Raw genomic sequence first — 1153433 nt, forward strand, 5'->3', positions numbered from 1 at the left:
GGGAACATTTAAAGATGTCACAGCAAGTGATGAAAGAGAAGGAAGATAAGAAAGCTAAAGCTTGCAGTTTTTTTTCTGGAGAGAAAGTATTAGTTTTGTTACTAGGTGATTCATTAAATGCAAGATTTGGTGGGCCTTACAGGATTGAGAAATTGGAACAATCGAACTTTGTCACAAAGATTGGCTTGCTAAAAGGATATTGGCAGGTACCAAAGGATATTGTTGGAGAGAGCAAAGGAAATATTGGCTTTTGTGATGCCAGATGCACTATATCAGTTTAAAGTTATGCCATTTGGTATGAAGAATGTACCTGCGACATTTCAAAGACTGACAAACAAAGTAATTGCAGGTCTAAGCAATTGTGCTGTTTATGTTGATGATCCAATAGTTTTCAGTCTTACGTGGGAGGAGCATTTACAGCATCTGGATGGATTATTTTCTTGATACCAAGAAGCTAAGTTGGTGATGAACTTGGCTAAAAGTGAATTTGCAAATGCGCAAGTTTTGTATCCAGTCCATACCATTGGACATAGTAAGGTGGCTCCAAGAGATGTGAAAGTCAAAGCCATCATGAATTTCCCCGTGCCTACAACAAAACGAGAAGTTTTGAGATTTTTGGGCATGTGTGGGTTTTACCGGAAATTTGTACCAGATTTTAGCCGTGTGGTTGCTCCATTGACCAAACTATTAAAAAGAACAAGAAGTTTCAATGGACACAGGAGTGTCAGAAGTCATTTGATTGTTTGAAAACTGTATTAACTATGATACCAGTTTTGGCAGTACCCAATTATGCCTAGCAATTCAAGTTGGCTGTTGATGCAAGTGATATAGGCATTGGGGCTGTACTGTTACAAGAAGATGACACTGGAATTGAAAAGCCAATAGGGTATTTTTCATGGAAGCTGAACGTACAACAGAGAAGATATCCAACAATTGAAAAATAAGCCTTGGGTTTGGTGTTAGCATTGCAGCATTTTGAAATTTATGTTGCCAACAATTCATCAGAAACAATTGTTTATACAGACCACAATCCTTTGAAGTTTTTGGACAAATTTTGAGAGAAAAGTGCATGACTTTTCAGGTGGAGTTTGTTATTGCAGCCATTTAATCTATGGATTATACATGTTGCTGGTTGAGAGAATCTGTTTGCAGATGCGTTATCAATAGGGAGGGGGATGTCATGAAGAGATATTGATGTATAATGTTATTGGAAATTATTTTAAATTGGACTTGTAGTGGGGTCTGTGGGTGTGAGTGTGTGTGTGTTAATTGGATTAAAACCAGCTAGTCTGGATGCTTTGATGTATGGTAGTTTTGAGATGTAAACAGTAAGGTGTGTGGTGCATTTGCATTTTGTTGAATAAACCATTCAAAGGCTGGGGGTGAAATCTTGCACCTAGCTAGGAGACACCAGCAATATGTTCATATTATGAATAAAATTGGTGCTATGAAAGGGGTTTTATTGTTAGAAGAGGTGGGATTCACAGGGTCTGGTGATACAATGGTGTCTATTTAAGTCTATGGGTTATTGTTGCCTTGGAGAACATTACCTGGGAGTGATTAATTTGGGAATTTGTTCAATAGTTATTATGGTAGTAATTTGTGGATGTGTATGTGTTTAATACCTTATAAAATTACTAAATGTTTAACTTAATTTAAATAAAAACCCTCTCGAGGCTGTTGGTATTATTCCTGAATTCAGAGTTGCATCTCAAACATACCAATTGAAAATATAGGTTATACAGTTGTTTGATGTTTCCCTCAGGGATTTTAAATAACTCAGCCTTTGCCAACTGCTGTGTCATAACAGTAGTCATTGTTGTAATGTAGGATATGCAGCAATCTAATTTCATACAGCAAGCTCCTATGAACAGCAATGAAATAAATGGCCAGTTCCTCTTGTTTAGGTGTTGACTGAAAGATAAATGTTGACCAAAACATCAGGAGGACTCACCTGTTCTTCTCTGAATGGTGCTATTGGATTTTTAACATTCCCCTGTGAAGGGAGAGAAGGCATCTTTTCAAGTCTCATCCAAAAGATGGCATCTCCATTAATGTAACATTCCCTCAGTACTGCACTAAAATATGACCCTACATTCTGTGCTTAAGTTTCTGGAGATGTCCACATACCATGGGTATGGTAACAGAGTGATTAAAATAATGGAGCAGTAATCCAGAGACCTGGATTAATAATCCAGAGACATGAGTACAAATGCAACCATGGCTGCTGGGGAATTTAAGTTTAGTTCACTAAATAAATCTGGAATAAAAAGCTACTATTATTAATTGTGACCAGAATGAGTGGATTGTGGTAAAATCCCATTTGGTTCACTAATATCCTTTATGGAGGGAAATCCATCACCAATTACCCAGTCTGGTCTATGTGTGATTCCAGATACAGTTGACGCTTAACTGCCCTCTGAGGAGGCCTAGCAAACCTTTCAGTTGTATCAAACTGCTATGAAAAACAATAATAAGAATAAAACTGGATGACCTCCTAGCATTGACTTATGGGCCAGGAACAACAAAGACATATCCAGCCCAATCAGTCCTCCTCCATGTTAAACACAACTTGCAAGAAGCACTAGAGGTACAAGGGTACAAAGTGTGACCTCAATGTCAATCACCAAGAGTGGCTCTGTAGCATCACCACTGACCAAGCTGAAAGATTCCAGAAGGACATATTTGCCAGTCTGGACCTGTGGTGAGAGAATCAACATGAGGGAGAAACCTACCTGAAATCATCCTCACCAACCTGTTGCAGATGCACCTGTCCATGACAGTATTGGTAGGAGTGACCACCATACAATCCATGTGGCGACGAAGTCCTGTCTTCGCACTGACTGCAATGTCAATCATGTTATGTAGCACTACCACTGTGCTAAGTGAGATAGATTAAGAACAGACATAGGAATGAGAACACAGAATTCCAGATGAGGTGAGAGTGCCTCCCCTTGATTTCCAAGCAGCATAAAGAAGCCCTAGTAAAATTGAAGTCAGTGGGAAACATGAGGAAAATGGCTAGAGTCATACTTAGCACAAAGGAAGATGGTTGTTGTTTTTGGAGGCCAATCATCTCAAGTCCATCACTGCAGGAGTTCCTCAGGGCAGTGTCCTAGACCCAACCATCTTCAGCTACTTCATCAATGATCTTCAGAAATGAGGATGATTGTACAGTCTGTGCCTGTGGGCACCAAGACAATATTCGGGTTGATAAGTGGCACAAGATCATAAGAAATAGGAGCAGGAATAGGCCATTCCACTCCTCAAGCCTGTCCCGCCATTCAGTTGTGAAGCCAATTTCTGCTCTTCTCACCATATTGTCCGCTCATACCTCTGAACACGCCTGACACTAGAGGGCATGGAAAATTTCACAGATCACGGCTGATCTGATTGTGGCCTTAACTCCAATTTACTGCCTGTCCCCATAACATTTATTGCCTTTTAGATGAAAAATCTGTTTAACTCAGCCTTGAATATGTTCAATGACCCAACCTCCATTGCTCTGTGAGGAAGAAAATGCCGAAGACTAATGACTCCCTGAGAGAAGAAATTCCTCCTCATCTCCATATTAAATGGAAGAACCTTTATTTTTGAACTATGCCCACTTCCTCTAGATTCCCCCACGAGGGGAAACACCTGCTCAGCATCTACCTTGTCAAGCCTCCTCAAAATATTATATGTTTCAATAAGACCACCTCTCATTCTTCTGAATTCCAAGTGTATAGGCCCAGTCTGCTCAACCTTTCCTCATAAGACAACCCCCTTCATCCCACGAATCAGCTTTGTGAACATTCTCTGAACTTCTTCCAATGCAGGTGTATCCCTCCTTAAGTCAGGAGACCAAAGGCAGAATTTTTCATGCCTGCTGGTATCAGGCGTGCTCAGCAGCGTGAGCGGACAATATGGCGAGAAGGTCAAAAATCGGTTTCACGACATCGTGAAACCAATTTGCAATCGTCCGCTTAGCCCATCGATGGTGGGCCGTGTTTCCTGCCTTCAGATGTCCAGAACTTCATTGTAATACTTCTACATATTATAAGGCCAGCCCGCCGGAATCATCTACACATGCTGGATCGTTGACGTGTTTCACAACAGCATATATGAGGCTTGCACTTGGCGGGCTTCACTTTGAGGGGAACTTGAAGGTGAGTGCACAATAACTTTGCGCAGTGCTCACCAGAGTCGTCTTTTGGACTTCAAGGTTGAGGCGCATAGGAGGAGAGGTGGAAGCAAGGGATGCACTGCAGCTGAGAGTTAGGAGATTGCCTATGCATGAGCTGAGAGCACAGCATGCAGTCCACTTGGCAAAGCTGCCTCCAATCAGTCAGGTGGAATGGGGCGGAGGAGGGTGGGGTTTCAGGCAGCCATGCAGCGCACTAAACTCTGGCCATCCAAGTGGTTGCCAGCACTCTGTTAAGGGGCCTTCAGACTTAACCAAGAGAGATTCTTCGTACACCCAAGCTAACCCACACATCTCTCTCTTTCACCCTGCAGGAGTACAACATCAGGAGCATGGAGCTTGGTGAACTAGCTGTATGATTTGTGGCGTACAGAGAGCGGAGGCAAAGGAGAAGAGAGCAATGGAGGAGACTGGCTGTGCAGCACCCTCAGGAAGAAGGGGTGGCTGGGGCTCCTGCACATGCCGCTGAAGAGCCACAGTGAGCCACAGTTGGTTGGCGGTTAGCTAGACCCAGGGTCTATAGAAGCCGTCTTTCATTCCTGCAGTTCAGCAACAATCAATGTCGCCGAAGATTGCGAATGCCTAGGCAACTGATCGATCACATCTGCCAGCTACTGCAGGATTTGGCACCATGGGGACATGGAGGGCATACACTGCCAGTGACCGTGGTGCTCAATTTTTATGCCAATGGCTCCTTTCAGGGCTCAGCAGGTAACCTCTGTGGGATATCACAAGCCTCCACTCACAAAGGCATCCATGAGGTCACAGACACCATCTTTGCGAAAGCACACAACTTTGTACATGTCGCCTGGGACCAGGAGAGCAAGGATGCCAGAGCATTTGGATTTGCCCAGATCTCAAGTTTCCTGCAGGTACAAGGTGCAATTGACTGCACTCATGTGGCGCTCAGATCTCTGTCGCAACAAGAGGTCAACTATGTCAACTGGAAAGACTTCATTCGCTGAATGTGCAGCTGGTGTGCAACCACCACAAATGCATCCTGCAGGTCCATGCGCAGTTCCCAGGGATTGTCCACAGCTCCGATATTCTCAGTTGGTCAGAGATCCCTAGCGTCTTCCAGTGTCCACAGAGGCTCCAGGGATGGGTCCTCGAGTAGAAGGACTACCCGCAGAGGGCATGGCTGATGAAACCCGTGCAGCGGCCTCCTCAGGCTGCAGCAAAGCGAAGGTATAATGAGGCTCATGCTGCAATTCGCAACTTAGTGGAACAAACCATCGGGATACTGAAAATGAGGTTCCGGTGCCTGGACCGGTCTGGTGGAGCCCTGCAATACAGACCACAGAACGTTTGACTCCAGTTTGGCTTATGGCAGCACATGTACCCTCTGTGATAATGCTCCTGTCATTGAGACGCAGTGGAGGCACTAATATTCACTCGATTGCAGGAGGATAATGATGACATGCAGTGAGGATACTCCATAGATCTTCATAGTGCCCCTGTGAATGTCTGACTCCTGTCTGGCCAAGGGCAGTTCACTTGTGTTCTGTGATCAGGATCATATCATGAAGACCGCAGCCATGAAATTTTAGAAGCACCTGATCCTTTGTCCACCTTCAGCACCTGACCCCTTCAAGAGCACAGCATCAGTAGTCACAGATGCTGATGAGATGGGGGCCAGCCCCACCTTAAAGGTGCTGCAAGCACACACAGAGAATAGCGGAACTCTGTGACGCTTGCCCACTACATTCTGGCAGCAATGACAAGCACCATCGAGGTGTAGGAATCGGTAATGATTCCCACGAATGAGAGGCCGAAACATCATTGGGCTGAAGACTGCACAAAGCACAAGGAAGAGGCCTTTATCTTGTGCAGAAAGGTTTCACATCTGAGTGATACAAACACTGCTCATCAGAACAAGGAGCTACAGACAGGGAGACATTCTTGGGCATTTATTTACAATAATGACCATTATGTAAAAGTGATTAACACCTGTGCCCAGGCTGTGCAACTGCATCTTCTTAACTTTCCTAACCCTGCCGCTACATCTTGGTGCTTCCCGGGCATCCACAATGGAGGTGGGGGCAGCCTGCTAACTCCTATGCCCTGTCTGTGATGACCTTGGCGGGTGTCCCCTGGAGGGCCGAGACCAGGAGGGCCCCGCCTACTTTTCAGGTCCTGCTGTCTGATAGTGGTACGCTCCTTGGCTTGTGGAGCTGGATGAGGGGAATCGGATGGGCCGGATACTCCTGGAGCCACCTGGATGGATGGCCCCATGTGGTACACCCGCTAATCCTCCTCCCTATGGGTGCCTGAGAGCCCCGGGCTGGCTCCTTGAGGAGAAGGGGTAGCTGGAGTGAGATCGGGCTACCCCGCACCCCTCTTGTGTACATGCTGTTGGAGGCCAACTATGGCGTTGGTGATGGAGTTCAGTCTGTGCGACAGTCCAGGACCAAAGTCCTGGACCAAGGTCTCCATGGCAGCCACCATCCTACCAGTGTTGACCCCAGTGCATTGGCATGCCGGTGCTATCACCTCAGCCTGAAGGCAGACGGACTCCTCTATCGTGCCTTGCAGTCTGAGGAGTGGAGCGGACATCCCTTCCTGATGTTCCCGAGCTTGCTTTTGCAGCTCCAGCAACTGTGCCATGACTGAATCCAGAGGCTCATCATCTGACTCGGCCTCAGCAAATGTCTAGCCTCCAGCAGCCCTCCAAGTGCCAGGGACCTGGGAAGTCCCTGCCTCCACCTGCTGTCGATCAGAAAGTGCGATGTGCTCACCAGATCGTGACCACAAGGCTACTCTAAAGCTAAGTCCCACCAAGGTGTGTTTCTCTGCCCTGGTGGAGGGTGTGGGTGTGTGCTGTGACAGGACTTCAAGGAGGCTGCCTTAAGATTTCTCTTCAGAGGTTTCTTCGGACTTGATTGGAGGCCCTGGGTCGTGGACTCCATAGGCTGTTTCCCAGATGTGCCTGCGAAAGCAAGGAGAGATAATTAGTGCATGGCAGTGGCCTGTGAAACAGGGCACATCACTCACAGCATGGTTGTCTGATGGATATTGCACTGCTGGATCCTCACTTGGTTAAGCACCACCGACTTCAGCATCAGCACAGGACCGATCCAGATCCTCACCAGCCAACTGGATGGCGCTGTTTTCAAAGCTCATGAGGACCTTGATTTCAGGCATTTCTCCATCAGCCTGCAACCTCTCCCTCTTGTTGTGTGCCAGCTTGTCCTGCATAAATAGAGATGGAGAGAGTGTAAGCAGGACACCTGCCAGGCCAGATAATAAGTATCACTGGCATGTGTGGGTGGTGAGTGGTCCCATGGACAGGATGAGGACAATGACGGTGTGTGTGAGAGAGTGAATGGTGATGTCCCGTGAACTGACAGTGAGTAAGAGCCCTGTGGATGAGTGATGGGTTTGTGGGTTTGTGAGTGTGTGAGTTGAGAGTGACGTGAATAGTGAATTACTCTGGCGGAACGAAGGAGATCATTCATCCACTTGCAGCACTGGGTGTCTATCCTCTTTTGCAGGGCATTGGCGCTGACCACCGCTGCCACCGCCTCCCATTCTGGATTGGTGATGCTACTGCCTATCCTGCGACCAGAACGGGGGTAGAGCACATTATGGCGAGCCTCCACTGCTTCCAAAAGGCTTTCGAGGGACACATCATTGAACCTGGGAGCTGCAGTCTTTTTGCCTTTCAGGGCCAGCTCTTCCATTCAGCAGCCGTAGGCTGGAAGCACTGAGAGGTGTGCGTGTGGCTGCACTTTAAACATGGGGCCCGGTGTGATGAAGTGACAAGGTGTTGGCGCGGTGGGCGAATGACAGCTTGCCTGCCATGGAAACAGCGTATTTCCCAGGAATGTATAATTAAAGTGGTGAGTTTGGGATGATACGGCTTGAGAAAAGCATTCTGCAGTCTCTCACCATTTAAATAATATTCTGCTTTTCTATTCTCCCTGCCAACAATATACATCATATACCAAATTTTTGCCCACTCACTTAACATACCCTTTTCACTTTGCAAACCCTGGCCTGGAATCAATGGGCCCTGCTGGAGTGGGCTATGTGGTGGACTGACCCATATAATCACTGGGCAGGCCGTACATCTCATTCCTGCCATTGGAAAAACTGACTCCCATTAGGTCAGCGATGGGAACAGGGAACCTGACACTGGCTAATTAGGCTCATTAATGAGCCATATAAAAGTCATTATACCTGAGCCCATTGGGATCTAGTAGTGACTCCGATATTTTCCCTTACTCATATGGGTTTCCTTTGCCTCCAGAAGGCCTCCCAGTGAACCTTTCATATTTGCCAGTGGCCTCCTTGAGTGGGGACCCTCTTTCAAAGGCATTTCATACCTGTTTGAGGGAACCAGCTTTGGGAAGGGGGTGCCTGCTGAGAGCAACTCCCTGCCCTTGCTTCCAATCCCCCTCCGTCCTTTAATTGGCAAACCCCATCCCGTCCTCACTGGACCAGGGTCCCTTGTCAACTCTAGGCCTCTGGTATGTGCATTACTGGTAGCAGCCATGGCTCCTGGTGGCAGTGACAGGGTATGGATTGCTGCTGGCCGTTGATTGGCCAGCTGATTTCAGAAGTGGATGAGGCTTCCATTGCCTGGGTCCTAAATCCCAGTGAAGGCCTGACAGGCAATTAATGTGTTTAGGCTTCCTCCACTGAAGTGACGGGAGCCTCCTGCTGGTTCTCTAACTGGTGGGCAGGAAGAACACTAAATCCTGCTCTCTTTGTACCCTCCTCACAACTTGCTTTCCTACTTATCTTTGTATTGTCAGCAAATTTGGTTACAATATATTTGGTCCCTTCATCTAAATCATTAATTAGATCATAAATAGTTGAGGCCCCAGCACTAATCCCTGCAGCACTCCACGAGTTAGTTTCCCAACCTGAAAATGACCCATTTATTCCAACTGTGTTTCCTGTTGGTTAGACAATCCTCTATCCATGCTAATATATCACCGTCAACCCATGAACTCTTATCTTGTTCAATAACCTTTTATGTGGCACCATCCCAAATGCCTTTGGAAATCCCAATTCACTACATCTACTGGTTCCCTTTTATTCACCATGCTTGTCAAAAAACACTAATAAATTTATCAAACACAATTTCCCTTTCACATTTGCCTCTGCCTGATTGTATTTTTTTTCTAAATGCCCTGCTAGTACCTCTTATTGATGGATTCTAGTATTTTCCCAATAACAGATGTTATGCTAACTGGCCTATAGTTTCCTGCTTTCTGTTTCCATCCTTTCTTAAATAGTGGTATTAAATTTGGGAACTTTCCAGAATCTAGAGAATTTTGGAAGATTACAAACAACGTGTCCATTATCTCTGCAGCCACTTCCTTCAAGACCCTAGGACGTAGGTGACTTGTCAGCCTTTCTTCCCATTTGCTTTCCTAGTACTTTTTCTCTAGTGATGGTGATTGTTTTAAGTTCTTCCCTCCCCTTTGCCTCTTGATTTGTTTTTTACTATTCTTGCAATGTTTTTTATATCAACTACTGTGAAGACAGATACAAAATAAACACTCAAAGTCTCTGCCATTTCTTTATTTCCCATTATTTATTCCCCAGTCTTACCCTCTAAGGGATCATGCTTACTTTAGCTACTCTCGTCCTTTTTATTTACTTGTAGAAGCTTTTACTATGTGTTTTTATATTTCTTGCTGGCTTTCTCTCATACTCCAATTTCTCCCTGTTTATTTTTTTTATGTCATTCTTTGCTGATTTCTAAAATGTTCCCAATCTTCTGGCCAACCATTAACCTTTACAGAATTGTATGCCTTTTCTTTTCCTGTGATACCACCCTTAATTTCCTTGGTTAGCCATGGATGGAGCATCCTTCTCATAGAGTCATAGTAAGATTTATTCCACATAAGTGCCAAGCAGTGACTATCTCCAACATGCGGGTGTAGTCACCTCCTCTTGGGTTTCAATAGCATTAGATCACCAAATCCCCCACCATCAACATCCTGTGGGATCACCATTAAACATAAACTTAACTTTAGCAACCACATAAATACTGGAATACAAGAGGAGGTCAGAGGCTGGGTATTCTGTGACAAGGGACTCACCATCTGACTCCCGGAAGCCTTTCCACTATCCACAAGGCACAAGTCAGTCATATAATGAAATACTCTCCACTTGCCTGGATGAGTGCAGCATCCACCGTCAAGAAGCCTGACAGCATCCAGTACAAAGCAGCTTTCTTGATTGGCACCCCATCCACCGCCATAAACATGCACTCTCTACCACCAGCACACAGTGACAGCAGTGTGTACCATCTACAAGATGCCCCACAGCAACTCACCAACACTCTTTCAACAGCACCTTTCAAACCTATGACCTCTGCCACATAGCAGGACAAAGGCAGTATACACCGCCATCTGCAAGTGCCTCTCCAAAACACCCACATTCTTGACTTGGAACTATATTGTTGTTCCTTCTCTGTCACTGGGTCAAAATTCTGGAACTCCCTTCCTAACTGTACTGTGAAAGTACCTTCATCACATGAACTGCAGCGATTTAAGAAAGCAGTTCACCACCACCAAGGGCAATTAAGGATGGGCAGCAAATGCTGGTCTTGGCAATGATGCCCATGTGCAATTGAATAAAGAAAAAAGAACGCAGAACCTTCTGATTCAGAGGCAAGAGTGCCACAGCCGTGTTCCCCCACAAAAGTTGACAGAGTGTTGGATGGTCAATCATTTTGCCAATCAGCGTTGTTTAGAATTGGGTAGCATTTGGCTTTTATATTAAGTGTTATTTTTTGGTGGTTAGAATGAAACATAGAAATTCTGCCTCTTTCATCTGTGTTCATACTAATTCAGGGTATCATTATGAAAATATGCTAATTTAAATTGTAGTGGATTATAATCCTTTCGCAAAAACATTTCATGCAGAATGTGAGTCTAATTACATGACTCACAACAAAGAGATCGTTCCAAATAGGAATTGATCAAATACCAGCAACAACTAATTACTGCTGAATATTCTGTTCAACAACACTGCATTACATATGAAAAGACAAGCAGATACACATATTTATGCTTGTCTGTTTTTGGAGAAGAAAAATTATTTTTATCCATCTAAGGAAGTAGAAATGTTCTCAGTTTGATAATGTAATACATAATCATAATACATGATAAAACATTCAATGTTCATTGTATTCTGTGAGTGAAGCTGATCAAATAAATAATATTCGTAATCCTGAACAGTAAAATTATAATTATAACATTTTATTACAATCTTTATAGAGACCAACAATGTTTAGAGAAATTTGAACATCCAGTGATTAACAGAAAGAATTACATCACAAAATTGAACATTTTTAAACAAAAACAAACTTTGCTCTCTACAAAAAAATAAACAAAGCAAGCACTTCTAAGTTAACATTATAGTTTATCAATCTTTAGAGTATAAATCCAGTCCCCATTCATGAAATCTTGCCATAGCTGTGTGGAATTCACTTTGATTTCTCCTCAGTGATACAGCTAGTCTCCGAGGTATGAGACTTCACAGGGATCCTTCCATTAGCTTTTGGCTAAGTGGCCCTACAACTTTTCAGCTCAAGCTTAGGCTTCACTGCATTTGCGCTTAGTGATTTGAAATTCAGAATACCCCTTGTTCATTATGGTCTCTACACTTCTTGTCCCGACTTTGGACAGACAAGGATTGCTTTCTCCCAGTCTGCTCCCATAGCTCCTGTACAGTTCTTGGCCTCACAGCTGCTTTAGAGTTCCTGGTGGACTCTATCTCATGCCTTCTCCAAGTTCAACCGAGCATTTTCTGGAAATATTTGGATAGCATATAACCACTTGTAACATTTTGAAGAACACAAAATATAAACCGAAAATGCTGGGCATACATGGCAGATCAGTCAGCATCTTTAAAGAGAAAAGGCAAATTTGTAACATTTTCTTATTTTTGTTTCCTGAATAAGGCACATAAACAATATTATCTTGTTGGCACAAATTTTCCTCTGCCAATTTTCCCACCCTCCCTTTACAATCACATTGGGCACTCTTTGGTTTCTTTCCTAAGTGATCTATGTGTGTGCCTTAACATGGGGAGAGGCAGAATATTTAACAAGGGAGGTATCCCAGTGAACTCCAGTACTGTCTTCAGCTAATGCCAAATGTGTGCACCTTGTTACAATTATGAGGTTTATAAGGTCATGTTTTTGGGCTGTGACTTTAAATTTAAGGTAAAATGAAAGTGGTCATGCGATCTGTTTTGACATCTGCCTGACAGTAAGCTAGAGATCAAAGGAAGGCTTAGATTGTTTTACTGGAAATAAGGTATTCGGTGTTTATGTTTGTAGACAATGGCAGCAGCCTGTGTGTTAACAGTGGAAACTGAGTATCCAAAGTCCCAGAAAAGTGTTGAGAATGTTGAATCATATAAAGTCATGTTTCAAACTGCGCATTTAGCTGCAAGATGAAAGAGAGTTGGCCTCTCAAGGATAGCTAATTATAATTTTCATCTAGATACAAAGGCCATGTGATTCACATTGGCATGGGGAAGGGTGCAGAGAAAGCTATTGGAAATATCAGGTTACAGGATATCTTAGAATATCGCTGAATATCACATATAGTTTTGAGTGTGCCAGGATCCATGAGAGAAGGAGGCACTGGCATCAGTATTGGAACAGCAGGGATCTGTACCGTTGGGATGATCTGGGACCAATGTTCTAGCAAAAAGGGTAAATAGGGTGGTCGACAGGACTTTAAACTAGAAAGTTGGGGGGGGGGGGAGGGAAGGGTAAAACTCCAAGAAGTATGACTGATGGGAAGCATAGCAGCAGGTTAGCGTAAGTGTGTGTGTGTGTGTGTGTGTGTGTGGGGGGGGGGGGGGGGGGGGGGGGGGGGGTGCGGGGGTTGGGGGGGGTGGGGGGGTAGGTAGGGGGGTGGATTCAACTTCATGGAAAATTATGAAAAACCTGAAAAGAAAGGAGAGCCCAGGAGAGGCTATTAAAGTCTCCAGAACACAAAGTAGGACAGAGTGTTTGGAAAGGGCTAGGAATCTAACTTCAAGCACATCAAATAAAGGGTCGACAATGAGAAAGGGGACAGGAAATACAGGACTGAAGGTGTTGTATCTGAATGCATGCAGTATACAAAATAAGGTAGATGAGCTTGTGGCACAGATTGAAATTGGCAGGTATGATGTGGTGGGCATCACGGAGACATGGCTGCAAGGGGATCAGGACTGGGAGCTAAATATCCAAGGATATACATCCTAATGAAAAGATAGGCAGGTTGGCAGAGGGGGTGGGGTTGCTTTGTTAGTAAGAAATGAAATTAAATCGATAGCAAGAAATGATGTAGGGTCAGATGATGTGGAATCTGTGTGGGTAGCGTTGAGGAACCGAAAAGGTAAAAAAAAACCATAATGGGAGTTATGTACAGGCCTCCGAACAGTAGTGGGCACAAGATACACCAGGAGATAGAAAAGGTGTGTAAGAAAGGCAAGGTTACAGTGATCATGGGGGATTTCAATATGCAGGTAGGCTGGGAAAATCAGGTTGGTAGTGGATCCCAAGAAAAAGAATTTATGGATTGTCTATGAGATGGCTTTTTGGAGCAGCTTATGGTGGAGCCCACTAGGGAACAGGCAATTCTAGATTTATTGAAGTGTAATGAGGCAGATTTGATAAGGAAGCTTAAGGTGAAGGAACCCTTAGGAGGAAGTGACCATAATATGATAGAATTTACCCTGCAATTTGAGAGGAAAAAGCTGGAATCAGATGTAATGGTATTACAGTTGAATAAAGGCAACTACAGAGGCATGAGGAAGGAGCTAGCCAGAATTGACTGGGAGATGAGCCTAGCAGGAAAGACAGTGGAACAGCAATGGCAGGAGTTTCTGGGAGTAATTTGGGAGACACAGCAAAAATTCATCCCTAGGAAGAAGAAGCAAACTAAAGGGAGGACGAGGCAACCATGGCTGACAAGGGAAGTCAGGGACAGCATAAAAGCTAAAGAGAAAGCATACAATGCAGCGAAGAGCAGTGGGAAACCAGGGGATTGGGAAGCCTACAAAGACCAACAGAGGACAACCAAAAAAGAAATGAGAAGGGAGAAGATTAAATGTGAGGGTAAACTAGCCAGTAATATAAAAGAAGATTGCAAGAGTTTTTTTTAGATATATAAAGGGTAAGAGAAAGGCAAAAGTGGACATTGGGCTGCTGGAAAATGATGCTAGAGAAGTAGTCGTGGGGAACAAAGAAATGGTGGAGGAACTGAATAGGTACTTTGCGTCAGTCTTCACAGTGGAAGACACGAGTAACATCCCCAAAGTTTAAGAGAGTCAGGGGGCAGAGGTGAGTATGGTGGCTATTACCAAGGAGAAGGTGCTAGGAAAACTAAAAGGTCTGAAGTTGGATAAATCACCTGGACCAGTGGGATTACACCCCAGAGTTCTGAAGGAGCTAGCTGAAGAGATAGTGGAGGCATGAGTGGTGATCTTTCAGGAATCACTGGAGTCAGGGAGGGACCCAGAGGACTGGAAAATCGCTAATGTAACCCCCTGTTTAAGAAGGGAGTGAGGCAAAAGACGGAAAATTACAGGCCGATTAGCCTGACTTCGGTCGTTGGTAAGATTTTAGAGTCCATTATTAAGGATGAGATTTCAGAATACTTGGAAGTGCGTGGTAAAATCGGGCAAAGTCAGCATGGTTTCATCAAGGGGAGGTCATGCCTGACAAACCTGTTAGAATTCTTTGAGGAGGTAACGAGCAAGTTAGACAACGGAGAGCCAATGGATGTTATCTACTTGGACTTCCAGAAGGCCTTTGACAAGGTGCCACACAGGAGGCTGCTCAGTAAGATAAGAACCCATGGTGTTAGAGGCAAGGTACTAGCATGGGTAGAAGATTGGCTGTCTGGCAGGAGGCAGAGAGTGGGGATAAGGGGGTCCTTCTCAGGATGGCAGCCAGTGACTAGTGGAGATCCGCAGAGATCAGTGTTGGGACCACAACTTTTCACTTTATACATTAATGATCTGGACGAAGGAACTGAGGGCATCCTGGCTAAGCTTGCAGTGTAAAGTATACCTTTGGCTGTGTATTTTTTTTGGGAGCCTAGGAATAAGAAATGGGGTATTCTGTTCTGTGGTTTAAAGTGGTTTAAACCTTCAAAGGTTGTGGCCAGGGTTTTATGGCCCCATCATGGCGTGTCTTCCCACCAACTCCCCCCCCCCGGTGGATGCGGCGAGCCACTTAAATCTCCATTCAGTTCAGTGGGACTGTAATATCCTCCTGGGCTGCAAGGGCTGTAAAATCCTGGCCTGTGTTTAACCAGGAGTGTTTTTAGTTATTTGTTATAGTAGATGTTTTAAACCATGAAATCTTGATGTGTCATTCTTTTAGCCATTAAGAGGAGATTTAAATTTGTTTTTATAAGTTATCGGTCTCTGTGGGGATCATAAAAACCTCCAGGAGGCATTGTTGTTTAGCAACCAGAGATGAATTTAGCCTCTCTAACTTTGTGTTCTGATGCCAGTTGTGACGTCCCTTTCACAATTCTGGGTAAGATCCATTAAATCAGTATAGACTAAGGATTAAACCTGGAAGCTTTCTTGTCTGTATGGATCAGCTACTGAATGGATAAACAAATGAATCAATGGGAGATGAACAATATCCTCTGTAACATGATCTTGAAAGTAGTGAAACTGGGATTCTAAACATGGCATCACGAAGTTCAAAACGGTCTGCATTCAACTCAACAGCCCTTGCATTACATTCCAGTATTGATCAGCCTTGTTAATAACAGTTACACACTGACTAAATACTTTTGACATATGGTCAATAATCATACTTTCTTTCTCATTACACACAGCATGCAGTGTCTAGCAGCTCTTTGAATGATGTCTGTGATCATGAAGAGAGAGTGGAAGATATTGTGTAATCACAGCTGATATTCCTGTTTTGATTTCACATTATAAACAAAGTAAATAAAATAACAATCAGTTTGAATAGGCTCCATTTAGTCCTCCTTTGAAGAGGAAGCACTTTATGTTTCTCGATGAGTTTGGCTTAACCCAATTCCAAAATTCCAAAACCTAACTTAAAACAGAACCTCGTATATACTCTAAGTTTGTCCGTATCCTTTTAAAAATCATCAGTAACTAATATACCTTAGGCTAGGATAGAAACACATGAGCATGATATCATTAGCAAATTGTAGGTTACGAGGAATATCGTCATTCATGTTATCCTTTAACATACAAACACCAGGAGACTCAGTACAGGTCTGCGCAGAATCCCTTTAGTCATTTGCCTTGAGACAAGCCAGCTATCATCATCTCTTATTTCTCATCATCGGGATGATCTTCAGTCCCAGCAGCTAATATGTGATTTATTCTACACTCTTAAAAAACCCTAATCTACCTGAAAAGTCTTACATAAGCCTTTGTCTCCTGAAAATCTATACAATTGATATCTATTACAAGGCCCTCATTCACTGATTAGTTACATCCCTCAAAGAGTTTTGATAGATTTGAAAGGGTCAATCTATCACTTTTCTGCTGAATGCTATTATCTCTAAAGGAACATTAATAGTTTCTTATATTCCCACTAGTAGTGTTAGCTTTATCCCAATCCCCATATCATTTTGTTCTTGATTAATATCCACTATCCTCCAGCCCTAAATTAAGCCTGGAAGCATGGCAGGATTCAACTAAACTCCCGTTGCTTCTTCAACCATTTCCGCTGTTTCTGCTGAAGTTGCACCAAACGTCGGTCGATGTTTTGGCAAAAGATCAAGAGAACACAGATGGAAATTCAAAGCATTTTGTATCTTTGAAAATTTGAATGGTATTACCCAGATCTGAGCCCATTTCCTTATTTATTTGATTGATGCTTTACAGCTGGTCCAGGTTCCATAAAAAATGTAACTCTTTAAGACTGGATAATTGTGTGAAAAAAAGTCAGCCGATTGTTTAGAATTGAACTTCAAAGTTAAACTTTTCAGGATCTGAAAGTGACAGTTCAGTCCAAGATCTTCCCTCAACTGTGTGACAGCAAATTGAAAGCAAAAAGAAATCAATTTAATTCTTGTCAAGTGTGACGGACGTGGTTTTTGAAGCCTTGAAATAATGTGAAATTGATGCAAAGATAAATTAGTCCACATTCACAAACAGGTGCTACCAAGCATTGGAAACATCCACACATTAAACGCTTGAGGAATTAGTTGAAAGCAGCAACAACCAAGGAAATTATCAACTACACAGTGATCTCAGAAACTGCTGGAAATAGTCAGGCAGTTTGGTAGCATCTAGGAAGAAAGAAACAGAGTTGGTATTTCAAGCTCATGGAAGGCCAGGGAGAGAAATCATGCACACTGGTGCTTCTCCTGTTTCCAGACCTCTTATTCCACCCCTCCCTCTCTTGACCCACTCCCTCACATCCTTTGGGTGCCCAGAATTGGGAATCATAGTCACAGTCTGGTCGAACTGTTTTATATAGGTTTAGCAATAACTCTTGGCTTTTGTACTTATGCTTTTATTTATAAAGCCCATCAAAAGCTCAGGTTTCAGTATGATACACTTAACAACCATGGCTTTGTCAGACAATCACACATAACTTGATCATTCAATTATGCAATATGCAACCAGCTCCACTTCTTTGAACCTAGCTCTAGCTCTATGTAATATCTAGACATCAACATCCAAAAGATTTGAACCTTAAAAGCACTGCAAACAACAATCTTGTGTACAAAGGAGAATATCTTGAATGGACTGTGAGTTTTTCCATTGGTGCATGACTCATTTCATTTCCAACTTTAAAAATGGCAAAACCTTCCAGTAAATTAGCACCAACCAATACACATGCAACAAAGTGCTATTTCTATCCACATAAATGGGTTTTGTTAACAGAAAAATTACACGTTGCATTGAGTTATAACTATTTTCTCATGTTAAATTGAAACTAACCACACTTACAAATGATCAGCATGGAGCTTACAGAGGAGAGCAAATTACTGCAGGTGCTGGAAATCGGAAATGTAAACAGAAAATGCTAGAGATACACAGCAAGCCAGGCAGTATCTGTAGAGAGTGTCAACACTTCAGATCCACAATGTGCTGTACTTCTAATGAAGGATCACTGACTACTTTTTCCATTCTGCACAGATGCCACTAGACATGCTGAGCATTTCCAACACTTCCAGTTTCTAGTGCGAGTTTCTTTGTGAGCCCTACAAAAAACAATGGCTGGAATTTTATGACTCTATCACAGCAGGAATGGGGCCATAAAATGCAGCACGCCATTCTAAATTCCATTGACTTTGGCGGGACCGTAAAATCTTGCTTACTCTTGTAAGCCTCTGATTCCCCTTGAGCAATAAATTCAGAAAAAGCTGTATGAGATCTGGTTTGGCACAACATTAACATTAATTTTAAAAAAAGGTTTTGCTGAGCAAAATAAAATGTCAAAGAAATAAACTGATAATTTTAAAAATGAGAAATTATTAAAAATGACCATTAAAAAGTGCCAAGCGGCAGAGCTAACTAATAAATCTTTTTTTTGCCTTTTCTCTTAAGAAACAGAGCTGAAGACAGACAGACTAGACCCCAATTCCTGGTCACCAGAGAGCGGGGAGGACTGAGATCGAGATAATAAGTTGGGTTTAACTAACACCGACCTTGCATTTGCCTCTGGCGGTGAACAGTCCAAACTGCCTTGGTGGAAATGCCTGCGTCTTCCTTCTATCCCATCCTGGTTTGTGGATCAGTTTTTGGGAAGGGCGGAGGAGGGGGAGGGTGTGTGCATATATATGTGTCCCTGCACTGAGCAGTGTTTGTGTGTGCTTGTGTGTGTGTAAGCACGTGTATTTGTGAGTCCAGCACGCTCCCAGTTCTCCCTCTCTGTCTCAAACTCACACTCACTCACTCTCATTCGCTCTCAAATGCATTCATTCACTCTCAAACTCATTCAATGTCATATTCACTCATTCCCCCTGGGCCCGGAGGTCTTTTACAAATTTCAAGCCTGCTGTAATATAAACATTCAAATGTTTATTGGTGGCTCAGTGTTCCGGTACCTCACATACCTAAATGCACTAAGTCATGTATTTCCTCCAGAGTGTTGTATCAGTTCCAGGCAGGGTACGTCCTTATTCACTTTATTGAGCAGACTAGTAATGTAAATGTATTTAAACAGATGAGCAAAGTGGATGCCACATGTGTTTTTTTACCCAACAGATTGGCAGGTAGGGATCACAGATAGTGTTCAAAGGCATCACGATGACTGCTGTGGTACAAAAGCCAGATGGTTATATCGATTAATTAATGGAGATTAATATCACTGAGGAGGAATTTTGGATGGCTGTGAAGGTAGCAAGATGCGCTTCCTCTCCACCCTGTCTAACTCCAGCTGACCCGTGCCTCGCTGTTGCTGCAACCGCCACTCTTCCTGGTCTCGCCGGCCCTCTCTGCCATCTTGATGTAAGGGTGGCTCCTGTAGTCCTTTAGTGGGCATCCGCCTGTGTGGGATGGTGAGCACATGGCCAAGGGCAGGCTACATCACCCAGAATGCACCCTGGCTATCAAAACAAATAGCTGCAGGGATTCAGGCACCCACTTTAGGACAATTGGGTCTTCAGCACTGGAACTTTGTCCCAGAGCAGAGCGCCCACTGCTTGCTTGTATGCAAGAACATTGAGACGTAAGGTAGGCACTTGACGGATGGGTGGTGCTATTGGTAAACGCAAAGGCAGAAGCTGCAAATTGAGCCCTGCCCCCCGAAGGTATAGGCCCTTGTACACCTCCCTCTCTCAGGCCTTGAATTTCACCAGAACTACAGTCCACAGCTCTCTCCACAGATACTGCCAGATCTGCAGTACTTCCAACATTTGTGTTTTTCATCTCAGATTTCCAGCATCCTCAGCATTTTGCTCTTGTGCTCAGTGATCTCCCTATACAAGTAGCGAAACAATAACTCCCAACATGTTCTTAAATAAGTAGGAGAACAGTGGGAGTCCGAGAATACAGCGGATTGAAAAGGATTGGCAGAGAGAGAGAGAGGGAGCACAATGTGAGAATAGTGGGAGGTATGAAAGCACAGCAGGGATAAAGGGATTAGCTGTGAGAGCGAGCATCGCAAAAACAGTGGGAGGAATGAGAGCAAGGTGGGAGACATAAGATAAAAGGAGCGGTGGTGAGAGACAATGGGTGGAATTTTTAGGTTGGCAATTGGATGCAAAATTGCGTGAGATGACATCGGGTGAGCGTCCTGAAGTCATCCTACACTCATGCGATATTTCAGTCGGCGGGTACGCGCTAAAGTTGGAAACATGCCCACCGACAATTAAGAGGCTTATTAAGACCATTAAAGTTGTAATTGTCTCGATTTTTCGTGGTCCATCCAACCTTACAGTTGGCAGAGGGGCAAATCAGCTAGGCAAACTTTGCATTTTTCTTGAAACCTCATCCAAGGGTGGGAGACCACAGCAGGGATTAAGGGATTGGCAATGAGTGACAACATCATAAGAACAGCGGGAGGTCTGAGAGCACAGCAGAGGTAAGTGGAGCGGTGGAAGGAGACAGCACTGTGAGGACAAATCACCAAAAAAAAAGCAAAGGGTGAGGTCACAGGACAGCAAGGAGCTATTGGTTGTTTGGAGATCCCAGAGATAAGGGGAATGGACTTGAAAGAATTCTGGGGCACAGCAGCAGAGCAAAGCGAATGCCAGCTTCAGGGAGAAATGACAACTTATATTTACATAGCATCTTTAATGTAATGAAACATCCAAAGCTGCTTCACAGGACCAATAAAACAAATCAAGCCACATAAGGAGGCCTGGGCAGAAGACCAAAATCTTGGTCAAAGAGGTAGGTTTTAAAGGGTGTCTTAAAAGGGGAACGTGAGGAAGAGAGACAGACAGGTGGGTATTCCAGAACTTAGGACCTAGGCAACTGAAGGCATGGAAACCATTGGCAAAGTATTAAAATCAGGAATGCACAGAAGGCCAGAATTAGAGGACCACAAGTATCATGGACGGTTCTGGGGCTGGAGAAGATATGGACGGGCAAAGCCATGAAGGGATTTGAAAACAATGAGGAGAATTTTAAAATTAAGACATTGTTTAACCAGGAGTCAATGTGAGGTCAGTGAGCACAGGGAAGATGGGGGAATGGAACTTGCTGTGAGTTAAGACATCGGCAGCAGAGCAAAGTAAACAGAACCAAAAGTGATGTCAGCACATGGGAAGGGGCTGATTGGTGAGTAGCCAGAGGCTTATTTTTAATATAGGTGTTTAATAAGCTTAACCCTGTTGTTAGTCTAATAAATTGTGATATAGTAGGGCAGCTAAGTCCTGTGGGGTGCCCATTCTGTTGCAGGATACTTTTCATGTTTTGGACAACAACATATATAAGAAGTGCTGTTAGCTGAAGAAGTTAAAGCTCTAGGTTTTGGAGCTTGAGCAGCAGTTGACATTATTGCAGTGCATCCGGTTGTGCCAGAGGATTGGAAAATTGCAAATGTTACACCCTTGTTCAAAGAAAAGGGTGCAAGGATAAACCCAGCAAATACAGGCCAGTCAATGTAACCTTGGTGGTGGGAAAGATTTTAAAAACAATAATCCAGGACAAAATTAAGAGTAATTTGGACAAATGTGGATTAATTAAGGAAAGCCAGGATGGATTTGTGAAGGATAAATTATGTTTAACTAACTTGGTTGAGTTTTTTCGATGAGGGTTGAGGAGGTCTTGTGGTGTATTGGGTAACATCACTGCCTCTGACCCAGCAACTCTGTGTTTGAGTCCCACCCAAGGACTTGATGGCCAAGGAGGGACGGGTGACTTCCTGCCCGCCCATCATGAGATTCACCGAACTCCTTGTTGATGCATAATTAATGAGCTGAAAAGCAGATGATCACGCGTGTTCACTCGTCTTACCACCCAGTGGGAATCACGCTGACGTTCCAGCCCACCACCGGACTTAGACTCTAGAACAGAAGATTCTGCCCATTGTGCCAGATTTTTGTGGGGACGGTGGGAAGATCAAGTTGAGAAAATTCCTGACTTGGCAGACCTGCCGCCATTAAAAAGGCCCCTGCTTGCCATAATTTCACTCCAGTGAGATGGGGTGGGATGGAATTGGGCCTGCCGCCTCTGGAGGCAGTTCAGATGTTTGCAAGTGCCGAGGTGGATTGATTAGAAGTCCCACCTCAGTTCTCTGGAAATTTGGCCCAATTTTATTAAAAGCTGCTAGGCCGTCAAACCTTCACCCATCGTCATTCTCCACCCACACCCATGTGCCTCCTCATATTCTCCATGCTACCTCCAAGACTCCTCATATTCCTTATGACACCTCCATGCCCCCATGTACCTCCATAGCTCACCCAGTAACCACCACAGGCAAATGTTTGGAGCTTTGTCTTTCAAATAGAGTTGAAAAAAAAATTAAACTTCTTAACAATCTAATAGAACTCTCACTCAAATACACACGATACTGAAAAAAAGCTCTCATTCATAAAACCCATTCGAAAAAGTTTAGATCCCCTCAAAACAAATGTTCAATTCATTAACCACATCTAAGATAGATAATGCTTTAACAACTTCTTCAAACAGCCAATCAAAATGTGAGCACAGCCCTCTGTTAAAGTAAGTAGCACTGGACTTTTGAAACTCAGCCAGGCATACATAATGAGCTCAGTTGTAATAATAAACTTTGGGAAATATAAACAATGGAGCTTATTGAAATTGCAAAAAACATATGGCTATTTTTTTTTCTAAGCTACACCAGATGGCCTGTCACTCAGTGCACTCCAGCAGCGGGTGTCTGTTTTTTCTTAACTCTCAGTGAAAGCTGCAGACTGTTTTTTTTTATTTTAAAGAGCTGGGGATTTAAATAACATCTAGTCATGACAGTTAAATTCCCCTGCTGGAAAAAAAGGAGCTTGCCTCTCAGCTGAATAATAAAATACTAAGTTGTTTCATGATTCAATAGGCTTTGTTTAGTAATCTGCAATTTGTAATGGTGGCATAGCAATATCGCTAGATGAGTAATCCAGAGGCCCTCGCTAATGATTCAGAGATAAGAGTTCAAATCCCACCCCCATTGGCAAATGGGAAAATTTAATTCCAATATTTTTATTTTATTTGTTCATGGGATGTGGGTATCACTGGCCAGGCCAGCATTTATTACCCATCCCTAGTTCAGAGGGCATTTAAGAGCCAACCACATTGTTGTGGGTCTGGAGTCACATGTAGGTAGCAGATTTCCTTCCCCAGAGGATATTAGTGAACCAGATGGGTTTTTAAACAATCAACAATGGTTTCATGGTCATCTTTAGGCTTTTAATTTCCAATTTTTATTGAATTCAAATTCCACCATCTGCTTTGGTGGGATTCAAACCCGGATCCCCAGAGCATTACCCTGGGTCTCTGGATTACTAGTCCAGCGACAATACCACTATGCCATCACCTCCAGATAAACCTGGAGAGGGTGGTTAGAATCTTGATTGAAGCAATAAAATCACAGTTATTTGAACCTAATAAGCCTCCGATTAACATGGGACCCAATCTTATTTCCATTAAAACAGGTGGCTGATCTGATTGCAATAGCTCCCCAATTGGCTGATTGGGTTACAATTACCCCCAGTAGGGAGTTAAATTGTAATAAGCAATAACTCTATATAGTACAAAGTGTTGTGTCTCTTTGTAATATTTTAATATTTGTAATACCTTGGGCAATATTTAGCTCAGGGGGGGATCTTCCACCTATATCCTGTATCAAGGGGGCAAGTCCTGATTATACTTCAGGAATTCCACCCAGCTTGCTCTAGGACCTCGGTGAACAATGCGACAACCAAAGTTAAAATTTGTGATAATGGGCAAATAACAGAGTTTTTGGCTGAGGGCTAAATATTGCCCAAGGTATTACAAATATTAAAATATTACAAAGAGACACAACACTTTGTACTATATAGAGTTATTGCTTATTACAATTTAACTCCCTACTGGGGGTAATTGTAACCCAATCAGCCAATTGGGGAGCTATTGCAACCAGATCAGTCACCTGTTTTAATGGAAATAAGATTGGGTACCATGTAAATCGGAGGCTTATTAGGTTCAAATTACTGTGATTTTATTGCTTCAATCAAAAAGCTGACATTGAAGCATTTACGATTACTGCACCCTGCTCATCACGTTGCCATGTTGCAGAAGCGATTATCACTAAGACTTGGGTTCAAGGTGACAGACTGGAAAACATATGATGAAGTGAGAGAGTGCATTCCAATCGAGCAAACACTCTAGACAATGCAAGCATATGTTTCCTGTTTTCAAGTCAAAATGTTGATTTTTTAAAAATGAATCTTTCACAGGTTTTATTGATGTATCCGATTTCCCCTTTGTTCTACTGTTGTGCAACATTCCTAGAAATTTACTTTAGGGCCCAAAATAATTTGTTGAGAACTCTAACAATCCACCTTCAAAACATAGCTGTAAAAGCTGTAAAAACATACTGTTTGTTTCCAGTTTAAACTATATATCGGAATTATCTTTAAATGTACTACATTCAGCACATCCTGATCACAATTCCAAAGACATGAAGATAAGAAAACCTTGGATCTATTGAACCTCGACAGTGATGAAAAAATAATATTTTTATATTTGCCTTCTCAGCAGAACATAGCAATCCACATTGTATAGCAATATTGTAAGCATTTTTGTTATCAAACTAACGGTGAGGCGAATGGTGCTCATTTATGCATAAATGGTACAGTAACTTCAGGTGAGAGGCAGATACACAGTTAAATGCCAATAGCCAAATGTTGCTGTCTAGATTGTGCTGTTCTACCATTAGCTTCTTTAAAATGATATCTTGCTGTCTGCCTCACTATTGACATTCATTGAATGTCATGAAATTGTTGTACTTGCTCAGTAGATACAAACTAAGCCCATGCAGACATTTAGGCTAATAATTAATAGGGCAAGAATCCTTTTAACAATGTGATAAGTGTTAATGACTGTCAATCAACTTTTCTAACACCAAAACTTAACTATTATAATTAGAGTCTCCTTCCTTCTGGTTGTGAAATATTTTACAATATTTTAAAATTTCAAATTTAAATTTTACATTTTTGTCTTTCTGTCTCTTTTCCTTGTTCAATTCAGTCATTTTTCCAGTATCTTTCTTTCTATATCTGATTTGAGTGACTTCACTCCCTTTAATTCACATTCCATCTCAGTCCTACTACTGTTTATTTCTCAGTCCTTAAATCCCTTTGGCTGGGGGGATAAACGGCTGCATGCCCTGTTCACTGAGGTCCCAGATGCCTTCTTTTCCTCACAGTTATCAGCTCACATGTTCAGCAACTTACCAGCAAAAATGCTTCAAGCTGAAGGGTACAGTGGCAAATCTAAGGGCAAACACTGTTAGATGCCCTGGTACAACAAAATCTGTCCATTAATGTTGTTTTTCCAAAAAGCACGCCAGAGAAGTTATTTATTAACATGGGCATCACTGGCAAGTTAAAGGCCATTTGAAAAAAAACTGCATAAGGGCTCAAGAGTGAATTAAATGTGCTGCTTGGGAGTGAAAGGGCATTGAGAAAGCAGGTATTTAAAGTTGGGTTTGAGGCAACAGAAAAAGTAACATGTCTAATGAGCTAAGTAACCTTCCCTGTTCCTCAAAATTCTTGTTCCCAAATTATTAAAGAGCACTTCACCAACAGTAAATGACTGAATGGACAAGCCCAGTCCTTTCCAAATTTATAAGGACAGGGCCATTGGCCTGATTGGGCAGAGTAACAGTGTCTAAAAGATTGTATCAGTGACACTCTCCCCAACATGGCCCAGGAGATTGGAATGATGTTCGGTCACACTGAGGGCAGAACCAGGGGCCTGGGAAGGCCCCAGTTAACAGGTACATTTTTTTCATTTGCCTCCCAATGGTGACAGGGGGAGCATTTTTAAGGGCATTGGCTCCCTTTGCATAAGGTTTGGGCTTTTTCAGAAGGTGGAACAGGACTCATACTGAGAATTTGGCTGTCGCATTATTCATTGAGGCCCTATAGATCACGGTAAAACACCATTACAGCACATCAGACTGACACCCTCATCATAGTGGCCATACTACTAATGTCAGGTAACACAAGACAGCACAAGCAAATTGCTTCTCATATATATAACAATAGGTTAGCACCTTTGCAAGTGAAAGATTATTTCCACCAGTATCCAGACACCAATCAACTTGTGCAATGACAAAATCTTAAACAAGCATTAAAAAAGTAAATTGCAATGAAATAACAATTTAATGTTAGAACGGGTGCAAACTAGTTGTATTATTTTTGCTTGTATTTCAACCATGGCCTAATTTGTAAGTTAAGTATCTTATTAACTGCACAATAAAAAAAAGCTCATTTACCAATATTGTGAAGTACATTTTACCAACAGCCTAGTTTCAGGAAGATCAATTTAATTATAAATCAAAGCTGGAATTTTGGGTTGTAAATGCTGAGTAGGCACTGCCAAAGCAAAATTCATTTCTATTTAATGAACTCGACATTGAGCATATTATGTGTAAAGTAATGAGAGTAACAGTATTTATTCTACATGCTTCAATGGAATGATAGAATTACTTAATTAAAAGGGCACTAATCTACTCTAGAGGAAGGTTGTAACATAGTTTCATAGTGATTAGTTATGAAATTAAATTTTACTTGTACATTGGAAATTCCATTCTGGTATTAATTTCATGCTAGCTCATAATCCTTAACACTGTTGACGTGAATGGCATGTTGAGGTTATGGTAATGGAAATACCAGCATTGAAAGGCATCTCAGGCGAGCATCAGATATATGACAGAGAATTTCTTTGGAGCTGCTTCTGCTTCGCTAGCATTATATCACTGGAAGTGTGGCAGAAACTTCATTACATTCATAAACAGGCTTTTAGGTTGGATTTTAATCCTGTGGCAGAGGTGGGTTCAGAGGCAGGTGTGGGAGCAAAAACGCATCCCGATGCGGTCGTGTCTCCCAGCAATTTTGGTGGAGGTTGTGGCAAGCTGCCAAAACTGGCAGACCATTAACTGAGGCAGCTAACAAGCCATTTTGGAGCTCATTGCAGGGTTTTTCTCAAGATGATGCACAGGAAAAACATTGGGCAGAATTTTCCATGCCCGCTGGTGTCGGGCATGCTCGGTAGTGTGAGTAGACAATATGGCGAGAAGGCCAGAAATCGGTTTAATGACATTGTGAGGCCAGTCTGCGATCGTCCATTCAGCCCATTGATGCCGGGCTGTGTTTCCCACCACTGGACGACAGGAATGTCATTGCAATACATCTGCGTACCATTATAAGGCCAGCCTGCAGGAATCATCCTCCCCCGCTGGATCGCCAGCCCACGGCACGTGATTGCACGCCGACGTGTTTTACAACAATATATATAAGGTAAGCACTTGGTGGGCTGCACTTTGAGGGGAACTATGAAGTGAGTGCACAGCATTTCACAGCACTTGCGAGGGTCGCCTATTGGGCTTCAAGGCTGAAATGAGTTGGAGGGGGGAAGAGCTGCCCTACGGTTGAGGTGCATTGGGGCAAGGGGCAAAGGCTGCCCTGCAATTGAGGCAACTTGGCAGTAGTGCCAAGGGCTGCCCTGAGGTTGAGGCACATTGAGGCGGTGGCAAGGGCTGCCCTGCAGTTGAATGTAGTGCCTAAGCATGTGCGGGAGTGGGGGAAGGAAGCAGCCACACATTAGGGAAACCTTGTATAAAGTGACCTTTCCTTTGTAGCTGAGACTGTTCAAACGCAGCCATATTAACATGCGTAGAGTCGGGTCTGCCCACTCAAGCAACCCAGAGGCATGAAAATGCCATTAAGTGCTCCAGAGCTTTTCACCCCTCGGACACAGACTGCAAACTTAGTGGACTGCAGAACAGTTGGACGACTGGGCACTTTGTACAATCTCCTTGCGATAGCTGGCCATGGATCAGTCACTGGCAGATGCACTCACCACCCCTTACAATGTCATCATCCTGGTTTGGATCAGTCTCCCCCGTGGATCAAGCTAACAGTGCGGCCATGCAGAGTGGGTTAGGAGAATGCCTGCACCTGAGCTGAGAGCACAGCATTCAACCCAATGGGCAAAGCTGCCACCAATCGGTCAGGTGGAGTGGGGCAGAGGTGATTGGGATTTTGGACAGCCATGTAGTGCACCAGACTCTGGCCATCCAAGGGGTAGCCAGTACTCTCTGGGATGCATGGAGTGGCCTTCAGATCTGACCAAGAGAAGTTCTTAGTATACCCAAGCTAACCTATGTGTCTCTCTCTTTCATTCTGCAGGAGTACATCAGGAGATTGGAGCCTGCTGAACTAGCTGTATGCCTCATGGCGTACAGAGAGCGGAGATGACGATGAAGAAAGCGGCACAGGTGCCTGGCTGCGCAGAGGGAGGAGCAGCATCCTTAGGAAGAAGGGGCAGCTGGGGTGCTTGCACACATGCTGAAGGGCCACAGTGAGCCATTGCTGGTCAGCGCCTAGCTAGACCCAGGGTCTATAGATGCCGCCTTTCATTCCTGCAGATGACTAACAACCTGCGTCACCGAAGACTGCATATGTCCAGGGAACTGGTCAGACACATCTGCCAGCTACTGCAGGATTTGATGCCACGGGGACGTGGAAGGCACTTACTGTCAGTGGCTGTGAAAGTGACAGTGGCACTCAATTTTTAAACCAGTGGCTCCTTTCAGGGCGCCAAAGGTGACCTCCATGGGATATCACCGGCCTCCGCCCACAAATGCATCCATGAGCTAACAGATGCCATCTTCACGAGGGCACACAACTTTGTGCCTTTCGCTCGGGACCAAGAGAACCAGGATGCAAGAGCGTTGGGATTTGCCCAGATTTCGGATTTCCCACAACTGCAGGGTGCGGTTGACTGCACTCATGTTGTGCTCAGATCTCCATCGCAACATGGGGTCAACTATGTCAACTGGAAGGGATTCCATTCGCTGACTGTGCAGCTGGTATGCGAATACCACAAATGCATCCTGCACAGAAACTGTGCAATTTCTAGGGAGCACCCATGACTTCTACATTCTCAGTCAGTCATATGTCCCTGATGGCTTCCAGGATCCACAGAGGCTGCATGGTTGGCTCCTAGGCAACAAGGGCTACTCGCAGAGGGTGTGGCTGATGACACCCGTGTGGCAACCTCAGACTGCAGCAGAGTGCAGTTATAATGGGGCTCATGCTGCAAATCGTCAACCATCTGTAAACAGAACTTTTTAAAAAATTTGCTCCAATCATCGACATTTCCTCTTTTGGGGCAGGATTTTTAGGTCAGTGTGTGGGCGTGATCAGCAGGCCTGGGAGCAGCTGAGGAATGGATTGTTGCCCATGATTGGCCCCCGACCACTATTTCACGCTGGCTGGTCAATTAATGGCCAACCAGCGTGAAGCGCATGCCGGAATGCTCAGCGCTGCCAGGATGGGGGCAGGAGAAGGGCAGGCGCTGATGTAAGCACGGGCATGGGTGAGCACTGAATGAAAGCTCCCTGAAGGCTGAGAGCTGCTTCAGGAAGCTGAAGGCTTCAACACAATTAAATAAAGATTTTAAAATCGGGAAAAAATTGTCCACACATCACATTCAGTCACCTGAACATATACATGTTGAAAATTCTGTCCATACATAATTTTTATATTTAACAATGGAAACCTCATCCCACCCTTGGATGAGATTTCATCAAAAATGCAAAGTCTGTCTGACTGATGGCAGACTGCGTTTACAGCTCTACAAGGCAGGATAACTGGTTCTCCCACCTAAGGGTTGTGGGGTTGTGGAGGGTGGGGGGGGTCATGTGATATGACTCCCATTTCTCCACTTTAGTTCGGACAAAGGATATATATTCCTTTGCCTAGATCCTTGAGATGGTTAATTTTTCAACCGTTAATAATTTCAAAGGAGACTTTAGTGTCCTTTGTTCAATCAGGCAGGTAGTCTCAGTTGGCTGGGTGTAGCCTTAGAAATGTAAATGGCCTTTGTGCAATTCCTTTGGAACTTCGTCTCTGCAAGCACAGGGTTGTTAGTTCCTCTTCAGGGATAACAAGACTATAGCTGGTCTGAAAGCCAAGAAGCTCCTAATGTTTGAGTCTTAGTCAGCAATGGCTTCAGTCATTGTAAAGCCTTTGTCCAGTTTTAAAGATATAAATTAGACATGCTGATATATAGACATCTATGTATTATTAAAACTTGGAGTGAGGTCTTAGCCCCCCTCCCCTGACATGTTGCATAAATGGTGGAAGGAGCAGAAGGGAGTCATGCATTGGCACACAATGGCTTTTCTGTTAGCAGATCTCACACAATGTAACTTAGAATGTTGGAAGTGGAGGTATTGGGTCAATTACAGCAGAGAGGAAGGTCTAGGATTGACAGGGAGAGGCTCAGATGGGGAACTGAAAGCGAACTCCATCAGGCAGCATTGAAAATGCTCGGGGCATTGGGGTGAGTGTGATATAGGAAGGATCCACATGCATGGGAGAGTGCTTGCACAAGGCTCCGAAAGGCCCTGCCCCAAACACACACACACACACACACACACACACTTCTCCCTCCAGAATCACTCACTGGCCAGCTGCTTCCTCTGGAGTGCCTGACAAGGAAGCCGAGGGGCTCACAGGCAAAGGGGGCCCGGAGGAAATGGACAGCCTCTGAGATTCCTCAGTGGATGATCCAGGGGTGTCCAACAGCCGCTCCTCCTCCCTTCGGGTGCCCGAGGGCCCCAGCCTGTCACATTGAGGGGAAGGAGCACCTGGAGGGATGTCTAGGTGCCCTGTTTCCCTCTTGCATTGCCACTGCAGGAACTCACCCATGGCTCCTGTGTTGGAGTGCTGGTCTGCACGCATTTCCACGTTCTGCTGGACCAGAGTGTCCATGGCATCTGCCATATGTGCATCACTTCATCAGAGAGCAGACGGACACAGTCCTCTGACTCATGAACCACTCTGTTGAGGGTTTCCAATAGCTCTGAGTGATGTTTCCCCCACCTTCTGTTGACTCTCCAGGATGAGTTTGAAGATCTAACCCAGAGGTTCATTATCTTGGACCTCACAGATGCCTCTTCCCCAGCAGTCCTCCAAGTGCCGAGCAGTTCGGCTGAACAAGCCTCGTGCTGTGGACACTAGAATGTGAACCCGAGCCTGCTCTAGATCTAGGTCCCACTGAGGTGTGTATCTCTGCGCTGGTGGAGGGTATGGGTAAGAGCTGTGACGAGTCTTCCAGGCTGCTTATTTCTAGTTCAGAGGAGGAGGTGTCCTCTTGTCTGGAGGTGAGGCGATGGATGGAGCTGAGGGACTGGCTGGCTGAGGGTGTTAGTTGCTTGGCAGAGCTCCCAGTGAACTGAAGTAGAGATGTATGGCGCTTCATGGAATGTTTGTGCTGTGAGCGGAGCCATGGACGGGATGACAACACAAGCTCTAGAGGATATGAGCCTGATGGAGATGTGAGGGTGTTGTCCCTTCAGGTGTGAGATTCCTGTGGATGTGTGTGTTTCTGAGTCTGTGTTGAGAATGATGAGCAGAGTGTGTTACCTTGGCGAAAGGGATGAGACCATTCATCCTGTAGCAGCACTGGGTGGCTGTCCTCTTTTGCAGGGCATTGGCGCTACCCACCACTGCTCTGCCTGCCATGCTGGATGGATGATGTTGCTGTCCCTCCTGCAGCCAGAGCAGGGGTAGAAGACACCATAGCATCCAAAAGGCACTTAAGGGACATATCACCAAATCTAGGGTCTGCAGCCTTTTTGACTTTTGAGGCCATCCTGTCTTCCATGCAACAGTCGTGGAAGGCTAGAAGCACTGAGAGGTGTGCACATGGCTGGACTTTAATTACAGTGAGGTGGTGGTATGACAGGCCAATGAGAGCCCACCATGTCACAGAAACAGCATGTTTCCCAGGAATGTGTAATTAATGCAACGGGTTTGGGGCGACACAATGTGAAAAGCCACCATTGCAGCCAGTGAATAAAATGTCATTTTACCCACCCAATACTGCACTTAATGCAAAACTGGGATGATTCTGCCCAATAACTTTGCTTTATTTATTAATGATCTTTGCCAGTTGTAAAACTTTACTTTTCTCTCTTTTTGAAATTCAATAGTTAAAAATTCACTCCTCATTTATCTGCCAGTGCAAATTCCTATTCATGCTGTGTCTACTGGCATCCCATCTTAGCTCACTCGTTTCCATTTCAAAATACCTGCTTTACATCTAATCCTTTGATGATTTAAACCTTGCTGTCTGTCTTCAGTCTAATTAAATTAGTCATACACACAACGTATACACAGCCCCCATAAGCCTACTTCACAGTATTCCACAATAATATTGAAAAAAAGGTATTTTCTTTACACCTCCATCCTTATGGAAAAATGGACCGTCATAACCTTAAAAGACGGTTTTATTTTCTCAACCCATTTTGCATTGCTTACTATACTTATCTATATACATAAAACTATTATACTACCAGGTGCATGCATTAACATGACAATATACATATGTTCTTTATATCAACAGAGGTCATTTCAGTCCATTGTCCATGTTTCAAATGTCTAATTTCTTTTGAACTTTAAACTCTTCACAACGCATCTGCAATTAAATTTTCTAATCCAGTCACATGTATGATCTGTACATTAAACAGCTGCAGTAATAAACTCCATCTGAGCACTCTGGCATTCTGGTTTCAAAACTTTTCCAGAAATTTTAAAGGATTGTGGTCTGTATAAACAATTGTCTGAAGAATTGTCTGCAAAATAAACCTCAAAATGCTGCAACGCTAACACCAGACCAAGAGGGCAGAATTTTCTGTGCCCACCGGTGTCAAGCATGTTCAGTGGCATGAGTAGACAAAATGGCATGATCAGTTTTACGAAGTCGTGAAACCAGTTTGCGACTGTCCGCTCAGCCCATCGATGGCGAGCCACGTTTCCCACCATCAGATGTCAGGAACCTTGTTGTAATACATCAGCATATTATTATTAGGTGTGTCTGCCAGAATCATCCCACCGGCCCCCACCTCCCCGCCCACCAAATCATCCATCCACGTCAGCAGGAAAACACATTGATGCATTCACAACAGCACATAAGTGACGTGCACTTGGTGGGCTGCACTTTGAGGGGATCTTGGAGGTGAAGACACAGTAATGTTGTGCAGCACTCACCAGGGTTGCCTGTTGGACTTCAAGCTTGAAGGGCGCTCAGGGGTCGGGGTTAAGGGTAGCCCTGCTATTGTGGTGACTTGTGGGGGTGGAGGAAATGGCCTGCTGTTGTATTTAGTGCACAAGCGTTTGGGTGGTGGATAGGGCGGGCGAGGGAAATGGTCATGCATTAGGGAAACCTGTACCTGAACTCGGACAGTTCAGACGTAGTCATATTGATGTGATTGGAGTTGTGCTTCTAGCTTATCTGTAGAAGCATCAAAGTGCCACCAAGCGCTTCAAAGCTTCCAGCACCCACCCCGCCCCCCCCCCACCGCCCCACCACCACCCCCCCACCCCACCCCACCGCCCCCCCCCCCCCCCCCCCCCCCCCCCCCCCCTCCCCATCGGCACAGACTGCAAAGTCATGGGCGTTTTAGTGGATAGCAGAACAGTTGGAGGACTGCACACGTTGTCCAATCTCCTTGCTAAAGCTAGCTGTGGAGCAGTCACTGGTGGAGGCGCTCACAGCTCCTTGCAATGTCAGCGTCTTGGTTTGGACCAGTCTCCCCCATGGTTCAAGCTAACAGTGCAGCCTTGTAGTGTGGGTTAGGAGAATGCCTGTGCCAGAGCTGAGAGCACAGCATTAAGTCCAATGGGCAAATCTACCACCAATCAGTCGGGCGGACAGGGGCAGAGGTGGTGGATTTCGGGCAGCCATGCAGTGCACTAATCTCTGGCCATCCAAGTGATGGCCAGCATTCTCTGGGAATTGTTAAGGGGCCTTCACACTTAACCAGGGCAGGTTTTTAGTACACCAATGCTAACCACATGTCTCTCTCTTCCATCCTGTAGCAGGATTACATAAGGATCATAGAGACTGGTGAACTACCTGCATGACTGATGTCCTACAGAGAGCGAAGACAATGGAGAAGAGAGTAACTGAGGATCCTGGCTGTGCAGAGGCAGGAGCAGCAACCTCAGAAAGAAGTGAAGGCTGCAGATCCTGCATATGCCACCCAAGAGCCAAAGTGAGCCGTTGCTGCCTAGCGACACCCAGGGTCTATAGGCGCCGCCTGTCCTTCCTGCAGATGACCAAGAACCAATGTCACTGAAGACTCTGCATGTCTAAGGATCTGGTTGCTCACATCTGCCAGCTACTGCAGGATTTGGCACCACGGTGTCATGGAGGGCATCCACTGCCAATGGCCGTGAAAGTGACTGTGGCACTCAATTTCTATGACAGTGGCTCCTTTCAGTGCTCCACAGGTGACCTCTGTGGGATCTCATAAGCCTCCATCCAAAAATGCATCCATGAGGTCATGGATACCAACTTCAGGAAGGCACACAACTTTGTGCATTTCACCCGGGACTAGGACAGCCAGGATGCAAGAACGATTAGATTCTCCCAGATCTCGGGTTTCTCACAGGATCAGGGTGCGATCAACTGCATTCATGTAGCGCTCAGATCTCCATTGCAACACACAATCACAAAAGATTCCATTCGCTGAATGCGCAGCTGGTGTATGACCACCAGAAACACATCCTGCACGGTTTCCAGGGAGTGTGCACAACTCCTATATCCTGAATCAGTCACAGATCCCTTACTTATTCCAGGGTCCACAGAAGCTGCAGGGATGGTTCCTCAGGGAAAATGGCTACCCGCAGAGGACGTGGCTGATGACACCAAAGTGGCAGCTTCAGACTGCAGCAGAGCCATTCATTACTTTCTTAAACAGCTGTGACATGAAATTCAAACCCTGATCTGATTATTTCTTTTGGTAGCCCATATTTTGTAAAGAATTTGGTCATCTCCTCTACAATCCTCTTTGCTGTAACATTTCATAAAGGTATCACTTCCAGAAATTTAGTGAACACATCTCCATGATTGTCAGCAAGTACTGATTTCTACTTTTCGTCTTAATGAGGGGCCCTACACAATCAATCAGGACCCTAGTAAAAGGTTCTTCAACTGTTGGAATCAGAATTAAAGGTGCAGGTTTAATTACTGCCTGAGGTTACCCCATCATGTTTGACAGAATTTGACTGCATCTTTTTGCAGTCCAGACCAACAGAAATGTTTTTTTTTATTTTAGCCTGAGTTTTCCTAATTCCCAAAAGTCAGCTAAGGAATTTCATGAGCCACCCTTAATATTTAATTTCTGTATCCGGATTGTATTACTATTTTATGTACTGCCGCCCACTTATCATTTGCCAGAACGTGAGGAGCAATGCCTGAACAATCTTTTCAAAGACAGATGCAGCTAACTGGATGTCAGCATCCTTCCCCTGTCTTTTAGATTCTTCCTTTTCATGTTTCAACCTGTGAGCTTGTGATCTCATTAACCCACAATCTGGAAACAATCCAGGATGGTCTTGCTGCAACATCTCTGTTGATTGCATCTCCACATGCTGCAAGACTACAGTAGGCATCATCAACATCTGTGACCCAGCTATATAATTTCTTGGATAAATTGAAACCTTACAATGGGCAATTTTTACACTGCCCCAACAATCACCTCACCTGTTTTCAACCTTTTTTTTAGATTTACCTTACACAATGGAATATGTTTAGTATCTCCATGAATCCCATTTATTAATACTCTTTCCTGCAATACTCCCTCTGGACAACAAATAGCACTATCCCATAACATTAAGGACTGACTAACCCCTGAGTCCCTTAAAATTTTGACATCTTTACCTGCTCCATCCTAGACACATGGATAGGCTTTCCCTTCACATATAAAACCTTTAAACATTTCTGTAACCTGCCCTTCAGAACTCCCTTGGTTAAGTTGTGAACACATTCCCACATCTTTCGCTACCACTGATTCTTCCTACTTCACCCGCACACAAACCATTGTTTTTTCCTGCCTCTGGATTTCATAGCCCACAGTACCCTTATTTCCAGAACTTTTCTGAGTTCCAATTACCATAATAGGTTTTCCCTGTAACATCCAACATGTTGCCTTTATTTGCCAAGACTTATTACAATAGGAACATTTATGTCTTTGAGTGTTACTTCAACCCTCAGCACCTTTCTTTCTCATCTGAGGAGAAATTTCTTAGAATTCCCTGCTATCCCTTCTCTTCCCTGACTACCTGCCTTCCTTTCACCTTCCCACTTACTTTCCTTATAGGATTTAAAAGGGTGACCAAAAAAGGGTTTTGATCTATGGACCAGCTCATAATTATCAACTGTTTCTGTTGCTTGCCTAGCCGTTTTAACCATCTGTTCCTCCACATGGGTTCGAACTTTAAGCGAAACTTTAAATTATTCCAAAAGAATTACTTCTCTAAGAAATGCATATGTCGTCTCTACCTTTAATTCCCGTATCCAACAGTCAAAATTACTTTGTTTTAATCTCTCAAACTAAATATATGTCTGTCCAGGCTGTTTCTTTACATTCCAAAATTTCTGCCTATATACCTTAGGAACCAACTCATATGCACTTAGAATAGCCTTTCTTACTGCAACATAACCCATAGATACTTCTTCTGACAGCAATGCATATACCTCATGAGCTCTACCTACCAACCTGCTTTTCAAAAGCAATGTCCAGATTTCTTGTGGCCATTTAAGTTCCTTAGCTATCTTCTCAAATAAAATAAAGAATGCCTCTACATCCCTTTCCTTAAACATAGAAGAACCTGCACAACTGTAAACATTTCCCCACTGGGTTTTGGGTTGAAGGTGGTTGTTTCACCATCAGAACCTTCCTCATTATCTGAGGTCTCTTTTTTAAAGCCCAGCTTTTTAAGTTGGTTTTCTTATTCTCTCTCCTTTTCTCTTTCCTCCATTGCTAATTTCTCCATATCCAATGCCCTTTCCTGTCTCCTTTCTCTCTCCTGCCTTTCTGCTTGCTCCCTTTGAAATGCTTGTTCTCTTCTTTTTGCCTCATTTCAAGTTTTTTTTCATGCGCAACTGAATCTTAGCTAATTCAAGTGACACCCTTTGGAGAACATGGTCTCTCTAGCATTCCTTTCGATTTCAAATACTGCTTTATTACTACAACTATGTCTGCTTTCCTCACCACTGCAGTTAATCCTAACTGCAATTTATCTGCCAATTCTGTTAACTGAGCCTTAGTTACTTTTCATATACCCATCAGGGTTACGTCTTCCACTCCCAGAAAAGTCTTAGCAATTGCTAAAGCAACCATGTGGACCATGCTCAGGGTGATCGTGCCCCCTCTCCAGGACCACCCAGTTGTGAACATTGCCATTCCCCTATTTGTAGACTCTTCTGTGAAAACGAAATCAATAAATTAAACTAAAATCAATAAACAAGAGGGGGTAAACAGCCCATGGTAGGGCACTGTAAGTGAAACAAAAATGTGAAAGGAAATTTACAAGATCAAATTAAAATATCATTTTTGGGAGTGATGATGCGCCCCAGCCCCTGTGGTGCCCATTGATCATGGAAGACCTCTAGCGTACCTGCTGATACTGTGTACTCCCTCTCCAGGGCCACCCGGCTGCAAATATAGCCATCCCCTATTTATAGAATCTTTTGAAAAACAAAGTTAGTAAATTAAACTAAAAATCAAAAGCGGGGGAAGGGGAGGCGGGGTGACAGCCTCTGGCGGGGCACTGTAACTAAAACAAAAAGTTGAAAGGAAACTTACAAAATAAAATCAAATGTGATTTCTGGGGTGATGATACACACCGATCGTGGAATGCCTCTAGCATTCCGGTGGACACTGCGTGCTGTCTCTCCATGGCCACCCAGACAAGAACATACCTGTTCCTATATTTATATTTTCTGTATTACTTAATTAAACAATGCCATTCACCTGTGTATCTTAACAATATAATTAACATACAATTAACACAAAGGACTCCTCAAGATGCAGCTCCGGTGTCTTGACTCGTTGGGTGAGGATGATGCCCTCTGGTCCACCCCCTCAAGGGTTTCTCACAGGGTGGTAGGCTGTACTCTACACAACATCATCCTCCAGATAGGTATTGATCTTGACAATGAAGGTGCAGAGGATTGGCAGAAGTCCTCAGAGAAGGAGAAGGAAGTTGTGGTGGAGAACGGTGAATCTGCATTGTAAGGCCTTCCGCTAGTCCAACTGAGGTGTGACCCTTGCCCAGGATGGCAGAGAAGCTTAGACCACCCCAATCCAAGCATACTTTCTATGTATTGCTTGGCCTCAATGCATTTGGCCTAGTGCCAGACCTTTTGCACAAGAGTTTACCGCATCCAAAATGCCTGCCATGCAGAGACACCTTCTGTTTTCCCAGAAAGCCTGAAAGACATGTTACCACCAGCCATACAGTGCCCCTGATAGCCCATCTTTGCGATACACGTCCACTTCATCATGCTGGTGGCTTGACACTCTCAAAACAATGGGATCACAAATTTCAGGTGCAACCATACTAATACAGTGAAACTTAATCAGTGAATAGAAGCATTACGAAAGTCACCCACGTGAACCACAAAGTGAAACTACCAATGCAGAACTGTCCACATGTGGCCATTCCTACAGCATGTTAGCCTTGTGGCCGGGGTAGAAGTGGAGACAGGCTACTCGTTTGTATCCGCTTACTGTTGAGGTGCCTGTGGTGCCTATCCTTGGTGTCATGGTGCCACTGGGGGTACTGCCACAATTTGCCACACCAACAATGATGTATGGACAACTTTAGTCATGGGGGCATTCTTTATAGATGGTGCCTCAGTTAGATGGGCCAATAATGAAGGTGCCCCATGTGGGGCAGCTCCCTAACATCATCTCTGCCTGCCCCATGATGCCCATGCATATCTGAGGGATCCAGCAGCTGTGGTGCATCTGGCCAATTAATGGCCACAGCACCCTGTGGTCCATAGAGGAACATCCACCAATGGCAAGGGTTTCCCCCACTGCACGATCACCCTGTCTACCCTCTAAAATGGCTACCTTCTCCCCTCGCTGGGGTCAGCAAGCCTACAGACTTGCTTAATTCTGGGGCCTCCTCCAAGGTGGTTATTCCTGGCCTGCTGCAGTCTCAGCAGTGGCTGCTGTTCCTGGTGGTGCTGCTGGGACTGAAGATTTTCTGGTGTTTTCAGCAGCACTTAGATGTGGGGCATCTGACCTCAAAGGAATGAAAGCCCAGATGGCAAGTATTAAGTGCCTGATTATTATTGCATTCCATCAGGGCTTCCAAAAATGGCTACGGTGTGTTGCCCCCTGACTTTCCACCAGTGGATGGGGCCACACCATAGCCATTAAATTCAGCTCATGGTAACTGTTCCTGAGCACAATGCGTGGTCAGGCTGCTCTGCTCATGGATGTGCTGGTCACTACAGAACTGGAGGCCTGTCATCTGGGTGTTGCATTGCACTCATCTTGCCAGACTTCAGAAGTTTATGTAAGTGCTTCCTGCACTGCACCCACGTTCTGCTGACCACACTGTGGTGCTCACCTTTGGAACTGCTTCTGTCACGGTGGATGTCAATAGATATAGGCCAGCTGGAGAGACATCCAAATTTGCAGGTAAGACTAAAATAGACATTTAAGTACATAATTCTGAGGACCAAAGGGAAGATTAATCACAATGCTATTGTGATGGAACAGAACCTAACACAGTATATTCTTTCTAAAATATATTCTCATGGCTATTTCTTAATTTTAAACTGGACCTTTCGGCTGACAAAGGCCATTAAGATAGCTGACCTTATGCCTGTGTGTTATTGTCAGTGACTCACCAGAACTAAGGAAGCCACTTTGCAGTGTCGGAAATGTCATACCTTGTTATTTCTGAGGAGCTACTAACAGACCATCTGTGGGCTGCACAGAAGCCCAACTTCAAAACGTCATTGCATTTAATAGACCAGGCATGCCAGCAGAGTCAGAAGGTCTACTAAGACAATGGTCTCTCAAACATTCCCTTCAACCCATAATGGCAGGGATATTAGCAGTCCTGAAGACCAAGCCAAATTCAAGACACTGGTTAAACATCCTCTGTTGAAGACCATGTAGAGAGATAAGGTCAAATGACCTAAGGCTCTGGCTTGTTGAACAAGTTAATATTGCATTCCTGAGCTGCAAGCCAGTCTGCTGCTTTAACATCTGATGAGCAAGCCACACAGGAGGAGCTCTGGTCGGGGTGGACAACTGGCTCCATCTACTCCGTGTCTGCTGAAAGTTCTGTACCATCACCTACAAACTGATTCATCTCTACTTGCCTTTTTAATCTTGTGAAGTCAACACCACCTGGTTTTCAGCACATCGACCTCTGTGAAGGAATTCTTAATTGGACTTTGATTCTGGATTCTGGAACTCAGGTGAACCAATATTTATTTTCTCCTTGGTCTCCGTACTGTAAAACCTTTTGCTCTCTATTCCTCTCTACTGTTTGAGTGCAGGTAGGGAAGATGCAGACCCTCATTTCGTAGTTTTTGTATATGTACAATAAACTAACCTTTTGTGTTCCTCCAACCTCAGGTTTGCTGTGGGATTACTAGTAGAAATTAGATCACACAAAAACTGAGGGGCTGGGAAATACGCCCCCGCTTATATAAAAAAAAAATCAAAACACCTTTCTGTTTACGGATGGATGGTGAAAGGAAAAATGAATGCTATTTGAACGGACCCCCTTCCTGTCTGTAGCACTATGCATAAGTGCAATACAGAAATTGACTGATGCCTTGTGAACATGAGATTTGAACTACATCAATTTTCCCATGGAGCCCTGAGAGGTTCAGCTAATGAACTGGCTTTATCTGCATGGTTAGATTTCCTAAAATGTATAATGTGATCAATAGAATTCTTTGCACTTATCCTGAATATGAATATGAAATGAATAAAAATGACTTAAATTTAATTAATGTGCAGTTGGTCTGCAACCAGCATTGCTATGCGATGCAAGTGAATGCCAAATATCCAGGCTGTAATTATGATGGCTGAATTTTATGCAGTCCTACAATCCACCCTATTTGAAGATTAACGGCAAGTGAAGGACTAGCTCCTCGGAAATCAGACCCACTAACAAATAGAGCAAGTTAGAAGTAAATAGAAAACAGCCAATGTGGTTAGAATAGTAAACAAAACAATGCAGCCAGACAGTAAATTAGGGAGAACCAATGCATCAGTACTTCTGCCTTTTTGTTCATGCACAACCTCTTCATTACACTATGTAAAGGAGTTGATCAAGATAATTGATTCAAAAAATTGTTTTCTTCAGAGGTCCAGGCTGCTCACCTGGCCTGAAGCTCCCACAGTAAGAACTATTACACTTTATTTGGTGCTCTTGCTTCAGGTTCTGTTACTCTTTCCTTCATATCTCTCCATCACCCTCTCTTCAAAAATCAAACTCTGGAGCCCCGCATCCTTGCAAACTACTGCCTCATCTCCAACTTCCCTTTCCTCCCCAACATTCTTAAACATGCAGTCACCTGTCAAATCTGTGTCCATCTTTCTCAAAACTCCATGCTTGATTCCCTCCAACCAGGTTTCTGCATGCATAGTACCAAAACTGCTCTTATCAAAATCACAAATGTGACAGTGACAAAGGCAGCCTTTGATATAATTGACCACACCTTCTAAGACCTCACTACAGTCATCTAGCTGAGTGGGACTACACTTGCCTGGCTTCATTCTAATTTATCTATTTGTAGTCAGGGAATCAACTGCAATGGCTTTTCTTCCTGCTTCTGCACCATTACCACTGGTATCCCTGAGAGTCTACTATTTTGACGTCCTCCTATTTCTCATCTACAAGCTGCCCCTCGGTGACATCATCCAAAAACACAGAGCTAGTGTGCTGCTAACACGAGGTCTACCACACAACTTCTCTTGACTCCTCTATTGTCTCTAAATTATCAGACTGCTTGTTCAACATTCAGTTCTGCATGAGCAGAAGTTTCCTCCAATTAAGTCTTGGGAAGTTCAAAGACAATGGCTTTGGTGCCCATGACAAATTCTGTTCCCTAGCCACCAACTCCATCCTTCTCCATGCCAACTGTCTGAGGCTGAACCATGCTGTTCACACCAATGGTATCATGCTTGACCACAAGGCGAGACTCCAACTGCATATCTGTGCCATCACCAAGACCATTTCCACCTCAATAACATTGTCCAACTCTAGCCTCCCTCAATTCATCTGCTAATGAAACTCTTATCCATATCTATGTTACCTCTAAACTTGGCTATTCAAATGTATTCCTGGCCGGCCTCCTACAGTGAGGTCGTCTAAAAATCTGCGGCCCATAGCCTAACTCCCACCAAGTCTAGCTCACACATCATGCCATAGTCGCTGACTTGGTCCCCAGTCTGGCAAAGACTAGATTTTAAAATTCCCATCTGTGTTTTTGAACCCCTTGCCCCTCCCTATCTTCTGTAGTGTCTGTAATAACCTCTGAGATATCTGTGTCCATCTAATTCTGCCTCTTGAGCATCCCCAATTTCAATTGTTCCAGGTGGTTGTGCCTTCAGCTGCCTAGGCCCTAAGCATGGGAATTCTCTCCATAAATCTCTCCACTACTTTAAGACACTCCTTAAAACCCACCTTTGACCAAGATCTGCCCTAACGTCTCCTGATCTGGCTCAGTGTCAAATTTTGCTTTATAATACTTCTGTGAAGCACCTTGGGATGTTTTATTATGTTAAAGGCGATACATAAACATGTTAGTGGTAAAGATAGACCTCATCTCAGCTGACGTGCTGGTTTCCAGTGCTAGCCAGTTCTTAAATGATCCAGAGAATTGGAACTCACAGAATGAGTACTCCCCCCACCTGGCTTCACTCTTCCACTTTGACTTTTGCCTGGTAATGTGCGTGTGACAGTTTTCCCCCTTAACAAGGCATGTGGTAAGATCTTAGAAATGACAGAGAGCAAGCAAAACTGGCTTTTTGTTATTTTCTAGTGGGTTCCCCTGGTCAGCCGTTAGAGGTACAGTGAGAGAAGAACTGAAGCACTACAAATTTTAGGGCAGTTATACACTTCTTCTGTGCATTACTCATTGCTAAATCATTCCTTATTAACAGGTTTATGTTATCTACAGTACATTGAGAAAATTCTTCCCTCATGCAAATATGAAAACCATAATCTCAGATTTCCCTGAATGTTTTTCATTGTTTCTATCCAGAAGAGCTGTGAATGCATAAAGTAGATTGCTGTTTCCTGCTTTGCAAATTTTGCTGGAACAATTGTCTCTTACATTTTGCTTGTCATGCACTCTCTGCTATAACACACATTTTAAAAATTGGCACTGAATGATTCATTCACTGTTCTTTGGGTATGACATATGTATTTCCATTTCCCATGTGAGGCATGAATATTGAGATGAATGGCTCACTTCCTCCAGCATCTCATATGTATTAAGGGTGACAGCTGGAACCTAAATTTTTAATTCCAATGTTTTCTCACTGACAAAAAAAAACTCTCAATAAATGTCCAGAACAAACTGACAAGAGAAAATGACAGTTTCTATCAGAAATATATTACTTTTTAATCATACTCAGTTCTTTCCTTTGATTGTTAAAAGGGCTTCTTCCAAGGTGGATGGTTGGTACAAGAGAGATTTGTAGAGCCCAGCTTCAGCTGAGAGATTAGTCATTTAGTTCTGCTAATAGGGGTTTATTATTTAAAGGACAAGAGTGTTGGGAATTCTACCATTATTATAACCATTGGTATATCTGCTGAATAATTATGGAAGCAATTGCGAGAAAAAAGGATTCAATGAGTTCCCACCTGATATAGAAAACACAAATTTACTCCATGTTTCTGGACTGTCCTTGGTGGTGGATTGGCGCATTGGCCATTTTTAGACCCATAAATTGCAGAGGAACTATATTACAAGGTTTCTTCCCTGAAATCAATCTGCCTCTGAGTCCCCTTGGAGTTAATTTAAATGAGGGCCCCCGCACTAGCTTGCTATAAATGTCAAATAAGGTCACAATAAGGGGTAAATGGGATTCCTGCACTACCTGCCTGTTTCTCTTAGATACTCTGGCAGTCACCCATTCCCTCTCTGCCTGTGTACTTCCTAGCTGCAATATGACCACTTCTGTAAAAGTGCTTTCCACATAATCCTCAGGCTTGCGGATGCAGCTCAATGACTCTAGCCGCTGTTCGAGTTCCACAACCCAAAGCTCCAAGTTTCTGCAGCTGGTGATACTTCCTGCAGATATAATCATCGAGAGCACTTTGTGCCTGCATGAATTTCCACATCCCGCAGGATGCACATTTCACGTGGCCGAGCTGCACTGACATACCTTAGACTTGAAATAAAGTGTTCACTACACTACGGTATAATATAATAACTCATTTGTCACTCATCAATCGTCTCCTCTGTGCCGAATCCGGAAAGGCCTATACTTATCATCCAGTCAACTTACGGGATTCCTGTAACATCACTTTTAGATTTTATCTGTGAACTCCTGGCTCTCTCTCTCTCTGCTGCTTTATGGACTCTCTTTCTCCAAACTCCCACTGCTCCATGGGCTCTCTCTCTCTCTCTGAACTCCTGCTGCTTTATGGACTTTATGTGTTAATTAGTTAATCATTTTAATTAATTAATTTATAATTACTAAACCCTACACCTCCCAAAAGGTCTTAGTGCTGCCAGTTAAATTTATCAGTACTAATAAGAACTTACAACCACTAAGAATTGCAGGTAGTTAGAGGTCTTAGAAAATTATGAGCTGAATCTTCGGTTGGCATGCAGGGGCAGGCCCAACATGCCAATTCATAAAATGATGCACGATGACGTGAGGCATGCATCCCAACATCATCGCGATATTTCATTCGGCGGCCATGCACCGGAATTGGCTGCGCACCCGCCAAAATGTCAACAGCTATTAAAGCCATTAAGAAATCAATTAAAGCAGTTTAGAACACTGCCCGTCCAACCCTAAGGTTGGCAGGCAGGTGAAAAGCCCAAATGGCCTTCATGTTTTTCAGGAAACCTCATCCATGGGCAAGATGAGGTTTCCTGAAGCTTTTATAAAACAAATAAATAAATTTTCACACCTTTACAAATATGTCCCAACTCATGTGACACAGTCACACGAGGGCACATGTTTGAATAAATTTAAAACTCGACTCTTTAATTTTTTTCAGATCTATTCAATCTCCCTGAGGCAGCTCCATGCCTCAGGGAGTTGCTGCGCTCTTTTTCCCGCATGTGCGAAAGAGTGCAGGCTCCGACTCTCCTTCTCTCCTTCCTTCCTCCGCCTGCACAGCTGAGCCTTAATTGGCCCGCCCAGGTAAAATGGCGACGTGCAGCCGATCACAGGCAGCAATCAGCTCTGCGCCCGACACTACCCCGCCCACCCACCATAGGAAAAATCCAGGCCTATGCTTTTTACAGAGTGTTTAAATTTTTTACGTTATACTCAATTTCAGTATTTTATACTCGGTCTCTCATAGCAGTAACTCACCAACCAATTAACTCACAGCTTTCCTGTGATGTCACGCTTTGAATTTTTTTCTTCTTCTTCAAATGAGGTGTTCTAGAGCTGAAGTAGCTGTTCCTGGTGCGGTCTCCAACCAGTTTCACTCTCTGCCTCTCTCCCAGGTAAATGTAGGCCCCAGACCCCACTCTCTCTCTGTATTCTTGTTGTCCCAGGTGCGTTCTCCAACCAGGTTCATTCCCTGCCTCTTTCCTGGGTAAATTTTCTTAAATAAGGAGACCAAAACTATACACAGCAATCTAGGTGTGGTCTCACCAATGCCCTGTACAACTGTAGCAAAACTTTTCTACTTTTATATTCCATTCCCCTTGCAATAAACAGCAACATTCCATTTGCCTTCTGAATCACTTGCTGTACCTGCATACTAACCTTTTACGATTCATGTACCAGGACACCTAGACCCCTCTCTACTGCAGAGTTTTGCAATCTTGCTCCATGTAAACAATATGCTGCTTTTCTATTCTTCCTGTCAAAGTAGACAAGCTCATATTTTCCCACATTATCCTCCATCTGCCAAATTGTTGCCCACTTTCCTGATCTATCTATATCCCTTTGCAGACTCAAGTCCTCTTCACAACTTACTTTCCTACCTATCTGTGTGTCATCAGCAAATTTAGCAACCATACATTCAGTCTCTTCTTCCAAGTCATCAATATAGATTGTGAATTGCACTGATTCCTGCAGTGCTCCACTTGTAATATCTTGTCAACTGAAAATTATTCATTTTTGCCTACTCTAGGTTTCCTGTTAGCTAACCAATCTTCTGTTAACAACTTAACCATGAGCTCTTATTTTGTGATGTAACTCTGATGTGGCATCTTGTCAGATGCCTTCTGGAAATCCAAGTACACCACATCTACAGGTTCCCCTTTATCCACATTACTTGTTACTTGCTCAAAGAACTCTAATGAATTTGTCAAACACGATTTCCCTTTCACAAAACCATGTTGACTCTACCTGATTGCACTGAGATTTTCTAATTGCCTTGCTATGATCTCGTAAGTAATAGATTCCAACATTTTCCATATGACAGATGTTAAGCTGACTGCCTTGTAGTTTTCCTGCTTTCTGTCTCCCCCCTTTCTTGAATAGAGGAGTTACATTCACTATTTCCAATCTGATGGGACCTTTCCAGAATCAAGGGAACTTTGGAAAATTAAAACCAATGCGTCTATTAGCACAGCAGCCACTTCTTTTAAGACACTAGGATGAAATCGACCAGGTCCTGGGGACTTGTCAGCTTTTAGTTCTAATAATTTTCTTAGTACCCTTTCCCTGGTGATATTCGTTTTAAGTTCCTCCCTCCCTTTCATTTCTTATTTTACAATTATTTCTGGGATGTTATTTATATCCCCTACAGTGAAGACAGATGCAAAATATCAATTCAATTAATCTGCCATTTCCCTATTCTTCATTATTAACTTCCAGGCTCACTCTCTAAAAGACCAACAGTCACTGTAATTATTCTTTTCTTTTTTAAATACCTGTGGAAACCCTTACTATCAGTTTTTATATTATCAGCTAGCTTTGTCTTATATTCTAAAGTCTCCTCCCTTAATTTTTTTTTAGTCACTCTTTGCTGTTCTTTATATTCTGTCCAATCTTCTGACCTGCCACTAATCCTTGCGGAATTGTATGCTTTTTCTTTTAATGTGATACTATCTTTAGCTTCCTTAGTTAGTCACAGACTGTGCTTACTTTCCCTAGTCTTTCTTCCTAACTGGAATGGATCCTTGCTGAGTGTTATGAAATATCTCCCGTCTGCCGGTTATATCTCTACTTACATATCCCTTAAATTCCCAGTTCACCTTAGCCAACTCTACGTGGGATTGTCCCAGATTTGCACAAAGTATAATAGCGGGTGGGAAAAGGACATTTTATCAGTTGGCAGTAATGGCGGGATTTTGTGCCATATCGTCCCATTCCCGGTGCGCCCCGCCTCACTAATAACGCATTCACAGGAAACACGCTGGATTGCTGGCGGGTGGGCTTGGATTTGCCGGCCAGGCCATGACTTCAGCACTTCCTTACCACAGGCACCATATTTAAAGCACACCAGAGCACATGCGTACTTGATCTACAGACCAGGACTGCTCCAGGTGACAGATGGCCCTGAAAGCAAAGAAGATGGCAGCACCCAAATTTAGTGACGCCTCTCTGGGGTGTCTGCCGAATGCAGTAGAAGGTTGGCGCGTTTGTCGTCTACCCCTGCTCTGGCTGCAGAAGGTCAACTAGTGTCACCAATCAGTCCTGGGAGGTGGTGGCAGTGGTGGTCAGTGCTACCGGATCCCAGAGGAGGTCAGGCATTAATTGCAGGAAGAGGATGAATACGCTCATCCGTTCTGCCAGGATAAGTCAATCACCTCATCACTCTCAACTTACACACCTACATACTCACAAACTCATCTCAATTCCACAGGGGTCTCACACCTCAAGCGACAACACCACTAACTCTCACACACACCCTCACATCTCCATCAGGCCCAAATCCTCCGGAGCTCATGTCCTCATTCCGTCCATGGCTTCACTCACCACACAGAAATTCCATGCACTCGGAGGACTGCTGAGGAAGAGGTTTCTGAGAGGTGTGAATCAGATGACGAGCCTCTGGATACGGCCTTCCTGGTCATCGTGGAGGGTCAGCAGAAGGTGGGGGAACATCACACAGAGCTGTTGGAAGCCCTCAACAGAGTGGCACACGAGTCGGAGGAGTGTGTCTGCCTGTTCTCTGATGAAGTGGTGCCCACACATGCACACATGGATGTCTCCATGGGAAGGATGCTGGACGCCGTGGAGCCCTGGTTCAGCAGGACACGAAGATGCGGGCAGAGCTTTACTCCATCGCAGTAGCCATGGGTGAGTTCCTGCAGTGGCAGCGCGAGGGGAAAACAGGGCACCTTGACATCCCTCCAGGTACTCCTTCCCATCAAGGAGTCAGGCCAGGGCTCTCGGGCACCCAAAGAGGGGAGGAGCAGCAGCTGGACACCCCTGGGTGATCCACTCAGGAATTTCAGAGGCTGTCCGCTACTTCGGAGTCCCATTTGCCTGTGGCCTCCTCAACCTCATCCTCTGCTGCCACAGAGGGAGCAGCTGGCCCACAGGAGGACAGCCAAAGAAAGCAAGGGCTCTCAAGGCCTCAGCTCTTCAGACGATGCATGCCAAAGTCATCAAAGGCAACAGGACTAACCATTGCACAACTGTCTCCACCCCTCCTGCGTATGTCAGAGTAGCACTTAGAAGAAGTGATAAGCTTAGAAAATGTAAGAATTTCTGATCATAAGTGGTTGCACACGTTTTGTCACTTTGTAATCTGAAAATATATTCATTTTCACTGAATAATGTATAATTTTGTCTTTTATCTTAATTTACAGGCTTCACTAGTTCTCCCACTGCATTCTTCCGCCACCCCACCCACTGCCCACTAGCAATTCTGCTGCATGAAGCTGGAGGAGGGAGGAATGTGTGTGGAGCAGGGCCTTTCGGAGCCTCCTGCAAGCACTCTCCCACAGATGCGGATCCTTCCTCCTTGCACTCATCTCACTGTCCCGAGCATTTTCAGTGCTGCCTGCTGGGGTTCTCCTCCAGTTGTCCATCTGAGCTAATCTGCATTTCCATCCACCCACTGATCACACTCCCATCCACACGAGGCTCCACTCACTTTCGATTTTAACAGCCATGGTAGGCGTTATGTTTCAAATCAGCTCCCCAATCAGTTTCCCTTCCCCAGTCACCCATGCCTTTCCCCCATCACTGTTGAACACCCTAGCATCACCTTCCATCTCCCCACCGTCACCTGCCAACCCGAATCCTTTTCTTTCCAGGATGTCTTGGTGAATGTGTACATTACCTATCTTCCTGAGAATCCCACCCTCATCCATATTGACCTCCCCAACCTCCTCCTTTCCACCCCCAGGGTCGACCTCCGAATCCCCCGCCAACCACCCTTGCTGTTTCTTCTACCACTACCATTGCACCCTCACCCTCCCACCCTACCGGCTCACTCTGCCCCCTGTCAGAATCACCATTCCCTCTTACCATACCCACCCTCAGTTCACTCCCTAGGAAGCAGTCATTGACTCATCAGACCCCTCCCTTGCATATTCACCTTGACAGCTCCCCTCACTTCTTCCTCCACCCTTACTCCCTCCTCCTCTCCCTTCACCCACTCGACACCTTCCTCCCCCTTGAACTCCTTCACCCACCCCGGACTCCTTCCCCCCGCTCTGAACTCCTTTCCCCCTCCAAATTCCTGCCCCCTCTGAACTCGTTCCCATCTCTGTATTCCTTCCCTTTCGCTTTCTTCCCCAGTTGCTGCAATCACCATCATTACACCCTCCTCCCCACCCCCGTCCTTCCACCTCCCAGCCTCACCAACACCACCCACCCCCCCCCCACCCCCACCCCCACCCAGGCATACCTTCCTCTCCCAGTCAAACCTATACCTTCCTCCCCCACCCACCCTAGTGGACCTTCCTCTCCCACTCACAGCTGGACCTTTCCCTCTCCCTCCTCACCAATCATCGATAGCAGCTTATGGCCAAGACCATGATGATCCGAAGCAGACCCGAGACATCAACAGGGACCTCCCCCCTTCTGTGAGCTGCTTCTGTGTTCATGAGAATCCACCCAGCATGTGATGCACGTGCTCCTCCAGGGTCTGGTAGCTGTAGAGTTCCAGCATCTTCTGCTCTTTGGATGTCTGTGATCGCCTAATGGTAAGTCCTGGCTTCTGCACATCACACTTATCCAGACATGTTCTTGGCCAACGTGTTTTTCCACTGGTATAACGGTAAATCTGGTGTGGGAGAAGATTCCAGTTGGGCCTTACTTTGCATTCCATTAATGGATGCAAAGCAGGTTCATGCCGGCCTCCCAGCGGGATTGGCGTGGACACCATTAGATGATCCTGCTGTGCTTTCACTCTGGCATACAACCAATTTTTGTCCTTCTCACTATATTGTACCCACCTGCCTGCCATGATGCCAGTTGCCAACGGAGCTGGAAAACTCCAGTCTTTGTCTTCCTATCCTCTTCTTTGCCCTTATTTAAGTTTAAAACACTAGCCTTAGACCCACTCTTCTCTCCCTCAAATTGAATGCGAACTTTAATCATGTTATGATCACTGCTAACTAGGGGTGCCTTTACTATGAGGTCATTAACTAATCCTATTAGAAGTCACATTACCAGATCGAGAAAAGCCTGCTCTCTGGTTGGCTCTAGAATGCGCTGCTCTCAGAAACTGTCCTGAAAACACTCTATGAACTCATCTCCCAGGCTACCTTTGCCAATCTGATTAACTCAATCTGTATGTAGATTAAAACCACCCATGATTATCATTGTGCCTTTCTCATCAGTTCCCATTATTTCTCCCTGTATAACCCATCCTACAGTATATTTACTGTTAGGAGATTCATAAACTACTCCCACAAGTGACTTCTTACCTTTGCTATTTCATATCTCTACCCAAACTGATTCTACATCTTGATCTTTAGAATTAAGGCAATCTCTCTCTATTGCACTAATATCATTCTTAATTAACAGAGTTAACCCTCCACCTTTTCCTAGCTTCCTGTCCTTCCAAAATGTCATGTACCCTGGAATATTTAGGTCCCAGCCTTTCTCATCTTGCAGCTTTGCCTGTGTGATGGCTATCAGATCATATACATTTATTTCTATCTGAGTTGACAATTCATCCATTTTGTTATGAATGCTAAACACATCCAGATACAGAGCCTTTAGTTGTCTTTTTACTATTTTTGCAACCTCTAGCCTTATCTGCTGGTGCACTCTTAGATTTGTACCCTCTGTCACATCACCCACCTGCCATCCTACCCACCTCACCCACCTATCACCCTATCCATCTGCCATCCTGTCACTCTACCCACCTGCCACCCTACCGTTGTGATATTGCTTTAAGAGAGAATATGCTAATGAGTAGGGAGCCAGGATGTAAATCATGTGAACAGCACGCATTGTTCAGAGGAACTTTCAGTTTAGTTTGCAGCATGCTATGTGAAGGAATTGCAGCTGTAATCTCTTGTTAGCAGTAGCTGTTGAATCTTTATAGCAGATCTGTCTGCTGAGCAATCCTGTAAAACATCTTCAAATAAACCAAACATACATTTAGTTTACCAGCTCTGTTTGAGATTGGTAAGTCCCTATTAAACAAACATAGAAATACAACATAGTGAGGTGTGGTTCCTCTTAAACAAAATGACGAAGATTTGAAAATCACTAGAAAAGCCACAGACAAGATTTTGTGCTTTACAAAGGCTGTATATGCGTTGAAGACCCCAGGAGGCAGAGCCCGTCCACAGACAGTATTTCACAGAGCAGTGAGTACCTGATTTGGGGATAACCGGAGCAGTGGGGAATCGGACAGTAGATTTTTAGATGAACAGTACGAGCTGCTGGGCCTCGGTGTCCTCGGGTGCCATTCTCATGCAAAAGGCAGAAAGCGTACAAAACAGAAAAAATCCCAAGCTCCAGCCAAAAGAAAAGAGGGGGGAGAAAAAGAAAAACACACAGTAGCTACATTGCTGGATCGCCCCATGGAGTAAAAAAGTTACAAATCCTCAACATGTGGACAGCAATTGTAAAAGGAAACATCAGAAAGATGACCTCCAAATTCCCCAGCATGAATTGGAAGGCCACAGATTTCCTATACGAATTGAGGCTTTTTAAACAAAGAATGGAGCTGTGCTTTTCAGGTTTATCCATCAAAGAACTGGATAAATGAGCAGTGAAAATAAAGATAGCTATTGGAAACAAGGGCTTCCACTGAGTCAACACCTCAGGCCTGTCTGAGGAAGATCAGAAGGATCTTGCCAAGTTGTGGACCATGTTGGAGGATCAGCTTCTTGTAAAGAATACATCATTTAGAGCTGAAAGCTGATAGACAATAGCCACAAGATCAATCAGTTAATCAGCAGGTGCCATGATAAGGGCAAGGACTGTGATTTCTCAGAAGCTGAGCTGTCCAAACAAGTGATGGAGCTGGTATAGCTTAAACAGTAAGTGAAGCTTTCCAAAAAGCTCTTTTGGAGGAAAAGGTCACGATATTGACCAAACTGCTAAAAGATGGCAGAAAATATGAAGCTAATGTAACTGGACAAAGAGGAGAAACTGAAATCTACACTTAGTGATGGCAGCAGGTTGTCATAAAGGGTTGTCAAGAAATGCCTGGTGAATGTGGGTCAGATTAACTCTTTCAGTTTTAGCTATTCAAGTTTGGGATATGTCCTGACCCAGGCAAACTCTAAGATGTAAAAGACATGCCTACACTCCAGGGCAAAGAAGACTTGCAGAGATGCCTCAGATTTTTCAACTTCTTAGCACCTTACATACCAAACTTTGCCAATAGAGCATCATCACTTAGAGAGCTGCTAAGGAAGGATGTTCCATATGTATGACAGGATATCCATCAACACACGTTCTAGTCCCTTAAACAGGCACTGTGAGGAGAGACATGTGTTCTACAAAACTACGATCCAGAGAAGGAGACAATCTTAGAAGTTGACACATCTCAGAAAGGGTTAGGAGTGTGCATTATGCAACATGACAAACCAATTGCAGTTGGTTCCAAAAGTCTATCACAAGTGCAATCCTATTATTGACAGATAGACAGTAAGACACTCATTCTGGTATTCGGTATCACAAGGTTCCACATGTGTACCTATTAGGTAAACGATTCATTGTGGAAACTGACCACAAACCTTTGAAAAAGATTTGGTGCTGGCCACTGACAAGTGCGCCACCCAGACTACAGTGAATTCTGATAAAAATACAGGGCTACAACTTTGAAGTTCATGTCAAACCTAGTAGCAAAGTGGTTCCTTAAGACACACTGAGCAGATTACCCAATGAAAGAAAAACTGCGGGTGTCTCGCTAGACCTACAAGTAGACAGCATAGACACTGTCAATGGCCAATTGAGGCCATTGACAGGATAGTTAAAACAATTAAAGGACCTGCCCGTCATGTAGGGTTTAAAAAACTTTAATATTAAAGTTTTAGTGAAATTTATTAACATGTCCTATCTCGTGTGACAATGTCGAAGATCAATTTTGATCAACACAAGTGCAACCAACTTCAGGAGGAAACTGCAAATGATCCACGACTGAAGGCATTATGGAGAATCATTGTAGGAGATTGACCTGATCCAATACATGAAGTGCCAGACACCCTCAGATGTTTTTGGCCATAACAGAGATGAACTAGGTATTTCAAGAGGCATAATTTTCAGGGCAGCATGAAGCTCTTCCATAGAACATATTGTCACAGCTATGCCAGGGCCATATGGACATAGAGTGAACAAGTCGGCTGCCAAAGTATGACCAGGGATCAACAATGATATCGAGAAAACAGTGATGATGTGTGAAGCATACAGAGATGCCAGCCATATCAATGCAAAAAACTTTTACATCCTCATAAAGTTCCATCATACCCTTGGTCTAAAATCACAACAGGTTTATTCACCGTCCATGGCAACGACTTTCTCCTAATTACTGACTACTTTTCTAATATTCCACTCATCAGACAATTGAAGGACACCTCAAGTGCGTGTGTAGCAGACACAATGGGCTGAATTTTGCTGTCGGCGAGCAGGGGGCGGGGCCCTCTCATTGATCCGCAAAATGGCGCGGGATGACTTCGGGGGAACCCCCGATGTCATCCCGCCCAATTTAAATTTTCAGGAAGGCGGGCGCACGTCCAAATCAGCTGTGCGCCCACCAACCTGTTAATGGCCAATTGAGGCCATTGACAGGATAATTAAAACAATTAAAGGACCTGCCTGTCATGTAGGGTTTAAAAAACTTTAATATTAAAGTTTTAGTGAAATTTATTAACATGTCCTATCTCGTGTGACATTGTCGCATGAGGGGGAAGTGTTAAGGATTTTTTTATTTTTTTATTTTTAATCTTTGCATAACTTTCAGCGATCTCCCTGAGGCAGCACTTAGCCTCAGGGAGATGTGTGCTCTTTTGTGTGCATGCGTGAAAGAGTGCACTCTCGCATTTGGGGACTCACCCCACCCCATCCTCACAGGAAGCGCACAGTACTTCCCATTGGGCGTCATGCTGGGCGGGCCTTAATTGACCCGCCCACTTAAAATGGTGGCGGGGATCGGCTCCCCAGCTGCCGGAGATTAGGTCGGGCCCGCCCACCCAGTAGGCAGAAAATTCTGCCCAATGAGTTAAATTTTCAGCTTGTTCAGTATGCCTGCAGAGATCATATTAGGCAATGGGCCACAGTACACTGACAGACCTTATAGTGACATGTGTGCCAAATGGGGCATAAACCATGTGACAGCCTTGCCACACTAGCCCAGGTCCAACAGTCTCGGCGAGCAAATGGTTCGCACTGTTAAGTCATTAACCATAAAATGCAGGGAAACAAAACAAGATCACCATATTGCCATGTTATATTTAAGAGCAACAGCTTTAGTCATGGGCTTACTGTCACCAGCAGAAATCACATTTGGAAGGCAGGTTAGGACAGTCTTGCCAAGCCAGCACCTGTCCTATTTATTGAAAGTACAGAAGAAACTTATTGAAAAACAAGGAAGAATGAAGACAGTGTACAGGTGCAGAACTGCCAACTCTGCACTTAGGACAAAAGGTTCAAGTCATTCATCCTACACGGGGAACTTGGTTACCTGCAGAAGTATCCAAAGTGTGCAATGAGTTTAGATCCTATGAAGTCACAACACCAAAGGGAACAACGTTAAGAAGGAACAGAAATCAGCTAAGGGAATTATACAACCTGTGTCTAAAACATCCAAAGATGGACTCAGAGAGTGAAATTGTGGAAGACACCATGCAAGCAAGCAGCACTCTGACAATACACAAGATACCAACAGACCTACAAGTCAAGAACACCCAGTGATAAATATAGATCTCAGGAAAGTCATACCATTATAAAATCAGGAAGGATTGTTAAACCATCAATACACTGAGATAAAGGCAACATTCCATTAGCCTCTTTGATTACTTTTTATAATTTTTGACTAGCTTTCATGACTTATATGCCTAGACAATCAAATCCTTTTGCCAAAGTGAGTACTGCATTATATGTTTTTACCTTAGTTTCATTCCAGGGTGGCACAGAAGGTATATATATCAGTCTGTCCGTCATACTTAAGAGTATAAAGCAAGAAACAGTTACCTTGTTCATAAAAACAAACACCCTGATTTGGTCCCATGAGATATAGCAGTCCAGCCAGACATTTTTTTTTTCTGAATGACAGGATTTCATAAAGTACATAAGGTAACAGATGGGGTACATGTAACCCATTGTGTTGCTCCTGGCAGGGGTGTCCATACATGACTTGGAAGGATTATTACTTCATAAATGTACATCTGATGTGTCATCATCATGGTATTATGCAAGTGGCTGTCAAGTATCTAGCTATTGTTTGGGGATCATCACGACCCACCATTACATCAACAATGATATCGAGAAAACAGTGATGATGTGTGAAGCATACAGAGATGCCAGCCATATCAATGCAAAAAGCTTTTACACCCTCATAAAGTTCCATCATACTCTTGGTCTAAAATCACAACAGGTTTATTCACTAACCATGGCAATGACTTTCTCCTAATCACTGATTGATGGCACTACCAGAGCCATAACTTAGAACACAGCAGGCATTCTCAAGTAGCACTGCTGGCATTTGAACATGTCATGGGTGTTCTGCAGTACCAGTTGGTCAAAATCACTTGGAACCTAGAGGCTTATTGCATTCTGCTCATTATTGCACTGGAAAAAAGGATCCACATGAAAGCTGCAGATAAGGAGGATGAAGAAGAAATCCTTGAGACTTCAGATTAGGAGTATGAACAAGCGATTCATAAGACTGAAGGTCAGGAGGACGATGAAGAGATTCTTGAGACTGCAGATCAGAAGGAGAATGAAGAGATTCTTGTGGCAGCAAATCAGGAGGAAAAAAATATTCTTGAGACTGCAGGTCAGGATGACAATGAGGAGAATTTTGAAACTGCACATCATGAGAACAATGAAGAGATTCTTGAGAGTACAAATCAGGAGGACAATGAGGAGATTCTTGAGACCCCAGATCAAGAGGAAAATGAAGAGATTCTTGACAGTGCGAATCAGGAGAACTGTGGCGATTACCTCACAGAACTATCTGCAGCTGTCAGATAAATTCACCATATGCCTTGATTGAAAAAACCTGTACTTGAACCAAATAACAACTGTTGCCTCCCTGCTATTCCCCTGAGTATAGAAGATTGAGGGGTCATCTGCTCAAGGTGTTTAAAATGTTTAAACGATTCAAAAAGGTAGATAGAGATAAATTATTTCCTGGAAGAAATATCATCTTAAAATTAGAGCTAGGTCATTTCGAAGGGAAATCAGGAAGTACTTTTTCATATAAAGAATAGCATGCAGTTGGCACTCTCCCCAAAAGGCTTTTTCCTATTTGGTGAAGTTGATAATAATTACCATGTGCTTGTCCGCTGCACCCTTCCAGTGAGATGATTTGACAATTCTTTGTGTCACTGTGTGACATCTTTGCACTGTGCATCTTGGCCACTTCCTGCCATAGTTACCAGGCCACAGCCTTTGACATTTGGGCCATGACCACCTTCATTTACTGAAGCAACGTTGTTATGTGTCATTCTTAAAGTAGGTCATCCTACATTTACCTCTAGTGCTAACAGAGTTTCTGTAACCAATTGTGAACAGGAATACATAACTGAGAGACCAAAAACTCCAAATGCAGCCAAATTAATAAAAAAACGCGCAAATGTATTAAAATATCATTGCTAGTAAAGCAGCCCTACAACAGAGTCAGCCCAGCACAAAACTACTGTCCCTTAAAGCTATTGTAGGCCATTAAGACCTACAGCTGCATAAGACCTGCCTCTCACAAATGGGCAGCATCTTGTGGCAATGACACTCAGTACATGTGCATTCCAAGCAAAACGCAAACACAGGAAACATGGGCAGGCTGACCTGTATCCCGGTGGAGCACAGATCAGTACATTCTGATTGCTATGTACCTAGACACAGGTCATGGAGGAAAATTAGTCCCTATAACTTCAATGCAATTCTGCAGGTGTCTTCCTTATTCACTCCTGTGAAAAGAACAGACCACCATAAAAGGTGACCTTTAATGGTGTAACTATATAATGCTTCCCCTAAAGTTTCTTTTCCATAATCAACTTTTTAACCAGTCCTTATATTGGCAGAGAGACTGTTGAGAATAGAAAAGGTGCAATAGATTTAGTTTTTAGCCCCAGTATACATTCACTGACAGAAGAACCTAAGAAAGAAAGCAGTAGACCATTTGGCCCCTCAAGCCTGCTCCACCACTCAATAAGATAATTGCTGATCTGATTGTGGCCTTAACTCCACTTTGCTGTCGCCCCACCCCACCCCCCATAACCCTTCACTTCCTTGTAGATCAAAAACTAACTAACTTCCTTCAATAAGATCATGGCTGATCTGATTGTGGCATTAACTCCACTTTCCTGACTGCCCCACCCTTGTCAATCAAAAATCTGCCTAACTCAGCTGTGAATATATTCAATGACCCTAGCCTCCACAGCGCTCTGGGGAAGTGAATTCCAAAGATTAACAATCCTCTGAGAGAAGCAAGTCCTCCTCATCTCCATTATAAATGAGAGACCCCTTATTTTGAAACTGTGTCCCCTCGTTCTCGATTCCCCCTTGAGGGGAAATATCCTCTCAGCATCTACCCTGTCAAGCCCCCTCAGAATTTTAAGTTTCAATGAGATCACCTCTCATTCTTCTAAACTCCAATGAGTATAGGCCAACCTGCTCAACCTTTCCTTAGAAGGCAACCCAATCATCCCAGGAATCTGTACTGTGAACCTTCTCTGAACTGCTTCCAATGCAACTATATCCCTCCATAAGTAAAGAGACCAAAACTGTAAATAGTACTCTAGGTGTGGTCTCACCTAGGTCCTGTAAAGTTGAAGCAAGACTTCCTACTTTTATACTCCAGCCTCCTTGCAATAAAAGCCAACATTACATTTGCTAAAAACAAAAAAACTGCAGATGCTGGAAATCCAAAACAAAAACAGAATTAATCAGGAAAGGTGGCCAAGCCATGGCTTACAAGGGAAATTAGAGATAGTATTAGACACAAGGAAGAGGCATACAAATTGGTCAGAAAAAACAACAGACTGGAGGATTGGGAGCAGTTTAGAATTCAGCAAAGGAGGACCAAGAGATTGATTAAGAAGGGGAAAATAGAGTATGAGAGTAAGCTTGTGGGGAACATAAGAACTAACTGTAAAAGTTTCTATAGGTATGTGAAGAGAAGAAGATTGGTGAAGACAAATGTAGGTCCCTTACAGTCAGAAACGGGAATTTATAATGGGGAACAAAGAAATGGCTGACCAACTAAATATATACTTTGGTTCTGTCTTCACAAATAACATACCAGAAATGTTGGAGAACACAGGGTTTAGTGAGAGGGAGGAAGTAGTATTAGTAAGGAAATGGTGTTGGAGAAAGTGATGGGATTGAAGGCCGGTAAATCCCCAGGGCCTGATAATGTACATCCCAGAGTATTTAAGGAAGTGGCCCTAAAAATAGTGGATGCACTGGTGGTCATCTTTTGAGATTCTATAGACTCTGGAACAGTTCCTACAGATTGGAGGGCAGCTAATGCAACCCCACTATCAAAGGAAGGTGGAGAGAAAACAGGGAATTATAGACCAGTCAGCCTGATGTCATTAGTGGGGAAAATTCTAGAGTCCATTATAAAAGATTTAATAGCCGAGCACTTGGAAAACAGTGGCAGAATTGGACAGGGTCAGCATGGATTTACAATAGGGAAATCATGCTTGACAAATCGACTGGAATTTTTCTAGGATGTAACTGGTAGAGTTGATGAGAAGGAGCCAGTGGATGTGGTTTATTCGGACTTTTGGAAGGCTTTTGACAAAGTCCCACATGAGAGATTAGGGTGTAAAATTAAAGCGCATGGGATTGGGGGTAGTATATTGCGATGGATAGAAAACTGGTTGACAGGAAACAAAGAGTAGGAATAAACGGGTCTTTTTCCAAATGACAGGCAGTGACTAGTGGGGTACCACAGGGATCGGTGCTGGGGCCCCAGCTATTCAAATTATATATTAATGATTTAGATGAGGGATCTAAATGTAATATTGCCAAATTTGCAGATGATACAAAGCCAGGTGGGAGGGTGAGCTGTGAGGAGGATGCAAAGATGCTTCAATGTGATTTGGACAAGCTGAGTGAATGGGTAAATGCATTGCAGTATAACGTGGATAAATGTGAGGTTATCCACTTTGGTAGCAAAAACAGGAAGGCAGATTATTATCTGAGTGGCTATAAATTGAGAGAGGGGAATGTGCAACGAAACCTGGGTGTCCTTGTACACCAGTCGCTGAAGGTAAGCATGCAGGTGCAGCAGGTGTTAAAGAAGGCAAATGGTATGTTCGCCTTCATAGCTAGAGGATTCGAGTACAGGAGCAGGGTTGTCTTGCTACAATTATACAGGGAGATGAGACCACACCTGGAATATTATGTGCAGTTTTGGTCTCCTTATCTGAGGAAGGATGTTCTTGCTATAGAGGGACTGCATCGAATGTTTACTAGACTGATTCCTGGGATGGCAGGACTGACATATGAGGAGGGATTGAGTTGGTTAGGATTATATTCGCTGGAGTTCAGAAGAATTAGGGGGGATCTCATAGAAACCTATAAAATTCTAACAGGTCTAGACAGGGTAGATGTAGGAAGGATGTTCCCGATGGTGGGGGAGTCCAGAACCCAGAGGTCACAGCCTGAGGATGCGGGGTAGACCATTTAGGACTGAGATGAGGAGAAATTTCTTCACCCAGAATGCGGTGAGCCTGTGGAATTCACTACTACAGAAAGTAGTTGAGGCCAAAACATTGTATGTTTTCAAGGAGGAGTTAGATATAGCTCTTGGGATGAAAGGGATCAAAGGATATGGGGAGAAAACGGGAGCAGACTATTGAGTTGGATGACCAGGCATGATCATAATGAATGGCGGAGCAGGCTTGAAGGGCCAAATGGCCTACTCCTGCTCCTATTTTCTATGTTTCTATCTCAGCAACCTCTCCATGATATGAGCCTCTTCACAGAGCCAGTGTGTATTGCCCTCAGCCAGACAGGTGTCAGATGTTCCCAGATGCAATGTGAAGATGTCAGGACTGTCCTCACTACATCTCGTCATCATCCTCCTGGAACCTTGTGGCAGTGAGGGCCTCATTGTCCACCTTGTCTGGCCAGTACAACAGCCTCATCACCTGCACCCTCGCCTCATCACCCTTATCCACTTTGACTTCTTCCTCATTGGAGGAGATGTGCAGGTCTTGCATCTCTTCATCAACCAGGTCCTCCTCCTATTGCATTGCCAGGTTGTGCAGCGTGTAGCAAGCCACTATTCGCAGATGACACAAAAATTGGTGGGGTGGTAAATAGTGAGGAGGATGCCTTAGATTACAGGAGGAGATAGACAGGCTGGTCAGATGGGCTGATCAGTGGCAAATGGAATTTAATCTGGATAAGTGTGAGGTGCTGCACTTGGGCAGGACAAATAGGGCACGGGAATACACAATGAATGGTAGGACCCCAGGAAGTACCGAGGATCAGAGGGACCTTGGTGTGCATGTCCACTGGTCCCTTAAGGTAGCGGGACAGGTAGATAAGATGGTTAAGAAGACATATGGGATACTTGCCTTTATTAGTCGAGGCATAAAGTATAAGAGCAGGGAGGAACTGTATGCTGTAGGCTGGAACTGTAAAATGCTGGTTAGGCCACAGCTAGAGTATTGTGTGCAGTTCTGGAATCCGCATTATAGGAAGGGTGTGACTGCACTAGCAAGAGTGCAGAGCAGATTTACCAGGATGTTGCCTGGGCTGGAGAGTTTTAGTTATGAGGAGAGATTGGAAAGACTGGGGTTATTTTCCCTGGAGCAGAGGAGGTTGAGGGGGGACATGATTGAGGCATATAAAATTGAGGGGCATAGATAGGGTAGACAGGAAGGAACTTTTCCCCTTTTCCCCATTGGACAGATCAATAACCAGGGGGCATAGAATTAAGGTAAGGGGCAGGAGGTTTAGAGGGGATGTGAGGAAGAATTTTCTCACTCAGAGGGTGGTGGGAATCTGGAACTCACTGCCTGAAAGGGTGGTAGAGGCAGAAACTTTCATAATATTTATGTAGTAATTGGATGTGCACTTGCGATGCCATGGCATACAAGGCTATGGGCCTAATACTGGAAAATGGGATTAGAATAGTTAGGTACTTTTTTGACTGGCACAGACTCGATGGGCCAAAGGACCTTTTTCTGTGCTGTAGACCTCTATGACTCTATGACTATAACTCTATAATGTGTGACAGCCTCTGGGGATCCTACTGGAGTGCTCTGCCAGGTCTGCCCAGGCCTCATTTTCAGGATGCCAATGGTGTGCTAAACCAAACTCTGGGTTGTGGCATGAGCCTCGTTGTACTTTCTCTCTGCTGCAGTCTGAGGCAGTCACATGGGTGTCATCAGCCATGTCCTTTGTCCCTGGGGAGCCAACCCTGCATCCTGTGTGGTCCCTGGAGGAAGTTAGTGATCTGAGACTTGCTGAGGATGTATAAGTTGTGTAGGTTTCTGGGGTATCTTGCACACACCTGCATGATCCATTTGTTACGGTCGCAGACGAGCTGAACATTGAGAGTGTGAAAGCCCTTGTAGTTCACGTACTGGATTGCTTGTTGCCAGGGAGATTTAAGTAGTCAATGGCACCCTGCACCTGCACCTAGAAATCTCAGCAAATCCCAGCGCTCTTACTTCCTGGTTTGTCAGGTCTCTGTCATAGTTGACAAAGTTTCTGTGCCTTGGCAAAAAAGGTGCCCATGACCTCCTGGATACATTTGTGGGTGGAAGCTTGTGACATCCTGCAAAGGTCCCCAGTGGAGCCCTGGAAGGAGTTGCTGCCGTAGAAATTGAATGTGGCAGTAACTTTAATTGCCAAAGGAAATGGATGCCCTCTGAGTCCCCATGGTGCCAAATCCTGCAGAAGGATGCATATGTGCGTGACCAGTTCCCTTGTCATGTCCAGGCGTCAGCGACACTGGTTCTCGCTCATCTGCAGGTAGCATGTGCACTGTCTATAGACCCTGGGTCCAGCGATGCACCTACAAATGACAGCTCTGTGGAGTTGATCCTCTGCATGCGGAGAAGGCCATATCACCCCTTGATCTTGAGGATTCTGCACATCCCTTTGCTGAACCAGGAACCACCACCACTTTCTTCTCACCTGCCTATAAGCAATGAGGCAGACAGCGAGATCGCCAGGCTCCATGTTCCTGATGGTCTCCTCATTGCAGTATCAAAGAGAGAGATGCAAGGGTCAGCAATTTTCTCCTAAGGACCACTCTTGGTCAAGTCATCACCTGCGGCTGCTTCTCAAGGCCCCTTAATGGAAGCCGGAGAGTCCAGGCCACTACATGGATGCCCAGTGTTTAGTGCACATGATGGTTCACCATGCCCACACCCTGCACCATTGCACACCGCATGACCAAATGGCAACAGCTTTAGCCACTTGACTACATCCTGAACTCTCATCTCAGGCGCAGGCATTGTCCTAACCTGGAAGCCAAGGCTTCACGGTTTACTTGGATCATGAGGGTAACTTTTCAATGTCAACTTAGATATAATGCAAGGGACTAGGAGTGCACCCCTCCATCAGTGTTCAATGGCCACCTTTCCCAACAGGATCCTCAGGCTTGCCCAGTCGCCCAATGGTTCTGCAGCATTACAACACTCATTCGAGTTTGAAGTGTGCATGTGAGAGGTCAACAGTAGAGGAGCAATCATTGGCACTGTGAGGAATTAGTGCTGCTTGAGTGGGTACAGTAGCTTGAGAGAAATGAGCCTGAGGGAAATCTGCTGTCCTTACCTGGTCTGGCCTACACGTGACTTCGATGTGGTTCATTCTTAACTACCCTCTGAAACGGCCTAGCAAGCTATTCAGTTTAAAGGCAATTAGGGATAGACAACAAATGCTGGTCTTGCCAGCGGCACCCACACCACATGAAAGAATAAAAAAAAAGACCTTTCTTAAAAGCACCCTCGGTTTTTTGATTTATACTCTGCCCTACAATGTAACTATTGTTAGGAGGCCTATAATCTGTTTCACCAATGACTTCTTTCCTTTCTTATCTCCATGCAAACTGATTCCATATCCAGGTCTTCCAAGCCTTGATCATTTCTCACTAATGTACTGATCTCATGCTATATTAACAGAGCCGTCCCACCTCCTTCTCCTTTCTTCCTGTCCTTCTGAAATGTCAAATACTCTTGAATATTCAGTTCCCAGCCTTGGTCACTTTACGACCATGTCTCTGTAATGGCTATCACATCATACTTATTTATTTCTATTTGTGCTATCAATTCATTCATCTTGCACTGAATGCTGCACGCATTCAGATAACTCTGACCTTATTGGCAGATGCATGTTTATGTTTGGACGATCTGTCCCTTCCTGTCACACTCTGATTATCATCACCCTGCATTATTGCCTTGTCCTTTCTCTTCAATTTTCCAACTTTCCCCTTGTATGAACCCTCCCACCCCCACTATTTAGACACTGGTTCAGATGATGACCATTCCAATGGTACTGCTCTCTCTACGCTGTATGGTGCCAGTTCCCCACAAATCGAAACCTATTTCTCCCACACCATCATGCATTCAACACTCTGATCTTATTTACCCTATGCCAATTTGTTCATGGCTCAGGTAATAATCCAGAGATTGTTACATTTCTTGGTTCTGCTTTTTAACTTTATCCCTAGCTGCTCATACACCCTCAACAAAACCTCTTTCTTAATCCTACCTATGTTGTGAGTGCCCACGTGCGCCACAGCAACTGGATTCTCCCCCTCCTCTCATGATCCTCTCTAGCCTGAGGAGCTATCCTTAACCCTGGCACTGGGCAAACAACACAGCCTTCATGACTCATGTTCTCAGCTGCAGAGAACAGTGTCTATTCTCCACCACTACTACTACATTCCTTTTTACTCTCCCGATTTGAATTGTTCCCTCTGCCACAGTGCCATGGTCAGTTTGCTCAATCTCCTTGCAGTCCTTGCCCTCATTCACACAGGCAGAACATCGAATCTGTTGACTATCTGCAAGGGCTGATGCTCCTCCTTTGCTACCTTCTGGATACTCATACCAGCCTACACATGCATTAGAATAAGAAAATAATATAGAACATTTTGATTTCAATATCAAAGCACTCTAAAAGTTAATATGTAAATCTTAACATGTGATAATTCACTGGTGAGACCTTTTAACATATAAAAATCAGACAGATGGTAAGAGACATTGGGGAAAAATTGATTAACCTCCAAAACTAAGTGCAGGGATTGTGGTATTTAATTATTAATCTGCACCCATTCATTGCACTGCAGGCAGCACTGTATATTTGTGCTGCTTTACATGACTGTTCTATGCAGCTGGTCCTACTTAGCTGTGTACACCAGCACAGGTCCGATATCTCAAGTGTCTAGCACTACTTAAAGGCAGCCTAAACATCTTGAAGTGGAGGTGCAGTGTGGCTGCAAGATCGGGTGGGAGTCACTTGAAAGCTTAGTCTGTGCTCTGAATACTTTAATGGCTGAACATGTAAGAGACTGGGTATCAAGGTTTTCAGATATTGCACTGTCTTGAAGGAATGGGGGAAGGAGAGATGTCCTGCATCTGTAGGGAAGCAGGAAGCCCTCCTGGCAGATGCACAGGAGGCTGTGGGAACACGTTAGAGTGGAGATCAATGCCAGGAGTGTGATTTTAAAGAACATGGATGCAGTGCATGAAGAATGATCTCACACGAGTTATCAAGTTGAATGAGTTCATCTTCAAATAACACATCATACCAACGGCACCACTAACCTCATCCACTGCTAAATTCTCTACATGTCTATCACCCACCTAACAACTATCTCTATCAAAGGAATAAGAGGAGTAGGCCTTGTGGCCCCTCGAGCCTGCTACACCATTGAATGAGGTCATGGCTGACCTTCTACATCAACTTAATCTCTCTACCCTAACCTCATATCTCGATTCCCTTAGTGTCCAAAAATCTTTCAATCTTGGCCTTGAACATAATTATCGACTGGGCTTCTGCAGCCCTCTGGAATAGAGAATTCCAAGGAATCATAATCTCCTGGTTGAAGCAATTTCTCATTTCAGTTCTAAATGAATGACACTGTATCCTATGACTGTGACCCCTAGATCTTGACTTTCCATAGCATCGATCCAATCAAGTTCTCTAAGAATTTTACATGCTTCGATAGGATCACCTCTCTTTCTTCTAAACACCAGAGAATGTAGGCCTAATCTACGTAATATCTCTTCATATCTCTCATCCCAAGAATCAATCTGGTGAACCTTTGTTGCATTCCCTCTAAGGCAAGTGTATCTTTGCTTAGGTAACAAGACTAAAACTGTACAGTACTTCAGCTGTGGTTTCATCAAAGCCCTACGTAATTACATCAAGAGTTCCTTACTCATATACTCCAACCCCCTTGCAATAAATGCAAACATACCCTCTGCCTTCCTAATTGTTTCCTGTACCTGCATGTTAATTTTTGACTTGTGTACAAAGACCCCTAAATCCCTTTGCTTAACAACATTCACCAGTCTCTCACCTTTTAAAAAAAAAAATTCTGCTTTTCCATTTTTCCTACTCAAGTGGATAATTTCACACATGTTCACATTATATTGTATCTGCCCAATAACCTCATCAGAAGATATCCCTTTGGAGCCTTTTTGCCTCCTCCTTAAATTTTACTTTTCAACCTAACTATATATCATCAGCAAACTTGAATACATAACTTGGTTCCTTCACCTGTCATTGATTTATATTGTAAATAACTGAGGCCCAAGCATTGACCTTTTTGGGACTCCACTAGTTACACCCTGCCATCCCAAAAATGACCCATTTATTTCCACTCTTTTTTGTCCATTAACCAATTGTCAATACAACTTAATATATTACCCCAATCCCTTGAGTCCTAATAGTGTGTAACAACTTATGTGGCACCATATTAAATGCCTTCTGATATCCAAAATACTCCTACCCTTTTACCTACCTGCTTGTTATACTCTCAATAAACTCTATTGGCTTTGTCAAATATAGTTTCCCTTTCATGAAACAATGTCGACCCTATCTAATCATACAGTGATTTTCCAAGTCCCTATTACCACATTCTTAATCATAGATTCTAACATTTTCCCTGTTACTGATGTTAGGTTGAAGGACTTACATTTCCCTTATTCTCTCTCCCACCTTGTGAAAAACAGGGTTACAGTCCAATCCACTGGCACCATGCTAGAATCTAGTGAATTCTGGAAGATCAAAATCAATTCATCAACTATCTCTGCAGTTGCCTCTTTTAAAACCTCTGAGTGCATATGGCTGTCAGGTCCAGGGGATTTGTGGGCTCTTAGCCCCATTCATTTTTCCAGCGCTCTTTCTTTATTTATATTAATTACTTTATGTTCTTCACTCTCATTAGGCCATTGATTCCCTACAATTTCCGGTATGTTCTCCGTATCTTCTATTGTGAAGACAGATGCAAAATACTTGTTTAATGTCTTTGTCATTTCTTTAATCCTAATTGTAATTTATCTTGTTGATGTCTCCAAGACACACATATTTGCTTTCACTAATCTCTTGTTACATACTTGTAAAAACTCTTACAATATGTTTTTGTATTTCTTGCTAGTTTACCCTAATCTATTCTCCTTCTTTTAATCAATTTTTTGGCTATCCTGTGCTGCCTTTTACAACCTCCCCCTCAGGCATGCTACTCTTTTTGGCAACATTGTAAGCTTTTAATCCATTTCTATCCTTAACTTATCAAGTTAATCATGGCCATAATATTTTCCCAGGAGTTTTAACTCCTGAAAGAAATTCATATGCTTCTCCTCACCCTCCAACACTTAGCATTGTTGCAACGTCACATCCTTGACTCATATCTCACAGACATTGAGAACTTTTCAACCAAGACAATCACTTCACCCAAACATATTGCACGGCACTTACCAACACACTTCCTTCTTTCTTGCAGGAGAAAGTGGTGTTAACAGCAGGCAGCAGCAATGAACTGGAGTAGGACAAATGCATCAGCATGTTTTAACTTCTGTGGAAGAAACAGTGGAAAGGGCATCTCTGAGACCACAGCAACTGGTGGTGCTGAACGATGAGGATACCAGTAGCCTAATCCCCCTCCTCCTCTCATGCCATTTCTTCCTCAATCTCTTCTGGAGAAGCTGCAGAGAATGTAAGCATGTACTTTTCACTTTCTTCTCTTCTCACAACCCAACCCTTGTTCCTTTTTCATTTCAGATGCTCAAGAACTGAATGAAGAGACACCATCACTCACTATCACAGTTGTAGCCACTGGCTCAGATAGCTGTATATTTTAGAGTCTCAGGAAAAGGAGGGATCCTCACCTGGTGAAACACCAGGCACAAGTGCTCAGGAACCAGAACGAGGGGAAAGAATAGCATTGGTGCCGTCTTACTGGAAGGTGAGGTCACACACTAGTTCTGATGGGCCAGGGTACAGAAAAAGGCTGATGGGTGCATTGGAAAGCTTGCCAGAAAGTCTGCGTCAGAGAACATGGAGGAATCCAGCACCAAATTAGCATAGGTCTTTGTGCAGAGCTTGGAGCCCATCCTTTCCAACATGGAACCCACTATGATGCAGCATTTCTCAAAGGTCTGAGTACTGTAGTGCAAGCTCAGAGTTCTGCCTGGCAGGCTGAGATTGCTGCCATCATGGCTCTGGGTACCACTAGGGCCCTCCATGGCATCACTATGATCCATCATATGTTGTCCAACAGTTTACTTAGCTTGCTGAGGCACTGCCCCGGCAGTGGCTCCATGGAGTACAAACCTGCTGTCCTCACTTAGGATGGTGGCATTTGTGCTGTCACCACTGACACTCCGCCTATGCCCTTGTTGGTGCTTATCAACAAGGCAACCCAGTGCGCCGCAGCCCAGACCAAAGGTGTGGTCCAAAGCTGGGTCTTCTGGGCTCAGAGTAGCTTGAGATTGTCCTCCAAAGCCATCTGCCTTGGCTTCTTAACTGAAGGTCAGCAGCATTCCACCACTGTGCTGCAATTACTGGAGAAGCACCTCATAGGACAACAAAGAGAGGAGAATGCACATGAAAGACAGAGGCTGAGAGTGCACAAAGGTATTTGTTTATTTTAGCTTAATGTCATAATTGAATTTATAGGACAGCATTGTCCCAGTCCATTGGAGGAGGAATCAAGGATGAATCGGGTGCTAAATTCCTAGAAATTGATGTCTTCTTGCGGCTTTCCTTGGGGAAGGGGAGGGAGAGTGGGGCAATGAAGGCAAGTGGGGGAACTCCCTTGTGTCTGTCTAAGTAATTAAGTTATTGAGGTTGTTAATAAACAAATTATGAATTGCTTTAGCCTAAATCCTGAATCTCCCAAACATGAAACCGGTTTCCTGATCTGTCAGCGATTCGCCAGGGTCACCAAGACAAATGTACAGCAGAAAGAGCTAGTTCAGTGAAACAGACAAGCTGGGAAGGTTTTGATCAGTCATACTGATGAACTCCAGCCATGACCAGGTGAGAGGTTGCTGTTCAAAGCATTTCTTCTCTCAGAGAGTGTTCTCACTGCTCTGCTGGGCAGGTGACTGCCAATTTCTTGGAAAGCAGTCCATCTGTCCAGCACTACACTTGCGTTCAGCTGCATTTCCCTGCTGCCAGCTCACATGGCATGGGAGCAGCTCATGCAGCTCCACTTTGCACCTCTCCTGAGAGTCAAGAACAGGGACCACAGCACCAACAGCTGCAGAAACAGCAGGAGCAACACCAGTGGCACCATGAACAGCCACCTGCTCAGCTGCATGCCCCTACACAGGGCAGATGGGACGGACGAACCATCTGGAAGAAAGACTCCGGCACAGAGGATCAGGACGCTTTACGTTGTCTGAGTACCCAAGCGTCAGGCTGTCAGGTCAGATAACTGCAGACAGCTGCAGCCTCCTGGACAAGAGCTCCTTCCCAGTGGAGCAAGTGGGCATGCATTGACAATACCAAGAAGGTGTCTATCACTGGAGAGCAATCTCTCGCTGCACTGGGTATTCGCCTCTCACCAAATCTCACCTTATCCTCGAAGGAGAGAAAACAGAGAGGTATGAGTGTTAATAATGACTGTGAGCAGAGGAGAGAAGGATATTTATTAAGGGTGACTGTGAGGCATGGGTGCAAGAGGGCAACAGGATGAGGGCGAGTGTGAATGCTGGCTGCACAGAAGGGAATATGAGGTGCTTGGAGAGAAGAATGAGTGCAGTTGCAAGATGCATTGTTGTGAGGAGTGCTGTACAGGAGAATGCTCGGCAAATCAGAGTGCAGGGCTAGACAGTTAAAGTGTTATGTCTGCCATGCCCTGCTGAGGTCCTGGATTCTCATAGTTCACTGGCTCCAGATTGGAAGGACCACACATCTGCTTCTGACTTCCTCAGTCACTCCCACCCATGCCCCTTTGGTTGGAGAGATTGTTCTCTTCCTCCTGTCCTTCGGCAAGCTCAACACACTGGAGTCCCTCAGATCCTGAATCTATTATACAACAGCTAAGGAACAAAAAAGGTGCAATTACATTGCTCAGTTTATTCCATAGGCCACCAATTAGTGGGGAAGATGGAGAGGAACAAATTTGCAAGGAAATTACGGAAAGGTGCAAAAATTATAAAGAATAGTTATAATAGGGGACTTTAATTATCCAAATATAGACTGGGATAGTAGTAGTGTAAAGGGCAGAGAGGGGCAAAAGTTCCTCAGGAAAAGGAAAGTGCTCAGGAAAACTTTATACAGCAGTATGTTTCCAGTCCAATGAGAAAACAGGTACTGCTGGACTTGGTTCTTGGGAATGAGAAGGGCCAAGTGAATCAAGTGTCAATTGGAGAGCATATAGGGAACAGTGATCGTTGTATCATAAGGTTTAGTTTGGCTATGGAAAAGGACAAAGAACAATCCAGAGTAAGAATAATTAACTGGGCAAAAGCCAACTGCAATGGGGTAAGAATAGATCTGGGCCAGATAAATTGCTATCAAAGGTTGGTAGGCAAAATGGTAACTGAAGAATGGGCTTTCTTTAAAGAAGGGATAGTTCAGGCACAGTCAAGGTATATTCCCACAAAGAAGAAAGCTAGGGCAAACAAATCCAGAGCTTCCTGGATGACAAAAGATATAGAGATTAAGAGGAAGAAGAAAAAGTGTGCTTAGGACAGATGTTGGGTGGTAAATACAACTGAGAACCAGATTGAATAGAGAAGGTTCAGAGGGGAAGTGAAATAGCAAATAAGAAGTAAAGAGAGAGTATGAAAAGAGACTGTCAGCTAAAAGGGAATCCCAAAGTCTTCCATTGGCACATGAATAGAAAAAGGGTGATAAGAGGAAGAGTAGGGCCAATTAGGGACCAAAAAAAGGATTTACACATAGAGGCAGGGGGCATAGCTAGGGTAGTATATGAATACTTTGCATCTGTCTTCATAAAGGAAGAAGATTCTGCCCAGATCATGGTAAAAGACAGTTTAATTCAGACATTTGAAGTGTTTAAAATTGATAAGGAGGTGGTATTGGATAGGTTGTCTGTACATAAAGTTGATAAGGGCACCTGGACTGGAGGAGATGCATCCAAGGATACGGAGGGGAGTGGGAGTGGAAATTGCAGAGGCACTGGCCATAATTTTTCAGTCTTCCTTAGTCTCAGAGGACTGGAGAATTGTAAATGTTATACCCTTGTTCAAAAAGGGTGTAACGATGAGTCCAGCAACTACAGACTAATAGTCACTTGGTAGTACAGAACTTGACTATTGCTGAAAAGAGAGAAATGTTGCCGGAGCTTTTCATCTTGCACTCATCAGGACAGATACAAAAATATCAAATTTCAAATGATCACAACAATTTATACTATAGGAAAAAAGGGTGCTGATTGGTTGGCAAGTCAACTCTGGTTTACCAATGCATTGCCATGGAGGAGGCAATAAGGAATTATAGGCTCCCCAGGTTCCCAGGTAATTCAAAAAAGGTGCAAGGCTTGAACAAATTCCTTTTGTTTGCAGAGAACTGCAGTCAACCCAAAAAGACATTTTGCATGATACCAGGTACATGATCCATACTTACCAGGAATTGGCTGATTGAATAAAACACCATGTTCCTTTGGTTATTCGCCATAGGCTGAGTACAGACTGGACTCAACCAGCCCGCATTTTCAAAACTCAAAACAAAGTGTTTACTGTTAGATGTGATTCAACAATTGGGCAGCACTTGCTGAACAAACCTGAGTGTGCTAGTACCTACAGTAACAACCAATTTAAGGTAATCAGATGAGCTTGTAACTTGGCTCATTTCTGCTTGATAGAAGTGACATACATTGATATGCAGGGACCAGTTCTCAAACCATCCCTCTAAAATATTAATCAGTTTTTACATACATTGGGGTGGGCTAAGCAATGGATGTTGTAGTCCAACCCCAGTGAGGATAAAAGAAAATTGTCCCAGCAAATCCTAGGGATAGGCTTCAGCGATAAGTCCATCTGTTCCATTTTCCTCCATTACCTCTTCCAGGAGTGCCCAAAATTGAGATATAATTCAGTATTTTATGTCTGATTTGTCTGAATTGTGTCTTATGAGATCCTGTGCTAAATGCCTTGCATGTTTCTGACATCTGACCCAGATGTTCTTGATGTCTGCTAACAATTCTTATACTTTGGTTAATATTTGTTGTGTAAACAGTTGAGCGAAGTGCTCAGTGTTTAGGATTTTTGCTAATTCTTTGGTATTTGAAGAATAAACAATTTTTGGAAAAATACTTTCACATTTTAAAAAAAATACATAGTTACAAGGACAGCAAGCAGCATGTGCAGTCCATTTGGCTACAGAAAATAGCTGCCACCTGCATAAAGTCTGCTATTAGTCTGGGAGTTTTCAACATTGACTCTGGACCCCATGAAGTCTCATGGCGCCAGGTCAAACATGGTCAAGGAAACCACGTGCGAGTTACCACATACCGTCTCTCTCAACTGATGGATCAGTACTCCTCCATGTTGAACACCATTGGAGAAACCACTGAAGGTGGCAAGGGCATAGAATATACTCTGGGTGGGGGCCTCCAATGTCCTTCACCAAGAGTGGCTCAGTAGCACCACTAGTGACTGAGCTGGCTGAGTCCTAAAAGACATAGCTGCTAGACTAGGTCTGTGGCAGGTGGTGAGGGAACCAACAAGAGGGGAAAACTTACTTGATCCTGTCCTTAACAATCTACCTGTCAGAGATGCATCTGTCCATGACAGTATTGGTAGAAGTGACCACCGCACAGTCTTTATGGAGACAAAGTCTCTTCCTCACATTGAGGATATCCTCCATTGTTTTGTGTGGGACTACCACTGTGTGAAATGGGATGGATTTTGAACAGAAGTAGCAACTTAAAACTGGGCATCCATGAGACAAGTGGACCATCAGCAGCAGCAAAATTGTATACAACCGCAATCTATAACCTCATGGTCCAGCATATCCCCCACTCTATCATTACCATCACGCTGGGGGATCAACCCTGGTTTAATGAGGAGTGCGGGGCAGCATACTAAGTGCAGTACCAGGCATACCTAAAAATGAGGTGTTAACCTGGTGAACCTACAGCACAGGACTATTTGCGTGCCAAATAGGGAAGCAGCATGTGATGATCAGGGTTAAGCGATCCCACAACCAACGGATTAGATCGAAGCTATGCAGTCCTGCCACATCCAGTCGTGAATGGTGGTGGACAATTAAACAACTAATTGGAGGAGAAGGCACCACAAATATCCCCACCCTCCATGATGGGTGAGCCCAGCACATCACTGCAAAAGACAAAGTTGAAGCATTTGCAAGACTTGAGCCAGAGGAGCCGGGTGGATGATCCATCTCGGCTTCATCCTAAGGTCCTCACCGTCACAGATGCCAGACTTCAACCAATTTGATTCACTCCATGTGATAATCAGAAACAGCCAAAGGCACTGTATACTGCAAAGGCTGTGGGCCCTGGCAACATTTCAGTCATGTCACTGAAGACTTCTGCTCCAGAACAAGCTGCTAGAGCCAAGCTGTTTCAGTACAGACACAACACTTTACCCAGCAATGTGGAAAATTGCCCAGGTTTTTCCTGTCCACAAAAAGCAAGACAAATCCAACCTTGCCAATTACCACCCCACCAGTCTACTCTAGATCATCAGCAAAGATCTAGAAGGGATCGTTGCCGGTGTTATCAAGTGGCACTTATTCAGAAATAACCTGCTCACTATTGCTCAGTTTGGGTTCCCCCAGGGTTACATGGCTCCTTACCACATTGCAACCTTGGTCCAGCCATGGATAGAAGAGCTGAACTCAAGACGGGAGGTGAGAATGACTGCCCTTGAGAAGGCAGCATTTGACCGAGTGTGGTATCAAGGAGCCCTAGCAAAGCTGAAATCAACGGGAATTGGTTGAAAACTCTCCACTCGTTGGAGTCATACCTAGCACAAAGGAAGATGATTGTGGTATTTGGAGGTCAATTATCTCAGTCCCAGGATATCATTGCAGGAGTTCCTCAGGTTAGTGTCTGAGGCCCAATCACTTTCAGCTGCTTCATCAATGACCTTCCCTCCATCATAAGGTCAGAAGCGGGGATGTCCTCTAATGATTGCACAATGTTCAGTACCATTTGTGACTCCTTAGATATTGAAGCACTCTGTGCCCATATGCAGCAAGATCTGGACAACGTTCAGGCTTGGGTTGATAAGTGATAAGTAACATTTGTGCCACACAAGAGCCAGGCAATGACTATCTCCAACAAGAGAGGATCCAACCATCTCCCCTTTACATTCAATGGCATTACCATCGCTAAGCCCCTCCCAATATCAACATCTTGGGTGTTACCATTAACCAGAGCAACAAATTAAATACCATGGCTAGAAGGGCAGGTTGGAGGCTGGGAACTCTGCAGAGGTTAGCTCACTTCCTGACTCCCCAGATTCTGTCCACTATCTACAAGGCATAAGTCAGGAGTGTGATGGAATGCTCTCCACTTGCCTGGATGAGTGCAGCTCCAACAACACTCAAGAAGCTTGACACCATCCAGCACAAAGCAGCCAGCTTGACTGGCGCCCCACCAACCAACTTCAACATCCACTCCCTCCATCACCAGTGCGTAGTAGCAGCAGTGTGTACCATTCATAAGATGCATTGCAGCAACTCACCAAAGGCTCCTTCGACAGCATCTTCAAAACCTGCGACCTCTACCTCCTAGAAGGACAAGGGCAGCAGATGCATGGGAAAATCCATTACCTGCAATTTCCCCTCCAAGCCGCATATCATCCTAACTTGGAACTATATTGCGGTTCCTCCTCTGTTGCTGGGTTAAAATCCTGGAACTCCTTCCCTAATAGCTTCTTCTTCTTAGGCAGTCCCTCGGGTCCGAGGATGACTTTCTTCCACACCAGAGTTGTGGGACCTGAGGTAATTCAAAAGTTCAATGCTGGCCCTGCACACTCTGCCACAGGTGGGGCAGGTAGTGTTCGATGAGGCAGATGGGTGGGATGCTCTATTTTAGTACACTCCTTTCGCTGTTTGTGCTTGACCTCCAGCTGGACCTGTCAGAGATATTTTTGGCAGTCGTTGGCATCTTTGCGAGTGCTTCTTCTCCACTTTGGGCAGCCGCGAGCAAGAGATTCCTACAAATTGATGGGGATGTTTCATTTTTTCACAGAGGCTTTGAGGGTGTCCCTGAAACGTTTCCTCTGCTCTCCTGGTAATCGCTTACCATGACAAAGCTTGGAGCAGAGAGCTTGTCTTGGGAGTCTTGTGTCAGGCATGCAGATGATGTGGCTCACCCAACGTAGCTGATTAGCCATAACCAGTGCCTCAATATTGGGGATGTTGGCCTGAGTGAGGATACTTATATTGGAGTGCCTATCCTGCTATTCAATTTGCAGGATTTTGTGGGGCATTGCTGGTGATATTTCTCCAGGGATTTATGCTGTCCATGTCTCTGACTCATACAAGCGGGCAGGTAGCACCATAGCCCTGTAGACCATGAATTTGGTGCCGGATTTCAGGTCTTTATCATCAAACACTCTTTTCCTCAGATGACCGAAGGATGCACTGGCACACTGGAGACGTTGTTGAGTTCCATCATCAATGACTTCCCTCGCTGAGTGGAGGCTCCCAAGGAATAAGAAATTATTAATGTTGTCCAATGGTTCGCCATGGATCTTGATATCCCTAACAGCAATGTGAGAGTACCTATACCACATGGATTGCAGTGGTCCAAGAAGGCAGCTCAGCACCATTTCAACAGCAATTAGGGATGGGCAATAAATGCTGGTCTAGCCAGCGATGTCCACATTCTGTGAAAGAATTTTTAAAAAATCATGGTCAATCTGCACCTCAACTCCATCTATCCAGTTTTGTTCCATATCCCCTGATATCTGTGCTTAATGGAAATCTATCAATCTCAGTCTTGAAAATCTAAATGAACACAACATTTACTGCTTTTTGGGGAAGCGTATTTCTGATTTTCAATACCTTTTGTGTGAAGAAATGCTGTCTAAACATCACTCCAACCTGTTCTAATTTTAAGATTATGGTCCCATGTTCTAGATTCCCCTACTCGAGGGAATAGTTACATTGTTTTAGGCAACACTAATTGCGGGCCAAAACAAAAAGACATTGATATTGACAGGATCCTTTGTGTGGACATTTACCTTCACTGTTTCAATTTATCAATTCTACTCAGAACTCAAAATATCAGTGTTCTATTTCATTATCTCCAAAGAGGGTAAAAAGAAATATGTCATCGTACTTTTTTTTCTTTAAGAATGATCTCAAAGGCTGGAATTTTACAACCTCTCAGGAGCAGGCTGGCAGGGGGCAGGCATGTAAAATTGGGTGTGATGGCAGGGGCTGTCATGACCATTGTTTGTATCTTACTGGTGATAGGGGAGCTGTTGGATGGCCCACCTGGCCTTGGGCCAATTGAAGGTCACTTAAGGGCCCCCTCTCACCACCGCTGGTATTTTACCAGTGGCAGGGTGCCCTTGCCATATGGTGAGGCTGCCAAATAACCTGTGGCCAACAGAAGCAGTTTAGGCCCCACCCCTGTTTGACCTCCACCCTAACCTCCTGATTAAGAACCCTCGCCCATCACCAGGGCCTGCCTGAATGGCTCCAGTAAGGCGACCCCGCCTACCTTCCAGTTCGGCCTCTTCCATGGCTCTTCATCAGGGGCTGGTTGCAGTCCCAGCAGTGGCCACCATTACTTGTGGTGCTACTGGAACTGGAGAGCTGTTGGCTACCTGATTGGCTAGCAGCTCTTGGAGGCGAGACATCCTTCCACATGGAGACAGAAACCACACCTCAAGCCATTAACTGCCAGATGACTGCAAAATCTGATTGTGGCCTCCCAGCGTGCAACAAGTGCATCACCTCTGTGTAAAATCCAACCCAAAGTCTTATTCTTGATTTTTAGGGCTGAGGTTGATAGATTCCAATGAAAGCCCACATGGTTATTTTTAAATTCAAGATAAGGGGTAGGGAGAACAGAGACCCTAGTCAATTAGGTGCTGGCTGTACACAGAAGGGTAAAGTTCCAATGGACACAGACTACTGAGGTGCTGCCTGGACACAGACAGGTGAGGCGTCCATAAGACACAGATGGGTGATGTGTTGGCTGGGTCTCTAAAGATGCCTCATAATATAAATTAGGATCCCATGAAATTAAAATAAGTCCGAACATGAAATCAACCCAGAAAAAAAATGATAATTATTGATTGCCTGTGTCACTGATGGCAGTTGTTAGGTTGTTACAACAGTTCGACTCCTAAGAAGAATCACTTCTTGGATTGGTCTTGGCATCACATCTGCATTTATCTTTATGCAATCATTTCTGAAGCTAGGCATAAGTCTTGGAACACAAATGAAGCATAAATTAGCTGGAATTCAAGGCCTGCTTTATCAGAAAATACTGCCTAAACAGGCATCTTGTCCTATAATCTGACATTAATAAAGAAAATGAAAGAAGGCACATCAATCCATTTCTTTATTCTGATAACTAAATTTCACTGTTATAAATAATACGCAGTGGATTGTTCATCTTTGGTAGCCATTCATAAAAGCGCAAAAGAGTAGGATAACTTGTGCGACATTAAGCTTCAAAATTAACTATAACAGTATGAACAAGCAATATCTTAGAGATCACAAAGAGTGAGAAACACATTCCTGAGGTTATGTAAGACGATAATCATTTAGAAACATTTCCTTTCCAATAATCATAGAGCTGAATTTTTGGCTGGTGTGCTGGGGCGGGGCAAGCTCACCAAAGCATAAAATGACACGTGGTGACGTTGGGCAGTGACTGTCAAAGGCCTATTAAGGCCTGTTAAAAACGAATTAAACAATTAAATGAGCTGTCTGTCCAACCTTAAGGTTGGTTGGCAGGCAAAGAGCCCAGATGGCCTTCGCATTTTTCATGGAACGTCATGCACGGGGAGGATGAGGTTTCATGAAGTGTATAAAAATTCAATAAAATTTTAAAAATCATTGGTATGTCCCAGCTCATGTGACACTGTCACATGAGGGGTCATGTTCTAAACGTTTTCAAATACTTTATATAGAAATTTTAAACTTAAACTAATCTCCCCGAAGTACCTCTGTGCCGATTGGGTTCACGCTCGCTCCCGTCCACCCCCCACACAACACCCCCGATGGGGGTCAAAATTCTGCCCACAATGTATGGAATGAATGGAAACAAGGTAGTAATTAATTGCAGAAATCTGAATTGTTTCGATTATTTCTAATTAAAGTACTGTAAAAATTTAGTTAAACATAAATATTGTCTTTTTCTGGTGTATTTTGTACTACAATGTACCAAATGTGATAGGCCGTAAGCACGCTGCATCAACATAATGTTCAATACATAAACAAGGAATCTTTTTTAAAAAATTTAAGATAACATGTTTCAAAGATTCTGCTAAAAATACAAAAAAATAAATCACTGATTCTTCAGGAATAAAGCTGCCCCAGACTGAATCCATTGGTCCTGGTTGACTCCACAGGGGACATCAATGTTTGTTACTACTTGATCCCGTTCAGCACTGGTATACACTGGCAACGAAATGCACTCTTCAGGAGAGTACGGCCCATTAGCATCCTGCAAAAAAAAGGTTCAAGTTTAATGTTAACCAAAGCCAAAAACAACTAAGAGAATAAAAGAGCTAAAACAGTTTTGTGAAATCATCAGCAGGCAGCTTTTGGGTGTCTGGGCCAGATAAATCAACAGGAACTAACAATTTGATCAAAACAGGAAATACGAAGGCAAGCAAACAATGAACAGTCTTGGACAGCGTGTCCTTTTGTGTCACAACTTTCTGGTAAGCTGTCAGAGCATAAAAGGCCTTGGTTGAAAACTAACTTCCACATCTTTACAGATAAACATTTCTAAAGTGTAAGCAACTGTACATTAATGGGAAGTAGGTATGACAGGTTATTCAGCAATTTTCTAGAGTGTTTTTTTTTCCTCCCTGGATTGGTTTCTAGGAGTATAGCCATTCTATTGTTTCAGTGAAGACTAACGTAACAGATTTCCTTGCATCTCTTGTAAAATTTCTCTAAGCATTAATTGAGTTTCCTGATGGCCTTGTAAGGCCCAGAACCTCCACCTGCCACAAACAAGGCTATTGGTATAAGGGAGGGTGGGTTGGAAAAGGGGACACCCAACCTGTAGTCCACCATTACACCAAAACTACAAAATACTGGGTGGATTGTTGGTGATGGGTACACTGAGTGAGAACAGAAACATTGAGCCAGTCAATGGCCTGGATTGTGATCTTAAACTCCTAAGATTCAGGAACATTTTATTAATATTTTGTCTGGCTTATTAAGTGGTAGGAGGGACTCTTTTTCTTTTATTCACAACAGGGAGCAGAGAAGTCAGAGGATGGACAGCACAATGAATTAAGGTGAAGATTCAACAATTTGCTACATGCAGAGGCTAAAGTAAGGAGGCCATTTCAGCAAAAAGAATTATCATTGTGTCAATCACAGGGCCACCCCGATCACCTCCTTGTATTGCTTTCTTCCCCCAAATCTTACTTCCTTCTGTGCTTGCCATGGAAAAACTTTCCCAAATTATTTACAAATGCAATTTGCAATTTCAAAATCCCAACTACCAACTTTGGACCTCCATTCATTAAGACATTTCTGCAGCTATTGATCTGCCCAACCACACTCTCACCTCCATCTTGATATTCTAGTTCCCATTAAACCCATTACTCTTTCTCATCCTGGCCATTCCCCCAGTAAGGCTCTTATCTCTGCTCCCTTGAGTCCAAGATTTAAACGGATATGATGAACAACTAGTTTAGACATTCACCGCCAGATCGGGCTGGACTATATAAAACACTTTCTTTTCATTCTTGGGATGTGAGTGTCATTAGCAAGGCCAGTATTTATTTTCCATCCCTAATGGTCCTTGAGTGGTTTGTTGTGAGCCTAATTTTTGAATCATTGCAGTTCATGTGGTGTAGGTAAGCCCACAGTGTTGTTAGGGAGTTCCAGGATTTTGATCTGGTGACAGTGAACGAATGGTTATATAGTTCCAAGTCAGTGTGTGGCTTGCGGGGGAACTTGCAGCTGGTGGTGTTTCCATGCGTCTGCTGCCCTTGACCTAGGTGATAGAGGTCGAGGGTTTGGGTGCTGCTGTCAAAGAGATGTCATTCCCAGCCCTCCAGCCTCACTTATCTGTCAGTGACCTGGATGGAACTACATTGAAGGTTCAACTGGCTTATTCCACTGTCGTGAATGCAAGGTTTTATAAGATGATAATGTTTTGGACTGTCTCTTTAATTCAAGGTGAAATGGAGGATTGAACAGAGTCAAGTGATCTGCTATGATTTCTGCCTGACAAGTTGTGTGCCTTGTGTGCCTTGGTTACCTTGGTGACAGGGGGCTACAGAAATGTATATGCCATATTTCATACCTGAAAACAAAGCCAAGAGCAGCTGGGCTGACTGTGGGCAGACTTTTGATCTCTGAAGTTTTAGAGAGAAAGAGAGAGAGAGAACAGTCTCTCAAAAAGACAAAAGGTTGAGCTAGTGTGGTCAGCAGAGAGGAGTGTGCTGCTTTTCTGTGAACTACCAGGCAGAATGCAGGAGGGAGGGAGGTCTCAAGTCAAAGAGATGTGTGCATTCTAAAGACACTGGACTGAAATTTTGAATATGCAACTGAAATAGTCAGGTGTTAATGTTTCAACTTCTTTTAGATAATTTACGTGGCAAACTGCTTTGTGCTGGAAGCAGAGTGCAGATATTCCTTTTTATAGCATCTAGAAAACAGTCAGTTCTCAAGCTCTGTGAAGAGGGCAGGAATTGTTATGCCAAATTCCATGCCCTTTATGTCAGATTACAGAGGACGTCTGAGGCCAAAACAGACAACAGGTAGAGGATAAAGATGATTGTGAAACTGAGACGGAAGGGGATTTCCTGGCTCTCCAACCTCAGCTTCTAGTTGGAGTTATGGAGGGCTGCCAATTTTGCGGCACCTCAGAAGAAGCGGACATTAGGGTCTGAATTTCACGCTTGGCGTGCGCACTAAGTCAGCGGGCCCAGAAGCAGACCAAAATGTACTTTCGCCCGCAATCAGCCAACTAACGGCCGGACAGGGTGAAAAGTGCTGAAAAGGCCTCAGTGCTGCCTGGGGGGTGGGGGGGGTGGGTGGGGGGGGGGGGGGGGTGGTGCAGAAAGAGGGTGGGGCACCAACAAAAGTGAGTGAGGGTGCAGGTGGGAATTTCTAGTGAGCTTCCTGAAGGCAGATAGTTGCTGCAGAGCTGCCTCAGGGAGCTGCAGACATGAACATATTAAAGAGAAAAATGCACCAAACTGTGTCTATGCAACACACTCAAGCAGCTGGCAGCAGAACTCAAAAAACATAAGTCCCCAGATATCTTCTTTTGTTATATTTCACCCCAGACATTTCACCCCGCCCTTGGATGAGGTTTCAGTAAAAACAAGCTGCAAGCCTGCCCGTTTTTTCCTTGCAGCTAGCATGAAATCGTACGGGAAGCATGAAATCGTGGACAATAGAGTTTTTAATGGCCTTAATTAGCCCTTTAATTGTCAGCGGGTGTGGCTCCAACGCCCGCCAGCCTCAATATTGCTCGCGTGCGTGATGATGTCGGGACGCACGCCCAAAGTCATTTCGCGCAATTTCATGTGTGTTCGGGTTAGGCGCGCACTCGCCTGATCAACGTAAAATTCTGGCTGAGGTCTTGTGTTTGGTCCTTCTCAGATTGATGAGCCTGAAGGAGCCAGGCTGCAAGATGTGATGACTGGAGGTCTTCTTCAACAGCAACCAGAAAGCTTTGAAGCAGACAGTCAGTGCTGAGCTTATAGCTGATCTTGTGTTTCCATGCCCATTTCTTGGTGCAAGGTCCTGCTTGGGCTGGATGCACAAATGGCTTGTTCACCAAATCTGGATGCTCAAGGTGCAGCTTCGTTTGTCCATGGACTTTGTCCGCACTGCGGTTGATCAGGCTGGTTGGGTGAGTGGGGCACTAGAGTTATGTTGGGGCTAATCTTCCCAGGCTTTCTACTTCTGGTACTATTTTAAAAGTACTTGCATGCTTTGTCACTTTTCAATTATTACAGTGCTTACTAGTAAAAATTTACAAATATCATGAATGTATACTCCATCTTGACATTACCAATATAATAGACATTACTTAATTGCATTGGGAATACAAAAAAGAAATACTGGAGCTATGCAATAAATCCATGAATCTGCAAAAACAGAAAAGTGCCATTTGAAGTGAGTTCACTTATCAGAAGTGATAACATTAACCTATGCTTTCTACTTTCAGATACTGGTCAATTTTCTATGTGTCACCATCATTTTCTATTATTATTTCAGATTTCCAGCTTTTTCCTTTTATATAATCAATTACACTTCCTGGGTACGAGGGGTTGAACTGTTGAGTTCTAACACTCCTTTTCAACATGCTATATAATTACATCTTTACAGTTTTGCAAAATTACTGACTTGTTGCATGAGTCTCTACCTATGCATTCTATAGCTGGTGATAAGCTAGCACTTTCAATATAGGCCTCTATTATTTTAGAATCGAAATGAATAATGGTTGCTATTATGAGCAAACATAAGAAATAGGAGCAGGAGTAAACCATATGGCTTCTCAAGGCTGCTCCACCATTCAATATGATCATAACTGATCTTCTGCCTGCTCCATAACCCTTGATTCCCTGAGAGGCCAAAAATCTGTCTATCCCAGCCTTAAATATATCCAATGATGGAACATCCACAACCTTTGGCTCGAGAATTTCAAGGGTTCACAATCTTTTGAATGAAGCAATTTTTTTTCATCTCAGTCCTAAATAATCCACCTTTGTCCCGAGTCTGAGCCCTGTTTTCTGGATTCCCAGCTAGGGGAAATAACGTCTCAGTGTCTATCCTGTCAAGCCCTTTCAGAATCTTGTATGTCTCAATGAGATCACGTCTCATTCTTCTAAACTCTAGAGAGTAGAAGCCCAATTTACTCAGCCTCCCATCATAGGGCAACCTTCCCATCCCAGTAACCAATCTAGTGAATCTTCTCTGTACTGCTTCCAAGGCAAGCATATCTTTCCTTAAATATGGAGACCAGTACTGTGCACAGTTTTCTAGGTGTGATCTCACCAAAGACCTGTACAATTCTAGCAAGACTTCCAATTCCCTTGTAATAAAGACCAAGAAGCCATTTGTCTTCCTAATTGCTTGCTCTACTGATGTGGTACCTTTCTGTGTTCCTTGTATAAGTACACGCAAGTCCCTCTGAACATCAACACTTAGAAGTTTCACAGCATTTAAAAATATTCTGCTTTCTTATTACTAAAGTGAAAAACCTCACACTTTCCCACATTATACTCCATCTGTCAGATTGTTGCTCATTCGCTTAACCATGGACAGAATTGTTCCCTCGTCGGGCGGGCTTGGTGGGAGCGGGCCGCCTGCGATCAGCTCCGCTCTGTGATTTCACACGGGCGGGCCAATTAAGGCCCACCCTACGTGGATCACGAGCAGCAGCACAGAGCGCTGCCTGTGCAGGCAGGGGGAGGAAGGAGAATGGGCCTGACGCGCAGTTTGTACATGCGCACGAAAGGATGCTTCAATCTCCCTGAGGCACGGAGCTGCCTCAGGGAGATTAAAGCACTTTTTATAAAAATTAATAAAGACAGTAAAATTTTTAAAAAACATATCCCCTCATAATTCAAAAATAAAGTTTTTAGTTAATGTTTATTTGATTTAGGAAACCTCATCCCGCTCGTGGATGAGGTTTCCTAAAAAATGTAAAGGCCGCTCGGCCATTTCACCTGTGCACCAACAGTAAGGTTGGACGGGCAGTGTTACTTTAGTTTTAATTAGCTTGTTAATAGCCTTATAATTATTGGCGGGCGTGCAGCCGGCTCTGGTGTGCGCCCACTGAAGGAAATATTGCGCAAGGACATTGGGACACACGCCTGACGTCATCACGTGGCATATTACCCTCAGGCGTGTCGGGCATGTACCTGCACACCAAACGTAAAATTCTGCCCCATATCTCTTTTCAGCCTCTTTGTGTTCTCCTTACAGCCTACATTCCCACCTAGCCTGTAAGGGCAATTACAAAGGTATAAAGAAAGACTAAAGCGGGCTGTGAAACTAGACTAAGGGGAAGGTCAGTGGATGAGCAGTGGCAGACATTTAAGCAGATATTTCATTATGCTCAGCAAAAATTTATCAAGATCAAAAAGAAGGACTCGATGAGAAGGATGAACCACCCGTGGTTAACAAAGGTGGTCGAGGAGAGTATCCAATCAAAAACTAAGGCATACAAAGCGGCGAAAACTAGTGGTAGGCCAGTGGATTGGGAATTTTTTTTAGGAACCAGCAGCAGATGGCTAAAAAGCTAATAAAGAGGGAGAAAATTGATTATGAAAGTAAATTGGCAAGAAATATAAAAACACACAGCAAGAGCTTCTACAGGTATACAGAAAGAAAGGGAGTGGCTAAAGTGAGTGTAGGACCCTTGGAGGATGAGACCTGAGAATTGATAATGGGGAATAGGGAAATGGCAGATAACTTAAACCAATATTTTGCATCGGTCTTCATGGTGGAGAATGCTATGAACATCCCTAAGATCTCAATAAGCAAGGAGCTAATGGGAGAAAAGATCTTGTAACAGTCTCTATCACGAGGGACAAAGTGTTTAACAAACAAGTGGGACTAAAGGCAGGTAAGTCGCCAGGACTTGATGGCCTGCATCCAAGGGTTTTAAAGGAAGTGGTTGCAGAGATAGTGGAGGCATTGGTCGAAATATTCTAGAACTCACTGGATCCTGGGAGGGTCCAAGCGAATTGGAAAACCGCTAATGTGACACCCCTGTTCAAGAAGGGAGGGAGACACAGAGCAGGAAACTCTAGGCCAGTCTGCCTTAAGTTTGTCATTGGGAAAATGCTTGAGTCCATTATTAAGGAAGAAATAGCAGGACATTTAGGAAAGCTTAACGCAATCAAACAGAGTTAACGTGGTTTTGTGAAAGGGAAATCATGTTTGACAAATTTGCTACAGTTCTTTGAGGATATAACAAGCAGAGTTGATAAAGGGGAACTGGTAGATGTAGTGTATTTGGATTTCCAGAAGGCATTCGATAAGGTGCCACATAAAAGGTTATTGCACAAGATAGGAGCTCACGGTATTGGAGATAATATATTAGCATGGATTGAAGATTAGTTAACACACAGAAGACAGACAGTCGAGATTAATGGGTCTTTTTCAGGTTGGAAAGAGGTAACTAGTGGAGTCCTTGGGCCTCAATTATTTACTATCTATATTAATGACTTGGAGGAGGGGGCAGAGTGTAATGTATCCAAATTTGCTGACAATACAAAAATAGGTGGGAAGGCATGTTGTGATGAGGACATAAGGAATCTGCAAGGGAATATAGATAGGTTGAGAGACAGGTGGAGTTTAATGTAGGAAAGTGTGAGGTCATGCACTTTGGTAGGAAGAATCAAAAGGCAGACTATTACTTAAATGGAGAGAGACTCCAAAAAAGTGCAGCACAGAGGGATCTAGGTGTTCTTGTGCATGAAACACAAAAAGTTAGCATGCAGGTGCAGCAAGTAGTTAAGAAGGCAAATGGAATTTTGGCCTGTATTGCTATGGGGTTGGAGTTTAAAAATATGCAAGTCTTGTTACAACTGTACAGGGTATTGGTGAGGCTGCACCTGGAGTACTGTGTACAGTTTTGGTCCCCGTATTTAAGAAAGAGTATGCTGGCATTGGAGGCTTCACAAGGCTGATACCTGGGTTGAAGGGGTTGACTTATCAAGAAGGGCTAAACAGGTTAGGCCTTTATTCGTTAGAGTTTAGAAGAATGAGGGGTGATCCTCTTGACACGTACAAGATTCTGAGGGGGCTTGACAGTGGAGATGTTGAAAAGGTGTTTCCACTAGTGGAGGAATCTCAGACTAGGCAGCATAGGGGAGAATTTTCTCCCTGACAGGGGAGTTGTGCGGGGGTGGGCGCGGACGGATGCGCAGCCGATGTGTGCCCCCAATCGACTGGGCACCACCATTTTATGTGGGCGAGCCAATTAAGGCCCACCCAGCGTGACATGCATCCGAAAGTGCTGAGCACTCTCTGTGCGGGCGGGCGAGGAATGCCTAAATCGGGGAGTACGGCCTTTTGCGCATGCACAGTGCCTCAGGGAGATTACTTTCACTTATAAAACATTGATTAAAGGTAAAAAAAAAATTTTGTGGACATGTTCCCTCATGTGAAACTGTCGTATGAGCTGGGACATGTCCATTAATTTTATTAAAAATTTTTCTAACACTTTAAAAACGTTCATGAAACCTCATCCCGCCTGTGGATGAGGTTCCATGAAAAATACGAAGGCTGTCTGGGCTCTTTGCCTGCCCGGCAATCTTAACGTTGGACGGGCAGCTCAGCTAATTGCTTTGTTGGCTTTTTAAATGGCCTTAATAGGTCTTTGACAGCTTGGCAGGCGCGCAGCCAAGACTGTGCCGTCCGAACTGAAAATCTAAATGATGCGCAGTGACATTGGGATGTATGTCCAAATTCACCGCTGTCATTTTACACCGAAGATTCTGCCCATAGTTACAGAATAAGGGGACACTCATTTAAAACTGAGATGCGATGGAATTTCTTCTCTCAGAGGGTAGTGATTGTTCTGGAATTCCCAATCCCAGAGAGTTGTGCAAGCTAGATCACTGAAATAATTTAAAGGGGCGGTAGACAGATTTTTGAAATATCGGGTTGTTGAGGGCTATGAGAAGCTGGCACGAAAGAAGTGAGGCCTGGGGCAGATCAGCTATGATCTTACTGAATGGCGGAGCAGGCTTGAGGGGCTGAATGGCCTACTCTTGACCCTATTTCTTACGTTCTTATGTATCATTAACAAACTTAGATTTATTAATCTCGGTCTAGTACAGGATCTTGTGGATACATTTGATCAATCATATTTTTACCCATTCAGTAGAAAAAGCACTGGAGACAAGCACACACAGTAGAATTAGTCAACATTGGCAAGTTTAAGCTCATTAGGTGCTTGATTAGTAGTTTAACAAACGGTTCAGTACCTTTTTTGAAGGTGCCTTCTGACTGGCTTTTCCGTTACAGATAACATGCAATGCATGCTACCTTGCAAAAATTTAACCCAATTAAATCACATTTTAAACATGGATATATAAAAACTTACTGTCCAAAGCTGTATTACTGATCTAAAATAAAACTAAAGCTACTGGAAATGCAGATTAGGTTAATTGGCATCAGTAAAAGAAAGGTAGGTTATGCCTCAAGTGGGTCCTGGCATTAAAATAGTCTTCAATATTACTGATTAAGATGGATAAAGAGCTTAAAGGTTGAGATTAAACAATTTGGTACCTGAAGAATCCAGGCCATATAACAAGGGGGCACAGCTGACACGCTGGGAGAATCATGCCGGTTTTCTGAAAGCCGATTCCCATCAAAGCTGCATCCCTCTAGGTAGAGGCCTCCAATCTGTCACAGAGACATATAAAATATTTAGTTGTGTATCAGGAACCACTGAATGCCAAAAATCAATTAACTCTACTGTAATATGGATAGAAAAGAGTCTGAGAAATAAAAACCATTGCTGCTGATAAATAACAGGAAACTAAAGCCTGCAACCTTATGTGTGAGAATAGGAAATCTGATTCTAACAAATAACCTCTCCATGAGGGCAAACTCTGAAAACTTCCCTTTTCACCCAAAGATGGAAGGATAAGATTTTCTGGCACCAATTGCACCATCTACCTGCAGACACAATTAAGCTTACAACATCAAGAGAACTGTGTTCTCTGTCAGACAGAACAATATTGTACAATCTCATGTAACAGACATTAGAATAACAGGAATTAAACAACAATGGGGATTAGAGTGCATTGAATCCCTTAGAGAATCATTTGCATGATTTCTAACCAGGTACACAAACACAAAGTTAAAACAGCACAGCTACATGTTAAAAAATAAAATCCAAGTGTAATTCATTCTCTATTGAATAATAATCTTTGTTCAAATTGTATGGGGTAGGAGTTCAACTCATGGTCATCCACTTTGGGCCTGGAAACCAGATGGTCAAGAGCTGTGGGGAGAACCTTGAGCCCATCTGATGCCATATACCATGGGTCCATAAATGGTTGAGCAGCATGCCTGCCTAAAACAAAATATGCTGCTTTACTGTGCAAATCGGGGTCTTAACCTCACTGACTCCCACTCCACTTCACCATGTTCATTCACCCCTCTTGCCACACATCCCACAACCAAGAATCCTTGGGAGGAATTTAATGTTGGCGACAGGTGTCTTATCTGTCAGTTATAGAGTCGGTGGGAGCCCCACGTCACCTCTATTGGGGTAGACACGTCAGAGATTAGTGCCCATCTGGCCAGTGCCACACCTTTCTCGGGATTTAGGAGTCAAGGCGCAGAAAATCCTCCTCCTGAGAACTGATGGCCAGTCAGAGGTTGGTAAATCTCCTTTGCTCATCAGCACCACCAGCAATGATAGTTACTGCTGGTAAATCGTGATACGCTATCAGAGATGCCTAGGATCACTGAGGGTTCTCGGTCATAGGTAAATGAGGAAGGGATGGGGATCGTGGGGAGGGGTTGCTTGCTAGCAGGGTGGAGGGAGTCGGAAGAAAGGACAGGGGGTGGCTCTCAGCAGGCTCTCCCTTCTCTTGACAGGTGCGGGGAGGCCGTACACAAGCTTTCCCGCCCCAGGTTCTGTCAGGTGGAGGTGAAAAAGGGGCAGGGTTCACACCCCGCACCCTCCCACCAGATTAAATGCTCAAATGGCCCCTGCCTCCAAACTCACTGCCAGGAAGGGGCGGGGTCATTACAGTCAGAAACTGGGGAATTTATAATGGGGAACAAAGAAATGGCTAACCAACTAAATATATACTTTGGTTCCGTCTTCACAAAGGAGGACACAAATAACATACCAGAAATGTTGGGGAACACAGGGTTTGGTGAGAGGGAGGAACTGAAAGAAATCAGTATTAGTAGGGAAATGGTGCTGGGGAAATTGATGGGATTGAAGGCCAATAAATCCCCAGGGCCTGATAATCTACATCCCAGAGTACTTAAGGAAGTGGCCCTAGAAACAGTGGATGCATTGGTGATCATCTTCCTAGATTCTATAGTCTCTGGAACAGTTCCTACAGATTGGAGGGTAGCTAATGTAACCCCATGATTTAAAAAGGGAAGTAGAGAGAAAACAGAGAATTATAGACCAGTCAGCCTGACGTTGGTAGTGGGGAAAATTCTAGAGTCCATTATAAAAGATTTAATAGCTGAGCACTTGGAAAACAGTGGCAGAATCGGACAGTCAGCATGGATTACAAAAGGGAAATCATGCTTGACAAATCTACTGGAATTTTTCTTGCTGCAATTATACAGGGCCTTGGTGAGACAACACCTGGAATATTGTGTGCAGTTTTGGTCTCCTTATCTAAGGAAGAATGTTCTTGCTATAGAGGGAGTGCAGCGAATGTTTACCAGACTGATTACTGGGATGGTGTGACTAACATATAAGGAGAGATTGAGTCGGTTAGGATTATATTCCTTGGAGTTCAGTAGAATGAGGGGGGATCTCATAGAAACCTATAAAATTCTAACAGGACTAGACAGGGTAGATGCAGGAAGGATGTTTCCGATGGTGGGAGAGTCCAGAACCAGGGGTCACAGTCTGAGGATACAGGGTAGACCATTTAGGACTGAGATGAGGAGAAATCTCTTCACCCAGAGAGTGGTGAGCCTGTGGAATTCACTATCACAGAAAATAGCTGAGGCCAAAACATTGTATGTTTTCAATAAGGAGTTAAATGTAGCTTTTGGGGTGAAAGGGCTCAAAGCATATGGGGAGAAAGCAGGAGCTCGCTATTGAGTTGGATGATCTGCCATGATCATAATGAATGGTGCAGCAGGCTCAAAGGGCCGAATGGCCTACTCTTGCTCCTATTTTCTATGTATGTTTCTATTAAATTCTGGCCTGTGTGTGAATCAGTTCAGCAATATTGATGGATTTGTTAGGCCGTGACCAGCAAGCTACATCAGGACATCTGTTTGGTGCCCAAAGCTCATTGCTTCCATTTAAATTACATCAGTTGTTTTATTTGACCTGGGTCCTTGGACTGGGCTGGAGCAGAACACAGAACAATTGATTCATGACTTGTTGTTGCCATGAAAAGGCACTGTTCATTGGTTCCACACATTAGCATGTGGCCCAAAATCACCATTCTGGCACCATTTAAAGATAACCTGCATTACTTAAAGTTAATTTACACCTCTTAAAGGGGAGATGCACTGTGGGAGATCCTGAGAGTCATTCAGGAAGTGAACCTAACCTTAAAAGCAATGAAGGCTCCAAGGTTGTTAGATGCTTAGCGAAGAAGGTGAAAAGAGGACAGATACTTGACACCCATAGAAGGGTAGGAGGCCCCCCAGATACATGGTTAGAAGGCAGTAGGAGCAGCTAGCATGGAGGTCAATGCCATAAGTCAAGCCTCGAGTACCTGGATGTAGTGCTGCAAGAAGTTCAATGACCTCACTTAAGTGTTGAAGGTCCGTGAATAGGTCTTTAAATGTCATATTCTATCAACAATACCACTGGACTTAGCCACTGCTCAAATCACGATACGCTTTCAGTAAGATGTACACTTCACTCACATCTCACAGACTTATCACATGACAGCTATTCAACCATGATAACCACAACAGGTTCTACAACACTCACTGACAGGCTTCCCTCTTTCTTAAAGGATGAAGCAGTGCACAACTGGAGGCAGCAGGAACAACCCAGAGGGGACCCAACATGCTGCACATTCTAATTCCCATGCAGGAGACTAAGTTCAAGATTGTTGGAACAGTCATTGCTGAGGCCATGGCCAGCGGTGGTGCCTAAGCCACTGAAGGTGATTGTATCTTCTTTCTCACATCCCATTTCCACCTCATTCTAAAATTTCTTCTGATCTATAAGCTGTTGATGGTGTGACATGCAACACTTACTTTCTCCCCTTTCTCTCAAAACTTTACCCTTGTGCCTTTCCCCTTTGAGATACCCAGGAGGTGCAATCTGGCCAAGAGGTGGGGAAACACCAAAAAGAGAGTGATGATGAAGACACAGCACTGTCACTTGATTTCACACTCGCAACCACCGGCTCAGATATTGACACTGTACAAGACAAAATTAATAATATCTTGGACAAAGGTGGATTAAGTAAAGAAAGTCAGCACATATTTGTTAAGGAAAAACTGTTTAAGTAATTTGTCTGTTGATGAGGTAACAGAGAGGGTTGATAAGGGTAAGGTGGTGGATCTGATGTACATGGACTTCCAAAAGCTGTTTGAGAAAGTGCCACATAACAGGCTTATTAGCAAAGTTGAAGCTTATGGAATAAAAGGGACAGCGGCAACATGGATACAAGGTTGGCTGAGTGACAGAAAACAGTGACAAGTAATGAAGTTATTTTTTGGACTGAAGGAAGGTATATAGTGGGTTCCCCTGGAGTCAGTAATAGGACCACTTCTTTACTTGATCTATATTAATGACCTACTATTGGGTATACAGGGCATAATTTCAAAATTTGAAGATGACATAAGACTTGTAAGTATTGTGAACTGTGAGAAGGATAATGATAGACTTCAAGAGGACATAGACAGGCTGATGGAAAATTTAATTCAGAAAAGTATGTGAAGTGATTTTGGTAGTAAGAACAAGGAAACGCAAAATAAAATAAAGAGTATGATTCTAACAGGGATGCAAGAGCAGACGGACCTGGGTGTATCTGTGCACAAATTGTTGAGGGTAGCAGGGCAGGTTGAGAAAGTGATAAATAAGGCATATGAGATTGTGAGTTTCATAAATAGAGGCATAGGCCAGGATTTGAAATTCCCATCTGAGTCAATGAACCTTTGGCTGGTCTGTCAAATTTTCTGTCCCAGCTATGATGATTCCTATCAAGGGCGGGACCAAAAAACCCTGGCCATAGAATACAAAGGAAGGAAGTTATGATGAACCTTTATCTCACACTGGTTTAGCCTCAACTAGAGTATTGTATCCTTTAGAAAAGAGTGAAGGCATTGGAAAGGGTGCAGAAAAGATTTACCAAAATGATTCTAGGAACGAGAAACTTCAGGTACATGGATAGATTGCTGAAGCTGGGACTGTTCTCTTTATGGAAGAAAAGATTGAGACGGGATTGGATACAGGTGTTTAAAATCATGAGGTTTCTGAACAAAGTAGATAGGGAGAAACTATTCCCATTGGCAGAAGGGTTGAGAACCAGAGGGCCATGATTTATACTCTTTTGCAAAAGAATTACAGAAGTGTTACATCACAGAAGGAGGTCACTTGGCCCATCGTGTCTGCACAAGCTCTTTGAATGAGCAATTCACTTAGTGCCATTCTCCTGCCTTCTCCCTTTAACCCTGCACATTCTTCCTTTACATTTAACAATTTATTTCCCTTTTGAATGCTTCAATTGAATGTGCCTCCACCACACTCAGGCAGTGCATTCCAGATCTTAACCACTTGCTGTGTGAAAAAGTGTTTCCTCATGTAGTTTTGCTTCTATTACAAATTTAAATCTGTGCCCTCTCGTTCCCAATCCTTTCATGAGCAGGAGCAGTTTCTCCCTATCTATTCTGCCCAGACCTCTAGGGAGAGAGTGGGGCCAATTAGGGACCATAGAGGTAACTTATGTGTGGACCCGGAAGACATGGGTACAGTCCTCAATGAATATTTTGCATCAATCTTCACAATGGAAAAGGACAACACAGGTATAGTCATCAGGGTGGAGGACTGGGAATATTAGAGGAAATTAATATACAGAGAAAGAGAGGAGGTACTAGCGGGCTTAGCGGCCTTAAAAGTGGATAAATCCGCAGGCCCGGATGAGATGTATCCCAGATTGTTGAGAGAGGCAAGGGAACAGATATCAGGGGCCCTGGTAATGATTTTCATATCCTCTTTGGCCACGTGTGAGGTGCCAGAGGACTGGAGGACTGCTAACATTGTCCCATTATTAAAAAAGGAAGGAAGGGATAGACCAGGCCAATCAGTCTAACCTCAGTGGTGGGGAAGTTACTAGAAAGAATTCTGAGGGACAGAATATTTGGAGACGGATTAGTCAGGGATAGTCAGAATGGATTTGTAAGGGAAGTTCATGTTTGACAAATTTGATCAAGTTTTTTGAGGAGGTAACCAGGAGTGTTGATGAGGGTAATGCATTTGATGTGGTCTACATAGATTTTAGCAAGGAGTTTGATAAGGTCCCTCGTGGCAGACTGGTCAAGAAAGTAAGAGCCCATGGGATCCAAGGCAAAGTGGCACGTTGGATCCAAAATTGGCTTAGAGGCAGGAAGCAGATGGGGATGGTAGAGGGATGTTTCTGTGACTAGAATCTGTTTCTAGTAGGGTTCTGGAGGGCTCAGTGCTGGGGCCTTTGCTGTTTGTGGTGTACATAAATGATTTGGGCTTAAATGTAGGGGGTATGATCAAGAAGTTTGCGGATGACACAAAAATTGGTAGGGCAGTTAATAGTGAGGAGGATAGCCATAAACTGCAGGAGGATATCAATGGACTGGTCAGGTGGGCAAACGGAATTCAACCCTGAAAAATGTGAGGTAATGCACTAGGGGAGGGCTAACAAGGCAAGGGATTAGACTATGAATGGTAGGACTCTGGAAAGTACTGAAGATCAGAGGGACCTTGGTGTGCATATCCACAGATCCCTGAAGGTAGCAGGGCAGGTAGATAAGGTGGTTAAGAAGGCATATGGGATACTTGTCTTTATTAGCCGAGGCTTAGAATACAAAAGCAGAGAGGTTATGCTGGAACTGTACAAAACACTGGTTAGGCCACAATTGGAGTACTGCATGCAGTTCTGGTCACCACATTATAGGAAGGATGTGATTGCACTGGAGAGGATGCAGAGGAGATTTACCAGGATGCTTCCTGAGCTGGAGGGTCTGAACTATAAAGGAAAGATTGAATAGGCTGGGATTGTTCTCCTCGGAGCAGCGAAGGTTGAGAGGGGCCCTGATAGAGGTGTATAAGATTATGAGGGGCATAAATAGGGCAGATAGGAAGGCACTTTTTTCTTTAGCAGAAGGGTCAATAACCAGGGGGCATAGATTTAAAGTAAGAGGTAGAAGGCTAAGAGGATAGTTGAGGAGAAATTTTTTCACCCAGGGTGGTGGGAGTCTGGAACTCACTGCCTGAAAGGATGCTTGAGTCAGAATCTCTCGTAACATTTATGAAGTATTTAGATATTCACTTGCATTTCCAGGGCCTCCAGGGCTATGGGTCAAGCACTGGAAATTGGGATTAGTGTAGTCAGATCTTTGTTGACCGGTGTGGACACAATGGGCCAAATAGCCTCCTTTCATGCTGGAAACGTCTATGAGTCCCTCATGATTTTGAATGCATCTATCAAATCTCCTCTCAGCCTTCTTTTCTCCAAGGAAAACAATCTTAACTTCTCCAATCTATCTTACTAACTGAAGTTCCTTGTCCCTGGACTCATTCTCGTGAATTTTTTCTGTACTCTCTATAATGCCTTCACATCCTTCCTAAAGTGCAACACCCAGAACTGGATTCAATACTCCAGCTGAGGCTGTACTAATTCTTATACAAGTTCAAAATAACCACCTTGTTCTTGTACTCTGTTCCCCTATCAGTAAAGCCTAGGATACTGTATGCTTTATTAACCACTCTCTCAACCTGTCCTGCCACCTTCAGTGACTTGTGCAAATATACACCCAAGTCCCTCTGCTTCTGCATCCCCTTTAGACTTGTGCCTATAGCTTAACTTGTCTCTCCATGTTCTTCCTATCAAAATAAATCACTTCACATTTCTCTGCATTGAACTTTATCTGCCACCTGCCTGCCCATTCCACCAGCTTTTTCCATACCATCCTCCTCATAGTTCACAATACTTTCAAGTTTCGTATCATCCACAAACTTTGAAATGGTGCCCTGTGCACCAAGGTCTAGGTCATTAATATATATCAGGAAAAGCAAGGGTCCCAACACTGACCCCCGAGGAACTCCACTACAAACCTTATTCCAGCTTGAAAAACATCCATTAACCACCACTCTCTGTTTCCTGCCACTCAGCCAATTCTGTATCAATGTCGCTACTGTCCCTTTTATCCCATGAGCTATAACTTTGCTAACAAGCTTGTTGTGTGGCACAGTACAAAATGCCTTTTGGAACCAAAGGCAATGTGAGGAAAAAGCCTTCTTACACATCAAGTGGTTAGGATCTGGAATACACTGAGTGTGTGGTGGGTGTAGATTCTACTGTGGCTTTCAGAAAGGGAATTAGATAATTACCTGAAGAGTAAAATTTGCAGAGCTACGGGGAAAAGGAAGGGGACTAGCAGAGTTTCACTTACAGAACAGACACCATAGGCCAAATGGCCTCTTTCTGTACTGTAAATATTCTATGGGAAGAATTTTCAGGTCGGCAAGCAGGAGTGGGGCCCACTCGTTGACGCGTAAAATGACGTGCGGTGATATCGGGTGGGTGTCCTGATGTCACTGTGTGTCATTTAGATTTTCAGTTCGGCGGGCGTGCAGCCGACTCAGCTGCGCGCCTGCCAAACTGTCAAAGGCCTGTTAAAAACTAATTGAATCAATAAAATGAGCTGCCCATCCAACTTTAAGGTTGGCGGGCAGGCGAAGAGCCCAGGTGGCCTTCATATTTTTCATGGAACCCCATCTATGGGCGGGATGAGGTTTCATGAAGTGTTTAAAAATTCAATAACATTTTTTTTAAAAAATTCATTAACATGTCCCAGCTCATGTGTCACTGAGGGAACACGTTTTAAAAGTTTTTAATTTCTTTATTTCAATGTTTAAACTATAAAGTAATCTCCCTGAGGCACCTCTGTGCCTCAGGGAGATTTCTGCATTCTTTTCTGCGCATACATGAGCCACGACTCAGGGAATACCCCCTCCTGTCCGCACAGGGAGCACTCAGTGCTTCCCGGCACACGTCATGCTGGGTGGGCCTTAATTAGCCCCCCCATGTAAAATGGTGGCATGAACCCGATCGAGGGCACTGATCGGGATTGCGCCTGCTGCCCCCCGCGCCCACCCCCCCCCACCCCCCCCGCCGCCACGCAGGGAAAATTCTGCCCTATGATTCTATATAAATGCAAGTTGTTGTTAATTTCAAGACCCATCAACCTCATCTTTAAATGCTCCCATGGTCACACCACACCCTTGTGCAGAAATCTTTTCCAGTCATTTGTGCCTGCATGTACTCTTTGTTCGCTGACTCCACATTATCCCCGTTCCAGTTCCACTGATTGCACTGATCTTTCAGCCATAATGGCCCCGACCATTGGAATTAACACTCCACCCCGGCTGATCCACCTTACTCTGCTTCATTATTTTGTTCCTTACTTTCAAATATGTCCTAAACACCCTTCTCTTCGCTAATGATTTCTGTTCCTCCTTAGTCTTTTGTTACTCTTCCTCCTTCATTTTCCTCCGCTTTAACAGGTCTTTTTGCACCTCAAAAGCAGTGATTGATGTACGAAAATCAATTAATACATGGGGGAAACTGAATAAAGCAATCTGAGAAATAGGGAAATAATGACATCTGAAAATGTATCATTCAGAAACTATATATTTTTAAAAATAGCAGTGTACAGTAATTGTCGCTTAATATTTTTGGTTGAGTGTATTTCAATGGTGATTTCAATGCATCAATTGGAATTTTCTTTGTTTAAAATGATCAATGTCAAAATAATTTCAGGGTGAAGTTGAAAGAGATCGAAAAATTTTAGCAGGCTTGACACTCAATGTGTCCATCACTACAGGATAGCAATCAACAAAACAGAATGCTGAACTATAGCAGATTAGATCAATCCTTGATGAGTACTACATCCAATTCTGGTCACTGTGACACATGCTTTGGAGGTAGTTCATAGAGGAGCCACAAGAGTGATGCCTAACATTAACTCAAGTGGACACTTGCCAACACACTCTTCACATGTAGGATAAATCTTGTTCCCTTTGAGAATTGGTATTCTTGCCATTCTGTCCTGATGAGTGCAAGTCAAAAAGCTTCGGCAGCATGTCTCTTTTTTCAGCACTACTCGAGTTCTGTACTACCAAGCGATTATTTATTTAAGTTTCCTTAATTGCGTTCAGTTTCCTGAAGAATAATTTTGACATCCCTTTAAAATAACATGATGTGTTTCAACACCATTTACATTATCAAACTCTTAAGTTCAAGATGAATATTATTATTGAGTGTTCACCCTCCCACTAAACTTTATGATATTTTTAACACTAGATAATTGACAATGCTTTTTGTAAAAGCAGGTTTCCTACCCTAACTTGAAGTTTTGCATCCCGTATCTGTCCCTTCCATGCAGCAACAAATTTCAGGTTGTCTATTGAGCAACCCATAACTCTGCAATATAAATAAATTATTTAAAGAGACTTGAACATTACATCTAAAATTTTTTAGAAACACTCTTAGATTTTATTGAGCCATGTACATGGACAAATAAATACATTTGCTCCTCCACAGCTCCGAGTCTTTACATCATTAAGAAAATAAACATCGCTAGCAATTCAAGGCTTACCTTGCAGTTTCTTGACGTAGAGCATTAAGAAAGGTATCTGGATGGAACAGTTCAGACAGGTCCAGGGTATCTGAGAGAAGTGTCTGATTTTCAGCTTTTTCAACCCAGTGCTGTAACAAGAAGCAAACATGAATTGCAGCAAGAGCACATTTCAAACTTTCCATTCATTCGATCAACAGTGGTTCAACTGGAATTGTTTCAAATTCTTTCACAGTTTAGTTTTTTAAAGATTATTTTAAAATATGTTTTGGATTGCAGTTATTTTACATACAAAAAGTTGACAGATTAACATATGGAAAAGAAATCTGAATTTGGCATTAAAGACGAGATGGACTACAAGCAATTGTGCGAATGGGTGTAGCTTCCAAATTGATTTTCTGGGCAGAATCGTACGGTCCCATTGGCAATGGGTGTCATGGTGGGTGGGGGAGACGATAACAATATGCGAGAAGGCCAAAAATCAGTTTCACGCCGTTGTGAAACCACTTTGTGATCATCCACTCCATCTGTCAATGGCGATCCGCGTTTCTCGCCGCTGCAAGTCGGGAACTGAATTTCAATACTTTAGCATCCCATTATAATCCCTGCTCACCAGAATCATGGAACCATAGAGAAGTTACAGTGCAGAAAAAGGTCATTCAGCCCATTGTGTCTGCGCCAGTACCTGGTCCATAGCCATGCAAGTTACAGCACTTCAGATGCAGATACAGGTAAAATCATCCCCCTACATCAATTTTACCATCCAAGTCGGTGTGATTCAGAACGGTGTGCTTCACAACTGCCTTTAAACGTCAACTCTTTTCTTCTCCGCCAATGCTGCCAGACCTGCTGAGTTTTTCTGGGTAATTCTGTTTTTGTTTTGGATTTCCAGCATCCGCAGTTTTTTTGTTTTTATTTAAAAGGCATGCACCTGGTGAGCTGAACTTCGAGGGGAACCAGGAGGTGAGTGCACACAACCTTGCGCAGCACTTGTGAGCATCACATGTAGGAATAAGGAAGGGGCGCCGCACGTTCAGGGTGGGGACACAGGTAAGTCACTTTTCCTTGGCCGGCTTTCAGTGTGGTGTTGGGGCAAGGGCTCCATTGTGGGTCAGGCCAGAGGGTGAGGGGATGTGGGCAAGACAGCATAGACTGAAGGAAGTGCACAAGCCCTAGGCGGAGGGTGGTGGGGGCAAGGACGCGGCCATGCATTTGGAAAAAGCTTTTGAAAAGTGAGCATTCTTCCCCAGCTGAGACCGTTCAGCAGCAGTTCCATTCACATGCTTGGAGTCAGGCCTCTAAAGCTCACTCAAGCAACGCAAAAGCACGAAGGTGCCACCAAATGCTCCAGGACTTTTCCCCCTCGGGTGCAGGCTACAAATTAAGGTGTGTTTTAGGGGGCAGCAGAACAATTGGCTGACTGGGCAAGTTATAGAATCCCCTTGCAAAAGATGGCCATGGCGCAGTCACTGGTGGAGGTGCTCACAGTCCCTTACAATGCCTTTATTAAGTTATCATAGTTCAAGCGCAGCCTTGCAGTGCGGGTTAGGAGATTGCCGCGTCAGAGCTGAGAGCACAGCATGCAGTCCAGTGGCCAAAGCTGCCTCCAATCAGTCAAGTGGAGTGGGGCAGAGATGGGTGAAGTTTTGGACAGTTATGAAATACACTGCTCACTGGCCATCCAAGTGGTGGTCAGCACTCTTCTGCATTCGTGAATGGGCCTTTAGACTTAACCAAGAGAGGTCCTTAGGACACATATGCTAACCCATGCATCTCTGTCTTTGATCCTGCATGAAGAGTACATCAGGATCATAGAGCCTGGTGATTTGGCAGCATATCTCATGGATTACAGAGAGCAGAAAAGAAGAAGAAGAGTGCAGCAGAGGTGTCTGGCTCAGCAAAGGGAGGAGCGCCTCCCTCAAGATGAAGGTGCGGAAGGGCCAGCTGTGTACGCAGCTGAAGATCCACAAAGAGCCGTTGCTTGTGGGTGCTTTGCTAGACCCAGGGTCTATAGACACTGCTTGCCATTCCTGCAGATGACTGAGAACCATTGCTGCCAAAGACTGTGCATGTCTAGGGAATTGGTCGGTCACATATGCCTGCTGCAGGATTTGACGCCACAGGGACATGGAGGGCATCCATTGTCCGTGGCCGTGAAAGTGACCGCGGTGCTGAATTTTTATGCCAGTGGCTCCTTCCAGGGTTCCACAGGTGACCTGTGTGGGATCTTGCAATCCTCCATGCACAAATGTAAACAGGAAGCCGCAGATGCCATCTTTGTGAAGGCACAGAACTTTGTGCATTTCAATCGGCATTAGGAGAGCCAGGAAGCAAGAGTGCTTGGACTTGTGCAGATCTGTGGTTTCCATCCACTGGACTCACGTGGCACTTAGATCTCTGTGGCAACAAGCAGTCAATTATGTCAACGGCAAGGGCTTCCACTCACTGAATGTTCAGCTGGTGCATTAACACCACAAACGCATCCTACAGGTCTGCACATGATTCCCAGGGAGCATCCATGACCCCTACATCCTTAGCAGGTTTCAGATTCCTGACATCTTCCAGGGTCCACAAAGGCTGAGGGTTCGCTCCTTGGGAACAAGGGCCACCCCCAGAAGATGTGGCTGATGATACCCATGTGGCGACCTTAGACTGCAGGAGAGTGACGGTGCAATGAGGCTCATGCTGCAACATGGAATTTGGTAGAGCAAATGATAGGCATTTTGAAGATGAGGTTCCAGTGCCTCAACAGCTGCAGTGGAGCACTGCAATACAGTCTCCAGAGAGTGTTGTGCATCATCATCACTTGCTATGCATTATACAACCTGATGCTGCAATGGGGGAGGAGCTGGCTGAGGAGGACATAGGAGAGCTGCATGTCTCCTCCAATAAGGAGGATGTCGAAGGGGCTGAATACCAGTGATGAGGCCATTGCATTAATCAGATGAGCAGGCGTGCTTGGGAGGTCTTCATGGCTGCAAAATTCGTGGAGAATGATGACGGGATGCAGTGAGGACAGTCCTGACATCCTCATCTTGCAGCTGTGAACATTTGATTTCTGTGTGGCTGATGGTGCACACATATCCCCAGTGTTCAGGCTCATGTCATGGAGAAGCAGCAGAGACCCTAGTAGTCCAGGAGGATGAAGATGACATGCAGTGAGGGCACTCCATAGATCTTCATTTGCCTATGTGAACGTCTGATTCCTGTCTGGCTGAGGGCAGCTCGCTTGCACTCTATGATCAGCGTCATGTCATGGAGATGCAGAAGTGAAACTTTAAATACACCTGATCCTTTGTCAGCCTTCAGCACCTGACCCCTTCAGGAGCACACGATTGCCGGTCATAGATGGGGGGCCAGCCCCACTTCAAAGGTGCTGAGAGCACACAGAGAGAATGACGAAACTCTGTGACGCCTGCTCACAACATTCTGGCAGCAATGACAAACACCGTCGAGCTGCAGGCATCAATAATGTGTCCAGCGAGTGTGAAGCCAGACCATCACCTTGGTTGGAAGGTTACACACTACACAGGGAAGAAGCCCTGGACTGAGACACCTGCCTTTATCTTTTGCAGTAACCAAGGTTTCAGATCTGAGTGACAGGAACACTGTTCATCATAACAAGGAGCAATAGGCAAGGAGACATTCTTAGGAGTTTATTTACAATAGTGAACATTATGTACAAGTGGTTAACACCCATGGCCAGGCTGTGCAACCACAACTTCTTAACCTTGTGGCTATGTCTTGGTGCTCCCCTGACATCCACAGCAGAGGTGGAGGCAGCCAGCTGACTGCTACACCCTGTCCCTCTGGAGGGCTGCGACCTGGAGGGCCCTGGCCTCTTTGGGTGTCTTGCTGTGGGCCAGCTGCACCCTCCCCAGCCAGTTGAGCTAGAGTTGTGGGGGTCACAGGAGGAGGGAATTTGGATTGGCTGGACATTCCAGAGTCACCTGGATGGATTGCCCGGGGTGTCCAACTGCTGGTCCTGCTCCCTATGGGTGCCAGAAGGCCGTTTGCTGACTCCTTGAAGAGATGGGGAAGCTGGAGTGAGATCGAGTTGCCCTGCACCACTCTTGTGTTGGCACTGTTGGAGACCAACTGTGGCATCAGCGATGGAGTTCAGCCCACGCATCAGCACAGACCGATGTCCTGGCCCAAGATTTCCATGGTAGCCGCCATCCTGCCAGGGTTGACCACAATGTTTTGATGTGCCGGCTCTATCACCTCGGACTGAAGGCAGACAGACTCCTCCAGTGTTCCTTGCAATCTGAAGAGTGCAGTAGACATCCCTTCCTGATGCTACCGTGATTGCCTTTGCACCTCCACCAACTGATTGAGGGCTGAGTCCAGAGACTCGTATCGGACTCAGACTCAGCAGATTCCTTGCCTCCGGCAGTCGTCCAGGTGCTGGCAACCTCGGATATCCCTGCCTCTGCCTGCTGTGGAACAGATTGTGAAGTGTGCTCACCAGATTGTGGTCCCAAGGCTACTCTACAACTAGAGGTGTGTGTCACTGTGCTGATGGAGGGTGTGGGTGAGCACCATGATGGGTCTTCAATGATGCTGCCCTCAGGGTCCTCATCCAAGGTGCTCTTGGCGCTGGGGTCGGGGTTACGGTCGCCTGTCAGATATGCCTAGGAGAGAAAGTGGAGATTATTAGTGCTTGGCAGCCGTGTTGAACACAGAACAGTGGATTCAGAGTAGCGTTGAAAGAGGTATGATGTGGTGCAGGATACTCACGTGGGTGTTCGTCGCCAACCTCACCATCACCGCAGGAATGGTTTACGTCCTCTCCGGCCAGATCCAAAGCTTGACCCTCGAATGGTGTGAGGATCTTGATGTCCAGCACTCTAACCCCAGTCTGGGTCCTCTCCTGGCAACTGTGCACAGTCTTGTCCTGCATTAAGACATGGAGAGAGTATGAGCAAGGCGCATGCCAGGTCAAATGGGAAGGATGGTAGGTGTGCGTGTGTGCTGAGTGGAGCAATGGACGGGATGAGAAGGCTATCTCTAGAGGAGATGAGACCAGATGGAGATGTGATGGTGTGTATGAGAGAGAGAGTGATTATGTCTCTTGAGCGGGCAGTGAGTGAGATGCCTGTGAATGTGTGATGTCCTTGTGAGTGGGTGAGTTGAGATTGATAAGGTGGTTGAAATCATTCATCAGTTTACTGCACTGGATGGCCAGCCTCTTGTGAGCAGCATGGTGAGGCTGATGGGCCTCCTGCAGCCAAAGGAGGGTACAGGACCTTGCAGCAGGCCTCCACAACATCCAAAAGGTATACCAGGGATGTTTCACTAAATTGGGGGCTGCAATCTTCCTGGCTTTTGGGGCCATGTTTTCAGCAGAGCAGTCCTGTGCTGCATCGAGAAGTGTGCGCGTGGCTGCATTTTAAATATGGCACCTGGCGTGAGGAAGCGGCGAGGTAACAGTGTGGCAGACCAATCGGTTGCCTGCCACCAGCGATCTGGCAGTTTCCCATGACTCCATAATTTAGGAGGCGGGAAGGGGACGATAAGGTGTGAAAACCCACCTCTTGTGGCCAGCGGGGAAACAACTTTTTTCACACCCCTTACTGCTCTTCATGCAAATTTGGGACAATTCCACCTTCTGTTTGGTTTGTTCAAAACAACAGCAGGTCTTCCATACGTTAACCAATGTGAGTGCTCGCTCCACTTTAGAAATCTTGGAAGACACAGGCCGGGATTTTCCAGCCCCACCTGCCGCTGGTATCTTCCAGTCCCGCTGTAGGTCAATGGACTTTTGACTGGCTCACCGCATCCCCTGCGACGGGTCCCGCTATGGGGGGCTGGAAAATCTTGGCCATGGCTTCTGCATCTGAAAAATTTTAATGCAAGTGTCTTACAAAATTAAGCCAAATGCAAATTTTGTAAAATTTAAAGGTGACGAGAAGGTTTAAGAGAGCTAACAGTTAAACAATAACCTATTCAAACAAAAAACAAACACGGCAGTTGTTTAGTCTTCTCCAGCACAAGTTTACATGTCACATTTATACTGGAGTGAAACATGCTTTATCTAATTCTACACATTAATTGTGGGCAGAATTCAAAAGGTTGCACTGTGACATACTGTTTAGTCTGTCAAAAGGCACTGGCTAAGTATTCCAATTTTACAATTAATAACTTCATGTTTTTTGTGTCTTCCAAACCACAGGCTTTTAATGAGTGTGTACATGAGCTTTAGAAAGACATGTGCAGACACTAAAGTCAATTAAATAAGACAATGTCTGTGTAATGCTAAGATTTCCATTTAATTAATCTTTCCTTGACCTTGTGTTGGAATTTGTTTGGCATTTTAGACAATAGGGCCTCAAAATTTGGCTCAGCTTGATAGCATCCATACTTTTGGTGCTACAGGTGCAATTTTTAGTACAAAATGGCATTGGTGCTGCGCACATACACTTCTGGTGCCATTTTGATGAGGGAATCAAGGGTGGGAGCAGAAAGCATGCACTGGAAGCAGGAAGAGTAGGCAAATTGTGACATCAGCCAGTGCATTAAGCTGATTTGACTGTAGCAGTGCCATTTTCAACCTCAACATTCCAGCTAATGCCCTCTCTTAATGTCATACAGCCGAACATGCATTCAACAGCAAGAAGAAACCTTGCTATATTATTTAGAGCGATCTGTAGCTACTTTCGGCTTAGTTGCTGATCAATTTCTACTGGCTTTTGCTGAGTTAGTAAAAGTGCTCGGTGGCTTGAACTATTATTTAAAGTTGATAAAGGCTGCTGTGTGGAGGTCTTGTGGTACAATGGGTAGTTTCCCTGCTTCTGAGCCAGAAGCTCCAGGTTCACCTCCCACTCCTGGACTTGATGGCCAAGGAAAGTGCATTCATAACCTAGCCAAACAGGTCAAGTATCAACTTGTAAATCCTTCCAACATATGCCAATGGCAGGTGGTAAGACCAGGAGATGTTCCTGGTCAGCTATGTGATGGAAAGAAATCAGAGCCTCTAACATCATGATCCATAGCTCCAGGTTACAACATGTATGCAAAAGTGTATGTTGCCATAGCAACTCAGACACCTTGGCTCATTTGGCAGGATGGCCAATGTGGATCAGATTGATGCCAACAACATGGGGTTCAATCCCTGTTCCCACAGGGGTGGATTTGACACCTGTCCTTGCCCTACCTGTGGTGGAGGTCATAATGCTGTGGGTCAGACATGGGCAGAGAACTCAAGAAGAAAAAGTCTATGGTATTACATGTAGTGAAGGCCTTGATTTCTACATCAATGGTTCTGCTTAGAGCACTTGCTCACAATCAGGGATGCTGTAGCTTCCAATCCCTTTGACCTGCAGCATTACAGGGAAGATAAGCAGAAGTGACATAGGAGTACAAGGAAAAGAAGGGTTTCAGCAGGATGCCACATCCATCTTGAGACATTTGTCTACAGGAAGCAGTTTTTTCAACCTTAGTGTCAGCAACGAATGATGTGTGCAACATTTCCATTTTACAATGGAGGTGCTCAGTAAAATCTTTTACCTACTGCAGGCAGACCGAAGCCTCATATTGGGGCGAAGATGGTGCTGTAAAGGTGACCATGGACATGAACTTTTTCGCATATGGCTTTTTCAAGGCTACAGCAAGCTACCACTGTTGTATAAGACAGATGACTGACACACTGCATGATAGGGGAGGGGAAATCGCTGCATTCCCTCATTTCAAGGAGAGTCAGGCAGAGCATGCACTTGGCTCCACCAGGATTGTGGATCGCCCTGTGGTGCAGGGTGGCATTGACCACAAGCATGTTGCTTTGCAGGTTTTGTATCTACAACTGCAAAGAGTCCAACTCATTGAATGTACAGTTGAGGTGTGACCATGCTCAAAATATTATGCAGGTGAAGGCCCGATATCCTGGTAACAGTCATAATGCCTTTATTCTGAGCCAGTCTGCTGTTCCATCGGTGTTTGAGCCACCTATTAGACTATTGGGTAACAAGCTCTATTCTGCCCACTATATTGCTTAAGAATCCGACGAGCAACTCATTCACACATGGGCAGCATGCATATAGCAATAGCTACATGGGCATCAGAGGGCAGACCACTGGAGTGCTGAAGCAACAATTCCACTGCATTGACCTATCTGGAGGAGCCCTGCAGTAGTCAACAGAATGAGTTTCATGATTCATCATGGTCTGCTGCATCCTGCACAACTTCACCATCGTGAGGACACAGCTCTTGTCAACAAGTTTGCGACGAGCAGCTGAGGATGAAGAAGAAGGAGAGGGGGAGGCAGGGATGAGGCAACCAACACCCTTTCCATTTAGGCTGTCTGTGATCGGCTGATCTATCTGTGGTACCAATGAACACAATTCCAATTCCCCATTCACTTACAGTTTCATAACTTATCTCCTTTCTATTGTCTACCATCATAGCATCCTCTTGGCCACACTTCTGAAATGCAACCCACTACAAAATATTCCAAACCAACTTTATTCAAAAAACCATCCAATATTCCAAACAAAAGTCAACTAATCAAACTTGCAGACTGTCTTAGTGCCTGTTTTGTGTGTACCTTTGTCTGGCCTCACAATGTTGCCCCAGTAGCTGCAGCATGGTTGGTGGAAGCTGCTAACTTTCAGCGGAAGAGTCTGCAGATTACCTTACAGAATGATCTTGGGCAGCTCAGGCCCTAGAACGCCTGCCTTCAGACCACAGCAAGATGGTAAGCACCGTCTGCTCCATCAGGGTGCGGATATGCAACCATGCCTGTCCTGCTGGTTAGCTGTTGCAGTCTTAAGTTGTGCACCATCTTGTCTTGCAAAAGGCAGGAAGGTGTGTTAATGAATGTGCTCAACCTACTTGGGTGATATGGTTGTCATAGTTGAATAATTGGCAGTGTTTACAAGGTTTGTATGTGAGTATGAGGCTTGCAGCAGTGATAAGTGTGTGAGGGTGATGTTAAACTATGAATGTTGGGTATGAGTTGTGTTATGAATATCTAGTTCATGGTTCATATATTTTACAATATAACTTTTCATTTCAGGCATTAAAGTTTTAACTGGAAAATGGGGTAAATGCAATTAAAACAAGCTTGGTGTCCATTATACTTAAAAGGTTGGGGTCATGTTGACTTAAGGGGTTAGCAGCTAGAAAGTTAAGGTCATATAACAGCAAGTGGGTTTATTTAGCTAAAGAACTGGAGACATGATGTCTGCAATCATTTCAGTAAGGGCAGTCCAGAGAGATGTTTTTGTTTTGGGAGTTAGAGCTAAATTAGTATAAAAGCATTCAGTAAACCCTCTAGGATTGTAAAATCCATTTATTTCTACAGATCAAAGACAAAATTATAAACAAGGGATAATTAACCTAAAAGTCTGCTTGGGGATATTTCAGAGTATGCCAGTGCCATGGAGAAGGGGATAGGGGAAGCCATTTTTGGGATCAAATTATGGGCTTTCCTATTGACCTGGGAATATCACAGAGGCAGTTGCAGTTCGGACCTGGTCTGGCTTGCAGAATAGTAAGAGATAGTCAAAGTAAATGAGAGTTAGCTAGGACTGTTCTGTAAGCAGAGCAAAAAAACTAACTTCATCATTCACCATGTGGAATGCAGGTAAGGCTTAATATGAGTTTGAATTTTGAGAGGGACTGGAAGATTGTCTAGTTTGAAACTAGTGAAAGAATCCACAGTGGTCCTCACAGTGTCTTGTGGCAAGGAAAGCAACCAGTAAATTAGCTTGGAAAGTATTGGAAAAGTCACCAGAACAAGGGACTGATGCATCCACCATCAAAAGATGGTAAATGAAAGTTTTAACTCTGAGAATAGCTGGAGCTGGGAAGAATTAAAGTAGTCTCCAGAGGACTTTGGCTTACTTATGGTTGTTCCTATAGAAGTAAATAACTTTAAGATATTACGTATAAGAGAATTCTTGGTGAAAGTAAGAAGTAAACCGAAGGCCTAGCATATGTGGGTTTAAGCTACAGTTTTAACTTAATCGTATTTGCTTTGTTTACTTTGTTCTATATACAATAAAGTTTGTGTTCCGTTTAAAAAAACTAAAATATTGAGGCATAGTTCTATTGGTTAAAACAAGTTGTTTGGATTTCTCTTTAAAGGTTAATGGTCTAGAACCAGATCGCAACAGTTGTAATTGATAGAGATTGCTGCTAAGTGAGGCATGGGGATTTGGTATATTGAGCAGCGTGTGAGGTAAGTGCTGAAATTTTTTAAATTTGTTTTATTTGTTGGTGGGATGTGGCATTTGAAGATGAATTCACTAGCCTTCACCATTTGGTGAGGTCATTAAACTTTGCAACACAGCATTCACATCCTCAGAGCTACACTCCTGGTTTTGATTTGCACAGCTTTCTAGCTGCTCCTCTTGTATTCTTGTTGCTTGTCTGGAGGGCCTCCTGGCCCCTTGTGGGTGGAGGATATCTCTCCTCCTGTCCACCTCCTGCATCAAAGCCTCTAATGCCACAGAGAACCTTGGAGCTGGCTTTCTGTCATGTTGTGCTATCACTGTATTTTTACCAGGTCAGTCATTTGTGCAGCAGATTCCAGAACTTGCCCCAGCCAAAATGCACCTCATTTTAAGAGGTGCAGGCTTACTTTAAATAGCATAGAGCAGTTTGAACTTGTGCTCACCTCTCACACAATTTTAAACCCCCTGCTCAGGTGTGCAGCTACTCAACACTGTGCTCAACACTGAGTGTGCGCTGCAATCATGTAAATAAGCAGGCAGCACGAAGTTTGCATGCTGCCTGTATCAAAAGGAACGTGCACAGGTTAATCAGGCATCATGATCCCTGAACCCCTTTTCGGACCTTATTCAATTTTCCCACCAAGTATTTTACGGACCTGCCAATGAACTGCTTCTGTAAGTATATGTAAATAGCATAGCTACTATATAAAAAGATCTTTTTGCTTAAACAATGCCTTTTGTTTTATTTATAAAGTTAAAGATAAAATGATTTTGAAATACATGTCAGCAACCATAATCTTTGTTAGGCCAGTATTTTTCAAATGACATGCTTCTGTCTCAAAGTTTCACGTTTAAATATTGTTGTGCCTGCATATAGGACCATTTTTATACATTAAGCAAACATTCAGAAAGCAAATAATAATTAAGATGGTGACTCATTGCATATTTGATTGATCTCACTTAATGGTAAAATAATGATGAGAAAGACTGGATATTTCAGCAGTGACTGCTTGCTTGCCATATTTTCAATGAATTGTGGATATTACTCAAGTATGATTATTACCTTTGTCAGGTAGAAAACTGGACTGGTGAGGTAGTGTGGGCTTACTAACTTTATTTTTATAGACATAAAACTGTAAAATCAGGCGTATAGGAATAAGGCTGCTATAACAACTGACTTCTAGGGATAAATTTCTGTAACTTAATTTAAATGCATAAGTCATCACAATATTGCTGCATATAAGAGCAAGTTAGATCAGCATTTGAGGGGTAAGGGAATAGAGCAGTGATAGGCAACCTAGGTTAGTGAGTGGGCCACATAAGTGAAATCGGGCATATGCACTGACTATGACCCCATGAATAAGATTAAATACATTTAATACACGCCGGATACTTCACAATGAGTTATAGAAAATGTTTCCACAGCTTCCTTCAGATTTGGAAGCTGCTGAGCCTGTTGGGCAGAATCTATTGGAAATTTTGCTACATGAGAGGAATGGCATGTTTTGTTGTATGTTTTGGAACTGATATCACCTCGTTGCAAAATGGCCTTCCTTTCTGTTCAATAATAAAATAATCTAGCTCCCAACTCTTTTACCATTCTGCCCTCGGCACTGATTTTCCTCTTTTTGGCTACTTCTTCTTCCACTGTACTTTTTGATTTTGCACTTGATTCTCCTTCTTTATCACATCACTTCAACACAGAGCAATCCATTATATAATTAGGGGCAAATTAAATTATCGGCAAAAGTAATATAAAAAAGTGCAGCCTCCCATGTCCACCAGTGTTGTAACCAAGATACTTTCCCAGGATAGGATAATTTTGCTAACTGTGCTTCTGTATCTAGAATTTGCGGCGTGTGCCAATTGAACCATAGCAGTGCTTTGATTGAACACAGATAAAGTGCAGGGCTCTCACAGTCAATGCTGTGTGTAATCAGCACACACCTTACTTCATGTGCCCTTGCTTTGTGTGTGTTGCTTTAGTAAGAGCAGTAGGGAAAAAAACTACACTGACGGGAACTAGTGGAATCTGGCAACCTTGCGCATAGGCAACAGTCAACAAAATGTCTCACGGGCCACACTCAGAATCCTGATGGACCACATGCGGCCTGTGGGCCGCAGGTTGCCCACCACTGGAATAGAGGGATATGCTGACTCAGTTAGATAAGGAACAGTGTGAGGAGGTTCAAGTGGAGCATAAATACCAGCATGGACTTGTTGGGCTGAATGGCCTATCCCTGTACTATATATTTCATGTAATTGTATGTAGAAACCATAATTAAGTCCTTATCTTTTTTTTTATTCATTCATGATATGTGGGCATTGCTGGCTAGGCCAGCATTTATTGCCCATCCCTAGTTGCCCTTGAGAAGGTGGTTGTGAGATGCCTTCTTGAACCACTGCAGTCCATGTGGTGTAGGTACAGCCACAGTTCTGTTAGGGAGGGAGTTCCAGGATTTTGACCCAATGACAGTGAAGGAATGGCAATATATTTCCAAGTCAGGATGGTCGTGAATGCTGGTGGACAATTAAACAACTAACTGGAGGAGGAGGCTTCACAGATATTGGGGGATGACCAGTATATCAGTGCAAAAGACAAGGCTGAAGTATTTGAAGCCAACTTCAGCCAGAAGTGCTGAGTGAATGATCCAGCTTGGCCTCCTTGTGGTGGGGCAGGCAGGAAGTCCGCTACCCTGCCGTCATGTCCATATTTAAAAGACACCCTGACAGTCCTTCATTAATGGCGCCAGGGCCCTTGCAGCGAGATGTACAGCAGAAGACAGCAACCTCCGGCCCCAAGATTCAGTGATGCATCCCTGGAGAATCTCTTCCAGGTCGATGAGGAAAGGTGGGACATCCTCTTTCCAAGGTATAGCAGCAGGAGGCCCTCTCTTCTGACCACAGCGGCCTGGAAGAAGGTTGCCAGGGTAGTTGGCGCCCGTGGTGTCTATTGGAGGACCGCCCTGTAGTGTAGGAAACGGATCAATGATCTAATCTGTTCCACTGGGGTAAATGAACCTTCTACTCACTCCAAACACATATCACTACTCATTTTGTGATTGTATCCTGGGGCGGGGGTTTGGGGGTGGTGAGGAGGGACCATCACTGTCAAGGCTAGCATTTGTGCTGCCCATCCCTTAATGCCCTTGAGGAGGTTGTGGGGTGCTGCCTTCTTGAACTACTGCAGTCCATGTGTGGTGCTGTTGGGGAGGTAACTACAGGATTTTGACCGGGCCACAGTGAAAGCATAGCCATGGGGTGTGGAGTAGAGGGCAACAGGTGGTGCTGTTCCCATGTGCCTCCTGTCTTTGCCTATCTAGCTGTTAGATCTTGTGGGTTTGGAAGGTGATATCAAAGGAGCCTTGGTGAGTTGCTGCAGTACATCTTGTACATGATACACACTGCTGCCACTGTGCGTCAGTGGTGGGGTGCCTGAATGTTGAAGGTGTTGAATAGGGTGCCAATCAAGGGTGCTGCTTTGTCCTTATGATGTTGAGCTTCTTGAATGATTCTGGAGCTGCGCTCATCCAGATTTTGGCTCCTCAGTCATCTGAAGTGTCACCAAGCCTGATGGACGTCATCCTCGATTCTGAGGGACAGCCGCCAATGATTCCATCATATTCCTGATTTGTGCCTTGTACATGGTGGTCCGGCTTTGGGGAGGCAGGAGATTAGTTATTAGCCACATAATTAGCAGCCTTGCAGATCTGTTCATTCATCAAACATGCCCACAATCCATCCATCTGTCTCTAAGCAGGAGAAGGCAGTGTACAATAGAGGGAGAGAGAGAGAGAAGACAGGAGGCGGGATGCCTGAACTCCGACCTTACACTTCATTTGATCAGCAGGCTGCCGGACTGACAGGTGAGGATAGAGACCATGCATGTGCCGAGGGTGAGGTTGGCCTCTCTCAAGAATCTAGTGAAGAAGCATCGGTATTCGAGAACTTCAGAAAATCAAGGTATTTGATACATGCAATGTTTGAGCCATTCTAGGCAGTCACTCATTCTCTCTTTTCTCCATTCGAGGTGCCAGCAGGAAGAGGGGGAGGCCAGTGTCTTTCACAGAAGAAAACCCCAGCCCCCCCAGGGCACCTCAGAGGAAGAAGACAATGATGACTTCACACCTGCAGAGCCGTCACAGCGTTCACATGCACCCTCCACCAGCCCAGAGACATACATCTTGATAGGCCATATATCTAGTTTAAGCTCGGGGTCATACTCTGGTGGTCGCCTCACACACATGTCCACAGCAGGCGGAAGCAGTGACAGCCAAGGTCTCTGGCACTGGGGAACTGCTGGAGAAGAGGCCCCTGCTAAGTCAGAGTCAAATGACAAGCATCTGGAAGTTGCTGGAGTTTCAAAGAGATACAAAGAGAGTTTCAGTCAGAGCTGTCAGAGGCCCTGAACAGAGTGGCATGAGAGACAGAAGAGTCCGGAGTCCGTTCATGTGTTATCTGATGTCATGACTCCAGCATATGAGCACATGTATATCTCCATGGGGAGGATGGCAGACACCATCGAGTCCCAGGTCCATCAAAACACACAGTTTCTATTGGATATGCACTTGGACCGGCAGTTCATCACAATAACCTCGGGTGCGTCTCAGCAGTGGCTAGGCGAGGGGGGGGGGTTGGTGGAGCATCTCGACCGCCCTCCATTTGCCCCTTCTCCTCAAAGAGTCAGGGAGGGGCCCTCAATGACCCAAAGGGTGGAGGAGCATCAGGCGGACACCCTGGGGGCATCCACCCAGGGCACCCCAAAGATATCTAGGCATTCCCAGCCCCCTCTGCCTGTGACCCCATCAGCTTCAGCTGCTCAGACCACAGAGGATGCACTTGGCCCTGAGCAGCAGACCCAAAGAAGGCCAGGGGCCTCCAGGCCTCGGGCCTCCAGTGGATGTCTGCCAAAGTCATCACAGACAAGAGGGCAGAGTAGTCAGCTGGCTGCCTCCACCTCTGCTGCTGATGTTGGGGACACACCCAGATGAAGTGGTAGAGTCCGAAAAATTAAGACGTTTTGAATGAACACTGGTGGCATGGGTGTAAAATCATTGTACATAGTTTTGACACTTGTACTGATTGGAAGTCTCCTGGATTCATTCTTCCTGCTAGTTGTTTTAATGGTTGTGTACACTCCAGCATTTCCAGGTGAGGGACATCCTGGGGGACCAAGGACAGGTGTTCCTCCCTTAATATATGCCTATGCATGGAGACATCGCACTTTGACAAGGGTGATGTGAGCCATGTGAGAGAATTCTCCCACTCACGCTATTCCACTTGCCTTCACTGCCCTTGCGACTCTATAGGGAGACCTTTGCCTTGTCATAGTACAAAGACAAAACACACAAGCCCTTGTTAGGCAGGTCCATTCTCCAGGGAGGATGGAGGTTTGAAATCACGAGTTGGCTGCCATTTACCTGTATGCCCCTTGTAGGCATCCACCACCCTCCCTCCCTTCATTACTAACTCTGACTGGAGCCTGTGGCAAATGGCTCAGAGTGAACGGTAGATCTACACTTTGCTGGGATCTCATTTTATGAGAGACCTCTAGGCCAGGCCGGCGGCCGTGCGGGCTTCACCATACAGTATGGATTTCAAAAGAACAAAGCTCTCACACGGTCTCCCCATAATTATTAGGGTGTTCTTTTAGTTGTCCAGTTGTGCCGACCTTAAGCTCAACCCACCTGAGAAGACCCTCCTCCTACCTCAATGTTTTGCAGGTGAATGTCGAGGGTGCTGCCTCACTGCTGAGCTGCCTTTTGCTCGTGATGGTTTGTGTCACTTTTCAAGCCCAACCACCATTTATCCTCTCCCTGTAGCCCACCAATATCCCCCCCTAACATCATTGATTCCCCCCATGTGACTTTTATTCTTCTCTCTGTAACCATTGAAACTACCCCCTTCAATCTGTACGCTATAACCATTGACCTCGACATGCCTTCCCTCCCCAGTGAGCCCACATCAGTCACAGTGGTCATGTCCAGCCTGATCCTGCCCACTCCCTTTATCCCCCTCAATGACCCTCCTAATGAGAACTACACCTGCCATACATGCACCCAGACCCTCACACCCTAACGCATCCCACTTACCCCTCTCACTGTCACAGTCCCTTCATTCCATAAATCACCTCTGTTCTCTCTCCAGGATTCCGCTATTGACTCTACTGACCCCTCTCTATAAAACACTTCCTCCCTTCCCTGCTCACACCCACCTTCCCTGCTCACACTCACCCCTCTCTCTGTACCTTCAACACCCCCCCCCAACTTAATGTCTTCCATTCCCCTTCTCTTTGAATCTTCCACCTATCTCTTTCAATCAGCCTTCAGCTCTACCCTCTATTTGTGCCTTAAGTCCTCCCTTGAGTACAATCTTCTGCAGTCCTCACCAATGCTGCAGGTACCGTCAACTGACCGCTAAGTCCATAAGTCCCCCTCATTGAATGCACGCCTCATTTGTTAAGTTGGGTAATTGAATGGCATAAATTCCCGCTGGCAGAGCATAAGATGTGATGTGGGCACAATATTCCAGTCTATTGGTCTGATAATGAGCATTCATGAGATGGAAAATGGGTCCCCAATGATCTTCAGTGGAAAAGTTAGCCCGCCATGAAAGTTGGGAGAACATGACTCGCCACATCCCACAAGATGCACATTCCACATAAAACATAAGAACACAAGAACTAGGAGCAGGAGTAGGCAATTCAGCCCCTCAAGCCTGCCTCGCCATTCAATACGATCATGGCTGATCTCAATTCAGCCGCAACTCCAATTTCCTGTCCTCTCCCCATAACCTTTCAACCCATTACTAATTAAAAATCTGTTTATCTCCTCCTAAAATTTATTCAGCGTCCCGGCATCCACTGCACTCTGAGGTAGTGAATTCCACAGATTCACGACCCTTTGAGAAAAGTAATTCCTCCTCATCTCTGATTTAAATCTACCACCCTCTAGCCTAAAACTATGACCTCTCATTCTAGAATGCCCCACAAGGGGAAACATCCACCCCACATCTACTTTGTCTATCCCTTTTAGCATCTTATATAACTTAATTAGATCTCCTCTCATCCTTCTAAACACTAGCAATTATAGGCCTAAACTGCTCAATCTCTCGTCATAAGACAAGCCCTGCTTCTCTGGGATCAATCTAGTGAACCTCCTCTGAATCGCCTCCAGTGCAACTACATCCTTCCTCAAGTAAGGGGACCAAAACTATGCACAGTACTCACCAATGCCTTGTACAGTTGCAACAACACTCCCCTATTTTTATGTTCTATTCCTTTAGCAATAAATGCCAAAATTCCATTTGCCTTCCTTATTACCTGCTGCACCTGCATACTAGCTTTCAGCGATTCATGCACGAGGACACCCAGATCCCTCTGCACTGAAGTATTCTGAAGTTTCTCTCCATTTAAATAATGTTGCCTTTTTATTCTTCCGACCAAAATGGATAACTTCACACTTATCCACGTTAAACTCCATCTGCCAAATTTTGGCTCATTTACCTAACCTGTCCATATCCATTTGTAAATGTCTTATTTCTTCATTGCAACTTACTTTCCCACCTATTTTGGTGTCATCTGCAAATTTAGCTATAGTACCTTCTATCCCTGAATCCAAGTCATTAATATAGATTGTAAATAGTTGGGGCCCAAGGACTGAACCCTGAGGCATCCCATTAGTTACAGCTTGCCATCCAGAAAAAGACCCATTTATCCCGACTCTCTGCTTTCTGTTGGTTAGCCAATCCTCTATCCAAGCTAATATATTATCCCTAACTCCGTGTGATCTTATCTTGTATATTAATCTTTTGTGTGGCACCTTATCAAAGGCCTTCTGGAAGTTCAGAGATGCTAAATCTACAGGATCCCCATTATCCACTTTGTTTGTCACATCTTCAAAGAACTCTAGCAAATTAATCAAACACAATTTACTCTTCATAAAACCATGCTGACTCTGATAGATTGCATTTTGACTTTCCAGATGCCCCATTACTACTTCCTTAATAATGGATTCCAACAATTTCCCAACAAAGACGTTAAACTAACTGGTCTATAGTTTCCTACTTTCTGCCTCTCCCCCTTTTGAATAAAGGTGTTATATTAACATTTTTCCAATCCACTGGAACCTTTCCAGAATCCAGGGAATTTTGGAATATTGTAGTCAATGCATCTACTATCTCTGCTGCCACTTCCTTTAAGACCTGGGATGTAGGCCATCAGGTCCTGGGGACTTGTAACCCTTTAATCCCAATAGTTTGCTCAGTGCTTTTTCTCTAGTGATGGTGATTGTTCTAAGTTCCTCCTTCTCTATACCCTCTGCACTACCTGTTACTATTGGGGTGGTACTAGTGTCTTCCACCGTGAAAACTGAGGCAAAATATTAATTAAGCGTCTCTGCCACTTCTGTGTTCCCCACAATTAACTCCCCAGTCTCATCCTCCAAGGGACCAACATTCACTTTAGCTACTCTCTTTCCTTTTATATACTTGTTGAAGCTTTTATCAGTTTTTACATTTTGCGCTCGAGGGAGGCAATGCTAAATCTGGGGGCCGCACCTCCCTTGGCAGTCATCACTGCAGCAGCTTCCTATAGTGCTAGCTCTTTGCAGGGGTGGCCTTTAAATATGGTGCCCAATTTATTGAAGGCGGGGCGGGCGAATGTGATGTGATGGCGGGGCGGGCGAATTAGAGGCTGCCCCACCAGCAACCCAGCATGTTTCCTGGGAATGCATGATTAGTGAGGCGGGATTAAGACGATATGGTGTGAAAAGCTGCCATTGTGGCCGGCAGGTAAAACGTTCTTTTTCCCACCCTAGTCAACAATTAGTGCAAATCTTGGACAATTGCGCCCTATGTTTCCCTGTAATTGTTGTTACCAAGTTGTGAGTAAACAAAATAAAGGTCTATAAATTAGCCAATTTCAGCAAAATGAAAGAGAACCAATCCCAGATTAATTGTTTGGACAAAATGGCAGATCAAAGAGTGGACCAGCAGTGGGAAATGCTTAATTGTAGCATGAATAAGGTGTAGAATAAAGATGCAGGTTCAGCTGATCTCCCCAGCACTTGAAGGACTGCTGGGGAGGAGGCATTTGTGAGGTCCAAGCCAGATGTTAAGCCTCTAGAATTGGCCTTCCAACTCATCATGAAGAGTCAACAGAAGGCTGGGGAACGTTACGCAGAGCTGTTGGAAGCGGTCAACAGAGTGGCATGTGAGTCGTCTGCCTACTCTCTGATGAAGCGGTTCCCACGTGTGCGCGAATGGAGGTCTCCATGGGAAGGATGACGGGCACCATGGAGACTGTGGTCCAACAGAATGCAGAGATGCGTGCATATGAACAAGGAGCAGGAGTAGGCCATTCAGCCCCTTGAGCCTGCTCCGCCATTTAATAAGATCATGGCTGATCTGATAGTAACCTGAAATCTGCAACCCACCTAACCCCGATAACTTATCACCCTCTTGCTTATGAAGAGTCTCTTCACCTCTGCCTTAAAAATATTCAAAGACTCTGCTTCCATCACCTCTTCAGGAAAAGAATTCCAAAGACTCACGACCCTCAGTGAAAATATTTTGCCCCATCACCTTATTTTTAAACAGTGACCCCTGGTTCTAGATTCTCCCACAACAGCAAACTCCTCTCTATATGCACCCTGTCAAGAACCCTCAAGATCTTATATGTTTCAATCAAATCACTTCTTAATCTTCTAAACTCCAGCAGATACAAGCCTAGTCTGTTCAAGCTTTCTCTAAAGACAATCCACCCATTCCAGGTATTAGTATGGTAAACCTTCTCTGAACTGCTTCCAATGCATTGACATCCTTCCTTACATAAGGTGACCAATACTGTACACAGTACTCCAAATGTGGTCTCATTAATGCCCTGTACAACTGAAACTTAACGTCCCTACTTTCGTATTCAATACCCCTCGCAATAAATGATAACATTCTCTTAGCTTTCCTAATTACTTGAAGTACGTGCATACTAGCCTTTTGTGATTCATGCACTGGGACACCCAGATCCCTCTGCACCTCAGAGCTCCGCAACCTCTCACCATTTAGATAATATACTTCTCTTTTATTCTTCCTGCCAAAATGGACAATTTCACATTTTCCCACATTATACTCCATTTGTCAGATCTTTGCCCACTCATTTAGCCTATCTATATCTTTTTGCAGCCTCCTTATGTCCTCTTCACAACTTACTTTCCTACCTATCTTTGTGTCATCAGCAAATTTGACAACCATCCCATCCCATCCCTTCAACAAAGTTATCTATATAAATTGTAAAGTTGAGGTCCCAGCACTGGTCCCTGTGGCACACCACTGGTTACTTCTTGCCAATCTAAAAAAGACCCATTTATGCCTACTCTCTGCTTCCTGCTAGCCAGCCAATCTTCTATCTATGCCAATATGTTACCCCCGGTACCATGAGCTTTTATTTTCCACAATAACCTTTCATGTGGCAGACCTGCACGCCATCGCAGTAGCCATGGATGAGTTCCTGCAGTGGCAATGCGAGAGGGAAATAGGGCACCTCGATGTCTCTCCAGGTACCAGGTGCTCCTTCCTCTCAAGGAGTCAGGCCGGGGCCCTCGGTCACCCAAAAGGAGGAGCAGCAGCAGCTGGATACTCCTGGGTCATCCACTCAGGAATCTGAGGCTGTCCTCTCTCTCCGACTCTCCTTTGCCTGTGACTCCCTCAACCTTGTTCTCTGTCACTACAGAGGGAGAAGCTGTCCCACAGGAGGACAGCCGCAGCAAGTCGGGGCCCTCAAACCCTTGGCTTTCCAAAGAATGCCTGCCAAAGTCATCGGAGGCAACAGGGCCAAATGTTGCACAGGCTGTTTCCATCCCTGCTGTGGATGTAAGGGCAGTACCTAGAAGTGTTAGGCTTAGAAAAGTTAAGAAATTCTGATCACAGGTGTTTGCACGGACGGACGCATTTTGTCACTTTATAATCTGAAAATATATTCACTTTCACTGAATAATGTGTAATATTGTCTTTCAGCTTCATATTGACAGGCTTTGCGAGTCCTCCCACTAAATCACCGCCCCCCCCGCCCCCCCCCCACTATCCGTTCAGCTGTATGCGGCCGGCCCATGAATGATTTTGGAGGGAGAGCCTTGTGCAAACACCCTCCCATGCATGCGGATCCTTCCTCCATCACACTCACCTCAATGTCCTGAGCATTTTCAATGCTGGGGTTCTCTTTCAGTTGCCTACCTGAGCTGACCTGCATCTCCGCCCACCCACTGATCACACTCCCATGCAGCACCTGTTCCCGCCCAGCAAGAGTTTCCTTTCACATTCAGTTTTAGGAGCATGGTGCTAGTAAAATGTGTCTTCAGCTCCCTGTCCTTTCCCCTCCCCCAGTCACCCATGTCCTTTCCCACATCACTCTAGACCATCCTGGCATCGCCTTCCACCTCTGCACTGTCACCTACCAGCCAGAACCTTTATCTTAAAGAGACGTCCCGATGAATGTATGCATTCCCTACCTTCCTAAGAAATCCACTCTCATCCAAACTGACCACCTGGAACTCCTCCTTCCCACCCCCAAGGTCTATTTCTGCCTCTGAGTCCCTACCAATCGTCCTTGCCGTCCCTTCTATCGCTATCGTCGCACCCTCACCCTCCCACCCTACCGGCTCACTCTGCCCTCTCTCATTCTCACCATTCCCTCCTACCACGTCCACCCTCGTTTTGCTCCTCAGGAGATAGTCATTGACTCCACGGATCCATCCCTTACGTGTTTACCTGAACACCCCATCCTTACATCTTCCTCCACCCTTACTCCCTCCCCCCGTGGACTCCTTCTCCCCTGCGGGCTCCTTACTCCCCCTGGACTCCTTCCCCCACCTGAAGTCCTTCCCTTACACCCTCCTCCCCCCTTACACCTACCTCACCAGTTGCCGTATTCTCCCCCATTGCACCCTCCTCCCCTATACTCCACCCCCTCCAGACACCAGCGTTGCCCCCCTCACCTGCCTCAACATGCCTTCCTCTCCCAGTCAAACCAACACCTTCCCCTCCACCATCACCATGGTCATCCGTTGCAGACCATGGCCAAGGCACTGATGTCCTGAAGCAGGCCCTCAACAGTGACCTTTCCATCTTCCACGAGCTCCTTTGTGGCACAGCCATTAGCATGAAAATCCACTCAAGATGCGATGCACGTTCCTCCAGGGTCCCATTGCTGTAGGGCTCCAGCGTCTTCTACTCTTCAGAGGTCCGGGATGTGAGCAAGGCCCTGGCAGTAAGTCCCAACTTCTGCACGTCACACTAATCAAGACATGCTCTGCACCAGCATGTTTTCCCACCGACGTGGACGGTAAATTTTACGTCGGGGTATGATTCCGGCGAGTTGCGTTTATAATGATATACAGATGCATTAAAATGAAGTCCCTGATGTGTGGTGGTGGGAAACACGGCCTGTCATTGACGGGCAAAGCAGACAATTGCAAATTGATTTTTGGCCTTCCTGCCTTATTGTCCATTCACACCCGCCATGAAGTCCGACACCAACAGGCGCAGAATATTCCGCCCATAGAAATCTGGTGATCTTGGATCTTCTGTGATCTGTTCATTTATCCTATAGCATTCAGGAACCCTAGTTTGAAGATCAGTGTCCAGGCTGATTAAGGCAATTTTTCAGTCTGGATACTATATCCATTTACACAGCTTGTAACATTTGTCTGGTTTTCCTTCTTTTGCATACCTTAGCTTTCATCCACATTATAAGTCACACTTTATTCTGGGAATTTTCATAACCTTTGGAGTATACAGATGTGACAACATCAAACAGTGCTCAAAAGTAACTCTGTATCTATATCGTCTGATGGAATTGTCAATAGTGTTTTTGAGCATTTCCAGCTGAGTGGTACTGACAGCAAACAAAATAAACTGAACATTAAAGTCTTGAGCACTCCTGCACTAAAGCCCTAATATGTTTCAGGTGTCGTGAAAGAAGGGAGGTATTGAGCAGTGGTAAAAAATAAGGCTATTTTTACATTTAACACAACTAGTACAAACTTAATAACAAGATCTTTTTTCATTCATTCACAGGATGTGGGCACCATCGCCAAGGCCAGTACTTATTGCCCATCCCTAAACGACATTAGTGAACTAGGTGAGTTTTACAACAATTCGGTAGGTTCATGGGGTAGTTTTTAGCTTGGTGTGCGGGTGCCCACCCAACCTGATCTGATGCAAAATTGCACGATATTTCGGTTGGTGGTCACGTGCAAAAGTCAGAAGCTCGCCTGCCGGCAATTAAGAGGCTAAATAAGGTAATTAAAGGTGCAATTGTGTCTGATTTTTCGTGGTCCATCCAACCTTACAGTTGGTGGATGGGTGAATCGGTCAGGCGGAGTTGGCATTTTTCATGAAACCTCATCCAAGAGCGGGATGAGGTTTCCGTTATTAAACTAAAGAAAAATAAAAATCTATGGACAGCATTTTTATCACGTATATGTTCAGGTGACTGATTGTGATGCTTGGTCATTTTTTTTCTGGGGCAGGATTTTTACCTCATCGGACAAGCGCAGCGGGTGGGGCGGGGAACAGTCACGAAGCCAACTGCTGCCCGTGATCGGGCCCCAACATCTATTTCACACTGGCTGGCCAATTTATTTCAATTCACATATATGCACATTAGCCCTGATTTAGGCTTTTTTACTTTCCCACTTATTCTGACCCCATATAATGACTTACTATTACATACTCATATCAAACGCTCCAAGTATTCTGTCTACCTTGATAAAACTCTCTAATGTATCCTCGGTATCAGTTGATATTTCACTACTTCCCACTGCCAGTTTTTCTCTTCTGCACTCTGAATATCCCCCCCCATCCCCAGTTCCCACCCCCCTGTCAGTCTAGATTAAACCCTCCATAACAGCACTAGCAAACCTCCCCACGACGACACTAGTCCCAGTTCTCTTAAGGTGTAATCCCTCCTTCTTGTACAGGTCCCACTTGCCCCAGAACCAATCCCAGAAATCTAAAGCTCTCCCTCTTACTCCATTTCTCCAGCCATGGTTGAACAGCTCAATCTTCCTATTCTTATGTTCACTTGCACATGGCACTGGGAGTAATCCTGAGATTACTGCTTTTGAGGTCCTGCTTTTTAATTCCCTACCTAACTCCCTAAAATCTGCTTTCAGGACCTCATCCTTTTTCCTACCTATGTCATTGGTCCCAGTGTGGACCAGGACCTCTGGCTGTTCCCCCAAAAGAATACCCTGCAGCCACTCTGTGACATTCTTGACCCTGGCACCAGGGAGGGAATGTGCCATCCTGGAATCAGGTCTATGGCTGCAAAAACGCCTGTCTGCTCCCCGAGCTATGAATCCCCTACTACTATAGCACTTACACTTTTCCTCCACCACTCCTGTGTGGCTGAGCCACCTGTAGTGCTATGGACTTGGCTCTTGCTATAGTCCTCTGAAGAACCACCCTGCTCACCAGTATCCAAAACTGAAAAGCGATTAGAGAGCGAGATAGCCTCAGGGGATTCCTGAACTACCTGCCTGTTACTCTTAGATCCTCTGGGGTCACCATCCCTCTCTGCCTGTGTACTTCTTAGCTGCGGTGTGACCAGCTCTCTAAACGTGCTATCCACGTAATCCTCAGCCTTATGGATGCACTACAGTGACTCCAGCCGCCACTCAAGCTCTGCAGCTCAACAGCTCAAGTTTCTGCAGCTGATGACACTTCCTGCAGATGTAGTCATCGAGGGCACTTTGTGCCTGCACAAATTCCCACATCCCGCAAGGTGCACATTCCACATGGCCGAGCTGCATTGACATACCTTGTACTTTACATAAAGCGTTTACTACAGTATTTACTAATTTATTTTAATTATTATCTTAATTTAGAATAATTCCTGTGTATACTACAATTTACTGTGTTTATCTCAGTCTCGCCTGTGCTCGCACATTTTAAACTCCCGGCTCCGCTCTTAGTCCCGCCCCTTCTCATGCTCTTTTAACTCTCCAACTTCTTCCCTGGAATTAAAAACAGAAAATGCTGGAAATAGTTAGCAGCTTGGGCAGCATCTGTGGAAAAAGAAACAGAGTTAACTTTTCAGGTATGTGACCCTTTCAGCAGAACTGGGAAAAGTTATAAACGTATTAGGTTTTGACCAAGTGAAAGGAGAGAGGGTGAGAAGAACATCAAAATTTATTGGCCCAGATGTTCCCTTCTCCAGAGGGTCATATCCTGGAGATATATTGGAAAATGCGCTGGGGGTACCCCTCATAAGACCCCATGCAAGGACTGCATGGGAATTGTCCAGGGAGTTTCAACTTTTGTTAGGCAGTTACCCTGCATCTGGAACCATCTGAAATTCTGATTTAAATTGGAGACTTCGGATGGTTCCGACTCTCTTAGCAGAATAGTTACCTAGGAAAAGTTAGAAGGATTGAAACCACTTCTAACTCCTGGGTAACTATAATACTGACCCCTCCTGGCCCCCTCTGGAATCCCGAGTTAGACCCACTGAGCACTGTTCCCTCACCCCTGACAACCCCCACAACCACCCGAACCTCGTAACTCCTGCTAATTCCCCACCCCCGACAACCTGACCCCCCCACCGACTACCCAAACATCCCACCCCCTGATTACACCCCCACCACTCGACTACCCCTCCCCCCCACCGTGGCTAGTGCTGTAAAATGGGGGCATGGCTTCACTTCCCTCAACACTGCTGCACTGCACAGAAGGGACTCGAGGAGCAGCTGTGATGCACATTTCTCAGCAGGTCTGGATCAGAAGTTCCGGATGAGAAAGGTGCAGCTCTAGTCTAGGGTAAGTCAAAAGGAGTGGAAATCTGACAGTAATTGCCACTCCACAGAGGGTTCGACCCATTACATTTCTATCACATCCCACTTCTGATGAAAGGTCACAGACATGAAATTTAACTTTGTTTCCCTCCCGACTGATGTTGCCAGGACCTACTGAGTATTTCCAGCATTTCGGGTTTTTACTTCAGATTTTGAGCATCCACAGTATTTTACTTTTATAATAGAATTGTTAGCTTCTGACATCAATTTCCAGCACAAACTGATTATTGCAACTAATGAGAAATGTCTTGTTCAGTCAAAACATTTTTTTAAACCAACCAGAGTTAATTACTTCCTACTATAAAAATCTCTATCAAACCATCCCTGATGCCCTTTCCCTACCTTTCTGACAATCTTACTTTGTGGGACCTTAAGTTTTACATTTGATTTCAGGGCTTTGCTGGGTGCCCACCAGATTTCACTAATAATCCATTAAAATCGTCAGATGAAAAAACATGTAATTTCTATTCTTGTTCAATTATTGCTCCCTATTTTCTGATTCCCTTAAAAGGCCAGAGATCTTTTTCCATAAATGTGACTTTTAATTGAACATATATATTTTTTAATCCTATAACTGCCATAGATTATTACTCTAATCATGGCTGTTTTTGATCAGTTGCTCAGCAGCTCTTTTGTTGCCATCTGCCTATCCTTGCAGTGAGAGCTCCCCCTGGTGGCTTAAAAGTCAGATGTTCTAATGAGTGCTGTACCAAACCATATTGACTAAAAATGTCGCAGCTTTGATCCTTTCTCTGTGCTTAAGCAATCTGATCTTAACAAAAGGCCGAACTAAATATAATGCAATGAACCTTACTATTCCTGAGATAAGAAGTGAAAAAACTGTCAAAGTTCTAGTCCTGATTTCTATATAGCAATTTTGGAAGTGAGCCTCTATGGATGTTGGGTGAGCTTTGGCTATGATGTTGCCCTGCATGGTTAAGTAGCCTATCAACACTTACTGTTTGGACTAATACATGAAGAATAGCTACTTGGGTAACATATTGAGACCAGCAGCACCACATTTTATGTTCCACATGAACCTCTTCCCAATCTACTTCATTGAGCCCTATCAGCATTTTCTTCTACTTCTTTTTCCCCTATGTGCTTTTCTAGCTTCCAACGTACATATGCTGGTCACCTCAATTATTCTTTTTGGTAGCAAATTCCACATTCTAACCACTCTGGCTCAAGAAGCTTCTCCTGAATTCCTTATTGGTTTGTAAGTAACTATCTTATATTCATGACACCTAATTTTGGACTCCTCCACAAATGAAAACATCTCTATGTCTACCCTGTCACATCTCTATAAAAATTTCAAGATCTCTATTAGGTCTAGCCTCAGCTTCCTCTTTTCTACAGAAAACAGCCCAATCTGTTCGGTCTTTCTGGATAGTTATAACTTCTTAGTTGTGGTACTGCCTTGTGAATCTTATTTGTAGTTTTTCCAGTGCTTCTAAATCTTTTTTTATAATGTGGTGGAGTGCTGTGCATAGTTCTGGTCAAGTATGGTCTAACCAAGTTCTTTATATGTTAACATAACATATTTTAATCAATGTCTTCAAAAGAAAAAGAAAAAATAGGCAATAAATAAAAACTCACTTAGTAGTGATGCCTAATCCAGCAAATAACCCATCACTGACAGCTGTTAAAAGATTTTAGGTTGGAATCTTGCAAAATAATTATAATTTAGCAGTAATACTTCAGTTAAACAGAAGTCAAGTTTTCAAATCCCCGACCGTGAAATGGCTGGACCATAATTTTGAAAAAAAAACTATTTGACCTTTCTCTTTGAGACAGTGGGCTAAAACCACATTGTACCTTCTGTGACTTGAACTGCTTTCTATAATGGTCTGACATAACCCAGTAAATTGAATTCCACTGCTCAAGGGATTGTTAAAATACCAGTCACTTACTATGGGAGAGAGGTGGTAGGTGGCCTACGAGATCCATTGAAAAACAATTGTACTTTCTGCAATTGGAAGTGTAGTTATTTCAAATAAATTTTTTAAAAAGTTAACATTGTAAGTATAATCATTTAGTTATTTTATCTGCCTCATAAGTGAAATAAATTCTATATTTTGCAGTTCTCCATTGAGTTGCCTCTGTTTTATCTTCTGAAAAAAGTTACTCCTTCCTATTTTATAATCTCTTTGAGCTATGCACCATTTCTAGTTGAGAAGATAGCTTGATACTTATTCCAAATCTCAGCCATTAAAACATTACAGCTGGGTAGCTAAGAGCTGCACAAGTTGACTGACCACCTAATTTCCCTTTTCTCTCTTTTTGAAATATAATTGCCATCTCCTCACTGTCTTGCCAGGAGAACAATGTGGAAACCTGTCCTAATTTTCTGGAACAAAGTGCTCCAACAGTATGTACCACTCACCCTGCAGCTCTTTATTTATATTCTGTGGTAATTTAAAATAATCCAATGAGCATGGTAAACCACAAATAACTTGACGTTCAAAAGAATAATAATAATCTCAGAATGAAGTTTGAAACTCAGCTGCATAGAAGTATAACTCAGACTATAGAATAAGTAAAATGCAAGGAATGGAAAGCAATGCTTCTTAACTTGAACATTATCAACTGCTAAAAACATATCAAGTAAAGTTTAAAATCAACAGCTGTATTGGGATTGATTTAGATTTTGTTTTACTTTCAATATCTCCATCCTGTCAATACTTTTCATTCACTCAGAGAAAAGAACTATGGGTGGAAGTTAATGCCTTCCCCCAAGGCAAGTTTGGAGGTTGGGAGCATTTAATTGGGCGGGAGGATGGCAGGTGGGGGCCCCACCACCTTCCCACCTCTGACCCGATAAATTCTGAGGTCAGCAGGCTCATGGCAAGCTTTCGGTCCTGCTGCCAACTGAGGCCACTTAATGCCCACTTAAAGGCCTCATCCCACCACTACTGGTATTCATCCAGCAGTGGATGTGAGACTTGTCATGTGAGAAGTGCAGAAAGCAAACTGTGTTGGGGTTGCTTGCTGGCTTCCAGGTAGGTTCTGCAGTCAAAGGCAATCAGAGGCAGATCAAGAGACCTGACACCGGGAAAGGGGGCCCACTGGCAGCCATCCCCATGCATTTGGTGCCTACCCCCACCCCCTTTGTCACCCCCAATCTGCCATCACTCACCTTTGGTCTGGGTTCCTCGGCAACCCTGGGCCTTAGGTGGGTGCATTTCCAACAGCTGCCACATTCTCCTGGCAATGCTACTGAGCAATGAACAGTTTCCGGCCTCTGTTTGGTCAGCAGCTCTCGGGGTGGGGGATGGTAGGATTTCTGCCCCCATGGTACTTGATTCCTGGGGAGGTCATTGCGCAGTTAATTGCCTGAGAGGCACTTTCCCAAAAGGAGGTGACATGAGGCTCTCGCTGGCTTTCCAACCGGTGGGCAAATCCACCGTTGCCTCCATTAAATACCTCCCTACATCTATATGTATCAGTTTCAGACCTTTGTTGCCTGCCAGTTTGGTACTCGCTGAACAAATACTTTTATTTTTGTTCATTCATCTACTTTAGAAATAAGAAAGCAGAACTTGTCTCAAGGCTTCTACCTTTCATTTTTGTAATCCTGTTGGTGAAGACTGGTAACTTAACCTTTAAAGACAGAAAATGCTGGAAAAACTCAGCAGGTCTAACAGCATCTGTGGAGAGAAAAAAAAGAGTTAACGTTTTGAGTTCAGAGCTCTGAAGAAAAGTCATACGGACTCGAAACGTAAACTCTTGTTTTTTTCTCTCCACAGATGCTGCTAGACCTGTTGGGTTTTTCCAGCATTTTCTATTTTTGTTTCAGATTTCCAGCATCCGCAGTATTTTGCTTTTAAACTTTAAGGATCTTATTTTCACTTTCTGCTGATCTTAATAAATAATTAGGCATATGTAAACAATGGTACAACACCAGGAGAAAGCAGTAATGGAACTATTTGTTTATGCTTAGCAGTGGTGTAGTTTCTGGGAAATGATTGAAAAAAAAAGCTTTCCATTTGTTAAGAGTCAAGAAACGACAATCACATGAAAATCTCACAGAATTATTTAGCAGTTGGGGGTATAAACAACATGCAGGTACTGAACTACGAATCAGATCTAGTATTTGTCAGGTGAGTAATGGGCAACGTATGCTGTATCACCACAGCACTGACAAAAGTGAGTAGTAGAGAGCAGTCTTCCAGTGTGCAGAATGGATGAAGCAGTCAATACCGAGTATCTCTTGTGATCCTAGGAGATAGAATTTGGACCTCCAAATACGTGGGAGTGATTTTCAACTGCTGCCCATCCATTTCTTGCCTGAGAAAATGAACAGATGGACACAAAAGGTCTCTTCTGTTTTGATGCAATTTTCAGGTAGGCCTGTCAATGAACACACAGCGCGAGACTGTTAAAATATACATATTAGGATCTTATGTCACTGTAGGACACTGATTACAATTTTGAATTATAAATAGACAGAGAGTGCACTACGGCAGGTGGTGAGCAACCTAACCAGCAGTTGTTAAAGTGCTACTAGAGGCTGCTCCAGAAGATTACTCTGAACTATTTTTTCTTTTATTTCCTGCATTGCAGATTTCATATCAGTACATGGACATCTGTGTATTTCAAATGTGGGTGCAGTACTCTTATCTGTTCTGTTGATTAGTATTTTACTATTTTGAATGACTATGGGCTGAATTTTTCACTTAATCTTATCTAAAATATCTGTAATTTAAAGTCTGTCTGTAACATAAATAGATTCCTTGGCATTTTATTTTAAAAGTATTATGTAATCTGATAGTGCTGCTGACAAAATCTAAGGACTAGAATTTAATCTAACAGTACAGTACCTGTTACGAAGTTTAATACTGAAATTGTGACACAACTTATTAATAATACAGGTGAACTGTCGTCGTGCTTCAGTTAGCTTGTAAATCACTTCAATTGCCTTAAGCAACATTTCATGAGAACAGCTTGTGACATTGATAGTTCAAGGATAATTTGTTCTTTTTCACAAATTTGAAATATTGTTTCATAATGAAGCTGTGTGACTTTCTAATTGTAATAGATTTTCCCCAATTTACCCTCCCCCCCACTTCCTCATTTGAAGACAGTGATTCATGCTGTGACACTGCTCCTAAAGCATATGTAGCTCTCCATTACTTTTCCCAAGTAGGAGTCTATAATAGTGAGGGCTAGATTTTCTGTCTATTTACTAAGACCAGCCAAAAATCTGCTCCACAATGAGAGCTCGACAGGCTGTTTTGAGCTTGGAGGGTGCCACATCCGAGCCTGATCTTACTTCATTTGACAAGTGCTTTCCACCAAGGTGTCATTGGACAGTGATCAGAAACTAGCATCTAAGCTAATTGTTTTTCTTCTGCAACCCACAGACACTCTGGCCAATTGACCAAACCTGGAACTCTTGGTCTGTAGAGATCAGTATCACACCAGTTCTGAAAGCAAAATTTCAGGAGGTAGGTGAAATATATATGAAAATGACCTCCAGCGTAATATTTCAGAATTACTCCCTGTGGAAGAAGAGGGACCACAGGAGAGACAAAACAGAGAGGGTGGCTGTAAAGATGGGTTGGGCAGCTTATGGGGAGGGAGAAATTTATGTAGGACAGAAGAACAGCAAGTTCAGAAGAGGCAAGGCAAGGGAACCTGAGATGGAGATTGAAATTACTAAGGAGTCGTTCAGTTCAGAATGTTGCAAAAATCTTGTTCATGATTCATATATTTTAGAATATAACTTTTAGTTTTAGGAATTAAAGTTTTAACTATAGATAAATTAAGGTATCTGTTTGAGAAACTGATATGCAACCCCAAAGTAAATATAATTCAAACAAGCTTGGGAGTTAATTACATTTAAAAGCTAACTTATGTTTACCTGACAAGGTCAGAGTTGATAGTGAAAAAAAAACTTGAACCATGATCCATTTCTAAACTTGTAATGGAACCAAGGAGTCTGCAGAAAGGGTCATAAAACTCCATTAGCAATATGAATTATTTATTTGGGTTACAGAATCAAAGAGTCGCGTGGAAGGTGAAATGCTTTGTTTACATTTCTGTTAGAGAGCATCCAAGTGCATGCCATGTCATCATGAAGATGGGATTTGGGGGTAGGTTTTTTTTGTTTATTTTATGTGTGTGTGTTTGCTGACAGAAGTAAGCACTTCAGTTTGGGAACAGTCAGAGGCAGTTACAGATTTTCTATGGTGTTGCCTGCATCTCACCGGATTGAGAAAGCCCACAGGAGATGTTGGTTAATTAGGTCTGCACTTCAAGCAAAGAAAATACTAACTTCATTGTTCACCATGTGGAATGCAGGTGGGGCTCCATCTCAGTTTGGATTTTGTGAAGGAAAAGCAACTAGAAGTTTTTCTCTCACGCAGCTAGCGGAAGAAATCTGCAGTGGTCCTCAGAGCCACGTAGTAATAAGCAGTCAGAAGAGTTAGCTTGGAAAGCTGTGGGAAGGCAGCTAGGTACCTGCTGGCAACCCAAACAAGGAGCTGAGGCATCCACAGTCGTGAGGTCTGTAGAGAAAAGGTGGAGGGTAGTGTAGCCAAAAAGTTAATAGAAAGACTTCCACAGAATCTCACCTTGGAGGATAGCTGGAACAGTGAGGAGAATGAAAGTGAATTCTTGAAAGCCATAGCATACATTTGGATTGGTTGCAGGAAAAGTGAATGGAAATTCAAGATTTTTTAAGATAAGGAAACTCTTGGGGGAAAGGAAAAAGTAGAACTGATTTTATGCACAAGTCTTTATGAGCTATGGTGGTTCTTATTTTGTTTATTTTTTCTTTCTTTACAAGAAAGTTTTTGTTTAAAAATATGAAATCTTGTGGCATTTTTCTGTCCGTTAACTGCTGCGCGTTCAGATTTCTTTTTTACAAGTTAATCGTCCTTAATAAGATCGTATCAAGAGGTTAAAGGAGGAAAGGAGGGAGGATTTCTTGGACAGAAACTGAGGATTGGTTTGTGAGGGGCTGGACAAATTAACAGGGAACCCAAAACTGTGACTTGCCATTACCTATTAAAGTTTGCCTGCATGGCATAATGGGGATGTGCACTGTGACTGTTGCAGATGCTGGCAGCCATGCAAAGAAGTGAATCTAACCAATGAAGAATAGCATAACATGGTCGTGAGCAGGTTCCAAGGATTTCGGGTGCTGTACTGGATGCTTTGGTGGATAAGCTGGTGGTTTACAGGCCCTCCAGCGACATAGTCAAAAGTCAGTGGGTGCAGATAGCCATAGAGGTCAGTGCCAAAGTCAAGTTCTGAGGATCTCAATGCAGTGCCCCAAGATAGTCAATGACCTCACATGAAAGTCAAGGTCAGTAAATGCATCTTCAAATGCCATATCTTACCAACTGCTACACTAGCCTCGGCCACTGCTCAAATTACCTCACGTCCACCACTCATCTGCCAGTAATCTCTATCAGTCAGGACTCATACCTAACATGCAAATGCTTCAACTCACTCTCACACACTTAGTACTGTTATAAACCTCACACCCACATCACACAGTATTCATAAACTGCCAGCTATTCAACTATGGCAACCATGTTATTTAAACATGCTGTGTAGCACCCAATGACACACTTCTCTGTCCCTTGCAGGAGATTCATAGGGCTGGGTTTTACGCTCCCTCACCAACAGGTTTGAAGGCAGTGGGGCACATTAGATTTCTCTTTGTCCTTTTCCATAGCTAACCTAAACGGTATGATACTATGATCACTGTTCCCGAAATGTTTTCCTACTGACACTTGATCCACTTGTTCTATTGCATTCCCTGGAGCAAGATTCAACAATGCCTCCTTTCACTGGACTGAAAACATATTGAAAAAGAAAATGCTTCTTAACTCACTTTAGAAATTCTTTCCCCTCTCTGTCTTTTACACGATTACTATCCCAGTTTATATTAGGATAATTAACAACCCCCACTATAACTACTCTACAGTCTTTCACCATCTTGTAACTTCCTTGCAAACATGCTCCACTATATCTTTCTCACTAGTTGGTGGCCTTTAGGGTAGTCTAATGGTACCTCTATTGTTTTTTTAAAGCTGTAATCAAATATAATCTGTCCTTGACCCATCTATGACATCCTCTCTCTCTAACATTGTAGTATTATCCTTAATCAACACTGCTATCATTCCTCCTTTCTTTCTTTCCCTGTCTTTACTGTACATCTTGTATCCAGAAATATTTAGTACTCAGCCCTGCCCTTTTTTGAGCCATTTCTCTGTTATCATCACAACACAATTCCGTTGTGTTTACAGCATCTTGAATTTTATTCATCACACTCAGTGTGTATTTTGCTTCTGTCTTCACCATAGAGGATACAAAAAACATTCCAGTAATAGCTGTATATCAGGAAATAGAAGGGAGAGAGGAACTTGGTGAAATTACAATCACGAGGAAAGTGATTCTGAGCAAGTGATGGAGCTGCAGGCTGACAAGTCTCTGGGTCCTGATGGACTTCATCCTAGGGTCTTAGGAGAATGAGGTAGTAGATGCATTGGTGTAAATTTTCCAAAATTCCGGAAAGGTTCCATCAGACTGGAAAGTAACATATATTCAAGAAGGAAGGGAGGCAGAAAACAGGAAGCTATAGGCTGGTTAAGCTTGTCTGTCATGGGGAAGGTGTTAGAATCGATCAATAAGAAGGTTATAACTGGGCACTTAGAAAAACTCATGGCAATTGAGAAGAGTCAACATGGTTTTGCGAAAGGGAAATCATGTTTAACCAATTTATTGGTGTTATTTGAAGAAGTAATATGCACCGTAGATAAAGGGGAACCTGTAGATGTACTGTACTTGGATTTACAGGAGGCATTTGATAAGGTGTCACATCAAAGTTTACTGCAGAAAATAAATGTTCATGGTGTAGGGAGTAACATATTAACATAGACAGAAGATTGGCTGGCTGGCAGAAAACAGGATACGCATAAATAGGTCTTTTCCTGATTGGCAAGATGTGACGAGTGGAGTCCCACAGGGGTCTGTGCTGGGGCCTCAACTTCTTACAATTTATATCAATGTCTTAGATGAGGGGAACAAAGGCATGGTAACTAAATTTGCAGGTGACACAAAGATAGGCAGGAAAGTATGTTGTGAAGAGGACATAAGGAGGTTGCTGACAGATATAGATAGGTTGAGTGAGTGTAAATGCATTGGAGGCGGTTCAGAGGTGGTGTACTAGATTGATCCCTGGAATGTGCGGGTTATGTTAAGAGGAAAGGTTGGACAGAGTGGACTTGTATCCACTGGAGTTTAGAAGAGCGAGGGGTAATTTGATTGAAGTATATAAGATCCTGAACCGTCTTGACAAGCTGGACATGGAAAGGATGTTTCTTCTTGTGGGTGAGTCCAGAACTAGGGAGCACTGTGTTAAAATTAGGGATCGTCCCTTTAGGACAGAGATGAGAATTTTTTTCTCTGAGGGCTGTGCAACTTTGAATCTCTTTGCCTCAGAAGGTGGTGAAGGTCTGGTCACTGAATATTTTTAAGGCAGAGGTAAGTAGATTATTTTGGGTCATTCTTGCGAAAAGACCGCAGGTGTTCTGCAAAGCGGTTGCCCAGTTTACGTTTGGTCTCTCCAATGTAGAGGAGACCGCATTGGGAGCAACGAATACAGTAGACTAAGTTGGGGGAAATGCAAGTGAAATGCTGCTTCACTTGAAAGGAGTGTTTGGGCCCTTGGACGGTGAGGAGAGAGGAAGTGAAGGGGCAGGTGTTACATCTTTTGTGTGGGCATGGGGAGGTGCCATAGATGGGGGTTGAGGAGTAGGGGGTGATGGAGGAGTGGACCAGGGTGTTTCTGGGAGGGAGGAGAAGGCGTGAGGGCGGATGCGCGGGAGATGGGCCGGACACGGTTGAGGGCCCTGTCAACGACCGTGGGTGGAAAACCTCGGTTAAGGAAGAAGGAGGACATGTCAGAGGAACTGTTCTTGAAGGTATCAGATCTCTACCTCGTGGAGGCTGAGCCTCAACTCGCAGACACTTCCTCCTACCTCTCCCTGGACCATGACCCCACCACTGAACATCAAGCCATTGTTTCCAGGACTGTCACTGACCTCATCTTCTCTGGGGATCTTCCTCCCACAGCTTCCAGCTTGATAGTCGCCCAACCTCGGACGGCCCGCTTCTACCTCCTACCCAAAATCCACAAACAGAACTGTCCTGGTAGACCGCTCGTGTCAGCTTGCTCCTGCCCCACGGAACTCATTTCTCGTTATCTTGACTCCCTTCTCTCTCCCCTTGTCCAGTCCCTTCCCACCTACATCCATGATTCCTCTGACACCTTACGTCACATCAACAATTTCCAGTTCCCTGGCCCCAACTGCTTCCTCTTCACCATGGACATCCAATCCCTCTACATCTCCATCCCCCACCAGGATGGTCTGAGGGCCCTTAGCTTCTTCCTCGAACAGAGGCCCGAACAATCCCTATCCACCACTACTCTCCTCCATCTGGCTGAACTTGTTCTCACACTGAACAATTTCTCCTTCAACTCCTCTCACTTCCTCCAAATAAAAGGTGTGGCTATGGGTACCCGCATAGGCCCCAGCTATGCCTGTCTCTTTATGGGGTATGTGGAACATTCCTTGTTCCAGTCCTACTCCGGCCCCCTTCCACAACTCTTTCTCTGGTACATCGATGATTACTTCGGTGCCGCTTCATGCTCTCGTGGGACTTGGAAAAATTTATTAATTTTGCTTCCAATCTCCACCTCTCCATCATTTTCACGTGGTCCATCTCTGACACTTCCCTTCCCTTCCTTGACCTCTCTGTCTCAATCTCTGGTGATAGACTGTCCACCAATATCCATTACAAGCCTACCGATTCCCACAGCTACCTCGACTACAGCTCCTCACACCCTGCTTCCTGTAAGGACTCCATCCCATTCTCTCAGTTCCTTCGCCTCTGTCGCATCTGTTCCGATGATGCTACTTTCAAAAACAGTTCCTCTGACATGTCCTCCTTCTTCATTAGCCGAGGGTTTCCACCCACGGTCGTTGACAGGGCTCTCAACCTTGTCCGGCCCATCTCCCGCGCATCTGCCTTCACGCCTTCTCCTCCCTCCCAGAAACATGATAGGGTCCCCCTTGACCTCACTTATCACCCCACCAGCCTCTGCATTCAAAGGATCATTCTCCGCCATTTCCGCCAACTCCAGCATTATGCCACCACCAAACACATCTTCCCTTCACCCCCCCCTGTCGGCATTCCGTAGGGATCGTTCCCTCTGGGACACCCTGCTCCACTCCTCCATCACCCCCTACTCCTCAACCCCACCTATGGCACCTCCCCATGCCCACACAAAAGATGTAACACCTGCCCCTTCACTTCCTCTCTCCTCACCATCCAAGGGCCCAAACACTCCAAGTGAAGCAGCATTTCACTTGCTTTTCCCCTAACTTAGTCTACTGTATTCATTGCTCCCAATGTGGTCTACTCTACATTGGAGAGACCAAACGTAAACTGGGTGACCGCTTTGCAGAACACCTGCGGTCTGTCCTCAAGAATGACCCAAACCTCCCTGTCGCTTGCCATTTTAACACTCCACCCTGCTCTCTTGCCCACATGTCTGTCCTTGGCCTGCTGCATTGTTCCAGTGAAGCTCAACGCAAACTGGAGGAACAGCACCTCATCTTCCGACTAGGCACTTTACAGCCTTCCAGACTGAATATTGAATTCAACAACTTTAGGTCTTGAGCTCCCTCCTCCATCCCCACACCCTTTCTGTTTCTTCCCCCTTCCTTTTGCTTTTTTTTTTCCAATAATTTATATAGATTTTTCTTTTCCCACCTATTTCCATTATTTTTAAATCTTTTATGCTCCCCCACCCCCACTAGAGCTATACCTTGAGTGCCCTACCATCCATTCTTAAATAGCACATTCGTTTAGATAATATCACCAACTTCAACACCTCTGTGTTCTTTTGTTCTTTTGTCTGTGACATCTTTTGATGATCTGCTCCTATCCTAACACCCCCCCTCCACTTCTCCCACCCCCCCCACCTTAAACCAGCTTATATTTCCCTCTCCTTGTAAAGAAAGATCAGTTCTGTTGAAGGGTCATGAGGACTCGAAACGTCAACTCTTTTCTTCTCCACCGATGCTGCCAGACCTGCTGAGTTTTTCCAGGTAATTCTGTTTTTGTTTTGGATTTCCAGCATCCGCAGTTTTTTGTTTTTATCTAAGTAGATTATTGTTAGGCAAGGGGATCAAAGGTTATTGGTGTTTGATGGGAATGTGGGATTTGAAACACAAACAGATCAGCCATGATCTTACTGAATGGCGGAAGAGGCTTGAGTGGCTGAATGGCCTAGTTCAGCTCCTATTCCGTACGTTGCACTGTGAACCTAATTTAGACCTTATTACATTCTCTCTTATGCTGATTCCACCTAATACCTCACTATTTCTTATGCTATCTCCTTATTCTTTTTGTGCCTTGTTTTTCCTCTCTAATGTTATTTCCAGTTCCCAATCCCCTGCCAAGTTAGTTTAAACCCTCCTCAATAGCACAAGCCTGCAAAGACATTGGTTCTGGCCCTGTTCAGGTACAACTGTTTGGCCTGTACAGGTCTCATCTCCCCCTAAACCAGTCCCAATGCCCCAGGAATCTAAAGCCCTCCATCTTATGTCATTGGTATTGATATGGACCATGACTGCCGTCAGTATGAATCATTCTGACTAAATGAGGCTGTTCACCCTCCCGTCCCACACACAACATGGAGGTAGTTCAAACATGCAGTAACTGTCCAACTTTCCATACAATATGGGACACACCCCATTGGAGAATCCTGCCCCTAGCATCCTACCTTTATGTACATCAGGGCTGCATTCCCATTTCTGGTGCTGGATTTTATGGGTTGCCATGTTCCTCCCCCTCCCTGACTAAAATATCAGTCGGGAACCGAATCACGAAAGAGCTGGCTGCCCTTCAGCCATTTTACACACGGTGGGCCAATTAATTGGCTTTGAGGTGGGACTTCTGTCCCCATCTGGCGACAGAGTCCTGCCTTAGATAGCTGCCAGCTAATCTGATTAGCCTACAGTGCTGCAGTCCCATCAGTGTCAGATTCGAGCAGTACCTAATGCTAGGACTAAAGGCAGACTCCGAAGAAGAGGTGGTTGTGGAGCTGGGCTGAAGGTAAATTAGAGGTATTGCTGGGGCCTGGCTGGTAGACCCCAGTAAGGCGGGCGGGGATGGGGGAGCCAGTTTTGAGAAGCTAGTGGGGGAGGGTTAAAGAGGGGGTATACCCTGCAGGGGAAGGTGCCTCCGATCGGCACACCCCAAGGTGGTTCCATCCCCTTGCCTAACACCAGTCTGCCCAGTAAAAGCTGCTGGCAACCCACTTGGCACAGGCCTCTCCCTGCCACAGGTAAAAATGCAGTAATAATTGGCCACTTAAGGGCTTCAATTGCCCAAGGATGGATGGACTGCCCAAAGCCTCCACAGACCCCTGAACAAAATTAGGAAAATAGAATGTGTGCCTTGAAAATTTAACTTTATCTATAACGTCAATGATGAATAGTTCAAAGTGAATTTATAAAAATCATGAAATTCTCCTACTGGACTGAATTCTGCCAGTCACATTTAAGTTCTCTAGTACCTAGGGGAAACATTTTTCCCTTATCGGGGGGAAGTGTGGGAGCGGGTGCAGGTGGGCGCGCCTCCGATCGGCACTCCCAATCAGGGGCACGCTGCCATTTTACATGGGCGGACCAGTTAAGACCCGCCCAGCGTGACGTCCACCAGGAAGCGCTTTGCGCTCCCTGTTCCGGCCGGGGCGGGGTGGATTCCCTCAGCCAGGAGTGTGCTCTTTCCTGCACACGCAGGAAAGAGCACACAGATCTCCCGGAGGCTAAGTGCTACCTCGGGGGATCAGCTCGGAATTAAATTTTTTTGAATAGACATGATAAAAAAAACTTCCCTAACATGTCCCCTCATGTGACACTGTCACATGGGTTGGGACATGTCCATAATTTATATTGAAAGATTTGATAAAAATTTAAATACACTCATGATACCTCATCCCGCCTGTGGGTGAGGTTTCATGCTTTTTCCAAAGCCCGTCAGGGCTCCCACCCTGCCCGCCAACCTTAAGGTTGGATGTGTAGGTCCATTAGTTACCTTAATTAGTTTTTCAATAGCCTCACTAGGCCGTTGACAGGTCGGCGGGTACACAGCTGACTCGGCTGTGCCCCCGCCGACCTGAAAATGAAGTGTTGTGGGGTGACGTCGGGAGTTCCACCCAATGTCATCCCGCATCATTTTATGCATCGGCGAGCGGGCCCCGCCCCCGCTCACCGACCGGAGGATCCTGCCCCTAGAAATGAAAGGGAGCAATTCTAATCTAAATTGCCCAGTGAAAAACTGATGGATTTGGTGGTCAGTTTTATATCTGCCTGATTTTATTGTCTACTGAAGTCAATAGAAATTAAAATTCAGTGGAGTGCAAAACAAGTGGCCAATTCAACCTTGCCAGCAGGTTAAGTTAATGTTACCCCACACATTCAGAACTCCTATATTTAGTTTCTTATGTTTTAACTCTATTTTATTTCATTATTGAAGTGAATTGCTTCAGGACCACTTTAAGTGAGTTTCTGGTCCAGTCGAAATACATTTTTGCATGTGGTTATCAACAATAATCTATAAATGTAATCTGTTAGTTCAGCTGACTATTGACAATATTTTTTCTTTCTCTGAGAGACTGGTGTTTATTCCTTTGCACATCAATATGATTTTCCTGTCCATTGTACCACATTAGAAATTATTAGCAAAAATTAGAGTGCATGTTATTTTAAAGTAATCTGTGACATGGGTCAGTGATTAGTTGGGATGTAACAGACAGAGCGTAGGGATGTAAGGAATGTTCTCTGATTGCCAGTGACAGGTGGTGTTTCCCAGGGATCTGTACTGCGCCTTCAGCTTTTCATTATATTTAGAAATGATGAAGGATCAGAGACTTGTATCTCCAGATTTGCAGATGTCACCAAATTGGGTGGCACAGTTAACTGTGCACATGGCAGCAGGAAATTAAAAAGTTACATAGAAGTGTTCTTGCAGCTGGTGATATGTGCCAGATGGACCAAATCCACAAGGGATACTTGGCCATGCTATCACAACGGTTTTGCAATTTGTATTTATTACGAGAAGATTAGTGCACTGAATTCAGAAGTAATGAATCCACTAACACTTTTAGTGATTTTAAAAATTAAATTAAAACATTTATTAACAAAATAAAGGAATTCAATCACATACTTAAGGTTACAGGTACTTGATTTTATGACAAATCGCAAAATTCCTAATTAACTCGACTCCCAACTACATGCCGCCTTTAAAACAGTCCAAAATAAATTTTAAATTTAAATAGGCTGTCCACCAAGGTTACCACAGCACCCATTCAACAATGGAATTCCAAAGAATTTTAACACAACTTAAGTTACTAGAACAGCACTTCTTCTGCAAAAGTGACTAGAGGCTTTCTTCAAGGCTGTTTCACAGTGTACCTTTCAAGATTTTACACGGCCGTGCCTCACATAGCCTTCCATCCTTCTTTATATATGTTTTCCCTCTTTAACCTCTAATTTAATTAAATCAGCCACCCACATAAGGCTACCTTAAAATATCCCACAATACTATTATGAAAAATATGATAGTCTCGTGACAGAAGGACTCAGGAAGTGGGTAAAACTATGGCGAAGATGATGATTTGGGGAAATATGAGATCATCCACTCTGGATTGAGAAAGACAAATCAGAATATTACAGTAATGAGGAGAGACCAGGATGTCTGAAAAGGCAAAGTGACTGAGGTACCCCTATACACAAATCATTAAAAGCAAAAGCAGTTACAAAAACTTTTACAAAAAGGTTAATGGAATATTGACCTCTATCTCAAGGGGGTTGAAGTTCAAAAGTGAGGAACAGTGCCTCAGTTGCACAGACCATTTAGAGTTCTGTGCTCAGATTTGGGCACTGATCCATAAGAAGCATTATTGATTTACCTTGGATTGCAATACAGCACAGATTCACCTAAAACAATAGCAGGGTTTAAAGGATTATATGATGATGATTTATTATTATGCATAAATTTGGCTTGTGCAGCCTTGAGTTAAGAATTTTGAGGAGTGATTTAAATCAAGTATCAAAATGAAAGAAGGATTTGATAGGGTAGATACAGATTACCTTTTTTTGCCTCTGTGAGGGAATCCTAAACAACCAGGCATAACCTTAAAATTAGAACTTGGCCATTTGAGTGAAAGAAGCACATTTTTTACACAAAGGGCAATGGAAATCCATAACTCTATCCCGAAAAGTCTATAGAAGATGCAGAGTCAATTGAAATTCACAAGGCTGAGGTTGATAGGACTTTTTTAGGTAAGGATATCAAGAGATATGAGACTAAGGGAGAAAAATTGAGTTAAGATTCAGATCAATTAAATAATGGATTAGCAGGACAGACTTAAAGGGCTGATCGGTCTACTCCTGTTTATGTACTTAGATTTCCAGAAGGCATTTGACAGGGTGCCACATCAAAGGTTGTGACAAACAATAAGAGCACATGATGTAGGGGGTAAAATATCAGCATGAAACTTGCATGCAGTGTGGTCTTACATACTTACCCAGGCAATGTCTAGTATATTTCAATATGTGCAAACTATGTTTCATCAGAGGGCATTGGGCAAAAATATGTTGCAAACGCAACAAACCAGACATGCCCAACGTACAAAACTTACAACAAAGAAAGGTTCCACAGAAATCCGACACCAAGACAGTTCCAGGGCTTGTCCTGCAAAACGTAAACATGTCAACAAAGTGAAAAACACCCCAATACACCATAGTGTACAGACCTAAGCCAAACTATACACATAGTCAACCTCACTGATTAATTGGATGGAGTCAGACGAGCTGAAGCATTTGCCACTGTAAACGTTAAGTACACCATACGTGCAAAAATCAATACTGTTGCAAGTACCGACACCTTACCATTGCACGTTCTCAACACCACATTTGAGGGACAATGGCAAGGCATAGTCCAGTCAACATCTGATAGGCTTACCTCCTACAACAGGTCTGACATCCCATGCACTGGCACCATCACAATACAATGTTAATATAGAAGATCCAGGTGGACACCAGAGGTTTTTTATGTTATGGAAACCAGTGACCTGACAATCATTGGTCTGCCAGTGTGCAGTGACATGCACATGGTTGCTATCCACAATGTGGCAGAAACCATTACCACCACACAGGAAAGTACTGAAGGTGCCATTATCTCCATGAGGGACACAGGTGACCTCTGACACCCTGAGTCAGTTACCCAACCCAGCCAACAACAAAGATGTGCCTCTAGTATGAGAACAGATTTTATCTTTAAACGTTTTATGCGTGTGATTTAATTAAGCTGGACAAGAGATTGATAGCAGTCAGGTTGTCTGGGGGGTTTGAAACATGAAAAGGATAGGGGTGTTAAGTTTGAGGTATAAATAAATAGGTTAGGACTAAAATTTGCATTTTTAGATAAGTTGAGAATTTGTTTGAATATCAAAGGGGAGTCAGAGGTACAAAGAAACATGTTTGCATCTTGCAAGGGTTCCATAGGTAAATAGTAGTGGGGATATTATATTTTACTGGCTCAAAAGCAAAAACAAAATAGAGACATAAAAGATTTTATATTTGGAAGGATTTGAGTTTCAAAGAGGGTGGGAACAATGGAACCTGAGATGAAAGGGGAAAGAAAGGATATTTTAGAGTTACTGTGCAGAGTTTAGGATAGAAATATCTGGTGATGAGCTGGGAGCTGTTAGCTCTGGGCTGGGAGGAGGTGCAGTTTGAATCAGCCATCCAGTCAAGCCGGAAAAATCTTGGGTTGCAACAAGCAGTTTTATTCTGAAGCAGATTCCACCGCAGAGTGGGAAAGGGTAGAGGTCATGTGGTATACCATTATTAAAGCTACAGTTTGCCTTGTGTAATATTATTATTCTGTCATTAATATCTATAAGGGAGGGTTGACTGGAATGTATTTACTTGTGGGTTTGACCATATATAGTGTTTCTTTTGGGGCATGTATTGTAAGACTAACCTTAATTGTGTAACTGTAATCTTGTGTGCTTAAGTTTTCTTTTATTCTTTGTAATAAAACTTTTACTTTTAATTTTTTAAATCCCAGAAGTGTTACTGGACCTCTTACTGCTGAGATCAGTACGTCGCCTTCTTGCTTTCAGAATACAAAAAAAAGGTATGGCCTGTAAGCCAAGTTTCCCTCTGGGATTTGGTTTGCGGAGCAATTAACACCAGCTGTGGTCATAACAGTATAACTTCCACGTGGCCAATATTGAATATGAGGTGGAAGACAATCTCCATGTCAATTTGGTTCATTCTGGGCAAGGTCAAGCTGAAATGGTACAACAGACCATGCAAGAAAAACACAGTTTCAACAGCTTGTCCCAATCACATCAAGGATGTTCACGAAAGTATCCAATCATTTTGGCACAACAAAGGTGAACTGGGCATCTCAAGAAGCATCATATTCAAAGGCAAGCAAGTCCTCATACCTCAGGCAATATGTCAAACCATGTCAAGTCACCTACACATTAGACATTTGGACGCAGAACGAACAAAACACCTTGCCAGAAAATTGCTTTATTGGCCAGGTATTAATAAGGACAGTGACAGGTTGACACAGACATGCCATACCTGCCAGATGCACCAACCACAGCAGTGCAAAGGGCCATTGTTTCCACACAAAGTCCTCTCTGTCCCATGGTCAAAAATAGCTACTGATTTACTCCATCTAGACAGTGAAGATTACGTCTTGGTAATGGACAACTTTACCAAATTCCTTTTCATTCGCCAGATCAAGGACACAACCAGATTAATGGTTGTTGACACACTCACCACGGTTTTCAGCATGTTTGTTGCACCTCAAACCATTGTCTCAGGTAACGGTCCTCAATACACAAAATGGGGTGTGAAACATTACATCTTTGCCACACTACCCTCAGTCCAACGAGTTAGCAGAATGGACCATCATGACAAGGCTTGTCCAAACTTTTCTCGTGGGGAGGCCCCATTTCAATTTTTCTCACGCTTGGATGGGGTGGGCGGGGAGCAATGAGTAAATTTTGGAAAGGTAAAGTTTGGCAAACATTAAATGTGAATTTTTAAAAAAAGATATATGATAAGAAAAAACTTGCTGAGCAACAAAAAATTCACAACAATAAATTGATAATTAAAAAATGGGTAAAAAAGAAAATGAACATTCAAGAGTGAAAGGGTGAGTGTGTTTCTAGCTCACTCCCATCCTCAGGCTGCTCACTCACTCACCCAATTTGAGAGTGCTTGTTGGTGTGTGGGGATGAGGATGAACGAGCACCCTGAGACTGGGAGTGAGCCACACTCTCCCCTCCTACAACAGACACACATCGAACATGGATGCCTGCGAGGGGTTGCTGAGAGCTGGGGGATCGCAGCAGGAACTGGGGGAGAGCCAGGGAAAGCAGCCAGGCTAGAGCACTGGCAGGCATGGGAAGGCATGGTGAATGTGCACTCCAGAGTCTATCTCTCTCTCTCTCTAAATATTCGTAGTTGCCGGTGTTCGCTGCTCCTCCAATCACAGTCTATTTCTCTCCCATGTTTGATGCTGATAGGCTCAATAGTGAGTCTATCAGCAGCAAATGCTGCAGAAAAACAGGCTGTGATTGGAGGAGCAGGGCCCTGAAAAAATCTTCACACTCACTGAGCTGTCTTACCGGCATTTTCAACAATCGTTCCAGGGGCCACATGGAGGGGCTTTGAGGGCTATGGGTTGGACAAGCCTGATCAAGACAGTGAAAGCAACACTTCTAAAGTGTAAGGCAATCAAACAAGATTTCCGAATTGCCATGCTCAATCTTCGTGCCACACCACAGGGAGATGGTCTACCCTCACCTGCCAATTTGATGTTTGGGAGGCAAGCCTGTACCACTCTCCCATCCTATCTACTCCCAATCCAGACAGAAGCTCATGATACTTGACTAGAATGGAGAGAGAGGACATCCCAGTAGCATGACCAGAGAGCAAAACTGTTAACACAGTTGAATGTGATCAAAGCACGCACATACCCGATTACCACACAAAGACTTGGGTACAAGGGAACCTACTATGAAAGTGTACACTGCCACGGTCATACGAGGCTGAGATGCTAAATGGACAGTTCCTCAAAAGGAACCTTTGGCATATTCATATCGCACATGCTGAAACACAGGCAGATCAGGCTGACAATGACTCAGTGACAGAGTGTTATTTCAGTCGCAGATAACCATACAAGTACCAACTGTAAGACACAATGATCCTGTGATGAACAACCAAGAAACACAAGCTACGAAGGCAAAACCACAGGACACAACACAACACCCTGAAAACTACACCAGAACAAGATACGGTTGCGTCATCCGCCCGCTAAAACATTATCTTCATGCGTAAAAGCTCTATACCATAACTCAATCTTGTTATGCCTGATATTCACTGTTATTTACGTTCTCAAGAAATTTTTCTTTTTATCAAATGGGAAAAGGGGGATGTTGTGATATTATATGCATGCCAACGCAGACAATGACATGTACCTTTAAGAAGCAGCATAGTGACATGACTATGATATCACCATATGTAAGGCTGGAGGATTAAAGGTACAGCTTCCATGTTAGATGTTCACTATTGCCTGTGATTGCCACTGTCTGTGACTCTGTATCTGTAAGACTTTATGGTTATGAGTAAGGTATATAGTCAAGTAATCAACCTAAATAATAGTTAGGACCCAGGTTAGATCAAGACCTGTACAAAGCTGTATATAGTTGCTGCAAGTAATAAACTTCATGTAATTATGTTCGACCAGAACCATTGTCAGTCTCAATGTTTTGCTTAGCATGGATAGCATAGAGAGAGATCTCTTGAGATCCATATCGAGACCCTCAACATATATGGTGGCAGCAGACCATAATGGACCATGACACTGTGGACTGCTAGCAGTCTGACTTTCCTTCCAGGGCAGCAGGAGTGGGGAGCAGTATGCCTCTCCACACCTACCTGTAAAATCCAGCCCATTAATTCTGCTATAAAAACAGAAAATGCTGGAAACACTCAGCCTCAGGCAGCATCCATGGAGAGAGAAACAGTGTTAACATTTCTGAAATGTTAATACTGTTTCTTTCTCCACAAATGCTGCCTGACCTGCTGAATATTTATTGCATTTTCTGTTCTTATTTCAGATTGCCAACATGTGCAATATTCTGCTTTTCAATACTAATTCTGCTGTTCCTTTCATGTCACAGCCTGTGAAGAAGTCATTCATGTAGACACGTACCAAGGTTAATCTGAGGTTAACTCATGAGCAAAGTTTTTTTTAGATGGACAGCTACTCATAGATCCCTGGTTCTGTCTGTGGTGAAAGTCTAAGGCTGAGATTTTCCGGCCCCTTTGACATCAGGCATCAGGGCAGGCCAGGTAGACAGTGGGGGGAACAATATGGCGAGAAGGCCAAAAATCAATTTCACACAATTGTGAAACTAGTTTGTGATCATCCACTCCACCCGTCAATAGCGGGCTGTGTTTCCCACCATTGCACATTGGGAATATAATTTCAAAACTTTAGCACCTCATTATAAGCCCTGCTCGCCGGAATCATCTCCCCAAGTGGGATCATCTAGGCATGTCAGAGTGATTGCACGTCCAACATGTTTCACAACAGTACATAACCAACGTGCACCTGGTGAGCTGCACTTCACTCGGGACTTCGGGTTTGCTTCAGCCAGCACTCCTGGTCATCAGTGCCAGGCTTTGTAGGCAGCACCACATCACTTTTAGGGGGGCTCACGGGCAGGTTTCTATCTACCAGGCCAGCCATAAGGTGGGGGTGGCTCTACAACAGCTGCAGCGCTAGGGCTTGCTTGGGGAAGGGGGAGAAGTGGCCTCAGGCAAGGGAAGATGCTGTGGGGCGAGGCTGTACTGGGGAAGGGGGGTATCTCAGAGTGTGTGGGAGCAAATGTTGATTTGTGCAAGTGGCCTCCTGATGAAATGAGGCCAGATAGAGATGTGAGGGCATGTGTGAGAGAGTGAGTGATGATGTCCCTTGAGCTGGCAGTGAGTGAGATGCCAGTGAACGTCTGATGGCCTTATGAGTGTGTGAGCTTAGATGGTTGACTTATCCTGGTGTTACGGATGAGATCATTCATCCATTTTCAGCTCTGGATGGCCGACTTCTTATGTGCAGCATTGGCAATGACCACCTCTACACCACCTCCCAAGCCAGAATGGTGAGGTTGATGGACCTCCGGCAGCCAGAGCAGGAGTAGAGGACAATCCTCCATGCCATCCAGAAGGTGTCCCACGGATGCATCACTGAATTGGGGAGCTGCACTCTTCTTGGATTTAGAGGCCAAGTCTTCGCCAGAACAGTCCTGGGCTGTAAGAATTGAGAACTGTGTGCAGCTGCAGTTTAAATGTGGAAGTGGTTAGGTAACGGTGTGGCGGGCAAATCGGAGGCTGCCCACCAGCGAGACGGCATGTTTCCTATGTCCGCATAATTAATAAAATGGGAATGGGACAATATGACACGCAAACATGGCGTGGAAGCACCTTTAATATAGTACCTTTAATGCTGAAAAACTTCCCGAAGTGTTTCACAGGGGTATAATCAGACCAAAATGGATACCGAGTCAAAGGAGATAGTAGGAAGGAGGACCCAAAGATGGATCAATGAGGTGGGTTTTAAGGAGAGTTTTAAAAGAGGAAAGGGTAGTGGGAAGAGGATTAGGGAGGAAATTCCAAAGAGTAGGGTCTAAACAGCTAAAGGTGCAGTGGTGGGACAAAGGCAGACAGATGCACAAGAGGCTAGAGTTGGAGGAATGGAGAGTTCTTAAGGGCTGGCAGAGTTACAGATAATTAATGTTTGACAAATTCCATCAATAAATGTGGTAAGAAATAAAATATAAAGTTAAAAGGCTCTGGCACTGACACAATAAAACTGTTCAATTTTAGCCTCATGCATTGTGGCATTGTCTGAACCTCCATTGTTTATTAATATCCGGCGGTGTTGAAATAACACACAATACACAATACAGTAATATTCTTTAAGCCACATATTTCTGCAGGTTTATTAAAACATCAGCATTGTTTTCTTGAGAAGCTATCAAACCTTGTCTTTTGAAGATTTAACTATGTATCATGCAACTGTGTAAACCAGAGTATAATGAGGTGGAGAAAACTTGTGGCAACTCAATAAACCTGTGAAGTAATTTGCAAGTCATGATTTATTAACGATTAGCACAAAGGATATAAGGCAAAATTGAAGAAAAGAAAAACATGCAGTGTGCTTAATCCATAGAGGCATTCTGTTTACTTGATGTGCTTGAATTGGCTAAAAACAACACTTGCCACAACTATAAATATTTAAAACAAAACCCACCTCTTAGCAATATCCATATTTACCTGTATTGCAAGTGCACGAGCTACCGATCCTCTAAGGTACTGCATTGGGTCTTCAGGTCCCTCCCATTTGTTCTGCCAGCTCAAAGGACACTGTACAGGTAGAATTAAAAATTTAGAACATTTTTTAATGCAATGAAGCTGATATATTTATTCCAGTGTGTGTTAGTTTGAGTCACCTTTCACAATCGTGGTTTTCAAAAACAAACTAATTGTCAACCAAAATAAATATGCTAATCTGCAATAATTAGATACTTGTGTTTTTGGAGCAAAATGAGCAAGAGAAAATTGGTAGTCCCTTTTAGACCATGTTGATTTTCTTATCCACTGACTACAATGAAAAAATATTTGTGATGGTGTAAAGCAGGCTGCTGATTCACTAATACTCATTACATACTTTCACCAAACATCAATTTTGTCCCAAATACCTATTGCAATAATGAGCAGTTTTTATCTGTCTGCAATTTTCTGATTGGCAAATGGGCTGATTTTATGGGTGGAGCCTGGTACACAGAGGCAAGTGGGGTGCATGCACATGTAATAAGTGGTAGCAGTGTCAGCGAGGTGGGGGGTGGTGGGGAAGAGAGGTGCGGATTGGTCAAGAAAAAACAGCAGAAGCTAAGGCGAGCCCAACAGCAAAGTTACCCTTACTGTACAGTTTGGAGTGCGGTGGTGATGAAATGGGGAAGATGGAATGACATAATGGGGGTAGTATGGGAGGAGTGGGAAAGAGGGAATGGCATCAGAGGGGTGGCATGGGAAAGATGGAATGGCATGGGATGAGAATGGCATGGGAGGAAGGGGGTGGCATGGGAGGAAGGGGGTGGCATGTGAGAAATGGAATGGGAAGGATGGACTAGCATGGGATGGAGCTGACATGAGAGAAAGATGAGGCGGCATGGGATGGAATGGGAAGGCATGGTGGGGTGGGGGATGAATGAGATGATGGAATTGGTTAAGTATACTAATTTGATCACAAATGCTTTGCAGGTCTCTGCTGATAACCAAATAAATTGCAACACTTCATTTTTGTCTTGACCAGCTATAAACTTGTCCCTTAACCTCTTTGGTACATTTTCCTTTATTTCTTTCAGTGTTTGGTAAGATCTCTAGCTGATTTTTGTTGGCCACAGGGATTTGTTCACCTTCCAACTACCAAGTTAATATGAATTATTCATCAATACAATGCATGGGACTAATGTTTTGAAGACGTGAGAAGAAATTTGAAACGATCTATCCTTGTACTTCCGTGGCATTGTTAGCATTTTACACACTGCTGCAATGTGTGTTCAAAGCCCTGATATAACATTTAAGATATTCTATAGTTAATGTCATAAGGACTGCAGCAAGACTGGATTACTGATTCCTTACAAAGGTTCTTAGACCACTAAGAACAAAGTGGGAATTACCATTTATTTCTAGGCTGACAATAGTTTGAAAAAAATCATTCCTCATAATTTAATTTCCTGATAACTGGAATGGCTTTCAAAAATATTTAATTAACTTATATCAAATGAAAATGTTCACTTTCCTACTAAGCACATAACATGAAAAACAACTTAAAGATAATTAATATTTCGGAAGAGTTCACTGCACTACTTTGAATTTTGCAAAGGAGGTCACGTTATTTTGTCATTTATATTCAAATTAAAAACCTGTCAAAACGCATTCCAAGCAAAGATATTTGGGTAATTCATTAGTCGAAAGGCAACAACTTTAGATGAAAATTGTTCTTGACATCAAAGTCTAGCCATTAATTACTGGTAATGAAACCCAATTATACAGGTTCAGTTACGAATGACAATTCCTGTAGACATTTACTGACATTTAAGTAAACTAATTAATCACTGGCTGCATCGAGCAAAAAGAACTCGAGTTGAACACCCTGCTTTTATAATAGAATCTAGATATAACTGACATTATGCTCCAGTGGTTTTTTATATATGCATTTTCAATTAAAAAAATTAAATTTGTTCCATCCATCACTAAGAATGAAAGCCATTCACCTGCCAGACTAAGTTAAATGCAAGAGTTTAACTGCCCTTAGTATTTATGATTACATGATGTTAATGCCATCTGTATATCATAAAAATTGTTACAGAGTTGATCTTCAGACAACATTTTTTAGTGGAAACGTTTGACTTTATTTACAAGACAACAGTAGCAACTACACAAATTCATCAAGCGCCATAACTAAAGAAGCGCTCTCCCTGTAGAGGTTCCCCATGCTGTTAACACACTGGTTTACGCAGATCATGTGATCTTACAGCTCAGGATTATTCTTAAAACTACAGTCCAACATTTCCCCAAAACTATAATTACAACATTCCTCCCCCTTTAACTTTTCTGTATATTTTGTACATATAAGGATATTTATCTCCTGATATTAAAATATTTACAAACGTCATGAAATTACAAGTTCTGTCTTTCAGGTGGTTTCCTGATCCATGTGGAACATCGCAGCCCCATGACTTCAGATTCTCCTGAAGGAAACACATTCTCTGGAACCGCATTATCAGGTACCTCATTAGGCACTTGCAGTTCAGTGTCTTCTGCTCCAACAGAGGGGTCAGGCATGTCTGTCCTCGGTTAAACATCTTCAGCAGGAACCAGTGTTTCCGTAATGGTCACAGGTGGAACAATATCTTGTTGTGGTATCAGTGTTTGAAGCTGATCTTTGGTGGCATTGGATCGAGGTGTCCCTGGTGTCCCTGCCTCCCAGGAGGTTACCGAGGTCTGGCTCCACACCCTCAGCATTCCCTTCACCATGGTCGTCTTCGGACTCACTACTGGACTTATCATCCTGTGGAGTTGCATCAAGATCCTCTTCCTCCAGTGGGTACCCATTGCCAGTGCCAGATCATGGACAGCGCAGCATGAAACCACGATCAGTGATACCCGCTTTGTGGGGTATTGTAGTGCTCCCTGAATGGTCCAGGGATCGGAAGCGCATCTTGAGGAGACCTTTGGTCCTCTCTACTACCACGCTTGTGGAGGCCTGGCTCTTGTTGTAATGCTTCTCTGCTTCTGTTTCTGAGTGATGGAGAGGCATCCTGAGCCATCTCTTCAACAGATAGCCATTGTCAGCCAGCAGCCATCCATCCAGTCTTGCTGGAGCACTGAAGAGCCTCGGCACCTGGGAGTGTCTCAGGATGTACGCATCATGGGAGCTGCCAGGGTACCTTGCACGGACTTGCAGAATCTGCATCCTGTGGTCACACACTATCTGCATGATGGCCACATGTGTACATGTGTACACCCTGGATGCGGGGGAACCCAACAATCGCTGCGAAGCCTCTGGCTTGCTCAGTCTGGCTGGCCTCTTCCGTACGCTAAAGAATAAAGGTCAGTGCCAGCCTGAACAGAGCTTCTGTCACCAGCTTGACGCAACTATGGACAGTTGATTGGGAGACTCCACGCAAATCCCCACTGAGTCCCGGAAAGAGCCGTGGGCATAGATGTTGAAGGCCGCTGTGACCCTCAGAGCCACTGACATGGGGTATCCACCCACACAGTCGGAGCTGATCTCAGGTCCAATCATCTGACAAATGGAGGTCACAATCTCCCTTGAGAGTGGAGCCTCCTTTGGCATTGCACCTCAGACATATTGAGGTAGCTGCATCGCCGCCTGTAAGCTCTGGCAGCAGGATAATGGTGTCTTCTGTGGCCCTTTCCACCTTGGACTTCCTACCGGCCCTCTGCCCCTTGTGCCTGCGCCTCTCCTCCCACAGGTCCCTCCCCTGGAAGCTGCATTGGGGGACTCCTGGCCTTCTCTCTCTTCTGCCCCTCTCTTGCTTCTCAGAGGAGGTGCTACCAGCGGAGACCACAATCCCTAATACCAGGGTAAAAGGCGGCTGTCTGATATGAGGCCTGGGAATGCTAAGAATGAAGCCCCGAACATAGATGAAGCTGCCAAGTATCAACAAGCAACCAGCTGCAAACTATCTCCAAAACTGCTCACTACTTACACTGGCAATGCTGCTGACCCTTTTTATCCCGCCCTTGAATCAGGTGAAAATGTCGGCTGCCTGCCTGCCCGTTTTGCCCGTGTGATGAGCAGTAAATCGCACGGACGAGGTAATATCACAGTCAATTGGGCTGTTAAGGGCCTTAAGTGGCCTGTTAATTAATGGTTGGCACTGCTCTGGCAGCCGTGCATGCCTGCTGAGTGAAATATTGCACTAGTGCGCGATGACATAGGGACATTCACCCGACATCATCATGCACTATTTTACTCCGGTTCGGGTGGGGTGTGTGCCGGCCCTTGGGACAAAAAATTCTGCCCCATGAGTCACTTTTTGGTTCCCTTGACTGTTCTCCATCTTCCTCTCCAAATTGGGATTAGGCTCAGTCTTGTCTGAGGACGGCGCCTCATCAGTAATCCTGCAGCTTTCTTCTATGTATCTTCTCTTTACCACAGAATTTAGTCGCGGCCTTCCTTTTGACTTCACTGTCACCCAGGCTTCCCTCAGGTGCAATCTCAATTTGTCATAGTTCAGTAGTTGAGTCACCCAAGATGTCATTATTTGCTCACCTCTTGGAAAGTTCTATGATTTTTGTTTTCAAGGCCTCGTTAGCTTTATTTTGCTGATTCTTCAGCTCTTCTGTCTCTTTCTTGTATCTGTTGGCTTCCTCCTGGAAACTTGAACATTGCTATGTCTTCTCTGCCAACTGGTTCTTCAGTTTGTTCAGAGAGCTGTCAAATTTTTCCTGTTTATTTTTGTACTTTTCCAGAGGCACAAACTTTGACCTGATGGAACCTTGTAGTATGTGAAGGTCTTTCAACAAGATTTCCTTTCCTTTGCGAAGGTTACTCACTTTGTCTTGAACGCTGTCATTCATCAGCATCTCCTTGAGGTTCTTCTGCTGTTCTTCTATGTCGTTGTTTAAGACAGTCTTCATTTCTTCATTTCTCGTTATCTTGACTCCCTTCTCTCTCCCCTTGTCCAGTCCCTTCCCACCTACATCCGTGATTCCTCTGACACCTTACGTCACATCAACAATTTCCAGTTCCCTGGCCCCTACCGCTTCCTCTTCACCATGGACGTCCAATCCCTCTACACCTCCATCCCCCACCAGGATGGTCTGAGGGCCCTTAGCTTCTTCCTCGAACAGAGGCCCGAACAATCCCCATCCACCACTACTCTCCTCCGTCTGGCTGAACTTGTTCTCACGCTGAACAATTTCTCCTTCAACTCCTCTCACTTCCTCCAAATAAAAGGTGTGGCTATGGGTACCCGCATGGGCCCCAGCTATGCCTGTCTCTTTATGGGGTATGTGGAACATTCCTTGTTGCAGTCCTACTCCGGCCCCCTTCCACAACTCTTTCTCCGGTACATCGATGATTATTTCGGTGCCGCTTCATGCTCTCGTCAGGACTTGGAAAAATTTATTAATTTTGCTTCCAATCTCCACCCCTCCATCATTTTCACGTGGTCCATCTCTGACACTTCCCTTCCCTTCCTTGACCTCTCTGTCTCAATCTCTGGTGATAGACTGTCCACCAATATCCATTACAACCCACCGACTCCCACAGCTATCTCGACTACAGCTCCTCACACCCCACTTCCTGTAAGGATTCCATCCCATTCTCTCAGTTCCTTCGCCTCCGTCGCATCTGTTCCGATGATGCTACATTCAAAAACAGTTCCTCTGACATGTCCTCCTTCTTCCTTAACCGAGGTTTTCCACCCACGGTCGTTGACAGGGCCCTCAACCGTGTCCGGCCCATCTCCCGCGCATCCGCCCTCACTCCTTCTCCCCCCTCCCAGAAACATGATAGGGTCCCCCTTGTCCTCACTTATCACCCCACCAGCCTCCGCATTCAAAGGATCATCCTCCGCCATTTCCGCCAACTCCAGCATGATGCCACCACCAAACACATCTTCCCTTCACCCCCCTTATCGGCATTCCGTAGGGATCGCTCCCTCCGGGACACCCTGGTCCACTCCTCCATCACCCCCTACTCCTCAACCCCCTCCTATGGCACAACCCCATGCCCACGCAAAAGATGCAACACCTGCCCCTTCACTTCCTCTCTCCTCACCGTCCAAGGACCCAAACACTCCTTTCAAGTGAAGCAGCATTTCACTTGCATTTCCCCCAACTTAGTCTACTGCATTCGTTGCTCCCAATGTGGTCTCCTCTACATTGGAGAGACCAAACGTAAACTGGGCGACCGCTTTGCAGAACACCTGCGGTCTGTCCGCAAGAATGACCCAAACCTCCCTGTCGCTTGCCATTTTAACACTCCACCCTGCTCTCTTGCCCACATGTCTGTCCTTGGCTTGCTGCATTGTTCCAGTGAAGCCCAACGCAAACTGGAGGAACAACACCTCATCTTCCGACTAGGGACTTTACAGCCTTCCGGACTGAATATTGAATTCAACAACTTTAGGTCGTGAGCTCCCTCCCCCATCCCCACCCCCTTTCTGTTTCCCCCTTCTTTTTTTTTCCAATAAATTATAAAGATTTTCCTTTTCCCACCTATTTCCATTATTTAAAAAAAAACCCACTAGAGCTATACCTTGAGTGCCCTACCATCCATTCTTAATTAGCACATTCGTTTAGATAATATCACCAACTTTAACACCTATGTGTTCTATTGTACTATTGTCGTTGACATCTTTTGATGATCTGCTTCTATCACTGCTTGTTTGTCCCTACAACCACACCAACCCCCTCCACCTCTCTGTCTCTCTATCTCTCCACCCACCACACACACACCTTAAACCAGCTTATATTTCAGCTCTTTCCTGGACTCGAACTCAAGTTCTGTCGAAGGGTCATGAGGACTCGAAACGTCAACTCTTTTCTTCTCCGCCGATGCTGCCAGACCTGCTGAGTTTTTCCAGGTAATTCTGTTTTTGTTTTGGATTTCCAGCATCTGCAGTTTTTTTGTTTTTATCTTCATTTCTTCAGGTTGTTTAATCGTTACACACTCCTTTTTCATCCTGTTGCAGTTCTTGGACTCTCCAGGCTCTTTATGCAATACCTTGCCTTGTTCCTTTTTTGAGACAGGAACTCTTCCAGTTTCCTTTTGAAATTTTACTGGCCAGTCAAGGTTGATTTCCCTTAACCAATTTCGCCTTAGAAGGTTTGGTCCTCTGCCTTTCAATACCAGATATGCTGATTGGCTTCTATAATGAACAGCTGCTTTGGTGATACCTTTCACCTGGATTTCTTCGCCTGTGTATGTTTTCAACTTGGCAGATGTTTGTTCCAAATATAATTGTTGATTATTTTTATTTAGCTATCTGAAAGTGTGTTCTATTACAGTGGTAGAAGCTCCTGTGTCTACTTCCATTTTTAATGGTTTACAATTCACTTGCACTGTAACAAATATTGGCTCTGTCTTCCCAACTTTCATGTTGAATAATGAATACATATCTGAATTGGTTGTTTCAGGCTCTTCTACACTATAAGCTTCATTGGACTTTGTTTGTGGTTTGGAAGCCTGTTTAAATCTCGCTTTGTGCTGTCTTATTATGTGTCCCCTTCTGTGACAAAAATAACGTTCTAGTTTTTTATATTGCCAATCGCTAGGAAACTGATTGTTTCCATATCACTGAAAGTTATTTTTCGATTTAGTTGCTCAGCTGTTTCCTCTCATTTTTCGGTTAGTGGGGGCTGTTTCCCGCTTCACGGCGGAGTCCTGGGTTTTCTCGCCACTTGTGCTGCGTCATTTTGCACCCCTTGAATTGCTTGTGAATCTCTTACAGCATTTTCCATTGTCAGAGCTATTTCTAATGTTTTCTTAAAATCAAGATTCACTTCAGCCAGCAATCTTCGCTGAATAGTGTCTTCCTGCATGCCACATACTATACGATTTCTGAGCATGTCATTCAGGGTTTCATCAAAATCATAATAGTCCGTTAGTTGTTTTAATTTTGCCACGTAGGTAACAATTGACTTCCCCGGGGCTCTACTTCATGAGTTGAACCTGAACCTCTGCATTGTGACTGAGGGCTTGGGTTGAAAATGTCCCTTAACGAAGTCTACTAATTAACTGAAAGTCTTCGAATCTGGGGCATTGGGGGCCAACAAGCTTTAAACCAAACTGTAGGTTTTGCTCCCACAAGTACTCAGGAGAATCGCTCTCCTCTTCTATTCTCCTGTGATTTTGTTTGCACGAAAGAAGAACGCAAGACATTCTATATGCTGAGACCAATCATCTGTGGCTGGCTCAAAGAGATCAATTCTGCCAAACTGTGGCATTTTGGATGAGTAAATTTTCTGTTATTTTTAATGAACTTAGATACAATTGCTGGATGAGGTACAGCACTGATTCTGATTTATCCTTGTCACAAGTTTGTTACAGAGTTGATCTTCAGACAACTTTTCTTAGTGGAAACATTTGACATTATTTACAAGACAGCAATAGCAACTACATGCGTTCATCAAACTCCATAACTAAAGAAGTGATCTGTCTGTAGAGGTTCCCCATGTTGTTAACACATTGGTTTACACAAGTCATGTGATCTTATAGCACAAGATTATTCTTAAAGCTACAGCCCAACATTTCCCAAAGCTATAATTACTACCAAAATAAATACTCGAAACTCTTCTCCCCAATTCAAGATATCGTAATAAATACTGTTCCATACTTGTGCATACAAAGTTTGATATTATGAATTATAATATATTGCATTCAGGGTGGTAAGGATAAGATATCATTGCTCTTTGATTAAACTTATCCACTTAATTCATTTTTTTTAAACTGGGGTCCTCAGAACCGAGTGGATTTGCATAGCTCTTGAGCTAAATACAAATGTTTTCTACACTGACATCAGGGCCTAGATATTAAGGCAAAGGCTGGTTCAGAGCTAGGGAAGGATGGGGTGGGGAGGGGGTGAGTGTTGATGGTTAGGTCTGGAATTATGTGTGCGAAACCCGAAGTAAAGTTAATGGGTCAAATTCTCCCATTTCAATTTTTCTTTTGGGTTTTGAGTCTCCAGGCTGGGCAGTGAATCTGATGTACACCTGTAGGGTGAGATCTAAAGTCTACTAGTGGAAAGGCCAATGCAGAAATGAAACTTGAAGCAACCAGGAGGTGTTTAGAGTGAATTCACAAAAAGCAAGGGCAGCACTCATGTTCAATGATGCTCCCCTTGAATTATTACCTGGTGCAGTTAGGAGCACGAGCGACACTCTTTTCACCATCCAATGTAAAGAAAGAAACTTGTTGCTGTCACCGAGATGTAGCTGGGTGTAGCTTCAGGATGAGCAGCAGGATTACAAACATAATACTTGTCAAGCTGGCTTTGAAGAAAGTGGAAATATGAAAGCTAGACTTTGTGACAATCTTACTTGCGAGAGAAGAGGCAATCAGAATCCTGATCATTGTGCAAATGATGGTAGCCTGTCTTATTCAGTTAAGGTGGCAAAAGTAGGACTTGTTTGACACATAGATGTAAATGCTTGAGTGTTGGGTACAGCTAAAACACCTCAAGGATGATTGTAGCTGCATCTTGTGATATCTTTTTCTTCACCTCAATTGTGCAACATACTTGGAACCCCCAAAGGAACACCCGTTCCCATCTTCATCTTTGTAAGGTGCAATGTCAAAGCCAGCAGTAAGCAAGAATATTTAGGGGAAACATAAGTGGGGGAATGAATCCAAAACTGCAAAAACAGGTGACTCATCACATAAAATCACCAAAGTTATGGAGTAAATTGTAGAAAGAGAACCAGAAACTGCAAGAAATAAACAGCTCTTGGAAAGACTTGTTTCAATGCGTGAACCCTCAGGACTCCACTTGCACCCAGCTTCTAATCGAGGCTCATGCTCTGGGTGGAGCCTCACCACAACTAGTAAACTAAGGACTTATATCATTGAATTTTCACAGCTAACTGAGGCTGGGCAAGCTGTTGATGCATCCTCATTATTTAGCCCTAAATAATGCCTCATATGTCCCGATTTTATGAACTCCAACCACAGTGTGCGACTAGTGATCAGAGATTGATAAAATTCACCCAAGTACTGTAGGTAGACATGTGTTAGGCAGTTGGGGCTAAATTTTGCGACTTTCTGGGCAGAAGGAAAATGAGGCACTGCTTATTCAACTGGTTTACAGTTTATGACAATAAATGAGACATGGTTGATGGGAACATCCCATTAGCTGGAGAAACACTCCTGGGCAGCTATTAATTTCAACATATTATAATCAGAATTGATTAATAGATATACTTTAATAAATAGAACGATGCTAGTTCCACCAGGGATTCCAATTAAAGAAAAATCATCAACTGTGATTATTTTCCTTCTAAATAAACAAATTATTTCTGACTGTGACTCCAGGTTATTTTCTCTGTTGGCTTTCAAGGGCATTAGCATTTTAAAGCTCATTAGAATAAATTTAATAAAATGTAACATTTTACATTTAACGGTGTTACATAATAGCTTGCAGCATACTAATACTATTCATTAAGATTCTATCCACAGGAAATGTTTTGCATATTTAACCAAAACTTGACTTGTAGTTCCTCTTACTATCAGCTTGTACTTAATTAAATCTGTCAACATTTTGAAATTGGGATAAATGCTGTGCATATGAAACCCTTGACAATGTAACAGAACTAAAAAAGTGTAAAAAAATATCATAGCTAACTAGGGATCTTATAACCTTACAAATATTTAACAAACTAATTGACTGACGTTTACCATGCTCCAGAAATAAATCCTTAGAATTCATCTAGATCTGGAGGGGGTGCAGAGGAGATTCACCAGGATGTGAACATATAAGTTATGAAGAGAGGTTGGATAGACTTGGGTTGTTTTCGTTGGAGCAGAGGAGACTGAGGGGCGACCTGATCGAGGTGTACAAGATTATGAGGGGCATGGACAGGGTGGATATGGAGCAGCTGTTCCCCTTCATTGAAGGGTCAGTCACAAGGGGGCATAAGTTCAAAGTGAGGGGCAGGAGGTTTAGGGGGGATGTGAGGAAAACTTTTTTACCCAGAGGGTGGTGATGGTCTGGAATGCACTGCCTGGGAAGGGTGGTGGAGGCAGGTTGCCTCACATCCTTTAAAAAGTACCTGGATGAGCACTTGGCACGTCATAACATTCAAGGCTATGAGCCAAGTGCTGGTAAATGGGATTAGGTAGGTAGGTCAGGTGTTGCTCACATGTCGTTGCAGACTCAATGGGCCAAAGGGCCTCTTCTGCACTGTGATTCTGTGATCTACTGACTCTAGAACTTTTCTCGAAATGGAGTATATGTGGAAAGACTTGTAACCTAGCTTGTTCTTCTTGAGTCTAGCACTGTTAATATTGGTCTAAATTAATTATTTTAACTCATTAGCTCTTGGAGCATGCAGCAGGGGAACTGCTCAGCCCCTGAGGGCCCCTCTCTGCAGGGAGTAGTGTCTTTGACTGTAGAGTAAATGGTTAACATCAGAAGCACCTGAAACTGATGTGACTATGATGCAACATCACATGACTAAGAGACTGCGAACAGTTGGGAAGCAAGAAATAGAACTGTGTTTGTAGCACTGAGATGTATATACATATCTGTAAATAAACAGGAATGGTTTTTATGAATAACAGCCTATAGTAGCATTCTTAGGGTAATAGAAAAACCCTAAAGAAACTCATCGAAGACCCGAACTCAAGACAAAACATTGACAGGCTGAGGGGTGGAGCCATAAGGCGAGGGAGAAAGCAACAAAGACAAATCCTGGCGGTGTGGCAGGTGACAAGGCCATGAATAGGGCAGCCTGAAGTTTCTCAGGGTGACTAGAGCAAGGAAGGGGAATAGGAGACCTAGTTAGACTGACTAACAGCACCCCTGAGTCTGAGAGAGAGAGAGAGAGAGAGAGAGAGCTAGAGAGAGACAGAGAACAGCCAGGAACTGAAGCCTGGAGTAGCAAGCCTGGTGAATCGCTACATTGAGGAGCTGAGGCCATGAATAGGACACAGGTCTGGAGCATCAGCAGTGAATATTCTCTGCGAATAGTTTGTTTTTTGAAGTTTTGCTTTCTCTTGAGGGTTTATACAGTTTTGATACCGATGGAATAAAACAACCTTTTTTTTTAACCTTCGTGCAATCTGTGTGCTTAAATCCCACATTACTTCTTGGTATCATTGGATCATGGTGAACGAAACGGAAACTCGCCTGGCTGAGATAGAGCTGAAGGTGAATGAACAGAAACTGGACCTATCAGTGAGGGAAGCCAAAGTAGCTGCAATTCCAGCAGAGGCGCAGGCTTCAGAGAATAAAGCTGAGAGTCAAAGTAGTGATGAGAAAGTGGGTTCCAGTGTGCTTTCTTTTAACATAGGAGAAGGGCGGAATATCCCATCACAGATATTCTACTTGCTGATGGGTAGGAAGTTGGGCACAGCTGGTCATAGCATCTACCGGCCCCAACGAGAGGGAGCAGGCAGCATTCATGCTGGATTATCTGTGCAGGAAAGTTTGGCAGGAAATACTGGAGAGAGGTGAAAATGTTCAAAGCAGTTAATGACAAACCTTTGAGGTCCCTGGCGTGGGTTTTTAGGGACAGCAGTAGCCTGCTGCAACTTCAGAGGTTTTACAAATACAAGCAAACTGAAAGAAAAGGACCTGGTCTCCAAATCCCTGGAGCTGAAGTTGTTTGAAAGCATCGTCCTCCTGGTTCCTCCTTTAAAATAACCAGGGACATGCAGCTGAAAAATCACTTAGCTGAAGCAGTGAGAGATGAAGACATCCAGAGGAAGTGGAGGAGACTTACAAAGTGACCAACTCTGACTGTCCTCCTTTGATGTGCAAGATTACATCATCTGGATCATAAGGAAAGACTGGATTCTAAGATCAGGAAAGCGGCCACTATCAGTGAGGTGACTGTCTGTATGGACAGAGATGTAGACCTCCTGCTGAACAGGCAGATGAAAGAGATAGCTGCACAGCAAGCACAAATCCAATCCTTGCTGTCCTCTATTTATAGTAAGCCTTGCAACCAAACACAGCCAAGGGATACTCCAAATAGGTGCTGAAATTGTAATAGGTTTGGACACTTCCAATGAGACTACCCTCAACAATCACAAACACCACAGACATCAAGCATGGCAATCCCACCCAGCACAACTCCATTCCACGTCACTCACCAGAGAAGGTACAGACTCGGCAAGAGGAGGAAACGCTGAGGCCCTCAGCCAGAAGACTGAACATGTAAGGCAACTGGCTTTTGTCAGTTCAGAGAGGATCATGGCTGATGCCATGCCTATGCCTCAAGCAAACAGCAACATTCACACCCCAATCCTCTGTAGAACTCTGCCAGGGTGTCATCAAAGTATCATGGATATGTTTATGAGGGAGACCCAAACCCGATCCAGAGGGGTAGAGCGACATACAGTATCAGTTTTGCCATCCATCTCAAAAACACTAGAGCAGCTTCAACTGGTCAATGAAGACATCAGTAGGTTTCACTTCTACTAGAAGACTCAATTGTCCAACGAGCTGATGCTGTCTAATGAAGGAGACCAAACAAGCATGTAAATTGCTGAGGTGCTGGAAGAGATTTGGGGAGGAGGGCAGAGTTCTCTATTGGCTTGTTCATGACAATGGGAGAGAAATGAAGCAACTCATCCTGCCTGTCAGTTTCAAGCGTCAAGTGTTGACCACAGCTCGTGATCATTGGGTCACCAAGTGTCGGAGAAGATAGCTATACTGACAAGAAGGTAGTATTATTGGCCAGGGATGGCTGCCAATATTGCCAATTACTACCAGAACTGTGAAAATTGTACTTTGGCCAAAGCAGGGAAGCAGCTCAATACTAGTAGTCACAACTGTGACACCAAACCTGTTGCTGGAGGACAACCTCAAAAAACCATTTCCAGAGGGGAGTTGCTCGATGTCAAAAGTGGTGGATGATGTGGGGACAAGTAGCCCATTTAATGGTATAGTGAAACCTGAAGCGGCAGCCAATGGTGTTCTGCGTGAAGAGAGGTTGGATAGCGATGGCAAATCCTAGAATGTATGTATCAGGGATTCTGGGGGCTGCATCCATCATGAGGAGTCCGACTCTGGTGCCAGAAGGAGATGCAGAGATGTCAGGCAGGGAGGCTACAACTGGAGCAACCAGTACTGCTGATCATGTAGTCCCTGGAGACATGACTGATCCAGACCCCATGTCGATGACACTTCGCAAAGCCTGGGTGTTATTAGAAGTACCAATTCAGAAGAGCGGCCGAGTAGGTCATCTTGAGCAAATGCTGGATATCATTCCAACCCATTCCGTTTGCCTAGATCAGTGATGCACGAAGGGAATGGTGCCACCGATGTAGACCCAAATATGCTGGCTGTTGTGGTTCAATTGAACCTGCTGATCATGTGCTTGCTCAGTAAACAGTCACTATGTGCTATATCTAGTTGCTAGGATGGCAATTCTCACACAGGGAAGTGTGTAGTGGGGCGCCCAACAGCAAGTGGCAATGGTGAGGGAGAGCACCGAGCACGGGAACAGGAAGGCCCTCCCTGCAGGGAGCAGTGTCTTTGACTAGCTGAGGGGCAGAGCCAGATGCCATGAGGTGAGACAGAAAACAGCGAGGACATGTCCAGGGTTTGAGTGGCAGTGTGGCAGGAGCCAAGCCCATGAAAAGGACAGTTTGAAGATTCCAAGGGTGGCTAGAACCAGAGAAAGAGAGATGGAGAGACAGAGAGAGAGAGAGACTGCAGCCAGGAGCTGAAGCAGTAGATCAAGCCTGGTGAGTTCCTGTATTGAAGAGTTGAGGCCTTCAGTCAGAATGAGACCAGAGCATTGGCTGTGTTATGAAGAGATATTAATAGCTATAATGTTATTGGAAATTATTTTTTTAAATAGAGCATAGTGGTGTCTATGTGTGTATCTGTCTGTGTCTTAATTGTATTAAAGCCAGCTAGTCTGGGTTGCTTTGAAGACTAGTAGTTTGAGATGTTAATTGGGTAAACAATAAGTTTAATCTCAAGTAAGGTAAAGGGTATATTTGCATTTGTTGAATAAAGCATTCAAAAGAATGGGTAAAATCTTGCACCTAGCTGGGAGACACCATGCAATGCATTTATATTAATAATAAAATTAGTGGGATGAAAATGTTATTGTTAGAAGATGTGACATTAAAAGCCTAGGGTACGATAGAAAATTCAAAGGGGAAGCTAGGTATAAACAGAAAGGAATTTTGTGTGTGCATGTCAGAGGCATGTAAGATCTAACCAGCCTGTAAGCCTACAACTGTGTCTGCAAAGGAACCAAATTGCAAGGGAACTCATTTTGAATTCGTAAGGTCAAACGTGCTTTGCCTGGTGTCTCTGTAAAGTCTATGGGTTATTGTTGCCTTGGTGATGATTTGCCTGGGCAGGGCGATTAAATTTGGGGATTTGTTTAAAAGTTATTATGGTAGTAATTTGTAGACATGTGCATGTGTTTAATTTGTTGTTAAATTAATAAATTTTTAATTTAGTTTTATTTAAAAAACCTCTTGAGGCTTCGTAGTTTTATTTCTGATGTCAGATCGGCATCTCAAACATACCAATTGAAAATATAGGTTATGAACAGTTGTTCAAGTTTCCCTCTGGGATTTAAACAACTCAGCCTTTACCAACTGCTGTGTCAAAACAGGCTGTGAGCATTCTCTGTAAATAGTTTCTTTCTTGAAGTTATGCTTTCCCTTGAGAGTTTATACAACTTTGATGTCGGTGGAATAAAGGAATCTTGTTTATTAACCTTCTTGAAGTCCATGTGCTTAAATCGCACGTTACAATAACAAAACATGCAAGAGGCTAAGTACTAATGAAAGGAACCTAAGCTTAAGTGCTTATAGGAAAGGTTTTCTTGTATTTGATGCAGAAATCTTGATATAAATCAATTTTAAGCATAAAATGTAAATCCAGAAAGTGAAACAAGTTTCCCAGTCCACAAATTGGAAAGGACATCATAAGGGTGAGAAACAAAAGGCAAAAAACAACTGATAGTGGAAATGTGATTTTCAAAATCATGGGCTGAATTTTGCGTTTGTTGGGCAGGCAGGCCTGACCGAATCGGCGGTGAGCAGGGAACTAATCCCCGCCACGCCGCCATTTTGCGCCAATTAAGGCCCGCCCAGTGCGTTTCAGACTCCCGTGTTCATCGGGAAAATTAAATTGATGGCTGGTTCCAATGGGGAACTGACAGTCTGTATAAAGAACAGCCAGGCAGCCTCCTTTAAGTCAGTGACTGGGCACCACAAGAGGTGAGGGCAGAGGAGGAAGAGGGGGGCAGGCTGCAGGGTAGGCCAGCGGGGGGCCACTGTGCCCCTCGGTTCTCCAATGCCTGCCTTGCTGTCGTCCTGGAAGAGGTGTCCAACCATTGGGAGGGCTAGTTTCTGGAGGATGGGAGGAGGAGGGCCCCCCACGTGACCAGGCAGGCGCGGCAGGGTGGTGGAGGCTGTAAGCTCCCATGACGATATGCGGCGCACAGGGACATAGTACCGCAAGCACTTCAATGATTTGTTGCGCTCTGGAAGGGTGAATACCATGGCGGCCTGGCCACTTAACCCAGCAGGTAGCCTTAGCCTTAGCCTTTGAGGCCCCCCCACCCCCCAATGTCTTAGTGTCATTACTGCATTGGGCATTTGGCACACACTGGGTGGGAAAACAGATAGTGGTCATGCTTACATCAGCCTTGGTGGTTGAGGAGAAGATGGTTTCTCCCCGCAGCATATGTTTGTCGTATTTGAGTAGTCTGGGGGCAAACTGCAGGGGAGGCAGCTAGACAGATACTCAGAACTCCAGCACATGTCTTATTGATGATGATGAGATGGTGGAAGGGGAACCTCAAGGTGTCGTGGTCAAGAGCCATCTGCTGGCCTCGGCGCCACACCTAGTTGCGCCTCCTTGTCATAGGCGCTAAGACCCGTGTGTTATTCAAAGTAATGGATGCTGAATATGTCCAAGGTGGCCGTTGGGGGAGGGGGTTGGGAGCAGCATACTATCTTATGGGGACAGGAGCAGCTGGAGGCCTCAGATGGGCCGCTGTGGTTGGGGTGCGGCATGCGTGTGCAGAGTACATGAGCGATCAGCCCCAATAAATGCTCTTCTCTGTTTTGCAGGCAAAAACTGAAAGCAATATCTGGGAGTGTCAGCGGACTGGTGGTGGGCACACCATGCTGCAGCATCTCACCATGTATGAGGAGCAGGCCATGGAGCTGGGGAGGAGGCAGGCAGCCAGATCAGCAGGTGTCGGCGAGGCTGGGGTGCAGCGGCCAGGTATTTGAGGGTCACAGTCCCATCCACTCTGTCTGCCCACCATCCAAAGTACTGATGATTGCTGCAATCATTAATGCAGCAACACTGCTCATTCGCAGACTGATGCAGTCAGACATGTGGGTCAGACACAAAGGTTCCTTGGCCCCTGGAGGATGCGCATCTCTAGCACCTTCCAAAGTCGCCTTATCCCATTTGTGACCACTATCCCCATGGCCTAACGTACCATGGCATCGCTGCTGCACATCCAAAGACTTACTGCATCTTAGGAGGGTTTGTACCTCCACCATCCTTTCAGCCAGTGCATCCCACATTACTCTGTCCAAAAGGTCCTCAGCACCTCACCTGTCAACCTCATGGCACTCAACTTAAATAAATACCACCACGTTAGTCATCCCTGCGCCAAGGGGAAATGTTGCCTTCTGTCCACCTGTTCTATGCCCCTCATAATGGTATGAAGGTCAATAATGTGACCTGTGCTCCATGGCAAATGTCACAAGTGTATGCAATGTTTCCTCATAACTCCAACTCTCCAGGCCAGCATGCATCCAGGTCAGGATGCACTCTCCCCACTCCAATGCCATCCCTCTCATGAAGCGCAGGTCACAAATGAACGCAGAAGTGTAGATGTGGCCTCGACAGCGTTTTCTGCACTTGCAACATGGCTTCCCTTTTCCTACATTCTATTCCTTGGCTAATAAAGGTGAGTCTGGCTTCGATCTTGTTAAATGCCTTACGTTCCTGTTCTGCTACCTTCATGGGTCTGCCCAGCAAGGTCCCTGTGAGCATCATGACTTCCCATGGTCCTACCATTACTCATGTATTCCTGTACTTTGCTTGTCTTGCCCCAAGTGCTTAACCGCACACTCATCCACATAACATTCCATGTGGCATTCCTTAGGCCATCTGACTAGCCTGTCTGTATGCGTGTGTAATGCTTGGGCCTCCTCTTGACTATTTACCACTCCACCAGTGTTCGTCTCCTTAGGTTCTTAAAGGGTGAGCGACTTATGAGGCTTGGGGGGAAATGGATGAAAGGTGTTACTGACTGAACGCTAACTGATGCAGTGTCTTTGTTGTTAATTTCAGCATCACCACCGCATGGCCGCCACCAACAAATCCAGAGCCCCCCCCTCCACACCTGAGGGCCAATACTTGCAACTTGCATCACATCCTTTCAGCGAGCCAGGTACCAGCGCAGTGACAAACACTTTGGTGGGGATTATGATGTTGGCTAGTGTCCCGGGGCACAGTGGAGAGGGCACTTCACAATCTCTGGAGGAGATGGCATGGACAGAGAGTGCCGACGGCGCCAGCAGCCGGAGGACAGCAGGGGACCAGGCACATGCTGAGTGCGGCAGTGACGATGTGCTTCTGGAGATGTCAGCCATGCAGCAGCTGCTTGCGGCAGAGTGCGCGGGAGCATCTGGCAGGGTTGCATGAGCGTGTGCTTCACTTGGTCTCTGTGGTGGAGGAATTCAGGCAGAATGTCAGTGATGGCATGACCTCAGGACAGAGCTTCAGGCTTCCTCCATTGAGAGATTGGCGACTCTCATGGAGAGGGGCTTCAATCGGATTGAGACTCTTCTGATTGGGTTACGCTTAGACCTTCAAGCCCTCACAGAGCTAATGGCCACAGGTGGTCAATCGCAATGTGGGAGATGTTCTGGGCACCAAGTGTCGCCGCTCGGTGCCCATCCATCTGCAGTGAGCATGGAGGTCCAATGCCTGTTGTCACTGCGAGCTCCTCTCAGGGCGCTCCGGATGAGGGCAGCAGCTCCTCCGCCCCTCTGCCAGTGACCATTGCATCCGCTGAGGCTATGACAACTGGGGAGGTGCCAGTTCTAGAACTGGCCACTCCCTCCCAGGCGGGGCCTCCACAGGCTCCACGGCCAGAGGATGGCCGCCAAGGTCATCGAGGCCAACAGGACAGCAGAGTCAGCAGGCTGTCTCACAAGCCATTCCAAGCGATGGGGTGGCACCTAGACATAGCACCCGAAAACGTAAGTATAAGGCACGTTAGGCATTCCACAGGTTTGTCACTGGTGATTTTGTGTCGGCTCTAGATTAGGGAATATATCATTATGTATGTCAGAGCGATGTTTGTGCTTTATTTTGGTGGGAATAAAGTCCACTTTTCTGACCATGGTTGAGGGTGTTTCCTTTGTGCTGCATTTGTATGTTTCACAGACATATCATGAGTGTTTGAGTGGACATTGATGTTTCTGTACTAAGCCCTTAGTTGCAGCTGATGAGGTGGATGATGTAGCACCTAGGTGCCACGTGTGGAAGCGCCAGGCAATGCTGGTACTCCTGATCCATGTGTGTGGAACTAGCTGAAGGTTTGTTGGATTGTCTCCCAGGTGTCCCTGCCTCCTTGGTGTAGTCCCGGGTCAGCGTTTAGCCCCTCAGCATTCCCCTGTGCTTCCTCATCCTCAGAATCAGTGCTGGACTCATCGTGTGCGGCCACATCCACTGCGCCAACGTCTTCATTGTCCACCGCGTCCCCTCTTTCTAGCATAAGATTGTGGAGAACGCAGCATGCATCCACTATCACCAAGACACGACCTGGGAGGTACTGGAGTGCGCCCCATGAGCGATCCAGGCATCGGAGGCGCATCTTGAGAAGATTGATGCTTCTCTCTACCATAGCCCTCGTGGAGACATGGCTCCTATTGTAGCACTGTTCAGCTTCTGATATTGGGTGGCAGAGAGGTGTCATGAGCCACCTTCTGAGGGGAATGCCCTCTTCATCCATCGAGCCGAGCCGGAGCATGAAAGAGCCCCAGCACCTGGAAGTGTCTGAGAATGTAGGCGTCATGGGAGCTGCCTGGGTATCTGGTACAGACTTGTAGAATCAGCATCCTGTGATCACACACTATCTGCACGTTCATGGATTGGAAGCCCTTCCTGTTGACGAAGGCACTGGGCTCACCTGCTGGCGCCTTGATGTCCACACGTGTGCAGTCTATTGCACCCTGGACGCGGGGGAAGCCAGCAATGGCCGCGAAGCTTTTGGCTGGCTGTGTCTGACTTGTCTGGTCACAGCGGAAGTGGATGAAGGTCAATGCCCGTCTGAACAGAGCATCTGTAACCTGCTTGACACAAATGTGGACAGTTGATTGGGAGACACCACATAGATCACCCACTGAGCCCTGGAAGGAGCCAGATGCATAGAAGTGGAGGGCAACTATGACTTTTAGAGTCACTGGCATGGGGTATCCATCCACAGAGTTGGGGGTGATCTCAGGGCCAATTATCTGACAGATATAGTTGACTGTTCTCCTTGACAATCGGAGCCTTTTTCTGCACTGCACCTCAGTCATATTGAGGTAGCTGCTTCGCCACCTGTATACCCTGGCAGTAGGATAGTGGCTTCTTCTGCGACCCCTTCCACCTCAGAAAACCTCTTGATACTGCACCCCTTGTGCCTGCGCCTGGCCTCCCAAAAGTGGCTCCCCTGGAAGCAGATTGTCCACACCTGGCCTCCTCCTTATTCTAGCCCTCCCTACCTCCTCTGGGGAGCTAGCTCCAGTGGAGATGTCAGAACCCATACCCAGGCTAAATGGAGGCCTCCGGAAAGCTGCAGGCCTGATAAAGATTACTGTCTGCAGACTGCTGAGCTGAAGCTTCAAAATGCAGACAAAGCTATTGGAAATCAATCTGAACTGGTAACAATCACACAGGCAAGTTTAAAACACTCTGCATTAAAAACTTCAGAAAAAACATTAGCAACCCCTGTGAGCCCACATATCCCACCCATGGATGAGGTTTGTTAAAAAATCAGTTACCTGCCTGCCCGTTGGGCCTGTGCGCCAAGGCGAAGATCACACGGGCTCCTCAAAATTGCCGTTAATTGCCGAGTTAAGGGCCTTACTAAGGCCTTTAATTAATGGCGGGCACGCGTCGCACTTCATAGTACGCCCACCAACCTAAATATCGCGATGCCATGCACTGACGTCGGGACGCTCGCGTGACATTTTAAGCGCTGATGTGCGGGCTCCACCACCCGCACGTCAGCCATAAAATTCTGCCCCATGAGTGGATCAACAGAGTAGATAAGGATAAACTGTTCCTATTGGTGGAAGGATTGAAAACCAGAGGGCACTGGCTTAAGGTGATTGGCAAAAGAGGCAATGGTGTCAGAAAAAAAAAAACTCAATGCAGTGAGTTGTTAGGATCTGGAATGCACTGCCTGAGAGTGTGGTGGAGACACTTGAACAAAACCAGGCAGAACAGAAAAATAGAACAGAAGTAGAGTTGAATTTTAAAATGTCAAGATTTTCTAGATGATCCCAGTGTCAGGAAAGTTACACAAAAAACAAACCTTGTATTGTAATGGTACAAAAGGCAAAAACAAGATCTTATATGAGAGACAAAATGGCAATACAAGAGGGGTTGAGATTAGCTAATTGGTGCTTTGGTAGAGTAGAAGATTGTTGCCGACCCAGCCGAGTATCCCAAGTTGTAAGTATGCAATCACCTGCTTAAGTACAGCTTGTAATAAGAATGTTCTGCTGGGCCCTTGTCAATGGTCTGTTAACATTGTGACTGCTTGAATTGTGTAAAGTAGTAATAAGTTCACATAGTCTTTCAACTAATGAATTAATGTGTTGAACTAATGTCTTGTGAGTTAATGAATTCCTGGAATGTAACTGACCCTTAACCTGAGCCAGAAGATGCTATAGATGAACAGCATTTAAAAAGGAAAATAGCAAAGCGAAAGTACACATGCAGGCATGCACACACACATACACGCAAACTGAAGCTGACTAATCTGCAAAGTATTTGTAGTTTGAAGTGCAGGAAATGGGAAGCACGTGGTTGAGGGCCCCTGCCCTCAATGGAGGGGAATCCTCAATTGAGAGAAAAGGCTCAAATGTCAGAAGCAATGGTATTGGAAGTGGCATTGTAGGAAAAGACATGACAGAACCAGAGAACCAGGTAGAATGGAATAGAGTCCTTGCAGGAAGCGGGGTGGGAGTAAATATAGTCAAGCTAGGTGTGGGAGTTGCAGGGCTTATAGCAATATCAGTTGACAGCTGATCCCCTGAAATGGAATTAGAAAAGTCAAGAAAGGATAGAGTCAGAGATGAACCATGTGATGGGTGGAAATTTGAAATAAAATGGATTAAATTTCTGGTTCAGAAGTAACAGGAAGTGGCACCAATATAGGCATCAATGAAAAGAAATGAAGGAGGGGACCTGAGCGGGACTGGAACAAAGAATGTTGCATGTATCCCATGAAAGGCAGGCATAACCAGGACATAAAGCGGTTGTTGTACTTATTTAGAGCGAGTGAAAAGAACCGCTTGCTCAATGTGAGAACAAGTTCCGGCAGGCGGAGGAGGGTTGAGGTGGATGGGGACTGGAAGTAAACAAACCTGATGATAAGAGGGTATGCCTAAAAGGAAATGGAAACCCTGAATAATGCTGTGCTTTTGCTCTAATTTAAAATATTTCACTGTTTCATTCAAGGTCTGGTGCTATGAAGTTGAAAGATCACAGGCATGATCAAGATGGTTCATTTATCAGAATTCAACTTGAAAAGATAGTTTTCACAGAAACCATTTTCTAATCGTAAGGATAATCACAGGTATATGTAGCATCAGCTTTTAGTACTCACTCACAATTTGTGTTGAAACAGATTGGGATATAATCATGCTGTGTTATTATAGATTATATCACATTCATGCTATTAAGATAGGCACTCAGTCATATTGATTTCCTAGGTTTCCTAGCTGTATCGTCTGAGCCTCACCTACTTTACTGAATCCTTAGTACGCTTCTGCTGTAAAGTTGCATCTACTGCCCCAAGAAAATCTTGGCATATTTTTAGTGAAACAATATCCCTTTTGTTATCCTCCATATTATTGTTTCTATGTATAGTGCAAGATTTCTTATCAAACATGTTTTTTTTAATTCACTGTTGCTATTTTCTTATAATTGTTCACGCAGACAATAGTAGATTATAATTCCCTAAAACTTTTCAATTCATCATGTAAACTACGATAAAGAAGACGTGAAATTTTCAAATAATTTACGATGGAACAATATCTACAATGGATGAGTTACAGCGTGATATAGAATCAGGGGCTCAGATATTCCATGTGGTAAGCTTCATTGGAATTCTGCCAATGCATCTTGAGTTTGGCCTATTGATGGCTGGCAAAGGGATTTTTCCAGAATTGCAGTCTTTAAAAAAAGATTTGTTGAAGAGTGAAGCAGAAAGCTGGTCTCCATGGAAGGAAGCTTTAAATAAATGACGCTAATGGTATCTAGAGAGGGGTGTATCTACATGGCTCTTAACCCAGTACTACAAGCCAGCATCGCCAGAAGTTCAACAATCTAACCATGGCAGACAAGATGACACATTGGCACTCTCACTTTTCTTCGTTGGGCACACTGGACACCAATTCCTCACCTTGTAAGGTTAAGAGCTGCAAAACTAGCCCTCCGCACTATACTCTGTGTCTACCTCCAGGGTTTTTAGGTTGGCAGAGCTGTGCGGGTACAGCAGATTATGTGGGATCAATGAGCCGGAGCATATTGCAATGCCGATCCCCATCTGTCACGGCAGCAATAGTTCTGCTTTAGATGCCAATAGTCCTCTTGGTTATCACAGGGAGGTGGTGGGTGGTGGTAATGTCACTGGACTAGCGGTCCAGAGGCTCAAGCTAATACTCTGGGGACAGGGGTTCAAATCCCACCAGAGAAGCTGGTGGAATTTAAATTCAATTACTAAAATCTGCAATTAAAAAAGCTAGTCTCGGTAATAGTGACCATTAAACCATTGTCATAAAAACCCAACTTGTTCACTAATATCCTTTAGGAAAGGAAATCTGGCATGCATGTGACTCCAGACCTATAGCAATGTGCTTGACTTTTAAATGGCTGAGCAAGTCTCTCAGTTGTATTAAACTGCTACAATGTTTAAAAGGCATGAAACAGGAAGAACCACTCATCATTGACCTAGGCATCGGAAACAAAAGGACTCCTAACCTTGTCTCCTCCGCAAAGTCCTCCTTACTAACATCTGGGCGCTTGTGCCAAAATTGGGAGAGCTGTCCCACAGATGTGTCAAGCTTATAATCATGGAATCATACCTTACAGACAATGCTCCAGATACCACCATCACCATCCTTGGGTATGTCCTGTGCCACTGACATGACAGACCCACCAGAGGTGGCATCATAGAGGTATAGAGTCAGAAAGGAGTTGCTTTGGAAGTCCTCAACATCAATTCTGGACCCCATGAGGTCTCATGGTATTAGGTCAAACACGGGCAAGGAAACCTCCTGCAGGTTACTGTAGTATAAAGGTTCCTGGCATAGCAAGGGTTAATGTGGGACCGGGAAACAGTACAGCCACAGTGTGATGTAAAGGGACACATGACCTGAGACTAGAGCCATTGTGGACTGGACACACACCTGTATAGAAGCAAGCATGGAGTTAGCTCATAGCTTGGGCTATACCCTATATATATGTACATAGTTATGTGTTACCAATAAACACTTAACGTTCAACCATACAAGCCTCAGAACCTCCTTGTGTGACATACTGAACAGGCATTCAACATACAACATCGAGGCAGCTAATTGAAACACCCAGAGCCTCAGGGAAGCTGGAGCAGAAATTCAAATGCTGGAAAATTAAAGGAGCAACATTCTGACCTGACTGAAAGCACCTGAAGTGAAAACACAGAGGGAGGGTTTTTTAAATTCATTCAGGGGATATGGGTGACATTGGCCAGTCTAGCATTTATTGCCCATCCCTAATTGTCCTTCAGAAGATGGTGGTGAGCTGCCTTTTTGAATCGCTGCAGTCCATGTAGTGTAGGTACATCCACTGTACTGTTAGGGAAGGAGTTCCAGGGTTTTGACCCAGCGACAGTGAAGGAAGGAGATTGCCTGAAAGAAGCTCCATTGCAGAATTGGAAGCAGGAAGGCAAAAGAAAAAAAACTCGATTGTGGAGCTGAAGACTGCACAAGATCTTGTGGAGGTCCATTGTGAATGCCCACAGAATGCGCAGTCAAAGGACCTAGAAGGGGTGAATAAAAAAATCAGTTCTAAACAAGGACTAGCTTAAAAAGATTCAGTGCTGTAAAAAAGTCAGAGCAGCCTGTTTCCACAATCACCGCGGCCAGCTGGGTCCAGAGTCAGTGCCATATTGCGTGGCGGCTGAGTTCGTTGTAACAACAAAAAAGGAAAACAAATCTGATGGTTTAAAAATCTCCGTCAAAGCTGGGAATCCACTGTAAAACACCCGAAAATTCTCTGCTATCGTAAGGAAGATCCAGAATTGTTGAATGGTTTGTGCAGCGATTTACTCAAAGACAAAGAGGTCGGGACCACCATTGCTGCAGGAGCCCACCAAAACATGATAAGGACAGGAAGGCTCTAATGGCTCAATTTTCTGGTTGGCGGGGGGACGGAGCAGGAGCGCCGCCATTTTATGTAGGTGGGTCAATTAAGGCCCGCCCTGCGTAAAGCGCGTCTCCCGAGGATAGCGGGAGTGGACGATCGGCGGCGGGAGTGCACAGTCTGTCAGGTCCAATGGCGACCCGGCGGCCTGTTTATCAGAAGCAGCCATCGTCCACTGCGTCCCCCCTTTCCAGCGCAAGATTATGGAGAGTGCAGCATGCAACGACTATCACCGAAACATGATCTGGGGGTAACACAGTGCGCCCCCTGAGCGGTTTAGGTATCCGAAGCGCATCTTGAGAAGATCGATGGCTCTCTCCACCACAGCCCTTGGGGTGCCCTGGCTCCTATTGTACCGCTGCTCAGTTTCTGTTCTTGGATGGCGGAGAGGAGTCTTGAGCCACCTTCTGAAGGGATAGCCATGTCACCCAGCAGCCACCCATCCTGTCAGGCTGGAGCACTGAAGTGCGCCGGCACCTGGGAGTGTCTGAAGATGAAGGCATCGTGGGAGCTGCCTGGGTACCTTCTACAGACTTGCAGAATCTGCATCCTGTGATCACACACTATCTCAAGCTCAGGGAGTGGAATCCCTTCCTGTTGACGAAGGCACCGGGCTCACCTGCTGGCGCCTTGATAGCCACATGTGTACAGTCTATAGCACCCTGGATGCGGGGGAAGCCAGCAATGGCCGCGAAGCCTCTGGCTCGCTATGTCTAGCTTGCCTGGTCCCAACAAACTGGATGAAGGTCAGTGTACACCTGCTTGACACAAGTGTGGACAGCTGATTGGGAGACACCGCAAAGATCACCCACCGAGCCCTGGAAGGAGCCAGAGGCATAGAAGTTGAGGGCAGCTGTGACCTACAGAGCCACTGGCATGGGGTGTCCACCCACACAGTTAGCGGAGATCTCAGGCCCAATCATCTGAAAGATATCGTTGACTGCCTCCATTGAGAGACGGAGCCTCCTTTGCCACTGCACCTCAGACATATTGAGGTAGCTGCTTTGCTGCCTGTATGCTCTGGCAGCAGGATAGTGGCATCTTCTGCGGCCCCTTCCACCTTGGGCTACCTCTTTGCCCTGCGTATGCCTGTGCCTGTCCTCCCAAATGTGGTTCCCCTGGAGGCTGAATGTACACTCCTGGCCTCCTCCCCTTCCAGCCCTCCCTTCCTTCTCACAGGAGATGCCTCCAGTGGACAATTCAGCTCCCATTCCCAGGCTAAGGGAAGGCTTCCTGAAACCTGCAGGCCCAGAAAAGATTCCTCACTGCAGAGCGCTGACCTGAAGGTTACGAGTCCAGAAAAAGCAGCTGGTATGCGTTTTGAAGTACTGCAGATCACACAGGCAAGTTTCCAAAACTTTCATAAATAAATACTTGACTGTGCACACGTGCAACCCCAGTGAGCCCTCTTATCCCACCCGTGGATGAGGTTAATACAAATGTGTCCTACCCACCTGCCCGTGAGCCGACCTGAAGATTGCACAGGCGCCGAAAAATTGCCGTTGACTGGGGGGTCAAGGGCTTTAAGTGGCCCGTTAATTAATGGTGGGCGCGTGTTGGACATCATCGTGCACCCGCCCAGCGAAATATCGTGATGTCGATCAGTCATTTTACGCGCGTGCATGCGGGGCCCGCTCCTGCACACCAACGGGAAAATTCTGCCTTTAGAAGAAATAGTTACTGTGGCGCCATCTTTAAAGCCTGCTCACAGAACCCAAACAGAGTGCCAGTCAGCTCCTGACATCATTACAGCTTTGGTTCAAACATGGACAAAAGAGATGAACCAAAGAGGTGAGGTGGCAGTGACTGCCCTTGACATCAAGGCAGTATTTGATCGAGTGTGGCGTCAAGGAGCCCCGGAAAAACTGGAGTTCATGGAAATATGAGGGAAAGCTCTCCACTGGTTGGAGAGCATAAGGGAAGATGGTTGTGGTTGTTGGAAGTCAATCATCTCAGTTCCAGGACATCACTGCAGGAGTTCCTCAGGGTAGTATCCTCAGCCCAACCATCTTCAGCTGCTTCATCAATGACCTTCCTTGAATCATAAGGTCAGAAGTCGGGATTTTCACTGATGATTGTACAATGTTCAGCACCATTCACATCTTCTCAGATACTGAAGCAGTCCATGCCCAGATGGAACAAGACCGGGACAACATTCAGGATTGGGCTGACAACTTGCAAGTAACCTCTGTGCCACACAAGTGCTAGGCACTGACCATCCCCAACAAGAGAGAATCCAACTATCTCCCATCGACATTTGATGGCATTAAAATCATTGAATCACCCACTATCAACATCCTGGGGGTTACCATTGACCAGAAACTGAACTGGACTAGCCATATAAATACTGTGGTGACAAGAGCAGGTCAGAGGCTGGGAATTCTGTGGCGGTTAACTCACTTCCTGACTCCCTAAATCTGTCCACCATCTACAAGGCACAAGTCAGGAGTGTGATGAGACACTCCCCACTTGCCTGGATGAGTGCAGCTCCAACAACACCCCAGAAGCTTGATATCATCCTGGACAAAGCAGCCTGTTTGGCACCCAATTCACCATCTTCAATATTCACTCTCTCCACTGCCAACACACAATGGCAGCAGTGTGTACCATCTACAAGATGCACAGCAGGAACTCACCAAGGCTCTTTCAACAGCACCTTCCAAAACCGAAACCTCTATCACTCAGAAGGACAAGGGCAGCAGATGCCTGGGAACTCCACGAATTGCTAGTTCTCTCCAAGCCAAGCACTATCCTAACTTGGAACTATATCACCGTTCCTTCACTGTTGCTAGGTCAAAATCCTGGAACTCCCTTCTTCAATGCATTGTGGGTGTACCTACACCACATGGACTGCCGCGGTTCAAGAAGGCAACTCACCACCACCATCTGAAGGACAATCAGAGATGGGAAATAAATGGAAAGGAAATCCTAGCCAGCAATGTCCACATTCTGTGAAAGAATTAAAAAATACTCTGGTAGCGGCATATGTGCCCATGTAGCACAACTATAGGTGGGGCCATTATTCATGAGAGTGAGGGTATGCTTTCTTACCCAGAAGCTATGATATGATTTTCTTCCTTGATGAGCTCAAGAAGAGCTTAATGCATCATTAGGTATAATTCTCTGCATGTTGTCACACACAATTTGTACATTTGGGGGTGGAAGCCTTTCCACTGACCAAGTCAACAGAGTTAACTAAAGCTTATAAAGCTACGTTGATGGCACCCTGGATCTTGGGGTTGCCAAAATTGCTATCAAAAACTTTATGGGCAGAATTTTCTGCCTGTCGGGCGGGCGGAGCAAGAGTGACCGCAGGCAGGCGTGGACCTGATCGGTGCCCACGATTGGGGTATGTGTTTCCTAAAGTGATGGACGCAGTATGTGTCCAAGGTGGCCATTGGGGGTGGGGGTGGGGGTTGGGAGCAGGCGTACTATATGTTTTTGACTGATCAGCAGTAGCAGGGAAAGGAGGCACTGGGGGCCTGAGATGGGCCACTGTGGTTGAGGTGGGGTGTGCGCATGCAGAGTCCTTGTGCGATTAGCCGCAATGAATGGTCTTCTCTGTTTATCAGGAGGAGAGAGCTCACAATGCATGTGAGTGTTCGCGGACAGGAGGCGGACAGGCCCAGCTCATGACTTTAAGCCGTTTCGAGCAGGGGGCTCTGGAGCTTGACAGGCGCCATGTGCCCAGGTCCACAGGTGTCAGTGAGGCTGTGGTGGAACGGCCAGGTGTTTAAGGTCAACAGTGACACCCGCTCTGTCTTCCCACCATCCACAGCACTGATGATTGTTTGATTTGTTATTGTTGCAACATTGTTCATTCACAGACTGATAAGAGTCAGAGGTGTGGGTCATAGACAAAGGTCCCTTGGCCCTTCAAAGATGCGCGTGTCAAGCACCTTCCAAAGTCGCCTTATCCCATTTCCAACCACTATCCCCATGACCTTGTATGCCATGGCATCGCAACTGCACATCCAAATACTTATTACATGTTAGGAGGGTTTCTGCAAGCAACACCCTTTCAGCCAGTATATCACACATTACTGTGTGCAAAAGTTGCTAATCACATCACCTGTCAACTTCATGCCCCTTACCTTAAATCAGTGCCACCAGGTTACTCATCCCTCCGCCAAGGGAAAAAGTTCCTTTCTGTCAACCCTATTTATGCACCTCAATGTGATAAACCTCAATAAGGTCACCTCTCAATCTCCTCTGCTCCAGGGGAAATAACCCCAATCTATGCTATCTCTCTTCATAAGTCAAACTCTCCAGGCCAGCCAGCACCCTGGCCAATGACCTCTGCATTCTCTCTACTCCAATCACATCACTCCCATGAAGTGCATATCACATCTGCACGCAGAGATATAGCTGTGGCCTAGGCAGCGTTTTCTGCACTTGCAACATGACCTCCCTGTTCATATATTCTATTCCTCGGCTAATAAAGGCAAGTATGGCATATACTTTCTCAAACGCCTTATGTACCAGTCCCGCTACCTTAACGGGCCTGTCGACATGCCCAGCAAGGGCCCTCTGATCCTCCTTACTTTCCACGGTCCGACCATTCTTTGTGTATTCCCATATCTTGTTTCTCCTGCCCAAGTGCATCACCTCACACTTATCCACATAACACTTCATGTGGCATTCCTTAGGCCATCTGACCAGCCCATCTGTATCTGCCTGACTATTTGCCACCCCACCAATATTCGTCTCCATAGGTTCTAGAAGGTTGAGCGCATAATGAGTCAGGGGGAAAGGGATGGAGTGTGTCACTGTGTGCACGCTAACTGATCCACTGTCCTCGTTGTTAATTTCGTCAGAGCCTGTCCACCAGGAACAATTCCAGATGCCCCCTCTCACACCTGAGGGCCCTCAACTGTCACTTGTATCACACCATTTCTGCAAGGCAGGCACCAGCACAGATATTAGCACCTTGGTGGAAATTGCAACATTGGCTAGTGTCCTGGGGCACAGTGGAGAGAGCATTTCACAGTCGCTGGAGGAGCTGGCAGGGACAGAAAGTGCCGATGGCGCCAGCAGTCGGAGGATTGCAGGGGACCAGGCACAAGCTCAGTCAATGCGTGATGATGTGCCTCTGTAGTCGTCCGCGATGCAGCAGCTGCAGGAAATATGGCCGGGTGTGCTCTAGCATCTGGGAGTGTTGCATGAGACTATGCTTCGCTTGGTGTCCATGGTGGAAGAGTCCACGCGGAGCATCAGTGTTGCAATGAGCCTCATGTCAGAGCGTCATGCTTCCTCCATGGAGAGAGTGGCGACTCGCATGGAGAGGGGCCTCCAGGAGAACAAGCAACTTCCCCTGGGGATTCACTCAGACCTGCAAGCCCTCACAGTGTCAGTGACCACAACTGGTCATTGCCAATGTGGGAGATGGTGTGGGCTTCAAGCTTCTCAGCTTGTTGCCCATCCATCGACGACGAGCAGGGAGGTCGGGGGCGACCTCACGTCGGCAGAGCAGCTGCCTGGCGTATCTGCGGTCTCCTCTTAAGGCGCTCCAGATGAAGGCAACAGCTGCTCCACCCCTCTCCCAATAACCACTTCACCAGGAGAGGCTGCGATGATTGGGGAGATGCCAGCTGTGGAACTGGCAGATCCCTCCCAGGCCGGGCCAGCACAGGCTCCATGGGCCAGAAGACGGCCGCCAAGGTAATCGAGGCCAACGGAAGAGCAGAGTCAACAGGCTGGCTCAGATGCCACTCCGAGCAATGGGGCAGCACCAAGACGTAGCGGCTGTAAACATAAGCATAAAGGACCTTAGGCACACCACAGGTTTCTCACTGGTGCTTTTGTGTTGGCCGTAGATTAGGGAATTATTATTTATTCATGCTTGAAAAATGTTTTGTTTTGACTTTGTGTGATCTTATGATGGTGAAAATTAAAACCAGATGTGTTACCGTGGCTGAGGGTGGCTCCTTTGTGCTGCATTTGTATGTTTTACATATATGTCATGAGTGTTTGAGTGGACATTGAAGTTTATATCCAAAACCCTTAGTTGTAGCTGCTGAAGTGGCAGATGTAGCACTTAAATGGCGAGTATGGAAGCGCCAGGCAAGGCTGGTCCTCCTGATCCATTTGTGTGGAACTAGCTGAAGGTTTGTTGGATTGTCTCCCAGGTGTCCCTGCCTCCTTGGTGTAGTCCCGGGTCAGCGTTTAGCCCCTCAGCATTCCCCTGTGCTTCCTCATCCTCAGAATCAGTGCTGGACTCATCGTGTGCGGCCACATTCACTGCGTCAACGTCTTCATTGTCCACCGCAAGATTTCTAGCGCAAGATTGTGGAGCGCGCAGCATGCATCCACTATCACCGAGCCACGATCTGGGAGGTACTGGAGTGCGCCCCATGAGCGATCCAGGCATCGGAGGCGCATCTTGAGAAGATCGATGCTTCTCTCTACCATAGCCCTTGTGGAGACGTGGCTCCTATTGTAGCACTGTTCAGCTTCTGATATTGGGTGGCAGAGAGGCATCATGAGCCACTTTCTGAGGGGAAAGCCCTCTTCATCCATCGAGCCAAGCCGGAGCACGAAAAAGCCCCAGCACCTGGAAGTGTCTGAGGATGTAGGCGTCTTGGGAGCTGCCTGGGTATCTGGTACAGACTTGTAGAATCAGCATCCTGTGATCACACACTATCTGCACGTTCATGGAATGGAAGCCCTTCCTGTTGACGAAGACACTGGGCTCACCTGCTGGCACCTTGATGGCCACTTGTGTGCAGTCTATAGCACCCTGGGCATGGGGGAAGCCAGCAATGGCCGCGAAGCCTCTGGCCCGCTGTGTCTGGCTTGCCTGGTCCCAGCGGAAGTGGATAAAGGTCAATGCCCGTCTGAACAGAGCGTCTGTAACCTGCTTGACACAAGCGTGCATAGCTGATTGGCAGATAGTGCAAAGATCACCCACCGACCCCTGGAAGGAGCTAGAGGCATAGAAGTTGAGGGCAACTGTGGCCTTCAGAGCTGCTGGCATGGGGTGTCTGCCCACACACTTAGGAGAGATCTCAGGGCCAATCATCTGACAGACGTAGTTGACTGTCTCCCTTGACAGTCGGACCCTCCTTTGGCACTGCACCTCAGTCATATTGAGGTAGCTGCTTCGCCGCCTGTATACCCTGGCAGCAAGATAGTGGCTTCTTCTGCGGCCCTTTCCACCTTGGACTACTCTTTGACCCTGTGCCCCTTGTGCCTGCACTCCCAAAGGTGGCTCCCCTGGAGACTGATTGTGCACTCCTGGCCTCCTCCTTATTCTAGCCCTCCCTACTTCCTCAGAGGAGCTGCCTCCAGTGGACATGTCAGAACTCATACCCAGGCTAAAGGGAGGCCTCTGGAAAGCTGCAGGCCCGATAAAGATTATTGACTGCAGAGTGCTGACCTGAAGGTTCAAAGTACACAGAGAGCTGCTGAAATTTGTTCTGAACTGCTACAGGTCACCCAGGCAAGTTTAAAAAACCTTCTGCAATAAATATTCAGAGACCAGATTGACAACCCCACTGAGCCCTCTTATCCCGCCCGTGGATGAGTTTTATTAAAAAGTCGCTTACCCGCCTGTCCACTGCACCCATGCGCTGACCCGAAGATCTCATTGGCATCTGAAATTCAGCATCAATTAAGGGCCTTAACTAGCCTGTTAATTAATGGCGGGCGCGCGTCAAACTTCATCGCGCGTCCGCCCAGCAAAATTTGTGATGGCGCATGGTGACGTCGGGATGCTCGCCCGACATCACCTCGTGTCATTTTACGTACTGACATGCGGGGCCCACCTCCTGCACGTCAAGCAGAAAATTCTGCCCTATGGTCTTATCTTGCTCCTGTGTTGTGATGCAGTCAATGAAGTCCCCTGCACCCTTAAAGGTATGTCAATTACCTGATGAATATATGCCCAAATTGCACTGTGTGATAATACAAAAATGCTCCTTGTCTACCCAAAGTGACCTGGTGTGCTCAGGCTTGGTGCAGTTAACATCTTTATAAACACCGCCACAGCAGAGCAGGCAGGTGACTATGGCAACTTGTTTTCATGCATTAAGCAACGCAGCTTCCCTACTGCCTTTTAGGTGAACCCTACCAAACGAGTATACATGTTCTCTAAGATCTTCATATTCCCTTGACTGTTTTTATGTTCTGGGGGAGGAGTGGTTGTTGGGAGGGGAGGGGATGCTACTGTTTGGTGGGTGCAGCTTAAAAATTTCCTTAGTCTTTTCTGCATCCTCTTCTACTCCTCTTCTGTGATAATAGTATGCAATGTTATTCCCATAAGGACAGAAATTCCGGCTCCTGAGAAATCCTCACTGTGGATTAGAGGGAAGGTTACCATCTCCCAGTGGTCTCTCACTCCCACAGACAGTTAGAAGCAAGTCTATTATATCAATGTGCATTGGGATAGGCTGGGAAAATGGATTTCAGATAGGAGATTAGCTATGATTTTATTGAATGAAAGAACAGGCTCAAGGGATCAGATAGCCTCCTCTTGCTCCTATTTCTTATGTCATTAGGTAGGCTGATTGCCAAAAAAACCCCCAAAATGTTGTTCCTGCTGCAATAATCTTAACTCAAACTTTCAGCTTTTTTCAGGCTCAAAAGCCCTCACTTCTGCCAGTCTCATTTAATCATAAGAGCAGCTGGAGCCTGTATCTCTCATTCTAATGTACTCCTAATGCATTAAAAACATAAATCCAAAGAATTAGAGGGCTGTAGCAGCATTGGCCTTCATTACAATACATGGTAATTAGATTCATTAGAATTTTACAGATGAATCATAGGAAGGGTCAAGTCATGCTAGGAAATTTGAGAGGATTGACTTTGGGGAAAAATAATCAGACTTTTACTTCAATTAGCTGTCCATAAAAGGTATTTGCTCAATTTATTACAGCAGACCCGCTGAAAATAATGTGGAGTTTTTTTAAAAACACTCCAGTTAACTCGATGAAACATTTAACTTAATTTTTAAGCTTATGAAATCATCTGTACATGTTAGTAATAAAATGTTTTGCAAGAGTCAGGAAGTACTTTATTTTTATCCAACTATTTCTTGAATGTCAACTGTTTCTATATTATTAACTGCATCCACTTGGACAGGATTATTTTGTTTATTTCACATCTATTAGATTCGTCAAAAAAGCATAACCAAACATAAAACTCTAGGAGTAAACAGTCAATGTATGATTGTCTAAAGTTCAATGAACAAAATATGCATAATGAAATAATAATACATTTTTCAGAAGGGCAATCTGTACCTCTTGATTCATTAATGCAGTGGCGAGCTTCTGTACAGAAGACGTCAGTAAAGATGTTCCTCTTATCACTTTGCTCATTGCTGCCAAAGACTGATGGATGCTTTGAACCAGGCGGATGGCATTGTATTGTTCCAAGATTATGAATGACTGGATTGGGGAGCCCTGCTTCTCATTTGGAGGGAAAATCTTTTGATGAATCAGTTGAGAGCCCTGGAAAGAAAATAAGCGAGATTTTAATAACAATAAAATAAATGCTTATGGAAAATTTAGATTTTCTATTTTGTAAAAGATGTTTAGAGGTTTCTTTCACGCTCAGTTTAATTGATATTGAACACTGTGGCAACAATTTTAAAATACTGAAGTCAATGTAGAGCAATATTGGGCTGAACGTAAAACCCAGTGAGAAAAGATAAAATTGCTTTCTGAAAGTCAGAAACAGCATGAGTTAGATCTTTACTGTCCCAACAGTATAACCCCATTTTGAATCAGGTCCCACAAACACCAGTGTCAAATTTTAATTTCTCACACCAATTGTCCATGTAACACCTCAACCAAAAGGTGGCATCTCTGACAATGCAACATTCCCTCGGCAGTGCACTCGAGTGCCAGTTTGTTTATGTTCTCAAGTCTTGGTTGGGGCTTTACCATAGAATCATACAATGGTACTGCAAAGAAAGAGGTCTTTCAGTCCATCATGTCTGAGATAGAGCTATCCAAAGTATGCTACTCCTCTACTCTTTCCTCATAGCCCTGTACATGTTTTCAAATTCCCTTTGGAAGTTACTACTGAATCTCCTTCCATCACTGTTTCAGGCAGTGCATTCCAGATCACAATCAAGTAAAAAAAAAATCCTCATGTCAGCTCTGGCTTTTTGCTAATCATTTTCAATCTGCTAGACACAGTTTCTCCTTATTTACCACTACTCTATCAAAACCCCTCATAATTTTGAACATGTACATCCAATCTCCTCTTAGCCTTTTCTGCTTTAGGAGAACAATCCCAGCTTCTCCACATATCTGAAGTTCTGTATCCCTGTTTCCATTCCAGTAAATCCCTTCCAAACTTTCTCTAAGTCTTTGACATCCTTCTTGAAGTGTTGTGCCCAGGATGAAACACAATATTCCTGTTTAGGTGTAATGGGTGTAAGATAAATTGATCAGTTACAGGCTAGTCAGTTTAACCTCAATAGTGGAAAAACTTCTAGAAACGATAATCAGGAACAAAATTAATAGTTATTTGGACAATCGTAGATTAATTAAGGAATTAAGAAATGCCAGCATGAATTTGTTAAAGGCAAATCGTGTTTAACTAATTTGTTTGGATTTTTTGATAAAGTATCAGCGAGGGTTGATGAGATGTACATGAATTTCCAAAAGGTGTTTGAAAATATCATAAGGAATCGGAGAAGTAGGCCATTTAGCTCCTCGAGACTACTTCGCTATTCAATAAGATCATGCTAATCTTATTGTGGCCTGAACTCCACTTTCCTGCTTGCTCCCCCACCTCCCCCCAATAACCCTTGACTTCCTTGTTGATCAATAATCTGTTTAACTCAGCCTTGAATGTATCCAATGACCCCGCTTCCAGTGCTCTCTCAGGAAGAGAATTCTAAAGACTAACGATTCAATGAGAGAAGAAATTTTTCCTTATCTCAGTCTTAAATGGGGGACCCCTAATTTTTAAACCATGTCCCCCGATTCTAGATTCCCCCACAAGGGGAAACACCTTCTCAGCATCTACCCTGTCAAGCCCCCTTGGAGTCTTATAAATTTCAATAAGATCACCACTAAATCTTCTAAACTTCAATAAGTATAGGTCCAAACTGCTCAACCTTTCCTCATAAGGCAACACCTTCATCTCAGCATTTATTGTATGAATGCACCGGGAGACAACAAGGCAACACGTTTTGAGTTTGTGCAAATAAGTACCACTCTGAGTTTACCCTATCTCAAGTTTGCTGTGGGGTTATTTATAGAAATTGGATCAGACCAAAACTGAGGGGTTTGGAAAAATGCCACCGCTTACAAGGGCAGCATTCAAATTCAAAACACTTATCTGTTTACAGACAGGTGATGAGAGGAGAAATCGGGGCTGTTTAAATTAAAATACCTCCTGACTCTAACAACAAGCTCAATTCAAATACTAAAATCAAAATTTTATACCTGTACAGCTGGAAGTTCACTGCTACCATTGTAAGGAACTCTGTCTGTGATAAAGGTCAAAATTAAATAAGTCATATTTGAGAACCCAGGTTCAAGTGTTAGGGTGCTTGTTCAAAAGGTGAGGGCATGGCGGAGGGTACTTTTTCCGCTGATTGTCAGTAATGCAGCAAGTTAAGGGGGTGACTAAGATAGCAAACTCCCAGAATATCATCCCCAGAACCTGAATTCAATGTAGGAAACAGTCACACACTTTTATTTGTTGCTGGCTGCCTTCACAACAGGCATTCTGTCTTCACCTGGTAGCAAACATTAAATATTGCGCTACTGAGATGGGTGCTTTCTTAATTCACAGTTCAGCCATTTCCTTTCCATTCATTCCTTCCCCATCTTGCTCACAAATCAGTGCTTCTTACTCTCAGGATGCAAAACTGTATGAAGAAGTCCCACACATACGCTCATCCCTTTTCATCCCCAATTCTCCTTCTCTTCCCACAGGACAAAAATGACTCTGAATATAAAAATGAGGAGCAAAATCAGGCGAAGGCCAGCATCCAGGCCCTCACCAAGATGAAGCTCGCAACAATGGATATTATCAGGCCACCAAGAGTGAATAGAAAGGCTGGGGCTTGCATTCAGTAGTGTGCCTGGCTATTACTCGTATTTTCTCTGTGACATCAAACAACTACACCTTCAAGCAGCCAGTCAACTTCTCCTTCACCCACCTATTTCCCCAAATTAACTACGTTGTTGAAACAGTACTTTTTTGGGCTGGTCTCAGTGCTACTTCATATGTAATCAAAAGCCTTCTGTACTTGTACAAGCAAACAATCCAAAAACATGCATCAGCCACTGGTGACCAGGTAACCAGTTTTAACCAACCACTGATTAACTGTGCAGCTTGTTTACCACTAAAGCTGTGACAGAAACTTTAAGTTAAGGTTAAAGTAAAGATGAACGCTAAATTTTTTAAAAAGCTTGATTTTAGAAAGAGATCAATCCTTAAACTTCCCCCATTCACCAAATTACCTGAGTTAAGTATTTTGTTGAAACTGTATTCCGTTGAGTTTGACTCTCTGTTACTTGCTTCTACTCAATCTATTCATTCGCCACAAACTATGAGTTCCACATATTTTGTTGGCCCTCTGGTCCCAGGGTAAAGGACATTATGTAGAGGGTTCGGAATATTCTGCAGGGGGAAGGGAATGAACCAGATGTTGTGGTACATGCCGGTACCAATGGCATACAGAGAGTTGACATTCAGGTCCTATGGTCAGATTTCCAGGAATGAGGGAGGGGGTTAACATCTAGGACCTCAAACATAGCAATCTTTGAATTACTATCAGAGTCACGAGCTAGCAAGAGTAGAAATATGAAGATAGGAGGATCAATGTTTTGCCTGAGGCATGGTGCACGAGGGAGGGCTTCAGATTCTTGGGAGATCGGGACTAGTTCTGGGCAGGGGGCATCTATTCAGAAGGGATGAGTCAACCGGACAAGAACCAATGTGCTCACAGCAAGGTTCACTATTGTGGTTGGAGAGGGTTCAAACTAAATTGGCGGGGGTGGGGGTGCATCGGTGGTAACAAGCATATACAAGTAGAAAAGGAATAAGGTGCATAAAGTAGTGAGAGTATTGCATAGTTATAGAGATGGAAGTAGAACCCTACATTAGGTAATACTCTACATTACAGCAGACTAAGAAGACGACAAATAATACAAATACATGGTTACAACTTATGTATATAAATGCACAAAGTGCAGTGAATAAGGTTACTGAGCTATAAGCACAGATATGGAATATGATGTAGTGGCAATAGCAGAAACGTGGCTTTAAAATGATGAGGAATGGGCGCTTGATATTCAAAGATACAAAATGTTTAGAAAAGATGGGGAAGGAAAAAAAGGGTGGTGAGGTAGCAGTACTGATCAGAGAAGACATTGCTGTGTTGAAAAGAGAGGATATCTTTGAGAGGGCAAAGACAGAAATCTTGTTATAGTTGAAAAGCAAAAAGGGGGTGGTCGCAATACTTGGGGTATTCTATAGGCCTCTAAATAATGAGAGAGAAATAGAGGAGCAAATGTGCAGGGAAATCACAGAGATGTGTACAAACTATAGAGCAGTGATATTGGGAGACTTTAATTACCCAAATATCAGTTGGGATAATGGTACAGTAAAGGGTAAGGAGGGAGAAGAATTTTTGAAGTGTATTCAGGAGAATTTCCTTGACTAGTATGTTCTCAATCCAACCGGAAAGGAGGCATTGCTATATGTGGTGCTTGGGAATGAGGTGGGCCAAGTGGACCCTGAGGGGGAATACTTGGGTAAGAGTGATAATTGTATCATAAACTTAAGATTAGAATGGAGAAGAGCAAGGAGCTATCTAAACTAGAACTTCTAAATTAGAAAAGAGCTAACTTCAAGTGGATGAGAGGGAATCTAGCCAGGGTAAAGTGGAACCAAAAACAGACAGGAAAAGCCAAAAGGGAGCAGTGGGTAATCGTTAAGGAGATATTTTTAGATACAGGCTAGGTATTCCAACATGGGTGAAGGGTAAGGAAACCAAAGCCAGGGGTCCTTGGATGAAGAAGGAGATAGAAAATACCAGGAAACCAAAAAAGTGTGCACAATGCATGTCCAATGAATTCTTCAAGCGACGACCAGGCCAAATAAAATAAGTTAAGAGGGGAAGTGAAGAGGAAAAAAAAAGACTGGAACAAAGAGAATATGAGAATTGAATAGTAATTAAAATAAAAGGGAATACAAAAATATTTTACTGGCATGTAAATAGTAAGCAAGTAGTAAGAGGTAGTGGGGGGAATGGTGCTCTTTGGTGCTTCAGCTGATATGTGGCAAGTAACATCCATGCCACATAAGTGCCAAGCAATGACACTTTCCAACAAGAGAGAGCTAACCTTCTCCCCTTGACATTCAATGGCATTGCACCTCACCATTCTGATGGGCAAAAGTCTGAGGTGAGATCCCAGAGAACAGATAAGGGCCCTGGGCCATAAGCCCATCATTGAGGGACTAAACTAGGGGACAACTTCAAAACACAGAAGAGATCGGGGAGGGGAAGAGCCCTGGGCTACAGAAATGGGTCTGAATTTTTCCCGCGTTGGGCAGGCTCGGCGGGAGCGGTTGCGGAGCCAGCCGCCATCGGCAATTGGCTCTGTACTGCCATTTTTCGCAGGTGGGCCAATTAAGGCCCGCCCAGCGTAATACAGGAGCGGTAGCAGCGCTACCTGTGCGGGCTGGCAGAGGAGGGAGAGTTGGGGCCAGCGCTCTTTCATGCATGCACGCGAAAGAGCGCTTCAGTCTTCCTGAGGCACAGAGCTGCCTCAGGGACATTGAAGCGCTTTTGAAATAAATAAATAAATGGAATAAAAATTTAATGAAACAGGTCCCCTCATGTGACAAATGGGACATGTTTTTATATTTCAGGAAAATTTTTTATTCAATTTGTTAAAACTTTAGGAAATCTCATCCCACTCATGGATGAGATTTCCTAAAAATTGTAAAGGCCGCTTGGCCTTTTCGCCTGCCCACCAACCGTTTGGTTGGATGGGCAGCATAAATTTGAAATTAATTAGTTCTTTAATGGCCTTAATAGGCTTTGTAATTATTGGCGCATGCGCAGCCAACTCTGGCGTGAGCCCACCGAACAAAACATTGCGAGACAGCGCGATGACTTATGGATGCACGTCCAACGTCATTGAGCATCATTTTACGTGCCGGCATATTGGGCCCGCCCCCGTACGCCAACTGAAAATTCCTGGCCATGGTGTCTGTCTGTGGCCTTGAGACCTTAACTTCCCGATCTCACCTCTAAATCCTGAAGTTGAAATGCAAGTACTCACCTAAAAAAGCTCCACTCCTACAAGCACAAGAAGCACATGACTCCAAAGTCCAAGCAGAAGACACAGCACACCCGACCACCCGTGACTCTCCAACATCAAGTCCAATCATGAGGTGCGAAACAAGGCATGTTCTACTGGACCATTGATCGCTGTTGTCAGATGTATGTATGTAACCTGTCGATCAGGATGATCCACATAACTGATTGGCTTCTTTGGACATTGACCATTCTGAATGACATGCTACTCAGCCAATCAGCACCAGGCCCCCACCAAGAGCCCGGGCCCTGGTTATTTGGTGGGTGCCAAGTTGACAGCTTTCATTTTCCCATTATTTTGGCATGCAAACACTTCTGCTTCCTCTAGAACCATAGTTTGGGAATCACTGATCTACAAGATGCACTGCAGCAACACACCAACACTACTTCAACAGCTCCTTCCAAGCCCAAGACCTCTACCACCTATAAGGACAAGGGCAGCAGATGTATGGAAACAACACCACCAACCTTCTAAGCCACACATCATCCTGACTTGGAACTATATTGCCATTCCATTATCGCCGGGACAAAATCTTGGAACTCCATATCTAACAACACTATGGGTGCGCCTACACCCCATAGACTGTAGCAGTTGAAGAAAGCAGCTCACCACCACGTTCTCAAGGGCAATTAGGGATGGGCAATAAATGCTGGCCCAGCCAGTGAGGCCCATATCCCATGAATGAATAAATAAAAGGTGATATATGCTTCGAGGTGCAGGGCATGACTTGAATATTTAACCAGTACTTTGAATTGGTGTTTACTAAAGAAGAGGATGCTGACAATATATCAGTAGAAGTGATGGTGATACAGGCAATGAATGGGGTGAAAATTGATAGGAAGGATGTACTTGAAAGGCTGCCTTTGCTTATAATTGATAAGTTGCCTGCTCCAGATGGCTTGCATCCCAGGCTGCTAAAGGAAGTGCAAGTGGAGATAGCAGAAGGCTTGTCATATTGTCTTCCAATCTTCCTAGACAGAAGGGAAGTGCCAGAGGATTGGAGAGTGGCAAAAGTGACATCCTTACTCAAGGAAGTTTGTAAGGACACTCCTGGTAACTATAAGCTGGTCAGCAGAATATCTGTGGTGGGTAAAGTTTTACAAACAATATTCAGGGGAACAAATCAACAGGCACCTGGAGCGGTTTGAGTTAATTACAGGATATAGATAGACTAGCAAAATAGGCAGGCAAGTGGCAGATGAAATTTAATACAAAGAATAATCAGGCGATGCATTTTGACAAAGGGATAGGGAGGGGCAATATAGACTAAATGGCACAGTTTTTAAAATGGTACAGGGACAAAGGGACCTGGGAGTTCACGTTCATAGTTTTTTCTTTATTATATGCAGATATTCCATGTTCCCTACTGATCTGGTGCATACGTATACTTTTCTTACATTGCCATCAGTTGTTATTCTAGCTATCTAGCATTGCCGTGCTACTTTATTCGCTCGGAAGGGAAGGAATGAAATAGTTTGGTATGTATTACATTAAAGTAAATTTATTGGAACTTGGTTGCAAATAAACATCACTGAGAATTAGAATAACCACAGTAAGCAAGATGTGGTAAATGCGAAATTCACAATGCTAGGATTTACTTCCTGGGTTTGACTCAGAGAACTTAGTTCTTTTTTACTATTTCTCTGGGGTTCTGCCAACTCTGGCTGGAAAATTCTGAGGAAATTCCAGACAATTAATTTCATTTGGATGGCACCTTACCTGATTAAGTTTCTTCCACAGGTTGAGAATAGGAGACAATTCATTCGACCAAATGTCTCTGTCAAACTTGCAGCCAGCTGTCATTGACCGGCTTAGAATCCGGAGTTGGGAAATTACCTGGGAGGGAGAAATTAAAGACCAAAGATAATCAACTGCGTGTAGCCACATTCACTGACATTACATTACATTAACAGTTTTTTTAAATTCATTCATGGGATGTGATCATTATTGGCAGGGCTTGCATTTATTACCTATCCCTCTAATTGCCCATGAGAAGGTGCTACTGAGCCACTTTCGTGATCCGCTGCAGTCTAAATGGTATACGTACATCGATAATAATTTTAAGGAGGGAGTTCCAGGATTTAGGTCCAGTAATATTGAAGGAGTGTTAGAACGTTCCAAGTCAGAATGGCATGTAACTTGGAGGAAAACTTGCAGGTGGTGTTTCCATGCAGTCTATGACCCTTGTCCTTTAAGGTGGTAGAGGATGAGAGTTTGGAAGGCTCTGTTGAAGGAGCCTTGACCAGCATCTGTAGTGCATCTTGTACGTGGTACATACTGCTGCCAATGTGGACCGGGTTGTGGAGGGAGTGAATGTATAAGCTGGTAAACATGCTTACCTGCATGCACACACATTTTAAACTCTTTCCAGAAGCAAATTAGTGCAGCTGATGGATCACAGAGCTCTGAAGACATTCATTCAAAAGGACAATTTAAAAAAATTAAACAGCCACAATGCAAATTTCTATTATTGCTTTCTTACAGGACTTATTATTCAAGTCAACAAGGAATGAAACTGCATGGACCAACCAGCATCGAACTAGGCACTGGGAATGACAATAGCAAACTCAGCCCTGTCAACCCTGCAAAATCCTCCTTACTAATATCAGGGGGCTTGTGCCAACATTGGAAGAGCTATCTCACAGGCTAGTTAAACAACAACCTGACATAATCATACTCATGGAATCATACCTTACAGACAATATCCCAGATACCAGCATCATCATCCCTGGGTATATCCTGTCTCACCAGCAGGACAGACCCAGCAGAGGCTGCAGCACTGTAGTATACAGTCAGGAAGGAGTTACCCTGGGAGTCTTCAACATCGATTCAGGACCGCATGAAGTCCCATGGCACCAGGTCAAACATGGGCAAGGAAATCTCCTGTTGATTACCACATATTGTCCCCTCTCACCTCATGAGTCAGGATTCCTCCATGCTTAATACTACTTGGAGGAAGCATTGAGGGTGGCAAGGACACAGAATGTAAGTGGATGCGGGACTTCAATGTCCATCACCAAAAATGGCTCAGGAGCACCAGTACAGACCGAGCTGGCCGAGTCCTAAAGGGCAGAGCTGCTAGATTGAGTCTGCAGAAGGTGGTGAGGAAACCAACAGGAGGGAAAAACATACTTGAGCTCATCCTCACCAACTTGCCTGCTGCAGATGCATCTGTCCATGACAGTATTGGGAGGAGTGACCACCGCACAGTCCTTGTGGAGACAAAACCCGGTCTTCACATAGAGGGTACCTTCCATCATGTTGTGTGGTACTACCACTGTGCTAAATGGGATAGATTTTGAACAGAGCTAGCAACTCAAAACTGGGCAACAAAGAGGCACCGTGGGCCATCAACAGCATCTGCCCACTCTACCATTACCATCAAGCCAGGGGATCAACCCTGGTTCAATGAAGAGTGTAGGAGGGCATGCCAAAAGCAGCACCAGACAAACACAAAAATGAGGTGTCAACCTGATGAAGCAACAGTACAGGACTACCTGTGTACGAAACAGCATAAGCAGCAAGTGATAGACAAAGCTAAGCACTTCCACAAACAACAGATCAGATCTAAACTTTGCAGTCCTGCCACATCCAGTTGTGAATAGTGGTGGGCAATTAAACAACTCACTGGAGGAGGAGGCTCAACAAGTATCGTCATCCTCAACGATGAGGTAGCTCAGCACAGCAGTGCGAAAGATAAGGCTCTAGCATTCACAACAATCTTCAGCGCGAAGTGCCGAGTCGAAGATCCAGCCCAGCCTTCTCCAGAGGTCGTCAGCATCACAGATGCCAGTCTTCAGCCAATTTGATTCACTCCACGTGATATCAAGAAACAGCTGAAGGTGCTGGATACTGCAAAGGCTATGGCCCTGACAATATTCTGGCAATAGTGCTGAAGACTTGTGCTCCAGAACTTGCCAGCCCCTAGCCAAGCTATTCCAGTACAGTGACGATATTGGCTAATCGGCTATGTGGAAAATTGCCCAGGTATGTCCTGTACACAAAAAGCAGGACACATCCAGCCAGGCAATTACCACTCCATCAGTCCACTCTCGATCATCAGTAAAGTGATGGAAGGGATCATCAACAATGTTATCAAACGGCACTTCCTTAGCAATAACCTGCTCACTGAAGCTCAGTTTGGGTTTTGCCAGAGTCTGGCAAACTTGGTTCAAACATGGACAAAAGAGCTGAACTCCCAATGTGAGGTGAGAGTGACTGACCTTGATATCAAGACAGAGGCAGCATTTGACTGAGTATGGCATCAGGGAGCCCTGGCAAAACTGCAGTCAATAGGAATCAGGGGAAAACTCTCAGCTGGTTGGAGTCATACCCAGCACAAAGGAAGATGGTTGTGGTTGTTGGAGGTCAATCATCTCAGTTCCAGGATATCACTGCAGGAGTTCCTCAGAGTAGTGTCCTAGGCTCAACCATCTTCAACTGCTTCATCAATGACCTTCCTTCCATCATAAGGTCAGAAGTGGGGATGTTCGCTGATATTACACGATGTTAAGCACTATTCGCAACTCCTCAGATACTGAATCATTCCATGTCCAAATGCAGCAAGACCTGGACAATATCCAGGCTTGGGCTGACAAGTGGCAACCATTCGTGGCACACAAGTGCCAGGCAATGACCATCTCCAACAAGAGAGAATCTAACCATTGCCCCTTGACATTCAATGACAATACCATTACCGAGTCGCCTACTATCGGCATACTGGGGGTTACCATTGATCAGAAACTCAACTGAACTAGCCATATAAATATTGTGGCTACAAGAGCAGGTCAGAGGCTAGGAATCCTGCAATGGGTAACTCACCTCCTGAGTCTGCAAAGCCTGTCCACCATCTACAAGGCACAGGTCAGGAGTGTGATGGAATACTCTGCAGTGGCCTGGATGAATGGAGATCCCACAACACTCAAGAAGCTTGACATTATCCAGGACAAAGCAGCCCATTTGATTGGCACCCCATTCACAAACATTCATTCCCTCCACCACCAATGCACTGTGTCAGCAGTGTGTACCACCTATAAGATGCACTGCAGGAACTCACGAAGGCTCCTCAGATAACATCTTCCAAACCCATGACCACTACCTTCTAGAAGGACCAGGGCAGCTGATAGATGGGAACACCACCACCTGGAAGTTCCCCTCCAAGCTATCACAATCCTGGCTTGGAACTATATCGCCGTTCCTTCACTGTCGCTGGGTCAAAATCCTGGAACTCCCTCCCTAACAGCACTGTGGATGTACTTACACCACAGGGACTGCAGCAGTTCAAGAAGACAGCTCACCATCACCTTCTCAAAGGTAATTAGAAATGGGCAATAAATTCTCGCCTAGCCATCAATGCCCACATCCCCTGAATGAATTTTTATAAAGGAGTTAAGTATTGTCTTCATTGACTTCTTGAATTTCTAGGTGATATCTAATGATTCCTGTTTTATTTTGCTCAAAATAAGTGATTGCTGTTTTGAGTTGTCTGAACATGATGCTATTATAAAGTATTCTAGAACACAATGAAATAAATTTAGGGAACAGATAGCCAGTAGTAGAGTTTAAATAGATAGTAACTCAACACTACAAATGATGACAATCACAGTTACTTACTCCTTTTATATAACTGTCCGAATAGGAAAAGGGTTATTTTACTAAAATATATTCTTGTATCTATTGCCGAACAATCATACGGCAGGTATGTTGGGTTTTTGTTCATAGTTTAGAGGTCTTCTCTAAAAACGGTACTCCATTGAGAAAGTGTGACCCTCAAATGTGGCTTCAACCAAAGGAAAATTGATTTGTTTTTTTGGGCCTGCCTGAAGCATATCATAAAAATGTTAGAGAACTTAATTAGCAAGAGAACTAGCATCTGAAGAAAGCAATGATCCAAATCCTAGAAATACTTAACAGGGATCATCTAGCAATTAGTCAACATCACAATTTATTCAGTGGAATCTTAGCTTAAACAACTCTCATTGACCTGCTTGGTTATCTTCAATATGCCTTTGTATCCATGTTAATTTAGCCATCCATCCATTAAACGTGAAATTGTTTTGTCAAGTGATTGTCAAAATGGCTATTCCATCACAAAGACTGCAGTCATGATATGAGAATGATAAGGTTTGGATATTTCTGATTATTTATGATTTTAATCCAACCACAATGAGTGCAAAGGCAAGACTCAAACTTGGTAGTCCCATTCACCCATCACCTTGCTCCCGCAGTCCTACACTGGCTCCTGGTCCAACAATGGCCCTATTTTAAAATGCTCATCCTTGTCCTTAAATTCCTCCATGGCCTCATCCCATTCTATATTTTAAATCTGTGCCAGCCCTACTAAACTTTTGAGAACTCTGTACTCCTCTAATTCTGGCTTTTTGTGCATCCCCAATTTGCTTTGTCCTTGACTGATGGTATTGACTTCATCGCTTTAGGCCATAATCTCTGCAATTCCCTCCCTAAGCCTTTCCACCTGGTTCTCCAGTAAGGCACTCTTTAAAACCTATCTCTTTGATCAATATTTTGGTCACCTGCCTTAATATCTCCTTATGTGACTCAGTGTCAAATTTGTTTGACAAACTCTTGAGGTGTTTTACAACACTTAAAGTACAAAATACATGCAAGTTGATGATGTTACAAATAGGAACAAAAAGTATGATTAGGATGCAATTAATTTATAGAGAGATGTGAGCTTTCTATTGGCTGTCTGTCATGGCTCAATGGTAGCATTCTTGCCTCTGAGTCAAAAGGTTGTGGGTTCAAACCCAGTCCACAGGCTTGCGCAAGTAACTTTGGCTGACACTCCTGTGCAGCGCTGAATATCACCTTTTAAATGTCTGCGTTCTCAGGTGATACAAAAGTCCATGGCATTTTTCAAAGGAGACCAGTGGAGTTGGCCAACATTTATTCCTCAACCCACATCACTAAAATTGATTGGCCTAGAAAATCAATTGGACTCACATTCTCTAAACACGTCACAAGAAAGTGACTAACACACTTTCTTCTACACTTCCTTTCTTGCAGAATGTTGCACACAACTTGTGCCAGGTGCTGCGATTGGAAGAGGCTCAACCCCCATCTGTACATTCTTTGCCCTGTCGAAGAAATGGTGCTGGCCATCACAGGGTGAAGAATCATGGCTATGGAAAACGGCAATGCTGGAGGATTCATTGTTCAGGGTTTCTTAACAGCGAATCCTGTTTTCCCCACCACATGAACTGGATTAAAAACTGCCGCTGCTTTAACCAGCCACTTCTCTTTCTGCTCTCGTCACATTACAAGCTGACCCTTGTCACTCTCTTTCATTTCAGATGCTGAAAATGGCAGCACTTCCTTAAGATTCAGCTTCTCTTGATCAACTCCAGCAATCACTTGCGCAGTGACTGACAAACTTAAGAGAGAATGTTAGAAAAGGGATCATTATGAAATGAGGAGCCAGCAACAAGTGTGCAGAAACTAGGGCAGAAAGATAGGACACCACAGGTGTCAACTTGCAAGAAAGTCGATTACTTAGTAGCTCTGCTGCACTGGGGTCAGATGCAGTCTTCAAGTGCACTAAGAAGCTTGCCACCAGAAGAAGAGCCCAGCTCTGACATCAGGTACAGCATGGAGACTACTCAGTCCAAAATGGAAAGAGTAGTCAGCTCCATAAACAAACAAAGGTACACACCACCTCTGCTGATAGCTTCCATGGTAGCTCATGTTTCAGTTGTGGAAATTGATATTGCTGCCATCTTGGTTTTAGAGGCCAGTATTGACAAGGGCTTCCAGAGAGTCACATTGCTCTCATTTTGTTCTTGCACAGAGCAGGAGTGCTGACACACAGTCCCAGCAACCTGGGTAAGGCACCTGCTGTCTTCTCCCAGAAGACAACATGCCTGATGCCCTGCCATCAAGTCAGCCTGTGCTACACAGGCCAGCTGGGCTAGGCTGCCTCACTGACATCAAAGTGCTGTAGTCTGCAGCCAGGTCCTCAAGGCCCACAGCTGCTCGAGGTCACTCAATCTAATTATCTGAAAGTTCTCAATAGAAGCCTGCCATCTCCCAAACCATAACCACTGAGGATATACTTCACAGGAGTACTGAGAATGGTAAATGAGCAGCCAAAACATTACACTAAAGGGTTGCACAAGGGCGATTCTTAATAATTCCTGCTAAATATTAGACACAGATCGAATGGAGTTGTTAGATAATTCCTTCATTCTCCTGGATTTGGTGTTGCTGTTAATAATTGTGGCGACATGAGGGCAGGGCCCTTAAGGTTTGAATGAAGGAAGGCAATGGATAGATGCTGCTGTGGTGCCAAACATTAAAATACTTTATTAAAATAAACACTTCTTGCATTGAACAGAAAAAAAATCAAGACTCAATTACAAACATTTAGTGCTTTAGATTTGAACAATATTTTTTATCTACTGGTAAACATAACATTGATAATATTGTGATGGGCTGCAGCGAAAAAGTGACCCAATGTTTGTCACCCACATAAAAATACAAAAGCTCATATATTGCATTTTCATTATTATTGAAATAAATACATTCTATGTATTGATATTTTCCAATACAATCAAAAATTTCTGAGAACTACATTTGATGCAAATCCTCTTTCAACAGTCTGTGGAAATATGTTTAAAAATGAGCTGTACTATTAAATTCAAGAGATAGCTGCTGTCACAAAGGATTTTCACAAAACCATTTTTATTCTTCAGATAGGGTTCCTAACCATGCTGAAGGTTAAATTGTTTCTTTTCATCCACACTTGGTAGAAAATTATGTAGCAAACAAATATTCTTTTGATAAAATGACCAGGGTAAAAACCAGAGACCTATCTGATCAATTAAATATATTTTTAAATTTATTCTTTCATGGGATGTTGGTTTCTCTGACAAGGCCAGCATTTGTTGCCCATTCCTAATCGCCTTTGAACAGAGTGGCTTGCTATGCCATTTCAGAAGGCAGTTAAGAGTCAACCACATTGCTGTGGGTCTGGAGTCACATGTAGGCCAGACCAGGTAAGGATGGCAGATTTCCTTCCCTAAAGGAAATTAGGAACCAGATGGGTTTTTACAACAATCAATAATAGTTTCATGGTCATTATTACTGAGACTAGCTATCAATTCCAGATTTTATTCCAGCAGTCACAAGCATGACAGCAACATATCTTGATCTTATTGGTCCTGTAGCACTGCTATTAACCTATACAGAAGATCTTGCAAATTTATCCCAGACTTGTGGCATTTTTTCAAATGCTGCAATAGAAAACTATTCCAAAGTTAAGGATTCATGGAAGAAACATTTTGTACAGGCATTTTGACCGTGTTTATTATATTGTTGCTTGACAAATCTTAGCACTTTCAAACTGGTACAGAAAGGGCCAGATGCAAAGGTCAGCGACCTGAAACGTTAACTCTGTTTTTCTCTCCACAGATATTGTCTGATCTGATGAGTATTTCAAGCATTTTCTGTTTTTACTGCAGATGCAAAGTAAACCTGTCTACTCTATCCCGATCTCAGTGATGCATCCAACAACACTAACAGCATGATCCCACAATGTTCATCTGAATGAGAAAATTTAATGCCAATTAATGTAGAGTAAAGAATAATTTTGTGCTGCACACTAATGTCCACCAGGAACAGGGTTGAGACAGATCAAGTGCATTTAATTAGGATTGGTGAGAGAATAAATTTTCATTCCATTCTTCTGTGTTAGATGTAAACTCAGATTTCAGAGGTGCAAGCATAACCTATCGCAAGTACCCAGTTTTTAAGCAAAGAAAATACTTTAAAAATAAAAGCAAAATACTGTGGATGCTGAAAATCTGAAATAAAAACAGAAAATGCTGGAAAAATTCAGCAGGTCTGGCAGCATCTGTGCAGAGAGAAACAGAGAAACTACCCAAAGAAAGAAAAACGCCTTATATTTATAGAAATCCTCAGGACTTGCCAGTGTTTCATGCCAATGAACCACTTTTGAAATGTATCATTCCTACTCTGTAGGAAAACAGTCAATTTGCTCTCAGCAAATTCCTACAAACAGCAATGAAATAAATAATGAGGTAATCTGTTTTGTCAATGTTTGATGTATGATAAATGTTAGCCAGGTCACCAGGAGAGTGCAGCTGCATAGTGTCATATAGCTTTTTGTACAGGCAGGCAGAGCTTCAATTTAACATCTCACCCGCAAGATAGCGCCCAGAAAATCTAGCACTCCTTTACTGCACTGAAGTCTGAACTTAAATTATGTCCTCAAGTCCTGAAGAGAGGCTTGAACCCACAATTTACTAACTTAGAGGTGAGAATACTACCACAGAGCCTGCATTAACTAAGCAAATAAGCAGCCAATTTTAAATTTTGATTCCAAGATCTAATATTTTGCCCACAGCCGGTGTTAATTGCTGTGCATACCAAATTCCAGAGGGAAACTTGGCTCATGGGCCATAACCTTTTTTTCATATTCTGAAAGCGAGAAGACAACGTACCAAACACAGCAGTAAGAGGTCCAGGAACACTTTTGGGATTTTAAAAATTAAAAGTAAACATTTTATTAACAAGAATAAAGAAAACTTAAGGGCACAAGATTATGGTTACACAATGAAGGTTAGTCTAACAAAACATTCCCCCCAAAAAACTTGTAGGTCAAACCTACAAGTAAACACCTCCAGGAAACACTCCCTTATAGATGTTAACTGTAAAAAAAAAAAATCAGTAATATTACACAAGGCAAACTTCAATAAATGCATACCACAAGACCTCTACCCTCTTGCACTCTGCGGTGGAATCCACTTCAGAATAAAACTGCTTGTTGCAGCCCAAGGCAGGATTTTTCAGTCAGCGTGCAGGGGCGGGCCCAACATGCTGACGCGTATAATGACGCGATGACATTGGGTGTGGGTCCCAATATCTTCGCACCGTCTTGCGATGATTCATTCAGCAGGTGTGTGCCGGATTCGGCTGCGTGCCCGCTGATATTTAAACGGCCTATTAAGGCCATTAAGGAAATAATTAAGGTAATTGTTAATGCCGTCTGTCCAACCTAACGGTTGGTGGGCAAGCGAAAAGACCAAGCGGCCTTTGCGTTTTTTATGAAATGTCATCCATGAGCAGGATGAGATTTCCTAAAGCTTTTATTAATTTAATGAAAAATTTTTCCTACATATAAAAACATGTCCCATCTCATGTGACACAGTCACATGAGGGGACATGTTTAAATACATTTTTAATCCATGTATTTCATATTTTCAGTAGCGATTCAATCTCCCTGAGGCAGCTCTGTGCTCAGAGCCATCCAGCTGGCCGGAAATGATCTGGACTGCACTTGTGCTGACAGTGAAGTCAGTGATGCTCGCCCAAGGGAGGATCCAGCAGTGCAACATCCATCTGACAACCATGCTGCAAGTCAGTTCTCCTGTTCCACAGTCCCCTGCTATGCACTAATTATTTCTTCTTCCTTTCGCAGGCACATCTGAGAAGCAGCCAAGGGGGTCCACAAGCAAGGTCCTTGGCGCAAGCCCTGAAGACACCTCAAAAGACAAATTTGATGACATCCTAATTGAAGACCCGTCACAGCGCTCATCCACACCCTCCACCAATGCAGAGATACACACCTCGGTGGGACCTAGTTCTAGAGTAACCTCGGAATCACAATCTGGTGAGCACATCACACTGCCTGGTCCACAGCAGGTGGTGGCAGGGACTTCCCGGGTTTCTGGCCAGAAATCTGCCCAGTCCAAGTCGGATAAGGAGCATCTAGACTTAGTCATACCTCAAGTGCTGGAGCTGCAAAGGCAAGCTCGAACATCAGGAACAGAAGTCCGTTGCACTCCTCAGGTCGCAGTCCCCTCTGGGGAGTGTGTGGCAGTGCTCCATTGGACCTGTCGAGGCAACGGAACCTCATTTTCAAAATGCCTCCACCAAAGCCTGGGTTGTGGCATGAGACTCATTATACTGTCACTTTGCTGTAGTCTGAGGCTGCCACATGCATCATCAGCCATGTCCTCTATGGTTAGCCCTCTTGAGGAGTCAATCCTGCAGTCTCACTGGAGCCTGGAAGATGTCAGAAATCGGAGACCTGCTAACGATGTGGAAGTCGTGGATGCTCCCTGGGAATCGTGTGCAGGAATAACAGGCACCGTCTGCAGACTCTGGATCTGGTGAGGCGCCAACAAGCGACAGTTTGCTGTGGATCTTCAGCTGCATTCGCAGCAGGCCCTGCTGCCCCTTCATCTTGAGGGAGGTGCTCCTCCCTTTGCTGAACCAAGCGCCTCTGCCGCTCTCTTCTTATTCTTCTCTGGTCTCTGTAAGCCATGAGGCATACTGCTAAATCACCAGGCTCCATGATCCTGATGTTCTCCTCCTGCAGGACATACCTAAAGTCATACCCAGCACGAAGGAAGATGGTTGTGGTTGTTGGAAGTCAGTCATCTCAGCTCCTGGACATCAGAAATTCCTCAGGGTAGTGTCCTCAGCCCAACCATCTTCATCCGCTTCATCAATGACCTTCCTTCCATCATAATGTCAAAAAGGTGGATGTTTGCTGCTGATGCACAATATTCAGCACCATTCATGACTCTGCAGATATTGAATCTTTCCATGTCCAACTACAGCAAGACCTGGATAATATCCAGACTTGGCTGATAAGTGGCAAATAGGAAATGTGCGACAAGTAACTCACCTTCTGACTCCCCAAAGCCTGTCCACCATCTACATGGCATAAATCAGGAGTGTGATGGAATACTCCCCACTTGCCTGGATAAGTGCAGTTCCCACAACACTCAAGGAGCTTGACAAAGCAGCCCGCTTGATTGGCACCACATCCACAAACAATCACTCCCTCCATCATCGATGCACAGTAGCAGCAGTGTGTACGATCAACAAGATGCACTGCAAGAATTCACCAAGGCTCCTTTGACAGCACCTTCCAAACCCATGACCACTGCCATCTAAAAGGACAAGGGCAGCAGATAGGTGGGAACACCACCACCTGGAAGTTCCCCTCCAAGCCACTCGCCATCCTGACTTGGAAATATATCGCCATTCCTTCACTGTCACTGGGTCAAAGTCCTGGAACTCCCTGCCTAACAGCACTGTGTGTGTACCTGCACCACAAGGACTGCAGCGGTTCAAGAAGGCAGCTCACCACCACCTTCTCAAGGGCAACCAGTGATGGGAAATAAATGTTGGCCCAGCTAGTGAAGCCCACATCCCCTGAATGAATAATAAAAAAAAGGTGCACAGGTTAGCATTGGTGTACTAAGAAGCTCTCTTGGTTAAGTCTGATGGCTGCTTCATGCAGGCAGAAATGTGCTTGGCCACCACTTGGATGACCAGTGTGAGGTGCACCCGTTGGCAGTCTGAAACCCCACCCCCCGACCGCCCCACTCCCTTGGCCGATCGGCAGCAGCTTTGCCTATTGGACTGCATGCTGTGCTGTCAGTTCAGGCGCAGGCATTCTCCTAACCCACACTGCATGACTGTTAGCTTGATATCCAATTTGGATATTGGTCCAAACCTTAATATAGACATTGCAAGGGGCTGTGAGCCAACAGTGACTGCACCATGGCCACCTTTCACAAGGGGGTTGTACAACTTGCTCAGCTGGCCAATTGCTCTGCTGCCCCTTAAAATGCACATTAACTTGCAATCTGCACCCGAGGAGTGAAATATTCTGGACCATTTGATGGCATTTTTATGCTTTTACGTTGCTCGAGTGGGCAGAAAAGATTCAGAGGTCCAACACCAAGCATGTCAATGGAGCTGCAGCAGAATGGTCTCAGCTGTGGAACAGCGCTCACTGTTGACAAGCCTTTCCTAGTGTGCGGCCACTTCCCTCCCCCACACAGCCCCTGACATGTACTCAAGTATTTCTTTCAGTCTGTGCTGCCTTGCCACCCCCCCAACCACCACCACCACCCCCCAGCCTGACTCAGACTGGAGCACTCGCCCCAACACTGCACTGAAAGCCAGCCGGGAAAAAGCGACTTGCCTTTGCCCCCCCTCTGCGAATGCGCGCGCCTCTTCCTTGATGTCCTGCGGGCGATGCTCGTGACTGTTGCTAAGGTTGTGTACACACACACCTGAGTTCCCCTGAAAGTTCAGGTCTCTAGGTACTCACCTTTTAAAGGCAGTCGTGAATCAGATCAATATGGGTGGTAAATTTGACATGGGGGGATGATTCCGGCAAACAGGGCCTATAATTAGATGCAAAATTATTAAAATGAAAATGAAAGTGAAGTGCTGGAATTGGGCAGAGGTCTCACCAAATGTCCACCAAGTCGTAGGACTTGACTAGTCTCTCAGTTTCCCATCACCGCCTGGCAGTGCTGTACCCTCCTCAGCTTGTAGGGTGAAGCTAAAACCACACACCCCTGCCCCCAAGGATGTTGAATGCTCCCTAACAGAGGCAAACACATCTACAAAGAAGCACACTTGCTGCATGCCGGCCTGGGGAGCCTACACATCCCCTAGCCAGACAGTGAGATTAAAGAAGCGGCCTGGCACAGACTCTTTCACTCCAAGATCTCCAGCTGAAAATGTCCAGCATGACAAGCTACCTGGGTTGCAGGCAATGTGATTCATGCAGACGTCTTCTTGTCATTCCAAGAATCACTTCCTTGCCTCCTATAAGGGTTTCCTACAGGAAACACACCATACACTCCCCTTTCTTAAAGAGCAAGTAGTTGAGAAATCTATGGTGTCATTGATGTTGAGGATGGTAATGGTTGTCAAGTGGCAAGATTCCAGTGCAACCACCATCTACAATCCGTGGGGAGGGAGCAGAGTCACTCGTAATTCTCCACTCCCTCAGCAGCCCAGTGAGGAATGTCTTGAGCTGCAGCATTTCAAGTCAGCTCACATTCTTGCTTATGCCTCCGGTCTTTACAGCAGAGTAGACAGACCTGACAAGGAGCACCAGCTCTGACTGTCGATCAAGGGCCAGCTAGGCCTTACCATAGCAAACCAAATTATTGGCCAGCAATTCCTGGAATTCCACAAGGGAGATGAGGGGAGACTTGGTAGGGCAATAAGGACATCCACAACCTCGCTGGCGATGGACTCCAAATCATGTCCAGTGTCCTCCACTGAGCTATCGCTTGCCTCATTGCCATTAGTGACCGACATGCCCGTAGGTTGCATCAGACGGCCCAGCTGGCCATCCAACACTCTATATTGACTGCACCTCTGGGGGGATTTGGGGCAAAGGATGGCAGCAATTTGGGGGCCCTACTCCTCCTCAGGCACCAGAGCCACAGAGAAAAAACATTCCAGCACCAGTAATCTGGTGTCAAAATCAAAGACAGGGAAATGGGGCCTTCCCCTCCACCAATGCCCCCACCCCAGACACCCAGTGACTCAGCATGTGGGGCCCTTTTTATTTAAACCTTCCAAGAGGTTGAGCAGATCCTGGGGGATAACAATGTGGTCAGTCAGGCTCTGCCTCAGCCTCCAGGATGCCTGACAAGGCATTGGGTGACTGGGTCAAACCAGGTGGATCCTCTGCCCCTTTTAAGGTTTTTAAACACGAACATGAAACCTCATCCCGCCAGTGGATGAGGTTTCATGTTTTATCAGAAGCCCGCTGGGGCTCCTGGCCTGCCCACCAACCTTAAGGTTGGACTGGCAGGGTCTTTACTGATCTTAATTATCCTGTCAATGGCCTCAACTGGCCTTCCTAAAAGTTTAAATGGACTGGGATGACGTTGGGGGTTCCTTCTGACGTCATCCCGTGACATTTTCCCGTTGGCGAGCGGGCCTTGCCCCCAAATCACCGACGGGAAAATTCTGACCTGTATTCTCCTTATAGCTTGCTTTCCCACCCATTATCAGCAAATTTAACTACATTACACTTGGTGCCTTCATCCAAGTCACATACATACATTCTAAATAGTTGAGGCCGCAACACTGATCCTTGTGGCACCCCAGAGGTTACAGTTTGCTAACCTGAAAATGACCCAGATACCCTGACTCTATATTTCCTGTTAGTTAGCCAATCCCCCAACACCATGGCCAGAATCTTCAGGTTGGTGAGCGAGGGTGGGCCCTGCTCGCCAATGCGTAAAATGACACATGGTAACGTTAGGCATACGTCCCAATGTCACTGTGCGTCATTCTGATTCTCAGCTTGGCAGGCGCGCAGCCGAGTCAGCTGCCGCTCGCCGAACTGTCAAAGGCCTATTAGGGCCATTTAAAAACTAATTAAAGTTATTAACTGAGCTGCCTGCCCAACCTTAAGGCTGGCAGGCAGGTGAAGAGCCCAGGCGGCCTTCGCATTTATCATGAAACCTCATCCATGGGCGGGATGAGGTTTCATGAAGGGTTTATAAATTAAAAACATTTTTTAATTAAAACTAATTGACATGTGCCAGCTCATGTGACACTGTCACATGAGGAGACATGTCTTAAATTTTTTTTTTATTAATATTTTTAAAAATCAAACTAATCTCCCTGAGGCAGCTCTGTACCTCAGGGAGATTTCTGCCCTCTTTCGCACATGCGCGAAAGAGCGCAGGCCCTGACTCAGCCTACTCCCTCCGCCTGCACTGGCAGTGCTCAGCAATTCCGGGTGCGCGTCATGCTGGGCGGGCCTTTATTGGTCCGTCCATGCAGGGCGATCAGCTGCACACTCACCCACTCCTGACCAAAGCCCCAACGGGGAGAAAATTCTCACCCATGAGTTCTTATCTTGTGCCATAAGTTTTTTTATAGCACCTTATCAATTATCTTTTGGAAATCCAAATATACTACATCTACCGGTTTGTCTTTATCCATCATGCTTCTGACATCCTCAAAGAGCTCTAATAAATTTGACAAACGTAACTTCCCATTCATAAACCATGATTACCTCATTATTTCCTAAATGTCCTGCTACTACTTCCTGAATAATGAATTCCAGCAGCTTCCTAATGACCGATGTCATAATTGATGTACAGGGTGAATATTGGTTTGTTCATTGGGACTTTATTAAGCAACATTTTATATGACTCTTGCTCATCACATATTGGCTTAAGAAATCAATGGAAAATGGCATAACAGGGGTTGGTGTTTTATGATTATAAGTGTACTGTGCTTTGTCATAATAAAGTCCATTAGAGCGAATTAGCATGATAAATTTTGAAAGATTATCAATTGTCCTTTGAAGAACAATAATAAAAATATTATTTAGTCCTGCATAGTCTTCTCCGTGGTCCACCTGTTTTCAACAAAATACTTAAAATGACAAACAGGAAAACAGAAATAACCATGAATAATGGAACTGACACAGCCACAAGACGCCTTGACACCTATTTACTTAATGTTACACTATTACAGTGCATTACTACTACAGCAGCTTGCTCTGCACATACTCTGACAACCTTCAATATATTTGAATGAGGGTTATTCTGGGAAAAGGATCTTCAGACGTTTTTCAAGCTGTTTAGATAATTATTTTATTTTTACTACATTAAGTTACTCTCAGTGTGTAATGGTTCCGAACAAAGTAAATGATTTTTGTCTCTTCAGGGGCATAGTACATGAAGAAAGAAAACATGAGGAGAACCTTTAATGCGATTGGCTGCTTGCCCTGCTTGCTGAGATCAGCTGCTGAATACAGTGGAGATCCCCTTGATTTGACACCAGATTTAAACTGCCCCTGGGAATTCTAATTATGATCTTTGTGGGCAGCTTTTTTCAAGGTCAATGACAAGCGCTGTTGCTTTGCCACTCACTGCAAAATCCAGCTCAATATTTCAGACAAAGTTTGTGGACATTCAAAATCAGTAAACCCAACCACTTCTAGTTTGACAAGTCATGCAGGTAATTTACCTTTTCTAAAGGCACTAGTTAAGTGCATTCCTGCCTTAATGTGCAGAATTTCTGCGTTAGCAAGTTTTGCCCTCATTTGCAAGCATTCGTCAAATTTTCTAGATTTTGCACTTTAAAATAGATGCACTTTCAGGGTGAAGCCCAGCAAAATCTGCTGAGTCACCAAATAGTAAAAGAGTAGGCTTAAGATACATAAATACTTATATTTGAGAGGACAAGTTGATAAAGTAGTAAAAAAAAGATTTTTCTGCATTATTGTAACATTAAGCTAACAGCTAATACCATTGGAAAATATATAATTCATCACCAAAACCTGCAAAGGTACACAGTCTATGAGACTGGTTTTAAAAGTAAATGGGTTCACCCGAGATCAAAAATGGTGGCATGCCCCCGACCAGGGGGTGGGGGGGGGGGTAACCGATCGACAGCGCCCCCCCCCCCGCCCCCCACCAATGGGGGGAAAATTTTTCCCTTAATGTCTGCCTTCAGCACAATGACTAGTAAATTTTTTTTCAGTTTTTTAATCATTTTAAATCTTTTATTTAATCCATTTTCCTCTATCCCTCCTAGGGGAAGCCCTAATAAATCAGTATAAACATTGAGGTATTTGCTAGCATCTATCTGGCAACATGGAAAAATGCCCAGGTATATCCTGTCCACAAAAAACAGGGCAAATCAAAGCCAGCCAATTATCACCCATCATCTGGAAAATGATGGAAGGTGTCGTCGACAGTGCTATCAAGTGACACTTACACAGCAATAACCTGCTCACTGACAATCAGTTTTGGGTTTTGCCAGGGCCACTCAGCTCCTGACCTCATTATAGCCTTGGTCCAAACATGGACAAAAGAGATGAACTCAAGAAGTGAGGTGAGCGTGACTGCCCTTGACAGCAAGGCAGCGTTTGACTGAGTGTGGCATCAAGGAGCCCTAGCAAAACTGAAGTCAAGGGGAATCAGGGAAAATTCTCCCCTGGCTGAAATCATACTTAGCACCATGGAAGTTGGTTGTGGTTGTTGGAAGTTAATCACCTCAGTCCCAGACCATCGCTGCAGGAGTTCCTCAGGGTACTGTCCTAGGGCAGCCATCATCAGCTGCTTCATCAATGACCTTCCCTCCATCATAAGCTCAGGAATGGGGATGTTCATTGATGATTGCACAATGTTCAGTACCATTCACAATTCTTCAAGATACTGAAGCAGTCCTCCTCAGATACTGAAGCAGCCCGCCTCTATATGCAGCAAGACCTAGACAACATTCAGGCTTTGGCTGATAAGTGGCAAGTAATATTTGTACCAGGGAATGACCATCTCTAACAAGAATTAGCCATCTCCCCTTGACATTCAATGGCATTACCATTGCTGAATCCCCCACTACCAACATCCTGATGGCTACCATTGACCAGAAACTGAATTGCAGTTCCACTGAGGCCCTCAATAGAGGCAAACATCTCAGTGCTCTTTGGTCTTGGAACTGCAAAATCCAGACCCTTAATGTACTTAAAAGAAAAGTTTAATGCCTGCATTAAAAATTGATGAATTGAATACAATAAAATGTTTGTGAACACATTAAACATTTTCCCAATATCAGCTATATGTCCCTATATCATTTATTTAGGGTTCAATCATTTTGTCATGGAAAATGAGTGGTAGTGAGCCTGTGTCTTGTTTGTACAAGTGGCATGAATTTCTCTATTTCTTCTGTGTCCTTAAACTCAAACATGATTTTTTAATGTAATGGTTACATGAAAGCACTGAGAATAGTCTAATCTTATCAAAAAACATGGTTAAGTAGATCATTTTGGTGTCTATGTTAGGAAGTTAATGAACTGCTTGTGTTGATGTGTTAGAGATTATGATTAAGTCATTGATATGAAGATTTCTATAACAAATTTCCTAATCTAGTCACAAACCAGGGCCACATTATTCTCTTTGAAATAAAGTGCAGTAAGATTAATTCATGTACGCCACCAGCTGCACAAGATCTGCACAGGAGCTGACGCTACAGCAGTATATAAAATCGGCAAGACTCTCTGGGAGGAATTTTATCAACTTAGCCCTTGCTGAAATAGTGGAACTATTTCTGGATCAAGAACCCATTTGATTAATTAGTGGGTGTCAAAGTTCTTTCACTGAGCCATAGCATTGTTATCTTGTCTCCAGGTTGCCTGATCAGTCAGGGAGGGTGGGTGGGATGACGTGCCTAAACAAGCAATGAAGGGCCTCTATTTAAAGAGATCCCAGCAGGAGTAACAATGGCAGCAGTGGATAAGACACTGAAATACAAGTGGGAAGCAGGAAAATTATGCAGAATGGCGGCAAGACCAGAAAAGGTTGTCCCCTCCTCAGTTCTCAGGCTTGTCCCTGGGCATCATGTAGAGTGCAGTGAGGGCAAGAAGATAAGTCCTCTTCCCTGAGGATGGGAGGAGCAGGCTAGCCAGTCTCACTGAGAAGGTCTGACTAGAAGTAGCAAAGCAAGTAAGCAGCAAGAATGTGGTTCCCAGGACCTGGATCCAGTGCCGGAAAAGGTGTGATGGCATCATTAGGTCCAACAAAGAGAGACAATTCTCAGCTAGCAGTCATCATTCACTTTTCTTTATAACATTTTCCTGCACAGCCCTACTCTGACTGACACATCTTTCTCTCATACACATTACCCTCTCCAGCCTTCTTCTCTAATCTGCATCACAACATATAACAATCAAAATCATCCTCATTCTATTGCCCTCTCACACTCATTCCTCACAGTCACCCTCCTCAAATGTTCACTCTCCATTCTCAACAATCAGTTCACTTCTCACACTCATAGGTCTGCCATTTCTCACTGCAGGAAAGGGTAGTCTACAACACCAGTGAGAAGCAGAGGACTGGGGTGGACCTGCAGCCATGGCCACCCTGATCGTTATGGAGGAGAAAGCACTAGAGATCAACAGGGTGGCATTTCTACTTACTGAAGCACCAGCACTTGTCACTCATACTGAGCCGATGTCACCAATATAGCAAATGTAATGATCTGTACAGTGCTAACTCAGAACCCTATTTTACCTACACATAGAAGTAACTCATCTCTATCTTCCGGAGGTACAATGTGGGTCCCAATGGAGGTCCCAATGGAGGAACTGAGAGGGGAGTCCATGGAGTCCACAGAGGAGGGCGGGCACATGATTTTTGCGCTTCCTCCACCAGCAGAGATGCACACAGATAGATAGAGTAGTACATTGTTAGGAGCACATTACTTATGAGCAGGAGCAGATGCTGGAGACACAGATAGTGGTGGAGATTGGAGGATGCAGGACACTCTGCACAGCGCACTCTGTGCTCTGCACAGCTGGACAAAGATGGGAATTTAGGGAGCAGAAACAGGAAATGTATGAGCTTCTGACAGCATGTCCAAAGGCAGTGAGCACCCCTGCACAGAAAATGGAGAAATCCATCTCAAGCATAAGTGCCATAAAGTCATAGGTGTTTATGATGATGATGGCCTCCAATGAAAGAGCAGCCAACTTTGTGGGAAAAGAGATGTGGCAGGCTACTGAGTGCATGATGGCTTGGATACCCTGACTACCAGCTTAGAGGTTGAACAAAGCCTCGCCTTAACGGTTGAACACCACACGATGTGAGACAGAGAATGGAGAAAGTACATATGGAAATGGGGCTCTGCTCAAGGTGCACCCACTACTCAGATTTTATAGCTCCATGCCAGGTGTTGTTGTTGATGGTTGTGGGGACACATAATATTTGTCAGGTGGTTAGCCCACGAGCTTCCCACCCACCCCATAATATAGAGGTTGAGTAAGGTACACACTAGACCACTGGCCCTTAGGCCTATTGAAGCCCTTATGTGGCAAATTATTGCCATTTAAGGCTCTCAATCCACCTCCAGTCCCACAAAACATTGGGTAGTGGTAGGCAGCCAAGGGTGAACTGGCCATTTTTTTAAGACAATTGCTTAAAAGGCTGGAAGGAATGGGGATGGGGGGGCATATGTTCTTCGCAGCCAGGGGGATAGTTGCCCTGGGTGCATTGTGGAACTCCCCCAAAATGTTACCACCCTTGTATGCCTCCCTGCTGGGCCACCGAAACCTGCCCCCAATGCCCCCCTTCCTAAGGTCCATGATCCTTTTCCATTCGTATGAGGAGAGATTGGGTCAACTTGGCCTATATTCACTGGAGTAGATGAAAGAAAGGGGATCTCATTAAAATGTATAAAATTCTGACAGGGATGATGTTTCCTCTGGCTGGGGGGTTTAGAACAAGGGGTCAGTCTGAGGATATGGGGTAGGCCATTCAGGACAGAGATGAAGAGAAATTACTTCACTCAGAGGGTTGTGAACGTGTGGAATTCTCTACCTGTGAAGAAGGCTGTGGGGGTCAAGTCAATGAATATATTTAAGAAGGAAATAGACTTCTAGACACTAAAGGCGACAAGTGGTATGGAGAGACAGCATGAGTATGGCATTGATATAGAGGGTCAGCCATTATCATACTGAAGGGTGGAGCAGGCTTGAAGGGCTGAATGACCTACTCCTGCCCTTATTTTCTATGCTTCTGTGGTTTCAAAAGCCCAGGACTTATGCCCTGGTCACCACTGCTCTTCTTTGTGGGCCTGCTTGCATTCCCAACAGTGCCCACTACTGAGTTCTGGTATTACTAGGACTGCTACAGCCATTGGCCAATCAGATTGGTTAGCAGCTCTTGAGGATGGGAATTCCTCCAATGGGTAGAAGTCTGATCCTCACCTTGTTAAGGCTGCCTGGAGTGTTTTATGAGCAGCCTGGATTAAAGTTGACCAGCTCAGGACCGAATTTTCATCTGGGGAGGCGAGCAGTATGCCCTTGCAACACCCCCCCCTCCCCACCCCGCAACCCAACCCCCATCATCCCTTGCCCCCTTACCTCCCTCAGACAGAGCCCCATGTGCTGCCTCCTGCCCCAATGATTAATTATGCCCTGCACAGGCACAGGTGTGATAGTCTTTGGCAGGGCCACATGGCTCCAAATCTCAGAAACATCTGCCATGGCCATCTCATTTGTCAGGACAAGGGTTCAAGCAGCCAACCTCTGGCTCTGCTGAAGCCACAGGTGTAGCACTACAAAGAAGTGATAGGAAGTAGAAGAGGATGATGTCATTGTTGCATAAGGGGATTGTTGGATCCTAGTCACCAGTTTGTTGGATCCTGTTCACACACTTGTTGTAAGGGGTGGCCGATTTGGTACTAATGATAGAGTTCAGTAGCAGACACTTCATAGGTAGAAACTCCGTTTATTTACAAAGTTACTCAGCAGCAATTAAACATGTGCTAACACTTCAAACTCCATCTCTACACTACTGCTGCTACTAACTACTGACTACCGACTACTAACTACAGAGGTTGCCTGCGCTACTCTGCTTTTGGATACTAAGATCATGTGGTCTTCCATTATAACACTTTTGTTAAAGGCAAATTACGCATCAGATTACCACATTGCTCCCCTTTTACTCAGAAATACATTTTATATTTACAATTACAATTTTCTCAAAATATTTGCACTGATAAGTAATTTATAAATTCAGCCTTCCTGGGGGTTTCCTTATGCATGTAGAGCGTCTCAGCTCTACAACTTCAGATGCCTTGTCAGGAATCTCCTTTTCTGGAGTTGTATGAACATCAGGTGCTTTAGTGGGCTCCTGCAGGCCTGTATCCTCCACTCTTGAAGGAACAACAGATGTGTCTGAGCTGGGTTGAGTTCTCTCAACAGGAAACGCTGACCCAGTTGCAAACACTGGTGGAATCATTTCTTGGTGCATAGTTTCTCTCTTCCTTAGTTGATCCACATGTTTCTGTATGTCTTGGCTTTCCACCTCCACGTGGTAAGACGGGTCCAGTCACTGCATTTATTTCACCGGGTAACCACTTTGATCCTTCTCCAAAGTTCTTCACATATATACCGTTTCTCCCACAGTAAATTTCCTCTCAGCAACTATCCCTGACTCTTTTTCACCTTCCCCCTAAATTCGGCAATATTAAGTTCAATCTCATCCTGAGATGGCAAATCATCGATAATTCCGCAGGTGTGACACCTGTTGTTGTGTTAGGGGTGGTCCTATAATGGAAAAAAAAGTGTGCTAGCTTGGTTGTTAAGGAATCTCCAATTAATTTCTTTATTCCTGCCTTAAATGTTTGAACGACCCTTTTGGCCAGTTCTTTTGAGGAAGGGTGGCATGGCAAAGATTTTACATAAGCGGTACCGTTGAGGCTGATAAACCACTGAAACTCATCACTCGTAAATGCTGTGCTGTTATCAGAAACTTCTACTCCTGGTAGTCCGTTAATGGCAAAACTTTGACGTAACTTCTCAATTGTAGAAGATGTTGATCATTTCACCTCATATATATCCATCCATTTTGAGTGGGCATCAACAATGTGCAGAAACATTGACTATATAGGACCTTTCATGGGAACAATGTGTAACTGCACCCATGGTTTTCCTGGTCATTCCCAAGGGTGTAATGGAGCTGTTGAAGGTAACTTTTGCAGTTGCTGACATTGCATACAATTCTTCACTAAACTCTGTATTTCACCATCCATACCAGGCCACCATAGGTAGCTGTGAGCTATGGTCTTCATTCAGGATATTCCTAGACGTGAGCTGTGTAGTTCAATTAGCAATGGCTCTCTACTCTTTGGAGGAACTATCACTCATGCTCCTCACAAGATACCATCCTGGCTGGTTATTTCATGTCTTCTGTTAAAGTAAGGTTTCATTTAGTCAGATACAGGCTCTTGTGACCAACCATGAAGCAATTGCTCTCGTACTTGTGATAGGACTGGGTCCTTACTTGTCCAGTCTGTGATCTGTCGAGTGCATACTGGTGATGAATCTAAGAAATGTAACAACAAACTAAGTTATTGTGGAACTGGGACTTCCACATCCTCTTCTTGTAAAGGCAAATGACTAAGTGCATTGGTGTTTGCAATTTGACTACCAGGCCTATGTATGAAAGTAAACTCGTATGCCGCCAGGATTAAAGCCAACTGCTGTATTCTTGTCGAGGCTATGGGTGGTATAGACCTGTCTTTGCTGAACAATCCTAGCAATGGCTTGTGGTCTGAAACAATTGTAAAATGGCGGCCATGTACATACTGGTGAAATTTCTTAACACCAAAGATGATTGGCAGGCCTTCTTTATCTATCTGTGAGAACCTTTTTCCGCTTTGGTGAGTGTTCTTGATACGTAACCAATAGACCACTCCGTGCCATCAGCCATCCGATGAGAGAGCACTGCTCCACTCCATAGGGGAATGTGTCACAAAGTCAACACTAATTCTTTCCTCTGGCCATAATGTACTGATAGGTTGGATGAGTGCAACAATTGTTTGACCTTCTTGAAAGCTTCTTCTTAGGGCATCTCCCAAGAACAACGTTGGTTCTTTTTGAGCAGATAATGTAGGGGTGCTAGTTCTGTAGACAAATTTGGTAAGAACTGTCCATAATAATTGATCATTCCTAGGAATGATTTGAGTTCTGAGGTGTTCTTTCGCGCAGGTCTCTTATGGCTCTCGCTTTCTCCTCAACCGGGTGGAGGCCTTGTGAATTTACCCAGTGATCCAAATAGATTACCTCCCTTGCTTGGAACGTGCATTTTTCTTTTTTTAAATGCACTTCAGCCTGCAAGAAATGTTTTAAGACTTTTTCTAAATTTGCTATGTGCTCTTTTTCAGCGAACCCTGTCACCAAAACATCATCTAAATAGATTACAACCTGGAACAGTCCCTGCAGTAAACTTTCCATTGTTCTCTGGAAGATGGTGCAAGCTGAAGAGATGCCGAATTTGTGGGTATTAATTGTGACGACTTCCCGGGAAGCATTATCTAACTCTAATTGTTGATAAGCATGATTCATATCAAGCTTCGTGTAGTTGGTTCGACCTGCCAGCTTGGCATACAGGTCTTCAACTTTTGGTATGGGGTATCTGTCTAGCTTAGCTACTTTATTAACGTTAATTTGTAGTCTTCACAAATACGAACACTCTGGTCAGGTTTAAGGATGGGAACCATGGGTGCTGCCCATTCTGAGAACTGCACAGGTTGTATAATGCCCAGTTTTTCTAGTCTGTCCAATTCGGTGTCGACCATTTCTCTCAATGCATAAGGTCAGTACCTGGCCTTCATGAATCGGAGTTGGCCTCTGGATCCATTTGAATTTTTCCATGAATCTTCCTAAGTTTGTCCCTGAAGACTGTGGAGTACTTTTGTAGTAGCTCTGGTAATCCACTTGGTCTCAATAGGAAAATTTCAGCCTATTCCAACTTGATCTCCATTAGCCAGTTTCACCCTAGGAGGCTTGGCCCCTCACCTGTAGCTGTACCGATTGGCTCCCATAATTAACAGTTACTTTACTTATGCTTTTGACTTAGATGTTTTCACCCATGTATGTTTTTAATTGGTCAGTTGTTTCTTCCAAATTTAATTAATGTTCTCCATTATTCAGGTATTTGAAGGCATGTTCCCCAATTACTGTAGTGGAAGCTCCTGTGTCCACTTCCATTTGAACAGGGCTACCATTTACTTTCACTGTTACATAGATTGGTACGGTTCTTCCAACCTTCAAGTTATGCAATGAGTATATATCTGAATCTGTTGCTTCAGGCTCTTCCACACTGTGGATCTCACTGGTTTTTCCCTTTTGTTTAAAACTCTTCTTGACTCTTCCCTTACACTGTCTCATTATGTGACCGTTTTTATGACAATAAAAACATTCTTTTTTTTTAAGTGCCAATTGTTAAGATTGTTTTTGCTGCTGAGTCATTTTTTTTCTCATTTTCCTGCTAGTAGGGTCTGTTTCCCACCTCTCAGTAGAGTATTGCATTTTTGTGCCCTTTTTGGCTGGGGCTTCCCTTCTGATGTGGAGGGCGACGCCATTTTGTGTGCCCTGTATGGCTTTCAAATCTCTGACTGCACTTTCCATTGCCAATGCAATCTCTAGCACTTTCTTAAAATCCAAATTTGTTTCGGATAACAATCACTTCTGAATCGTGTAATCATTTACACCGCACACTAAATGATCTCCAAGCATATCATTTAAGGATATAATAAACTCACAAGGCTCCATTAATTGCTTCAAGCTTGCCACATAGCTTGCAACTATCTTCCCCGGGGCTCTAATTCTTGAATTAAACTGAATGTTTGCATCATTACTGAGGGCATTGGTTGGGGGTAACGGCTCTTTACCAGGTCCATTAATTCATCAAACTTTCTTGAGTCTGGGGCAGTGGGTGTCGTCAAACTTTGAATCAAGCCACAAGTCTTATTCCCACATGTACTTAAGAGGGTCTCTCACCTCTACTCTTCCCTGAAATCTCATTTCTTTGGAAAAAGAATGAAAGTCGCTCGATATAGTGGGACCAATCGTCCGCTGCGGGATCGAAAGATTCATTCTTCTGAATTGCGGCATGCTGTGAGGGATACTTTGATGATTTAAGTGGAATTTCTACTTACAATTGGTGTGCAAGGTACAGTGAAAATTTTGTTTCCCTTGCTTGTTTCTGTTTAACTTGTTTAATCTTCGTCGTCAGTTTGTTGGATCCCAGTCACCAGTTTGGTGGATCCTGTTCGCACGTTGTTGTAAGGGGTGGCCAATTTGGTACTAATGATAGAGTTGAGTAGCAGATGCTTCATAGGTAGAAACTGTGTTTATTTACAAAAGGTACTCAGCAGCAACTAAACATGTGCTAACACTTTAAACTATCTCTACGCTACTGCTGCTACTAACTACTGACTACAAACTACTAACTGCAGAGGAAGCCCGTGCTACTCTGCTATTGGATACTAAGATCATGTGATCTTCCATTATAACTTTTTTCTTAAAGGTATATTACACATCAGATTACCACAGGGATTCATGGGTGTTTGTAACTCCGCAAATGTTGCTTAATTTTTGAAATAATAAAAGAAAGATTTCCTTTATTTGTCGCGGGTCTCTTCATTGTAGTATTTTGATTCCTCTATGGACAAAGGCTTCAGCAGTGCTGGGGAGGTGTTGGGCAAAAGTGCAATGGGTTACAATTCCATATGGCTTTAGGCTTGCTTGGTATCTGAATTGTGCCTCGATGAGGCCAGCACAGGCTTCTCTGGCAGCCAGATGTGTGGCTGCAGCCACCCTGGCCACATCATGCTCCTCCTCGGAAGATAACAAGTGGTCTGTAGAATTCTCCTCTTGCAATTCCATTCCTCTCTGCCTCTACCACTAGCATTCTGAACGCCTTTGCAGGTACATATTGAAAGGCACCCAGATCTGCTAAGGCATCAGAATCTCATTTTCTACAAGCCAATGGCTTGCTGAATGAGTGGCCTTGTGGTGATGTGGCTCTGGTTATACCTTTCCTTGGCATCACTGGCAGGATTGCTGACTGGCGTCATCAACCTGGTCTTCAGAGGGTAGCCTTTATCTTTAAGGAATCAACCATTCAACCTGCTTGGAGGTGTGAGCACCTCTGATAGACCTGACTATGTAGGATGTAAGGGTCCTGGCAGCTTCTAGGAAATCCTTTGTACACATGAATAATAAACTTACTGTGGCCACAAACAATCTGCACTGAGGGAGCGCAATCTCTTCAGGTTGACAAACACTTCAAGATTAACTAATGTTGCCTTGATTGTCATGAGTGCAGTCGATGAACCCCTGAACTTGAGGAAATCCAGCCACTGTGGCAAAGGCAAGAGCTCCCTTTTTCTGACTGGCCTCGTTAGAGTCAAAGTGCACGTACTGGGCAGTCCTTTCATACGCGGCATCTGTGAACTGGGAGACAGGCTTGCAGGCTGCAAGTTGTGAGATCCTGGAGACACCTCTAGCTCAAAGGAGCCAGAGGCAAAGATATTCAGGGCTGTGATGACCTTGGCAGTGACTAGCAGCATATGCCTACCTGGCTCTCTTGGAAGGAAGTCTTGGCCCAAGAGGCTGCAAATATCAGCAACAAGCTGATGTGAGAGCCTGTGCCTCCTGAGGCACTATCATTCAGTCATGTCGAAGAAACTGATCTACTGTCTTTATACCTGTTTAAGGGCATATTGCATTCTTCGAGCTGCTGCTCTGTGTCCTTCCCCTGTGTCTTGTGGAGTGGCATGTGGCTGTGGAGAAGGTAGTTGTGTTGGTGTTTCTGCTCCTGCTCTTGCTACTCCTCATGATCCTTTTCAGAGGTCAAGACAATGGCTGCTAAGTTGCTCCCATTCTTCAGCAAAGGCTGATAGCAGATAAGGTAAGGTCCAAGGTAAACCAAATATCTTGTAAAACATTGACCATGTTCAGGGAAATCACATTCTCAAAATAGGTGCTGAGAGTCCATGCCTTTCCCAGTTGTTCTGTTTCTCTATTAAAACACTTTCTAGAATGTTAGTTTCACTGATCAATGACTTCCTGTTGTGCTCTCATCCTGTGCACACCTAGATCATCCACATAGCTCAGCAAATCTGAGTGCCAGCTGTTAAAGCCAGAACAGAAGGTCAAATTCCCTAGATTTGGGGAAGGTTCAATTACATTGGAAGATAATGAATGTAACTCCTTTATTCAAAAAGGGAGGGAGACAGAAAGTAGGAAACTACAGGCCAGTCAAGTTAACATCTGATGTAGGAAAAATGTTAGAAGCTTTTATTAAAGCAGGGCACTTAGATAAATTCAAGGTAATCAGGCAGAGTCAATATGGTTTTGAGAGAGGAAAATCATGTTTAACCAATTTATTGGAATTCTTAGAGAAAGTAACATGTGCTGTGGACACAGGGGAACTGGTGGATGTACTGTACTTAGATTTCTAGAAGGCATTTGATAAGATACCATCTCAAAGGTTATTGCAGAAAATAAAAGCTCATGGTGTAGAGGGAATCTGCCTCCACCACACTTCCAGGCAGTGCAATCCAAACCCTAACTAATCGCTGTGTGAAAGAGTTTTTTCTGACTTCGCATTTGCTTCTTTTGCAAAATACTTTAAAACTGTGCCCTCTGGTTCTCTAACTGTTTATGAGCGGGAACAGTTTCTTCCTATCTACTCTGTCCAGATCCCTCATGATTTTGAAAACTTCTATCAAGTCTCCTCTTAGCCTTCTCTTTTTCAAGGAAAACAGTCCCAACCTTTCCATTCTTTCCTCATAACTGAAGTGCTTCATCCCTGGAACCATTCTCGTAAACCTATTCTGCACTCTCTCCAATGCACTCACATCCTTCCTATAGTGTGGCGCCCAGAACTGTACACAATACTCCAGCTGAGGTCTAATCAGTGTCCCATATAATTTCATCATAACCTCAATGCCTTTTTGGCAAGAAGAATAAAAAAGCATATTATCTAAATGGAGAGAGATCGCAGAGCTCTGAGATGCAGAGGGATCTTTGTGTCCTAGTTCATGAATCACAAAAGGTTAGTTTGCAGGTACAGCAAGCAATTAGGCAAGATAATAGAATTTTATCATTTATTGCGTGGAGAATAGAATACAAGAGCAGGGAGGTTATGCTTCAGTTATACAGGGCATTGGTGAGACCACATCTGGAGTATTGTGTACAGTATTGGTCTCCCTAATTAAGGAAAGATGTAAATGCATTGGAAGCAGTTCAGAGGTGGTTTACTAGGCTAATACCTGGAATGGGCAGGTTGTGCTATGAAGAAAGATTGGACAGTCGAGGCTTATCTCTGCTGGAGTTTAGAAGAGGAAGAGGTGATTTGATTGAAGCCTTTAAGATTCTGAGGGGTCTTGACAGGGTGGATGTGGACAGGATGTTTCCTCTTGTGGAGAATCTAGAACTAGAGGTCACAGTTTAAAAATAAGGCGTCGCCCATTTAAAACAGAGATGAGGTGAAATTCTTCTCTCAGAGGGTTATGAATCTTTGGAACTCTCTTCCTCAAAAGGCGGTGGAAGCAGGGACTTTGAATATTTTTAAGGCACAGATAGAAAGATTCTTGATAAGCAAATGGCTGAAAGGTTATTGGGGGCAGGAGGAAATGTGGAATTGAGGTTACAATCAGATCAGCTATGATCTTTTTAAATGGCAGAACAGGCTCAAGGGGCCGAGTGGCCTACCCCTGCTCCTAATTCGTATGTAAGTTTATATGTTCATAAATTACCACTTAATTGCTATTTAACATATTTAAATATCTGACCCAACATCTTCAAGGGGGTTTCCTGCTTACTTCCAAATGCACCTCTGCTAAATGCAGGAGAGAACAGGAATATGTTAAATTCCTCCCACGCCATTATTTTATGAGACTTTAACACCCCACAAACCTCTCACCCACACCCTGACAGACAAAATTCCATCCTTTGTGTTCAGTTTGAATTATTAAACTTGTATCACCTCCTATGAAATGATCTTTGATATTCAAGCTTTACATAGAGATGGATTAATTGACTGAAATTTCCCATATTGCACTGTCCATCTTTTTTGTACAATGCAATTATGAGTTCTCATTATGGACATTTCCTCATTTGTGCTCTTTGGAAAAGAAAGACTTGTACTTATATAGAACTTTTCATGACCACCAGATGTCTCAAGCATTTTATACCCAATGAAGTGCTTCTAAAGTGTAATCACTGTTGTCATGCATAACAAGCTCTTATAAACAGCAATGTAACAATGCCTTAGTTTAAGTTAATGTTTCCTTCTAATTTCCCTCTAAATTTATGCATTTGTTGAACATATTGCTGCAGTCCCAGTAAGTGATTTGCTTGCCAGACTTACCTTCCTTTTACAACACAATATTAGCCAAAATACCATTATTCAGAATCATAGTTAAGGGCTTACCTTTTGCCAAACTATCCTTTTTATGGCATGCTTATGAAATATACATTGCTATATTATTTTTATCAGTTATCTAGAGCTAAGATTCAGGCCGTAATATTGAAACTGCATAGTATATTTATCAGGCGATACTTTGGATACGAATTTCATTTCTAGCCACTGAAACAAAAATAGAAAATATCTCCAAAACCTGGAAGCAGCACTGTGAAGAGTGATGAGGCTTAGGCTTAGTGTTAGAAGATAGACTTATGAGGTTACAGAAAAAAACTTGGAGGGAATTTGAAATTCATTTTGTCCCAATTTTGGGCCTGAAATATGTGACATATTGGGAGTGTGCCCCAGAATCTGGAGGTTCACCCAAATGGAGTATCAAGCCTGATTAGCATATGATCGGTGAGTTCTGGATACCAACGAGGTCAGAGGCAGCTCCTTGGTTCCAAGACAATGAAGTTGAGCTGACTGCCTCCCTAGCAGTGTCTCTCAGGTAGGTTTGAGAAGGGAAAGCGAGGTGATTGCGAGGAGTTAATGGGAGACAGGCAATTGGGAGCAGGTAGGAAAGATGATCAGGAGAGGGTTGAGCAGGGCTTGTAACAGTTTTCAGGACTGCTGTGCAGCTGGGAAGAGCACCTGTTCCTGTGTCAGTATATCAGCCATAGCTTAATTGGCAGCACTCTGGTCATTATCCTGTTGCTCTTTGTGGGGATTTGCTGTGTTCAAATCACTTGTCACATTTCTTACATTACAATAGACTAAATTTCAAAAGTGCATCATCGACTATGAAGCACTTTGGGTCCTCCAGTGGTTGTGAAAGGTGTTATATAAATGCAAGTATTTCCTTCAATTAGAAGACCATTATTTGCTCAATGAATCATTGTTAAATTGACCTCTGATTACTCCATAATTCAGCAGGATTCCCTCAAATGCAACTGCTTACTTTATTGGATCAGCGTGTTCTGGCCACATTCACCACAATAATAAGTTAAAACTTAATATTCAATTTCAGTATGCCTCGCTTGTGTTATTTTATCAAGCTCAAGTTAACATGCAGCAATAATTTGGAATGTTTTGGTAGAATTAATAAAGTTCTCCTCATAAAGTATATTTTAACTTCGCGATATACTTGAAGCAGATGGGGCTCAGTTTTATAAAATTTATTTTAAAAACTGAAATACTAACAATCAGAAACAAGATTTGTGCCATTGCCCAAAAATTCTTCTCTGTAAAGTTGCAGTGAAATAATATGTGAAATAAACTAGTTACGCCCTTTAAGGGCTCGTAAAAAGGCATTGTATGTCACATCGCATGGATTGCAGTGATTGAAGGCAGCAGCTCACCACCTTCTCAAGGGCAACTAAGGATGGGCAATAAATGTCCAGCCAGCGAAGTCCACATCCCATTAAATTTTAATTTGGCAGGGAGAGCTAAAATGTAGTGCTAGTTTCTATGGAAAGAAAAGCCAAAATACATAACTAACTCAAAGGGTAAAGATTCCATGCCCTATATTTGTCACAAAAAAAATCAAAGATCAAGAAATATTTACTGTTCAAAACATTTCTTATGAACTTCTGTTATGAAAATAGTTGTGTTTTTGGATTTTGCCAATTAGTATGGGCAATGTGATTGCTAAGAACATCACAACAAATGCAGATGACAGATACGTCTACAAAAATACATTCTCTTTTAAAGTGATTTTTTCAGGAGCACAAGAACATCCTTAGAAAGGATAATGTCAGGATAATCAGGGAAGTTCCTTGCCTCTCCATATGTGGGAAAAATATGTTTTATGACAATTTTGGATCACTATGCATCACCAGTTGGAGGCATCTCAGTAATCTAAAAACACTTACATGTTAGCACAGGTTAAATGACTGCTGCCTCTTGTGTTTCATCAATTTAGTCTAATTAATAATTCATCATAGATGCAAATGGGGCCATCATGCCAGTTTATATTTGCCATGTTGGGAGGAAGTCCTATTCAGCAGAACTTCCTTCCAAGACAAAGAACTTAAAGTCCTAATTTAAGGAGACTGACACATCCAATTTGTGGATCAACAACACTCCTCCTTCAGGCTAGAAGTCACTTCAGGCTAGAAGTGTGTCGCTTCTGAGAACCGTGAGTGAAGATTCTGAGGGAGTTCTCAGCCTGGCTCCACCATGCACCTGGCAAGGTTAAAATAGATGTTCCGCCCCTTACTTGGGGAAATTCTTGGAAACAGCAGCTATTTGATACAAATGGGTTCCCATAATTTTCCTGGGGATTCCATCAGAGTTATGAAGGGAGACCAACTGGATCCCTGAAGAATTTCAGGCTAAACATTTCTCATTTTTAAACTACTGATTTCAGTAATCCTAGTGGCAGAAATCAATCTGTTCTACTTAATGGAATCAGCCATTAAAAAAAAAACAATACTTCCAGTACTGAGTCCTTAGGCTGCATTCTCCTCCATGATCTCAGCCAAATGGGGACAAGAGAGAAGCAGGCAATGAGACAAAATAAGGCAGAAAGTTCAGGAAAGCTCATGCTTAACAATTAGTTTGTAGTTTAGTTATGAGCAATGATCAAGTAATCAAAGCACATTAATCAATTAATCTAATATTATATCCTATTTAATTTTTATCAGTATCACCGTTTCCATGAGACTGTCTTCTTTTTGTGAAAAAGAAACTGCATCCTTATTTGATAAGTGAAACAAACCACATAGCCTGAGGCCTGTGCAAAGCTATACTTGTATAGCTTAATTGCAGGGTATTACTGTGAAGCACATCACGGTTTAATGGATCCCAGTCTGGAATTGTTACATTCCCTAGCAATTAACACTTATCAGTTTGTACTTGATACTTATGGACTCAAAGGAGAGTTAAAAAGGTCTACTCTGTGAGGAGAGCAGCTGTGAAGTTTCAAGTCTTCGTCCTAAATTAGCTTAATCTTTTAATTTGAAGTGTCTTAAAAAGAAGCAGTCACTTTCTCGTAAATTATATTACAAGCCTATGTATCGCTTTGGTTCTGTAAGCTCAAGAATTAAGCTGTAATTATTTTTGAAAGTAGTTTTGTCTCTTTAACTTGTATCAACTAAATGTATCCTGCTGTATTTTGTAAGTGTATTTTGCTACCTAATTTTTACGCACTGATTGTCTTTATGCATTGATTTTACAGATCCTTTGTGTAGTAAGTTTGTAATATCTGTATTAGTTTTAAGGCTGTGTGCCAGATTGTACTCTTTTGCTGTTTCTAATTAACTTGTGCCAAGCTCCGACAGTCACTATAGAAATCCACACCAGCAAACAGTTCTCTCAACCAAAACACACTGATAAGCACCTGCCTTAATAAGAATTCTACAGAACATACAATATTGATACCTATACATCAATTAGGCATTTGGGATGATGAGCCCTGAAGTTAATCATCAGTACTTGACACCACATGCTCCCTTAACTCAAAGTAACGGACAAAGAAACTATCTTAAGATGTCCATTATCTTAGCAAAAAGCTTTAAAATGTAACGAAAGGACAGAAAAACACCATAATGAGGGAAACGGTTCCACAGGTAACTGGCACCTTAGGCAACCAATCAGGAGATAATAGGAAGTTACATCTATAGATGACCATCACCCTTAAGAAACCAATCAGAGACTGATCATGCACAGCCTGAACCAATCAGAGTCCAGGAACACCACTGATCATAAGGATGCGCTGTGTGTCAGGAAGGGTTATAAGTATCCAACAGCAAGGCATGCAGAGTGGGAAGATAAAGAATTGAAGATGATGAAGATAAGCATGCCTGCTGTGAACAGAAGAACAAAGGCCAAGCTGGGGAATAAGAACTGTGTTAAGCCACTGAAAGTCGCTGCCTAACTTTGTTAAGTATTACTTCTTGTTAATAGATGTTTCCTAAATTACATCACCAGATGATCTCTTATTGCCTGAATGGTCAAAGTCTCAATAGGACAAATTAACAATAAATGAGTGAAGAATCACAGAATTAGAGTCTAAACGTCCAAGAACACACACCTATTTTTACTGACATAATTTCCTGTAGGACTGTTCCTGGTTGCCCTTCTTCATTCAAATGCCAATTGAAAGACTTGGCCCAGTCTGCCAGTCCTTTATCTACAGAGGCATACAAGGTTGAGGCATGTTAATCTTTAGAACTCTTCTAACCTCTTAACACCCAGTCACTATTTTTGTACCAGCCTTGGTTCAATGGTAGCACTCTTGCCTCTGAGTCAGAAGGTTGTGGGTTCTAGTTCCACTCCAGAGGCCTGAGCACATAATCCACACTGACACAGGGAGTGTTCCACTGTGAAACTTGCTATCTTTCAGAAGAGATATTAAACTGAGACCCTTTTTTCTCTCCCAAATGGACGTAAACAATCCCAGGGTAGCATTCGAGAGTCTGCTTGCTTTCCTAACCAACATTTATAACTGAGCCAATACCACCAGCCAACATTTATCACTGAACCAATACCACTAAAAAATTGTTTTTGATTGTTTATCACCTTGTTATTTATGGGAGCTTGCTGCATACAGACTGACCTCTATATTAGTTTGTAGGATACTTGAAAGTACCTCGTCTTTTGTAATGCACATTTGAAGGTCCTGAGGCATGAAAGGTGCTAAATAAAATAAAGCTTTTTCAGGCAAGTCTATTGCTGCCATATATGTGTTTGATTCTTATCTTCCATGAATATCTTTGGCAATTTACAAAGGTAAATATATGATGAGTTCTAATCTCCTGAAGGGGTGCAAAGGAATTACATACAGACTTAATTTGAAAAAATAGCCATAAAGTGATTTATTACAACTCAAATGCAGTTTCTGAAAAGAAGTGTTATTAATGGCAAGTACAAAGCATCACACAGTTTGCTTATATTCAAGGGGTAATTTTTCAGCTTTGTGCTGAAAAGCTTTTCCCTCAGAGAGAGCATATTTCAAACTGTGCAGCATCAGAATGTATGGAATGTAATAGTTGGAAAGACATGCGTAATGGGTGTCCAAGTTTCTGCCATGAATTCCCTGTGGAGGAAACACCCCACTTGGATCACAAAGTCAGAAAATTATCTTCAAATGTGCAGCCATTTGATTTTCCCCACAGAATGCCAGACTTAAATAAAAATTCACAGTTGTAGTGATAATTCTTTTTCTGTTTGATTTATTGCTAAAATGATTTGTTTTGTGTGAAAATATGAATATTTAAGGCTTTTGTTACAAAGAATGCAATTACATTATTTTCTTTGCTGATCTTGCCAATATCAGCTTAGGCCAAAATTTCTCAAGAATCTTGTCCGCATATTCCCAGATGCAAAACTGCAGTAAAAGTGGGAATCAATGCAAACAACTGGGGTCTGAGGGATGTAAGGAACATACACCATCTATCTTTTTAAGTCTCTCTATCTTATTGATTTTATGAAAATTAAAGCCTGAAGCCATCAATTCACCATTTATGTCCATTAGACATAGGTACACTTAAGACAATGCAACCGTGGAAACCTCTCTCTCTTTAATTCCGGTGCCACAAAAAAATTCAAAGATATAGAAAACACATGCAGTTCTCAGTAAGGCGAAATAAAAAATAAAATCACTAAAATAATTGCCATAACACACAAAAATAGCGTCTAAAATTTTAGACATAAAATTATAGCTGTTCGGAATTGATCATGCTGAGGTATGGTATGCTTTTCAACTTATATCATCATCAAGTGTTCCTATCAAGTCACAGAACATCATTTAATACATAAATGAAACTCTACATATAACTTGACTGTTGATCTCAAGACAGCACCTTATCTCACTATGTTAATTGCTTTCATTTCTCATTCCATATCTACTGCTTTTCTGATTGAGAATGCTAATATGCATATCATGCTCTGGGCTTCTGCCTATCAAAAATTAGTTTGAAGAATCTCAGTTATTTTTGAATTAGGACAGTGCCAAGCAGGGGGAAAAAAAAAACTTTCATCACATCAGGCTGGAAAGGATTAATTTTCTATAATTTTTGTCTAATTTTAGTCTGTTGCAGTTGTGTACTGTAATTTGCCACCTCCATCTTCTTGCTTATATAGCCTGTTTATTTTGACATGACGGCAGCTTATTTTTAGGAAAGAAGCTGATTTATTAATCCAGGCTATTGGTGAACAGTCTGTTAGTGGTAATGCACAATCTGAAAGGCCTGAGCTTATCAACAGTAATAGAAAAGTAGTCTATTCAAGGGAGAGATCAACAAAGAGATTTATTGCAACTAGCTCAGAATGCTTCTAGTTAGCAAATATTTTAAGGTCTTCAGCAATGGACTTTGAGGATAGGTTGCTTGAATGAGAGCAACCAAAATTACTCTGCCTTGGTTTTGCCTCCCCAATTCTAATCGTGTCTCACTATCTCCCCAATATCGAAGTTCAGTAGGTCGGGCACAAGTGTAAAATAGCGCGTGATGACTTGGGTGAAGGTCCTAATGTCATCACGCAATCAGGTGATATTCCGGTTGGTTGGCACGCGTGGGAGTTGGAACCGCACCCGCCATCAATTATGAGGACAGTTAAGGCCATTAAGAAGGCAATTAAGCTAGACTTTACGTTGTCTGTGCGATTTCGTGCTCATCAGACGGGCAAAACGGGCAGTCGACAATTTGCTAAACCTCATCCACAGGCGGGATAAAAAGGGTCAGCAGTATTGTCAGTGTGAGTAGTGAGGAGTTTTGGAGATAGTTTGCTGCTGGTTGTTTATTGGTATTTGGCAACTTCATCTCTGTGTGGGGCTTCATTCTTAGCAGTTCCAGGCTTCATTTCAGGACTTATTGGTGACTCCAAGGCCCCCAGAGGATTCAGACTATATGGAGCCTTCCAGGTATCAGGCAGCCTTCTGTTACCCTGGGAATGGAAATTATGCTCTCTGCTGGTGGCACCTCTTGTGAGGAGGAAGATAGGGACAGAAGGGAGAGGAAGCCAAGTGTCTGAGTGCAACTTCCTGGGGAGGGACCTGTGGGGGGAGTGGCGCAGGCATAAGGGGCGCAGGACCAGCAGCAAGTCCAAGGTGGAAGGAGCCAGAGGAGATGCCACTATCCTGCTGCCAGGGTTTACAGGCGGTGATGCAGCTACCTCAATATGTCTGAGGTGCAATGCCGAAGGAGACTCTGCATCTCAAGGGAGACCATAACCTCAATTTGTCGGATGATTGGGCCTGAGATCAGCTCTGACTGTGTGGCTGGACACCCCATGCCAGTGGCTCTGAAGGTCACAGCGGCCCTCAACTTCTATGCCTCTGGCTCTTTCCAGGGGTAAGTGGTGGATCTGTGTGGAGTCTCCTAATCAGCTTTCCACAGTTGCGTTAAGCTGGTGACAGAAGCTCTGTTCAGGCAGGTAGTGACATTTACTCTTTACCATACGAACGAGGCCAGCCAGGCTTTGCAGCGATTGCTGGGTTCCCCTGAGTTCAGTGTGCCATCGACTGCACACATCTGGCCATCAAGGCACCAGCAGGTTAGCCGGGTGCCTTCATCATAGGAAGGAATTCCACTCCATGAAAGTGCAGATAGTGTGTGATCACAAAATGCATATTTTACAAGTCTGTGCAAGGTACCCTGGCAGCTCCCATGACGCTTCCATCCTGAGACTCTCCCAGGCACCGAGGCTCTTCAGCACACCAGCCTGAGTGATTAGATGGCTGCTGGATGACAAGGGCTATCCCTTGAAGAATTGCCTTATGACACCTCTCCGCCACACAAGGAGAGGCAGAGCAGCATTACAATAGGAGTCATGCTTCTCAAGGTGCGCTTCTGATGCCTGGACCTTTCAGGGTGCATTACAATGCCCCCCCAGAGCGTTGTCACTCTGCACAATCTGGCACTGACAAGGAGTGGGCCTACTGGAGGAAAAAGATCTTGAGGCAGCTGCACGGGCCACAGATGATGAATCCAGTCATCAGTCAGAAGAGGTGCACGGTGAGGAGAATGCTGAGAACGTCCAGAGAGGCAGCGGCACCAGGGATGCCTTGATCCAACACTCCTTCAGCTAGGCTGCCAAATATCTGCATTCACCTCATGCCAGGGCTGCCGCCTCCATCTCAGGTGTCTGAAATGACCCTTTCATTTGCACTCAAAGTCCATCCAATGCCTGTGTAATAAAGTATCGAGCCACTCACTTCCAGTACTACATACTGGCGTTTCCTGCATCAAAAAGAGAAAAACATTAATGAACAGAAAATCACCCATGAACTGTCCCTCTTGCACTCATGGTGCCTTTACCTTATGTTTCTGAGTGCTACGTCTTGATGCTCCCCCCCTCACTGGCAGTGGTATTGGGGCAGCCTGCTGACTCTGGTCTCGTTGGCCTTGAGGACCTTGGCAGTCGTCCTCTGGCCAGCGGAGCCTGTGCTGGCCCCGCCTGGATGGGAGCAGCCAGTGCCACGAATGGCATCTCCCCAGTCACCGCAGCCTCATCAGATGCCACAGTCACTGGCAGAGGGGCGGAGGAGCTGCTGCCGTCATCCTGTGCGCCCTGGAAGGAACCCACAGAGACAACACAGCTCGTGCGCCAACGTGAGGTCGCTCCGGGCTTCCCTGCTCACCATTGATGGATGGGCAACTAGCTGGGATACTGGGTGCCTCATCCATCTCCCACACTGGCACTGACCACCTGAGGTCATTGCCTGTGTGAGGGCTTGCAGGTCGGAGCACAACCCCAGGAACCCCTGGTTCTGTTCCTGGAGCTGCCTCTCCCTGAGGGTCGCCACTCTCTCAATGGAGGAGACAGTACACTCAGCCATGAGGGTTAACACTGTGTTGATGCTCCACATGGGCTCCTCCATCATGGAGACCATGGCACACAGGCCCTTATGGATCTCCACCAGATCCTCACACTGATCTCGCTGGACATCCAACATCTATCACTGAGATAGATAGGTTCTTGATTGATAAGGGGATCAAAGGTTACAGGGAGAAGGCAGGAGAATGGGGATGAGAAATGTATCAGCCATGATTGAATGGCAGAGCAGACTCGATGGGCCAAATGGCCTAATTTCTGCTCCTATGTCTTATGGTCTTATCTGCCACCTAATGGACGACTCCAGAGGCTCATCAATTGCATCATTCTGGTTCCCAGCAATCCTCCAACTGCCGGCACCCTGGGCATTCTCTGCCTCTACCTGCGCCTCAAGCGAGTGTGAAGTGCCCTCACCAATGTGCACTAACATTCGGACTGCTAATCTAATGCACACCAAGGCGCTGGTATCTGCGCTGGTGCCTAGTTCAGAGAACGGATGTGACGCAGGTACAATGAAGCCCAGTGGTCCTCCAGCGTCAGTGCCGCCCTTCGGGGTCTAAAGAGCGAGTGTGTGCTGGCGAATCTAAGAGGGAACAAGGACATGTCATTAATTAAAGTCACTGGCACTGCACCCATGTGTGCCGCATGTCATGGATACTAACCCGCGCTGCAACTGCCTCTTCTCATGCCCTCTTTGTGAGTTGTGGTGACATCCTCCTCCCATCTCTGGGGACAAGGGTGTCCCTCCTGGCAGGCACGTCTGCCAGGAGGACCGCGAGGCACTCGTCTGAAAAGGAGGGGGGCCAAGTGCCCACCTGACCTGCCCTCCTGCCTGGCATCCCCAGCCACACTCGACTCCATAACTTGAATATTGAAAACACAGAAGAGATGTTCTTCCATGGCAGACTTCAAGGGACTGCCTGTGCCATTTTCAAACTGGCCGCTGGGTTGCCATTGGCCTAGCGGCTGACAGGCACCCAGCCCCGCCCACCACTTCCCAACCATTGGGGAGCCGTGTTTCATGCTGGCCGGGCCTTAATTGGCCCGCCAGTGTGAAATCGCGATCGTGGGCCGATCACATACAGTGGCTCATTTCCCAACCGATCCTGACCCCTCTCCCCCGCGAGGCCCCTTCTGCCATCACTCACCTTTGTCTGGGTATCTCACCGATCCAAGGCCATGGGTGAGTGTAGTACCAGCAGCAGGCTTCTGAATGGTTGACAGCTCTTGGCAGATGGGACTTCTGCCCCCAGGGTCCTTGATCCCAGGGTAAGGCCTGCCTGAGTAGCACAAGATGTGATGGGCCTCCCCAAAAAGTGGGTGCACCTACATCACATGGACTGTAGCGGTTCAAGAAGATGGCTCATCACCCCCTCAATGGCAATTATGGATACACAATGTTACGGACAGGAGGGTGGTTAAACGGCCATGATTTCTCTTCTCACCACCTGTCTATAAACAGAAGGTATTTTGATTTGCTTCCCCTTTTATAAGAGGTGGTGTATTTCCCAACCCCTCAGTTTTAGTGTGATCCAATTTCTATTAATAACTCCACAGCAAATTCAAGATAGGATTAACTCAAAGGGTTAGTTTATCTGCACACACTCAAATAAGAGAAGAGGATAGCAACATTGCCTCCTTTGTACTCATGAAGTAAAAGAAAAAGATTTTGTGCACAAAGAACACAGAGAAAAGAATTATTGTTCCACATGGGTTCTGGAGTTCCGAATCAAAGTCCAATGAGGTATTCCTTCACTGAGGTCAGCAGGCTGAAGGCCAATGCTGGTTAATTCACTTTTTCAGTAGTGGTGACTTCACACGATGAGATAGGCATGCAGACATGATTTAGTCTTGTAGGTGATGGTACAGAAGTTCCAGCAGAAATAGTGTAGATGGGGCCAGGTATTCAATCTGGGCAGAGCCCCCTTTCTGGGAGGTGCTTGTAGATGATAAAATGACAGGCTGAGATTTACAGTATGGCAAGGCAACATAACTGGTTCCACCAGCTAGAGGTTTGTGTCACATGACTCCCATCTCTTCACAGTGGCCTTGATAAATGCTGTGTATCCCCTACCTCGGTTCCTGAGATGGTTAAGTGTTCCAACCATTTAAGCTTAAGAGGGAGATTGTGTGGTCCTTTGTCCTAACAGACAAATAGAATCCGATAGGCCAACCTAGGTTAGGAACTTCAGATGGCCTTTGAATAGTTCTCTTTGAATTTGGGCTCTGTAGCCCACAGTAGTCATTAGTGCCTCTTTAGAGCTAACGAGGTGTAAGTTTCTTTGACTCTGCCAGAAAGCTCCTTTTGCTTGATGGACACCCAGACATAGCTTCAGTCATTTTAAAAGGTCTTTGTCCAGTTTTTTAAATTTTAGAAATAGCCATAAGGTTGTCTATATGTACTTCACAAAAATATATGGGGTGAGGTCTTAGTCTCCTCACAACAATAAATGCTGGCTTTGCCAGAGATGCTTACAACCCACAAATTAATAATAAAAAAGGTTGATGGGTGAACACAATGATTGCAAAACCTGATAGAAAGCTTGTGCTCAATGTTAGAAGCACACCAAATTCCAGCACCAAATTGACAAAAGGCTTTGTGCAGTTTGAAGTCCATCCTTTCTGGCTTGGAGATGTTGGTTAACTCCATTTGCACACTTGTAGACCCAACAATTGTGCAGCATCTGAATCGTAAAGTTGCAGCTTCCATTTCAATAAGCAGCAGTTGCTCAATGTCTGTGTGCTGCAATGCAAGCTCAGACTGCTGACATCATGCCTGTGGATTACAGTATACCAAGGGGCTTGCAGGGTGTCACAGCAGTCCAGCAATCTTTCCTCCAGCAGATTATTGGGCTGCTAAGGCATTGCTTCAGTAGGAATGGTACTAAATGGCATTAATAAATGGGGCACAAACCTGTTGCCCTTTTTCAGCAACTGAAACCTTTGCCACTCTGCCTGTGCCCTTGCTGTTGCCCATTAGCCAGCCATCCAAGATTGCTGCCGTTCAGGCAGTCTGAAGCTGGGCCTTCTAGACCTAAAAAACTTGCTGTACTTAATCTTCCAAGGCCATCCGCAATCTCCTACATTGAAGGTCAGCAACCTACGACCAGCTATGCTGCAGCCATTGGTGTAGCACTGCATAGGAGCACTAGGACAGACAAAGGCACATGGAAACATGCACTAAGGAACTGCAGAAGGGGCAATTAGTTGACTTTTGCATGCAATATGGCATGATTTAATTTACAAATTTGGATTGGGATGTTTATTTTGTGAAAGCATTTATTTTTGCATTGTGGCCAAACATGCTGCAATCACCAGTGACAGAGGGCAGATAAGATGTGGAACTGTTAGTGAATAAGGAATTGGGGTTGCAGTTACTGTTATTGCACTTGATGAATTCTTCACGGACAGTCCAGCAGTAAGGGCCTGTTTCCTACCATCCTCCTACTCCTCCTGAATGACCACCATGAATTTTGGCACCCACTCTGCCAGGTACTTCAGGCTCCTCCAAAGTGGTCCCAGCAGTGGAAGCATTGTTTCAGCATGCCAGTGGTTTGCTCTATCACATACTTCAGACAGAATGGCTCCCATAACATGCATTCTGCATGGGTTGTGCAGTTGAGTCATGAGCTATGTGGATAGCCCTCATCACCAAAACTTCGGTCTGCCGTGGTGGCTCAAATGCAGCTGGCACAGACTACCACAGAATTAAGATATCATTACTGTTGCCAGTATAACAGGCATTGGTTTGCATGACATGCTGCATATAGTCAGACACCAGCTGGCATTGAGGGAGTGGAGTCCCTTTTGGTTCTGCTATCAGGCAGACTTGACATGAGTTGCCAGCAAAGCAAGTTGTGTGCAGTCAAGGGCAACATTCACCATGAAGAAGCGTGCCATCCTAGCAAAGCTGCACGCTCCCTCTACTAGCTGTTCTCTAGAGAGAGAGAACAATTTGTAACCAGTTCTCTTGGGGTACAAGGCAGTGGATGACAAACTGCAAGATGTTGCAAACATTTCCAACACCAGCCTGGATGGAGTCAGATGCATAAAAATATATTGCCAAGGTCACCTTCACAGCCAATGACAATGCTGTCCATATCCTGCTCTGAAGTTGCAGTTGTGGCTGCAGCAGGTGGCAGATTTCAGTGAGGCCGTCCTTAGTGAAGCGCAGACATCAAAAGTTAATTAAATGTAAAAGAAAATATTTCTAGCACAATCACTGTTATTTGTTATGACCCATGCAAAAAGCATAATTGATAAAGTGAACTGGACTCAAATGGTTTATTGCCGTAAGTTATACAATGATAGAAAGATGCAGGCCATATGATTTAAAGGATAAATAGGTGTTACTCAAAGATTACACTGAATTTCCTGTAGTTAATTTCCAAATTGGGATAATCAAGAGAGCACAGAGTTGCTGCTAATGTGAAGAAATTGAACACTTGCGTTCTTTTCATTCCTAGACCTTCACACATGAAAGCAAAACAAATTTTATGAGTGATACGGTTATCAATATTTTCATGCTAATTCTCCCAGGCTGCATGACAAATTGGAAGGTTTAAAAAAGTCACAATTTTATTAATAAGCTCAATTATTTAACCTTACAGTCTGCAATTTATTTTCAGACTATTACTTCCAAAAATAACAGCACCAGGCATCTACATTTGGCAAATGTTAGTGTTGCACAGAGCATGAGTTATTTTATTTTAGATTCAGCAGCTTTTGCTCTGCTGCAGAATTCTTAATTTCAGCCATGTACTCAGAGAGGTGCAATCTATACAGTTGATGCATTCAGGTTCTGTGGCTAGTTGAAATACAGCAGGCAGGCAACCCAGGGGATATATTTATTGGTGTACTGGAAAAGTCAAGATTACTGAAGGCTGTCCTCTCGACAGCACTGCAGCATATACCTGGATCTACTCCATTGCCGGTTAATGGTCAGACAAGTACAATTCACTTATCAACCTACATTTCAGATATTACTGAAAAGAGATTTTTAAGGGATTTATAGATAACATTAGTTTATGATTTGTAGAATAGATTGCGTTAATGCGCAGCTGTACAAAATCCAATGTTACCTTTGAACATATCTTCTGCTTAACTTTCAGTCATGTCCTAATAAGTACCAAAAGAATATCTCATCTTTAAATGATCATTTTTAGCTAGCATAGTTGCACACCTATCAGTTTAGATAAATGTGATGGGTGTTTTCACCTTTATAATTCAAGACAGCACAATTCTTCATAAATAAGTTAAAGAAATGTGATTTTACAGAAAGAAAGATGGGGTTTCCTTGGAATACAGTATTGTTCATAGTTACATTTCACAATCAGTTACAAAGTAGTATCAACAAAAACTTGGAAGCTGATAGGATTTAATATTTTGGAGCTGGGTGGGGTTGGGGGAGGGGGTAGCCCAGAAAAAGCGGATGGCCTAACTGTGCTGAATATCATGTCTTTCTATTTGATATCTCATTGCTCCATAATAATTATGTGACCATCAATATGTTGTCAATCAGGTTCTTGTGCTACTCCTGCTGCCTTTTATAATAAGCATATATCTTTCAACTACTGGACTTGGGTAGGTCTGGACACGGACTCTGCACCTGTTACACTTGCTGGGACTCATTCTTGGGCCATGTTTGTATACTTTCATTAATGTAGCTCAATTTGGTAGCACTCTTGCCTCTGAGGAATAAGGTTCCAGGTTCAAGTCCCTCTCCTGGGCTTCAACACAAAAATCAAGACTGACATTCCAGTGCAGTACCGAGGGAGTGCTGCACTGTCGAAGGTGCCAACTTTCAAATGAGATGTTTAACTGAGACCACATCGGCCTTCCAGGTTGCATGTATAAGATCCCATGGCATTGTTCTGAAGAAGAGCAGGGGAGTTATCCCTGTTGTCCTGGACAATATTGATCCTTCAATTAACATCTAAAAAAAAAATCTTCTGGTCTTTATCACATTGCTGTTTGCAGGGATTTGGTTGTTGTGTTGTCTACATTAGAAAAGTGGCTGCACTTCAAAAGTATCTAATTGGCTGTAAAATACTTTGAGACATCCAGTGCTTGTGAAAACCATTATAAGTGGAAAGGTTTCTTTTTATTCTTTATAGGACTGTAACAGCAGCCCAACTTGCACACAAAAATAACATTACTAAACATTTAGCTGATAGACTGTAAATTTGGAACAACGTATTATTTGAAGGCATTTACAAGTTTAAAATAACTTTTTAACTGAATGAAGGACTGCATCTATGGAATGATTCATTCACAAGATCATAAAACAGATACAAATTGAAGATGCCATTCAGCTATTTATGCACAAAATCCTCACCTCCACTATGTTACCTGAAGAACATTCCAAACGTTGATCGCTCTTTGCTTGAAGTTGTTCTACTGGACATCTACATTAAATATTAACTAGTTTTAACCTAAGCCTCTTGCCCTAATAGCCTGGTATTTCTTGAAGTAGTTGGAATTAATTGACCTATTCCATTTGCAGATCAAGCAACTCAAAACCAGGTATCTATTGGTCTACGTTGACATTTTTCTCACATGAGCTACCTAAACAGATTCCAATCTGTTGCTTACTCCTCAAAGCCTTCACCTCCTCTTTTCAAAAATCTGTACTTATTGATTCTGCTTCAACAATGGGTTGCTGTGCATGAGTCCGAGTCAGATGATGAGCCTCTGGACTCGGTCCTTAATCAATTGTTGGAGCTGCAAAGACAATTACAGGAGCATCAGGAAGGGATGTCTGGTTTACTCCTCAGATTGCAAGGAACAATAGAGAAGTATGTCCACCTTCAGCCTGAGGTGATAGTGCCGGCAAGCCGCCAAGGTCAACACTGGCAGGATAGAGGCCGCCATGGAGACCTTTGTCCAGGACATCAGTCCTGCATTGCTGTGCAGGTTGAACTCCATCACTGACGCCATAACTGGCCTCCAACAGTGTCAACGTGAGAGGGGTGCAGGGCAGCTCGCTCTCAGCTCCAGTTTCTCCTTTTCCTCAAGGAGTCAGCCAGGGGCCGTCAGTCATCCACAGGGAGGGGGACCAGCAACTTGACACCCAGGGCTATCCACCCAGGTGACTCTGTGAATTTCCGGCCAATCCATACCCATCTTCCTGTGACCCCTGCACTCCAGCTCCACAGGCTGAGGAGGGTGCAGTTGGCTCACAGCAGGGCACCCAAAGCAGGCCGGGGCCCTCGAGGTCTCAGCCCTCCAAGGTCAAGGTCATCACAGACAGGGCATAGCAATGAGCAGGCCTGCCTCCACCTTTGCTTTGGATGTCGGGGGAGCACTAAGACATAGCGGCAGGATTAGCAAGGTTAAGAAGATGTAACTCTTTTGAGTCAACCAAGTATACTAAATTAATAAAAGTTAAAAAGTAACTCTTTTGGAGTTAAAACAATTAAGCTAAATTAACAAAATAAGGGATAAATCAAGCACAGCTCCTAAGTCAGGTCAGCTGTAAAACCAAGGACAAAATTTAAAGGAAACTTACAAACATTAAACCAAAATGTGATTAAAGGGGTCAATAAAACATCCCAGTCCCCGCGGTGAAAAGTTAAGAAGTAACTCTTTTGAGTACAAACACGTTTCCATCTGTCATTTCAGATGAAGTTACATTGTTTCATAGTTTGCCATTGTGAGATTTGAACTCTTGATCTTGGGGTTACAAACCCAGTACCATAACCAAAGTAACTCTTTCGAGTACAAACACGTTTCCATCTGTTCCTATTCAGATGAAGTTACATTGTTTCATAGTTTGCCATTGTGAGATTTGAACTCTTGATCTTGGGGTTACAAACCCAGTACCATAACCACTTGGCTATTTAGGCCAAGCCACCATAACCAAAGTAGTTGCACAGCATGGACACAGATGTTAATCACTTGCACATAATGTTCATTATTACAAATAAACTCCCAAGAATGTCTCCTTGTCTATGGCTCCTTGTTATGATGAGGGGTGTTCATGTCACTCAGATGTGAAACCTTGATTCCTGCACAAGATAAAGGCAGGTGTCTCAGTCCAGGGCTTCTTTACTGTGCCGTGTGTAACCTTCAGGTCAATTTGATGGTCCGGCTTCACCCTCATTGGACACACCTGTGATGCCTGCACCTCAGTGGTGTTTGTCAATGCTGCGAGAATGTCGAGGGCAAGTTTCACAGAGTTCCATCATTCTCTCTGTGTGCTGGCCCCCCCATCTGTGACCAGTGATGCTGTGCACCTGAAGGGGACAGGTGCTGAAGGCTGACAAAGGATCAGGTGCATTTAAAGTTTCACAGTTGCGTCTCCCTGATATGATCCTGATCATAGAGCGCGAGTGAGCTGTCCTCAGCCAGACAGGAGTCAGACATTGACAGAGGCAAATTGAAGTGTCCTCACCGCATGTCATCATTATCCTCCTGGAATCTAGCAATTTTTAGGGCCTCCGCTGCATCTTCCTGACAGGAGCCTTATGACAGTGGGTATGTATGCTGCCATCAGCCACACAGTAGTTAAATGTCCATAGATGCACGGTGAGGGTATCAGGACTGTCCTCACTATATCTTATCATCATCCTTCATGAATCTTGTAGTTAAGAGGGCATCCCGAGGACCCCTGCCTTGTTTGGCCAGTGCGATGGCTTCACCCACATCCTCGCCTTTGAGGATCTTAGCACTGTCATTTCCTTCAACGTCCTCCTCATCGGAGGAGACGTGAAGCTCTTTCATCACCTCCTGAGCCAGGTCCTCCCACCGTTGCAGTGCCAGGTTGTGTAGTGTGCAGCAAGCTACAATGATGTGCGACACCCTCTGGAAACTGTATTGTTAGTGCTCTACCGGACCTTTCGAACCTCATTTTCAAAATGCCTATCATTTGCTCTACCAAAGTCTGGGTCGTGGCATGAGCTTCATTATGCTGTCGCCCTGCTGCAGCCTGAGGCTGCCGCATAGGCGTCATCAGCCACATCCTCTTTGACCCAAGGAGCCAACCTTGCAGCCTCTCTAGACCCCGAAAGATGACAGGGATCTGAGATCTGCTGAGGATGTAGGAGTCGTGGATGCTCCCTGGGAATCATGTGCAGACCTGTAGGATGTGTTTGTGATGGTCGCACACCAACTGAGCATTCAGCAAGTGGAAGCCCTTCTGGTTGACGCAGTTGCCTGCTTGTTGCCATGGAGATCTAAGCACCATGCGAGTGCAGTCGATGGCATCCTGCACCTGTGGAAAGCCAGAGATCTGTGCAAATCCCAGCACTCTTGCTTCCTGGCTTTCCTGATCCTGGGTGAAATGCACAAGGTTCTGTGCCTTTGCGAAAATAGCATCCATGATTTGTGCATGGAGGCTTGCAAAATCCTGCACAGGTCACCTGTGGAGCCCTGGAAGAAGCCACTGGTGTAAAAATTGAGTGCTATGGTCACTTCCATGGCCACTGGCAGTGGATGCCTTCCATGTCCCCGTGATGCCAAATCCTGCAGCAGGTGGCATACGTCACCTACCTGCTCCCTAGACATGCACAGTCTTTGGCGACACTGGATCTCAGTCATTTGCAGGAATGACAGGCGCTGTCGATAAACCCGGGGCCTAACGAGGTGCCCAAGAGCAATGGCTTTCTAAATCCTCAGCTGCGTGTGCAACAGGCCCTGTCACCAATACCACGAGGGACGTGTTCCTCCCTTTGCCGAGCCAAGTGCCTACATTGCACTCTTCTTCTTATTCTCTAGTCTGTGTACGCCATAAGGCACAAACTAAATCACAAAGGCTCCATGATCCTGATGTTCTCCTCGTTTAGGATCAAGGATAGACACACATGGGTTAGCATATGTGTCCTAACAACGTCTCTTGGTTAAGTCTGAAGGCCCCTTCATGCATGCCGGAGAATGCTGGTCACCACTTGGATGGCCAGTGTGTAGTGCGTTTCATAACTGTCTGAAACCCCACCCACCACCGCCCCACTCCATTTGCCCGATTGGTGGCAGCTATGCTCTCGGCTCAGGCACAAGCATTCTCCTAAACTGCACTGCAAGGCTGTACTGTTAGCTCAAATCATGAGGAATACTAGTCCAAACCTTAATTAAGACATTGCAAGGGGATCTGAGCATCTCCATCAGTGACTGCCCTGTGGCCACATTTTTCAAGGGGATTGTACAACTTACCCAGTCAGCCAATTGTTCTGCGGCCCCCTAAAATGGACATTAATTTGCAGTCTGTACCCAAGGATTGAAAAATTCTGGAGCATTTGGTGGCACATTCAAGCTTTTACGTTGCTTGAGTGGGCAAAAAAGCTTCAGAGGCGCTCAAAGCATGTCAATGGAGCCGCTGCTGAATGGTCTAGCTGTGGAAGAAGAACTTTTGACGAGCTTTTCCAAGTGGAGTGGCTGCTCCCTCAGCCCTCTCCAACCCCTCCCCCTCCCCAGCATTTGCTTGCGTGCTTCCTTCATCCTGTGTTGGCTTGCCACACATGCCCCCACCACCGCCCCCCACACCCCCCACCACTACCCCCAGCCTCACCCACACTGGAGCCCTTGCCCCGGCAACACTCTGAAAGACAGCAGGGGAAAAGCGACTTGCCTGTGCCCTTCACACATGCACGGTGCCTCTTTCTTTATGTCCTACGGAAGGTGTTCGTGAGCACTGCGCAAGGTTCTGTGCACTTAGCTCCAAGATCCCCTGAAAGTTCAGCTCGCCAGGTGCACATCTTTTAAAGGCAGTCGTGAAGCGCGCCGTTCTGAAATCACGCCAGTGGGGGTGGTAAATTTGACATGGGGAATGATTCTGGCATGGGGCCACAAAAATGAGATATACATGCATTAACATTATGTTCCAGACATTGGAAGCATGACCTGCTATTGACAGGCGGGGCGGATGATCACAAACTGGTTTCACAAATTTTTGGCCTTGCCACTGTCTTGTCTGCTAATGCCCGCTATGACATCTGTTGCCAACAGGATCAATCAATTCCGCCCAAAGGAACAGATGTAGGATCTAGGCCCTTGAGACTGTTCTGGCATTCAAGAGGTTCTAGAGACCTGACTCTTTGTGCTTATCCTTGTCTCATATCCCTTAATACCTTTAGATAACAAAAATCTATTAATCTGAGAGGTAAAATTCAAATTGACTCAGCTTTAATAGACTTTTGCAGAAAAGAGTTCCAAACTTCTACCACCCTTTGTGTGTAGAGTTCCCTAATTTCACTTCTGAAGTTGTGATGCCCGGAACCACTCCCAGCGCTCCAGATGTGATCTAAACAGGGCTTTGTATAGCTCTCTAGATATAAGGTCCAGTGTTCTATAGCATTTCTGATAAGTTTCTGCACCTGTTCATGATATTTTAAATGATCAATGTAAATGGACCCCCTGAAACTCTTTGGACCTCCACTGTTTCCAGCTATTCATCATTTATAAAATACTCAACTTTATTCGGTCCAAGGTAGGTACCCTCACATTTGCCTCCTCTGAAATCCATTTACCACAGTTCCAGCTATCTGATTACTCCATAAATATCTCTCCCTCAAGTATGCCTTAATCTATGCTACTTACAATGATGCCTATTTTATGCTTCCATTTACGCTGCTTACAACGCCACCTATTTTATGTTATTCGCAAATTTCGATACATAGCTTTCTATCCCATCATCTAAGTCATTAATAAATGCAGTGACTTGTGACTCTTTGGGAGACATGCCCTAGTCACATCATGCCAATTGGAGCACCTGCCCATTTTCTCTTCTTTTTCTTCTGCTACTCTGCCAATTTCCTAACCAGGTCAATAATTTGCTTTCACTTGCATGAACTTCAACTTTAGCTCACAGCTTCTTATGAGGGACTTTAACAGGGCCAGCATCTTCCAGTCGGCGAGCAGGGATGGGGCCTGCTCGCTGACGCGTAAAATTATGTGGGGTAATGTCGGGCGTGTGTCCCGACATCACCCCGCGTCATTTAGGTTGTCAGTTTCAGCGGGTGCGCAACCGACTCGGATGCGCGCCTGCTGACCTGTCAACGGCTTATTAAGGCCATTAAAAAACCAATTGAACTCATTAATTGACCTGCCTGTCCAAACTTAAGGTTGGTGGGCAGGCCAGGAGCCCAAGCGGACTTGTGAAAAGTCATGAAACCTCATCCACGGACGGAATGTGGCTTCATGAATGATTTAAAAAACGCAGAATATTTTTCAATAAAAGTTATGGACCATGTCCCAGCTCATGTGACAGTGTCACATGAGGGGACATGGCAGGGAAATTTTTTTCTAATCTTTAGCGAAAGTTTTAAATTGGTGCTGATGTCCCTGAGGCAGCACTCTGCCTCAGGGAGATCGGTGCACTCTTTAGTGCGCATGTGCGAAAGAGCACACTCCCGGCTGAGGGAATCCCCTCACCCCACCCTCATCCCCGCCCGTACAGGGAGCGCATAGTGCTTCTGGTGCACATCACGCTGGGCGGGCCTTAATTGGCCCTCCCACATAAAATTGCGGCACGCCCCTAATCGGGGGCACCAATTGGAAGCGTGCCCACTTGCGCCCGCACCTCCCCCCCGATGGGGGGAAAATGTTGTCCCAAATGTCTTCTGTAAGTCCGTGTAAATAACATAGTTGTGAAAATGTTTAATTTCGTAAGTCATGTGTTTTAGAGGTTAAACATTTAGTTTTCGGAATTGAATTTTAAATGCAGATAAATGGAAACATCTGATTGAGAAACTGGTAAACAACCCTAAACTAAGTGCAATTCAACAGACCTGGGGCAATTATGGTTCAAAGGGGAAGTTTTATTGTGTTGCTGGGATGGTGGTAAAAGGTATTCACACCCTAGGACTATTTTAGCTACTTTGGATCAATCTGAAAGGGACAGTTGTCTCAAGACATCTCGGAAAATGCTCTGAAGTTGAAGAGTAGAATGGGGAGGTTTCAATTAGTCATGTAGGTTTCCCGGATCAAAGAAGCTAAAAATGACTTGTAAATACTGGGTTTCTTGATGGAACCAGTAAGTCTAGTAAAAGGATCATTATCTCCATTAGAAATATAAATTATTCATGTGGGTTCCAGAATCAAAGGGTTGTTTTGAAAATAAAAGATAATTAACTTACATTTCTGTTGGGAACACAGCATGCCACAGAGTACACTCAACCGTTTAAAGCATCAGGTGGCTTCACAAGATATAGTCATGGAGATGGCAGCCACTACCTGTTCAAGATATTCTGCAGTAATGTAGTTAAATATTATGCCTCAGTTGATGTACAATGAACATTGACACAGTCCTTAGTCCATCCACCTGCCCTCTAGCCACCCAGGAAGCAGCCACATAGTAGATCTTTCACCAGTTCCCTCTCAGCTGCACACTGGCATGGCGCACCCGTGTGACTAAGAGGGAGTAAGCCAGTAAGTTATTTAATGGTCAGAAGCAGAGCATGTTATCTGGGAGTAGCAACTGCAACATCCATGACACCATGCAATTGTGCAGAGCCATTTTCTTCCCCACCTCTCAAATGTACTCATTGGTGATATGGAGGAAATTGTTATTGCATATGAATGCATAAATGTGATTGAGAGCATTGTAAGATGCCACCTGTGTGCCTGAGTCAAAAGGAGCAAATAATTTTGCTTTGTCAAGTGCAGTTTCCCCACCTTCTTACTCCTTCTCCTTTGAGTTAAAGCCAGAGATTTGGGAATGATTTTGCCACTTCTGTGGCAGTTGCTGCAACATTTGTGTGTTTTCAAAAGGGGTCCCTGCACCTCTCTAAAAGGATACCTTACCTATCTAAGCAATTCCATAAAGTTCAGATCTTCTCCCACCAGGTCTAATTTGCACAAGTCGTACTTCCCACTCGCAGCTTACAAAAATCAGACCTAACAGGAGGCAGCTGAAGTTTTATATGGGCAGCTGCCTCCGCGAAATGTGATGTCCAAATTCCAATCAGTCCCCATTCTCATCTGTGCAAAATGCTGTGAACCGGGCTGGAGGGGCAGGACTTCCGCATTCAGGCCTCCAGCTACATCTTCGTAGTGATGTCTGTGTGAAAATTCAGGCTTATGCTGGACTCAATCATATGATGATCGTTTATTAGATAAATGTTCAGGCACCGTCAGGCTGTTAAATTTGGCTCATTACTAAATCTTGTATGGCATGCCCTTTTATTGGTTCTATGACATACTGTTGCGTTAAACTATCCTGAAATTCTCAATATTGAAGAATTTCACTATCTTTCTGACATGTGCTAGTCTGCTTATCCTAATCCATATGAAAGCTAAAATCCCCTATTCAAATTACTATGCCTTTGTTACACACTTGTCTGATCTTTGCATTTATGAATTCTGCCATGTCACAGTTGCTATTAAGGGGCCTACACAAAACTCCCACTTCAATCTTAAATCCTTTCTTAATTCTACCCATAAAGTCTTTGTTTGCTTCTTAACTTTAACTACATCGTTCTCTTATCAATGAAGTGATTTCATCCTCAATCACTAAGGCTACTCCTCCCTCTCCCAATATTTCCTGTAGACTTTATAACCTGGTATATTTAATTCCCAGTCCTGACTGTCTTTCAGCCATGTCTCAGTAATGGCTGTCATGGCTTACCCTCCAATTTGTTCCACATATTCTATGGCCAGAATTTTCTGGCCCCATTGGTGTCAGGCGTCATGGCGGACGTGAGCAGACAAAATGGCGAGAAGGCCAAAAATCGGTTTCACGTTGTCGTGAAACCAGTTTGTGAACATCCGCTCCACCCACCAATGACAGGCTACCTTTCCCACTGCTGTATGTCGAGAAACTAATTTCAATGCATTTGCATCTCATCATCTTGCCTGGCCACCAGAATCATCCCCCCATGCTGGGTCATCCGGGCACGCCGACGTGTTTCACACTGAACACAAGTGACATGCTCCTGGTGAACTGCACTTCACTCAGGACTTTGAGGTTTGTTTGCCTACCTTGCTTCAGGCTGCACTCATGGCCATCAGCGGCAGGCTTCACAGGCAGCACGGCATCACTTTTAGGGGCCTCACAGGCAGTCACCTACCACACCAGCCATAAGGCAGGGGTGACTTTTCAATGGCTGCAAGGCTAGGGCTTGCTCTTGGGGAAAGGGGAGAGGTGGACAAGCAAGGGAAGAGGCTGCAGGGCTAGGGCTGTGCTGCGGAAAGAGAGTATTCCCAGGGATTGTGTGGGGACACATGTTGATTTGTGCAAGTGGCCTCAAGAGGATGAGGGCTGAGGAGGCAGTCTCCAAAGGAGATGAGACCAAATGGAGATTTGAAGGTGTGTGTGAGAGAGTGAGTGGTGATGTCCCTTCAGGTGGCAGTGAGTGAGATGCCAGTGAATGTGTGATGGATTTGAGTGTGAAAAATTAGGGTGATGAGATGGTTGCCTTACCCTGGCAGCACGGATGAGGATCATTCATCCTCTTTATGCACTGGATGGCGAACCTCTTCTGTGCAGCATTGGCACTGACCACTGTTGTTACTTCCTATCAAGCTGGAGTGGTGACACTGATGTGTCTCTTGGGGGCAGAGCACAGGTAGAGGACATTGCGGCAGCCCTCCATGGTGTCCAAAAGGCATTCCAGGGCCAGGTCAGAAAACCAGAGGGCTGAAATCTTCTTGGCTTTTTGGGCCATGTCTTCTGTGCAGCTGTCCTGGGCTGCAAGAATTGAGAGTTGCTCTCATGGCTCACGGGAGGCCTAGAGACCCAGGTTCGAGTCCCACCATGGCAGATGGTGGAATTTGAATTCAATAAAAATCTGGAATTAAAAGTTTAATTGTTGATTGTCATAAAAACCCATCTGGTTCACTAATGTCCTTTAGGGAAGGAAATCTGCTGTCCTTGCCTGTTCTGGCCTACATGTGACTCCAGACCAACAACAATGCAGTTGACTCTTAAAGGCCCTCTGAACTAGGATGAGTAGGTGTGGATAATAAATGTTTATCTGGCCAGAAATGCCCACATCCCATGAATGAATATTAAAAAAACAGCGTGAGGAAGCAGCAGGGTGACGATGTGGTGAGTGAATTGGACAAAGCCCACCAACAAAATGGCATGCTTCCCGTGACTGCATAAATAACGAAGTGGGAAGGAGACAATACTGCGCAAGAACCCACCATTGCGGCCAGCAGGTAAAAGGTTGTTTTACACACCTACTCTGGGCAATTCTGGGACAATTCCGTCATACATTTTTGTGTAAAGAATACTTATTTGGGTCACTTACCCTAAACTGTCCTTCTGTTCTAATATTTTATTCATGTATTTCTTTTGCTTCTCTTCAAGCTGAATGTTTAATTTCCCTTCACCTGTGCTGCCTAAAACACTATTGCTGACTGTTAAAATACTCTCTTCCCAATTGTTTGTTTTAAAACTATTATTTATACTACTTTTCATTTGACAGCCACTACCCCACATCCTCCCTCCAACTTCACCACCCCCACCGGCCCAACCCGCAACTCCCACCATTTACTGCTTTAATGTCTTTGCGAACACTGTATTTATCCTTCAGGATCCTGATCCTGAATTTCTATTTGTGCCACTGTGAGGCTGGCAGTGTAAACACAGAAAATTGTTCTTATGTACCTTATTAACAATCAATTATGTTTTAAGTTACATTCTTCACCTATCAGACAAATTAATTTACCAGAAGTTTAAGTGAAAGTCTAGCAAGAATACTGGGCTTATATTTATGCAAATATCTTATGGGCAAAATATTTAGTCGGCGGACAGGCGCGTGCTCAACCCACTCGAGCGTAAAATGACACGCATTGACATCGGGCAAGACTCCCGACGTCAACGCATGGTTGCACGATATTTCGGTCGATGGTGCATGCAGGAATCATCGGGTGATGTGCACGGGAGTTAGCAGCACATCCACAGGCAATTAAAAGGTCTGTTGAGGCCATTAAAATATCAACTGACTGACATTTTGCACTGAGGCGAAAAGGCCAAGCGGCCTTTGTATTTTTTTTGGAAACCTCATCCAGAATAAGGTTTCCTAAAGCAAATAAAAATAAAAAATTTAAAATTTAATTAACAACATTTCTGTACTCATGTGACAGAGTCACATGAGGGGACATGTTTTATAACCTTTTTGATTTCTTTATTATTATTTTTTTAAAACTCTTCATCTCCCTGAGGCAGCTCTATGCCTCAGGGAGATTCTGAAGCACGCACTCACGCACATGGGCAAAGTTCTTGCTCGCCCTCTCACTCTCCTCCCCCCACCCACACAGGCAGCGCTGAGCACTGCCGCTTGTGTTTCACACTGGGCAGGCCTTAACTGGCCTGCCAGGGTGAGATCACCTTCCGGCCTTGATCACGGGCAGCGGTCAGCTTCCCACCCGCCCCTGCTGAGCCTGCCCAACAAGGGCAAGATTTTCCCCTATCTATTAATAAGCATCCTGGTACAAAAAAAATCATGTCTGTGTAGAATTCCTGTCAATGTTTTCCATTGTACATTCCTATGTCCACCTTTATAATGAAACTGCCTTTTTAAATGAGTGGCGTTTTAATTACACTCTCCTACAAGTAGTGGTACTGGAGTACCTGTTATACATCTCCCAGTTCGACATCCAGAGAAAATTCTGTGCTCCAATGAAGGCTACCTGACCACTTCGCAAATTATTGTAGGCTTTACCATTAAATAAATATAAATAAATAATAGTATCAAGTTAAAAGTATTATATAAAAATATGGACAGAATTTATGACTTTACAATATTCACTGAATTAATTAGGTCCTTTCTATTAATCCTGTGTCACCTAAAAGTTATCTTCTTTATCTTGACTCACTCTGATATCAACTAGTATATACATGGTTACGAATAACCTAGTTTACTACTACAAAAATACCCTAATACACTAAATATTGATTATATAACTGTATCTGATCATGATACAGTGTTTGCATTGCATTGATGGAATTCACGTCATAAAAATCTAAAGCAGCTAGTGAAAGTCAGTGGGCTACCAGAATTGTAGAATTTCAGTAGGAAACCAGCTGTATTAGTCACACAACCTTATTGCTTTTACGCAAATATCAGTTATCTAAATATATCAACATGTCATTAAAATAATCAAGAGGAATTTGCTATCACTATATTAAAGATTAGTTAATAAAATGAGTCAATGAAAAGAAAATCAAGTGGTGTAAAACAGGTTGCTCATTTTGAGATACCTCTCAAGCCAAATTTCACTCATTAAACTCATTGGCGATATCAATGGAAAGCATCCACTCTTAAAAAGTGTTTTGGCTGCACAGCCGCTGCTCACTAAAACATAAGTAATTTGAAAATGTATCATATGGAAAACTTAAGGAGTACGTACTTTAAACATTGAAAGATTTTTCTCCTATAGAGGCATTTTCTTTTAAGTTACATTGATGTTTGTGCAGAAACATCTTGTGTTGTCAGCGGTATAATGTAACTGGTCTCCATCCAACAAAAGAATGTTGAAGCTCTGGAGAAAAAATGGAAGAAATTTCCAAGAATGTAACCTGAATTGAAGGGATTTGACTCTCGGAAGGATTAAGCATGCTGAGTCTGGGGCTCTTTTTCTGGAAAAGAGAAGCCTAAGAAAAGACCTGATATAAATTTTTAAGTTACGAAGGAGTTTGATAAGGTGCACATGGAGAAATTGTCTTCATTTCTAGATGAATTAAGAACAAAGGGTAGAATCATCCTCAATTTAAACTAAGTGCAATAGTGGGTGTGAAAACTGATGTTTTACCCATTGGTCGCAATGGTGGGTTTTCATGCCGTATCATCCGCTTCCTGCTCGCTGGTGGGCAGCCTCTGAGTCACCCACCACGCAGCTATCTCACCGTTTCCTCACTCCGAGTGCCATATCTAAACTGCAGCTGCGCACCACAGCTCTCAATGCTTGCAGCCCAGGACTGGTCCAGTGAAGACATGGCCCTGCAAGCCAAGAAGCGTTCAGTGACACATCACTGGAATGACTTTTGGAGGCCAGCCGTGATGTCCTCCACCCCCCTCTGGCTACAGGAGGTCTAGCAATTTCACCATTCCGACTTGGGAGACGGTGACAGAGGTGGTCAGTGCCAAGGCTGCAAAGAAGAGGTTGGCCATCCAGTTCAGAAAGAGGATGAATAAGCTAATTTATACCACCAGGGTAAGGCAGCGATCTCATCATTCTAAACTCTCACACTCACAAGGCCATCACACATTCACTGGCTGCTTGCTAACTGCCAGCTCAAGGGACATCACCACTCACTTTTTCACACACCCTCACATCTCCATCTGGCCTCACCTCCTCTAGAGACGGCCTCCTCAGCTCTCACCATCTTGCGGCCACTTGCACAGATCAACATGTGTCCCCACACACATCCTGGGATACACCCTCTTCCCCAGCCCAGCCCTCACCCTGCAGCCTCTCCCTTCCCCAAGCAAACCCTAGCCCTGCAGTCATTGAAAAGCCACCCCCTCCTTACGGCTGGTCTGGTAGATAGAGACCTGCCTGTGAGCCCCCCTAAGAGTGATGTGATGATGCTTGTGAAGCCTGGTGCTGATGACCGCATGTGCTGCCTGAAACAAAGCAGGCAAACAAACCTCGAAGTCCCAAGTGAAGTGCAGCTCACCAGGTGCACATCAGTTATGTACAGTTATGAAACACATCACCTTGTAATCATGCTGACGTGCCCAGATTATCCAGCATGGGTGGATGATTCCGGTGAGCATGGCTTATAATGAAATGCTAAAGTATGGAAATTAGGTTCATGATTGGCAGTGGTGGAAAACGCAGCCTGCCTTTGACAGGTGGAGTGGATGATCACAAACTGCTTTCACGATGCGAAAAACCATTTTTGGCCTTCTCGCCATATTGTCCACACACTGCCAAACATGTCCGCTGTTAACGGGAGTGGAAAATTCTGCCCCAAGGTTCATAAATATATAATTGCCATTAACAGATCAAGTAAACAATTTAGGAGGGCTTCTTTAAATAAAGAGGTTGTTGAATTTATAACTGGAAAGGTTCTTCACCAAAAGAACAAGCTAATTGACTATCAGGTGTAATAGCCCATGTGCTGGGAAATTTCTGGGTATTTCCTTTTATGTGATGTCCCTTTAAGAACAAAGTAGGCTGAGGTGTATTTTGAATGAGGGTTAATTGGTTTCAGGATTATTACATCATTAGTTTCCAAGAAATGCCCATATTTACTGGGATTGCCATAGGGATGAACAACTAAGAAGCAAAAGGTAAATAGAAAGGTAATTGCAGCAGGGTGTGGTCAGCCTGTTTTTTTCTGTTTGGCAGTTGAGAAGAATGAGAATTTGTGCAATGAGAAAATAAGTAAGGCACTCTGAATGGAACAGTTTGGCAGTTCAAACAGATCCTGACCTTGAAGCGGGTCTCTGAGAATAAGAGCAGAGTCTGTGTTACTGTGTGTAATATAGTTGGAAAGAACAGAACACTGAAGACAGGAAGAGCGAGAAGTTGTGGATAGGACTGTACCCAATGCTGTGGTTGAAGTGGTGGCAGAGCATCTAAAGGCATTAGGGAAGGGATTCTCTGGAGATTATGTGCCATCAGGGCTGTGACCCAAGAGAGAGAGGTTTTGTAGATGTGCAACTTGTCAGGAGTGCCTGTGCCCGGGGACAGTGGATGGAATACGGTTGCTAGCGAATGCAACTCAAGGGCTGAGACGACTGGATGGGAAATGAGAGATCGTACAAAACGGAGGCCAAGTTGAGAGACTGTAAAATTGCCCATTGTGCCACATTTATGATGGAAATAACGAGAGTGCTTGTAACTACGTGAGGTGTATCTTGGTTGTATTGACTGTATGAAGTGAAATTTACCTCTGAAATATCCTTTGCCCGTCAATTAATCTTTGAATTAGGTTGATTTTAGTTTGTTTGTTACAGTAAAAATTTTAATAAGTGAAAACTTGTCCAGCAGCTTTCCTTCCGTTGGCATTATGGGGATTCCTTTCTTTTTAAAAAGTTATCGGTCTCTATTGGAATTGTAATACGGGTCAAACTACTTCCAGGCATAGCTGGAAAAACAAAGAATGTCCAAAACATGTTTGGCTGCAGGGGTATAAAATGAAAACTGTTGGAATACAGAGTAGATAAATCAGGATCTGAAAGCAAAGAAGGAAGGTTAATCTTTAAGATACTGATGGACCCCCCCTGTACATTTCAAGCACCTTCTAAGCTTCATTTTGTTTCTGAATTCCAGTATTTGTTAGTTTTCTTCATAAGCAAACAAAACCCTACTGGTGCCTAAACTTCTGTCTTATTTTTATTCTGAGTTAGAGATGAAAAAAGTGTTTAGCATTTTTGTCTTAAAGATGGTTCACTTCTTGTAACTTTTAAATTACACTTTTAATTGAAATCTGGACTTTATATTGTTTGTTTCTTTACTTTGGTAAAGAGTCGGGAAAATTGACAGGTGATGGGTTGTAGCTGCATGATATGGGAGCTGGTGGACCCCATTGTGGTTCCTAATGACCACGTCTGTAGCAAATGTTGGTTGTTCGAGGAACTCCAGCTCAGAGTTAATGAGCTGGAGTCTGAGCTTCGGACACTGTGACACATCTGGGAGGGAGAGAGTTACCTGGACGCTGTATTTCAGGAGACAATCACACCTCTTAGAGTGTGGCTTAGAATTCGGCCAGTGGTCAGGGACAGGACGGTGTGACTATGAGTGAGGCAGGTAGAGGGATCCGGGAAGTAGCACTGCAGGAGCCTCAGCCCTTGCCCTTATCCAACAGGTTCGAGATTCTTGCCCTGTGTGGACGAGAGCGGGCACTGTAGGGAGAATGAGCAAACTGACCATAGCACCGTGGTACAGGGAGCCATTCAAGTGGGGGGAGAAAAGAGAAAAGTAGTTGTAATCAAGGATAGTATAGTTAGGGGAATAGATACTGTTCTCTGTAGCCAGAATCTAGAGTCCCGAAGGCTGTGTTGTCTACCTGGTGCTAGGGTTAAGGATATCTCATCTGAGCTGCAGAGGAACTTGGAGTGGGAGGGGAAAGATCCATTTGTCGTGGTCCACTTAGGGACCAACGATGTAGGCAGAACAAGGAAAGAGGTTCTGCTGAGGGAATACGAGCAGCTAGGGGGTAAATTAAAAAGCAGAACCAAAAACCTAATTATCTCCGGATTACTTTCTGAGCCACGAGCTAATTGGCGCAGGGTCAATAAGATTAAGGAGGTAAATGCATGGCTCAAAGATTGGTGTGGGAGAAATGGGTTCGAACTCATGGGACATTTGCACCAGTACTGGGGAAAGAGGTTGCTATTGCGTTCGGACGGGCTCCACTTGAATCATGCTAGGACCAGTGTCCTGGCGAATCGCATAACTAGGGTTGTAGATAGGACTTTATACTAAATAGTGGGGTGGAGAGTTCAGTTGCATGGAATTATTAGAAATCAAAGTTTAAGGAGAGGGTAAGAGTGTAGGTTAGTGACGAGGCTGATTGTTACCAAAAAATGAAAGGAAGGGACAGACTGTGTGAATGCCATATTGCACCAAAGAATCATATAAGAGTAGGGAAAATTGACAATAGGGCAAACTTAAAGACTTTGCATCTGAATGCACGTAGCATTCGGAATAAAACTAATGAGTTAACAGCGTAAATAGAGATAAATAGGTATGATTTGGTGGCGATTACTGAGACATGGTTACAGGGAGAACAGGTTTGTGAGATGAATATCCAAGGGTACTCAGTGTTTTGGAAGGATAGGCAGGAATGAAAAGGAAGTGGTGTAGCTTTGCTGGTAAAGGAAGAGATCAGTGCTATAGTGATGAATGATATAGGCACTGGAGAGCAAGATGTAGAGTCAGTCAGGGTAGAAATAAGAAATAGCAAGGGAAAGAATTCCCTGGTGGAAGTAATCTATAGGTCCCCAAACAGTAGTTTAGCAGTAGGGCACAATATAAACCAGGAAATACTGGGAGCATGTAAGAAAGGCACAGCAATAATCATGGGTGATTGTAATATACATATAGATTGGACTAATCAAATTGGCAAGGGTAGCCTTGAGGGAGAGTTCATAGAGAGTATTAGAGATTGTTTCTTGGAGCAATATGTTGTGGAACCAACCAGGGAACAGGCTACTCTGGATTTGGTTTTGGGTAATGAGATGGGATTAATTAATGATCTCATAGTAAAGGATCCTCTTGGGGAAGAGTGATCATAGCATGGTAGAATTTCAAGTTCAGTTGGAGAGCGAGAAAATTGAGTCCCACACTAGTGTTCTGAAGTTAAACAAAGGTAACTACATAGGCATGAGGGCACATTTGGCCCTAGTGGACTGGGCAGGAAGACTACAAGGTATGACAGTTGATGAACAGTAGCAGATATTTAAGGAAATATTCAAATCTTTGAAGTAAAATATATTCCAAAGAGGAAGAAAGATAGTAAGAGGGGGAAAAAACATCCATGGCTAAGCAAGGAAGTTAAAGATAACATAAAGGCAAAAACTAAGGCATACCAAATTACAAAGGTCAGTGGCAGGCTAGAAGATTGGGAAACTTTTAAAGATCAACAAAGGGTTACTAAAAAAATAATAAAAGGAGCAAAGGTAAATTATGAAAGAAAACTAGCGTAAAATGTAAAAGCTTCTACAAGTATATAAAAGGAAAGAGAGTAGCTAAAGTGAATGTTGGTCCCTTGGAGGATGAGACTGGGGAGTTAATAGTGAGGAACGTAAAAATGGCAGAGACGCTTAATCAATATTTTGCCTCAGTTTTCACGGTGGAGGACACTAGTACTGCCCCAGTAGTAACATGTAGTGCAGAGGGTATAGAGAAGGACGAACTTGGAACAATCACCATCACTAGAGAAAAAGTACTGAGCAAACTATTGGGATTAAAAGGTGACAAGTCCCCAGGACCTGATGGGCTACATCCCAGGGTCTTAAAGGAAGTGGCAGCGGAGATAGTGGATGCATTGGCTATAATATTCCAAAATTTCCTGGATTCTGGAAAGGTTCCAGTGGATTGGAAAAATGCTAATATAACATCCTTATTTAAAAAGGGGGGAAAGCAGAAAGTAGGAAACTATAGACCAGTTAGTTTAACGTCTGTTGTTGGGAAATTGTTGGAATCCATTATTAAGGAAGTAGTAATGGGGCATCTGGAAAGTCAAAATGCAATCTATCAGAGTCAGCATGGTTTTATGAAGATTAAATCATGTTTGACCAATTTGCTAGAGTTCTTTGAAGATGTAACACGCAAATTGGATAATGGGGATCCTGTAGATGTGGTATATCTGGACTTCCAGAAGGTCTTTGATAAGGTGCCGCACAAAAGATTAATACACAAGATAAGATCACATGGAATTAGGGGCAATATATTAGCTTGGATAGGGGATTGGCTAACCAACAGAAAGCAGAGAGTCGGAATAAATGGGTCTTTTTCTGGATAGCAAGCTGTAGCTAGTGGGGTTCCACAGGGTCCCAACTATTTACAATCCATATTAATGACTTGGATTCAGTGAAAAAAGGTAATATAGCTAAATTTGCAGATGACACCAAAATAGGTGGGAAAGTAAGTTGCAATGGAGAAATAAGAAATTTGCAAATGGATATGGACAGGTTAGGTGCATGGGCCAAAATTTGGCAGGTGGAGTTTAACGTGGATAAGTGTGAGGTTATCCATTTTGGTCGGAAGAATAAAAAGGCAACTTATTATTTAAATGGAGAGAAACTTCAAAATGCTTCAGTGCAGTGGGATCTGGATGTCATCGTGCATGAATCACTGAAAGCTAGTATGCAGGTACAGCAGGTAATAAGGAAGGCAAATGGAATTTTAGCATTTATTGCTAAAGGAATAGAGTATAAAAATAGGGAAGTGTTGTTGCAACTATACAAGGCATTGGTGAGACCGCACCTGGAGTACTGTGCACAGTTTTGGTCCCCTTACTTGAGGAAGGATGTAGTTGTATTGGACGCGGTTCACAGGAGGTTCACTAGATTGATTCCAGAGATGTGGGGCTTGTCTTATGAGGAGAAATTGAGCAGCTTAGGCCTATACTTGCTAGAGTTTAGAAGGATGAGAAGAGGTCTAATTGAGGTATATAAGATGCTAAAGGGGATAGACAAAGTAGAACTGGAGCGGATGTTTTCCCTTGTGGGGCATTCTAGAATGAGAGGCCATAGTTTTAGGCTAAGTGGTGTTAGATTTAAATCAGAGATGAGGAGGAATCACTTTTCTCGAAGGGTCGTGAATCTATGGAATTCACTACCTCAGAGTGCAGTGGATGCCGGGACGCTGAATAAATTTGTGGAGGAGATAGTCAGATTTTTAATTAGTAACGGGTTGGAGGATTATGGGGAGAGGGCGGGAAATTGGGGTTGAGGCTGAAATGAGATCAGCCATGATCGTATTGAATGGTGGGGCAGGATTGAGGGGCTGAATTGCCTACACCTGCTCCTAGTTCTTCTGTTCTTATGGTTGAGGTATTCTAGATTTGGTTCACTAAAGTTTGGGTACTTCTGAATATACTGGACACAACTCCCCAGTTTTTTGAACATCTCACCTCAACACACAAAGTATCCATACATATATATTGGAAGGTCTGGAGAGGAATATGGGGAAGTTCACTCCATAAATCTGTACAGTAGCCTGTCATAGAATATCCAATAACTCACATGATATTTGTATGGAAATACTAGGTTGCAGGCAATAGGTACAGTGACAGCATCTCCTAAATGTTCACACTTATGCAATGGAGATCCCAAGTGTAAATCTTAAAGATGCTCTTGTGACTGATTTCAACACAGTGGGATATTGCTTACAAATAACTTTGAGGCAATGATTCACAAACCCATAATAGTTGTGCCAGAACCAATCTGAGCATCAGTGAACAGATTATTGGCAAAAAGTGTACTATTTGATAATACTACTGATGACTTCTTTCATCACATTGTTGAGAGGATGCCAGAATTATAAATGTACTGGGACAACTTGGCTATGGGGTCAGCTGGTTCCAAGATACACGTCTTCAGCTCGACATCCAGGAAACTATCAGAACTTTTATTGTACCCAGGGCACTTATTTTCTTCTTAATGTCAAATGGAATGAACCAAATTGCGTGGACTCTCAAATGGAGGCAGAATTGGATCTGAACTTTTGGTGAAGAGGCTTTCAAAATTTTCAGCCTCATCTATTGCATTCATATGCTGGGCTCTGCCATGGTTGAACTCTGTGTTAGCTGTCTGGGTACCCACAACTATTTTCAATCATAGGTGCTAGCGCTAGAGCATTGATCTAATCCATTGGTTGTGGGACTGCTTAGGACTATGGTCTACTGCTTTTGATGGTTAGCATGTAGTTAGTCTTTGTAGTAGCTTCAGAAGGGGCAACCTCATCCTAGCTTATGTCTGGTGTTAGTCCTGGCATCCAAAGTTTAGTTTTCGATGTTTTTGATAATAACAACAGCATCTCCCGGATGCCCAGTTCTGTTCCGCTAGATCTGTCCTTAGTCTGCTGTCATGTACAGAAATAGTAATCATGTTACTAGATGAATAACCCAGAGGCCTAGACCAACAATCTGGAGGCATGAGTTCAAATCTTATAGCGGCAGTTTATGAATTTGGATTTACTTAATTAAATAAACCTAAGATGAAAAGTTAATAACAGTAACGGTGGCCATGGAGCTATTACATTGCTGTAAAAGCTCAATTGGTTCACTGATTTCCTTTAGGGAAGGAAACCCACTCCTCCTACCTGGTTTAGTCTACAAGTAATTCTCCGAAATGGCCTAGCAAATCACTCAATTGCGCCAAACCACTACACATATAAGAATAACCACTGTAAAAATAAAACTAATGGATCACCCACCACCAAACTAAGCATTCAAACATGACAACAGAACATCCAGAGCAGTTGACACTGCAAAGTCCTACTCACTAACATCTGAGGATTTGTGCTAAAGTTAGGACAGCTGTCCAACAGACTAGTCAGGCAACATCCTCTCACAGTATAACTCATGGGATCACATCCTTTAGCCAATGTCCCAAACTCCTCCATAAGTATTGGTAGGCAGTGACACACAATTGGATGGAGTGGCCATGGAATTCCTCACTACTGACTTTTAATCCCATGGAATCTTATGGTAACAAGTCTAGTGTACGATTTCAGTGTCTTTAATGAAGAAAGGGTATACTTGCCTAAGAAGGGCCTCATAGATAATTCAATAGATTGATTCCTGATATGAGAGGGCTGTTCAGTGAAGAGTGATTGAATAGAATGGGCCTATATTCTATGGAGTTCAGAAGAATGAGAGGTGGTCTCATTGAAATGTATAAAATTCTTAGGGAACTTGACGTGGTAGAAGTTCAGCCATGATCTTAATTACAGATGTAGAAGGCACAGGGGGCTGAATGGCCTACACCTGCTCCTATTTCTTATGTTCTTAGACTAAACATTGGCAAGCAAATCTTCTGTTGATTACTACTTAACATCCCCCCTTAGCTGATGAATCAGTTATCCTCCATGTTGAACACCACTTTCAAAAAGCACTGAGGAAGCCACAGCATGTACTTTGGGTTGGGGACTTCAATGTCCATCACCAAGAGTGGCTCGGTGGCACCATCACTGACAGAGTTAGTTGGGCTTCTGCTGACATAGGTGTCAGACTTGGCTTGCAGCAGTGATGACAGAAAAACAGAAAGGAAAAACTTAGTTGACCAGGTTGTACTCAGTACACCAGTTGCAGATGTATCTGCCCATGACTGTATTGGTAGGAGTATTGGAAGTCCTGTTTACAGACACTGCAGACTCACTCCATCATGTTGTGTGGCATTACCACTATGGTAAATATAACGGACGCAGAACAGGCCAGATGCAATAGCTCAAAACTGGGCATCTGTGCGGGCCGTCACCAGCAGCAGGATTACACTGCGCCATAATTAAGATATAAAGGGTCTATCCATTCATGGTGGAAATAATTGAAAGTATATTGGGTGACATGTTCAAAATTTGCATATCATTTAAACATGCCTATTATATTTAGGCAGGTATATTCCAACCCTCTTCCCTTCCAATGAGATATCGTCAAAATGTCTGGGAAAGCAGAGAACTGGCAAAAGAGCTCCACGTAATTTTGCCTTTGGTTGGAGTTACACAAGTTTTCTGTTTTAACTGCAGTGAAAAATCTGCAATGGCATGTTGAGTTTATTCAGGGAACACAGGAATTAAAAATGTTAAATTGTTTCGTGAAACACCAGATTCTTGTAATTTTTTTGGATGTTTCCCCTAATTTGTTTCACAGTCTTTAGCCAACAGGAAACTAACCTAACTCCTGACTGAAAGAGTGCACAGAACTTTACTGATTTCCAGGCAGTGGATTGGGATTTGAGGGGATTGGTAAAATAACAGGGAGCCACAATGGCCCAGCTCCCAATGTGGTTATCGCCATTGGGGCATTTTCCTATGTTGGAACTGGAAGCAAGTTGCTGCCTGCTCCAAGGAGGCGGGCAGCCAATTATCATAACTAAAAGACCAACAAAGTTGACATTTTGCTCCCTGCCGCACACAGGGAGACCACCCACTTAATGGAGGCAGCCTCCTGATGGCAACCGGGACCATCAAAGCCAGAGGCTACAAGGCACAATGAGGGGGCTGGGGACAAGTCAGCCAGCCCCCATGGGCCTAACAATCTCCCAAGGAGTGTTAATATAAATAAAGATGTTGCAATGAAAATTAAAATATCAAAATTATCATTTGTTTTAAAAAATATCAAACACCAATTGTCTAGGATGTTCTACATTTGTTTCACTATAATAAAATCAGTTACATTTATATAGGATATTGAACACTTTTGATCAAAATTCAGTGAGATTAGTCAGGAAAACAGTTAATGAGGATTTTCAGGGCAAAAATTATGTTCTGCTAAAACACAGAATATTTTCTTTCATACCACTGAGTCTCTCCTGGCACAGCTCAGAGTTCGTTGGGTGAAACAGTACATCGTTTAGTTATGTTTATTGCAACAATACAACCTCTGGTGCAAGGAAGAATAACAGGATCTTTCACAACTTTAGGATGGATTTTTGTCTCAGCTGCTTCATTGGCTCCCTGACATGCACAGTCTATGTGCACTGAACCTGTGCAGACAGAGTTACATATCTGGCATTTGGCAGGCCTGTCCACGACCGGAATTAACCAGATTGCCAAAATTAAGGCCTTTCAGTTGCTGCTGGACAGAAATTTCAAAATATTTTGAAGTACCTTCTCAAGATCCATCTCAAATTGTCCCCAAGACTGCCAAAGATTCTGGTCTCCAAGGGGTCCTAGTGCAAACATCAACTTTTTTTTGGATGCCTGAGTATGGCGTCACTAACAGCTCTCCACCCTTTTGTCTGTTTCACTGAGCTTGAGAAAACTGCATTCTCCAATTGCAACAAAGAGGAAAATCCTATCATTTTAAGAGGTGAAATGACTAAGAATGGTTGGCGTTATCATTACTGTTATATTTACCATTACAGCATTACCCACTGATTTCCATGGACTTGGAGCATGACAGTTTTACCAGCTCAATGATTTCATAGATACTAGGAGGTATTCTGTGCTATTGCTTAGGGTGAGTCAGAGAATGTGCTGTTGTAAAAGAATAGAAGTAATTATATTATATGGTGGGGGGAAATGATTTACATATTGAGTGAGCCAAATTTTGCTAAGAAGTATTCTGATATTTTTACTGAACTTTTGAGATTGAATTTCATTATTATATCCATTATTGTATGAAATCCATAATTGAAAGCCCTTTATATTGTATTCCTTAATCCATTCATTTATTTTTTAATCCCTTTCCTGTTTTAAAACTGAGAATACACAGCAAGATGGCATGCAAAATGTATTAGTTAGTGTTAGATATTTATGATTTAGCTATATTTGGTAGTGCTTGAATTTAGCTGTTCTAGAATAGTCCTGGGCTCTGACAGCACTCAGAAGATCTGAAATTAAGTAGCACTATGGCAAAATTGCTTGGTTTGGCAGTGAATGAAATCTGGTCTAGGGAATCTGTGGAGGCGGAACTTGATTATTGCCAAAACTAGGAGAAGATGTGGATGAGTTTGGCTCACAGGTGATCTCTCAAGTCTGTCCTATGAGGAGAGAGGGAAGGCTTGATTGTAACAGCACCGGGGAGGAAAAGGTTCTGGCAACACTTATTTGTGACTTTCTAATATATCCTTGTAAACATTAGTGTTTACACAGTGGCTGATTCTTGAAAGTGTATTTCTGTGACTGTTTTCTGCTGTGCCTATTTCCTGGGAATTAAGCATTGCTTAATGAGGAGCATAGGGCAGAGATGAGTTCACAACTGTCACTCCTTAAAATGATATAAAAATCTGAACTATTTACCTGGTTGCTGAAAATGCGTTGTGATGATCGTTCTATGTTGGCAGGTAAACCAAAATATGCAGGCTTGTCGTCTTCTGGTAAATGGGTAATAACGGCACGGTAATCCTACAACAGATAAAATATGGAGAATGGCTATGCATTGTCCAAGAATAGATCTTACAGCTTTAGGCATAACAGCATTCATTGAGTTCTACAAGAACCTACGAAATAGGAACAGGAGTAGGCCATTCAGCCCTTTGAGTCTGTTCTGCCATTCAATACATCATGTCTGATCTTCTCCGCCAACTCCATTTCTAGTACAAGACCATATCCCTTAATTCCGAGTGCTATTGAACTCTGTCTTGAATTTCTTATGTCTTTATCCTTATCTTCCAAACAGTTACCACCTTGTTTACTTCCAATTCTGTGAACTTTCTGATAATCTCTTTTGCAAAATCTTATGATTTATTTTCTGCAAGTCCATACAGACAACATGTATAAAAATTCCCCCGATCACCATTCTAGTGACCCTCTCAAAAAATTCAACTAGGTTAGTTAGGCATGACTTACCCTTCACAAATCTATGCTATCACTCTTGGATCAGCTCATAATTGTACGAGTAATCAATAAATCTGTCTCTGATTAAATATTCTGGTAAGTTTTCCACAGCTGAGTTAAACTGATGGAATACAATTACCTGGTTTAACCCCGCCACCCTCATTTTTGAAATAATGGAGCGACATATGCTGTTTTACCAATCACAAGGTGTAATTCATAAACCCAGGAAGTTGGAAAATTAGGACTAACAGATCTGAAATTTCCTTTTCTTCAGTCATGGGATGTCAGCATTGTTGGGAAGGTCAGGATTTATTGCCCATCCCTATTACATGTGAGAAGTTGGTGGTGAGCCATCTTTATGAACCACTGCAGTCCATGTGAGAAGATACTCCCACAGTGCTGGTAGGCGGGGAGAATCAAGAAGTTACCATTGACCAGAAACCTAACAGGACCAGCTGCATAAATACTGTGGTGACAAGAGCAGATCAGAGGTTGGGTATTCTGCAGCAATATGAGTTAGGCCCTGACTTCCAAAAGCCTTTCCACTATTCAGAAATCCAATTGACCTAGCAATGATAAAGATACAATGGTATATTTCCAAGTCAGGGTGATGTGTGATTTTGAGGGGAACTTACAGATGGTGGTATTCTCATGGACTTGTGGTCCATGGTTCTTGTTCTTGTTCTTCTAGGTGGTAGACATTATGGGTTTGGGAGGTGCTGTTGCAAAGGTCTTGGTGAGTTGCTGCAGTGCATCTTGTAAATTGTAAACATTTACGGTGATGGATGGGGTGTCAATCAACCAAGCTGCTTTGTCTTGTCTGGTGTCAAACTTCTTGACTGCTGTTGGAGCTGTGCTCATCCAGGCAAGTGCAGAGTATTCCATCAACCTCCTGCCATGTGCTTTCTGGATTGTGGACAGGCTTTGGGGAGTCAGGAGGTGAGTCACTTGCTGCAAAATACCCAGTCTCTGACTTGCTCTTGTTGCCTTTAATACTTATCTGCTGGTCAATAATGACAATAATGAGGGTCCAATGGGGTGGGTGGGGGAGCATACCTTGAAGAGGGAGTCAAGAGGAGCCATAGGGCATTGGTGGGAGGCATAAAGTGGCATGGATAGGGTATTAGGAGTGTGTGGCAGGATGAGGGGCGTGAGGGGTGAGGGCTGGAGGGCCTGTTTTTAATTGAACTGTGACGAAGTCCCACAGCACCGAGGCGGGTCTTTTAAGCAGCCCACTTCCACAGTGCCTGTGGCTGCCTCTGTACTTTTCCTGGGTTGGGTAACCCGACTCCCCCCACAATGAAAATCCCATCTTTTCGGGCAGGTAGAGCCGGGAATTTTCCTAAATTCCACTACCTGCCTCAAGGATGAAAATCCAGGCCATTCATCCTGATTAAAACTAAGAGAGGGGGCTGGAATCAGTAGCCAGTTTGATGGTGTTTCATTGTTCCAGATACTGATCTGGCGGAACTTATAACAATGAGTGCCTTGATGTTGAAGAAGCAATCTAACAACACAGAAGCAATTGATAGAAATGAAGGGGATATAGAGCTGGGCAAATACTGGGAGTGGAAAGTCTTCTGGGAACTAGTGAGAATGATTACATTAAGGGAGGCTGCTGTGCAACAAATTGACAGTGGTGTTAATTTTAAGATGAATCAAAAGAGAAGGAATAAGGAGTTAGATTAAAATATTCTGTAACAAATATATTTCAAATAAAAATATAAAACTGATTACAATAACTGTGCTAATGAGTAGAGAATAAAGGTCTATTTTTTAAACATATTACAGTTATTATAATGATCTCCTACTGTGACCTGCAAGCTCATTTAATCAAAACATGAATGTTCATGCACTTAGAAGGCATTTTTAAAAATGAATCCTGTTTAATTATGCCAACTGTTTAAAGTTTGTTATTAAAGAAATTCTTCAACAGCAAATGACATAAATGTATCCTCAATGAAGCTTTGAAAATTAAATTAAAATGTCATTTCCTGCCAGATGGAAAATTTCCACTGTTGGCAGCTACATACTTGATTAACATCACCTACCATAATGCTGCAGGATCTGGGCACAGTGATGGATGATGGAAATGATGCTATGTTTTTGCTCCTAGACTGTGATCCAGCAATTGCTTTAGGGCTGAAAAATTGCTCCAGATACGAATTCAGGACTCGTAAATCAAATATGTTGTCGATACGTCCACCGTAGATAGCATTTTCCAATAGACCACGAACAAACTCCCACTGAACATTCTTTGTTTCTGTGGATACCAAATTAATCATTGTTGAGTTCTGAGATAGTGCTACAACAGAGGATACATCATAGGTAATACTAAAGTTCAAACTTAACGCCGCCCAGGCGGGCAAGTGGAATGGAGGCTGTCAACATATCTTCTCACCATATCCCACTGCCCTTCATATGGTATGTAAGTTTAAATATCTATTTTTAACATTTGCACAGGACTCCCACCAGAAATCTATGAGATCCTACTAGAAACATGCAGATTGGGCTCCAATGAAGTTTTCATGCCTGTACTGGAGAGAAGTTGTGGCTTCCCCTCCAGGCCAACTGGGTGGCAAGTGGATCAGGGGGTCAGAAAAGCCCAGACAGGTAAATCTATAATTTCTTTTAGTAGGAGTGCACCTTCAGGCCCCACAAGAAAACTTTATTCCACCCCCACCCCCCCACACCACCAGCCCAGCCTTCCCTTTTTCTTCCCTGACCATGATGCACTCCTGACTCCGTTCTCCACCTGTTACAATGTTGCCGGTGCTGATCTGCTTCTTGGCCGCAGCCTCCTACTGCACGAAATCCTGTCCTGGTCTGCTGGCAAGATAGGGCTTCCAGCATTGTTTAGGTGGGAGAGTGATTGCAAATACATAGATGAGGCCCAGGAGGATTGCCTGGGCCCCACACTATGGGGAGCTGATGACTTTCTGCCCACTCTGATCTGCTTGGATTTAAAATCAGGGCTTAGGATATCAGTATTCAGCTGTGAAAGTCTAAAACATGAGGTCTGCCTTTTCAAGTGAACCACAAAATATTTAATGAGATAATGCTGGAAAATTGTGACTTGTAATTGTAGGAATCACTGAAATTCATTATAAGATGGAATGCAAACTTCATACCAATAGTAATGCATATTTTTCACTAGTGCTAATCATCATTCATTGGGTAGTGAAATTATCATTTTTTAATAAGGGTTTGCTCAGTAGGTCTCACAAAGAAGTTCAGAGACTTGTTAAAGTTGAACAGCGGTGTTTATTAGTAACACATAACTATATACATATGTACAAAATATAGCCCAAGCTAGGAGCTAATTTCATGCTGACTTCTATTCGAGTCCCTCCATATACCTCTGTCTCCTGATCACTGTCATGTGTCTCTCTATATCATACTGTAGGTGGTAGTGTTCTCCAATCCCACATTAACACTTGCTATGCTGAAAACTCTTATACCAGGCCTCCCCCCAAATCTTTTTCCAACATATTTACAGTACAATCTTTCTTTACGTATTACCCCTTCTCCTCGCCCCTCCCCCCCTCCAGTTTTTGACTCTCTCAATTCAGATGATCTGGAGGCTTGACAATTCTTCCACGATGCACTCCTGACTCCGTTCTCCACCTGTTACAATGTTGCCCGGTGCTGATCTGCTTCTTGGCCGCAGCATCCTACTGCTCGAAATCCTGTCATGGTCTGCTGGCAAGATAGGGTTTCCAGCAGTGTTTAGGTGGGAGAGTGATTGCAACACTCGTTCTGAACACACTTGGAGCAGTGGCAGGTTCAGTTGCTTTGGGAAAGCTTTGTTGGCTTGGAGTTGAAATTGTAGTGTTCTGTGTTTCTGTCACTTGGCTGGCTCCATCTGATTCGCTTAAATGTATAACAGGAGGTTTACCTCGAGGTTTGAGGAGGAGGCTCCTCCTGTTCTGCCTGGTTGTGGCTGCCGAGGTATGTATCATGTATGATCTTGGTTGACCATCATCTCTCCAGACAATGACACCCTTTCTTTCAAGGTCCCTGATCCAAACCTTGTCACATTTGTATAACTGGGCAGGTTTCTACTTCTATTGTAGGTGGAAGCCTGTCTCTTTCTGTAGGACTGTTCTCAGCCCTGAAACTTCCCATAGTCCTTGACTGCCAACCTTGGGAATAATTTCTTTGGCAGCATTGGGAGTTGAGTATGAAGTTTTCTGCCCATCAGGAGCTCTAATGGGGCCAATCCACATTGCAGTAGAGTGGATCTATATGTTAAAAGCACCGTTGGGAAGAATTTGTTTTTTCTCAATAAGGTTTTAATGGTGTGGGCGCCTTTTTCTGCCTCACTGTTAGGTTGTGGATATTTTGAGAAACTGGTAAGGTGTTGAAAGCCGTAACTGATGGCAAATTGAGTGAAGTGTTCATGTGCAAATTATTGGACACCACCTGGTCAGGGATGCCATGGCTCGCAAACACTTCCTTCAAAGACCTAATGGCCATCAGGAGAAGGAATCAACCATGATGAGGAAGGGCCTGTCATTAAAATGAATAAATCTATTTCCAACTATTCCAACAGCCTGGGAAGGAACTGTGTGGGGATAAGAGGTTCCCTCTGGACAGGTTTGTGCAGTATGCACACTGGCAGTTTGAAATGATTTCTTCAATTTCACCAAGTAAGTATAAAAATGTATAGCTTGGACTTCCTCTGATGTCCGACTTGCTGAGAAGTTATTTCCCTTTGTGGGAGAGTCCAGGACCAAAGGGCATAATCTCAGAGTGAGGGGTCACCCATTTAAGACAGAGATGAGGAAGAATTTCTTCTCTCAGAGGGTAGTGAAGCTATGGAATTCTTTACCACAGAGGGCTGTAGGGGTTGGGTCATTACGTACATTCAAGACTGAGATCGACAGATTTTTAATCAGTAAGGGAATCAAGGGTTATGGGGAAGAGGCAGGAAAGTAGAGTTGAGGATTATCAGATCAGCCATGATCTCTTGAATGGCGGAGAAGATTCGATGGTCTGAATGGTCTCCTTCTGCTCCTTTGTCTTATGGTCTTATGAACTTAATCCTGATGTATTCTGGTAACTTAAAAAAATGTCTTCTCCATGATGCCCAATTTTGCGTCTGGTTTGGCTCTTGCATCAGCCCGAATTGATCTGGTAGGTTTGATTTATTATCTATGGCTGCTTTTCAGCTCAGGGGAGTACAGCTTTAAACCTTGTTTCCCTTTTAAAGATGGCAGTGCAGTAACACTCAGATTTTTAAAGCTTTTTCACGAGCCTAACAAGTGTTGGCATGCTCCTGCAGTGACCGTGGACCCGACTTCAAAGAGATTGATTTCTTGTAGCAAATTTTCTAATCAAAGATTTGGGCCCTTTAGAACATTTTTGGAGTATGTTAGGGAGATTAAATGGCAATACCCAACTTTGGTTGAGTTTTTTCTCAATGGAGCTCAGCCACCATGTGGTATGACGCAGATGCTGAACCTGGGCTGGCCGCGGTGATTAACAAAATGGACTGCTCTGACAGGTTACTAGCCTGACAACTCTTAAAGGCCAATTCAGCCTTAGAACTAAATTTTTGCTCACCCTTGCTAGGTCCTTTGACACTACAATCGATGGAGATTCACAATGGACCTCTATGTGCTCTGGTGGAGTCCTCTGGCTGCACAGTGGATTTTTCTTCTAACCTTCAGCCTCATGTCTATAATGGAGCTTCTTTTTAGGCAATCTCCAGCTATGTCTTCGGTTCAGGTGCACTTCAGCCAGGTCAGGATGTTGTTCCTTTAGTTTTTCAGATTCCAGATGCTTCACCAGTTTCTTCGGTTTTGCCACCATGTTGTCAAAGTTTGTTCAATAGGTCGCATGAAGAGGTTCAGAGACTTGTAAGGCTGGACAGTGGTGTTGATTGGTTACACAATAACTATATGTACAAAGTCTAGCCCAAGCTAGGAGCAAACCTCATGCTGACCTCTACTATCATAGGGAAAATGTTAGAAGCTATTATTACAGACGCTATAGCAGGGCACTTGAAACATTCAGGGTAATCAAGCACGGTCAACATGGGTTTTGCGAGAGGGAAATCATGTTTAACCAATTTAAGGAGTTCTTTGAAGAGGTAATATATGCTGCGGATAGAGGGGAACCAGTGGATGTACTGTACTTACATTTTGAGAAGGCATTTGATAATGTGCCACATCAAAGGTTATTGCAAAAAATAGAAACTCATGGTGTCGAGGATAATATTTTGGCATGGATGGAACCTTGGCTAGCTAACAGGAAAGTGTGTCTAGAACAAGGGGGCATAAATGGGTCTTTTTTTGGTTGTAGCGAAGGTTCACCAGACTGACTCCTGGGATGGCAGGATTGTCGTATGAGGAGCGGTTGGGCCAATTAGGCCTGGGTTCACCAGAGTTTAGAAGAATGGGAGGGGACCTCACTGAAACGTATAAAATTCTGACAGGGATGGACTGACTGGATACAGGGGTGATGTTTCCTCAGGTTGGGGTGTCTAGAACAAGAGGTCACAGTCTCAGGATATGGGGTAGGTCATTTAGGGCCGAGATGAGAATAAACTTATTCACTTAGAAGGTGGTGAGCCTGTGGAATTCTCTATCACAGAAGGCTCTGGAGGTCAAATCACTGAATATATTTACGGTGGAAATAAATAGATTTCTAGGCTCTAAAGGCATCAAGGGGTATGGGGAGAGAGCGGGAGCATAGCAATGAGATAGAGGATCAGCCATGATCATATTGAATGGCAGAGCAGGCTCGAAGGGCTGAATGACCTCTTCATACTCCTATTTTCTATGCCTCTATGTTTCTATGTGCCACAGGGATCACTGCTAGCTCCTCAACTTTTTACAATTCATATAAGTGATTTGGGTGAAGGGACTGAAAGTATGGTTGCTAACTTTGTTGACGACACGAAGGTAGGTAAGATAGTAAAATGTGAAGAGGACACATGGGAGTCTACAAAGGGATGTAGATAGCTTAAGTGAGTGGGCAAAGACCTTGCATATGCAGTATAATGTGGGAAAGTGTGAAATTGTCCTTTTTGGCAGATTTTTTTTTTTAAAAAAAGCATATTATCTAAATGGAGAGAGATTACAGAGCTCTGAGACGCAGAGGGATCTTGGGGTCCTAGTGCATGAATCACAGAAGACTAGTATGCAGATACAGCAAGTAATTAGGAAAGCTAATAGAATGTTATCATTTATTGCATGGTGAATTGAATACAAAATTAGGAGGTTATACTTCAGTTATACAAGGCATTGGTGAGACCACATCTGGAGTATTGTGGTCAGTATTCGTCTCCTTATTTAAGGAAGGATGTAAATGTGTAAGAAGCAATTCAGAGAAGATTTACTAAACTAATTCCTGGCTTGGGTGGGTTGTCTCATGAAGAAAGGTTGGATAGGCTAGGCTTGTATCCGTGGGAGTTTAGAAGAGTAAGAGGCGACACGATTGAAACCTGATCCTGAGTGGGTTTTGACAGGGTCGTTGTGGAGAGGAGAGATGCAATTTTCCCATATCTCCTGCAGCAGGTTTAATGGTGTGGGGTTGGCAGGGGAGGGGGAGAAACGATGTGGCAGGTGCTCCAAAAATCGGTTTCCTCTCGGCATAAATTGACGGTGGGATCTTCTGCTCCTGCTCACCATGGCGGGTCGCAATTCCTGCCTGAAGCTGGCATGAAACTGATTTGCATCCCGCTAATGGGATGCAGCTGAAGACTGGACTGGAATTGCCCCACTCCCCTCGACCAATCATCCACGCCGCCAGTAGGAAATCATGCCGGTCCAGAACATATCTGGACCAATGTGGTGTGTACATATCAGCACTTACCTGGAGAAGGCCTGGAGCTGCCTCTGGAGTTGAGGATAGAGTCCTCCGGCAATGATAGACCCTGGAACATGCAGCAGTGGATGGGGGGAGCATCTATTTAGGTGTATATCCCCGCTTCAGTGTCTTCGAGGAGGGATCTTCCAGCTTCAGAGTGTTCCTGGAAGTCTATCTTCTTTCTTCAGGAGGTTCATCTTCTTTCTTCAACAGTGGGTCAGTTATCTGGATGACTTTTAAAAATGGTGCCCAGATATGACGGCAGGGCATGGGTTATCGAGCCCACACCACCACGCGAAACATTGCAAAAACCCGCCCAATGTATATTTAATAAGGCCAATTCTCAGCGGTCTCCCAGTGGGAAACACTCCTGTCCCTGCCACGGGACTTAGTCCCGGGAGGGAAAATTCCACCTGGTGTTTCCTCTTGTGGGAGAAACTAGAAACAGGGGGCGCTGTTTTAAAATAGGGGGTCGCCCATTTAGGACGGAGATGAGGAGAAGTTATTAGGGGTTGGTGGGAATGTGGAGTTGAGGTAACAATCAGATCATCCATGATCTCACTGAATGGTGGAGCAGGTTCAAAGGGCTGAGTGGCCTACTCCTGCACCTAATTCGTATGTTCATATGTATATGTTCTCCATACAGCTTGGTCTCCTGACGACTGTCATGTCTTTCTACATCATGCAGTGGGTGGTACTGTTCTCCAGTCCCACATTAACTCTTGCTATGCCGAACGCCCTTATACTACATCATCCACTCCATAGAATAAATTTGACTCAGTGCATAACTAACTGTCTTTTTTACAGCAGTTGCTTCACAAGTAAGCACCCCAAATGTGAGTTATGATTTTTTTGGTGAACCCCTGCAACTCATTTTTGTTAGTCTGTCTGATTGGTTCTAGTACAAAGGTTACTGCATCTCAGTGTTAATATATTTCAAGTCCATCTTTCTCCATTTAATGAAGCTTACTCAGATATCGATGATCACAGTTCTTTAGCCAGCTATCAGGTCAAGTTCTCTAAGAAAGCTTTTCCTGTGTTCTTAGCCTATTCAAAACAGCTGACAAGCCTTTTGTCAAAAACTTCAGCATTGTCTCATCCTTATGCTATAGGTGCAGGTGAACCAATACTATGGGTGTGCATAGCCCCATTTTGGTAGGGTTATGCAAACATGTTAACACACAAAGCAACTGCAGTCAAGAAGTCTTTTTCTTTAAACATCTTATTAGAATCATATCTCTCAAGACTGAAGTTTTCTTTTAAAAAATGAAAGGAGTTGGCATGATCTGGACATGTGGACGGTAACCTTGGATTTTTTTAAAAAGGTCATAAGTTCAACTGGAACTGTCAACAAGCAGACCTATTCCAAGAAATCACCTGACCTATATGTTATTTGAGAAGGAGCTATTTGTTTGTGTTGAACTGTAAATTACTTTAATTAATGAAAACCTGGGCGACAGAAGGCATGGGAGAGAGGGAAAAAACTTGAGTTGTGAACCTGCTTGTTTTGAAGGCAGTTTTTGTCGGAGACCAAACTGAGGAAGGAAGGCTACCTTGATGGGCTCCCTCTCTCTACCTTGTCTAAAATTATGAGTGGCTATCAACCTGTAGCCAGAGAACCCTCATCTGAGTGTAACAAGTCTGCATTTGGAACTGCAAAGCTGAGACTAATTGTGAGAACTTCCAGGCATCCACTGGGATCAGCAGGATCATGAGAGAATTAAAGGTCGACAGCATCAAGACCTCGCGGACTTTATCCCTTATTTTATAAGGGCCATCTTCCAAAGCCCATCTCTACAGAGAGGTTCTGTCTGTTTGCCCTTTGTTTGTCTGTGTATGTGTGTGTGTGTGTATGTGTATGTGTGTGTGTGTTGGGGGAATTCTTTAGCAAGAGATAGATAATTATACTTCCTGATTACAACTGTGTGTTAGCCAGTACTTGTAATTTGTTAAAAGAAGTTTTGTTTTAAAATAAATTAATCATTGAGTTTTTGAAAGAAACCTTGTCAGAGTCTCTTTTCTTCTGGGCACTAGACGTATAGGTAGAATTGGCCATTTTGGTGAGAAAATTAAACATTTAAGTTAATGGTACAGCCTGCAGAGTAGTGGGGCTTGATAATTCGCGCACTCCTCCCATCCCGGTTGTAACATAAACTAGGCACTCTTGCAGGATTTTGAAACACAGACAGCAGGTGATTGGATGAGGAATAACAATCGGCAAGGGATAAAAGGATGGAGACTAGGCTTCTTACACATTGGTAAACTAAAATGGCGTTGGAAGTTGCTAAGGCTTTTTTACAGATGGAAAATGTAACCATGACTGGTTTACAGAAATTAACCAAGAATAAGCTAATGGAATTGACGTATAAACTGGAGTTAGAATTACCTGAAGGGGTGTGAAAAGCAGACATAGTTGAGATAATAGTGCAGCATCTGAAACTGGAAGGGATAGCAGAGAGACCACATTCTCCAGAGGGTGAGTCAATTGAATTGGCTAAGATTCATTTGCAAATGAAAAAGCTTGAATTGGAGGTGAAAGAAAAAGAAAAGGAAAGAGAAAGGGCAGAAAAATAAAAATAAAGAGAATTGGAATTGAAAAGTCTGGAAGCAAAAGAAAAAGAAAAGAGAAAGAGAAGAAAAGGCAAGAGAAAGGACAGAAAAGGAAAGAGAAAGAGCATTTAGGAAGCTGGGACTGGAATTTCAGTCAAGGGAAAAGGATAAAGAGAGAGAGATAAAGAGAGAGAGACAAAGGAGAGAGAGATGGAACGAGAAAGGGAATACCGGCTTAAAAAAGAGGCCTCAGATGCTGAGGGAGGTTCTGATGATGAAAATAAACTTTCAACCCAAAGCCCAGTGGGGAGATGTTCAAATTTGTGCAAGTTTTCCCAAGGTTTGAGGAAAGGGATGTGGAGGCATTCTCTATTTTATTTGAGAAGGGGGGTAAGCAAATGAAATAGCCAAACAAAATCTGGATGTTGCTCTTACAGAGTAGGTTGGTAGGAACAGCTCAGGAGGTTATGCTTCACTTTGAGAAAAGGTTTCTGTAAATTATGATGCAGTAAAAAATGCTATCCTTAGTGCATATGAGTTAACCCCGAGGCATACAGGCATAAATTTTGGGATATAAGGAAACAGCCTGAGCAGGCCTATATTGAGTCTAAGAGGGTAAAGCAAAGTAATTTTAACCATTGGATACAGGCATTAAAAGTAGAGACAACATATGAAGCTCTTAGAGAAATAATTCTTTTGGAGGAATTTAAAAATTCACTTCCTCCAGTAATTAGAAGCCATGTTGAAGAGCAGAGGGTTAAAACACTAGACAGGCAGCGGAGATGGCTGATAACAATGAGCTGGTCCACAAACCTAAACCTTTTTCTATCATTCACACAAACCCAAGAAGGATAGAAGGAGGGAAGGTGAAGGGAAGGCAAGTAGCCAGGGAAGAGAAGAGGTGGCTGGGAATACCCTGGAAACTCGTCCTCGCGCCAGAAAGGAAGATGCTGAGGATGGAAGTGATATACGAAAGCCTGGGTTGTTTACATTGTAACAAGGTGAGACATGTTTCTGCCGATTGCTGGAAGTTGCATGGGAAATCCATGGGACTTATTGGGGTACGTAAGGGTGATTCAGGAAGAGGAGCCCTGACTGAAAGTACAACAGATCAAGTTGTAGCATTAACTGCAGCTGTGAAGCTGAATGTGAATGCTGCTGAGAGTTCAGGAGAGGTGATTGAGATACTTGAAAGCCATAAAGAATTTTTGTCCTTCAAATGAGATAGCTAAAACTATAATAATTCTTAGGGACACAGGAGCCACACCAGCACTTATGCTGGGAAAGGAATAGCATTTTCGCCAGAGAGCGCATTCAAAGCCAAGGTTTTGGTCAATGGTATTGGTGGGGAGTATATACCCGTACCTTTGTACCGGGCGCACTTGTAATCTGACCTATTGTCTGCTGGGATAGTAACTGTAGAGATTGTTCAGAAGTTATCTGTAGATGGAGTTGATTTACTCCTGGGAAATGATTTAGCTGGAGCGAAGGTAGTAGCTTCTCCTATAATTACAGAAAGCCCAAGTGAGGTTAAGGAGATGGAACAGTGACAGGAAAAGGTTCCAGGAATTTTTCCTTCATGTGTGATGACCCAAGCAATGGCTAGGCAAAATGTTTCATCAAAGGTCAAAGTGAGACAGCAGACAGATATTTGGCTGGCTGAAACTTTCTTTAAAGACTTGGATAATCCAAAAAAGATGTTTAACAAATCTTCATTAGTTGAGGCTTAACAAGCTGATCCAGAGTTAAGTAAGATAAGACACGATTAGCCCAAACTGAAGACTGAAACTGAAGCTAAGAAAGTTCCAGATGTTATTATATCAGAAATGGAATTCTAATGAGGAAGAGGAGACCTCCTCACAGACCTGCAGATGAGAAGTGGACACTTGTTCATCAGGTAGTGGTACCGCCCAAATATCAGAAAGAGATATTACGGATTGCACATATAATTCCTATGGCAGGACATACAGGGATACAAACAACTTGCGTGGAAAAACCAGCAGTTTTACTGGCGAGGTCTTCATAAGGATGTACTGCAGTTTTGTAAAACATGCCATATGTGCCAGATGGTAGGAAAACCACAACATGAAATCAAACCAGTGCCCTTAATTCATATACCAGTTTTTGAAGAACTATTCAGTAGGGTGTTAGTGGACTGTGTGGGACCATTACCAAAACGAAAGCAGGACACCAGTGTTTCCTTACTATTATGGATATGACAACTTGATTTCCAGAAGCTATCCCTTTAAGGACCCCGTTACGGTTAAAGTAATGGTAGAGAAGCTAATCCAATTTTTTGCTCAATATGGATTACCAGTAGAGATCCAGTTGGATCAAGGTTCCAATTTTATGTCTAAAATTTTTCAGAACATGAGTAGTTTGGGTATAAAATAGTTAAAGTCCACAGCATATCCACAAACACAGGGAGCTATAAAGAGGTACCATCAAACTCTCAAAACAATGATTAAAGCATATTGTCATTGTCATGTCCGTGACTGGGACAAAGGACTGGATATTCTTTTATTTGCTACCCAAGACTCACCGAATGAATCTACTGGCTTTAGCCCTTTTGAATTAATTTACAGACATGAGATAAGAGGTCCTCTGAAATTAATCAAAGAAAAGTTTTAGGAGAGAGGGACACATCCTCCATGTTAGATTATGTGTCTGTGTTCCAGGAACAGCTCATGGGAGCCTGCAAAGTGGCTCAAGAACATCTTGAAGTTTCTCAAACAAAGATGAAAGAATGGGCAGATAAGCCAGTTATGACCTGAACATTACAACCAGAGGATGAAGTGATGAAGTGTTAGTATCATTGCTATTGCAGGGGGAACCTCTGAAAGCAGGGTTCAGTGGTCCATACAAGGTAATTAAGTGGGTTAGTAAAGAAAATTATTTGATAAATACACAGATCGTAAGAAAAAGAATTGGCTGTGTCACGTCAATATGTTAAAACGGTACCATCGTAGGGGGGCAGATAGGAAAGAGCAGGTATGTCAGGTTGTAAGCATAGTGGAGGATGAAAGAGATGGGTGAAAGTGAAAGAAGTAGACTTAGGCAGTTCACAAATTGATCCTCCTACTATCCGGTTAGCTAACACTGAAATATTAGGACAGTTAGATACCATATTTTCATACTTAAAGGTAGAACAATGAGAGGACCTAGTGAAGTTGCTTACAGGATTTAAAGGGATCTGTAGGGATAAGCCAGGGTCCAAAACTTTAGCCACACATGATGTGGATGTAGGGGAATTTTATCCTATAAAGCAACATTCTTATCGGTTAAGTTCTGAGAAGCAAACAGAAGTGACAGCAGAAATTCAGCATATGTTAGAAAATCATCTAATTGAGCCTACTCAAAGCAGTTGGTGTTCTCCAGTTCACAGAATCGTTACAGCGTAGAAGGAGGCCATTTGACCATCTTGTCTGCACCGGCTCTCTGAGCATTTTAACTTATTGCCAATCTCCTGCCTTTTCCCTGTAACCCTGCACATTGTTTCTATTTAAATAATCATCCAATGCCCTCTTGACTGCTTCAGTTAAACTTGCCTCCACCACACTTCCAGGCAGTGCATTCCAAACCCTAACTACTCACTGTGTGAAAAAGTTCTTTCTCACCTCGCATTTGCTTCTTTTGCAAAATACTTTAAAACTGCGCCCTCTGGTTCCGAATCCATTTACGAGCAGGAAGTTTCTTCCTATCTACTCTGTCCAGACCTCTCATGATTTTAAAAACTTATATCAAGTCTCCTCTTAGCCTTCTCCTCTCCAAGGAAAACAGTCCCAACTTCTCCAATCTTTCCTCATAACTGAAGTGTCTCATCCCTGGAACCATTCTCGTAAATCAATTCTGCACTCTCTCCAATGCGTTCACATCTTTCCTATGGTATGGTGCCCAGAACTGTACAAATACTCCAGCTGCGGTCTAACCAGTGTCTTACATAAGTTCATCATAACCTCCCTGCTCTTGTACTCTATGCCCCAATTAATGAAGCCTAGAATACTGCATGCTTTAGTAACCTGTCCTGTCACCTTTAATGACTTATGTACGTATACACCCAAGTCTCTCTGCTCCTGCACACCATTTAGAATAGCATCCTTTATTTTATACTGTCTCGCCATGTTCTTTGCACCAAAGTATATCACCTCACACTTCTCTGCATTGAACTTTATCTGCCACCTATCTGCCCACTCTATCAATGTGTCAATGTCCTTTTGAGTTCTACACTTTCCTCCTCACACTTTACAATTCTCCCAAGTTTTGTGTCATCTGCAAACTTGTGAAATTGTCCCCTGCATACCAAGATCTAGATCATTTACATATATCAGGAAAAGCAAGGGTCCCAATACCAATCCCTGGGGAACTCCACTACAAACCTTCTTCCAGCCTGAAAAATACCCATGAATCATTATTCTATGTTTCCTAATCCTCAGCCAATTTTGTATCCACATGGCGACTGCCCCTTTTATAACTTAACTTATATAACTTTTCTCACAAGTCTGTTGTGTGGCACTGTATTGAACAACTTTTGATGTCCATATACACCACATCAATGACCTTGCCCTCATCAACCATCTCTGTCACCTCTTCAAAAACATCAGCAAGTTAGTTAGACACGATTTTCCTTTAACAAATCCATGCTGACTCCTCCGAATCAATCCACATTTTTCCATGTGACTATTAATTCCATCCGAATAATTGTTTCTAGCAGTTGTGCTAGTGCCTAAACCCGACGAGTCAACCAGATTCTGCATAGACTATAGAAAGGTTACTAAAGTAACAAAAAAAGATTCCTACCAATCCCTCATCTAGAAGATTGTATTGACAGGTTGGCAGTGCCACATTCCTTACTACAATAGATTTGTTGAAAGACTGGCAAGTACCCTTAACATCACAAGCGAAGGAGATATTGGCTTTTGTCACGCCAAATGGGCTATACCAATGTTGAGTAATATCATTTGGATTAAAAAATGTTCCAGCCACTTTCCAAAGACTAATGAATCAAGTGATCACTAACTATGTGGCTTACTTGAAAGATGTATTGGTTTATAGCAACACATGGAAAGACCATTTAAAACAATTGGAAACCTTACTTAAATAATTACAGTCAGCAGATCTAGTAATAAAGCTTGCAAAAAGTGAGTTCACGAAAGCGCGAGTAACTTATTTACGGTATATCGTAGGGCAGGGAATGTCTTGCCAATAGCAAGGAAGATACAGGCTTTGAATACAGGCTAAATGGGAAATCATGAGATTTTTAGGGATGTGTACTTTCTATCGTAAATTTGTGCCAAACTTCAGCACGATAGCGGCTCCACGGATTTATTGCAAAAAAAAAGCAAAGGTGGTATGGTCAAGAGACTGCCAGATAGCTTTTGAGAAGCTGAAGGCGGTCCTAACTAATGAAGCAGTATTAGCCGCCCCTAATTTCGCTAAATCCTTCAAGCTGGCAATCGAGGCTAGTGACTTGGGGGTGGGGGCAGTCTTATTGCAAGAAGATGAATCGGGCATAGAGAAGCCAGTAGGATACTTTTCTTAATAATTAAATCAGCGTCAAAAGAGATACTCTACAGTAGAAAAGGAAACGATTGTTATTGGCTCTTAAGCATTTTGAGATATATATCCATCATGGCTGAAAAAAAACAGTGGTATATATTGACCGTAATTCTTTGGTCTTGTGGAAGAATTTAAGACACAGGTTGATAGTCTGTTCCGATGGAGCTAGCTAATACAACCTTGTAACTTGAAGTTGTTTCATATTGCTGGAAAAGATAATATAATTGCTGATGTTTTATCAAGAATGTAAAGTTTTTACAATTGTCTGGAAAGCAAGAGAGTCAGAAATCTGAACAGATTCTGTATAAGGAGCGAATGGCTGTGTGTGCATGTTTATATGTTATATGAATTCTGTTTACATGTTATACATTTATTTTTTGTATACTTTGTGATGAAACACATTTAGAAATGGTGTTTCCTTTCTAAAGGGCAGAGGCATGTTAGAATAATATCCCTCAAGACTGAAGTTTTTCACATGATCTTGACATGTGAATGGTAACCTGGGATTTTTTAAAAAGGTCATAAGTTCTCTTTGTCAAAAAGCAGGCCTCTTCAAAGAAATTACCTGACCTATATCGTACTTGAGGAGGAGTTGGTTGTTTGTGTTGAACTACAAGGCACTTTAATTAATGAAAAGCTGAGAGACCAAAAGCAATCACATGAGAAAGAGGCAAAAAAACAACCTGCTTGTTTTGAAGGTGGTTTTGTTGGAGACCAAACTGAGGAAGGAAGGTTAACTTGACTGGCTCCCTTGCTCTATTTTGCCTAAAGTTGCGTGGCTATCAACCACTAGCCAGAGAACCCTCATCTGAGTGTAACAAGTCTGCATTTGGACCTGCAAAGCTGAGACAAGTGGTGAGGATTTTCAGACATTCACCGGGACCTGCACATGAGAGAACTTCAGGTTGACAGCATTGAGACCCTTTTATCCTTTATTTTATAAGGCCCATCCTCCAAGGCTCATCTCTGCAGAGAGATTCGGTTTGTCTGTGTGTGTGTGTGTGTTGGGGGGATTCTTTAGGAAGAGACAGATAGTTATACTTCCCAATTACAATTGTGTTAACCAGTACTTGCAACTTGTTAAAAGAAGTTTTGTTTTAAAATAAATTAATCATTCTGAATTTTTGAAAGAAGACTGGCCAGAGTCCCTTTTTTCCTGGGTACTAGAGGTATAGGTACAATTGGTCATTTCAATGAGAAAATTAAACATTAAAATTAATGGTACAGCCTGTGGAGTAATGGGGCTTAATAATTCGCGCACTCCTCCCATCCTGGTCATAACAACATTACCAAAATTTCTTATAGTTCTCAAGCATAGTTATCATTTTTCAAAGTAAAGTTATTAATATCAATGAAAAGAAATCTGCTCCCAATCTTCTGTCAAAATACTTGGGTTTCTATATCGTCTTCCGGGTGGTGCGCATGGATTGTCTTCAGTGATAAATGTACAGTTTTCTTCTGGCAGTCAATCTCCAAACCCAAGTTCATAAAAGAATGCCAGAAAAAATAAAGAAAAATGTGCAAAGAAAATGGTGCCCATCTGGCAGCACCTATAGCTAACTGTCAGCAGCAATATAAAGAAAAATATGTTGGGCTGAGTAGTAGCCACATTTATAATGTCACACAATAATCCATTTTAATAAACAGAAATCAGGCAGTAACACATTAGTTAATGCTCCCTGTTAAAATGTGTATTTTTGATGGCTCCCAAGCTACATATTTTGAAGGAGATTCACCGTATTCGGGAAAGGTTGGCAGTTAGGGAAAAATATGATGTGGGTCCATACCTTATATTGGTCGTGTCTGCCACGTAATTCCAGGTCTAGAAATATTTGGCACTATTACAATGGCTACCTAAAAGAGGCCATTCTTGATTTTGTCTCCAAGATACAATAATTGCATATCAATGAACACATAGATCCATGGAGTCACAAGACAGAATTTTGCCCTTGATGGGCGGGCGGGCCCCACTGGCTCGGCGGCGGGTGGGCAGCTGATTGCCACCACTGAAACAGGCCCCCCCGCCATTTTAAGTGGGAGGGCCACCCGACAGGAAGCACTATGTGCTTCCTGTGTGGGCTGGGGGGGGGGCTTCCTCAACTGACAGAATGCGCTCCTTCGCGCTTGCATGCAAAAGAGCGCACATCTCCCTGAGACTAAGTTCAGCCTCAGGGAGAGCGCTTGACAGTGTTTGAAAGTTTAAAAATAAAAAAATAAGAAAATTATTAACATGTCCCCCTCATGTGACAATGTCACATGAGATGGGACATGTTAATAAATATCACTGAAACTTTATTAAAGTTTTTTAAAACCAACATGAAACCTCATCCCGCCAATAGATGAGGTTTCATGTTTTTTCAGAAGCCCGCTGGGGCTCCTGGCCTCCCCACCTTCCTTTAGGTTGGACGGGCAGGGCCTTTAATTGATTTAACTACCCTGTCAATGGCCTCAATTGGCCATTGACAGGTCGGCGGGCGGACAGCTGATCGCGCTGTCCCCCTGCCTTCCTGAATATTTAAATGGAGCGGGATGACATCAGGGGTTCACCCCATCTCCAGCTCGCCGACGGAAAAATTCTGCCCGTAGTCTTTTACAGCACAGGAGATCATTCAGCCCATTGAATCTATGCCAGCTCTCTGTGGAGCAATCCAGCCAGCCCCATTGCACCACTCTATCCCCACAGACCTGCAAGTTTAGTTCCTTCAAGTGTCCGTACAATTTCTTTTTGAAATTATTGATCGTCTCTGCTTTCACCACCCTCACTGGCAGTGAGGTCAGGGCATTACCACTTGCTGCGTAAACAAGTTCATCCTTACATCCCCCCACATCTCTTGCCCAAATCATTAAATCTGTGTCACCCAATCCTTGTACCAAGATCTACTTTATCCAAATCTGTCATAATCTTGTACACTTCTATCAAATCTCCCCTCAATCTCCTTTGCTCCAAGGGCAACAACTCCAGCCACTACAACTTAACCTTATAGCTAAAATCCCCCATCTTGGAACCATTTCAGCAGATCTCCTCTGCATCCCCTCAAGAGCCCTCATGTCCAACCTAAAGTATGTGGACCGGAACAGGACACAGTACTCTAGTTGGGGCCTAAATAGAGCTTTATAAAGATTCAGCATAACTTTACTGATTTTATACTCAATGCCCCTATTTATGAAGCCAAAGATCACAAATGCTTTGCTAACCACAATCTCAATACATCTTGCCATCTACAAAAATCCATACACATGAATCCCCAAGTCCCTCTGTACCTGCAGACACTTTAGAATTATGGCATTAAGCGTCCATTGCCTCATCTATCCCTTCTGCCAAAATGCATTACCTCACATTTCTCTGTACTAAATTCCTGTAGTAATTATAGTTTTAGGAAATGTAGGACTGTAGCTTTAAGAATAATTGTGTGTTGTAAGATCATATGATCTGCATGAACCAATGTGTTAACAGCACAGGGAACCTCCACAGGAGAGTTCTTTTATAGTTATGGAGTTTAATGCACTCATGTAGTTGCTGCTGTTGTCTTGTAAATAAAGTAAAATGTTTCCACTAAGAAAAGTTGTCTGAAAATCAACTCTGTATCTAACTGGCGATGAGGATAAATCAGATTTGGTGCTGTATCTCGCCCAGCAATTGTGAGAATCTAAGTTCATTAAATATAAAAGAAGATATACTCATCCAAAATGCCACGGTTTGTCAGAATCAAACCCTTTGAGCCAGACACAGACAATTGGTCTCAATTTATTGAAAGTCTTGCATTCTTCTTTCCAACAAATGAAATCACAGGGGAGTAAAAGAGGAGAGTGATTCTCCTCAGTATTTATGGGAGCAAAACCTACAGTTTAATTTGAAGCTTGACGGCCCCCATTGCCCCAAATTCGAAGACTTTCCATGAATTAGTAGACCTCATTAAGGGACATTTTCAACCCGAGCTCTCAGTCATAATGCAGAGGTTCAAGTTCCATTCACAGAACAGAGCCCCGGGGGAGACATTTGCTACCTACGTGGCAAAATTAAAATAACTAATGGAATATTGTGATTTTGGGGAAACCATGAATGATATGCTCAGAGGTTGCTTTGTGGCATGCAGGAAGACACTATTCATTGAAGATTGCTGGCTGACGTGAATCTTGATTTTAAGAAAGTGTTAGAAATACCGCTGGTGATGGAAAGTGCATTAAGGGATTCACAAGCAACTCAAGGGTACAAAATGGTGTAATTCTCCTAGCTGGGAGGGAACAGTCAACTGAAAGTGGCGCAAAAAGCCGGGACTCCACCACAAAGCGGGAAACAGTCCCCACTAACCGAAAAAAAAGAGGAAACAGTTTAGCAACTAAATCGAAAACTAACTTTCATCGAAGTGGAACCAATCAGTCTTCTAGCAATTGGCAATTTTAAAAAGTAGAATGTTATTTTTGTCACAGAAGTGGACACATAATGACACAGTGCAAAGTGAGATCTAAACAGGCTTCCAAATAGCAAATGAAGTACAATGAAGTCTATAATGTAGAAGAGCCAGAAACCATAAATTCTGACTTCTGACTAAATTCATAAATTTGTTCATTATTTAACATGAAAGTGGGAAGACAGAGCCAATTATTGTTATAATGCAAGTGATTGGTAAACCATTAAAAATGGAAGTAAGCCACGGTATTAGGAGAACACACTTTTAGATATTTAAATAAAGGTGATCAACAATTAAATTTGGAACAAACATCTACCAAGTTGAAAACGTATACAAGCGAAGAAATCCAAGTAAAAGGTATCGCTAGAGCAACTGTTCAGTATAGATACCAATTGGCAGCTATCAGTGATAATATTAGAAGGCAGAAGATCAAGCCTTCTAGGTCGAAATCGGTTGAAGGAAATTAACCTTGATTGGCCAGTGAGGTTTCAAAAGGAAGCTGGAGGAGTTGCTGTCTTGAAAAAGAAACCAGGCAAGATAGTTCAGACAGCCTGGAGAGTCCAAGGACCACAAGAGGATGAAATAGGAGTGTGTAGCTATTCAGCAACCTGAAGAAACTAAACAATAACAATGGAAGAACAGCAGAAGAAACCCAAAGAGACTCTGCTGAAGGACAGAGTTAAAGATGAAGTGAGTGAACTTCGCAAAGGAAAACCTTTTGAAAGACCTTCACATACAAGGATCCCTCCGGTCAAAGTTTATGCCTCTGAAAAATTATGAAGGGAAACAGGAAGAATTTAACGTCACTCTGGACAAACTGAAAAGCCAATTGGCAGAGAAGATGCAGTAATGTTCAAGTTTCCAGGAGGAAGCCAACAGATATAAGGAGACAGAAGAGCTGAAGAATCAGCTAAATAAAGCTAAAGAGGCTTTAAAAGCAAAAGTCATAGATAATGAAGTCGTGGATAGCTCAACTACTGAACTTAGACAAATTGAGATTGCATTTGAGAGAAGTATAGTTGAAGTGAAGTCGAAAAGAAGACTGAGACTAAACTCCGTCGTAAAAAGAAGACAACACGTATAAAGAGGATGCAAAATTACTGATGAAGTGCCATCTTCAGACAAGACTAAGCCTAATACTCCCCAATTTGGAGGAGGAAGGTGGAGAAAAGCCAAGGGAACCAAAAAGCGACTCATGACTTACATAGCTATGAGATACAATTTACTGTTGCCGAAGCAGTATATGCAAACAATTTCAGTGGCGGACCGAAGTGGTTACCTGGTAAAGTAATTTCTGTGATCAGACCATTGTCATACCATGTGAAAGTGGAGGGCCAGATCACCCGTAAGCAAGCAGATCATTTAAGAAAAAGAGAGATACCCCAACAAAATGATGTTCCTATTATTGAACCAGTGAAGTTGAAGTTGCTCAAGCAAGGACAGACATGCCCAATGTCTTTGTCGGAGTCGAAAACGCTGAACTGCATGTACCAAATGGTTCCAGAGAACGTGTTTCTTACAAAAGAATTTGAAGCCGTGGAGCTGTGACATTCCACACAGATCAGGCAACCTGAAAGGCTGAACTTGTAATTTCATGTTATAATGTCATGAGATAAATATCCCGATTAATACAAAATATACAGAAAAGTTAAAGAGGGAGGAATGTAATAATTATAGTTTTGGGAAAAGTAGGACTGTAGCTTTAAGAATAATCCTGTGTTGTAAGATTACATGATTTGTGTAAACCAATGTGTTAACAGCACAGGAACCTCTATGGGAAAGTTCTTTTTAGTTATGGAGTTTGATGCACATGTGTAGTTGCTGCTGTTGACATGTAAATAAAGTTAAATGTTTCTACTAAGAAAAGTTGTCTGAAGATCAACTCTATAACAATTCCATTTTCCACTTATCTGCCTATTCAGCTAGCCTATCTGTCCTGTTGCAGTTGATTAGTATCATTCTCACTTTTTGCCACTTGTTTGTTATCATCAGCAAATTTTGCAATGTTACCCTGTATGCTAATATCCAACTCATTTATATTTATTTTTATATATAAGCAGTGATCCTAGTACAGACCCTTGGGAAACCATCCTTCAGTCTGAAAAATAACCATTTAACAGGACTCACTGTTTCCTGTTCTTAAATCAATGTTTTATCCAAGTTGACATTGACCCTCCTGTTCCATGAGCTACAATAAGCCATATATAGCTTGGCAGTGCAGGTAGTAGCAACTGAGGCTACCTTTAAGGCGTCTGTTATTGAGCTTGAATTTGCATGTAATATCTCAACGCAAATATATCTCTAGGACCCTGGCAAAAAACAGTGGGGGAACTAAAGTAGATGACTCGCCCACTGTCTTCCCAAAACAGTCTGGGCAAAACAATTTTAAATTGCAAGCAGCAAGGACATCCTTGATAGAATGGCTACATTGGAGGAGCTAGGGTGATTCTCTTTAAAGGTGAGCAAGTTGAGAAGAGATTTGATAGAGGTGTTCAGAATTATGAGGGATTTCTCTGGACAGAGTAGATAGAAACTGTTCCCACTGGTGGAATGATCAAAAACCAGACGGCACAGATTTCAGGTGAATGACAAAAGGACCAAAGATGGCATGATGAAAAACTTACGCACACTAAGAGTGGTTAGGATCTGGAATGACTGCCTGAGAGTGTGGTGGGGGCAGTTTCAATAATGACTTTCAAAGGGCAGCTGGATAAGCACCTGAAGAGAAAATGTTTGTAGGGTGATATGAAAATGGCATGGAGTGGGTTTAGCTGAGTTGCTCTTGCAGAGAGATGGCATGGACACGATGGGCCACAAGGCCTCCTTCTGCGCTGAGAGCATTCTGTGATGCAGCCCGTCCAAGGTCGGCAAGGCTTTTTCTTTAAATATGTAGATTGGGTTATGATCGAGTAACCAGAAGCTGACTGCAATATTAACCTGAGGCTTGAGGAGAAAAGTAGCAGTGGCTTTGCAGAAGCTAGATCACAGGCCACAGAGGCCCTTGTAAATTTAAACTTTTAAATGTATTAAAAGTTTCCTATGTGCCAGGAGGTATGACTGCGTTCATCTGAGCTTCACAAGGGAATCTTTAATCTCCACTTACTAGACTTGGTCTGCACTTCTCATAGAATCACATCATGAAGCTATTAATGTATATAACACAATTGGAATTTTTTTTTTAAATAGAGTGTTAGGCTATGGGTGTGTCTTAATTGGATTAAAGCCAGCTAGTCTGGGTGCTTTGATGTATACTAGTTTTGAGATGTAAGAGAGGTAGAATGCATTTGCATTTTGTTGAATAGAGCATTCAAGAAGGGGGGTGAAATCTAGCACCTAGCTATCAGAGACCAAATAATATTCATATTATTAATAAAATTTGTGCTATGAAAGGGATTTTATTAATAGAAGAGGTAGAGTTCAAAGGGGTTGGTGATACAATGAGAATTTACATTCAAAGAGATGTGCTTGATATAACCGATAGCAGTTACGTGTGTGCACGGCAGAGGCAATGTAAGATCAAAGCCTGTAAGCCTATCACTGTGTCTGCAAAGGAACCAGAGTGAAAGGAACCTCATTTTGAATTTGTAAGGTGAAAATACTTTGCCTGGTGTCTGTTTAAAATCTATGGGTTGTTGTTGCCTTAATGGAGATTAGTTTGGGAATTTGTTCAAAGTTATGATAGTAGTAATTTGTAGCCATGTGTATATATTTAACTTTTGCAAATTAATAAATGTCTCATGTACTTTGACATAAAATCTCTTGAGAACTGGTGGTCTGATTCCTAAATTTAGAGCTGCATCTCAAACATACCACTTAAAAATATAGGTTATGACAGTTGTTTAAAGTTTCCCTCTGGGATTTTAAGTAACTCAGCTCTACCAACTGCTGTGTCATAACAGTGGCCATTCAGCCTTTCAAGTCCATGCCAGCTCTCTGCAATTGCATAAAACGTCTTTAAATGTAATGCATCACTATTTATGTGGATATTACCATATTTCATGCATATTTGCACATAGTCTTTTAACATATCTTTCCTGAGAATCATCAACATTTTGTTTGTTAGCCATTAGGAAGCAGCCAATAGTACTAAGAAAGATTTTAAATATTCCATATGTAAATCTAAGTAAATCATCCACAATATTTCATTAGAACTTGGCTCACCTTCAAAAAGCCTGTCAATTATTTCAAATCCAGCTCGGAGATCAGACAAAGAAAATTCATAAAACTTGGTCCAACCCTGAAATGATACGATATACAGGGACAAATTAATATATTTTTCTGAAATTGTATGACACACCTATCTGTCTGCCAGAAGAAAATAAAAAACTGATATGAGTCTTGTATTGTTGAACCATTGGCAAGGGTTCTGCTTTACTAGATGAAATCTGAATTTCTTGTGATGATACAGTAGATGCTATTGAAAATATGCTTTAATTGCTTAAATGTCCACACAGGAATAATGGCTGCACCTGTTTGCCAATATCCTTTTTTAAATTTATATATAATATGAATGTGACAGTTACAACAAAATGCTTAATAGTGTTTGGTAGTTAATATTCTTAACACCATAAATATCTGACTGCATTCTCCTACACATTCATTTATATTCTAATATTCTCATTTGTTTCTCCTTTGTCATATATAATGCAGTTTCTACAACTTCTTTAGTTTCTTGTGTCAGCCGTGGCTCAGTTGGTAGCCTCTGTCTCAGAAGCTTGTGTGTTCAAGTCCCTATCAAGGACTTGAGCACAGAAATCTAGGCTGATGCTTCAGGTGCAGTACAGGAGTGCTGCACTGCTGGAGGTACCATCTTTCAAATGAGACGTTAAACCGAGGCCCTGTCTGCTCCTCAGGTGGATCTAAAAGACCCCATGGCACTATCTTGAAGAAGAGCTGGGGAGTTCTTCCTGGTGACCTAGCCAATATTTATCTCTTAATCAACATTACAAAACAGATTACCTGGTCATCATCACATTGCTGTGAGGAGGAGCTTGCCATGTGCAAATTGGCTGCTGTGTTTCCGACATTACAACAATGACTATACTTTAGAAGTAATTAATTGGCTGTAAAGTGTTTTGAGACACTTGTTCATGAATGGTGCAACATAAATGCAAGCTTTTCTTTTTTTTATTGGTTTTTGAATATTAGGTCATTCATTGATTTCTGGTGATTTGTTGTGCTTTAGTTCAAATTGCACCAAAGGCACCGGTAAATGGCGTTATAAATAAATTCACTGCCTGGTGTGCTACTGAGTGTCTCAGTTCCAAAAGTTCTAGATTCTATCACTTAGGTCAACTGTAGCTCTTCCAGTTGAATTCAGCTAACTCATAGTCTAGGCTTATGCATCTATAACACTTCAATGAGATACTAGAGCTAGATCAACGCTGTATCTCAGCTAGGATGCTTTGGGGGCTGAAAGGCAAAAAGCAAATAACATTTTATAATTTGCCTATTAAATTATTGAGGAAGACATCATTGTAATTTCAACTGAATGATATAGAGGTACAAAGATGGAGAATATTCAGAAATAATTTTCTGATTAATCAAAAATTCCATGCCCTTGACAAACTTCCATCTCCATTCCAGGTTTCCTAATTAGGTTAAGCCACAGTGATCTCACTTGGTGACCTAATCTATGCAGGGCTGAGCACAAACTCCATAACCGATTTAACATCACAACTATGTATTGCCTCCTCCACAGCACTGCCAGCTCTGCCCTAGCCTCCAACACATTTTTGCTGAAAACATTAGCCACAATTTGTTATTCCAAGATTACATGATTCCAGCCTCCTGAGCTCTATTGTACACAAACTCTATAGCTTTTCTAAAATTCTGTTGCATGCATTCTGTCCTATATCAAGTCTTACATGCCCATCATCCCGATTTTCATTTCCTCCACTTTTTGCCAGTACACTGAAGTCAAAATCTTTATTCTTGTTTACCCCTCCTCATTTCTGCAACTTCCTCTATTTCTAAATCCCAACTTTGTCCTTGAAACTTCTGATTTTGGTCTCCTCTACACCAACCCATCTTTAATTCTACCAGTAGTGGCAGAGGCTTTACTCTCTGTAACTCCCTTCCTTGGCTCCTTCGCCTTGCTTCTTCTCTCCATGCCTTTAAAAACTGGCTCAAAAGCCTAGCCTTTTGATGAAGCTTTTGGTTATCACTATTAATTCTTCGATGACTACTCAACTGTTTCTTCGATGTGAAGCCCCTTGTATGTTAAAAGTGATGAGAAAAGCAACACAGTGCCATTGAAAAAAATGCAGTGAATTAACTCCAATTTATAGCACCAAAAGAAATTAAAAACTCAAGTGAATGTTGATATATAGTAAAACTGCCACATATAGTTTAAGCCTTTGCAGTTTTAAAAGTTTGTTCAATGCTCTTTGCCTCCACATAGAAACTAGTTGAAAATTTAACTATGATTCAAGTTTAAACTTTTGCTCAGGTGTAAATGTTTGCTTGAAACTAAACTACATACTTGAGGGATATACTTCCTCCTCTCCTGACAAACAGCATGAAACCAGGCCAAGCTGAAGAGGGATTGTGCTCGTTCTAGTACACCTTTCCTAGCAATTTGCTCTGATGTCCAGGATTCATATGTCCTCATCAAGTTCTTCTTTAAACCTGGTGGTGCCTGTTAGATGAACCAAAAAACTGTGAACAAATAGCAATCTTTAAGATATCCAACCAAAGACATGTTATAATTATACATTTTTTGATATCTGATTAGGATGCTGAAATTGTAAACAGATAATTTACTGTATGTCAGAAAATGTAACAAGTATTTATGTTGGGTATTCTTTCTTCTATTTTTAGTAAATATAAAGTTGCAGTAGAGTCTTTATCAACTTTCAAATATAAATGCAGTTACTAGTGGTATAACTCTATTCCTTCGAGAAATTTTAGGCAGCCTCATTACTGCTCATGAGCTCATGATTGTGTTGATGCTTAGGAAATTTTAATAGCCAACAATATAGGTTTTACATGAATACCTTATTTTTAAATATAATTTACTATTAATGAAACAGCATTAGGCTGATCTAAAATTTCATTCAAAATTGCCAATAATCAAATATTCTGAGATTGCAGTGACTGCTTGTGAGAAAGCAAGGCAGCATTTGACTGATTATGGCACATAGTAACACTAGTAAAATTTAAGCTAATGGGAGTCAGGGAGAAAACCCTCCAGTGTCTTCAAATATACCAGAGGCCCATCATCCCAGACCTTACTCATCTCAGACCTTAACATACCACTGCAGGAGTTCCTCAGGCCAGCCTCTTTAGCTCAAAGAAATAAACTCACTGATAATGTAAATCGCAGCATGGAAGTCGACCTTTGAAGCCCCTCAAGAATCCTTCCAAAAACAGGGGTCGCATTATATGCTGAGTATTAAATGTGAACTGCCAGTGGGGGTGTGAATGGCCGCCATTTTGAAATGTGAAAAAAAATAACACCAGTGGTTCATATTAAACTAATGTGGCACAGTTTATTGAATGAATTAATTCTACAAGGAAACCTTTAACCACAATCAAAGAGTTTCAAAACCTTCAATTCATTGTCTTAAGCATCTGATGCAAAGGATTCAAAGGGCAGGATTTTCCCTTTGTTGGGCAGGCATGTAGGCCGGGCCTGGGATTGGCTGTAAAACGGGCCAATTAATGGCCAGCCAGTGTCAAACGCGTGGCTGCTGGGGAAGGGGTGGGAGGAGCGCAAGCGCTGAAGTCTGCACATGTGGGGGAAAGCACGCCCTGAAAGCTCCTTGAAGGCACAGAGCTGCCTTAGGGAGCTGAAGAATTTTAAAATGAAAAATAAAGAATCGAAAAATAAGGAAAACATGTGACTCTGTCACATGAACAGGGGCAGGTGAAAAATGAGTTTAAAAACATTTTATTACTTTTTCCGTCATTGTTGGAAACCTCACCCCACCCATGGATGAGGTTTCGCAAAACGGTGAGCAACTCACCTCCTGACTCCCAATGTCTGTCCACCATCTACAAGGCACAAGTCAGGAGTGTGATGGAATACTCTCCACGTGCTTGGACGAGTGCAGCTCCCACAACACTCAAGAAGCTTGACACCATCCAGGACAAAGCAGCCCACTTGACTGGCACCCTATTCACAACCATTCACTCCCTCCACCACCTATGCACATTGCCAGAACAATGTACCATCTATAAGATGCATTACAGGAACTCACCAAGTCTCTTTAGACAGCACCTTCCAAACCCACAACCGCTACAATCTTGAAGGACAAGGACAGCAGATAGATGGGAATACCACAATCTGGAAGCTCCCCTCCAAGCCACTCACCACCCTGACTTGGAAATATATCACTATTCCTTCATTGTCACTGGCTCAAAATCTGGAACTCCCTCCCTAACAGCACTGTGGGTGTACCTAGAGCACATGGACTGCAGCAGTTCAAGAAGGCAGCTCACCACCACCTTCTCAAGAACGATTAGGGATGGGCACTAAATGCTGGCCTAGCCATTGATGCCCGCATCTCATAAGTGAATAATAAAAACAATCTTTACTCATTTTGTGGAGGACCCATTTCTGTTTGTCACTTGCCTTGTGATGCACGGTATGCTCCGCATGAGCATATTTTAAACTTCCATGCATGTTCTTCGCAACACAGCCTGTGTCGCCTGCTTGATCCCATGCATCAAGTTACAGTATAAGTAAAACATTCATTTCTGGGATGAAAAATTGAGGCTGGCTACTAATGTGAGTAAAGCATTTTGTAACTGAAAAGGTTGGGGGGGTGGGTGGAGGGGGGTGGGTTGCCCTATACACAGAGTATATACAAAAGCATGATTTTTGGTGCTGAAAAAATGGGATTGTTGTTTATGCCAGATTGACTCACATGCCATGATCTATAGTAATTACATTGCATTCAGTTCCATTCACAATTCCTCAGATCATGAAGCAGCCCATGTGTGGATACAGCAAAACCTGGACAATAACTCATTTTGGACTGATAAGTTTCAAGTAACATTTGTACCACACAAGTACCAGGCAATGGCCAATTCCTATTTGAAATTCAATGTCTCGATCATTACTGAAGCCCCACATCAATAGCATGGCTATTACCATTGACCAGAAGCTCATCTTGATCATCCACATAAACACTCTAGTTACAAGCTGGGTTTTCTGCAGCAAACTTTTCTGATGCAAACTTGTTGTCCCAACTGTCAATGTGGCAATTCTGTACCTGCATTTTTATCATGCACATTGATCATCTTGCCTTGTAGTTTTAAAAGTTGCTCTCTAGTTTCTGAGAGAGTAGAATGTGTAAGAATAGGTAAATTGGTATGCAGTGGCCTGCCAAACATGAGCGCTGCTGGTGATGGAATAGTTGCACTTGAAGATGTTGCTCTCAGATGTAACAGTGCAGTATGTAGATCTTGCTTGGTCTGTCTACATTTAAGAGTTAGGGATTTCACTATGCAAATCAATTATTTAGCTAGGCCATTAGATCTAAGGTAATGAGGAGAAGAAGTAAAGCAATTGATATTCCACTTCCCACACATATTCTGAAATGACTTACCAATAAATTGCGGACCATTATCTGTAATGATCTCTCTCAGCATTCCAAATTAACTGAAAATAGCATTTAGTGTGAGCGTGACAGCTGTATTTGACGTATTGTGTGATTGTCAAATAATGGGGTACTTGGTAAAATAGTCACAATGACGATGGAGTGAATGCTATCTGCATGAAAAAGGTCAGATGCGATTTTGGACCATGGATAGGTAGGGACTTCATCTGCTTTGTGGTGACTTGGCATATGCTCTTGACATACCTCACACTTCTTGACAATGACTTTAATTTCATTGTTCATACCCAGCCAATAGACTGTCTCTTTTGCGAGTCTTCTCATCCGATCTACGTCCAAGTGTGAGTGATGAAGAACTTATTGAAGAATATCAGGTTACAAAGATTCTGTTGATGACCTGCCTGCCTTTAAAAATGACACCCCGGGAGGTGCCTAGCTCATCCGGTTAAGGCCAAAATGATCTCATGTGTTTGTGGACATGCTGAATTGAATCAGGCCAACATGCGATTATGGTTTTCCATAGTTTCTGTAGTGTAGAATCTAGTGCCGATTCTTCTTGTAGCTGCTAGCAAAATGTACCAGCTCAATTTGGAAAACATCGTCAGCTTGTAGATATATGGATATATTTTCTGTTTTCTCTAGGTTAGACAATCTGCAAAATGTATCCAATGTGACCATCAAGTTATCTGGCTTGTCAATCACCTCATGTATATGTTTCTGATGATGGGATACCAGATGGTCATTATTATTGTTTGAAGGTATCTGTTGTCTAAGGTCTGTTTGGATCAGTGCATGGCTCTTCGTAGCTACATCAGCCTTTGTTCTAGTGCACTGCCACCATCAATGGCCCTTTCTGCCAACTGCCTTGTAGAATTGATGAAAAGCTGGGCATTTCCTTTGCGCATGCAGAAATCGGCAACTTCCACATCTTGCTAGATTTGAGTGTTCTAGTGAGTGTGTCAACAATTGGGATTGTACTTAGGACCTGTAAGCTTTGTCAACCTGTGAGGATTGCTTCGTGTTTACGTCCATCCTCAAATCCTTCCTTGATGCTATACATTCTGGGTTTGTTTAGCAGATCTTTCTGGAATTCTGCCATGGGCAGTGGATGCTATCACCAGCTCAACAATTCTGTCTGCTAGCCCTGTGTTTGAAAAAATCACAGTATGTGATTTTCTCTGCATCTGCTGAGGAAATGGTCTCTGGATTCTGAAGGCTGGTGTCAAAATGACTTGAACTCTGGTCGATGAATACAGAAATTTAACCTGATTCTGAACCTGTCTTCCAACGTAGTCCATATCTTTTGGGGATCCTTTAGCTCTTCTGCTGTTAATCCTGGCGTGTTGAGCCTGTGTAGACCTTCATTTCGAAATGTTAGGTAAATTTTTATGGCTTGCTTGTCTGGTTCAGACACACCTGAATCAAGAAATCATAGCTCAATATGTTGTTTAAACATCTTGAATTTGGACAGTAGGTCTACTGCATCCTAATTCAAACTGGGGAATTTTGTGGACATTCTGACAATGCCTCTTTGACCTTCGTTCTCCTTGAGGACCTGAGATAGGTGTCACTGTAGTCATTTTTGCACACTTATCTGAAACTTTGCCCATGAAGAGCAGTTGTGGCAGGAACGCACCATGGAGTAATGGCGTCTTTGTTTTTTATTCAATTTATTATTCAGCATCTCTCGAAGCCACCAGTTATAATTGCAACCTTATCTGCTGGCCTGATTTCTATTACCATTTTTTTTGTTTAGATTGACTTTCTCGCTCACTATCGATCCGGCGCACATGCTGGTTACTTGCCTTTTCCAACTGAACTAACCTGGTGCTGGTCCTTTTGCCATGCTGTTCCACTGACGGAACTGACAGGCCATGTACTGCAAACTCACCAAGAGGGATCCATTTGTTTCCCAGCTCTTTACTTGAGCAGTGGCTTGGCGCTGTTTCTCTAAAGTCACCAATCACCACTTCACAATCATCTGCATTTTCAACACTCCCCGACATTGTGACTTTGTTGCAGTCTGGCCAGAATGACGACGGTCTCCTCATGCCACATAGCACGATATAAGGCTGTTCACCATGTCATATCCGTACTTAATTTTGCTACCACCTGTCATCCCACTGCTGCCATCATGTCATGTTATTATAATGATATAATACCTTGGGCTTATTTACTTTTAAGACCCAAGACACCAATCATTCATAAGGGATTGGGTAAACATGTTGCGTGTTCATTTATTAAGGATAGACACAGTGATACATAGATTAAAAACCTTGAAGACATCAGAGACATCTGCTCAAAGCGAAAGTGAAACTAAGCCTGGATTACATGACACATTTCCCTTCCAGTGATGTCATGTTGATATCCTTTAATGGAATATTGCAACACATTCCAGCAATGTATTAGACATGGGTCAGTTGGTAACACTCTTGCTTCTGAATCAGAAAGTGTGGATTCAAGTCCCATTCCAGAACTTGAGCACAACAATTAAGCTGACAGTCACTGCAGTACTGAGGGACAGCTGTACTGTCTTATCAATGAGATGTTAAACCAAGGCTCTGTTTATGCTCTCAGGTGGAAATAAAAGATCCCAAGACACTACATCAAAGCAGAGTAGCAGAGTTAATCTGGTGTCCTGGACAATATTTATCTCTCAATCAATATCACAAAAACAGGTTGTCTGGTCATCATCACATCGCTGAGTTTGATGTGTGCAGTTGGCTGTTTGTTTCCTTCATTACAATAGGGTCATAATTTCAACAATACTTTTTTGGCTGTAAAGCACTTTGGGACATCTGGTGGCAAGATTTTTTTCAGACTCATGTCCAAATGTCCTGTTTAATTCCCTTTAATCACTTTTCTACTCCACAAACAACTCTCACCAAAGTCACTGTGATGTATTATTCTTTCTCATCTTCTTTGGCTTCTCTGCACATTTGACATGAGGAAGGGATTTGGGGAGTGGATAGGAAAGTGGAGTTGAGGTAGATCATCAGCCATGATCATATTAAGTGGCAGAACAAGCTGGAGGGACCTTATGGTCTAATCCTGTTCCTTTTTCTTATGTTATGAGCCCTTCATGGTCGAACCCATTATTATTGCTCGTCCTCGTCCAGTTCAAGCCCCATCCCACTGGCACTTTCAACTTGCACATCCCTCCTCCTTTTACAGTGCTTTCAGCTCCCTAGGTTCAATACTTGCTTCCTGAACTTCTCAGCCTCTCCAACTCTTTTAATTACCCTACTTAATCTCTCCTTCTTTGACTTACACTCTATTTTCTCTTTCTGCCTCTGTGAATTATGTTGGCACACATTTTAACATCAAAGGTGTTAAATAAATACAAGCTGCTGTTCCTAGCCATTCCAATTTTTCTTTTTAGGTCATGGGTTAGCATCCTTTATCATCTAACCAAGGAAGAGAACAGGATATATGATATTTGCCAATGCAGTCTACGAACTGGTTATTAAATGTGCGAAAACACACCGAGGTGCTGTTCTCTTCCACTGAATATAACATTAATCTATCATTTTAATGCGGTGTTATCCCTAATTAAAAACATCAATCAATAACCATTGTCTTAAAAATTTGACTTTCCCGTAAAACAAACTTACTTCATATGTTATTTTCAGACTAGACTGAAGTAAGATTGGGGAGAACTTTGGATGGTTTTCAGACGTAAGCCAAAGACGGAAATTTGTATGTGGATCAAGTCTATTCAGTTCCTGTTAAAAAAAAATGGAAAATTAGTTAACCCACTGAAAAACAGAAATCTTTATTTTTTTAAAATTAAGCTTCATAATTTTCTTGCTAACGTAACATACATCAGTAAATCCCTTTTGATGCAATGGCTTTCATGCATACATGAATTTAGATAGGAGATTTAAGCAAGGAACTGAATTGTGGGAGATAACACAGCTCAGCCCAGCCTTGTCTCAGCTTGATCACATGTCACCCATACTCTTCCTTCAAAAATAGCTAGATATTTTGAAGAACAATTCTCACATTGCTGACCCAAGTGACTGAGGTCAAGTATAGAACTCACAAGTTTTGTCAGCAGTTATACTCACTGGTCTATTCAGGAAGTTTGTTAGCTCTTAAAGATCTAAATGTTTACTGACACCCAATCCCATAATGTTGTAGTTTGTATTGTTTTATATTCTGTGCGTTAAGTCAAGAGTGCTAGAAAACAGTTTAATAACTAATCAGGCCTAGCCTTGCCTGCCAGCAGAACTTACTGGAAGTTCTGGCAATCCAAACAACTTTCTGACCTTTTAAAAAGAAAACTGCACACAGGTGTAGGCAGGTAAAACCCGGCCAGCAGCATAAAGGGATATTATCCCTTTAAAATGAATCTGATATGGTGCTCTCCTTTTTACAAGGCAATCCTGCATAAACAGTGCTTGCAGGTGCAAACTGGCAGCGGGACAGATTAGGAAAGTTGAAACCTGGCTATAATAATGGTGTGGGATGGAGGGGTTCCATGTCATGGGACACTGGCACTAGCAAGGGGCAAGCAGAAACTGTACCACTGGGAATTGGCTGCAATTGAATCCAGCTGAAACAAGGGTCCTAGCAGAAAGAATGACAAGGACTATAATTAAGATTTTAAACTAATAATATAGTGGAGGGAACTGCTAGAAAATACAGAAACCTAACAATAAAAGAATCAGCAAGAAAGAGTAAAGGATAAACTAAATGAAGGACTTATGAAAAGACATAAATGGCCAGAGATTGGATAAAGTCATAGGCCTTTAAAGTAAAATCATTATTAAGAACAAATTAAAAGTGTTGCCACAGTAATGTACCTGGTGTTCAGGACAAAATGGATGAACTGGAGGCAATAATTTGTAGGGAGGATCTGGATATGGTAGGATTGACTGAAACATAGTTACATACAGAAAAGGATTATCACTAAATTTGCAGGATATAACACATTTCGGAAGGAAAGGGAAGGTGCAGTAGGAGTACAAGTTGCAGGTAACATGACAGCAGTAGAAAAAAAGCGCAACCATCAGAAAGGTAGAAACATAGAAACTAGGAGCATAAGTAGGCCACTCGGCCCTTCAATATGATCATGGCTGATCATCTGTCTCAACGCCATATTCCCACTTTCTCTCCATACCCCTTGATGCCCCTAAAATCCAAAAAATTATCAATTTCTTTCTTGAATATACTCAGTGACCCAGCCTCCACAGCATTCTGTGGTAGAGAATTCCACAGGTTGACCACCTTCTGAGTGAAGAAATTTTTCCTCACCTCAGTCCTAAATCGCCTGCCCGTACCGAGACTGTGGCCCTTGGTTCTGGACTCTCCAACCAGGGGAAACAACTTCCTTGCCTAGACTGTCTAGCCCTATTAGAATTTTATACGTTTCAATCAGATCCCCTCTCATTCTTCTAAACTCTAATGAATACAGGCCCAGTTGAACCGATCTCCCCTCATATGATAGTCCTGCCATCCCCGGTGTCAGTCTAGTGAACCGTCGCTGCAATCCCTCAATGGCAAGTATATCCTTTCTTAGGTAAGGGGACCAAAACTGCATGCAATACTTCAGGTGCAGTCTTACCAAGGCCTTGTATAACTGCAGTAAGATATCCCTACTTCTGAACTCAAATCCTCTTTCAATGAAGGTCAACATACTATTTGCCTTCCTAATTGCTTGCTGCACCTACCTGTTTATTTTCATTAACTGGTGTACAAGGACACCCAGATCCCTTCGTATATCCACATTTCCCAATGTATCACCATTTAAATAATACTGTGCCTTTCTGTTTTTCACACAAAAGCGTATAACTTCACATTTATCCACTTTATACTGCATCTGCCATGTGTTTGACATTTCCGCCATGCATTCCACTCAGGAGATGCTTTCTGCTCAGGAGTTAACAAAGTATTCCCTTAATTGTACCCTTTATTTTATTTTCAAAAGTCTTGATGCATGAAGTACCATTTTGTATTCTTACAGCATCTCACAAATATGAAGTGGCCGTTATATAGTATTTATAACACAGAAGAGGCCACTCAGCCCAAGTAGCCCATGCCAGTGTTTATGCTCCAAATAAGCCTTCTTCCACTCTTTTGCAATTAACTCCATCAACATATTCTTCCATTCCTTTCTCCCTCGTGTGGTTATCTAGCTTCCCCTTAGATGCATTTATGCTAGTCACTTCACTTAGGCCTTGTTCCACATTCTAAATACTTTCCTGAATGTTTTACTAGATTTCTTGGTGTCTATCTTATATTTAAACCCCTTGGTTCTGGTCTCCCTGCAAGTGAAAACATCTTCTCTACATCTACCTTATCAAACCCTCTATAACGTCACCCCTCAGCAGACCTTTTTCCCCCAAGGGAAAGGAGCTCCTGTTCAGTATTACCTGATTGGTAAAACTCTCAGTTCTGGTATAATTCTTCTAAAGTATCTTACACTTTCTCCAATGCTTTTAAAATATGGAAACTAGAGCTGTTCACACTACTTTCAGTATGCTCCAACTATGGTTCCATATAAGTTCACACACCTTCTTTGCTTTTCAATTCTACCCCTCTAGAAAGGAACACAGTGCTTTGCTTCCTTTTTTCCTAATTATCCTGCATTGCTAATTTGCTGATTTGTGTATCAGTACCTCCAGATCCCTCAGCTTTTCTATTCCCTTTAGACACTTAGGGCTGGATTTTCAGGGAGTCATGGAGATTTGGAGGACTTTTAAAAGTGGCGAGTGGGACCTGGATCCAGAAGGCCCAATCCATTTCACACAGATCCTATTTTCACTTGGCCGGTGTTGAGGGAGAGTGGGGACTGGGTGTGACTCCCACATGTGGGAAACCCAAACCCAAAAGGGCCATTTGAACTCAATGCTGAGTTCGAACAGATCCCATTTTTGCTGGAACAAGTGCCTTATCCCACAGTGTGGGAGTTACAAATCTTTAGCAAGGTCATAAATGGTCTTGAGGGGTAGATAAGGACTGTCATGCTGTCAAATTATCTAACTGGCCAGCTCTTTAAAAATTGAAAAAAAAACTGCCTGCCTGCATCTGAAAGTTGAAAAAAATCTGCTCTAGCAGTTTCAAAAGCTGTTTGTTGATTATAACCCTGAATGCTATCAATCTGGCATTTTTAATGCTTGGCTGCTTTCCACAACTTATTATCACAGTTGTAAGTTCACAGGTTTGACAGCATGAAGAAGGTATTAAAGTATTAGCTGTCTTTGACATGCGGCTATGAATATAAATATTTGTTTTTATAAGGCATTAAGCACTTGAGGGGATTTAAATGTATTGAACAGGCTTTCATGAGTGGGAGTCTTTTTTATATAGTGAACTCTGCAATAGGTATTTAGAACTTTATTTTATTTCGTCCCAGCATGGCTCCTGAGGTCTGCCTATGGTGGATACTGGGTGAGTGTGCATGGAGGTTTAAGGGAAAAGGGTGATCAGTGGAGCAGGGGGAGCATGGGTATAAAAATTTAAAAAGGGACTAGGAAGAGAGAAAAGGTTGAGCTGTGGTAGTATTAACTGGAGAACAATATCATAGCACTAGAGTGCAATGATTTAAATAGAGAAGTGTTCCTGACTGATTCCCTTTGGATTATATTGAGGATTGTCATGGAATCAGTCACGTAATTGAGAGAAGATTCTAAGTTGAAAAACAATGGTAAGGAAACAGAACACGAAATTTGTTAACAAATTAGAAACGTGTATCAATAAAAATGTCATAATTTAGGAGGTCTTCCTTTATCAAAATGTTAAAGTTTCCAACATGGTAGGCAGGTTTGGGTAGTTTGTCACACGGAACTACCAGCACTGGGAAGACTGAAAGGCAATAAAAGCTGAGGCAATTGGCATTTTCAAGAGTGAGATTTTTATTAGCTTAGGGTATCTAGGGAAAAAAGGCTTAAAGTTAAGGAAAAATCTGTCATGATCTAATTGAATGGCAGAGCAGACTTGAGGGGTTGAATGATCTACTGCTGGCCCTGTGTAATTAAAAGTAAATTAAAATTGTAATTTTAACAGGCTTTATAGGTTTGGTCATTATTAGCAATAAAGGTAGGCTTTCTATCAGCAATTTGGAGTCTTCCTATCCTTATAAAATTCTCCCATCCTCCTCTGCTTCTCATCTTTTTCCTCCCTATTGATTTTCCTCTTCCATCTGCTTCCCCTACCTGTCCCCTTTTCCTGAGTAGATTCATTCAAACCCCATCCTTGAACTTACTTAACCTGAATAATGCACTGGGTCTTGAACCCTTATGTGCAATGGTATAGGAGATCAAATTAATCGCCACAAATAGCTTTTAATACTTAAAAACAAATTGCAGCAAGTCTTACATAGAAATTTGCTAACTGCATTCAATTAGATTGATGACTCAGGGAGGAGCTGCCTAAACTGCTGCTGTGAATATTACCAACACTTTCCTTAGTGCTAAAAGTAGCACGATAAATCAAATTTATATAGAATCTGTGGGACATTAAATTTAAATTAGCAAGTAAATTGGTACCATGCTGAGATTAAGGCTGCAGGAAGCACCTTTTTTGAAGTAAACATTACTTTCTTTTGGATAGTCACCCCAACTGCCTGCTTAGAATTAGGATTCTCAGTAATGCTTTAAATGGTACTGTTTCTTTTTGCCTTTACAGAAAAATTGAAATTTCTCAATAATATAAATGTAGGGTTGGAACTAAGTCCTCTAAAGAAATCTTGGGTGCACAATCTGGTGAGCACAATTGGATCTGCAACTGACAGAGAAGGTGACAGCTCAGGTCTCTGATACTTGGAACGACTGCTGGAGACCAGGCCCCTGCTGATCCCCATGCAGATGCAAGACTCTGGACTCGGCCATAAGAGACATGTTGGAGATGCAGAGACAGGCAGGGGAACATTAGGCAGAGGTGCCAGAAACCATGTGCAGACTGGACCGAAGGCTGGAGGAGTCTGTCCATGTTCGGTCTGCTGTTGTAGCTCTGGCATGTGACCATTTAGATGCCTCCATGGAAAAGATGCCAGCCGCCTTGGAGACCCAAGCCCAGCAGAACACACAATGGCTGCTGGATAGGCACTTGGACCTGCACTCTGTCACTCTAGCCATGGGTGCAGCGCAGCAGTGGATAAGCAAAAGTGAAAAGAGGCACCTCGACCTCCCTCCAGATGACCCTTCTCCTCAAGGTGTCAGCGAGGTACCATTGTGCACCAACAGGGAGGAGGAGTTCCAACAAAGCACTCCAGGGGCTTCATCCCAGGGCACTAAGGGATCCCATTTTCTATCTGCCAGTGACCCCATTGCCTCATCAAGTCAAGCCGAGAAAGGTCACCTGCACCTGTGCAGGAGACCCTTAGCAGGCTGGGACCCTCTAGGCCTCCATGCCAGGTGTGGTTGTTGGAGCTGCACCTAGGCATAGCATTAGAAAAAGAAAGATAAATAGGTTTTGAAGGCATATAGGTGGCAGGGACGTATAACCATTATATATAGTTTTGGCACTTGTAAATATATGTTCATTTATACTGTTCGGAAGTCTCCTGGATTCCCATATTGCTGCCATTGCTTCAGTGGTCGTGGGCATTTAAAGGTGTAGACTTGGGCCCCATCAGAGTCTGATAAGGTCCTTTATAGTCACTTCTCTCACATTATTAACATTGTGATTACTGAATATTCTAATGTAAGAATGCCTAAGCGCTGGTCATCATTTGAGAGTGTGCAGCTTGGGCAGACATCATGCAAACCATTACTTGCAGCTCAGCAGGTTCTGAGCTCTGAGACTGATGTCTGTGCAATGTGTGCAGCGCAGTCATTGCATCTCTTGTTGCACTGTTGTGAGATATGAGGTAGATGCAAAGAGTCCTCAAGGGGAGTTAAACAGGAAATGTGAGGGGCCAGGAACATTGTAGATGCAGTATGAGAGTTAAAAGATTAAAGTTCCCCAATGTGGTCTGAAGATTAGAAAACCAGAGGCTTCCCTAGATGTCAGGGCATTGACGAGGTATGCAAGTCCAATTATTCCTAGCTGTTCTTGTTCAAATGTAATATTGAGTTACACACAAGTGAAGGCTGCAAGTAAAGAGGCAACAGGCAAGTTGGTCTTGAATGCAAGAGAGATTGAAAGTAGGATTTAAGAGGTGTGTTTGCAATTGACTGCAAACTTTGTGAGATCTCACATGGAGAACTGTTTGGCTTGCTCATCTGCTTATCAAGGATAGGAATAGACCTCATATAAAGGGATTGCAGCCAAAGTGCACCTGACATCATTAAAGGACAGGGGTATTAACTCATGAGGTGAAAGCGAGTAGAATGGGCCTGTGTGCTGTACTGTGGTGAGGACTGAGAGGCTATTGTTGTGAAGCCTCAAGAGCTCTTACAAGGCTCTGCAGGGTCCATGCAGGCTAAATATTTAACCAGGCTGGGGTGTCCAGAATGACAGAACACAGTGATACCAAGGCCATCTAGGACTGAGGTGTTTGGGACTCTCTGCAATTGGAGAGTAGTGAATGGTTGGCCCTCCACACCTATAGTGCAGTTGAGGAAATGACATTATGTGGATTCCAAAGTTACTTCAATACTTTTCAGGATGAGAAAGGTGTCAAGGGATAGAGCTTACAGAGGGCAATTGGTGATCGGTGACCAGTCACAAGAACTTCCCCGATCAAGGTGCAAGGAGGAACAATCTCGAGGGTCCAAATGATCTACTCATGCTGTTCTTCCCTGTGCGCCCATGTTTCTGGTTCTGCCTGAAAGAGCTCTCAGCAAAGTCTACTACCCAGTTGGAGCAGGTCTGAGGGTGACATGAGGGCATGCCTGCAGAGATAAAAAATTATGTTGCTTTCCAAGTTGCCATGCATTGAGACTTTGTGAGGGCAAGGCAAAAATTTCATTTCTACATACAGGTGTCAAAGCTTGTGGCAAAACAGAGTGTTTTGCAAGTGCTGATGCGCACTATCAGCACAGCTTAGCTCATGAAAAGGATCACACCACCAGCAGGGCTGTCATTAAGAACTGCAATTTAATTCAGCTGTCATAAATCAAGATACATGAGAGTAAACTATAATGTACATTACAAATAAGGAGCCACAGCCTACCAGCCAGCAGAGGATTGTAAACAAAATAGTGAAGGATAACTATTGGCAGCTTATTCTGCCTGGAATCTGCCAGCTATTAGATTGCCATGGGCCCGTCCGCTGCATCGTTTCCTTGCAATGGTTTCTGCATGTGCGTCCGCAACATCCTGGCCCTCGTCATCACTATCCCCTTCCCCATTCTCATCATTGGACATATCTCACCCTTCAATGTCTCCCTCTGCAAAGATGTTCCCCCACCCCGCTTTGTTGTACAAGGTTGTGCAGGGCGCAGCAGGCAACAATGATCTGGTACACACTCTAAGGGGAATATTGGAGTGCCCTGCCTGAGCGGTCTAAACATCACCTTAAGGAAGTCTATCACCTGCTCAATGGTGGCAATTATTGAGACTCTGCTGCCTCTTGCTGCACTGGCCATTGGTCCTCCTGGCCCTGGGCTAACCTGCGCTAGTGTCTCCTCAGCTGGATCAGAGCCAGCAGGTTGGTAGGATTGCCTGGAACCTCTATTATTTATGCCTTAGTAGATCTGTGAACAAAAAAACAGTGATCCATCTGGACAGCATATTCTTTGCCTCCATCTGTCAGACTTTATGTCAATGCTAAGCCCTGCAGTCTCTGGCATCTATCTAGACATGGCCTCTCCACCTCACCCCTTCATGGTGAAAGGCATCCTGGAGGACCACAGATAAGTATTGCTCATGTTTATGTATGATTGTGCAAGGAGACATCACGCACTAACCGGGGTAATGACTGGCCATGTCCAAGAATCACAAAGATTACAGGGCTCATGGAAGCTGATTTTGTAAAAGCGAAATAACAAGCAAATTAGAACAGTGACATCAGGAAATATAACATGAAAATATTTCATTTTGCATGGGCTTAAACATGGAGCCACAGGTCTGATGCCACAGGGACAATATTAGAGCGCTGCACAGCTTTGAGAGAGTCACACCATCAATATTTGGGGATGTTTGGCCAATTCAAACTGATCAATAGTCCTAAAAGGTGTCAATTGTTTAGTGTTCTCCTAAAATAAAACAAATTGCATTAAATTCTGGGCACGGCACTTTAGGACAGATGTGAAGGTATTGGAGAGAATGCACAAAAGATTCACAAGAATGATTCCAGAGATGAAGAGCTTCTATTATGAAGATACAGTGGAGAAGTTGGGACTGTTTCCCTTGGTAAAGACAAGGCTGCGAGGAGATTTGATAGAGGTATTCAAAATCATGAGGAGTCTAGACAGAGCACATAGGGAGAAAATGTTCTCGCTTGTGAAAGGATCGAGAAGGGTTACAGGGCAAAGGCAAGGGAATGGCGATCGGCGAACTGTTCATTTGGAGAGCTGGTGCAGACATAACAGGCCAAATGACCTCCTTCTGCACTGTAATAATTCTGTCATGCTCACTCCAAATAGCAACTTTCACGGCAGTCTGAAATCAATCATGTCATCAAATCCAGTAGCGTGTGAGACATGTGACTTGATATTTCATTATAATACATCATTGTGCAAATTTAGATACCTTTTCATGTGAGACCCACCTGGAGGTACTAGGATCATCAGTCTCCAATATACAAAGACAATGTTATACTAACCAAAAGAAAAACACTGCGTAGTTTCACACATATCTCGTCTAGGCAGTATTTGTCTAGCAAATCTAAATAACATTCTGTAAACCAAAAATACTCTTGTTGGTTTGGTTGGCCTACGTTACCTTAACAAAATTCAACTGTGCAGTTGATTTCAGAATATCTATCTTGATCAACTATTTGATAGACAAATTCTGGATGCAAGCTCTCTTGCCCTATGCAACCTTAATATTTCACCCAGGAAATAGGTGCAGCAATATCCAATTTCTCCCCCTTAATCTTTCACAAATCTTGCTAGTTCTGTAGCTCCAGCTAAGATCCACACAAATACATGAAATATATCCTTGGAAGGATGTATTTTATTTACATGACGATTGTCAAAACACTAGGTGCTGAATTTTGCCCTTGATGGGTGGGCAGGCCCGACCGACTTGGCGGCGGGTGGGCATGCAGCCGATCCCCGCAATGGGCCCCGCCGCCATTTTATGCCCAGCGTGACGCCTGACGGGAAGTGCTATACGCTCCCTGTGCAGGCGGGTGGGGGTTTCTACAGATCAACACCTAGGACTGAATTTTCTGGCTGACGTGCGGGAGATGGAACATATTAATGAAGTACACAAAAACTTTGTTAAATCCGATATCAAACCTTATCCCGCCACTGAATGAGGTTTGTTAAAAAATCACTTACCCGCCAGCTCGTTGGGCCCATGTGCCAAGCCGAAGGTCGCACAGGCTCCTCAAAATCCTTGTCAATTGGTGACTTAATGGCCTTAACATGGCCTTTAATTAATGGCGGGTGCATATTGCGCTACCTAGCACGCCCGCCGGCCTAAACATCGCGATGCCACGCACTGATGTCGGGACGTTCGCGCGACATTTTCAGAGCTGGTGTGCACCCCCCGCCACCTGCATGTCAGCCAGAAAATTCAGTCCTAGATCTGTAGAAACCTCCCATTATCCTTGAGGATTAAATTAATGTTCAGTGATATGACTTTTTTTCAATGTTTTTGTTTAGAAATCCATTAAATGCTGTGAAAAATTGCTATGAATAGATTTGTTACCAGAGTATAAGGATATAATGGAAATAGAATTCATTTTGGAGTATGCTATGATTGAATTCAATAAAATATTCTATGTTATTTAATGACACTGTTTTACCTCTGTTCCTCATACTTAGATCAATGTCAATCAAGTAGGGTTCATACGGATGAGTTTTTGTGTAGGCCTGATCACTCGTTTGTCTACAGGAATCGGAACTTTCAATGGGTGTGTTATGAAGAAAGCTTGAAACTATTTGTGTTTGTCCATCATTTTGTATATATTGTCCGTCATGTTGTGAAATTTGACCGACATTTTGATTCTTCAGCTGTTGATTACATAAAATTTCTATTCCTAATACTGCAAAATCTTCAACAAAAATTATTTTATTATAACGTATAGTTAATGGATCATAAATCTGCAGTTGAAAAAGCTATGCTAAATGTAACAACACCAGAAACCCTGAGCAGAATCTTACACCGGCGGAATTTTACTGTCCCACCAAAATCAATGGACTTTTGAATGGTTCGCCACATTATATGGCCCCTGCCCCATTGTGACAGGGCTGTAAAATTCTGCCCATTAAAGATTTGACATTCCAGCAGTCAAAGTTATGATTACCAGCTTTTTGTAAATTAGCTTGAAAAGTGGCCATATATAGTTGAACTCAAACAAAATAACCTTGACAAGTGATTTATCTTGTGAACATTTTAACACTATAGAAACAAAATGCTCACTGGTTGGCAGGGTTTTAGAGGTATAAAAGTGCTGATTGGAACTCCAAATAAGTTTGAAGCAATGACAATGCTTACCTTTTCTAAAAATGGCAGCCAAGCTGTAACCAGATGCAGGTTCTTTAAACACAACCATTCCCCATTGCGTGCACATTCCTTTAGTGTTTGGATGGCTGTATCAGCTTGACCCTGGCCCAAAGCCACCTGTAGATGGAAGGAAGAAATACAATTTTTTGCCTCTGCTAATGCCTTTGAAATTTTAAATATTTAATAATCATGAGTCACTAGTTAATCATAAAGAGAATTGAAAACTATGATACCACACACTAAAACTCAGCTGACACTAAACTCAGCTGAAGGTAAGATAGCCGGTGCACTGTAATAAATAAGTTTTCTGCTTTTTAGCTAAAGGTTTCTAAAAAGCACAAATTAATTAAATTGCATTATCATGTACTTTTGACATAATTTATATCTCAAGTAAGATCTTTGCAGTCAGAGTTTTTATATGTTATCTAAATATATATTGTTACCTCCAAGGATATACATCCTATCGAAAAGATAGGCAGGTTGGCAGAGGGGGTGGGGTTGCTTTGTTAGTAAGAAATGAAATTAAATCAATATCAAGAAATGATGTAGGGTCAGATGATGTAGAATCTGTGTGGGTAGAGATGAGGAACTACAAAGGTAAAAAAACCATAATGGGAGTTATGTACAGGCCTCCGAACAGTAGTCAGGATGTCGGGCACAAGATACACCAGGAGATAGAAAAGGTGTGTAAGAAAGGCAAGGTTACAGTGATCATGGGGGATTTCAATATGCAGGTAGACTGGGAAAATCAGGTTGGTAGTGGATGCCAAGAAAAGGAATTTGTAGAATGTCTACAAGATAGCTTTTTGGAGCAACTTGTGGTGGAGCCCACTAGGGAACAGGCAATTCTAGATTTAGTGATGTGTAATGAGGCAGATTTGATAAGGGAGCTTAAGGTGAAGGAACCCTTAAGAGGAAGTGACCATAATATGATAGAATTTACCCTGCAATTTGAGAGGAAAAAGCTGGAATCAGATGTAATGGTATTACAGTTGAATAAAGGCGACTACAACGGCATGAGGGAGGAGCTGGCCAGAATTGACTGGGAGATGAGCCTAGCAGGAAAGACAGTGGAACAGCAATGGCAGGAGTTTCTGGGAGTAATTTGGGAGACACAGCAAAAATTCATCCCTAGGAAGAAGAAACATACTAAAGGGAGGACGAGGCAACCATGGCTGACAAGGGAAGTCAGGGACAGCATAAAAGCTAAAGAGAAAGCATACAATGCAGCGAAGAGCAGTGGGAAACCAGGGGATTGGGAAGCCTACAAACACCAACAGAGGACAACCAAAAAAGAAATAAAGAGGGGGAAGATTAAATATGGGGGTAAACTAGCCAGTAATATAAAAGAAGATTGCAAGAATTTTTTTAGATATATAAAGGGTAAGAGAGAGGCAAAAGTGGACATTGGGCCACTGGAAAATGACACTGGAGAAGTAGTAGTGGGAAACAAAGAAATAGCGGAGGAACTGAATAGGTACTTTGCATCAGTCTTCACAGTGGAAGACACGAGTGACATCCCCAAAGTTCAAAAGAGTCGGGGGGGCAGAGGTGAGTATGGTGACCATTACCAAGGAGAAGATGCTAGGAAAACTGAAAGGTCTGAAGGTGGATAAATCACCTGGACCAGATGGATTACACTCCAGAGTTCTGAAGGAGATAGCTGAAGAGATAGTGGAGGCGTTAGTGGTGATCTTCCAGGAATCACTGGAGTCAGGAAGGGTCCCAGAGGACTGTTTAAGAAGGGAGTGAGGCAAAAGACTGGAAATTACCGGCTGATTAGCCTGACATCGGTCATTGGTAAGATTTTAGAGTCCATTATTAAGGATGAGATTTCAGAATACTTGGAAGTGCATGGTAAAATCGGGCAAAGTCAGCATGATTTCATCAAGGGGAGGTCATGCCTGACAAATCTGTTGGAATTCTTTGAGGAGGTAAGGTTAGACAAAGGAGAGCCAATGGATGTTATCTACTTGGACTTCCAGAAGGCCTTTGACAAGGTGCCGCACAGAAGGCTGCTCAGTAAGATAAGAGCCCATGGTGTTAGAGGCAAGGTACTAGCATGGATAGAAGTGGCTGTCCGGCAGGAGGCAGAGAGTGGGGATAAGGGGGTCCTTCTCAGGATGGCGGCCGGTGACTAGTGGAGTTCCGCAGAGGTCAGTGTTGGGACCACAACTTTTCACTTTATACATTAATGATTTAGATGAAGGAACTGAGGGCATCCTGGCTAAGTTTGCAGATGGTACAAAGATAGGTGGAGGGACAGGTAGTATTGAGGAGGCAGGGAGGCTGCAGAAGGATTTGTACAGTTTAGGAGAATGGGCAAAGAAGTGGCAGATGGAATACAACGTGGGGAAGTGTGAGGTCATGCACTTTGGTAGCAAGAATAGAGGCATAGACTATTTTCTAAATGGGGAGAGAATTCAGAAATCTGGAGTGCAAAGGGACTTGGGAGTCCTAGTCCACGGTTCTCTTAAGGTTAACTTGCAGGTTGAATCGGAAGTTAGGAAGGCAAATACAATGTTGGCATTTATTTCGAGAGGACTAGAATATAAAAGCAGGGATGTGCTGCTGAGGCTTTATATCGCTCTGGTTAGACCACATTTAGAACATTGTGAGCAATCTTGGGCCCCGTATCTCAGGAAGGATGTGCTGGCCCTGGAGAGGGTCCAGAGGAGGTTCATGAGAATGATCCCAGGAATGAAAGGCTTAACATATGAGGAACGTTTGAGGACTCTGGGTCTATGCTCAATGGAGTTTAGAAGAATGAGGGGGGAGCTGACTGAAACTTATAGAATACTGAAAGGCCTGGATAGAGTGGACATGGGGAAGATGTTTCCATTAGTAGGAGAGACTAGGACCCAAGGGCACAGCCTCAGAGTAAAGGGAAGACTTTTTAGAACAGAAATGAGGAGAAACTTTTTTAGCCAGAAAGTGGTGAATCTATGAAATTCATTGCCACAGAAGGCTGTGGAGGCCAGGTCGTTGAGTGTATTTAAGACAGAGATAGATAGGTTCTTGATTGGTAAGGGGATCAAAGGTTACGAGGAGAAGGCGGGAGAATGGGGTTGAGAAACTTATCAGCCATGATTGAATGGTGGAGCAGACTCAATGGGCCGAATGGCCTAATTTCTGCTCCTATGTCTTATGTTCTTATGGTCTCCCTACATAAGCCCCCACCCAAGAAGAAATCCAGCAACTGAGGCCTGAACTTTCACTCCCAAGTCAGCGCCGTCAGGGAAATTCCCAACTCTGCAACCCCAACTCCTGGCTGCAGCCTTGATGTATGAGGGTGAGAAATTTGGGTCTGAAACTAGTGTCTTAAACTTAAATAAAGACCAATAGAAGGGTATAAAAACAAAGTTGTCTAAGGTGGACTGGGAAAATAGGTTGAAAGATAAGATGGTAGAGAATTAGGAGCAGACATTTAAGGAGATATTGCATAACTCGCATGCTGTAGACCTGAATGGAAATCAGGTGGCGAATCCAATTGACATAGTTAAATGTCTATTTTAAGAGAGATATGTTCCTTTGAGAGAGAAATAAGCAATGAAAAGGGTGCACAATCTGTGGCCAACTAAGAAAGTTAAAGATGGCATCAAATTAAAAGAAAAGATGTAGAATGCTGTGAAGATTAGTGGTAGCCCAGAAGATTGGGAAAATATAAAAAACACAACAAAAGGTGACTAAAAAAAATGAGAGAGAAATTAGAGAACAAGAGTAAATGAGCAAGAAATATATAATAATAAATAGAAAAAGCTTCTACAACTATATAAAAAGGAAGAGAGTAACTAAAGTAAGTCTTGATCTCTTAGAGGGAGAGGCTGAAGGATTAATAATGAGAAACAAAGAAATGTCAGAGACTTTGAAAAAATATTTCGTATCTGTCTTCACTGTAGAAGACACAAAACGCATTCCAAGAATAGTAGAAAATCAATAAGCAAAAGGGAGGGAGAAATTTAAAACAATCACGATCACTGGATAGAAATTAAATGGACTAAAGGTTGACAAGTCCCCTAGGCCTGACAGCCTGCATCCTAGGATCTTAAAGGAAGTGGCTGCAAAGATAGCGGATGCATTGATTGTAAAATCCAAAATTTCCTAGATTCTCGAAAGGGCCCAACGGACTGGAAAACCACAAATGTAACACCCCAATTCAAGAAAAGAGGGAGACAGGGAGCAGGAAACTATAGGCCAGTTGGTCTAATATCGGTTATTGGGAAAATACTTGAATCCATGATTAAGAAGGTAGTAGCAGGACATTTGAAAATCATAATATAATCAGACAGAGTCAACATGGTTTTGTGAAAGGGAAATTGTGTTTGACAAACATATTGGAGTTCTTTGAGGATGTAGCAAGCAGGGTAGATAAAGAATATCCAGTAGATGTAGTGCATCTATAACTCTAAAAGGAATTCCATCAGGTGCCACATGTCACCGTATAAGTGTTTATGGTGTTGGTGGTAATATATTAGAATGGTTAGCGGATTGGATAACAATCAGAAAACAGAGTCAGGATAAATAGGTCATTTTCTGGTTGGAAAATGGTGTGGACTAGTGGGAACCATAAGGATCACAGCTGGGGCCTCAACTATTTATAATCCATATGAATGACTTGGATGAAATGACAGACTGTATTATAGCCAAATTTGCTGATGATACAAAGACAGGTAAGAAAGCAAGTACAAAGAATCTACAAAGAAAAATGGATATGTTAAGTGAATGGGAAAAACATTGGCAGATGAGTATAATGTGAAAAAATGTTAAGCTATCCATTTTGGTAGGAAGAATGGAAAAGTTGAATGTTATTTAAATGGAGAGAGAGTGCAGAATGTTGCAGCATAGAGGGATCTGGTTGTACTTGTACATGAATCACAAAAAGTTAGCATGCAGATATATTAAATAATTAGACAGGCCAATGGAATGTTGGCCTTTATTGCAAGGGGACAGAATATAAAAGGTGGGAAGTCTTGCTACAGCTGTAGTGGCATTGTTGAGACCATGCATGGAGTACTGTGTAAAGTTTTGGCCTTGCTACTTAATGAGGGATATGCTTCCAATGAAAGCAGTTTAAAAAAGGTTCACTAGGCTGATTCTAGGGGTGAAGAGGTTGGCTTATGAGGAAAGGTTGAGCACGCTGGCCCTTTACTCATTGGAGTTTAAGAGAATGAGAGGTGATCATTGAAACATAAAAGATTCTGAGGGGGCTTGACAAGGTAGATGCTGAGAGGGTGTTTCTTCTCGTGGGAGAATCTAGAACTAGGGGGCACAGTTTAAAAATAAGAGGTGTCCCATTTAAGATGGAGATGAGGAGAAATTTTTTCTCTCTGAGGGTCATTAGTCTTTGGAATTCTCTTCCAGAGAGAGCTGTACAGGCTGGATCATTGAATATATTCAAGGCTGAGTTCGGCAGATTTTTGATTGACAAGGGAGTTAAGGGCTACGGGGAATAGGCAGAAAAGTGGAGTTAAGGCCACAATCAGATCAGCCTTGATCTTATTGAATTGCAGAGCAGGATCAATGGGCTGAATGGGCAACTCCTGCTCCTATTTCTTATGATCTTATATCTTCATTCTGCGGCAGACGGCTGTGCCAGCTACATTTGACTAACCACAGCAAACCAAAGGGTTGCTACAGGGCAACAAGTGCTATCCACTGGCAGCATGGCTTATGACTCCGGTGCGTAACCCATGTGAATATGCACAGCATGAATGCAATAAAATTCATGTCACCACACAATGTGAGAGAGCAGACCATTGGCCAATACTTCCAATGCCTGGACCTCTCTGAAGAGCCCTGCTGTAGTTGGCAGAGCGGGTCTTATGTCATGAAATCCACTGATCTCTGTATCCCTGGGTGCTAAATTGGAAATCCATGAAGGTTATAACATTTAAGGTACAGGATGTTTCAATGCTTGTCACATTGGCTCCTGCTCAGTGACAAGGGTGGGACACTCTGGGAGTGTTTTGAGGTCACCTGATCAGTTCATGAACAGCTTTTCTGGAGGCAGTCAGTTTGAAGCAGTCTGCCAGCCAGAAGTGTCACAGACACAGGGACAGGAATAGGTCCCGTTAAGTGAGTTAAAAGAAGGGAGCAAAGAAATAGGTGCCAAATTAAAGAAAGAGCTGCAGTTAGCAGACTGACTATTTACTGTGGGCCGCTGGGGCAAAGGTACCCCTTTGGAGCAGTGGTGTTCTGCTTGGCGCAGCCAAAGATCTGAAAGTGTGCTTGTGAGCTACCGTCAGAGTGTACTCAGGAATGCAGCAAGAAGGAATCTCGGAAGGAGAGATTGAAACCCTGTGAGGTGGCCCATTGTTAAAGCCATAAAAGTGGGGGCGACTTTTGGAAAGAATTCCAAGGAGAGATCTTCAAAAGTGGAGATTGGAAACCCTCGTGAGAAAGATGAAGTTTTAGTGTGATTGGGTGACTCGGTGTGGGACTATCATCTGGGTGATTTACTGAGAAATTCATGGAATCTGTTTTTTTTTGGCTGCATCTGTCATTTACTCTGGAATGTGGTGCTCCTGACCACGGTCCATTTGTTAATTCACGTGCTTCATACTTATCCTGAATGTTAGCATACAAGAAACCTATTGTAAATTGCTTTATCTTTCTGAACTTGTTTATTAAAGTTTGTTTTTGTTTGTTCAAAACCCGTGGAATCTTGCAGCTTTATTCCAAAAGCAGGTGTCTTGAACCTCAAATTTTAACTACCTTAAACAAAACATTATTGATCCCTAACCAGATCTCCCCCCACATCCCAGGACCTGGCCAAGGACAGTATTACTTAAGAATTGTCATGATTTGCTGAATGCTGCACAAGCTCACCATCATGAGGTGATAGAAGGCAGCCTAGACAGCTCCTTTCCATCGAGGCCGTACAACAGGAACACATGTGAGTGCAATACCAGTAACTGCAATTTTCCCATTCACAAAATGTCCCAAGACTTATCTTCCTTCTGTCACTGGCCACAAAATTAACATCACAAACCAAATTTATAAAACAGATAATTCCATTTTGCAAACAAAAGTCAATGAGCTGAATAATAAGCTGGGGTGCCAAGGGCGGGTACTGTACCTGGAAGTCGGCGGCCTCCTGACTTCCGGGCCAGCCTTCAAAACACCCCCGATAACTTTGTTAATTGATGTTTATTCATTCCCAGAGTGGTTTTGAAGCCTTCATCCTGCCCAATCAGTGTTGGAGGAAGGGATGTGCTGCCTCCAAGGTCATTGGCCATGACGCAGAATGAGGCTGTGGCCATTACTACTAAGGGCCCCCGGCACGGCACAGTGTTAGGGAACCCAGTAAATGCCGGTTTTGTCCACAGTTTTCAGGGTCATTTGGATTTCAGCTATTTCCAGACTTCTAAGGTGAGTGTTTATTATTTTGAGTTCTGCTGTCTCCAAACTTTGGCACAAATGGCGGTTGCATTCTTTTTCAACCCGAACAAGTTTTCCACATCTTTGCATGAAGGAGTTATCTAGCTGTTGCATGTTTTCCTCCAGAGATGTCTGTGCCATTGGAGTGAGGGGAGAAGCAGGGGAGATTAAGGACCAAACCAGCACCTTTATTTAACAAGGACTCCCTCAGTGCCCTCCAATGTACAGTGTCCAACCGACATGAGCAGCTGATGCCTAACGATGGAAAGAGGAGGAAGCCAAGCCAGACACATGCTGCCTGGAGGGAGGTGGCCGAGCAGGTCAGTAGTGCTGGGCTCATCAAGAGCATGTGGTCTGAATGCCAGAAAAGGCTCAATGATCATATGAGGGTGGCCAAGGTGAGTGAGGCCTCAGTTTGTACAATCTTGTGTCAGTGTGCTACAGGGCATGCTTCCGAAGGCAGGAGGAAAGTGAGTTTGGCTGGAGCTCCAAGGCAGCATGATGCAAGGACATAGCTGTCAGCAACGAAGTCATTGTGCTCTTAAAGCTTTGGTTCAGTTGGAGGGTGGTGGTGTTGGCAGAATGGGAAGTTGAGCATAGCATCCAGGCTGCCCTGCATTTTGCTAATAAAAGGTTAGCGACCTGCCATTAAATGGGTTAAAATTGTTAATGAGTGCAACCTTCCACATCTCTTCAGGAGAATTGAGCCCACAGTGCGCATGAGTGAGGCTGGATAGACAGGGCTGTTCCACACCTGATGGTCCAGAGTCCTTTTGAAGACGGGGTGCTGACGCTAACAGGCACAGCGTCTTTCAGGACCATTGGCAGTGAAAAAATAGGAGGAAGGCCTGGGTCTGGTGAGATGACAAAAGGCCCAAACAGATATAAAAGGGGAGAGGGCAAGTGGGAGGTGGATGGAAAGTGAGCATGATACAATAAAACTTGTTAATATAGTTCAGACATTGAAACCCTGACAAACTTCATTATGGGAAGTTTTGGATAATCATTCAAGTGTGCAGCACTCTGTCTGCAGAGTCTCATCTCTCATGTTGGATATGAATAATGTTGCAGAGTCTATTGTCATTACACTGATGTGACAAGGTCTGTGATGCCTACTAACTCCCTGATGTATGTCTTTTTGTCACAGGTGAAGCCTCTTCAGATCACTGTCCTCCAGATGCTGTGCCGTCATTCCCTTAAAGGAGGAGGAAGAACTGTCAGAGAACGCAGCATCAGATCCTCTCTCTGCCCAAGCACCATTGCAGATTCTGGCACCTCAGCAGGGATTATCGTGTCAGACAGGGGGCATGCACAGACTGGTGAGAGCACTTCACATTCGCATGTACAACTGCTGGAGTGCATGGTGAAGCTGGCCTCAGGAAGTTGGAGGAGAGTTCAAGGTGATCCAGAGACTGATTCTAAGATGGATGATGAACCTCTGGATTCGACAGTGAAGTAGCAGATGCTGGATGTGAAGATCTGCAGGTTTTTGAAGATTTAGCAGGTATATACCAGAGGAATTGCATTCTCTGGTCTGGGTTGTGGAGGTGTCCATCCTGGCCATGTGCACTGCAATCACCCCCACTCTTCAGAGTGCCAAGCTTCCACTATGATCAGACTGACGACTGAGTCTATTACAGGCGCAATCGTCGGTATGCGCTCCAACCTACATACTACCACAGGGACCCAGATAAAGGGTGAGAGAGGAACTGGGAGCATGGGCACAGACCAAACCCCTCGGACATCACTGGTTGGCAGAGAGGACTATACGGACCTAATGATGGAGAATGAGCAGCCACTGCCACCATCTGGAAGCACCGCTCAGGGCATTTCTGAAAGTGGCAGCATTTCCTCCATCCATCCGCCATTGACACTGTCCTCAAGCAGTGTCGCAGCGACTGAAGATTCTCCTGCCTCTCAGCAATGGTGGGACGCTCAAGATCGCAGCTCTATAGAATTTGGCTGCCAAAGTCATCCAGGGCAAGGGAGGTGGCAGATCAGCTGCCTCTCCAGTGTAGCAACAAGCGAGGGGGTATCATTGCACCAGGGCACTCATAAGCACATCAAAAAAACTCCACGGTAGAGGGACACATTAGTGAGTAGCTAATTGTTGTGTTTGTAAATATTCATTGCACATTTGTAAATAAACTCTTATCTAAAACATCTGCTGATGTTTTAATATTATAGTGCAACTGTGGTACTTGTACTGGGAGGGACAGGAAAATTTGATAATATTGATGCAGGCAAGGAGGCCTCAAGTGTTTATGTTTGGAAGGGATTAGTGTGTTGATATGACGGTGACAGGATTTGTTCATTGAACATAGAGAAAGGTTTGTACATTGTGACTATGCATCTCTGTTGCAGGACATTTGAAACTAGAGAAATCTCTGCTTTAAGGTATACCTGGTATCACAGCCATCCATGCGATCATGGCCAGGGCCTCTGACCTGAATGTCACCGTGTTCCCTCACCTCATCCTCACCCCCGTCCTCTGAGGAGTGGTCTCCTATCTGCCATGCCCTCATTCTCCTGGGCATCCCCTCTTTGGATAGCTAGTTATGGAGAGTGCAGCACACCACGACCATCAGGGACACAAATGAGGGAGCATACTGCAATGCCCCTCCAGATCTGTCCAGGCTTCTGAATATCTTCTTCAAGAGACCAATGGTCTGTTTGACAACCGCCCTGGTGCTTCCACTAGCTCCCACTGTGCCTGGGTACCCTCACAGACATCATTATCCATCTTTTCAATGGATACCCTTTGTCACTTATGAATATCCATTCAAAACCTCAGGACTGCTGAATAGATCTGGCACCTGTGAGTTTCTAAGGATGAACTAATTGTAGCTGCTGCCCAGGTACCTGGTGCAAACCTAAATGATCCACTGCTGATGATCACAGACCAGCTGCACATTCAATGAGCAGAAGCCCTTCCTGTTGATGAAGGTACAGAGCTGTCCAGCAAAACTCCTTATGACGACATGAGTACAATCAATGGCTCCCTGCGTCCCAGGGAAACATGAAACCTGTGCTGCAGGTTGTGTTATGCCACTGAGGTCTCCACAGGCTGTCTGAAAGGAGCCTGTCGCAAAGCAGTCGAGCATTACAATAACTTTCAGAGCTACAGGCACCGGGTGCCCATCAATACAGTCAGAGAAGATCGCCTCTGTGAACATGTCACAGTGATGTGACTGTGGTTCTTGATAGCCTGAGCCTTCTCTTGCATCGAGTCTCTAACATTTGTAGATGGCTTACACTCTGCCTGTAGACTCGAGCAGCTGTATAAGGCCTTCTGCAGCTCTGCTGAGGATCTCTGCCCTTCTTCCTCTCTCTCTCCCTCCTCCTCATGCTCCTCTCTTCCTCACTGTAAGTTATGTCGCCCACCAAGACCACAATGCCTATTTCTCTCAGATACTTTATAGCCCTGGATGATGGCCAAGAACTAAATAGAGCACTCAGCAGCCAAGAAAGGGCCCCTAAATCATATGATTTGGAAACGGAAATTCTGTTCATTGAATTAAGCACTCCCAGCAGTTATAGATCTCCAAATTGCCGAGACTCAGGGCTCAGCTGAAACTTTTAAACCCACTCTAACAAGTTTTGTCTTAAAAAGAATGGGAACCAGACATGGCATGAATCTGACTCTGTAGGCGTATTATTGCTGACAGTATCAGGGAGTCAGTTGGGTCTTTAATGATCTTAAATGCCGAGTTAAATGAAATTTAAATAACATGGGCAGGTTCCCAATTTTCAAGTCCACTCACCTTCATATTATAATAAATGGGCGCGATGACGTCGAGTATGCCCCTGACGTCATCACTCCCGATAATATGTTCCTGGATGCCCGGAGCATATTATTTAGCCCAATGAGTCAGCCTTGTGCAATCCCTTAATGCCCAACTTCCAACAACCAAATCTTGCATTTATATATCACCTTTAATGGAATGAAACAATTCAAGGTGCTTTAAAGGAACTTTACCAAACAAAATTTGACACAGAACCATGCCAGGCGATACTATGACAGATAACCAAAAGCTTGGTCAAAATGGTAGATTTTAAGGTGTCTCTAAAAGGAGGAAAGGGAACAAGAGCAGCTGAGAAGTCTAGGGAGGGAATTCTGGAGTTTAGGGCCTTGGCAGCAGAAGGCATGGCTGCCATTGGTGCATTGATTAAAATCGAGGATGCGCAAGAGGCCTGAATTGGGAGGAGCTGAGATATTGCGAAGGGTAGCAGAGATGGGAGGAGATTACAGAGATAGGGAGAGATGAGGCCATGCAGGGGTTTGAAAACAAGGATAGGAATTTTAAAATTGAGGTATTGTTTTACCGGGAGCCAATATAGATCAGCAAGCACATAGATGATTGGGAAATCAGACTTGGTGCAAGATAGGACACAGGCACCAGACCTTTGGATGATGTCAGTTTATGGAGACCAGCCAGAAGTGCATTATAACAATGGCATGAATGAACTTTTCAGCAGCAGCTGAGCATAGGCAGAAGAACAATCAGGCAATGTTACAGAGGTGGAAATAAGTGGTCTGAGTGATGGTGCAGGTGGTCAAATATAACTTTAAAATTGCAAACAGTCTGGTTCAGCCTCAAAATGTTTCCAAAAGGAAAGGTGCAGTTGGTAGCTAAGGAACAGTGTTGTAGCTGGGGCTGAAGACAATGGTTTTAGTTTTCACAATATTTAGTCAGACAAAATTTCTACTCACCTATTACTAGATTTCAGACAGACAAGCAGTCTAACAATTTAGAGGCACAGGAGAGGTTGAGAGAGTTGCTAGTGAGATAGGGCCTGGTGTCTTCAGTGTAGGTGTGGAAACTGATGATGTGTTTCTGGATGACGTTGCTGAGGGGTAGCACGTGGATGAGAAATAGGAGGGGGCCTAGAATAGATCCTTGAGAAATATGAGAGGTAATGGTGTGTTATTGGGAAGAATCACAGAAGGAGCGCAGAAGAAACCATTGCAGGTGATTTTCTGGCTATGACTGGAGAGAAGAGCATGAACCAAGGTAAATGCATTCCCACCTAGCTGAACAATAGTGGAGAGGCATTGGAGAAGTGATGTAGTCAACCTTGTCGAGCAGGCAGGTCCAGAAACATAAGGAGGATTAGTTGTTTCAGTACAGCTACAACACTGGCATCTACCGACAATGCCAAAAATTGCCCAAGTATGTCCTGTACTCAAAAAGCAGGCCAAATAAAACCTGGTCAGTTACCGCCCCATCAGACGACTCTGCATCATCAGTAAAATGAAGGGGTCATCAATAGTGCTATCAAGTGACACTTGCTTAGCAATAATCTGCTCACTGACACTCAGTTTGGGTTCCAACAAGGTCACTCAGCTGCTGACCCATTACAGCCTTGGCTCAATCATGGATGATAAAGCTGAACTCCAGAGGTGAGGTGAGAGTGACTGCTCTTGACATCAAGACCGCATTTGACTGAGTGTGGCATCAAGGAGCCCTAGCAAAACTGGAATCAAAGGGAATCAGGGGGAAAATTCTCCACTGGTTGGAGTCATACCTAGCACAAAGGAAGATGCTTGTGGTTGTTGGAGGTCAGTCATCTCAGTTCCTGGACAACACTGCAGGAGTTCCTCAGGGTAGTCTCCTCGACCCAACCATCTTCAGCTGCTTCATCAATAACATTCTTTCCATCATAAGGTCAGAAGTGGGGATGTTCACTGATCATTGCACAATGTTCAGCTCCATTTGTGACTCCTCAAATACTGAGCAGTCCATGTCCAAATGCAGCAAGACCTGGACGCTGAATCCCCCACTATCAAGATCCTGGGGGTTACCATTGGCTGGAAACTGAACCGGACTAGCCATATAAATACTGTGGCTACAAGAACAGGTCAGAGGCTAGAAATCCTGCGGCAAGCAACTCACCTCTTGACTCCCCAAAGCCTGTCCACCATCTACAGGCACAAGTCAGGAGTGTGACGGAATACTCTCCACTTGCTTGGGCGAGTGCAGCTCCAACAACACTCAAGAAGCTTGACACCATCCAGGGCAAAGCAGCCCGCTTGATTGGCACCCCATCAACAAACATTCACTCTCTCCACTACCGATGAATAGTGGCAGCAGTGTGTACCATCGACATGATGCAATCACCAAGCTCCTTAGGTAGCACCATCCAAACCATGAACAGTACCATCTAGAAGGACAAGAGCAGCAGATACATGGGAACACCACCACCTGGAAGTTCCCCTCTAAGCCACTCACCATTCTGACTTGGAAATATATCGCCTTTCCCTCACTGTTGCTGGGCCAAAATCCTGGAACTCCCTCCTAACAGCACTGTGGGTATACCTACACCACATGGACGACAGCGGTTCAAGGTGGCAGCTCACCATCACCTTCTCAAGGCCAATTAGGGATGGGCCAGCGAAGCCCACATCCCATAAATGAATTAAAAAGAAACATTTGTCATTTGTGACTTTGCTAAGAGATGTTTAAATGCTGTGACAAGGGAGAGATTCAAATATGGAGTTCCTGGAAAGTTGGGCACAGAATTGAAGGTGACAACACATTCAAGGACTATGGAGAGTAGAGGAAGGTTGGAGATCAGGTGGTGGTTACCAGATTGGAGACGGTCAAGGGTTTGTTTCTTCAGATGAGGAGTGCTGATGGCAGATTTAAAGAAGGGGACAGTATCTGGGGAGAGAGAGCCATTAACAATATCAGCCAACCTGTAAGTCGGGAAGGGAAGTTGTGAAATGTGTGCCTTTGCCTGTCCGAGTGCCTTGGCCCATTATAATCCCAATAGCTGCAGCATAGCTGGTAGAAGGTGGTGACTTTCCGTGAAGGGGACTACAGATGGCCTTGAATAACTCTGGGCCTAGAAGGCCTGGCTGCAGACTGTACCAACTTGGAATGGGCTGCAACAGTCTGGCCTGGCTTGTTAACAGATTACAGTAAGGACAGTGCTGAAGTGGTGGGGTGGCGGAATGAATGCTGTCTTCTTGAGAGAGGACACACCCGTTCTGCACATTTAGAGTAAAGCTTAATCATTTTGGCTTTAAAATGTAACTTATTTATATGGATTTTATTCTTAAAAATAAAAACAGCTCCATGTGTTAAAATATGTATATGGTCTATCACATGCTATTTGATTGTAAATCGAGCTCCTAATATAGCTCCAATATGAATTAGTGTAACAATTACCATAGCACAATACACAGTCCTTGCGTTCCATTTTTATAACCTAGGAATTATTAATTAGCAAATAAACACTTGATGTGCTTCCTTGATACTACTCTGACTCGTATGTAACCAGATGCATTAACTGTTTTACAATAAATGGGTTAATGCCTGTGTTAAACAGTAAGCAAAGGAACATCATACAAAGGCTTTAAATGTTAATATAGCCAAAAGTATTTTCTAGGCCAGTTACTGTTATATGTCAATAACTGTTTGAGATCACTAGAACTCTTGCTTCTGTACCTCATGAAAGTTTTCTCTGCCAATAGTTTCACTGGCCAGCTCTTGAAGTTCTTGGGAAGGATCAGCACCAGGTGAAATAATAATGAGAACTGGCTCAGTTGCCAGTGTCTCAGTTAAAAGACGCTTCAGATTCAAAGGTGGTGGGGACAACTCTTTCATTCCTAAAAGAAAGCAAATCCTGCTTAATATCTCAAATGATGGTATATAAACTAGTTACTGAAACCAAAACAAATATAAACATACACAGGGAGTGTGTTCAAAGTTTCTGTAAATATAATAGTATAATAGTAAAGGAAAAGATAAGGAATCTGGAAGTGTAACTAATTAACCCTTTTAAACTTCCCCAGCACACACACACAGACACACACAAACAAAAGACACACAGTCTCTGCAGTCAGGCGGATGGAAAAAAAACTCTTTAAAGGAAAAATAATTGAAGTTCATGGAAGTTCAATGCTGTCGGTCTGAAGCTCCCTCATGCCGCTGGGCCCAGTAGGTGATTGGGAGTTCACCAACGATGCTTCAGCATGGAGGAGAGTATAGCTGGACCAATTCCTCCTGTCTCAGCAAGCGAGTCCAAAATTATTCAGACAAACTATGCTCAGTTGAAGATTATCTGGCTACAGGCTGAGAACCACACACAGTTTCACAAAGCAGAGAGGGAGGGAGTGGGCTAGTCAGATCTCAGCCTTTCCCCAACAAGACTGAAAGCAAAACCACACGTTCAAACTTAAGGTTTGCCTCTGCAATGTGATTGCCTTTTTGTCTTCCAGCTTCTCATTTATTAAATGTCTTTGCAGTTCAAAATGAACAACTCCTTCTCAAGTAACATATCGCTCAGATGATTGTTTGGAAGAGGCCTGCTTGTTGACAGTTCCCAGGTGAACTTATAACCCTTTTAAAAAAATCTTTTGGGTAGCCTCCAATGTCCAAATATTGCAATGTCCTTCTATATTTTAAAATATAAAATCCAGTTTAAAGAGATAGGATTCCAATACTATTGATTTTGATGGCAGAAGCTCCAATTTTCTTTCAATCACATGGCTGATCAGGAATTGCACTCACTCTTACCGCATGCAATTGGCACTTGTTGGAATGATTTGCAGGTTAATACTCTACCTGTTTGGCTGCATTATGAACACACCTTCCTTGGGCATCAAATCTTGGGGGAGGGACAAACCCAGAAATTCTGAATCAGAGGCAGGGACCCTAACCACAGCCACAAGTCTCATGTACTTGCTAGCAATTGATAAGTATGCTAGTGGTAGTAGGACATTTAAAACATCATAATACAATCAAACTGTTTACAATTTATATAAATGACTTGGATGAAGGGATTGGAGGGATGGTTACCAAATTTGCTGATGGCCCAAAGATAGGTTGGAAAGTAAGTTGTGAAGAGGACATAAGGAGGCTACAAACATAAATAGATAGGTTAAGTGAGTGGGCAAAGATCTGGCAGATGGAGTTCGTGGGAAAATGTGAAATTGTTTATTCTGGCAGAAAAAAAAAGAGAAACATTATCTAAAAGGTGAGAGATTGCAGAGCTCTGAGGTGCAGAGGGATCTGGGTGTCCTAGTGCATGAGTTACAAAAGGCTAGTATGCAAGACAGCAAGTAATTAAGAAAGCTAATAGAATGTTATCATTTATTGCGAGGGGAGTTGAATACAAAAGTAGAGAAGTTATGCTTCAGTTGTACAGGGCATTGGTGAGACCACATACTCCAGTACTGTGTACATTATTGGTCACCTTATTTAAGGAAGGATGTATATACGTTGGAAGCAGTTCAGAGAAGGTTTACCAGCCTCATACCTGGAATGGGTGGGTTGTCTTATGAGGAAAGGTTGGACAGACTGGGCTTGTATCTGCTGAAGTTTAGAAGAGTAAGAGGCGACTTGAAACATACAAGATTCTGAGGGGTCTTGACAGGGTGGATATGGAGAGGATGTTTCCTCTTGTAGGAGAATTAGAACTAGGGGTCACTGTTTAAAAATAAGCAGTCGCCTATTTAAAACAGAGATGAGCCAAATTTTTTTCACTCAGATGTTCAGGAGTCTTTGGATCTCTCTTGCTGACAAGTAGGTGGAAGTAGAGTCTTTGAATATTTTTAAGGCAGAGGTGAATAGATTCTAGGTAAGCAAGGTAATAGGTTATTGGGGGTAGATGGGATGCAGATTTCAGGTTTTTATCAGATCAGCTATGATCTTATTAAATGGTGAAGCAATCTCAAGGAGCTGAATGGACTACTCCTGCTCCTTGTTTGTGTGGTCGCATGGAGTTGGGGGTAATATATTAGAATAGATATAAAATGGCTAACTAACAGAAAGCAGCAGGGATAAATGGGTCATTTTCAGGTTGGCAAACTGACTAGCAGGGTTCAACAGGGATCAGTGCTGGAGCTTCAACTATTTACAATCTTTGTTAATGACTTGCATGAAAGGATCATGTGTTTCATAGCTAAATTTGTTAGTGATACAAAGATAGGTAGGAAAGCAAGCTGTGGGGAGGACACGAAAGCCCAAATTTTCAGTCGAGCTGAGTCAGAGGATCTTTAAAAATGGCAGGACACGATTCTGGAATTCCTGCCCCCATTCCTATTTCTGGTAACTTTTGCTGGTAGGGGATAAGGGAGCAGCTAGCAAGCCCATATGCAACATTCCCACCCTTGCTGGCTCCATTGTGCAGGTGGGCATATCAAGCCCTCCCTCTCAGAATATTGATGGAGTCATGCCCATTCTGTTAGCAGATCTAGTTCATAGCGCTTCAGAACAACTGTGCACCATGGTGAAATCCTAGGCTTGAGACGGGAACCGACAAAAGAAAATAGCCATTCAACATTCCCTTTGAAAAATATTTCACCTCCTACCTTCTCATAAAGCTGTCAATCAATCACAGGTATTCATAGTATCAATAACAAAACGCTATTATGCACTTCATACCTTGTGTAAATCACTTACAATCTTGTGTAAATAAACACATAGACATAAAAAAAAACTATTCAAAGATAGATCAGGTTATTACCAGGCCATCTGGAAAAACATATGTCTGGCCATCAGTTGAGTCTGTTTTTTATTGATACAGTCGCCAGATAGTCTCATCATGAATGATTGGCTAATCTTCAAGAATGGCTAATGCATTTGGCTCAGCAGGCAATGTTGACACAACTTTCAGGGGAGTGCTAGCCTTGTTTGACTGATACCTTTATTACCTTTTAACCACCTGGGGCAGAATTTAATAAGAAGAGCATGGATCCTGACAGCGAGACCACAAGTGGGCACCACAGCCTCACAGCCTCTATCCCCCTTGACAGTCTTCAGGAAGTAACACTCCTAGGAAATAGAAAACCGTCCCGCTTGACCAAATAGCTTGGACAGAGATCGCAGAGCAGGTAAGCAGCTGTTGGTTTAGACGTGAACATGGGTTCAGTGCCACAAGAGGATGAACAACCTCCTCCGATCAGCTAGAGCAAGTGACAATGAGGTGCTGCATCAAAAGGCCTCTCATCAGGTTATCAAACAATGGGGTTTGGCAAGTTGGGAGATTAGGCCAGGCTGGAAAATATGTGGTTATCATCAGTGTCACATGGCAAAAGAGACAAGACTGTGTGAAGGTTGTTCATGATAAGGTAATTGACTGCCAGTTAGAATGTGTGGCCAGTTATGTGGCATGGGGACAAGGGATTTAGGTGACTTTTGACATGCCACTAAGCCTCCACTTTGTGATGCTGAAGGAGACCTTCAATGCCAGAGAGAGGGCCAAGGCTGGATGAGGAGTGGCCGACCTGAGTTTAATGCCATGTGTGGAAATTGCGGGCAGGGCAGCCGGTCCAGTGCAGATGGCGAGGCTGGATTAGACAGCCATCAAAATGAGAATGCCTCAAAACTGGTGTTGAGACATCGGCACATTAGAGACACATGGAAAACTGTGGTTTCCTGATAGAATGAGTCTCTCCATAATGCATTTCCTGTTCTCCACTGCCATAGGCTGAGAAGGCCCAAGCTCCTAGAATAAAGCAACAACTTCACCTCTGATGATGAAGGCCAAGAACTCCCAAAGAATGCACTGCCGTTTGTCACTCCCTCATTCTCCACCAGTGCAGTTACTCAGTCTCAGAGGTTATGTATAGAATCAGGGCCACAAGCAGGTGATCATTTCACGGACACGCCCCAGCAACTAAGAGAGGCTGTGTCAGCCAAGATCTCTGACAGTAGGAGGATTTTCAGGGTTCAGGCTGATGTTAAACCCCAGGCTGATGAAGGGCCTCTGGTCTGGACCCTAATAAGCCTTCTGGAGATACAGAGACAGGCACGGGAAAATCGGGTGAAGGTGCCAGAGATTATGAGGAACCTTGCATGGACAGTGGAGGAGTCCATGCGAGGCTTGAATTCTGCCATGGCTCTGGCATGTAAGCACATATGGCTTCCTTCATGGAGAAATTGCTAACTGCCATGGAGAGCCAGATTTATCATACAATCCATATGCGCAAAGACCTGTATTCCATCACTGTCTGGCCATGGGCTCAGTACAGTAGTGGCTAGGTGAGTAGGGAACAAGTCACCTGGAGCCTTCCTCTAGGTGCCCCTTCTCCTCAGGGATACAGGGAGGTGCCATACACACTAAAAGAGAGGAGGACCACCAGTCAGCTGCCCTGGTGGCATCTTCTCAGGGTGAGCGGTCACTCCTCATCTCCTCTGCTAGTGACCCCAAAAGCTCTAGCAAGCAAATCCAAGGAGGGCCCCATGCAGGAGAATCCCAGTAAGCTGGGGCACTCAAGGCCTCGGACCACCAGAGGACATCCGCCAAGGCTATCACATGCAATGGGGCATCAGCATCAGCAGCCTGCTTCCTCATCAGCTACTGATTTCAAGGTCGCACCAAGGCATGGTGGGCGTATGTGGAAAATTAAGACATTTTGAGGGCACAACGGTGTTGAGACACTATAAACTTAAGCACTTACGTTTTACACACACACACACACACACACACACACACACACAGACATATATATATATATACACATATATATTCACATATATATTGTGTATATATACATAGAAATATAATATTTTGTTCATATGATTATTCTGTGCATCACATGCATTTTTTGTGAAACCCTCATTCAGAGGGCATATTGCATTGTCATGCTTCATGATTGGCATGTTGCCAATTGAAGGGGCAAAGGGACATCTGACTTGCGTAGACAACAATATGGTGGTGTGTTAGAGGACAATCTTTTTTAAATGGCAATGTGTGTGGCTCGATTTGTATTCTCAGGGCAATGTGACTTGGCTGAACATGCAGCACCTGCTGGCCTTCCCATAAACAATGTGCCAAGGAGATTGGTCGAGGTCACTTATGAATGCGAGAAATGATGTGCTGCTCATGGACTCATGGTCCTCTCACTGTGGGCAAGGAGCAGATAGATTGGTCAGAAAGGATTCATTAACTCGTGCCAGTGTGAGGTCTGTATCCTCGGGGGCAGTCATCTCTTTTTGTCATGTGTGATAAAGGTCTGCTTCCCTTGGCCTTCTAGGTAGTAGAAGACAGATGGAGGCTGGTAGAGGTGGATGCACATTCAGAGTAGGCAATGGTTTGCAGTCAATGTACAATGTACATTCCTGGGCAAAATGATTGAAGAGGAGGTTGTCTCTGTCAGCCCTGGCATGTTTCTCCATGGCTCTGGCATCTTACAGAGGTGCTGCAATATCTCTATCCTCTTCCTCATATTCCGTTCTGTCATGACCATCTGTGGAGGAGAGTAGCTCCTCCATATCCTCACATGACAATTCCTCTCCCCTTTTCAATGCAACGTCGTGCAATGCAGAGCAGATTATGGTAACTCTGTACACCCTCTGTGGCACATATTGCAATGCTCCAGCGGAAAGTCAAGGAATTGTAAGTGCATTTTGAGCTATCCACGGTACGCTCTGTGACTGCCCTTTTTGAGCATTGTGCAGCATTAAAATGCTCATCTGCGGGGCTGTGAGGATGACCATTGGCATCATGAGCCATGTTCTGAGGGGATAGCCCTCGTCACCCAGGACCCAACTTTGCATTTGGGCAGGGGCCTCAAATAGCTCTGGTAGTGTTGAGTTGTGTAAAATGTATGAGTCCTGAGACCTTTTGGGAAACAAGCATATACCTGCATAATTTTTTTCAGGTGGTCACAGACTGATTGAACATTAAAGGAGTGAAACCCTTCCAATTTGCAAATGCAGCTGGCTGTTCCCGAGCAGTTCTAATGGCCTCATGAGTACAGTCAATTCCGTACTTGTGGGAAGCGCCTGATGATTGCATTGTGTTCGTTTTAATGTTTTTTTCAAAGTTTGAAACATTTTTTTCAATGTTTCCTGGGCACTCCAACATGAAAGTTCTAATTTTTTATTGCAATAACTTGATTGTTGTAAGATTTCTACCGACAATTCTTTTGGTGAGTACTTGACAGGTTGGTGAGTGAAGAGAATTTATGCAGCATATGGGTGGGGTGCCAATAAAGTTCACTTTGTGATACAGCATGAAATGTAGCTTGCTTGATTATGATTTGCCTTCCACCTCCCAAGCTGTAGCCATTGGGGAAACATGTTGTAGGATAGGCTAAAGAACACACAAGATGGGCACCAAGGACTTGAAGTGCGATTTATAATTATTTCTGCTATTAGTTAGAGATTAAGTTGGGTTGTTAGATAAACTTGCTTTTGTTCTGGATTTGATGATTGATGTTGTAATGAAGTGACACTTAAGGCTGGACTGAAGGAAAGCAATTAGATGGTGGTGATAAGGATACATGGTGTTGGAGCACGCAGCAGGTAAGCAGAAATCTGGATAACTGCTCAGGAAAGTATTGCAAAGCTCCTTCAGAATGGTTCACGCAACAGGAGTATGGTTTGAGCACATCAACTATTTGATAATTTTTCTCATGGTGACATAGGTCTCATTGTAGGCCAGCTCTGCAGCTGTGCCCAGGTCAAGGGTCCCATCCAGAGTGGGTATCCCCTGTCATCAAATATATAGTTTGTAACTTAACAATGTGACAGGATTAAAGAAAACACAGAGAACTGATGCAGGATGAGAGAGTCATGACTGCTGCTAGGATGATAGTTCTTGTGGATGAAAACCAGTTGCACATTAGGAAAGTGAAATCCCACAAGATAATAAACATGCAGCTGCTGCTAGGGACCTTATAGAACAATGTGACACCTAATGCCCTGATGAAGCTTGCCACATGGGTGAATCCTGTTTTGGTGAAAGGTCATCAACCTAAAACGTTAGCTCTGTTTCTCGTTCCACAAATGCTGCCTGACCTGCTGGGTATTTGCAACATTTTCTGTTTCTATGTTACTTTCTTAGTTTTTTAGAGCAGCATGTTCTGGAACCAACTGGAGAGCAGGTTGTATTAGATTGGTATTGTATAATGTGACAAGATTAATTAACAACCTCAGAATAAAGGCACTCCTAGGCACCAGCGACCACAATATGATTGAATTTTACATCCAGTTTGCAAAGAAGAAGAGTGGGAAGACTAGTATCTTAAACTTAAATAAAGGCAACTATGTGGGGATGAAATCTGAGCTAGCTGAAATTAACTGGGAAACTAGGTTAGAGGATAGATCAATAGAGAAGCAGTGGCAGACATTTAAGCGGATATTTCAGAGTATTCAGAATAAGTACATTCCTATTATAAAGAAAAATTCTAAGGGGAAGACCTCTGGTTAACTAAAGAAGTCAAGGAAAGCATCAGACTTAAGGAAAAAGCATACAACTGCATAAAGATGAGTGGCAGGACAGATGATTGGTCAGAATATAAAGAAAGGCAGAGAATGATTAAAAGGTTAACCAGGAGAATGGAATTGGAGTGTGAGAGGAAGCTAGCTAGAAATGTAAAAATGGATAACAAGAGCTTCTACAGGCATTTATAAAGGGAAAGAGTAAGTAAAGCATAAAGATGAGTGGCAGGACAGATGATTGGTCAGAATATAAAGAATGGCAGAGAATGACTAAAAGGTTAACCAGGAGAATGGAATTGGAGTGTGAGAGGAAGCTAGCTAGAAATGTAAAAATGGATAACAAGAGCTTCTACAGGCATTTATAAAGGGAAAGAGTAAGTAAAGCATAAAGATGAGTGGCAGGACAGATGATTGGTCAGAATATAAAGAATGGCAGAGAATGACTAAAAGGTTAACCAGGAGAATGGAATTGGAGTGTGAGAAGAAGCTAGCTAGAAATGTAAAAATGGATAACAAGAGCTTCTACAGGCATTTATAAAGGGAAAGAGTAAGTAAAGCATAAAGATGAGTGGCAGGACAGATGATTGGTCAGAATATAAAGAATGGCAGAGAATGACTAAAAGGTTAACCAGGAGAATGGAATTGGAGTGTGAGAAGAAGCTAGCTAGAAATGTAAAAATGGATAACAAGAGCTTCTACAGGCATTTATAAAGGAAAAGACTAAGTAAAGCAAGTGTTGGTCCTCTATAGAGTCTTAGTGGGGAGTTAATAGTAGATAATAAGGAAATGGTGGAAGAAATGAACAAATATTTTGCTTCAATGTTCACTATAGAGGGAGGATACAAAAATAGCTGCAAATCAGAAGGTGAAAGGGAGAGAGGAACTTGGTGAAATTGAAATCGCCAGGGAAACAGTACTGAGCAAACTGATGGAGCTGCAGGCTGGCAAGTCTCCGGGTCCCAATGGACTATATCCTTGGATCTTAAAAAGTGGTGGCTGATGAGGAAGTGGATGTGCTAATGTTAATTTCCCAAAATTCGCTAGATTCTGGAAAATTCCATCAGACTGGAAAGTAGCAAATGTAACTCCTTTAATCAAGAAGGGAGGGAGGCAAAAAACTGGAAACTATAGGCCAGTTAGCTTGACGTCTGTTGTGGGGAAGTTTTTAGAATCGATCATTAAGAGGTTATAGCTGGGCACTTAGAAGAGCTCAAGGCAATCGGGAAGAGTCAGCATGGTTTTATGAAAGGAAAAACATGTTTAACCAACTTATTGGAGTTTTTTGAAGAAGTAACATGGATAAGAGGGAGCCTGTAGACGTACTGTACTTGGATTCCCAGAAAACATTTGATAAGATGCTACATCAAAGCTTATTATGGAAAATAAAAGCACATGGTGTAAGGGATAGCATATAAGCATGGATAGAAGATTGGCTGGCTGGCAGAAAGCAGAGAGTATGCTAAATGGGTCTTTTTCGGATTGGCAGGATGTGATGAGTGGAGTCCCACTGGGGTCTGTGCTGGGGCCTCAACTTCTTACGATTTACATCAATGACTTAGATGAGGGGAGCAAAGACATGGTTGCTAAATTTGCAGATGACACATAAATGGGTAGGAAAGTATGTTGCGAAGAGGACATGAAGAGGTTGCAGATGGAGTATAGATAGGGCTGGGCTGAGTGAGTGGGCAAACATCTGGCAAATGGAGTTTAATGTGGGAAAATGTGAAGTTGTTCATTTGGCAGGAAGAACAAAAAAGCAGGGTATTTCTTAAATGGAGTTACACAGGGCATTGGTGAGACCACACCTCGAATACTGTGTGCAGTTTTGATCTCCTTATTTAAGGAAGGATGCAAGTCCATTGGAGATGGTTCAGAGCAGGTTTACTAGATTGCTGCCTGGAATAAGTGGGCTCTCTTATGAGGGAAGGTTGGACAGACTGGGCTTGTTTCCATTGGAGTTTAGAAGAATGAGGAGTGATTTGATTGAAGTGTACAAGATCCTGAATGACCTGGACAAGGTGGACATCAAAAGGATGTTTCCTCTTGTGGGTGAGTCCAGAACTGTTTTAAATTAAGAGTTGCCCTTTTAGGACAGAGATGCGGAAAAATATTTTTTCTCTCATAGGTTGTGCGACTTTGGAACTCTCTGCCTCAGAAGACAATGGAGGCAGGGTCACTGAATATTTTTAAGGCAGGAGTAAATGGGTTTTTGTTAGGCAAGGGAATCAAAGGTTATTGGGGTGGATGGGAATGTGGAAATCAAAACACAAGATGATCAGCCATGATCTTATTGAATGGCGGAACAAGCTCGAGGGGCCGAATGGTCTACTCCCGTTCCAATTTCTTATGTTCTTTCCAGCTCTTGGTCTGTAGTCTTGAAGGTTAGGATACTTCAGGTGTATGTTATGTACTTTTTAAACGAATGAGGGTTTCTGCCTTTACCACCTTTCAAGCACTGAGTTTCAAGCACCCACTACCCTCTGGGTCAAAAAATTGCTCCTCACATTCCTTCTACTTCGTCTGCCAATTACATTAAATCCATGCTGCCTGATTATTGACCTCTCTGCTAATGGATACTGCTTCTTTCTATACATTCTCTCTAGGCCCTTCAGAGTTTTGGAAACCTCAATTAAATCATCTCTCAGCCTCCACTCTTCTGAAGAAAAATAGCCCAGTCCACCCAACGTTTACTCATGGCTAAAAGTCTCTAGTCTAGCAACATCCTTTTAAATCTCCTCTGCGCCTTCTCTAATGCAATCACGCTCTTCTTGCGTTGTGATGGCCAGAACTGTACGCTTAACTAGTATTTTATATAGTTCTAGCATAACCTCCCTGCTTTTATATTCTATGCCTCGACTAATAAAGGAAAGCATCATGTATGCCTTCTCAACACTTTGTCTGCCTCCTCCTTCCTTCATAGATGTGGGCATGCACTCCAAGGTCACTCTGTTCCTTTACAGTTCTCGACCATTAACTGTGCATTGCCCTGCCAAGTTTGCCTTCCTCAAATTCATTAGCTTATATTTGCCCAGGCTGAATTCCATTTGACACTTTTCTGCTCACTTAAACAGTCCATTGATATCTTCCTGCATTTTACATCTTTCTTCCTTGCTATCAGCCACAGTCGTTCTTTAATATAATTTAATCATATTTTTAAGGGGTCTTCAGAAAAGAGATCAGACAAAGTAAATCAAACAATAATTCCTGGTGTGAAATAAAAGGCACATGCTTTGCCCTAATCATTGAGCTTGCGGTTAGTAACTTACATTATAAATTAAGAACAAATATCGTAAACAATTTACTTGTTTTACACTGGAGGAACACAGCCACCATGAAGAAAGTAATAGGAGTTAAAATATTGGCACAACTACATTGCATCCTACTTTTGTATTCAGATAATCCAACTGTACAGAAAAACATTTTACCAGCCGCTAACTACAAGATCTTTTAAATTCTTAGGACATCGCGAAGTTCTTTAAAGCTAACAAGTTATTTAGTTTGGTTAAAACTAATAAGTTATACTGTTGTTTTGTAGCCAAACAGAATACTCAATCTGCACATAGCAAAGTCCTACAATGAGAGAGCAGGCGATACACAAAAAATACTTCTAAGCTGAGAGATATAGGATGCACCTGGCACTTCAGAAATGAGGGGAATTCATTAAGAAAATTGAGGATGCTGAATGAGTGACTGGTAACATGGTGGAAAGTAGCAATGCTAACTTTATAGATAACTGAAAGCATTTTCAGAACAAAAAGGATTGGTACAAAGAGAATGGGCTACAGCTCAGCCAAGTGGGAATAAGGACTTGCAAACAATATTAAGGCAGCTGTTGAGAATCAGTTAAACTATATTGGGATGAGAACAGCAATCACAATGAGACAGATGGGAGAGGAGTAGTTCAAAACTGGATAGGGCATAAAAATCCAGAGCGTATAAATAAACTGTACACCAGGAATAATCAGACACAGGGAAGATGAAAAGTGAAAGGTTTATACTACGATGTATATACATGAATCTTTATTTCCCTCTCTTTATTTTTCTTTCTGCACCTCATTTCATAATGAATTCAAAACTTTACAGTTCCTTGTTCAGACCTTGCATTGTTCATTTCACATCCTTCAATCTGACTGATTAAGAGGTGCACAGTTGCTTGCCTTGTTCACTCAGAGCCAAGGTACCCTATAAACAGCGCCTTGCTGTTTCATTCTCACACTGCCAGCAACTTGTAGGACAAAGTAACATTCGCAGTAATCAGGCAAGGGCAAGTCTAAGTGTCTACCACAGCAATTTTGGGCCAGTAATTTATTTCTCAGTCAAATCCATTCCCTCTATAAGGCAAGTCAAATCTAGTATTGCAATATTAAGCATCCCATTTTTGAGTCATTTACATAGCAATGGAAATGGAAGATATGAACTTTGACAGATAGCTCAAATGGCAAATCTCAGCAATGATAAGAAAAATTGTTTGTTGACTGAGTCTGAGGATGCATTCAAAGTTATAACACACTCTTGAAGTTCTGATGAACATGCACATCATTTCAGCTTCATTTTTTGCTTTAGGGCACTATCCCATCTCCCAGATTTATTCTTTCTTTTAATCATACAGGGATGTCAAATTACTATGACGTTTGCTGAAAAATATAGCCTGGCAAATACAAAGCTATGAAACTGGAAGAAAACAATAAAACAACACACGAAAAATTAATGAGTCACGCATATTTGAAACTGCCGGCTGTGCAAACTAGGAATTACAGCAGTATAAAACATTGGGTAACATTCTGGAAGATATCCAAAAATCTATCATTCCACAGAGTATACATGTGCAATATGGGCTATAGTCAAGAATAACTGAAAACACATTTTCAAGCAGCATGTAACATTGTGGAAAAGATGATGCTTGGAAAGATCCTTGCTATTCAGATTGCAAAGTAACTCAACATATGCTGTGGGTTTATGCTTTTGAGGTTGCTCTTTGTTTCCTTTTCTCTAATGAAAGTACTAAATTAAGTTTAGTAGATTCAGAAAACTTGAGAGTAAAGGCAAAATTTTCCCTGAATTGCACTAAGTGCAGTGCCGGGCGAGAAAAATGATGTTTCCTCGCCCAGCCACAAGGGTGGGTTTTTGCGCATATCATCCACTTCCCACCTCATTAATTATGCAGACACAGGAAAGATGCCATGTTGCTGGCGGGTGGCCTCAATCTCCCGCCACGCCGTTACCTCAGCGTTTTCTCAATCGGGTAGAATATCAAAACCGCAGCCGCGCACACAATTCTCAATACTTGCTGCCCAGGACTGCTCCAATGGAGACATGGCCCCAAAGTCCATGGGGAGGATTTTCCTATGGCGGGCGGACTGGGCGGGAGCGGATGCAGAGCTGATCACCACCCACAATTGGCTGCGTGCTGCCATATTACACGGATGGGCCAATTAAGGCCCGTCCAGCAATACGCGCGGCCAGTAGAATTAGCGCTACCTGCGTGGGCTTTGTGGGGGGGGGGGGGGGGGGGGGCAGAAGAGGAGGGTCCTGCGCTCTTTTGTGCATGCATGCAAAAGACCACAGTAATCTCCCTGAGGCACAGGGCTGCCTCAGGGAGATTGAATGGATTAGGAAACTTTTTTAATAAATAGGGTAAAAATTTATTTAAACATGTCCTCACATGAGCTGGGACATGCTTGTGAAGTCAGGAACATTTATTTACTTATTTTATAAAATCTTCGGGAAACCTCATCTCACCCGTGGGTGAGGTATCCTGAAAAACGTGAAAGCCACTTGGGCTCTTCGCCTGCCCGCCAACCTTATAGTTGAATGTGCAGCGTTCTTAACAAGTTTAATTATTTTTTTAATGGCCTTAATAGGCCGTTGACAGTTCGTTGGGTGCGCAGCCGTCTATGGCACGCCCATGCCAATTGAAATGACGCGCGATGACGTCGGGATGCACGCCCGATGTCATCGCGCGTCATTTGACATGTCGGCATGTCTGGCCCAACTCCCGCACGCCAACCGGAAGATTCAGCCCCAGGAACAGTTCAGTGATCCCTCCCTGGAATGCCTTTTGGAGGCCCGCCAAGATGTGCTCTACCCCACTCCCCCACTTTGGCCGCAGGAGGACCAACAATTTCACCACTCCAGCTTGGGAGGCAGTGGCAGTGGTGGTGAATGACAGCGCTGCACAGAAGAGGTTGGCCACCCAGTGCAGAAAGAAGATGAATGATCTCATCTATGCTGCCAGGGCAATGCAACCACCTCACCACTTTAAACTCTCACACTAAGTAAAATGACCGAAGGGGTTATCAATAGTGCTATCAAGTGATACTCGCTTAACAATAGTCTGCTCACTGATGTTCAATTGGGATTCTGTCAGGGCCACTTAGCTCCTGACCTTATTACAGCCTTGGTTCAAACATGGACAAAAGAGCTGAATTCCAGAGGAGAGGCAAAAGCGACTGTGCTTCACATCAAAGCAGCATTTGACCGAGTGTGGCATCAAGGAGCCCTAGAAAAATTGGAGTCAATGGGAATCAGAGGGAAAAACCTCCACTGGTTGAAGTCGTACATAGCACAAAGGAAGAAGGCTGTGGTTGTTGGAGGTCAATCATCTCAGTCTCATGCCATCACTGCAAGAGTTCCTCAGGGCAGTGCCATAGGCCCAGCCATCTTCAGCTGCTTCACTAATGACCTTCCTTCTATCAAGAGGTCAGAAGTGGGGATGTTCGCTGATGATTGCACAATGTTCATCACCATCCGTGACTCCTCAGATACTGATGCAGTCCGTGTCCAAATGCAGCAAGACCGGGACAATATCCAGGCTTGAGCTGACAAGTGGCAAGAAACATTCACACCACTCAAGTGACAGGCAATGGCCATCTCCAACAAGAAAGAAACTACCCTTGACGTTCAATTGCTGAATCCTCCATTATGAACATCCTGGGGGTTACCATTGACCAGAAACTGAACTAGGCTAGCCATATAAATACTGCGGCTACAAGAGCAGGTAAGAAGCTCGAAATCCTGTGGTGAATAGCTCACCTCCTGACTCCCATAAGCCTCTCCACCATCAGCAAAGCACAAGTCAGGAATGTGATGAAATACTCCTCACTTGCCTGGATGAGTGCAGCTCCAACAACACTCAAGAAGCTTTACACTATCCAGTTCAAAGCAGCACGCTTGATTGACACCATCCACAAACATTCACTCCCTACACCACTGACGCACATTAGCAGCAATGTGTACAATCTACAAGGTGCACTGCAGGATCTCATCCAGGCTCCTTAGGTAGCACCTTCCAAACCCACAACCACTACCATTTGGAAGGACAAGAGCAGCAGACACATGGGAACACTACCAGCTGGATGTTTCCCTCCACGCCACTCGCCATCCTGACTTGGAAATATATTGCTGTTCTTTCACTGTCGCTGGGTCAAAATCCTGGAACCCACAACACATGGACTGCAGCGGTTCAAGAAGGCACGCACACATGCACAGTAAATGGGGATAGAAAAGGGGAACACAGAGCCATGAGGATGGAAATGCAACATTAAAACAGTTCAAAAAGCTAGAAGCATGGGGTCATGTGACCTGGCCCATTAATGAGAGAATTGTAGCCTCACAAGCAATTTCTCTGCTTCTGGCCAAAATCCATTGTTTTCCTTAGGAGTGAAATTGTAGTTTTTAAGCAAATCTTCAGGTATAATGAATTTTGATGCCTCTGTCTTTGTTAACGTACTGGCTGGGGGTAGTCAGTTTGTCAGTTAGTTGTCTAGTTTCGTGATTATACCATGACCTTACAATGGGGTGTGAGATTCCACAAGGATGAGAGTGGAACTCTTTTCTTCTTGTAATCTTATAATCTCTGTTGGAAATTTACAGAACAGATGGCCAATCTTGAGAGTCATCTGACATGTAGCAGCCATCATGTGGTTCAGCAGAATCCCATTTTAAAATAGCAAAACGGAATAAAGTTTTGATACACAGAGTTTTGATTTATTTTAATGTCTGAATGACATAACACTACATTTAAGGTACTTCACTGACTGTAAAGCACTTTGGGATGTCCTGAAGTAGTGAAAGGTGCAATATAGATGAAAGTCTTGTTCATTTTTTTGTCATTCTCTGCTGAAGCCATGACTAGGATCGGAGTTCAGTCTGCAGCAATACAGGTTTTAACCATTTCAATTTTTTTAATGAAAAGGACTTAGTCCAAAGATGTATGTTTAACAGGAATAAAAACAGAAGTTAAAGGAAAAATACGACGGATGCTGGAAATCAGAAACAAAAACAAAAAATGCTGGAAAAACTCAGCACATCTGACAGCAAGCAGCTGTGGAGAGAAAAACAGTTAACGTTTCGAGTCCCTTTGACTCTTCTTCATAAAAACAGAAATGCTAGAAACACTTAGATCAGGCAGCATCAGTGGGGAGAGAAACAAAGTTAAAGTTTCAGGTCAATGGCCTTTTTGTCAGAATTGGAAAAAGGTCAGATTTTATATGAACATAGTAACAAGGAGCAGGAGTAGGCCATCAAGCCTGTTCCACAATTTAATAAGAACATTGCTGATCTGATAGTAGCCTCAAATCTGCATCCCACCTACCACTGATAACCTATCACACCCTTGCTTACCAAAAATCTATCCACCTCTGCCTGAAAATTATTCAAAGACTCTGCTTCCACCGCCTTTTCAGGAATAGAGTTCCAAAGACTCACAACTCTCAGAAAAAATTTCCCCTCATCGCCGTTTTAAATGGGTGACCCTTTATTTTTAAAGAGAGTGGCCCCTAGTTCTAGATTCTCCCACTAGAGGAAGCATCTTCTCCACATCTACCCTGTCAAGAACCCTCAGGATCTGATATGTTTCAAGTTGCCTCTTACTCTTCTAAACTCCAGCAGATACAAGTCTAGCCTGTCGAACCTTTCCTCATAAGACAACCCATCCATTCCAGGTATTAGTCTGGTAAACCTTCTCTGAACAGTTTCCAACGCAGTTACATCCTTCCTTAAATAAAGTGACCAATACTGTACACAGTACTCCAGATGTGGTCTCACGAGTGCTCTGTATAACTGAAGCATAACCTCCCTACTTTTGTATTCAACTCCCCACACAATAAATGATAGTATTCTATTAGCGTTCCGAATAACTTTCTGTACTTGCATACTAGCCCTTTGCGATTCATGCACTAAGACACTTAGATCCCTCTGCAACTCAGAGCTCTGCAATCTCTCACCATTTAGGTAATATACTTCTCTTTTATTCTTCCTAAGCAAGGTCTGTTATTTCTTTAATTTTTGCTAGTTCTGACAGAAAAGGTCATCAACCTGAAACATAAATTTCATTGGCTGGATTTGCCCTCCGGGGCAGGATACAGTCACTCATTGAGATTTTTATGAGACATCCCATAATTATCATGAGGCCAGGTTCTCCATCCAATTAAGGACAGCGAGCAAGCCCTGGAAGCTGGGATAGCCAGAGACCTTCCAGTTTGAGAAGAGCAGCAGGATGCAATGAAAATGGAGGCACCCTCTCTACAACCTTTAATTAAAAAACAGATTCAGCAGCCAATGTTGGGGAGTGGGGGGGCGCCCTTCTACAGTGCAACCTGTCGCTGCTGCAGCACCAGGCATGCAAGGAGGGCTTCTTGGCCTGCCTGGAAACCAGCTGAGTCCATGCACTTAAATTGGCCCCCCTTTAACATGCCATAATTAAGCTTTAAATGAGCCTGGTCAGCTCCCCACTCATGCCCTGCAAGCCAGGATCCTACCTCTGCAAAAGTGGCCTAGAGATGGGGTGAAACCGGTGAGGGCCGAAAATCAGTCCTACTTCTCTGTCTACTGCTGCTGCCAGATCTGCTGAGTATTTCCAGCATTTTATGCATTTATTTCAGATTTCCAGCATCTGCAGCGTTTTGCTTTAGCGTTCAACAGCAGCTGCAATCTGTGTTCTCCATATAGGTGTATGAAATGCAGTTAAAATGTGTGTTAAAATATCCCAGATATGTGTGTATGTTAATTTTTTTATGTGCGTCCTTTGAAAGAAAAAGGGAAATATTGAGTTGTGGAATTTCTAACAGAGTCAGCAGCAAATTCATTTTTATTTGCCTGGGGAGAAAAATCACAGCCTGTGTGACTGGAACTGGATGCAGTATTCTAAATGAAGTGTAACTAATGTATTATAAGGATATCAATGTGTTACTTGCTTGAGCTTCTCAGCTAGGTTGCTGGAAACACATCTTAACATTTTCTTAACCTGGTAATTTCTGCGTAGATGGTTTTAGCTATATTAAATAACTAGCTCAAATTAAATTCTTAATAATTCAAAGAAACTCTAAACTAACTAAAGGAGGAGCTATAAACTTTGATTCTTCAGATAGCGAGCTGATCTAAAATGAAATACATCGATCATAAAAATATAAATCAGTAACATTTTCATGGTGCTGAACTGGAATTAACACTTTGAAGACTAAAGCATGTCTTTCCAGGTGCAGAGTTTTGCATTGCGCATGATGCATATCAAGCTTCAGGTACGGAAAAGTTCAATGCACTCTACACAGCATTTTCTATCCCTATCGGAAGAAAGTGCTTGGAAAATTGACTTACATGCCTGAATTTTGCAAATGCATTTCTAACACACAAAGTCTGTGCTGCCTGAGTCAGTTCATAAAATCTACAGCTTAGTCTAACTTACAAGGAGATGCTTTCCATTAGTTTTACTAAACAAAATTTATGCACATTGAATGTTGAATTTCACATTGAAAAGTACCTGACAGTGGAATTTTTTTCCACTGTGAGTTTAACTGCATGTGAATCAACTGCAAGCAGGTTCCATTGTACTATATACAGCAATAAGCCACTGCTAGCAATCTCTATAGAATGGCATTTTCATTACAGTATGAACTTATGCAACCATTTTCACTAAATTGCTTCTGTATTTTTCACAATCTTCACTGTCAAAAACTTCTCTTATGAAAGAAAGCATAAGAAATCTGAAAGTGAAGAATTTGATAAGGATGAAGGGGGAAGGAAAACAGGCAAGCCTGAAATATCAGCCCTTATCCAGAGAAAGAACTGGACTAACAGTTGTTTCCTCTTTTCTGTAGCTGCTGGAGGTTGTGATCCACATTTTCCCATCCCTGTGCATCTTCCTCATGCTGTGGGGATGTGAAGGTGGTCCATTTCACTTCCATCTTCATCGCCTTCAGCTTCCAGAAGGAAAAATCCTTTCCTTACTACATTACGTGGCACACTGCAAGCTACAAAAGTTCTGGAGACTTTCACTGGGCTTTATTTAAGGGATCTAGGCAGTTAATAAAATACTTCAGCCTGGCTCTAGCTTGTTCTTGATGTGCCATATACTGCTGTCCCCTATCTACAGAGGCTTTATTGCAGAATAAACTGACTGATGATAGAACTCATCAATCAAGCATCCCAAGAAATGGCATCTGAGTTTTCATAATTGGTATCATGGATAGTCACAAGATGAAAGTGTGATGACAGCTTTCTGGGTATCAGGCTTGCAATTGGATATGGTGACTGGAATTAAAAACTAGCTACATATTAATCAAATGGAAGTCTTACTTGTCATGAAAATAAGAAAATAGTCATGTTGGGCTTTGAGTGCCACATGCATTGTGTTAATTGATCCTTGCCCCTGTGGGAACCATACCAGTCTGTAGAATTGGAAAACCCACTCTCAGTTTCTCTGGTTCTATTGCAAGCATATGAATGGTTCAGTCTGCTTTACACAACGGTGTCCCTCTGTGGCAAAAATCATCAGATGCTTAGCAGGGTGAAGCATCACCCCTCTCAGAATCCTAGGCCTATAGAAGCTTCAGCCACTGCAGACTTAGTGGATCCTCATATATCTAACACATTTAAATTACTCAACACCGCTGTCTCCTGGATACTTTGCAAAGTAATGCAGCAATTCTTCATCACCAGGAGATTTTTTTTCTCATTCTTAAACTGTAGGTGCAGATCCTGAGGCTAATAATATCAGAGAAGCATACATACTGACTTAATAAAACATAAAAAAGTAAATAAAGACTTACATTTATATTGCTTATCAGTCACAAAATATTTAGAGCTTTTTACAAAATGATTGCTGTTAGGTAGGCATTTCATATACAGCAAGAGCACACTAACAGCAACAAGTTAGAATCACGGGGCTGAAATTTCAGCTCGGCCTGCGGGCGCACGATGACGTTAGGCAGGCGTCCTGACAGCAATGCACACTTGCACAATGTTTCAGTCGGCAGGCGCACACCAGAGTTGGCAGCGCTTCCAGCTTACAGTTGGCGGGTGGGTGAATAGGTCAAGCGGCCTTTGGATTTTTGAAGAAACCTCATCCATGGGCAGGATGAGGTTTCCGATATTAATTAAAAATAAAGTAAACAGAGTCACATGAGGGGACTTTTTTTTTAAACCTTAATCTTCAGCTCCCTAAGGCAGCTCTGTGTCTTTAGGGAGCTCTCTGTGAGTGCACCCGCGCGCATGTGCTGACTTCCGCTGGCTCCCCCCACCCAGGCAGTGCTGAGCGTTTCAGCACATGATTCACGCTGGCTGGAAATTGTGGTCAGGGCCCAATTGCAGGCGGCAGACCATTGCATGGCCGCTCTCAGGCCCGCCCGCCGCACCTACCCAACGAGGGGAAAGTCCTCCCCATAGAATAATTGTAACTTACAGCGCAGAAAGTAGTCATTTGGCCCATTGAACTCCTGTTGGCACTTATTAAGAATGGTTATGCTTAGGCCCACAACCTTGCTTTTCATCCATAACCCTGTAAGTTCCTAATTCTCAAGCAGCTAATCAACTCCTTTTTCAAATTATTTATGGAATCAGGTTCCACCTTCTTAGGTACTCCCTCAGGATAGAGAGTGACTTGCTTCTACTCAGGTTCGATGGGTTCTGAGATGATTTATAAGTCCAATATGTAATCTACAGACTACACCACATGCAGATCAGGTGGTGTTCGAGGAGATTGGATAGATGAGTTGCTTGGAGGTTTGTATGCTATCCCCGATGCCTCAACTTTGCCTCTGCCTCCCGATGAAGTTTTTTAATGCGTGTGGCCTATTTACCTGACACCACGCCGACAATAAAATTCATACATGACTTTGCTCAACTGTGCGGTAGGCAGAACATCTTTATGGACTGACGGCAACATCCTGTTAGTGGAGAACACCACTTGCGTAACTACAGCATAGTAGCAGAATAAAATGGCTTGCTTCATCTGTTGTTCAAATTTTTGAGATACTTTGGCCTTGTCAGGGCAATTTGAGAGAGACTGGGCACTTTTTAGGTTTGAAAGTGCAGTGGCAATGTCGTGCATGAATTTCAGTGCCTGTGTGATGTCAGGTACATAGGCCATACATCCAACGATTGGCTGATTGAATCAAACAGCATGTTCCTTTGATTGTTCATAATAGGGAGAGTATAGACTGTACTCAACCAGCCCACACTTGCAATACCCAAAACAAAACATCAACTGTTAGATGTGATTCCGTGATTTCTGAATAATCCAGGCTGCACTAACAGGTCAACCAACAGCGACTTAAGGTAATCAATCAATCTCATAATGTAGCTCATTTATGCTTGCTAGAAGCAACACATTTATACACAAGAAGCCATTCTCTGCAAACTAAAGTAATACGTTCAAGCCTTGAGCCTTTTTTGAATTACCCAAGAGCTTGGGGAGCCTAAAGTTTCCTGTTGCTTTCTCCATGGCAATGCCCCTGCCAATCAAAGTTGCCTTGCCAACCAATCAGTAGATTTTTCCCCTATTCTATAAACTGTTGTGATTGTTTGATAGGTGCAAGATGGAAAGCTGCAGTAGAATGTCTCTCTTTTCAGCAAAATTCAATTTTGGTAGTACCAAGCAACTGTTCAAATAGACCTATTGTGTGCTTTAGGAGGATCCTAGTTGTTCCTTGACTTTGATTGCATTTTCTTTATTCTTTCATGGAATGTGGGCTTTGCTGGCAAAGCCTGCATTTGTTGCCCATCCCTAATTGCCCGTGAACTGAACAGCTAAGGGGACGGTTAACAGTCAACCACATTTTGGTGGGTCTGGAATCACATGTAGGCCAGATTAGGATGGCAGAGCAGGCAGAAAGAGATCCTCTCTTGCACTTCTGGAGCTCTCAAGATACCAATGCCACTAGGTTGTGGTGGTGGTTTTGAGACTGAGTGGGGCATCTGTGATTGAGGATTAATGTGCAGTAGAATGATGTCATCAGAGTGTAACTTTTAATTAGTAACTTACTTGCCTGATGTGGGTGCTTAAAACAGTCAGGGGAAGTGAATGGTTCAAGAAGCTTGAGAGGAGTCCCCAGACAGAACTTGCCCACCCAGTTAAAATCAGCCCTAAAGTATCTGTTTCCAGCTTAATACCTTTATAATCTTAGAAACGAACTTAGTTTTCTGTTCTCAAAAGAGAAAAATTCAAGTTTACACAATTATACTTTATAGATCAATCCTCAAAAGGTATCCGTTAATCTTGATATTTGAATCCACTCCAACAACATGGCCTTTTTGAAGTAGGCAATCAAACTTGGAATGATATTCCAGATGTGATCATATTAATGCCATGGTCAATTTTAAAAATGTTTTTTGATTTCCATTTTATTTATATTATCTGGAAACATTCTAGTATTTATTTTTGTTGTCTAGCAAAGCCTCAAAAGGGTCAATAGACATTGATCTGAATTGCCCTAGGAAATATTCTGAGCATATGAGGCAGGAAAATATTACTTGAAACATAAACAACATACATCTTGGCAACAGAAAAAACCCAGAGTACTATGCTGACCTCAAACTGAGAAGCAATTGGAAAAGAACTCACAGGGTTCTCAAAATGTAAGTCTCTGCACATAGAGATAACAAGAAAATTCCGCACAGATGAGATACTCATATCAAAAGAGTACGTAAAAGCTTGGGCTCAAACCAGAACCAATTTAATCTGAGAATAAATGACACTACTGCCAAAAGCTTTCAAGTAAACATTGCACTTACCAAGGGCTTTGGATGCAAAAAGAGCCATTGCACTTTGAAGTCTGTCTGGTCTTATTGCCTGAACAATCAGAACCTTTGAAGGGGGGAAAGATAAATAGTTGACGATGTGTACCAAAGTTTTGAGAGAAAGTTATCTGTGTTAACAAATCTCATAACAACTTGTAAGAACAGGAAACAGCATTGTCAGCTATGTCCAAAGCTGTGACATTGCTTTCCACCAGCTAAATTCCCTGTCTGGTGAAAAAAAAACCTCCCTTGAGTATAATTTAGTCTTCAGTCTGACCCAAACTACCCCAGAACTTTTTTTTTCTTTGATTGTCTGTAAAGGAAATCAAATGGTGAAATTCGGCTATAAACACAGTTAGAACAAGTGAAGAGAGTATTCAGTAGCGTGCATGCCCCTGCCACAGTGTGTTAACAATATTACAATTAAGCAACTCTTCCTCGAGTCTTTTCCCTGCCTAGTGGATGCTCTGCAACTATAAAGCTGAAAAAATAAATATTTTTATTAAGAGCTTACATCTTACTGATGTTCAGGTTGATCCACATTCAACAACCTGCTCTTAAAAGTCTGCTCACAATTTGACAGTTGTGACAGATTCCACCACAGCAGCAGAGACAAATCATAACATTATAAAACAATGAACAACATTCTAAATCAAACAACCCACAAGTCAATTCACTCTATCTCCAAATGTTAAGGAACCCTACAAAAAATTCCAGAATCCGGATTGTGGTAATCTGAGGTGCAATATATCTTTGAGAGAATATGAGCAGGTTGACCCCGTGACTGTATTACCCAATGGCTGCGTAGCCCAGGCTACAATGTTAATCAGTAGTTTAGAATAGGGTCTGGTTGGAGAAGCACACATTGTGTTAGTGCTCTGTTACTTGTGTAAATAAACAGCATGTGCTTCATCTTATATTGGTCTCTGTGTCTGCAGTATATTGTTTGCCAACTCACCCACTGGTAGGTAGATTGGCGTGCAACCATGTTTGCGAGCAAAGTCGCCCGACAGAAGGAACATAACTGGCGACTAGGCAAAAGATGACCAGCTGATGACATCTAGGAAAGCTGAGAAAATTCCACTGAAGTGAATCAGCCGTGCCTTGCAGAGGCCAACTGTAAGTACAGCTTCACCATAGTCGTCAAAGTTATTTCCCTCCAGTATGCCAGAGTTTGGCCATATTGAACAGTTTGATCAGACCACTGATGACTGGTCACATTGGCTCTTCTTTTTAGCCAATGACATATCCGGGAAGGAGAAGAGGCAGGTGGTCCTCTTATTGATATGTGGCAGTAAAACATGCGGCCTAATTCATAGTCTAACGGCACCCAAAGCCCCAGATTCCAAGAGCTTTGATGGGTTGGTAAACCTTGTGAAAAGGCACTTTCAGCCGAAAACCTCGGTTAACAATGCAGTGTTTTAAAGTTAATTTGAGGTGTTAAGCCCCTGGAGAGACAGTCGTTTGCTATGTAGCATCCTTAAAAAAACTGACAGAGCACTGAGTTCGGGGCGTCGATCAATCACATGTTAAGAGACCAATTAATATGTGGGATTAATGAAGGCACCATTCAAGAAAAGTTGTCAGAAACAAATTTAGACTTCAACAAGGCACTGGAGTTGGTGTTCACAGTGGGAAGCGCAGTCAGGGATTCAGAAGCATTCAAGGGAGCACAAAATGGTGCCATCCTTCACATCAGGAGGGAAGCGCCGGTTAGAAATGTTGCGAAAGTGCAGGGCGCTGCGGAGAAGTGTTGAATAGCCACCAGTAACAGACCCGCAAAAAGCAATGGTTTAACAGAGAAAACACATTAATAATGGCAGAAATGGAACCAGACAGCCTGCAAACAAACAACAATTTAAAAGAATCGAGTGTTCCTACCGCCATCGCAATGGGCACATTTTGTTTAAAGTTTTGTCTCAATCTGTCTTTACAATATCACAAAGGTAGAAATCGTGAAATCCATATAATAGAGGAACCAGAAGAAACAAAGTCAGATATTTAATCACTACACAACTTAAAACTGGGTAAAACAGCCAATCTATGTATCAATGAAATTCAATGCAAAACCCATCTGAATGGAGGTAGATAAAAGGGCATCCATGACAGTTGTAGGGGAACATATATTCAAATATCTAAATGGAGAAGGCCATTCACTAAATCTGGAAAATTCAGATGCTGAATTAAAGAGGTATACTGGTGAATACATACTAGTAAGAGGTATATGCAAGGTTCCAATACAGTATGGAAATCAGTCTGTTAATTTACCCCTGATAGTGGTTACTGGGGAGGGTCCAAGTCTACTTGGTCGGAACTGGCTTAAGGAAATAAAGTTGGAGTGGACCGAGATTTTTCAACTCAGAGTGAAAGGTCTGTAAGAATTATTACAGAAATATGCCTAAGTGTTCAGGGAAGAGCTCAGGAAGATTCAGGGGCTGCAAGCAAAATCCACGTGGACCCTGGGGCAAGCTCAGATTCCTTAAGGTGAGGCCAGTCCCCTAAGGATTACGAGGAAAAGCTGATATTGAATTAGACAGGCTGGAAAGGTTGGGAGTCTTACAACCTGTACAATTTTCCAAATGACCAGCACCCATAATTCCAGTACTAAAGCCTGACCAGAGTGTGCAAATATGTAGGGACTACAAGTTGACCGTTAACAAAGTGGCGCTCAACAGCACCCTATACCGAAAATTGATGATTGTACTCCAGGCTGACAGGGGGATCCGCATATACGAAACTTGACATGAGCCACACTTACCAGCAAGTCAAGCTAGGAAAGGCCTCTCAGGATTTTGTGACTATCAACACACATAGGGGATTATACCAATATACCAAGTTACCCTTTAGAGTCTCATGGTCTTGTGCCATTTTTTAACAGACTATGGAAAATTTACTTCAAGGTCTACCCTATGTGGTGGTTTATGTTAATGATATCGTAGTAACAGGACTAACTGAAGAACAACACCTGGCTAGTCTGGAAGAGATATTGAAGAGTTTCCTACAAGCCGGAGTACATTTGAAGACAAAAATGTATCTTCCAAGCAAAATAAGTGGTTTACCTGGGTCATTGGGTTGACTCGCATGACATCCACACAGTAGAAGATGAGGTGAGAGCTATTTGTGAGGCGCCAGTACCAAAAAATGGCATCAACCTCAAGTCCTTCTTGGGAATGATTAACTATTATGGCCATTTTCTCCCAAATTTGTCAACAGTACTGGCTCCTTTATACAGGTTACTCAAGAAATACCACAAGTGGACTTGACAAGCTCCACAACAACAGGCTTTTACGACAGTGAAGGAGTTGCTACATTCACCGGCCCTGTTGGTACATTTCAACTCAAGAAAAGAATTAATTTTGACCTGAGATGCATCCCCTTACAGAGTAGGGGCAGTGCTCTCCCACCTGGTGGCAGATGGCTCCAAACGACTCATTGGTTACATCTCAAGAACACTCAGTGTGGTAGAATGAAGATACTCACAAATAGAAAAAGAAGGCTTATCCATTGTATTTGGCATTAAGAAGCTCCACCAATGCATCCAAGATTGCCACTTCACTATCGTAACTGACCACAAGCCACTACTAGGCTTGTTTGGGGAAGATAAGGCAATACCCCCAATTGCGTCGGCATGCATACAAAGGTGGGCACTGATTCTAGCTGCTTACTTTTATCCACCAGCTGGGAAGTTTAATTGCAATTCCGACGCACTAAGCCGATTATCTCTAAAAAGCAACAATGTGAACATTCCCATTCCTCAAGAGCTTGTCTTGTTATTAAACTTTCTGGATTCATCACCAGTACATGCCAAACAAATAAGAGAGTGGACAGACTGTGATCCAGTTTTCTAACATGTCAGCGAACAAGTCTTGCAGGGATGGTCGAATAAGCCAAAGTCGGATGAAATGAAGTCCTATTTTAATAGGGGATACGAGCTCACCTGTCAGGATGGCATCCTGCTGTGGGGAGCGAGAGTCATTGTGCCTCCAAGAGGAAGAAAGCCTTTAGTAACCAAATTGCATAGTGCTCATCTCAGCATCTCTAGAATGAAAATGTTGGTGCCCAGCTACTTATGGTGCCCAGGGATAGACACAGAAATCGAAAATTTGGTTAAGAGCTGCATGCAGTGCCAACAGGTACGGAAGTTGCCACCTTCTGCTCCACTGCATCCCAGTGAATGGCCAGGAAGGCCATGGGTCCACCTCCATGTTGACTACCTGGGGGCATTTTTGGACACAATGTTCCTCTTGATTATAGATGCTCACTCAAAGTGGATGGATGTATACAAGGTGAGATCACCCACATCTGCCGCCACCATAGACAGACTGCATCAGAGTTTTGCGATACACGGATTACCAAAGATAATAGTATCTGATAATGGAATGGCATTCACCAGTGGGGAATTCCAAAGATTCACAAGTCTTAGCAGCATAACACATCTTAAGACCTTGCCATATCACCTCGCATCCAATGGTTTAGCCGAGAGGGCAGTCCAGACCTTCAAGTCCAGAATGCAAAAACTGGATGTTGACGCTATTGCAACTAGTTTATCACATTTCCTACTTAGCTATACAGCTACACCACATACGGCCACCGGTACTGCCCCCACAGACTTATTGATAAAGAGACGTCTCAGGACACTTTTGAGTCTCATTAGCCCTAACTTAGGAGGCAGGGTAGAGAGAAGTCAGAAGGCCCAGCAAAATGGACACGAGTTACCACAGTCATGAAAGGAACTTCACTGTTGGAGATGCAGTTTTTGCAAAACACTTTGGGGATTGGCCCAAATGGCTACCAGGTGAAGTTAGTGCAGTGAGCCCTGTACTAACACATATCATATGAAGGTTGGATAATTAAGAGACACATAGATCACCTCAGGAAAAGGTAAACAGATCTACAAGAAAGGATGCGCCAAGCATTCCTGTAGAAGGAACTCCAGTTAGTTTGGAAGTACCTGTAGGATCCGTTGAGCATGAGAGGGTCGAAGAGATAAACTTACAGGTTCCTACTGGAGAGCCTAGTGGACTGATGATTCCTGAGAAAGAGACCTCAGATAAACCTTCCAAAGTCATAAAACTATGACGTTTGGCACATTTGAAAAAGCCTCCAGAGAGACTGAATTTATAAATCGTTTATTTGTGTAAATAGGTGATATATTGTAAAGGTTGTAAATTGTACTTTTAAGTAAAGGGGGAGGGGTGTGGTAAACTGAGATGCAATACACCTTTAAGGGAATGTGAGCAGATTGACCACGTGACTATATTACCCAATGGCTATGTAGGCTGGGCTACAATGTTATTCAGTAGTTTAGAATAGGGTCTGGTTGGAGAATCACATATTGGCAAGAATGTTCCCGTCGGCGAGCAGGGCGGGGCCGTCTCACCGATGCATAAAATGACATGGAATGACGTCAGGCGGAACTCCTGACGTCATCCCGCGTCATTTATATTTTCAGGATGGCGGGGGTGCAGCTGAGTCAGCTGTGCACCCGCCAACCTGTCAACAGCTTATTGAGGCCGTTCAAAAAGCAATTAAGCCAATTAGTGGACATGCCCATCCAACCTTAAGGTTGGCGGGCAGGTCGGGAGCGCTGGAGGCCACCTGAAAAAGCATGAAACCTCATCCAAGGGCGGGATGAGATTTCTTGACTGAATTAAAAAATTAAGATTCACTTTTACTTGATGTTATGTCCATGTCCCAACTCATGTGACATTGTCACATGAGAGGACATGCATGGTAAATGAAATTTCGAAAGAATAGCTTTTTCACTTTGGGAACCGATGTCCCTGAGGCAGCATTTAGTCTTAGGGAGATCGGAGCACTCCTTCACGCACAAGCGCGAAGGAGCGCACTTCCGCATTTGCCATTCCCCCATCTTGCACAGGGAGTGCACAGCACTTACATGCGGACATCACGCTGGGTGGGCCTTAATTAGCCCACCCATGAAAAATGCCGGCACGTCCCCGATCGGGGTCACCGATCAGGTTCATGCCCACCCCCACCCACTCCCGCTCCTGCACAAGGCCCCTGAAGGGGTGAAATTTCTGGCCATTGTGTTAATGCTCTGTTACTTGTGTAAATAAACAGCATGTGCTTCATCTTATATTGGTCTCTACGTCTGTAGTTTATTGTTTGCCAACTCACCCACCAGCAGGTAGATAGGCATGTAACCATGTTTGCGAGCAAAGCAACCTGACAGAAGGAACATAACACAGATCCATATCTGTATCCACATCTTCGCCAAAAACTAATCAGCACCTCCTTGGGCCATACCATATCCATGTACCAAGTTTCATTGAAATCTGTTCTTTAGTTTTTGAGATGTATTGTTTACAAACAGATTAACAGGCTAACAAATAGGGGTGGAAATATTGGATGGGGCTTCCTGGTCCAATCCGCCACTGGGTTCATCCGGTCCCGGCAAAAGTAAATGTACTTTTGGCTGGGCTGCTGCCTGCCTTGCAGTGGGCCTCGCCACGGCAGGGCCCGAAAATCCCAGCCATTATCTCCACTGACCTTCAGTGGCGGAGGCAAAACAGTCAATTCGCCCAGCTCTCAATGTTAATGTATGCCTTAAAAGATTCAGGGTCTGGATCTGGATCCACATTTTGGTCAAGAACTGATCAGTTCTTCCTTGAGCCTTACCCTATCAGCCTACCAAGTTTTTAAAAAATCTGTCCATTAGTTTTGAGATATATTGTTTACAGACAAACAGACTAACGGTCGAACAAATTGGGGCAAGAACATTAGTTCCGCTCACCATCAGTGGGGGAGGTTGAAATTACTGTTTTACCTAGCCCTTCTATGTATGACTCCAACTTCTGTAAATAGCTTTCTTCCATTCAACACATAGCTAATGGGCTAAATTTTCATGCCTCCATTCACGTCAGAATGGAGACTTAAAAATATTGTATGGCTTCCCCGCCCCCATTCCCTTCTCTGGTAATTATTGCTGGTGTGGGATGAGGGTGCAGATTGTGAACCTACACACAGCACTCCTGACCTTGTTAGCTCCATTGTGGGATGATCATTTCTAACCTCTGCAATTTTGATAGAGTTGAGCCAGCTTTTGCAGGGCACGTGGCTCACAGCGTCTCAGAGGATTCATGGGCCCTGGAGGAACCCTAGTCTTGTGTTGGGGACCTTTTGACCAAGTAAGTTTAAGAGGTATTTAGATGGTGTATGATAATACATTTTTAAACAAGTGTTTAGGTATGTGTTGAAGCTTTTGAATGCCTTGATTATGGTTTCAATGCAGTGATTGATAATTGTGTTTTGTCCTTGAACAATGAAAGGCCATTAAATTGACCGGCACTTTGTAAGGGTTCAGATGCATTCTCCAGTGGATAAAGTCTTCTTCTGAATTCTACAGTATGAGGAATCAGATTTTCATGGGTATTAAGAATCCTGTTGTTTGATTTTCACTTTGATTTAATGCCTTGACATCTGCTGTGGCTTTGAAACACTCTTCCAGCATCCACTAGGTCCAGAACCCATGAGCTATATAATAACACTGGCAAGTTCATGAAATTTTTTAAAAACAGGCATTCAACATTTCCTTTGGAAAAAAGAATCCCTATCACATTATCATAAAACTGTTACTCAAATAAGCTAGCGAAAATCAAATTAAAGAAACCTTTAATCCATTTAACACCTTAGTCTTGTCCAAATAAATACACAGGCATTGAAAAACAACTTCAAGGAAAGATAAAGTGATTAAAGTCTCATAAAAGTGCCAAACAAAGCTAGCATACCTCTTTGCAGCAGTGTAAACAATCCCCTACCAGGTTGAGCTTATTAATCATTTTTGGTGTTCAGCCAAGCATTGATAATGAGGCCGACTGGCAAAACAGACGTCAGGCCATCTATTTAGCAGGCTGTATTTTTTTCAAAGACTTGTCAGTGCTATTTATTATATGTCTTATGAGTTCTCTACCTACTGTATAATGAGTAATTGGGCATGGAGGACGCATGGGAACAAGGGAGATACGATGGCCCATGGAAGTAGCAAAGGGAAGGGTGGGGGGATTGAGGGGGTGAGGACTTAACAACCTTATTGAGAACTCGGTTAATGTCACAACGGATAGAGGCTGACCTTCTAACCTGCCCATCTTGGTATAAAATGGACAGGCACTGCCACGTCGGAGGAGGAATTGTTTCCCAACCTGACGACGAAAATTCGGGCCAATATCTTTCTTTGCTAACAGAAGTAGTCACTGTTAAAGATGTGCATCAAAATGCTCATCAGAAATGACAATTCTGCACTGGCTGAATTGCATGATGCAAAACATGCTATATTACATTTCACCTATACTGTACCAAAAATCAGCTTTTCATATTACATAGCATAAGATGCAAAGGCATCTATTCTTCCATTTGACATTTAGCAACAAAACAATTGTGATTAAGCTTAAAAAAATCACAAGGCATGAAGTGAGTGTTTAAGTGCATTCTTGGAATATAAAAGTTGCTTTATAAACGCAAGTATTTGACAGAATTTACATAGTCCAATGCATTGTGAGATTTTGTTAATATTACTAATTTTCAGGGTTTTATGTTGGTCTGAAGTAACATTTATGGATTTTATCATAAACACCTTTTTAAACAGTTCACTAGAACTTCTGCAAGCGGGGCAATTTACAGTTCAAGCTGGAAACAGGATGGCAGCTGTTGTGAGGAACTGGTGTTGATGACTTAATTATTTTAAAGGCACCAAAAAGTCTGGGTTAAAGGAATTTTATTTGTTTTAATTATTCTGTGCAATTGAGGGCTTCTTTGTCAGCTTTGAAGAAATAACCAAAAGGTTTGAGCTCAGCAGCTTGAACTTAGTATGACACTTCATCATTAAACAAGAGCCATGCATTATTAGATTTAATTGCTTAACCATTTCTGTAGGGCAGAACATCTGTATTAGAGGAAAGCCATTTTTTTCATGACATTATGGAGAGAATTTTCCTCATGTCGGGCAGGCCGGTCGGGAGCAGGCACGGGCCCGATCGCCTCCCACAATCGGGTTCACACCGCCATTTTATTTCACGACTCATGTGCATAGCGGGAGAGGGCGGGCAGCGGCAGGCGCACTCAGACCGCCGGATCCAATGGCAGCCCGGTGGTCTGTATAAATGAAGGCCTGGCATCCTTCGAAAGGCTACTCACAATGGCTGGGAGAAGGGCTCTGCAGCGGGGCAATATCGGTGATGCAAGTCCGGAGGTAGGCCATCGGGGCAGGGCAGGCCAGGCCGGAGGGTAGGCCAGCAGGGCAGTGTGCCCCTCATTTTTCAGATGAGTTTCTAGCTGCCCTCCTGGAGGAGGTGGCAGCGTGGTGGGAAGTCCTTCCAAGGGACAGGCGGCGGAGACCCCCTCACCTGACCAAACGTGCGTGGGAGGAGGTGGCTGAGAGAGTTAGCTCCCATGATGTGGTGCAGCGCACATGGCTCCAGTGCCGCAAAAGGTTCAATGATCTCCTGCACTTAGAAAGGGTGAGTACCATGTTGCCTCAAGTCATTTAATGCAGCCGTCACTCTTTCCCCCAAACTCCCAACTTCCCGCCAACTCTGAGTACAGTAACATCATTGAATCCCTCACGGCATGGATCCCTCGCTGGGTGTGACAGCAGATTGCCCATGCCCAGTTCAACCTGAAAGGGTTGAGCAAGGATTTGTTCTGCATCCGCAGCATGTATGACACTGACACCCAGAATATAGAATGGGGCTGAAAGTCAAGGGTCTGCATCTAGGCAGAGTGCTGGAACTGCAAAGCATGTCAAAGTCAGGGTGCTAACATGCTGGGAGGGGAGCTTCCAGGTGGCGGGGCAACAATCCATCTTCTGGTGTTTGCGCTCCATGTGCTTGTGCCTCCTTGCTTAGCAAAGTGACACCTTGTGGTGCCACATGTGAAAGAGGCAGCATTTGGGCAATGTGGGAAGGAGGGGTGGTCAGCCCTGGCTCGTTTGGCTGAGTGTGCAGCAGCTGCAGGGTGACGAAGAACTGCAGTCCTGCAATGTCCCAGTCTGGCTGGGTTGGCAGAGATGCGATGGGAATTCAGGTACAGACCGGACTAATCAATGCTCCTCTCTCCTTTTCAGAAAAAGACTGTGTACAATGCATCGGAATGAATGCGGACTGGTGGAGGGCAGGCCCAGTTGGCCATCCTAACGGCTTTTGAACAGCAGGCCATGGATCTTGAGAGACGCCATGCCCCCAGGTCCACTGGTAGCGGTGAGGATGGGGTGCCATGGGGAGTTATGTTTGGCAAGCACTCAGGTCACCATGTGTGTCACAGAAGCCATGGCACTGCTGACTGCTCCGTGATTGAAAATAGCAACATGGGTTAGCCCTTGATTGTGGAAGGATGAGCGCACAATGATCTGGGGGAGCGGCATGCAAGTTGATGTTGTCTACACTGTAACTAATCAAATGTCCTGTTTCTTCCTTTCAGCATCTCCGGAGCAGGGCCAAGAGGAGAAGACAGAGGGCCCACCTCTCACCCCTGAAGCCCCTGAGCAAATGCACTGACCAGTGTCACACCATCTTAGCTGGACAGGCACCGGCGCAGATATTGCACCTCGGTGGGAATTTGATTTTCGGCTAGTGTCCCGGGGCACTGCGGTGAGGGCACTTCACACTTGCTTGAGGTGTGCAGGCAGAGGCAGAGAGTGCCCAGGGCACCAGCAGTCAAAGGGCTGCTGGGGACCAGGTACTTGCTTGGTCGGTGACTGATGATGTGCCTCTGGAGTCATCCATAAGGCAGCGAACACTGGAAGTGCAGCAGGGTATGCGGGACGATCTGGCAGAGATACATGAGGCTATGCGTGGCATGGTGCCAGTGCTGGAGGAGTCCACACGGAGTATCACTGATGCAATGTGCCTCATGGTTGAGCGCCATGCTTCTTCTGTGGAGAGAGTGGCGACTCTCGTGGAGAGGCTCCTCCAGGAGAACAATCAGGTCCTCCTGGGGTTGCGCTTGGACCAGCAAGCCCTCACAGTGGCATTGGCCACAGCTGGTCAGTACCAGTGTGGGAGGTGGTCTGAGTACCAAGTATCCCTGCTCGATGTCCATCCATCTACAGTGAGCAGGGAGGTCCGAAGCACCGTCACACTGGCACAGCAGCTGCCTGTCATCGCTGCAGGCTCCTCTCAGGGCACTCCAGAGGAGAGCAGCAGCTCCTCCGCCCCTCTGCTAGTGACCGTGGCATCCAATGAGGCTGCGGTAACTGAGGAGAAGCCAGCTGTGGAACTGGCTGCTCCCTCCCAGGTGGGGCCATCAAATGCTTCGTGGGCCAAAGAACATCCGCCAAGGTCATCGAGGCCAACAGGACAGCACAGTGAACAGGCTGTCTCAGGTGCCAGTGCCAGTGAAGGGACAGCACCTAGACGTAGCACCCGTAAGCGTAAATTTAAGGCACCATAGTCACATCACGGGTTTCTCACTGGTGCTTTTATGTTGGCCCATAGTACATAGTCGAAGACTTGGTGTGAAGTCCAACACCGGTTTTTTTTTGGCTTTTGAATTTACTTTTGTTTACTCAATAAATTTTGACATGTTGCCATGCCTCAGGGTGATTCTTTACTTCTGCATGTGTACAGGAAGCCATGATATTATGAGTGAGTTGTCTGACATTGAGCTTTATTGACAAGTGCCTTGGTTAATGTTAGTATCCAGGCTGATTTAGCACTCAGGTTTCGAGTGTGGAGCCTGCAGCCCTGGCATATGCTAAAGGTCCATCCATGGTGGGCTGGCTTTAGATTAAAACTTCCCAGCTGTCCCTGCCTTCCTGGAGTATGCCTGGGTCAGCGTCTACCCCCTCAGCATTCTCCTGTGTGTGCTCATCACTGCTGGACTCATCGTGTGCATCCGGGGCAACTGCATCCATGAATTCCTTGTCCACTGCGTCACTTCTTTTCAGCACCAAATTGTGGAGAGCGCAATATGCAACCACTATCAGCGACACATGATCTGGGGGGTATTGAGCAGTCCAGGCACTGGAAGTGCATCTTGAGAAGACCAATGGTTCTCTCCACCACAGCCCTTGTGGAGATGTGGCTCCTATTGTACTGCTGTTCAGCCTCTGTTCTTGGATGGCAGAGAGCCGTCATTAGCCACCTTTTGAGGGGATAGCCCTTGTCGTCCAGCAGCCATCCATCCAGCTGCGCTGGAGCACTGAAGAACCCTGGCACCTGGAAGTGTCTGAGTATGTAAGAGTTGTGGGAGCTGCCTGCGTACCTTGCACAGATTTACAGAATCTGCAGCTTGTGATCACACACTATCTGCATGATCGAGGAGTGGAATCTCCTCCTGTTGACCGGGCTCACCTGCTGGTGCCTTGATAGCCACATGTGTGCAGTTGATTCCACCCTGGATGCGGGGGAAGCCTCTGGCTCGCTGTGTCTGACTGGCATCATCCTGGCGGTAGTGGATGAAGGTCAATGCAGGCTGTCTGTCACCTGCTTGAGCGTGGACAGCTGATTGGGAGACTCCGCAGAGATCACCCGCCAAACCCTGGAGGCATAGAAGTTGAGGGCAGCTGTGACCTTTAGAGCTACTGGCATGGGGTGCCCACCAACACAGTTTGTGGAGATCTCAGGGCCTATCATCTGACAGATGGAGGTGACTGTCTCCCTTGAAGAGACGGAGCCTCCTTCGGCACTGGACCTCAGACATACTGAGGTAGCTACTTCGCCGCCTGTAAACCCTGGCAGCAGGATATTGGCATCTTCTGCAGCCCCTTCTGCCTTTGCACCCTGCGGGCCCTGCACCCCTTGTGCCTACACCTCTCCTCCCAAAGGTGGCTCCCCTGGAGGCTGAATGTGGACTCCTAGCCTCTTCCCCCCTTCTGGCCCTCCCTCCCTCCTCAGAGGAGGTGTCTCCAGTGGACAGCACAACTCCCATTCCCAGGCTAAGGGAAGGCTTCCTTGAAGCTGCAGGCCCCAGAAATGATTTCTACTGTAGAGTCCTGACCAAGGCTTTTACTCCTGTCCTAACAGCTGGTATAAGTTTTGAAATCTTCCTGCTCACTCAGGCAAGCAAAAGTTATTTTCGCACTTAAATCCCTCAAGCATCACACTCGCGACCCCACTCACCCCTCTTATCCCACCCGTGGGTGGGGTTTATACAAATGTCTCCTACCCATCTGCCCATTGTGCCCATGTGACATCCTGTAGATCATACGGGCTGCGAAAAATCGAGATCAATTACTGCCTCAAGGGCCTTAACTGGCCCGTTAATTGATGGCGGGTGCGCACCCGAACTTATAGCTCACCTGCCTTTCCAAATATCATGATGGCTCGCGGTGATGTTGGGTCGCTCGCCTGACATCACCACGCGTCATTTTACGTGCGGGCATGAGGGGCCTGCCCCTACACGCCAACTGGAAAATTCTGGCCCATGGTAGGAAGTGTTATTAACATTTGTTCTTAATGGTTTTTGTATCCATGGGCTTGGGTTAAAATACGTTGGCGTGAATGTTCACAATAGGTTATATTGTTGACAAAAGGATGTAACATTGTTTGTGCAACTGATCTGTATCTACTAGAATTTGTCATTTGTTCACAATGGAATGTACCACCAGGGGCCCAAGAAATAAGAATCAGACATTTGTCTTCAGTCTATATGACTGGTGACAGGGTGGTGGGGGGCGGGGGGGGGAAGGGGGGGAACACCAGGTGACCCTTGCCCTAAGCCATTGAAAGAGAGTTCTGTCATTACTTAAAAAGTACTGTAGCAACATACCTGTTGAAAAAGAGTGATTCTTCTTGCAATAGATGTCGGGATGTCTTGTTCACAGGTTGAACTTTGAGAGAAAGTGAGCCAAAGGTCTACATCTTCCAAACAGAGTGTCTGATATATCGATGGAAAGGTGGTCTGGAAAATGAACAGATTCTTTATCTTCTGAAATAACTCAAAAAAGTGGCTTAACAAAACTATACTGAGGTAAAGATTGTCTCTATTAGAGCCTGAACTGAATCAAATCATTTTTGTCAGAATTAAAAATCTCCTAGGCAAATACTTTTCACATCATATTGTGGGGAGTATTTGTTGGCTTATAGAATATTTGACACGAAATAGAAACTCATGACTGCAAGAAATAATAAAACAAAATGAATATTGTGGATGCCACTGTGATGCCAAAGTTTGTTAGTAGATTCTTTCCGGTAAGAATCTCTATATTAAAATATATATGTTTGCAATTCATGGCTGCCTGTCAGTATTCTGAATTGAAAATTAATAAGGTTCTACCATCTTCAACTTTACCCTAAATATGAAAGGCAGATCCAGTATAGGATCAGAATTTTCAGTTTTCCAAGACTGAAGGTAACTCTCTATAATCTGCAACAGCTGTAGGTTTTATAATGGCCAGAATTCTCTATCCCAACAGCACCCCCCACCCCCCACCATCGGTAGGGCCAGCGAGACGTTGATATCTCCGAACACATCCGTGGTACTGTAAGATCCCGTTGGGGGTAGGGGCTGGAAAATTCCGGCCCATGTATTTGAAGCATTCTCTGATCTGCACAATTCCAAAGTGGCTTTAAAACATCGTTCATTTGATCTTTGGAGCAGCAAAATAAAGCTTATCTTGACAACTGTCTTGTTTAAATGTCCAATGAAATAAGTCCCCACTGGCTCAAAATCTGTTGGTGTTTCAATGATGTCGGAGCAATGACAGTCATTGTCAGAAGTGGCAGAGGCTGAGTCAATAGGGATATTTATGTTTTCCTGATCTCTAATTGTCCAATGTGTCTAAATCACCTGAATCTATGTGCAATACCTTTTCTATAATGAAAAGAAAATTGCTCAGCATGAAAAATATTGATGTAAGCTGGGATTGTCTGGCCCCGCCATTGCGGGGTATGCGGTGGACTAGCCAAAAGTCCATTGATTTTCAGCAGGACCGGAAAATCCAGTCTATAGACTTTGTTCTGACATGGATGAATTAACATGCACATTTATGATGCACTTCAAATTTTTGGAATGTGCTTCTTGAATTTTTTTCAAAAGAGGTCACTTTGTTTGCTTAAGTGTCCTTCATACCACAGCATGCATCGATACAATCTCACACCCCAAGGCCAGGATTTTCTGCTCCTGTTTATGGTGGGCATCATGGCGGGCACAAGCACAAAATATCACGAGTAGCCCAAAAATAAGTTTTACATCGTCATAAAACCAGTTCGCAATTGTGCATTCCAGCACAATGACGGACTGTGTTTCCCGCCACAGCACATTGGGAATGCCATTTCAATATATTTACATCTCATTGTAAGCACTTCTTGCCAGAAACATCCCCCCATGCTGGGTCATCAGGATACATTGACGTGCAATTATAACAGCGTGTTTCATAACAGCATTTAAGTGCAACTGGCGATCTTCACTTTGCTCATGACTTCGAGGTACATTCATCTGCCTTACATTACACAGTGCTCATGGTAATCAGTGCCAAGCTTCCACAGTGCCACATTGCTTTCAGGTGGGTGTCACAGGCAAGTCTCTCACTAGCAGAGCAGACCAGCGGTAAGGCTGGGGATAGCTTTTAATGGGCTGCAGGGCTAGAACCAAACTGGGGAAGGTTGGATGGGGAGTGGGGTGGGGGGGGGGGCAACTGGCCTGAGGTATGGGAAGGGAATGCAGGGCTAAGGCTGTACTGAGGAACGGGGGGAACTGGTATCAGGCACACGAAGGGGCCACAGGGCAAAGGCTATATTAGTGGGTATGAGTGGGGAAGGTTGTATTCTGAAACATGAATGGTGGAGGGTGCAGGGGGTTAGCATCCTCAGAGCCAGGGTGCGGAAAGAGTATGTTATAGAATGACATGAGCCACTTGATGCCAGAAAGGGAGGAGCGCTGAGTGAAGATGCATTTCAGTTTACATTGTTGAGCTTGCAAAGGCTGTCTTTGTCCCAGTCTAGGGAAGGGGAGGGCATGTCAGTCCAGTCTCAGTTGCGCCAAGCATGATGTATGCAGGGTGTGATCGTAACATCATGTGCCTCGGTCGGAGGGCTTTCTGGCATCATACTGGGCCACAGATGATATACTCTGTCAAGGGAGGCAGCTGCAGCCTAGAGATGGGAGAAAGGTTTTGTGGAGGTATCTGAGAAGTGTGTTGGGGGTATGTATTTAACTGTGCAATTGGCACAGGCACAAGGTGGGAAGGGGTGAGGTCCAGATGGGGCATAGGCACATCCATCTCAAAACAGTCAGGGGCTGACCAACAGGTATCTACCAGAAATATAATGAGATCAAGGAACACAGAGGTCTGTGAGGGAGGGAAAGCTGAACATTAAGCTTCTCTGGGAGGATGGGAGGAGTTTCCATACTCACACCAGGAGGGTCAAGTTGGTCTGGCAGTGACAGCTCAGCACCACAATCTTCCAGCCTGCAGCAATGGTGCAGTGCAGAATTAAAATGAGGAGAAGCTCTGCTGGTGAGCGCTCTGGGGGCGGATTGGAGGGCAGGTGCATGCACTGGGTGGGGAGGGGTGCTGATTACGACCATACAAACAAGGAGCAGAAGTAGGTCATTGGCCCCTCGAGCATGCTCCACCATTTAATAAGATCATAGCTGATCTGATAGTAACCTCAAATCTACATCCCGCCTATCCATGATAACCCTTGCTTAGCAGGAATCTATCCACTTTTGCCTTAAAAATATTAAAAGACACTGCTTCCACCACCTTTTCAGGAAGGGAGTTCCAAAGACTCACGACCTTCAGGGAGAAAAAATTTCACTTCATCTCAGTTTTAAATGGGCGATCCGTTATTTTTAAAGAGTGACCCCTAGTTCTAGGTTCTCTCACAAGAGGAAACATCCTCTCCACATCCACCCTCCCCTCAGGATCTTATATGTTTCAATCAAGTTGCCTCTTACTCTTCTAAATTCCAGCCGATACAGGCCTAGCCTGTCTAACCTTTCCTCATAAGACAACCCATCCATTCTAGGTATTAGTCTAGTAAACCTTCCCTGAACTGCTTCCAACACATTTACATCCTTCCTTAAATAAGGTGACCAACACTGTACACAGTACTCCAAATGTGGTCTGAGTAGGGCACTGTAACAGAAGCACAACCTCCCTGGCTTTTGTATTCAATTCCCCTCGCAATACATGATAACATTCTATTAACTTCCCTAATTACTTTCTGTACCTGCATACGAGCCTTTTGTGATTCATGCACTAAGACACTGTTATGACACAGCAGCTGGTAAAGGCTGTTATTTAAAATCCCAGAGGGAAACTTTAAACTGTCATAACCTATATTTTCAATTGGTATATTTGAGATGCAGCTCTAAATTCATGAATAAGACCACCATTTCTCAAGAAGCTTTTCTATCAAACTAAACGAGACATTTATTAATTTACAACAAGGTATTAAACACAGACACATGGCTACAAATTACTATCATAACTTTTAACAAATTCCCAAATTAATCTCCACTAAGGCAACAGCACCCATAGGTCAGAATATTGCCGTCGGCGTGCGGGGGCAGGGCCGACACATAAAATCACATGCAATGATGTTGGGCGTGTGTCCCAACATCATTGCGCATCATTCTGATATTTCGTTTGGCGGGCACACACCGGAGATGGCTATGCAACAGCCGAACTGTCAACAGCCGATTAAGGCCATTAAAAAACCAATTATAGTCATTAACAACGCTGCCCACCCAACCTTAAGGTTGGCAGGCAGGCGAAGAGGCCTAGCGGCCTTCGCGTTTTTCAGGAAACCTCATCCTGATGGATGAGGTTTCCTGAAGGTTTAATAAATAAATGAATTTTGCTAAATCGACAAACATGTCCCAGCTCATGTGACCAGCTCAGGACTCGAAACATTAACTCTTTTCTTCTCCGCCGATGCTGCCAGATCTGCTGAGTTTTTCCAGGTAATTCTGTTTTTGTTTTGGATTTCCAGCATCCGCAGTTTTTTTGTTTTTATCTCTGTGTTTAATTGACTGCCACTGCTCTTCAAGAAATGCCTACCTCCTTGAAGAAGTTCTGTTCGTCTCTGTGACAAGATTTCCGTATCTCTCTTTTGCCTTGTTCACCTTCATTGCTTTCCATTTCTCTCCTGGTGTTTGACAAGGTGTTTACTAAAACCCGCTTTCACAGCCATATCTCCTTTCTCAGTCACTGACTCCATCTCCGAATTACCCCACGTGGATTTCAACTGAAATTCCACCCCTCATGTTTTGAACCCACCCAGGATTACAGGTATTTCCGGGACATAAAACATTTCTCGGACTGCTGTTCCCGTTGCATCCTGAGATCCACACTCAGTGCCATGCACCGCCATATGAACACACTCGACCTCTCCCTCCAGCAGCACTGCCGTACCCTTTTTCAAAGCTGCGCGTGCCCCCAGTTTCATTTTATTCTTCGTCTCATCAGACGCCTCAACTAGAAACTTTTTCTCTTTCTCTCAAGTGCTAAGGAACGCAAGCTCCAACAACTCATCGACACCAACACCCATCTAGGACCCTCCACCCCTGCCTGCCCCTCTGTCCCCACCCCATCTTCCAATCCCAGCCCCAGCTGTGTATTCACTATACCCCCTTACCTTCCCTCTCTGATGCTGAATGTTCAGTGCTCAGCAAAGGACTTAGTTTCATACCCCTACGCCCACACTTTAATGAATTTCGGGCTCGGCACGATGCTGAACTCTTCTTCCGCCGTCTTCGTCTCCAGGCTCACTTCTTTGGGCAGGAGTCCTCTCCCTGTTCAACGGATCCTTTCACCCACCTCCAATATTCTCCCTCCACCTGGACCCCTCCCTCTGGATTCTTACCTTCTCTTGATCTTTTCATTGAGAACTGTCGGCGCGACATTAGTCGTCTCAATTTCTCTGCTCCTCTCACCCATTCTAATCTCTCTCTCTCTGAACTTACTGGGTTCTTCTCAAGCCATGACCGTCCAACTAAAGCTGGATAGTTGCCTTTCACCACAAACAGTGGTAGCTTAGCAGTCTGTCCATTTAGTTCCACTTTAAGTTCTGTTCTGCCCATCATAGGTACAGATTCCCCTGTATATGTTTTCAGAACAATTTTTGCAGGTGTCAAGGGAAGATGTTTAAGTTTCTCCTTATACATAGCATCTGGGACCAGAGAAACTGCTACCACTGTATCCAGTTCCATATTGGTTAGTCTTCCTGCAGCAGTGTTACCCAGTAGTCCTGGGAACCACCTGCCACTGACAAGATGCAGAGGGGCCCTTCTTCTTCAGACTCGGTGTCACTCTGGTCCACCCATCTCTGCTGTATGATATGCAAATTTTTATTCTTGTTACACCGGACTGGAGATTTAGTTTTCTCTAGTTTGCTTTCTGATTCACTGCTACTTTTTTTGTTTTTACAAGCATGCTCAATGATGCCACACTGATAGCATTCAAGGTCTCTGCACCAACATTCAGATGGATGGTGACCAGGCTTTCCACAACAGCTGCTTGCTATCTGGTGAGCACATGAAGCTGTCTCATTATGTACTCGAGTTGATGCACTCAGCTGCTATGCTCCTTTTGTAGCCTGCACCATGGAAACTGCAATCTCTAGCGCTTTCTGCAAAGTGAGGTTAGCCTCTGTCTGGTGCTGTTTCTGGATTGCTTCACTACGAAGGCTACAGACCAACCTGCCACAGAGGGTATTGTTCACTGCTGCATTGAATTCACAATGTTCAATGAGCTTTTTAAGCACTGTAACATACTGCGCAATTGTTTCCCCCTCTTGATTTATTTTGTGAAACCTAAATCTTTCTACTATTGACAAGTGGCTTAGGGGAAAAATGCATCTCCAGATCTTTTACAATGTTCTCATATGATTTTGTGCCAGGTTTGTCAGGCTGCACCAATTTTCTTAATAAACCAAAGGTTTTAGCTCCCATTACACTTAAGAAAGTTGCCACATTTCCATCACTTTCAATTCCATTTGTAAAGACAAAAAACTCAAAGCATTCAGTGTAGGAGCTTAGGAGCTCCACTGTTCAACAATCTCGTCGAAACGTCCCATAGGTCCAGGGAGTGTAGTCATTTTAAGCCTTTTTATTTTCTCTTCTTCATCAGATACTTTTTGTTCACTGTCATTCCCTTTTTTAAACTAGCAATTTCCTGCTATAAGCTCTTTCACTTTACTTTCATTTTTCAAGTGGCATCACCACAAAGGTCCATCACCCTTGTCACCAATTTGTTACATTTCAATACTGGTACTGCCGAAAACTTTTCAAAGATTAATCAATACAGACATAAGCATGAAAGTGATTGAACATTGCTGTTTCTGTTTTATTTGCACTAGCTTGCAAAGTATGACAAGTTAAACAGGACATATGGTGCATAACAGAAAGGCTACCACTTGCTCATTGTACAGCAGGTCAGCAACCATAAGAAACTTATCATGCAAGTTTTGCATATCCTGGACATCTTCAAGGAACCACACAGGATCCAGGGTTGGCTCACTGGTGACAAAGGGTAACAGCAAAGGACGTGGCTGATTACAGCTTACGCCCATGAGGTGGCCTCAAACTACTGCAGAGAGAAGGTACAACTAGACTTAGGCCACTACCCGAATATTGATGGAGCACACTATAGGGATCTTAAAGATCCAATTCCAATGCCTGGTCACATCTGGCGGAGCACTCCAATAAACTCCCTAGAGGGTCTCACAGATCATCGTGGCTTATTGCGTGCTGCACAACCTGGAACTCCGAAGAGGGGAGCACTTGCCAAGTGCTGACATGGAGGAGCTGCACAACTCCTCCAATAAGGAAGGCATCAAAGGAGATAAGGACGTTGATTTGGAGGAAGGCGAGACTGCAGGGGAAGAGGCAATAGAATGAGCCAGTTGAGGCAGACGTGCATGTGAGGCCCTGATTGCCACCAGATTCCACAAGGAGGAAGAGGAAATGCAGTGAGTACCCTCTTGGACAACTGCCCTCCATCATGGGCCAACATAGATCCCAGCATTGCTATTCCTTTTATTTTAAATATGCGCTTTTTCTTTTGCACTACATTGGCACTGACCACCAATGCCACCACCTCCCAAGCCAGAGTGGTGAGATTGGTGGACCTCCTCTGGCCATCACGGGGGGTAAAGGACATCGCGGCAGGCCTCGACCTTCATCTAGTAGATATTTCAGTGAGATGTCACTGAATTTTGGAGCAGAATGCTTCTTCCTTTTGAGAGCCATGTCTTCCGTGGAGCAGTCCTCGGCTGCAGACAATAAAAAGAGCTGCGCACCTGCCGTTTAAATATGGCGCCCAGAGTGAAGAAGCGGTGAGCTCATGGTGGGGCAGGCGAATCAAAAGCCGCCTACTCACAATCTGACACCTTTCCCATGCATAATGAACACAGCAGGAAGCAGACAATATGGTGTGAATACCCACCATTGTGGCCGATGGCTAGAACACCATTTTTCACACCCACTGACGCGCTTAGCACAATGGGGGGAAAATCCGGCCCTCGTGTTTTTTTTGGAGGGTGGGGTGATGTGGGGTGGGTGTTGGATATGTAATAAATATAGAAAATACCAGGGTCTGATGACATAATTCGGACCTCTACGTAATTTTTGCTCTGAAATGCACAAATCATGTAATTTCCATACTGACAGCAAAAGTGGCACGAGGCGGAGGAGGCACAAATAAGTACTGGAATTTAAATTTTTGAATGTTTTACGTGGCCCAGAAGTTGCAGTCTTTCTGATCTAATAAAGAAACTTTGGGCCTCCTCTGCCCTGGGCTTGCCACCCCTCTCCTTCCAGTCGTAATTGGTCCAGACCCCCTTCCTGCCTGACTTATCATTCTGGCTCCTGCCCATTGGCCAGAACATCAATCCCTCTGGTTTCAGGTGGGAAACAGATCTGAACTATTTAAATGACATCTGGGATTTAAATGGCCCAGTTCTTGCACTAACGAATTTGAGAGGTCTTCAGCCCATTCTGCACCCTTGCCCACTACGAGTGAGCCCCAAGCTAATATCAAGGCTCAGACATTAGTCTTGAAAATCCAAATAAGCTATAGCAACTATGAAAGAAGTATATAAATAGTTGTATCCGTTCATCAACTAAAAAAGTGGAGAAAAGTCTTGACAGAAAAAGACAAGTTGAACAAGTTAGCTCCCAACATCAAAAAAAAAATTAAGAAACAAAAGAACAGCCTGTATGTAAAAATTAAGATTGTGGCTTTTATTTTTTTCTATTCAAGGAGTTACGTAATAGACTTCCTGCTTAAATACATAATTGTATCATTTACTGTTAGATTATTTACTGGGATATTGTTTGCTTAATAAATATGCTTAACATCCTGAACTTAGAACGAGATCTGAGGTAATGCTAAAGGCTGGAAAGAGATCTTGTGAAGGCATAGTATAAATTCCAAGTCCCAAAAATTAATTATTAGAACACTGCTGTTCAATAACTAGGCACATTACTGAACACCTCATTGCTAGGGTAAACACTCTTGAAAGTATGGGGATATGCATTCAAAATGATCTAAGATTTGAGAACCAAAATAATTAGAACAAAGAGCAGAAAAGCCCCAAAATTGTAACAACCCAGAAGGGTGTCAGGCAAGGGTAAAACAGAATCCTTGCTGGCCACTCTGAAGTCCTCTCTACATAGCTATGTAAGAGTGATAGACTTCAAATGAGATAAGAATAGTTCACTAATTAATGGAATGCCGACAAATAGTCTCATCTTCCTCCTAACATTCCATGAAATCACATTCCCCTCCCCATTCTCTCCTGATTGCCGAATTGTTGAAAGAATCAAATGGTATGAGAAGCTTCATTTTGAACTATAGAGCTCAGTGTTGCCTACAGATAGGAAGTTGGGAAATTTTATTCCTGGTTTGAGTATGGGTTCTGGAATCTGATGGGATGCTGTTCGAACTAGAAACATTAAAGAAGCCAAATCACAAAATCTGCCATATGCTGTGAAATATTTACGACAGTAAAGTATCTTGTGCTAATGAGTTTTTCAGCATTTCCATAAAAGGATGTTCCTCAAGCAGCATATTCTTATCCTTATGAGATGATTGGGACGTTTGTTGACAAATGCCAGCTCACATTGTGCATTAGTATCGAAGAAAGGACATGTATCTATATAGCACCTTTTACATCCATAGGATGTTCTAAAGCACGTTACAGCCAATGAAGTACTTCTGAAGTGCAGTCACTAGTCACTGTAGGAAATGCCTCAGCTAATCTGTACACAGAAAACTCCCATAATCATCAAGGTGATAATGACCAGGTAATCTTTATTTATCCCTCGATCAAAGTCACAAAAAACAATTCCAGAATGGGGGAGCCAGTGATTTAGTGTTATTTTCACTGGACTGGTAATCCAGAGACCCAGTGTAATGCTTTGGGGGCCCGGGTTTGAATCCCATGCCAGCAGAATTTTGAATTTGTGAAATTTGAATTCAAGAAAAATCTGGAATTAAAAGTCTAATGATGACCATCAAACCATTGTGCATTGTCATAAAAACCCATCTGGTTTACGAATGCCCTTTAGGGAAGGGAAGCTCCTATCCTCACTTGGTCTGGCCTACATGTGACTCCAGGTCCAAAATAACGTGGTTGATTCTTAAGTGTCCTCTGAAATGGCCTAGCAAGCCACTCAGTTGTATCAAAACGCTAAAAAATCATGTTAGAATCATATCTCTCAAGGCTGAAGATTTATTTTACAAAATTGAAGGATTTAGCATAATCTGGACATGTGGCTGATAACCTGGGATTTTTTCTTAAAAGGTCATAAATTCACCTTGGAACTGTCAACAAGCAGACCTCTTCCAAGAAATCACCTGACCTACATGGTGCTTGAGAAAGAGTTGTTTGTTTGTGTTGATTTGCAAAGCTTTCAATTAATGAAATGCTGGGAGACAAAAGGCAACCACATGGGAGAAAGGAAAAAAATTCAAGTTTGGAAGGCAATCTTGGTGGACAACAAGTTGAGAAACGAAGGCTATCTTGACTTAAAAGCAAAAAATTGCGGATGCTGGAAATCCAGAACAAAAACAGAAACAGAAATACCTGGAAAAACTCAGCAGGTCTGGCAGCATCGGTGGAGGAGAGCACAGTTGACGTTTTGAGTCCTCATAACCCTTCAACAGAACTAAGTAAAAATACGAAAGGGGTGAAATATAAGCTGGTTTAAGCGGGGGGGGGGGGTGGGGGTGGCGGTGGTTGTTGGGACAAGTAGCCAGTAATAGGTGGAGATAACCAAAAGAAGTCACAGACAAAAGGACAAAGAGGTATTGAAGGTGGTGATATTATCTAAAGGAATGTTCTAATTAAGAGTGGAAAGCAGGACAGGTAAGGTACAGATAGCTCTAGTGGGGGTGGGATAATACTAAAAGTGCTAAAAGATAGAGATAAACAATGGGTTGAAAAACATTTAAAAATAATAGGTGGGAAAAGAAAAATCTATATAAATTATTGGAAAAAACAAAAAGGGGGAAGAAACAGAAAGGGGGTGGGGATCCATTATTTTTAAATGTATTTCCACCCATTGTTTATCTCTACCTTTTAGCACTTTTAGTATTACCACACCCCCACTAGAGCTATCTGTACCTTATCTGTCTTGCTTTCCACTCTTAATTAGCACATTCTTTTAGATAATATCACCACCTTCAACACCTCTTCGTCCTTTTGTCTGTGACATCTTTTGGTTATCTCCACCTATTACTGACTACTTGTCCCAACAAACCGCCCCCCCCCCCACCACCCCCCAAACCAGCTTATATTTCACCCCTTTCCTATTTTTACTTAGTTCTGTTGAAGGGTCATGAGGACTCGAAATGTCAACTGTGCTCTCCTCCGCCAATGCTGCCAGACCTGCTGAGTTTTTCCAGGTGTTTGTTTCTGTTTTTGTTTAGGCTATCTTGACTATTCTCTCTACCTTGCCTAAAATTGTGTGTGGCTATCAACCTGCAGCCAGAGAACCCTCATCTGAATTTAACTAGTCTGCATTTAGACCTGCAAGGCTGGGACCAGTGCTGAAAACTTCCAGGCATCCACCCGGACCTCACACAAGAGGACTCCAGGTTGACAGCGTCAAGATCCTGCAAACATTATCCTTTATTTTATAATGCCTATCTTCCAAAGCCCATCTCTGCAGAGAGACTCTATCTGTTTTGTGTGTGTGTGTGTGTGTGTGTGTGTGTGCGTGCGCGCACGGATTACAATTGTGTTGTTAACTAGTACTTGCAGTTCATTAAAAGAAGTTTTGTTTTAAAATAAATTACTGAGTTTTTGGAAGAAGCCTGGTCATAGTCTTCTGGGTGCTAGAGGTATAGTTCACAATTGGCCATTTCAGTAGGAAAATTAAACATTTAAATTAATGGTATGGCCTGCAGAGGAGTGGGGCTTGATGAATCGCGCTTTCCTCCCATCCCAGTTGTAACAGTCAATAAAAAGGAATGAAACCAGGCAGACAACCCAACATGGATCTTGGCACTGGAAACGACAATGCAAACCCAAACCTGTCAACCCTGCAAAGTCCTCCTTACTAACATTTGGGAGCTTGTGTCAAAATTGTGACAGCTGTCTTACAAACTATTCAAGGAACAGCTGGACAGAGTCATATTCATGGAATCATATCTTACAGATCATGCCCCACTGGCAGGACAGATCCAGCAGAGGTGGCGATATACAGTTGGGAGGATGCTGCCCTGGGAGTCCTCAACATCGACTCCAGTCCCCATGAAGTCTCATGGCATCAGGTCAAACATGGGCAAGGAAACCTGCTGCTGATTACCATGTAGCCATCCCCCCTCAGCTGGTGAATCTGTTTGCCTCCATGTTTAACACCACTTAGAGGACGAACTGAGGGTGGCAAGGGCGCAGAATATACTCTGGGTGGGGGGACTTCCATCTCCACCGCCAAGAGTAGCTCGGTAGCACCATTACTGACGAGGTGACTGAGTCCTAAAGGACATAGCTGCTAGACTGGGTATGCAGCATTTGGTGATGGAACCAACAAGAGGGAAAAACATACTTGACCTCATCCTCACCAACCTGCCTGCTGCATATGCATCTGTACAAGGCAGTGTCAGTAAGAGTGGCCACCACACCGTTATTGTGGAGGCGAAGTCCCATCTTCACATTGAGGATACCCCGCATCGTGTTGTGTGGCACTACCACAATGTGAAATGGGATAGATTTCGAATAGATCCAGCAACTCAAGACGGGGCATCCATGAGGCACTGTAGGCCATCAGCAGCAACAGAATTGTACTCAACCACAATCTGGAACCGTGTGGCTCAACATATCCCCCACTCAACTATCACCATCAAGCCAGAGGATCAACCCAGGTTCAATTAAGAGTACAGGAGGGCACGCCAGGAGCAGCACCAGGCATACCAAAAAAATGAGGTGTCAACCTGGTGAAGCTACAACACAGACTACATGCATGCCAAACAGCATAAGCAGCAAGTGATAGACAGAGCTAAGCAATTCCACAACCAAAAGATCAGATCGAAGGTCTGCAGTCCCGCCACATCCAGTCCTGAACAGTGGTGGACAATTTAACAACTCACTGGAGGAGGAGGCTCCTCAAATACCCCCATCCTCAATGATGGAAGGGCCCAGCACATCATTGCAAAAGCTAAGGCTAAAGCCTTCGGAACAATCTTCAGTCAGGAATACAGAGTGGATGATCCATTTCGGCCTCCTCCAGAGGTCCCCAGCATCACAGATGCCAGTCTTCAGCCAATTTAATTCACACCACATGATATCAAGAAACGACTGAAGGCACCATATACCGCAAAGGCAATGGGGCCTGACAATGCGGGCATCTACCAGGCAATGTGGAAAATTGCCTAGGTATGTCCTGCACGCAAAAAGCAGGACAAATCCTACCCGGCCAATTACCGATCCATCAGCCTACTCTTAATTGTCAGTAAAGTGATGGAAAGGGTCATCAACAGTGCTATCAAGCGGCACTGGCTTAGCAATAACCTGCTCACTGATGCTCAGTTTAGATTCTGTCACTCCACTCCTGACCTTATTACAACCTTTGTTAAACATGGACTAAGGAGTTGAACTCCAGAGATGAGATGAGAGTGACTGCCCTTGATGTCAAGACAGCATTTGACTGAGTGTGGCATCAAGGAGCCCTCGCAAAACTGGAGTCAATGGGAATCAGGGAGAAAACTCGCCGCTCATTGGATTCATACCTAGCATAAAGGAAAATGGTCGTGGTTGTTGGAGGTCAATCATCTCAGTTCCAGGACATCATTGCAGGAGTTCCTCAGGATAGTGTCCTCAGCCCAACCTTCTTCAGCTGTCTCATCAATGACCTTCCTTCCATTATAAGGTTAGGAGAGGGGAAGTTTGCTGATGATTGAACAATATTCAGCACCATTCACAACTCCTCAGATACTGAAGCAGTCTATGTCCAAATGCAGCAAGACCTGGATAATATCCAGGCTTGAGTTGACAAGTCGCAAGCAACATTCATGCCACATGAGTTCCAGACAATGACCATTCTCAACAAGAGAGGATCTAACCATCGCTCCTGGGCATTCACTGGCATTACCATCACTGAATCCCCCACTTTCAACATCCTGGGGGTTATCATTGACTGAGCTGGACTAGCCATAATAATACCGTGAATACAAGAGCAGGTCAGAAGCTAGGAATCCTGCTGCGAGCAACTAATTTCCTGATTCCCCAAAGCATGTCCACCATCTCCAAGGCACAAGTCAGGAGTGTGATCGATTACTCTTCACTTGAATGCAGCTGCCATAACACTCAAGAAGCTTGACACCGTCCAAGACAAAGCAGCCTGCTTGATTGGCTCCTCAATCACAAACATTCACTCCCTCCACCACCGAACACCAGTAGCAACAGTGTGTACCAACTACAAGACACACTGCAGGAATTCACCAAGGCTCCTTAGACAGAACCTTCCAACCCACGATGAATAAGGACAAGGAGAGCAGACACATGGGAGCACCACCCCCACCAGGAAATACCACTAAAAGCCACTCACCATCCTGAATTGGAAATATATCACCGTTCCTTTACTGCTGCTGGGTCAAAATCGTGGAACTCCTTCCCTAATAGCACTGTGGGTGTACTTACGCCTCAGGGACTGCTGAAGTTCAAGACGGCAGCTCACCATCACCTTCTCAAAGGCAATTAGGGATGGGCAATAAATGCTGGCCTAGCCAGCGACACGCATATCCCGTAAGTTAATTTTAAAAAAACACCAGGAATAACTCCCCTGCTGTTCTTTGCCATAGAATCTTCTCTGCCCATCTTAGAGGGTAGGTGAGGCCTCGGTTTAGCATCTCATCCTCTGACAGTGCAGCACTCTCTCGTTACTGCACTGGAGTGTCAGGTTTGATTTTGTGATCTGTTACGGTCTAGGTAGAGAACAGTAACATGTTTATTTTGTTTTTAAAATCTGAAAACCCAGGTATTTACTAAGAGAATTAAACCTTGAATCTTGTGGCTTCAATAAAAATTATTTTACCACACAAAAATCAAAGAACGTGTATACTATTAACTACATGAATACAATTATGAACGTCTTAACTCCACTTTCTTTCTACATCCATTTGACTTACACCTCAAAAACTCAAGTTACATACTTATCAAAAATTGAAAGATTAACCATTTGGCCTGAGCACGACTTTGAGAATTTGTATGTGGGTTCAAATTTCTTGGGCCTACTGCTTAATTCTGGTAAGGTTACCCCTTCAAATTTCCTCCACCATCCTACCATTGCAGACTCCACATTCAATAGAGCTGTCTCTAGCATCTTCAGTGTAGCCAACTTGGGTCAGAACTCTCCTGGTTCTAATATTCTTTAAATCTGGTGGCTTGTATCTAATGCTCTCTCCCTCTCTCTTTCTTATCAACTTTGTTATACCAGGCATCCAACTCACCATTATGAGTCTTTCATTTGTCAAGAGTTTTAAGCTCTTTCAGTCAACACACAAGATTTCGACTGAATCATCCTTGAAAGAGATGTTTCATTCACTCCAGCTTGTTCTAAACTAAAAAGTCAAAACTAAAAACTGCTTGAATACAGAACCACACATGCACAATCTACTCATCCCTATAATTATCTTGCTGATCCTTTTTCTCTGTTATTTATCTCTCAGGCAACCTGGTCACATTATCAGTTACTGAAGGCCAGCTGTTTTACCGGAAATCCGATCCTAGAGAAACCTAAGGGGCTATCACCCCAAGTTAATTTTTTTTTTTGCCCAAAAGCACATTGGCCGTCACAACTCAAGGGCTGGAGTGGGCCTTGAACCCACAGCCTTCTGACTCAGAAAAGATAATACTCCTAACTGAACTACAGTTGACATATCCACTGATCTGTAGGGGGCTGTAATATTGTGTGGTGGGAAAATACAATGTTTACTGTGAAGGATGATTCCTCCCTGTATTAAATAATACAAAATTGTCAATGCATTCTTTTTAAACAGGTTTATGATTTTGTACAGCCAACATAGAGAAAATATTGTCATTTTAAATCAGCTACAGCATTAGGAGGATACTATAGTTGCTCCAGGGCCAGAGGCGCAGCAGATATGTGATTAGTGCTGGAAAGGCTGTAAGACACTAATAGCACAAACTCAGCATTTGGAACATTCTCAGCATTCACAACTTGTGGGATGCCCGAGATCTTTGCACCATGGCAAAATAGTTATCAACAGATCCATGTTGTTTCTCAGATTAACAATCAGGGCTTGCAGAAATGACTTATAAACATACAAGTAGAAAACTTAATGCTTTCAATGCTAGAAAATGTTATTTTTATTGGTCTATGTCATGCAGTAGTTATTCAATATCACTGGTGGCCTTTATTTATCACCTTGAGGGAGACCATAATTGTTCATCCACCAAAAATAAGGATTTTTAACTTCCTATTTTTCTTGGTAAAGAAAACATCATAGCTGAGATGGATATAATACTCTTTATTGTTACTTCAAAGTGATATGTGAATATTGGAGAGAATGGGTATAGATTCTAATAGATCTTTATGCATACATTCTGTTTCTTGTGAGCTGTATGATTATACATTTCCATAATGTTGCAGTTTTATGCTGTCATATTTCACTTATTAGTATAGCATTGACAGATTTGGAGTATCATGTAAGCACTACACTGCTTAATTACACCACTGTGGGATGGAATATTAAAACTCCATATTAATGCGCTAAACTGCATACTTAGGGTCAGATTCTTACGGTCCTACTTTTGATAAAATGGAGGCAGGGCCAAAAAAATGGCTGCCAAGTGGGGCAGTCAGAGGTTGCACCTCCATTCTTGTTCTCAGCCGTTTATTTGGGTGTGGGGCAGGGAGGCCTGGAACCAAGCCACTCCATTGCAAGGTGAAACTGACTGTATTGTGAGCTCATTGAAAGCATGTCCCAGTTAAGTTCTTTAATTTTCACATGGAGGTGGCCAGACTTTAGCAGCTCTTGGGTTTAATACCAGCTGCATGAGTCTGTGACCCATGGACTGGAGGCAGAAAGAGTTTAAAAGCTAAGTGAAATGGTTCCTTCCACCTTTACAGTTTATCATTAATTGGTGTAGCATGAGTTGTGCCTATGTTCCGTATGGTGAGTTACGGCCACCCCTTAAAAAATGTATTTGTCAGATTATCAAGTAAAAGAACAACATTGTAATTGTGGAAGAAGTCTTTAGATGAGTTAAAAAACAGTTCAGCTAATGGGTAAAAAGGAAAAGTACATTTAATACTATTGAAAGGGTAGCCTAGCATGATAACTAAGTGTAAATGTTCAATCTTTTCCCATTGCTTTTAAGTATTCAGTCTATTCACTTCTTAAAATGGAGTCAAATATCTGTTTGTTTACTTAGGGAGGTTTATTCACTCTTGGCTGTAATCCAACTGCCTAATCTTTTCACAAGTGCCTCACATTGATTGTCCAGCTGCTTTGAAGAGTCTGTTTGTTTACTCAGGGGGTTTTATGGGCTCTTGGCTGCAATCTAACTGCCTAATCCTTTCACAAGTGCCTCACATTGTTTGTACAGCTGCTTTGAAGAGTCTGTTTACTTCAAGAGTTTTATGGGCCATTCAACAACTTCCAACCGTAATAATAGGGTTTGTGAATTCTTTTCATCAAGTAAATATGAGTGAGGGTGCAGCCTGAGTTGAAGGGAATGAGGGTGAGGGATGAGGGGGGGGTGGTTGAGGGGAATTTAAAGTGGTCAGAAGGCTCAGCTGTATACAGCCAAGCCGCTGATTGCCTCAGAAGCACTGGGCTCGAGAATTTTTGAGAAATAACATGGGCTTTTTAACATGCCTCCTCTGGATCAGCTTGCCTGCACTCCTGAGTTAAGCCTGGACCCCCGGAAGTTCCTGCCTATCAACAAGCTTGAGACAAAGGTGAGATGGGAATGGCAAGGTTAGTCCTGTCTCCTAGTCCCTACCTCCAACAAGAAAATTCAGCCCTTGGTGTACAACATCTGCAGCCTCTGACTGCTGTTGAGGAATTCATTTTTATACCAATTCAGATAAGGTAAAACTACAGTCAGCCTGTTCCTTTTGATAAAAATATCACAGAATTATTAGGATGCAGAAGGAAGCCATTTGGCCCATCATGTCTGCACCAGCTATCCAAATGGCCATTTTGACTAATTGTTATTCTCCTGCCTTTTCCCGTAACCCTGCACATTGTTTCTATTCAAGTAATCATCTAACGCCCTCTTGACTGCCTCAAATGAACCTGCTTCCACCATACTTACAGGCAGTGCATTCCAGACCCGAACCACTCGCTGTGTGAAAAAGTTTTTTCTCACATCACATTTGTTTTTTTGCAAATCACTTTAAATCTACGTCCTCTCATTTTTGATCCTTTTACAAGTGGGATCACTTGCTCATTTCCTACTCTGTCCATGATTTTGAACACACCTATCAAATCTCCTCTTAGCCTTCTCCTCTCCAAGAAGAACAGTCCCAACTGGGCCCACTCTTGTAAACCTCTTCTTCACTCTCTCCAATGCGTTCACATCCTTCCTAAAGTATGGTGCCCAGAACTGTACACAATAATCCAGCTGAGGTCTAGTTAGTGTCTTATACAAGTTCAGCATAAACTCCTTGCTCTTGTACTCTATGTCCCTATTAATAAAGCCTAGAATACTGTATGCTTTATTAACTGCTCTCTCCACCTGTCCTGCCACCATTAATTACTTATGCACATATACACCCAGGTCCCTGTGCTCCTGCATTAATAAAATGGCATCGCAGTTGGCTGCTTTAATACTTTTTAAAAATATTAAAATAAAGCTGAACAGCAATGATGTGAGACTGTCCAGTGGAGGTATTTCACATGTGCTGGCATTAACATCCACCAACAGCTTTTTGCTGCATTTTTGCAACTGCCACCAAAGGGCTTAGTGTAAGAGCTATACAATTTCACTAATCCCTGTATAATTTATATTATAATGTACAATGTGATTATCATACGGAAGGTACAATTCATAATTAGCTGTTATAAAACAGCATTCTGCATTTAATAAATCATCCAGAAACATAAATTATTTCGAGGAAAACTAAAATTTGGGTTATGAAAACAGAAAATGCTGGAAAAACTCAGCAGGTCTGGCAGCATCTGTGGAGAGAGAAACAGGGTTAACACTTCAAGTCCGTATGACTCTTCTGCAGAGCTCAAGAGAAGTAGAAATATGATGGATTTTATCCTGCTAAGAGGGGGTGGAGCAAAATAGAAGATCAGAGATAGGTGGGAGCTAAGGAGAAAAGATGTCATGGACACAAGGCAAACGGAGTGTTAGAAACTAAAGGTGCTGATAGTGAAATAAAGGTAATGTAGCAAAATGTGTTAATAGCAAAACAAGAGTCGGTGCTCTGTGAAAGCACAGCACAGAAACAAGTGACAGATGGCCCGGTGGGGGGGGGCAGCATGGGTTGTGTTGGGGAAAAAGGAGAAAAAAGGATTTTTAAAAATAAATGAAAAGAAAAACATTAGGTTAAAAAACAGGTAAAAGATGCAGGAGCGAGTTCATGGTCTGAAGTTATTGATCTCATATTTAGCCCAGAAGGCTGTAAAATGCCTAATCAAAGAGGAGGTGCTGTTCCTCCAGTTTGCGTTAATTGGTTGAGTACATAAAACAGTATATTTTTTGGCAGAAAAAGCTTTTTTGCAGTTTAAATTAGGCTGAGGGGTGAAAATAAATTATAAAGGACAATGTTGGTGATCTCGTAGTTACAGAGTTTATGGCGGGGCCCAACTACGATGTCTTTGGTCTTCCGAATGTTTAATTGGAGAAAATTGAGGGTCTGCCAAGAATGGATGTCGCAATAACAGGCTTGACAACGCAGAGGCAGTGAAATGTTCAAGAGTTGTAGTGGAGAGGTAGAGCCTGTTGTCGTCAGCAGACAGAAGCTGACCCCATGCCTTCAGAAGATGTTGCCAAGGTGCAGCACGTAGATGAGGAAGACAAAGAGAAGGACAGATCTTGGGGACTCCAGAGCTAACAGAGCAGGGCAGGAAGGAAAGCCATTGGTGGAGATGCTCTGGCTTTGATTGGATATGTTTAATTGGATATGTTCAAATGGAACCAAGAAAGAACTAGACAAAGGAGGATGGCATGACCATGCCAAATGTTGCAGAGAGATCAAGAACAAGAAGAGATGTTGCACCATGGTTAGAGTCGCAAAGGATGTCACCTGTGAATTTGATTAGTTTCAGTACGTTGACAGGAATCAGAAACTGACTGGAAAGATTCTAACATGCAGTTGCAAGAAAATTTGGCATGGGTTTGCAAAATGACTTTCGATGACTTTGGAGAGGAATGGCATGTTGGAGTTGGGGTGGTCGTTTGAAAGGGGGAAAAGGCCAAGTATTAGAAGAAAAGAATGATGAAAGGGAGGGGGAAAGGAAAAGAAGTTGATTGGATAGAGCACGATGGGAGATAGTATAGAAATGCAGGGTTAAGGCGGGAGAGCTTTGTGGAAGTTCGCCTTGGTGAGCAAGGGGAAGAGCAACAGAACATACATATGAACATACAAACTGGGAGCAGGAGTAGGCCATTTGACCCCTCAATTCTGCTCCACTATATGATAAGATCATGGCTGTTCTGATGTGGCCTCAACTTTAATTTTCTACCAACCTTGTACCCTTTGACACCACTGTCAATCAAGAATCTATCTAACTCAGCCTTAAAAATATTGAATGACCCTGGCTCCACTGCTCTCTGGGGAAGAGATTTCCACAAATTAACAACCCTCAAAGGAAAAAAAAGTCCCCTCATCTCTGTCTTAAATAGGAGGCCCTTATTTCTAAACTGTACCCCCGAGTTCTAGCCTCTCCAGAAAACTCCTTCTCAACATCTATTCCCCTGGCCTCCCGACTCCCCAGAGCTTGTCCACCATCTACAAGGCACAAGTCAGGAGTATGATGGAATACTCCCCACTTGTCTAGATGGATGCAGCTCCAACAGCACTCAAAAAACTCAACATCATCAAGGACTTGGAAAAGTTCCTCAATGAAGTCCAATAAATTAGTTAAGTATGATTTCTGTTTCACAAAACCATGTTGACTCTGCCTGATTGCATTGAGGTTTTTCAATTGCCCTGCTATAACTTACTTAATAATAGATTCAACAATTTCCATATGACAGATGTTAAGCTAACTGGAATATAGTTTTCTGCTTTCAGTCTCCTTTCTTTCTTGAATAGGAGATTCGTATTCGCTATTTTCCAATCTGATGGGACCTTTCCAGAATCTGTAATTTGGAAAATTACAACCAATGCATCTACTATCTCTGCAGCCACTTCTTTTAAAATTCTAACATGAAGTCCATCAGGTCCTGGGAACTTTTCAGACATTCGTTCCGATAGATTCCTTTATACTCTTTCCTTGTTGATTATAATTGTTTTAAGTTCCTCCTTCTCTTTCACCTCTTGATTTACAAGTATTCCGTCTTAACTGGCAAGTGTTGGGTCTTCCCAGGATTCAGGATCCTGCGATGTGGAAATCCCAACTGCTGAGAGCTGCAGGCAAATCAGAAGCCAAAAGCCGTGGCTGCTGCCTATAATTCACACAGGAAGAGGTCTAGGATCCCAGAGGGTCCCAGGTCAAAGAGGCAAAGGTGAGGGCAAGATTGGGGCCACGGCAGGGGCTCAGGGGAGAGGGTGGGCAAGGAGATCAGAGGCAAGGACAGCGAGCTGATTTTCAGCGGCTACCCCGCTGTTCGAGGTCAAATCCTGCGATCAGGCAGTAAATGCCTTTGAAAGAGGGTCCCCTGCCCAGAAGGCCACAGGCAAACCCACTAAATTCCTGTGGACTCAGGGAGAATTGGTATCAACTGGCTCAATAATGAGCCTAATTTCCCCCATGGGCTTGTTCCTGCCTCCAACTTATTCGCTGGGGATTCTCTCGCTGCCAGGAGACTGGTATGTGGCCTCTCCTGCAGTGGCATGGTCGCCACGCTTTTCCATCATGGTGGGCTGCTTTAAATCCAGCCCTATATAAATGCAAATTTTTCTTCTTCTTCCTTATATGTGAACCATAATGGTGAGTGTGGGCAGGCCATTCAATCACAGGAGTCATTATAGCCTTGTCCAATCCATACATACATTTCAAGCAAAGGTTGTCTGGATATTGATCAGGAACAGGAATCATGGCCAAATTTTCCTTTTCTAACTGGAACATGAAGACCAATTATAGTGCTACTGCCAGCCTGTCTGAGATCAGCTAAAGCTAACTCAGCACAGATGCAGAATTAAATTTAGGACGGTGGTGGTTTGCATAGCTCAGCTCTTCCCTAACTTACTTAATCATCAGGAAGCATTTAAAGGGATGTGCTTACTTGTCAGCAATATAAATAAATTTGCTGTACTAAGATTTAACTGATTTTGAATGCCTTAGAACAATAATTAATTGAGCACTTTTAACATTTCAAGGTCAATCTAACCTTTTCATTCTGAATTGCAAAGTGGTGTTAAATAGGTTTTATTGGGCTGAATAGATCAGCCATCAAAATGAGGAAAAAAAATAAGTAAAAGGGAGGAAACTTAAAATTCACATAAAAGCACTTTATGCATTTCTGGGCCAAGTTACAGCTCTTAACCTTCACACAGAAATCATCAGATGTTTACAAACCTCAGGAAGAACATTAAAGAATTTTCTGGATATTAACATTCAAAATGGTCACTTGGTAGTCTAGAACTTGAATATTGAATAAGAAAAGAGAGATACGTTGCCAAAGTTTTCCATCTTGCTTTTCTCAGGACAAATGCAAGAACTCCAAATTTCCAACAATCACAAAAACTTAAGTTACAAGAGAAAAGGGTGCTAATTGGCTTGCAATTCAACTCTGATTGGCCAAGGCATTGACATGGAGAAAGCATCGAGGAACAATGGGCTCCCCAAGCTCCCAGCCTTTTTTGAATTACCTGGGAGCTTAGCGAACCTACAGTTCCCTGTTGCTTTCGCCATAGCAACACTTTGGCCAATCAGAGTCAACTTGCCAACTAATCAGCACCCCTTCCTCCTATAGTGTAAATGATTGCAATTGCCTCAAAGTTGGCATTCATGCATTTGGTTCTGATCAGTTCAAGATGAAAGATTTGGCAACATGTCTGTTTTCAGCAATATCCAACATTAAAAATGTACAAAAAATAAATTAAAAAGTCTTATTATGGAATCAGCAGAAAACAATTGATTCTCAACTATTAGGCAAAGTGTTGCTGAAAAGTGAGACACATCTAAGCTTTGCATCTTGCACTATTATCATGGTGATCTAGACATGCCACCATTGCATGAATCAATAGTCACTGAACTTATGAACTTGGCAACTTGCACAGTTGAGTTCAGTTTTAATGACACCATGTATGCCCAAATAGATTGTGTTGCCATGGGATCCTCTCTCGGCCCAGTCCTTGCAAACATCTTTGTCGGGTTCCTTGAAAAACGTGCCTTCGATGGAATGACATCTAACCTCCTGCCCTTCGCATATTTCTGATATGTGGATGTTACATTTGCTATATTTAAATCTGAAGCTGCCTGTAATAATTTATTTACATGTCTTATTGGGTTCCATCCTGCACTCAAATTCACCTTTGAAATGGAGCAGTCAAATGAACTCCCCTCCCATGATGTACTAGTTGAGAAATATGCCAGCGTGTTCTCTACCACAGTCTACCGCAAGGAACCTTCACTGGTCAATATGTGCGTTGGAATTCTTACAGTTCCACACGCAATAGGATTGATCTTCTCGGCAATCTTGTATATACGGCCTGAGCCATTTGCTCACCATGCAAGCTTGATGCTGAAATAGGGCGCTTCAAAGGCATCTTGCAGGATAATGGCTACTCTGATTAGATCATTTTGTGCTCTATATCATGCAAACTCATGAACAAGCCTAAGACCATCATTTGTGGCTCTGAAAAGTGCCCAGTTTGAGGGAATACATTTGGGGAAGGCTAACTAAGAAAGAGAATACACAATAGGTGCTAGGATAATGAGAAGCATAGAGGAACAGAGGGACCTTGGAGTGCATTTCCGCAGATCGCTGAAGGTGGCTGGACAGATAGATCATCAGCATCATTGTTTGATGACTCTCAATTCAAGGATGTTGTCTATTTAGGATCTCGAGTTTCTGTCATGAGTCTTTATTTGTCTGAAGAGGCCACTTCTCGACCCACAGATTTTTTGGGCACATGGGACGTGCCACAAGGTAGTGGGATCTGGAGTGTAGGACTTGCTTCCTTTTCTTTGCTTCTCTGCTACCACTCTACCTCATCAGTAAGGCTTCTGGACTCAAAGCATAAATGACAAGTTGTTGACATTTTAAGCAATTGATAGCAAGCTCCTCCCAGTCATTAGTGTCAAAGCTGGCGCATCTCAAGGAGAGCTTCAGAGTGTCTTTGAGAATTTTCTTTCTCCTTCTCTGGAACGCTGACCATTTCAGAGTTGACAAAACAGGACCTGGCGGTGAGATGCTTTTCGGTCATCCAGACACTGTCCATCCTCATTAATTTTTCAAAAGTTTTGCTTGAATGCTTGTGGAGCTGGCTTCAAGAAGGACACTAGCATTTGTTCAACAGTCCTCCCATTGAATTAGGAAGATGCATTGCTGAGATAATTTCTGTGTCGATGATAGAGAGTAAAGGTCTCACTGCAGTACAGGAGTGTGGTGACAACAATTGCTCTGTACACTAGGACTATTGTTGACTTGCAGAGGTCTTTGTTGCCAAACACTCACTGCCATAGTTTATAAAAGGCTGAGCTGATCTGTTCTTGAATCTCCTTGTCAACGGTGGTCTCTTAAGTGAGATGTCTGCCAAGGCATGGGAAGTGCACAACATACTCCAGAGCCTCTCCTCCAATATGTATGAGAGGAGAAATACTTGGCTGACCGGGTCTGGGCTGCTATTTCGTTTTGGCAACATTCAAGGACAGGCAAAGTCATTTGTGTGCAGAATTGAAGAGATTGGGAGTGGCTTCCAAATCTGATGCAGAGTGGACAACAGCACCACAGTCATCCACTAACTATAGCTCATGTATATCAATTTTGATCAATTTAGTTTTGGCATGGAGGCAACTGAGGTTAATGAGTTTTCCATCTAGGCAGTAATTATTACTCACACCAGAGAACAGTTGATTTTTGATGAGGTGAATAGCCACTATCAGATAGATTGTAAATAGCATGGGGGGCCATCACACAGCCTTGCTTGACACCAGTCTGGATTTTCAAGCCAAGTGTTTCAGATCTCCCATTAAAGACAGTTGCAGCCATATCATCATGAAGCATTGGAGGATTTTGATGAAGTTTCTGGACATCCAAATCTTTGATGCACAATCCACAGAGCCTCGTGATTTACTGAGTCAAGTGCTTTGGTCAAGTTGATGAATGCAATGAAGAGTTCCTGGTGACATTCTTAACATTTTTGTTGGATTTGTCTTGCAACAAAGACCATGTCAGAGGTTCCTCTGGAAGATCTAAAGTCACACAGTGTCTCTGGGAGCATTTCCCCAGCCATAGGGAATAGGCAATTCAAGAGAATGCGTGTCATGATTTTCCTTGCTCTGGACAAGAAGGAAATACTTTGATCGTTTCCACAGCATAATTTATCCCTTCTTGAAGATGGTTACAACTGTTGCATTCCTGAAGTCGGGGGGGGGGGGGGGTTGGTGGTGGTGGTGGTGGTGGCAGGGGGCGGGGGGGGGCGGGGGGGGGGGGGGGGGGTGTTGGAGTGGAGGGGCGGATTTATTTTTCCTCCCAATTCTGTAGGATGAGTGCATGGAGTCTTGATGTGACTTCAGCTGGAATACCATCAGGGCCACAGGCTTTGTTGTTTTTCATGTTTGATTGCTTGTTGCAGCTCTCCCATCAATGTTGGTTCACCCATGGATTCTATCTCAGAGTATTGAGGGATAGCCTGGAGTGTATCAGCTGCCACTGTGGATTCATGTTTGAGGGGTTGTTGAAAATATTCTTTTCTGCATTGATGGATGGCATTCTCAGCCTTTAGAGTAGACACACTACCCTGTGAGCCATGGGAATTTTGTCCATTTGAACCTGGTCTATAGATGGCTCTGATGGCTTCAAAAAAGCTTCATATGTCATGATGGTCAGCATATTGTTGGACCTCTTGGGCATTCTCTTCCCATCACTTGTCCTTTATCTTCTGGGTTTGTCTTTGGGTGAGAGCCTCGAGCTTTGGAATGCTGACTTCTTGACTTGCAAACTTGGGTTGTTCTGCCAGGCATTGATGGCTGATCGTTTTTGTTCCGGGAGGGGGTCACATATTTGAGCATTATTTTAATTGAGCCAGTTCTGGTGACAACGATGGTCAGACCCAATGGTCTGGACACAGGAGTCTAGAAAGCTGACTTTATTTGATCCCACTGTTCTGAAATTGAGTTGAGTGTGAAGATTTTTCAGATTGGTTGTGAGCTACACTTGGAATTGCTCTCTTTGGTCGGCCTGCTTTAGGGCTGAGAGATTGGTCAGTCACAGATGTTGCTTGCACAAAGCCACCTCTCTCCCAACACAGATGTCTAATGACCTTCAAGCACCTGTCGCTTGTGTGCAGATCCTTGACTATGGGCCCTCAGGTTCACAGCCCCTGTTCCAATCACCCACCCTCTACCATCACAGGATTTGGCAAATGGACCCTGGCAGAAGTCTGCATGTGACTTTGTTTAACATGGGGACCTTGCGGCATTGTCATTGTCCACACGATCTTGATTGGTTAGTGATCAGATTTTGGTGGTGTGCCAAACCATGGTGACCAGGACCACCTTTCCACTGCAGCCTTCTTCTGCCTTGGCAGCCCGTGAGACACATAGTCTTCCTTCACCTGCTCTGTTGTTGAGGACGTTTTGGACTGCATTTTGTCTGACACCTCCCCCTGACCTTGCCACCATGGGTGACCCTACCAGGAGCAAGGCACTCCTGATGGCATTACTCAAGGGATCCTCGGAGCGAATAAGCCTCTCCACCATCTCAAGGTGGCAGTCCACGGAGGGAGGTAGATAAGGCAGTCAACTGACAAAGGGAATACTTGCCTTTATTAGCTAAGCACAGATTTAAGTGCGGTAGGTCATGCTGGAACTGCATAAAACATGTTAGGCCATAGTACTACATGCAGTACTGGTCACTGCACTATAGGAAAGATATGATTAGAGAGACTAAAGAGAGCAGAAAGGAGATTTACAAGGATGTCACCTAGACTGGAGAATTTTAGTTCTGAAGATTGGATTAGCTAGGGTTGCTTTCTTTGGCACAGAGGAGGCTGAGGGGCAAAGTTGAAGTACATAAAATGAGGAGGATTCTTTACAATGAACAGGAAGGCCCTATTCCCCTTGGTTGATGGGTCCATGCCAGGGTCATGGTTTTACAGTAAGAGACAGGAAGTTTAGAGGGGATTCAAGGGGAATTTCTTTTACTCAGTGGGTGGCGGGGATCTAGTGCACACTGAAAGTGTGCGAGACAGAAACCCTCGTATAATTTAAAAAGTAATTGAATATGTTCTTAAAGTGCTGTAACCTACAAGGTTACTGACCAAGACTTGGATAGTGGGATGGATGTCTACTTGTAGGCTATTGCTGACAAGATGGGCTGAATGGCCTCCTTTTGTATTGTGGATTTCTATGGCAGCAACTAGTCAGGAGTCAAAGAGGTCTAAATTATAAATAGTTTTTTTCTGTTTGCAACATGTTTTTAAGATTCAAGATTATCTCTGGAAGGTATTACACAAGTGCAATCTGATTTTTCAGTAAATAATTTTAAAATGTACCTTTAAGAGTGCCACTGCTCCAGCCCTCTCTTGGTCAATCCAAGATGGAATTGACTGCCGTATGGATTTTTGATTATCCTAAAAGCAGGAAGTGTCAAGTGTCAAAACAAGCATATACTGGAAATCTGTTCTTGGTTATATATACAAAAATCAAAAACAAATGAATAATCACAAAAACTTACAGCATGGAAAGAACCATTTGACCCTGCAAGTCTGTGCTGGCTCTTTGAAAAAAAGAGTTATGACTTTTTGTCCTTTACCTTGTAATTTCCTTATTCTCAAGTACTGTCTAATTCCTTTTTAAAATTATTTATGGAATCAGCTTTCCCGGTTTTTTTTTTAAAGCCAAGCTTTCCAGATCCAACAAACTTGAGTGAAAAATATTTCTCCTCGTCTCCCCTTTGTACATCATTTGCCAATGATTTTAAATCTATGACATCTGATTATTGACTCACTCACCAGTGAGAATACCTTTTCTCTACACTACCAAGATCTCCCATTAACTTGGAAATCTCGAAAAGCCACCTCTTAAACTTATATGTTCCAAGGAAACAGTCCTAATATTTTCAATCTTTTCTCATAACTGAAGTCATTCATCCCTGGTAACAGACTGGTAAGCCTCCTCTGTACCCTTTCCAAGGCCTTTACATTGTTCCTGAAGTGTGATATCCAGAATTGTCCAAAATACTCCAGATGAGGCCTAAGCAGTTATTTGTAAAGTTCTGGCATGATCTCTTTGTTTTTATAGTCTAAGCCTCTATTTATAAATCCAAATAACCAAAATGCCTTTTAAACAACCATATCAGTTTATCCTGCCACCTTTAAGGATTTGTGCAAAGTCTCTGCTCATCTATCCTTTTAAGATAGTGTCACTTATAATAAAATGTCCTTTTTAAAACATTTTAAAAACAGCCCCCTGAAACAATCTGGGGTCTCATGTTGCTGCTGAAGAAATGGGGAGGCAAGAGACAGGGTTGGGGTGAGAACCAGTTTGCCAGGTTGTCTAGGCTTCACCTGAACTGCAAATGTATCCCACATTGCCAAAGACCTGATTCCCAACACTCCTCCCATAGACACAGCAAACATCAGCAAGGTTAATGTCAAAGATCAGCTGTAGAAGTATCCTGCCATTAGAGCCATAGCTGTACCTCCACAGAATTTCTGGACCAATGCCTTTAGCATAACAATGCAAACTGTACCAAATAGTTTAAAAATTCTAAGTATATGTGCACATTTCACAACTAAGCCTCACCTCCTAATTTCATATCTATGTCACATGTTTCCATTTTTCCCCTTATAGATTCCAATGTCCACATTTATAATGAAAATTGTTTATGTAAATATGTCAGTGTAATTGCAACCTCCTGCAAGTGATGGCATTGTAGTGCCTATTTTGTATTTCCCAACTCTCTACCCTACAAAGCTGAAACATTAATTTGCTTCAACCAACTCCTCTGCTTTCCAAATTTAAAAAACATCTTCAATTTAGCTATAAGCAAGAACATAAAGTGAAATACAGAAATTTAAGAAAACAATTGATGACTCTAAAATAAGAATTGCATTCCATTCACACCCCTTTGTCTAATTATCCCCTTCCTTTTCACCCTGCTTCACTTCACAAATATACTTGGCCCTGACCACATCATGTGCAACAGCATGGGAGATATATTTACCTTTAAAAAAAAGTCTATCACTGCATAGAACAGTATAAGAAAGAGCATGGCTTCTGACTGGTCGTTTTTATTTCCCATTGTACAAGCAAGTGTACATGGTCAGATCTATGACTTAAAACATACCAGCATTTTACTAGTGACATGAAGTCCCATTTTATGTTGAAGGGATTCATCAGTTGTCTTTGTACAATAGTCATATGAATGTCTGTTGATGCTCCAGTAATGTTGCTTGAACTCAATGGTAATTACATTTTATGAGTCTTCCACAGATCTATTGGAGTCCAGCTTTCAAAAATTACTACATATATCACATGAAATTCAGACTGCAAAAAGCTTCCTCAATGTAGTTGTTGGAGTGTGAGGAAACAGAAATTGCTTTTGATTGAAGTATACTGGGGAAAATTTTAAGGCTTCTCACTCAGCACCCGAAAAATCACAGGACAAAAAACTTACCATCTCATTCTGCCATTGTCAATTTGTCATGGTCGTTGGGATAGATAACTTGGGTGGAGTACAGCTAATTTGAGACCTCAAATGCCAATGGGGCTCCAATGCCATTTAGGGTTCAGCTAGATGGAGCTTGATATTGCAACAGTTCACATTCAACTAGCTGCCCTTGGTTGCTGGTTTTCTATCCAAAGTTCACCAGTCCTACGTTCATGAGGCCAGATCCTCAAAATAGACATGGGCTTCCCATTGGCGCTTTGGGGTCACTGGCTGCTTTCCATTGGCAGTCTCCATGTGAATCTTGCTGAGGAAAAAAAACCTACCTCACTCTAAGAAATTCAGAAATAAGAACAAAGGCACCAATGGTACAATCAAGACTTACGGTTTTCCGAAGCATATCTCCGACAATCAAACCAGTAAAAGCATCCCATTCCTTAAAAAGAAAGAGTAGTGTTTAAATATACAACTATATAATCTACATTTTTACTTCATTTTTTGAATATAGAAAGTAATGAACTACAATTTTTCACAGGTTTTCTCTAGCTTGGCAGAGTTAGAAACATTCATTTGTCCAGTGTGCTTTGGTGGTAATATTGTTTCTTACAAAAAGATTTCTAGACTCTTTACATCAAATAAAAAAAAATGTATAAATGTGGAATACAAACCAATCCTGAGAAACTGAAACTGCTGAGGGGGATTTCGAGAAAGGAAAAAAAAAATAATGAAATATTGCATGGACAGCAGCAAGGTTGATTATCAACCATAGGAAGAAAAGAACTAAGCATTCTTGTTGGCCGCTGTTTGCTGGACTATAATAGATAATCCTCATAAGCTGTGACATGGCTAACAAAATGGTTGGAAGGCAGACACCAAAAGATAGCATTAAAAGGAGGTTTTCTGGAATGGAAGGGTGTGGTGATTGGTGTCCCATAGCGACTCTCATTTAATATACACATAAAAGTTTTCGAGGAAGAAATTTCTAAGCTTTTTTTCACATTTTCAGGGTCCAAAACAGACACTATGCTATTGGTTCAGGTGGCCACTTACAATAAACACAGGGGTCATTTAAGTATGCTTTGGGCAACTATTATGGAAAGATTCAACAGTTTCACTAAGATGCTGGAACACACACTGTAGGTATGATGAGAGACTTGAAAAAGCAGCCATCTGGTTAAAAAGTTCAACATTTTTAAAGAGTTGAAATGAGTCAGTGGGGTGAAAGGATATTTCATTTTAGATGGTGACTAGGTAACAGAAGGACATAAATTTAGTAGTACTGGAGGAAGAAATTTGAACTCATTTATCATATAACAGGTTCTTAAAATATGGAATGCATCAACACAATTGGTTATTGAAGCCTGGCCAAAACAACTATTAAGAAGAAATTAGATACAACCTTAAGAGAAATACATTGAAGGGTTTGATGAAAGAACAGTGAAATAAATATAGCAGAGACACGATGGGTCAACTGTCATTTTATGCTGAAATTTCTACGATCAGAAAACATGATGGTCATTGCCACAATTACTTGACTAATAAGAATGACACATAATTAAACAGCTACAGTAAACAACATCAATTTTTATTTCTTACATTTTCTTGAAAGAGGTCTGGATGCATTCCATGTACAAAATGCAAGGCAAACATAAGTTGATCAATCTGTAAAAAAAGAACCAATTATAAAAGATTTGGCAATGAAACTGGAGAACATTTTTATTCTCTACCACAACAACAATTTATATTTATGTAGTGCCTTTAATACATTAAAACATCCCAAGGCATTTCACAGGAGCATTATGAAGCAAAATTAGACACCAAGCCACGTTAGGCTATATTAAGACAGATGGCCAAAGGTTGGATAATTAAGTAGTGTCTTAAAGGGGGAAAGAGGGGGATAGGGTCGGAGAGACTAAGGGAGAAATTCCAGAGTTTAGGGCCCTAGGCAGCTGAAGGCACAGCCACCGATGGTGGAACAATTAAACTTGGGGACACACAAGAAGACAGAATGAAAGGATTGCAGATGTCTCAGAGGGTTGAGAGGCTGGAAGGCATTACAGAGATAGGGACGAACAAGGCAAAGGAGGGATTTGAAACAAGGATGAGAATTTTAAAATTAAGTTGTTGCTTGACCAAGAGCCAATGTAGGTCAGCAAGTACAGGAATGACAGATGAATGGGACTTGGTGCAAGTAAGGACATGAACAGCAGAGTTCTGGATGATATTATGTTTACAGAGGGTGGAATTTGGAAGACTAGCCAGAAGTGCCTTGGAATAGTCAAGCCTAGAGGTAACAATCGCACAAACGAGGGTTTCAGCAGCAGATGAGCTGAGGCAGGAGTAAGTCGGGTGATATTACGGAGATGGAAACAGGCGATCTTAGTGATAGCGCTGATAATGTGGTCGGAAGCTCTTGAGGTCAATATGCCACAAAGGTGGCAAACGACCTAGTTGAATCCCAAACTGTTGGCAGGGAGAAGGATGGAGCAATAGCTAGGGAACAGCATTTGGATCAGGAACAGAAGACAATGGCTTCAGTCTTCTCAATATTTAATTGGAAGAAATTTATGCTCATCCAGTACTAGATGTCAGATAAACATTCTGATAGGGCTAGATTTTTGTCTTTGAGGGAGTCAGTAATTTTGCCAACTCTGTAATCCCTCCTCCATCCTGGCAGTGCTGGCCTGCCAGCTTTTCATTCTGAGAAAGTGGGCATGTTCTGGAGTCAGGGACGCTGCCCCACCAAAGCAGGCCTGAGGAGACAACAGAGGCAGAATGTGCCGAGGCCAACAGGTTGGAAGGCCTACCTCCATTTACTGGGACATTGGCCTAGTTCTTTTCATGGTAGTTAGACCCTGTAGCCCATATCCTCCTCATCCCACCACCCACTCCATACCCCTTCCAAGCCTCCTCATGTCTCCCATGCCCCCTCCATGCCCATTCATATCTCCCATGCTCACTCATATCTCCCATACATCCTCCATGTCTACTCACCCTGTATCCACTAGATACAGAATTTATGAACCATATAATAACACTGGCAATGTTTGAAATGTTCATGAAATAAAAAAAAATCAGGCATTCAACATTTTCTTTGAAAAAAAAAATCCCCCTTACATTTTCATAAAACTATCAGACACAGCCAATGAAAATCCCACTGAAGGAACCCTTAATCCACTTAATACCTATTAATCTTGTCCAAATAAACATGGGGGCATTGAAAAACAACTTCAAGGAAAAATACAGTTATTACAATCCCAAATTGCCACTCAAATGTTAGCAGTCCTCTTTGCAGCTGTGTAAACAATGCCCGACTGAGCTGAGACCATTAGTCATTCTTGGAGCTCCACCAAGCATTAATAATGAGGTCATCTGGTAAAACAGATGTCTGGCCATCTGTTCAGATTGTTTCTTTTGATACAGTTGCCAGATGCCCATATGTTCATTTGGGCAGGATTGATAGTGTTAAGTGGATTAAAGGTTTCTTCAAAAGGATTTTCATTGGTAGCATTTGATTGATAGTTTTATGAGAATGTAAGAGAGACTATTCTTTTCAAAAGGAATGTTGAATGCCTAATTTTCTTTTATTTCATGAGCATTTCAAAGATTTGTCATTGTTATTATATGGCTCGTTGGTTCTGTACCTTGTGGATACTGGAAGACTGTTTCAAAGGTGCAGCAAATGTCAGGACATTAAATCAACGTGAAAATCAAACCACAGGGTCCCCTACATGCATTAATGTCTGATTCTCCATACTGTAGAATGCAGAAGAGGACTTTATCCACTGGAGAAAATATTCTAATGCATCTGAACCCATTCACAGTGCTGGGCAGTTTAATGGTCTCTTACCATTATCATCAGATGACTGAGTTGAAACCAAACTTAAAGCCGTTCAAAAGTCTTAAACACATACTTAATTACTTTTTAAAAAATTGATCATACACCATCTAATTTTTAAACTTACTAGTCAAAAAATTCCCAACTCTAGGCCAGGAATCATCCATGATACATGGAACATGATTCCGCTGAGGTGCCACAAACCACATCTACTGCAAAAGCCAACCCGGCTCCATCAAAATTCTGAGGGGTTTGAAATGCCCACCCCCACAATGGAGTGCTGCGTGTGGGCTTGCTATCCGCATACTTATTTTGCACTGGCAAAAATTGCAGGAAACTGGACTTGCCACAGGAACCCTGGAACCAGGTTCCGTCTGCCATTTTTAAAGCCCTTCTGCCTCCTTTCCAGAATGGATTGAGGCATGCAAATCCAGCCCATAATTTAGCAAAAGCAGTCATCGAGCGATGTGAGGTAGAGCTAAGTGATGTCAGCATACATATGCAAACTGATGGTGGCATCACCCGAAAGTGCAGCAAGGGGCAACATGTAGATGAGAAACAGTTACAGGCCAAAAATAGATCTTTGAGGGAGATCAGAGGTAATGGTGTGGGAGCAGGAAGAGAAACCGTTGCACATTACTAGACAGATAAAAAAAAAGGAACCAGGCAATTGCAGTACCAACCAGCCGGACAACAGTGGAAATGCAGTGGAGCAAAATGGTATGGTTAACTATGTCAAAGGCTGCAGACAGGCGGAGGATTTCAAGGGGGGGATAGTTTACCTTTGTATCAGTCATATAGGATGTAATTTATGACATTGATAAGTTCAATTTTGGCACCTATTAAAATAGCTGTTCAGTATATTTAAAACAAACACAAAATACTGTGGATATTGGAAATTTTAATTAAAACAGAAAATGCAGGAAACAGCTTAGGCTACAGCTGTGGAAAGAGAAATAATTAACATTTCAGGGTGTTGATCTTTCATCAGAACTGAAGGACAATAGAGATTAATTGTTTTTAAGCAAATACAGTGCTAGGGCAGGAAGGAATGTGTCATGAAGATATTAGGGTATATAATGTTATTGGAAATTATTTTAAATTGGACTTGTAGTAGAGTGTGTGTGTGAGAGTGCATATGTCTTAATTGGATTAAAACCAGCTAGTCTGGGTACTTTGGTGTACAGCAGTTTTGAGATGTTTAACAGTAAGTTAAAGGGTACATTTGCATTTTGTTGACTAAACCATTTAAAAACTGGGGGTGAAATCTTGCACCTAGCTAGGAAACATCAAGCAATATGTTAATATTACTATTAAAATTGGTACCATGAAAGGGATTTTAATGTTAGAAGAGGTGGAGTTCAGAGACCAAGTGATACAATGAGAATTTGCGTTCAAGGGGAAGGTTAGGTACATACAGAAAAGAGTTGTGTGTGAGAGTCAGGGGCATGCTGCCTGTAAGCCTACAACTGTGCGAAGGAACCAAACTGAAAAGAACCTAATTTTGAATTTATAAGATAAAAACGTGCTTTGCCTGGTGTCTGTTTAAAGTCTATGGGCAAAATGTTACGGCCCCGTTTCTGCGGGAATGGGGCTGTAAAATGCGACGAGACATTCTAAACCTCATTGGCTTCGGTGGGAACATAAAATCGCGCTGCTGTAAAATTTCGCCCTATGGGTTATTGTTGCCTTGGTGAAAATTTACCTAGGAGGGATTAATTTGGGGATTTGTTTAAAACCTATTACAGTAGTAATTTGGAGACATGTGTATGTGTTTAAATTTGTTGTTAAATTAATAAATGTTTAATTTAATTTATACAAAAAACCTTGAGGCTTGGTGGGTTTCATTTCCAAATTCAGAGCTACGTCTCAAACATACGAATTGAAAATATAGGTTATGACACTTGTTTAAAGTTTCCCTCTGGTATTTTAAATAACTCGGCCTTTACCAACTGCTGTGTCATAACAATTGAAAGAGAGGTTCTGTGATATGGTGAAGGGCAGGAGTGATTAAATGACAATTGGGATGATGATGGTGCAAAGCAAAAGTAAAGAGCAAAAGATGGATCCACAGAAGTAAATGGGCACTGCAAAATGGAAGAGAGACGGAAACATTGGAAATCTGACAAAAAAGAAGCCTCCTGTGCCCCCAACATTGTGGTGGAGAAAGGTGGGTAAACCCCAGGGGTTACTGAGAATTTAAGAGAAATGACAGTTTAGTTCAAATGAGGTCAATTCCTCAATTTGATTCAGGTTATTCTTACACTACAGCAAAATGCTTATACGTGGGTGTGTTTGTATTTAAGTCAGCCTAGCTACTTTATAAAATTATTATATTTATTTTTAAAATGGGCAAGGCTTTACCCTGACTAGCCATGACTCATAGCAGAGGAATTCGTAACTTTCAGAAACAAGCAGGGAAATCCTTATCTTTAAAGCAGTGCTAATGCTCTCTGTGACTGCCGACAATCAAATTCCAAAGAAATGCACCAACCTCCTCTGCATTTCTAAGGCAGAGCTCTGGCCAACGGAATCAAAATGTCTGCAAAGGACAAAAGGGGTTCTGACTCCTCTAATTAACACCTCAAGATTTCAGACCTGGGAAAATACATCCTTTGACCAAGACCCAGGAGAAGGAGGGAGGTATGTTACATGACCTCCCCCAAGCTTCTAGGACCTGTAATATTGCCGTGTGGGACTGAACCCGGACAATCTACCATTTTATCGTTTAACAGGTAGCAATAGAAGGAGCTCTGTCCAGGTGAAGTGCCTGGCCCTCATCTCCACTGTGAACTACTGGAACTTGGAACTTCTGTATCTGTGCCTTCAAGCCTAATTCATCTCTACATGCCATCTCCCATTGAGGAAGTCCTCACTTCTGGAAAGTCGGATCACCTTGCAACAGTTTCAGCCTGCTAACCTCTGAAGGAATATGCCACTGGGCATTTGATTCTGGATTCTAGACTCATGTGAAACCATATCTCTTATTTTTATTGTGGTGTTGCCCTCTACCCCTTTCTTTCCCTTGTCCCATTTTTATTGGACGAGTGCAAAAAGGGATGGACGTTGCAAAATTCCTTTCCGGCATCTTGTGTGTGTGTGTGTGTGTGTGTATAAAATAAACCAACCCTCTTATTTTACCTTATCTCAAGTTTGCTGTGGGGTCATTAGTAGAGAATTGAGTCACTCCAAATTGAAGGTTTGAGGAAAACATGCCACCAATTATAAAGGGGGGAAATCAGATATCAAAAACACCTTTGTGTTTACAGATGGGGAGTGAGAGGAGAAATCAGGGTTGTTTAAATTAATCCCTCCTGATCCGTAGCACAGGGCATGAAAGCAGTGTTGCGAGGTGTGAGATCCTCTGCCAAGCTGTGGCAAATGTCTGTGACGATCTACCTGGGGAGTCACATTCCCTTGCTGCATTGGTTCTCCGACATCTCAAGGTAGCTCCATCTTTACCTGTAGACCCTATGTGGGGGGTATAGTCTCTGTTCTCTTCTTGCTCCCCATCCCTTTTTGCTGTCCATCTCATGCCCACCCACATCTGTTTCCATCCCTAAAGAGACCTAAAAATTCTGACCAAGTATCCAAAAGTCGTTATATATTTAAGAAGAATATCTCTTGCCAAATAAGCTTTACATTTCACATAAAGAAAAACTGCACTTTGATTGAGGTGACATGAAGTCATCCAGCATTAAAAGCTCATAGCTACAAATTAGTGATATACAGCAGGATTTGGGGTTTTGGGTTTGGACTTTGACATTGGGGTCAAATGGAGGTCTTGAACCGATCGACTGTGTCTGGAGCAGTTACCCAGGAATAATTTTCCCTGAACTGGACAATTAGGTGCCAGAGGGCCCACTGTCTGAGGGGCAATAGGTGGATCTCCAGTGGAAGGAGATGAAGCCTACTTCCATCCTGAGGCACCCTCTCAGCAACTTCTAAAGCTTTTGTATTAAAAAATGGCCACAATTGTTTGGTCATTATTGTGGAGGGGGAACCCCTGAGCTAGAGAGGTGCTACAACCAAAATCATTTGCTCAGAAGGGCCACAATCATGCAGGCCATAAGACTTCTCATGATGCAGGTTCATTGCCTGAACCAATTGGGTGGTGCGCTGCAGTGCATTCCTGCAAGGGTCTCGAGCATTGTGGTGGTCTGCTGCACACTCCATAACGTAGTTCTCGAGGGAGGTGTGGACTTTGAGGATGAGGCCCCTGGAGGGGTGGCCTGTAGCCACAGCTGTGACCAGGTCAGCAGGCATGGCTTCAAAACTTGCCTGGAGTGCAAACCCCTTGGTTTGCCACCAGGAAGTCATCTCCAGGCAGCTGGCCTGTTCCTGATGCCACAGGGGCCTGTAGGCCAACTGGAAAATTCCTGGACTGACTATTGTTCTTGATTTATCTTTTACTTACCTTAATTGGCTACCTGTCACTTGCAGGTGAGTAACCCTTCCAGCCCTGATCCCGACTCAGGGGCAGGATGGAGACGGCAAACCGGAATGCTGGCCAGAGGTGCGAAATTAAATGCTTACCTGCCTCCATTCTCATCCCATACAGGGGTGAAAATTCTGCCTGCAGCTGCCTCAGGGAGATTAAGATCAGTTTTAAAGTTGGGAAAAAATAAAATAAAATAATTCAGACGTGTCCTCTTATATGATAGTGTCACATTTTTATGAATTTTCATAAACATTTTTATTTCATTAATTAAACCTTCATGAAACCTCATCCCGCCTGTGGATGAAGTTTCATGAAAAATGCGAAAGTTGGACGGGCAGCTCATTAAATTGAGTTAATTAGGTTCAAAAGGCCTTAATAGGCCTTTGACAGTTTGACGGGCACACAGCCGGCTCTTCTGCGCGCCTGCCAAACTGAAAATCTAAATGGCCTGCGGTGATGTCGGGATGCCTGCCTGATGTCATTTAATGTGTCGGCAAGCGGGCCCCACTTGCCGATGGGAAAATGCTGCCCTATGGTAATCTCTAAGTTATATGAAGTGTCAGTATCTGAGCTGGTGGCTGTGTGTGTGAAATCAAGTGATGGTGCTTTGTCCTTATCATTACTGTCATCTTGATATTTCTGCACTACCTAGCCATGTTACACTTCTTGGTTATCTGAAAGGTGAAAGACACAAGGGTAAGGTTGTGGTATGGGGGGAAGAGTGAAAAAATAAGAGGCGCGGGCTTACAACACCTGCAGTTTGTAAGTCAAAATAAAATGAAGGGTGAGGAGAGAGATGGGACGTGAAAAGGGGGATTAGGTGTGAAGATACTGCCATCTTCTATGGTTTTAGCCTGGCACTGGCAACAGCTTCAGCGAAGGGCATTCCAATAATGGCCAGCACTATCTCCTCCCTGTGACTCAGTATATGCTAGCAAGCCTGTCTGTCTGGCTGATGTAACTGTCACCGTTGAATAGCTGACAGTGTGTGCAAGCTAAGAGACATAGTGTGAAGCTTGCAGTGAGAGTGGGCTGTAGCATTGGAATGTCAGTTTGAGTCCCAACTGATAAAGGTTATTGGTAGATGAGTGATAGAGCTGTTGTGAAATGAGCTTTTTTTTATTCATTCATGAGGTGTGGGCGTCACAGGCTAGGCCAGCATTTATTGCCCATCCCTAATTGCCCTTGAGAAGGTGGTGGTGAGCTGGCTTCCTGAACCTCTGCAGTCCATGTGCTGGAGGTACACCCACAGTGCTATTATGGAAGGAGTTCCAGGACTTTGATCCAGTGACAGTGAAGGAATGATGATTTATTTCCAAATCATGGTGGCGAATGGCTTGCAGGGGAACTTCCAGGTGGTGGTGTTCTCATCTATCTGCTGCCTTTGTCCTTCTAGATGTAGTGGTTGTGGGTTTGGAAGGTGCTGCCTAAGGAGCTTTAGTGAATTCCTGCAGTGCATCTTGTAGATAATACACACTGCTGCCACTGTGCATCGGTGATACAAGGAGCGAATGTTTGTGAATGGGGTGCCAATCAAATATGCGGCTTTGTCTTGGATGGTGTCAAGCTTCTTGAGCGTTGTTGGAGCTGCACTCATCCAGGCAAGTGGAGAGTATTCCATCACACTCCTGCCCTGTGCTTTGTAGATGGTGGACAGACATTGGGGAGTCAGGAGGTGAGTTACTCACCGTTGGATTCCTAGCCTCTGACCTGCTCTTGTAGCCACAGTATTTATATGGCTAGTCCAGTTCAATTTTTGGTGAATGGTAACCCCCATTCGTGGGGGTTAATCGTGGGGTTTCAACGATAGTGATGCTATTGAATGTCAAGGGGCAATGGTTAGATTCTATCTTGTTGGAGATGGTCATTGCCTGGCACTTGTGTGACATGAATGTTACTTGCCACTCGTCAGCCCAAGCCTGGATATTGTCCAGGTCTTGCTGCATTTGGACATGGACTGCTTTTATTTGTGGTGCAGTTGGTCAGATATGAATTGAAGATGTATTCACTAAGCTTGACCACCTGTATAAGCTGATGAGCTTCTTGCAGTACATCACCTAGATAGAGCTTGTCTCCTGACATTAATCTCCATGGTTATTTGTTCCAACTAATTTCTAAGTGTGTCTGAAGTGCCTCCTGGCCCCTTGTGGATACAGGACATCTCCCCACCTTTGCTCCTTCTGAATTGATACCTCCAGTGCAGTGTCTGAAAACCTTGCGGCCCCCACTCTCTCATGTTCTGCCATCCTTCTGTGTTTTGCAGGTTAGATGCAGCTCCCAGATGATTGTCAGCAGCTGCTTCAGGCATAATGTACCTCACCTTTAAGAGATGCAGGTAAACATAAAGCAGTGCAGGCCAGTTTTAACTATTGGCAGCCACTCACAATATCGGGCCCTTGCTCAGCATCCAGCTAATCAACAGCACCATTACTGCTGGTTGTACGTTGAAATTATTTAAAACGGTGCTGCCTGTGTTAGCCGGTTGCCTGATTTCGAATCGTATTGAATTTAGCCCCATTGTTCTGTTGCTTTTCTTAATATATAATTGGCTAGTGTTATAACTCAGCATTACAGTCGCTATATTAAAAATTACCCTCATTTAAGGTAACATAAAATAGAAATGTATGCAAAAGTGAAAGCAAAGAAAATAAATCAGAATTCACAATATTCAATGCAATCAAAACTAGAATCTGTGCAATATATGCTAGAACATAAACTACTCCTTTAGGGATAATTATATGCTTGAATTAGAATATTTAATGTGATTCACTAAAAAAAATCATTACTACCTGCAATATAATTTGAGTTAGCAATATTGCTTAAAATGTCACATCAAAAGTACAATAAAACATTGGAATATAGGAATAGAATCAGGCCATTTAGCCTCTTGAATCTGTTCCGCCTTTCAATAACATCAGCCAAAATTTTCCATTGAAATCTCCGTTCACATCGGAGGGACTGAAAGATCCCACCAGTGTGACAGGCTCGAAAATTCAAGCCATCATGGCTAATTTGTGATCTAACTCCACATATCCACCTTTGTCTCATATCTCTTAATACCTGCAGTTCTCAAAACTCTATCAACCTCAGATTTAAGATTAGCAATTGACCTAGCAATAATTACCATTTACAGACAAAATTTCAAACTTTTACCAACCTTCATGGGCAGAAGTGTTTCCGAACTTCACTCCTTAAAGGCCTCATCCTAGAATCACCAATTAGTGGAAATAGTTTCTCGCTATCGACCCTATCAGCTCCCTGCTATAGCTTGAAAACTTCAATTAAATCACCCCTTAATATTCTAAATTCAAGGAGCCCGAGTTTGTGTAATCTCTCCTTGTAATTTGGCCCTTGGAGTACAGGTATCATTCTGGTAAATCTGTGCTCCACTCCCTCCAAGACTAATATATAAATCCTATGATTTTTGTGGCCAGAAATGCTGACAGTACTCCAGGTTTGCTGTAACCAGGGTTTTGTATATTTGTAGCATAACCTCTATTTAACATATTCTAGTCCTTTAGATGTGAAGACCAACATTCCATTAGTCTTTTTGATTATACTGTGCTTCTCTGTGAGATGTAAAATGACCTTTGTACCTGGACCCTTAAGTCTCTTTGGACAACCACGTGTTTCTAGCTTTTCATTATTTGGAACACACACTGTTTTATCCTATTTAGGTCCAAAGTGGATCACCTCACACTTGAAATACCTCTGCCACAGTTTTGTCCATTTTCTTAATCTATTAAGATCTTTGTAATTCAATACTTTCATCTGCATTGTTTATTTTTTGTTTCATCAGCAAATCCAGATATGTGGCTTTCTATCCCAACAACCAAGTCGGCACTAAATACAGTGAAACATTGAGGCCCCAGCACAGATCCTTTCAGGACAGCACTAGTCATGTCCTGCCAATTAGAGTACCTGTCCATTATGCCTACTTGGGATCTCCTGTAAGGAACCTAACTAGGTCAATAATTTTCCTTCAGTTCCATGAACTTTAATTTTAACTGATAGTCTCTTATGAGGGACTTCATCAAATGCCTTCTGCAAATCCATAAATATAACATCCATAGACATTCCCCTCTCCGCTACTTTAATCACCTCTACAAAAAATTCAATCAGATGCATTAGGGTATGGTCAATCTTTTACAAATTCATGTTGGCTTTCGCAGGTCAGCTGAAAATTTGCAAGGTATTCAGTCACTGACTGAACTTAAGACTCTAGTAATTTCCCAATGTTAGGTTAACTTGTCTAAACTGCCCTGGATTCCAACTCTCACCTTTTTAAATAGCTGAGTTACAAGAGCAGTTTTCCAATCTAAAGGAATATTTCCTGAACTGATAGAATTTTTAATATTAGAGTTAGAACATCTGTAATGTTCTCGCTCGGTTCCTTTAAAACTCTGTCTTAAAAACCATCTGCTCCTGGGGACTTTTTACACTTTAGTACCATTACTTTCTTCACTACTATTACTTTGCTTATGTAAATTTTGATGAGTCCCCATTCCTGGTTCAACGTTAGTTTCCTTGGGGTGTCCGACATGCTATCTTCTTCTGCTACGTAAATACTGACACAAAGTAATTATTCAATGCCTTCATTTTCCGTATTTTCATTTACAATATCACCATTATCCATTTTCAAGGGGCCCATATTGCTCCTGACAACCCTCATTTTTCCTAACATTATTGTAAAGCCTTTTTGTGTTGATTTTGATAACCTTTACACACTTCTTTTACTAATTCCTTTTCGTGGTTCTTACTATTTTGTTGCTCATTTTATCTCTTCCAATTGCCAGAATCTGTGCTCTTTGAACATTTTTATATGCATTTTCTTTCAGTCTTATGTCGTCCCTGTTTTTTTGGCAAGTAGAGCTCTTGCCCCTTACACATATAAACTGTTTCTGGATCACTTTAAATTATTTTCTGAATACCTCCCACAGGCCTTCTATCAGGATTACTGCCCTGACATATTTGTGCGGTTATACTCCAGAATTCAATCTCTCATTTATAAATAAATGATCATGTTGCAATAGTACAACTCACTTCACCATCACACAATATTCCAGCAAATTGTACTATAATTTTATTCAGGGTGAAGTTATAATTGTTTGGTGAAAAGCAGAATTTTTAGTTCATACATATAAATGACATACGTCACTAAGTATCTTCGATCCTGTTAAATACATTGTTTTTGACTGCAGTGGATAAATTAACAATTGCCAAAACAGTTTTTAAAGAGATTTTGTAATTTGATACCAGGGAAGAGGGGAAAAATGCAATGAAGCCCAGCATTCCAACAGTGTGAAATCTGAGAATATATCCTTCTTGAAAGTTAATTCCACTGATTGTGTAAATTAAATGATGCCTTGCAGCTAAGCGAGCCAATTTCTTTCCATTATTGTAGAAAGTGCACCAAATGGTGTCTGCAAGATATGTTATACCAAAACATAAGGATAAATTTTATAACATTTTGTTACCTTAAGACTTATGTGGGGCACAATTCACACTTATGCTTTGGAGGCATGATTTTAATTTGGCATTTTGTTCTTTTTTGCCCTAAGGCATTTCTAGCATGTTTCATTTTACCACAATATGTTTTTTTAAAATTCCACAAACAGAAATGAAATTACATTGCCATTTCAATGCATACAAATTTGTCCTGTGGAAATGTGAAACAATGCTTCAAGTCCAAGGTACGAAGCAGAAAAAGAAGCATGGCAGAACCTCAACAAGTTCTAAGAATGTGGAAAATTAACTCCAGTGAGAGTGTCCGAAGTTTCTGGTGATGAATGTGATCCAATACAAAACCAAACAATGCAAACTTCAACGCAGGACCATAAACCAGTTACTTCTTACAGACACAACAAGGAATTGTCCTTCACAAGGAAGCCCATTTGCAAGGAGAGAGAGCAGCTACATGTGGGAACATTGGAGAAGGTACCGAATGGAAATATGAAAACTTGCAAAGGAGGCGTGGGGAGAGGGCTCAGTCTCCACAACAGAACAAAAACTTGCATTTATATAATACCTTTAATTTAATAAATTGTCCCAGGGCACGTTACAGAAACGCTATCAAACAAAATCTGAGACTGGGCCACCTAAGGGGATATTAGGTCAAATGATCAAAAGATTTGTCAAACTGGTAGGATTTAAGGAAGGCACAGCTGCTAATGAAACAATTAAAACTGGGAATGCTCAAGTAATCAGATTGACGGAATGCAGAGACTGAGGGGAGTTGTAGGTTCTGGTGAAGATCACAGAGATAGGGAGGCATTGAGCACATGGACAGATTTGACAACAAGGATAAGAATTTTAAAATTGAGGTGCTGCTTAACCAGGAGCCAGTGTAGATCAGTGAAAAACAGAGGAAACAAGTGAGCAGGACTTGGTGTGAGTAGGGACAAGGGCAAAGAGTTCTAAACAGCCTCAACTTTTCAGGAGATAGAAGGTGGAAGGCCAGACAGGAGTGCGTTAGAATAATCAAGTCTGTAGGGGACAAAGATGTGGATTAGGATTTTAGCATTACATAAGCCGAGGCAAGGGCAAAGTCAGGTGATGTTACAGATGAGAAAACAAGTGATTTAGTAATGATTCTAATGTATGGAGGGAAGCTGTTCTCAGGGTCAAATATGATGCAAAGGTTGCAAAGGGTCTGATTGGCCTCAGAAAATTGCCAGGGAGACAGATGAAACTGGTGTCAAGGGAATGGAGATTGTGACAGCAACTGAAGACAGTGCTTTCTGCCTTCCAAATGTTTAGTTAGAGGAAATATTTGCTCATCCAGTGCTGAATGTTGGACAAGCAGTCTGACAATTTAGAGGCAGTGGAGGGAGCAAGGGAGGTGGTGGTGAGGTAGTGCTCAGTGTCATCAGCTTATATTTGGAAAGTAAATGTTGTGGTTTCAGATGGTATCACTGAAGGGCAGTAAGGGTAGGTGGCTGTGGATAGATGCTTGGGGGATTCAGAGGTAATGGTGCAGGAGCAGGAAGAGGTGCCATTGCAGGTGATTCTCTATCAGCCCTAGAATTGAGCCAGTCAAGTACAGCTCTACCCAGCCAGACAACTGTAGCGAAGCATCGGAGAAGAATTTTATGCTCACCCATGTCAAAGGCTGCAGATAAATCAAGGCGGACAAAAGGAATCGGTTACCTTTGTCACAGTCAACGAGGATGTCACTTGTGACTTCAGAAAGAGGAGTTTTACTGTGATGGGAGTAAACCTGATTTAAAATGAGGTTCCCATAGAAATGGGCACGGATTTGGAGACAAAAGAATGTTCGAGGACATTGGAGAGAAAAGGGAGGTTCAAGATGGGTGTTAGTTTGCAAGGGCAAGGGAGGGTCAAGAGTTGATTTTTTGAGGAGTGGGGTGATAGAAGATTTGAAGGCGAAGTGGACAGTACCTGAGGAATGAGAATGTTAACAATAACCAGTTAACACAGGAGCTAAGAAGGGAAGTTGAATGATCAACAGCAAGGGGACTAAGGTCTAGAGAGCAAGAAGTGGGTCTCCTTGACTAGATGAGCTTGGAAAGGCCACGAGGGGAAGTAGGAGAGATGCCAGAGAAAGATGCAAATGCAGAGTCACGGATGTGGGGGTTTGGGGGGAAGCAAAGAGGAATTTAGGCCTGGTGGGCTAAGGAGGGGAAGGAAGCAGCAGAGGCAATTGAATAAATGATCTCAATTCTGGAGCAAAAATGTCATGAGCTAAAGTAAAAACAGAAAATGCTGGAAATACTCAGCAGGTCAGGCAGCAGCTGTGCAGAGAAACAGGGGATGGTATGTAATGGGGCCTACAAGAGTGGGAAACTCAGCAGGCAGGGGAGCTTCGCATTTTCCCACTTTCCATCTCTTGGCCCATAGCTAGTAGGTCACAGCATCCCAGGTGATGCACATCCAAGTACCTTTTTACTGCGACGAGGGTTTCAGCTTCTATCATCTTTTCTGGCAGTAATTTCTAACACCCACCACCCTCTGGTTGAATAAATTTCTTTTCTGCTTCCCTCTGATACATCCTCCAATTACTTGAAATCTGTGCATCAAGGTTATTGACTCTGTGCTAAGGGTGATAGATCCTTCCTATCTATCTAGAGCCCTCATAATTTTATGAGCATCAATTAAATCTCCCCATAGCCTTCCTATGCCAAAGTAAACAACTCCAGCCTCTCCAATCCTTGCTCATAATTGAAATTTTCCAGTCCAATAACATGCTTGTAAATCTCCTCTGGACCCTCTCTAGTGTGATCACATCCTTCTTGGAATGTGTGAACAGAACCATACAAAGTACTCTAGCTGTGGCCTAATTACTATTCCATACATAACTTTCCTGCTTTTATTTTGCATGCCTCAGCATTAAAGGGAAGAATTCTCTGCCTTTAACCATCTTATCAACCTTTCCTGTTATTTTCAAGGATCTTCAGACATGGATGATCTTTGAATTGTGGCAGATTGAATGGTGGAGAACACTTCCCAGTAATGCTTCGCACCAGATGAACAGCAGGAAATTTCCCTGCACATCAAAGAGTATTTCATATGCGTTGGAAATCCTAACTTTTCCAATGGTCCATAATTATGGTCTGACTCCACTGAGAGTAAGAAAACATGGAAGCATAAAATTCACAATTTGTGTGTTATTGTAACTATACCGTACACAAAGTTGCCGTATTGTGGCAGATTCATCAATGCAATTTTCTGAAGTCCATACTGGGCTCTTTCCCCATGAAATATGAAGACACAAATCTAATTTTTAAAATGAAAATATGCATGCTATAATAGTTATTGAGGATTTGGCATTGTATAATTAGCAAGGGCTTTTAGATATTTGTGTCTGTCAATGAGTGATTGGCATTAAACACAAAGGAAGAAAATATTACAAGGTTTGTAGGACAATATCACCAACTAACAAATTTTGTAAAAATTTTAGCTTAACCCTGCATCGATTTAAATCAATTAGTTATGAACACCGCTAGGGAAACTGGTACACATGCATCATGATGGCATTCCTAGTATCAAATACTATTTGTACATAGAAAGGAAATGTTTTTCATACATTGCAGAAATACAGATTCATGAAGAGGAGCATCGAACAAAAAATGTTCATCAAAGGCAATTCTTTATAACGGTTCCCTGCTGTAGTACTACAGCAAAAAGTTAAGAAGCTAATGTGATGCGCAGTTATCCTGAGCAGTAATAAATTGAGGAATTGTTCAGGCCATTGCTAAACTTACCAGTGATATGGATGATAAGTATGACATTTAGAGCATACTTGGTATTTACCTGATACTATCAAGTCTCTTAGTGTGCCACACAGGTTACAAACATGTTAACATAAAGGCCCAGATTTTCACTCTCGGGTCAGTTGTGCAGGCAGGAGATTTCCTGGCTCTGCAAACCCGACTTCTAAAACTGCTCCCTTGCTCACCCAACCCCCACATTCCAGGGCCAGATCATCCCTTGGGTGTCAAGAGGAGCAAAATGCAGCATCACATACAACTAGTCCAGAACTGCCAACTCAGGTACCAGCTTATCGGAGGGATGTAGCATGCATGTAGAGTCGTGGGGATATGGTGGCATAGTGGTATTGTCACTGGACTAGTAATCCAGAAGCCCAAGGTAATGCTCTTGGGGCCAAGGTTTGAATCCCACCATGGCAGATGGTGAAATTTGAATTCAATAAAAAGTAATCTGGAATTAAAAGTCTAATGATGACCGTGAAACCATTGTTGATTGTTGTGAGGGAAAAAACTCATTTGGTTCACTAATGTCCTTGAGGGAAGGAAATCTCCCATCCTGACCTGATCTGCCCTACATGTGACTCCAGATCCACAGCAGTGTGGTTGACTCTTAACTGCCCTCTGAAATGGCCCATTCAGTTCTATCAAACTGCGGCTGAAAATCGGACAAGGAATGAAACCGGACAGGCCACCCAGCATCGACCCAGGAACCGGAAATGACGGCAAAATCAGCCCTGCCAACCCTGCAAAGTCCTTCCTACTAGCATCTGGGGCTTGCACCAAAATTGGGACAGCTGTCTCACAGGCTAGTCAAACAAGAGCCTTACATAGTCATATTCTCAGAATCCTACATTACAGATAATATCCCAGACACCACCATCCCTGGGTATGTCCTGCTGGTGGGAGCAGAGGTGGCAGCACAGTGCTATTTATTTGGAGGGAGTTGCCCTGAGATTCCTCAACATGGACTCCAGACCCCATGAAGTCTCATGGCATCAGGTCAAATATGGGCAAGGAAACCTGCCAGTTACCACGTACTACCCACACACCCTCTAAGCTGAAGCACCAGTATTCCTCCAATGTGAACACCGCTTGGAGGCTGCAATGAGTGTGGCAAGTGCATAGAATGTACTCTGGGTGGGGGACTTCACTGTCAATCACCAAGAGTGGCTCGGTGGCAGCTACTGACCGAGCTGGCCGAGTCCTAAAGGACATAGATGCTAGACTGGGTCTGCGGCAGGTGGTGAGGGAACCAACAAGAGGGAAAAACATACTTGACCACATCCTCATCAACCAGCCTGCTGCAGATGCTTCTGTCCATGACAGTATCGGTAGGAGTGGCCAGCGTGCAGTCCTTATGGAGGCGAAGTCCGGTCTTCACATTGAGGATATCCTCCATCGTGCTGTATGGCACTACCACCATGCTAAATGGGATGGATTTCGAACAGACTGAGCAACTCAAGATTGGGCAACCATCAGCATTAGCAGAACTGGACTCTACTACAATCTGTAACCTCATGGCCCATCATATCCCCCACTGTACCATTACCACCAAGCCAAGGGATCAAACCTGGTTCAATGAAGAGTGCAGAAGGGCATGCCAGGAGCAGCACCAGGCATACCTAAAATGAGGTGTCAACCAGATAAAGCTAAAACACAGGCCTACTTGTGTGCCAAACAGCATAAGCATCAAGTGATAGATAGAACTAAGCGATTCCACAACCAACAGATCAAATCTAAGCTCTGTGGTTCTGCCACATCCAGTCGTGAATGGTGGTGGACAACTAAACAACTCATCAGAGCAGGAGGCTCCACAAATATCCCCATCCTCAATGATGGGGGAGCCCAGCACATTAGTTCAAAAGATAAGGCTGAAGCATTTGCAACAATCTTCAGCCAGAATTGTCAAATGTATGACCTGTCTTGGCCTCCTCTGGATGTCCCCAGCATCACAGATACCAGTTTTCAGCCAATTCCATTCACTCCATGTGACATCAAGGAAACTGCTGAAGGCACTGGATACTGCAAAAGCAATGGGCCCTGACAATATTCCAGCAATAGTACTAAAGCCTTGTGCTCCAGAACTTGCCACGCCCCCTAGCCAAGCTGTTCCAGTACAGATACAACACTGGCATCTACCCGGCAATGTGGAAAACTGCCCAGATAAGTCCGGTATACAAAAAGCATGGACAAATCCAAGCCGGCCAATTACCGTCCGATCAGCCTACTCTCCATCATCAGTAAAATGATGGAAGGGGTCATCAACAGTGTTATCCAGCTGCACTGAAGCTCAGTTTGGGGTCTGCCATGGTCACTCAACTCTTGGCCTTATTACAATCTTGGTTCAAACATGGACAAAAAGTTTTACTCTAGAGGTGAGGTGAGAGTGACTGCCCTTGACATCAAGGCAGCGTTTGACTGAGTGTGGCATCAAGGAAACCTAGCAAAACTGGGGTCATTTGCAATCCGGGGGAAAACTCTCCACTGCTTGGAGTCATACAAAAGAAGAAGTTTGTGGTTGTTGGAGGTCAATCATTTCAGTTCTAGGACATCACTACAGGATTTCCTCAGGAGAGTGTCCTACGTCCAACGATACTCAGCTACTTCATTAATGATCTTCCTTCCATCATAAGGTCAGAAATAGGGATGTTCGCTGATGATTGCACAATGTTCAGCATCATTCGTGAGTAGACTTGGGCTGGCAAGTAGCACGTAACATTCACGCCACACCATCTCCAACAAGTGAAAATCTACCATCACCCAATGATATTCAATGGCATTACCATTGCTAAATCCCCCACTGTCAACATCCTGGGGATTAACATTGACAGAAACTGAACTGGACTAGCCATATAAATACTGTGGCTACAAGAGCAGGTCAGATGCTTGGAATCCTGTGGCGAGTAACTCATCTCATGACTCCCCAAAGCCTGTCCACAAGGCACAAGTCTGGAGTGTGATGGAATACTCTCCACTTACCCGGATGAGTGCAGCTCAAAAACATTCAAGAAGCTTGACAACATCCAGGACAAAGCAGCCCATTTCATTGACAATCCATTCACAAACATTCACTCCCTCCATCACCGATTCACTGTAGAAGCAGAGCTTACCATCTAAAAGATGCACCACAAGAACTCGCCCAGGTTTCTTAGGCAGCACCTTCCAAATCCATGGCTGCTACTATCTAGAAGGACAAGGGTAGCAGTCATATGGGAACACCACCATCTGGAAGCTCACTTCCAAGCCACTCACCATCCTGACTTGGAAATATTGCCATTCCTTCGCTGTCGCAGGGTCAAAATCCTGAAACTCTCTCCCTGTGTACCTACACCACATGGGTGTACCTACACTAACTACATGGACTGCAGCAGTTCAAGAAGGCAGCTCACCACCACCTTCTCAAGGGCAATTAGGGATGGGCAATAAATTCTAGCCAGCGAAGCCCATATCCTATGAATGAATAAAATGGTGGTGTCAGAGTTAGAGAAATCTGTGCACAGTCCCCCTCAGAGGAGGGAGGAAAGTCGTGATGATGCTCCAATTGGCAGGAATGTGGAGCCTCAGAGCGCATTGGCGTTTAGATAATCAGCAAATGAACAGAATCTGGTGAAGTTCCCTGGGGCAATGCGAGCTCTTGGACTGCAAATGGAGGAGTCCATCACCATCATGAGCTCCACATTGTCCCATGAGCTCCAACCAAGAGAGGTTGGCTTTTTTCATGGAGAGACATATGCAGCAACACTTGGAGTGGATGTAAGAGCAACGTCTTGGCCAGGAAAGAGTTCAAGCCTCCCTCAGTGGCCTGGATCAGTCCGCTTGCAGTCTGAATGCTTACACCCACGGAAATGTGAGAAGCTGCGTACCTTGAACAGGATAGTCACTGTTGGCACAGTGGTTGCTGGAATGTACAACTACTGCGCACCAGCAGCCAACCCCATTAACCCCGGATGAGGTCAACCCAGGGCTGTGCAGACCACTGAAGAGAGTGACGGTACAGAGAGCTCCTCAGTACACTCATCATCCTCCATCTCCCCAACCAGTGAAGCCCACATCCCGTGAATGAATTGGGCTCTGTTACAGGGAAGGTGGAACCTGTTCTGACAGGACAGTTTGCAACTGAACTAGAGGGGGACTAACATCCTTGCGGGTAGGTTTGCTAGTGCTGCTCCTGGGCGTTTAAACTAGATTTGCAGGGGGAGGGGAACCAGAGTGTTAGAGCAGATAGTGAGGTGGAGGAGGATAAAGGTCAAGAGAGGAATGCATGTATAGACAGAAATCAAGGATCTGTACGTGATAGAAATGTTCTCAGGTGCATCTATTTCAATGCAAGGAGTATTGTCGGAAAGGCAAATGAGCTTAGGGCGTGGATTGGCACATGGGATTATGACATTATTGCTATTAGTGAAACTTGGTTGCAGGAGGGGCAGGACTGGCAGCTCAATGTTCCGGGGTTCCGTTGTTTCAGACGTGATAGAGGGGGAGGGATGAAAGGGGGAAGAGTGGCATTACTAGTCAGGGAAAATATCACAGCTGTGCATAAGCAGGACAGCCCGGAGGGCTCATTTACAGAGGCCATATGGGTGGAGCTGAGGAATGGGAAAGGTGTGACCACACTAATAGACCGCCCAATAGTTAGAGAGAATTGGAGGAGCAAATCTGTACAGAGATAGCAGACCGATGTGAGAAACAGAAAGTTGTGATTGTAGGAGATTTTAACTTTCCACATATTGACTGGGACTCCCATACTGTAAAAGGGATGGATGGCTTGGAGTTTGTCAAATGTGTCCAGGAAAGTTTTCTAAATCAATATATAGAGGTACCAACAAGAGAGGATGCAATACTTGATCTCCTATTCGGGAACCAGAGAGGTCAGGTGACAAAAGTATGTGTAGGCGAACATTTTGGGTCCAGTGACCACAATGTCATTAGTTTTAAGCTAATTATGGATAAGGATAGGTCTGGTCCTCGAGTTGAGATTCTAACTTGGAGAAAGGCCAATTTTGTGGAATTAAGAAAGGATCTAGGAAGAATTGATTGGGATAAGTTGTTTTCTGGCAAGGATGTGTTCAGTAAGTGGAAGGCATTCAAAGGCGAAATTTTGAGAGTGCAGAGTTTGCATGTTCCTGTCAGGATTAAAGGCAAAGTTAACAGGCATAGGTAACCTTGGTTTTCAAGGGATATTAGTGATCTGGTTAAGAAGAAGAGAGAGGTGTATAGCAGGTATAGGCAACAAGGAGCAAATGAGGTACTTGTAGAGTATAGAAAATGTAAGAAAATACTAAAAATGGAAATCAGGAAGGCAAAAAGAAGACATGAGGTTGCTTTGGCAGATAATGTAAATGTAAACCCGACGGGTTTCTACAAGTATATTAAGAGTAAAAGGATAGTAAGGGACACAATTGGTCCCCTTAAAGATCAGAGTGGTCGGTGATGTGTGGAGCCTCACGAGATGAGGGAGATCTTAAACAGTTTTTTTTGCATCAGTATTTACTCAGGAAACTGGCATTGTGCATAAGGAAGGAAGGGAAACAAGCAATAGTGTCATGGAACATATAGAGATTAAAGAGGAGGAGGTGCTTGTTGCCTTCCAGCGAATAAAGGTAGATAAATCCGCCGGGCCTGACATGATATTCCCTTGGACCTTGAGGGAGATAGTGTAGAAATTGCAGGGGCCCTGGCAGAAATATTTAAAATGTCCTTAGCCATGGGTGAGGTGCCGGAGGATTGGAGGGTAGCTCATGTTGTTCCGTTGTTTAAAAAAGGCTCCAAGTAAACCAGGTAATTACAGGCCAGTGAGCCTGACGTCGGTAGTAGGTAAATTATTGGTAGGTGTTCTGAGAGATATTATATATAATTATTTGGACAGCCAAGGGCTGATTAAGGATAGTCAGCATGGCTTTGTGCGTGGTAGGTCATGTTTAATGAACCTTGTAGAGTTTTTCGAGGACATTACAAGAAAGTAGATGAAGAAAAGGCTGTGGATGTTGTCAACATGGACTTAGTAAGGCCTTTGACAAGGTCCCACATGGGAGGTTAGCTCAAAAGGTTCAGACACTTGGTATTCATGGAGAGGTTGTAAACTGGATTCAAAATTGGCTGTGTGGGAGAAGACAGAGAGTGGTAGTGGATGATTGCTTCTCAGATTGGAGGTCTGTGACTAGTGGTGTGCCTCAGGGATCTGTGCTGGGACCATTGTTGTTTGTTGTCTATATCAGTGACTTGGATGATAATGTGGTGAATTGGATCAGCAAGTTTGCTGATGACACTAAGATTGGAGGTGTTGTGGACAGCGAGGAAGGCTTTCAAAGCTTGCAGAGAGATCTGGACCAAATGGAAAAATAGATCAGAAAATGGCAGATGGAATTTAATGCGGAAAAGTGTGAGGTGTTAAATTTTGGAAGGTCAAACCAAGGTAGGACATACACTGTAAATGGTAGGGCACTGAGGAGTGCGGAGGAACAAAGGGATCTGGGAGTTCAGGTACATAATTCCCTGAAAGTGGCGTCACAGGTAGACAAGGTTGTAAAGAAAGCTTTTGGCATACTGGCCTTCATAAATCAAAGTATTGAGTATAGGAGTTGGGATGTTATTGTGAGGTTGTATAGGACATTAGTGAGGCCAACTTTGGAGTATTGTGTGCAGTTCTGGTCACCTAACTACAGGAAGGATATCAGTAGGATTGAGAAAGTGCAGAGAAGATTTACTAGGATGTTGCCGGGTCTTAAGGAGTTGAGTTACAGGGAAAGATTAAATAGGTTAGGACTTTATTCCTTGCAGCGTAGAAGAATGAGGGGAGATTTGATAGAAGTTTACAAAATTATGAGGGGTATAAACAGAGTAAATGTGAGTAGGCCCTTTCCACTTAGATTAGGAGAGATAAACCTTTCAACGAGAGGACATGGTTTTAGGGTGAAAGGGGAAAGGTTTAGGGGGAACATTAGGGGGAACTTCTTCACTCAGAGAGTGGTGAGAGTGTGGAATGAGCTACCATCTGACGTGGTGAATGTGGGCTCACTCTTAATTTTTAAGAATAAATTGGACAGATACATGGATGGGAGAGATCTGGAGGGTTATGGACTGGGTGCAGGTCAGTGGGACTAGCGGAATAATATTTCGGCACAGACTAGAAGGGCCGAATGGCCTGTTTTCTGTACGGTAGTGTTCTGTGTTCTATGGTTCTCCTCTTCCTTCCTGTGTATGCGCAGCGGCATTTCCCTCCTGACCCTCTGGCCACTCCCGGTTACTGGATTCTATAGCCTTTATGTATGAAGGTGCTATGCCCATCTCCTACCTTTCATTGCATGAAGTGCTATGTACTCTTCTGCAGCACAACTTTCTTCCTGACATCTGGGAAAAAATAATTGCCCGAGGGACCAGGAGCACCAGCCTCCTACTCCCTTGGGTTAAGGGAAGACAGTTGGAATTTATTTCGTGCCACTTCTCAGGCTGTGAATAACATTTTAAACAAATTCAACAAGGGTGTCCTACCTCTTGAAAGGGGTCCCCTATTCAAAGGAATACACCAAGTTCAAACCTGCTCTACATTTCGGGTTCCACAATCGTAGATTGCCAAAGTCAGACTAGGCTGGAAGCAACTGATGATTTAAGTGGCCAGCTGCCTCCATAAAACATGCATGTGCGAAACACACCCTGCCTCCAATCCCACGCTGTGAAAATGGGAAGTGCCACGTTCAGCAGCAGGACTTAGGATTTTTGGTCAGTTCTGCTATTTCCGTCTCTCCATCATGGTGTAAATCTGAGCCAAAATCTCTGTTAACATTGGTTGTCAAGCTAACAATCCAGAAGTTGTTCTTTTCTACTGATTTCTAAAGACCTGTACTGTCTGCACCCAGTACCAGGGAAATCGACAAAAAAAAGAAAAAGTGATAATTATTTCACTGATTGTCTAATCAGTCACTTAACACAAAACAATGAAACAAAATATTAATGTTGTTTTTTCATAACTAGGTCCTCGAGCTGTGCAAGAGAAGTTAATACTTTGACACAAAATGTGAACGGGCACACATCAAGAACAACATCATTGAGAAACATAAGAATAGAATTTAGCCCACAGGCTAGATTGTTAGTATTTTGTCAATGAACAGGCTTAGGCATTAGATCAGTTATCAAGTTCAGGAAGCTTTAATTAATAATCATGCCACACTCAAACCCATTTGCTAAGGACAGCCAGAACTTCATGGGAGGCAGACATATGCTCTTCCAACAATGGCTTTACAATATTAAACATTACTTTTATTTAATTTATGTTTATGGTAAAGCATTTTGGGTGAGGTGGTTTTGAAATAACTGGCTCCAAAATCTTATCTTCTATGGCAAACTGGAAAGACCATACTGCATTAAAAAACTAGAGCAAAAAGTTACTTTTGACAGGTGAAAATTCTCCAAATAACATTTCCCAGTTTTCAGTATTTTAAGTAGGGTATTAACTTTTTTGATTTAAATGAGTTAATGCCTTTGTTAAAAATGATCTCCAACAATAATTTCTTTCTTGAAGATGTTACAATGCAGATTTGAAAATTGGCTTTTAGGCTATTTGACTTTCACCCATTTTCTTTTATCTCTAACTTATGTATCTGGAGTGTAACACCAAAAGAGCCAGTAACCCTCCCTTACCTCATCCAAGTAGTCATATTTCACATGTGAGATTCAACAGCGAGTTTTGTTGGTTGTTTGTCTGAGCCCAAGCCTAGCCTCAACATGTTCGCACCTGCGCGCTTTCCAGGAGACATCACTGTATAGTAACAGTAACCGATTTTCTTCTTCCTAGTCTGGGGCCTATTAAGTCTATTGCACTGTCTTCACTGGTGTCCTATGTTTATGATCAGCTTACCCAGCACACAGTGGGAATTGAACCCAAGATATTTCTAAGCTATATGGTTCAGACCTACATCATGTGCTGCATCTCACACCATTTGCTTTTTCTCACCAAATATATTATTAATTTACCCAAAAGCACTGCGTCTATGTAAACAGACAACAAAATCAAAGCTAAGGCCCAAAAACAAATCTAATACAAAAGAGTTAACTGCATTCCCCTCAGGAAACTTATCAGGAAATCGCAGGCACATTCACCTCAATTCTCCATCCATTAAGAAGCAAGCTTTTGTCGCTGGAACAGCCAACCTATAATTAATATTTGCTAATTGCTATTGCTACATATGTATATTTATTAAGGATTCAGTGTACAAAGATCAAGAATCGCAATACCATGGTAAACATGTTCAATGGTCTCGGTAGAGACCAGTAACATTTTTTTAAATCCAAAATCCCAAGAATTTACTAAAAGAATGAAGCCTCAAGGCTCACAGTTTAAAACAAAATAATTTTACTACACAAAAATCAAAGAACATGAATACTAATAAATTCACTCCATCTTAAACAGTCAGTTACATTAAAGATGTTAAAAGTACAATGCACTTAGTTACTTATAATCCAAACCAAACTCCTTAAACCACCTCAGTTCCAAAAAAGAGGCATATTAGACTTGAGCCATTAACTGTTTCTCTCTCCACAGAGGTTGCCAGGCCTGCTGAGTTTTTCCAGCACTTTCTGCTTTTATTTCAGATCTCCAGTATCCATAGTATTTTGCTTTTATTATCATTAAATCACCTTTCCTTCTACACCCATTAGGCTTACACCTCAATAACTCAAGACAGATTCTTATCAAAAATTAGAAGATTAACTGCTTGGTATGAATACTGTTGCAAAGATTCGTATGCAGGTTGAGAGTTTATGGGTCTCTGTCTATTTCCAGCAAGGTTGTCTCATCAAATCTCCTCCAACCATCCTACCTTTGCAGATTGCCCATTCAACATAAGCCTCTGCCATCTTAAACGTAGCCACCTCAGATCTGAACTCTCCTGGTTCTAGTATTCTATAACTCTGGCAGCTTGCATCTAAATCTCTATCTCTCTTCAGAAGAAGAGTCATACGAACTCAAAACATTAGTTCTGTTTTTCTCTCCACAGATGCTGTTAGACCTGCTGAGTTTTTCCAGCATTTCTGTTTCAGATTTCCAGCATCCACAGTATTTTGCTTTTATCTCTGTTAGTATCCTTCAGTTAACAAAAGTTTTAAACTCTTTTAGCCAACTCACCAGATTTCAACTGAATCCTTCTTCAAAGAGCTGTTTCCTACACTCCAGCTTGTTCTAAACTTTAAGCTAACTGCTTGAAGATAGCATGACACCTAAGCACATACTCACCTCTATAATTAATTTACATTTGACCCTTTATTATTCTGTTGTTTATCTCCCAAACAATCTGGTAACATGATTATTTACTGGAAACTGTTTTCTTTTAAAACCAGAAATCAGATCCTAGAGAAACCTGGTTCTTAAAGAGGCCATCACCCCACATTAAATATAGGCCTTTTCCCCACAAGCACATGGGCCAACACACATGTCACAGTAAAGCACAGCAAACCAAATGTAAAAAAAGAAAAGTCACTTCAAATGGTATTCAGAATATTCAGAAAACGGTATTTTCCATCATATTGCACATATTTCATGAATGTGCTCAATTAAATTATTTAAATATTTTAAAGGTGAGCTTAGTTTTTTAAAATTATTGCAATATCTATATTTTACTTTAACATTCTATTTCCCATAGCAAATGAAGGGATTATGTTAAATTTATTAGGCTGCAGGCAAACATATGTTTCAAAAATCTAACTATTGAATTAAAATCTAAAGTTCCTATTATTTAATACCATGACAGTCAGAGTTTAATGTAATTTATGCACAAATAAAGTATTCAAATGTAAATGCTATATCGACATCGTAAATGTTATAAGAATATCTCAATCCAATAATTACTAAGCTCAAAGTTTCAGAAGCAACTTTACATATGTTTAACAGGATCTTAGGTCCACAATGCTCTGAAACAATTCCTAACAGAAGACACTGTTAAATATTAGATACTTGCTTCAGATTCTAGTACTGTACAGTACCAAGAAGAAAGATTATACCATTATGCTGGATCTCTATTAAGTTTTATTGATCAATGCAGGCCATCAGGAACAACCCTTTTAAACCAGCTGATGTTAGCTTCTAATACATCAGGAAATGGGAGATTTAAAATCAATTTTTTTATAATTACCAGAATTTGAGGGGATATATTTGTGTTATTACATTGGACTTTTTAAAAATATTCTTTCATGGAATGTGGACGTCGCTTGGCAAGGCCAGCGTTTGCTGCCCATCTCTAATTACGCTCGAGTACCATGAATACTGTTAGGTCTTTGGATAATAGCCTTTCACCATGCAATTTATTCCTCTGCGTGCAATTTAGTTCCACAGGTATTTGTCTAAAGAAGTAGAACATCTATAACCTCAACCAAGAGGCAATTGCCTTTTCCTTCGCAGTTTACTTCAATATTTGTTGAAGATGGTCAAAATCTCCTGACTGCATAAGCAGAAAGTTCATCTAGATACCCAAGGTGACTGAAGACAGGGTTTTCCCCATGGGCTTCAGGACCATGTTGTCAAATTCAAATGGGATCAGAAATCTGCACTGTGCAGGGAACAGTGACTCACTGGCCCATTAATGATAATTGGATAGCAAGTCCACCGTCTTAAGGAAGGTGACTACACTCTAGAAGCTGTGTGGCCAAGAGGAGAGTCTCCAGCACCGAAGGAGTTGAAGCTGGCCTCTCAAGATAAGTGAGAGAGAGTGCGCACCCCAAGATGAAGGTGCCCTCTCTCAATCATTTTTAAATTTAAAATGTAAAAAATCCCTTAGCAGCAAGACTGCCATTGTGAAGGGGAACCCCTCTACAGGGCAGCATGCGGCCAAAGCTGAAGCCAAGCAGGCAGGGAGGACCTCTAAGCACCAACTCCCTGGTTTGTCGCTGGAAGGCTACTTCCAGGCATCAAGGCTATTCCCCAACGCCTCCGGAGATCTGTAGACCATCTGGAAAATCCTAGCTGGCCTTCAACAAATGGCCATTGTAGGGCTTTAACGAGGTAAATTGGTTACTCTGCACTTGCGGGCGGGTAGCACTGCCAGCAGCACCCCCATCCCACCTCTAGGAAAATTGCCTAGAGGCAGGATGTAACTAGGTAATGGAAATGCCAGCCAGTGATGCAAAATTCCATGCTTGCCCACCTCTGTATTTAACTCCATCAGAGGCTAAAAAGTTTGCCCATGGAGTTGATGCCTACACTTCCCCAAAATTGGCAGAGAAGTAAGATTCCAAAGATCTTACCTCTGACTCATTTCTATACTATAAACAAATCAGAAACCCACATCACAAATACTAAGGCCAGGGGGGTTTCTAGAATTATACTGAGCCGCAGATGGCACATTCACAGTCAGGGGAAGCAACTGTGGCCTATTGATGGGAAAAGATAGTGTAGGGACATTGGAGAGTTCTGGGGAAGGGAATGCTATATGTACCACTGGTCAGGAGGCCTCAAGATGGGGAGGGGGTAAGGTCTACATGGGGCAGAAGCACATCCACCTCCAAAGATTAGGGGGGAGCAACACAGTGATTGCCACCTAGAGCACAAAGGTTCAAGGATTGGAAGGGGAGAATTGAGAGTTGTTGGGTATAGGGTGATCAGGAAATTGAGCTTCTCCAGGCTGATGGGAGGGATTTGCACAGTCACACAGGGAGGGTTCAAGCTGGTCCGGGTGTGAGACCTCAGCACACCATCTGCCAACCTGCAATGATGGTACAGCACAAAATTAAAATGAGGTGAGACTCTAATGGTGAGGGCTCTGAAGGCTAACTGGAGGATGACTGATGCTCTGCACAGGGAGATTGATTGAAGGGACACCAACTGAATTGTGTTTCATGAAGTGAGGGGGATGTACACTTGAGGCATATTAGGAGCCTTTCAGTGGTAGTGTAGGGAAAGAAATGAGTTAAACGCTGAGGCGCAAGACGAATCCCCATTCCTGGCATTAATCAATCTCATGTAAACCCCTTGTTCCAAGTGCAGAAATTCCCCAAAGCCATAACAAAGTGTGGGGCTATTGGGCAACTGGACAAGCTGGAGCTGTGTCTTAGACACAGGAGCTCAGAATACAGTCACTGGCAGCTGGCCAGATGAGAAGCCTCAGGCCCCATCAAATAATCACACGACCTTACTAAACATTTGCCCTATGTCTTTTCCAAAGAGACTAGTCTGAGAGTGCAGTGAATGAGGATCCCTGCAACAGGCCTGAGAGCTGCACATCCAAAACCCTGGCCAAAGCAGTTGGTCACAGCAGTGGCTGATGTAAAAGGTTGGTGGGGGAAGGGGGGCCCTTCAAAAGCACAGTGTGCTAGCCAGCATTTCAGTGGCGATTAGATGCCAACACTGGACCCAAAACCTTGAACCCACAGTCACTCATTAGTGATCGACAGAAACAGGGCCTTTGGAGACTCATGCTCGCTCTTGTCTTTTTCCCACTTATGCTGCAGAGCGAAGACCTTCAGCAAGATAGATGTTGGATTTATTGCTGCCTGCATCATCACATACAGGCAGAAGAGAAGGTGGACAAGAATGCGATGGAGGTGCCAAAGAGTGCAGCTTCACCCTAATGAGCAAGGGGAAGCAGGGTCCCCTCTGGGCACAGAGGATGAGGCTCACAGAAACGTTGTACATAGGCAGCTTTCAAGGCCAAGGGTGCGCATGTTCTTTCTTCAGATGAGCAGGAACCAGTTATGCTGGCACCTCTGCATGTCCAGGGATCTGCCACATTCTGCATTTGCATCTGACACCATGGGGACTGAGAGGACATCCATTATCAGTTGCTGTGAAAGTCAGTGCCACTCTAAACTTCTTTGTGACTGGTTCTTCCCAAGGCTCCATAGGGAACCTCTGCGGATCCCTCAAGCTTCAATACACAAATCGATACAGGAGGTGATAGATGTTCTTTTTGCCAAGACCCACACTTATGTTAACTTTGAAAGAGATCAAGCTAGCCAGGACGCCAGAGCACTAGGCTTTCCTGAGATTGCTGGATTCCCACAGTTGTAGGGTGCCATTGATTCTACTCATGTGACAGTAAAAGTACCCTGGCAAAAGGCACTCCAATACATAAACAGGAAAAGCTTCCACTCGATCAATGTCCAGCTGATCTGTGACCATAAGAAACAAACCCTGCAGGTTTGCACTAAATACCCAGGAAGCTGCAACAACTCCTATCTCGAGTAGGTTGCAGATTCCGGACATATTCGAGGGACCACACAGGATCCTCGGTCACAAAGAGCACCCGCAAACGATGTGGCTGATGACACCACGCAGCGGCCACAAACACCACTTGAGAGAAGCTACAACAAAGCTCATACCGTTCCAGAACATTGGTGGAGCTGATCATTGGCATATTAAAGATGCAGTTCCGATACCTCAAACAGATCTGGCAGAGCCTTCCAGTACTTTCCCCACAGAGTCTCACGGATCATCGTGGCTTGCTGCACACTGCACAACTTGGCACTGCAAAGGGGGGAGGACTTGCCAGATGCCGACATAGCGGAGTTGCACGATGAGGTGGACATCGAAAGGGATGAGGGCGATGATGTCCAGGAAGCCAAGGTTGCAGGGGAAGATGCCATTGCATGGGCTAGATGAGGCAGGCATGCAGATGAGGCCCTCGTAGCCACCAGATTACATGAAGAGGATGACTAGTAGGAGCAAATCTCCTCTTGGGCAAGTACCCTCCATCATGGACCCAAATGAACATCAGCATGGCTCTCTCTCTCTCATTTCAGCCACTTCAATTGGAGAGTGAGCACTTAAACATCAGGCTCATATTGTCCTGATGCTTTGAAAGATGATGAGGCCTAGGGAGCATGTGTCCTTGCTGAGATAAGGTCCAAGTTGGAGGAGGGTGTCCCGGCATCAGACACCAGAAGGTGCTGCCTCTTCAAGCATCTCACTTGCTATGACAGCCTAGTTGAGGCAGGTGCTGCTCTACAATCCTCAGTGCGTCTGCAGCTGTATGCCCTCAGTCTGAAAAGCTTCTCAATGAGATCCAGCTCCAGCAACAGGGTAATACTTTATGACTCACCTCACTGTTGATACTGAGAGGTGACACTTGGGCAATAGCAGCCGAGGACGTTACGCGGTCCTCATTTATTTTGAGATAACTCAGTGCTGTGTGCCACCTTCATCTCCATAATGTTGATGTCCAACACTCTGCAGGCCTACATTTAGCCTGACCTTTCCATTTATATTGGCCACCTGAGGATAACCATGTTCACACACTTGCTTGCCAATTAAAATGCCTCCTCTTGAACACCAACAGTCTCCCCTAATGGCCAGCCCTGGTCCTGCAACAACACTATGGAGACCTCACGATGAGGCTTCGTTCACATTAGACAGCACACCTTTTAGCCCATTTCGATCCCTTCCCCCCACCCCACCCCACTAGGGCCATCTGTCACTTCTTTGTCCTGCTTTCTACCCTTAATGTCACCATTAGCACATTCCTTAGATAATATCACCACTGTCAACACCCCTTTGTCCTTTTGTCTATGACATCTTTGGCAATCTCTTCTTTGCCTCCACCTATCACTGGCCCTCTATCTAGCTCTACCTGTCCCCCCCACCCACCCCCCCCCCCCCCCCCCACCCCCCCCCCCACCCCCCCCACCCCCCCCCCCCCACCCCCCCCCCCCCAACCCCCCCCCCAAACCAGCTTATATTTCACCACGTTTCTATATTTCTTTAGCTCTGATGAAGTGTCATACGGACTCGAAATGTTAACTGCGTTCCTCTCCACAGATGCTGTCAGACCTGCTGAGTTTTTCCAGCTATTTTTGTTTTTGTTTCAGATTTCCAGCATCCACAGTATTTTGCTTTTATCTTATTGTAAAGAGGGAAATGGAATGCTCTCCTTCATTGGCAGAGGTATAGAATATAAAAGTAAGGATATAATGTTGGAATTGTATAAAACACTGGTGAGGCCATAACTGGAGTATTGTGTGCAGTTCTGGTCACCACATTACAGGAAGGACGTAATAGCTCTGGAAAGAGTGCAGAAGAGGTTTACAAGAATGTTGCCAGGGTTAGAAAAGTGTAGCTATGAGGAGAGATTGGATAGGTTGGGGTTATTTTCCTTAGAACAAAGAAGGCTGAGAGGTGACTTGATTGAGGTGTACTAAATTAAGAGAGGAATAGATAGAGTGGACAGGATAAAATTGTTTCCCTTGGTGGAGAATTCTAGGACCAGGGGACATAGATTCAAGATAAGTGGCAGAAGGTGTAGGGGGGACATGAGGAAGAACTTGTTTACGCAGAGGGTAGTGGGTGTCTGGAATTCGCTGCCCAAGTTGGTGGCAGAGGCAGAAACTCTAAACTCTTTTAAAAAGTACCTGAATCTGCACCTTAAGTGCTGTAAGCTACAGGGCTATGGACAGGGTGCAGGAAGGTGGGATTAGAAAGGGCACCTGAATGTCCTTGGGCTGGCATGGACAAGTTGGGTCGAATGGCCTCCTTCTGTGCTGTAGCTTTTCTATGGTTCTATGATAAGGTGGGGGAGAGACCATGGTGTTGCACATTATTGTCAACAACACAGCTGATCATAAAGAGGAGGCATGCACAACAGGATACTAGAAATGAGTGTTATTATATTTGCATCTGTGAACAGTAATGCATGTATTTTACACCCGTGCCATCGATGTGATCCTAATATTATTTTGTCTTCCTAGCCCTACCGCTATGTCTTGGTTCTTCCCCAATATCTACAGTGGAAGTGGAGGCAGCCTGCTAATTGCTACCCCCTGTCATCTGTGACAACTTTGGCAGGAGTCCTCTAGATCATTCATCCTCTTTCTGCACTGGATGGCTGACTGCCTCTGCCACTGCCTTCCAAGCTGGAGTGGTAATGTTGATGGACCTCCTCTGGCCAGAGCGGGGCTAGAGGACATTTTGGCAGGCGTTCACAGCATCCAAATGGGGGCCCAGGGAGACGTCACTGAACCTGGGGGCTGCTGTCTTCTTGATTTTAAGGGTCAATTCTTCAGTGGAGCAGTCCAGCACTGCATGCAATGAGACAGCTGTGTGCAGCTGCTCTTTAAATATGGCACCTGGAATGAGGTACCGGTGAGCTCACGGCAGGGCGGGCGAATCAAAGGCGCTTCTCCCATGTGTGTGTATTTAATGAGGGGATAGCAGATGATATGGTGTTAAAATTGGTCATTGCGGCTGCTGGGAAAAACGCTAAATTTCACCCCGTTCACTGCACTTAGAGCACGGATAGGAAAAATCCCACCCTAGCTTTATAATTTTAAATTTTAATGGGTAACAATAAAATGTTATTACCCAGATATTTTGGGTAAAAGGGTCCTGTAATTTCCATCCCGTATGTCATGTGTGCTTGGGTATTTGTGGAAAAAAAAAATGACATTTCTTTAAAAGTTATAGGAACATAGGAAATAGAAGCAGGGTATGCCATTCAGCCCTCGAACCTGTTCTGCCATTCAACTAGATCATGGATGATCTACCTCAATATCATTTTCCCACTCTATTCCCATAGCCCTCGATATCTTTAATATCTAGAAATCAATCGATCTCTGTCTTGAATATACTCAATGACAGCCTCTACCCTGTCGAGCCTTGTAAGAATTTTGTATCAGTCAGTGAGATCACCTCTCATTTTTCTAAACTCTGGAGAATATAGGACCAGTGTCCTCAATCTCTCCTCTGGGGTAGAATATTCTAAAGATTCACAACACTCAGAGTGAAGAAATTTATCCTCAGTTCAATCCTAAATGAGCTCTTTCTTATTCTGAGTCTGTGTTCCCTGGTTCTAGACACCCCCCCTCCCCCCAACTAAGATAAATATCCTTCTTGCATCCACCCTGTCAAGTACTGTAAGAATTTTGCATGATTCAATGAGATCACTTCTCATTTAAACTCTAGAGAATATAGGTCCAGTCTCCTCAATTTCTCCTCATAGGACAATCCCGCCATCCGAGGGCTCAGTTTGGTGAACCTCCATTGCACATCCTCTCTGGCAAGTATATCCTTCCTTAGGTAATGTAAGAGTTAAACAGGGATTTCTAGGTTTTTAGTAAAACCAAAGGTCAGCAAAATTCTCCAGGCAAACCTTGTACACCATAAGGGCTAATATCAGCAGAACTCACCAGAAAGGCCTTGGGGGGTCATAAGGGATTAACTGGTTAGGGGACAGAAGTGGGGGATGAGGACAAACAGGTAAGGATAAAGAAAAACAGTGCCACACCAGGGACGGAGCCAGGCTAGAACGCGATAAAGAGGCCTTGCTTGGGTGAGTAAAATACATACCTGGGACTGGAGACATCTTATCATGTGACTGTGTACTGATAAGATTAGAATTTTAATAATGCAATGTGTACAGACTAGTTGTGTATAAAAACGATGGTTTCCCTATAATTGGTTGAGTTCTGTTTTAGCCAGTCTAAGGCAGACTCTTCTTGCGTTTGCTTGAATAAAACGATTAACCTGTATCTGAGTCTCCTGTGGTTGATTCTTAGAAGGCACCACAACAGGTAAGGAGACCAAAATTGTGCATAAATACTCCAGATGCAGTCTCATCAAGGCTCTATACAATTGCAGCAACACATCTTGACTCCTGTACTCAAATCCTCTTGCAATAAAGGCCAACATACCAATTGCCTTCCTAATTGCTTGCTGTACCTGCATGTTAGCTTTCAGTGACTTATGAACAAGGACACATCTTTGGACATCAACACTTCTCAATCTCTCACTATTTAAGAAGTACTCTACATTTCTGCTTTTCCTACCCATGTGGATAACTTCATACTTTTCCACATTCTGTTCGATCTGCCATGTTTTTGCCCACTTACTTAGCCTGTCTAAATTCCCTTGAAGTCTCTTTGCATCCTCATCACAACTCCCACTCCCATTTAGTTTTGCATCATCAGCCAACTTGGAAATATTACATTTGGTCCCCACATCCAAATCATTGATATAGATTGTGTACAGTTGGGGCCCAAGCACTGATCCTTGTGGTACCTCACTAGTCACAGCCTTCCAACCTGAAAATGATCGTTCATTCCTACCCTCTGTTTTCTGTCCATTAACCAATTCTCAATCCATGCCAGTATATTATGCCCAATCCCATGTACTCTAATTTTGCTTACTAACCTCCTATATGGGACCTTATTGAAATTCTTCTAAAAGTCCAAATACGCCAAAACACTGGTCCCCCCTTATCTATTCTGCTCATTACATTCTCAAAAAACTCTAACTCAAACATGATTTCCCCTTCATAAATCCATGTTGACTCTGTTCAATCCTACCATTACTTTCTAACTCTTCGGTTGTCACATCCTTTAGAATAGATTCTGGCATTTTCCCCACTACTGATAGCAGGCTAACAGTTCTGTTGTTCCTCGTTTTCTCTCTCCCTCCTTTCTTAAATAACAGAGTTACACTTGCTACTTTCCAACTGCAGGAATTGTTTCAGAATCTTTGGAATTTTGGAAAATGGCCACCAAAGCATCCATTATCTCTACAGTCAACTCGTTCAGTACTCAGATGTAGATTATCAGGTCCAGTGGATTTAACAACTTTCCGTTATATTAACTTGCAGTACTACTTTTTTTAATACTAATTTCTTTCAGTTCCTCAGTCTCACTAGTTCCTTGATTCTCTGGTATTCCTGTCTGAATTGTATCTTCCTCCATGAAGACAGTCACAAAGGGCTGAATAATACCCTTTGGCACGGTGGGTGGGACCCACACCTGGAAGTGGGTGGCCTTCTGACTTCTAAGCTTGCCATCCCTATACGCTGAATAAAACGGCAATTAGGCAAATTGGGAGCAGAGGCCGGGTTGAGGCCCAAAGGCAGTGAGGATTCTGCCCAATCAGTGCGGGAGGGTGGGATGTCCGCCATCAGAGCTAAAGTGGGGGTAATGAAATAATTCGATATTAAAACTGATATTAAGATGTGCATAAACAGCTTTAAAGTAGACAATGTAGTTATTAGAATTAAGATAAAAGCAAAAAAACTGCGGATGCTGGAAATCCAAAACAAAAACAAAAATACCTGGAAAAGCTCAGCAGGTCTGGCAGCATCTGCGGAGAGTAGCACAGTTAACGTTTCGAGTCCGAATGATCCTTCCACAGAACTAAGTAAAAATAGAAGGGAGGAATCACCTCGCTTCTATTTTACTTAGTTCTGTTGAAGGGTCATTCGGACTCGAAACGTTAACTATGATCCTGTCCGCAAATGCTGCCAGACCTGCTGAGTTTTTCCAGATATTTTTGTTTTAGTTATTAGAATTAATGGCTTTAAGTGTAGCCGTGAGAGCTCTTTCTAAGTAATGGCAAATATAGCCAACACATAGGCATGATGGGTATAGTATGATGGGAACCCAATTAACAATCACAAGTCATAAAACTTAATAACCTTCACAGGTTGTGTAAACAAATGTTAAAAGTGATAAGAGCACATACAGGGAGGCATTAGAACCGAGGCATTTCCTAGTGAAATAACGAGACATTTACAACCTGAATAATTCTGCTCATTAGGTATGTAACTGGAGATTGTACTAGGTGGTATCGTGAAATATGATAACTAAAAGATATAAATATGCTACACAGCCTTTATATCAGAGAGACACATTGTAGAATCAGGTTGTGTCCTCCCAGCATATACTTGAATAAAATCTTTGCTCACTAAAAACTCAGACTTTAATGGTCTTGTCTTTATACCACAACAAAGGTCATTGGCCGTGACCCAGAGCAAGGTCATGGCCAGTCATTTAAAAGGGCTACCTGCCACAGGGCAGAGTCATACGACTCAGCAAATGTGTGCAATCAGCACAGTTCTTCGGCATTTTTGACCTGGAGATATTTGCAGGCCTTTACATTTGCATCTGTTTAAGCATTTTCTGAAAGGTCCATTGTTTTCCACTGATCACTGGTGGCATTCAACTCAAACATTAACAAATTTTCCAGATCTTAGCATAGAGTTGTCTAGTTATAGCATGCTTCCCTCCAGGGGTGTCCAAGGCAAGTGAGCAGAGGGAAAGGCAGAGGAGAAGGGTCAAATCAGCCCCTAGATTTGATGCAGAATCTCTGTGTGCCCTTCCCCATGCTATGTCCAGCCGAAAGGACCAACTAATGCCAGCCAATGGGAAGAGGAGAACTACGTTGGTAAAACATGCAGCCTTGGAGGAGGTTGCTGCAGAGGTCACTAGTGTTGGGCTAATGAGGCATACTTGGATACAATGCCAGAAGAGGCTCAATGACCTCCTGAATTCGGCCAGGGTGAGTAAGTCCTCAGTACGTGTATTCTGGTGCCAGGAAGCTACAGAGTAACATTGTGAATGCTGGAAGCATGAGAGTTTTCTGGAGGTCCAAGGCCGCATGATAGAGTAAAGGCATTGGTGTTAGTGCCAATGTCTGCATGCACTTATCACTTTGGTCTTGGTGAAGGGTGGGGGGTTTGGAGCCTTTGCAGAGGAGGATGGTGGACAGCATCTTAGCTGCCAAGCTTTGTGATCATGCATATGCAGAATGACATAAAATAACTTTTACGTTACAATGTTACACCAACTTTCAGGAGAAGCATACTCACAATGCCCAGGAGAGAGGCTGAATTGGAAGGGGCGTGCCTGACCTGGTGATACTGACACCATTCGAGGAGGAGTTTCTCATGCTCTCCATATCCGAATCCTCCAGGTCGATTGGCAGAGGTGAGATTGGAGGAAGGCGTGGGTCTGGTGAGTTTGCAAATGGCTGAAACTAGGAGAAAGAGGGGTAGGGCTAGTGGGAGGTAGATTGATGTGGGCAGGCACAATCTGGTGAGGGCACTTCACGTTCGCACATGCAGCTGCCGGAGAGTGTGGTGGAGCAAGCTTCAGGCATTTGGAGGAGTGTCCGAGGTGATACAGAGACTGATTCACATTGAATGATAAATCTCTGGAATCATCTTTGAGGCGGCAGATGGAGGATGTACATCATGAGGCCCATAGAGATTTGACATGCTCTGGCTGGGACTGTGGAGGTGTCCATTCAGGCCATGTGCACTGCTTTGGGGCACCAAGCTTCCACCAAGGACAGTCTGGCTACTGTTCTGGAGGGGCAAACCGAGTGTATTGCAGATCCAATCATGGGTATGTGTTCCGACCTGCATACTATCGTCCTGGCTCTGAGCTCAGGCCTGGGGTCTGGGAGTCTGGGCATCGAGCCAGCTGCTGGGACCTCACTAGAAAGCAGGTAGGAGTAAACGGACCTCGTGGCAGAGGATGAGCAGCAGCTGCCACCATCTGGAGCACTTCACAGGGCACTTCTGATGGGGGCAGCGTCTTTTCCGTCCATCTGACATTGACACAATGCTCACCCAGTGCATTGGCAACAGAAGGTCCTTCTATCACTCAACAGGAGTCTTCTAATGTAGTGGAGAGCTCAAGGCCTCAGCCACACAGAGGACAACTGCCGACATCATCCAGGGCAAGGGAAGTAGGTCAGCAGACTCTATCCAGTGCAGCAGCAAGTGAAGGGGTAACACTGTGCCAGAGCACTAGAAAAGGCATCAAGAAAACTAGTCACCAAGTGAGTCACATGGATGCAATTTTTATGGTTGTTAATGTAACGTCTCACCGCTATTATGTTCATAAACCCTGACCTTATTGTCCCTCTTGCAAAGGTTACTTTAATATGTAATTGCTGTTGAACTTCTTTACGAAGATAGGCATTAGCTTTACTAGTTTGAGGCAGGGCAGGATGCATCGAGTATCAATAACTGGACAGGGTAAGCGTGTCGACCGGATGTTGACATGATTCTTACATTCCACATGGAATGACATTTGGACACATGCATTGCTCGCATCTCTGAGGCTGGGACTTCATAAACTATTGGGACCTCTGTCTTATCAAGTAATCCCTTGTGTCACGGCCATCCATGCAATCACATCCAAGGCCTTCCATCTGAATGGCGCTGTGTTCCCTCACCTCGTCCTTGCTCTCATCCTCAGGTGAAAAGCCCATATCTGGCATCCCCTCTTCCTCAAGGGTGCCTCCTCTCTTGATACCGAGGTTATGAAGGGTGCACCACACTACAGCCCTGAGAGGTACGTCATGGAACGTACTGCAATGCCTCTCCTGATCTGTCAAGGCATCTGAACCTCATTTTCAATAGCCTGATGCTTCCGTGGCTGTCACTGTAGCTCCTCTCTGCATCTGTTCTAGGTGGCCTCACTGGAGTCACAGGCCATCTCTTCAATGGGTAACCCTTGTCACCCAGAAGCCACCCATCCAGGGCATCAGGGCCATTGAATAGATCTGGCACCTGCGAGTTATGCAGAATGAACAAGTCATGCTGCTGCCCCGGTACCTGGCGCATTCCTGCATTATCCATCAATGATGATCACAGGCCAGCTGGATGTTCAATGAGTAGAAGCCCCGTGTTAATAAAGTTGCAGGGCTGTCCAGCTGGAACTTTTACAGTGACATGCTTGCAGTCAATGGCTCCATGTACCCTGGGAAAACCTGCAATCGCCGCAAATCCTCTGGCTCTTGAGTTAACTCTGGCAGTTCATTATGAAAGAGATGTAATTTCCTGCCCTTCCAAACATTGCATCAGTGAAGACCTTGATGCAGTCATGTGCAACAGGCTGCGTTATGCCACAGAGGTCTCCAAGTGCTGCCTGAAAGGACCCTGTCGCAAAGAAGTTGAGTGCAACAGTGACCTTTACAGCTACAGGTGACCCCCAACACAGTTAGGCGAGATCTCCCCTGCCATTATGTCACAAAAGGATGTGACTGTGCCTCTTGAGAGCCTGAACCCCCTCTTGTATTTGCAGATAGCTCAGTCTCTGCCTATATATATGTGGAACTGCATAAAAGTCCTTCTGCTCCTCCACTGGGGATTCATGATGACTTTATCACCCTGGCGCAGCTCTGCCGCCCTCATGCACCACCAGTGCATCCTGGACATCCTGATGCACCCTTCTTCCTCTTACTCTCCTCCTCAGTGGAGGTTGTGTCTCCCACAGAGACCACTATTCCCTTGTTTGGCCTAGTTTGAAAGCTAAGGGGTGGCCTGGGTCTAAAAGGACCTCTCTGCAGGTGGAATAAGGCCTCTAAATAAGGTAAGTTAGGAATGCAAACTCCGCTTCTTGTATGAAGCACTTCCAGCAGTCACAGAACTCTGAACTAAGTTGAAACTCAGGGCTCAGCTGAAACCTTCAAGCAAGCTACTTAATAAAAAAAACAGGAATGAAACACTCTCCAAGCATTTTATTAGTCAATTGCCTAATTAATGATCTTAACTACCCCCATTTAATGACATTTGAGTAATGCGGGTAGGCGACCCAACATCATCAAGCCCATAATACGTTGGCATGGATGTGTAACGCTCCCACTTTCAAAGCGTATGATTCAGCCTAAAGTATTGGGGTTTTTTTGCCATTTCCTTATTCCCCGTTGTAAAATTTTCTGCGTCAGCCTGTAGTGGGCCCACGTTTGGCTTTACTAGTCTTTTCCTTTTTACATCCGTACTAGAAGATTTTACAGCGCATTTTTATGTTTCTCACTTGTTTACTTTCAAATTCTATCAGCTTCCTGGTCCTCCTTTGCTGAATTCTAAAATGCTCCCAGTCCTCAGGATTCCTACTTTTCTGGCAACATTAAAAGCCTCTTCCTTTGATCCAATACAATCTTTAACTTTTCTTGTTAGCCACAGTTGAACAACATTCTGTGCCTCAAAGGAATGTAAATTTGTTGTATATTGTGTATTAATTCTTTAAACACTAGCCATTGCCTGTCTACTATCCTACCTTTTAATGTAGTTTCCCAATCCACCACAGCCAACTTGTCCCTCATACCTTCATAGCTTCCTTTGTTTAGATTTAAGAACTCGTTCAAATTTAATGTAAACTTTTATCATATTATGGTAACTCTTCCCTAAAGGCTCCTTCACAACAAGATTATTAATTAGTTCTTCCTCAATGCACAATACCAGATCTAAAATAGCCCGAATGCTAGTTGGTTCCTCATCATACTATTCTAGAAAACCATCTTGTATATATTCCAGGAATTCGTCCTCCACAACATTAGTGCTAATTCAGTTTACCCAGTCTATATTTAGATTGAAGTCTACCACGATTATTGTATTAACCTTGTTACATGCACCTCTAATTTCCTAATTTAAATCTTGCCCTACATTACCACTACTGTTTGGTGGCCTATAAACAACTCCTGCCAATGTTTGCTGCCCCTTGCTATTTCTTGGCTCCACACAAACTGATTCGGCATCTTGATCTTCTAATCTAGGATCTCCTCTCACGACTGTACTGATTTCATCCTATATTAACAGCACTACCCCATCTCCTTTTCCTTTTCACCTGTGCTTCCTAAATGTCAAATGTCTTTGAGCATTCAGTTCCCAGCCTTGGTCACCTTGCAAAAATATCTCTGTAATGGCAATTAGATCATATCTGTTTACTTCCATTTGTGCAGTTAATTCATCTATCTTGTTGTGAATGCTATGTGCATTCAGATAGAGTGCTTTTAACTTGGTCTTTCTTACTATTTTCACAATCTCTAGCCTTATCTGCTGATGCACTCTAAAGTCTGTTCCTTCCTGCTACACTTAGATTATCAATTCCCTTTTGCTACCTTGCTCTCTTGCCTTGTCCTCTGTCTTTAATTTATCACATCTTCCCTCATTTGATCCCTCACCCCCACTACTTAGTTTAAAGCCCTCTCTACCATCCTAATTATACAATTCTATTTCTATGTAATTAAAAATAAAAGTATCATCTTGTTTTATTTAAAATCCTTATTGGAACTTTTAGTTCTTCCTTGGCTGTGAAATGCTTTAAGATGTCCGGTAGCCATGAAAAGTGCAATATACATGAAAGTCATTATTACTCTTTTTACTGCTTCTGAAACAAGAGAGCTGAAGCATGCTATTTCGGTACTTAGCTACATCTAACAGTATTCACTGCTGCTCCACTGAAAGATTTCAGCAGCTAAACTTGGAAATTATAAGATGCAAGATGGAGGTTCTAATCAGACAGCCAATGCCACAGATTAAGTTTAAAATATAGAACAAGCTCAGTTATATTGCCCTTCACAGTCAAATACTCCGCCAAAATTTACCATCTAGGCTCACATATGAAGAATGCCATAGTGGGCAGAGTATCATAGAATGGTGGATGCTTTAAATCAATTCCTAAGATCAAGTCAGGAGACGAAGTGAGAAAATGGAAAAAATAGCATCAGTTAGAATGAATATGTTTCATTCTCCTGACTGTGCAACACCTTATACAAGGAAAACCAGCTAGTTAATCTTAGTTCATACCATATCTTCTCTTTGCAGCTTCTAATAGTTTTAAAACAATTCCATTTGAATTCATGTTCCCTTGCTCTTAACTCACTATTCAATTTAATTTATAAGTCATACTTGAAATTTGCTTTTCCTTCCATTAGCTATCTTATGTGCCTATATAATATCACTGCTATCATTTTTAAAAGCCAAAGGGTCGATTTTCATGTCAGAGACAGGAATCGGGAGGAAGAAATAATCAAGCCATTGTGAACCCTCTCTGTCTTGAGACTGCCGGCAGGCAAGATCTTCCATGGGTCCAGGCCCTTAACAGCTTGAAGGCAGGCCTTTGATGCAGGAGTAGACATGGGCTGAGTAAGAGTGGGAAGATTAAAAGGCCAGCCTCAATTCTCAAAAAGCATTGGCCCGGTGCTTCTAAGGCAGTGGCTCATCTATATACAGTTGAACCTTCTGACCACTATAAACCTCATCCTACCCCCTCACCAAAATCACCCATTATCCACTTTGTGAACAGGGCTCTCAAACCCTACTATTACATTTGGAAGATAAAAGCAAAGAGCTGCGGATGCTGGAAATCAAAAACAAAAATGTTTTTTATTACATTTGGAAGCCTTTGAATAGCCCATAAATTTCCCTGAGTAAACAAACAGACTCTTCAAACCAGTTGTGTATACAATATCAAGCAGCTATAAAATAATTAGGCAGTTGGATTGCAGCTGAGAGCCCATAGAGCCCCTGAGTAAACAGAGTTTTGAACTGCTATCTCTACTGATGTTTAAACAGAAAACATAAAAGCAATGGGAAAAGATTAAACATTTACACTTAGGCTAGGCTGCCCTTTCAATAGTGTGAAATGTACTCAACCTTTTCACCCACCAGATAAACCTTTTTTAACTCAGCTAAAGACTTCTCCATATTTACAGTGTTGATCTTTTACTTGACAGCTTGCCAGTTGACAGAAGCAACAATCTGGCAAACACATTGTTTAAGGGGTAGATACATTTTCCAGTCACAGCACTGTCATAATTCACCTTATTGAACACAAATATAACTCATGCTACAGCAATTAATGATGAACTGCAAAAGGGGCAAAACTATTACTTACCATTTAAACTCTTCCCACCTCCAATCCATGGTGCACAGCTCCATGCATTGGTGTAAAACCCAAAAGCTGCTAAGTTCTGGCTGCTCTAAGAAAATTGAAAAAGGCTTACCTAGGGCATGCTCTCAATGAACCCACAATGCTGTCACTTGCCTCCTTCATAGTAGCGGGTGGATTCCGGGTCCTCATGAAAATGACTGAGGGAGGAAACAGGGAAGGGTGTTCTGGCATCTCCACTCAGCAGCCATTTTTTTACGCCTCTATTTGGTCCCAATTGGTAGCATGAAAATCCAGCCTCAAGTCTCTTCACTTTTTCTTCCAACTTTAGACCCTCATGACTGCCTTTAGTGCATGAATTTCTACACTAATTCACAGTGATCAAAACTGGAAACAGCATTCAAAAGCAGTGTGACCAGGACACTATAGAGCTTGACCATATCTTCCCTGACTTCCATTCTAGTGTTTCGACTATGCACTGCAACATTCTAATTATTTTGTCGATTGCTGCTCTGGATTTGTTGGACATGTTTAGTGTTGAGCCCAAGGACATAATTTTCCTGGTCCCAGAGGTGGGTTTGAAGGCAGGTCTGGGAGCAAACTTGGAGGTTGGGGCATTCGGTCTGTGAGCCGATGTCTTACTGCCTTTGGGAAAACTTACTGGAAGCAGGTGAACCACAGCAGCGACTACCCACCCGACAATGGCGATTAACCCATAATCATCAATTAAGAGCTTAATGAGGGAGATGGGGAGGGGTCCACCAGGATCATTCCAGCATCAGAGCAAATTCGCACTAAGTGTCAAACCCAGCATCTCTGTGGAGGCAGCCACCTGGTGGCAGACTGGGTGGTCATTTGAGCCAGAGGCTCCATGCCTCTGCACATAATCTGAAGAGCAAGGAAAAAGTGATGGATCCTCAAACTTCAGAATCTTGGCTGGAATTTTATGCCCCACTACCCCCAACCCAAAGGAGTGGTCTGGGAGGCAGGGCTGATAGGTGAGCAAGCCATAAAATCATGGGGGATGGTGGGGCACCATACCTGTCACCTATCCACCTCTGCTGATATTTTATAACTGGTCAACTGAGGCCATCAAGTGACCAATTAATGCTAAACCTTGATGGCATGGCTACTGGCCTGGGGAGGTGAGGGTGGTGTGGGACCTTCTATTCAGACACTTTGAACTCAATAGGGCACCCCCCCCCCTCTCCAAGCAGATGGATCTGCCCTTGCTTGAACCACCAACAACCACCGCCCCCACCCCTTGCAGGGGCCTGCCTTACTGGTCCCAGTGAGGCAAATCCTACTTACCTTCAACTCTAGCATCCAGCGATGCTCCTGCTCAGGGGCTGACTGTAACTCCAGCAAATGGGCACTGTTTCCGGTGACATTGCTGGGGCTGGAGAACTGCCAGCTATTTGATTGGCCTGTAGTTCTTGGAGATAGGACATACTCCCTCATGGGAGCAGAAGCCGCAACCTCAAACAATTAACTGCCTGACAGCCAGAAAATCCAGTTGTGGTTTCTTGGTCTTGTGGAGGCAAGCTTGCCCCTGACTTTCCAGCCAGTGGATGGGGCCACAGATTCTGTTTGGGTTTTGGAATTGCAATCTTTATAAGTTACTGCCAGTGAACTACCTGGCCTGCCATAGTCATATGACTCTTCCATGAGGCAAGCACTGTAGGCTGTCATTTCTAACTAGTTCAATAAAGACTCTCAATGGGACAAGAAACTAGCGAAGACTGTTGTCCTTATACATGAAGCATGGTGCATAGAAGTGGAGACAAAATTTTGAACCCAGGAAAAGATGCAGAGAAGGCACTGAGAACCCAGGAACACAGAAAAGTTTAAAACTACAGAAGGCTACTAAAAATATGACAAAGGAAAAGCACTGAGCTGCAGAAAAAAGACAAAGGAAACATAGACAAAGACTGCAGAGAGATGACGCCTCTAAGGAAAGCACACAGAAAAGTCCAAATCTGCAACAAAGCTGCTGAAAGGGACAAAGGCTGCAAGTAAATACTGAGTGAGTCAAAAATGGCTGCAGTAAATTTTCCGAACCCATCTCCAGTAACATTAGAGGGTGATGCATGGAAAAACTGGCAATTTTTCCACTTATAATGGAAAAACTGAGATTGCAACAGACTTAATTAACAAGCCTGAACTGATAAGAGTAGCCATACTGTTAACACTGCTGGGGAGGGACTGCTACAAAGTGTATACCACCCTAAATCTAAGAGATGAGCAAAGAAAAAAGACAAGAGAATTTGAAAGTCTTGAATGCACATTTTGAGTCCCAGTGAATGTTACATATGAACGTTGTGTATTCTAGGCTAGAGTTCAGGGTGAAAAGAAGACCAATGAATGTTATGTAACCGCAGTAACGCAGTTGGCAGAATTATATGAATTCAGACAGCTAAAAGATGATCTGATTAGAGATGGATTAGTCCTAGGTGTGAGAGACCCCTTGGTGAGAGCAAGTCTATGGAAAGATGAGAAACTAACACTGAAGAAAGCAATAGACGTGTGTCAAAATGCGGAAGTTGTGCAATGTCAGCTAGAGCATATGCATGGCAGAGCAGACTAGGACATACATTATGCTGAGAGACTGCCTAGAAGCAATCGCAGGCAAAGGACAGGATGCAAATACTGCGGAGAACAGCATACAAAGGAAAAGAAGGATTGCCTAGCATGGGGAAAGCAGTGTTTTAATTGTAGGAAGCTGAATCATTTCACACACAAGTGCTTGGTGATAAAAAGCAAAACAAGCCAATACAGATAGATATCTGCAGATGAGTCTGACGAAGAACTATACACCACATAACAGGTTGGCTCAGTCAAGTGTATAGGCGACAAATGGTTTGTGACTGCTACCATGATGACCACAGAGGGAAAGTAACAAGCAAACAAGAAGTGTCAGATAGTCACAGGTACATATAATGACCTTCACAGATGTGTGTGAAGTGGCTCAACTTGGTGAAAATGAAGCTCCCAAAAGTAAGATTGAGGCTATATGATGGCACGATACTCTTACCAAGAGGACAAATTACTCTGAGAGCTCAATGCAATGGCAAGAAGAAAATTCAGGATCATAGATAGGACACAACAGCCTCACATTTTAGCTGAAGCAAGTCTAAAGCTTGGACTTGTAACCCTGAATGTGCCAACAGCAATTCATAACATGTCACAGCGCACAAAACCAATGACAGCAGGACAGATCCTAGAGGAATACAAAAATGTGTTACAGGGTTGGGATATCTACCAGGAGAATATCATCTAGAAGTAGATGAGAGGGTAAGACCAATTCGGCACCTGTCGAGAAGAGTTCTAGCTGCCCTCAAGTCAAGCCTGAAGGACAAGATAAAAGAGCTACAAAAGAAGGGAGTAATCAAGAAAGTGACAGCTCCTAAAGACTGGATTAGCAGCATGGTATTAGTGAAACTACCTTGAAAGCTGCGAGTATGTTTAGACCCAAAGGACCTAAATAAAGCGCTGAAGTGATCCCATTACCCCATGCCAACCATCGGAGGAATGTTGCTACAACTTTCCGAGGCAAAGATATTCATTACCCTAGATGCGAACAATGATTACTGGCAAGAGAAACTGGATGAAAGCAGAAGCTTTCTAACAACATTCTGGACATTGTTCAGGAGATACAAATGGTTGCGCATGCTGTTTAGCATTTCCTTGGCTCCAAAAGAGTATCAATGCAGCGAGCATGAGATAGTCAGTGATCTTCCTGGAGTGGAAGCCATAATGGATGATCTACTAGTCTATGGACATAGAGACACAATGGAAGAAGCCATAGCAGACCACGATCAGAATTAAATACGACTGCTAGAGAGAACTCGCCAAATGAATCTGAAGCTGAAAAAGAACAAATTGCAACTGAAGATGCCTGAAGTCAAGTACATTGTATTGGTCTTTGCCTGTATCCTGGCAAAGTGAGAGCTATAATAGCAATGCAACGACCAACAGATGTGCAAGCAGTGCAACAATTTGTTGTATTTGTGAACCATTTAGCTAAACTTTTGCCTAATTTGTCAGCTGTGTGTAAACCATTATGCAAGCTCACTGCCAGGCATGTGCTGTGGTGTTGGGGAACAGAACAAGAAATAGCGTTCGTCAAACAACTAGTGATGAGAATGCCAGTGCTGAAGTACTATGATGTCAATGATGAAGTCACCGCAGTGGGACACCAGCAAGACGGGTCTGGGAGAAACTATGATGCAGCAACGACAATTAGTCGCATTTGCATCCGCAGTATTCACTGAAATGGAATGACACTACGCTCAGATTGAGAGAATGCCTGGCTATTGTTTTTGCCTGTGAGCATTTTCATCAGTACCTGCTTGGGAGAGACAAAGTAACAGTGGAGTCTGACCACAAGTCCCTTCAAAGCATTTTTCGCAAAATGCTACTATTTGCTCCAAAGTGACTGCAAAGAATGTTACATCATTTACAAAGATATCATCTGAACGTGACATACAAGCAAGGGAAACAGATGTACATCACAGGCATGCTGTCTAGAACTGTGCTAGCCATAGAAAAAGTTGAGGAGGCCACCACAGAATGTGACATCTTCCAGATTCAAAGTTAAGCAGCAGTGAGACGTGATTTGGAACCCATCGCATACGCGGGGACATTGAATCTGACAGACAAGCACCTTGCTCAAATCAAGCGAACTACGCATTAGAATCACAGAATTGTTACGGTGAAGAAGGAGGCCATTCGGCCCAACATGTCTGCACCAGCTCTCTGAGCATTTTAACTTAGTGCCAATCTCCTGCCTTTTCCCTGTAACCCTGTACATTGTTTCTATTTAGATAATCATCCAATGCCCTCTTTAATGCCTCAGTTGAACCGGCCTCCACCACACTTCCACAAAGTGCATTCCAAACCCTAACTACTCACTGTGTGAAAAAGTTCTCCCTCACCTCATTTGCAAAACACTTAAACTGTGACCTCTCGTTCACGATCCGTTTACGAGCAGGAACAGTTTCTCCCTACCTAATCTGTCTAGACCCCTCATAATTTTGAAAATTTCTATCAAGTCTCCTCTTAGCCTTCTCCTCTCCAAGGAAAACAGTCCCAACTTCTCCAATCTTTCCTCAGAACTGAAGTGTTCCATCCCTGGAACCATTCTTGTAAACCAATTCTGCACTCTCGCCAATGCATTCACATCCTTCCTACAGACTGGCGCTCAAAACTGTACACAACACTCTAGCTGAAGTCTAACCAGTTTCTCATATAAGTTCATCATAACCTCCCTGCTCTTGTACCCTATGGCCCTATTAATGACGTCTAGAATATTGTATGCTTAAGAAACAGCTCTATCTACCTGTTCTGCCACTTTTAATTACTTCTTTACAAATACACCCAGATCTCTCTGCTCCTGCATACCCTTTGGAATAGTATCTTTTATTTCATACTGTCTCACTATGTTCTTTGTACCAAAATGTATCACCTCACACTTCTCCGCATTGAACTTTATCTGCCATCTATCTGCCTACTCCACCAATGTGTCAATGTCCTTTTGAGTTCTACAACATCCTCCTCACAATTTACAATTCTCCCAAGTTTTGTGTCATCCGCAAACTTGTGAAATTGTCCCCTGCATACCAAGATCTAGATCAGTTAGGAAAAGTAAGGATCCCAATACCAACCCCCGGGGAACTCCACTACAAACCTTCTTCCAGCCCCATTAACCAGTTCGCTGTTTCCTATCCCTCAGCCAATTTTGTATCCAGATTGCTACTGCCCCTTTTATTCCATGACATATAACTTTCCTTACAAGTCTGTTGTGTGGCACTGTATTGAACGCCTTTGGAAGTCCATATACACCACATCAACAGCCTTGCCCTCATCAACCATTTTTGCTACCTCTTCAAAAATTCCAGCAAGTTAGAAACTATTTTGCTTTAACAAATCCATGCTGACTATTCCAAATAAATCCACATTTTTCCATGTGACTATTAATTCTATCCCAAATAATTGTTCCAAGAAATTTCCCCACCACCGAAGTTAAACTGACTGGTCTGTAATTGCAGGGCAGATCTTTACAACATTCTTTGAACAAGGGCATAATGTTTGCCATTCCCCAGTCCTCTAGCACCTCCCCCGAATCCAGAGAACATTGAAAGATTATTGCCAGTGCCTCTACCATTTCCGCTCTCACTTCCTCCATTCTTGGATGCATCTCATCTGGTCCTGGTGCCTTATCAACTTTTAAGTACTGACAGCTTATCCAATCCCTCCTCTTTATCAAATTTAAGCCCTTCTAGCCCCTCTGAGTTTCTTCCTCTGTCAACGTGGCCTGGGCAGCATCTACCTCATAGATAAAGACAGATGCAAAGTATTTATTTAACACCTCAGCCATGCCTCTTGCCTCTGTGCAAATCCTATTTTTGGTCCTAATTGGCCCTACTCCTGCTTTTAACACACTTTTACAACAAATCTCTGATGTGCTTATAGAATATTTTGGGATTTTCTTTTATATTAGCTGACAGTCTTTATTCATAATCCCTCTTTGCTTCCCGTATTTGCCTTCTCACATCCCTTCTGAACCTTCTGTATTCAGTTTGGTTCTCAATTGCATTTGCTACCCAACACCTGTCATAAGCACACTTTTTCTGCTTTAACTTAATTTCTCTCCTTCGTCATCCAGGGAGCTCTGGATTTATTTGTCATACCCTTCCCTTTTGAGGGAACATAACCTTGACTGCGCCCAAACCATCTCCTCTTTGAAGGTAGCCCATTGTTCAGCTACTGTTTTTCCCACCAACCTTTGGATCCAGTCTATTCGGCCCAGCTCTGTTCTTGCCCCATTAAATTCCGCTTTCTGCCAGTTGATTATTCTAACTCTGGATTGACCAATGTCATTTTCCATCGTCATCCTAAACCTCATGATACAATGATCACTGTCCCCTAAATGTTGCCCCACTGCCACTTGATCTACTTGGCCCACCTCATTCTCAAGAACCAAGTCTAGCAGTGCCTCCTTTCTTGTTGGACTGAACACATACTGCTATAGGAAATTCTCCTGAACACAATCTAGGAACGCTTGTCCCTCACTGCCCCTTACACTACCACTATCCCAGTCTATATACGGGTAAAATTAAAGTCTTCCATTATAACTACTCTATGATGTTTATACCTCTCTGTAATTTCCTTGCAGATTTGTTCCTCTATATCCTTCCCACTAGCTGGTGTCTATACGTTACACTGAACAATGTAATTGCACAATTCTTATTCCTTAGCTCTAGCCAAATTGATTCTGTCCTTAAATCCTGTGACACATCCTCTTTCTCCAGTACTGTAATACTCTCCTTAACCAAAAACATCACCCCCCATCTTTTTTCCCTCTCCTATCTTTTCTGAACACCTTGTAACCAGGAATATTTAACAACCTGATGTGCCCTTCCTTAAGCCAGGTCTCCAATATCACCACAATATATTATAATCCCACAAGGCATCTATCCTCAATTTTATTAACTATATTCCGTGCATTCACATACATGTAGTGTAACCCTGATTTATACTTTATTAATTGCTCCCTTACTCTGACTCCATCCATTAACGTACTGTTCTCTATTTTAGTGCTAGCTGCCTCTCCCAGCATTCCGTGCACCCTGGTATTACTTTCTGATATTCTCTCGTGGTTCCCACACCCCTGCTGAGTTTGTTAGTTTAAATCTCCCCAACAGCACTAGCAAAACACCCCGCAAGGAACTCAGTCCCGGCTCTGTTCAGATGCAATCCATCTGGCTTGTACAGTTGCCATCTGCCCCAGAGCCCAGTGTCCCGGGATTCCAAAGCCCTCCCTCCTGCACCATATGTCCAACCACACATTCATCTGTCTTATTTTCCTATTTCTGCCATGTCTTAATTCTACTTCCCTTGCACTGACTTTAATCTACTTTGGATTATTTATATTACTTTACTGTATTGGCCCTAAATTTCCCTTATTCCTGGCGCTTCTCAGTTAAATCCAAGTATAGCAACTTATTTAAAAATATTACACTTTTCTAATTTACTCACCAGGTCCTACTTACTAAGGCCACTGCCCTTCTTTCTGAGGGAAGGTAGAAAGGGAAAAGAGCACCTCCTCCCTCCTCACTGAACTCCCTCAGCCGCCAAACTCCAACTGAAGCACTCTACTGCAGCCAAACACAGCACTCTATTATTGACTAAGACAGCACTTTCAGATAGCCTACTTTTATACTCTCTGAACCTAGCCTCTGAAAACCTGATTAAGCCTGTTATTTAATTAACTAATTGCAGCTGCAAGCTTAGCCTGTATGTACCCTGTTTTAAGGCTGGACTATAACTCACCTTCTTCCAACCCTAACAGCCACTTTTAGTGAATGCTAAATTAAAGAAAAATTAGACTTTCGATAGAATTTAACCCTTAATTTAACCCTTAAACTCCCTCAGTCACCAAACTCCAACTGAAGCACTCTATTGCAGCCAAACACAGCACTCCAGTGCAGATAAGATGCAATTCTACAAGCACTACAAGAAGTAATGATGAAAGGATGGGCTGAGAACACCAAGGACACAACTGTGGTCACAAGAGCATATTGGGCACACTGAGATGAATTGATGGCCCAAGATGGCATCTTGTACAAAGGAAATAGAGTCAGCATCCCTAAGGAGGTGAGAGATGAGATGCTGAAGCATACCCACGCAAGCCATCAAGGAATTGAATTGACTGCACAGTCTAAAGACTGTGTGCGCAATGCATGTGCAGTGACTCACTAATAGAACAAACAGTTGTTAATGCATGAGAACAGTAGGTGTATGGTCAGTAACCTGAGTAACTCACAGTCACACAGGATCATGCATGCAAATGTGTCTTTTGTTCACTAGGAAAAGGGGGATGTTTGTATCTTTTGTTTGATTTGAAAAGGTGGATGTTTGGGTTTTGGAAACGCAGTCTTACTAAGTGCACTACCAGTGAACTTCCTGGCTTGCCTGAGTCATGTGACTGCAGTGTGGCGCATTTGCGTGTACTGGAAGCTACATATATTAATACACAGGGCCCTGTTCTTTGCAAACAGAAAGAACATGTGCACACCTTGCGCCTATTTCAACTAAACAAAGTAAGTGACAGCCATTCGCTGACTCATTGCTCAGGGCAATGTCTTGCCTTGGTCAATCAGGATCAAGCTACCTGGTTTAAATTTCAAACAATGCTTGGCAGTTAACTGTCAGTCACCATTGGTGCATTCTCCAATGGCAACGCCACTTGCAAACAAATCACTGTCTTCACATACAGTATAAATTGCTGTTTTCCCCTTATATTGGTGTTCTTGCGAAGTGTCCTAATAAGTGCAAGATGAAAAGCTTTGACGTGACTCATTTTTCAGCAATACTCAAGTTCTGTACTGCCAAATGACTATCCCTTGTATGTATTGAATGACCATACCACAGCAGGCGAGAACAATGCAGTTCTGACTTTTGTTTTATTTTCATCGATAGTTGCTAGTTCCAAACTGAAATAATTTGAGTGTCAAAACAAACGTAAAGTGACCAGCCCAAATTTAGAGAACTAATTGCACCTTACTTTGCAGTTTGATTCAAAATTGGATTGGTGTAGTATGTAGACCACCAACCAGTGGAAGGGATATGGGGAAACAAATTTGCAAAGAAATTACAAAGAGGTGCAAGAAGTGTACAGTAATCATAATGGGGGACTTCAATTATCCAAATATAGACTGGGATAGGAATAGTACAAAGGGGACAAGGGGAGGGGGTGTGAGTGTTACTGGAATCTGTTTAAGATAATTTTCTGCAGCAGTATGTTTCCAGTCTAAAGAGAGGACATGTACTTTTGGACTTGGTTTTGGGAAATAAGTTGGCCCAAGTGGATTAAATATCAGTGAGAGCGCTTCTAGAGGATAGTGGCGATTGTATCATGCGGTTTAGGTTAATCATGGAAAAGGACAAGGAACAATCCAGAGCAGGGATAATTAACTGGGGGAAAGCCAACTTTGATGGGATGAGAATGCATCCGAGTTGAGTGTGTTGGAAAAAGATGATGGCTGAACAATGGGCCGGCTTCAAAGAAAAAATATTGCAGGAAATGTCAAGGTATATTCCCTTGAAGGCATAAGGTAGGAGAAATAAATCCAGAGTGCCCTGGATGACAATGTAGGTTGAGGTAAAGATGAAAAGGATGAAGTGCGCGTACGACAGATGTCAGGTAGAAAATACAATAGAGAATCAGGCTGAATATAGAAGGACCAGAGGAGAAGTGAAGGAACTAATAAGAAAAGCAAGGAGAGAACATGAAAAGATGCTGGTAGCGAACATAAAAGGGAATCCCAAGGCCTTCTATATTCATGTAAATACTAAAAGGGTGGTAAAAGGAAGAGTAGGGACGATTGGGGACAAAAAAAGTGGACTTGCATGTGGAGACTGGAGAAATGGTGGAGTTGTTGAACGAGTACTTTGCATCTGTCTTTACAAAACAAGATGCTACCCAGGCCGAAGTGAGAGAGGAGGTAACTGGTACACTAGAAGAGCTTACAATCGAGAGGAAGGAGGTGTTGGAAAGGCTATCTTTACTTAAAATAGATAAGATACCAGGACCGGATGAGATGCATCCAAGGGTACTGAGGGAAGTGAAAGTGGAAATTGCGAGGCTCTAGTGATAATTTTCCAGTCTTTCTTAGACACAGGGGAGGTGCCAGAGGAATGGAGGATTGTGAATGTTACATCCATGTTCAAAAAGCGGTGCAAGGGTAAAATTGGCAACTACAGACCAGTCAGTTTGATCTCAGTGGTAGGGAAACTTCTGAAAACTATAGTACGGCATAAAATCAATAGTTACTTAAACAAGTGCAGGATAATTAAGGAAAGCCAGCATGGACTCATTAAGGGAAAATCATGTTTAACCAACTTGCTGGAGTTTTTTGAGGAGGTAACATGATAAGGGAAACACTGTTGATGTGGTGTATATAGATTTTCAAAAGGCATTTGATACAGTGCCACACAACAGGCTTGTGAACAAAATTCTAGGTCATGGAATAAAAGGGAAAGTAGGCACTTGGATAAGACATTGGCTGAGTGACAGGAAACAGAGAGTAGTGATAAATGGTTGATTTTCAGATTGGAGGAAGGTTTGTAGTAAAGTTCCTCAGGGGTCAGTGCTGGGACCCTTGCTCTTCCTGAAGATATATTAATGACCTAGACTGTGGTGTGCATGGCATAATTTCAAAATTTTCAGATGATGTGAAGATTGGAAATGTTGTCAGTTGTGATGGGGATAGTGTTGAACTCAAAAGGACATAGACATGTTGGTGGATTGGGCAGACAAGTGGCAGATAAAGTTCAGTGCAGAGTAAGGTGATTCATTTTGGCAGGAAAAATATGGTGAGACAGAATAAAATAAAGGGAGAACCTGTAAAGGGGGTGCAGAAACAGAGAGCTCAGTGTATATGTACATAGGTCATTGAAGATGGCAGGTCATGTTGAGAGAGCAACTAATAAAGCATATAGTATCTTAGGTTTTATTAATAGGGACATTGAGTTCCAGAGTAAGGAAGTCATGTTGAACTTATCTATAAGACACTAGTTAAGACTCATCTGGAGTAGTGTGTCCAGTTCTGGTCGCCATACTTGAGGAAGAGTATGAAGGCATTGGAAAGAGTGCAGAGGAGATTCACAAGAATGATTCCAGGGATAAAGAACTTTAGCTATGAGGATAGATTGGAGAGGTTGGGACTCTTATCCCTGGAGAAAAGAAGACTGAGAGGAGACTTGATAGAGGTATTCAAGATCCTGAGGGGTATGGACAGGGTAAATAGTGAAAAACTGTTCACTCAAGAGAACATCAAGAACTAGACAGCACAGATTCAAAATAATTGGCAATAGGGTAAATGTGATGCGAGGAAAATTTTTTTCACCCAAAGGGTGTTTGGAGTCTGGAACAAACTTCCTGAAAGGGTGGTGGAGGTAGGTTCGACTGAGATATTCAAAAGGGAATTGGATTGCTACCTGAAAAGAGAGAATGTGCAATGCTACAGGGACAAGGCAGGGGAGTGGGACTAGCTAGAATGCTCTTTCAGAGAGCCAGTGTGGGCTTGATAGGCTGAATGGCTTCCTTCTGCACTGTAAGGATACTGATACGGTGGACGGAATTTTGCCTCAGCGGCAGAAGCCTTATGCAACCCTACACCAGATCCAAAAATGGGAGGCGCCCCCATTTAGGCTGGCAGCAGGACCTGGGGAGGCATATTCCCAGTGGTGGCCAAATCAGAGGCCGCCACTGGGCCACCAATTATGGGCTAAGAGCCACCTCCAACAGCTTCTGACCCAATTAGAGGGCTGGCAGCTCCAAAGCTTCAGCTGCATCCTGTTAGTGGTGGCCAGTGCTGAGGCTGCAACAGTGAGGAGAGGGCATCTAAATGGCGGAGGCACCTTCGAAGAAGGGGAAGTGGAGTCAGGGGACACGGTTGCCAGGCAGGCAGGCACCAGCAATCGGGTGGGGGGGCGGGCAGTGGTGAGGCTTCATGGGGCACAAGCACTGCTGTTGCCTTGGAGGCAGCCACTGCTGCCAGGGGGTCTCTACCATGGGCCATAGCATGGAGCTGCTGGGAGGCCGCCAGGGAATTCAGCAGTGAGTAACTCACCACATGACTCCCCAACACCTGTCCACTATCCATAAGGCACAAGTCAAGAGTGTGATGAAATACTCCCCACTTGCCCGGATGAGAGCAGCTCCAACAACACCAAAAAGAACAAAGAAGAAAAGTACAGCACAGGAACAGGTCCTTCGGCCCTCCAAGCCTGCACCAATCAAATTGCCTGTCAACTAATACATTTTGCACTTCCGGGGTCCGTATCCCTCTATTCCCATCCTATTCATGTATTTGTCAAGCTGCCTCTTAAACACCACTATAATAACTCCTTCCACCACCTCCTCTGGCAGCAAATTCCAGACACTCACTACCCTCTGAGTAAAAAACTTGCCCTGCACATCTCCTCTATAGTATTCTCCTCTCACCTTAAATCTATGTCCCCTAGTAATTGACTCTTCCACCCTGGGAAAAAGCTTCTGACTATCTACTCTGTCCATGCCACTCATAATTTTGTAAACTTCTATCAAGTCGCCCCTCAATCTCCGTCATTCTAGTGAGAACAATCCGAGTTTCTCCAACCTCTCCTCATAGCTAATAACCTCCAGACCAGGCAGCATCCTGGTAAACCTCCTCTGCACCCTCTCCAACGCCTCCATATCCTTCTGGTAATGTGCAAACCAGAATTGCACGCAACATTCCAAATAACCAAGGTTCTATACAGCTGCAGCATGACTTCCCAGCTTTTATACTTAATACCCCTGCCAATGAAGGCAAGCATGCCATATGTCTTCCTGTCTACCTTATCTACCTGCGTTGCCACTTTCAGTGACCTGTGGACCTGGACACCCAGATCCCTCTGCCCGTCAATGCACTTAAGGGTTCTGCCATTTACTATATAATTCCTGCCTGTCTTAGACCTTCCAAAATGCATTACCGTGCATTTGTCCGGATTAAACTCCATCTGCCATTTCTCCGCCCAAGTCTCCAACCGATCTATATCCCGTTGTATCCTTTGACAATCCTCTTCACTATCTGCAACTCCTCCAACCTTAGTATCGTCTGCAAACTTACTAAGTAACCCAGTTACATTTTCCTCCAAATCATTTATGTATACCACAAACAGCAAAGGTCCCAGCACTGATCCCTGCGGAACTCCACTAGTTACAGCTCTCCATTCAGAAAAGCACCCTTCCACTGCTACCCTCTGTCTTCTATGACCAAGCTAATTCTGTATCCATCTTGCCAGCTCACCGCTGATCCCGTGCAACTTTACCTTCTGTACCAGTCTGCCTTGAGGGACCTTGTCAAAGGCCTTACTGAAATCCATGTATATAACATCCACTGCCCTTCCATCGTCGATCATCTTTGTCACTTCCTTGAAAAACTCGATCAAGTTAGTGAGACATGACCTGCCCTTCACAAAACCATGCTGCCTCTCACTAATACACCCATTTGCTCCCAAATGGTAGTAAATCCTGTCACGAAGAATCTTCTTCAATAATTTCCCTACGACTGATGTAAGGCTCACCGGCCTGTAATTTCCTGGATTATCCCTGCTACCCTTCTTAAACAATGGAACAACATTGGCCTTTCTCCAGTTCTCTGGGACCTCATCCGTAGCCAGTGAGGATACAAAGATTTCTGTCAAGGCCCCAGAAATCTCCTCCCTTGCCTCCCTCAGTACTCTGGGGTAGATTCCATCTGGCCCTGGGGACTTATCCACCTTAATATTATTATATAGATTTTTCTTTTTCCCTCCTATTTCCATTATTTTTAAATATTTTTAAATCTTTTATGCTCCCCCCACCCCCACTAGAGCTATAACTTGAGTGCCCTACCATCCATTCTTAATTAGCACATTCGTTTAGATAATATCACCAACTTCGACACCTATGCCGTCTGTGACATCTTTTGATGATCTGCTTCTATCACTGCTTTTGCCTACAACCACACCACCCCCCTCCACTTCTTTCCCCCCCCCCAACCACCTTAAACCAGCTTATACTTCAACCCTTCCTGGGATTCACCTAGTTCTGTCAAAGGGTCATGAGGACTTGAAACGTCAACTCTTTTCTTCTCCGCCGATGTTGCCAGACCTGCTGAGGTTTTCCAGGTAATTCTGTTTTTGTTTTTAATGTTCTTCAAGATGCCTAACACCTCCTCTTTTTTGATCTCAACATGATCCAGGCTATCTACACAATCCTCCCTTGTCAAATTGACCACTAAGTCCTTATCTTTGGTGAATACTGATGAGAAGTATTCATTTAGTATCTCTCCCATTTCTTCTGGCTCCACACACACATTCCCACCTCTGTCCCTGAGTGGGCCTACCCTTTCTCTGGCTACCCTCTTGCTTTTTTACATATGTATAAAAGGCCTTGGGATTTTCCTTAATCCTGGTTGCCAGTGACTTTTCATGACCCCCTTTAGCTCTCCTGACTCCTTGCTTAAGTTTCTTCCTACTTTCTTTATATTCTCCACGGGCTTCATCTGTTCCCAGCCTTCTAGCCCTTACGAATGCTTCCCTTTTCTTTTTGACTAATCTTGGCATAATCCAGGACAAAGCAGCTTGCTTGATCAGCTTCACATCCGCCACTTTAAACATTTACTTGCTCCACCACCAGCACACAGTGGCAGTCATGTGTACAATATTCAAGATACACTGCAGCAACTTGCCAAGCTTCTTTCAACAGCACGTTCCAAACTATGACCTCTACTATAGGACAAGGCCAACAGATGCATGGTAATACCACCACCTGCAAATTCCCATCCAAGCCACACACCATGCTGACTTGAAAATATATTATCATTACTTCACTGTCATTGGAACAAAATCCTGGAGCTCCATCCTTAACAACAGTGTGGGTGCTCCTTCTCCACATGAACAGCAGCGGTTCAAGGTGGCAGCTTACCATCAGCTTCTCAAGAGCAATTAGGGATAGGCAATAAATGCTGGCCCTGTCTGTGATGCTCATATCCCATGAACAAATAAAGAAAAGTTGTTGTTCTACATGGAGGATTATTGCTTCATCAGCTGATAGAGGGCAGAAGATGATAATTAGTAGGAGGTTTACTTGCCCATGTTTAACCTGATGCACTGAGACATGGGTTCTGGAATCAATGTTTAGGGTCTCCAGGGCCACCCTCTCCTAACTATACACCACTGTGCTGCCACCACTAGTAGTCTGTTCTGCCTGTGGGAAAGAGTGTACTCAGGGATAGTGATGGATGAGTCTGGGATGTTGGCTGAAGGGTATGATTCTGGTTATATGACTATGTAAGGCTATTGCTTAATTAATCTGCAGGATGCCTCTCCCTACCTTAGCACAGGGTCTCAGTTGCTTGTGAGGAAGTTTGACTGGGCTGGGTCTGCCTTTGTCATGTGTCATGCCCATCAATGCCAGGTTGCCATACATTTTTCTTTTCTTATTAGACATTCTCCTAACAGTTAGATACAACTGAGTGGCTTCCTAGACCACTCCAGAGGACAGTTAAGAGTCAAACATATTACCATGGGTCTAAGGATATTATTGAACAAGATGGATTTTTAAGACAATCCAGTAGTTTCAGAGTCAACATTACTTATGTTAGCTTGTTGTTCCAGATTTTCATTTAATTAACTGAATTTAAATATTCCAGCTGCTGTAAAGGGATCTGAACTCATTGCTCCAGGTCATCATTCCAGGTCCATGGATTGATAGTCAGTCTGTTACAATTATGAAGTTTATAAGGTTATGATGTTTTGGAACTGTGTCATTAAGTTAAGGTAAAATGGAGGGGGTCATGTGACCTGTTCTGAAGTCTGCTTGACAACAGGCCTGGGCAGTTCAAGATCAAAGGGAGGTCCAGATTGCATTACTGGGGTAATGATGTGAGGTGTTCGTATTTGGAGACAATGGCAACACTCTGAGTTCACCGTGGATAGACTCTGAATCTCTTAAAGTCCGAGAAAGGTATCAAAAGTATCGGGTTGTAAAGGGTTGTGCTAAACTGTCTGAGATGAAAGGGAATTGGGGTCAAGAATAGCTAATAAGCTATCTATCAGGATGTAGTGCTCATGTATTACCCAATGCCATGGAGAAGAGGGCAGAGGAAGCCATTTTTGATATCAGGCTTCCCTACAAATCAATAAATTTCACAGACAGACAGCAGTTCTACATGGTGAGCAGTGGGAAGAGAATATTGAGGCTTTGTGAGCTACCACCGCTGAATGTGGGAACGACATGGTCTCTAGTCAAAGAGATACAGCCAGCAGTCATTTAAGAATTCCAGGAAATGCGTCCTGGCCTGGTCAGGGGCAAGGATCAGAACAGGTTTTACTGTAGGTAGTGAATTGAAGAAACTCTCCAAAAACTGAGGAAAGCGCTTAGAGACAGTCACAAAGTTACTACTCGGCAAAATAGGATATGAGAACCCGTTGGAAGGTGGGAGAAACAGTGGACTGTTTGCTATAAGGGTTGTAATTCTGTGAAGAGTTTGATGTATGATTAGTATAAAAGGGGAAGGTTCCCTTCTGTAGTTTAAGGTATAAGCAGCCTAAAAATGAAAATAGCATTTAGTTACTGGTTTTGTTTTAATCATTTGTTATTTTTAAAAACATGAAAGCTTGATTTGTCGTTTTGTCAGCTATCAATTGGAAGTTCGAATTTTTTTATAAAAGTTATTAATCTCTACTGGGATCGTCACATGTCACATAACCACCATGCTACCATACCCATGTTGCTTTGCGTAAAACAGTTGCCACAATGGCCTGTATAAACACAGTAAGTACCACGTCAAAATTGTTCAAATGAAATGCCTAGGGAAATTGTTGAAGTGTGATAAAGCGTAATGCATAAATATAGTTTATTTCTATCGCCATGGTATTACATCTGCAGTTCATTGGGTAGATTTATTCTTTTCATTAGTACCTGCTCACTTCCATCTTGAAGAATTGGCCTTTGTAAAGTAATTATTGGAAGATTATTGAGTAATCAATAATAAATTACCAATGATGGTTGACCTAAATAATGAGCTCTCGAATTGTCAGGATATTTAGAAAAGCTCAATCAACATGGTTTTGTGGAAGGGAAATCATGTTTGACAAATTTGCTACAGTTCTTTGAGGATATAACAAGCAGAGTTGATAAAGGGGGACCGATAGATGTTGTGTATTTGGATTTCCAGAAGTCATTTAATAAGGTGCCACATAAAAGGTTATTGCACAAGATAGGAGCTCAAGATATTGGGGTAACGAATTAGCATGGATTCAGGATTGGTTAACACACAGAAGACAGAGAGTCGGAATTAAAGGGTCTTTTTCAGATTGGAAAGACGTAACTTGTGGGATGCCACAAGGATCAGTCCTTAGGCCTCAATTATTTACTATCTATATTAATGACTTGGAGGAGGGGACAGAGTGTAATGTATCCAAATTTGCCGATGATACAAAAATAGCTGGGAGGGCATGTTGTGATGAGGACACAAGCAATCTGCAAAGGGCTATAGATAGGTTGAGTGAGTGGGCAAAAACTTGGCAGATGGAGTTTAATGTAGCAAAGTGTGAGGTCATGCACTTTGGTAGGAAAAATCAAAAGACAGACTATTATTTAAATAGAGACAGACTCTAAAACAGCGCAACACACAAAGGGGTCTGGGTGTTCTTTTGCATGAAACACAAAGTTAGCATGCAGGTGCAGCAAATAATTAAGTAGGCAAATGGACTTTTGGCCTGTATTGCTAGGGATTGGGTTTAAAAGTAGGGAAGTCTTGTTACAACTGTACAGGGGTGTTAGTGAGACCGCACCTGGAATACTGTGTATAGTTTTGGTCCCCATATTTAACAAATGATAAATTGGCACTGGAGGCTGTTCAAAGGAGGTTCACTAGGCTGTTTCCTGGAATGAAGGGGTTCACTTATCTAGAATGGCTAAACAGGTTAGGCCTTTATTCATTGGAGTTTGGAAGAACGTGGGGTGACCTTATTGAAATGTACAAGATTCTGAGGGGGCTTGACAGGGTAGATGTTGAGATGTTTCCACTAGTGGGAGAATCTCAAGCTAGGGGGCATAGTTACAAAATAAGGGGACACTCATTTAAAACTGAGATGCGAAGCAATTTCTTCTCTCAGAGGGTAGTGAAAGTCTGGAATTCTCTACCCCAGAGAGTTGTGGAGGCTAGAGGAGGTAGATAGATTTTTGAAATATCGGGGAGTTGAGGGCTATGAGGAACTGGCACGAAAGAGGAGTTGAGGCCTGGGGCAGATCAGTCATGATCTTATTGAATGGCGGGGCAGGCTTGAGGGGCCAAATGGCCTATTCCTGCTCCTATTTCTTATGTTCTTGTGAATTTATACTGTTTAATGGGGATGGAGCAGGTGAAACAAGATAGAACGTCAGTGATAGGTGGGGACTAAGGAGGGATTGACAAAGTGGTCATGGATACAAGACAAAGGGAGTGTTAATAGTAGTGATGAAGACTATAGAAGGTGCTGATAGTGGCATAAAGGTAAGAAAGCAGAATGTGGTAATGGTGGGAAAAGGGTCAGCACTCTGAAAGAAAACAGAAACAAGTGGGGGTGGGGGAGGAGCTGGCTGGGAAAAATGACTTTTAAAAAATGAATAAAAATAAATAAAAATAAATTTGAAAAAAGGATTTAAAAAGGGGTAAAGATAAGAGGAGAGAGTTCATGGTCTGAAGTTGTTGAACGTGTCATGAGGCTAACTTGAGTGAATGGATTAAGACTAAATTTTAAGGAAAGTGACTCTGGTGCCATCACACGAGTACCAAAGGCACTACAATGATACACAAATACGTTTTAAATTTAAAATTAGTCAGGCCCCAGTTGAATTCTCCATTTTTAGTTTGGGAGCTGAAACATATTTGTGATATTTAGCTGCTGTGCTGGACAAAGCCACTGTCCTAGTACTCCCTGGGGAAAAGAGTCTTAATGGGCACAACCCCAAATCAATGGAAGATTAATTGTTAAGGGAAGTTTCTGTAGATTAGCACCTCTCATAAGTCTCCATCTATCCCAGAACAAGCCAAATTATCAAGGTCAGAAATACTAGCAGGAAATGGATATTTTGATAGTTTTCATTAATAAGAAGTCAGTGCTCGCCTTCTAGCCAGTAAACTATTTATATAGCATTCAGGCAACTAAAATGATGAGGATAATACCCAAAACTAAATGGTTAGAAAACAAGTATGCCAAGGCCCAGATGTCTAAAAATACACAACTGTTCTTTCTAATCAAACAATATACCTGCCATGGTTACTCTTACCTTAAATAATGAACGACAAATATATTCATATACCGAAGTTTTCAGGGTACCAATCAAAGTTGTAATTCGGATATCTGTGTTTTCAGAATCCTGTTGGATAATGATACACAAATATATTTGAATTTAAAATTAGCCAGCCTCACTTTATATCACTTTAGTATAAATACACATACTTATCGGGCAGAATTTTGCCCTCGGATGGTGGGCGGGCCCCACCGGCTCGGCGGCAGGTGGACAGCCGACCCCCGCCACCGAAACAGGGCCCGCCACCATTTTGAGTGGGTGGGCCAATTAAGGCCTGCCCGACAGGAACCGCTATGCGCTTCCTGTGCAGGGGGGGGAGGGGATCCCCATCTGTCAAAGTGCGCTCTTTTGCGCATGCGCGCACAGCTCCCTGAGGCAAAGTGCTGCCTCAGGGAGTTTACTGACAGGTAAATAAAGTCTAAAATTAGAAAAATATTAAAATTATTAACATGTCCCCCTCATGTGACAACGTCACATGAGATGGGACATGTTAATAATTAACACTTAAAATTTATATTTTTAAAAAAAGGACACGAAACTTCATCCCGCTAGTGGATGAAGTTTCATGAATAATCTGGAGCCCACTGGGGCTCCTAGCCTGCCCGCCAACGTTAAGCTTGGACAGGCAGGTCTTTAATTATCTTAACTAGCCTGTCAATGGCCTCAATTGGCGAAATCAGCTGTCCGCCTGCCTTCCTAAAAATTTAAAGGGACTGGGATGACGTCGGGGATTCCTCCCAACGTCATCCTGCGTCATTTTCCCCTCAGCGAGCGGGTCCCACCCCAAATTGCCGAGGGGAAAATCCTGCCCATCATTTTTTTAATACAAGTTCATCTCCCATTGTCCTGTGCACAGTGAGCAGGAAAATTTCCTGCTATATTACATTAGAGCTGTTTCTGTCATTTAGTGGATTGCACAAAGTACTGAATTACAGTGTCTGAATATGTCAAATTCTATTTTTATTAAATGGCAACCTTCCTTGTTGCTTTGGGGATTGAATTCCCCAACTCTATCCATTATAGTGTGAATTACTTTATACCTATTTCTTTGTATTTTATTTTTAGTTCCTGTTTAGAAAGCTGAGGAAACACAGAAAATGGTCCAGAGGTAGATATCTGGTAGCTAGCAGTGCTGGAAGGGCAAGGAATAGGGTTCAACTGCACTTGGGAGTAATCCTGCTCTTTGGTAGGAATGGGATGATCCTGGCTTTCAACAGCATTGAACAATGGCACTGGGTTTGAGTATCAATGAAGCATTTTTAAGAATTCAAGTGGAGGTTCTGGAGTTTGATTCACAGGGCGGAATTTTGCCTTCAGATGGCGGGCGGGCCCTACTGGCTCGGCAGCGGGCGTACAGCCAACACCCTGCCACTGAAACGGGGCCCGTCACCATTTTGAGTCGGCAGCCAATTAAGGCCCGCCCAGCGGTCTGCCCGACAGGAAGCGCTATCCGCTTCCTATGCCGGGGGCCGGGGAGGGAATCCCCATCTGTCAAAGTGCGCTCTTTCGCACGCAAAGAGCGCACTGCTCCCTGAGGCAAAGTGCTGTCTCAGGGAGCTTACTGACAGGTAAGAAAAGTCAAAAAATAGAGAAATATTAAAATTATTAACATGTCCCCCTCATGTGATAATGTCACACGAGATGGAACATGTTAATAAGAAACACAAAGTTTATTACATTTTTTAAAACAGGCATGAAACTTCATTCCGCCAGTGGATGAAGTTTCATGAATAATCTGGAGCCCACTGGGCCTCCTGGCCTACCCGCCAATGTTAAGCTTGGACGGGCAGGTCTTTAATTATCTTAACTAGCCTGTCAATGGCCTCAATTGCCATTGATAGGTCAGCAGGCTGATTTCGCTGTCCGCCCGCCTTCTTAAAAATTTAAAGGGACCGGGATGACGTCGGGGATTCCTCCCAACGTCATCTCATGTCATTTTCCCCTCAGCGAGCAGGCCCCGCCCCCAAATCACCAAGGGGAATATCCTGGCCACTGTGGAAGGTAAACCTGGAGCAGCATCTTCTGGTCAGTGAGCGGGGGCAGTGCCAGTTTGCCAACGTGTAAAATGACTCGGGGTGACATCGGGCATGTGTCCCTACGTCATTTATATTGTCAGTTCGGCGAGGGGCATCCGATTCAGATGCACGCCCGCCGACCTGTCAACGGCCTATTAAGCCCATTAAAAAACCAATTGAACTCATTAATGGACCTGCCCATCCAACCTTAAGGTTGGCGGGCAGACCGGGACCCCAGCCAGGCTTGTGAAAAAGCATGAAACATCATCCCGCCCCTGGAAGTGGTTTCATGAGTGATTTTTAAAAATGCAGAATAGTTTACAATAAAAGTTATGGACATGTCCCAACTCATGTGACAGTGTCATATGAGGGGACATGACAGGGAAGTTTTTTTCTAACCTTTATTCAAAGTTTTAAATAGGAGCCAATCTCCCTGAGGCAGCACTTTGCCTCAGGGAAATCTGTGCGCTCTTTCACACACATGCGCGAAAGAGCGCACTCCCAGCTAAGGGAATCCCCCCCGCCCGCCCGCACCAGGAGCGCATAGTGCTTCCTGGTGCAGGTCATGCTAGGTGGGCTTAATTGGCCCGCCTATGTAAAATGGTGGGCTCGCTCATGCTGCACTCCCCCCCACCCCACTCGGGAGGAAAATGTTGCCCCTGGATTTTGGCCAAACCAGAGAGAGTGAACCTGACGCTTAGCACAACTGGGATTGAAAGTGAGATATAGCTCACTCATGAAATTCCTGGCATCTATCAGCAGAGGCTGAAAAGGCCAGGATAGGGTTTGACAGCACTAATTGGGGAAATCCTACTTCTGGCAGGTCTGGTGATTTTAAAAAGAGACGTCTGTAAACAATTAAATTAGTATTTTGTGATGGCTTCCTGGATGCTTATTTATATATGTCTCATTCTCGCTAGCTCCTTGACACAGACAGCAGGACAGAAATTCAAACATTCTGATTATTCACGGTCAGTGAAACACATCTTGGAAGTGCTTACATACACCATTGGAGACCTGCACCAGCAGTATTGCACCATAAGTTTCTGAATATTCAGATAGTTGTCCAAAACACCTGCCAGAAAGCCCTTAACCAGATGGTCTTCCTGCTGGCGTTGTTGCAAACCCCTTCTCATATCTTCAAATTTGAAGGGATTGAATACAAGCACCTAGTCCCACTTCTTGTAGGCAGTGCCACTTTCCAACCTCCACCAAGCAAGGACATAAGAAAGTGAGGCAGGAAGCGCAGTGACTCCCTTTTCATTTGCAATCCATTTTAATAGGCGTGTAAAGCTCAATGAATTAACTAAGCTTAAACCAAAATTTCATACTGCACATTAAACAAAGGATGAATAGGTTATAGACCGAAAAAATACTACTGTTTTACTGTATTTTGGCCATTTACAACAGTGCAAGGGTAACTTTTATTGGTGATGTAAACAATAATCTAATTACCAAATGGACAAATCAGTGCAATGGCAAGAATTTTTTAAGGTCTGTGTTTGGGTAGTGAGTAAACAATTTGCTTTTCTTTTCTATGTCATTGTAATGGATAAAAGTTCTGCTTTAAAGCATTCTGATGAGCTGACGACATACCTTTCTGTTCTGTAAGGATCGTTGAAAGAGCCTAAGAAAGGCTGACAGACTAAAGCGATACATATTATTAATTTTGGATAAATCAGTGATGATAAAGAACATTTTGCTGGCAGTTTCAGCAAGTGGAAGAAATGCATCCCTCTCCTGCAAAAAAGAGAAATTATGATTAACAATGATATTTTGCTGCCCTCCACAGACAGCAGTGTATAACACCAAAGTAAGGCAGGCTGTTAATCATATGAAGCAACTTAATTTTATTAAAAAGGGAGAAAAAAATACCATAAGTTGAAGTCTAAAGCCTTAATTTTCAGAGCAATGGAGAGCCTCTCTGTCATTGCAAAAATTGCAGAAGAAGCTGAAATACAGAAGTCCCAATCCCAAACACAGCACCTACCTTTTTCTCTGGGGGGCGGAGGGGAGCGAGAGGACTGGATCCAAGTTGGGATTTGCACATGTGCATATTGTGGAGGCAGCTGCCCATAAAAACAGCAGCTGCCTCCAGTCATGTCTGATTTATGTTGGCCAGGAATGGGAAACATGATGTGCAAATCCAACCTGGTAAGAGCAGGTCTAAACTTTGTGGAGTCCTTTGGAGAAATGGAGTACCCTTTTGGGGAGGTAGGATATCCCTCTGATTATGATTCTAGGATATCTTTGGGAGAGGTAAGCTGCCTTTGGGATTGTTACAAGTGGACATGAATGTGCATAAAAAGTGCACAAGCTCACTGGAATGGTGGAGAGAGCTATTAAGAGGAACTGTCAAAACTGCCAAGAGGAACTGACAAAACTATCAAAAGCAACTATCAAGTTGTCAAGGCTTTAAAACTCTTGCCGATTATATCTTTGAAAAAACTGTTTGGAGTGCTAAAAAAAAAACCATTGCTTTCTATTTCACTCTGTTGACATAATCTTGAGGGTTATCATTATTGGATTTGTGCTGCATGACTCATTTCACAACCTTCCATTATCACAGTGAGGTGCCTTCCATTTCATTTTGATTGATAGCTCCAAATAGCTGTCAATATCTTTGAAGTGGTAGTATGAATTCCAGTGTTTGTTTTTGTAAGGGATTAAGCACTTGAATGAAATGTTTGTTTTTATATAAATGTAGCTGAGGGAATGTAAATATAAGTAAATGGGTTTTTATGAGAGTTTTTTTTAAGTCTGCAAAGACACTTAAAACTTTATTTTATTTAATCTCATCAAGGGTCCTGAGATCTGCCCATGGTGAGTTGGCATGTTAGGTGTAAGGGCAAAGGGCAATAGTTGGGGGCATGGGGGCTGTATTGATCAACTATGATTGTGGTTAAGTTCCTTTGTTAATTTATTGCATCCGTCCCTATCTAAAACATTTATGTTGAATATTTATATAATTTTATGAAAAGTGAAAGAAACTGGGTATATTTTTAAATTGGGTGAAGTGAAACACATGTGTCCAGGAGTTATTTTCAGGCTTTAGTTTAGGTGTTCTGCCATGGGGGGGTGGGTAGAGGGGCATAGTTTGGCATGGAGAGTATAAGGGTCCACAGGGGTGGGTAGACAACATGAGATGGAACATGGGGAGTGTCTGCGGTGAGAGCTGGCAGGCTGTTTTTTTTGTTTCATTGCTTTTTTTTTTTAAATCCTTTAAATTAATAAAGGAACTTACCTACAACAGTAGTTGATCAATAATTATGCTTGTAAATGATTAAACATATAAACTATATAATAACATACCTAAACATTTTGAAGCTCATTAAAAAATGAATAAAATATATACCACTATCAGATTATATTCTTTGCTTTTTATTTAATTCATTTGTATAAATTGTTTGACATTTTTTTAAGATCTACAATACCTGATCTAAAGAGACTTGTAATTTGAATGATTCATTGAGGGATTCCTGGATTAGTGCGCTGCTGGCCTTGGTCTGATTGAGTGACTCTATGAGCCCTTTGTTTTCCAATATATTTCCTTGGGAAGTTGCCAGTTTCTGTGAAAAATGATATTTACATATTTTAATTCATTTCTGTGAATTTCACTCATCCATTTCACTGGCATTAGAAGTAGGTTTGAACAAACTGCAATTGAAATAATACGCACATACAGATTCCGTCAATTTTTAAGTCAGTCTTTTCCTTCTATGCTCTTTCAGGAACTGAGAACTCAGCCTGCACATTTCGGGCAGAAATTTGCCCTTGGCATGTGGACTCAGTGGGAGTGGACCGCCGACCACGATCGGGCCCAGAAGGCCATTTCATACTGGCGGGTCAATTAAGGCCCGCCCAACGTTAAACCCAAGCGGCAGCAGTGAGGGTGGGGGCAGGAGGGCAGGTGGGGTGAGCGCAACCTTCACACATGTGCGCACTACATAATCTCCCTGAGGTAGAGAGCTGCCTCAGGGAAGTGAAAATATGTGAAAAAATATAATTAATAAAATAAAAATGTAATGAAACATGTCCCCTCATGTGAGCAGGGGCATGTTATTTATTAAATTTTAAAACTGTTCTTTTATTTTTATTTGCTTTTGTGAAACCTGGATGAGGTTTCCAAAAAAACATAAAGGCCATTTGGCCGTTTCGCCTGCCTGCCAACCATAAGGTTGGATGGGCAGTGAAAAATTTATTTTAATTAACTTTTTAGTGGCCTTAACAGGCCTTTAAATTATTGGCGGGCATGCTGCCGACTCCAGCATGGTGGCCGTCGACTGAAATGTCACACAAGCGCGCGATGATGTCGGGATGCACGCTCGATGTCATCGCGTAGCATTTTACGTTCAGTCGGGTCGGGCGCACACCCACCTGCTGAGCTAAAAAGTTTAGCCCAGGTTTCCACTAAAGGCAGATCGAGCCCGCAATTAGCAGATACACAAGAGCAGTCTAAATTTGTCTTGGATTTCTTTCATTCATCTTGCCTTCAATTGGAACATCCCACTGCCATGGCCACATTGGGAATGACATTCAACCTGCTTATTTCATTTTCCTGGTGTAGATGGCAATACTCCAATACACTATGATTTTCAACCAAATTGGCACTGAAAGTAACATTAACATTCATGGCAGTGTAACAGCACAGCATGTTGGAGCTCCAGTGCCAGCGGCACAGAGTAACAGAATACAAATTTACGTCTGAATTTCTTTATATCTTGAACGATTAATCTCAATGACACTGTCTAATGGGTGCACTGAGACGAGGCTCAGGAATTTACCCACTTGGACAGAAAGAGAAGTCAGAGCATGAACCACCCTTACACACCTGCACAACTCCAATTAACTAATTACCTACTAGCGTTTGCAGAGGCACAGAGCAGTTCTAGTTATTAACTGTTAGATCAGGGTATCACATGATTCAAAGAGATCAAGAGTCAGGAAAATGCAACAAAAAAGCCCCATTACATGAGATACAACAAATGTAAGCCCAAGCTCACGGACAAAACTGCACCGCACGGATTCAGTACAGTATTAAAAAAAACACAGGGAATTAACAAATATTTGCTGGTCACCTAGTTGATTACACTAGGTGATCTCACTTCCAGTCTGTGTTTGGGTGCACAATTGTGATGTTCAGCCTTTCCCTTTAAAATCATTGCTCCAGTAACATGATCAATTAGAGTTTAATTCACTCTTGGTGAAGGCAGTTTGCAGATTGTTAGGTGCTTGTAGATTTCTGACTTGAGAAACATCAAGGGCAGAATTTTTCGTCCCGCAGGCAGGCACGCAGCCAACCCGAACGGGGGAAGAAATGGTGTGCGATGGCGTCAGGCAAGCATCCCAGTGTTATCGCACACTCTCTCGATCGTTCAGTCGCTGGGCGTGCGAGAGAGGTGGCAGCGCGCCCGCCAACAATTAAAAGACCTAGTAAGGCCCTTAATCAATTAATTCAATATAATTTTTCGCTGCCCGTTCAACCATTCGGTTGGCGGGTGGGCAAATAGGCCAGTCATTTTTAATGAAACCTCATCCACATGCGGGATGGGGTTGCGAACAGTGACTAAAAGTAAAAAATATTTACAACTCATATTTCACATATCCCTGTTCATTTGACAGACATATATGGGGACGTGTTTTCCTTATTTTTAAATTTTTTATTTCTCCTGTTAAAAATCTTCAGCTCCCTGAGACAGCTCTGTGCCTTCAGAGAGCTTTCACTGAGCACAGCCCGCACATATACACACTTCAGCGCTCATGCTCCTCCCGCCCCCACCCAGGCAGCACTGAGGTTATCATCGCGTGTTTCACGCTGGCCGTTAATTGGCGTGAAATTACAGTCGGGGCCTGATCACAGGCAGTGGTCGGTTTCGCGGCTTCTCCCACGCCCGCCGAGGCGAAAATCCTGTCCCAAGGGCAGGATCTTGAGAAGCTTCTGAGAGTGGGAAATAAGGCAGACAGGGGCACTTAATTGTGAGGGAGGCAAAATGTCAGCTTCCTGGCAGAGGGATGAAAGTTGGGAATTACGCTTGCAGTGGATTATGGTTCCTACAGCAAGCGGCGGTAACCTATTTTTCATGCATTAGCATTTCATTAAAACACAGGGTCACCAGATCAAATTGTATCTTTACAATTAAGTTGGTAGCAAATGAGAAACATGTGCCTTCAAATTCACAAATGGTTAAAATGGCGTGCAGCAGGTGAGGTAGTCTTCCTGGTTGATTTGGAATGAACAGAAGTTGATTTGGAATGAACAGAAGTTGCTTTACTTGTATGGGAAACTTTGTTGGACCGGGGAGAGGAGGTTGAACTGTTTCATTGCGCTTGCCTGGTGGCTGTCCTGGGATGTCGGGATGTCTGTTGAAGGGAGGGTGTCAACTGCCGAGGGGTGTTGGGACACGGTTGTCCGTGGATAGGATGGCGGGTCATGAAGGGCTTAAGAACGGTCGTGGGGGACAGAGGAAGGGAGACGGATGACAGAGGGAAGGTAAATCTCTACCGAAGATTGATCGAGAGCGATTGAGTGCAGGTCAACGGTGAGGTTGTGAGAGTCGAGAATAACCCAGGGCAGGGCAAGGATGATACAGAGAGTTAAGGATGGTGGTTGGCAGGTCGACGGTGAAAAAGGGACAGGTTTAGGGTGCCAGGGACAGCTTGATTGTGACGAGGTTGGGGGAGGGGGGGGAGGTAGAGGCAGCTCTAGGTTGACAGATAGTTGATCAAGGGTGATGGTGGGGTAGCTCGAGGGTCATAGAAAGCAGAGCCAGGGTGATGGAGGGAGGGTCAAGGCTGATAGAGGAAAGGTCAAGAATGACTGAGGGAGGGTGCAAGGTTATGGCTTGCAGGTCCAGTGTCAAGTTGGAGTGTCCAGTGAACATAAGTGTGACAGATGGAAGGGGTGGCCGGAGACCAAGTCTATGGGGGCGGGGGGGGTGGTGGAGATGACCACAGTAGGTTGGGTAGAGACTAGGGTGTGAGCTACCCATTGGGCTACCCAATGGTCCACAGTACTCACAGTCAGGAAGGAGGGCCAAAAAGACCATGCTGACCAGATCTTTACAGGCCTTCTGTCTCAGTTCACTTCAGGCAGAAAGAATGGGTATTGTGCACCCTGCGCATTTTGATGCTGTGGTGGAGGAAGATAGGAACCAACAGAGGGTGAACAAGGGGTAGCAGCAAAGGGTCAGGCAGCTCAGGATGTTGGCAGCCAGAGGCCAGTGCAATACCAAGCAAAGACAGATAATCAAATATATCGCACATGGGGAAACTACCTGCAAATATCAGAGGCAAAGTCAAAGACGGCTGAGGATGTCACAGCAGTCAATCATTGACCTATGTCAGCTCCTAGAGGAAGACCTCCAGCCTTGTGGAATGGGAGACAATTATATGCCAATAGCTTTAAAAGTCACTGCCACCTTGAATTTCTATGCCACCAGGTCATTCCAGGACTCCACAGGATAAACACGTGGCATCTCCCAGTCAGCTACACACAGGTGCAGAAAGGAGATCAACAATGCCATGTTCAAAAGGGCTGATGATTTTGCATGATTCACACAAACCCTGATAGCTAGGCAGCTAGAGCTGTTGGATTTGGCTCCATAGCTGCATTGCCACAAGTACAAGGGACAACTGATTCCAGACATGCAGTGCTGACAGCTCCCTGGGAACAGCCAGCAACAACATAAACCGAAAGGTTTCATTCCATCAATGTGCAGCTAGTTTGTGACCACCAAAAATGAATCCTACAGGTGTGTGCTCACTTCCCAGGTGGCTCTTATGACTCATATATTTTCAGACACTCAGGTGCCACAGCTATTTCCCCCACCACCACCCAGCAGCTCCTTGAAAATGCAGGGTTAGCTCCTCGGTGACAGGGGACATCCAGAGAAGTCCTGGCTTATGACATCTACGCAGAACCCACAAAGCCCAGTAGTGGAGAAGGACAACATCTTCCATGCCTCAACAAGAGAACAGTTCTTTGGACAGCTGAAAATGAGGTTCCACTGTCTGGACCAGTCAAGCGGCGCACTGTCTCAGGATAAAGGGCCGATCATTCAGCAATGAGATGAGGAGAAATTACTTCACTCAAAGAATTGTGAATCTTTGGAATTCTCTACCCCAGAGTGTTGTAGATACTTCATAGTTGAATACATTTAAGGCTGGGAAAGACAAATTTTTGGTCTCTCAGGGAATTAAGGGATATCGTGAGCAGGCAGGAAAATAGAGTTGGAACCCGAGATCAGCTATCATCATAATGAATGGTGGAGCAGGCTTGATGGGCCATATAGGCTACATCTGCTATTTTTTGTGTTCTTGTGTTTGATTTCAAATGTCCCTAAAACATACCATTCAACACACATGAATAAAGTGCTCAAAACTATATACTTACACAAACTTAAAATGTCATTGGACACCTGTAGCAACTTTGTGCCATAAGGCGGCTTTACACTTATGTTTCTACCATTATGCGTTTGTGTGACCCGACATCCACAGCTGAGATGGAGGCAGCTTGTTCCTTGAAATTACATTGATGGCCATCCTCTGATAGTCCAAGGTTGAGAGGGCTCCAGCCTGCAGAGGGTCCCTGCACAGGTGCAGGCAAATCCTCATCAGCCTCACCTACTGAAGAAACTGAGTTCACTGGCAGAGGGGAAGAGGAAAGGCAACTCACCCTCGGAGCTCCCTGAGATGACACTCCCAAGGCAGATTGCTGGCGCTCCTCCACTCCTCCTTCCTGTCAGTGCGTGACGGCACTTTCCTGATTCCGGGAGGATGAGGGAGCACCTGGAAGGAGTTCGAGGTGCTTCGACCCCCTCACAACTAGCCAACAGTGTATAGAGCCCATGGTCAGAGTGACAGAATGCACGGCCGAGTGCATTTCCAGCAGCCACTAACTGGTCTAATGGACTTGGCTTTCCATGGCCAACCACTCAATAGAGAAAGCCATGCACTCACATTGCAGAGCTATGACAGAATTTTTGGCCTGGATGGACTCCTCCACCATTCGCTCAAGGCTGTCTATAACCTCTGCTAACTCTGCCAGATGTGCCCCTGCCAATCTCTGCATCTCCAGCATGTTTCTTGTAGCTGTTCTCAGAGGCACGTCATCAGCATGGGGCTCAATATGGCCTGGTCTCCAGCAGTCCTCTGACAGTCAGGGACTTTGGCTGTCACATCCTCCATCTGCTGCTGCAATGTGTTTGTAATGTGTTCACCAGGTTGTGACTTCGAGGCTAATCACAAATACATTTCAAAGGTGACTGCGTTTGCACTGATGGAGATTGCGGAAGACTGATGCAATGGTGCATCTTCTGAATGTTCCTTGTAATCATCCACAGAGGTGGAGTTCTGACTTGTAGCAGACCATGGGCTACATGCCTCCGTACTGCAAGGACTTGCATTGGAGAACACAGAGAATTAGCTTGAGGTAATGTACAATTTCTTTTCGCAGTGCACTGTCACGCGTGTCTCGTGAATGCTGGGTTCTCCACAGCAGGTTAGAGATATCCTCACTTAGTTGTGTTGACACTCTGGCCTTGCCATCTGCAACTGAGTGTCCATCCTGCTTCCCGGTCAGGACAACCTCATCCTCCTTCGCAGGAGTCAATATGTGGATGTCAGGGACACCGCCATCATTTTTCAAACACTCCCTGACATTATGCACTCTTTTGTCCTGCTGGCCTAGATGAGTGCAACTCCAACAACACCCAAGCTTGACACCATCCAGGCCTAAGTAGCCTGCTTGATTGGCACCTCATCCACAAACATTCACTCCCTCCACCACTGATGCACAGCGGCAGCAGCATGCATGATCTACAAGATGCACTGCAGGAACTTCTTAGACAGCACCTTCCAAACCCATGGCCACTTTACCATCTAGAAGGCCATGGGCAGCAAATACATGGGGGAGAATTTTCTCCCCATTGAGCGGGCAGGTCGGGAGCAGGTGTGGGTGGGCACAGTCCCAATCAGCGCCCCCGATTGGTTCCGCACCACCGTTTTACGTGGGTGGGCCAATGAAGGCCAGCCCAGGCTGACGCACACCCAGAAGCGCTGAGCGCTCCCTGCGCAGGTGGGGTGGGGGTTGCCTGAGTCAGGAGTGTACTCTTTCACGCAGAAATCTCTGAGGCACAGAGGTGTCTCAGGGAGATTAGTTTCAAATCTAGAAAGCATAATAAAGTGACAAGAAAATGTTTATAACACATCCCCTCATGTGTAACTGTCACATGAGCTGGGACATGTGCATTAATTTCAATAAAAATTTTTCTGAAAATTTTAAATCTTTCATGAAAATTTTAAATCTTTCATGAAACCTCATCCCACCCATTAAATTGGACGGGCAGCTCAGCTGATTGCCTTAATTTGTTTTTAAATGGCCTTAATAGGCCTTTGACAATTCGTTGGGTGCGCAGCTGACTTGACTACGTGCGCGCTGAACTGAAAATCTAAATGACGCGCAGTGACATCAGGACGCACGCCTGCGTCACCCCGTGCCAATTTACGCCTCAGCGAGTGGGGCCCGCCCCCGCTCACCAAGTTGAAGTTTCTGCCCATGGGAACACCACCACCTGGAAACCACCTCCAAACAACTCACCATCCTGACTTGGAAATATATCGCCGTTCCTTCACTGTTGCTGGATCAAAATCCTGGAACTCCCTTCCTAACAGCACTGTGGGTGTACCTACACCACATGGGCTGCAGTGGTTCAAGAAGGCAGCTCACCACCACCTTCTCAAGAGCAATTGGGGTTGGGCAACCAATGCTGGCTCAGCCAGCAAAGCCCACATCCCTTGAATGAATAAAAGAAAATCATCTCAATGGATAGTAATCTCCTTTATGAGCATGCAGGTCTGTGTCAGATAATGCCACCTCCCTAGTAAGTGTTCCATACGCGCACTCTCCTGCACCTGGTACAACGTTCACACCATGAACTGGCTCCCACACATTCAGTACACATGTCCATCTGGTGCTGAGGCTTAGAACCCAAACTCCTGTTTGGCATACCTCTCCACTTGCTTGATGCCATCACGAGTGCCACTTTGCTGTCACTACAGTGTGCATCTTACCCTTGCGGAACACATATCATTGACCCTTATGCGGCACTGGACCCTGTTTCACTTGTGGATCCCATGGCTGCTCACCTCCGCTGCAATCTCTGTCCAGGCCACCCTGGTCAGGTGCGACGGTCTCCTGCTGCTATCATTGGGAAACAGGACCTCCAACCATTTTCAGACAGCCTGGTGGAGAACCTGTAGGAAGGCATCACTAAACCCTGGGGCCACTCATTTTCTGCAATGAAACATTGCTCAAGGACAGTTACTTGGTGCAGCAGTATTGCAGTTTTTTTGGTGGGAAGTGCGGGGGAGGTGCGCGCCAGATGAGCAGGTGGATGCAGCAATGGTCGCCGCTTTTCAGGGGCAGGGCGAGTCAGATCAGCCATTTGCGTTTTGCGTCATCCGTTGAACTTTCAAAACGTCCACTCAGAGGCAGACTAATCCTGTTAGATTGCAGGGAGTGCATGCCTGTCTGAGAGCCTTTGAAAAATGGGACCAGGATCTCTGACCCCGTGAGGTATCAACCTCCTTCTCACCCCCGCTGCATGACTGGCCAGGCCCCTCAACTCTGAATATGTAATTGGCTGGCCTACCCATGATGGCACATGATCAGCTGTCCTGTCTCAGGACTGTCCTGTAGGTGCCGCACAGGAGGCTGCTCAGTAAGATAAGAGCCCATGGTGTTAGAGACAAGGTACTAGCATGGATAGTAGATTGGCTGTCTGGCAGGAGGCAGAGATTGGGGATAAGAGAGTCCTCCTCAGGATGGTGGCCGGTGACTAGTGGAGTTCCGCAGGGGTCAGTGTTGGGACCACAACTTTTCACTTTATACATTGATGATCTAGACGAAGGAACTGAGGCATCCTGGCTAAGTTTGCAGATGATACAAAGATAGGTGGAGGGACAGATAGTATTGAGGAGGCAGGGAGGCTGCAAAAAGATTTGGACAGGTTAGGAGAATGGCAAAGAAGTGGCAGATGGAATATAACGTGGGGAAGTGAGAGGTCATGCACTTTGATAGGAAGAATAGAGGCATAGACTATTTTTTAAATGGGGAGAGAATTCAGAAATCTGGAATGAAAAGGGACTTGGGAGTCCTGCTCCAGGATTCTCTTAAGGTTAACTTGCAGGTTGAGTCGGTAGTTAGGAAGGCAAATGGCATTTATTTCAAGAGGACTAGAATATAAAAGCAGGGATGTGCTGCTGAGGCTTTATAAGGCTCTGGTCAGACCACATTTAGAACATTGTGAGCAATTTTGGGCCCCGTATCTCAGGAAGGATGTGCTGGCCCTGGAGAGGGTCCAGAGGAGGTTTACAAGAATGATCCCAGGAAAGAAAGGCTTAACATATGAGGAACATTTGAGGAATCTGGGTCTATACTCGATGGAGTTTAGAAGGAAGAGGGGGGATCTGATTGAAACTTACAGAATACTGAAAGGCCTGGATAGAGTGGACACGGAGAAGATGTTTCCATTAGTAGGAGAGACTAGGACCCGAGGGCACAGACTCAGAGTAAAGGGAAGACCTTTTAGAACAGAGATGAGGAGAAACTTCTTTAACCAGAGAGTGGTGAATCTATGGAATTCATTGCCACAGAAGGCTGTGGAGGCCAGGTCATTGAGTGTAGTTAAGACCGAGATAGATAGGTTCCTGACTGGTAAGGGGATCAAAGGTTACAGAGAGAAGGCAGGAGAATGGGGTTGAGAAACTTATCAGTCATGAATGGCGGAGCAGACACGACGGGCCGAATGGCCTAATTTCTGCTCCTATGTCTTATGGTCTGTCTCCTAACGGAGGTCCTGCGCAATTCTGGACCCACTGTCGGGGCACTCAATGCTACTACGTGATTCCATCCCTTGTCTTTTATTAAATATATTAATGCATTCTTTATGCTTTGATTGAATCTATTCAATGTTTCTTTTATGACATTTCCAACTTCCACAAAAAACCAGGTTTTACCATCACAGCCATATATATGTACAGTTTTTGGAAACTATGAAGATGCCTCTGTAATTTCCACAGTTGCATTTGTCCCCTTTCTTGAAGATTGTCACAATCTTGGTATCCTTGGCTGTGACTATGGGATTGCCTCTTCATTCCAGATCTGTAGGGTAAGGGCATGAAGCTATAATGTTAGTTTCTCTCCTCCCTGCTTAAAAGATTAGCAGGGGTTCCAGCACCTCCTACTGATTTATTGTTCTTCAAATTTGTGAATGGCTTTCATCACTTCCATTGGTACTGACAGAGTTCCGAGTTCATTTCTAACTGGGTGTTGTGAGATGGAGTTGAAAACACTCTTGGCAACAATTGATTCTTGAAAGAAAAGATCTTCAAAATGTTCTCTCCAATGGGCGTTGACAACTTCCCTTTCCTTGATCAGATCTCCCCCTCCCCCCCACCACCCCACCCCATCCTTAGACCTTAGAGGAGCTGATCTTTGAGTACTTGGGCTATAAATAGTCTTTGTGACAGTGCAGAAGCCACAGATATCATTCATGGTGCATACGAAAGGGCAAGCGCACACGCAAAAGCCCCAGCCCCATTGATTAGGATTCATGATGATTGCCTGGAAAATGTAGAACATTTCCAGTACCTTGGAAGTTCTCTCTATTGGAAGGCTGACATTGCTGGAAGAAATCCACATCATCTGAAATCTGCTGGTGCAACCTTTGGTCACCTGAAGAGCAAGTGTTTGCAGATTGAGACCTCAAAGTTGAAACCAAGCTCAAGGTGTACCATGTGGTTGTGATCCCTTCCTTTCTGGATGGGGCTAAAATATGGACAACGTATAGGAGGCACCTCAAAGCACTAGAGTTATACTATCAATGTTGCCTGTGGAATATCTTACATATTAAGCAGGGGTACTGCGCAACAACATCACAAGCAGGTATCACAAGCATCAAAGCTATGATCATCTGCCATCAGCTTGCTTTGGTTGCTCATATAGTTCAGATGTTAGACACCAGGCTCTCAAAGCAGGTCTTCTTCTTTCAGCTCAGCCAGGCCAAACACACCAGAGGGGGCCAGAAGAAATGCTTCAAGAATGTGCTGAAAGCGAAAATGAAGAAATGCAACATTGGCATTAACTCATGGGAGACCACTGCCTTACACCGAACCAGATAGCGGCAGAGTCTATGGGAAGGATCCCAGCATCCTGAGACCCAATGACAATAAAATGAAGAGGAAAAGTGAAAGCAGAAAAAAAGAATATGCTGTGACCTGAACTGATAATACATCCCACATGACAACAAATGCCCTTTGCGCCATAAAGTCTGCACATCCAGAATTGGCCTCATCAGCCATGTTCGCACTTATGGAAGTAAACCATCCTTGCTAGTGAGGGATAGCCAATAATAATATAGTTTATAATACATAATATTTTGCAGGGATGGCACATGCATAATTTTAAAGTTATTTAACTAGCAAACTAAATACAATATTTCAATGATTGCGATCTATTGAGACAAGAATAGAATTAAAATGCCATGATAGATTATGTCTGTGAGCAGGTTCTTTTTCTACTCCCAGTCATGAGGGCCCTGGTTTACCCAGAAGAAAAGGGACAGGTATGAGTTGATTCCTGATTTTACATTCAGCACCATTTTAATGCTTGGGTAGAGTAAAGTGGGTGGTCAACCTGATCCCATCAGTTTCACACTAAGTGCGTAAGGTTACAATATATTTTAGGATTGAAAACAAATCTATGCTAACAGTCTGTACAATACTGGGCGAGTATTGCATTGTCAGAGGTGTCATCCTTTGGCTGAGATGTTAAACTGAAGTTCCATCTGCCTGGTCCATTGGTTTCCATTGACATTAAAAGGTCCCATAGCACTATTGAAGAAAAGCAGTGTGTTTTCCAAATATCAACATCACACCACCACCCTCAAGCTCTCAATGAAACGAAAATGCTGGAAAAACTCAGCACGACTGGTAGCATCTGTGGAGAGAGAAACAGAGTTAACATTTCAAGTACAAATGATTCTTCTGAGCACTAAGTTTTTCCAAGCATTTTCTGTAATTATTTCAGATTTCTAGCATCCGCAGCATTTTGTTTTTCTTTTAGCAATAAAAACAGATTTGCTGGCCATTCACTTCTGCTCTTTGTGAAATCTTGCTGTGTATAACAATAGTCACTGTATTGTAAAGGAATTTGTTGTGGTTTGGAGTATCGCTGAGGCAAGTGTTAAGGTAATATATAAGTACAAATACCTGTTTTGGAGAAAGAAAGCTGTTAAAATAGAGGCCAGGTACTAGATATTCGATGTTCTCCAATTTTGTAGTAATAAGTGGATAAGCCATTGACATATTTAAATCTTGCATACAATGGTTCATTCTGGTATTTTAAAAGCAAACGGAAAGACAAACTGCACTCTGTCTTCTACACTGTCTTTCAGACAAGACCTTAAACCACAGCCCCATCTGCTCTCACAGGTGAAAGTAGAAGATCCCATGGTACTACTTAGAAGGGGAGCAGGGGAGTAAAACTTGGTGTCCTGACCAATATTTATCTCTTAACCAACATCACAAAAACAGGTTAGCTGGTCATTATTGCTTTGCTATTTGTGGGTGTGTCCTGTGCACATTTGACTGCCACATTTCCAACATTACAGCAGTGGCAATCATTCAAAGACTACTTAATTGGCTGGAAAGCGCTTTGGGACATCCAGTGGTCATGAAAGGTGCGAGGCCCAACCATCTTCAGCTGCTTCATCAATGACCTTCCTTCCATCATAAGGTCAGAAGTGAGGATGTTTGCTTATGATGATTGCACAGTGTTCAACACCATCCATGACTCCTCAGATACTGAAGCAGTCCAAGTCCAAATGCAGCAAGACATAGATAATATCCAGGCTTAGGCTAACAAGTGGCAAGTAATATTCACACCACACATGTGCAGGCAATGGCCATCTCTAACAAGAGAGAATCTAACCATCGCCCCTTGATGTTCAATGGCATTACCATCACTGAATCCCCCAATATCAACATCCTGGGAATTACCATTGACCAGAAACTGAACCGGACTAGCCACATAAATACTATGGCTACAAGAGTAGGTGAGAGGCTAGTAATAATGCAGTGAGTAACTCACCTCCTGACTCCCCAAAGCCTGTCTACCATCTGCAAGGCACAAATCAGGAGTGTGATGGAATACTCCCCACTTGCCTGGAAGAGTGCAGCTCCAAAATCACTCAAGAAGCTTAACACCATCGAGGAGAAAGCAGCCAGCTTGATAGGCACCCCTTCCACAAACATTCACTTTCTCTACCACTGACAAACAGTGGCAGCAGTGTGCACCAGCTACAAGATGCACTGCAGGATCTCATCAAGGCTTCTTTGGCAGCACTTTCCAAACCCACGACTGCTACCATCTAGAAGGACAAGGGCAGCAGATACATGGGAATGCCACCACCTGGAATTTCCCTTCCAAGCCACTCACCATCCTGACTTGGAAATATATCGCCGTTCCTTCACTGTTGCTGGGTAAAAATCCTGGAATGTCCTCCTAACAACACTGTGGGTGTACCTACACCATCAAGACTGCAGCAGTTCAAGAAGCCAGCTCACCACCACCTTTTCAAGGGTAATTAGGGCAATAAATACTGGCCTAGTTAGCGAAGCCCATGTCCCATAAATGTATATATAAAAATATATATAAATACAAGTTTTTCATTTTCTTCTCTGAAGAAATCCAGCAATCAGAGGTGTTTTAAAGAACTGCAAAAAGCTAGAACAAGCACCAATGAAGTGATAAGAGGACTTTTTTATCCTCATGTAGTTATTGAAGATGACTCATGGTCACAGGCTCCAATGTATCCACAACTAAAATTGCATATCAGAAACAGGATGTTCAGTGATTCTGGGCATGTAGCCAATTTATTTGTCTACATTTTTGCACAAATTTAAAGGCGGAGGGAAAAAATCTCATGTCACTGAATGTGTCATTTTACTTTTGCGTAGACTTTTAAAGTTTAATTCCCCATTTTCAGTCAATTAGATCGATACCACATTCACAGGTATGTTAAATTACAATTAAAACAATTTGCTGTTGAAGGTTTATCTTTTTTAAAATAGGGTTTAAAATTGACTTGTTAATCTGATAATTATTGGCAGCATTCTGAAGATTAATTGGGCTTTCTTGGTTTACCTTATCACATATTTTTAATCACATGAGAATGGCTATTTCAAATTGACTCCAACAATAGTCTTTGCTGCAATTCCATGCTCAACTTAACACACTAATTACTTCCAAAGCTTTAATATAATGCTGATCACGTAAACATAGTCAACCATACGTGAAGTCACTAATAACCAAATTTAGAAGCATTAAATTTACATCAAGGACATTTTCAATTACAACAAACTGCACAGCAAATTTGCAACAAAATTATGGACAATTTCACGAAATGCCTTGGAAAATCTACATTCCACTGGGGCAATCATTGAAGCTCTAGAGGACCATGAATTATCCACAACACATCATTAGGCATACTTAACTGAAACATGTATGCCTGCTGCACCCCAACATCTGTTTGTCCTATCCTGAACTTGTGTTCTTTCTTACAACAAACCTATATTTACAATATTCAGCTTTCTCAGGAAAGAAATGCTTCCTGGCATCCAACTTTGCCTGATTATTTTATAAGCACATTCTCTAATCCTAAAATCGCTATCCGTTTTCCATTTCTTATCCAAGCCCATTGTAAAGATATTTATCAGGGTAAATCTTTTCATAAAAAACAATACAACAACAATGGTTTGTCCTAACAATATTTTGCCCTATTGCTAAACAAAAGAGACGTGCTGTCAAAGCTTTATGTTTTGCTATTGTCAGGACAGGTGCATAAATGCCAAATTTCAAATGAAGCGACAATTTATTCTGCATGAGAATACAGTCCTTTGGTTGCTCGTAATAGGCCGTGTACCGATCATACTCTACCAGCCTGTGCTTACAAAACTCAGAAACATCATGGGCTGTAATTTCTAACTAACGTCAGAAAGTGCTGGCCCATAGGAATTAGAAGAAATAAATGCACACCTACCTGGTCTTGAAAATTACACTGACCGTTCCATTTGCCGGAGCTGCTTGAAGCCTGCATCGAAAGACTCCTCGCCGGCCCCAGTGAAGTGTAGCGCTGGTGGATTCAAGGAGGCCACACACCCTTTTTTACAGCATTTGCGGCCATAAGGCAGTTAAGTTTAAAGGGTCAGGGAAATTGACGGGCCAAGGAGAAGGTAAGTGTGTAAGGTAAGTAAATAGGATTTGGGGGTTAGGGGTGTCCTCGTGGTGGGGTTGGAGTCAGTCGGAGGTCCAAGGGGTGTGAGCGGAAATCCATGGGGACTGGGGGTGGGTGGGGGTTAGGGTCCAAGGTCTGGGGGATGAGGATGGAGTGGAGATCTGGTGGGGGGGCTGGAAGGTCCTGAGGAAGTTGTCAAAGGTCCATGGGGGTGGGGGGGGATGGGAAGTCGGGAGGGAGGAGGTCACTCAATGGTTCAGGGGGGCTGGGGAGGTCGGTCTAGGGTGCGGGAGAAGTAGGGAGGTGATGGAGGTCCATGGGAATTGGGGTGGTGGGGGGGGGGGGAGGGCGGGGTTTGAGGTCCAAGGTGCGAAGGGTCCAAGGTCCAGGTTGGGGGGGGAATCAGAGGTCGAGGATGGAGTTCGGACATCGGGGGTGCGAGTTGGGGGGTTGGGAGGGGTCAGGGATGTGGGGGGTGTCCCATGGGGCGGTAGTGGATGTGACAGTAGTTACGTGGGTTCAATCTGGGCATTTAGAATAGTTACCCAGAAGTTAGAATAGGTTTTATTTCTTCTAACTTTTTCTGAATAACTATTGATGTAACCCTAGCGGAACCATCTGAAGTTTGCAATTCAAACCGCATTTTCAGATGGTTCCCAGAGCAGTACAATTGTCCAGAGGGGTGTGTACTTCTGGGAAATTGCTGTGCAAACCGTTACCTGGGAACATCTGAGAGGGATTCCCCAGCGCATCTTTGGGATACCTCCCCAAATCCGACACTGGGGAGCTCAGAAGTTACAGCCCCATGCATAATGTTACATGTGATTCCCTAATTGGGCAGCATTTGCTGAACAATCCAGAGTGTGTTAAGAATTACACTTACAACACATTTAAGATTATCAGTTGGACTGGCAATATGGTTCACTTTCGCTTACTAGAAGCTACATAACCATACACAGGGATCTGTCCTCAGCAGGCGAAAGGAACATGTCTAGGCATTGTACCTTTTTTAAACTTAAATAAAAGAGTGGTGAGCAATAGTTCCCTGGAGCATTCCTCATGGCAACGCCTCAACCAGAGTTGACATGCCAACAAATCAGCAGTTTTTTTCTCATGGAATATAGTTGTTCCCTTTAAAATTTAGCATTCTTGCATGTCTCTTATTTCAGCAATACTCAAGTTCTGCACTACCACGCAACTATTTTGCACTATATTAAATAAAATTTTTTCCAAGATGATTTTCATGTTTCTGCTTTTTCCATTTTTATTTTAATGAGCCAATGTTATTGATCATCATGCAATGGTGTCATGATCATACGATTCAGAGAATTAGCATTTCTTCATTTAGTAACCTTGTCACAGGACAGTTTACAGGCAGGCAATTCCCTGTTACAAAAGCAAATAAGGCTCTGGTCCCAAATTCCAGGGTCCTTGATGAGCCAGTTGACATGTTATAGTGGGAAACTCTGCTCAATGGCGCTGCCCCTATTAGAAAATCCCATGGTCATTGGCTTTCCATAATGCTGGATGAGACAATTTCTGCCAAACGTAGGCCAGATATATGGGAAAGGAGACATTGAAAAGGACAAGGTCGAGAGAGAAATTGGAAATTTCAAAAAGTTAGAATATAACATTGTGACCTAAAGGACAATCTTTACTGAAAGAAAATGCAAATCCAGGTTCAAGAATTTTTATGAGACCAATGTTGAATTTCAGTTGTCATAAGTACAACCAGGAGCAAAGGCTTATTGGAATGCAGCTCAGAAGAAGCCATCAAATTCAGAAGCACAGACTTTGTTTTGAAACTTTTGGTAAGGTAACAGAGGGTTGATGAGGGTGATGCAGCTGGTGTGGTGTCTGTGAATTTCCAAAAGTCAGTTGATAAATTGATAATAATAAGCTTGACAGTAAAGTTGAGGCCCATGGAATAAAAGAAACAATGGCAGCACGGATGCCAAGTTGACTGAGTGACAGGAAACAAAGTAGTGGCAAATGGTTGTTTTTCAGACTGGAGGAAGATATACAGTGGTGTTCTCCAAGGATTAGTACTATAGCCATTGCTTTTCTTGATATATATTAATGATCTAGGCTTAGGTGTAGGGGCACAATTTCGAAATTTGCAGAAGACACAATACTTGGCAGCATTGTGAACTGTGAGGAAAATGGTGATAGACTTCAAGAGGACAGAGAGAGGCAGCTGGAATGGGTGGACATGTGGCAGATGAAATTTAATCCAGTATGAAGTGATATACTTTGGCAAGAAGAGCAAAGAGAGGCAATATAAATGAAAGGGTACAACTCTAAAAGGGGTGCAGAAACAGAAAGAACTGGAGGTATAATTGTGCACAAATCATTGAAGGTGGCAGGGCAGGTTCAGAAGATAATTAAAAAGGTATACACAATCCTGGGCTTTATAATTTGAGGTCATAAAGTCAGAGGTCTACAGCACAGAAAAAAGCCCTTCGGCCCATTGCGTCTGCACCGGTCAAACAAGTACCTAACTATTCTAATCCCATTTTCCAGCACTCGGCCCATAGTCTTGTATGCCATGGCATCGCAAGTGCACATCCAAATACTTCTTAAATGTTATGAGGGTTTCTGTCTCTACCACCTGTTCAGACAGCGAGTTCCAGATTCCTACCATCCTTTGGTTGGAAAGATACTTTCTCACATCCCCTCTAAACCTCCTGCCCCTTACCTTAAATCTATATTAAGGTATAGAGTACAAAAGCAAGGAAGTTTGATGAACCTTCATAAACACTGGTTCAGTCTCAACTGGAGTACTGTGCCCAATTCTGGGCATTGCACTTTAAGAAAGATGTGACAGCTTTAGAGACAGTGACAAAAACATTTCTGAGAATGGTTCTGGGTAAGAGGAACTTCGGTTATAAGAATAGACTGAAGAAACGGAGGTTGTTCTCTCTTCACAGTAGAAGGTTCTTCTTAACAGAAGGGGAGATTTGATAGAGGGGTTCAAAATAATGGGGGTCTACACAGAGTAAATAGAGAAAAACTGATCCCTTCAACAGAAGGGTCGAGAACCAGAGGAGACAGATTTAAGGTGATGTTGAAAAAAACATGAGAAACCTTTTTTTTAAGACAACAGATGGTTAGGATCTGGAATGCACTGCTTGGAAGTCTGGTATAGGCCAGTTATCTCAGATGGCTAACAGTGTTGTATTTAACAATCCTGATATTGCAGGTTCAATCCTCGTACCAGCTGACGTAGTTCTAGTGACTTGCCTCTTCCATTTGCCTCATTGTGATATCATGGGATCATTGAGCCATGATTAGCAACCCTCGGAACAAATGAGGATGCTACAAAGAGAGAGAGATAGAGAGAGAGAGACTGAGAGAGAAGAGGGTGGTGGAGCATATTCAATCGAGGCTTTCAAAGCGGAATTGGATAAGCACCTGAAGATAAAAAATGCACGGTTATGGGGAAAAGGCTGGGGAGTGGGACTAGGTGAATTGCTTTTGCAGAGAGCCAGCGCACACTTAATGGGCTAAATGGCCTCCTTTTGTAGTGTAACTATCCAAAATTCTATGATCAGGTGGAAGGAGACTGACAGTGAGTATCACCTTATTGACCACCAGGCATATCCCCCCCTTCCAGCATTGGAAGATGTTTAATGACTGTTATGACTGATGCAGTTGGTAAAGCAGAGTTATTTTAAAAATTTCAGAGGGAATCTTTAAACAACTGTCGTAAAATTACTCGTTAAGTGTTATGTTTGAGACATGACTCTAAACTCAGGAATCAGACCACTAATTCTCAAGATTTTACATTAAGCTAAATGAAATATTTTATTAATTTGCACAGGTTAAATATATATACACATGCTACAAATTACTACCATCGTAACTTTTAACAAATTCCCAAATTAATCTCCATTAAGGCAACAGCAACCCATAGACTTAACTGCACACCAGGCAAAGCATTTTCACCTTACGAATTCAAAATAAGGTTCTTTTCACTGTGCAGCCAGTTGGAGGCTTGCAGCTGCCTTTTGATCTTACATTGCCTCTGCCTGCACACCTGAAAACTACTGAAGTTATACCTAGCAGCCCCATTGAATATTAATTCTCATTGTATCAACAACCTCTTTGAACTTCACCTTTTAACAATGAAACCCCTTTCATAATACCAATTTTAATAATATAAACATATTGCTTGGTAGCTTCTAGAAAGGTGTCAATTTTCACCCCAATTCTTGAATGCTCTACTCAAAAAAATACAAATATACACTTTCGCTGTTACATATCAAAACTAGTACATATCAAAGCACCCAGACTAGCTGGCTTTAATCTAATTAAGACTAAACCTCTATTTTAAAAGAAAACTATTTTCCAAAATATTATATACATGAATAGCTTCATGACAAGAACTTTACAAAATCAGGTAAGGTAAATGAGTTCTTAGCTAAATAACTGGAAAGCTTGTTGAAACACAGAAAAATATGTAATCCAATATTTAAATAGTCATCTTTAGGGTATCCTTGCCTGAGGAGATAAAAGTGTGTGAGAACAGGAATGTATTTTCACAGGCGACTCCAACACAAATATGCTCTGGAACAACCCAAGTAGTCTATAGTCAGGAGCTAATGAACATAATGCATGGCTTCTTCATGAAACTACAAGAGGGAGTGCTCATCTTCACCTGGTACCTATTAATGATCTTGTCAATGTACAGAAAGATTCAACAACAAACGCCTCTCTCTACCTCTTCACTACTTCTCTCAACACTACTGCCTCTATAATGTCTGATTCCTTGATCCAATATCCAATCTAGATTGATTACAATTATAGGAAAACATGAGAGGGGCTTTCATGGGCCTTAAAGGGCAGGAAGTGTGGTGTGCAGGATGTGTTAATTAGGCAAAATGCAAAATTTCAATTTCCCAATGGCGGATTGGGGTCCAGAGATAAGTCAGTTTGTGGAGTGTAAGAGCATTACTTCGGTCTGGGGCAGGTTCATGCTTGTATTCCGTTTGCATGCAATGCTCAAAAGTGAAATAGCTTTCAACAAAGTCCTACCTGTGGGATAAAGTTAATGGCACATGAGTATCCTGTGGCACCCAGTTCATGGTTGCTGAAAGATGGCGCGCAGCAGTCAGTTTTGTGCAGTTGTGATTAAGGCAAGTGATTCTGCATGTTGAATCCTGTGGCGCAAGGTGGTGGGTGTTGAAAGATTGGGGAGGCTGCAGGGAGGTACGGTGGAGGAAAGGTTGGGGAAGATGCAAGGAGATGTGGTGGAGGAAAGGGAGATTGGACACAGGGTGGTGTGCAGGTGCAGGGGGGTAGAGTGGAGGGAAGAGACTAGAGTCCTGGATGTGGTGGTCCTAAAAAGGGGTGGGGATGGGCAGGTCAAGCAGGGATTGAAAGATGGACGGCCTAAAGGGTGGGATCAGTGCTATCAATGGTGGGATTCTGAGCGTCGAATAAAGGCACTGGGCGGCAGAGGGAACAGTCACAGTGGGGAGCTGTGTTCAGTATGGGGGCAGGTCCAGAATCATGGTGGGGTATTGTAAGGTCTCATGGGGCGGGTGGGAGTGAACAAAAGAATGGAATGGGATAACTGTCGGGTTTAGGGTCAGAGGACGCATTGGGGTGGTCATGGGTATAGCCACAGTGGGGAGAGATGGCACATGCAGGGAAATGGTAATAGGGTCCAATGTAACAGCAGGAGGTTCAAGGTTAACAGAGGGGAGAGGAAAGATTATGTTGGGTGGATCAAGGGCGATGGGGGGGCAGAGTGAGGGTGAGGATACAAGGTACAGGAACGGGTCTCCAAAATCACACACGTCATACCTTTAGGGGCTCGTGTCAAGCACTGTTTCTCTGAATGTAACCTTGATTGAAAAGAAAGAAGGATCGTTTTGGGTGAATGAAGTTCATGTTGTGCAATTGGCCAATTAAAGGGACTCCCTAATAATTACTTAAATCAATGAGAACTATGCTTGAGCATGCTCTAACATATATGTCTGCCCTCTTCACACAGTGCAATTAATGCAATACCATGGGTCGCATTCACCTGCAACCTGGGGAGCAGGAGGAGAGAATGCAAAGGAGAGCTCTTGCTATCCAACAACAGAGGCCACAAGGCCAACAGCATACAGCAGCAGCGGAGGATGCTAGTCTGGAAATATTCAGGAAAGGCATCAGTGCAGACGGGCACTGGCACGTCAACACATCCAGAAATCAAGAACTACCTCCAGATGTCAGAGAGGCAATTCCAGATACTTCTGAGAACATCCTGGGAAATGATCACGGAGGTATGTCACGGTCTTGAATTTCAATACCAACAGTGCCTTCACAGTTTAGAACAACGAGAAGAGAGCCGGGATTTTCATAATTTAAAACAGCGCGAGGAGAGCCGGGATTTTTAAAATTTAAAACAGCGAGAGGAGAACCAGGATTTTCATTGTTTAAAACAGCGAGAGGAGAGTCGGGGTTTTCACAGTTTAAAACAGCAAGAGATGGGAGCACAAGGAGAGCAGACCTGCATGAAAAGGGCAGCTGCGGCGAGAGATGGAAACTGGCAGCAGAGAGCCTCTTCAACCTGTTTCTACCTGTCAGAGCCAGAGTGTGACGTCACAGGAAAACAGGTAGGTGATTGGTGAGTATCTCTCCCCTGTCTCTTTTGATTGGCCAAAAAGTGGTTTAAGTCAGAAGATGTTATTACAGCTGTTGAGTACAGTTAAGAAATTCACTTTTAAAATATTTAACATCCAAATTAATTAATGAAATAGAATAGAGATGACTGGGCAGGCAATGTGCTGTAGCTGTAGCATGTGGGACCTGGTGGATGCCAGTGCGATCCACGGTGACCACATCTGTAGCAAGTGTCGGCTACTCGAGAAACTTTAGTTCAGAGTTGATGAGCTGGAGTTCGAGCGGGGGATACTGCTACACAAAGGAGGGGGAGAGCTACCGAGACACTGTTTCAGAACACAGTTTCACCTCTTAGATTAATTACATCAAATTTGGTTCATGGCCAGGGACAGGAGGGTATGACTGCGAGTGAGGCAGGTATGGGGATCCAGAATTTAGCTTTGGAGGAGCCTCAGCCAGCGCTCTTGTCCAATTGGTACGAGGTTCTTGCTGCTGGTGTGGGCGAGGCCACAGACTGCAGGGAGGATGAGCGAACTGACCAGAACACCATGGTGTAGAGTGCCATTTAAGTGGAGGGAGAAAAGAGAAATGTAGTAGTAATAGGAGATAGCATAGTTAGGGGAATAGATACTGTTCTCTGCAGCAAAGTCAGAGTCCTAAAGGCTGTGTTGCCTACCTGGTGTCAAGGTTATGGACGTCTCTTTTGGGCTGGAGGGGAACTTGGAGCAGGAGGGCAAGGGTCCAATCATGGTCCACATAGGTACCAATGACATAGGAAGGACTAGGAAAGAGGCTCTGCTGAGGGACTACAAGCAGCTCAGGGCTAAATTAAAAAGCAGCACCAAAAAAGGTAATAATCTCTGGATTACTACCTGAACCATGTGCAAATTGGCATAGGATAAATAAGATTAGAGGGGTAAATGCATGGCTCAAAGATTGGGGTGGAAGAAATGGGTTCCAATTCATCGGGCACAGGCACCAGTACTGGAGAAGAGAGCTGTTCTGTTGGGATGGGCTTCATTTGAACCATGCTGGGAACAGTGTCCTGGCGAATCGTAGAACTAGGGTTATAGATAGAGTTTTAAACGAATTAGTGGTTGGGGTGGGGGGGGAATTCAATTGAAGGGAAGTTTAGAAAATCAAAAATAAGCGAGAGAGCAGAGGTGCAGGGTAGTGAAGAGGTGAATAATAATCAAAGTGTGACAGGAAGGGGCAGAAAATATAAGCAAGAATGCAGCAGAAATTAGAACCAGAATGAGTAATAATGATAAAAAGTCAAAGCTTAAGGCTCTTTATCTGAATGCATGCAGCATTTGTAACAAGATAGATGAGCTGATGGCACAAGTAGAAATAAATGGATATGATTTGATAGCTTTAAAGAGACGTGGTTGCAGGGTGACTAAGACTGGAAACTCAATATTCAAGGATATTCGACATTCCGGAAAAATTGGCAAAAAGGAAAAGGGGATGCAGTAACTTTGTTAATAAAGAAAGGTATCAGTGCAGTGGTGAGTAGTGATATAGGTGATGTGGAATCAGTTTGGGTAGAAATAAGGAAAAGCAAGGGAAAGAAGTCACGGGTGGGAGTTGTCTGTAGGCCCCCGAAGAGTTGCCTCACTGTAGGACAAGGTATAAATCAGGAAATAATGGAGGCGTGTAAGAAGGGTGCTACAATTGTCATGGTGATTTTAATCTGCATGTTGACTGGACAAATCAGATTGGCGGGTAACATGGAAGACGAATTTGTAGAAAGCGTCAGGGGTTGTTTCTTAGAGCAATGCGTTGCAGAACCTACCCAGCAACAGACTATTTTAGATCTAGTAATGTGTAATGAGGTCAGATTAATAAGAGATCTCTTACTTAGTTAAGGATCCTCTAGGATGTAGCAATCATAACATGGTGGAATTTCAGATTCAGTTTGAGGGCGAGTAACTTGGGTCTCAGACCAGTGTCCTCAGCTTAAAAAAGGGCAATTGCAGAGGTATGAAGGAAGAGTTGTCTAAAGGCGGCTGGGAAAATAGACTAAGGGGAAGGTCAGTGGATGAGTGGTGGTAGACATTTAAGCAGATATTTCATAACACTCAGCAAAAATTTATCCCGGTCAAAAAGGACTCAGTGAGAAGGATGAAGCACCCATGGTTAATAAAGGTCGTCAAGGGGAATATCCAATCAAAAACTAAGGCATACAAAGCGGCAAAAGCACATGGTAGGCCAGAGGATTGGGATGTTTTTCAGGAACCAGCAGCAGATGACTAAAAAGCTAATAAAGAGGGAGAAAATTGATTAGGAAAGTAAATTGGCAAGAAATATAAAAACAGACAGCAAGAGCTTCTACAGGTATATAAAAAGAAATAAAGTAGCTAAAGTGAGCATGGGACCCTTGGAGGATGAAACTGGAGAACTGATGATGAGGAACTGTGAAATGGCAGATAATTTAAACCAATATTTTGCATCGGTCTTCACGGTGGAGGACATTATAAACATCCCAAAGATATCAGATAAGCAAGGAGCTAATGGGAAGAAAGATCTTGCAACAGTCTCTATCACGAGGGACAAAGTATTTGATAAACTAATGGGACTAAAGGCAGACAAGTCGCCAGGACCGAATGGCCTGCATCCAAAGGAAGTGACTACAGGTAATGGAGACATTGGTCGAAATATTCCAGAACTCGCTGTCTTCCGGGAGGGTCCCAATGGATTGGAAAACTGCTAATGTGACGCCCATGTTCGAGAAGGGAAGGAGACAAAAAGCAGGAACCTATAGGCCAGTCAGCCTAACATCTGTCGTTGGGAAAACGCTAGAGTCCATTATTAAGGAAGTAGCAGCAGAAACTTAGAAAAGCTTAACGCAATCAAACAGAGACAACATGGTTTTGTGAAAGGGCAATCATGTTTGACAAATTTGCTACAGTTCTTTGAGGATGTAACAAGCAAAGTTGATAAAGGGCAACCGGTAGATGTAGTGTATTTGGATTTCCAGGAGGCGTTCATTAAGGTACCACATAAAAGGTTATTGCACAAGATAAGGTCTCACAGTATTAGGAGTAATGTATTAGCATGGATTCAGGATTGGTTAACACACATAAGACAGAGAGTCAGGATTAATGGGTCTTTTTCAGGTTGGAATAACGTAACTATTGGAGTGCCACAAGGATCAGTTCTAGGACCTCAATTATTTACTATCTATATTAATGACTTGGAGGACAGGGCAGAGTGTAATGATTCCAAATTTGCTGATGATACAAAAATAGGTGGGAAGGCATGTTGTGATGAGGACATAAGGAATCTGCAGAGGGTGCAGATAGGTTGAGTGAATGGGCAAAAACTTGGCAGATGGAGTTTAATGTAGCAAAGTGTGAAGTCATGCAGTTTGGTAGGAAAAATCTAAAGGCAGACTTTTATTTATATGGAGAGAGACTCCAAAACAGTGCAGCACAGAGGGAGCTGGGTGTTCTTGTGCATGAAACACAAAAAGTTAGCATGCAGATGCAGCAAGTAATTAAAAAGGCAAATGGAATTTTGGCCTGTATTGCTAGGGGTTGGAGTTTAAAAATAAGGTAGTCTTGATACAGCTGTACAGGGTGTTGATGTGGTCACACCTGGAGTACTGTGAAAAGTTTTGGTCCCTGTATTTAAGAAATGATATACTGGCATTGGAGGCTGTTCAAAGGAGGTTCACTAGGCTGATTCCTGGGATGAAGGGGTTCACTTATCAAGAATGGCTAAACAGGTTAGGCCTTTATTCATTGGAGTATAGAAGAACGTGGGGTGACCTTATTGAAATGTACACAGGATAGGTGTTGAGAAGGTGCTTCCACTAGTGGGGGAATCTCAAACCAGGGGGCATAGTTAAAGAATAAGGGGGTACTCACTTAAAACTGAGATGAGAAGGAACTTCTTCTCTCAGAGAGTAGTGAATGTCTGGAAATGAAAGAGGAGTTGAGGTCTGGCGCAGATCGACCATGATCTTATTGAATGGTGGAGCAGGCTTGAGGGGCCAAATGGCCTACTCCTGCGTCTATTTCTTATGTTATGTTCCAGTTTGCAACAGGCAACATATGTAGCAGCTCAAAGGCTGTGAGACATAAAGGTGGTGAACAATGCCCTATTTCGTAGTGCCAATTGTGAGAATGGATGTTATTTTTTTTAATATTTTGGGGGAATATTGTGTTATTCTGTGAAGAAGCCAGTGCATGTGTGTGCGTGAACATGTGTGCAAATAATTTAATTAAGCTGGGGAAAAGTTACTAGAAGACAGATTGTCTGGGGGTATTTAAAACATGAAGGAATAGAGGCATTAGATTTGAGGCACAAGTGAATAGGTTGGATCTAACATTTGCATTTTTAGATAAGTTGAGAATTTGTTTGAATATCAAAGGGAAGTCAGTGGTAACAAAAAACATCTTTGCATAGGTAAACAAAAGAGGCTTTATTACATCCTACTGACCCGAAATTAAAGACAAAATAGAAACATGAAAGATTTTATATCTGGAAGGATTTGAGTTTCAAAGAGATGTGAGAACAATGGAACTGTGATGAAAGCAGGAAAAAGGTGTTTTAGAGTTACTGTGGAAAACTTAAGGTAGCTGGGGCTGTTGGCCAATAGCTGTTGAGTTGGTAGCTATTGGCTGTTAGCTGTAGCTGTGGGCTATTAGCTGTATGAGGAAGATCTTCTGGAAACAGCCCTAGGCTGGGAGAAGATGCAGTTTGTCAGCCATCCAGTCAAGCCAGGAAAGTCTTGGGCTGCATATCTTGTCCAGAAGATATCACATAATTTTCAAAATGCTATTGGAATTTCTTGTAGAGTAATAGTGGGGTCTGTGTCTACGGTGTGTGTGTGTGTGAGAGAGAGAGAGAGAGAGAAAGTGAGAAACATGGGTGAAGATTTAGAATGTGAGGTGCAAAGGGAACATTCACATTTTTAAATAAACCAGCTTGAATTTAAGAGAGGGGGATAAAATGTTACACCTTGCCAGAAGTAAAGAAACAGTGTGTTTATTTTTCCAAAGATTATTGGTAAAATTAGTACTATGATAATTTTTTATTATTAGAGAGTTAAAGTCCAAAGACATAGTAAAACAATGGGAATTTGCATTCCAAGGGGAAAATATGTATAAAGGAGAGAGAGAGCTGTGTGTACGGGCAGGCATTTTAAGATTTAACACCAGTGTAAAAAGCCTCCAGCTTCTAAGCCTCAAGCTAGCGTCAGCAAGGAACGAAAGCTGAGAAAAACTTACTATGCATTCGACTGTCCAGGGTGTACACTTTGCCTTGGTCTGTTCAAATCTGTGTGTTCTATTGTTGCCTTAATGGAGGTGTAACTGAGAGTCAGATTAACTAGGAGATTTAAAAGTTATTATAGTAGCAATTTGTAAACCTATGTATGTGCTTAAAATCGTTTTTTTAAATTTAATAAAGGTTTAATTTAGTTTTGCAAGAAACCTATAAGGCTCGGTGTTCTTCTTACTACTGACTTCTAGGCATGCATCTCGAAATAAATACAAGTTGCAAAATAGTTGTGGCAGTTGTTTCAAGTTTCCCTCTGGGATTTGAATAGCTCAGTATTTAGCATGTGCTGTGCCATAACATTCTGAAATCTTGGATTTCCACAGCACTGGGGGAGGGACTTTAAGAGGTAATTTGGTATGCCTTTTTTAAAGCTACAGCAGTTTGCGTCCAATAATATTACTGGATTTTTATAGTTAAATATCTATAAGGGAGAGTTGCCTGGGAGATGCTTACCTCTGGGTTGGACCAAGTAGGGAGTCTTTTGGGGGCATGTTTTGTAAGGCTAATTTTAACAGTGAAACTGTACTCTGTGCTTAAGTGTTCTTTTATTCTTGTTTACTTTTAATTTTTAAAATCCCAAATCTGTTACTAGACTCCTTGCTGCTGAAGTCAGTACATTTTCTTCTTGCTTTCAGAGTACAAAAAAAGGGCATTGCACATAAGCCAAGTTTCCCTCTGGGATTTGATTTGCACAGCAATTAACATTTGCTGTGATCATAATACAATGATCTTATCCACTTTACCACCGATGAAGACAACAAGGTTGCAAGGTCAGCTGCGTTCAGTGTCATCACTGGGATTAATCAAGTGCAAGGCATCATAATTGCACACGTGATCATAAAAGCTCCCTGGGAACAGCCAGCTGCATTATAAATTGTAAATGGTTTTACTCCATGAACGTACAACTGATGTGCAACCAAGGAGAAGAATAATGCAGGTCTGTGCTTGTTTCCTAGGGAGCTGTCACGAAGCATACATCTTGCGAAACTCTCAGCTTCCAGAGCTTTTTGAAGCCCCAGCCCTGGCTGATATATTGATCCTCAGGTGACAAGGGCTACCCCCTACATACATGGCTGATGACACCAGCGAGGCATCTTCAGAACAAGGCATGCTCATATGTTCATCAGAGCCATCATCAAGCACACCATTGGGCTTCTTCAAATGCATTTCTGCTGCCGTGACCTGGAGGGACTCTGCAATACACACCCTAGAGGGGGTCACAAATAGTAGTGATTTGCTGTACACTGCACAACCTGGGCCAGGATTTTCCCACCGGCAATCGGGGGCAGGACTTGTGTAAAATGACGTGCAGTGACGTCGGGCGGAACTCCCAACGTCACCATACCCCATTTAAACTTTCAGGTAGGCTCAGCAAAATCAGCTGTGCGCCCGCCAACGTTTCAATGGCCAATTGAGGACAGAGTAATTTAAGTAATTAATGGACCTGCTCATCCAACCTTAAGGTTAGCGGGCAGGCCAGGAACACTGGCGGGCATTAGAAAAAGCATGAAACCTCATCCTCGGGCGGGATGAGACTTCATTTAGGTTTTAAAAAATTTAATTCAAGTATCTTGTAAAGTGATGAACATGTCACATGAGGGGACATGTCAGAGGGGAATTTTTTTTTCTATTTTAAAATTTTTTTTTTACAGTAGAGACGATCTCCCTGAGGCAGCACTAAGCCTCAGGGGCATGAGTGCGCTCTTTCATGTGCATGCACATGCGTGAAAGAGTGCACCCTCGGGTTTAGGGATTCCTCCCCACCCCCGCCCCGCAAGGGAGCGCATAGCACTTCCATGCGGACGTCACACTGGGCAGGCCTTAATTGGCCCACCCACGTAAAATGGCGGCACGCCTCCAAATCGGAGGCACGCCTCCACGCACCTGCTCTTCAATGTCCCCCTCCCAAACGGGGGGGAAATTCTGCCCCTGGAGTTGCAACACAGACAGATGTGAGGAACATCAACCCTCCTCAAGTGACAAAGATGAACATGAGGAGACCATAAAACCAAATGAGCCCTTAACTCATGCCAGAGCCATGGAGAGATATGCAAGGGTACAACCTGATCTACACAACCATGACATATCTGCATAACCGTTGCTCCATTGCCAGACCTCCATCGAACTTCCTGGGATTTAGGCCTAGCCTGTCATTGTCCCTAACCAAGTAAACTACAAATCTGTATCCTCTACCACCTAGAATAGAATGGGGAGTGGAGCCTTGTCACACACCATGCATGCTCACATCAAGGAAATCTTAGGCATATATGACAACCATATAACCGCCTGTCTTACCCAATTATTCTGATCCAGCACCAGATTTGAAGTGCTTGAGTGCAACTGTACCTGTCTTATTTATATCTGCCTAGTGTGAACAGGGTCATATCCTCTGGACTGCACAAATGATGGGGCCAGCTGTGCCTACTTTTTAAGCTATGTTGCACAGAATGATGATCACACAAGTAACAATTTACATGAACATTCAATAAATAATGCACAAAAACACAACACATCTCATTCAGGAAGAATATCTGTGTCTCTATTTCCCCTCTAGCCATCACATTGAGAGAAACATAGGGTGGGGCAGAAATACTGTGACAGGCTCCAACAAGTTTCATAATTTGTTTTCTGTATTTGTTCGTAATTGTTATTGTGCATATTTTAACAAGTGAAACAGACGTGGAAAAAAAATCACCTGTGCCACCTTAGCGCTCATACTTCTTTCGATTTTCTTTTTCTACCACTACGTCTAAATTAAATTTGTGCTTCAGATCTTACTGCATCCCTAGCCAAGCTGTTCCAGTACAGCTACAACACTGGCATCTACCTGGCTATGTAGAAAATTGCCCAGGTGTATCGTGTACACAAAAAGCAGGACAAATCTAACCCGGCCAATTACCTTCCCATCAGTCTACTCTCCATCATCAGTAAAGTAATGGAAGGGGCCATCAACAGTGGTGTCAAGCGGCACTTGCTTAGCAATAACAAGCTCACTGATGCCCAGTTTGGGTTCCACCAGGGCCACTCAGCTCCTGATCTTATTACAGCCTTGGTTCAAACATAGCTGAACGCCCAAGGTGAGGTGAGAGTGACTGCCCCTGACATCAAGGCCATATTTTACAGAATGTGGCATCAAAGAGCCCTAGCAAAACTGGAGTCAATGGGAATCAGGGGGAAAACTCTCCACTGGTTAGAGTCATACCTAGCACAAAGGAATATAGTTGCGGTTGTTGGAGGTCAGTCATCTCAGCTCCAGGACATCACTGCAGGAGTTCCTCAGGGTAGTGTCCTTGGCCTAACAATCTTCAGCTGCTTTATCAATGACCTTCCTTCAATCATAATGTCAGAAGTGGGGATGTTTGCACAATGTTCAGCACCATTTTCAACTGCTCAGATACTGAAGCAGTCCATGTTGTCATGGAGAGATATTAATGTCTATAATATTATTTGAAATTATTTTTTAATAGAATTTAGTGCTGTCTGTGTCTATGTGTGTGTCTCTTAATTGGATTAAAGCCAGCTGGTCTAGAGGCTTTGATGTATAGAAAGAAGTAGGTTTGAAATGGTAATTAGATAAACATGAGGAAGTTTAGAAACACAAGTGTCAAGGGAGCAATTTGCATTTTTAAATAAAGCATTCAAAAGAATGGGTGAAATCTTGCACCTAGCTAGAAGACATCAAGAAATGTGTTTATTTTTTTCAGTTTATGAATAAACTTGGTGGAATTAAAGGATGTTATTGTTAGAAGAGGTAAAATTAAAAGCCTAGTGATACAATGGAAAATTTACATTCAAATAGAAAGGTATGTATAAAGGAGATTGTATGTAAACCAGAGGCATTTTAAGATCCATCAAGTGTGAGAAGCCTCCAGCCAGTACACCTCAAGTCTGTCTGCAAATACCCAGAGCTGAAAGAAACTCATTTTGAATGTGACAGTCCAGGGTGTGCTCTGCCAGGTCTCTCTTTAAATCTATGAGATTTACTGTTGCCTTAACAGGAGGTGTAACTGAGAGATTAGTTAGGGGATTTTTATAGTTACTATAGTAGTAACTTTGTAGACATATGTATATGTTTACAATCTTTCTTGTATTAATAAATGTTCAATTTAGTTTTATAAAACCCTCTTGGGACTCAGTGGTCATATTACTACTGAATTCAAAGCCTGCATCTCAAAGCATACAAATTGCAAAAAAGTGGTTATGATAGTTGTTTCAAGTTTCCCTCTGGGACTTGAACAACTCAGCCTTTACCATTGGCTGTGTCATAATAATGTCCAAATGTAGCAAATACGGAACAATTTCCAGCTTGGGCTGACAAGTGGCAAGTAACATTCATGCCACACAAGTGCCAGGAAATGACCATCTCCAAAAAGAGAGAATCTAACCATCAACCCTTAACATTCAATAGCATTACCATCACCGAGTCCCCCACCATCAACATCCTGGGGGTTACCATTGACCAGAAACTGAACTGGACTAGCCATTTAATTACTGTGGCTATAAGAGCAGGTCAGAGGCTAGGATCCCGTGATGAGTAGCTCACCTCCTGACCCCCCAAAGCCTGTCCACCATCTACAAGGCACAAATCAGCAGTGTGATGGAATACTCCCCACTTGCCTGGATGAGTGCAGCTTCCACAACACTCAAGAAGCTTGACACCATCCAGGACAAAGCAGCATGCTTGATTGGCACCACATCCACAAACATTCACTCCCGCCGCCACTGATGCACAGTAGCAGTAGTGTGCACCATCTACAAAATGCACTGCAGGAATTCACCAAGGCTCCTTAGACAGCCCCTTCCAAATCCACAACATCTACAAGGACAAGGAGTGCAGATAGATGGAAACACCACCACCTGGAAGATCCCCCCCCCCCAAGTCCCTCACCATCCTGACTTGGAAATATATCGCCATTCCTTCTCTACTGCTGGAACAAAATCCTGGAACTCACTCCTTATCAGCACTGTGGGTGTACCTACACCACATGAACTGCAGTGGTTCAAGGAGGCAGCTCGCCACCACCTTCTCAAAGGCATTTTTAATATTTAGAATCTCCAAAAGTGGTACTGGGATCTTTACTTCTGACTTCAGTACATATACCTTCGCATAATAAAAATACAAATTGGAAAATCATTGTGATAGCTTGACCAAGCTTCCCTTTGTGATTTGGTCAGCCTGGTAATTACCACCTGTCTTATTATAACAATTAAAATGTTGGGCTTGAGAGATTGCCAGAAAACCTCAAGGAATGGCAGTTCAAAAGATGATTCATATTTGCCTAATTAAGTCAGAAGAGATAGAGCTATGAAACAGCAAGTGGGCTCACTTAGCTAAAGAGGTAGAGATGTAATGTTTGTTTTCCATGCAGTAATGGCATTCCAGAAAGATGTTTTTGTTTTGGGAGATAGAGCTAAATTAGTTTTAAAACATTCAGTAAACCCTGAAAGGTCGAAAACCCATTTAAAGCTCATTTTGAGGATAACCCAGAGTAGGCTACATTGTTATGGAGATGGGTGGAGCTTATAAAGGTTCTCTGGATTCAATTTATCTAGGTGTTTGCTGAGAGAGTTTTTAGTTGCAGTTTGGACCTCATTGGTTTGCAGCTCATTGAGAGAAGATAGCCAAACTAAATGACAGTTAGGTAGACCTGCACTTCAAGCAGAATAAAACACAAATTTCATCATTGGCCATGTGAAAAGCAGTTGAGGCTTAATCTCAGCTTGAATCTTGTAAGAGAACAGGAGTTGGGGGACTGCCTAGATTGAAGCCAGTGGGAGAATCCACAGTGGGTCTCACAACGTTTTAATGTAAAATAATCAGCTGAGTTAGCTTGGAAGTACTGAAAAATAACCAGAACAAGGGGCCAAGGCATTCACAGTCAAGAGATGGTGAATGGAGGTTTTGCCTCTGAGAATTGCTGCAGCTGAGGAGAATTCTCTAGAGGACTGTGGCATACTTCGGGGTGGTCCCTACCTAAGTAAATAACTTTCAGATTGATGTGTCTCACAAGAGAACTCTTGGGAGAAGTAAAACTGAATGTATAAGATACATAGTTATAAATCATATAAAGCTAATAATGGTTATTTTGTTTAATTCTTTCATATGTAATAAAGTTTAGTTTGGATAAAAAAAATGAAATTTTGTGGCACATTTCTAATGATTAAATCTTAACAGTCCCTAACCAAATTGTAACATTATTGATACTCTTATTGCACACAGCACTCCTTCCAATGGGTGCACTAATCATCGATTTCTTTTAGAATTGGATTTCTGAATTGTTGAATTTGAATTATGAGATAGATACAGAAGGATTAAATACAATTGAAAAAATAATTGATGATATTTCTAATCCTGTTGTTGATAATAGCATAAAAATGACTGAATGCTGCTGTCCAAATTTAAAAATGCTATAGTTCTGTCCAACTATCAGAGAAAGTGTTCATAATAAAGCTAGTTGGTTGGAACACCTCAGAGCTTTACAAATGGATATATGAACAAATATTATTAAAATCAATAGTTACCTTGCCTATCAAATTTTCAGTCTGCCATTCCCCATTCCTGTCTAATACAGTGAAAGCAAATTTACCTGTAAAATCAATTTAAGCACCGTGTTTTTGTTTTGCTGATTGACCAAATCTTATGGCATTTGAAATGGTGAATGTGTCAAGGTTCAAATGGGAGATGGCCACATCCTTATTTATTGCAGTAACTCAAACCCCTGTACAGCTACAGTTAGAAAATGCAATTATTCTCAGCAATTCCTGGTGTAAACACAATATGCTATGGTTTCAACCCTGCTGTGCTAAAGTATGTACTTTCTACATCTGGCACATATTTTCTCAATGGTAACATGGTTGGGATTTCACCTATGCACATTCATAGTTAAATCTCATTCTTAATTTCTTTTTTATTCATTCATGGGATGAGAGTGTCGCTGGCTAGGCCAGCATTGATTGCCCATTCCTAATTGCCCTTTAGGAGGCGGTGGTGAGCTGCCTTCTGAGCTGCAGTCCATGTGGTATAGGTACACTCACAGTACTGCTAGGGAGGGAGTTCCAGGATTTTGACCCAGTGACAGTGAAAGCATGGTGATATGTTTCCACATCAGGATGGGGTGGTTTGGAGGGAAACTTCCAGATGGTGGTATTCCCATTTTCCCTTGTCCTTCTAGATGGTAGTGATTGTGGGTTTGGAAGGTGTTCTCTAATGAGGCATGGTGTGTTCCTGCAGTGCATCTTGTGCTGAAGGGAGTGAAAGTTTGTGGATGGGGTGGATGGTGTAAAGCTTGAGTTTTGTTGGTGATCCACTCATCCAGGCTCGCGGAGAATATTCCATCACACTCTGACTTGTGCCTTGTAGATGGTGGACAGGCTTTGGGGAGCCAGGGGTGAGTTACTCCCCTGTCACAGGATTCTTAGCCTCTGACCTACTCTTGTAGCCACAGAATTTATGTGACTAGTCCAGTTCAGTTTCTGGTCAATGATAACCCCCAGGATGTTGATAGTGGGGGACTGAACATCAGGGGGTGAGGTTGGATTCTCTCTTGTTGGAGATGGTCATTGCCTGGCACATCAGTGGCGTGAATGTTACTTGCCACTTGTCAGTCCAAGCCTGGATATATTCCAGGTCTTGCTGCATTTGGACATGGACTGCTTCAGTCTTTGAGGAGTCGCGAATGGTGCTGAACATTGTGTAATCATCAGCAAACATCCATACTTCTAACCATATGATGAAAGGAAGGTCGTTGATGAAGCAGCTGAAGATGGTTGGGCCTAGGACCAAATAAAAATTCAATATATTTTTTTAAATGTCATAAGTCTGTATTTTATTTCCTTTTCCAAACGCTAGCATCTGGAACTGGATTTTTAAATGGTTTGGGGCAAGGATTGGAGGTGGGCAGATAAGCAATTTTACGCTGCTGGCCTCCATGCCAGTTTGCTGCCACAATCCCAACCCAAAGCCACCGTCAATGATTAGCATCTCGGCGTTGGATTGGCTGTCCCACGGAAAGCAATGGGACGTTTCCACATTGAACCGCTTACCAAAGAGGTATGTGTGGATGCCAAACATTAGATGAAGTGGCAGTCCATGGTCAAACAATTGCCTTGGGTAAGTGAACCAAATGCTGTTTCCTTCCTGCTTAAGCTCCTAGTCCTTTCTGCAATGCATCGACTTCAAAGACCTTTGTGTCATAGTATTAAAGGCAACTTGGCTTCTCTGACAATGATTGCTCAAGTGTTTCAAATTTCAGTTAGTGGTCTTCCTGTCACACAAATAGAACACCGTTTCCTAGCTGTTCTCTCAATGACAATGCTCTCTTGGTAAAGTTGGATATAAAGGGTGCTAAGAAATTGAATAACCCTAGGCAAATCTTCTTGGTCTTGAGGTATAGGCATAGTTTGTATTCTTCCACTTTACCTGGATCAGGATGTATCTGTGTTAGAAAACACAATGAAAAAAATTGCTTTGGCTTACATTTATTTGGCACTTTTTGCTGTTAAAAACAAGGCCTTCATTTTTAGGCATTTCCATGAACACATGAAGATTTCAATCGAGCTTTTCCTTAGTGGTCGCAAGGTTGCAATGTCATCTGCCATACTTACGCAACCTGGAACACTTTCAGTGATACTACCCAAATTTGCTGGAATAAATCTTGACTTACAGATATGCCAAATGGCGATCCTTGGAAACAATATCTTCCAAACAGCGTTCTAAATATGGTTTGTTCCTGTGATCCTTCTGATAAATGTACAGACCAATTATCATGTTTTGCATCTAATTTTGAGAAAAACTGATCCAGCAAATCTTGGGTTTAATTCTTCTAACATCGGAATTCTATGTGGACAACTCCTAAGTGCACAATTCAAATATATTAGGTCCAATCACACCCAAATTGTATCATCTTTCTTCAGCACACAAGTAATAGAGCTATACAGTCAGTGTGTTGTTGCACATGACAAATAATGGTATTTCACTCAATATCATCTAATTCAGTCTTCAGTTTCTCCTGGATGTGCAAATTGCACTTCCTCACTGTGTCAATTGAAGGAATTGCATCTTCCCTTAAATGCAAAACAGCATCACCTTTGAAACTCCCCATAGCATCGAACCTGTCTGGGTACTTCAGCTGTAAGTCATGGGCTGGCTCGAAAGGGTCAATGTAAACATTCTTTTCCACCAATGGTGCATTGCTGATTTTGTGTGTGGTCAGAGTTTTGAGCTCCCCACATGCTGTAACCCTGCTACTGCTGGACCATTCATGTCTAACAAGTAGAAAACTTGCGATGACTATGCAGACTTGCCATAGTTCTATTTCAATGTTAGTGTACCAATACAAACGATTGGTGACCCATTGTAAGCTGTCAACCTGGCTGTTGTAGGCTGTACCATTGACTCCCATCAGTCAAAACACATGCCTTTTAAGATTCTTAACATTGATATTAGCTCTAGTGTCCAGCTTGGCTTTGGACGTGTGTTTGCCATTCTTATGCAAATATACAATGTTGATTGTAGCACAAGTCTCTAGCTGTGTGATCGCATCCACATAAACGACACTTTATCCACCTGCCAAAATGCTGCTTTTCACATCATATCATCTCAAACCCACCTCATTAATTACGAATTCATAAGAACATAAGAAATAGGAACAGAAGTAGACCATTTGGCCCCTCGAGCCTGCTCTGCCATTCGATAAGATCTTGGCTGATCTTCTTATGTTTCAATTTCCACATTCCTATCTAACCCAGATAACCTTTGATTCCCTTGCCTAACAAGAATTTATCTACCACTGACTTAAAAATATTCAATGACCCTGCCTCCGCCACGTTCTGAGGCAGAGAATTCCAAAGTCGCATAACCCTTTGAGAGAAAAAAATTTCTTGGGATTCACGCAGTTTCAATGGCGAGCAGGCAACTAGCAAGTCCATGTCAGCAGTCCAGCCCAGGGGACCTGGGTGTAGTGCAGGAAATAGTTTAATTACTTCATATGACTGATCAAGGTCAGTGAATGCATTCATACATGCTATATCCTTATAAATAAGCCACCAGTCTCACTCACTGCTCTATTCACCACAACCCCATTCAATCATCTTAAATAGTCTTTATGAAGTACAACTCACATACTCAGCAGTGCTGCAAGCCTCACACCCACATCTCTCAGTTTGCAAGAATTGTCAGCTATTCAACTATGACAGACAAATCACCCAAATACATCGTACTACATTTACTGACACAATTCCCCCTCTCTTGCAGGACAAGGTGGCCCATAACCAGAGGCACCTATCTGGTGAAGGACAGCACAGTTGCATGTCCTCACCCCGATGGAGGAGACGGTGCTGGCCATCATTGAAGCAGCCATGAATGAGACTATGGCAACCCGCATGGCTAAAACCATAGAGAACGATGGTTTATTCCTACCAAATCCACATTCCAACATCCCACTACCCTTTCATTCCACTATCTCTTCTGAGATACAAGCTACAGATGGTGTACAAAGCTCTTCTTGCTTTCCCCACATTTCCCTCACCTCAAGCCTACCCTTGTGCCTTTACCTTTTCAGACATCCAAAAACTGCCACCTGGTCAAGCAATGCTGCGAGAGCATAAAGTGCAACAGGACACTGATGAAGAAGAAACACCGTCACTCGACTCACACTCGCAGTTCGGAAACTGGCACTGCATATACTTTAAAGGGTGTCTGCATGTGGTGAGTCATTGGGCATGCAGTCAGGGAAGAGAGTAAAGGACAGTACAGTTGCAAGCACCCCAGAGTGCAAGGTTACACATAATTTCTGCTGCAGAGGACTCAAATTAGGGACTTGATGGAATGGTGTAGAGTAAAAGGCTGATGGGAATGCATATGACAATGTCTGGTGCATTGGTAGGACTCTCAGAAAACCTGATGTCACTGACAAGGAGCATGGAGGAGTCTGGCTCCAACTTGGCATAGGGCTTTGCGAAGAACTTAGAGCACAAACTTTCGAGGATGGAAGTGGCAGTGAACTCTGAGAAAATTTGCAGACTTGACCATGATGCAATGTCTGATGGCTGATGTCTCAGCTTCCAATGCAGCACAAGCAAAAGCCACCCAATGCTGCAATGGAAACTTAGACTAAGATCATGAAATCTAAGCTTGTTGCTATGCAATCCCAACTTGGTGCCATGTAGGCCGAGACTGTTGCGGTCTTGGCTGCAGATACCAGTGCTCAGAGGTGGTTTCAGGGTCTAGGTGGACAAGGTCTCTTGCTGAGAATACTTCTTTCCCTCCTCCTTCTCCCTCTGCAAGCAGCTTGTCCTCTCCTGTGCTGCCTCTGCTCGATCTCCCTGTCATGCTACCGCCAAGGCACCTTCAGCACCTATGACTGAGGGAGAATGTGGTCTGGCCAGAATCCTTGAAATCAGAACCATGGTCTTCTTCAGATGCAGCATCACTCCCTGTGGGTCTCACTAGCCGTAAGCAACTCTGGAAACAACCAATCACTAGATAAACTCAAAGAGCCATATGAAGTTAATCAGCACCTAACCGGAGAGCATTTGATGATCCCTTTTAATAGCACTGTCGGGTGGAGTTATTCCTGCTGCTGAACACATGTTCAGCTGTGCATGCTTAAGAGAGAGCGAGGTTGAAAATGGCAATGCTGGTATCAAATCAGCATTTCATGTTGACTGATGTCACGATCTACCTACTTCCAGTACACATTCTAGCATTTATTACCCATCCCTAATTGCCCTTATTCAAAGCGCATTTAAGAGCCAACCACATTGCTGTGGGTCTGGAGTCACATGTCTGCCAGGCCAGATAAGGACAGCAGATTTCCTTCCCTAAAGGACACTAGATGAATTATCTAAAAATAATACTTTTTTAAAATAAATTTGGATTCCAATGAATATAATTGTGCTATCATTTTTGACTTTTTCTGTAAAAGAAATTTAATATGTACTAGAGATTTTTTTAAAAACAACACTTTCCCTGTATTCGATGTACCAAAGCCTTTTTGAATAAAAATGGTATCCAACCAGGGGCATCCATGTGAACAGGATAAAGCTGACCGTGCTGGATTTATTTTCTCTCCAAATCCTAACTCCAAATACTGCTTAAAGGAACTATACTTATAGTAATTTATCTGGCAAATATTTTGCTCAATTAATTATAATGCTTTCTCATGACTGAGCTAATTTCTCATGATTTGCATGCAACTCACTTACCACATTCTGTATTCACAGAATGTGGTAAGTGAATTGCATACAAATTATGAGAAATTAGCTCAGTCATGAGAAATCATTATATTAAAAAAAAAAGTCTCTCTTCACCATCTTCAAACAATAAAAGGTTTGCCATCTTACAAAGACAAAAATATAAACTTGATGGTACAATATTGGTACCCTATTGTAATGCTACAATAATAGTACGATTTTAAATGCAAGTTTTTTGTGAAATATGCTGATACAAATATATAAGTTTCTATATGTGATACCTCCAGCAGAGAATCTTCAAGCTTTGCTAGTTGAATCTTTTTCTCCTCCTCCTGTTGTAGAAGTGTTGTCTTACGTTCCTCTAGTTCTGGTTTCTCATGTTGCAGGGTGACAGCTAACAGCTTCAAGCATATAAATAAAAAGGATAAAGATATTGCACTATTTGAAGATGCGTATTAATATGATTTACAAAGATTAACAGCTTTATTTGATTTGGGGAAAATAAAACATTGTCCTAAAGAGAAAAAGTATAAATTTCATCCAGTTTTTTCAAATCTCAAGCATTTTGCTATATTTCTATCCTTCACAAAATTCCAATTGGCAGTATGTGCCCACCTCCTGTCTTGCACTACACCAGTCATCCATTACCCCATCTTTGCCAACCTACAATGGCTCCTGACTTCCAATCTGCCCTATTTAAAACTCGTTAACAGTTTTGCATTTTCCTATCTTTGCAACCTCCTCTAGCCATATATTTTGTCCAACATCCTCCAGTTTTCTGATCCAGGCTACTTCCACCACATGTCGTAGTGCCATTCTTTCCTTCCTGCTACCCAATCCCTACATTCCAATGACAATCTATTCTGACCCTAAAACTTTGGGCCCAAGCATCTGTTACGAACCAGCTTTACATTCTTTAAAATGCTTACAAGTGCTTTTCTTCCAACAGCAATCATCCATGCTCCCTCCCACCTGTTCACAACCTTCTTAGTACTTTCACTTGCCTCCTTCCAGCCTGCAACCTACAGCAACCTCCAAACATTGTCCTTTAGATCCTGTGCTTTCTTAAAGAAAGATATAACATAAACAAATACATAAAAATAATCATGTGGCCAGAGGCATATAACTCAGACCAGAGTACCATTAACAAACCCGTAAGACTTTGCAATAAAACACAGTTTCCGGTATTAAATAGTGGTGGCAATATATTATACACAACATAAAATGCCATACTCTTGACTTGTCATGAGGAACCATACTGCATATTAGTAGTATTGTATAGATATTAAAAAGTTAGTAAAAAATATTATTACTTCTTTACCTGTCCCCTGAGACCTTCTCTTGTTGTCGTAAAGTTAACCTCATTGACAATAGAAGCTGCATCAGGTGGAATGGAAGGATTGGGGTTGCGGGTTGCCAGAAACAGACGAAATTCTTCGTTGTAGTCAATTATTTTATCCCCAATTTGTACAACATACCGAGGCCCTGTTAAAAAAAAAATGCACAGCATAAAATTTAATTAATACCATTAGAGTACACATTAAGTTAAAAAGGTGAAACTTGTATCAGTGGCCTATCTAAACAACTTGCTGCTATTGAATGTCCCTAACCCTGTAAACATGCAAAGATGCTTTGCATAAGAGAAAATAAATATAAGCCAGTGAAAAAGTTAGGAAATATACCAAAATTATGGTTAAAAAGAGATTCTGAAAATCCAGATGAGGAGTTACAGGGTGGAAGGAAAACCAAAGAAAAGGGACAAGAAATTGAATGCTCTGCCGATGGTGGAGCAGGGCAAATCAGTATAGACAGAAGTACAGAGCAGGAAAACTGAAGGGCACAGGTTGGAATGGTGTTTAAGAACTTGAATCTAGAGAGGGTAATAACATGTATATGGGTTTCAGAGGCAGTAGAAGTGAGATTGTAGTTGTGTTCGACCACATTAATTTTAAAAACAATAATGCTAAAGAATTGTAATTACTGTCAATCAACCTCTCTGGCACCAAATATTAACCATTAATGTGTAGAGTCTCAGTCCTTCAGTTTTTGTTGGAGATTTTAAAAATGTCAAATTACCTTTCTATTTATCCTTTCTGTCTCATACGAACATATGAATTAAGGTCAGGAGGAGGCCAATTGGCCCCTCAAGCCTCTTCCGCCATTCAATAAGATCATGCCTGATCTGCTTGTAACCTCCACATTCCTGCCTCCCCTGATAACCTTTCACCCGCTTTCTTATCAAGAAGCTATCTAGCGCTGCCTTGAAAACATTCAAAGACTCTGCTTCCACTGCCTTTTGAGGAAGAGGGTTCCAAAGACTCACAACCCTCAGAAAAAAATTCTCCTCATCTCTGTCTTAAATGGGCAACACCTTATTTCAAACATCCCCCAAAAGGAACCCTGTCAAGGCCCCTCAGGATATTATATGTTTCAAACAAGTCGCCTCTTACTCTTCTAAGCTGCAGAGGATACAAGCCTAGCCTGTCCAGCCTTTCCTCATAAGACAACCTGCCCATTCCAGGTATTAGTACAATAAACCTTTGCTGAGCTACTTCCAATGAACTTACATCCTTCCTTAAATAAGACAACCAGTACTCCAGATGTAGTCTTACCTGTATAACTGAAGCATAACCTCCCTTCTTTTGTACCCAATTCCTCTCGCAATAAATGATAACATTCTATGAGCTTTCCTAATTACTTGCTGTGCCTGCATACTAATCTTTTGTGATTCATGCACTAAGACACCCAGATCCCTCTGCATCTCAAAGCTCTCACCATTTAGATAATACGCTTCTTTTTTATTCTTCCTATCCTTTTTTCTTCTTGCACAATATTTTGTTCTCTCTCTTTATCTTTCTTTCTGTACCCGATTTGACATTGAATTCATTCTACACTTCCTTCTCAGTCCTTCTGCTGTTTATTTCTTAATCCTTCAATCTGACTGGTTAAGGTGATACACAGTTGCCCTATTCACGCAGATCCCAGATGCCCTGTTTTCCTTTATCAGCTCTCTCTTTCAGCAACCTAGCGGGCAGAAATATTTTGAGATCAAAGGTGAAGGGCAGATCTAATTAATGGCAGAGGCTGTTAGGTGCCCTGCTACAGTAAAACCTGGCCCATTGTATAATAATGAACAGTGAAAATTTAAGAATATCATGCAACACAAACAAAATTTGACTTATTCAATCACTGTAAATCAGTGGCCCAGATTTTGAATTAAGTTGTATGAAATCCTCACTGTTATTAAACTGCCTGTCCTTCGATTCATCATGTGCAATACCACAGATGATCTCCTGTAACAAACTATAAACTTAACACACGATTGTTCAAACATAACTAGACAAAAAAACCACAAGCCTTGTAAACAACCTCAAAGGTCCAAAGCTATTTAATACTTGCTGAAAAAAACAGATGAATGAAACCTTAAAGGATATTTTTCAAGGTGAGTTTTAATTCTGATCCATTTTGGTTTGTAATGAAAACAGTTACTATTACATAATTGGCCTAGGTTTTGCAATGAAACAGTCGGCATTCACGATCATTACAACTGTGAAATTGACAGCAACTTCTGGCACAGTTAAATGTGGAAAGACAGAAATTACTGTAAATGAGCCTGCCTTTCCGCTGGACATGCTGTTGAAATCATCAGATGTGGAAATCTTAGAATAAAAGGTAGAAGCTTACATCAAATCAAGTGATTTCTATTACTCACGCTACAAAACCCCTTGAAAAAGTTACACATTGCTGAATGAGGTAAACAGTATATTAAGCCATAATTACTGCTGAACATTCGCTCTGAAAAACTAATTTTATATTTGTGAAATGTCAAATTTCTCCATTATGACAGATAGGCCATGTATTTTAAATTTTTGTTTTTAACATGTGTCAAACAAAAATTTTTTACCTTTTTGACCAGTATAAAATTAAGACTACCTGATGGCATTTACAAGAAATAAATAAAATAATACTGCTGAATTATCCTTCTCATCAGGGTCAACATGCATTAAAACCACTCGACGATACAAAACATTCCACAGTTGAATTTGTTTAACACTTTATTGTGAAAAGCAGCCTCCTGCAGTGCTCTGATACAAGAACTACAGCATCAAGCTACAAATTTGGGATACCTATAGCAGTTATAGCACCATTTCTTTTGTCTCCTCCAGGCCCAGGTCAGGGGGATCAAAAAGAGAAGTAATGGATTCGCCACAGGGCTGGTGGGGGATGGGACTTCTTTATAATTACTGCAAGTTGCAAATCAATTATTGGGCATTAAATTTGCCAGAATATTTGCAACATATGCAGGAATTTTGGTGGCTGTTGACTTTTCACTAAGAGAAGCTGGTAGGAAAATATTTATCATCTCAAGACGATTTGGGCCGTAACTTCCAACCAGTGTCAGAAGGTGCTGGCCCATAGAAATTAAAAGGATTAAATGCAGACTTACCTGGGCATGAAAACTGCATTGCTACTTCCATTCCCGAAGCTGCTTGGGTCTTGCAGCTAAAGAATCCTTGCAGGCCCTAGCAAAGTCTAGATCCAGGGTATTCAAGGAGGCAACGCCCTGTTTTTACAGCACTTGCTGCCATAAAGCAGGTAAGTTTAAAGGGTCAGGGAAACTGACAGTCCAGGGAAGGTAAGTGTCCAAGATAAGCAGATAGGGTTTGGAAGGTGGGAGGGTGCGGGAGATCCGATGTCAGGCTTGCGTGGGTGGTGGTGGTGGTGGTGGTGGTGGTGGGGGGGGGGGGGGGGGGGGTAAGTGGGGTTTTCGGAGGTCAGTGAGGGATGGAGGGAGTACCGTGGGAGGGGGCGGGGATGTGGGGGAGTCCCGTAGGATCAATGGAAGTCTTTACAATAGTTACCCAGAAGTTAGAAGAGGTTTTAATTCTTCTAACTTTTTCTGGGTAACTATTGGTATAACCCTGGCGGAATCATCAGGGAGTTTGTGAATTAAATCACATTTTCGGTTAGTTCCCAGCGCAGCGCAATTGTCCAGAGGAAGCGCGCACTTCTGGGCAATTGCCATGCTAACCCTTGCCTGGGAACATGCCAGAGGGATTCCCCAGCGCATCTTTGGGCTACCCCTACAAATCCAACGCTGAGGAGCGCAGAAGTTATGGGCCATTATATGTTGTCCAGAACTTCTCTGGTATCAGTAATTTGAATTAAAAAACAATGCCCAACAGTTCCAGGGGTAGTACGAGTAAGCTACCTCAGGAAACTGTCCTTGGAAATCATATCTATTCTTCTGTCGTACATCAATTCTAGAAGTTGGTGATGATTTTCAAGCATTTTGTGTTTTAAAAGTCACATTAATTACATAATGCAGCAACTGGAACATTTCACTGTCCATTCCTCTGGCTATGCATCATGTAAAACGAAAGGGCTGAAATAAAATAGACTTTGCTCCGCCAGAGGAAGTGTGGCCAAATTCACCCAAATCAGAAGGATGGCAACTTTGTTTCAAATCAGGGATTAGAGGTTGGAAAGGGTGCATCATCAGCGCCAATCACAAATCACCAGCCACGATACTAAAGCACCACATATCAATCTGGGGCCAATACACTTTGCATCAAAAGCCTTTCTAAGAGCTGCAGCATATATACTAGACCAAAATTCTAGCTTGGAAACTCCAGAGATGCCCCATTGGTGCGGAGGTAAAAGATTTGCTCATAATACCACTCTAACCCTCTCTCTGAAAAATGGCTAACTCAAAAATACGGGGCAGAATTCTGGTTCAGCCCCATTTTCTGACCTTCTGCCACAGAGCTCCATCAAGCTTCCATCCTGAACCTGTTCAGAATTCCCAGGGCAAAGGTTTCACAAAAGTGACACTAAAGGATCAGAGATTTTGTGGAGAGCAGCAATGTTTTTGATATTGGCTATTAGCTTATCCTTCAAGGGGAAATGACTAGAGAAGGTAAGAACTCTTCTGTTTGAACTCTTAAGTTTATACGATGCTTAACGGATTGGGAAAAACTAACCCCAGAACAATATTTTCAGATACGTCAGATAGCAGAAAGGAGAGCACTGGCTCAGCACTGTGAAGGGAAGATTTGGCCAGGAGCCAGGAAATCTTCACTTGGGAAGGGTGGCCAACAGCTTCAGCAGTTTGAGGAAAAGTAGTTGAGGCCAGAATACAAAACTTACTGAGACACAGCTAGATGCTGCAATGGCAAGATCTTACATCAGTTATCATTTATTTTATGGTCTGTACTGATTCTTTTGCCATTTTAGGGAATTTTATTAAACACATGGGGCCACTTTTAACAATTACATAGTAATTGTTAAAGTACAATAGGGTAACAAGATTTTAACATACAGAGAGGTTCCAAATATTCCAAAATCTCGCTCCTTTGCTCTCTCCCCTTCAGACTTGACAAAGTATGAGGTGCATTACAAAGAGCTACATTTGTCCCCTTGTTCTGTATTTCCCTCTCTAATTTCGGCATCTCTTTCTAAACTTCATTAACATACAATTTGCAGTCCCCTCCACACTTACAAATTCTGTGTTTGATGTTGTAAATAACTTTGCAAATGGTGAACCTGGAAAATTAACTACAATTAGTATTACTATTATCATTTTGACGTGATTTTTAGCAACCTTAATCATTGCATATGTGGACATATATCTATGTAGGTAGATATATCTATACAGGTAGATACACCATAACACTTACACACATACTTTAATATGTTCCTATCACAGTCACTATAAGAAAAACAGGTCCTTGGTCCATAGCTAAATATAGAACAAAGGTCATATGAATAAACAAAGGATTCAGCCACAACATCAACTAGGTGAGAGATGCATTTCATGAGCACATTTTGACCAAGGGCAGAGGAGTACAAGAAAAGAGGTGTTTTGGCCCTGTGTATTAAATCCTTTTTATTTGTGAACAATACTGCAGGATCTCACTATAATATTAAATATGGAATCAATATAAATTATAGATAGACATAAATGGAAATTAAGAATAGTTTGTGTAGAACACTCAATAATATTGAATGTATTGTGGATCATAGTTGAATAAAAATATTTGAACTAAGTGAATAGGATCCCTGAGATCGTTGGCATTATTACACTGGCACAAAATATTTTTGTTTCTTCCTTCATGGGATGTGGGCATCGCTGGGAAGGCTAGCATTTTTGCCCATCTCTAACTGCCCTTGAACTTAGTGGCTTCTTAGGCTATTTCAGAGAGCGTTTAAGAGTCAAGCACATTGCTGTGGGTCTGGAGTCATATGGAGGCCAGACCAGGTAAGGATGGCAGGTTTCCTTCCCTAAAGTACCAGATGGGTTTTTATGACAATCAAAGATAGTTTCATGGTCATTATTACTGACTAGTTTTATGTTCCAGGTTTATTAACTGAATTCAAATTCCACCAGCTACCAGTTTGAACCCATGTCCCCAAAGCATTAGCCTAGGCCTCTGAATTACTAGTCCAGCAACATTACCACTACACCACCATCTCCCTGTTAGAGAAAAAAAAGCCTCCTCATGGACTAATCCGTAATTTTCATAGTAATGGTCACTTGACTTCCACATTCCCTGTTACCAGAGAGCCAAGCCTCCTGTTCTTCCCCACCACGCCCCCACCACCCCCCACCCCACCCCAACATTCTGATACTCCTACTAACAGCATCATGTTAATTATTGAATTCATTAAACCAAAAGCACTGTCAAGAAACACTTACCCTGAGCAATAAGATCCCTTCTCAGGAGTGGATATAATACAGGCTCAACACCATCCATCTCCTGGATAATTAGTGTCTTCCCAAAGCGCACTGCCAGCTCTACAGCTGTAATGAAGTTAGAGTCCTGTCAAGCCGACATTAAAGACAACTAGTTAGCTATTTAATATTCAGGAATCAGGAATATAGTAAAATGTATGGCTCAATGAAACAGAAAGGTTTAATTTACACTTAAATGTAAAGTAACCACAACTTTACATATTTGTAAATTACTTAAAGTTGCCCCTGACAAGCTTAGTACATGAAATGAGGTATACTCTATAATAATAACTTATATGCAAACTGTTGAACAATAGATTCTTCATGCTAGTACACACCATATATTGTGAGGTATAAGTTGACCCCAATTTCTTGGCACCAAATATTATGGGTGGAATTTTCCGTGCTTAAGAGTGTCAGGTGTGCTCAGAGGCATGAGCGGACAATATGGCAGGAAACCAGAAATCGGTTTCACAATGTGATGAAACCAGCTTGTGATCGTCCGCTCAGCCCATCGATAGTGGACTGCGTTGCCCGCAGATCTCGGGAGCCTCATTGTGATACATCTGCATATGATTATAAGGCCAGCCCACCAGTATCATTCCCCAATGCTGGATCATCCGCCCAATCACACCAATATGTTTCACAACAGCATATAGAAGGCATGCACTTGGCAGGTCGCACTTTGAAGGGAACTGGGGGTAAGTGCACAGTAATGTTGTGCAGCGCTCATGTGGGTCACCTGTTGGACTTCAATGTTGAAGCAACTTGAGGAGGGGGGTGGCAAGGGCTGCCCTGCAGTTGTGGCGTATTAGAGGGGGGCAAGGGCTTCCCTGTGGTTGAAGGTAGTGCACAAGCACGTGCAGGGTGGGGTTGAGGGAAACGACCACACATTAGGGAAACCTAGTATCAAGTGACCATTCCTCTGCAGCTGAGGCAATTCAGGCGCAGTCACATTGACATGTGTGGTCAGGCCTTTAGCTTATCTGCCCACTTGAACAACGCAGAGGCATGAAAGTGCCACCAAGCACTCCAGAGCTTTTCACCTCTTGGGCACAGACTGCAAACTAATGAGCATTTTCCTGGACTGCAGAACAGTTAAACGACTGGGAACGTTGTACAATCTCCATAATAAAACTGGCCCTGGAGAAGTCACTGGTGGAAGTGCTCACAGCCCCTTGCAATGCCATCATCCCGGTTTGGACCAGTTTCCTCTATGGTTCCAGTTAACAGTGCAGGTATGCAGTGTGGGCTAGGAGAATGCACGCACCTGAACTGAGAGCACAGTATGCAGTCCAATGGGTGAAGCTGCCACCAAATCAGTCAGGTGGAGTGGGGCGGAGGAAGGTGGGGTCTTGGGCAGCGATGCAGTGCACTAAACTCTGGCCATTCAAGTGGTGGCCAGCACTCTCCGGGATACGTTAAGGGGCCTTCAGAGACTCTTAGAACATGCAAGCTAACCCACACTCTTTCATTCTGCAGGAGGACCACATCAGCTGCATGAAGCCTGGTGACCTAGCTGTATGCCTCGTGGCATACAGACTGCGCAGTCGAAGGAGTAGAGAGTGATGGGAGCACCTGGTTGGGCAAAGGGAGGAGCAGCCAAATCAGAAAGAATGGGCAGTTGATTCTTCCGCACAAGCCGCTTAAGAGCCACATCAAGCCTAGCTAGACCTAGGGACTATAGATGCCGCCTTTCATTCCTGCAGATGACCAAGAACCAGTGTCACCGAAGACTGCGCATGTGTAAGGAATTGGTCAGTCATATCTGCCAGCTGCTGCAGGATTTGGTGCCACAGGGACATGGAAGGCATCCACTGCCAGTGGCTGCGAAAGTAACCATGGTGCTCAATTTTTATGTCAGTGGCTCCTTTCAGGGCTCCACAGGTGAGCTCTATGGAGTATCGCAAGCTTCCACCAACAAATGCATCCATGAGGTCATGGATACTATAATCACGAGGGCACACAACTTTGTGCATTTCACCCAGGACCAGGGAAACCAGGATGCGAGAGCACAGGGATTTGCACAGATCTGGGTTTCCCACAGGTGCAGGGTGCTGTCGACTGCACTCACGTGGCGCTCAGATCTCTGTCACAACAAGCTGTCAACTATGTCAACTGCAAGGGCTTCTATTCACAGAATCAGAGTGCAGAAGAGGCCCTTCGACCCATCGAGTCTGCACTGACACGTGAGAAACACCTGACCTACATACCTAATCCCATTTACCAGCACTTGGCCCATAGCCTTGAATGTTATGACGTGCCAAGTGCTCATCCAGGTAATTTTTAAAGGATGTGAGGCAACCCACCTCCACCATCCTCCCAGGCAGTGCATTCCAGACCGTCACCACCCTCTGGGTAAAAAGGTTTTTCCTCACATCCCTCCTAAACCTCCTGCCCCTCACCTTGAACTTATGTCCCCTTGTGACTGACCCTTCAACTAAGGGGAACAGCTGCTCCCTATCCACCTTGTCCATGCCCCTCATAATCTTGTACAGAGGTGACACAGGTATTTGCTGAATGTTTAGCTGGTGTGCAGCCACCACAAATGCATCCTGCACATCTGCATACTGTGCACAGGGAGTGTCCACAATTCCTACATTCTCAATTGGTCTCGGACCCCTGACATCTTCCAAGGTCCACAGAGGCTGCAGGGATGGTTCCTTGGAGCCAAGGTCTACCTACAGACGACATAGCTGATGAAACCCGTGTAGTGGCCTCAGACTGCAGCAAAGCAAAGGTATCACAAGGCTCATGCTGCAACTCGCACTTTGGTGAAGCAAACTATCGGATGTAAAAATGAGGTTCCAAAGACTGGACTGGTCTGATGGAGCCCTGCAATATAGTCCACAGGGGGTGTCTTGCATCATCATCGCCTGGTGTGCCCTATACAATCTGGTGCCACAAAGGGGAGGGGAGTTAGTTAAGGAGGAGTTGGACATCTCCTCTGATGAAGAGGACGTCGACGGGGATGAGGGCAGGACGCCCTCGAAGGCGACAATGAGGCCATCGCACTGGCCAGACAAAGCAGGCTCGCTTGGGAGGCCCGCATAAATATGAGATTTGTGGAGGATGATGACAACATGCTGTAAGGAGACACCATAGATCTTCACATTGCATCTGTGAACATTTGACTTCAGTCCGGCTGATGGCAGTGCACATACCCTCTGTGATAAGACTCCTGTCATGGAGACACAGCGGAGGCCCTAATTGTCACTTGATCCACAAGGATGATGACGGCATGCAGTGAGGACACTGCCTGGCTGAGGGCCAAAGTCATATCATGAAGACACAGCAGTGAAACTTCAAATGCACCTGTACTTTATCAGCCTTCAGCACCTGACCCATTCAGGAGCACAGCATCACTGATCACAAATGCTGACAAGGTGGGGGCCAACCCCGCCTTAAAAGGTGCTGAGAGCACACACAGAGAATGACGGCACTCTGACGCCTGTCCACTACATTCTGGCAACAATGACAAGCACCATTGAAGTGCAGGCATAATTAATGTGTCCAGGGAGGGTGAGGCCAGAGCATCACTTTGGTCTGAAGGCTGCACAAAGCACAGGGAAGAGCCCCTGGACTGAGATACCTGCCTTAATCTTCTGCAGGAACCAAGGTTTCGCATCTGAGTGACACAAACACTGCTCATCAGAACAAGGAGCCATAGGCAGGGAGACATTCTTGGGAGTTTATTTACAATAGTGAACATTACATACAAGTGATTAACACCCATGTCCAGGCTGTGCAATTATATCTTCTTAACTTTCCTAACCCTGCTGCTACACCTTGATACTCCGCTGACATCCACAGCAGAGGTGTAGCAGCCTGCTGACTGCTACACCGGTCTGTGATGACCTTGATGGGCATCCTCTGGAAGGCCGAGACCTGGAGGGCCGTGGCCTGTTTTCGGGGTCCTGCTTTGTGGTAGTGGCACCCTCATTGGCCCGTGGAGGTGGAGCCGCTGGAGTCACTTGGATTTGGATGGGCCAGACACTTCCGGAGTCACCTGGATGGATGGCCCCGGGGTGTGCATCTGCTGATACTCCTCTTTTTGGGTGCCCGATGGCCCCTGGCTGACCTTTTGAGGTGGAGGGATAGTGGAGTAAGATCTAGCTGCCCCGCACCCCTCTCGCATAAATACTGTTGGAGGCCAACTGTGGCATCAGCAATGGAATTCAGCCCACTGAGCAATGGAGGACTGATGTCCTGGATCAAGGTCTCCATGGCAGCCGCTATCCTACCAGTGATGACCTTGGCATACCGGCGCTATCACCTCAGCCTGAAGGCAGACAGACTCCCCCATCGTGCCTTGCAATGTGAGGAGTGCAGCAGAAATCCCTTCCTGATGTTCCCGAGTTTGCCTTTGCAGCTTCAGCAACTGAGACATAACCAAGTTCAGAGGCTCATCATCTGACTCAGACTCAGCAGATTTCTGGCCTCCAATATTCCTCCAGGAGCCGGACACCTAGGAAGTCCCTGCCGCTGCCTGCTGTGGATCAGACAGTATGATATGCTCACCAGGTTGTGATCCTGAGGCTACTCTAAAGCTAGGTATCACCGAGGTGCTTGTCTCCATGCTGGTGGAGGGTGTGGGTGAGCGTTGTGATGGGTCTTCAGTGAAGGCGCCTTCAGATTCCTCTTCAGAGTTTTCTTTGGGGCTTGTTTGGAGGCCCTGGGTCGTGGACACCATCAGCTGTTTCCTGCAAAAGCAAGGAGAGATAATTAGTGCATGGCAGGGGACTATGAAACAGGGGAACTCACTCACAGTATGGTTGTCTGATGGATGTTGCACTGCTGGATCCTAACTTGGTAGAGCACTGCTAACCTCACCGTCAGCACAGGAACAGTCCAGATCCTCGCCGGCCAGCTGGATGGTTCTGTTTCAAAGTTTGTGAGGACTTTGATTTCAGGCATTCCTTCACCAGTCTGCAGCCTCTCCCTCTTGTTGTGTACTAGCTTGTCCTGCATGAATAGAGATGGAGAGAGAATGTAAGAAGGATGCCTGCTGGGCCAGATGATAAGTATACTTGGCATGTGTGGGTGGTGAGTGGTCCCATGGATGGGATGAGGACAATGAAGTTGTGTGAGAGTGTGTGAATGGTGATGTCCCTTGAATCGGCGGTGCGTGAGACCCCTGTGAATATGTGACGGATTTGCGATTGTGAGAGTTGAGAAGAATGACTTACCCTGGCGGAACGGAGAAATTGTTCATCCCTTTTCGGCAATTTGGGGATTTAGACAATACAGCAAATCTGGGACGATTCCGCTCTCTGTTTTTCTCTTCAAAGATGCACTACGGCAACTCATCAAGACTCCTTCGCCAGCACCTTCCAAACACCTTTCTATCACCTAGAAGGACAAGGGCAGCAGATGCATGGGAACACTAGCACTTGCTGGTTCCCCTCCAATTCCTGATTTGGAACTATACCTCAATTCCTTCTTTGTCACTGGACCAAAATCCTGGAAAACCCTTCCTAACAGCACTCCTACCATGTGAAGGGTGGAAGCCTCATCTCCAATGAATTAATACTCATTGAAGCAGTAAATGGATGTGGGGCAGCCAGTATCAGCAGCAATGTGTTCACTGATCACTCTTCGATTTGCAGGATTGGAAATATTGCCATCCTAAAAATTCGTGCCTTGAAGCAATTCTCAACAATAAATTTCCTCTCCTTCATGTAAATAGGTTTCTACCCAGAAATAATAAAGACATTTGGCAGAATTTTACGAGTGCCCACAATGGGGTTTGGAGGCAGGGTGACCAGTAAAATTCCCCGAGTTGTCTTCCCGTTGTCCTCCCACTTGCCCAATCTGTGCAGGGCCTAGGGCAGTCCACCTATTCTTACCCCAATTGAGACCCTTTAATGGCCACTTCCCACCCAGTCTCAATTTTGAGCCCAGCAAGAGTTCAAGGACAGGGGTAGGAAGACCAACAGATCACCCTACTCTGGTCTGAGGGAGGAAGGAGCCACCTCCCTCACTGGTCCACTTTCCACATCAGACAAGATCTTTTCTCCTCCCCTCACACAAAGCCCCACCGGGTGCTCTCTCCGTACTTGGCCTTCTATTGAGACAAGAAATAGGAGGAGTAGACATATGCCCTGTCAAGCCTGCTCTGCCATTCAATACAATCAAAGCTGATCTTGGGTTTCAACTCCACTTTTCTGCTTGTACCCAATATCTCTTGGCTCCTTGTGAGACCAAAGATCTGTTTATGTCAGCCTTAAATATATTCAATGATGGTGCATCCACAATGCTCTGAGGTAGAGAATTCCAAAGATTCACAACTCAGTGAATAAATTTCTCCTCATCTCAGTCCTAAATGATCAGCCCTTTAAACCTTTGCCCATGTTTTAGATTCCCTGACCAGCAGAAACAACCTATCGAGCCCCTTAGGAGTCTTGTATGTTTCATTGAGATCACTTCTCATTCTTCTAAACTCGAGAACATAGGCCTAATTTACTCAGCCTCTCATCATAGGACAACTCTACCATCCCAGGGACCAAGTTAGTGAACCTTTAGTGACCACCTCCAATGCAAGTACACCCTTCTTAAGTATGGAGGCCGAACTGCATACACACTGGAGGCCCCCCCTTCCACCCCCAACCTTCCCTGCCCCAAGCCCCCCCACCCCATCCCTGCTCTGAGACCTCCGCACTTTACGTCCATCCTGGCTCCTAAATCAGCAGGAATTCGATGAATCTGGAGACTGCGTGTAGTCCCAGCACAAGGGCTACAGTGCTGTCAACCAATCAATTTGGCTGGCAGCTCTCTGGGGCAGGACTTCCTCCTGCGTGATGCGTGGAAATCTCACCTCCAGCCAATTAGCTCCCTGGAATATTAAATGGTTGCAGTTCAGCTGGCATTAGCATGGATGCATTCCCTGCTGACTCTTAAAATTTTGCCCAATGGGCCAACTGTTGGATGTTAGCCAACAGTAATAATGACACTAACAAGTAAATACTTAAAGTATTTTAATATGGAACAGCGTGCAACACCATTTTTAATTGATAGTATCATAAAGAACAAGGAGTGAGATCTGACATATTCAAAAAGTGTTTTCTCCACTGAAATGTAGGGCTGTATTTTATGGGGTGCCATGGTCTCTGGCTAAAGTGCCGGGGTGTGGAGTCCACCCATGACCCCAGCAGCTGCCCCACAGCAATTTAACGCTAGGAGCAGCACTAATTGCTTTAAGGCAAGAATTCTGCCCTTTTCGTAGGAGATGGCCGTCAACTCTGTAGCCCCAGTAATGCCAGCCAGCAGCAGTGGCCATTGCTGGGTCGACACGCAATCCCACCACACTGAGAAGCGCAGTTAAGTCCTGGGTCAGGGGAACTAAGTAAAGGGGGAGGGGGTGAGAGGGTTAGGGAACTGGGGTCAAGAGGCCAGGGGAGGGGTTAAAAGGGGAAATGGCCTGAGATTGCTCTGATGCTACCAAGGGGCCCACAAAGGAAGTCCTCACACCCCCACTGCTTCCATAAACCAGCTGGGCTTCAGGTATGGTGTCAGCCTCCCTTCTGCCACAGGGAAAATACTGACGGGGCGGGAAGAGGACCTTAAGTGGCCATTAATTGGCCACATAAGGGCCTCAATAGGCCCCAAAATAAGCAGGCCTCTTGACCCCAGTTCTGTAACCACGTAAAATTTCAAACAGGTCAGAGGTGAGAGGGTAGGTGGCCACCTGTTGGATTTTATGTGCCCCTCCTGTCTTCAAACCTGGTGGTGAGGGAGCATGAAATCCAGCTCATAGTGTTATTCTACTTCCTATTCACTACGTAAGATAATTAACTGTAGCTGCTGCAGGAATTAATACCTGTTGGTTAATGACTTCTAAGCGTGCCTCCTTCAAGTGACTCTTTAACCATTCTGTGGCACGTGAAGAAGGGTCTATTAAGAATGGGCATATACGACTCTAAAAGGAAAAAAAAATCAAGTGATCAGAAATGTGTTCTGTAATAGAAAAGAAAATACACATACATTTTTGCACACATATTCAATACAGAATGCAAATCCATGTGCTAAAAATCACCATAGAAATTATCCCTGCAGTTTTTCCCTCTTTCTGCTACAAGATTGACCATCCAACAAAATTAGAAATGTAAAATGAAGAAGGCATTTTAAAGCCATCTTCTAAATATTTCATCAACTAACATGTGAAAATTCATAGTCTGTTTGAATGATTCACTGATAAATACCATGCCTTCTACATTCTTGAGCTATATTTTCTTTAAAAATAAAGATCATGATGGAAAAACCAAAAATAACTAAAATTGGCCAATAATCTTAGCAGGCTATAATGCTCTGTACTTAAGATTTATCAGCATCATTGCCTTCCACATGATGTAATTAATGCCATGAAGCATAAAATAAGATATCTGAAAATTAAGTGTGGGAAGTTTGCTCCTAATTAATGTTCGCTAATAGCTCAGAAAGTATGAAGGGCCTTACAAATTTTACATAATCTGACATGATACTTTCAAGACAAAGTTAATGCCTAAGCATTAATTTAATGAGACTGATTTGAAAGTTCAAGTAGCAAGAAATTATACTCCAAAGTTACATTTTTATTTTTAAAATACATGAAACTATTGTAAAATATTGTAAAGCTGCACACATCCGTCAGCAGACATTAGAATTCTGCAACTGTTGCAGTCCCATACTACAACACAAAATGAAGTCAGTTCCATTTGGTGAATTTACTGGGTCACGTAATTCTATGGCTATTACCAATAAGAGGTAGTGTCAGCTTTTATAACATGTACAAATTGGATTTGTTACGCAGGAAGTATGGCATTCACATATGGAATGACAATATTCAGACTATTTCACATGAACATAGTGGCGTAAGATAAGCAAGATCACACGGATAATAGACTTTACAAAGGAAATAGAAGAAAACAAAAAAGATCGCAAGCACAATGAGTTCCTATCCTGATGTTCAACCCATTGATCTATTTGTGAAGTAGTGAATGATGGAAAAATAAATTAAAATATGATTGGCATTAATATAAACCAAATAAAAATATGAACTAATGCAGAAATAACATTCCAAAATACAAAGCAGAACAATGAATAATCCAGTAAAAATAATTTCATTTTACCATTGACTGCTGGATTAAATATTTTGCATATATAACTCAATAACCTTCCTTATTATAAATAACACTAGGCCCCATCCAATAGTAGTGAATAGATACAAATAAACAATATTTTATTTAAAAATATTAAGCTGATAGTAAAAGTTGATTTTTATTGTGGCATTTATGTGTATAAATGCCTGTATTGTAACATGTTTTGCACAATGCACAACTATCTGGGTTTTGTATCACTGTCAGTACCTGACTTTCAAGAAATTTACATAACTTTTAACCCCCAGTGTGTTTTAGGCATGAGAGTTTGAGGATCGAGGTAGGTGAAAACTGGACTAGCAGACCTAAGTTTGAGACCAGATTATTTTACTCTGGGCCTCAGCTGCACGTACCTTGCTGCCCGAAACATTCAAAAAGTGGTATCTGGCCAGTGGGCAGGAGTGGACGGTATTACTTGGGTTAAAATGGAATTGGGGTCCCATTGACATTATAGGACCAAGAAACCTGATTTGCATTAACTCAAAAGGCATCTACCTGTTTCTGTCCAGCACATTGGCCTCTTAACTTCAGTGAGCAGTTAAAATGTGGCTCCCCCTACCCAACCATCCTATTTCTACTGAATGCGATAATTTAAAAATGCATTGGGTAAATTTTAACCTAAGAACAAAAACTAATGAGCAATTCATAAAAAACGTTCAAATTATTCTTTTGCATTTTTGAAATATTTTTTCATTTGGTTCTCTGCATTGATGAAGAAAACAAGTTTAATTAATGAAGGTACAAATTAAATAATGCAATACATTTTATATCACGTATACCTTTAGTAAGCTAACAAGAACTGAATAAATGGGCTCAGAAGACATGATGCTACACATGGATGCTAACTTTTACTACTGACTAGAAACAGTCAGTCAAAGAGACGATATGTTTAACCAATACTGCAGGAGACCCACTACATACTCTTTCAAATAACAAAGAACTAGTTGGGCAGGTTTTCTGAGTTTAAACAAAGAAGATAAGCTTATTGAAACTACTCCCTGAATTAAAACGAAACTAAGTAAATTGCTACCAACACTCATACATCACACACATTCCCTGCGCCCAGACACACGGTAGCATTAATGGTAGAATAAGGGGATAGGCTTAAAGATTTTATTTTACAGTTTGCGAAGAAGCTAAAACAGAACAGTACATGGTTAGCTATCCTTTGGCTGATCTCGATGCAACGATTCCACGTTTCTTCCATGGTGTAGTTGGATAGAGCTGATTTCCATGTTTTATGCTCAAAAGATTTCGGTTTGCAGTAGATTTCCTCTTCTCAGGATGGTTACTTTGCAAATCTGAGCACAATGCTTTTGATAGAGAGATAGCTTCTTTGCAGCCTTTCAGTACAGCATTCTGACCTCCGACTCTCTGGCTTGTTCTTAAAGTGCTGCTGGCTGTTTATTCCCGAGGAATTTGATTAAGCCATGTCTGCTGCCATGACTATTTTCATAACATGTAATTACATTTTGATGTCTCATCTTAGAAACCTTTGAAAAGTTTCAGAATAGTGTAAAAGCCAATGTGAGATGGCATCTTTCACACTTCCCAGGGGGTTTGAGTTTCTATTCCTTTTCATCCCACTTGGTGGAATGCAAGTTTGCATATTGCAGCTGGCTGGCCATCCTCCATTGTCTTAATATGATTACAGTTTAATTTTTTTTTTTAAATCCAGCCAGAAAAAGAATTAGAAATTGCATCTTTTAAAAAAAAGCATATCCTCATAACAATGAAAAAAAGCCTTTCAAAAATTCTGAATAAGCGCATCAAATAAAAAAAGCATACAAGACACATGTCTGTTTAGAACATATTAATAATGTGTGCAGTAAGGAAAGATAAGTGAGTTAAATTACCTGCAAGATGACAAGAGCATTTTCCACAGACAGGTCATCAGAAGGTAATCCTTCGCTCTTCCAAATCAATTGCTCACTTTCAGTGTAGAGAAAATGACGTAGATCAAATTCTGCTCAAACAAATGTCAAGGTAATTACAAATCTGCAGACAACGATTTGCCTCATTTCCCACATTTCCACCCTCTCACTTCCCCTCTTTCCCAGAACCATATTGGCTTCAAATCACCAGCCTTCACATTCAAGGAATCATCCTCTACCATTTTCACCATTTGCAGCACAATGCCACCAACAAATATTTCTTCCCCTTCCCTTCCAGCTGCTATTTTCTTCTAGCTACATATAATTTAGAACTTTTGAGCTCTTCTCTGCCAGAAAGTATAGCAAAGAAATAAATAATTGCTCACCATTGCTGCCCTAGTTTTACCAGAGATTATTGTCTTCACAAAATGTGTAGTACATATTGCTGGCTAGCATTTTTCGGATGGCGGGACAAATCGGCGGGGAATGCAAACCTGCTGATGTCAGCAGCCCCGCAGCCATTTAGTGTTCTGTGGATTGGCCGGAGATGGGATTTCTGCCTTCACACAGGAGGAAGTCCCAACTCAGAGATCTGCCAGCCAATCAGATTGGCTGGTAGCTCTGTAGTCCCAAAATGCACCTTCAGGAGCAGTGGCCACTGATGGGACTACATGCAGTCCCACAAGTCTTAAGTGCCAGGAAACTGGGATCAGGTAGCTGCAGGGGGCACATGTTGGGAACAGGAGGAGGGATGCTGGGGGTGTCCCAAGTGTTGAGGGGTCATGTTGGAAAGGCCAGGGGGATAGGAGGGACCTGGGGTTGGGGGTGCCCCAATGAATAACAGGGGCCCAAGAGGGAGGCACTCTCCTGCTTTTATGCCCAAGGCTGAGCAGGCTAACCTGCTGGGTTTCTGCAGTGTTCATAATCTCCTCCCTCTGGCCTTAGAATTGCGACAAGGTAGGAAGCAGCCCTTAAATGGTCTTCTTGGCCACATAAGGGCTTCAGTTGGAGCGAATTCAGGTGGGCTGCCCTAGGCCTCACCTGCTCCCTGAAAAATTGCAGGCAGGTCAGGGAAAGTCGGGTAGGAGGTGTGAAGACCACCCGAGGAATTTTACTGCCCAGTCCCCACCTGCAAAACCACCAGCGGTGTCGCGTAAAATTCTGCCCATTTAACCTCATCTGGTACTTGGATTCTTATAATGATAGAGCGAAAGGAATGAAACCGGAAGGACCTGCATCAATCTAGGTGTCAGAAATTACTACAGCACACCCAGCCCTGTCAACCCTGCAAAGTCTGCCTTACTAACAGCTGGGTGCTTGTGCCAAAATTGGGAGAGCTGTCCCACTGAGTAGGCAACAGCCTGACATAGTGATATTCACAGAATCATACCTTAGAGACAATGTTCCAAACACCAGTCTCACCATCCTGTCCCAACAATTGGGCAGACTCACTAAAGGTGGTGACACAGTGGTATACAGTAGAGAGGGAGTTCTCCTGGGAGTCCACAACATTGACTCCAGACCGCTTAAAGTCTTGTCGCCTCAGGTCAAACATGGACAAGGAAACCTCCTGCTGGTTACCATCTACCGCACTCCCATCAGCTGATGAATCAGTATTTCTCCATGTTGAACATCACTTCGAGGAAGCAATGAGGGTGGAAAGAGCACAGAATGTACTCTGGGTGGGGGACTTCAATGTCCATCGGCAAGAGTGGCTCGGGAGCACTACTAATGAAGCTGGCCGAATCCTAAAGGGCATAGCTGCTACACTGGGCCTGTGGCAGGTGGTAAGGGAGCCAATAAAAGGGGAAAACTTACTTGACCTCATCCTCACCAATCTACCTGTCACAGAAGCATCAGTCCATCACGGCATTTGTAGGAGTGACTACCACACAGAACTTGTGGCATCACGAAGCTCTAGCAAAACTTGAGTTAATGGGAATCGGGGGGAAAAATTCTCCACTGGCTGGAGTCATACCGAGCACAAAGGAAAATGGTTGTGGTTGTTGGAGGTGAATCATCTCAGTTCCTGAACACCACTGCAGGAATTCCTCAGGGTAGTGTCCTAGGCCCAACCATCTTCAGCTGCTTCATCAATGACCTTCTTTCTATCATATGGTCAGAAATGGGACATTTGCTGATGTTTGCACAATGTTCAGCATCACTCGCAACTCAAATACTGAAGCAATCATTGTCCATATGCAATAAGACCTGGACAGCAATTAGGCTTGGCTGATAAATGACAAATAATATTTGCACCACACAAGTGTCGGGCTCTGACCATCTCCAACAAGAGAGAATCCAATGGTCTCCCCTTGGCATTCAACGGCATTACCAATGTTGAATCTCTATCAACATCTTGGGGGTTACCAATGACCACAAACTGAACTGCACCAGCCACATAAATACTGTGGCTACAAGAGCAGATCAGGGGCTGGGAATTCTGCAGGGGGTAACTTACCTCCTGACCCCTAAAGCCTGTCCACCATTTACAGGCACAAGTCAGAGGTGTGATGGAATACTCTCTACCTGCCTGGATGAGTACTCTCTACCTGCCTGGATGAGTACTCTCTACCTGCCTGGATGAGAGCAACTCGAACAACACTCAAGAAGCTCAACACCAACCAGGACAAAGCAGCCCACTTGACTGGCACCCCATCCACCACCTTCAACATTCACTACCTCCGCCACCAACACACCGTGGCAGTGTGTACAATCTACAAGATGCAGCAACTCACTGAAGCTCCTTTGACAGCACCTTCCAAATATGTGACCTCTACCACCTCGAAGAACAAGGGCAGCAGATGGAAGCACCACCAACTGCAAGTTCCCTTGCAAGCCATACACCATCCTCACTTGGAACTATATTGCTGTTCCTTCACTGTCGCTGGGTCAAAATCCTGGAACTCCCTTCCTAACCGCACTATGGGTGCAGCTACACCACATGGGCTGCAGCGGTTCATGAAAGTAGCTCACCACCATCTTCTCAAGGGCAATTAGGGATGGTCAATAAATGCTAGTCTAGCCAGCAACAGCTACATCCCATGAAAGAATAATTTAAAAAAGCACAGAAGGAGGCTTTTCAACCTATTATGCCTGTGCCAGCTCTATGGTGGATTATCTAACTAATCCCACCATCCTGGTCTTGCCTCATTGTTCTACAAATCTTTTTCCTCTAAGCACTTATCCAATTCCCTTTTGAAAGTGTCTGTTGAATCTGCTTCCAGAATGTTTTCCAGGCAATGAATTCCAGATCACATCTAACTTTATAAAAACTTTTCTCTTGACACTTCTTGTTCTTTCGTCAGTCTCCTTAAATCTTGTCAGTGACAATTGTAGAAACAATCTCTCCTTCTTTACTATTTCAAAATCATTCATAATTTTTTAAACTTATGGCTTCATCTACATTTCATGCTGATGCATGATTCCCAACATATGCCCTATTAACTTTGTAACAAGATCCACCATCGTAGAGGAGTTCATAGAATAGAAGCATAGAATGGTCATAGAACAAAAGGAGGTCATTAAGCCTATCATAATTGTGCTGGCTCTCTGCAAGAGCGAATCAGCTTGACCCACTGTCCTATCCTTTTTTCTTCTCAGGTACTTAAGCAGTCCTTTCAGAAAGCTACATTTGAATCTGCCTTCACCACAGTCTTGGGCAGTGCATTCCAGGCCTGAAACACTGTGTAAACAAGTTTTTCCTTAGGTCATCACTGGTTTTTTTTGCCAAACCCCCTTAAATCAGTGTCTCTGATTCTCAATTCATCCACAAATGGGAACAGTTTCTCCCTAGCTACTCTGTCCAGGTCCCTCATGGATTTGAACACTTCAATCAAATCTCCTCTCAACCTTCTCTTCCGTAAGGAGGACAAAGCCAGCTTCTCTAATCTATCCACATTATAGAAGTCTCTCATCCCTGGAGCCATTCTCATGGATCTTTTCTGCTCACTGAAGCTTTTGCCGAAAGTACAGTGTCTAGGGTTGGACACAATATGCTAGTTGAGGCTGAACCACTATTTTATAAAGGTTCATAATAACGTCATTGTATTTGTACTCTATTCATAAGTCCAGGATCCGATGTGCCTTTTTAACTACTTTCTCAACCTGCCCTGCCGCTTTCAACGATTTGTGCACATATACGTTGAGGTCTTTCTATTTCTGGGTTCCATTTAGAATTGTACATTTTACAATGTATTGCTTCCCCCCATTCGTCCTACCAAAATGTTTCACTTCACATTTCTCTTCTTTAGATTTCATCTGCCATTTTTCTGCCCATTCCATTAGCCTGTCCAAGTCATTTTGAAGTCTATCACTACCCTCCTTACTATTCACAATATTTCCAAGGTTTCTATCAACTGCACATTTTGAAATTGTGCCCTTACCCCCTATCTAGATCATTAATATAAATATCAAGAAAGAGCTGATATTTGAAAGCTGGACAAGCAGTGCTGATGAAACAGATGCTCCACTGGATGTTAACCAAGATTGGTAGCAGATTATGATTTCCACAGTTACTGAAGCAGAGCAGAGTTGCAGGTATTCAGGCACAGATTCCCTTCATTAGAAAATGTTTATGGTCATGAAGAACGCTTTGCACCCAAGATAATATTATCAGTAAAATAAGCCTATTTTCGTGTTCTAATACAATCCGCAGACCATGTGCCTAAAGTCTCATCTACCTAAATGTGAAAAAGCACAATATTCATACCAACTACCACAATAGAACTGGTAAATTTACTTGCTAATGAATAAAATCTTTGTCGCAGTCCCCAAGTTAATTAAAAACACCATAACAGTATAATTTTACAACAATATGTAATTCTGTTCTAATTCTGAACAATTACTTTGAAAACCCAAAGTTCTAAAATGTAGAAAGCTAGTTCACAAAACAAATAGACAATCTATTCTATTTCTTCTGGTTTCTTAAATAATGTTAAATGCAAGTGAAATATGAAAAGCAACCTCTTGTCTAGTGTAACAGAGGAAAGCACACCAGAATGTACTTCAGCAGATTGTACCGCCACCAGACAAATTTAATAAAAATATATATTATATTCACTTTGCAGGCCTGATGATTTCATCCATTCCTCCAAACTGGCTTTTCTCTGATCTTCTGGAGCGGCAGACAGATAGGTAATAAAAGCAGCAGCCAGTTGTGCTCTCTTCGGTAAAGTATTTAACTCTTCTGTGATTTCTGCTACCTAGAAAAATTAAAGAAGAAAGGCAATGGATAATTCATTTTCTATTTTCTTCCTTTCTCTTATCCTCCTGAAGGTACCATTCTAAAGCTACTGAAAACTCTCTGGCACATGGTCCAAATGGTCATTCTTCAGGGGTGATCCGAGATATTGAGTATCGTCAGAATACTTGACACGCAAACCAGGAAACCGCTTGGTGGAGGGGTTGGTAGAGTGTGAAATCACAGCTCAGCCCATACCATTTTCATAAGGCTTTTGTACAGAAGCAATTGTAAGCCGTGGTTCACTGGAAATCAATCGGGATTTTTTTTCTCTTCTCAGCCCAGCAATCCTGAAGCTAATTCAAGTAACCCTATTGCTGCCAGGGTCAAAATCAGCTAAAGTTGTATTTAAGCCAGTTAGTTATCAAATCCAGGACCTTTGCGGTTTGTACAATTCAGTGTCAGATCATGTTGTGGATCTACTTGAGAGTTATTGGGGGGACCTGCCAAATCAAACCTATGAGATTTCTAGTTAGTTTTAAAAAAAACCTTTTTGACAAACCATTTTTAAATTGTCTACACCAAGTTAACACCCTAATAGATTGTTCTTTATTCTTTCATGGGATGTGGGGATTGCTGCCAGCATTTATTGTCCATCCCTAGTTGCCCTTGAACAGACCTTGCTAGGTCATTTCAGAGGGCAGTTAAGAGTCAACCTCATTACTGTGGTTCTGGAGTCACATGTAGGTCAGACCAGGTAAGGATGGCAGATTTCCTTCCCGAAAGAACAGATGATATTTTTTACAAAAATCAATGATGGTTTCAGCTTTATCTTCCAGATTTATTAATTGAATTTAAATTCCACCAGTTGCTGTGGTGAGATATGTGCCCATGTCCCCAGAGAATTAGCTTGGATCTCAGGAATACTAGTCCAGCAGCATTACCACTAAACCACCATCTCCCCAACATAGATAGCATTACTTAAGACATCACTAGAATTTTATAGAAAATCAAACCTGATCCTTGTCTGCCACTTGCAATGAAAAATGTGATATCTATTTTGACAATCTGAAATTGCAGACCGTTGGGAAGTTGGCAAATATTTAAATAGCTCAATGCACTGTATGGATGCCACTTTTAATAATGCACTTTGATATACCTTTAAAGTAGTGAAATGACCCAAAGCACTTCACTGGGGAAATGGCCAAGAAATGATTCAAGAAGCAGGTATTGAGAAAGGCACTACAGATAGATATCAAAAGATGTCATAATGCCAAGAGTTTAAAACAAAGATAATTCTGGACTGAGGGGGCATGATGGCTGAAGGTTCTACCACTGATGGTGCAGCATGGAGAAGTACTGGATATATAGTTAACCAAAATCAGAAGAGCAAAGTGTGCAGGTTGCGTCTTTTTGGGTTAGAGGAGGTCATAAAATGATTCCTAAACAATGAAGTAAATGCACTGGGTCCAGAGATCCAACGAAGATCAACAACAGGGCGAAAGGTAAAGGAGCACTTAATAGCAAGTGCACATGGCACGGTGCTGAATGAGTTAAGAGTTTATATAGGATGAAGCTCAGTAGGCTGATCAAGAAAGCATTGATGAGGTGCAGTCCAGAGGTGACAAAAGCATGCATGAGGCTTCAGTGAAGTTACGTAGCATTGGAGGTAGTTGAATTCACGATTTGTAAATATACTCCTATCCTAGACAAAAAAGCATATTTATCCCACATATAAACTGTATTTACTGAGTCACAAGTTGTCTAGAAGCTTAGGGTAACTTTACCCAATTTTACATTTGTTGAAAAATATTTTGCTTCACACCAATGCTAGTTAAAAGTAATAATTTTGCAAAGCTGCCCCCCACCCCCACCCCCACCCCCAACCCCACTCCCCATGCAAGGATTTTCCCACAGGGAATTTGGATGCACAGGTTAATAATGGGACAAAAAAACTCTGCCGAGACCTCTGATTTGTGCATCTAAATTCCTGATGTATATATCCTTCAGGTGAGCTTTCATGGGCTGATCCCCTTGAGATATGAAAAAAAACTAGAGAGATGGGCATTTCAGCCTGGAAAAGTGATGCCTTAAAAGGTGATCATGAGGTGTTTAAAATAGTAAATAATATGCAAGTGTAATTTAAATTGAATTGTGGGAATAAGGCATGATGTATGTTCAAACTATAGTTAACTTTAGGGCTAACATCAGGAGGCTTTCCTTTAAGAAGAGAATGATCAACATTTGCAATAGAGGCTAAAGCCTTAAAAAACAATTATATGTTACAACATGAAAATTGTAGGACGCTCCTGGATTAATAAACTAACATGAGATGATTGGCCTTGATCTGTAATTATCTTGTAAACTTGTCACACTGTAGTACCAGCATTGCAGGAATAATGTAATTACAGCACAAGTTTATATAGATCGTTTTCATTATAACATGGAAATAAGAATTAATAATAAAACTGTAAAATTGGACAGAATGTAAGACTTTAAAATGGTGACTGCTGATGGGGAATGAGAGGGGGAGATCAGAGGTCAAAGTAAGGGCCTGGGATCATGGGACTGGAACCATCAGTGATTTGGATGGTGACTGTCCTTAAACTTTTTTTTTTAAATATAGGCAATGTTTAGGATCAATTTTCCCAGAGGCAGCCAGCCAGGCTTCAGGGTAAACCAGTGTTGCAGTGGAGGCCTGAACCAGGCTTTAGGCTTCATATTTCCATATGTGAAGGGAGTAACAGCTGCTTCTGTAATAGGTTAAGGATACCTCGTTTGTCCTTCCCAATATGTGGGTTTCAGACTTCCAGTCAAAAGTGTGTGCATACATCCAGCCTATTATACAGCCCAAGCCAACCTCTTTGTCTTCAAATCAATTTAAAAGGTACATTTTAAATCTGTTAAATTTATTAAAATTATTGAGATTTATTTAAACAAAAATCTATGCTGATACCAATCCTAATTTTGACAACTGCGCAGGGTTCTAATGTATTAGCTAACAAATAGTTTCAGCTTATCTGATTAATTTGTACCTTTTTTAGATGCCACTGATTCGATTGTTTTCTGGCATTAATGTGTTTATTTTTTGTTACTTATTCACAGGATATGGGTATTGATGGTATCCTTAACTGCCCTTGAAAAGGTGCCCTTCTTTTGACTCCTCTAGTCCTTGTAGTGAATGTATTCCCACAGTGCTGCGAGATAGAAAGTTCCATGATTTTGATTCAATAACATTGAAGGAGCAGTGATATACTTTCAGGTCAGGATTGTATGTGGCTTGGAGGCAAAATTGGAGGTGGCGATATTCCTGTGTCTGTGGACCTTGTCCTGCTAGGTGGTACAGGTTGCAAGTTCGGAAGGAGTTGTTGAAGACATCTTGGTGAGTCGCTGCGTTGCATCTTGTAAATGGTGCACTCTGCAGCCACATTGTCAAGGTGGAGGGGTGAATTTTTAAGATGGTGGGGGAGGTGCCAATCAAATGGATACTTTGTTCCAGTTGGTGTTGAGCTTTTTTGAATGCTTATGGAGCTGCACTCATACAGGCAAGGAGAGAGTATTCTATCCCCCTACTGGTTTGTGACTTCTAGGTTGTGAAAAGTTTTTGTGGAGTCGGAAGATGAGTCACTGTCTGCAGAAAATGAAATTTCTTGACCAGGTCTTATAGCCACAGTACTTATGTGACTGGTACAGTTAAATTTCTGGTCAATGATGACCCCCAGCATAAAGATAGTGGGGGATTCAATGATGATAACAACATCAGTTTGAATATTTGGTGCTTTTAACGTAATTAAATGTCCCAAGTCACTTAACAGAGGCATGATTAAAAAGTATGACACCAAGCCGCATAAGGAGATATTAAGCAAGATGGCCAAAAGTTTGGTGAAAGAGGCGGCTTTTTAGGAAAGTTTTAAAGAAAGAAAGCAAGACAGAGATGTCTCGGAAGGGTATTTCAGAGCTGAAGGCCTTGGCAGCTGAAAGCATGGTTACCACAAGTGGAGCAATTACAATTGAGGATGCTCAAGGGGACAGAATTGGAGGAACACAGGTATCTCAAAGAACTGTGGGGCTGGAGGAGATTGCAGAGATGAGGAGTTGACAAGCACAGGGGTGACGGGTGAACAAGACTTGGCACGAAAAAGGGCATGCAGTACTGGATGTCAGATAAGCAGTCTGATCATTTAACAACAGTGAGGAGTCAGGAGAGGTACGGCTGGGTGTCAATAGCATACATATGAAAACTAATGCTGTGCTTTCAGATAATATTGCTAATGGGGCATTATACAGATGAGAAATAGGAGGTGGCCAAGAACAGATCCTTGGGAAATACCAGAGGTAACAGTGCAGGAGCAGAAAGAGAAAATATTGCATATGGCTACAATCAGATGGATACGAATGGAACAAGGTGAGTGTAGTCCCAGCCAAATGGGTGATGTTAGAGAGGAGTTGGGACAGGATAACATAGTCAATCTTGTTAAAGGCTGCAGACTAGTCAAGAAGGATGAGGGATTTTTACCTTTGCCAGAATCAGATAGGATGCCATTTGTAACTTTGATAAGAGCAGTCTTGGTATAATGGCAGGGGTAGAAACCAAATTGAAAGGATTTAAACATGGAGTTTGGGGAAAGGTGGACAGAGATTTAAGAAACAACAGCACATTCAACAAGCCCCCAAACAGTCAGAGAGAATTAGAAGAGCAGATATGTAGGCAAATTTCAGAGAAGTTTAAAAAAAGTGGGGTAGTAATAGTGGGGGTTTTCAACTTCCCCAACATTAACTAGATTAGTCATAGTGTGATAGGTTTAGAGGGAGCAGAATCCTTAATATGCAACCTGCAGAGCTTTTTAAGCCAGGACATTGAAGCTCTTTTCAGAGAGGGGGCGGTCCTGGAATTAATTTTAGGGAATGAAACCAGGAAAGTGGTAGAGGTATCAGTGGGGGAACATTTTGCAGATAGTGATCATAACTCCGTTAGATTCAAGGTTGTTATGGAAAAGAACAAGGATGGGCCAGAAATTAGAGTTCTAAATTGGGGAAAGGCCGATTTTAATAAGATCAGGTATGATTTGGCCAGAGTGGACTGGGAGCAGCTACTTTTAGGTAAATCTGCGTCAGACCATTGGGGCTCATTCAAGAAGGAAACAGGGAGAGTACAGGGCCAACATATTCTAGTAAAGACAAAGGGTGGGACCAACAAATCCAGGGAACCTTAAATGTTGAGAGAGATACAGGATTGGATAAAGAGAAAAAGGGAGTTTTATGGCAGGTGCCAACGGCTCAAAACAGTGGAAGCCCTGGAGGAGTATAGAATGTGAGGAGGGAACTTAAAGAGAAATTAGGAGAGCAAAAAGGGGGCACGAAAAAAACATTGGCAAGTAAAATAAAAGGAAAATCCAAAGTTATTTTATAAGTACATCAAGACCAAGAGGACAACTAGGGAAAGAGTAGAGCCCATTAAGTACTATAGTAGTAATTTGTGTGTGGAGCCGGAAGACGAAGGTAGGGTTTTAAATGAATACTTTGTGTTGGTGTTCACAAATGAGAGAGATGACGTGGATCTGGAAATCAGACAGAAGGACTGTGATATAATTAAAGAAATTAGCATAGAAAGGGAGGAGGTTCTAAGTGGTCAGGCAGGCTTAAAAGTAGATAAATCTCCAGGCCCGGATGAAAACATATCCCAGGCTGTTGAGTGAGGCAAGGGAGGAGATAGTGGAGACACTGGCAATAATTTTCAATACCTCTCTGGCCACAGAGAGATACCAGCGGACTGGAGAACAGCCAATGTGGTACCTTTATTCAAGAAGGGAGGGAGGGATAAACCAGGGAACTACAGGCCAGACAGTCTGACCTCAGTGATGGGGAAACTATTGGAAGCAATTCTGAGGGACAGAATTAATCTACCACTTGGAGACGCAGGGATTAATCAAGGGCAGTTAGCATGGTTTTGTTAAGGGGAGGTCATATCTGACCAATTTGAAAGAATTTTTCAAAGAGGTAACCAGATCTGTAGATGAGGGCAATGCATTTGAGGTAGTCTACTTGGACCTCAGCAAGGCTTTTGATAATGTCCCGCATGGGAGACTGATAAAGAAGGTAAGAATCCATGGGATCCAAGGCATGTTGGCAAATTGGATCCAGAATTGGCTGAGTGGCAGGAAGCAGAGGGTTATGGTCGAGGGGTGTTTTTGTGACTGGATGCCTGTGTCCACTGGGGTTCCACAGGGATCGGTGTTGGGTCCCTTACTGTTTGTGGTATATATAAAAGATTTAGACTTGAATGTAGAAAGGTTGATCAGTAAGTTCACGGGTGACACAAAAATTGGTGGGATTGTAAAGTGAGGAGGATAGCCTTAGATTACAGGAGGATATAGACAGGCTGGTCAGATGGGCTGAGCAGTGGCAAATGGAATTTAATCTAGATAAGTGTGAGGTGATGCGCTTGGGCAGGACAAACAAGACACGGGAATTCACAATAAATGGTAGGACCCTGGGAAGTACCGAGGATCAGAGGGGCCTTGGTGTGCATGTCCATCGGTCCCTTAAGGTAGCGGGACAGGTAGGTAAGGTGGTTAAGAAGGCATATGGGATACTTGCCTTTATTAGCCAAGGCATAGAACATTAGAGCAGGGAGGTTATGCTGGAACTATAAAACGCTGGTTAGGCCATACCTAGAGTCTAGAGTATTGTGTGCAGTTCTGGAATCTGCGTTATAGGATGTGATTGCACTAGAGAGAGTGCTGAGGAGATTTACCAGGATGTTGCCTGGGCTGGAGAGTTTTAGTTATGAGGAGAGATTGGATAGACTGGGGTTATTTTCCCTGCAGCGGAGGAGACATGATTGAAGTGTATAAAATTATGAGGGACATAGATAGGGTAGACAGGAAGGAAGATATCCCCTTGGTGGAGGGGTCAATAGCCAGGGGCAATATATTTAAGGTAAGGGGCAGGAGGTTTAGAGGGGATGTAAGTAAGAATTTTTTCACCCAGAGGGTGGTGGGAATCTGGAACTTACTGCCTGAAAGGATGATAGAGGCAGAAACCCTCATAACATTCAATTAGTATTTGGATGTGCACTTGCGATGCCATGGCATACAAGGCTATGGGCCTGGTGCTGGAAAATGAGATTTGAATAGTTAGGTACTTGTTTGACCGGCGCAGACTCGATGGGCCGAAGGGCCTTTTTCTGTGCTGTAGACCCCTATGACTATTCAAGGACTTTAGAGAGGTAAGGGAGATTGGAGATAGGACAGGAGGTTGCAAGGATGGTACGGTCAAGTGCTGTTTTGTTGAGGAGAGGAATGATGACAGCAGATTTATAAAGGAGAATGGGACAGCACCTTAAGAGGGCCTTTTTCTGTGCTGTAGACCTCTATGTATTCGAGGATTTTAGAGAGCAAAGGGAGATTGGAGATAGGACAGGAGGTTGCAAGGATGGTACGGTCAAGTGCTGCTTTGTTGAGGAGAGGAATGATGACAGCAGATTTAAAAAGGAGAATGGGACAGTATCTTAAGAGAGAGAACCATTAACAATATCAGCTAATATGGATCCAGGAAGGGAAGCTGGGTTGGCAGCAGTTTAGTGGCAATACAGTCAGGGGAGCAGAGGTGGGTCACATAGACAACATGAGATCAGAAAGATCACAAGGGGAGACAGGAGAGAAACTAGAGAAAGGTACAGAATGCGAGTCACAGTGTCACTGTAATAAATGCTGCATTTAAATGTCTATTCATTTTATATGGCTGCTACCACAAATTGCGGAATCTTATAGCACAGTAGTAGCACCCCTACTTCTGGGCCAGAAGCTGCAGGTTCAAGTCCTATTCTGGGGCTTGATGGCCACAGAAAATGTGTTCATAATGTGACCAAACAGGTTGAATATCAGCCTATAAATCTTCCAATACACCTGACGACAGGTGGTAAGAGCGTGAGAGTTTCTTGGTCAACCGTACTGCAGAAGGCAATGGCAAATCACTGCAACACTTTACCAAGCATTATCATGGATCAATCCAATGGAAGTCCATGGTTGCCAATACACTTTAAGGGCATGATGCCTGAAGGAGGAGGAGGAGGACCACAAATAGTATAGTAACTACTACAGATACCTTCCTGAGGTTAATGGAGTTAGTAATTCCCATATTTGGTCTGAACCTCTTACTCTTCTGGAGCTTGATTCACATTGCCATATATTTACTCATACATTAGCATAACCCAGGTGTGTAATCATGCCCCTGTGACCTGAACCAAATATTTCTGTCCTTCACATATATGTTCATTAAATTTTCCCAAAGACAAATCAAACTAACGCTGAGACAAGAGACTTGGTAAAAATCAATAAGCTGCTTTATTTTACAATAACTGAGTATTCAGAAACACTAGTTATGATCAATCTCATTGAATTAAGTCAGTATGACTGTGCATCACAATATAAAATAATTAACACTCTACACTTCCCCACGTTATCTGGCTTGACTTGAATAAAATTATTTCCCATTACTTTCTCCTGCATTCCAACTTCAACACAGCCTTTCCTGCATGATTACCTTAACAGCAATAGTTTCAACAACTTGACTTCAATTACTGAGATAAGCTAACAAATTGCTTACATACTGTTTAGTTGATGAGGAAATAACATCAAAGCTAACCTTACTAGCATCTTCAATTCTCAAAGCCCTGCTTTGAACACACCAGAATTTAAATACATAACATTTGGCAGTAACTTATTTTATTTCCAAGACCTGTCAGTGGAAAATTACAAAACATCCAAAATATATCAATGACTTGATTCAAATTTTGAGTCACTTATCATTTCACAGACATTATGACAGTTTTTATATGAAAGCAAGGTTTTCTGTAATTTCAGAGGAAAGCTGGCAATGAGGGAGGCCATTAACTTTTAAAAAGAAAATTGAATGCTGAATGATTAACTGAAAGAATTATGCTACAAGATTTCGCGTTTTAAATGAGAAACCTTTAATGCACAAGTGTTAAAGTAAGCAACTACCACTAACTTAATACTACGGGCAACATTTTCATCCCATTGGGGGGAATGTGCTGGAGCAGGCAAGGGCAGGCAGGTTCCCAATCAGCGCCCCCAATCAGGGGCAGCCCGCTATCTTACATGGGCAAGCCAATTAAGGCCCACCCAGCGTGACGTCCACTCAGAAGCACTGTGTGCTCCCAGTGCAGGCGGGGGGGCAGGGGGGTGGATTCCCTGAGCCGGGAGTGCGCTCTTTCGTGCACGCACGCGAAAGAGCGCACAGATCTCCCTGAGGCAAAGTGCTGCCTCAGGGAGATCGGTGGAAGTTATGAAAATTTTTTGAAGGCTAGAAAAAATTTTCCTGACATGTCTCCTCATGTGACGCTGTCACATGAGCTGGGACATGTCAATTTCTTTTATTTAAACATTTTATAAAAATGTTAATATCCTCATGAAACCTCACCCAGCCTGTGGATGAAGTTTCATGTTTTTCTGAAGGTCGCCTAGGCTCTTCGCCTGCCCACCAACCTTAAGGTTGGGCGGGCAGGTCCATGAATCATTTTAATTACTTTTTAAATGGCCTTAACAGGCCTTTGACAGTTTGACAGGCCGCAGCCGATTCGGCTGTGTGCCCACCAAACTGGAAATCTAAATGACGCGGAGTGACATCAGGACACACGCCCAGCATCACCCCACATCAGCGTGCAGGCCCCACCCCCCCGCCTGGAAGGTGCTGCCCTATATTTTGTAAATAGTTATCCTTTAAGCCTGAAAATCTCAACAGAACTCCCTGTTCTACTGATGTTTCCACCCAAGAGTTCTCTAATACTTTAGAACAGAGATGTCTAATCTTTTTGCGTGAGTGGCCACATTTCAATGTTTTTCTCACTCAAGAGACCGGTGAGCAAATTTCAGAAAGATAAGGTTCAGCATAACATTAACCATGAATTTCAAAAATATCAATGTCAAAGTAATGAAATGATAATTAAAGAAAAAATGATTAACAAAAACGACCACTAAAAAGTGCCAAGCATCAGAGTTAACATATAACACGTTTTTTGCCTTTTCTCTTAAGTAGCGGAGATAGATAGAGAGAAACAGACAAGGCCCCAAGTCCTGATGAGGACGGAAGGGCATGGGGACTGGGGCCGAGCTAAGGAGTTGGGCTTAAATAATACTGACCTTGCATTTGTCCCTTGTGGCGCATATTCCGAGTTGGTCTTGGAATTCATACAAAAGTGGGGGTCAGAAGCAGGTTGACTTTCAGCCTACATTTTCCTCCTCTCCCAGCCTGTTTTGTGGATACATTTTTGAGGGAGGAGAAGCGGGCGGGTGTGTGTGTGTGTGTGTGTGTGTGTGTGTGTGTGTGTGTCTGGCTCACTCCAGGTCTCAGGGTTCACTCACTCACTGCCCAGGCCCGAAAGGTTTGGACATTTTACCACCAAGGAGAAATTCTGGATGGCTGTGCAGGTGCTAAGATGTGTTTCCTCATTCCGCACAGTCTGAGACTCCAGCTGTCTTGGGGGGTCAGGCAGACACTGTTGCTGCGATAGTTGTTCCGCATGGCCTCCCTGACCCACTCTGCCACTGGTAAGCCTATTAGCAGCAAACGGGAGAGACACGGCCTTTTAATGGATGAGCAGCTTCTTGCAGATCTGTCACTTCCACTTACCTTTATTTTGAACAGCGAGTCCATGGGCCAATTAAAGAGGCAGGTTGGGCTGGATTCTGGCCCGTGGGCAACAGGTTGGGCAAACCTGCTTGACAGATCTTAAGGATTCCTTCACTTCTCCTGGGACCAACCAGCTCTCAGGAATTCACTTTGATTCTCCTTGGAGTTGCTGCTATTCTCCGAGGTAGGAAATGTCTTGGGGTCCTTCCGTTAGCATCCAGTTAGACAACACTTCAACTCTCCTCAAGGACCTCTCATTGTGGACACTCCAGCTCAAGCATGAGCCTCACTGCTTTCTTACTCAGTGACTTAAAATGAAACAAAGCCCTTGCTTTCTGATAGCCCTCTGCTTCTGGTCTACAGCTCTTGGAAGATTTATTTCTTTGCTTGTCTCAAAGCTGCTAGACTATAAATGACTACTTCTGTGAGAAATTAGACAGCTAAACCAAAAACCAAAACAAAAATACCTCCCTGTAATCTATTCCCATGGCAATGTGGCACACCCAGACAAGAGAATCAAACTAATCATCTCCAATTCCCAAACCTGTCCTTTGATTTGAGAAGTATATGGATACTTTAACACCTTCGATTGTTTACCAGTTGCTTTCCAACCTTACTTTGATCTGGGGAAATTACATGAATAATTTATATCTCTGATGGCCAACTGCAATTTTACCAGACTTACTGGCTGGAACTTTCCGGTCCCGCTGAAAATTCCAGCCAAGTGTCAACTGACTTTTTGCTAGTCTGCCAAGTTATCTGTCCCACTCGTGACGGGTTCCACCACGGACAGGGCCAGGAAATCCCAGTCACTGTCTCCCTTACACAGTTAAGAGAGGACCACCTATTGTTTATTGTTTTCCTGCTTCCTACTCTGACCATATTAAAGAAATATAGGCCACCTATTGAATTGCAATTACTTTAGGTTTGTTTATCAGCTTCTCACCAGGTACATCTATTACATTTAAAAATTTCAATCCACAAACAAAAATTTATACTACCAACACGTGAATCATGAAATCAGGCATTTTGCAATACATGTATGTCACTCAAATAATACTTCGTCTTTTTAATTTTAGAGCAACAGTGAAAATGGTCATGCAGGAGTGATCACCATCGTATCAGGTGAAGGAAGAATCATGTTGGGAAACATCCTTCAAAGGGAATATTTTACATTTAAAGTAACTTTACACATTTATATCAAACAAGTGTTGAACGTACTATGATATTTAAGTGTTAAACTTTAAGTTTAAGCTGAAAAAAGATTAAGGACACTACGGAGACTGAGATGGAAAGACAATTTTCTTTAAATGATGCAGGATGCAAATGTTGAATTGTTTAGACTTTTATCATTTTGTTTATTTCAGTAAAAAATTACAAGGGATTTAATTATCCGTGCCCGCTGGCGTCGGGCTTGTTCAATGGCATGAGCGGCAAACATGGCGAGAAGGCCAAAAATCAGTTTCACAACATCATGAAACCAGTTTGCAGTCATCCACTCAGCCCATCAATGGCGGGCCACGTTTCCCGCCATCAGACATTGGGAACGTCATTGTATTACATCTGCATATCATTATAAGGCTAGCCCGCTGGACTTATTCACCCCCACCCCACTTAATCATCTGCCCACATCGGCGTGATTGCCCGCCGACATGTTTCACAACAACATATAAAAGGCATGTACTTAGCTGCCTGCACTTTGAGGGGAACTCGGAGGTGAGTGCACAGTAACTTTGTGGAGCACTTGTGAGGGGCACCTGTTGGACTTCAAGGTTGAGGTGCATTGGGGGGTGGGGGACAAAGGCTGCCCTGTGGTTGAGGTGTCTTTGTTGGGCGAGGGGGTGGAAAGGCTGCCCTGTGGTTGAAGGTACTGCACAAGCACATGTGGGGTGGCAGTCAGTGGGCAAAGGAAGCGGCCACGCATTGGGGCATCTTGTATAAAGTGACCATTCCTCTGCAGCACAGACATTTCAGGCTCAGCTGCAATAATATGATTGGAGTCGGGCCTCTAGCTTCTCTACCCACTCAAGCAATGCAGAGGCAAAGTGCCATCAAGTGCCCCAGAGCTTTCCACCCCTCAGGCACAGACTGCAAACTAATGAGATTCTTACAGCACTGCAGAAAAGTTGGACAACTGGGCACATTGTATAACCTCCTTGCTAAAGCTGGTCATGGAGCAGCTACTGGTGGAGTCGCTCACAGCCCCTTGCAATGTAATCATCCTGGTTTGGATCAGTCTCCCCCATGGTTCAAGCTAACAGTGCAACTTTGCAGTGTGGGTTAGGAGTATACCTGTGCCTGAGCTGAGAGCACAGCATGCAGTCCAATGGGCAAAGCTGCCACCAATCGTTCAGGTGGGGTGGGGCGGAGGATATGGGGGTTCGGGCAGCCATTCAGCTCACTAATCGCTGGTCATCCAAGTGGTGGCCAGTACTCTCCGGGATGTGATAAGGAGCCTTCAGGCTTAACCAAGAGAGGTTCTTAGTACACCCATGCTAACCCACGTGTCTCTCTCTTTCATCCTGCAGGAGGAGTACATCAGAATCATGGAGCCTGGTGAACTAGCTGTATGCCTCTTAAGTACAGAGAGTTGAGATGGCAGAGAAGAGTGTGACTGAGGACCCGGCTGCACAGACGAGGAGCAGCACCCTCTGGAAGAAGGGATGGCTGGGCCTCCCGCATACACTGCTGAAGAGCCATCATTGGTCATTGCCTAGCTAGACCCAGGGTCTACAGATGCTGCCTTTTATTCCCGAAGATGACCATCAACCAGTGCCGCCAATGACTGTGCATGTGTAGGGAACTGGTCAGTCACATCTGCCAGCTACTGAAGGATTTGGCACCACGTGGAAATGGAGGGCATCCACTGTCAGTGGCCATGAAAGTGACAAGGGTGCTCAATTTGTACGCTATTGGCTTCTTTCAGGGCTCCCCCGATGACCTCTGTGGGATATCACAAGCCTCCACCAACAAATGCATCCATGAGGTCATGGATGCCATCTTCATGAGGGCACACAACTTTGTGCATTTCCCCCAGGACCAAGAGAACCAGGGTGCAAGAGCGATTGGATTTGCCCAGGTCTCAGGTTTCCCATCGGTGCAGGATGTGATCGACTGCACAGACGCGGCGCTCAGATCTCCAACACAACAAGGGGTCAACTATGTCGACCAGAAGGGATTCTGTTTGCTGAATGTGCAGCTTGTGTGTGACCATCCCAAATGCATCCTGCAGGTCTGCGCATGCTTTCCGGGAGAGTGCACAATTTAGTTGGTCACAGATCCCTGACGTCTTCTAGGAGTCCACAGAGGCTCCTCGGGGAGGAGGGCTACCCGCAGAGGACGTGGCTGATGACACCCGTGCGGCAGCCTCAGACTGCAGCAGAGCAAAGGTATAATGAGGTTCATGCTACAACTCTCAACTTGGTGGAGCAAACCATCTGGATACGGAAACTGAGGTTCTGGCGCCTGGAACAGTCTGGTGGAGCCCTGCAAAATAGTCCACAGAGGATGTCACGCACAGTGATCACCTGCGGCGCCCTTTACAACCTGGCACTGCAACAGGGAGAGAAGCTGGCTGAGGAGGAGATGCAGGAGCTGGAGGTCTCTTCCGATTAGGAGGACGTCGACTGTGATGAGGGTGAGGAGGTCCTCAAAGGCAACGATGACTGCGATGAGGCCTTCGCACTTGCTAGATGAGGCAGGTGTGCTCAGGAGGCCCTCACAACTGCTAGATTTGTGCAGAATGATAACGACATACAGTGAGAAGATTGCATTTATGAAGGTTTGACTCCAGTCTGGCTTATTGCTACGCACATACTCTCTGTGATAATGCTCCTGTCATGAAGACGCAGTAGAGGCCCCAATAGTCGATCAGTTGCAGGAGAATGAAGACGACATACAACGAGGAGACTCCACAGATCTTCAAATAGCCTCTGAGAATGTCAGACTCCTGCCTGGCCAAGGGCAACTCGCTTGCGCTCTGTGATCAGGGTCATATCATAGAGACACAGCCATGAAGCTTTAAAAGCATCTGATCCTTTGTCTGCCTTCAGCATCTGACCCCTTCAGGAGCACAGCATCACTGATCACAGATGCTGAAGAGATGGGGGCCAGTCCCACTTAAAGGTGCTGAGAGCACATAGAGATAATGACAAAACTCTGTGACACCTGCACACAACATTCTCACAGCAATAACAAGTACCATCGAGGTGCAAGCATCAGTAATGTGTCCAGGGAGCATGGGGCCAGACCATCACTTTGGACTAAAGGCAGCACAAAACACAGGGAAGAGGCCCTGGACTGAGACACTTGCCTTTATCTTGTGCAGAAAGGTTTCACATCTGAGTGACATAAACACGACTCATCAGAACAAGGGGCCATAGGCAGGGAGACATTCTTGGGAGTTTATTGACAATAGTGAACATTATGTGCAAATGATTAATACCCATGCCCACGCTGTGCAACTACATTTTCTTAACCTTCCTAACCATGCCGCTACATCTTCATGCTCCCCAGACATCCACAGCGGAGATGGGGGCAGCCTGATAACTGCTACGCCCTGTCTGTGATAACCTTGGCAGGTGTCCTTTGGAGGTTTGAGACCTGGAGGGCCCTGGCCTGCTTTCAGGGATCTGGTATGTGGCAGTGACACCCTTCTCGAGCGGTGGAGCTGAGCTACTGGGATCGCAGGAAGAGTGGGCCGGACACTCCTGGAGTCACCTGGGCAGATAATCCTGGGGTGTGCATCTGCTGACACTCCTCCCTATGGGTGCCCGAGGTCCCCTGGCTGACTCCTTGAGGAGAAGGGGTAGCTGGAATGAGATCGAGCTGCCCCGCACTTCTTGTGTACACACTATGGCATCAGCAATGGACTTCAGCCGCACAGCAGTGTAGGAGTAATGTCCTGGACCAAGGTCTCCAAGGTGGCCACTGTCCTACCAGTGTTGGCCTTGGTGCATTGGCATGCTAGCACTATCGCCTCAGCCTGAAGGCAGACCAACTGCTCAATCGTGCCTTGCAACCTGAGGAGTGCAGCGGACATCCCTTCCTGATGTTCCTGAGCTTGCCTTTGTAGCTGCAGCAACTGTGACAGAACTGAACCCAGAGGCTCGTCCTCAGCAAATTTCTGGCCTCCAGCAGTCCTCTGGAATGCCAGACACCTGGGAAGTCCCTGCCACTGCCTGTTGTGGATATGAAAGTGAGATGTGCTCACCAGATTGTGACCCCAAGGCTACTCTAAAGCTAGGTCCCATCAAGGTGTGTGTCTCTGTGCTGGAAGGTGAGGGTGAACGCTGTGACAGGACTTCAAGGAGTGTGCCTTCAGACTTCTCTTCAGAGCTTTCTTCGAGGTTTGAGTCCAGGCCCTGGGTGGATTCATCAGCTGCTTGGCAGATGTGCCTGTGAAAGCAAGGAGAGATAATTAGTGCATGGCAGCAGTCTGTGAAACAGGACACATCACTCACGGCATGTTTGTTTGATGGGTATTGCACTGCAGGATTCTCACTTGGTAGAGCACCACTGACCTCACCGTCAGCACAGGAATGATCCAGATCCTTACCGGCCAGCTGGATAGCTCTGTTTTCAAAGTCTGTGAGGACCCTGATTTCAGGCATCCTCCCTATTGTCTGCCTGGCAAAACTGGGTGGTGAGTGGTCCCATAGACAGGATGAGGTACATGATGGTGCGTATGAGAGAGTGAATGTCCCTTGAACTAGCAGTGAGGGCACTGTGGATGTGTGGTGGGTTTGAGAGTGTGAGAGTTAAGAGTGACAAGAAGTGTGACTTAGCCTGGTGGAACAGAGATCATCATTCACTCAGTTCTTAATCTCGAGTATAAGGACCACTAGTTAAAACCATATTTTCCTGAACACATTCAACCAACAATGACAGTGTTTACAGCATCCCAATTTTACAAAAGGGGCATCAAAAGGCTGATGGATCTCCTATTTGCATATGCAAAGGGTCTATTGGCTATTACAGGCACAGGTATGAATACATTTTTTCCCACCTTTACGTATACGGTGAGTGCTGCAATTCTGGCATGTCATGTGCTGTGCACTGCTTGTTTGAGTGCCCATTTTGCACCTGAAGGACAGCATCAACTTGCTATGCTTTTGTTTCAGCTGAACATCAAGAACTTGAGTATCTGGACAGACATAGAGTCTATAAGACTCAGTTTGGACTGGGTGCACTAGTCTGTGGAGAGTTTTAGCAATTAACACCTAGTGGTTGGAGGAATCCTCACTGTTCAGTGACTTATGTGTTTGCCTTAAAAGCACACGGTATTAAGAAGGAACAGAAGAAAGAAGAAGAACTTACACAAAGGATAGGAATTCCATTTCTGCATTCTTAGCATAATGCTGTAAGCACATATTAGAATATGTCCAATCCTCAGCAAAAGGTGCATAGGCCAAGGGTCAGCTTCCTCAACTTTTCTGTGCAGCAGTGTCTCTGAGAGCTCAGATCCTCACAGCAGGTGGTCACAGACCTCTGCAGCCTCTTGGAAGAAGCCCTCCACCTAAGAGGAGCAGGTGGCTACCCGCTGTCCGTGGCTGTCAAAGTGACCTCAGAACTCAATTCTTTTGATTCCGGGTCCTTTTAGGGATCAGCTGCTGACTTCTGCATGATCTAGCAATCTGCCAGATCACCGAAGCTTTGTTTGCAAGGGCTTCCAACTACATTAAATTTGAGATGAATGAGGCAGGTCCAACCCAAAATGCTTTTCTTCCCTCACAACAATTCCACAGTTCCAGTGATTACAGACTGCACCCATGTGGCAATGAAGGTGCCATCAGAACAGCCAGGCACACGAGAAGGACTTCCATTCCCTTGATGTGCAGCCAATACGTGAGCTGCAACAGGTTAATGCAACTAACATGTAGCAAGTACTCAGCAATCTGCCATATCTTCTTCAGCCTTCAGGCATCTCAAAATCTGCAGTTCTTCTCCCGAATAGATAATTTCAGTGGTTGGCTCCTGAGAGACAAAGGATACCCACTCAAGACCGGCATGATATTAAAAAAACCCACCAGGGAGGCAGGGGAGAGGTAAAGCAGAAGACATATTCCCACCAGAGCCACAATAGTGCAAACCAATGGATTTCTTAAAATGAGGTTGATAGATCTGGAAATGCACTTCAATAAGCCCCAACAACGCTCTCCAGAATTCTGGTAGTCTACTGTGCCCATCACAACGTGGCACCGCAAAGAGGTTTGGAGGTGCGCCAAAGGTGGAGAGCACCTGATAGCTTCGAAGGGGGAGGATGAGGAAGAGAATCCTGAAGTAGCTTTGGTGCCAGCAGCCGCAGAACTGGCAGAGGTGCCTTCAATACCCTAGTCCAGGAATGCTTCACTTGAGATGTGTGCTTGCTTCACTTGAGAAGTGTGCTTGCAGCAATGAAACTTTCCCATCACAATCTCTGTACAAAACTACCCCCACATCCCCTCTGCTCTAAAAGCAGCAAACCTCCTCCCTACAGATACCCAGCCAATCATCACATTCACAGCCTACCTCCTCATCAAGGCAGTTCATGCCATTCACCAGAATTAAACTGACTAGAATCAATGCGGAAATCCAACAAAGTCAAGGCCGTAACAATGCTTAGATCACATAAACTCATTCATTTAAATAATATTAATACTTTAACAAGCATCCAAGTGATTCACCATGTACAACTAAGGCCTTTTCCTCATACACTTTCCAATACTTATATCTGGTGCTGCCCCTGTGGTTTCTGCATAACTAAATGTCGGCAATTCATTCCCTTGCTTTGACAGATGAGATGCCCATGCAGATGTCCTCTGGGTTTTGGAGCCCATGAGGGCCCCGCCAAAGGCTGCCCCACATACATCTAGACAAGCGCAGACCCAGTCATCGGGGTGGGAGCCAGTATGTGCGACTCCTTCAGTCGAGAAGGACAAGAGCCATGAAGCCTTGAGAAAAGCCCCCAGTATCGTGTGCTCTTTCTCCATCTTCCCTCTCAAGGATGATCTGCACTTCCCTGAGGGAGATCGCTTAGCTGCTTGTGAGTCTGACGTTCAATCACTAAGACAACGCTTTGATCATTATTGTGTAAACTGGCAGCCATTGAACGCAGGCCATTAGTGTGGGTCAGCGTTCACTCATGTGGCCTATTGCATCTGACTCCCCTGAAGTTAACCAGGCTTTCAATGGAGGTGGTCATCAGCACAATTTTTTTATTTTTATTTTTATTCATTCACGGGGCGTGGGCTTCGCTGGCTGGGCCAGCATTTATTGCCCATCCCTAGTTGTCCTTGGTGGTGAGCTGCCTTCTTGAACCGCTGCAGTCCACATGGCGTAGGTACACCCACAGTGCTGTTAGGAAAGCAGTTCCAGGATTTTGACCCAGCAACAGTAAAGGAATGGCGATATATTTCCAAGCCAGGATGGTGAGTGGCTTGGAGGGGAACTTCCAGGTGGTGGTGTTCCCATGTATCTGCTGCCTTTGTCCTTCTAGATGGTCGTGGATTTCGAAGGTGCTGTTGAAGGAGCTTTGGTGAATTCCTGCAGTGCATTTTGTAGATTGTACACACTGCTGCTACTGTGCGTCAGTGGTGGAGGGAGTGAATATTTGTGGATGTGGTGCCAATCAAGTGGGCTGCTTTGTCCTGGACAGTGTCAAGCTTCTTGAGTGTTGCGGGAGCTGCACTCTCTTGTTGGAGATGGTCATTGCTTGGCACAAATGTTACTTGCCACTTGTCAACCCAAGCCTGGATTTTATCCAGGTCTTGCTGCATTTGGACGTGCGCTGCTTCAGCATGGCACTCGTGCCGGAGATTTTCTGTACAAGGGTGCACATGCCTCTGGAAGTTCAGGCAGATGCAGCCACATTTCCCCTGTGCTGTTCTACAAGTCCTCAAGGCTTGTGAAGCCACAAGGCTCAGCTTCATCGTATAACTGAGCAGAGCTTTGAACTGTCCTGCACCCTCTGTCAGGAACTTTCCACTGCTGTTCCTGTCTCCCACATCTACTCCTCAGCATGTGCCACTCAATCTGAGACACTGGACCCACAGGTGTGTGTATCTGCAGTGGAGGAAGGTACACAGGAGTTGTGTGATGGGGCAACCAAGGAGTCCTCAGGCCTTTCCCTCATCTCTTCCAAGTTAACAGTGCAGATCATAACATTCAATGTACTGGTGACACTGATTCAACATGAGTAACAGTGCAGTGTCAAGCAGCAGACTGATATCTAAAACTAAAACATAAAATGCTGCAAAAACTCAGCAGGTCTGGCAGGATCTGTGGAGAGAGGTACAGAGTTAATGTTTCGAGTCCTTCAGAGCCAGAGAAGAAGAATCATACAGACTTGAAAGGTAAACTGTTTCTCTCTCCACTTATGCTGCCAGACCTACTGAGTTTTTTCCAGCATTTTGTCTTTATTTCAGATTGCTAAAATCTGCAGTATTTTGCTTTTATCTAAGTGTGATATCTAATGCTGTCTGTCACCAAGTCTTTAAGCCACTCCAAATCCAGGGCTTCCTTCATCGAGGTGAGGGGGGCTACGGCTGCCTCTCTCCCTCTGAGGTTCTCTGCCTCTTTCTGGATTTGTGGACTTTTCTTTCCTACAATGAAAAAAGGCAGAGAGTTGGGAATATGAAGACTTAAGTGACTGTTCAGGATGGAGGGTAAATAGTCGCGGAGGCTAACTCAGGAATGAGACTGAGAGGACAATAGGTTGAAGGGGATACTTGGTGAGATGGAGATTTGAGGAGGAAGTTGAAGCAAAATGAATGTGTGGCACAGCAAAATGGGCCAGACAGAGGGGCGCTTTGCAGGTAAATTGTAGAGAGTTGAGAAAATGTGACAGTCAGCTAAAAATTAAAGGACACTCACCTTGCTGGATATCATCAGGTGACTGGATGTTTGCCAGACTGGATCCAGGTCCTCAGCACAATTTGGGCTGCTGACTGCCTCAGCAACTTGAAGCTACGCCTGTTCGATGAGATCGTCTGGCTTCCTCCTAACGGTTTCAGGGAAGAGCACTTCTCCCTGTGCTCTCATTACCTCAGTCATAGGGATGCAATAGCACAGTGGTGTGTCACTGGACTAGTAATCCAGAGACCCAGGGTAATGCTCTGGGGACCCGGGATTGAATCCTGCCACAGCAGGTGGTGGAAAATAAATTCAATGAAAAATCTGGAATTAAAAATCTAATGATGACCATGAAACCATTGTCGATTATTGTGAAAACTAACGTCCTTCTTTCAGGGACCCCAAGCCCACAGTAATGTGGTCGACCCTGAAATGCCTAGCAAGCTACTCAGTTGTCTCCAGAAAAAGGAATAAAAACTGGACGGACCACCTGGCATCGACCTGGGCACCGGAAACAACAATGAGACTGTCGACACTGCAAAGTCCTCCTTACTAATATCTGGGTGTTAGTGCCAAAATAGGGACAGCTGCCTCACAGACTAGTCAAGCAATAGCCTGGCATGCATAGTCATCTTCACAGAATCATATCTTACAGATAATGTCCCAAGCATGATCATAACAAGGACAGAGGTGACAGCACAGTGGTATACAGTCAGGAGGGAGTTGCCCTGAGTCCTCAACATCGACTCCAGACCCTATGAAGTCTCGTGGCATCAGATCAAACATGGGAAAGTAAACTGCCTGCTGATTACCACGTACTGCCCTCCCTCAGCTGATGAATCAGTGTTGGAGGAAGCAAAGAAGGTGGCAAGGGGGCAGAACGTACTCTGGGTGGGGGACTTCAACTTCCATCATGAAGAATGGCTTGGTAGCACCACTACTGACCGAGCTGGCCAAGTCCTAAATGACATAGCTGGGTCTGCAGCAGGTGGTGAGGGAAACAAGAAGAGGGAAAAACATACTTGACCTCATCCTCACCAACCTGCCTGCTGCAGATGCATCTGTCCATGACAGTATTGGTAGGAGTGACCAATGCACAGATGCTGCAGAGACGAAGTCCTGCCTTCACATTGAGGAAACTCTCCATCGTGTGGTGTTGCACTACCACTGTGCCAAATGGGATAGATTTTGAATAGATCTAGCGACTCAAAACAACAGAATTATACTCAACCACACTCTCATGGCCCAGCATATCCCCCACTCTACCATTACCATCAAGCTAGGGGATCCACCCTGGTTCAATGAAGAGTGCAGGAGGGCATGCCAGGACCAGCACCAGGCATACCTAAAAATGAGGTGTCAACCTGGTGTGCCAAAAAGCATAAGCAATAAGTGATGGACAGAACATAACCATAAGTGATGGACAGATCTAAGCTCTGCAGTCCTGCCACATCCAGTCATGAATGGTGGTGGATAATTAAACAATTCACTGGGGGAGGCAGCTCCACATATATTCCCATCCTCAATGATGGGGGAGCCCGGCACATCAGTGCTAAAGATAAGGCTGCAGCATTTGCTACAACCTTCAGCCAGAAGTGCAGAGTGGATGATCCAGCTCAGCCTCCTCATGAGGTCCCCAGCATCACAGATGCCAGTCTTCAGCCAACTCAATTCACTCCACGTGATATTAAGAAACGATATTAAGGCACTGGATACTGCAAATGCTATGGTCCCTGACAATATTCCAGCAATAGCACTGAAAACTTGTTCCCCAGAACATGCCATGCCAGGGAGAAAACTCTCCACTGGTTGGAGTCATACCTTGCACAAAAAGAACATGGTTGTGGTTGTTGGAGGTCAATCATCTCAGCTCCAGGACATCACTGTAGGAGTTCCTCAGGGTAGAGTCCTAGGGCCAACCATCTTCAGCTGCTTCATCAATGACCTTCCTTCCATCATAAGTTCAGAAATGGGGAAGTTCACTGATGACTACACAACATTCAGCATCATTCACAACTCCTCAGATACTTAACCAGTCTATGTCCAAATGCAGCAAGACCTGGACAATATCCAGGCTTGGGCTGACAAGTGGCAAGTAGCATTCACGCTACACAAGTGCAAGGCAATGACCATCCCCAACAAGAGAGAAGCTAACCATCACCCCTTGACGTTCAATGGCATTACCATCACTGAAATCCCCACTTTAATCATCCTGGGGGTTACCATTGACCAGAAACTGAACTGGATTGGCAACATAAATATTGGGGCTACAAGAACAGGTCAGAGGCTAGGAATTCTGCAGTGGGTAACCCACCTCCTGACTCCCCAAAGCCTGTCCACCATCTACAAGGCACAAGTCAAGGAATATTCCCCACTTGCCTGGATGAATGCAGCTCCCATAACACTCAAGAAGCTTGACACCATCCAGGACAAAGCAACCCACTTGATTGGCACCACATCCACAAACATTGACTCCCTCCACCACCAATGCACAGTGGCAGCAGTGTGTACTTTCTACAAGATGCACTGCAGGAATCTACCCACGCTCCTTAGACAACACCTTCCAAACCCACAACCATCTAGAAGGACAAGGGCAGCAGATAGATGGGAATACCACAAACTGGAAGCTCCCCTCCAAGTCACTCATCATCCTGACTTGTAAATATATTGTGTTCTTTCACTGTCGCTGGGTCAAAATTGTGGAACTCTCTCCCTTAAAGCACTGTGGGTGTATCTACACCACAGGGATTGCAGTGGTTCAAGAAGGCAGCTCACCATCGCCTTCTCATGGGCAACGAGGGGTGGGCAATAAATGCTGGCCCAGCCAGTGACGCCCACATCCCCTGGATGAATTAAAAAAACACCTCCAGGATCAGGTCAATGAACTTGTAGGAGCCTTCCCACATCTTCCATCTTTCTTGCTGTTCTTTTCTCTTACACAGGATTTTTTCCTAAAAATGTTACTGAAATTGTGAGGCCTGACAGGTTCCCTTTAAATAGAGATCCTTCATTGCTGCTTTAGGCACATCACTCCACTTGTCCTCCCTGATTTGTTAAGGAACCAGGCAGTAGGATGATAGTTAGCTTGCTCTAAGAAAGAGTAACAGCAAAATGCACAATCAATGGTTCAGGTAACCAGCATGAAAATGATCCTGTCATTCAGGCAGGGAGTAAGGTGAGAAGATTGCACCCCTTACTTCTGTTACTCTCTCCTGTGTCTTTGTTATTTTCTCGCTCCGAACTTACTCTCTCATTTTGTTCTCAAGTCTCTTTTTATTCTGACATAGCCAAGAGCCACAAAAAGGAAAATGTGAAGCATCCAGGATTACACCAGAAGACCATAAGACGTAGGAGCAGAAGTAGGCCATTCGGCCCATCAACTCTGCCATTCAATGAGATCATGGCTGATCTGATAATCTCCTCAATTCCACTTTCCTGTGTTTTCCCCATAACACTCTACTCCCTTACTGATTAAAAATCTGGCTATCTCATCCTTGAATATACTTAATGACCCAGACTCTACAGCCCTCTGCGGTAAAGAATTCCACAGATTCATTACTCTCAGAAAAGAAATTCCTCGTCATCTCTTTTTAAATGGGATTATGCCCTCTGGTCCTAGACTCTCCCGCAAGGTGTAACAACCTCTCAGCATCTACACTTGTCTAACGCCATAAGAATCTTATAGGTTTCAATAAGGTCACCTCTCATTCTTATAAACTCCAATGAGTACGGGCCCAGCCTACTCAAACTCTCCTCAAAAGAAAATCTCTCCATGCCTGGGATCAACCTAATGAACTTTCCTGGACTGCCTCCAATGCCAGCATATCTTACCTTAGATAAGGGGGCCAAAATTGTTACAGTATTCTAGGTGTGGTCTAACTGATAATCTCCTCAATTCCACTTTCCTGTGTTTTCCGCATAACACTCTATTCCCTTACTGATTAAAAATCTGTCTATCTCATCCTTGAATATACTTAACGACCCAGACTCTACAGCCCTCTGCGGTAAAGAATTCCACAGATTCATTACTCTCAGAAAAGAAATTCCTCGTCATCTCTTTTTAAATGGGATTATGCCCTCTGGTCCTTGTATAGTTTTAGCAAGGCTTCCCTATTTTTATACTCCATTTCCTTTGAAATAAAGCCCAATGTCCCATTTGCCTTCCCTATTACCTGTTGAACTTGTATGTTAACTTTGTGGGATTCATGCACAAGGACTCCCAAATCCTTCTGTGCTGCAGCCATCTGCAGTCTTTCCCCATTTAAATAATATTCAGCTCCTCTATTCTTCCTGCCAAAGTGCATAACCTCACATTTTCCAACATTATATTCCATTTGTCTGTCAAATTTTTGCCCACTCACTTAACCTGTTTATATCCCTCTGTAGACTCTATCATCCTCTCCACTCGCCTTCCTACCTATTTCTGCGTCATCCACAAACTTGGCGATAGTACATTCACTTCTCTCATCTAAGTCATTAATATATATTGTAAATAATTGTGGCCCCTACACCGATCCCTGTGGCACTCCCAGGTTCCCATCCAAGAAATGGCCCCCTTATCCCACCTCTCTGTCTTCTATTAGTTAGCCAATCCTCTATCCATGCTACTCCCAACACTATGGGCTCTTATATTAGGTAGCCTTATGTGTGGTACTTTATTCAATGCCTTTTGGAAATCCAAATATATTAAGTCTACTGGTTCCCCTTTATTTATCCTGCTTGTTACCTCCTCAAAGAATTCTAATAAATTTGTTAGGCATGATTTCCCCTTCATGAAGCCATGCTGATTCTGTTTGGTTAGATTATGTATTTCTAAATGCTCTATTACATCCTTTATAATAGATTCCAACATTTTCCCAATGATGGACGTTAAGCTAACTGGCCTGTAGTTACCTGTTTTTTGTCTGTCTCCCTTTTTGAATAAGGGCATTACATTGGTAGTTTTCCAATCCTCTGGGACTTTTCCAGAATCTTCTGAAGGATTCTTGAAAAATTACTACCAGTGCATCCACTATCTCTGTAGCTACTTCCTATAGTATCCTAGGATGCAACCCATTAGGTCCAGGGGACTTATTGGCCTTTAGCCCCATTATTTTCCCTAGTATTTTTTCTCTAGTCATAGTTATTGTATTTATTTCCTCCCCACTTTTTACCCTTTGATTATTTAGCATTTTTGGAATGCTATTAGTATCTTCTACCATGAAGACTGAAACAAAGTATTTATTGAACTCCTCTGCCATTTCCTGGTTCCCCATTATTTCCCTAGCTTCATTCTCTAAGGGGCCTATGTTCACTTTGGCTCCCCTCTTCCTTTTTATATATTTAAAGAAGTTCTTACTGTCTGTTTTATATACTTGCTGGTTTACTCACAAAGTTTATTTACTCCCTTGTCTATTTTGATCATCTTTTGTTGGTTTTTAAAAACATTCCCAATTCTCTGGCTTACCGCTAAGTTTTGCCACATTGTATGTTTTTTCTTTCAATTTGATACTGTCCTTAACTTCTTTGGTTAACCATAGTTGGTTTATCCCTTTCCTTGAATCCTTCTTCCTCACTGGGATATATCTTCGTTGAGAGTCATGAATTATTTTCTTTAACATCAGCCATTGTTCATCAACCATCTTTTCTGCTAAACTGCCTTTCCAGTCCACTCCAGCCAACTCTGCCCTCATTCCATTGTAATTTCCCTTATTTAAGTTTAGCACAGTTGTTTCCATCCCAAGTTTCTCACTCTCAAACTGAATGCTAATTCTACCATATTATGGTCACTGTTTCCTAGGGGATCCTTTACTCTGGGATAATTTATTAAACCTGCCTCATTACATATTACCAGATCCAAAATAGACTGATCCCTGGTTGGATTCACAACATGTTGGTCTAAGAAAACTGTCCCGAATACACTATGGATTCTTGCTCGTGTCTATCTCTTCCAATTTGATTTTCTCCATCCATATGAAGATTAAAGTCACCCATGATTAATGTACTGCCTTTTTTACATGCCCTCATTATCTCCTGATTTATTCTCTGTAGTACAGTATAGCTACCGTCAGGGGGCCTATAGACTACTCCTATCAGTGTCTTGTTCCCCTTGTTATTTATTACCTCTACCCAAATGGATTCTACATCTTCTGATCCAAGATCCTTTCTTGCTATCATATGTATTCCATCTCATACTAACAAAACTACCCCACCACCCTTTCCTTCCTGCATGTCCTTGTGAAAAGTCACATACCCATGAATATTTAGTTCCCAGCTTTAATCTCCCTGTCATCACATCTCCATAATGGCTAAGATCACACCCATTAACCTCTATTTGTGTTGTTAACTCATTTATTTTGTTTAAAATACTACCTGCATTTTTAATTAAACAGAGACAGGTGCAGGATGTGACTCCCACATGTGGGAAATGCGAACTCAGTAGGGCCATTTGAACTCAGCGCTGAATTCAAACAGACCCCATTTTCACAGTAGTAAGGGCTTTATTCTGCAGTGTGGGAGTTATGGATCATTAGATAAGTCATTCTTGCTCTTGAAGGGTGGAAAAAGTTTGTAGAAGTGCCAATTGTCAAGGTATTTAAATGGGCATCCAATTAAAAATTGAGAAAACTTCCTGCCTGTGCGAGTTTAAAAAAATTTGCTCACATAACCCTAAGCACTATTACTAGAGCATTAGGCAGAATTTTGAGTTCAACGGGCGAGCCCAGAAGTGGCCGGGATACGGGCTGCCACCCGAAATCAGTCCCCGAATGCGATTTCACGCTGACGGGCCAATTAAGGCCCGCCCAATGTGAAACACAGCTCCTCACTGGTTGGGAAGGGCTGAGTGGGGGTTGGCGACCCAATATCCAGTTTAAAAACAGCCCAGGCAGCACGGTAATGCTACCAGCAAAGCCAACATCTTCTGTGTTCTCAGCAGGAAATTATGACTTCCAGTGCAGCTGCAGATGCCAGGCAGGAGGGGCAGGTCAGGCCCCCCCCCCCCAGTTTTCTGATGAATGCTTCACGGTCCTTCTAGAGGAGGTGGCTGCCAGGAGGGACACCCTTGTCCCCAGGGATGGAAAGGGGGGCACCGCATCTTACAAAAAGAGCTTGGGAGGAGGTGACAGCACTGGTCAGCAGCCATGATGTTGTGTGGCATACCTGGATCTGCAAGAGGTTTAACGACCTGCTGCGTTCAGGAAGGATGAGTACCATGTTGGCATGGACCAGTGTGTTGAAGGTCTGGTCATCCCGCCCATGATGCCAAGTGGTGTTAGAGTCTGCATGCCAAGTGTCAATGCTGCTAGAAATGGCCAAGCGGGTGAGCCCTGGCCGCTTGGACTGAGTGCCTTGCCATTCGAGGGCCACGGCTTGGATGTGCCCTGCAAGGTGTTCCACAGGTGAGGTTGGCCAGGCTGCAATGGCGCTGCAGGTAGAGAGAGTGGACTAATCAATGCTCCTCTGTTGTTTCAGGAGAAGACAAGCCATACAACATTGAACAGAATGGCAGAGGCCCCCAAACCCTCCCAATTCTCACGAAGTACAAGCAGGATGCCTTGGAGATTGAGAGCCGGCATGTATTTCAGTCAACTGACCGCAGAGAGGCTGGTCAGACGAAGGTAATAAGAGTTTCAGGTGGTGCAAGCATTTTTGTGTAATCTCATCATTGACGGGTGCCTCAAAACTGGATTCCCCATGGATGATTGAAGGGCGATGGCACCTTGATGCAGTTCTCCATGGTCTCACCAGGGTGCCTGGCAAGCACAGTGACTGTGTGATGACTTAAACTAATGACATGTTGTTCTCGCTTAGATTTTTCACCACACATCCAATCGCAGGACCCTGAAGAGCCACCCCTGATGCCAGAGGACCACCATGCTCCAGGTGCATCTGTGTCACACCCACTCTTTGAACCAGGCCCCAACGCAGATACCAGCACCTCGGTAAGTGTTACATCAGCGACTAGAATGTTGGTGCACAGCAGTGAGGGCACTTCACACTCACTTAAGGTGCGGGCAGAGGCAGAGAGTGCCCGGGGCACTGGCAGTTGGAGGGCTGCTAGAGACCAGGGTGATGCTGAATCAAAGGCACATGATGAGCCTCGAGTCGTCCATTAGGCGGCAGATGCTGGATATCCAGGGAGATGTGCGGGAGGATCTGATGGACATCCATGAGGGTATGCGTGCCAAGGTCTCTGTTATGGGGGAGTCCATGCAGAACACCAGCTCTGCCCTGACCCTCATGGCCAAGCGCACTGCCTCCTCCATTGAGAGAATGGCCACACTCATGGAGAGGCAGCTCCAGGAACAGAATAAGGGGTTCCTGGGGTTGCGTTCTGACCTGCAAGCCCTCACACAGGCACTAAGCTCAGGTGGTCATTGTCTGTTTGGGAGATGGATGAGGCACCCAGTATCCCAGCTAGGTGCCCGTCTGTCAACTGTGAGAGCAGGGAGGTCCAGAGCGACCTCACGTTAGCGCATGAGCCGACTGTCGTTTCTGCAAGCTCCTCTCAGGGCACAGATGATGAATCAAGGTAAGAGTCTGAAGAGGAGCACGGTGAGGAGAATGCTGAGGGTGTGGATGCAGACCTCGGTAACCTCCAGGGAGACAGGGATACCAGGGACACCTTGATCCAACATGCCTTCAGCTAGGCTGCCAAATAAGCGCTCCCATCTCATGCCAGGGCTGCCACCTCCATCCCGGATGTCTGAAATGACCCTTTCCTTTGACCCCAAAGTCCACTCAGTGCCTGTGTGATAAATTTTAGAGCCACCTATGTCCAGCATTACATTCTGGCATATCCTGCACCACATTAAATAAAAAAGGTGAAGCATACTCAGGCCAGCACAGGCTCCACTGGCCAGAGGATGATCGCCAAGGTCATCAAGGCCAACAGGACAGCAGAGTCAGCAAGCTGCCTTCAATGCCGCTGTCAACAAGAGGGGAGCGCCAAGACGTAGCACTCACAAACTGAAGTTTAAAGCATCATGAGCACAAGAGGGACTGGTCACAGGTGATCTTCTTTTGTGCAATGTTTTGTTTGTGTGTACTGGTCTGTGGTTGAAGACAGAGAACGTTCTGTTAATTTGTTTGGACTGTCAAAATGAGATAAATTTTCTTTTGTCGTAATGGCCTGAGTATGCTTCACCTTTTTTATTTAGTGAAGTGCAGGATACGCCAGTATGTAATGCTGGACATTGGTGGCTCTAAACTTTATTGCACAGGCACTGAGCGGACTTTGGGGTCAAAGGAAAGGGTCATTTCAGACATCCGGAATGGAGGCGGCAGCCCTGGCATGAGGTGGAAGTGCTTATTTGGCAGCCTAGCTGAAGGCATGTTGGACCAAAGCGTCCCTGCCTCCCTGGAGGTTACCGAGGTCTGCATCCACACTCTCAGCATTCTCCTCACCATGCTCCTCTTCAGACTCACACCTGGATTCATCATCTGCACCCTGTGCAGCTACAACAAGATCATCTTCCTCCAGTGGGTCCCCCCTTACCAGTGCTGTCTTGTGGAGAGTGCTGCATGTGACCATCATCAGTGATACCTGCTCTGGGGCTTACTGTAGTGCTCACCTTAAACGGTCCAGGCATCGGAAGCAAATCTTCAGAAGACCTGTGGTTCTCTCTATCACTGCCCTTGCGGAGGCTTGGTTCCTGTAATACCGCTGCTCTGCCTCAGTTCTTGGATGGTGAAGAGGCGTCATAAACTACCTTTTAGAGGGATCGCCCTCGTCACCTAGCAGCCATCCACCCAGTCAGGCTGGAGCACTGAAGAGCCTCAGCACCTGGAAGTGACTCAGGATTTTAGAGTTGCCAGGGTACCTTGCACAGACTTGCAGAATATGCATCCTATGGTCACAAGCCATTCTGTTCCTGGAGCTGCCTCTCTATGAGAGTCACCACTCTCTCAATGGAGGTGGTAGTGCACTCAGCCACTCATTCATGGAGTGGAATCCCTTCCTGTTGATGAAGGCACCTGGCTGACCCGCTGGCGCCTTGATAGCCGCATGTGTGCAGTCGATTGCACCCTGGATGCGAGGGAACCCAGCAATTGCTGCAAAGCCTCTGGCTCGCTCAGCCTGGCTGGCCTCGACCGTACAGAAATGAAAGAAAGTCACCAGCTTGATGCAACTATGGACAGCTGATTGGGAGATTCCACACAGATACCCCACTGACCCCTGGAAAGAGCCAGATGCATAGAAGTCGAGGGTCTCTGTGACATTCAGAGCCACTAGCATAGGGTGTCCACTCACACAATTGGAGATGATCTCAGGCCCAATTATCTGACAAATGGAGGTTACTGTCTCCCTTGAGAAGTGAATCCTCCTTCAGCATTGCATCTCAGACATATTGAGGTAGCTGCATCGCCGCCTGTAAACCCTGGCAGCAGGATAGTGGCGTCTTCTGAGGCCCCTAACGCCTTGGACTACCTGCTGACCTTGCGCCTGCACCTCTCCTCCCACAGGTCGCTCCCACGGAATCTACATTGGGACACCTGACCTACTCTCCCTTCTGCCCCTCTCTTCCTCCTCAGAGGAGGTGCTTCCAGCAGAGACCACGATTCCCATTACCGGGATAACAGAAGGCCGTCTGATACCTAGAAGGGTCCACATGGTCGGAATCCTCCGGGGTCATTGGAGACACCAAGGAAACCTGAAAGGAAGTCCTGAACAAAGGTGAAGCTGCCAAGTGCTAATAAATCACCAGCAGAAAACTATCTACCAAATTCCTCACTACTCACACTGGCAATGCTGCTGACCCTATTTATCCCGCCTGTGGATGAGGTTTTGCAAGTTGCCGTCGGGCCACCTGCCTATTTTGCCCGTGCAATGAGCATGAAATTGCACAGACAACATAACATTGGCGGCATAATGGTGGGCATGGCTTCAACTCCTGCACGTGAGCTAACCGAAATACCAGGCAAGTGCATGATAATGTCAAGATGCTCACATGATGTCATCACATGCTATTTTACACTCAAGCGGGTCGGACGCACGCCTGCCCGCTCAGCAAAAAATTCTGCCCACTATTAATTTTGGGTTGCTTTCACAACCTATTATTATCATCACAGTGAAGGGTTGAAAGTTCAATTTGATTGGCAGCTCAAAGGGGTTTAGCTGTCATTGATATGGGGTTATGAATACAAATGTTTGTTTTTAATAAAAGATTAAGTACTTGAGGGTTTTTAAATGTATTGAATTAGCTTTCATGAATGGGAGTTTCTTTTTTACATAGTAACTGCAATAGGTATTCAGAACTTCATTTTATTTCATCTTAGCAGGACTCCTAGGGTCTGCCTATGATGGATATTGGATAAGTTGGCATGGGGGATGTAAGGGCGAAGAGTGGATGGAGAGCATAGGCAGGACATTTCAGTCGGCAACTGGGGCCAGGGGACGCTCGTTGACGTGTAAAATGACATGGGATGACGTCGGGTGGAACTCCCAACGTCATCCGGCACTATTTCCATTTTCAGGTCGGCCGGGGCACAGTCGAGTCAGCTGCGCACCCGCTGACCTGTCAATGACCCATTAAAGCCATTGAAAAACTAATTAAGGTCATTAATGGACCTGCCCATCCAACCTTAAGGTTGGCGGGCAGGCCAGGAGTCCTGGAGGGCTTCGGAAAAAGTATGAAACCTCATCCATGGGCGGGATGAGGTTTCATGAGGGCATTTAAATTTTTAAAAAAGGTTTCAATAAAACTTATGGACATATCCCAATTCATGTGACAGTGTCACATGAGGGGAAATGGCAGAGAAAATTTTTAAACATGTTTATTAAAAGTTTTAAATTGGAGGTAATCTCCCCGAGGCAGCACTTTGCCTCAGGGAGATCTGTGCACTCTTTTGCGCACATGCGCGAAAGAGTGCAGTTCCAGCTGAGCGAATCCCCCCCCCACCCACACAGGGAGCACATAGTGCTTCCTGACAGATGTCAAGCTGGGCAGGCCAACATAAAATGGTGGCGCGCCCTGCGTCTGTTCCCACATTTCCCCCCACAACGGGGGAAAATTTTTCCCCATGAGTTGACACTAAGTTGGCATAAAGATTATGAGGGGCCATGGGGGTGGGTGGAGACATGGGTTGGCATGGAGCACAAGAGGGGCCATGAGTTGTCATGCATTGGCTGTGGAGTGGGTGGGAGGATTGAGGGCTAAATATTTAACAAAACAACAGGGACAGAGTGCCAGAGAACCGAGGTGGGCTGTTCCCACCTCGGTGCTCAGCAGACCATGTGGCTGCCCCCGATCTGCATCCTGAGGCAGCAGGTCCGACTCCATCCCACATCCACAATAGACAAGGACTGTTTACAAGTAGAGCGGTCGGTGGGGGGAGCCAAGTTGGGGGTAGGGATGTGTGGTGGGTAGGGGTGTGGGGATGTTGAGGGTGTTTGGGTTTTTTGTAGGTGGATGGGAGATGGGTAGGGGGGTGGGGAAGGTGATTGGGATCGAGCGTGAGGGTGGGGTGGAGCTTTTGGGGCATGGAGTGAAGGGCGGGGGACGTTAGGGTGAATGGGCGGAGTGCTAATTTTTCAGCAAGTTTACTTTTAAATACATTTTGAGGACTTCCTGATTTAGCTTCTGCGGTTAGCCACTTTCAACCTAGATCCTACACCTGTGATGAACAGCCTGGAACAAATTTCTGGGCATGTTTATTGTATCTAGCACATGTCGACAACAGTGGGGTCAGTGCCAGAGGCAACGTTGCAGAGTTCCAGACTGCAAATCTTTGCCCCATCGGCAGTTTGAAATTCCCAGCTAAGTACCCCGCCTGTGTGCAGGTCAGGACTTCCTGAGTCCTGACACACAACTGTGGCAAATGTCTAAATGTTCGTCGCCATTTCCATCTGAAGATCTGGGCCATTTTCACAAAACAAGCAACCATTCAATTTCCATCAGCTCCTCTATCAGTTCTTTTGAAAACCCTCATGAAAATAAGATATAATTCTATCAAGTTATTTTCTTGAAGGGATTTTGAAACAGACAGTACATCATAAGGCACAGGGTGAAATGAAGTGAAAACCCAATATACAGCTATTTTAATTGCGTATCTGTAATGTAATTGCGAGTGGATCTAAACTCAGTTCCAATCCAGTCTTAAAATTACAATGTGCCTGTCATATTTATGCATTCCCCTTACGATGGGTCTAATTTGAGCATAATTTTAATCCAATCATATAATTATAATATGCTTGGCAAATTTTTATCATGGCAATGGCCACTAGGGTGGAAGCATAATTTTAACAAATTAATTATCCATCACTTAGGATTCAATAGTATTTACAGGAATTCTGATCCTTTTAAATTCACAGGTTCAATTTTAACTCTCATGGGCTCCCCCTTCCTCAAAACTTATTTCTGCCTAGCAAGAAAGCTGCCAGTTTCCCCATTCTGACACTGGGATCCTAATGATACAATAATTTATGAGGTTCCCACCAACTTTAGGATCTACCTGCCAAACCAACACGTTTGGGATCTGAGTGGTTAAGTAACCAGCTGGACTTAATTGGCCAACTGCCGTTTTTGCCAGGCAACTACGGTTAAAATTGAGCATTTCAACCTGCATGCGCAACAGGGGTTACCAGAAATACTTGATTCTCATAAAGGTTATAAAGGCACTGAAGGTGGTCCAAAAGAGATTTACAAATATGATAGTGTTAGGAAATAGAGATAGCTTACCTAAGTTATATTTGTATTTGTGTGTGTTAGAAATAAGGTATATCTTTAAGTTTAACTTCAATTTAAACCTATTCAATTTGTGGGTTAAAAGGTGAAACCTGGGATCTACTCTTGAAGGAGAGTTAAAGCAAACAAGAGTGGGAAAAGAAACTGTGCTGTTGCCTAGTAACAGGGATGCAGAGAGGGAGCACACACACACACACCAAGGACTGAGATAGAAAGGAGGAGTCCCTTCTAGTCAAAGGGAGAACAGGAGTCTGGATAAGGTCCTAGTCTGTAGAAGTTAAAGGAAGGAGCAGAGAGGTCGGCCCCAAGCTTCAGGCTTAAAGAGAAGAAAGACACAGAAAGCAGGTTTAAAGGGAGAAGCCAGAAGGTCCAAAGGGACAGCTGAAGATCTGTAACTCTTTACTATAGGCATGTGAAGAAGTGGTGTTCTGTTGGCACAGCTGAGCATTTGAGAGAGTGTGTGTGGAAGGAAATTTGAATGCACGTGGTGATCCAGTGGAGAGGGACATCAGAAGGAGAGTTTGAAACCCTGGAGGTGGACCCTTGCAGAAGGCGTCTGAGAGAAAGCATTGGCTTGGAAGAAGATTCCAAAGGGAATTCGTCAGAGTGGAAATTGGAAACCCTCACGTGAAAGATGGAGTTCAGTGAGACCGGTTGGCTCACGGTGTGACGAGCGTCTGGTGGGGGGAGTTCAGGAGAGATCTACAGCATCTGTTTAGGGTGGCATCTGTAACTTGGTCTCAGAGAATGATGTGTCTGGCACTGGTGTGTCGCTTATTGGTTTACATGGGCTGTGTACTTACTGTGAACATTAGAGTATAAGATAGCTTTTGTAACTTGTGTTATCCTTACAAATCTGTATATATCTGTGAAGGTATAGTTGTGGGTGAAGGAGAATTGTAATATAGCTCATCTTTAAATGTTTTATTCTTTTGTTAAAAGTTTATCAGCTGACTTCTGTAGCCACTCTCCACGTATCTAAACAAAAAATAAAAGTTAGCTTGTCAGCTGGGATCATAACAATAGTTATAATTTCTTTGTTTTGGCAACAGGAAAGACTGAGCAAACTGACGTTCTTTTCTCTAGAAAAGGCTGAGGAGTGATCTAATGGAGGTCCTAAAAATTATGATGAGTCTTAATAAAGTAGACAGAGAGGAAATTGATCCCATTTGTGGAAAATCCTAACCTAGAATTCATAAATAAATGATAGTCTCTAATAAATGAATTTTGAGTTTGAAAGAGACTTTTTTTTTTTACACAGAGTGGTTAGAATGTGGAACTTTCTACCACATGGACTAGTTGAGGCAAATAGCATTGTTGCATTTAAGGGGCAGCTAGATAAGTACATGAGTGAGAAAGAAGTAGATGCTTATGTTGAGCGTGAGATAAAGTAAGATGGAAGGAGGTTTGTAAAGAGCATAAAAACCAGCTTATCCCAGTCGAGTTGAATGGCCTGTTTCAATGTGATTCTATGTAATCGACAGAAAATCTCATCCAATGCAACAACTCCTGCAATCACACAAGAAATTTATGTTACTTTCACCCATTTGTAGTGTCACTGCAATGCTCCAATTAAAACTCCGGGGACCAAAGTTTTAGCAAATATATTTCACTGGTGCAATGGATTCTGAATAAATCCACATCAGCAGAATACTCTCTGTCCCACTTCTCTACACTGTCAAGAAAGCAAAATTCATCAGCAACATTATCATTTACAGCAAGATATGCTTTGATGTTAGAAATAGAAAATGAAGAGAAAATTCAGGGGCAGAAAAAAGAGAAAAGATGAAAAATAGAAAGAAAAATAAGAAAATTAAGCTATAAAAGAGAAAATACCAAAAGTATAAGGGAAAAAAAGTAAACAGGATGAGAGAAAAGATGAAACGGTCCATGTCCAAATGCAACAAGACCTGCACAATCTCCAACCTTGGGCTGACAAGTGGCAAGTAACATTCGTGCCACACAAGTGCCAGGCAATGACCATCTCCAACAAGACAGAATCTAACTATTGCCCCTTAATATTCAAGGCCATTACCATTGCTGAATCCCCCACTATCAACATCCTAGGGGTTACCATTGACCAGAAACTGAACTGGACTAGTCATATAAATATTGTGGCTACAAGAGGAGGTCAGAGGCTAGGAATCCTTTGGCGAGTAACTCATCTTCTGACTCCCCAAAGCTTGTCCACCATCTACAAGGCATAGGTCAGGAATTGTGATGGAATACTCTCCACTTGCCTGGATGAATGCAGCTCCAACAACACTCAAGAAGCTTGACACCATCCAGGACAAAGCAGCCCGCTTGATTGGCACCCCGTCCACAAACATTCACTCCCTCCAGCACCGACGCACAGTGGCAGCATGTGTACCATCTACAAGATGCACTGCAGGAACTCACCAAGGCTCCTGAGACAGCACCTTCCAAACCCATAATCAGCACCACTGGAAGGACAAAGGCATCAGGCACATGGGAACACCACCACCTGCAAGTTCCTCTCCAAAATACTCATCATCCTGACTTGGAAATATATCACCATTCCTTCACTGTCACTGGGTCAAAATCCTGGAACTCCCTTCCAAACAGCACTGTGGGTATACTTACAGCACATGGACTGCAGCTGTTCAAGAAGGCAGCTCAACACCACTTTCTCACAGGCAATTAGGGATGGGCAATAAATGCTGGCCTAGCCAGCGACGCCCACATCCCATGAATGATTTTTTTAAAAATTTGTATTTTTTCACATGGAAGAATATAGCTTTTGCTCTATTTTGCAACAACGCAAAGATAAGCCATCAATTTGACTTCATGCTCACATCATCAGAGGTTGAGAAAGGCAAGGAACCATGCATCCTTTCAAACACAAGCAAGAACAGGTATCCCACCAGCAACGTGACTTTCAATGATCAAATATAGCTTTTCAATTACTGAAATGGAAGTCTTGACACATCAGGGCACCAAAGCCATATTTTTATCAGCAGGGAATGCAGATAACTTATTTCAATTAAACCAAGAATATCAATGATTCCGAATATTCCAAGATAAATGATAAGATACTTAAAGTTCAACATCTTCGAACAGAATTCACACAATGCCAGTCACAGATGCTCAACATCAGCAAGGCCCATTCTTACGCTTTAACAGAACGGGGATAAAGAATTAGCGTTCTTGCTGTTCTGCAAGATGAACACTGACACAGACAGGTTGAGCTAAGGTTATCTCAATGGTTCTTGAGCAAGTTACTATCTGAAACTGTAACATTTGACAAAAACAAATCCTTGGTTTACTGTGTTAACCATATAAACTGAAGAAGAAATTAAAACTTCAGGAGTGATTTCACCAGTGATCTGTGTCAGCTGCTTGCAATAAATTTTACTATGAGCCTTACCCAAATTGTAAGCTGAACTTTCTAATTACATTACAAGCATCTCACTTGAAATATAAAGTCATATAGTCATAAAAAAATATAGGAATTGGAAGACTACTAGAAAATATTATCCAAAATATTTTACCTCATTTCAAAGATGAAACTTACTTGTGCATTCCACCTTCTGTGTTCACCATCAAGCTGACCTATCAGTTTTTCAGCTGCCTCTATGGTCTCCTGAGCTTTATTTACCTCTGCTTCCAGTTTAGCAGCTTCAGTTGTTCTGATCTGGAATCTATTGAAGCAAATGGTGAAACAACTTTAGACTAAATCACTAAAAATTTAGAAATGCATCGAATAATTAAGGACGGTCAGTGACAAAAAAAAAAACCCATCAATTTAAAATGACTGATGAAAGTGTCAGGAGGGAGATTAGGGGAAGTTTCTTGACACAGAAGGTTGTTAGAGTGTGGAATGCTTTGTTATTGGAACTGGTTGAGGCAGAGATCATTGTTTCTTTTAAGGTAACATTAGATAAACATTTGAAGTAGGGAATATACAGGTTTATGGGCTGAGAGTGTGGCTGTAGTACTAGTTTTGGGTTGCTCCAACAATCAGATGTATAGGCATGATGGGAAATATGACCTCTACTGTATTCTGTATGATTTGAGTTAATATTAAGCTTTATAATTTTGCATTTTGTATTCTTGAAATGTATTCAAGTAAATGTTTACTTTTCTTTAAGTTCAGCCACTTTCCGTCCCACACTGCAGAGCTTGATTTCGAGACTCTGTTTCCTTTCTTCAGTTTTATTTAAGTTTCTGGTCAAAAAGAAGATAAAAAGCTGAAGACATATATGCTGAAAATTACTTTGGAATGAGAAACACATGTCAAATATTATTAAACAGAATACTACGTCAACATATCTCTTTATTCTTTCATGGAATGTGAGCATCACTGACAAGCCCATCCCTAATTGCCCTTGAACTGAGTGGCTTGCTAGGTCATTTCAAAGGGCAAACACATTGCTGTGGGTCTGGAGACACATGTAAGCCAAACAAGTTAAGGGTGGCAGATTTCCTTCCTGAAAGGACATTAGTGAACCAAGTGGGTTTTATAACAATTAATGATAGTTTCATGGTCATGATTACTGACAGTAGCTTTATACTCCAGGTTTATTAACAGAATTCAAATTTCTCCAGCTGCCATAACGTGATTTAACCCAGGTTCCCAGAGCACTAGCCGGGGTCTCTGAATTACTCATCCAGCAAGATTACCACTACAACATTGTCTCCCCTAGGTCATCCTAGGCCACCAGGTCATCAAAAGGACAAGAAAAAGGTTTCATTGCGAAGGGTTACAAGAAACTATTTGAGTTACAGCAACAGTATAATTGAAACACAGCATCATTACTGAGTAGTTTGACAAGAGGCAAGTAACATTCACGCCACACAAGTGCCAGGCAATGACCATCTCCAACAAGAGAGAAGCTAATCATTGCCCCTTGACATTCAATGGCATTACCATCACTGAATCCCCCACTATCAATATCCTGGGGGTTACCATTGACCAGAAGCTGAACTGAACGAGCCATATAAATGCTATGGCTACAAGAGCAAGTCAGAGGCTAGGAATCCTATGGCAAGTAACTCATCTCCTGACTCCCCAAAGCCTGTCCACCATTTACAAGGCACAAGTCAGGAGTGTGATGGAATATTCTCCACTTGCCTGGATGACTGCAGCTCCAACAACACAAACATTCACTCTCTCTACCACCAAACAGTGGCAGCAGTGCGTACCATCTATAAGATGCACTGCAGAAACTCACCAGGGCTCCTTAGGCAGCAGCTTCCAAACCTACGACCGCTACCATCTAGAAGGACAAGGGCAGCAGATACTTGGAACACCACCACTTGAAAGTTCCCCTCCAAGCCATTCATCATCTAGACTTGGAAATATATCACCATTCCTTCACTGTTGATGGGTCAAAATCCTGGAACCCCTCCCAAACAGCTTCCTGTGCCAACACCACAGGGGCTGCAGCAGTTCAAGGTGGCAGCTCACTACCACCTTCTCAAGGACAATTAGGGATGGGCAATAAATGCTGGCCTCACCAGAGATGCCCACATCCAACACATGACTAAAACAAAACAATATTTTACACCCCTTCTCCATGCCCTTTCCACATGCTCAAATGTTGGCCAGGCTTTAATGTCTCAACAACATTATAACACTCCCAGGATGCATCATAATCAAAATAGAGGAATGGAGCCACAACAACACTCAAGGCTCAACATTATCCAGGACAAAAACAGAATTACCTGGAAAAACTCAGCAGGTCTGGCAGCATCGGCGGAGAAGAAAAGAGTTGACGTTTCGAGTCCTCGTAACCCTTCGACAGAACTTGAGTTCGAGTCCACGAAAGAGTTGAAATATAAGCTGGTTTAAGGTGTGTGGGGGGCGGGGGGCGGAGAGAGAGAGAGAGAGAGAGAGAAGTGGAGGGGGGTGGTGTGGTTGTAGGGACAAACAAAGCAGTGATAGAAGCAGATCATCAAAAGATGTCACCAACAATAAAACAAAAGAACACATAGGTGTTAAAGTTGGTGATATTATCTAAACGAATGTGCTAATTACGAATGGATGGTAGGGCACTCAAGGTATAGCTCTAGTGGGGGTGGGGAGAGCATAAAATATTTTAAAATACTTAAAAATAATGGAAATAGGTGGGAAAAGGAAAATCTATATAATTTATTGGAAAAAAAAACAAAAGGAAGGGGGAAACTTTTCTTTTCCCACCTATTTCCATTATTTTTAAGTATTTTAAAATATTTTATGCTCCCCCCACCCCCGCTAGAGCTATACCTTGAGTGCCCTACCATCCATTCGTAATTAGCACATTCGTTTAGATAATATCACCAACTTTAACACCTATGTGTTCTTTTGTTCTATTGTTGGTGACATCTTTTGATGATCTGCTTCTATCACTGCTTTGTTTGTCCCTACAACCACACCACCCCCTCCACCTCTCTCTCTCTCTCTTCCCCCCGCACACCCTCCCCCCCCCTCCCCCCCCCACCTCCCACACACCTTAAATCAGCTTATATTTCAACTCTTTCTTGGACTCGAACTCAAGTTCTGTCGGAGGGTCATGAGGACTCGAAACGTCAACTCTTTTCTTCTCCGCCGATGCTGCCAGACCTGCTGAGTTTTTCCAGGTAATTCTGTTTTTGTTTTGGATTTCCAGCATCCGCAGCTTTTTGTTGTTATTATTCAGGACAGTTTGCTTCTCTGTGCCTCCTGCTACTGTATTCAATATGCACCCACTCCAACACCTCTGCACTTGGCTATAGTATGTAGGTCCACAGGATGCACTGCAGCATCTCCATTCTCTCTGGTCTCCATCATGAGGATGGATACAATTTGCTCATTGCCACTCAGTCAATATTCTGAAATGCTCTACAGAACACAACAATGAGAGTACCCTCACCAGAAGGACTGCAGTGGTTCAAGGGAAAGGCCTTTTATCATTTTCGAGGTAACTATGGTTAAGTAATCAGAAATGAACAATAGATGCTGCTTTTGTCTACTTCAACACATCCCAAGGGTAAATTAAGGGGCACATCCCCCATACTTGAATAAAGGTACAGTCCTGCTGGAACTTGTGATTGTATGTAATTAAAATCTTTATTTTTAAGTACGGAGAAAAAGTGCTGTAAGTACTTTGAAATTTGCAGAAATTTATAAAGTTGAATTTGTCACATTGAATTTGAATGTAAGTAGCTTTCATTTCTTTTCAGTAAAATTACTTCAATGATTTGAGGAGTTCAAGTTCTATTTTGCTGCTAAGCTCTGGTTTCCTTCACTGTCACTGGAAATGGATTCTCTCTGTTTCAGTCTCAATAATTCCCTGCTGATACATCAGGGAAAGGGGAGATAGGGCTTGCAAACACCAAGTGCAAATATGCTCTGTGAATGGCCACTATTTCTTTCAATCAACATGGGTCTATAAACCTATACAATCTCATATAGACACCCAGGAACAGTATGCAAGTTCTATTTCTATATTTCCCCCATGTACTGAAAAGGTATTTCAGGTGATTTGTCACATATTCCAAAGACTAACATTTTTCTATGCCATCCATGATCCAAATTATTTCAGCACTTCTGAGACACTTGGATTCTCATTTGAAGTTGAGTTGCGGGCTCATTGCTTTTTCTTGAGGAATCCATTATGTTTCTAAAATATATGAGTGTGTGGAATGATATTTGGAGTCACTTCATTACCTTAACTTTCTTTTAGTCAAGTTTCAACAGAAAGATATTTGTTAAAAAATCCTCAGGCCACTGAAATTATGCCACTTGCTGTGCCAAGCATTTTTAAAGTTGTCAGCTTCAACACTTATAATTAATAGAAAAGCATTGTGTATGCAGCACTTGGAATTGTCCAATGATATATTAAAATTATTTCATGGCATGTATTTTGAAAACCTTGCAACAAAATGATAAAGAAATTATGTTTTGTGAACATTTGTCTGGATTTTGCTGTTAACGGAAAAGCAAGTGTTCACCGCTGACCTCAAAGAAAGTTTCCCACAAAGATCTGGCAATCTCAGTGGTGTGGACCCTCCTTTTCCCAGTGGCAGTTTAAATCTGGTGCCAAGTCAAGGAGGTCTCTAGGCGTGTAGCGGTAGTAATGTCAGCAAGCCAATCACTTTGAAGCATTCACACAGACACCAAACAAGGAAGCTAAAAGCATTGAAATTCCTTTACTTTTAATACAAAATTTCATATCGCAAAATAAATAATGATTGGATTAAGACAGAAGGTAAAATCAAGATAAACAACTTTTTTCATAAGTTTAAAAATGTGGATTTTTTTTTATCTTAATGGAGAAATTTGACATTCCACAAGTATAAAATTTGCTTTTCAGGGCCAGTGATGTTGTTTAACAGTAAATGTATGCCACTAAAAGCCCAGTTACACCTCATTCAATAAGGTGTAACTTTTTCAAGAGTGGTTGCCATCGAGAAAACCACAAAGAACTAAAGGTTTCCTTTGCTCCCGGGTAATTCCAAGGCTTGAACATACACCTTTTGTTTACAGAGAACAGATCTCTGCATATGATCGTTTGCCTTGGCCAGAGTCAAATCCCCAACCAGTCAGCACCCATTTTTCTCCTGTGGCATAAATTGGTGTGATTGTTTGAAATTTGGCATTCTTACTAATGAGTGCAAGATGAAATGCTTTAGCAACATGGCTCTTTTCAGCAATATTCAAGTTCTGTACTGTCAAGCAACTTAAAATGCTATGCACAGTACATATTATGAAATAACAAATGTTAGGTAGCAAGTTACATTCTGTAATCGGATATCTAACTTCAGGTTTATTTTTATTTATAAAATCCTTTGGGCTTCCTCCCCTATTAAAAGCTACACCCTTGTGACTCAATCCCAGGCATCAATTATTCTATATGCAATTAATAGTAAGCAGAAGTTACACACACCATACTGTTCTCAAGTGATAAACTTCAAACACCACAGACATACAACAGAAAATACTTTACAAAGATGAAAATGACATAATATTGACATGCTCTTGAATTACTCACTCAACTAATGCAGCCTGTTCTTTTTCCAGAGGTTGAATCTTCTCCAGTACATATGAATATTTCACATTAGCTCGGACCCATGCAGCCAAGGGAGCAGCTGCAGCACTGGCACGCTTGGCATTCTGTAAATTCATTATCACATTCATAACACCTTTATCACATTTCACACACAATACAAACAAAAGATAATTTTGAGCCTCAGGTTAATGCAACTGCAGGAGATTCCAACAAATATCGAAGACCTTCATGGTTAATTCTGTTGCCAAGAAAATTTAATGAGCAAACAACTTTGATTGCATTTTTTATTTCTCAACTGCCATTCATTTAATTATTACTAATAAACTGTCATAAAGCAATCTCCTTTTAGCAATTATACCTTTGGGTCAAATGAAGCACTGTTTTTCTGTAATAGTCCTTCTACACTCTCTCGTATTTCTCTGCTGATATTCCAGGCGTCAAAGGTTGCAATCTCTTCTCTCACTCCCCGTTTGGCCAAGAAACTGAAATCAAAATCACACATTAAAACGCCATGTCCTTTTCAAATCAATCACCAACACCACAAAAGATAATATAGGAACGTACTTGGTAAATTATATTTTAATTTATATATTGTTTTTCTTCGCAATTTATATCAAGTTTTTTTTAAAAGTACACTACAAATGTACATTTAACCATTTATTAAATGCAACTAATTCCATCAACTATTGAGTTGACTATTTATTTATATCAGTGGCTTTCAAACCTTTCTGTATGATGAACCTCCTGCAAATATTGACATACTCCTGCTGATCCTATAAATACTGAAAACACCGTTAGGACCTCTTGTAAGAACTGGGACTCTAAAAGACCCCTTGTCCTATTTTAGAAAAGGTCTTTTCAGATACCACAAGGAAAATAAATTAATTAATATCGAAGTTTATAGTTCATAAGACAACCAATATGTCAAATACAAAAGTCGGATGACTGCACAATTCTTCAAGGTCCTGGGACCCAAGTACAAAAATATAAACAAAATCCATTTCCCTATAAACCTAAATTAGAATATATTCTGTCAACATTGGCTTTAGAATCATCTTGTTTGAGTGATGCTAAATTATTCAATTATATTAGAGACACATAAAAAGCTTGTTTTAAATTCAAGGTGAGGAACATTTTCAATTGAAACAAATACTTAAATGAAGGTGTTTGTGAACAATGGTCATGATGACTTAGAGGCCAAACACGCTGCCGGTGTAACATTATGCCAGAAGTTTAGACATAATTCTGGTGTGTGCCAGTGGGTTAATTCCAAATTGGGGATATTACAATTGGTCTCGTCATCCCAGGCTCATCAATAAGGAGACCCAAATGCCAGCTGGTGGCTCCTTTGGGAACCATCTTTGGCAGGAAAGGACCGAGATACAAGGAAAAGTGGAACAATATAAGTATACGTAAAATCAAACAAAGAGTAGTTTCGTATTCATTTGTAACAAAGGATTAACTTTAATGAAGAATAGACAATAAAGCTATCCTTAAGTTACATTAATTGATACAATCTTGATTATAGACACCATAAGTACAGTTGCTGGAATTGAGAATGTCACACTTTGGTAGCAAGAAGAATTTATTTGAGGATGGAACCAAGTTACGTTGGCAGAGCAAGATATTCGGACTTTTGAACATTATTTAATCTAGTACATCATCTAGTATAACATTACCAGTGGATGTAAAAATGAGAATTCTTCTACTTCAAAACGCCCCTCAATTTAACAAATTATATACAGGCACAAAAATTAAACATCTATAATTATTATAATGCACCATTATCCTTCATCTTGTTAACTGCTGCATTTGTTCTGTGAACGAAAGAACATTCCGATCTATTTAACACGATGTGAAATACAATCTCAGATTCTCACCTTTTCATACTGACCCACGAAGTATCAAAAATACCCATCAACCGTAACACTCCCTCCAAAATATCTCTGATTACATCAGGTGGCATTCGCAGTGAACGGATTTCTGAGAGTGATTCTGGCTTTATATTTCCTACAGCTCGTTTGGCTTCATCTACATGAGGCTGAAAGAGAAAAAAATGGAAATGTTGCCACTGCCTTTTGCCAATAGCTCAGTGAGAACATGTAATAAGCGGTGCAATACTAAGGCATATGGTTAAATTTTAACATTTTCCATTCCAAGGCCAGCAGGTATCAGGAACCCAGAAGTTCAAACAGCAGGTTTGTTAATGCATTTTTAACAGAGCCAGGGAATTAGAATCCCAGTGTCATGTCACCCGTACCCGGCTGTTGCATAAAATCTCATCATAAAATCATGGATTGGTTACAGCACAAAAGGATGCCAGTCAGCCTGTAAAGTCCATGCCAGCTTTTTGTAAGAGCAACTGAACTAGTCACACTCGCCTTCCCTTTCCTTTCGGCCCAGCAATTATTTTTCCAGTCAGGTGTTTATCCAATTTCCTTTAGAAAGCCATGATTCAATCTGCATCTACCATATTCTCAGTTAGCACATTCCAGATTGTAAACACTCAGTATATAAAAAAGCTTTACTTCGTCATCATTGATTCTTTTACCTATCACTTTCAATCTGCATCCTCTGGTTCACGACCCCTCTGCCAAAAAGAACAGCTTCTCTCTATGTTCTCTAGATCCTTCAAGACTTTCCAGCATCCATAAAACCATAAGACGTAGTAGCAGAAGTAGGCCAGTATATCTTTCCTCAGGTAAGGGGACCAAAACTGTTCACAGTATTCTAGGTGTGATCTAACTAGCACCTTGTATAATTTTAGCAAGATTTCCCTATTTTTATACTCCATTCCCTTTGGAATAAAGGGCAAAATTCAATTTGCCTTCCCTATGACCTACTAATCTTGTATGCTAGCTTTTTGGGATTTTTGCTCAAGGACCCCCAAACCCCTTTGACTTGTGGTCTTTCTCCATTTAAATAATATTTGGTTCCTCTATTCTTCCTGCCAAAGTGTATAGCCTCACATTTTCCCACATCATATTCCATCTGCCAAGTTTTTGCCACTCACTTAACCTGCCTATATCGCTCTGTAGACTCTGTCATCCTCACCACTTGCTTCCCACCTATTTTTGGGTCATCCGCAAACTTAGCGACAGTACATTCACTTCCCTCATCTAAGTCATCAATATATATTGTAAATAATTGTGACCCCAACACTGATCCCTGTGGCACTCCAATAGTTACAGGCTGCCATCCTGAAAATGCCCCTCCTTATCCCAACTTTCTGTCTTCTATTAGCTAGCCAATCCCCTATGCGTGCTAATGTACTACCCCCAACACTATGGGCTCTTACCATATTAAGTAGCCTTATGTGTGGTACCTTTTAAAAATCCAGATATATTACATCTACTGGTTCCCCTTTATCTTTCCTGCTTGTTGCCTGCTCAAAGAATTCTAATAAGTTTGGCAGGCATGATTTCCCCTTCATGAAGCCATGCTGACTCTGCTTTATTATATTATGCATTCCTAAATGTTCTGCTACTACAGCCTTTATAATAGATTCTAACATTTTATCAATGACAGATGTTAAGTTGATAGTTATCTGTTTTTTGTCTGTCTCCATTTTTGAATAACGGTGTTACATTGGCCGTTCTCTAATCCTCTGGGACTTTTCCAGAATCTAAAGATTCTTGGAAAATTACTACAGTGCATCCATTATCTCTGTTGTTACTTCCTTTAATATCCTAGGATGCAACCCATTAGATCGAGGGGACTTAACGGCCTTTAGCACCATTAGTTTCTCTAGTACTCTTTCTCTAGTCATAGTTATTGTATTTATTTCCTCCCCCACTTTTATCCTTTGATTATTTAGTATGTTTGGATCGCTATTAATGTTTCCTACCGTGAAGACTGAAGCAATTTATTCAATTTATTCAACTCCTCTGCCATTTCCTAGTTCCCCATTATTATTTCTCCAGCCTCATTCTCTAAGGGGCCTATGTTCACTTTGGCCTCTCTTTTTATATATTTCAAGAAACTCTTACTGTCCATTTTTATATTACTTGCTAGTTTACCCTCAAAGTTTATTTTGTCCCTCTATTTTTTTTGGTGATGCTTTGTTGGTTTTTGAAACTTTCCCAATCCCCTGGCTTACCACAAATCTTTGTCTCATTGTATGGTTTTTCTTTCAATTTGATACTATCCTTAACTTCCATGGTTAATCATGGTTGGTTTATCCTCTTCCTAGAATCCTTCTTCCTCAATGGGATATATCTTTATCGTGAGTCATGAACTATTTTCTTAAATGCCTGCCATTGTTCATCAATCGTCTTTCCTGGCAAATTCCTTTCCCAGTCCACTCCAGCCAACTCTGCCGTCATTCCATTGTAATTACCCTTACTTAGCACAGCAGTTTCCCATCCCTCTCAAACTGAATACTAAATTCTACCATGTTATGGTCACTGTTTCCTTGGGGATGTAAGCTTTTCTCGTGTGCAGCTAAAACGTAGTTGACTCTGCATTGCATGCTGACACCAAATAATATCATGTTTTGTGGAGTGTGAAGTGGAATGCATGTCCTGTAATATGTGCTGCTAGTACCGGTGTCCTAGCTGACCACATGTGAAGGAAGTGCTTTCAACTGCAGAAACCTGAGCTCCGGATTTCAGAGCTCGAGCGGCAGCTGGAGTCACTGTGGCACATCTGCAAGATTCAAAGCTACATGGATGGCACATCCAGAGAGGTAGCCACACTGCAGCTTAAGGGCCTGGAGACAGAGATGGAATGGGCAATCACCAGGCAATCCAAGAGAAGTGGGCAGGTAGTGCAGGAGTCCCCTGACGTCCTGCTCACAAATCAGTTTTCAGTTTTGGAAGCTGGTGAGGGCATTAGTTCCTCAGAGGAGTGCAGTCAGAGCCAAGTTTGTGGTGCCATGAACTGCTCAGCTGTACAGCAGGGGAGGAAGAAGAAAGGAAGAGCTATGGTGATGGGGAATCTTTGGCTAGGGGAACAGACAGGCGTTTTTGCGGCCATAGACGTGACTCCCGGATGGTACGTTGCCTCCCTGGTGCCAGGGTGAAGGATGTCACAAAGCGGCTGTAGGATATTCTTCTGGGGGAGGGTGATCAGCCAGAGGCCATGGTCCACTTTGGTACCAATGACTTATGTAAGAAGGGGAATGTGGTCCTGCAATCAGAATTTAGGAAGCTAGGTAGAAAATTAGAAAGCAGGACTTCTAAAGAAGTAACCTCCTGATTACTCCCAGTGCCACATGCAAGTCAGTGGAGGAATAGAAGGATAAGGCAGATGAATATGTGGCAGGAAAGATGGTGCAGGAGGGAAGACTTTAGATTCCTGGGACACTGGGAGTGGCTCTGGGGGAGATGGCACCTGTATAAGCCGGATGGATTGCACCTAAACAGAGCTGGGGCTGAGATCCTTGCAGTGCTTTAAGCTAACTCTGCAGGATTGTGGGAGCCAAGAAAAAATATTAGAGAGGAATACCAGAGTGCACAAAATACTGGAGGGGACAGGTAGCACTAGTATAGCGAATAGTATGTTAATAGGTAAAGTTGGGGTAAGGGAGAAAGTAACTCAATCTAAATCAGAATTACTATGCATGTATGTGAATGTATGGAGTATATTAAATAAGTTTGAAGAGTTACAGGCACAGACAGCCATGAAAAGACATGATGTTGCACGATAAGAGAGAGCTGGCTCAAGGAATGACAGAACTGGCTATTAAATATTCCCAGGTACAGGGTGATCAGAAGAGATGGAAAAGGAAAGAAAGGAGGAGCAATGACGGTATTGGTTAAGGAGAGCATTGCAGAGCTGGAGAAAGAGGATGTCCCAGAGGGTTCAAGGACAGAATCAATTTGCCTAGAGCTAAGGAACAAAAAAGGTGGAGTAACATTGCTTGGAGTAGTTTATAGACCACCAAATAGTGAGAAGGCCGAAGAAGAACAAATCAGCAGGGTAATTACAGAGAGATGCAGGCATTAAGGCATTCTAGAGTAGCTGTAACGAGGGACTTTAATTACCTGAATGTAGACTGGGACTGTGGTAGTGTAAAGGGCGGAGGGACAGAGAGGGGCAAAAGTTCCTAGATTCTGTTCAGGAGAATTTTCCACAGCAGTATGTGTCCAATCCAACAAGAAAAGACCTGGACCTGGTTCTTGGAAATGAGGCGGGCCAAGTAGATGAAGTGCCAATGGGGGAACACTTAGGTGACACTGGTCATTGTAATCTATGTTTTACGGCAATGATAGAAAAGGACAATAGGCAATCCAGAGTAAAAATAATTAACTGAACAAAAGCAGACTTCTATGGGGCAAGAACAGAGCTGGGCCAGGTAGACTGGAATGAAAGATTAGCAGGAAAAACTGTAGCTGAACAATGGGCTACCTTCAAAAAAGAAATGGTTTGGGCACAGTCAAGGTATATTCCATCAAAAGGGAAAGATAGGACAAACAAATCAGGAACTCCCTGGATGAAAAAGGAGGTTGAACTTAAGATAAAGAAGGAAAAGTATGCTTTTGACAGGTGTCAGGCAGAAAATACAATTGAGAATCAAGAAGAATTCAGAAGGTTCAGAGGGGAGGTGAAAAAACATATTAGAGAAGGAAGAGGGATTATGAGGAAAGACTTGCAGCCAACTTAAAGTGGATTCCCAAAATCTTCTATAGGCATATAAATAGTAAAAGGGTGGTAAAAGGAGGAGTAGGGCCAATTAGGGACTTAAGAGGGAATTTACACATGGACAAAGGGGCCTTGGCTGAAGTATTAAATAAATACTTTGCATCAGTCTTTACCAAGGAGGTAGATGCTAACCAGGCCATGGTGACAGGTGAGGAAACTGTCACTAGAGGGGTTCAAAATTGATGAGAAGGAAGTGTTGAATAAACTGCAGGTACTTAAAGTTGACAAGGCACCGGGGCCAGATGAGATGTATCCAAGGATAGTGAAGGAAGCGAGAGTAGAAATTGCAGGGGCACTGGCCATAACCTTTCAATCTTCCCTAGACTCGGGGTGGTGCCAGAGGGCTGGAGAATTGCACTACGCCCTTGTTCAAAAAAGGTTGCAAGGATAAGCCCAGCAATTACAGACCAGTCAGTTTAACTTCAGTGGTGAGCAAGATCCTAGAAACAATTATCCGGGATAGAAATAGTAGTCACACAGAAAAATATGGGTTGATAATGAATAGCCAGCAAGGATTTATAATAGGGAAATCGTGTTTAACGAACTTGTTGGAGTTTTTTTGGAAAGCTAACAGAAAAGGTCGATGATATGGCATACATGGACTTTGAAAAGGCATTTGACACAGTGCCAAACTACCGACTTGTGAGAAAAGTTATTGCTCATGGAATAGAAGCAGCAGTAGCAATGTGGATACAAAATTGGCTGAAAAATAGGAAGCAAAGAGTAATGGTCAATGAATATTTTTTGGGCTGGAGGAAGGTTTGTAGTGGAGTTCCCCAGGAGTCAGTATTGGGACCCTTGCTTTTCCTGATATATATTAATGATCTAGATCTTGGTGCGCAGGGGTAATTTCAAAGTTTGTGGATGATACGAAGCTTGGGAGTGTTGTGAACTGTGAGGAGGACAGTGTGGAACTTCAAGAGGACATAGACAAGTTGGTGGGGAGGGCAGATAGGTGACAAATGAAGTTCAAAGCGGAGAATTGTGAAGTGATAGATTTTGATAGGAAGAACAAGGACGACAATATAAAATAAGGGGTGAAATTTTGAATGGGGTGCATGAGCAGAAAGGCTTGGGTGTATATGTGCATAGATCGCAGAAGGTGGCAGGACAGGTGGAGAGAGCATTTAATAAAGCTCAGAATATCCTGGGGTTTAGTAATAGGGGCATAGAGTACAAGAGCAGGGAGGTTATGCTGAATTTATATAAGGCTCGTTAGGCCTCCTAACGAATATTGTATACATTTCTGGGCACCATATTATGGGAAGGGTGTGAACACATTGGAGAGAGTGGAAAAGAGGTTTACAAGAATCATTCCAGGGATGAGAAACTTCAGCTATGAGGATAGATTGGAGAGGTTGGGACTGTTCTTCTTGGAGAGAAGGTGGCTGAGAGAAGATTTGATAGAGATGTTCAAAATCATGAGGGAGCTGGACAGAGTAGATAGGGAGAAGCCGTTCCCACTCGTAAAAGGATCAAGAACAAGAGGGCACAGATTTAAAGTGACTTGCAAAAGAAGCAAGCGTGACATGAGAAAAAGCTTTTTCATGCGACAAGTGGTTCGGATCTGGAATGCACTGTCTGGAAGTGTGGCGGAGGCAGGTTCAATCGAGGCATTCAAGAGGACGTTAGATGACTATTTGGATAGAAACAATGTGCAAGGGTATGGGGAAAAGGCAGGGCAATGGCATTAAGTCATAATGATCACTTGAAGAGCCGGTGCAGGCATGATGGGCCGAATGGCTTCCTTCTGCGCCATTAAGATTCTGTGGACCTTTCACTCTGAGATCATTTATTAAACCTGCCTCATTATACATTAACAAATCCAAAACAGACTGATCCTTGGTTGGATCCACAACATATCGTTCTAGGAAACTGTCCTGAATACACTATGAATTCTTGTTCGCGGCTACCTCTGCCAATTTGATTTTCCCAATCTACATGAAGATTAAAGCCACCCATGATTAATGTACTGCCTTTTTTACATGCCCTCATTATCTCCTGATTTACTCTGTCCGACAGTATAGCTACTCTTAGGGGGCCTGTAGACTGCTCCCACTAGTGTCTTCTTCCCCTTGTTATTTATTACCTCCACGCATTCGGATTCTACATCTTCTGCTCCAAGATCATCTCTTGCTCTCATACATATTCTATCTCGTACTAACAAAGCTACCCCACCACCCTTTCCTTCCTGCCTGTCCTTTCGAAAAGTCACAAACCCCCGAATATTTAGTTCCCAGCTTTGATCTCCTTGTAACCATATCTCCGTAATGGCTATAAGATCATACCCATTAACCTTTTTGTGCATTAATTCATTTTTGTTCTGAATACCCTGTGCATTTAAGCAAAGAGCCATTAATTTTGCCTTTTTACCATTTTTTCCCCCCTTTGACTCTATTTTCTGCTGTTTTATGTTTGTACACGTTGTCCCTTCCTGTCACACTCTGGGTATCATTAGCTAAACAGCTGCCCTGCAATGCTGCCATATCTTTTTGCTTTGCAAGCCTACATATCTCCACTCCAGGACCTTTCCCCACTCTATTTATATAAAACCTTCTTTACAACCCTAGTTATTCAATTCACCAGGACACTAGCCCCAGCATGGTTCAAATGAAGCCTGTTCCATTAGGACAGCTCCCTTCTACCCCAGTACTGGTGCCAGTACCCCATGAACTGAAGCCCATTCTTCCCACACTAATCTTTGAGCATTTAACTCCTTGGCTTTATCTACCCCATGCCAGTTAGGAGGTTCTGCTTTTTAATTTAGCTCCTAACAATGCAAATTATTTCAACAGAACCTCCTTTGTAGCCCTATCAATGTCATTGATACCGATGTGGACGACGACAACTGGGTCCCTCCCCTCCCAATGCAAGTTCCTTTCCAGCCCTGAGGAGATGTCCTTAACTCTGGAACTGAGCAGGCAACGCAGCTTTCGGGACTCGTGCTCACGGTTGCAGAGAACAGTATCTATCCTCTTAATTAAACCGTCCCTTTCCACTACAAGGTTCCTAATTCTTCCCCCCCACTTGAATGTCTCCCTGTACCATGGTACCGTGGTCAGTTCGCTCATCCTCCCTGCAGTCCCTGCTCTCAATCACACAGCTTGTAAGAACCTCATAACTGTTGGACAACTGCAGGAATTGAGGCTCCTCGAACGCTATCCCCTGGGCACCTGCTTCACCTGCAATCATATCCTCCTGACCTTGGTCACAGACCAAATTTAAGTTACCTAATTTGAGGGGTGTGACCACCTCCTGGAGCAAATTGTCCAGGTGACTTCTCCCCTCCCTGATGTGGTGCAATGTCTGCAGCTCAGACTCCAGCTACTCAACTCGGATCCAAAGTTCCCCGAGCTGCAAACACCTACTGTAGTTGTGATCACACGAGGGTCCAGTTTCAGCTGGTTTTTAATTAAGCTGCTCTTTCACCGGAACCCTTGAAAAACCCTGCTTAAGGCTGGCAACCACAGAATTTAAACTGTAGGTTTCTGTTTAATGCCAACTACAAAGCAAATTAGATATGTACAAAATAAAAATTTAGACTTTCTTACCCAACAACTGCATGCACTCAGTCCTAAATTAAACGGAGTTTGCTAGCTGAATTTATATGCTCCTAATATATGCTAAATCACTTAATGAGGATCCAGTTTCAGCTGGTTCTTAATTAAGCTGCTCTTTCACTGGAACACTTCAAAAACCTCTGCTTAAGGCAGGCAACTACAGAATTTAATTCCTTATCAAATCTCCTCCCAACCTTTGTATGTATTGTAATGACATTTAAGTGACAGAGTTGCATCATCCTGCATATTTTCTGTTATTTATGCCATTGCAGCATTAAGAACCAGGGCACCTGTTCACTCCTGATGTCTAGTATTGCTGTGGTGTTGGAGAAAGAACGTCGGTGGCTGGGGGGGTGGGGTGTGATTGCAACAGCTTGTAAGTAATTTTAATGACGTTTTTAAAATAAACATCAACCAGCAGCACAGATGATGCCAGCCACCTAATAAAGGAGTTAGTGAAAAATGAGTCCCTGAAAATCAAAATCAATCTTCTCCTGCACAGCACACCTCAGACCAACACATCTTTGCAGGTGCATCCCATTCCTCTCTTTTTAAGGCACCTTTTCAGATCCCCACCTGAACAGACACCACTGAGACACACTCTCGTCTTGTTGCCATTTCACACCCATCTCTCACAGTAACTTTTCAAAAATGTTGTCCTTCCATCCTCACAAAACATCCTATTTCTCACACTCAGCTCTCCTCTTTCTCTCCTTGCAGGAAAAGAGAATGCAGGACATCAGGGAAAGGCAGAGAAAGGGGGATAGCCCTACAGTCATTGTGACTAGATGAGTGCAGAGGAAGAAGCACTGAGGTTGAGCCCTCAGCCTCTGCATCCATGGCCATTGGAATGAAAAAATAGGGATTTCCCAGATACCTGGTGACAGAATGGACATACAATACTCATTCATGTTGTCAGAAGGAAATAAGAATTGATGATGTGCTCAATGATGACCAAGAATGGTCCATTTTCCCAAATCTAATTCATGTATTTCATCTCCCATAGATCCTGCAAGTGTCACTCAGCAGCTGGTGCCAGAAGAGGACAAAGAGTCTTCAGGCCAGGTTGCACACACTGAGGAAACACCATCACAGAACTCATGAGCACCCTCCACCAGCTCAGATAAACAAACCTCAGTGGTGGCTTGAAGGCAGTTAGCTAGATTATCACATGGTGAGGCAGGTATCACATGTGAGGAAGTGTTAGATACAGATATAACAGTGAAGGGTCCCAGCTGGAGGGTGCAGGACCCTCCAAGCTCAGCTCAGCTGGATGCAAATGGCAAGCCTCGGTGATCATTGGTGAAGAAGACTATCCTGGAGTAGCAGTCGAAAACATGTGAGGTTCTATCAGCATTTTCAGATGGACTGAGCTCAACAGGAGAAAAATTGGTTGAGTCTGTCTCCACCATGAATGCTATGATGTCTTAGGGCTTTGTAATGATCTCCACCTCTACGGAACTTCGGGCATTGCAGGCAATCAAGCCTCCAGATTCAAACTGCCAGTTTAAGTAGGATGGAGGGAAGCCTAGCCATGGCCGTTCAATGTCTTAAGTGCAACAAAGTGCTCTCCAGTCCTCGGCTAGCAAGGAAGTGGAGGTGGGCCACGAAAGGTAAGGATGAAATGGAAGTAGGGAATTTGCTCAAGATACTCCCACAACTCCTCCCACCACCCCCCCATCCCCACCCCCCGCACCCCACACGTCAGAGCCCCACATGTTGTCTCCTGCCCCTTGGCCGAGTCTACCTTTGCACAAATGCACATGGAGTAGCATTTGGCTGGCCCCACAAACTTCTGAACAGTCAGAACAGGGGAACAAGCAAACTGTCCCAAGCTTTGTTAAAGCCACGGGGTAGTGTCATAGGAAAGGGAAGAAAAATAATTTGTAGTTGGACAAAGGTAATCCCAATGTTTACAATTCTTAAACTTTATTTCAAAGCTCCATTGTGATGTCCACTCCATTGTTGCCTGCAGCTGGACAAGTAGCCTTCAAGCTTAAGGAAAAGGTATGACAAGAGTAGAAGATGAAAAATGGGTTCAGTAAGGGGGATGGATTGTTGATGATGGTACTGCTTTCTGCTGGGGGCGCAAGTGGTGAGCTCATGGGGTTTAGAATGGCTTGATAGCTGCACTGCCTCAGACTAGCTGAAGCATGTCTGAATCAATTTGTCCCTGGCATCCCTGGCAGCGATGTGAATGGCTGCATGTAACCTTGCCCCAACTGGTTTGCTCTCCTCTGAGGATGCAGAGCACTCATTAATTTCCTTCTCCTGCAGTTCCAGTCCTCTATGATACTCTATGTTGTGCAAGGTGCAGCACAACAATAACTTGATGGTAGATACTGAAGGGTGCCCCTGGATCTGTCCGTCATTAGCATATCAATGGATTTCCCAATGCCCACTCTTGTGCTCATGTGGCTTCAGTTGTGCTTTCCCTGGGCATCATGGCTCCTCACAGGTGTAATCAGCCATGCTCTCAGAGGGTAGCCCTCAACTTCAAGGAGCTGTACGCTAGCTAGGAGGTGCAAATATTTGCAGGGTAAGGCTTGACTGGTACAGAATGAAATCATGGCAATTTTATAGGTATCTCGCAGGGACATACATGATAATATTTAAATGATTGCTTATTAGCTAAATGTTAACGAAGGGGAATCCATTTCAGTTGATGAAGGCTGCTGGTTGTTCTGAGGGTGCCTTGATTGTCACATTGCAAACTAAGTCTTACTGTACCTGTGAGAATCCAGCCACAGCAGCTAATGCCAGGGTTCTCTAATTCTGACTGAAATGGATGGATGTGGTGGCCCTGGCAAACATGGCATGTGTCACCTGGGAGATGCACTTGTATAGAGCATATTGTGCAATTCTACAGATGTCACCAGCAGATCCCTGGAAAGAGCTGGGGGCAAAAAATTCAGGGCTTTGGTGTACATGGCTGCCACTGGCAATGGGTGTCCACCTGCTCTACTGTAAAGGAGGTCTTGTTCCAAGTTATTGCAAATGTCAACATTGACCTGACAGGCGCTGGTGCTCAATCATATCCAGAAAGTTTATCCTCTACCTGTGTACCCTGTGTTGGAGGTGTCACCTACTGCAAGTTGAAGTTCTTTGTTTGTCCCTTCTATAATGCAGTGGCAGGTGGTTGAGGAGAAGGCTGTTGCTGCTCCTTCTGCTGTTGGTGCTGCTCCTCTTGTTCCTCATCAGAGGTCTAACTAGGAACTTCAGAAGTGGTTCCCATGCTGCTGAGAAGGCTGACAGCTGGGAAGTGTGGATCAAAGGTAAAAAGCTCAAAGAGAGCAGAAATTAACCTCCAAAGTCTTGGAAATGACCTCCAAAACAATAAAAACACCTTCTCAGAACAAGTCCTAAGAGCAAAAACTTATCACTTAAGCAAAGAAGTAGCTGTCATAACTCAGTATTTAAAGGGTTTCCAGCATGTCTATTGCCCAGCCCCGCAAATCTCTGTTGTGTTCTCATCTTGTTCAATTTGGTGAGTTCCAAGAAACTTGGGAAACCCATACACTGACGGTTAAAGATAGATGCCAGGATTAAAATGCGCTCAATTACCATTTAGCATATGTAAATGGTAGATCTACGTCACACAGAGGTTTTCTGCATCATACCTAGCATGCTCAAGTTAAAGGCAGAGGTCAGTGGGTTCCTGCCAGCTTCCTAACACACCAGCAATCTTTGCTCTTTTAATTTGCCATGTGCACCAACACCCTCACCAGGAAGGTTAAAACCCCATCCAGGAAGTATAGGAAGTACATGCTTTGTGTTCAATTATTAAACTGTATTGAATTAGCTAACCTAAATGAGAATGAGGGCTACAAGTGGCCTCAGTTTCCTGTAAAATAAAGCATGGTTTCTTCTCCTGGGCCAAGATTTTGATCTCATTGGGCGGGAGCACTCAGGAAGCCGACCGCCACATGCACCCGGGGGGCCTGACCGTGATTTCAAACTGGTGGGTCAACTAAGGCCCGCCCAGCATGAAACGCGCTGCAGCGCTGCCTGTGTGTGTGTGTGTGTGTGTATGTGGGGGGGTGGGGCAGGGGGCAGGGGGCAGGAGGGCAAGCAGGGAACTTCGCACATGCGTGCAGGTGTGCGCAGGAAAAGCTCCGAGGCACAGAGCTGCTTCAGGGAGATGAAGATTTTAAGAATTAAAAATAAAGAATTATAAATTATTAAAAAAAAGTCCCTCATGCGACTCTGTCACATGAGCAAGGCCATGTTACGAATGAAATGTTTAAATTTTCATTTAATTTTTAATAGCTGTTGGAAGCCTCACCTAGTCTGTGGATAAAAAATCCAAAGGCCGCTTGGCCTTTTCGCCTGCCCGCCAACCGTAAGGTTGGACAGGCCGTGAAAAATTTAATTAAATTATCACTTTAATGGCCTTGAGTAGGCCTGTTAATTGTTGGTGGGTATGATGCTGACTTGCGTGCACGCCCACTGACCTAAATATCGCGCTAGTCCGCGATGATGTCAGGATGCTCACCCAACATCATCGTGCGTCTTTTTAGGTCAGGTGCGCGCCCGTCTTTTGAGCTAAAACCTCTGGCCCTGATATCGATGGAGCAATCCTTGCTGCAAATGTTCCTGTTTAGGTGTTGAGTTTATAGGTTGAATGGACAGCAGCACAAAAATATATGAGAATTGTGTGAAAATAGCAAGCATTGAATAGAATTTAAGTTCAAAATTCTGAGTCATTTTTTGCCAGGGATATCTACGTGTACTATTATCAAAAATAAGCCTGGGAAAATAAAGCTCTGAAGTTGACAAGTATACTGAACTTGGTTGAGTTACTTTTCAGTTACACAACTGTGTTGCATTTTGTTATTTCTTGCTCTATAATCCATTTTAGGCTTTTTGTTAGCAAACCATTTTAATTTTCTGGAAATAGTAACACAGCAAATAGCATTACCTGGACCTGCTTAAGCTCATTGTCAATTACACTTTTACGCTTTTCAATCTTCACCACCTCCTCGGCTATCTTCTGTTTGATCTGTTCCATTTCAGTTTTCTGTTCACTTGCATTCTGCCAAGAAATACAAGTTTCAATTTTGCATTAGCATCAGTCATCATTCATAAGTAATGTAGAACTAAAAGATGCACAGAGAATAAAAGTTACCAAGTAACACACAATATAATACACAATAGTACTAATTTCTACGCAACTCCAATAAATCATAATAAAATAAATGCAAACTACTGCAGATGCTGAAACCCCGGAAATGAGAACAGAAATTGTTGGAAAAGCTCAGCAGGTCTGGCAGCATCTGTGGAGAGAAACAGAGTTAATGTTTCGAGTCGAATATGACTTCTTCAGATAAGTCATATTTGGATTTTCAAACTTCCAGATGCAGTTATTTCAAAACTTCCATTTTGTTCTTTATTTTTAACATTTTCCTCATCTCTCACCCTTCCATCTCAGGTGTATAAAATTTACCCCCGTTACACTTGAGGAAGGAGTAGAGCCTTCCTGAAAACACATCATCACTTGATATATTCCTAGGAATCATCAGCCCAGAGGCAGGCAGCATGAATACTTCAGAATGCAAGCTAAAGGAGGGATCTTCAGGCAGTAAATCACTGAGCATACATACAGACCTAATGTGGAGGGATATAATGGCACAGGAGACAGCTAAGCAGAGGGCAAAAATGAGATTCTAGCCCTGTTGCACATGATTGAAATGTTGATTTCAAAGGACCAGCCTACAACAGACATTCGATGACAATCTACCAAGAAATGACAAGTGCAAAAGCCTGCCAACAAGTTGTAAGTAATGGGTAATAGCATGGTGGAGTCCAGCTCCAATTAATGTCAAGGCTTTATGAAATGCATGTTGCTAGCCATAGAGTGAATGGTCAGCTCCATGAAAAATGAAGTGAGCTCCACCAAGTTGGAACCTCAGTTGACAATTTTGGTTTGAGGGGCAAGGTTTACAGGGATTTCCAGAGCATCACAACACTCATACATTCTGTTCGAGGCAGAGCAGTAGGAGTGTTGGAATGCATCACCAGAAAGTGGAACTGGATCCATGGGAGAGGCACTGCAGTCCACTCTTCTTGGAAAGATGTCATCTTCACTCAACTGCCACCAATTCACCAGTTTCCTGGTCAGTGCCATACAGTTAAAATGAGCCATCCCATGCCAAAATGCTGCATTTTACAGCCAGGCTCTGATAGCCAAGAGATGCCACAACCACAACAATGAAACAATGATGATGACTGACTATTACTAGCAAAAATCCACAAATGCTTTGCAAGAGTCAGCTAGCTAAAACAGAAAAAAGGCTAACTGTATGATTTCCTTAGGGAGTTACAGGCTTGACTGATCAATACAGCATGTGAAAACAGGTAACTGCGCCTTGATCACAATTATAGTGTTGACAATTTACAATCATAGAATATTGCAGAACAGAAGGAAGCCACTTGGTCTATCACGTCTGTGCCGGCTCTTTGAAAAAGCTGTCCAGTTTAGTTCCACATTCCAAATATTCTCTATAATCCTGCAAATTAGTCCTCTACAAGCATATGTCCAATAATCTTTTGAAAGTTCCTGTGGAACCTGATTCTACCACTCTTTAAAGTAGTGTGTTCCAGATCTTACAAACCCACTGTGTGAAGCAATTTTTCACTTGCCCTCTGGTTGCTTTGCTAAATATTTTAAATCTTTCACTTCTGCTGACTGACCCATTTCTGTTCAATAGTCCCACATGGTGATCCCCATGTCCATTTTCAGGCCCTGTCCAATTTTTCCCCCTAAATTTAATTGACTCCAATTTGTTCTTGTGTGCAGAGTTAACAGTGGAAGATTCAGACGATGATGGAGAAATAATTCTCGGTGGGGTCCAAAATAAGGTCCAAAAGTACAATGGAGAAAATCCCATTACCACGAATCTTGAAACGGCATTACGATAGATTTAACATGAATTTTCCTGAGGCTGCATTATTTTCCTCTGCATGATTGAATATTCGATTGAATGAAATGAAGAGGTGCTCTAGGAATTGTTGGATGAAATTAAATTTGGCAGTAGCTCAAAATGGGCAATAGCAAATTGGCAACCCATATTACAGCCCAACCAACATTCTTTCCATTGAGGTCAATGTGCTTCCAATTAACAATCACCCATTTTACACCACAGGAAAACCAACTTTTGCCTGCAGGGTGAGCCTCTAAAATTATGTAACTTTTTTTGATCTCAACGATCCAACTACTTTTGAAACTAGAGCTACTAAGGCCACAGAGGAATAGGTTCCATAATAGGTTCCTTCCAAAAACAGGATGCCCTCAGCAAGCAACAGTGTGAAATGTTCTTACGGCTACATTACTATATTATTAGAGAAATTAAAAATTGTTCATAAACTTTGGTGTGCTTGACAGTACAGTTCATTCTAAGTATTATACCTGCATTGATACTGTGATCTCTTGCAAGGCAGCATCAGCTTCTGCTTGCTTGGTTTTCAGCAATATGCTCTGTGTTGCTGCCTTTCTCTTCAGTTCATCAACAAGTGCTTTGGCTTCATTTAGTTTAGAAACTCCAGCCTATACAAACACATATCAAGTAAAATTAGAATTTTGGCTTTGTTTATTGTTGTACAGTGCACGTGTTTTGTCTGCAAATTAATATACTTAAATATGGCAAAGCAGCCTATTAAAGTGGAATTCACAAAATCCTAACTTGTCTTTTCAATCAGTAAAAATACTTAACCACAGTATTTGTAAACAATTGTAACTATACTATTCAATATAAATAATATCAGAGTATATATTATTTCCTTTGTTATACATCATGAACTTCAATAGTTAATTTAATTTTCAGTTACGAATTTGCTAAAAACAATTGATTGTGCACAATGACAGAAAGACCATTCTACCTCATTAATGTGGGAAATCTGCATCAGTCTACTTAGCACCAGAATTGATGATATTCATGCTAAAAAATAATCACTTTACTAACATGCCATTAATCAAGCCACTAAAATATCCAGTTAGTTTATCAATAATTTCACTATCGTTTGTCATATAAGGTGTGTTAGGTTAGGTTCAAGGTTAGGTTCAAACTGCCTTTTGATTTTGAAACATTATAGAGCAAAATTACATTGTGATACTGCAGTTTTCTATGGAAAAGTACATAAAATTATGCAGATTATCAGCAGTTTCTGGATAGTAACCATCACTATGCAGTAGATGCGTTACTTAGATACATCACACCTATCTGAATTAATTTGGTTACAACGCAAGTAGCTCATTTCCCCTAAAAGGGCTAATCCTCACTCAAATTCTGTTGATGCAAAGTAGTTGTTTTTAAAATGCTTTTAACAGACTGAAGTCATCAAATCAATTTGAACAAAAAAATTCTGCATTTTCTGTAGCATGTACTTTAAGTAATAAAAACAGAAAATGTTGGAAAGTACCCAGCAGGACAAGCAGCATCTCTAAAGAGAGAAACAGGGTTAGACTTGCAGGCCAATGTCATTTCATGAAAATACTAATTTTTAATCTTTAGAATTAATTATAGATTAATTGAAAATTTGAGATTTGCTGCTGTTCCAGCTCAGTCAGATTTTATGATTTTCATTGATCCTTCTAAAGTACCTGTAAATGACTCTGCCGATTCATTAAGTCAGTTTTCTTAGTATTGTAGATTGAGCTGTATACATTCAAGAAAATCATATATCTGTGTGGAGTAGCCCCATATGCTCTGCAAAACTCATGAATCATCAGAAAAGACTTTGTTAGATCAGCATCACCTGCAGACAAAAGCACAGCATCAGCAAGAAGTACAATTTGCATTTAGATGATATACACCAGATTATAGGTCTTTTTAAAACAATGACAATGAAACTATGCACCGTAACCTTGTTTAATTGAGTAGTCTACAGAAAACAGTACATTGGAAATACATTTTCACTCTCTCAAGGATGATATTCCTTTTTCAGAATACATTCATGTTTAAAAAATATATTGTGATTCGCATAAGTTTAAAGCAGTACTTGATCTGAATTATTGGATAGCTTTGTACATAAAATACTCTCTTCATTTTGCTACAGCACCCAACCTAGTTGTAATCTGAAAAAGAACTGCACCCACCCTTACATCGCTGAAGCTCATTTTCTGAGATCTGATTTGTCCAAGCTTCCACCTAAACCTTGGCTCATGTATACCAGTAATAGTTAAAGTTGATCCACAGAGATGAACTCAGAAAATTAGATGACTCTGTAGTTTCACAAACCTTCAGACTTTTCTATAAAAATACATCTGCGATATGCCGCCAAGATTCTGAGTGCTGTTTCCTAAAATGTCCCAATACAAATTCCAATCTCTCAGAGCTCCAGATGCCACTGCCCAGTCTTAATTCACTCCAACCACCGTGCTTCGGGTTCAGGCTATATCAGACCCCAGATTCTGGTCAGCCTCAAGAAAGCAATTATGTAATACTGATAACTAGAAAACAGAATCAATGACTCGGTCCATTCAGAAACTTGGTCCATTCAGAAGATTTCTATAATAGACCATTCCATCACTGACCACTAAAGTATTTTGTATTGTTATTGCTATCAGAAAAATATGGCACAGATCTTGGCCTGTCCTTGAATGTTGCCAAAACAACAAACGCAGATATCAACTCAAACCTAGTCAGTCACAGAATCACAGTGCAGAAGAGGCCCTTCAGCCCTTCGAGACTGCACTGACACATGAGAAACACCTGACCCATCTATCTAATCCCATTTACCAGCACTTGGCCCATAGCCTTGAATGTTATGACATGCTAAGTGCTCATCCAGGTACTTTTTAAAGGATGTGAGGCAACCCGCCTTCACCACCCTCCCAGGCAGCGCATTCCATTCAGTTTTATATTCAGTTTTACTGCAAACCATTTTCTTAAACTCTTCTCCTCTCTCTCCTCCACCATCACCTTCAAGAAAAAATGCAAGGAGCTCATGAGTTTCTTTGTCACCAAGATTGAGACCATTGGATCAGCTGTTCCCTTCTGCTAGCTCTGGGCCAAATTTCCTCTAGAGCTCTAACTTGCCATGGCATTGAACTTGCATGCTTCTCTAGTTTCGTTGCTACCTCCCCTCATGCCCTCTTTGAGCTGCTTGTGTTCACGAGGCCCACCTTCTGCTCCCTCGACCTATTCCTACCAAACTGATGACCACCATTCTTATCTATCGACTTGCAGCAGAGAATCACCTGCAATGGCTTCTCTGCACTCCTGAACCATTACCATTACCTTATGTGTCCCCCAATGCCCCTTCCTATTTCTCATCTGCATGCTGCCCTTCAGCAACATCATCCAAAATCACAGCATTAATTTCCAAATGTACGCAGACAACTTCCTGCTCTAGGTTTTTCACACCTCAACCCTCCACTGTCGTGAATTTGTCAGACTGCTTGTCCAACATCCAGTGGTAGAGCAGAAATTTCATCTCATTTAATATTGGGGAGATCAAAATCACTAGCCTCTGTTGCAAACTCCATTCCTTAGCTACTCACTTCCCCTGTCAAATGTCTGATGCTGAACTAGATTGTTTTGAATCTTGGTGTCATATTTGACCCCAAGATGAGCTTCAGATCACATACCCACAATATCACTAAGATTCCTATTCCATCTCCATAACAACCTGACTTTGTCCCTGCCTCAGCTCATCTGCTTCTGAAACCCTCATTCATGCCATTGTTACTTCTAGATTTGACTATTCCAACATACTCCTGGCCGATCTACCACATTCTACCCTCAACTTGACGTCATCTAACACTTTGCTGCCTGTGTCCTTACTTACACCAAGTCCCATTCACCTATCACCCCTGTGTTTGTTGCCCTACACTAGCTCCTGGTCAAGCAACATAAATTTTTTAAATTCTCATCCTTATTTTCAAATCCTTCCATGGCCTTGCTGCTCTGTATCTCTAATCTTCTCTAGCCCCGCAAGCCACAAAGATATCTGAGCTCATCTAATTTTGGCCTCTTGAGCATCCTCAATTTTAACTGCTGCACCACTGGTGGTGATGCATTCAGCGGCCTACGTCCTAAGAATTCCTTCCATAAACCTCCTCAACTTTCTACCTCCCCTTCCTCCTTTAAAATGCTCCTTAAAATCCATATTTTTGACCAAGCTTCTGGCCATCTTCCCAATATCACTTCATGTGGCTTGGTATTAAATTTTGCTTTATAACGCTCCTGTGAAGTGCCTTGAGACATTTTATTATGTTAAGGTGCTAATAAATACAAGCTTTTGTTGCTGTTGAAGCAAAACCTGCCTTTTAGAAATCTGTGCTGATTGTCTAAAGTTTGGCAAACAGTTTCAAGCCATATCACCAATTCTGGTGAGTTCAGCAATAACAAAATAAATCTAACTGGCCTATAATTTCCTGGTTTATCTTCATCTACATTTTAGAATAACCATCCTCCAATCCTGTGGCACAATTTTCATTTCTACTGAATTTTGGAAACTATATGCTCTCTCAGAATTCTCGGCTGTGAACCATCACATCCCTATTATTCTTTTTACATTCAATGTTTAGGCGATAAACTGACAGATCAGATCAATGACCTTATTCTAAAGTGAGGTAGTTCATCATTCAAGCCCCCGTGAAAATTACTGGTTTCTACTTCAAATTTGGGTAACTTCTTTGGTGCTCGCTCTCAAGGTATGAGGTAAAAATGGACACCATGCCGCAAGAAAAAATATTGGGATGAAAAGTTTGATCACAGAGATGGGTTTAAAGGAGGCCCTTAATCTCCAACCAGATGGGTGAAAAACCTGCCCCAAGATTTTTTGATACAGTATCAGTCTCTTCATGAAATACTATGCTATCCCTTCACTTGTAATTTACCATTAGTAGCTATGAATGATAAGATTGAAGCATGCTTATCTCATTTAAAACTAAATCACCCTATACGACTTAACATATCTTCAGAACAGCCTGATACCAATTTTAGCTTGATTGGAATCTTTAGTATTTTAAAAAAATCCCTAGTAATTAGGAATGATTTACTTCTGTTTGTTAATTAAAGTCCTTTTCATATGATAGTGTATCATGGAGTGTTATTTCTATATAATTACTAATGAAAACTCCCCGTTAATAATTCCACTATATCCAGGTACCATGTTATTGATAATTGGTTTAATAAAGATATTTTGAAACAGAAACGTATCAATATCTAAGGTGATGCATTTAGCTTTTGGTTGGACAGTATCAACTAATTTAATTAAATAACAACATTCACTGTTCCATAATATTGATGAATAGAACTGAACATCGATGAGCATCATAAAATATTTCAGGAACTACGTCAGCTGCACCAAAGCACCAAGCTGAAACGGTAAGGTTTTGACTCAGGGCCAATTTTACTTCTTCCTTTGTTACAGAATCATGGACCGGGATTTTCCAGCCCCGCCACGGCAGGACCCCATGTGGGGGATGTGGCGGGCCAGCCAGAAGTCCATTGACTTTTGGTGGGACCAGGCGATTCGAGCTGCAAGCAGGGCCGGGAAATCCTGCCCATGGTCTCCTTCCAGCTCTAGGGCACAGAAAGTCTACATAAGAAAATAATTTAAATAAAGCAATAAACTAGAATGCAACTCAAATCAGCACGAAAGCTTGTAATTTATCAATCAGTTAAGGGAAAACAACATTGTAGAGGTTGAGCAGCAGATTCCTTGGCGCAAAGATCTAAATTTTTGAAGTGAAACATTTCAAATCCATTAGATGCATCACGATGGAACTTGATTGAGAATGCATACCTATGAAAGTTGAACTAATTCTTTTCTTGATTTTCATCTCCCAATGATTATGCTATTTAACTGAATTATTGCAAAGTGGTCACAGAATATGTACTTACTAAAATTTCAATTCTAGAACCAACCTAAGTATTATAGCACAGAATAGGTGAATTGCTAAATTTCAATTCTAGCGCCAATGTTAGTGTCATAATATGAAACATATGAATTGTTATCAAGAGATTAACAGAAATTTAATTTCTGCTGATCGCACATTCGGTTAGTTATGAACAGACCAGAAATTGAACTTCTACGCCCCTTTTCTTTCTTATCTTGGCCACAGCTCAATGAAAGCAACATTTCTGGAATCTGAAAAAAATTGAGAGTTTTGCAGTTAATAATCTTTTAAATAATTTTTCATGATACACATCTGTATCTCCAGATAGATGCATGTCAAAACAATCAACAAAGCTATCTTGAAATAATAGATATAGTGGAAGTATGATAGCTATGATGCCATAATTAACTGTATCACATATTCAAGCAACAGGGATAGCAGATGGTTGTTACTGGAATCCATAATCTTTAAACCTAAGGAACAGGTGTATCTCAAGATATAATGAAGGCCTCTGATATTCTTTATCAACAAAGCAATCAATCATACTATTGAAATACACTGCTGATATTTAAGTGCTGTTTACATGGAGTAACTTGTGGGGATAATTTTGACTTTGAACGATAAGCTCAGCCTGTTATATGTCTCTCCCAATTTTCGGTTCCACATTGCAAATTCTACCTTCACCAACCACCCACCCCCCACACCTCTGGTGGAACAGCCTTTAGCTGCCTAGGTCCAACACTGCAAAACATCTTAGGATTTTTATGTTAAAAGTGCTAATTTCTGCTGTTCATAAACCATTCCTATATTATTATCAACAGTATTTATTGTGTTAAACTCATTAGGGTAGAGATTCTGCTTTAGGAGCAATCGGCGATTCCAGTGTAAATTGCACATGTTCTGTAAAGTTCTGCAACCTCTGTGCTTCTGCACAAACTCATCTGCATAATGAAAACAAAACTTGCCACAAACCAGCATAATTGGGCAGAGATTTAAAGTAAAATATTTTTATTTTTAAATTTGGCTTTAAAAATATTCCTTGACATATTATTTAAGAGTGGAAACTCAGCAAAGTATCAGAAAAAATAAGCATTTTGAATCACAGTGTCAATGCACCTCCTGATTATAAATAACTGAAAATTACTTTTTTAAAAATATGTAAAACTGTGTTCCAGTTAGATTGGGATACAGTGGTGAGTTCCTTAGCAAACTTTGAAAAGAAATCATTCAAAACCATTCAACAGATACCTATTTGTGCCATTGTGTCCAAAAGTTCCAGCTCAATTTTTACAGCCTCATCAAAGGCCTGCAACAAGTAAAAACTCCGAAAGATGATTAATTTACTCTGTAGGCATGGCCAGTTTTCTGGCAGGGCCTCCTTCTACCTTGCTGTTTTCAAAACTAGCACAAAAGCTCACAGAAACTTGAGTTGTAGTGAACATAAATTTTGTTTAAAATTCCACGATACTCAAATATTGGGGGAAGTACACTGAGAAAAATGCTGCAATTGAACAGAAACTTCAGGCCATGATGTATTTATTATCTATTATATAAAAATTGAGGCAAGTGCAACTTGTCACAACTTTATTCTGATACTTGGAATATCTATAGCCTTCCGAGGTTATTTCTTTTGACTTCAAAGACAGAATATACAAAATGTTAAAACAGTGGTTGAGATCCAGGAATGTTTGAAGGAAAATTGAACTGTTACACACCATCACAGTTCCAAAACTTTAAAACAGTGCTGAATGGTCCCATAACTAGGATCACTGCTTTATAGTGATGAATAAATTAAATTCTATTTATTCTCTAGGGAGTCTGAGTTGCAGTGTCATCATGTACTTTTACATGCATGCTGTAGTCTGAGCTATGGATAGTGACTGTAGAGGCTCCAATACTCTTTTCATCACATAGCTGACCAGAAATCTCTTGCGCTCTTACTGCCTGCCATTGGCATGTGTTGGTAGCATTTGCAGGTTGATACTCAACCTGTTTGGTCACGTTATGAATGCACTTTCCTTGCCTTCAAGTCCTAGTGTGGGACTCAAACCCAGAGTTTCTGGCTCAGAGGCAGGGACACTACCCACTCTTTTAAAGCTGTACTGCAGCAATATTTAACTAATATGCAAGAAATAGAAATGCATTAATGCCATGCCCAGAAATAAAGGTTATGGTTCCAATAGCTTCCATTTAATCTTATTCAATGAATTGAGTTGTTAACTACCATTCTATTCTCAATCTCTTTGCCAATCCTATTTTCCTCTTCACTTCCTCTCTCAACTTATTTTTTGGCCTGGTTTTTGCTTGAAAAAAAATATCACCTGACATGCATCATCACTCTATTTTCATCTTATTCTCCATTTCCCTCATCATCCAAGGAGCCCTGGCTTTGGGCCCTCTGCCTTTCACACTTGTTGGAATGTACCAGCCTGTACCTGAAACATCTTTTTCCTAAAGATCATCCATTGCTCCCATACAGCTTTTCCTGTCAAACTTTGGTCCTATTTTACTCTAACAAGACATTATCTCATCCCATTGAAGTTAGCCCTCTTCCAATTTAGAAGTTCTACTTCAGATTGTTTCTTGCTCTTCTACAAGACAGATCTAAACCTTATGATATGATAATCACTCTTAATCAAGTTTTCTCCCATAGACACCTGGTCTACCTCATTCCCCAGCACCAGATCCATCAATTCCACCTTCCTAGTTAGACTTAGAACATACTGGTCATGGAAGGTTGCCTGGACACATTTCAGAAATTCTTCTCCCTCCTTTCCCTTTACTTTAACATTGTCATAATCGATATTTGGGCAATTAAAGTCCTCCAATATCATCACTCCAGAGCTCTTGCACATCCCTGTCATTTCCCTGAAAAGTCACTCCTCTATCTCTTTCTCATTATTTGGAGACCGATAGAATACCCTTAGTAGTGTGATCATGCCCTTTTTGCTTCTCAAATCTAACCAAATGAATTATGTCCTTGCCCCCTCACGGTCATCCACTCTTCGCAACATTACAATGCCTTCCCTAATCAGTACTGCCATTCCATCTCACATTTTCCTTCCCTATCTTTTCTGAATACTTTGGGCCAGACTTTCGTCTTCAGTTCGGGAGCCATGAGGCAGGCCATTTCCTGACATCATGGTTATTACTTCTAAAAGGCAGCCCATTCACATAGGATTTTGGTCTCTGGGAGTCAGGTATTGGCTGGAGCCTGGGCTGCTGCCTCCTGAGGCAGGCCCAAAGCTGCAATGGAGGCAGGCAAATGGTGAAACCAGCAGGTTAGAAGGTCCACCTCTGCTTACTAGGACATTAGTCCAGTCATATTCACAGTTGCTAGGTCCTTTAGCCCTCTTCCATCACTTCCCCCACCCTTGAACTTAACCTTATCCATCTGGCAAAAGCGATGACTAGCTACCTGTTCAGCCTGCTTCTGTTGATACAGTTACCAAATGGCCACATTACAAATGCTTGGCTGAGCTTCAAGGCTAACTAATGCATAATGGTAGAGAGTAAAGGTATTATCGAGGACAATGTCATCTAAGAAGATGGTGAGGGACTGGTTTAGCAGTTAAAGTACACAAGAACACAACAGTTAGGTCCAGGAGTAAGCCATTCTGCCCATTGAATATGCTCCAACATTCAATAAGGTCATGACTGATTGACTGCAATCTCAACTCCATTTCCCCCATAACCATTGACTCTCTTGTCAATCAAAAATCTATCTAACTCAGCCTTGAATATATTGAATAATACACTTCCACTGCTCTTTGGGGAAGAGAATTTCAAAGCCTAACGACCCTCTGAGAAAAGAAATTTCTCCTCATCTCAGTCTTAAATGGGAGATCACTAATTTTTAAACCATTGTTGCCTCAAGGGGAAACATCCTTTCAGCATCCACCCTGTCAAGCCCCCTCAGAATCTTATATGTTTCAATAAGATCACCTCTCATTCTTCTAAATTCCAATGAGTATAGGCTCAGCCTGTTCAACATTTCTTCCTAAGATAACCCCCTTATCCAAGGATCAGTCAAATGAATATTCTCTGAACTGCTTCTAATGGAATTATATCTTTTCTAAGTAAGGAGGCCAGTACTCCAGATGAGGTCTCACTAAGGCCCAGTACAGCTGTAGCAATGCTTCCTTACTTCTATGCTTGAATTCCCTTTCAATAAATGCCAATATTCCATTTGCCTTCCTAATCATCTTGCTGTAACTGCATACTAACTTTTTGTGGTTCACGTACCAGGACACCCAGATCCCTTTGCACCACAGAGTTCTGCAGTCTCCATTTAAACAAAAACTGCTTTTCTATTCTTCCTGCCGAAGTGAACTAGTTCACATTTTACCACGTTATACTCCAACTGCCAAATTTTTGCCCACTCACTTAACCTATCTAAATCCCTTTGTAGACTTTTTGTCTTCTTGACAAAACCATGCTGACTCTTCCCAATTACCTTGAGTTTTTCTAAGTGCCCAGTTATGACTTCCTTAATGATCAATTCTAGCACCTTCCCCACAACAGACATCAGGCTAACTAGCCTATAATTTCCTGTTTCTGCCTCCCTTGTTGAATAGAGGGATTATATTTACTACTTTCCAGTCTGAACCATTACAGAATTTCTCGATTTTTGGAAAGTTAACATCAACATGTCTAGGACTTCAGTAGCCACCTCCTTTAAAACCCTAGGATGAAGCCCTTCAGAGACCTGTCAGCCCACAGCTCCAACAGTTTGCTCAGAAAGGCTTCCCTAGTGTTAGTAATTTCACCAAGTTCCTCTCTCCCTTCCACCTCTTGATGTCAAATGGGTCATTTTCAGTTTGGCAAGCGGAGTGCCACAGGGATCAGTGCTGGGGTGTCAACTATTTACTATCTATATCAATGACTTGAATGAAGGGACTGACTGATTGCTAAATTTGCTGATGACCCAAAGCTATGTACGAAAGTAAGTTGTCAAGAAGACAAAGAGTCTACAAAGGGATTTAGATAGGTTAAGTGAGTGGGCAAAAAAGATAATAAGGTTATCGGGGGCAGATGGGAATGTGCAATTAGTAATACAAACAGATCAGCCATTATCTCATTGAATGGTGGAACAAGTTCGAGGAGCCAAATGGTCTACATCTGCTCCTATTTTGTATATTCGTATGTATGTAGGTATCACTACTCTGTGCTTCCTGTTAGTTAGTCGATGCTCTAACCATGTTAATATGTTACACACAAAACTATCACCTCTTATTTTGTGTAGTAACCTTTGAAGTGGTAAAGTATCAAATGTCGTTTGGAAATCTAAGTACACCACATCTACAGGTTCCCCTTTATCTACCTTGCTTAATATTTCCTCAAAGAACGCTGATAAATTAGTTAAACACCATTTTCCTTTCACAAAACCATGTTGACTCTGGCTGATTCTATAATGGTTTTCTAAATGTCCTTCTATTACCTCCTTAATGATGGATTCTAGCATTTTCCATGTGACAGATGGCCTATAATTTCCTGCTTTTTGACTCCCTTCTTTCTTGAATAAAGGTGTTACTTTACAATTTTCAAATCTGCAGGGACATTGATAATCTAGGAATTTTGGAATGTTACAACCAATGCATCTACTATCTCTTCAGCCATTTATTTTAAGACACTAGGATGTAGACCATCAGGTCCAGGGGACTTGCCAACCTTTACTTCTAATAGCTTTCCCAGTACCTTTTTGCAGCAGAATGGAAGGAACCATTACATTACCCCAGTACTACCTGCTAAGTGCCCTGAGCATTTACTACCTGGCAAGCCAGATAACAGATTCGTGTCATTTCACATTAATATAGGAGAGTGTAAATTTGTTGTACAAAGCCTTGATTGGAAATGAAAAATAACTCAACTAACCAAAATTTCTCCTGAAAAGGACATATAATAAATGTATAATTCTCACTTTTCCAATCTCTAATCTATCCTATGTCCATTTGAGATACATGGAAAAAACAAAACTGGAGCCTAATAAAGTTTAAATAAATTATCATTCATTTTTTGGAGCCCATGAAAAGTTCTGCAAATAGTACAAATGATACAGTTTGCAGGCAGCTGTGAAGAGAAAGCTGTAAAAATGGTCATCCATTAAGATGTTTGAAGATCTATGTTTGATTAAGAATCTATGGGCAGAATTTCACACTCCCCTGTAGGCAGGTTTGTAGTTGGAGGGGTGGGGGCGTAAAATTCCTTGGATGGGCTTCTCACCCACCTTGACTTCTCTGTAATTTCATGCTGGGATGGGCAGGCCTCGGCCAAACCACTCGCCCTTGCCCTGACTGAGGCCCTTAAATGGCCAACTATTGACCACTTAAGGGTCATTTCCTGCCCAACCGCAATTTTCAGGCTGGTGGGAGGAGTCCCAAGGTATGTGGGAAAGCCCAAAAATAAACCGGGTTCTGGCCTTGGGCGGCAAGGGGAGGGGGATGACAGCAGCCCACTTTTAACACTGGGCACCTCCCCAATAAGGTCTGGTCACCACAGGTCCTCCCTTGCCACCCCAGCCTCTCCACCAACACCCCAAATCCCCTCTGTCCACCCCTACCCCAGGCTGAAACTACCCTCTCCGCCCTAAGACCTCCAAAACTTACCAGGTCCTGGATTCCTGCAACTGACCACAGAGGGCTGCTTGTAGTCCCAGTCCTGTCCACTGCACTTTCTGGTACTGCAATCTGATTGGCCAGCAGCTCTCTGAGATGGGACTTCCTCCTGAGTCAGAGGCGGAAGTTCAACATTCAGCCAATTAATGCACTGGAGCATTAAATGGGTGCGGAACAGGCAGTATCAGCAAAGATGTGTTCCCTGCCGACTCTTTGGATGGTGGGAAGGCAAACCCCGCCATCCTGAAAATCCCGGCCTCCTTCTATTCGTGGCTGGTGGAGTTCCGCAAGGATCAATGCTGGAGTCTCAGCTATTTACAATGTATATTAATGACTTAGACAGAGACAAAGAGTAATGCATCTAAATTTGCTGACAATACAAAACTACATGGGAATGGTGGCTGTGAGGACAACACAAGGGGGTTGCAAAGATATAGACAGGTGAAAGATATAGACAGGTGAAGTTAGTGGGCAACAAGGTGGCAGATGGAGTATAATGTGGGGAAGAGTGAGGTTATTCACTTTGGCCATAAGAATAGTAAAGCAGAATTTTTTTTTAAAAAGGTGTGAAACTTGTAAATGTTGGTGCTCAGAGGGACTTGGGTGTACTCATGCAAAGAACACAAAGTTAGCACGCAGGCACAGAGAGCAATTAGGAGCGCAATGGCATGTTGGCCTTTATTGCAAGGAGATTAGAATACAAGAATCACAAAGTCTTGTGACATTATACAGGGTTTTGGTGAGACCACATCTGGAATACTGTGTGCAATTTTGGTCTCCATATTCAAGAAAAGATATGCATACATTGAAGCAATGGAGCAAGTATTCACTAGGATGAGAAGGTTGACCTACGATGAGAGTCTGAGTAAATTGGATCTATACTCTCTGGAGTTTAGAAGAATGAGAGATGATCTCATTGAAACATTCAAGATTATTAAGGGGCTTGACAGGCTGGATACCGAAATGAGTATCCATGGAAGAGTAATACGGACTCAAAACATTAACTCTGTTTCTATCTCCACAGATGCTGTTGGATCAGCTGAGTTTTTCCAGCATTTTCTGTTTTTAGTTCACATCCACAGTATTTTGCTTTCTCATAGATGCTGAAACATTGTTTTCCCTGGTTGGAGAATCTAGAACAAGGGGGCACAGTTTCAGGATAAGAAGCTGATCATTTAGGACTGAGATGGGGAGAAATTTCTTCATTCAAAGGGTTGTGAATCTTTGGAATTCTTTACCCCAAAGACTTGTGGATATGCCACCATTGAATATATTTGAGGTTGAGATAGATTTTTGGTCTCTCAGGGAATCAAGGGATATGGGGAGCAGGTGGAAAAAGAGAGTTGAAATACAAGATAAGTCATGATCAAATGGAATGGCAGAGCAGGACTAATGTGGCCAGTCAGTGGTCTTCTCCTAATCTTATTTCTTATGTTATTATGGCTGGATTTTACGCTTCCTATCAGAAGGTTTACATGCGGGGAGGCGTGTAAAGTCCAGCCGATGGCCTTCGAACACCTATCTACACACCACAACCTTTGTGAAATTTTACAGGGGCAGAGGAAGCACTGGACAGCACATCCACCCTGGAGCCCTTAAGTGGCCAATTAATGGTCATTTAAGGGCCTCACCCAGCTCCTGCCAGTGTTTTACCCACAGTGGGTGGAGGACCAAGCCATGCAGGAAGTCAGCAGCGTTAACTGCATGGGCTGATGTCAAGTAAGATGGAGGGAGAAGACCTCCAATGGGGGCCCCCCCCTTGGTCCATCGGAGACAAGCTACCCAAGATCATTCCGCCTTTCAGCCCTTTCCCCTGGCTCTTGAATCTGCACCCTCCCCCGCATCCTAAACTCACCCTAATCATTGCAACCCCAACCCCAGATATACCTGCCAGTCCAGGCTCTTCAATATGGGCGACTGCCTATAGTCCCAGTGGCTCCTGGTGGCACTGCAGGGACTGCAGAGCTGCTGGCCAATCTCTAAGGCAGAAATTCCTCCCAAGAAAAGATGTTTCGCCTTGAACCAATTAATGCTGCTCCCATCATTAAATTGCTGTGGGGCAGCCATCAGGATCATGGGCAGTTTCTTTACTGACATTTTAGATTGGTGGGGTGGAGGAGGGGACCATGGCACCTGTAAAATCTAGCCCCATATTCTTCAATGGTGTAAGATTCTATAATTTTGCCACCCCACATTCTGTCAACATGCCCCTAAAACTCCCTTGTCGGCACCTGTGAGCCTGGCCCCAGAGAGCTTCCAGACATAATTGAATATCTAGGTCCACAGCTGAACCTGCAGTACTGGTAGTGGCCACTGCTCTTGCTGGCTCGGCCAGTGTGCTAGATGCCTTCCTCTGATTGGCTGGCAGTTCTATGAAGCAGAACTTCCTCCTGGATACGGATGAAAGTCTCATCTCATACAAATTAAAGGGCTGTCGCCCAAAAAACTTAAAGTGGGGCAAACTGGCTAAACGGAGGCGGGCTCACCTCTGACATTCATTGGTGACATTCATTCCCTCCACTACCGACGTGCAGTGGCAGCAACGTGTACCATCTACAAGATGCACCACAGGAATATACCAAGGCTCATCTGACAGCATCTGACATTCCAAACCTGTGACCTCCACCACCTCGAAGGACAAGAGCAGCAGATGCATGGGAACACCACCATCTACAAGTTCCCCTGCAAATCACACACCATACTGATACAGAACTATATCACCATTCTTTCACTGTCACCGGGTCAAAATCCTGGAACTCACTTCCTAACAGCACTGTGGGTGTTCCTACAACATATGGACTGCAATAGTTTAAGAAGGCAGCATACCACCACCTTTCTCAAGGGCAATTAGGGGTGGGCAATAAACACTGGCCTAGCCAGTGACACCCACATCCCATGAAAAAATATATTTAAAAAATTTACATTGGGTTGTGGGGATCCCACCCTCAGCATATAATCCAGCCCCATACAATCATGGGATGCAATCCCTAAAACACCAGGTTAAAAATGTCGGGAATCTAATATGTATAGAACTTATTCTAATCTGTCACCATGGATCAGTGTCTCCGGGCATTATTCTCAAAATATAAACATAATTAGTCATTATTTTGATGATGTCTGTGTTCCACTGTGATAGGTTTTTTTTTCCTTTTTAGAAGAGCAACTGTTCTTTTCATAATGATACGTCCTTAGGGGTTTATTAATCCTGTATATTAAAACGTACAAAGCCACCAAAGTCCAAGTAAATGAATGTAAAAAGAATTTCCCAAACATTTTTCCTCTGAACACAATCTATTTAAAAGGTCCAATCATTCCTTCAGAAAGAGATGTAACTAGAACTAAACATATACAAGAATGCATAGTATTCCGAAGTCCTCTACTTACTTTCTTCATGCTGTTATTAGACCAGCCTTCCATCCACTGTACTGAACACTTCTTGTAAAAAGCTGGATTGCTTTCACAGTTAATTGTGAAGTTGGAGTTGGTGCAGTCCATAATAAGGACAACATGCAAGTTCTGCTGAATTCCTATAGAAAGAAGTATTTTAGTCTACTTTCAAATAATATTAATAAAAACTATAATATTAGATAGAATGGTAATCGATCTCCTTTGGTACTGCGCACTGGAAGTAAAAACTAAGGCCCAGGTTTTCACTCCTGGGTCAGGTGCACAGAGATGAGAGAATTCATGGTTCTACAGACCCAACTTTCAAAAATGGCTGCTGAGATGTCGGATTTTCGGTCCAAGGTGGCGAATTAAAATAGGAGTCAGAGTGGGCAACCTTGGAAAAAGTAAGGAGGCTGACAGATGCGGAAGTGAGCTGAGCAGAAGGCCTGCCTCGGGACATTGGTGCTGTGTCCAAACGTGAAAAATAAAGATTAAAACATAAAGTATCCCTCCAGCCCTCACTGCCCTCCCCACACCCTACACACGCCTCATACTCCATTTATGCCAACCCATGCAACCTCATGCTCTGTACCCTCACTCACCTGGCTCCTCATACCCTCCATGTCAACCATATCCCTGTATCCACCCTCATGGCCACTTATAGCCCCTATGCCATTTCATGCCAGCCCATGCCCAACCAACTCCCACACTTTGACCTTACACCTACCACGGCAACTCACCTATGATCCACCACAGGCTGGCCTCAGGACTCATGCAGAGATGAGATAAAATTAAGTTCTATAAAATAAAGTTCTAAGGCCGGGATTTTCCATGCCTGCCGGCGTCGGGTGTGTTCGGTGGCGTGATCAGACAATATGGCGAGAAGGCCAAAAGCTGGTTTCACGATGTCATGAAACCAGTTTGCGATTGTACGCTCTGCCTGTCAATGGCAGGCCGCATTCCCCGCTAACAGACGTCGAGAATCTCATTGTAATACATCAGCATATCATTATAAGGCCAGCCCGCCGGACTCATTCCTCCACCCCCCCCTCAGATTCGCCTACCCATGTCACAGGAAAACACGCCGATGTGTTTCACAACAATATATGTAAGGAGTGCACTTGACGGACTGCACTTTGCTTGGGATTTCAAGGTTTGTTTGCCGACCTTGCTTTGATCAGCACTTGCAATCATCAGCACCAAGCTTCACAAATAGCACCACATCACTTTCAGGGAGGCTTACAGGTAGGTCTCTACCTACTAGAGCAACCATATGTGGGTGGCTTTTCAACAGCTGCAGGGTAAAGTCTTGCTTAGGAAAGGGGGTGAAGCGGTCTCAGACAAGGGGCAAGAGCTGTACTGGGGAAGGGAAGAGAAGACGTGTGTGGGGACACATGTTGATCTGTGCAAGTAGCCTCAAGATGGTAAGGGCTGACGAGGCAGTCTCCAGATGAGATGAGGCCAGATGGACATGCAAGGATATATATGTGGGTCTGTGAGAGAATGGGTGGTGATGTCCCTTGAACTGGCAGTGAGTGAGATGCTATTGAATATGTGATGGGCTTGAGTGTGTGAGTTTAAAGCGATGAGGTGGTTGCCATACCCTGGCTGCACGGATGAGATCATTCAACCTCTTCAGCAACATTGGCACTGATTACCACTGCCATAGCCAACTAAGCTGGGGTGGCAACATTGCCTCCCCTCCTGCGGCCAGAGTGGGGGTAAAGGACATCACAGCAGGCCTCCACGGCATCCAAAAGTTGCTCGATGGCTGCAGTCTTCTTGCCTTTCAGAGTTATGTCTTCTTTGCTGCAGTCCTGGGCTGGAAGCACTGAGCGTGGCTGTACTTTAAATATGGTGCCTGGCGTGATGAAGTGGCAAGGTGATGGCATGGCGGGCCAATGAGAGCCTGCCCACCATGGAAACGGCGTGTTTCTCAGGAATGTATAAGTAATGCAGTGGGTTTGGGATGTTATGGTGTGAAAACCCATCACTGCGGTCGGCTGGTAAAACATCATTTTACCCACCCGCTACCGCACTTAGTACAAATCTGGGACAATTCTGCCCTAAGTGTCTACTGCAGGCTTCATTATATTGAAAAAAAACTCTAATTTTAAAAAATTTACTTAATACATTTGCATTCCTTCAACTAAATAAAGACATTTAAAATCAAACATTTCATTCAAGTGCACAATCCCTTATAACAACAAGCACCGGAATTCATAATCTCACATCAAAGAATCTGGAACTGCTTGTAGCTGTCGATCAAGCCATGAAATGGAAGGCACCCTAAATAGCAAGCAATCATTTTTTTTTAAATTGTCTGGCTTGTTTAAAAGGCTTAAGGGGCTGAACCTCTAAATGCCTTGAAAGCTCCCTTTGACAGGTCCCTATGACAGGTGCTTCTGATTGTTTTGACAGTTGATTTTGGCAAGTCTATTGACAATTCCAGTGAGCTTTTCAGTAATGCATTTATGCACTTTTTACACACATTTGTGTCTACTTCTAACACTTCCAAAGGGCACATGACCTACTCCATCTTACTTCCCCCAAAAGATGCCCCAGGACCAGATCCAAAGAGGTATCTAACCTCTCTAAAGGTGTACCCTGGCTTTCCAAACATATCTACCAAGTTCAGGTCTGGTATAATCTGCAGAGACAGGTTTAATATTTCTGGCCTACCAAAAGACCACTTCAGTGAAGGTGGCTGACCATTTAAATGGCCAGTTGCCTCCATAAACCGTGCATGCATGAAACGTGCCTCGCCCCCATTTCCAACCCTGCAAATATGGAAAGTGTCATGTTCAGGGTCAGGTTTCTGATTTTCGAGCATTTATGCTATTCTTGCTCCGTGGTGGCAAAAATATGGGCCTAAGTGTAGCTTTCAGTTGACACAGATTATATGGTGGGCTATGCAGATGTAATTCAATCCTTATTTTACAGGTTTGGGTTAGAAATTTGACTCAGGTGATGATGCTAAATGGATGGTATTGAGCAAGCCACCTGTTATACACTGAACCTGAAATTTAATTCCTTTGACCGCAATGAAACTGAATATCAAGTGCAACGTTTGATGAGCAATCTGATCCGGCCTGCTTCGCACCACCACTTACAACAAATTTCTACCCCTATATAGAGTTTCATGCTTTGATTTTTATCACTAGTTGATTAATCATGGTGTTCCAATAGGGAGGCAAAACCAAATACAACCTTCAAGTAAAAAGTAAGGTTTAAAAGAAAGGAGTAATTGCATCAAGATGCTCACATGTAAATCAGTCCCAAAAATAATACATTAGGGGCAGGATTTTGCCTTTGGCGGGGACGCTCGGTGGGGACGGTCAGGCAGCCGACCGCGATCAGCTCTGCACCGCACCGCCTGTTTCCAGTTGTGCCACCGACTTCCAGTTGTGCCACTAACCACTCGCATTATTTAAGCGCATGCCTTAAGCTCACATGGCATGAGACTGCCATAAGCAGCAAACAACCTTCAACCCATTTCTACAGCTCTTTAAATGTCATTTTGAAAATTTGCTTAGTGAGATGAAGAACTACGTACACAAAGAATCTCTGAACAAAATAGAGCATACTGCAGAGTGAACAACGGAAGGCTTAATAAACATAAATACATAAGTCTCAGTCAGAATTCTGCCATTGCATTTTACTGATATTCTGTACAAAGGGTAGCTCAGATTTTTAAAAAATTACAAATTTTATTTTTTGTTGAGACATGGAGCCAAATCCTTAGCTTTCTGACTCACTGCAACATTTTATTTTTACATTATGAATGCCAGTGAATTTAATTGTTCTGTACAGAGTTGCACTGAGAAACGGCTTACATGATCCAGAGAAGCATGATAGATAAATTCCCACACTAGTGACTGTTTTTAAACTATTTACATAATTGACTCAAGTAATTGAGAATGCAAGGTAGAAATAGCAAGCTGTTTTCACTAGAAAGCTGTACAGTGCAAACCATGCTCCACAAGTAGAAGGTGGGTCGATAGCTAATTAATGTGATTTATATTTCAGAGTGCGAGATCTTACCACAACTGTGTATCCTTTACCAATGAGTATTCTCTCCTTACTTCATGAGATAATTAAATTCTGGATGTGATATCATAACCGGCACTTTCTTCATCAGATTATTTATTACAATCACCTAATTCTAAAACCCTAAAAGTGTCTCCTTCTGTCTGCCTGCTATTAAAGACAGAAACAATGCATGGAAACTTGTAGAGGTAGATGGAAATGTGGTGCTAACAGAGAAATCTTTCAAAACGATTAGGATAATACACCTTTAAAATAAATAAATAAAATTAATTAATGTGAAAGCATAGAAAGAACTTTTAATTCAAAAAGAATACCATAAATAAATGTTAATTGTTTTTCTTCATTAAAGCATCAAGTGAAAGGAAAATGAGACTAAGTGAATGGCTCTTCTAGAATGCCTGCACATGTGCCACCTTCTAAGATGTGGAGCAGAATTTTTCCCCTCATATGGGGTCGATTGACAGGTGGGGAGGCATGAAAATTCACTCTGTCAGCCAGCATGCTGATTTGCCTGCACCATCTCACTCGGGGCCTGGAGGTAGGATCAGTGGTAGAAGGGCTATCCGCCCACAAGTGATGGGTTGCCAGTTTTTTGTTATTCATTTACGAGATGTGGGCTTTGCTGGCTAGACCAGCATTTATTGCCCATCCCTAATTGCTCTCAAGAAGGTGGTGGTGACCTGCCTACTTCAACCACTTCAACATATGGTATAGGTATACCCACAGCGCTGTTAGGGAGGGAGTTCCAGGATTTCGACCCAGTGACAGTGAAGGAACAGCGATGTATTTTCAATCAGGACGGTGAGTGGCTTGAAGGGGAACTTCCGGGTGGTGGTGTTCCCATGTATCTGCTGCCCTTGTCCTTCTAAATGGTAGTGGTTGTTGGTTTGAAAGGTGCTGCCCAAGAAGCCTTGGTGAGTTTCTGCAGTGCATCTTGTAGATGGTACACACTGCTGCTAATGTTCGTCGGTGGTGGAGGGAGTGAATGTTTGTGGATGGGGTGCCAATCAAGCAAGCTGCTTTGTCCTGGATGGTGTCAAGCTTCTTGAGTGTTGTTGGGGCTGCACTCATCCAGGCAAGTGCAGCGTATTCCATCACACTCCTGACTTGTACCTAGTCGATGGTGGAGAGGTTTTAGGGAGTCAGGAGGTGAGTTACTCGCCACAGGATTCCTAGTTTCTAACCTGCTCTTGTAGCCACAGTATTTATATGGCTAGTTCAGTTCGGTTCCTGATCAATGGTAACTCCCAGAATGTTGATAGTGGGGGATTCAGTGATGGTAATGCCATTGAATGTCCAGGAGTGATGGTTATATTCTCTCTTGTCGGTCATGGTTATTGCCTGACACTGGCGCAAATGTTACTTGCCAGACACTGGTGCAAATGTTACTTGCCATTTGTCAGCCTAAGCCTAGACATTGTCCAGTTCTTCCAGCGTTTGGACTTGGACTGCTTCAGTATCTCAGGAGTCAAATGGAGCTGAACATTGTGCGATCATCAGCGAATATTGCCACTTCTGACCTTATAATTAAGGAAGGTCATTGATGATGCAGCTGAAGATGGTTGGGCCTAGGACACTACCCTGAGGAACTCCTGTGATGATGTTCTGGAACCGATATGACTGACCCACAACAACCACAACTATCTTCCTTTGCGCTCAGTATCACTCCAACCAGCAGAGCGTTTTCTCCTTGATTCCAGTTTTGCTGGGGTTCCTTGATGCCACACTCGGTCAAATGCTGCCTTGATGTCAAGGGTAGTCACTCTCACCTCACCTCTGGAATTCAGCTCTTTTGTCCATGTTTGAACTAAGGCTGCAATTAGACAGCAAGTTACCCACTGGCCAATAATTGTTCGATTCGGGGAAAATCAATGCTGACTGACTGTTTCCCACACAGTGAGCAGAATCTTCTACTCTTGCTGGTAGCGAGCTTGGATGTAGGAAGGGCGTGTAATTATGCAGGATGGTGGCATACTGGAACCCCTCCACCTTCCCCCTCGACCAGAATTAAGCTGGCCAACCTTCCTACCTCTTTGGCCAATTGGGGCTCGAGTAACCAGTTAGAGGCTACTTAAGGGCCTCATCCCAGCATCACTGGTATTAACCCAGTGGCAGGAGGGGCTGTCACTAGGCAGTGTGCATGGCAGCTAAAACCATGCGGCCAGCTTGTCACCTCCAGGGGGTAGGTCCTCGATCAAATGCACTCAAAGCCTGATCAAGGAACTGGGCATTAGGAAGAGGGGGTTCACTGTGAGTCACACCTTGCCCTTGCCACCGATTGCTACCCACACCCCCTCTCCTTGCAAACCTCACCCCCGCACATTACTTAACTGTGGCCAGGGTCGCTCAGCAATCCTGGTAGGTGTTTTTCTTGCACAGCCACAGCATCTCCAATAGTGCTACTGAGCACAAGAGCTACCAGCCTTTGATTTGCCAACAGTTCTGTTCCCGGTAGGTGGATAGACACTTCCATTGTTCACTTACTTCCTGCAAGATTGCCTCAAGGCGGAACAAGCCAGTCCAGCAACCCAACAGCCTCCTTCAGGACTTTCCTCACAATCCTGTCACCAGCCCGATGTCCACAGGTCTCATAAGTTTCCACCCATCAGGCAGAATGTTCCAGATTTGCACTAAGAGCAGTGACAATGTTTTAGCCGCCAGCCGCAAAGGCAGCTTTTCACGCTATATCATCCCAAACCAGCTTTATTAATTATGTATTCCCGGAAAACACTCAATTTCCATAGCAGACGGGCTCTCCTTCACCCACCACACTATCACCTTGCCACTTCATCACACAGGGCGCCATATTTAAAGTCCAGCCGCGCGCACAACTCAGTGCTTCCAGCCCATGACTGCTGCATAAAAAACATGGTCCTGAAAGGCAAGAAGACTGCGGGCCCCAGGTTTAGTGACGCATCCCTCGAGCGCCTTTTGAACATCGTGGAGTACCACCGTCATGTCCGCTACCGCTTCTGGCTGCAGGATGGGCAGCTGCATCACAAATCCAGCATGGAAGGCGATGGCAGCAGTGGTCAGCGCCTATGCCCTGCAAAAGAGGGCAACCACCCATTGCTGCTACAGGATGAATGGTCTCATCCATTCTGCCAAGGTAATTCATTCTTCTCATCATTCTCAACTCACACTCACAAACCCACCACATCCACAGGGATCTCACACCTCAAGGGACAACACCGCTAACACACACCCTCACATTTCCATCAGGCTCATATCCTCTCAAGCTTGCATCCTCATCCCATTTATGGCTCCACTCACCACACAAACATTCTATGTAGTGCCATGCATCTTGCTCACACTCTCTCCATCTGTTTTCATACAGGAGAAGCCTGCTCACATCAGCAGGGAGAGGTCACAGACTGGGGTGGAGTGGCCCACATTAGGCCCCTCACTCACTTTGAGGAGCGTGCCATTGCGTTAAGTGGTGAGGACGTGGAATCTGCCTGCGGCAGCGATGAGGTCAACGGCGAATACCCACCTAAGGATCCTGCAAACATGATGTTTTGATGATCCTCTCTCAATGCAAATGTCAGTGCTCTCTCTCCTGCTTTTGACTCCACTGCCATGCACTAATTATCTCTACTTTGGTTCACAGGGGGCACTGCCAAGCAACTGACACCCTCAGCCAGCCAGTCTCTCAGCTCCATCCATGCCCACACCTCCAGCCAAGAGGGCATTGAAGAGCTGGAAATAAGCATCCTAGAATACCCATCACAGCGCATAGCCACACCCTCCACTAGCACAGAGAGACACACACCTCGGTGGGACCTAGATCTAGAGCAGGCTCGGGTTCACAATCTGGTGGTCATCGCACAGACATGTGTCTGTGGCATCTGTGAGGTCCAAGTCAGATGACAAATCTCTGGATTCGGCCTTCCAACTCATCGTGAAGAGTCAGCCGAAGATAGGGGAACATCACACAGAGCTGTTGGAAGCCCTCAACAGAGTGACTCGCAATTTGGATGAGTGAGTCCGCCTGCTCTCTGAAGTGGTACCCACATGTGCGAGTATGGAGGTCTCATGGGGAGGATGGCAGATGCTATGGAGACCCTGGTCCAGCAGAATGCAGAGATGCGCACAGACCTGCATTCTATCAAGGGAACCATGGGTGAATTCCTGCAGTGGCACTTTGACGTTCCTCACCAGTGCTCCTTCCCCTCAATGAGTCAGGCCAGGGCCCTCTGGCACCGAAGGGAGGAGGAGTGGCAGCTGGACACCCCTGGGTCATCCACTCAGGAATCTCAGAAGCTGTCCACTACTCCAAGTCCCCTTTGCCTGTGAGCCCCTCAACCTCGTCTCTGTCACCACAGAGGGAATAGCTGGCCAACGAGTGATTCTGGAGGTAGAAGTGTGTGTGTGGCAGGGCCTTTTGGAGCCTCGTGCAAGCATTCTCCCACGCACATGGATCCTTCCAGTATCTCTCACATCTCAATTTCCTGAGAATTTTCAATGCTCGCTGCTGAGGTTCGCTTTCAGTTGTCCATCTGAGCTGACCTGCATCTCCACCCGCTGATTACACTCCCATGCAGCACCTGATCTCACCCACCAGGACTCTCGTTTCACTTTTGGTTTGGACAGCATGGTGCTAGTTTGGTTTTTTCACCTTCGCTCCCCACCCTTTACAATCCCCCCAGTCATCCATTTCCTTTCCCCCATTGTAGTCGACTCCCCTGGCATCACCTTCCACCTCCCTTCTGTGACTTACCAGCCACAACCCTTTTTCTCTGGGGACATCCTTCCTGAAAATCCCACCTCCATCCACATTAACCTCCCAGACTCTGCCCCCCCCCACCCCCTGCTTAGTCCGTCCCCCTTCATGACTCCCTCAGACACCCGTACTTTTTCCACTACCCTTAGTACTTCCCCCATCCCGACTCCTTTCTCCAGCTTTACCTCTTCCTCCAACTTTACTCCTTCCTGATTCCTGCAGGCACCTTACTTCTTCCGCTACCCTTAGTACTTCTCCCATCCCGACTCCTTCCTCTAGCCTTACCTTTTCCTCCAAATTTGCTTCTTCCTCCAGCCTTACTCCTTCCCCCTTCCTGACTCCCTCAGACACCCTTACTTCGTCCTCCAGCTTTACTCCTTCCTCCACCCTTATTCTCTCCCCTCTTTGCACTCCTTCCTCCTCCCAGAATCCCTCCACTCTCCACATTCCTTCTTCCCTCTGGACTCCCTCCCTTTTCCACACTTCTTCCACTCCCTGGACTCCCTCCCCTCTCAGCACTCCTTCACCCCTCCAAATTCTTTTCCTTATACCTGCCGCCCCAGTTGTCACTTTCTCCTTCGTTACCCCACTCTCCATACGCCATCCCCCTACCAACCTCCTCCCCGGCACCTTCATCCCCCCACCCTCCATCCTCCCCCCAACGCTTTCATTCCGCCACTCATAACCTCACAGCCCCCAACACCTTCATTCCCTCCCTCCCAAACTCACCCACCAACATCCACATCACCCTCCCAACATCACCACCCCCAATCCCTTCATTTACCCCCCACAACCTCATCCCCTAACACTTTCATTTCCCCCCCTCCCAACATCTTCATTCCCCCCTCCCAACATCACGCAACCTCCGGCACCTTCATTTCCCCCCTCCCAACCTCAACAACCCCAACAACCCCCCACCGACACCTCTTCCAGTTGATCCTAGACCTTCCTCTCCCATCCCCTCAACCATCATCCGTTGTAAGCAGACCCTCAACAGTGACTTTCCAACTTCCATGAGCCACTTCGCAGCACAGCCATATCCATGAGAATCCACCCGGCATGCCATGGATGTTCCTCCAGTGTGCCACTGATGTTGGGCTCTAGGATCTTCCGCTCCTCGGATGTCCACAACGTATGCAAGGCCCTGCCAGTAAGTCCCGACTTCTGCACGTCACACTTATCAAGATGTGTTCTGCGCCGGTGTGTTTTCCCGCCGACGTGGGCAGGCAATCCAGCAAAGCAGGGGCGGGGGGGTGGGGGGATGAGTCCCGTGGGCTGGCTTTATAATGATACATTAATGTATTACAATGAGGTCCCAAATATCTGGTGGCTGGGAACATGGCCTGCCATCAACGGGCTGAGCGAACGATTACAAGCTGCTTTCACGACATTGTGAAACCGATTTTTGGCCTTCTCACCAAAGTGTCCACCTACGCCACTGAACACACCCAAGGCCAACGGGCACAGATCATTCCACTCATCATGTGAGATTAGTGTTCACATGTATACTAGACCAGGAACAGGTACCAGGATCCCTTCCTTGTAGTACATCATTTTTTGTTGAATTTTTATGGTAGCTTTTTGGGGGCGCATGCCCATAAATCACCTCATTTATCAAGTTCAATTTCAAGCCTTCCATGGTGGAATTTGAACATATGGGTTGCTAGTCCAGTATGGTAACAACTGCACTACTGTGCTCTCTTAAATCATAAAAAGAAAAAAGACTTAAACTTTACTCACTATATGAGAAGTAATTAAAGATTGGGCCAGTGAATCCATCCTGTGAGGCCTGATCTTTTAGAAGTGATAGGATTGGTTCCAGTTCTTCTGGTGTATACAGCCCAGGCACTTCACCTGTCATGCAAAAAAATAGTTTTTACAGTTAGGCACCTGGTTTATCGTGAATAGTTAAAGCTGAAAGACAAAAATAAACAGAATGCATACATTGAATCCTAAATCAAAAAATTATAGGATCCTCCTTTGGATAACAGAAGTTACGTTGCTAAATAATCTAACTAAATGACAAAATTTGACATATGTTCATGTATTCTTCATGTTTTCCCAAATTAAAGGTCTTAAAATAACTTCAGTTAAAAAAAAACAAGTAAGGAGACAGGCAGAAGAGCCAGACTGCCAAGCACAAGAAAGAGTACCTTGAATGTTGAAAGCAGGCTCAATAGGCCAAATGGCTACTCCTGCTCCCATTTCCTTTGAAACCCCATAACTATCTCAAAGGGAATGAGGAAAATTTACATCAGAGTGCCAGCATTGGTTCAGGGGTAAAAGTTGTATCTCTGAAGCAGAAAGCTGTATCTTCAAGCTTGATTCTAGAAACCTGAGCACATGGGCTAGACCGATGAATAGTAAGGAAGTGCTGCCCAGTCAAAGATGCTGCCTTTTGGACGAGACAGTAAACCAAAAAGTCCTATCTGGCCTCTTAGGTGGATGTCATTGGACTTGTTGGTAGTTGTCTATTGAACATCCTGGGGAGTAAAAGTTTAATAATCAAACTTGTGTATGTTGGAGCAACAGGCTTTCTAAGATAAACAAGATGGCTTTGAAGTGCCATTGGCTTATCTTCTGCTTTTAGTGTCTCATTGTTACATATGAAGAATGCTTTGCAAGTGAGTAAGTGAAATAACTTCAGCCTTCATGAGAATTTTTCATTTGTTAATGAGATGAGTGTGTTGCTGGCAAGGCAACTCAAATTGCCCTTGACAAATTAGTGGTTAGCATCCTTCATTAATCACTGCAGTTCATGCGCTGTGGGTACACCAATAGTGCTGTTAGGGAGTTTCAGGATTTTGAACCAGCAACAGCGAAGGATGGAATGTGACTGCAGGGAAGCATGTAGGTGGTGGTCTTCCCATGCATCTACTGACCTTGCCCTATAGGTGGCAGAGGTCACAGATTTGTAAAGTCCTGTCAAAGCAGCCTTGGTGAGTTGCAGTGCATTTGGTAACTACTGCTACTGTGCAGCAATGGTGGAGGGATTGAATCTTTAATGGGGCAGATGGTGTGAAAGTCAAGGGGGCTGCTTTGCCCTGGATAGAGTTGAAATTCTTGACTCTTGTTGGGGCTGCACTCAGCCAGGCAACTGCAGAGTATTCCATCACACTCCTGACTTGTTCCTTGCAGATGGTGAACAGGCTTTCGGGGAGTCAAGAAGTGCACTGCTCACCACAGAATTCCCATCTTCTGGCCACTCTTGTTGCCACAGAATTTGTGGCTGCTCCAGTTAAACTTCTGGTTAATAATAACCCCAGGATATTGTTGATGGGGGATTCAGTGACGGTAATGCCATTGAATGTTATGTGGAGATGGTTAGATTCTCTTTTGTTGGAGATGGTCATTGTCTCGCATTTGTATGACACAAATATTACGTGCCACCTATCAGCCTAAGCCTGAATGTTATCCAGGTCTTACTGCATATGGACATGGACTGTTTCAGTATCTGAGGAATCGCAAATGGTACTGAACACTGTGCAATCATCAACGAACATTTCTATTTCAGACCTTATGTTACAGGAAAGGTCAATGATGAAGCAGCTGATGATGGTTGGGCCGAGGACACTGCCCTGAGGAACTCCTGCAGCGACATCCTGGGAATGAGGTGACTATTCTCAAATAACCACTCCAATAATGACAACCATCTTCTTTTGTGCTAGGTATAAATCCAACCAGCAGTGTTTCCCCAATTCACACTGACTTCAATTTCACTATCAGATGAAGAAGGATGGTAGATAGTAATCAGCAGCAGGTATCCTTGCCAATGCTTGACCTGATGCTATCAGGCTTCATGGGATCCAGAACCAATGCTGAGGACTCACAGGACTACTCCCTCCCAGCTGTATACACTGTGCCACTACCTCTGGTCGCTTTGTTTTGCTATCGAGACAGGGCATACCCAGGGATGGTAATGGAGGAGCCTGAGACATTGGCTGTAAGATATGAGTCGTGAGAATGACAATGTCAGGACTGAGCTTTTCTAGTCTGTGAGAGTTTCCCAATTTTGTTACATGTACCAGGTGTTAGTGAAGAGGAAATTTCAGGGTCAATTTGACAGTGCCTTTGTCACTTTTGTTGCCTTGGTCTATGGAAAATGGTCCATCCAGTTTTATTCTTATTCTACTTTTCTGTAGCAGTTTGGTATAACTTGCTAGGCCATTTCAGAGGGCAGTTAAGAATCAGTCACATTGTTGTTGATCTGGAGTCACTTTTAGGCCAGACTGAGTAAGAATGACAGATTTCCTTCTCTTGTGAACTAGATTGGGAATTTTAAGGGAATTATGAGGGAAGTATATAAAGAAGAAGAGAATGGCTAAAGTAAACGTTGGTCCCTCAGAAGCAGAGACAGGAGAACGTATTACAGGGAATGAGGCAATGGCAAGGACATTAAACAAATATTTTGTGTCTGTCTTCACAGTAGAAGAGACATATCAGAAACAGAGGGTAACCTAAGTGCTAAAAACAGTGAAGAATGGATAGAGAAAAAAATAACAGCAAACTACAGGTCAGTTAGCTTGACATCAGTCATCAGGCAAGTGCTGGAATATATTATTAAGGAGTTCTTGACAATGCAGTTAGGAAAGCATAGCATAATCAGACAAAGTCAAAATGGTTTTACGAAAGGAAAATCCTGTTTGACAAAATTCTTAGAGTTTTTGAAGACGTAACTAGTAGAGTAGATAAAGGGGAACCAATAAATGTAATATACCTGGATTTCCAAAAGGCATTAAATAAGGTGCGACACAAAAGGTTAATAGAAATATAAGGGCTCATGGAATAGCGGGTAATATATCAGTATGGATAGAGGACTGCTTCACAGAGAGGAAGACAACAGTAGGCATAAATGCACCATTCTCAAGTTAGCAGGCTGTGACTAGTGGAGTGCTGCAAGAATCAGAGCTGGGGTCTCGGCTATTTACATTCTATATTAATGACTTAGACAAAGAGACAGAGAGTAACGTATCCAAGTTTGCTGACGATAAAGGCTAGCTGGGAACGTAAGTTGTGAGAACATTGAGGTGGATAAGAGATTGGATAGCTAACAGGAAGTAGGGATTAGGGAGAAATGGGTATTTTTCGGGTTGGCAAGCTGTAACTACTGGAGTGCCGCAGGTATCAGTGTTGGGGCCTCAACAGTTTACAATCTATATCAATGACTTGGATGAAGGGGCTGAATGTATGGGAGCTAAGTTTGTCAATTACACCAAGATAGGTAGGACAGTAAGTTGTCAAGAGGACGTAAAGAGTCTAAAAAAAGTGTTATAGACAGGCTAAGCAAGTGGGCAAAAATTTGGCAGATGGAGTTTAATGTTGGAAAATGTGAAATTGTCCACTTTGGCAGGGAGAATAAAAAAGCATTATTTAAACAGAGAGAGATTGCAGAACTCGGTAGTACAAAGGGACCTAGGTGCCCTGGTACATGAATCACAGAAAGTTAGTATGCAGGTACAGCAAGTGAATAAGAAGGCAAATGAAATGTTGGTGGTTATTGCAAGGAGAATGAATTTTAAGAATAGGGAAGTATTACTGCAGCTGTTCAGAGCCTTTGTGAGACCACATCTAGAGTGCTGTGTACAGTTTTTAGTCTCCTTAATTGAGAAAGGATATCATTGTGTTAGAAGCTGTTCAGAGAAGGCTCACTCGACTCATTCCTGGGATGAAGAACTTATCTTTTAAAGAAAAGTTGAACAAATTGGGCCTATACCTTTTGGCATTCAAAAGAATGAGAAGTGATCTTATTGAAATACCTAAGATCCTGAGGGGACTGAGGAGGATACCAGGCAAATGTTGCCTCTAGTGGGAGTGACAAGAACTAGGGGACACAATTTAAAAATGGGAGGTCTCCCTTCTAAGACAGAGATGAGATTTTTTTTTCTCCCAGAGGGTCATTCATCTAGGGAATTCTCTTCCCCAGAAAGCAGTGGGGCTGGGTCGTTAAATTTATTCAAGGTTTAGTTAGATGGATTTTTGATAGACAAGGGAGTCAAGGGTTATAGGGGGCAGACAGGAATGTGGAGTGGAGACCACATTAAGTTAAGCCATGGTCTTACTGAATGGCAGAGCAGGCTCGATGGATCCAGTGGCCTACTCCTGCTCCTAATTTCTACGTTCCTAGGCTACAAAGAGATATAGGCAAGATCAGAACTTTTTTTTTTAAAAAAGGTGTACGACTTGGAAATGTTGATGTTCAGAGAGAATTGGGTGTACTCATAAAAGGAACTCAAAAGTTAGCATGCAGGTACAGTAAGGAATTAAGAAGGCTATTGGCATGATGACCTTTCTGGAGACTGGAGTATAGATATAAAGAAGTCTTACTACAATTCTACAAGGCTTTGGTGAGACCACACCTGGAGTACTGTGCACAGTTTTCGTCCCCATTTTGAAGGAAGGATATATTTGCATTGGAGACATTTCAGAGAAGGGTCATTGGATTGGTCCCTGGGGGGAGAGGGTTGTCCTATGATGAGAAGCTGAATAAATTAGGGCCTATACGCTCTGAAATTTAGAAGAATGAGAGTTGATATTATTGAAACATACAAAATTCTGGAGAAGCTTGACAGGGTAAATACTGAGACGTTGTTTCCAGTGGCTGGAAAACCTAGAACATGGGGGTGGGATGGGGAGGCACAATCTCAGGATAAGGGGTCCATCACTTAAGACTGAGATGAAGAGAAATGCCTTCACTCAAAGAGAAGTGAATCACTGGAATTCTCTACCCCAGAGGGTTGTGGATGCTCCATCTTTCAAGAAATCAAGGTATAAATGGGACAGGCAAGAGAGTAGAGCCAAAGGTCAGACATGATACTATTGAATGGCAGAAGAGGCTTGACATGAGTACGGTCTACTCCAGCTCCTATCTCTTGTTTTCCCTTGTACTGTGTTGTGGTTTCAATAGTTCTTTAAGAGGGCTCAAATGATAGAACCAGGAACTGAGAGCCTCTCTCTCTGTATCTTATGGGACCATCACCTGTACTAGATATCAATAAAGTGTGTCACACATACTGTATCATTAAGTGTTGCATGCTTACACAAAGTGTGTCATCAGCATTGCAAGTTGACCAACAGTTGAATTTGGTTCCATGAAGCTTCCTTGCTTCCCTCCCTCCCGTTCTTCATGATACCTCAAGACAGTTGAAGACTAAGGAAATAAATCCTGACAAAAAACCTAGAGTGGAGCCCAAAGGTGGATGAAATGTATCATCTTTCCAGCAACTTCTTCAGCCAAGCCAATGCCAAACATAGTGTTTTAAATTTATTTGAACCCAACCAGAGATATCAAAAGCGGGACCCTGATTTTTGGGTCCCTATAAATTTTGTCTAGGCTTGTACCCTGGAGAGGACACTCTCAAGTTTGTTGCAGAGCATTAACACAACATAGGAGACATGTTGACCACCCAAGGCGCAAACCATCATCTCAGGAGATGAAAGGCTGCCAAAGGCCAGGGAAAGCATTCAGTATGTTAAAAAAAACTGAGAAGGCTGAAGACAGGCCGAATGTGTTATGGCCCTGCTACAGAAACTATGAAATATATATACACACCACACATAAAATCATTGCAAAGAAAAGGAATACAATTTATTCACTACAATATATTTACACTTCAGTGTTTCAGCAGACATTAAAACAAAAGGTTGCTAACCTATAATTATTGTTTCATATAATTGCAACTTAGATACAGACCTGAAGACAGGACACTGTTCACCATCTCAAGGAACTGAGCATGCACAAACTGGTAGTCCTCCAGAAGCAACACAACTTGATGTCCATCAAGACCTGCAAGCTGCATCACCTAGAAAGAAAGTTAAATTGTGAATAATGCATAAGGAAAATTCTTACATGACAATCCATAGTAGAAAGTCCACCAGCTCAAGTTCAAGAAAACCATGCATACACTGCTGAGAATAACGACTGTATCATTGCCAAAGCTATAAAGAAATGGCTACACTCTGCCAAGTGAGGATAATGCAGAGTGCGTGATTATTACTTATAAAGGAGAAAAATTGCATTTTCTTACAACTCCTGCAAACCATGCGAAAATAAATAATTCACATTTTTGCTAATTTATGAAAAAATTCCAACCTTTTACAACAACAATGCTAAAGGTGTGCTTCATCATTTCTTCTAACCAAAATAGACTGTCATGAAATAACTATTCTCCTTCCTTAATATCCAACTTCTATGTTTCACTACCTTTGTGTGAACAAGTTTTTATTGTATATTTCACTGTTAACCAGCTAAGTTTAAAATTACAATTCATATCATGGATTGCCCTAATAGAAGGAAGAGTTACCTGATCTGTCAGCTCCTTTTAATATATTTTTAACATCTGGATCTGATTGTTCATTAACTTTCTTTTTACCCAGTCTCTTATTAAAGCTCAGTCCCTATGGAACGTATCTGAATTTTCTACAAGATGACCCAACACTAAATACAATATTTCAAATGCTGTCTAATCAGCACTTGGTGTGACTGTGACTTTGGTCCAAAGATCTGCAGCTATTCTGGTAGACTCCAGCCATAATTTACCCAAAACTCCATATGAACAGCCAGAAAATATGATCCAGTTAATGCATCTATATGTTTAAGTTTCCTCGATAACATTTTGCAGGCACGGCCTCTACCCACCTTTACAAAGCCCTCAGCACAAGAGGGGGAAGAGTTGCGTATGGGAACTCTGAAAAGAGGGCCAGAATTTTCCAATAGGAACTGGAAATTGAGACCCAACTGAACCCAAGTTGCGATCCCAACTCTCTCTCCAGGTTTCCAGGAAGTGTGATTTTGAGGTCACTGGAGCCTTAAGTGACTTGCCTAATTAGGCAGACCCAAGGCAGTGAAGGCAGGCTTTTCAGGGTGGACATGTTAAAAGGCCCACCTCTGTTCCCATCTATTCCCAAATACATCAGCCCAGGTCTTCCAAGGGATATGTGGCGAACATTGAGCCATATAATGAAGGCCTCAAAATGTGCTTAAATTAATTTAGAAGAATTTTAAAATTATTTTGAAGATATGTTAAAATTTAAATCTATTTCCCCCCCCACCATCTCGCCACCCCACACGCCACCTACCACACACCTCCCCATCCGAATCCAAACCCCCCCACCACATGTCTAAACTGAAAACATAGAAACAATTAAAACTGCTTAAAAAATTACTTACTTATTAAAACTCTTCATGCCACCATGTGGCTAGTACAAACCTAGACAGCTAATAAACGCCGGCTGCCTCACAGAAAATCAGAAACCTTTCCAGAGACACCATGATGTAAATAAGTTTGCTACTAGAAATGGGGCTCCCTCTCCCATCCTCAGGAAAATGACGGAGGTAGAAACAGAGGAGGCACTTCAGCCGCAACATTTGGTGGCTATTTTGTTTGGCGTTCCGCCTCCATTTCCATCTGATCCAGGACAGGGAAGTTCCAGCCAAAGTCTTTGGGTTCACTCAGGGGCCCAAAGTATGGCAAACCAGGGCCAAATAATTGGTGGGATTGGGCCTCACATGGCTAAAATCACGCCTGAACCCCATAAAATAAAAAGCAAAAAAATTATTTTAGGATGTCAAATACAGGAGATGTCTAACGTTTTCATTTTGGGATCAGGGAAATTTATCACTTACCCTTCCTCCCAGCCCAGGGTTCTTTGTCAGACTTTCTGGTCACTTCACTGGACTTGTTCCCCACTTCCCTCTTTATGACATCCCTTGTAGATTATATTCTCGTCTGATATTCTCGCATCAAAACTATACTGCTAAAGTGTCACAATGCAAGTTAAACTCCATCTGCCGTCTTTTTTCCCATTCACTTAATTTAATTTAAGTAATTTTAACTGTCTTTAGCAGTCCTCTGTCCCAGCCACAAACTCCAAGCCTCTGCAGTCAATTCCATCCTTCTCCTTGAATATTGTCTCAAGTGAATCAGACTGTTCAGAAGCTTGCAGTCCTGAGCTGAGCTCCAGACCTCAATCTCACCATTATAAATTCTGCATATTTCCATCTCCTCAACAGTGATTATACCTTATTTTGTTGATCCACTTACACATGCCTCCATCACCTCCAGACGCAATTACTTTCCTTGTTGGTGTCCCATCCTGTACTCTTCAAACTCTGATGTATAAAAGTCCATCTCTTGTACCTATTTCACTTGCCCACCATTCTGTCCTCACTGATCTCCCCATCCCCCAGCTGCCCAAATTTAAAATCCTCATACTCATTTTTAAATATTTTGGTGGCCTTGCTCCAACCAACTTCTGCAACTTCCCCAGCCCATGAATACACTATCCTTTTGACATTGGCACTTCCAGTAATATTATTGGGGGAGAAGACAAGGGTTCTGCAGCCAGGGCAAGATCAGGATGCCAGGAGCCTGGGACTAGAGGTCAGAGTCAGCAGTGAGGTCCAAGGTCTTGGGGCCATGAGCAGGGGCGATTATGGCAGGAATTTCCCTCTCTTTAAAACTTACAACAGCAACGTATAGTTATGTAACACATTTAACGCAATGAAACATCCTAAGACACTTCATAGGAGCATTATAAAACAAAGTATGACACAGAGCTGCATAAGGAGATATTAGGTTAAATGACCAAAAGCTTAGTCAAAGGGGTAGGTTTTAACAAGTGTCTTAAAGAAGGAAAGCGAGGGGAAGAGACAGAGAGGTGTAAGGAGGGAATTCCAGAGCTTAGGACAAGGCAACTGATACCTATACTTATGGTGAAGTAATTTAGATTCAGAATGAACAGAGGCTAGGACTAAAGGAGCGCACATACCTTGGAGGGTTGTGGGGTTCGAGGAGATTACAGAGATAGGGAGTGCCAAGGCCATGGAGGGATTAGAAAACAGGGGTGAGAATTTTAAAATCAAGATGTTGTTTGACCGGGAGCCAACGTAGGCCAGCGAGCACAGGTTGATATGGGAATGGAACTTGCTGCAAGTTAAGACGCCAGCAGCAGAGTTTTGGATGGCCTTTACTTTATGTGGGAGACTAGCCAGGAGTGTGTTGGAATAGTCGCATTTAATATTTTCAGGTATTTAAAACTGTTTTTCCCAGAAGGTAACCAGCATTGGCGCTGGCTGCCTCAGGGATTTCCAAAGCCCATAGTATAACATCTATTTCGGGCCTGGATAAAGGACATTTCATTTCTACTTTAACCAAGATGCTGTCCAGTGCAATTTGTGCGCATATCAGGGGCATTTTGGTCCCCAAACATCACCCATTGTGCCTACTCAAAGGCCACTATAAATCCAATTTGGTAGCCAGTATGTTACATGTGTTATAATACCAGACCAGACCTCCAATTTTGTTATGGTCCTGAGTGAGACCCCAAAAATTTTGTTACAACCTGGTTGAAGACCAATAACATGTCCCTCTGTAATCACAAGGCTGCACCCCAGCATCTTATCATTGGCATGATTCCACAGCATCACAGAATGTCAGTGCAGAAGAGGCCCTTCGGCCCATCAAGTCTGCAGCGACATTAGAAACCTATCTACCTAATCCCATTTACCAGCACTTGGCCCATAGCCTTGAATGTCATGACATGCCAAGTGCTCATCCTTTTTAAAGGATGCGAGGCAACCCGCCTCCACCGCCCTCCCAGGCAGCACATTCCAGACCGTCACCACCCTCTTGGTAAAAAGGTTTCTCCTCACATACCCCCTAAACCTCCTGCCCCTCACCTTGAACTTATGTCCCCTTGTGACTGACTCTTCAACGAAGGGGAACAGCTGCTCCCTATCCACCCTGTTCATGCGCCTCATAATCTTGTGCACCTCGATCAGGTCACCTCTCAGGCTTCTCTGCTCCAATGAAAACAACCCAAGTCTATCTAACATCTCTTCATAACTTAAATGTTTCATCCCAGGCAACATCCTGGTGAATTTCCTCTGCACCCCCTCCAGTACAATCACATCCTTCCTATAATGAGGCGACCAGATCTGCACACAGTACTCCAGCTGTGGTCTCACCAAGGTTCTATACAACTCCAACATGACCTCCCTACTTTTGTAATCTACACCTTGATTGATAAAGGCAAGTGTCCCATATGCCTTTTTCAACACCCCACTAACATGCCCCTCCACCTTCAGAGATCTATGGACACACATGCCAAGATCCCTTTGTGCCTCAGAACTTCCTAGTGTCAAGCCATTCATTGAATACTTCCTTGTCAAATTATTCCTTCCAAAGTGTATCACCTCACACTTTTCAGGGTTAAATTCCATCTGCCACTTATCTCTGCCCATTTGACCATCCTGTCTATATCTTCCTGTAGCCCAAGACACTCAACCTCACTGTTAACCACCCGGCCAATCTTTGTGTCATCCGCAAACTTACTAACCCTATCCCCCATATAGTCATCTATGTCGTTTATATAAATGGCAAATAATAGGGGACCCAGCACAGATCCCTGTGGTACACCACTGGACACTGGCTTCCAGCTACTAAGGAATCCTTCTGTCATCGCCCTGTGTCTCCTACAACTAAGCCGATTTTGAATCCAGCTTATTAAATTATCTTATATCCCATGTGCATTTGCCTTCTTTACAAGTGTCCCATGTGGGACCTTGTCAAAGGCTTTGCTGAAATCCATATAAACTACATCGACTGCACTAACCTCATCTACACACCTGGTCACCTCCTCAAAAAATTCAATCAAATTTGTTAGGCATGACCTCCCTCTGACAAAGCCATGCTGACTATCCCTGATCAAACCTTGCCTCTCCAAGTGGAGATAGATTCTCTCCTTCACAAATTTCTCCAGTAGTTTCCCTATCACTGACCTATAGTTCCCTGGCTTATCTCTACAACCCTTCTTAAATAGCGGAACCATATTAGCTGTCTCCAGTCCTCTGGCACCTCCCCCGTGGCCAGAGAGGAATTAAAAATTTGGGTCAGAGCGGCAGCGAGCTCCTCCCTTGCCTCCCTCAGCAGTCTGGGACACAAATCATCCGGACATGGAGATTTGTCCACTTTTAAGCCTGCCAACAACTCCAATACCTTGTCACTCCCTATACCAATTTGCTTAAGAACCTCGCAGTCTCTCTCCCCCAGTTCGATACCTTCATCCTCATTCTCTTGGGTGAAGACGGATGTGAAGTATTCGTTCAACACTCTAATGATGTTATCTGGCTCCACCAATAGACTGCCCCCTTGGTCCCTTATGGGCCCTACTTTTTCCCTGGTTATCCTCTTCCCATTGATATACTTATACCAGCTAAAAGCCTCTCTTTTCCTTCTCATCGTAACCTGAATCTCTCTGGTCATCTATGGTTCTCTAGCTCTATTGCTGCTCTGAGCTGAACACCATTGCTCCTGGGCTTCCCTGAGCCCCAACTCTCGGCTGCACTAAGCTAATACTTCTTCTAGGCTGCACCAAGCTGGTCCTGGGCTTCGCTGAGCTCCAACACAGCAGCACAGAGCTACCAATGGCTCCAAGGGCTTCTCCAAGCTTTAGCAGCACGGAGCTAACAGCAGCACTTCAGCTGCATGGAGCCAACTCTCCTCTGTGCTTGCTACCAACTCAGTCATGTGAGTTTGTTTTTGCGTCGTACCCAGGTCCTATGGTCATGGTTTTCATGCTAACTTCATGTGTGCACGGTCTATCCCCTGCCTCCCTCTGTGCTTGCATCAATGTCTGTCCTCATCTCCATGGCAATGCACCACATAAGCGCCAACAACAGGAAACACCCTCGCTGTCAGCCCCACTCAACTCTCTGCACTTGCGCTGGGGTCCCATACTGGAAGTTGTAGCCCTCGGCTTCCGCTCCGAAAATCCACAAACCCAACAATACAGATTCTCACACATGTGACGAATAAAACTTAGTGGTTTGAAATCCAGCATTGTTCAATCTTTGCAATTGATATCATATTTAAGTGGCAATTTTATTTGCATTTATGGTTGTTCTCAAATTCTGAGAACAATCAGCAAAAAAATTTACAAATTAACTAGCAGAAAATTCTACATGCACTGTACTATTACTCAAGTTTGTAGGCAGGCTCAGAATAAAATTATTCCATTTTTTTAAGCAGATGTTTTATTAAATAGTGTCGCTGAGTGGTTCAGTAAAGAAAGGAAGGAGTAAATGTGCATATATTTTTTTAAACCAAGGAATTCAACAAGGAAAGCACAGTCATCCACCGAACACTGTCATCACTGCAAAAAGATTGAAAAAAGTAGATGTTTGCCATAATTCTGCGAGAGAAAAGGGAAACAATTTTGACCCAGAAGCAGTACAGTAAAAGAAAAATGTAATTTCTTTAAAATGTCTATGGAATCTGTAATTGATTTTAAGAATGCTTGAAAAGGACTTATAAAAGTTTGCATTAATTATAAAGCGATCAATTATAATTTTCTTGGAAAGTAAGAAATGCTGGTCCATGTGACCTGGTGCTCTTGACCTGGATGCAGTGCCAAAATGAAGGAATTTAAGACCAAAGCTGTGTGGCCAGACACAAAGTTGAGTTCCAGACATAAGCAGGGGAGCTGGAGGATGAAGGCATAGATGCAAACACAAAAAGAGAAAGCAGACAGAGACAGAAAAAGAAACAGCAAATTCATCGGAGGAGGAGGAGAAGCAAATAACTCTCAGGAAGAGGTCCATTTTTCTGTTTGGCAGAAAAGGAGACAGGCATTCTTAAAAGCAATGTGTGAGCTAACTAAAAAAGTCTAAAACCTAGAAAGTTGTGTGAGTAGCTCAGAGATACAAAAAGCTCGTTGTTTTTCCAGAAGTAGCCAAATTGTGTACTGGGATGGTACTGGTTGGTCAGTTGAAAAGGAACTCTGGAAAGCTACACCATCAGGACTGAGGGAGAGACAGTTTGTAGAAGTGCGCCTTGCTAATGATAATTGTACCCGCAAAACTAAAGGTGAAAGCTGTTGATCTACCCTGCTTAAATAAAAAATAGCATATTGTAGAACTATGTAGTTACGTACTGCCACATGTCTGCAAGGAGTGATGCAAATAGTTCTTTGTTATACTGACAATTTAAAGTGAAGTTTATCTTTTTTATTTGAAATATTAGTTGCTTGTTAATTCATGCATAACTTGCCTTGGTTCTGATTAGTGTTAAAGTATAAGCTACAAAAGGTGGTGGTTAGTAATTTGGTGTTTGTAATTTGGTAATTTCTTGTTGGTAATTTCTTCATTTTAAGGCCATTCAGTTAATTTAGTTATTTTGGTTTATGGTTTCCCCACAGGGATCATATTCAAACTAAATTAACAAAAGCACAAAGAAATGTAAAGCCATTAAATGATCAACAAACTGAAAGAGTTTTTCCTCATGTGAAACACTGTTAGAACTGCTGCGAAAAGCAAGAGATAGAGGATAAGGGACGGACTTCCATAACATTAATGTTGGTCACTCGATAATCAATAACGACATAATTAGAAGACAACATTAAATTGATTTTGGGGCTATTCAAGGGAGACTGAATTGAAAGTAAATCCAAAATTCATTATTTAAAGTTTAACTTATGTTTTATACAATGATAGTGCTTTGTAGTTTGACTGTAAATGCAATAATATTCCACAGCATACAGTGACACTGATTTAATATGCTTAGATGTCAGACTTGTATTTTCTATAATCACTTAAAAACATTTCACAACAAATAAGCACCACTGCCAACATGTATCTATATACTTCGGTGAATACTGCACAAGCTTTCAAGATTATTCATGCATATTTCATAGCAACATTATGCCTTATAGTTAAAAAAGTTACGAATAAGTACCATATTTTTACTTACATGTTTTAAATCATTTTTGAACTGTTTGATCTCATAACTCCTGGAAATTTTTGGTGTAAACAGCATTGCTCCATGCATGTGACTGACCACACAGGTGGCTGTCCTACGACCTACACCACTTTGTCCTGCTAGGAGCAGCGAGCCTCCAGGACAGCTCAGCACACGGTCTATTCTTGCCATGTAATCCAAAACCTCATGGAATAGTAGAATGTCCAGCTCTCTATTGTCTCTCCCATACTGAACAATTCCCTATTAGAAACAATTAGAAGGATGGAACTGTAAAATAACCTTGGGCACTATGGAAGTCCATGCATTGTAGAATATACAGTAGGTGGATGAGATAATACACAAGTTATAAGGATTACTACTAGATAAAAACACATCATTAACGAGACTGTGTTGATGGTTTTCGGTTTCTTTCATGCTCATCACTGACCCACACAAACACAGAACATATACTTATATCCTCAGTATGATTTGTGCATTTATGTTAGTCTTACGTGCTTAATGGTTATACAGTTTAGGAAAGAAAAGGGGTTGAAAGTAAGACAAGAAAGTAAAGCACAATGTTTAAACATTCATTTTTTTACCTGAAGTGCTATTTAGATAAAATGAAGTCATTCACTCAGACTTCACTTCAATTCCAAATATCTTGTTTACCATATTATGCCCACATTGGCAACAAATTGAGATGTTGCTTAACCAGGAGCTAATGTAGGTAAATGAACCTGGGGGTGATAGGTGAATATGACTTAGTGCAAATTAAGACATGAGCAGCAGAGTTTCAGAGGACTTCAAGTTTAGAGGATTGAATGTGAGTTGGCTTAATCAAATCTGGAGTTAAAAAAGGCATGGTTTAGGGTTTCAGCAGCAGCTGAGGCAGAGGTGAAGTTGGGTAACAGAGGTGGGAGGTGGTGTGGATATGTGGTCAGAAGCTCATATTGGGGTTAAATCCGATTTTTCTTTAATCTACATACAAGATACTGAAAATAATGCCAAATATAATAAGGGAAACAGGGGCCTCATGGGTAAGATAAATAATATGGAGGAACTTGCCAAGAATACAAAGAGATATTGGGTGGTATTCCTCAGAGATTTATTTTGGAGCAGCAGTTATTTACTATAATCATATACAGAAAAATGCAAGGAACAATGGTGGCACCAGCTTAAGAGATAAGGCCAATTGTGATGAAGACAGTGAAAGAAGGAGGTCAGCATGATGGGCAATTAGCTTATTCTATATATAGAAAAATGAAGATTGGAAATCTTGGCTCCTTGTTCTGCTGAAATCACTGCCATACGATGGGAAGAATGGTAAGCTAAATAAAGTATCATAGAATCATTACAATGCAGAGGAGGCTATACAGCCCATCGAACCTGTGCCAGCTCTCTGCAAGACCAATTTAGTTCATCTCACTTTCCACTCTCTCTCTCCATAGATCTGCATTTGTTTCCCCTTCAAGTGCTTACCCAATTTCCTTCTGGAAGCCACAACTGAACCTGCATCTGCCCCCTTTCAGACAGTGTATTCTGGATCATAACAACTCGGCGCAAGAAGTAATTTTTCCAAAGATCACCTTAAGCTCTTTTGCCAATCACTTTGGATCTGTTATCTCTGTTCTCGACCCTACATGGCTGAACATAAGTGGGAATCAACTATATTAAATAGGTTTTGGATGGATGTTTTCTTAATTGTTTCAATCAAAGTTGCTCCACAGCAATTTTATAAGTTCTAACTGTTTAATGAGACAGTAAAGGATTACTTCAGAGATGGTAGGCAGCCTTCAGATCCATCTGAGTTTGTAAATGGCAAACTAACAAATTCACTTTGTGGAAAATTTTTAAAAAGTGCCATGATCCATGTGCTTTGGGAGGAAACAACCTATATTTTATGTTGGGGTGCTGCTTCCTTTAAGAACTATGGCTCTCCAGGAATTTACTTCTGGTAGTTAAAGAATTCTAGAGCCAGGAGTGTTCTGACCTGATGTGGCTATATTTGATAGCAATGACTGTGTTGACCAAGTAATAAGGCTAGCAATACAGAGGTGCTAAAAAATTTAATAAAACGTTACACCATCTTCCAGCAGAGTCTTGGGGGTGACATCGTCAAATTGCTAAAAGAATGAGTCACTTTTGTCCCAGATTTATAATTTTTTAAAAAACTGGACAACGGCTTTAAAATGACTGAAGCCATGGCTGGCTATGACTCAAACAAAAGGAACTTCCTGGCATTCTGAACAGCTGCCATCTCGTATCTCTAAAAAGATGCTAATGCCCCTTGTGATTGCAGAGATCAAATCCCAAGGAATTATACAAAGGCCATTTACTAGGTCTTGGCCAATGGAGATGATCAGTCTGCGAGGGCAAATTACCCTGAAGCCTCTGCCTAACTTTTTAATGGTTGAAACATTAACCATCTCAAGAATCCAGACAAAATGAATATACAGCCCTTGTCTAAACCAAAGTGGAGAACTGTCACATGGTTAAGCTGCTAAAGCCTGTAATCTAGCCTTATGGAGCTGAAAAGCTCAGGCTGCCATCTTCCATCAATCAAGCAGCAGCAGAACCAGAGCTCTGTCCAGGTTTAAATTCCCTGGTCCCCATCTACACTGTTTCTACTGAAACTTCTGAACTTTGGTACCAGTGCCTACAAGACTAATCCATCCCTATGGGCCCATCTCATCTTAAAAGTCATCTCTACTGAAAAAGTAAATTATCCAGCATCAGTCTTCAACCTGCTGATTCTGAAAGAATACACGGTTGGGCTTTGATTCTGGGCTCTATACTCAAGTGAAACAATAATTCTTAACTTCTCTGTGGTCTGTGCCCTGTACCTCTTTTTTTCCCTTATCCCTGTTTTATTGTATGAATGTACCAGGAGCTACGTAGTAACACACGCCTCCCGTGTTTTGAGCGTACGTGTAAAATAAACTAACCCTCTGGTTTTACCCTATCTCGAGTTTGCTATGGAATGGTTAATCGAAATTGGATCACTTAAAAGACAGGGGTTAAAAAAAAAATGTGCCACTACTTAGAAAGAGGGAAATCAAAATCAAAACATCTTTCTGTTTACAGACAGGTGGTAAGAGGGAAAATCAGGACTGTTTAAATTAAACCCCCTCTGTCCATAACACTGTGTAGAGATAGACCAGGATGGACTTCTTTGTGTAGGATGTTGACGTGGGAAGTATACTGTCCACTAAACAAATTGGCTCAAGTCAGAGAACTCACCTTCATGTTGGATAAAGATATAATTGAATAGAGTCAAAGCAGTTGGAGTTCACCAGTTGTACTGGTACCAAAACCTGATAGAATTCAATGATTTTGCATTTATTATCATAAAGTAAATGCTGTAACAAAAATGGATTCTTATCCTATACCATGAATTGTAGATTGCATCGAATGAGTTGGAAACTCAGTTTACCAGCAAGATTGACTTATTAATAGGATATTTGCAAGTGCCACTAATAGATAAAACGCAGGAAATTTCTGCCTTTGTGACCCCCAAACAGCCTATATCAATGTAAAGTGATTTCATTTGGAATGAAGAATGCACCAGTTACTTTTCAAAGGTTAACAAATCAAGTTTTTTTAATGGACTACAGAACTATGTTGTCTACATCAATGATTTATTGGTCCACAGCGACACTTAGGAAGATCATGTGAAACACTTCAGTGCATTATTCGAGAGACTACACAAAGCTGACTTAGTGATAAGTTTGGCAAAAAGTGAATTTGCCAAGGCTAAGGTCTTTTGTTGTGGGGCAAGGTTGAGTGCCCAGAGAAGCTAAAGTTCAAGCAATTACAGACTTTACTGTTCCTAAAACCAAAGGAGGGATACTGCAGTGGCCTAGAATGTATGGATTTTACAGGAAATTTGTCCCGAATTTCAGCACAGTCGCCTCTCCATTAACAAACATATTGAGGGAGAAAGTCAAATATGACTGAAAGGAATAAAAACAAAATGCTGGAAAAACTCAGCAGGTCTGACAGCATCTGTGGAGAGAGAAACAGAGTTGATGTTCCAAATTCATATGACTCTTCTTCAGAGCATTTCTGTGACTGAAAGGAATCTTGTCCGACTGCCTTCAAGAGATTAACGAATGAACTGTGTTGGCTGCTTTCAACATGTCTTTCAAGATAGTAATTGATGTCAGTGATGTGGGCACAAGAGCCATTTTGTTACAAAATTATGATGCTAACTTAGAGCATCCAGTCAGTTATTTTTTGAGAAAACTTTATCCTTGTTAACACAAGTACTCTACAGTTGAAAAGGAATGCTAAGCCTTCTTTCAGCTCTTCAAAGTTTGAAATATACATTTCCAGAAATGCTGGAGAGAATGTGATCTACACAGATCATAATCTACTTGTGTCTTTGGAGAAATTCCGGACCCAGAATCTTCTTTTGTTTCATTGAAGTCTGATACTGATTACCTTAAAAATTGTTCATGTTGTAAGGCGGAATAACATAATTGCAGACGTTTTGTCCAGAGGTTGATTTCTTGTTTAAGTGCCTCATAACTGCATAAAGGAAACTTATAGACTTTATTTATACGCCAAAAGTTTTGGACATAGTCTCGCCATTTGGTTAAATACTATCGTCTTTTGATCAAAGACCTGGGATCACAAGATCTTGGACATTTGAATTTTCATTGAATTATGGGGAAGAGACTATGGTGTGTATTGTATGTAATAAGATAGTTGCTAAAGTGTTTCTAATGTTAAAATGTTTTAAATAATTTAGAAAGGCTTTTTCTTTTGAGAGGGGGCATATGAAGGGCCAATGAATTTTTAAAGGAATAATATTTTGCGTTAGGATGATGGTCCCTTTAAGAGCTAGGTTTATCTGAAAGATTTCTCATAAAATACCTGGCTTCCAGAAACTGATCATGTGACCAAGCAGCCTGGGATGTAAATAATAGAAAACAAGTCAACAAGAAGTTAATTGTAGGGGGGAGTAGATTGTGGGTGTGGCTCTGGTTTTGAGCAAGGTTTTTGGTTTAGAACAAACTTGCAGAGCTTTTTCAAGCAGAGCTCAGTTGAAATTCTGGGTATTGACTAAAAAAGTTAAACCTCTTGTTAACTGAGTCAGGGTCGCTGGGAACGGTCATGCAGGCTCCAGCAAGGTGTGAGGGGTGGGGGAGGTGGGGGGGGTGCAGATGTGGTTGGGGAGGATGTTGCCACGAGGGCAGCCATGTGGTTGGGGGGACTACGTGGGCCATATGGTGCCCAATCAGGTGGGAACCCACTACCCAGAGCCCCTGCCAAGCCCACAGGGAGACCGCCAAGGTATACTGGTTGTCACAGAGTCATAGAGGTCTACAGCACAGAAAAAGGCCCTTCGGCCCATCGGAAGTCTCCCCATATGGCAGATGGCCCATGCACCGCTGGTAAAATGCCAGCAACAGCAGGAAGGGGGCCTTAAATAGCCCTTAATTGACCACATACAGGCCTCAATTGGCCTCTGAGCAGAAGAACAGTTGCCACCTTCCATGCTGTAAGTAAAATGCCAGGAGCAGCAGGAAAGCAACGGGCACAGCAACACCCACCCCACCTCATAAAATCCCAGCCATAGTTCTAGTGCTGCAATAATCACAAAATTTACTCTTAAGTTGACTGTTCAAAGGGACAATGATAAAACTTGCAATGCAAATAGATACACATAAGGCTACTTAATAAGATAACAGTCCATGGTATTGGGGGAAGTATATTAGTATGATAGAAGATTGGCTAACGAAAAGACAACAGAGTTGGGAACGGGGGCAGGGATGGGGGGGGGCCTTTTCAGGGTGGCAACCTGTAACAAGTGGAGTGCACAGGGATCAGTGCCAGGGCCACATTTATTTCCAGTATATATTAATGACTTGGATGAGGGAAATGAATACCATCGCCAAGTTTGCAGATGACACAAAAATAGGTGGGCAGGCAAGTGGTGAGGATGACACGGAGTCTACAGAGGGATATAGACAGGTTAAGTGAGTGGGCAAAAATGTGACAAATGGAATATAATGTGGGAAAGTGTGAGGTTATGCACTTTGGCAGGAAAAATAGAGAAGCTGAATATTATTTAAATGGAGAAAGACTGAAGAAAGCTGCAGCACAGAGGGATGTCGGGGGTCTTTGTGCATGAATTACAAAAATCTAGCATACAAGTTCAGCAGGTAATAGGGAAGGCAAATGGGATGTTGGCCTTTATTTCAAAGGGAATGGAGTATAAAAATAGGGAAGTCTTGCTAAAACTATAGAAGGCCACATCTAGAACGCTGATTTTGGTCCCCTTATCCAAGGAAAGGTATACAGGCATTGGAGGCAGTCCAGAGGAGGTTCACTAGGTACGTCACAGGGATGGAGGGATTTTCTTATGAGAAGAGGTTGAGTCGGTTGGGCCTGTACTCATTGGAGTTCAGAAGAATGAGAGGCAACCTTATTGAAACATATAAAGTTCTTAGGGGGCTTGACAGGGTAGATGCTAAGAGGTTGTTTCTCCTTGTGGGAGAGTCTAGGACCAGAGGGCATAATCTCAGAGAAAGGGGACACCCATTTAACACAGGGATGAGTGGAATTTCTTCTCTCAGAGGATAGTCAATCTGTGGAACTCTTTACCACAGAGGGCTGTAGAGGCTGGGTCGTTAAGTATATTCAAGGCTGAGATAGGCAGATTTTTAATCAGTAAGGGTATCAAGGGTTATGGGGAAAAGGCAGGAAAGTGGAGTTGAGGATTATCAGATCAGCCATTGAATGGCAGAGCAGACTTGATGGGCTGAATGACCTACTTCTGCTCCTACGTCTTATGGTGATGGGTGCATTTGAGAAAATAGTACCTTTTGGATAACTTCTTTCAAGTCAGAAAAACTTAACTTTCCCAGCATCTTCCCATATGGAGGTAAAGGTTGGTCGGGAGCAGTTACAGAACCAGCTTCATGTCGAGCCCCCCAAGTAACATAAAACAAATCTGCAAGAAGAAATAGTTTGGATTTTTAATTGAAACAAGCTTTCAAAAAAAATTACAAAAATATTTTGGTTACAGATCAGAAACTAAACACATGAACTGAGAAATTTCTGGTAGTTTCCTAACCTTTCTGGGGAACAATCATATGTAGGAGGTACACAAGTTTAAACAAAGCCTTTCCATTGTGATTCAAAAAAATGTTACCTTCCATTTCACAACATATACAGCTATTTGTAAAAAAGCAAAAAACTGCGGATGCTGGAAATCCAAAACAAAAATAAAAGTACCTGGAAAAACTCAGCAGGTCTGGTAGCATCTGCGCAGAGGAACACAGTTAATATTTCGAGTCCGTATGACTCTTCAACAGAAATAGTGAGAAGATATTTCCATTATTTTTAAATGTATTTCCATCCATTGTTTTATCTCTGCCCTTTAGCCTATTTCAATTCCTTCACCCCACCCCACCCACACTAGGGCTATCTGTACCTTGCTTGTCCTGCTTTCTACCCTTAATTAGCACATTCCTTAGATAATATCATCACCTTCAACACCTCTTTGTCCTTTTGTATGTGACATCTCTTGGTTATCTCCACCTTTCACTGGCCCTCTATCCAGGTCTACCTGTTCCAGCACCCCCCCGCCAACCCCCCCAACTTAAACCAGCTTATATTTCACCCCTCTTCTATTTTTACTTAGTTCTGTTGAAGAGTCATACAGACTTGAAACATTAACTGTGTTCCTCTCCGCAGATGCTGCCAGACCTGCTGAGTTTTTCCAGGTATTTTTATTTTTGTTTTACAACTATTTGTTCCTGCTGAAGATAGAATTAATCTTGGGGTTAAGATGACAGCTAAGAACTGCTTGATACCTGTCCTCAGTTCATAATGTCCTCAAATTTCAAAGGTGAGGTTACTATTTTATAATCAAACATCCTGTGGTAATTATTATGCACAAATATTTGGAATGTATATTATATTTTTATATTACTCTAGTTAGTAAAGAATTTAAAATGTTATGCTCCAAAATTGAAGCATTAACAGGAAGATTTGGTTCTTGGTATATATTATTACTATTCGCATTTTTTTTTAAGTTGGGCTAACTTTATAAAATTAATTTGTGATTTCAGGAACTTTTGTGCATTCGATGTATTTACGCATGGAGTATCAATTTGCTACAGTCTCACTTCTGACAAGTTGATATTTAAAAAAGGATTTGAGCAGTTGGTCTAGAGACTAACTCCAGTACAACCACCAAAGGAATGCTGCATTGTTGGAGAATGAACTGAGAGGTATCTGCCTCCAATTTTTCAAATCGTTAAATATTAAAAGATCCTTTTGCACCAAGTAATTTAAATATTAAGTGTTTATTAATCAAGGTGATTCTTTCACATCTTGCAAAGTGGTCAATAAAATTTAAGATAGCTGAAAAAAGAGACATGTCAAAGCTTTTCGTCTTACACTCATCAGCACACTTCAGAAGAATACCATTATAAGGGGAAACAACAACTTATACTGTATCTGAGGAGAATGCTGATTGTTTGGCAAGTAGACTCTGATTGGTAGAGGCGTTGCCATGGAGAATGCACCAGTAATGATGATTGACAGTTAACTGCCAACCATTGTTTGAAATTTAAACTAGGCAGCTTGACGCTGATTGGTCAAGGCATTGCCCTAAGGAATGAGTCAGGAAATGACTGTCACTTATATTGATTAGCTGAAACCGGCGCAATATATGTACATGTTCTTCCTGTCTGCATATATTAATACACAGGGCCCTGTTCTTTGCATACTGAAAGAACATGTACACACATTGAGCCTGTTTCAGCTAAACAAAATAAGTGACTCATTCCTCAGGGCAATGCCTTGACCAATCAGGGTCAAGCTGCCTAATTTAAATTTCAAACAATGGTTGGCAGTTAACTGTCAGTCACCATCACTGCTGCATTCTCCATGGCAACATCTCTACCAGAGTCCACTTGCCAACTGATCAATACTCTCTTATATTGGTGCTCTTGCAAAGTGTTCTGATGAGTACAAGACAAAAAGCTTCGACATGTCTCATTTTTCAGCAATACTCAAGTTCTGTACTGCCAAATGAAAATTTATGGTAGTAAGAACTTTGAAAGGAATAAATCAGTGCTTTAACTCGATCAAAATTAATGTCAGCTTCGTTCAGTTGACAGCACTTGCGCTTCTATATCAGAAAGTTAAAGGGAAAATGAAAGAAAAAGCATTTATACATATCAACTCATCAGATTTCTTAAATCACAGAATCTCACAGTGCAAAAGAGGCCGGTCAGTCCATCGTGTCTGCACCGACAAGTGAGAAACACCTGACCTACCTACCTAATCCCATCTACCAGCACTTGGCCCATAGCCTTGAATGTTATGATGTGCCAAGTGCTCATCCAGGTACTTTTTAAAGGATGCGAGGCAACCCCGCTCCATCACCCTCCCAGGCAGTGCATTCCAGAATGACTCAAAACATTTCACTTACAATGATTACTGGTATATTAGCATACTGGAAGCCGCACAAATGATCATGAGACAAATGAGCAGTTAACTGATTTTTAGAAGTTAGTGAAAGAAGGAATGTTGGCTAGGACACCTAAGGAACTCCCTCCCTCCTCCTTCAACTAATGCGACAGGATCTTTAATATCCACCTGTATGAGCAAACTGAGTCTTGGTCTGGCAAATCAGAAGAACGCTATCGCTAACAATACTGCCCTGTACTCAGTCCTGCACTGAAATGTTAACCTAGGTTAAGCGTTCAAGACCTGGTTAACTGTTTTGACCTAAAGGCAAGATTTTTACTGAGCCAAACTGACACTACTGCTATTTTTGAAGAGAGTGCAATCACAGGAAATGCAGGATTGGGGAAGACATCTGCCTCAAATATACTTAGAGAAAAATAAAATAAAAGAAAGTAATAAGTGTTCGAAGAGGGAATATCCAACAAAAGCCCTCATTTATTCTGTTTAGACTGCAAATACAATCTTACAGCATACAATCTAATATAAAGGATAAACATTGCTCAGTTGACTTGCAATTATCAAAATACTATTATGCAAAATCCTTAGCCCTGAAATTACATTGTTGATTAGCAGTAGACAAACAGTGTATCTGTCTCAAATTATTTTCTTCACTATCTGATCACTTATAATTTAGCTGAAAACCTAATGAAACTGCAAAATACAACTACCTGTTATATTGTCCAGTAAATCTGAGCTCCAATCTCCTCGGATGACTGATATTAAAATGTTGTCAAATGCAATTAGGTTTTGCGATCCCACTATACGGTCACGAAATAAGCGATGGGCCTCATAAGCAACAACTTCAAGAACATGATCCACTGATTGTTGTGACGCACCTATAAACATTAATGAACCTTAAGCCTGGAGTGTTAATGTAACACATTTGTCAAATATTGACATTCTTTGTTCAATGCAATTATTAATAGAAATATAACAAGGTACAATCTATAGGCAAATTCAAACACAGAAAAATCTTGGGATTTATTGCTGATGTCTAGCTGGGATGGTGGGATGGGCCTTCTCTGTATTCACTGATTTGTATAATTGACTGGTTTGTTAGATCGTCTCAGACAGTATTAAAGGTCATCCACATAGTGAGAGCTTGTGCCACATGTAGGCTAAACCAGACAGGTGGCAGATTTCATTCCCTAAAATACATGAGAGAGTCAGTTGTGTTTTGGTAATAGTCTAGCAGCTTTCATGCTCATTTTTCTGTTACTAGTAACAGATTCATTGAGATATATTTCACAATTTCCTATAGTGAGATTTGAACTCCGGACATCTGGGTTGCTGATTTTTGGCCATAAACAAATATCTTAAAACCTATATAAAAAGTGACAAAAAATAGAAAAATCATGGCAGGTGAAGAACACCTTATAAAAAGAGCTATGTTCTCAGTTGAATAAAATGGATATTAATTTCTTTCCTGCTGTTATTTTGTAGTGTTCGCAAATCTATAAAGAGCCCCACAATTTCTGGAATTTCAGTGTCAAATATACACCTAAAAAAGATACCCTTTCTATGGAATTTCTCATTATATTGTTCACACCATGAGGGAATGGTGCACATAGCTACTGAAAGGAGTTGGAAAGAAGTCTGTCAGTAAGATAGTAAGAGACAGAGAAGCACATACTTTTTAGATTGGTTCCAGAAAAGTTTAGCATTTTTGCATGTGCAACAAAAATACGCAAGTAAGTTACATAGATTTAAATACAGATACAGGCATGCAACATATATTAGTTAAAAGATTGCATTTCAAAATGTATTGAAATTCATATATCTACAACGAAGTAAATATTTTAAATGTTTAACATTTATCTGTAGCATTATGCCTGTAAATGGTACTGTGATTGCCCTTTAAATGTTAAAAGATTTATCATGGCAATATAATTTTCTTCCTGAGAGTCAGCATGTGTGTAACCATACAGTTGCGTTACAAAGCCACTTGGTTGCAGTGCTTGCCCTCAGTGCAGCATTTCAAAATAAGGAAGAGGTTAAAGAATTGTAATAAAAACAAAAAAACTGCGGATGCTGGAAATCCAAAACAAAAATAGAATTACCTGGAAAAACTCAGCAGGTCTGGCAGCATCGGCGGAGAAGAAAAGAGTTGACATTTCGAGTCCGACCCAGTTCTGTGGAAGGATCATGAGGACTCGAAATGTCAACTCTTTTCTTCTCCGCCGATGCTGCCAGACCTGCTGAGTTTTTCCAGGTAATTCTGTTTTTGTTTTAGAGAATTGTAATGCTGGTTTACAGTAAAATATTTGAAACTTCCAAGCCAACAAACACTTATGATCTAGAGCTTAGGAGATGAAAGCAGCAAACACTGAAGTAAGCATAAGATCATTTGCATTGCAGCACATTGACATAGACTCATAATCTATACCAGTCGTAATCTTAGGGTTTGAGCAGTCGAAGTCAGATTGTATTGATATTTTGAGGATTTACTTCACATTGTGTTTAGCTCCAGTTAAATAGGGTAGCGTCAGAGTAACTACAAACAACCCCAATCCCTCAAAATAAGGGCACCATTAAAATTAAAAGAAATATGGTGTGTTCAAACAGCTACATAATAATAATTTAAGTGGTAATTTGAAAATTAAAGAAAACAAACAAATTGGGCTGGGAACATCAGTTTCATTACCATTCCTCCCGCTCAATTTCCCCTTCTTCTCCTGACAACAGTCTCTGAACAAGATCACCGACCACAGTAGCAAATGATAGAAGGGTAAACATGAAGAGGCACACTAAACCTAAACAAATTGAAATAGGAACAGAGCTACACTTCATCAACAGAAAAGTCATGTGGTTTTCAAGTATTAATCTGTCACTCATGTACTAAGGCAATTCAAAGAACCAATGTAGACTGGTTGATCCATAGCCAGTCACAGCTAATTTGTACAGAAGGGAGTAGATACCAAAACCTGTTGTGTAATAGCCACCCTTCCAGTGATCTTAGTTTTTGCTAAAACAGCACACATTGGGTGGAATTTTCCCAGATTTACACTAAGTGCAATAGCAGGCTGCTAAAATGGAGTCCTGCCCACCGATAAAAATCATCCCAAGCCCACTTCATTATTTGTTCACTCCCCTGAAACACGCCATTTCCATGGCAGGTGGGCTGTCATTCGCCCGCCCGCCATCACCCCGCTGTTGCATCACACCAGCCATCACCTTTAACAGGCAGCCGCCAGCTCACCACCGCTGCCCAGGAGACATGGTCAGCAAAGGGAAAAAGACTGCAGCACCCCCACTTCAACAACGGGTCCCTCAGGTGACTGCTGGATGCCGTGGAGGCCTGCTGGGGTGTGGTCTACCCCCACTCTGGCCGCAAGATGGGCAGCAAAGTCACCAACCCAGCTTGGGAGGTGGTGGCAGTGCGGTCAGTGCAAATGCCCTGCAGAGGAGGACAGCCACCCAGTGCTGCATTCCACCAGGGTAAGTCATTCTTTTCATCACTCCCAACTAACACACTCACAAACCCATCAAACATCCACAGGGTCCTCACTCAGTGCCACTGCAAGGGACATCACCAGTCACTCTTTGACACACACCTGCATTATCCTCAGCCCAACCATGGGACCACTCACCATCAACACAGGCCAGGCATGCTTATCATCTGATATAAAAACAAAAAACTGCGGATGCTGAAAATCCAAAACAAAAACAGAATTACCTGGAAAAACTCAGCAGGTCTGGCAGCAGCGGAGAAGAAAAAAGTTGATGTTTCGAGTCCTCATGACCCTTCAACAGAACTGAGTAAAATTAGGAGAGGGGTGAAATATAAGCTGGTTTAAGGTGGGGGGGAGGGATGGGGGGAGAGAAGTGGGGAAGTAGGGGGGGTGGTTGTGGTTGTAGGGTCAAGCAAGCAGTGATAGGAGCAGATAATCAAAAGATGTCACAGACAAAAGAACAAAGAGGTGTTGATGGAGGTGATATTATCTAAACGAATGTGCTAATTAAGAATGGATGGCAGGACACACAAGGTATAGCTCTAGTGGGAGTAGGGTGGAATAAGACTAACAGGGCATAAAAGGTATAGATTTAAAAATAATGGAAATAGATGGGAAAAGAAAAATCTATATAAATTATTGGAAAAAACAAAATGGAGGGGGAAGAAACAGAAAGGGGGTGGGGATGGAGGAGGGAGTTCAAGATCCAAAGTTGTTGAATTCAATATTCAGTCCGGAAGGCTGTAAAGTGCCTAGTCGGAAGATGAGGTGCTGTTCCTCCAGTTTGCGTTGAGCTTCACTGGAACAATGCAGCAAGCCAAGGACAGCCATGTGGGCAAGAGAGCAGGGTGGAATGTTAAAATGGCAAGCGACAGGGAGGTTTGGGTCATTCTTGCGGACAGACCGCAGGTGTTCTGCAAAGCGGTGGCCCAGTTTGCGTTTGGTCTCTCCAATGTAGAGGAGACCACATTGGGAGCAACGAATGCGGTAGACTAAGTTGGGGGAAATGCAAGTGAAAGGCTGCTTCACTTGAAAGGAGTGTTTGGGCCCTTGGACGGTGAGGAGAGAGGAAGTGAAGGGGCAGGTGTTGCATATTTTGCATTTGCATGGGGTGGTGCCGTAGGTGGGGGTTGAGGAGTAGAGGCTGATGGAGGAGTGGGCCAGGGTGTCCCGGAGGGAACGATCCCTAAGGAATGCCGCCGGGGGGGTGAAGGGAAGATGTGTTTGGTGGTGACATCATGCTGCAGTTGGCCGAAATGGCAGAGGATGATCCTTTGAATGCGGAGGCTGGGGTGATAAGTGAGGACAAGGGGGACCCTATCATGTCTCTGGGAGGGAGGAGAAGGCATGAGGGCGGATGCGCGGGAGATGGGCCGGACACGGTTGAGGGCCATGTCAATGACCTTGGGTGGAAAACTTCGGTTAAAGAAGGAGGAGGGCATGTCAGAGGAGCTGTTTTTGAAGGTAGCATCATCAGAACAAATGCGACAGAACCGAGAGAATGGGATGGAGTCCTTACAGGAAGCGGGGTGTGAGGAGCTGTAGTCAAGGTAGCTGTGGGAGTCGGTAGGCTTGTAATGGATATTGGTGGACAGTCTATCACCAGAAATTGAGACAGAGAGGTCAAGGAAGGGAAGGGAAGTGTCAGAGATGGACCATGTGAAAATGATGGAGGGGTGGAGATTGGAAGCAAAATTAATAAATTTTTCCAGATCCCGACGAGAGCATGAAGCAGCACCGAAGTAATCAGCAATATACCGGAGAAAGAGTTGTGGGAGGGGGCTGGAGTAGGACTGCAACAAGGAATGTTCCACATACCCCATAAAGAGATAGGTATAGCTGGGGCCCATGCGGGTACCCATAGCCACACCTTTTATTTGGAGGAAGTGAGAGGAGTTAAAGGAGAAATTGTTCAGTGTGAGAACAAGTTCAGCCAGACGGAGGAGAGTAGTGATGGGTGGGGATTGTTCAGGTCTCTGTTCGAGGAAGAAGCTAAGGGCCCTCAGACCATCCTGGTGGGGGATGGAGGTGTAGAGGGATTGGACATCCATGGTGAAGAGGAGGCAGTTGGGACCAGGGAACTGGAAATTGTTGATGTGACGTAAGGTGTCAGAGGAATCACAGATGTAGGTGAGAAGGGACTGGACAAGGGGAGAGAGAAGGGAGTCAAGATAATGAGAAATGAGTTCCGTGGGGCAGGAACAGGCTGACACGATCAGTCTGCCGTTGGCGCTCAGTCTCTGCAAGGTACAGGTCAGTGCGCCAGACAACAACAGCACCACCCTTGTCAGCGGGTTTGATGACAATGTTGGGGTTGGATGTGATTATCATCTGGCCTGGCAGGCGTCCTAATATACTCTCCCCATCTCTATCCATGCAGGACAAACTGGCACACAACAGGAGGGAGAGGTGGCAGGCAGGTGAAGGGATGCCAGAGATCAAGGTTCTGATAGAATTCGAAATCAGAACCATCCAGCTGATTGACGATGACTGGGACCGGTCCTGTGCTGATGGTGAGGTCAGGGCTGCTCTACCAAGTGAGGACCCAGCAGTGCAACATCCATCAGACAACCATGCTGTGAGTGATGTGTCCTCTTTCACAGACCACTGCCATGCACTGATTATCTCCCATTGTTTCTGCAGGCACATCTGCCAAACAGCCAACAGAGTCCATGATCCCAGGCCTCCAATCAAGCCCCAAAGGAACCTCTGAAGAGGAATCTGGAGGCATGCTGCCTTAAGTTCCATCACAGCGCTCACCCACACCCTCCACCAGCACTGAGAGACACACCTCGGTGTGTGGTAGCTTTAGAGTGGCCTCGCGATCACAATCTGGTGAGCATATTGCACTTTCTGATCCACAGCAGGTAGAGGCAGCGACATTCCAGGTCCCCGGCACACGGGGGACCGCTGGAGGACAGAACGTTGCTGAGTCCGAGTCAGATGATGGGCCTCTTGACTCGTTCATGTCACAGTTGCTGGAGCTGCAAAGGCAAGCTAGGGAACATCAGGAAGGGATGTCCACTGCACTCCTCAGATTGCAAGACACGATGGAGGAGTCCGTCCGTCTTCAGGCTGAGGTGATAGCACTGGCATTGCAAAGCACCAAGGTCAACACTGGCAGGATGGCGGCCACAATGGAGACTGTGGTCCAGGACGTCACTCCTGCACTGCTGCGCGGGCTGAATTCCATCGCTGGTGCCATAGCTGGCCTCCAACAGTGTGTATACAAGAGGCGAGCAGGGCAGCTCAATCTCACTCCAGCTACCCTTCACAAGCCAGGGAGGGTGCCACTACCACACAGCAGGACCCTGAAAGCAGGCCGGGGCCCACCAATTCTCAGCCCTCCAAAGGATGCCCGTCAAAGTCATCACAGACAGGGCATCACAGTTAGCAGGCTACCTCCACCTGTGCTGTGGATGTCCGGGGAGCACCAAGACATAACAGCAGGGTTAGGAAAGTTAAGTAAAAGTGGTTGAACAGCCTGGGTTCAGGTGTTCCAAAACAAAAACAGAATTACCTGGAAAAACTCAGTAGGTCTGGCAACATCGGCGGAGAAGAAAAGAGTTGACGTTTCGAGTCCTCATGACCCTTCGATAGAACTTGGATTTCCAGCATCCGCAGTTTTTTTGTTTTTATCTCTGGGTTCAGGTGTTGTCACTTGTGCATGCTGTTCACTATTCTCAATAAACTCCTAAGAATGTCTCTCTTCCTGTAGCTCCTTGTTCTGTGTTGTTGTCACTCAGATGTGAAACCTTTCTGCACAAGATAAAAGGCAGGTGTCTCAATGCAGGGCCGCTTCTCTGTGCAACTTTCAGACCAAAGTGGTGGTCCAGCCTCATACTCCCTGGAAACATTACTGATGACTGCACCTCTATGCTGCTGGTCATTGCTGCCAGAATGTAGTGGGCTGGCACCACAGAGTTCACTCATTCTCTCTGTGTGCTCTCAGCACCTTTAAGGTGGGGCTGGCCCCCATCACACCAGCATCTGCCTCCAGTGATGCCGTGCACCAGCTCCTGAAGGGCTGAGGTGCTGAAGACAGACACAGCATCAGGTGCCTCTAAAGTTTCATGGCTGCGTCTCTGAGATGGCTCTGATCATGGAGCTCAAGCGAGCTGCCCTCAGCCAGACAGGAATCAGACATTCTCAGAGGCTATGTGAAGATCTATGGAGCATCCTCACTGCATGTTGTCATCATCCTCCTGCGATAGAGCGACTATTAGGGCCTCCACTGCATCTCCATGACAGGAGCATTGAGGGTATTGGTGTTGCCATGAACCAGACTGGATTCGAACATTCACAGCTGTGATCTGAGGATCTATGGAGACAAAAGCAAAATACTGCGGATGCTGGAAGTCTGAAACAAAAACAAAAATAGTTGGAAAGTCTCAGCAAGTCTGTGGAGAGGAACACAGTTAATGTTTCGAGTCCGTATGACTCTGTGTTCTGATGAAGAGTTATACGGACTCAAAACGTTAACTGTATTCCTCTCTGCAGATGCTGTCAGACCTGCTGAGTTTTTCAAGCGATCTATGGCAACACCTCACTGTATGTCGTCTTCATCCTCCACAAATCTAGCGGCTATGAGGGCCTCCCAAGCACATCTGCCTTTTCTAGCCAGTACAAGAGCCTCATCCCCATCATCGTCACCATTGAGGACCCCTCACCCTCATCCCTGTCAGCATCCTCCTCATCGGAGGAGACACACAGTTCCTTTATCTCCTCAGCCAGCTCCTCTCCCCACTGCAGCACCAAGTTTTGAGGGGCGCAGCAGACGATGATGATGTGTGACACCCTCTGCGGACTGTATTGCAGGGCTCCAGCAGACCAGAACCACATCTTCAACATCCCGATGGTCTGCTCCACCAAGTTGCGAGCTGCTGCATGAGCCTCATTATAGCGTCGCTCTGCTGCAGTCTGAGGCCGCTGCACGGGTATCATTAGCCACGGCCTCTGCGGGTAGCCCTTGTCCCCAAGGAGCCAACCCTGCAGCCTCTGTGGACCCTGGAAGACTGCAGGGATCTGAGAGCAACTCAAGATGTAGGTGTCGTGCACACTCCCTGGAAACCTGCAGGATGCATTTCTGGTGGTCGCGTACCAACTGCATGTTCAGTGAGTGGAAGCCCTTGTGGTTGATGAAGTCCACCAAGTGTAGCGACAGAGACCTGAGTGCCATATGAGTGCAGTCAACTGCACCCTGCGCCTGTGGGCATCCTGAGATCAGGTGAATCCAATGGCCCTTGCATCCTGGCTGTCCCGGTCCTGGGTGAAATGTGCAAAGTTGTGTGCCATGGATAAGATGGCATCCATGACCTCATGGATGCATTTGTGGGTGGCGCCTTGTGAAATCCCACAGAGCTCACCTGTGGAGTCCTGAAAGGAGCCACTGGCATAGAAATTGAGCGCCGCAGTCACTTTCACAGCCACTGGCAGTGGATGCCCTCCATGTCCCCTTGGTGCCAAGTCCTGCAGCAAGTGGCAGATGTGAACCACCAGGTCCCTAGGCATGCACATCATCGGTACCACTGGCTCTTGGTCATCCGCGGGAATGGCAGGCGACATCTATAGATCCTGGGTGTCGCTAGACTCCGAACAGCCTCGGCTTGCTGTCACTCCTGAGTGGCATGTGGGGGAACACCTGCTGCCCCTTCTTCATGAGGTTGCTGTTCCTGCCTTGGCATAGCCAGGAGCCTCAGTCGCTCTCTCCTCAGTCTGTAGGCCATCAAGCATACAGCTAGGTCACCAGGGTCTATGATCCTGACGTGGTCCACCTGCAGCATGAAAGAGAGACGTGGTTATCTTGGCCATATTTAGCACCTTTCCTGGCCCAGTGTGAATGCCCCTTAATGCTTCCTGGAGAGGGCTGGTCACCCGTCGGATGGCAAGAGATGAGTGCGCTGCATGGCTGCCCTGTCAACCTGCAACATGGGGGAGACAGGTCCCAACCAGGATGCTGAGATTGCAAGGGGCTGTGAGTGCCTCCAGCAGTGACTGCTACACAACCAGCGTTAGCGAGGAGAATGTACAACACGTGCAACCCAACTGCTCCACGGTCCAATAAAGTGGTGCCAAACTCGAAGCCTGTGCCGGGTGGGTAAGATATAGAGCACTTAGTGGCCCTTTGGTGCCTCCACGTTGCTTGCATGGGCGGGCAGGCTAGGAGCCCGACCCCAATCATATCACTGTGGCTGCACCTGATCTGTCTCAGTTGCAGGGGCATGGTCGGTTTATACAGGTGTCCCTAATATGTGGCCACTTCCCTCACTTACCCTGACACTCACCTCTATTGCCTGTGTGCGGAATGCAGCGCCAGGGCAGCATTTGACCCCCCCCACCCAATTCAGCAGTTGCCTCCGAGGCTGGCCAGCACTTGCCCCGGACACCCCCCACCCACCAACCCCCCCACCTCTGCAGTTGCCTCCAAGGCTGGCCAGCACTTGCACTCGTCCCCCAGAGGTCTGTAAACAACAGGTGAGCTGTAGAAGATGTTGCTGCTCACTCACCTCAGTTCCTCCAAAGTGAAGGCTTCCAAGTGCATGTCACCTACGTGCTGCTATAAAACTTGCTTTCCTGATGTGGATGGACAATCCGGCGGAGTTCCAAGGGCCTGGTGGGATGGCCTTTTAATTACATGCTGATGTATTACAATTAGCTCCCCACTGACCGATGGCAGGAAACGCGGTCCACAATCAGTGGGCTGAGCAGACGATTGCGAACTGCCTTCATGCCATCGTGAAGCAGGTCATGCCGTATTTGCCACGCACGCCACCAGCGGGCTCGGAAAATTTCGCCCATTGTAAAATAGAGGAATCACTTTGTTTTAAAAATTTTATAAATCAGCAATACATGAATACCACACTGAATGAAAGATGAATCTTTTAGAACTTGTCTGTGTGGCTGGGGATTCACTTGCACCAAATTCCATTCTAGTGATGACTTTTCAGGAAGAGGAGTAGAATCACACTTCCAGCGAAGGGTTTTTTATTTGTTCATTCAAGGGACGTGGGTGTCGCTGGCTAGGCCAGCATTTATTTCCCATCTTTAATTGCCCATGAGAAGGGGGTGATGAGCCACCTTCTTGAACCACTGCAGTCCATGTGGAGTAGGTACACCTACAGTGCTGTTAAGGGAGTTCCAGGATTTTGATCCAGCAACAGTGAAGGAACGACATAATAGTTCCAAGTCAGGAGGTGTGTGGCTTGGAGGGGAACTTGCAGGTGGCAGTGTTCCCATGCATCTGCTGCCCTTGTCCTTCAAAGTGGTAGAAGTTGTGGGTTTGGAAGATGCTGTCAAAGGAGCCTTGGTGACTTGCTGCAGTGCATCTTGTAGATGGTACACACTGTTGCCACTGTACACTGGTGTGGAGGGAGCGAATGTTCAAGGTGGAGGATGGAGTGCCAATCAAGGGGGTGGCTGCTTTGTCCTGCATGATATCAAGTCTCTTGATTGTTGTTGGAGCTGCACACATTCAGGCAAGAGGAGAGAATTCCATCACACGCCTGACTTGTGCCTTGCAGATAGATAGTGGACAGGCTTTGGGGAGTAAGGAGGTGAGTTACACCCCACAGAATTCCTAGTGTCTGACCTCCTCTTGTAGTTACAGTATTTAAATGGTTGGTGTAGCCCAGTTTCTGATCAATGGTAACCCGCAGGATGTTGATATCGGGGGTTTCAGTGCTCATAATGCCATTGACTGTCAAGGAGAGATGTGATTGCCTGGCACAAATGTTACTTGCCACTTTTCTAACTTAATTGGATTAAAGGCAGCTTGCCTGATGGCTTTGATGAAAACAAGGTAAACAAGGGGGAAGTTTAGATTATAAGTTATGAAAGGATACTTGCATTTTTAAATAAACTAGACTAGATTGTTTTCAAAGGAGGGGTGAAATGTGTCACCTCGACAGGTTTAGAAACAGCGTGTTTTATTTTTCCCAAAAATTGCTGGTATGAGAGATTTTTATTATCAGGAAGGTAAAGTCCAAACACATTGTGGAACAATGGGTATTTGCATTCGAAGGGGAAAATATGTATAAAGGAGTGAAGGCTGTGTGTAAGGGAAGGCAGTCTAAGATTCAACAAGTATGAAACGTCTTCAGCCTGTATGCCTTCAGCCTGTACTGCTGCCTTCAAGGACAGAAGTTAAGAGAACTCACTTTAAATTAAATTTAATGATTGAATAAATCAGCAAAAAATTCTTCTAATTACATATGTGAAAGTCAACACCATTATCTTCGGTCCCATACACACACTGTTCCCTAGTTACTGACTGCATACCTATCTCTGGCAACTGTCTGAGGCTGAACCAGACTGTTAGCAACCTTGGTGTCATACCTGGCCCAAGGTGAGGTTCTGATCACATTCATATTACCTTGAATAATGTTCAAGGTATTATTTACCTTGCCTGGGTCTTTTAAAAATATGTGTCTTATTGTTGCCTTAACGGAAGTGTAACCGGGAGTCAGATTAAGTAGGGGATTTAGAAGTTATCATAGGAGTAATTTGTAGATCTATGTATGTATTTAAAGTCATTTCTTCTATTAATAAATATCTAATCTAGTTTTGTAAAAACCTGTAAGGTTTGTTGGTCTTATTACTACTGAATTCAAGGCATGCATCTTGAAATTTATACAAACAGCAAAACAAGTTGTGGCAGTTGTTTCAAGTTTCCCTTTGGGATTTGAACAATTCAGCATTTACCATCGGCTCTGCCATAACATATCCTTCCTTATCTTTCCCAATCTTTCTGGAACCTTTGTCGTGGTAAACCACACCATTTTCCTCCAACATCTTTCCATCATCATCTAGCTGGGTGGAACTGGTCTTGCCATTTTCCATTTTTATCTATCCAGTCATAGCCAATGAATCACCTGCAATGGCTTCTCTCCCCACTCCTGGATAATTAATTTTGATGTCTTCCAAGGATCTCTGTCCATGTCCCGCCCTGTTTCTCATCTACACGCTACCCCTCAGGGACATTATCTGAAAACACAGCATTAGTGTCCACATGTACACTGACAACATCCAGCCCTAATCACCACCACCTCTCTTAACCCCTCCACTGTCTCTAAATTGTCAGACTGCTTGTCTGACATCCAATAATTAAATCTGCAAAAAATTCCTCTAATTACATATGTGAAAGTCAACACCATTAGCTTCGGTCCTATACACACACTGTTCCCAAGCCACTGACTGCATACCTATCTCTGGCAACTGTCTGAGGCTGAACCAGACTGTTAGCAACCTTGTTGTCACACCTAGCCCAAGGTGAGGTTCTGATCACATTACGAAGCCATCATTAAGACCATCTATTTCCACCTCTAACCTTGTCCAACTCCATCTCTGCCTCAACTCGACTGTTGCCGAGGCCCTCACCCATGCCATTGTTACCTTTAGATTTGACTCTTCAAACGATTTCCAGGCTGGCCTCCCACATTCTACCCTCTGTAAACTTAACAGTCCTCCAAAGCTGTGTCCTAACTCACACAAAGTCCCATTCACCCATCATTACTGTGCATGTTGGCCTACTTTGTCTCCCTGTTAAGCAACACCTCAATTTTAAAGTTCTCATCTTTGTTTTCAAATCTTCTCCCCATCTCTGTAATCTCCTCCAGACCTAAACTCTGAAATGGAGGTGCATCTCCAATTCTAGCCTTAAGTATCCCTGTTTTTAATCGCTCCACCACTGGTAGTCATGCCTTCAGTTGCCAAGGCTCTAAGCTCTGGAATTTCATACATAAACCTCACTCTCGTCCTTGCTTTAAAACACCTCTTCGACCAAGCTTTTGGTCATCTGCCCCAATATCTCTTCCCGAATTTGACATCAAATTATGGTGCTCCTATGAGCACCTTGGGATGTTTTACATTGTTAAAAGCATTACGTAAATAGAAGTAGATTTTTTATTATTGTTATTAAATATCTTACAATGAAGGCACGTATTCTCTCAACAAATCTAGCAGAGTGTTATCACGACTTTGGTCAGACTTTTCCCACTGTAAACTAGTACGTCAATAACTTCAAGTTTATTTTGATATCAGTTTTCATCAACACAGCTTGTTAGGAATCAAGGAAATTTGTTAAAATGCTTTTACAATAAATTGTTCCTCTTTCACTACTTTTCTTAGTAAGCTAAATTTTTAATGTCCAAAATAATGTTTTAGGCAAAATCAAAGCAATTTTTAAAACAAATCACAGTAGAATAATTAAATTCATCAACTGAATTGTTTTTTTGTAAATTTGAATAACAATGAAAGTTTGTATAAAACACCTCAGCCTTCCCCAAACATCTGAACTTGGAATTGATATTTTCACTCAGAGTGGTGAATCTGTTAAGTGAAGTCTGAGATTGTACAGTTTCTCAAGCTGCAACAGTGACATTTAAACTAGTCAAATAATAAAATACTTATCTCTATATTATTGTGTGTTCTGTCGGTTATGAAATGTAGGCGTTTTGAATCCGAGGCAGAGAGAGGAGAACTGAGAGAGAAAACAACAGACATTGCCTCTATATCTGTTTCTTGGCTAAGACAAGGATTTATCATCATCCTCATTTGAATTATTTTGAAAATGTATTTAAATTTAGAAGTAAACAGAATGCCTCCGTTTGCCCTTGATTGTTCAGTGTTTTGCTGGTAGTTAGAAAGTATAAATATGCTAATTTCACTGTGAGGTACAAATGGAAAGAGGAGGAGGAGAAAAAAGGACATGGATTTTAGTTAATGAGAATCTTACCTTCCTCAAGATCATATCGGAACAATCCAAGTACCCACTGAGTAAGAATGCAAGGAGTAAATAGGTAATGACTATTGTCATCCACTGTAAACTTTGTTCGAACCTAAAAACAGAAATCAGTTTATTAGCCAAATATGAAAAATACACATTTGGATCTCTCCACGAGTTTGGAGCTTGAACGCCTCCCAGATCTCTCTTACTTCTCAGTCATGTAATCTGATATCGAACCCTTCACTCCACAGAAACTACCATATACAATATTAGCATATGAATACCTAATGCATTTCTATGGCATTGCTCTGTGTTAGCCTACTTTGAAAAAATAATTTCTAAATTTTCTAAATGTTACACAGATGAAAGGAAAAAAATTACATTAAAATTGCAAAAGCATACACAGCTTTAATGTGCATCTACACTATAGTTTAACGTCGGCTTGAAATGGTTTCCAGTAAAATTGTGTTGTGTAAGTCTGGAATTAAGGCTCAGTTGGTCTCCAGATTTAAGTTATATTTACCTGGCAGGGGAGAGACCTTCATCGCGTTTCTGCCAGGGAAACAGCAATGGCTATAACCAGTCGAACTCCTTACCATGGGGTACCTAACACCATCCGAGTCATGGTGAAGGGCAGCGAGCAAGGAACAGGAACGGATAGGACCTTCTTCACCAAGAGGATCCTATTTAAGCTGTGTGGTTTCGAGGCTGCGGAAATCTACTGCCTACAGGATTTCCCCAGCGCTGGATTTTTTGATGTGACTTTCAAGCAAGTGGCAGCTTGTGTCAAACTCCTGAAGGTGTTTGAGGAAAAGAAAGACCTGCTAGAAATGAAAATCCTGACGGCAGAGCCGCTCTTTGCCCTGCCGTTGCAACGAGAACGGGTTGCAACAGTGCACCTTTACAACCCCTTCGTCCCTGTCGCTGACGTGCTCACCTTCCTTACCAGATACTTTGATAAGGTTGGGAGCTGCACCGCGGTTAGAGATGATTTGGGGATCTGGACATGTAAACGCCAGGTTAAGGTAACGCTCAAGACCGACGGTAAGGGAGCCGTCTTCCACCCCCCTTCCAGATTCGCTATCGGGGGAAGCCGTGGCTACCTTGTCTACGCTGGGCAACCCAAACTTTGTCGCTCATGCGGCAAGTCTGGTCATGTGGCGGCCAACTGTAGCGCCGTCCTCTGCAAGAACTGCAAACAAGAAGGGCACCAGACAAAAGACTGTAGACAGGCGACCTGTGTGGTGAGGCAAGTCACCTCTACAAGACCTGCCCCAAACATTGCCGTACTTATGCACAGGCAGCCAAAGCCAGAGGGGGAAGCAGAAGAAATGCCTCATGTCACTCCAACTACCAAGGCCCCCAGGGAGAACAACAGGACAAAGGAGGACACAGAGAGAGACAAGGTGGAGGAAAAGAGTGGGGCAACAGACAGCCAACCAACAGCACGGCCCCCTGAACCTCCCACTCCTCAGGAGAGCGAATCAACGGAGGAGGAGGAGGCAGCAGTGGGAAAGCAGCAGGGGGTGTGGCAGCTGGTGAAGAGAGCCAAAAGGAAAAAGGGGCTAAAAAGAAACCAAGCCACTTCCCAGACAAGAGTCAAGAGGCGTTTCCTATCCGACACGGATAACAAGAGCAGCAGCTCTTCGGACGAAGAAGGGCTAGGGTGGCGCCAACAGAAGAAGCGGCAAAATGCTAGGGAGTTGGAGGATGAGACACCAGAGCTCCAGAACATTGGAGACAATGAAGAGACCAGCGCACCCCAACTTTGCCCACAACCCGAAGAGGCCAGTGTACCACAACCCCAGGAATCTGGGAACAGTGAGGCGCTCAGCGCACCCCAGCTCCGGGAAGCCGGGAGCAGCAACGCCCCAGAGGCGGAGAGGATTGGAGAAGCTTCTCCAACAGAGGACATTTCAAACCCCGCTCTCTGCACAGACCCCCAGATGCCACCCGAGCAGAACACCGCCAATGGGGAGATTCAGGACGCTTTCCTCAGCCCATCCAAAAGTGAAGCAATTTGAGCACACTACGGGCATGAAGGAGCAGACCAAAGGTCTGGAACTCTCAGAGACAACAGGTTTGGTAAGCGACTAACTGCTTTAAAATGGGTGTAAAGATTGTATCCATAAATGTGCGTAGCATTAAATCTACTACGCGATGTGTTGCGACCTTGGACTACCTTGCCAAGATCAAAGCTAACCTGTTGTTTCTGCAGGAGTGTGCAATACCGCACCTCAGCTCCTACAGGCAATGGTCACGATGGTGGTCCCATGGGCCATCGATCTGGTCGGGAGGAAACGACTCTCGTTCCTCCGGCCTGGGTATTCTGCTGCGGGGAGACAACTTCACCGTCTCCCAGGTTAAGGAGGTGGTGGGCGGGCGCCTCCTCGTAGCAGACGTAATGTACAAGAATGCTCCATTCCGGTTAATTAACGTCTACGCCCCGTCACAAGGGGCTGAGCGGCTGGAGGTTTTTCAGCAGCTCCCACTGCTGCTGGCAACCTCCAGGCAGGTCATTCTGGGCGGTGACTTCAACTGTATCATCGATGCGGCTGGACGATCCAGCAGGGCCGAAAGCAAATTGGATGCTACGTCCAGATCCCTGATGGAAACAGTAAAGGATGCCAAGCTGCATGACGTCTTCAGCAACCCTGCAGGTGGAGCGCAGCGTAGATACACCTGGTCGCGGCCTGATGGGTCCGTCTGTTCCAGGATAGATTTCCTGTTTGTGTCCCGTGCATTCGCAGTCAGATCCACCAACGTCAAGCCGGTGTTCTTCTCTGACCACTGCCTCCTACTGGCTGACTGTCACTTAGAGAAAAACCAGAGGGTTGGCGGGGGGGCATGGAAGCTAAACATGAAACTGCTGACCCCAGAGAACATTGAGGAGCTCAAGAGGGATTACAAAGGTTGGAGAACCATGAAACCCCACTTTGAGTCACTGACACACTGGTGGGAAACATCAAGAGGTTTTTCATCCTCAAAGGCACCCAGAAAGCTAGAAAGGAACAGAGGGAAATGTCCCAACTCCAGAAGAACATGCAGAATCTGCTCCAGCTGCAGTCGATGTGGGTCAATGACAAGGGGAACTCCAAGAGGTGAAGAGCCAGCAAGCCTCGCTCTTTGCCTCGGAGGCCTCCAAGATCATCTTCCGTTCCAGAGTCCACTCCGTGGAGCAGGACGAGACATGCTCATGTTTCTTCTTCCAAAAGGTACAGAGAGAGAGCTCTGTGATCAGCAGCCTGAAGGAAGAAGATGGCTCAGTAAAGTCATCACAGTCCGACATTTTGAGGATCAGCAAATCCTTTTATGCTGGATTGTATGACATGAAGCCCACAGACAGCACGGCCTCCCAGTCCTTCCTGTCCTCTATCACGGAGGTCTTACGACGACAGTACACGGGAGAGTCTGGACAAAGCGCTAACTCCTGACGAACTGACTGAGGTCCTTGAATCCTTCGAGAAGAGTAAAACTCCCGGAAGCGACGGCTTGCTGGCGGAGTTGTATTCGGCTCTGTGGGACTGGATCGGCCCGGACCTGCTAGAAGTGTATGAGAGTATGCTCCTGGCCGGCAGTATGTCAGAATCCATGAGGAAAGGCATTATCACCCTCATCTACAAGCACAAGAGGGAAAGGGAGGAAATTAGAAATTGGCGACCCATTTCACTGTTGAATGTGGACTATAAGATTCTGTCCAAGGTCATCGCCAATCGGGTTCAATCCGCTCTGGAATTGGTGATTCACCCTGACCAGACTTGCACTGTGCCGGGCAGGAAGATCTCTGACAGCCTCGCGCTACTCAGGGATACGATTGCCTATGTACAGGACAGGGGTGTGGATACCTGCCTCATCAGCCTGGATCAGGAGAAGGCCTTTGACGGAATATCGCACACCTACATGGTGGATGTGCTCTCCAAAATAGGGTTTGGGGAGGGAATTCGCAATTGGATCCAACTGCTCCACACTAACATCAGTAGTGCAGTCTCAATCAATGGGTGGGAATCAGATAGCTTTCCTATTAAATCTGGAGTCAGGCAGGGCTGCCCTCTCTCACCTGTTCTTTTCGTGTGTTGCATAGAACCCTTTGCTGAGTCCATCAGGAAGAATCCGGGCATAAGAGGAGTGAAGATCCCAGGCAGTGGAGGCATTCAGGTCAAAGTCTCCCTGTACATGGACGATCACGCCGTCTTCAGCTCGGATCCGCTGTCAGCGCGCAGACTGATCCACATCTGCGACCAGTTCAAACTGGCCTCGGGAGCCAAGGTAAATCGTGGGCAGAGCGAGGCCATGTTCTTTGGGAACTGGGCTGACCAATCCTTTGTCCCCTTCACTGTCAGGGCTGATGGCCTGAAGGTGCTGGGGATGTGGTTCGGAGGGACCAAAGCACGTGTTAGAAACTGGAAGGAGCGAGTGTCTATGGTGAAAAGGAAACTGGGCATGTGGGAGTGACGCTCCCTCTCCATTGCGGGTAAGAACCTGGTCATCAGGTGTGAGGCACTCTCGCTGTTGCTATACGTGGCGCAGGTCTGGCCCATTCCACACTCCTGTGTGGTGGTGATCACCCAAGCGATCTTCCGCCTTATCTGGAGGTCGAAATGGATCGTGCCCACAGGGACACGATGTACAAGCCTCTAGATAAAGGGGGAAAAAACATGCCCAACATCGACTTCATACTGATGGCCACCTGTGTAGACCGTCAGTATGCAAACACCAAGTGTCACTACATGCTGAGGTTCTACCTGTCCCCAGCGTTACGAAGGATGGGTCTGGCCACGCTGCCGCGGAACGCTCCAAGTAGTTGGACCGTGCCGTACCACCTGTCCCTCGTGGGAAAATTTATGCAGAGAAACACCTTTGACCACAAATCCATCAGGCAGTGGTCGGCACGTAATGTCTTAAAGGCCCTGAGGGAAAAGGAGAGGGTGAATCCTGTGGGATGGTTCCCTGAGCAGACTGACAAAGTCATTTGGCAGAATGCCTCACCACCAGAACTTTCCAACAAGCACCAAGACGTAGCTTGGCTGATGGTGAGAAAGGCCCTCCCTGTAAGATCCTTCCTACATGCCAGGAGTCTCACCCCCTCTGCACATTGCCCTCGAGGTAGCTGTGGTGGGGAAGAGACTGTTGTTCACCTCCTTGTAGATTGTGTCTTTGCGAAGAAGGTCTGGAGAGAGATGCAGTGGTTTCTGTTGAGGTTCATCCCGAGCAGTTCTGTGACACAGGACTCTGCTCTACGGGCTGTTCCCAAGGACACACACCGAGACAAACATCAACTGCAGCTGGAGGATCATCAACTCGGTGAAAGACGCTCTTTGGTCTGCCCGAAACTTGTTGGTTTTCCAGCGCAAAGAGTTTGTCCCCGACCGAGTGTTGCAGACTGGCACATTCCAAGGTCCAGGACTACATGCTGAGGGACACAGTTAAGCTTGGGGCAGCCGCCACAAATGCGCAATGGGGAAGGGTCGCTGCCTAAGACCTTTCTGCCACAGTGCACTGAGGGACTGGGAACTGTAAAGAGCCCCTCAGGCTGTACAGCTTAAAATGAATGTCTGCCAATGATTGTAATTTTCATTGTTTGTACTGATACACCTTGTGATTCATGTTGTAAAAGTTGAACCTGATTGTATTTTTGTAATGGTGATTTTGAAATGGTTCGAAATGTTTTTGAAGGTTTATGAATAAAGTATATTTTTGCAAAAAAAAAGATTTAAGTTATATTCACACTACGGCCAGGATTTTCCACTCCTACTTGCAGCGGGCGTAATGACAGGTGGGAGCAGAAAATACCATGTGAAGGCCAAAAATCGGTTTTATGGTGTCATAAAACCAGTTCACAATTGTGCACTGCAGCCTTCAATAGCGGGTTGCACAACCCCCTGCGACACATCAGGAACATAATTTCAATATATTTGCATCTCATTAGAAGGTACTTCTCACCAGAAATCATCCCCCATGCTGGATCATCAGGGTACATCAGCACGCAATTAGAACTTCACTTGTGACTTTGAGATTCGTCCGCCTACCTTGCAACTTGCAGCGCTTGTGGTAATCAGCACCAGACTTCGCAGGCAACACCACATCGCTTTCAGTGGGGTGACACATGCAAGTCTCTACCTAACAGACCAGAGGTAAGGCCAGGGTAGCTTTTCATGGGCTGCAGGGCAAGGGTTGCACTGGGGAGGAGGGGAAAACTGGCCTGAGGCATGGGAAGGGGCTGCAGGGCTAGGGCTGTACTGGGGGGTATGAATGGGGAAGGTTGCACTCAGACACATGACTGGGGGAAGGACGTGGGAGGTTAGCATCCTCAGCACCAGGATGGAGAGCGATAATGACGTAAGCCACCTGGTGCCAGAATGGGAGAAGTACTGAATGAAGAAGTGCTTCAGTTTACATTGTTGAGCAAAGACCGTCCTTCTCCCAGTCCAGGGAGGAGGAGGGCATGTCAGTCGAGTCTCAGTCGTGCTCAGCATGTTGTGTGCAGGGTGTGGTCGTAACAGCACACACCTCAATTCATGGAGGTTCTGACATCATACTGGGATGCAGATGGCACATTCAGTCAAGGGAAGCATCTGCAGTCTACAGATGGGGAAAAGGCATTGAGGGGGTTATCCGAGAGTGTTGGGAAGGAGTGGTATATGTTTAATTGTGCAAGTGGCCTCAAAATGGGGAGGGGTGAGTTCCACACAGAGCATAGGCACATCCACATCAAAATGTTCAGGGGCTAACAAGCGGATATCCACCACAATCACGATGGGGGTGGAAAGAGAGGTTTTGAAGGGAAGGAAACCTGAACATTAAGATCTTCCGGGACAATGGGAGGGGTTTCCACACTCTCACATGGAGGGTCCAAGCTGGTCTGGCAGTGAGAGCTCAGCACCACCATCTCCCAACCTGCAGCAATGGCGCAGTACAAAATTAAAATGAGGAGAAGCTCTGCTGATGAGGGCTCTGTGGGCAGATTGGAGGGCAGGTGAATGCACTGGGGGGACCGATTAAAGGGGCGCCCAACTGAACAGTGCATTCCCAAAGGAGGATTAAGGCACTGCTGAGACATGTGAGCAGCACTTCAATGACAATGCAGGAAATTGGAAAGTGAAGCAATGATACGCATTCATGAAAGACTAATCCCGCAAAGAGGCACTAATCGATCTCCATGTTTTAACCCCTAGTACGCAGCGTGGAAATTTCCCAGAGCGATAATGAACTCCAGAGCAATTGGGCAAGATTAAGAAGGGTATTAGAAAAGTGGCGCCAGATGGTTCACAGAAGAGAAGCTTCAGGCCCCCATCAAATAATCTCATTTCCTGCCTAAACATTTACCCTCTTGTTTATTCCAAACAGTGTAGTATTAGAGTGCAGTGAATGAGGATCCCAGCGCCTGGGATGAAAGCAGTACAGCCAAACATATGGCCAAAGCAATAACATAGCAGTCGGTCATGTAAAGGCGGGTGGGGGAGAACCTTGATATGCACCCCACACTAGTCATCATTTCTGGGGCGAGTAGTTGCTGACATGGGAACAAAGCCCTTGAACCCACATTCACTGATGAGTCACTGACAGAAAGAGGGCCTTTGGAGACTAATGCTGACTCCATTCCTCACTAATACTGCAGAGACACTATCAGGAAGAAGCAGCCTGGATTTATTGCTGCTTGCATAATCACATGCAGGCAGAAAAGAAGGAGAAGGTTGGGACGGAGGAGCCTGGCTCTTCAAAGGGAAGAGAAAAACCCTCAAGACCAAAGGCCTAAAGGACCCTCTCTAGACGCAGAGGATAAGGTTCACAGAAAGGTCGTGCATAGACAGCTCGCAAGACCAAAAGCGTACAGAACTCGCATGTTTTATGTGTAGATGAGCGAGAACCATCATCACCAATGTCTCCGCCATGTCCAGGGATCTGGTGACTCACATCTGCCACATTCTCCAGGAATTGGTGCCATGGGGACTGGGAGGGAGTCCATTGCCAGTGATTCTGAAAGTACCGGCCGCACTCAACTTCTATGCCAGTGGCTTCTTCCAGGGCTCCACTGAGGACCTCTGCAGGATATCTGAAGCACCCGCGCACAAATGCATACATGAGGTGACAAGACTCCCTTTTTGCCAAGGCCCACAATTACATCAACTTCAATAGAGATCAAGCAAGCCAGGATGCTAGCTGGGCTTTGCTGAGATTTCCAGATTCCACCAGGTGCAGGATGCCATCAACTGCACTCATGTGGCTATAAAAGCTCCCTGGCAACAGGCACTTCAATACATAAACAGGAAAGGCTACCATTCACTCAATGCACAGCTAGTCAGCGGCCATAAAGAAACTTATTACGCAGGTTTGTGCCAGATACTCAGGATGATACCCAGAATCTCATTCTAACCATGCGTTTCAATATGAGAATTAATAGTTCGACATCAGGCTCACATTATTCAGATCTTTTGAAGGATGCAGAAGCCTTGGGAGCATGTGCTCTTGCTGAAATGAGGTGCTAACTGGAGGAGAGAATCCCGGCATCAGATATCAGAAGGTGCTGCTTCTTCAAGTGTCCCTTCAGCATTCCATTCACAGTAGCATCCTACAAGGGCCAGGAGCTGTATGCCTTCAACCTAACAAAGCACCTCATGGAAATCCAGCTACAGCAACGGACAACGCATTCTGTGTAATGTCGACTGAAACTGATAGGTAACACTTGCGTCAATATCTCTCTCCTTGTGCACTGCACCTTCACCTTTCACCTAACATTAGGATCGAGGCATCACTGATGTCAAGAATGATCTGGAAAAGGGCCACCCACTGATGACAAGGAAGCACACTACACAGATAAGACACCCAGGATAGCAACATCTGCAATAATTGCAATAAACCCATCATAAAAAGGAGGCAAACACAAGAGATGTGAAATGGGCGCGATTTGATACACATTTGTGAACATTATATACATGTTGTGAACAGCCGTGCCACCGTTGTGCTGCTAAATCTTTTTAACTTTCTTAACCCTACCACTATGTCTTGATGCTTCTCTGACATTCACAGCAGAGGTGGAGGCAGCTTGCTGAATTCTACGCTCTGTTGTCTGTGATAACTTTGTCGGATGTCCTCTGGAGACGTGGAGGGCCCTGGCCTGCTTTGGATGTCCTGCTGTGGGGCAGGTGCAACCTCCACGGCATGCAGAACTGGAGCTGATGGGGTCACAAGAGGGGATGGAATCGGCCGGACAGACCCAGAGTCACTCAGCCCCGGAGTGTCCAGCTGCTGATCCTCCTCTCTATGTGTGCCCAAGGGCCTCTGGCTGACTCCTTGAGGAGAAGGGGCAGCTGGATTGAGATCTAGGTGCCCCATGACCCCTCTCGTGTAGCCACTGATGGGTGCCACAAATGGCTACACCGATGGACTACTGGTCCTGCACTGCTACAGGAGCAATGTCTTGGACTAAGGTCTCCATGGCGGCTGCCATTCTACCGGTGCTGACATGCTAGCGCCATCACCTCAGATTGAACACGAATGGACTCCTCCATCATCCGTTGTAATCTGAGGAATGTAGCAGACATCTCTTCCTGATGTTCCCATGATTGTCTCAGTAGTTCCACCAACTGATTTAAGACCGAGTCCAAAGGCTCATTATCTGACTTGGACTCAGCAGATTCCTTGCCTCCAGCAGTTCTCCGAGTGCTGGCGACCTCAGATGTTCCTGCCTCCGTCTGCTGCGGACCAAATTCTGTGCTGTGCTCACCAGAATTGGACCCCGAGGCAGCTCTTGAACTAGGCCCCACCGAGGTGTGTATCTCTGCGACGCTGGAGAGTGTGGGTGAGTGCTGTGACGGGTCTTCTCTGGTGCTCTTCTCTGGTTCCTCATCCAAGGTGTTGTCAGGGCTGGAGCTGAGGGCCTGGCTTGTGGATGCCTTTGGGTACATTCCAGGGATGCCAATGGAAGAAAGGAGAGATAATTAATGCATGGCAGGCACCTCTAAAACAGGACAATACACTCACATATGGTTGCCTGAGGGATGAGCAGGTGCAGGATCCTTATTTGGGTGTAAGCCACACCTCTCACCGTTGGCACAGGCACAGTCAAAGTCCTCTCCAGCCAACTCGATGGCTCAATTGTCGTAGGGAGTGAGGACCTTGATTTCAGCCACTCCACTCACAGTCTGATACCACTCCTTTTGATTGTGTGCGAGTATGTCCTGCATAAAGACAGATGGAGAATGTGAGCAGGATACATGCCAAGGCAGATGATAAGGATGTCTGCCATGTGTGGGTGGTGAGCGCAGCCATGCGCAGGATGAGGACACGAACTGCAGAGGATATGAGGCCTGATGGACATGTGAAGGTGCATGTGAGAGAGTTAGTGGTGAAGTCCCTTGAGCTGGCAGCGTGTGAGATGCCAAGGAACGTGTGATGGGCTGGTGAGTGTGAGTTGAGTGTGATGAGATGCTTGACTTACCCTGGCAGCATGGATGAGATTGAAGAGGAGGAGTTACATTCTCCGATCCCGCAATGACCACAGAGACTCAGGCTTCCTTTTAAGCGGTTTTATTCAAGCATATGCAAGGGAGCCGCAATCATTCCTAAGAATGAAGACCCAGCTCCCTGATTGATTACATTTCATTACTTTTGTACTTTTTCTTATTATAATACATTTGAGTACATCCAATTGGTAACCGACACACTGGTTCCATTATCTCTATCCAGTTGAATACATAAACATGTGATTTTTCTATCCAATTATTCTAAAGCATGTATACATAATTATATTATCCAATCAGAATTAAAACACGCACGCAAAGACCTTGGTTCTTACAACTCAAGATTGTTTGTGTTTCATCAAAGCCTCAAAGCCTCTTCTTTGTCCATTGTACATCTTTCCATATCTAAGCTAAACCATTTGTCCTCCCCTTGTCTGAAGGTTAAACATACTTAATCTAACTTTATGCCATGTTTTATCTCCAGTCTAGCTCTCAAGGCTTCACCGCATCATTGCACCACTTGAATTGCCCTGCCTGATAGAGGCTGTCCTCCCTGTTACTGGACATTAGCTCATCTCTTGATTTCTGTGTAAATCACACAAAAAAATTAAAGCCTCTTTGTGTGCAATGTCCATCTGGTTATCCTCAACTGTTAATACGTTTAGCATCAATGGCTGCCTGGAGATTTTAAGTAGGTTCAGCAAATTCTTACTGTGTTCCTTTTTTTTCTAACAAGATCATGCATCCTTTTCTGCACTGGCTGGCTGATCTCTTCTGTGCTGTGTTGACACTGACCTACAATACCACCACCTGCCAAGCCGGAGTAGTGAGGTTGGTGGACCTCCTTCGGCCAGTGCGCGGGCCCCCACTGTGTCCAGCAGCCATTCCAGTGAGGTAGTGAGAATTTCAGAGCAGTATGCTTCTTCCCTTTGGGAGCCATGTCTTCCGTGGATCAATCCTGGGCTACAGATATTTAAAAATCTGTGCATGGGTGCCACTTAAATATGGCACCTGGAGTGAGGAAGTGGTGAGCTCATGGCAGGACAGGCAAATCAGAGGCCGCCTGCCTGCAATTCGCCATCTTTCCTGTGCGTGCATAATTAATGTGGCAGGAAGTAGACAATATGGTGCAAAAACCCACCATTGCAGCCAGCAGGGAGAATGCTATTTTTCACATCCGCTGTCGCATTTAGTGCAATGAAGGAAAAAAAATCCCGCTCTCTGATTATGACTATAGCAATACTGCTTCACACAAAAATTCCAGTTACGGTATAAAAGCACCTTGAAGATTCCATCATTCCTTTAGATTTTTAATTAAATTATTCACAGTACTGAATAGTTATTGCACAGTGCAAGAACTGTCATTCCTATTGATAACACTGTCAGTATTATTCTAACTATTCTGCATCAATTTTTTTTAAACGAAATTACAAGGAGAAAGAAAACTTAAATCTGAAGCATTTTGACTGCCCAGACCTAGAACCTACACAGTCTACAGTTTTGTGTTTACAAGCAATATGAAATACTGGTCTAGGTGTTTCTCCTCAGCAATTAAATCGCTAAGTGCAGTGGGGGCAGAAATACCATTCACCAACAGCTGTGCTGATAACTCTAGAGAATTTTCTGGGGCTGGCATAATTTGCAGGTTCTTGATGAGGTTTCTGCAGAGGAGCCAAGGGATGCTAAAAATCCCAGCTGTTGCAAAATTTTGGTTCTTCCACGCCAGGAAAATCTCTAGCCTCTGCAAGATTTGCACAGCAAGTACCCAATGATTGATTACGCTTCCTAGTTGGACTTTCAATTTGCATAACGGCTCCACCATCCCTACCTTTGCTGGTTATTAGTAAATCGTTCTCCACAGCAGTGCTCAGCATTGCTGTGACAATAATGACAGAAAAAATGAAGCACAATATCATGCAGTTATTATTGCCTAACTTGGTTATAGTAATCCCCTTTTGGGCAAATCATACCATTGTTCAGAAGAAATGATTTCAAAAGCTTGCTACAGGAACAGAATTGGAACATGACCTGGTGGGATAGGTGACCGCCCAGCCTTCTGTGTAACACCACCACCATCAACCACCACCCAACCACCCCAAAAGTCATATCAGAAAACCAGCACAATTCAAAAAAGAAAACCTTCCATAATGTTAAGAAAACACCAAATGAAATTTAGTATCAAGGAAGTCAGAAATATCGATTTAAGCAGAGCATACCTGTTCATAGACTTGTACCAGGGAACCAGCCAGCTGGTGTATTCGTGTTGGACATGTCCAGATGGGATGGTTCTTTAGATTCCTATGCAGCACAGGCTGCAGATATGCACTGTAGATCGCCTGTAGTTGCTCTCTATCAGGATAGCTGAAATCAAATAAACACTTGCATTTCCTGAACTCAGTGGCAAGAGACACGAGGGCTACAACATTTTGTTTCATTTTCTATAAAACATTCTGGGGCCTATTTTAATCACCCTCCTCCTGTAATCCATTGGGAATAATCAAGGCAGGGATTTTGTTGCGCCTCTGGCTGCTCACAATCTTCCCAAAACCCTACTATTTTAACTTCCCTTTCTGTAGCTGCAAATCAGGCATCCAACTAAGGCAAATGGAATCATAATTTAAAGGTCAAAGTCCTACTACACAAACATCATACCCATTCCCATTGCATTTTGTTCAAGTTGCCTTGGATCATCCTAGCAGGATTGCTGTAGGAGGGCTTCTGTGGCAGTTTAAAAGGGGGCACTCAGATGCAACTCACTGGATCAGATGATCCCTTGTTGTTTAAACTGCAGTGGTGTTTCCAGCTCCCAGAACTCGATTTCTGCTTTCTTTTAAGCCTTTAGTCAGGTTTCTCTACTTTTTAAAGGAGATATTCATGTGTCTTTCTTCAAAATGGAATAAGACTCGGAGGATCAGCAGCCACTTCAACAGCCACCACCTGGGTCTTGCAAAATACATCAGGTGATGGGAGTGGGCATGAGCAGTCATACCCAGCTCACAGGCCTACAAGCCACCTCACTGAAACAGCTCTTACAAATCACAAATGTTATTCTATGCAAATGGACAATTCCTCCTCATCATTCTCCACCTTTCTGCGGTCTTCAACAAGGTTGGCCACACCATCCTCCTCCAATGCACCTCCTCAGCTGGACAAATCTGCACTTATTTGATTCCAATCTTAACAATAAAATCGTAGGTAGAGAATCATCTGTAATGAATTCACTTCCCACTCCTGCACCATCACCTCTGTTGTCCCCCAGGGACCTATCCTGGTCATCCCATTATTTCTCACCCACATGATGGCCCTTGGCAACATCAGAAAAAACATCACCAGGTTCCACAATAAGCTGACCAACACCAGCTCTATCTGATTTGTCACACCGGTTATCCGCCAGTCAGTCCTGGATAAGCAGAAATTTCCTTCAACTAAATATTGGGAAGACCCGAAGCCATGTTCTTATGTCCCTGCCACCAACTCTTTCCCTGCCAACAATTTTCACCCTTCTCCCTGGCAACTCCCTGAAGCTGAGCAAGACCATTTGCAACCTTGGTGTTACGCTTGATTCTAATCACATAACCACTCCATCACCAAGGCTGCCTTGGTAACATCACCCAACTCAGACTCTGCCTCAGCTTATCTGCTGCTAAAATCCTCATTTATGTTTGTGTTCCCACTAGACTTGACTATTGCAACGGTCTCCTGTCTGGCCTCCCATCTTCCACCCTACATAAACTTGCAGTCATCCAACACTCTGCAGCCAGCATTTTGAAGTTATGCCCCAGTTAACCATCACCCTGTGCTTGCGGACCTAAACTGGCTCCCAGTCCAACAACGCCAAAATTTTAAAATACTTTATACTCCTTCTCAAATTCTTCCATGGCCTCACCCTTCCTATCTCTTCAATTTTAGGGCTGTGGAGGGACACTGGCGTGGCATGTCTCCCCTGCAGGCAGCAGTCCTGTTGTAGGAGGTTGCATAAGTTAGTAAAAGCCTCCTTTGAGAAGGGCAGCCTCCTTCTGCGCAACACAGTTAGGTCCAAGGAGGTCAACAACAACTTATATAGTGCCTTTAACAGCAAAATGTCCCAAGTTCTCTTCACTGGAGTGTTATGGAGCAAAATTTGACACCAAGCATCAGCAGGAGTCATCAGGACTGATGATCTAAAGCATAGTCAAAGAGATGGGTTTTAAGGTGCCCCTTAAAACTGGAGAGAGGTAGAGAGACAGAGAGGCTTAGGCAGGGAATTCCAGAGGTTAGGGCCTACACAGCTCAAAGTGTGGCCGTCGATGATGGGGCAAGTAAAATTGGGGATGTCTGAGATGCTAGAATTGGATGAGTGCAGAGATCTCACGTGCTTGTAGGGGCATCCCCAATTTTAAGTGCTCCATCAACAACAGACACACTTTAAGCTGCTTAGGTCCTAAACTCTGGAATTCCCTCCCTAAACTCCTCTGTCTCTCTATCTCTCTCTTCCTTTAAGATGGCCCCTAAAACCTATCTGCTTGACCACACTTTTGATAACCAGTCCTGTCAAATCCTTTTGACATTTGGCGTCAAATTTTGTTACATAGCACTCCAGTGAAGAGTCTTGGGACATTTTGCTATGTTAAAGGCACTATATAAATGCAAGTTGCTGTTGTCTTCCTTGGACATAACTGTATAGCACAGAAAGAGGCTGGGGTTCCCAAAGGTGGCCTTTACTGACTTTTGCAACCTCCTACAACAGGACTGCTGCCTGCAGGGAAGATATGCCATGCCACGCAATGTCCCTCCACAACCGTATAAGTTTACTGGAGCTTTTCAGGCTGCTATAGGCGATATCAGCCACATCTCACAAGCTGTAGATCACAGATGCATTACGCAGGTGACCAACACTCCATTTAATCGATTTTGCTGTACCTCTTGCACTTTACTCTGAGAACCTAGGAAGAGCACCTCGCAAAGAATTCTTATTTATTCTTTTTCCACACAGCTTCATCCTGCATTTAGGACATCCAAATGATTGACAACTTTTAATATCAAAAGACATTGGCTGTTACTCAGAAATAAGTGCTGTTAAAAATATGCAAATATTCAAAGGAGTCATAGAGGTCTACAGCATAGAAAAAGGCCCTTCAGCCCATCAAATCTGTGCCCGTCAAACAAGTACCTAACTATTCTAATCCCATTTTCCAACACTAGGACCATAGCCTCATATGCCATTGCATCACAAGTGCACATCCAAATACTTCTTAAATGTTATGAGGGTTTCTGCCTCTACCACCCTTTCAGGCAGAGTTCCGGATTTCCACCACCCTCTGGGTGAAAGAATTCTTCCTCACAATCCCTCTAAACTTCCTGCCCCTTACCTTAAGTCTATGCCCCCTGGTTATTGATCCCTCCATCAAGGGGAAAACTTCCTTCCTGTCTACCCTATCTATGCCCCTCATAATTTTATGCACCTCAATCATGTCCCCCCTCAATCTCCTCTGCTCCAGGGAAAATAACCCCAGTCTATCCAATCTTTCCTCATAACTAAAACTCACCAGCCCAGGCAACATCCTGGTAAATCTGCTCTGCACTCTCGCTAATGCAGTGAAACCCTTCCTCTAACGCAGATTCCAGAACTGCACGCAATACTCTAGCTGTGGCCTAACCAGCATTTTATACAGTTCCAGCATAACCCTGCTCCCATATTCTATGCCTCAACTAATAAAGGCAAGTGTCCTATATGCCTTCTTAACCACCTTACCTACCTGTCCCGCTACCTTAAGGGACCGGTGGACATGCACACCAAGGCCCCTCTGATCCTCGGTGCTTCCCAGGGCCCTATCATTCATTGTGCATTCCCATGCCTTGTTTGTCCTCCCAAGTGCATCACCTCACACTCATCTAGATTAAATTCTATTTGCCACTGATCAGCCCATCTGACCAGCCCATCTATATCCTAATCTAAGGCTATCCTCCTCACTTTACCACCCCACCAATTTTCATATCGTCTGCGAACTTACTGATCAACCCTCCTATATTCAAATCTAAATTGTTTATATATACCACAAACAGCAAGGGACCCAACACCGATCCCTGTGGAACCCCAGTGGACACAGGCATCCAGTCACAAAAACACCCCTCAACCATCACCCTCTGCTTCCTGCCACTCAGCCAATTCTAGATCCAATTTGCCAACTTGCCTTGGATCCCATGGGCTCTTACCTTCGTTATCAGTCTCCCATGCAGGACCTTAACAAAAGCCTTGATGAAGTCCAAGTAGACTATGTCAAATGCATTGTCCTTATCTACACACCTGGTCACCTCTTGGAAAAATTCAATCAAATTGGTCAGACATGACCTCCCCTTAACAAAACCATGTTGACTGTCCTTGGTTAATCCCTATCTCTCCAAGGGTAGATTAATTCTGTCCCTTAGAATTGCTTCCAATAGTTTCCACACCACTGAGGTTAGACCAACTGGCCTGTAGTTCCCTGGTTTATCCTTTCCTCCCTTCTTGAATAGCGGTACTACAATGGCTGTCCTCCAGCCCTCTGGCACCTGTGCTGTGGCCAGAGGGGTATTGAAAATTATTGCCAGTGCCCCCACTATCTCCTCCCTTGCCTCACTCAACAGCCTGAGATACATTTCATCCGGGCCTGGGGATTTATCTACTTTTAAGCCTGCCAGACCACTTAGAATCTCCTCCCTTTCTATGCTAATTTCTTTAATTATATCACAGTCCTTCTGCCTAATTTCCATACCCACGTCGTCCCTCTCACTTGTGAACACCGACACAAAGTATTAATTTAGAACCCTACCTACATCTTCCAACTCCACACACAAATTACCACAATGGTCCTTAAATGGGCCCTACTCTTTCCCTAGTTACCCTCTTACTCTTAATGAACTTGTAAAATAACTTTGGATTTTACTTTATTTTACTTGCCAATGTTTCTTCATGCCCCCCTTTTTGATCTAACTTCCTTTTTAAGCTCCCCCGTACATATTCTATACTCCTCTAGGGTTTCCGCAGTTTTCAGCCTTCATAAGCCTCCCTTTTTCTCTTTATCCAATCCTGCATATCCCTCAACATCCAGGATTCCCTGGATTTGCTGGTCCAACCCTTTGTTTTTTCTGGAATATGTTGGCTCTGTACTCTCTCTATTTCCTACTTGAATGAGTCCCACTGCTCTGATGCAGATTTACCCAAAAGTAGCTGCTCCCAGTCCACTCTGGCCAAATCATATCTGATCTTATCACAATCGGCCTTCCCTCAATTTAGAACTAATTTCTGGCCCATCCTTGTCCTTTTCCATAACAATCTTGAATCTAACGGAGTTATGATCACTATCTGCAAAATGCTCCCCCACTGATACCTCTACCACTTGCCTGGCTTCATTCCCTAAAATTAAGTCCAGGACTGCCCCCACTCTCTTGTAGGACCTTCTACGTACTGGCTTAAAAAGCTCTCCTGAATGCATTTTAAGAATTCCGCTCCCTCTAACCCTATCACACTATGACTAATCTAGTTAATGTTGGGGAAGTTGAAATCCCCCACCATTACTATCCTATTATTTTTACACTTCTTTGAAATTTGCTTACATATCTGCTCTTCTATTTCTCTCTGACTGTTTGGGGGCCTATAGTATACTCCCAGCAATGTGATTGCTCCTTTTTTGTTTTTCAGTTCTACCCATATGCTTCATTTGAGGAGCCTTCTAAGATGTCATCCCTCCTTATTGCTGTAATTAATTCCTTGATCAATACTGCGATACCTCCTCCTCTTTTACCTCCTTCCCCTGTATCGCCTGAAGACCTTATATCCTGGAATACTGAGCTGCCAATCCTGCCCCTCTCTCAACCATGTCTCTGTGACAGCAATGAGATCATACTTCCATGTGTTAATTTGTACCCTCAGCTCATCTGCCTGAAACAGTGTGCTTCACAGAATTGAAAATATAGAACACCGTATTTATGTTGATCTGTGAGGCTGAAAATAACTGAAAAGGACAAGGCTGGTCAAAGACAGATTGTGGAATCCAAAGTACCCTGATAGACCATTGTGTTTAAATTGATAGCAAAATGGAAGTCAGTGACATGACTAACAAGTTACATCAAACATAGTCATTGCAGAATGCAGTAATCTGAGGACCAAAAAAAATGTTGAAAATAATAATTGCATAGGAAAGAAAGAAGCAATGAAACAACACTCAGTGCTGGAAAATCTCACAATTCCTTGCATTTTTCTGAAAGTTACATGGTCAAGCTTACAAAATTTAATTTTGATTTAATTTACTGTAACTCTGCTGTTTTAATATTAACGCCTAACTGTAATTTAATGAAAAATAGGCTATATTTCATCAATGTCAGTAGAGAATAAACAGCCATTACGCTACTTACTTTATTGTACAGATCCTCACAATAGATGTAAATCTTGTTGTTAGGGTGTGTCGTCCCATAGCACCACCTACTGACATTGAAGCCACGATCTGAATATTTTCTAATCCAACCCACTCCAAATTTTCATCATAAAAGCCATGGTACGTCAGCGCCTTGGAATTTTGTAATTTTTTTTAAAAACACAAATGAGTTAAATATATACAGCATTTGTACCTGTTTTTCAGTCACAAGCAAGATAATATAGTAAGGTCACCCCCCCCGCCTCCAAACAGTAATATCCTGATTAAATAATAGATACCACTTCAGCACAAAACCGAATTTCAGGTCTCCTTCTCAATTACTGAAGACACCAATAGTCTTTATGCTTTTAAATAAAAACAGTAATCTACCAGCATAGTATGGTAGGGTACAGCCCACATTTGGCACTTTCCAAATTACAAGTTTCCAAATTAAGTCATCATGAGAGGGGATACAGAATTGGGTAACTTGTTTGCCTTACTAGGGAGAAGTGAAAATCATAATTTAAGTGTAACCTTGCTGCATTTCTATATTTTATAACAGCCGATTACACCATGTCATTGCTGAGCCCTGAAAACATTACCTATTTACTGTTTATCATAATGAAATAAACAGATTGTCAGTTTGTCCTCCTGTAACAAGCATGGGGTACAGAAAATGTTTAAAGGGAGGAGACAAAATAAATGAGTGAAAGTGATAATGGCAATAAGACTTTGTTAAAAGAAAAACCTTCATTTAAAAGGAATTTGACCAATTAAGATACCCACTGTTGCTCAGTGATTCCGTGCACTTCCTACACAGTTGTGGTAATTTACTATTTCAAAGGAAGCTGCAATAAGTTTATTTAAGCCCATGAATAGCTTGAAAACTAACATGGCAAAATACTGAAATATAGTGCGATGCTGGTCAAAATTAAACACAAAAGCAACTTAAGCAAATATATATTATTAAATTAATTTATTATGTCCTAACCTGCTGCAGAAATGCAATAATGCTGCTGGTTCCCCATTTGTCTGGTCTAGGTAGATTAATATCTTTCAAATATAATACCAGATGTTCACAGTCCCTGGGTCTGTATACACGACCAGTGTTAGAACTTATAACCATGCACGTCTGGCTCAACTTCTGCAGAATATGTCGAGGCGAGGTCTGTGCACTACAATGAACTGTTGCAATTTGAGTAGATCTAAGCTGAGAGAATGCATAACGAAGAAGCATCCTGAAAATAAAAATGAACCATTAAAACAGAAGACGTTCTACATAAATTAACATGTCCCTAGTTGAATTTACCTTTTACGGGAACAAAGGAACAATCTCAACTTTCAGGGTTTCCTCAACAAAATAATCAAGCTATAAATCTAGTAATAAAAGCAACGGATAGACAAGAAGAAAGGGAGATTTTATTTTTCCATTTCCAAATATGTAGTTATAGAATCACAGAATATTTACAGCACAGGAGACCAATCAGCCTATCAAGCCCATGACGACCCTCTACAAGAGCATTTTAGTCTGCTCTCCTTCCCCCGCCCTTTGCCCTACGAATATTTTCCCTTAAATTCCGTTTCAAAAACCAAGTTTGAATTTGTCTCCAACCCCTTTCAAATAGTACATTCCAGATCATAACCATTCACTGCGTAAAACAGTTGCTCCTCATGTTGCCTTTGATTCTTTTGCCAGTCATTTAAAATCTGTTCTCTTGTTCTCGACCATTCCACCAATGGGAACAATTTCTTTCTATCTACCCATAATTTTCAACACCTCTATCAAATCTCCTCTCAATCTTCCATTAGTAGAACAACCCCAGTTTCTCCAATCTATCCTTGTAACTGAAATCACTCATTCCTGGAACTATTCGTGTAAATCTTTTCTGTAAAGCCTTCACATCCTTCCTAAAGTGTGGTTCCCAGAATTGGGCTCAATATTCCAGCTGAGTCCAAACCAGTGTCTTAGAAAGGTTGATCATAATTTCCTTCCTTTATACACTATACTTTTATTTATAAAGCCCAGATTGCCTTTCCAATAACAACGTTCTCAAACTGCCCTGCTACCTTCAACGATTTGTGCACATAACCCCTAGGTCTCTCTGTTCCTGAACCCATTTAGAATTGTGCCCTTTAGTTAATAATGCTTATCTGTGTTCTTCCAAACAAAATGAATCACTTTGCACTTCTCTGCATTAAATTTCATCTGCCACATGTCCACCCATTCCATCAGCCTATGTCCTCTTGATGTTTATCACAATCCTCCTTACAGTTCACAATACTTCCAAGTTTTGTATCATCTGTAAATTTTGAAATTGTGCCCTGTACACCCAAGCCTAAGTTATAAAAATATATCAAGAAAAGCAGTGGGCTGAGTACCAACCAGTGGGGAACCCCATTGTATAGCTTTCACTTGTTTGAAAAACAACCATTCACCACTACCCTTTCTTTCCAATCACTCAGACTATTTGGTCTACATGCTGCCACTTTCCCTCTTATCCCATGGGCTTCAATTTTGCTCGCAAGTCTATTATGGGGCACTTTATTGAATCCTTTTTGAAAATCCATGCCCACCACATCAACCACATTAACCTCATCAACCCTCTGTTATTTCATCAAAAAACTAAAATTAAGGTAGTTAAACATGATTTGCCCTTAACAAATCCATGCTGGATTTGCTTAATTAATCCACGTTTGTCCAAGTTACCATTAATTTTCTCTCAAATTATTGTTTCTAAAAGCTTTCCCAACACTGAGGTTAAACTGGCTGGCCTGTAGTTGCTGAATTTATTCTTACATCCTTTTCTGAACATGGATCTAATGTTTTCAATTCTCCAGTCCCAGTCCTTTATCTAAGGAGGATTGGAAGGTTCTGATCAATGCAACTGCAATTTCTACCCTTACTTCCCTCACTATCCTCAGATGCATTCCTTCCAGTGCTGGTAACTTACCAACTTGAAGCACAGCCAGCCTTTCCAGTGCCTCCTCTTTATCAATTTCTGACTCTTCCAGCATCTCAACTATCTCTCCTTTCACTATGACTTGGGCAGCATCTTTTTCCTTTGTAAAGACAGGCGCAAAGTACTCATTTAGTACCTCAGCCATGCCCATCGTCTCCATGTGGAGGTCTCCTTTTTGATCCCTAATCACCCCCACCCCTCCTCTTAGTACACTTTTACTATTTATATGCCTGCAGAAGACTTTTCATGTTAGCTACCTGTCTTTTCTCATAATCTCTTTGTTCCTCTTATTTCCTTTTTTAGATGTCCTCTGAACTTTCCATTTTCAGACTGCTTCTCACTTGTATTATCAACCAGACATTTGTCATACACACCCTTTTTCTGCTTCATCTTACTCAATCTCTTTTGTCACCCAAGTAGCTCTGGTATTGATTGCCCTATGGTTGTACCACGACAGTAGCCAAATCATCCCCTCTTTAAAGATCACCCATTATTCAATTACAGTTTTGCCTGCCTATCTTTAATTCCAGTTTACCCGGTACAGAGCCCTCCACCAAGTCATTGTTTTTATTCTCGATTGCTTTTTGTCATTTTCCATAGCTAATCTAAATGTTTCTATACTGACACTTCATCCACCCCATCCCCCAGAATCAAACTGTTGCGCTGAATACATACTGATCAAGAAAATTGTCCTGAACATACTTGGGAAATTCTTCCTCCTCTCCGCCCTTTTCACTATTGCCATCACAATCTATATTAGGATAAATAAAGTCCCATGTATCATGGTTCCCATGTACTCTATGGTTCTTGACCCTCCCTGTAATTTCCCTGCAAACTTTCTCCTTTATATTTTGTCCACTAGTAAATGACTTATAGAATGCACCCAGTAGTGTAATGCTAATTCTGTTGTTTCTCAACTCTGTCCTTGATCCCTCCAGGACATCCTCTCCCTCCAGCACTGTAAATTCTCCTTAAACAATACTGCCACCTCTCCTTTCTTATCATTCCTGAACACAGGAATACTTAGTACCTGGTTCTGCTCTTTATTGGGCAAGGCCTTTGTTATCACAATATCATATTCTCATGTGGCTATTTGTACCTGCAGCTCCCACCTATTTATCATGCTTCATGTGTTTAAATACACTCACTGTGAACCTAACTTAGGAATTGTATTCCCTTTCTAGCCTGATGTCACCTATCATCTTATGTATTTTGCTCTTGTGGCATCTGCCTCTCCCAATTCTTTATGCACCTTGTTTCTCCTTTTTAATACTCATCCTCGCAAATTAGTTTGTTATCCCATTTTAGTCTCCAAATGGAAAATTATTTGCAGTAAATTCATCAATATACTTTTCTTATATAAAGGCAAAACACTGCGGGTGCTGGAAATCTGATACAAAAACAAAAACTGCTGGAAAAACTCAGCAGGTGTGACAGCACCTGTGGAGAGAAAAACAGAATATAATTTTCTTCTTGCTAGTGAAAAGGAAAAACTGGTAGTACATTTTACTGAAATTTTGCATGGATACAGTTTTTTAAAATAAAATCACTGTTAGCTTTTTAAACACCTGAATAAAAATAATTTACAAGATATCTTTAAGTTCAGCAGTCTTTTTCAAAATTATTCATGCACTGTATGCAGTTAGTTAAGTAGCCAACCAAATCTGAAAATCATTAGGTCATCAGTCCCTCAAAACAGTTTTATCAACAGTATAATGCCTTGCAAGTGATAATAGCACCTCTCAGATGGAAATTTTCAAGACCTCAAGGTCAAGCAGCAAAAGCTTTAACAATGAGCCCTCAAGGTTCTATTTTCCCTATGGAGTATTATCCAGCTAACTTGATTTAAATATATATACACACATTCTTCGCTATAAAATTATACAAAAAGAACAAGAATACAACTATCACGCAAAAAGATTTGGAATTTTGATGCTTATAAGTGAAAGTCTATTTTACTGGAATGGGCAGTACCTATCATCCCCATTCTAAAACCAGATAAGACCCGTCCGCATTTGTGGCAATTATAAGCTAACAGTTAAGTGGGCCGCTAAGTTGGATAAATATACAATTCCAAGGATTGAAGACTTTTGTACGCAAAGCTGGCAGGAGTTCAACCCTACACTAAATTGGATATCAGCAACTCGAGTTAGATAACACATCCCTGGAGTATGTTACAATAAACACACACAAAGGCCTACCTTGTAGCGTGTCCTCGGCACGTGCAATGCTTAAAAGGAAAATGGAGATTTTGCTATAGGGATTATCAGAGTTGTGGTATACCTTGACAATGTCCTCGTAACTGGATCGAGAGGCCGAGCATTTAGCAAATTTAGAGGAGGTATTAAAGAGGTTTCTGGAAGCTGGAGTCCGCCTAAAAAGAGAGATGCACTTTCCAAGCCACCAAGGTTACCTATCTGAGCACTGTGTAGACATGCAAGGATTACATCCTGTGGAAGAAAAGGTTAAGGCGATAAAGGAAGTGCCTTCCCCCACAAATATCACCGAACTCAAATCATTTTTTAGGGATGGTAAACCAATATGGACGAGTTTTACTCAACTTATCGACTTTATTGGCCTCCTTGCATATATTGCAAAAGAAACACCATCGTTGGTCCTGGAAGACTCCACAGAAGGCAGCCCTCAACAAAGTCAAACAACTGCTGCACTCCTCAGCTTTGTTCGTGCACTTCGACCCATCTAAAGAATTGATATTGACCTGCGATGCCTCTCCATATGCTGTTGGTGCAGTATTGTCCCATGAAATGGACGATGGCTGAGAGGCCAGTGGTTACGTATCAAGAACCCCGTCAGTGGCTATAAGAGCTTATTCACAGATCAAGAAGGAAGGGCTGTAAATAGCCTTCTGAGTTAAAAAATTCCGCCAATACTTATATGGCAGCCACTTCACTATTGTCTCTGATCATAAATTACTTTTGGGCCTTTTCATTGAAGACAAGGCTATCCCGCCGATAGCCTAGGCAAGAATTCAATGATGGGCATCAATTCTGTCCACCTACGAATACACTTTCAAGCACCAAATTGGGATACTCATAGTGAACCCAGACGCCCTTAGCCGCCTAGCCTTGCAAGAAAGCATCTCGTGTACTCCTGTACCCCAAGAAATCATCCTTGCATTGAATTTTTTTTCAACACATCGCCTATCTGCGCGAAGTAAATCAGGAACTGGGCCAATCGAGATCCACTTCTCTCCAAAATGAGAGACCAGATACTTACAGGGTGGTTAAATGAGCCAGTTTCTGAGGAAATGAAACCATTTTTTTACCCGCAAATACAAATTTAGTTGTCAGGATGACTTCATACTCTGGGGAGCAAGAGTAGTCACTCCTGTACCAGGCAGGGAACTGCGCCAAACCAAGTTACACAGCACTCACCCTGGCATTCCTAAAATGAAAATGCTCGCTAGGGGTTACATGTAGTGGCCTGGTATGGATGCAGGTATCGAGAAGTTAGTCGCACTGTCAACAGTGCCACTGCAGCAAACTTGCCAGGTGCAACCCCACTATATCCTTGGGAATGGCCTGGTCAGGTGTGGATCCATACAGATTACGTCCATTCCTAAGCAAAATGTTTTTGCTCATAATCAACACACACCCAAAATGGATGGAGATTTTAGATGAAATCACCTACATCGCGTGCTACCATGGAAAGGTTACACCAATGCTTGTCAGCTCACGGGTTGCCTGAATTTATTGTATCAGACATATTTACAAGTGCTGAATTTCAAAACTTCACCAATCTAAACCACATTACACACATGTGAACTGTGCCTTACCAACCAGCATCAAACGGACTAGCCGAAAGTCATCCAAACTTTCAAGGCAGGACTAAAAAAATTGTTGGGAGGAACCTTGGAAACCAAAAATTCATATTTCCTTCTTAACTACTGCACGACTCCACATGCAACAACAGGAGTTCCACCAGCAGAACTGCTTATGAAGCATTGTCTCAGAACGAGACTGAGCCTCATATTTACAAGTTTGCCAGGGAGGGTAGAAAAGAACCAAGGTAATTAAAAAACAAGCCACGATTTGCATAGTAGAGCCCAGAAGTTTTTAGTAGACAAAGCCATAGATGTAAGTAACTTCAGTAGCAGTCCAAGTTGTATCCCAGGAATTATTGTCTGTGAGACCAGACCCCTTTCATACCACATAGATGTGGAAGGCCGGATCGTTCACAAACACATGGATCACCTGAGGAGCAGGGAGACGCTTCCACAATCAGTGTTGCCAACAAGGAATGTTACCAAGCTCATAAGCACCGAAGTACCTGATCAACCTGTTATAGGCATAACTGATGTCTCCACTGAATCAAACAGTGATAAAATGCCTGTGCCAAAAGTGTCGTTATCACAGCTCCTGTTAGTGTCCATCCTGTAGGAGAGCCTCAAGCAATAGAATTACGCTGCTCTACCAAGAACAGAAAACTCTTCAACAACTTGGTTTATAATTACTGGACCTAAGTATATAATCTGAATTCATGACAAAGTGCCGGTGTATTTATTTCTAAGGTTTTTGATATTGTTTTCTATTCACCTGTATAAAGTTATTTGTGTAAATAAGGAATGTAAAACAAGTAAGTAAAAGGAGAGGGATGTGGTGATTGTTGCTTTAAGGCCAGCCTTATTGAGTAAGGATCACGTGGTCAGAACAGTCAATCAGCAGTGAGCACGGGGAAGCTTATAAGGGGCAGAGTTTTTCTCGTCTAGAAAGTATATTGGAGCCTTGTTAGAGTCCTGCAGCTAATCCAGCAGCTCGGTAACTAAAATTTGTTGTTCAACTAAAGAAGCCTCTCGGTAGTATATCTCTACAATAATAAACATTGGGGGAAGCCCACTTATGGCCCTAGTGAAGTATGAAGGAATGGCAGCGATATCAAATACATTTTCACAATAAGATAGATTGTGTCTTGGAGTGGATTGTAGAAGCATTTGAGGTAGGAATAGAACAATCAGTCGAGGGCATTATTCAGAGGGAAATGGTACTTAGGGGCAGAGTCTTGCCCTTCTTGGGCAAGCTCGGCAGAGGCAGTCAGGAAGCCCACAATCGAGGCCAGAAGGCGATTTCACACTGGCAGGCTAATTAAGGCCCACCCAATATGAAATGCGAGTGACAGTGTTCATCGCTGCCTGTGCAGGCGGCTGGGGGTGGGGGGGGCGAGCTGGAATGCGAGCAGGGCAAGCGCATCTTTCATAATCTCCCTAAGGCACAGAGCTGCCTCAGGGATGTGAAGTGTTTTCAAAAAAAATAAATAAATGAAAAATATAATTAGACATGTCCAATGAGCAGGGACATGTTATTAATTAAATTTTTAATTTTATTTTTATTTGCTTTAGGAAACATCATCCCGCCCGTGGATGAGGTTTCCTAAAAATTGCAAAGGCTGTTTGGCCTTTACGCCTGCCTGCCAACCGTTAGGTTGGACGGGCAGCGAAAAATTTAAGTTAATAACCTTGTTAATGGCCTGAACAGGCCTTTTAATTGTCGGCAGCAGCACTGCTGACTCCGGAGCGCTCCCGCCAACCAAAATATCACGTGAGTGCACGCTGACATCTGGACGCTCACCCGACGTCAATGTGCATCATTTTACGCTCAAGCGGGTCAGGCACACAGCCACCCGCCAAGCTAAAAATTTTGCCCAACAAGTTACATCAACTTAAGGCAGATAAGTAGTTACATCTAAGGATCCTGGGGGGATCTAAGGCATAAATAAGTATCACAAATTCTGATTATAGTTTTGCAAAATTCTATGGAAATGAAACCACGGCAGAGGACTAGAGGATGGCAAAATAATCCGCTGTTTAAAAAGTGAGATCTCTACTGGGGCTGCTCGTGTTTGTATAGAGTTAGCAATTGAGTAAACAATATCAAAGTTACCAATAGCATCAATGCCATAAAATCTTTTAAAATAGAAGTGGATAGATGTTTGAAAAAACATTTAAAGGGTGTGAGAAAAGTGCGGAGAAATGGGTTTGGATTGCAGACAGATTCAATGGAATGAATAGCTCTCTTCTTTGTTATAAAATGTGATTTAAAAATGCAGCAAATAGTGGGAAGATTGTGAAAGACTATGAAACAAGATAGATCAGCAAGAAGCAGTTCATTATGGACAAGTGTCAAATAGGACATTTTGGAAGTAATAATAGCACAGGGAATGCTTCTTAAACAGAAAGAGATTAAATGTATTTGAGAAGCAGGGAAAGACCTTGGTTTTTGGAAGTCATTTTGGAGGTCCCCAAAACTAAGAATCTGTTTAACACACAACAACTGAAATAGAGATGCTAAAATTTCTCAGCCATTTTTAAAAATTGGCTAATGCCTCTGTAATGGAGAGTATATGACAGGCATGTTTATCATTCATACATCAGATTCTGACCCCACAAGGGGAAGCAGTCACAAATCGCGATTTTGCCAAAGGTCAGCCCTAATTGGCTGCAGGGTTGAGTTGGCGGCCAATTCAGGGTTGCAGCCTTGGAAAGGAGGCAGGAGGCTGAAGGTGGAGGTCCAATTTAAAAGGAATGTAGCAGCTATTATTGTGGGACCCATCTTGTAACACTAAAACAGAGAGAAGCAAGAAGTAAGAAAGGCAACGCCCAGGCGCCCATGGCAGGGCAGCCTCAAAGTTCAGTCATGCTACCCTTAAGGTGATGCTGGAGCTGGTGCAAGAAATGCAAGCAGTCCTGTTTTCAGAGAGTCACTGGAGAAAGTCACCCAGCTAAACCAAGTAGGCCTGGCTAGAGGTGACAGAGCAGGTGAGCAGCCGCAGAGTCATGAGAAGGACCTGGATGCAGTGTAATAAGTGGCTCAATTTCCTTCTTTATTCTGGCAAGGTGAATGCAACATGATACCCAGATCACAGGCCCCCTGGTCTTCAGCCACCGGCTGACAGACCAGCTGAGCAACCCGAGGGCACACGCTACTCTTGAACATGGGAGAAATGCGCATGCAGGATGATTACTGACCTCTGAGCAAGGTTCAAATCCCTTAGGATATTGAGGAGCAGGCAGCGCTGATAAATGCAGCATCTCACTTAAAGGAGGCAGCCCTTGGCACTATGAGGGTGGCATTGCAAGAGGAAGTAGATGATGGCAAAATGGGAATACCAGTACTTGGGGGTGAAAAGATACCAAATTCTGTAGATGATGGGGATGGAGTGCCATCCTCCCCATGTAACAGCATGCCAAAATTTCAGCTGCAGTGAAAGCCTCAGCTTTGCAGAAGCATTTGCTGTCAGAGAAGATCTTATGATATCCTTCTTATGTCTCCCACAAGGTCAGTTATGGAGGTTGAGCATGCCAATGCTACAGCAACACCACCACTGTCTTCAGATGAGATGGAAGTCATAGACCCAGTGTCATCACATCATTCAAATGCGCCATCCACCAATACAGATACACTCATATTGGTAGGTCCTCAAGCACAAATGGAATAAGATGGCACTGGGTGAAGAGCATGTCACAGGTGAGTAGGAAGAAATGAGAAGGCAGAGGCAGCGGTGGGCAGTTGCCTATGGAGCCTGGAGGGCAGATACAGCAATGCACAGCTGGGCACAAATGTAGATCATTAAAAGTCACAAGGAAGGCAACTTTATTTTGACCAGCAGTGTGAAATGTGTACCCAGTGTGAGGCAGTGCAGACTCATGGACTGCGAATGGAATCCATTCAGCTCATGTGCACCACCAAGACTAAGGGTTTTGAACACATGGGCTTCTGTATTGAGAAAGTGTCCAGCCTCGTGAAGAGTCATATGCGGCAGCACTGAGTTGCACAGGATGTATGCAATGTTTTGTAGCATTGATCAGTCAGTGGCCCTGAAGGAATATAGTTGCATGGAATGGATGCAAGTTGATGGCACTTTCTAGTGATCCAGAACATTAAAGAATTGAGGCAGTCACCGATGAGGATGAGGGCACCACCCCTCACAGGGCACTATCAGCAGCCTCCTTGGCCCCTCTGACTCAGGGACCATCTATACAGTAAGACCCTGGGCTACAGGCTGCCCGTGCATTGGCACTGGTGCAGCAGCCTCAGAATATTCCCCACTGGCACCTCCACGATGAGGACAACCACCATCAGCATTTCAACTGCAAGCAAATGAAAGCAACCAGCTACCTGCACTTTTATTTGAGGTGCCAAGGTGAGCACAACATAGAAGTGGCTGAGAGCAAAGATCACCTCGTCGTTCTTTGCACTGAGCGGTGCACTTGGGTTGCTTTCATTTTAGGTTGTGTAAATTTTTAATTTTTATTTACAGTGGAGATGTTGAGCCATAATCCTAGGCATGTGAGCTTCCATTCTTTAATGGAAAACTGGAAAAAAGGGAAGTTATGAAAGGGAAGCAATGAGCTTTGAATGGGAGCACTGAGACTGCTATAGAGATGTGTACCATACATTGCAGGTAAAAATAATCCTATTCAAAGTTGTGTGTTTAATGGATGTGTTTTCACAATCGGAGCAAAGTGAGTGGCAAAGCGTGAAGTCCTACTAGATAAGTAGTGATCAGGTAAAATATGGCTGGAACAAATGTGCACTGGCACTCATGCCATCCTAATGAGTGCACTAACTGCTGAGATAGCTGCAGACACTTCTCTGCACATCATGGGCACCCTTCTGCTATGCATCTTCATCTTCTAACACCCCCTCCTCTGATGAACTGTGTCGATATAGTGCTTCACCCCCTTCAAGATTCACACACCTGTGGAGGGCCAGACTATGGAGAATGTAGCAGACCACCACAATGCAGAGACCCCTGCAGTAGTGTACTGCAGGCTGCCATCCAAGTGTTTGAGGCACTGGAACTGCATCTCCAGAAGGTTGATGGTCTGCACAATAGTGGTCCACATGAGCAGATGGCTCGGTTGTAGCCCTCTATGCCTCCATCTGAATCCATAAAAGGGGTGAGTGGCTAAATCTTCAAGGGGTATCCCATTGTCCTCTTGAAGCCATACATGGAGTTTTGGTGGTGGCATGAAGAGCAGCAGCAGCATCCTAGACTGCTGGAGGATGTAGGCATTGTGGCAGCAGCCAAAATAGGGAACACATGCATGCATAAAGTGCTTATTGTGGTCGCAGACATGTTGAACGTTGAAGGAGTGGAAACCATTTCTGTTAATGAATCTTACTAACCAATTATTCAGTGCTTTTCTAGTCACAGGGGTACAATTGATAATGCCCTGCATCTGCAGGAGTCCAGTTATGGAGGGGAATCCCACTGCCTTTCCTGCTTGTGAGAGCCCTTATGTTAAGTATGAACTTCTATGCGCAGCCCTGCTTTCACAAATAGGGCATCGGTGGCCTACAAAATGCAGTGATGTGCTGATGTTTGAGAGATGCCACAAAGCTGGTTCTTGGAATACGCCAGAGACAAAGTAGTTCAAGGCTAAATTGATTTTCTTGTCTACTGGCAGGGCATGGTGAGCAGTGCTGAGAGATCTGAAGTCTTCCTCAACAACAGCACAGATCTTACCATCTACCTAAAATCGTGCAGTCTCCTGCAGCAGTGATTCTCGGACATCTAACAAGACTATCGCATTGAAAGGCGCAGCCACGACTGGCTCTCTGCTGCGCTGCCACCTTCTCCTACTTGTCCTATTCTAGATTCAGCGTGGATCCCATACATTCCCACAAAAATTGCAGACTTGCCCTTAACAAATTAACAAAACAGGCTTAATTTGTCACTGTTCAGAATCGGCCAGTTTGCCAGGTCCCACCTTCCCCCCTCATCTCAAAAATCGTTGGCCGTCGAAAAGGCATTGGGAAGTTGGCCGGTGTCACCTCTCTCAGTTCCCATCTCCACTTGTCCACCAAAACCCTGCCCCAAAAGTGAAACTCAAGCTGATTTTGACTCCACTGTAGCACAGGAATATTGAGGCTAAATGTAGCACTAAGTTGATATCTGCTAACCCAAGTCTAATATGAATCAAACCATACACCTGTTGATATGTTTGTGAATTTATGCAGTCTTCAAGGTAAGGCTGGCAGATACTTCCACTTTTTGCATCAAATATCAGTACCATCAGGAACAATGCTGAGGAGAGTTCCCTCTACTCATTACCAATACGCTTAAATCTATTCACAGAAGAGTTCACCATGCAGCAAACCATCAAAAAATTATCATACAGTTAAGATGTGTGACTTCGCAAAGCAAAATCTTACCCTTTTCCACATCCTTCGGGTCCTACTAGTATAAATGGTTGTTTGCTGTTAGAACTTAACCATGGTTTAAAATAATCTAGCCCTCTTTGCATGTCAGGAGTTCGGATGACAGGAAGTTTCTGAGGGTTACTGAAATCATCAGCAGTCAGATTCTCTGGTTTCTCCATCTGATATGTCATGAGTCGTCCACTCTGTTGGTCATAATATGTGTCCAGAGTCTGCCGTGGATCTGGCGGTGATTCTCTTGCCCAGTTTAAAACCTGAGTTAAAATTAAATTGATATTTTTGAAAGCATTAGAGAACATTTGTTTAACAAACAAACATATTTTCAACACGTCAGCTTTTGTTTGAGATATGAATATTATAGCATTGATGGATTATATTAACAATGGAATGTTGCTAATGTCACTCTGCTCCTGACTGGAAGGATCCGCTGTGATAGAAATTTAGACTCACCAAGATCTGCACAGCAACTTGTGCCCTGCCCTTGACCACTTGCAAACTGCCACCCCATCTCCAACCTCCCTTTCCTCTTCAAAGTCCTTGAAAATGTTGTCGTCACACAAGTTTGTGCCCATCTTTCTCAAGTGAGGGTGCTTAACTTTGAATATGCTTCTTTTTCTTGCCACTTCATAATTTCTTTGTCAAAAGGGCAACAACATAACTGAAGATATGAAATAGAAAAAATCTTCTCAAACTATTGCTGTTGTGTTAGGAATATATGTTTGTAATGTGCAACTCTGAAAATAAATGTTTATAAAAAGTACATAAAGATTGGCCCCAGTTCTATCCTTAACCAACTGGCTTTCCGGAGTACAACATCTGTTGTATGCAGCGATGGATGATGAACCGTGGAATGTTGCTAATGTCACTCTGCTCCTGACTGGAAGGATCCGCTGTGATAGAAATTTAGAGTCACCAAGATCTGCACAGCAACTTGTGCCCTGCCCTTGACCACTTGCAAACTGCCACCCCATCTCCAACCTCCCTTTCCTCTTCAAAGTCCTTGCAAATGTTGTCGTCACACAAGTTTGTGCCATCTTTCTCAAAAAGCTATATCTGAATTTCTCTAATCAGGTTTCTGCCTTGTCACAGTACCAAAACAACTCTTATCAAAATCGCAAACGATATCTGACATGGCGGTAACAAAGGTAAACAATCCCTCCTTATCTTTTCGAACTGTTCGCAGCCTGTGGCACAGTTGATCACGTCATCTTCTGCCAACGCCACTCCACTGTCGTCCAGCTGGATAGGGCTGTGCTCGGCTGGTTCCACTCTTATCTACCTGATTGTAGGCAAGAAACACCCGCAATGGCTTCTCTTCTCACCCATACTATTGTCTTTAATGTCCCCCACAGATCGATTCTTGGCCCCTTCCATTTCTCATCCACATGCTACCCCTTGGTGACAATATTCCCAAAAACACAATGTCAGTTTCCACATGCACACTAATAACACATATCTCTACCTCATCACAATTTCTCTCGGTGTGCCCACTATCTCTAAATTGTTAGCCTGCTTGACCAACATCCAGTACTGGATGAGTACAAATTTCCACAATAAAATATTGGAAATAGCGAAGAAAATAACAAAGGTTGTTAGAAGTACTTCAGCTGTTGAAACATCGGTTCTTGTGGAGACAGTGGATATGGGATTCTATTTGTCAAACAATTTGAATGAGGTTCTGTATTGAATGTTAGGTAGATAATTGTTCATTTTTGAATAACGTACACTATACAAAAAGTGAGAGTGAGAAAAGGTTAAAGATTGATCTTGCTGGTTTGAAACAAATGCTCGAGTGAAAGGAATTCTCTGGAATTAAATAGATGCAAGTCATCAACTGTCTGATTATTTTACAAAAATAAATGCTTCTATGAAGAAATTGCTAGCAACCCTAGAGGGGTGTCTCACAATGTAATGCTTTGTACAGACAGAATATGGAACCTTTTTAATTTGTCTTGAATTTTTTGTTGTGCATATTAACTCTAATTTTATTTAAAGAGAAAGAAAGGAACCTGTTAACTGTATATCAATTGCATTTAATTATATGCACCTGGGGGACATTAATTGGAGTTTCACAAGCAGACATAAAGAGACACTCACAGAAACTGGGGTGTAGTTGAGTTAGGAGGTGTATGCTTGTAATGTTTCACTCTGTAAATAAATGCTAGACTGAGTAAAGATTGGCTTTAGTACGATCCTTCACCAAGTGACTTTCTTGAATATAACAACATACTTCACATGTGCCTATTCTAATTACCTCTTGCCACCTTCCACCCAACCCTCTATTCCTTTCATTCTCATATGTGCCTCAAGCTTCCTCTTAATTGTGCCAATAATATTTGCTTCAATCACTGATGAGTTCCACATTCTGTATGTGAAGAAATTCTTCCAAATTCTTTATCTGAACTACTAATGGCTTTCTTATATTTATTCCCCCTTGTTCTGAACCACCTACAAGTGGAAAATTTCACCTTTTCCACTTCTCCCTGATCTACTTCCTTTGCCATTTTTAATTACCCATATACATGCAGACCAAAGTCCCTTATTCTTTTGTTCCATTAAAATCTTACATTTAAGGTGTATTTAATTTCACTATTCCTAATTCCATAATGTATTTCACGTTTTCCTACATTAAATGGTGTCTGCCACCTATCTGCCTTTCCTACTAGCCTGTAGCTACCTGCAGTCTTTCAAAACCTTCAGTCACACTTTGCTAGATTCCCCAAGTTGGTATCAAATTTTGATGTTGTTCTATCCATCTATATGATTAATGTACAAAATAAATAAGACCACCTCAACCTAAACACTCATATATTTGTTGTCTTCCTCTTACTCCAAACCTTGTAAATTTTGCTCCAACTATTACTTTATCCATGTGGCTATATTCATTTCACCATAATGTTTGCTTACTGATGCTAATTTTGTGAATGTGACAGAAACCAGTAGATTACAAAGGAGACTGTTGGATATCAGTAAAGGTGGTACTGGGAAGCACTGAGCTGATTAATATACTCTACTCATGGTATTCCCAAGATTTACTTCACAAATTGTGAAAGCATAGAAACAGATTACATTTTGCTGAAGGTTACTTTTGTGAAGCTTTGGTATTACGTAGTTCAATTCTCTAAACTTCTGTACAACATAATTTAAAAGATAGTGACGTTACATACCTCCTTAGAAAATTCTTGTCGTGATTTCATGTTAAGATTACCACCAAGACCTCTAATTAGACTAACAACGAACTGCCCACGATCCATACAACCATGAAGATGAGACAAGCCATTCAAAACAGTTCCAACAAGACTAGTTTCCACCACAAAGTCATTCTGAAAAGACAAGAATCATGCTTTTATTTTGAAAAATCAATAATTCTCATAGTTTAAATTCTAATTTTACTCTAATTATTAGCCTAGTGTTGAATTTACTGATTCAGGCTAATTATATATTTGATCAGCTTCACTGATAACAAATAATACTTGAATATTTTGTCAAAAAAGGCTACAGAATGTACCAAAAATTTTCCATGTTCCTTTGACCTTGGTGCTATTTTATAACCATACTAGATAATGTAGAATAGTAGACATGAGGAAAAGTATGCACATTTTGGTTGGTGTTTGACTAATGTCTTGAAGCTGTTAATATATTTTGGAAAATATTTTTCTTTTAAAATAAAAGTTTAGTCTGCAGGAGTGTCTTAATTAAAGTCAGCTAGTCTGGGTGCTTTGATTTGTACTAGTTTGAGATGTAAACTGAAAGGCAAGGCGTATTTGCATTTTTTGAATAGAGCATTCAAGAAGTCGGGTGAAAACTTGACAACTATCTAGCAGATACCAAGCAATATGTTTATATTATTAATATAATTGGTACATTGAAAGGGGTTTCATTGTTAAAAGGTGAGACAATGAGAATTTGAATTCAATCAGTGGTGGAAGGTATAACTTCAGCAGTTTTCGGGTGTGCAGAGCAGAGGCAATTAAAGATCAAAAGGCAGCTGCAAGCCTCCAACTGGCTCTGCAGTGAAAAGAACCTCATTTTGAATTTGTAAAGGTGAAAATGCTTTGCCTGGTGTTTGGTTAAGTCTATGAGTTGCTGTTGCCTTAATGGAGATTAGTTTGGGAATTTGTAAAAGTTATGATAGTAGTAATTTGTAGCCATGTGTAGATATTTTAACCTGTGTAAATTAACAAAACGTTTCAATTAGTTTAATGTAAAGCCTCGCGAACTGGTGGTCTGATTCCTGAATTTAGAGTCGCATCTCAAACATAACACTTAAAATTATAGGTTGTGACAGTTGTTTAAAGTTTCCCTCTGAGAATTTTAAATAACTCTGCTTTATCAACTGCTTCATAACACTTGGTCATAACACCAAGTTTTTTTTAAATTGTGCAGCAATTATTGGTTCTTTCTTGTGTTCTTATATTAGGTTAAGACATGCTAAAAATTGGAAACAGCAAGCAAGAGAGCAGAAACCTGTTACAAATAAACAGTTACTGCTAGAGAACAGGGATGTTATTTCAAGTTTAGCTCTAAGCCAAAAACTCTTTCTTACCTTTATAACTTCGAACATAACACTGGGCATAATAATTCAGCTTTCAAAATGCATAAATAAAGCTAAACTATGGGTGACAATAGTTAGAAAGTAGTTACTGTTCATAACAATATTGAAAGAGCTTGCATTTTACAAGTGATTAGTTTTTATATTGATAAATGCAAGTTCATGTAATGCATATGTAAATAATGAACAATGCATTCTGCTTTTGAACTCTAGGAACAATCAGGACTACCATAATGATCTTTTCCAGTCCTATACAACCCAATGTTCCTATAAGAATTAGCAATACTAAGGCAGACTAGACTGTAGACACATTTACATCACCAATGTCATTAACTTTTGATATGTTGTTCTGTAGCAATCAGTACAGCTCTGAAAATAAAGGTGACATCTTTCAAGACCCAACAGCTGAGCAATTTTACAATTTTCAAGGGTCTTTCCTTCTACCTGCAAAACCAGCTAAAGGCACAAAGTTAGTTCTGCTTATTAGTGTGCTCAGACTAAAGCTGCATAAAGCTGCACCAGGACATGAGAATGCATGACTCAATAAGCTGCCCAGCACCTGTTCTGCAACTGTAACCTGATAGTTTTCCCCGTCCAAGTATAAGATAGGAAAATATTATTTAAAAATGTCAGACAACTTAGAAGAGTTCAATGAAATTCACAAAATTCCTTACTTTTGAACTAAATTGCCAACTAATGCATTGAACACTGAAAAGTACAGATTTTGATTAAAACAGATTATACATTTTGTTCATAAATTTTTGCATTTGCAACTGTAGGTACATACCAAGTCAAAGCCTAAAATGCACTTAGGTTTGATACTCATGGGCAACTCAACAGCAACTACTGTACCTGTATCCAGGAAAGGCAGTTGATATTTATAATAATCAACAATGAACAAAGAATGAACAAACCTTGTCCTGCATAATTCTCAAATAAGTGGAATAACCATTTAAAGGGATGTAAATTTCCCATTAAAATGACAATGAATCCCAGGTGATAATGATATCAACTTTTCTGCCTGTCTGATGTTCAAACTCTCATCCATACCGTTATGATCTCGGTCAAGACCAGTAATATTTTTTAAGGAAAGAAGAAATCCAAAATCCCAGTTATTTACTGAAAAAATGAAGCCAAAAGATCCCATGGTTTAAAACAAAAGATTTTTTACTGTACAAGAGTCAAACAAAGCAAACACTGAATACTATCTTGGGTAATTATCTTATACTCTAAAACCCAGAATCAACATAAGTTAGGCATGTATTGACAGGCAAATTGTGGTTGATTATAAACTATAAATTACACATTAAATGGCAAATACAACTAAGAGAGACCTGATGAATTGCATCAGCAGTCCGCTCAGCATGTCATTAATCTCAGTCACAAAATTCTTCAAAACTCTGTCTTCCTCACAAAGGATTTCAGCTCCTACTCTTCTAATATTTAATAGCAGCACACAACCAACCTGAGTTCCACAGGCACAGTCTGAACCAAAAATGGCACACATCTGCAGAACTTCCTCAAATCCTTTTATAGCATTACATTGGTGGATCTACACCATTTGAATTTTTCAAGCAACAGAAACAGCTGCAGCAACTATATATTTGCCTATTCGCAGCTTCTAGATCTAGCCTCTGTCTTCTTCAGCCTATACTGCACCACTGGGATCATTATCTGAGCTCTAATGATACCTATATGGTTTCAACCAATTTCAGTCTCGCCAGAAGTCTTGGTTTCCAATCTCACTTTCAGTTTAAAGTTTCCTTCCTCAGTTTCCCTTTTCAGTTTCCCTATTCAATTACCATCTGTCTCAAAAAACACAAGCTTTGAAACTACGGATTCCATCACAATAACGTTCTCACTTCCAGACAACTATTCCAATTGCTCTCCTGAACGACCTCCCATCCTGGGCCCTCCGTAAGCTTCAGCTCATCTAAAATTGTACTGCCACTAGCTCTTGCCAATCCATTTGACGGGCAAGGCTAATTCTAAAATATTTAGAATCCAAAATGTCCTCACACGATGGGTAAGCTTTACAGTATCTGCTTAACAATTCACTCTAATTGCATTCAAGTGTAGGAATGCACTGGTGTAAAAGAAGTATGAGTTACACTTCATAAAATAATTAACTAAAAATACATATCTGCTTTAACCTGTCTTGAATAAGAGTTTATAAAGGCCACTCACCTGCTTCAAAACCCAATTCAAACACTTTTCAAAGTAGTCTCCTATCCAGCTTTCAAGATTGCTCCGGCATTCATCTACCTGGTTTCGTAGCCAAGATTTCACCAAAGAACTTACATCTGTATCTTCATCACTATAATGCAAAGAAATCAGAAACAAGTTCAGGTTTTGTGATTTTTTTAAAACAAAAATCAACTTATTTTATTATTCTTTTACTTTTCCCACAGTGTTAACATTTAAATTTTGGTGAAATCTAGCAAATAATGTTATTTATTTTTATATCTCGCAGTGTGACTGCTTCATTTCCTTTCAACAGCACCGTCCTAACCTGCAACCTCCACCACCTAGGACAAGGGTAGCAGATGCATGAGAACACCACCACCTGCAAGTTCCCCACCAAGTCACACACCATCCTGGCTTGGATGTACATCGCCATTCCCTCACTGTCGCTGGGTCAAAATCCTGCAACTCCCTTCCTAACAGCACTGTGGGTGTTCCTATAATACATGGACACAGCGTTCAAGGCAGCAGCTCACCACATCTTCTCAAGAGCAATTAGGGATAGGCAATAAATGCTGGCCTAGCCAGCGACACCCAAATCCTGTAAGTGAATAAAAAAAGCTGATGGAATCCAGGGAAGAGTAGCAAGTTGAGCCAAAATTGGTTCAATGGCAGGAAGCAAAGAGTTATGATTGACAGGTATTTTAATGGCTGGGAGACTGCTCCACTGGGGTTCCACAGGGCTCAGTACTGGGTCCTTTGCTGTTTGTAATATTTATGAATGATTTAAACTTAAATGTAGGGGGCACGATTAAGAAGTTTGCAAAGGATAGAAAAATTGGCCATGTGACAGGAAGACATCAACAGACTGGTCAGGTGGATAGAAATGTGTGAAATGCAATTCAATCCAGAGAAGTGGGAGATAATGCATTTGGGGAGGACAATCAAGGTAAGGGAATACAATAAATGGTAGATTCTGAAAAGTGTAGGGGAACATATGGACCTTGGATTATATGCCTACAGATCTTTGAAGGTAGCAGGAGGGGAAGCTAAGGCAGTCAAGAAGGCATACAGGATACTTTCCTTTATTAGGTGAGGTCTAGAGTACAAGAGCAGAGGGGTTATATTTGAATTGTCTAATACACTAGTTATAATTCAGCTGGAGTATTGCATACAGTTCTGGTCACAGCATTACAGGAAAGAATATGATCATACCGAAGAATACAAAAGAGATTTACAAGCCAGGAGTGAAGAACTTGAGCTGTGAGGGAAGATTGGAAGTAGGGTGGGTTTATTTTCTTTGTAACAGTAGAGGCTAAGGGGAGGTTTAATTATGATGCATATAATTATGAAGGGCCTAGCTAAAGTGGATAGGAAGGACCTAATTCCTATAGTAGAGAGGCCATTAACCAGGAGGTATAGATTTAAAGTAGCCAGTGGAGGAATTAGGGGGGAGTTGTGAATAATTATTTTTCACTTAGAGGGTGGTAAGGGTCTGGAACTCACTGTCTGAAACATTGGTAGAGGTAGAAACCCTCATCACATTTAAAGAGCACTATGATATGCACTTGAGGTATTATAATCTACTGGGCTACAGGCCAAGAAATGAAAGTTGGAATTATACTGGATAGTTCTTTTACAGCCAAGACATACTTGATGGGCCGAAAGCCCTCCTTCTGTGCTGTAAACCTATGTTTCTGAGTAAGCTGTTAAAACCACATATTTAAATGCAATGCATTCTAATGTCCTTAACTTTATTCAAAATTATCATGCTAACAAGTAGAAGTCCACGCTTAGAGCATTCTGGGGGTGAAAGACAGAAAATGGTAATAAATGAAAGGCAGCTTAATTAGTTAAGGCTGCATGTATTGATGTCGCTTCAACAGGGCGAGCATGTGTAGATATAGTCAATGACATCAAAGACAGCAACGTCCTGCCTGGTGGGATTAGGGAATTGGTTCCCTAATTCTTTAAAGATAGAATAAAAAGTAAATAAGGCAACATTGTGGGAAATAAGAGTGAAATGGAATTACATTTAAAGGTAAACAGTAAAGTAAGAAAGCTATTTAAAAATAAATAACAAACAAATTTGGAACGAATCCAGAATCCTGAAGCTGGTGCAGGCAGAGGAATCCAAAATCTGCGCCGGACTTTCAATTTATAATCATTTAGTGAGTTGGTAAAAATCAATAAAAACATATTTTGAATAAATTATTCTTTAAGAAAAAAATCTTATCGTTCAATGTGAGGCTTGAAACCACAACCCCAAGATTGCGTCTTACTGAGCTGATGGGGCTGTGTCGGAACTCCCAGAACACTGCCTTTCCAAACTTTTTAATCATGCCCAAAGCATGGTTAGACAAATTAATTATTTGTCATTTAGATATCTTTAATTACCAGTTCAGTGCTCAGAAAATGCTGAAAGCAAATGACATTCTTTCATTCTCATTAGCAAATCTGGAACTCAGAGATAACATGGTCATAGTCTTGTCTACAAGCGCTGGTCAGAGGCTAGGAATTCTGCAGTGAGTAACTCACCCCCTGACTCCCCAAAAGCTGTCCACCATTTACAAGGCACAAGTTAGGAGTGTGTCAGAATACTCTCCACAAGCCTGGGTTAGTATATCTCCAACAGCACTCCAAAAGCTTGATACTATCCAGGACAACGCACCCAAACCACCAACCTAAATATTCACTCCCTCCACCGCAGGGTGGCAGCGGTGTGTACTGTATACAAGATGCACTGCAGCAACTCACCAAGCGTCCTTTGACAGCACCTTCCAAACCTGCGACCTCTACCACCTTGAACAGGGATGTCCAACCTTTTCACCTGAGGGGCCACAGTTCAATTTTTTTCTCACTCACAGGGCCAGTCGGAAAATATTGGAAAGGTAAGGCAATTAAAATGTATCTTGCCAGTATCAAAACAACAAAAAATGGGCATTTTTATGAACAAGCTTCAAATCAGAAGACTAATTTATTAGCTTACTTTTCGTCACTATATTGAACACTGATTTAGTGAGCTATCTGGCATTGGAGCTGCTACACCAAGGTGGTAGGTGATTCCTAAGTGACCCAACACTGCTAAAACTATTGCCTATCACACATTTAAATCACCTCTCATTTACTTATTCATGCACAGCCCAGCACGGTTGCTTTCTGGGACAGATCAGGTCAACTTCCACACACCACCCCCCTCCCCCAGGGCACATACTGAGACGCTGTTGACAGTTCCAATGAGCTTGACAGTTCATGAGTTTATGCACTTTTTACACACATTCATGTCTAATTTTAATAATTCCAAAGATCACTTGGCCCCCCCCGCACCCCCCCAAAGGTCACCTGACCTCCCCCTATGACCATGATGTGTCCCATGACCAGATCCAAAGGGATACCTTACCTGGTTATCCAAAGAAACGCATTCAGACCTGCTCTTACTAGGTTTAATCTGCACACTTCAGAATTTTCACTTCTGGGCTCCCAAAATCTGACTGAGTGGATGCAGCTGATGATTTAAATAGCCAGCTGCCTCCATGAATTACTCCCACTTCCACGAAAATGGGAAGTGCTGTGTTCAGGGCCGGGAATTGCGATTTCTGAGTTGTCCACCGTGAGACTTCATGAGGGCCAGAGACAATATTGAAGACTCCCAGGGCAACTCCCTCCCAACTATATATCATTGATGCTCCACCTCTGATGGGCCTGTCCTATCGGTGGAACAGGGCATACCCAGGGATGGTGATGTTGGTGTCTGCGGCATTATCTATAGGGAATGAATCTGTGAGTATGACTATGTCAGGCTTTTGCTTGACCAAGCTGTCGGATCGCTCTCCCAATTCTGGCACATAGACATAAGTAAAGAGGACTTCACATGGTTGATAGGGCTGGTTGCGCCATTGCCGTTTCCAGTGCCAGGCAGTCCATCCGGTTTCATTCATTTTTTAGACTTCATAGCAGTTTGATACAATTGAGTGGCTTGCTAGGCCATTTCAGAGGGCAGTTAAGAGTCAACCACATTGCTGCGAATCTGGAGTCACTTGTAGGCCAGGCCAGGTAAGGGCAGCAGATTTCCTTCCCTAAAGGGCATTAGAGTACCAGATGGGTTTTTACATCAATCAACAATGGTTTTGTGGTCACTATAACCGAGATTAGCTTTTAATTCCAGATGTAATAATTGAATTTAAATTCCACCTGTTGCTGTGGGGGATTTGAACCCATGTCCCCAGAGCATTAGCCTGGGCCTCTGGATTATTGCTAGGCCAGTGACATTACCACTATGCCGACGTCTGCCCCTAATTATGCCAGATTTTATGCATACAGGGACAGCAGCAGTCATGATCTACAAAATCCCCTGTCTGCCTTCTCAGGTGGGTGTGCAAGATCCTATGGCACTATTGGAAAAAGAGCTAGGGGAATCCTCCCTGGTGTCCTGGCCAATATTTATCTCTCAGCCAACATCACTAACACAGATTTTCTTATTGCTGTTAGTGGTATCTTGTATTGTGGCTGCAGCATTTTCTATATTACAACAGTGACAAGACTTCAAAAGTACTTCATTAGCTCTTATGAGCTTTGGAATATCCCAAAGTTATAAAAGATGTTATATAAACACAAACTTTTTTTTTCCTTCAAATTGCTTGTTGTATGGATATCAACTGCAGTGACTTTAGTGCACAAGATATTAAAGAAATATTGCTGGTAATTTTATCTGAACACAAGTGAAAGCATTTGCAATAGCTTATATTCAACATAACAGAACAATCTGAATTATAAGCAAACTCACCTAAGGAAGATCATTCCCATTCTGGATATTGTAGCAGGAGATGCACAGCTAAGATCATGAGTTTCAAATAGAAAGTTAACATTTGGTCCAAACTGGATCCTTTCTCCGCTTGGCATGGTGAGCAGCCGATTATCATCTAGTACTGAGTTTAAGGACTCAATCCACTCAGGATCAATGTCCCCATCACAGATAATCCAGGAGTGAACTTCTAAAGCAGAGCACAGAATAAATATAACCTTCAATAATGGGTTAGGTTTTCAAGAGCTTGTAATGAAGAGCTAGTAAGACTGAGGGGCTGATTGGGTCGCATCCCAACTTACGTTGCTCTAACATTCCAACCATGCTGCCCTTGGTTGCATAGGCCCTAAACTTTGGAATTCCCTCCCTAAACCTCTCTTGTTTTCCCATCTTCCTTTAAATTGCTTCTTAAACCTCTCTCTTTTACCAAACATTTGTTCACTTGTCCTGATATCTCTTTATGGCTCAGTGTCAATTTAATTATACTTTTACTGGGTTATATAAATACAAGTTGCTTCTGTTGTTTACATGTTTTCTTTCTCCTCTTCTGAAGGCAAAGTATGGATTCATGGGCAATAGCCATTAAGCAAATCGCACAAGAGAACATTTTTCTTGTCTAACTCTGGACATGGAATGTCAGCTAGCTACTGAACTGTAGGAAATTTCACTGCAGAGTTCAATGTTACCCTGACCTGTGATCCACACTCCCAGGAGAAGCTGTTGAGAGCACAATCAGGAGCAAGTATCTCAGCTATCTTTCCACAGCCCAGATACTCCAAGACCACTGTATGATCCTATTACTGTACAGCTGTGTTCGACCTAGCACAGTTCATGGATCAAACCTGAAGCCTTCTTGATTTGCACACATTCTAAATGGAATAGCTGGTGGGGTGAGGGTGGTAGTTATTAATGTGTATAGATGTTTACACTACAGGTAATAAAGATTTTTTTGAGTTTATAACAAGCTACTTTGTTATTAAAATCGGGATTCAACATAGTAAGAGACCGTTAATCAAAACAACAACTTTTATTTACATTACGCCTTTAACACAAAGTGAAACAACTACTTAAACACTTAAGTCTCAATAAAAATATTTATTTTGAAAGGATCTTTTTCATTGAAATCAGATTTCCTGCAAACTGAACTCAAGGGACAGGTTATTTCCACACACTCCAAACCTCCCAAAAATGTCATACAATGCAATAGTCACGAACTACAGTTTTTACAACATTAAAATTTTATCTAGATATCATAAACCAAAAACATTTGCACTCTCATTTTAACTTATATTGTAGAGTATCATTAAATAATAAAATTTCAACTTTAACTGTTTGTCTGTATTTTATATGTGGGCTTAATAGTTTATTTTGGCTTTATTTTAAATTTGTATGCATTGCTTCTTCCCTCAGCCAATTAATAGTTTTATATTAGTTGCATCATGACTTCTTACCCTGTGGCTCTCGAACAACCTGACGAGCACTATTTGTTAACACACCATCAGACCATTCTCGGGTATCCATGTCAATGTGACCCAGGAGCTGCTGGCGTGGCATGGCTTTGGGATTCATTGTGTACTGCTTCACTGTCTTGTTTATTTTACCGAGAGCTGTCCGTAACATTCGCCATAGTGTCGATTTTCCTGCACCACTTGGACCCACAATAACTACTCCCATCCTCTGGCGCAGTTGTTCAAAAAGTTCCAAAGCCTTCTTTATCTAGAAAAATTAAGCAGTTATACAAGTTTAAGCAAGGAAAACATATTCTCATTTGATGACCAAGTAGATGAGATTGTCAACAGCTTTCATACCCGGAAAACGTCAGGATATTTCATCATTTTTGTTGAAAACACTTTGATTTTGTTGAATGTATTAGAACAGATTTCCCAGAGATAGCTGCTGCCTAAGTCAACAGGAAAATTGGTCTATCATTTGAGATAACTATAATTTCCACCATTCAAATAACGTGGGCTTAGAATGAGGATCCATTAGATTAGTAACCATACCTGGGTTTTGTTACAATTATAAGATTTATAAGATTATTATTATATCTTGGGACTGTAACTTTAACTTTAGGGTAAACGAAGGGGTTATGTGGCCTGTTCTAAAGTCTGCTGACAGTAAGTCTGGGTGGTTTGATTGTCATAGAGTTCAAAGGAAGGCTTAGATGGTTTTACTGAGAAGGTGCAAGGTATTTATGCTGGGGGACAATAACAGTAGTCACTGAGTTTACCGTGAGTATGCTATGAGTCCCCCAAAGTCCCAGAAAAGTGACGTTGGTATTGGGCGATAAACAGTTGCCCATTTACTTCCAGGAATGAAAGGCGCTTGGGATCAAGGATAGCTAATTGGCATTTAACCTGGGCTCACAGTTAATGTGTTTCACACTGCCATGGGTAAAAGGGTAGAGGAAGCCATTTTTGAGATCAGGTTACAAGCTTCCCTACACATCAATGAATATTGCAATATTGTCTGGTCAGCAGAGAGAAAAGGCTGCTTGGCTTTGCAAGCTACCACAACCAAATACAGGAGAGAGACGGTCTCTAGTTGAAGAGATGCATCCTGCAGCCATCTAAGGATTGTAAGAGATTTATCGTGGCATGGCCAAGGGGAAGAATCATCGGAACAGGCTTTAATGCTAGTAGTGGATATAAGAAATTCTCCAAAAACTGAGGAAAGCACCTGGAGACGGTTACTCAAAATAACTCAGTGAAATTGGAATACTGAAATCCTTTGGGAGCGTCTGTGGGCTGTTTGCTGTAAGGACTAATTCCATAGGTAGTGTGACGTGTGATCATTATAAAAGGGGAATGCTCCTTTCTGTAGTTTTTTTTCAAAGGGATTCAAGGGATGGGGGCTTTGCTGGCTAGGCCACCACTTATTGCCCATCCCTAATTGCCCTTGAGAAGGCAGTGGTGAGCTGCCTTCTTGAACCGCTGCAGTCCATGTGGTGTAGGTACGTCCACAGTGCTGTTAGGGAAGGAGTTCCAGGATCTTGACCTATCAACAGTGATGGAAAGGCGATATATTTCCAAGCCAGGATGGTGAGTGGCTTGGAGGGGAAACTTCAAGGAGGTGGCGTTCCCATGCACCTGCTGCTCTTGTCCTTCTAGATGGCAGTGGTCGTGGGTTTAGAAGGTGCTATCGAGCCTTGGTGAATTCCTGCCATGCATCTTGTAGATGGTACACACTGCTGCTACTGTACATCAGTGTTGGAGGGAGTGAATGTTTGTGGATGTGGTGCCAATCAAGCGGGCTGCTTTGTCCCGGACATTGTCCAGCTTCTTGAGTGCTGTGGGAGCTGCACTCATCCAGGAAATTGGAGAGTATGTTGGTATACCCTGACTTGTGCTTAATAGATGGTGGACAGGATTTGGGGAGTCAGGAGGTGAATTACTCGCCACAGACTTCCTAGCCTCTGACCTGCTCTTGTAGCCACAGTATTTATATGGCTAGTCCAGCTCAGTTTCTGCTCAATGGTAATGCCCAAGATGTTGATAGTGGGGGATTCCATTGAAAGTCAAGGGGCAATAGTTAGATTTTCTCTTCTTAGAGATGGTCATTGCTTGGCACTTGTGTGGTGCGAATGTTACTTGCCACTTGTCAGCCCAAGCCTCGATATTGTCTAGGTCTTGCTGTATTTGGCCATGGACTGCTTCAGTATCTGAGGAGTTGCGAATGGTGCTGAACATTGTCAAATCATCAGCGAACGTCCCCACTTCTGACCTTATGATGGAAGGAAGCTCATTGATGATGCAGCTAAGGCCAAGGACACTACCTTGAACTCCAGAGGTGTGGTGTGAGTGACTGCCCATGATATCAAGACTGCATTTCAACGAGTGTGGTATCAAGGAGCCCAAGCAAAATTGGAGTCGAGGGGAATCGGGGCAAAATCTCAGTGATGTCTTGGAACTGAGATGACAGACCTCCAACAACCACAACCATTGTGCTTTGTGCTAGGTATGACTCCAACCAGCGGAGAGATTTTGCCCCAACTCCCCTTGACTCCAATTTTGCTCAGGCTCCTTGATACCACACTCAGTGAAATGCAGTCTTGATGTCATGGGCAGTCACTCACACCACACCTCTGGAATTCAGCTCTTTTGTCCACATTTGAACCAAGGCTGTAATGAGGTCAGGAGCTAAGTGGCCCTGTCGGGACCCAAACTGAGCTTTAGTGAGCAGGTTATTACTAAGCAAAGGCTGCTTAAAAGCACTTTTGATGACCCCTTCCATCACTTTATTGACGACAAAAAGTATACTGATGGAGCAGTAATTGGCCAGATTGGATTTGTCCTGCTTTTTGTGTACAGGAAACACTTGGGCAATTTTTAACATTGCTGGGTAGATGCCAATTTTGTAGCAGTACTGGAACAGTTAAGCTAAGGGCGCGGCAAGTTCTGGAGCACGTCTTCAGTACTATTGCCGGAATATTGTCAGGGCCCGTAGTCTTTGCGGAATCCAGTACCTTCAGCCGTTTCTTGATAGCACATGGAGTGAATTGAATTGGCTGAAGACTGGCATATGTGATGCTGGGAACCTCTGGAGGAGGCCGAGATGGATCATCCACTCGGCATTTCTCACTGAAGATTATAGCAAATGCTTATCTTTTGTACTGACATGCTGGGCTTCCCCATCATTGAGGATGGGGATATTTAGGGAGCCTCCTCCTCCAGTGAGTTGCTTAATTGTCCACCACCACTCAGTTGGATATGGCAGGACCGCAGAGCTTAGATCTGATCCATTGCTTGTGGGATCACTTAGCTCTGTCTATCACTTGTTAATGCTGTTTGGCATGCAAGTGGTCCTGTGTTGAAGCTTCACCAGGTTGACACCTCATTTTTAGATATGCCATGTGCTGCTCCTGGCATGGCTTCCTGAACTCTTCATTGAACCAGGCTTGGTGGTAATGGGGAAGGGTTGGGGATATGGCAGGCCATGAGGTTACAGATTGTGGTTGAGCACAATTCTACTGCTGCTGCTGATGGCCCACAGCTCCTCATGGTTGTCCAGTCTCGAGTTGCTAGATCTGTTTGAAATCTATCTAGTTTAGCACGGTGATGGTGCCAACACCACATGATGCTGGGTATCCTCAATGTGAAGGCGGGACTTGCTCTCCACAAGGACTGTGAAGCGGTCACTCCTACGATAATGTCATGGACAGATGCATCTGCGGCAGTCAGGTTGGTGAGGATGAGCTCAAGTATGTTTTTCCCTCTTGTTGGTTTCCTCACCGCCTGTGGCTACCAAGTCACTCTAGGTGATGCCCACCCAAAGTACATTCTGCGCCCTTGCCACCCTCAGTGCTTCCTTCATGTGGTGGTCAACATGGAGGAGTACTGATTCATCAGCTGTGGGGCGAGGTGGGGAGGTGGTACGTGGTAATCAGCAGGAAATTTCCTTGCCCATGTTTGACCTGATGCCATGAGACTTCATGGGGTCCGGAGTCATGTTGAGGACTCTTAGGGCAACTGTATACCACTATGCCACCACCTCTGCTGGGATATCCCCTGGAATGGTAATGGTGGTATCTGGAGTATTGTCTATAAGGTATGATTCCGTGAGTATGGCTTTGTCAGGCTGTTGCTTGACTAGTCAGAGAAACAGCTCTCCCAATTTTGGCACAAGCCCCCAGATGCTAGTAAGGAGGACTTTGCAAGATCGACAGTGCTGAATTTGCCATTGTTGTTTCCAGTGCCAAGGTCAATGCTGGGTGGTTCATCTGGTTTCATTCCCTTGAGGCTTTTTAGCAGTTTGATGCAACTGAATAGCTTGCTAGGCCATTTCAGAGGGCATTTAAGAGTCAACCACATTACTGCAGATCTGGAGTCACACGTAGGCCAAAGCAGGTAAGGATAGCAGATTTCCTTCCCTAAAGGATAGTAGTGAATCAGATGGGTTTTTAACTACAATCAACAATGGTTTCATCATTAGACTTTAATTCCACATTTTTAGTGAATTCAAATTTCACCATCTGCCATGGTGGGATCCGATCCCGCGTCCCCAATGCATTACCCTGGGTCTCTGGATTACTAGTCTAGTGACAATAACATGAAGCCATAGCCTCCCCTCATTAAGTATAAGTTGCCTACAGAAGAAAATAGTGTTTAGTTAATTATGTTTTCATAGTTATTTGTTACAGGAAAAAATTGTTAAAATGTGAAATTGTGTCATTCCTTTGACTAGAACTGGAAGTTGAATCGCTTTTTAAAAGTCAGTCTCTATGGAGGTTGTCACAGTGTATAATCATTTATAACATATTTATAATGGGGGAAAGCACATTAAAATAATAAGTAAAATTTATAAATACAACTCTAAAAGTAATTTCTGTCAGAAGAAGCATTAATTTATTCAGGAGTGGTACTGATATCATTCTGTTGAAACGTGAATATATAACCATGCATTTTTAAACAATCACTGTTTTTCTGCCTGGTAAATTAATCAGCATTAAATTGAGCACACAGCTTTGAGACTTTCGAAAAGTATGACAAATGTGTAATTCAAAGTCATACAAAAAGTTAATTGAAGTATGTATTAAGCAAAATATTCCCATTAATAAAATGCATTACTGTTACAATACAAGGAATCACATGAATTGTTGATTTGATTAAGTATGTTTATAATTCAAAATGAGTTTGTCATTTTCTATGCAAATTTGCCCTATGTATTCCACAACTTCACACATAAATTTATATTATACTGTTGAAATTATGACAAAATAATACAGGTCAGAATGTTCAAATAATTGTAATTAATCATTTCCATCTTTTTAGCTGTCCTCATATTTACCTGGTTGGGTATAATCTCTAAGTTTGCTTCCTCAAATGCCTCATGGAGAGCAGCAGCCAGGTCCACATATTCAACATCTTTGAAGTTAACACCAGGGAAAATATCTCTCACCAAAGCATCAAACCTCGTACAGTCGGCAAATGTCAGTTTTGACATAGTGTTAAGGCGCAGAGCCTGAACAACAATGTGACTCTCATCAACTGTAAAACAAAGAAATGGAAAAATATATTGAACATATTCCAAATGTGTATTTTCAGAAAGGCGATACTTTGTAAGATTCCAGGACTAAGTACATGAGCTGTTTAAAAAGTTAACATTTACCTTTCTAAATTTCCTTGCTAAAATTGCATTCACAGCAGAGAACTAATTCTAAAAACATCAAGTAAAAACATCAATTCATTCAGAATTATAGTTTTCTTGAAGGAAGGCATTGATAAGAGAATTTTGTACTTAAACATAGAGATTAGAGGATTTTCCAATATTACTGTGCATAATACCAAAAGAGCTAATTTCAAAGAGACTTTGGTGTACACAGAAAGTTAGCACACAGGTACAGAAAGCAAGTAGGAAGGCAAATGGCATGTGGCCTTTATTGCAAGGGGATTCAAGTGCAATGATAAGATGTTTTGCTACAATTGTATCAGGCTTTAGTGAGGCCACACCTGGAGTACTGTGCACAGTTTTGGTTTCCATATCTAAGGAAGGATATCCTTGCCTTGGAAGTGTTATAGCAAAGGTTCACTAGATTGGATCCTGGATGAAAGGGTGATTCTATGATGAGAGGCTGAATAAATACTCATGAAATCAGAGAAACATAGAATGATTACATGACAAAAGGAGGCCAATCGGCCCATTGTGACCACGTTGGCTTTCTGCAAGAACAACTCAGCTGGCCCTTTCCTCTGTAGCCATGCATTTTTTTTCCCTCCCTTCAGGTGCTTATCCAATCTCCTATGAAAGCCATACTTAAAATTCCTCTAACTCTCAGCCAGGGCTGATGCCAGAGTATTAAGTGCCCGAGGTGAACCTTCAACATTGCGTCCCAACCTGCCCACCCCTCCCCCACCACCAACAATTACCTTTCAAAAATGAATATTGTGCATTGGTATGAATAAAAACTCTACATTTATAATTACACATGAACTTTACATGAATAGAAGAATATTATGATACTGTTTGTGCATTCCCATTGTTCTACACCTTTCACAGGACATGTATTAGAAGAAATGAACATTATAATATGTAATATGGCTCATATGATGTAATACTGTGTTCCTGCAACAGTTACTAGATGATTTTGTGCGTAATTTACATAATCGATAATTATTACAATACAGTGAGCTAGATTAAATTGCATTCTTGATATTATTTACTGTTTCATAGTTTTGGAATAGCCATGTAAATTTACAAACATGCAAAACTGTCGCATAAACAGAATGAGGAATATAATATGAAATTTTGGGAAAGGTTGCAATGTAAATGCATGGAAACCTATATGTATGTCAGTACATGTGGCTGTATATCAGTAGGTCCAGGCTTTTCTTTCTCACTGCTGAAGCTTGTTTGTTTACTTATGTAGTTTCAGGAATAGTGAACTCAGTTTCTCGCCACCCTTGGCAACTGCCTAGTTTGGCTAGTGATTGCACTGGCCCTGCTCTCAGGCAATGCAATCCAGATCCTCACCACTCGCTGCGTAAAAAAAAATTTCCCCATGTCACCATGGTTCTTTTGCCATTCACCTTATAACAGTGTCCTCTGGTTCTCAACATTTCTGTCAATCGGAACAATTTCTCTCCATCTACTCTATCCAGACTCATGATTTTCAAACCACCATTAAACCTTCTTTTCTCTATACAGAACAACCCCAGTTTCTCCACTCTATCCACACAACTGAAGTCCCTCATTCCTGGAACCACTGCCATAAATATTTACAGCACCCTCTCTAAAGCCTTCCCATCTTCCTTAAGTGTGGTGCCCAGAACTGCACGCAATATACCATTGAGGCTGAACCAGTGTTTTATGAAGGTTCATCATAACTTCCTTATTTTTGTACGCTATCCCTCTATTTATAAAGCTCAAGGTCCAGTTGCCTCTCTTTATTCTATCAAAATGCATCACCTCTCACTTCTCCGCATCAGATTTCATCTGCCACATGTCTGCCATTCCACTAGCCTACATCTTCAAGTCTATCTAAGGCCTTCGTATTTATTTTTATTCATTCATCGGATGTGGGCTTCGTTGGCTGGGCCAGCATTTATTGCCCATCCCTAATTACCCTTAAGGAGGTGGTGGTGAGCTGCCTTCTTCAACCGCTGCAGTCCACGTGATGTAGGTACACCCACAGTGCTGTTAGGATGTTCCAGGATTTTGACCTAGTGACAGTGAAAGAACGGTGATATATTTACAAATCAGGATGGTGAGTGACGTGGAGGGGAACTTCCAGGTGTTCCTATGTTTCTGCTGCCATCGTCATTCTAGATGGTAGTGGTCATGGGTTTGGAAGTTGCTGACTAAGGAGCCTTGATGAATTCCTGCAGTGCATCTTGTAGATGGCACACACTGCTGCTACTATGCGTCGGTGGTGGAGGGAGTGAATGTTTGGTGGATGAATCAAGCAGGCTGCTTTGCCCTGGATAGTGTCAAGCTTCTTGAGTGTTGTGGGAACTGCACTCACCCAGTGGGGAGCGTTCCATCACACTCCTGACTTGTGCCTTGCAGATGGTGGACAGTCTATGGGGAGTCAGGAGGTGGGTTACTCATCGCACTATTCCTAGCCTCTGACCTACTCTTGTAGCCATAGTATTTAAATAGCTAGTCCAGTTCAGGTTCTAGTCAATGGTAACCCCCAGGGTGTTGATAGTGGGGGATTCAGCAATGGTAACGCCATTGAATGTCAAGGGGTGATGGTTAGATTCTCTCTTGTTGAAGATGGTCATTGCCTGCCACTTGTGTGGCACGAATGTTACTTGCCACTTGTCAGCCCAAGCCTGGAAATTGTCCAGGTCCTGCTGCATTTGGACATGGACTACTACGGTATCTGAGGAGTCGCAAATGGTGCTGAACGTTGTGCAATCATCAGCGAACATCCCCACTTCTGACCCTTATGATAGAAGGCAAGTCATTGATGAAGCAGCTGAAGGTGGTTGGGCCTAAGATACTACCCTGAGGAGCTCCTGCAGTGATGTCCTGGAACTAAGATGATTGGCCTCCAACAACCAAAACCATCTTCCTTTGTGCTAGGTATGACTCCAACCAGCGGCAAGATTTCCCCCTGATTCCTATTGACTCCAGTTTTGCCAAGGCTCACAGTCAGTCAAATGCTACCTTGATGTGAAGGGCAATCATGCTCACCTCACCTCTGGAGTTCAGCTCTTTTATCCATGCTTGAACCAAGGATGTAATGAGGTCAGGAGCTGAGTTACACTGCCGGAAACCAAACTGAGCGTCAGTGAGCAGGTTATTGCTAAGCAAATGCTGCTTGATAGTAGTATTGAATACTCCTTCCATCGCTTTATTGATATATCAAGAAAAGCAATGGGTGAAGTACTGACCCCTGGGAAACACCACTATGTACCTCATCCCAGTCCAAAAAACAACCAAACAACTTCTCTATTTCCTGTCACTCAGCCAACTTTGTGTCTGTGCTGCCACCTTACCATTTATTCAATGGGCAATTATGTGGCAACAAAAGCAAAACACTGCAGATTGCTGGAAATCTGAAATAAAAACAGAAAATCCTGCAAATACTCAGCAAGTCTGGCAGCATCTGTGGAGAGAAACAGAGTTAGCTTTTCAGGTCAAGGATCTTTCTTAAGAACTGAAAGGAGATAGAAATGTAATAGGCTTTAAATAACTGAAAGGGGGTAGTGGGGAGGAATAACAAAAGGAAAGATCTGTGATAGGTTGGAGGGCAGGACAGATTAAATGACAAAAGATTTCATGGTGCAAAAGACAAAATGAGTGGGAATGGTTGTAGCAAAGAAACAATTTGCCCAGAGTGGGTACAAATGGCAGAACAATGAACAGCCATGTCCAAAAGCAAAGACATGAGAATCAAGGTTAAGACTGACACATGCAAAACAAAAAACGAAACAAAATGGGGGGGGGGGGTGTAAACAGAGATTAAGGTCTGAAATTGCTGCACTCAGTGTTGAGTCCAGAAGGATGTAAAATGCCTAATCAAAAGATGAAGTGCGGTTCTTTGAGCTTGTATTGAACTTCACTGAAACACTGCAACCAGCCAGGAACAGAGATATCAGTATTAGAGCAGGGTGGAAATTTAAAAAGGTAAGCAACCGGAAGCTTGGGTTCTTGTTTGCAGACTGAGTGGAGGTATTCTGCAAAACAGTCACCCGACGTGCATTTGATCTCCCCAATACAGAGGAGCCCATATTGTAAGCAGTAAATACATAGCATACTGTATTGAAAGAAGTTCACATAAACCACTGCTTTCTCTGGAAGGGGTGTTTGGGGCCTTGAACGATAAGGAGAGAGGAGTTAAATGGGTAGGTGTTATATCTCCTGCATTTGTATGGGAAGGTACTGTGGTAAGGGGACATGGTGTTGAAGTGATTAAGGAGTGGAACAGGGTTTCACAGAGGGAACGGTCCCTTCAGAATGCTGACAGGGGAGAGGAGGAGATGTGTTTCATGGTGGCATCATGCTGGAAGTGGCAGGAATAGCAGAGGATGATCCGTCGGATGCGGAGGATGGTAGGTTGGAATGCGAGGACATGGGGAACCCTGTCACATTTCTGGGAGGGAGGCTAACAAGTGAAAGCAGAAGTGTGGGAAATAAATTGGACATGGTTTAGGGCCCTGTCAACCATAGCTGGAGGGAAATCCTCAGTCTATGAAAAAGGAAGACTTATCAGAAGCGCTGTTCTGGAAGGTTACATCATTAGAACAGATACGACTGAGACAGAGAAACTAGGAGAATGGGATGGAATCCTTATAGGGTGTAGGATATGGAGAAGTGTAGTCAAGGTAGCTGAGGGAGTCCGTGGCTTATAATGAATATTACTTGCTAACCTGTCCCCAGTAATGGAGACAGAGAAGTCAAGGAAGGGAAGGGAAGAGTTGCAGATGGACTATGTGAAGATGAGAGCGGGGTGGAAATTGGAAGCAAATTTAATGAAGTTTTTGTGTTCCAAAGGAGAGCAGGAAATGGCACTGACAGTCATCAATGTACCAGGAAGAGTTGAGTCAGGGGGTCTGAATAGGACTGGAACAAGAAATGTTCCACATACCCAACAGAAAAACAGTCACAGCTAGGATCCATGCAGATACTCATAGCAACACTTTTTATTTGGAGGTGGTGAGATGTGTTCAAAGGGGGAATTGTTCAATGAGAGAGCAAGTTCAGCCGGGAGGGTGGTGGCGGATGGGGTTTGGTTGGGCCACTGCTCAAAGAAGAAGCAGAGAGCCCTCAGATCATGCAGCTGGGGAATGGACAAGTATAGTGAAGAGGATGCAGCTCGGGCCAGGAAACTGGAAATTGTTGAAATAATGCAGAATATCAGAAGAGTCACGGATGTAGGTAGGCAGAAACTGCACAAGAGAGGAAAAAGAATAGCCAAGATAGGGAAGAAATACATTCATTCAGTGGGGCAGGGACAGGCACAAACAATGGATCTAACAGGACAGTCTCATTTGTAGATTTTGGGCAAGAGATAGAAGGGGCCTGTTCAAGATTGAGGGACTTTGAGGAGGGAAGCTGTGAAGGGAAGATCCCTGGAGGAGCTGTGGTTAGTGACACTTCTGGAAGCAATAGTTTGATGTCCAGTGGGGGTGATCATGGTCCGGGGGTGCTATGAAGAAGTGTTGAGAGAATTGACACTCGGTCTCTACCAGGCAGAAGTTGGTACTCCAGACAACAACAGCATGACTCTTAGCAGCAGGTTCGAAAACAATGGCAGAGTTAGGCCTGAGCAAACAGAGTGCAATAAATTCAGAGGGAGACAGGTTAGTGTGAGCGAGGGGAGCAGGTAAATTGAGATGACTGATGAAAAGATCAAAATGAGATCAGAGGAAGAGTTCCAGGTGGAGGGAGAATATTGGAAACAGGTGAAATGGTCTGCTGATCAGGGGGTTGAACTGCTGGCCAAAGAAGTGAGCACAGATGCAAGAATTACTTCTGAACCTACTATTAGTAGTTGTACTGTGCTTTCTCATTCTCCAATCTTTCACCCCATTCTGCCAACAGACGGATCTCACTGCTTGGCCATCATCCTGAACATTCAACCAATATTTAAACTTGCCCGTGGCTTTTCCTGCACATCCCTCAATTGTAGCATTTCTCCAATCACTACCCTTCCAGAAATTGGTCTTCCAGTACCGACTCTGGCCAATTGGTCTTTGGATGTGATAACTCTGTACTGTATGACATTATCAATCACATTACCACTGTCCAACCCTTGATTGACTACATTCTGTTCCTCATGACCATTTTAAAAAAACATGAGCACTTGGAAGTATAAGGTACCTCGTTTACTTCTATCAGCTGCTCAGAGTCTAAGATTTTGTAATCAATTCTGATTAATCATGTGGAGTGAATCTTAACAGTTTGATTGTCATGTTTGGTAACTACTGTCTTATAATCACAACATATAACATAACCAGGGCCTTTCCATTCACTATGACCCTTTTATTTGTAATACATTAAATCTCGTAAATTAAATACTGTCTCAGCATTGATGAAACCCTGTCTACGTGTATGACAAACATTCAATGCAGAAAAAATGAAACTAATTCTAGTACCTTATAGAAAAAGAGGACAATTGCACAGCACACAAGGCAAGTTGCAATTCATCCATAGGCTAATTAAAAGGGACTATAAGCTCCAATCATCTGCAGTGACTTTTTTTTGCATTAACCATCCACTACAGGACAGTTACCAACTTGCAGGCTGGTTGTTCATTTAAATTTTATGCAGCATTTCATCGATCACCAGATGATTCCTTTCCCATAGGCCATTGCGGAAAGGACTTTCAGCTGTGGTATTCGTGACCATAGTGTTCATGTTTTCACATGTCTTGGAACTCATCATTGGTAAATTTCTCTCCATTGTCCGTCTGAAACTTCGCTAGTGCCCCAAGTCCAGTCCCTATCCATCTCTCCATGATCTAAAATAACACTTTTGTCATTAAGTATTGTTATAGAAAGACTAAATCCAGTCACCAGATATTCAAAATGTAGAAAGAAAATATTTCTGTTTTTGTCCCATACCTTTAGATCTATCGCAACTACCTTGTTAAAGTCACATGCCAATGAAAGGCAAAAGGAATTCGAGACAGTTTAAGTAAGTTATATTTGTATCTGTGGGTGTTAGGAATGAGCTTTAGCTTTAAAGTTTAAGTTTGATTTATATTTCTGTATTTGTTTGTTAAGAAAAGGTCAAGTTAATGTTTTAGTTTCACTTTAAAAGGTGGAACCTGGGATTTGTTTCATTTTTGAGGGAGACAGCACGTCTAAAGCTGTTTGTATACCTGCATTTCTAATGAGTTTTATGACTGTTGGGGGTACGGGGTTGTTAAAACAAACGCCAGAGTAGGGAAAAAAAAGTGCTGTTACCTAGCAACAGGGGTGCAGAGAGGGACACCCACTCCCACACACAGAAAAAAGCATCAGTCAGGGTTCAACTGAAAACAGTTGGGGTTCAGTTGAGAACAGCTGCCAGAGAGGCAGACAGCAAGTCCCAAATTAAAGTTGAAGCCAAAACTCAAGAAAAGCTGGACAGGTGAGGAAATTGCAGAATCATGTTACAGGAAACAGGAGAAAGTCCCAAAAAGACCTTCTAGTCAAAGGAAGGACAGGAACCTGGAAAGGGTCCCTTTTAAATGAAGTTAAGAGTGAGGGGCAGAGGAAGGCTCAAAGTTTCAAGCGTAGAAACACAAAAGCTGCAGGAAGCAGATTCAAAGTGATATAGGCTAATGAGAAGTCAGAGGTCAAAGAGAGACGGCTGAAGGTCTGTAAGTCTGTGCCAGGGCATGTGAAGCAGTGGTGTACAGTTGATGACAGAGTCAGTGAGAGTGTGTGTGTGTGGAAGAAAGCTTGAATGCATGTCATGACCCAGAGGAGAGGAACATCGGAAGGAGAGTTTGAAACCCTGGAGATGGACCCTTGCAGAAGGGTTTGAGAGAAGGCATTGTTTGGGAGAATATTCCAAAGACAGTTCTCAGAGAGTGCAGATTGGAAACCCTTACGTGAAACACAGAGTCAGTGAAGCCAGTTGGCTCATGGTGTGACAAGCTTCTGTGGAAGTTGATGAGGGATCCATCGCGTCTGTTTGGGGAGGCATCTGTCACTTGGTTTCAGAGAGTGGTGCCTGACCACAAGTCATTGGTCTACATGGACTGAGTACTAACTGTGAACGTCAGACTATAAGATAGCTTTTGAACTTGTATTATCCTTACAAATCTGTACATAACTGTAAAGGTATAGTTGTGGGTGGAGAAATGTAATATAGTTCATCTTTTCTTGCTTATTAACTGTTTTATTCTTTTGTTAAAAGTTCATCAGCCGACTCCTGTGACTCCGCTCAGTAGCTTCCCTACCCTGAGGGCAGCTTTCAAATAGTCTTTATATCTAAGTTTGAGAAACCTCCATGCAAACTACATAATCGACCCAGTAAAACTGAGCTCTGATAAGCATGCGCCCAATGCCAGGTATGCAGCACTTGGTTGTGGATTTGGTCCTGCCACCTGATGATAGAAATGGATCTCAAACAGCGAAGGTGGAATGCTTCTATTTGTTTTATGTGATTTCGGTAGGTTGTCCAAGTCTCACATCCATAAAAGATGTGATGTAAGAACCACTACCTGGTAGTCTTTGATCTTTGTTCTGAGACAAACTCCACACTCTTTCCAAAGTCTGAGTGAGCCTGCCAAACGGCTGAGTTTGCTTTTGCGGGGTGATGGTTAATTTCATCATGCAGAATATAGTGTTATTGGAGAGGACACTCCCAAGATAGCAAAACCTCTGTACTGAACGAAGGGGTTTGTTTTTGATAGTGACTGTGATGTCTTGGAGTACAACACGGGTGGGTTGATACAAGGTCTCTGTCTTCTGGCTTATTGTCAGGCCACAATGTTCTGAAGCTAGAGAAAAACAATCAACAAACAGTTGAATATCCTTCAGAGCATGTGCTATGAAAGCGCTGTCATCGCCGAACAAAAGCTTAGTCAGTAGCTGTTCAATAACCTTTGTGCAAGTCTTGGGCATTTGCAAGTTGAAGAGATTGTCGTCTGTCCCGAAACAAATGTGCACTCCTGTGTCAAGATCACTTGAGTGTGTATTGGAGAATGGCCAAGAAGTACATGGCAAACAGAGGTGGAGCCAACACACAGGCTTACTTGGTGCTGTTGGTGACAGGAAAGGCATCCAGTGACGTACTACTTTGAATCACACCGACTAACATGCCATCATGACGACCTTACTGGGTAAAGTGCAGTCAACAGACTTTCCAAAAATAATTACCTCATCATGCCCTATGTCAAGTTTAATTTTTGCCATTTTCATTGAAGGTTTATTCAGTAGCTTAAGTTTTTTTTTTAAATTAATTCATGGGATGTGGGCTTCGCTGGCTGAGCCAGCATTTATTGCCCATCCCTTGTTAATACCCTAAGACCATAAGACGTAGGGGCAGATGTAGGCCATTCAGCTCATTGAGTCTGCTCTGCCATTCAATGAGGTCACAGCAGATCTGATGATCCTTAACTCCACTCTCCTGCCTTTTCCCCATAACCTTGGATTCCCTTACTGATTAAAAATCTGTCTATCTCAGCTGCGAATATACTTAACGACCCAGCCTCCAAAGTAAAGAATTCCACAGATTCACTACCCTCAGAAGAAATTCCTCCCCATCTGCCTTAAATGGGCAACCCCTTATACTGAGATTATGGCCTTTGGTCCGAGACTCTCCCACAAGGGGAAACAACCTCTCAGCATCAACCCTGTCAAGTGCCCTAAGAATCTTAGTTGCTTTTGATAAAATGGTGGTGAGCTGCTTTCTTGAACCGCTGCAGTCCATGTAATGTAGGTACACCCATAGTGCTGTTGGGGAAGGGAGTTCCAGGATTTTGACCCAGCAACAGTGAAAATGTCTCATTAGAAATGGCATCAGTATTAATAAAATAGCTTACTCCAGCTATTTTACACTGAATTACAACTCTTTAATGACCTTAATGTGTTGCCATCACCAAATCTAAAACAAGTCATACTTTTATATTCTTTAACATTGCAACTATCCTTACTAATCAGTGAATACAAATAGCATTTTAATGAAACTGTTCCACATATTTTGAAGTGAGGGACTATCTAGTATTGCGTAGTTAAACGAGTCTGTGGCTAACACATTCTCCACAGGACTAAAACTCCTCGTGACCTGTATAACTGATGGGGATTCATCATTTTCTTCTTCCTCAAAATTCTCTGCATCACTTGATTTTTCAAGAACCTGCTTCTCCACTTTGGGCTGTTCACTGCATAATACTTTGAGTAACGCCTGAAGCACCTACTAATTGCTCCTTGGACATTCCTGAGATTAATTTGCTTATTATTACTGTTCCAATTGTGTCTTCAGCTGTAATAGCCAGATATAGTACAGATTTTTTTTCATCCAAATTCAACCAGTCTTTAACCCCCTCCATTGTATTGACACCTGGGTCCAGTATCAGGACCCTTTTGAAATCTGGTGATCATTGCATCTTCTACTCTTTGTGTGGAATGTCCCATTTGTTCCATGAATTCGGATTTACTGTTCCCCCAAGAATATTTTCAAGGCTGTTGGCATCTGATCCAATGGAATCTCCCTCTCCGAGGCTTTATAGGATAGATACAGCGGTGTTTCCCCTGGCTGGGGAATCTAGAATTAGGCGGGCACAGCCTTAGCATAAGGGGTCGATCTTCTAGCTCTGAGGTGAGGAGGAATTTCTTTGGAATTCTCCACCCTAGAGGGCTGTGTATGCTTCTCATTGAGTATATTCAAGGCTGGATAGATAAGGAGAAGGTAATTTCCAGAAAGTCAAGTGGTGAAGGATAGAATTAAAGCCTATTTACACGCACTTTAATAAGCATTTATTTATAGTGACACAGATTATAAGTATGCATCTCCTAACTCAACAACCACAGTTTCAGTCTGTTCCTATTTGCAGGAAAATAAATGAATCCCCACTACATACAATTAAAAAGAATTAATAAACAATTAACATGCGGAGCTGAAAGAAAGTGGAGTTGAGGCAGAAGCTCAGCCATATCAAAATAGCAGGGCAGGCTCAAGGGGCCATATAGTTTACTCCGGCTCCTATTTCTTATGTTCTTCTAAATAGTGCCAATTGAACTCACGTTAACTCTTCAACTACAAATACTAAAACTTTCTATGTATTACCATTATTTTCTATTTTTATTTCACAGCTCCAGCATTTGCACATTTTTCTTTTTATTGATAACTTTTAACTGAACAGATAATATATGTTTCTTCAAACAACAGTTAATACAGGAAAATCTAGCTGTCAACCATAACAAATCTTCCTGCACTCGTACAGATGCTACTATAGGCTTTGTTGAAAACTACTGAGTACTTACTTGTTCTTTTGTTTTTCTTTAGTTGTTGAAGCAGATTTCCACATCCCTTGAGGACTGTCTTCAATGCTCTCAAACCCCAGTCATAATGCTGCTGCGGCATCAGAAGCTCTCTGAAATTTTGCCATAAGCAAAATTTAAATAAACAATTTAATTTAGGAGAATAGACTATTTATTATGGTATTATATTTTAGGGCTTTTAGTCATATTTTTGAGGGGTTCAATTCCAAAGACCTATATGTAAGTGAATCCTTGGGCGGAATCTTGTAGTGGCATCAGGGGATCTCAGCTGCTAGCTGGAGACCCATGTGGCAATTTTTGGGAAGGCCCGCCAAACCACAAGCCAATCAGGCAGTGGCGAGGCCCGCAGTGGGCCTGCCCCTGGAACCATGACTACAGAGGAGGAAGTCTCACCTACCAAGAGCTGCCAGCCAATCAGAGCCCAGCAACTCTTTTGCCCAGCAGCACCATAGGGGAGCCAGTGGCTGCAGCAGGGAAAACACCTATCGGAGTCCCAGAATCACAAAGCGACCACATCACGGATAAGTAATGTGGGGGCGGAGTGTGCATGTTTCATGATGTGGGAGTTGCAAGGAGAGGGGTGTAGGGGACTCCCTGTGCCACCCCCCACTCCCCCTAACCAATAACTAGTTCAATGATCAAGCATTGAGTGCCTTTGGTCAACTTAACCCCACCACCAAATCCGGAAGTGACAAGCTGGCTGCACAATTCGATCTGTCGTGCATGCCACACGTTGACAAGCCCACCTGCTACTGGGTTAATACCAGCAGTGGCAGGATGAGGCCCTTAAGTGGTCATTAATTGGCCACTTAAGTGCCTCAAAAGACAGCGGGGCAGGAAGGTCAACCATGGGCTTTCCTGCCCAAGACTTAAATCTGACAGAGATGGGAAGGCAGCAGGGTTCCAGTACACCACCATCCTGTCTAATTACATGCCCTTCCCATTTTCAAGATTGCCACCAACGAGAGCACAAAATTCTGCCCCTTATACCTGGTCAAATGTGCTGCACCTTTATAAAACAAAATGTTGGGAATTTAGAGAGCCAAAGGATTAAACAGGAACACTTATTACATTTAGCTTACTGAATATACTGCAAACCTTTCATAACCTACTAAGCTTCCGAAAGCAGTAGAATATTCCCATGAAACATTGACAGGCTATAAACTGGTAGCTTATCAAAAAGACCAGACAAGCAACAGTAATTAAAGAATTCATATGACATATGCTGTGGAATTCCCTCCCTACACCCCTCTCGTCCTTTAAGACCCTCCTTAAAAACCAACTTTCTAATCAAACTTTTGGACACCCTCCTAATATTTAATTTTTGGCTCTGCCTTTGTTGTGCTTACACTTCTGAAGTGTCTTGCAACATTTTCTACATTTAAGACAATTTATTATTATAGTTGTAGATTTATAATAAACATCTGCAACACAAAATTTCCAACACTGTGAAATAAAATGCTTAGGTGAATTTAAGGCCCCATATGTGTTGTTTTCTGAATACAGATACCTTAATAATTATCTTCAGTAAACTTCAAATGCAACACAAAATTAGTGTACTATTAATTATCTCAAATTTTGCATTGAATTGATCTCTTTTGCTACTGCACTGTGCTGTTATGTCAACAATAGTGCCACTAGATGGAGGTGCTTTGACTTCTGGTGTAAATATTTACAATCAAAACTTATTTAATTTACAAAGGAAAAAGAATTATTTTAATACATACCTGGAAAGATTAAAGAGGGCTACTAATTTCCTGCCCAATATGTTCCCATCTTTAAATCCTTCTGCATTAAGAATCACTTCAGCAATAAGTTCATTATCTGGTCGAGACATGGCAACAGGTCGAAAAAGTTGTTTTAGATTATCAGGGAGTTTTTGTCGTCCTCCATAACCTTTTCCAGCAGGATTCATGGTGATAAATATTCCAGAGTTTGGATCAAGATCAATCTAAAATTACAAATAAGCTGATTTATAAAATCATGCACCAAAAGAATGAGATATTAATTTAAAGGAAAAATAATTTTACATATACCATCATGATGCAATTCCTATTGAATTGAAAACCTTGGGACAGTTACACACTGCAGTAGAACAACAGGTATCATTATGTGCTTTCATCTTGCTATACAAGCTTATTTAAAAAGTAAGGGGTTGCATACAGGGTGGTAGATGGAAAATACTGTACACAATGTAATGTCTAATTTCGTAATTTATAGTCATTATAGAAATAAGTTAATAACTTGCCCTCAAGGTTGACAGTTACGCACAATATTAGCTGTGATGTCAATTTTTTATAACTATAGAAAAAAAACTTATAATTTTACAATGTGCAGTAAAATCTTCAGTGCCCTGGCTGCTGACTGTTGTGCATAAAATAGTTTTGCTTTCATAAATTACTTTCCCTTGCAGAGAGTTAAACCAACTTTGACCAGCACTTCCTTGCTATATTGATCAGAAATAAAGCAGAATAGGGTTACCTTATCTGTGTTATGTCTCTATAACAAATTTGCATTATCTCACTCAATAGTGCTCTTATGCTCAGTGGCACAAGAGATTATTAGCAAAAAATGAAAGCATGTGAAACTGGAGGTAATCATGTGACATGGGTGTAATTGGTTGGCAGATAGGAAAAAGATGCCTAGAAATTCAGAGTTCTGCATTTAGTTTTGTGCACTGAAACTCAGTAAAGATATACTGAAAGGGACACTGAGCAAGTTAACCAGAATAATATTGGGGCTTAAAGGATTAAATTAGGATGATGAGTTTCATAAACTTGGTTTGTGTTCCCTTGAGCTGAATTTGAGGTGTAATCTAATTGATCTACCTAAAGGGATAAAAGATATAGGGATTTGACAGAGTAAATACAGAGAAACTACTTCCTCTGATGAGGAATCCAGAACAAGGGGGGGCATAATCTTATGACTATTTAGGAGTGAAATCAGGATGCACATTTTCACACAAACAGCGGTGGCAATCTGGAACTCTCTCCCAGAAGGCGTAGATGCAAGGTCAGTTGAAACTTTCAAGACCAAGATTGATAAGAGTTTTGATAGATAACGGTATCAAAAGATACACAGCAAAGGTAGGTAAATGGAGTTAGCCATGATCTAATTGAATAGCGGATCTGGTTCACGGGGCTGGATGGCCTATGTCTGTCCCTAATTTTCTATGTCCCAGATACTGGGAACAGTTTATGTGAACATGTGGCAAGTATGCAGCAGATGGCAGGGTAATTGCAGGCTCCCTCTATCCACATCAACAGCACCACTATTTGCAGCACTGTCTTCTACCTGCCAGTATGTGCAGCTCCAAACTCAGACTGTTGTCATCAAAACCTTGAGAACCAGGATGAAAAGGGTTCTCTCCTCTTGAATTGAAAGGCCTGATAACCACTTAAAGGCCTTTGAGTTTACTTCTTGGTTTCTTAATTATTTCAGGCAACATTCATGGATTAGTCATCCATTCTTATTATGTGCTGTAATTTTGCACCAGTGGTTAAAATGACAATCCATTTATATATTTTGTATAACCAATTTTGTGGTTCCCATGCTACTTCTTCAGATTCAACTGTTCCTCCTAGTTCGGTATTATTTGCAAAATTGGCCAGTTAGCACTGAGTTTTGAATACAAATTATTAATGTAAATCAGAAGCAGGTGGTGTCTCAATCCTTGGAGCACAACATTCAGCACATGGATATAACTCCCCAAACAAGTACCTTCGGCCAATTTCTTATGCATTCCCAAATTTTACTTTGAATCCCCAAAAACAACAGAATTACAATCGATGATGGGAGAAAAAGAAATATGGGGTAAATCTAGGTCAAGCTCTATACAAATGCTGGGTGGATAAAAACAAGTTATGGTATTATTTCCATCAACCCCCACCTTTCACCAGAGATAATATGGCTAATGGAATATACTGAAGTAAAATTTTCATGTAGTTACTACAAAAGTAAACAGTCATAAAGGGAAACTGAGCTAAAGTTTCCCTCATTTTTATGGCAGATAAGCAACATTTGAAATAAAAAAATCTATTCAAAGATTCAGCATATTCCATTAGCTATATATATTCCAAAATAAAGTCTGCCACAGTATTTGTAACAGTAATAAATATGGGTTTATTCCATGCAAGGTCCGTTCGGAGTTTCACATTTGGTATGCACATATTTGTTTGCAATATTTATTTCCTACTGACTATTTTGGGAGTAGTTGCTTGTGGAGTTCACTACATACATAAACACAAGGACCATTTGTTTTCTATTGCTTGACAGTTGTTTCAAAAATGATTTTTTTTTACAGTTTCTGTGAATTTAAAAACTGACATGGTTAAAAACAATGTACCTGCTTCCCTAGCAGTTCGCAAAATCGTCTGTGATTTTTCAAAGCATCCTGAATAGCCTGAATTTGCATAGAAACAGCAGACAGTACAGCTTCCTCTAAACGATTAAACTCATCAAAGCAGCCCCATGCACCACATTTCACCAAACCAATAAAAATTCGGCCCATGGACTTCACGTCTATGCCCTTTAAGAACAAAAAAAAGATCAATAGATAATTTCTGTCACATTTTTGAAATATGGGAAATTTCAGATATTAAAAAGCAAATTTAAGACAATTATACAGCAGTTATAACAGAGCGCAGGTGTTATAAGAGAAGGTTTAATGTCACATTGCTAAATGTCACATTTTTGGGACTGGAGTTATGCTAGCACCTACCAAGGTCTAATTCTGAAAGTTAAGCACAATAACCCTTTTGACATTGAACTCTGAAGCTGTTGGAAACCTGGCCATCACAGAGCACAAAGGTATAGCTACATTCAACTTCAATCAAAGATATGGATCCCTGTTGATGCCTTACTAGACAACATCCTGACCACTATATGGTCCAAATAATTAGACATTCCCATATCAACCACTCAGTAATTTACACCATGTTGTGCTGATGTCAGGAATGTTTTAGCGTAAGATGCTCTGGGGAAACCCAAAGGGATCTGGGTGTCCTAATGCATGAATCTCAAAAGGCTAGTATGTAGGTACTGCAAGTAATTAGGAAAATTAATAAAATATTATCATTTATTGCAAGGGCAATTGAATACAAAAGTAGGGAGGTTATGCTTCAGTTGAACAAGTCACTGGTGAGACCACATGTGGAGTACTGTGTACAATATTGGTCACCTTACTTAGGGAAAGATGTAAATGCGTTTGAAGCAGTTCAGAGAAGGTTTACCAGGCTAATACCAGGAATGGGTAGATCGTCTTATGAGGAAAGGATGCACAGGTTAGGCTTGTATCAACTGGAGTTTAGATGAGAAAGAGGTGGCTTGATTGAAACCTTTAAGATGCTGAGGGATCTTGACAGGGTGGATGAGGAGAGGATGTTTCCTCTTATAGGGGAATCTAGAACTAGAAATCATGGTTTAAAAATAAGAGTTCGCTCATTTAAGACAGAGATGAGGAGAAACTTTTCTCTTAGAGGGTCGCAAGTCTTTGGAACTCTCTTCCTCAAAAGGCAATGGAAGCAGAGGCATTGAATGTTTTTAAGGCAAAGCTAGATAGATTCTTGATTAACAAGGGGGTGAAAGATTATCAGGGGTATGCAGGAAGTTACAATCAGATCAGCCATGATCTCATTGAATGGCAGAGCAGGCTTGAAGGGCTGAGTGGCCTATTCCTGCTCCTTGTTGGTATGTTCCAGGATACGAGAAGTGGTTGTTAGCCACAAAAATCTTAAAGGCCTCCCAAGCCTCTTCCGCCTACAGCTCGAGTCCAAGAAAGCTATATGTTTAACCTACCCATAGCAGGGGGATAGTGATCCTTAAAACACCATATGCTAACTAATTGCCCAACAAAACGGATCTGCAAGAAACCAGTTATTCATGAAATGCAAACAAACATATTTTCCCAATTTCTATACTCCCACTAGCTCTGTAACACAGGAGTTTATATTAATCCTCCTCTTCTTGAGTCAGGCATACAGCCTCACCAAACCTAGTCAAAATCTTGAGTGGGAAGGACCTTCTTCATATTTTTAGTTCCCCACAGGAAATTATATCAATCATCAACTCTTGAAGGCCAAACCATATTAATATGGCCTCATTCATCATCGCAGTCAATACTGTTTAAACGCACATGGAAGTATGGTTTCACAGATGGCTTCAGACCCCAAGTAGTATTCTTGAGAGTCTAGGAAGCCTGTATCAGTATAACATTCAAACATAATCCTGTCTTTATTTCTATCAACACATGTGCATTTTCCTCCAGAGGTCTCCAAATGAATTCCAGGAGCATGGACCTTGGCTCGTGTTTCTGCTTACTACCGAGGGAAGTGAAAGCTAACTGCAGTTTTCCCACTGAGGCTCAGCTATATTTATTAGGTTTCTTTAAAAATATACACATCGTGAGCAACCACAGGAGAGTCATAAATATGCCTTGCCTACTGCAAGATATTTTTGGTGTTTCTGTCTGATTCATTTGATTTAACTATTTATATAAAAGGTGACCAAGTAGTAAAGACCATGGATGGGATTTCACTTGCCTCTGGATGGTGTGTTAGGACATGGAGGTGCAGTAAAATGTCAGGGAACCTCATTAGGAGGGCTCCTCTATTCATTTCTGTCACCGGGCCATTTTACCGGCAGCAGGATCACCTGCTAATCAAAGGTGGACAACCAATTAAAGTAATTAATAGGCCCAACTAAAGGCCATCTTCCTGAGCCAATGACATTTTTCCCACAGCGGTGAAGCTCTTTGCCACTTGGTGTGGCCTCCCAGCAGCTTCTGGGGGGAGCAGGGTGGCCACCACAACCAGAGGCTCCAATGTCCAAGGCAGGGAACCAATCTCAAAGGCAGCCCAACAGCCCTACCACAACTGCTGTGGGGGGTTACCCATCCAATTGCCCGGACAGCCAGCCTGCCTGTCCCTGGCACAAGAACAAGAACAAATTTTTTACCACCTCCTCTTTGCAGCCACAGCAGCAGCCACTCCGCTCAGTGGTGCTGATGAGGCAGGAGAGTTGATTGGACTGACAGCGCACAAAGCTAGCCTACCGTCCTTAATTAGACGTGAGCCCAGCGACAGCCAGTTAACTGTCCTTTGCTGGGAAGACTGTTGCCACAGTCCCCTGGCCACCCGCATACTATCCTGATGCTGGGACAGTGTGTTGAGAAAATCCCAGCCCATGTCACATGGTGCCATTCTGTTTTAAATTAGTATCATATTTTGGTTGGAATATTTAATTACATAAGCTGCTATGGTCATCTTCAAACCAGCAACATCTTATACCTGCTGTCAATAATATACTCTTTCATAATGCATTCCATAAACTGGACAAAGATAACAACGCTTCTAAATAATTACCTCATCACAGTTAAAAACAAGGACCTGCCTACCAAACAGGCCACCCAGTGCTTTCACAGATTCTGTCTTGCCAGTACCAGCTGGTCCATATGGATTCCCTCCAAGTCCCATTTTCATGGCTTGAGTGAGAGTCAGGTAGCACTTGTCTGTTAGAGGAGTATGAACCAGCTTTGGAGTATTACCCTATTAGAGAATTCAAAAAGCCGTATTGTTAATAAACATATTTTAAATATTCTCATCACAGTTTATTCATATCACATTTCTTTTTTACCATGGGATAATCCTCTTTGCATGTTACTATTATGAAGGAAATGCACTTACTTCTTTATTGCTTACATTATCAGCTAGAAATTTCTGTTGGCAATATTGATGGATGAAGTCTTAATGCATTTACAATATTTTTGTCTTTCTTTTATTCTTTCATGAGATGTGGGCGTTGCTGGCCCATCCCTAATTGCCCTGGTCAGCAGTTAAGAGTCAACTATATTGCTTTGGTCTGGAGTCACAAGTAGGCCAGACCAGGTAAGGATAGCAGATTTCCTTCCTTAAAAGGACATTAGTGAACCAGATGGGGTCTTCCAAAAGTCAATGGTAGTTTTATGGTCATCATTGCTGAGACTAATTCAGTTCCGGATTATTTTTAATTCATTGAGTTTTATTAAAATTCCACCAGCTGCCATGGTGGGATTTGAACCCATGTCGCCAGGGCATTTGAACCCATGTCACCAGGGCATTAGCCAGGGCCTTGGATTACTGGCCCAGTGACGTTACCACTGTCTCCTCTCATTAATATGTTAAAGCAGAAGTTAGGATTACCTTGTCCAGTAAAATAGCAAATGAATGTTATTGAAGGTATAGGTATTGCTGAATGAAGATAATTTCCCAAGAAATATCAAATGCAACTAAGTAACACCAAGTCTAGCTGGACAGAGAACTGCTTGACAGAGTACTTACTTAATTCAGGGAATTTAGTGAGCGAGTGTTTTAAGAGTTAATCTCATTCTAAAGTCTAATCAAGTTTTGCATTTAGCATTTAACTTTAATATTAACTTATTGTTTCTTTCAGTTTTACCCAGTGGTGAACAAACTGCCTGCTAGTGGTGGCTGCACAGTTCGCTAATTAAGTGTCTAGTTAGAACTGGTTCCCTAGTCAGCAGTGCCTGACTCAGGTTTTTCAAATTCCAGCTGGTATAAATACAGATGGCGGTGCTAATGCACAAAGTCCAGCTTGATGGAGTATTGTTGGACAAGGTAATTACTTAATTTGGTGCAGTAAGAGAAGAAGTACTTGTTCTGCCCTTTTATAGAACAAGGGGCACTGCAAGAGAGGGAGCAAGAGACAGGTGAGATCTGAGACATTAATCAGCTAGGTAACTGGTTGGGGCGTTTTAAGTTTCTTTTAAACTAGGACAGTAGTTTAAACTAGGACCAGGAAATTATAGGTGCTGTATAACTACAAATAACCATTGAATCAAGGCTATAATTAATTAAATGAAGAAAATAAGGTTAGTTTAAGATATGGCAGAGCAGGCTATATGCCTGGGCTGCAGAATGTGGGAGTTAATGGAAACCAAGATTGTCCCAAGCAAACACGTCTCTGAAAGGTGTCTCCATCTCGAATCTTAGAATCATTGAGCTAGAGAGACTCCAACACGTGATGGGGCAGGAGTTTCTGGACAGCTTTATCTGAAATAGGATTTCAGTCGATAACACAAGTTCAGGAAAGGGAAGGTATGACTCATATGGGGACCGGGCAGCAAGGATTTAGGAGTGGTGAAGGGTTAGGCACCAGTCCTGTCCAGCAGATGTTACTTATTCACTTCTTGAGTACCAGGAGAAAGACTGCAGAGAGGACAGCTACAATGCAGACAACAGCACTGTAGCTTTCTGTCATGAGGGTTGGGGAGGTGGGGAGGAACAGCAGAACAGAAATGTGGTAGTAATAGGGAACTCTATAATTAGGGGGAATAGCTGGTGTCCTCTGCAGCCAAGAACAAGAATCTTGAAGGGTTGTTGCCTCCCCAGTGCTAGGGTAAGGAATATCTCATGGCGGCAAGATAGAAACTTGGAAAGGGAAGGGTTAAATTCAATTGTTGTGGTCACGTTGGACAAACAGCATGGACAAGAACATGATAGGTCCTGCTGAAGGAGTATCAGGAGTTTGAAGTTTAATTTAGAGCCTAAGGTAATCATTTTTGGATTATCGCTTGAACCATGTGCAAATTGGCGTAGGAGCAGACAAATCAGGATAATTAACACATGGCTAAAGGGCTGTTGTCAGAAAGGGGGAGTCCCTGGCACCAGTTCTGGGACAAAAAGGAGCTGTACCGATGGGACGGGTCTCCACCTGAACCCGATGAGTTTCCTAGCAGATAGGATAAATATGGAAGTGGCAAAGAATTTAAACAAGAGAGGGGGAAGGGATATATTGTATTGGATACCATTCGGAAGGTCTTAATGAAGTCTTTGTAATCTTAAGTAGGTTAACTGTATGTATTTATTAACTACAAGAATTGATGATGGTTATCCTTCAAGTTCAAAGACAACAATGGACATGCAGACTCATCAGTGATGAACACAGATGGTTATGTAGTCCCAGTCTGGATGCACAGACTCAGAAACAGTTGGGGCATTGGAATTCATATGCTGTGACATGGACAGATGCTGCTCTATGACATTGTTCATGGGTAGCAATAAGACGTTGACGTTGATCCTTTTCAAAAGTGACAGTAGCTCTACAGATCAGGGCTCTCCAGTGAGTTCCTTCTTGAGCTGGTTCTTTCAACTCATTGGGCCTGATGCTGCACCACTTCAGATTTCCCTCAAGCATGTCTTTGTAGCACTTGCCCAGCCAACCTTAGTTTCTTTTGCCATACTGCAGCTGTCTTGGAATGTGATGGCCCTCCATTCTAATTACAGGCTCTACCCAACGCAGTTGGGCTCAGAACTATTGACTCAATACTTGTTGTCTGGGCTCGGTCTATGATTTTGAAGTTTGTCGTCCGGTCTTGTCAGTGGATGCCAAGGATGGAGAGAAAAGTACTCACCTGAAATTGTTCCAACTGCCTTATGCATTTGCAGGATAAAGTCCAGGACTCTCAGTCATAGAGGAGGGAAGTAATGACAAGAGCATTGTGCATCCTGATCATTATGGACAGTCTAATGCTGTGGTGGTTTACTATTCTGGTGTGACGCCTTCTGAGTCTCTGGCTCGCCTTGCTGATCCTAGCTGATATCTCACTATCAAGTGAACTGTTATTGTTGGAGATAATGGTTCCAAGATATTTGAAGGTATCAACAATCTTCAGCTTTGTATCATCGATAGAGATGTCAGGAATTTGGCACAGGCTGGTACAGAATTATTGCCTGATGGTCAACCCAAACAACTCTGAAGCCTGTGAAAATCTGTCAACGATGATCTGCAAATCTGTGTAAGGCACAATCATCGCCAAAAGGACTCCCTGATGAGTTTCTCAGAAGTTTTGGTTTTTGCACTGAGATATCGTAGGTCAAAGAGTGAGCCATCAAGACGATATTGGAGATACGCTCCCTCTTCGAGATCCTTGACAGGCAAAGAACAAGTTAATGGGGACTGGTTCTAGAATGCCGCCCTGCTTCACTCCATTCAAGATCTCAAAGGGAACTGACGATCCACCATTTAAAAAAGGACCTGGCCCATCGTTCTGTCACGGAACAGCAGTATGATGTTGACAAATTTTTGAGGGTAACAGGATTGTCCAAGGGGCATCTTTCTTGACTGGGTCAAAGGCCTTTGTGAGGTCAACAAAAATCAAGTAAAGTGCCATGTTGTGTTTGAGGCATTTTTTTTCTTAGATTTATCCGAGTGATCATTTCAACTGTGCTGTGACCTGGTCGAAAGCCACACTGAGCCTCGGGTAGAGTTGTTTCTGCCACAATTATAATTCTCATCAGGATGATGCAAGCAAAGATTTTTCCTGCTCTGGACAGAAGTGACATACCTCTGCAGTTGCCACATTCTGCTTTGCTGCCTTTTTTTGTGGAAAGCAACAATCATGGCATTGCAAAAGTCATCCGGCATCTTTTCTTCATTCCAAATGCTCAAGAGGATATCATGGAAGACCTCTACAGTGTCAGGGCCTGACGCTTTGAAAATTTCTGCTGGGATTCCAACTTTTCCTGAAGCCCTACCCGAGTTCATCTGCTTAATGGCTTTCTTGATCTCATGGACAGAAGGAAACAAGTCAAGCTTGTCAAGGACTGGTCACTGAGAAATCTGGTTGAGGATTATGGGGTTGACAGTAGATAGTCTGTTCAGCAGGCTGCTGAAATGTTCTGCCCATCCGTCTGTTATTTCTGCCTGACTTTTGATCAAGGATGACCCTGAGAACAATGGTGTGGAGCCTGTCCAAAAAGGTCCATATAAGGATTTGATAGAACTGAAGAACTTTAACTTGTGGGAGTCTGCATATTGTTGTAAATCTTCAGCTTTCCTTTCCCACCATCTGTCTTGCATCACACGCAGCTCTCTGAACTTTGCTCTTCAGGTGTTGAAACTCGTCTCTTTTGGAAGTGAAGGTTGGATCGTTCTGCATATATGCTCTATTTTTGATCTGCAGGATTTGAGATATGTTTTCATCATTTTCATTGAACCAATCCTGGTGCACATGCTTCTTTGATCCCAGAACAGTGTTTGCTGTTTCAGTGACAATGTCTTTAAATTTGCTCCACTTCTCAACGCAATGTCCAACTAAGGAAATGCTAGTTTTGAGTTTTTGATCAAGTGTGTTCTGAAACTGTCTTTAGCAAACGATGTTACTCAGTTTAGTCATATTCAAAGAAGTTCTGATGACTTTTAGTTACTTGCGCTGAGTTGAAGCAACTCGCAAGTTGGGAATTGCTCTGATTAGTCTGTAATCTGTCCAACATTCTACACCTCACATTGCATAACTAATTCGTACATCCTGGAGATTCCTCTGATGCACAATGATGTAGGCAATCATGTGTCACTGTTTTTGACCTTGGGTGTATCCATATAGTCTTATGCTTATCAGCTTATCTGAATGTTGTGTTGGGAATGCAAAGATTGTGCTCAGCACATTTGCTCAGGAGTAACAGGCCATTGCTGTTAAGTTTTCCAACCCCATGCTCACCCAGAACTCCTTTCCGGTTATCTCTAACTTTTCCCACACAGGCTTCGAAGTCTCCGAGGACCATGAACTTATCATTGACAGGTGTGAACTTAATGAGTTGATCCAGACCCTCATAACTCTTCTTTCATTTCCTCAGGGCTGTTGAGAATTGGTACCATAGGCACTGATGATGGTCACGTGACATGCTCAGTTGAGTGAAAAACGCAACTTCATGAAGCGCTCGTTGATCCGACAAAGTGTAGTAACGTCCTTCATCAATGATCTAATCACAAATCCTAAACAATGTATCCTGTCCTCGCTCTCCATTTTTCCCTTCCACCTCCTTCATCCTTCAGTGCACCCTCATCAGTGAGCCTGCCTCACTCAGTGCTGCAATGTCTATGCGTGCTAGTTCTTTGGATATAAGAACTGTTCTCTTTTCAGGTCTTGTTGTGTTATTTCTGTCCGGTTTGAGTCCAGACATTCCAAGCTCCAATGATAAGTTGTTTTCGTTTCTTTGATTTTGATGTTGTTCAGCTACTTAATGAATGATCTGCCAGCTGCAGTAAGCTAGCCACACAATTGTAGGGCAGGCAACATTTGGGATACCTTTTTCTAACCCCCTCCCTCACAAAGGGTGGGCAGTATTGTCCTAAGGAGGGCTGCCCAGTCGCCCTGGACGCTGCCAAACTCCTATGCTGCCCCAGGTACAGAGTCAAGCAGCTTCTAGTCCAGGGTCCATCTACGTGCAGCTTTGTGCCTCCACCTGTTGCTTCACCACATTCCTATCACTGCAGGACTTTGGAAGAAATAAACAAAGATGAGTTTGCACAAAAATCTGCGCGAGAATGATTTTAAAGTGGAAGAACCGTTGCACAGGTGCCATCCCACTTGCCTAGCCACAGAAGCCTGAGCTTAGTGACACAGAGAACTGTTACGACTGAAGACTACTTTGGCTGCAGTGGATGACCATGATGTCTTATGTGACTTGTCATGCTCTTCATGCTGCACAGAGCTATGCGGACCACCTTCTTGAAGATTGAATCAATCAAGCGATTTCTTCTGCCCAGTCCTCCAGAACAATTTTCACATGCTAGTGATAGGCAAATCCCAAACTCACCGAGGATTTGAGTCCTGTCAACTACCCTCACCTGTTTTAGCCCATCAATCGAAGCAGTTGCCTGTGGTGTGGCCATTGCTGACTGCAAGAACTATGTACATATATACAGTAAAGGGTTCAAACTAGGAGCTGTCTCCATGACTTCTAGGTGTGGGTCATGTGTTCTCTTAAATCACTGTGTGGGCGGTACTGCACTCAGTACCACGTTAATCCTGTATGTGCCACAGCCTTATGCTACAGGATCTACAAGAAATTTAAGCAGTCTAAAACAGCGTGGGAGAACATAGCAAAGAATAAAGGGAGGGAGCACATTGGTGGTAAGGGAATAAATAGTTATAGAACTGAAGTCTAAAAAGATGGTTAAACATAAAAAGAGGAAATACTATTAAAAATATGAGTTAAAATGACTGAACGGCAATGCAGAGAGAAAGAGATGGAGTAATTACTTATTTGGGATAACAATGGCAGTAGAAAAAAGGGACCCAGCTATCAGCGAAACAAAAACTATTATCCATATGGATAGAAATAAAAGATAATAAAGGACCAACCATACTGATAGATGTAGTCTACAAACCAACTAATAGTGGAAGGAAGGTGGAGGAAAAAAAATGTGTTGAGAAACTCGGGAATTGAGTAAAGAAAAAATTAAAATATTAATCATGGGGCTATTTCAACTACCCTGCTATTAATTGGACAGAAGCAAGCTGGTAAAGGGGCTAAGTGTTCCTTTTTTTTTATTTGTTCATGGAATGTGGGGGATGTTAGCTAGGCCAGCATTTATTGCCCATCCTGATTGCCCTTGCTCAGAGGGAATTTTTAAGAGTCAATCACATTGCTGTGGGTCTCGAGTCACACGTAGGCCAGATTAGGGAAGGAAATCTGCCGTCTTTACCTGAAGGACATTAATGAACCAGACGGGTTTTTACAACAATCGGCAATGGTTTCATGGTCATCATTAGACTTTTAACTCCAGGTTTTTGTTGAATTCAAATTTCACCAACTGTTGTGGTGGGATTTGAAGTCGGGTCCCCAGAAGATTACCCTACAATGTGTACAGGACTCCTTTCTAACCCAAATTGTGAAAAGACCAAAGGAAGATTTACTATTGGATCTAGTACTGGGGAAATGAACCAGAGCAGATAAGGTAGGTAAAAATATGGGAAATTCTGGGCAATAGTAACCATAATATATCCTTTAAGATAATGAAAGAGAAGGACATAAGTAAGATGAAAACCAGGTAAATGGATTAAAGAAAAGCTGATTTTCAGGGGCTGAGAATAGAATTTGAGAAAATAAAATGGGCAACTATATTGTCAAACAACAATGTGGGACAACAACAGGAAACATTTAAAATGGAGTTCAACAGAGTGCAGGAAAAATATATTCTCCTAAATGGAAAGGACAAACTAAACACTGGTAGGACTCCATAGATGATGAAATACATAAGGGAATAACTGAGGGTTAGAAAAGAGGTGTACATTAAGTACAAAGACAGCAGAGGAGGGCATGATAAGAGGGAATACAAAGAGATTAGAAGAAAAAAACAATTTGGAAGGCAAAGAGGAACTATGAAATTATCAAGATACATAAAACACATTAAAATATTTTATAGGCACATCAATAAAAAAGGAATTCTGTCATGGGAATAGGACAATTAAGAGACAGAATAATACCACAGGTAATGCTAGAGAGATGGCAGAAATGTTAAATAATTACTGTGTCAGTGTTTACCAGGGAGATAGAACAGATAGACATGACATTGAATGATGTGATCAGGAATGAGGTAAGTGCATTTAAGATTAAATATTGAATTAAGTATTGAATAAACTAAAGAAGCTCAAAAGAGAATAAAATCCCTGGTTCGGATGGATTCTGTTCACATACTTTAGAAGAATCTCAAGGAAGAGACAGCAGCAGCATTACTGCTCATAGTAAATAATTTGTTCGAAAAAGGTGTAGTGCCAGAGAACTGGCAAGTAGCTAATATAATTCCTACATTTGAGGAGAGGAATAGAACAAGCCCAGTCAGCTTAACATCAGTGGTAGGAAAAATAATGGAATCCTAACTAAAGGAGAGAATAGAAGAACATGTAGGAATGAAAAATACAACAACATGAATTTCAAAAGGGAAAATCTTATTTGACCAACCTTATTAAATTTGAGGAGGTAGCAGAGAGAACAGATAATGGTAATGCAATGGATGTTATTTATCTGAATTTTCAAAAGGCCTTTGATAAGCTGCCCCATAATAGACTGATGAATAAAATAAGAGAATGTGGAGACAGGACAAGTAGCAGACTGAATTGCAAGCTAGCTTCAAGACAGAAAGCAGAGAGTGGAATAAATGGTAGTTATTCATAGAGGCAGAAACTCGGACCACTGATACTCAATTTACATTAACAATTTAGATTTGGAATCAAAAACACAGTTGCTAACTTCTCAGATTATGCTAAATTGAAGGGGATGATCAATACTGAGGAGAACTGCAACAAATTACAGGAGGATATTAACAAACTTGCAGAATGGGAAAATAATTGGCAAATTGTTTCAACAGATAAATGTGAGGTAGAACATTTTGGTAAGAAGAATAGGGAGGACACTTATTACTTGGAAGATGCAAGTGAAGGTCAGACAGAGGAGCAAAGGGATCTCAAAATATAAATACATCAATCACGAAAAACTACACCATGGGTTAGCAAGGTCATTAAAAAAAAGCAAACCAAGCATGAGGCTTTCCTGCTCGAGAGAAAGAATTGAAAAGTAGGGAGGTTATGCTGTTTGCCATATTGTAGACAGGATATAAAAGCACCTGAGTGAGCACAGAGAAGATTTACAAGGATAAGACCAGAAATGCATGGGTATACATATCAGGAAAGGATTGACAGGCTTGGTCTCTTCACTCTTGTTAAAAGGCTGAGGTCTTTAAAATTATAAGAAATTTTTATGGACTGAATACAGAGACAATGGGCAGCATGTCACTCGGGGCACAGGGGCAAAACGCAATGGACGGTTTGCTTCCCCAGCCCTGAAGCAAAGTCAGCATGGAGCTTGACTTGCTCCACACCAGCCCGTCCAGCAGCCATACTGCTGTAGGTGAGCAAAATAGGCTGCCAGCGGGACTTCCGCCCCTCACTGGGACAAAGTCCCACTCTTGGGAGCTGCCAGCCAATCGAATCGGCCAGCAGCCCAAGCAATTCAGGCCGGGCCAAGAGTGCATTAGAGGCTGCTGCCAGGACTATAAGCAGGCCCAAGAAGGTAGCCCATGGTTCCAGGAGCAAGATAGTCTGGGGTATTGGGTGGAGGGGGTTTGGGCGGGTGATGGGTTTTACAGCGCAGGCTGGTAAGAAAGAAAATTTAGCGTAATCTGAGAAGTTAGCAATTATGTTTTTGATTCCAAATCTAAATGGTTAATGTATATTGAGTATCAGTGGTCCCAGTTTCTGCCTCTATGAATAACTACCATTTATTATGGTGGCTGCCCCACCCCCTGATGCTCAAAGGGCACCCCCTCAACTTCCTGTCTTTTTAAAAAAAGGGTTTTTTTTAAAAATGGCCTGCCCGCTCCTGCTCAACTGCCCATGCCAACCATATTTATGGCATGGGTAGTGTATTATCGGGGTCAGTTGGCTCGTTAACAAACTCAGTTGACTCTTCATTATTTATTAAAATATGACAGGCCAATTTCAGTGCCTATCCGCCTGTTACGGGGATGAGTTCGGGACTGAGAGGGAAAACATGTCCAGTAGCAGCATGTAAAATGCAGCCCAATGTTTCCTCCTACGGGCAAGAGCATAACTAGAGTCTACCAATATAAGATAGTCACCAAGAAATCCAATCAAAACTTTCACCCAAAGAATGGTAAGAATGTGGAACAGGGAGTGGTTGAAGCAAATAGAATAGATGCATTTAAGGGGAACCTAGACAAGCAGATGAAGGAGAAGGTAATTAGAGAGTTTTGATGGTGGATTTAGTTGAGAAAAGACTGTATATCCAATGCAACATCATCTACAGCAGGGTTCAGCAACTCTAATAACAAGAATCTTTTTCTTTTAATTTAATCAGAAATGCAATATCCTAAGGGCTACAATGCTGTTACTCCATTGCCAATAATGTTGAAAAAGAGAAAACATTTCAACAACATTTTAAAGTTTTTTACAAAAGTTAATTAAATGATACTTTTTCACAAATACAATATTAATAAAAGCTTTTTCTTAAAAAAAAACAAGCCATTTACCCACTATCAAAACAGATTTGACTGATCAAGATCGAGAGCCACAGGAGTTCTTAATAAGCCCCTGGTTGCTGAATTATATCCTAAAGATTTTTGTTTTTTCACAACTTCAGTTTATCATGTTGCATTGAAATGAGATACTATTCCAGTAGTTCACTGGATAGTTGAAGAAGAGTAGAGTTCTCCTAGAGTCCTCAGTAACATTCTTGTCCCAACCAGCTCCATCAAAAACAGATTTAACGGTCAATCAGAGATCCCAGGTAGACATTGCTGAATTAATATTTCTAGTATCTTTCATAAATCAGATCAGTATCAGGCATTCTCAATTTATTCAGATATTTTCCAATCAAACTTACTACCAACGTCAGACAACTAACACATTCCAATCAAACTACTTAAAGTAATTTAATTTTAAATAACTTAAGATAATGAAGAAAATTATGCCTCAAAAATTGGTTATCCTGGAATCAGCCGATGAGAATTTTTGATTTAGTGTGACGTGCCTTTGCATGAACAACTGAACCAAGAAATCCTTGTACAATCAAGCTGACCCTCGGAAGAATCAAGCCATCAAACAATGGCTCTGAACAAAGTTGCAGCAAATCTGGCTTTCCATGTGCAACAAATCTTATCCTTTCATAATTGCTTTGGCTCAGTCTCAGGTTGGGGCTGAAAAAATTACTGCTGTATTAGATCTTATAAATGATCTTGGACAGAGGAGGAAATGGAGAGAATCCATACAAAATTCTCCTTCCTAAGATTTTTACAGAAACTGGCCACAATTTTTGTCACTTGTGTATTGTTTTCCATTTTAATGAGTTGGCATCAGTGTAAGTTGGAAGAGTGGTGCAGGTATAATGGCGGGTCAGGTTTTTGTGGGCCTTCCATTGTATCATGTCCATTCTTTTCATACCTACTGCAATATTTTAGCAAAAGGAAAATGATTTTCATATGCAGGCATTTATCTTTCTTTAGTTATATATCTAAAGAGAAATTTCTAATAATCTGTTAGAAGTGATTTTACGAAATGGGGTAACAATCGGAAGTATTTTGTGACCGCTTCCTCTTCACCATGGACGTCCAATCCCTCTATACCTCCATCCCCCAACAGGATGGTCTGAGGGCCCTTAGCTTCTTCCTCGAACAGAGGCCCGAACAATCCCCATCCACCACTACTCTCCTCTGTCTGGCTGAACTTGTTCTCACACTGAACAATTTCTCCTTCAACTCCTCTCACTTCCTCCAAATAAAAGGTGTGGCTATGGGTACCCGCATGGGCCCCAGCTATGCCTGTCTCTTTATGAGGTATGTGGAACATTCCTTGTTCCAGTCCTACTCCAGCCCCCTTCCACAACTCTTTCTCCGGTACATCGATGATTACTTCGGTGCCGCTTCATGCTCTCGTCGGGACTTGGAAAAATTTATTAATTTTGCTTCCAATCTCCACCCCTCCATCATTTTCACGTGGTCCATCTCTGACACTTCCCTTCCCTTCCTTGACCTCTCTGTCTCAATCTCTGGTGATAGACTGTCCACCAATATCCATTACAAACCCACCGACTCCCACAGCTATCTCGACTACAGCTCCTCACACCCCACTTCCTGTAAGGACTCCATCCCATTCTCTCAGTTCCTTCGCCTCCGTCGCATCTGTTCCGATGATGCTACCTTCAAAAACAGTTCCTCTGACACGTCCTCCTTCTTCCTTAACCGAGGTTTTCCACACGGTCGTTGACAGGGCCCTCAACCGTGTCCGGCCCATCTCCCGCGCACTCGCCCTCATGCCTTCTCCTCCCTCCCAGAAACATGATAGGGTCCCCCTTGTCCTCACTTATCACCCCACCAGCCTCCGCATTCAAAGGATCATCCTCCGCCATTTCCGCCAACTCCAGCATGATGCCACCACCAAACACATCTTCCCTTCACCCCCCCTATCGGCATTCCGTAGGGATCGCTCCCTCCGGGACACCCTGGTCCACTCTTCCATCACCCCCTACTCCTCAACCCCCTCCTATGGCACCACCCCATGCCCACGCAAAAGATGCAACACCTGCCCCTTCACTTCCTCTCTCCTCACCGTCCAAGGACCCAAACACTCCTTTCAAGTGAAGCAGCATTTCACTTGCATTTCCCCCAACTTAGTCTACTGCATTCGTTGCTCCCAATGTGGTCTCCTCTACATTGGAGAGACCAAACGTAAACTGGGCGACCGCTTTGCAGAACACCTGTGGTCTGTCCGCAAGAATGACCCAAACCTCCCTGTCGCTTGCCATTTTAACACTCCACCCTGCTCTCTTGCCCACATGTCTGCCCTTGACTTGCTGCATTGTTCCAGTGAAGCCCAACGCAAACTGGAGGAACAACACCTCATCTTCCGACTAGGCACTTTACAGCCTTCCGGACTGAATAGTGAATTCAACAACTTTAGGTCGTGAGCTCCCTCCCCCATCCCCACCCCCTTTCTGTTTCCCCCTTCCTTTTTTTTTCTCCAATAAATTATATATTTTCCTTTCCCACCTATTTCCATTATTTTTTTAAAAAAAAAATTTATTTTTTTTCTAAATCTTTTATGCACTCCCCACCCGCACTAGAGCTATACCTTGAGTGCCCTGCCATCCATTCTTAATTAGCACATTCGTTTAGATAATATCACCAACTTTAACTTTAATATCTATGTGTTCTTTTGTTCTATTGTTGTTGACATCTTTTGATGATCTGCTTCTATTACTGCTTGTTTGTCCCTACAACCACACCCCCACTCCACTTCTCTCTCTCTCTCTCTCTCTCTCTCCGCCCCCCCCACACACACACCTTAAACCAGCTTATATTTCAACTCTTTCTTGGACTCGAACTCAAGTTCTGTCGAAGGGTCATGAGGACTCGAAACGTCAACTCTTTTCTTCTCCGCCAATGCTACAAGACCTGCTGAGTTTTTCCAGGTAATTCTGTTTTTGTTTTTGTTTTGGATTTCCAGCATCCACAGTTTTTTTGTTTTTATCTCTGGAATTAAAAGTCTAATGATGACCATTGCCGATTGGTTCACTAATGTCCTTAGGAAGGAAATCTGCCATCCTCACCTGGTCTGGCCTACATGCAATATGGTTGACTCTTAAAAATGCTTTCTAAACAAGGGCAACTAGGATGCTAGCCAGAGATGCCCACATCCCAGAGCAAATATTTTAAAAAATTCTAGGTTTTCACCTCAAATAAATTTTAAACTTACCAAAATATGCAAAATTTATTCCACAAAAGGTGAACAATATCAGAACAGTAAATAATTCTAGCCTTAATGCTAGGAAAATGGCATGAATTGGCAAGAACACAAAATGGACAGTCGCATATCAGTGGTTGCTTTACACCCAACTCGTTGGAGAGTCAAGCAGGCAATTTTCTATCACCGTTTGCTGATCTGATCCATCCTCCACGTGCCAAAGTTGCATTTTATCCTCATATTACAAACAAGTTTCTTTATAACGTAAACAGACAGTAGCCTTGGCACGAGTAAATTTTTTGAGAGCCACACCTTCAAAATGGGAGGAATCGTCCCAGATTTGCAATAAGTGCGGTAGTGGGCATGAAAAACTACGTTGCCAGCAGGTTTTTTGCACCGTATCATCCGATTCCAGCCTCATTAATTATGCAACCACAAGAAACATGCCATCTCACTGTTGAGAAGCATCTGAATTGCTCGCCACGCCGTTACCTCACTGTTTCCTCATTTCGAGTGCCATATGTAAACTGCAGCCACGCACACAGTTCTCAATGCTTACAATCCACAACGGCTCCAATGAGGACATGGCCCTGAAAGCCAAGAAGGGTTCAGTGATCTATCACTGGAATGCCTTCTGGGGGCCTACCATGACACCCAGTTCAGGCCGCAGTAGGTCCAGCAATCTCACCAATCTGGCTTGGGAGGTGATGGCAGTCGTAGTCAGTGACAATGTTGCACAGAAGAGGTTGGCCATCCAGTGCAGAAAGAGGATGAGTGATCTCAGCCATGCTGCCAAGGTAGGGCAACCATCTCATCACTCTAAATTCTCACACTCAGGAGGCCACCACATAATCCTGACATCTCACTCACTGTCAGTTCAAGAAACTTCACTACTCACACTCTGACACACAACCTCACATCTCCATCTGGCCTCATCTCCTCTGTAGACTTCCTCCTTAGCCATCACCAGCCTCAGGCCATTTACACAAATCAACATGTGCCCCCACACACACCCTGGGATACCTCAGTATGCCCTAGCCCTATAGCCTCTTCCCTTGCCCGAGGCCAAGCAAGCCCTAGCTCTGTAGCCATTGAATAGCCACTCCTGCCTTTTGGCTGGTCTGGTAGGTAGAGGCATGCCCATGAGCTCCCCTAAAAGTGATATGGTGCTGCCTGCGAAGCCTGGCGCTGATGACTGAGTGCTGCCTGAAGCAAGGTAAGCAAACAAACCTCGAAGTCTTGAGCAAAGTGCAGCTTGCCAGGTGCACGTTGCTTATGCACAAATGTGAAACACATCAATGTACAATCACACCGATGTGCAAAGATGATCTAATGTCGGGGAATGATTCCAGCAAGCAGAGCTTATAATGAGATTTTGAAGTATTGAAGTTAGGTTCCCAACATGTGGCAGCAGGAAACACAGCCCGCCATTGACTGGTGGAGCAGACAACCTCAAACTGGTTTCACGATGGCACAAAACTGATTTTCTGCCTTCTCGCCATATTGTCCACTCACACTCGCCATGATGCCCACTGCCAATGGGACTGGATGATTCCACCCGTGGTCTCTTTCATATTCAGTGATAAGAAAATCATAATTAGTGTGCCTGTGACTATCTGATACGTGCTGGCTGCATACAGTAACCTCATTATTGTGTGGAAGTTCTCAAAATGTATTCTATGTTGTTTATGATTTCCGTACAGGTTAAACCTGCATAAAATGTCCATTTAAAAAAACCCTAAAGAATATCTTAAATAGATGCACTATGAGCATTGTTAGTTGTAGCATGATAAAGCAGCACCTGGTATTCATATGTATACTGGAACTCTGCATCCACCATCTGAATGTAACAGTTATTGTCTGGTTTCATGTAGAACCGAAGTTGTTTCTTCCAAGCCCAGTCTGAAGTGTTGTTAATTTGTGCTTGATTCAGTTGCTTAACCACTTCTATGTTGTGAATGATGTCAAGAATTAGGGCTTTGAGTTTCAACTCCAGAACAGTAGTTTCTGAAAAAAAACCACAAACGTGCAAAAAAGAGCCTCAGCTACAAACATTCGCCTAGCATGAAAATTTATATAGTTTGACCAAACAACAAGCATAGGATTAGTTTGAACTGGCCAAGCAAAGAGGCAAAACAAAAACAATAGGCCAAAAAGCCTCTTTTTGCATTGTAAGCTTCCACAGTTCTATTCATACTGAGCACACTGGGTTAAACCATTGCAAACACAATCTCTCCCAGTTAATTTAAACAAAGCTGTAATTTAAACAATTGTAAAATTTTAATGAGCAAGGGAGGTAATTATCAAATCCAAGATCGATGCCAAAATTAAAATAGCCAAAAAGTATAGTGCAAAATGCAAAATTGAGCCTGTTTTATACTGAGCAGGAGTAAGCTATTTGGCCCCTCGAGCCTGCTCCGCCATTCAATAAGATCATTGCTGATCTGATTGTGGCTTCAATTCCATTTTCCTTCCTACCCTCTATACCCTTCGACTCCCTTGTCAATTAAGAATCTATCTAATTCAGATTTTAAAATATTTAATATATTCAATATTCTTCTGCACATTCCAAGTAGCACTTCAGCTGTTGCTTATAGTATTGTGCATGAAAGTTGCAAATAATGTAAGAGTTTCTGTGGGCCATCATTTGGATAACAGATACTGTAGATGAACACGTGCCATTCTAGTTTCCATACATTATCTCTGGAATCCCAAAGAATATATTCTTGGCCCCCTCCTGTTTCTCAGCTACATGCTGCCCCTCTGAGGAGAGGCAGTGGGATAGTGGTATTGTCACTGGAATAGTAATCCAGAGACCCAGGTTAATGCTTTGGGCAAATGGTGGAATTTGAATTCAATAAAAATCTGGAATTAGAAGTCTAATGATGACCATGAAAGCACTGTCGATTGTCGTAAAAACCCATCTGGTTCACTAATGTCCTTAGGGAAGGAAATATGCCGTCCTTACCTGGTCTAGTAAGGATGGTAGTTCTCCTTCCAGAACAACAGCAATGTGGCTGACTCTTAACTGCCCTCTGAAATGGCCTAACAAGCCACTCAGTTGTATCAAACTGCTAAAAAATCTACTTGGACGGCAGCAGTTCAAGGCGGCAGCTCACCATCACCTTTTCAAGGGCAATTAGGAATGGGCAATAAATGCCCGCATAAAAAATAAATAAATAAACATTTTTAAAAAGAAACATCATCCAAAAACGCATCAGGTTCCACATGTATGCTGAAGACACCCAGCTCTACCTCACCATCAGCTCTCTCAACTCCTCCACTGTCTCTAGTTTGTCACAACGTTTGTCTGACATTCAGTGCTGGACAAACAGAAATTTCCTCCAACTAAATATTTGGAGACCAAAGCCATTGTTTTCGACCCCACAACAATTTCTGTTCCCTAGCCACTGACTCCATCCCTCTCCTTGGCAGCTGGCTGAAGCTGAACCCAGTCCAATTGCAATCTTGGTGTCATACTTGACCCATAGATGAGCATCTGACCACATTTCCGGTCTATTGCCCACTTCCACCTCCATATCATCACCTAACTGCCCCACCTCAGCTCATCTGCTGCTGAGAGCCTCATCCATGCATTTGTTACTGCTAGACTTGACTTCCCAACCTCCATAAACTTATCATTCAAATCTCTGCTGCCTGTATCCTAATCCAATTCTAATCCACGCTAATTCACATATCACCCCTGTGTTCGGTGACATACATTGGCTCCTGCATTGAGCAATGCATCAATTTCAACGTTCTCATCCTTTTCACAAATCGTTCCATGGCTTCATCCCTCCCTATTTCTGTAATCTCTCCAGTCCAACAACCCTCCATGTTATGTGCACTCCTCCAGGTCTGGCCTCTTTAACACCCCTGATTATTAATCGCTTCACCATTAGTGGCCGTACCTTCTGTTGCCTAAGTCTTTGGCCCTGGAATTCCCTCTTTAAATATTTCTGCTTTTATTCCCTTTGTTCCTCCCTAACTCCTACCTCTTTTACCAAGTTTTTGGCCCTGATATCTCATGTGGCTCAGCGTCAAATCTTGTTTGATAACACTCCTGTGAAGTATCTTGAGATGTTTTATTATTTTAAAAGCGCTATATTAATGCAAGCTGTTCTTGTTGTTGTTTAAATGCCTGCAATGCCCATGAGCAGGTTCCCAGAAATTTGCATCTCTCTGAAGATGTAATTATCTTAGTTTATCTCTAATTCGTTCTCTGTATGTGGGTGACATTTGCAAAGCTGCATTCATTTCCAATCCCTAGTTGCCTTGAGAACATGATGGAATCTTGAACCACTGCAGTCTTTGAGTCAATAAGTGTTCCTGCGATATTTTAAAAGGGGGGGGGGGGGGAGAGAAAGAGTCCAGAATATTACCCACTGATGTTGAAGCTATGTTGATATATGGAGAGGTGGTATCAAAGTAACCTTGGTGAATTGCTGCAGTAAATCTTGCAGGTCATAAAGCCTGTGACACAGTTCACCACTGGTGGATTAATTTTTGTGGTAGTGGCTCCAGTCAAACAAACTGCTGTCACCTGGATGGTGCAGAGTCTATTGTGTGCTGTCATGGTTGCACCCATCCAAGCATATATTGAATATTCCATCACATTCCTGACTTGAGTCTTGTAGATGGTGAGTAGGCTTTAAAGTGTCAGGAGGTGACCAGCTTGTCAGAGAGTATCCAGCTTCTGTTCTGCTCTTCTAGCTACAGGACTGATAAAGCTGATCCAAAATCACTTCAAGTCATTGGTGACCCCCCCACCCAAGTTATTGATGGAGGGGGTGGGGGGGAAAACGACAATGCTTTTTCTTGCTCAAGCTAGCCTTACCAGGCACTTATGTGGTACAAATGTTATTTGCCACTCAACTGCCAAAGCCTCGGTGTTATCCAGGCATTCCAGTAGGCCACTTAATTATCAGATGAATGTGAATTGAGCTAAACACTGAAATCTACAAGCCAACTGCTCCACTCCTTATCCTATAACAAGAAAATGCTCATGAAACCGCTTTCCTGAAGAGCTCAGCCAATGATATTTGAGGCTGTGACTATTGGCCTCCTACAACCATAACCATCATGTATGTTTATGATTCCAGCCACTGACCCCCTTTGATCTAGTTTTGCTACAGCTCTTGAGTGCCCTATTCCGTCAATTGCTGCTTTGTATTGAGGGCAGCCACTCTCACCTTTTCTGGCACTTAGCCCTTCTGTCCATATCTAAATCAAGGCTGTGATGGGATCTCCAGCCAATTCATTTTGACAGAGTTCAAGTAAGCATTGGTTAGCAAGTCATTGGTTAATAGCTGCTGCTTGACAGCACTTGTCAATCACCCCTTCCATCACTTTACTGGTGATTGGGAGGAGACTGATATGATGGTACTTGAACAGGTTTGATCGATCTTGGTTTTGGTAGATGGGCCATGCCTCAGCAAATAAATGCCAGTCTTATACTGGCTGTACTGAAAAAGCTGGACTGTAAGAGCCACTCACTCTGATGCTCTAGCTATTCAGCACAACAGCCAGTGTGTTGTCAGGGCCCGTTACCTCTACTGTGTCCAGTGCACCCAGCCATTTCTTAACATTACATGAAGTTAAAAAAATTGGACCACAAAACGACAGCACACATCAGTGAAAACGCTGATTGCAAAGGATGAACTAATTACAAGGAAGCGTAAACAGTCACATAAAAACAGAACATTGTGAACTTTCATGGGCTTTACATTGAAGTAGAATTACTGATAATGTTCAATTCATCAATCTCCAGTTATTAAGGTAATGATCAAAAGTTGAATAAGTCATTACATTTCCATTTGTAAAGAAAAATGATCACTAACAACTGTCAATACAAGCTATGTTCAAGTATTCAGTAGTTCCTTACCAGCATTCCCTGCTTCCTCAATATAAGAGTCTATACTTGTGTAGCTTTCCAATTTTGCCATCAGTTCTACATCTAGCTGTTGCAAGCTGTGCTTTTTTATAGCATTTTCAACGTCTTTAGTAAACTGAATCTGTTCAGCTAAACAAAGGATCTGAGAACAGAGAAATAATGAAACATTTAAGTGCAAAAAAAATTGGAAAAATAAATAATATCCAAAACATCTAGATTTCATCTATTCCTAACCACAAAATATAATTAGGTTTCAAAATGAAAACAAATTTGGAAGTAAGATTACCGTCACGAAAGTATAATAATTCTCATAATATTGTGAAAGTAGGTTAATAGGGGGTTTGGATAGCGCACGCGCACGTGTGTGTGTGTGATTTAATTGAAATGGAGACAGCTGGTCTGGAGGCTTTGACTCAACAAAAGAAACTAGGTTTGAAATGCTCAAAACTTAATCATGGCTAAAGTTTTAGAATGTGAGGTGAAGAGAATTTGCATTTTAGATAAATCGGGGTAGTTTGAATTTCAAAGAGATGGTAGGATGTTACACCTAACCAGAGAAGCTAGGCCAAGCAGTGTGTTTATTTTCCCCAAAGGTTACTGATAACATTAGTAGCATGCAATGATTTATATTATGAGAAAAGTACATTTGAAAAGTCATATGGGGACAACGGAATTTGTATTAAAAGGGAGAAACATAAAAGGAAATGGGGCTGTGTGCCAAGGAAGGCATTGTAAGATCTTGCAGAAATGTGAAAAGCCTCCATTATTTGTGCATTAAACTACTCTCTACAGAAACCGAAGCTGGGAAAAGCCAATTTGAATTCCATTGTCCAGGGTATTGTGTTGACTTGCCTGGATCTATTTAAATCATTTTTTTTAACCATTGCCTTAACAGGGGGTGTAGCTGGGAGCCAGATTAATTAGGAGTTATTATAGTAGTAATTTGTAGGCCTATGTATGTGCTTGAAATCTTTTTTGTTAATAAATGTTAATTTAGTTCTCTAAAAAAAATCTTGAGTCTTGGTGGACTTATTACTACTGAAATCAGAGCACACATCTCGAAATAAAATACAGATTGCAAAACTGTTGTGACTGCGTGATCAAGTTTCCCTCGCCTGGCGCATCTTCTGCCATGTCATAACAATTACTCAAATTTAAGCTTCACACTGAGTTTGATAAAAGCAGTGTTAATTCTGGAAGAATTCTGTTTTTTCCCCCCTCTAAAATGTATTAATTTAAATGTTCAAGCTAAATCTGTTTTAAGACTAATTTGAGCTGATGAAAGCGGTCTTTCCTTACTAAGCTACAAAATGAAATTTAAAGCCCAACAATCTGCAAGAAGAAAGATAGGTTCTTCAATCTATAGGTCGGCCAGGAAGCAAATGCTTCACTTCATTGCTAGTCTAATTGCTTTTGGCCAAGGTATTAATAGATATATTAGGCCTGCATGAACCGTAAATCAATATCTGTGGCTCAAAGCATAGGATCCAACTTTGTGCCCATGAATTTAGCTGATCTACATCTCGAGACCTTTTATCTTTAATATTCAATATCATGAGCCCAGCTCCAACAGAGTCTAAACTGGCATTTAAGAGTTGTGTGAATGGCAGAAATAATCATTTCACCCATAAGCAGTCAGAACATTAGCTAGACTATAAAATATTGTTTTTCCAGTAAAAGTATTTTAGATTGTCCAATCGTGTGTGAAATATATTGAGTAAGTTACTTTCATATATTGTAAACTAAACTTTAATTGTTTTCTATATATTTGTACCATCAGTACTTTGTTGTATTTTTCTGCTTCTATATAATTTTCTTGTGTGAATTAATCTCAAATTTAGCCTAAACATATGTTATTTTCCACTTTTTTGAGAAACAGTGTGTGGTGGACATATCATGTAGTTTCTGGTCATTCATTTATAAAATAAAGAATAATTCTTGATCCTGTGCTGTGCTACCCCATTCTCAACAGTCAGCTCATACGAGATGCACTTGGTTTATGGAAACTATTATCATGTCAAAATAAGCTGTAATCTAATAAATCCGCTTGCAGTATATCAGATCATGACAGTAAAGCTCTACTTTTTCATAATTGAGGCCGAGTCCCAAAATCAGTTTTAGGTTTGTTTTTTGTGCTAATGGCAATCAGCGGTGCTGAAGCCAATTCATATTAAGCTTTGTGTGAATTTGTACAATGATGTTCCAACTAAATGATTAATAATGGATATTATGTTTACTGAGAAATTATTTGTTAGAGTATAGCGAAAACTACAATCAATTTATATCACAAACTTTCAATGTAACAAGTTTCATTTAAAATTGTAAAATAGTATTTTTTCTGAAATTGGTAAAACTCACTTTTTTTATATGTCATCAGTTTACAATACTTTTCTTACTGTAAAAAGATTTCATGACACAGGCAGACTAGGGAATTAATAAACACGTGCAATACCTGTGATGGAAAACATGATGGATCAATGGCACCTTGTGATTGTTTCCAAGCAGCAATGCACTCAACCAACAAGTGTTTCAAGGTTTCTTTCATTACTTCAGCCAAGTTATTCAGCCAAACCTGGTAAACACAATAGAATGCTTGTTGACTTCACAGCAATAAGGATTGATTAGATTTTGCATTATTCTTCATATAGACAAAATGTTATCACCTCAACATCATCTGTAACACAAATCTTGCTTTTTAAAGGCACAACTTCACCATCCAGAGACTTCATTGCAATGATGTGTTGGAAATTTTCATCAAAGTCCACACTGTTAATACCTGGAAATAACCATAAAAACAATAATACAGTAAATTTTCAGAATTTACCAAATTGAGAAAACTATTTAATTTGCAAATGAAATTGGTAATACTTTCTGTATATTTGAATAAATGGTGGTCACAGGTACAGTATAGTGCAGTAACCAAGTGTAGGGGAACACAAGTTCTCCCAATTGTTGCCCATACAATGCTTTTTTATATATAGTAATTATTACGAGCTTTATGTTATTGAAATCTTCAATTAACAGTTAAATTTTTATCTTGCACTAAAGTACAACATTCTCAATCACAACAACATTTTGTGATTAACAAAATCTTTTTCATTGTATTTATTTTGTAAAGCACAGAACATGTGCCAAACAATTTTCACTTATTCTAAGAATTTCTTGGGTTACATAGTTCTTCATTTAATATTTTTCAAAATTCCACCAAACATTTGTTTCACTTTACAAGATCACGATATCACAAGATGCATCACTGGTCGGGCCAGTGGCCAAACATGGGGGCTTTGCCTCTCTTACAGGCCCCCTATGCCCATCAGAGGCACCCCCCATGTCTTCTCACCCGTATTTCCCCTCCCACACCCCAATTGTCCTGCTCACTCTCCCACCCTCCTCGCTCTGGCTTGTCTGGCTCCAACGAAACATCACACCTTCTTGAGCTTCACCCATCTCCATGACACTGTAGCCTTTCAGGGTTCATTGAATACTTTTGAACTAATTTAGCTCTAAATCCCAAAACAAAAAAAAAAACTGGATTTCATTTCTTTGCAAGCAGTGTAGACATCATGTCTCCAGCTAAGTAAGCCCACCTCCTGTTTTAGGATCTGAACTTTCTAGCTTTTAGCCCCTGAAGTCAACATGGCCCCAACCTTTCAATACAATAGATTCCAAGTTGCTTTAGTTGCATTTATCCCATTTTCTACATAGTTAAACTTTAATCTTCCCAGAACTAAACATTACCTCTAAAATATTAACATGAACTATGAACTAGATATTTATCACAAATTAAATATTTACAGATCACTGATTAAAGGATAATCAAAACAAGATCACAGAAGGACAAATGCACTGTAAGAGAGGCTGCTTAAAGGTAATGAGATTAGGTTTCAAGAATCACCATAATCAGATATGAAGCCATACCAGCAAAAAGCTTTCGGAGATGAGTCTGAATGATAGAAGGATTGCTGGACTGTCCCAGGATTTCCAGTAAATCATCATCACCAATGAAATAGAACCGTGGGAATGCTGACCGTTTTTCCTGGATGGAGAAGTTTTGAAGATATTAATCCATCTATCTAGCAGAAAATGGTGCTGGAATTTCTTCCCAAAAAAGCCACCCATTATCCTTTTTATGCATGGCTACAAGGGAAAACAAATTCACCTTCATCAAGTGACGCAGGTTTATGTTGTAAAGAAGGGCTTTCTAAAAACCTTAAAATCTTTTTAAAAACAACTGAATACTATAGAAATAGCTCTTCCTCTTACTAAGAAAAATCCTATATCAGGTAGCCAGGCTGACAAAAACAGGACAGCATAGGCTTGTTATCTCAGCCAAGGACATGACTATAGCTCAGACTCTAAAATAACAGTCCTAAACCTGATCAAGTTTGGATCTCATGACCATTATGTAAACCAACTGTCTGAGTAAAGATTAAACAAGATGTCCTAACAAGCGATAAGCCATCAGAAAACTTCAGGCAGAGGAGGGATTTAACTTGAGTACCTGACCCTCAGTGATTAGATAAATGGGATCGAACAAGTGATTGACATGGTTTACCCATCGACCTCTAGAAATAAGGTATATAAACAGGAGGGAATTTTTTCAGTCTTCCTTGAATGGAAGAAGATCAGGGGAGAGCTGCATAACACTTTGATCAGCTCAAGGAGACAGAGCAGAAGGGACCACCACAACCAAATACAGAAATCAACGCTCACTGTCTGTCATGCGTCCACTTATCCTCCGGGACAGTAATCCACACATCTGTCACTTTCCTGCTATTCAGCTTACATATCATACTTAAACTGTTGCTACTCAATAAACTGCTTTAAAATTACCTATGAGCTTGACCCCCTTTTTTGGGTAATTGGCAACTCAAATCTTACAATGTGGATCTTAAATTTATTTGTTCATGGGGTGTGAGTGTCACTGGCAATGACAGAATTTATTACCCATCCCCAATAGCACTTGAGAAGGTAGTGGGGAGCCACCTTCTTGAGCTGCAGCAATCCATGTGGTATAGGTAGACCCACAGTGCTAGCAGGAAGAGAGTTCCAGCATTTTGATCCAGTGACAATGAAGGAGTGGAGATATAGTTCTAAGTCAGGATGGTATGTGACCTGGTGGGGAACTTGCAGGTGGTGTTGTTCCCATATGCTTGCTGCCCTTGTCCTTCTAGGTAGTAGAGGTCATGGATTTGAAAGGTGCTGTCAAAGGCACTTGGGGAGTTGCTGCAGTGCATCTTGTAGATGGTACACACTGCTGCCACTGTGCATGGGCAGTGGAGAAAGTGAAGATTTAAGGCGGTGACTGGGGTGACAATCAAGCAGGCAGCTTTGTCCTAGATGCTGTCAGACTTCGACGGTTGCTGGACTCATCCAGGCAAGCAGGGGGTATTCCATCACACTCTTGACTTCTGCCTCGTAGATAGTGCACAGGCTTTGGGGAGTCAGTGGGTGAGTTGCTCAGTGCAGAGTTTCCAACTTCTAACCTGCCCTTGTAGCCACATTAAATGGATGAATTGAGTTCCCTTTTAATATATTTATTCGTACAAAATGAGGTGTTCAACCTAGTGAAGCTAAAACACAGGACTATTTGCATGCCAAACAACATAAGCAGCAAGTGACAGACAGAGCTAAGTGATCCCACAACCAACGGATCACATCTAAACTCTGCAGTCCTGCCACATCCAGTCGTGAATGGTGGGGGACAATTAAACAATTCGCTGGAGGATGAGGCTCCACTAATATCCCCATCCTCAATGACGGAGGAGCCCAGCACATCAGTGCAAAAGATAAGCCTGAAGCATTTGCTACGATCTTCAGCCAGAAGTGCCAGGTGGATGATCCATCTCGGCCACCTCCAGAGGTCCCCAGCATCACAGATGCCGGTCTTCAGCCAATTTGATTCACTCCATGTGATAGCAAGAAATGGCTGAAGGCACTGGATACTGCAAAGGCTATGGGCCCTGACAATATTCCAGCAATGGTACTGAAGACTTGTGCTGCAGAAGTTGCCGCACCCATAATCATGCTGTTCCAGCACAGCTACAGTGGCATCTACCCGGCTATGTGGAAAATTGTCCAGGTACATCCTATACACAAAAAGCAGGACAAATCCAACCCGGCCAATTACCACCCCATCAGTCTACTCTCCATCATCAGTAAAGTAATGGAAGGGGTCATCAACAGTGCTTTCAAGCAGCACTTGCTTAGCAATAACCAGCTCACTGACGCCCAGTTTGTGTTCCACCAGGGTCACTCAGCTCCTGACCTTTTAAAAGCCTTGATTCAAACATGAACAAAAGAGCTGACCTCCCAAGGTGAGGAAAGAGTGCCTTAGCAAAACTGGAGTCAATGAGAATCAGGGGGAAAACTCTCCGCTGGTTAGAGTCATACCTAGCACAAAGGAAGCTGGTTGTGATTGTTGGAGGTCAGTCATCTGAGCTCCACGACATCACCGCAGGAGTTCTTCAGGGTAGTGTCCTCAGCCCGCACCTGCCGAACTGTCAGAGGCCTGGTGGGCAGGCGAAGAGCCCAAGCGGCCTTCGTGTTTTCCAGGAAACCTCATCCATGGGCAGGATGAGGTTTCTAGAAGGTTTTATAAATTAATGAAAAAGTTTAGTAAACTTGACAGACATGTCCCAGTTCATGTGACACTGTCACATGAGGGGACATGTTTAAATAATTTTTTACATGAATTTTTAAAAACTTTTACTGTCTATTCAATCTCCCTGAGGCCACTCCATGCCTCAGAGATTGTTGCACTCTTTCGTGCACACGCACGAAAGAGTGCAGGCCCCGATTCTCCCCCCTCCCCCTGCCCTCATAGGTAACACTGAGCACTACGGAACGTGTATTATGCTGGGCGGGCCTTAATTAGCCCGCCCTCGTAAAATGGAGGCACACATCAGATTGTGGGCAGCAATCGGCTCCACGCCCACCCCCATCCGCTCCCGCCCAGCACACCATAGATAAAATTAAGCCCATGATATTGGGTTTCTGCAGGTCAAGCACATAGATAACTTAAAAAAAAGTTTTAATAATTTCAGAACGTTAGATTTCAATTCATTGTTTTGTTCCCTGTTAATCAATGCTAATCTACATTTTCTTTATCTTTGCAGGCTCTTACCTCCAGAAATTCATTGAGTGACTTCTGGCATCTTTGCAGCTGGTCTAATATGGTAATGAGCGAATGCCTGATGCCAGCTCGCATACAGAGTGAAGTTACTCTGTTGTCTCTTTGAACATCTGCCATTATTGATCTGGTGAAGATAAAATATATTAAACCAGTATTGTATTAACTATCCATGCTTAGCCAAGCTTTCCTTATATTAACACTGTTCATTACTAAGGTAAACACATCTATATGAAATGCTTACTATTTTCTGATCCATAAGCTACTGTTGGGACATATTTTCCAGATTATACAAAAATTAGAAAAATGAATACAATACTAAACTACAGAAATTTACAACACATGCCTTTCGATCCACTTGATCGGTGCTGATTCTTTCCCACTGTTCTGCACTCTCTTTATGGCACTATATTTTACACTGTCCCAAATATTTAACCTATTTCCCTTAAATGATTCATGGTACCTGCCTCAGCCATTGCAGCAACTTATCTATGCCTCCCTTTAGTCTTATAATCCTCCTTGGCAAACCCCCTACTTTTGTCTCATCAGCAACTTTCAAGATTGCCTTCATTATCACAGAATCTCAGTGCAGAAGAGGCCCTTCAATCCATCAAGCCTGCACCTGCCTAATCCCATTTACCAGCACTTGGTCCATAGCCTTGAATGTTATGACGTGCCAAGTGCTCATCCAGGTACTTTTTAAAGGATGTGAGGCAACCCGCCTCCACCAGCCTCCCAGGCAGCGCATTCCAGGCCATCACCAACCTCCGGGTAAAAAAGTTGTTCCTCACATCCCCCTAAACCTCCTACCCCTCACCGTGAACTTGTGTCCCCTCATGACTGACCCTTCAGCTAAGGGGAACAGCAGCTCCCTATCCACCCTGTCCATGCCCCTCATAATCTTGTACACCTCAATCAGGTTGCCCCTCAATCTTCTCTGCTCCAACAAAAACAGTCCAAGTCTATCCAACTTCTCTCCATTACTTAAATGTTTCGTCCCAGGCAATATCCTGGTGAATCTCCTCTGCAACCCCTCCAGTGCAATCACATCCTTCCTATAATGTGGCGACCAGAACTGCACATAGCACTCCAGTTGTGGCCTCACCAAGGTTCTATACAACTCCAACATGACCTCCCTACTTTTGTAATCTATGCCTCGAAAGTGTCCCATATGCCTTTTTCACCACCCCACTAACATGCCCCTCCGCCTTCAGAGATCTATGGACACACACGCCAAGGTCTCTTTGCTCCTCAGGACTTCAAAGTGTCATGTCGTTCATTGAATACTCCCTTGTCAAATTACTCCTTCCAAAAAGTGTATCACCTCACACTTTTCAGGGGTAAATTCCATCTGCCACTTATCTGCCCATTTGACCACCCCATCTATATCTTCCTGTAGCCCAAGACACTCAACCTCACTGTTAACCACCCAGCCAATCTTTGTGCCATCCAAAGTTCAAAACATTTATTCACATCAAGAGCAAAAATGTACCTGTACTGACCTCAGGGTACATCACCTCGGACCTTTTCCAATCTGAGCACCATCCATCTATACCAAATTCTTTGGTTCATTTTCAATCAACCTAGTTGCTACATTTATACACTTAGTAGAAAACCATTGGAGAGCACCGAAGAACAGAAAGATCTAGAGGTTCAAATTATCTCAAAAGCCAGTAATATTTTGGCTTTTTTAGAGACGGCCATTGAGTACACTATTAAAAAGTAATGATAATTTTATACAAAACATAGGTTAGGTCACGGTTTGAGTCTGATGTGGAATTCCAGAAAAGAAATTAAAGCACTGGAGCTTGCACAGTTTGTAGACCAGGCTAATGCCTAGAAACTATAACCATGGAAAGAGATTTGAGACAGTGGGACTATTTCCACTGGAGAACTCAACATGAGGTCTAAGCTGGGCTTTGCAGAGTGCAGCAAAATTTCTCCCCTTTTATATTTTAACTCTCTAGATATAAAAGGTTAACATTCTATTAGCATTTTTGAGTTTTTTTTTGTTCCTGACCATCACATTTTAGTAATCTGTGAACATGGACTCCTAAATCTCTTTGGGCCAGGACTGTTCCTAGCTTTTCACTAATTAAAAAGACACTAAAAATCAATGTTTTTTTTGGTCAAAAATGGATGACCTCACACCTAGACGTGGACGACTTCCCACTCGATGCGTGAGACACATGCAGCAGACAAAGCACATGCTTTAATCTGTTTTCTATAGCTTGGATGATCACACACCTACCTGTGTTGTAATTCATCTGTCACAGTTTAGCCCATTCATTGAATTTGTCAATATTTCTATTATTTTATATCCCCACTACATCACTTACTATGCCCCTAACTTTTGTGCCATCAGCAAACTTGGGTCCATGGCTTTAATTATGTCATCTATGTTATTAATAAATACAGTGAACAGTTGAAGCCCGAACATAAATGTCAGATATCACTTGTCAATTCTTTCCAATGTCTATTACTTCAGTTAACTCTTCAAACAATTTAATTAGGTTCATTATGCATGACCTACCCTTTACAAAGCCACGTTAGCTCTGTGATCGACTCAAAGTTCTCTAAAGTCCTCAATCACTCTGTCCTTAATTATAGATGCCAATATCTTCTCCACAACATCAACAAGTATATCGGGCAGGATTTTTGCTCCCAAGATGGGTAATGTGAGTTGGGAAATTTCCCGGCTTGGCACACCCGCCTCAGGAAAAAGTCCTCCAAATGGTGCAATTTTTGCTCCGGGGGGAGGTGTTTGCGGGGGGGAACACAGGTACAAAGTCGGGTCCGCCACCCCTGGACACAAATTGGAGATGGTCATAAGAGCTGCCGGGTGCCAAGGCAGGCTATTAAAAAGTCCCGCCTCCGTTATCTGCAACTTCAACCCAGTTGTTTTGATAAACATTGTGCCCTCTAGCCCCTTATCCCTCATCCACTCCCCATGCTCCCACCCATCCCATGGTCCCTTATAAACCCTATGCCAACTTAGTGCCAACTCATACCGATCCATGTTCCCACAACCTTTGTAATCACACCCTCCATACCAACTCAGCCAGATCCACCATAGGCAGACCTTAGGAGCTTTGCGGAGATTAAATAATTTAAATATTACAAAGCTCACAATATAAAAAAAATGTCCCATTCACGAAAGCCCATTCAATACATTTAAATCTCCTTTGATACTTAACCCTTATAAAAACAAACATTTGTATAACTCCACATGTAAGACAGCTAATCCTTTAATATTTTTGAACTGTCAATCAGGCTATGAACATACAACTGACCTCCACTGTGATAATGACAAGTTGTGGAATGAAGCCAAGCATTCATAATGCTTTTATGATAATACTTATGGTTATGTCAACAATCAGCTATTGAAACTGCTAGAACATATTTCTTCTTCAACTCTAAGGCACAGACAGGCAGTTTTTTCAATTTTTAAAGAGCTGGTCATTTAAATAACTTGACAGCTTTAAAGGCTTTATCTACCCTTCAAGAGCCTTTACCTCTCTAAAGATTTATATCCCCCACACTGGGTCGAAAATAGGGTCTGTCAGGAATGAGGGCAAGGTCTCTGGCCATTTTTAAAGGTCACAAGAGTTTCCAAGACGTGCTGGCCCATAATTTTCTGGCTTTTCTCTCACCTTTCTTGAGAAAGGCAATTTTCTAATCCAAAGGGGAAATTATTAATCAAGTGCATGTTGAAAGATTATGGCTAAAGCAGCTGTAATTCCCTCAAATAGTTTCTTTAAAACCCTGGGAAGGCAACCATCACATTTGCTGAGGATTTGTCAGTCTTAAAGGCCATTATTTTTTCTAATACTGGTTTCGTACATACATTGTCTTTCTCTGTTGGCTATCCTTGAATAACCTATGCATTGCTTTATGCTCACTAATTTTATCTTTAATAATGAATTCAAAACATTTTTCCCACAACTGAACAGTCTATAGTTCCACAGTTTATTCTTCTCTCCTTTCTTGAACAAATGTTAGATCTTCTGCTTTCCAGTCTCACAGTACAAGCAGCATAATGAAGGATGATTAAAAGTTGAGGCCAGAATCCTTCCCTCTCGATTAGCCTTTTACTTCTCATCCACATTTTCACTCTATATTACATTAGCCTTTCCCAATATTCCCTTTTAGTCCCTTCTGAATCTTTTTTGTCATCAATGTGTCGATCCCCAAACTTTTCCTTATATCATACTGAGGATTAGAACAATTTTATTAAAATATTTCCTGCTGTGTCTTTGCACTTTTAGTGAAGAATAAAGTGATAAAACAACATGATCTTACTTTATGCAGGTTCAATATAATTCCCTGAGAATCATACTCCATGGGTCTATTTATGAATAATAATATTTACTTAGTTTAGCAGCTTCAGCCACATGTGATTTTTTTCAACTGCTTGTTCAAAAATCATGTTCACATCTATTTCCAAATAAAACCCATTTCACAATAAATTCCTTAAATAGTTATATACTTGCTACTTTTAGGGTAAATATCTAAATCGTCTTATACTAGCTCTACCTCAAGACTACCTCTCCAGACCTCTCAACTGTCTCTAAATTGTCAGACTTCTTGTCTGACATCCAGTACTGGTCAACTAGAATTTCCTCCACTTATATGTTGGAAAGGCTGAAGACATTGGGTAGAATTTTACGGTTCCCAGTGGACAGCTTTGCAGCTGTTGGGGTCCCTAAACTTCAGTGGTTGCCTTTCCCAATACCTACCCACCCACAACCTGGCCATGATTTAACGGGTGGCAGATGCAGCCTCAGACAGCCCGTCTGCCCTTGCACCAGTTGAGGTCCTTAAGTGGCCAATTAATGGTCACTTATGAGCCATTTACTGCCTGGCTACAATTCTAAAGCCAGCAGTGGGCTGGGGGGGGGCAGTGAAAGGAGCGAAGCCTGGTTCATACATCTGCTAGGGCCTCAGGTGGGAAAAGCGGGGGAGGGTGCCTCCTTCATGGTTCCCCTTTTCCGATTGCATGCCAATCAAATTGGCCAGCAGCTGGACATCTTCTCCAGATGGCCATGAAAGTCTCACTCCTAGCCAACCAGCCCTCTGGAGTTGGGACAGGTTTCACGGTGACATTTTTGACCGCTGGGAAGGAAACCCCACCACCGACAAAACCTCTCTCATTGTCATTAGTTTCTGCTGCAAACTCTGACACCATTCTTCTCTCAGGCAACTGTCTGAGGCTGACCCAAACAGCTCAATCTTTAAGTCACAGTTGATCTTGAGCTTCCAACCATCTATCTGCATCATTACTAAGGCTGTCTATTTCCACCTCTGTAACATCCCCCAATTTTGACCTTGCCTCAGCTCATCCATGTCATTACTATCTCAAGGCTTGGCTATTCCAACATGCTTGCTTAGCCTTTGACAATCTGCTCTCCATAAACTTGAAGTCATACAAAACTCTGCCGCCCATGCCCTAATTCGTACCAAGTCTCAATCACTCATCGATCCTGCACTCGTTGACCTACAGTGCCTCCAAAAATATAAGCCCTCAATTTTAAAAAGTCTCATCCTCATCTGCAAATTCCTCCATGGCCTCACCACACTCTACAACTCAGAGATATCAACATTCCTTCAAGCCTGGCCTCTTGAGCAAGTCCCGATTTTAATTGCTCCACCATTGATGGCAGCACCTTAAGCTGCCAACACCTTAAATTCTGGCATTCCCTCCTTAACCTCCTCTGTGATGCTGTTCAAAACCTAAATCTTTGACCAAGGTTTTGGTCATCTGCCCCAATATCACCTTATGTACCTCAGTGCCAAATTTTGATTTCCAATGCTCCTGTGAATCACCTTTGGATGGCTCATTATACTAAAGGCACTATATAAGTCCAAGTTTTTGCTGTTATTTTAAATTTCTCAACATTAAACATAATTGGTTTAATGTACTGCACTTCAATTTCTGCACATTTTGCAAGCCTTTTTAAGAACACACACCTGCGTTCTTGGGGGCCATAACCATTTGCAACTGCTCAAATAGAACAACTGGTAATGGTTTTCTAGAAAATTAATTATTCAATTGCTTACTCCAAGAGCTTTTAATTCAGTCATGCATCTCTCATGAAGGGTCCTACCAAATACTTTCCATAAGTCTGGCATATCAGACCACATTGCCTTCAACAACAGGAAAATTCCAAGTTTGCTATACATAGCTTGTCTTCTCTAATCATCACTGGCTGGCTTTGAATTGTTTGACCATATTTCTATGTCAAGCCTATTACCTGTTATAAATTCAGAAACAGTATTTTGCTGACTTCTGCTGCTAATTTCTGTATAAGCAGCAATTGTAAGCTTCAGCAAAGCACTCTTCCTATTGTCAATTTAGTAAGTACTCTACAGCTGGTGCTCTTTGGTTTTATTTGAATGGTAATTGCCATTTTCCTTTTTCACTGATTCCCCTATTTCAAACATAAAGCAGAAATTATATGCTAAAACACACTTACTTTTCTATTTTAAAAAAAAGCAATACATTGAAGCAACATGATTACTTCTTATAAGGTCCAATTATTGAGCTTATTTTACTACCTTGGGAAGCCAGTGACATTGGGGAATTACTCACTAAAGAGAAATTTGCTTCCAGTCACTGCTGAGAATAGGTAGTACATTAAATAATGTAATATTTCATTCAGTGCAGCAAATTGGACAACAGATTTTATAGAATGTATACGTAAGTTTATTATCTTGTTGCTACAGTTGCCCCACAGGCTCTAACCTCATAAAGACAGCACAATCACTGGGAAAAGTTGCCAGACTTCTTCTCCAAACTGCATTCAGAAACCAAGGCTAAGTGGTACAAAACTGCTGCAGAGGAGGTTGTAAAAGGTCAGAGAAAGAAATGGTAATTCTTCCTGTGCGCATGACATTCAAAAGTGAGGTTTGATAACCAAACTTCAATTAATCCAAGTGTTAAACACAGGTCAAAAATAAGTTCTGGTCAATTTGGGATCTTTTGAAAGATTATGAACAGACAACATGAGACCTCTTCATTGCTTCCTGATTAGCAATTTCCAAATTTAAATCTGTCTTTGAACAAATTTGCTTTAAATTTTCTTCTATTAAAGTTAACTAGGGGGCAGAGTTTCCGCTTCATATGCGAGGAACATCAGCTCAAAACAGGCAGAATTAGTCAAACCAGCAAAAAAGATCATGAAATTTTTGACCTAAGTGAGAAACACCAAAACTCAAGTTTCCATGATCTTTTATACTGGTTTTAAGACCTGATTCTCCCAGGTCAGTTACATACAACACTGGCCATGCCCCCAGTTCAACATTGTGAATTTCTCCCAATTGCATTATTTAAGAAAGGTTCTTCCAATTGTCATGGAGTCATAGAGGTCTACAGCACAGAAAAAGGCCCTTCGGCCCATCAAGTTTGCACCGGTCAAACAAGTACCTTTACTCTAATTCCATTTTCCATGGCATCGCAAGTGCACATCCAAATACTTCTTAAACATTATCAGGGTTTCTGCCTCTACCACCCTTTCAGGCATTGAGTTCCAGATTCCCAACACCATCTGGGTGAAAAAATTCTCTCTCACATCCCCTGCCCTTTACCTTGAATCTATGCCCCCTGGTTATTGATCCCTCCACCAAGGGGAAAAGTCCCTTCCTGTCTACCCGATCTATGCCCCTCATAATTTTACACACCTCATGTCCACCCTCAATCTCCTCTGCTCCAGGGAAAATAACCCCAGTCTATCCAATCTCTCCTCATAACTAAAACTCTCCAGGCCAGGAAACATCCTGGTAAAACTGCTCTGCACTCTCACAAGTGCAGTCACACCCTTCCTATAAGGCGGGTTCCAGAACTGCACACAATACTCTAGCTGTGGCCTAACCAACACAGTCTCCGTGCTCTTATGTCCTATGCCTCGGCTAATAAAGGCAAGAACCCCATATACCTTCTTAACCAGCTTATCTACCTGTCCTGCTACCTGAAGGGACCAGTGGACATGCACACCAAGGTCCCTCTGATCCTCTGTACTTCCCAGGGTCCTACCATTCATCGTATATTTCCGTGCCTTGTTTGTCCTGCCCAAGTGCATCACCTCACACTTATCTAGATTAAATTCCATTTGCCACTAACCAGCCCATCTGACCAGACCATCTATATCCTCCTGTAGTCTAAGGCTATCCTCCCCATCTGTTCATTCTATGATGCCCTCATTCAACTTCACTTGTGTAAATTACCTCCCCAGAACATGCCTTTCTTTTGTCTCCTTATTATGATGAGCAGTGTTGTGTCACTCAGATGGGAATCTTTGTTTCCTACACAAGGTAAAGACAGGTGTCTCAGAGCAGGACCCCTTTCCCTATGCTTTGTGCAGCCTTCAGACCAAAAAGTGATGGTCCAGCTTCACACACAATGGACACATCACTGATGCCTGCTCCTCGACGGTTCTTGCCATTGCTGCCAGAATGTCGTGGGCAGGTGTCACAAAGTTCCTCTTTCTCTTTGTGTGCTCTCAGGGCATTTAAGCTGGTGTTGGCCCCCATCTCGTCAGCATCTGTGACCAGTGATGCTGTGTTGCTGAAAGGGTCAGGTGCAGAAGACTGACAAAGAGTCAGATGCATTTGAAGTTTCATAGCTGCATTTCTATGATATGACCTTGATCACAGAGCGCAATTGAGCTGCTCTCAGCCAGATAGGAGTCAAACATTCACAGAGGCTATGTGAAGATCTATGGAGTGTCCTCACCGCATGTCGTCATCATCCTCCTGGAATAGAGCGACTACTGGGGCCTCCGCTTCATGACAGGAGCATTCTCATAGAGGGTATGTGTGCTGCCAATAGCCAGACTGGAATCAAACGTTCACAGATGCAATGTGAGGATCTATGGAGTCACTTTACTGCATGTCGTCATCATCCTCCACAAATCTAGCAGCTATGATTACCTTCTGAGTGCACCTGCCTCATTGTCATCATGCTCGCCTTCAAGGACATCCTCACCCTCTTCCCCATCGCCCTGCTCCTCATCGGAGGAGACGTCAAGCTCTGCGACCTCCTCCTCAGCCAGCTCCTCTGCCTGTATCAGCATCAGGTTGTAAAGGGCACAGCAGTCAACGAGGATGCATCACAGCCTCTGTGGACTATATTGCAGCACTCCACCAAACAGGTCCTGGCATGTTAGCTTTCTTACATGCACAGACGACATGAGGCACAATATCAAAAAACTTTAATTTTCTAATAAATCTACCAGTGTCCACCAATGGAAAGTAGTTTTTTTGAAAACATATTTTTCAATTATTTTACAACAGGTTACTAAAAATAATTATTTTTGTGATAAACCCATAGTTAGCCATATGAATAAAGGTGGATCAGGTTACCACTTCTAAATGCATTAAAGAATACTTTTCACTGGAGAGAAAAAATATAAAAAATTAGATTCTATTACACTGACCAATTGCATTGGCTCATGGAAGATTTTATGGGCAGAATTTTCCAGTTGGCATGCAGGGGCGGGCCCCGCACATCCGCATGTAAAATGATGCGTGGCGACGTTGGGTCAAGCCTCCCGGCGTCACCACACGTCATCATGACATTTCGCTGGGCGGGTCACGATGATGTCCGATGCGCGCCCACCATTAATTAACGGGCCACTTAAGGCCCTTGACTCACCAATCGACGACAATTTTTCGGCACCAGTGCGATCTTCAGATCGGCGCATGGGCACGACAGGCAGGCAAGTAGGGCAAATTTGTATTAAACTCATCCACAGGCAGGATAAGAGGGCTCACTGGGGTTGCATGTGTGCACAGTCAAGAATTCATTCATGAAAGTTTTTGAAACTTGCCTGTGTGATTTGCAGTACTTCAAAACGCATAACAGCTGCTTTTTCTGGACTCAATCTTCAGGTCAGCGCTCTGCAGCAAGTAATCTTTTCTGGGCCTGCAAGTTTCAGGAAGCCTTCCCTTAGCCTGGGAATGGGAGTTGAACTGTCCACTGGAGGCAGCTCCTGTGAGGAGGGAGGGCTAGAAGGGGGAGGAGGGCAGGAGTGCACATTCAGCCTCCAGGGGAGCCAATTTTGAGAGGATCGGCACAGGCACATGGGGCGCAGGGCCAAGAGGTATTCTAAGGCGGAAGGGGCTGCAGAAGACACCACTATCCTGCTGCCAGGATATAAAGGCAGCAAAGCAGCTACCTCAAAATGTCTGAGGTACAGTGCCAAAGAAGGCTCCGTCTCTCAATGGAGACGGTCAACTATACCTGTCAGATGACAGGGCCTGAGATCTCTAACTGTGTGGTGGATACCCCATGCCAGTGACTCTGAAGGTGACAGCTGCCCTCAACATCTATGTCTCTGGCTCCTTCCAGGGCTCAGTGGGTGATCTTTGCGGTTTCCCAATCAGCTGTCCACACTGTTCAGGTATGCATTGACTTTCATCCACTACCGTTGAGACCAGGTAAGTCAGACACAGCGAGCCTGACGCTTCGCAGGCATTGCTGGCTTCCCCCGTGTCCAGGGTGCAATAGACTGCACACATGTGGCCATCAAGGCGCCAGCAGGTGAGCCAGGTGCCTTCATCAACGGGAAGGGCTTCCACTCTATGAACGTGCAGATAGTGTGCGACCACAGGGTGCTGATTTGATAAGTCTGTGCAAGGTACCCAGGCAGCTCCCACAACGCCTACATCCTCAGCCATTCCCAGGTGCCGGGGCTCTTCAGTGCTCCAGCTCGGCTTGACAGATGGCTGATGGGTGATAAGGGCAATCCCCTCAGAAGGTGGCTCATGACGCCTCTCACGCCATCCAAGAACAGAAGTTGAGCGGCAGTACAATGGGAGCCACTCCTCCACAAGGGCTGTGGTGGAGAGAGCCATCAGTCTTCTCAAGATGCGCTTCCGATGCCAGAACCGTTCAGGGGACGCATTCCAGTAGCCCCCAGATCGTGTCTCGGTGATAGTGATTGCATGCTGCACTCTCCACAATCTTGCGCTGGATAAGGGGGACACAGTGGACAAGGAAGACGCCGGCGCAGTGCTGCGGCTGCAGACGATGAGTCCAGCAGTGAGTCCGAGGATGAACACGCACAGGGAAATACTGAGGGGGTGGCCGCTGACCCGGGCATACTCCAGGGAAGCAGGGACACCCGGGGAGCTTTAATCCAACGAACCTTCAGCTATCACACCACAGATGGAGCACCAGGACAAGCCTGGGCTGTAGACTCGATATTCCACACCTAAGTGCAAAATCTGCCAGGTTAGGAACAGTCACTAAGAACCTTATTAATAAAGCTGAATGTCCAACAAAGCACTCATTACACCCATGGAAACCATACACATGCAGAAGAAAAGTGGCACCCTCAGCCAAGGTACATATATGAATTTAATATGTGAAGCAAACCAACTTATTCCAAAAAAAAAGACATTAGTGTTAAAAATCAAAACAAATCATAAGGAACTCATCTCAGGCCAACACAAAAGCACCAGTGAAAAACCCATGGTGTGCTTAAGGTGCCTTATGTTTTCGTTCCAAGCTCCATCTTGGTGCTGCCCCATCGCTCGGAGTGGCATCTGAGACAGCCTGCTGACTCTGCTGAACTGTTGGCCTCGATGACCTTGGCAGTCGTCCTCTGGCCTGTGGAGCTTGTGCTAGCCCCACCTGGGAGGGAGCTGCAAGTTCCACAGCTGGCATCTCTGCAGGCATTGCAGCCTCATTGGATGTTACTGTCACTGGGAGAGGGGCAGAGGAGCTGCCACCCTCATCCGGAGCACACTGAGAGGTGCTCGCAGAGGAACCAGGCAGCTGCTGTGCCGATGTAAGGTCACCTCGGGCCTCCCTGCTCACTGTGGATGGATGGGCACCGAGCTGGGAAAGTTGATGCTCAGGCCATCTCCCACACTGGCACCAACCAGCTGAGGTCAACACCGATGTGAGGGCTTGCTGGTCCGAGCGCATCCCCAGGAAGCCCTGACAGGTCTCCTGGAGTAGCCTCTCCACGAGAGTTGCCACTTTCTCCATGGAGGATACATGGCGCTCAGACATGTGGCTCATTGCTTCGGCGATCGTCCACGTAGACTCCTCCAGCACGGAGACCAAGCCAAGCATAACCTCATGTATCTCCCCCAGATCCTCCCACACAATTCCGCGATTCCTGCACTTGCTGCATCTTTGGCGACTCTAGAGGCACATCATCAGGCACCGACTGAGCATGTGCCTGGTCCCCTGCAGTCCTCCGACTGCTGGCACCATGGGCATTCTCTGTCTCTGCCAGCTCCTCCAGCAGCTGTGAAGCGCCCTCAGCACTGTGCCCTGGGACACTAGCCAATGTTCTAATTCCCACCGAGTTGCTAGTATCTGCACTGGTGCCTGCCTCGCAGAAATGGTGTGACGCTCGTGAGACTTCAGGCCTCTCAGGTGCGAAAGGGGGTCTCTGCTGCTCCTTGTTCCTCCTCCTGGCCCTGCTCCAATGATGCTGAAAGGAATAACAAGGACAGTGAATCAGTTAATGTGGAGACAGTGATAAAGTCCATCCCTGTCCCCTGGATCATAACCAATGGTCAATCCATGTTACAAAAGTAAATCAATTAACATTCAGCAGTGCTATGACTGTTTGGAGAATAATGCTGACCTCACTACTGGGCATAAATACCTGGCCGTGGAACCCCAGCCTCACCAACACCAGTGGACCTGGGCACATGGCACTTCTCCAGATCCAGGGCCTCCTGCTCGAACCGGCTAAGAATGGTGATCTGCGCCTAGCCACCACCAGTCCTCACATGCTCTGCCATGTTATGAGCATTCTTCTCCTGAAAATGAGACACAAGCATTGATTAGTGCAAATTGCACATGGACTCTCTTCGCACACGACCCACCCCAACCAGAGTGTGACATATCAGGGCTCCAGTGCTTCCTCACACCGTTGCTGCCGAACAGTCACACAAAGAAGCTCGGCCTGCTTCTCCCCCCCGACCCTTGGACACTTGCTGCCTACTTCACATTAGGCGCCACACGGTATATCCTTCCATGGCATGGAGGTGCAAGCACATGGAGCACAGAGGGCAGCAGACGGTTCGTTATCACACCATCTTGAAGCTCTCTCCCAGCATGTCATCACCCTGACTTGGACATGTCCTGGAGTCCAAACATAGCACCTAGGTGCAGCTCCTCCAGGTTGCCCCCAAACCAGTCATGTGGGACCCAGTGTAACACATGCTGCAGCGGCAAAACACATCTCTTCATCACCATCTCAGGCTGACCTCGGCATGGGCTGTATCTGCTTGCCCACCCAGCAAAGGACAAATACCGTTAATGATTCAATGCACACTCAGACTTGGGGGGGCTGGCAGGGGTTGGTGGTGGTGGGCGGTGGTGACAGCAGGGGGGTAAGCCGACCTGCTGGGCTAAATGGCCAATGCTAACATGGTACTCATCCTGCCAGAGCGCAACAAGTCATTGAAGTGCTCACGACACTGGCTCCAGGTACGTCACACCATGTTGTGGGAGCTCACCACCTCCTAGGCACATTTCATCATGTTGGGGGCCTCCTCCTCCCATCCTGGGAAACCAGCACCTCCCGCCGTGCTGCCACCTCCGAGGAGAGCAGCAAGGCAGTCATCTGAAAAACGAGGGGCACACTGGCCCCCCGCCCTACCCTCCAGCCTGGCCTGTCCTGTCCCACTGCCCTATCCTCCAGCCTGGCCTGCTCTGCTGGCCTACCCTCCAGACTGGCCTGCTCACCAGAAGCCCTCTGGTGAGCCCTTCCACTTGCCATGGTGAGCAGCCTTGCAAGGGCTGCCAGTGCTTCATATAAAGAGGCTGCCATTGGACCCAGCGGACAGTGCTTTCTGCCGCCGCCCACCCACTCCTGCTACCCTTGGGAGTCGCACATTACGCTGGGCGGGCCGGAATTGGCTGGCCTGCGTAATATGGCGGCGTGGACTCGGCCGTGGGCGGCGATCGGGCCCGCCCCCGCTTGGCACCTCAACACTCACACCCCCCCTCCCCCCGCCAACCAGAAAATTCAGCCCTATGTTTGTGAATATGCAAATGATTTAGCAGAAACATGTGGACTTTTGAGCACATTTTAGTCAAAATTTCCCAGCTGCACCCAAGGTAGAAGCTTCATCCTCTAGTATTCTGCATAAATAAGACTAAATTTATTCATTAAAATTCTACTTTAATAGTTTCTTAAAATTTGATATAAAACTGACCTGAAATCATCATCAACTCTCTTAAAGCGTCCCTGTTCTTTAGGGAGAGCTCCACGACCAAATATTGGCTCTAGATAAACCCATTTCCTTTGAATTTGATTTAAATTGTGTAGGTATTCATCAAGATCCACTAATCTAGTTTCCCAAATGGACACTTTATCCTCAAATCCCTTATAGTAGGGGGAGTCCTTCAGGGTCTGAAGTAGGCACTGGTTATCTCCAACCTGGTTAACAATGTCTTTCCAATCTTTAATCAGCTTGATTGTTATTTTCTGGCTATCCTGATAATCAGTCATCATAAAGATTGATGCAGCACCCCACAGGTCAAGCTCCCGCAATGCTTCTCTAATGGAGACTTCCCCTTGTGCTCGACTGTTGAGTTCCTGAAAGAAAAGTTACAAACACAACTGATCAATTAATTCAAACATGTCAATCAATTACAAGTGCTTTAGCAAAACTGACAAATAACAAGATAATAAAAGCAAAAAACTGCTGATGCTGGAAATCCAAAACAAAAACAAAAATACCTGGAAAAACTCAGCAGGTCTGGCAGCATCTACGGAGACGAACATAGTTAACGTTTTAAGTCCGTATAACTCTTCAACAGAACTAAGGAAAAATAGAAAAGAGGTGAAGTATAGCTGGTTTAAGGCGGGGTGGGACAGGTAGAGATGAATAGAGGGCCAGTTGATAGGTGGAGATGACCAAGAGATGTCATAGACAAAAGGACAAAGAGGTGTTGAAGCTGGTGATATTATCTAAGGAATGTGATAATAAAGGTACAGATAGCCCTAGTGGGGATGGGATGGGCGGAAAGGATCGAAATAGGCTAAAAGTTAGAGATAAAACAACGGATGGAAATACATTTAAAAATAATGCAAATAGGTGGGAAAAGGAAAATCTATATAAATTATTGGGAAAAGGGGGGATCGGAAAGAGGGTGGGGATGGAGGAGAGAGTTCATGATCTAAAATTGTTGAACTCAATATTCAGTCCAGAAGGCTGAAAGTGCCTAGTCGGAAGATGAGGTGCTGTTCCTCCAGTTTGCGTTGAGCTTCACTGGAACAATGCAGCAGGCCAAGGACGGACATATGGGCATGAGAGCAGGGTGAAGTGTTGAAATTGAGGGAAGTGCAAGTGAAATACTGCTTCACTTGAAAGGAGTGTTTGGGCCCTTGGACAGTGAGGAGAGGGGAAGTAAAGGGGCAGGTGTTGCACCTTCTGCGGTTGCACACCCACAGAAGGTGCAACACCTGCCCCTTTACTTCCCCCCTCCTCACCGTCCAAGGACCCAAACACTCCTTTCAAGTGAAGCAGCATTTCACCTGCACTTCCCTCAATTTAGTCTACTGCATTTGCTGCTCCCAATGCGGTTTCCTTTACATTGGAGACACCAAACGCAGACTGGGTGACTGCTTTGCGGAACACCTTTGTTCTGTCCGCAAGCATGACCCAGACCTCCCTGTCGCTTGCCATTTCAACACTCCACCTGCTCTCATGCCCACATGTCCGTCCTTGGCTTGTTGCATTGTTCCAATGAAGCTCAACGCAAACTGGAGGAACAGCACCTCATCTTCTGACTAGGCACTTCACAGCCTTCGGGACTGAATATTGAGTTCAACAATTTTAAATCATGAACTCTCTCCTCCATCCTCACCCCCTTTCCGATCCCCGCTTTTTCCAATAATTTATGTAGATTTTTCTTTTCCCACTTATTTCCATTATTTTTAAATGTATTTCCATCCATTGTTTTATCTCTACCTTTTAGCCTATTTCGATCCCTTCCCCCCACCCCACCCACACTAGAGCTATCTGTACCTTTATTATCACATTCCTTAGATAATATCACCAACTTCAACACCTCTTTGTCCTTTTGTCAATGACATCTCTTGGTTATCTCCACCTATCACTGGCCCTCTACCCAGCTCTACCTGTCCCTTCCAACCCCCCCACCTCCGCCTCCCCCACCCCCCACCCTTAAACCAGCTTATATTTCACCTCTTTTCTATTTTTACTTAGTTCTGTTGAAGAGTCATATGGACTCGAAACGTTAACTGTGCTCCTCTCTGCAGATGCTGCCAGACCTGCTGAGATTTTCCAGGTATTTTTGTTTTTGTTTTTGACAAATAACAAGAACAGCTTGAAATACGATGGCATATTCAATTATCGAAAAATAAAACATTTTTAAAATCTGAGTAAGTAAACAACTATTGGCAACTAATAGTTGATGAAGGAAAGTCATTGGCATTTCATTGGTAGAATTAATATCTTAATTAAAACAATTAATTTAAAAGACAAGGATATAGATCTTACGTTATAGCTTAGTGCAACTCTCATACAATTACAATAGCTGAGTCAGGGGATTTGATTCTTTATGATAATCAGAGCACTACAATATGCAACATAGAATGTATTATTATATGACTGACTTGGTAGTAAATATTATGGTTAAAATCTTGGACTGAATGAGCCTTAAACTTGTAATGGTAAAAAGGTTTTTGCTTTAGGTCTTCATGTACAGAGGTACAAAAATAAACTGTGTTTGTACAATTTACTTTTAGATTGAAGTCAGTGCTGTTTTAGAAACAACAGCAAGTAGTTAGTGAGGAAATCTGTAAAAAAAAAAAATTATTTATTTCACCACAGCTACTGTTAATGTTGAGGGCACAGCAGAGAAATCAACAAAACAGAAAAACAAAAGGAAACAGAAGAGAAGAAAGTGTAACCAGCGTTGGAAGTAGATGCAGAGCAGGAAGGAGGATAGATCAGATAGCATGGTTAAATTAATGAAAAATTTAATGGGATAAACTGGGGGGCAAGCACATAGTGAGTAATGTGCGAGCTGAGAAATGGACTCTGCATTTTTCTTGAGCATGAATAAACCAAGAAAAGTGTGGAAATCATTTAACTGTTTTCATCTTTTGGGAACTCGCTTGCACTCAGCTGTACACAAAAACGCATAAAAATTGTGTGGCAATGCAGCAAAAACATCAGTTTTTCCTGATACGTTCAAAAACGCAATAAGGCTTATGAAAAAAACTATTAACTGTTTAAAAGTTGTCTAATTTAATTCACAGCTACGTTATTTTAAAGTTACCAGTAGTAACCATTAGGTCATACTTTTAGGTCTGAAGATTTTGCTACTATGACATCTGCCACTATTAACAAGTCCCCGAATTGCAATTTCTCAATTGTGGTGCCTCTTGGCATGCCGAGCAGACGAAACAGGTCCAGCCAGTGATCCTGGGAGAGATGATCTCCACGGACATACTTCAGAACAGGGACTAATGTCTGTGAAAAGAGAAAAACAGCTAAAATCAATACCGACCTTTCAACCCAAAACATTGCAGTATTTTTATTATGTGAAGCTATAGAAAAGTTTCCTGATTTCTAAAAATATAAAAGTTATGTAAACTGAAGAAATCTACCATTGATTATAGTAGGCTTGGAGATCAGAATTTAAACATTTACTTGTCTATATTGTTACAATTATGAGGATTATAAGATTGTTATGTTTTGGAAAGGTGTCTTCAATTTAAGGTAAATGGAGGGGGTCATGTGACATGTTCTGACATCTGCTCTGCAACAGGCCTGGGGCCTTTGAAGATCAAAGGGAGGCTCAGATTGCATTGGTGTGAGGCATTAAGGGTTGGAGACAATGGCAGCAATCGCGAAGTCCACAATGGGTAGATTCTGAGTCTCCCAACGTCCTGGAAAGGAATTAAGTCTCAGGCTGTAAATAGTGGTACTGTAAACTGTCTATTTACTTCCAAAATAAAAGAGAGTTGGTGTCAAGAACTAATCAGCATTTCCACCTGAATGAAAAACTAATGTGTTTCACAATGCAATAGGGAAGAATGCAGAGGAAGCTATTTTTGAGATCAGGTTACAGGCTTCCCTACAAATCAATTAATATCGTATACCAACAGCAGTTTTTGTGTGGTTAGCAAAGAGAAGAGGCTGATTGGTTTTGTGAATTATCACAAGCAGATGCAGGAAGGAAAAGTTCTCTAGTCAAACAGATATGTCCAGCATCCATTGAAAGGTTTTGGGAGATTCATCCTGGCATGGCCAAAGGGTTGGAATAATCGGGACAAGCTTTACTGCTGGGAGTGGATTTAGGAAACACTCCAAAAACTAAGGGAAGTGCCTAGAGGCAGTCACTCAAAATAACTACTCCGCAAAACAGGGAAGTGCAAGCCCATTGGAAGTTAGGAGCAACTGTGGGCTGTTTGCTACAAGTCTGTAATTCTATAGAGAGGGCAACACGTGATAAATACAATAAAGCCCCACCATACGTGGGGGTTATGTTCCTGTGAAACCTTGCAAACGGCGAAATCACAAACAATGAATATGTTTTTCAATGGGACTCAATTAGATAGGTTCCAGCAAATTGTGTTTCAGTACCTATAAATGACAGATAGGAGATTTCAAAATTGTGCAGGCTGCACCTCAGCTCCCAGGATAATAATCATTTGACCAAACAAAATGCCTCGATTGCCACTCTTTTTTAAAAAAATAGAGCATAGGCAAGAAGCCGAGCCACTGTGTCACCTCTGGATCGGGAAGCTTCTTCCCACCTGATCAACACACACACAATGCCCCAGTGAAAGAGAGAGGGAGAAAGAACACAGATGATCAAAAATTGTTCATGCGATGGGCGATGCCGTGTGCAAAGTGCAAAGCGTGGATAAGTGAAGACACGAACAACGAAGTCACAAAAGGCGGGACTTAGCTGTAGAAAAGAGGAACATTCCTTTCTGTAGTTTAAGTTTGAAGTTGCCAATGAAAAAAGTGTGTTTAGTGAATAGTTTTAATAATTTATTGCAGCAGAGATTTTCAAACATAAAATCCTGTTGTGTCATCCTTTTCAGTTATTAACTGGAAGTTCAAATTTATTTTTAAATGTTAACTGCGTCTATGGGGGTCATAATAAAATTTAAACAAAATTTAAGTAAAATGCTTGAAGTTCCCTGAAAATATCAAAATTGCATTACAAGATCTTTTTTGGGATTTTTTGTGCCCATCAAGGTGAAAGATATGAATTGCTCAGGAAAAGAGAACTTTGCGTTTTGGTGACCCAGGGCTGAATTTAATGAGTGGGGGGGAGGCAAGGGGCTTATTGCTCACCGTCCCCCAAGGAGGAAAGTGCCACTCAAGCCCATGCTCAACAAGGCTACCCCACACCGATAAAGCACTGCAAATGGCATGTACAGGTGAGAATGGGACTTCCGCCCCTCAGCGGAAACTGTAATTCTGTAGAGAATGCAATGCATGATAAGCATAAAAGAGGAACGTTCAATCAGATTGGCCGGCATCTCCAGCAATCCCAACAATGCCAGAACTCAATAGTGGGCTCTGCTGGGACTGCAAGTAGGTCCCAGGATGAAGTTAACAATGGATCCCAGAGTGAGGCAAGCCAGGGTGCTCGACAGGGAGGGATTGGGGAGCCTAGGAAGGGGGGCAACAGCAGTTAAGGAGGGTGGGTTTTGGATGCCAAATGGGGACACCCCCACAAAGGACATACCCCCTTTCCTTCATGCCTTTTAAGCAGTTTGCTTAAAAAAAACAGCCGACATACTCCCATCTGCCGACCCACGCCAACCATTTTATGATGTGGGCAGCGTAATATTCAGGTCAATTGCCTTGGTAACAAGCTCAACTGCCCTCTACTTATTTATTTAAAAATGGTGGGTGGGCTGATGATTTTTGTGCCCGCCTGTGTACCATATTATGTGGACCAAGTCCGGGGTGGGAAGGAAGGCAGTGGGCTAGTCACCCGTCATATTTTACATGCCCCCCTGCCAAAGATACACCCGGCAGAGTACCATAAAATCTAGCACCCCCCCCCCACCCCCGTCTCGGTATCGCTCAGCCAAAGTTAAGTATAACATGGCTTGATGCAAAACAAAGTTCTGTCCCAACAATGTATTTCAGATACCACTTTGATATATTACCCAGTGTGCCTGCAGGACATTTCTCCATTTCCCACACCAGTCATCCTCTGGGCTTTAAAGGGCAATCGCCATATTAGGAGTAGAAATCAGGTCATAGTTGTGAAAGACCACATCTGACCTGCTATACCATCTAGTCCCTAGATCACCACTTCTAGGTCTGATCATACTTGAGAAGCAATTCACCTTGTATCTATCAACATCTTTCTGCAGTTTGACAGTTATTGTTGTTTGTTCATTTCTCTTTCTCAGCTTATCGAACCACATCAATAAAAAATCTTCAAAAATGTAGGTCTTACTCCTGTGAAAATCAACATACAACTTAGATTAAAGAAATCTTCAGTAACAAAAATAAACAATTAATATTACTGTTGAAGTGGCAGTAAAGAGCTTACAGTAAATTAAATGAAATAAAAATTTTAGAACAGCTAACTTATGAACCTGCTTATCTGCTAACATGCAACTCATGGAATTAGTTTTACCAAATCTTGAGTTCTTTAAAATGAACAAAAAGGGTGGAATCCTCCCAGATTTGCAAAGTGCAGTAGTGGGCCTGAAAAAGACATTTTACCTGCTGGCCGTAATGGTGGTTTTTCGCACCGTATATTCCCACCTTATAAATTATGAAATCATGGGAAACGCCGGATCACTGGCGGACGGCCTCTGATTTGTCTGCCACACCGTTACCTTGCCACTGCTTCACATTGGGCACCATATTTAAAATGCAGCCCCGCGCACAGTTCTGAACGCTTGCATTCCAGGACTGCTCCAGTGAGGGCATGGCTCCAAAAGGCAACAAGAGCGTAGCCCCCCCGATTGAGTGTCGTGTCCCTGGGACGCCTTCTGGATACCATGGGGGCCTGCCAATGTCCTCTGCCCCCGCTCTGGCCACAGAAGGCCCAGTCTCACCACTCTGGCTTGGGAGGCGGTGGCAGAGGTGGTCAGTGCCAAGGCTGCACACAAGAGGTTAGCCATCCAGTGCAGTAAACGGATGAATGAACTCATCCGTGCCGCCAGGGTAAGTCAAACATCTATCAATCTCAACTCTCACACTCAAGTACATCACACATTCACTGGAATCTCACTCACTGCCAGCTAAAGGAGGCATGGCGGCTCTCCCTCACACATCCTCACATCTCCCTCTGGCCTCAGCTCCTCTGAAGATAGTCTCCTTATCCTGTCCATGGCTCCACTCAGCACACAGGCACGCCTGGCATCCTTCTCATTTGGCTTGGTATGCGCCTTGCTCTGACATTCTCCATCTGTCTTCATGCAGGACAAGATCACACACAATCAACAGAAGAGGTCTTAGACAGGGGTTGGCGCGCTGGACATCAAGGTCCTCATTCCGTCCAAGACTCAGGCATTAGATCAGGCCAGAGAAGATGTGGATCATTCCTGCAGAGACGGTGATGTTGGTGGCAAACGCACACACACACACAGACACGTGAGGATCCTGCACCACATCATCCCTCTCTCAGCGCTACCGAGTCCACTGTTCTGTGTTCAACATGGCTGCCAAGCACTAAATCTCCACTTTCTGTCCTAGGGACATCTGGCACGTTACCCTCAAGCAACCTTGACCCCGACCCCAGCACCAAGAACACCTCGGATGAGAACCGAGGGCAACAACGTTGAAGACCCAACGCAGCACTCACCCACACCCTCCACCAGCGCAGCAACACATACCTCACTGGGACCTAGATGTAGAGCAGTCTCAGATCACAATCTGGTGCGCACAGCACAGAATCTGTTCCATAGCAGGTGGAGACAGGGGCATCCTTGGTCGCCGGCACTCAGAGGATTGCTGAAGGCAAGGAATCTGCTGAGTCTGTTTCAGGTGCTGGGCCTCTGGATTCAGTCCTCAATCAGTTGTTGGAGCTGCAAAAACAATCACAGGAACATCAGGAGGGGATGTCTGGTACACTCCTCAGATTGCAAGGAGCAATGGAAGAGTCCATCCATCTGCAGTCCAAGGTGATGGTGCCAGCTTGCTGATGTACCAAGGTCAACACTGGTAGGATGGCAGCCGCCATGGAGACCTTGGTCCAGGACATCTGTCCTGCACTGCTGCGCAGGCTGCACTTCATCGCTGATGCCATAATTGGTCTCCAAAAGTGTCAATGCAAGAGGGGTGCGAGGCAGTTCGATCTGACTTCAGCTTCCCCTTCTCCTTAAGGGGTCAGCCAGGGGCCCTCAGGCACCCATAGGGAGGAGGACCAGCAGCCCAATGCCCCAGGGCCATCCACCCAGGTGACTCAGGGAATGTCTGGCCAATCCAAAATCCCTCTCTTCCTGTGACCTCTGCAGCTGCAGCTCCAGCTCCACAAGCCGAAGAGGGTGAAGCTGGCCCACAGCAGGACACCCAACGTAGGCCTGGGCCCTTCTGGTCTTGACCCTCCAAAGCATGCATACCAAAGGCATCACAGACAGCAGGCTGGCTCCGCCTCCACTGTGGATGTTGGGGGAAAGCAGGGTTAAGAAGGTTAAGATGATGTAGTTGACAGCCAAGCATGGGAGTTAATCACTTGTATGCAATGTTAACTATTGTAAATAAATGCCCAGGAAATGTCTCCTTGCTATGATGAGCAGTGTTCATGTCACTCAAGTGTGAAACCTTGGTTCCTGCACAAGATAAAGGCAGGTGTCTCAGTCCACGGCCTCTTCACTGTGCCATGTGTAACCTTCAGGCCAAATTGATGGTCTGGCTTCATACTGGGCACATGAGTGATGCCCATACCTCGATGGTGCTCATCATTGCTGCCAGGTATTATGGGCAGATGTCATGGAGTTCCATCATTCTCTGTGTGCTCTCAGCACCTTTGAAGTGGGGCTATTCCCCATCTCTTCAGCATCTGTGTCGAATGACAGCGTGCTCCTGAAGGGGACAGATGCTGAAGGCTAACAAAGGATTGGGTGCATTTAAAGTTTCACGGCTGCATCGCCATTAGATGACCCTGATCACAAAGTGCACGGTGGCTGCCCTCAGCCAGGCATTCACAGAAGCAATGTGAAGATCTATGGAATGTCCTCAATACATGTCATCTTCATCATCCTCCTGGAATCTAGCAACTATTAGGGCTTCCACTGCATCTCATGACGTGAGCCTGAGCACTGAAGGTATGTGTGATGCCATCAGCCACACAGGATTCAAATGTTCATAGATACAAGGTGAGGATGTCAGGACAGTCCTCACTGCATCTGGTCTTCATCCTCTACAAATCGTGCAGCTATGAGGACCTCACAAACGCGCCTGCCTTGTCTGGCCAGTATGATGGCCTCATCACTGGCACCCTTGCCTTCGAGGACCTCATCATCATCATCCCCTTCGACGTCCTCATCAGAGTAGAGGTGCAGCTCTTCCATCTCCTCCCCCCGTTGCAGTGTCAGGTTGTGTAGTGCGCAGCAAGCTACAGTGATGCACGATACCCTCTGGGGACTGCACTGCAGTGCTCCACCCGACATGTTGAGGCACTGGAACTTCATTTTCAAAATGCCTATCGTTTGCCCCACCGACGTTTCAGTTGCAGCTTGAGCCTCATTTCCAGCAAAATGATGTTAAATTAGGTGGAGTTTATGTTGTATCACTGATGCACACAAATCTACAAACATAGCAAGTTTGAACATGGAAACTGACCACATTGCGCAATCCAGGGTTGCCTCAGCAGCAAAACTCGGCAATAGTCTTATTCCTGGTAATCATCCAATAATCCCAAAACAAAGTATGTGGGTCGCTGTCCAGTGAGGATGTGATACCTCCAACAACATATCTCCCATCCTGAGAGAATTTTCAAAATGTTTTACATTGTATTGTGCTGGGTAAATAGAGAACTAAGCAGGAAATTAAAATGGACATTCAGTGGATACTTCTTTTTGAGAGCTGACACCATTGCTCTGGGCCATATGGCATTCTTTTGAACTGTTAAATTACATTATTCTATGAGATAGAAAGGGCTGGAAACATGAAACCACAACTGAAAAGAAGGGTCTTTAACAGATGACATTTTGGAGGTAGAAACAAAGCAGCCTTGATAAGCAATTATATATGGGTAGATATCTGAACTCAGTAAAGTAATACAGCCAAGTAACCTCTCAACACTCAAGATTGGCTGCTTGGGAAAGGTATTAGAAAGCATTCAGAACCTAAGAGCTATCACATCACTACCTTCGGAAAAGGAGAATTCAGAAGGAAATTGTTATAAAGAAATATAACCAATGTATGACTCGATATAACCAATGTATGACTCGATGCACCAAACTGAGCTGCACAGTAAGCAACTGGATATGTCCAATTGCAACAACTGGTCTTTCATTCGATTAATACAAGCTAATTTAAACATTGGAAAAAGTTTCATCTTATTGGATTTCATTAAGAAGAAGCTCCATAGTAATGCAAAATATAAAGTGAGCAATGGTCCAGGCTACTTGTTTAGAGTGTCTAGATAAATCAAATTCCCTTTTGATTGTATGGAATCAGAATCATAGAATAGTTACAGCACAGCAGCACCCTGCCAGTTCTCTGCAAGAGCAACTTACCTAGTCCCTCTTCACCCGCCCTTTCGCCATAGCCTTACAAATATTTTTCTTGGAATTTTGCTGGTGATCTCAGAACCACATTCTGTAATTCTATCTATTTATCATTAAGGTTACTGGTTTATTACAAAGCAAGTCAAATTCCATTTTTCTTAAATGGGTTCCAGGATTATCACCAATTATTGAAATCACACTTCATAATCAATTCCATTCTCCCGTAAAAACGCATTTATATGGTAATAAGATAATACAATTAAAAATGCTGCAGAATTATTGGTCAGTCAGGTTCACCAGCATTGGCTAAAATAAGTTCCATTAGTTTTGTATCTTCATCTATTTCTAGCATTGCCATCTGCACATTAATCTTCGCAACAACCTGAAAAACTTCATGACCTGGACTGCCTGACCTTGCTGCCAAAAATGGTGAGTGGCTTTATAGTGAAATGAAGTTAAAGATCATGAGAAAGCAAATCTGCACAATATCCACTGAGAATTTGTAGAAAATTCAGTGTTTGAAATTGCAGCAAACAAATTTTTATAATTTAAGACAAGTACATTCACTTACCTAAAGGAGATCCAGTCCTCATTTAGCATATTTTGTAAACCTTTGGTAAAGTCCTCATATAATGACCACATACTTTCATACTGTTCAAGATTCTCACGAAGATGCTCTGCCAACTCAAATTCAGGTTCCTCGACTTTGAAATGGTAACAGTCTTCACTGAAAGAGTTACATATAACAAGCTGTTTAAGAATATTTAATTAGCCAACTACCTGAGTAAGTTTATTGGATAAATACATCAAATGGTATATTACTGAGCTGTGAAGACCAGGAAGTTTCCAAATTTGATTTCTGGTTTGTGGCAAATTATCTGATCTCAGCTAAAGTGGAACTTTTTGGAAGAATGGGAAGGAAGAGAAGTCGGTAAGTCAGAGCTCAACACCAAGCCAGTTTCTGGTAACTTGAGCTGTAAGAATGGAATGCCATTGGGCTTTGATCCCCAATGCCAAAGAGTCTACTAAACTCTGAATAGGTTTGTGTATAAAGCATTGACAACTTTGCAAGTTAAGCATTGCACTTTAAGCATTGCAAGTGCACCTTCCACTGAAACATACCATAATATAAATTACAGAATTTAGGAAGGAGCGACCTCAGAATTCAGGGGATGAGCAGAAAAAGTGGAAGAAAGCTGAACAATTGTAGAATACTTCATATTGCGTTCATTGTTTACATCAAGAGCACTCAAACATTTTGTCTAGGGATCACTTTGGTGCATGCTATGGAGGCCTCCAAACTTAAAAACTGTTCCCCAATATGCATATATCTCAAGTCGTCCATGCAAATAGATCTTGGGTGTTCAGATTGATAATTTATCCATCAATGAAATGCTGAGAATAGGCACTTCTAAATGCCCAGCCCTGAAAAGAATCAATCACAAGAAATCAGTAGAGTAAGAATTATAAGTACTATTGAAAAGTGAATTTCTTGGGGCATGGTGGACCAAATATATGCAGCTGTGGACTGTTCATAGTACCTCCTCAGATATGCTTGCTTCAGCTTTCAGGAGTATTTCCTAAAGTATTACAAATTTCAGTATCATGTGGTGAGGTCTGTTTTGTATAGCTATGTCCCTATTAACAGAAACATACATCAACTTCTTTCTGGTTGCCTCCAGTTCATCGAACTCAATTCTCTTCTCCTTTATACATTCCACACATTTGTTGAGAATTTCTCCGTTCCCACTGTCAATAATATCATCACTGGGCTTCAACTGATTCCAGCGAGCTTCAAACTTCTCCAGCTTTTGGATGTACATATTTATACGAGACTCAACATTTGCTTTCATAATTTCAACCTAAAGAGGTAAACATAATAAAACCAGTGAAAGGCTTCAGGAATTACACACCAATTCTAATATTACCCTTGCTTAAAGTTTATGAAGTTGTTGAATAACATCCACATATACAATTTCATTGGCTTGCTAAGAGAAAAACAGTACCATTTTTTAAAAATTATTAACTGCTATCATATTTCAGACAGCAGCTGCAAGTAATGAATTCTGTTATTTCCATTTACAGCTCCTCCAGACCCATTTTTTTTTGCTTCTTTACTAGTCCCATTAGCGTCCCCTTTTACCTTGAGCCATCACTCACTTTTCCAGAACAGCTTCATCCAATTCAGGGTCATGGGAAGTTGGAGCCTATCCCAACAGGCAATGGGCACTAGGTAGAGTGCACACAGGATGGGACACCAGCCCATCACAGGTCACACACTTATGCCATCATCTACAAGTCATTTAATCATTCTCATTTCCCACCCTATCACAGACCTCCTCTTTTGTTCTTTCCTCTCTTTCTCTCCCCGCCCCCCCCCAAAATGTTACATCTCTAATTTTTTCCAATTCTAATGAAGGGTCATCAGCCAGAAACATTAACTGCTTCTCTCTCCAAGATGCTGCCTGACTGGCTGAATATTTCCAACATTTTCTGTTTTTAGGTCTACCACTGTGTGGGATAGAACCAAGGATGAAAGCGCAATGAGTACAGATATGACAACTACTTTCACAAAGAGTCAAAGCACAGAGCCTCAACCAAGGAAAGCTAACCTGGTCAGAAAATATTGCTGCAAAAGTAAACTAATCATAATATTTTTCTGGTTTGTTGTAAAGTAGGTTTATGGGTGTGAGTGTAGATGGCCCTGTCTGTATGATTTAATTACATTTGGAGTCAGGGAGACTGCAAACTTGAAATTATCAAAAGAAACTAGATGTAGAAATGTACTTGAAATGCTAAATGAGTGGATGGGGTCTTAGCATGTAAGGTATGAAGGGAATTTACATTTTTAGATAAGTGAAGGGATTGTTTGGATTTCAAAGGGATGTTAGTCTGTTTACAACTAGCCAGATAACAAGGCTGAGAAGTGTGCTTATTTTTCCCAAAGGTTACTGACAATATTGGCAACATGAAAGTTTTTATATAATGGGAAAGGTACTGTTCCAAAGATAAATGGAACAATGGACGTTACATATTAAAGAGAGAGAAACACATATAAAGGAGAATGAAAGGTTATGCTGCAGGCCATGTAAAATCTAACAGGAGTGTGTGTGAAACAGCCTTCAAGAAACAAAAACAGAAAATGCTGGAAAATCTCTGTAGGTCTGACAGCATCTGTGAAGAGAGAAAAACAAAGTTAACGTTTAGAGTCCATATGACCCTTCTTCAGGGGTGAACGGAAGTGGAAATGCGATGAAATTTATACCGTTTAAGCTGGATGGAGCAGGATAGAATGCCAGCAAAAGCTGGGGGCAAAGGAGGGATTGACAAAACTAAAGGACAATGGGATTGTTAATGGTAGTGGTTAGTGCTAAACAAAGTGTTAATAGTGGTGTAAATGTAAGAAAGCAGAATGTGATTGTAGCAGAACAAGAATAGCATTGTGTGAAAGAACAACATGGAACAATTGACAGATGGCCCTGGAGGGGGTGGGGTGGGGGAAGGGGGCAGTGGTGGGGGAAAAATGGATAGAAAATGGGATAAAAAAGGGGATAAACTATATATAAATGAATAAAAATAAAACAAGTGGATAAAAAAATAAAAATGAACGTAGAAGAAAGGGGATACAAAAAGGGGGTGAGGATGGAGGAAAAAGATCATGGTCTGAAGTTGTTGAACTCAAGGTTAAGTCCAGAAGACTATCAGGTACCTAATCAGAAGATGAGGTGCTGTTCCTCCAGCTTGCGTTGGGCTTCACTGGAACATTGCAGCAGGCCAAGGACAGACATGTGGATATGAGAGCAGGATGGCATGTTGAAATGGCAAGCGACCGGAAGGTCTGGGTCATGCTTGCAGACAGGCCGGAGGTGCTCTGCAAAGCAGTCACCCTGTCTACATTTGGCCTCCCTGGTGTAGAGGAGACCACATCGGGTGTGGTAGACCAAATTGAAGGAGGTACAAGTGAAGCACTACTTCACCTGAAAGGAGTGTTTGGGCCCTTGGACGATGAGGAGGTAGGAGGTAAAGGGGTAGGTGCTGCACCTTCTGTGATTGCATGGGAAGATGCCTTGGGAAGGGGATGAGGTGTTGGAGGTGGAGGACGAGTGGACGAGGGTGTCCCGGAGAGAACAGTCCCCACGGAATGCCGACGGGTTTGGGGGGGGATGGTGAGGGGAAGACTTGTTTGGTGGTGGCATCATGCTGGAGCTGGCAGAAATGGCAGAGTATGACCCTTTGAATGCAGAGGCTGGTGGGGTGAAAAGTGAGGACAAGGGGGGGTGCTATCATGGTAATGGGAGGGAGGAGAAGGTGTGGAGAGAGGCGTGGGAGATGGGTTGGACATGATTGAGGGCCCTGTCAACCACAGTTGGGGAGGGAACCTCGGTTAAGGAATAAAAAAGACATACCAGAAGCACCGTTTTGGAAAGTGGCATCATCAGAACAGATGCGACAGAGGCAAAAGGAAATGAGAGAATGGGATGGAGTCCTTACAGGACTAACAAAATAAAACAAACAATAATATTCAAATAAGAGAATAAAAATGAAAATAATGGAGTCAGAATAAAGGAATCAATTAATTACCCCTTTGCTCCCATAAATCTCAAGTTGATGTAAGAATCTATTCGCAAGAAAAGTACTGAACAAAGTAAAGTTCATGCTGGTTTTTGTATGCAACTTACAGGACAAAATATAAAGAACAAAAGTGCAGTACTCTTACCTGTTCTTTCACCATAAGCTGATGACTCTCCATCATTAACTGAAACTTGTCCCATTTTGCTCTCAGGCTGGTAAGAGTTTCAAGACCACCACCTGCTACAGAGCGCAGCAGCTTATTTTTATCTTCAGCATCTTGAAACAGGGGTAAAACCTTAAAGAAATTATAGAATTCAAACTAAAAAATTTGTACTAACCATGTACATAACAGGTATTGTGAAACATATCTCAATTATAAGTCAGTCTTACACCTATTCTATTTTTTCTACATGTTTCACACCAAGTGAAGATATGAAAAAAGTGAATCACAAAAGCATTAGAGAAGCATCAATTCGGCAGCAATTATTGGTTATTAACATAAACCTGGATAGAAACATTGGGCCATAATTTGCTGTGGCAAGACATCCAACAGTGTATAACATTCATTAGAATTGTCCTTGTGTGTTTAGGTTTTAAATTTTTTTAGCGAGTTGCTGGGTCTGAGTTGATAACAACGCACCAAAGAAAACAAGGCCTCTGGGATCTGAGTGAACATGCAACTATATATCTCTTTAACCAATCAGATTGAAGGATTGAGATATAAAGAGTGCAAGGTGCGAGAAGGCAATGCAATTTAGAATGGGTGAATTCAAGTTCAAGAGTGAGTTAGAATAGGAAAAGCCCTGTTTGGAGAGTACCAGGAGCTCAGGGATAAAGGACAGAACCTGATGGATTATAATCTCGGGTTATTGCCTGAGCCATTTGCAAATCAACAGAGATCAGCAGATGAGGGGGTTGAATACATGACTAAAGGAATGGTGTGGGAAAAATTGATTTAATTTCACAAGACGCTGGCATTAGGACAATAAGGAACTGTACCATTGGGTCAGGCTCCACCTAAACCAGGCTATGTTTTAGTGGAAAGGATAAATAGGGGTATCATGAGGACTTAAAACTAGTAAGTGGGGGTGGGTGGTAGGATGGGGGAGAACTCAGGTGGAAAAAGGGATATAGATAGTAGTTTGAAAACAAACAAAAAAGTTAAGGAAGTAGACCAATAGTCAAAAATTATGCTTTAGGAATGACAGCTAAAGGGAAAAGTACATGAATCGAAGTTATTAAATCAGGAGTGAGAAATAAGAAACATTAGAGTAAAACATTAAAGCAGAAAGACAGATTACAGTGTGTCCAAATGCCCAAGGAAGTGTTCATTATACAAACGCATGGAGTAAAACAAACAAAGTGAATGAATTGCAGGCACAAATACAACTTGGAGGATATGACATGGTAGCCATAATTGAGGCATGGTTGCATGATAGTTAGGGCTGGGAAATAAATATACTAGGTTGTAAGATCTATAGGAAAGATGAGGAAAATAATTTATGGGGAGGTGGGGGGTGGGGAGGGTGCAGGAGGAGTAGCACTAGTCACTAAGGATGAAAATACTAATATGGTAAGAGTGGATATACAAGAAGCAAGCAGTCTGTGAAGGCTTATGGGAAGAATCAGGAAATCTAAAAGAATTTAAAACTAGTGGAAGCTGTGTATAGGTCTCCTGATAGCAGCTGTGAAGTGGTAGAATGTATAAAACGCAACAATGAGACAAGCACGCAACAAGGAAGAGTGGTTTTAATGGGAGATTTTAACTTTCGTGGAGATTGGGATAAACGGGCTAGCATATGTCAGAAAGGTAGTGAATTTCTTGAATGTGTGCTGAACAGTTTTCTGCAACAATGAGCGAAATTTGACAAAGCCGATGGCGGGACGGGGTCCTCACCCACCGATTGGAGAACTGGCAAGAGCTGCCCCCATCGCATACTTTGGGAAGGTTTACCACATCAAGTGGCGATCATTAATTGCTCACCTAAGAGCTTCAACTGAGCAGAGCGGAGGTCATCCACAAGCCCAGACACCAACCACCACCCGCAACCCCCCCCACCCACAACCACCCGATTAGATGCCACCCTGCCACCAAACTTGTCTTGGGGAAGGGCATTAAATTCCAGCCAATATGTCCTATAACCAACAAGGGGTCATGCCATGTTAGATGTAGTAATGAGTAATGACACATATTTAGTTAACAACCTAACAGCGTGTGTACATTTATATAATAGCAATCATAAAATAATCATGTTCAACACAGTGTTTGGAAAGGAAATCGCTAAACAGCTACTAAGATTCTAGATTTAGGTAAGGTTGACTTCAATGAAATGAGACTGTTCAGTAAACTGGGAAAATCTGTTAATTGGTAAAACAATAGAAGATAAGTGGGAGGTGTTCAAAAATAATTTAATGCTATACAGAACCAGTTTATACCCTAAGGGGCAAGAGCTCTACTGCCAAAAAAAAAACAGCCATGGACAACCAAACAGGTGGAGACACAGAACTAAAAGATAAAGCATACAAAAATGCAAAAAACAGACAGGTGGGAGCAATACAAAGAACAGCAAAGGGTAACAAAACAGACAGTAAGCTACAAAAAGGGTGCATGAGAAGAAACTTGCAAGGGATATCAAAATCAACACAGACATTTTTTACTATCATATTAGGAAAACATGGTTGTCAGAAACAACATGGGCTCCTTGAAAACTAATAACAGTGATGCTGTCAATAAAAATAAAAAATTATAGGCATGTTGTATAATTTACCTTCCCTTTCAAATAGGTTCCCAAATCCAGATTATGATTCAAAATTCCTTTGAGAGGCCGTGAACCGCAATTCATGGAGAAGCTAGCCCGACTCCAAAAATTGTGGGGGGTTAGGAGGTGCTTACGCCTGTAATAGAGCCAGTGAGGTATCCTGCATCACCAAAAATCGGGAATGGGGGCAGGAATCTCAGAATCAGATTCCATCTGCTATCAGGAGTCAGGTTAAGTGAACGGGCAAAATTGTGGAAAATGGATTTCAATGTAGTTAAATGTGAGATTATCCACTTTGAATGTAAAAGTGATAGAGAAGAGTACTTCCTAAAGCTAGAACTAGTAGCCATAAGACCATAAGGCGTAGGAGCAGATGCAAGCCATTCGGTCCACTGGGTCTGCTCCACCATTCAAATGATATCATGGCTGATCTGATAATCCTCTCCTCCATTATTTATTTATTTCTCTCCTAATTATCCTCAACTCCACTTTCCTGCCATAACCCTAGATTCCCTTACTGGTTAAAAATCTGTCTATCTCATCCTTGAATATTCTTAATGACCCAGCTTCTACACCCCTCTGCAGTAAAGAATTCCACAGATTCACTACTCTCAGAGAAGAAATTCCTCCTCATCTATGTCTTAAAGGTGACCCCTTACTCTGGGATTATACTCTCTGGTTCTGGACTCTCCCACAAGGGGAAACAGCCTCTCAGCACCTACCCTGTCAACCCCCTAAGAATCTTATGTTTCAATAAGGTCGCGTCTCATTCTTCTAAACTCCAATGAGTACAGGCCCAACCTACTCAACCACTCCTCATAAAATCCTTCCATTCCCAGGATCAACCGAGTGAACCTTCTCTGGACTGCCTCCAACGCCAGTATATCTTTCCTTAGGTAAGGGGACCAAACCTGTTCACAGTATTCTAGATGTGGTCTAACTTGTGCCTTGTATACTTTTAGCAAGACTTCCCCATTTATATACTCCATTCCTTTGAAATAAAGGCTAACATTCCATTTGTTTTCCCTATTACCTGCTGAACCTGTATGTTAGCTTTTTGGGATTCATGCACAAGGACTCTGAAAATCCTCTGTGCTGCAGCTTTCTGTGGTCTTTCTCTATTTAAATAATATTCAGCTCCTCTATTCTTCCTGCCAAAGTACATAACCTCACATTTCCCACATTATATTCCAACTGCCCACTCATTTAATCCATCTATAGCTCTCTGTGGCTCTGAGCCATCCTCACCACCTTACCTCCTATTTTTTGTCTTATCAGCACACTTGGCGATAGTACATTCACTTTCCTCATCTAAGTCATCTCTCCTCTAAATAATTGTGGCCCCAGCTCTGATTCTTGAATCACTCCACTAGTTACAGGTTGCCATCTTGAAAATATCCCCATTATCCCAACTCTCTGTCTTCTATTAGTTAGCCAATCCTCTATCCATGCTAATAATACGACACCAAATGCCATGGGTTCTTATCTTATTAAGTAGCCTTATGCGTGGTACCTTATCGAACGCGTTTGGAAATCCAAATATATTACATCTACTGGTTACCCTTTATCTATCTTGCGTGTTACTTCCTTAAAGAATTCTAATAAATTTGTAAGGCATGATTTCCCCTTCATGAAACCATGCTGACTCTGCTTCATTATATTATGCATTTCTAAATGTTCTGCTATTACATCCTATGGATGTCAAGCTAACTGGCCTATTGTTACCTGTTTTTTGTCTACCTCCCTTTTTGAATTAGGGTGTTACATTGACAGTTTGCCAATCTTCTGGGACTTTTCCCAGAATCTAAGGATTCTTGGAAGATTACTACCAGTGCATCCACTCTCTGTGTAGCTACTTCCTTTAATATCCTAGGATGCAACCTAACAGGTCCAGGGTACTTATCGGCCTTTAGCCCCATTAGTTACCCTAGTACTTTTTCTCTAGTGATTGTTATTGTATCTACGTCCACCCCCACTTTTGCCCCTTGATTATTTAGTATTTTTGGAATGCTATTAGTGTCGTCTACTGTGAAGGCTGATTCAAAGTATTTATTCAACTCCTCTGCCATTTCCTGGTTGTCCATTAATTCCCCAGACTAGTTTTCTAAGGGGCCTAAGTTCACTTTGGCCTCTCTCTTCCTTTTTATATATTTAGAAAAGCTCTTACTGTCCATTTTTATATTAATTGCTAGTTTACCCTCAAAGTTTATTTTCTCCCTCTATTATTTCTTTGGTCATCTTTGTTGGTTTCTTAAACTTTCCCAATCCCTTGGCTTAGCACTAATCTTTGCCACATTGTATATTATTTCTTGCAATTTGATACTATCTTTAACTTCCTTGGTTAACCATGGTTGGTTTATCCCCTTCCTAGAATCCTCCTTCCTCACTGGGATATACCTTTGTTGTGATTCATGAACTATCTTCTCAAATGCCTGCCACTGTTCATCAACCGTCTTTTCTGCTAAACTCCCTTCCCAGTCCACTCCAGCCAACTCTGGCCTCATGCCTTTGTAATTTCTGTTATTTAAATTTAGCACAGTTGTTTCCAACCCAAGTTCCTCTCTCTCAAACTGAATGCTAAATTCTACCATGTTATGTTATGGTCACTGTTTCCGATGGGATCTTTTATTCTGAGATCATTTATTAAACCTGCCTCAGTACACATTACCAGATCCAAAATAGCCTGATCCCTGGTTGGATCCACATATTATTCCAAGAAACTGTCCCGAATACATTCTATAAATACTTGCTCATGTCTACCTCTGCCAATTTGATTTTCCCAATCTACATGAAGATTAAAGTCACCATGAACAATGTACTGCCGTTTTTACATGCCCGCATTATCTCCTGATTTATTCTCTGTCCTACAGCACAGCCACTGTTAGGGGGCCTATAGACTATTCCCAAGTGTCTTCTTCCCCTTGTTATTTATTACCTCCACTCATATGGATTCTACATCTTCTGATCCAAGATCATTTCTTGCTATCATACTTATTCCATCTCGTACTAACAAAGCTACCCCAGCATCCTTTCCTTCCTGGCTGTCCTTTCAAAAAGTCACATACTCCAGAATATTTAGTTCCCAACTCTGATCTCCTTGTAACCATGTTTCCGTAATGGCTATAAGATCATACCTATTAACCTTTATTTGTGCCGTTAATTCATTTATTTTGTTCCAAATACTACGTGCATTTAAGTAAAGAGACATTAATTTTACTTTTATACCATTTTTTCCTTTTGATCCTATTTGCTGTTTTTTTATGTTTTTACACTCTGTCCCTTCCTGTCACACTCTGCAGATCCTTACCTATATAGCTGTCCTTCAATACTGCCTTATCCTTTTGTTTTATATGCGGACATATCCCCTCTCCAGAACCCTGCCCTCCCCTTAGAGTTGGACAATATCCAGGCTTGGGCTGACAAGTAGCAAGTAACATTCACACCACACAAGTGTCAGGCAATGACCATCTCCAACAAGAGAGAATCCAACCATCGCCCCTTGATGTTCAATGGCATTACCGCCACTGAATCCCCCACTATCAACATCCTAGGGGTCACCATTGATCAGAAACTGAACTGGACTAGCCAGTTAAATACTGTGGCTACAGGAGCAGATCAGAGGCTAGGAATCGTGCGACGAGTAACCCATTCCTTGACTCCCCAAAGCCTGTCCACCATCTGCAAGGCACAAATTACGAGTGTGATGGGATACTCCCCACTTGCCTGGATGAGTGCAGCTCCCACAATACTCAAGAAGCTTGACACCATCCATGGCAAAGCAGCCCAACTGATTGGCACCACATCCACAAACATTCACTCCCTCCGCCACCGGATGCACAGTAGCAGCAATGTGTACCATCTACGAGACGCACTGCAGGAATTCACCAAGACTCCTTCAACAGCACGTTCCAAACCCAAGGCCACTACCATGTGGAAGGGCTAGGGCACCAGATAGGTGGAAATGCCACCACCTGGAAGTTCCCCTCCAAATCACTCACCATCCAGGCTTCACTGTCACTGGGTCAAAATCCTGGAACTCCCTTCCTAACAGCAGTGTGTGTATACCTACACCACATGGACTGCAATGGTTCAAGAAGGCAGCTCGCTACCACCTTCTCAAGGGAAATTAGGGATGGGCAATAAATGCTGGCCCAGCCAGCAAAGCCCACATCCATGAATGAATAAAAACAAATTAGTTTAAAGCCCTCTCTACAGCCCTAGTTGCCAGGACACTAGTCCCAGCACGGTTCAAGTGAAGCCCGTCCCACCGTAATAGCTCCCTTCTGCCCCAGTATTGGTGCCAGTGCCTCATGAACTGAAACCCATTCCTGCCACATCACTCTGAGCCACACAATTAACTCATTGACTTTAATTTACCCTATGACAGTTTGCCTGTGGCTCAAGTAGTAATCCCGAGATTATTACCTTGGAGGTTCTGCTTTCTAATTTAGCTCCTAACTGTTCAAACTCTTTCGGCAGAACCCCTTTTCTAGTTCTATCAATGTCGTTGGTGCCAACGTGGACGACAATAACTGGATCCCTCCCCACCCACTCCAAGTTCCTCTCCAGCCCCGAGGAGATGTCCTTAACCCTGGCACCGGGCAGGCAACACAGTCTCTGTGGCTCACGCTCATGGCTGCAGAGAACAGTATTTATATCCCTAATTATACTGTCCCCTGCCACTACCACGGTCCTATTTCCTCCCCCCACTTCAATGGCTCCCTGTACTACGGTGCCATGGTCAGTTCGCTCATCCTCCCTGCAGTCCCCACAGCTTGCAAGAACCTCATAGCTGTTGGACAGTTGCAGGGGCCAAGGCTCCTCGAATACTACTCCTTGGGTCCCCATACCTGCTTCACCTGCAGTCACACCCTCCTGTCCCTGATCACAGACCATATTTGAATTATCTAATCTGAGAGGTGTGACCGTCACCTGGGGCCAAGTGTCCAGGTAACTTTCCCCTCCTGCCCGGATGTGGCAGAATGTCTGCAGCTCAGACTCCAGCTCCTCGACTCAGGTCCGAAGTTCCTCGAGCTGCAAACATTTACTACAGGTGTGTTCTCTCTGTATCAACTGGGTGTCCAGCAGCTCCCACATGCTTTAGCAGCAACATATTACCCATCCTGCCATTGCTATATTATTTAATTTACTTCATTAATTATTCTAGTAATCCTGCTCTTTACACTTCATTGTAATTATTTTTTTACACCTGTATCGATCCTATACTAAATCTATTTTTAAGAGAGAAAAAGACTAGAGACCTAAACACAACTAAAGACCTTACTCGTACTTTAAAGCCTAGAAATGCTCACCAATTAGCAGCTCTGTGCTCTTTTCCCTCTCACAATCTTTAATGGTCTCTCATCGCTCTCTCTCCATGCTCTTTAATGTCCATTCGCATCTGTCTTAATAGCTTCATGCCTCTCTCTCTCTCCGCGCTCTTTTATGGCCTCTCAGCTCTCTTCGCGCTCTTTAATGGCCTCTCTCATCTCTCTCTCTACACTCTTTAATAGCCTCTTGTGCCTCTCTCTCTCTCTCTCTGCAGCCCAAAGTGACTTGGGGGTTCACATACCCAAGTTGCTTAAATGTCATGAACAGGTACAGAGAATCATTAAACAGTCTAAAGAAATGCTAGCCTTTATGGGATACATCAGGTAGAAGTTATGCTACAACTATACCAAGCCTTGGATAGACATACTCCTGGAAGGCTGTCATCAGTTCTGGGCACCACACGTTAGTAAAAATATATTGGCCTCGGTGGGTGTGCAGTCTAAGCTTACCAGAATGAAAGAAAGAAAACAAAGGCATGCATTTATAGAGTATTTTTCATGACCACCGATGTCACAAAGTGCTTTACTGCCAATGAAGTATTTTTGGAGTGTTGTCACTTCTCTAACGTCAGCATCTCAGTTACCAAACTAAATACAGCAAACTTCCACAAACAGTAATGTGATGATGTCCAGATAATCTGTTTTGTGATATTTATTAAGGTATAAATATTGGCCAGGAAACCAGGGATAACTCCATTGTTCTTCTTCAAAAAATAGTGCCATGGGGTCTTTTACATTCACCCAAGTAGGGAGAACGGGCTTCAGTTTAACATTTCATCCAAAAGATAGCACCTCCCCTAGCTACACCCCTAGCCAAGCTGTTCTATTACAGCTACAACACTGGCATCTACTTGGCAATGTGGAAAATTGCCCAGGTATGTCCTGTACAAAAATCCAACGCGGCCAATTACTGTCCCATCAGTTTACGCTCCATCATCAGTGAAGTGATAGAATGGGTCATCAACAGTGCTATTGTCACTTGCTTAGCAATAACCTGCTCACTGACACTCAGTTAGGGTTCCACCAGGGCCACTCAGATCCTCACCTCATTACAGCCTGCTTCAAGCATGGACAAAAGAGCTGAACTCCAGAGGTGAGGTGAGTGACTGCCCTTGACATCAAGGCCGCATTTGACTGAGTGTGGCATCAAGGGGCCTGAGCAAAACTGGAGTCAATGGGAATCAAGGGGAAAACTCTTCTGGTTGGGGTCATACCTAGCACAAAGGAAGGTGGATATGGTTGTTGGAGGTCAATCATCTCAGTTCAAGGGGATCACTGCAGGAGTTCCTCAGAGTCATGTCCTAGGCGCAACCATCTTCAGCTGCTTTATCAATGACCTTCCTTCCATCATAAGGTTAGAAGTGGGGTTGCTTGCTGATGATTGCACAATGTTCAGCATCATTCACGGCTTCTCAGATAGCGGCACAGTCCATGTCCAAATGCAGCAAGATCAGGACAAAATCCAGGCTTGGGCTGACAGATGGCAAGTAACATTCACACCACAAAAGTACCAGGCAATGGCCATCTCCATCAAGAATCTAACCATCACCCCTTGACATTCAATGGTATTTGCATCAGTGAATCCCCCACTATCTATATCCTGGGGGTTACCATTGACCGTAAACTGAACTGGACTAGCTATATAAATACTGTGGCTACAAGAGCAGGTCAGAGACTAGGGATCCTAGGGGGTGTAACTCATCTCCTGACTCCCCAAATCCTGTCCACTATCTACAAAGCGCAAGTTAGGAGTGTGATGGAATATTCTCCACTTGCCTGGATGAGTGCAGCTCCCACAACACTCAAGAAGCTTGACACCGTCCAGGACAAAACAGCCCGCTTGACTGGCACCCCACTCAGAAACATAATATCTGGGCTTCAAGAGTTAAAATACAAGGAGAGAGGGAGATGGTGGCATACTGGTAATGTCACTAGTAATCCAGGGGCCCAGGCTCTGGCTATCTGTGTTCAAATCCCACCAGGGCAGCTGGTGGAATTTAAATACAATTATTAAATCTGGAATATAAAGCTAGTCTGAGTAATGGTAACCATGACAACTGTCATCTATTGTGGTAACAATCCATCTGGTTCACTAGTGTCCTTTAGGGAGGGAAATCTGCCATCCTTACCCAGTCTGGCCTACATGCGACTCTAGTCCCACAGCAATACTGCCTTCCAAAACGGCCTGGCAAGCCACTCAGTTCAAGGGCAGTTAGGGATGAGCAACAAATGCTAGCCATGCCTGTGACGCACTGATCCCACGAAAGAGTAACAAAAACAAAAAGATTACACAAACTAGGATTGTATCCCCTGGAATTAAAAGGATAAGGGGCGACTTAGTCAAAGTTGTTGAGATATTGAAGAGAACACATGAGGTAGAAACTCTGTCTACTGGTTGTGAAGCCTAAGAATAGGAAGCATAGTTAAAAATTAGATACAGATCTTTCAGAAGTGAAAAGCAAAATACTGTAAATGCTGGAGTGAAACTAGGAGATATTTCTACATGCAAAGGGTGGTTAGAGTCTGGAATTGTCTTCCACAAACAGCAACACTTATTAATAAGATCACTTATTAATTTTCAATTTGAGATTGACAGATTGTTGTTAACCAAAGACCATAACGGATAAGGGGCATGGGGGGGTGGGGCAGTGTGTGGAGTTATATAGAGTTAGGTCACAGATCAGCCATGATCTCATTGAATGGCACAAAGGCTCAAGTAGCGAAAAGGCCTATTCCTGTTCCTGTGTTCAATGTCATATCAGGTACAGCAAGAAAAAAAAAGAAAGATTGCATTAGGAGATAGAGAACAAAAGACAAAATGGAACAGTAAAACAAAAGTTTTAGTTTTAAATAAAAACAGATCATGCTGTTTAAATTCAGTAGGTCTGACAGCATCTGTGGAGAGAGAAACAGAGTTAACATTGAGTCCACATGACTTCTTCAGAGCTGAAGAGAAGTAGAAATGTGGGATTTTATACTGTTTAAGAGGGTGTGGAGCAGGTAGAGCAAAACAGAAGGTCAGGGACAGCTGGGAACTCAGGAGAGATTGACAAAGATGTCATAGACACAAGACAGAGGGAGTGTCAAAGACTAAAGAAGGTGCAGCTAGTGGCATAAAAGAAAGGTGGCAGAATGTGTTAATAGCAGAACAAGGGTCAGAGCCCTGTGAAAGCACAACAGAGAAACAGGTGACGGATGGCCTTGCCGCTGGGGGGAGGAAATTTTTTCTAATTTTAAAAAAAAATCGATAAAAAATAATGAAAAATAAACAAATCAATCAATCAAAAACAATTGGATTAAAAAGTGGGTGAGGATGGAAAAGAGAGTGTTCATGGTCTGAAGTTGTTGAACTCAATGTTAAGTCCAGGAGGTTATAAAGTGCCTAAACAGAAGACTAAGTGCTGTTCCTCCAGTTTGCGTTGGGCTTCACTGGAACATTGCAGCAGGCCAAGGACGGACATGTGGGCATAAGAGCAAGATGGTGTGTTGAAATGGCAAGCGACAGGAAGGTCCAGGTCATGCTTGCGGACTGAGTGAATGTGTTCTGCAAAGCAGTCACCCAGTCTGCATTTAGTCTCCCCTTAGACGGTGAGAAGATGGGGTGGGGAGGAAGTAAAGGGGACAGGGGTTTCCCTTATGCAATTGCAGAAGGTGCATGAGAATTTGGAGGTGATGGAGGAGTGGACCAGGGTGTCACGGAGGGAGTGATCCCTATGGAATGCTGACGGTGGGTGGGTGGGAGGGTGGGGGGAGGCGCAGGCGGGTGAGGGGAAGATGCACTTGGTGGTGGAACTATGCTGGAGTTGGTGAAAATGCCAGAGGATGATCCTTTGAATGAGAGATTGGAAGGGTGAAAAATGTGAGGACAAGGGGGGCCCTATCATGGTTCTGGAAGGGAGGGGAAGGGATGAGGGCAGAGGTATGAGAGATGGGTCAGACATGGTTGAGGGCCCTGTCAACCACAGTGGGGGGGTCACCCTTGGTTAAGGAAAAGGAAAACATGTCAGAGGCACCATTTTGTAAAGTTGCATCATCGAAACAGATTCGACAGAGGCAGAGGAACTGGAAGAATGGGAATGGGTCCTTACAGAGAGAAGGGTGCGAGGATCTGTAGTCGAGGTGGCTGTGGGAGTCGATGTGCTTGATGTGAATATTAGTGGACAGTCCTTCACCAGAAATGGATACAGAGAGGTCAAGGAAGGGCAGGGAAGTGTCAGAGATGGACCATGCGAAGGTGAGAGAGGGGCAGGAATTGGAAGCAAAACAAAAAAAAACAAAGCAGCACCGATATAATCATTTATGTACTGAGAAAAAAAGCTGTAGGAGGGAGCCTGAGTAGGACTGGAACAAGGAATGTTCCACTTACCCCAAAAAAGACAAGCATAACTAGTGCCCATGCAAGTACCCATAGCCACACCTTTTATTTGGAGGAAGTAAGACATGTTAAAGTAAAAATTGTTCAGTGAGAGAACAAGTTCAGCCAGGCAGAGGAGAGTGGTGGTGGATGGGGATTATTCAAGCCTCTGTTCAAGGAAGAAGCAGACAGCCCTCAGGCCATCCTGGTGGGGGGCGGAGATGTAGAGGGATTGGATGTCCATGGTGAAGAGGCGGCAGTTAGGGCCAGGAAACTGGAATTGTTGATAATGATGAATGTATCATTGATGAATCATGAATGTAGGTGGGAAGAGACTAAATAAAGGGAGAGAGAATGGAGTCACGATAGGGAGAAATGAATTCCGTGAGGCAGGAACAGGCTGACACGATGGATCTAATTTTATTTCAGATTTCCAACATCCGCAGTATTTTGCTTTTCTTTTAATTTTAATTGGCATTTTTAAAATCTCCAATAACAATTAAAACTCAAAAGGAATGAGACTCCAAGGGCAGAATTTTCAGAACTTAGTCCATGCCAAAACAGCAGACCAGTAGTGTGTCAGGAACCTGATGCTGAAGGAGAGGGCTTTGTTATGGCTCTTTAACTGAGTCACAGTATTAGCATCCTACTTCTGAGTTACCTAACCAACTAAATGCAGCAGGTGGAATCATATCCCAGTTCTGTCAAAGGAAGGATTTCTAGTTAAAAGGAACCACAGTTTGCATTACGATGGCTCAATTGTACATTGATTTTTGAGGCTGCAGCAACCACAGGAATAGAGAGGAGACCTGGGAAGGCTTCTCCCCAGGTCTCTAACTCTTACCTGGAGGTCCTGCTGTGAGATCTGAGGGATCACAGTGAGGTGATTTTCCCCAAGGATGTGAGAAAGCAGACAACCTTTCCCATCAAGCATGCATGGATAAAAGTGCCCAACAAAGTCAGCAGCCAAAATATGGCCCATCCAACCAGGAGATAGTGCACTAAAGGGATCCAGGGTCTCAGGATGGTTGGATAAGTGAGAAATAGCAATTTCAGATGCCAATCTCCACACTCTGTCTTTCCAAGCATTCTCCTGCACACCATTCCTCAGGAAAACACCTTGCTGCTCCATTCATTCCTCTTTCTGCAAGCACCCTACATCCCCAACTCTGCAGCCAACACAACAGTTACAAAAACAGAAAATGCTGGAAAAGCCCAGCAGGTCCAGCAGCATCTGTGGAGAGAGAAACAGAGTTAACATTGAGTCCGTATGAGCCTTCTTCAGAGCTGAAGAGAATTGGAAATGTGATGAAATTTATATTGTTTGCGGGGGGGGGGGGGTGGGGACAAGTGGAGCTGGATAGAAGGCCAACAAAAGGTGAAGACAAAGGAGAGATTGACAAAAATGTCATGAACTGAAGGACAAAGTGGGTGTTGATGGTGGTGATTAGTGCTAATAGTGGCACAAAGAAAGCAGAAATGTGATTATAGCAGAACAAGGGTAGCATTATGTGAAAGAACACATGGAACAAGTAACAGATGGCGCTGTGGGGGATGGGGTAAGGGGAGGGGAAAGTGACAGGGTAAAAAGGATAGAAAATGGGGTAAAAATGGGATAAAACCATGAATAGATAAATAAAAAATAAAAATGAATGTAGAAAAAAGGGGGTGAGGATGGAGGAGAGAGTTCATGGTTTGAAGCTGTTGAACTCAATGTTAAGTCCAGAAAGGCTAAGGTGCCTTCACAGTTACTCTCATCCTATTGCCCTCCCACACCTATGCCCTACAGTGCCATTCCACAAATATTGTTCTTCCATCCTCGCCATGCAAGCCATTTCCAACATTCACAACTCTCCATTTTCTCTTCCTGCAGGAGAAGAGAGTACATATGCTCAGGAAGAGGCAGAGATCTGCCTTGTGAAACGACATGTGGATGGGGAGGAGGCAGCTATCGCTGCTCTCCTTGTTCCTCATTAGTGGTGTAAGGTAGAGTTGCATAAGCTGTTCCCATGCTGTGGTGATGACTAGCAATAGGTAAGTGCAGGTGAAGATGAGTTCAGGGCAAGACACGTGAAGCAACTTCTAGGAAGTTGCCAATCAGCTATAAAATAGTGAAAACACATCGAGAAAGAGTGCTCTGAGTGGCAGCCTCTCAACTGGCTATGGCTGGAGCTCTTTAGATTCATTGTTCAAAGCATTCCCAGCCTGTCAGGTTAATGCTGGTGGGTTACTAACAATTCAAGAAATACATGCGCACAATACAAGGTTTGACTGTGTGAGGCAAATGTAGCTTATTTCTACAGTTACAAATGCTGAATTTCATAAGATGGTTATGTTTTAAACTGTCTCCTTTAATTCAAGGTAAAATGGAGTGGCTTCGAGAAGGGATGTGACCTCCTATGCAATCTACCTGAAAACAAGCCCATGGGACTTCATCTTAAATCTGCCGAGAGGCAAATCCATGTGATGTGATTGTTATGGACACAGAAACTCAAATCAAAAAACTTGCACCTTACTTTCAATAAGTTAGCACCTTGACACAGAGGGGTGTGACACAGCTGGTCTGGCTGTATGCAGACTCACAAACTCTCAGAATCAGTCAGAGATTTGGGGAAGACGACCCATAACAGCACTGCTATATCAGGCAGAAGAAAAGAACAATTTTTGAGTAAACTATCAAGCAGACTGTTGGTGAAGATGGTTTCCCAGTTCGAAGAAATGATGATTGTGGTGGGTTACTGATCAAGGAATCATCAGAAAGCATCTAATAACTGGAAGTCCATTTGATTATGCTCAGGAGGCTAGGTGAAGGGACTTTGTTCAAAAGAACACTGGAAGGTTTACCCTAGTAAGGCAGGGAGAAGAGATCCTGTTGAAGTCATGAAGAGCCTGTGGCTTTAAACACAAGACTACATTTCTGCTTAGAGTGTAATGTATAAACATGGCCTGGAGTTTTTGCTATATTAAGAAGTTAATAGGGAATACCTTTTCTGTAGTTTAATGTATTAGTTGCCTACTAAGTAGTCGATGTTGATCTTACTTTGTTGCAATAAAAGTCTTGAACCTTGGAATCCTGTTGTGCAATTCTTTGCATTGGTCACTACATATCCCGTTTTAAAAGTTTAATTGATCTCTACAGGGATCATAACACTACAATGCCAATAAAGCTAATTCATACTATCCAATGCATTTCACTGGTAAGCCAGACAGCAAGAGGTCATTTTCACAAAGCTATTGATAAAGTGGTGAAACTCTCAAAACAATTTTTGGAGATTTGAGTTTGACCATGCTTCTGCCCCTTGCCCGAAATTGCTGCACTATTTGTTTATAAATAATGGCATGCATATCTTGAGCTTCACTGTTACTTTGACAGAAAATTCTGGCCCAAACGTGCTCATTTTAACCTGCCACATAGTTCAACCTAATGTCATTTCCAGGCTGAAACAGTTAAAGTTGAGGAACATCAATAAAATTAAAGCAACAAATACATTTTTAAAAATGACTGTTATACAATTGCTAGAAAAAAAACACCCTCAGTTAAAAATGCATATTGTGGAAAAAGTTGGGAATTGGTAGTTATCTCACACGAAACTAGTTTTATTCTCAATCTGTAATGATGTGGCATACACTAATTTTTTTCAAGATATCCTTTAATACATCATCCTGAATAAAGACCCTACTGATAGCCAAATAAAACAGTGGTCAGTAATATATATAATACATATAAATATTTAAGAAGTTTAATAATTGGATGCTTTGTATAAGGCAGCTAACAATTCTTACATGAGGTTTCTTTGAAGCAATCTCTGTGTGTTTTGAATTTGCCTCTCCAATTTCTTCCACTGTCTCAGGTCTTGTTGATAATATTTCCATTGCATCACTCACAAAACTATCAATCTTGTGGATATTCACTGCATAAAATTATTACAAGTAAAAACAAAATCAAGGAGGAACAGTTGTAAAATATCATTACAGAATTGATTACTTTTGGTTTTAAATTAGTTATATTTATTCCACCATTCATTCTACAATAATATAGATATTTACAGTTTGTATTCCAATTGGCCAAGTATTTTTAGATGACACAATGAATGCAACTTGTCTCAGCCACTGATCATTTCAGACCAGTAAATTCAAAAAGGATCTGGTCCTTTAATCTTGTGGCCCTAATGATATTATACTGTGCATGTTACGTTCCACCATTTTACTACTATCTAGGTGCATGCAGATTTACATCAATTACTTAATGAGAGATATATAGACAATAGTTCAATGAATCCAATTCACAATGCTTCAGACAATTATGCCTCACCTCACAAAATCAGCTCACCGCCGCTTTCTGAAGGGCATTTAGGGGTGGGCAATAAATGCTGGCCTTACTATTGACACCTACGCCCCGTGAATGAATAAATAAAACTTTTTAAAAGGTAGATCCCAACATATTGAAACTAGCATTACCTGCACCACGCCTGATTTAAGCGTCTTACCTTGTATGGACTTTCTTAATGACTGAAGCAAAGCGTCAAACAGCATCTGAATAAAGTCATCAATCATAGCCTTTGCCGGGTTACAGTTAATTGTAATACAATCCACTTTGATGACACTGCAAGATTTGAAAACCTTTTGTAATTACCATTTGGTCAAATGAGGAAAAACAATAAGATAAATTATAACCTTGCTGTCATTCAATGTATTTATTCTCATTCTGTATACCTCTTATACAAACTCTTACCCCTGTGGCTCTCAATATGCCAATGGGAATGAGATAGCACGCTCCTCGAAGTGAGCGAAGGGCCTAATGTGAGCCACTCCAACCACATCCCCCCGCCCCCCCCGGTTCTGGGACCTCTCCCTGTTGATGTGAGCAGGCGTCTCTTGCATGTAAACAGATGGAGTGTGAAAGAAGGACACATGGCACTGCATGGAATGTTTGCGAGGTGAGCAGTGCCATGAACAGGATGAGGATGCGAGCTCAAGAGGATATGAGCCTGATGGAGATGTGAGGGTGCGTGTGAGAATTAGTGGCGTTGTCCCTCGAGGTGTGAAATCCCTGTGGATGTGTAATGGGTTTGAGAGTGTGCACGTTGAGAGTGATGAGAAGAGTGAGTTAACCTGGCAGAATAGATGAGACCATTCATCCTGTAGCAGCACTAGATGGCAATCCTCTTTTGCAGGGCACTGGCGCTGACCACTGCCTGCCAAGCCTGGTCGGTCACACCACTGCCCAACCTGTGGCCAGAGCAGGGCTAGAGGCCATCACAACGTGCCTCCACGGTATCCAAAAGGCGTTTCTGTGGTGTGTCGCTAAACCTGTGGGTCTTTTTGCCCTTCATGGACATCTTTCCTGCAGCAGTCCTGGGCTGGAAGCGCTGAGATGTGTGCACGCGACTGGATTTTAAAATATGGCGCCCGGCGTGATGAAGCGATGAGGTGATGGCATGGCGAGCGAGTGAAAGCCCGCCCTCTATGGAAACGACATGTTTCCTGGGAATACATAAATAATGTGGCGGGTTTGGAACAATAGGCATGAAAACGTCATTTTACCTACCCACTACCACACTTAGTGCAAATTTGGGGTGACTCCACCCGGTGTGTTATAGTTTCCTGACGTAGTCCCACCCCATAGCAACTTTGTTGGAGGCATTGGGTCCAGTATAGTGGCAACCCGGCCAAAAGGGATGGGTCATCAATTTATCACGTAAGTGAGCCAACTGAGCTCCTTGAAGGACAGAAAATGATTTTGGAGGAGTGTCATGGGAAACACATAGGATCACAATTAAATTCATCAAGAGGCGGCAGCATTGCAGCAGGGAGGCAGGAATAGGGCAGATGCATTTAGCAGCGGTGTATGAAAGGGGGGAGGATCAAAGAGCTTGTCAAGCAGTAGCACGCAGTGGCTACTGAATGTGCAGAGCTTGCAGAACATTTGATCCATAGGCACTGGACCAATTAGGAGGGGAGTGAACCTCCAGTGCTTAGCGGGATATAGCAGGAGGGTCCAGGCAGCCATTTTGGTGCATCTGATGGCAAGGAATGCCATCTCCGGATGTAGGACTGAGCCACTGGAGATGAGCAGCAATGAGGAGCAGCTGTTCCAACAGCCATTACAGCCCATTGGTCCTGAAGCATGGATGATATACGAGAGGCAGAGAGAACGTGTTGGCGCTATCCTCACCATTGGGTTTGCAGCTAAAGAATGAGCTTCCTGGAAATGACAGCATGTCAGTGTCGCTAAAAGATGCATCAACCAAGGCATAGCAGAATTGTTTACCATCATGTTGGTGCACTTCATTCCTCGCTAGTCATGTGGGTAGGCCCTGTGCTATGACCACAGCTGGTGCTAATTGCTGCGCAAATCAAATCCCAGAGGGAAGCTTAGATTACGGACCATAACCTTTTTTTTGTATTCTGAAAAATCAATCTCAGTGGTAAGACGTCCAGTAACACTTTTTGGGATTTTAGAAATTAAAAGTAAAAGTTTTATTATCAGGCATAAAAGAAAACTTAAGCACACAAGACTATAGTTACACAGTTAAACTTAGTCTTATAAAACATTCCCCCAAAAACTCTCTACTTGGTCAGATCCACAAGTAAACACCTCCAGGCATCACTTACTTATAGATGTTAACTGTAAAAGAAATCTAGTAGTACTACAAAAGGCAAACTGCTGTAGCTTCAATAAAGGCATACCACATGATCTCTACACTCATCCACTCTGCAGTGGAATCTATTTCAGAATAAAACTGCTTGTTGCAGCCTAAGATTTTTCTGGCTTCACTGGGTGGCTCATTCAAATGGCATCCTTTCCTAGCCCAGAGTAACAGCTCAGCTATCTCCCATTAAGATCTTCACAGTAACTCTAAAATATCCTTTGCTTTCCCTTTCATCTCCAGTTCATTATTCTCACACCTGTGAAACTCAAATCCTTCCAAATATAAAATCTTTTATATCTCTGAGGAACAAAAGGGACCTTGGCATGTGTGTCCTTGAATCTCTTAAGGTGGAGGGGCATGTTAGTGGGGTGGTGAAAAAGGCAAATGGGATACTTGCCTTCATCAATCAAGGCATAGATAACAAAAGTAGGGAGGTCATATCGGAGTTGTATAGAACCTTGGTGAGGCCACAGCTGGAGTACTGTGTGCAGTTCTGGTCGCCACATTATAGGAAGGATGTGATTGCACTAGAGGCGATGCAGAGGAGATTTACCAGGACGTTGCCTGAGATTAAACATTTAAGTTATGAAGAGAGGTTGGACAGACTTGGGACGTTTTTGTTGGAGCAGAGAAGACTGAGGGGCGACCTGATCAAGGTGTACAAGATTATGAGGGGCATGGACAGGGTGGATAGGGAGCAGCTGTTCCCCTTAGTTGAAGGGTCAGTCACAAGGGGACATAAGTTCAAGGTGAGGGGCAGAGGTTTAGGGGGTATGTGAGGAAAAACTTTTTTACCAAGAGGGTGGTGACGGTCTGGAATGCACTGCCTGGGAGGATGGTGGAGGCGGGTTGCCTCACATCCTTTAAAAAGTACCTGGATGAGCACTTGGCACGTCATAACATTCAAGGCTATGAGCCAAGTGCTGGTAAATGGGATTAGTTAGGTAGGTCAGGTGTTTCTCGTGTCGGTGCAGACTCGATGGGCCGAAGGGCCTCTGTGTGATTCTATCTTGTCTTTGCTTTCGGGTCAATAAAACATAATATCCTCACGAATATTTACCTATGGAACTCCTGCAAGATGCAAACATGTTTCTTTTCACCTCTGACTGCCCTGATATTCAAACAGACTCACTCAATTTATCTAAAAAATGCAAATGTTACATCTAACCTATTTACTTGTACCTCAAACTCAACACCTCTATCCTTTTCACGTTTTAACCACCCTCTTCCCCCCCCCAGGCAACCTAACTCCTATTAATCTCTGCCTACAGCCTAGCTTCAGATACACACACTTACAGAATAAGACAATATTCCCCCAAAATATTTATTAAAATAACATCCATTCTCACACCTGCTAATAGCCTTTAAAGTGGCAAGGGCTAAACTTCTTTGCTTCTTGGTCCTTTCAAGGGATAGTAGTGGACCTGACTGACATCTCACAAAACAGCATAAGGCAAGTCATGGATGTCCTTTTTGAAGGGGCATTGGACTACATTGAGTTCACCACCAATGGGGCCACAGATGCACAGAGAGCTGTGGGATTTGCCTCCATTGCTCAACTCCCTCAGGTGCAGGGGGTTATCAACTGCACCCATGTTGCCATCAAGGCACTAACAGCAGCTCAAGGCTTTCAGCAGGTGTGCTAGCACCATAAGTTTCCTGCCATTGTGTACATGGTATCCTGACAGCTGCCACAGTGCCTTTCTCCTTAGGCAATCAGCAAAGATGCCACATCTGTCCTTAGCTACATGGATGACTGCTAGGGAACAAGTGTATCCACTGAAGAAATGGCTTCACCTGTAGGCAACAATGGAGCCAGAGAAGCACTACAATCAGAAGCACAAGGGCCACCATAGAGCAGGCCAATGAAGATGCATTGGATGTACCTTGGCCAGCCAGGGGGTGCACTACAGTACAATTTCTTAAGGTTCTCAGATTGTGGTGGTCTACTGTGCTCTTCATAACATGGTCCTCCAGAGAGGTGTGAACCTTGAAGGTGGAGATGAAAAGGAGTGGTATACTTTCTCAGAGGAAGAGGAGGAGGCAGTTCTTGTGAATCAGGGTAAGTCAAGCCTCGCAAGACCTTTCAAAAAGGTACAGTTGATGCCTCAAAGCAGTGACCTAGATGGAAGTGAGCAATATTAATTCAGGCATGTTTCTCCTGAAGCCACTTCTTCCCGAAAGGCACTCAGCTCAGAAACTCACCTTTCTCAAGGGGGAGGGTGCACATCCAAAATGCATATGATGCATAGGCTTTCCATTGTTTCCCACATTGCCTGGAAGACAAATCTCCACAAACACACTTATTTGTGTCCTACCCACTTCATCATTCCTGTGTCATAATGCCATTATCATGGAATGACACAGGTGTGGGTCCAATCAAACTATTCATTGAACTGGGTCCTTATAACTAAATACAGCCATAACAAAAGTTGCTCAAGTGAGAACCGATGTGACATCTTCTGTGCGTGTCTGCTCCAGCAAAGGTGCTCCCCTGTGGCTGAGGATGAGGTGGAGACATGCTGTTCACATGTGTGCATGTGGCTGAGATATCCATGGCAGTTGTCGCAGTGGCAGGTGGAACTCCACGGCAAGCTGCCCAACCTGTGTCGATGCGGGAGCAACCTCGGTCACAAGCCCTTCCTGTATAAAACATGCTTCAGTCAGAGAGGCCAAAGGGGCGGCTGATGAGGACACTGCTCCACGAGGGGTCCCTCAAGCATCCCTCAATATCATTGCTGACTGCCTCAGCCCTTTCATGGGCCATATGAGCATCAGCTGGGTCCACTAGCTGGGGCGTACCTGGCATCCAATACATGCATCTTTGTGACATCAGCGACACGGGCTGGTCAACACTACTAAATATACATACAATCTGTGCAGATCAGTGCACTATACTGCATCCACTCAACATGATGTCACATATGGCTCTCCACTCTCTCAATAGCAAATGTGACCCTAAGCTAGCATTCAATAAAAGGTCCCAAAGAATACCCTAAAGAATCATTTACTGCTTAGTTCAACTTTTCCTTGCCATGCTGTATTGTAATGGATTTTTTTTATATACAAAACTATTGGTAAACTATTTGATTTCAACCTTGGAAGCCTTTCAGAATCTTTTCCTCTGCCTTTCAGAGCCTTGAAATTCTTCTCCCAGTCATGTACAGTGTGAAGATGTTCCTCAATTAATGCTTCAACATCCACTTGTCCAAGCACAATCCATTCCTTCATAGGGAAACAATAGTAGTTAACCAACAATTGAAGTTAATAATTCCAATGAACTACCTGTGAACTGCTGATTCATTGTATTTGTTTCCAACGTGCATATCAATAAAAATTGTGACAACCAAAATAACTAGAAAGTACATGGAACAACTAATAATTTTACATACAAACTTGATTACTTTGAATTAGATCCTCTGACTGGTGGTTTCTGATATTATCTTAAACTGGCTATAATAAAAAAACAAGTACTTCAATGCCACATTTTGGGATTGTTTGCTATTTTCTAACAGAAACGATTTGAAATAATTACTTTTAACATAAGGTTTTTAAAAGTATACAGTATTAAAACCCTCTCCCATTAGCCCTTCATCCTCTATTCCAACAAGTGCAAGGAGCTCGTATACTCTGTCAATAACATTGAGACCATCCATTCAGCTGTCTGTCACTTCCCCCTTTTCCCCTTTTAAAAACCAAGTCAATCTACTGCTAAGATTCTCTGCTGCCATAAACATGAACTCTCTCTGATTTCTGTCATATCTTCGCTCATTCCACCCTTGCTCTCTCGTCTCCTCTTTCAAGTAAGATGTCAGCATCCCCATCCTTAAAAATCCTTCCTTGACCCCTCAGTCCATGCAAACTGTCATCCCATCTCCAACTTCCCTTTAATAATATATAAAAACAAAAAGTTTGGTTTATGTCCCTGCCACAGCGCTGAAACAACCCTAAACAAAGTGACAAATGACATACTCTGTGGCTGTGACCCCCTGATACACAATCTTTCTCCATTGTTTTCAACTCCTCTGCAGCCTTTGACATAGTTGAACACATCAACCTTCTCCAACGTCGTTCTACCGTTGTCCAGCTGAGTGGGACTTCCATCTGCTGGTTCCACTCTTACCTATCAGATTGTAGGCAGACGTCCACCCCTTAATGGTTTCTCTTGCTACCCCCACACCATGACCTCTGACAACCCCAAGAATCCTCATTTGCCCCCTCCTATTTCTGTTAAGATAGTGTTACCAGACACAGCATACACAAGACCATGTATGCTTACAATACCCAGCTCTATCTGACCACTGCCGCTCTCAACCCCTCCACTGCCTCTGGTTGTCACACTGTTTGACCAACATTCAGTCTTGGATGAGCCAAAATTTCCCCCAATTAAATATTGGGAAGACCAAAGCCAATGTTCTAAGATCCTGCCACAAACTGTTTTCTACTTATCAGTTCCATTTCCCTCCCTGGCCAGATTCTCATGTTGAGCCAGATTAATTCACAACCTCAGAATCCCATTTGGCCTATGGCTGTGCTTTAAATCCCATATTTTCTATGTCACAAAGATCACCTACTTCCATCTCAGGGATACTGAACTTCCCCAGCTCATCTGCTTTTAAAACTCTTCTGGACTCCCATCTTCCACCCTCTATAAACTTGAGCTCTGCTGCCTGTGTCCAAACCAAATTTCACTTACTCTTACGCTTGTGCTTGCCTAGTGCAATGCCATTTTAAAATCCTTATTTGCATGCTCAAATCCCTCCATAGCCTTGCCCCTTCATATGTCTGTGATGTCCTTCAGCCAGACAACCCTAGAAAAAAATCTGCATTTCTCCAACTCTTGCCTCCTTGCATCCCCCACTTCCTTTGCCCCACCACTTGCTGTCACAATTTCAGTCATCTAGGCACCAAGGAAAGAAAACATTTGCAGAGTTACAGGGAAAGAACAGGGGAGTAATGTCAATTGGATAGCTCTCTTAAAGAGCCAGTAAAGGCATGATGGACCAAAAGATTCCCTTCTCTGCTGTATCATTATTTGATTCTATAACATACAATAGCATTTCTCAAATTGGAAATCAAAATTAGGTTGGTGAAGAAGACTTGGCAAACTGCTGTACCTGAAACTTATCCAATGCTGCTGCCAGGCGTTTAAACAGTTCTTCTGCTTTACTAAAAACAGTGACAAAACCTTTTGCATTTCTCTCTATCATGCCAACAAAGATAGGATCTTCTCCTGGCTCACTTGCACCCTTGAACTGATTTGGAATAGAAATAAACCTCTTCATTTCTCTGTAGTATTTTGCCCGTAGTTCTTCAAATGGAGGTTTAAACTGTAGCCTTCCTTGTCTGCACCAAATAAAGAGATAGAAATTGTTATTCCACACAATGTAGCTCACAAGAACCAACAAACTTCAAATTTCACAATATACTGCATGCATTTTGATTTAGCACTAGCCAAAAAGCACAAAAGAATGTACATGGAGGCAGGAAACATACAGCTCAACATATTACCCAATTCTCTTGCTAGCTGTGCTTAAAACTCTAAAGCTTCTAAAATGTTTAAGCAGCATCTTTTGGCTGACTTCCACTAAAATTGATGAAAAAGCAAAAGAAAGCCTTGCATTTACAATGCACCTCTCACAACCTCAAGATGTCCTAAATGCTTTCAAGCAATGAAGCATTTTTGAACTGTAGTCACTGTTGTAATGTAAGAAACGTTGTCACGTAGGGAGAGAGTTTTATACACAGGAGGGGTGGCAAGGAGTAATACTCTCTGCAAAGGTTTTGGTTTAGAGTTTGGATCCAATCAGGGCCCTGACTCTGCAGTCAGATGGGTTGCACAGACTTAAACATTACCCAAGACTTTGCCAATGATGGGGAGGATTCATCACAGAGCAGCATGCAGAAACAGAGTGCTTTCAGCTGAGCACTCAGCCTGCCTGGACTAACCAAAGCTACCTGTGATAGCCAGTGTCAGGGACTGGATCACTTTTTTTTATATTATTCATTCATGGGATGTGGGATTCGCTGGCTGGACCAGCATTTATTGCTCATTCCTAGTTACCATGAGAAGATGGTGGTGCGCTGCCTTGGAGTCCCTGGCTGGCCCAAGGACTCATGCGTAGTCCCAAAGCTGTTCCTGAATAAAATAGGTTGCCCAAGACTCTGCCTATAAAAATGTTAAGCAGAATCTGTAACAATCCAACAACAACTTTTTTGTTAATTATTCAAAACTTAAAACTTAATAGCAAGTTAGGCCTGCTTTCTTGTGACAGCAACCTTAGGTTAATAGCAGTGCAACCTGAAAGCGACAAAGTCACTGATATTCACCTTCAGTCTCTGTCAACAAAAAAACGTATCAAAATCCATTGAATAATACATAATTATCCAGTAATTTGAAGCTTATCACAGATTTTCATACTATTTTCCACAGTAGTAACTCAGTTTGACCTGGTACCTACCGCTCAAAGAATAAGTGGGAATATTTTCTCCTCTATTAGTCACATTACTTTGGAGATTTACTCACAGAAGCATCTCAATAGATTAAAAATGCCAAAGCCTCTTTATAACTGAGAATTGCAATTTAAAGTACTTGTCAGGTCACTGATCCAAAGATGTAAGAAAAACTTACAGTCATAGAACATAAAGTTTCTTCTAATTTATTTTCATTTTATTCAGATCTATTACATTAATTGCAATCACAATTGCAAAGCCATTCGATAAACTAGATTAAAGCAAAATTAAAACTACTTTGAACAATATATTGCCAGATATATTTTCAATATCCTACTTGAATGTCAGCTCAACAACAATTTCAGGAAGGTTTTCATTCAAGGCCTCCAAGCCCAACTGGTACTGATGTTCCAGTGCTTTGTACAACTGATGATTCCAATGCTGTCGCCATGCTTTCATATCACCAGAACGAAAGCCCTTTAAAACAAAATTCAAATGCGAGTTCGGCACTAACTTACACATAGTTGTGGTAGGAACAGGAGTAGGTAATTCAGAACCTTGAGCCTATACCGCCATTCAATTACATCATGGAAGATCTACGCTACGAGAGCGAGCCAGAGTGAGAGAGCGCGTGAAAGAGAACGAACGAGCCAGAGAGAGCGCGCAAGTGCACCAGAGAAAGAATGCACCCAAGAGAGAGAAGATTGACAGAATGGACAGCAAAAGAAACTATGCAGCTCAAGAGTTAGGAGAGAAAGTGCGAGGTGCAGGCATGAGAAAAAGAGGGAGAGTTGATTTAGCAGCAGAGAGAGACAATAGGAAAGAGATGAGAGACAGAGGTGGAGAGTGGGGGAGAGAGAAAGAAAGAAGAAAGAAAAAGAGAAAGAGAAAGAGAAAGAAAAAGAGAAAGAAAAAGAAAAAGAGAGAAAAAGAAAAAGAGAAGGAAGAAGGAAGAAGTGAGGCGAGAGGAAGGGGAGACAGTGAAGAGGGAGACTGGACTGACAGCAGAGTGAGAAGATGGGAGCAAGAGTAACAGTGTCAGAGGGGAGTGCAAGAGAGGAGATGGAAGTGAGAAGAGAGAGAGTGGAGAGGACAGTGCAGGGAGGAGAGTGTGGAGAGAGGAAAGAGGAGGAGATAAGCAGGAGATGGGGGAGAGTTAATGAAGAGAGATAGTAGTGGGATGCTCTAGACTGGAGGTGACAAATGGCATGGATGAAATTTTGTGGCTGGTGGGCTGAACTATTGATGAAGATGGTGATATTTATAGGCAGATTTAGGCAGCCTTTGTAATGGACAATATTAAATCAGTACAGCTTGGGGTTAAATATTATAGTGCCATATTAGCAACATATTATTGACTACAGAATTGCAAATTAATAAAAGTTAGCTTCAAAAGAATGATTTCCCATTAGTTGGTACATATAGAATAGTAAAATTTAATTACATGATTAATGTATTAAAAAATTTCCTGCATCTCATTGAGCCCAAACATGATGAAAAAGTAATGCAAATCCATTGAATTTATTTGTATGAATGCCTTCATTTTTAGTTCCAATGTCATAAGCATTCCAGTTAAAATACCTGTGACTCAAGGGTGGAAAAAACAAATCTCAGCTCTTGCAGTCCATCTTTCCATCTTTGTTGCTGGCGAAGTAGATCAATGTTCATAAGAGCTACGACCTACAAGGATAAGATCTCCCTCATCAATAGCCACACTAACAATATAATTTGTAACTAACAAGTTATTTCTTAACTATTTGTGTCGTAAGTTTCGAACTTCAAAGCTACAAACAAAAGGTGACAGAGGGTGCCTAATTCTCAAGTGATGCTGAGGTCCAGATCGGAGGCACGTGGGCCCACAACCATCAATTCAACCCAGAGCTATTTTCAAAGAGGCAGGCATGGGGTTGAAGGGATGCCCGATGATATGATTAAGTGGTTGACTGTCTAATGTTTGCAAACTGTAGGCTTGCAAGGTATCCTAATGATTAAATAACAGATTATTAAAATAACAGGTATTTGTAACCTTTATCCAGTAAATTAAGTGGGATGTGAAAAGAATGACTGATGGGCGAAATAACCTTTCCTGTTCCATACTTCATGTTCTTACCTTATCACGGAAGTCAGTGTGATATTTCCTCAGCTTTCTGTTCTCTGTTGTAAGGCATTCCGCTGCAGTGTGAAGTTTCTGAATATAGGCCTCTAGCTCCTTGGGGTTATCCCAAGTGATCTGCACTTTACCGCCAGATTCCTTGGATCCAGCTTTTGGGTTCTAATTAAAGATGAAAATAGTTTTAAAGTCATCACTAAGCTCCTGAACAATCACTGTGCTAGCAGAGTGTGACCAAAGCTGCTGGACAGGGTCAGAAAGCAATGACAACCACCAATCTAGGATTAGACTTTGGTCAATGCGGTGTGCCAATCATGAGTGATGCAAACAGTTTTGCTAATTCAATCACAGATGTGAGCATCGATCTCTAATTACCCCAGGGAAAGTGGTGGTAAGCCAATTCCTTGATTACAACCGAGTGGCTTGCTAGGCCATATCAGAGGACAGATAAAAGTCAACCATATTGCTGTGGGTCTGGAGCCACAAGTAAGCTAGAACAGGTAAGGATGGCAGATTTTTCCCTAAAGGACATTTGTGAACTAGATGGATTTTTGTGGCAGTAATCCCATTGTCATTATTGCTGTGATCCTAGCATTTTATTATAGATTTAATTTTTTTAATTAATTTGTTCATGAGATGTGGGATGCACTGGCTAGACTAGCATTTATTGCCCATTCCTAATTGCCTTGAGAAGATGGTAGTGAGCCACCTTCTTAAACCACTGCAGTCCATGTGGTGTGGGTACACCCACAGTTCTGTTAGGAGAGAGTTTCAGGATATTGACACAGCGACAGTGAAGGAATGGCAAAAGAGTTCCAAACCAGGATGGTGTGGCTTGGAGGAGGACTTGCAGATGGTAATGTTTCCATACATCTACAGCCCTTGCCCTTCTAGGTGGTAGAGATTGTGGGGTTGGAAGATGCTGTCCAAGGAGCCTTGGTGAGTTGCTGCAGTGAATCTTGTGAATGGTACACACTGCTGCCACTATGGGTCAGTGGTGGAGGGAGTGAACGCTTAAGGTGGTAGATGAGTTGCCAATCAAGCAGACTGTTTTGTCCTGGATGATATCAAGCTTGAGTGTTATTGGAGCTGCATTCATCCAGGCAAGTGGTGAGTATTCCATCACGCTCCTGATTTGTGCCTTGTAGATGGTAGACAGGCCCTGCAGAGTCAGGAGGCGAGTAATTTGCTGCAGAATTCCCAACCTCCGACCTGCTCTTGTAGCCACAGTATTTGTATGGCCAGTCCAGTTCAGTTTCTGGTCAGTGGTATCCATAAGAATATTGATAATTAATTGAATTTAAAATTCCCCAGCTGCTGTGGTAGGAGTTGAACTACTACTCAATCATTACCCAGGCTTCAAGTTTACTGTTCATAGCCACTATGCTACCATACGCCCATATAGTTTCTTTAAGGAATGCAAAATTTTATACAAATTAACATGCTTTCGGCTCAACAGGCATTTAATTTGCATTGAATATAAGATTGTGAGGTAAATTCCTCTACATCCAACTCCCCCTTTAAAGCTCTGCTAAAAAGCCAAGTCTGACTTTTAGTCATCCCTAATATTCTGCTTACTTTGGCTCTGCATCAATGTTTGATTACTTCTGCAAATCAGGCTGGAATATTTTTCCATGTTAAAGGAACTACATAAATGCAGGCTGCTTTTGTTGTTGTTAAAAAAGTGCTTTAATCTACACCATAGTAGCAAAAAAATTCAGCAGAATATTGCTGTGCCTGTATTATGACACAGCCAATGGTAAAGGCTGAGTTGTTCAAATCCCAAAGGGAATCTGTCAACCCAATTTAGCAATTTGTATGTTTCGAGATGCAGACTTTGAATTCAGTGGTAATAAAACCACCGAGTCTCAAGAGGGTTTTTATAAAACTAAATTAAACATACTAAACATATCATGAGAACAATAGAAAAAAAGATGAAAGGGAAAAAAGGTAGATTAGAGTTGCTGTGGATAGCTGTTGAGCTGGAGAAAGAGCTTGACATGGTTGTAGATAGCAGCAGCTGTTTGAGCTATGAGATAGCAGCAGCTGTTTGAGCTGTTGAGATAGCTGGAGTGCTGGGCTGGAGGAGGACGCAGTTTGAATCACCTATCAAGTCAAGCCAGGTAAGCCTTGGGCTGCAGCAAGCAGTTTTATTCTGAAGTGAATTCCACCCCAGAGTGAAAGACAGTAAAGGTCATGTGGTACAACTTTATTGAAGACATAGCAGTTTACCTTGTGTAATATTACTGAATTTCATCGTTAACGTCTATAAGGAAAAGTGTTGTCTGGAAGGTGTTTACTTGTGATTTTGACCAAGTAGAGTGTCTTTGGGGGAATGTTTTATAAGACTAACCTTAAATGAGCAATTGTAATCTTTTGTACTTAAGTTTTTTTTTGTTAATAAAACTTTTACTTTCAATTTTTAATACCCAAAAAGTGTTACTGAACCTCTTACTCCTGAGATTGATAAGCCTTCTTCGATTTCATAATACAAAAAAAATATTTACGGCCCATAAGTCAAATATCCTTCTGGGATTTGGTTTGCGCAGCAATTAACACCGGCTGTGGTCATAATAGGTTTCCAAGAAAGTGAGCATGTGCACATGCAGGAAGCTCTTGCAATTGTCGCAGACTAGTTGAATGTTGAGGGAGTAGAAGTTCTTTTTGTTGATGAATCTCACTGGCCAGTCGCCAGTGCCTTGATGGCTGCAATCGATGATGCCCTACGCCTGAGAGAATCCAGCGATGGAGGCAAAACCCACTGTACCTTTGTATCTGTAAGGCCTCATCTGTCTGGAATTGAATACACCATCCAGCTCTTGGGCATCCATGATCTGCGAGATGCAGTGGAGTGCAGCCACTTGAAAGACACCACCAATGTCTGAGACAACCCTTGGAAGGATCCTGAATGAAAAAGTTCAAGACCAAAATGACTTTGACAAATATTGGCAGGGGATGGTGAGCAGTCCTGCGAGGTCTGAAGACTTCTGCGACAGGGGCACAAATCTCTGAATACATGCCTGGAGAGTGGCAGACTCTTGCAGCACTGGTTCGCCAGCATTTACAGGTACCTCCATCTTCTGTGGTAGATCCTATACTGAGGGTCGGGTGGGCATTGCCTTCCTGTCTTCGTCCCTCTCCTCTGCCCTTCCTATGGAGGATGTTGCACTCGTTGCCACTGGACTTGAAACCTCAGAGCCCAATTCCATGCCAGCTACTGTTTTCTTTGCACTCAAGTGGCTTCTCAATTGTGTCTGGAAACCTTGCCTCTTCCTCTTATCCATTCACAATGCATAGAGAGTGATGGCCTCCAGCAATACCAAGTGCTTAGTCATCTCCCTCCCCACACCCAATGGCATCTGTGTACCATTGGCTGCGTACCCCTCTTAGCCATTCTCCCTTTTATGTGCTCATCTAATTCCTTGGGGCAACCATGACTATCACCCAGCTGTGTGCTCCTCCATGCACCTGGTCTGATGACCCAGGGTTCAACACATGTGCCTCCATCAAAACCTAAGGCTCGCCTTATACAAGTTCTCAATGAGCTCTTTATCTACCCCAATTGGACTCATCTAGGAATCAGGCAAGTTCTCGGGGTCGGCTTCCCCCGACCCTGAAGAAGTTCGCCAGCAGCGAGAACACTGACTGGAAACTGGCATGCTGGTCGATGCTGCTATTTTCGTAACCTCGCCACATCTGTTCCTGCCCCTGGTGAGGCCTAAAAATTTAGCCCTTGATGTCAGCTTTAGATGTCAGGCTACCTATAACAAGTTTTCGCAAAGTTATATTACATAACAGACAGTTCATGAATTCTCTAATCAGATATGGATAGCATAAAAAAAATCCAAAATTTTCTGTACCCAAATTGCCTTACCTTTATGAGTTGTTCAAAAGATAAAGCAGAGCTTAACATCATGGGTCTCTGGCTAGGAATCATCTGCTGATCAATAGTATTGTAAAAGTGAGCAACCTGGCAATGAAAATGAAACGTATTTAGTCTTGAGGCTTCAACTTTCACTCCTTAACTGAATCCATGTCATTTAAATGTTGACAAAAAAGAGATGGGAAGGAAATAAGATATGATTGAGGAGGGTACAGGAAGTGGAGACAAACAAACTAAACATTACTGACAGAAAATGCTGTAAATACTCAGCAGGTCTGGCAGCATCTGAGGGGAGAGAAACAGAGTTAACGTTTCAGGTCAAGGATCTTTCTTCAGAATCTTGACCTGAAACTTAACTCTGTTTCTCTCTCCGCAGGTGTTGCCAGACCTGAGTATGTCCAACATTTTCTGTCTTTTATTTCGGGTTTCCAGCATCTGCAGTATATTGCTTTTGTTAAAATAATACTAACCTGCTTGAGAATAACTGCCTGTCTGTAGAACTTCTGAGCTGTAATTGCCGTTTGTTGGATTCGCGCAGGAATAGCAAATCCCAGAGCAGAAAGCTGGCGCACTTCTCTCAACAATGAAACTAGGCGGTCTGAGTAATGTATTTTCAACTTCCCATCTGAGTGATCCAATTCTATAACTCGACCATTGGCCTGCAAACTAGCGCAAATTACACCAACCAGTCAATGATTATACAAATTTATGCAAACCTCTGTATGTTAATAAAGAAGTTCTGCACTATCTAGTAAAGTGGGGCTAACTTACGATTTGTGGTGAACACCAGTATCTCGAAAGCCAAAATGGAATGAATGAATAACTAAACTACTACAACAGGCTTAGAAATGGTGAACCTGTCATTTGCGGAATTTATCTCCATTTAACAAAAAGACGTACATTCCAGTACTATTGTTATACTTACAAATTGCTGTTACATTTATACCATTTACAGCATAAACTCAGTGCCAGTGTAACACCTGGATGTACCAGGTCTCCTGGAACTTGTATATTTGTATCGAAATACATGGAAGTTGCAAGATGGAAGCAGACCACTTGGCCCAAACAATCCATGTCTGTGTTTATCCTGCAGGCCAGCAAGTTGCATTTCTGTCAGACTTGAGAGAAATAATAGTTTGTACATTTGGAGTAGAGTTTTGCCCTTGGCATGCAGGATCAGCGGGGGTGGTCGGGAAACCGACCGCGATCTGTAGTGCTCCACAATTTTACGCAGGCGGACCAATTAAGGCCCAACCAGTGTGATACGCGAGCGGCAGCGCTGAGCACTGACTGTGCGGGAGGGGGGAGGAGCACGAGCAAGCCTAGTACGCAAAAGAATGCTGAATATTCTGAAGAGTATATTGAAATAATTAAACAGCGCAAAAAAAATTAATGAAACGTCCCCTCATGTGACTGTCACGTGAGATGGGGCAAGTTTTTATTTCATTTGTATTTGATTTTGGAAACCTCATCCCGGCCGTGGATGAGGTTTCCAAAAAACCGCAAAGGTCACTTGGCCTTTTCACCTGCCCGTCAACCATTAGGTTGAATGGACAGTGAAAAATTCGGCACAATTGATAACATAATGGCCATAATAGGCCTTTTAATTGTCGGCAGGCGCACTAACACACGACTGCACGTTGACGTTGGTACATTTGGCCAACGCTATCAAACGTCATTTCACGTTCGGTCAGGTCGGGCGCAGGCCCACCTGCTGAGCTAAAAATCCTGCCCTTGGATTATGCCATAACAGCTGAAACTAACACTGCGTTGCACTAGCAATAATAAAATAAATTTGATTGTGGAAATTTTGTTATTGCAGGCAAAAAACGAAGACATTTTGTTTTCATTCTCTTCCATGTGTCCTAATTCTCTGTGCCCTAAACAATTATACCTGATGTCAGATGTGGGATCTGATACAGATGATTGTATGTCCCTAGACCAGTCATCAAACTGCTCTTGCTCATAGGTTCTCAACTGGTCCAGAAGTTCATTGCAATTTCGCCAAAATGACTGAAATCCTGACAAGTCACTCAGCAATGCCTCAGCGATCTTTATAGTGTCTTCAGCCTAAAATAAAAGATGCAACATTAATGCAGTCAATATATAGTTTATCCTTGAAGAACAAGTAGGTAACTTGATCTGAGGCCTTTTAAATCCTATTATGAAGAAGCTAACAGGTGGTATCTGAAAGCAGTTGTCAATGACTCACTTACAAAGTTTCCTCTCTCAAGCAAAAAAAAAAATCAGGAATTCAAATACAAGAGGCTAACAAGCCTGAAGCAACTTATAACCTCAGTTTCATAGTGCATGGAGCACCAATATATACAGACTCAAACAATGTTGACCTCAAGTAATTTCTGTTGCCCCACCAAAATTTCGGAACTTATTTTCCCTTCAATGGCTGAATGAAACTTGCTCATGCCAAGAAACATTGCCACAAAATAAAGAGGATGAAGGAACTGAAGTTCAAACAAAAAGTTGTGTGACCTAGCATTTCACAATTAAGTTTCCGTCATTCAAATATTTCCAATTTAATATTACTGATTCCAAAAATAAGTTGGTTTCCATTCCTCAACATACAGACAAGAAACACATTATAGTTTACAGCCTAGGACAGCTGAAACAGATTTGTGGTCAGCTTACTGCTCCTAAATTGTAATAATACATTACAGTGAAGTCCAAGGTAAACCACAAACCTGTCTATTCGACAATAATAACAACAACAATAAAAAAAAGCATCCTGCTGAAGAACATCACATGGAATTCAAAGCATCCTAACTGTCTAAATTATATTATTGATTTTGTCCTTATAGAAAGCAGTATTCAGCATCCTTTGTTTGGCTAGAAAAGTAAAAGGGCGGGGGGGGGGGGGGGCGCGATAGGGGAGAAGAAAGCCAGTACTCAGGGGGTGAGATTTCAAGGATTGAGACAAGCTCAAGGGAATTAAATTATGATGGAGTAGCTAGCCACCCAATACCATCTAAGCCAGCAAGGTTGTCCTGTGGTTGAATGATATTTTTTAAAAGTTAGTCACTAACAGATTGGGGAAAAACAAGAGAGCAACATTAGGCCAAAAACCTCCACTGTCACAACAATAAGAAACTTTGGATCAAAAAAATCAGTTAACATTGACTGTTATAAATGTCCTTAGTGGCTATCCAAATATTCATATGTTTCTGCCAAAACAAAACATTTTCAGCTTATAACTGTTGTAGATTTAGAGAAATGCACATAACTAAACAAAGTTTCACATCAGCCTATTTTGTCATGCAAAACAAAATTGAGCAAGGGTTGAGAGAGTTGCCAGATAAAATCATATGGACTAGATGTCACAGATGAAAGGACCGAAGTAAAGGTAAAGGTGGTAGTTTAAGATAACAAAAAACAGGGATAAAGACCAGTGTTCAAAAAGCTGCTGCTTTTCTCAAAAGAGTTGAGGTGGCACGGCACATGGCTGTAAAAGTTAAAACAAATGGTAAGTTCCTTTCTCCTTCAAAAATAATGACTTATGAATTATAAGTCTAAAATTTTGGAGTGGAAGAGGAAACCATTGATTACTTAAATACTAACCTTTAGTTCCAGTTGTCTAACCCAAATAATATTATTGACAACCTCTGGCAGATTCTTGCCTGAAAGTGGGCCTGACGGTTCTCCAGGAACACCACGCCGCCGACTCTCAAAATCAGCATGAATGCCTAATTCATTCAAATAGCATCATCAATAAACAGATTATTTGAAAGGCAGCATTTTCTACTCAATTAATATTTGGTCTAAAATTCATGTTACCAACAGTTCTTAAATATGATGCATTTTCAGAAATGCTTGTGCTACCATTACCTTTAATGTATTCCGCAAGTTTTGCTAACAACATTTCACGTTCTGAAAGCAGCTCCTTGCTGATGCTGGGCCGTTTGACTAGTTCCTTGTACTTTTGAAATGCCTGCAGAAGCTTGAAAGAAAAATACAACTTCTAAAATATTTACATAAAAGAGCTGTCTAGTAATGGCAAAGGTAGCAATACTTATATATATTTTCTTTTCTAGTTTCTGTAATACTGTGAAATGATGCATCAAAGGTATGTATAATTACATTTATATGGTATAATAATATGGTCATGCAAAAAATAATTGAGCAAGGGTTGCAGAATTTGCCAGATAAAATCATAGGGACTGGATGTCACAGACAAAAGAACTGAAGTAATGGTAAATGGTAGTTGAAGACAACAAAAAACAAGGGATAAAGACCTGTGTTCAAAAAAGCAAAACAAGGTTAAAATTCATATATCGCAATTCATGGAATGTGGAAATAAACTGGTAAAACTGAAAGCAATTATTTTACAGCAACATCAACTTAATAGCACTTACACAAACCTTGCAGTAAGTGGACCAGAAAGGAAAATAAACGTATTGGAATAAAATATCATTTCTATCCCTCCTAAATATAAGGAAAGAGGCAGAGTGGTAACATAAATAAATGAGGGGACGTATGGCTAAGAGAGGGATGATGTCGGCAAGGAAGGGGTGCAAACAGAATCCCTACAGTTGAAGGTCAGGCTTATTTTTAAAAGAAGAGTTAGTAGGAACATATCACAGGTCTCCAAATCATGGGAAGGAAATGGAAGAGCAAATTTGCAGACAGCTTAGAAAGATGAGTTTGAAAAACAAAATTATTGTCCTGGGGCATGTTAATCATCTACTTATCATTTGGGACTGAAGGAGTAAATGGAGAAGAGAGAATGGAATTCCTCATATGTGTATAGTATGCAAGTGGGGCCACAAGGGTGATAGAATTGCTCGATCTGGTAATAAAATAAATCAAGTAACTGAGCTAAGTGCAGCCAAGTAATTTGGCAATATTAAACAATATGATATGATAAGGTTTAAGACCCAACTATAAAGGAACAAGAAAAAAGGTTAGCTACCAATTAAAATTGAAGAGGAGAATCTATAAAGATGTAGAAGAAAAATAACGAAAACTAAAAGAAAAGAAAGAAAACGAGTTAACAGTTAGATTTTAAAAAGTGCTAAGAGGGAGAATGAGGGAGAAAATTGTCATCAGACGACGGGAGCCTCATTGTAATACATCAGTATATCATTATAAGGCTAGCCCACCAGACTCATCCCACACACTCCTGAACCACCAGCTGGATCATCTGCCCACATCAATGGAAAAACATGGCGATGTATTTCACAACTGCATATATAAGGAATGCAACACTTCACTCGGGACTTTAAGGTTTGTTTGCCTACCTTGCTTCAGTCAGTACTCAGTCATCAGCGCCAGGCTTCACAGGCAGCACCACATCACTTTTAGGGGGGCTCACAGGTAGGTCTCTGCTTACCAGTTCAGCCATACGTGGGTGGCTTTTCAACAACTACAGGGCAAGGTCTTGCTTGGGGAAGGGGGAGAAGTGGCCTCAGGCAAGGGTAGAGGCTGCAGGACAAGAGCTGTACTGGGGACGGGGGTATCCCAGGGTGTGTGTGGGGGCACATGTTGATCAGTGCAAGTGGCCTCAAGATGGTGAGGGCCGAGGAGGCAGTCTCCAGAGGAGGTGAGGCGAGATGGACATGTGAGGGTATGTGTGTGAGAATGGGTGGTGATGTCCCTTGAGCTGACAGTGAGTGGGTCGCCAGTGAAAGTGTGATGGGCTTGAGTGTTTGAGTTTAGAGTGATGAGATGGTTACTACACCCTGGCTGTACGGATGAGATCATTCACCCTCTACCTGCATTGGATGGTCAACCACTCCTGTGCAACATTGGCACTGAACACCACTGCCATTGCCTACCAAGCCAGAGTGGCAAAGTAGCAGAACGGGGGTAGAGGACATCACAGCAGGCATCCAAAAGGTGCTCGAGGACTGCAGTCTTTTTGCCTCTCAGGGCCATGTCTTCTTTGCTGCAATCCTGGGCTGGAAGCACTGAGCGTGGCTGTACTTTAAATGTGGTGCCTGGTATGATGAAACAGCTAGGTGACGGCATGACAGGCGAATTGGAAACCACCCACCATGGAAATGGCATGTTTCCCAGGAATGCATAAGTAAGGCAGCGGGTTTGGGACAATACAGCGTGAAAACTTGCCATCGCGGGTTACCGCACTTAGGGTGGAATCGTCCCAGATTTGCACAATGTCAACATTCAAGGTTAGACTGGATAGGTAAATAAAGTAAAAAATGAGGTTGAAGGGATACAAGAACAGGAAAGGCAATTAGGATCATTTGCAAATGGAGGATAAATGCTGGCACTGACTGATGAGGCAAAATGGCCTGTTTTTGAGTTGTAAACTTCCAAATACATGATGTTTAAAAAAAACTGGTTTTGAAGGGTTTCTGATTCACAGTAATTTTATTAGGAAGTTTATAACAGAACATGCAATACTATCTATTTTACCTGCTGGGGATTATCTTGCACCTCCACAATAGAGATTTTCAGTTTACTTGCGACCTTCTGCTCAGAAGGAGCTATTGAACGTTCATATTGGGCCATGGCAGCTTTCCACAGTGGCTAGAAAATGCAATAATTCCATATTGTAGAGATAACATGTATAATATTGAGTTTATTCAAAAGAAGAGATAAAGTGTAACAAACCTCAGTGTAAGGATTATATTGAACTGGATTCAGTCCAGCAAAGGGCTCAAACACCTGGGCATTGTGAAGTAATTGCTGTTCTCCAGCTGGTAAGAGCCGCATAAGCTTTTCATGAACAGTTCTACAAGTTTGAATCTGCAAAACAATGAATGAATGAAAATTGTTTACGGTGAAGTTAATTTTCATGAGATTTATTAATTGATAGGCACAACCATCTTCAGCTGCTTCATCATTGACCTTCCTTCCATCATAAAGGTCAGAAGCGGGGATGTTTGCTGATAATTGCACAATGTTCGGCACCATTTGCGACTCCTCAGATACTGAAGCAGTCCAAGTCCAAATGTAGCAAGATCTGGACAATATCCAGGCCTGGGCTGACAAGTGGCAAGTAACATTCGTGCCACACAGTGTCAAGTAATGACATCTCCAGCAAGAGAGAATCCATCCATCACCCCTTGATGTTCAATGGCATTACCGCCACTGAATCCCCTACTATCAACATCCTGGGGGTTACCATTGACCAGAAACTGAACTGGACTTGCCACATAAATATTGTGGCTACAACAGCAGGTCAGAAGTTAGGAATTCTGCACCGAGTAACTCGGCACCTGACTCCCCAATGCCTGTTCACCATCTACAAGGCACAAGTCAGGAGTGTGATGGAACACTCTCCACTTGCCTGGATAAATGCAGCTCCAACACAAGAAGCTTGACATCATCCAGGAAAAAGAGCACGGTTGACTGGCACCCCATCCATAAACATTCACTCCTTCCACCACTAATGAACAGTGGCAGCAGTGTGTACCATCTACAAGATGCACTGCAGGAACTCACCAAGGGTCCTATGTCAACACCTTTCAAACCTATGACCACTACCATCTAGAAGGGTAAAGGCAGCAGAAACATGGGGGCACACCACCTGGAAGCCATTCATCATCCTGACTTGGAAATATATTGCCATTCCTTCATTGTCACTGGAAATCCCTAAAGCACTTTGGGTGTAACTACACTACAGGGACAGCAGTGGTTCAAGTGAGCTCACCATCAGCTTCTCAAGGGCAATTAGGGATGGACAATAAACGCTGGCCTAACCAGCAATGCCCACATCCCATAAATGAATTCTTAAAAAGCTTTGTTTGAGCTTGAATTCAGCCCAGAGTATATAAAAGTGCATGTACTGGCCCAATTAGTCCATGTTGGTATTTATATTATACATGAACAAACATTTCTAATCACATTTATGCACTCTATTTCAATACCCTTTTTAGCCTCTTTTCTTTCATCCACCGATCCAATCTTATTTTGAGTATTGAAAGAGCTTTTTCCTCAACTACCAACCCTGGAAATAAATTCAATAACACCACAAAAAGGGGAAAATATCAGTGACTGAACTGAAAAATAACTATATTAAAATGCAGAGGAATAGGACTTTGGCCAAAAGTGTGATGAAGAGATATGGGAATAGGGAAGATAAATGTAGTTAGGACCATTAGCTTACACGGGTTGTGAAATCTGAAAATGATTGATTGGGCCTAATGCTTAGTTTCTATGATGCAATTTTTATGTAATTTTCTATTAATTTATTGAAAATTTAGGAAGAATCTATATAATAACAGTACTATAAATAGCTGAATCACAACATTTGGAATTGAAAAGTTTAATTAAACTACATATACACGATAAACATTTTAGCACAATTTCCATCATAAATACACACCAAGGTGAGTGAGTTATATAATATTTTTTCCCCAGCTATCGGACACAGAACTAATGGATACTTCTTTTGAATACTGTACACAAGATAGCACAAGATGCCATATTTATAGTTCACCCCATTCTCTATAGGAATATGTGGACTATAAGGAACAAATTGAATGAATTGCTGAATTCAGCTTAGAGGGAATGACATGATGACATGCAGTCATGATGGCTAAGACTGGGAACTAAAAAAGCTAGGCTATAAATTCTACAGGATATATTGGGAAAATGGTAGAGGGTCAGGATTAACTTTGGTGATTATGAATCAAATCACTTCCAAGGCAAGAGATTAATCTGTAATTGGAGATAAGCAGGTGGTAGAGACTTTATGAATAGAATTAAAACACAGAAGGATTTAAGACTGGAGTGAAGTTTTGTATAGGACCTTTGGCAATACCTGTGAAGTGTAAGATTATATAAATGCAGAGATTAGATTAGCCTAGCATGTACCAAAGAAAGAGTAGTTTTAAATGGGGGATTTTACTTTCATATAGATTGGGAGAGGCAGAATAATAGGTAGTGAATTTCTCAAATATATTCAGTATGGTTTTCAGCAATATGTCCTGGAACAAACAAGGAGGGATGCCATATCAGATATAGTAATGAGCCGGATACAGTTAACAGCATAATAACAATCATAATATGATCAAATTCAATGGAATTTTTGAAAGGGAACATCATGAGACAGCTATTAAGATTGTAGATTTAGGTGAGGCTGACTTCAACACAATAAGACAGACTGTCCATGGTAAACTGGACAAATTTGTTAATTGGTAAAAGAGACAGATAACTGAGACACATTTGAAAAGAATTTAATGTGAGATGGACCCAGTTTATAACCCTGAGGGGGAAGAGTTCTACCTGCCCAAAAGGATGACTAAAAATGGTAAGAGGCAACAAAAAACTAAAAGAAAGACATACAAAATTAAAAAAAAACTCTGACCCTGGCAAACGGGAGAGATACAGGAATAGCAAGGGGTGGAAAAATAGATGATAAAGGCTAAAAAGAGGAAGTATGAAAAGAAACTTCCAAAGGGTGTCAAAATCAACACAAAAATGTTTACGCTTATATTGGGAAAAAGATGGTAGTCAAGAACAATATGGTAACCTTGAAAACTGAGAAAGGTGATATCATCAATGAAAATAAGAAAATGGAGAACTTGTTAAGTAATTACTTTGTGCCGGTATTTACAATAAAGAAACAGACTACAAGCTGGCCGAGGAAACTAATATTCAATCTGGGATGGGTTCATCAAAATTAACATAAGCAAACTAACAGCAATGAAGAAAATAATGACACTAAAAAGTAACAAATTCCCACAGCCAGATGGTTTTCATCCCAGAGTTTTAAATAAAGTAGGTGAGAGCCTAAAGCTCTCTGAATTTAAAAGCCATTTCTCTCGACTGGCAAATTGCACATGTCACTACAATATTTAAGAAAGGTGATAGAGGGAAACCAGGAAATTATAACCAATGTTAGGCTAACTGGTTTACCAGAAAATTATTAGAGTCTATAATTAAAGATAGAGTGACTGAACTCTTTGAAACTTTTCAGCTGATCAGAGAGCCAGCATGGATTTGTAAAGGGTAGGTCATGCTTGAAGAACCTGATTGATTATTTTTGAAGAAGTGACCAATGTAGTGGACAGGGGGGATGTCTATGTTATGAAGAACTAAAGTTGAAGTACATAGAATCGAAAGCAAATTATTGAACTGGTTAGGAAATTGGCTGAGTTGGAAGAGGTAGAAAGTAGGGATAATAGGCAGGTGCTTAAATTGCTAGGATGTGACTAAGGGTGTCCCACAAGAACTTGTGTTGCGCCCTCACCATTCACTGTATTTATTAACAACCTGGGTGATGGGATAGAAAGCCCCATATCAAAGTTTGCTGATGGCAAAAGAATCGGTGGCACAATATGCAGTGTAGATGGAAGCATACAATTTCAAAGAGATATTGATGGATTAAGTGAATAGGCAAACTGTGGCGATTGAATTTCATTGTAGGCAACTATGAAGTCATCTACTTTGGATCTAAAAAGGATAGAACAGTACTTTGCAAATGGTAAAAAGCTACAAACAGTGTAGGTCCAAAGAGTCTTGGGGATCCAGGTATAGAGGTCATTAAAATGTCATGACCTTTAAAGAAAATAACCAAAAAGGTTAATGGAGTTCTGGCGTTCATATCTATAAAACTAGAATATAAGGAGTAGAAGTTATGCTACAACTATATAAAGTCCTAGCTAGACCACACCCTTGGCGGGTGGACGTGTTTGGCAAGACCAATTAAGGCCCGCTCAGTGTGAAACGCGAGCAGCAGCACTGAGCACTGCCTGTGCAGGGGAGGAGGTGGAGAGTGAGCAGGCCGACAGTGAACTTTGCACATGTGCACAATTGAGCGCTGCATAATCTCTGAGGCACGGAGCTGCCTCAAGGAGATGAAGCAATATTTTTTTTTTAAATAATGAAAACAAAAACGTAACGAAACATGCCCCCTCGTGTGGCTCTGTCACATGAGCAGGGACATGTTATTAATGAAAAATTAAAGTTATAATTTTATTTTTATTTGTTTTTGGAAACCTCATCCCACCCGTGGATGAGGATTCCAAAAAAAAACGCAAAGGCCGCTTGCCTGCCCACCAACCATTTGGCAGGACGAGCAGCAAAAAATTTACGTTAATTGTTAACTTAATGGCCTTAACAGGCCTTTTAGTTGTTGGTGGGCATGTGTTTCAGGCTCTGGTGCGTGCCCACTGACCGAACTATCGCTCGACTGCGTGTTGACATCGGCACGCTCGCCCAACGTCATCACACATGATTTCATGCTCGAGCAGGTTGGGCCCATGCCCACCTACCAAGTGAAAATTTCTGCCCTAAATACTGTAAGGAGTTCTGGACACCACACCTCAGGAAGGATGCTGGTCTTGGATAGAGTGCAGGTTAGATTTACTAAAATAATAATTTGACCTTTTGGTGTCCAAGTATAAGGATAAATTGCACAAGCTAGAAGGTTAAAGGGTAATTTGATGGAAACTTTCGAGATATTCAGGGGAACAGATAGAGAGAAACTATTTCTGCTGGTTGGAATTGTAGGATTAGGAGGCATGACCTAAAAATTAGTCAGATATTTCAGGAGTGAAATTAGGAAACATTTCTACAAAGGATGGTAGAAATTTGGAACTCTCTTCCACAAACAGGAATTTGTGCCAAATCAATTGTTACCTCTAATGCTGAGATTGATATATTTTTGTTAACTAAAAGGTATTAGGGATATGGAGCAAAGGTACTTAATGTAGAATTAGATCTGAAAATATATGCTGAAAGTATATGTTCCAAAATATTGCTGCCAATACTCAACTTGAAACAATCATAGTTTCAATACAGGGCAATTCAAAAATACAAGATTTATGGCAGCCTGGAAAGAATTTCCATCATTAACCTGAATGATGCATTTTGATTGTTAATTTAAGCATTGCGTGTGGAGTGGTTTCCCTTCACAATTTACAAGGTTCATACCATTTTCAAAATAATAAAGAGAAAAGATATTTTAAAAAGATTACAGTAAGAAGTAAAAAGGCTCTGAAGAAGAGTCACACCGACTCGAAATGTGAACTCTGTTTCCCTCTCCAAAGATGCTGCCAGACCCACTGAGTTTTTCCAGCATTTCCTGTTTTTATTTTGGATTTCCAGCATCCACAGTATTTTGCTTTCAAGAAAAAAATATTTATTTTACTGTACCTCTCCAAGGCGTTTGGCAAGTCTAGCCAATGACTCTGGATAATGTTTCTCACTTTTCCACTGATGAGGAGTATATCGTCGCCAAAGCTGTCCTGTCAGGTGATCACATGCTGCCACCCACTGTTCACAGATGGTGACGCCAGATCTGAGACTCTCTTTCACAATGTGAAAAGCATCTCCCCATAAATTTAACTGCATAAGAGTTTTCTGTACAAATCTACCCAAGGCATTTCCTAGAGAAAGGAAAACGAGAAATTCAAGTCTTGTATGTATTGTCATTTCCAGTATATTATGAACTTTCAGTCAATACTTAAAAAATTTTGAACACAAACTGTCTATAAAATTGCCATTGCTAATCACGTGACCTTTTGGCTTCTGAGCTCTGGACAGTACTGAGTCTCAAGCAAATACCTAATTAAATAGACACACTTACAGCCATCTGGAAGATTCACACATTCCTTTGTTTAAGATAAAAACAAAAAACTGCGAATGCTGGAAATCCAAAACAAGAGCAGAAATACCTGGAAAAACTCAGCAGGCCCGGCAGCATCGGCGGAGAAGAACAAAGCCGACGCCTCGAGTCTTCATGATGCTGCCAGGCCTGCTGAGTTTTTCCAGGTATTTCTGTTTTTGTTCCTTTGTTTAAGGATGGACCGTCAACAAATTAACTATAGCATTCCAGCCAGCTCATCTTTCCACTTCACCATGGACAAAAGAAACATCAAAACTCAATGTGTGTTAGATGAATATGAATGGATTCCCATTGACCTTCCATTGTATTATGATGGTCCCTCATTCAAACCGGGCTGAGCGAATTCCGAAGTGTCAAACCCCCGACTTTTTGAAAAAGGACTTTGAACTTGTACAAGTCACAAGATAAGGAAGCCATTTCGTGGTCTACTTCAAAAATTCAGCAAGAAGCTACTTAGAGATAGAGATCCATCATACAGCTATCAAACCAGCAAGTCAACTAAGCAGCCAAGGTAATAAATAACCATACCTTAAAAGCAGGAGAAAGATTCTCCCCAACCTGTTCCAACTTTATGTTCAGCTGAGAACCAATCTTCTGGAAATTCGACTACAAGAAGCCTCACAGCTTACTAAAAATCCTCTGCTTTACAAGACTTTCGCTTTAATAAAAGCATCAACTCATCTAAGAAACTACAGACATGCTATGACAGAGATTTAAACAATCATTAATTGTAATTGTTTATCCCCCTGTATCTAATCTTTGTGTGAGCAAGTGGAGCGAGAGAAATGTCACGTCATGTTTTTAAAACTCTGGGTAAGCATGTGATACTAAATAACGTCTTTATTTTCAAATTCACAAAAGGCTTGCTATAGTTAATTTAAAACTGTACAATCATTCTGACGGTAGAAAAACATACACCCTTCAGATACAAAACACCCTGATCACAGATAGTAAAAAACACAAAATTCCATGGCATTATAAATGCCATTATTTTTAAAATACTGTAACAAACAAATTTTATGACCCTCTGAAACATCCTAATATCCAAGTGCTTAAGGTCAAGCTACTTTATACATCATTTACGCAGCAGGATTGCTTGGAAGGATGATGTTACATATCCTCAGGCTACACACTTACACAGCACATGGGAGCATCAATCACATCAACATTACAGAAGTAATTTTTTTAGCACTTTAACCTGGCCTTGGAAACCAAATCTAACATTGACCAAGTTCCAATATGTAATGCAATGGAGCTGCAGGATATAGGTTTACACTTATATATAAACAAGTTTTACCACCTCAGACATTCAACTATTGGAAGTGCAGAATGGAAGATCCTGTGGGGACTTTCCCACAGGAAGAGGCAAACAATTAGATGCCTAAAACACTGCAGGCTGCTTTCAAACATTAACAGTAATTATATTCTGAAGTGTTACATCCTTTATAACCAGGCAAGCCACCAGATCACTGGAAAATGTAATCATGTAATGGAATAGGAAATACATATTCACCTAACACTAACACACATCAGCTTAGCTCTGTTTAGTCACTCACAGCAATGGCTTGGCATTTGTTACATTGACAAATGGTGTCAGTAAATGTCAGAATATCTTAGTACAGAAGAATATCTTCAATACAGGAGTGCACAATTATATTTTTGTGGCGTGAAAATACTGTGAAAGTCTAATGTCAATAACCATTCCACACCGAAATAGTATTTCATCAATGCATTAATGTGGCCCTTAAATAGAACACAATCTCAGTATGGCAATGGAAATGCATATTAAGAACAATGTGTGAGATTACCTAGATAACCAAATGAATATAAAATGTAAAGTGAATTTGTCAATTTGTAGTACTTTTGCCTGTGAGGCACAAGTTTCCAGGTTTAAGTCCCAGTCCAGGGCTAGAGCACAAAAATCAAGGCTGAGATTCCAGTGCAGTACTGAGGGAGTGCTGCACTGTTGGAGGTCCTATTTTTCAAATGAGACATTAAGCCAACCTCCATTTGCCTGCTCAGTGGATATAAAAGACCCCACAGCACAATTTCAAAGAAGAGCAGCGGAGTTATCCCCAGGGTCCTGGCCAATATTTATTCCTTAATCATCATTTTAAAAATCTGGATATTATCACATTGCTGTTTTAAGGAATTTGCTGTGCGCAAATTGACTGCTGCAATTTCTATACACCTTAAAAGTACTTCAAAGGCTATAATGCAGTCTGAGAAGTCCAGTGGTCTTGAAAGGTACTATATAAATACAAGTAATACAAGTACTTCTTTCTAGCTCTGAGACACTAAAGAACTATCAGATGTGCCCCCTTTACTTTACAAAAAAAATGACAGTCCATACTTGGATCAGATCGATAGGTTTGCTAGCAGCTATTTATTCTTTCAATGCCTGTTACCTATGATATCCAGCAGATGGCGCATTCGTGACTCTGGGTAAAAATCATGCTCAGTTTGTCTCCATACATCATCCACAGTATCACAAGTAGTCTCAACCAAATCCACGACATCAGCCAAAGAAAGTGTGTCCAAATTGTTGTACTGCTAAAAAAGAGAAATGCAGTTAAGGAACTTATTAATTTATACTATGCTAAAGCAGCTTTAAATTTTAAGCATTGTCTCCTCAGGGACAAGGGAAGTGAGCTAAATGAGGGAAGGAATGTTCATGTGAAGCCAGAGAAGACACCAAGTCAGGTGCAAACTTTTCCTTTGAGAACAACAGAGTTATTTATTTAGTCAGATGAGAAGGAATTCCAACACAAAACTTGATCAGCACTTTGCCAAATGGCATATGATAAAAAAGTTAGCTCAAATTAAAACAGGAAATGCTCAGTCATACGGATTCAAAACGATAACTGCTTTTATCTCCACAGATGCTGCCAGACACGCTGAGTTTTTCCAACATTGTTTTTATTTGAGATTTCCAGCATCAGCAATATTTTACTTTCATTTTACTGTTAGCTCAGTTTGATTAATAACTTACAATATATTTGTATTGAATTATTACACTGGCATTAAATCATCCACCAAAAAGGTATAAAATATGCTAAATGTTATGATGCAGCAGGTAATGTGTGCCGGAAGGATAATATCCACGAGGGAAACTTGATCATGCTTACAGAACAATTTGCATTTATTTCAAGATGCGTGGACTGAATTCAGAAGTAATAAGACCACCAAAACTTTGAGATTTTTTTTAAAACAAAATTAAAGTATATATTAACAAAAGAGAAGATTTCAAGCACATACATAGAACTACAAATTGCTACCATAACTCCTAAAATCCCTAATTGACCTGACTACCAGTGACAACCCCTTCAAGGCAACGATCCAAAAATAGATTTTTAGATTTTAAACAGATCAAGCAAATTAAAACAATACCCTGAACAGCGGAGTTCAAAATGGCTTTCTCCAGCTTCAGTTTCTGTAGACAGCAGACATATGCACGAATATTGGAAGCTTCCTTAAAGCTATTCCACACACTTTTGTTAGATCTTACAATGCCCTTCCCTGACACATAGCCTCATTCTCCTTCATATATCACCTTTCTCATAATATAAATCTTTTCATGTTGCCAATATTCTCATTAATCTCTTTGAAATTCAAACCTCCCTTCATCTATCTAAAGATGCAAATTCCTGTCACACCTAAGACCCCAGCTATGTTTACCTACTTAGCATTTTAAAGACATTTCTACACCTTATTTTGATAACTTCAGCTTGCAGTCTGCTTGGCTACAAAACGTAATTAAATCAGACGCACAGACAGACCTAACTATACTTACCCCCATAAACCTACTTTATAATAAACAAAAAAAATGAAAATTATTATACTTTTATGACAGTAAACATGTTAACTGGCAACTTTAGTCTGCGAAGAAAAACAAACCTGGGCAATTGTATGAAATAGTTCCTCAAAATGTTGGGCTCTTTCTTTTCTGTCTGGTTTATCATCAGCTGCAGCAACTTCTGCCCAGAACTGAAATTCATCACTAGGTTCCAAAATTCCTTTCAAAATAAAAATAAAATGTTTGTGCAACATCAACACTGATCGCTGATAGCAGATTTCATACTATCTATAGTTACCAATTTTCAAAAATAGCATGCTTTTACTGAAATATCTCTGGTTCCCTCATTTAAGTTTGAACGCTTCGTACATCAGAATTGGTCCATCATCCAATATCAGAGGAAGATAAAGGGCAGCAAGTACCTTTGTAACAGCTTTGCTCACTATAGTCTTATGACAGCAAGCCACATGAAGCTCCCTCCCAACCAAACCTGCACAATTTCTCGCAAAAGGGTCAGGCTATACAATAAAGAATAACTGAAGAAAATTAATAAAATTCAATCATTCAAAATCAGAGAAATGCTAATATGGAAAACAGACTTCAACAACTTCATTGATATGATTGTTTCCACAAGTAGTTCTCAAGGTTTCAAATATAACCACTCTTAAGGCTGAAGTAGCTTACCTTCATAATCTGGCAATATGGTGTTTATGTGTAGAAGATAAATGAATGATGAACCTACTTTGGTGTCCTCTTTCTTGTTTGATTGAAACTTGTTTTCCACACAGACATAATTCGTATCCTCCTTTACCACAATCCCTTGGAATCTAATAAGCTAAAGCCTACATCTTCATTTTGTACCATGTTTGGTTTAGCATAACCCAGGTCTAAGCGTTGACTTCAATCACAGTAAATTGCTTCCTTGCCAATATGTAGAACGCTCAACCTGTTTTCTGCTTCTTTATGCTGTTCTAGACCCAGTCAAAATCCTAGATGACCCAGATAGATCAAGATGAACTGGCTTAAAGTGTTAATTTATCCTTTTCAAAAACTGCCACTATCAGTCTCCTTGCATGTTAACAGCCCATTAAGCCAAAACAGCCAGACGTTTGCTTTTCTTGTTTGTAGTCTTTAGGAATGGAACCCTTTAAAAAGCCACTAGAAAATCACATCTCTTATACAGTTTAATCACTTTTAAGTCTGTTTTGTCATATATTCAATCAAAGGCACAATAAATAAAAATTTCCCCATGGCGTGCTAATGAGAACTTAAATACATCTGGCCCTGTTTATGGCCAACGTCACGTCCTCTACTGTGCAGGCAAGGTACAGAAGTGCAAGGTGTAATCTAACACCATTTGCCCAACATTCTGCCTGAAATGTATAATTTGATCCCATCAATAGCAATCATACTGGAGGTGGGCCCTGCAGTTTTCAAGCTTTATGTAACACTCCCGTGTACAGACAAGCGTACAAAGCTAACATTCCTATTTTCAGACAACACATGGCACTAACACTTACACATTCAGACAGCGCACAGCACTAACACTCCAGCCTTCTGACAATACCCAACAATAACATTCCCATTTTCATACAAAGCACACTGATAACTCTTGAGTTTAGACAACACAGAGTGCATGAATCCCTCAGTGCTAATAATGAAAGTAGCAGCATGCGGAGCTAATGGTAGAGAAACCAAGGCTGTACTAACACTAACACAGAAAGCTTCAATGTAGTCTGTTGACTGGAATAAGACTGCAGAGTTTCTTATTTCTCCTCTTTGAGGAGGGAGCAGTGAGATTATGCTGAAGTGTGTTAAATTTGCCCCAATTCTCACATCCCTGCATTGCAAGAATATCTAAGACAGACTAGAAAGTTGTAGCGAGGTGGACAAAGCATTGACCTCCAATCTTGGGCATTCAAGGCACAATTATTCAGAGAGCCTTAGCCAGAGGCTGACAGACATGGGGCCAATGGACAGCAATGCTGCCTTCTATCCATAGCTACAAACAACACACACTATATTTTTGCAATACAGGCAATAGCTTTTGGGAATTGCAGTCAACACACACTGCATAGTTCCACCTCTTCACACCCAAATTTGCTCTGCCAGTTAGGTTATGTGCACCTATGCATGCTATCAATCCTTCTTCCATTGCTGCTTTTCATTACTGTAAAAAGAGAGATCACAGGACAACTACAGATGAGCAAGACCACTTGGCCCAGGTGTTAAATTAGATGTTGATCCCTCTTTGAGAGAAGAATAATTTTTTGAGATCAATTCTAAATTTGAATCTGTAGTTTTCTCCTACAGAGTACTGACCCTGTGATTCTTCTCTGCACTGACCTCAAACATCAGTATATTCCTCATGTCTGTGACCAGCAATGGATAACGCAGTCAAGGTGAGGTCCCATCACATTTCACCACCCATTTCCAAATGGTTTAAAAGTGACTTGGCAAGTGAAATGGAAAAAGCCCTCAGCCAAAACAACACAGGAAAATTGGACCCCTCAATTTGAGTATTGCTGAAAAAAGATGCATGCTAGCGAAGCTTTTCATCTTGTACTCGTCAGGACAGTAATGCAAGATAAACCAAAAGTTGTTACAATCCTTGGCCAGACCCTGGGCTCTGAGTGAAATCCGGTTAGGTTTTGCTTTGCTTAAAGTAGGCAAAATTTGAGGTTTAAGTCAACTGCTAATAGAATAAAGGCACAAGGTTCCATGGGTTCACTCCCTACTGAGACCTGTCCTTTCAGACTTCTCTACTTTAAAGCTTAATAATTTCAACAAATCTTATTTGTAGTATAAACTAGTATTTCCCATACATCGAATGGCATAAATCCCTTTCCCCAGATAGAAATCGGCAGGAAAAATAAAAAAAGCATTACATTTTGGCTGATATTTGTTCACCCTCTCCAAACAAGGAGAAATTTGATTTGAGACTCCCAAACAGTGTGTAGAGAAGACAAAAAAAAAAATCAAACAAAGAACTCGTTAAAACTTATGGGGCCAGGGGAGGCATTTACCCAAGTCATGGGACAAGTACACACACATGCTTAAGCTCTCTGAGCTTAATCCATTCTACTTGTTCAGCACAAAGTTTATATAGAAGGAAGGAGATGGAGAGGTATCAGCTATTGCATTCTGTTTAAATCAAATCCTGAAATGGTTAGGCAGTGTTGCCAACAATTATGGACAAGTCCATGACCTAGTTCATAACATCCAGGAAGAGAAAAGTAGTGAAAAACTGAAAAGGGAAAAGCAAACTAAACTCTAAATGGGATTTTATTTCAGTCATTAAGTTTCAAACCTGAAGTGTCCAGTTCTCCACCGAATTTGATTCCACTGTGACTATGATCTGAGTGTCTTACAATAGATCCTAAACCTGCTTCAAGTTGAGTCAGTAAATTCTGCAGTTTAGGGTCAAAACTTTTACTCCATTTCTCATCCTGAAATTAAAACCATAAAATATATTAATCATAGAATCCTACAGCTTATTCTGCTAGCTCTTTGAAAGAGCTATCCAATAGATACCATTCTACATCCTTCTTCTGCAAATCTTTCCACTTCAAGTACATATTCAACTAAAAATTTATAAAGACCTAACAATTTTATATCTTTGACCATCAGTTACTCATCAAAATGTTTAACAAGAGTAATTCAAGTAGTAGATATTAATGGTCCAATAACATTTTGGAATGATGGGCAGAAAGATAGAGCCCAGGTAATATCCTCTTGTCCACACAAGATAGATTTTTCCCGACATTTTGCATTATGAGGGACCATAGTCATTACAGCATAAAAGGAGGCCATTTTGTCCATGCCAATGCTCTGTAGAACAACGCAGTCTTAAGATCATAATCATAAATCATAAGAAATAAGAGCAAGAATAGGTCATTTGGCCCACCGAGCCTGCTCCACCATTCAGTAAGATCATGGCTGATCGGAATGTGGCCTTAACTCCTCTTTCCTGCCTACCTCCAGAAATCCTTGATACCCTTGTATATCAAAAATTTGTCTAGCTCAGCCTTGAATAAATTCAATGACCCAGCCTCCACTGCTCTCTGTGGAAGAGAAAACAGCCCTCTGGAAAGAAGAAGTTCCTCCTCATCTCCGTCTTAACGTTGAGACCCCCTATTTTTAAATGATGTCCCCCAGTTCTAGATTTCCCCATGAGGGTAAACATCCTCCCAGCATCTATCCCATCATGCCCCCTCAGAATCTTACATATTTCAATAAGATCACCTCTCATTCTTCTAAACCCCAATGGGTATAGGCTCAACCTGTTCAACCTTTCATCATAAGACAATCCCTTCATCCCAGGAATCAACCTAGTGAGGCTTCTCTGAACTGCTTCCAGTCAAGTATATCCCTCAAGGAGACCAAAACTATACACAATACTCTAGGTGTAGTCTCACTAAAGCATTGTACAGCTGTAGCAATTCTTGTCTACTTCTTTATATACTAATATGCCCCTTGCAATACCCTACAAAAATATCCAATTTCAATTTACAGGAGGGCACATGTTCACAGTGCTTAAATTAAAATGGTCAGTGCAAGTTCCAATAAAAATATGCATGCATACTTCATGTTGCCAGGTCAGGACAGGTCCCATGTAAATAAATGAAGGCTACACAGTTCACACGTAAATGTCAACCAGGATTTAAAGGTTAAATAATGTGGTGCAATTTTCATATAATAGCTATCCTATTCGATAATTACACTTGCAGAAATGTAACATGGCAAGTTACAAGATCCAGGAAGACTAATAACTTCTGGTGAAAAATTAAACTATTATTTGCTGGTTACTGAAGTTCTCTCTGAACACACTTACCCAATATCAAAAAATTAACAAATACAAATATATTTTGTTTCCAACAAATTATATATTTACGATAAAGGAACTATGCAGTACAAATTAATAGACCTGGATACAAATAAAACTAGAATAGCATAGTTCATTTATTTTACCTTTGAAATTAGTCAACAGGTATCAGATAATAAAAAAGTGAGTGTTTAACAGAGGTTTGAATACCCACCTTCAAAAGTACTGGTGCAAATATTTGACGTATTGCTTGATAAAGAGCAATTATAGGTGAATCAAGCATAGATGACACAAGTATATTGGTGTGCAAATTATCTTCAGTAATGACATCTGGGCGCATCTTAAAGAAGACCAGTATTTTGTCGTTTTTATCACCTGGTTCAACCTACAATTGAAGGAAGTTACATTCCAGAATCACTAAAAGTCATATGCTGCAATGTCAGGCTTCCGAACAGGTACCAGAACAACACAACAGTTCTTAAAATTATAAACCTTTTTATCTTCTTTTCATTTCCATATGTACAATATTTACAGCTCAGAATGCTTTCCCTTACAACTCCAATGTTGACAAGAATTCCAGACAAGATGGGCTGAATTTTCCCAGCCCATTGATGATGGACTGGGAGAAGGATGGGTTGGCAATATGGTGGAGGAAGGCATCTGGAGGGGAGGCCAACCTCTTCCTGCCATCATGGCAAATTGTTTGCAGTGGGGTACTAAGCAGCTCAGCCATGAGCCAGGCAGCCAAATGAGCCATTTAAGTGGCCTATTAATGGCACTTCCTATCCCCATGTGAAGTAAACTCTGGCAGCCACCTACCGGGGATGGGGAGGGGCTTCTTTATGGGCAGTCCATAACCATGAAAAGGCTCTCAGCAACAATGGCTGCTGCTTGCGGCAATAGCACTGTCATTGCACTGCCACTAACCCCCAATCACTGGGCTGCCTGCCAGAGTCCTGGTTTCTTCAAAATACTGCACCTTCACTTTGAGGCATCCTGCCAGTCTTCTGACTAAGCCAGCAGCACTTGGATGTGAGCCCCTGCCCTCATCTGGATGGTGACCTGGTAACAGCCTCTTAATTGATTGCCAGCAAAATGCCGTCCCAGGGTTCCACCACCCCCCAAAGTGCAGTCACCTCCTGCTTTCGGCCCCAGCAGCTGGTTCAAGGTCCCCATTAAATTCAGCCAGGTGTTTCTGCAATATGCTCAGTGATGCGTTTGGGATTTTACTGACTTTTTCCACAAACTAAATGGTGTTTTTTTTACAATACCAGTGTTATTGAAAAGAAGTGTAAATACCACCAAACGACTGGATGCCTCAAATACCATTTCCATATGGCTTCTCTTCCTGCTGAACTATCATTTCAAAACTGCTCTGTTTCTTTGGTTTTTTTTATTCATTCATGAGATGTGGACATTGTAGGCAAGGACAAAATTTATTGCCTATCCTTCATTAGCTTTAAGGATACTGGCGAGCCACCTTCTTGAACCATTGCAGTCTTTAAGCTGTAGATAAACCCACAGTGCTGTTAGGGAGGGAATTTGAGGATTTTGACCCAGCAGTGAAGGAATGGCAATACATTTCCAAGTCAGGATGGTGTGAGAGTTGGAGTGCGGTGGTATTCCCATGTATCTACTGCCCTTGTTCTCCTATGCGGCAAGGGTCACGGTTTAGCAGGTACCATCGAAGTAGTCTTGGCAAACTGTTGCAATGCAACTTGTAGATACTGCAACTGCTGCCACTGAATGCTGGTGGTGGAGGGAGTGAATATTTAAGATGGTGGATGGGGTGTCAATCAAGTGGCTGCTTTGTTCTAGACAGTGCCAAGTTACTTGAATGTTGATGAAACTGCACTCAACCAGGCAAGTGGAGAGTACACCATCATACTCCTGACTTGTGCCTTATGGATGGTCAGGCTTTGGGAGTCTGAAGGTGACATATTCACCACAGAATTCTCAGCCTCTGACCTGCTCTTGTAATCACAGTATTTAGGTGACTGCTTCAGTTCAGTTTCTGGTCAATGGTAACCTCCAGGATTTTGATAATGGAGAATTCAGCAATGGAAATGCCCTTGAATGTCATGGGCAGATGGTTAGATTCTTCCTGTTGGAGATGGTCATTGTCTGGTACTTAAGTAGCACAAAATATTCGCACCACATATCAGCTGAAGCCTGAACATTGTCCAAGCCTTGCTACATACGGGCACAGACTGCATCATTATCTGGAAAGTTATGATTGGGACCAACCACTGTGCAATCATAAGCAAATATCCCTACTTCTGGTAAAAGTGTGCAAAGCATGTGTGCGAAAAGCAAAACAAAAAAAAATTGATTGAAAACTATATTCTCCCTGATGGAGACTTTCAACATCAATTTTATGCCATGAAGAAAATAGCAACTGAGATGTCTAGGCTGGTTTCCAATTTAGAAATGGGTTTAACTGAATGGTAAAAAAAAAAGTTGCATTTATATAAGACCTTTCATGACCTCAGATTCCAAAGCACAGTCAATGAAGTATCTTGAACAGCGGTCAGCGTTGTAATGTTGGGAAACACAGTAATCACATTTGCACACAAGGTCCCACAAACAGAAAAAAATAGGAAATCATTTTTAGTGGTGGTGTCAGGTATGAATATTAGCCAGGATACAGGCTCAGTATAAAATGGGATAGAAAAGATGGTAAAAATGGGATAGAAAAGATGATAATGAAAACCTAAGTGTGAAAACAAACGTTTAATTCAACAACCAGAAAGTATATTTTGATTCTCGGACATATATTTCATTGCACTTATTTCCATTACAGTCAGAGGTAGTACGTACACAAAGGGAATACAGAACTCATATTTTTAGAACCACAGTGCTTAAAAAGATTGGCTGGATAGATCAATGCTCATCTGCTAAAATCATTGAGCCATTACATTGAATCCCCAATTATCAAAATCCTGGAGGTTACCATTGAGCATTCCCAACGTTAGTCACTCCACTATTGATATTGAGCTTCCAAGGCCCTAAGCTCTGGAATTCCTTTTCTTTATCCCACCACCTTTTCCATTGTTTAAGTCCGTCCTCAAAATCCACCTCTTTGACCAAGCTTTTGATCATCTGACCAGTATTTCATGATGTGGTATGGTGTCAATTCTAATCTATAATGCTCCTGTGAAGTGCTTTGGGAGATTTTGTTACATTAAAGATGATATATAATTGCAAGTTATCGTTATACTATTCTTTAAATCTTTAAAAGCACAAGTTTTCTGTGCAATATATGCAATATCTTGGTAGTTCATTGCAATGCTTCAACATTATCTGCACAAAATGAATAGTGAGGAAAAATAGTACCACTATGTCAGTATCTGTGATAGGTTCACATCATCTCATTACCAAAATCGACTTATTCCCCCCTCCCCCATTTCTTCTGGAGGATTTAGAAAGTGCTTCTCAGGTTTAGTATAATATGACTAACAAGAAATGCACTGCAAAATGCTACTTTGAAACAGGGACATGTAGTACACTAGTAACAGAATTGTACTCAAACATAACTTGTAAGATCATGGCCCAGCATATCCCCACTCTATCATTACCATCACGCCAGGGGATCAACCCTGGTTCAATGAAGAATGCTGGAGTGCACACCAGGATCAGCACCTGGCATACCTAAAAATGAGGTGTCAACCCAGTGAAGCTATAACACAGGGCTACTTGCGTGCCAAACAGCATAAGCAGCAAGTGACAGACAGAGCTAAGTGATCCCACAACCAACGGATCAGATCGAAGCTCTGCAGTCCTGCCACATTCAGTCATGAATGGTGGTGGACAATTAAGCAACTCACTGGAGGAGTGATATCCCCATCCTCAATGGTGGAGGGGCTCAGCACATCAGTGCAAAAGATAAGGCTAAAGCATTTGCAACAATCTTCAGCCAGAAGTGCCAAGTGGATGATCCATCTTGGCCACCTCCGGAAGTCCCCAGCATCACTGATGCCAGTCTTCAGCCAATTCAATTAAATTCACTCCACGTGATATTAAGAAACGCCCAAAGGCACTGAATACTACAAAGGCTATGAGCCATGACAATATTCCGGCAATAGTACTGAAGACTTGTGCTGCAGAACTTGCTGCGCCCCTAGCCAAGCTGTTCCAGTACTGCTACAACAATGGCATCTACCTGGCTATGTGGAAAATTGTCCAGGTACATCCTGTACACAAAAAGCAGGACAAATCCAGCCCAGACAATTACACCCCATCTGTCTACTCTCGATCATCAGTAAAGTAATGGAAGGAAGGGATCATCAACAGTGCTATCAAGCGGCACTTGCTTAGCAATAACCTGCTCACTGACACCCAGTTTGGGTACCGCCAGGGCCACTCAGTTCCTGGCCTCATTACAGCCTTGGTTCAAAAGACATGGACAAAAGAGCTGAGCTCCTGAGGTGAGGCGAAAGTGACTGCCCTTGACATCAAGGCCACATTTGACAACATAGCATCAAGGAGCCCTGGAAAAACTGGAGTCAATGGGAATCAGGGAGAAAACTCTCCGCGGGCTAGAGTCATACCAAGCACAAAGATGGATGGTTGTCGTTGTTGGAGGTCAGTCATCTCAGCTCCAGGGCATCACTGAGGGAGTTTTTCAGGGTAGTGTCCTCAGCCCAACCATCTTCAGCTGCTTCAATGACCTCCCTTCCATCATAAGGTCAGAAGTGGGGATGTTCAGCAGCGTTTGCAACTCCTCAGGACACTGAAACAGTCCATGTCCAAATGCAGCAAGACCTAGACAATAGCAAGGCTTGGGCTGACAAGTGACAAATAACATTCCCGCCACACAAGTACCAGGCAATGACCATCTCCAACAAGAGAGAATCTAACCATCACCCCTTGATGTTCAATGGCATTACCATCACTGAATCCCCCACTATCAACATCCTGGGGGTTACCATTGACCAGAAACAGAACTGGACTAGCCATATAAATACTGTGGCTACAAGAGCAGTTCAGAGGCTAGGAATCCTGCAACGAGTAACCCGCCTCCTGACTCCTCAAAGCCCGTCCACCATCTACAAGGAACAAGTCAGAAGTGTGATGGAACACTCCCTGCTTGCCTGGATGAGTGCAGCTCCCATAACACTCAAGAAGCTCGACACCATGCACGCTTAATAGGCACCCCATCCACAAACCTTCATTCCCTCCACCACCAACGCACAGTGGCAGCAGTGTGTACCATCCACAAGATGCACTGCAGGAATTCACCAAGGCTGCTTCCAAACCCATGACCACTGCCATCTAGAAGGACAAGGGCTGCAGATAGATGGGAACACCGCCATCTGGAAGTTCCCCTCCAAGTCACTCACCATCCTCACTTGGAAACATATCACCATTCCTTTACTGTTGTTAGGTCAAAACCCTGGAACTCTCTAACAGCACTGTGTGTGTACCTACACCACAGACTGCAGCGGTTCAAAAAGGCAGCTCAGCACCACCTTATCAAGGGCAACTAGGGATGGGCAATAAATGCCATGAATGAATGAATTCCCACTCCAGAGACTTGAGCACCTAATAATGGCTGACAATCCAGAGGAGTACTGAGGGAGCACTAGAATGTCAGAGATGGCATCTTTCGGAGATGTTAAACAGAGACTCTTTCTGCCCTCTCACGTGGATATAAAAGATCCCATGGCAACATTTTGAAGCATAGCATGGGGGATCTCCCTGGTGTCCTGACCAAATTGGCTACTGTGCTGGCTACATTATCACAGCGGCTATAAAGTACTTCAAAAGTACTCAATTGGCTTTAAGGGGCATCCTGAGGTTAGGAATGGTGATATTTTCTTCCCACAGCCATGGTCCATGCATATTTTCACTTCTCTTGTGTTATTTTAAGTTCTGAACATGACGTTGCTATCCAATTCCTTGCTCACTTCTCCACCCATTCCTATTTCAGCCTGACTTCTGCCTGCCCTGGTCAAAGTTACCAGTAATATTCAGTGCAACTGTGACAATGATGCATCTCTTCTTGTGGCTCTTTATCATGCATACAGCATTCTTTTCACCATCACTCCTCGGTGGTCTATTTCTGTAGCACTACCCCATAATAATTTTAGCCCCATCTGTCCTAATGAATTTATCAAATCTCACACAATAGCTTCTCCTCCTGTGTTCCTGTCACCTCAAGGTATTCCCAATGATTTCATTCATGTTGCATTCTGACATTTATATGCAGAGTCAGGTTTTATATTTACACCAGTGATATGCAGTTATCTTTACTACCACACTTTATTCCAAAACTGTTGCCTCACTATAATTTGACAGCAACTGCAGGCAAAAGAACAAAGCTTGAAGTTTAACATTGGCAGGTCAAAAACAGCCCTTTTTGCACCCTGCCAGAAAAGTGTCCATACTAACCAACAGTCCCATCTCCCGGATGCCCACTTTAGGTCAATGCAACATAATGCCCAGCTTGGACTTGTGCCAAGCTTCAAACCACATTATTACAACCAGGTGAGCAGGGGTGAACTGGCTCCTCTCTTGGTTCCAGAAAGTTCAGCTGGTTAGAACAGAGATTGAATTTAAAAGGGAGGTGATATTTCCAATTTAATATATATTTAACTGTGTATAGCTCAGTACAAGAAATAAGCCAGCCAGGTCTCCCAAGTTAACCAGTAAAGAGTTAGCTTTATTGCTAAAACTCACTTGGGCAAAGATGAAGAAACTATTAACAAGTTCACAAATGTACAAATATGTCCAACTACCCACTACTGGGAAAAAGATCACGTGGACACTGTATGCAATATTAAAAACTTGATGAAGTAACAAGCCAAGTCAGAAAAAAAAAGGTTCACCAATTGCCTGGAGGCTTGCTTACAGCTGAAGGGTCCCTTCCCACAGTCTGCAGTTGTGGCTAATGGATTCAGAATTCTCCTTTAAGAACTCTTGGTTTGCAGGAGAGAGTGAGAGTGCGAGAGCGCGATGGGGCTGTTGTCTCAGTGGCAGTTTCTGACTATTTAAAAATCCTGTAAATTTTTTTTTCTAAACGCACGTGAACTCGGAGTTCCATAGACTCCCTGCTCTTACCTTTGTTATTTTAATGTAGTGGCTGCTATAAACCAGTGTCCTTTGCTTAGGAAAAGTGACCTTTTCAAAAAAGTTCAATATGTATATCCAGCAAAATGACGTTTTAAATTAATATTTTATATAACACATGTTCATAACAACTCCACCTGAAAGTGAATGAAATATGGCTTGCAGACAGGTTTCATTACAAGGTGTAAAAAGTAATTTAAAAAAAAGAAACACATGCATGCCCATTCACTATAAGCCTAACTAATACAACCAAGCACGCTAACAGTCCTGGTACCCATGTAATTCAAACCTAGTACAGGTCAAGTATCTTTTGTCAGTAAATCCCAAAACCGAACACATCCAAAAATTGTACGTTTTTTTAAACCTCATCGACCTTTAGCGAAGGAAGTCCCTGACCCAAGCCCACACAAACCTTGCCAGCCACACCTGACCTTTAGCATGGGAACTCCCTGACCTGAGCTGACACAGATCTCGCCGAATACATCAGCTGCCTGAACCCTCTCCTGCAAGCGGAATTGCAAATGGCGTCGTGGGTGATTCAACAGAGGGCAGTAGTAAGAAGTGACTGAGAAGCATTCTGGGAGAAGTCAGCACAGTCACCACAACTCAGAAGGGGATCAAGGAGGACTCACTGTCAAAGAACGGAATAGCCCCAAACATTACATTGCTGTAGTGTTTCCATCCCTCCCTCCTCCTCCTCAAACTAGCAAAAAAAAGAGGGACAGGTAATACCTCCAGGAGTGCTCCAGACCTGCGAGGGAAACTCTTCCGAAAGTGGATTTTTAAAAAAGCAGCTGATTGGTGAGTAAACCCTGGTGAGTTTTTCTTTCAATCTATTAAAGTAATCTATTGCTTAATACTGAGGTAGGAGCTAAAATGTTTTTTTAAAAGTATAGGATAGTACTGTACAAGTATAATTAGTCAAGAAACAAGGTTCCTAGCTAACATAAATAAGACCCCGAGCTAGGGTATTTTTTTTAAGGGAGTAACTAGCTTAAATGTCATGGCAGGAGAACTCAGACCCGTGATATGCACCTCCTGCAGGATGTGGGAAATGAGGGACGCTACCAGCGTCCCTGGTGACCATGTGTGCAGAAGGTGTGTCCAAATGCAGCTTCTTGCTAACCGGATTTCGGAGATGGAGCTGCGGGTGGACTCATTGTGGAGCATCCACGATGCTGAGCAAGTTGTGGATAGCACGTTTAGCGAGGTGGTCACTTTGCAGGTGAAGATTACACAGGCAGAAAGTGAATGGGCGACCATCAGGAACAGTAAAAGACTCAGGAAGGTAGTGCAGGAGTTCTCAGTGGTCATCCCCCTCTCTAACAGATATATCGCTTTGGATACTGTTTGGAGGGTGGGGGGGGGTGCTCTCAGGGGAAAGCAGCAACAGCCATGTTCGCGGCATCGTGGGTGACTCTGCTGCTCAGAGGGGAGGGAAGAAAATAAGTGGCAGGGCTATAGTGATAGGGAATTCAATAGTTAGGGGCACAGACAGACGCTACTGTGAATCAAGAATGGTATGTTGCCTCCCTGGTGCCAGGGTCCAGGATGTCACGGAGCGGCTGCAGGACTTTTTGGGGAAGGAACGTAAACAGCCAGGGGACTTAGTACACATTGGTACCAACGACATAGGTAAACTAAGGGATAAGGACCTGCAAGCTCAGTACAGGAAGTTAGGAGATAAATTAAAATGCAGGACCTCAAATGTAATAATCTCAGGATTACTCTCAGTTCCACATGCTAGTGAGAGCAGGAATAAGAGGATAGACCAAATGAACACGTGGCAGCAGAGACGGTGTAGCCACGAGGGATTCAGATTCTCGAGGCACTGGGAAAGGTGGGGCCTGTATAAACTGGACGGGCTGCATCCAAGGGGAGTTGGAACCATTGTCCTTGCGAGAGCTTTTGCTAGTTCTGTTGGGGAGTATTTAAACTAGTGTGGCAGGGAGATGGGATCCCAGGAGTAGGAGCAGATAGGTCAGATTCAGATCAGAAAAATGGAGGTAGAACACTAGCTAGGGTCATTGAGATAGACATGGAGTTACAGGAGAAGCAAAGTTTACAAAAAGTGTCCAGCAAGGGAAATTGACAGGGGTAAACTGTTTATACTTCAATGCAAGGAATATTATAAACAAGGTAGATGAGTTAAGGGCACAGGTAAACACATGGCAGCAGGATGTCATTGCTATAACGGAGACCTGGCTAAAGGAGGGACAAAACTGGCAGCTTAATATCCCTGGTTACTGAGTCTTCAGACACGATAGAGTAGGAGATAAAAAAGGAGGGGGGTAGCACTAATGGTTAAAGAATCAATTCCAGTTGTGAGAAGGGATGCTATACTAAATAGGTTAACAAACAAGTCTTTATGGATTGTGCTTAGAAATAAAAAAGGGGCAGTCACACTACTGGGAGTATACTACAGACCCTCAAATAGTGAAAGGGACATAGAAGAACAAATATGTAGGCAAATTTCTGCTTGAAAGAACAGGAGGGCAATAATAGTAGGAGACTTCAACTATTCTAATATCAACTGAGATTCAAACAATATAAGGGGCACTGAGGGAGAAAAATTCACGCAGTGTGTCCAAGAAAATTTTTTCAACCAATTAGTGACAAACCCAACGAGATGAGATGCAATTCTAGACCTAGTCTTGGGGAATAAAGAAGGGCAAGTGGAAGTGACAGGTGGCGACCAAATCAGGAACAGTGATCACAATTCAGTTAGATTTAGCATTACCATGGAAAAGGACAGAGATAAGGCAGGAACTGGGGGAAGGCAAATTTTGCAGAAATGAGAAGGGACTTGGCTGAAGTGGACTGGACAGCATAGCTGGAGGATAAAACAGTGGAAAACCAGTAGGAAGCACTGAAAAGCGAGATCCTAATTGTACAAAGTAGACATGTCCCCTACAAAAATAAGAGTGGTACTGCCAAATCTAGACCTCCCTGGTTGTCTAGAGGAATACAGGGGAAGATCAAACAGGAAAAGAAAGCGTACAATAGGTACAAAGAATTAAGCACTGCAGATAGCTTAGGCAAATATAGGAAGTGTAGGGACAAAGTAAAAAAGGAAATAAGGAAATCAAAGACAGGGCATGAAAAAAGATTAGCAAGTAAAGTTAAAGATGTTTTACCAATACATTAATGCTAAAAGGTTGGTTAAGGAAAATCGGGACCTATTAGATGGAAACTTGTGAGGCTGAGGGAAGGGTTTTCAATGAATATTTTGTCTCCGTGTTTACAAAGGAAAGGGAAAATGTAGATATAGTAATCCAGGAGAAACACAGATATTGGACGGGATAGTCATAAAGAGAGGTGAAGTACTCGAAGGGTTGAAATCTTTGTAAGTCGATAAGTCACCAGGGCCAGATGGATTGTTTCCAAGGCTGCTGAAGGAAGTCAGGGAGGAGATAGCAGATGCTCTGAGGATGATTTTCCAATCTTCACTACATACAGGGAGGTACCGGAGGACTGGACAAATACAAACGTAGTTCCATTGTTTAAAAAGGGATCAAAGGAAATGCCAAACAATTATAGGCCAGTTAGTCTTACATCGGTGGTGAGCAAGTTAGTAGAATCAATCCTGAAAGATAGAATTAACTGTCATGTGGAAAGGCATGGACTAGTCAGGGATGTTCAGCATGGATTTGTTAAAGGAAGGTCTTGCCTCACAAATTTGATTGAATTCTTTGAGGAAGTGACAGGAAGGGTTGATGAAGGTACTGCAGTCGATGATGTTGTGTACATGGATTTTAGCAAGACATTTGACAAGGTCCCACATGGCAGTAAAAGCCCATGGGATTCAGGGTAGTGTGGCAAACTGGATAAAAGGTTGGCTTTGTAACAGGAAACAAAGGGTAATGGTCAATGGATGCCCTTGCCAATGGAAAGTTGTCTTAAGTGGTTTTCTACAGGGCTCGGTGTTGGGATCCTTGCTGTTTGTGTTATATATTAACGATTTGGACGTGAACGTGGGGGGCACGATTGGGAAATTTGCAGATGACACAATGATTGGCCGAGTAGTGGATAGTGTACAGGATAGCCATAATCTCCAAAACGATATAGATGGGTTGGTGAAGTGGGCGGAAAATGGCAGATGGATTTTAACATAGAGAAGTGTGAGGTCAATCAGTTACAGGGATTACACAATAAATGGAAATATACTAAGAGGGGTAGATGAAGTGAGAGATCTTGGCGTACAAGCACACAGGTCCCTGAAGGCAGCAGTTCAAGTAGACAAGGTTGTAAAGAAGGCATATGGAATGCTCTCCTTCAATGGCAGAGGTATAGAATATAAAAGTAAGGATATCATGTTGGAATCGTATAAAACACTAGTGAGGCCACAACTGGAGTATTGTGTGCAGTTCTGGTCACCACATTACAGGAAGGACGTAATAGCTCTGGAGAGAGTGCAGAGGAGGTTTACAAGAATGTTGCCAGGGTTAGAAAAGTGTAGCTACAAGGAGAGATTAGATAGGTTGGGGTTATTTTCCTTAGAACAAAGAAGGCTAAGAGGTGACTTGATTGAGGTGTACTAAATTATGAGGGGAACAGATAGAGTGGACAGGATAAAATTGTTTCCCTTGTTGGAGAATTCTAGAACTAGGGGACATAGATTCAAAATACGTGGCATAAGGTGTAGGGGGGACATGAGGAAAAACTTTTTTTACACAAAGGGTAGTGAGTGTCTGGAATTGGCTACCCATGTTGGTGGTAGAGGCAGAAACTCTAAACTCTTTTAAAAAGTACCTGGATCTGCACCTTAAGTGCTGTAAGCTGCAGGGCTATGGGCCGGGTGCAAGAAGGTGGGATTAGAAAGGGCACCTGGGTGTCCTCAGGCTGGCATGAACAAGGTGGGCCGAATGGCCTTCTTCTGCGCTATAACTTTTCTATGGGTGGGAACTTATTACAGGTACCCCATATTTATTATTCAGTGATACATCTTACTTTCTAGTAATTTTATTTACTTTAGACTATCGCTAGCCTAGACTTACGCTATTGTAGTGCAAGTAGGCTAGTCCTATATGCCTTATCTGAAAACTGAAATTATCTGAAATCCGATACGCGATCGACCCCGAGGATTTTGGATAAAGGATACACAACCTGTATCTTCTTACCTGTTTCCTAAGCTGATCACCAGCCATGAGTTAAGCTGCTAAAATTTGGTCTGATTAGATGTAGCCTTCAACTATAGCGCAAAAAGTTTCAACTCTAACAAGGTGGAAAATGGTTCTGTCCTAAAATAGGACAAGACCCACTGCAGGACTGGAGTACAATCTAGGTTAAAATTTGAATGCTGAATGACAGCAATACTACATTATCAAAGGTATTATCTTCTGTTTGAGATATTTAACTAAGGAACCTTCCAGCCTTTCAGATGGACATAAAAGATACCACCGCATTATTTGGAGAGCTGGCAGCTTAATGTTCTGACAAAAGGTCACCCCTGAAGTTAAAACATTAATTCTGCTTTTCTCTCCACAGATGCTGCCTGACCTTCTGAGTATTTCCAGCCTTTTCTCTTTACATTATTTCTGAACTACAGCAACCGCAGTGCTTTGCTTTCGTACCAATTTTTTAACCACCCTTTCCCCATTAAAATGGTTATAACCTTCCAACTTTGATCCTCATCTTGCAAAACTCCCTGTTTAACCCCTTCAGTCTAGCTTTCACTACTCACAGCACCAAGATAGCCATTACCAAATTATCAAATGACAATCTAATTACAACCACTGAAGTATTTCTCGTTCACCCACTTGACCACATTATCCATTACCATGCCCTTTCAGATGCCCAATTAAGAGTCAGTTCTTGTCTGATTCTAACCTTAGCACATCTCCAACAACAGCTTCTCTCTGCAAGCCCATACGGTCATTCCAGAGTCCCCAAATATCTATGTTCACTCCTTTTCTTTCTCTCATCTACATTAAAAATCCACAATGCCTTCAAAAAGTTGCATGATAATGAGTAATATTAAAAGAATTTAGGAGACAAACAGAAAAGGAAGATTAAGCTTAGTATCTCATGTGAAAACAAAAACAAACACAAACACCTAATGATAAAAGCAAAAAACTGCAGATGCTGGAAATCCAAAACAAAAATAAAAATACCTGGGAAAACTCAGCAGATCTGGCAGCATCTGCGGAGAGGAGCACAGTTAACCTTTCGAGTCCGAATGACCCTTCAACAGAAATAAATAAAAATAGAAGAGGGAAATATAAGCTGGTTTAACGGGGGGGGCGGGGGTAGATCTGGTTAGAGGGTCAGTGATAGGTGGAGATAGCCAAAAGATGTCATAGACAAAAGAACAAAGAGGTGTTGAAGGTGGTGATATTATCTGAGGAACGTGCTAGTTAAGGGTAGAAAGCAGTCCGAAAGGCTGTAAAGTGCCTAGTTGGAAGATGAGGTATTTCCATCCGTTGTTTTATCTCTACGTTTTGGCCTTTTTTGATTCCTTCACCCCACCCCACCTCCACTGGGGCTATCTGTACCTTGCTTGCCCTGCTTTCTACCCTTAACTAGCACATTCCTCAGGTAATATCACCACCTTCAACACCTCTTTAGCCAAAAGATGTCATAGACAAAAGGATATCTCCACCTATCACTGACCCTCTATCCAGCTCTACCCCCCCCCCCCCCCCCCCCCCCCCCCCCCCCCACCCACCCTTAAACCAGCTTATACTTCACCTCTTTTCTATTTTTGCATTGAGCTTGCTTTGGTGCAGTAAAATTCCATGTTATTTTTCAATGGTGTGTCTGCACAATCTCTTCCCATTTTAAAGGCAGTGGCACAGTGGTATTGTCACAAGACTGGTAATCCAGAGACCCAGGGTAATGCTCTGGGGACCTGGGTTCGAAGCCCACCACAACAGATGGTGGAATTTGAATTCACTGATAATCCAGAATTAGAAGACTAATGATAACCATTGTCAATTGTCGTAAAAACCCATCTAGTTCACTAAAGTCCTTTAGAGAAAGAAATCTGCCCTCCTCAGCAGGTCTGGCCTACATGTGACCCCAGGTCCACAGTAATGTGGTTGACTCTTAAATGCCCTGGCAAGCCACCTCAGTTGCATCCAGCTGCTAAAAATTCAATAAAATAGGAATTAAACCATACGGGCCAACCAGCATCGACCTAAGCACCAGAAACCACAATGGTAAACCCAGCCTTGTTGGCCCTGCAAGGTCCTCCTGACTAAAATCTGGGAGCTAGTGCCAAAATTGGGAGAACTGTCTCAAGCAACTGCCTGACATATTCATCCTCACAGAATCGTATCTTATAGATAATGTCCCAGACATCACCATCCCTGGGTATATCCTGTCCCATCGGCAGGACAGATTCAGCAGAGGAGGCAGCACAGTGGTACACAGTCAGGAGGGAGTTGATCTGGAAGTCCTCAACATAAACTCCAGACCCCATGAAATCTCATGGTTCCCATCAGGTCAAACATGGGCAAGGAAACCTCCTATTGATTACCACACACCCCCTCCTCACAGCTGATATTTCAGTACCCCTCCATGTTGAACACCACTTGGAGGATGCACTGAGGGTGGCAAGGGCGCAAAACATACTCTGGGTGGGGGACTTCAAATCACCAAGATTGGCTTGGTAGTCACAGCCACCACAACCCAAGCTGACCAAATCCTAAAGGATATAGCTGCTAGACTGGGTCTGCAGCAGGTTGTGAGGGAACCAACGAGAGAAAAACACACTTGACCTCATCCCCACCGACCTACCTGCCACAAATACATCTGTCCATTACAGTATTGGTAGCAGTGACCGCCACACAGTCCTTGTGGAGACAAAGTCCTGTCTTCATGTTGAGGATACCCTCACTCTTGTTCTGTGGCACTACCACTGTGCTAAGGGGTAGATTTCAAACAGATCTAGCAACTCAAGATTAAGCATCCATGAGGTGATGTGGGCCATCACCAGAGCATAATTGCATTCAACCACAACCTGTAATCTCATGGCCCTGCATATCCCCCACTCTACCATTACCACCAAGCCAGGGGATCAACCCTGGTTCAAAGAAGAGTACAAGAGGGCATGTCAGAAGCAGCACCAGGCATACCTAAAAATGGAGGTGAAGCTACAAGACAGGGCTACTTGTATGCCAAACAGCATAAGCAGCAAGTGATAGCTAAGCGATCCCACAATCAACAGTCAGATCTAAGCTCTGCAGTCCTGCCACATCCAGTCGTGAATGGTGGTGGACAATTAAACAACTCACTGGAGGATGAGGCTCCACAAATATCCCCATCCTCAATGATGGAGGGGCCCAGCACATCAGTGCAAAAGATAAGACTGAAGCATTCGCAACAATCTTCAGCCAGAAGTGCCAAGTGGGTGATCCATCTTGGCCTCCTCCAGAAGTCCCCAGCATCACAGATGCCAGTCTTCAGCCAGTTCAATTCACTCCACATGATACCAATAAACACCTGAAGGCACTGCATACTGCAAAGGCTAAGGGCCCTGACAATGTTCCAACAATAGTACTGAAGACTGGTGCTGCAGAACTTGCCTCGCCCCTAGCAAACCTGCTCCAGTATAGCTACGACATTGGCATATGCGCAGCAATGTGGAAAATTGCCCAGGTATGTCCTGTACACAAGAAGCAGGACAAATCCAATCTGGCCAATTACTGCCCCATCAGTCCACTCTCCATCCTCATCATCAAAGAGATAGAAGGGGTCATCAACACTGCTATCAAAGTGGCACATGCTTAGCAATATCCTGCTCACTAACATTCAGTCTGGGTTCCGCCAGGGTCACTCAGCTTCTGACCTCATTACTGCCTTGATTCAACTATGGACCAAAGAGCTGAACTCCAGAGGTAAGGCAAGGGTGGCTGCCCTCCCTTGACATCATAGCAGCATTTGACAGTGCAGTGTCAATAAGCCATAGCAAAACTGGAGTCAACAGGAATCAGGGGGAAAACCTCTCTGCTTGTTGGAGTCATATCTAGCACAAAGGAAGATGGTTGTTGGAGGTCAATCATCTCAGTTCCAGGACATCACTGCAGGTGTTCCTCAGGGTAGTGTCCTCAGCCCAACCATCTTCAGCTGCTTCATCAATGACCTTCCTTCCACAAGGTCAAGAGTGGGGATGTTCACTGATGATTACACAATGTTCAGCAGCATTCGCAAAAACAACTGTCATTTTATATGAATCCTCCTCAGATACTGAAACAGTCCATGTCCAAATAAAACAAGACATGGACAATATCCAGGCTTGGGCTGATGAGTGTCATATGTGCCACACAAGTACCAAGCAATAACCATCCCCCACCTTGACATTCAATGATGTTACCATGGCTGGATCCCCCACTATCAACATCCTGGGGGCTACCATTGACCTGAAACTGGACTGGACTAGCCACATAAATACTGTGGCTACAAGAGAAGGTGAGGCTAGGAAGCCTGCAGGAAGTAACTCACCTCCTGGCTCCCCAAAACCTGTCAGGAATGTGATAGAATACGCTCCACTTGCCAGGATAAGTGCAGCTCCAACAACACTCAGAGCTCAACACCACCCAGGACAAAGCAGCCTGCTTGATTGGTGCCACATCCACAAACATTCGCTCTTTCCACCACCAACGCACAGTGACAGCAGTGTGTACCATCTACAAGATGCACTGCAGAAACTCACCAAGGCTACTTAGACAGCACCTTCCAAACCCACGACCGCTACCATCTAGAAGGACAAGGGCAGCAGTCACATGGGAGCACCACTAACTGGAAGTTTCCCTCCATGCCACTCACCATCCTGACTAGGAAATATATCGCCATTCCTTCAGTGTTGCTCGGTCAAAATCCTGGAGCACCCTCCTAACAGCACTGTGGGCATACCGACATCACAAGGACTGCAGTAATTCAAGAAAGCAGCTCAACACCACCTTCTCAAGGGCAATAAATACTGGCCTAGCCAGTGACACCTACACCTCGTAAATGAAGAATATTTTTTTTAAAAAGACTCTGAAGAGCTGTACTTCACAAAGTCCGATAAGTTCCCACTCTCTCCTCAGGGAGGCACTGAGCAAAGCTTCAGACTCTCTAGGGTTCGGGGGTGAGAGAAAGTCATTGCTAGACATGCTTTGGTTATGATCAGACAGGCGATAGTGGGAAAAAGTGATTACAGTCCCACAAAGATGGTGTGGCTGACCATGTCATGTCAAAGACTGCAAAGAAGTTCAGGAGGACAAGGAGTGATAGTGCATCATGATCTCTCAGTCATAGAAAATGACATTTGTGACATTGCTTAGGACACTGTCAGAAAAGTGGAAATCCAATTGGAGAGAGGGAAAGAGGAGCACATATCTGAGTGATAAAGACCTTTGCAAAGGAGAAAGTTGGAGGCAGGGAAGCAGTTTACAAAAATAGAGAGTTCAAGAATTTTATTTTTGAAGCAGGAAGTGACAGTGGGTTTAAAAGAGAGGGAGATTGTTTTGAAGAGGGAGAATGAAAGCCTTATCTTACAATCTGAATTAAATAGGCATCACAAGGTTACTTCTTTGATCTTGCAAAGGTAGACCGAACAAACACTTGATGAAATGAGACAACATACAAATCAATTATTTCATAGTAAGATGAACATATAAAACGGTAGAAGTTTTCTATACTTTCATTATCTATTGATAGAGATCAGTGCATGCATTTGAATGGCAGCCATCAACTTTGACTAACTAACAAAACAGGCACGAAGAAACAACCTGACCCACAGGGCCAAGATGCTTATCTACAAGGCCTGTATACTCAGCACTTTGCTGTATGTCAGCGAAGCCTGAACTTACACATACCAAGAACAAAAGGTTTAATAACTTCCATCTCCAGGGTCTGCAACCCATCCTTGGCATCATATGGAAAGATAAAGTCATTTATGAAGCAGTCCTTTTTCAGGCAAACATGCCTAGTATGCTAGCGCCAATCAAAACAAGAAGTTTTCACTGTTTTAGGTATGTGCACAGGATGGAAGATGGCCACATCCTCAAGGATATGCTATACAGGGAGACCACAAGGGTGCCAAAAGCTCCAATTACAGGATGCTGTCAAGAGAGGCATGAAAGCACTTAACATCAATCACAAGTGGGAAACTCAAGCTGACAATGGATGGGAATGGCGACACCAGCTGTGGGCAGGAGTTCATCACCATGATATTGTGTGATTTCAGAAGCTCCAAAGCAGACATCAGCCCTGCAAATAAGGCATCAGCAGAGATCAACCCACAGCACCAGCGAGGGACAATTTCATGTGTGGCAGGCTTTGTCCTTCCAAAATTGGCTTGTTCAACCATCAAAAGTGTAACAGATAATCTCATCTGATCTCAAAGTCCTGAAGCTCCATTCCCACCATTTCTCAGAGCAAAGGATGCCAACAATTCATTGATAGGATGTGGGCACTGCTGGCAAGGCCAGCGTTTATTGTCCCACTGTGTCTCCTGCCAACGCAAAATGACTGTGCATGCGCACTGGTCCGTCAATGCCTAGCCTGCCAGAAAGCTTTTTTTAAAAGCCCAAAATGAAAGCAGCAAAGGTAAAGAAAGCAGCCTAAGGAAGGAAAGAAGTGAAACAGCCCGAGCAAATTACAAACATCAAAATACAAAGGCTCTTCTCAGAGCCACCCACATCTCTTCTGAAAAGGAGCTTATCCCTGTCCCAGCACTGGGAGCAGATTTCATGCTGAGTGTATTTGAGATGCATGACAAACAAATGCTGCTTAGTTTCCTTACTCAAACCATATATCATACAGACTGAATGTGTGTTAGACTGTGATGTAAATGTAGATAAAATTGATTGCAGAAGAATCCCCTTCATTTTGTTGGAGGCTACTATCATGATAAATTATAAATATTCTCCTTCAGCTTTTGGAGAGCGATGGCTGTAAAACTTGACCATTTGTAACCAGAACTGCACGTGTGTGGCGTTGGCAGCCAATGCAGCCTTATTGTCCATCCCTATAGTTGCCCTTGAATAGATAGCAGGTCGGTCTTCTTGAACCATTGCTGTCCATGTGATGCTGATGGCCCCACAATGCTGTTAGGTCACACAATCCAGGATTTTGAATTAGCGATGATAAGGAAAGTTATGATCAAGCCATATTTTAATTTAAATAGAGTAACTGGTCATTTTGTAACATTACAAACTAAAGAACTCAGCATATTCTTCTGCATCAGTAGATCATCTCACCTGACTCAAAACTAAATAATAAGTTATTATTCTCTCCTGCATTTCAATCTTCTTGTAACCTGTGCTGCTGAATACCAAGCAGTATTCAGTTTCAAAACACCTCCTTCACTGCCTGTGTTTTATCTCTTGCTGCTCACAGCCAGAGAGAAGATGCAAGACTTTCCACAAAATGAATGAGAGGTTTATATTGTGCAAATAAAAACAAATTGATTATTCCAGTCTCTTGGGGAACAATGTCAGCAAAAGCTTATTAGCATCTTAACTCTCATGCTTCGGAGCTTCGAATTTTAAAGTTAAACTAGTGCTTGAGGATGTTTCCAATGGGATATGCTTGGATCTGTACACACTGCTAATATTATTATGAGTGCAAGACTTTATAAGGCAGTTATGTTTTAAACTCTCTCTTAATTTAAGCTAAAACAGAATGTCCTGAAATGGGGGGTGGGGGGGGTGGTGTGATACTCACATTGAACTGTGCCCAGACACAGGACCATGTAATTTGGTTGTCATGGGTACAGAGGCACAGGAAACAAATTCATAGAAACAAGTGCCAGTTTTCACACCTTGACACAAAAGAAGGACACAGCTAGTCTAGCTGACACAGACTCTCAGTCTCAGACAGCCAGACTTGGAGAGGAAGACTGAAAATAGTAGCTGCTGTGCCAAGCGGAGGGAAAGACTGTTTTGTGTTAACCACCAGGCAGAACGTTGATGAGAATTAATTCCTTGTAGAGATTTAATGACCAAGAAGTTACCAGAGGGTGCCTTGCCGCTGAAAGTCTGTTCAATGGTACTCAGAAGTTTGAGTGAAGGGATTTTATTTAAAAAGGACACTGGTGTGTGTGTGTGTGTGTGTGTGTGTGTGTGTGTGTGTGTGTGTGTTGTGTGTTGTGTGTGTGTGTGTGTGGGGGCGGGGGGGTGGAGGAAGGAAATCGACCTGGTGTGGGAGGGAGAATGGATCCTTTTGGAAAGCCAGGAACAGTTTGGGACTTTATCTACAAGGCTACATATCTGCTGAGAGTGTAGCTTGGGATTTACAGTTGTGTTAATTAGTTAATGAGAAAAGTTCCTTTTCAGTAGCTTAGCATATTATTTGCCTACTAAATAACATTTAGTTAATGTTTATTTTAGTTTGTTACAATAAGTTTTAAAACATGAAACCTTGTGCACTTACTTCCATCGGTCACTGGGAAATTCATGTCTCTTTTTCAAAATGATTGGTCTCTTACAAGAATCATAACACTAGGTAGAACAATCCAGTAAACACAAGTCTGCCTAACATCTATCCTTTCTTCTACCTTCAAAGACAATCAAATTGATATCAGCACTTTAGATTTCAGGTCCAAGACTGCTTTTTCCCTCCATCAGAGCCTAGCACTGGATTCAAAACACATTACTAGTCCACTGGCTGCAGTGTGCACAGTCAACAAGATATGCCACAGCAATTCACTTAGGTTACATCAACAGCACCTCCCTCTTCATTAATGATGACACCTATCCAACAAAGTGGAATACTTAGATAAAAGCAAAAAAACTGAGGATGCTGGAAATCCAAAATAAAAACAAAAAAAACCTGGAAAATCTCAGCAGGACTGACAACATCTGCGGAGAGGAACACAGTTAACGTTTCAAGTCTGTATGACTCTTCAACAGAACTAAGGAAAAATAGAAGAGAGGTGAACATTGGAGAGACCAAACGCAGACTGGGTGACTGTTTTGCGGAACACCTTCGGCCTGTCCGCAAGCATGACCCAGACCTCCCTGTTGCTTGCCATTTCAACACTCCACTCTGCTCTCATGCCCACATGTCCATCCTTGGCCTGCTGCAATATTCCAGTGAAGCTCAACGCAAACTGGAGGAACAGCACCTCATCTTCTGACTAGACACTTTACAGCCTTCGGACTGAATATTGAGTTCAACAACTTTAGATCATGAACTCTCTCCTCCATCCCCACCCCCTTTCCGATCCATCTTTTTTCTTATAATTATATAGATTTTTCTTTTCCCACCTATTTCCATTATTTTTAAATGTATTTCCATCCATTGTTTTATCTCTACCTTTTAGCCTATTTCGATCCCTTCCCCCCCACCCCACCCCCAATAAGGCTATCTGTACCTTGCTCATCCTGCTTTTTACCCTTAATGTCAGCTATTAGCACATTTCTTAGCTAATATCACCACCGTCAACACCTCTTTGCCAAAAGATGTCATTGGCAAAAGGACAATCTCCACCTATCACTGACCCTCTATCCAGCTCTACCTGTCCCACCCCCTCCTTAAACTAGCTTATATTTCACCTCTTTTCTATTTTCACTTAGTTCTGTTGAAGAGTCTACGGACCCGAAAAGTAAACTGTGTTCCTCTCCGCAGATGCGGTCAGTCCTACTGAGTTTTTCCAGGTATTTTTATTTTTGTTTTTGTTGTGAACGTGGAATACTTCCTTGGTATGTTCTATCCACAAAGAGTAGGCTAAATGCAATTCAGCCTTTTGTTATGATGTGGCAGGTGATGTGTGCCAGGCGGACCAAATCCACAAGGGAAAGTTGGTTTAGCTATCACAATGATTTTGCAATTTGTATTTATTACAAGAAGATTTGTGCACTGAATTCAGAAATAATGAGCTAACTAACACCTTTTGAAATTTTAAAAACTAAATTAAACATTAACAAAAGAAAAGATTTCAAACACATATAAAAAAGATTGACAAATCTCTACATATTGGCTTCTCCACTGACCGTTGCCTTGCTTACGCTCTGCACCAGCCAGTTCCAAAGACAGTATCTGGACATTTAATAGACCTTTGGCGTAAAGTGAGAATATACAGGAAGTTGGCCATGAACCAATCATGCCCTAATCCTTTCAAACACTCATTTTAACAGATCAATTAAGATCCAGGTGGAAAACTTTGGATTCTGCTGCACCATCCTAACTTGCCAAAATTGCACATTTCAACCATCATTGGCAGCTATACAGCACAGTCCATCACTCACACCTCAACTGTTTTGCAAAACCACCAACTTCCAGATAAACAAAACCAAGTTCTTCTGTTAGTATTCCCTGTCACTAGATTTCTCCAAGGAAACTGAAAGCAATTAGATGGCTACCCTTTCAAAGGCTATGCTCCTTCCACAATGCTTTGTAGAGCAGTCCCGCAGGTATAAGTGGATCATCACTCACAGGCACCCAGAGAGAACAAGAAGGTACAAACAGCAGACTGCTTTTCTTTTTTGATTGAGCAAGTGGCTCTTCAGCTTCCAGGTCACTAGTAACCCAATAACTGAACTATAGGCATTTGCAACAATCTTCAGCCAGAAGTGCCAAGTGAATGATACATCTTGGCATCTTCCTTCCTGAGGTCCCCAGCATCAATGTCTGAAGATGCAAGTCTTCAGACAATTTGATTCACTCCACGTGATACCAAGAAACAGCTGAAGGCCAAAGCTATGAGCCCTAACAACAACAATATCGCCGGTCCTTCACTGTCACATGGTCCAAATCCTAGAAGCCCCTTCATAACAGCACTGTAGGTGCACCTACACCACATGGCCTGCATTTGTTCAAGAAGGCAGCTCACCACCACCTTCTCAAGGGTAATTAGGGATGGGCAATAAATGCTGGCCGGGCCAGCAACGCCCACACCTCATGAAAGAATAAAACAAAAGATCAAAAACATGAATACTCACTATCCTCTAAAAATAATAAGCCAATAAAATATAGAATGATTTACAAAGCTTGACTAAAAAAAGTTTAAATGTTAAAAAAAACTCAGCTTGGATTTCTGATAAAATTTATGCTTGACAAGTTAAATAATATCAGTGCTGAGGAATGGGACACCCTTCACATTTTATCCAGCATCACCATCAAACACTTGCAGGTGAAATATAACACAAGTTCATAGACAGTAAAGCTCCTTTTCCCTTGTCCTAACAGTGCTTTACACAAGATTAGAAGAAAACTACGCACTGTACTATTTCCCATAGAAAACATGCTCTGGCCGCTTAAAAGTGAGGTTGTCCACTCTGCACTAAAATACATGAAAACTTTATGTTGTGGACTGATGGACTGACTCCATTTACTACGTTTATCCCCATTATAAAGATGATATTTTTTACTATGCACTACACAAGCTAATCCAATCTATGATTTATGAAAAAATAATTTATACCTTATTACATATAACCAGCTGGTCACCAGATTTCTGAAATGAGATAACAAATACATTGCCATCATCCAGAAAATTGTTCAATTCCTTTCTGCTTCCCACTGACGAAATGAGAGAATCTGAAGGTGAAAAGCCAAAATAATTTCCTGCCGTTCTGAGGATGAAATTTTTTCTTGGATCTTCTGGACAGGCAGGCATGTTTGCCTTCCCCTAAACAGAAAAACAATTTTTAAAAATTAAGTGACAAAGTCAGAATTTTATTGCAAAAAGAATCAGTTGAACCAGAAAATAAAAGATCACAAGAGCCAATATGGCCCACAGCTCCTGGACTTCAGTTTGAATAAACAATATTCAAAAATCACTACACTGTTCTTAAGCAGACAGCAATGTTTGACAAGTTTTTTTTACCAGTTTGAATTGCAGACCTTAGATCAAGAGTAAAAGTGGTTTCTGTGCCGCATATCTTATGTAACATTGTTGTGTATAGCCTGTTAATTTCAAAGGAAATTTACAGGGATCATTGATCCTCAATCAATTCTGCAACAATACATTTGCGCCAAATTTCTAGAAAATTTGAATCCCTCAAGCAGCAATTGGCCACACTTCAGAGCAGAAAGCATCACTGATTTCTAGACTGTATTCTTCAGAACATAATCACTCAAAAGATATACCAACTATTTCATGACACAAGAATACTGTCGGAAAAGAAAAATGGTTGACTATTCACTGATCACCAGTCAGAATGCACAGGAGCTGGGAACTTGAGCTACTGGAATTGTTAAATAGATATTTAATGTTGGACAAAATTGCAGCACTGTTGAACAAGGGACTACCCAAAGAGAGACAGGTAAACTATTAAAATAATACAGTATTAACTGAGAAGAGTAGCCAATCTAACATCTTTGTTCAAGCAGGAAGAGAGGGATAAAAAAGGCAATCTAAAAATTTGTGGGTAAATCATGGAATCTTAGTCAGATAAAATTGGCGAGCATTTAGAAGTGCATGGATTAATTAAGACCAGCCAGTACAAATTGGTTAAGTGCATTTGACATACTTAGACAATTTTTTGAATATTTACTGGATGAAGAGATTGCAGATTTAATGCATATTGATTCTCAGAAGGAATTTGATATGGTATCTCAAAAAAGGCTTATTAGAAAAATTCAGATACACGGGCTAGTATTTTGTCAGAGATGAACACCCTCAATTTTGTGCAGAAGGCCCAACGGATTCAAGTGCCATTCAGACACTTAAAAGGCCACCGTTAGGCCTTCCCCATGATTGATGCCCCATCAGCACAAGTTCTCCCACCAAGAGCAGGAACAGTGGATGCTACCCACCAGAGGCCCAGGATCATTGGAAGATAAGTTTATACAAAACATTAGTTAGGCGACAGTTAGGCCACATAGAGAAATAACATTTAAAGCCACAGAGAGCATACAGAGTAGATTTACCAGCATGATGACAGAGGTAGGAAACGACAGCAATGAGGAGAGACTCAGAGCATTTCCACTAAAGTAAAGATGTCTATAAAAGAGAATTAATGTAGGTTATCAAAACTCTTCATAATTTTGAAAAGTGATTAGAGAAAGACTATTTCTTCTGGTAGGGGTGTTAGTCACAAGGGACATTCAATTTAAAATGATCACCGATGGAGTGAAGGCAGTGACAAGGGAACATTCTTTACGCACAGCTTCTTACAGCATATAGGGAGTGGCTGAGGCATCCTTTAAAGAGAAACTGACAAAAATTTGAAGTAGAGGAAGATACAAGATTAAGGAGGCAACAGGGTAGAGAGATTAGTTCTCAAATTCTCTAGCCTAGAGCCAGTACAGACAAGATGGCTGTGCTGTAACTTCTGTATATAAGAAAAAACAAATTTGACTAGAGATAGTCCTTGACTCAGAACATCATGACTTGATTCCAGCATTTACTTTACATCCAGACTTTCCTCTCCAATGTTTTTGCAACAAGTTGATATCAAACAGTAAATCACAAAGTAAGCTACATTGTTTCAATTTTTTAAAAAAACTACAGTTGTGATATGGATCAAGGTGCATACCTGGCATGTTTGTATGCTATAATCTCAGCTATCCATTAAGTACAGATGAAGCAACTCAAGGATCAGGGAACAAAACTTAACAGGGGCAAGTCAACTAAAGTCATTCCCATGTACTGCCTAACAGTGGTTTCAGAACAATTGTAGTGGTCTAGAAGCTCATCATCCTTCTGCCTTTTTGGTAGAGTAAAATTGAGAAACTATCAGAGTGAAAGCAACAAAATTGGAGACAAATAAACATTTAGACCTATAAGACACCCACAATCTGTACACTGAATATCAGAAGCAGATACCATAATAACTTTTTTGGGCCCCGTATCTCAGGAAGGATATGCTGGCCCTGGAGAGAGTCCAGAGGAGGTTCATGAGAATGATCCCAGGAATGAAAGGCTTAACGTATGAGGAACATTTGAGGACTCTGGGTCTATACTCGATGGAGTTTAGAAGGATGAGGGGGGATCTGATTGAAACTTACAGAATATTGAAAGGCCTGGATAGAGTGGACATGGGGAAGATGTTTCCATTAGTAGGAGAGACTAGGACCCGAGGGCACAGCCTCAGAGTAAAGGGAAGACCTTTTAGAACAGAGATGAAGAGAAACTTCTTTAGCCAGAGCGTGCTGAATCTATGGAATTCATTGCCACAGAAGGCTGTGGAGGCTAGGTCATTGAGTGTATTTAAGACCGAGATAGATAGGTTCTTGATTGGTAAGAGAATCAAAGATTACGGGGAGAAGGCGGGAGAATGGGGTTGACAAACTTATCAGCCACGATTGAATGGTGGAGCAGACTCGATGGGCCAAATGGCCTAATTTCTGCTCCTATGTCTTATGGTCTAACCAGCTGCTAAAAGAATTGCATAAAATTTCAAATTAGTTTTGAACATAGAACTATAAAAATAATATAATCCAAACTTGTTTAACTCCTGCTTTTGTTGATCATTGCTTAACCTCATAACTCAAATCTTAAATCAAGCATTTAGGTTTGAACACTGGATGATGACAAAAAAAGTGACTCATCAACACAAACAAGTGTTATTCAGTCACTTCTTGATACAGAAACTTGAAATAAGTTTTGATGGAATGCAACAAAGCTTTCCTTTAATAAGTAAAATCAAAAGTATACATATAGTTAATATAACACAAATATACTGTTTTGAGGAAGTTATAATTTAAATAAATACCCACAGTATATAACTGATAAAAGTTACTGAAAACTAAAATGCATGACATAAGTTAAAAACAGACTGACAACATTTAATTAAATAGAACTGCAGGAGTCTATGTCAGAGCAAAATACTGCAGATGCTGGGAATCTGAAAGAAAAGCAGAAAATGCTGTAAAAATTCAGAAGGTCTGGCAGCATTTGTGGAAAAAGAAACAGTTAACATTTCAGGTTGATGACATTTCATCAGCATTCTGACTACCATAAATTAACTGTTCCTTTCTCCATAAATGCTGCCAGACCTGGGTATTTATGACATTTTCTATTTTTTGCCCATTATACCACATTGTCTCCATCTGTTCTTTGCTAGAGCAATATCAATTTCATTTCCCTATGTGTTCCTCCGCTTAAAATATTTACCTGTTTTTCTCTTAAAGGACACAATGGTCTCTTTCTCAATTAGTCCCTCCAGCAAAACATCTCATGCTCAAATAATTCTGCATGAAAACATTTTTTCCTAATCTCTCCTCGTTTTAAGAATTTTAAATTGATAATCACTTGTCATCGGGGTCCTCAGGTCCATTCCCTATTCAACTTATCAAATCCTTCATGATTTAAACAACTTTTATTAAGTCTCCTCTTAGCCTTCGCTACTCCACTGGAGATAGTCTCAAGCCTCACCTTTATTCTCAGAAATATAGTTTATCATGCCAGTAAATGTACACTATGCATGTCTTTAATATACTTTCTATAATAATGAGCCCAAAAGTACCCAAACTGGTGGAACAGCACCTCATCTTCCAACTAGGCACTTTACAGACTTCCAGACTGAATATTGAGTTCAACAACTCTAGATTATGAACTCTCTCCTCCATCCCCACCCCCTTTGGGATCCCCCTTTTTCCAATAATTTATATATATTCTTTCTTTTCCCACCTATTTCCATTATTTTTAAATGTATTTCCATCCATTGTTTTATCTCTACCTTTTAGCCTATTTCAATCCCTACCCCCCCCCCCCCACCCCATCCCCACTAGGGCTTTCTGTACCTTGTTCGTCCTGCTTTCTACCCTTAATGTCACCATTAGCACATTTCTTAGCTAATATCTCTTTGTCCTTTTATCTATGACATTTTTTGGCAATCTCCACCAATCACTGGCCCCCTATCCGGCTCTACCTGTCCTAACCCCCTTAGACCAGCTTATATTTCACCTCTTTTCTATTTTTCCTTAGTTCTGTTGAAGAGTCATGTGGACTCGAAGCGTTAACTGTGTTCCTCTCCACAGATGCTGTCAGACCTGCTGAGTTTTTCCAGGTATTTTTGTTTTTGTCCAAAATTATATAACTTTTTTTATTCTTATATCATATGCACCTTTATGCTACACAGAATTCTATTAATTTTTTTTAACAGAAATTTTATGTACCTCCATTTTCACTCTTGGGGCTTTACATACCTGATCAGCTTGGCCTCTTTGATCCTCCAAAATTTTCCAACAGCATTCGTTTTAGCATTTACTACCAACGTGTATTTTCCTCACACTTTTCCATGTTAAATCCTCGCAAGAAACAATGCTGCTTATACACTTCGGACAAGCATTAATGATAACGTGGTGGGGGTGTGGGGGAGGAAAAGGAGGTCTGCAACTTGGCCCTGTAAACTTCAAATTAGATGTCTTTACAGAGTTGACTCTGGTAAAAATGCCCTCCCTTCAATCTCACCCGTTCTTCAAGCTGTTGGGTGGAGTGGATTGTCGTTTATGTTCCTCACCTTCTACTGAATGACTCTCTATATAAATTACACCAAAGAGCCATTGAACATAGTGAAGAAATACCAGTATTCGGCCCTTCTACATTCAGACACAAGATAAGTTTGCTCATTGAACCATTTCACTTCGGTACAAGTTGTGTTTATAGAGGAGCCCTGCACACACACGATTTTCAGGTATGCCCGGCTTTAGGGAACAATAGGTTCAGTAACCAAACAAATCCGAACACCGCCGCTTTATGGCTGTAAATAAAGCCACAGCTCACCGAATGAGATGGAGCAGATCTCAGCTCCGTTCCGGCCTGTCCTTGGCCGCCGAGCCAGCCGCACTCAGCTCCTCCCGCGTTGTTGGCAACACCGAGCGTCCCCGGTTACCCCAACCACCAATGCTCCGGAAATGACGCGCGCCGGAGGAGCATGGCATCGCGGCGCAGCTTTTTAAAGGGCTCTCCGGCCGGCAGGAGCGGAGAGCCGACTGCCCTTGTGCAGCTGGTGACTGTCCCTTTAAAGGAGTTTGGAGTGACAGCCAGGCGCAAATCCCGGTGGCGCCGTCCATTTGGGAGCAGATAAAAAGAACATGAATCAGGGGAGGAGGGAGAGCTGTAAATATCAAAAAGTCATCTTTGTTTGGGGGATTGAACTCACGAATGAGAGTGCGCTGGTAGTAATAAATAGAAGAACTGGTTACAGAATACATGCGGTGTAAGCGTATGGAGCGGATTTGCACTTTAATGTCACATTCACACCTCGAGGCTCCACCTCCACATGGCTGATTTGTGGACGATCCGAACATTGATGAATCTAGGGGTGTCCTTTTCTAGGGTCTTTAATATTTTGCAGAAGAATAACTTTTGCCAAGATGAATTCCATTCTGTAGGATACTTTAACACTAATTTTTGTTGTAAGCCGTACAAAGTTGGATCCGCCGCACCTTTTTCCCCCAACAATGTTCAGCCACTTTCCCCCTCCCCCTTCCAGTGCGTGATATCTTGCGATGGGTGAGCTGACCCTAGTCGTCATTTGGCCCCGGAAGTAGTCGTCGTGCCGGTTCCCGAGTTGAAGCTGCTGAGGCGGCGCGGGAGGGAGGAGCTGGGACCGGGACTGGGACTGGAGCCGCTCGTACTCAGCAGCCCGGGAGCGGAGGGCAGGAGTGGAAGGTACAGCGGCGGCGCTTTCATTGCCCCTTAATTGGGCCGTTCGGTGCTGTGTGTCCGCGGCTCCTAATAAATCTCAACCTGTAAATGGGGGGAGGTCGGGTCTCGGGATTGTTCCCTGCGCCACCACCACCCCCCCCCCCCCCCCGTGTCCCTCAGTCCGGGCTTCGGGATCGACCCCACCCCCCCCCAGCCTCCGGATTGTGCCCCCTCCTAAGCTCATCCCCTCAGAGCCGCCCCATTGATGTGGAGTCGCTAAATTCCGCCCCTGGGCTTCAAGTTGGCGATGGGGGAGCCGGGATTATGGGGTTACCCCACCCGGGAGAGGCTGTCTCTTAGTGCCGGGGAGTTTGTGTGTAAATCCCCTTCCCCAGGAGCTGATTCCTGGGGAGGAGGATGATCAGCAGCCGGGGGACGGGGGGTGGGTTTCAGGCCGTTTCTTTGTCAGGAGCTGAGGGACAGACCCACCCTCAAAATACTGGAAACTGGCTGAGTATCCGACAAAATGTTGGAAACAGCCCGGCGGATTTTTAACTCCAAAGGACATGAAGCGCTAGGAGATCGGGCATTTAGCAGGAGCGAGGGAAAATTTACCCCCCACCCCCCGCCCGCCCCCAAATTAAACGTCGGTGCGAAATCTTGGCAACTTTGAGGATTTTTAAAATATATATTTGAATCCAAGTCGAACACCCAGTCGAGAGTGATTAGCATTTTCTTTGACATGATCTCCGCCGCAGTCACGATATTGTGAAGCATTTGAAGGGACGGACAGAGCCCCCTCTCTGGCTGCAGCTCCTCTTGCTGCTGGCGCAGGTTTGAGGCCGGTGGCTGCTGCTTCTCATTTGCAAACTGCGCAGTGTGTCCACCCGAATTGCGGAGAGAGTTAATCGCCAAATTTAACAATATTTAACTCGGTGTTTTTAATGTTTTGAGATTCTTTGTATTTTTGTGAGGGAATTTGTTTCGAGTTGAAAACTGCCTTCTTCGGGTTTATTTTTGGTCGCGTAGGCCCAGCTGTAAATGCTGGCCGAGAGGTTGGGAGCCCGTCCTGTAAAAAGGTTAAATAGAAAATGTAGCCAAATTGTCCAGAACACACTTCGTAGACTTTTATTTGATATTAAATCATTATTGTTTTTATTACGCACCCCCCCCCCCCCGTATTTTATCACGTACGGTTTGTTTTCCGACAAAATAATTTGCAACGTAAAAATGAAGCCGTTCTTGAATATCCGGATACCTTTCTCGTAGTTTGAATTGTGCATTAGAAAAATGCACGGCGAATCCAGGTTTTGCATCTTATAGCTGAAGGATATTTTAGCAGAAATATTGTCATATTTTAACATCATGTTTTAATGTTTTCTAGTTGGAGACTAGCTCATACTGGCAGACTTCCATCAGATATCTCGGACATTCAATCGGCTGGTAAGTTTAGACTAAAACAGAATTACCTGGAAAAACTCAGCAGGTCTGGCAGCATCGGCGGAGAAGAAAAGAGTTGACGTTTCGAGTCCTCATGACCCTTCGACAGAACTTGAGTTCGAGTCCAGGAAAGAGCTGAAATATAAGCTGGTTTAAGGTGTGTGTGTGGGGGGCGGAGAGATAGAGAGACAGAGAGGTGGAGGGGGTTGGTGTGGTTGTAGCGACAAACAAGCAGTGATAGAAGCAGAATATCAAAAGATGTCAACAACAATAGTACAATAGAACACATAGGTGTTAAAGATAAAGTTGGTGATATTATCTAAACGAATGTGCTAATTAAGAATGGATGGTAGGGCACTCAAGGTATAGCTCTAGTGGGTTTTTTTTTATTTTATATAATGGAAATAGGTGGGAAAAGGAAAATCTTTATAATTTATTGGGAAAAAAAAAGAGAAGGGGGAAACAGAAAGGGGGTGGGGATGGGGGAGGGGACTCACGACCTAAAGTTGTTGAATTCAATATTCAGTCCGGAAGGCTGTAAAGTCCCTAGTCGGAAGATGAGGTGTTGTTCCTCCAGTTTGCGTTGGGCTTCACTGGAACAATGCAGCAAGCCAAGGACAGACATGTGGGCAAGAGAGCAGGGTGGAGTGTTAAAATGGCAAGCGACAGGGAGGTTTGGGTCATTCTTGCGGACAGACCGCAGGTGTTCTGCAAAGCGGTCGCCCAGTTTACGTTTGGTCTCTCCAATGTAGAGGAGACCACATTGGGAGCAACGAATGCAGTAGACTAAGTTGGGGGAAATGCAAGTGAAATGCTGCTTCACTTGAAAGGAGTGTTTGGGTCCTTGGACGGTGAGGAGAGAGGAAGTGAAGGGGCAGGTGTTGCATCTTTTGCGTGGGCAAGGGGTTGTGCCATAGGAGGGGGTTGAGGAGTAGGGGGTGATGGAGGAGTGGACCAGGGTGTCCCGGAGGGAGCGATCCCTACGGAATGCCGATAAGGGGGGTGAAGGGAAGATGTGTTTGGTAGTGGCATCATGCTGGAGTTGGCGGAAATGGCGGAGGATGATCCTTTGAATGCGGAGGCTGGTGGGGTGATAAGTGAGGACAAGGGGGACCCTATCATGTTTCTGGGAGGGAGGAGAAGGAGTGAGGGCGGATGCGCGGGAGATGGGCCGGACACGGTTGAGGGCCCTGTCAACGACCGTGGGTGGAAAACCTCGGTTAAGGAAGAAGGAGGACATGTCAGAGGAACTGTTTTTGAATGTAGCATCATCGGAACAGATGCGACGGAGGCGAAGGAACTGAGAGAATGGGATGGAGTCCTTACAGGAAGTGGGGTGTGAGGAGCTGTAGTCGAGATAGCTGTGGGTGTCGGTGGGTTTGTAATGGATATTGGTGGACAGTCTATCACCAGAGATTGAGACAGAGAGGTCAAGGAAGGGAAGGGAAGTGTCAGAGATGGACCACGTGAAAATGATGGAGGGGTGGAGATTGGAAGCAAAATTAATAAATTTTTCCAAGTCCTGACGAGAGCATGAAGCAGCACCGAAATAATCATCGATGTACCGGAGAAAGAGTTGTGGAAGGGGGCCGGAGTAGGACTGCAACAAGGAATGTTCCACATACCCCATAAAGAGACAGGCATAGCTGGGGCCCATGCGGGTACCCATAGCCACACCTTTTATTTGGAGGAAGTGAGAGGAGTTGAAGGAGAAATTGTTCAGCGTGAGAACAAGTTCAGCCAGACGGAGGAGAGTAGTGGTGGATGGGGATTGTTCGGGCCTCTGTTCGAGGAAGAAGCTAAGGGCCCTCAGACCATCCTGGTGGGGGATGGAGGTGTAGAGGGATTGGACGTCCATGGTGAAGAGGAAGCGGTAGGGGCCAGGGAACTGGAAATTGTTGATGTGACGTAAGGTGTCAGAGGAATCACGGATGTAGGTGGGAAGGGACTGGACAAGGGGAGAGAGAAGGGAGTCAAGATAACGAGAAATGAGTTCTGTGGGGCAGGAGCAAGCTGAGACGATCGGTCTACCGGGGCAGTTCTGTTTGTGGATTTTGGGTAGGAGATAGAAGCGGGCCGTCCGAGGTTGGGCAACTATCAGGTTGGAAGCTGTCGTTTTAATAGTTTGATTTCTCTTTTAACATAACTAGGTCAATGATTGTATAAGGTTCTATTGAAAAAAAATTGAGACCTTTTTAAATCGACTGGAGCTAAAGTAGAATGTTACAGACTTTCCAGAACACTGTTGAAATACTCCATCATGCAGTTCTGTTTTCAACTAGCCTTCAAACTTCTTTCCTTTGGATTGGAGGAAGGGAGGTGGGAGGTCTTCGAAATTTGAGTAATAACAGAAATCTCTGGCCAGAGTGAGTTGTAGAGAGCAAATAAATATAGCCATAAAAATAATCTCAAGAACCCTGTTGGTTAGATATTTTGAGAGCACTGAGTAAATGCATCACTTGATATAGTGTTGTCCATACAGACCTGGGAGGCCTAAGGTTAATTCACTGGTTTCTACTGAATCAGTTACTTACTGCAAATTTCAGTTTAACTGTACTACAAGGGATTGAGGGTTGGGGAGGCATGATTAGCTTGAGATCCCACTTCTGATTTATCTGCTCACTCAGTTAGAAAATGCATGTCTGAAAGCCCCATCCATGCCTTTGTTACATCTAGTCATGACTATTCCAACACAATCCTAGCCAGCTTCCTATGCCCCTTCTGTAAACCTGAGGTCATCAAAAACTCTGCTGCCTGTGTCCTTGCTAAGTCCCATTCCCCTATCACCCCTTGTTTGCTGATCCTCATTGAGTGTTGGTCAAGCAATGGCTTGATTTTGAAATTCACATCCTTGTTTTCAAGTCTTTGCATAGCTTCGAGTCTCACTGTGTCTGCAGTTTCCTCCAGCACCATGAGGTATCTGTGCTTATTTAATTCTGGTCTGTTGAGCATTCCGATTTCAATTGCTCCATTGTTGCTAGCCATTCCTTCAGCTATCTAGGTTCTTAGCTCTGGAATTCCTTCCTTGAACCTCCCTGCGCCTCTACCTCCCTCTGCTACCTCTTTGACCAAGCTTTTGGCCCTTTGCCTTAATATTGCTCTATGTGGCTTTGTGTCAATTTTTGCTTTATAATTCTCGTGAAATGGTTTATTATGTTAGAGGCACTGTATAAATACAAGTTTAGTTGAGGACAGGACCGCGTTCATTGGAAAGATTGGTGTCCACTTACGTTACCTTGAAAACAGTCATTAAATAGAACCTGAATAATTACAGCACAAAATTCAGTTCGTCGAGTCTGCGTTGGCTCTTAGCAACAGCTATTTAACTAGTTCCACTCCCCTGCCTTTCCCCCTTAGCCCTGCAATTGTTTTTCCCCTCAGCTGCTTATCCACTTCTCTTTTGACAGCCATGATTGAATCTGCCTCCACCATCCTTTTCTGGCAGCACATCGCAGATCGTAACTACTCACTGCAAAAAAGATTTTCCTCGTATTGCCTTTCCACATGTTGCCTTTAGTTCTTTTGCCAATCATTTTAAATTGCAGTCTCCCGATTCCCAACCCTTCCACTAATGGAAATAGTTTCTCTTTATTTAATCCACTAATGAAATGTAATATTCAATGCAGAAATTTTCAAAACAAGTTGTTATAAATTTCTAAATGTGTTACCTGAGCATTTTTCTAGCACACCAAGCAATATCAGCAGATTAAAATGTGCAAACCTGCTGATTTCTATTTCCTCACCTTTGCAACTAGTTTTGGCACATTCATCTTTTATATGTATATATATGTGTGTGTGTGTGTATAATATATATATCCCCATCTGGAAGTGTTTGTTATCACTAGTTTTTCATGTTGTCTTTGCCTTAACAGAATTTGACAGAAGATCTGAATGGCCAAGGTGATCAAAATATAGGTAAGTGCAATAAAAATATTGCAGCTGTCAAAAGAATAGAAGCAAGAGGAAAAACTAAAATGGTAGTTGTAGGGCATACAATAATTATTGGGTCAGATAGCATCCTTTGTAAACAAAATCAAGTTGTTGCCTACTTGATGCCAGGGTGAGGGGCATCTCGAATCAGCTTGAAAGAATATTGGAGGGGGTGGATCTAATCATTACGACTCATATTGGAGCTAACAGCTTGGGAAGGATTGGCAAGAGGTCCTGTTTGGAGAGCACCAGAAACTAGGAGCTATTTTTAAACTAGTAAATGGATTGGGGGTGTGGTGGGGGGGTGAATGGGGGAGAGTTTAGGTGGTGGTATAGTTAATTCCACAACAAAAAAGAGAAGAGTAGAGTTAACAGTCAGAAACTGAGCTTCTGGCACTACAGATAAAAGGAAAACTAAAATTGTAAAGTAATTAAGCCAGGAGAGTGAGGTGAGAAATGTGTCAATAAAACATTAGAGGAGAATGATAGGTTAGGGCTTGTGGCCTAACTAAGCATTCCTTATACAAACGCACAGTATAAGGAACAAAATGTAGGTACAAGTTCAACTTAGTAATGGCTGCTATGTCATTCCCTCTGAGACAAGGCTGCCAGACTGTCAGGACTAGGAACTAAATATACCAGGTTATAAGGTTACAGGATAGTTGGAAAAAGTGGTCGAGGAGGAGGGAGTAGCCTTAGTACTTGAGGATGAAATTACTTCCATGATGAGAGGATATAATGTGGTAAGCAAGCAGTGAAGACTTTCTGGGTAGAATTGAGAAATAGAAAAGGATTTAAGACTGGAGAGCTAAGTAGTATATGGGACACCTAGTAGTATCTGTGAATGGTAGCGTCCATAAATGGTTAGACAAGCATGTAGCAACAGCAGAGAGGTTTCAATTGGAGATTTTTAGGATAAGCATATGAGTTTATATCAGAAAGGTAGTGAATTTCTTGTGTATGTTTGGAACAGCAGTATATCCTAGAACCAACAAGGGGACATGCCCTGTTAGATTAAATGAGTAATTACCCAGATTCTATTAACACTCTAATGGTACGTGAACATTTATAAATTAGCATTCCTATTATGATCAAATTTAACAGTGTTGGAAAGGGAGAAACACGAAACAGGTATTAAGATTCTATATTTAAGTAAACTGACTTCAGGAAGAGGAGACAGATTTCCCACTGGGTAAACTGGGCAAGTCTGTTAATGGGCAAAGCAACAGAAGAGTTGGAGGTGTTCAAAACAGAATTTGTGATGCAGAACCTGTTTATAACCCTAAGGGGCAAAAGTTCTACTTGCCAAAAAGATAGCATGGACAACGAAAGAGGTAAGAGATAACATAACGTGCATACAAAAATGAAAAAATATCTCATCTTGGTGAATGGAAATGATAGAACAGCAGCGGGTGACAAAGCACAATAAGTTATAAAAAGGAGCATGAAAAAAAACTTGCAGGGGATATTAAAATCAACAGAAAAAATTTACAATTATATTGAGTCAAAGGTAGTCCAAAGCAATCTGGGGCCCCTTAAATTGTAATGGTTATATTACCTATGAAAATAAGGAAAAGGCATACATAATAATTACTTTGTAAGCTTTTGCAGAGGAGTATAGGATCAGCATGCCAGGCATCCCAAGGAAATGATAATTGAATCAGGGATAGGGACTCAACAAAATTAATTAAAACAGAAAACAACAATTTTTAGAATTGTATGGTGCCTTAAACACAATGAAATGCCCCAAGGTGCTTCACAGGAGCATTATAAAACAAAGTATGACACCAAGCCATGTAAGGCGATATTAGGTCAGGTGACTGAAAGCTTGGCCATAAAGGAAGGTTATAAGGAGGGTGTTAAAGGAAGAAAGTGAAGTAGAGAGGGGTACAAAGGTCATTCCAGAGGTTGGGGCTGAGGCAAATGAAGGCATGGCCATCAGTGGTGGAGCAATTATAATTGGGAATACAGAATTAGGGAAATGCAGATTTCTTGGAAGGTTGTGGGGCTGGAGGAGATTACAGAGATCAGGAAGGGCGAGGTCTTGGAGGGATTGAAAACAAGGATGAGAATTTAAGTCAAGATGTTGCTTAACCAGGAACCAATGTAGATCAGTGAACACAAGGTGATAGGAAAATAGGAGTTGCTGTGAGTTAAGATACAGGCAGCAGAGTTTAGGCTGATCTTAAGTTTGCATAGAGTAGACCAGCCAGGAGTACATTGGAGTAGCCAAGTCTAGAGGTAAGAAATACGTGAATGAGGGCTTTAGCAACAGATGAGCTGAGGCAGGGACAAAGTTGGTAGGTAGAAATAGGCGGTCTTAGTGATGGCACATGTATGAGGTTGGAAGTTCATCTCGAGATCAGATGTGACATCAACTTTGCAAACAGACTGGCTTAATGTCAGACTATTGCCAGGAAAGGGGATGGAGTCGATAACTAGGGAATGGAATTTGGAGTGGTGTTATGACCAGGATGGAGCAGTGCGCGAATTATCAAGCCCACTACTATGCAAGCTATATCATTAATTTAAATGTTTAATTTTCTCACCGAAATGGCCAATTGTACCTATACTTCTAGCACCCAGAAGAAAAGAGATTCTGACCAGGTTTCTTTGAAAACACGCAATGATTAATTTATTATAAAACAAAACTTTTTAACAAGTTGAAAGTACTGGTTAACACACAATTGTAATCGGGAAGTATAACTATCTATCTCTTCCTAAAGAATTCTCCAGCGTGCGCACACACGCGCACACAGACAAAGGGCAAACATCTCTGTGGGGATGGGCTTTGGAGGATGGGCAATATAAAATAAAGGATAAAGTTTCCACAGAGTCTCTACGCTGTTGACCTAGAGTTCCTTTGTGAACACTGGCTGCATGTCCCGGATGATGTCTGGAAGTTCACCAACTGGTCTCAGTTTTGCAGGTCCAAATGCAGACTAGTTACACTCAGGTGAGGGTTCTCTGCCTACAGATTGATAGCCCCACACAGTTGCCGACAAGGTAGAGAGAGGGAGCCATTAGGGTAGCCTTCCTTCCCCAGCTTGTTCCCCAACAAAACTGTTTCAAAACAATCAAGTCCACAACTTAAAATTTTTCCCCTCACCCATGTCATTTCCAGCAAGTTACCAACCTTCCTTTTCAGTGTTTTTTTTCCATCAATTAAAGTGATTGCATTTCAAAGTGAACAACCAGATCTTCCTCAAGTACCATAAAGGTCAGGTGGAAGAGGCCTGCTTGCTGATAGTTCCAAGATGATCTTTTGAAGTTCTTTTTTTTTTAAAAAAAACAGGTCAACATCCAAATGTCCAGATCATGCCATGTCCTTCCATTTTGTAAAAGAAAAATTCTGTCTTGAGAGATATGTTTCTAATAGCAGGAACCAAAAGCAGTGGCTTCAGTCTTCCCTTTATGTAATTGGAAGAAATTCCTGTTCATCTGTTCAATAATTTAGTAGCTGTGGAGGAGTCAAGAGAGTTTTTGGTGAGGTAGAGCTGGGTGTCATCAGAATAGATGTAAAAACTAACACTGTGCCTTCGAATGATGTCACTAACAGGCAGCATGTAGATAGGGGGCCAAGGATAAATTTCTTGGGACATCAGAGGCGCAGGAACAGAAAGAGAAGTCTTTGCTAGTGACTCTTTGGCTGCAATTAGAAAGATAAAAATGGAACCAGATGCGAGTAGCCCCACCCAGCTGAAGGACAGTGGGGTGTTGGTGGAGAATGGTGTGGCAACCATGTCAAAGGCTGAAGGTTGAGAACCATGACAGGTTGAGAAGGATGAGGAGGGAAAGTTTACCTTTTCACAGTCACATCAAATGTCATTTGTGACTCCCATGAGAGCCATTTCAGTACTGTGGCAGGGGAGGAAACCTGATTTGGAGGGACTCAAACATGGAGTTCAAGATGGGAACCAGATTAGAGAGATGACAACACATTCAAGGACTTGAGGGAGGAAAAGGAAATTGAAGATGGCACGGTAGTTTGCAACGACAATGGTTCAAGGCTTGGTGGTTTTGAGAAGAAGGGTGATGTCAGCAGATTTAAAGGAGATTGGGATGACACCTCAAGCGAGAGAAATGTTTACAATATCAGCTAACATGATAACTAGGAGGAGAAGTTGGCTGATTGGTTTGGTGGGAACAGGATCGGGGGAACAGGAGATGGGTCTCGAGCTCAGAGGGCATGAAGGGAGATGGAAGAGGAGATAGAAGAAAAACATGCAAGCTCAGGACCAGGAAATGGGGGATGAGTTTTGAAGGAATTTTGATTAGGTTGGTTAGTGGAAGGAAGGGATGTGGCAGAGACAGCTGATCAAATTGTCTCAATCTTCATGAAAAAGAAATCCATGAGCTCATCACACTTATTGATGGTGAGGAGTTTTAAGACGAAGAAAAAAGAAGCCATGGGTTATTTTTACATTACAAGATGATCCTGGACTAGTGAATAGTTTTAGCAGACAAAAGCAGGACCCAATAATGTTTGTGGTCCAGCCAGGTCTGGCTAAACCAGTTGCTGCCATATCTTTTCAAGTCTGCATCCCTTGGATATAAGGAAGTGAAGATGAGGGCCGGGCGGGGGGAACTGGCAGTGTGGAGAGAGTAATGGTTTTATTGGAGACTAGGACATCAGAGGTGGAGGTAAGGGTGCAGTTGAGAAAATCGGTAGCTGCAAAAGTGTGGTGAACAAAGGGCTGAAGGTTTGATAGTTGGGATTTTGAAAGTGCAAGTGAATCAGGGGTAGTTGTTTCCAAGGATGGAAACAGGAGGATGATAGGATTGGAATTTGGGTGGCGAGTGATGCAAGGAATTGGCTTTGTATGGATAAGATGGGACTAACAAGACCACATTAGATGGCAAGGTCAAGGTTGTGGCTTCGAATATGGGTTGGGCAGTTTACACTGAGCGAGAGATTTGGGGAAGCTAAAAGGACAATGAACTTGAGAGCAAACAAAGAACGTAGTGAGTTGAGATGGAGGTTGTGATTATTGAAGGTGATAAGAAATTTGCAGAAAATTAATGGCAAAAACTGAGGCAAATGTGGCATCATTCATTTTGGACCTAAAAAGGTAGAACAGGATATTAAATGGTGAAATACTAGAAACAGACAGCCCAAAGAGACTTGGCAATGGGATGGGATCCCAGTGCATAGTGATTAAAATGTCATGAACAGGTACACAAAATAAAAAAAACAGGCTAATGAAATGCTAGCTTTTATATCTAGAGGAATAGAGCAGAAGGGGTAGAAGGCATGCTTCAATAATACAAAGCCCTGGTTAGACCCTATCTAGAGTACTGAGAGTAGCTCTGGGGCACCACACATTAGGAAGAGCAAATTGACCTTGGAGGGAATACTGCATCGGTTGACTAGGATGATACTTGGATTCCAAGGCTTAAGCAAAAGGAGAGAATATGCAAACTAGGGTGAAGGAATGAAAACAGAAACACAAATACCTGGAAAACTCAGCAGGTAAGGAAAGCGGTGAAATATAAGCTGGTTTGGGGGGCCTTAAACCAGCTTATATTTCACCCCTTTCTTGTTCTTACTTAGTTCTGTTGAAGGGTCATGAGGACTCGAAACGTCAACTGTGCTCTCCTCCGCTGATGCTGCCAGACCTGCTGAGCTTTTCCAGGTGCTTCTGTTTTTGTTTCGGATATCCAGCATCCGCAGTTTTTTGCTTTTATCAAAGTTTTCAAGATATTCAGGGACAGGGTGAGTAAGAACCTATTTCTGCTGGTCAGGAAGTCTCGAACTATGCTCCCTAGTCTTAAAAATTAGAGCCAGGTCCTCCAGGAGTGAAATTAGGAAACACTCTACACAGAGTGGGGGATATAAGTTTGAAATACTTCTTCCACAAACAGTTGATGCTAGATCAATAGTTAACTTTAAATCTGAGGCTGATTAACAAAAATCTATCAAAGGTATCAAGAGATATGGGACCAAGTTGGGTACATAGAGTTAGGTTATGGTCAGCCATGATCTTATTGAATGGCGGAACAGGTTCAGGGAGCTAAAAGGCGAACTTCTGTTCCAAAATAGTTTATGGAGGATGCGCTTGTTAAGTTTGTAACTGACTAAGCTGTAAACTGTTGCAGATAGCTCCTCTCAGTGCACCTGTTCTGTCTTTTGGTGTGCTCACAAGATGCCTGTTAAGAAGAAGAGAAAATCTTCAGGGTCAGAAGACGCCAGCATGAAAAAATGTAGAATAAGCAAGTGGGTGCCGTTTTAAATTTAAGACATTTATTGTGGTGTGGATTTGTGCACTAATGTTTTCCAATATTTTGCTTACTCAAATGGGCTTAAAATCTAGACTTTTCACTGAACAAACTGTTATTCATCACAACATCATTGTAGATTAAATGCTTCTACGGATATCCCAGTGTTTTGTTTTAAGGAAGAGTTCATTTTTTTCTTTACTGTGACAACAAGTTGCATTTATATAGTGTCTTTAACATAATTAAAAGCCCAAGGCTAAATTGGAAGAACTTTCAGTTTGTGATAAATCCCCATCCACCATAATAAACATCCACTCCCTCCACCACTGATGCACAAAGGCAGCAGTGTGAACCATCTACAAGATGTATTGCAGCAACTCACCAAGGCTCCTTTCACAGCACATTCCAAACCTGCGACCTCTACCACCTAGACAAACAAGGGCAGCAGAAGCATGGGAACACCGTCACCTGCAAGTTCCCCTTCAAGTCTCACACCATCCTGACTTGAAACTATATCACCATTCCTGTTGCTGGGTCAAAATCCCGGAACTCCCTTCCTAACAGCACTATGGTTGGTTGTACAACACATTTACTGCAGCTGTTCAAGAAGGCAGCACACCTTAGGGGCAATTAGAAATGGGCAATAAATGCTGGCTTGGCCAGAGACGCCCACAACCCATGAACAAATATTAAAAAAATGTAAGGAACATTTTCAAGCTCCATTTGATGTGCTCAGGCTGTTGTAAGCCTAGGAAGAAGTTGGTTGTCTTAACTGTAAAAATGCTGCCATGGGTAATTTGAGGTCTAATAATTATGCCTTTCAGCTGATTACTTTTTAAAAAAACATTTGAATACATTGTTAGCATTTTCTTGTTCTCACCAGGAGGCTCAAACTAACTCTCATAATAGGCTGGCATCGAACTATAGTGTATTTTGGTTGGACATAATATTTTTAATGACGGTTGTCTTTATTTGAAAGTGCCTAATATGCATTTAACTATGTATGCAAAAAATATATCCTTTAGAAAAAACTTTATTACATAGCTGCTGCCAAATCTTAGTTTTAATCTTCCTGATATTGACCTTTCTACATTTAACGTGAGAATGGGATGTTTTGAATAGCAAAAAAACTGCAGAAATTTTTATCAGAAAGCTTAAAAGATAGGGACTAAAGTTAGGCTTATGTTTTATTGAAAATGGTTCACTGATCAACTTTTGTCTTTTTAAGTTTCTGTAGAGTACAGACGGCATCTAGATTAATAAGTGATGACAGTTTTTCAAGCAAAAAGTGCCTAGCTTGGTTTTATGAATATGCAGGTAAGAACTTTGTGGTATATTAAACTGGCAAGTTATGATAAGATCGTAAATATATAATTATTTATCATTGCAATATATTTTGAAAGCGTTTTCAATATATGGGTAGGCAACAGTTTAAAAAAACCGTCGTTTTTCCCCCCCACAGGATTTGCTTATGAATCAAGGAAACATATTGTTCTGAAGTCTGTTGGAGCAGTGGGAAATGAATAAATTGTATTAGTGCAATGCAGCATTTCTGCCAAAAACATTTGAGTAGCATAGTGTTAGACCTTGATGAGAAAAGCATGTTTATTCTCTCGGACCTGAACAATTGTACTGCCTCAAGTTCTTGATCAGCGTGTCTACAAAAATTTTTAACCTCCCCCTTCCACCATCTCACCCCCATATCCACCCCCCGTAACCCACACCACTTGATAACCAACCAGAACACTATTATTGAAGTGCATGAATGGTAAGTGGCTTTTAGCCAAAAGAAACAAACTGCTCTAGCAACGCAAAATAAAATGAACAAATTTTGCATATATTTCCCCTGTGTAGAGGATTTGAGAACTTTCTGAATTGCTCTACTCTACTGTATGATATGGTTATTTAAAGCTTATCATTTGTGACAGGTTTTGGACAAAATCACATTGCACTTTCAATAAGAAAATGTCATTGAACATGGCAACACAAATTGTATCTTTACTTAACACTTCGGTGAGTACTCAAAAGATGTCTAACAACATTCTAGAAATAATACATTTTTTTTTTTGCTTTTACTTAATTTGAGGGTGTGCACCCTTTTTCCCTTGCATGGGCTGCAACCAATACTTGATACCAGGTTTCTGCTGGTGGCACTCTAAACAAATGTTAGGAAATGTGCTGGTGCAGTCTACAAATGGCTCTTGCTCAGATGAATTCTCCTTCTCCCTGTTGGAAGTAGACTTCTTAAGAACACCTCCCTTATTCCAATGTATTGAAGGTGGGTGGGGGTGGTGGTGAGCAATTTACCAACTCCAAACACAGTTATGAGCTAGTGCTGTACCGTTGACTATTTAGATTGAATAATTCGTATATGTACAAATGACATTCCTTTAAAGTGCAACTGCTTCTTGTCCCACCTGTAATTAACTTCTGTGTTAACATGATGAATTAGGTCAGTACTCAAAATATATTGCCAATCATAATAACATGGGAGCATGAAATTATTTCATGTATTTTAGCTCCTTTTGCAGCACATTCTCTCAGAATTTGTTCTCAAGGAAATTACATTTCTTGTACCCAATATTGATTAAGCACACTGGTCAGACTCAGAATGGGTTAAATAGAGATTGTTCTATGCAGTTCTACCACTTTGAATAAATTATAACTTAAAAAATAACATTTCAATCCCCATTTCCTCCTTTGCATCATAAACCAGCTGTTTGTGTCTGGTGTTGTGTTTGTGTTGTGTTGTTGACTTAATGCAACATTGTAAAATTAGATGATCCAGATTCCTATTTCTGCTACTTGGTTGAGATCCATTAATTTCAGCAGGACCTTTTCCTAGTTGTTAATACATTGGTTTGGCAGGTGAGGGGGGGAAATGTATTACTACGTTTGATTTTAAATGCATGTCTGCGGTTAAAAGGGCAATCTTGGCACATCCTGACTTTTATTTTGTGTCAGCTGTGTGTGAGCATTTCTAATTCCATTGCGTTTAAATTATTCCTGTCAATTATTGAGGTTTCTTTTATATCAACATTTAAGATTAGATTTTCTGCATGAAGAGCATGTTAATTGTGTTACTTTCCTCTCTTTAAATTATAACAAATAGAAATTAGAGTACTTCAGTACTTCAATTTTATTTTGTTGGCTGGGTGTACCTATCAGAATTCATTAGCCTTACCAGCAGAAACCTGGACTTTCTAGTCTTTTGAAATGCTCCCTTCTTCCCTCAACCATTTTGCTGAAGAAATTAAAAATAAAGCCTATTAATACAGCCAGGGAAAGATGACAACTATTTGAAATTGATCATAGTAGCAAATTTGCATAGTCTGATTCCATAACATGACCATTTCTAGATACTGAATGATTCATAGATCAGTAGCATTAGAACCAAAGTACCTGCTCTTATATATAATCATTTTCTGAGCTTTGAAATCAGAAACTAAAATTAATAAAACCTTTAACTGAATATTTCACAAACTTGTGCATCATGTGCTTGTGCAGTTTCTGTTCGAATTTATATTTGAATTAATTGCTTGGTTAGTATTTGGTTCTTTTTGGAATTATAATGATTAATTTGATATTTTTAATTTCCTGCGAAACTTTCAGTTCTCCACTGGGTAAATGATGGATAAAACTAAGTGTTATACCAGGGCTCTTAAATATCAAGTTTGTGGAATGGAAGGGGAGGAAAAGGGCTCTTATAATCTTTACTAGTCATCTTTTATGTGCTCATGAAGGTAGCACTGTCAGCTAATTAAGATGCCTCGTTTGCACAGCTCTGGACTGTTTGAGGTCTGACGGTAGGTAGTGTGATGGGTGCTTAATCTCTGATGATCTGGGGAAGTCCTTTCCCAACACTTAACCACCCAGTGAAGCAATGGCATAACATCCATATTAAAAACAGAAAATGCTGGAAATAGTCAGTCGGCAGCATCTGTGGGAGGAGAAACAATTAACATTTCAGATCGAATACCATCCATCAAACTCCAAGTAAAATCCATGGTGGACTGTTTACTTTGCCAAACAGTCTTTGTGGTTCATTGCTAGTCAAGTAATTAATATCCACTTTTTTATATTTCTCAGCAGAAAACTGAAAATTTTTTGTCTGAAAGGCCTTACTGAGCAAAGTATCACTGTCTTTCTGGGAGCAGAAAACAGAGTAGCACTGTTTTGAAAGTTTGAGGATAGAACATGAAGTGAGAGAACCATAGACTATTTTGGAAGGCTTTAGGATGAAGGGTTAGTTGTTTAAGTTGGATCAGAAGAGGGAGTCAAGGGTGCAGGCGGTATGCCTCATGGAGGAAATGAGCTTGTTGAGGGGTAGGTGGGGAGACACGAAATGGCTTCATTGAATGAATAGAAACGTGATTTTACTTTTTTCTTCAGCTACAGATAGATTTATTGTATGATGCACCATATGTTAGCCCAGGATGGTCTGAGAACTCTTGAATGGCAGCCCAACCAATCCTCATCCACGACCACCACCCACCATCTGGCTGAACTTGTTCTCATGATGGACAACTTCACTGTCAGCTGCACTCATCTCCTCCAAATAAAAGTTGTTGCTATGGGTACCTGCATGTGTCCTAGCTATGCCTGTTTGTTTTTGAGAGATATGTAGCATGTTCTTTGTTCCATTCCTACTCATGCTCACTCCCTCACCTCTTTTTCCAGTAAATCGATAACTGCATTGGTGCCATTTCCTGCTCTTGCTCTGAACTGGAAAATTTCATAAGTTTTGTTTCCAATTTTTACCCTTCTCTCACCTGCACAAGGTCTATCCTGACTTATTTCCTCTCTTCCTTTCCCTTACTTGACATTTGTCTCCATTTCTTGGGATAGGCCATCAACCAATAATCACTATAAGCCCATGGACTCCCACAGCTAGCTTGACTACACTTCCTCACACCCCACTTCTTGTAGGACACCATTCCATTCTCCCAGTTTTTCCATCTCTACTTCATCTGTTTTGATGATGCAGCCTTTCATACCAGCACTTCAGTCATGTTTACCTTTTTCCTCAGCCAAGGATTCTTCCCAGTGAGGTTGACAAGCCTGCACACTCTGTTCTATTTCACGCATTTATGCTTTCATCCCTTCCCCTCCCTCTGAGAACCACAATATGGTTCCCCTTTTCCTCCCCTTCCACTCCACAACCTTGGTGTTCAACAGGTCACCTTCCACCATTTCTGCCATCTCCAGTGTAATGTCACCACCAAACACATTTCCTCTCCCCTCCCAGCATTTTAAAGGAACCATTCCCTCTGTGGTACTCTGGTCCACTCATCAGTGAATCCCAACACCCCCTCCCTCTCCTACAACTCCATTCCATGCAAGTGCAGACAATGCATCACCCTCTTATCCCTTCCTGTTTCAACTTCTGAGACCCCAAAGATTCCTTCCAGGTGAAACAGTAATTTGCTTTCAATTTAGTATTCTGCATTTACTGTTCACAATGTGGTCTCTGCACTGGGGAGACAAAATGCAAACTGCATGAACACTTTGTAGGATACTTACGTTCAGTCCGCAAGTGTGATTCTGAGCTTCCTGCTGCCTGCCATAATTTTCCAACTTTGTTCCACTCTGCCTTTTCTGTTCGTGGCCTGCTACAGTGTTCCAATGAAGTCAATGCAAGCTCGAGAAACTGCATCTCACCTTTCGACTGGCAACTTTACAGCCTCTGGACTTGACATTTAGTTCGAGAATTTTAGATCATAACCTCTGCCCCCATTTTGTTTAGTGGTTGTTTTATTTTCTCTCTCATTTCTTTATCTATTGTTTGGACCGCAGCTATCCTGCCATCCACTCCTCTAGATACACCTTTTGTTTCTTGATTTGTCCATTACCACTCCCTTCGGCCTTCCACATCCCTAATGTCATTTGATCTCTCCTGCCTTCCTTATCTCAGACCTTTCCTTTTGTTCTTTTTCCCCCTCTCACTCTCCACCACCCCCCTTTCACATGCTCAAAACCTGTTGGATTCCTAACTTGTCCCAACCTGAAACATTAATCTTGTTTCTATCTTCACAGATGCTACCTGACCTGTTGAGTCTTCCCTGCAATTCCTGTTTTATTGCAGATTTCCAGTATCTGTAGTATCTTGCTTTTTTATGTATGAGTTTATTGCATAGATTACTAAAATTATGATCTCGTGGCTATTTGAGAAGGGAGTAAAATAGGTAATGTACACTTAAACAACTTGTTTCCACTAGCCTCCTCGGGGATGAATTGAGAATAACACTTTTGTGATTGAATCTGTCTTTGCATTTGCTAATTTGGAATGGGAGGGCCTAGAACGTGCCCAATCCAAAAGATGGGTCTGGTTTGAGGCAATTGGTGCATTATTAAGTTTTTGAAATGGCTAGTAAACATGCTGTATTGTTGCAGTATTGAATTGTATCAAATCTATGTTTTAGCAATGCAATCTCAGCAAGGTAATGAAACACTTAGCAATTGGTTATTTTGTACTCATTATGAAAACTTAATGTCGTGTGGAGCCTCTTGGAACCTTGAGCTTTGTGAAGAATGATTGTAAACTACATGCTAGAAATGCAGTTTCACTGAGTGTCTTAGGAATTTTAGTTTTCAGTGTGTGTTTTATTTTGAGTCTGAGTTTTCTTCAAGCAATTTAGTATCTTGTATAATTGCTTTTTGCTGGTAGCTGGTTAGAGTGCTCTAGTGTGTTATCCATTTAAAACAAAATTCCATGTTTTATCAATTTTTATTTATCCATTCATGGGATATGGGCATCAATGGCTAGGCCAGGATTTATTGGCCATTCCTAATTATGCTTGAGAATGTGGTGCTGAGCTGCCTTCTTGAACCGCTGCAATCCAAGTGGTGTATCTCTTTCGAGTACAAACCCATTTCCATCTGTTTCAGATGAAGTTACATTGTTTCATAGTTTGCCATTGTGAGATTTGAACTCTTGATCTTGGGGTTACAAACCCAGTACCATAAGGTGCACTCAGTGCCGTTAGGAAGGGAGTTCCAGGATTTTGACCCAGTGACCGTGAAGGAACGACGATATAGTTCCAAGTCAGGATGGTGTATGGCTTGGAGGGGAACTTTCAATTGGTAGCACCTGATGCACCTGCCCTTCAAGGTGATAGAAGTTGCAAATTTGGAAGGTGCTGTCAAAGTAGCCTTGGTGAATTGCTGCAGTGCATCTTGTAAATGGTACACACTGCTGCCACTGTTTGTCAGTGGTGGAGGGAGTGAATGTTTATGGCTGGGAGCTAATGAAGCTGGCTGCTTTGTCCTGGATGGTGTTGAACTCCTTGAGTATTGTTGGGGCTGCACTCTTCCAGGCAAGTGAAGGGTATTTCATCACACTCCTGACTTGTGCCTTGTAGATGGTGGACAGGCTTTGGGGAGTCGGGAGGTGCGTTACTCTCTACAGAACTCCCAGCCTCTGACCTGTTCGTTTAGACCAGCATTTAGACTGACCTAAAATCCGTTTCAAGAAACATTGAGAGTTTGAGTGATTGATTGACATTTGTAAATCAGGAAAAGGTAGAGAGTAAATCAATCGTGTCAATTTTTAGATTTACTATGATGTATATATTAATTTCTTCAGAATTTTAATGCACTTAAGTTCTTGTGCTTGTTACTTATGAAGCTGCTGAATTTTGGTCACGTTAATTGTACTGTGCTGATTTTCCTCACTGAGAAAGTCACATGCGCACATCAAACATGCTGGTTTGATTTCCATCCATATGCATCAGTTGCCTCTTTACAGGATTCTATTAATCAAATTGGAAGAATGAAACCTGCCCTCTGGGTTAAAAGATTAGTTGAACTTCATGCCTATGATACTTTAGAACTGTGATTTGGATAGAATACAGGATTTTATTCCCATTCCATTCTCTCTTAAAGGGACAGATGAAGTTGTCGGCCCCGAGGGAATGGAAAAATTTTGTGAAGATATAGGCGTGGAGCCCGAAAATGTAAGTTTAAATTCTTCTTGAAAGTCAATAATTACTGAACTGACAGTTTATTGTTAAAATAATTGCAAAATTTACTTGCTTATACCAAGTGTAGATTCTAAATGTAGTGCATCATTTTCCTTTTAATTACAGTAAAGGAGTTTTTCCTTTTAGCTTGGGAGTAGGTAGTTTGAATTTTTCTTTCACTTTTGTGTTAAGAACCTTTTTGTGTTTGTAGATGCGCTGCCATTTTTTTGAAGATATCTTTCTACCTTTTTAAATTGCAGTTTACTTACCAAGTACCACCTAAGTCTAAATATCTTAAAATGGTAAAAGCTAATAGTGTTCTGAAAATGTAAAGATTTTCTTTACAATGTTTGAAAAGACAAGGAATGGACTATTACCTTAAAGAAAATGTGACCTGTTGCTGGCTACCCCAACTGCCTTATTACAAAAATATTCAATTAAATATGTTGGTACGCATTGCTCTACTGGCTATTCATCAAAGAAAAGCAGGTTGAGAATTTATCCAAACCATGCATTCATAAATTTTGTGGACCTGTGTTGTAAGAAAGTAATGTCGAAGAATATGCATTTCATGCACATATACTATACATACTTTATTTTTATTTTGTAATTTCCCTAAGATGTGTTTTGTAGACATGCATCTTATCAGATTGCCCTGATGAATATTACAGCACAGCATTTTAGTTCAATACAGACAATTCCAATAAGCATTCTATTCCCCAAAGTTTCAGGACATCTCTAATTCTAGCTATTGTGGCAAGTCGTTGCTTGTAGTTACTCCTAGTCATCATATGTATCATTAGTCTATCTTGTGCCATCCTTGCACATCCATTGTAGCTCATCTGAAAACACTCTGACCTCCATCATCCAACTACACCTAGGTCGACCCCTCTTCCTGCTGTCCTCCTCTGCCCTGTGGATTTTCAGCTCACATCAAATGGCCAAAATACTGACACATTCTTTTCCGGATATCACATTTTTAAGTTATTTTGCATTTGCAATTTCAAGCACTTCTTCATCTGTCTTATGTTCTGTATATGGAATATTCAACATGCGACTTAGCATCCACATTCAAAGGCCTCTATTTTTTTCCACAGACCTTCACTTAGTGTCCAGGTTTCTGAGGCATACAGGAAATGTACAGCATACAGGAATGTAGCATCTTGTTTTTTTTTCCCTTGTTACACACTTGTGTTTTCTTGTTGTTAACACATCCTTCACCTTCAAAAAATTACTTCTGGCTATTTCTCCCCTTCTTTCTAATTTCAGCATTGCATCTACCATCTTTACTTATCATTTGTCCTAAATAGACAAACTTATCTACTTGTTCTAGTGTGACATCATACACTTCAATCTTCACTCTAGTTTATTCTAATGTATTCCTCCTAACTACCATTGTTTTGTCTTTTTTGTGTTCAGATTGAATCCAAGTTCTAAAGTTTTAGATTTTACTTAATCTACCATATTTTGTAGGGACTCCTCTGATTCTGCAAGTAGCTCTGTCGTCAGTGTACAGCAAGTTTATGTTCTTGCCTCCAATTTTCACACCCCTCCAAGCACATCTAATTCTCTGAATATTTGTTCTGTGTACAGGTTGAATAATTTTTGTGACCGTACACAACCTTGTCATACTCCTAATTTAACTTGAAACAAAGCTGATTGTCCATCTTCTAGCCTGATGCTCGCCTTTTGGCCCCCGTATAGACTCTTGATCAACCTCACATCTTTACTGTCAGTGTCACTTTTCAGCAATATGTCCATTAGTTTTTGGTGATGAATGTGATTGAATACTTTTTCATAATCTATTGAAGCGTGTGTAAATGTTCTTGTTTACTTCTAGATATTTATCAAAGATTGTTCTTAGGTTAAATATTTCCTCATGTTCCTACTCCAGGTCTAAATCCAGATGGCATTTCACTAATTTATGCTTCAAATGTGTTATTATTTCTTTCTATAATTTTCAAGATTACTTCAAATGAGATGATTCATTAAGCATATAGTTCTAAAATGGTTGCGCTCCTTTACTTTAGGTTTTTTGGGTGTCTTAACAAATAATGAATGTTTCAAGACACTTGGAATATATCCTTTGGTATATATTTGATCACAAGTTTCTGTTATCACTTCTAATTCTGTTTCTTCTACGGCTGTTGTTACTTCATCTATACCTGGAGCTTTTCCTGTACTCATCAATTTCAAAGCATTCTTTACTTCTGATATCATAATGCTTGGTCCATCATTTGCCTCTATATCTTGAGGACTCACTTGGTTTGGATCATTGTACAATTCACATATATTCTGTTCATCTTTTTACTACTACATCCCTTTCAAACAATATTTTACCATCTTTGTCATTTCTGTACCCTCTATCTGTTTTCCCTTCCCATCAAAGATTTCACTTTCTGGTACATAAATCTCATTTTGTGAAGTGTTTCTTTTCTTTCCCCTTTCAGTCATCATTGCTAGTGTCTCATCTGTCATCCACTTCTTGTCTCTTTTTCTTTTCCATTTTGGTAATGTTTTCTTTGATGCATGTTGTATATGCTCTTTTGTATACTGTGAAGAGCAAACTGCTGTAAAATAAACTTATTCTGCATAAAATCCAGGAAATGGTAAACGTTTGGAGAAAAAGCTTTGAACATCACCTCAAAAAATTGCTAAAACAAGTTTATTTGCTACATTGTGCTGATTTTTCTTGCCTTTCCTTGTCCAATAATTTAAATTGCGAACATCATTTGCAATTGGCAGTTTTCAATTGCCAAGGCCTAAACTCTTCAATTTCCTCCCTAAGCCTTTCTACTTCTCTCTTCCTTTAAGATGCTTCTTAAAATCTAACTCTTTGACTGAGCCTTTGATCACCTGTCCTCGTATCTCTTTGTGGCTTAGTGTAAAAACGCTTGTTATGTTTATTACATTAAAGGCACTGTATAAATATGAGTTGTTATTGTTACATGACAGATACACATGACAACATTAACAATTCATCTTTTTGTGAGTACATAATATGGCCATGTAGCCTTTGGCATGTAATGCAGAGCTAAGTCATCATCTTTCTAACCTGAATTAAATATTTGTATTTTTTTCACCAGTTAAATAATTTTTCGCTCTGCATTTTGTGCTATGTTGTTTATCATCACTTTTTGATCACTTTGCATTTTTGCTGCTGCTTAATGTAATCTATACCCATTATCCATTTTTTTTTATAATTTTAGACTGGTGTCTACATGGCTTATAGTCTCCCTTTGAGTTATGCTTTACCTCATTGTCTAATGCTATGCTTGTGCTCGAACCTGCAGGAAACATGCTATCCTTTCGATGGTGCTCTAATTTTCTATCTTGTGGGGAATCCTTATAAGTAATCATGGAAGGAAACCTACTTGCACAAAGAAATAGCAGAAGCCATCAGCAATGCACTATATCAATATACAAACTTTTATTCAGCAATCACAATGTATGCAATTACTGAATCAAAGGCTCTAGAGACTTGCAGTAAGACAACTCGTGCCTATGTTTAATAGCAAACATGCCAAATATACAGGCTTTAAAACAAAACCTGATGGCATGAAAGTTCATCAACTCGTTTAATTTAGCAATGGATGCAGTACACCAAGCATAATTAACTATTTTTATGAGCTAGATTTTTAACAGTACTAGTTCAGTAATAGATCAGGCATTGTACTAAGTGGAAGAGGTTTGCAATCTCAAGGGCCAGGTGGACTCCACAGTCTTGACTCAGCTCAAACATCCCAGCAACATCAGGCTGCCCATGATGCTCAGTGACTTTGTCAGTCTTCCTACCCAGTCAGAGTTGTGAAATTACAATTTTCAGTAACACTTGAGCATTGATCTTTCTAGTTTTAAACATCTGATTGGAATCCAGGACCAAAAATATGACCAAATAACTTGGGAAGCTATTGAGATAATTGTTTCTGGCAGTTTATAGCCAAGTTGCAATTTTGTGAAGAGATATTCATGTTATCATCTTGAGTGAACAAGATTTGGAATACAGGGTATCTATAGATAGGGAAATGTTGAGGAAGAAAAGCCCAGAGCTCAAGACTTTCCTTTTATAAATACTGCCTCTTCACTGTCTCTATGGACCAGTACCTCAACATGGGCCTTTCTTCGTTTCATTCTTTCTTGTTTGAATTTAGCTAACATATTCCCTACAATAGTACCCCACTTTGTTAAGAAAGAAAGAACTTGCTTGTGAGCGTTTTTCACAACCTTAGAATGTCCAAAGTGCTTTACAGCCAATGAAGTTCATTGTTTTTGGGATAATCATGGTTGTGATATAGGGATATAGAGAAACAGTTAATATTTCGAGTCCATATGACCTTTCTTCAGAACTGAAGAGAAGCTTTGAAGAAAGGTCATATGGGCTCGAAACGTTAATCCTGTTTCTCTCTCCACAGATGCTGCCAGACCTGCTGAGTTTTTCCAACGTTTTCTGTTTTTGTTACAGATTTCCAGCATCCGCAGTATTTGATTCTGACTGAAAATAAATTAACTCCATGCCAACAGCCTGGTATACCTATATATGACCTGAATTTGCAAATGTCAGTTATTAAGCTTTTACATAAATGTAGCTGAAGCCTAATACTGAAATATAGTTTTATTCATGGAAGTATCAGCTTAAGAATTAGTTTGAGTTGATTTGTACTGAAACTATAGAACTTTTGAAGGGGAGTGAATTAACTCTGGATCTGATTGTGATGGCTGCTGAAAACTGTTGCTAAAACTTCTGTTCAAAAATTATCCTAACCTTTTTTGGTCTGCAGATTATCATGTTAGTATTAGCGTGGAAGCTAGAGGCTCAGAACATGGGATTTTTCACTAAAGAAGAATGGCTAAAAGGAATGACCTCATTACAGTAAGAAATCTGTGATTATGCCTGTTCTAGAATAAAATGAACGAATGACAGTCCATTCATGTGTTCAATCACTATGCCTTGTAAATGTTTTCTGTAACTGTATGCTACAGTTCGTTCTTAATACCGTCAAACTTATATATTAACTTCCAAATTATCCTTTGGATCTGTGCTTAGGAATTTCTTAATACTGTATTTCTTTTAACCTAGATGTGACTGCACAGAAAGGTTGCAGAGCAAATTTGACTATTTACGTTCACAACTGAATGACCTGTCTGCTTTCAAACAAATTTACAGATATGCCTTTGATTTTGCTAGGGTAAGACAAAATAAATATTCTTCCCTTGCAATGATCTTTGAGCTGTTTAACATTTTTAGAAAGATATCATAAACTCAGAACCTCTACTTTACAATGTGTCCTCTTTCAGGATAAAGACCAACGTAGCCTTGATATTGATACTGCTAAATCTATGTTAGCTCTGCTCCTAGGAAGAACGTGGGCCCTGTTCTCTGCATTTTATCAGTTTTTGGAGGTACTTTGTTAATTCTTTTTTAAAACTCTTAAATCATTGCAAAAAATTCCAACTGTATCAACAAATTTGAAGAAATGCAATAATTAAATAACAGTTTTTCTAAGTAAATCTTTTACATAATAGCATATGAATTCTTTGCAGCAATCAAAGTACAGAGTTATGAATAAGGATCAGTGGTTCAATGTTTTGGAGTTCAGCAGAACTGTACTTGCAGACCTAAGCAACTATGATGAAGATGGTGCATGTAAGTTTCTTTCCCATAAATAGGATTATGCATTTATACTAATATAGCAACAACAACATTGTAATGAATTTGTTTTCTCTTCAGGGCCAGTGCTTCTTGATGAATTTGTTGAGTGGCAGAAGGCAAGGCAGTCATCATAACAAGTTGGAGTAGAAGAGAACTAAGGGGAGAGCAATAATGCATTGCTACCCGACCAAACTACACCTTTAATTATGAAGTGGAAAGTATTTGTCAGAAGCCATCTTTTATGCTAGCTACAGACTTTTCAGTGTTACAAGTGGGGAGAAGGTTTTCAAGTTGCATCTGTATTAAGCATTTTATTATGTATTCATTGACTACGGCACCTAATGTTAGGATTTTGTCCAGTCTTGAGTCTTAATGCTTTTGGCGATATCTGTTTATAACTTCATAAGTACTTTGATGAAGCACATTAAAATTATAGATTTTCATTAGAAACAGAAATCGTCATCAGTTTCATGGGTGACTGTGTAGGTAAAAGGCCTTGAAGTGTATGGATGCGTTTTCCAATTGTTAGGAAGTGTATGCTATTGTATCAGACACTTGCTGCTCTGGTACCGTACCAAAAACTTACTGAACCTCGTCATGTTATTGTAACTATGTGGCACCTTTTCTGTGATATAGTATATCAATAGGTACTGGTGCTAGTCTAGGCCTGTGTGCTCAGGGTTTATGGTAATGACAGAAGCACCACGACAAGGCCCATGTAATAGAGCATTACAAGTGGTACAAATGTATGTTTAAATGCGTTCAGTTAATGTTGTTGAGGTATCCACAGAATGATTTGCCTGTTTCCAAAAGCTTTTATTTGTTTTATTTTACACCCATTAAGAACAATGCAGGGTATAGTCGTATACACCTGATTCAGGTGGCAGAAATGTGTATAATCAGAGTTACATATGAGAGGATTCATCAGTACTGGATTAGCAAATATGTGGTTTTGACTACAATTTTCAGTCAAAGCAGGTAAGTGACCACATCACTGAGCAATTGGTCTACTGTACTAACAGTACAGTATTAGATTATTTTAAGGTATATGTTTATATATTTGACTCTCTAGAGTATAAAGTTGTAAATTAGCATGAACTAAGCACTCTTATGCTATTGATTAATTGAAGCTTTTGTAAAGAGGTGATACTGTGGGACCTTGAATAAAAAAAATACTTTTATGTTCTTTAGTGTCTAAAAGACAAATTGAAATTTTGTCAATGGATCTCTTGTGTAAAGAAAGTCGTGACCTAAATACTCAGAATTTAAACATTGAAGCACGAGTGCAGTGATTCTTTATTTTCTTCAGCTTCAGTTTTCATCAGATTCTTCCAAACCCTGCAAAAGAATCTCTTCTGAGGGTGATATCTAGGGAGGTGTAATGACTGGAACAGTATGGCCTGTCTAGAAACACTAAAAGCTACTGATTTACTGTTCACTTGGAAAAAATGTAAAGTGGTGTTTTGGGGTGCACTTTAAGCAGTCCTGTACATCATAGTGCCAGTTAATATTCAGAAGTAGTACAGCTTTTGTTTTTGTTTTTTTTCACAAGTCTACATTTTAAAATTGACTTGTATAGTCTTACATATTTTAAATTTGGTGGTTCTCTGGCTTAGTGCATTTCTTGATTGTGAATGCCAATTGATTAACACAGTAACCAGTGAACTGGTAAATGCCTATACTGCTCTCATCCACCTGCTTACACCGGATATACTGATACGCAACCTATTGCTGGAGGGAGGATTCTCCCTTACTGTTTACACCAGCACCATCACATACAATCTGTGTTTAATGTAAATGAGACTGAAGTTCTTACAGAATGGTAGAATGGGCTACTTAAAATGTCTGCTCTTTAAGCTGCTAAATGATTTATCTTGACTATTTCTCTGAAATGATGTACTCATTCTAGGGACATTTTCCCAGTAATAGTGACAATAAAGAAAGTTCACTGAAGTTCAGTTCCTAGATAACAATGGATCAGCAAGCAAGCAAAATATTTTTAAAAATGCCCTCAAAACTAATGAGGTAATTATTCAAAGATACTAAAAACCTGATACCGATTATGTCAGTAAATTTGTTTGGCTACTTTTCTTTAAAGGGGAAAAATTGCAACAGTTGATTTAAAATTTATTTTCTTCCCATCCTCAGTGAAAGTCACGAAAAATTATTTTTAGAAGTGGATATTCCTAACATTGCCATATATTTCTAGCTCTTTGGAAATGTTTTAAATTTCACCGGGAAGCAGCTGCACCAATGTCAGCTCGATGAGTGTCATCAAGTCCATTTATAATTATCTGTCAAGCTAAGAAAATGTCGGTGCTGCCAATATACTTGCAATAATGAATTCTGGCATCAATGCCAATTATTTGATGCCCAAAGTCAGAAAAAAAATTGAACAACTCCACAAGGAATCTCTTTGTTGTCACTGAAAAGATTCCTGGTGAGAAGGAGACCCCCGGCTGATAGACCTTGCACTGGAAAGTGTACATTAGTGAGGAGTTTATATGTTACACTGGTCAGCTTTTATTTTGCAAATTACTTCCCATTGCCCATTCAGTTTTATTTTTAGAAGTAGGCCAGGACCTACTTATAACACATGGGGTCCAACTATTGCAAACCCTTAAAAAGCAGAGCACAAGTTTAACAATGCAATTTGATGCTTTGCATTTAAGATTCAATGTTCACACTTTGCTTTAATAGTCATTTAATAATCATTACTCATAGCTTCCCTTTTTTTATCCTGGGGTAAATCTCCCTGACTGAATTTGAGTTTGCCCATGAGCTTCAGCATTCTTGACATCAACTTTAAGCTCAGTTAAGTATTTTAATTAGTGAATAACCAGGTTAGTTTCGGAAATGAGCTTGGCAGGAACCATATTTGTATGTACATGATTCCTTTTAAAGCTTGCCATCTTTAAGTTCACATAGTTGCCTTTTGAAAGCTCAAATCTCCTAAATGACAGATACCAGGTTCTGGTTATCTGCTTAAGTGACTACACTTGGAAAAAGTTATTCATTGGTTGTGAAGTGCTTTGGGATGTCCTGGGAACTTAATATGGTGCTGTCTGAATGCAAGTTTATTTTTCTTTCACAATTTGGATATGGTCAAAGCTGTAAGACTTTTCCTAAACCAGACGAGCCAATAGTTTTACCTAAAATCCAGAATTTCTAAAGATTATTTGATTTGTGTTTAAAGACTTAATAATGCAAAATGTACACTGGGTTTGCAGAGAAGGGTGTTTCTTCCATCTTGTACATAAAATTTTGCACTAATCTTTGAGAGTCTACAGTGCAGTATTTGAAAAGAAAACAAATAGACTGACAAAACTTAATAGCTGTTTTAAGTTAAATGTACAGGATAGCATTTTTTAAAGGGGGATACTATGATGAAACCTTCTCTGAATATTTTCCAGTGTACTTCCTTTAATTCTAAAATGTGCTGCTGAATATATAATTGAAACTTCTTTTAGTCTGTCATTTTCCAAAATTTTATATGTATTGGTAATCCCTCAGTTCTTCCTTGATCTGACACAAAGGAATATTGTAGTGTTGCAAGGAGGGGGTTACTGTGCATTTAAATTGTACTTCAAGAAAGGCATCCTAGTATTGTTCACAACAATCAATCCAATTCAGTACCAGTTTATGGCTTTTAAAAATGCTATTTTACCTTGTTACAACTTTGCATCATTGGAAAGATCCTACAACTTTAATTTCACTGTTCCTACTGAAAGTGGTATCCACTCAGTGTTTCCTTTGGATCTTGGATTAGAATTATGTTTATATGTTTTTGCATTGCCTAATTGCAAACCTATTTAAATTGAATGATAAGTTCATAATGGAATATAAATTAATGAATGCATGTTTTCATTTTTAAAGATATTGGTGAAAAGAGGCAACCCAATGCAATGCAACCTGAAGCAGAACTACTGGCATGCCAAGAACTGTGAACTCTGGCATTTTAGTTGTATAATAAAGAAAAAGGAACAGTGAAGATTGAAGTGTCTTAATTCGTGAATGGCAGCTACACTGAAAGTTAGTTTCCCCTATTACTAAAATATGACCAGGAATAACTCAAGCTGATGCTTGCATTTGTTCTCCCTTGATATATAAAAGAAGTTTTGTAAGTCTGGAGCACAATAGAGAGCTCATTTCTTTTCAGGTGCAGGGTTCTATACCTCCCCACCCCCCAAAAATCATTATTTTGGCTTTGAAAACTACAAATAAAAGCATAGAAATACCAGATTAAAATCATTTTCTAGAAATCTACTGTGCACAGTTTGAATTGGAATCTTTAATTGTATGAATTATTGTACTTCCATTACAAATTAGATATAAAAGCACAAGTTATACTTTTGGACTGAACAGTTAATGGTTTGGAAGACCATGCTTTTGGTCTTATTTTAAGAATAGCTTCAATCATAAAACACAAAAGATCCAGAGAAATAGAAGTTCAGGCTATGAAGCCTGTTTCAGTCAAAGTTCAGGTTTGATTATTTTCCCCACTCCCCTCCCCATACCACATATCGATCCTCTATTTAAAGGAAGACTAATTTTCTTCACCTAACTTTGGAGTATTAAAGCCTTCCTCTCACTTTCCAACATGTATCCATCCAAGTGCTAAATAATCATATTTTATTCAGAGTTCATTCCACAGGCATGCACGCCCCTCTGTGAGAATAAAAGGTGGAATCATGGAACAATGCAGTGCAGAACGCCATTCAGCTCATGGTGCCTGAGAGCTCTTTGAACGTTATCAGATGTGTCTCATTTCCTTTCTCTTTTCCTATAGCCCTGAAAATCTTCAAGTATTTATCCAAGTAACTTTTGAATGTAGTCTTGACTCTGCTACTGTATTTTCAGGCAGTGCATTCCAGATCGTAATAGCTTCCTGTGCAAAAAATGTTGTCCTCATGTTGACTGCTTTTTTGCCGAGCACCTTTAAATTTGTCCCCTGATTATTGGCCCTTCTGTGCTCAATAGTTTCTCCCTATTTATCAGGACCATTCAAGATTTTGAACACCTCTATCAAATGTTCCCTTAGCCATCTCTGCTCTAACAACAGCAACCCCAGTTTCTCTAATCTCATCACATAACTGAAATCTTTCATTTCTGATATAATTCTGGTGAATCTTCTCTCCACCTTACCTGAGATCTTGACATCCTTGCTAATGTGCAGTGCTCAGAATTAGGCAATCCTAAGGTTGAGGCCTAACCAGTGGTTTATAAAGGTTTAGTATAACTTCCTTGCTTTCGTACTTGATGCCCTCTATTTCTGAAGTCAACGATCCTGTTGCCTTTTCAATAGCTTCTCCGCTTGTTCTACCACCAAAGATTTGTATATACGCTGCCAGGTCTCTGTTCCTGCATCCCTTTTGGAATTGTACTATGTTGCCTCTCTTCATTCTTCCTACCAAAATGTATCACTTCATACTTTTGTGTTAAATCTCATTTGTCATGTCTGTCTATTTCACCATTCTCTCTGTCCTGAAGCTTGTTACTATCCTCCACATTGTTTAATCCATTTTGACTTTCATGATATCTGCAAGCTTTGAAAATTACATCCTGTATATCAATAAAGTACAGGGCATTAATGTACTTTTTAAGTCATTCAAATACCAAACCCTGAATGGCAACACTGTACACTTCTCTCAATCTGAAAAGCACCAGTTCACCAGTTTCTATCCCTTAGCTAATTTTGTATCCTTGCAACAATTTTCCCTTTAACCCCAAGGGCTTGTAATTTTGCTAACCAAGCTCTTATACTATATCAAATGCCTTTTGTAGGTTCTTATACACATAAGTCACAAAACCATCATCCATACCTTACAATACTTGGTTAAAGTACTCAATCAACTTAGTCAAATGTAAGTTGCCTACAACAAACTAATACTGACTTTCATTTATTATCCCTTATTTTTTCCAAAAGCCAATTCATTCTGACCCGTATTAATGTGTCTCAAAGTTTCCCCAGCACTTTCAGATTGACTAACCTCGAATTGCCGTGTTTATTCTTCCCCTTTTTGAACAGGCATGTATCATTTGTAACCCCCCGGTCCTCTGGCACTGCTCATAAATGGACTGGAGACCAGAGTGCAATTTACACCTTTCCACAGCAACCTAGAATAACACTCAGACTGGCTGATCCTTTTGCTTTGAATGCTGCCAGCCTTTCTAGTATTTTTTAAATGCTATTTTTATCATGACCTTGGCAGCATCCTTTACCAAAGACATGCAAAGGTCCCATTTAATACCCCAACCGTGCCATTTGACGCCACAAGGTTATTTTTCTGGTCCATATTCAGCTCCACCCTTTTTGACAAGTATTTTGCTACTTATTTGTTTATAAAAGACTATAATATTACCTCCTATAACCAGTTTAATGGGCAAAATATGCATTTTATTTGCCTCTCTTTCCTTTCTTAGTTCTCCCTGAACTTTTTAAATTCTGTTAGATTCTCTGAATTATGAACCTGACATATTACCAAGTCAGGTTGGTGTGCTTGAATTGGACGGGACTTGGAGGCAGTGGTATTCCCATTCACCTGCTGCTCTTGCCCTTCTAGGCCATAGAAGTTGCATGCATGGAGGCACTGTCAAAAGAGCCTAGGTGTTTTTGCAATGCTTCTTGTAGAAGGCACACGCTGCAGGCACGTTGCAGTTGTGGTGGAGCGAATTAATATTTAAAGTACTGGATGAAATGCCAATCAAGTGGCCTGCTTTGTTCTGGAGTGAAAGTAAGTTCCAACACTAGAGTCCACCTTACTAAGTACTAGAGTCCACCTTACTAAGTGCCTGAAATTATCCTGTTCACTCCTAGAAAGGATTCAAATGTATCAGTGGGATTAATTAAGTTACCTTGCTGCAATGGTGCCAGGAGTGCTGCACCAGTGGCCAGCACTGGAGAAAGCCTAATTTTGCTGGGTTAGCTGATTTGAATATTATTGTTGATGGAATCACAGAATTGTTACACCACAGAAAGAGGCCGTTCAGCCCATTGTGTCTGCATTGGCTCTCCAAATGAGTATGATAACTTAGAGCCATTATCCTGCTTTTTCCCTGTAACCTTGCTCATTGCTTCTATTCAAATAATCATCTAATGCCCTCTTGAATGCCTTGATCAAACCTGCCGCCACCACTCTTCCAAGCAGTGCGTTTCAGACTGGATCCGCTCGCTGAGTGAAAAAGCTTTTTCTTTCACCACATTTGCTTCTTTTGCAAATCACTTAAATCTGTGCCCTCTCGTTCTCAATCCTTTTACGAGCCAGAACAGTTTCTCCCTATCTACTCTAGCCAGCCGCCTCGTGATTTTGAACACCTGTATCAAATCTCCTCTTAGCCTTCTCTCCACGAAGAACAGTCCCAACCTCTCCAATCCATTGTCAGAACTAAAGTTTTTCATCCCTGAAACCATTCTTGTAAACCTCTTCTGCACACTCCATTGCGATCATATCCGTTCTATAGTGTGGCGCTCAGAACTGTGCACAATGCTCCAGCTGAGGTCTAACTAATGTCTTATATATGCTTAGCAAAACCTCCCAGCTCTTGTACTCTATGGCTCTATTAATAAAGTCCAGTGTACTGTATTATTTATTGATTGCTGTCTCCACCTGTCCTGCCACCTTCAATGATCTATGCCCATATACACTCAAGTACCCCTGCTCCTGTACACCCTTAAGAATTGTACGCCTTATTTTATATTGTCTCTCCATATTCTTCCTACCAAAATGAATCACCTCTCACTTCTCTGCATTGAACTTCATCTGCCACCTATCTGCCCACTCCTCCAACTTGTCTATGTTCTTTTGAAGTCCTATACTGTCCTCATAGTTTACAATGCTTCCAAGTTTCATATCATCTGCAAACTTTGAAGTTGCCCCTGTACACTGAGATCTAGAAACATAGAATATAGAAACAGGAGTAGGTCATTCAGTCGTTTGAAACTGCTCCGCCATTCAATGTGATCATAGCTGATCCTCTATTTCAATGCCATACTTTCGCTCTCTCCCTATACCCATTGATGCATTTAGAGTCTAGAAATCTATTTTCTTCTTAAATATATTCAGTGACTTGGCCTCCAAAGCCCTCTCTGGTAGAGAATTCCACAGGCTCACCACCTTCTGAATGAAGAAGTTTTTCCTCATCTCAGTCCGAAATGGCCTACCCAGTATCATGAGACTGTGCCATTGTTGTAGACCACCCCGCCCCCCAGCCACAGGAAACATCATCCCTGCATCCAGTCTGTTCAGCCCTTTCAGAATTTTATACTTTTTAATAAGTTCCCCTCTCATTCTTCTAAATTCCAGTGGATACAGGCTTAGTTGGTCTATCTCACCTCATAAGATAATCCTGCCATCCCCGGAATCCGTCTGGTGACCCTTTGCTGCACTCCCTCTATGGCAAGTATATTATATCCTTTCTTAGATAAAGAGACCAAAACTGCACACAATACTCCGGGTGTGGTCTCGCCATGGCCCTGTATAGCTGCAGTAAGACATCCTTGCTTCTGTAATCAAGTCCTCTTGCAATGAAGGCCAACATACCATTTGTCACCTTAATTGCTCCCTGCATGTTTGCTGTCAGTTATTTGGTGTACAAGGACTCCCAGGTCCCTTTGTATGTCAACATTTCCCAATCTACGACCATTTAAATAATACTCTGCCATTCTGTTTTTTCTACCAAAGTAGAAAACTTCACACTTATCTACGTTATATTGCATCTGACATATATTTTCCCACTCAACTTGTCTAAATTGCCTTGAAGCCTCCTAACATCCTCCTCACCACAGCCTTCTTAAGGGCAACTGGGGATAGGCAATAAATGCTGTTCCAGGCAGCGAAGCGCAAATCACGTGAATTCATTTAATATATTCCCACCTAGTTTTGTGTCATCAGCAAACTTGGAAATATTGCATTTGGTTCCCCATCCAAATCATTATTTCAAGAAAAGCAAAGGTCATAATACCAACCCCTGGGGAACTCCACTACAAAACTTCCTCCAGCCTGAAAAATACCCATTGATTTGCTCTTTCTCCGCCCCGACACACACACACCTTAAACCAGCTTATATTTCAACTCTTTCTTGGACTCGAACTCAAATTCTGTCGAAGGGTCATGAGAACTCGAAACGTCAACTCTTTTCTTCTCCGCCGATGCTGCCAGACCTGCTGAGTTTTTCCAGGTAGTTCTGTTTTTGTTTTTGTTTTGGATTTCCAGCATCCACAGTTTTTTTGTTTTTATCCCATTGATTATTATCCGCTGTTTCCGATAACTCAGCCATATTTGTATCCATGTTACTACTGTCCCTTTATTCCATGAGCTATAACTTTTCTCACAAGTCTGTTGTGAGTCACACTATCAAATGCCTTCAAAAGTCCATGTGCACCACATCAACAGCATCACCCTCATCAACCCTCTCTGTTACTTCTTCAAAAAACTCCAGCAAGCTAGTTAAACCCGATTTCCCCTTTAGAAATCCATGGTGGCTCTTCCTGATCAATCCACATTTTCCCATGTGGTAATAATTCTATCCTAGATAATTGTCTCTAGAAGCTTTCCCATAAAGAATGGAGTGGGTTAAATCCATGAGCTGTAGGACTATAGTGATCTTGCTACATGACACCCTGCAAAGAGGTGTCATCCTTGAAGCTTGGGTAGCCTCAGGCAGCTATTCATAATGCTCAGTAGATGCATATACATGTCAATGTTCAGAAATACGCAAAGCTTCCTATATGCTGTATTTAATATTTATCCCATTTGCATAGGAAAGTATACACTTCATCAGCAACAAACTATGTTGGATTCTTTTTCATTCACTGGATGATTGCCTACCCCTAACTCCCTATGAGAAGTTAGTGATGAGCCATTGCCTTGAACCCCTGCTGTTAGAAATGGTGTCCTATGAATTTGACCCAGCCACAGTGATATATTTCCAAGTCAGGACAGTGTGTGACTTGGAGGGGAACTTTAGGTAATGCTGTTCCCATGCACTTTGCTGCCCTTATCCTTTTAGGCAGTAGAGATCTTGTGTTTGGAAGACGCTACAGTGCATCTTGTGAGTAGTACACATTGCAGCCTGTGGTAAAGGGATTGTTGGGATTTTGGTGATGATTAATAATTCGACTGCAATACCATCAAATTGTAGCAAAGTGGAAAGATTTAATAAGCATAAAATATGACTTGGTAAACTAGGTAGCAATAGACAACAGAGTGTAAAAATCCAGGATGGGATTCGTCTTGGAGACTTTTCAAACTTTGATGTCTCCCTAAACTCTTGTAGCCTCTTTGGACTTCTGTATCCTGTTTGGGCACCTCTCAGGACCTGGGTAGAGGTTGTCCCTCTTCTTGGAGCTGTTTTCTCTCAACCACAAAGAACATGGTTTCAATCTCCTTTCTTTATCTCCTAACAGTTAATTGGTCCATTCCTTTACAAACCATTTGACCCAATTGGTCAGTTGCCTGGGCACGTAACTGATTTTTAATTGGCCCTGGAAATCTGATGTTAGCTCCTAATCTAATACATTACTAAGTAAGATTCTCATGCATCCAGACATCTTAACAATTTGTACTGATTCTAACAGGACTGATACAGTTTCACGCAGTTAGAGGCAAGTATGCAAGCCAAGGTTACAAAGGTTCACTTAAAGTCTAAATTATAGTGTTTAAAATTATACAGCCATGTGTTAAAGTTACAGAATTTGAATACGTAGTTGGATTCTTTTACAAACCGTAATTCCAAGGCATGATTTTCTTACAACAAACCCACTACCTTGAGGATGAAATATGCTTATTGATCCCTCACCAATTACTATTTCCCATTCATTAATGAAGCTATCTCTAATCTATTAGTTTTTTATTCAATTTGCTGTTCCGGTCTGGAGATATATGTTTCTAGCATGATCTTTTCCCCAATTCTGGATGGTCGTATTACAGGTGGGTGACTCCTGATCCAGTACAAAAGCACAAGCTGCCTTCCTAGGATTCCTAACATCACACCAACATATGTAAACTCCTCATTCTGAGCAGCAATCTACACTTGGGCTGTCCCACATGCAGTTTTGGTTGATTAGAATGTTTGGGGAAAATGTATAGGATACTTGAATATTCTGTTCTAAGGTTCCAATAGATTCCACCCTAAAAACCTCCCACTCAGAGTACTCATGTAAGTGGAGCACCCATAGCACCACTGGCACTATTGTCCTATTCTGATTGTCCCTATTCCCCTTTACTAAGCAGGACAATCCATGCTGTCATATTCCTCCTGTGTCAGTGTGATCTGTAAACCATGCACCGATCATGCTTTCATTAGTTCCCCAGGATAGTGTCCTCGGCCCAACCATCTTTAGCTGCTTCATCAATGACCTTCCTTCCACCATAAGGCTGGAAGTGGGGATGTTCGCTGATGATTGCACAATGTTCAGCACCATTCGCGACTCCTCGAATACTGAAGCAGTCCATGTCCAAATGCAGCAAGATCTGGACAATATCCAGGCTTGGGCTGACAAGTGGCAAGTAACATTTGCACCACACAAGTGTCAGGCAATGACCATCTCCAACAAGAGAATCCATCCATCGCCCCTTGATGTTCAATGCAATTACCATCACTGAATCCCCCACTATCAACATCGTGGGGGTTATTGACCAGAAGCTGAACTGGGCTAGCCACATAAGTATTATGGCTACAAGAGCAGGTTAGAGGCTAGGAATCGTGCAACAAGTAACTCACTTCCTGACTCCCCAAAGCCTGTACACCATCTACAAGGCACAAGTCAGGAGTGTGGTGGAATACTCCCCACTTGCCTGGATGAGTGCAGCTCATACAACATTCAAGAAGCTTGACACCATCCGGGTCAAAGCAGCCCGCTTGATTGGCACCACATCCACAAACATTCACTCCACCACCGATGCACGGTAGCAGTAATGTGTACCATCTACAAGATGCACTACAGGAATTCACCAAGGCTCCTTCAACAGCACCTTCCAAACCCATAACCACTACCACTTAGAAGGACAAGGGCAGCAGCTAGATGGGAACACCACCACCTGGAAGTTCCCCTCCAAGTCACACCATCCTGACTTGGAAATATATCATCATTCTTTCAATGTTGCTAGGTCAAAATCCTGGAACTCCCTTCCTAACAGCACTGTGGGTGTACCTACACTACATACAACGCAGAGGTTCAAGAAAGCAGCTCATCACCAACTTCTCAATAATAAATGCTGGCCAGCCAGTGAAGCCCACATCCCATGAATGAATAAAAAAAACCGAACACTGGGATGTGGTTATTCTCTATGTTATCAAGCTAAGCCATTGCTTGCCTAGCATATAATTCCCATAAATGGAGCGTGTGCTGGCCTTGACTGTTTCCCTCTTGACTTCTCCTTTATCCTTAATCAGTCTATTAAAGGCTCCTGAATCTGTCGAAAAGTGGCTACCTCATCCTGGACTGTTAAGAGATTCTGAGTAAATTCTTTGAACACATCCTCATCCTCTTTATTTAATTCTGATCCAATTCCCTTCAGCTGCTTCCTCATTGCTTCAATGTGTCCCCACATATCCTCAGCGCCTCCTTTTTTAGGCCGTGGTATCTGTGTGGCACTGAGGTCTATCTCACAATCCTCTTTTGCTTCTTTGACTTTTACAAGCTTAGTCACATTCTCTATTGGCATACTCTCTAAATTCTGTGATCCCCATTTATTCTGGGCATAGTTCTTGGTCAGAAAATCACCCACTACCTTCCTCACCAACTAATTGTAAAAAATTTGGTATTCCCTTGGGCACAGTCCCGGGGGACAGAAATGTCTTCAAAGTCTAATACAACAGGCAGAACCTCATATCTCACATAATTGTAAAATTGTTTGTATGTACAGGTGACCATTAACCAATTTGTTTGTTCTTTTCTCAGTAGTGGTCACTCCTTTGTGTGCAATTTTCTCCTTTGTTTCCCCAGCTTTTTCCCGAATCTTAATTTGTTGGCTCACTCCTTGTCTTCCACCTGACTCTACATTGAAATATCTCACCATTCCCTGATACCTTTTACTTTTTTTTGGCTCACTTAGTATGTCCTTATTTTGCTTTAAATATGGGACCCCTATACTAATTGGAGTGACGTTTATCAAACATTGGGTCCTATTTTCCCTTTCCCAGTTAGCACTTTATACCATTCTTGGCATATTGGCATGCCACTTTAAATCCTTCACCTCTTGTACCTGTATAACTGGTGGTACATGGATACCAGGTTTCTCCCAAGTACAATCATAACAATTGAACATCATAACACACCAGTCCCAAGGCCATGTCCCACACACTTTCTTCATCTTTTTGGCTGGTGGTGTGTCACATGGTCAATCCTTGCTTCATAATGACCACGTTCAATGTTTGGATGGCATTGATAAGTACAATATTATCACGAATCCGAATGGAATCATCCTGCGTTGATCTGTTAATGGAAAAAAGCGAGGTATTTATTATTTTACAGTCATTAATTGATTGATATGGTACTGCTTTATTACATTAGAACCAGTGTTTTTTTGGGGGGAACTGAATTAGATATACCACAGGATTTAAGCGGTCCACTATTGGGAATGATCCCTTGCACTTCAATTCAAAAGCATTTTCCTTTTTCCTGTAATTTAGAACCATAAGAGAGTCTGCTGCTTGAGACTCAAGAGGGTATACTTTCTTACCAAAGTACTTTTTAAGTTGGACTTTTGACTACTCCAATTTTTGAGCACATACTGATTCATTGGTTGGTGTACTTCACTTCCTGTTTCAACTATTTGAAGCAAAGGCTTCTTGTATCAAAGGACTCATGCCTGTCAACGTCAAGTGGCCTGGTGAGACCTCCCAAATGCAGTCTGGAAGCCTTTACTGTGTAAGGGGCAGTCAATTCCATGTTAAAACCTTTAAACAATGTGCCACCCATGCCCGTTTCCACACAGTGTTCAGGGTGTGATTGATGGTAAGGGAAGAACCAGAATTAAGTAACATATTCTGCTGCCTGCCCCCTGGTGTAAGACAACAGAGGTCACTGGGCTCCCTTTCCCATCACATCGGAACCCCACTTCTGATCAAGCTTAGGGGACTAAACCCCTTCATCAAGGTCTCTCTAGGGGGACCTCAAACAGATGCACCATAACACCTGTAACCCTATGCATTTGTTGGTTGCTCTGCCCTATCTGTATTTCTAGGGATTGAAGAAGGATGGAGATTGTTGTACAACCTCAGAAAGTTTGAGTTCCGCCCTAGAGATGTTTTTGGGGGTGGTCCTCCTCCCTGTCCCTACCTTAGGGTCCTACAGCCCTTGGCCATATGGCCATTCTTCTCACAATTATAGCATGGATACGGGGGGGATTTACTTGAGCACTGGGGACCTTCCATCACTGGTTTCTTCAGTATGGGACTTCTATGCACCTGTGCTTTTAGTCTCTCCTTTGCCATTTCCCATGTCCTGCTGACATTGGCTTCCACCTCCACCCACCAATCCACAGGTTGGCTGGAGATACCCAAGGCTGCCTTAACCAGAAGTTGAAGTTGTGCCAGGAACACAGTCTTAAACTGCTCCTGACCCATTTCTGCCATGGCATCCATTGGCATTTGGTGCTGGGTGCTCTCATACAGATAATACAAATGCTTAACAAAAGTTGCTGGGGCCTCAACTGGGCGCTGTTTCATTTGACTCAGTAAAGCCAGTATGGACTGCTTCATGGACATGGCCCCGAAAGGAAAGAAGACTGCAGACCCCAGGTTCAAGCACGCATCCCTTGAGCAACTTTTGGACACAGTGAAGGCCCCTACTCCTGCTCTGGCCGCAGGATGGACAGCGCATTACCAATCCAGCTTGGGAGGCAGTGGTGGTCAGAATCAATGCCCTGTAATAGAGGGCAGCCACCCAGTGCCTCAAGAGGATGAATGACCTCCTTCGTTCTGCCAAGGTAAGTCACTCTTCTCATCACTCTCAACTCACACACCCACAAACCAATTACACATTCACAGTGACCTCACTCACTGCCAGTTCAAGGGACATCATCATTCGCTCTCTCACACACACCTTCATTGTCCTCATCCCATCCATTGGACCACTCACCATCCACTTATCACCTGGCCTGGCAGGCATCCTGCTTACACTCTCTCCATGTTTATCATGCAGGACCACCTGGCACACAACAAGATGGAGAGGTCACAGACGGGTGGAGAAATGGCTGAAATTAAGGGCCTCACAGACTTTGAAAACAGAGCCATCCAGCTGGCCGGCAAGGATCTGGACCATTCCTGTGCTGACGGTGAGGTTGGATGTGCTCGACCAAGTGAGGATCCAGCAGTGCAACGTTCATCAGACAACCGTACTGTGACTGATGTACCCTGTTTCACAGGCCACCGCCATGCACTAATTATCTCTCCTTGCTTTCGCAGACACTTCTGGGAAACAGCCGATGGAGGCCATGACCTAGGGCCTCCAATCAAGACTCAAGGGAAGCTCTGAAGAGGAATCCACTGAAACCCTCGCTGAAAACCTGTCACAGCACTCACCCACACCCTCCACCAGTGCAGTGACACACAACTCGGGGGACCTAGCTTTAGAGTACTCTCAGGTTCACAATCTGGTGAGCACATCACACTTTCTGATCCGCAGCAGGCAGCGGCAGGGATGTCTGCTGGAGTCCTCAGATTGCAAGGCATGATGGAGGAATCCATCCACCTTCAACCTGAGATGATAGCGTTGGTGTGCCAATGCACCAAGGTCAGCATTGGTAAGATGGCAGCTGCCATGGAGATGTTGGTCCAGGATGTAGCTCCTGCACTGCTGTGCAGGCTGAATTCCATCACCGACGCCATTGTTGGCCTCCAACAGTGTGTACATGAAAGTGATGCGGGACAGTTCAATCTCACTCTAGCTATCCCTTCTCCTCAAGGAGTCAGTCAGGCACCCTTGGGCACCCAAAGGAATGAGGATCAGCAGGTGTATCCTCCACCCAGGGACAATCCATCCAGGTGTCTCTGGGAGTGTCTGGCTGATCTGAATCCCCTTTTCCTGTGACCTCAGCAGCTCCAGCTGAGGAGGGTGCCACTGCCACATAGCAGGACCCTGAAAGCAGGCCAGGGCTCTCCAGTCCTTGGCCCTCCAGAGGACGCCCACCCAGGTCATCACAGAACAGGGCATAGCAGTCAGCAGGCTGCCTCCACCTCCGCTGTGGATGTTAGGGGAACACCATGATGTACAGCAGGATTAGGAAAGTTAAGAAGATGTAGTTTCACAGCCTGGGCACAGGTGTTAATCACTTGTACATAATGTTCACTATTGTAAATGAACTCTCAAGAATGTCTCCCTGCAACGGCACCTTGTTCTGATGAGCTGTGTTCGTGTCGCTCAGATGTGAATTCTTTCTGCACAAGATAAAGGCAGGTGTCTCAGTCCAGCGCATCTTCCCTGTGCTCTGTGCAGTCTTCAGACCAAAGTGATGGTCAGGCCTCACACTCCCTGGACATATTAGTGATGCCAGCACCTTGACAGTGTTTCTCATTGCTGCCAGAATGTTGTGGGCAGACGTCACATAGTTCCATCATTCTCTCTGTGTGCTCTCAGCAACTTTAAAGTGGGGCTGACCCCCCATCTCTTCAGCATCTGTGACCATTAATGCTGTGCTCCTGAAGGGTTCAGGTGCTGTAGGTAGACAACGGATCAGATGTTTTTAAAGTTTCGTGGCTGCATCTCCATGATACGACCCTGATCACAGAGTGCATGTGAGTGCTCTCGGACAGACAGGTGTCAGACATTCTTAGAGGCTATGTGAAGATCTATGGAGTGTCCTCACTGCATGTCATCATCATCCTCCTGCAATCAAGTGACTATTAGGGCCTCCACTGCATCTCAATGACAGGAGCATTCTCACAGAGGGTATGTGCGCTGCCATAAGCCAGACTGGAGTCAAACATTCATAGATACAATATGAGGATCCATGGTGTTTCCTTACTGCATGTCATCATCATCCTCCACAAATCTAGCAGCCATGAGGGCCTCTCGAGTGCACCTGCCTCATCTGGCCAGTGCAAGGGCCTCATCGCTGTCATCGTCGCCTTCAAGGACTTCCTCACCTACATCACCATCGACGTTCACCTCATCGGAGGAGACCTCCAGGTCCTCCATCTTCTCCTCAGCCAGCTCCTGTCCCCATTGCAGCGTCAGTTGTAAAGGGCGCAGCAAGCAATGATGATGTGTGGCACCCCCTGTGGATTATATTGCAGGGCTCCATGAGACCAGTCCAGGCACTGGAACCTCATTTTCAGCATCCTGATGCTTTGCTTCACCAAGTTGTGAGCTGCAGCATGAACCTCGTTATACCTTCGCTCTGCTGCAGTCTGAGGCCGCCACACGGGTGTCATCAGCCACATCCTCTGTGGGTAGCACTTGTCCCTGAGGAGACATCCCTGCAGCTTCTGTGGATCCTGGAAGACTGCAGGGATCTGTGACCAACTGAGAATGTAGGAGTCATGCCCACTCCCTGGAAACTGCACAGACCTGCAGGATGCGTTTGTGGTGTTGGCACACCAGCTGCACATTCAGTGAATGGAATCCCTTGTGGTAGACGTATTTGACTGCTTGTTGCGACAGAGATCTGAGTACCAGGTGAGTGCAGTCGATCACACCCGAGATCTGGGAAAATCCAATTGCTCTTGCATCCTGACTGTCCTAGTCCTGGGCAAAATGCACAAAGTTGTGTGCCCTCACGAAGATGGCCTCATGAATGCATTTGCAGGCAGAGGCTTATGATGTTTCACAGAGGTCACCTGTGGAGCCCTGGAAGGAGCCACTGGCATAAAAATTGAGTGCCACGGCCATTGGCAGTGCATGGCTTCGATGTTCCCATGGCATCAAATCATGCAGTAGCTGGCAGATGTGACCGACCAGTTCCCCAAACATGTGCGGTCTTCAGCAACACTGGTTGTCGGTCATCTGCTGAAATCAAAGGTAGCATCTATAGACCCTAGGTCTAACTATGCGTCGTGCAGCGACGGCTCTCTGTGGCTCTCCAACAACCTGTGCGGTGCCTCAGCCGCCCCTTCTTCTCCATCTGCACAGTCAGGTGCTGCCATCGCTCTCTTCTCCGTCATCTCCACTCTCTGAAAGCCATGAGGCAGACAGCTAGTTCACCAGGCTCCATGATCCTAACGTACTCCTCCTGCAGGGTGAAAAAGAGTGACACTTGGGTTAACTTGGGAATTCTAAGAACCTCTCTTGGTTAAGTCTGAAGGCCCCTTAACGCATCCCAGGGAATGCTGGCCAACACTTGGATGGCCAGAGTTTAGCGCGCTGCATGGTTGCCCAAAACCCAAAACACCTCCGTCCCGCTCCACATAACCGATTGGCGGCAGCTTTGCCCACTGGACTGCATGCTGTGCTCTCAGCTCAGGTGCAGGCATTCTCCTAACCCACACTGCAAGGCTGCACTGTTAGCTTGAACCATGGGGGAGGCTGGTCCAAATCAGGATGATGACATTGCAAGGGGCTGTGAACACCTCCACCAGTGACAGCTCCATGGCCAACTTTAGCAAGGAGATTGTACAACTGTTCTGCAGTCCGCTAAAACACTCAATAGTTTGCAGTCTGTGCCCGAGGGATGAAAAGCTCTAGAGCACTTAGTGGCACTTTCATGCCTCTATTGCTTGAGTGGGAAGATATGCTTGAGACCCGACTCCACACATGTCAATGTGGCTGCACCTGAACTGTCTCAGTTGCAGAGGAATGGTCACTTGATACAAGAGTTCCCTAATGTGTGGCTGCTTCCCTTTCCCCAACCCCGCACATGATTGTGCACTATCTTCAACCGCAGAGCAGCCCTTGTCCCCACCCTGAAGTGGCCTTAACCCAGGGCAGCCCTTGCCTTCATGCCTCCAACGTACTTGAACCTTGAAGTCTAACAGGCGACCCAGGCAAATGGTACGCAATGTTACTGTGTACTCACCTCCGAGTTCCCCTCAAATTGCAGCTCGCCAAGTGTATGTCTTATATATGCTGTTGTGAAATACTTCAACGTGCATTCAAGCCAACGTAGGCGGATGTTCCGGTGGGGAGTGGGTGATTCCTGTGGGCTGACCTTATAATGATATGCAGATATATTACAATGTGGTTCCCGACATCCGATGATGGGAAACGCAGCCCATCATCGACGGCTGAGTGGACAATTGCAAACTGGTTTCACGACATCGTGAAAGCAATTTTTGGCCTTCTCACCAGTTTGTCCGCTCGCGCCTCCAAGCACACCCGACACCAGGGGCACAGACAATTCACCCATGGATGCTGTATGGCCAGACACAAAGGAGAGCTATAAGCAAAGGAGCTGGAGGGTGAAAGTGATCACTACGCTGATGCAGACACAAAGGGAAAACAGACAGAGACAGAAAGAGGAACACCGAGAATTCTTGTGAGGGGAAGAAGCAAATCACTCTCAGGAAAAGGTCAAGTTTTACCTGTTTTGCAGAAGGAGAGACAGGAGCTCTTGGAAGTGAGCTAGGTGAAAATGAGTAAAACCTGGAAAGCTGTGTGAATAGTTCGGAGACACTAAAGAACTGGATGTCATCCCAGAAATTGCCAAACTGTGAACCAGGGTGTATTGGTTGGTCAATTGAAAAGGAACTCTGGAAAGCTACTCCAACAGGACTATTGTGACCTGAGGGAGAGAGTGTTTGCAGGAACGTGCATTGCTGATGATGATTATATCTGTGAAACTCGAAGGTGAAAACTGTTGTCAGATTGGATTCCTGACCAATCCTGTGTGAATAAAGAACAGCTTATTGTGGAACTGTGTAGCTACATAGTGCCACATTTGTGCGGGGAGTAGGTGGGGGGGCGGTGCCAGGTGATGTGAATTCTTGTGGTTGTGCAATACATATCTTTGTTGTATCAATAAAGTGAAATTTACCTTTTTATCTGAAATATTTTCCTATTAATTTATGTTTAATTTGCATTGGTTCTGATCCATGTCAGAGTAAAAGCTACAAGAAATGAAATCTTGTTGGTATTCCTTCATTTGGGAGTCACTCAGTAAACTTGGTTATTTTGGTTTACAGTTCCCCACAGGGATTGTGACACTAGGCCACTGTTATGAGGAGCTTCAGCTTCGATGTCCTGGGGCTCAAATGATTGGTATCAAACATTTAGAACCATCTTCCTTTGTGATAGATGTGACTCCAGCCAGTTGAATGTATTCCTATTTATTTAAATTTTGCTATGGATCCTTGATGCCACACTTGGTCAAATACTGTCTTGAAGTCAAGGATCGTCACTCTCACCTCACCTCTGAAATTCAGCTCTTTTGTCCATGTTTGGACCAACACTGTCATGGGGTCTGCAGCCAAGTGGCTTTAGCAGAATCAAATTTAGCATTGCACCACAAAAAATTCAAGAAGTGCAGTTGCACAATATGCTTTCATCATGCATTGAAATCGCAGAAGTGACATTTCTACTTCAAAATCATTCAAAACAGAAAATCTTATATTGCAGAGTTATTGCCATAGACAAATTCTTTCCTCAACCACAAAGCAAAAGAACTGCAGATTGCAAAGCTGAAACAAAAACAGAAAATGTAAACATTTGCAAGGCAGTCATGTTTTATGTCAGACCACTTAACATAATAAAAACAGAAATGCAGGAAACAGTCAGCAGGTCATGCAGCCTCCGTGAAAAGAGAAACATAGTTAACATTTCAAGTTGAATGGCCTGCTTCTATGCTGTTTGTCTAAAATAATCCTATGCGATCAGCTATGTATTTCCATCACTTCTGTTATATAGGCGATCAATATTTGACAATTTATTTTCACCTTGGACTGAAATTTACTGTATAAGTAAAGCCTTCCTGAAATCCAGATTCACTTCGTACGATAATCTTTTCTGAATAAAGTCCTCTTTCACACTACACACTAAATGATCTCTGAGCATGCCATTCAGAGTCATTTCGACCTCACAATGTTCCATTAGCTGCTTCAAATTTGCCACGTAGCATGCATTTATCTCACCTGGGGCTCTATTTCGTGAATTAAACCTGAACCTCTGCATCATAACTGAGGACTTTGGTTGAAAATGACTCTTCATGAGGTCCACCAATTCATTGAAACTCTTTGAACCTGGGGCACTGGGGGCCGTCAAACTTCGAATCAGATTGTAGGCTTTGCTGCCACAAGTACTCAAGATGATCACTCGCCTCTTCTCTTCCCCTGTAATCTCGCTCGCTTGAAAAAAGAACGTGAGGCATTCTATGTATTGAGATCAATCATCTGAGGTTGGTTCAAAAGCATCAATTCTCACAAATTGTGTCATTTTGAGAGAGGATAACTTCTTCAATTCTAACAGAGCTTGCTACTTCAATCACTGGGCAAGGTACAGTTTCTTTCTAACTTGATTTTTTCTGTTCAATCCTGTTTTATCCTCTTTGCCAATTTGTTGGAGGGTGGCTGAGTAATAGTCTATTAGTAATCTATTAGTAATAGGGTTGATCTGCAGACACTTCTTGGGTGAAAACATTAAGTTTACTTACAATATACTCAGCAACAACTACATGTGTGTTTTCAACTCAAATTCTAAGGGCAGAATTTTGCCCTCGTCTGGCGGGCGCAGCGGGCGGGTCCCAGAGTGGTTGCGAAGCTGACCGTTGCCTGCGATTGGGCCCTGACATGGATTTCATGCTGGCTGGCCAATTAATGAAATGTGCGCTGCAGTGCTCAGCAATGCCGGGGGGGCTGGTTGTGGGAGGAGCGTGAACATGGAAGTGTGCACATGTGCAGGGGTGTGTGCAGTAAAAGCTTCCTGAGGCACAGACCCTCAGGGAACTGAAGATTTTCCAGATAATAAATAAAGATATTAAAAATGTAAAAAAAAGTCCCCTCATGTGATTCTGTCACATGAGCAGGGACATGTTAGAGATGAGTGCATAAAAGTTGTTTTTTTAATCATTGGTCAAAACATCATCTTGCCTATGGATGAGGTGTTGCCAAAAATGCAAAGGCTGCTTGGCCTTTTTGCCCGCCCGCCTGCTAATTGAACGGTTGGATGGGCAGCGGAAAATTTGAATTGATTACTTCATTAAGGGCCTTAATACACCGCTTAATTGTTGGTGGACGCACTGTCGACTCCCACGCATGCATGCTGGCCGAAATATTACGAGTGTGAGATGTTGTCAGGATGCTTGCCTGACATCATCGCGTGTCATTTTAAGCTCATTCGGGTTGGGCGCACGCCTGCCCGACGAGCGCAATATTCTGCCCTAACTCTACACCGACTGTGGAGGCAGCCCGTGCTTCTCTCTTATTGGTTACTACAGATCATGTGATCTTCCCTAACAAGTATTAAAGGTACATTACACACTAAATAAAACCATAATTACTGCAACCTCCTTCCAATTTGGGCCATCCCGCAGGTTCCCAACCCTCTGACGAGCTAGTTTAAGCCCACCTCAAAAGCATTGGAAAATCTCCCTGTGAGTATATCAGTTCCAGTTTTGTTAAGATGTAACCCGTCCAGCTTGTACAGGTCCCACCTGCCCCAGAACCAGTCCCAATGCCTCTGAAATCTGATGCCCTCTCTCCTACACCAATTCCCCAGCCAAGTTTTTAATCAACCAATCCTCCTATTCCTATGCTCACTAGCATGTGGCACAGGGAGTAATCCTGAGATTACTGCTCTTGAGGTCCTGCTTTTTTATTTTCTTCTTAACTCCCTGAAATCTGCTTTTAGAACCTCATCGCTCTTCCTACCTACGTCATTGGTACCATTGTGGACCACAACTTCTGGCTGATCCCCCTCCCCTCAAAGGATGTCCTGCAGCAGTTCCATGACATCCTTGACCCTGGCACCAGGGAGGTAACACACCATCCTGGAATCACGTTTACTGCTGCAGAAACACCTGTCTGATCTGTTGACTATGAGATCCCCTATCACTATTGTCCTTCCATTCTTCTTCCTCCCCACTGCACGCCCCCGCCCCCCCCCCCCCCCCCCCCCCCCCCCCCCCCCCCCCCCCCACCCCCCCCGCCCCACCCCTGTACAGCTGAGCCACTCATGGTGCCTCATGCTTGGTTCTGGCTGCACTCTCCTGAGGAACCATTTCATCAGCATCCAAAATGGAAAACCAATTAGCAAGCAGGATAGACTCAGGGAACTCCTGCACTACCTACTTGGTTCACCCATTCCATCTCTGGCTGTACGCTTCTGACCTGCAGTGTGACCGCCTCTCTAACTGTGCTATCCATGTAGTCCTCTGCCTCGCGGATGCACAACAGTGACTCCAGCCGTCGCTCAAGTTCCGAAACCTGGAGCTCAAGTTTGTGCAGCTGGTGACACTTCCTACAGATATGTTTGTCTGGGACACATGGTATGTTATTGACTTCACACATACCGCAGGATAGACACTCCACTTGGCCGAGCTGACCTGCCATCCCTTAACTCTAAAAGCTATTTATTACACTTAGAGTAAGTAGAATAAGTAGAATAAACTACTAGTAACTTAACTTTACTATACTTAGGCTAACTTTATCTTACTTTGGTTTAGTTTGTTACTTTATTTCACTTTGACTTGATTTAACTTTATTTCCCTATTGTTAGTGTTCCTTACTAAGTCTAAGTAGCTATTTCTTTATAATATTTTTCTAGTTTTAAGCTATTTAAACACACTCTCTAACAGCAGATTCTCACCGACCAATGAAATTACAGTTTTCCTGTAATGTCACTCATGGATTTTTTTTTAACTCAGCCCGCTGCCCAAGTAGAGGTATCCCTCACAGGTCCGTCTGTCTCTGCTCCTAGAAGGTGAGTGAAGGCTCAGAGCCTCGCCCTCCATTTATTCGCTGCCCAAGTAGAGGTGTCCCTTGCAGGTCTGGCTGTCTCCTCTCCCAGAAGGTGAAAAGAAACAAAACAAATTTAGTGCCAATCTGAACAAACTGAAGAAATGGTTGGCAGAAAAAACTCAACAATTTTCAATGTTCCAGGAGGAAGCCAAAATATACAAGGACAGAAGAGCTGAAGAATCAGCTGATTGAAACAAAAGAGGCATTGAAAGGAAAAGTCGTGGAACTTTCCGAGATGTGAGTGGGTAATGAAGCCATGGGTAGCTCAACCACCAAACTGAACCAAGTTAAGATTTCATCAGAGAGAAATTTGGCAGGCTGTGAAATCAAAATGAAGGACAAGGCAAAACTCTGTGACAAACTGAAGAAGAAAAGACAGAAATCAGATCAGAAAGGCCAATTAGCTATGTCTCCAGAAAACTCTCTGCAGCTGAGAAGAGTTTTTCACAACTTGAAAGGAAGGTTTACCAGTGATATTTGGAGTGAAGAAATTCCACCAGTGTCTGCACAGATGACATTTCACCATAGTGTCAGACCATAAATCATTAATGGGTTTATTTAGTAAGGATAAAGCCACTCTGCCAATAGCCTCAGCAAGAACTCAATGTTGGGCTTTGATTTTATCAGCGTATGAGTACACCTTTATGCACCATCCTGGTGTGCATATTGCAAATGCAAATGCACTCAGTCATCTTCTGTTACCAGATGGTATTGTACATGCTCCAGTGCCACAAGAAGTTGTTCTTGTGTTGAATTTCTTGGACTATTCGCTGGCTTGTGTGAGGCAAATAAGGAATTGGACAAATAGGGATCCAATTTTGTCAATATTTGGAAACCTGATATTGAAAGGATGGTCAAATTCACCAATGTCTAAAGATCAGACTATTCCATGCCCATAAAACAGGGTTAAGTTGTCAAGATGGAATCTTGTTATGGGGATCAAGAGTCGTTGTCCCTTCACAAGAAAGAGAACCGCTCTTGACAGAGCTTCACAGTGCACATCCAGGCATATCGAAGGTGAAGAGGCTTGCAAGAAGCAATGTTTGGTAGCCAGGCATAGACAGTGACATAGAAAGAATGGTCAAGCACTATCTCTAGTGTCAGCAACAACAGAAGTTGCCCGTTTCAGCTCCACTGCATCCATGGGAGTGGCCAATTCGACCCTGGGTTAGATTACATATAGATTATGTAGGCCCATTTTTAGGCATGTTTGTTCAATCATTGATGCTCATTCTAAGTGGATGAATGTGTATGAAGTTGGACCACTGACATCGTGTGCAACTATTGAAAAGCTGTGCCAATGTTGTAGCATACATGGCCTACCAGAATTCATTGGGCTGTAACATTCTCGGAGTGGCGATCAGTGTCAGATTGCCACTCCATGCCCACTTATCTATGCCAAATTCCAACTCAGGCCAGGTGAGATCCAGGCAGTGCAGATGTCTCCGAAGTCCAGCATCAAAGTTCATCATTGTCAAATTGTAGGAGGACACACCCCCTTTTTTGCAGCACCAGCTGCCATAAAGCAGGTCAGTTTAAAGGTCCCATTGAAATTGACAGACTAGGGAGAAGAGGGCTGGAGGGGGTTGGACATCAGGGGGTACTGGACAGGGTTGGACATTGAGGGGTCGGACATCGGGGAGGCTTGGGGCAGTCGCACATCGCGGGGCTGTGGGAGGTTGGATATCGGAGTGCATGGGGAGGGGGGAGCGGAGTTGGACATTGGGGGGGACTGGGAGTAGGTCAGACATTCATGGGGGGGTGAGGCATTTGGACATCCAGACGGGGTGGGTGGGTCGGACATCAAGGTGGGGGTTGGACATCGGTGGGGTGGATTCGAAATTGGGAGGGGATTGGGGGGGGTCAGACATTGGGAGGGGGTGGGGGTGTCAGGGGTTCCGAGGTCAGGGGGAGTCGACGTCAGGGCGGGGAGGGTTGGAGGTTCTGAAGTCGAGGGGTGTCCAAAGTCGGGTGAGGTGGAACAAGGTTGGAGGGGGTCCGACATCGGGTGGGGGGCGCGGTCTGAGGTCAGGGAGGTCAAGGGGAGGGAATGGGGCCTCCTATGGTGGGGGATTGGGGATGTAGAGGAGTCCCATGGGGTCGGTTTGGGCCTTTACAATAGTTACCCAGAAGTTAGAAGAGGTTTTAATTCTTCTACCTCTTTCTGGGTAACTATTGGCATAACCTGGCGAAACCATCCGAAGCTTGCGATTTAAATCACATTTTCAGATGGGTTCCCAGCCCAGCACAATTGTCCAGAGGCAGTTAACATTTTTGGGCAATTGCCATGCAAACCCTTACCTGGGAAATTGCCAGAGGGATTCCCCAGCACATCTTTGGGGTACCCCCCAAATCCGACGCTGGGAAGCGCAGAAGCTAGGAGCTATTGTTTTGGATAACAATACTGTCTTCATTAGTACAGAATTTCAGAGATTCATGAATTTAAATGGAATTTAAGCGCATTAAAAAAGCACCACATCTTCCTTCATCAAATGGGTTAGCTGAAAGAGCAGTGTAAACTTTCAAATCGGGAATGAAGAGATTACCCGAAGGTACTCTGGAAGCTCAACCGTCACCTTTTCTTCTCAATTATCGTACGACTCCTCATGCAACAATGGGTTCAACACCATCTGAATTACTGATGAAACACCACCTGCGTACAAGGTTAAGTCTGGTGTTTCCAAACTTAATAATAGGGACTGTAAAAAAAAAACTAAAGGGGGAGGAAATGTAGTGTAAGTATAACCTTTCCTACTGCCTTTCGGGGTCACGTCGTTGTACTGATGAATGAGCCCTAAGCGCGGATTATCTTAGGGATGGAGTTTTCTAGTTGTTGACCTTGTTCAAGCATGTAGCTTCTAAAAGAGCTCTGTAATAAAGTTATCTGTTTCGAGTAAGAAGCCGGTACATCAAGTTCATTACAATTACAGTAGTTACAGTTATGACTCCCAGATAGATCCTAAGTAGTATCACAACTTGAATTTATGTAGGACAATGCCCCCAAAGCATTTACAAAAAGAAAAGTAACATCAAATGTATGTCCAGCCAAGATGAGAAATTTAAGAGAGGTGGCAAGAAGTGTAGGGCAGCATTTCCCCTTCGTTAGGCGGGCGCGGCGGGCGGGCTGCGAAATGGACCGCCACCTGCGATCAGACTCCAACCGCCATTTCTCGCTGGGCCGGGGTGTGGGGGGAGGGTGCGGGAAAAGCACGAGTGCTGAAGTGTGCCTCAGAGCTGCCTCAGGGAGCTGAAGATTTTTAACATGAAAAATAAAGATTCTACAAATAATATAAAAATGACCCCACATATGACTTAGTCACATGAAGTGGGACATGTTAAAAATGATTTAAAGAAAATAATTTTTTTTTTAAATTTATTGTTGGAAACATGATCCCGCAAGTGAATGAAGTTTCACAAAAACTGCAAAGGCCACCTGGCCTATTCGCCTGCCTGCCAACCGTAAGGCTGGATGAGCAGCGTAAAATTCTATTTAATTGCTTCCTTAAGGGCCTTATTAGGCCTCTTAATTGTCAGCAGGCGTGCTGCCGACACTCACACGCGCCCACCGACTGAAATATCGCGTGAGTGCACGATGATGTTGGGACACTTGCCTGATGTCATCTCACACTATTTTACTCCTGATCGGGTCGGGCGCACTCCCGTCTATTCTGCCCATAAGGTAAAAGTGTTTTTTAAGGCAGAGAAGTAGTCAGGAGGAAATGGAATCAAAATGGCAGAAAACTGTCACCAGTGTTGGAGGGAACGCAGTGAGGAACGTCTCTAAGGTCAGAGTATTTAAGGAGGGAACATACAACTGGAGGACATTGCAAAGGAAGGGCAAGGAGAGGCCATGGCGGGTTTTAAAGTGAAAGGCAGGATGTTAAATCTAATGCTCCAGGGACGGTTTCGATTACATTAGAATGTGATGCCCAAACAATACTTTAGCAAGTATGGCTTATGCAATAGGTGTCATCCTAATATTACTCAAGAAGTTATTATGCAATCAAATTCTTCTATGTCCCGATTCAAAAGATCTTTTAGGACAGATTTTAAAAACCAGGCTAAATGAAAAGTTTTGTGCCTCCCTCCTTCTGCAGTGCAGTCAGCTGGCTGCCCACAATCTTGTTTCTTTATTTGTTCACAGGATGTATTCCTTGCTGGCTAGGCCAGCATTTATTGTCCATTCCTAATCACCCTTGAGAAGATGGCGGTGAGCCACCTTCTTGAACCACCTCTGTAGGTGTACACAGTGCTATTAGGGAGGGAGATCCAGGATTTTGACCCAGAGGCAGGGAAGGAATGGTGATATATTTCCAAGTGTGTGGCTTTGGGAATTTGCAGGTGGTGGTGTTCCCATGCATGTTCCTTTGTCCCTCGAGGTGGTAGGGTCACAGGATTGGGAGGTGCTGTTAAAGGACCCTTGACAAGTTATAGTCAACTTACTTGGTTAATTATTCACAGCAGCATTCATGGTTTTGACATTGCCTAGGCAGCTAGACTAATGTATGATGCACAAAATCTGGGGTTTTCACATTTCAAGGTGCATTGTTGTGTATTGCGCGTTTGTGAGCCTTTGATAAAGTAGGGGTTGGGGAGGAAACACCAGGCAGAAATTAAGTGAAACAGATTTTGTCAGCACATGATGAATAGATACAGTATTCTACCAGGAGTTATTTGACGGCTGGCAAATAAACAAGTTAATGTATGAGATGATTGCAAGGTGATTGCCCTATTTGACATTTCAAGAACAACTGTGCACTATTCCTGGCAACAGGTGATGGTTAGACTCAATGGGTTGAAGTTAATGGCCATGGGGCGGCCTGTCCACTGGCTGAAAAACTATTGGCAACCCCCTTGACCTTTTCCAGGAGGCTCAATGGAATTTAATCCAATCAGGCGCTTGCCTGTCTTCTGTCAGGCTTCCTGGCTCCTGTGAGAGGAGGGCCGATGACCTGCCTTAGAGAGTTGCCAGCCAATCACAGACTGGCAGTTCTCTAGTACTGGCAGCGCCACCAGGAGCAGTGGCTACTGCCGGTACTGCAGTGCGGCCTACACCAGGGGCTGATGTTAGATGCCCTGGAGATAGGTGACAGGGAGGCCCCAGCAAGCGATGAGGGTGGAAGGTCAATTTGAAGGGCAGAGGGTATTCTTATTCTGGGGCCATCCATTCTCACGGTGGGTGCTGCCGTTGGGCATGGTATCCAACAAGGAGGAACCCACCACTATCAGCTGGGCCTCAGGCCTACCTGTTTTCCCAGTGGCAGGCCCACTTGCTGGGCCCCTGCCCACCGCTGGTTAACTACCAACTGTGGGATGATGCCCTTACGTGGCCACTTAAGGATCTCAATTGATCTCCAGGCACAAAGGCTGTCCTCTAGCCTTCCACCCCAAAACTAAATCCGAGGAAGGCGGGGAGTGAGTGGGATCTCTCTCCCACACCTTCCTGCCTGATCACATGACATCCCCACCTCCAAATCTGCCTCATGGGGGGCATTAAATTTTGCATGCAGTACCAGTTGGAGCTGAGCACAGATGCAGAAGATGGCCATTTTAAGGAATCTGGTAAGGTAAGAGCATTCTACAGTACCATATATACCACAAACCATTACCAATCTGTTCCACATTTACTGCTCAACCATATCAAGTGAACACACAAGCTTCAAACTCTTTCCATGCATTTCATATATGCCCACACTCGACAGGACATATGTTTAAGATGCACTGTATACACCCAAGAGCATCATACCTCCAATGAAACATAACGGAGCAGCATGATGCATTGTTCACCAGGATAGCCTTTGGGTTGTGCCCTTCTCTGTCCCTTTGGGAACATAATCACAATCTGAACCCTCTACCAGAACATGAAGTAGGAGCAATGATCCATTCTGGGATTGCCTACATTTGTTATCCAATTTTAATGGCACGGGGCTACCTGGATGCAGTCCTCTCTTCTATAGGGCCTTGTACTAGTAGTGGGGCTTGGATTCCTCTTCCCCAGAGAAAACCCCATAGTATTGGAGAACTGTTGAAGGCCACAGACATGGAAGTTTGGTTTTTCTTTTCCCTAACATTTGTGCCTAGCTGTACTCTCATTCCCATATCACAAGGACCAAAAAATAAGGTCCTTTAATGTTACTAGGTCTACTTGTGACAGCTATGGCACTCAACAGACATGGGCCAGATTTTCTGAGTGCACTGGTGTCAAGCATGTTCGGTGGCATGAGCGGACAATATGGCGAGAAGGCCAAAAGTCTGTTTCACGATGTTGTGGAACTAGTTTGTGATCGTCCGCTCCACCCGCCAATAGTGGGCCGCGTTTCCCATCAACGGACATCAGGAACCTCATTGTAATACATCTGCATATCATTATAGGCCTAGTCCGCCGGAATTCTTCCCCCCACTGGATCGTCTGCCCACGTTGGCATGATTGCATGCTGACGTGTTTCACAACAGCATATAAAAGGCAGGCTCTTGGTGGGCTGCACTTTGAGGGGAACTTGGAAATGAGCACACAGTAATGTTGCGGACCACTCGTTGAGGTTGCCTGTTGGACTTCAAGGTTGAGGCGCGTTGGTGAGGGGTTTGGGGTGGTGGGTGCATAGGCTGCCCTGTGGTTGAAGCAACTTGGGGGTGGTGAAGACAAGGGCTGCCCTTTGGTTGAAGGTAGCGCACAAAATAGGTGGGCGGGTGGGGGGCAAGGGAAGTGGCCTTGCATTAGAGAAACCTTATATAATGTGACCATCCCTCTGCAGCTGAGACAGTTCAGGCACAGCCACATTGACATACATGGAGTCAAGCCTCTAGCTTCTCTGCCCACTCAAGCAACACAGAGGCATCAAAATGCCATCAAGTGCTCCAGAGCTTTTCACTCCTTGGGCACAACGTTTGTACAATCTTCTTGCTAGAGCTGGCCATGGAGCAGTCACTGATGGATGTGCTCACAGCCCCTTGCAATGTCAGCATCCCAGTTTGGACCAGCCTCCCCCAATGGTTCAAGTTAATAGCATAGCCTTGCAGTGTGGGTTAGGAGAATGCCTGCACCTTAATTGAGAGCACAACATGCAGCGCAGTGGGCAAAGCTGCCGCAAATTGGTCGGGTGGAGTGGGGCGGATGTGGGTGGGGTTTCAGGCAGCCATGCAAAGCACTAATCCCTGGCCATCCAAGTGGTGGCCAGCACTCTCTGGGATTTGTCAAGGGGCCTTCAGGCTTAATCAAGGGAGGTTCTTAGTACACCCATGACAACACATGTGTCTCTCTTTTTCATCCTGCAGGAAGAGTACATCAGGATCATGGAACTTGGTGACCTAGATGTATGCCTTGTGGCTTACAGAGAGCAAAGACAATGGAGAAGAGAGTGACTGAGGTGCCTGGCTGCGCAGAGGGAGGAGCAGCACCGTCTGGAAGAAGGGGCAGCTGGGACTCCCGCACACGCCAATCTGTGACCTCTCCCTCTTGCTGTATGCCAGCCGGTCCTGTATGAATAAAGATGGAGAGAGTGTAAGCAGGACACCTGCCAGGCCAGATGATAAGTATGCCTGGCATGTGTGGGTGGTGAGTAGTCCCATGGATGAAATGAGGACAATGAAGGTGTGTGTGAGAGAGCAAATGCTGATGTTCCTTGAACCAGCAGTGAGTGAGATCCCTGTGGACGTGTGATGGGGTGAGTGTGTGAGTTGAGAGTGATGAGAAGAGTGACTTACCCTGGTGGAACAGAGGAGATCATTAATCCTCTTGCAGCACTGGGTGATTGTCCTCTTTTGAAGGGTGTTGGCGCAGACCACCGCTGCCACTGCCTCCAAAGCTGGGTTAGTGAGGTTGCTGCCTATCTTGCAGCCAGAGCAGGAATAGAGGACATCACAGCGGGCCTCCACTGCATCCAAAAGGCACTCGAGGGACGTGTCATTGAACCTGGGGGCCGCAGTCTTTTTGCCTTTCAGGGCAGTGTCTTCTTTGCAGCAGTCGTGGACTGGGAGCACAGAGAGGTGCACGCACAGCCGGACTTTAAATATGGTGCCCTGCGTGATGGTATGACGGGTGAATGAGAGTCTGCCAGCCATGGAAACAGTGTGTTTCTCAGGAATGCATAATTAATGCAATGGGTTTGGGACAATACGGCGTGAAAAACCACCATTGCAGCTAACGGATAAAACATTGTTTTACCAGCTCGCTACCACACTTAGTGCAAATCTGGGATGATTCCGTCCATGGATGTCTCAGCTTCAATTTGTCTACTAACTGTAGTGCTTCCAGAGCTTGGGAGTGAGGACAGAGGAATATACATCATTCTACAAAAGATTGAAATAATTTTTTTTAAGTAATAATCAGAGAGAGTTGGTTATAGGTTTGTGAAAGTGGTATTTGAGCAAATGACTGTGTAGAATGTGTCGACTGGTATGTAATAATTCACATCCTAAACTGGAAATATTATTGCACTATATGATGAAATAACTGGAGCATTTTATTAGATTAGTCATCCTCATATCACAAGGATGTGGTGAAGAAAATGTGGGTTTTGTTGTAATAACCACAATACACTTGTTCTAATAAATGTATATCAATACAATATTCTAAAAACAATATTTAAGAAGCATTAGCCTTTAGCAGATCACATTATTTGTGATATGTTGCCTTAGGGATAAAGGTTCAGACTTTTACTTACAGCTTGCCATCTTGTCCTCTAATCAACATTCCTTTTGTTTACCAACTATTTACCATGTTGTGGCCTGGTTTTGAATTCTAAATGATCATTTAGTACAGTGTTTCTCAAAGTGTGGTCTGCAGACCATTAATACAAAAACAAAATACTGTGAATTCTGGAAATTTGAAATAAGAACGAAAAAAAGAGGGTTCTGATAAAAGGTTACCACCTGCTACATTAACTCTGTTTTGTTGCAGAGATGCTGCCTGAGTTTTACCAGCTTTTTTTTTGCTCTATGTCTGCAGATCACTAAGTGTCCTGGAGGTGACCTGCGAGCTCATCCAAAATGTAAGCCACTGACAAGGTAATGCCATGTCTGAGGCCATACAAGAGAACAGGCCAAATAATTCCTATCGCTTGCAGGATATCACACATCCAGACTGGTTCCTGCCTGCGCAGTGTCAATGTATCAGTAATTACATTGTCAAGGTCCAATAACAATCATCTTGTTGACGGCAATTACATTGTATAGCAATTATGTTGTTAAGACAATTTAATTGTTAAAACAGGGGATGGGCATTGGCTCACCTATAAATGGGTACAGCTGTGACACTCCAAGGGAAAAGGAACTGGGAGTCTGTCACTTTAAGTGTGAATAAACTTGCTTGAAGTAAAATACTAGCTTCAGACTCATTCTTCCCTTATATACAATTAATTGAATTAATATGGTAGCAGAGAATGATAATTACATTTTGATGATTGGTTGCTGTAAAAGCAGTTTTTTGTCTCCATCCTCTGAGGGAAAAGAAGCATACTGCTGCTGACAATTCAAGTTACAGAATGGCAGAAGAATAATGCAAAATTTCAGGCTTTGACCATCCACCAGTTTTTTCAGAGGCGAAACCATATTAATAATGGAAAACTGAAGTTGACATGTGGACACAGGTGACTTCATTACCCCAAAAGAAGCAAGGCATGGCTTTAGCTTTGGCTTTGTCATTACCAGCAAAAAGTAAGATTAGCAGTAAAGTATATTCAGAATGGAATGTGGGTGATTTGGATAACAAAGAGGGCTGGACCTTCTGTTACAGTTTTTGAATAATGTGGGCCTGAGGCCTGCAGCCACTAATTTTTGCAATTTTATATTTTTGCATTTTATTTCTGCTTTGCTCTTTTAAGTCTATATTGAATATTTAAAGTTATTCAATATTCAAAATCTTACTTTGTAGACATTGATTTAACCCTAGAGGTGATTGTGCTTTGATTATTGATCAGTTATATAATCATATAATTGTTAGCTCCTGGGTTTGGACTTTTTCCCAAGGATTTCTCTTGCACATCAATTTCACAGCTGCTGTTTTGGCTGAACATTGTAAATATGCTAAACAAAAACAAAAACAAAAATACCTGGAAAAACTCAGCAGGTCTGGCAGCATCAGTGGAGAAGAGCACAGTTGAGGTTTTGAGTTCTGTTGAAGGGTCTTGAGGACTAAGTAAAAATAGGAAAGGGGTGAAATATAAGCTGGTTTAAGTGGGGGAGGGGTTGGGACAAGATGAGCTAGGTAAAGGGCCAGTGATAGGTGGAGACAACCAAAAGATGTCACAGACAAAAAGGACAAAGAGGTGTTGAAGGTGGTGATATTATCTAAAGGAATATGCTAATAAGGGGTAGAAAGCAGGACAAACAGATAGCTCTAGTGGGGCTGGGGTGGGGGGAAGGAATCTAAAAAGGCTAAAAGGTAGAGATAAAACAATGGATGGAAATACATTTAAAAATAATGGAAATAGGTGGGAAAAGAAAAATCTATACAAATTATTGGAAAAAACAAAGGAGGGGGAAAAACGGAAAGGGGGTGGGGATGGAGGAGAGAGTTCATGATCTAAAGTTGAACTCAATATTCAGTCCGGGAGGCTGTAAAGTGCCTAGTCGGAAGATGAGGTGCTGTTCCTCCAGTTTGCGTTGAGCTTCACTGGAACAATGCAGCAAGCCAAGGATGGCCATGTGGGCATGAGAGCAGGGTGGAGTGTTGAAATGGCGAGTGACAGGGAGGTCTGGGTAATGCTTGCGGACAGGCCAAAGGTGTTCTGCAAAGCGGTTACCCAGTCTGCGTTTGGCCCCTCCAATGTAGAGGAAACCGCATTGGGAGCAACGAATGCAGTAGACTAAGTTGAGGGAAGTGCAAGTGAAATGTTGCTTCACTTGAAAAGATAGTTTGGGCTCTTGGACGGTGAGGAGAGGGGAAGTGATGGGGCAGATGTTGCATCTTCTGCGGCTGCATGGGAAGGTGCCATGGGAGGTGATGGAGGAGTGGACTAGGGTGTCATGGAGGGAATAATCTCTGCGGAATGCCACCAGGGGGGATGAAGGGAAGATGGGTTTGGTGGTGGCATCATGCTGCAGTTGGCGGAAATGGCGGAGGATGATCCTTTGAATGTGGAGGCTGGTAGGGTGATAAGTGAGGACAAGGGGGACCCTATCATGGTTCTGGGAGGGAGAGGAAGGTGTGAGGGCGGATGCGCGGGAGATGGGCTGGACACGGATGAGGGCCCTGTCAACCACCGTGTGTGGAAAATGTCGGTTAAGGAAGAAGGAGGACATGTCAGAGGAATTGTTTTTGAAAGTAGCATCAGCAGAACAGATGCGACAGAGGCGAAGGAACTGAGAGAATGGAATGGAGTCCTTACAGCAAGTGGGGTGTGAGGAGCAGTAGTCGAGGTAGCTGTAGGAGTCGGTAGGCTTGTAATGGATATTGGTGGACAGTCTATCACCAGAAATTGAGAAAGAGAGGTCAAGGAAGGGAAGGGAAGTGTCAGAGATGGACCATGTGAAGAAGATGGAGGGGTGGAAATTGGAAGCAAAATTAATAAATTTTTCCAGGTCCTGACGAGAGCATGAAACAGCACCTAAGTAATCATCGATGTACCGGAGAAAAAGTTGTGGGAGGGGGCCGGAGTAGGACTGGAACAAGGAATGTTCCACATACCCCATAAAGAGACAGGCATAGCTGAGGCCCATGCGGGCACCCATAGCACTGAGCTTCACTGGAGGAAGTGAGAGGAGTTAAAGGAGAAATTGTTCAGTGTGAGAACAAGATCAGCCAGACGGAGGAGAGTAGTGGTGGATGGGGATTGTTTGGGCCTCTGTTCGAGGAAGAAGCTGAGAGCCCACAGACCATTCTGGTGGGGGATGGAGGTGTAGAGGGATTGGACGTCCATGGTGAAGAGGAAGAGGTTGGGGCCAGGGAACTGGAAATTGTTGATGTGATGTAGGGTGTCAGAGGAATCACAGATGTAGGTGGGAAGGGACTGGACAAGGGGAGAGAGAAGGGAGTCTAGATAGCCAGAAATGAGTTCCGTGGGGCAGGAACAGGCTGACACGATCGGTCTGCCGGGACGTTCCTGTTTGTGGATTTTGGGTAGGAGGTAGAAGCGGGCCGTCCGAGATTGGGCGACTATCAGGTTGGAAGCTGTGGAAGGAAGATCTCCAGAGGAGATGAGGTCAGTGACAGTCCTGGAAACAATGGCTTGATGTTCAGTGGTGGGGTCATGGCCCAGGGAGAGGTAGGAGGAAGTGTCTGTGAGTTGACACTCAGCCTCTGCAAGGTAGAGGTCAGTGCGCCAGACAACAACAGCACCACCCTTGTCAGCAGGTTTGATGACAATGTCAGGGTTGGAGTGCAGCAAGTTCAGAGAGAGACAGGTTAGAATGGGTGAGAGGAGCAGAGAAATTGAGACGACTAAAGTCACGCTGACAGTTCTCAATGAAAGGATCAAGAGAAGGCAAGAATCCAGAGGGAGGGATCCAGGTGGAGGGAGAATATTGGAGGTGGGTAAAAGGATCCGTTGAACAGGGAGAGGACTCCTGCCCAAAGAAGTGAGCACGGAGACAAAGGGGGCGGAAGAAGCGTTCAGCATCGTGCTGAGCCTGAAATTCATTGAGATGAGGGCGTAAGGGTATGAAACTAAATCCTTTGCTGAGCACTCAACATTCAGCATCAGAGAGGGGAAGGTTGGGGGGTATGGTGAATACACGGCCGGGGCTGGGATTGGAAGACGGGATCGGGACAGAGGGACAGGGAGGGGTGGAGGGTCCTGGATGGGTGTTGGTGTCAATAAGTTGTTGGAGCTTGCGTTCCTTAGCACTTGACAGAAAGAGAAAAAGTTTCTTGAGGCGTCAGATGAGACGAAGAATAAAATGAAACTGGAGGCACACACAGCTTTGAAAAAGGGTGTGGCGGTACTGCTGGAGGGAGTGGTCGAGTGTGTTCATATGGCGGTGCACGGCACTGAGTGTGGATCTCAGAATGCGACGGGAACAGCAGTCCGAGGAGCGTTGTATGTCCCTGAGATACCTGTAATCCTGGGTGGGTTCGAAATATGAGGGATGGAATTTCAGTTGGAATCCACGTGGGGTAAGTCGGAAATGGAGACAGTCACTGAGAAAGGAAATATGGCCGTGAGAGCGGGTTTTCGTAAACACCTTGTCAAACACCAGGAGAAAAATGGAAAGCAGTGAAGGTGAACAAGGCAAAAGAGAGATACGAAAATCCTGACGGAGAGAAGAGCAAAACTTCTTCAAGGTAGGCATTCCTTGAAGAGAAGTGACAGTCAATTAGACACAGAGATTAAAGCAAAGAACAATGGGGATGCTGGAAATCCAAAACAAAAATACCTGGAAAAACTCAGCAGGTCTGGCAGCATCGGTGGAGAAGAGCACAGTTGAGGTTTCGAGTCCTCATGACTCTTCAACAGAACTAAGTAAAAATAGGAAAGGGGTGAAATATAAGCTGGTTTAAGTGGGGGGGTAGTTGGGACAAGAAGAGCTAGGTAAAGGGCCAGTGATAGGTGGAGATAACCAAAAGATGTCACAGACAAAAGGACAAAGAGGTGTTGAAGGTGGTGATATTATCTAAAGGAATCTGCTAATTAAGGGTACAAAGCAGCCTTCACATTCAAAGGATCATCCTCGGCCATTTCCGTCAACTCCAGCATGATGCCACCACCAAACACATCTTCCCTTCAACCCCCTGGCGGCATTCTGTAGGGGTCGTTCCCTCCGTGACACCCTGGTCCACTCCTCCATCATCCCCTACTCCTCAACCCCCTCCCACGGCACCTTCCCATGCAACCACAGAAGATTCAACACCTGCTCCTTCACTTCCCCTCTCCTCACCGTCCAAGGGCCCAAACACTCTTTTCAAGTGAAGCAGCATTTCACTTGCATTTCCCTCAACTTAGTCTACTGCATTCGTTGCTCCCAATACGGTTTCCTCTACATTGGAGAGACCAAAAGCAGACTGGGTGACCGCTTTGCAGAACACCTTTGGTCTGTCCGCAAGCATTACCCAGACCTCCCTGTTGCTCGCCATTTCAACACTCCACTCTGGTCTCATGCCCACATGTCCATCCTTGGCTTGCTGCATTGTTCCAGTGAAGTTCAACGCAAACTGGAGGAACAGCACCTCATCTTCTGACTAGGCACTTTACAGCCTCCCGGACTGAATATTGAGTTCAACAACTTTAGATCATGAACTCTCTCCTCCATCCCCACCCCCTTTCCGATCCACCTTTTTTCTTATAATTATATAGATTTTTCTTTTCCCACCTATTTCCATTATTTTTAAATGTATTTCCATCCATTGTTTTATCTCTACCTTTTAGCCTTTTTAGATTCCTTCACCCCACCCCACCCCCACTAGAGATATCTGTACCTTGTTTGTCCTGCTTTCTACCTCTAATTAGCATATTCCTTAGATAATATCACCACCTTCAACACCTCTTTGTCCTTTTTGTCTCTGACATCTTTTGGTTATCTCCAACTATCACTGGCCCTTTACCTAGCTCTTCTTGTCCCAACCCCTCCCCCCCTTAAACCAGTTTATATTTCACCCCTTTCCTATTTTTACTTAGTTCTGTTGAAGGGTCATGAGGACTCGAAACCTCAACTGTGCTCTTCTCTGCAGATGCTGCCAGACCTGCTGAGCTTTTCCAGGTATTTTTGTTTTTGTTTTTGATTGTAAATGTGCTGCTGCTTAAAAAAAAATCCCCATTGTTTTTTTTAAAAAGGGAAATGTTCTTATTCTATTGACCCGAATGACTCTTGGACCACAAACCAGGATGATGAGTGGCCTTACATGGGGTGGTCAACCAGTGTGGTCACCAGGAGATGGACATAACACTTGATAGATGACAGATGAGAAGGCACCATCAAAAGGTATGTAAACAACTTGGATATTGTGGAGTCTGCATGACCTTGCAGTGCCTGTGAGGAGAATTGATAAAGGCTAAGACTTGATTTGAGAATATCTGAACCAAGCCTTTAAAGGCTGGAATGGAGCCAGAAATTTGGCTTAAATGGGCACTTCTTCAAGGACTCAGGGCTGCAGCCAGGGTGGAATAGTCAGCCACTGAAAAATAAGGGAGGAAGGGTCAGGAACTGACCGTAGTGTCCACCCATTGTATGGTTATTCAGAGACTTGGTATTGTAAGTATCAATGGGAATTTTACCAAATTAGGTTCCTGTTGTGGAACAGATGAATTTGGGGCTATCCATTTTGAGGAGCTGTCATGAACAGACCAAATTGGGGTTAACGTCTGTAATATAGTACATATCTGCAATATAGCATAGGACGTAAGTAGAGTTATCTTCCTTTCTTTAAATATATAAAGTGCTTTCTCCTTTCAACAAAGTTATGTCTTTCTTTCTTATTTCTTTCTAGGTTATCAATTATAATTTCATATAAGTATTATAGTTATCATTATTCAATAAAATTGTTGTTTTAACACATTGCTTGGCATTGTCATTCATTCCTGTTAGGTCCAGAGTACAGCTCTGAACATAAATAAGACTCTACAAGGGACTCTCAAGCCCCTTACAATAAGTTTTACCAAAAAATGGTTTATTGGAAGCATATGAAGCATGGTCAACCTTTGTTAGATATAAGAAAACAGATGATCAGTCCATGGAGGAATGTATTATGGACTTTGAAAGATGGTATAAGAGATTTGAACTTGAAATCCCAGAATCTGTATTAGCACTTAAGTTATTCGATTGCGCATGCATTTCTCATGCCGATAGACTTTTAGTATTGATAGGAGTTCAATTCTGATGTAAAGACTCTCTTCTAGACCAAGTGGCTGCTGCCCACAAAAAATTTCTAGGAAGACTATCTTTTCCAGCTACTTTCCTATCGAATACAGGCAACTCTATTGTAAAGCAAAGGATGGAGGATTTGATGGTGGTCAAGTTTTGAGATCGACAAAACATTAAACGCAGATTCCAGTACAAACAAGGAATAGTTAACCGATGTTACTGGTGTAATTCCAAGTATCATTATGCAATGCATTTCCTGCAATGAAAGAAACATGTTTTTGAAATAACGCATGAAACAGATCATTTCAGGTCAGGGCCAAAAATTATGACGGTGATTGCCATGAACAAATTCTGTCGGTCAGAGTTTAAATTCACTAAAAACTACTTTGATGGCTAATTCATTCAACTGTGCAATTCTGGCCAGTTGTTGCACTTACACAGTGTGTGTGGGGTGGACTGGCTTAACTGCTACCTAGAGTCTCTTAATGAGGCAGATTGGAGGAAGGTCAAGGAGAATGAAAACTCTACCTGCTTCCACTTTGGAGATGATAACATGCTAACATCTCCCAAAATGGTAGGTCTCCCTTGCAGGATAGCTGGGATCAGTCTTTTCATCAGTACCGATGTGGTCCCTAACGAGATACTTCTATTGTTAAGTAGATCTTCGATGAAGAAAGCACAGATGGCGCTAGATGTGATGAATGACAGAGTGATTGTGTTCGGAAAAACTGTGGGTCTACATTTTACTAGGTCAGGCATTACTGCCATTAAGGAAGCCAGAAATTACTCATTGGAGAGTTCAAGAAGTCTTGTTAACTTCTGGGAATAAGAATTCTGGTGGACAGAAAGAAGATTATTTGGAAGCTGCATAGACAGTTTGCACATCCAACACCACAAAAATTGAAAGCTCTATTGTGAGATGCTGGAATGCTTGATGAAGAATATGACAACCTTATTGAACAAGTCCCGGCTCAGTGTGAAATTTGTATGAAATGTTGAAAGACACCATCACGTCCTGTTGTGAGCTTGTCACTAGCCAGGAAATTTAGCAATGCAGTGGCAATAGACTTAAAAGTATGGGACAAGGATTGGGTTGGTTTTTTTTTTGCTACACTTTATAGATATGGCGACCAGATTCAGCATACCCACTGTAATACATTGTAAGGACAAACATTTCATTGTCGATAAAGTCATGGAGAAATGGTTGGGGACAGGATTAGGAACACCAATGAAATTCCTAACACATAATGGTGGGGAATTAGCAAATGAGGAATTTTGAAATGTGTGAAAATTTGAATATCATAGTTACGCACACTACAGCTAAGAGCCTGTTCAGTTATGGTCTGTGCGAGAGAAATCATAGTGATAGATGACATGTTACATTAGATATTGGCCAATTAACCAGATTGCAAATTGCAAAAGGCACTAGCAAGGCAATACATGCAAAGAATTCTTTGCAAATGGTTGGGGAGTACAGTCTGTACCAGTTGGTGTACGGAAGGAATCCAAACCTGCCTCTGGTGCTTCCCCCTGTTCTAGAAGGGACTAGCATTAGCTCTACTTTTCCTGCTCATCTGAATGCTTTGCATGCAGGCAGAAAAGCTTTCATTTAAAGCAGAAGTTTCTGAGAAAATTTGACGAGCGTTATGGCACCACAGAAGGCCATCGGGAATACAGTTTAGACAAGGAGACATGGTAGGTTACAAAAGAGAAAGGCAAAAAGAGTGGAAAGGCCCTAGCAAAGTGATAGTCAGTGATGGAAATGTAGTGATTGTACAACATGGGAATCAAACTGTTAAGGTACATTCTTGAAGGTTAATTGGCACCGACTATACCTTTAAAGACTCTAAACAGGACATAGAAAGTAAAGAGGGGCCGTGCACTTCACATACACACATATTGGCCAGTTATAAGGAACAGACGATGACCGATAAAGGGTCGACTGACGATGAACAAAATGACACTGAAGCACAGGATAATGTTATTCATCCAAAAGGACAACTACCCAAAGTAGGAGTGGAGGTAGCCATACCAGAAGGGGCCAGTGTCTGGACAGATGCTGCCATCATAGGGAGGGCAGGAAAGGCCACTGGTAAATACAAACATTGGCTAAATGTGCAGGATGAAGGACAGGAGATAAGACCCATTGATTGGCAAACCGAGGTAAAGATGTGAAAGGACAGAAAGTGAAGTGTGAGTTCTGACAGTGGACCAGAAAGGGGTCATGACTCCAGGAAAAGATCACAGACTTGTGAAAGGGACTCAGATTGTGTGCGGGAAAGATCATGTAGCAGTAGTCCAGAAAGGGTGGGGGTGGTGGGTACAGGTTCAATTAGTGTCAGGCCCCGAGACAGTGCTGAAAATTACTTTGAACAGAACTTCGGAGGGAGTGAAGCTAGTGGTGGACCCTACCTCTACCTCTTAAGGATCTCCTTACTTCTTCTCAGTGGTCTTGTAGCTCCTAAGGAGCACTATTCCAAATTTTAAAAATCTTCGAGGCTCTTCTGCTGCCTCCAGTGCTGCGGCATGCACTCCAACCTACATTTCCCTCTTCACCGAAAAAAATTCCTATTTGGGATTCCTGGAGACCACCCTGCATAGTTTAATGAAGCCCAGAAAGGAAACTGGACCAAGTAAGGCAGGTTTGTGGCTGTAAGTTCCACCCCAATCCATGTCCCTCAATCTGAAGGATTGATTAAAGGAAATCCAAACCAAAATTTTCAAATTCTTTGTGGCATCTTATAATTGTTATATTTCCTATCTACCAACTTTTTAAGACTGCTTTGCTTTAGAAAAAAACTTCAAAATATTATTACGGCAGATTTGTTAAAAAAAACAAATTCTGACGACAAGACATTGATAGACATAAAGGAGTTTTAAAGGGATAACACCATAGAAGAGAGGGAAATATTCATTTACCTTTTTAGTGTCAAGGTATATAAGTTGTCATAAGTTAAGGACTGAAAGCAAATCACATCAGCTGCATTAGTTTTAGCTGAGTCTTTCATCCAGCCAACCTAGAAAACTCTCAAAACCAATTGAACAACTTGTTTAAAAAAAGGGCATGTAGCCCCAAAAGATCATAACTCCGTAAAAACAATTAACTCAAAAACAGCCCTAAGTATAGGCCTTTCATCAAGGCCTCTGCTTTACAATTACTGGGCAAGTTGAACCATGTTTCATTACATGGGATTGCAGGGTTTATGAGTATTCTGGTATCACATTTCACAATTTAGTCCCATTTTCTGTAATGGTTGAAAACCTAAGGTCTTGCCTATGATATGAAAACCAGTGATTGTGGCAACCATACAGTGGGAAGGTTGGTACATATTTAGCAGGTCTGAGTGAATTTTATTCCTTTGTGCCGTACACATACACAGGGACTAACACTGAGGCACACTAACAGTAGAGTACCATACTCTGCACAATGTTAATTGATCAGGTGTAATGCAAGTTGAAGACTTGGAAATTAAATATTAAAAACATTAACTCGGTTTCTCTCTCCACAGATGCCAGACCTGCTGAGTATTTCCACCATATCTGTTTTTATTCCCGCAAAACTTCCCTTCCTCATTTAAATCATGTAGTGTTTTGAACACCCAACAGATTTCCTAACCTTCCCAGGCACTTTGCTGTTATGACAGCGGCAATCAAGAATAATGAAGGAATTTATATGAAAAAAATGGCAGACTACCCAGCAAAAATGACTAATGCATGTACCAAAATACAACAAAAATATTTTTAGAAACACACTCCTGCCCAAACGATTTGTCATCGGGCTGGTTTTAAATGATGCCCTCACAGGCCAGCTACAAATTAGGTGTGCAGTTGATTTTACAGCCTTGAGTCATCCCCACATGACCTTGAACCCCTAGCTGACAGGGCCTTCTAAACTTGGTCCTATAAGTGCTCCTATGAGTAGACAATTCTAACTTTTGTGTGCACTGCAGAGGGAACAATGGCAACCATATTCACAAAAAGTACATGACCATGTGGATTTCATCTAAAATAATTATTTTTCTGATCCCATCTATTAACTATGTGGTGCTTTATTAAAGAACAGCTGGAAAGAGCATTTGCTTTTGCACTGGGTGTAAACTCCAACTCTGAGTACTAATGCCCAGAGTATAAAGGGACAATCAGGCACATAACACATTTGACACAACAGCCGTGGCTCATGCACACTTTGTAGTTTTATTTGTTTGTGGTGCATGTGTTCTGTGTATGTTCATATTTAGGCTAGATTTTCCTCCATTCCTGGCAAAATGCCCTGATGGTGGGATCGAGTCGGGGTGCCAATCCAATATGGCTCCCCACAATTTTACAGGCTCCCTTTCCACCTCTCAGTGGTGGGTGGGATGGAGTGGGGGGGGGGATGGAGTGGTGGGGGGCGTAGGGTGGGTGGAGTGGGGGGTGTTGGGGTGGCTGGAGTGGTGGGGTGTGGGTGGGATGAGTGGAGTTGGGGGGGTAGGGTGGGGTGGGTGGAGTGGGGGCAGTGGTGGAGTGGTGGGGTGGGTGGAGTGGTGAGGGGGTGGGGTGGGGTGGGGTGGGGGGAGTGGTGGAATGGTGTGGTGGGTGGAGTGGTGAGGGGGTGGGGTGGGGTCGGTGGAGTGGTGAGGGGCTGGGGTGGGGTGGATGGAGTGGGTGGAGTGATGGGGGGTTGGGGTGGGGGGGGAGTGGTGGGATGTGGTGGGTGGAGTGATGGGGTTGGGGTGGGGGAAGTGGTGGGGGTGGGGTGGTGGGGAGTGGTAGAGAGGTGGGGTTGGGGGAGTGGTGGGGAGGTGGGGTGGGGGGAGAGGTGGGGAGGGGGGTGGGGGGAGTCGTGGGGGGGTGGGATAGAGTGGGGGGAGTGGTAGGGGGTAGGATGGAGAGGGGGGAGTGGTGAGGGGGTGGGGTGGGTGGGGTGGGTGGGGTGGGTGGAGTGGTGGAATAGTGGAATGGTGGAGTGGGTGGAGTGGTGGAGTGATGGAGTGGGGGGAGGGGTGGGGTGGGGGTGTGTTGGGGGGCTGGGGTGGAGGGGGGAGTGGTGGTGGGGGGGTGGGATGGAGAGGGGGGAGTGGTGGAGTAGTGGGGTGGGTGGAGTGGTGAGGGGGTGGGGTGGGTGGAGTGGTGACGGGGTGGGGTGGGGTGGAGTGGTGGAATGGTGGAGTGGGGGGAGTGGTGGAGTGGTGGGAGTGGTGAAGTAGGGCAAGTGGTGGGGGGGGTGGAGTGGGGGGAGTGGTGGAGGGGTGGAGTGGGGGGATGGTGCGGAGTGGGGTAGTGGTGGTGGGGTGGGTGGAGTGGAGGGATAGGGTCGGTGGGGGGGAATGGGGTGGGTGGAGTGGTGGGGGTGTGGGGTGAGGTGGAGTGGTGAGGGGGTGGGGTGGGGTGGAGTGGGTGGAATGGTGGAGTGGTGGAGTGGTGGAGTGGTGGGAGTGGTGAAGTAGGGGGAGTGGTGGGGGGTGGAGTGGGGGGAGTAGTGGAGTGGGGGAATGGTGGGGGTTCGTGGAGTGGTGGGAGTGGTGAAGTAGGGGGAGTGGTGGGGGGGTGGAGTGGGGGGAGTGGTGGTGGGGGGGGTGGAGTGGTGGGGGGGTGGAGTGGGGGGAGTGGTGGGGGGGTGGAGTGGTGTGAGTGGTGGTGGGGTGTAGTGGGAGGAGTTGTGGGGGGATGGGGGGGTGGAGTGGTGGGGGGCTGGAGTGGGGGGATGGTGGGGAGTGGGGTAGTGATGGTGGTGGAGTGGGGGGATAGCGTGGGTTGGGGGGGAATGAGATGGGTGGAGTGGGTGGAGTGGGTGGAGTGGTGGGGGTGTGGGGTGGATGGAGTGGTGGGGGGTGGGGTGGGGGGAGTGGGTGGGGTAGGGTGGGGTGGAATGTTGGGGGGGGTAGGGTGAGGTTGATGGGTAGGGTGGGGGGAGTGGCATGGGGGTGCGGTGGTGGGGACAGTAAAATCCTGGCCCATGAGTTCAAATCTTATCACGGCAGTTTGTGAATTTGAATTAATTTAAAGTGGACAAATCTAAATGATGAGCTGCCACCTGTAGAATGACTATGAAGGTGTCAGATTGTCATAAAAATCCAACAGGTCTTAGCTTGCTATAAGTGTGACTTCAGTCTCAAACCAGCGCGGTAAATTCTCTGAAGTGATCTGGCAAGTCACTCAATTTAATAACTAGCAACTTTGCCCAAATCATGTGAATTAAAAAAAGAATTAATCCTCAGAATATGTAGGTAGCTGGCAGAGCCCATTCTCAGTTGTCCTGAGATGGTGACCTACACCTTGAATCACAAACAGTTTGGTACAATTGCATGACATGCTAAGCAGCTGCAGAAGGCGGTTAAGAGTGTTGCAAGGAGACTGGAGGGTAGCAGGTTTCCCTCTCTAGTGGACATTAGAAAACTTGTTGGGTTTTACAACAGTCAGTTTTATTAATATTAGTTTTTTTGTTTAATTTCCAGATTTTGTAAACAGAATTCAAATTCTCAAACTGCCATGGTGGGATTTGAATTTAGAATTCTCTGGATTACTAGTCCAGTAACATAATCACTACACTACCATCCCTAATGAATTAAAACAAAATGTTTTCTTCATGAAAGAACACTCTAACTAGATTTTCTCTTTAAAAAAGTTTGCTAAATACTTTTTTGAATAACATTGATGTAATTTGGTTTAACTTATATTCGTGAGATATCTGTACATTTCAGCATTTGTTTTGCAACACTTTTGATTGCACCACATAATATTCCTGTTACACTGAACAATTCCAATTCAGTAATAATATTGAGCATATTTGGAAAATTACTGTGTGGTGCGAGTTTTCAGTATTAGGTCTCCTTTATACTTCAAAGATCAGAGTTTGAGGCACAGAAATGGCAAAAACTGACAAATACTAAAACTTGTTTAGTGAAATGAGCTTGTAATTTCATTCCCATTTCCAATAGAAGTGAAAATTTGTCCAAATGCAGACTTGCTTCCACAACTACCATAATTGGAACTTTAAAGGGTTAGCATTATTTTTAATCATGATCAATTATGAAACAGTTCCAATTCATTTTTGCATTACCAATTTTAATTTGTAATTTGCAGTTAGTATTTATAAATCACTGCATTTTTCTCTGACCAATTAGCCAATGAGACACTTCTCAAATATCTATGCCATTAAAAAATATTGGGCCCTCTTAATTGTATGCGTTGCATTTTTTGGGTGTAAAACAGGCATAAAGCACACCAATTTGGCATTATAAATTTGTGCTTAGTATAGTAATCAGACAAAAATTGACACCGAGCCAAAGAAGGGAACGTTTGGCAGGGTGACTAAAAGCTTGGACAAGGAGGGTCTTGTGGAGAGTCTTAAAGAAGGTTAGGAGATGGATGTGCGGAGAGGTTTAGGGATGGAATTCCAGAGTTTAGGGCTTAGGGCTAGATGGCTACCAATAGTAGTGCATAGAAAATGGGGGATCCATAGCTTGCGAGCGTTGGAGGAACAGAAATCTTTCAGAGATGTACCGACAGCTGCTGAACGAGGGAGGGTAGAGGCCATGAGGAAATTTGAACATGAGGATGAGAGTTTTAAATCTGAGGTGCTGAGTATAGCGGAGCCAATGGAGGTCAGCAACAGTTGTGATAAGTGAGAGGGAATTAAGTGTTCCCAGTCGCTGTGCCCTTCACTTGTCCCTGTCTTTGGTTGAATTATCTCCCTGACCTCTAACAAAATTCCATGCATATTACACCTTTAGATAGCATTTCAATAAGTTGGTGTCTTTCAAAATTGATTCAATTGTATGCTTCAACCTGACTGTACACATGAATGCATTTGCACAATTGGCAGTTTACAACCCTCTGCCCTTAATATTTGCTTTAACAATTTTAGTCCTTAACATAATTTACGAACGTTGCTACTAAAAAGCCCAAAAGAATAAAAGCATAAAAAATCATCACATTGACCTAAGCAGAGGACACAAAAAGGCACACTCAGACCAGTCATGCAAAGTCCTCCTCACTAACACCTGGGACTTGTGTCAAAATTGGGAGAGCAATATCATAGACTAGTCAAGCAGTGTCTTTACAAAGTCATACTCACAGAATCATACTTTTCAGTCTATGTCCCAGCCTCCACTATCATTATCCCTTGTTACGCCCTCTCCCACCAGAAGGAGAGAACCACCAGAGATGTTGGTGCATTACACAGTAAGGAAGGAGTTGAGTCATCAACATTGGGCAACATTTTCCCCCCATCGGGGAATAGTGCAGGAGCGGGCGCGAGCGGGTGGGCTTCCAATTGGGGGAGTGCTGCCATTTTATATGGGCATGACGCCCAGCATGACGTCAGCCAGGAGCGCTCCCTGTGTGGGGGGATTCCCTCAGCCGGGAGAATGCTCCTTCGTGCATACGCGCGAAAGAACACACAGATTTCCCTGAGGCACAGATCTCCCTGCTGCCTCGGAGATCGGCTCCGATTTAAAACTTTGAATAAAGATTAGAAAAATATTTCCCAGCCATTTCCACTCATGTGACACTGTCACATGAGTTGGGATATGTCCATAACTTTTATTGTAAAATATTCGACATTTTTAAAATCACTCATGAAACCTCATCCCGCCCATGGATGAGGTTTTATGTTTTTTCACAAGCCCGCCTGGGCTCCCGGCCTGCCTGCTAACCATAAGGTTGGACTGGCAAGTCCATTAATGGGTTCAATTGGTTTTTTTAATGGCCTTAATAGGCTGTTGATAGGTTGGCGGGCACGCATTCAACTCGGATGCGCGACCGCCAAACTGACAATCTAAGTGATGCGGGGTGATGTCGGGATGCACGCCCGACGTCATCCCGCATCATTTTACGTGTCAGCGAGCGGGCCCTGCCCCTGCCCACCAACTGGAAGATGCTGGCCATTGACTACGGACCCCATGAGGTCTCAGCATCAGGTCAAACTTCCTGCTGATTATCACCTCCTACCCTCCCTCAGCTGATGAATGAGTACTTCACTTGAAAGAAACACTGAGGGTAGCAAGGGCACAGAATGTACTCTGGGGTGGATGCAGCATTAATGTCCATCACCAAAAGTGGCTTTGTAGCAATTCTACTGACTAAACTGGCCAAGTCCTGAGGCTACCAGACTCTGCCTATGGCAGGTGGTGAGAGAACCAATTTGATTGGAAAACCTTCTTGATGTTGTGCTCACCAATCTACCTGTTGTAGAGGCATCTATCCATGACAGTACTGGCAGGAGTGACCACCACTTAGTCCTTGTGGAGTCAAAGTTCTGCCTTCAACTGATAAAACCCTCCATCGTGTGGCGTGGCACTACTACCATGCCAACTGGGATAGATGCATGACAGCAGATCAAAAATGTACATCCATGAGGCACTATGGACCATCAGCAGCAACAGAATTGTGATCCACCACAATCTGTAACCTGAGTAAAGTGATTATTGGTCCTCTAAAGAGTGACAGTGGAGAGTTAATAGTAGATAATAAGGAAATGGTGAATGAAATCAACAAATATTTTGCTTCTGTGTTCACTATAGAGGATACAAAAAACATTTCAGTAATAGGTGCAAATCAGGAGGTGATCAGGAGATAGGAACTTGGTCAAATCACTAAGGAAATGGCACTGAACAAATTGATGGAGCTGTGGGCTGGCAAGTCTCTGGGTCCTGATGGACTACATCATAGGGTCTTAAAATAGGTGGCTAATGAGATAGTCGATGCGCTGGTGTTAGTTTTCCAAAATTTGCTAGATTCTGGAAAGTAGCAAATGTAACCCTTCTATTCAAGAAGGGAGGGAGGCAGAAAACAGGAAACGATAGGCCAGTTCGCTTGACATCTGTCATGGGGAAATTGTTAGAATCGATCATTAAGGAGGTTATAGCTGGGCACTTAGCGGAGCTCAAGGCAATAGGGAAGAGTCAGCATGATTTTGTCAAAGGAAAATCACGTTTAACTAACTTATTGGAGTTTTTTGAAGGGAAAAACATACTTGACCTCATCCTCACCAACCTCCCTGCAGCAGATGCATCTGTCCATGACAGTATCGGTAGGAGTGACCACCGCACAGTCATTGTGGAGACAAATCCCACCTTCACATTGAGGATACCCTCCATCTTGTTGTGTGACACTACCACCGTGCTAAGTGGGATAGATTTCAAGAAGATCTAGCAACTCAAGACCGGGCATCCATGAGGCACTGTGGGTGATCAGCAGCAGCAGAATTGTACTCAAACACAATCTGTAACCTCATGGCCCGGCATATCCCCCACTCTACCATTACCACCAAGCCAATGGATCAACCCTGGTTCAATGAAGAGAGCAGGAGGGCATGCCAGGAGCAGCACCAGGCATACATAAAAATGAGGTGTCAACATGGTGAAGCTATAAAACGGGACTATTTGCATGCCAAACAGCATAAGCAGCAAGTGATAGGCAGAGCTAAGTGATCCCACAACCAATGGATCAGATCTAAGCTCTGCAGTCCTGCCACATCCAGTCATGAATGGTGGTGGATAATTAAACAATTCACTGGGGGAGGTGGCTCCATAAATATCCCCACCCTCAATGATTGAGGAGCCCAGCAACAGCAGGGCAAAATATAAGGTTGAAGCATTCGCAACAATCTTCAGCCAGAAGCTGAGTGGATGATCCATCTCAGCCTCCTCCGGAGGTCCCCAGCATCACAGATGCTAGTCTTCAGCCAATTCGATTCACTCCACATGATATCAAGAAATAGCTGAAGGTACAGGATACTGCAAAGGCTATGGGCCCTGACAACATTCCAGCAATAGTACTTGTGCTCCAGAACTTGCCATGCCCCTAGCCAAGCTGTTCCAGTATAGCTACAACACCGGCATTTACCCAGCCATGTGGAAAATTGCCCAGGTATGTCCTGTACACAAAAAACAGGACAAACCAACCTGACCAATTACTGCCCCATCAGTCTACTCTCCATCATCAGTAAAGTTATGGAAGGGGACATCAACAGTGCTATCAAGCAGCACTTGCTTAGCAATAACCTGCTCACTGATGCCCAAATTGGGTTCCGCCAGGGCCACTCAGCTCCTGACCTCATTATAGCCTTGGTTCAAACATGGACAAAAGAGCTGAATTCCTGAGGTGCGGTGAGAGTGACTGCCCTTGACATTAAGGCAGCATTTGACCGAGTGTTGCATCAAGGAGCCCTAGCAAAACTGGAGTCAATGGGAATCAGGGGGAAAACTATCTGCCGGTTGGAGTTATACCTAGCACAAAGGAAGATGGTTGTGGTTGTTGGAGATCAGTCATCTCAGCTCCAGAACATCACTGCAGGAGTTCCTCAGCGTAATGTCCTAGACACAACCATCTTCAGCTGCTTCATCAATGACCTTCCTTCCATCGTAAGGTCAGAAGTGGAGATGTTTGCTGATGATTGTACAATGTTCAGCACCATAACCACAACTCCTCAGGTACTGAAGCAGTCCATGTCCAAACATTACAAGACCTGGACAATATCCAGGCTTGGGCTGACAAGTGGCATCACATTCATGCCACACAAGTGGCAGGCAATGAGTATCTCCAACAAGAGAGAATCCAGCCATCGTCCTTTGATGTTCAATGCCATTACTATCACTGAATCCCCCACTATCAACTTTCTGGGAGGTTACCATTGACCAGAAACTAAACTGGACTAGTCAATGGGGATTAGGGGAAAAACCCTGCACTGGCTGGAGTCTTACATAGCATCAGGTGAAATGGTTCTAGTTGTTGCAGGCCAATTTTTTCAGCTAGTGGACAATGCTGACATTGCACTCAGGGTGGCATCCTAGACCCAACCATCTTCAGCTACTTCATCAATGACCTTCCCTCCATCGTAAGGTCAGAAGAGATTCACTGATTTAGTATCTATGTTAGTATCATTCATGGCTCCACAGATAGTAAAACAGTCCATGTCCACATGCAGTAAGATCATGATAACATTCACAATTGGGATAATAAGTGGCAAGTCATAGTCAAGTCACACAAGTGCCAGCAAAGACCATCTCCAACAAGGGACAATCTAACACTTCATCTTGAAATTCAATGGCATTTCCATCATTGAATTCTGCACCATCCACATCCTGAGGGTCATGATTGACCAGAATCTTAACTGGAACAGCTACATAAATACTGTGGCTATAAGAACAAGTCAGAGGCTTGGAATTCTGTAGGGAGTAACTCAGCTTCTCAGCCCCCAAAGTCTGTCCTCCATCTGCAAGGCACAGGTAAGCAGTGTGATGGAACACTCCACAATTGTCTGGACGAGTGCAGCTCCAACAACACTCAAAAAACTCAACATCATCCAGGACAAAGCAGCCCACTTGATCAGCACCCATCCACCACATTAAACATTCACTCCCTCCACTGTCGGTGCACTGGGGCTGCCATGAGTATCTTTTATACAATGCACTGCAGTAATTTGCCTAGGTTTCTTCAACACCACCTTTCAAACCCATATCTTCCATTACCTAGGACAAAGACAGCAGGCACATGGGAACATCACCCATCACTACAACTTCCCCCTCCAAGTCACAAACCATTCCAACTTGGAGATGTATCACCATACTTTCATTATGATTGAGTCAAAATCCTGGAACTCACTACCTAACAGCACTGTAGGTGTACCTACATAACAAGGACTGCATCGACTCAAGAAACCAGCTCACCACCACCTTCTCAGAGACAATTAAGAATGGGCAATGAATGCTGGCCTTGCCAGCAAAACCCATATTCCATGAATGAATAAAAAAACTTGAGCTTCTATATTTTTTCTGGAATGATGAGCAGGCAACGGGTTGGAGGAAAGAAACAAGTTGGCACTTGGGGGTGGGAACTCCCATCAGAACACTGTCAGGATGGTCAGCACTCTTAGTGTGACACATTCTTTTCCTCCACCAAGTTTTTGGAGAACAGCAGTCTCCTCCTCTTTGACGGTTTTTCATGTCTCCCTTTCCAATCTCTTCGTTACCTGCAGAATCTCTGGGGGCTACATTGGATAGTACATGAAAATGGCCATGGGGATTGCAACAAGCGATTGACATGTGACAGTTCAGTGCAATACAGGGAACATGTCAATTTCATGCTACCTGCTCAATTCCAACATTGCTGCATGGAACCAACACTAACTAAACAGTTCATTGGCTGCGCACATCAATGAGGGCCCAAAGCGTAGCTTGCTAGCACCAGTTAAAGCTCTCCTGCACTACTTAATACTAGTCTGCATCTCTGAAAGGGGAGGTGCGTTGTGCCTGGAGCAGCTGCTGGCTGTCATGCAGCAAGTGACTTTGACCAAGGAAACATTGAAGAATGGCACAATATGGGAGCAAGCAGGCTCCAAGAATCATAAAATGTTTGCAGCACAGATGGAGGCTATTTGGCCTGTTATGTCCATGCCGGCTCTCTGTAAGAGCTATTCAACTATTCCCACTCCTCTGTCTTTTCCTCTTGGCCCTGCAATATTTTTTCTGTTTGCATAATTATCCAATTCCTCTTTGAAAGTAATGATTGAATCTGTCTCCACAAGACTTTGAGGCATTCCAAATCCTAACCACTTGGTGCATAAAAAAGCTTTTCCTCATGTTGTCCCTGGTTGTATTGTCAATCACCTCAAATCGGTTTCCTGTGCTTCTCAAACCTTCCATCAATGGGAGCAGCTTTTCTCCATCTACCCTCTATCTTTCTCATGATTTTGAACAGGTCCATCAAATCTCCTATTAATCTCAAACAAAAACAGAAAATGCTGGAAAAACTCAGCAGGTCTGACAGCATCTGTGGAGAGAGAAAAACAAATTATCATTTCAAGTCCATATGACCCTTCTTCAGAGCTTTTATCTCCTAATAATCTCTTCTTAATCTTCTCTTCTCTCAAGAGAACAGTCCCAGTTTCACCAATATATCCTCAATAATTTCTCCTCCATTGGAACTATTCACGTAAATCTTTTCTGTACTACCTCTAATGTCTTCACATCCTCCTAAAGTATGGTGCCCAAATTGGATACAATTAGAAATGTTGTACTGGAGGCCTTGATGCAGGAGGGGAAAAGTAGGATATGTTCCAGATACACAGGGCGGGCTACAGACATGCCAGCAGAGGGCAATGGGAGCAAATAAAAACAAGAATACCTGGAAAAACTCAGCAGGTCTGGCAGCATCGGCAGAGAAGAACAAAGTTGACGTTTCGAGTCCTCATGACTTTTCAACGGAACTAAGTAAAAATAGGAGGGGGGTGAAATATAAGCTGGTTTAAGGTGGGGTTGGGGGGAGAAGTGGGGGGGTGGTGTTTGTAGGGACAAACAAGCAGTGATAGGAGCAGATAACCAAAAGATGTCACAGACAAAAGAACAAAGAGGTGTTGAAGGTGGTGATATTATCTAAAAGAATGCACTAATTAAGAATGGATAGCAGGACACGCAAGGTACAGATAGCTCTAGTGGGGGTGGGGTGAAATAAGTCTAAAAGGGCATAAAAGGTATAGATTTAAAAATAATGGAAATAAGTGGGAAAATAAAAATCTATATAAATTATTGGAAAAAAACAAAAGGGAGGGGGAAGAAACGGAAAGGGGGTGGGGATGGAGGAGGGAGTTCAAGATCTAAAGTTGTTGAACTCAATATTCAGTCCAGAAGGCTGTAAAGTGCCTAGTCGGAAGATGAGGTGCTGTTCCTCCAGTTTGCGTTGAGCTTCACTGGAACAATGCAGCAAGCCAAGGACAGACAATGTGGGCAAGAGAGTAGGGTGGAGTGTTAAAATGGCAAGCGACAGGGAGGTCTGGGTCATTCTTGCGGACAGATCGAAGGTGTTCTGCAAAGTGGTCACCCAGTCTGCGTTTGGTCTCTCCAATGTAGAGGAAACGCATTGGGAGCAACGAATGCAGTAGACTAAGTTGGGGGAAATGCAAGTGAAATGCTGTTTCACTTGAAAGGAGTGTTTGGGCCCTTGGACGGTGAGGAGAGAGGAAGTGAAGGGGCAGGTGCTGCATATTTTGCGTATGCATGGGGAGGTGGGGGTTGAGGAGTAGGGGTTGATGGAGGAGTGGACCAGGGTGTCACGGAGGGAACGATCCCTACGGAATGCTGCCGGGGGTGTGAAGGGAAGATGTGTTTGGTGCTTCATGCTCTCGTCGGGACCTGGAAAAATTTATTAATTTTGCTTCCAATCTCCACCCCTCCATCATTTTCACATGGTCCATCTCTGACACTTCCCTTCCCTTCCTTGACCTCTCTGCCTCAATTTCTGGTGATAGACTGTCCACCAATATCCATTACAAGCCTACCGATTCCCACAGCTATCTCGACTACAGCTCCTCACACCCCGCTTCCTGTAAGGACTCCATCCCATTCTCTCAGTTCCTTCAGCTCCATCACATCTGCTCTGATGATGCTGCCTTCAAAAACAGTTCTTCTGATATGTCCTCCTTCTTCCTTAACCGAGGTTTTCCACTCACTGTAGTTGACAGGGCCCTCAACCGTGCCGGCCCATCTCCCGCGCATCCACCCTCACGTCTTCTCCTCCCTCCCAGAAACATGATAGGGTCCCCCTTTTCCTCACTTATCACCCCACCAGCCTCTGCATTCAAATGCTCATCCTCTGCCATTTCCGCCAACTCCAGCATGATGCCACCACCAAACACATCTTCCCTTCACCCCCCCGGCGGCATTCCGTAGGGATCATTTCCTCCGTGACACCCTGGTCCACTCCTCCATCACCCCCTACTCCTCAACCCCCACCTACGGCACCTTCCCATGCCCACGCAAAATATGCAACACCTGCCCCTTCACTTCCTCTCTCCTCACCGTCCAAGGGCCCAAACACTCCTTTCAAGTGAAGCAGCATTTCACTTGCATTTCCCCCAACTTAGTCTACTGCATTTGTTGCTCCCAATATGGTTTCCTCTACATTGGAGAGACCAAACGCAGACAGGGCGATCGCTTTGTAGAATACCTTCGGTCTGTCCTTAAGAATGACCCAGACCTCCCTGTCGCTTGCCATTTTAACACTCCACCCTACTCTCTTGCCCACATTGTCTGTCCTTGGCTTGCTGCATTGTTCCAGTGAAGCTCAACGCAAACTGGAGGAAAAGCACCTCATCTTCTGACTAGGCACTTTACAGCCTTCCGGACTGAATATTGAGTTCAACAACTTAAGATCTTGAACTCCCTCCTCCATCCCCATTCCCTTTCTGTTTCTTCCCCCTCCCTTTTGTTTTTTCCAATAATTTATATAGATTTTTATTTTCCCACCTATTTCCATTATTCTTAAATCTGTACCTTTTATGCCCTTTTAGTCTTATTTCACCCCACCCCCACTAGAGCTATCTGTACCTTGCGTGTCCTGCTATCCATTCTTAATTAGCACATTCTTTTAGATAATATCACCACCGTCAACACCTCTTTGTTCTTTCGTCTGTGACACCTTTTGGTTATCTGCTCCTATCACTGCTTGTTTGTCCCTACAACCACCACCCCCCTGACTTCTCCCCCCACCCCTCCGCCTTAAACCAGCTTATATTTCACCCCCCTCCTATTTTTACTTAGTTCTGTTGAAGGGTCATGAGGACTCGAAACGTCAACTTTGTTCTTCTCTGCCGATGCTGCCAGACCTGCTGAGTTTTTCCAGGTATTTCTGTTTTTGTTTTGGATTTCCAGCATCCGCAGTTTTTTGTTTTTATCTAATGGGAGCAAATAGTTTGGAGGTCAGTGCCAGGAGTCAAGCCCCGAGGGCCTGGAGGCAGTGTTCCAAGAAGTTTAATGACCTCACACAAGTGATCAAGGTCAAATGCCTCTTCAAATTTTATAACCTATCAATTGCACCATTAATCACACACACTGCTCAAATCACCACACTCCCATCACTCACCTACCAACAATCTTTGTCAATTAGGACTCATACCCAACTCATATGCTTCACCTCACCCTCACATACTTAGCACTGCTCCACAGTTCACACCTACATCTCACAGCTTACACACACTGTCCGTTATTCGGCCAAACAGATTCCACAACATTTACTGCCACAACATTCTCCTTCTCTTACAGGACAAGCACAACTGTAGACAGCAAGAGCTAAACAGAGGAGGACAAATGTGCCTGCATGTCCGAACCCCTATGGAAGAGACAATGCTGGTCATTATTCGGACCTTCATTGCTGAGGCGTAGCTAGTGGCAATACTAAAACCATCAGCCTTTCTTCTCACATCCCATTTCCTCCTCATCACACAAACTTCCAATTTACAAGCTGCAGATGGTGTATGCATGTCCCTTTTTCTTCCCTCTCCTCACAGCACAACTTTACCCTTGTGCCTAATTGCTTTTGGATACAAGAGGTACAACTAGGCTACTCAGTGCAGCAATGCAAAGAAGACATAGCACCATCACTTGATTTCACACTCCCAGTCACCACTTAAGATACTGACACTAAGTATATCTTAGAGGTGAAATTAGAGGTAGGATCTGCACATGCTGAGTCACCTGACATAAATGGGCTGCAGCCAGGGACAAGGATAGCTCGGGTGCCAGCTCTCCAGAGGGCAAGGCCACACATGGGTTCCACTTCAGATGACTCAGACAAAAGCTTGGGGCAGCCTACAGAAAAAGGCTGATGGGTATTCACGACAAAATGCTTGCTGTATTAGCAGGCCTGCTGGAAAGCATACGGTTAATATCAAGAGGCATGGAGGAGTCCAGCACCAACCTGGTACAGGGCACAGAGCTTGATACCCATTCTAGCATAGAGGTGGTGACAAATGCTGTTTGGCCAATTGTGGATCCAACCATGATGCAGTGCATGATGGCCAATGTTGCAACTTCCATTGCAACTCAAGCAATAGCCACCCAAACTCAGTCCTGCAATGGAAGCTGAGACTGCTCTTATGCAGGCATACCTTACTCCCATGCAAGCTCAGATACTGCCAACATTGGCTGTGGGTCAAAGTGTGCAAAGTAGTTTGCATGGTGTCACAGAAGTCCAGTAATCTGTCCTCCAACACATTTGTAGGATTGCTGAGGCACTGCCCCCCAGAGTGGCTGTGGCTCCATGAAGCATAAACCTGCTGTTCTCTCTCAGAAAGAGAGCATTCATCCTCCCACCTCTGCCCATCTGCCAGTGGCCTTGCTGTTACTTCTTAGCCAACCAGCCCAGACGGCTGTCACCCATGCTGACATGGTGCATTTTGAAGCCAGGCCTGTAATTAAACAATGGGCTGTCTTTAAAGAGAAGATGGTTCAAATACAGTCAAGGTACATTCCCATAAGGGAGACAAGTAGGGCAACCACAGCCAGAGCTCCCTAAATGGTGAAAGAGATAGAGAGTAAGATGAAGCAGAGAAAGGGATATTTGACAGATGTCAGGTCGATAATATAAGTAAGAACCAGGGCAAATGTACAAAGTTCAGAGGGGAAGCGAGGAAGGAAATAGGAAAGCAAAAAAAAGAGAATGAGAAGAGACTGGCAGCCAACATAAAAGGGAATCAATAAGTCTTCCATAGGCATATAAATTATAAAGAGTAGGGGACAAATTTCACCCAAAAAAGAGATATACCCATGCATGGAGGCAAAGTGCATGGCTCGGATAATAAACAATTACTTTGCAAAGGAAGAAAATGCTTCCCACATCATAGCAAAAGAAGAGGTATCTGAGACACTAGATGGGCTAAAAATTGTTAAAGAGAAGCACTAGAAAGACTGGCTTTACCTAAAGTTGCTAAGTCACCAGGACTGGATGGGGTGCATCTGCATATGCTGCATATGGTGAGGGAAGTAAGGGTGTAAATTACAAAGGTACTGTCCACTTTGACAGGAAGGGTAAAAAAGCAGTATATTATTTAAATGGAAAGAGACTGCAGACCTCACTGGCACAGAAGAATCTGGGTGTCCTGGTACATGAATCATAAAAAGTTAGCATGCAGGTACAGCAAGTGATTAAGAAGGCAAATGGAATGTTGGAATTTATGGCGAGACAAATGGAATATAAAAGTAGAGAAGTTTTATTACAGCTTTACAGGGCATTAGTGAGACCACATCAGGAGTACTGTTATACCCATTTATACCACTTTCTCTGTTTCATCTTACTCACTATCTAAAGATTTTGGTTTCCTTATTTGAAAAAGGACATAAATGCATTAGAAGCAGTTCAGAGAAGGTTCACACAACTCATTTCTGGGATAAAGGGCTTATCTTATGAAGAAAGGCTGAATAGGTTGGACCTATACTCATTGGAGTTTAGAAGAATGAGAGGTGATCTTATTGCAGCATATGAAATTGTGAGGGGACTTGACAGAGTGGATACCGGGCAGATGTTTCATCTTTTGGGAATGATTAGAACTAGGGAACGCCATTTAAAATTAAGAAATCTCCCTTTTACGATGGCGATGAGGAAAATTTCTTTCTTTCAGAGGGTTGCTAGTCTGTGGAACTCTCTTCTATGGAAAGCTGTGGAGACTAGGTCATTGAATTTATTCAAGGCTGAGTTAGATAGATTTTTGATAGAAAGGGGAATCAAAGGTTATTGGGCAGACACGAAGATGGACTTAAGACCACTATCAGATCAGCCATGATCTTATTGAATGGTGGAGCAGACTCAAGGGGCTGAATGGCCTACACTTGCTCAAGTCCTATGTTCCTATGATGTAGAATATAGGGACTTCCAAAAGGCATCTGATAAAGTGCCACATAATAGGCTTGTTAGAAAAGCTGAAGCCCATGGAATGAAGGGAACAGTGGCAAAATGGATACAAAGTTGGCTGAATGAAAGGAAACAAAGAGTAGTGGTGAATAATTATTTTTTGTACTGGAGCAAGATAAACGCTTGGGCCATATGATACATATGAATGATTAAGACTTGGGTGTGCAGGGCACAATTTCAAAATTTTCAAATGACACAAGGCTTGGAAGTGTAGTGAATCACAAGAAGACTTCAAGAGGACATAGACTGACTGGTATGGGCATGTGGCAGATAAAATTTAATGCAGTGAAGTGTGACGTGATGCATTTTGATCGGAAGAATGAGGGAAAGCAATATATACTAAAGGATACAATTCTAAAGGGGGTGCAGGAACAGAGAAACCTGGGGGTAAGTGCACCCACTGAGTGGAAGATGGGCACAGATTTGGGAAGTAATAATGTACCCAAGGACTTTGGAGTAGAAAGGGGGTTGGAGATGGATGATATTTTTCAAGGGCAGAAGGGTCAAGGGTAATGTTACCTCTATTTTCCCTTCATTGTGCCGAGTTTCTTTGTTGCACTCTGCAGTCCTTTACAATTGCCGTACAACCATACATGCACACATCTTAAAGAGACCCTTTCTTGAACACAACCTATTTGTCCACTGCACGTTACGTTCTAGACTATCATGTGCTGCATACTTTTTTGTGCATCTTAGGAGGGACATTGGTCAAGGATGAGTTTTTGAGAGAGGGAACCTGTAGTAATTATGGTTTTGTTTAGTATGTAATGTACCTTTAAGAATAATACTTGTTAAGGAAGACCACATAATCTGTAGTAGCCAATAGGAGAGTAGAACGGGCTACCTCAGCAGTCAGTGCAGAGATAGAGTTGGAGTTGAAAGCACATGTGTAGTTGCTGCTGAATATGTTGTAAATAAACTTAATGTTTCCACCCAAGAAATGTCTATTTCAATTGTCAGATCAATTCTATCATTAACAGTACAAGTCGGCCATCTTTACAACAAACTGGTGATGAGGATGGGATAGGATTGAATCAAGTTAGAAAGAAGTTGCCATTGTACCTTGCCCAGTGGTTGTGATTATCAAGCTCCGTTAGAATTGAAGAAGTTGTCCCCTCTCAAAATGCCACAATTTGGGAGTATTGATCCTTTTGAACCAGCCACAGATGATTGATCTCAGTAGATAGAACACATCGCATTCTTTCTTCAAGTGAACGAGATTACATGGGAAGAGAAGAGGCGAGCGATCCTCTTGAGTACTTGTAGGAGCAAGACCTATGGTTTGATTTGAAGTTTGATGGCCCCCAGTGCCTCAGATTCAAAGAATTTCAATGAATTGGTGGACCTCATGAAGGGTCATTTCCAACCAAAGCCCTCAGTCATGATGCAGATGTTTAGGTTTAATTCGTGAAATAGAGCCCCGGGTGAGACAATTGCATGCTATGTGGAAAACTTGAAGCAACTAATGGAACATTGTGAGTTCGGCATGTCTCTAAACGATGTGCTTAGAAATCATTTAGTACATTGTGTGAAAGAAGACACATTCAGAAAGAATTATTATCCAAAGTGAATCTAGATTTCAAGAAGACGTTGGAGATAGCGCTGGCCATGGAAGGTGCAGGAAGAGATTCAAAAGCAATACAGGGTGCGCAAAATGGTGCTGTCCTCCACATCAGGCGGGAAACGTCAGCAGTAAAGAACGCAAAATTGCAAGACTCTGCTGAGAAGCGGGAAAAGCTAGCCAAATAATAAAGAAAAGTAAATTAGCAGTGAAATCAGAGAATAACTTTAACAGAGGTGGAAACAATCAGTCTTTTAGTGATTGGCAATTCATAAAAATTGAATGCTACTATTATCAAAGAAATGGACATATGATGAGGCAGTGCAAGGAAAAATTCAAGCAGGCTTCTAAACAAAAGAAGAAGCCCAATGAAATCTACAATGTAGAAGATAATGAAACAGCAAATTCAGACATTTAATCATTGTTCAATCTGAAAGTTGGACAGACAGAACCAATATTTGTCACAGTGAAAGTAAATGGCAAACCTGTTCAAATGGAAGTGGACATGGGAGCTTCTACTACAGTAATTGGGGAATGTATCTTCAGATATCTGAATAATGGTGAACACCAATTAAATTTATAAGAAACAGCTGCCAAACTCAAAACATATACGGGTGAAGACATTCAAGTAAAGGGCATAAGCGGAGTAACTGTCCATTATGGAAGTGAATTGGCAAAGCTACCAGTGTTGATATGAAAGGCAGAGGACCAAGCCTTCTAGGGCAATATTGATTTACCTTGATTGGCCACTGGGATTCTAAAAGGAAGCTGGAAGCATTCCTATTTTGAAAAAGGAGTGTGTAAAGACTCAATAATCTGAAGAAATGTAGGCTGTCTTAAGCCAAAACCTGGAAGAAGAGCAGAAAAAGCTCGAAAAGACCCTGCTTGATGACAGAGTTCAAGATGGAGTGAGCAACCTTTGCAGGGAGAAAGAAAACCTGTTGAAAGACCTTCACACACTACAAGATTCCCTCAGGTCAAAGTTTGTACCTCTGGAAAAGTATGAAGAGTAACAGAAAGAATTCAGCGCTTCTCTGAACAAACTGAAGAATGAGTTGGCGGAGAAGACACAACAATGTTTAATTTTCCAGGAGGCAACAAACAAACACAAAAAAAGAGATGGAAGAGCTGAAGAATCAATTAAATGAAGCCAAAGAGGCTTTGGAAGCAAAATTTCCCAAGAAGCAAACAGATAATGAAATTTTGGGAGGCTCGGCCACTGAGCTCAGACATGTTGAGCTTGCATCTGAGAGGAATCTGGCCAATGGTAAAGTCTGGGCTAGAAAGAAGAAGATGCATGGAAAGAAGATACATAAATAATAATAGGACTTTAATTCTGAAAGCATACAAATACACTTTCGTACAAAGGCCTGGCAATCAAATCGCAAACACCGATGCCCTTAGTTGTTTGCCTTTACTAAAAATTGATGAACATGACCCAGTTCCACAGGAAGTTGTTTTACTGTTAAATTTCTTAGATTCCTCACCGGTATGCGCTCAACAGATCAGAGACTGGACAAGTTGGGAACCAGTCTTATCTCAACCTTGACAACAAGTGCTACATGGTTAGTCACAGAAGCTCGTATCTGATTAAATCAAACTGTACTTCAACAGAAGATGTGAAATAACTGGCCAGGATGACATCTTATTGTGGGAAGCACGAGTGATAGCTCCTCCAAAGGGAAGGCAGTCACTTTTAATTGAACTACACAGTGCCCATCCAGGAATTTCCCAATTGCAGACCATAGCATGCAGCTAGCTATGGTGGCTTGGGATGGATGACGAAATAGAAAGTTTAGTAAAGTGCTGTGTGCAATGTCAGTAACTGCAAAAGTTGCCAGTGACAGCTCCATTACACCCATGGGAGTGGCCAGATAGGCCCTGGGTGCAGTTACACATTGACTACATTGGACCTTTCCTGTGAACAATGTTTCTGCTTATTGTTGATGGCCATTCAAAATGGTTGGGTGTATATGAGATGAAATCACCAACGTCGGACACTACTATTGAGAAACTACATCAGAGTTTTGCCATTCATGGACTACCAGAAGTAGTCACTTCCAATAATGGCACAGCATTTACGAGTGCTGAGTTTCAACAGTTTAGCTGCACTCATGTCAAAACTGCACCATATCACCCTTTCTCAAACGGACTGGCCAAAAGGGCAGTTCAAATGTTCAAGCCAGGTATGAAAAAGTTAACTGAGGATTCCTTGACAACGAAGCTTGCATGCTTTCTTTTTCATTATAGATCCACCCCTTACACAACAACAAGTGTCAAGCTTAAGAGTTATTTCTGAAACCCCGTCTTAGGACGAGATTGAGCTTAATGATGCCGAATTTAGAGGGCAAGGTGGAAAGGAGTCAGGGAAGCCAGAAAATTAGACATGAGTCGTGAGAGGAAATTTACCGTTGTAGAGATGGTATACGTTAAGAACTTTGGGGAAGTAGTTACCAAAGTAGTTACTGGGTGAAATAAGTGTAATGACTGGACCTCTATCTTACCATGTGGAGGTGGAAGGCTGGATCATCTGCAAACATGTGGACCATTTAAGGAAGAGAGAGACAAATCACCAAGATTTGGTTCCACCAGTGATCATGACTGGGTCTGCATTTCCTGTTGAGTGTACTCAACTCAGGACAGACATGTCTGATGTTCCTTTAAGAGTTGAGGATACAGAACTACAAGTGCCCATTGAAGCACCTGATTGTTCAGACAACTCTGGAAAAGGAGGTTCCTGACAAAGAATCTGAAGTTATGGAGCTGCAACGTTCCAAGTGTACCAGGGAATCACCTGAGAGACAGAACTTGTAGATATATGTATAGCTGAGTTAAAGGGAGAGGAATGTAGTAATTATGATTTTGTTTAGTGTCTAATGTACCTTTAAGAATAACACTTGTTAAGGAAGATCACATGATCTGTAGTAATCAATAGGAAGGTAGCGCGGACTACCTCAGCAGTCAGCGTAGAGATAGAGTTGGAGTTGAAAGCACACGTATAGTTGCTGCTGGGTATGTTGTAAATAAACTTTATGGCCAGAATTTTCCCGTTGGCGAGTTCGGGGTGGGGCCCGCTGGCCAACACAAAAATGATGTGGGATGACGTCGGGGGGAACCCCCAACATCATCCTGGTCCATTTAAATCTTTAGGAAGGCGGGTGGACAGTGAAATCAGCTGTCCGCCCGCCAACCTGTCAATGGCCAATTAAGGCCATTGACAGGATGATTAAGATAATTAAAGACCCTGCCCGTCCGACCTTAAGGTTGGTGGGCAGACCAGGAGCCCCAGCAGGCTTCTGAAAAAACATGAAACCTCATCCACTGGTGGGATGAGGTTTCTTGTCCGTTTTTGAAAACTTTAATAAAGTTTCTGGGCTTCTTATTAACATGTCCCATCTCGTGTGACATTGTCACATGAGGGGGACATGTTAACAATTTTTTTATTTTTCTATTTTGAAAGTTTTTCAGACTGTCAGCAATCTCCCTGAGACAGCACTTAGTCTCAGGGAGCGCGCGAAAGAGTGCACTTTGACAGTTGGGGATTCCCTCCACCTCCCACACAGGAAGTGCATAGCGCTTCCCATCAGGCAGCCCACTGGGCAGGTCTTAATTGGCCCGCCCACTCAAAATGGCAGCGGGCCCTGTTTCGGCGGCAGGCGCAGTTTCAGCAGCGGGGGTTGGCTGCCTGCCCACCACCGAGCCGGTGGGGCCCACCCACCCACCAAGGGCAAAATTCTGCCCTATGTTTCCAGCCAAGAAGTGTCGGAAGATCAACCCTATCATTAACAGCACAGCTCAGTCTCTCTTACAACAGAACTATTTACAATGTCAGACAGCATAAGGACCAGGAAGGGAAATTGCGTAGTCAACAGTTTAGGGAAAAGGTTTTAAGGGAGCAGAAGGTCGATCCCATATTGAGCTTGAAAAGAGATTGAAAAGGAATTAGTAATCAATCCATGTTCAAAACTAGGACAGGATAACTTTGGGGTGGCTTCACCTGGTGGATGAAGGGAAGTTGGCATTAGGCAGAAGCAGCTGAATGTATGGTCTCAATCTTGGTGACAATAAAGTCCATGAGCTCCTTGCATTTATTGTTCGAGATAAGAGTGGTAAAGTCAGGGAAGAGGGATTAAGGAAACAGTTCATAGTGAAGAAAAAAGTACTAAAGGATCAGAGCACATTATCATTTTATCGTCCAAGAACAAATGGTGATGTAACAGGCAACAGAGTGGTTATGCGGTTTCCTGTCAACGATGTCCAAATAATTTTTAAAAATTAAATTCATATCCTGGCCCTTGTTGCAATCTTTTAGTTTATGCCTGTTAATAACAGCGTTGAGTCTATTATGCAATGCTGCTAGATCAGTCAAGTGTATAAATGGGGCTGAAAGAAACAGCATAAACCCCATCTCTATCTCCAATCAAGAAGAAAATGAAATGCTTTCAGGTTCCAGTTCTCCTGATACTGCTGAATTCTAAATTTATATTTGCGGTTCCCTTGACTTCTGAGATAAGTGAAGATGACTTTGGTTTTGCTAAGGTATTCAAGATTCAAAAGTTAACCCAATAAGAACTCTTATATTTTAAGTAATTTGAAATGTCCCAGGCTTGAGCAATGTTAATTTATATTGTGTGATTCCGCTTTTCCAGGATTATCTCAAAAAACTTTATGAATTTGAAGATAATTCTGTTCTGAAAACAAGCAGTGAAAACAGTCTAAGAACAAGTGTTATGAAATTGCAAAAGTTCTTTGGCCTCCTGATAACTGGTGAGCTGGATCCCATAACCTTGGAAATAATGAAGAAACCTAGATGTGGAGTTCATGATGTTCTTCAATACAATCACTTTCCAGGCAAAGTCAAGTGGCAACACATGAACTTGACATACAGGTAAATTTTATGTTTCCTGGTATTCTTGGTGGTATTTTTGATAATAGCTAATTCTAAGTTATTTTCTATTATTTTCCAAAAGAATCACCAAATACACACCAGATATTGAACAGAAGCAAGTGGATAGAGCTGTTAGGGCAGCTTTCAAATTGTGGAGTGATGTCACACCATTAACTTTCACCAGGATTTTGGATGGTGAAGCAGATATTATGCTTAGCTTTACACCTAAAGGTAATTTAACAGCATTTTGATATTGAGATAAATTAGGGAAGGGCACAATTAAGTACTGTAATGGATTTATCCTTACAATTTTTTTTCTGTTGCTAGAACATGGTGATGGGTATCCATTTGATGGACCTGATGGTTTTCTGGCCCATGCTTTTCAACCAGGATCAGGACTTGGAGGTGATGTTCATTTTGATGAAGCTGAAACTTGGTCGATGGACACAAAAGGTACTGAGTTTAAATAATGTATTGAAACTCATTGTCATTGAAAATGCTTCTATGAATTATGTACTTTAAATACCATGTCAAAAATAAAATTACTGTTATAGCAAAGCACATCTATATGCATACCGTTTTCAAATCTATTTCTTAATTAGTTGACTTCTTCTAATTTTAAGCAGCTATGATTGCAATATTTTAGTTTCCTTGCACTATTTATCAGTTTTAAGCTAGGTGAATGAGCAGAGAATCTTAGCCAAGGCCTCTACTAACTTTAGCTGACTGCTCAGAGATACAAGGGAGTGGTCCATAGTGACTTGTACTCCAGGGATTTTGTTAGCTTAGTTGGCTATACGGTTGGTTTGTGATGCAGTCTGATGCCAACAGCACGTCAGTTCCTGTACCAGCTGAGGTTATCCATGAAGGCCCTGCCTTCTCAATCTCACCTGAGGTGTGGCGACCCTCAGGCTAAACTCACCACCAGTCATCTCTCTGTATTGAGAGAGCAGCCTGTAGTCCTCTGGGACTATAGTAACTTTCATTTCATTTCTTGTACTCCAATTTCCCTTTTCTCCACTTAGAGAGCTATTTTGGTTGTACTTGGTACTGCCCCTTCAATCTCTTCCCTTGCAACATCACCAGCACCACTGGACAGGTACAGTTTATTATTTTTTTCTGATTTTTTTTCTTTATTTATTTGTTATACATAATGTTGTGACTTTACACTAAATAGCTCCCTGCAAATCTGACATTCTAAACCAAGGCTTTAACATTCTCTGTGTTGTAATAGAATTTTGGAAATGGGCTGTTATGATAGAATAAAAACAGAATTAACTGGAAAAAATCAGCAGGTCTGGCAGCATCGGCGGAGAAGAAAAGAGTTGACGTTTCGAGTCCTCATGACCCTTCGACAGAACTTGAGTTCGAGTCCAAGAAAGAGTTGATATATAAACATGATAGGGTCCCCCTTGTCCTCACTTATCACCCCACCAGCCTCCGCATTCAAAGGATCATCCTCCGCCATTTCCGCCAACTCCAGCATGATGCCACCACCAAACACATCTTCCCTTCACCCCCTTCGCTCCCTCCGGGACACCCTGGTCCACTCCTCCATCACCCCCTACTCCTCAACCCCCTCCTGTGGCATCACCCCATGCCCACGCAAAAGATGCAACACCTGCCCCTTCACTTCCTCTCTCCTCACCGTCCAAGGGCCCAAACACTCCTTTCAAGTGAAGCAGCATTTCACTTGCATTTCCCCCAACTTAGTCTATTGCATTCATTGCTCCCAATGTGGTCTCCTCTACATTGGAGAGACCAAACGTAAACTGGGCGACCGCTTTGCAGAACACCTGCGGTCTGTCCGCAAGAATGACCCAAACCACCCTGTCGCTTGCCATTTTAACACTCCACCCTGCTCTCTTGCCCACATGTCTGTCCTTGGCTTGCTGCATTGTTCCAGTGAAGCCCAACGCAAACTGGAGGAACAACACCTCATCTTCCGACTAGGCACTTTACAACCTTCCGGACTGAATATTGAATTCAACAACTTTAGGTCTTGAGCTCCCTCCTCCATCCCCACCCCCTTTCTGTTTCCCCCTTCCTTTTTTTTCCAATAAATTATATAGATTTTTCTTTTCCCACCTATTTCCATTATTTTTAAATATTTTAAAATCTTTTATGCTCTCCCCACCCCCACTAGAGCTATACCTTGAGTGCCCTATCATCCATTCTTAATTAGCACATTCGTTTAGATAATATCACCAACTTTAACACCTATGTGTTCTTTTGTTCTATTGTTGTTGACATCTTTTGATGATCTGCTTCTATCACTGCTTGTTTGTCCCTACAACCACACCCCCACTCCACCTCTCTCTCTCTCTCTCTCTCTCCGCCCCCCCCACACACACACCTTAAACCAGCTTATATTTCAACTCTTTCTTGGACTCGAACTCAAGTTCTTTGGAAGGGTCATGAGGACTCAAAATGTCAACTCTTTTCTTCTCCGCCGATGCTGCCAGACCTGCTGAGTTTTTCCAGGTAATTCTGTTTTTGTTTTGGATTTCCAGCATCCGCAGTTTTTTTGTTTTTATCTCTGTGTTATGATAGAATGTTACGTATGGATTTGCAGGATACAACCTATTCATGGTGGCTGCTCATGAAATTGGTCATGCTCTGGGACTGGCTCATTCGCAAGATGTGGGGGCTTTGATGTTCCCCACATATACATATTCTAGTATTCAAGACTTCAGTCTACCATATGACGACGTTCTGGGGATTCAAACACTGTATGGTAGGTTCAAATCACTTTTCTATAGCAAAAATTACCAATAATGGCTTATATAACTTTAATTAGTAGAAATCGCTACAGTTCATATTGTCATATATCAAAAATTATCCTTAAGATTTCAAGGTAAGAATTTCAATCTGTTATTTAAGATCTGGTAAACTGTGATTCTGGTATGTTAGCAATAAATTGATCTCATTAGTTGAAAATAGGAGTTTAAATCAGTCTCACGCAACAAAAATAGACAAATGTTATCTAATGGATACACTATCAATATCCTATTTGGCATAATGATGCTCAATAATGAAAATGTAGCACTCAATACAAATCGATGTCATTTATTTTTTAATTGATTATTCATATCAGATATGTTGTAAATATGATAACCTAGGTTCATCAAATAAACCTGACCCAAAACCTCACCCAAAGACTCCAGAGAAATGTGATCCTTATCTGTCCTTCGATGCTGTCGGTAAAATACGTGGAGAAGTTATGTTTTTTAAAGACAGGTATGCAACAACTTTCTCTGCACTTTCATGGATATACGAGTCTCTTTTCCTTCATTTAAATCATTTATAAATATAGTGAAAAGCTGAGATCCCAATACAGATCCCTGGGAGACATCACTATTTACATCCTATTAATTTGAGTATATTCCCTTTATCTCTACTCTATCTTCTACCTCCTAACCAATTCCCTACCCATGTTGACTCCAATTTCATGTGCTCTTATTTTTGTTCACTGATCTTACAATCTGCTACAGGTTCTACTGCTAACTTTGTGAGGAACACCCAAAGATACATGCGGTGGAATTCCAGGATTTCTCCACTCCACATTGTTTGTCTTCTTTTTCAGGACCCGCACCTAATGCAGAAAACATGGAACAATGGGTTTCCTCTTCCATTTACTCTTTGCTCTGAGCTTTCCTAGGAACAGCAATGTGGAAAATATAATCTCTACTCTCAGCATGTTACCTCTTTGGCTTATTTAGTAAATGCTGTTGTGTATTTCTAGCATTTTCTGCTTTTATTTTAATACAATGTTAACAAGCCTTAAATTAGGCAATTTTTACATTTACATGAATAATGAAAATGTCCTGTTGCCAAAATGGTGTCCAGCAACTATGGTGTTGGTTTTTAAGAGAAGAGGTCAATTGTCAACACATGAATCGCATGACCATTAAAACAAAGCACCCAATCACCCCAATACCTCTATTTCTAATCTGTTGAGCTGTTCAGTTTGCAGTATTAACATAAAGATGCTAATTAAATATCAATAATGAGAAACAATTGGATAGCACTAACCTTTGGAATTTCTATTTAGGTTCTTTTGGCGTGTTCACCCACAACTACCCAGTACAATGTTAATGAGAATCCACTCTCAATGGCCAGAACTCCCCTCAAAAATTGACGCGTCGTATGAAAACGTCATTAAGGACGTGACTCTATTTTTCAAAGGTTAGAAATCTTTCCTAAAGTATATCAACAATGATGTGCTTCATGTGATATTGAGAAATATGAATTCATGTCTTTGCAAATTTTCTTACTCAATGTGAGGGATGTTGATACCAGGGATTAGAGCACAAACTATCAAGCACTACAAAGTCAGGTTAGCTATGGGCCAGATGTAGATTAAATTTCCACTGTTGTCCCACAACAATTAATGAAGTCACTCTACAAGCTGGAAACAAAGCCAAGGAACATCAAGAGAGCAGATGTTTAAGACTCAGCATTTGGGAAAGACAGCAGAGGAATGCAAGTGGCAAAAAGGAGTAAAGTGAAGCTGGAGGGTGAAGCAAACAGCTAAGTGGAGATCTTATTCAACTGAGAAGGCTGCAGTACTGATTGCAGTCAATTGGGAATAAGAGTAAATTTTGCCTCATGGTACAAAGCAATAAATAAAGAGAGAAAATAGGGGCTGCCAAACAAATACTGGGAGATGTGAAACAGGGACTGCACAATGCCACCAGCGTGGGAGGCCTAAACTTGCATGCTAAAGAATCAAAGCATTATTAGTGATCTCTAGTGTTGCGAGGAAACATCACAAGCCGTCATCAAATTAGCACTAAAAATCTGTTAAAGCACCTTATACTGGCATTACAGGTCAGTATCAGAGGTAATGAGAGAATTTTAACATGAGAATGTTTACACAGGATTTTTGACAGAACATTCGACCAATGAACCAATTTTGGTGAGATAATCTGATTAAGATAAACCCAGACTCGCCTGATGTTAGTCTGGGCCAGGGACAGATAAATGAAAAGTAAGTTTATAACACATAAAAGAAAACAATTTTTACTCGTAGAGTGATAGATGTTTGAAATAATATGCCAGGCAAGATGGTAGGGCCAAAGACATTAGAGACATCCAGAATGCAACTGCCTGCTGTATGAGGACAGTTTTCAGTACTTAGGAAATTAACTTTGATTAAATGGATTTTTCTCATCTGTATCTTTGCTTATGTGCTTAATGTGGCCCAAGTCTCAAAGCAACCATTTCTCAGTCACTTGTGACACCAAATTAACCGCCCTCTGGTCTTGCTGAATAATTAATTTAACACCAATTTGGTTTTGTGGACTCATATTCACTAAGAACTAGGTTGAGACTCAAAATTAATTTTAATCATGTCGATGTTAAACTATAATTTCTTACCAAATTTATACCCATTGCAATGTCAGATTTCATAAGTGTTATGACCGATCTATTGAAGACCAGAAGATGTGGCTTAGTATCAGGCTAGGATGCATTTGGACTCAGATAACAAGATGAAAGCAAAGTGTTCAAACCCAGCTTGCTACCTTAGCCCTTCACAATCTTTATTTTTATATTTGTTGATGAGATGTGGGTGTCACTGGCTAGGCCAGCATTTATTGCCCATCCCTAATTGCCCTTGAGAAGGTGGCAGCGAGCTGCCTTCTTGAACCGCTGCAGTCCATGTGGTGTAGGTACACCCACAGTGCTATTAGGAAGGGAGTTCCAGGATTTTAACCCAACGACTGTGAAGGAACGGCAATGTATTTCAAAGTCAAGATGGTGTGTGACTTGGAGGGGAATTTCCAGGTGGTAGTGCCCCGGAAGATGCCCTGGACTGCCCCGGAAGGTGCCAGGACTGCACGGGAATTGCCTGGGAAGTTTAAGCTTCCAATAGGCAATTACCCTGTAATTGGAATCATCCGATTGATTTCAATCAGAGACTTCAGATGGCTCTGACTCTTTTAATAGAATAGATACCCAGGAAAAGTTAGAAGGATCAAAACCACTTATAACTCCAGGGTTTTTCTGGTCTGGACAATCTGCCAAATCCCCACTGAAACCCCCAACTACATCTCTCAAATCACCCCACCCCCAACTACTTCCCTATTCCACCAATTGTACCCCCAACCACCCTCCCGACCACCCGACTACTCTCCCAACCCTCCCCATCCCACTGACCACCCGACACCACTGCCAACCCCTGAACACCCAACTACAAACCCCCGACTTCTAACTACCCACCCACACTCCCAAACCCCCCACTGCCCTGACCACCTGACCCTGCCCCCAGACCACTCTACCCCCTCACCCACTTACCTTACACACTTACCTCCTCTCCTGTTAGTGGCTAGGACCCTTACACTTGCCAGTTTACAGCAGCTAGTTCCGTAAAAAAGGGGCAGTGGCTTCACTTCCCCTGACATTGCTGCCCTGCACTAGAAGGACTCCAGAACCAGGTGCACTGCGCATTTCTCACTAGGCCCGGGTCAGAAGATTGGGCAAGAAATATATAGCTCCAGACCTTGGTAAGTGAAAAGGAGTGGAATGGCAATCCGATGGTGATTGCCCCTCCACTGAATTTCTGGGACCACATATAATTTGTTTGAATCTTATTAGTTAGAATATCATACTAAATTTTAATTGAGGTACGCAATTCATTTTATGATGTATTCCTATAAGCTATTTCAATTATTTTAATTATACAGGAAACAAATATTGGGCTGTCAGTGGATATACTATTATACCAGGATATCCTAAGACTATCCGTGACTTTGGTTTTCCCCAAACGGTGAAGAAAATCGATGCAGCAATGCAAATTCATCAGACTGGAAAGACATTCTTCTTTGTGGGAAACCAATGCTGGTGGTATGAGATTGAACTTCATGTAAATGTTCCATTGAAATTTCAAATAAGCACTTTTTCTAAAAATAATTACACAATGCCTTTTTGCTCATTAGTTACGATGAACGTGCAAAACGAATGGATGAAGGATATCCAAAATGGATAGAAGATGACTGGCCTGGCATTGGTGACCATGTGGATGCTGCTGTTCAGCACAAGGGTAGGTTTTCATTCAAGGCACAGTGGTCTTTTTGATTAGCAACCCCAGTATGTGTCAATGTATAATTATAATAGTTTCAATGTTCAGTTGTTTACCAGAAATATTTCACTCAGGAATAAAAATGTTTTGATCTTACATTCTGCCATGGTTAATTACAGAGGCTCATGAATGTGCAGTGTAATAAAAGATAGAATTTCAAATTATTTTTTACTAGTTTTATTGCTATAAAGACCAATCATGCCACATATTAGCATTATTATCCTCAGCTAATATAATCCTTCAAACAGTACAAGTTTCTATGAGGTAGATAATCAACTTACCACCTGGTCATGAAACTGATGGTGCAGATCAGCAGATCATTATAGAAACCACACCATTTCATTTCTATTGGAAAGGAAAATTGGGCATTTCTTTAAACGGAAGTTGATCTGCAATACCACTTCTACAACTGGACAACATGTTGAATAGCTATGACTAGGTTACACCACCTTTGTGAACTCATTAAAAATAACTTGTCATCTTCTGAACTGCTCCAAAACTTAAAAGAAATGATAAGCAGGACATATAACTGCCACAGTTTGGATGCCACTTTTAAGCAGTGTTCCCTCTAACTTCTGTTTGTTGTGTGTGGCCAGCTTGTTGTTTTGTGTGGTCTCTTTAAGATTGATGCATGGCGAGCTTGTGTGCATCTTAAAGGAGCGTTGCTTGTGTGCACCTTCTTTGCTCCTTGGCACATTTCTGATTGTTATATGACCTAGCATCCATGAAGCTCCTGGGGAACATTGATTGTAAACCTGGCTAGCATAAACAATTCATGAATCCATAATTCCTTGGCTACATAGTCATGTTCATTTATGATATATCACTTCTGACATGCCTGCATTTCATATATAGCAGCTATCTCTCTAATGTTTTCTGTATGGCTGTTGAAGATGAAGAACACCTAGTGTAGCATGTATTATTTATTTACAGTAAACATTTGGTTACTTTTGTGAGTTGACTATTAAATTGATTAATTTTATTTTTCAGATTACATTTATTTCTTCCGTGGATTCACAATGTTTCATTATTATTACAACAAGAAGCAAGTTGTTGAAATTGTGTATGCAAATTCAGTAGTTTGCAATTATTGAATACATTTGTGCCATTTCTTGAAAATTTCAAAATTGTGCTAAAGATTCAAGAATTATTACTCTTGTTATTGCATTTTGTCATATTAAAACTGTTCCAGCTTCTAGCCTTCATTGTCATTTGATCTTCAACTGTAACTAACTTTATTCATTAGAATTGCTGAGCATTTTCAAGGACTACTTTTCACTTTTATTTGCTTTTATCCAATGGTGACTGTAACAATTTAAGAAAATTAAAGCTCTTATGCATTCAATACATTCAATCATAGTTATTCCTGCCTTATGGAAATTGTAACACAATTGATATGAAAACTTTCCCAGTTATCCTCACCTCTTCAGTCAATCCACACAAACCTCAGAGAGAAAAAAATGGCAGGTGCTTTTCTGTGTATTATTTATTTTTACTCCAAATAATTTCACCAGATACATTTTTTTATGGATTATGCCTTTCCCTCTCCAATTTCTAGATAACTTGTAGTGAGTCCAGAGATCAAATGGAAAACACTAATGGGGAAATTTTGACTTTGCACAACAGCCAATTTATGCATGGCAAGTTCCCACTAACCAAAATGAAATAAATGATCAGATCACTTGTTTTTACATCTTGGTAGAAAAATAAATGTTGGCCAGAATAACAGAAAAGATACCTTGCCTTTTTTCCAATAGTGCCATGGAATCTTTTATATTCGCCTAAGAGGGCAAGTGAGACCTCAGTTTAATGTCTCATCTGAATGATGCCACCTCTGGTGGCCAGCGCTCCCACAGTATAGCACTGAAGCACCAGTCTTTATTCTGTGTTCAGGTGTCTGGGTTGGAGCTTGAGCCTATGACTTTCTGGCCTGAAGTTTCAAGCAGACAGAGATGCTTTCCGTCTGCAGAATCTGGAAATCCTGTCCCCGAACTCAGCCTTTGCCATTTTCACAGGGGGGTGGGGGAGAGAGTAGGGGGTGGATTATAAATCACACATCCACCCATATAAACCAGCAGCTCAGTAATGTGTGATTTTGGTGATGTAGGTATCTGAAACCCGAAGTGTGCAGATTGGATCAGGTAAGAGCAGGCCTGAACCTTGAGGATTGATTTGGATAGCTAGGGTACCCTTTTGGAGAGGTAAGGTACCCCTTTGAATATGGTCCTGGGACACTTTCTGGAGGGGTAAGACACCCTTTGAGAGAGGTAAGGCAACCTTTGGGACAGGTCAGGGGCCCTTTGGGATTGTTAAAAGTAGACATGATTATGCATAAAAAGTACAAAAACTCATTGGAACTGTCCAAGCTGTCAAAGAACTGTCAAAGTTGTCAAATAATTGTCACCTTGTTAAAGAATTGTCAAAACTCATTGGAAGTGTCAAAGCTAATTGGAATTTTCAAAGCTGTGAAAGGATTTAACTATGCTAGGCTATAAATTTAAAAGGAACAGTGTGGAATTTTTTAAAAAATCAGCACTTGGTTTTTCTTTCTGTCTGTTGACATAAGCCTGAGGGTTTTCATTATAGGATTTGTGCTGCGTGACTGATTTTACAATCTAACATTATCACAGTGCAGTGCCTGTTAAGTGAGCAGTTTGATTGACAGCTCCAAATAGTTACAAAATAGGAATGTTTGTTTTCATAAGAGATTAGTTGATGGAATTTCAATGTATTGAATGTTTTTTTTATCAATGAGATGCTTTTCTTAAATAGTGATGTCCTCAATTATCACATTATTTAATGTCAGCATGATTCTTGAGGTTTTCCCATGGTGGATGCTAGGTGAGTTGACACGGAGGTGATAAGGGAAAAGGGTGGTGATGTGGAGGCATGAATTGGCATTAGTTGGCACTAAGTTTGCATAGGGCCTACAAAGGGCCACGGGGATGAGTGGGGGCATAGATTGGCATTGGGGGTATGAAAAGCCATAGAGAGTGGGTGAGAGCATGAGGTGACATGGGTTGGCATGAATGGGGCATGCAGAGTATGTGGGGAGTGAGGGTGTGTGAGGGATGGGGGCTGTTTGTTCATTTTAAAAATAACAGAGTGCTGGTGCACAGTGGCAGGCCTCCTACCCACCCTGCCTCCTCATCCGGCAGCCTTTGCACTCATTCCAGGGGCAGTGGACCCAACTTCTAATCCAGCCTACCCCCACTACCCAGAATGGAAATCCGACCTTCCAGGCTTCTTTTTCCTGTGCTGGGAAATGTCCTGTCAGTGAAAATCCAGGCTTCGGCTCAGAGGTGACAGTGATACCAGTGAGACAAGGCTGATGGCACTGCCTGAAGGCTAACTCAATTGTATTCACTGGATTGCCTTGCCTAACCTCCTTCACCTCCCTTTTCACTTGCAAAACCAGTTCAAAAGCAAGCTTTTTGTCATCTTTTCTGATTGTGGCTCTGCATCTATTCCTTCATCTCATTTATTTGTTACAGAAATTTTTGTAAAGTGCTTTGGGATCTTTTTCACATTAAATTCACTTCTTGCGTGCAGAGAGAGAGAGTAATCCTTTTAATACTCTACAACATTTGGAATAAACAATAGCATACTATATTCCTGCCCTACAAGTTAAACAAAAATTAGAAATTGCAATAGAAGCTATAGTTATGAATGAAGAGGTTCATTATACTAGCTTTTAATGGATTTATTTTAAAACATCTGTATGGAACAGTATGATCGTGCAAATGAGCATGGAATGTTACTAATCCACTGTGATACACTATGAACTGATGGGATTCAGGCATTTCATCAACAGGAACTATTGAATGGAGGTTTGGTATGTGCACTTCTTCATAGGTAAATTTGGAAGGTTACTTGTCCATATACACTTTCTACTTGTTGGATCAAGGTGATGTCAGTAGATGCCTGAGATACCATATAACCATAAAAACATACAGCACAGAAAGAGAATATTATGTAGATTAGAGCAATCCAAAACAAATCCCACACCCTGGGCCCATAAAATGGTGAGGGAAGGTGGGGGTGGAGTGTCTACCACCTTCTTGCCACCATGCTACTTTACCAGTGGTAGGAAAGGTGCCCTCCCACCCAGGGGCCAATCTAGCCACTTAAGTGGCCAATTAAGGGCCTTTCCTGCTGCCATTGAATTTAACCAACAGGGGGTGGGTTTCCTCCATGTGAGGTGACTGCCTGATGAAGCCTGTCAGCCTCCTTGTAGATTCAGGCAGGGATCTTCTATTCAGATACTCTGTGGCCTACAGAGGGTCTCCTAGGCAGTAATGAATTCCCCTGCAGCAAACCCATCCCTGTCCTCACAAACTCCCTTACTCCTCGCAGGGATGTGCCTGCCTGGCCTTGGCAAATGCAGACCTCATTGTTGGGAGGGCGGCTTCCATGGCATCCTTTTCTTCTAGCTGCAATTCCAGCCATGGCCACTGCTCCTAGTGGGGCTGCTGAGACTGCTGAGCTCCCAGCCCATCAATTGGCCAGCAGCTCTTGGGCACAACTAATTAGTACCCCAACACACGAAAAATTGTGCAGGGGTCCCACAAAAGGCTGAGGCAGGATCACCCCTGGCTTTCTGTCCCATCGTCTGGACCCCTGTTGCAACAATAAAATTCAGTCCTCGTGTCTGCTACCACTTCAAAAGTTTATAAAGGGCTACCTTAGAAGATGCAGTGGTTAGTGTTTCCTAACCTTCTCACTCAGTAACAATACTAAATTGATGACTCTCCATCACTAACTTCCCAAAAAGAGGAAATAGATTTCTCAACTCACTCTATCAAAATTATTTAATATTTTAAAAACCCTTATTAAGTCTCCTCTTAGCTTTCTCTGCTCCAGTGGATTTAGTTCCAGTTTATCAACTGCCTCCTCATAACAATAGCATTATTACCTTGGTGAATCCGTACTATCTGTTCTCTATAGCCTTACTATCTTTTCTATAACACAGCATGCAGAACTGTGCACAGTACTCTTAACTGTGGCTTGACCAATGCCTTGTACACATTTAACATTATCTCATTGCACTTGTGCTTCTTGTATAAATTTATAAAACCTAAAATGTACTGGTCTTTTATTTTTAATGGCTTTACCTACCTACATGCATTTTAAAAAATTACCTATGTGGGCCCTTAACATTACATGATCCTCCACACCCTTCAGTGCCAGTGCCCCAACTACACCCCCAACCCCCACCTGACTACCCTCCCAGCCCCCGACTACCCCCACCCCCAAATAGCTTCCAAAAATCCCCCCACTCTCCCCGGCTACACCCCAGCCCCTGACCCCTCCCAGACCTCTGACTATCCACCACCACCCAACTACCCTTCTGAAGCCCCCAACCCTGCCTACCTCCACTCCCCGACTACCCTCCAAACCCTGACTGCCTGGCCACCTCCCCAACTACCCCCCACCCCCTAATTACCCTCCCAATTCCCTAACTAATCCCCTAGCCACCCGACTACCCTCCCATCCACTTGAGTATCCCCCCCACCTGATTCCTAACTGACCATTTAACCACCCCCCCCCCCAACCCCCCACCAAGCCCACTGACCCATCCTACCTCCCTCCTGCCCACTTACATTATACATAACCTGCTTCCTGGCTTCTCAAAGTGGCTAGGACCTTTAAACTTCCCTGCTTTATGGCAGCTAGCCTCCTTTCCCCCAAAGATGCTGCCCTGAACTGGAAAGAGTCCTGAACCAGGTACGCTGCATATCTTTCACCAGGCCCAGGTTGGAACAGTGGGTGAGAAATGTGCAGCTCCCAACCTGGTAGGTAAAAGGAACAAAGTGGCAATCTGACTGTGATTGCCAGTCCTCGGAAGTTCTGGTCCATTGAATGTCAACGTTTACAATTTCCTGTATTCTGACTCTAATAGATGGAACCAGAGTAAAGCAGAAGATACTATTTACAATAGGGCAACTCTGATTATGATACACGTAATTCCTTTCAACAGTTGTTCCACAATACTTCGCTTTATCCTCGCTGATACTTGAGCCTTTTTGCACCTGGTCCCCAAGGCGTCCACATTCAACTTCTCCCTTGTCATTCTTTGGGTCAAACGCACAGCTAAGTTTGGGATGAGATTCCACTTAGTAGGGACACATCACTATGCTTCCATAGGTGGAACATCTCTCCAGCTTAGCCGCCATTAACTTCCTTTCGATGGCACGATGTAAGGGTAAGGTGGATCCTGATGATACTGCACATACATTTGGCCTTTACTTACACTGATATTTTCCACTTGGTATACTTGAGATGGACTTTCTTGCCTTGATAACACAGGGACTCATACATCCAAACTGAAGAGGGCCAGATTGGAGAGATTACAATTAGGTTCAACAAGGTGAACTTCAACCAGCCCTCACAACTGTCAGGTTAATCTCATGAATCTAAGGCTTCCATATGTTCATCCATTAATCATGAGTAGGCCTCTCCCCTAGCAACAGTTTCTGAGGTCTGCTCATGGGCTCACCCTCAGCCTTCACCTCTGTTGTGGTCATTCTCCCACAATCATGCCCATAGTGGTGAATGTTCATTTGTTTCACCCAAAATTCTGACAAAACCTTGTCCCATTGTATGGTCAAATTGCACAGGCTGGTGCTTGGATGGAACACATGGCTTCCCTGCTGTTTTGCTGAAACTATCCAGACTTCCCCAGTACCTATTAATTCCACTGTGCCCCACATACAGTTATTTCCCATTTCTAATATCATATTATGGGCTAACATCCAATCCAATGCCAGCACACCCATGCTAAGCTAATTCCAGCTGTGAAGTATGTATTTCCAATTGGACTGCAGTCGTTCAAGAAGGCAGCTCACCACCACCTTTTCAAGGGCAACTAGAGATGGGCAATAAATGCTGGCTCAGCCAGCGAAGCCCACATCCCATGAATGAATTTTACAAGTTAGTTTCTAAGGGTCCTTACTAAAAATTTAAGGGTTTTGATAGTACTCCAGCCTGTTGCTCTGTAAATCCTTTTAAAACTAAGGGAGTCCACTTGATCAGGGTGACCGTGTGAGATCCGGGGTGTCCACTACTGTTCTAGAGACTCTGGTATTACCAGATTGCTCCCCTTCTTTCTCTCTACCCAAATCTCTACATGTCTTCCCCATTCCTGAGTGGGCATAGATATTCAGGCTGGGTGCAGCCCCTTCACCGGGATTTCTGATATCCTACCGTTTTTCCTTCTCTGGTGGCTCCATTTATTGATCTTTTGGCATCTGCTGGAGTGCCTTTACAAACACCCCCAACATTTGATGGTCTTAGGACTGTTCAGAGTGAATCTTGCCTCCCCCCACCCACCCCCCCTTCAATCTTCCCTCTGTTCTTTTCTTGGGTCTTTTATATTTTTGGACAAATTGTCCAGCTCTGCCACAATTATAGCATCCATTATCTCAGGAAGACTTGGCCTCCTTTCCCTCCTGTTTCCATTATCTAATGCAGAGTCCTCCGTCAGTATCCTCTGGCCTAATGCAATTTGCCTTTTGTTTTTCTGACCCTTCCCCCAACCCCCCACACCTCCCTTCTCCCTTCTGAACAACTTGTCCTGTTTGCCTTTTCCTCCACCCTGTGAGCGTTGAAAGACATTTTCCTCAAAACTACCAGCTCTGTCTGATCTCCTTGTGGGTCAAACCACACACTAGCTTGGGTTTTAATAAATGGGAGGTTTCTTGCAATCATGGTCTTTAACAAATGCCAACAGCGTTCTCAGTCAAGGGTATTTCTAGCCAAGGCTCCACTTGTGACTCTGGCATAAACTGGCCAGAGGTGATCAGCAAATGTCTTGGGAGGCTTGCAAGACTTCTGTTTGATACTCATTACTTGCTCATAAGGATGCCTGGTCCTATATCGCACAGCCTCAAAGATTTTATCTTTTGTGCCTGCTAGGGTACTCTCACCCTTTCTTGCCACCTGGGCAGATCATGATAAACCTCTGGCTTCAAAATAAACAACAATAACTTAATATGTTCTGCATCACTGCATTTATTAAGGTCAACTATCCTTTCTACGACCACAAACATGATGGTGGGCTCAGTTTTGCCCTCTTGCATTCTGACTTCTCGCATCCCTTCATGAGATTACTCATTATTCTCTGTCACTAACCTTCCTCTGGAATTCCACCTTCTCTAACTCCAGTTGTCTAATTCTCCTCTTGGTTCTGGACTTGTGCTTTATACACTAGAAGTCATAAGGCATTCATTAATGGTGGCTTGGTAAAAGAACCTTCCGTCCATTCGCCTGCCTTTTCCATTAGACTCTCACCTACGTTATCTCCTTAATCCAAGGTTCGCACACTTTCATTATTTTAGTGATACAACTAGTCACTAACTCTTCCATACTCTTATTAGATTTACTCAGTCTCTTATTTGGCTCGTAAAAGTTGTAGGTGATTTTACCTCTTTCTTAAAATCAAAGACCGAGAATTACAATTGACATAATCTCACACTAAATCCAACAATTTTATTGTGAATTAAATCAATTAAATCATAGAGTTACCCCCTCCCCCTCTGGTGGTCAATCTTAGATGACTGCAGGTCACTTACAAGTGACCTGGGAATGGGCAGACTGATAGCAGATGAAGTTCAATACAGAGAAATGTGAAGTGAGGAGCAGAGGGACCTGGGTGTATATATGCATATGAAGGTAGCATTGTTATTTTCGCACCATAAATACACCAGGCAAATCTCAGAGAACATTTCTTTGCACCCCTTACCTTTACATTTAGATGTAATCATTGTGTTTTAAGGCACCTTTATTATTTGTCCCTATGTTGTTTTCCCCCAATACAAGGATCACTACCACTTAATCACATTGCACCTATTAGTAGCCACCCTAACCTTTCAACAGTGTTTTCTCCTCTAGCTTCAGGTAGGTAATTCACCATTTTATTTTTTCAGCTGTTCAAGCAAAGGCAAAATAGGTGAAATGTCCAGCTTCAGGTATAAACTCATCCTTGTGCTGGGTCTGTGCTGAAGATTCTGCCCTGAATTTATCCCCTTAATATGAAAAAATGGTAATTAGTATCTGATAGTCATATAGTGAGCAATTTGGTACGGTAGTGAGCGCAGGTTTACCCACAAATACTATTTTACTTCTGCCAGGGTAAATGGATCTGATAGTGGATGATGTATCCATGTTCATAGAGAGGAATATTGTCTAACTCTATCTGTAGAGAAATGAATTAAATTTCAAAATCTGTCATTGATTATAATTCAATGGGATTGAGGAAACACAAAATTGGAATATTCATCACTTAATAAATTAATATGATAATTTTTTTAAATGTTTAACAGAAAATGGTACAGGTATAGTCTACACAACAACTGAATACATAAAATGCTGTGCATGTGCTACTGTAGTGGATTTATGGCCAAGCTTATTTAACATACTGTTATGATACAGCAGTTGGTAAATGCTGAGTTGTTTAAATCCCAGAGGGAAACTTGAACAACTGTCATAACCTATATTTTCAATTGATAAGTTTGAGATGCAGCTCTGAATTCAGGAATAAGACCACCAAGCCTCAAGAGGTTCTATATATAAAACTAAATTAAACATTTATTAATTTAACAACAAATTAAACACATACACATATTTACAAATTACTACCATGATAACTTTTAAACAAATACCCAAATTAATCACTACCAGGTACATCTCCACCAAGGCAAAAATAACCCATAGACTTTAAATAGACACCAGGCAAAGCAGATTTGACCTTACAAATTCAAAATGAAGTTCCTTTGCAGACACAGTGGGAGGCTTGCATGCTGGTTAGATCTTAAATGCCTCTACCTTACATACAATCTCCTTTCCCTCTTTATACCTAGCTTACCCTTTGAATGTAAATTTCCCATGGTATCACTAGGCTTTTTTTTCACATCTTCTAACGATAATATTTTCATCCCACCAATCTTATTAGTAAACTGAAAAAAATAAACTAATTGCTTGGCGTCTTCTAGCTAGACGCAAGATTTTACTTCCACTCTTGAAAGCTTTATTCAACAAATGCAAATTTACACTGTACCTTCTATCCTCCTTACTGTTTACCCAATTAATATCTCAAACGATTTTACATCAAAGCACCCAGACTAGCTGGCTTTAATCCAATTAAGACACATACAGTCAAACACATAGACACAGACCCCACTACAATTCCATTTTAAAAATAGTTTCCAATAACATTATGGACATTAATATCTCTTCATGACAATATGAACATACTAATTAGGAGCAGGAATAGGCCATTTGGCCCATTATGCCTGCTCTGCCATTTGATAAGATCATGGTAATCTGATGTGGCCTCAATAAATACTTTCCTATCTACTCTCTATATCCTTCAACTCTCTTGTCAATCAAGAATCTAACTCAGTCTTATAGATATTCAATGACCCAGTCTTCACTGCTTTCTCAGGAAGGGAATTCTACAGACTGATGACCCTGTGAGAGAAAACATTTCTCCTCATTGCTGTCTTAAATGGAAGACCCCTTATTTTTAAAACCGTGTGCCCTAGTTCTAGTCTCTCCCATAAGGGGGAACATCTTCTCAGCATCCAACATCACGTAAAACTGACATAACTATGATTTCCGTTATTTTTTTATTTATTATTTATTTTCCTTTCAAAAAATAGCAATAAGTTTAATTGAAACAAGTTGTTGTTATGCATGATTTGCACTCAGTAATGCCTTACAGACACAAGCTAACCAATTAGGATATATGGAATGTTCCTGTGGCTTTTATCTGTAAAATCAGAAAGGCAGAATTCAGGAGAATCTTAGCTATACTTGTGACTACATTAAACAATCAAGAATGAATCATGTATACAAGTCAAGTGCAGTAAAAAAGAAAGGAAAAACAGAAAAATTGCAGAGCAAAGAGCAAGAAAAAAATGCTTTACAATCTTTCAGATGGAAATCAATTGAATGCAGTAGGAATCCTTGAGGCATCAGGGAAGGCAGAGAGTTCAGAAGCAGAGAGTGATTAAATATCTAACTCAACTCATTCTGTTGCCAAAATGGAGCAGGACCAGAAGTTGAAGAAAATGAAGAAGATGCTAATGTTTCTACAACTAGTCTGGGTAACTAGTGCAAGAGGAGAACATAGACAGCAAAGACGAAAAAGATGAACATGACCCACTCCACGTTTTTGCTAAGACAGGATAAAGGCAGACTTGTGCTTCCTACAGGGAAATAAAATTCCATCCTATAAGAAAGCTACGTCCTTGCATTTCACTCCTACATTCCTGCTGGTGGAGAGAAAACTGAATGTGACTGGTCATCAGTGATGCAGCATGCTGTTTATTGCATTGCACAGCAAATTTTCCAGTAGGATGCAGTAACTCAAGATTTTCTTCTAACCTTAGCCATGCCTATAAGGTGTACTGCAGTTGCAGCTGTTGCAAGCTGTCTAAGTGAAGTCCTGACCACTAAAAACTATGGCACAGAAGAAATGCTATATGAAACGGATAGTTGTGAGATGGATAAAAGCAAAATACTGCAAATGCTAGAAATCTAAAATAAAAACAAAGGGCAGAATTTTTCATATGGTGTGCGGGCTTGGCGGGAGTGGTCATGGAGCTGATCACCGCCATCTTATGTGGCGCGTAATATGCAAGCCGTAGCGCTCAGCACTACCTATGCGGATGGGGGGAGGAGGGAAAATCGGAGCCAGCACTTTTTTGCACACGCGTGTGAAAGAGCGCTTCAATCTCCCTGAGGCATGGATCTGCCGCAGGGAGATTGAATCGATATTAAAATTATTAAATAAAAAGTTTAAAAATTTATTTAAACATGTCCCCTTGTGTCACATGAGATGGGATATGTTATTATATTTATGATATTTTATTTATTTAATAAAAGCTTTAGGAAACCTCATCCCACTGATGGATGAGTTTTCCTAAAAAATGCGAAGGCTGTTTGGGCTTTTCTCCTGCCCACCAGCCTTAAGATTGGACAGGCAGCGTTAACAATTACAATAATTGCTTTGTTAATGGCCTTAATAGGCCACTTACATATCGGCGGGCACGTAGCCGACTCCGGCGCACGCCCACCGAACGAAACATCACTACTCAGCTCGATGACGTCGGGACACATGCCTGATGTCATCGTGTGTCATTTTACACCTCAGCGTGTCAGGCCTGCCTCCACACGCCAACAGAAAAATTCTGCCCAGAAAGTACTGGAAATACTCAGCAGGTCTGGCAGCATCTGAGGAGAGAGAAATAGAGATAACATTACGAGTTGAATATGACTTCAACAGATGGAGATTGATAGGTCAAGTGCTTGGTAAAGATATTACAAATGTGAAAAAATGTGAAGGAAAATTTTTAAACAAATTTTCGATGTAATTTTTCTAAGAGAACACGGGTTAACTTTCCGTGGCACAAGCTCCAAGCTGGGTGATAAGTCCAATGACAATGTCTTTCATTTTATAGAATTGTTAATCAAGTCTAATCATATTTTGGGTAAATATATTTATGAGGCAATAAAAGGCATACAAAAAGGAGGATTTCAACTACATTACTTGTCATCTGAGAGATACAAAATGGATTTATTTAATAATGCATTAAGCGCTTGGTGAAAACAATCCTGGATGAAATTAAAGAGGCCAAATATTCTTCAATAATTTGCAATATAACACCAGACAGCTCACACAAGGAACAGATAGCATTACAGATCAGCTATATTCATCAAGTAATGACAGGATACTTTGTGATTTGATGATGTATTTATGGTTCAGGTGTGTTACCAAGAAGATTCGGAAGGAATTATCTCAGGTGATTCAAAAGATCACAGATGAACAAGGATTAGACTTTAAACTTTTCTACAGGAAAGCTGATGATAATGGAGCCAACATAACAGGAAAGTGTGAAGCTCTGACAGTGCTCCTTTGACAGAATCCACAGGCACTTCTTGTCCTATTTGTAGAGCTGAAAATCTTTGGTATTGATACAGCAGAGTTGTCAATTCATTTTACCATATTTTTTGGGTGTTTTTAGTTATTCTATAATGTATTCAGCGCGAGTTCATAAAGATGGGAGATTTTGAGAACAATGTTCAATTTTTACGGTGTTCAATGTCTGATATAGTGGTCATATTGATTGTTTGTGTCTTTTTACCAAGAATCTGAAAGGTTTAAAAATAACACTTTGAGTGAGTTGCTTGAACCAGACATGTACAACTGGAAGTTATACTGTTATGACAACAGCCGGTGTTAATTGCTGCGCAAACCAAATCCCAGAGGGAAACTTGGCTTACGGGCCACAACTTTCTTTTGTATATTCTGATAATGAGAAGATGACGTACCGATCTCAGCAGTAACACAAAAAGTAACATTTTTTGGTTTTTAAAAAAATATTAAAAGTAGAAGTTTTATTAACAAGAAAGAAAAGAAAACTTAGCACATAAGATTACAGTTATACAATTATGGTTAATCTTACAAAACATTCCCTCAAAAACGCTCTACTTGATCAAACCCACAAGTAAACACCTTCCAGGCAACACTCCCTTACAGGTGTCTAAATATGAAAAATCCAGTAATATCACACAAGGCAAACTGCTGTAGCTTCAATAAAGGTGTACCACATAACCTTTACCCCTCTTTCACTTTATGGTATGAAACCCACTTCAGAATAAAATTGCTTTCTGCAACTCATGATTTCTCAACAGCAAAGACAGCTCCAGCCATCTCCAGATATCTCAGCCATCTCCAGCTTAACAGCGATACAGCCATCTCTCTAGCTCAATAGCCAAAAACCAGCTATCCACAGTAACTCTAATATACCATTTTTCCCCTTTCAACTTAGTCCCATTGTTCTCACACCCCTTTGAAGCCCAAACCCTTCCAAATATAAGATCTTTCATGCTTCCATCTTGTCTTTACTTTTGGGTCAATAAAGATATAATATCCCCACTACTATTTAACTATGGACTCCTGCAAGATGCAAACATTTTCCTTGTTACCTCTGACTCCCCTTTGAAATTCAAACTACCTTTCATCTTATCTAAGAAATGCACATGTTAGATTTAATCTCATTACTTGTGCCTCAACTTTACACCTCTTATCCTTTTCATGTTTCCAAAACATCAGACAACCTGACTCCTACCAAACTCTTGCCCAGCTTAATTAAATCACAAATACCGACATCCAGCCTTCTTTACAGAATAACACAATATTCCCCCGAAATATTAAAGAAGACTAACATCCATTCTCACAATACTGCTAGCCTCTCAAGTGCATATCCAAATTAGATTGGAATCTAGTCCTTTAGCACTAAGATGCTATGCTTGATGTTGAAAGAGACAACACTGAATTATCACTTAATTGATACAGTTGTGAGAAAAATGCAATTATTAATTAATATAAGCATGTTACAGCAATGCAAAGCATCCACCCTCCAGAGATATCAGTGGCATCATGACACCCATCATCTAGAAACAGAGAAGGTGATGATACAGCCACAGATCGTCAGTTCAGGCTTGCGAAGGACCAGTTTTGAACAATATTTTCTCGGCTGCAAACAGTATTCCTGGCTAGAATGTAGATGATTGGTTAATTCCCCATCTATCAGGCCTGGAGACTCTACTGTTTTAGTGATTAGGATTGATTTTATGCACTTTTTTTTATCTAACTATCTGCACTCACTGCATTTTACTAAAGAAAACATGTACATTTAGCAGGAGACATTGCTGAGTTTCCACAATGCCGGAGTTTTATTTGTTCTTTTCAAATAGACTTTGCCATTTGCTTTATTTGCTGTAAAGTACAATTGGTTGCTTGAGCCTGACCATATTTCCTGCCCTGCCTCCAACTCATTGCTGACACAGTTGCATCAATGGGAACTCTGTATTTGCTTTCTCATCGTGGTCTTTCTTATAAATAATGAGAAGGAAAAAGACTCAGATTTACATGGCACTCTACACAGCCACCTGTCATCTTAAAGCGCTTTACAGCCAATGAAGTACTTTTTGAAGTGTAGTCACTGTAATAATGCAAGAAATGTTGCAGCAAATTTGCACTCAGCAAACTCCACAAAAAGCAATGTGATTATGACCAGGTAATCTGTTTTTTGTGATTTGATTGAGGGATAAATATTGGTCAGGACATTCAGGATAATTCCCCTGCTCTTCTTCAAAATAGTGCCATGGGATCTTTTAAATCCACCAGAGGCAGTTGGGCCTCAGTTTAAAGTCTCATTCAAAACACAGCACCTTTGACAGTGTAGCACCCCCACAGCACTACTGAAGCGTCAGCCTTGGTTTTTGTGCTTGAGCCCTGGACTTGAACCTGAAACCGAGTGTGCTACCAACTGAGCCACAGTTGACACACAAATGGTCTCAAAGACAGATTGAATGCACTTGCGTGTATCTGAAAAAGACTTAAATTTCTGTGAACTTTTCTTGAAGACATAAGGGTTGCTTTTAATTTTTAAAAAAATTTTGTTCCACTGATACCTCTGGTGATATAAAGTACAGATTAGAGCCCCTCAAATGAAGAAAATATTAGCTAAAAAATACTGCTACCACTCATTTTAGTAAATGGGTTGCATGAAGTTTCTCTTCAGAACCTTTTCCCTAACCTAATTGTTGAACCCTGCATATTTAGCTGCATAATAGCATGTGTGTTCAGCACTGAAAGATTTTAGTGTTCCTTGTTTTCAAATCTCATCTAGCCCCACAACCCACCAAGATATCTGTACTCCTCTAATTCTGCTGTCTTGTGCATCCCTAATTTTAATTGCTCCATCATTAGTGGCTGTGCTTCAGTTGCCTCGACTTACATCCCCATACCCTCCAATGCCTCTCCATCTCTCTACTTCATTTTGCTCCTTTAAGACACTCAAAACTTACCTTTGACCAAGCTTTTGGTCATCTGACCTAATTCCTTATGAGGCTCGGTGTCATACTTTGTCTTATAATGCTCCTGTGAAGCACTTTGGAATGTTTAATTATGTTAAAGGCACTATATAAATGTAAGTTGTTGTTGTGCAACGTGTGAAGAAGTACCACCGTGCAATATGGGTCAGTCAAGACTTAACAAGATTTAATAGCTTAGCAAGTCTTGCCAATAAACCCGATCTAACAAGATCTCAATAACATTGATTCACTTGCTGAACTGAAACTCAGTCTGCCAAAAAGCTGTTGAAACTACATCAATTGTAAATTTCAAAATTAAGAGTGACATTTTTTTCGGCAAGGGTGTTAAGAATTACAGAGTGACAGATACATATAATACAAATCAACTATGAACTAACTGAATGCTGGAACAAACTCCAGGGGCTATAACATCACAAATTGAAAGTCTTAAAATAAAGTTTACAAAAATGTGGAAACTTATCTTTATTCTTCTATTTTCTTAACTTCATGTTTTATTACTATTTTATTATCATTGATCTGTTGCATCATAAATTTCCCCCGTCCCAGCTTGGTGCTTGGTATAAATATACACACTACTCACCTCCACACTCCAGTACAAAACTGGTTATACCCACTAAATTTTTAACATTTTCAATACTGACGTTTGGGTCTTCCAATTTTTTTTAATGTATCAGATAATAAACCTTGAAACAGTAAATGAAAAATGTCAAACAGCTGCAGGGTAAAAGAGTAAATCAATATGCATCATCCCTATGAGCGTATTTAAAAGTGAATTGTGACATGCTGCTGAGCTCCATGTTAACCCGTACTGTAGCTGTCACATAAAAGCACGTATTCGGCTTCTCAGAGGCATCAGCGGTGTTGAGAGGCAACCAATCAGGGAGCAGCAGGAAGCAAGAGGAGGGGGTGGGGGTGGGGGTGGGGTGGAGAGAGCGAGTGCGCGGGTGATCTCGCGAGGCGTGGCGCTTGTGAGCGTGTGTGTGTGTGTGTGTGAGAGAGAGAGGCTGAGCGAGAGAGGGAGCGGAATGAAAGAGGAGAAAGAGAACAAGGGGCGAGAGCGGCGAGTGGAGATCCAGTTCAGAGACAGAGAGGAAGGGGAGAAACGGAAAGAGAAAGATGAGAAAAAGGAGGTGCTCACTAAGGTGTGGGCCGCGCTGCTCGTTTTCTACCCTCACGCACGAAACCGTTTTTTTTGTTGGGTGGGGGGTGGGTCCAGAGCGTTGCGGGGTCTCCATGGTGACGTGAGAGTTAAAATCATAAGGCGGACGAAGTGAGCGGTGACGGTGATTGACAGCTCGCGAGCCAGCCTCGAGCACAGGACCGCACGCGCGGATGCACTTGTTCCTTTGGTTTGCAACCTGCTCATTGATAACCCGTTATTCATCATCATCGTTATCGTGCGTGATTCACATCCATATATTCCAGGTTGATAGGGCAGAGGTTTTCCAACGAATCATATGGAGAAACGGGCATTGTCCTTTTCATGTGTATTATAAACTAGCTTCACGGCCATCATCATCTTGAGTAACAACGTGCATTTTGAATTTAAATTTCTGTGACCGTAAATCATGGGATATGGAACAGGTTCTGGGTATTTTCAGATTCGGTTACTTCGGCGTGGCGAAATTCTCCCCTTTGTAAGAAAAAAACCCAGGAGAATTGCTTTCTTTCCGCATCCACGATCCCGTAGTCTCACATCGCACGTTTTAAAGTAGCATATCATTGTGTTTTCGTTAGCAGGTCATTGTGGAGAGAAGAAAAAAATCTTTATTGAAAACATTTCCAGTTTTCACCAATCTTTTAAGGCCGGCAAGGACACGAAGGGTTTCCTATGCCATAAATATTAAAATATCTCTAAAGGTGTGCTTATTCACTGAAGGTGTTGTGCATAATATTAAACTTTATTAATCATTTGTTGACAAACATATGTTGCTTAATATTGCATAAGTTGTAGATGTACAGATTGGCTGACTAATTGTAACTCTTTCGAGTACAAACCCGTTCCCATCTGTTTCAGATGAAGTTACATTGTTCCATAGTTTGCCATTGTGAGATTTGAACTCTTGATACTCTTTTGAGTAAACCTGTTTCCATCTGTTTCAGATGAAGTTACATTGTTTCATAGTTTGCCATTGTGAGATTTGAACTCTTGATCTTGGGGTTACAAACCCAGTACCATAACCACTTGGCTATTTAGGCCAAGCAAATTAGCAGGCAACTGTAACTCCTTCGAGTACAAACCCGTTTCCATCTGTTTTAGATGAAGTTACATTGTTTCATAGTTTGCCATTGTGAGATTTGAACTCTTGATCTTGGGGTTACAAACCCAGTACCATAACCACTTGGCTATTTAGGCCAAGCTCTGACTAATTGTAGATGCAGTTGTTGCAGATGGACAAGTGAGCATTAAGTAAGAAATAAGTGGAGCTTGTAACAAAGGCAATGGTTACCAGGGGCTTGAATCTGCATACAGACTGGGCGAATCAAAATTAACTGGGAAATGAGCTTATGGATTGCTTTTGTAACAGTTTCCTGGTGGAACCAGCTAAGGATAAAGCTATTTTAGATGTAATATTGTGCAGTGAGACAGGGTTAATTAGTAATCTGATAGTAATGAATCTGCTGGAAAAAAGTGAAAATAATACAATTGAATTCCATATTAAGTTTGAAAGCAACATATTCCAATCCTGGGCAAGAATGTTAAACAAAGCCAATTGCAGAGGTATGAAAGAAGAGCTGGCTAAGGTTGACTGGGTAAATAGACTAAAGGGTATGGTGATAAACAGTGGGAAACGTTCAAAGAAATTATTCAAAATGTTTCACAAAAATACATTCCATTGAAAAACAAAACTCAGCAAGAAAAATCCACCCATGGCTTACTAAGGGTCATGTTAGATTATAAGAGGAGGCTTATAATGCAGCAAAGAATAGTAGTAAGCTTGAGGATTTGGGAGTGTTTTATAAACCAGCAAAGGGTGGCCAAAATGTTGATAAACAGAAGAAAAAAGAATGAGAGTAAACTGATAAATTTTTACAAATTAATAGTTTTTACAAGTATATAAAAAGGGGAGGAGAGTAGCTAAAGTAAACAGCTGTCCTTCAGAGATACAGACAGGATAAATTATCATGAGGAATGAGGAAATGGCAGAGATTTTGAAAAAATATTGGGTAGAATTTTCTGCCTGCTGGGCGGGCCGGCCCGATCCAATCTCCGGCGGGCGGGGAGCTGATCCCCACCAGAGAAGCGGGCCAATTAAGGCCCACCCAGCGTGACGTCCGGTGGGAAGCGCTATGCGCTTCCTGTGCAGGAGGGGGGAGTCCTCAAAAGTGAGAGTGTGCTCTTTCGCGCATGCGCACGAAAGAGCACACATCTCCCAGGCTAAGTGCTGCCTCAGGGCGATCACTTACACTTCTGAAAATATGAAAATTAGAAGAAAAAAAAATTCCCTAACATGTCCCCCTCATGTGACAATGTTACATGAGATGAGACATGTTCATAATTTAAATTATAAGTTTATTAAACTTTTTAACTCTCTACATGAAACCTCATCCCACCGGTGGATGAGGTTTCATGTTTTCTCTATTGCCCGCCGGGGCTCCTGGCCTGCCCGCCAACCTTAAGGTTGGACGGGCAGGTCCTTTAATTGTTTAAATGATCCTGTCAATGACTTCAGTTGGCCATCGACAGGTCGGCAGGCCCACAGCTGATTTGGCTGTGCCCCGGCCTTCCTGAAAATTTAAATGGGGCAGGATGATGTTGGGGGTTACCCCCGAAATCATCCCGCGTCATTTTATGCGTCGGCGAGCAGGCCCCGCCCCCTGCTCGCCGACAGCAAAATTCTGCCCATTTTGTTTCTGTCTTCACGGTAGAAGGCACATATTACATACTAGAAGTAGAGGGTAACTGAGGGGGCTAAAAGGATTGAGAGTGTAAGGTAATTACTACCAGTGGAGAATAAGTATTGGTGAAACTTAAGGAACTAAAGCCACCAAATCCCTAGAGCCTGATGGTCTGCATATTGACATTCTAAAAGAGGTAGATGCAGAGGCAGTGGATGCACTGGTTATGTTTTTTTTCTAAAATTCCCCAGATTCTAGAACAGTCCCAGCAGGTTGGAAGTTAGCAAATATAACACCATTATTTAAGAACCCGTGAGAAAGCAGGGAATGACAGACCACTTGGCCTCACATCAGTCATCAGGCGAATGCTGGAATCTATAAAGGAAGTCTTAAAAGGATACAATTAGAAAATTATAGTATGTTCAGACAGAATCCACATGGTTTAGCAAAAGGTAAATTATGTTCGACATAGTTATTAGTTTCTTGAGGATGTAACTTGTAGGGTAAATAGAGGGAAACCAGTAGATGTAGTATTCTTGGATTTCCAAAAGGCATTTGATAAGGTACTGCACAAAAAGTTAATACAGGAGCTAAGGGCTAATGGAGTTGGGGGGTAATATGTTAACATGAATAGGGGATTGGTTAACGATCTGCAGGCACTACGGTACTTTTAACAGATGGGGAAATATGGCTGTCAAAACGGTTTAAAAATTTTATTTCAGTAGTCTAATTGGACTGTTTTGTCCTATGTTTGGTAAGAAGCAAAATTTGCATCCTGTAGACATTATGAACTTTAAAATTAACAGCTAAACATGTCTATTTAAATAGTGGACAAAAGAATGTTAGAACAATATATTAAGATTCTGAAAGGTCTTGATAGGGTTAACACAGTGGTTGTTTCCCCTGATTGTAGAATCGAGAACATGGGGTCACAGTCTCCGGATAAGGGGTTGCTCATTTAGGATGAGAAATTTCTTCAATCAAAGAGTTGTGAATCTTTAGAATTCTCTACCGCAGAAGCTTTATTGAATATATGTAAGGCTGAGATAGACAGACTTTTGGCCTCTAAGGAATTTGGGAAGTGGATGGGAAACTGGGGCTAAGGCCGATGATCAGCCATAATCATAGCCAGCTCAGGAGACTTCTGCTCCTATTTCTTGTGTTCTTATGACAACCTTTAGGGAGAAATTTAGTTGTGTGATTCTATGATGTATTCAAACACTGTATGGCAATATTTAAATGTCAATTATACAGACATTTGGCATATAAACTGTTCAGAAAGGGCAACATTTTCCCCATGTGGGGTTGGGGGGAAGGCGGGCAGAGTGCAGGATGGGGGGGGCGGGGGTGGGCGGGCAGCCTTCCAATTGGCGCCCCCGGTTGGGGGTGGCGCTGTCATTCTGTGTAGGTGGGCCAATTAAGGCCCACCCAACGTGACGCCAGCCAGGAAGCACTGTGCGCTCCCTGTGCAGGTGGGGGAGGGATACCGTCAGCTGGGAGTACACTCTTCTGTGCATGCATGCGAAAGAACGCACAGATCTCCCTGAGGCAAAGTGCTGCCTCAGGGGGATCGGCTCTGATTGAAAAATTCAAATAAAAGTAATAAAAAAATTTCCCTGCCATGTCCCCTCATGTGACATTGTCACATGAGTTGGGGCATGCCCATAACTTTTATTGAATCATTTCATAAAAATTTAAGCACCCTCATGAAACCTCATCCCTCCCGTGGATGAGGTTTCTTGTTTTTTCCAAAGCTCGCCTGGGCTCCTGGCTTGCCCGCCAACCTTAAGGTTGGACGGGCAGGTCCATTAATCATCTTAATTCGTTTTTTATTGGCTTTAATAGGCTGCTGAACTGCAAATCTAAATGAAGCGGGGTGACGTAGGGACACATGCCCGACATATCCTCGTGAAATTTTACGCGTTGGCGAGCGGGCCCCGCCCCCGCCTGCCGACTGGAAGATGCTGTCACAAGTATCCTACATTAAATATATGATCAGTATGAGTTTGCCACAGAGGTTTGACTTTGTTTGGATCTTTCATCAATAGCTACATTAAATTGGACCCTTCTCTCCCATTGAGGTTAGTCACAAGCTTTTCATTGATATGCCTTTTCATTAATGCATTGAACACTATTATAAATTCTAATTTGGACAATAAATAGAAATATAATTTTAATTTTGATTCCTAAAATAATTATGGTTTAAACATTTTATTGTATTGATGAATGCAATTTATTATGAATATTTTGTAAGAGTGTAACTCGTAAAGATCCCCAGCAGGTATCTAAAAGACATGCTGTTCCTTTTATGTTTTTTGGATGTATTTGTATTTTCTGAATTTTTTAAAATCTGAATCATTTTGGGGTTTATTGCTTTCAATGCAATACTAATATCAAAAGGATTAAAATTACAGAGTTGGAAACTTTGTAAAAAAAATGTTCAAACAAGCATTGATTCTTCTTTGCAAATGTAATACTTTGATTGAAGCATTCAGAATTTTTTCATTTTGTTTCACTTACTGATTTTCTAAAGAAATAGACAACTGACTAACAAGATAAATACTTCTGTTAAAGAAGTATCCAATATCTTTGGTACAAAATAGTAACATAGATCTGTCCTTGCATTATGGAAACTGAGTGCTGCCTTTATATGAAGTTAGTGAATTTGAGATGTTTAAAATGTTTGATATGATAAATATGGAGAAATGATTTCCTCTGGTGATGGAATAAAGGGATAATCTTAAAATTAGAACTAGGTCAGTCATGAGCAAAATCAGCAAAACGCTTTTTCACACAAAGGATATTAGAACTTTGGGATTCTCCTCCCTAAAAAGGCTGTGGAGCTAAGACAACTGGAGTTTTCAAGACTGAGGTACATGGATATTTTATTAGTTAAGGGCATCAAGGGATATGGAGCAAAGGCAGGATATTGGAAATGAGGTTCAGATCAACCATGATCTAATTGAATGATAGCGTATGCTAGAGAAGCTGAATGTCTTATACCAATTCTTATGTTCCTCATTCCAAACTATTGCTTTCAAGAATTGGTTCAAATTGATATGTAGAAAAAGTGTATCGTGATTTGGAGAATTTTAACGCTTGGATACGTGGAGAATATTCGGATAAAAATGTTTTATCTATTTCAGAACTCTTCTGTCTAAATTGGATGTTGCATACAAATAAAAATTTTGAACTTTGGAAAACTTGGGATGTCCACTTTTCTCCTCTCCCAGGAGATATGTCTTTGGGTGGCGGGGAGAATGTATACACCCACAGTTATGTGGGACAGGCTGGATGGAACAGAGAGTCTTTTCCTGTCCATCATTGTTTGTATGTTTGTGAATGCTATTAAACAGTGTGGATCTCTGACAGAGGAAACATTAAAGTGAGCCTTATCTTTTCCAAGTACTTAGTTTTTTTTTTCATGCAGCTTGGTGAAACACTGCAAAGGCAATATTTTCACAACCTTCTTGAGAATGTCTAGCGGTATCTTCAAGAATACATTTCATACTTCTCCCAATTCTAGTTCCATGGTTATTGTTTGCCAACCAAAATGTAAATAGGATGGTACAGGTCAATATGTATTTCACCTCATCTTTCAACTTGGCGTCTTGCAACCCTTGGCTTTAATGTTAGCAACCCTCTTTTCTCTTTGGGAATGGCTGGGCTGGCATTTTTGATATGGGAGCTGGATAGGGTTGGTTTAGGGTGGGATCTGCATCTCTCAGTGGGGTACCCTTTACCTTTGGCATCAACCTGCTTTTTTTCTTCATTCTATTTCTCCAGGTTGCTTTGCTTAGTTTTTTCAAGCTTCCCATCCTAATCTCTCTCGCTATTCACACACACTATGTCATGTATATAAGTTTTTTTTTCTAATTATGGCTGCTTTTGCCTCATGTCATTTAATCATCTTCTGTTCTCCACTAAGCATGTTACATGTCATGATGTTTCTTTTCCTCTGTATATGTTCATGGTGTGCTCTCCCCTTCTCCACTTGTTCTGTTCCTTTTTAAATACTGTTTATCTATTACATCAGTCAGTTTTGAGGATGGTTTCAATGTCTGAAATGCTGAATCGTGTTCTTTCAGTGGATGGTACCTGATCTACAATCGTTGCAGTATTTCCTGTATTTTCAGATTTTCGGTGCCTGCAGTATTTTACTTTTTGTTCTATATCTGTCTCTGCTGTTTTCATTGTCACTGACATGTTCACAACTTTTCACTAATTTCTTAATCTGTTTAAAACTTGTGTTCTTACACCTAATGGTATTTTGCACTATTGGTTTGATTGCAATTAATGTCATCGCATCATAGCTGGATAAAATAATATTGTTGATGACAAAAAGTCTTTCAATATTAACATTAACCATAGGTTTCTCTCTCCACAGATGCTACCTTTGCTGTTAATTGTTTCTAGCATTTTCATAGAACCACAATGATACAGCATAGGAGGCCATTCAGCCCATCCTGTCTGGCTGGTTCTTTGGTAGAGATATCGAATTAGCCCCACTCCCTGGCTCTTTCCCCATAGCCCAGAATTTTTTTCCCTTCAAGTGCTTATCTAATTCTCTCTTGAAAGTTACTATTAAATCTGTTTACATCACTATTTCAGAGAGTATATTCCAGATCATAACAGCTCTCTGCATTTAAAAAAAAAGTTCTCCCATGTCAATTCTGGGTCTTCTGCTGATCACTATAAATCTATGTCCTCTGGTTGCCACTGGAAGCAGTTTCTTCTTAGTTACTGTTATTAAAATAATTCATAATTTTAAACACCTCTATCAAATCTGTTCTTAATCTTCTCCGTTCTAAGGAGAACAATCCCAGTTTCTTCATATCGTTGAAGTCCATCACCCCGGTACCATTCTGATTAAATCCTCCAGCACCCTTTCTAAAGTAAAAACAGAATTACCTGGAAAAACTCAGCAGGTCTGGCAGCATCGGCGGAGAAGAAAAGAGTTGATGTTTTGAGTTCTCATGACCCTTTCTAAAGTCCTTGACATCCTTCCTAAAGTGCGGTGCCCAGATTTGAATATAATATTCCAACTGAGACCTAAATGGCTATATACATGTTTAGCATAACTGCCTTGCTTTTGTACCCTATACCTCTTTTAATAAAACCACAAATCCCATGTGCTTTTTTAAAACCAGCCTTCTTAACTTGTCGTACCAATTTCAAAAGATTTGTGCACAAACACCTGCAGGTGTCTCTGTTCCTGCAGTCTTTTCAGAATTCTGTCATTTAGTTTATATTGCCTCTCATCATTCTTCCTACTAAATTATATCACTACGCATTACTCTGTGTTGATTTTCATCCAACATGTGCCTGTACATTTCACCATTCTGTCTATGCCCTCCTGAAGGCTGTAACTGTTCTCCTTATCGCTACATTTGAGTGTTGTGTCATCTGCAAACTTTAAACCACACTCTGTATAACCAACAGCAGATCAGAAATATATATCAAGAGGATACTAAAGCCTGGGGGTACCAATGTATACTTCACAGTCTGAAATAAACCATTCACTATTATTTGCTGATTTTTGTCCCTCAAACAATTTTGTACCCACACTCCCACTTTAATCCATGGACTTTAATTTTGCTAGAAAGTCTATTATGTGGTACTTTGTTAAAAGCCTTTTGAAAGTGCCCATACACAATATCAGATGTACTATTCTCAGCCACACTTTATATTACTTCATCAAAAAGCTCGATCAATTTAGTTAAACAGGCTTTGCCTTTAATAAATCTGTGCTAACTTTCATTAATTAGTCTCTATTTTTCCAGATGCTAATTAACTTTATCCCATATTAATGTGTCTCAAAGTTCCCCCACCACTGACTTTGTCTGACCTGTAGTTGCCGGATTCATCCCTCTCCTTTTTCATTAAACATTTGTAGTTCTCTGGTGCCCCTCACATACCTAGAAAAAAGTGGGAAATTGTGGTCAGAGCTTCTGCAATTTCCATCCTTGCTTCCCTCAGCGATCTTGGATGCAGCCTGTCTGGACCATTAATTTTTCTACTTTTAAGTGCCTCGTCTTTATCTTTTCCTATCTTATCCAACATCATTACTACCTCTTTTGATGCTATATTAACATTTTATATTTATTTTTCACATTTCCAGCATCTGCAGTGTTTTTCACTTTTTTCGAATATTAACCATGTATGCTATGTACGTGCATATTTATTTGTTTAGAAAGTGTTGGTAACTTGTCTGCAAAATTAACTCTAAGCATTTTAGTGGAAGCTGAATAGGTTGTTTTTTTGCCACTTTTAGAGTGATACTGCAACTGCAGACTTACGAATGATGCATGCAGCACAATTAGTAGCAAACCTAATACTTACCTTGTTTACTAAGTCAGCACCAAGTGTATCCAGTGTCAACTTGGCAGCCAAACTTGCCAAATCCAACGTTACCTTGGGGTTGCAACTTGCTTCTTATGAAAGATAGATCAAGCAGGTCTCGTCAGAAAAAGGCGTTGAAGAAAATTGAACTGGAGCAATGGCTTCTGAAAGAGTAAGCTTAATGTAGGTATGACGACAAGGAACGATGGCCACTTAATCCTTTATCAGCATTTCATTATTTTTTTATTCACAGTACCCAGAACAGTAGGGTTATTTTGTTTATAATCTCGCTACAAACTGTTCTTGGGATTTAGTTCCCCTTTGCCCCGCAAAGAACAATATAGCAAAGAATGATCTTTACAGACTATGTACAAAATAAACTCTTCAGTTCGTGATGTTGCATCACTGCACTGCAATGAATAGGTATTCAGGATTCAATACTGGTGAATAACTTAGTTTAATTGTAAAAGCAAACTACAGAGGACTGTGGAAGTATGTATTTTTACTTTCTATAAGATTGAAATTTCCATTTAACAGGAGAGTACTGTAAATCAAAATAAAGTATTTGCATTATTCCCTCTTCTCTCCATTTATTGATATGCTTCTGGTAGGATATTCTATGTCCTAAAAATTATCTGAGGAAAAATATCTGCTTACCTCTTCCTTTATTGATTTGGTGATGTTTTAAAATGTATATCCTTTTACCAGCTCACTGATACATGGCAATTATTTTTTTATTTAACTTGTCAAGACCTTTAGTTTCAATAACCTACATCTATTCACCACTTAATCTTCAAAAGAACTACACTTTCTCCTGTGTGGGCAGGAGATTCATTTTGAAATTCTCGTCAAATTCGACAAACAGGTAATCACACCCTGTTGGCCCGGTATAATGAGCAAAATCAGTCAGAGAAAGATCAGAAAGCTGGACACTATCGCAACTTTGACTTGTATACGCTTAGCATATCTGTTTTTATACTTCAATGCCCTATTTACAAAATCTAGGATTTTTTTTTTACAAGTTTATGTATTGCCTTCCCACTTTTATGGATTGAGGTAGCTGAACCCCTGAGAGAGACACTTCTTTTTATCTTGCCACCCTAGTGCAAAATTGTTCTCATTTTTGTCCCATAATCTAGCACCATGTCTTTTTTCATATTAAATTTCACATGACAGGTTGCCAGATTCCCAGACATATGCCCTCTTGAAGTAACTTAGACTTTGCAAATTTTGATATTGTGGCCCCTGTATCCAAGTTTAGATTGTTTTTCGAGAATGTCAATGGCCCTAATGCTAATCCATAATGGGTACCACTGTTTACATCTTTTCAGTATGAAAATAATTTATTTTCCAACCTATAATCAACTTCCTATCTATGCTGTCACATTCCCTTCATGTACTTCTATTTTGTCACAGCACTCTTGCCATATTGAGTTCCACTTGAATGGTTATCCATTATTTTGTGGAGACTCTGGGCTGCTCAAATGTCGGCATCTCCCATCTGAAGCTCCCTGGTCCTAAAGTATTCAAAGCACTATATTTGGAACTTGTTTGCAGGAGTTGTTGGGAAGATGACATAGTTAGACACCAGTCTGCTTTTGGGCTCCACTTTGGATTTTTTTGTCAGGGTTTACTCCCTTGGTGGGGGCTGGTCAGCTCAGGTGGCTAGATGGCTAGCATGTGGTTCAGAATAATGCGAACAGCGCAGGATTAATTCCTGTTCTGACTGAGATGGACATGGGACCTGGCTCCTCACTCTGCCCCTGAGAGTGGAAGGCAATGGCAAACCACTACTGACGAGTAAAATGGCTCAGGATGAAGCATCAGCAGATAATGATTCATGGATCTGCCTTGTAGACAAAGCCCTTGTGGAATGGAATGGAACTCCCTTAGCTTTAATCTCTCCTAAGGTATCCACCTCAAGTGGGGTCACTTGCACATAGCTGGGAGTTTGGTTCATTAGTGACAGTGTGTGCCCACACGCCAGTGGGCCTGCATGATGCATGCCTGGGGGCCAAACCTCCTCTGAAGCTTGAGCCTGGGACCACGAGGGGCCTAGTTTTGGTGTATCACCACAAGAAGACATAGATGAGGACTTGCTGATGGAGAGGTTGTGTACTGACAGGGAGAGACTTGGTGCATTTGGCTCTCCTCGCATTGCTGCAGCCAGTGGTGTGTGCTGAAAGTGAGAAGCAGACTACTACCCAAAAAGCAAGAAGCATGTTAACTCTCCTCACCCACACACAGGGTGCATCACTTTGATATGTTGGACACCAGATAGCATTGGTGGAGGCAGAAATGCTAGAATCATTTAAAAAAAAACAATTGGATGTGATTGTGAGGGAGGCCTTTAGCATCTCTCTGGATGAATGAACTAAGGTGGTTGGAGTAGTTTTCTTCATCCATTATTATCTTATGAATGTTGTACTTAGTGAAAAATCTCCCTAATCCCTTCATTCATATGTTTGCAGGTGGTGATCCGGCGTTTACCTCCTAACCTAACAAAAGCACAGTTAGAGGAACAACTGCATCCACTCCCAACGCATGATTATTTTGAATTTTGTGCTGCAGATATAAGGTACCAATAAGAATTGGATCCCCTTATAAATGTATTTTATTATTTATACAACACAGCTTGCATTTATAAAGGGATCCAATAATGCACACTAAATAGTAACGAAATGTAATTTTTGAGTAAAATTGATTCAGTAATTTGCAGCCTCGATAATCATTCTTGTAATTCCAGTCTAATCCAAGGTCATTATTCTCCAATATGTAGTCTATTTTCTAGGATGTTTCAATTTTTTAAATCAGAAGTACTATTATACATTTTTTTGAATTGATGTTTTATGAAAGACCACCATGTTTTTAAAAAGCAATGGAAATGGTATCACTATATTATTGTAACTTTTTCATCTAAGATCTTTGTCCAAAAAAATTTGAATTGAAAATCCACTGAATGCTATTCTTATTTTAAATGTGCTAGTTACATGGACTCGCACACGCCACACCCCAACCACAGTGAGCCATATCAGGCATCCAGTGCCTCCTCTCCCTGCTTCTGCTGATGATTCACACAAAGATAATAGACCCCCAATGGCCACCTTAGACACATGCTGCGTACATCACTTTGGGAAACACACTGTCTTTGCTCCCATAGTAAGGAAGCGCAACTACATGCAGCGTCGACGGCAGCAGATGGTTCTTGGTCACAACACCTTGAGGCTCCCCTTCCACCATCTCATCATCCTGAATAGGACATGTGTTCGAGTTCTGAGCATGTGCCTAGCTACATCTCCTGCAGGTTGCCTCCAGACTAGTCATGTGCAACTAACAGCAACACATGGTGCGGGGGAGAACTCATCTCCTCATGAACCACTCAGGCTGATCTAAGCATGGGCACTATCTGCTTGCCCACTCAGCATAGGAAAAATGCCCAAACATGATTCAATGCAGTCACGACAATAAGACTTGGGCCGAGGCTTCAAAGGCAAAGGCTACCTGCTGGGTCAAATGCCTAATGCCAACATGGTACTCGCCCTTCCGGAGCGCAACAAATTGTCGAAGCGCTTACAGCACTGGATCCGGGTGTGCCGCACCATGTCATGGGAGCTCAGCACCTCGACCACCTCCTCCCAGGCATGTTTGGTCATGTGGGGGGGCCTCCTCGTCCCATCCTGGGGACCAACACCTCCTGCCGTGCTGTCACCTCCTCGAGGAGGGCAGCAAGGCATTCATCTGAAAAGCAAGGGGTGCACTGGCCTCCCGCTGGCCTACCCTGCAGCCTGCCCTACTCCTGTGGCAGACTCTGCAGCCTGGCTTTTTCCTCTGCCCTTCCCTCCAGTCTGGCCTGCTATTTTCATTAATTCTTCTCAGTAGATATAAATAAGTTGGGTAAACTCAGTGATAGTGCAGATCAGTTGGAAGCAGATGAATGGATTTTTCTTGTTAGCTCTTTATTACAAATAGCCCATGCAGATTTTCAGAAATGTTTAGGTTATTTTATTTATTTACTTTTATTGGAACTGTTTCCTGCAAACATTTGTAGGATCAGTATGATATTGTTCAACTATATATTTTTATTTTCCATCTAGCCTTTACCCCCACCTGTTCTCTAGAGCTTACATCAATTTTAAAAATCCCGATGACATAATTCTCTTCAGAGACCGATTTGATGGATATATCTTCATTGATAATAAAGGTAAAGATGCAACAAGTTGAAATGACAAATAAAACAACCCAGATTTCCTCTTTTTCACAGGAAATTCTCATTACTGCTACATTTTCTACAAGGTTCATCAGACAGCAACTTGCACAATAATGTTTACACCAAGCACCATTAGATTGGATTATTATCTGCACAAAAAATTAACCTATCTGAATCCAGGATTTTTAATCACGTTGCCACCAGAAATTCGTATTTTTCACGATTGTTCTGTTCATTGGGACTTGTTGAATTTATTGATGTCACAGAAGTAATGAAGAAAGATTAATGCTGAGTTTTAGATCAAGCTGTATCACATTTCAATCCGATAAAGTGGATTTCATTCTAGCAGTTTGAAATTTACCCTGAATTGGATGAAGCGGTTCTGGAAAAGTGAGTGAGAGTGTGTTTGAAATTTCCTATAGTTAAAATACATCACACACTGGTTGGACCATGGTGTAATCTTATACCCAATGAGAAGTTAGTCTTCATCTGTAAAGCAGTCATATTTTGGTTATTTCTATCACCTTGACTATTGATCAAACATATAAAATACTGACTTTATTACAGAATTATTCTGGTTTTGTTGTATCTCTATATAAATAATGAACTATTTTTGTCCCTGTGATTGTAACACCTCCAGGCCAGGAATATCCTGCTGTGGTTGAATTTGCTCCATTTCAGAAAATTTCCAAAAGAAAACTGAAAAAGAAAGATGCAAAATCTGGGAGCATCGAGGAAGGTAATTATTTAAGACCTTCAAAAGCTGAAAGCCCACAGAGTAGTAGAGCACTGTCCAAGCCTCCACATTCAATCACTGCAGCACAGTAATTGACAAAACTAATGGAATGCTAACCTATGGAGCCAAAACTGTAGAGTACAAGTTGCTGAAACTTTATAATGCTCTGGCAAATCACATCTTGACTACTGTGTACAGTTGTGATACTGATAAGGGAAATATTCAAATCCTGGTGGAAGAGCCATAACCCAACATCAGAAATTTAAGTTAGGAAAAATTTGTTTTTTTGAGCCAGAAATGGGGGTGATATTATGAGATCCGTAAAACAGCACATGATGTAATAAAGATAAATCTTTAATGCTACATCAGTGCTGAACCTTAAGAATAAGACAGAGACACAAGTTCAAATTAGTAAACAATAGAGTTCAGGCTAATGTCAGAAAATTCTTTTCCACAGATGATGATCAACAAATGAAATAGACTTTCATTTGAAGTAATGGAGGCAAAACCCCTCAAGTCATGCCATGATGGGGGACTGTATAATCTCCCTCACCTGTACCTATCTTGTGAATGACTATATTTAGTGAGATGTAAAATGATGAGACTTGCTTTGACTTTTTGTCAGACATATTTAAACTTTAAAAAGTAATTTGTCTAAACCATTTTGCATACAGATTTTTAAATACTTTACATGTTTTTGGGTTTTTACGCTAGATATTTTCTTTGGTTCAGCATCTCCAGCCATTTTGTAAGTGGCCCTCATGACCTATACGATCCAGAGTATAACTTTATCTGCCCAATATCTAGGTAAGCAATAGCATGTTGGAGGGATCATAAACAGAGAACTTTTCCTCTCTACACTAGACATTGGAATGCATCAGATGACACCATGTGATTCTTCTCTGTCTGAAAGGGGGACTGAATATTAATTGTTATTAGTTTGAAATGCAGGGTGTGAATCAATAAATGATTTTATTTAAATAGGATATGTAAATGAACGGTAAATAGTATAAAACAATGGATTATACATCTTACTATCAATCTTGATACATAAAATAATAGAGGGGCCACTCATTTTAAAATATAAGTACACTTCTTATGTTGTGGAGCAAACTGTAATTTACAAAACAGCCTAGTTTCTCTGGCTGTCACGTTCTTAAAATATAGACCTCCTGCTGTTGTCTGAAAGGCTGACATTGACTCTTTCTAATAAGAGAGGTTCCCCATAGAAATACAATTTCTGTTCCTTGGCACTGTACAAAAACAAAAGGCAATAGAAGATTACTTTTCTCTTAATTACATTAGATCAACAGCTATTCATAAAATATTTTACTTTCCGACTGGCCAATTAAGTAATTTACACCACAGAAATTCTATTGTGAATTCAATAGCAACCCAAGATCAACTGTCTGATGTCTGACTTAGTAGCCTTTCTGTTGAGAAATGAGCTATATACTTTTTAGTTTAAACCCCTTGCTGTTCTAGCAAAACAATTTACAAATTTTTTAAAAATCAAATAAGGCAAAGACTCATTTTTGTAACAATATTATATAGCAGAAACAGAAGAAAATGTGATGCCTTGTGTTTGATAACATCTAGTGAAGTTTTGGTCAGTTAAAAAGCCTTGCATTTATAAAAAATTACCATTGATATTTAGGATGCATTTTACAGATTCCATCAAAGAAGTTCCCTACCTGTAAAAATCCTATGTTATGGAAGAAACATTGTTTACCAATTCACTTCTTCAAGAGCAGGGCAACTCCATTTTCCTTCCTGCAATATATTCTGGGTTTGGTGACATAATAGGGATCTGCACTTTATTCACCGTATGGCATCAAAATATCCTCAAGGATTCTCGAACATTAGGTGTTTTAACTGTGTAAATGTATTCCTGTCAATGCTCTAATATTGCTTTGGGCCTGTGAGTGCATTTTGTTTTCTGTATTGCTGTGCGTTAAAGGTGGAATAATAGTTTGACATAGACCTCAAAGCTTCACAGATGTGCCATTCTGCCTCAAACTGTTCAAGCTTTCTAGTTTTTGGGTGAAATTGATTGAACTTCCTCCACCATCAACCATCAAAAAATATTGAAGTAGGTGTGCAGTAACACCAACAAAATAAACTTGTAAAGTGCATTCATTAAATTTTATTGTTCTGGAATAATATATATAATCTTACATATAATTATCAGATTGTGTTTGAGCCTCCTGCAAAATAGTAGGCAAAGAAAATTGCTGTATGGGATCACTATTTCCATCATAATTAATGGCCATCAACCAATGTGCATTTTGACTGAATAAATTGGCCTGGTAAGGTGAATAAAGTTAAGGGGCAGAATTTTAACTGCCAAGGACTGGCAAGTTTGAAAAGTGATGTCAGATTGGGAATCTGACATGCTCCCATCCACTTGTGAATGGACAACATTTGCTAAATAATCCTCAGTGTGTTAAGAATTACACTGACAACCAATTTAAGATTGTCAGTCAGGCTCGCAGCGTGGCGCACGTCTGTGTACTGGAAGCTACATATATTAATACACAGGGCTCTGTTCTTTGCAGACAGAAAGAACATGTGTACACATTGCGCGTGTTTCAGCTAAACAAAATAAGTGACAGCCATTCGCTGACTCATCCCTCAGGACAATGCCTTGACCAATCAGGGTCAAGCTGTTTGGTTTAAATTTCAAATAATGCTTGGCAGTTAACTGTCAGTCACCATCACTGGTGCATTCTCCATGGCAACATCTCTATCAATCGGAATCACAATCAGAACTTTCCATCTAATCACTCTTTTCACATTCGGTATAAATTATTGTTTTCCCCTTATATTGGTATTCTTGCAGTTTCCTGATAAGTACAAGACTGAAAGCTTTGACATGGTCTCTTTTTTTTTCAGTAGTACTTAAGACACGTGGCAAATAACATTGTCTAGCCTCTAATCAAAGACAATGTTGGGCAGAATTACCTTTTGTTTAACAGCTTCAAAAACACAAGTGCTTATCAACAACTATAATTTAGTACCTTTGATGTAGTAAAAGGTCCAAGCCATTTCACAGGAGAATCATAAAATAAATTATGATGCTAAGCCTCTTAAGAAGCAATATTGGGATCTTGCAATCCCAATAGCAGAGAACACTGAGACGTTCGATGCTACTGAGGGTCACCATGGCATCAGAAGTTTCAGGAAGCTGAGATACACTGGGTGAAGGAACTTCCATTATCTCATAAGTGGCTCCAATGGAGCCCTTGCTGAAGGTGTTCCCTGCTACTCCCACCCCTCCCCAGGGCCTGTCACCACGCAAATGTGGAGAATTCGCCCTAAACCTACCCTGGTTTTTACATTGATTTATTTAGAGCTGTTCCTGGCAGGTGTAAGGTCTGCTCAGGAGCGCTGCTGTAAGTAAATTAGGTGGAGTGTCAAAGCACTCTAATACCTGGCAACCCAGACACTGCTTCACCCCCCCCCCCCCCCCACCCAGAGACTGCTACCCTCCCCCCCTCCCCATCACACCTGACAGTGTTTCATTCCCCTCATCCCGGCACTGCTCTAATAACCCACCCCCACCCTCAGCGCTGCTCCAACCTAGCCCCTTCCCAGTTCTGCTCCAACCCACCCCCTTCCCGGCGCTGCTCCAACCATCCCTGCGCCTCCTGGCGCAGCTGTAACTTCCTTACCCCCTCTCCCCCCCCAACCTCCGTCCCCACTCGCTGTGCTGCTCCAACTCCCCACCCCCGGTGCTGTTCCAAATCTACCCCCCCCCCCCGCATTCCGGCGCTGCTCTAGCCACCACCCCACCCCCCGCATCTCCCAGCGCTGCTATAACCTCCTCCCCGCACCCTCCACTCCCGGTGCTGCCCCAGTTTCCCCTCCCGCCACTGCTCCAACACCCTCCCCCCGGCACTGCTCCTACCTCCCCCTCTTGGCACTGCTTCAACCCTTCCCTTCCGGCACTGCTCCAAACCCCGCCTCCCAGCGCTGCTCCACCCACCAATCCTGATGCAGCTCCTCCCACCCCTCAACTCCCGGCTCATTTTCCGGAATCCCTGACTCCTCAATCCGACTAATGTTGGAACAGGGTTGGGTCAGCAGTGTTGTAATTGGGGGTGCAGGTCAGTTACGAAGTTTAGCTGAATTGAGGGGGTTGAGCTGGGCTGGGAGTGGGGTTTGAGCTGTTTCAGGTGGGGTGCTTGAGCTATGTTAGGAGAGGGATTAAGCTCTGTTGGGCTTTTTTGGGGAGAGTATGAGTGTTCTTAGGAAAGGGGTGAGCTTTGTCAGGAGGGGTGAGCTGTGTTGGGGCTGTCAGGGAGGGGGTGAGCTATGTCAAGAATTTGCAGGGAATGAGTGATGAGCTGTGTCAGGCAGGGGATGCCAAGTGTCTGAAGGGGTATGAACATTGTCGAAGCATGCGAGTGTTGAGAGTGTGGGGTTTGGTGGGGGGAGTTTCATGAAGACGGTTCCATTTAAAAACTCTGCAAGTAAATGAACTGAAGATAGACCGTAAGGGGCTTGTCTTCAGTTCATGATGAAAATTGGTGATGAAATAATGCTTTGCCACAAGGCCTCCCTGCTTTGCTCGTTGATGGATCCAAGCTGCCACTCTGCCGCTGACCAGAAGATCTGGGCCAACAAGTCAGATGATAAAAAGGTAGGTTTTTAGTGAGTGTCTCAAAGGAAGATAATGACATAGGGAGTAAATAGTTTAAGGAGTCCTTAGGACTCAGGGTTCAGGAAGGAGTGGCCACCAATGGTGGAGTACTTAAAATCAGGGACTGAAAGACCAGCATTTATTGCCCATCCTGATTGCCCTTGAGAAGATGGTGATCAGCCATCTACTTGAACTGCTACAGTCTATGTGTGTAGACACTCCCACAGTGTTGTTGGGGATGATGTCCCGGGTTTTAGACCCAGCAACGGTTAAGTAAAAGCAATAAGTTCCAAGTCAGGATGATGTATGACTTGGTGGGAAACTTCCAGGTGGTGGTGTTTCCATGCACTGCTGCCCTTGTTCTTCTAGATTGTGGAGATCACTGGTTTGGAAGGTGCTGTCAAAGGAGCCTTGGTGAAATGCTGCAGTGCATCTTGTAGATAGTACACACTGCTGCCACTGTGTGCCAGTGATGCAGGGAATGAATGAGGTGGTGTTTGGTGTCCCAGTCAAGTGAGCTGCTTTGATCTGGATGACGTTGAGCTACTTGAATGTCATTGGAGCTGCCATCATCCAGGCAAGTGGGGAGTATACCATCACACTCCTGACTTGTGCCTTGTAGATGGTGAACAGGCTTTGGAGAGTCAGGAGGTTAGTTGCTCACCACAGAATTCCCAGCCTCTGACCTGCTTTTGGAGCCACAATATTTATATGGCTGGTCCAGTTAAGTTTCTGATCAATGTTAAGCCCTCAGAATGTTGATAGTGGGGGAGTTAGTGATGGTAATACCTTTGGAGATGATTAGATTCTCGCTTGTTTGAAATGGTCATTGACTGGCAATTGTGTAACATGAATGTTACTTGTTTCCTCTGGTTCTCTTCCAATTACCTTAAATCTAGCCCTGTGGTTACTTAACCTCCTCCTACTGGAAACAGTTTCAGCTTGTTTTTTATTTTAATCAAAACCATTTATGATTTTGAACATTATCAAATATCCTCTTAACCTTCTCTTCTCAAAGAACAGCCCATGTTTCTCAGGTCTCTCCACATAACTGAATTTTTCATCCCTTGTTATTTTCTAATCAGTTTCCTCTGTACTGTCTCTAAGACCTTGCCATTCTTCCTAAAGTATGCTGTCTAGAATTGGACACTATTCCAGCTGGAGCCCAATCAATGTTTTATAAAGGTTTAGGACAGCTTTGTTGTTTTTGTATTCAATGCCTCTTTATAAAGCCAGGATCCCCTATACCTTTTTAACAGTCTTTAATCCCATTTACTTCTTTAACAGCCTTCTCAATTCGTATTGCCACCTTCAAAGACTTGGGTACTTACATCTTTCTTTCTGTACTGCTTTAAATTGTATTGTCTTTAGCCTGTAAGATTGAAATATTTATTCATGTAATTTACAGAAACAGTCAGCCAACTTTAATATTAAATGTCACAGTTTTGATGTTTCTAACATTATTAAGATGATTATGTTTTGGGACCATGTCTTTAAATTTAGGGTAAAATGACAGGGATAATGTGACATGTGCTGACATCTGTCTGGCTGAGATTGTCTTATGGGGAAAAGGTACAAGGTATTCACACTTGCAGACAATGGCAAAGGCAGCTGTGATGCTGTTGGATAGACTGAGAGTCTCCAAGTTCATGGGAAGAGTTAAAAATGTAAGGTTATAAAAGGGTAAACTTTGAACTGTCCAGGATAGGATAGAGTTGGGGTCTAAAGAATGGTTAATCAGAACTTCTACCTGGATACAAGGCCCATGTGATTCACATTGCCATGGGGAAGGATGCAGAGGAAACCATTGTAAAGATTGGGTTACAGGTTTTCCTAAAATATCGCTGAGTATCATAGACAGTAGGTTAATCTGCCAGAATGCGTGAGAGGGAGAGCAGCTATAGGCAGCAAGATGCTGTGGTTTACCGTGCAGTAATGCGGGTAAGAGTTCGTATTCAGATTGGATAGACCAAATTTGTGGAGAGTTAAAACGAGGCTGGATGATTTGCCTAGCTTTAACTAGAGGGAAAAGTTCTCTAGGAAAACTTGTATCATGAAAGACAGTTCAGGAGTTAAATATTTCCAGGCTAGGATAGGAAAATATCTGAAGTAAACCCTCAGGAACTAAGCATTATTTTGGACTGATTCTGGGAGAATTGAATGTCTACTTAAAAGGACAGTGTAACGTATCCCTGATGGTGTTTTTTTTTGGTTGTGTTAAAAGTTCTGTAACTTTTAGGTTTTTAGTGTTTAGACAATAGCTGTTTTAGTCTGGTGTAGTAAATATTTTAAAACGTGAAATCTTGTGTCATCCGTTCAGTTGTTAACTGGAAATTTGAATTTCTTTTTAAAAGTTATTGGTCTCTATGTTTATGTAAAACAAATTTGTTGCACTGTGGCCAACAATAGATAATACAATAACCGAATGCATTTCTGTTAGCAGTCTGCTCGGAATCATGCAAAAGTAGCCTGATTGGAGATTGTTCCATTTGGTTAGGTTCACTCTCCCTTGCTAGATAGAAGGCTTCTGAGGTGGTCTGCAAACCTCACAGATCAGAAACCTTGCAAAATGGAGGATCTGAACCTCCAGTCCAGTATCTATTAATGTTTCAGTGCACAAAAACACAATGTCAACCCTGATTGCTAAAAATTTTAGAATGCAGTGATCACATAGTTAGAACTATTTTATGAAATAGAAATTCATCAGACTTGCTTATTCCAGAATTCCAACACAAACATCATAGGCTGACTGACAGAGATGTTGTAATAAAACATGGTTTCAAATATAAGAGCTTAAGACATAGGAGCAAGAGTAGGCCATACGGCCCCTCGAGCCTGGTCTGCCATTTAACTGTCACCTATACTTTCTTGCTATATTTCCATATTCCTTGATTCCCATTGTGTCCAAAAAACAAGAGCATGACAGAAGCTTGGATTTGTAAGTGAAATGTTAAAATTTAATGATACCTAAAAGGGATCACAATTTTCTTTAAATATGTATTTAAAATGTTTGCAGGATATTGTAAGGTTTCTTGACTTAGATCTAAGTAACCCTCTTTAATGGTAATTAGAGAACTGCCTAAATTCTCTGTAAATCAATTCACTAACATAATTCACACAATTCAAAATCCCTTTGTGATTTTGTTACATCAAAAATTACAGAGAAAATGAAATATTCTCACTTCTGAGGAATTTTGCATTTTTTAAAATCTGCTTTAGGTTTGATAAGTAATTGAATATTTTTTTAATGCAACTATAGACCCTGAGTACAAGAAGTTTTTGGAAAGTTACTGTGCAGATGAAGAGAAAATTGCAGCCAACCCAGAGACGCTTCTGGGAGAGATAGAGGCAAAGACCAGAGAACTGATTGGTTAGTCTGATTGTAATTTTCAAGTTACACTTGTAACATTTTTTGTGTCATAAGCAAAGTTGTTTCATATATTTTCACAACAGTATATAATTAGCTCAGTAACAATAGCTGGTGAGACTCCATTTGAAACAAAATTGGTTGAAATGGTCTCTTGCATGCATGCTTTGCATTTATTTTATTTTCAGAAAAGATTTTGAAAATGAGAAGATTTTAAATCATCTTTCTGACTCCAAATAGTCCAAAGGCCCCTTGGTCCTTCTGCGCTGTTAAATAATCTCCATCTAAGTTAAGCCAGATATTTGAGCTTTTCTTTGCTGACATGGTTCGCTTTATTATTTTTTTTTAACATATTCAGATTTTTCTCTTTAAATTGTTTTTTCTATTCATATAACTTATTGATGTGCATGCCTGCTGGAAATCCAGTACTGATGGCTGAGAGTCACAGTTTTGTTGATTTCTGGAAAGTAGGTGGGCCCAAGTTGCTTTAAATCTTTGAAGAAGCATTATTGGAGTTCATTAATAATCCCTTTCAGCACATATACTAATCTACCGGTAAGCATAATGAATCGTGATCTAATAATACTTAGCAAACTTTTAATACTGTAACCAACATTGCATCATTTTCTGAAAGTGATAAAACTAATGTCTATAAATAAACAATTGGACAATCATATTTTACACCTCTGCATTCCAATACATTTCAGCTCCAACACAACTGAGCTACTATACTGCTCAAATGTTTTAATTTTTTTAATCTATTCACAGAATCATATGGCACATTGTGCCTGTACCAGTTCTTTGAAAGAGCTATCCAATTAGTCTTACACCATTACTCTTGCCCCATATCCCTACCTTCTTTTCCTTTTCAAGTATATTTCCAATTCCTTTTTAAAAGTTACTATTGAATCTGTTTCCACCAGCCTTTCAGGCAGTGCATTCCAAATCATAGCAACTTGCTGTGTAAAAATCTTGCTCCAATCTCCTCTCTGTTTTGCTTATTCCCTTAAATCTGTATCTCTGGTTACTGACCTTCCTGCCAGTGGAAACAGTTTCTTGTACTTAGTCTATCAAAACTCCTTGTAACTTTGAACACTACTGTTAATTCTCTCCATAACCTTCTCTGCTTTAAGGAAAACAATCCCAGCTTCTCTAATCTCTCAACATAACCAAATCCCTCATTCCTGGTGTCATTCTGGTTAACCTCCTCTGTATCCTCTAAGGCCTTGGCATCCTTCCTATAAGTGTGGTTTCAGAATTGGACATAATATTCTAGCTTGTGACATAATATTCTAGCTTGTGACCTAACAAGTGGTTTAGGAAAAAAGAAGGAACTTGCAGTTATATAATGGCTTTCATGACCACAAGTCATGCCAAAATGCTTTACACCCAATTAAGTTTTTTTAGTGTCTAGTTACCTTTGTAATGTAGGAAACACAGCAGCCACCTTGCCCACACAAGGTCCCATAAACAGCAATATGATGAGGACCGGAGTTTATATTAATGATGTTAGCAGAGGAATAAATGTTGGCCTGTGCACAAGAGAGAACTCCCATCCTAGAGGGCAGATGGGGCTTTGGTTTCACATATCATCCAAAAGATGGCACCTTTGATAGTGCTGCGGTCCTTCAGAAATGCGCTGGAGTGTCAGCCTAGATATTGTACTCAATGTCCTGGAGTAGAACTTTAACCCGCAACCTTCTAGCTCAGTGGAGATAGTGCTACTGCTGAGCCAAGACTCATATTATCATAACGTTCATGTTTTTGCATTCTGTGCCAATACTTGTAGACTCCCAAGATCCCATGTGCTCTTTTCACAGCCAAATCAACTTGCCCTGCCTCTTTAAAGATTTGTGTAAGTGATCTTTCAGATTTCTCTCTCTTCTTGCAGACATTTTTGAAACCATTTAGTTTATATTGCCTCGCCTCATCACACCTTTCTGCATTAAATTTTATGGAAAGAATTTTTCTGTCAGTGAGCGCTTGCCGACACATAAAATGACGCGCGGTGACGTCGGGCGGGTGTCCCGACATCACTGCACGTCATTTAGATTTTCAGTTTGGTGGGCACACAGCTGAGTCAGCTGCGCACCCACTGAACTGTCAAAGGTGTATTAAGGCCATTTAAAAACTAATTAATTCGATTTAATGAGCTGCCCATCCAACCTTAAGGTCAGCGGGCAGGCGAAGAGCCCAGGTGGCCTTCGTGTTTTTCATGAAACCTCATCCATGGATGGGATGAGGTTTCATGAAGTGTTTTAAAACCTAATAAAAATTTATACTTTTATCTTTGACATGTCCCAGCTCATGTGATAGTGTCACATGAGGGGACATGTTTAAAAGTGTTAAAAACCTTTATTTAAAACCTTAGCACTGAAACAAATCTCCCTGAGGCACCTCCGTGCCTTAGGGAGATCTCTATGCTCTTTTGCCCACCCACATAAAATGGCGGTGTGTCCCCAATCGGGAGTGCCGATCGGATTCGTGCCCACCCACTCCCATACAACACCCCCTGCTGGGGGGACATTTCTGGCCTATCTGTCATGTGTCTGCCTATTTCATAAGTTTCTGTTATCCTGAAATCTTCCTCACTGCAAATGATATAAAACTGGAAAATAATCATTGAAATTATGCTGCCTATAATCAAGTCAAGGTCATTAATATGTATGAAAAAGAGTAGTGGTTCTAATTTGACCTCAGGGCACAACAGTGTACATATCTCTCCAGTCTGACAAACAATTGCTCACCATTACTCACATTTCTGTCTCTTAACCAATTTCTTATCCATTCTGCACTGTATCTTTAATCCCATGGGCATCAATTTTATTGTGTGGCACCTAATTGTCATCGTTAGCTGTCCCTTGATTTGAGGATGACATCTGCTCAGGGAAGCGAGTTTCTGTCATGGGTCTTCACATGACTGTGCAGGCCAGTTCTTGACCTGCAGATCTTTGTGCCCATAGGGTAGGTTGTCCCACGAGGTAGAGGGATCTGAAGTGCAAGATTTGCTTCCTTTGCTCTGCCTCATCATTAAGACCTTTGGGCTCGAAGTGTGACGCAGCTTGATGGACAAGTCAGCATTCTGAAGGATTGATAGCAAGCTTCTCTTGCAATTTAAATTGCAAACTTCTGATGGTTCCGCCAGGGTTACACCAATAGTTACCCAGAAAAAGTTAGAAGAATTAAAATTTCCTCTAACTTCTGGATAACCATTATGCAAACCCACACCGATCCGCCACAGGAGTCCCCACCACATCCCAGATATCCCACAGGCCCCCCCCACCCCCTGACACCCAGAGGTCTCCCTCCACAACCCTGACAAATCCCCACACCCCGGAACCCCCCACCGAAAAGGGACTACAGCCTCTAAGAGGAACTCCACGACCCATGGGATTGCCCCCACCCCCACGGTGACTCACCCTCTACGCTTCCGCCTGGGGACACTCTCTCTGCACCCCCCCCACCCCCCCGAGGTTAAATCTGCCAATCTTTGTTTCCAACCCACTTGGTCCCGAACCTCTTTCAGATGACTGAAATTTTCCCTCTTCCAGTTGAATATTTTGGCAAAATAAGAAAACAATCAACCAAGCTAAGGTTGTCAAAGCCCTGCCTCAGTTATAGGAAATCTAACTGGTTACGTTAGTTTTGAATATGATACCCATGTCAAATCGTAGAAACTTATTGTTCTGACTGTGGGAAACTCAATCCTATCTGTTGTTGGGGAGATCTTTTCTGGGATGCTCCTGAGCCTTTTGCACAAGACTATTATAGACAATGTTCTTCCTGAGTAGATTTCAATCCAAACAAAATGCAGTTGTTCTTCTTTATCTGTAAGTTGCCATGAACTGTGGAAGCTCCTGACTATATTTGTCAATCCTGACATTTACCTGTGTTAGTTTATAGCTAAATGATGGGATGCCCAAATAAGTGATAACTAATGGGACAGGATTTGATGTTTTCTCCATCAGCCACTAGATCAGGCCTCTGGTATAGGGCACATGCTATTCATGATAGAAAGAAAGATTTCAATTTTAAAAAAATTAGAAGCAATGAGTGTTGTTGCTGTTGGCCCACCCTTTAGGCAAGACCCTCATCAACATCTGTCCGTCTGCAGTTATGATCTATAATCTATCCATCATTTTTGAGTTTGTTTTACAGCAAGCATTTCTTTCACAGTACATACATCTGAGTTAATTGAGGAAACACAGTTTGGTTCAGTCCAGTAACTAGCCTACCTCAGTAAAGATGAAGAAGCTTTACTCAAATATCACCTTTCTGGGAATGTCCATACAGGATGAACATGAACTGAAAGTCACAGACAGGCTTAAAGTTTGTAAGCAGTTTACAACTGTGAGAATTGGACAGTTTGAGACAACATCATAGACCTTGAGGATTTCCAATTCCTAAGCATTTGCACCATTAGAAGGTGGCAACATCAGATGGAAGACTAGTTTTCAAACACTAAGGTCTTTGTGTATTCTGGCTTGTCAAGATTGAAACCATGCAGATCAAAACTCAGTTGAGATGCTTTGCACTCATCTTTAACAACAGGCTGCCCAGGATCAACTATATATCAGAAAGAGCTCAAGTGTTCCTTAGGGGGAGAGTTCAACCAGCATCTCCCAACACCACCCCGCGCCATTTCCATTTTCAGGTCATTGGGGGCACAGCCAAGTCAGCTGCCCACCCGCCGACCTGTCAATGGCCTATTGAGACCAGTGAAAAACTAATTAAGGTCGTTAATGGACCTGCCCATCCAACCTTACGATTGGTGGGCAAGCCAGGAGCCTTGGTGGGCTTCGGAGAAAGCATGAAACCTCATCCATGGGCGAGATTTCATGAGGGTATTTAAATTTTTAAGAAAGGTTTCAGTAAAACTTATGGACATGTCCCAACTCATGTGACAGTGTCACATGAGGGGACATGGCAAGGAAAATTTTTCACGCATGCGTGAAAGAGTGCACTCCCGGCAGAGGGAATATCCCCCCTGCCCGCTTCCTGGTGGACATCATGCTGGTCGGGCCTTAATTGGCCTGCCCACGTAAAATGCCAGATTGGGGATGCCGATCGGAGGCGCGCCCGCTCCTGCACTCCCCGCACCACCACCACCCCCACCCCTAATGGGGGAAAGTTTTTCCCAAAAAGAACTTAAATACTATTGAGGTCAGCTCTGTGGAGCACTCATCTCTGAGCTGGAAAATCAAGATTTCAAGTTCCATTCCAGAGGCTGGAGCAATTAGTTTAGACTGACACTTCAGTGAAGTACTGAAAGAATGCCCCACTGTCAAAGGCATTGACTTTCAGGTGAGACATTAAAACAAGGCCCTGTCTGCTCTTGGGTGAACAAATAAGATCCTATGGTACCATTTGAAGAAGAGAAAGCTACCCCAGCATCTTCACTCATGTTTAGCTGTCAGCCAACATGACTAAACCAGGCTTTCTGGTCTTTATTTCATTGCTGTTTGTGAGAGATTGTTGTACACAGATTGACTGCTGCCATTGCTCGCTTTACAACAGGAACTACACTTCATTGCCTGTAAAGGGATGTGCCAATGGGGGATAATGTAAGGTCGTGAAAAGTGCAAGTTCTTCCTAAATATAGTTGCATCTGCCTCTCACATATTGGACTAATGGGTTGAGCTGTGACCCAAATGTCCCACTATGACCTGATTATGATGTAATCATCATCATTAAACCAGACAACCAACTCTGTGTATGTTGAAAAGAATAGTTGCCTTTTTCATGAATAATTTGGCAGTTTGGATATCCACTGTGACCTTTGGCACTATCATTCTGCTAATTGCATACATAAATTCATCTGTTGTAAACTAATCATTAAAAAATTGCAGTTTAACCTTTGAACACAGTTTTGTTTATTCTGCTTCACTAGTTTCTTTAACAGTTGGATCATTTGAATTATATGTGTTAAACTGTGATTCGTATTTTTAAATAATGTGGAAAAAAGGACAGAAAAATGGAATGACAGTAGATAGTTCTAGTTAAGGAGGTAGGCTTGGCACAAGCACAGTGGGCTGGATGGCGTCCTTCCATTCTGTGAATTGTGATTCCTTGCAGTATTGGGCTCAGTAACTACTCCACATCTTGGTTTATATGTACAGCCTGAAATTTTGTTTTTTGCATTGCTAGTGGGTACAGACCAATTCCTAACACTGGAGAATGTCTATAGCCAGGAACTTAAAGGTGTAAGCAGAACTTGGAAGCAGCTGCGTGTCTACAAGAACACAGGTGCGCAGTTGCTTTAAAGTCACGATTGTGACTACTGAACCACTGCATAATCGCACTTGCTTCAGTATTGTCAGTTTGAGATCTGTTCCACAATGTTAACTGGGTGAATTCAAAGCATCAGCAGTCAATAATTAACAGAATGGCTTCCTTAATGATGTACTTGCTCTTTAAAAAATAAACAGAAATTAACAAAACCTAATGACTTTGAAATTAATCAGAATTGATATGCTTTTAGAAAGAAGTACTAATGATGAGACTCCTTTAAGACATGTAATAGCAATACAGTTTTGCATGAATAGCTTGGAATGATTTTAAGCTGTGCCAACGTATTTCATTTTAGAGGAGTGATGTAGAATTGATTGGTTTGGAAAACTAAATTTGATTCCTGCCTTATTCCCAGCCAGGAGAACCACACCACTTCTGGAGTATATTAAAAACAAGAAGCTTGAAAAACAGGTGGATCTTTACTTTTTAAACTGTCTTTATTATAAACTTTAGCACTTGGTCCTAAAATTGGTATTTTTATTCAATTAAACTTATTACATTCCAGCGAATCAGAGAGGAGAAAAGAGAAGAAAGGAGGAGGAGGGAGCTGGAAAAAAAACGTTTGAGAGAAGAAGAAAAAAGGAAACGTAGGGAGGAAGAAAGGCGTAAAAGGAAAGAAGCAGAAAAACAGAAAAAATTGGCAGAGAAGGAAAGAAAAGAAGAAATAAAAATTAAGGTTCATATCTTTGCAATAGTAGATTATTCAATTTACCAGCATTTTAAAAAAATATTCTATCTCCTGCTTTTGGTGTGTAAGATTGCGGATTGACCAAAATATGCCATGTTTTGTGGTCAGTTGCACTGTGATTTACATTTACTACTGGCTGCAAATGTCCCTGGTAGCACAGGGAAATCATCTCTTGAAGTGGTTAAACTGTGCTTCTCACTAGTACCCACTCGCTTTTATATTGCAGTGTTAATATAAGTACATTGGTAGGAAAATTATGTATTTTATTTGAAAAAAATCATTTTAATGCAATACACAAACTTGTGCAAAGAAACAACAATATGTTTAAATCATAATCTTAAATATTGACTTGAAATAGATCATTGCACTGTCACAAGATTCTTGTTTTCTTTTCATTTTGGTAACTTTCCATATGAAGGCTGAATATTTCCCCTTGTGTACAGTTCACTAGGTATTGGCACTCCTCTGATTCTTCACTCATGTGGCTTTTTAGGTTTAAAGCTTTGACAAGAGTGGTAGCAAGCTATTTGACTACAAAGACATTACAGCTGAGCCTATCCCTAACTGATATGTAAATATAGGTATTTCAAACCAGGCTGTTAGATATTGATGAACCCCGATTTCCTCTCAGGAACTTGGAGCCACTGAGGTCAATTGTTGTGTCCTTATTGTCACCATGGCTATGATTTGCTATATTAGCAAAGCTTAAACCTTGGCCCTTTTTTGCTTCATTCACTGGATAACTCACTGAGCATTTCAAGATGCTTTTTGAAAATTGGGATATTTAATTTCACTCTGCTTCTCATTTTACTGTTTCAGGGTCTAACCTGAAAAAGTAGCAGCCATATTTAAAATAGAGCAGTCGTGTTTAAAAAGCCCTACAATGACCAGGATTATTTTGATAATCATTCCTTTAAAAGAAATTCTTCAAAGATTTTCTAACTGTATTTCATGCACAACCTTGTTTTATGTAAAAAAAAAATTGGAACATATGGGAGAAGCTTGTTTCCTTGTATTTGGGGTATGGGGTCAGAGGAACACTAGGTGAGCAAGGTTATCACTTGAAAGGGAACATGGCGGTGAAGAAGTTAGAGGCGTAAAGTTGAAATAGTGTTAGGACCATTAAAGTTTTAAAAAGGAAATCTGAACATCCAGCAATTAATCGACAGAACTCTGCCACAAGATTTTTTTTAAACAAAAGCAAACTTTATGGTATATAAAGAGAACTTGAAAAATACAAGCACCACTAACTTAACACTATAGCTTATGAAGACTTATGCTATAAACTCAGTTCTACCTTTTACTTCCCCCCCACCCACCACCCACTCCAGGGGTTCCCTTATTTTACAAAATCTTGAAGGTTCATTCACTTTCTTTTTGGAACCAACCCAAAGGTATGCCACAACCCTCTGGAATTCACTTTAATTCTCTTCAGTGTTCCAGCTATTCTTCGAGGTACGATTCTATGGGGGCTATGTGACCATCCACCTTTTCTTTGCAGTCCTCATAACTGCGGATGCCTCATCCCCTTGTTTGGGTTACTGACGGATACCCAACTAGCTTCCGCTAGCTTTCCATGTTAACTCTGCTGACTGCTTTCTGCCATAAAACTATGAGGACCACTGAAGATTTCTTCCACTAGTTGCAAGCTAGGGTAAATCTTTCAACTGCTTTTCCCTCACGAAATCCAAACTGAGATTGGCCCACCCACTTTCCACACAGCGAAGATGAAGTTAATATTTTCTCTGCTTGAAGGGCAGGCTTAACTGACTTTCATCTCCTGTTGGCTCTCTTCATCTCGTGAGTTGCAGTCCACTCCAAAAGAAAGCACCAAGTGCTTCTGCCTGTTCCCCAAAATGAACTGTTTGTTTAATAAGGAAAATAAAAATGTCTGCAGGAGAGTAGGAAATTCCTCTGTGTGTGACATTTATCCCACAATAGTTGCACAACAGAATGGAATAAATGTAACACAAGAAATTTTCTCCAGTTAGGTTTGAGATTAGCAGTAAGGCACATTGTTTTAATAGAATAGTGGAAGAAACATTGCCTGCATCTAACATACATATTAATTTTATATGCCAAAAAAAATTAAAAACCCCATGGTTCAAATAAACATATTATTGTTACAGCACCTTGACATATGTGACAAAGGCAGCACAGTAATGGGTGTTGGTGTTTTAATGCTGGAACTTAATTAATGGAATAAACGCTAGGAAACATTACTAAGTGATTTTAACTTTAGCCTATTGTTGCAAAATCTGGTTCATAGTTCATATGTTTTAGAATATAACTTTTAGTTTCAGGAATATAACTTTTAGGTTGGAGATTAAAATGTTAAATGTAAGATAAATGGAAAAAGCCTGGCTGGGAAACTGATAAACAACCCTAATATGAAGCATTTATCAAGTATTCTTGTTGCAAAACTCAGGATCTGTTTTGAGTTATGCATTTTTGTTTTGTTATGCATTTTTTACTTGCCAAGAACTGCAAGCTCATTTCAATTAGTCTCCTTGTCATCGGAGAAGAGGGGCTTTTCCTATCAATGACATCTAGAATAGCCTGATCTCATCCTTTTTGGAATCGAGCTCCAATTCTAGAGATGAAAAGAGGTGTGCTAATTTAGTGAGCTATCCAGTTCACCAAAATCTGTGATTCAAAGAAAAGCATATTCTGCTGACTTGGTTCCAATTCTATTTGTAGGAAAGAGTGATGTCCGTACACTTATTGGTGTCTTTTCTGTTCCTCCTTTTTATGCTTTAGAACTGAAGGTTAGAAAAAGCCTTGGACTGGGCACTGAGGACATTAGAGTTTGGGTGGATTGTACCATTTACACCAGTGATTGGAACTTCACACTGTCACAGGAGTTCCATATTAAATGTCTCCTTCCAAGTTGCCTCTAGCCAACAGTTTTGAAGCAGAAAACAGAGCAACAAGAGGTAACCAAGAGGCATTGATAAGTGTACACATATCTCCCCTTTTAATTTTTAGACCTGCCGTCAGGTGATAATGGGAAAAATATAACAGTAGAAACTACTGATTCACTAGATGAAGAGTTGAGTGAAGTGATTGAAAAGGTCACACTGAAAGTGACTATCAAACCTGTATGCTATGTCCCTTGAGAATGATTTTGATCTCAGCCTTTACAATGAAGCCCTTTACATCTTCCATGAATTTACATAGTATTATCCATTTAGTGTGTCAAGCAGCGGTTGATTTCCTCATTTTACGTATTACCATGTGAAGAACCAGTATGCTTCATCGTAAATTTATTAGTACCGAAGAGCCTGCTTCTTTCAATTAAAAAAAATGAAAGTAATTGACCTAAAGTAAAGAATAAGCAATTTGTAGCTCTTAGAGCCACTTTTTATAGAATCCTAAGGGATAACTTCTAGTAGAAATTGGTAGAATGTCCTTCCCCTTTAATAAAAAAACAGTTGGAGCAAGAGATTTTATAAGAAAGACAGTTAGAAAATTGGAGAGTAGCAAAGAGACTTTTAGATTATTCACTTGTTCGTTTTTTGTATAAATTTACTTTATATTTCAAACTTTAAAGATGAGACCTACTGCCATGCTCTGCTGATTTGAAATCTTATGGAAACGTAAAATAGTCCAGTACCTAAGAGCAATTGCCAGACAAGATTTGACATTTGTTTCTTGGGTCATCACTAAAAAGTTACCTAGAACACATGGTAAGGTTAGACACTTCATTGAAGGTTTGGGGAGTTGACACTCACCTATGAACATGATCTAAGGGATGAGAGCCAAAATAATCGAGGATAAGGAGGCTTAAAATGGCCCCAACACATAACAGTTTTATAATCCACCTTTTACATCATCAAATTGTATTGTCATCTTTAGTTGTTGAAAAAGGCTGATAAAGAGGAGGAAAAGGACTCCGACAAATGGAAGGAGAAAGCAGAGGATGGTGACAATGAGAAAGGAAAGTGGGAAAAATCATGTTGTCCAGGAAACTTGCAAGGAAAACGGCCAGAGATTACGCAGAAAGATGCCAAAGATAAGTGAGTTACAGCAGCAGTTTTTATTATGCAACTGTACTTGTTAAATCTTTCTATTCTGATACTTCACTAATGAAACTGAACACAAAGATGTTTGTTTTCATAACTATTGGACATCTATGCCAAATGTACTTTTTAAAATTTTACCTAGAAAAATAACCTGAAAATTACTTCAATTACTTGAGTAACTCTTTTACACTTGTGCTGTTGGTATAATCAATTGAACATTACCGGCATGATTTTATATGTATCACACAATGGACTATGATTATGATTTCAACATTCATTTCTAAAACAAGCTGTAAAATGCAGTTTGTTTTTAAATTGCTGAAGAATTAGACATTTTCTTTAATACCAAAAACTATAGCTTTTATTTGGTCAGAATTTCTTTGATTGTTGTATTTTCTCTACCACTTTCTTATTAGCATTTATTTCTCATTGTTTGTCTTACAGGGTAGCAATATAAATGTTGTACATGTGCATTTACATATAATTAAAACATTTTACTCAAAGCCCTGATTTGATTAGGACAAGAGCTGCAGATATTTTCACTAACATAAAAACATGTAGATGCAAGAGGTAACAAGATTATTTAACAACTAATTTAGCCCTCTAAAGGAGGCAAATAGATGATGGATAATGTTTTGTTTTATGAATATAAAAAGACTGTTACAATTATAAAATAACTTGATGTTTTCTGCTTACTTGCAACTAATCTGGAAATGACTCTCCTCTGCTAATGTCAATAGACTGATCTGCAGACAAAAAAAACACAATAGAGAGGTTTCAGCAAGTGCTAAACAATTAACAATTAGCCATCAACAATTAGTCATAATCTATCTTCTTTCAAGTTAAAATTGAAAGTTTTTGACCTGAAATGAAGTATTTAGGAATTTATAGCTCTTAGAAGTACTTTTTATAGAATCCGAGGGGATAATTTTAACTTTAAGAGCTGGTGTAAAATGGAAGCAACCACCTATTATACAGTTTACATTGATTTTCTTTCCATTGAAGTCAATTAGTTAATCAGTCATTCAGTCTATTATTGTTATGGCTACAATATACTGTTACATTAAAATTTATAGATGCATCCTTTAGTTTTCTCACTGCTGTAAATTGCTCACAATGCTGAAGGTTCACATTGTTTTAGAACTAAGTACTAGTGAAAAATAGTCTTCAGGATTTTAATATGATTTTATAGTTACTTATATAGATTGAGCTCCATAAATAAAGATAGAAATGCTGTTTAAGATTTGCTAGCTACCTTAATAGAATTATTAAAAATATATGCCATTGAATGCAGCCATTGAAAAAGGAACCAAACTAACTTTGTAATTTTTTTACATAGACAACCAAGTGACAGTGATAGAGAACGTAAGGAGAGGGAACGGGAAAGAAGATTAAGGGAAAAAGAACGAGAACGAGAGCGACAGAGGCGACGTGAGGATGAGCGCAGAAAGCAAAAAGAGCGTTATGAAGAGAGGGCTATGAGAACAAAAGAAGAAGAAACAAAAAGAGGGAAAGAACATGGACAGGAAAGAGAAAAGAAGGGAGACAGCCTGAGCTACATGTTCAGTACTGAGAAAATAGACAAACTGGGTAAAGAAGACAAAAATGATGACATGGGATCTAAAAGGGAGCGGATAAGGAATAAGGTACCTGTCACCATTTTTTCAAGCTACTATGGTGTTGGCAACATTAATTGGAGTGGATATTCAAGCCCCATGTTCTAAAATACAGAAAATTAACTACGCACGTAAAATTAGACGTCAAATTTTTTTTGAAGCATGGACAAAATCTAGCATTAACAGGTATTGTGTTGTGGTTTTTTAATACACTGTATCTTTTTAAAGTACTACATTAAAACTATTATTTAAGAGAGGGTAAAAATATGTTCTTCAAATGTTTATTTTTGTTTTACTGTGTTCGTTTTAAAACATTGACTTAAAAATTGATAGGCTTCCAGAAATGGAGTTCGCATTTCAAAAGTTAATAAAAAAAAACTGAAATAATGTTATAAGTAGTAGTTTGTGAAAGTTCATGCCACTTGAAAGATTTAATTCACTTTGAGACAAAAAGGAGCAGAGTGAAGTCCTATTGTCCCAATGTCACTGAAATTTCTGATATCAAGCTTTGTGATGTTAGCATTTTCAGTTCAGTATTTATTAAAATAATCAGCCTCTGAAAAATGATGGGTAATAGCAAGTGTTCAAAATATAACATTTCTTAAAATGAAACAATTGCATTTTAACTGAGCTTTTAAGTTTTTGCTATAAGTAAGAAAGCCTCAGGTTATTTTTGGTACATGGATTTAGAGAACTGATTAAGGAGTTGCTATATTGAAGGTATTTGTAACTGCACAAAAGTCTCCAGTTACCTCTCAACCATGTACTTGATAAAAACAGGCGATTTAGAAAGGTAGTTCCATATTTATTTCCATGGCATTCTATGTTACTTTTACTTTATGCTTTCAAGAGGTGGGTCTCTTGAAGAATTATTCCAAAAGAAATACAAACAAAGCTTCCAATAGTCTGTGCCATTAAACATATTTCTAAAACTCAAAATAATTACAAACCAAATTAAATTAGAATTTGACGAAAATGAGGAAGCTGGTATATTATAAGAAGTTAAAACAAAGAATCAATCAGAAAATAGTTAAAATGTACAGTCTCAGAGAAAAAAAACTATTTAGTACAGCAGTGAGAAAGTGTGTGTGGGGCCATAGCATGCACTCTTTCATACTCTTCAAGGTATTCTGCTTTTATAGAGCAAAACATGTTCAGATTAATACATAAGTCTAAGTATGAATAGGTTACGTGAATCCACTTTTTAAAGTAACAATTAACTGCTTCAGGTTTTCTGTGTCTTAACTCACACACAATTTAATTTTTCAACTAAATTTAGTATAATTTAAATTCAGTTTTGCTTTTTTTCTGATGGCTTCCAGAAACCTTTCAATTTTAGATGGTTTGAATTTCAGAGTAGAGAAATTGGCTGGCATCTCCCAATCACTCCTGTATTCCCAGAGTGGGGCACTGTTTTCATCATAACACCTGATCCACAGTAATCAGGGAAAAAATGTTTAAATGGAAGGCCTCATATGTGAGGACAGGAGTGGTCAGAAGAGGTACCAGACACTTCTATAGCTTTGTGGGAGTCTCTCTTATACTTTTTTAGCATACCATAATGTATAAGAATTGCAAATTAGTTTGATTGAAAATGTTTGAAAATCCGTAACTCGTTTAGCACAGTCAGCATGGATCCACAAAAGGGAGCTTGTGTCTTTTGAAGATGCTACTAATGTATTAGGTGAAACAAATGCACTTGGTATTACATCTTTGCATTCTCAGGAAAATTTTGACTGGTGGCTATAGAACAAATTAGAATTATGTTCCTGGATAGAATATTGGCTAAGACATAGAAATTGCAGGGTAACTATTAGTTTTGGTCAGATAATTGATGCTGTAGAAACTCATGTTTAAGAGTTTCCAAACCAAGCAAATGAGAATTATAGCATGATAGTTTGGGGGGCGATGGTGGTGCAGTAAGTAGGACTTTCATCAGTTTTCTTCTTCTTTTGGCTTCTTTTTTTCTTGGAGCTGGTTGATCACCCCTCTCCATCTACTCCATTCCTCTTCCAATCCTGTAACATTTAAGTCTCTTGCCACCACATCTTTCCATCTGGTCTTAGGCCTTCCTGTTCTCCTTCTTCCTAGCATTCCTACGTCCATCACTCACCTCACCACATTTCCTTTCTCTCTCTGCAACAGGTGGCCATACCATCTCGATCTCTTCTTGGGTACTTTCTTTGATGCATCCACAATCTTCACTGACCTCCTGATGTACTGGTTCCTAATCTTGTCCTTTCTCATTACTCCAAATGTCCATCTCAGCAGCTGCATCTCATTAGTATCCAGTTGTTGTTCCTCTTTTCTTGACGTTGCCTAAACTGCTGCACTATATAACAAGGCCAGTCTTACAGCTGTCTTGTAGATTTGTCTTTTGAGTTTTACCAAATCTCAGATAATTAATACTATTGTCAGAAATTACTCGCTTTGCAAAAACTTACCGTTTACATTTTTCTTCTATTTAACTCTTACAGTAGGAAATGCAACAAGGCAGAGCCCTGGAGGCTTCTGACCATATGCATCAAAGGATAGCCTCTCAATCTGGGATTAGTAACTGATTTTGACAGCCATTTCTGAATCATTTGAAAAGAAGGCAGGCCTCTTGATTAACTGAAGCCCACTGTGATTAATAGCTTGGTGGGCAGGAACGTTAGCTTACAGACTAGTAGTAGCAATTCCTATTAAGGGTCAGTTAGCCAGAATGTCTGTGAACTTTATAGTCAGCAACTGTCTGTATTTTTAAACCTGTCTGTGTCTTTAATCAGGAAAGATTAAGCAATTAAGTGGCCTTCTGCTTTAGGACCCTTAGAGTGAAAGCAAGTTAGGTTTTTATTGTTTTATATATCAAGGAGTGTATTGAACAATATAGTTTACTGTATTATTTATTAGCTTAAAGCCTGTGTCTTAAATTGGTAAGAGTATTTATCCAGTTCATCAGCCATAAAAAGAGGAAAATTCAAAAAAAGAATGTGATACTTTCCAGAAGCCAGTATAAAGAATAAGGGTTCCCTGTTAAGATTGCACTACAATTTATCTAGATACTGGACAGAAAATGACATGTCTTGAATTGTAGGAGACACTAAGTCAACTCACAGGAATGACCAATGATGTTGAAACAAAAGAAATATCTAGCATAAAAATCTAAAAACTGTTGGCATAACATAGAACTGCTTAGACATCTTTTAGCCATTTTTTGCATGCTGGTAAAAAAAATATAATTCAGTGGTGTTACATTTTTGGCTTTTTATATTAGATATTTTCTTTGGGTTCAACAGCATAAACCACCCCTGTGTGTGAGTTTGCACCTTCTATAGCTTCCAGGTAAATGTAGTGAATTCGGAGATAAGTAGGTAACTTTTGTCACTGTATTCTTGTTTACTAAAAACACCATCATGGCTGCAAAATACAGCTCCATAGCATCTGGATCTTTGGTGCTACAGGTATTGTTTTGCCTACAAAATGGCATCTGCAGCATGCATGTATATCTCTGTTGTTAACCTCACCAGATGTCGTTTTGGGGAGGGAATGGCTGCAGGCAGGGGATGTCCACTGGAACTAGGCAGAGTAGGTAGATTGTGACATCAATCAGCATGTAATGCTGATCTGATGCCAGCGATGCCATTATGAAACTCAACACTCCAGCTAACATCATCCCTTAAACACGCACGTCTGAACACAGGTTCAGCAACAGGAAGCCCCCCCTCCCCCCAGCCGCAAACCATGGCTTTTTAAAGGGATCATTAACTACTTCGGGATAGTTGCTGGTTGATTTTGACTGGCTCTTGCTGCAATTATAGACATCTTTGATAGCTTCCAATGTCGTTTAAAATTGAAGTGGTGTGGAACATGCTGAAGGACTTTGTCCAGGATTCCAAGATTCTGTGTAAGGCACTTGGCGCCAGACATGGGTGCTGTAGATTGCCCCTCTCCCACTTAGGCTACGTCATGACAGGGAGAATGAGCACAGGAACCACAGAACAGGACAAACTGTAGGGAGTGGGAAGATGGGTTATGAGCCAGAGGCTACATTCACTAAGAGTGTTCAAGGAGCAGTTCCCCTACCAAGATTTCGTTGAAGAACAGTGTGTCTGATGTTTCCATTTTCACTAAGCAGGTCCTCACTGAAATCTGCAACCTGCAGGAGACACAACTGCAACCTCAAAACTGGATGAAGTCAGCATTGTGAGTGGCTTTGAGGGTGGCCGTAGTGATGACTGTTTAAGCGTCTGGCTCCTTCCAGGCTGGACCAGACAATATTTGCAACATCTCCCAATTCATTGTCCACTGTTGCATAAGAGAGATCACTAAGGCTGTGTACTCGAGAGCTTGCCAGAGAAAAGCAGATGGAGTGAACACTTGGCTTTGTGACAATTGCTGGCATTCCCGTGGTACAGGGTACCATTGAGCTGACACACTTTGCTTTGTGGGTGCCATGTGTCAACTCTGACATGTAATTCAACTGGAATGGATCCCACTCCCTTGTCATCCAGATGTTATGCAATCGTACACAGAGTATCGTGCAGGTCAATGCTTAGTATCCTGGCAGTAGTCATGATGCCTTCATTCTGCAGCAATCTGCTATAGTCTTCATTTGAGCCACTGTGAGATTCCAGAGAGTGACAACTTTGTGACTATGGCCACATGGCTTATGACTCCAGTGCAGAACCCATGCACATGTGGGCAACATGCATATAATTAAAGCTGTGCTGCCACATGAAATGTGATTGAACAGACAATTGAGGTGCTTAAACAAAGTTTCTAAAGCCTGGACTGCAGTATAGAAGCCCTGCAGTACTCAGCAGATCACATGTCAAGATTTGTGATGGTCTGCAGTGCAAGGGCAATTAGGGATAGGCAATAAATACCATGAATGAATAAAAAAAACCTTCCCATCATGAGAGAATAACCCTTGAGATCAACTGTACAACAACCAGCTGAAGAAGGGAGGAGTCAACTTCCTCTTTCAAGCCAGATTTTCTGTAATCGAGGATCTGACTGTAATACCAGTCCAATACCAATTACCCACTCACCAACAGGCCCACACCTTGCTTTCCCTCTGTTACTGGCCACCAAAACATTCCCTTTGCCACAGTCGTAAAATAAAAACCACCACAAAAGAAAAATAATCCCAAACTACATTTATAAATCAAACCATGCTATATTGCATACGAAAGTTAACTAATCATCCTTGTGGATTCCTTTAGTCTTCTGTGTGCCTTTGCCTTCCCTCGTGCTCTTCTGCAATGTTACGCCAGTGGCTGAGGAAATCCATACAGGATGAACTCAAGCAGCTCTAGCCCTAGAAGGACTGGCGTTGGACCACACCACCTCGGCATGCGATAACTGGCTGACGGGCAACGGCGAAGGCACGGGATTTGTGGGGGGGGGTGGAATTATGTATGGTGGGAGGACGCATGCTGTCATCCTGAGAGATAACAGCAGGTTTGGGCTCCATGGAACTGCTGCCACTCTCCAGAGATGGAACCTTAGCAATCCTAGCTTGCGTGACTTCAGTCTGAGCTTCCACTGCAGCACCCAGATGTTGGATAGTTTCTGCTTAAGCTGCCATAGAAGCTGAGACATCATCCATCAGACGCTGTATTGTGGATGGGCCTGTAAGTGTTTTCATGGAATTGACCACTATTTCCAAACTGGAGAGGATGGGCTGTAAGCTCTGATCATACCCCTGCGCCGAGTTGGTATTGGACAACTTCATGCTCTTTGCCCATAGGCTTTCTGGCAGGCCTGCCAATGAACCCAACTATTTCACTGTCTGTACTCATTATTTGTCCTCTGTAGGCCATCTCAGCAAAGTTTTCAATAGAACTTATGTCCATTGCCCTTGGCAAGCTGGCAGCTTTGTTACCCTTGGCCCCTGCCCTGGTTGCAGCCCACTCTTGCCCAAGTACAAGGTAAATGTAATGTCAGTATCTGAGCTAGTGCTGTGAGGGTGAGTGTGAGTGACAGTGTCTCTTCTTCATCACTGTCTTTCTGTTCTTCCACCTGATTTCTCTTCCATCACTGTCTGGCCAGATTGCAGTTCTTGGGCACTTGAAAGGAGAAAGGTATAAGGGTAAGATTGTGGTCATGGGAGGATGGGGGAAAGCAAGACGTGCATGCCTACACCACCTGCAGTTTGAAAATCAGAAACAATTGTGGGATGAAGTGTAAGTAGGACAAGGATTAGGTATGAACAAACCATCACCTTTGATTGTTTCAGCCCCACTACTGACCACAGCCTCATTCATAGCCATTTCAGTAATGCCGAGCACTGTTTTCTCTGTGGGGGTAAGGGGATACAGCCAGGCTTGTTCCCCATCCCTTCCCTCAACCTGCATTACTCAGTTTGATGTCATTGACCTATTTGCGGCACTGCAGATTCTCCTGGCTAGACTGTTGGCATTGACCGCCGTGGCTAACTGGTCCCAATGCCTTCTCAAAGTTTGTCTGGAGGACCTCCTGGTCCTGGTGGATAGATGACATCTCTCCTGCCCTCCACCACCTGCAGCTAGGCCTCCAGTACAGTGTTAGCAAATCTTGGAGCCCACCGTCTGTCATGTTCTAGCATTCCTGTGTTTTCCCCAGGTCACTCATTTTTACAACAACACCCAGGATCTACTCCAGCCAAAATGCCTTCTCCTTTAAGAGGTGGCTTTAAATAGCGCAGGCTAACTTTAATTTATGCTAGCTTCTCATCATTTTTCACCCTCTGCTCAGGGCTGCAGCCACTCAACAGTGTGCTAACAGGGCTGCACACTACTGTTATTTAATCAAGCAGGCAGTGTTACGCAACATTTAAAGTGATTGTCAGACACTTCTGCAAAGTTATTAAAATGTTTAGGTTTTTGTTATTAGAAATTTGACTGAAACACAACATCCTTCCCAACTTGCATGTATGTGGTTATTGTAAGCAAAATCTCCAGCTTCGCAAAATAAGAGGTAAGTAATGAGCAATGCAACCAAATTTAGATATTTTAACTGACTCAATAGTTCATTTGGATAAGAATAGAATAATTAGTAAGGTAGCCATAATCAGAAAGGGAGTAGGCATTAACTAGATCAGTGGTGCAGTGCTCATCAGGAAAGGGATGAGCAGCTGAAATTCCTGTCTATTCATGTTAGCAAAAAAAAAAGTAGATTTGAATGTAAAGTAGTTGCCATTTACCTAAAGTTATTTTGCAAATATTAGTGAAGGCAGGAATTTCACCAGAAGATGATTAAGTCCATAAAATCATCAGCACAATAAAAGCAAATGATACTTAAGTGCAAATCAAAAGATTTGGTTAGAAATTCTTTCTATTTCTAGCACTGCATTATCTAGGCATAGGAGGAATTTTGGGCAGAACCTGGTTCCACTGGGACCCTATGCATTTCCCATATAATGCAAAGTTGAGATAGTTGGGTTGTTAGGAGTTGCATACGTGTATTTAATATAATTTTCATTCTTCCATTTACCTCTTCCCTTCTCACAGCCACATCACCAAATTCTAATAGCTGAATGCTGTCCCCCTTGAGCAGTATGGTCAAAGCTGGTTATGGTTATGGCTCCTTTCTCCCCTGGAGAAATACACAGGATAAACGGACAGAAATGTGCCATTCAGCCCAACCAGTCCATGCTTGGCTTTATGCTCACTTGACCCGCCCCCCCATCTTTACTCATCTAAAACTATTATCAATCATCTATTCCCTACTCTTTCAGTTGCTTCTCTAGTTTCTCCTTAAATGCCTCTATACTGTTTGCTTCAACCACTCCCTGTGGTAATGAGTTCCACATCTTTATCACTCTTTGGGTGAGGAAGTTTCTTCTGAGTTCCTTATTGGATTTCTTGATGAAATCTGAATGGAATTCTCTAGTCGACTACAATTTAGAGCTTTTAAGTCAATAGTGGGACAAGTTCTGCGGGAAACAGGTGGCTGATGTGTAAGTGTATTGTTTCCAGATGAGATTACCAGATATTATAGATGGGAAAGAGTTATGGGGAATGATGATCAAGCAATTGAAAAAAGGATTGCTGCTTTTGGAAGGGATTATGCAAGGCTAGTAGGTAATCTGTGGCTTTTTCTGCGAGTCACCACAGGTCAATGAAGTGGATGTGCTAGTACCAGACCTTGATAATTCACCGGAATTGAGGGGTGAGGATCAAAACAAGCAGATAAAGAATCACCAATTTAAGCAGGTAAATTTTGAAGGAAACTGAGGATATAGGGGTATTGATTACTGAGGAAAGGAGGCCACTAAAGTTACTTAGGAAGTTAAAATAATGATTACATACTGTGGCCCTATTGCGGTAAGAAACTAGGACATAGAAGAAGAAATAACCAAAAGACAGTCACAGCAAAGATATAGACAGCACACAGATTGGAATTTTGTTAATCAAAAAAATCGATAGTGATGTGTATAACATGATGTGTTGTTTACCCAGAGCTAGAGTACCATGCATGCAGGAGAGACTATAAATGCTATGGAAGTGGGTGGGCAGAATTGTGGTGGTAGTACTGGTAGACATCAGTCGTATGTGAAGATTCTCAAAACTCAATGTGGTGTTCACTTATAAACTTCCCCCCATCACCTCCCAAAACATTTATCTGAATCAACTGCTGGTGAGGCAATATCCCAAATTGATCACCTGGTTATCATAGTTGTATCCCACCACCTGCAATTTTGTCTCACTTTTATTTTTCACTTAATATTTTTCTCAACTTCCATATGTCATTTTGCTTCTGTGCTAAGTTTCTGGGACTGAAACTAGCTTCTTTGGTACCTTTGAAGAGTACCTTTCTCCCTTGACACAGCTGCTTACTCTGTATAGGTTCTTTCTTTTTTCTGCAGACTCCTATATGACTTGGCTAATTCAGCTCAGGATCTCCGGCATTCATGGGTACCTGCCTGTACTTTCCTTGTAAACTGGACCCTTTCTGTAACCCTACCCCAGTTCTGCCACTCAGCCTCTCACTTTCACTCCTTTCTTGTTCCCACAGGTTGTACTCAGTTTGTTTTTTCTCCATATACTCTCATTGCATTTCCTTTCTGTCCTTTCAAGTTTTTAATGCTTATCCTTTTCATCTTTTATTCCCTGTGGGAGCTTCCCACTCCTGATTTCCTGCACTCCAAAAAAATGGACAGGTATCATGGGTACCAGCTTTTTCTCTTCTGGCTTTCCTCTTCTAAAATGTGTGCACTGCTGCTGTCATTGTCATACAAGGCAAGAACTATAATGATGTAACAATTATTCCAGCTCACTTTCATCCATTTGATGAATGTTGGTTAGTACTTCCTGTTTATCCATTGTGGTGTTTGCATCACCATGAGGAAGCAGACAAAGACCTACAAAACAAAATTATATAAAATATTTAAAAACACAAATCAGTAACAGGTGAAATTTGGTATGGATTTAAGTGTGAAATACAGTACATGTGGGCAACCTACATATTATTTGGTGTTAACTAATGATGAAGTTAATAGAGACCAAGAAGTAATTGACTTAGCTCTTAATTTGTCCAATAACTGGAGTAGCAATTAGCATAACAAAGAGATTCAGAGGCTGGCATGCTAATACTGTATTGGTAATGTTGCACTGTGAATACTGAGATCAGATTTGGTCATGGTTGACATTCGAGCCCTGGAGCAGTGCAGTGAAGAGTCTAATACCCTTGATGTCAGTGGAATGAGTTCTTATTTTAAACAAAAACTGTAAATCTTGGGTTGTTCAGCTTTGTAAAGAGATGGCTTAAAAGAGATATCACTGAAGTATTTAGAATAGCATCAGAGGTATCCTTTAATAAAGGATTAAACTGCTCATTACAGTTCCACATTCATTAGTTTTTTTTGTAAATGGTTAATAGTCACACTCAAATAATTTTCTTTTAAGAGACATCTTCTCATTGTGTACCAGTGTTTCCTGTCACATTATACATTACCTCACATTCAAGTCCATTTGACTTTCCTTAGCTTATTTCATCTCTCAACAATTAATTGGACATGATCATTCTTTCTTTTGCTAATCACTTGACCACACAACTTTGTGTGATCAAAAAGTGTTATAATTTGAACAAAAACTCCTTATATACCTTCTATGAACAGTATAAGCAGCAGAGGTCAAGAATAAAACCTATGAATTATTCAAGTTACTTTTCTCCTCGCCTTTCAACAAAAAGTACATTTAGATAACACCTTTATATACAAATGTCACAAGGCATTTTCATAAACAGGAGAAATTAAGATGAACACTAATCTAGGGGGGAGAAAATTAGAATGCGTTACCGAAGGTTAGGTGAAAGATAAAAAAAAACAAAACATTCAGCAGGTCAGGCAGCACCTGTGGAGAGAGAAGCAGAGTTAGCTTTTTAGGACAATTACTTTTCATCAGAACTGGAAGATGTTAGAGATGAACAGTCTTAAAGTAAGTGCAAAGCTCAGTAAAAGGAAGGGAGGTGTAGAAAAAGTATGTGAAAGTGTGGAGAGCAGGAGTGATAAAATTACAAAAAGAGTGATGGCACGAGGCAAAAGAGGATGGTAATGGGACAAGTAAAGAAACAAAGGATGGATCTAGTGGAAGAGGAAATAGTTCCAGCAGATTAGCAAATAGAGGAGAGAAGCATGGAAAATCTGTCAAAGTGGAAAAGGGTCCAGTGGCCGGAGAGGATGGTAGAGAAAGGCGGGCAGACCCTAGAGCTGCAGAGCATTCCATCAGCCCTGTACCGATGGGAGATTCCCCACCCCAAGCACCAACCAATACCACTGTCACTCCATGGCTCTGGTGCAGCCACCTTCCATTATCAGAACGGGGAGTAGTTTGCACAAAGTCAGGTAGTTACTAGGAGTGAAGAATAAGGCATCTTGGGTTGATGATGCAGGGAATTCAGCAACCGACCTGATGAAAAGTTCCCAGGGAGGGGAAAAGACTTATCCAATTTATCATAGGATATTGTTAAGGCAGTCAGAAAATGCTCATGTATTAACAATATTTTAAACCATTATTTAAAATATTACTAAATTAGGGATGCAGCATTGGGCAATGAGATCAGATTTGTAAGAAGATTTTCTATGAATTACCATATGAAAGTAAGTTGTCCTGGCAAGGAGAATTAAAGAAATTAGGGCAAGGAGGCTTCCCGCTGAATTTATGCACATAAAATCAACCACAAACTTCATCCTTCCTCCACTGCTCCAGCTGCTGGTTGCCTGCCTACCCCATTGCCTGTCAATTTCTTCTGTTCAATACAAGGAAGAAGGAGATCATCTTTTGGATTAGACATTAAACTGGTACCTGGTCTGCTTCCTCAGGTGGACATAAAATATCCCATGGCACTAATTTGAAGAAGAACCTGCGATGTTATCCCAGTGTCCTGGCCAATATTTATCTCTTAATCAACATCATAAAAAATTACTAAATTATCAGGTTATTATCATACTGCTGTTTGTAGGAGCCTGCTGCGCACAAATTGGTTACTTTACTTCCAACATGGCAACGGTGACTATGCTTCAAAAAGTACTTCATTGGGTGTAAACTTTGAGACACCTTGTGGTCATGAAAGGTGCTATATAAATGCAAGTCTCTCTAGGAGAGCTGTGGAGGCAGGAGACAGAAGGAAGGATTTTCTTTGACTATTAGGAAGAAGAGCTTTGCAAATGTCTCTGAAACCCTCAATATCTGTTACTTGGCTGGTAGGAACATTCAATATCATCAGGGAAGTTTTCCTTTTTAAAACTAGCCCAATCCGTTTTTATGTGCTGCAGTGAGTTTTCCATGGCTGCATGGTGTCATTTTCCTCCCCATAGCAGTAAACGTGCACCGAAGAGCGGCGATACCACTGAAAGTCTGCTCTTTTATATGTAGTTGAACCTGATCCAGGAAAATGGGTTCAGGTCACACAGGCGGATCACCCTGATGTCAAACCAGCAGGTGAAACTCCTTCCCCAACTCATTTCTCGTGGCAGTCTTTCCTTTAAGAAAAATCCCCTAGCCATTTAAATCTCTACTAGTCTGTTCTAATAAGAGGTAAGCCACCAAACATTAGAATTACTCGTACAAATGTTATCATGTGGCATCAAAGTCAAATAAACTAAAACCTATAATGTTTAATTTACTTACCCTTTTTCATTACAAATCTGATCAATTCTGAGATTTCAACAATTTTGTTGTCATTTACAATATAATAAGAAACAGTTTATTTTACAAATTGTGATGCTTTGAAGTCATGCTATCTTCTGGCATGCTTTGAACTTTGAAGATAGTTTTCTTAGCCATAGGAAGCAATGCAAAAAATCTTCAACGTTTGTCTAAAATTGCTAAATTCACAAAATTAATTCTTATAAAATTATGTCCTGTAAAATAAGACTTCTCTGTACAATTAAACTTGATTGAGTGAGATTAGGAATTTATTGACAACACTTCTGGCTAATAAAAATCCCAAGTGTACTTGCTGCTGGAAATGTTAGTGAACATCTAATTATTCCCTCATTTGCCCTATTTTATTATAAGGTGAAGTGTTACTATAATTAGTGATCCCATAGAGTATACTTGAAACCATGGAATGGAGAGGTAATGCATATAGAGCTTCATAGCTGCAAAAACGCTGAAAATTTAAGTTGGAAAAAATGGTTTCCTGCTCTTTTCATAGACTAATTGGTAATTTAGTCTTCAGATCAATAGATGACTTCAACAAAATATAATTTTGATGGCCCTGCTAATAGTTCAGTTTATTCCCAAAATAATAACGTGCATGAAAGAACCATCTTATGGAGTTTCTCATGTTCCTATCCTTGAGATGACATTGTTACACTGTAAAGAAATGTAATATGCAGTGCTTATAAACATATATCTCAATATAGCCACATGGGTTTTGCACTGTACCACTTTTTCTGGTTTTGGTTGTACAGGACCGTCCAGCCATGCAGTTGTACCAACCTGGAGCACGCTGCCGAACTCGTCTAGGATCTGGTGGAAAAGCATATGATTGTTGCAGTAAATCCACTGAAGACAGCATAGAGAGAAAGTATGAAGATGATAGCTCTGTTGGAGCTTGTTCTGAGAAGAGTTGTGAAGAATGAAGGAGCACCAATTATGGTGATCAGTTGAGCAGAACACTTGTTACAGCATGAAGACAGATATGTGCACAAAGCATCACAATGTATAAAAGCCATCTCGGTGCTGTTTTGAGTTATCTGGAATTAATAAAAGCACTATAATTTAATGTTAGCAATTTGTCAACTATAGATCGTCCAGTTTAGTAGAGTAGATAAAAGGTAGACTATATGTAAAGTGAAATACCATAAAGTAAATTAAATTTATTTTTGCACCACTTATATGAAGTAGCGTCCTGCTTTGCTGATGGTAGAAGTGGCTAATAGTAGCACCAATCATTTTGGATAGTTTCATTAGGCCAGGTAGAGGATGTGTATTTAGATTTGGATACTAATGGAACATTAGTAATTTTTAGAATATACCGGTAACAATGAGATTTGACTCAAGTTGCATGCATGTGATTGGAGTGCCCTTGGTTGGAATGATGAGTCCAATTCAGCAAATCTATGACCGTTTCTCAATATGTTTGACCCATGAGAACACAAAGGATACAGGTATGTTGTTTTCCTGTTGATGTGAAATGAAATGATGTGAAAATTCATTGATGCAGAAGTGACAGTACAACTCGGGAGTCAGATCCTGATCTGGCTGTGAAACATACTGAAGCACTGAGGTACCATTTTGTACTGGTTTAATCACATTTGCTATTTTATAACTTCAACCTAGTGTAAAGTAGCACCTTAAAAGTACATGGGCATTTCAAAACTTAATGCATAACATTATGTTATTTGTCCAAGCACATTGGTGCTTCTTTGTGACTGACCTCATCATAGCCCACAGGGATAGGCATTTGGCAATATAATTAGCCCACAGCTGCAGATTCACTTCACAACTATCAGTCTGAGACCAATAGCTGCAATATAACTTCAGTTTAAGATTCACAATCAATTTTAAGCCTTTGGTAAAAGATTAGGGTAGAAGATGGAATAGCATTTGAGCTGGCTGATTATTCCATTTTCATGATTCTCTTGTCATGCGAATTTGGAAAAAGACACACAAAAAGCACAATTTCCATCTTTATTTAAAAGCATGTTAATATTTTGAAACACCTTCAAGGTGGTTGTGAAACATCAAAAATGGTGATTTTTGAACTTCAGTTGGATAATCTTGTGCTGTATTGTTCCACAATTACCCTTATTACAGAAATACTTGTGCCATCATCGTGAATCTTGGTTGCTGCTTTTATGCAATGCCTGTAATTCTTAGATTTCATTTGGCAGTATGGAGTTTGTATTATCAAATTAGAAATAGTTAGGTATTCTGTTTGAAAGTTTGTTGGTATTCTGTTTTTAATATCAATCATCTCCTACTCTTGTTGGAATTACATTCTATACATGGTATTGTTTATCAGTAAATTTGTAATTGGACAGCTAAATTGCATAGCTGTTTTAAGGTGTAAATATGTGATATGTAAATTATTTGTTCCATAATGGACACTTAACTTATTTTTGTTCGATTCATGAGAATAGGTGTGTCTGTGAAATAATTAAATGATATGAAGATGAATCTGTTTCCACGAAATATTTGTTTATGGAGAAATGAATTAAATAAAAACTTTTGGAAAATCTAATTTTTAGGCAAGATTTTAGGAATGTCAATTGCTACTGAACATCCATTTCCAGTTTAGCATACCTGTGGGTATATTATGCTCTGAAAAATATATATTTTGTTAAGCTGGGGAGGTTTTTAGTGAAAATGATTTTTAACTTACACACTAAAATAGACCTTGGCCAGGATTTTCCATGCCCGCCAGTATTAGCTATGTTCGGTGGCGTGAGCGGAAAATATGGCTGATGGCAGGCTGCGTTTTCAGCCAACGGATGTCAGGAACTTCATTGTAATGCATCAGTATATCATTATTCGATCTGCCCTCCGGAATCGTTCCCCCCTTGCTGGATCGTCTGCCCACGTCAGCGGGAAAACACGCCTGTGTAGAACACATCTTGACAAGTGTGACATGCAGACCTACCAGGGCCTTGCTCACATCGTGGACATCTGAGGGGTAAAAGATGCTGGAGCCCTAAAGCAATGGCATATTGGAGGAAAGTCTATGGCTTCCTGGGTAGATTCTCTTGGACATGGCTCTGCTGCGAAGCAGTTCACGGAAGTGGATAGTCACTGTTGAGGGTCTGCTCACAACGGATGATGGTCAAGGGGGTGGGAGAGGAAGAGGTGTTGGGGGGGTTGAGGTTGGGAGGAGGGGAATGAAGGTGTCAGGGTGAGTTTGAGGGGGAGGGAGAACGGGGAGAAGACAAACTGGGGAGCTAGGTGTAAGGGAAGTAGTGCGGAGAGGCGACGGTGTCTGGGGAGGAGGAAGAGGTGTGGAGAGGGGACGGAGTAAGAGTGGAGGAAGGAGTCAGGAAGGGGATAGGTGTAAGGCTGGAGGAAGGAATCAGAGAGGGGGACTAAATGGATGGGGGAGGGAGGGAAGTCCAGTGGGGGGTTTGGGAGGACTGTAAGGCAGCGGGGTGCAGGGAAGGGATGTGAAGGGGGGAAGGGTTGCAGAGAGGAGAGATGTGCAGGCGAATGTGCACGGGAGGGCTCGGATAGGTCCATGTCTACCTCCTGGGGAGCAAACAGGGTGGGTGTGGTACAGAGGAAGGGTGAGAATGACCAAGGGCAGAGTGAGGCGGTAGGGTGCGGGGGGTGGGGGGGGGGGGGGAGGTGAAGGTTCGACAATGGGGATAGAAAGGACATTGAGGGTGCTTGGTGGGAACCTGAAGGTAGGCACAGACCCTTGGGATGGGAAGGAGGTGGTCAGGGACCTGGATGAAGGTGCAATTTTCAGGAAGGAAGGGGACGTGCACATTCACCTGGACAACCCTGAAGGAAAAGGGTTGTGGCCGGAGGTCACAGAGGGGAAGTGGAAGGTGATGCCCGGGGTGGGGGGGTCAACTGTGATGAGGGAAAGGAAATGAGTGACTGGGGGTGGGGAAAACATGGGGGAACGCACAAAACAATGAAACCAGACCATGCTTGCTAAATCAAAAGCGAAACAAGAGTCGTGGGTGAAATCAGATGCTGCATGGGTGCGTGATCGTTGGATGGGTGGAAATAAAGGTCAGCTCAGGTGGACAACTGAAAGAGAACCCCAGAAGGCAGCATTCAAAATGCTCGGGACATTGAGAAACTAGAAGGATTCACTTGCGTGTGAGAGCGCTTGCACAACGCTCCAGAAGGCCCAGCCCCACACACACTTTTCTCTCCAGAATCAGTCATGGGCCAGCTGCTCTCACACACCCCCACATCTCCATCAGACTCATATCTTCTTGAGCTCACGTCCTCATCTTGTCCATGGCTCCACTCACCACATAAACATTCCACGCAGTGTCATGTATCCTGCTCACACCCCCTCCATCTGTTTTCATGCAGGAGAGGCTGGATCACAGGGCAAAGGGCACTTGGAGGGAGAGGACAGCCTCTGAGATTTCTCAGTGAATGACTCAGGGGTATCCAGTGTCGCTCCTCCTCCCTTCGGGTGCCCGAGGTGCCCCGTTTCCCTCTCACATTGCCAACGCAGGAACCCATCCATGGTTACCACATTGCAGTGCAAGTCTGAGCGCATCTCTGTGTTCTGCTGGACCAGGGTCTCCATGGTGTCCGCTATCCTCCCCATGGAGACTTTCATGCACGCACGTGTGGGCACCACTGCATCAGAAACCAGGCAGGCGCACTCCTCCAACTCACATGCCACTCTGTTGAGGGCTTTCAACAGCTCTGAATGATGTTCCCCACCTTCTGCTGACTCTACAGGATGAGTTGGAAAGCCAAATACAGAGGTCCATTATCTGACTCGGACCTCACTCCCAATAGCCTCCTCCCCAATAGTCCTCCGAGTGCCGGGGAGCTCGGCTGAACAAGCCTCCTCATGCTGCAAATGCGTACCTGTGTGGTGACCACCGGATTGTGAACCAGAGCTTGCTCTAGATCTAGGTCCCACCAAGGCTTGTGTCTCTGGAGGTTCAGGGTGTGGATAAGCTCTGTGACGGGTCTTCCAGGCAGCTAATTTCCACCTTTTCACTGGAGGAGGTGTCCTCTTGGCTGCAGATGAGGACCTGGCTGGCTGAGGTTGTCAATTCTTTGGCAGAGCTCCCTGTGAACCAACATAGAGACAATTAATGCGTGGCAGCAGAGTCAAAAGCAGGAGAGAGAGCACTCAGTTGCATTGAGGGAGGGATGACGTGGTGTAGGATCCTCAGGCGTTCGCTGCCGACCTCACTGTCGCCACAGGCAGGATCCACATCCTCACCAGTTAACACGATGGCACGCTCCTCAAAGTGAGTGAGGGGCCTAATGTGGGCTACTTCACCGTCGGTTTGGGACCTCTCCCTGCTGATGTGAGCTAGCTTCTGCTGCGTGGGAACAGATGGCGAGAGTGTGAGCAGGACACGTGGCACTGCATGGGATGTTTGTGTGGTGAGTGGTGCCATGGACAAGGATGAGGATGTGAGCTCCAAAGCATATGAGCCTGATGGAGATGCAAGGGTGTGTGTGAGAGTTAGTGTTGTGGTCCCTTGAGGTGTGAGATCCCTGTGGATGGGAGGTGGATTTGAGTGTGTGTGAGTTGAAAGTGATGAGAAGACTGAGTTACCATGGCAGAACGGATGAGACCTTTCAGCCCGTAGTGGCACTGGGTGGCTGTCCTCTTTTGCAGGGCATTGGCTCTGACTGCTGCTGACATTGCCTGCCATGTTGGATTGGTGATGCCCCTTCCCATCTTGTGGTCAAAGTGGGGGTAGCAGACATCACAGCAGGCCTCCATGGCATCCAACCGGCATTCCAGTGACGCGTCATTAAACCTGGGGGCTGCAATCTTTTTGCCTTTCGTGAACATACTCCCTGCAGTAGTCGCGGGTTGAAGCACTGAGGTATGTGCGTGCAGCTGGACTTTAAATATGGCGCCCGGCGTGCTGAAGCGGTGAGGTGATGGCGTTGCGAGTGAATGGGAGCCCGCCAGCCCTGGAAACGCTGTGTTTCCTAGGAATGCATAAGTAATGCGGCAGGTTTCAGACAATACAGCATGAAAATCTGCCATTGTGCCTGGCTGGTAAAACTCATTTTACCCATCCGCTACTGCACTTAGTGCAAATCTGGGGTGATTCTGCCCCTAATTTTTCAATGATACCCTTTGTTTAAAGATTAGAACCACATCTGCCATTCTTCTGGGTTTTCCATATTTTTATTATCATGCCTCTCCTTTTTAAACCTGGTCCTCCTAACAAGATTATCTGTTTATATTTGAGAGAAGAAAATTTTAAGTACTTTTTCATAACATTTTGAAAAATTATGATTGAGAAAGGGGTGCTCTGCTGCTTGCAAATTCCATTTAATTCTCAAATGTTTCCTACTGAAAGATGGGTGATGGGCAGGACAGTGACTAATGGAGAGTGACTATGTCGAATCCGGTTTCTACTGAATGAGAAGTTGGAATTTATGTTAGTGATTTCCCTAGATTGCATTGACCATTTGTACCCATTTACAATTACTATTTCATAATGATTGAATCAATGTAATCCTGTTTTTAGTACTTGGAATGATGGTTTATACTTGTGTTTTTTGATCCTGAGATTCCGTTCTCTTTTCCATGAAAGCCACAAATCAGCAGCCTTAGTGATGGATGTCATATGGAGAAAAAAATTTAAAGGATGTATGGATACAAAATACTAAATTATTTGTGATTAACAAAAACTGTGCCAATCACTTTTAAGCACGTGCCCATTTAATTTGCCTTAATTTTAATATACAAGTACACACACAGTAAGTATTTCCATTATCGTCTGTGGTGAGGCAGAACTGTGAGGAATTTTGTGATTATGGTTCAAGTCCATTAGGAGCTAGGTGGAAAAAAATCTAAATGATGTTTAAAAAAAGTGAAACTGGAAATAAATTTTTGAAATCAAACTAGGAAAATGCATGCTACAAATCAGAACCAAATTTAAATTATTCAAATAACCTGATTAGAGTACATTGCCAAGATTCCAAATTCCTACTTATAATGCTTTAATGTGTCCAAGCATAAGGATTCTATTTCACCATTCTGAAACTATTAGGTAAAGTTCAAAATAAGAATAAAAACAAAAAAACTGCGGGTGCTGGAAATCCAAAACAAAAACAGAATTACCTGGAAAAACTCAGCAGGTCTGGCAGCATCGGCGGAGAAGAAAAGAGTTGACATTTTGAGTCCTCATGACCCTTCGACAGAACTTGAGTTCGAGTCCAAGAAAGAGTTGAAATATAAGCTGGTTTAAGGTGTGTGGGGGGGCGGAGAGAGAGAGAGAGAGAGAGAGAAATGGAGGGGGGGGGTGTGGTTGTAGGGACAAACAAGCAGTGATAGAAGCAGATCATCAAAAGATGTCAACAACAATAGAACAAAAGAACACATAGGTGTTAAAGTTGGTGATATTATCTAAACGAATGTGGAATGTGCTAATTAAGAATGGATGGTAGGGCACTCAAGTTATAGCTCTAGTGGGGGTGGGGAGAGCATAAAAGATTTTAAAATATTTAAAAATAATGGAAATAGGTGGGAAAAGAAAAATCTATATAATTTATTGGAAAAAAAGGAAGGGGGAAACAGAAAGGGGGTGGGGATGGGGGAGGGAGCTCACGACCTAAAGTTGTTGAATTCAATATTCAGTCCGGAAGGCTGTAAAGTGCCTAGTCGGAAGATGAGGTGTTGTTCCTCCAGTTTGCATTGGGCTTCACTGGAACAATGCAGCAAGCCAAGGACAGACATGTGGGCAAGAGAGCAGGGTGGAGTGTTAAAATGGCAAGCGACAGGGAGGTTTGGGTCATTCTTGCGGACAGACCGCAGGTGTTCTGCAAAGCGGTCGCTCAGTTTACATTTGGTCTCTCCAATGTAGAGGAGACCACATTGGGAGCAACGAATGCAGTAGACTAAGTTGGGGGAAATGCAAGTGAAATGCTGCTTCACTTGAAAGGAGTGTTTGGGCCCTTGGACGGTGAGGAGAGAGGAAGTGAAGGGGCAGGTGTTGCATCTTTTGCGTGGGCATGGGGTGGTGCCATAGGAGGGGGTTGAGGAGTAGGGGGTGATAAAAGGTGTGGCTATGGGTACCCGCATGGGCCCCAGCTATGCCTGTCTCTTTATGGGGTATGTGGAACATTCCTTGTTCCAGTCCTATTCCGTCCCCCTTTCACAACTCTTTTTCCGGTACATCGATAATTACTTCGGTGCCGCTTCATGCTCTCGTCGGGACTTGGAAAAATTTGTTAATTTTGCTTCCAATCTCCACCCCTCCATCATTTTCACATGGTCCATCTCTGACACTTCCCTTCCCTTCCTTGACCTCTCTGTCTCAATCTCTGGTGATAGACTGTCCACCAATATCCATTACAAACCCACCGACTCCCACAGCTACCTCGACTACAGCTCCTCACACCCCGCTTCCTGTAAGGACTCCATCCCATTCTCTCAGTTCCTTCGCCTCCGTCGCATCTGTTCCGATGATGCTACCTTCAAAAACAGTTCCTCTGACATGTCCTCCTTCTTCCTTAACCGAGGTTTTCCACCCACGGTCGTTGACAGGGCCCTCAACCGTGTCCGGCCCATCTCCCACGCATCCGCCCTCACGCCTTCTCCTCCCTCCCAGAAACATGATAGGGTCCCCCTTGTCCTCACTTATCACCCCACCAGCCTCCGCATTCAAAGGATCATCCTCCGCCATTTCCGCCAACTCCAGCATGATACCACCACCAAACACATCTTCCCTTCACCCCCCCTATCGGCATTCCGTAGGGATCGCTCCCTCCGGGATACCCTGGTCCACTCCTCCATCACCCCCTACTCCTCAACCCCCTCCTATGGCACCACCCCATGCCCACGCAAAAGATGCAACACCTGCCCCTTCACTTCCTCTCTCCTCACCGTCCAAGGGCCCAAACACTCCTTTCAAGTGAAGCAGCATTTCACTTGCATTTCCCCCAACTTAGTCTACTGCATTCGTTGCTCCCAATGTGGTCTCCTCTACATTGGAGAGACCAAACGTAAACTGAGCGACCACTTTGCAGAACACCTGCGGTCTGTCCGCAAGAATGACCCAAACCTCCCTGTCGCTTGCCATTTTAACACTCCACCCTGCTCTCTTGCCCACATGTCTGTCCTTGGCTTGCAGCATTGTTCCAGTGAAGCCCAATGCAAACTGGAGGAACAACACCTCATCTTCCGACTAGGCACTTTACAGCCTTCCGGACTGAATATTGAATTCAACAACTTTAGGTCGTGAGCTCCCTCCTCCATCCCCACCCCCTTTCTGTTTCCCCCTTCCTTTTTTTCTAATAAATTATATAGATTTTTCTTTTCCCACCTATTTCCATTATTTTTAAATATTTTAAAATCTTTTATGCTCTCCCCACCCCCACTAGAGCTATACCTTGAGTGCCCTACCATCCATTCTTAATTAGCCCATTTGTTTAGATAATATCACCAACTTTAACACCTATGTGTTCTTTTGTTCTATTGTTGTTGACATCTTCTGATGATCTGCTTCTATCACTGCTTGTTTGTCCCTACAACCACACCACACCCCCCCATCCACTTCTCTCTCTCTGTCTCTCCGCCCGCACGCGCACCCCCCCCCCCCCCCCCCCCCCCACCCCACACACACACACCTTAAACCAGCTTATATTTCAACTCTTTTTTGGACTCGAACTCAAATTCTGTCGAAGGGTCATGAGGACTCGAAACGTCAACTCTTTTCTTCTCGGCCGATGCTGCCAGACCTGCTGAGTTTTTCCAGGTAGTTCTGTTTTTGTTCAAAATAAGAATGGTTCATTGATTGCATCAAGTTTGTTCCTTCCATTGGTATGGATAATTTGCTCCATGCTGGACTCTATACTTATTTAATCTAATGAGGGAGGTAACTAGCCACAAGCAAAACATCCAAAAAAGTGAAATTCTATAATTTTATCCTTATTTCCAAAGGTCCAGTTCCAAAGGATCCACTCTGACATTACAGATGAAATGATTAATGTCTTTATTGATTGCATTCCACAGCTGACTGGTTCCAGAGCACAAGAATTGATGATCCAGAATCTCCTGGAACATCCCATTGTAACTATGGTTAAGAATAGATTTGTAATATTTCTACCCAAGGACATTAATGCATTACTAACTTACACCAGTTTTATGCAACAAGATCACTGAATTTCCTTGATAACTTGCTCTTCTCCAGAGTCATGATTGCCAAATCCTCCTTAAGTATTGCTGAAAAAAGAGACACGTCAAAGCTTTTCGTCTTGCATTTGCTCGCTGTCAATCACACAAACTCCTGAATGGGCTTAAGCTCACCACTTTTGGTCTTGAAAAGTGCCCTGTCTACCTCAGATTACCATGGAAGGGTAAGCTATCTGAAAATTATGAGCAACAGATGAAGCTAGCCATTTCATACTGCTTCTATGCCTTAGCGACACAAGTCGTGTTTGCTACTAACAGGATGCAGTTGTCAAGCTAAAAAAGACATTCTGTCTAATATACAAATGAGTAATATGATATATGAATTTCAGTGCCAGTGTGATGTTCAGTATCCCAAAGACAGGCAGATCATATCAAACAGCATGTCCCTTCAGCTGTTTGGAACGGGCAAGGTACTGACTGGACCCAACCAGCCCATGCTTGCAAAACTCAAAACGTGGTGTCCAACATTAGATGTGATTCCACAATTGGACATTTGCTAAACAATCCAGAGTGATCAAAGAATTATGGTGACAACCAATTTAAGATCATCACTTGGGCTCGCAGTGTGGCACACTTACACATGCTAGAAGCCACATATATTACACAGGGCCCCATTTTTTGCAGACAGAAAGAATATGTACACATTTTGCATCTGTCTCAATTGAACAAAACAGGTGACAGCTATGCTCTGGTTCATTCCCCAGGGCAATGCTTTGACCAATCAGAGGCAACCTGCCTGTTTTGAATTTAAACAAAGCTTGACAATTAACTGTCAGTCATCAGTAAACTATTGCATTCTTTGTGACAACTCCTCTACCAATCAGAGTCCACTTGCCAACTAATCAGCACTCTCTTCTTATGAAGTATAAATTGTTGTTCTCTTTACATTTGCTATTCTTGCGAATGCCCTGATAAGTACAAGATGAAAAGCTTTGATGTGTCTGTTTTTTTTCACTGATACTCAAGTTCTGTACTACCAAATGACTAAATCCCACTTATCTCATTGACATAGCTCTGCCTTCTTGTAAAGGATGAGAGAACACACATTTCTGGCATTTACGCTGATTTGGAACAGGTGTAAATTTGAATATTGTTGAAAACAATTGCAGGGAACAAAGAAAATACATTCAAACCTTGCGTCTTTTTTGAATTACTCAGAAGGACAAGGGGCCTTGTGTTTCCCATTTGGATTGTGACCACAGAACTAGAAGAATAATACAAAAACAGACTTGAAGATTACCAATAACAAAGATTTTTTCATCATACATTGTAGCCTCTTCACTATGACCATTACCATGTCAAGGACGTGGAAAAGAGAACAGTATCAACATCTAACAGAGGAAACATAGCCACGAGTGCTTAAATAATACTTAATTTTTATTAGAAATTACCAGATCAATGTGTATGGTTGTTACGCAAATGCATCAGTTTATGCGAATAGTTTGCACAACATGATGGCCTGAAATTTCCTTGATCCAATTTATGCTGGTTTCTACATGAATCTCGCCAAAGTCAACTTGCATTGAAATTTCATTGGCATACACAAGAATGCAAAAACGTGTAAAACAAGTAGAAATGCATGTAAACAATTGAGGCTACCTTTTATTCTTTAAGTCCCTCTGTGTATTACAGGTATTATAAAAATTAAAGTTTGAAGCTATAGAAAATATCATTTATGCAAATTAAGTGCAGCAGGTTTAAGACAATGTAATTATTGAACTCTTCTATTTTAAATTTAACATTTTGAGGCCATAATATTAAAGATATACAGAAAATACAAAACCAATCTTGGTGAGAGAAATAGAAAGAAATCATTGTAAAACAGAAACAGTGATTATGGGTCCTCCTCTCCTGGGATTTTAGGTGTAAGTTTACACCTGGTAGTACAAGACTTGAATATCACTGAAAAGAGAGACACATTACAGAAACCTTTAGTCTTGCACTCATCAGGACAAACGCAAGAATGCCCATGAATCAGCATGTTGCTCTCCTCAGTACCATCTTTAATGCATCACAAACATTTTATAGATGGGACACACAAAAGTTTATATATGTTGCCTTATTAGTGAACTGTACTACTTTAAAATAATCTATTAAATATTTTATTCCTTTTCTTTTTGCAGGCTGTTAGAAGATATTACCTGCTGAAGGAAATATTATGCATTTTGTAGGTTGTTCAGTACTGTTGCAACCAAGTATGATGAAGTAACAGCCTAGCCTAGTAAAAGCCTAGCTTTTAAAATGTGTTTTTGTTAAAATTTACAAAAACTAAGATACCCCAGTATAATAGCTAGAAAGTAGTTTTATGTATTTTTTCATAGTGAGTTTCATAATTTAGCATTGGGTTAGTCAAAGCTGTTTAATTGGCACTTTGATTAAAAATGTTTACTCTTCAGGCAGAATTTAATTCCCTCCCCCCATCGCAAGTTTGACGGTGGGGTGCGTTTAATTGCACGGGAGGGTTGTGAATGCTGATCCTGCCGCCTTCCAGCCTCTTCCCCAATTAAGTCCGTAGCAGGAAGGCGTGTGGACTACTTTCCCACCCCACTGCCAATTGAGCCCATTTAAGAGACTCACAATGCTGCCGCCGGTATTCACCCAGTGGCAGACAGGGGACTGGCCATGTGAGAAGCCAGAAAAATGAATTCTGTTGGAATTGCTTGCTGGCTTCTGGTGGGTGGGGGCCCTCATTCAAAAGCACTATGCATCAGGAAGAGGGAACCCGCTGAGAGTCACTCCCCACCCTTGCTGCCAACCCACCCCTCCCCAGCAAACCCCTCACACCATCACACACTTGTTGCTTGGTCTATTGGCGAATCTGTGCCTCAGGTGGGTGCCATACTAGCAGAGGCCACTGCCTCCCTACTGGCGCTGCCGAGCAATGAAGAACTGTTGGCCTTTGATTGGCTGGCAGCTTTTTGTGGACGGTTCTTCTGCTTCTGGGGTCCTTGATTCCTGGAAAGGCCTTCCTGAAAGAGTCAACATGGGACTCGTACCCACTCTCCAGCCAGCAGGCAAGACCCCTGGATCACCTTCATTAAATACCACCCTTTGCGACAAACCTATTTTCAGTTCTGTTAATCAAACTGTGATAAGTTACCACTTCTAAATATATGAAGGAGAATTTAGCATTGTCCGATTGCACCGGTTCATGGCAGATGAGTTTAAGCAAAAACCCAGGGTGGGTAGGTGTGGAAAACAGTTTTCAAAACAGGCACAATTTGTGATGGAATTTCCAGTTGCACCCACAGTGAACACTCTACCCCCAATGTGTCTTACCTAGAAGTTTTTTTAATAAAAGATAGCACTTAATAAAATACAACCCTTCTTCCACAATATGTATTGACTGTGCATAAATTAAGAGTAGAAATAATTTGCTGAAAACCCATTTTTCCCAATAAAATCAGCAAAGTAGAGAGAGATAGAACATATGTAGGTGTTTTTTTACTTCTTAAAGTCAACAACAAAACCCAAAAGAGCTGAATTTCCTGTCTGCCTCAATACTGGTATATCTTTAGCAAGGAAATACTTCCACTCTGCCATTAAAAAAATTGTACAGACAAGAGCATAAATGGCACTGCTGGTCAATTGCATCTTATTTGAGCATGTGTACGGCAGATTGGAGGGGGAACAGGTTTGGGGAGGTGATATTATTGTGATACCTTGCCATAGCATTGGTGAACCAATGGTCCCAGCTTCATAAAACTTTACTAAGTGTCCTATTTTAAACCTGCTGATTATACTAAGTAAATTGGCCACTTAAAATTTTACTACCTCCATTCCCCAGTCATTGGCAATACGATGTACCAGACACACCCTGGTGCCCAGAGATACTTGGGAAGTAAATTGTATGATGTCTTCCTGTCATTTGGTTCTCATTATAGCATTATAACATGTCTGTATTTCAGAAAAATACCAAAAACCCAACAGGTATTAGTTCAGATGAGGTTCCCTGGAAGTCTGCTCCCAATAGTGAGTATGAACAAGAATCTGCCACATGAATATGATAATTTTTCCAAAAAAGGAAAATATGATGGGTCACATTTGGTGAGCAGAAGTCCCATGAAGATCCATTTGTAAATTAACAACAGCAGAGGAGAATGTAAGCCTAGAAAACTGTACCTTCAAATAAACCATTTTTCAAATAATTGTTAAAAAAATGTTAAGACATCTTTGTGGATTTCCTGTGGTTATGGCCACAGCAAAGGATTGTTAGTTCTGCAAGTCACTTCTGTTATTCAGGCTTGAGTGGGTTTAAATGACAGGCTTTAATATACACTGATTAATAACTGTATTGTTGTTATACAACTGTTAAAGAGAATTGCACTAAACTACAGAAATTAATACAACCTCTTTTCTCTGCAAAGACCAAGCTGATCAGACTTGCAACCTTCATGAGTTACCACTGAGCCAAGAGGACTTCTGACTGCTCTATTGCAGAAAGCCAGTTGGTAAAGAATAGAATCAGTCTTTTCATTTTTATATTTATTTACAGAGTTACACATTACAAGCAGACACCTCTTAACTCAACAACCATAATTTTAGTCTGCTCAATTTTAGAATCTCAAGTGAATCCCCAGATGGCCACCATCTACAAATGATTACACACAATTAATATACAATTAACAGATTCCCTTCTCTCTTTCTCTTTAAATAAAAAATGGTTAGGAAAGATGTGAAGGCACTGGAGAGAGTGCAGGAAAGATTTGTGAGAATGGTTCCAGGGATGAGAAGCTTCAGTGCATGGATAGATTAGAAAAGTTGGGACTGTTTTCATGAGGGGCCTGCATAGAATAGATAGGGAAAAACTTCCCACTAATTGAAGGATCGATAACGAGAGGGCACAGATTTAAGGTAATTTGCAAAAGAAGCAATTGAAACATGAGGGGCAAGTTTATCACGCAGCAAGTGGTTAAGACCTGGAATGTGCTGCCTGATAGTATGATGGGAGCAGGCTCAATCGAGGCATTCCGGGGCAATTGGATTATTACCTGAAAAGGAAGAATGTGCAGGGTTATTGGGAGAAGGCAGGGGAATGGCACTAGGTGAATTGATTGTTTGGAGAGCCAGTGCAGACATCACAGGGCAAATGGCCTGCTCCCATAAACTGTATAAACAATTTACTTCCCACAAGGGCATATCTGGTACATTGTATTGCTAATGATTTGGGAATGGAGGTAGTAAAATTTAAATGGCCAATTTACTTAATACAATTAATAGTTCTACCATGAAAGCAGCAGGTTTAAAATAGGCCACTTTGTAAAGTTTTTGCAGCTGGGACCATGGCTTCACTAATACTATGGCAGGGTATCACAATAATATCACCTCCTCAACCCTGTCCCCCACAGTCCCGGTACACACCACCCACAGAAGAGGCAAGTTGTAATAATTCTGTGATGCACAAGTTAATTTTCAAAATTAATTAAATCAAAAGCTCCATATTCTGTACAAAGCATTACATTGTGAGATGTCCCTTCAGGATCTAGAACAATTTGTTTTTATAAGTCATTCAGACAGAGGTGTCTTGCATCCAACCATTTGAAATTTTCTTTCTCATCAGTACTTGTTTCCCGCCAACAAGGTTAATCTATATAGCCTTTTCTCTCTCACATTTCTCATGGAGTGTAATTATACCACAAGGAATTATTATCTACATTATACTACACTATCTTCAGGAGATACTATCTTTAATATGCCCATGATACAGAATCTCACTTAAAATATTTGACAAATAGAATCCCATATCCATGGCCTCTACAACAGTCACTGTTTCAGCAGCCAAAGTACTTTGAACATTTTTATTTTGTTAGCTTCTTAAGCTAAGGGACATTTACATTTTTATACATCAAAGGTATTGTGAAGCTTGAATACCCATGAGGAAGATTAGCATGTGAAACATTGCTAAAAGTGATGAGTTTCATGTTCTTTTGATCATCTAAGGATGGGAACTTAGGTTGTGATGATTTCAGTCAAGGCCAGTAACTTTCTTTCCCCCAAAAGAAATCCAAAATCCCAGTTATATACTGAAAGAATAAAGCCACAATATTCCACGGTTTAAACAAAGGAATTCTTGCTATACAAGTCAAACAAAGCAAACACTGAATACTATCTTTGATAACCACCTATACTCTAAAACCCAGAATTAATGTAAATTAAACATGAATTAACAGCAAATTGTAATCAATTAATTATAGCTTATAAATGACAATTACAGCTAAGACAGATCTTACAAATTGGCCCAGCAGTCTACTTAGCATATATGTCAACCATCTCAGTCATGAAATCCTTCAAAACTCTGTCTTCCTCATAAGGAATTTCAGATCCTCTTCTAGGATTTAACTTGTCCTCAGCCTATAGCAGCACATAACCAACCTGAGTTCCAAAGGCACCGTCCTTTCCAAAAATGGTACATATCTGCAGAACCTCCTCAACTCTGCTTATGACATTCTGGATGGTGTAGATCTACCAATGTTATCTTCAAGTAACAGAAACAGTTGCAACAGCTATATTTGTTTATTCTCAACTTCTGAATCTAGCCTCTGCCTTCTTCGGCCTGCCTGTATGCACCACTGAACTCATCAACTACCACTGAGCACTGAAGGCTCTGTCTCCTTTTATATAGCTTCATTTCCAATCTCATTTTCAGTCTTAGTTTCCGTAGCAACTGCAAGTGTCAATCTGCCTTTCTCGGTTGCCCTTTTCAGTTCGGGTCTATCTCAAAAAATACAAGCTTTGATCACAGATTCCATCACAAAATATACATTTCTGTAGATGTTTTTTAGATGTTTCATTTGCCCATACAGCATTGTCTACTTTAGGGCGTTTCATCATAGTACTTAACTCCAACACATCAAAACTAGCACTGGTCTAGTCTAAGTTTCCAAGTAGTTCAAGTGACTGATTAGCATCTCAATTACTCTGTCTGTTCTATAGGTATAACATCATCTTTCTGTGATGACCTAGTACAATTAACCAGGATAGGAATAAATGAGATTGGTGATTTAAAGTTATTCCAGACCTACTCTGCTTAATAGCTGAACCACTGGCCCGAATCTTGCGGTCTCCAGGTGGTTGGAGACCAGATATAGCCCGGAAGCTGTGCTACAGGACTCCTTGGAAGGCCCAATGCAAGGACTCTGCAGGAAATGCCTGGGAAGTTTGAACTTTTGATGGGAAATTTCCTCTGATCCCTGGGACCCTCCGAAAATGTTTCCAACTCTGAGTTAGACTTGGTGACTTCGGACAGTTTTGACTTACCAGAAAATTTACCCCGGTAACATTAGACAGTGAAAAACCTGGTTTAACACCTGGGTAACTATACAATTGACCCTCCAATCACTCACACTGACCCCCACCTGATTACCCCCCCAACCCCTCAACTGCATCCGGACTCCCGACTCAACTGACTAGCCCCTAATACCCAACACGACGATCCCCCATCACACAACTCCTCCCCGCCAACCTGACTAGCCTCCATCCCAACCCAACTTCAACCCACATACTCAATCATCAAACTTCCACCCTACCTGTCTCCCACTCTACCCACCTCACCCACTTGCCACCTTACCCCCAATCCACTTACCTTATCCACTCTACCTCCTTACCTACCTACTTTTTTTGTACTTGTTTTCAAAACAGTTTTGGGACATTTAAACTCTTTGCTCACCAGAATACAGCAGCTAGTGCCGTAAAAAGGGGGCATGGTTTCTGTGCAGATTCTCTGCATTGCTCCCTATGAGGTTTGCTGCACTGAGTCGAATGTGAAGGGTCCTCCACTGGAAGACTGCCCTGAAATATTGGAAGCTTTGTGTGTATTTTTTGACTGATCAGGGTTGGAAATAGGATGCTCTTGATCAGAAGATCTGGGTCAATATATCTAAAAGCCCCACAAGTCTAATTCTCAATTTTAAATTTTATCTTGATCTTAACATATTTCTCAAATTCCACAGTGGCAACCCATCAGAAATCAATATGCACATAGTTTCCCTCTCCACCAGCTGCCTCTTTGGGTAGTTTCAGGAACAGCCCTCCCTGAAAAGTATCACTTTGCAGAAACGCAGCTTATGTGATGATTGATCTACACTCCCATGAATATGTTGTAAAAAGAACTAAAAAGATTACTTTTCCAGCTGTTGGAAGATCTACTCTAACGTCTATATCACCCAGTTGCTTTTCAAAGCCCATAGCAACAAGCCTCACTTGAGCCTGAATCTCCGTTTGAAAGGACTTTTCTAATGCAATCTCCCTATGTGAAAAACTGGTTGCCCCTTTTCTGGTTTCCCAGAATAAACTCCAAACTTTCTCTAACTATCTAATTCCCTTTGTTTTGCCTCATTGGTTTATCCACTGGTTTATTAATAACCACCAAAACTTCCTAATCATGAGCACTTCCATTTCTAGATCTGTTCTGTGGCCTTTCATTTGTGCAATCTACTTCAAGCTACAGCCTCTACTAGGACCTTTGTCTGCCAGGACTATACTGTGAGATTTCCCTCTTGCATGATCAGAAGCTCTTTCTTCGGAACTTGATCATAATCTGGGACTTCATCCTAGGGTCTTGAAAGAAGTGACTAGTGAGATAGTTGATGCGTTAGTTTTCATTTTCCAAAATTCCCTACATTCGGGGAGAGTTTCATTGGATTGGAAAATAGCAAATGTAACCCCTTTATTCAAAAAAGGGAGACAGAAAGATATTAAAAATACAATGAACAGACCAATTAACTTAATGTCTGTCACAGGGCAAATGTTAGAAGCTATTGTTAAAGATGTTATAGCAGGACACTTAAAAAAATTTAAGTTGAGTGGCCTATTCCTGTTTCTAATTCATATGTAATCTGATGCAAAAGTCACTTCCATACTTGTTATCAGTACTTGCACTGCGCTTTTTCTCCATTCTACCAGTCCATGGGCCTAATTTCTTGGCCATTATCCTGAACATTCAACCAATAGTTAAACTTGCCCAGTAGCTTTTCCTGCATGTCCCACAATTGTTGCACCCCTCCATTCACTAACCCCCTCTGGAATACGTGTCACCCTTGTACCCCTCTGGACAATTGATCTTTGGACATGATAGTCTGTCCTGTGCATCTTGCTCACTCTCATTACCACTATCCATCCCTTATTCTACAACATTTAGTTTCTCAGGACCTTCCATCATGAAACATCTGAGCACTATACAAAGGTATCTCATTTACTTCTATCAGTTGCTCAAAGTCCAAAATTTTGTAATTAATTCCAATTAATCTTGAGGAATGAACCTTAACAGTTTGATTGCCATGTTTGATAAGATGGTCACGATGGTAAGACAGTACTTACCAGGGCCTTTTCATTCCCTATGACCCTCTATAATACACCAAATCTCCTGAATTAAATTCTCTGTCTCAGTTTTCTGAAACTAACCCATTCGTCACAGGACTAAAACTCCCTGTGACCAGAATAATTTGTTCAGATTCATCATTAGCTTCATCCTCCTCCTCAATTCTGTGCGTTGTGTGTAATTTTGAGGATCCTCTCCACTTTAGGCAGTTTATTGCACAATACTGTTATGATCTCAGTAGAGACCAGTAACATTGTAGATTTTTTTTTGGAAATCCAAAAACCCAGGTATTAACTAAAAGAATGAAGCCACAAGGTTCACTATTTCAAACAAAAGAATTTTACTTCACAAAAATCAAAGAACATGGATAGTGACTCATTAATAACTTCGCCCTACCTTAACTGGTCGGTTACGTTAAAGATATTAAAAATACAATGAACAGTTACTTATACTTTAAACCAAACATAATTTCCTTCTACACCCATTTGACTTATAGCCCCAAAAACACTCATCAGATACTCATCAGAAATTGGACGATTAACTACTTGATCTGAGCACTGTTTCAGAGATTCCCTTAAGGGTCGAGATTTCTTGGGCCTTCCTCTTACTTCCAATAGGCTCTTTCATATCTCCCTCAACCAAGGTAGAAAACTTCCGGTTGGACACTAGTATCTTTAGCGTCGCCTCCTCAGGTCAGAACTCTTCTGGTTCTAATATTCTTTAACTCTGGAATCTTGCATTTAGAAGTCTCTCTCTCTCTCTTAGCTTGGCAATCCCAGAAGTCCAATTCACTGTTAGTAGAAATAAAAACAAAAAAATGCTGGAAAAAGTCAGCAGGTCTGGCATCATCTGTGGAGAAAGAAACAGAGTTAGCGTTTTGAGTCCATATGACTTCCTCATACTTTCAGGGAAAGATGTGTTTGGTGGTGGCATCATACTGGAGTTGGTGGAAATTGTGAAGGAGAGGGTCCAAGGTTGGGTGAGAGGTCAGTCAAAGGGCCGGAAGTCCATGGCGAGTGTCTGAGGTTGGGTATATCAGAGGTTGGGGGGGTGGGAAAAGAAAAATTGGAGGTCAGGGGGTGGGGAAGAGGATGTCCTGTAGAGAGGGTTGTCTGGGAATGGTGGGGGAAGCTGTCTGGGTCTTTACAATAGTTGCCCAGAAGTTAAGAGGTTTTAATTCTAATGTTTTGAGTAACTATTGGTGTAACCCTGGCAAAACCATCCGAAGTTTGTGATTTAAACAACATTTTCAGATGGTTCCCAGCACAGGACAATCGTTCAGAGGAAGTGTGCACTTCTGGGTAATTGCTATGCAAACAAACAAACACTTACCTGAATTTCCGAGTAGTATTCCCCAGCATATCTTTGGGGTACCCCTCAAATCCGACGCTGAGGAGCTCGGAGGTTACAGCCAGTTAACTCTTATTTCTCTCTCCACAGATCCTGCCATTCCTGCTGAGTTTTTCCAGTATTTTTTGTTTTTATTTCAGATTTCCAGCATCTGCAGTATTTTGCTTTCATCACTGTTAGTAGAGTTCTTCAGCTATCAAGGGGTTTAATTATTTTTAGCCAGCACATAGAATGTTAACTGAATCCTGCTTGAAAGAGATGTTCCCTGTAGCCAGCTTGTTTTAAACTAAGTTGCTTCAAAGAGAACCACACCCCAGAAATCAAATTCCACTCTCCGCTGTAATTAGCTTCTTGTTTACCCTTTTTATATTGTTTATCTTCCAGGCAACTTGGTCACATGATCATTTCTTGGGAGCCAGGTGCTTTTTACAAGAAACCATCTACCAGAGAAACCTAGTTTTTAAAGGGACCATCACCCCAACATAAAGCACATGGACCATCACAATACTTTAAGTCACACATGAAGCACCTATTATCTGTTTCTTTGGCATTCTTGGGATTCATACGCCTATTATTGCTGTTGCAATTTTGTCTTCTGCTGTAATAGCCAGATGTTTTAAAGGCACTTTCATCCTTATTCAGTCTGCCTTTAATCCTTTCATTAATATTGAAGCCTGCTTCCAGTAACTGGACCATTTTGATATGATAATAGAGTCCTCTATTTTTTGTGTCACCATGAAATATCCCATTTGTTCCAAGAAGGCTGAAAGAAATGACTGTTTCTCCAAGATTTTGTTTTAAGGCAGCAACATCTAATCCAGCAGGATCTCCCTCATCAAGAACCAAACACCAGTGAGAACCAGGAGTCTTTCCATATGAGACAGCTTAGTGCAATCCATCAATTTAAATACCCCAACTTGAATTTTGGCAATCTTTTATGCAATCTGTTGAAGTCCATGATACGTTCCTCAATGTTTTCTGAAATCTAAGTCTGACTATTCTTCAGACATTTATCATATCTTTCTTGCAAAATTCATTCAGGAACCCTAAGAGTTATCCAACTGACAGGTGTCCTGCTCAAAAAATATATCACTCTGATTTTACTTCTGTTAGGAAGTGACAGCACCAAGGTATACCTATTTCCTCTTTGGTAAGGATATAATTCATCCACATATCCACTGGTCATATGGTTCAGACTCCACGGACATGGGAGGATAATCATACCCTGTCAATTTACACTTACTTTCTTCCATTTTTCAAAATGGCTACAAGGATTGTAATTATCTGCCAGAAAATTCTTTTCTTAGCTTCCAACCTTCACTTTTAGGCAACCATCCTCTTACTATGTTGTATTCCAGAAAGCCAGTTTGTGCAAGATAGAACTGGAGCCAATCTTTTACACACTTTAATATTTATTTTCAGATTTACACATTACAAACATATGCCTCCTAACCACAGTTTTAGCTTTTGTCTATTTATAGGTATTCAAATGAATTCCCAGTTAATACCCACCAAATGCAGTTCAATACAATTAACACTGACTGTCCACAAAAGTGCTTTAATTTTGAGACCAGATCCTACTCTTACACTACTCAGCAACTTTTGCCTACACGGACACCTAACAATATCCCACCAAGCAGAAGCGATGCTTGAGATGTTTCCTTGATGTCCTAATCTTTTGTCCAACTCTATCGTGCAGGCTTGTCATTGTTATTGCTTATCTGTAAGCCTATGGTTCTTTACATTTTGGTATAATACTAGCCCCCCCCTTTGCTCTTAGGTGTTAAGTTTGCAGGTCTCCTAGGCTTTTGAATTCAATATTGAAAGTTTTTTTCCTCTTATTCATGTTCCACACTTTCTATTAACTCCAGAGTCATGGCATCATCTTCTCAAAATTCTCAGATTTCGATTCAGAAAGCTTTTATGATTAGGAAATCAGACCATTAACTGTGACCAGGAGAAAGAGTCATGCAACATAAGCAATAAAAAAGGTGATCTTTTTGTTTGAAGATTCCAAAGTACATTAGTAAAATTCCAACTGTGTCACAATGTGGAGTAAAATATTAAATATCGCAAAATCACAGAAAATTGCATTTAGAAGCATAGATGTTTACAGCAAAGAATAATACAATTCAGGGCATCATATTTGTGCCAGTTGTTTGCTGGAGAAATCCAAAATTAACCCCATTGTCCTGTTCTCTCCCCCTATAACCTTTTATATTTTAAGAGCTTCGAATAACACCTCTTATAGTTTTAAACTGAATTAGCTTAGAGTATAAAGCTATTATTAACAACAGCATGTTCATATCCTGATTATTTTAAGCATGTAAGAACTCACTGGAGATAGTGTGCTGTAATATCAAGCCCCACTGTCCCCCGAGCCATGACAAATGTGAAAAGTTCAACCAAGCCACCAGATTGCCCCAATTCAGGTTAACAGAATATGAGCACCAGGTTTGTAAACTTGATAAGTAAATAACTGTTTATTGAACAAACTGTCATTAACCAGTGGTAAAAGAAAGAAATATGAATTGCTAATTTCTAACTCTATAGCTTAAGCTCTACCCCTCTTAAATACACACAGGACACATAAGACACAAAAATCATGGATTTTAAGGGTGGGATAAAACAGTTCAATAGCACCAATTCTGGAGTACAGGATTCAATGAGTTGATTTTGATTGAAGTTTTCCAAATTCCTCTCAGTTCTTATTGATGACATGAGGTGGTCTTCCAGCACTCTCAATCTGTAGTTCACTGGTTGAGCACTTGTTTCTAACAGTGTTTTCCCCTTTGCCTCGTGACAGGGGTTTTCAGAGAGCGAGAGCGGAGGAGAAAAATCCAGCTAGCTATTATTGTGGAATTACTGGAATTTTCCACACACAGCAGAAAGAGGTTTTAGGTCTTGTTCCTTTCAGGCTAGGAACTATTCTGCTGCAGTGTCCTCATGTAAAACCTGGTCACCTTGTCAGGAGCCAATTAAAACGTTGTTGCCAGGCAGCTCCTTTGGTCCAGGATTCCCTTCTGGTACCATCCTGTCTTTCATAGCACACTGTTCCAGGACTGCAACATTGTATATATCTCTCATCCTGTTCCAGTGGACATGTCTTTCAAACTGCAGCCATCGTAATTTTACTCCACAGTCCAACAGAAAATAAAAAGATATGTTCCTTACAAGCATAAGGAGTAAATTGATACATTGGGCTTGTTTTATCATTTTAGCTATTCATTTTAATCTAATGTTCTATCCTCTCTAACCATCACTTCCCAAGTGATTGTCCATATATCACGTAATTACCTTATTTTATTCTGCATCAACGGTATCCACATTCCCAAAATCCTATGTATTAAGCCTTGTGTTTTATTTGAATTTTTAAAAAGTGCCCAACTTAATGGAAGATTCTTCTAGAAGGACAAATCATTTCCTATCTATCCTATCAATTTCCTTCATTATTATATACACTGCATTCAGATCACTCCTTAATCTGCTCCTTTCCAGAGAATATAATCCAAATTTAGCCATTCTTCAGGTTTGAAAAGTGAGATACTTGAGTGTTATACCCTTGATGTGATCAAATTGTAACATAAGAAATATGTATGATGAACAGGAATTGTGAAATAATAACAGAAAATGCTAAAAATACTCAAGCAGGTCTGGCAGTATCTGTCGAGAAGGAAACAGTTAACATTTCAGGTCTAGTACCTTGCTAAAGTATCCCGTTCTAAAGTAGAGCAGTATATCTATCAGCCATTTTTGCATCTGAAGTTTACAACCTCACATTTGTGTTAAACTACAGCCAACATTGGCTTCGTTGCAATTCATTCTGGGCCCAAAAACTACAATAACAGTCCACTACTATAATTATGGCAAAGCAGTATTTATGACACACCAATGATCCAATACCTGATCCTGGTAACAGGCAATGTGGGTAACAGCACAAAATCCCAACTAACCCTGCCATAAAATAAATCTCTGGGTCAGTTTCTATGGGGCAGAGATCCAATGATAATGGGTGTCATCTTGTTTTCTACAACCATAAGTCCTCTCCTGCCCTTAAAACATTCAGGACCTATACTCCTAGCATGGTAACATCTGCAAACTGATATATGCTCTATTTCCAAATCTAGATCAAGGTGGTGAAAAGCTGGGGCCTAACACAGTCTCAGATCATCAGCCAATTGAATCTGTCTCTTTTATCTCAATCTATCTCCCACCTTTGATCCAATTTTCTTAAAATGCTATGAGATTACCTTCAAATTCAGTTTTAGCTAGTAATCCTATAAAGACATTATAAAATATCTTTTGATTAACTGTGTGAATTGTATCCATCAATCTTCCTCACCACCCCTCCCACCCTACCTCTACTATCTACCACCTCAGTGATTCCATTCAATTAGTAAAAGATAGCCCAATTGTCATAAAATCAAGCTGAATTTCCCTAATCATCTTATATTAATTCTGCAGGGAAGAAAATTTGCAAGCGTCTGTTCACATACCAGGTTAAATTAAAAATATCGGTCTCAGTCTTAGCCTGGATTTCAGCCAAGCTTTCATAACATGAACTGAATATAAACTTGTCAAGATTAGTGGTATGTTTAAAATTAAAAATTGAATGTTATACAATTTTTAAACAGTCCTTAAGATGGGTATTAATCAAACAAATTTTGCTATATTGGATAAAATTAGGCTAAATTTATATATGCATTATAATAATGGTTTATTTTCAGAAGGATAATAGTTTTGTATTTTATTTTAGTTAAACGTAAGAACTTGAGCTGTTTTTTTCAGCAGTTATCCCAAAATTGGCAAAACCAGTACAGTAAGTCCTTGTTTGAAGTTCTGGTTGTGTTCCTGGAAATTGTGACTTTAAGTGAAACAACTTTATGTGAATTGCAGGTTGCCAGAGGAATCAATGTTAAAGCTGGACTTAGGTTCCCTCGGACATTTCTCACCCGGAATAAAACAATGTACAAGTTGAAATACTGTACCATTTGTGTGTAGCGCTGTGCATTGCTAGCTAAAATAACTTGTGAAACAAAATAAATCAAAATAAATATAAAAGAAACCCTCATGTTTGAAAGTGATTTAAAAAGTTTCACCCACAGCAAAACTCCAAAAATTTAAAAAAACTCCTGTTTTGGACGCCTGTTTTAAAAAAAGAAAAATCAAATGTTGCTTCGAATACCACACTACTAACAATGGCACTGAGCCCACAGGACCCAACGTGCACAGTGCAATGATGTGTGATATGTGATTACAACAGGTGGCAATGACGCTTACTGCACAATGTCAAGTACATTGCAACGTTAAAGACTATAGAAAGATGGAAAACATGGGGTGGAATTTTATGGCCCCTCCGCTGGTGAGATTTTCCAGTCCTGCCGAAGTCAATGGACTTTTGAATGGTGCACTGCATTTTCCTGCCCTGGCCCACCCTTGCCACGATGGGTCTGTAAAATTCTGTCCCTAATCTTAATTCTAATATAGAATCCAGTAATAGAGACTTTAAAAACTAATGCTATAGACTAAAAAAATCTCTTAGGACGTCCATCACATATTTAAAGCAAAGTATTACCTTAAATCCCCGAATTGTTTCAGCTGTTTGAACAGCAGGATACAAAAAAACTAAGGGCAGGATTATCCCCCTGTCAGGGGCGAAATTGAATGGTGTGCGCACGCTCAGGTCCGCTTCCGATCAGTGCCCCCGATTGGGGGCGCGGCGCCATTTTACGTGGGCAGACCAATTAAGGCCCACCCAGCGTGAAGTCTGCACAGAAGTGCTATGCGCTCCTTGTGTGGGCGGGGAATCCCTAAATCGAGAGTGTGCTCTTTCACGCATGCACACGAAAGAGCATACTCATCTCCTTGCGGCTAAGTACTGCCTCAGGGAGATCAGCTGTTCTGTGACAAATATTAAAAATAGAAAAAAAAGACATTCCTGACATGTCCCCTCATGTGACACTGTCACATGAGTTAGGGCATGTCTATAATTTTTACAAAAACTTTAATAACATTTTTAAAAACCTACATGGATGAAGTTTCATGCTGTCTCTAATTCCCGCCAGGGCTCCTGGCCTGCCCGCCAAATTTAAGGTTGGATGGGCAGGTCCATTAATTAGCTAAATGACTCAGTCAGTGGCCACAATTGGTCATTGACAGGTCAGTGGGCGCACAACTGATTTTGCTGCACCCCCGCCTACCTGAAAATTTAAACAGGGCGCAATGACGTTGGGAGTTCTGTCTGATGTCACTATGCGTCATTTTACACGTCAGCGAGTGAGCCCCACCCCCCGCTCATCGACAGGAAAACCCTGCCCTATTTGTTTAAACTGTCCAACTCATTGACAACCTGAGAAGAATTGATTTAAGGTTTCCTTTTTAAATCCTTCTTCAATACTTGTGCTTTTCTGGAGAAAGCCTGTTTCTTCTATATCCCACTGAACTAAATTACATCATCTCTAGCAGCTATGGGTGCTGCTTCCTTATGTAAGCTCCTCCCTTTTAATTATCCCTTATAATTCACTATTATTTAATTATTGAAGGTAGTCTTATGTGAACGTTGTGAGAATTTATCTGGTCAATAAGTACTTGCGATGTGTTCTAATATCAATGCTAATTAATTTCACTTGCTTCCATATTTTCATAGTGATTTTGATAAAGTGATTTTGAACTTTTGACACAGGAATTCTTAGGGCTGAATTATCCCCCCGTTGGGGGTAGGAAGTTGATGGGCGGGCATGCTTCCGATCAGCGCCCCCAATCGGAGGCGTGGTGCCATTTTATGTGGGAGCGTGACGTCCATACGGAAGCGCTATGCGCTCCCTGTGCGGGCGGGAGGGGGATTCCTAAAATCAAGAGCGTGGTCTTTCACGCATGTGCATGAAATAGAGCACTCATCTCCCTGAGGCTAAGTGCAGCCTCAGGGAAATCGGCTCTAAATATGAAAAACCTCAAAATAGAAAAATAAAATTTCCTTAACATATCCCCTGATGTAACAATGTCACATGAGTTGGGACATGTTCATAATTTCCAAAAAAAAAACTTTATTAAAATTTTTAAAACCCTACATGAAACCTCATCCCACCTGTGGATGAGGTTTCATGTTTTTTCTCATTTCTACTGGGGCTCCTGGCCTGCCCGCCAACCTTAAGGTTAGACGGGTAGGTCCACTAATTCCTTTAATTGATCTGTCAATGGCCTCAGTTGGCCATTGGTAAGTCAGCAGGCGCGCAGCTGATTTTGCTGTGCCCCTGCCTTCCTGAAAATTTAAATGGGGCGTGATGACATCAGGAGTTCCGTCCGATGTCACCGTGTGTCATTTTATGCGTCGGCGAGCGGGCCCCACCCCCCCAGTGACAGTAAAATCCAGTCCTTAAAGTTGTTTTTTTCTAGCTCAGTAAAGGCTACATTCTTATAGAATCTGTCTTTTGTACCAGGTGTCTGATAATGTTCAATTCTGACTTTTAGAAGCCCACTCATCTTTCATGATATGCAGAGCTAAACTTAAGAATGCCTTTTTAATAGGAAAAAACAGCAAATTCCAGACTGAAATGCTATTAATATGTGTTATCACCTTTTTAAAAAAAGTCCTTTGGTATGTATAAGGCATTTAAATTGTGAAAGGATAGTCCTATCATTACCTATTTCCAAAAAATAAAGTAGGAGCACAAGAATTCCAGTGGATCCTACCAACATGAAGTAATGTTCTCTGTCTTTAGTTAAATGCAGAACTGTTTTGAATTAAGTTCAGTGCTGCCCACGTAGATGTGTGAAAAGGCTTCTGGGTAAAATGGTTGTCTATTGGCCTGTAACCATTTTCTCAATTCTAAAGTATAATGTCCTAATTATATATGAATTCTACCTAATATTTATGTTCTATCCAACTATTCCTATAAACTAACGCAATGTCACAGATTAAAAAGAACTGCATGAGAAACTGATTCCGCCCACAAACTGGCCATGCTCACAGATCAAATTAATCACCATTGTTAGTTGCTGTTAATTGCAATGTTTCAATTTTGTTTTGATTTACTAAGAAACTGACTACTGTGCATCAATATAATTAGCAAATGGATCTGTACAGTTTTTTTTAAAAGTCAATTTCAGTTATTTAAAATCACAGGTGGAGGAATAGGTGCTTATTTTTGTGAGAAACCATTTTCCATCTGTACTAAAACAAACTGCATCATGTTACTGCTTTCAAATTTATCAAAATATGTTTCTTAATGTTAAAAATTTGAAGTTCAAAAATGTTGCCCAATTACAGGATGCAATGTCAGGACATCAGGATGGGAGATGAGGGCAAGGAAGTAAAGTGTGCAGGAGCATCCAGTACAGGAAATCCCTTTGCATAGAGTGGAAAGGCACGGAGGGAGTTTCCGACAGACTGCCAAAGAAGCAAGGGAGAGGCTCCTGGAGAGATTCCAGGGCCTCGCACTGATGAGAAACTGAATCACTCCAAGTGCTTAAGCCTCCTCAACATGCTGACTAGAGTTGAGGCCGAGCACAGCTTTTAGTACCTGGATGATGTCAGCTGCAGGCTGGATATAGCCTTAAGGCATCCTAAATGTCAATGCCTCCAGCAACATCCAGCCTGCTCCTCCATCCAGTACGTCCTCAACCCTAAACAAAAACAGAATTACCTAGAAAAACTCAGCAGGTCTGGCAGCGTCGGTGGAGAAGAAAAGACTTGACGTTTCGAGTCCTCATGACCCTTCAGCAGAACTGGGTGAATCCAAGGAGAGGGGTGAAATATAAGCTGGTTTAAGGTGGCGGTGGGGTGGGGGGGGGGATAGTGGTGTGGTTGTAGGGACAAGCAAACAGTGATAGGAGCAGATAATCAAAAGATGTCACAGACAAAAGAACAGAAGAACACAGAGGTGTTGAAGTTGGTGATATTATCTAAACCAATGTGCTAATTAAGAATGGATGGTAGGGCACTCAAGGTATAGCTCTAGTGGGGGTGGGGGGGGGCATAAAAGATTTTAAAATAATGGAAATAGGTTGGAAAAGAAAAATCTATATAAATTATTGGAAAAAACAAAAGAAAGGGGGAAGAAACAGAAAGGGGGTTGGGATGGAGGAGGGAGGTCAAGATCTAAAGTTGTTGAATTCAATATTCAGTCCGGAAGGCTGTAAAGTGCCTAGTCGGAAGATGAGGTGCTGTTCCTCCAGTTTGCGTTGGGCTTCACTGGAACAATGCAACAAGCCAAGGACAGACATGTGGGCAAGAGAGGAGGGTGGAGTGTTAAAATAGCAAGAGACAGGGAGGTTTGGGTCATTCTTGCGGACAGACCGCAGGTGGACCCTGGTCACTTTGGTAGGCAGGGCTCTCCTTTCCACCTACCCTGTGAATCCGATCCAGGAGAATAAAGATTCCTGAGCAGCAGAGCCCACAGGCTGACCGCTACTCCTGATGTGGTGGGGGAGTTTGACTGGAAACAATCACGCTCCAGTCCCTGAACAGATCCTGGTAAAAGTCAGGCAGCTCCTTCAAGAAGACAATGGCAGGACCCAGGAGAGAGGCATGCGGATTGTGCCAAATACCAGGGCCCGGAGGCTGGGGTGTGTGCTCTGACTCAGTGTTGTAACTGATGTCCAGAGTGAGGAGTCAGAGCTGAAAGACTGTTTTTCAAAAAATTGTAACTATCAGCCTGAGAGTACCGATTTTTAAAAAGCCGGTTTTCAGCTAAGTTTCAGTGAGCTGCTGCACTTACGCTTCTGATCTTCAGAAGTTTTGTGGTTCAGACTTTGATAAGCCTGCCAAAAACCCATAAAGTGCCTGAAAGTCAGAAGCAGCAACTGAGAGTGTTCTTGACTGAAGATCTGTTCAAAAGCTGGTGGGTCCCTTAATCATTTTAGAGTTAACTGGATGCTGCAGAGGTCGGTGGGGTGGGAGGTTTGTGGGAGTGGGGGATGAGGTGAGGTAGGGGTGTGTGGATGTGGGGATGGGTGAGGTGAGTGGATGGCGGTGAGGAGAAGGGGTGGGGGTGTGTGAGGGTGGGGATGAGGTGAGGGGTTAGGGTGCGTGGATTGGGGGGGGTGGTAGTGAGATGATGGGGGTGAGGCCATGTGGCGGGCTGAGGTGAAGTGTGGTGAGGTGAGAGGGTTCAGGGGAGATGGAGGTGAAGAGTGGGGGTTTTTGGGGGCTGTGGGAGTAGGGTGGGGTGGGGGGGTCACTTTTAGGATTTAGTACCACTAAATTAAATACTATACATGTCTCAAAATTTGCTTTTGAATTTAAACCAGCATATAAAGAGCAGCCTAAATTTTCATTATGCCCTAAAGTAGATGCAATTCTGATGACCTGCATAGTTGATGTATCAGAGACTTGAGAATCTTGGGCATCAGCAAAATAAATGTAAGAAACCAAAAACCAGGATTGATGCAAAACAGGGTATGGAATCACTATCACCCGTTTTATTACTCTTGCAAAGTCTGGGAATTAAATTCCTATTTATCACTAGGAGATTGCTTAAAGAAAGGGTTTACAAATCTATACACCATCCTAGGTTCACCCAAGATAGGCTGTAAAATTTACAGTGTACAACACAATTTGTATGACAGCTTCTGGGAGAAGGGGAAACAGGCCGTACTGAGTTTTTGGGCTTTATATCAATTTCACCACTGCTACTGTCACTCTGCCTATTTCATGCAGGTGTAATGAAAGAAACAAAACCTATATTTATACAGCACCTGAAGTGAGAGTGACTGCCCTTGACATAAATGCAGCATTTGACCAAATGTAGCATCAGAGAGCACTAGCAAAACTGGAGTCAATGGGAATCAAGGGTAAAATTCCCCACTGCCTAGCAGAAAGGAAGATGCTTATGGTTGATGGAGGTCAATCATTTCAGTTCCAGGACATCACTGCAGGGGTTCCTTGGGGTAGTGTCCTCAGCCCAACCATCTTCAGCCGCTTCATCAGTGACCTTCCTTCCATCATAAGGTCAGAAATTCGTTGATGATTGCACAATGTTCAGCACCATTTGTTACTCCTCAGACCAAATGCAGCAAGACTTGGACAATCTCCAACCTTGGGCTGACAAGTGGCAAGTAACATTCATGCCACACAAGTGCAAGGCAATGACCATCTCCAACAAGAGATAATCTAACCATCATCCCTTGACATTCAATAGCATTACCATCGCTGAACCCTCCACTGTCAACATCCTGGGGGTTACCATTGACCAGAAACTGCACTGGACTAGCCATATAAATACAGTGGTTACAAGAGCAGGTCACAGGCTAGGAATCCTGTGATGAGTAACTCACCTCATGACTCCCCAAAGCCTGCAAGGCACAAATCAGGAGTGTGATGCAATTCTCTCCACTTGCCTGGATGAGTGCAGCTTCAACAACACTTGAAGCTTGACACCATCCAGGACAAAGTAGCTCGCTTGATTGGCACCCCTCCACAAACATTCACTCCCTCCACAACTGACGAACAGTGGCAGCAGTGTGTACCATCTACAAGATGCACTGCAGAAACTCACCAAGGCTCCTTTGCAGCAACTTCCACTTTGGCGCTACCATATGGAAGGACAAGGGAAGCAGATACACGGGAACACAACCACCTGAAAGTTCCCCTCTAAGCCACTCACCATCCTGACTTGGAAATATATCAGTGTCCCTTCATTGTTGCTAGGTCAAAATCCTGGAACTCCCTCCTTATCAGCACTGTGGGTGTACCTGCACCACATGGACAGCAGAGGTTCAAGAAGTCAGCTCATCACCACCACCACCACCACCACCTTTTCAAGGGCAGTTAGGAATGGGCAATGAATGCTAGCCTAGCCAGCGCCACTCACATCCTGTGAATGAATGATGTCCCAAATTGTTTTACAGCCAATTAAGCAATTTTGAGTTGTAGTAGTTACTGCTCTAATGTAAAAAATGTTATCAAACGGCAGAGTGGGCTCCAGGGGCTGAATGGTTTATGTTCATATGTCATTTGGATGGATGAGATAAGCTGGGCTAGATGGCCTTCGTCATTCATAATTATCTTGCAGAGGTTGGAATCATGGCTGAAGTTCTGTTTAGTTTGTTGCTAATGGAATTTTACTGAGCAGGCTTTGTGGGGGGGATATTGCCAGGACAGGAGTGCGTAATGGGCTCAGTGAATCAGTAACCTGTTTTACACTGCACATGATTCTCAGGTGTCTTTTCCATTGACTTCAATCGTGTCCTTTTGTCCACTTACCTATTTTTGAGATATTGAAACATCATGATAAATGTTTTATTGCACTGTAGATATTGAAAATGTATTGTAGTGAGAAGCAACATTCAGCAGAGTCTTCAGATTTGCTAATCAAGAAAACACAGATACAACTGTGAACCATTCAGTCTTTGTCCTCTGGGCTCTTAAAAGTTATGTTGCACAGAAACAGCGGAGGGGTCTACTGACGTGAAGACCTATGTCGCTCAATCATTCCACTTTGTTGCTCAGGAGTCATTTGATCTTTCTTACCCTGTGAGATAACGGATATAGAATAGAATCCAGTTACACCCCTTGTATGAAATAATTATATTGAATAATATCATGCACGCAGGCAGGAGGAAGTCTTCTACTTCTTCCATAGAATGGAAAAGATGTTGCACAGTTTATCTGGGTTTGCAAGTATTAATCTGCCGCACTCCCCCCACCCCCGCACCCCCCACCCCCACTCAACAAATTTGAATTCACTGTCACTATGTCCACATGATGCAATGTGCTGAACATGTTAACAAGGGCTGAGGCAGTCACCAAAATCAGTGTTATCATTGGCATAGTGTTAAACATAACCCAATGGAATATCTTTCTTTCAAATGAATAATATTGCATGATGCTGTTAAGATAAAATGTGGACTCTATGAGAAGTATTATATCTTCCTGACACCAGTGTTATTGGAATTTAATGTTGAGTTATATTGTGTGTGTGTTTGTGTGTGTGTGTGTGGAAAGATTTAATTGAATTAAAGACAACTGGTCTGTAGGCTTTGATGTATTAGAAAATAAGCTATGTTTGAAATGTTAATTTGGTATACATAGGGTTAAAGGGAACATTTGCATGTTTAAATAAACAAGGTTAGATTGATTTCAAAGGAGGGGGTGAAATGTGTCACCAAGCCAAGTGAAGTTCAGAAACTGTGGCTGAGATTTTCTGGCCCCATTGTGGGCGAGACCTGCCGCAGGCAAGTCGGCACGCAGCCAGAAGTCCATTAACTTGCAGCAGGACTGGAAGGTCCCAGCGGCAGACGGGTGCAGAAAATCCAACCCAGTGTGTTTATTTTTCCCAAATATTACTGTTAAAATTAGTACTATGAGAGACTTTTATTATCAGAGAGGTAAAGTCCAAAGACATAGTGAAACAATGAGAATTTGCATTCAAAGGGGAAAATATGTATAAAGGAGCAAAGGTTGTGTGTAAGGGGAGGCATTTTAAGATCTCAAGTGTGAAAAGCTTTCAGCATCTACGCCTCAAGCTGCTGCCCACAAAGAACGGAAGTTAAGCAAACTCACTTCGAATTGGATTGTTCAGGGTATTGCGTTCTTTGTCTCTTTTAAAATCCATGTGTCTTTCTGTTGCCTTAATGAAAATGTAACTGGGAGTTAGAACAATTAGGGGATTTAGAAGTTATCATAGTAGTAATTTGTAGATCTATGTATTTAAAATCATTTCTTCTATTAAAGGTTCAATTCAGTTTTGTAAGAAACCTATAAGATTTGGTGGTCTTATTACTACTGAATTCAGGGCATGCATTGCAAAATTTACACAAATTGCAAAACAAGTTGTGGCAGTTGTTTCAAGTTTCCCTTTGGGTTTTGCGCAGCTCAGCATTTACTATCGGCTATGCCATAACAATGTTGAGAGCTTTTTGTGGGATATATTTGAAATTCCTTGATTGGGTTGGAGTTGGTGAATCTTAAGATCACAAGTCTGAGAAGCACTTTGAATTCAGGAGTTGGTCTGAGGTTTTTTGAAGTGGTGAGACTGCAATATGGCTTTGGCAGTTGAAGTTATAACTTTGGCTGGTTTACAAAAGGCAACTAAAGTTAATTTTATGGAACTGGCAGAAATGATGCAATTGAGATGACCTGCATGGGGTAAGGAAGCAGACATAATTGAAGGTACAGCAGAGCATTTCAAGTTAGAAGTGATACCTGACACTAGTGAGTCACAGCTGGAGTTAGTGAGACATCAGTTAGAAATGAAGAAGCTTGAACTTGAACAAGTGAAGGAAATGAAAAAAACTTGAGCTAGAGGCAGCAGAAAAGGAAAGGGCAGAAAAAGAAAAAGGAAGGGTATTTCAAAGGGAGCAAGCAGAAAGGCAGGAGAAAGAAAATAAACTGGAACTTGAATTCCAGGCAAAAGAAAAGGATAAAGAAAGAGAAGCAAGGGAAAGAGAGAAGGAACGAGAAAGGGCATACCAGCTTAAAAGGCTGGAAGTTTAAAAGGAGATCTCAGGTTCTGAGGAAAGATCTGATGATGAAAAAACCTTTCACCTAAAACCAAGTGGGGAAATGCTTAAATTTGTACAAGCTTTTCCAAAGTTTGAGGAAAGAGATGTGGAAGCATTCTTTATTTCATTGGAGAAGCTAGCTAAACAGATGAAATGGCCACAGGAAAACTAGACATAGTTGTTACAATCCAGATTGGTGGGTAGAGCACATGAGATTTATGCTTCATTGTCAGAAGAACTGTCGGTAAACTATGACATGGTAAAAAAAAGGCTATTTTGAGTGCATAGGAGTTGGTTCCTGAGGCATGCAGGCAGAAATTTAGGAATATGAGAAAAGAGCCAGGCAAACTTATATTGAGTCTGAAGGAGTAAAACAAAGTTAGTTTGACCAGTGGGATACAGGCATTAAAGATGAGACAACATATGCAGTTCTTAGAGAGGTAATTCTTTTGGAAGAATTTAAAGGTTCAATTTCTTTGGTGAGTGAGAACACATGTGGAAGAACAGAGGGTTCAAATGTAAGACAATCAGCAGAAATAGCTGTTGATTATGAGTTAGTTCATAGCGCTAAACCTTATTTTGTCACCCTATTAAATCAGAAACAGATAGAAAGTGGGAAGATGAAAGGGAGGTGGGTAGTCAGGGAAGAGAAGGAGTAAGTAGAAATTTTCAGGAAGTTTTTTTTCAGAATAAACAGGAAGGTGCTGAGGATAGAAGAGACATTTGAAAATTGAGATGTTTTCATTGTAATAAAGTTGGACATATGAAATCTGTATGCTGGAAATTGCAGGGAAAATGTATTGAAATTATAGGGGTACAGAAAAGTTCTGGAAGTAAAAGTAGCATGGGCTCTAAGGTTCAGGTTAAGGAAAAAAATTGTGGTTTATGTACAGGTAAAACAGGGGGTATCAGTGATAGGTAAAGAAGTGGAAATGGGTTCACAATTTACCCAAGAGAATTCACAGAAGCAGCTTACAGAAATGTTTAGAGATTTTGTGTGTGAAGGGAAAGTCTTTCCATGTGTACAGGGCGGAGTAGGTAAAGATGTTTAAATTTTAAGGGACAAAGGGCTAGTCAATCCTTAATGTTGTGAGATAGTGACATTTGTTGTTCAGTGGGAGTATTGTAGGAACAGGTGATAATAAGTGGAGTTCATAGAGATGCTAAACCTAGTCCATTGTGGGATGTAAATTTAAAGAGTAAGTGAAAAACAGGTGAGGTGATTGTTGGAGTCACAGAAAGATTGCCCATTTCAGGGGTTCAATTTATTCTGGGTAATGATATAGCTGGGTCCCAGGTGTGGGTGATGCCTTTGGTGGTTGAACAGCCTATTGAAGTGTTTTCAACACAAGTGTTGCAGAGAAAGCATCTTGGATTGTTTCCAGATTATGCGATATTGAGAACACAGGCTCATAGGTTGAAACAAAAAGAACAGGAATTTCAAATGCAGAGGGAAAGTGTGGAAATCCAATTAGCTGACACTGTTTGATAAAGTTGTTCAGGAAGAAAGACTCGCAGACAATTCAGTTGACATGTTTAACTCAAGGCAGTTAGTGGAGTTACATAAGAAGAAGGACTTGCAAATAAAAAATTTATATCTGCAAGCCTACTCAGAAACAGAGGTAAAATGTATTCCAGAATATTATTACCTTAAGGGTAATGTTTCAATGAGAAAATGGAGGCCGTATCATGTTTCAGCAAATAAAAGCTGGAGGGAGATGTATCAGAATGTAATAACATTACAGAAATGAGATTCTGAGGATAGCTCATGAAATTCCAATGGGGGGTCATTTAGGAATTAAAAAGACACAGGCAAAGATACAAAAACATTTTTTTGGCCTGGATTGCTTAGGGATGTAGAACGTCACACATGTCTGGTGATAGGGAAACCACAAGCAGTGATTAAGCCAGCACTTTTAATTCCAATTCCAGCATTTGAAGAACCTTTTACTAGGGTCATAATTGATTGTGTAGGACACCTCCTAAGACGAAAAGTGGAAATCAGTACTTACTAACAATAATGGATGTGTCTATCAGGTTTCCTGAAGCAATACCTTTGAGAAATATTACAATAAAGAAAATTGTGGAAGAGTTAACTAAATCTTTTACAAGATATGGTTTACTTAAGTAAATGAAATTAGATCAGGGTTCAAATTTCATGTTACAGCTGCTTAAGGAAGTAATAAACAGTTTGGGGATAAAACAGTCTGAGTCAACAGCTTACCATCCTGACTCACAAGGGGCTTTGGAAAGATGGCATCAAACTCTAAAAACAATGATGAAGCTGTTTGGTTATGATTATCCACAGGATTGTGATAGGGAATTCCATTCTTGTCATTTGCCATTATGGACGGTCCTAATAAATCGACTGGTTTTGGTCCTTTTGAAGTAGTTTATGTTCATGAGATAAGAGGACTACTGAAATTGGTTAAAGAGAAATTAGTGGGTCAAAATTCAGAAACTACTCTCCTGGGTTATGTATCAAACTTCAGACAGAGATTGGGCAGAACATGTGAGTTGGCTAGAGAACACTTAAAGATATCACAGCAAGTGATAAAAATGAAAGCAGGCAGGAAAGCTACAGCTCGTAGTTTTGTTACTGGGGAGAAAGTGCTAGTTCTGTTACCACCACTGGGTAACCCATTAAGGTTTAGAGGGCCTTACAGGATTGAAAAGAAGCTGAGTGAAGTGAATTATTTAATAAATACTCCAGATAGAAGAAAGAAGCAGAGGGTGTGTCATGAAAATATGCTTAAAAAGTACTTTGACGGGGAAGAGGACCAAAATGTGTTAGTGGTGGTAGATAATGAGAAAGAAGTAGAAATGCAGGATTCTGAAAATGATTTTCCTCTAATCAAATTGGATAATGAGGCAGTACTTGAAAATTTAAATGTAAAATTGAGTTACCTTCCAGACAAGTGTCAAAGTGATTTAGAAATCTATTGCGGTCACACAAGGGTATTTGTGGAAATAAGTTGGGAAGGACAAATTTAGCTATACATATTGTATCTGTAGAAGTTTCATCTTCACTAAGGCAACATCCTTATAGAATAAATCAGGCAAAGTTATCACAAATACAGAAAGAAATCAAATTCATGCTTCAATATGTATCATTGAGTCTAGTTGCATAAACTGGAGTTCGTCTCTTGTGCCGATACCGAAACTGGATGAAACACAAAAACTGCATGTACTATCGAAAGGTGAATGTGGTGACAAAAGCGGATTCATATCCTATACCATGGTTGGAAGACTGTATTGAGAAAGTGGGGTAATTAAAATTTATCACAAAGAGAGAGCAAAGGAGATATCAGCTTTTGTGATGCCAAATGGACTATATCAGTTTAAAGTCACGTCGTTTGGTATGAAAAACGTACCAGCAACATTCCAAAGACTGACAAAGTAATTGCAGGTCTGAGCAATGGTGCTGGTTATATTGACAACTTGATAGTTTTCAGTCAGACATGGGAGGAGCATTTACAACATCTGGAAGAATTATTTATTCTATTACAAGAAGCTAATTTGGTGGTGAACTTGGCTAAAAGTAAATTTGCAAAAGCGCAAGTTATGTATCTAGTCCATACCATTGGACATGGTAAGGTGGCTCCGAGAGTCAAGACTATTGTGGATTTCCCCATGCCTACAACAAAACGAGAAGGTGAGATTTCTGGGCATGAGTGGGTTTTATCAGATCTTGTACCAAATTTTAGCAGTGTGGTTGCTCCATTGATTGAAACTTCTTATTCTTTTTTAATAATTCAATGGACACTGGAGTGTCAAAAGGCTTTTGACAGTTTGAAAACTTTATTAACTACTACACCAGTTTTGACTGTGGCCACTTATGCCAAGCAATTTAAGTCGGCCATTGACTCAAGTGATGTAGGCAATGGAACTATAGAGGAAGATGTCACTGCAATTGCAAACCCGATTGGGTATTTTTCACAAAGTTGAACGTACAACAGAGAAGATATTCAACGCTTGAAAAGAAGACTTTGGGTCTGGTGTTATCATTGCAGCATTTTGAAATTTACGTTGCAAACAATTCATCAGAAACAATTGTTCATAGAGACCACAATCCTTTAAAGTTTCTGGACAAATTTCGAGACAGAAGTGCAAGGCTATTCAGATGGAGTTTATTACTACAACCATTTAATCTACAGATTATACATGTTGCAGGGCAAGAAAATCCAATTGCATATGCGCTGTCAGGAGCTTGAAGCTTAAAGAGAAAATTGGACATTTAAAACATGGACACTGGACTGGAAAGATTTCTGTAAGTGGGATTCAACCTCCTTCTCCGAGACCCCAGGTTGATCTGGCTTTCGCGTGGGGCTCTTAACTGCCCCCTTAACTACAGCTCAGACCGGGACTCAGGTCAGGACAAACAACTCAGGACGTCCGTTGTTAGGATTCTCAAACAAGACGGTTTATTCAAGCTTCTTACCAGCATATGCAGGGAGAGCCCGTCCAGAGGTACTCTGCCGTAATTACAAAGTCTCGTAGCTTATATACTTTTTCTTATCACAATACATTTGAGTATATTTGAATATCCACTCAGTAACTGACACACAGGTACCATGTTAAAACTATCCTATTTAGTACATAAACATGCGATTCTGCTAACCAAGTATTCTAAAAGGTGTATACATAATTATATTATCCAATCAAAATTAAAACACGTACGCAAAGACCTTGGTTCTCACAACCCAAGACTGCTTGTGTTTCATCAAAGACCCCTCTGTCCATTGTATGTCCTCCCATATCTAAGCTAAACAATCTGCCCTGTCCCTATCTGAGAGAGGATTACACCTAATCTAATTTGTGTCTTCCAGTCTGACTCTCAAGGCTGTGCAACATTCATTTGGTAATCTTCAACTCTTAATATGTTTAGCAGCCATGTCTGCCTGGAGATTTTAGGGTTTTTCGGTAAATTCTTAGTGTTCTCTCTTAGCATTTTTAATTTTCCCCTAACAACTTCTGTTGATACCAATTTATATATATTATTATGTTAATGCATGCATCTGATAATGTAATAGTGTAATAAGTATAAGAGTTATTGATAAGTGTGAGGTGATGCATTTTGGGAGGACTAACATGGCCAGGGAATACAGAATGCATGGTAGGTCCCTAGGAAGTACAGAGGACCAGAGGGATCTTGGTGTACATGTCCATCGATCCCTGAAGGCAGCAGCACAGATAGATAAGGTGGTTAAGAAGGCATATGGGATACTTGCCTTTATTAGCCGAGGCATAGAATATAAGAGCAGGGAGGTTATGTTGGAGCTGTATAAACCGCTAGTTAGGTCACAACTGGAGTACTGTGTGCAGTTCTGGTCACCACACTATAGGAAGGATGTGATTGCATTGGAGAGGGTGCGGAGGAGATTCACCAGGATATTGCCTGGGCTGAAGCATTTCAGCCATGAAAATAGGATAGGGTTGTTTTCCTTAGAGCAGAAAAGGCTGAGGGCGAACCTGATAGAGATATGCAAACTTATGAGGGGTATGGATAAGGTAGGTCGGAAAAAACTTTCCCCCTCAGCAGAAGGGTCAAAAACCAGGCGGCATAGATTTAAGGTAAGGGGCAGGAGGTTTAGAGGGGATTTGAGGAAAGCATTTTTCACCCAGAGGGTGGTTGGAATCTGGAACACATTGCCTGAGGGGTTGGTAGAGGCAGGAACCCTCACAACATTTAAGTAGTATTTAGATGAGCACTCTAAACACCATAGCATATTGGGCTATGGGACAAGTGCTGGAAAATGGGATTAGACTTGATAAGTGTTTGATGGCCGGCATGGACACGATGGGCCAAAGGGCCAGTTTCTCTGCTGTATAACTCTGACTCTACTGAATTCAAGGTACGCATCTCGAAATTTATACAAATTGCAAAACAAGTTGTGGAAGTTGTTTCAAGTTCCCTCTGGGATTTGAGCAGCTCAGCATTTACCATCAGCTATGCCATAACATTGCTTTGTTTAATAATCATGGCGGGATCACCTATAAGGTCCACACAAACTAACAATGCATTATATCATTGCTGATTTTAATATTAATGACCTATGCTGCATATATAATCGTTCAATATTTGTAACCAGGTGCCAAAACTAGGTATTATCATTTTACTAGGACCTCTTTTATTGTTTGGTGAATTGATTGGTGAATTTTGAAAGGTGAACAAATATTCATCATCAAGGGATTAAAGGGGCAGCAGGGGGAAATGGGAAATAAGCGGCCTGGAAACAGAAGTACCAGGGCCCATGTTTTCCCTCTTTGGCCCTGTCCACAGGTTGAAGTTCAGGCTGTCTCTCTAGCAGACCCATCCACAATACAAGTATCTCTACAGGGTTTGAAGTCTTGTCCATGTAGAACCAGTCCTGTCAATCTTCTGCAAGGAAAGGCTCCGTGCAGGTGGTGTATCATTGGCCGGACCTGAGGCAACCCTTTTTACACTTCTCCCGAAGTGATATAGCGCCAATAAAAAAAACCCCTTAGCTTTAATCAGACACCCCAGAAATCAGAAGTGGGCAGAAAATGTGTCCCCAACTTGGATATCCACTGAGTAGCGAACAAGTATTCATCCCGTCTAACACTCTCCTGAAAATATACCCGAACCTTGCAATGAAAAAACAAAAATACCTGGAAAAACTCAGCAGGTCTGGCAGCATCTGCAGAGATGTTAACTGTGCTCCTCTCCGCAGATGCTGCCAGACCTGCTGAGTTTTTCCAGGTATTTTTGTTTGTGGTTTGGATTTCCAGCATCCGCAATTTTTTGCTTCTATCTTGCAATGGAAAGACAGCCGACTGACTGCTCTCGATGCTGCCAGACCTGCTGAGTTTTTCCAGGTAATTCTGTTTTCCACTGACTGCTCTGTTTGGAATCTAAATCCTTTCTTCAGACAGCCAACCAGCCGGCTGGTGGAGAGCATTTCATTGGATGGTTGGGATTTACATTGCTAATCAGATGTTAATATTTGGCCAGCCCTGCTGGTTGTTTTTGTAACTGGCGGAAAGCGTTTCTACATTGTTGGTGACGCGGCGAGGTTTTGGCGCCCAGCGGCTCGCTTGGCGTTTGTTGTTTTCGGGTTCAGTCGGTGATTTTGGCGGGGAAAGGGTGGACAGGTTGAGGGCGAGGGAAAACCGGAGCGAGCGAGCGATCACGGTGTCCGGCCACCAGGCTTTTCGCCTACTACCGTGCGCGGCTCTGAAGGCCAGCCTGGGCCGCTCGGCTTCCCTTCGGTTTGTCGACTGTCATCCATCCCTGATCTGGGGCCCGACCAGCAGCCGGCGACTTCGTGGGTGAGAGACTTAAGGTGAGTGTGATCGGAGGACCGGATAGCGTTAGCTCGGTGTAGATAGAGGCCGCTGATTCCCTCCGGCAGCAACATGGCGGCCTGCCATCTCTGTCGCCTTGTGTCCGGACCGTTTGCTTCTAACGCGATTTAAAAGGCGATGCGCGCGGCTTTTCTAACAGTCGTCACCCGCGTTACTTTTAAACCTTGTGGTCCGCTCTATGTTATTTATTTGTAAATAGGGACTATCCCCCCCCCCCCCCCCATCTATAAGTATAGGACAACGGTAAGCGTTGAGAAGATGAGAGAAATCCAGACGAAATAGTGCGAAGTTCGGGTATAAATACCATCAGCCCAGCTTTACCTGTAATCCGCACAAAATGGTCGTCTCCAACTCAATACTGGAGGCGAGGAACAGATTCACCGGAAAATGTGCGATTCCTTGATTCTTCCAGGAACAATCTTGTAAGATTTGTATTAATATAGCGCCTGGACACGTGTTTGAGCCCATCAGGTGTCATTAATTGCTTTGACTGCAGTGACTTATGCGGTCAGAAGTCTTCAGTGGAATTTCAAAAGCCTTTGAACTGTAAGATGGAGGACTGAAGCAATTCTCCTATGTTTGAGGCCCACGGGAAAAAAAGTGAGTTGGGGTAGGAGATCATGCAGTAATATTTTATTTCAATATTTAGCATTGGAGTTGGTGGGGCAGTGTATTTCGAGCCTGGAAAAAAAATGAGAAATTCAGACGAGTACTGGCATTTATTGATGAAGAAGTAACAGCTCGCTGTGAGAAAGAAATGAGAAGTGGGAGCAATGCTGTATTATTAGAAAGCAATTTTTTTCTGGTATTCTGTGCATCTGCGCCTAAAGTGTGGCAACACTCGTCCCATAGGATTATTTTTGGTGTTTTGTGCAAGCTAGAAGGAAAAAACAGGTAACTTGTATTAAAATTTAGCTCAAATCTAAACCTGTAGCATATAGTTTCTGAAAATGCAAATTTGGAGAAAATATCTATCTGAAATGTTGCTTCTAGTATATGACAATCAGCTTGAGATAATGTGGGTTCATTTAGGTGTTCTGGTGAACTTTCACAGTCGTACTTTGAATTTACATAAACAAAATATTTCCGAGGGAGTTGACTGTTTGGAACTCCAATTTGGCAGTTCAACTGGCCAATCCCTAGATAGTGAGCTAGGGAGGGTCAGAGAGGTCGAGCCTTTGGCTTTCTGCTCAGTGAAAAAAGGACACATTAGTCTGTAGAGGTTTGGTAAGGAAGTCAGATATTGTGAAGCACTGGCACTTCCACAGTGCTATTCATGAATTTAAGAAGCTTAAGTTTTAAAGACTTACGAGAATGGTTCTATGGATAAAGGACTTCAGTTACATGGATAGATTGAAGAAGTGATGGCAATTCTCTTTGGAGAAGAGAAACTTGCAAGGAGATTTGATAGAGATATCCAAAATCATGAAGGCCCTGGACAGAAACTGTTCCCATTGGCAGAAAGGTTGAGAGCCAGAAGACACTAATTTAAGGTGAATGGTGAAAAAAAACAATAGTGACGTGAAATTGTTTCTTAAAAGCAGCAAGTAGTTAAGATCTGAAGTGCGGTGGAGGCAGATTCAATTGTAGCTTTCAAAAGAAAACTTGGTAATTATCTGGTTACAAGTGAGACCAGTAGGACAGAATCTAAGAAGTGTGACAACCAGAAATTTATTACACATTTTACCACAGTGTGTTTTGAGATATAAATTTTGTAAAGATTAGATTGTGTTGTGAATATCTGATTTCATGATTCATATATTTTAGAAAATAACTTTTAGTTTAGGAATTGAATTTAAATGTTGATAAATTGAAGCTTGATTGAGAAACTGGTAAATAGACCTGGGGTAATTACAGTTCAAAGGGTAACCTTTGTTTGTTTAATAAGGATAGAGTTAGAAAGGATAAAACTTAAACAATGGATGACACATCTTGGAATTTTTGGTAGGGATAGGAGATCTAAAGTTATTTCAATAGGGGATTTGGATTGTTCATGTTCCCAGACCAAAGAAGCTAAAAGCACAAATGTAAATAAGGAGGTTTCTTGGTGGAACCAGCAAGTGTAGAGAGATAGCCGTTAACTCCATTAGAGAGATAAATTATTCCCATAGGTCACAGAGTCAAAGGGCTGTTTTGAGTGTAAAAGGTAATTGACTTGCATTTCTATTTGGGAACATCCCAAGTATGCTACATTGCTATGTAAATACAGGGAGGTATCCTTTGCATTTTTTTTGTTTCCTCCAAGAAAACCAGCAGTTCAGTTTGGGAACAGGCAAAGAGTGAAGGAAATTTGCCAGGAGCTGTAAAGCAGCAATGGGAACAGAATGAGAGAAAGCAGTCTGTGTCTGCCCAAAGCCAGGACAAGGAGTGTAGAGGCCATTAGGAACCAATGGTGTTCCTGATTTTTTTTTAAATCACCAAGCACCAAATCACCAAACCTAAACTTGAGTTGAGAAGTTCACAGTTGTGAGGTTTTGAAGAAAAGTTGGAGGGCCATTTAGCCAAAAGCTAATGCACCATGAAATCTCATACCCCAGAGAGTAGCTGGAACACTGCAGAGAAATCAAAGTGAATTCCGGAGAGTTGTGGCATATTTGGTTTGATTCCAGAAGAAGTAAACAAACTCTCAATGTATAAGGGAACTTTTGGGTGCAATTAGGAAGTTAAAGGCGGACTGGATTTAGATGCTAAGTCTTGGCAAGCTATAGTGTTAAGTTAGTAGTGCTTGTTTTGTTTAAATATTTTTATATATACAATAAAGTCTGTTTTTGTTTGAAAATGTGAAATCTTATGGCCCACTTCTTTCACTTAATCACTGGGTGTTCAAATTTCTCTTTAAATGTTAATAAGTTAGAGATCTTCACAATAGATGGAAAGAAAATGTATATGGGAATGGGTGGGTAATTTATTTTACTTTATTTACTTGTGTGGAGAATATAAACCAACACTGAAATTTGTAAAAACAAAAAAACTGCGGATGCTGGAAATCAAAAACAAAAACAGATTACCTGGAAAAACTCAGCAGGTCTGGCAGCATCGGCGGAGAAGAAAAGAGTTGATGTTTCGAGTCCTCATGACCCTTCGACAGAACTTGAGTTCGAGTCCAAGAAAGAGTTGAAATATAAGCTGGTTTAAGGTGTGTGTGTGGGGGTTGCGGAGAGAGAGGTGGAGTGGGGGTGTGGTTGTAGGGACAAACAAGCAGTGATAGAAGCAGATCATCAAAAGATGTCAACGACAATAATACAAAAGAACACATAGGTGTTAAAGTTAAAGAGTTGGTGATATTATCTAAACGAATGTGCTAATTAAGAATGGATGGTAGGGCACTCAAGGTATAGCTCTAGTGGGGGTGGGGAGAGCATAAAAGATGTAAATAAATTTTTTTTTTTCTTTTTCTCTTTTTATAATGGAAATAGGTGGGAAAAGGAAATTTGTAAGCCTGGCCTGGGTTAGCTTTCATGTCTGCTAATGATATCCTTCCTATCTCTTCACCACTGTTCTTGACACTGTGACTGCAACTGTGCTCAGGTGATAAATCTTTCTTATCTATAATTAACATTGTTAGGACTGAAGCCATCCAGTTCACCTCCCTGTAGGAATCCGCACCCTGATTCCATCTCTTCCCTGGCAGTATTTTCAGGCTGAGCCTGATATTGTGCAACCTGAACTTCATTCCCCACAACCAAGATCACCAATTTCAATTAAAAATGAAGTGCTGAAAAAAACTCAGTAGTCGAAAATGACTACTCTTCACCAATTTCAACTTTTGCAGGTCACCTAGCTTCCCTAAATCCCACCAGTGTTGGAAGCCTTATCTGGAGGTGATAATGTGTGATGTACATTTTCTTGCTTATCTTTAAATTTTCATCTTTCAAAAACTGCAGCTTGAACAAAAAATACCTGCACCTCACCCTGTAGTAATTCCCCCATTCCATACAGCCCTGAGCTGAATAACCTCTATTGACTCCCATCTCACAACACCGTGTATTTAAAATCATTGGCTTCATTTGCAAATTTCCCTGGCTTCCCCATCCTAACTGTAACCACCTCCAGCCCTATGTGCCAGCATACAGTATTATTCTACTCTTACCTCCACAATAACCTTGGGCGATGTTAATCCTCATATAGATTTGCCAATTTCATTCGTCCAAGAGTGAGCTCATCATGTTTTTGGGATGGTTGCATAGAACAATACATTCTAGAACGAACCACAGGACAGGCTATTTTAGACATAAGAATGACCATAACATGATAGAATTTCACATTCAGTTTGAGGTTGAGAAGCTTGAGTCTGAAATTGGTATCTTAAACTTTAAGGCCAACCATCTTCAGCTGCTTCATCAATGACCTTCCTTTCATCATTAGGTCAGAAGTGGGGATGTTCGCTGATGATTGCACAATGTTTAGCACCATTCATGACTCCACAGATACTGAAGCAGCCCATGTCCAAATGCAGCAAGACCTGGACAATATCCAGGCAAGTAACATTTGCCTGTGTGGCAGGCATTACCATCACTGAATGCCCCACCATCAGTGTCCTGGGGGTTACCTTTAACCAGAAACTGAACTGGACTAGCCATATAAATACTGTGGCTACAAGAGCAGGTCAGAGGTTTGGAATCGTGCGATGAGTAACTCACCTCCTGACTCCCCAAAGCCTGTCCATCATCTACAAGGCATAGGTCAGGAGTGTGATGGAATATTCCCCACTTGCCTGGAGGAGTGCAGCTCCCACAACACTCAAGAAACTTGACACCATCCAGGACAAAGCAGCCTCCTTGATTGGCACCCCTTCCACAAACATTCACTCTCTCCACCACTGATGACAGTGGCAGCAATGTGTACCATCTACAAGATGCACTGCAGGAATTCACCAAGGCTCCTTTGACAGCACCTTCCAAACCCATGACCACTACCATCTGGATGGATGAGGGCAGCAGATAGATGGGAACACCACCACCAGGAAGCTCCCCTGCAAGCCACTTACCATCCTGACTTGGAAATATATCGCCTTTCCTTCACTGTCGCTAGGTCAAAATCCTGGAACTCCCTTCTTAACAGCACTGTGGGTGCTGGTACCTAGACCACATGAACTGCAGCAGTTCATGAAGGCAGCTCATCATCACCTTCTCAGGGACAACCAGGTTTGGGCACTAAATGCTGGCCCAGCCAATGAAGCCCACATCCCATGCATGAGTAAAAAAATTTACAAAGGTATAAAGACAGAGATGGCTCAGTGGACTGGGAAAATAGGTTAAAAGATCAGATAGTCGATAAGCAGTGGCAGACTTTTAAGAAAATATTTAATCATTCTCTCAACAAATATACATATCATTTGAGAAAGGAGGACTCTACAAGAAGGATGCGCCATCCATGGCTAACTAAGCAAGTTAAGGATGGTAGAAAAGGTGCACAGTGCTGTGAAGAATAGTGCTAGGCCAGAAGATTGGGAAAATTATAGAAAGCAGCAAAGGATGACCAAAAAAAAATAAGAGGAAGATATTGGACTATGAGAGTAAACTGGCAAGGAATATAAAAACGCAGAGCTTCTACAAGAATATAAAGAGGAAGGGAGCAGTTAAAGTAACCATTGGTCCCTTGGAGGATGAGACTGGGGAATTAATAATAGGAAATGGCACACACACAAAACACATCCCAAGAATAGTAGAAAATCCTGGGGCAAAAGGGAGCGGGGAAGTTGGAACAATCATTATCACTAGAGAAAGAGTAATGGGAGTTGAGGCTGACAAATCCCCTGGACCATATGAGGCAACCAAGCTTGCTGACAATAGAAAGTTTACTGGAATGCAAGGCACTTTGAATGCAAACATTTCCCAATCCCTCACCATTCAAAAAAAATGTGTCCAACCAAAGTGGATAACTTCACACTTCGCTACATTGTATTCCATCTGCTATGTTTATGCCTACTGACCCTCTGCCTATATCCCTCTAGCTTTTTTTTGCATCCTTCTCACTACTTACATTCCACGTAACTTTGTATTGCCAGCATGTTGCATTCTGTCCCCATATCTTAAGCCATAAGCATAAATTGACCACTAAGTAGTGTTTACGTATACTAAATAAAAGAATAATGTGCAAATTGCTTTTCACCTGAAACGAATGTTTTGGGCCTTGGATAGTGGGAAAGGGAGGAGGTAAAAGGGCAGGTGTTGCATCTCCTGTGCTTGCATTAGGAGGTGCTGTGGGAAGGGGGTGTTGAGAGTGGAAGGAACATTCCTTTTGGCATACTGGGAAAGGTGGGGGAGAAGTGTTTGGCGATGGCATCACATTTGAAGTTGGAGCAAATAGCGGATCTATTGAATATGGAGGTTGATTGGGTAGATGGTGAGGGCAATGAAAATCCTGTCTTGATTCTGCTCAGTGGGGGGAGGTGATAGCAGAAGTGCGAGAAATGGAATGGACAAAGTCAAGGGCCCTGTCAACCACAGTGGAGAGAAATCTTTGGTTGATGTAAAGAAGGATGCACTGGAAGCACTGGTATGGAAGGTCGCATTGTTAAAACAGATGAGATAGAGAAAGTGAGTGATTGGAATATAGTCCTTTCAGGAAACCGGGTTGGAGGAAGTGTAGTCAAGGGAGCTAGTGGGCTTATTGTAGATATTGGCCAGCAATCTAGTAACAAGAGAGAGAAGTCAAGGAAGGGAAGAATCAGAGGCAGACCATGTGAAAGTGAGGGAAGAATTGGAAATTGGAAACAAGTTGATTTAAATTTCCCAGTTCTTGTCAAGAGCAAGAAATGGCACCAAAACAGTCATCAGTGTACTTGAAACAGAGGCCCTGGGAGCAACATGTTCTGTTACTCTAGCATCATTTACATTTGCTTTCAGACATCAGATCTGCAAGTATATTGAGCGCAAATGGGTGGCGATCCAGTGCCCCAGGACTACTCTTTTTTTACTTTGCCAGGGGAAATGGACAAAAAACTGTTCTTGGCAATTTTTTTTCCCCAGAGCCTCGATTCTATTAGACTGCAGGATCTACTTTCAGTTTGAGCATGTGCTGTTTACAGTTTCTCCAGATGCATGAGTAACATTCAGACAACTGTTCAACTGCTTATCTTCAACTTACAATAGTTTTGTTTGATTGTTCTTCAGAGTAATTTGAAAGCTAGAAGACATTTTTTTTAAGTATCATTTTAATTGTTTTTTTAAAGTGGGTGCGTGCGTGTGTGACAGACTGAGAGAGAGAAACGGACCTATTTGGGACATGGCAGATTACAAAAGTTTTATTTGTTTCAAATGTAATAAGCAATCTATTTTTCTCATTACCACAAGTTTCAAGAAGAAGGTCTATGACCACATAAATGCAACTTTGCCTGCATTGCCCATCCCAAGTACAAATATTTGAAACAGTATGATAATGTTTCTTTTTGTGAGCAACATCACAGAAGATCTGCTAATAAATAAAACACAGATTGCATCTAGTTTGCTGACCATGCCTGAAACAGCGATAAATATTCGTTCGGATGTTAAAGAAATAACAAATCACAACTGAACATTTGGGAAACCTAGTAATCATGAAATTTACCATGAAACAACACAAAGTTGAAGGGGTGTGGGTTGGACCAACATGAAATGTCCTGCACTACAGATGGTGCCTTGCATATATGCCAAAAAAATGCAATTGTTGGATATATAAAATTGCTGGAAGTACTTGTTTCTTTGTATCTTTCATTGTTTTTTGCCAGAATTTTCATCGCAGCCCTCGGATTAAAATAATGGTTACTTTATTCTGCAGGGAGTTTTGCCAAACTAAAGCAATGAATTTCCACTGATGAAAGATTGTATGCATGTAAAATAACATGCCTTACCATTTTTAGGTTTTTTATAGGGAATGAAAATCTAAAGTTGCACTTCTGTTCAAAGTAGTTCTTGTATATACATGACTGTCATCTATACAGTACTAGAAGTGTATTTGCTTTCCTGACATGGACAATCTCGGTGTTCTCCCCTACTGGGCTACTCTGGTGACAGTACTCATGGTGAGAATTCCCATTAGTCCCAGAAGCAGTTTAATAGGAAATGATGGAGTTATGATTTCAAAAATAGCCTTAGCTTTGAACTTTGCTACTGCCTTGAATTATAAAATTGTTATTAGGAAATGCTGGAAAAGGTATATTAAAATTTATAAGAAAGGAAGATTGACAACAGGTATAGTCCCTTCAATCTTTTATGTCTTCAGTTCTATTTTGCAGCAAAATGTTTAAACTCGATCCAGGTTGGTAATTAATGTGTCCATGCCCTTTCCCCATCCTGTCACATTTCAGTTATTTATGACATCGTTTTGATGGCTATTTTGCTGCCAAGTTAATGCATATATAAGTTAACAGTTAAGAAGTAGTAGATGATATAGCATGTTTTTATAAACAAATGAACATTTTTAATTTGACAGTACTAAGTGTTCTTGTATTAATTTAATTATTGAAAAATGTTCTTTTTCCTGAATTTTTGGATGGATTTAACAAAAAAAGCAGCTGTTGATTATAGAAAGGTGACAATGATTTCACATAGTGTCTTGCTATAATTGTTTTTTTTGTTATTTCCTTTCAGGTGAGCACAGATCCACTGAAAATTGGAATAAGGCTGACCTCTTCCATAGTATTACTTGCCAATTGTGTAGCTCCTAGTCTGGGAGTTGAAAGAACTTGGTGCAAACTCAAAACCTTTCTAGAAGAGGACCTATGAACTATGTAGGAAAGTGTCTACAAAATTTAACGAACAGAAAGAACATTCAGAGGTCTCAAGGAAGAATTCCAGGTGTTATCAGTGTGGTAAACCATTTCAGAGAAAAAGAACGGCCATGGCACTACAAATAACAGTGATACATAAAAAGGAATTTACAAGACAGAATGAAGAATGTGTTACTGGATTTAATACTAAGGAAAAATTGGAAACGAAAAGCCAACTAAATAACACTTCTGGATATTTAACTTGTGTGCATTGTGATTTCAAGTATACCGATCATGAAACTTTGGAAACACATCTTGGTTCTGTTCATCCCGAATTTTCTGATTTAACAAGTATTGTAATTTATCAGAAAAGTGCCAAATTATTTCACTGTCAATTGTGTTTCTTCACTAACAAGGTGTACAGTAATGTCTACAATCATGTTACAACACGGCATCCAAAGTTGAACAAGAGTGAAGAAACTTTCCAAACAAAAGAGCCCCTTGAAGTAGTCGCCAGTGAAAGTAGGAAACCGCTGCGAGCTGCAAAGAGAAAATTAAAAGAGCCCAAAGTGATTAAGGAAGAAAAACCTATTAAAAAGCGAAGGGGGCGTAGAAAACGTTCAGAAATAGCTTCGAGCACAATTGAAATACAACCTATAAAACCTGCAGAAACAAGTTCAAGCACAATTGAAGTACAGCCTGTTAAAAGGCGACCTGGAAGACCAAAGCGTAAATTAGAAGAAACCAAAAGTAAAAGTGTTGATTTCAACTGTGAAAAATGTGGTACTCGATTCAATACTGCTGATGAGCTAAATATCCATAACTGTCAGAAGAAAAAGCAGAAGAATGCCAAAACTGCACTGTTTGAGCATAGTGATTATAGCGGCCGTTACCCAATTCAACACGAATCTACTCGTAAATCAACAGTTTCAAATAATTCCAAAGAAGCAGCAGTTTCGCGCACTGAAAAACCAGCAGTTTCAAATAGTCCCGAAAAACTGACAACTCCAAATAATCCTGCAGAACATACAGTTTCAAATAATCCCAAAGATTTGACAAATTCAAACAATCCCAAAAAGGTGACAGTTTCGAATGATCCTGAAGAACCTTCTGAAGAAAAGGATTATGCAAAAAGTTTACAAGAAAATGTTAAATATGTCAGAGGAACTTTTTACTGTAGTTTCTGTAGATTCCATTGTAAAAGTAAAAGTAGCGCTCTATATCACGTTGTAAGGGTACATGACAAACCTTATCCTTATCAATGTGGTGAATGTGGAAGATGTTTTGTTATGGACAAGGAGCTTAAAAGGCACATGTCTGTTCATACTGGAGAAGCTTATTACAAATGTTCCAAATGTGACTTTGAATCCGATTATGCCAGAGCTTTTAAGAATCATGAAAAACAGTGTACCTCTGTGCAGAGAGAAGATAATTGTTCTGAAAATATCGATGCAGATAAGCAGCAGAACGCCGTTCAAGAGAGAAAGTTAATCAGTTCAGAATCGCCTTCAGTCCAGCCTCACAGTTCACGTAAGGAAGAAGTACAGCTGCATGAGAATTCTTTTCCAAAAATGGAATCAGAAGCAGGAAAAAAATACTTACAGCTAAATACTGGTAAGATTCAGGCTTCAAAGTTTCAGCTTCTGGAACCTGCAGAGTGTGTGATGGCTCATCAACAAGATTCTGCATCTTCAAAGGATAATATTTTATCTTGTCACGAATGTGGAATGACATTTGAAGAGCAAGACCTGTACCAGAAGCACAAATTTCTCCACTCTGTAGAAAAGCCACTAACTTGTGAGCCCACCCATGATGATGTAGCAACCCTGAGTGAAGATGTGGAAAAAAATCATGCAGAACAAAAAACCTTCAACTGTGATAGCTGTAGTGCTAAGTATCAGAGCAAAGAGGATTTACAGCATCATCTGAATATTCATAAACCAAATATTGAAGGCAAAACTTTTAACTGTGAGATCTGCAGCAGCAAATTTGAGAAACAAATTGATCTGCGTGATCACCTCAAAGTTCACAAACAAAATATTTCAAAGACTAATCAATCTAATATGACTGATAACAGAACGCTTTACAAATGTCATTACTGCCCTTACAGCACGTACCTGTTTGTAAATTATATAGGACATGTCAGAATAGCTCACACAAAAAACTTTCCCATTCATTGCTCATTTTGTGGAGATGGATTTCAGCTTCCAGCTGAATTAAAAAAACATACATGTCAGCAGTCTCAGGGTGGCAAAGTCATATCTAATCAGGGTGATGAGTAGAATAACATTAAAATAGAAAAGTGTTCCAGTTCCCAGCATTAAATCCCTCATCTTCAAATGCATAAACAATTTATACTAAAATTCTTTTGTTTAGAATTGCAATCTGGGCAAGGAACACATGGTAAAGCAATGTCCAAATTTGGATTGCTAGTTTTCTTTGAAGTCTTACAGAATCACAAGGCTGTGATGCAAATAAACTTGTAAACGTTTAAAAAGATGCTATTTGTTCACTGGCACCTTTGTTCCCTTTACAGGACCTGAAGTAGTTGAAAGCATGGAGATATATTTTCCTTGGTTGCTAATGTGAGCAAGTAACTTAGTACAAGACTGAAATGGCATTCTCCAACTCTGACCAGCATTGACTTTCATGCATATTAGCAACTTGAGGAACATACACTCCATTGTTGGTTGTTTATAAAGTTCTTCACACATTACTGGACTGATGATGCTTTTGGCCCAGTGCATCCTACCTATTTAATTGTCTACTTTTGTTTTCTCCTTTCAACTCATGAGCAGTTATAAATGGAGGATTTTTAAATTAATTGGCAACACATCATTTCAGTGCCTGATTATACTTAGTGCAAATTAGTGAATTTCCTGTACTTTAATGTTCTGTATGCAGTTGATTATCATATTCTGCTTTTCTGTGTTAGTTAATTGATCTTCCGATATAATTTTTTCTTGTAAAAACAGCTGTATTTAGCAAACCTTTTTAATTCTCTGTTTTTGTATTAAGAAAAGGTTACCATGAAAATATGCTGAATTGCCTAACCCGTTACACAATCTTTGTGAAAACAAATATATATGTGTGTGTATATGTGCTATATATATATGGATATATACATATATAAAGTATGTGTGCAATTCAGCGAAAAGACTTAACAATTCACAAAGGGTTTAGCAACTTCCTTGTAAACCTTTGGGAATTCTAACTGAGTTTGCCAAGGGATTTTGTTTCCAGTAGTGGTACAGGTGTTTCTTATTGTACAGACTTTTAATTTTGTGAATTGAAGTCCTCTGCTAGTTCAGTGTCCTTTTACTGAAGGTTACAAGTTTACTTTCAGTTTTTGAAAAGATTATAGTTTAAATGTTTGTGTACACTTAACAGTATTAGCCACTTGCTATCAAAATTTGGTGCTGCATCTTGCAGAGAGAATTTCAATATCTTTTTTAGCTGTAATTTGTCTTTTCAACTATAAATATGTTTTGCAATACATTTCTGTACGCAACTATAGGTAATCTTTAAAAGCAAAAAAACATAGGTAATGGTTGTTTTGTTAACCTAATAAAAAAGAAACATTATACTACCATTATTCTTCTTTAATTTCTGGTGTTTAATTTGTAATGGTGAGAATTTGCTCCCTGGATATCCCAGTATAATGCACTCCAGGTTGTGTTCCTACATGGCAAATTCCTGATATTGTTGGAAGTCGGAGAAAGGCGCTGAGTTGAAGATAGGTACCTACTGGAAAAGATGAGGTGGATACATCTTTTTAGTGGTTATATATTGACACGAGTAGAAGCTGAAGACTTAGCCACAGTCTTGGGTGGATAATGTGGGCAGTGTCACAAGTTTTTGATCCTTCAAATTTATAGCATAATGTGGATTTTAGTTTGCTATATTCTGTTGACTGAGGGAAGAAATAAATTCATATCCCTAATTTACTCACCAGGGATCATCTCAAAGAAGCAAGGCTTGGATGTATACCTATGCAATGAATCTGAATGGTAGTATGGCAGAGAAAACTAGTGCCCATGTCTCAACATAGTTTCCAGGGTTAGTCTGATGCTAATATTCATTCATGGTGAACTTCGAATATTATGAACATCTCTTATTGTGGCTTGCCATCTAGAATGAAAACTAACAATTGTTGCAGGATTTACTGGTATTTAGCAGATAAAAGAACATCACAATCAAAATTGGTTTGCTTCCCAATCTAAAATTTTTCAGCAGAATTCCCTTTCGTTTGGAGAAGAAACAGGAGGTTGGAGATGAAGCAGTCCATTGCAAGGACAGAGGAGTCAAGGGTAGGTGTTTCGAGGAGGGGCTATGACAGCAGATTTGAAGCAGAGAAGGATAGTACCTGAGGGGAGGAAATCCTTAATAATAACTAGGAAAGGAAGTTGACTGGTCAGCCATTTGGGAATAGGGCTGAAGGAGCAGGAGGTGGGTCTCATAAGTGATAAACTGAGCATCAGTGGAGATAGGAGAAAATCTAGAGAAAGATGTGAGTTCAGGCCTCCTCGGTCAACATCATTAAAACATTACCTGGTCACTATCTCATTGCAATCTGTGCAAATTGGCTGCCACATTATCTATGTTAACAACAGTGACCATGGGCTGGATTTTAACTGAGCCGGGATGACTGGAGCCCTTTAAAAAGAGCGGGTTCCAATTCCGGGATTCCCAATCCTGTTCCCTGGCTCAGATTTTTGGGAGTGCCTTTAAAGGGTGTGGGCTGGCTTGGGTTAAGCCTACACCTGCCACTCCCAACCTGGCTGGCTCCACTGCAGAAATGGGCATGTCCTACTCTGCAATTTTCACTGAGTTGGGCCAGGTTCACAATCTAATGGTCACTGCATGGACACGTGTGCAACAGCAGGAGGCAGGTACGGTCAAGCTCCTGACACTCAGGACCGCTAGGGAAGAGGCATCTGTAAGGTCTGAGTCAGATGACGAGCCTCTGGATTTGATCTTCCCACTCATCCTGAAGAGTTAGGGGGAACATCATGCAGAGCTGTTGGAAGCCCTCAACAGAGTGACATGAGTCAGAGTGTCACCTGTTCTCTAATGAAGTGGTGCCCACATGTGCGTGCATGGAATTCTCCACTGGGAGGAAGGCTGATGCAATGGAGACCCTGTTCCAGCAGAATGCAGAGATGTGTGCAGACCTGCACTTTGTTGCAGGAGCCATAGGTGAGTTTCTGCAATGGCAACTGGAGAGGGAAATGGACACCTCAATGTACCTCCAGATGCTCCTTCTCCTCAAGGAATCCGGCCAGGGCTTCCGGGCACCCAAAGGGAGGAGGAGTGGCAGCTGGACACCTGGTTTATTCACTCAGGAATCTCAGAGGCTGGCCTCTCCCTTCGAGTCCCCTTTGCCTGTGAGCCCCTCAACCTCCTCTCCTGTCACCATGGAGGGAGCAGCTGACCAATGAGTGATTCTGGAGGGAAAAGTGTGGGGCAGGACCTTTTGGAGCCTCATGCAAGCACTCTCCCATGCACGCAGATCCTTCACATATCACACTCACCTCAATGTCCTGAGCATTTTCAATGCTGGCTGCTGGGGTTTACTTTCAGTTGTCCATCTGAGCTGACCTGCATCTTTGCCAACCATGACTGTCGTTTCACTTTCAATTTGGACAGCATGATCTTGATTTGATTTTTTTGTGCACTCCCTTGTCTTTTCCCTTCCCTCAGTCACACATTTCCCTTCTCTCCACTTCCCCCCCCACCCCACCACCACCACCACCACCACCACTGTTGACCCCCTTGACATCACCTTCCACCTCCCATCCGTGACCTACCAGCCACAACCCTTTTCCTTTCAGGATGTCCAAGTGAACATGTACGTTCCTTTCCTTCCCTATAATCCCATTCACATTCACCTCCCTCCTACCCCCAGGGTCTGTATCTGCCTCCGAATCCCAACCAACTGCCCTCGCTCTCCTTTCTACTGCTGCCATCGGACCCTCACCCTTTCACCTCAATCTCCTTTCGGTTATCCTTACCATTCCCTTGTTCCACGTCCATCCTCAGTTCACTCCCCAGGAGGCAGCCAGGAAGTCATCAGAGCCCACCCTTGCACGTTCATCTGGACATCCCCCCTCTTAACCCCATCACCCCAGTCCTCTCCTGCCCTTCTTGGACTCCACCTCTGCTTAGACCTTCACCCTGACTCCTTCAGGCATCCTTACTACTTCCCCTCCACCCCGCCCAACCCCTCTCCACACTCCATCCTCCCTCTAGACTCCTGCTCTTTGCACTCCTTCCCTTACACCTACCTCCCCAGTTGCCACCATCTCCCCTGGACACCCTACTCCCACCCAACCTCTTTTTCCACCCACCACCCCGCCCCACGACACTTTCATTTTTCTCCCCCCAACCTCACCCTATCCTGACCTTCATTACCTCCTCTCCCCACCTCACTCCATTCTGACGCCTCTTCCACTCCCAGTCAACGCTAGATGTTTCCCACCCCGGTACATCTTTCTCTCCCAAACACAGCTGGACTTCCTGTCCACCCCCTCGGCCATCATCCGTTGTGAGCAGACCCTCAACAGTGACTTTCCAACTTCTGTGAGCTGCTTCACAGCAGAGCCCCGAGCATGAGAATTTACCCAGCATGCAATGGACATTCGTACAGTGCTGTTGCTGTCGGGCAGCATCTGCTCTTCAGATGTCCATGATGTGAGCAAGGCCTTGGCGGTAAGTCTTGACTTTTGCATGTCACACTGTCACACAAAATAGGACAGAGTGTTTGGAAAGGGCTAGGAATCTAACTTCAAGCACATCAGATAAAGGGAGAACAATGAGAAAGCAGACGGGAAATACAGGACTGAAGGTGTTGTATCTGAATGCACGCAGTATACGAAATAAGGTAACTGAGCTTGTGGCGCAAATTGAAATTAGGTATGATGTGGGCATCACGGAGACATGGCTGCAAGGGGATCAGGACTGGGAGCTAAGTATCCAAGGATATACATCCTATCGAAAAGTTAGGCAGGTTGGCAGAGGGGGTGGGGGTGCTTTGTTAGTTAGAAATGAAATTAAATCAATAGCAAGAAATGATGTAGGGTCAGATGATGTAGAATCTGTGTGGGTAGAGTTGAGGAACCACAAAGGTAAAAAAAACCATAATGGGAGTTATGTACAGGCCTCCGAACAGGTGTCAGCTTGTGGGGCACAAGATACACCAGGAGATAGAAAGAGTGTGTAAGAAAGGCAAGGTTACAGTGATCATGGGGGCTTTCAATATGCAGGTAGACTGGGAAAATCAGGTTGATAGTGGAACCCAAGAAAAGGAATTTGTAGAATGTCTACGAGATGGCTTTTTGGAGCAGCTTGTGGTGGAGCCCACTAGGGAACAGGCAATTCTAGATTTAGTGATGTGTGATGAGGCAGATTTGATAAGGGAGCTTAAGGTGAAGGAACCCTTAGGAGGAAGTGACCATAATATGATAGAATTTACCCTGCAATTTGTGAGGAAAAAGCTGGAATCAGATGTAACGGTATTACAGTTGAATAAAGGCAACCACTGAGGCATGAGGGAGGAGCTGGCCAGAATTGACTGGGAGATGAGCTAGCAGGAAAGAGAGGGGAACAGCAATGGCAGGAGTTTCTGGGAGTAATTTGGGAGACACAGCAAAAATTTATCCCTAGGAAGAAGAAGCATACTAAAGGGAGGACAAGGGAAGCCAGGGACAGCATAAAAGCTAAAGAGAAAGCATATAATGTGGCGAAGAGCAGTGGGAAACCAGGGGATTGGGAAGCCTACAAAGACCAACAGAGGACAACTAAAAAAGAAATAAGAAGGGAGAAGATTAAATATGAGGGTAAACTAGCCATTAATATAAAAGAAGATTGCAAGAGTTTTTTTTAGATATTTAAAGGGTAAGAGAGAGGCAAAAGTGGACATTGGGTCGCTGGAAAATGATGCTGTAGAAGTAGTAGTGGGGAACAAAGAAATGGTGGAGGAACTGAATAGGTACTTTGCGTCGGTCTTCACGGTGGAAGACACAAGTAACATCCCCAAAGTTCAAGAGAGTCGGGGGGCAGAGGTGAGTTTGGTGGCCATTACCAAGGAGAAGGTGCTAGGAAAAATGAAAGGTCTGAAGGTGGATAAATCACCTGGGCCAGATGGATTACACCCCAGAGTTCTGAAGGAGATAGCTGAAGGGATAGTGGAGGCATTAGTGGTGATCTTTCAGGAATCACTGGAGTCAGGGAGGGTCCCAGAGGACTGGAAAATCGCTAATGTAACTCCCCTGTTTAAGAAGGGAGTGAGGCAAAAGACAGGAAATTACAAGCCGATTAGCCCGACCTCAGTCATTGGTAAGATTTTAGAGTTCATTATTAAGGATGAGATTTCAGAATACTTGGAAGTGCATGGTAAAATAGGACAAAGTCAGCATGGTTTCATCAAGGGGAGGTCATGCCTGACAAATCTGTTGGAATTTGAGGAGGTAACGAGTAGGTTAGACAAAGGAGAGCCAATGGATGTTACCTACTTGGACTTCCAGAAGGCCTTTGACAAGGTGCCGCACATGATGCTGCTCAGTAAGATAAGAGCCCATGGTATTAGAGGCAAGGTACTAGCATGGATAGAAGATTGGCTGTCTGGCAGGAGGCAGAAAGTGGGGATAAGGGGCTCCTTCTCAGGATGGCGGCCAGTGACTAGTGGAGATCCGCAGGGGTCAGTGTTGGGACCACAACTTTTCACTTTATACATTAATGATCTAGATGAAGGAACTGAGGGCATCCTGGCTAAGTTTGCAGACGATACAAAGATAGGTTGAGGGACAGGTAGTATTGCGGAGGTGGGGAGACTGCAGAAGGATTTGGACAGGTTAGGAGAATGGGCAAAGAAGTGGCAGATGGAATATAACGTGGGGATGTGTGAAGTCATGCACTTTGGATGGAAGAATAGAGGCATAGGCTATTTTCTAAATGGGGAGAGAATTCAGAAATCTGGAGTGCAAAGGGACTTGGGAGTCCTAGTCCAGGATTCTCTTAAGGTTAACTTGCAGGTTGAGTTGGTAGTTAGGAAGGCAAATGCAATGTTGGCATTTATTTCGAGAGGACTAGAATATAAAAGCAGGTATGTGCTGCTGAGGCTTTATAAGGCTCTAGTCAGACCACATTTAGAATATTGTTAGCAATTTTGGGCCCCGTATCTCAGGAAGGATGTGCCGGCCCTGGAGAGGGTCCAGAGGAGGTTCATGAGAACGATCCCAGGAATGAAAGGCTTAACATATGAGGAACATTTGAGGAATCTGGGTATATACCCAATGGAGTTTAGAAGGATGAAGGGGAATCTAATTGAAACTTACAGAATACTTAAAGGCCTGGATAGGGTGGACGTGGAGAAGATGTTTCCAATAGTAGGAGAGACTAGGACCCGAGGGCACAGCCTCAGAGTAAAGGGAAGACCTTTTAGAACAGAGATGAGAAGAAACTTCTTTAACCAGAGAGTGATGAATCTATGGAATTCATTGCCACAGAAGGCTGTGGAGGCCAGGTCATTGAGTGTATTTAAGACCGAGATAGATAGGTTCTTGATTGGTAAGGGGATCAAAGGTTATGGGGAGAAGGTGGGAGAATGGATTGAGAAACTTATCAGCCATGATTGAATGGCGGAGCAGACTTGATGGGCTGAATGGCCTAATTTCTGCTCCTATGTCTTATGGTCTCTTATACCCGCCTTGTTGGCTGCTGCCACCACCTCCCAGGCCGATTGGTGACTCTGGTGGACCTTTTGTGGCCAGAGCTGGGGTAGAGGACATCGTGGCGGCCTTCATCTGTGTCCAGCAGGTGCCCCAGAGATGCGTCATTAAATGTGAGGGTTGCCATCTTGCTTTTGGGGCCATCTGTCACCTGCAGCAGTCCTGTTCTGTAGTGATGAAGTAGGCATGCGCTCTGGTGCAAGGAAGTGCCAAGGTCAAGGCAGGGTGGGCAAATCCAAGCCTGCCCACCAGTGATCTGGAGTGTTTCCGTGAATACACGTGAATGAGGCAGGACGCTCAAGGAATGGGACAAAACCGCGCTAAAAGTTCGCATTGCGGCCAGTGTGCCTTCTACCACACTTTGTGCAAATCTAGGACGATTCTGCCCTTAATCTCAGGCTGTTGCCAGGGAAAGGGATGGAGTGAGTAGCTATGGAACAGAGTTTGGAGAGGCATATGAATACAATGGCTTCAGTCTTCCAAATATTTAATTGGAGGAAATTTCTGCTCATCTAGTACTGGATGTCAGATAAGCAGATGGATAATTTGGCAACCGTGGAGGAGTTGAAAGAGGTGGTAGTGAAGTAGTGTAGATGTGAAAACCAACACTATGTCTCCGGATGATGTCCCTGAGGGGCAGCAGATTGGTAATAAATAGGAGGGAGCCAAGGATAGATGTAATGATGCAGGAGCAAGAAGAAAAGCCTTTGGAAGTGATTCTTTGGCCACAATTACCTAGATAAGAATGGTGTGATTAACTTTACAGTTTGCAAGAAGTTAGTATTTTTGGAGATATCCCCTTAACTGAAGTGAAACCAAATTGAGCTTCTGGAAAGCGTATAATTGAAATTACTGGCTGTGAGATCATTTCCAAGAAATGACCCAGTGGTCTGATGTTGCAATGGAATGTGAGTTAGGTAATCAGAAAAGACAAATAGCTAATGGGGAGTATCATTTTAGCCCAATGTGAAGAACCTACAGAACTCCGTGTTCAGGAGAACCAAGCAAAGCTCTCTAAGAGAAAGGTCAGTTTTCAGTTCAGCAGAAAAAGGGACAGACAGGAGCTTTTGGTGAGGCAATGTGTAAGCTAGCTAAAAGGGACTGAAAGCTAAAAGCTGTGTGATTATCTTAGGCATGCTAAAGAGCTGGGTCAACCCAGAGATGACCAGACCATGAACCAGGGTGTTATTGGTTGGTCAGTTGAAAAATGACTCCCTAAAGCTACGTTTTTAGGACTGTCATGTTCCAAGAGAGATGGGTTTCGCAGAATTTGTCTTACTGCTGATAAACATAACTGGAGAACTCGGATGGAATAGAGATGCTGGTGAAAATGAGGAGCAAATTCAATGAATGGAAAAAGTGAGAGACCCTACATACAGGAGACAGAGCTTAAAAGACCTTGAGACTGTACGTGGGGTACGTGGTGCCACAAAAGTACTAGGAGTGATGCCAAGAAATTTGAGTTATCTTTGTTGTATCGACTATTGTGAAATTCATCATTTCTACTGAAGTATCATTTGCCTGTTAATGCATTCTTAAATTATGTTAATTTTGGGTTTGATTGTTACATTAAAAGTTTTAAAAGGTGAGATCTTGTCAGTTGAATCCTTCTTTCGGGATTGTTTGGGAATTGCTTTCTTGTAAGGCTATTGGTCTTGGGGAATTGTAATATTGGAATCAGGTGAGAGCAGTCCCACCCAGTTGCATGACAGTGGAGAGGCATTGAAGGAGAATAGCACGGTCAATCGTGTCAAAGGCTGGAGACAGGTTGAGAGGGATGCAGAGCAAATATTTACCTTTGTTACTGTGTAGGATATCATTTAGGACTTTGATAAGAGCCGTTCAGTACTGTGGCATGGGTGTAAACCTGATTGGAGGGATTCAAACACAGAGTTTCTGGAGGGATAGGAACAGATTTAGAAGGTTACAATGCATTCGAGGGTCAGCAAATATTTTTCTGTCAGACTTTAACCATGATTTTGTACTAGTCTGTCACATTTTGTCTTAGGTGATAAATGCTTTCATGAAGGAGAAAGTGAATGAATAAGAATATGCTGATATTATGTGGAAATAGATTCTCTGCAATTTCCAAGGCAGTGCCCAGACCAATGCAAAATTTCATTTTTTAATTTCTTCTTTCTCCAAGGGTGGAATTTTTCATCCCATGGGTGGGTGCGCGCCCGACCCCAACAGGAGTAAAATAGCGCAAAATGATGTTGGGTGTCACGTGATATTTCACTTGGCGGCTGTGCCTGGATGCTGTCGTAGTGCCCGCCATTAATTAACAGGCCACTTAAAACCCTTAACAGTACCATTGACTGTGATTTTTCCTTGTCCATGCGATTTTCTGCTTGTTGCACAGGCAAACAGGTAGGCAGCCTGCCAACATTTTCAGAAACCTCATCCAAGAACGGAATAAAAAGGGTCAGCAGCATTGCCAGTGAGAGTAGTGAGCGGCTTTGGAGATAATTTGCAGCTGGTTGCTTATTGCTACTTGGCAGCTTCACCTCTGTTCAGGGCTTCATTTGTAGCATTTACAGGCCACATTTCATGATTCATTGATGTCTGCCAGGCCCCCTGAGGATTCAGACTGTGTGGCTCCTTCCAGGTATCAGGCAGCCTTTTTTTACCCTGATAATGGGGATTGTGGTCCCTGGTGTTGGCACCTCCTCTGAGGAGGAAGAGAGGGGCAGAAGGGGAACAAGGCCAGGAATCCCTAAGCAACTTCCAGGGGAGGGACCTGTGGGAGGAGAAGCGCAGGCACAAGGGGCGCAGGGCCAGCAGGAAGTCCAAGGTGGAAGGGGCCGCAGAAGACACCATTATCCTGCTGCCAGGGCTTACAGGCGATGATGTAGCTACCTCAATATATCCGAGATGCAATGCCGAAGGAGGCTCCACCTCTCAAGGGAGACCATGACTTCCATTTGCCAGATGATTGGAACTGGGATCAGCTAAGACTGTATGGGTGGATACCTCATGCCAGTGGCTCTGAAGTTCACAGCGGCCCTCAACTTCTATGCCTCTGGTTCTTTCCAGGGCTCAGTGAGGGATCTTTGTGGAGCCTCCCAATCAGCTTTCCACAGTTGCATCAAGCAGGTGACAGAAGTCCTGTTCAGGCAGGTACTGACCTTTATTCTTTAACGTACGGACAAGGCCAGCTTGGCTGAGCGAGCCAGAGGCTTTGCAGTGATTGCTGGGTTCCCCCGCATCCAGGGCATCATAGACTGCACACGTGTGGCCATCAAGGCACTAGTGGGTCAGCCGGGTGCCTTCATCAACAGGAATGGATTCCACTCCATGAACGTGCAGATAGTGTATGACCACAGGACGCAGATTCTGCAAGTCAGTGCAAGGTACCCTGGCAGCTCCCATGATACGTACATCCTCAGACACTCCAAGGTGCTGAGGCTTTTCAGTGCTCCAACCCAACGGGATGGATGGCTGCTGGGTGACAAGGGCTATTCGTTGAAGAGGTGGCTAATGACACCTTTCTGCCACCCAAGAACAAAGGCAGAGAAGCATTACAATAAGAGTCATGGCCCCACAAGGGCAATGGTAGAGAGGATCATAGGTCTTCACAAGATGGGCTTCTGATGCCTGGATCGTTCGGGGGTGGGGGGGCAATACAATAACCCCAGAGTGGATGTCATTGATCGTGCTCGCATGCTGCACTCTCCACAATCTGGCACTGGCAAGGGGGGACCCATTGGAGGAAGGGGATCTTGACACAGCTGCACAGACCACAGATGATGAGTCCAGAAACCAGTCAGAAGAGGAACATGGTGAGGCGAATGTTGAGGGCATGGAGCCAGACCTTGGTAACCTCCAGGGAGGCAGGGACACCTTGATCTAATGCTCCTTCATCCATGCAGCAAAGATCAGCTTCAACTGCATGCCAGCGCTGCCGCCTCCATCCCAGATGTCTGAAAGGACCCTTTCATTTGAATACAATGAACTTTCAGTGCCTGTGCAATGAAGTTCAGAGCCAATTACATCCAGCATTATAGACTGGCATACCCTGCACCAACTAAATAAAAAGGTGAAGCATATTCAGGCCATGACGACAAAACAAAATTTATCTCGTGGGCAATTCCAAACTATTTCCATAGACTCGAGCTTCAAGGTATCCTGCTCGAACCTAGCGAGCAGCAGCAGGTGGGGTGGGCCTCCACCTGTATGTGCCCTCTCGGCTTGGTTATGGCTCATCTTCTCCAGAAAGGACAGAGGAGCATTGATTAGTCCTCTTTCTCCTGCAGCGCAATTGCAGCCTGGCCAACCCACCTGAAGACCATCACGCAGGGCACATCCAAGTCATTGACCTTGGGCCGCAAGGCACTCAGTCCAAGCTGCCAGGGCTCACCCCCTTGGCCAGCTCCAGCGTGATTGACAGTTGACATTCAGACTCTAATACCCTGAGGTCCACGGAGGGATGGCCAGACCTTAACACTTGCACACACTGACCCATGCCAACACGGTATGCACCCTTCCTGAGTGCAGCAGGTCATTGAACCTCTTCCGGCACTGCACCCATGTGCTTTGCACCACATCATGGCTGCTAACCAGGACTGCCATCTCCTCCCTTGCCCTTTTTGTGAGCTGTGGTGGCCTCCATCTCTGGGTGCAAGGACATCCCTCCTGGCAGCCACCTGCTCCAGGAGGACAGCGAGGCACTCATCAGAAAAGTGAGCGACCGAATGCCCACCCGGACCTGCACCCCCCACCATCTGGCATTTGCAGCCGCACTCGACTCCACCGTTGCAATGGCAAATAGACATCCTTCGCTGGCAGCCTTCCAGGGGCTGCCTCGGCTGTTTTTAAACTGGCCGCCGGGTCGCCATTGGGCCCATTGGCAGACAGGCCCCCACCCCCGCTCAGCCCTTCCCAGCCAGTGCAGAGCCCTGTTTCACGCTGGGCGGACCTTGATTGGCCCATCAGTGTGTAATCGCGGTCAGGGCCCGATCGCGGGCGGCAGTCAGTTTCGCAGCCACTGCTGAGGTGAGGGAAAAATTCTGCCCCAAGTTTCCCATTCTTTAATTCCATTTCCAGCTTTGTCATGTTTTTCTTTCACTTGGTCTTTTTTGCTTCTTTCTATCATCCTCACCTTCATAAAAAAATTACTTTATTTCCTTTCCCTCCAATCATTTGAACTGTTGAATACATATCAGTTTAATCAGCACAATCACCCCTTTAATTATAAACCCATACACAGGTTTTGACCTTGCTAAATTCTGCCCTATTTCAATATCTAATAGTAAAAAACTTCCCTGAGCTCTCAATGTTGCCAGGTTCCAATAGATGGGCTAATCTGCCTTAGGTTTATAATTGAACGTAACTAACTTTCAATGCAGTGTGCTGAACTTCTTAAAACCAATATTTGTACTCAGTAAAATAAAGATTATTACTGCTGGAGATGGAATAGTCTCAAGTTGGAGTAATCAGCATCAACATAAAGGTAAAAGATAAAGATTAAAGCATCTCCTACTCTTGCCTACAATTTACCTCAACTCCTGAATCAGCAATTCTACTAACCAATATAGATTCCTACATTTTCCATGCAACTATTCACATATCATTTCTGATAAAGATTGATAATTTGCATCAAATAATGGAAAGTATTGTGCTGGAGTCCTATGCCTTCCTTAAATGTGTTTATTAGTAGGCAAATTGATTTATAGGAGCACTTACAACCATCAGAAAGAAGAAACGTTTAGTTTATTAACCTGGGAGGGTTTCCAGCTCAGATTCCTGAGATTAAAAAAAAGTGCTAACTGCATTACAAACTGCAGTCCAAATAATGCGACAATCATTTAAAATCCCTGATAAATCTGATAATAAAGCTCATCAAATTGAAATTAAAATAACAACAGCTTTAATTTTACATTAAATATCTCAATTCCCCATTCAACAAGGGCTTAAGGTTTCTGATGTTTACTTCATTTGCTAGTATATAAGGAAAATATGAGAGGATGTAGATGGCAAATGTCGCAGTCTTGCCTGTACCCAACTGAGCTTGGGCAATCCCATTTTCACACATAAAGCAATGTTAGTTTCAAGTAATGTAGTGAAAAATACTAACACAAAACACTGAACTGAAATTAATTGGTCAGCACATGAACATTGCCTCTATTATACTTGTGTTCTGAAAACCTATTCAGCCACAGGCACTTAACAATGGGCAGCTTGTTTACACTAATCAACTTTTTGTTTTAAAAGCATTTATTGTACATATCGCTAGTTATTTAATTTATTGGTGATTCTTCTGAGGCATTGCTCATAATGACAATGTTTTACGAGGAAAGAAGCATTATTTATACTGTATAACACACACTTACGCTAGCTAGCGTACAATTTTTAATCCATTCGTTTTAATAAGCCAAAAATTGTGGGCTAGTGCAGTTGTGAGAGTCAATGTAAAAGGAGTAGCACAGTCGGGTTAGCATCAAAGGGGGTAGTATCCAGTATGCCTAGTTTCGAAAGGAAGAGATATTTTGTTGCTGCCAATCAACACTTGCATCAAATGCTATTGATCTATTGCAGTAAAGAATCCTTGCATCTGATCATCATCCAGTGATCATGCTGAAAGTGCACTTGTGAGAATGGGATTGTGCTGAATTGTGATGCTCTCCACGAAGGCCAAATAACTTGAAAATCGTCAATATCGAGGTGAAAATGTAGAATTGTCACCTGAGTGAGGCATTGCAGATTGCTTGGTAGCTCTGAAGAAGGGTCATACAGACTCGAAATGTTAACTCTGTTTCTCTCTCCACAGATGCTGTCAGACCTGCTGAGTTTTTCCAGCATTTTCTATTTTTGTTGCAGATCGCTTGGTGTTCACAAAACGCAGCATGTGTTTTAGTCCAGAGAGAAAAAATAGAGGCAAAAATATAAAAAAATAGGAATGCAACCTACAATTGTTTCATTTGGACTCAGTTCTTATTTATTAGATTTAAAGACTATTTTTAATTGGGATTTGCTGTTAACAGATCTACAGATTTGGGAATAATTAAAAGAGAGAGTCGATGCAAAATATTGTTTGTCATTAGATGTTAAAATGTGAAAGTCAACTTGTAAATTATGTGTATATAAGGAGGCTGTTAAGGGAACCCACACCAACAAGTATATAAAAGAATAAATTATTTTAAACAATGCCATTCACAGGTATTCCAATAACTACTGTGCTATAGGAAGGTGCCTTGGGAAATTGATTTTAAATAAACACAAATAACCAAAAATTGTCATTTGAAAACATTGATCCAATTTGGTACTTCAGGCTGCTGTTGAAAATATTACAGCTCTAACTCTCTATTTCAAAATGTCTGATAACGTGCCAAGACTGATTCACCACTGGGAACTAAGGAAAAGCATCTTAAGGCAATGTCACATTAAGGTAATGTAAAAGCAACATGTTGAGGAAGGTGACTGGAGCAAAGCAGAATAAATGGTGATGCAGCTAAAGATAACGCCAGCAGAAGTTTTCTTGCAAAGTTACTTCCATTGAAGAAAAAGAAGCACAATTATAAAATCAATTTTGCTATTAACGTACACTTTAAAGAAATTTGGAAAGATATTCTGCAACATTTCTTTAAATAATAAGTGTAGAAAATAATTCAAGGAAGTAAGATGCAAGTGAGGTTTGCATATGTACAGAGAAAGGGTCATTAAGGCTGGGTTAAGGCTGCTTTATAATTGATTTTAGTTTACAAGTAACCAAAATCTGCAACATTATCAAAGCCATATCAGCATTATTATCATCAATAAGCTATTTCGCTTGGTAATATACTATAGTAGAAACAGAAAGGATGTTAGTATTATATTAATCTCCAGAACACAGCTGCAAGCAACCCAGAAGAAAAACATAATCATAATTTCTGTTTTATTATATTTTCCTTTCCAGTTCATCTCACTTTAAAGAAAATTCTGTTGTGCAGTATATAGAAATTCCATGATTTGGGGACATTCTGCCACTGTCAATTCTTTTTCTCCTCGTGTTTCTATGTTCTTAATGAAAGATATGACAATTTTGGAGCTGAAATAGAAGATGAACTATGTAGTCAGATGATAAACTTTGATGTACATACAATACTTAAGAAACATACAATGGCAAAGCATCCAGTAGAACTGCAGAATATTCATTGCACCTTTAGAAACAACCTGTAAATTTACAAGCAATCTGGTTGTTCACACAACAACTGTCCACCAGAGGGCGGAATTACTTTACTTATCATTTTGTGCTTATATCTTAGACTAAGGTGTGCCATTTATCCCTAATTTATATCAACCATTTTATGTGAACAATTAATACCTATAATGATCATTTCATAAAATAGAAACAAGAATTTGTGACAAGCAAAATCATGACATCTTATTGGTAAAGTTAAGAAAAAAATGAGTCAAATATTTTCATGCACACATAGTACAATTTTCAATGAACAAAATTATAAATGGATAAAGTAAGGTACAATTAGTATAGTGCTAATAAATAAAACTTACTTGATCTTGTATGCTTCTTACTTCTAAAGTAATGCAAATGCAACACAAATATATGGACGTAGTGGGAGACATTTTAACCAGGGTTGGAGGGACCACACTTATGCTGCTGACTTCTTTGGCTATTTCCATCCATGCCTGTTTGATTGGAGAGGTTGTCCTCTACCTCCCCTCCTTGCGAGAGTTTACCTCACTAAAGCTCTTCAGATCCCGCAGCAGGACCTCCAGAGAGACCCGAGGAACAGCCTTCCTAGGTCTTCTCTCCATCCCTGTGGTTGCTGCGGCCTCAAAGATCCCAGTGCTGGTGAACTATTGTAACCCATGCTTTAAGTAGAAATCCTTCCTTTGACAGAATGCATGGGTCAGAGGATGTGTCGCGGGATTCAAGGACAGAATCAATTTGGCTAGAGCTAAGGAATAAGAAAGGTGTAATTACATTGCTCAGTGTCATATATAGACCACCAGCAAGTGGAAAGGATATAGAGGAACAAATCTGTAAGGAAGTTACAGAGAGGCGTAAACATCATAGAGTAGTTATAATGGGGGACTTTAATCACCCATATATAGATTGGGATAGTAGTAGTGTAAGGGGCAGTGAGGAACAAGTGTTCCTAGATTGTGTTCAGGAGAATTTCCTACAGCACTATGTGTCCAGTCCAACAAGAAAGGAGGCACTGCTAGACCTGGTTCTTGGGAATGAGATGGGTCAAGTAGATCAAGTGGCAGTGGGGGAACATTTAGGGGAAATGATCATTGTATCATGAGGTTTAGGAAGACAGTGGAAAATTACATTGGTCAGTCGAGAGTTAGAATAATCAACTGGCAGAGACCGGACTTCAATAGGGCAAGAACGGAGCTGGGTCAGATAAACTGGAACCAAAGATTGGCAGGAAAAGCAGTAGCTGAACAATGGGCTACCTTCAAAAAGGAGATGGTTTGGGCACAGTCAAGGTATGTTCCCTCAAAAAGGAAGGGCAGGACAAACAAATCCAGAGCTCCCTGGATGACAAAGGAGATAGAAATTAAGTTAAATAAGAAAAAGTGTGCTTATGACAGGTGTCGGGTAGCCAATACAATTTGGAACCAAGCTGAATACAGAAGGTTGGGAAGGGATGTGAAAAAGCAAATACAAGAAGCAAAGAGGGATTATGAAAAAAGTATGTCAGCTACCATAAAAGGAAATCCCAAAGTATTCTGTAAGCACATCAATAGTAAAAGGGTGGTAAAAGGAGGAGTAGGGTCGATTTAGACAAAAAGGGGATTTAGTCATAGAGGCAAGAGGCATGGCTGAGGTGTTAAATGAATACTTTGTATCTGTCTTTACCTACGAGGTAGAAGCTGCCCAGGCCACGGTGACAGAGGAGAAAACTCAGTCACTAGAAGGGTTTAAAATTGATAAGGAGGAGGTATTGGATTATCTGGCGGTACTTAAAGTTGATAAGGCACCAGGACCGGATGAGATGCATCCAAGAATATTGAAGGAAGTGAGAATGGAAATTGCAGAGGCATTGGCAATAATCTTTCAATGTTCTCTGGAATCTGGGGAGGTACCAGAGAACTGGAGATTTGCAAACATTATGCCCTTGTTCAAAGAATGTTCTCAAGATCTGCCCTGCAACTACAGACCAGTCAGTTAAACTTTGGTGGTAGGGAAGCTTCTAGAAACAATTATTCGGGATAGAATTAATAGTCACATGGAAAAATGCGGATTTGTTAACTAACTTACTGGAGGTTTTTGAAGAGGTAACAGAGATGGTTGATGAGGGCAAGGCCATTGAATTGGTGTATATGGACTTCCAAAAGGCATTTGATAAAGTGCCACACAACAGACTCGTGAGGAAAGTTGTAAGTCATGGAATAAAAGGGACAGTAACAATGTGGATACAAAATTGGCTGAGGGATAGGAAACAGAGAGTAATGGTTAATGGTTATTTTGCAAGCTGGAAGAAGTGGAGTTCCCCAGGGGTCGGTATTGGGACCCTTGTTTTTCCTAATATATATAAATGATCTAGATCTTGGTATGCAGGGGACAATTTCAAAGTTTGCGGATGACACAAAACTTGGGAGAATTGTAAATTGTGAGGAGGACAGTGTAGAATTTCAAAAGGACATTGACACATTGATGGAGTGGGCAGACAGGTGGCAGATGGAGTTCAATGTGGAAAAGTGTGAAGTGATACACTTCCATACAAAGAACATGGACAGGCAGTATAAAGTAAAGGATACTACTCTAAAGGGTGTGTAGGAGGAGAGGGACCTGGGTGTATATGTAGATAAGTCATTAAAGGTGCCAGGACAGAGAGAGTTGTTTTTAAAGCATACAGTATTCTAGGCTTCATTAATAGGGGCATAGAGTACAAGAGCAGGGAAGTTATGATGAACTTATATAAGAGACTGGTTAGACCTCAGCTGGAGTATTGTGTACAGTTCTGGGTGTCACACTATAGGAAGGATGTGAATACATTGGTGAGAGTGCAGAAGAATGGTTCCAGGGAGGAAAGATTGGAGAAGTTGGGACTGTGTTCCTTGGAGAGGAGAAGACTAAGAGGAGACTTGATAGGAGTTTGCAAAATCATGAGGGGTCTGGACAGCGTAAGTAGGGATAAACTGTTCCCGCTTGTAAACGAATCGAGACCAGAAGGCACAGTATTGAAATGTTTTTCAAACAAAACAAATGTGAGATGAAAAAAACTTTTTCACAGAGTGAGTAATTTGGGTCTGGAGTGCACTGCCTGGAAGTGTGGTGGAGGCAGGTTCAACTGAGGCATTCAAGAGGGTTATTTAAATAGAAACAATGTGCAGGGTTACGGGGAAAAGGCAGGAGATTGGCACTAAATTCAAATACTCAGAGAGCTGGTGCAGACACAATGGGCCGAATGGCCACCTTCTACACCTCAACAATTCTGTGGGTCATTCCACCTGCCCTCCTCGATTGATCAGGGAGTCTGGATGCAATCAGCAATTGGTTTGCTCTGGGAACGAGCAACAGTTGGGTGCACAATTAAGCAAGTCAGATTCCAGACTGAAAATGGTCCCATTGTTCCAGCAGGTAGTAAGGTGGTAAGATTCCACCCAAACTCTCTGCAGTAATACTCAAACCCAAGACTTTCTGACAAGCGACAACGTTATCATTGAGTAAGGGCTATGGCTACCCAGCATGTGAAGCTAATGTTTGGATTCCGTTATAGCGTGTAACTATGTTACAAGTGTAGACAGATATTTATTTATTTTGCAGATTAGTACAGGAGAAGTATCTTTGTTATTTAAGCATTCCAAGCAAGGGCAATGACGTTGAAACCAAATAATGGGCTGGATTTTATGCTCCCCACCGGCAGATTAGAAGGAGGGGGGCATGTAAAGTCCAGTGGGTGGCCTTTCCGCTGCCAACCAGTCTGGGAATTTACAGTGGGGTATGGGGATTGGGGGTTGGAGGGGAGGGGGAAGTGGGATTGCTGAGACATAGTGAGAAGACTGGGAATCAATGTTGGGATCTCTCTTATCTGAGTGATCTGCCATAGGGGAATAATATGTAAGTTGCTAATCATGCAGAAGGAAACAGATGAAAGACAATCTTTAATAGAGGACCAGATAGATCCAGACAGGCCATTAAAAATGGCTTTTGCAGTTGGAAAACGTGTAAGTGGTATAACAGGCTTGAATAATAAAAACAGGTTGGTCACTGAATCTATACAAGACATTGGCTAAGCTGTAGAATTATGGGACCAATTTTCACCTGCCTAAATTGTCATTAATAGACTGCAATAACCTCAACCTGAACATCGTAAATGTACCACACCATTACTCCTCATGCTCCAGAAATCATGACTTTTAAAGGTCACAGAATCACAGAATTTTAACAGCACAGAAGGCCATTCAGCCCAATGTGTCTGTACTGCCTCTCCAAATGAGCATTATGACCTAGTGTCATTGCCCTACCTTTTCCCCGCACCCTTACACATTGTTCTCTTGAATGCTTCGATTGAACTTGCCTCCGCCACACATCCAGGCAGTGCATTCCAGATCTGAACCTCTCGCTGTGTGAAAAAGTTCTTTCTCATGTCACATTTGCTTCTTTTACAAATCACTTTAAATCTGTGCCCTCTCGTTCTTGATCCTTTTACGAGAAGGAACAGCTTCTCCCTGTCTACTTTGTCCAGCCCCTCATGATTTTGGATTTCTCTATCAAATCTCCTCTTAGCCTTCTTCTCTCCAAAGAGAACAGTCCCAACCTCTCCCATCTATCTTTGTAACTGAAGTTTCTCATCCTGGAACCATTCTTGTAAATCTTTTCTGCACTCCCTCCAATGTGTTCATTTCCTTCCTATAATGTGGGGCCCAGAACTGTACACAATACAGCTGAGGTCGAACGAGTGTCTTATATAAATTCAGCATAGCCTTCTTGCTCTTGTACTCTATGCCCCTATTAATAAAGCCCAGGATACTATATGCTTTATTAAGTCCCCTCTTCACCTGTCCTGCCACAATCAATGATCTATGCATATATACACCCAGGTCTTCCTGCTCCTGCAAATCCTTCAAAATTTCACCCCTTATTTTGTATTGTTGTCCATGTTCTTCCTACCAAAATGCATCACTTCACACTTCTCTGCATTGAACTTCATCTGCCATCTATCTGTCCTCCCCACCAACTTGTCTATGTCCTTATGAAGTTTTACATTGTCCTCCTCTCTGTACTTCCAATCTTTGTATCGTCCACAGACTTTGAAACTGTCCCCTGCACATCAAGATCTAGATGATTAATACATATCAGGAAAAGCAAGGGTCCCAATACTGACCCCTGGGGAACTCCATTACAAACCTTCCTCCAACTTGAAAAATATCCATGGACCATTACTTTCTGCTTCTAATTTTTCAGCCAATTTTGTGTCCACCTTGCTACTGTCCCTTTTATTCCATGAGCTATAACCATTCTCACAATTCTGTTATGTGGCACTGTATCAAATGCTTTTTCAAAGCCCATATACACCACATCAACAGCATTAGCCTCATTGATCTTTTCTGTTACCTCTTCAAAAAATTCCATCAAGTTAGTTTAACACAATTTCCCCTTTAGAAACCCATTCTGGCTCTTCCTAACCAACCCATATTTTTTCTGTGTGACTACTAATTCTATCCCAAATAATTGTTTCTAGAATCTTGCCCACCACTGAAGTTAAACTGACTGGTCTGTAATTGGATCATGAGGACTCGAAACGTCAACTCTTTTCTTCTCCACCGATGCTGCCAGACCTGCTGAGTTTTTCCAGGTAATTCTGTTTTTGTTTTGGATTTCCAGCATCCGCAGTTTTTTGTTTTTATCTTATGGTCTGTAATTGCTGGGCTTATCCTTGCAACCTTTTTTGAACAAGGACGTAATGTTTGCAATTCTCTAGCCCTCTGGCACCACCCCTGAGTCTAAGGAAGACTTAAAAATTATGGCCTGTGCCCCTGCAATTTCTACTCTCACTTCCTTCAATATCCTTGGATGCATCTCATCCGGTTTCAGTGCCTTGTCAACTTTAAGTACCGACTGTCTATTCAACACTTTCTGCTTATCAGAGTTTCCTTATCTGTCACCATGGCCTGAGTAGCATCTACCTCCTTGGTAAAGATGGATGCAAAGTATTCATTTAATATCTCAGCCAAGGCCCTTTTGTCCACATGTAAATTCTCTTTTAGGTCCCTAATCAGCCCTACTCCTCCTTTTACCACCCTATTACTATTTATATGCCTATAGAAGACTTTGGGATTCCCCTTTATGTTGACTGCCAGTCTTTCCTCATAATCCTTCTTCGCTTCTTCAATATGCTTTTTCACCTCCCCTCTGAACCTTTTGTATTCCTCTTGATTCTCAACTGTATTTTTTACCTGACACCTGTCATAAGCACAATTTTTCTTCTTTATCTTAATTTCTTTCTCCTTTTTCATCCAGGGAGCTCTTGGTTTGTTTGCCCTACCTTTCCCTTTCAATGGAATATACCTCAACTGTGCCCGAACCAATTCTTTTTATTGGAAGATAGTCCATTGTTCAGCTACAGTTTTTCTTGCCAATCATTCATTCCAGTCTATTTGGCCCAGTTCTGTTCTTGCCCCATCGAATTTGGCACTTGTCCAGTTAATTATTCTTACTCTGAATCGCCTATTATCCTTTTCTATCATCATCCTAAAACATACAATACAATAATCACTGTCTCCTAAATATTCCCCCACTGACACTTGATCTATTTGGCCCACCTCATTTCCAAGAACCAGTTGTGCATCTTTTCTTGTTGGATTGGACACATACTGCTGTAGGAAATTCTCCTGAACACAACCTAGGTATGCATCCTTGTCCCTGGCACTAGGGAGGCAACATACGATCCTGGAGTCACATCTATGGCCACAGAAATGCCTGTCTGCTCCCCTAACCAATGAATCCCCTATCGCTATTGCTCTTTCTTTCTTCCTCCTCCCCTCCTGTACAGCTCATGGTGCCACAGCTTGGCTCTGACTGCACTCCTTTGAAAAACCAGCGCCCTCACCAGCTTCCAAAATGGAAAACCGATTTCCACAACCAGCGGATTGATCTAAGCTCTGCAGTCCTGCCACATCCAGTCGAGAATGGTGGCGGACAATTAAACAGGCTCCACGAACATCCCCATCCTTAATGATGGAGGAGCCCAGCACAGCAGTGCAAAAGATAAGGCTGAAGCTACAATCTTTGAGGCCAAAACATTGTATGTTTTCAAGAGTTAGATATAGCTCTTGGGGCAAAAGGGGTCAAAGGATATGGGGAGAAAGCGGGAGCAGGCTATTGAGTTGGATGATCAACTATGATCATGATGAATGGCGGAGCAGGTTCGAAGGGCCGAATGGCCTACTCCTGCTCCTAGTTTCTATGTTTCTATGTGAATGGGACCCAAGGGGACTCCTGCACTACATGCCTACTTGTCTTGGACTGCCTCGTGGTCACCCATTACCTCTCTGTCTCCGGGCCCTTAAGCTGCGGTGTGACCACCTCTATGAACGTGCTATCCACGTGGCTCTCAGCCTTGCAGATGCACCACAGTGACTCCAGCCGCCGCTCTAGCTCTGAAACCCGGAGTTCAAGTTTCTGCAGCTGACAGCACTTCCTGCACAGGTGGTTGTCTGGGACACCGGTAGCATCCATGACTTTGCACATATTACAGGATATGCGTTCCACTTGACTGAGCTGCCCTGCCATGACTTAACTCTACTTCACTTATGTTAACTTTATTTTACTTTAGACTATTTATATTATTTTATTATATTGGTCCTAAATTTTCCTTATTCCTGGCACTTCTCAGTTAAATCCAAGTATAGCAACTTATTTAAAAATATTACACTTTTCTAATTTACTCACCAGGTCCTACTTACCAAGGCCACTGATCTTCTTTCTGAGAAAAGGTAGAAAAGGAAAGGAGCACCTCCTCCCTCCTCACTTAATTCCCTCAGTCACCTCTACTCTCAAACTCTCACCACTTCTCATGCTGTTTTTATTGATCCTCTGTTCTCCTCTAGGTGCTGCTGACTGCCTGGCTCGGGGTCCTCCTCTCACACTCTCTTCTAGGTGCTGCTGACTGCCTGGCTTGGGGTCCTCCTCTCACACTCTCTTCTAGGTGCTGCTGACTGCCTGGCTTGGGGTCCTCCTCTCACACTCTCTTCTAGGTGCTGCTGACTGCCTGGCTAGGGGTCCTCCTCTCACACTCTCCTCTAGGTGCTGCTGACTACCTGGCATGGGGTCCTCCTCTCACACTCTCCTCTAGGTGCTGCTGACTGCCTGGCTCGGGGTCCTCCTCTCACAGTTTAATACCAGTTTTTAAGAAACTAGAAGAAACTGTGGATTGTTCTAAAAGCAGAATTTGGTTAGGAGTTTAACAATAAAGGATAATGATTGTTAATCTGGCTATTTAGAAGGCAAGCCAGGAAGATTGAACAAGTTTGAAAGGTATTATTATTATTAGCCAATTTAGAACAATGACTGGGCTGAAGTACTTCTACAGATAAGGGCAAAGTTAAGGCAGCTGCGAGTCCTTGAAAGTCTGTGAAAAGCTGTCAGAAACATCAGGTGCTGTAGCATCGGCTTATACTGAACTATGGGGAGGTGAGACAGGATAAGGTAACTGAAGATCATTTTTGCTAGCGAGCATGGTATAAGAGCAGGCATTCAATGTGAAAGGAGGCCACAGTCCAAGAGACAGACAAGAGACAATCCAGGAGCCAGACCAAAGACAGAGTGAAGACACTCCACAAGACAGACAGGCTGGAGAAAAATTGTATCATGGACTGTCTCCAGTCTGTCTTCAGACTGGAGACAGTTTCAAGACAAACTACTTGGATAAATATCTCTGTACACTGTGCCTTGCCATACACACATGACCTCTGCTGTCAAGATATGTTATTAAAGGTTTTGGGGCAGTAGCCATTTGACCCTCCATATGAAACATGATGTCAGAAGTATGCAGCCAGGATTGAGCAGATTTTGATTTCTGTAAGAGCAAATGTGAAGAATAGCAGAGAATAATTAAAATTTTGGTCTGAAACTTTGTATAGGACCTTGGCAGCTGGGTAGGTCATTATGGCTTTGAATGTTTCAGTACCTGCTCCAATGGAGGTGAAAGGAGATTTGAGAGGGAATTGACAATTCTCCCAGTATCAATGGTAGAATTATGAGATCGTAACAGAACTTAACAAAAAACCTGAACAAATAAGAGTAGCAGCTCGGTTATCAGTGCTGGGGAAAAATGCTACAAGCAATACCCTGGAATTGGGTGTTGGGTAAGCAGAAGAACAAGATATGTGAAATTTTGGAGCCCTTGAAGACTACATTGAGCACTCTATTAATGTCAGTTGTGCTATGTGTTTTACACTAGAGCTTAGAAAGAGAGGAAAATATTGATCAGTATGTGACTGTACTGAGGCGTCTTGATGCATCTTGTGAGTTTGGGCAACTAAAGGATGATCTCATCAGAAATGGGATTGTCTTAGGGACAAGAGATCCCACAATGAGAGCATGTCTGCTGAGAGAAGATAAACTTAATCTCAAGAAAGCTATTGATATGTGCAGAGACTCTGAGGTGGCTAATTATCAGCTGAAGAGTATTGATGGGAGAACTGACGAAGTTTTGTACTATTTCGGGAGGCGGTCCAAGCCTTCCAGGCTCAAGTCAATGAACAAAAGGAAGGACAATTTATAGAAGGGCCAGAAGAAAGATAAAGGCTGGAGTACGGGAAGTAAATACTGCACCACAACAAGGAAAAGGAATGTCCAGCATGGGGAAAGCAGTGCTCTAACTTCAAGAAGCTGAACTATTTTGCAAACAAGTGTTTTGCTGGAAAGAAGAAAAGCAAGCCTGTAAAGATGGGTGCTGGTGAGAAGTCAAACGATGATACCAATGAATCACCCTAAACCCTAGAACAGGTTGGCATTGGAAAATTCTTGAGGTAAAAACTGGTTTCTTATTGTTGGAATAGTGACTGCAGAAGGAGTGCATCAAATTAATGTGCAGTGTCAAATAAATACTGGTGCCACGTGCAACATGATGAGATTTGCAAAGTTGTGTGATATTGCTCAAACCAATTTGATTTACTCCATGTGATATTGAGGAATGGCTAAAGGCACTGAATACTGCAAAGGCTAAGGGCCTCGACAACGTTCCAGCAATTGTACTGAAGACTTATGCTCCAGAACTAGCCCCATCCCTAGCCAAGCTGTTCCAGTACAGTTACAACACTGGCATCAACCCAGTAATGTGGAAAATTGCCCAGGTATGTCCTGTCCATGAAAAGTAGGATAAATCCAGCCCGGCAATTACCACCCCATCAGTCAACTCTTGATCATCAGCAAAGGGATTAAAAGTGTCATCGACAGTGCTATCAAGTGGCACTTACTCAGCAACAACCTGCTCATTGATGCTCATTTTGGCTTCCACCAGGACCACTTGGCTTCTGACCTCATTATGGCCCTACTCCAGAAATGGCCAAAAGAACTGAACTCAAGTGGTGAGGTGAGAGTGACTGCCCTGATATCAGGGCAGCTTTTGACCAAATTTGGCATCAAAAAGCCCTAGCAAAATTGGAATCAATGTGAATCAGGGGGAAACTCTCCACTGGTTGGAGTCATACCCAGCCCAAAGGAAGATGATTGTAATTGTTGGAAGTCTATCATCTCAGCTCTAGGACATCACTGCAGGAGCTCCTCAGGGTAGTGTCCTAGGCCCAACCATCTTCAGCTGCTTCATCAATGACCTTCCTTCTATCATAAGGTCAGAAGTGGGGATGCTCGCAGATGATTGTACAATGTTCAGCACTATTCGCGACTCCTTAGACATTGAAGCAGTCCGTTTCCATATGCAGCAAGACCTGGACAACATCCAGGCTTGGGCTGCTAAGTGCAAAATAACATTTGCGCCACACAAGTGCCAGGCAATGACCATTTCCAAAAAGAGAGAATCCAGCCATCTCCCTTTGACATTCAATGGCATTATCATTATTGAATCCCCTGCTTTCAACATCTTGGGGATTACCATTCACCAGGAACTGAACTGGACCAGCCATATAAATACCGTGGCTACAAGAGCAGGTCAGAGGCTAGGAGTCCTGTGGCGAGTAACTCACCTCCTGACTCCCCACATCTAAAGCCTGTCCACCATCTACAAGGGACAAGTCAGGAGTGTGATGGAATACTCTCCACTTGCCTGGATATGTGCAGCTCTAACAACACTCAAGAAGCTCGGATAGAGCAGCCCCCTTGACTGGCATCACATCCACCAGCTTCAGCATTCAATCCCTCCGTCACTGATGCACAATGGTAGCAGTGTGTACCATCTAAAAAATGAACTGCAGCAACTCACCAAGGCTCCTTTCACAGCACCTTCTACGACCTCTACCACCTAGAAGGACAAGAGCAGCAGGTGCATGAGAACACCACCACCTGAAAGATCCCCCCCAAGTCACACACCATCCCGACTTGGCACTAGGTCATAATTCCTTCACTGTCACTAGTTCAAAAACCGGGAACTCTCTTCCTAACAGCACTGTGGGTGTACCTACACCACATGGACTGCAGTGGTTCAAGAAGGCAGCTCACCATCACCTTCTTAAGGGCAATTAGGGATGGGCAATAAATGCTGGCCTAGCCAGCGATGTTCACATCCCATGAACGAAAAAAAATGGCACCTGAAAATTAAGCTGTTGAAGGTAAAGTTGAAGCTCTATGTCGGAACGATGCTCACCCAAAGAGGACAGACTAAGCTGAGAGCCCAATGCACTAGAAAGAAAGAAGAGCTTCAGTTCCAGATAGCGGACAATAAGCAAAAGCGAATCAGCTAAAGCGAGTCAAAAGCTTGGACTGATAAGCCTTCATGTAACAGAAGAGACTTGCAGTGTTTGCATGGCACCAAGGCACTGGCTGCGGAACAGATCTTGACAGATTACAAAGATGCTTTGACGGGCCTTAGATGCCTTCCTGGTGAATACCATCTTGAAGTAGATGAGAGTGTGGTGCTAACTCAACATCTTCCAAGGAGAGTTTCAATTGCTCTCAAGTCCAGCCTGAAAGACAAGATAGAGGAGCTCGAAAAGGTGGGAGTAACCAAGAAAGTGACAACCTACAGACTGGGTTAGCAGCATGGTAGCAATGAAAGCACCTTGAAAGCTGAGAGATCCAAAGGGTCTCCATAAAACTTGGAAAAGATCTCACTCCCCTATGACAACCATTGAAGAAATTCTACCACAACTTGCCATAGCAAAGATCTTTATACTCTAGATGCTAAGGGTAGATACTGGCAAGTAAAATTGGATGGAGGTAAAAGTTTTCTGATCACACTCTGGATGCTATTTGGAAGGTTCAGATGGTTGTGCATACCATTTGGCATTTCTACTGCTCAGGAGGAGTACCAAAGCAGACAGCATGAGATGGTCAGTGATCGGCCAGGAGTGGAAGGAATTATGCTTAATCTGCTTTATGGATATGGTATAAGCTGGCCTGAGTGTTTAGGTTGCCTACTTAACTTGACAATTTTTAGAGGCTTTTACAACACATAGACTGAATTTTATGCAGATTGGGCGGGCAAGTTCTCGACCCGATCGGGCGTGAAATTGCGCAAGATGGCGTCGCACACGCGTCCTGACGTCACCCCGTGCTTTGCGCGATATTTTGGTCGGCAGGTGCACGCAAAAGTCAGAAGTGCACCAGCCAACAACTAAGAGGCCAATTAAGCCCATTAACAGAGCAATTGTCTGTCATTTTACATAACCCATCCAACCTTACGGTTGGGGGATGTGTGAATCGGCCAGGCGGCCTTTACATTTTTCAGCAAACCTCATCCAAGGACGGGGTGAGGTTTCGGTTATTAAATAAAATAAAAATGGAAATCTGTGGACAGCATCTTCATAATCTATATGTTCAGGTGCCTGATTGTGATGCTTGAGCATTTTTTTCCTGATTTTAACAACTTTATTTCCTGGGTTTCAGGTCTTTAGCTCCCTGAGGCAGCTCTCTGTCTTCAGGGAGCTTTCTGTCAGCGCTTGTCTGCGCCCCCATTGACATCGTCACCCGTCCCCCTCCCACCTCCACCCTGGCAGTGCTGAGCTTTTCAAGCGTGCGCTTCATGCTGGCTGGCTGTTAATTGGCCGGCCAGTGTGAAATCGTGATTGGGGGCCAATTAAGCCAACAGTCTGTTTCCCGACTGCTCCCGGGCTCGTTGATTGTGCTCACCCGCTGAGCTGAAAATTCAGACCACGTATTCTGCAATAAGCTAACAAGGTCAAACAGCCATTTTGTACAAGCACATTGGGAAGAATTTTCCTGTCGGCGAGCAGGGGTGGGGCTTGCTCGCCAACGCATAAAATGATGCACAGTGATGGGCCGGCATTCTGACGTCACCGCGCATCATTTACATTGTCAGTTCAGCGGGCAGGCAGCCGTGTTGTTAAGAATGCTGCCCGTCCAAACTTAAGGCTGGCGGGGAGGCAAAGAGCCCAGGCGGCTATCACATTTTTCATGAAACCTCATCCCGACTGCGGGATTTATTAGGGTTTAATAATTAAATTAAAAATTTTGAAAAAATTAATGGACATGCCCCAGCTCATGTAACAGTTTCACATGAGTGGACATGTCCTTAAAACTTGTTTTCACCTTTATTAAATTTTCCAGAATTTAAATTAATCTCTCTGAAGAGATTTCTGTGCTCTTTCGCGCGCATGCGCAGATGAACGCAGGCCCTGACTCAGGAAATCACTCCCCCCGCACAAAGAGCGCACAGCGCTTCCGTGCGCGTGTCACGCTGGGCGGGCCTTAATTGGCCCGCCCACATAAAATAGCGGTGTGCATCCAATTGTGTTTGCGCTCGCTCCTGCCCGTCCCCGCACAATCCCCCCAACGGGGGTGAAATTCAGCCCATTATCTCAAATGAAGCCATTTTGTGATTTGAACACCTGCTGCCAAAGTATGCAACATTTCAGTACACTAACCACTTGTATTGTAAAGTAGCAACCGACCAGCAACAGATGGTTATTGGAAGTACTCTGTAACTGAAGAATAAGTAATTAATAATCAAGTAGTTAATGAGAGCTGGGTTGATTTTTGTAATTCTATTAATATTCTATCAATATTTTAAACCTGCTGAAAGAATATCTGCGGGAAGCAATTGCATTATTCCGCCAAGTCCTTTATCAAAACAAACTGTCCTTGACTAGTTTAGTACTGGACCTACGGAATAAGGCACTTGTGCAGTATTAGATGAAGAACACATCCTGAAATAATCTATTATCTTTATGTCTAAGGCAATGTGTGCAAATGGCTAGAACCAATGAAATTAACCTTTATAGCATTATTGAGCAGTTGGCTATTAACAACAACTTTGGATCACGGTGGGGTGATTCTAAAATTAAACACAAAAGAAGGTTTCAGGAACCATTTTGTTTGCATACACAAAGTAAAAGGACCCGTATTGTGTTTCTTCGGAGGCAGAGGTAAAATTCCTGTCAGTGTGAGAATGGGTAGTGTAGCATTGGGCCCAGAGACAGAGGTGGAATTCCTGTTGCTGTGGACCCTGGATAATAGTTTCCTTCTGAGACAGAGGCAGAATTCCTGTTGCTGTGGACCCTGGATAGTACAGTTTCCTTCTGAGACAGAGGCAGAATTCCTGTTGCTGTGGACCCTGGATAGTACAGTTTCTTTCTGAGACAGAGGCAGAATTCCTGTTGCTGTGGACTCTGGATAATACAGTTTCCTTCTGAGACAGAGGCAGAATTCCTGTTGCTGTGGACTCTGGATAATACAGTTTCCTTCTGAGACAGAGGCAGAATTCCTGTTGCTGTGGACTCTGGATAATACAGTTTCCTTCTGAGACAGAGGCAGAATTCCTGTTGCTGTGGACCCTGGATAATAGTTTCCTTCTGAGACAGAGGCAGAATTCCTGATGGCAAGAAAGGTTGAGGTCATCTTCCAATTCTATTGGACTGGCCATCCATTTGAAGTTGAGAAGTCTGTAGTGTTGTTGATTAGTATACCTTTTGTTCTTTTGCTCCTTTAGTTAATTAATAATTGTTTTGTTGTTTTATTTTATCCTTTATTCAATAAACATTGGTATTATTTGCTAATTCGGTCTCTGAGTCTTTGCTTGATGGCTATATCTTTGTCGAACCAAAACAGTTTAAAGGATTGATTTTGGATCTGGTAGTTAGGCTGCATATAACCAAATCAAATCAAATCCAAAGTTATCAAAACACCTTTTATTAAACATACAATGGAGACATGATGGAAGAAGCCATTTCAGACCATGATCAGAACCTAGTGAGACTGCTAGACAGAGTTCCCCAAACGAACCTGAAGCTCAACAAGAAAAAACTGCAGCTGATGACTGAAGTTAAGTAATAGGTCATGTACTGAAGGCTAAATGACACTGCCCTGATGCTGATCACATGCGAGCTGTAGCAGAGATGCAGTAACCAAAAGGTGAAGGAAGTTCAAAGATTTGCTGGATTTGTGAACTAGTTCTTGCCAAGTTCTTGCCCAATTTGTCATTGGAGTGTGAACCTCTATGCATACTCACTGCAAAAAATGTGCAGTGGTATTGAGGCACAGAGCCCACGGACATAAAATTCTGCCCTATGTGTGCAATGCGTGTGTAGAAACAGATGAAACTGGAACAAACTAGAAAAAGTAAACAGTTTTTGTTCAGATGTGATCACATTCTTTATGGGCTATGGATGTGGAGTAACTTGCAAATGATAGTGCATGCAATGTTTTGTTCTTTTTATGAAAAGAGGTATGCTTGAGTAAATAACTTTGTACATAGTGGCTTGCTATACTCATGTGACCTCTGATGGCATGATATGTAAATAAAGGTTTTAGGGCAGTATTGATTTTACCCACCATGGAACACAGGTTGGAGGCAAACTGAAGATAAACAGAAGACAGTCCACATGACAGACCAGAAGAACATCAAGATGTCAATGGTGAATTAATCCCCTCAATCTCCTGAAACAGAAGGATTAGGTAATTCTGATTCTTGAGTTGTGTTATTGACTCAAAGATTGTGTGCATCTCTATCTGTAAAACTGTTATGTTCTAATGTTAATAAAACCAAATTTCAGAAAAGTTTACAGATTTAGTTGATGGTATCTCAGATTATCCTAAAGAGTAAAGAGAGTTTTTAAAAAACTACAAAGGGGTGTCTATCTTTGGTGGCTGGAGTATCTGCCTGTCTCAGGGGGAAGGGGCCCTGATTATTCAAATTGGGGTGCTATAATATAGATGGAACCCACATTGAAATTTCAGGGACACATAGGTGGGGCATATGGTGTAGTCTTCTCCACATCAGAGACACTAAATGTAGATCAAGTGATTGTTTTACCAAATAGCTCCATTCTGTAATTGTGACCCTGGGCTTCCAGTCACTTGTTATTTTATTTCTCCACCCCACTCTCACTCTGACTCCTCTGTCTTTGGTCTCCTACAGTATTCCAATGTAACTGAATGCGGCCTTGAGGAACAGCACCCCATCTTTCAATTAGGCACTTTACAGCCTTCTGGACTTAACATTGAGATCAACAATTTTAGATCATAACCACTGCTCCCATTTTGTTTCAGGCAGCAGGTGATGGCAATGATTCTGCTGTTGCTGCTCACAGTTCCTCAGACCTATCTTTTGTTTCTTTACTTGTCCCATTACCATCATGATGATAGCTGATTGTGCGTGTGGACTTGAGTATTAGATGCTATACAGTACTCGATTAGACACTGTAAGGTACAATCTGTACTACATGTGGGGCCACCTGATCTGGGGTGTTGAAGGTCAGATGGCATGTATTAGGGAGTTAGCCAGCATAGCAGATTAAATTATGCTGTTCTCGCAGTTAAATGTATGACTTTGGGTGTTGTTTTCTCAGCCTCACAGATTGGCGGCAAGGATAAATATGGAGATTTTTAGGATTTTTGTCATGTTTGCCGGAGCTGATATGTCTGCGATCTGGGGTATTGAAGCCATTTGATTGAATGGATGATGCCAGTGCTATCAGCATGAATTGGAAAGCATATCTGGAGGAATTTGAGGCATATGCTGACAGTCGCAGTCTGTATTTGGGTGGGGCAGAAAGCACAGATGCTTCAGTGAGAGAGACTTTTGTTGCCTAACACAGGAGTAAAGGTGGATCATCAACATGCAGTGAAAGCTTTGAGGGACCATAATGTGGCGACGCCAAATGCCACATCCCAAAGGCATGTTTTCTTTTAGATGAGACAGAAAGAGGAGAAAACAGCCACCCAAATTGTGACCTATTTGAGTCAGGCATCAGGTGGACGAAATTACATTGTGATGGGTCTGAATAACCAGGTAATTGATCAGATCCAACATTGTAAGTCGGATAAGTTGAAGTGTAAACTGCTGGAAAGACGGGGTGACTTAACATTGAATGCCACTTTGAAAATAGGAGCTGCCTTGGAAGCAGTGGATGGACAATTTCACAGCATAAAACTTGGCCCCACCTCTGCCATAGGCACAACTAAAGCTGAGGTTAATCAAATGGCACAACAGAATCCAGGTGCATGTAAATATAAATTGCAAAAATCTGACAGTGTTTCAGATGTGGTAACTTGGGTACTATGGAAAAGATGCCCCTGACAAGCGAAAGATGTGCAGAAATTGTGGGGGCAAAGACCAAGAAGTGCAGAAGCAAAGCTGAACAGAGAGGGAAGCCCAAACCACCTAAAGGAAAGAGAGATGGAAATAGCACAACTGAGATGAGGAAGATGTAGAGAGTGAGGACAAAAAAATATCAATCATGGATACATGTTTTCAGTCAACAGGAGCAACAAGGAGAAAGTTGCAGTGATTGTTGGTGGTGTTGAAATGAGCATTGTTGTAGCTTCAGGCAGTGACAGTAATGTCATTGACAGAGCATTGTGGGAGGAACTGAAGACAAAGAAAATATTGTGCACATCTCGAAAATGTGTCAAGAAGCTCTATGCTTTCATGTCTAAAGCTTCACTTCAAACTGTTGGCTGCTTCATTGCAGATGTGAAATCCAGGGATTGGAGTCTACAGGCAGAATTTGTATTGATTGAGGAGGATGGTGAGCCTCTTCTGAGCAGAGAAATTGCCCAAGCCTTGGGTTGGGGGGGGCTACACATTGGATTGTGAAATCTGATGAGAGGCTTAGGGAGGAGGTTGGTATACTGTTTCAAGGAACTGGGGAGTTATACAACCGCCAAGTGAGACTAACGATTGATGAAAATATGAAGTCTGTAGCTCAGCCTGTATGCAGAACACCTTTGGTCTGAGAGGAAATGTTGAGGCAAACATCAAGGAACTGACCAACCAAGACATCATAGAACCAGCTGAAGGATCAACACAGTGGGGAAGCCCTGTTGTGGTCATGCCTAAACTAAATGGCAACATCAGACCTTGTGTTGATATACAACAGGTGAATGAAGCAGTAGTGAAAGAATGTCACCCAATTCCCATCCGTAGACAAAGGGCAGAATTGTCCCAGATTTGCACTCAGTGCCGTAGTGGGCGGGTAAAATGATGTTATACCCATTGGCCGTGATGGCAGGATTTCACGCCGTATCGTCCAAAATCTGCCACAATATTTATGCATTCCCTGGAAACATGAGTTTCCATGGTGGGCGGGCTCTGATTCACCTGCCACATCATCATCTTGCCACTTCATCGCACCAGGCACCACATTTAAAGTACAGCCACGCTCAATGCTTCCATCCCAGGACTGCAGCAAAGAAGACATTGCCTCGAAAGGCAAGAAGACTGCAGCCCTTGAGTGCACTTTGGACACTGTGGAGGCCCACTGTGATGTCCACTACCCCCGCTCTGGCCGCAGGAGAGGCAGCAAAATTACCACTCCAGCTCGGTAGGCGATAGCAGTGGTGGTCAGTGCCAATCCTGCACAGAAGAGGTTGACCATCCAATGCAGATAGAGAATGAATGATCTCATCTGTGCAGCCAGGGTATGGCAACCATCTCATCACTCTAAACTCACACACTCAATCCCATCACATTCACTGGTATCTTACTTACTACCAGCTCAAGGGACATCACCACTCACTCTCTCACACGTACCCTCACATCTCTATCTGGCCTCATCTCTGGAGACTGCCTCATCAGCCCTCACCATCTTGAGGCCACTTACATAGGTCAATATCTGACTCCACACACACCCTGGAGTACCCTCCTTCCCTAATACAGCCCTTATCCTGCAGCCTCTTCCCTTGCCTGAGGCCACTTCTCCCCCTTTGCCAAGCAAGCCCTAGCCCTGCAGCCATTGAAAACCCACCCACATGTGGCTGATCTAATAAGTAGAGACCTGCCATGAACCCCCTAAAAGTGATGTGGTGCTGTATGTGAAGCCTGGTGAGTGCTGACGGAAGCAAGGTAGGTAAACAAACCTAGAAGTCCCATGCGAAGTGCAGTCGCTTATGTGCTGTTGTGAAACACGTCTGCATGTTTTCCCGCTAACGTGGGCAGACAATCCATTGGCGGGGGGGGGGAGGGGGGGGTGGAGGGGTGGGGGGGGCGTGGGAGGGTGGGGGGGCTGGTGGGGTGGGGTGTTGTGTGGTTGAGTCTGGCAGGCAGACCTAATAATGATATGCTGATGTATTACAATGAGGTTCCCAATGTCCAATGGTAGAGAATGTGGCCTGCCATCAGCGGGCTGAGCGGACGATCGTGAACTGGTTTCAAGCTGTCGTGAAACCGATCACGCCATATTGTCCACTCATGCCACCAAACACGCCCGACACCAGCAGGCACGAAAAATCCCAGCCAAAGTCTTTCAAGAGTTGTCAACAAACAAGGTATTTTCCAAATTAGACTTAAAGTGGGGATATGACCAGCTGGAACTTCATCCTGATTCAAGGAAGGTGTCAACTTTTGTCACCCATTCTGAACTTTACCAATACAAGAGATTTCTATTTGGCATCAATACAGCACCAGAGATTTACCAACGTGAAATCCATAAGGTGATACAAGGAATCCCAGGAACAGCCGATATCTCAGATGACATCATTGACTATGGAGCCAATAGAGAGGAACATAATGAGAGGCTGAGATTAGTATTGGTGGATTGCAGGAACAGGATTTATGGTAAATGCAGAAAAGTGCTTGCTGGGCATGACAGAGCTAATGCTTACGGGACATAAATTCATGAGCAGCGGAATCAATCCAGCTAAAGAATGGATGGAAGCAATAACGGAGGCTCATGAACTGCAAAATGCCACAGAAGTGAAAGTTTTCTGGGATTTATGAACTATTGTGCAAGATATAATCCCCAACTTCACTACCCTGGCTGATCCATTGAGGAAGTTGATCAGAAAGAATGAACTGTTCAGATTTGATGAAGAACAGAAAGCTGCCTTCAAAGGTTTGAAAAACAGCTTGACAAGTGCTCGGGGACCTGGGATACTTTGGTCCAAATGCACCAATGAAAGTCTTAGCAGATGCTAGTCCAGTCGGATTAGGAGCAGTGCTGGTGCAAATGCATGCTGATGGCTCGAGAATCATTGCCTATGCAAGCAGATCTCTAACATACTTGGAGAGGAGATATTCTCAGATGGAGAAAGAGGCCCTAGGATTGGTGTGAAAACATGAAAGATTCTGTGCATGCTTGTTCGATATTGAGTTTGAATTATTGATGGATCACAAGCCATTCGTGATAATTTATTCTCCCAGATCCAAACCACGCGCCTGAATCAAAAGATGGGTTTTGAGACTCCAGCAGCACAAGTACAAGGTGGTTCACATTGCTGGAAAGATGAACATCACTGGCCTGCTATCACGACTACTGAGGGAGGATAACACACACAGATCTTCACTAGAGAAGGATGCTGAATTGTTTCTGTGGTTTGTGGCAGTTCATGCTACACTCAGAGCAATGACAACTAGACAGGTTGAAAGAGAGTCAGACAAAGACCCAGAATTGGATGACATCAGACAGAGAATCCATGCTGGAAACTGGGAGAATTGCCCATTCAAGGCCCACATTGCTATACAAGATGAACTGTGCACAATTGGGAAGGAAGTATGTTCTCAGAGGCAGCAGATTTGCAGTGCCACAAAAGCTAAGGCTTAGACTGGTGATGCTAGATAATGAGGGTCACTTGGGAGTGGTTGGTACTAAGCAAAACCTACAACCAAAGTATAGAAGTATAGTCATCAGGGATGGAGAAAGATGTGGAGCAGTTTGTCAAAACATGTCATGGATGTCAATTGTCAGCAGACCCTATCCACCAGAACCAGTATGCAGCACACTGTTACCAGCTGGACAATGGGATGATGTAGCAGTTGACTTTTTATTAGGAGACACTTTCATTAGGAGAGTTCATACTAGTGCTGATTAACTATTACAGCTGTTAGTATGAGTATGTTGTGATGAAGTCTACAACAGCAGAGAAAATGGTATCTGCATTGACTGAAATATTTACAAGCCTTGGTCTAACAGTCATTCTGTATTCAGGTAATGGGCCATAATTCATTTCACAGATCTTTGCAGATAACATGTAAGTGTCAGGCATTCACCCTCAAAGAGTGACCCCTAAATGGCGACAGACAAATGGGAGTGGAACGATAAAACCAATTCTTAGAGAAACAGATGAGGTTTGCTCAGGCTAAGGTCAAAGATTGGGAGGCATTGCTGTCATATGTGGCCATATATGGAGCAGCCCCACACACTACAATGGAAATGGTCCCAGCTGAGCTGCTATTTAGACACACAATACATATCAAGATGCGAGAGCTGAGGGACATCAGTGTTGATCAGGAGGTTCGAGATCATGCTGAGAAAAAGGATGCTGCAAAATTTTATGCAGATCACAGAAGGGGAGCTAGACAGCCTGATGTGACACCAGGTGATGAAGTACTGCTGAGACGGGAGAGTCTGAGTAAGATGGATAGACCATTTTACCTCAAACCATACACGATTGTCGCCAAGAAGGGAAACAGTATGACAGTGCAGTCAGCAGAAGGAGTACAGTATGAAAAGAAATTCTTCATGCATCAAAAGTATCATGGTGACAAAGACACAGCAGCTGATGAACCAGATGTAGGGGCTGAGGTGAAGCTGATGCCCAGCAATCCAAAATCCAAGCCAGCAATGCTGATGGCAGGCAGATAGCTTGCTATCCAGAGGGAAAAATATTGGTTCCAGAGGGGACAATGATACTTTCTAACCCTGAAGTGAAGACCAGAGTTCCTGAGACAGCAGGCAGGACACGCGTGAAAAGAGACCACCAAAGCAATACAAAGATTTTGTGTGATTCAGCGACAGAATATGAAATTGGAAATCAGTTTGGAGCAATGATTTGTGATTTTAAATAATGTGATTTTAAGTTTGAACATGATGGGCTGAATTTTACGTGCCCCTGGTGGGCGTCGTTCCTGTGGGGGGAGGGGGGGCACATAAAATGGGATGGGCACACATGCCACCAGCTTCCCACCCATCCTGTAGCTCATACCCATAATATGGTGGAGAGGGGTGGGGAGCAGATGCCGGAATCGGCAGCCTGCCTGCCATATTAAAATGACAAATTAAGGGTCAATTAGGCTTCTTTTCAAACCCATTGACCCTAATAACATGCTGTCCACACCATAATACATTTGGTGTGGGTAGCAGGGCAGGAGCAGAAAGACTGATTTTTAGCCTGAAATGGTTAAAGGACAGGAAGGAAGGGGGCTTGCTGTATAGGGGCTACCTTTGGCCATCAGGAGCTGCACCCCCACCCCCCCCCCCCACCCCGAGACTGAATCCCCCTTTCATTCCTACTGGCTCCCTCTCCTAAACCCACCTTCTCCTCCCCATTGCCCCTGTCTCTAACACTCTCAAACTTTCCAGCTCAAGACCCCTTTACCTTTTGTGTGGATCCTAGGTCTTGGGCTCCACTCCTCACCTGCAGTCCTGGCAGTGGCCACTGACACCTTCTTGGTGCTGCTGGGACTATTGGAGCTGCTGTCTGATCAGATTGGTCGGCATGTTATGGCACAACATTTATAAAAGCAGTGTCAGCTGATTGGATTTCCACACCTCCTCCCTGACTTTGAAATTCCTGTTCTTCTTGTTTCAACCTATGAGCCTGTGAGCTCATTACCACACAATCTGGAAACTATCCAGGATGCTCCCTCTGTTACACTTCTGTTGAAAATACTACTACAAGCCGCTGAACTACCATAGCCATCACCCACACTTGTGATCCAGCTATATCATTACCCAGGATAAATTGAACCCCTGCAATGGGCAATCTTTCCATGACTCTAACAATCAGCTCACCTGTTTTTCACTTACTCTTTAAATTTACCTTCCACAATGGAATAGGTTTAGCATCTCCATGAACCCCACTTATTATCACCTGCTCCTGCAATACTCCCTCTGAACATCAGATGTCTCTATCCCACAACATTGAGGATTAACTAGCCCCCATGTCTCTTAAAATTTAAAAATCTTTACCTACTCCATCCTGTACACATGGAAAGACTTTCCCTTCACACACAATATCTCTAAAAATTTCTGCAAGCTGCTCCTCTGAATTCTCTTGGGTAAATTGTGAACACAATCCCACTTCTTTACCTAAGACTGATTCTCCCTGTTTTACCTGTACACAAACCATTGGCTTTTCCTGTGCCTGAACCTCAGAACCCATAGTACTTTTACTTCCAGTACTTTTCTGCACTCCTATAATTCTAATAGATTTTCCCTGCAAATTTTCAGCATGCAGATTTTGTACGTGCAACTTTATTACAATGAATGTCACTTCTACCCTCAGCATCTTCCTGTTTATTCTGAGAAAAAGCTTCCTGCAAATTTCCACATATTCCTTCTCTTCCCTGACTACCCACGTTCCTTTCACCTTCCCACTTTCTATCCTGCTCTGATTTAAAAAGGTGATGAAAATAAGGTTTAGTTCTATGAACGAACTCATAATCATCAGCTATCTCTGCTGCTTATCTTACCATTTGAACCCTCTGTTCCTCCACATGAGTTCTCACTACCAAAGGAATTGAATTTTTAAATTCTTCCAAAAGAATTACTTCTCTAAGAGCTGCATATGTTGTTTCTCTATCTTTAATGCCCATATGCACTGGTCAAAATTAATTTGTTTTACTCTTTCAAACTCGATATAAGTTTGTCCAGGTTGTTTTCTCATATTCCTAAATTTCTGCCTGTATGCCTCAGGAACCAACTCATATGCACTCAAAATCACCTTTTTTTAATCATATCATAGTTCATTGACATTTCTTCTGACAGTGAAGCATAAACCACACTTGCTCTACCACCAACCTGGATTGTAACAATGTCCAGTTTTGCTGTGGCCATTTCATCTGTTTAGCTATCTTTTCAAATGGAATAAAGAATGCTTCTACAACTCTTTCCTCAAACTTTGGAAGAGTTTGTACAAATTTAAACACCTCCCCACCGGGTTCTGTTCTGGAAATAAGTCTATCCTCAATACTGGCCTCCCTTTTTTAACTGCTTGCATTTTACGCTGGAACTCCCTCTCACTCTGTTTTTCCTCTTTCCTCCTTTTCTGACTTTGCCATTTCTAATTCCATTTCTTGTTTTCTTTCTCTCTCCCGCCTTTCTGCCTGTCCACTTTGAAATGCTCTTCCTTTTTCTGCTGCCTTAACTCAAGTTTTTTCATTTCCTTTGCTGGTTCAAGTTCAAGCTTCTTCAATTCTAACTGAAGTCTCACTACCTCCAGTTCTGACTCATGAGTGCCAGGTATCACTTCCAACTTTAAATGCAGTGCAATAACTACAATTATATCTGCTTTCATCGCCCCTGCAGGTAACCCCAAATGTAATTTATCCGCCAAGTCCATTAACTTAACTTTAGTTACCTTTTGTAAACCACCCAAACTTCAACTCCCAGATAAGTCTGAACAATTGTCAAAGCCATATTGCAGTCTCACCACTTAAAAAAACCTCACACCAATTCCTGAATTCAAAGTGCTTCTCATACTCGTAACCTCAAGATTCATCAACTCCAAACCAATCAAGGACTTTCAATATATCCAATAGCCCCCAGCTATGTTATGGCACAGCCGATGGTAAATGCTGAGTTGTTCAAATCCCAAAGGGAAACTTGAACAATTGCCACAACTTGTTTTGCAATTTGTGTAAATTTTGAGATACGTGCCTTGAATTCAGTTGTAATAAGACCACCAAGTCTTATAGGTTTTTACAAAACTAGATTAAACATTTAGCAATAAGAGAAATGATTTTAAACACATACACAGATCTACGAATTACTACTATGATAATGTCTAAATCCCCTACTTAATCTGGCTCCCAGTTACACTCCTGTTAAGGTAACAGTAAGACACATCAATTTTAAAAGACCCAGGCAAGGTGACACACAATACCCTGAACCAGTTGAATTCAAAGTGAGTTTTCTTAACTTCAGTTCTTTGAAAACAGTAGCTTGAGGCATAGATGCTGAAAGGTTCTCACACTTGTTAGATCTTAAGTAAGCCTACCCTTACATACAACCTTCTCTCCTTTATACACATTTCCCCTTTGAATGCAAATTCCCATTGTTTCACTATGTCGTTGGACGTTATTTTTCTGATAATAAAAATCTTTCATAGCACTAAGTTTTACCGGTAATCTTTGCGAAAAATAAACACACTGTTTCTAAACTTCACCTGGCTAGGTGACACATTTCACCGTTCCTTTGAAAACGATCTGGTCTGGTTTATTTAAAAATGCAAATGTCCTTTCAACCTTATATTGTAAACTTTCCCCATGCTTACCATGTTTACATTAAAGCCTTCAGACCAGCTGCCTTTAATCCAATTAAATCACACACACACATACACACACACACACACGCACGCACGCACACACCCCTATTTTATAATAAATTCCAATAGCACTATGATAATTATTACATCTTCCTGACACAGTGGCTCCAGAGGATAGGAACAGAAGTCCTACTCAGCCCTGATTAATCAGCCCCACAGTGCTTTCGGCTCCATGCCAGCATTGATTCTGGGTTGGCGGGTGGGAGTATGCTGTCTGCGCTGCCTCCCACTGTATTATTCAGCCCAACATATCTTGACACAAAACATGTGCCTAGATGTAAAGTCTTGTGTTGTGATTATGTTCAAAACAAAAAGGGTGTGTGCTGAATGCTGCTCCTGTGATTTTGAAGTTTGTGATGCTTGCAATTACACGAGAAAGCATTTGGATTGGATCATTGAGCAGCACTGAATTACATACTGATGTCTATCAGAAGGGATGCCACAGTAAAATAGTGAAAAAGAAATAACAGGTGCAGGAAGTGAAATACTGAACAAAAGACTGAAACTATATTGGACCATGATGCTCTAAACTTACCTGACATTCATAATTGAACAAATTCATTTACTCTGTGAGTTAGGGAAATAATGGTTTATTAAGTTTGTCTGCAAAATTTATTGCAGTATGTTTAGTAAGGGATGAGATCTAAGCTACATACACCGAGCATAAGAATCATGGACATGTTTTTGGTCTAATAAAGGAGGAATGTCATGGTGATAGCTGATTGTGTGTACAGACTTGAGTAATAGGTATTATATGGTACTCAGAAAAGATATTGTGAGGTACACTCTGAGGTATATGTGGGGTCACCTGACCTGGAAGGGGGGTTGGGGGGGGGGGTGGTGGCGGTGGTTTGAAAGTCAAATAGCATATATTAAGAAATTAGCCAGCATGGCAGATTAAATGATATTGTTCTTGCAGTTAAGTCTGTGACTTCGAGTGATGTTCTATCAGCCTGAGCTGATAACCACCCCCTTTTTCTTGCCATTATCATCCCCTTTCTCAAGGGCTGAATTCTGGGGTGTGAACCTGAACATATTCATGGTGGGATGTTGGGCATGATCTGCCCAGAGGAGGCCAATTAAGAATCCACCACTGGGACGCCATTAATGAGGGGCAGCTGGTAGCTTGAGGGTGCAGGAGGACCAACCAGAACACCCTTAGTGAACAATAGCCAAAAAATCCATGATGAACGCTGTGTACTGCTGAAGTGAATGGAGAAGAAGAGGGCAACACAAAAGGGAGGCACTATACTGCTGATGGCACCGGTAGTCAATTTCCTATGTCCCGCACTATCCAGTGGATCATCTGTGGGTGACAGGAAAACAATTAGAAGCATATGCCTGTGGGTTGCCAATTTTGTGCTTGAAAGATAATGCTGCATATGAATCTCTTAGCACTCGAACTTCCAGTTCTGCTCCTACCTCCTGTGGGTTGACAAGCTGCAGACATATTGAGGGTCCTGTCCACCACTAACAAAATTCAATAACCTTCCAAAACTGCCTGCTAATTGCTTCCATAATTATCTTAACTGGCTTCCAGCCGCTGCCGGGCAGTTGCCATCACTGCTCTGAAGCCAGCAAACATGCGAGGAGGCAGGAACACATCGGGAAGCCAGTCCGCCACATTCTTTTGCCATTTTCCCGATGCCCCTCCACCCCCCCAAGCCCCGTCCTGCCACTCGCAAATCACCTCCAGGATGTTGGGAAAGTTTCCCCTTTAACCTTTCCACCCTATCAGAATTCTTCCCTTTTGCCCTCTCTCCTCCCCTTCCCCTGCTTCTGTAGTTGCTTAAAACCTGTTATACCTCTAATATTTTCCAGTTACGAAGATAGGTCATCAGCCTGAAAGGTTAAATTTGTCTTTTTCTCCACAGATGCTGTTTGACCTGCTGATATATGTGTATTTATTCATTCTGAAGGTATGGGTCTAATGTTGACAAGACCATATTTGTCGCCTATCCCTAGTTGTCCTTGAGAAGCTGATGGAAGGTCTTCTTCTTGAACATTGCAAACCATGTGGTGATGGTACACCCATAATGACGTTAGCTGGGAAGCTCCAGGATGTTGTCCCAGCAAAGATGATTGGAACAGTGATATATCCCCATCTGGGGTGTGTGATTTGGAGGGATTTTGGAGGTGATCGTATTTCCGTGCATCTGCTGTCCTTGCCTTTCTAGGTGGTGGAGATTGTGGGTTTCGGGGGAGCTGCTGGAGGAGCTTTGGCAAATTGCTGCAGTGTATCTTGTAAATATAGGAATACTCCATTTTAAGTAGTGGATATGTTCCTGGAAACCACTACTTAAATCAAAACTGCTTATATCGAAGCAAGTTTTCTCATTTAAATGTACTGTATGTAATGTCAGGAGATACATTCCCAACCCAAGATTTTCAGCTCCAACACATCACATAAACATGAAATACACCTTATTTATAAGCTAAAAATAATAAAAAAAAACAATGCACATATTCACAATGCACAAAGATAATTAACACTCACCATCAATGAGGTGGGAATCAGTTACTGGGGGATGGAAGATGAAGGGTTTTCTTCTGTCTCACTTTTTGGTACCTGGACATCACTAACAGCTTATTGAATTGCAGTGCTCAAATGGATTGTTGCACCTTGTGCTTTTGCTTTTCTTGGTACAATTCCCTGTAGCAGTTGATGATCCCTTTAACCCCTCTGCTGATCTTTAAACTTCTATCCAAAGAAGGATCATTATCTTTGAAAAGTTTTGGTGCTCCTTTACTTAGCTTGAAAGCCTCTGACTGTGTTGCAATGTTAGTTGCTTGCTTGGTGATGCCTCCTCTTCCTCTTCATCCTGCACAAACTGCATCAGCTCCTCTTTGAACATTGCTTCGCTGTGGGACTCCAGCACCTTCTCGATGTTACCTTAGTTCACATCAGAAATCCTATTTTATTGGCCATGGTCACTGTGTCTTGCTGAACAGGTTCAACTGGTTCATCAAAGCTGTGGAAGTCTTGTGCCATACAATGTTTATGGTTGACTGTTTTATCTCCTTTGAAGAATTTGCAATGTTATTTTTAAAAAATTCTTTCATGGAATGTGGACATTGCTGAAAAAAACAGCATTTGTTGCCCATCCCTAATTGCCGTTGAACTGAACGTTTCAGAGGACAGCTAAGAGTCAACCACATTGCTGTGGTTCTGGAGTCACATGTTGTCCAGACTGGGTAAGGATAACAGATTTCCTTCCCCAAAGGACATTAGCAAACCAGATAGGTCTTTAAAACAATCAATGATAGTTTCATGGTCACTATTACTAAGACAAGCTTTATATGTTAGATTTTATTAATTGAATTTAAATTTCACCAGCTGCTATGATAGGATTTTAACCCATGTCCTAGGCATCTAGATGATTAATTCAGTGACATTACCATTACACCACCATCTCCCCAAATGGCCTGAAGAATGTTGTAGCCACATCAGAACTCACAGATTGTCAGCTTTCTTTCACCGTCAGTCTCCATGAGGAGTTGTGCAAAAGTCCCATAGAGGTAGTGAGCCTTGAATGTGGCAATAATACCTTGATCCATGGGTTGGATCAAACATGTGGTGTTTTTAGGGAGGTATTGTACAAAGACTTCTTTGAAGAGGTTGCTCAGGTTCGAAGGATATCCTACAGCATTGCCCAGAAGTAACAAAGCTTTATGAGCGATGCTTTTTCAACACAATATTCCTCAACAGCTGGGCAAAATGCACTGAAAACCATTCCAAAAACATGTTCATTGTTACCCAAACTTTCTTATTGGACCTCCAAATTACAGGAAGATGTCCCTTGCTGTAACCTTTCATTGGTCATTGATCTTCTGAATGGCACGTGAGCAGAGGTTTAATCTTCAAGTCACCTTCTGTATTGCCACCCAGTAACAAAGTCAACCGATCCTTAGCTGGTTTGAATCCTGGTGTAGTTTTTCATTTGGTTGAAATAAATGTCCTGCTGGGCATTCCCTTTGAAAAAAGGCCTGTCTCATCCAGAATCACAGAATCACACAGTGCACAAGAGACCCTTTGGCCCATCGGGTCTGAGAAACACCTGACCTACCTACCTAATCCCATTTACCAGCACTTGGCCCATAGCCTTGAATGTTATGATGTGCCAAGTGCTCATCCAGGTACTTTTTAAAGGATGTGAGGCAACCAGCCTCCACCACCCTCCCAGGCAGCACACTCCATACCGTCACCACCCCCTGGGTAAAAAAGTTTTTCCTCACATCCCCCTTAAATCTCCCGCCCCTCACCTTGAACTTATGGCCTCTTGTGACTGAACCTCCAACTAAGGGGAGCAGCTGCTCCCTATCCACCCTGTCCATGCACCTCATAATCTTGTACACCTCAATCAGGTTGTCCCTCAGTCTTTTCTGCTCCAACGAAAACAACCCAAATCTATCCAACCTCTCTTCATAACTTAAATGTTTCATCCCAGGCAACATCCTGGTGAATCTCCTTTGCACCCCATCCAGTGCAATCACATCCTTCCTATAATGTGGCGACCAGAACTGCACACAGTACTCCAGCTGTGGCCTCACCAAAGTTCTATACAACTCCAACATGATCTCCCTACTTTTGTAATCTATGCCTCGATTGATGAAGGCAAGTATCCTATGTGCCTTTTTCACCACCCCACTAACATGCACCCCCCCCCCCCCACCTTCAGAGATCTATGGACACACACGCCAAGGTCCCTTTGTTCCTCAGAACTTCCTAGAGTCATGCCGTTCATTGAATACTTTCTTGTCATTGAAGATTTGCTGCAGTGTGTAGCCTTGCTCACCTGTGATGGCTTTCCACTCGGCAGGGTAATTACTGGCAGCTATGTTGTCTGCATTTGCAGCTTCACCATTTATTCTGATGTTGTGTAAGCTATAGCATCTCTTGAATCTATTAAACCAGCCATGGCTTGCAATAAATCTTTCAATGGTAAAAGAACTCTCATCTTCTTGCTGTTTCAGGTATTTCAACAAACTCTTAGCCTTTCCTTGTATAAACAGCATGTTAACAGGCATATTCCTTGGTTCTGGTCCTTGATCCACACGTTCCAAATTTTCTAACATATTGCACCTAGAATGGGTCATCTTCATAGCGCTTAGAGGCGTAGCATATTGGTCACTATCCTTTACATTATCTCTTCAAAAAGGGACACTAGCAACATGGATATGGAATTGCTGAGAGACAGGAAACAGAGTTGTAGTTAATAGATGTTTTTCATGTTGGAGGAAGGTTTGTAGTGTAGTTCCCCAGGGGTTAATATTGGGACCCTTGCTGTTGTAAGGTTGCATGTTGTCTCATGAAGAGGTCTAGAGGCTTGTTTGGTTGAGCAATAACTGTTCTCTCTGACTTTACAGATTCAGAAGGTCTGGAGGCTTTGCAGCTCTTCCAGATTTTGTTCTTTTCCAGGTTGGAGGAGTAGTAGTCTCAATTGCTTTGGGCTGACTTTGTTGGTCTGGAATTGAAGTTGTAGTACTTAGTGTTTCAATACTCAGGTGTCAACATCTGGTTCGCTTTTTGTGCTCCTTAGTCTTGTATTTTTCTTTGTCGGCAACATGTCTACTCATCACCTCCACTTCCTCAGCCTATCTGCTGCTGAAGCCCTCGTCCATGTTTTTCTTATCTCTAGACTCAAATATGCCAAGGCTTTCTTGGTCAGCCTCCCATCTTCTACTCTCCAGAAACACTACTGTCCATATCTTAACTTGCACCAAACTCCTTCTACCATCAGCCCTATGCTCACTTACCTACTTTGACTCCCTGTCCAGCAATGTCTCAATTTTAAAATTCTCATCCTTGTGTTAAAATCCCTCCAAGGCTTCATCCCCTTGCTATCTCTGTAACCTCCCCGATCCATATAACCTTCCAAGATCCCTGCACTCCTCCAATTCTGGCCTCTTGTGCATCCATAATTTCCTTCACCCCAGTGTTGATGACCATGCCTTTAGCTGCCAAGGCCCAAAACTTTGGAATTCCTCCTTATACCTCTCTGTTTCCCTAATCATTTCTTCTCCTTTATGACACTCCTTAAAATCTAACTCTTTGACCGAGCTTTTGGTCACCTGTCCTAATATCTCCTTATCTGGTGCAATGTCACATTTAGTCTGATAACTTTGCTGTGATGTGCCTTGGGATGCTTTATTACATTAAAGGTGCAATATAAATGCAAGCTATTGCTGTAGTGCACAGGTACAAAAAGTGTAATCAAAAAGGCTACTGGATAAAGAATATAAGAATGTTGGCCTTATCATAAGAGGGTAGAATACAGAAATGCAGAAGTTATGCTTCAGTTTTTCAAAGCTTTGGTCAGATTCCATCTGGAATATTGTGTTGAGCTTTGGGCAGCTTAACTCAAGATGGATATGTTGGCATTGGAGGGGGTACAGTGCAGGTTTACCAGAACAATACTGGGTGGCTGCAGGGGTACAAAAGTACAGAAAGCAATTAGACAATAAATTAGGCAATTAGAAATCAATACTGTAATTGGCTAGTACTGTTTGTGGTCATGTGACAGATTGGGTACCTGAGTAACAAGCACAATTGTAAAGTGAATAAGTATGTAAAGCAAATGTCGTTGTTGAACAGTCTCTCTTGAGCTGTATCCCTGTATGCATACTGGTAGGATAAAGTCTTTGTCTTGTTTATGCCGCAGAACGCTCCAAGTAGTTGGACCGTGCTGTACCGCCTGTCCCTTGTGGAAAAATTTATGCAGAGAAACACCTTTGACCACAAGTTCATCAGGCAGTGGTCGGCATGTAACGTCTTAGAGGCCCTGTGGGAAAAGGAGATGGTAGATCCTGTGGGATGGTTCCCCCAGCAGACTGTCAAAGCCATTTGGCAGAATGCCTCATCGCCAGAACTTTCCAACAAGCACCAAGATGTAGCTTGGCTGGTGGTGAGAAAGGCCCTCCCTGTCAGATCCTTCTGACACGCCAGGAGTCTCACCCCCTCTGCACATTGCCCTCGAGGTGGCTGTGGTGGGGATGAGAGCGTTGTTCACGTCCTTGTGGAATGTACCTTTGCAAAGAAGGTCTGGAGAGATATGCAGTCGTTTTTGTCGAGGTTCATCCCGAGCAATGCTGTGACACAGGACTGTGTGCTCTACGGGCTGTTCCCAGGGAAACACACCAAGACAAACATCAACTGCAGCTGGAGGATCATCAACTCAGTGAAAGGCACTCTTTGGTCTGCCTGAAACTTGTTGGTCTTCCAGTGCAAAGAGTTGTCCCTGACTGAGTGTTGCAGACTGGCACATTCCAAGGTCCAGGACTACGTGCTGAGGGATGCACTAAAGCTTGGGGCAGCCGCCGCAAAGGCACACTGGGGAAAGGTCGCTGTCTAAGACCTTTCTGCCATTGTGCACTGAGGAGCTGGGAATTGTATAGACCTCTCAGGCTGTATGACTCACAATGAATGTATGTATTGAATACTAATTGTATTATAATTGTATTGAAGCATCTCAGAGTGCAACATGATGTATGTAGATAACACCAATACCATTGCACTGTCCGACTGTCTGTAATGACCATATTGGAATGAATGTTCATTGATTGTATTGAAGCACTTCGTGATCCATTTGTAAGAGTTGAAGCTGATTGCACTTTTTGTGATGGCCATTTAGAAATGTTTTGTAATGTTCTTTCAGATATTTTATGAATAAAGTATATTTTTCAAAAAGAAAGTCTTTGTCCTGTTTAGACCTTTAACCATCTCAGTGTCAAGTGTCACTTGATACACTACCACAGTGGCGCTTAATCGGTTAAATTATCATGACAGATTACATGTTTCCCATGAGGTTAGAAGGTTGAGGGGTAATCTATCTGCGGTGTTTCAAATGATAAAGACATTTGATAGAATAGAGACACAGAAGCTGTTTCCTTTGATGGGGGAATGCAGAACAAGGGAACAGAATCTTAAAATTAGAGCTTAGCATTTATGAGTTGGAATTAGGAAGCTGTTTACCTCACGAAGGGTCATGGGATTCAGAACTCTCTTCCCCAAAAGACTGTGGATGCTGGGTCAGTTACAATTTTCAAGACTGAGATCAATAGATTTTTGTTAGGTATGGTACACCTATAAGTGCAAATGGAATTGAACCTAAAAGTTGGGCTGACACTCCAGGTACAAACAAGTGTTGTCTTTCAGGTAAGACTTTAGAATGAGGCCCTGTCTGCTCTTTTAGGTGGACATAAATGATCCCATGGCATTGTTCAAAGAAGAGCAAGCGAGTTCTCCTCAGTATCCTAGCCAATATTTATCCCTCAACCAACATCACTTAAAGAACAGATTATCTGTTCATTATCCTATTGCTGCTTATGAGATGATGATGATCTCAAATTGGTGTATTTCCTAGATGATATTTCAAAAGTACTTAATTGCCTGGAAAACATTTTGAGGCATTCTGAGATCATGAAAGGCACTATATAAAGACAAGCCTTTTGTTACTTGAATGTCATTGTCAGTGAGGCAGGCTGTACTTGTGAAATCAGGAGACTGCCTCTGCAAGCCCAATTGCCACCCACAGTCCACTGGTAATATCCTGATGAAACACAATTTCAGGTAAGCCTTCATCTTCTTGAATACACACTCAACGTTTCAAATCGCCTATTTCAAGCCTGGAAAAGGACTAAAGTGAACTTAGGCCAGAATTTTCCTGTTGGCGTGCGGAGTCGAGCCCTGCAAGCCTGTGCGTAAAGTGACACACGGTGATGTCGGGTGAGCATCCCAACGTCACCATGTACCATTGCAATATTTCATTAGGCGGTCGCGCATTGATCTCCGATGCGCATCCACCATTAATTAATGGGCTACTTAAGGCCCTTGAGGCGCCAATCAATGGTGATTTTTTTGGCACCCGTGCAATCTTCAGGTCAGCGCATGGGCACAATGGACAGACTGAGTCCTCTTATCCAGCGATTCACGCTGGGCGGGCCTTAATTGGTCCGCCTGCATAAAATGGCGGGGCGGACCCGATCTTGGGTGGCGATTGGGTCCACTCACACCTGCGCCCACGCCATAAGTCTGCCTTTAGTTTTTCTGGATAGATGATCAAAATCGGACCTAATGGATTTTCTCATCTGTATTTGTCACGTAATCTGGTGGTAAACTCCAGCATTTAGTAAAGCCTCAGGCAGAAGCAGAACTCTACTTCCTTAGTAATAATCAGCTAGGCAGTATTAGTTGCAGTATTAACATCACAATATCAAATAAACAGTTGGGGACCATCAGATTGCAGGGTTGGCAGAGTTTCAACTGAATATTACTAATAATTTACAACAAAGGAACAAACCATTCTATGTGTGTGTTTATGCTCCACACCACCCAAATGCTTGCAGTGTTGCCAGGCGTTTTTTAAATATCTGTGCCTCTTATTGCACAATGGAATACACAAATATTCATGCTTTACATTGGAGTTTATAATATAAGTTGTGTTAATTCTCAGTTGCGAGGGTCGGCTGTTCGTACAAAGCCACAGTAAACATGAGCGTAGGTTGCTGGAATCAGATTATAAACTTCAACTTGCAATTGTGTACAGCCCTATAGCATAAGTAAGTATTGATGTTTATCTAGCCTGGTTCTTTTCCTGGAAAAAAAAAATTCAAAGAAGTGCTACAGTTTATCACCACTCTAATAAAATGTGATCTTGCAAATGCCATTGTATCTGTAATATTAAACCTTGTAGGTTAATTATTTTGTGCCTTAAATTTAGACTTTTCAAATATTAGTGCAGGACGTTCAACATATTAACACAAACACATTAAATTCCCCATTAAAATAGCAAAAAAAGATAAGAACCTACATTCACTGTATTAATGTTCCTTCTAATTTTATATTTTTGAGCATTGTGCTCTACTTTTCAAGTCTCTGGTGTGCTCAACTAAGAGACCAATGTCTACAGTTACAATTTTTTGCAATAACAGATCTTGGAATTTGTTCAAGTTAAAACTTGTATACATTTCTGATCAGTATTTGGCAAAAGGAGAAAGATTTTCAGCCAAGGAAAATAACTTCTGGCTGCCTTTTTGATTTATGTCAATAGTTACAAGTACACATCTTTAGGTGAATGTACACACAGGAACAATGAAATGACCCAAAGTGGTTCCTAAAGCCCATGTGCTTTATTTTCTAGAACAAGCAATTTGTCATTAAAATACAGCTGCTCAGCTTTTCATGTCACAGTTTTTGGGTTCTAATGCCAGATATCCTTTCGGGATCAGCATCACTTGTCACTCCCACAAATAGATCGCATATACTTTATACTCCAGAGTTCATCTTTTTTGCCCAAAATCTAGTCAAACGATAGCATGAACCAGGGATTATAACAGTGAACACTTACTCCACATATCAGCTACTGAAATATAGCATGTGCCTTGTGGATTTTCCTTTTTATTAATGGAATGTGCACTAAAAATATTCTATCAAGATGAAGTGCACCGACAGACAATAAAATGCATTTTGAACAATGTCCAGCTTCTACAGTGAGAATGTACATTTTCTACCTTTCTAGAAATTAAAAAGAGAGGACTTGCTTTCTCTCTGAACATGTGCTAACATTTGCTAGCTTAACACCTGAAGTTAAGCTGGGGCTGAATCTTACCTATGTTGGGCGGGCTGGGCGGGAGCAGGTGGGGGCGGGCACAAGCACCGGAAAGAGTGCAGCAATCTCCCTGGGGCACGGAGCTGAAACTTTTGAATAAATGAAGTAAAAAATTATTTAAACATGTCTCCTCCTGTGACAGTGTCACACGAGCTGGGACATGTTTGTGCATTTCACAAAATTTATTTAATTATTTTGTTAAACCTTCAGGAAACCTCATCCTGCCCATGGATGAGGTTTTCTGAAAAATGTGAAGGCCACTTGGGCTGTTAACAACATCAATTACATTTTGAATGGCCTTAACAGGCCATTGACAGTTCTGCAGGCGCCCCCCTCCCCCCCGCCAAACACAATATCGAAATGACATGCGATGATGTCAGGACACACACCCGACATCATCGCGCATCATTTTATGTGTTGGCGTGTTGGGCCGACTCCCACATGCTGACGGCAATAGTCTGCCCCTGGTTTAGGCTTCTAAAAAGGGCAGACAATATTTTGAATGTTTGCCATTGCCTATCCACCATTATCCCTTTAGGTAACGTTTCCCAATCCATCATAGCCATAGAATCACTCTGGGAGAGAGTAAGACTGCCCTATCCTTAGAACTATGTGTTGACAATTAACACAGAATTGCTATTTCACTATTACTGAATAAAAACAAAGCAGATTCTTGTTGATATTAAGATTTGATGCGACCATTTCAACCAATGCACTTATGAGGCCTTCCCATTGTTCAGAGCTGCAGTCCTTTATATAAGTCAGTAAGGACAATGCTACCATGTTTAGGATTGACCTACTGTGACAGCCCCTCCGCTAAAAAAACTTAGATGGCATTGTAACAACCTGCATGCTGATCTTAGTAGTACAGAAATGTTGGCTTGGAATTTTCTGGGCCATACTGTCGTAGTAGTGGCAAGATTATGATGAGAGTCATGATTACAATCACAGAAACCCCAAGAAACTTCTTGCAGTGCCATTATTTGCTGAGACTTTTGAACTGCTTTGCTAAGACCATCAGTGAAAACCTATAAATTTCATCATGGAAGCTCCGCCCCAATTCAAAACAACAGTAATCATGAAACTCTTGAATTTGCATTAATTTTCTTGTAGCTTGCAGAATACTGTTAAGTAGTGATGTTATTGGGTTCAATGATTGCAATGGTCAGTCCCAAGGAAGAGCGGGGAATTCCAAATCATTACAAGTTTTAAAAAAATTCAACTCCTTCCATATATGGGAAATCCTAAAGGAAAATACTGCAGATGCTGGAAATCTGAAATAAAACGAAAATGCTAGAAATACTCAGCCGGTCTGGCAGCATCTGTGGAGAGAGAACTGTGTTAATGAGTGAAATCTTATGGAGGTGACAGGGGTTTCAACTGCTGGCTGGAGAGCGGGCAGAATTCCATGTCACCTCTTTTCGGGTAGGGCTGCTGTATATTGTACCATTCAGGCACTTGACAGCTCAGCGGTGGGCCCTTCCCCGAGATCAGGGACCCCAGGGTGGAAATCCCACCCGCTGAGAGCTGCTAGTCAATCAGAGGCTGGCAGCTCTTCTGTACTCAGCAGCACCACTGGGGAGGTGGTGGCTTCTACCAGTATGACCCCCCCTACCAAGGCCTCAGATTGAGGAAGCTCCCAGGCACAGGTGAGTGATGGAGGGATGAGGGTTGCAGGGTAGAGGTGGTGGGTGAAGGGGAGGGGGAGGGGTCAACAGCAAGGGCTGGGGATAGCTTTCAGTAGGCCCCCTGGTTTCCCGATGCTAGGTCCCTTGATCAGGCAGAGTGCATTTGAAAGAGGGGCCCCCCGGGAGCTTGCAGGCAAACACGCCAGGCTTGGCTAATTATGTTCTCCACAGAGCAAGCCCCCGTCCGTTGTTGGATTAATACAAGTGACAGCAGGATGAGGCTTTTAAATTGTATTGATTGCCCACTTAATGTCCTCAACTAGCGGGATTCGGGAAGGCCATCCATGGGCCTTCTTGTCATGGATTTAATCAGAGTGGAGGCAGGAAGGAGGCAGGGTCCCCACTTGCTGTTGTGCCACCTGATTAAATGTCCCTGGAGCCCAAAGTGATGCCACTGGAGTGCTGCTTTGGGCTGCAGTAGCGTGCTTAAATTGGAGTTTGGTGACCGAGGGAATTTAAGGGTTAATTTCTATCTAAAGTCTAGTTTTTCTTTAACTTAGTAATTAACTAAAAGTTGCTGTCTGGGGTGGAAGAAGGTGAGTTTTAGGCCAGCTTTAAAACAGGGTTTATGCAGGCTCTGCTTGCAGCTACAACCAGTTTATTAGATAACTGGCTTAAACAGGTTTTCAGAGGCTAGATTCAGGGAGTATAAAAACAGGCCATTTTACAATACTGACTTTGTCTGCACTGGAATGCTGCTTTGGGCTGCAGTAGAGTGCTTAAGTTGGAGTTGGTGACTGAGGGAGTCAGTGAGGAGGGAACGAGGTGATCCTTTGAGTACCGTGAGTATGGTCGGGTAAGTATTTACTACTTTTATCGCTTATAGTTTTTAAGGTCTTATTTTGTGGCTCATCGTTTGTAAGGGCTATATTCTGTCACAACGAGGAGCAGGGAAGAATGGCCCTACAGTAATTGATATTATTTGATATTAAGTATCTTCCAAAAGGTTTAATTTAATTTAAAGGGGTAAGTCATGGCAGGAGAGCTCAAAGCCATGGTGTGCTCCTCCTGCTCTACGTGGGAAACCGGGAACATTTCTAGCGCCTGGGGCCAGCATGTGTGCGGGAACTGTCTCCTGCTGCAGCTCCCGGAAGCCAGGGTTTTGCAGCTGGAGTGGCAGATGGGGACACTGCGGAGCATCCGCGAGGCATAGAGTATCGTGGATAGCACGTATAGAGAGATGGTCACACCACAGGCAAAGAGTCCAAAGGCAGGAAGGGATTGGGTCACCACCAGGCAGAGCATAAGGACTAGGCAGGCAGTGCAGGAATCTCCTGTGGCTATTCCCCTGCAAAACAGATATACCGCTTTGGATACTGTTGAGGGGAATTGCCTCTCAGGGGAAAGCAGCAACAGCCAAATTCATTGCACCATAGTTGGTTCTGCCGCACAGGGGAGAAGTAAAAAGTGTGGGAATGCAATAGTTATAGAGGATTCAATTGGAAGGGGAATAGATTGGCGTTTCTGTGGCCACAAATGAGACCCAGTGTGGGATGTTGCCTCCCTGGTGCTAGGGTCAAGGATGTCTCAGAGCGGCTACAGGACATTCTGAATGGGAAGGGCGAACAGCCAGTGGTCGTGGTACGCATTGGTACAAATGACATAGGTAAAAATAGGGATGAGGTCCTAAAAGCAGAATATAGGGAGTTAGGAAGTAAGTTGAAAAGTAGGACCTCAAAGGTAGTGATCTCAGGATTACTACCAGAGCCATGTGCCAGTCAGAGTAGAAATAGCAGTATATATCAGATGAATACATGGCTGAAGAGATGGTGTGAGAGGGAGGGTTTCAGATTCCTGGGACATTGGGACCGGTTCTGGGGGAGGTGGGAGCAGTACAAACTGGATGGGTTATACCTGGACTGGGACTGATGTCTTCAGGGGAATATTTGCTAGTATGGTTGGGGAGGGTTTAAACTAAAATGGCAGGGGGATGGGAACCTATGCAAGGAGTCAGAGGAGGGGGAATCAAGGACAAGAACAAAAGTCAGAAAGGGGAATAAGAAAAGTGATAGGTAGAGAAATCAAGGGCCAGAATCAAACAGGGCCTCAGTGAAAAATAGTGGGAACGGGACAAGTAATGTTAAAAAAACAAGCCTTAAATTTTTGTGCCTTCACGTGAGGAGCATTCACAATAAAGTGCATGAATTAACTGCACAAATAGATATAAACAGGTATGATATAGTTGGGATTATGGAAACGTGGTTGCAGGGTGACTGGGGATGGGAACTGAACATCCAGGGTATTCAGTATTTAGGAAGGACAGACATAAAGAAAAAGGTGGTGGGGTTACATTGCTGGTTAAAGAGGAAATTAACGCAATAGTGAGGAAAGATATTAGCTCCAATGATGTGGAATCTGTATGGGTAGAGCTGACAAACATTAAGGGGCAAAAAATGTTAGTGTAGTGGTGATGTTGGGAATGACATTAAACAGGAAATTAGAGACATGTGCAATAAAGGAACATCTGTAATTATGGGTGACTTTAATCTGCATGTAGATTGGGCAAATCAAATGAGTAACAATATTGTAGAGGAGGAATTCCTGGAGTGTATACGGGATGGTTTTTCTGGACCAATACGTTGAGGAACCAACTAGAGAATAGGCCATCCTAGACTGGGTATTGTGTAAAGAGAAAGGAATAATTGGCAATCTAGTTGTGCAAGGACCCTTGGGGATGAGCGACCATAATACGATAGAATTCTTCATCAAGTTGGAGAGTGATGTAGTTGATTCTGAGACCAGGGCCCTGAATCTTAATAAAGGAAACTATGATGGTATGAGGCACGAGTTGGCTATGATGGATTAAGAAACGTTACTTAAAGGGCTAATGGTGGATAGGCAATGGCAAACATTCAACGAGCGCATGGGTGAACTGCAACAATGGTTTATCCCTGTCTGGTGCAAAAATAAAACAGGAAAGATGGCCAAACCATGGCTTACAAGGGAAATTAAGGACAGTATTAGATCCAAGGAAGAGGCATACAAATTGGCCAGAAAAAATAACAGACCTGAGGATTGGGAGCAGTTTAGAATTCAGCAAAGGAGGACCTAGGGAATGATTAAGAAGGGGAAAATAGAGTATGAGAGTAAGCTTGTGGGGAACATAAAAACTGACTATAAAAGTCTCTATAGGTATGTGAAGAGAAAAAGATTGGTGAAGACAAATGTAGGTCCCTTACAGTCAGAAACAGGGGAATTTATAACGGGGAACAAAGAAATAGCTGACCAACTATTGATTCTGTCTTCACAAAGGAGGACACAAATAACATACCAGAAATGTTGGGGAACACAGGGTTTAGTGAGAGGGAGGAACTGAAAGAAATCAGTATTAATAGGGAAATGGTGTTGGGGAAATTGATGGGATTGAAGGCCAATAAATTCCCAGGGTCTGACAATCTATATCCCAGAATACTTAAGGTAGTGGCCCTAGAAATAGTAGATGCATTGGTGGTTATCTTCTGAGATCCTATAGACTCTGGAACAGTTCCTACGGATTGGAGGGTAGCTAATGTAACCCCACTATTTAAGAAGGGATGTAGAGAGAAAACAGGGAATTATAGACCAGTCAGCCTGACGTCAGTAGTGGGGAAAATTCTAGAGTACATTATAAAAGATTTAATAGCTGAGCACTTGGAAAACAGTGGCAGAATTGGAGAGAGTCAGCATGGGTTTACGAAAGGGAAATCATGCTTGACAAATCTACTGGAAATTTTTGAGGATGTAACTAGTAGAGATGATGAGGGAGACCCAGCGGATTTGGTTTATTTGGACTTTCAGAAGGCTTACGACAAAGTCCCACATAAGAGATTAGCATATAAAATTAAAGCACATGGGATTGGGGGTAGTGTATTGAGATGGATAGAAAACTGGTTGGCAGACAGGAAACAAAGAGTAGGAATAAACGAGTCTTTTTCTGAATGGCAGGCAGTGACTAGTGGGGTACCGCAGGGGTTGATGCTGGGACCCCAGCAATTCACAATATATATTAATGACTTAGATGAGGGAACTAACTGTGATATCTCCAAATTTGCAGATGACACAAAGCTGGGTGGGAGGGTGATCTGTGTGGATGATGCCGAGATACTTCGGTGTGATTTGGACAAGCTGAGTCAGTGGGCAAGTGTATGGCAGATGCAGTATAATGTGGATAAGTGTGAGGTTATCCACTTTGGTAGCAAAAACAGGAAGGCAGATTATTATCTGAATGGCTATAAATTGAGAGAGGGGAATGAGCATTGAGACCTGGGTGTCTTCATACACCAGTCGCTGATGGTAAGCATGCAGGTGCAGCAGGCGGTAAAGAAGGCAAATGGTATGTTGGCCTTCATAATGAGAGGATTCGAGTACAGGAACAGGGATGTCTTGCTGCAATTATGCAGGGCCTTGGTGAGACCACAACTGGAATATTGTGTGCAGTTTTGGTCTCCTTATCTGAGGAAGGATGTTTTTGCTTTCGAGGGAGTGTAGTGAATGTTTACCAGACTGATTCCTGGGACGGTGGGACTGACATATGAGGAGAGATTGAGTCAGTTTGGATTATACTAGCTGGAGTTCAGAAGAATGAGGGGGGATCTCATAGAAACATATAAAATTCTAACAGGACTAGACAGGGTAGATGCAGGAAGGATGTTTCCGATGGTGGGAGAGTCCAGAACCAGGGGGTCACAGTCTGAGGATACAGGGTAGGCCATTTAGGACTGAGATGAGGAGAAATCTCTTCACCCAGAGAGTGGTGAGCCTGTGTAATTCGCTACCACAGAAAGTAAATGAGGCCAAAACATTGTACGTTTTCAAGAAGGAGTTAGATATAGCTCTTGGGGTGAAAGGGATCAAAGAATATGGGGAGAAGGCAGGAGCAGGCTGTTGAGTTGGATGATCAGCTATGATCACATTAAATGGCAGAGCAGGCTCGAAGGACTGAATGGCCTACTCCTGCTCCTATTTTCTATGTTTCTATATTTCTATTTCCCTCTGTCTCCAAATCTGCCTAGGGGGAAGGCACAAGATTCGACCCAAAGTTTCAGGTCCATGACCTTTCTGAATAAACTATTTCTCTCTCCTCATTTGGTTCCAGGCCCGCTGAGTATTTCCAACATTTTCTGTTTCTATTTATACAAAATCCAATTTGCTACAATACTTCTGCTTTGAAAAGACCTTCTGAACAAACGTAACACCGAAGCACCTTATCCTGAATGTGGTGTTGAATGTTTTCCTATACATTTTAAGCATCCCTGTATGGACAAGAACTCAGCCCCTGGATAAAGTGCACTGTATTTGAAATTCATATTGTGCAGTGTAGTGGGAACTTTCTCTCTGCCTTCCTCTAAACCATCAGGTGAGATTCAGTGGCGGCTCTTCTTTCTGTTTCATATGCATTGTCCTGCCAAGCCTCCTCTGGACAGTCAAATTGCTGAATCATTTCCTGCATGACTTGCCACCTCTCTGCAAGCCCCTACTGTGTTAAGAGCTGATCCAACAAGAACTCTGACTGAAATTACACAAGTACCCTGTTTCTGTTCAAGTGGCGGAAGTCCTGGACTCTCTCCCACTCTGACAGTGATTCCTGCAATCAAAGTATGTTCTGTTTTCCCTAGCCCTGGCTTCATTCCTATTAAGCAGCATGCCAGAACCCATCTGGTACTTACATCCATGGTTGAAGATGACAGAATTTCTCTAACCTGCTTAAGTGAAATATTTCAGCTCTAGGTATCCCTGTCGTTTCTCAAGGTCCCAAATGTTAGTACCTCTTCCCTTCTCATTGGGGTGACCCTGTATCTATTGTGGATGGACTATGCTGAAGAAATACCATGTCTGCATGTTGTTTATCCTTTTCAAGAACAGATAACGAGACATCTTTTCTAAGTCTATAATCACTGCACAACTGTTTCATATCTGGGTATCTTATATAATCTCCTGAACTGTGCTGCAGAGACCAGAAGGTGTAGGCCTTGCGACCCACCTGTTTTTAAAATATCGAATGTATGTTTTTATAAATCATTCTTTGAGGTGTTTCTAGGTGCTTCTGGAAAGGCCAGTATTTATTTCCCATCCCTATTTGCTTTTGACAGGTGGTGTTGAGTCTTTTTCTTGAAGTGTTGAAGTCCATATGGTTAAGGTACTTCCAACAATGTTTTCAGGTAGGGAGTTCTAGAAACTTGACCCAGCAACATTGAAGAAATGGCTATATATGAAGTTAGGATATTGTATGACTTGGTGGTGATGGTGCTCCCAGGTACCTACTATCATTAACCTTCAAGTGGTGGGGTTTATGGAATTGGGAAGCGCTGCCAAGGAAGCCTTTGTGATTTGCATCAGATGGTACATACTACAGCTATGATACATCGATGGTGGAGAGTGGATTTTTAAGCGAGTGAATAGGCTGTCAATCAAATACACTACTTTGTTCTGAATGACGTTGTTATTTCAATGTTATTGCAGCTGAACACCTAGGTAAGTAGAAGGTATTCCATCACACATTTGACCTGTGCTTTGTAGCAGTGGCAAAGCTTTGGGGAGTCAGGAAGTGAGCCACTCTGCACACAATATGCAGCTTCTGACCTGATGTAATAGTCACAGGATTTGTGTGCCTGTTCCAGTGAGTTTCTGGTCAATGGTGAACCCCAGAATGTTGATGATATGAGACCTGATGATGGTTGTGCCAATGCATGTTAAGAGGAGGTGGATAGACTCTGATTCATTGGAAATGTTATTTGGTTGACATTTGTACAGCAAGAATGCTAATTGCTGCCTATCAGCCAAAGACTGGACATTGTTCAGATCTCATGGTGTTTGGGTAAGGATTGCTTTATTAACAGTGGAATTGTGAATGGAACTGACCACTGCAATTATCAGTAAAAAGATGCACTTTTGATCTTATCATGGAGGTAATGGTCATGGGTGAAGCCGAAGATAGGTGAGGCTAGGACATTGCCCTGAGGAACTCCTGCAGTGACGTCCTAAGGCTGAGATGATTGGACTCCGACATCCACAATCGCTTTTTCTTATCCCAGGTATAAATCAGCCACAGGAGTGTTTTCTCCCAATCCACAATGACTTCAAGAATCCTTGGTGCCAACCTTAATCAAATTCTGCCTTGATGTCAAGGGCAGTCACTTTCACTTCTGCTGCTTGTGCCCTTCTGTATTATGTTTGGATGTATTAACAGTAATTACCTGTATTTGGGATGACCATGTGGACCTCCCACTTATAGATTGGTTAACTGATGCTAGCAAAGTATAAAGTCATTAGTGGAGAGTGAAGTGTAGATATACTAGAATGATGCCTGGACTCCAAAGGTTAAACTATGAGGAGGTATTAAACAAACTCATTCCCTGAAATTTAAAAGGTTAAGGGATGATCTGATTGAAGTTTGTTTTATTAAGGGGTAAGGTAGATTGGGAGAAACTATTTTCATTAGGTATTTGAGGACTAGGGGGCAGAGTCTAAAAACTAGAACCAGTCCCTCCAGGAGCAAAATTAGGAAGCTTCTTCACACAAATGGTAGAAATTTGGAACTCTCCCCTGTAATCGACAATTGATACTAAATCAATTGTTAATTTTAATACGGTAATTGATAGATTTTTGTTACCCAAAGGTATTAAGAAATATGGCCTAAATTAGTTCACAGATCAACCATGATCTCATTGGATGGCAGAACAGGGTCAAGGGGTTTGCCTTACTGATCGAGTGTTTTGGGTTCCTGGTCAAGTAACCATATAACATAGATCACAGTGTTTAAGTCAACCCAGCAAATAAGATGACCATGTTTTTTCAACTCCAAAAATCATGTTCTTGCATATAATTGGCACATAAGTCCACCCACTTTTCAGTCATGGAATGCTACATTTGCATTAGTAGTCAGCCTCAAGTTTTCACCCCACCACTACCTTATAACTGGGCTCAAGCAGGCAATACAGGCTTTGTTGCAAAGGTGCGCAGCAGTTAAAAACATGCCCAAACAGACCAGATCCACATGGCAAATGAAAAAGATGGTGACCACCTACGCCCATGTGCTCACTTTTATATTTGGAGCATAAACTGACTCACATTTTTGGAGGGGTTTTTCAAGGCTTCAAAGGTTGACTTTTTTGTTGACATCTATGGTATTGATCTCATCTAGAAGCACTTTCGGAATTCTATCCTATAATATTGTTTGGAAGGAGCAGCTCACTCTGCTACATGCGGAGAAAAGCATGGTTCAATTGATACACATCAACAAGTTAAAATTCAGTGTCTTGTGTGGACCAAGCAAATAACTGACATCTGTTATCAATAACTGGCTGATATATGAAGAGTTTTTATGTGCCAGATTAGAAATTGGGGCATTGTAGTGTGTGTGTTGAATTTTTGAAACCTCAAGGTCATTTATTGTTTAACTTAATTAGTCTTGTCAAGCAGATAGTTCTTTTCGCTCCCACAATCTGTTTCTCATTTCAGTATTTGATATTTGGCATGGTAATGTCCCAAGGAAATGTTTTTTCCATCATTTAGAAATATATTTAGATTAAAAATGCCAACATTTTTGTTGCCAGGGTTAAAAAAAAAATCACATACTACCAAAAAAGGAATCAAGCCATTTTCATTGGTTTTGAATGTTGCTCAACTTACAAAGTTGCTACAATTGACTAAAATAATGAGTGAATTGCAAACCAATGAGACAGAAAGGAAAATATGTTTAACCTCCTATATTGTAAAGTAAAACATTTATAAAATAAATAAGTTTCAACAGCTACGAATATTTATTTAGTGCCTTATGTCCTAAAGCACTTCAAGAAAGACACAAGGGGGAAACAAATAAAAACTAAAGCTTGTAAACATAATACTTAATAACAATAAATTAATGAATGTCCATGGGAGTCAGGATGTATTGAGAACCATCGTCAGCAAAAGCAGCAGGGTGTCATATACATAATTTAATATCTTGCACTTTTTTCACTCAGTGACATAAATGCTTTCTGAATATAAATTTCTTCATCAATATGAGCAGATTCAAAATACTGTGTTCGTAGAATCATAGAATGAGGTCATTTGACCTTCTGTGTCTGCCCTGGTTCTTTGAAAAGGAAAAAGATTATTGGCAAGTCCTGAACAGAACTACAGCCACATATTTCATTTACTGAGTAATGGTGGGTTTGGCTTTTCTTAGGAGTGCACAGTAATTCTTAAAGCATTTCCATTGAGCACCTGAAGATAAGTCATGGGAAAAAGGGTGGCCACCCACCCACATCTACATAAGTGATTCATGTGGGTGGCACAGTTTCTACATTGGAAACTGGCACATTGAAATCCCTATTCACATTACTTAAGACCCCCATGTTTAAATTATGCATCCTAAGGGAAGAGAAATTCCATAAATCTCCAAACAATTATGTATATTTTAATGACATGGGTGACTATAAAATATCTTGAGGGAAACTGAGAAAAGTGTTTGGCTAAACAGTAACATCTGTAATTAACTATAGGCAAATAGAAACAAAAGGGACGAAGAAACATCTGCAGCCTTTTCAGACTACAGATACAAACTATATTTCTAAATGGTTAACAAATTAAATCATTATAGCACTAAATAAATACATTTAAAGCTTCTCCAAGCATTTGGATATTAATCATAACTGAGGCCAGCTGTCTGCCATCGTTTGCAGTTTTTTTTACTGAGCTGTAAGATAACTACAGTTTATATAGTAAACACACTATTAAACAGGGTTGTTATGTGCATAAACAGAAAGCTGTACTCATGTGGTACAAAGAGTGCTTTGTTACTTTCACTGTTTCAATGGTGACCTCACTTTGTCTCTTGCGTGGAGTCAGAATACTGCAGTGATGGTTGCACCGACCATCAGAATCAGGCTACTAAACTTACATCAGTTGATTATACTATGGTTTAATATATTCACAGTCAATTGCTGACAGGTTTTTGTTTTATGAAACATTTAAAACCACAGTCTCTAGCTGAAATGTAAGAAGGAAATATGTTCAGAGTAACATTTCAAGTATGAATGCTGACAAAGGCAAACTTGATGTGAAGCAGAAAATTATCTGGAATGTTCAGCAAGTTTACTTTAATGTCTGGTTAGAGCAAAGGGCGTGGGAAATGCACACATGATTTAATAGACTACTTTGTATGAGACAAGTTGTATGTCAAGAAATTAGCTCAATAAATTCGCTGAAATGGCAACACGATAAGTTGTTTCTGTAACAATTCCAGAGGGAAAGTACTTTCTTTGAATTTTTAAAGCTATATTTCAATACTATTTTCAACAGGAAAATATTAAGTTCCTGTGTTAAATCACTGAACAGCTTCATTCCCCAAAATGCCTTCATGACAAATATTAATATAGAACAAAATAACAATTCTAAAAATATATTCCGCTAAAGGAAAAGGCAAGCTAAACATTAGTGGGATACCAACTGAGGGTTAGAAAAGAGGTATACATTAAGTACATTTTAATGATCCTAGACCAGACCCCCAAGTTTTTGATAAGATCTGGTTAGGGACCAATAAGGTTTTGTTTAAAGTAGACAAAGTTTGAGATTCAAGACATTTGCCCACTGAATAAAGCCACAAGCTTCCATTATACAAAGTTAGAAAGATAGAACAATTTACAATATCTATCTTATACTCTAACATTCAGGGGTAACATGGGTTTCATGTGAATTAACAGGCAAACCATGATCGAACACACCACACTGCACAATAAATAGCAAATGTGACCAAAACAGATTCCACGGATTTCTCAACAATCCACCCAGACGTCAGTAACACTGAGTCAAGCAATCTCACTGAAACTTAGGCCTGAATCTTCTGGTCGGTGAGCGGGGGCAGGCCCTACCTACCAACGCGTAAAATGACGCATGGTGACATCTGGAGTTGGCTGCACATCCACCGAACTGTCAAAGGCCTATAAGGCCATTTAAAAACTAATTAAAATAATTAACAGAGCTGCCCGTCCAACCTTAAGGCTGGCGGGCAGGCGAAGAGTCCAGGTGGCCTGCGTATTTATCATGAAACCTCATCCACGGGCAGGATAAGGTTTCATGAAGGATTTATAAATCAAATAAATTTTTTCATTAAAATTCATTGACATGTCCTAGCTCATGTGACACATGAGGGGACATGTCTGAAATTTTTTTTCTCTTTATTTAAATTTTTCAAAATGAAATTAAGCTCCCTGAGGCCCCGACTCAGCCTTCTCCCCCCGCCTGCACAGGGAGTGCTCAGTGTTTCTGGGTGCGTGTCACGCTAGGCAGGCCTTAATTGACTCGCCAACGTAAAATGGTGGCGCGCAGCTGATCCGCTCACGCTCAGCCCTCCCATTGGGAAGAAAATTCTCCCCTTAGTCTTTCTCACGAGGGATTCCAGTCTTTACCATCAATGATCTAACCTGGGAGTTCTCTCCAAAAGTCACTTCAGCTTGGACAGCGTCAATATCGGCCCACCTCATAGGGTTTTAATCTCATCTCACAAGATTCTGTTCACCTGCGTTCCAGAGTGTGCACTGAAGCGCCAATTCACAAGCAAAACTTCTGCTCTTCAGTTGTGCCAAGCAGAACACTACTGCTCCAAAGGGGTGTCTTTGCCCCAATGGCTTGCAGCACTGTGTCACCAACCTTCAGCTGCCTTCTTCATTTAAAGTCTGCCGCCCAAAGCCTATTTCCTGTCTGGGACCTGTTTCTCGCTCCTCTTTTTTTAAACTTAACCGGGACCTCTTTCTGTCCCTGGCCCCTCTCTGGGACTCTTCTTTTGGGACCTCTCCCTGTCTGCTCTCCCTCTGGGACATCCCCCTGTCCCCTGCCTGGGACATTAGTTTTCCATGGCACTCTGATCCTGGTCACCCAAACTGGGTTTTTGTGCCATCTTTCTCCTAGCACAGCCAAGAAAATGTAAAAATGCAGAACTGTGCATGTGCAGCCTGCTCCCGGTCTGTGCATGTGCAAAAGCTCTGAGATCAGTCAAGAGTTGAAGTTCCCGACCTCCTCTACTCTCAACATTAAGGTAAGTACAGTTTTCATAACAACATAGACAACAGACGATTAGGAAAGGAGTCTAAAAAAATTAGGAAGGCAAAGAGGAACTATGAAATTAAATTATCAAGGAACATAAAACAAAATAGTTAAATATTTTACAGACACATCTATAACAACAGAATGCTGTGATGAGAACAAGACCATTAAGGGATACAGAGGATAATATCACGAGGCAGACATATTAAATAATTATTTTGTTTCGGTATTTACCATCGGGATAGAAAGGTAGACATTGTGCTGTAAGGATGTTCAGGATTGAAAGAGTTAAGGTGTGAAACAGTACTGCCCACATGATGATGTAAGAGACACGTGACCAAGAGTTGAAAGGAGGATGCTCATGGCTTAGACTGAGTAACACCAAGTCTTGTATATCTGTACATAGTTACGTTCATCTAATAAAGCTGCTATTGTTCTGACATACTTATGTCTCAGCAATCATTCCTTAGTCAGTCACAACCAACAGACAATATGGTCTCAGAGGTGAGATCTTACAACATGGAAGTAGCTGCAAAGGACCCCAAAATCTCTGAAAATCAACTTTCAAAAATAAGTAAAAGTCTGACCTGATAAACAGGTCCCAAAGCTGAAGACAGTTGAAAATCTCCAAAAGAGCTCCATAGAAGACATGGGGGCAGAGAGGCAGAAAAAAGTCAACTGCTCAACTTACTAAGGGCTGCGTTATAGCACATGGTGAAATATCCTAAACCAGCAGCAGAGTCAGACAATCGAGGAAGGATAAGCAACCCTTGGAAAAAAGTCAAAATCTTCAATTTAACGGCACAATAAGCAGGCAGCACTGGGCAAGTTCCATTTTTAGTAAGCATGGATTTTGATAGACCCCGCAGTCTGACTCTGAAGTTCGCACCGTTACACATGACGACCGCAAGGCAACAATTGAAAAAAAAATCAGCTGCATAAAAACGATTCTGCAGTGGCAGAAAAGCAGTGAACAGAGCTCAATAGTAACTTCCAGCAATCAGTTTAAAAATTTTGAAAAGTTAAGGAACGATTAAGAAAACAGGTCAGCAACCGCAGCAGGTATCATTGAAAAGCTGGTCAGCGCAGGAAAACTCCATTACTACAACAGAAGTTTAAAAAATCAAGGCAAACCTCCTAAAAGCTTAAAGCAGTTATAGATTCCAGACTCACCTTGCCTGACCGATTTGGGCATATGGAAGGACAACATCAAACACAGAATTGGGCACCATGGAAGAAGATATTTTTAAGCTTCAGAATTGCTTCTGGATTGGACAAAAAGTCTGAGACCGATCAAGCCAATACATTATTGTACTCGATTGGAGCAATAGCAAGTCTAGGCATTAATGAAACATCAGACAAATTCGAATAAGTCTTAAAAGCCTTTGATAATTATTTTAACTTACAGAGTAACAAGATATTAGAAAGAGCCAAGTTTAACAAAATTATCCAGAAACCAGGTGAACCAATAGATGTCTTTATCAATAATTTGTATCGACTGCCTGTAGGTTGCGAATATTGTCATGACCACAGATCATAGTCCCAAATTACCTACGGACATATTGAGCTTTTAATTAAGACGTGTTTTTTTAAAAAGGACCTACAAGCAAAAGCTGACTAGGACTGTAAAGTAACCACTTGCTGGAAAATTCCTATGTGGATTACTCTTGACCAACTAGTCCAGAGACAGAACGCCTCACCTAAAAAAGTGTCAAGGCCTACTTCAGACAGAGACACTTCAAAGGAAAAGATACAACACAAACACTAAACTGTAATCATTTGTGGTTGTGGAGATAATGAAGGCTGATTGTCATCTTAGCAGAAACAACCTCTTGTGAGTTATATCCCAGACTGTGGACATGATGTGAGTTGAAAAGAAAGCAGATCTGGGTGAAAGACATGTTTATTTTTCCCCTTCCAGGAATACACAAGAAAAGAGGTGAAAAAGCCAACTGCAATCCTAGTTCTGTGTGCTAGTTTTTGTGTTCCAGGCCTGGTGTGCGAGGGTGTGCTGTGAAGGTCACAGCTGAAGAACATCAACTAGGCATCCCTGTGCTTGCAGGTAAAACAGTTTCTCTCTGATTGCTGGAAGCAAGTCACAAGTCAGCAAAGCCACGGTCAAAAAGAAAACAGGACAACTCCTTTCAGCTAACCTGCAGAACCAAGAATCTCCAAACCAGCTACTCAACTGTCAAAGTCAGCTCTACCGAATCATTCAACTTAACAACCATAAAGTTTCATTATCTACTCCTCATGAACCAGCCAAAGAATGACTCCTGTATCTTTTTAACTTTTATTTCTGGACCCACATATGTGTGTATGTGTATTGTGTTTTTATTATTTTTTCTTGTGTTTTAGTAACTAGTAAACTCACTCTTTCTTTAACTCAAGAAAGTCTGGTTAGAGTGGCGCCTTTTAAAACATAAATACATTTGGAGTGGGAAAATGTATTCGTGAGGAAAGGGATCCTTTTTAAATTAACCTCCCTGCAACCAACTGAGGCGTTGAATAAAGAAAGGGAGCCAGTTCATTCTTCCTCACCCAGAAGCATAACAATTTGGGGTACGTTGTCCGGGATCATAACAAATTGGGGGACCCTCGCCAGGGGACCAATTGTAAAGAACTGGGGGCTTAGGACTGGAATTGTTCCCACAAATGAAACGAACGAATTAGAGTGGGGAAAGTAAATTGTTCCTTTGAAACCAATTTTAAAAACTGCAAATAAGGCTTTCTTGAATCTGTATTAACAAAATGTAAAATGGTCCACATTCGATGCCAATGATTTTCTAGGAGAATTAGGGGAAGTTACTTTTGAGGATATAAAAGGTCTGTCCCTCAAACGGTTAAAAGATTTAGTGAGGCACTTAGGAATAGAATTTTGCCCGAAAGCCAGAATACCAGAAATTTTAAAAGGGGTGGCCAACGGTCCACGGGTGGAAATTGAGGACAATGAAGTGGATAGGGTAGCAGTAGACAGATTAAAATTGGAGCAGTGGAAATTAGAATTGCAGGAAAGGGAAGGAGAACGAGAGATAGAGGAAAGACAGGAAAGGGCACAGAGAGAAGAGAGAGAATTTCAGGACAGAGAGAGGGAAAGGGAGTTTAAACTAAAACAACTTGAGCTGAGGGGCAGGAATCCTACTAAGTCTCTTGAGGACACCACTAGCTCAGACTTAAGAGCTGAGGCAACTCGGTTTGCTCATTTAGTCCCTAAGTTTGATGAAGCAGAGGCGGAAGCCTATCTTTTTTGAGTGGTTAGCACAGCAGTTAAAATGGCCAGTTCAACATTGGTCCTTATTACTGCAGAGTAAACTTTCGAGGAAAACTCATGCGGTTTACTCCCTCTTGCCTGAGGAAAAAGCCATTGACTATGAGACAGCAAAAAGAGCTATTTTAATTATGTACTGGTTAGTGCTGGAGGTGAAATTCTGTACCCTCAGGAAATGACCAGGAATTTAAAAGGTTTAAGTAGTGTGCTTTTGACCAGTGTGTGCGGGCACTTAAAACAGAAGCCACTTATGGAAAACCTCGTGAAATAATTCTCCTTGAGGAGTCTAAACACTCCGCACCCTTCCCAATAAGAACACACCTAGAAGAACAGAGGGTAACAGGGGCCAGGCAGGCAGCCACACTGGCTGATGATTGAGTTGATCCACAAACACTTGTTCTAGAAGAGACCCTCCCCCAGTCACCCCTAACCAACTGGAAAGGATAGAGATGGAGAGAGTGGTAGAAAACTGAGCATCCATGGGAAGAAGGAAATGCTGGGGGCCATCCTTAGGACAGAAAGGGTGGTGCTAAGGTGAAAAGCAAGGCCAAGTAGCCGGTGTGTTTTAACTGCCAAAAGGTGGGGCACCTCTGGCCAACTGCTAGAGGTTATGGGAAAAACCAGTGGGATTTATCAGGGCCCATAACCACTGTGCAAAGGATGGGAATCAGTCAGACAGCATAGAAGACCAGGCTATGGCTCTGACTGCTACTGCGAATCCCTGTAGAAGCACTCCTGAGAGCGTGGATGAGGTTAAACAAATCCTTGAGAGTTACAAGGATTTTGTATCCAAAGGGTCGCCACATTTCCCCAGATTGAGGCGAATATGCCTGTAAGGGACAGCCAAACTCTACTGCAGAGAAAAGGCATGACCTTCCCACCAGAGAGTGCAGTAAGTGTCAAGATGTTGGTAAAGGGGATTCAAGGAGGGTACATGCCCATTCCCTTATAACAGGTGCATCTGAAGTGCGATCTTGTGTCAGGACCAGTGACCATGGGAGCCGTCCCCAGTTTGCCGGTGGATGGGGTCAGCCTGCTCTTCAGCAATGACCTGGCGGGATCACGGGTAATAGCATCTCCAGTGGTCTCAGAGAAGCCCACTGAGGTCAGGGAGACAGAACAGCTGCAGGAGAAAGTGCCTGGCATTTTCCATGGCTGCGTGGTAATGTGGTCCATTGGCAAACAAGCTCTGGCAGTGGAGGCTGAAGTGGCACTGCAGACAGAAGACCCTCTGGTCTGGTCATCTGAAACTGTTTTTGGGAGTTAGAAGACCCTAAGGTGGTAATAAATAGCTCTTCCTTGGTAGCAGCCCAGCAAGCAGACCCACTGTTAAAAACATTAGCTCTGACTGCGCACACTGAAGCTGATGCAGAAGCAGTACCTGAATGCAACTACATGAAAAATGAGGTGCTGATAAGGAAATGGAGACCCCCCAGAGACCTGCAAATGAGGAGTGGACAGTAACTAATAAACTCACTCTAACCCAAAACCTGGTTCAATTGGTTCCTTTTAAAACATAAATAGATTTGGACTGGGAAAAACATATCCATGAAGGAAGGGATCTTTTTTAAATTAACTTTGTTGCAACCAACTGAGGAGGTTGAATAAAGACGGGGGGCCAGTTCATCCCTCCTCACCCAGGAACATAACAATTTGGGTTGCCTTGTCCGCGATCATAACAAATTGGGGGAACTTTGCCAGAGGATCGATTATAACAATATGGTGATCTTAAGACCAAGCTGATACGAGACCGCATCATGGTCGGTGTTACTGATGACACCCTATCTGACCTACTGCAATCTAAGAAAAGACTTAACTTTGGAGAAGGCAATACAGTTGGTGAGACAAACAGAGATCCATAAACATAAGAGAGCCATACTCAGAGGAAAAGAAAAACCCCGACTCAGAAAATCCTCAGTGACGGGTACAACTGAGAAAACAAAAGATTGTCAAAGGCATTCCAGGGGAGAAGACACCTTATGGTCAAGATGCCATTAAACCATGCCAGCGCTGTGGCACCAAAAAGTCCCACAGGCACAAACAGTATCCTGCAAGTACCGCAGAATGCTTTCATTGTAAAAGGTTTGGACATGTTGGAAAGATGTGCAAAACTAAAACCACTAGGTACACAGAAGATAACAAGAGAATCTTCACATGTAAGGCCATGAATGAAATTGAGGAATCTCAACAAGATGAGGAACAACAATGTTTCCTAGGTAAGATCAACGACTCCAGATACACATTCTGGAATGCTGATATTTGTGTTAATGGACATACCACTAATTTCAAATTGGACAAAGGACCAAGTGTAACAGTCTTGCCTGACAAAAAAAACCCTGGCTTGTAACACAATGGCTGAGGACAACTGATACCCAGTGATATGGTCCAGAAAGGATCAAGCTGCAAGTCATTGGTATGTTGCAATGCTCCAAAACAAGAACAAACATACTGGAGACATTATATGTCCTTCACAATCAGGAATTTTCTGTTCTGAGCTGAAGAGCCTATAACGATTTTTTGACGCTCTATACACAGGCCTTTCTCAGGAAGATGCCAGGTGGCAGAAAGTAAACTTATTCTCATTGAATAGGTGATGAACCAATTGGACCAACAAGTGCCTAAATGCAACCAGGATCCTTCGTCACTTTGTGAGTCAGCTAAGAAGGTGGAAGGTGATAGAATACAAGTGATAGAATACACTAATCCAATACGACATTCATCTGACAGTGGTGACCCCTTTGTAAGTGCATCCACATCTATCCATCCACCAGAAGTGGTAGTCAAGGATGCAAGCAGTCAAACAAGTCCAGAACTAGAGACAGAACCGAACAAGACAATGTCCACCTCTTTCACATTTGAAGACACTGATCTGCTGCTAGACATGGGTTACTGGAATTTGAGTGAAAGCAAGATGTTGATCAAGTGCCTTCCTCACAGCTTTCTACATTACCTAAAAAATTAATTACAGAGGCAGTAGTCCAGGATTTCCCAAGAGCTTTTTTCTTATTCATTCACAGGATGTGGGCTTCACTGGCTGGGCTAGCAATTATTGCCCATCCCTAGTTGCCATTGAGAAGGTGGTGGTGAGCTGCCTTCTTGAACCGCTGCAGTCCATGTCATAGGTACACCCACGGTGCTGTTAGGAAGGGAGTTCCAGGATTTTGATCCAGCGACAATGAAGGAATGACGATATATTTCCAAGTGAGGATGGTGAGTGACTTGGAGGGGAACTTCCAAGTGGTGGTGTTCCCATCTATTTGCTGCCCTTGTCATTCTGGACGGTAGTGGTCGTGGGTTTGGAAGGTATTGTCAAAGGAGCCTTGGTGAATTCCTGTGGTGCATCTTGTAGATGGTACACACTGCTACTACTGTGCATCGGTGGTGGAGGGAGTGAATGTTTGTGCATGTGGTGCCCATCAAGTGGGCTGCTTTGTCCTGGACGATATCAAGCTTCTTGAGTGTTGTGGGAGCTGCACTCATCCAGGCAAGTTGTGGGTATTCCATCACACTCCTAACTTGTTCCTTGTAGATGGCAGATAGGCTATGGGGAGTCAGGAGGCATGTTACTTGTCGCAGGATTCCTAGCCTCTGACCTGCTCTTGTGGCCGCAGTATTTATATGACTAGTCCAGTTCAGTTTCTGGTCAATGGTAACCCCCCAGGATGTTGACAGTGGGGGATTCAGTGATGGTAATGCGATTAAACATCAAGGGGCGATGGTTTGATTCTCTCTTGTTGGAGATGTCATTCATGAACAAGAGATTACAAGGAGTCATCACTCCAGAAGTAAAGGAAATTGAACAAAATCATCAAAAGGAACCAGGGTCAACACAACAGACAAGGGTAGGAAACATAGTGAACACAAAGAAAGGGAAAAACCCACAAACTCCAATCATGAAAGAGAAACATCAGGCCGAGAAAAATATAATAGCGAGGAGAGGAAAAAGAGGATCAAGTCTAGATCCAGATAACAGTACCATCCATTATAGATTTAGAAGAGCCAGGGGTTGAGAGTCAAACTGACAATGCACTGGATACTACAATTCTTCCGAAGACCAACAAAGTCAAAGCAAAGAAGCCCAAAGAGAGACTACTGATCTTCCAAGTCTGACATAACCATGATCAGGGAGAGTCGTGGAACTTCCAGACTGGTTGAATCAATGAAGTCAGAGACTTGGGGGGAGATGGGGTATTATATAAATATAAATGTAAAATATATTTGGATAAAGACATGGGAGGATATGTAGTAAAAGGGTGTTCAAGATTGAAAGGGTTAATGTGGGACTGGAGAAACAGTACGGGCTACATGATGATGTAAGAGACACATGACCAAGAGTGAAAGGAGAATGCTCATGGCTTAGACTCAGCAACAGCAAGTCTTGTATATCTGCATCTAGCTATGTTCATCCAATAAACTTTTTATTGTTCAGACATACCTATGTCTCAGCAATCGTTCCTTTGCCAGTCACAACCAACAGACAACATTGTCTTAGGTGGGATCTTACAACAGACATGACATTCAATGATGAGATAAGCAACATAAGTAGATTTAGAATTTAAAAAAGGGATGTATTTACAAACTAAGCAAACTCAGAGGGTACAAACCCTGGTCCAGATGATTATTCTCATTGTTTCACAGGATGAGAAGTTAAAATTTTGAGAAGTTTTGATAGAGTGGGTACAGAGAGAATGTTTCCTTATGTGTGGAAGAGCATAACTAGAAATCATCGATATAAGATAGTCACCAATAAATTCAATAGGGAATTTTGTTTTTATTCTTTCACAGGTGTGGGCAGTGCTGGCTAGGCCAGCATTTATTTCCCATCCCTATTTGGCCTTGAGAAGGCAGTCGTGAGCTGCCTTCCTGAACCCCTGCAGGCCATGTGATGTAGGCACACCCACGGTGCTGTTAAGAATTTAGTTCCAGGATTTTGACCCAGCGACAATGAAGGAACAGCAATATAGTTCCAGTTCAGGGTGATGTTTGGCTTGGAGAGGAACTTGCAGGTGGTGTTCCCATGCATCTGCTGCCCTTGTCCTTCTAGGTGGAAATGGTTGCAGGTTTGGAAGGTGTTGTCAAAGGAGCCATGGTGAGCTGTTGCAACACATCTTGAAGATGGTACACACTGCTGCTACTGTGCAATGGTGATAGAGGAAATAAATGTTTAAGGTATCAAAGGGTGCCAGTCGAGTGGCCTGCTTTATCCTGGATTGTGTGAAGCTTCTTACGAGTCTTTGGAGCTGCCCTCATTCAGGCAAGTGGAGAGTATTCCATCACACTCCTGACCTGTGCCTTGTAGATGGTGGACAGGCTTTGGGGAGTGAATACCTAGCCTCTGACCTGCTCTCATAGCCACAGTATTTATATGGCTGGTCCAGTTCCATTTCTGGTCAATGGTAATCCCCAGGATATTGATAGAGGGGGACTTAGTGATCGTAATGCTCTTGAATATCAAGGCGAGATGGTTAGATTCTCTCTTGTTGGCGACAGTCATTGTCTAGCATGGACGTTACTTGCCACTTACCAGCCCAAGCGTGAATGTTGTCCAGGTCTAGCTGTATATAAAAAGGGACTGCTTCAGTACCTGGGGAGTCGCAAATGGCGCTGAACATTGTGCTGTCATCGGTGAACATCCGCACTTTTGGCCTTATGTTGAAGGGAAGGTCATTGATGAAAGCAGTTGAGGATGATCAGGCCTAGAACACAACCCTGAGGAGCTCCTGCAGCCATGCCCCAGCGCTGAGAGGATTGACTTCCAACAACCACTACCATTTTCCTTGGTGCTGGGTATGACTCCAATCAGTTTTTCACCTGATTCCCATTGACTCCTCTATTCTTTATGTCATGGAGAGATATTAATGCGTATAATGTTACTGAAAATTATTTTTAAATTGGACTTGTAGTAGGGTCTTTGTCTATGTGTGTGTCTATGCGCGTGGCTTAATGGATTAAAGCCAGCTAGTCTGGGTGCTTTAACATATAGTAGCTTGAGATGTTCATTAGATAAATGTAAGTTAGAAGGTAAAAGGTACATTTTGATTTGTTGGAACAAACCATTCAAAAGAAGGGTGTAAAATATTGCAAACAAAAACAAAGATAGCTGGAAAAACTCAGCTGGTCCAACAGCATCTGTGGAAAGGAAGACAGAGTCAATGTTTCGAGTCCGTACGACTCTTCATTAGAACTAAAGAGAAATAGAAATGTGGTGAAATATAAGCTGTTTAAGTGGGGTGGGACAGATGGAGCTGGATAGAGGGCTAGTGATAGGTAGAGGCAAAGGAGAGATTGCCAAAGATGTCATAAAAAAAGGTCAAAGGGGTGTTAACGGTGGTGATATTAGCCAAAGGTGTCATTAAGGGTAGAAAGCAGGATGAGCAAGTGATAGATGGCCCTAGTTGGGGTGGGGTGGGGGGAAGGGATCGAAATAGGCTAAAAGGCGGAGATAAAACAATGGATGGAAATAAATGTTACAAATAATAATTGAAATAGGTGGGAAAAGAAAACTGTATATAAATAAAAATATATAATAATTATTAGAAAAAAGGGGATCAAAAAGCGGGTGAGGATGGAGGAGAGAGAGTTCATGATCTGAAGTTATTGAACTCAATGTTAAGTCCGGAAGGCTGTAAAGTGCCTAATCAGATGATGAGGTGCTGTTCCTCCAGTTTGCATTGAGCTTCACAGGAACATTGCAGCAGTCCAAGGACGGACATGTGGGCATGAGAGCAGGGTGGTGTGTTGAAATGGCAAACGACAGGAAGATCTGCGTCATGCTTGTGGACAGACTGAAGGTGTTCCGCAAAGTGGTCACCCAGTCTGCGTTTGGTCTCTCCAATGTGGAGGAGACCGCATTGGGAGCAGCGAATGCAGCAGACTAAATTGCTTCACTTGAAAGGAGTGTTTGGGCCCTTGGACGGTGAGGAAGGGGGCAAGTAAAGAGGTAGGTGTTGCACCTTCTGCGGTTACATGGGAAGGTGCCGTGGGAGGGGGTTGAGGTGTAGGGGGTGATGGAGGAGTGGACCAGGGTGTCCCGGAGGGAACGATCCCTGCAGAAAGCAGTGGGGTTGGGGGGGGGTGAAGGGAAGATGTGTTTGGTGGTGGCATCATGCTAGAGTTGGCGGAAATGGCAGAGGATGACCCTTTGAATCTGGAGGCTGGTGGGGTGATAAGTGAGGACAAGGGGGACCCTATCATGGATCTTGGAGGGAGAGGAAGGAGTGAGGACAGATGCGCGAGAGATGGACCGAACATATTTGAGGGCCCTGTCAACAACCGTGGGTGCATTCGTTGCTCCCAACTCGGTCTCCTCTACAATTGGAGAGACCAAACGCAGACTGGATGACTGCTTTGCGGACATCTTTGGTCTGTCCACAAGCATGACGCAGACCTTCCTGTCACTTACCCTATCAACATACCACTCTGCTCTCATGCCCACATGTCCGTCCTTGGCCTGCTGCAACGCTCCAGTGAAGCTCAAAGCAAACTGGAGGAACAGCAACTCATTTTCCAAATAGGCACTTTACAGCCTTCTGGACTTAACATTGAGTTCAACAACTTCAGATAATGAACTCTCGCCTCCACCCCCTTTTCAATCCCTTTTTTTCTAATAATTATTATTTTTTTATATATATATTTTCTTTTCCCAATTCGATTATTATTTTAAAAATTTATTTCCATCCATTGTTTTATCTCCACCTTTTAGCTTATTTTGATTCCTTCCCCCCACCCCACCCCCACTAGGGCCATCTGTCATTTGCTCATCCTTTCTACCTTTAATGTCACCTTTAGCTAATATCACCACTGTTAACACCCCTTTGACCTTTTTTATGACATCTTTGGCAATCTCTCCTTTGCCTCTACCTATCCCTAGCCCTCTATCCAGCTCCATCTGTCCCACCCTCCTTAAACATCTTATATTTCACCACATTTCTATTTCTCTTTAGTTCTGATGAAGAGTCATATGGACTCGAAACATTGACTTTGTCTTCCTCTCCACGGTTGCTGTTGGACCTGCTGAGTTTTCCAGCTATTTTTGTTTTTGTTTCAGATTTCCGGCATCCGCAGTATTTTGCTTTTATCTTAGTGTAAAATATTGCACCTAGCTAGGAGACATCAAGCAAAGTATTTATATTACTAATAAAATTGGTGCTCTGAAAGGGATTTTATTGTTAGAAGAGGTGGAGTTCAATGACCTAGTTATACAATGAGAATTTACTTTAAAAGGGAAGGCTAGGTATGAACAGAAAGGAATTTTGTTTGTGCAGGTCTAGAGGCATGTAAGATCTAAGCAGCCTGTAAGCCCTACAACTGTGTCTGCAAAGGAACCAAGTTGCAAGGGACCTCATTTTGAATTCAGAAGGTAAAATGTGCTTTGCCTGGTGCCTGTTCAAAATCTATGGGTTATTGTTGCCTTGGTGAAGATTTACCTTGGAGTGATTAATTTGGGGATTTATTTAAAAGCTATTATGGTGGTAATTTGTAGGCATGTGTATGTGTTTAATTAGTTGCTAAATTAATAAATGTTTAATTTAGTTTTATATAAAAAACCTCTTGGGGCTTGGTGGTTACATTTCTGGATTCAGAGCTGCACCTCAAACATACCAATTGAAAATATAGGTTATGACAGTTGTTCAAGTTTTCCTCTGGGATTTAAACATTTCAGCCTTTGCCAACTGCTGTGTCGTAACAATCCACTTGGTCAAAAACTGCCTTGATGTCAACGGCAGTCACTCTCACTTCACCTCTTGAGTTCAGCTGTTTAATCCATGTTTGGGCCAAGGCTATAAAGAGGTCAGGAGTTGAGTGGCCTTGACAAAACTCAAACTAAGTGTCAGTGAGCAGTTTATTACTTTGGAAGTGCCGGTTGATAGTGCTATTGATTAACCCTACCATCATCTTGTTGCTGATTGAGAGTACACTGATGGGGTAGTAATTGGGGACCTGAAGAGAAGGTCCCGATGGATCAACCACTTGGCACTTCTGGCTGAAGATGGGTTGCTAATGCTTCAGCTTTGTCTTTTGCACTGATATGCTGGGCTTTCCCATCATTGAGGATGGGGATATTTGTGGAGTTTCCTCCTCCAGTTTTTTAATTGTCCACCATAATTCACAATTGGATGTGGCATAACTACAGAGCTTTGATCCGATCTATTGGCTGTGGGGTCCCTTAGCTCTGTCTATTGCAGAGAAATTACTTCACTCAAAGGGTTTCGAATCTTTGGAACTGTCTGCCCCAGAATGTTGTGGATGCTCTATTGTTAAATATGCTTAAGGCTGGGATGGACAGATTTTTGGTCTCTCAGGGAATTAAGGGATATGTGGAGCAGATGAGAAGGTGGAGTTGAAGCCCAAGATCAACCACAATCATGTTGAATGCCAGAGCAGGCTCAATGGGCCATGTGGTTTACTCCTACTCCTATTTCTTGTGCTGCTTCTGCTCTTTGGCATGCAAGTAGTCCATTGTTGTAGCTTCACCAGGTTGTCAACTCTTATATATAGATATGCCAGGTGTTGCTCTTGGTATGCCCTCCTGCATTATTCATTGAACCATGGTTGATTCCCTGGCTTGATGGTAATGGTAGAGTGGGGGATATGCCAGGCCATGAGGTTGCAGGTTGGCTGAATACAATTCTGCTGCTGATGGCCCACAGCACCTCATGGATGCCCAGTTTTGAGTTGCTGGGTCTGTTCAAAATCTATTACATTTAGCATGGTGGTTGTGCGACACAATATGATGGAGGGTATTTTCAATGTGAAGACGGGAGTTCGTCTCCACAAGAACTGTGTGGTAGTCCCTTCTACCAATACAGTCATAGGCAGATGCATCTGCGGCAGCTAGATTGGCAAGGGTAAGGTCAAGGACGTTCTTCCCTCTTGTTGGTTCCCTCACCACCTATTGTAGACCAAGTCTAGCATTAATGAACCAGATGGGTTTTTAAGATAATTGATAATGGTTTCAGGTCACCATTACTGAGGTTAGTTTTTAATTGAATTTAAATTCCACCAGCTGCCATGGTGGGATTTGAACTGTCTCCTAAGCCTCTGGATTACTAATCCAGTAATGTTACCACTATGCCACTGCCTCAGAATTCAGAATAAACATCTTCACCCAGAGGATGGTGAAAATGTAGAACTTGCTACCAAAGGGAGTGGTTGAAGTGAATAATATAGATCCATTTAAGAGGAAGCTAGACGTGCATGTGAGGGAGAAGAGAATAGATGGTTACAATAGTAGATCTAGATAAGGAAAGATGGCAGGAAGAGTGGAGCATAAACACTGGCATGGATTGGTTGGGTCGAATGGCCAGTTTCTGTGCTCTATAGCCTATGTAATTAATACATTTTATTTAAATAGCATTTAACAAAACTGTTCATATTTCAAACATCACCCTCTCCAAAGGACAAAAATCCTCCATCCAATTCTTTTGACAGATACATTTTCTAAAAAGTCACGTAGATATTTTAAAATGCACAAATGTTACATTAATATTGATTACAAATAATACAACACATCTAAAAGTCATTTCAATCTCTCTTTAAAAATAGTCAGATACACAAGTAAAATTCATTTAAAATGCTTGAACTCACTTCTGAAAGCACTTTTGCTGCTGCTGGTGTTTTACTGAAATCGTGGACACTTTTAAAATGCTTTCCCCACCCCCTTGTTGTGTCTTTGTTTATTATTAGTTCTACTCCTTACATGTAATAACCTGTGCATGTTTTGGATAATTAGGCAAAACTCCTGCACTAATGGTCCCTGCTGCTTTAAGAATAGGAACAGTGGGATCAGGGTAGGCAACTTACAGATTTCAGCTTATGTCCAGTCAACAGAGGTTGTGGTTCAATTGCATCCCTCAATAGCGGCAAACGTCTAAACATTTTCCATTATTGAGAAAGGAAAATCCGGGCCATTAGGTTCTATTCAGGTAAGTTTCAGCACATTAATTGGATAGATACCTGCTGATTCGGCCTGTTTCAATTGACCACATTTTATGAATATTGATGTCCAAGTAGTCCAGTAGTAATATTACATTTACATACCCTTTGAACAAAAGGCTGCAAATATAACACTGTCAATTATGATCAAACTAAACCTAATAATTAAATTTAGAATTACACAGAAGCAGCAACAGACAAGTAAACAGAAATACAAAACTGCTTTTGAGCTTTAGCCTCTCTCAGTCTGCAAATTTCATGTATTAATATTAATTAAACAATTAACATGAATGCAAGCAACAAAATGATTGCAAGGGACTGGACAGGTCAGAAGGCTTGCTTTTGGACAATTTTACATTGTTTTTTTCCCCAACCCCAAGAACTCTTTCTATAGAGATGATTTTGTGATGCTCTACTGGCAGCATGAACCCACGATGGTGGCAGATGTACATCACAAAATTGAATGATTTTTTTTTTGTCGGATTTGAAGTATGTCAAATCTTGGCTCCAATTAGATTCTCTGCATTACAGGTTAGCAATGATACAATGAGGGCAATATCATTACCAGAGTTATAGTTGATTATACTATATGGTTCTACTCTTTGGACCACTGAGGACAGGTTCCGTTGTATAGTCCAGCCTTTGGTCGTCACCATGTCGTACTTCATAACTTCAAAATCAGAAGAAATGCGAATTTGCAGCAGGCTAAGGCAGATCAAAACCCTGCATTTCTTCAGGAAGTAGCCTGTTTAGAGGCAATAGTCATGCAGGGAGGCAAAGCAGAGTAAAATTCCCTGATAAACTACTTTCAATGACAGATTCCTTTTAACACTGCTCTTGTAATTTGGCACATAAAGCATTTTGGCAGCTCTATGATGCTGGCACACACTCCATCCACTGAACCTGAATTGCTCTGGTCCTGCCCATACTATTACTTGAGATATTTTGACTGCATTACTCAAAAGAACACACTACATATGAACAAGAGGTAAACTGACATGGATTTATTGCGTGCTTCACATACTCTTATTTTCTCTATGCCTGATGATGCTGCTTCCCTGGTGTTCCTACAAGGTACCACAAGGTCTACTCAATGTAACTGTGTTGTGAAGTGCTTCATTAGAAGGGATAATTGTGGTAGCAGGGTGTTGTGGGGTGCTGCAACTCTGTTGGGATGGTTGTGATCTTCTGGGTGCAGCATCGTGCAAGTCCCTGCAACATCTGGAATTACATTATCGCAGTAACTAGTGAAAACTGCCTGCTCTTTAACAACTCAATCCTTTGAGTTTGGTTGGAGAGGGAACTAGTATAGTCTCCTGGAAAGTAGACTGTATCACGGAATGCTTCCCAGGCCTCGCCACAGAGTTGGACCTTTCAGCTGGATGACCCAAAACCTGCATGAAGCAGTTGGTCAAACATCTCAAACTTGGTTGAAGACCACCATCAATGTTCTTTCCAAATGATCAATTTATCTATCTGGCGGTGATAAACGCCTGTAACTAGATGGTCAAGGACATTCATGAGAGAAATTTTTACCAAGCTTGCACCATTATTGCTTTGGGGCTTACCTGAAGATAGCTATGAACGTGTCATTCACTCCATGGCACATCACTTTTGATTAAGTCCCTCAAGCAGAACTACAGTGATTTCCAAGGCATAAAACTGCAATTTTCTGAAAGATGCTGTAGACTGCTGTTGGTGGACTCTAAGGGTCTTGCTAAATCATTTTATTCTCTTCTGATGGCAGGTCCAATAGAATATTAGTCTCTCGTAGCTGTAAGTGCTGTGAATTCACAGATTGCCTTTGTCTTTACTCTTCCTCTTTTGCTGCTTCCACTTGAGATTTGTGTTTCACTCAGTGCTCCTTTCTCAAACTATCATGCTAGTAGCTACCGTGATGTTTACAGCAGATGCAGTTCTTGTTACAACATGTTGTGAAATTGTCAACTGTCACTCCCTCCAGGTTCCTTATCTTGGCAACGCTGTGCAGGAAAGGAAAAGAATTGAGCTTTGAGAGAGAGGCAAGTTGATACAATTTTAGTGCATTATGTAAGTGGTTAACTAATGAGGCTCTATGAGAATTGCGTAAGGCACAATATGAAGGATCATAATAAATGGAGGATGCAGGTGACATTTAATGCATATAAATGTAGAGTGCTGCGCATTGGAAGAAATAAATAAACTTATAGATGCTATGAATGGTCTTGAACTAGATAAGACAATGCTAAAAGAAACTTGGGAGTCTTATTGAGGAAATGTTCAACATGTTTAACCAATGCACTTCAATGAACAAACCAATAGAATGCTATGTTATGGCAGAAACAGTGAAAAAAAAAATCAAAGTTGCAGTGAAGCTATACAGTGTCCTAGTCAGACCTCACTTAAGTACTGCATCCAGTTCTGCTGCAGAAATGCAAGGGATATATTTAGTTGCTGAAGGAAGTGCAGACAAGACCGAAAAGGGAGATACCAAAATCAATGTTCTGAGGGAAATGGAGAAACTAGAAAACCTGGAAAGGAAGCAACTGAGAGGTGATGGTATAGATATATAATATAGTTAAAGGAATGGAAAAGGTAAACCCAGCAAACAAGGTTCTGAAGAAAGGTCATATGGGCTCAAAACGTTAACTCTATTTTTCTCTCCACAGATGCTGTCAGGCCTACTGAGTTTTTCCAGCCTTTTCTGTTTTCATTTCAGATTTCCAGCATCTGCAATATTTTGTTTTAACCCAGCATATTCCTTCAATTTAAATAGCATGAGTAGGACAAGAGAACAAAGAGTCAATCTAATTAAAAGGTAACTCTAGGACTGATATCATGAAATGCCATTTTACACAGAGTGACCAATAAACGGAATATTCCAGGCAGAATAGTGAAATCTTTTAAGAAATAATTTGTTGCTGAAACAGAGAGACTCCAAAATCTTTTTGAGTGGATGAACCAAGATAGACTGATTGACCTTTCTTGTCTGGATTATTTTGTTATTAATTTTGTTTGAAAATTGCAATATCTGGGCGAGGGTTTTTTGGAGGCTGGTGGGACAGGAACAGAGGCGGGTGGGCATGTAATTTCATACCACCAATTGGTATGCTGGCATCATCCAATTAATGGGTAGATTAAGGTGGTTAAAAGGCCATTTAAAGGCATTGATCAAAGGCTGACTGGAAATTTCCAGTTTTCCAAATGTGGCTTCTCCATGCCAGATTGGAGGTGGGCACTACTCTGCAGGATGACTCTGAGGCGCCTCTTGCCTGCAGCTGCAGCCCCAAGCTGCCCTGTAGAGGACCATAAAGCTGGTCCAGCAGCTGTGGCCATATTTTTCAAAACTTTTAAAAGTACTAAGTGGGCACCTCAAGATGGAGGCACCCTCTCAATTCCTTCCCTGCAACATCGTGCTGCAGGGCCTCCAACTGGTCTGTTTCCCTCTGGCCAATAATTGGTCAATCCATACAAAATCAATATCAGGTGACTGCTTCCGACATGGTGTGGGGTCAGGAGTTGCATTTGATCGTGGTATGGGAGTCCCAGCACAAAACACAAAGTTCTGCCCCTGGTTTCACCATTACTTCTTTAAAAGGAGGATTTGCAAGTCTATCAACTGGCACCTTACTGCTATCCATACAGTTTTAACTGGTCAATTTTTGAAAATTGTACTAAGTCACTGATTTCACTTGGCTTTCGACAAGGATCACAAAACCAACAAATTCATTCAGTTTTGGCAAAACAGTATCGCTAAGCTTTGTTTTGGAAAGTTTCAATAAACTGAATTTGTTTCAGATATTTAAAACAAATGTCTACCCTTAAACAATGTGATTCAGGTGACTTAAGGATATTGTATCATAACAAAGAGTGTTATTAGGATTCAACGAATGTTTATTTCCTAATGACTTCACCTGCAAGCTCAATTTCTATGCTGAGCCAGGATTGTCATTTAGGAAATGCTACAGCAATGTGGGAGTGCTATGCAAAAGCTTACCTCCCAAGTTCATTTTATTGACCTCAAAAATGCAAGGGAAAGTGGACCTCAGCAGTATTCAAACTCAAATGTTTCAACTCAAATCCTAGCTCTCTTCCAAATGACCAATCCCACCGTATTGCCATCATTTTCTAAATTCTCAAAACAGCCAATCATCCGATATTCAATCCTCATTTTAATTTTCATACACCATGTGGGGGCACCATACATATATTAGGCAATTGTCTGTTGTCACCTGAGCAGTATTTTTCTTTGTTTGCAAGCAATCTGTTTACTTCCAGCTTGATGTAGGTGTTTTATCATCTAATTCATATTTTAACTGAAATAGTGTATAATTTCAAAACAGAATGGGAAAAAAACATTTTGATGAATATTCAACTGCAACGTTTCAATATTTCCCTGATAATACCATTTGTGCATTTAATTAAAAAAAATTGAGCCACATATACCAGGAACATCCCAGTTTCACATACCTGCATTGTCATGAGTGACTTGATCTCATCAGGACAGTGTTGGCAGACAAGTACTCTCAGCATCCTGAGATTAGAGACAAGAAAATCTTGCTCCCAAATCAATGGGAGAATACAAGATTTAGATTAGCTTCGAAGGGCAAAACAGCATTTTCATACACACTCTAGACTCACAGAAGAATGGTACTTGGTGAAGTCCCTGGAGGTTGTTGGTGCCCATTGGATACATTTTTATCTTTAATTCTCCTGGTGCAGAACTTCACATAACCAAACATGTATTTTGTGAAAGTGGGCACATCCTCCTTGTGATTCTATTAAAATTAATTCATCTGTTTTAGCATCTATATCAATTTCCTAGCATGAATCCTAACAACTTGCCACTTTCAGAAGAGAAAGGGATAGATTTAGAAACAACGCTCATGTTATTGACATATATTTTATTTGTCTTCTTTCTTGAACTAAGGAAGCTACAATATTTTGGTGCGGGTCAAATAAATTATGATTTTAATCTTTAATAATTATATTATTTTAGGATTATAGGGTTTCTAAGTTTCTTACTTAAAAACCTTCTTAAAATCCACCAGGGATGATACTTCAACATAAACCTTTTTAGGGAGTAGCTTGATCCTGTCTTTCTGGTTAGTGTTAGCAGCAAATGGAATAGCTATGGAAACTTTAACTCAGTTACAGATTGTGCAGCTGGTTAGAATGTTAACTACAGATAGAAAATGCATTCTGTCAAGCTTGTTTAGAACCAAACAACAGTAGAATGATATAATTAATAAAGCCACAGGCATGTTCTGCAAATTCAATAAATCAAAAGATACCGCTGGATAAAAACACAGCAGAACAGTAATGATACAACTATTTACTTTAGTAAATACTTGAACTTTGAATCCTTCTGTTTACTTCTATATGGTCACTCTGAAATTTGACCTTTCTGGAACTTTTTCTGGGTTGGTAATAAGTTCGGCTATACCAGTTTTGCACATATCTCAGGAACTATAGAAATTCAGAGCATAATTGTTAATGTTAATTGTTAAGTTAATGTCATAAAAGGTCACCTTTCACGTCAAAACATTTTCTCTATTCAATCAGCTCACCCATATCCCAATTGCAAGCTTAATTTTCTAGCATTTGGCAAGATTTGCACTACCACAAAATCCATAACTAAAACCAAACCCTGGGCAGAATTTTTAGCTCAGCAGGCAGGTGAGCAGCCGACCTGCTTGAGTGTTAAATAAAGCATGTTGACATCGGCTGAGTGTGCCGACATCAACGTGCAATCTTGTGAAATGTCACTAGGCGGGTGCACGATGGAGATGGAGGTACCCCACCATTAATTAAGTGGCCACACCATTAATTAAGTGGCCAGTTAAGGCCCTTGTGCCACCAACTGTCTCCAATTTTGCGTAGCCCATGCAATTTTTAGGCTGTCGCATGGGCAGGCCAAAATTAGCAAAACCTCTTCCATGGGTGGGATAAGAGGGGTCATTGGTCTTGTGAACGCAATTACTGAGGAGTTTAGGATGTCACTTGCTGCTGGTTGCTTCTGTGAACAGGAGTTTCATTTTGATTCAGAGATGCATTCAGAGAATTGAGGCTTCAGTTCAGGACTCTGTTGTTTTCCAGGCCCACGGTGGATTCACACCCCATGGGCCCTTCCAGGTATCAGACTGCCTTCCCTTATCCTGGTAATGGGGATTGCGGTCTCTGCAGGAGGCACCTCCTCTGAGGAGGAAGAAAGGGCTAGAAGGGGGAGGAGGCCAGATGTCCCTATGTAGCTTCCAGGGGAGCGGCCTGTGAGACGAGAGGCACAGCCACAAGGGGCGCAGGGCCAACAGGAAGTCCAAGGCGGAAGGGGCCTCAGAAGACGCCACTATTCTGCTGCCAGGGTTTACAGGCGGCAATGCATCTAGCTCAATATGTCTGATGTACAATGCCAAAGGAGGCTCCATCTCTCAAGGGAGACGGTGACCTCCATCTGTCAGAGGATCGACCCGGAGATTAGCTCCAACTGTGCGGGTGGACATCTCATGCCAGTGGCGCTGAAGGTCACAGTGGCCCTCAATTTCTATGCCAGTGGCTCTTTCCAGGGCTCAGTGGGGGAGCTGTGTGGAGTCTCCCTAATCAACTGTCCCCAATTGCATCAAACTGGTGACAGAAACTCTGTAGAGGCATGCATTGACTTTCATTCATTACCTCATGGACGAGGCCAGCCAGGCAGAGCGAGCCAGAGGCCTCACAGTGATTGCTGGGTTTCCCCGCATCCAAGGCGCAATCGATTGCACGTGTGGCCATTAAGGCACCAGCGGCTGAGCTGGGTGCCTTCATCAAAAGGAAGGGCTTCCACTCCATGAACGTGCAAATACTGTGTGATCACAAGATGCAGATTCTGCAATGTGTGAAAGATACCCTGGCAGCTCCCATGACGCTTACATCCTGAGGCACTCCCAGGTGCCAAGGCTCTTCAGCACTCCAGCCCGATTGGATGGATTGCTGCTGGGTGGCAAGGGCTATCCCCTCAAAAGGTGGCTCATGATGCCGCTCCGCCACCTAAGAACAGAGGCCGAGTAGCGGTACAACAGGAGCCATGCCTCCACAAGGGCAGTGGTAAAGAGAACCATACGTCTTCTCAAGATGTGCTTCCACTGCCTGGACTGTTCAGGGGGTGCATTGCAATACCCCCCAGAGTGGAAACTGGCACTGGCAAGGGGGGATGTAGTGGAGGAAATAGATCTTGATGTACTGCAAAGACAACAGATGATGAGTCCAGTAGTGAGTCCGAGGACAGGCATGATGAGGAGAATGCTGAGGGTATAGACACTGACCTGGGTAACCTCCAGGGAGAATTGGACACCTGGGATGCTTTGATCCAACGCTCCTTCAGCTAGCCTATCAAATAAGAACCACCACATGCCAGGGCTGCAGGCTCCATACTCAATCCCAGACAGATAATTTCCTTGGTCAACAACATAACACTATGTGCCTTTGCAATAAAGTTTCAGCAGACACACGTCCATCGTAACATCATGGCCTACCCTGCACCTACAGAACAAGTGAAGCGTACAGAGGCCAATTGCACAAAATAACATATCATTTACTTGTGAATGCGAAACATTACTGAAATTAACATTAACTGGTGGTTTCAATCATACCATGAAAAAAATGTAAAGAAAAATGGGGGAACAAAATATCACCAGTGATAAGGCCATGACGTGCTTCAGGTGCTTTCAGTTTTGGTTTGCGGGTGCTATGTTAGGTGCTCCCCCCTCGTTGGCACTGGCGCTGGAGACAGCCTGCTCACTCTGCTGTCTTGTTGGCCTTGATGACCTTGGCAGGCGTCTTCTGGCCCATGGAACCTCTGCTGGCCCCGCCTGGTAGGGAGCGGTCAGTGCCACGGCTGGCATCTCTCCAGTCGCTGCAGCCTCATCAGATGCCATGGTCACTGGCAGAGCGGCGGAGGAGCGGCTGCCATCATCCGGAGCATCGAGAGGAGCCCGCAGAGGCGACAGGCAGCTTGTGCGCCAAAGTGAAGTTGCATTGGATCTCCCTGCTCACCACTGATGAACAGGCAAATAGCTGGGATACGGGTAACCAATCCTTCTTCCACACTGACACTGATCAGCTGAGGTCATTGCCGATGTAAGGGCTTGCAGGTCCGAGTGCATCCCCAGGAAGCCCTGATCGAGTGTCTGGAGGAGTCTCTCCATGAGAGCTGCCACTCTCTCCATGGAGGCAGTGTGCTCGGTCATGAGGGTCAATGCAATGCTTATGTTCCGCAGGGACTCCTGCACAATGGACACCATGGCACGCATTCCCTCATCTATCTCTGCCAGATCCTCCCGCACACCCTGCTGGACATCCAGCATCTGCTGCCTCATGGATGACTCCAGAGGCCCATCATCAGCCATCGACTAAGCATTGTCCTGATCCCCAGCAGTCCCCTGACTGCTGGCACCCTGGGCACTCTCTGCCTCCGCCTGTACCTCAAGCGAGTGTGAAGTGCCCTCACCAATGTGCACCGAAAGACTACACAGCGATGTTATGCCCACCGAGGTGCTGGTATCTGCACTGGTGTCTGCTTGACAGAGTGTATGACGCAAATGCATAGTTAGCATGGTGGTCCTCAGGGGTCAGGGGTGGGCCTTCAGGGTCTTCATTGCAACTGCCTGCTGGTGAGCCTAAAAGCAAGAAGAAGGA

At 42.8% G+C, this 1153433-nt stretch overlaps 5 protein-coding genes across 12 annotated transcripts; 4 read left to right on the forward strand and 1 right to left on the reverse strand.

Moving 5' to 3' along the window:
* Window positions 1-78277: 78277 nt before the first annotated feature.
* LOC121284081 (cytoplasmic dynein 2 heavy chain 1) lies at window positions 78278-849098 on the reverse strand. The gene is made up of 90 exons (XM_041199129.1): window positions 848867-849098; window positions 843617-843823; window positions 820406-820576; window positions 818677-818815; window positions 815468-815586; window positions 813979-814123; window positions 811099-811331; window positions 805606-805740; window positions 805408-805521; window positions 802858-802969; window positions 802591-802715; window positions 800912-801087; window positions 799488-799683; window positions 799009-799104; window positions 795135-795296; window positions 794606-794704; window positions 793362-793501; window positions 791689-791917; window positions 789669-789796; window positions 784406-784521; window positions 783702-783829; window positions 767621-767770; window positions 764560-764765; window positions 763475-763630; window positions 758563-758677; window positions 755543-755713; window positions 752423-752805; window positions 738230-738362; window positions 735022-735139; window positions 733767-733879; window positions 733556-733675; window positions 731095-731245; window positions 727012-727217; window positions 711538-711720; window positions 708522-708704; window positions 705904-706127; window positions 704159-704268; window positions 692577-692776; window positions 687242-687506; window positions 685773-685980; window positions 680993-681122; window positions 677421-677576; window positions 674248-674507; window positions 662104-662350; window positions 661114-661265; window positions 654960-655104; window positions 642296-642398; window positions 628780-628947; window positions 625450-625580; window positions 618629-618877; window positions 610573-610681; window positions 604623-604736; window positions 594107-594249; window positions 584287-584359; window positions 579861-580015; window positions 578670-578807; window positions 576183-576296; window positions 562937-563097; window positions 561415-561538; window positions 561039-561160; window positions 556165-556251; window positions 555599-555725; window positions 517793-517934; window positions 512713-512822; window positions 509542-509640; window positions 501687-501810; window positions 495309-495472; window positions 494269-494388; window positions 455030-455164; window positions 453192-453335; window positions 449557-449646; window positions 386438-386503; window positions 385227-385277; window positions 382725-382802; window positions 355230-355361; window positions 341499-341571; window positions 318768-318928; window positions 303925-304050; window positions 293040-293150; window positions 286344-286499; window positions 284021-284096; window positions 261578-261789; window positions 258990-259094; window positions 190093-190209; window positions 182317-182526; window positions 147462-147551; window positions 98001-98110; window positions 97744-97825; window positions 87753-87869; window positions 78278-78966 (listed from the first exon to the last, which is right to left on the reverse strand). Exons 2-90 carry the CDS (start codon window positions 843809-843811, stop codon window positions 78808-78810), a joined length of 12921 nt encoding a protein of 4306 aa, XP_041055063.1. The 5' UTR covers window positions 843812-843823; window positions 848867-849098; the 3' UTR covers window positions 78278-78807.
* A 531-nt stretch (window positions 849099-849629) lies between these two features.
* On the forward strand, window positions 849630-878924 carry dcun1d5 (DCN1, defective in cullin neddylation 1, domain containing 5 (S. cerevisiae)). 7 transcript variants are annotated; one of them, XM_041199237.1, is made up of 11 exons: window positions 849630-849757; window positions 851118-851176; window positions 855046-855088; window positions 861203-861320; window positions 862551-862639; window positions 869207-869277; window positions 874062-874153; window positions 874361-874469; window positions 874579-874683; window positions 874825-874927; window positions 875012-878924. In XM_041199237.1, exons 4-11 carry the CDS (start codon window positions 861250-861252, stop codon window positions 875065-875067), a joined length of 696 nt encoding a protein of 231 aa, XP_041055171.1. In that variant the 5' UTR covers window positions 849630-849757; window positions 851118-851176; window positions 855046-855088; window positions 861203-861249; the 3' UTR covers window positions 875068-878924. The 7 variants fall into 7 exon arrangements, with proteins under 7 accessions (XP_041055171.1, XP_041055176.1, XP_041055174.1 ...); XM_041199242.1 differs by having other exon boundaries at window positions 862560-862639; XM_041199240.1 differs by having other exon boundaries at window positions 861207-861320.
* Window positions 878925-940050: 61126 nt separating this feature from the next.
* On the forward strand, window positions 940051-949034 carry LOC121284084 (collagenase 3-like). The gene is made up of 10 exons (XM_041199138.1): window positions 940051-940256; window positions 940367-940605; window positions 940688-940836; window positions 940933-941058; window positions 943181-943342; window positions 943728-943845; window positions 944660-944793; window positions 947295-947454; window positions 947547-947650; window positions 948680-949034. Exons 1-10 carry the CDS (start codon window positions 940149-940151, stop codon window positions 948781-948783), a joined length of 1404 nt encoding a protein of 467 aa, XP_041055072.1. The 5' UTR covers window positions 940051-940148; the 3' UTR covers window positions 948784-949034.
* A 15586-nt stretch (window positions 949035-964620) lies between these two features.
* On the forward strand, window positions 964621-1012406 carry upf3a (UPF3A regulator of nonsense mediated mRNA decay). Its single transcript, XM_041198690.1, has 11 exons — window positions 964621-964737; window positions 976249-976355; window positions 977872-977978; window positions 978625-978723; window positions 986625-986735; window positions 992880-992978; window positions 993379-993434; window positions 993529-993699; window positions 997570-997730; window positions 999076-999382; window positions 1012236-1012406. Exons 1-11 carry the CDS (start codon window positions 964621-964623, stop codon window positions 1012404-1012406), a joined length of 1506 nt encoding a protein of 501 aa, XP_041054624.1.
* A 41298-nt stretch (window positions 1012407-1053704) lies between these two features.
* Window positions 1053705-1066351, forward strand: LOC121284242 (zinc finger protein 729-like). Of its 2 annotated transcripts, none has more exons than XM_041199556.1 (2): window positions 1053705-1054048; window positions 1062641-1066351. In XM_041199556.1, the coding sequence occupies exon 2, from the start codon at window positions 1062891-1062893 to the stop codon at window positions 1065039-1065041; it is 2151 nt and encodes a 716-aa protein (XP_041055490.1). In that variant the 5' UTR covers window positions 1053705-1054048; window positions 1062641-1062890; the 3' UTR covers window positions 1065042-1066351. The 2 variants fall into 2 exon arrangements, with proteins under 2 accessions (XP_041055490.1, XP_041055491.1); XM_041199557.1 differs by lacking the exon at window positions 1053705-1054048 and adding an exon at window positions 1054394-1054670.
* The last annotated feature ends 87082 nt before the right edge of the window (window positions 1066352-1153433 follow it).

This window comes from Carcharodon carcharias, chromosome 11, assembly GCF_017639515.1.
Source record: "Carcharodon carcharias isolate sCarCar2 chromosome 11, sCarCar2.pri, whole genome shotgun sequence".
NCBI lineage: Eukaryota > Metazoa > Chordata > Chondrichthyes > Lamniformes > Lamnidae > Carcharodon > Carcharodon carcharias.

Excerpts from the sequence above, each read along its gene's own strand:
- LOC121284084 (XM_041199138.1), top strand. The coding sequence starts at position 940,149 with ATGAAATGCTTTCAGGTTCCAGTTCTCCTGATACTGCTGAATTCTAAA. Across the intron at positions 940,837-940,932 it reads GCTTAGCTTTACACCTAAAG|AACATGGTGATGGGTATCCA; the intron begins GTAATTTAACAG and ends TTCTGTTGCTAG. Across the intron at positions 947,455-947,546 it reads GTGGGAAACCAATGCTGGTG|TTACGATGAACGTGCAAAAC; the intron begins GTATGAGATTGA and ends TTTGCTCATTAG.
- dcun1d5 (XM_041199237.1), top strand. The coding sequence starts at position 861,250 with ATGCCTGTTAAGAAGAAGAGAAAATCTTCAGGGTCAGAAGACGCCAGC. Across the intron at positions 862,640-869,206 it reads TTGGTTTTATGAATATGCAG|GGACAGATGAAGTTGTCGGC; the intron begins GTAAGAACTTTG and ends TCTCTCTTAAAG. Across the intron at positions 869,278-874,061 it reads TAGGCGTGGAGCCCGAAAAT|ATTATCATGTTAGTATTAGC; the intron begins GTAAGTTTAAAT and ends TTTGGTCTGCAG.
- LOC121284242 (XM_041199556.1), top strand. The coding sequence starts at position 1,062,891 with ATGGCACTACAAATAACAGTGATACATAAAAAGGAATTTACAAGACAG.
- upf3a (XM_041198690.1), top strand. The coding sequence starts at position 964,621 with ATGAAAGAGGAGAAAGAGAACAAGGGGCGAGAGCGGCGAGTGGAGATC. Across the intron at positions 978,724-986,624 it reads ATCTGGGAGCATCGAGGAAG|ACCCTGAGTACAAGAAGTTT; the intron begins GTAATTATTTAA and ends ATGCAACTATAG. Across the intron at positions 993,700-997,569 it reads AAGAAGAAATAAAAATTAAG|TTGTTGAAAAAGGCTGATAA; the intron begins GTTCATATCTTT and ends TGTCATCTTTAG.
- LOC121284081 (XM_041199129.1), bottom strand. The coding sequence starts at position 843,811 with ATGCCTGCCTGTCCAGAAGATCCAAGAAAAAATTTCATCCTCAGAACG. Across the intron at positions 784,522-789,668 it reads GATTCTGAAAGGCTTCCAAG|TGTCATCAAAGTGGATTGTA; the intron begins GTTGAAATCAAA and ends CAAATCTTGCAG. Across the intron at positions 727,218-731,094 it reads TGAGGAAGCAGGGAATGCTG|AAACTACTGTTCTGGAGTTG; the intron begins GTAAGGAACTAC and ends GTTTTTTTTCAG.